Below are 1153433 nucleotides of genomic sequence, written 5' to 3' on the forward strand. Positions count from 1 at the left end.
ATTTTTTTTATACAGAGATCTAAAATGTTGGATTAAACCTGAAATCTAGCAACGGGCAAAGCTTCTAGTGCTCCTCTCAATGCCACATTCGAATATCACAGGCTTCCTTGCGCAGTCCAAAGGTCAAAGAGAAGTATTTATTGTACATTCTCACCAGCTCAGAGCACATGCACCTGTTAGAAGCCTGTGAGGAAAGTGGACACAGAGGGCTGCACAGATATTTTTTTTTAAAACAATGTTTCAATATCTTTAAAACGAGGGAAGGAAGGCTGGGCGGGCTGAGCAGAATCTGTCCACATCTGTTGCCATCTGACAACAGATGTAAATTTTAACTATCCCTCACCACACAAGTTAAAATATCTCTGGATGTGTTTAGCTTCTTAAAGTTGCCATGGTCAAGCAAGCTCAGACTAGAGAAGGTACAAGTGATACTTCAGTAAGGTGGTGGTGGTGGCGAATGTGCGACCACCACCTTACCACCAGAGGGCACTCAGGGAGGGAAGCGGGACTACTTTTAGAGATGGGAGACCACAAACCAAATAGAACCAGAAAGGCAGCACACAACAAAGTGAGGTGAGACGTCACCCACCCCCCACTGCCCGGCAAACACCCTAAGACCGGGACAATTCCCTATGTGACACTGTCAAGGGAGACCACCAACTCTTGTACCCCTCGATCACCACATTGGCAAGATCAGCAGGACCAATTTTTACTTGTATATTTTATTAGTTTGGTTAACTCTCCGTCTCTCCGACTCGATAGCAGACTCGATAGAAAACTCAAACACCCATAACATGCCACCAACTTTAACTTGTATCTCCCTCAACTGCAAGGGTCTTACCCCTTACACTAACTTATGTGCTGGGCTAACTGCTCAAACGCAGACTTGATCTTCCTCCAGGAAACCCATTACGCCCAGAGCCACCCGATCCCTCTCCTGAGCTGACACTATCAGGGATGCCATCTTGCCAATACAACTTAGGGGGAAAACGGACTGGCCATCATAAGAATATTCTGCCCTCTACAAATATTCACCACGCTTCTAGACCCTCAGGGATGATTCCTAACAATTGCGGGCACCATAGGATCGACAAAATACGCCATCAGCCTCATATGCACCCATATGCAGCCGTATATGCATCCAACACCCCAGAGCCTTCTGGGAAAATCTCGGGGCACATCTAAGCCTCTTTCCAACCCACCACAAAATCATAGGAGGTGACATCAACGCAACAATATAACACTCAGTGGACAGGTGCAGACATAACACTACCTTCCCCCCCCCACAGACAAACTACTATCTGATTTCACTACTCAACACAATTTACTGGACATCTGGAGACTACACCCAACAGAACTAGACTACACATTTTATTCGCACCCCCACAAGACCTACTCCCGCAGACACTTCTTTCTGATAACCCCTGTCTCTCCTGCCTCTCACAACAAAATCAGGCATCGGTAACATGTCCTGGTCTGTCCATGCCGAAATAGCTATGACAATCACACTACCTCAAATATCGAGGCCCTGGACCTGGTGCCTAAATCCAACCGCCCTCCATGACCCACAAATAGTCGCAAACATTAAAACAGAGATTAAAAAAACCTTTATTACAAACCAACACTCAGTAAGCTCCCAAACCACGGTATTGATGGCCCAGAAGGCAGTGCTCAGAGGGTCACTGATAAGCATTGGCTTGGCGCCAAAAAATAAAATACTGTCTCTACTCTCTCCATCTGAACCCTAGAAGCAAAACACAAAAAAGCCCACACCCCTGACCTCACCACCCATTTACAGGCACGCAGACTAACACTTAAGCCCTTCATGGCCATAGACGCAACCAAGACCCTTCAATGGACAAACAAAAATTCTACAAACAAATCCAATAAAGTGGATACAATGTAAGCACGCAGGTTAGGAAAACACACTAAAGCGAAACACATCAACAGAATACGCACTCGGGACGGCCATACCAACATAACAGACATACCAACCAAAATAGCCAAAAAATGTAATCAGTACTTCTCAGACCTTTATGACCACTTTCCCCACCACAGACTAAACACGGACTCACTACAGGACCGCATACACACATTCCTAGATAAACTACAGCTCCCTGCCCATACAGAAGAGGCCAGAGCCACACTCTTCAAGATCGTCTCTGAGGAGGAGCTAGCCGGAACAATAGGATCCATGAAACAAAACAAGAGCCCTGGACCAGACGGAGTCACAGGAATCTACTATAACACATTCGAAGGCATGGTTATTCCCCACATGTGCCACCTTTACACATCCATCTTACAAGGTGAGCCACTCCCAAAAGACATGCTACAGGCCAACATTTGTCTCTTACCAAAACCAGACAAACCCCACACAGAACCAGGACACTACAGACCTTTTTCCCTCCTAAACGTGGACATCAAAATCATCACAAAACTCATGATGAACAGACTTCAACCATACCTCCTTAAACTAATCCATCTCGACCAAGTAGGCTTCATACCTACAAGACAGGTGAGCAACAACAACAGATGGACCCTAGACTTAATCTAGGTAGCCAAACACCAAACCATCCCGATGCTACTTCTATCCCTTGATACCGAAAAGGCATTTGACAGTGTTATGGCCCTTTTTCTTCACAACCCTAGAAAAATTTAGAGTGCCCACACCATTCTTAGACGCAATAAAAGCAATATACTTGCACCCGACAGCTAACCTCCTGATCCCCAACACAACCCCCCGACATTCTCAATACACAACGGCACAAGACAGGGATGTCCCCTACCCCCCTTACTATTTGCCTTAACCCTTGGACTCTTATTCCATCTCATCGCCAACCTGCTAACAGTAACTGGAATAATAATACGCAGAACTACAAGGTAGCAGCTCACGTGGACGACTTATTCCTCACGATCACGACCCCCTCGTGGCCTTAATCCCACTACTGGAAGCTACTCACGGGTCTCAGGATTTAAACTAAATCTTGCAAAATCAGAAGCCCCCTCCCTGAACCTTACAGAACAAGACATAGCAACACTACAACTCCTAGGTCCATCCCCTATCTAGGGATACTACTCCCAGCAGACCTTCCACACACATATACCCTCAATTACACCCCCTTACTCCAAAAAGCCATATAGGACCTAAAACACTGGCAGGGCCTCTCACTATCCTGGCTGGGCAGACTAGCATCAGTTAAAATGAACCTGCTCCCATAATTCTTATGCCTATACCAAACCTTACCAATCCATATCCTTTTATTGGACTTTAAAAACTTACAATCTCAGGGGTCTGGGGCTACCACATCTTTATTTTTATTACTTAGCAGCCCAACTTGCGCAAGTGGCAATGTGGCACGCCCCACTAGAGGTAAGGAGGTGTGTAGACCTTGAATCTCTATTAACGGGAGCAGACTTACCCCAATACCACATGTGGGTGCCAAAAGGGAAGAGACCGATCCTACGCACAAACTGCCCAACGATACTAAACTCCCTCAGAATCTGGGATGCCACGGCACACAAATACAAATTTGCATCCAACCCGTCTCCTTTAACCCCACTATTGAGAAACATTTACATTTACCTGTCCTAGCACTCTGATTGGTTGGTTTGAAATCCACCAATCAGAGTGCTCTGTGTCATTTTACACAGGGTGGGAAAGTTCTTTGGAATTTTCCCATGCTGTGTAATTTGACTCATAACTCTCTGATTATTGGATTAAGTAACCAATTAGAGAGTTATGACTCAAATTACACGGCGTGGGAAAATTCCAAAGAACTTTCCCACGCTGTGTAAAATGACACATAGCACTCTGATTGGTGGATTTCAAACCAACCAATCAGAGTGCTGTGACAGGTAAATGTAGAGACTTACCTGTCAGTCTCTTCATTTACCTGTCAGAGCACTCTGATTGGATGGCTTAAACCCACCAATCAGAGTGCTCTGAGCCTAATTGCAGGGCGGGGCAAGGCTTTATAAGCCTTCCCCTGCCCTGCAGAGCTCAGTCTGCGCAAAGCCCTCCATGCGTGAAGAAGGATTATTTTTTTTTGCGCTCGTTTAAAAATAAGATTTTAGAAGAAAGAAAACATTGAATGGTACGTTTTTTTTTTTGTTTTTTTTACATGTACTTAGTTAAAGGTCCCCCCCTCATTATTTTTAGGGTAGGTAGGGGGATAATTTTTTATTGGGGGGGGGGAAGGTGACTAGGGGTTTGGGGACCCCTAGTCACCTGGGGGACGACGACATTGTTTTTAGGGCCCCTACCCGCCACTCAGGGTTGGGGGCCAGGGGGGAGGACACTACGTCCCCCCCTTATTCCAATTTAGCGCCCCCACCCGCCGCTCAGGGGTGGGGGCCAAGGGGGAGGACATTAGGTCCCCCCTTATTCCAATTTAGGGCCCCCACCCGCTGCTCAGGGGTGGGGGCCAGGGGGGAGGACATTAGGTCCCCCCCTTATTAGTATTTAAGGCCCCCATCCACCGCTCAGGGGTGGGGGCCAGGGGGCAGGACATTAGGTCTCCCCCCTTATTTTACTGTAGGGCCCCCACCCACCGCTCAGGGGTGGGGGCCAGGGAGGAGGACATTAGGTCCCCCCCTTATTCTGATTTAGGGCCCCCACCCACCGCTCAGGGGTGGGGGCCCAGGGGGGAGGACAATTGGTCCCCCCCATTATTTTACATTAGGGCCCCCACCCACCGCTCAGGGGTGGAGGCCAGGGGGAGGACATTAGGTCCCCCCCCTTATTCTGATTTAGAGCCCCCACCCGCCGCTTAGGGGTGGGGGCCCGGGGGAGGACAATAGGTCCCCCCCCCCATTATTTTACATTAGGGCCCCCACCGGCCGTTTAGGCGGGGGGACCTTATTTTTTTATTTTATTTTTTTACAGTGAGCAGCCACAGGCTACTCACTGTTTAATAGACATGCCCCTACTCGCGGTATAGCGAGTAGGGGCATAATTTACTAATACTAAGTAATCTTTACTTAGTATTAGTAAATTTGGCTGAAAGACCAATTCAGGTCTTTCAGCCTTTTAGTAGATAGCTCCATAATACAGTGGGAATTAGGGAGTTATCTACTTATTCATTCCAGTCATTACATGGCCAAGTAACTTACATTTTATATGAATGTATGTTACTGGATTGTTGTAAGTGTTGCAAATGCTTACAGCTGAATCCTGGCTATGTTTGTATACTTTTTATTTAAAATTGTATACAATACAACATTCTTCTTCTTTCACTGGGTAAGTATATTAGTACTTAGGCAATACTGTGCTTCGGAACTTTGACACTTTAGCAACTTCGGAACTTCGGCACTTCGACACTTCAGAAATTCAGTAATTTCGGAACTTAGGGTCCTCGGCAATTCAGACATTCGGAAGTACCCGAATGTCCGAATTGTCTGGAATTCGGCCGAATTCATATTCGGACCGAAACGAATTGCACATGTCTAACCCTTTTTAAAACCTGCCACAGCACACCACCCCTTAGAACACCCCTTACCCCTTACAACACTCATGACTTCTTCCGATATATACTGATCAAAAGCTTACTAACAATCCACGAAAAAACGGCAACTGCAACCACTAGACGAAAGACCTTTGAAAGAACATGTATTGAAGCCAGGGCCGGTGCACGGATTTTTGCCGCCCTAGGCAAAATAAAGATTTGCTGCCCCCCCCAGTGACATCACAATGCTCCACCCATATGATCTGCCATATGAATGAACGCCAGTGCTGCACATAGTGTGTGTTTACATTAAAAAGCCTGCAGGCTATAGTCACCAGAACCACTTCATTAAGCTGCAGTGGTTCTGGGGACTATAGTGTCCCTTTAATGTGAGGTAAATTAGAGATTTGTGTCACTAATAATATACTAGATTGCCTACTTACAACCAGATGAGGATGGTGATGGGCTCTGGCTGCAGTTTGGCTCCACTGGTCTGGTGTAGAACAGGATCTCTGGAGGTAGTTTGTAACTGTGGTCACAAAATTCAATGTTCTGGGAGAACGGGAAGCAGCTTTTTTGGGGTCCCTTACAAAGCTCAAGGTCTGGGCCCCAGGGCCTGACAGTGAGTATGCCCATAAGGCCCACCCATAAGTCCACCTACATGTTCCACCCATGAGTTTGCTCACAGAGAGTGGAGTGTGTAGGGGATGTGTTATTGTAGAGGATCTAATGTGTGTGCTTACGGAATGTTGTGTATAGGGATACCAGTGTGTGTAGGTGATGCAGTGTGTTTGTGTGTAGTGGAAGCAGTGTGTTTTTGTGTAAGGGATAGGAAGCAGTGTGTGTTTGTATATAAAGGATGTATTGTGCGTTTCTGGTTGTGTGTAAGGGATGCATTGTGTGAATCTGTGTTTGTATGCACAAGGGATGCAAGGTGTGTTTCTGTGTATGTAAGGGATGCAGTGTGTGTGTCAGAGATGCATTGTGTTTCTGTGTGTGTGTAAGAGAAGCAGTGTGTGTTTGCATGTGTGTATAAGGGATGCATTGTGTGTTTCTGTTTATGTGTGCAAAGGATGCATTGTCTTTATGTGTAAGGGTTGTATTGTGTGTGTGTAATGGATGTATTGTGTGTTTCTCTGTGTGTAAGTGAAGCATTGTGTGTTTCTGAGTATGTATAGGGATGCATTGTGTGTGTGTAGTGTGAAAGAGCTCCCTGTCCCGCCCCCTGTCCTATAGAGCTCTCCCTTCCCCCCTTAGAGATCTCCCCTGCCCCTTAGTGGTCTCTCCTCTCCTCCCCTGTCCCTTAGTGGTCTCCTTATCTGCCTGACTTTCCATTAGTGATCTCTCGTCTCCCCCTTAGTGGTCTCTGCCCTCCTCTGCCCCCCTTTCCATTAGTGGTCTCTCCTCTCCCCCCTTTCTTTTAGTGGTCTCTCCCCCCCACCCTTAGTGGTCCCTTCTCACCCCCCCCTTTCCATTAGTGGTCTCTCCTCTCCCCCCACCTTCCCCTAGTGGTCTATCCTCCACCCCCACCCTCCCTTAGTGGTCTCTCCTCACCCCACTCCCATAGTGGTCTCTCCACCACCCCCTCCCTCCTTTAGTGGTCTCTCCCTCCCCCAAATTCTCCTCAACCCCCCGTGTTCTCCTCTTCTTCTTCCCCCTCCCTGTGTTCTACTCTTCTTCTCCCCCCTCCCTGTGTTCTCCTCTTCTTCTCCCCTCTCCCTGTGTTCTCCTCTTCTTCTACCCCCGAGTTCTCCTCTTCTTCTCCCCTCTCCCTGTTCCTTTACCGTGGACCGGAGAGGAGCTCGGCCACGCTACAAAGGGAAGGGGAGGTGAGGAGAGAGGCAGTGCTGCAGCCGCCTGAGGCTCTCTATAGAGCGCTCTGGCGGCTGCAGCATTTAAAGGGCCGGTGATTGGGGTGCAGGACGCCCCCTCTTATATGGCGCCATAGGCGGCTGCCTAGTTCGCCTTATAGGAAGAGCCGGCCCTGATTGAAGCACCAGCACACAAGGGCCAAATCTTGGCTATCTACAACCACCTAGCTACAAACCTACCCCAAGGAAACTTTGCATATGTGTCGGCTTGGGCGAGGGACCTGAGACCCCCAGACGAACCCTTTGACTGGCAGGAGATATGGGAAGCCACCGCCTCCATCTCCATATGCGTCAACCACAAGGAGCAGGCCTATAAAACTCTGCTCCGTTGGTACTTAACACCTGTCCGACTTTTTCACATGGTTTAAGTGGACTCGACCTGTGTTGGAAGGGGTGCGGCCAGACAGGAACGTATATACACCATTGGTGACAATGCACAGAGGTACAGCTACTATGGAGGGAGGTAACAGAGCTGACCTCTGGTCTCCTCCAAGTCAAGGTCTCCCTAGACCCGTGGATCGGGCTGCTGTCCAAGCCCTGGGAACCCATCTCCAGAGCCCAAAACAAAATGACCAATAGAATTGCACCAGCGATTAGACGATCCATAGCTGAAAACTGGGGAGCTACCGACATACCAACACCCAGCACAGTCATATGTAAAACAAAAGAAGCCTTAGAAATGGACAGGCTGACAGCCAAAATTCACGAAAGGTCCAAACACTTCTATAAGATCTGGGACCCGGGGGCGGAGCCTGACCTCGTAACTGCACAGACGTGCATGCCGCGAGCTCCTGCCGAGCGGGCGGAATTCGAGGCGAAATCAACGGCTACGGAACCCACAGCACAACCAGGGTGCTCTACCCACACGGAGGGAACACCGCTGAACAAAATGATGCCTCACAGATGCCCGTCGGAACCGGGTAGCCGGCATGCCGCGTGCGGCCTAATGGCGATGGAGCTGGGGGGAGGCGGCCGCTTTCCCCAGGGCCAGACCCAACAATCGACGCTGAGGGTCTCCTGTCCCCCCCCCCCTTTGGACCGGTGGGGGTTATCCCGGTCTGCCCTGGAAGCCCAGCTCCCACCCGACAGCCACCGCATACCATGCACAGCGGACACGTGGCGGAGCCCAGACCACATAAGATGGCGGAGGTCCCTATACAGACATCTCAAAACCCCAGCCAAACGCATGAGACAAACCTCAACTACTTTGACTCCAGGCTGGAGGCAATCTTTCAAGCCTTCTGGGACAAGCTGCAGGCAAGTACCACAAGCACCCACCACATAGGAGGTATGAAGAGAGGCCCACTGGGGTTGGCGGGAAAACTTCCCACGGGTGGGACACTCACCCAGACGACACAATATGCCACCCACCGTACCCCCAGGCAGGGAACTCACCCGCCACATAGACCGCAAAAGCAGAAGATTCCTCACCGCAAGCAGCGCCAAACACCCAAATCCCCACACCAGCAAGACCCCCCTCCTCTTCAGGGCACTACTAAGCTCCACGCTAATGAATCCCACAATATACGCCTTCCCGGGTCAAGAGCAACTGGGCACAATACCCAAAGGTGCCGGCCACACAGGCGGAGAGCGGCAAAACGACGACCCAGCTGGACGACCAAGACTCACCGCACCATCCCGAAAGGGACGACCCTGGACCAGAACGGATCCCAGGCTCGTGGCAGGAGGGCACCAGCTCCCATAAAGATCCGGGGCAAGAGAGGAGACCCGACACCTAGACGCCACGCACCCCCACAGCTGGGTTGGGATTCCGGCATACGACCCAAGCCTGGCGGCCACCATGTCCATGGCAGGGTAGCGGCAACTCCGGTACACACTAAGGTCGGCAACTATCCCTGGCCCACCGGTCAAGCTTCCAGAGCCGGCATCGGCTGAGCAGAGTGGACTGAACCAGTAATGCTTGATACCTCACGTTCTCTGTGTGGTTTTTTTTTTTTGTTTTTTTTTTCCTCTTTCTTTTTCTCTTCTTGCTCTATCTACTTTTCTCAATACTTTTACATCAATATGCATAGCTGGATGTTTGAATATTATAATTGTTTTCCGTGTTGCTTAACGCGCTCCTAATTTTAAGCAATAAGCCTCTACTTCACACATGATATACCAATGCAGTTGTCTTGCAATTTATACTTTGCTTGGAAATGTAATGTGCTTGTAAATTGAGACAAACCTACTTAGTAATTTTTATATTCCCCAATTGACATACACGGCCAACATGCTCTACGACACCTAGAGGCCCGTAATAATTGATAAATATTTTGGCGTTAAGCATAAGCCTATGTTTTATGCGGATATCTCACATTACAGGGAAACTGGTACCCACAACACCTAAAGCCTGTACATCGCATAATGCAATCTAAGACTCAGCCTGTAATGTGCGACCATCATCCATATACTTTACAGCTCAAGCGGTGCTGACGTTGCTTACACAATGTTTCATAACGCTTTACAGCATAGCCAGTTGTTTTTGGTTTGACTAATCTGACTAGCCTGTTCACTGTATGCAAACTCGAGACTTATATACATACCTACCTAGCGTGATCCTCTTGTACTTAAAAATATAAAATTGTGCACTGTTCCTACATACCCCATTGTTGCCTATGTTCTGACCTACGCAAGTGGAATGCCTTTGGGGTACCACATGCCTGTATGTTATCCTAATATGCACTGCAAAAATAAAAAATTTAAAAAAAAAAGATCTGGGACCCACGGCTCCAAAACCCACGACTCGTTAGTTATTTGGGACTTTAGGAATCACATTGTGAAGGCGTGACAGAACCATGTACCAACAATAGTGAATTTTAAAATAACTAGCACTCTGCGTAATAAAGCGAGAATAAAACTTTTCTAATCCTCCAGTTCATATTGAACTCCCAAATCTCTTTTCCATTATTACATAAAACATTTTGATGTGGGCGTAGGAGAAATATGGGAATAGCAAAATTAGATTATGCTTTTAAAATTTGAAATAAGGAGATACATTGTTTCTAAATTTGACATTTTCAATGACATTTTCTCCCTAACACAATTTCAATATTTCAAAATCTTCCGTAATATAGAATCGTCCAACATCTCACTTCTAATACCTCTATATCTCGCAACTATACTTATGTTGTTGCTTGGTAGTTAAGGGGATCTTCGGAGCTTGATTCATTTTGATAGAATTCTCTGAACTTGATCAATTTTAATGAGCTAATTGGGAGCTAATAGTAAAGTTGTGTCTGTTGTGCTTGGTTAGTGAGCTGAGTGCTCATGGCATCTATGATGAAAATAAATACACTATCTGTCAACCTCAAGATCTTTTCACGCAGGAACCCAAGTGTTGGATGTCTGCTTTGACCTGGGATATTTTGACATGGAAATATGTCTCCTGTTTCATCAGTGTGCCATTACCGGTAATTCCCATCCAGAAATATAAGGTACAGATAATGTTCTGAAGGTTTGTTTCAGAAGCTAAAAATGTCAGACTTTATATTATAGTGTGCTATTGAAGGCAAAGGATCGACCAGAAAATGTATAGTTTCTGGAGATTTCTTAGTGGCATGTGTAACCAGGCTGTGATAAGACCCCCCATTATGGGAAGATAAGTTACGTATTTAGGCAACTGGGGTAACTCAGATGTTATCATTTTAGAAGGCAAAGTCACACCATTTTTTAAGCCAATACCATTTTATAGAAAGAAATAATGTCAATAAACATTTAATAAGTAATATGAGACGTTTATTCTGTGTCAACACAAGGGAATCTTAAATCAGAGATTAGGTGGTTGGTAAATATTTGCCACCAAATCTACTTCAAGGCACCTCTAAAAGGTTAGCAGCGTCGCACAGAAGGGTAGTGTATTAGGTTAAGAATTAAAGGAGGTTGTTTGATGAATTGAGAGCAGTGGAAAGTATTCATAAAATGTAAAGGGGGAGTGTTGAGAGAGAAAAAAAAGGGAGGGTGAAAAATTTAATTGATGAGCAGTTGAGGGGAGGTGGGCTGCACAATAGTTTGCAATATAGGTTTTATAAAGCCGTTGGGGGTATATGGGTTTATCAAGATTTAATAACATATTATTTACAAACCCATAGCAGAAACCAGTATTCAGGAAAGTCAATGCCACTTAATCTCTGTTTGTTTTCCATGACTGGGATCTGTCCAAAGATAACTATTTCCTACTGCATACATCAGTGGTACATCAGTGGTAAACACCGCATTGCCAGACCATTTATCACATTTAGATATTTGTGACAGATTTTATCGAACAGCAGCAGCGGCAGCAGCAAATAACTTCAATGGCTTCTGATCATCCCATCCAGAGCCTCTTTCAGCAATGCTTTGTAATCCTATCTAAATATAGACTGCTTGGTAAACTCATGCCTCCCCGATAGCTAAATTAAAATACAGCTGAACATGGACATTCTCCACATCCCTCCTAATCCTTTTCTACACTTGATATATTTGTAAGAGTTTTAAGCATGTTAGCTGTAGGGAGAAAAACAAGCATTTCAGTGTTTCATTCATAACTCCCAATTTACTATGTAAATCTGTCACTGTGGGTTACAATCCTTACAATAGTTTCGGAGTTCTCTAATGTGAGTAGTGACTATTTCCAGGTTTTTTTCAGCTAAAAACAAGCAAGAAAACAGTCAGACTGCTACCTAAATACAATAGCACATATCATGAAACACAAAATATGTTTTTCAAACTATTTAGTTTTAAATATTTAATTCAGGCAAGCGAGATAAGACATAAATAGGTGTTTTCTCCCTCCGTCCCTTAATTTACAACATATTTTATGTAATATGCATTTCCTGACGGAATCCAGAATAATTTGGACATAGTTTTTGTGTTGTCTAATTGAGGTGGACAAAATACCAAATAAATGAAATAATGCAGCTTTTGGAATGACAATGATGCTAGAGGGTTTTAAATATAATCAGTGCTGCTCTTCCAGAATTACTGGAATCAGAAGCAACAAACGTAGATTCTACTAATCCTTATTGCATTTTGGATACCTTGGTGAATCTCTCTGTTTCAGCTAATATTTTTTTGGATAGTTATACACCTGTAGAAAATGAGTGAAATTCAGCGCTTTTATAATAATGTGACAGCTTAACACCCAAATCTGGTGTCTCTCTTGTCCGGTAGGATAAAAGTCAAGTAAATACAGGAGGGTTGATGTAGCGCCTAGGTTGCCCTTAGGAGAGATATATATATATATATATATATATATACCAGAGATAGATCGGAGCACTCGAAAGGGCTTTTCCAAAATAAATTTAATAGTACAAAAAAGTTACATCGGAGTGTAAATCCTCTATTTCGACGTTTCGACCCCTCAGGGTCTTTTTCAAGAACAATTTACACGTAAGAAATATACAGTTTATATATAAGTGAAAGAAATAAGCTCACCAATCTCGTGGTTTCCCTAACGTGCGTCAGTGCGTACGGCGTGGTTGCTAGGTGATACCCAGAAACAATGTAGCTCGCAACCAGCCTGAAAGAATATCGTATCGCATAGTGATTTCAAAGTTAGTGCTACTTTTTTAGAGAGATCTCGCTGAATAAATAAGCATAGAGTAAGGAGACCTCAGGTTAATGCAAGTGTCTATGAATAAAACCTGTGAGCCAGAAGTGACAGTGTTGTGTACTAAAAGTGCTCAATAGTGCATAAATCCAGTGCAACAAAAAGTGATATAAAACTAAAATGCCATAGGTCTTATCAGTTACATTAAAAACAAACGAAAACGAAAGATATTATATTTGAGGGCATAAATGAATGTACTTGTATCCATGGACGTAGTATACATGCATAACAAAAAAATATAATAATTTGAGTAGCTATTTTACATTATTTAAAGTTACTATGTATCAAATACATAATCTGGGGATCAAGAGCCTGTTGTTAAGCTAATCTTGGGATGTCTATAAGATAAAAAGTTAAGAGAACATGGAGAATGTGATGTATTCATTCAGTCCTTTTGGGGTAACCGTATCAAGGCGGTGTATCCAGTATGTTTCCCGTTGGAGTAATGCTTTAGATCTGTCCCCTCCTCTGGGACTTCGAGGGACATGATCTATAGCTATGAAACGTAGAGTGGGAAGTTGATGATTGGCTTGGAGAAAGTGTTTTGCAACCGGTTTATCCGATTTTAAGTCTCTGAAGGCTGTGTTGATGGTGGATCTATGGCCTCTTATTCGATCCCGCAGGGTTCGATCCGTTTTCCCCACGTATGAAAGACCGCAAGGACAGGTGATCCGATATATCACGTGATCAGTGGTGCACGTGATGTATTGTGTAATAGGGATCCGGATGCCACTGTGTGGATGGGCAAATGAGGTGCTGGTGTTCATGTGACTGCACGTCACACAGCCACTGCATCTATAGCAACCTTTCTTCGTAGGTCCTGTACTTTTTTGATAACATGACGTGGGATCACTTTTAACTAAAAGGTCCCTAAGGTTCCTGCTTCTTTTCAGACTGATGGTTGGTTGTTGTTGAAAAACAGTAGGTAAGTTTTTATCTGAGCGTAAGATGCCCCAGTACTTGTTCAAAGTTTTTTGAATTTGTGAGGTACCTGTATGGAAGGTTAGGGGTAAGTACATCTTAGTTGCTTGTGGAGTCTTCTCAGTGATTTTAGTAGGGTCACCTATCAAGTGTCTCATGGCTTTATCCTTCGCCTTCTGTAATACTTCAGGGTTGTATCCTCTGTGTAAAAATCTTTCGGTCATCTCTTGTAATTGCTGTTCACGTTTTTCTGGATCACTATTGTATCTCAGTACCTGCATATACTGAGATACAGGGAGAGATTCCTTGAGTTTCTGTGGATGGTAGCTGTTGAACTGAAGTAGCGTATTCCTAGCCGTATCTTTCCGATATAGAGTATACCCCAATCCACCGTTGTCTTTGAAGATGGACACATCCAAGAACTGTATTTCTTGGGTATTAGACACCAGTGTTAATTTAACTGGATTTTCAGCTGCATTCAGGTCATAGACCATTTGTTCCAACTGGCTGTTGGTGCCAGTCCAAATTAAAAAAATATCATCCACAAAGCGGTGGTATGTGAGTATATATTCCCGGTGTTTATCCAAGATGTATTGATTTTCAAAGATGGACATATAGGCATTGGCATATGAGGGTGCCATGGCCGCCCCCATTGAAGTGCCCGTCCGTTGTAAATAGAAGTACTCTTCAAACTTGAAGTAGTTGCATGTCAAAGCTATGTGTAACAGCTCCATAAGGAATTCAATTGGTGGTCCGCAGTATTTTGAAGAGCTGCTTAGAATCTGTCGTACTGCTTGTATACCATCCATATGCGGAATAATGGTGTAGAGGTTCTTGACATCCAGTGTGACCAGTATATATCCTTCTTCTATTGAGTTTAAACGTTTAATGTTCTCCAAAAAGTCATATATATATATATATATATATAATGACAAGAAGAGAAGTTACAGGAACTAATAGTCTAGACGTACTGGTGAGGAATATAAGTTGTAAAATGTGCATTTGTACCTTTTATGAGTTCACATCCAGTTCCAATCTGAGCATCCAGGGGCAATAATCCCTACCTAAGGGATGTGGCACTTGTTCTGCGGATTGTACTTGTTGAGGTAAATAGTCTCATAGTTATATGAAAAGGAGAATAGAATAAAATAATATAGTGCAGCATTTTGAGCTTAAAATTCCAAGGTTAAGTAGGTATATAGATATACACTTACATATTCAGGAGCCTTGATAGTGGATCCTATGGTATAGCGTGGAGTGGTATGATCCACACTCTGGGAAATGTATGTGGTGCAGATCCTCTCCATGTAAATAAAAAGGAGAATAAAACAAAATAGTGCACAAGATACAATAGGGAGTGTAAAAGACAAACTAAAGGTAGCAGTGGCGTACATACCGGGGTCCCAGGGGTCGCGGCTGCGACCGGGGCCCGGCCCACCAGGGGGCCCGGCTGCCCTGCAACCCGGTATGTATGCCACTGTGGCCAGCCTCTTCTCCTGGGGGGCCCAGGAGCCGGCCACCTCAGGGCCCCCCGAGGCTGGCCCTGGTATCACCTGGTGGGCAGGCAGGCTGGTGGGCGCGTGAGGGAGTACTCTCCCCTGTTTGCTTCCTCTTCAGCTCCCTCGCGCACCGCACTGATACCGGAACCGGAAGATGATGTCATCTTCCGGCTCTGGCATCAGTACGCGGCGCACAAGGGAGCTGAAGAGGAAGCACACAGGGGAGAGTGCTCCCTCGCGCGCCCGCCAGCCTTCCTGCCCACCGGGTGACACCACTGGACCCCAGGGAAACCCCTCAGCTCTCCCACAGGTAAGAAGGCTGGGGGGATTACATTTTTTTTTTTTTAAACGTGAGTGTGTGTGTTAGTGTGTGTGTGTGTTAGTGTTTTTGCACCGGGGCCCCATGGGTTGTGTGTACGTCACTGAAAGGTAGTATCTATCCCCACCAAGGATATGAAGGCCAGGAAGCAAGCAGCAGGTAATAAGGTCCAAGATAAAAAGTACTTTATTGATATAAAAAAAAACCCCAATAAAAATATAATAGAAAACTGATAAAAATGTATCACCAACAAAATGTATTTTTCAAAAGTAATATACCTGTATTTTCACATACATGGCCTGCTACATGTGGGGCAGTAGTAATTTATATAGTTTTAAGGGAGCAGCTAAAATATTTGACAGGTCCAGATCCAGGAAATGCACTGCCAGCTTGGTCAGTCCCAATATTAAGCTGTTATAATGTAGAGAGTTATGTACAGAAGAACACAAAAGAATTATTGAATGTGAACATGATCTATGTGTCTCCACAGGTAATTTATTAAGTTTGCTTAGTCGCAGTAATGAGGTGAGCTATCACTAACTGAGTAAAGTTAACAATTTGAAGATAATCAAAGGAAGAAATGTAGATCGTTGGTATTTTTCTTAATTTTGATATTTTTCCCCTTTTGTTGTGGCATAATTGGATATTACATAGATCAACAGCATAAAGAGTTGTGTTTTAACCCCTTAAGGACCAAACTTCTGGAATAAAAGGGAATCATGACGTGTCACACACGTCATGTGTCCTTAAGGGGTTAAAAGTTAAAATCAATGGACTTAAGTCTAAAATTCTGTCTATAAGGATTTTTAAGATATTGAAGAGTTATATAGGTAGTACTTACTTTTTTAATTTTTAAATAAATTAGACAGAATGGGCTTGGGCATTTCTGTCCATAATCTCTTTTCTAATGTTTTTTTTATTTTATTTTTTATAGATTTTTAGATTAAAATGTCATTACTGTTAATAGTTGGAAGTAAAGTATATGGTTTTATAGTGCTTGTTAGAATTTTATATAAAATTTAATTATACATATATATTATATTGATTATATATAATAATCTACATATGTTTTCAATATACTGTTGTTGAATAAAAAGTTTATAAATGCGTAATTATATGTATGCATTAAAACACGTATTCTTTAGTTACAACACGAGAAGCAAGTCAACTGAAGCCTTCACTTGGCTTCTCTCAAGAATGCTGTGACCTGACAAGAGATGAGATGTTTCAGTTTGTGCCCAGAGCTGCAGCTGTCAGGATTCATTAAGCCTTTCCCTTGTAGGGAATCCATTACTATGTGACATTACCCACTGTGTAACATATACGTCCAGTCGGTCTCTGGAGAGAACATCCATTTGTTTTTGAGAATTGTGATCTCTGTGTGGAATGTTGGATTATTCTTTCAACAGGCTGATGTTCTTCTGAGGGCTCAAGGTAATGTCATTGTCTTCAACTGTGTCTATATTTTGCTAGTGACAACTCCTAGTCATATGGACGTGTTTTATTTGGGTACATTAAGGAGTGAATTGAACAGATCAAATCATTGTTCGGTTAGATCACTGTGAACATTTTAATATTGCACTCAGAATAGCTAAATGATCATGCATTGACATTGTACAGATACAGACGGATGACAGCAGATTGTGTTCCATATGCTTCAAGGGCTCATTCATATTGAAATTTAATCAGTGAAGTATGTACGGTTACTATAAGGTGAGGAAATGTCAATAACTGTAATACAAATCAGTCTGTTGGATCTTGGTTTCACTAAGACTCCTTAAAGACCAGTGGTTTTACAAATATGTCATCATAAATAGTCCAAGGGGACTAGTGATATGTTAAAATGAGCAGATGTACTCAGTATATAAGGGAAACCTGCTGTTTCAGTGCATCATCGTACCACAACATATAGAAATCTTCTGCCAAGGATGTGTGTTCTGCTTCTAAAGTTGATGAGACACAATAGAGCATCTATGGTTTAAATACTTACTCCAGGTTCTTAGCCTCCTCTGATATAAAAGCGAGTCACTGGATTATTCTAAGCTCAAGACACTAGTTACTTGTTTCTGGTTTCTGCTCAGCTGTTCCAAAAGGATTTTCCTCAATGTTTTGTATTTCCATTTTTTTTTTTACATCATTTACTGTAATAAGGCAAAATGAAGTTATTCACAGCATTTGACATATCAGTGATGACATTCCAGACATGGCTATTTTCTTTTTTTATAATGCATTCGAATTATGCAAGAAAAAATAATTAAAAATAATTAATAATTTAAAAATAAATAAAAAATAAATTAAAATGAGTAGGTTTTACCTTCAGAAATGATTTACCGTAATTGGAGAAAACTGAAGCAAGGTAAGTTATCTTATCTAAAGTCTTAATATGCATGCAGGTTGCCCTTGTGCTTGGAGTGTCTATTTCAGTCTTGGGCCACAAGTGCAAGACTTAAAGCAGCTGTGTTCACAGTCTGGGATCTTTGCATAATTTGACTAACGATGTGATGCAGTTTGCTGCCCTAACGCCACTCTTTACACTCCTCATACTCTATACCTTCCTTGAGTTATTCCCTTTGCATGTGTTTTTTCCTAGAGAAGTATATTGAGAAAACTTGCACTAAGTAAGAGGCTGATGACAAGTTTTGAGGGCTAGTGGCAGTCTCCCATAGAGAATAAAGGTATCTGTTGAAACTGCTTAGTGACTGGTTTTCAGAATTGGCAGCAGGTATATCTCTGTTGATACTTGTGAAATTTGGCAGTTAGCAAACACACACTACTCACTAAAAGTAGCGACTGGCATTAAAACACAGCAATAGGATTGTAAAGAAACCCTATTCACAAACTCCTGCTGGGGTTCCCTATCCTGCCTTATAGTAATGCCAGCCAAGATTAACTGTTTATTATATGTGTTATAATACAGCATAATGCCTCTAACAATAACCATAGTTTTATACTCTCAATTCTTTTTTAAACTTTCAGTTGTCTTTCATTACTTAGCTACAAAAGTACCCAGACACATGTAAAATGTGTATGCATGCAGAGGGCAATTCCTTATAGGCTGCTATGCGTGATATTAAAGGGACAAAATATTCCATGTGCCAGTCATGTTAACCCTCAAAGCTGTCAGAAAGACAGTCACAAGAGGTTCTATAATGCAATTAAAACTGTCTTATAGCTGAAAAGACTCTCATTGAGAGCATATGATTGGCACATCTCATTGTGTTGCCGCACATACACACTAGCCTCCCAAATCTTCCTTATGGGAAATAATTGGATTGACTGAGATCATCAGTCTTTATAATATAAGACAGGAAGATGGAACGGTCACATGGAGACCTGCATGCCATGGGATGTAAGGTAAGTAAACCTTATCTTTTGAACTCCAGCAAGGCGGAGGTAGACACCTACATAGGTAGGGGAACACTATAGTGTTAGGAAAACAGGTTTGTATTCCTTATGATATAGTGTTCCTTTAAACTAAATAAATAATTTGGAAATTCTGTAGTTGAAATAACTGTATAAAAGGTGGATCACAACGTCAATTATCTATATATTTTTAGAATATTGTGTATTTACTAAACTGATTGATTTTCATTTTTTTATTTTTCTTACAGGAATTAATCATTCTAAATGAATCAAATGTAATGATTAAATATCTGCTCAAGAATATATAACATGGAAGATAAACAAGGTAAATTTTAAAATAATAAATTTTAGTAGAAAATTGTCACAATTTTAACAATTGAAGTTACTTTATGATTCCATCATACACGTTTGCTTGATTGTTATCCCCATTATGTTCACAGAGAAACCTACCAATGATGACTTTATGGTACCAGCCATCCTGGAAAGGCAATATATACCTCCTTATCTAACAAACGTGGCTTGGGAAGGCTTCACCTTTGCTGGTCATGAGATAAAAATTGTGGAAGCGACAGATATGTATGGAGCTACAGTTTGGCCCTCAGTATGTTTGGATCTTTACTTTATATTGAGATTTAGAGTTATATAAGAAAAGTGATTCTTGGGCAAAGCAGAAAATTCTCGATAGAATTCAATGGACAGTTTCTGCTTATTGCTCTGCTTTAGAACTCTGTCCTGATTGCTGTTTATATATAATTTCACCAAGTAATTTAATAAACAGGAAATGAGAATATTAACATATTACAATGAGAATCTCCACTGGACTCTATTGCATGATGTATTTGCATGCTCTGATGTGCGAACATTTATTTATTTATCAAATATTTTACCAGGAAGGATACATTGACATTTCTCTTGTTTTCAAATATGTCCATATACTCAGTGTTGCATTGAAGGAACACACCAAGTACCATAACCTCTACAGTTCCCTGTAGTGATTTTAGTGCCAGGAGTACCCTAGTGCCTCCTTATTCTAAGGAGTAGAACAGTTGGACTACTAACCTGGGGTACACCTAGTGACGCTCCCTGTTTCCACTACCATTGCTGTGAGCCAGAAGTTAATAAGTATAAACCTAAGTTAGGTCTCCTGAGCCAGGCCCTTAGCCCAGGAATGGTAACATTTAGGAACATTTTCGTTCTCCGGCGAAGGTAGTGGAGGTGAGGAAAAGTGTGCGGAGAACCCTTGTTAAGAAGTTAAACCTTTTGAAAATAGTTTGTGGTTGTGGGTACGGTGCTTGGAGTGCTTCTTAAACGAAAAAATAAAATGTATTGATGTATTTTACAAGATCACCAGAAAGGTCCTTGTATTTTATCTTTAAAAATGCTTAAATGTGTTAAGTATATCCCATGGTAGGCACATTTACTACACAGTAAAATAAATATAGAAAGTGTGTTATCTCAAATAACAATAGCTGAAATAATAGCTAAAACTATGTATTCCTTTGTGTTGCTCATTCTCTGGTTGTTTCCGGTTTATAAATATCTCATACACTGGTTCAAGATTCTAATGCATATTCATGGTTCTTGACCCAGAAAACAGGCCATGTTTTGGATCTTTTACGTTAAATGGCAGCATGTCTCATGATCGTTCTGTCCAGTTGATTTTGTAGGTGTAAAATCTGTAGGTAAAGCTCATTGTTACAAGCCTGCACCCTCTCACCTACAGCATACTAGATCTTAATTTTACTTTCTACCCCTTTCCTCTAGTAGTTCTTCTTTATCAAAATACCCTGGGATAGTCTTGCTGTCATATCCAGAAATCCATCCAGTGGCTGATCTGTGAGACAACTCTTGATTGGCAGTATACTTCTACATAGAGGCCAACATTTGACTCAAAACTGATATTACAATTTTTTGCCTAAAACAGATCTGAAATCTTTCTTTAACACTCCCCTTAAATCTGTCACCAATTGGAAGCTGTACTATATTATCCAAGGGGAAAAGGGTTCAATTGAAGAAGACCATTAGGAAAGCCATTGGTGAATCCTTAATGATTAATATATAAATGAATTTCTCAAATCATGTATTACAGTCAATCTTTTAGCTAGCTTCCTCGATGTTGCCTTGTGGTTTCACCATGCCATCACCAGTTGTCCTATCTAAGATTTTTTGTTGCTTGATTTCATATATTTCTGTGGAATTATGAAAATACAATCTATCTTATAAAAATTATTACCTGTATACTAATAACTCTCGCATGTTAAAGCTTTATCTTAAAGTTATGTAAAAACAGAACATACATGACATTTAAACTTCTCTAGCTATGGCCCTGTTGCTCATGTATTTTCTGGATCTATTTAGCATACTTAATCATTGAAATTTTGCTCTAATTTTACAGGCCCTTGTATTGTGTTATTTCTTAGAAAAATATGGAGAACAGATTTCTATAGAAGACAAGCATGTTATTGAAATAGGAGCTGGAACTGGACTTGCTTCAATAGTAGCTAGTCTAATGGGTAAGTGGCTATTGGTTAACACTTTTAAATTTACTTCTTTCTATAAAAACTTGTGCATTCGGTTTCGGACAAATTGCAGTTAATCCGAATTCCATATCTCCAAGGAGCCATATGCACATATAAACAGGAAAATGACTAGCACAATGTACAAGCATATACGTTTGCTTTGGGATTTGGAGTTTCACTCATGTGCTGAAAAACAGATGATTGATGGTTAGGGTACAGACACTAAATGTTGATTTTATTCACAGATTGAGTGAGAATTGGCCAACAGAGGGGAAAAAAGGAGTAATAGTACCAAATAATCTCTATATATTTTATATATATATACAGTTGCAAAAAAAGTATGTGAACCCTTTGGAATGATATGGATTTCTGCATAAATTGGTTATAAAATGTGATCTGATCACCATCTAAGTCACAACAATAGACAATCACAGTCTGCTTAAACTAATAACACACAAAGAATGAAATGTTGCATTGTTTTTATTGAACACACCATGTAAACATTCACAGTTGGAAAAAGTATGTAAACCCCTAGACTAATGACATCTCCAAGAGCTAATTGGAGTGAGATGTCAGCCAACTGGAGTCCAATCAATGAGATGAGATTGGAGGTGTTGGTTACAGCTGCCCTGTCCTATAAAAAACACACACCAGTTCTGGGTTTGCTTTTCACAAGAAGCATTGCCTGATGTGAATGATGCCTCGCACAAAAGAGCTCTCAGAAGACCTACGATTAAGAATTGTTGACTTGCATAAAGCTGGAAAGGGTTATAAAAGTATCTCCAAAAGCCTTGCTGTTCATCAGTCTACGGTAAGACAAATTGTCTATAAATGGAGAAAGTTCAGCACTGCTGCTACTCTCCCTAGGAGTGGCCGTCCTGTAAAGATGACTGCAAGAGCACAGACTGCTCAGTGAGGTGAAGAAGAATCCTAGAGTGTCAGCTAAAGACTTACAAAAGTCACTGGCAAATGCTAACATCCCTGTTAGCGAATCTACAATACGTAAAACACTAAACAAGAATGGATTTCATGGGAGGATACCACAGAGGAAGCTACTGCTGTCCAAACAAAACATTGCTGCACGTTTACAGTTTGCACAAGAGCACCTGGATGTTCCACAGCAGTATTGGCAAAATATTCTGTGGACAGATGAAACCAAAGTTGAGTTGTTTGGAAGAAACACACAACACTATGTGTGGCGAAAAAGAGGCACAGCACACCAACTTCAAAACCTCATCCCAACTGTGAAGTATGGTGGTGGGGGCATCATGGTTTGGGGCTGCTTTGCTGCGTCAGGGCCTGGACGGATTGCTATCATCGAAGGAAAAATGAATTCCCAATTTTATCAAGACATTTTGCAGGAGAACTTAAGGCCATCTGTCTACCAGCTGAAGCTCAACAGAAGATGGGTGTTGCAACAGGACAATGACCCAAAGCATAGAAGTAAATCAACAACAGAATGGCTTAAACAGAAGAAAATACACCTTCTGAAGTCCTGACCTCAACGCGATTGAGATGCTGTGGCATGACCTCAAGAAAGCGATTCACACCAGACATCCCAAGAATATTGCTGAACTGAAACAGTTCTGTAAAGAGGAATGGTCAAGAATTACTCCTGACCGTTGTGCACGTCTGATCTGCAACTACAGGAAACATTTGGTTGAAGTTATTGCTGCCAAAGGAGGTTCAACCAGTTATTAAATCCAAGGGTTCACATACTTTTTCCACCTGTGAATGTTTACATGGTGTGTTGAATAAAAACAATGCAACATTTCATTCTTTGTGTGTTATTGGTTTAAGCAGACTGTGATTGTCTATTGTTGTGACTTAGATGATGATCAGATTACATTTTATGACCAATTTGTGCAGAAATCCATATCATTCCAAAGGGTTCACATACTTTTTCTTGCAACTGTATATATATATATATATATATATATATATTTTTTTTTTTTTTTTTTTACTGCTCCTTCTCTTTTCTTTCCTCTCTTGTTTTTTTCAATTAATCTGTGATTCAAATGGTGAGAAAATACACCTACCAGTGTAATATATATACACAATATTATGTTATATACACTGGCCCATTTCAAAATGCCACAGGGGAAATTGGAGTGGCAGGGACTTTAAGTATTCCACTCCAAGCCCCTGCACCTCATATGTCTATTTTGATGCAAGAATCATTGCCACAAAATAGCCAGAACCATCTGGAAACAGGACCAAAATACTTACTCAGTGGCGTACACACAATCCATTGGGCCCCGGTGCGAAACTGATCCATGCCCCCCCCCTCCCCAATCCGTGCCCCCCCCCCCCTCCCCGATCCGTTGTCCCCCCTAGACACATACATACAGACACACATACATACATAAAGACACATACAGAGACACATACACACAGACAGACATACACACCCCCGACAGACATACACACATACACATACACACAAAGAGACACACACATACACAAAATGTTTAAGTCACTCTCCTGTTTCCTACCTTTTGCAGGAAAAGCTGATGTTCCCACTCTGACTCCCTCCTCTCCTTCCTCCCGCGTGGCTCTCTGATAGCTGTTTATGCAAAAAAGCATCCAAGCATAATATACACACACATATTGCCATTTTGCATGCATTATAGGGACACTCTAAGCAGTAGAACCACTACAGCTTAATGTAGTGGTTCTAAAGTGTAAAGAAACCGTATATGCAGCCTCAGCAGAGTAAACATTGCCTTTTCTGAGAAATGGGGATTATGCTATATCAATGTGTGATTGTGACACTGATTTGTAGAACCCTACATATTTAATTTAATGGGCTATTTTTCTATATGCACTTTTATAGGAGCAAAAGTTACAGCAACGGATCTGATGGAACTCCTTGGAAACCTACAATATAATGTGTATCGAAACACCAAACTGAAATGCAAACATGTTCCTCAAGTGAATGTCCTAAACTGGGGATCTGAGCTGGAGGAGAAATTTCCAAAATCCTCATTATGTTTTGATTACATCCTTGCAGCCGATGTGGTTTATAATCACCCCTATCTGGAGGAGCTGTTAGCAACATTTGATCACTTATGCCAGAATCATACCACTATCTTCTGGGCAATGAAATTTAGAAAAGAAAATACAAATATAGAGAATATTTTTTTTGCCAAATTCCAGAAATTGTTTGACATGGAGGTTGTTTATGATTTGCCTACTCTAAATATTAAACTATACAAAGCAATAAGAAGATGTAAAATCAATGGTTATTTTACAGAATGAGATGGCTATTATCTTTAAGAGGGCATATAGAGTGCACACGATATTACAAGTACCTTCCCTATGTTGAATGGCGCGCACTTTTTCCTGTTAGAACAAGTTAGAGGCAGCTGGATGCGATTGGTTAAATATTTTGCATAGCTAGGTCATAGTCATCCCACGTATTTTGAAGTTGACTGACATCTGGCTACTGGGCAGTCCACTGCTGGTGGCACCTTTTTTGTGTTAATTAACTTCTAAAACATCTGTGAACAGATGGATCTACCGCAGCCTTTAAGGGATAAACAAGTGATGTAAAGATACTGGGTCTTTAAGATGTTCCAGTTTTATCAAGAGCCTAGTATCCCCAACCAACACCATGAAATATTGGCATGTAGTATTATGGTGATACTCTTGTGGTCTTCTCTTGAAAGCATAAAAACAGCAGGCAATATTTCTACCATCTTTCAGTGTCCAGCCTATCCATTTGCTAACCATTGCAACAGTTTCTTATTGGTTTTTTTTCTGAAATATGTAGAACTCTGGTCGTAGATTGCTAAGGAATGCAACATACTAGCATGTTCTATGGTGCTTTTTTCCTGAAAGGCATGTCACTGTACCAGGGAGGATTCCATAAGTACTGTAGTTATGACCATGTTTTCTTGGTTTTCTTTTGCATTTTTCTGAAAGGAATGGAAATGTATATATTTTCTCCAAGGTCCTATGTGTGTCACTGCGCATAGACATAACAGTATTTTTTTTAGGAATCTTTGTGCACGATGCTAATCATCAGGGTAGTCAGCTGGTTAACTGTAGCCTGTCTGTTTCAGTTTAGTCTCTGCCATCAATGAGTTGTTTTCAACCTTTTGCTGGAGGGTCTTATAGCTGTGGACCATCCTTAAAGAAATTCCATCATTAGCACCTTGTGAACCAAAATATAACACTTCCATTCATTAGTTAAGTTTGCTGTCAGGCATACCTGTTTACCTGTTCTGATTTTATAAGGATTGAACAGCTAACTTTGGATCATACCATTCAAATGGATTCAATCAAAAAGAGTAAATCGTTTATGAAAGGTATGTTTAAAACACAACTGGAGGATGGGATTAGTCACTATAAAGCTGTTCAATTTTAGTAATATGTCAAGGAGTTACCTCTGTAATGCTATGACTCTAATAAATATGACTCTCTCTCTCTATATATATATATATATATATGTAGATATAAGTCTGATGATTAATTATGTGTTTTTGGTTAATTTCCTTCCTTGTTCGTCCCATACATTAGGGAGCAAAATAGTTCTGCATTGCTTTACATCATTGTCTTGTCATTAAAGGGACATGGTAGGCACTGTAACTTCTTCATCTCATTCAAGTAGTTATAGTGTCTGGAATGACCTGGTGCTGTCTTTTCATGTAGCATAAAACAGGTGTCCTGCTTGGACCAAAGGCATTAGTCTGTTCATTTTGAAAATATGTTGGGTTCTTTGTCATGCCACCTAGAAAATGTATATATTTTTCACTACACTTGTATAAATCTATTTTCTTAAGTGCATGTAAAGCCTCCATTGTAAACATTGCCGTTAATATAGCACCCAGACATGGGAAATGGCATCCTGACCACTTTATTGATATGACTTGGTCAGGTGTCAATAGTGTCCCCTTAACAAATATGTATTTGTGAGGAGTGAAAAATCAACACTGGCTGTCAACATACAGAGACAAGTGGAAATTAACCCCTTAAGGACTGAGCCAAAAGGTTGTGATCAAAACAAAACGTAAACAAAACCTGGAATTTGACTATATATCTATACAAGAGAGAGAAAAATTTGACAATATGTCTGTTCAACCGTAATTCACCTCTTTCATATTAAGTGTACCCACACTTATAATATATAATTTTATTCAGGGGAAACAGGGCTTTCATTTTGTATCAAATATTTAGCAATGAAACATATTTTAATATGAATAAAATATTAAAAAAAAATGGGAGAAAATAAGAAAGGTAATTCTTTTGGTTCTGCATGACATTTTAACTGTGAATGTCATAATACTGTTTGCTTTTACTGCAATAAAATACACATATTGTATTCAGCGATGTAAAACAGTACCCCCTATGTACAGGTTTTATGGTGTTTTAGGAAGTTACAGGGTCAAATATAGCATGTTACATCTTTCAGTTTTTTCACATTGAAATTCACCAGATTAGTTACGTTGCCTTTGAGAACGTATGGTAGCCCAGGAATGAGAATTACCGCTATGATGGCAAACCATTTGCAATAGTAGACAACCCATGTTATTGCAAATGGGGTATGTCCAGTCTTTTTTTTTTCAAAAAAAAAGACTGGACATACCCATAATAATAATAATAATAATAATACCCCACTCACAATACCGTGGGTTGTCTACTATTGTAAATGGTAAGCCATCATGGGGGTAATTTTTATTCCTGGGCTCCTATACGGTCTCAAAGGCAACGTAACCAATCATAAACCAACCCATAAACCTTGAAAGCAACTGGTAAAAACATTTTTTTGAAATATAGAAAACATGTAATAGGTGCTCACTACAATATTAAATACAAGATGTTTGTAGGCAGCGGTAACTAATACAAGGATTCCTAGCCCTGTGGAAAGAGAGTGTCAAAGAAAAAAAGAGAAGGAAACCGTGCCCCAAGTAAAAATTGAAAAATTGTATACGTACACAAACACTTTTTACATTGTTCACAGAGATAAAAACAAAGAGGGAATACAATAGTGCGATATGATATGATAAATAGGTGAGATATTAAAATGGTTAAGACAATGTGCACTCACATTTGATAGAGCTGACTAGGAGCTCTACCGTAGTTCGCATGGACGGGACAATCCCCGTCTAAGGATATATATGGAAGCGAGTGTCTCCAATATTCCAATTTCAATGTGATGCGCAATAGTATAAAAAACATTAAAGAAGGCTCCAATAGTGAAGTATGTACTGGTAAAATAAGAATTGATATAAGAATATATCATATGAAATACCCCCTAGTGTCTACTTTAGCAAATGGTATGGGGTAATCTGAACAGTCAAATATTTTAGCCACAATCTTTGGCATACCTTGATGAAAAAAATGTTAGCACAATAAGGCATAATATGCACCATATGAGATACCCTGTCTACTTTCACAAAGGAGTAGCACACTTGAAGTCTACGGTATACACATTATAAAATGGTTGGTTTTTTTTTTATAATCAATTTAATGTTATTATAAATGGTATTAAAGAAACACTATGGCCTTCACTAACAACACCATTGGGATAAAGTTGTTATGGTGCCAGGAAGCCCTGGTGGTGGCTTACCTTTAATGGTTAAACTGTTCATGAATGGTTTAACTACAAGTCTTCTCTCCATTGCACATTTGCCCTGCCCCTGTCCTGCTAAATCGAGATTCTTCAAACAGAAAGCCTCGGAATGCTGTTGGCAGAGGCACGTCTGATTGGCTGAGAGCATCAGCTGACACTCTAAGCTAATCAGTAGCTCAACTTCATTCAGATTAAGTTGTTATGGTGCTGAAGGTTCCTTTTAAAGTGCTCTGATGACAAATGCTTTTATTACATTTGAAAGTCAGTATTTTCAAAGAGAATCAAGATTGTGTACTCCAATGTTTTTGCATCTTAACTAAACATCTTAAATTCAGATACCAGTGTGCTATGTGTTTTACAATGTATTCCATCTCATTAGATGACCCAGTTCTAGTAGATACCGCATGGCTGATGACTTTTCATGTGTTTCCACTGTATGGAATAACTACACTATTTTATCTCAATTTCACTTCTTGTATTTACAAGTAACATATTTATTCACCAAACCAGAAATGGTCAGGAAATTTATCAATGAATTAATATATTTAGGACAAAGCAGCCAAATCTGAAAAATCTTTTCATTAATTCAGTGTTTAGTGAATAAGACAGAGTATGTAACCCAAGACTCCTGAAGGCCCGTGAACTATTTTCCCAAGTGTTCTTGGACTGACCATCGACAGTTGCATCACCAAATGACTTCTTAGTATCATGTTTTCAGTTTTGATCCGTCATGGGAGCTGTACAGAAGGGGGGCAGTAACAGAACAGATTCTTACCAAAGAATAATATTACACGTTCATATGTTTTCTCTAATAAATTATCTTCTCCTGTACAACTCAGCTCTACAAACCAGAAAACAGACTTCCCCTCAATATTAAATTTATATAACCTTCTTTATTGAACTTCATGTTTTGAGGCAATTATTAGGGAGTCCTGCAGAAAAATGCTACGCGTAATATTGCTTATGCAATTACCATTACACACATAATTATACAATGGAATGGAATATTGTAATATTTGGAGCTTCACATTATTCTTCTGAGATCTACAATGTGGAAACAGAAGACCAAAACGAATTGAGTTAAATTTAGAATGCATGCAAACGCGTACTCTCTGTGAATCCTGCCTCACTCTTAACTAAAATTACTATCTAACCCATGTGTGTAAAATAAGAAGTTATGTTTAGGAAGCTGTGGTGCAGCTTTGAAACATAACTCTTATTTTACACACAGAGAAGTATGTCTGTAAACTACACACAAGAAAAACTGTTTATAAATCACTCATGCTGTAATGCAGTGTAAATACCAGTTGGACATACCTTCCCATACTTAGTTTGCAGTTGTGTTCCATAAGAAAGCAGTTTTTACAGTTTATGCTTGCCAGCTTCATTTACATCACATCAGCAAAGTCTTGCTTGGCATGTAAATTAGACGGGTTTATTTACCGACCTTAAAGGTCGTTGACCCCACACATTCGTATTGAATTCTAAATTGCTATAATACCTGCACGGTTATGATATGAAAGGAAGTTGGCTTAGAACCTTAATTTCTAACAGCTCTATCCCTGCTTGCTGGTTTTTAGCATTTATGATAAACATTATTTTGTTACAGCATTCTATTACTATTACGAGTCAGGATGAAATAAGCCTAATAGAACTCTTAGTTACCAAGCTATGGTGTGATCTCTATTGTGTGAGTTAACGACCCTCTACTGGAGGCAGGGCCGGCCTTAGGGGTGTGCGAGCTGTGCGGCCGCACAGGGCGCCATGGAGCAGGGGGCGCCCTGTGGCCGACAGTGCAGCGGAGCTAAAACAGGTACCCGGCTGGAGGATTAATTATTCTCCACCCGGGACTATAAAAAAAAAAAAATTGCGTCAGAGGGGGCGGGGCTTACCGAGCGGCGGGGGCGGGGCTTATCGCGAGGCGGAGGCGGGGCTAATACCTCCCGAAGCCCCTGCTGCACAAGAAGAGGGAAGGAGGCTCTTCTTCCTCAACAGCCAACTGCATCCACTGGAAAGAGGTAAGTGTGTGTGTGCCTGTTTGCCTGTTTGTGTGACTGTCTGTGTGTGTGACTGTTTGCCTGTGTGTGTGTGACTCTTTGCCTGTTTGTGACTGTCTGTCTGTGTGACTGCCTGCTTGTGTGTGTGACTGCCTGTGTGTGTGTGTGACTGTGTGTGTGTGACTGTCTGCCTACCCGTGTGTGTCTGTCTGTGTGTAACTGTCTGTCTGTGTGTGTGACTGCCTGTGTGTGTGTATAACTGTTTGTCTGTGTGTGTGTGTGTGACTGTCTGTCTGTGTGTGACTAATTGTGTGTGTCACTGTAGCTGTGCCATTGTGTGTACCTGTTCCTGTATGTGTGACTGCCTTTAACAGAGTGTGTGTGTGTGTGTGTACATGCCTGTAACAGAGTTTACATTTCCCCCAGCCCTTATTGTCAAGCCCGCACTTTGACTGACAGACGCTCACTCACTGACAGACGCACACTCACTGACAGACACACACTCACTGACAGACACACACTCTCATATACACTGACAAACAATGACATACACACACACACACCATTACTTGGACACACACTGACAGATGCACACTCTCACTGACAGACGCACGCACTCACTTAAAGATGCACGCCCCCACTGACCAACACATACACACTCACTGACCGACACACACATTCACTCACAGACACACACACACACATAAACACTTACAGACACACACATTTACACACTTACAGACATACAGAAACACACACACATTCACTCACAGACACACACACACACATTCACTTAGACATACACACTCACAGACATTTCCACTAACACTCACAAACTAATATTTTTTTTAATTTTATTTTAAATCCACCCAGCCTCCCTGGGAGAGCTGGAGTGGATTTCTTACCTGCAGTCCAGTGTGGCTGCTGGGCGGACAGGCAGGGGGCGCACAGGCTGAGTAGGCGGCGCTTAGTGATGCCGGGAGCCGGACTGACGTCATATTCCGGCTCCCGGCCTTATTAAGCGGCGCAGGAGGGAGCTGAGCAGGAAGAGCTCAGGTGAGAATGCTCCTTTGCTGCCCACTGCCAGCCTCAGGGGGGCTCAAAAGTGGCCAGCCGGCCAGCTCTTGAACCCTCCAGGACGCGAGTCAAGCAAGGGATCTGCCTGGTCATTTGGGGGAGGCTTTTTTTGTCGCCCCCTGCAAAGTGCCGCCCAAGGCAGATGCCTTGTTTGCCTCGCGATACACACGTCCCAGGTGCCTGTGTGCATTACTATATTCAGGCAACTTGGTGGGGTGTGGGGGGTGGGGCGCCATGAAGACTTTTCGCACAGGGCGCCTAATTGCCTAAGGCCGGCCCTGACTGGAGGTCTGTGTATAAAAGTAATTCGCAAATTACTTTTCAGGATTATGAGAACGGTTCTAGCAGAGATCCTCTTGTCGAGTATTTGAGCTCCGGCAGTTACATAATTGGTCCACAAGGGGTTAATGTTACATAATTGGTCCACAGGGGGTTAATGTTACATAATTGGTCCACAGGGGGTTAATGTTACATAATTGGTCCACAGGGGGTTAATGTTAACCCCTTGTGTTCTGAGCCAAGACAAAACCTAGAATTTGTGCTGTGTGTTTTCTTCCATTTTAATTTAAATGTTTTTGAGGTCCCCCTGTACATGTTATATATTGTATAATATATCATTATACAATCATTCTATAATATATAAGGACTGAGAGAACTTTCTTTTAATATCCTATATCTTTCTTTGATATCCCATATCCTAAATACCTAACACAACATTAAAGGACCACTCTAGTGCCAGGAAAGCATACTCGTTTTCCTGGCACTAGAGTGCCCTGAGGGTGCCCCCACCCTCAGGGACCCCCTCCCGCCCGGCTCTCGAAAGGGGAAAAGGGTTAAAACTTACCTTTTTCCAGCGCTGGGCGGGGAGCTCTCCTCCTCCTCTCCGCCTCCGTTCCTCCCCGTCGGCTGAATGCGCACGCGCGGCAAGAGCTGCGCGCGCATTCAGCCGGTCACATAGGAAAGCATTCATAATGCTTTCCTATGGACGCTTGCGTGCTCTCACTGTGATTTTCACAGTGAGAATCACGCAAGCGCCTCTAGCGGCTGTCAGTGAGACAGCCACTAGAGGAAATAGGGGAAGGCTTAACTAATTGATAAACATAGCAGTTTCTCTGAAACTGCTATGTTTATAAAAAAATTAGTTAACCCTAGCTGGACCTGGCACCCATACCACTTCATTAAGCTGAAGTGGTCTGGGTGCCTAGAGTGGTCCTTTAAGCATAAATAACATGTTAAAAGTGGTAACCAATGCATTTTTTTTCACAATTTCGCAAATAATAATTTTTACATATCCAGTGAAACTGAATAAAAAGAGCTCAAAATAAATTAACTTATCAGTTCTGGTTGTTAAGTGCCTCATATGTCTCCAAGTTATTTTTGGTAGGTAAACCTAACTCTATATTAAAGGGACACTATTGTCACCAGAAAAGCTACAGCTTGATGTAATTGTTCTGGTGAGTATGGTATGTCCCTGTGTCTTTTTTTTTAATGTAAATGCCTTTTCGAGAAAAGGCAGTGTTTACATTACAGCCTAGGGTGACCTACAGTGGCAGTCACTCAGACGGCCACTAAAGGTGCTTCCTGGGTTAGTGCTGCACAATGTGCAGCACTGACTTTCAGCATCTCCACGCTCTGCATGATTCAATGAGGAGATGGTGATTGACCAGGGCAGCGTTTGTCTCCGCCCCAACCTATCGCCCAACCCATCTCTTATGGGAAAGCATTGTCATTGGCTGAGATAATCAATTCTGATGATGTCAGCCAAGGAGGTGTATCAGGAGCAGGGCCAGATGCGAGGAGCCCCACACTGTGCTGGAAAAGGTGAATACATTACCTTTAGTATACGCATAAGATCAGGGATTTAGCAACTCTATCCCTGATCCTATGCTTATACTAACTCTCACCATATACCTATCCTAACCTTATCCTATCCTAACCTATCCTAACCTTAACCCTACACTATCTATAACCCTAAAACAGCATTAACTTAAACCCAGTATTAACCCTTACCTTAGTTTACCCTAACATTAACCCTGCACAAACCGTAATCCTACAATTTACCCTAACTCTACTCTAACACTAACCATAACCATATAATAGAATCATAACCCTACCCCCTACCTCTAACCCTAACCGTAAGATTTCTCCAACCCTTTTTTGTTTTGAATAAAATAATGCCCTATTGTCAGTTTTCTTTAAGTCACCCCAAAGAAAGGCTCAATAAGCATTTTAAAAGGGAAGTTTTACAAAGCTCCCAGCGCTGCTCATCACGCCCCCGTTTGAAATCATGGGAGCTGCGCAGATGTCCAATTAAAGGCTTCTCATACAGAAAGGAGGGTGAGTGGGAGAAAGAGGGGGTATTACTGAATGGAATAGGGAGGAATGGAGGGCTACATTCAGTATGTAAGGGAGGTAAGGGAGACAATAGTTGAGAAGCAGTTACGTCTGTCGGCAGCACGTGCTAAGGACAGATATAAAATATGCACAGAATTGACATTAGGCAGCCCGGAACAGAGTTCCATCTTGCCCCCAGCGCAATTGCCAATAGCACTGGATGTAGTGTTCAAGCTGAAACACTGCACATCCAGGCTCCTATACCACCATGACCACATCCAAAAGAAAACCCTCAAGGCAAGTTCTCTGCTAATATCAGTAGATTGTTTTTTCTAGTTAAAACAGTAGAGAGTGGTATATTAACACCATCTACTGTCTGTTTTCAGCATTACATGGAAATCCCTATAAAGCTTCAAATCAGGCATTCTAATCACACAGTGGTCGGTGCTTATTTATTTATTTATAAAATATTTTACCAGGATGGATACATTGAGATTTCTCTCGTTTTCATGTCCTGGTTAAATATCGTCATAAAATTGTAAATAAACAGGGGTCTGGAGAAAATACAGGCTCAATTCAATGAATTTGATCCACAAGGCTTTAATAGATACCATTATAAAGCAAATCACTTTAAAGCAAATTAATATTAATAGGACAATGAAGGAATAGTAACAGTACATGTAGTTCAAAATAGTGCTCTTCTTGAAAATGCATAACACTACTCATCAGGTTTTTAGAAGTTGCATGTTTTTATCATGAAAGTAGCTACTGTATGTGGTGAACAGAACTAGAATATAGTGAGATGGGGTGACCCAGGAATTTAACAGAGTGTATATTTTTACATTCCATGATTCTTTTATTAGAAATAGAAACATAGAATGTGACGGCAGATAAGAACCATTCGGCCCATCTAGTCTGCCCAATTTTCTAAATACTTTCATTAGTCCCTGGCCTTATCTAATAGTTCGGACAGCCTTATGCCTATCCCACGCATGCTTAAACTCCTTTACTGTGCTAACATCTACCACTTCAGCTGGAAGGCTATTCATGCATCCACTACCCTCTCAGTAAAGTAATACTTTCTGATATTATTTTTAAACCATTGTCCCTCTAATTCAAGACTATTTCCTCTTGTTGTAGTAGTTTTTTTTCTTTAAAATAGAGTCTCCTCCTTTACTATCTTGATTCCCTTTATTATTTAAATGTTTCTATCATATCCCCCCTGTCTCGTCTTTCCTCCAAGCTACACATGTTAAGTTTCTTTATCCTTTCCTGGTAAGTTTTATCCTGTAATCCTGGAACCAGTTTAGTAGCCCTTCTCTGAACTCTATTCAAAGTAATCTGTACATACACTCAGATACACACCGGTACAGATGCAAGGGTGTATTTGTGTGCAGTATTGGCGTTGGAATGCTGTGATGTATGATTTGTCACATACACACAGATGCACACTTACACAAACACTGAGATACACACAGGAAAACAGACACACATGTACACATGCAGTGGTGTATTTGTGTGAAGTAGTGTTGTTGGAATGAAGTAGTGTATTTGTGTGCAGTGTTGGCATTGGAATGCTGGGATGTATGCAATGCCACATGCACAGATACACACTGACACATATATACACATACTCAGAAACACACACACAGGTACACATACACACTGACACACAAGTACACATCAATAGACACAACTATACATTCACACAGATACACGTAAACACTGATACACAGATTCACATACACACAAACACAGATACACATACACAGACACATCAACACGGACAAACAGGGACACACACACACATCCAGCCAGATACACACACACAGCCAGATACTCACACTAACACACGTCAGATACACACGCACACAGTCAGATACACACACTGACACACAAACACACACACACACAGCTAGATACACACACTGACACACACAGACTCAGATTTACTTACACATATATATTCCAATGTACAGCGCTACGGAATTTGCTGGCATTATATAAATAATAAAATAATAATAAAATAGTAATAATAGTATACAAGTATCAATTTACTGTACATATTTTAGCCACCCTCCTGTCTCCTTACCTTTTGGGTACAAAAGGGTGGCTTCCCTGGGGTCCAGTGGGAGCAGGATGGCCAAGACTGATTTTAGTCTGAGGAACCAGGATTCCTCAGTCCCTCTCCTTCTCCCTCCTCCTCTTCCTCCCCAGTGGCACCCTGTTACTTGGGAGGAAGTGATCTGACATGACTTCCTCCCAGCAGGCCATGGGGAGAACAAACAGAATGACAGGGGCCCGGTCTGCAGCAAGATTAAAGGAAGATTAAAAGGCAGCGTGCTACTGATTTCTCAACATGTCACAGTCCACTGGGAAATATCTCGGTATTTCGGCAATGGTTGCGGGCAGGGGCCCCACGGGGCAGCTGCCTTGGGCCTTCCAGGACTAACTGGGCCCAGGGCAGCTGCCCCATTTGCCCCACATTAAAGACGGCCCTGATTGATACTCTTTTTTGAAACGATAGGCTTTATAAAGCAGAATAATCATTAAGATAATGATGGAAATTTCTAGTTTGCCTTTCTCCATCCTACTGTGGTTTTCACAACAGTACCCCAATGTGAAGTTGGACCATGGAGGAAGTATCACAATGCTATCTTGATGCAATTTGAATGTTGTAGAACTTAATGCAGTATTTTGTAGGTCCCATCGTGGATTGCATTGCCGATCTTATGGGTCCTTGCAAAAGCCACATCTAGTGATGTTACTTAATACCATAATTCACAGATCCACCATGTGCAACTAAAAGATTGTAGTAAAATCCAGAAAATAAACCAATGATATACTCTTTTAATATATGCAAACATTATGCAAAACAAACAAACAGATACAATTGCAGGTGAAAGTGATGGAGAGCTAGGAACATACAGAATATGTTTTAGAAAAAGGAAGAGTATACCATGAGATAGAAATTCAAGATGAAAAACAAAAATGTAAAGTATAAGTTGGGTTTAGAGACATTGAATGATTTTGGACCAGATGGTCTTGTGTCACTTTATGTCAGATGGTTGTGATTAATCAGTGTTTATGGACAGTGAAAGGAATGCTTTCTAGATCAGATGGCTGTCTGGCACCTCAGGTAAGACATTTGTAATTTATCAGCATTCTCAGAGGATGACAGTAAGATGAGATTTATACTCACACATGAGAGGAATCATACCCTTTCTGAAGTCGTACTCCAGAGAGGTCAGTATCTAAGAAGGAAGCTTAACAGGAGTGAAGTGAAGGCATTTTGTTATTCCAGTCTATCGGTTGTGTGCCAGGCTTGAAAGAACCTCTGTAGTAACTTCAAATAAATTGGCTGATATTTCTATTTTATGCTGTTCTTCACATGATATTGGGCATCAGCTTTCTGAAAGAGAGCTTAGTTTCACTGCTGTCCTTGAAATCAGCATGCAAGGATTCAGATTGTAAGATCATGGGATACAATTTGCATTACCTCATTGTATACGGTTATTCATTTTTATTTTTTGATATTTCATCTCTCTCTGCTGTTTTTTGTACATGTAAATAGAACGTCAGGGAATTATGTGAGCGGAACACACTTCTAGGTTTCAAGTACATAACACTAAAATGGAAATTGGCCTAGATGGTTCAATTAACTATATACACATAACAAATATGGAGCACCTTGGGCTCAAAATAACAAGCTTAAGCATAAAAAGAGGTTCATACACTCTAGTTACAGACATTAAAGGAGCATGGTCTATCCAAACTTTTTTTAGCCAATTAGTCAATATCAAGATATTACATACAATGAATGCTTAATGTATGAAGATTTGTTTGACTGGGTACGGAAGATGACATCTTTTATATGAGCTCCATTTGCCCTCTCGCAAAGTCAGGCTCTTTTGATTGCTTGGTCAGGCTCCACCCATGCTCCTCCCCCGCCAACATCAGCCAGCAGGGCAGACCCAGTGCGCATGCGCAGGAATAACAACACTTGTATTAGGATTTCCCCATTGGAAAGCATTATTTAATGCTTTCCTATGGGGAAAAATCTGACACCGGAGGTCCTCATACCGAGCGTGAGGACATCTAGCATTAGATAACAGACCAAAGGTGGCTGAAACTGCAATAATTACCACTGTAGGGTTAAGGTATATGGAACATTGCACCCAGAACACTTCAATGTGCTGAAGTGGTATGGGTGCCTATAGTGTTTCCCTTTAATTTAGGTTATAAATTTCTTCATGGATATCATCCTTGAGCAGTTCAAGTCAACGCCGCTTGTTCAGGTACACCCGCTTCATCAGTTATCGCCACAGAAAGGTCGTTGCAGCTTACATTGAAATGGCAGCAGTAAGTGTTTTGCATCAAAAGAATGAAGCTTCCATTTTGAAAATAAATTTCCATTATTAATGAACAGATTGCAATGACAACATTCTCTGTCCATGAGTGTCGATACCATTTAAGGCACACCCAATATATAGTTAAAACTATGCTCTTCTTAGAATCGAATTTCTAATTGGTAGGTGTCTGTTTTGTTTTTTGGTTACAATCATGGACATGGACAATGGTAACTTTTTGACCTAAACTTTAACCCTCAATTTAATTAGCAGTTAGTGAATGTGTAACCTTATGGGTGTTCTCTTAGGCAATGTACAATAAAGCCTGGATGAGTCTCTAATAATGGTTACTTTACACTGCTAATCTGTAACTGCCTTTCCCTACTGGACTTAATGTATACATTCCATCCAAGTCAGAGGTGTAACTAGAAACCACGGGGGCCCGGTGTCAAAATTGCCCTGGGGCCCTCCCATACGTCTACCCCCACCCTCCCCCCATATGTTTATCCTCCCCCTCCCATACGTTCCCCCCCCACACATGCAGACAAATAGATACACATGCAGACACACACATACAAACACACACACATACATACATACAAACACACACACACACAGACACATATATACAAACACAGACAGACATACACACATACAAAAACACATACATACAAACACACACATAAACACAATGTTTTAGTCACCCTCCTGTTAGATGTAGGAGGGTGACTTCCCTGGAGTCCAGTGGTGGCTCAGGCTGATGGGAGTCAGAGTTTCCACTCTGACTCCTTCCTCCCGCGCGGCTCCTAGTGTAAGCTGGGAGATGTGACCAGGGTAGTCACTTCCTCCCAGCTATAATGTCATCACAGGGGGCCCGGTCACGCTGTTAACCCCTTAACACCGCAGCCAAATGTACAAGTTGTGAACGAAACAAAACGTAAACAAAACCTGGCATTTGCGCTATATGTCTGTCCAACCGTAATTCACCTCTTTCATATTAAATGCACCCCCCTTATTATATATCATTTTATTCAGGGGAAACAGGGCTTTCATTTAATATCAAATATTTAGCTATGAAACATAATTTAATATGAAAAAAATGGGACAAAATAAGATTTTTTTTTATTTTTTTCGTTCTACATGACATTTTAACTGTCAATGTTATAATACTGTTTGCTTTTACTGCAATAAAATACACATATTTGTATTCAGCAAAGTATCACGTGTAAAACAGTACCCCCTATGTACAGGTTTTATGGTGTTTTGGGAAGTTACAGGGTCAAATATAGCGTGTTACATTTGAAATTGAAATTCGCCAGATTGGTTACGTTGCCTTTGAGACTGTATAGTAGCCCAGGAAATAAATTTACACCCATAATGGCATACCATTTGCAATAGTAGACGACCCAAGGTATTGCAAATAAGCGATGTCCAGTCTTTTTTAGTAGCCATTTGGTCACAAACACTGGCCAAAGTTAGCGTTCGTATTTGTTTGTGTGTGAAAAATGCAAAAAACGCCAATTTTGGCCAGTGTTTGTGACTAAGTGACTACTAAAAAAGACTGGACATACCCCATTTGCAATACCTTTGGTTGTCTACTATTGCAAATGGTATGCCATCATAGGGGTAATTTTTATTCTTGGGCTACCATAGGGTCATAAAGGCAACGTAAGCAATCTGGCGAATTTTAATGTGAAAAAAATTAAACACAAGCCTTATATTTGACGCTGTAATTTTTGAAAACACCATAAAACCTGTACATGAGGGGTACTGTTGCACTCAGGAGACTTCGCTGAACACAAATATCTGTGTTTCAAAACAGTAAACAGTATTGCAGCAATAATATCGTCCCTGTAAGTGCTGTTTGTGCGTGAAAAATGCAAAAAACTTCACTTTTACTGGCGATATCATGGTTGTAATACATTTTACTGTTTTGAAACACTAATATTTGTGTTCAGCGAAGTCTCCCGAGTAAAACAGTACCCCCCATGTACAGGTTTTATGGTGTCTTGGAAAGTTATAGGGTTAAATATAGTGCTAGCAAATTAAATTCCCTATACTTTCGGCATGGGTGGTCAGGCAGGTCCCGCTAATTGTAATTAATTAGGATACCTAATTATGTAAAATTATTACATAAATATATGTGTAGAATTAATATATGTATATATATACGTATATATATATATATATTTTTTTTAATATTTTTATTTATATATAGGTATATATATAGTGATATATACGTATATATTTATGTATATAGATATATATATTATTTTGTTCTACGTGTATTTTGATATAAATATATATATATTAATATCACAATACAGTTAGAACGAAATAAAACACATCTATATATTTTTTAATATTTTATTTTTAATTATTTATTTTATTTTATTTTTTTACGTATTTACATATTTATTTTTTTATATTATTTATAAATATATATATAACAATAATTATATATATATTTAATCAGTATCAGTCTACGTGTAATTTGATATTAATATATATATATAATTATATATATATTAATATTAAAATACACCTAGACGGTGTATGTGTGTGTATGTATATGTGTATATATATACTTAGATCATATATATATAATATATATATATATGATCTAAGTATAAATTTTTTTTTTTACACTTTTAACATTATTTTTATTTTATTTTCAGCCAGCAGGGGGACCAACTGTCATTACAGTTGGTCCCCCTGCTGGCAATGCCTGAGCCAGCTATCCCGGCCATGTGATTGTGAGGTCCTCGCAAGGACCTCACTCTCACATGACCGGGAGGCACCGGAGGAGGAAGATGTGCCGCGGGGGGGCTCCCTGGGAGTCCCCCCAACCGCGATCGCCGGCGTGGGACCGCCGGGGACCGGGTAAGTTACTAAAAACCGGAGGGCGTACTATTACGTCCGGCGGCGTTTAGAGCCGCTTTTAAAAGGACGTAATAGTACGCCCTCCGGACTTAAGGGGTTAAAGCACCACAGTGCTGACCGGGCCTCCTGGAAATTCTTTGCCATCGGGTGGCGCTAACAGCATGGTCCATCCGATGGGCCCCTTCAAAGTGGCCCCAGCAGTTCTACCGCTCGGGCCGGGGCAGTGTTACTTAGCCGGCGGGCACCGCGGGCACAGGGTGGCCGGGCCCCCTGGAGTGACGGGCCTAGTCGCAGCTGCGACCCCTGTGACCGCGGTGGTTCCGCTACTAATCCAAGTAGTTCACTATCTAAATACCAGGATTTTAGATCCCCCTCTTTAGGGATCTCATGTAATATTTTGTTTATATATCATTATTAGGGTACAAGCCCAGGGTAGAACTGGCATTATCCACACTGACCAGCTCTCATTTGAGTTATTTGCCTCATTGAAGGGTTATTTTCTTATCTAAGTATATATAAAATCACTATTATTTCGCATCACATGTTGTAAAATAATATGATCAATGAATGTCCATATTATTTTTTAACTTACAGTAAAACCTAAAATATATAAACCAGAAGAACATGGACTTCTCAACACCAAAAGTAAATAAGAGGGATTTAAAACTGTAAGACAGAATGCTCTCATTCCTATCATTACCCTTACTTACGAGGAGACCCTTGTTGTGAGTGAGATTGTATTACATTGATTCCATATTAAAATGTTATTTTATTCAATAATTTGACAACTCTTGCAATTCATGTTGTGTCCTAAACCCAGCAGGAATACATGCATCGTAAAGGTTTGGATTTTTTTTTTTTTTTGTAATTCTTTATTTTTTCGAATGGTACAGTCAATGAATACAAGAGTTTGTAATATAGACATTTTGCAGGCTCATGCAAGAGCCGTGTCTAAAGTGTTATAACAGTAGAGTATACACAATAGCTGAGTTTTAACAATGTCTAGTTCCAGGCACAGGTCGTGTTACCATTCTATTGAGTTTTTATATAACTATATAACTTTGTGGATTAATCCAACAGGGTAGATTAAAACTTTGGGTGTTGTAAAAGAAGGATATCAAGGTCTGGGGTTTGCGTAACCTGTCCCCTTCCGTGTTCGTGGAGCTGAGGTGCTTAGTAGGGGAGGTCCGTTTGTCATGGCTTACAGTGGGTGGGTCATAGTCCCATCAGTCCTTGGTGCTATCGGGTATAGTCTTAGGATGGGGAGCGGGTCAGGGTAAGTAGGGATGTCTCTACGGTTCATCAGTCCAAGTAGTTTACTTTGGGAGGGGGGGGTTCCTGGGATCAGGATGGTTAGACAGGGGGAACAGGGGGGTGGGGGTGTCCGGCCTTTGACCCCTCGGCCCGCGCGCCCACGTCAGCAGCGCCCTTCAAAAGGTTTGGATTTTACTCATTGCTCCATGGAGTCTTAAACTGTAATGATGCATTATTGTTTATAATTGAGTACCTAAATTGGGGGAGAGTTGCCTACAATGAAAGGGACACCTGTCACATGTTTGCACAAACATAATAAAGGTAACAAGACAGTGTTTTGGCACACAGTGGAAATATTTTGACCCTCATGGTGTCATGTAGATCTATATTGCTGCAGGAGAGTGTATTTTTGAAGTCTGAGATTTGTAAATTATCTGGTAAACAAACTCAGGCTGGAACTGGTGCAAAGCCACTGCCGCAGAGACGGCATGGAAGATGGATTACTTTAGGATCTGGTAGACTTAGAGTTGTGGATAAAAGGCATACTGCACAGTCTGTTGCTCTACATAATTCATTTTCAGCACTTTCAGAGTGTAATGGTGTTATGGAGACAGGCTCAGGCACTAAGTGAAATGATGTCGTTGAGACAGGTTCAGACACTGAGTGTAGTTGTGTTGTGGAAACAGGCTCAGGCACTGAGGGTAGTGGTGTTGTGGAGACATTCTCAGGCACCGAGTGTAGTGCAATGGAGACAGGCTTGGAGACAATGGTGAGGCCTAGTAGAAAGCAGTTATTGTTGGGGGATTCTATCATAAGAGGTGTGGAGCTGGACAATAGTGGCCTTGTGAGATGTCTTCCTGGCGCTAATGCTCACAGAGACAGGAGATGTATTTGTAATATTGTTAAGTGAGCAAAGCAGGAAGGGGAATTAGATGTACTTGTCCATCTAGGGACAAATGGCTTGCAATGAGGTTTCAGACGTAAAGGAAGTTTTTAGTGTTTTTGCCAATGATATACGGCAGGTTGCTTCCACACGGTCATTCTCTGAAGTTTTGCCTGTGCATAACACTCAGAACGACAATCGGATGCATATTAGGCTTGGTGTGGCTTGGTGAATGGTGTCGGGAGCAAGGGTTTGGCTTCATTTCTCATGGTAGCTCTGTTTGGAATGGAAATAAGCTGTACAAAAAAGGTGGTTTGCATCTTTCTTAAAAGAAAACAAATATTTTCAATGAGCAGTTCAGAGGTTTTGCTAGGATGTATTTAAACTAGGAAGGGGGGGCAAAAGGGTGATAAAACATCAATCCAATTGCCCCCCAAAACAATGACAGAATGTGCCTTTAGCAAGTGTGTTAAAAATGATAAGCTTGGAGTCATGTCTACAAATGCTTGCAGTTTAGGGAATAAGATCCATGAACTTGTGGCAATAATAATGGCAACTGATAGTGTAGATTTAGTCGCTATTACTGAGACATGGTATAATGAGAAAAATGACTGGGACATAGCAATACTAGGGTTCTCTTTAAATAGAAAAGACAGGGAAGACAAGAAAGGGGAAGGGGTGGCCCTGTATGTGAAGGATAGCATAAAATGTAGCCTAATAAAAGTTAGTGAGGCGAACATAGAGTCTGTTTGGGTTACGTTCAAATTTGGTAATCACACATTAACTCATGTAGGTGTGATTTATATGCCCCCAGGACAAATAGAAGAGTTAGATAATCTACTAGTTGAGGAAATAGCTAAAATGACAATGAAGGGGGAAGTTATCATCACGGGTAACTTTAATCTTCCTGATGTGAACTGAAAAACCAAAATAGCTGCTTGTGCCAAGAGCACACATATTCTAAACTCCCTACTGGGATTGTCTCTAAAACAAGTTGTTGAGGAGCCAACTCGTAAAGAGGCCATACTAGATTTAGTGTTAATAAATAGAGATTTGGTATCAGGTATTATAGGTGAAAGTTTAGGATCCAGTGATCATCAGTCAGTGTGGTTTAATATAAGAACAGTGATTGAGTCACACCACACAAAAACAAAAGTTTTAGACTTTAGAAAAAAATACTTCTCTAAAATTAGAATATGTGTAAAGGAGTCATTATCAGACTAGAGCAATTTAAATGGAGTCCAAGAGAAATTGAATTATTTAAAGGTTGCACTACTGAAGGCAACAGAAAATTGCACTAGGCTTGTCAGTAATAGCAAAAAATTTAAGAAACCTATGTGGTACTCCACAGATGTAGCCAAAATAGTAAAAAACAAAAAGTTAGCATTTAGTAATTATAAAAAAACAGAGTGAGGAAGATAGACAGATCTATAAGATTAGGCAGAAAGAGGCTAAGCAAGTTATAAGAGCCTGCAAAGCACACAAAGAAGAGAAAATAGCACAGTCAGTAAAAAAAGGAGGATAAAACATTTTTTAGATACATAAATGAGAAAAGGAAAGTAAAGCAAGGATTAGTTTGATTAAAACCAAAAGAATGAAGGTATGTAGAAGAGGATAAAGGTCTAGCTGATTGCCTCAATGAATATTTTTGCTCTGTATTTACAGATGCAAATGAAGGAAAGGGGCCTGAGTTAGGAAAAAGGACAAATTAGTCATTTATTACATGTGAGTTTACAGAGGAAGAGGTTCTATTTCAACTGTCAAAAGTAAAGACAAATAAGTCAATGGGACCTCATGGAATACACCCAAGTTTATTAAAATAGCTTAGTGGTTTACTAGCAAAACCATTAACAGATTTATTTAACCAGTCATTGTTAACAGGAGTAGTCCCAGAAGACTGGAAGTTAGCAAATGTTGTGCCCATTCACAAGAAAGGTAGTAGGGAGGCGTCGAGCAACTATAGGCCAGTAAGCCTTACTTCAGTAGTGGGGAAAGTAATGGAAACCATGTTAAAGGATAGGATTGTTGAACACCTAAAATTATATGGATTTCAAGATCCGAGACAACATGGGTTTACTTCAGGGAGATCATGCCAAACTGATCTTATTGATTTTTTTGATTGGGTAACTAAATAATAGATCAGGGTGGTGAAGTAGACATTGCTTACCTAGATTTCTGTAGGACTTTTGACACTGTTGCACATAGAAGGCTTATCAATAAACTGCAATCTTTAAGTTTGGATTCCAATATTGTTGAATGGGTAAGGCAGTGGCTGAATGACAGACAACAAAGGTTTGTAGTCAGTGGAGTATATTCGAAGCATGGGCTTGTCACCAGTAGGGTACCTCGGGGATCTGTACTGGATAAGTGCAAGATCTCGGATGTAAAAACCCAAGGGCAGAGCACAGAATATTTGATAGAGTCCTAACCTCAACATCTGAGAAAATACATTTAGGGGTAATTATTTCTGATGACTTAAAGGTAGGCAGACAATGTAATAGAGCAGCAGGAAATGCTAGCAGAATGCTTGGTTGTATAGGGAGAGGTATTAGCAGTAGAAAGAGGGAAGTGCTCATGCCATTGTACAGAACACTGGTGAGATCTCACTTGGAGTATTGCACGCAGTACTGGAGACCGTATCTCCAGAAGGATATTGATATTTTAGAGAGAGTTCAGAGAAGGGCTACTAAACTGGTTCCTGGATTGCAGGATAAAACTTACAAGGAAAGGTTAAAGGAACTTAACATGTTTAGCTGGGAGGAAAGACGAGACAGGGGGGATATGATAGAAACATTTAAATACATAAAGGGAATCAACAGAGTAAAGGAGGAGACTGTATTTAAAATAAGAAAAACTACCACAACAAGAGGACATAGTCTTAAATTAGAGGGGCAAAGGTTTAAAAATAATATCAGGAAGTATTACTTTACTGAGAGGGTAGTGGATGCATGAAATAGCCTTCCAGCTGAAGTGGTAGAGGTTAAAACAGTAAAGGAGTTTAATCCCAACTATAAGATAAGGCCAGGGACTAATTAAAGTATTTAGAAAATTAGGCAGGCTAGATGGGCCGTTTCTATGTGTGGGAGCATAGTCAAGTCTAAGTGAATGTATGCAGCACTATGGAAGTAATGTTTGCAGCTGTTTGACACCATGTAAGGAGGTTCTCAAGCACTCATAAGTGTGTCTGGGCTCATGGGACGATGCCAGCACGAGTACTGTAGGGTACGTATGTTTTACTCTAACAGCCAGGGAGTTGTGCTCATCATTGCAGCAAACGATTCAAAGGCATTTATTTAGGTGTGGGAAGGAGCAATTGTTACTTTCACACAAAATATTCTCAATTGTTTTAATGCAACTACTTGATACACTATATAGTTTAAAGGATTACTTCATGCACCATAACAACTTCAAGTGAAAGAAAGTTGAAAGTTGCTTATTCCTTGGTTTTAAGCGCCAATCCACCATCTTTCTGTTGTGTTTGCACCATAACAACTTCAGTGATTTGCAGTGGTCATGATGCTGGGAGTCTGGAGTCTGAGTGCAGCTTTTCAATTTTTAGTGTTGTTCGCACAGATATATAGGAGTTTGGTGTTGGAGTTGTAGCTCAGCCTCGGTCAGTATCATTAGCCATATTTTCCCAATAGGAATAGTAAACAGTATAAAAATAGTATAAAATCTTTTAAGCAACTAAATATAGCTTGTAAAGGAGCCTTAATTCGTAAATGGTGTTAGGGTATTCTAAATAATCATGTTATTGCTCAATTATGTTGTCATATTAATAGATATAGATAGGTTGTTTTTTTTGTTTTTTTTAGTATAGATGTGTTTTGGGGGGGAAAGATATTTGCCAAACTTTTAAATTTTGTTGCACAAATATCTTTGATAATATAATATACAAATTTTTTTAAATCAATAAAAAAATTTTTATTGTACACACTTTTGGCTTGGGTATATAATAAAAGCAAGAAAACATACCATTTGGGGATGTAGATGGAAATAGGATTGGGAGAAACAGCTACTAATTTTATAACATGACAGGAGGCTTCGTATTTGCTTAAGTCTCTCTTTACTAGAACTCCACAGCAGCACAGAAAAAACAACCAATCAGAAAAAAGTTAGGTACTATAAAACTCCTCTCCCCATGCTTCATTTTCTCTTTCTTTGCTGCTCTGCAGACAGTACAGGTCAGAGTACCACTGCCTCCTGCTTATAGTGGGTGGCTTTGGGATTTTATTGCTTATATTCAGTATTTTAGATTCTATTTTGTAGGTTGCTGGTATTTTGTCATAGATATATTTCTCTTCAGTAATCCGTTTATTTATTTATTTTCATGTGAGATTTTATTCTTAGGTATTTACATTTTCTGCCCTTGCTGGATTTGTTCCAATCATGCTGTTTTATATCTTATGTGTTTTCTTTGTCCCTGCAACTTCGCTGTAGTTCCCTATATATTTGTGGGGGGTCTTTGGGGTCCTTACTGTTCTTTTCTTGGACTTGTGCCCCCCCCCCCCCCCCCCCCTGTCCGTTTTCCCTTGGATAATGTATCCTCATTTTTAATGCTATGTGCTTCCGCCTTTTCCTGGCGGTGTGTGTGCCGCTCGGGGGCTTCAGGAGGCTTACTTCATCTGCCTCCTTCGACCCCCGAGCTCCGGGACCGCGGATTTCATCTCCGGCGGTCCCATGTACTTTGCCGGCCGCGGGGGTACTCGTGTGCGCTTCCCGAAGTACCCAGCGGCCGGATCTTCTTTCCCTCGTGGCCGCTCTCCGCGGCCGCCTCCGCCCGCGGACCTCGTGTGTCCGACCGGGCGGGGGAGAGTCCGACCGGGAGAGAGTGCACCTGCTCTCGGCCCCTCCCCCGTCGGTACACTTCATTACTTGGCACGTTGGAGGTCTGCCTCCACCCGTTTCAGTTACCATGCTGCATGTCAGTTTGTTTTTTTCATTAGGTGACTGCATACAGCTTGTGTTTGCACCTTCTGTTTAAGGGACAATGTAGTGACAGTTTTCCCATGAGATTTTATGTCCAGGTTGATGTATGTATATGTGGGTGTATGTTTTTGTATATATGTAGATTTGTGTGTGTGCATGTGTGTATAGATGTATAGATTTAGATTTATTTTACTGGGTTGGAGTACATGCCTATAGGCAGTATCCATGTACTGCTCTGTCTGTGGCACAGGCTTTTTCTGTTTTTTGTCGCTGTGGGCGTACTCCATACGCTTACTTCCTATGGGAGCCTGTACCCTACATGCACCATAGCTACTGTGTCAGGGCCGACGCCTGGCCCATTATCGCATGGTGGACCAGGACCTATTGAGTCGCTCAATTTGCTGTGTGTCTGGCTGACAGGGTATATCACAGATTACTGCGAGTTCTGCTATCAGGATATATACGATTACTGCGACTTACAGGTTTATTGGAAACTCAGTTCAGGTCTCTGTACATGGCGTACACGGCGCCAGCTATTCTAGGATTCGTGTGCTTCTCAGTATATATTTTTCTGGCCCAGTTATGAGGAATCAGATGAGTCTACTCTGGTATGGATTCCCTGTCCACGGCACATATAAGCATGCCTGGACCGGGCTCTGACTACCTGGTATGGGAGACCGGTCTACGCTGTTACTATACATGGTTACAAAGGTGATATGATGGTAACCTATGATGATGCTAAGAAATGTCAAACGGACCTGTGTGGGCATGTGCATACCGATTCCCAGTTTAAGGAGAGTATCGCTCAGCGTATCTTACATTCATTGACATGAGGGTCACTGGGACAACTTCCGCTTAAACCCACTACAGCTGGCATTCCACTGTTTGCCTGCTGGGCATTTAGGGGCTGCCAGTCCCGGTTCGGGTTACTCACACGGCACCACGATGTCTAAGGGTTGGTGTATAAGGGTCCTATGTCACAGGATGCAATGAGGATGTACTATTTTTAGGGACCTCTACCCGAACTCAGAGGCCCCCGTTACTCGTTCAATACACTTTGTAAAGCGCTACGGAATTGGAAGGCGCTATATAAATACATGATAATAATAATATACTGGTAATACACCACCCATTGATTGGCCTGCTATGTCTGTGCCCATAAGATTGGCCTGCTATTTCTGTGCCCATAAGATTGGCCTGCTATGTCTGTGCCCATAAGATTGGCCTGCTATGTCTGTGCCCATAAGATTGGCCTGCTATGTCTGTGCCCATAAGAACGGCCTGCTATGTCTGTGCCCATAAGAACGGCCTGCTATGTCTGTGCCCATAAGAACGGTCTGCTATGTCTGTGCCCATAAGAACGGCCTGCTATGTCTGTGCCCATAAGAACGGCCTGCTATGTCTGTGCCCATAAGAACGGCCTGCTATGTCTGTGCCCATAAGAAAGGCCTACCATGTCTGTGCCCATTAAAAAGGCCTGCTATGTCTGTGCCCATTAAACGGCTTGCCATGCCTGTGCCCATTAAAACGGCCTGCTAGGTCTGTGCCCATTAAGACGGCCTGCTAGGTCTGTGCCCATTTAAACGGCCTGCTCGGTCCGTGCCCATTTAAACGGCCTGCTATGTCTGTGCCCCATTGAATGGCCTGCTAGGTCGGTACCTACTTGAATGCCCTGCTATGTCCGTGCCTATTTGTTTGGCTAGCCATTCTGTGTCCGTTCCTTTGGCCTACTCACGGGCCTGCACTATTGGTACCGAACCCCCTTTTGGCCGCAGGCCTGGGGGAATATCACTGAGGAAACCCCAGTGGCCGACAGTGACATGGAGATAGGCAGGTGTCCAGACCAACACCATTGCCATAATGTTCAAGTGGACACCAGTTTACCGCCATCTGAATATGGTGGGAAGGGTGAAGGCCCTAAACCTCATGCCTGTAGGGCAAGTTTCTTATAAGACCCCGGACACACCCACGGTTTACTCCAAACCGGCGACGGCACGTCTCCAAGGACCGATACCCAGACCCTTCAGGAGATAGCGTGTTTTTCCTTGTCTTTGCCAGCTACTCCGTATCTGCCTCCCGGAATCCTTATAGGTGTCGGTAGTTTTTTTCCCACGTTGGTTTCGCTCCTGGCCCTGTCCAGTGGGATTTACTTTTGTCACCTTCCGGCCTGCTATTTGCCTTCTATCTGAGATAGAATTGGTGTTTCTTTCTCTTATCTTCGTTAATTGTTGCCTTTGTTTTTTCATGACTTCCTTTTCCTTTTTGCTCGGGTCGTCGCGAGGCCTGATTTGACCTCCTCCGACCTCCCGGGCACTCGTGGATTGCGGAGAACGTCTCCAGCTTTCCTCAGACTACCAATGGTCTACCTGGACCCCGCGCGCGCGCACGGGATCCGGATAGTCGGTTGATAGTTTTCCATCGTTGTTTCCGAAGATTGCCCTCAGCCTTATGCTGACATTTATAAGAGGTGTGCCCTGCAGTTTAGTCACCTTGAGTCTCTAGGGACTCTAGTTTGCATCACAGGAGGGTGCGGCCCTCCATCACCTCGATCCGAGTATATTTATTTTCAGGAACAGAGGACGTATCCCTCTCATATACAGAACCAGATACTGATTTGTTTTAGAGGGCGCAACCCCTCCCTCGACCTCAACCAGATACTGGACTGGATACAGAGGACAGGTGGGAGGACACATTCTCATAGAGAGAACCGGTCACAGAGGTAGACTCTGCTGTTGGTTATTAGGGTGCGGCCCACTCGGGCTAGCACCCGGTCGTGTTGCGGTATGCGATCTCATTAGTAGAGAGTGCGGCTCTCTCATACACTCGACGCCCCATTTGTTCATCACACAGGCTTGTACCTGTGCAAGTCTTTGAGGACTGCATAGACGGGCGTCCCTCCTGCATTCAATTAGAGCTAACATCCATGCTACGGACTTCGTTCTAGAGGACTGCCTGGTCATGCAATATATACATTTTTAGACGGGATCCCTCTATTCTATCTCCGGTAATGGACCTATTGGATCCTGACCACTGTAACACGCGAGAAATACTCACAGAGGTATAACGGGGGGGAGACTCCCACTTATTTACGCACGCTCCTGGAGATGGTGCGGCTAAAGGATGGTCCTCCGGTATTACGAGTGTGCAGTTTTTTTGGTATATTCTGCACGATATAATACAGAGAATTTCTTTCTGTTTTGGATATCCAGTCCATTACGAACAAACTGCAAAGACAGTTCTCCCATGTCAGGAGATACGGAGGCCTTCATGGAGCAAAGGGGCACTGCCTTGCTCGGGTGACAAGATTAAGGAGGACTGTTACCTGATCTGAAGGTAAAACTGTACATATTGACAACATGGTGAGACCTTGGGTTAAGATGGCAGGACTGCCCTGTCTCCTCGGAGCGCGTACCTGGTGGACATGGTTCGGAGATGGAGGACCCTCCGTCTCTGCTCTATTTATCCCTAACGGGAGCCGTTTGGTTGGATTCGCGCTAACCTACTTTTCACCTACTGTCGAGGAGACATACGAGACTTTAGGGAGGTGCCTGATGTGCCCCGACTCCTACACAGACATCTTTCACTCTTGGACGAGGGCATTTTCTGGAGGGAAATCTGCGTTCCGGTTTGCTTTTCCCATATCACTATTCCCAGAGTAGTCGACCACCGTTTCCTCCACACAAGTTCAGTTCGGAACCTTGAATGGACGTTCTTTGGAGTCTTTTCTCTGCTGTGTCCGAGGATTGCACAGTCCATTTGGAATATTGGGATCACTTAGAATACGGCTGGTTTGGCCACACTCTTGCCTGCATTATGAATTTATTCTCGGATGAGACATCTCACCGGGTAAGACAGGAAGGAATGGAAGATCCTCCTCGGTTTTCTGTTGCGATTTTGGTGGTGGACTTAGGCGCATTCCTTGAGATTGGAGATCTACCTGCAAGGCCGCATCACCGAATGACCCTGGCACGATCGGAGAAGTCGCCTTACGGATCATGAGTTAAGACATGGTGGCTGTTTCTTCTCGCGACCCTAAGTCCGAGATTGACCTTTGATATGACATCTCTACGGGAATATGACTAATAGGTCAGCTGGCCGGCTCATCAACCGACCGCTAGGAAACGGGTCGCAACACCACGTACAATGGATTTACCAGCGGATGGTACTTTTTTTCCGTATTTGAGATGCTTCGTCGGCTGGCATCTTCTTTGATCCGTCTGCTGTCGTTTATCGTACTCGGAATATCCAATTAGGATTACTCTGATATTTCCTGGAATTGATACCAGCGACACAAACAGCGTTGGATTGGTGAACTGAGCTTTGAAACAGCAAATACGAAGCCTCCTGTCATGTTATAAAATTGTAGATTATGCTAGCTTTAGTGTACCTATAATCTTAATTTTATTAATGACAGGAGGCGAATATTTCCCACCCATTCTTGCCCCTCCCTTGTTTTATGTTATAGTTTGGATTATCAGGTACGTATGCAACTCTGTTTGTTGTCTCTGCTACCTCTCACTTGTTTCTTATGTCTGTTTTTTCATAAGTAGGTTGGGATATCTACATATTAAGGTTAATTTGGTTGCTACATTGGGTACCTGCATGTTTATTTAGAGTACATTTCATTGGATAATCAACCTGTTCGATTCTGTTTTTTCTCTCGTTTCAGTTTACAGTCCCTCAACACTATCTAGTTTGACGGTTACTCTCGGATGGTGGACGTCGTTATTTCATCGTATCTAGGACTTCGTTTCTTCCCCATGATGTTCTCTGCCTTTTATTCTGTTTTGTCGCAGCTTGAAAGAGGAAATGAAGCATGGGGAGAGGAGTTTTATAGTACCTAACTTTTTTCTGATTGGTTGTTTTTTCTGTGCTGCTGTGGAGTTCTAGTAAAGAGAGACTTAAGCAAATACTCGCCTCCTGTCATTAATAAAATTAAGATTATAGGTACACTAAAGCTAGCATAATCTACAATTACATTAACAGGTTGACAGCTACTAATCCATTTTAAACCACTACATTTTATTAATATTAATTTACTACTTGCATATTTCCAGCATTTATTTTATTGAACTGATCACACCAAGTTGCAAAGTGTATACAATGCTATTTACAGCTCCATCACCTGAAGCACTTTTTAATCAGGTTAAACTGATGTGACCTTTTCAAGCCAACAATATGTTCTTACGTGAAAATAAATGTCTGTGAGGTGTCTGAGTATGAAGTATGCCAGCAGCTGCCTCCGATACAAGAAGCTTTGTGATTGCAAGTTTCTCATACCATTCAGTATCATAATAGAGTTATGCACAAAGCTAAAATGTCAAGGCTCAGACAAGCCATTGTTTATAGCGCTGTTTCATATAACCCTATGATTATCCTATGGATAATGTATGGTAAGTGATCCATAGAATAGAAACAAGATTCCAGTGATCTTGTTGCCAACTTCTAAATGTGCTTTTATGGGAGAAGCATGCCTAATTCCTTGATCATACACTCATCTCCGAAGTAGCATTGGTACAGTATGTAGCATTTTGCAGTTATATTGTAGCTATACTAACTGTTTAACATCTAAAAAGTTATAGACTAGATAGAACATAATCACCACGTTATATGACCACAGTTTTTATTATCATTTTGATTATGATTTATCTCCTAAACTGCAGAGAATTGAGCAGTGAGATGGCAGGGGCATTACCTACACACCAAAGCTACTTCATTAAGCCAAAATTATTTTGGTGCTTGATAGGCACCATATTCCCCTCAACCCAATCACACAATTTCATCATTACTCCCAGCATAATAATACCCCATAATACCTTCATTAACTCTGCTCCAATCATATTTGCCATCATCCCAGTCCCACCAATCACATCACCACAGACCTATACTTTGCCCAAAGCCCACAATTACATTGCCCATGCCCATAGAGTGAAACCATGACACCCAGTCACAGTCCTTTGATCCCCCAGTTACACCAATTCCATCCAGCCAGATGGCTCCTCACAGACCTATCGATCCCAAATCAGCAACCCTAATATGCAGTGTATATTGGGTAGTGTAAAAGAAAATATACGAGAAACTTGTGGAAAGACAATGCATACATATAGTATCTCCGTCAATCGCTGCTTCCTAGTACTTGCAAGTACCATAAGCACTGCACTTGAGCACCATAACCACCATAAACCCCCACAAACCACCGCAACTTGGTTAGGGATCTCCCTGTCCTCCACCCAACCAAGACTCAAGACCAGGATCCAGTTTCCAGTGGGTGAACCTCTCTCACTCAAGAGTATAACAAGAACCGCTCTTATAAGAGCTAGTGATTATACCCAGGGGAGTATTGTGATATAGCAATCCCCAGAGTTAATATAGTTCTCCAATCCCCCAAACATGAGCCAAGACTTCATGAAGGGGTAAAACAAATTTTAAGTTTAATGGTAGCCACAACTGGCCTTTTATGCATGTCCCCATGCAAGGGGCACTCCCACATAGACCTTGTGGGGAACTACAATACAAAGTCACAGACTAATGACAATATAGTTTAAATGCACGACACTCCCATATACAAACATAAAATCCCTCCCCTCTGCCTGAGAGATAATTGAGTTAGATACTGTATTGACTCAATTATCTCCAGGCAGAAAAACACATATTAAAAAAAATAATAATAAAATAAAAAAATATCCTTTGGTCACTAAATTAAAATCTTACCTCCAAGACACCAAACAAACATTGATACTACTTGAAGATTTAGAAGTCCCCCCCATACTGCCTATTGGGCAGTTTGGATGTTGTAGCTCTCTACAATAATATCCCACACAATATAGGCCTACAAGCTACGTCCTACTTCCTAAACAAAACATTAGATTTCACAGCAGCACAAAGTGATGTTATTATCAAATTACTGAAATATGTACTGACTCATAATTTCTTTGTTTTTGATGGACAATACTATCTGCAGCTTAAGGGGACAACCATGGGTACGGCGTGCGCCCTAAGCTACATGTGTCATACTGGTCCTTGGTGACAGCTGGCAATATAGTCTCTGGTGGGAAGAGACTATATTGCCAGCTGTCACCAAGGACCAGTATGACACATGTATCTATAGCTGGCATAGATACATTGATGACATACTAGTCTTTTGGTTAGGATCTGTTAAAAAAAATTCAGGCTCTGGTAAGGGATTTAAACATTAACAGTATCGGCCTTCAACTTACACACATTATAGATTCAGACCTTAACATTAAAATTTTGGAGGATGGGAAGGTGGAAACTGAACTCTTCAGAAAAGACACAGCAACCAATAGCCTGCTTAATTGGACAAGTTACCATCCTGTGAAGCTGAAGTCAGGTATACCTTTTGGCCAGTATCTGCGCGCAAAGCGCAATTGTTCCACTGAAACAACCTTCCAATTGGAAGTACAAAGATAATGGTACACAATTGGCCATTACTCCAACATGATACAGACCTCGGTGACAGTATTGGCAATTTTCCTCAAATTACTGCACGCAGGGCAAAAAATCGGAGAGACATTTTGGTTCACAGCCATACTGAACCCATTAAACCATCACAATCCACCTGGTTAACTCAGACAACTGGAATTTACAGTTGTTGATATTGCAAGGCATATCAATTTATTAAACCCATGAAAACGGTGACAAGCTCCATAACTAAAAAAGAATATAAAATCTAAAGGAGTTTATCAATTGCAGTTCGACCAGGGTGATTTATTTAATCACATGTAGTTGTGGCATCCAATATGTAGGTAAAACTTACCAGCAACTTAAACGCAGGATACTACAACATACTTGCTCTATCACTAATTTAAACATATCTACACCAGTATCAAACCATGTTCGTAACTACCATCAGGCTGATCCAACACATCTAATATTTCAGGCATTGGAGAAACTAACTCCAAACACAAGAAAAGGGAATAGATGGATCTATTTTTTTTTAAAAACATTGGCACCAGATGGTTTAAATGAAGAGTTCAATTTCACCCCCTTCATACACCAAGAAATAACTCTGACATTCTAAAATTCTAAAATTCTAAAATTCTAAAATTCAGCTCACCTTTTTTATAACTTGCCATGTAATGAAGCTAACATTCTTATTATGTGATCATATAAAGGAGAGGATGTGTTATATATTAACTATTCTTCCGGACATAATATTTTGCTACATTATGTGAAAAGCTTCACTATACACTCATTCATAACAATTCAGCCTTGGGACTTAACACTCTTTTGTATATTTAATTTACCACCACACCTTTCTATAGGTCAGTACTTTATGGATTAATTACAATGGCATTTAGATTCTAGTTAGTAGCTGCATACGTATAAACCAAATGTCTTTTCACCTGGCCGCCCTCATTCTATATATACATATACTGCAAAGTGATCAAGTACTCTATATCCTTGTGGGAGGTCTGTCCCTATCATTAAATTTGGGTATCTTTTATCCCATTTTATTAGTCCTTTTTTTTTCTCCCTCTATTATACTTATTTTGATCATAAATATTGCAACTATACATTGTGCAGAGCGATCTTACTCTGCAGACAAAATTAATCTTTCAATAATATCTCTCTTCTCCTTCATATTGTAATTTTGCCTAATAAGTATGAAGAATTCCCTCTCCTTGAAGAACTTTGATCTCGTCATGATATACGTAACGGGCACTCACCAATTAGGAATTGCCTTCTTTCAGCCAATAGGAATACTTTCTCTTAGATTTAAACCAGACGCAGTGTACCGACCGGTTCCCCTCTGAAGAGCCAGGTCGGGCGAAACGCGTGCGTCAGGGTGTCAAAGTGTACTTCTCCTATGATTTAGAGTGAAGTACATTTATCTGCGACCATGCTATTAATCTTTACTAATATCTAATCTACTTTAGACATTAGAGATCTTGTGTGCTAATCCGAAGTTAAGCACACTTATTTGCGAGTAAGCTACAGATTTATTTATATATATATTTTTTATTTTTATTGATTTTTTTCTTTTTTCTTTGTACCATTCTGTATCTACTGCCAGCAGGACTAGCAATAGGTGCCCTCGAAGGCACAGTTACAGCATAGCTTTAGTTTCAGTTACGTGTTAGTACTGCTCAGCATAGCTCGAGTTTCAGTTACGTAAAGCATTTATAGCCCTTTTTAGAGTCTCACCGTCACACGAATGGTTCATTTCTGCACATTTACTTCCAGTTTTGAGCGGGACGATAGATAGGTGCCCTTGAAGGCACAGGGGCAGCTTAGCTCTAGCATCAGCTTAGCGTCCGAGCACAGTGCAGTTCTATACCTAGTGATAGACCTTTTCTTTCATGGTCTATCTTTGCATACCTGTATCAAGCATAGAGTGGAACGAGAGATATGTGCCCTCGAAGGCACAGGGGCAGTGCAGTTCGAGTATTAGCTCCGCTTGTGAGTTTATTTCAGTGAACAATTGCCATATTTTTGATACATCTTTTGCATACTTATTGTGAGCATTAGACCTTTCGTATGCTCCGGCTACACTGTTGCTAATATTTGACTGTTACTATCCCTCTTTCTACTGGGAGCTGTGCTTTCCTGTCCCTGTATATTATACGGTATATAAATCTCGGTTTATTTATTCTCTAGACTATATAGTACTTTGATATATCTTATAGTACTGGTTTCAAACCCCCAGCGCTCGATGCTATTGTATATATTAGCCGACATTCAGTTTCTCAGATCTATCTCATACCTACCAAGTCGCCTGGGGATTGATTGTCAGTCTCGTTATTATTCTGGTGATTCCTTCTAAATACTGCTAGGATACCCTATATATATATATACTGGCTGATACTTTTTTCTTTTCGTATTTTGTATATGCACACTGATTTTGAGTTTTAGTTGTAGCACCTACTTTAGGTTTTCATTTTGTACACTAGCATGTTTGTTTTTTTTAGTACTATTTAGGTAAAATAAAATGTATTTATTTTTCCTTTCATTAGCTATCAGTATAGTGCTTTGTCTTACAGCAACATTCTGTATATATTCCAATACTTTTCTCTGAGCCAATATTGTTTTGAGTAATTACGCATTTGATACAGTTCCACACAAAAGATTAGTGTTCAAACTCAAGGAAATCGGTCTCGATGAAAATGCTTGTTCTTGGGTAGAACATTGGCTTAAAAACAGAATACAAAGAGTTGTCGTTAATGGTAAATTTTCAAGCTGGACAGAGGTGGCAAGTGGTGTCCCTCAGGGGTCTGTTCTGGGACCCCTTCTATTTAACATTTTTATAAATGATCTTGAAGACAGCATTGAAAGTCATGTTTCAGTGTTTGCAGATGACACAAAACTTTGTAAAATAATACAATGTGAGCAAGATATTACTTTGCTGCAGAAGGATTTAGATAGACTGGAGGACTGGGCACTCAAATGGCAGATGAAATTTAATGTTGAAAAATGCAAAGTTATGCACTTCGGCGTAAAGAATACACAAGCAAGGTATACCCTTAATGGAAGCGAATTAGGGATAACAACACACGAAAAGGACTTGGGAATGGTTATAGACAACAAACTATGCAACAATGTGCAATGTCAATCAGCAGTGGCCAAGGCCAGTAAGGTATTGTCATGCATGAAAAAGGGCATTCATTCTCGGGACGAGAATATCATTTTGCCTCTCTATAAATCACTGGTAAGACCACATATTGAATATGCTGTGCAATTTTGGGCACCTGTTCTAAAGAAGGATATCATGGCACTAGAAAAAGTGCAGAGGCGGGCTACAAAATTAATAAAAGGAATGGAACATATCAGCTATGAAGAAAGGTTAACAAATTTAAACCTATTTAGTTTAGAAAAACGTCGCCTGAGAGGGGATATGATAACATTATACAAATATATTCGGGGCCAATACAAACCATTGTGTGGAAATCTATTCACAAACCGGACTTTACATAGGACACGAGGCCATGCGTTTAGACTGGAAGAAAGAAGATTTTGTCTAAGGCAAAGGAAAGGTTTTTTTACTGTAAGAACAATCAGGATGTGGAATTCTCTGCCTGAAGAAGTGGTTTTATCAGAGTCCATACAGATGTTCAAACAGCTACTAGATGCATACTTGCAAAGACAGAATATTCAAGAATATAATCTTTCAATGTAGGGTAATAACTGCTTGATTCAAGGATAAATCTGACTGCCATTCTGGGGTCAATAAGGAATTTTTTGTCCTAGCTTGTTGCAAAATTGTGCTTCAAACTGGGGTTTTTTTTTTTTTTTTTTTCTCTTTTGGATCAACAGCAAAAAACAGGTGTGAGGAAGGCTGAACTTGATGGACGCAAGTCTCTTTTCAGCTATCTAACTATGTAATGTAACTATATGCAGGTACACTTCCTGTTCTCCTGTACCCCCAAAACACATAATATCCCCACAAATGTTCCAGAGAATGTTCCAGAGAATCAGGCTGTGCGGTCGGTCTATTTCGAGAATACATAAAACAGTTCAAATAACAAACATGAGAGTTTGTATGGCACTTAGTCTATGTTTCTGGTTCGGGAGCTTATTCCCGCCGAATGCCGTTCGACTCCTGTTCGAATAGCCAAACATCGGTGGAAGGTATGTGTTTTAGCGGTGTTTGCGCCGTCAAGTGTCCGATTTGAGTTCCATACTTTTGATGACCAAACACCGCTCATTGTGCTCGCGGCTTAAGATGGCCACCGCCGCATGTCCGAATGCTTCAAACCGCTTTGGGAGTTCGAAGTGTTACCATACAAGTCCAAAAGGCACAGACAGTGTCTTTAACCATGGTTTATTCCAGGGGCCATAGTCACAGGGCAGGAGGCTGGCAACCAGGCTCCTCCAAGAACCAGTGACAAGGTTCAGTTCGTCACAGATTACTCACAGGTATTTGTACATGCATGAAATACACATTATACCAATTTCTACATACAACAGACACATTAAATAATAGTTGTGCACGGGGGCCAAACATTTTCTTTTTCGTTTCGTCTAAAATTCTAAAAATATCAATTCGGATTAACCAAATTTCATGTGAAAATTTAAATTTTTGACAAAGAACAACTTTAATTCAGCTGAAATCCAGTAATTTAAATATTACAATTTTGTTTTCAAACATGTATATCAAAGATCAAAACATGTACACATTTCTAGGGGTTTGACATAGAATAGTAAGCCACTACACAACTTTCCCACATTTTTTTTTTATTCTTTATTTAAAAGTTTTTCATACAGAGACAAACAGTATAGACAAAGTACCCTGGGTTGCATTTCAAGCCACAACATGATGATAGTGACCCAAGTGCATAGTACCAGATTAATTGATAATGTAGACTGTGTTACCTACACTTTAGTCAGACACTCACGTAAAAAAACAGGTGTCCACCTCTCATCTCACCATTCGCCATCGATTTACAAGAAGGCTGGAACATGCTTCTGCCTCCCGCCTCCCAGGGGAGTAGTCACCCACTGAGGGAAGTCTCCCATTCAGTAGTCCAACCAGTGGGTTCGAGAGAAAGAGAAGAAAAAGATGAGACAGAAAAAAAGAGAGAAGAAAGAGAAGGTGTCTGCTTGGAACGACAGGACGGGGACAGCCCATGTTTGTTCATTTCCATGGTTGGTTCCCACATCCTTTAGCCCCCTTGGGTACCTCTCCCTAAGAGCCATTAGTGTATGCCTCCCATGGTTCCCACACCTTCGTAAAGGCTTTCAAAGTCCCTCTGACCTGGGCTGTGAGGTTCTCCATCAGATAATTGTCCTTAAGTTTTGTCACTACTAAATCTAAGGGTGGAACTTCTGGGTGCAACCATGTCTGCGCTGAGGCTCTATGGGCCGCTAGAGTGATCGAATGGAGTAAACAGGTAGACCCAGGAATCTAGGGTGACTGGTTTATGAAAGATATCTGCAGCTAATTCCCCCACCCTCCCCATAGTGTTTTTATCTGTGGGCACTCCCACCACATGTGTTCGTATGTGCCTTGTGACCAGGGGTCAAGTCCTGGGGGGAAAAGTGTGGGAACTCACCCGATATCTCCACCCCCCCCCAAGATACACTTGTATGCATAGACGCACGCACACACATACTGATGACATTCATGCGCACACACTCTGACAGGCGCGCACACACTCTGACAGGCTCACACACAAATACACACACACACACTCACAGACACACACTCACTCACTCACTCACTCACAGAAAAACAAACACTCACAGACAAAGATACATACACTCACAGACAAAGACACATACACACACTCACAGACACACACACACTTCCAGACACTCACAGACAAACACACACACACACACTTCCAGACACACACTCACAGACAAACACACTAACAGCCAGACACACATAAGCTCACACTCAGACACACACACTCCCAGAGAAAGCTACATACACTCACAGACAAAGACACATACAGACACACACTCACACTTCCAGACACTCACAGACAAACACACACACACTTCCAGACACACACTCACAGACAAACACACTAACAGCCAGACAAACATAAGCTCACACTCAGACACACACACACACACCCAGACACACACACACACTCCCAGACACACACTCACAGACAAAGATAAATACACTCACAGACAAAGACACATACACACACTTCCAGACACACACACTCACAGACAAACACACTAACAGACACACACACATAAACTCACACTCCCAGACACACACACAAACACTCCCAGACACGCGCACACACACATACACTCCCAGACTCACACTCACAAACATACATTTTTACAAAATGCTTAACAAATGTCCACCCAGCCTCCCTACCTGTAGAGCTGGCGTGGACTTGTCCCTGGGGTCCAGTGGGACTAAAGCCCAGCGGGCGGCTGTGGTGCCTGATACACGCGGCGAGGGAGTTGCTGGTCTGTCTCCTCTGCTCCCTCGCGGGCTGTCTATTAATGCCGGGAGCATAGACAGCGCGCGAGGGAGCAGAGGAGACAGACCAGCAGCTCCCTCACCGCGTGTATCAGGCACCACAGCCACCCACCGTCCTTTAGCCCCACTGGACCCCATAACAGGGGGATCACGGGGGCTCCTGCAGGAGCAACGGGAACGGCGTTTCCGCTGTAAAAAGAGTGCGGGAACGCAGTTCCCACACGCTCCTGCAGGACTCGAGCCCTGCTTGTGACCCACATAGCCTCCAACATTGATCTGTAGGGACTTTTCTCATGTGATACAGCTTAACAGAGGTGGTGTAACATCTGTACATCGTTTTGTATGCCTGCTCTTGCATAGTCACACATGTTGAGGTTTTACCATTTGCTTCCCAGATGTCCTGCCAGTCAAATCCCTCAAGCACCTTCCCCAATTCTGCCTCCCATTGGTCTGTATAGTGTAGTCTGCCCCAATCTGTCGTGGTAGAGCATAGGTGTGAATAGAGCGTGGTGATAAGGCCCTTATGATACAATTCAGTGTCACATGCTTTCTTAAAATGTAATTGGCTTGTAAGTATCGGAAATAGTCTGAATTAGTTAGAGTCGACCTAGTTTTGAGGTTATGGAGTCGTTGTCGTATAATTGGTATATCCTCTGTATACCTGTATATTCTAGCCCTCTAAAGTCTCTTGCCCTCATCCCTGGTAGAAAAGCTCTATTGCATAATTGAGGTGTCATCGAGGTTAGAGGTACTGACAGTTCATATTCCTGAGCGCTGCTGTCCCAGATCCGGATGGAGTTGACTACTGCTGGGCAGTCTGTGAGAAAAGCCCTTTTTAAAATTTTGATCTTTCAGCTGTTTGCTATAGGGATACCAAAATGGAAGCCATCTGATTAACACTGCCCTAATTTAGTTTAACCCCTTCAGGACGGAGTCAATAGTACACGTTCTGATCAAAACAAAATATAAACAAAAACTGGTATTTGCGCTATATGTCTGTTCAACCGTAATTCACCTCTTTCATATTAAGTGCACCCACACTTATTATATATCATTTTGTTCAGGAGAAACTGGGCTTATATTTCTCATGAACTATTCATATTTGAAATATAATTTATTATGAATAAAATTTAAAAAACTGTGAGAAATTAAGATTTTTTTAAAACAATTGTAGACATTTTAGCTGTAAATGTCATAATACCGTTAGCTTTAACTGCAAAAAAAACACATATTTGGATTCAGCAAAGTCTCATGAGTACAACAGTACCCCCATTAACAGTTTTTATGGTGTTTTGGGAAGTTAAAGGATCAAATATAGCACATTCCATTTTTCTTTTATAGTAGCCACTTAGTCACAAACACTGGCCAAAATTAGGGTTCATATTTGTTTTTGTGTGAAAAAAGCAAAAAAACTAATATTTGGCCAGTGTTTGTGACTAAGTGGCTACTAAAAATGACTGGACATACCCCATTTGCAATACCTTGGGTTGTCTACTTTTTCAAATGGTATGCCATCATGGGGGTAATTCTCATTCCTGGGCTACCATACGGTCTCAAATGCAATGTAACCAATCTGGCAAATTTCAATGTGAAAAAAATGAAATGCAAGCCTTATATGTGACTCTCTAACTTTTCAAAACACCATAAAACCTGTACATAGGGGGTACTGTTATACTTGGGAGACTTCACTGAACACAAACATAAGTGTTTCAAAGCAGTAAAACATATTACAACAATAATATCATCAGTAAAACTGCCGTTCATGTGTCGAAAATGCAAAAAACGTCACTTTTACTAAATATATCATCGTTGTAATACAATTTATCATTTTGAAACACTAATATTTGTGTTCAGCGAAGTCTCCCGAGTAAAACAGTACCCCCCATGTACAGGTTTTATGGTGTCTTGGAAAGTTACAGGGTTAAATATAGCGTGTGCGAATTTAATTCTCTGCACTTGCTGCCTGGGTTGTCAGGCACGTCAATCAAATTTTAATTAATTAAATCACATAATTATGTTAAAATATTACTTAAGCATACACGTAGAATTTTTATATGTATGCATATATATATTTACATTCTACATGTATACTTATGTAGTTATTTATGTAAACATATATATTTATCTATATATAAATATTTGCAGTTATTTGTATATTATATAAAGAATTTCATTCTAAGTGTATTTTGTTACCAATATATATGTATTAATAATAAAATACAGTTAGAATGAGATTACATATGTATATAGAATTTATTTAAATTTAAAAAAAAATATTTTATTATTTTACTACTGTAATTATACATATATATATATATATATATATATATATATATCTTATATATATGTAACGTCATTCTAAGTGTAGAATTCAGACATTATGTTAGGGAGGGAAACCTCAGGGCTCAATACCAAGAAAAGCAGATCATCAGCATATGCCACCACTTCATTATGGTCTACCCCATCTTTACTCTCTTTCTATCCAGATTTTCTCACCTGTAGGAATGGTTCAAGGGAAAGGATGAAGAGCCGCAGCAATAATTGGCACCCCTGTCTGGTACCATTCTGGATAAGAAATGACTTTGTACATGCCCCATTGATATTTGCATGTGCGGTAGGGTAGGAGTATAGGGAATGTAAATATAAGAGAAATGACTACAGAGTAGAAACTGACCCTGAAGTCAAAAGGAGGACTAGATGAGTGACAAATATGGGTGTTAAACCCAGAGCGATAAACAATAGAGAAAAAAATCCCAAATGTTAGGATTCTTGGAAGGGAGAGCAAGAGTCCAGCTTCCAACAAACCCTAACAGAGGGTGCGCCCATACATAGGGATAAATAACTCAAGTCCCATGGTTTGTAGAAATGTTAATAAAATAATAAATCTTTATTAGAAAAATGTTAAAAACATCAATAAACTATAACCCAAATAAGTGCAAAAGAAGTGCTACACACATAGGGTCTAAATCTAGAATGAGGTCTGTTTTCTGTGTAAATCTCAAGTATAGTAAATACTTGGGACAGATGGACCATGTATCTGCCTGGGAGCATAAATAATGGCATAAAGGGAATCAAAGTCAAAGCTACTTGTTTAGGAAATAGACCTGCATATATTATAATTGTAAAGGAAATATATATTTATATATAAATCGAGCAAAGTCTCCTCTTTGTGGTCTAGGACTGGAAGCAATCACATGCTACCCAAATTTAAAGTAAGGCAAAAAATTGTGTAAATTGCCTTACTATTTAAGTGTTCTTGCATATCAAGACCACTTACTGTTATCTCACATATATATTATTATAGCCAAATTTACCACCCTAACTTCTCCCACAGGTTTTACACTACATAGACAGTAATATACCGAAACGTGCGGATTGTTCCCGATTGGTGTGCTATTACTTTGTGGAACGTTTCGCCGAATGGTTCTCGGAATATCGTCATTCTTGTGGCGAAATTTGTCCCATAGGAATGAATGGCAAAGCTAGAGTGGGAGCTGGCAAAAGCTGAAAAATCAGGACATGATTTCTAAACTGCCACCACTCCCTCATTTTCAAGCCCACCTATACAAATCTTATATCAAAACGTTCAGCTAGCCCTGCTGCCACTAGAAATGTCCACGGCTAAGCCATAGTCCTGATAGTTTTCACAATATGACAATTTGTTTGCAACTCATGCCTTCCATTGACATTCATTGAAACTTCACTCAAGCCAGCTCAAACTTGAAGGGCAATTTCTAAACTGCGACTGTGCCTTCATTTGTAATACTTCAGAGACATGCATCAAATGCATCAAAATGTAGGTCTGTGTCTTGTGATTCTCACAATATAAAGCTCTTCGCTGTAGGATGTATAGTTTTTAAAATACGACCGTTTGAAGATGGCAACCGCCAAAATACTCTGACCTGTGCCAGGCTACAGCAGCAAGTGATGTCATAGACAGGGCCTTTTGCACCTGCTAATGTTTTTATAACTGTATGTTTTAATGTAACTGTGAAGCACTTTGGGCAACAACGTTGCAATTAAATGTGCTATATAAATAAATAATAACAGTTACTCCGCCCACTCCAGTTGTAGACTACTGGTGGAGGCAAGAACACTTCACACAATTTCCCCAGAAATTGTAGCTTTTCTAGTTAAGATTGATATATAAGTGACTGTCAATGGGGTAAATAGAAATATAAGAAATATAATTATCTTAAGTAAATAGATAAAAAAAAAAAAACACTAAGTCCAAGCTACCAGGTATCTCCACATACTGAGTAGTAATCAGCAGTTCCGGTATATAGATAAAGAGGAAAGTAGAAAAGTAACTCTCTACCCCCCTAGATAAATAACAGTATCCGAGTGCCAAATAAGTAGAGATAAAGATACTTAGTTGCAGAGAGAAAAAACGAAACAGTCACTAATCACTGAGATTGATTCCAAGTAGTGATGTCCCGAACGGTTCGCTGGCAAATAGTTCCTGGCAAACATAGCTTGTTCGCGTTCGCCACGGATGACGAACATATGCGATGTTCGGTCCGCCCCGTATTCGTCATCATTGAGTAAACTTTGACCCTGTACCTCACAGTCAGCAGACACATTCCAGCCAATCAGCAGCAGACCCTCCCTCCCAGACCCTCCCACCTCCTAGACAGCATACAATTTAGATTAATTCTGAAGCTGCATTCATTTTTTTATTTTTTTTTGTGTTTGTGTTTATTATACATTATCCTCCATAGCCAGTAACCTGTGTTTATTAGACATTATCCCCCATAGCCAGTAACCTGTGTTTATTATACATTATCCCCCATAGCCAGTAACCTGTGTTTATTATACATTATCCCCCCATAGCCAGTAACCTGTGTTTATTATACATTATCCCTCCATAGCTAGTAACCTGTGTTTATTATACATTATCCCCCCATAGCCAGTAACCTGTGCTTATTATACATTATCCCCCCACAACCAGTAACCTGTGTTTATTATACATTATCCTCCCCATAGCCAGTAACCTGTGTTTATTATACATTATCCCTGCCATAGCCAGTAACCTGTGTTTATTATACATTATCCTCCCCATAGCCAGTAACCTGTGTTTATTATACATTATCCCCCCATAGCCAGTAACCTGTGCTTATTATACATTATCCCCCCACAACCAGTAACCTGTGTTTATTATACATTATCCCCCCATAGCCAGTAACCTGTGCTTATTATACATTATCCCCCCACAACCAGTAACCTGTGCTTATTATACATTATCCCCCCACAACCAGTAACCTGTGTTTATTATACATTATCCTCCCCATAGCCAGTAACCTGTGTTTATTATACATTATCCCTGCCATAGCCAGTAACCTGTGTTTATTATACATTATCCCCCCCTCCCCCATAGCCAGTAACCTGTGTTTATTATAAATTATCCCCCAGAGTCATTTATCCTTTGGACCTAGGCAGCATGATGTCTTAGGCCGGCCCAGAGAGTGACTGAGTGAGTGAATAATATAATATATATGTTCAGAAACATATTAGTAATATATGTAAATCGGGTTCATGCAAAGAGGGTGAAAAGGTATTAAAGAAAAACACACTTATTGCATTAAATTTACAAAGCCAAACTTTAAAAAGCTTTCATCATTTCTTTCTCGGCATGAGGAATATATCGGTTGTAGACTGAGGATTTCCATCTGCCCAATCTTTTAATAATATGCACTGGAGTGTCAGTGTTGAAGGAGACCGAAGCTGCCCCTTTTCTAAATGAAAGACCCGAGACATGGATACAACCCAATCTTAGGCATGACTGAGTGCGGGTAAGTAAAGAGTCAAGTATTTTAACTGGGCACTAGTTCTAGGTGGGATAAAGTGGTATAGCGGATGGATGAGTAGTTTGGTTCATTTTAGAGGTTTGTAGAGAAAGTATATAGTGATCATGATTTTTAGCGATATCCAATATTTTTAAGGTGGTCTCAAACAAACATAAAATGCTATATAAAATTTGTGGGAATATCGAATAGTCGTATACAGTAAATCAGAGAGGGTTCAGAATATCGAACCATCGATCGGTAACCTGGATGAAGTAGGGGGTCTATCTGTTTTATTAAATACGCGGTAATATGCTTTTAATGGGATAGGACGTTAGGAAAGGTGTGTGATTGGGATAAGTGGTTTTGGCTGTATTTACCTTATCCTGGGACCGGCCTGGCTCCTAAGCTTGAGCCGCGCGTGGCTGGATCACTCCTGACTCCACACGAGCTGCATGCGGCTTGATCTCCTCTTCTGACTTAGCCGCGTGCACTGACCGCAGTGATCGTTCACGTGGCCCGCCTGGCACTAGGAGCATGACTCGAGTCACAAGCTCGCTCTTAAAGGCGCAGTGGGAGCCAAAAGTTGATTCAGGCTCCCCTTGGCCCACGTCATTCCAGCACCCCCACACACAAACGTTTTGGGGGAATAGGCATGACGTGGGTCAATCAAATGTTAAAGGATATTTAAACTTCCCTAGCCCTATCCACTTTGTCCTATCGTGGTTTCTGTGTCAGTACCCTTTAGTGCGTTCCTTGATCTATTTTGCTTATTTTGGTATTGACCATGGCTTTGTTCTTGACTCTGAATTTATCTTTAACTTTTTCCTGTCTTGTTTGTCTGTGTGACTGATTACCATCTACCTGACCACTATTAAGCATGTCGGGTCGGTCAGGTAGGAGCAACATTGCTGGGTCATCCCCTTCTGGGGTGAAATTAGCTTGTTGATAGCTGCTTAAAGTGAGATATTGAGGGAGCTCACATGAAGTGCGTCTTTCCTCCATGACAGCTAGGCCCCGCCCCCCGAAAGCTGCATTCTTAGTGAGAGGAGGGACAGTGTAGCTGCTGCTGATTTAATAGGGAAATCGATAGCTAGGCTAGTGTATTCAGTGTCCACTACAGTCCTGAAGGACTCATCTGATCTCTGCTGTAAGGACAGCACCCCAAAAAGCCCTTTTTAGGGCTAGAACATCAGTCTGCTTTTTTTTTTCCCTCTGTAATCTAATTGCAGTTCCCTGCCTGCCAGCGTGTGTGTCAGGCTCACAGCGTATACTGTGCCCACTTGCCCAGTGCCACCACCCATATCTGGTGTCACAATAGCTTGCATTTAAAAAAAAACAAAACTTTTTTTGACTGTAATATAATAGCAGTCAGTTTCCTTCACACGTGTGCGTTTCAGGGCCTGTCAGGGCACAGTGTCACACCAGTGCAACTCATATCTGGTGTAACAGTAGGGTACATTTAAAAAAAACTAGAAATTTGACTGTAAAATAACAACAGTCAGTTTCCTTCGCGCGTGTGCGTTTCAGGGCCTGCCAGGGCACAGTGTCACACCAGTGCAACTCATATCTGGTGTAACAGTAGTGTACATTAAAAAAAAAAATACAGGGGGCTTGTTGTCACCTTTCGGTGACCCCTGGTGTTGTACGTGGCTGGGTGGAGGAAGAAACCTTCATTGACATCAGTGAGGACAAGGAACGGGACATGGCTAGCTTGGTATCCAACCTTGTGCAAATGGACTGTTTGCGGTCAGGGCCGGTGCAAAGAATTTTGGGTACATAGGTGAAGATGCATTTTTCCGCCCCCCCCAAAAAAACATCTTCACCTGTGTGCCTCTTAACCTCCCTTTTGTGTTTCTTATCCCGTCTTTAAATATCTGTGTCTCCTATATCTCCTCTTTGTATGACTCTTACATCCTCTCACATTTTGTGTCTTACTCCTCCCAGACCCTATGTGTGACTCCTTTTCTCCCAGCCCCTTTGTGTCTTTTACTCTTCCCAGCTCCTTTGTGTGTGTGTCTCTTTCCTTCTCAAGCCCCGCTGTGTGTTTTTCACATCCAGCCCCTCTCCCCGTCCCTTAATGGTCCCCTCCCTTCTCTGACCCTTACTGTTCCTATCCCCTCTCTCCTCCTTTCCCTGTCCCTTAGTGTTCCTCTCCCCTCCCCCCTCTGTTCCCTGTCGCTTAGTGTTCCTCTCCCCCTCCCTCCTTTTCCTGTGCCTCAGGGTATCTCTCCCCTCCTCTCCCTGTCCCTTGGTGCGCCACCCACCCCGATAGTGGTCCCCTCCCATTCCGGGTGTGCCTCCTACCTTTCTTGTAGCGTGGCTGAGCGGAGCGAATCCCGGTACAGTGAGCTTTTCCTGTCAGTCCTGCCAGGAACAGGAAACAGAAGTTCCTGTACCACTCCGCTTGGCCACGCTACAGTCAGGGGTGTATAAACACTGACAGTCACACACACTCAATCACAAACACAGACGTATCTGACAGCCAGACTCACTTATCTGACACACTCATTCATTGACAGACACTCACACGCACACTGACAGACACACAAATACTGACAGACTCATTGACAAACACACACACACTCACATGCACACAGACACACACAAACTCACACACACACAGACGCACACACAAACTCACAGACGCACACACAAACTCACAGACACGCACACTCACAGACGCGCACACTCACAGACGCGCACACTCACAGATGCGCACACACACACACTCACAGACGCGCGCACACACACACTCACAGACGCGCGCACACACACTCACAGACGCGCGCACGCACCCTCACAGACGCGCGCACCCTCACAGACGCGCGCGCAGCCTCACAGACGCGCGCGCACACCCTCACAGACGCGCGCGCGCACCCTCACAGACGCGCGCGCGCACCCTCACAGACGCGCGCACGCACCCTCACAGACGCGCGCACGCACCCTCACAAAGGCGCGCACCCTCACAGAGGCGCGCACCCTCACAGACACGCGCACCCTCACAGACGCGCGCACCCTCACAGACGCGCGCACCCTCACAGACGCATGCACCCTCCCTCACAGACGCACGCACCCTAATAAATAATGTAAATTTAATTTAAAATTCCCACCCAGCCTCCCTACCTGGAGAGCTGGCGTGGGTCTCTCATTGGTGGTCCAGTGGGGCTGCTGGGAGGCGTCCAGCTGAACTGGATTGCGAGGGAGCTCTGATCTCTCTGATCTGCTCCCTCGCAGGCTGTTTTCTGATGCCGCGGGAGCCGGAATATGATGTCATATTCCGGCTCCCGCGGTATCAGCAAAAGACGCGCGAGGGAGCAGATCACAGAGATCAGAGCTCCCTCGCAATCCAGTTCAGCCGGACGCCGCGCCGGGGATCCAGGAGGTGACCTGGCAGGAGGGAGCACTTCCCTCCTGCCAGTCACTGGAATTTTGCGCCCCCAGAGCCGGTGTGCCCAAGGCGGCCGCCTGTGCCGCCTTATGGACGCGCCGGCCCTGTTTGCGGTTGTTAAACGGGGAGTTTGGTCTGTCGCTGTGAAGCGGGCGTAACCCTTACACTACCTGATCGATACAACATCATACCTGATGTTTTAAAGCACGTTATTCCAAACAATTTAGGAATGTTAGGTGATTTATGCCCTTTATGGATTAAAACCAGACTCTACATCAACTATGTAATTTTCCATGGGAATTTTGCCATGGATCCCCCTCTGGCATGCCACAGTCCAGGTGTTAGTCCCCTTGAAACAACTTTTCCATCACTATTGTGACCAGAAAGAGTCCCTGTGGGTTTTAAAATTCGTCTGCCTATTGAAGTCTATGGCGGTTCGCCGGGTTCGCCCGTTCGCAAACATTTGCTGAAGTTTGTGTTCGCGAATGGAAAACTTTATGTTCGCGACATCACTAATTCCAAGTGAAATGCAAAAAAGAGGGATGTCTCCTGCCTAATTCTAATCAGTATAGTACCCAGGCAAAACGGTCCCTAAATCTCGTGCTAACTAATAGTCATCTCCGAGAAATTGTATCACAAGACTCCCATAAAAGAAAGACCCATAGTGGTTTAAAAAAGCCTAAGCCTAGCGTCTTACTTGACGCGTTTCGGTGCTATGTGGCGCCTTTATCAAGAGCAGTGAACTTACTCCGAGCCCGGCGTGACTTTTAAAGGGTAACGGCCCGCCCATCACAACACGTCATGCGGCCAATCGTATACCGCCACGTCACAAAAGGGGAGGTGCCAAACATTACTCGATAGAAGAAAATAACCGGTCGGGAGAAACGTGTATAGTTTCATAAGGTGCCAGAGAATGGGATCGCTATGTCAGCATGTCCCATATTGCTCCTTTGGTCTCTAACTAAAGCCAAAGCAGTATATGGCTAAAGGAGTAGTTCATTCGTAAAATATCACTGTTATTAGAACATATACTGATTTGGCTTTAGTTAGAGACCGAAGGAGCAATATGGGACATGCTGACATAGCATCAGTATATGGCTAAAGGAGTAGTTCATTCGTAAAATATATCACTGTTATTATAACAGTTATATATTTTACGAATGAACTACTCCTTTAGTCCTTTAGTCTTACGAATGAACTACTACAAGTCTTGTGATACAATTTCTCGGAGATGACTATTAGTTAGCACGAGATTTAGGGACCGTTTTGCCTGGGTACTATACTGATTAGAATTAGGCAGGAGACATCCCTCTTTTTTGTATTTCGCTTGGAATCAATCTCAACAGCGATTAGTGACTGTTTCGTTTTTCTCTCTGCAACTAAGTATCTTTATCTCTACGTATTTAGCACTCGGATACTGTTATTTATCTAGGGGGGTAGAGAGTTACTTTTCTACTTTCCTCTTTATCTATATAACGGAACTGATGATTACTACTCAGTATAAGTGGAGATACCTGGTAGCTTAGACTTACAGTGTTTTTTTTTTTTTTTAGCTATTTACTTAAGATAATTATATTTCTATTTACCCCATTGACAGTCACTTATAGAGCAATCTTAAATAGTAAGGCAATTTACACCATTTTTTGCCTTACTTTAAATTTGGGTAGCATGTGATTGCTTCCAGTCCTAGACCACAAAGAGGAGACTTTGCTCGATTTATATATAAATATATATTTCCTTTACAATTATAATATATGCAGGTCTATTTCCTAAACAAGTACCTTTGACTTTGATTCCCTTTATGCCATTATTTATGCTCCCAGGCAGATACATGGTCCATCTGTCCCAAGTATTTACTATACTTGAGATTTACACAGAAAACAGACCTCATTCTAGATTTAGACCCTATGTGTGTAGCACTTTTTTTGCACTTATTTGGGTTATAGTTTATTGATGTTTTTAACATTTTTCTAATAAAGATTTATTATTTTATTAACATTTCTACAAACCATGGGACTTGAGGTATAGGGAATGTATCCTTTGTAGCATATGTTGCCCCAGGCGGAGTGCTTTGTCTGGTGGATTAGTGGCAGGGTTCTGATGGTATTGCCCTTGTTTTTCTGTGTGGGATGAACCCCACCTGGTCTGAGAAGACCAGCTGATATAGGAGTAGTCCAAATCTAGTTGCCAGAACCTTTGCAAACAGCCTGTGATCACAATATAGCAAAGAAATGGACGATAGCGCGCACACTGCTTAACATCCTTGCCCTCCTATACTAAGAAAATAATATTTGCAGCCTGAGCTTTTATGGGTAGCAGATTTGCAACGGAATTGAAAGCTGCTACAAATTTTGGATAAAGGGTAGGCACAAATTGCTTATAATCCTTAAGGGGCGGGCCATCAGAGTCCGCGTTTTCCCCCAGTTTGGAGTTTAATATATTTTTAAACCTCCCCCTCCTAATGTATAGAAGAGGTTCTATTCCTATAGAAGAGGTCCTATTCCTCCACACACAACAGTCCCTACTAATCCATCAACACACACTCTCTGTGCCCCTAGACACTCACAGTGCAGACCCTATCCCCCTAAATACATGCGCGACCCTACAAGAAGCTAATCCCCCCACACACAACCCCATGAGCAGCATTCCCCAGCGTCTCCCACACACATGCAACACCAGAAGTCGCCAACCCCACCATGCAAATGTACAAGCAGTGTCCCAACAAATATACAACACCAAAAACAGCCTCCCCACACATACAGCACCACAGGCAGCCTACACACACTATCTTCCAGCCCTGCACCACTTACCATTCAACTACCCACCAAGTTACATTTATCCATCCAATCACATACTCCAAATAAAGATACCGTATATATATATATATATATGACATATAAGTAATATATTACTAATAGATATATAATAGATTATGTAAATAATATTTACAATTATACATATATCATTTAAAAAAAATATATTTATATATATAATAGATTATATAAATAATACATATATAAATTATATAAAGAGAAATAAATAAAGAACAAATGCAGGCTACTCCTCTGCATCCAAAAAGCTCATTATGGGGATTATATGTCCTGGGTCAGGATGTTATTACTCATATAAATGATGCTCAATTTATTGGCCAGGGCACTGAATGAGTATACGCTAAGCTGAACTTGCAAAAAAAAGAACTCACAGATACTCTAAGTGGGGCTCTAACCAACCATTGCATTTCAATCATTCTTGACATACACGGTTTGAAATTGTCTAAATGTCTGATGTACCGCATACATTTCTGGACAGTGTTGAAAAAGTATGCCTTACCAATGCTGTATAACTATCAGAAGTTGGATAAAGGTTTTTGAAGTCGTCAACACTGCTGAAAAATACATTAGGAGAGACTTTTGTATACAATTCTAAACACTTGTCCTTATGAGATACAGAACCAGCTTATCATTTGAATTCCATAATTCAAATATCCATATACAAATTACACTGCTTTTGCTAGTCTTTTATGCTAATTGATGTTCAAAAAAATTTGCAAGAATTCAAAGATTCATATACCCTGTGCTTGTATCACTTTGCTCTAAAATAGTTTGCTCACTATTTAAACGCCAATGTTATTGGCAGGAAATATGTTCTGGTTATTAGTTATCACCTAGCCCAGGGATAGGCAACCTTCGGCTCTCCAGATGTTGTGGACTACATCCCCCATAATGCTCTTACACACATAATGCTGGCAAAGCATCATGGGAGGTGTAGTCCAAAACATCTGCAGAGCCGAAGGTTGCCTATCCCTGACCTAGCCAAATGCTAATGTGTTGGTATTTAGGCTGTAATTGCTCTGCTAATCCCTGAAGACTAATTGAAACTAGATATGTTTACTATGAACTTTCTCAATTTCCATTTCTATTTATTTGAGGATGTATTGAATGCTCCTAAGTGACATTTTAATACAGTATTATTAAAGATGGTAATGAGTGACTTTTGTCTGTTCACTAGATGTTCTAGTGTAGAATTTACATTCTGTTCCTGACTGTGGAAAAGGACCCAACATATTTTTTGCTGTTTGGCTTATGACAATAATACTTGGGATTCTGAATTAAATTACGTCAGTTATGATAAAATAGGTTATAAAAGTATAATGTGTACTAGTTGCAACTCCAATTACTTATGGGGATACCTTTTTTTTTTTTTTCTTTTTTTTTTTTCTTTCAGACAGTACCTGCCGATGATTTTCTGCTGCCGTTCATATAGTTCGGACTATGGTACTAAGTCATCATTAATATTTCACATTATCAAAAACAAAAAACATAAAGACAATACAATACAAACATATAGATGGTGACAAAGGTCCTCAGTAATGTTCCCATAGTAATAATTAGAGTAACTAGCTGATTATCTTAACATTTATTCTTATTTTCTTTTCTTTTCTTTTTCCTTTCTTTTCATTTTTTTCCCCCTTTTTCCCTTCCCTTTTCTTTTTCTCCTATTTTCTTTATCAAATTAGAATGCGCACAGCTTATTTAGCCATATATCTATATCCATCTTTTTTTTTTTTTTTAGATTTATATTTAAGCCGCTTTCCATTTTTAGCTGAAAGATTAACTGATTTTTTATAGTTTCCCAATTTGGTATACTATTAGTTCTCCATCTTCTAGCTATAGAGATCTTTGCCGCTATTAGCGCATGAGTAAGAAAATATTGAAAATCCATATTATATTGGCTAAGATTTAAGTGTAGTATAAATAATTCTGGAGACAAGGGTATTTTAGTATCGATTATTTCTTGGATTTTGCCTATAAACATTTTCCAAAATTCTATTATCAAGGGACAGCTCCACCAGATATGTAACATGTCTCCCGTCGCACTATCACACCGCCAGCAAATAGCTGATATGTTATGATCCATTTTATTCATGCGACTTGGGACCAGGTACAGTCTATTTATAATCTTAAAATGTAACTCAACTAAATTTAAGCATTTAATATGTTTAACCACAGACACCCAAGCTTTTTTCCAGTCGCTTTTTTCCAATTTTTTCTTTATTTTCAAATCTTTCTCCCATTTCTCAATGGCCGGAAAAATAAGATCTTCTTCCTCGAGTCTTAGTATCGAATTACACTTTTTAATAGATTTTTCGTGTCATTCGCTTTCAGCAGATGACATAACTTACATTTAACTTCTGAATGTTCTTTATCTAGTACTTTGCTTAAGTAACTGTTAATCCTTATGAAGTTATATTTTTCTTTTTCTGGAAGAGCGAATTCTGTACTTAATTGTTCAAATGATTTAAGATTTGATCCAATCATTAGGTCTTCTATACTTTGAATACCTGTTTTGGCCCAATTTTTTAAATTTAGATCTTCTATATTGTTTTCCAAAATTAGAATTGGTAAAGTGTTAATAATACGATTGTTAAGACCCATATTTTTTCTTATTTTGTTCCATGCTTCTCCAATATTTTGTAACACTATACTTTCAGAACATGGTTGGCAGTTATCTTTCTTTTTATGCGTCAACCAAAAAAGGGTAGACAGATCTTTATTATATGACATTTTTTTTTTCTATTGCATACCATCTCTCATGTTTAGACTCTGTATGTTGTGAAATAATGCAATGAGAGAGAGTACTCGCTTGATAGTATTGTTGTATCAGCGCAAGTCCTACTCCTCCATTTGCTTGTTTAATCGCCAAGAATTTTCTTGCCAGCCTAGGTTTCTTTGATTGCCATATAAATTTAGAGAAGGATTGTTGAATAAGTGATAGCCAGCTGTCGGGTACCTTCAAAGGAAGCATTCTGAATAGGTATAACCACTTTGGTAGAACATAGGATTTAACTATATTTATACGGCCCCACCAGGAGAATTCCAGATTTCTCCAATCTTTTAATAGCTTGTTCATTTTTAGAAGTAATGGGAGGAAATTAATCTCAACAATTTTGCTTGGATCTGTACAGATGTTAATTCCCAAATAATTAAATGATTTTTCGATCCAAGTAAAGTCAAACCTCTTTTTTATCTCTTTTTTTTCTTCCATATTTACATTACTCGCCAAAATAGTTGATTTGTCTGTATTTAATCTGTAGCCAGAAACCTGTGAAAACTTTTCTATAGTTGTCATGAGCTGTGTTATTGATTGTAACGGATTTTCTAAAGTTATGATCACATCATCTGCGTAAAGGTTTATTTTTATGTTTTCTTTCTTATGGTCAAAACCCGAGATGATTTCTTCTTGTCTAATGGCAGATGCCAAAGGTTCTAATGAGATTATATAGAGTAAGGGGGATAGCGGACACCCCTGTCGTGTTCCATTAGATAATGGGAACCACTCTGAGCTAAATCCATTCCCCTTTATTCTTGCTGTTGGGCCAGTGTATAGGGCAAAAATGTTCTCAAGAAGTCTTCCCTCCAATCCAAATTGCTGTAGTGTTTGTCTCATGAACTCCCAGTTGACCCTGTCGAATGCTTTCTCAGCATCTAAGGACAGGGTCAACATGGGAGTTCCAGTGGTCCAAGCGGAATCCAATATATCAATCAATCTTCTGATGTTATGGGTTGAAGACCTCTCCGGGACAAACCCGACTTGGTCTCTGTTTATTATTTCTGATATAATTTTTTTTAAACGTTCTGCTATCATAGCAGAGTATATTTTAATGTCGGTATTCAACAATGAGATTGGACGATAGTTATTTATCTTCTCTGCATCCTTTTCTTGTTTAAGGATAGGCACTATATTTGCTTGTAACAGTTCTGCCGGTATGCTATTAGGTGTAACAAAGGAATTGAAAACTTCAATTAGGTCCGTTTTAATATTATTTCCTAACAATTTGTAAAAAAGGTTATCAAATCCATCTGGACCAGAGGATTTATTCTTTTTTAATTTGTTGATACAGAAAATCAGTTCTTCTTCTTGAAAAGTTTTATTAAGCTCCTGCAGTTGTATTTGTGAAATTTTTGGGCTCTTTATGTTCTCGAGAAATGCACTAATATTCACCGTTTCGGTAGGATCTTTAATATTGTATAGATCTTGATAGTAATTTTTGAAGGCTTCTGCTATTTTTTCAGGTCTCAAGATAGTCTCTCCATTATCAATAATTTTGGTGATGATTCTTTTCGATTTTTCTTTTTTTATTCTGTTCGTCATTAGTTTTTCTGCTCTATTTCCGGTGTAGTACCATTTCTGTTTTAAGTAATGCAACGCATTATTAGCCTTTGTCATAAGGTGTTCATTAATTAATTTTTCAGTGTCTATAATTTCATTAGTAATACTCCGAGATGGTTTATTTTTATTTTGTTCAAGTAAATTGTCTAGTTTTATGTACAATTCAGCTAAATTTGCCTTTTTTTTATTTAATTTATTCTCTTTTGCTGCTAAGCTTATAAAAAGGCCCCTTATTACTGATTTATAAGCACACCAAGTCATTGCTGGAGAGACATCTTTGTTTCTGTTTTCTTTGAAAAAATAATCTGTTGTATCTTTGATTTGTTTAAGATTGTCTTCATTTTTAAGTAACCAGTCTTTCATTTTCCAGTCAGCTCTTGTTCTTTGATGTTGTTCTTTTATATCTAGGATGACCGGATTATGATCTGACCATGTAGTGGCTATTATAAAAACCTTTTTAATTTGGCTCGCTAAGTTTCTGTCCCCCAAAAAGAGATCAATTCTAGAATATGAGCAGAAAGCTTTTGAGAAACAGGAAAAATCCTTTTCCTTCGTATGAAATATCCTCCAATAATCTAAAAGTTGGGCTTGTTTGATTAATTCTGAAAATTTTTTAGCAGTCATCTTCAAGTTTCCATAGTTACTGGTTTTTGTTTTAGAACTTCGGTCTAACTCAATATCGGGTACGCAGTTAAAATCTCCCATAACCATAACTCGGCCCATTTTCACGCGTTCAGTTTTATTAAGCACTTTTTTAATAAATGCAATTTGTGATTGATTTGGTGCGTATATGTTCACTAACGTATATTTTTGATTATTAATTTCTGCTACTAATATAATGTACCTGCCTTCCAAATCAATTTCTTGGTATATAATTTTTAATGATATATTCCTAGAAAATAAGAAGGCTACTCCTCTTTTCTTTTTTTGACTCATAGAGGCACTAATTATAGTAGGAAAAAATTTAGATTTAAGATTGTTTTTATCTTGCGTTCTCCAGTGGGTTTCCTGTAGGGCTGCGATCTGGATTTGTTCTTTTTTGAGAAACTCAAGGATTGTATATCTTTTAAATTGTGAGTTTATCCCCTGTGCATTAATCGTCGCTAGCCTCATTTTATTTTATGTATCCTATTTCTTTTCCTTCGAGGACTGGTAAGTTCACCATCTGTACTAACAAACATATAAAACACAACATAAAACGTACAATGTCTGCCTTTTACTAGGCAAAAAACTATGTATCTATTCCCTCCCTTGTGTTCCTCCCTACCTAGGCCGCCCATAGCCTTCGGGGGGAAGCCCTGCCACAAACACAGGGAGAGAAAACAACAATCCAAAAACGACACCGACTCTCTAATCAGTGACGTCGAAAATGTCCCCATACTCTATGCTCGCAGAAAAGAAAAAGTGTTGAGATCTGCGAGCTAGAGTTTCTCCTTGGCCGGACGGGTGTAGTGGATAAAAATAATACCAGAAGGGAAAAAAAAAAAAAATAATTATTATTCCCATTTCATACTTTTTTTTTTCTTATTTTTTTGTTTCTTGTTTTGCCAAAATAGCTCTTTCGTTAAATTTTAGTGTAAGTTTAAAATTTTAATATATCTTTGTTTCTCAAATATTACATTTATTTGCATTTATTTTATATCAAAATATTTCTATAAAGTTACTTCTGATATTTATTCCCATTTCATTAGTTTCTTTTTTTTTTTTTTTTTCTTTCTTTCTCCCTTTATTTGATCTAAATAGCCTTTTAATTAAACCCAAAAAATTGTTTTTAGTGTATTTAGTGTATTTTATATTTTAATATACCTTTAAGTCCAAGGTATTACCTTTATTTTGTGTCATAATCTTTCTATCAAATTACCTCTAATATATCGTGTATTTACTTATTATTATTGTGGTTAGTATAAACACTCCTGTTCTTTTATCTATTTTAGTTTTTTCCCCTTTTTTTTTCTCCCCCTTTTTTCTCCCTCCTTTCCCTTCTCTTTTCTTCCCTTTATCACTTCTTTCCCCCATTTTTCTTAGTTTTCAGGAGAGATTTAGCTTAATAGTGTGGGACCACTCTTTACATTTCTATGGCCTCTAGTGTAGCTTTAATCCTAATTTATTTGTTTTATGTTGTGTTATATATGTGCGAGAAAAAAAAAAAAAAAAAAAATATCTTGTGCAATGACTTATTTTAAATTCCCTTCTAGTAGCCATTGTTCTAATTTCTGCGGTTTATCAAAGGTCAGTCTTTGGTTATTATGTGTTAGGTTTATGCGTGTCGGAAATCCCCAGGCATATTTAATTGCATTTTTTCTAAGGACCTCTGTCTGATTGGTAAAAAATTTCCTTTGAAGTCTGGTCTGGTATGAGAGATCTTGAAAAATCTTAATTTGATGGAAGATTGACCCCTTCAGGTCTTTTGTTGTCATTGCCTTCATAATTTGCGTCTTGAAACGGAATGATTGTAGGCAAATAATTGTGTCTCTCGGGGCTTGTTCTGGTACGTTACCAGGTTTATAAATTCTATGGCATCTTTCAATGCCGCTTGTACCGTTATCTGAATTAACCCCCAGAAACAAAAAAAACTCTACACAATAGTCTTCTAGATTTGCATTTACAACAGTCTCCGGGATCCTCCTAATTCGGAGGTTTTGTCTTCTAGATCTATCTTCTAAATCCGTAATCTTCTTTTTCAGGGTCTCTAGAGTTTCATCCAATTTATTTATATTATCCGTATTGTTTTTTTGTTGTATATTTATTTGGTCCGTCTTCTCTTCTAACAATACCACTCTTCTTCCTATATTTAGAATCTCATTTTTTATTTCTCTAGACTGCAGGTTTATTTCTTCTTTTATTTTCTCAAATTGGATCTCCAGGCATTTGGATAGATAACCGGCAGTGATAGATACATTTTCTTCCCATGAGCTATCTGACAAAGTTTTGTCTATCTCAGTCTCTTTGGGGTCCAATATAGGTATTGATTCTTCTTGTATAGATTTAGTACTACTCCCCTTGTTTAATTGGGGAGAGAAAAAACCTGAAGTCCTCCTTTCTATAGCTGGTTCTTGTTTTTTAGCAGTTCTTTTTAAATTCTGTTTACCTTCTGAGTTCTTTTTTGAGGCCATTTACTCCTCCTCTCTTTCCCTTCTCTTTCACTTTCTCTTTCTATTAGCGTTCTATTTCTTTCTCTGGTTTTTTTTTTTTTTTATATATATTTTTTTTTTATATTTTTTTTTTTTTTTGTTTTATGTTCCTATATTTTTTTCTCAGTAAGGTTTCCTTTAAATCTTAATAGTTCTTAGTAAATGATTAAAGGAAGATAAGGATATCAATTACTGCGATAGTAGTGCAATAATAGTAAATAGTAATACGTAGTAGGGTATAAAACCTGAATATGGACCTTAATGTACACTTAGTGACTGAGTGACTGGGTGATATATAAGCTCTGTTAGCTAATACGTGGATATAGCATACATGTAGCATATATATATAGCAAACCAGCCGGTATACTTATCCACTTCTCCGTTTAAGTGTCCTGGGGGGTCACTCCCATCACTCCCATCACTCTTTTCCAGCAGTCACTGGGCGGACGGAATTAGTTTTCCACTTAGAAAAATAAGCGTTTGGGACCTGTCTTCTCTCTCGACCGCTCAGCAACCGCTCAGCAACACCGCATCGCCCAGTACCGCCAACCGCAGCGGAAAGCAAATCAGGCGTCTTCCCTCACAACGCCCCGCTCTGCTCAGTGTCTCCCATCTTCCGGCCAAGGAAAAAAACCCGCGAGACGCGGCGTGCCTCCGTGCGCCGTCCCACGTCCTACGTCATCCCCCCTCCCCTCTATGGGGATACCTTTGATGTTTATTTAGATAAGGAGTAACAGGTCATGTGAAATGTCACAGTGTTGTATTATAAAGTAATTAGTGTGTGGTAGGCACTCCAGAGCAAATTTGGTGCAAGAGCTACAAGGTGAGGTCTCTGTTGATAATAAGCAAATAAAAAATAAATGTGCTCAGTACTCAGCAATAAATGTAGGTGTTTTATTCAGCTATCACTTTGATTGCTGAGTGCTGAGGACATTTATTTTTTGTTTGCTACTTACTGTTTTATTATATTCAGTCCTTGTTTAAGAGTAAATAATGTATATAATTTTTCTTATGATGGTCAGTAGATAATAATGGGTATTGGGAATATCTATATCTGATTTCTGAGCATCATACTATCTTAATAATATAAAAAAAGGCATGCTAAAGAAAGGCCCAAACAAATAGAAAAACGGTTATATTTAGTGAATAGACATATTTTACGTTCCTAAGAAACAACACATCCCACACTCAGGTTCCGCAATGTAATCCGACCATCCACCTAGGATGTGCTCTGTGAAGACGACAGACACCGCAATCTGCTCGAATCTGGCAAATGGTATAAAACACAGGCGACACTCCAAGGCTTTGGATGGTGAATTTCTTTTAGAGGGTAAGTCTCCTCACAAAAAGGTGCAATGCAATGTTTTAACTCTATGGAGCCTTAATCATGCTGATAATGATGCATGATTAAGGCTCCATAGAGCCGAAACGTTGCATTGCACATTTTTGTGTGGAGACTTACCCTCTAATAAATTCACCATCCAGAGCCTCGGAGTGTCTCCTGTGTTTCATACTATTTGCCATATTTTTTGTTCATGTCAATTTCTATCTGCTTTCTCTGTGGCTGTGAACAGAGCACCTAATATTGTATATGAATATACTGTATGTGAATATATATTTGTTTTTGTATAAAGTCTGAACAGTGCCCCGGCCATGCAAGGTAGGCCTGAAGGGGGCATAGTTTTCATAAACTATAACAATATCATTAAAGGACCACTATAGGCATCCAGACCACTTCAGCTCAATGAAGTGGTCTGGGTGCCAGGATCATCTAGGGTTAACCCTGCAGCTGTAAACATAGCAGTTTCAGAAAAACTGCTATGTTTACATATGGGTTAATTCAGCCTCTAGTGGTTGTCTCATTGACAGCCGCTGGACATGGGCGTAGGAACCCAAAAAAATCTGGGGGGATAGCATTTTTACTCGCCGGGTATATTCTTATTCCGTAAACTAGGAGTTGTTTATCCCATTGTACAGCGCTACGGAATTTGCAGTCGCTATATAAATGATTAAATAATAACATTAAAGGGTCACTACAAGGAAGGGGTTTTACTTACCTGGATACAGCGCTGGGATCCTCCTGATTAGAACCACCCCTACCCTTCCCATGAATATTAGAACCACCCCTACCCCTTCCATGCACAAAAGAACCCCACCTACCCCTTCCGCGCATATTAACCCCCTACCCCTTCCATGCATATTAGTACCCCCTAACCACTTCCATGCATATTAGTACCCCCTTACCCCTTCCATGCATATTAGAACCCACCCTACCTCTTCCATTCATATTAGTACTCCCCTAACCCCTTCCAATAATTTTTCTACCTCCCCCCTCCTCCCATCCATATTAGTAGCCCCCCTAAATCCTTCCAATTATTTTTCTACCTACCCCTCTCCCCCTATCCTTATTAGTAGCCCCCCTAACCCTTTCCAATTATTTTTCTGCCATGTTAACTAACGCCAGTGCTGGAGTGCCGCCGTGTTTACATTAAAAGGCCTGCAGGGACAGGCTATAGACACCAGAACCACTACATTAAGCTGCAGTGCTTCTGGGGACTATAGTGTTTCTTTAATGTGAGGTAAATTAGAGATTAGTGCCACGAATAATATGCTAGATTGCCTACTTACAACCAGATGAGGATGATGATGGGCTCTAGCTGCAGTCTGGCTCCACTGGTCTGGTGTAGAACAGGCTCTCTGGAGGCTGTTTGTAACTGTGGTCCCAAAAATCAATGTTCTGTGAGAACGGGAAGCAGCTCCATTTTTTGGGGGCCCTTTACACAGCTCAAGGTCTGGGTCCCAGGGTCCACCTTCACGTTCCACCAATGAGTTTGTTCACAGGGGGTGGAGTGTGTAGGGGATGTCCTGATATGTGTGTAAGGAATGCATTGTGTGAATCTGTGTTTGTATGTGTAAGGGCTGCAAGATGTGATTCTGTGTATGTACGGGATGCAGTGTGTGCGTCTGTAAGGGGTGCATTGAGTGTGTGTACGGGGTGCATTGAGTGTGTGTAAGGAAGGCATTGTGTGTTTCTGTGTGTGTAAGGATTGCATGATTGTGTGATTGTGTGTGTGTGCACGGGGTGCATGATTGTGTGTGTGTGCACAGGGTGCATTGAGTGTGTGTAAGGATGAATTGTGTGTTTCTGTGTGTGTGAGGGTGGCATGATTGTGTGTGTGTGTGTGTGATGGATGTCAATCTCTCTCCCTCGTCACTCTCTTTCTCCCCCTCCCTCCCTTGTCACTCACTCTCCCCCTCCCTTGTCACTCTTTCCCCCCCTCCCCCCCTCCCTGTTTCTTTCCCCCTCCCTCCCTGTTTCTTTCCCCCCTCCCTCCCTGTTTCTTTCCACCCTCCCTCCCTGTTTCTTTCTCCCTCCCCTCCCTGTTTCTTCCCCCCTCCCTGTTTCTTTATCCCCCCCTCCCTCCCTGTTTCTTTATCCCCCCTCCCCGTTTCTTTATCCCCCTCCCTCCCCGTTTCTTTATCCCCCCTCCCTCCCTGTTTCTTTATCCCCCCTCCCTCCCTGTTTCTTTATCCCATCCCCCTCCCTGTTTATTTATCCCCCCTCCCTCCCTGTTTCTTTATCCCCCCCTCCCTCCCCGTTTCTTTATCCCCCCTCCCTGTTTCTTTATCCCCCCTCCCTCCCTGTTTCTTTACCCCCTCCCTGTTTCTTTATCCCCCCTCCCTGTTTCTTTATCCCCCTCCCTGTTTCTTTATCCCCCCCTCCCTGTTTCTTTATCCCCCCCTCCCTGTTTCTTTATCCCCCCTCCCTCCCTGTTTCTTTATCCCCTCCCCCTCCCTCCCTGTTTCTTTATCCCCTCCCCCTCCCTCCCTGTTTCTTTATCCCCTCCCCTCCCTCCCTGTTTCTTTATACCCCACTCCATCCCTGTTTCTTTATCCCCCCTCCCTCCCGGTTTCTTTATCCCCCCTCCCTGTTTCTTTATCCCCCCTCCCTCCCTGTTTCTTTACCCCCCTCCCTGTTTCTTTATCCCCCCTCCCTCCCTGTTTCTTTATCCCCCCTCCCTGTTTCTTTATCCCCCCTCCCTCCCTGTTTCTTTACCCCCCTCCCTGTTTCTTTATCCCCCTCCCTCCCTGTTTCTTTATCCCCCCTCCCTCCCTGTTTCTTAATCCCCTCCCCCTCCCTCCCTGTTTCTTTATCCCCTCCCCCTCCCTCCCTGTTTCTTTATACCCCCTCCCTCCCTGTTTCTTTATCCCCCCTCCCTCCCTGTTTCTTTATCCCCCCTCCCTCCCTGTTTCTTTATACCCCCTCCCTCCCTGTTTCTTTATCCCCCCTCCCTCCCTGTTTCTTTATCACCCCCCCCTGTTTCTTTCTGACCCCCTTCCTCCCTGTTTCTTTCTCCCCCCCCTCCCTCTTTCTTTCTCCCCCCCACCCCCTCCCTCCCTCCCTGTTTCTTTCTTCCCCCCTCCCCTACCTGTGTTGTAGCGTGGCCGAGCTCTGTACTGTCCGCGGGTACAGGGAGCTTTTGTTTCCTGTATCCGGCGGACTAACAGGAAGTGCACACTCAGTGTTCACTTCCTTTTAGTCCGGCCGGGTACAGGAGACAGATGCTCCCTGTACCGGCGGACTATACAGGGCTCGGCCACGCTACATTGAGGGAGTGACAGGAGGGAGCGCTGAGCGCTTCCCTCCTGTCAGCCCCTCTCCTCTGGCTGCGCCCGGGCGGTGCGCCCTCATGGACGCACCAGCCCGGGCAGAGCTGCAGCCGCCTGAGGCTCTCTGCAGAGCGCTCGGGCGGCTGCAGCAAAAGGGGGGCCGGCGGAGCTGGGGGGGATTTCCCCATTACCTGTCCCCCCCGCATGATTTGCTGGGGGGGATGCGTCCCCCCCATCCCCCCCGGTTCCTACGCCCATGCCGCTGGAGGCGCTTCCGTGCTTCTCACTGTGATTTTCACAGTGAGAAGACACTTGCGTCCATAGGAAAGCAATGAGAATGCTTTCCTATGGACTGACTGCGCGCGCGGCTCTTGCCGCGCATGCGCATTCAGCCGGTGATATCAGAAGGAGGAGAGTCCCCAGCACCGAGGGAGCCCGGCGCTGGAGAAAGGTAAGTCTCTAACCCCTTCCTCCCACTAGAGCCCGACGGGAGGGGGACCCAGAGGGTGGGGGGGACCCAAAAACCCTATGGAGCCAGGAAAACGAGTTTGTTTTCCTGGCACTATAGTGGTCCTTTAAGCTTCTAAAAGATAATGTTGACATTATGTGTCAGCATTGACAAGTCTTCTATGCCATAGCTAGCGAAACAGGTCTTTTTAGCTTCATATAGTTGCCAAGGAGAAGTCAAGTCACCTCAGAGCAGAGTAGGTACCAGTGACATTGTACTGCGCCCCCCCCATCCTCCACCTGTCTCTATATCCTGCTATTTTTCTCCCTCCCTCCATTTTTCACCTGTTCTTTATCCATCTCCCTTCTCGCTCATTCTCCACACTCCCTCACCCCTTTTCCACCCATTCTTTTCATTACCACCCTCTACTCACTCATTTCCCCCCTCCACGTATCTCCCCCACCTCCTATATCTGTGGTCCTCCCCTTCTTTGCTCATTTCTCCCTATAAACCCCTCTTTCTCCACTAATTGTTTCCCATCCCCTCTTCATACCTCTCCCCCACTAACTTTACCATAAATGCTGTGTTACCCTGCTCTTATGCTCATCACTAAGCCCTCTCTTTCACATCCTCTGACATGAACACCTGTGAATTCTGCTTGGTCTCCCATACCAAAACTAGCAAGGGTCAGGCTTGCTTAGTTTCTTATAGCTGCCAAAGGCAAACCAGCTGCACAAGTGATTCTCAAGGTTAAAAGTATTCTTCTTGTTCTTGAAACAAGTCGTGTTTTCATGAATTATAACAATATTATTGAGCTTCTAAAATCAAATGTTGACATTATGTGTCAGCATTGATAAGTCTCCCATACCACAACTAGCCAGCCTGCTACATAAATGATGCTCAATGTTAAAAGTATACTTCTTGTACTTGAATCAAGTGGTGTTTTTTTATAAATGATAACTGTAGCGGAGCTCTGTTACTTCTGCCGAGTACCTCCGCTAAGACTCTTTCCCCGATCCCGCAGTAGTAGGGAATTATAGCCCTCACCCAAACATCAGGAAAGACTTGATGAATGGTGAAAATAGTGAACACTTTATTGAGTGACACACAGGTTTATATACACAGTCCCTCAACATTGGGTCTCCAGCAAAAGCATAGGTCAGCCCACCGAGGTGTTTGAGTCTGGGAGAGGATTACAACACACACCGCTTAATTCAGTTATCTCCACTACACACAGGTGTCTGGCACAAATATTCCCCCAAAACATATTTAAACATAAAGAATGCCCACACATATGGTGTTCTCACACAATCTTCCCATGCACAAAATCTGTGAAAATGCACTCTGAAGCAAGGCCTGTAGCCGAAAAGTCACTTGTTGAAAGTTTTGACCAGCCGCGGCTAAGATGCAAGCCGAAAACACTTCGACATGGCCGGGATGGAAATAGCGCTAGATCCCCTTTAGCCTTAGTGGACATGTTGTGCCGGGTGGGTCGTGGTCAGAGTGGTCTCACTGGGGGTGCCTGCCAAAGGTTCAGAGAAGCCATTTTAGGTAAATATATGTCTTTTTTTTATTTATACATTTTCATTTGTGCAAAAAGCAAGTTATACTAAATTTATTTTTCTTATATAATTGTATAAATGAATTTTGTTTTTCCAATTTTAACAGTTTGGTGGTAAATCCCATAACAAATAGTGTTAAATTCATTGCTAACAATATAATATAAGACATATAAGATATTGTCCTATCAAGTTCACATTCATACTCTAGTGTCCAGGGTAGTAGGAAGTTAAAATTGATTTGACATTCGTTATTTATATTTATATTTGAAAGTTCGAGGTAGATCGTAGTCTGAAGTTGTAAATGTTAAAATTAAGTTGACAGAAAACTTGTCCAAGGTTCCCAATATTTTTCATATTTTTCCACTGTATCATTTTTTATGAAAAAAACTGTTCCATTTTATATTGGTATGGAATTTGATCTCTTATTTCTGACCAATTTAAATTTGTTGTTTTCTCTTTGCGTGCTGATACTATTTTAGTTGCAAATAGAATATGTGTTACTAAAATATTCTTGTGCCTTGTAACATTGTGTGAAATCTATATTCCCTGTAAACATATGTGGGGTAAACTTGTTGTTATTAAGTATTTTTTGTACAATTGTTTTAATTTTACACGTAATATTTGCTAATTCAATGGATTCCCACCATATGTTAGCTAAAGTTCCTTACTCTAGGTGGCATCTCCAACATCTATCCATGAATGTCATTAAGACATGTTGGAGTAAGATACCACCAATATATTAATTTATAGTGATGTCGCGAACACAAAATTTTCGGTTCGCGAACAGCAAACGGGAACTTCCGCAAACGTTCGCGAACCGGCGAACCGGGCGAACCGCCATTGACTTCAATGGGCAGGCGAATTTTAAAACCCACAGGGACTGTTTCTGGCCACAAAAGTGATGGAAAAGTTGTTTCAAGGGGACTAACACCTTGACTGTGGCATGCCGGAGGGGGATCCATGGCAAAACTCCCATGGAAAATTACAAAGTTGATGCAGAGTCTGGTTTTAATCCATAAAGGGCAGAAATCACCTAACATTCCTAAATCGCAATGGATATGGATTGACACCTGACATATGGATTGACACCTTGACATATGGATTGACACCTGTCCTCAGAGACCCTGATACACACTGACACAGAGCAGAATAGGGACTGTTCCCCTTACATAGGGTCACTTGGCAGGTATGGATTGACACCTGTCCTCAAAGCCCCTGATACACACTGACACAGAGCAGAATAGAGACTGTTCCCTGTCCTCAGAGACCATGATACACACTGACACAGAGCAGAATAGAGACTGTTACCCCTACATAGGGACACTTGGCAGGTATGGATTGACACCTGTCCTCAAAGCCCCTGATACACACTGACACAGAGCAGAATAGAGACTGTTACCCCTACATAGGGTCACTTGGCAGATATGGCGTGGTCGTGGGAGGAGGAGGATGACTTTCACCTCTTCCCCTGTTAGATTCCCGTTTTGCTGTGACATCACTCTTATACGCTGTGTAAAGCATACTTATTAATTTATTTTGCAAATGCTGCATCCTTTCCGACTTGTAATTCTGTAACATTTCCGCCACTGTCTGCTTATACCGGGGTCTAGTAGCGTGGACACCCAGCACAGGTCGTTCTCCTTCAGCCTTTTTATACGAGGGTCCCTCAACAGGCACAACAGCATGAAAGACCCCATTTGCACAAGGTTGGATGCCGAGCTACTCATTTCCCGTTCCTCCTCCTCACACAGAGCAGAATAGGGACTGTTCCCCCTACATAGGGTCACTTGGCAGATATGGATTGACACCTATCCTAAGGATCCCTGAAACACACTGACACAGAGCAGAATAGAGACTGTTCCCCGTCCTCAGAGACCATGATACACACTGACACAGTGTGTTTTATATTTATACATATATTATATTTATACCTATTTGTCCTATCTTTTGATTATACTACCTACCCCACTCACAAGAACTGGGTACTGTGTTTATATATTTTTTTATGCATGTATGTATTCTTCATATTATCTATCCATGGGTTTTTATATGCAAAGATTTTTTATAGTTGATCATAGTCCATTACTTCCCATATATATTATTATTCACACGTCTTAATACTAATTATTTGGAATATTGTATCACCCTCTTTGTACTTTTTGGTCGTTTTCTTATCTGAATATATTTATACCCATGTGTGTTTTTTACATATTAATTTTTATTGTCATTACTGCCAATCCATAGCTTTTTATCAATTTCCTTTGTACTTCGTTTAGATACTAATCGCATTATCTTAGCGATTTTATTTGCGTTCCATAGATGGAACGCATAGTTAGATATGCTTCAATGGCGTCGCATCACTTCCGGCGCGCCAAGCACATAATTATTTTCCTACTACTATACAGTATTATATACACCTCGTTTTTCAATTTATGCATGTACATTCAATGCTATTCCACCACCCTACTCTACCGGAACGCAGTGTTACTATTTTGGTAACGCTTGCGTTCCATTGGTGGAAGGCATAGAAAACCTTGGTGTTTTCATGCCGCGTCACTTCCAGTGTGACGCGTGCGGTTCACCAATGGTCACAGGAAGCAGGAAACTTCAATCAAGACACACCAGGACGGAATTAAAATCCAGGAATCCCCTATATAAACGGACTCTTCCAGGACACAGCCACACTTCTGAAGAAGCCTCCTTGATAGGCGAAACACGTTAAGTGGACTCTGAAAGACTTTTTATATAGTACTTTTATTTATTTATTTTATGCTATTTTTGTGTAATAAATTTTCTCTTTATTTTACACATTTTGAATTTTTATTTTTTCCATCCTGGTTATCATCTTGCTCCTTGGTGGGGACTATACCACCTACGCTGCAAAAACTAGAGCAAGTTCTGCTCTGGTAAATGTGAGTACTGATTTTATAACAATTTATTCACCTATTGTTTTATCAAAATATATTGCACTATCTGGATTCTCATGTCTCTCTACATATTCCACCTGAGACGATTGGGACCACCACTACTTCATTTATATCCTTAGACGGGGATTTTTCCGTCCAGGCGTACTAACAGCAGAGCTCTAAGTTAGCTCACACAGAGCAGAATAGGGACTGTTCCCCGTCCTCAGATACCATGATACACACTGACACAGAGCAGAATAGGGACTGTTCCCCCTACATAGGGTCACTTGGCAGATATGGATTGACACCTGTCCTCAAAGCCCCTGATACACACGGACACAGAGCAGAATAGAGACTGTTACCCCTACATAGGGTCACTTTGCAGATATGGATTCACACCTGTCCTCAGAGACCATGATACACACTGACACACAGCAGAATAGGGATGTGGAATAGCACCTGGGGAGGTGCCGTTGATGTGGAGCAAGACGCAGCAGTGGAAGAGGACTCAGCCGAGGAGGTTATGGAAGAGGATGGAGTAGGAGGAGTAGAGGAGGTTGCAGCAGGCCTGCCTGCAAGTCGTGGCGGTGTCACCAACTCCTCTGCAGAGCCACGCATTCCATGCTTGGCAGCCGTAGCAGGTTTACCCAATGCGCAGTGTAGGTGATATACCTGCCCTGACCATGCTTTGCAGACCAGGTATCAGTGGTCAGATGGACCCTTGCCCCAACACTGTGTGCCAGACATGCCATTACTTCCTTTTGCACAATCGAGTACAGGTTGGGGATTGCCTTTTTTTAAAAGAAATTTCGGCCGGGTACCTTTCACTGCGGTGTCCCAATAGTTAAAAATTTTTTGAACGCCTCAGACTCCACCAGCTTGTATGGTAAAAGCTGGCGGGCTACGGGGGCGTGTCCTAACTACTGAAGCGAGAAGTCGCCATGCGTACGCCAGGCATACCGTACGCAACATGCAGGAGGCAGAGGGAATCCTGGGGAAAATCTCCCCCCGGACTCGCTACTCACATTGAAGCCTCCAACAAACTCCATGCTCCCTCCATATTGGGGCAACGCCGAGGCTCCAACATTTGTCCCTGGAAACCTAGCCGGGACATCATGCATAACTTGAATGGAAAACGGGACTAACAGGTCAACCCTGCTTACGGAGACTCTCAGGTCATTGATCATGTCAAGAGGAGGGGAACAACTTCAAAAATAGATTCCTGTCAAATTCTTAAAAAAAACGTGCAAACATGAATCCTGAAAGTGCAGAAAGTACAGTGCTTAATCGTATTGGTGTACTAATTTCCAGTATATCTAAAAATGTTTTACATATTTTCTGATTTTAATTGCCATGTGTACCTTTCGTATGCCCATGTGAAACGTTTTACCATTTAGGGCCCGAGTGGGGTCATTTAAACAGATCATACCTCGAGTGCAGAGTGCGTTTAATCCGACTTGTTAATGTTAGTTATTCACTAAGCTTAGTGAAAACATAGTTGGCTTAAAGATGTTTTCGATTCAAGTTCTTGTGCCCCACAGTTCAAATTAACATTCAAATGACAATTTGTGACAGATCACACAAGTGAATAGCCCTGCCAATGTCGTCTCAGAATTTTTTTGTTATCTAAGAAGAAATAAAAATGCATATCAACGAAAAATGCTGGCGGGCTAATAGTGAGTGAGTGTGAGTGTCTGTGTGTCTGTACTCAGCCTCCCTACCACCCTCCCCACCACCCTCAGCCTCACCACCCTCCCCACCACCCCCACCAGCCTCAGCACCCCACACCACCCTCAGCCTCCCCACCCTCCCCAATAACCTCAGCCTCCCCACCCTCCCCAATAAACTCAGCCCCACCACCCTCAGCCTCAGCACCCCCACCACCCTCCCCAATAACGTCAGCCCCACCACCCTCAGCCTCAGCACCCCCACCACCCTCCCCAATAACCTCAGCCCCACCACCCTCCCCACCACCCTCAGCCTCCCCACCCTCCCCAATAACCTCAGCCTCCCCACCCTCCCCAATACCCTCAGCCCCACCACCCTCAGCCTCCCCACCATCCCCAATACCCTCAGCCCCACCACCCTCAGCCTCAGCACCCCACACCACCCTCAGCCTCAGCACCCCACACCACCCTCAGCCTCAGCCTCAGCACCTCCCCAATAACCTCAGCCTCCCCACCCTCCCCAATACCCTCAGCCCCACCACCCTCCCCACCACCCTCAGCCTCAGTACCCCCCACCCTCAGCCTCAGCACCCCCCACCCTCAGCCTCCCCACCCTCCCCAATAACCTCAGCCTCCCCACCCTCCCCAATAACCTCAGCCTCCCCACCCTCCCCAATACCCTCAGCCCCACCACCCTCCCCACCACCCTCAGCCTCAGCACCCCCAACCACCCTCAGCCTCCCCACCCTCCCCAATACCCTCAGCCCCACCACCCTCCCCACCACCCTCAGCCTCCCCAGCCTCCCCAATAACCACAGCCTCCCCACCCTCCCCAATACCCTCAGCCCCACCACCCTCCCCACCACCCTCAGCCTCAGCACCCCACACCACCCTCAGCCTCAGCACCCTCCCAATAACCTCAGCCTCCCCACCCTCTCCAATACCCTCAGCCCCACCACCCTCAGCCTCAGCACCCCCACCCTCAGCACCCCCACCCTCAGCCTCCCCACCCTCAGCCTCCCCACCCTCCCCAATAACCTCAGCCTCCCCACCCTCCCCAATAACCTCAGCCTCCCCACCCTCCCCAATACCCTCAGCCCCACCACCCTCCCCACCACCCTCAGCTTCAGCACCCCACACCACCCTCAGCCTCAGCACCCCACACCACCCTCAGCCTCAGCACCCCCACCACCCTCCCAATAACCTCAGCCCCACCACCCTCAGCCCCACCACCCTCCCCACCACCCTCAGCCTCCCCACCCTCCCCAATAACCTCAGCCTCCCCACCCTCCCCAATACCCTCAGCCCCACCACCCTCCCCACCACCCTCAGCCTCAGCACCCCACACCACCCTCAGCCTCAGCACCCCACACCACCCTCAGCCTCAGCACCCCCCAATAACCTCAGCCTCCCCACCCTCCCCAATACCCTCAGCCCCACCACCCTCCCCACCACCCTCAGCATCAGCACCCCCCACCCTCAGCCTCCCCACCCTCCCCAATAACCTCAGCCTCCCCACCCTCCCCAATAACCTCAGCCTCCCCACCCTCCCCAATACCCTCAGCCCCACCACCCTCCCCACCACCCTCAGCCTCAGCACCCCCCACCACCCTCAGCCTCCCCACCCTCCCCAATACCCTCAGCCCCACCACCCTCAGCCTCCCCACCCTCCCCAATAACCTCAGCCTCCCCACCCTCCCCAATACCCTCAGCCCCACCACCCTCCCCACCACCCTAAGCCTCAGCACCCCACACCACCCTCAGCCTCAGCACCCCACACCACCCTCAGCCTCAGCACCCCACACCACCCTCAGCCTCAGCACCCCCCCAATAACCTCAGCCTCCCCACCCTCCCCAATACCCTCAGCCCCACCACCCTCCCCACCACCCTCACCCTCAGCACCCCCCACCCTCAGCCTCCCCACCCTCCCCAATAACCTCAGCCTCCCCACCCTCCCCAATAACCTCAGCCTCCCCACCCTCCCCAATACCCTCAGCCCCAACACCCTCCCCACCACCCTCAGCCTCACCACCCTCCCCACCACCCTCAGCCTCAGCACCCCCCACCACCCTCAGCCTCCCCACCCTCCCCAATACCCTCAGCCCCACCACCCTCCCCACCACCCTCAGCCTCCCCACCCTCCCCAATACCCTCAGCCCAACCACCCTCCCCACCACCCTCAGCCTCAGCACCCCACACCACCCTCAGCCTCAGCACCCCACACCACCCTCAGCCTCAGCACCCCACACCACCCTCAGCCTCAGCACCCCCCCCCAATACCCTCAGCCCCACCACCCTCCCCACCACCCTCAGCCTCAGCACCCCCCACCCTCAGCCTCAGCACCCCCCACCCTCAGCCTCCCCACCCTCCCCAATACCCTCATCCCCACCACCCTCCCCACCACCCTCAGCCTCAGCACCCCCCACCCTCAGCCTCAGCACCCCCCACCCTCAGCCTCCCCACCCTCCCCAATAACCTCAGCCTCCCCACCCTCCCCAATAACCTCAGCCTCCCCACCCTCCCCAATACCCTCAGCCCCACCACCCTCCCCACCACCCTCAGCCTCAGCTCCCCCCACCACCCTCAGCCTCCCCACCCTCCCCAATACCCTCAGCCCCACCACCCTCCCCACCACCCTCAGCCTCAGCACCCCCCACCCTCAGCCTCCCCACCCTCCCCAATAACCTCAGCCTCCCCACCCTCCCCAATAACCTCAGCCTCCCCACCCTCCCCAATACCCTCAGCCCCACCACCCTCCCCACCACCCTCAGCACCCCCCACCACCCTCAGCCTCCCCACCCTCCCCAATTCCCTCAGCCCCACCACCCTCCCCACCACCCTCAGCCTCCCCACCCTCCCCAATAACCTCAGCCTCCCCACCCTCCCCAATACCCTCAGCCCCACCACCCTCCCCACCACCCTCAGCCTCAGCACCCCACACCACCCTCAGCCTCAGCACCCCACACAACCCTCAGCCTCAGCACCCCCCCCCCAATAACCTCAGCCTCCCCACCCTCCCCAATACCCTCAGCCCCACCACCCTCAGCCTCCCCACCCTCCCCAATAACCTCAGCCTCCCCACCCTCCCCAATAACCTCAGCCTCCCCACTCCCCCCAGTACCCTCAGCCCCACCACCCTCCCCACCACCCTCAGCCTCAGCACCCCCCACCACCCTCAGCCTCCCCACCCTCCCCAATACCCTCAGCCCCACCACCCTCCCACCACCCTCAGCCTCAGCACCCCCACCATCCTCAGCCTCCCCACCCTCCCCAATAACCTCAGCCTCCCCACCCTTCCCAATACCCTCAGCCCTACCACCCTCCCCACCACCCTCAGCCTCAGCACCCCACACCACCCTCAGCCTCAGCACCCCACCACCCTCAGCCTGCCCACCCTCCCCAATACCCTCAGCCCCACCACCCTCCCCACCACCCTCAGCCTCACACACACTACATTCACTAAACACACTCTGCACTACACACACACACTACATTCACTAAACACACTCTGCACTACACACACACTACATTCACTAAACACACTCTGCACTACACACACACTACATTCACTAAACACACTCTGCCCTAAACACACTCTGCACTACACACACACACACTACATTCACTAAACACACTCTGCCCTACACACACACTACATTCACTAAACACACTCTGCACTACACACACACACTACATTCACTAAACACACTCTGCACTACACACACACACTCTGCACTACACACACACACACTACATTCACTAAACGCACTCTGCACTACACATACTCACACTACATTCACTAAACACACTCTGCACTCACTGCACAACACTACATTCACTAAACACACTCTGCACTACACACACACTACATTCACTAAACACACTTTGCTCTACACACACACACACTACATTCACTATACACACTTTGCACTATACATACACAAACACACACACTACATTCACTAAACACACTCTACACTACACATACTCACACTACATTCACTATACACTCTCTGCACTCACTACAAACACTACATTCACTAAACACACTCTGCACTACACACACACTACATTCACTAAACACACTTTGCACTACACACACACACTACATTCACTATACACACGTTGCACTCACTACACACTACATTTACTAAACACAGTCTGCACTACGCACACACACACACTACATTCACTAAACACACTTTGCACCACACACACACACACTACATTCACTACAAACACACTACATGCTCTATACACATTACATTTACTATGCACACTACATCCACTACAAAAACACACACTCTGCATTCACTATACACACCTACATTCACTACACACACACTCTGCATCTAATGCATGCATACAAACATTACATACATTACACAAAACGTACAATCTGCATCCACTATACACACTGCATCCATGACACACATACCGCATCCACTACACACATTCTACATCCACTATACACACTGCATCCATGACACACATTCTACATCCACTATACACACACACACCCTTCATCCTTGTGGGCAGCTCGGGGCTGGCCCTGGAGGCCCAGATCTTGAGCTGTGTCAGGGGTCCTAAAATTTCTGATGGCAGCCCTGCTCAGCAGTCTGTGTGTGTGTATGGACTCAGCAGTCTCTGTGTGTGTGTGTGTATGGACTCAGCAGTCTGTGTGTGTGTGTGTGTGTGTATGGACTCAGCAGTCTGTGTGTGTGTGTGTGTATGGACTCAGCAGTCTGTGTGTGTGTGTGTGTGTGTGTATGGACTCAGCAGTCTGTGTTTGTGTGTGTGTGTGTGTATATATGGACTCAGCAGTCTGTGTGTGTATGGACTCAGCCCACTGTGTGTGTGTATGGACTCGGCAGTCTGTGTGTGTATGGACTCAGCAGTCTGTGTGTGTGTATGGACTGTGTGTGGACTCAGCAGTCTGTGTGTTTGTGTGTGTGTGTGTGTGTGTGTGTGTGGGTGTATGGACTCAGCAGTCTGTGTGTTTGTGTGTGTGTGTGTGTGTATAGACTCAGCAGTCTGTGTGTTTGTGTGTGTGTGTGTGTGTATGGACTCAGCAGTCTGTGTGTTTGTGTGTGTGTGTTTGTGTGTGTGTATGGACTCAGCAGTCTATGTGTGTGTGTGACCTCAGCAGTCTGTGTGTGTGTGTGTGTGTGTGTATGACCTCAGCAGTCTGTGTGTGTGTGTGGGGGGGGTGGACTCAGCAGTCTGTGTGTGTGTGTGTGTGTGTGTGTGTGTGGACTCAGCAGTCTATGTGTGTGTATGACCTCAGCAGTCTGTCTGTGTGTGTGTGTGTGTGTGGACTCAGCAGTCTGTGTGTGTGTATGGACTCAGCAGTCTGTGTATGTGTGTGTATGGACTTAGCAGTCTGTGTATCTGTGTGTGTGTATGGACTCAGCAGTGTGTGTGTATGGACTCAGCAATCTGTATGTGTGTATGGACTCAGCAGTCTGTGTGTGTGTGTGTGTGTGTGTATGGACTCGGCAGTCTGTGTGTGTCTGTATCTAGGACTCAGCAGTCTGTGTGTGTATGGACTCAGCACTCTGTGTGTGTGTGTGTGTGTGTGTGTGTATATGGACTCAGCAGTCTGTGTGTGTATGGACTCAGCACTCTGTGTGTGTGTGTGTGTATGGACTCAGCAGTCTGTGTGTATATGGACTCAGCAGTCTGTGTGTGTATGGACTCAGCAGTCTGTATGTCTGTGTGTGTGTGTGTGTGTGTGCATGGACTCAGCTGTGTGTGTGTTGGATTCAGCAGTCTGTGTGTAAGTGTAAAAATCAGCCTGTGTGCATTCAGCAACGTCTGTGTGCATTCAGCAACGTCTGTGTGTGTGTATTCAGAAGTTTCTCGGTGTTCGTATTTGTGTACTGTGTGTATGTACTCAGCAGTCTATCAATAATTAAAAATTTTATTCCTGTGAGTTGTTGTGTAGGAAGAGCCCCAGTGCGCTGCTTTGCCCGGGGGCCCTTAACACTGTTAAGATGGTACTGCTTGTGTGTGTCAGTGAGCTTCTATTTATTGAACATGTGTGTGTCCCTGAACTTCTTTGTAGTGAGCCTTGTGTTTATACAAGTGAGTTTGTCTGTAGTAAGCCTGTGTGCGAGTCAGAGAGTTTTTTATCTGTCAGTGAGCCTATTTGTGCACATCAGTGAGCTTGTGTGCTCACTGTACTATATATATACCTGTAGGAATGGCATACATTTTTTTTCCAGGGCTGCTTTCCAGTTTGGCTTTGCCAGCGTTTGCGCGTTACCGCTGAATCATCTGTGTGAGCTGCCGCACACTTTAGCCCTGTTACATGCATCTGGGAGCTGCTGTTGACAGGTACTTGTAGTCTAGAGATTGGGACATGGGGTATATGCTCAGCTATCTGTATAATACTATAGTGCTGTTCTCTGTATAATACAGGTCTGTGTCTGTATAATATCCTGGGACAATCAGTGTTCCCTGTATAGTGCTGCTCTCTGTCTTGGGATATTATACACAAACAGATCTGTATTTACAGAGAGCAGCACTATACAGGGAGCACTGACTGTCCCAGGATATTATACACACAGCCATGTATTATACAGAGAGCAACACTATACAGGGAGCACTGACTGTCCCAGGATATTATACACACAGCCATGTATTATACAGAGAGCAGCACTGTACAGGGAGCGCTGAATGTCCCAATTTCTCAAATGTTGGCAACAATGGCACTGTATCAAGGGAAATGTTTGTTTTTTTAATAATCCCTGGTGGAAAATAATGAATCCTCCACCAGGGATTATTAAAAAAAAAAAAAAAAAAACATTGTGTCGGGGGCGGGGCTTAACATGCGGCAGGGGCGGGGTCAAACTGCGGCGAGGGCGAGGTTAAATGTGCCCCCCTACTTTTGTCCCTGGCCCACCATGTGCCCCCCCCTAAAAATGAATCCTAGAGACGCCACTTGGCGGGATAGTGGGGCAGCGGCCGTCCGAAGGTACAAAATCATGTTTGTATGGCTTAATTGTTAGGCTTTTTGCAGGAGCTGGTCTGTCTTGCGACCATCCAGCTTGGCGGTTCGGCCCCGCCCCCGAAACTTCTTTCTTTAAGTCTTGCATGTTGGATTCAAACAAAAGTTCTGAGATATTTTGTTGGGGTAAAGCTGATTCCTTAAGTGAGAGGTCTTCTTCTGTCGTACTGGAAGTATGTTGGTCTATTTCCATTTGAAAGGTTGTAGGCTCGCTGATTTGGGATCTTCTCTTAGGTTCTGGAATTGTTGATTTTGGAGAGTAAAAGGTGTTAATTTGCTCACTTGTAGTAGTCGTGGTGGAGTTTTTATCTTTATCCTTCTTTGGGGCCATATTTTTTTTTTCGTCTTTTAGTATAAGGATACTTGCTCTTGTTTATTTAAGGAGTTAAGTTGATTTGCTAAATTATTTGTGATTATTAGTGGTTATAATAATATATTTTATGTTTGTCTTAACTTATTCGCTAAGTTAATTACTTAGCTTAATATATCTAAGTTTTTATTTATCTTTTGGAAGGTTCTCCTTTTGTTCTAGAAGAGTAGATTTTTTCAGAGAATTCATGTACTTTCTTTTTAGTAGAGGAAAATTGTAAAGAGAATTTTTCTTTTCTCTTTTTCTCTTCCTTTTCTGCAGCTCTCGGTATCGGTAGATAGTTGGATATATATAGATTGCTCTCAGTATAAACTTATAGTTGGATATATGGAGGCAGCTCATTGTATGCTGGTAGTTGGATATTTACAGGCTGCTCTCTGTATAAGGAGATAGCTTAAATCTATGGAGCTCTATGTATATGCAGATACTTGGATATATGTATGTTGCTTTCTAATTATAGAGGTAGTTGGATATATGCCAGCTGCTCTCTATATGAGCAACTGGACAAATAGAACCAATAGGTAAATATATGCAAATTGCTCTGTATAAGCAGGTGGTTGGATATTTGCAGACTGCTCTCTGTTTTAAAAGTTATATAAATATAAACAGATTGTTCTCTGTATAAGACGGTAGTTGAATATGAACAAACTGCTCTCTGTTTAAGCAGTGAGATATATATGTTCAGCTTGTTCTCTGTATCAGCAGGTAATTAGACATATACAGGCTGCACTCTGTATAAGCCGATCGTTACGTTTATGCTGACTTCTTTTCAAATAATTTTTATTAAAGTTTTATAAATGTTTCAATGAACAGACAGACATTTTATTCGGGGTAGGGAGGGTAAGGGGAACTTGGAAGAGTGAAAAGGTATCCATCCATATCAGTAGCAAACAAAATGTATATAAACAATGATTGTACAATAATAAAGTTTAACGTTGAACAATGAATTACTTTTTATAAACCATATACTTTTTTAATTTCTTCTTCCCATTTATCCCAATCACAATTTAGTTTTGTAAATGTGTGCATCTTTTTCCTATATGACAGTTCGTGTGCTTTATTATCCAAGATTAAATTAAAAACTTCTTTAAGTGATGGTACATTTTTGGATTCCAATACCGTGGTAAGCATGAGGTGGCAGCAATCAGGATGTGGCCTATTATTATTTTATCTGTTCTATTGATGGATTTTTTGAAAAATACAAGTTCTGAGGTTAATTTACTAATAGACCGAACTACTCTAACAATCAAGTCGTGAATCATTTTCCAGTATCTAGTTATTTTGGGACAATACCACCATATGAGCCATATTTTTCATACCCCCACAATCCCTCCAATACCGGTCAGAATACATATTGTTCATATTATGCCGTCTAGACAGAGCCAGATACCATCAATATAAACTTTTGTAATGATTTTCGAAATGGTCAGTACAGAAAGAAATTCCTTTTAGAGCTTTAAAGAAACTGAACCATTCTTCAAACTCATACTGTGTTACTAACTCCATCTCCCATGACACTATATGTTTCAGTTTAACTTTAGGTTTTGCTTTGTAAAGCGAGTAACACATAGATATTGTACCCTGTTTGAGTCAAATAAAAAAAAAAAAATTCCAGTGCTGATATCTCTAATGACTTATAGTTTTTGTCAGTGTCTGATATGTTAAATACTTCTTTTATTTTTTCAATAATCAACATTGTGAGGATATTTATGGGGTGATAAATATTAAAAATAATATTTTCATAAAAAGTATTAAAATTGATTCAATAATTTTTATTATATAAAAAATGTATATCTTGGCACTGTTTCCCCGAATAATGCATTAAGCTGAGAATTAATCACAATTTTTAATTCACTTAAATCCTAGAGAAAGTTTCACTAGAGGGTTTTTACTTCACACAGCAATCACAATTTAATTATAAAAATACAATTTATTGTGACAATAATAATAAAAGTAATAATAATATGTAACATGCATGACAATCAGTGAATAATTAGTATAACATAATTTTACAATATGGCAATAGTATCACAACAAGATACAGACAGCTAAAAGCGACCAGTTGTCAACAATTTAACAAGATTTATGATAGGACACTGTTTAGAAACCAACTTCACACAGAAGACAGAGCTTCACAAAATACAACAGTGCAGCGAAAAGCAAAAAAAACAAAAAACCTTGGGCTGACAGTTAATCACACTAATTAACTCTTCCACTGCTGGCTACAATCCTCATAGACAAGATATCCTATTATATTGCAATTTTACAATTAAAGTAATGTTCATACCAGATCATTTGACCATTCCTAGGACCATCAAATAAGAATAATTCTACCAGATTTTACGTTTGCAGACTTTTAACTTTCCTAAATAAAATTCACTATCTTATATCAGAACAAGTCAATATTTCTGGATAAAATTTTGGCATGCTAACATTATGGTAAATTTACTGTTAATATATCGTTATCCTGCAGGAATGGAATTTTTATAACCATATATTCCTCAGCTAATTATGATTTCTAATAATTGAAATCTGACCAAGATGTATCCAGATATATATTCCTGCTATTAGTAAAAAGTAATTAATTTTATTTAATTAAATAAAACCAGCATAATTACCAGTGAGGTTGTAGATTTTCTCTCAGATGTGTAGATATGTCCCAGGAATTTTGAATGCAAGTATGATGAGGATTGTATGGAGATAGATAAAAGTTCTCAGCTCTGGAGTTGTGTTAATTGGGAAAGGTGATAGTAAGAATTAAATGTGTCCAAGAGAGAGTTGAGAGTTTCTGGAGTACAGTCCAAGTCAGAATATGTTTCAAAGAGAGTTTGAATATTTCAAAGAGCCTAATTTCCCAAAGAGCTTGAATCTCCCTCTCTTCCCTTTGTCCTTACTTTTTAAAGGGAAAAACTTTCTGCACGTCACTAATTAATAGGACAAATAGGGAACTGTAGGTGTGTCTTCCCTACAGACTATCATCTAGTTTTTAGTCAGTAGGTGGCAATTACATCACCAAAAATTTCTTGTCAGGGGGGTCCATTTGCCTTTTTGCATAATGGGTTAACTGTAATTGGTGATGCTTTTTACATCATTTTCTTTTATGTCTGCTATCAATCGCAGGACAGGTCACTTCAAAGCTTTGGTTCACTCTTATGCCAGACAGAGTGTCTGCAATTTCAATCCTAATTTTAGTATTGACACCCCCTAACTTAATTTCACCCTTTCCTTACGTTTTTTTTTTTAGAAAGTAAAATTAATTACTTAGTGTTATCGGTCATTGGTGTCTGGTTTTCTTGTGTGAAACTGTTTAAGATGATTTATACTCCACTAACATTAGTAAATAATATGATATTTCTTCCTTGATATTTATCCATGAATAGTCTATATTATTAACTTGATACTAATTAGATATGATTAATATAATAATAGTAAATTATAAGTGGATAGTGTGTATATGTATATATAATTAACATTTGTCTCTGGGTTGTTTGTAGTATTCCATCCCCCTTTTGACTGTTAGACATCATGCCTTATCACTTGTCTTGTTTACTTAAGTGCATTCCTTAGCTCAGACTTGAATTAATTGAGTTACAGAGAGAAATCTTCTGTCTGTCTTAGCATTGTAATACAAAATGGAGTCACCTCTGTTCTGAGAGTGACTGGCAGTATACACTTTTAATTTCTATCCTAACACAAAATGTCTGCCGATGTAAATCTACTGACAACATACATTCAGATTCAGTCATTCATTAGTCCATACTTGAGTTTCAGTTTTTCAAATGAAAGGATGGCATTGCCATTAGGGATGTGCATGGGCAAAAAATTTGTTTTGGTTCGGTATTCCCAAATTCGGCAATTTGGCAATTCGGTTTTGGTCGGCACTTCCGAAATTCGGGACTTCGGTTCGGCACTTCGGGTTAGGGTTAGGAGAAGGGTTAAGAGTGGGGTTTGGTTAGGAGTAGGGTTAGGATTAGGAGTGGGGTTAGGGTTAGGAGTAGGGTTGGGTTATGGTTGAGTTAATAGTAGGGTTAGGGTTAGGAGTAGGGTTAGGAGCAGGGACGTATTAGCCGCAAGGCAAACAAGGCATTTGCCTTGGGCGCCATTTTCCAGGGGGCGGCAAGAAAGCCGACCCCAAATGCCCACTGCAAATGTCTTGTTAGCCTGGCGGCTAACTAAAAATCCGGTCAGCCGGGCTGCTGGGCGGGCGGCGCTGGCGAGGGAGCACTTTCCCCTGTTGTCATATTCCGGCTCCCGGCATCACTCTGCAGCGCGCGATGGAGCTGAGCAGAGAGCTCACTAATCAGTGCTCCCTCGCCAGCGCCGCCCACCTGCCCAGCAGCTCCACTGGACCCTGGGGAAAGGGAGAACCCCCCCCGCATTCCCAAAGGTAGGGAGGCTGGGTGGGTTGCCTAGGGCAGCACAAAACCAGGATACACCACTGGTTAGGAGTAGGGTTAGGGTTAGGGATAGGAGTAGGGTTAGGGTAGGGATAGGAGTATGGTTAGGGTAGGGTTAGGGATGGGTTAGGAGTAGGGTTAAGGTTAGGAGTAGAGTTAGGGTTAGTGTTGGGTTAGGATTGGGTTAGGGTTAAGAGTAGGGTTAGGGTAGGGTGACGGTTAGGGTTAGCAGTAGTGTTAGGGTTAGTGTTAGGTTAGGATAAGGGTTAGCATTGGGCTAGGATTAGGAGTAAGGTTAGGGTTAGGGCTGGGTTAGGAGTAGGGTTAGGATTATGGTTAGGGCTGGGTTAAGAGTAGGGTTAGGGTAGGGTTAGGGTAGGATTACGAGTGGGTTAGGAGTGGGGTTAGGGTTGGGTTAGGAGTAGGGTTAGGGTATGGTCAGGAATGGGTTAGGAGTAGGGTTAGGGTTAGGAGTAGGGTTAGGGTATGGTTAGGAATGGGTTAGGAGTAGGGTTAGGGTTAGGAGTAGGGTTAGGGTATGGTTAGGAATGGGTTAGGAGTAGGGTTAGTGTTGGGTTAGGATTAGGAGTAAGTTTAGGGTTAGGAGTAGGGTTAGGAGTAGAGAAAGGGTTAGGGTTATAGTTAGCGTTTGGTTAGGAGTAGGGTTAGTGTTAGGAGTAGCATTAGGGTTGGGTTAAGAGTAGGGTTAGGGTTGTATTAGCAGTAGGGTTAGGGTTGGGTTAGGGTTAAGAGTAGGGTTCAGAGTATGGTTAGGGTTAGGTTAGGAGTAAGGTTAGGCTTAGGTTAAGGTTAGGAGTAGGATTAGGGTTAGTAGGGTTAGGAGTTGGGTTAGGGTAGGGTTAGGAGTAGGGTTAGGGTTGGGTTAGGAGTAGGGTTAGGGTTGGGTTAGGGTTACAAGTAGGGTTAGGAGTAGGGTTAGGGTTACAATTAGGGTTAGGAGTAGGGTTAGGGTTAGGATTGGGGTTATGGTAGGGTTAGGGATAGGAGTAGGGTTTTTTTTCTTGTCCCTTTCCCCCCTCTCTCTCTCCTCCCCTCTCTCTCTCCTACCTCCTCCTTCCTCTCTCTCTCACGTGGTTGCTGATGACATACCTATAACCCCCATCTCCCTCACCCTCCCAGATAGACAAACGCAGAGTCAGACAAAGACAGACAGGTACTACACAGGGCTCTCGAACGTCCATGGCCAAACCCTGGCCAAGCATATCTGACCTTCTCACCGGTAACCCCGTGGCGACCTAACCCTCTCGCCCCGCATATAAATTACAAAAAGTATAAACCTAGAGTCAGAGTACAAACAAACTGATGCAGCATAGATGGAACTTAAATACAGAAAATCGCAATGTACACCTACACACAACCTCATTATGCGTGGCATGTAAGGCGCATCAAAAATACTAACCTTTCCAGCTACCAGTAGCATTCTCTTGTCCAATCCATAAAGCAAGCTTAAGCAGGCTCAGGTTCATTAGCGAAACCCATTCAAGCACTGTATGATTTGGAATGATTGAAATTACGTCTCTACTGCTTTTGTGCACTGTGCTCTTTACCGACTCTTCAACTGGCCACCATTGGGCCAGAGTACTATCCTGATTTTGTATACATTTCTGTTAACCTACTGCAAATCGTTTATTTTCACTTTATTACCTGTAACCACTGTACTAAAATCTTCAATTAAAACGAGATTGTCAAAATGGAACATGGACCATTTTAGCAGGATGCTAATTCAAACTACACCACATGCACCTACCATTTCTTATAGAAAAAACTATGGATATTTCAAAAGGCATATTTAAAACCTAGCATTTTTGTTGTTGTTGCTAGTTTGTACTGTGTAGTGGTAATAAGCATTTTTTTCTGCCTTTATGACATATACTGAGATTTTACTGTATAGTTTACACTCCTTGTGTGTACTACAGCATTATAACACTATATATTTTGCTCAGCTATGTTGTCTAAGTACAGCAATACCTCCGTGTATATCTTTACCAGGTGTATGTGGATACAAATTCATGACACAGTCATTTCAGGGTTTTTTCAAACTTTGAATTTAGATAGCGTGGGTTTTTTTTTTTTGCTAGTTTGTACCAAGTGTAGTGGTAATAAACATTATTGGTGTGGTACCAGCCCCCCTTTTTGGTGATGAGATTTTTGGTTTTGTTCCAGATACTGCTCTTCTTAGCCTCTTAAGGACACATGACAGACATATTCTGTCATGATTCCCTTTTATTTCTGAAGTTGTGTCCTTAAGGGGTTAAAGGATTGTCTGGGTGACAACCTCCCCAAAGAGATCATCCCACAAGAATAGCTGCATAAGAGTTATAGGGAGATGAGTCCGCCAGTCAGGGATGTCCAGTGTGAAATCATTAGGGGGTACTCAGTCATCAGCACCATGATCAGTTCCAGGGGACGCAGCACTTTCTACTGAGTGCCATGCAGTATATGTTAAAGACCCACCAACAGTCCAGGTTTTGTTAGTATCTCCATTGGAATAAAACAGGGAAATACATAAATCCTGGACTGTTGGTGGGCCATGAGGACTGGTTTGTTAACCACTGTGTTAAAGAGTCTCTCTGAGGCAGTGTCTGTTGCCTCTCAGTGTTTAAAATGTTATGGGTAGTGATGTCGCGAACATAAAATTTTCCGTTCGCAAACAGCGAACGCGAACTTCCGCAAATGTTCGCGAACGGGCGAACCCGGCGAACCGCCATAGACTTCAATAGGCAGGCGAATTTTAAAACCTCTTTCTGGCTACAATAGTGATGGAAAAGTTGTTTCAAGGGGACTAACACCTGGACTGTGGCATGCCGGAGGGGAAAATGACATAGTTGATGCAGAGTCTGGTTTAAATCCATAAAGGGCATAAATCACCTAACATTCCTAAATTGTTTGGAATAATGTGCTTTAAAACATCAGGTATGATGTTGTATCGATCAGGTAGTGTAAGGGCTACGCCCGCTTCACAGTGACAGACCAAACTCCCCGTTTAACGCACCGCAAACAACCGCAAACAGTCCATTTGCACAACCGCAAACTCCCCATTTGCACAAGGTTGGATACCAAGCTAGCCATGTCCCGTTCCTTGTCCTCACTGATGTCATTGAAGGTCTCTTCCTCCACCCAGCCACGTACAACACCAAGGGTCCCCGAAAGGTGACAACAAGCCCCCTGTATTTTTTTTAAATGTACACTACTGTTACACCAGATATGAGTTGCACTGGTGTGACCCTGAAACGCACACGTGTGAAGGAAACTGACTGCTATTATATTACAGTCAAAAAAGTTTTAATTTTTTTAAATGCAAGCTATTGTGACACCAGATATGAGTGGTGGCACTGGGACCACCTTAAAAATATTGGATATCGCTAAAAATCATGATCACTATATACTTTCTCTACAAACCTCTAAAACGAACCAAACTACTTATGCATCCGCTATACCACTTTATCCCACCTAGAACTAGTGCCCAGTTAAAATACTTGACTTTTACTTACCAACACTCAGTCATGCCACACACATTTCACCACTACTCTCACTGAATCCCTCTGACTACGGCTAAAGTCATCTTCTACATCAGAACACTACTCCTAAGATTGGGTTGTATCCATGTCTCGGGTCTTTCATTTAGAATAGGGGCAGCTTCGGTCTCCTTCAAAACTGACACTCCAGTGCATATTATTAAAAGATTGGGCAGATGGAAATCCTCAGTCTACAACCGATATATTCCTCATCCTGAGAAAGAAATGAGGAAAGCTTTTAAAAGTTTGGCTTTGTAAATTTGATGCAATAAGTGTGATTTTCTTTAATACATTTTCACCCTCTTTGCAGGATAATGTATAATAAACACAGGTTACTGGCTATGGGGGGATAATGTATAATAAGCACAGGTTACTGGTTATGGGAGGATAATGTATAATAAACACAGGTTACTGGCTATGGGAGGGACAATGTATAATAAACACAGGTTACTGGCTATGGGGGGATAATGTATAATAAACACAGGTTACTGGCTATGGAGGGATAATGTATAATAAACACAGGTTACTGGCTATGGGGGGTAATGTATAATAAACACAGGTTACTGGCTATGGGGGGATAATGTATAATAAACACAGGTTACTGGCTATGGAGGGATAATGTATAATAAACACAGGTTACTGGCTATGGGAGGATAATGTATAATAAACACAGGCTACTGGCTATGGGGAGATAATGTATAATAAACACAGGTTACTGGCTATGGGGAGGATAATGTACAATAAACACAGGTTACTGGCTATGGGGGGATAATGTATAATAAACACAGGTCACTGGTTGTGGGGGGATAATGTATAATAAACACAGGTTACTGGTTGTGGGGGGATAATGTATAATAAACACAGGTTACTGGCTATGGGAGGATAATGTATAATAAACACAGGTTACTGGCTATGGGGGATAATGTATAATAAACACAGGTTACTGGCTATGAAGGATAATGTATAATAAACACAGGTTACTGACGATGGGAGGATATTGTATAATAAACACAGGTTACTGGCTATGGGAGGATAATGTATAATAAACACGGGTTACTGGCTATGGGGGATAATGTATAATAAACACAGGTTACTGGCTATGGGGAGGATAATGTATAATAAACACAGGTTGCTGGATATGGGGAGGATAATGTATAATAAACACAGGTTGCTGGATATGGGGAGGATAATGTATAATAAACACAGGTTACTGGCTATGGGAGGATAATGTATAATAAACACAGGTTACTGGCTATGGGGGGGATAATGTATAATAAACACAGGTTACTGGCTATGGGAGGGATAATGTATAATAAACACAGGTTACTGACGATGGGAGGATATTGTATAATAAACACAGGTTACTGGCTATGGGAGGATAATGTATAATAAACACGGGTTACTGGCTATGGGGGATAATGTATAATAAACACAGGTTACTGGCTATGGGGAGGATAATGTATAATAAACACAGGTTGCTGGATATGGGGAGGATAATGTATAATAAACACAGGTTGCTGGATATGGGGAGGATAATGTATAATAAACACAGGTTACTGGCTATGGAGGGTTAATGTATAATAAACACAGGTTACTGGCTATGGGGGGTAATGTATAATAAACACAGGTTACTGGCTATGGGGGGATAATGTATAATAAACACAGGTTACTGGCTATGGAGGGATAATGTATAATAAACACAGGTTACTGGCTATGGGAGGATAATGTATAATAAACACAGGCTACTGGCTATGGGGAGATAATGTATAATAAACACAGGTTACTGGCTATGGGGAGGATAATGTACAATAAACACAGGTTACTGGCTATGGGGGGATAATGTATAATAAACACAGGTTACTGGTTGTGGGGGGATAATGTATAATAAACACAGGTTACTGGCTATGGGAGGATAATGTATAATAAACACAGGTTACTGGCTATGGGGGATAATGTATAATAAACACAGGTTACTGGCTATGGAGGATAATGTATAATAAACACAGGTTACTGGCTATGAAGGATAATGTATAATAAACACAGGTTACTGACGATGGGAGGATAATGTATAATAAACACAGGTTACTGGCTATGGGAGGATAATGTATAATAAACACAGGTTACTGGCTATGGGGGATAATGTATAATAAACACAGGTTACTGGCTATGGGGAGGATAATGTATAATAAACACAGGTTGCTGGATATGGGGAGGATAATGTATAATAAACACAGGTTGCTGGATATGGGGAGGATAATGTATAATAAACAAAGGTTACTGGCTATGGGGGGATAATGTATAATAAACACAGGTTACTGGCTATGGAGGATAATGTATAATAAACACAGGTTACTTGGCTATGGGGAGGATAATGTATAATAAACACAGGTTACTGGCTATGGAGGATAATGTATAATAAACACAGGTTGCTGGATATGGGGAGGATAATGTATAATAAACACAGGTTACTGGCTATGGGGGGATAATGTATAATAAACACAGGTTACTGGCTATGGAGGATAATGTATAATAAACACAAAAAAAAAAAATGAATGCAGCTTTAGAATTAATCTAAATTGTATGCTGTCTAGGAGGTGGAAGGGTCTGGGAGGGAGGGTCTGCTGCTGATTGGCTGGAATGTGTCTGCTGACTGTGAGTTACAGGGTTAAAGTTTACTCAATGATGATGAACAGGGGGCGGACCGAACATCGCATATGTTCGTTCGTTTGTTTGTAACATGTTAATTTTCAGTTACTCTGCATGTCCTCACTGTTACATTTTATACTATGCCTTTCTGTCACGATGCCTACTTGCTTCAAACTTGAGGCTAATTATACACAAGTCAATATACTGTTCCCTCACAATGTTCCATGTTTTCAGTATGATAAAACGTCACACAGCCTACTACACACATGAACCCAGGACAAAGTCAAGTACATGCTATGGCCTCCCAATATACTATATCTAAAACAAAACAAGTGTAGCGGAGCTCTGCTACTCAGGTTTAGTACCTCTGCTAAGAATCTCTCCCTGATCCGGCAAAGTAGTTGGAGAGATTATAACCGTCACCCAAACATCAGCCAAGACTTGATGAAAGATGACAATACTGAAAACTTTATTGAACAAAACACAGGCTTATGCACACAGACCCCCAGCATGGGGTCTCCAACAAAAACATAGGTAAGCCCGCCCGGGCACCTCTGTGTCTGGTAGAGAATCGCAAAACACACACACACAACTGCCTTAATTTAATTAACTCCTAGGACCATCAGTGCTAATGCAATTATCACCCAAACACATTAAAAACCTCACAAACATGAAAAGCAGAGATAACCCCACATCTGTGGTATCCCTGGATAACTCGTCCCCAAGTGCGCATTCTGGAAAAATAACTCTTCAATCCGAGGTCTGTAGTGGAAACACCACTGGATTAACGTTTTCATCGTCATTATGAACAAAGGGGTAAGCGCCTACATACTGCTAATCAGTCTTAAAACAAGCACAACGCAACTTTCTTAAAGGACCACTATAGTCACCCAGACCACTTCAGCTCAATGAAGTGGTCTGTGTTCCAGGACCCCAGCTTTTAACCCTTCAGATGTAAACATATCAGTTTCAGAGAAACTGCTATGTTTACATTGCAGGGTTAATCCAGCCTCTAGTCGCTGTCTCCCTGACAGCCGCTAGAGGCGCTTCCCCGATGCTTAATGCAAAAATCGCGTTGAACGCACAGAACCATGGGCGTTTTTAATTAACACACAAATCTAACCGAGGGAGCCCGGCGCTGGATAAAGTTAAGTGGCTGAAGGGGTTTTAACCCCTTTAGCCCAGCGGGAGGGGGGCCCTGAGAGTGGGGGGCCTAGGGATTATATAGTGCCAGGAAAACAAGTTTGTTTTCCTGACACTATAGTGATCCTTTAATCATTTGATTGCCACAAAATATTTTTAAGGTGACACAAGGCATCAATGGATTGCTGGTTGTATTCGTTGTCACTTTTATATTTATAGTTCAAGCACTCTTGATGTATTTCCCAAATGAAAGACAAAACAAATGCTATCCATTTAGTAATGACAGATGACAGTTTTAACTTCACCTCTGTTTTATGATAGCAGTTTTCTTTGGCAAGGGTGCAAAATGTTTAGTTGAAGTTGAGTTATTGTGACATTTGGTTTCTGTAATGTCTCTACAAATAGAACTATGTCATATGCAATCTGCAGTAAGTCAGTAATGAGCCCTTATTTCAGGTGCGTATCATGTTAACTATAAAGCAACCTTTGAAATTGTTATTAAACAGCCACTGGATGTTTTTTAAAAGGCAACAAATGAAAATCAGTAAAATAGTGTCAAATTTAAGGAATATTCTGCTAGTTTATAATCTCATTAATAGTGTTGCAATACTTTCAATGATCTGTCAGAATATTAAACCACCTGTAATAGTACCCCTTGTGCTGCCAAAACAGCTCTGATCCACCAAGATATGGACTCCACAACACCTCTGAATGTGTCCTGTGGTATCTGGCACCAAGATATTAGTAGCAGATCCTTTAAATCCTGCAAGTTGCAATCCTCCATCCATGGATCGTGTTTGTTGTTCCAGTACATCCCACAGATGCTCATTCGGAATGAGATGTGGGGAATTTGGAGGCCAAGGCAACACTTGTCATTTTCCTTAAACCATTCTTGAACATTTTTTGTACTGTGACAGGATGCATTTACCTGCTGAAAGAGGCCACTGCTATCAGGGAGCACCATTGCAATGAAGGCTTGTTTGTAGTCTGTAACAGGTGTTATGTGTCAAAGTAACATGAATGCCAGGAACTAAGGTTTCCCTGCAGAATATTGTCTATAGCAGGGCTTCCCAACGCAGTCCAGGATTTAGAGATTACCCTGTTGTGTCTAAAGTGTTTTTTTCTCACACACACACACACACACACACACACGTACAGACAGTAACATACAAACAGCCACAAATAGTCTTACACACACACACTTACATGCAGACAGTCACACACAGGCAGACAGCCACACACAGGCAGTCATACACTGACAGGCACACAAAAAGGCAGTCACATAGACACACACAGGCAGAAAGTCACACACACACACAGGCAGATAGTCATACACACAGCCACACACACACACAGGCAGACAGTCAAACACACAGACAGCCACACACACACAGGCATACAGTCACACACACACACACACACACACACACATGCAGACAGTCACACACACGCACACACACAGGTAGACAGTCATGCGCACACACAGGCAGTCACACACGCGCGCACACACACACACACAGGCAGTCACACACACAAACAGGCAGACAGTCATAAACACAGACACACACACAGGCAGTCACGCGCGCACACACACAGACAGACAATCACACATAGTTACCTCTGTTCATTATGGAGGAGTGGAGGCAGTGCAGCTCCTGGAGACTGGTTGTTGGGGAAGCAGGGACTCTGCAGCAGTTATCCGGCACTTTTAACTCCGCCCCCATTAGTTTAGCGCCGCTTCTGCCACACGGGAAGCTCCGCCCCGCCACAATATATATTTTTTTATTTTATAATCCCGGACGGCCATGTGTGAGCTGTGTCGGCCACATAGCGCCCCCTGCCCCCATGGCGCCCTGTGCGGCCGCACAGCTCGCACACCCCTAAGGCCGGCCCTGGCCAGTATTAAAATGTTCAGAAATCTGTGTATTAAGACCAGACAGGCTAGCCTTTGCTCCCTACATGCATCAATGAACCTTGGGAACTCATGATCCTGATGCCATTTCACCGGTTGTCCTTCCTTGCACCACATTTAGTAGGTACTAACCACTGCATACTGGGAACACGCCACAAGATTTGCCATTTTGGAGAGGGCCAAATAGTGATGGCTAACCTAGTTTTGATTTTTTTATTGGCTATTTACCTTTTAGCAACAGATCCATTTTGTCATGTTTTCATATGTTTTTTAAAATTTCTTGATCAAATAGTTTTTTTACTTATTAAATATACGTTTGTACTATAAGTGTCATTTTTATTTTATTTTTTAGGAGCGCACATATATTTTTTCATATTTTGAGCATACACTCTAATCAGGTCACTTGTAGTTATATGTTGCAGCCCATTTGATTGCTTGTCTTAAATTACACCTTTCCATTAGTTTTTTAACCTAGTCATCTAGCCATCACAATTTGGCCCTTGTCAAAGGCAAGCAGATCTTTCCACTTTCCCATTTTTTCTGTAACAAATTGAAATTGAAGAACTGACTGTTCACTTGCTGCCTAATATATCCCAACGAATGACAGGTGACATTGTAATGATATAATCAATGTTTTTCACTTGACCTGTCAGTGGTTTCAATGTTGTGGCTGATCAGTTTATACAAGTAAATATATATAGGTATACAAAAACAAAATAAAGCAGATAAAATACCTGCCTTAAATGCACAATGTGTTAACATTGGGTATGTTTCCTATATCCAGATGGGACATCTCGTATGTTAGCTCCACCCAGATATGTAGACATTAAATTATGATAGCTATTATTATTATTTGTATAGTTAGCAACGTTTCAAGTGAAAGATCACAGAAATAGATATACAATGGTGTATGTCCTTGCCAATAGTGCAAAAAAACTGCATGTTCTTCAAAAAAGCAATATGGTCTTTTGTTGGCATAAGGCTCTTTCTTTAGTTTATTCGGAACTGTGCATGCTGCATTTAAAAACACTTTGTACAGTATGTTTGCAACTTTTACGTATTTGGGGATCTCTAAAATATCTTTAGAATATATACTCTATGTAAGTGTAGCTGCAAGGATTACGGGTAAATAAAACTAGATTGTGTCATGGGATAAAGATTTAACACCAGCCATTTTTGCATTTGCCTCTCTCAGACCACGTTTCATTCTACATCTTACATTTTCATACTTTCTTTATTCTCAGTGTGAAATGAGAAGGATGTTTTAATATTTTAACACATTAACTTATGCCTGTACATTATTTTTTTAGCACAGAGAGATTCGCTCTTAATGACTTCATAATCGCACCACTTTTACACAAGAATTGTCCTGGAGGTTTTTAATATAACCAGAGTTCTGGCACCCATGGGTTCGCCACGACTCATTAATAGGGCTGTTCTTTACCACCTTAATGCCCTGCTCTATACAACCCAAATGAGCTCACTTTTGGAACAAGACCACCTATATATGGTCCATTTCTTATGAACAGCAAGCGGTCAATGTGCAAAAACATATAGCTTCTGAAATATACAGCATGCAAAGAGAGAGATATGTGTATATGATGTATTTATATTTCTAAAAACTAGATACATTAGGTTGGGTATAGAAAGAAAAACACAGGGTCTCCATGATATATACAGTATGCAATCTGTGAAGGAAAGTAATGAAAGAGTATGGGGGTATAGTAATCAAAATGTTCTGAAACGTGGAGGTTAAAATCCATTATTTAAGTGAAGTGATCTAAAAGTGAGATTTTCCTCATAGTAAATTCCACCAAAGTTTTCAGCAATTTCCATTTCAGTAGACCAACCCATTTATAGTGGCGGAAAATTCTGCCACTTTTCCGTCAGAGAAAGTGGTGGAAATATTGATAAATACACAGTTTTGTTGAATAAAAAATGATGCTTACTAAAAAAAAATTACAATTATGACGCAACATAAGTAACGTCCAACCGATTGAGTAAATTATGCCCGAAATTTCCTGAAAAAAAGACAGAAAAGTGTCGACAATAAATCTTTCCCATTGTTTATTTGAAAAGAGAAAACATAAATTCTAGTAGATACATACAACACTATTATAAGTGAGATGGATAGTTTTGTAAGAACTTGATATACTGGTTGTTAAAATTGGTGCTGGTATGGAAGGAAAATTTCAAGTATATCTTTGTATACTTGGAAGAGACAAAATTGGAAGAGATAAGTATTGTGAATGTGTTGTTTATATCTAGTGATCCCAGGTGATTGCATAGGAGAATTATAGACATTCCTATGGAACAGCAAAGTGATTAACACTATGGCGACACTGTGTTATAAGTAAGTGTCTGGTAAATAAAAATGTGTTCACAGAGGATGATTTGAAGACAGTCTAAGAACTGTAAGTTGAACAGATGAGGTATACGATGCAGTCTGAATGGGTGTTCAATTTAAGAAGAAGGTCAATAAATGATAACTAGGATATGGACAATACTCTAACTAAAGAAATGTACAATTAGTTCCTCAGGCATAGATGCTAATACAATTAAAAGTCACCAACAGGGGTATAATAAGGAGTAACATGTCTGAAAAACTAAAAGCACACATGGAGTGCTCAAAGGAAAAATTATAATCGGAGATTTAGCTCAATTTACTATGAACATGGCCAACTTCAGAACTTGTAAGAAATGGATCAAAAATAATGTATTGTGTTTCAAATTGAAAAGTACATTTCTCTTTGCTGCCCCGGAGTTATCATAGAATCATTTAAATGTAAAGTAGGCAAGCTGCAAGCTGTAGGGGTGTATTTTGGGGGTTTAGAGTCGTTTAGAGCAGTTACTGCCCGCAGAGGGGAGTGAATAACTACATGAATAGGAATTTAATGCATTAAGGTGAAATGGTTTATTAATATCTCCAGAACACTTAGTAATTACTCATAATATTAAAATTAAAGTTATGGCTTAGGATAGGTCTAGAAAGTACAAGAAGATTAGCATATTATACTTTGTAGTAAAGACAAAAACACAACAGAACAATTTTCCCCTGATGAACAATCTTCCTAGAAAATTATGTTTAGTGAGCTTTGAATTTGCTAGTTTCTGTCACCTGTTGAAGCCTTGTCACCCTTGACAGAGAAGCACTGGAGACCTATGGAGAATTAATGGTAACACTGTACTACACCAATCAGATGCTTCTCACAGAGGAGCATTGAATCTAATGCTTCTCTGTCAGCGTTCAGCACCATCATGCTATACCTGATGATAGCAAATGGTAGTCCCACCATCCCAATTTAGTTCCCTGTTGTCCCTCATCTGGGGACACCAGTAATTGTCCGGAGGCACCACACAATGAGCACATATTTAGACATTCTCATACTAGGACCATGCAGAGAGTGCTTCAATAGCCTGGTGTATTTGATGTCAGGCTGGTTTGCCCATTCAATTTTTTTTTTTTAATTTAAATACATAAATAAAATTACCATAGGCATGTTTGAAAAAAAAATAAATTAAAATCTATATCCCGGGCTATGCTGATGACAAGTTCTTGACAGTCAATAAGAGGAATATCTAAAAGGTCTAGGAAGAAAAGGCAAATATCAGTGTGCAATTAATTATCTGATTCTTAATATAAAGATCATACAGATTATGTGAGCAGGACCAATAAATATTATATGTGAGCAACGAGTAAGGCGAGTATAGTGAACAGCTTGGTTACAGTAGCAGAGAAAAAAGTAAGAAAATAAAAGATTTTCCCTAGAATTTGTATGATGCATATACCATGGAGAATAAATAGCACAAACTGTGGAAATATTAAAATTGTATTTATTATTATTATTATTATTATTATTAATTGTGGATTCTTGTTTTTTTTTTTATTTATTCTTATTTTGACAAAGATAAAGATGGGTGGATTAATCAAGGAATTGGGAAGCAGCACAAACCTGCCTATTGAATTAAATAATCAGCTAGTCTTGTCTACTGAACCATCAACAATGAATGAAGTATGTGTTCCAATTCAAGGTAATTCTTAAAGGGACACTATAGTCACCTGAACAACTTTAGCTTAATGAAGCAGTTTTGGTGTATAGAATATGCCCCTGCAGCCTCACTGCTCAATCCTCTGCCATTTAGGAGTTAAATCACTTTGTTTATGAACCCTAGTCACACCTCCCTGCATGTGACTTGCACAGCCTTCCATAAACACTTCCTGTAAAGAGAGCACTATTTAGGCTTTCTTTATTGCAAATTCTGTTTAATTAAGATTTTCTTATCCCCTGCTATGTTAATGGCTTGCTAGACCCTGCAAGAGCCTCCTGTATGTGATTAAAGTTCAATTTAGAGATTGAGATACAATTATTTAAGGTAAATTACATCTGTTTGAAAGTGAAACCAGTTTTTTTTTCATGCAGGCTCTGTCAATCATAGCCAGGGGAGGTGTGGCTAGGGCTGCATAAACAAACAAAGTGATTTAACCCCTTAACGCCGTTACAACGTACCATGCCGTCACGCATTAAATGGGCTTTAAAGCCGTTGCGACGGCATGGTACGCCGTAACGGCTTAAGCCCCCAAGAAGAGAGGTGTACTTACCTCCGCCGCGATCCTCTTCTGGGGGCCTGCCTGAGAGCCCAGGCAGACCCCTTCCGGCAAATGAGGCCCCCGGGGGCCATGTGATCGCTCTCAAAGAGCGATCACATGGCCCCCTATAGCTGGCTATGGATCTGCCAGCAGGGGGACTGTTTGAAATGTCAGACAGTCCCCCTGCTGGTAGGAGGTGTAAAAAAAATAAAATAAACATGTTATAAAATAAATTCAATATATTTTTATATATATATAATATGTATATATATTATATATATATATACATATTATATATATGTAATGTCATACAAAGTGTATTTTAATATTAATATAAGTACATATATTAATATTAAAATACACTTAGAATGACGTTACATATATATAATATGTATATATATTATATATATAATAGATGTACATATATATATTATATATAAATACGTATAATTAAAATAATAAATAAAATAAATAAATAAAATATTGAAACAAAATGTAATATAAATTATATATGCATATGTAATTTCATTCTAACTGTATTTTGTTATTAATATATATATATCGGTAACAAAATACACTTAGAATGACATTCTATATATATCTATATATATATAAAATACAAATAACCGCAAATATATATATATATATATATATGTATATATATATATATATATATATATATAGATAAATACATATAATTACATAAAAGATTACATTAGTATACACGTAGAATTTAAATACCTATAAATGCATATATATTAAAATTCTACGTGTATATTTAAATAATCTTTTAACGTAATTATGTGATTTGATTATTTAAAATTTGATTGACATGCCTGCCAACACAGGGAGAAAGTGCAGAGAATTTAGTACTGTTTTACTCGGGAGACTTTGCTGAACTCAAATATTAGTGTTTCAAACTGGTAAATTGTATTACAACGATGATATTTTAAGTAAAAGTGAAGTTTTTCGCATTTTTTACAAGCGAACGGCACTTTTATGGTCTATATTATTGTTGTAATATGTTTTACTGTTTTAAAACACTAATATTTGTGTTTAGTGAAGTCTCCCGAGAATAACAGTACCGCCCATGTACAGGTTTTATGGTGTTTTGGAAAGTTAGAGAGTCACATATAAGGCTTGCATTTCATTTTTTTCACATTGAAATTTGCCAGATTGGTTATGTTGCCTTTGAGAGCGTATGGTAGCCCAGGAATGAGAATTACCCCCATGATGGCATACCATTTGCAAAAGTAGACAACCCGAGGTATTGCAAGTGGGGTATGTCCAGTCTTTCTTAGTAGCCACTTAGTCACAAACACTGGCCAAATATTTGTTTTTTGCTTTTTTCACACAAAAACAAATATGAACGCTAACTTTGGCCAGTGTTTGTGACTAAGTGGCTACTAAAAAAGACTAAACATACCCCACTTTCAATACCGTGGCTTGTCTACTTTTTCAAATGCTATGCCATTATGGGGGTAATGCTCATTCCTGGGCTACAACACCGTCTCAAATGTAACATTACCAATCTGGCAAATTTCAATTTGAAAATGGATCGTTCTATATTTGACCCTGTAACTTTCCAAAACAACATAAAACCTGTTAATAGGGGGTACTGTTGTACTCGTGAGACATCGCTGATTACAAATATGTGCTTTTTTTTGCAGTAAAACCTAACAGTGTTATGACATTCACAGTTAAAATGTCAGACGGAAATGCACATTTAAAAAAAAATCTTATTTCTCACATTTTTTTTAATTTTATTCATAATAAATTATGTTCCATATATGAATAGTTAATGATAGATTAAAGCCCTGTTTCTCCTGAACAAAATGATATATAATAAGTGTGGGTGCATATAATTTGAAAGAGGGGAACTACGGGTGAACAGACATATAGCGCAAATACCAGTTTTTGTTTACGTTTTGTTTTGATCAGAACGTGCACTATTGACTCCGTCCTGAAGGGGTTAACTCCTAAATGACACTGAATTGAGCAGTGAAATTGCAAGGGAATGATCTACACACTAAACTGCTTTATTTAGCTAAAGTAATTTAGGTGACTATAGTGTTCCTTTAAAATGAAAACATAAATAGGAAAACACAATAATGGAATATAGTATTACACAATTTCGCCTAGAAATACAGTGTTAAAGCTGGGCACACACCTCACATGTCTCCAGGTTAAGCTGGTTTGAGCAAGGTTTTCATTCACCTATTGTTCCTGTAACATTTTGTACTTGTCTCATTTACTGTTAAATCTCCCCCCCCCCCCCCCCCCCTTTATAATATTGTAAATCTCTGCAGAATTTGTTGGCGCTAAGTTAATGCCAATATTAATAATAATAATAATACTAATAATAATGAATCTTTATAGTAAATACTTTCTTCTGCTTGTGATCTGCATTACATTTCTCAGATAACACATAAATGTTGCCTCATAGGGCATGAGGATGCAATAAAATTGATTTAAAGTCAACAGGTCTAAGCTAAGTGCAAACAAAACACGACATGCAACCCAAGCAAGAGTAGGCGGACAATGGGATCTGATGAGCTTGATCGCCCTCACCAGCTCTAGCTTATCTTAACTTGGAATGTCACAATATTTGTGCATTCTATGAATAGATTGTTCACCACAGGCAATCTGTGATGGTGATACAGCAAATAACAAATGACGTTTAATAGAAAACAAGCCAGTAAGTGTACATCTCTTGTTACCCCAGTCGGTGTGCGTTTCTCTACTCCTCCTTGTATAATTACACCCCCTCCTTCCACAACCCATTCCCTCTTAAATCATCTTTTAGGAGGTAGCCTGCAGCCCTCTGTAGATGTAGATCCATCTGGAATCTCTCCTGCATCAGCCTTCCAGAGTACCCAGCCCCTTCCAGCACACAGGGGCCAGCCTCCTACCACAGAGCATAAGAGGGGAGTTAGAGCATGGTCTGTGTCTGATCCTTGCTGGTTGCCTGATTCCCACCCTGTTCTCAGGGATCTGGCTATGGATGCTGAGTGTTTGGAGTGCATGCCCTGTGTGCAGCCTGAGCTCCCCGCTGCAGAGGAGGAAAGCAGCGGGGAGGGAGATGATGACATTATTGGCACTGAAGAGGGAAGACAGCAGCAGGATGTGCCAAGCTCCGAGCTTTCAGAAGCCCCACAGCTGGGGGGGCACCAGGAAGGTATGTACTCCATGCATCCTGCATCCTCCCCTACCCCCTCTCTCTGTAGGTGCTGCTGCTGAGAGCACTGATGGGCAACCCAGGCCCACAGGAGGCTCCTGGACCACCACTCACAGCACGGTCACCTAGTTGCATCGCTGAAGCTGCATACCTTGATAACAGGTCTGGACTTCTATATAAGATGTAACAGGCTGGCATGGCTCTAGCTGGTAGAACAACAGGTCCACCCTGTGTATGGTATGGCCAGCCAGTAGGGTGAAGGCAATATGCAGTCATAGACTTCAATTCTCACAATGCTCAGCCAGCCATATGATCTCGATTCCCCTATAGCTCTATTGGCAATGACATTATGATTATTATTATTATTATTATTATTATAACAACTGGTAATGTCTACCTATTAATGCTATTAATGTATGAATTCTGCTGTCTAGCGATTATCCACCTACCTGTCTGTCTATGCATCGTTTTATTTGCCCTTATCTCTCTACACATTTCTGCCCCATCGTCTCTTTGTCTATTTATGGCATTACTTATTTATCTATAAAGTCTGCCATTATCTATTTATTCTTCAATTTATTTTTCTATCAGTTGTTTTTATCTATCTAACCATCCATCTGTCATATTATTGCTTCTTGTATTGTCAAAATATTTTAGATTTTCAAAAGCCTGCATCCATAAAACCAGGTCATTTTTCATTTTACTACCAATGTCTCTCATTCTTTTATTGTACTTGGAGATTCAGAAGAGTAATTCACACATGCAAAATGTGGATCCATTTTATTATACCCCCTAAGGCTACCCTGGGGTTAAGCTAAACATTAGCTAGCCATTATATTCCACATACTTCTCCTGGCAGATTTGATCACTGTGCTGTCTATCACTCTCATGTTACCCCAAATTAAAGTCTAAATTCAGTCTAAGCAACAAGCTAGCATAGACACCAAGACGTGGTGAATAAGCTCAGGGGTTGGAGTTGGTAACTGCATTCCAAAACGGAGGCCAAAGTTACAATTACAGGAAAAAAAAATCTAAAGTTACAGTTTAGTAGATAAGTTACAATACATTTGTTCTTAAATAATTATTATAACATAGATTGTAAGCTCATTTGAGCATGTCCTTCCTGACACCACTTTCTCCAATTGTAAAGTGCTGTGCAATATATTGGCCCTATATAAATAATACTAATTAATATTTTCCCATTAGGATTAGTAAGCAGGAAAAATGTACTAGTCCAACCAAATGTATAAAAATAAATAAATAAAATTGAAATTATTAATGAAAAATCCATATGTGCATATATACACACACAATTGGGTTGGTAGCCAATATTGCTGGTAACATGTAGCTTATCTGTAAAATATTTATCAATGCAATTAGCATTTTCCATTACATGAGACAATTAATTTCACCTAAAAGCATACCTGCCTGGTGAAAGAACTATCAGAGTCCATGTAGGTGCATTACTGGCTAACTAGTATAAGGGATAAAAGAAATTAAATCCCATCAGTGTTGGGAACCTTCGATAGACAGGATTCAAAAGCTGATAAATAGAAAAACAACCACTTTTAAGGAAACCGTGAATAAGGAAAACTGTGTCACCCCTAAAAAAAGATCTTCTGTCCGAGTATGTTAAAGCAAGCATCACATTCGTCTTCACAGCACACATATCAAGGAATAGTAATGTCGCTAACATAAAATTTTCGGTTCGCGAACGGCGAACGCGAACTTTCGCAAATGTTCGCGAACCGGGCGAACCGCCATAGACTTCAATGGGCAAGCGAATTTTAAAACCCACAAGGACTCTTTCTGGCCACAATAGTAATGGAAAAGTTGTTTCAAGGGGACTAACACCTGGACTGTGGCATGCCGGAGGGGGATCCATGGCAAAACTCCCATGGCAAATTACACAGTTGATGCAGAGTCTGGTTTTAATCCATAAAGGGCATAAATCACCTAACATTCCTAAATCACAATGGATATGGATTGACACCTGACATATGACATATTGACACCTTGACATATGGATTGACACCTGTCCTCAGAGACCCTGATACACACTGACACAGAGCAGAATAGGGACTGTTCCCCCTACATAGGGTCACTTGGCAGATATGGATTGACACCTGTCCTCAGGGACCCTGACACACACTGACACAGAGCAGAATAGGGACTGTTCCTCCTACATAGGGTCACTTGGCAGATATGGATTGACACCTGTCCTCAGAGACCCTGATACACACTGACACAGAGCAGAATAGGGGTTATTCACTAAATGCCAAACATTGTTATACAGGGGAACATTCAGTAAATAAGGATAAGGGGGGGGGGACCTACTGTCCCCCCCCCTGGCCCCCACCCCTGCGCGGTGGGTGGGGGCCATAAATCACAATGGGGGGACCTACTGTCCTCCCGCCCCCACCCGTGACCGTTGGGTGGGGGCCATAAAAATAATGAGGGGGGGGGACCTACTGTATGATGTTGTATCGATCAGGTATTGTAAGGGTTATGCCCGCTTCACAGTGACAGACCAAACTCCCCGTTTAACGCACCGCAAACAACCGCAAACAGTCCACTTGCACAACCGCTAACTCCCCATTTGCACAAGGTTGGATACCAAGCTAGCCATGTCCCGTTCCTTGTCCTCACTGATGTCATTGAAGGTCTCTTCCTCCACCCAACCACGTACAACACCAAGGGTCCCCGAAAGGTGACAACAAGCCCCCTGGGACGCCTGCTGTGTTTGGTCTTTCACCTCCTCAAAGCCACCTTCCTCCTCTGACTCCTCTTCTTCAGACTCCTCCTCTCTCTGCGTTGCCTCTCTCTGCGTTATTATAAGGTGTGTTAAGTAGTACTATTCTTATCAGTTTAATCCCTGTTACGAGTAGAGGACTATTTCCTTGTTTCGCCAAACCCCTTCAAAGATGGAAAAAGCGGTATGAGTGGAAGAAATGAGGAAATGTGGTCAGGTGGTGGTGCCAGCCCCACCGAGGGCTTGTACCCAGGTATGCTTATAAACTGAAAAAAGAAAAAATCTCCCAAGAAGGAGATCTAAAACTGGCATAGGAAAAGGTTAGACAACTATAATAAAGTGATACCTACAAATCCTAGTGAGCATAGGTGTATAATAGAGGGAGAAAGGTAAAGCAGAGAAATGCTTCCTAATACCGTGGTTAGTACCCTTTGTTAAAGTAAATTGAGTAATGGACAAAAGTCTTTATTGTATCATTTATAAATAACAAAGGGATACTATACTCATTCCCCTATAGTGGCTAATTGTGTAATAATGGTAATAATATTAGCTATTATATAATATTGCTAGGGGCAAGGAAATTCCCTCTAAATAGATGGGTATAGGCAGAGAGTATGGAGACCGGAGTGATGCTGTCATAAAAAGTGTCAATAAGGTGATATAAAGTATAATGTATCACAGACACACAGCCATCCTTTCTCTTAGCTAGTTTCCAGAAATGCTGGATAGGTAGAAGGGCTATAAAGACTCAGAGAGGTCTAAGAAGAATCCTCTAAACTAGCCCTAATCTCCTTAAACACCATCAAGGGTGTTCTAAGCTAAAGCTCAATCTAAACACTGTGCAAGACAAAGAGTGGGTCTAAGTGCCCATAGTGCAGTAAAGTGTCCCTAGTGAAGTGAAAAAGAGAATAACGAGCTGGCGCCCAAGAGAATAACGAGCTGGCGCCCTATCAGGGGACGTGTATATGGCATCGATTTTAGGAACCGGGAGATGGAAAAAGATGCTTGGTCGGTCCTCCTACTTCAAATTTGGGGCACTGCACGTGCAATCTAATATGCCACCAGATAGGAGTGGTGTGTTAAGTAGTACTATTCCTATCAGTTTAATCCCTGTTATGTGCCTTTTTTTTGGTTTGGTTTTTGAAGCCACAGTGCAGCACGAGAGGGCCGAAAAATTAGGCATGTACACATGCCTGAAAAATTAGGTATTGTTGCAGCCGCTGCTGTAGCAGCGGCCAGAAAAATTGATGTTTGTTTCCCAGGCAGAAAGTGCCCTAAAACATTATGGCTTGAACCCTAGTTGCTGGCGGATAAGTCACGCAAGTTAACCGGCCTTCAAAGCTAAAATACAGCAGCGTGTGGACCATTTTTAGCCCAAGGCAGCTCATCTCATCAGGCCTTTTTTAGTCGAATGAATCGCCCACTGTCAGTCCCTTCGGGATCCATCCCTCATTCATCTTAATAAAGGTGAGGTAATCTAGACTTTTTTGACCAAGACGACTTGTCTTCTCAGTGACAATACCTCCGGCTGCACTGAAGGTCCTTTCTGACAGGACACTTGAAGCGGGGCAGGCCAGAAGTTCTATCGCAAATTGGGATAGCTCAGGCCACAGGTCAAGCCTGCACACCCACTAGTGAAGGGATTCATCGCTCCTCAGAGTGTCGATATCTGCAGTTAAGGCGAGGTAGTCTGCTACCTGTCGGTCGAGTCGTTCTCTGAGGGTGGATCCCGAAGGGCTGTGGCGATGCGTAGGACTTAAAAAGCTTGGCATGTCCTCCATCAACAACACGTCTGTAAAGCGTCCTGTCCTTGCCGGCGTGGTCGTGGGAGGAGGAGGACTACTTTCACCTCTTCCCCTGTTAGATTCCCGTTGTGCTGTGAAATCACCCTTATACGCTGTGTAAAGCATACTTTTTAATTTATTTTGCAAATGCTGCATCCTTTCTGACTTGTAATTTGGTAACATTTCAGCCACTTTCTGCTTATACCGGGGGTCTAGTAGCATGGACACCCAGTACAGGTCGTTCTCCTTCAGCCTTTTTATACGAGGGTCCCTCAACAGGCACGACAGCATGAAAGACCCCATTTGCACAAGGTTGGATGCCGAGCTGCTCATTTCCCGTTCCTCCTCCTCAGTGATCTCAATGAAGGTATGTTCTTCCTCCAAGCCACGTACAACACCACGGGTACCAGATAGGTGACAACGAGCACCCAGGGATGCCTGTTGTGGTTGGTCTTCCTCCTCCTCCTCAAAGCCACATGACTCCTCTTCCTCACAATCCTCTTCCAGCGTTGCCGCCGTCCGGCAAGCGATGCTGATAAGGCTGTTTCTGGTGGTGATGGTGACCACAACTCTTCCTCTTCCTCTTCACGCTTATCTACGGCCTGATCCAGCACTCTTTGCAGGGCACGCTCCAGGAAGAAAACAAATGGTATGATGTCGCTGATGGTGCCTTCGGTGCGACTGACTAGGTTTGTCACCTCCTCAAAAGGACGCATGAGCCTACAGGCATTGCGCATGAGCGTCCAGTAACGTGGCAAAAAAATTCCCAGCTCCCCAGAGGCTGTCCTAGCACTCCGGTCATACAAATATTCATTAACGGCTTTTTCTTGTTGGAGCAGGCGGTCGAACATTGAATTCCAACGTGTCGGGCTGTCGCAAATCAAGCGCCTCACTGGCATGTTGTTTCGCCGCTGGATATTTGCAAAGTGCGCGATGGCCGTGTAGGAACGCTTGAAATGGCCACACACCTTCCTGGCCTGCTTCAGGACATCCTGTAAGCCTGTGTACTTATGCACAAAGCGTTGTATGATCAGATTACACACATGTGCCATGCACGGCACATGTGTCAACTTGCCCAACTTCAATGCCGCCAACAAATTTGTTCCGTTGTCACAAACCACTTTGCCGATATCCAGTTGCTGCGGAGTCAGCCACTTTTCCACCTGTGCGTTCAGGGCGGACAGGAGTGCTTGTCCGGTGTGATTCTCTGCTTTCAAACAAGTCAAACCCAAGATGGCGTGACACTGCCATATCCGGGATGTGGAATAGTACCTGGGAGCTGGGGGGTGCCGTTGATGTGGAGCAAGACGCAGCAGCAGAAGAGGACTCAGCTGAGGAGGTTATGGAAGAGGATGGAGTAGGAGGAGTAGAGGAGGTGGCAGCAGGCCTGCCTGCAAGTCGTGGCGGTGTCACCAACTCCTCTGCAGAGCCACGCATCCATGCTTGGCAGCCGTCAGCAGGTTTACCCAATGCGTAGTGTAGGCGATATACCTGCCCTGACCATGCTTTGCAGACCAGCTATCAGTGGTCAGATGGACCCTTGCACCAACACTGTGTGCCAGACATGCCATTACTTCCTTTTGCACAATCGAGTACAGGTTGGGGATTGCCTTTTGTGAAAAGAAATACCTTCCACTGTGGTGTCCCAATAGTTAAAACATTTTTGAACACCTCAGACTCCACCAGCTTGTATGGTAAAAGGTGGCGGGCTAATAGTTCAGACAAGCCAGCTGTCAGACGCTGGGCAAGGTGGTGACTTTGTGACATTGGCTTCTTACGCTCAAACATGTCCTTGACAGACACCTGACTGTGGGCAGATGAGCTGGAACTGCTCAAGGCGAGAGACGGAGTGGCGGATGGTTGAGAGGGGGCAAGGAGGACAGCAGTGGTTGATGTGGCTGAAGATCCTGGACCAGGAGGAGGATGGCGGCTTTGAGTTTGTGTGCTGCTTGTACTCATATGTTGATCCCATAGGCGTTTGTGATGTGCGAAACGCTAGGAGCATCCTTTAACGGAGGTACCCAGTCGGGGTGCCAGGCGATCCGTTACAGATGCTGTACAGGAGGTGGGAGGGTCTGTAAGGGAGGATCTGCTGCTGATTGGCTGGAATGTGTCTGCTGACTGTGAGGCACAGGGTCAAAGCCAGCGAACCGTTCGGTATATCACTATCAAGGAATGGGACAATGGATGGGTGTTCTTCCATCAACATAAGTATTTGTTACAAACCAAAGTATTTAGTAAAATAAACCATTCTTTAAAAAAACACCAACATTGCAGGTTTTAAAAATAGCCTAAAGTAGACAGACGTACGTGATGCCTAAATCCTGAATAGTTTGTGATCTGTTTGTTTTCAGAGTCTTAATTATTAGTATTGCCATTTATACAGCACCAACAGATTCCGTAGCGCTTTACAATATTATAAGAGGGGGATTTAACTATAATTAGGATAATTACAACAAACTTACAGGAACGATAGGTTGAAGAGGACCCTGCTCAAACGAGCTTACAGTCTATAGGAGGTGGGGTGTAAAACACAATAGGACAGGAAAAAGCAATCAAATAAGACAGGAAATAATCAAATAAGGTGGGATGAAGCAGAGCTGGAGGAGAGAGTAGAGTGCTGCCTTTTAGGAGAGAGCAAGAGACAGGTATGTGAGGTAGAAGTTACTCTGGGAGGCCATAAGCTTTCCTAAACAGATGGGTTTTAAGGCACTTCTTAAATCATTAAAGACTAGGGGAGAGTCTGATGGCGGTAGGCAGGCTATTCCATAGGAAGGGAGCCGCCCGCAAAAATTCCTGCGAGCGTGAATTGGCCATACGAGTGTGAGCAGCGGACAGGAGAAGGTTACAGGCAGAGCAGAGAGACCAAGAAGGGGCATACCTATGGATCTGTGAGGAGACAAAAGAGGCGCTAGAATTTGTCAATGCTTGATAGGTATGGGTTAGCACTTTGAATTGAATTTTATAGGATACAGGTAGTGATGTACCGAACTGTTCGCCAGCTAATAGTTCCTGGCGAACATAGCGTGTTCGCGTTCGCCGCGGCGGGCGAACACATGCGCGGTTCGATCCGCCCCCTATTCGTCATCATTGAGTAAACTTTGACCCTGTGCCTCATGGTCAGCAGACACATTCCAGCAGATTAGCAGCAGACCCTCCCTTCCAGACCCTCCCACCTCCTGTACAGCATCCATTTTAGATTCATTCTGAAGCTGCATTCTTAGATAGAGGAGGGAAAGTGTAGCTGCTGCTCATTTGATAGGGAAATTGATAGCTAGGCTAGGGTATTCAGTGTCCACTACAGTCCTGAAGGACTCATCTGATCTCTGCTGTAAGGACAGCACCCCAAAAAGCCCTTTTTAGGGCTAGAACATTTTTGTTTTGTTTTTCTGTGTAATGTAATTGCAGTTGCCTGCCTGCCAGCTTCTGTGTCAGTCTCACAGTGGATACTGTGCCCACTTGCCCAGTGCCACCACTCATATCTGGTGTCACAATAGCTTAAGCTTGCATTTAAAAAACCCAAAAAATGTTTTCACTGTAATAGATTGAATAGCAGTTAGTTGTCTGCAAGCGTCTGGGTGTCAGACCTTCAACGTGTACTCTGCCAACCTCTGCAAGTGCACTTTGCCACTCATATCTGGTGTCACTATAGCGTGCCTTTAAAAAGAAAAAACGTTTTTCACTGTAAGCTAATAGCAGTCAGTGTCCTTAAAGCGGGTGTCAGGCCTTAAGCGTGTACTCTGCCAACCTCTGCAAGTGCACTTTGCCACTCATATCTGGTGTCACTATAGCGTGCCTTTAAAAAGAAAAAAAGTTTTTCACTGTAAGCTAATAGCAGTCAGTGTCCTTAAAGCGTGTGTCAGGCCTTCAGCGTGTACTCTGCCAACCTCTGCAAGTGCACTTTGCCACTCATATCTGGTGTCACTATAGTGTGCCTTTAAAAAGAAAAAAAGTTTTTCACTGTAAGCTAATAGCAGTCAGTGTCCTTAAAGCGGGTGTCAGGCCTTCAGCGTGTACTCTGCCAACCTCTGCAAGTGCACTTTGCCACTCATATCTGGTGTCACTATAGCGTGCCTTTAAAAAGAAAAAACGTTTTTCACTGTAAGCTAATAGCAGTCAGTGTCCTTAAAGCGGGTGTCAGGCCTTAAGCGTGTACTCTGCCAACCTCTGCAAGTGCACTTTGCCACTCATATCTGGTGTCACTATAGCGTGCCTTTTAAAAGAAAATACGTTTTTCACTGTAAGCTAATAGCAGTCAGTGTCCTTAAAGCGGGTGTCAGGCCTTCAGCGTGTACTCTGCCAACCTCTGCAAGTGCACTTTGCCACTCATATCTGGTGTTACTATAGCGTGCATTTAAAACCCAAAAACGTTTTCCACGGTTATAGATTGAATAGCAGTTAGTTGTCTTCAAGCGGGTGTCAGGCCTACAGCGTGTACTCTGCCAACCTCTGCCAGTGCACATTGCCACTCATATCTGGTCTCACAGTAGCTTGCACGCATATTACCACTAATCCAAAAAAAAATGACAGGCAGAGGCAGGCCACCCTGCAGGGGCCATCGTGGTCATGGTGCTGTGATTCCCTTTTGCCCTAGAATAATGAACTTGAAAAGTTCTGAGGACATAGTTGACTGGCTAACACAGGACACCCAATCTTCTACAGCTTCCGCTCGGAACCTTGACGCTCCATCCTCCTCCAGCCTAGCTTCGGGCACCTCTCAAGATACCACTCACCCGCCTGCCGCCGCCACCAACACTAGCACCACAGCCGCTTCACTTGGTATGTCAGAGGAGTTATTTACACATCCGTTTGAAGAAATGAGTGATGCGCAACCATTATTGCCAGAGGATGTAGATAACAGGGATATGTCTCAGGCAGGCACCATTACACACATGGACGTACGGTGTGATGATGATAATGTTGTACCCGCTGCTGCTTCCTTTGCTGAGTTGTCAGATACAAGTGAAGCGGTTGACTTGCTTGAAAGCAGAGAGTCACACCGGACAAGCACTCCTGTCCGCCCTGAACGCACAGGTGGAAAAGTGGCTGACTCCGCAGCAACTGGATATCGGCAAAGTGGTTTGTGACAACGGAACAAATTTGTTGGCGGCATTGAAGTTGGGCAAGTTGACACATGTGCTGTGCATGGCACATGTGTGTAATCTAATCGTACAACGCTTTGTGCATAAGTACACAGGCTTACAGGACGTCCTGAAGCAGGCCAGGACGGTGTGTGGCCATTTCAGGCGTTCCTACACAGCCATGGCGCACTTTGCAGATATCCAGCGGCGAAACAACATGCCAGTGAGGCGCTTGATTTGCGACAGCCCGACACGTTGGAATTCAACACTCCTAATGTTCGACCACCTGCTCCAACAAGAAAAAGCCGTTAATGAATATTTGTATGACCGGGGTGCTAGAACAGCCTCTGGGGAGCTGGGAATTTTTTTGGCATGTTACTGGACGCTCATGCGCAATGCCTGTAGGCTCATGAGTCCTTTTGAGGAGGTGACAAACCTAGTCAGTCGCACAGAAGGCACCATCAGCGACATCATACCATTTGTTTTCTTCCTGGAGCGTGCCCTGCGAAGAGTGCAGGATCAGGCCGTAGATGAGCATGAAGAGGAAGAGGAAGAGTTGTGGTCACCATCACCACCAGAAACAGCCTTATCAGCATCGCTTGCTGGACCTGCGGCAACGCTGAAAGAGGATTGTGAGGAAGAGGAGTCAGAGGAGGAATGTGGCTTTGAGGAGGAGGAGGAAGACCAACCACAACAGGCATCCCAGGGTGCTCGTTGTCACCTATCTGGTACCCGTGGTGTTGTACGTGGCTGGGGGGAAGAACATACCTTCAGAGAGATCAATGAGGACGAGGAACAGGACATAAGTAGCTCGGCATCCAACCTTCTGCAAATGGGGTCTTTCATGCTGTCGTGCCTGTTGAGGGACCCTTGTATAAAAAGGCTGAAGGAGAACGACCTGTACTGGGTGTCCACGCTACTAAACCCCCGGTATAAGCAGAAAGTGGCTGAAATGTTACCAAATTACAACAAGTCGGAAAGGATGCAGCATTTGTCAAATAAATAAAAAAGTATTCTTTACACAGCGTATAAGGGTAATGTCACAGCACAATGGGAATCTAACAGGACAAGAGGTGAAAGTCATCCTCCTCCTCCCACGACCACGCCGGCAAGGACAGGACGCTTTAAAAACGTGTTGTTGATGGAGGACATGCAGAGCTTTTTAAGTCCTACGCATCGCCACAGCCCTTCGGGATCCACCCTCAGAGAACGACTCGACTGACAGGTAGCAGACTACCTCGCCTTAACTGCAGATATTGACACTCTGAGGAGCGATGAACCCCTTGACAACTGGATGTGCAGGCTTGACCTGTGGCCTGAGCTATCCCAATTTGCGATAGAACTTCTGGCCTGCCCCGCTTCAAGTGTCCTGTCAGAAAGGACCTTCAGTGCAGCAGGAGGTATTGTCTCTGAGAAGAGAAGTTGCCTAGGTCAAAAAAGTCTAGGTTACCTCACCTTTATTAAGATGAATGAGGGATGGATCCCGAAGGGACTGACACTGGGCGATACATTCGACTAAAAAAGGCCTGATGAGATGAGCTGCCTTGGGCTAAAAATGGTCCACACGCTGCTGTATTTTAGCTCTGAATGCCGGTTGACTTGCGTGACTTATCCGCCACCAACTAGGGTTCAAGCCGCAATGTTTTAGGGCACTTTCTGCCTGGGAAACAAACATCAATTTTTCTGGCCGCTGCTACAGCAGCGGCTGCAACAATACCTAATTTTTCAGGCATGTGTACATGCCTAATTTTTCGGGCCTCTGGTGCTGCACTGTGGCTTCAAAAACCAAACAAAAAAAAAGGCACATAACAGGGATTAAACTGATAGGAATAGTACTACTTAACACACCACTCCTATCTGGTGGCATATTAGATTGCACGCGCAGTGCCCCAAATTTGAAGTAGGAGGACCGACCAAGCATCTTTTTCCATCTCCTGGTTCCTAAAATCGATGCCATATACACGTCCCCTGATAGGGCGCCAGCTCGTTATTCTCTTGGACGCCAGCTCGTTATTCTCTTTTTCACCTCACTAGGGACACTTTACTGCACTATAGGCACTTAGACCCACTCTTTGTCTTGCACAGTGTTATTCCTAGCCAGCATCTGTGATGGGAAATCAGGCAGTCATCTAAACGTTTAGATTGAGCTTTAGCTTAGAACACCCTTGAAGGTGTTTATGGAGATTAGGGCTAGTTTAGAGGATTCTTCTTAGACCTCTCTGAGTCTTTATAGCCCTTCTACCTATCCAGCATTTTTGGAAACTAGCTAAGAGAAAGGGTGGCTGTGTGTCTGTGATACATTTAACTTTATATCACCTTATTGACACTTTTTATGACAGCATCACTCCGGTCTCCATACTCTCTGCCTATACCCATCTATTTAGAGGGAATTTCCTTGCCCCTAGCAAAATTATATAATAGGTAATAGTATTACCATTATTACACAATTAGCCACTATAGGGGAATGAGTATAGTATCCCTTTGTTATTTATAAATGATACAATAAAGACTTTTGTCCATTATTTAATTTACTTTAACAAAGGGTACTAACCACGGTATTAGGAAGCATTACTCTGGTTTTCCTTTCTTCCTCTATTATACACCTATGCTCACTAGGATTTGTAGGTACCACTTTATTATAGTTGTCTAACCTTTTCCTATGCCAGTTTTAGATCTCCTTCTTGGGAGATTTTTTCTTTTTTCAGTTTATTAGCATACTTTCGGGGACCCTTGGTGTTGTACGTGGCTGGGTGGAGTTAGAGACCTTCAATGACATCAGTGAGGACAAGGAACGGACATGGCTAGCTTGGTATCCAACCTTGTGCAAATGGGGAGTTTGCGGTTGTGCAAGTGGACTGTTTGCGGTTGTTTGCGGTGCGTTAAACGGGGAGTTTGGTCTGTCACTGTGAAGCGGGCGTAACCCTTACACTACCTGATCGATACAACATCATACAGTAGTTCCCCCTCCTCATTATTTTTATGGCCCCCACCCACCGCTCACAGGTGGGGGTGGGCGGGAGGACAGTAGCCCCCCCCCTTATCCTTATTTACTGAATATTCCCCTGTATAACAATGTTTGGCATTTAGTGAATATTCCCTATTCTGCTCTGTGTCAGTGTGTATCAGGGTCTCTGAGGACAGGTGTCAATCCATATCTGCCAAGTGACCCTATGTAGGGGGAACAGTCCCTATTATGCTCTGTGTCAGTGTGTATCATTGTCTCTGAGGACAGGTGTCAATCCATATCTGCCAAGTGACCCTATGTAGGGGGAACAGTCCCTATTCTGCTTTGTGTCAGTGTGTATCAGGGATCCTTAGGATAGGTGTCAATCCATATCTACCAAGTGACCCTATGTAGGGGGAACAGTCCCTATTCTGCTCTGTGTCAGTGTGTATCAGGGTCTCTGAGGACAGGTGTCAATCCATATCTGCCAAGTGACCCTATGTAGGGGGAACAGTCCCTATTCTGCTCTGTCAGTGTGTATCATGGTCTCTGAGGACAGGTGTCAATCCATATCTGCCAAGTGACCCTATGTAGGGGGAACAGTCCCTATTATGCTCTGTGTCAGTGTATATCATGGTCTCTGAGGACAGGTGTCAATCCATATCTGCCAAGTGACCCTATGTAGGGGGAACAGTCCCTATTCTGCTCTGTCAGTGTGTATCATGGTCTCTGAGGACAGGTGTCAATCCATATCTGCCAAGTGACCCTATGTAGGGGGAACAGTCCCTATTCTGCTCTGTGTCAGTGTGTATCAGGGTCTCTGAGGACAGGTGTCAATCCATATCTGCCAAGTGACCCTATGTAGGGGGAACAGTCCCTATTCTGCTCTGTCAGTGTGTTTCAGGGACTCTGAGGACAGGTGTCAATCCATATGTCAAGGTGTCAATATGTCATGTCAGGTGTCAATCCATATCCATTGTGATTTAGGAATGTTTGCTGATTTCTGCCCTTTATGGATTAAAACCAGACTCTGCATCAACTGTGTAATTTTCCATGGGAGTTTTGCCATGGATCTCTCTCCGGCATGCCACAGTCCAGGTGTTCAGTCCCCTTGAAACAACTTTTCCATCACTATTGTGGCCAGAAAGAGTCCCTGTGGGTTTTAAAATTTGCCTAGCCATTGAAGTGAATGGCGGTTCGCCGGTTTGCGAACGTTTGCGGAAGTTCGCGTCCGCCGTTCGCGAACCGAAAATTTTGTGTTCGCGACATCACTAGATACAGGAAGCCAGTGTCAGGACTGACAGAGGGGTGAGGTGTGATTTGACCGACTAGAGAGGAAAATCAGTATGGCGGCAGCATTCATTACAGACTGTAGCGGGCAATATGGTTTTTGGGAAGACCAATTAGGAGAAGTTTACAATAATCCATGCAGGAAATTACTAGAGCACGGACAAGCTCCTTGGTAGTATCTTGTGCAAGAAAGGGGTGGATGCGGGCTATGTTTTTAAGATGGAATCTACAGGACTGGGTAACATACTGGATGTGATGCTCAAAGGTGAGGCCAGAATCAAGTATGACACCAAGACAGCGCGCTTGCAAGGATGGGCTGATGTGGATACCACTAACTTGAAGGGAGAGCGAAAGAGGAGGATTAGTATTAGGAGGAGGAAAGACAAGGAGCTCAGTTTTAGAGAAATTTAGTTTCAGAAACATACAGTTGTAATCAAAATTATTCCACCACCATGGAAAATCAGGTTTATTTGGAAAATCAGGTGTATTGTCAATGTTTACAGACTTTCAGCTGTTTGCAATGAAATAATCAAACAAAAGCAATTGAAATAGCTCAACACAACAAATGCTTCAAGAGGTTTCCCCAAATTTAACTGAAAATGCAACTTATACTCCAGCCTCAACCTTATTCATGGCAAGCATCTTTAGTACTTAGTAGAGCACCTGTTTGCTGTTATGACCTGCTGCAATTGAGATACATAGCCAGACGCCAGCTTCTGGCAGTGTTCCTGAGGAATCTTAGCCCATTGGTCATGAGTCATCGTCTCCAGTTCAGTAATATTCTTGGGTTCGCGTGCTGCAACTGCCTTCTTCAAATCCCAACAGAGATTTTCTATGGGCTTCTTGTGCTTTTCGGTCAGTAGTGGTGTACGTCTTGGAGTTCTGGCATTGGAACCTTCTGTGTTTAGAACGCACGTTACTGTGCTCATTGAAAACTCAGTGCCTGTTGCCACCAAGTCTTGCTGCAGGTCTTTTGCAGTTACTCAAGGGTTTTTCATAACCTGCCTTCTCAAAATAATTGTTTCGCAGCCATTAATAGCTTCCTTTTTCTGCCCCATCTAGGTAGTGTAACCACTGTTCCTTTAACTTTGAAGTTGCAAACCATGCTTCCAGTGGAGTCTCTGGTAACATTCAGTGCCCAAGCTATTTTTTTGTATCTTGTTCCCTGTTTATGATGATCTAATTTCTTAACTTTGTGGACCATTCTTTTGACTTATTCCTAACATGCAGTCAAAAGTGACACCTGTTTTGCATATTTGTGCGGATGTGAGGGTTTAAATCCATGGGTATGAATCATTTTGAGACTGGAGAAGTCATTATAAGTTGCATTTGGGGAAACCAGTTGAAGCATTCGTTGTTGAGCTATTTTGTTTGCTTTTGTTTGATTTGTTCATTGCAAACAGGTGAAATTCTGTAAATGTTGACAATAAACCTGAATTTCAAAGGTGGTTGAATAATTTTAAATACAACTGTATTTCGTATATCTATATTAAACCAGGATGTTTCTTCATGTAATTCGTGTATGCTAATGGCAAATTATAGTGAATTGAAAATTCGATTTAGAAAACACTGACCAAAATAATGCAGTTTGAAAAACTTTTCAAGTTTAGCAATATTCCCAACTTGGATATTTTCCAATCCTGTAATGATTGGCATGTATGGGCCCTGAATCTTAAAAGAGCAGTTAGGCCATCATAATCTCCACATGCCAATGTAGTGGTTATGGTGCCATTAGACTGATGGTGCCATTCCCTTGGCTCATGGCCTAACTGTTTGGGACCTAATGGGGGTCTCTAATTAGCAGTGTCAGTTTCACCCATATTGGCGAAGACAGGGCTTGACAAATTTGCTTGGCATGTAAGAGCCAGCAAAAAGAATTAAGAGCCTGTTTTTTGTTTTTTTTTATAAATTCTTTATTTTTCTTGTGCATTTTGATTGTTTAACAGAGAGACCTGTAGCGCCACGACAGCGTTTACAGGTGTGTCATTGGCATACATAGTCATGGCATAAAGTAACCACACAATTTTTTTTTTAAAGAGATAAAACAGGCTAGTAACACATTAAGGTTCATAAACATACTTAGCACAGGCTAGCTTTGCTTGTCTATTGTGTTGGGTCACGGTGGGGTCATCCAGCTTAGTACAATAAACATGCTGTGATTCCAACATGTATAGCAGTGATTAGAGACGTTTAAACATTGCCTAACTGGCTGAAAATATTATCGTGGTTTTCCGCGAGCATGGCATTAAACCAGCGGCATATAGTTGTTTACTGAGCAAGCAGTATATTCAATTATGAAATAACATGAAATAACAGGAGATTAGTTCCACAGGTTAGACTAGAGCTTTGCTACCCAGGCTCACAATACTAACACAACTAAAGTGGGCGGTTATTCTAGCATGATGTTACATTAGTTAGGTGTAAGCTGGGTGTGCAGTTAGTAAGATCCTGTGGAAAACAGACATGCGTACAGACGTTTTTATCCAGTAAGTAGCTCAGCTAGGGCAATTATTCAAATAAGATAAAGTAGAGTAAAATAAAATAAAATGCCACCAGGCAGATCGCGGCACATTGGGTCGTTATCTGCGATAATCAGGGTGGAAAAGACCGCTATGTGTTGCCGGTTTGGCTGTATCATTACTTACCGTGTGGCGGTGCATGCCGCCAGAGTGTCCCTTGGTGAGGCTGTCTGTGGTGAGTGCCTTTCATGTCTTCCGTCGTGTGGAGTTAGGGCAGCCATTGTTGCTTGTGTCGTGCATGTTGTTGATAGGCATCCTTTTCACAGGCATGGTCGTGTTACCCGGTCATGGGGTGAGTACGGGTGTTGTGCTGTACAGTCCACAATGTCCAGGTGTGAGTAGCGGTGTAAATGAGCTGTTACAAGGGGATATCCTTTCCGGGCCTTCCCCCTGTGATGGTCCACGGTCTCGGTGGTAGGAGGCCGAGGTAAGGCGTTCTAGCTTGGGGCATATGCTGAGTTTGCAGTGCGAATAGGCGGTAGAGTTGTAGGCTGCCGTCTTCTCCTCTCCACCACATTTGCATTCTGGGGGTGTTCATAGATTCAGCTGTGTGGTGTGTGGGGTCTGCATTGGCACGGCCTGCACAGCCCACCTCTAGCGGCCTGTGGGGAAGTCGCATCTCGTTCGGCCATTTTGTTGACGCCGCGTGGTAGTCATTGGCGGACGGCGCCGAGTGACCCAGGTGCGCCTTAAGGGAGTTTGCTGGCCTGGTGGGGACCGGGATAACCCCCACCGGTCCAGAGGGGGGTGAACGGGTCCGGGAGGGCCCCAGCTGCGTTGTGATTCATTTTAGCCGGGGTGGAAAGCGAGGCAGCGGCCGTCTGCTCCACTCCCCTCCCGGGTAGGCCTCAGTCCCCAAGCCCCAGAGCATCTCACCGGGACCCAGATCCACCCGATATCAGGTGTTCTAGCTGCACCGGGACACTCCAGGATCTTGTGCCACGAGTTTCCAGGGTGTTTCAGGCTGTTAAGTGGGTATTTGCCCAATATTAGCTGGATTCCTCAGGAGCCGTAGTGACTTGCAGCCTGCTAACATGGCCGCCCGGCCCCGCCCCCCAAGAGCCAGGTTTTTAAATGTCAAAAATACAATTCATAAAGGGACACTATAGTTACCAGAACCACTACAGCTTAAAGTGGTTGTTCTGGTGTCTATAGCCTGTCCCTGCACAGTTTATAATGTAAACCCTGCTTTTTCAGAGAAAAGGCAGTATTTACATTGTATCTTAGTAACATCTCTAGAGCACAGCACCTACTTTCAGCATCTACACGCTCTGTATGAAGGTGCGGAACGTTTTCCATAGAGATGCATTGATTCAATGTATCTCTCTAAAAAGATGATGATTGGTGCAGCGTGGCGTTTTGCCACACATGCGTAATAGCCTCCCAATGCTTTTCTATGGGAAAGCATTGAATTGAAAGACCATCAAGATTGATGATCACAGTCATGGAGGCAGGGCCAGCTGCAGAAACACCAGAACAGGATGGGAAAAAAAGATGAGTAACAACCCATTTCCTATGTGATTGGAGGGGAACCGGTCACCTAAACAGACACACTCACTGACACACACTTACTGTGAGACACTCACTTACTCACTGACACTGCAGCAATCACATACATTAATGTGACCATCCAGCCTCCCTACCTTTGGGAGAGCTGGAGTGGTTTGTCATTCCCTGGGCTCCAATGGGGTATCAGTCATCTCCCCACAGCGCTATTTAGTGATGCCAGGGCCGGAATTACTTCATATTCCGGTTCCCGGTATTACTGGAGGATGCAAGAGGGATCAAAGCTGGGAGGTTAGAGATCCCTTGCGCATCTGCATCAACCCTCTAGAAGCCTTCTGCCTATCCGCACACCCATGCTCTCCCTCATCAATTAATAGACAGCTAACTACCTCGGGGGCTGAACGGGCTGGCAAATCCTAGGCACCAGGACAAAAATCCTATTTGACATGGTGCCTGGGATTTGTAGCCTTGGCTAAGAGCATCAGGTGACACTCTTGACCCAAGGCTAATGACTGAAAATATAGATTACATTTATTTTGCTTATGCGTATGCTGTGTAAAACACCTTGCCAACTGGTAAGCATTGAACAAATCTATTTTACTTTGGAGTTTTGTGGCTCCCAGTGGCACAGGAAATCTTGTAGAATTCAGGATTGTATTACATTTTATTGAATCCTGCAAACCAGTGAGGAAACGGAAGTTTAAAAGACAGTGATCAAAACTACATCTCAAAATTAGCCATGTACTACTTTGAGATAGGAAAGACTGAGGTTTTGGGATAGATTTAGCAGTTCCCATAGGCGTCCGCATGTGGAGGCAAGAGGGGGCACTTGCCCATACCCCCAGACTTTTCAACATGTCCCCACAGCCAATTTTCCTTCGGACTGTGACAGCTCAGTCCGAGGGAATGAAGGTGGGATGGGCTAGAGGGAGGTGCTGGGGGTTCCCATAGTGAGATTGTCTGTCAGTGAGCCTATTTGTATCAGTGAGCGTATGTCAATAAGTTTGTGTATCAATTAAATTGTCTATCTACTTGTGTGCTTGTTTCAGTGAGATTTTCTGTGTCTGCATGTGAGTATGCTTACTGTATAATTAATTTTTTTACACTGACAGAACAAATATTTTGAATTAGAAAAATAAATATACCAATAATATATATATATATATATATACACACACCAAGAACCAGGGCAATCTGACGACAAGTGGGCTACTGGAACAAATCATTCCTGGACACGGAGCGAGAATCTAGACCTGCTTAAATGCTACTATAACAGCAGACCCAATGAGAGAGAGGCTACATGAAACGTATGTGGGAGCTATAGATGAATAAGAGCCCATATTTCTACCCTAACACTAAAACAGCTGGTTACACAACGTTTGAACATCTTCAAGAAAATCCTAGTGTCACAACTGTAATTAAACAAACTACAGAAGAAATCAACCATGCACCATGAGGAGGAAGAAATTCCCATACCTACATTCCTGCAGAAAATTGCCAACCTGAACCCATACCCCAAGATGGCATAACAACAGATATAAGGGAAATGATCCTAGAAAAAACGAGCAGTCATTGACCAGCAGACTACCGAAGACTACCGAATATCACTGGAAAGCTACCACTAGACAGCATGCTGTTAATGAAGCATTGTCCACAATCCCAACCTGCACCACCACAGAGCCCAACAGGCTCATATATTTCACAGCATTAGTGGTCCTCCAGTATGAGTGTCAGTGAGCACGTGTGTGTGTGTGTTAGTGAGTTTGTCTTTTGTGAGTTTGTGTGTATGTCAGTGAGTTTGTCTATAGTGAGCATGTGTGTGTCAGAGAGGTTGTCTGTAGGGAGCATGTGTGTCAGTGAGCATGTTCATGTGTGTCAATTAGCTTGTGTGTGTGTCAGCGAGCTTGTCTGTAGTGATCTTGTGTGTTGGTGAGTTTGTCTGTAATGAGCATGTGTGACAGTGAGATTTTCTGTAATGAGCATGACACTGACAGTGAGATTTTCTGCAGTGAGCATGTGTGACAGTGAGATTTTCTGCAGTGAGCATGTGTGTGTGTCAGCTAGTTTTTCTGCAGTAAGCATGTGTGTGTCAGTAAGCGTGTCTGTAGTAAGCATGTGTATATGTGTCAGTGAGCTTGTGTGTGTCGATGAGCTTTTCTGTAGTAAGCATGTGTGTGTCAGTGAGTTTGTCTGTAGTGAGCATGTGTGTCAATGAGCTTTTCTGTAGTGAGAATGTGTGTCAGCAAGCTTTTCTGTAGTGAGAATGTGTGTCAGTGAGTTTGTAGTGACCATGTGTGTATCAGTGAGCTTTTCTGTAATGTGTATGTGTGTGTCAGTGAGCTTGAGGGTGTGTGTGTCAGTGAGCTTGTCTGTAGGGAGCATGTGTGTGACAGTAAGCTTGTCTGTAATGAGTGTGTGTGTGTGTGTGTGTGTGTGTGTGTGTGACAGGAAGCTTGTCTTTAGTAAGTTTGTACTAAGTTTGTATGTGTGTACCAGTAAGTTTGCCGTGTGTGTCAGCGAGATTGTCTGTCAGTGAGCCTATTTGTGTGCATCAGTGAGCTTGTGTTTTTATGTCAATAAGTTTGTGTATCAATGAGATTGTCTGTCTACTTGTGTCAGTGAGATTTTATGTGTCTGCATGTGAGTATGCTTACTGTATAATTAAATTTTTTACCTGACAGAACCAATATTTTGAATTAGAGAAAGAAATAATAAAATATATACAGTATCTCACAAAAGTGAGTACACCCCTCACATTTTTATAAATATTCTATTATATCTTTTCATGTGACAGCACTGAAAAAATTATACTATGCTACAATTTAAAGTAGTAAGTGTACAGCCTGTATAACGTTGTAAATTTGATGTCCCCTCAAACTAACTCTACACACAGCCATTAGTGTCTAAACTGTTGGCAACAAAAGTGAGTAGACCCCTAAATGGAAATGTCCAAATTGGGCCCAAAGTGTCAATATTTTGTGTGGCCACCATTATTTTCCAGCACTGCATTAACCCACATGGGCATGAAGTTCACCAGAGCTTCACAGGTTGCCAGTGGAGTCCTCTTCCACTCCTCCATGACAACATCACGGGGCTGGTGGATGTTGGAGACCTTGCGCCCCCCCACCTTCCATTTGAGGATGCCCCACAGATGCTCAATAGGGTCTAGGTCTGGAGACATGCTTGGCCAGTCCATCACCTTAACCTTCAGTTTATTTAGCAAGTCAGTGGTCGTCTTGGAGGTGTGTTTGGAGTCTTTTTTATGTTGGAATACTGCCCTGCAGCCCAGTCTCTGAAGGGAGGGGATCATACTCTGCTTCAGTATGTCACAGTACATGTTGGCTATCATGCTTTCCTCAACGAACTGTAGTTCCCCAGTACCAGCAGCACTCATGCAGGCCCAGACCATGACACTCCCACCACAATGCACGACTGTAGGCAAGACACACTTGTCTTTGTACTCATCACCTGTTTGCCGCCACACACGCTTGACACCATCTGAACCAAATAAGTTTATCTTGGTCTCATTGGACCACACGACATGGTTCCAGTAATCCATGTCCTTAGTCTGCTTGTCTTCAGCATACTGTTTGCTGGCTTTCTTGTGCATCATCATTAGAAGAGGTTTCCTTCTGGGGCGACAATCATGCAGACCAATTTGATGCAGTGAGCGGCGTGTGGTCTGAGCACTGACAGGCTGATCCCCAACCCCTTCAACCTCTGCAGCAATGCTGGCAGCACTTATACGTCTATTTCCCAAAGACAACTTCTGGATATGACGCTGAACTTCTTTGGTCAACCATGGCGAGGCCTGTTATGAGTGGTACCTTTCCTGTGAAACTATTGTATGGTCTTGCCCACCGTGTTGCAGCTCAGTGTCAGGGTATTGGCAATCTTCTTATAGCCTCGGCCATCTTTATGTAGAGGAACAATTTTTTTTTTCAGATCCTCAAAGAGTTCTTTGCCATGAGGTGCCATGTTGAACTTCCAGTGACCAGTATGAGTGAGAGTGAGAGCGATAACACCAAATTTAACAGACCTGCTCCCCTTTCAAACCTGATACCTTGTAACACTAACAAGTCACATGACACCGGGGAGGGAAAATGGCTAATTTGACCCAATTTGGACATTTCTACTTAGGGGTGTACTCACTTTTGTTGCCAATGGTTTAGACATTAATGGCTGTGTGTTGAGTTATTTTGAGGGGACCACAAATTTACACTGTTATACAGGCTGTACACTTACTACTTTAAATTGTAGCAGAGTGTCATTTCCTCAGTGTTGTCACATGAAAAGATCTAACAAATATTTACAAAAATGTGAGGGGTGTATATATACACACACACACACACACAGACACAGACACACAGACACACATGAGTTATGGGACTGGCATACAATTTTTTCTAGGGCTGCTTTGTATCCCCAGTCCACTCCTGCAAAAAGGGTTTAAACATAGATGTCACTACAATTATGCCCCCCCCCCCCCTCCGGAAAAATTCCTGCGGACACCCATGGCAATTCCCTGATTATTATTAAAAGTCTCGGTTGGTTTCAAACATACAATGCATGAGAGACAATATAAGCATGTCTAAACTACAAGCATTCTGTGATGAAAATGAGAGACAAATTATGACTTATGTAGCTAAAAGAAGCATGCTAATAGGATGACCACATTTTTGCACATGTCATAGTTACCATTTAATTTTCTTCGGTTAAATTTAACAAATAAGTAGTAACTGTACATTAATATATACAGAAATTGGTTAATTTTTTTACTGAAAAGGGAGTTTTAACCCCTTAAGGACACATGACGTGTGTGACATGTCATAATTCCCTTTTATTCCAGAAGCTTGGTCCTTAAGGGGTTAATATATCATATAAAGAAAAATGTTAATTGTTCATGATTCACAAAATATAGCATACTTCATAAATAAATTATATTATTTAGAACGTTCCAACAGGTTTTGCATCTATGTACAATAGTTTGACTAAAAACCAAGAAGTTATATCAATACAAGGCGGGAGTATGTGAACAGAAGGTTGTCGGGTACCTGTGCAAACAAGCTCAAGATACAACTACATTGTGCTAACTTAGATATATATGTGTTTTCTCATAGACATCTTATGTGACTACAAATCATCTGTCAAACCCAACAAGGCATGGGCTCCCACTATCTACACCTGTTTTGCCAAGGAGCAATTCTGGTTTGCAGGGCACCAAATTACAATTCAGGAGTCCATTGAAGGCTACGGAGGAGTAATCTGGCCAGGAGTGAGTAATTATGCATTTGCTGTCCTACTAACAAAAGAGACAGACATAACTTTGTATTTCTCAAACTGAGTTTACTTCTGTGAATAGTTCAGTCAAACTGCAATACAATCAGCTAAACTAAGATTACATTATGTATTTATATGTGGCACTTTGAAAATAAGTATTGTATAAATAGACTTACAAGCATATGTGTATCTATAGACAAAATCTAAGAGCATCACTTGTCTGCTTCTGAAACTAAAGTGGCTTCTGTGCCTCTGTAACAGACATAAAAATTAATGTGCTCTATAACAAAGACTCGTGAAGAACTGAACTGTAATTACAACAAATAACCACCAGGTATGCTCAATGCAACGATCATATAACAGACAGCACAATGTACCTTTAATATTTTATAACACAACTGCTCAATAATATATGATTTCCTTGTGTGTATATAACCTGCAGTCTTGGCTTACATCATATAGGTAAGTACATAAGGTGATGGTGTGATGAGGTATAAGACAATCTTTAGGACAGACAGACTGAATAAGTGTGAATAGCATAGACTTGATTCAGTTGATTACTGTATCAAACTTTGAAGGAACACTACAGCATTAAGAATACAGAAATATATGCCCTGTCCTTAACTTAATAGGCACTTCACCCAGACCACTTCAATGAGATAAAATGTTCTGAGCGCCTATAGTGTCCCTTTAAAGATTTACAAGTAAAACACAAAAGATGAAGGGACTTATAAACATCAGGTGTGATGTGCGGCTAGGTCTTTTAAAGAAAAGTATTTTGACTCTCCGTGATAGTAGGCACAGGTAATATGTATCTTAATCCCTTAAGGACCAAACTTCTGGAATAAAAGGGAATAATGGCATGTCACACATGTCATGTGTCCTTAAGGGGTTAAACTTGTGTGTTTAATTTGAAACTGTAACTTTAAAAAGATGCTCACTGCAGTACTTACCACAAATTCAGGCATAAAATTACATTTAATGAAACAATGATTTTCTAAACTGATGTATATTGATTTGTTTGATAAAGTTTTAATCCTTCTGAGCATCCATGATGGGTCAGTCTCTACTGGTTTCTGACCACCTACTGCTCAACCTTACAACAGGCAAGTTATGCTGAGCAGCGATTGGTCAGATAACAATAGAGAATGACCCAACATGGCTGCTCAGCCAGATAATAATAAAAAAATGTATTTAAAAAAAGTGAACATTTGATGACAGTTGTCTTAGGAAATATTCCACAGTCAGCCTTCTTGCTAATGAATGAAGTTCCCTTATTGGCATCACCTCAAATTCTGCATGCTCTTCAATTGCTCAATTCTAGGGCACCAGACAATGTCAATTCATACTTAAACGGGACACCATAGGCACCCAGGCCTCTTCAGCTCAAAAAATGCCTTGACACACAGATACACACACACACACACAGAGGTGTGTGTATCTGTGCCAATGTGTGTATCTGTGTGCCACTATCTGCCAGTGTGTTTGTATCTGTGTGTCAGATTCATACACACTGGCACATAGAAACACAGATACACACACCTTGATACATAGACACATACAAACACAGATACACACACTTTGACACACAGAAACACACTGTGTGTCAAGGTGTGTGTATCTATGTGCCAGTGTGTATCTGATACACATACACACACACACACAATGGCACATAGAAGCACAGATATACACACCTTAACACACACCGGCACATACAAAAAAAACAACGCAATATGTCAAATAGTTCCACTGGAAAAATTCATGGGAACCCCTGCCTTAGAGTGTTAAATAGTGATTTGGAGTTTGTTTTGTGGAATTTTGCTAAACATTGTCCAAATAATTATATATTACATGCATCTAAGCCTTATACGAAAGAATAAATATGTTCATGGATATCAAAAAAAAAAAAAAAAAAATAGTGATTTGGGGTAACATAAAGATTTAGGCGCAATTACTCTGGTCCATATCATGCGAACTGGAAAAACTGAATGAAACCAGTATGTTTGGGGCTACAATTTAGCTGAATTACTTATATTATATGGGGAGGCTTGTGCCCAAATTCCTGCATTGGAGGAATCAAATGTCTGCTAATCAATGGATTGGCCCTTGCCATTTAGACCCTGAGTGCCCCTCACACTAAACTCCCTTTAAACATTAAAGGACCACTCTAGGCACCCAGACGACTTCAGCTTAATGAAGTGGTCTGGGTGCCAGGTACCTCTAGGATTAACCCTTTTTTTTATAAACATAGCAGTTTCAGAGAAACTGCTATGTTTATAATGAGGGTTAATCCAGCCTCCAAATCCTCTAGTGGCTGTCTCATTGACAGCCGCTAGAGGCGCTTGCGTGCTTCTCACTGTGAAAATCACAGTGAGAGCACGCAAGCGCCCATAGGAAAGCATTGTAAATGCTTTCCTATGCGACCGGCTGAATGCGAGCGCGGCTCCTGCCGCGCATGCGCACTCAGCCGATGACGTCGCGATCAAGATGGAGAGGAGGAGGAAAGCTCCCCGTCCGGCGCTGGAAAAAGAGGTAAGTTTAACCCCTTCCTCTCTCCAGAGCCCGGCGGGAGGGGGTCCCTGAGGGTGGGGGCACCCTCAGGGTACTCTAGTGCCAGGAAAACGAGTATGTTTTCCTGGCACTAGAGTGGTCCTTTAAATGATACAACTCCTTATCACTCAGTGTCTTAGAAAACAAACACAAGCTCCATAATAATGTGTGTAAAGCAGGGGTTCCCAAAAGATAGATCCCCAGATGTTTTAAAACTACTGCTTCCATAATGCTTTGTCATTCTAAAGGCATAAAAAGGCATGCAATGCATCAAGTTCTAAAACATCTGGGGATCTACCTTTTGGGCACCCATGGTGTAAAGTAAATAAGGGTTAAACTGCAAATATACATCCACTCCTTATTAAGGCACTCCAGATAAACTACCGTATATACTCGTGTGATGCAGAGCCTTGGTGGGGCATGGGCATTTTTATTATTATTTTTTAATTATTATAATATTTTTTTTGTTATATTAATTTTTTAAATTATTTTTTATTGTTTTTTAATATTATTTTTTTTTTTCGTCCCCCCTCCCTGCTTGATACATGGCAGGGAGGGGGCTCTCACTCCCTGATGGTCCAGTGGCATTGGCAGTTCAGTGGAGGGGGCTGACAGAGAGCTCTTACCTCTCCTGCAGCTCCTGTCAGCTTCCTCCTCCTCCATGCCGGTCCGGTCATTTCCCCTGTCAGCTCCCAGTGTAAGTCTCGCGAGAGCCGCGGGGTCATAGTGCGGCTCTCGCGAGACTTACACTGGGAGCTGACAGAGGAGCTGACCGGACCGGCGCGGAGGAGGAGGGAGCTGACAGGAGCTGCAGGAGAGGTAAGTGCTCTCTGCCAGCCCCTTGTCTGTATTATGGCAATGTAAGTTGCCATAATACAGACATTGACTCGAGTATAAGCCGAGTTGGCGTTTTGCAGCACAAAAAATGTGCTGAAAAACTCGGGTTATACTCGAGTATATACGGTATATTGTTGATGTACCGTACAACATAAATAAATCAGACAGGACCACCAATAGTATGATAGCAAATATAAACAAATTATTTTAAAAATGTTAAAACTGCTTTGTTTTTTTTCACTTTTATATTGTATCGGAATGGAAGAAGATTAGCAAAATGGGCCCAATCTAAAGACAAACATGGCATTATTTAATATCCTCAGTAATATAACTTTTAACAAAGTAGGTTAATTTACATCATGACCTGAAAGTAGATCCTCTAAATAGCTTCAATGTTCTTATAATCATCCTAACTTTTAATTGAGTCATTTCATGTAGGGCAATCACACTGAAGATCCCCACGTTATTTTCCCTAGAAATATTCTCTCAAAATAGTTTTATGGTCCCTGCAGTAATGTTTTATGACAAATAGGAATATCACATTTGGAAAACAAAATCCCCGTTAACTTACACTGTGTGTAATATATATATCTATCATCATTGCATCCAAAGGATTTACTTACTGACGATGCCTCTCTATCTCTATTTATCTTGATTAATGAGTGCCAATGGGTGTCTGCGAGTGGCTGAGACTGTCAGCTGGTTGTCTCCAGCCTAACACAGCGCCCTTTGCTTGTATGAATTAGTATAACTAGGAGAAAGTGTGTAATCTCTGCCCTAGCCATACCTCCAGAGGTAGGTGACCAGGGACCTTTTTTTAGTGTTAAACTGCTAAAAAGAAACATTGGTAGAGGGACAGTGCCAGAGATGAAATGGTTATAGGCAATGTCTTTCTAACCATCACTTTGATATATTAATCATCATTAATCGGGTACTTTATATCCAAGGATACCATATCCACCATGTTTTCCTGGACACATAATATTTAACCCCTTAAGGACACATGACATGTGGGACATGTCATGATTCCCTTTTATTCCAGAAGTTTGGTCCTTAAGGGGTTAAACAAATTGATGGCCAATATACAGAAAGTGGTGCCCTGCTGTAGAAGTCCAATGTTGCAGCTAGTAAATCGTGGGATAATTCAATCAGGAATCCTGTAGCGTATATATTATCCATCATACAGGGCAGCATTTCCATGCTGCCAATCAACACAATGAAATTACGTTAATGCACCTGCAATAAAACTGCTCAATTATCTGCCATTTAGGGGTTAAATCACTTTGTTAATTAATACCGTTTACTTTGTTTTATCCTAACCACACCACCTGTGAGTGACTATGAAACACAAAGCCTCCCTAAACTTCCTCAACAAAGAGATGACATTTTTAATCTTCCCATATTCCACAGTGTGTTTAATTTAGCATTTCTTACATCACACTCTGTTAATTGCAAGAAAGAGCCTAGCAGGCTCGATGATCTCAGCCAAGGGAATAAAGTAAAAAAAATTAAAAATTAAAAAAATAATAATTTAAAAACCAAAAAAAAACAACAACATTTTTAACCCTTTCAGCACTCGGGCACTATAGCAAAAAAATAAAATAAATAAATACAACTCCAGCATGTTGATAAAAGGTGAAGTATGGGTTAATTCAGACGTCATAAGAAGACAGGCCTGCCTTTCATCACTGGGTGTTAGAGTCTTAATTTTCAATACTGATTATTTTGCATCTCCTGGAGCAGGAATCCTGACATTGGCACATGTGCTAATATTTGGAGTTCAATAGGTGCACCATTTACATATCTATTCCTAGGGCACTATAGCATTCGGAATGCGTATTTGTATTTGTAACGCTATAGTGTTACTTTAAGGCCAGAATAGTCAAACTGGAAAAATTCTCTTAGTCAGCTATGCTTTCAGTTCAGCTACTCTGGCCTTACATTTTAAATTCAGTTTGAATTCCTGGCAATTCTCAATTTAGTGAATAACCCCAGGTATACATTGTGTGTATACATATATATTTATATATTTCCATCTCCCCTTTTTTTCCACAGTGCTGGAAACAGGGCATTATTCTGTTGTTCTGGGAGAGACCAACCCAAACAAGTTTTAATGCCTTGAGTCTCCCATAAGGTCCTCTCTTATTAAAGGAACACTATAGTGTTCAGAATACAAAACTGTACTCCAAACGCTATAGTGACCTCTGACTCCACACGCACGCACGCACCCCCTCCCTTCGGTGAATAAAGGGTTAAAAACACTTTCTTTCACTTACCTGATTTCATCGCTGAGGTCCATCGGCGCTGGCTTGATCTCCTCCTTACGAGACGTCACAGCAAATTGGAGAACATAATGAGCATGTGCGCCAAGTGCCGCACGCACACTAGGGCTTCTCCATAGGAAAGTATTGAATCAATGTTTTCCTATTTGGATTTTCAAGACGCTGGACAACCTCATGCAAAGTGTAAGGACATCCAACATCGCTTAATGGAGTTAAACTCTGTGAAGCACCGGGCAGCACCTCTAGTGGCAGTCTGGTTGACAGTCACTAGAAATGGAGTTAATTGTTACAGTTTCTCGGAAACTGCAATGTTTTACATTGCAGGATTAAGCAAACAGGGGCACTGCACCAAGATCACTTCAATGAGACTTAACCCCTTAAGGACACAACTTCCGTTATTAAAGGGAATCATGACGGAATATTTCCATCATATGTCCTTAAGGGGTTTTAAAGGTAGTCAGACAATGTAATAGAGCAGCAGGAAATGCTAGCAGAATGATTGGTTGTATAGGGAGAGGTATTAGCAGTAGAAAGAGGGAAGTGCTCATGCCATTGTACAGAACACTGGTGAGACCTCACTTGGAGTATTGTACGCAGTATTGGAGACCGTATCTTCAGAAGGATATTGATACTTTAGAGAGAGTTCAGAGAAGGGCTACTAAACTGGTTCATGTATTGCAGGATAAAACTTACCAGGAAAGGTTAAAGGATCTTAACATGTATAGCTGGGAGGAAAGACGAGACAGGGGGGATATGATAGAAACATTTAAATACATAAAGGGAATCAACACAGTAAAGGAGGAGACTATATTTAAAAGAAAAAAAAATACCACAACAAGAGGACATAGTCTTAAATTAGAGGGGCAAAGGTTTAAAAATAATATCTGGAAGTATTACTTTACTGAGAGGGTAGTGGATGCATGGAATAGCCTTCCAGCTGAAGTGGTAGAGGTTAACACAGTAAAGGAGTTTAAGCATGCGTGGGATAGGCATAAGGCTATCCTAACTATAAGAGAAGGCCAGGGACTAATGAAAGTATTTAGAAAACTGGGCAGACTAGATGGGCCGAATGGTTCTTATCTGCCGTCACATTCTATGTTTCTAAAATATTTTATCTCCTGTAATTCTTTTTACTTAAAACCTGTGACCAGTGCGACAAATCTGAATGTGTTCCAATTGCTGTAATCTCTCTCTCTCTGGTGTTGGAAATATGGAAAAGATTTGCTAGCTTTAGTGACCAATCTTGTTGAAAGCCTTCCTGCTAAGAACTACTGTGTTTTTTCCTTGTGCTGTGAAAACACAAACAGTATAACAGAACAGGGTGTGGCTCTGAAGCCAGGAACTGGCCCATACAGACGGTTTATTTGATTATAGTGCTGTAAATGCAACATTTTAGATGCATTTGGAGGGCCTAAATAAACTAATATATGTACTTAAACGTATATTAAGTAATTTCAAGGCAATTCAGAGCTGGATATCCTCAGTGTGGAGGTTTATAAATACCTCAGAATTTTGGCCCTAAATTGCTGTTAAACAAATTTAGAGTTTAGTGAGTACCGATGAATGTATGTTTCACTGAAAAATAATTTGACAATATTATTGTTATCAAAACTAATAAAATCATCACACTATATTGCAGACAACATCAGAGTTTGCAGGAATCTATGATCTGCAAACTTTCTTTGTCTTAGGGATGAGCATAACCAGCTAGCAAAGCTAGTGGGTAGGGTATGCGGCAGCCTCCCGGAGTCAAATGCCAGAGCTGAAAAGGCTTGCGCTGTGCATCTGCACAGCAACAGCCTTTCAGCCAATCAGGTAATCAGGAGAGCCGTGCTGAGCGCGGGATTCCTGATTACCTCAGATTTTTAAAATTGGGAAACTGCGGATGGTTAGCACATCCCACGAAGTATTAAGGATAAATATTTCCGACAGTGTACGGGAATATATTTAAACATCTAAACACAAATAAAACAGTTCAAGATGCCAATAGTACAGGGGAACAAGAAAATATTTAATAAATCATGAAGTTGGATCTCAGTTGGAGTTCCCCAAGGCTCCGTCCTTGGTCCCCTTCTATTTTCTCTTTATACTGCCTCTCTTGGCAAACTTATTACCTCTTTTGGATTTCACTACCACCTGTACGCTGATGACACCCAGCTATATCTCTCCTCCCGGACCTCTCCCCTGTCGTCCTGCAACGTGTCACTGCTTGCCTTTCTTCCATCTCTGACTGGATGTCCTCCCGCTTTCTGAAACTCAATCTCTCAAAAACTGAGCTCCTTGTCTTTCCTCCTCCTAATACTGATCCTCCTCTTTCGCTCTCCCTCCAAGTTTGTGGTACCAACATCAGTCCATCCTTGCAAGCGCGCTGTCTTGGCATCATACTTGACTCTGGTCTCACCTTTGAGCCTCACATCCAGCATGTTGCCAAATCCTGTAGATTCCATCTTAAAAACATAGCCCGCATCCGCCCCTTTCTTGCACCAGATACTACCAAGGAGCTTGTCCATGCTCTAGTAATTTCCCGCATGGATTATTGTAACCCTCTCCTGATTGGTCTTCCCAAAAGCCGTACTGCACCCTTACAGTCCATAATGAATGCTGCTGCTAGATTGATTTTCCTCTCTAGTCGTTTCTCTCACACCTCACCCCTCTGCCAGTCCTTACATTGGCTTCCTGTATGCTATAGGAGTCAATTCAAGGTACTAACTCACACCTATAAAGCACTGAACAACTCTAGCCCCTCTTATATCTCCTCACAGATCCATAGGTATGTCCCTTCTCGGTCTCTCCGTTCTGCCCGTGACCACCTCCTGTCCGTTGTCCGCACTCGTACGGCCAACTCGCGCTTGCAGGACTTCTCACGGGCGGCTCCCTTCCTATGGAATAGCCTGCCTACCGCCATCAGACTCTCCCCTAGTCTTGCATCTTTTAAGAAGTGCCTTAAAACCCATCTCTTTAGGAAAGCTTATGGCCTCCAAGACTAACCCTTACCTCACATACCTGTCTCTTGCCCTCTTCTAAAGGGCAGCCCACCTTATTTGATTGTAAATTCCTGTCCTAATGTGTTTTAAACCCCACCTCCTATAGAATGTAAGCTCGTTTGAGCAGGGTCCTCTTCAACCTATTGTTCCTGTAAGTTTATTTGTAATTGTCCTATTTATAGTTAAATCCCCCTCTCATAATATTGTAAAGCGCTACGGAATCTGTTGGCGCTATATAAATGGCAATAATAAATAATAAATAAATAAAGATAGACTTGAAACTTTGTATAAAACAGCTGAACTGAAAAACAAGGCAACAATGTATGCCAGGAAGCAGAGACACTTTGGGAGGGGTACTGGGTCTCTGGTGGGCCGGGACACAGGTCAGATGGTCAGCTCTGCACAGCTACGCCACCCCACGTTATTGTAATGATCCCTCGACATGCGATCTGTGGTGGGCCTCAATTCCGGGACACACCGGCCCTGCTTGGGCCAAGCCGGGGTCAGACGACCTGGACTGTTGGGGTTTTGTTGGAGGGTGGGGTGGGAGGGATGGGGGAAGGGGGGAGGGTTCCGGGAATAGGAACATGAGTGACGAGGCTGACACAGAGGGGGATTGAGACAGAGTGACGAGGCTGACACAGAGGGGGAAGCTAGTAGAGATTCAGGGCAGGTACCCAAGCCAACAGCCACGACAGGTCAAAAGTGCCCCGGGGGTGCGAGTATGGGAGACTGAGGGCAATGCTGGCCACACAACCCACCTGATAGCTGGGCCTGACTGCCGGACCCCATCCCTCACCCCTACGCAGTGGGTTACCACCCCTACTCACAAGGCATCCCACGCCAGAGATCCAGACCCGACCGTGGCCATACAACCCCACAACAGAAGATGCAGACCCGTACCCACTCCGTCTCGGCCAGCCACCCTATGGGAACAGGGGACCCCAGCCCAGGGCGACTAACCGTTGATGAGAAGACGGCCATAGTACCCACCCTGACTACCCCCTGATCCCCTCACCGACGAGGGCCCGCACATGAATACTGACAACCAGAACTAATACTCAGCTCTCGGACACTATATGCCTCCTTAGCCATAACCACTTCCCGGCCAGGGGGGTGGGACCAGAACCACACCACTCACATAGTGATTATAGATCCAACCTCACTGGACACTCACCATTGAATACCTGCGCAGGTGCAGTCTAGGTTAGGCACCCACAGACAGACATCCTCCCCGAACTGGTGGAGGCAGTGCGGAACCACCCAGTAAGGGCCCCGGCACGACATACCCACCACAGGTGTCAAGTCTACATAGACCCTATCATAGGTCTACACTCACAACCAATCCCAGACCTCCTCCTCCTGTGTCGTACTGACACCACTCTCTCCCTCTTCCCCACCCCTCCCAACCTACCGGGTGTCCGCCATGGGTTCGGGGTTCGCCCCGGCGCCGCTGCAGCTGTGGTCCAACAACGTCAGAGGTCTAAACGCCCCTGAAAGGAGGTCACACCTGCTACGCACCCTATGGACAGAAAGGATATCTGTCGCATTCCTCCAGGAAACCCACTTCCGGGGAGATCGGAGTCCAGCCCTGCGAGACACCAGGTACATACAAGGCTTTTTCGCGAACCACCAGACAGCCAAAAAAGCAGGAGTTGCAATACTGATAGCGATCAACATACCGTTCAACTGCACACAGACGCAAGCAGACCCTATGGGTCGCTTCATCTTTATCAAAGGAACTATCGCCGAAACCACGTACACCTTTGCGAGCGTCTATGCCCCCAATACCCGACAACATAGATTCCTCAGAACCACGATGTCCAAACTGGACCATTTCCGGGAGGGCCTACTTGTAGCAGCAGGCGACTTGAACGTCGCGCTCGAACCCAACCTCGACACCTCCAGAGGCGTTAGCTCCTACCCGCCGCACGGTCTGCGAGACATCAGAGACACGTTTCGCAGGACAGGCCTTGTAGACTGCTGGAGAGCCCTCCACCCGAGTGACAGGGACTACACCTACTACTCCCCGGTTCACCACCGGTACAGCAGACTAGACTATATCCTCATGGCTCAAGAGCTCCTCCACTTACTCATCTCGACCGAGATACGCTCGATGAGCTGGTCCGACCACCACCCGGTCCTGACGTGCATCCAGTCCCCCCTTTTCAGACCCAGGAATAGGCAATGGCGGATGAATGACTCGCTCCTGTCGGACGTTGCCGTCGTCTCTGAACTCCGCACAACGCTAACTACTTTCTTCGAGGAAAATGACTCCCCTGACATGCCGGCCCTCACCACGTGGGAGGCTCATAAATGCGTGATTCGAGGAACGATGATCAATATATGCACACGTAGGAAAAGAGAACAACGGAGACGCATTGCGGAGCTATGTACACAGATCTCTGGACTGGAAGAGGCGCATAAGGCCACGCAGTCCGACCGGGATTATAGGGCCCTCCTGGACGCCAGAAAGACACTTCGCGACATCCTACAACAGAAACTGCAATATACTATACGCCGGTCCCTCCGCTTCTTCTACGAATACTCGGATAAATGCGGCCGCCTCCTGGCGAGAATGCTCCAGAAGAAGAGACGCATGTACCATATCACCAAAATTAGAACTAAAGACCAGATGATGTCCCACATGCCGGACAAAATAGTGGAGTCCTTCCGGGTGTACTATGAGACCCTATACAACCTTCCCACCGCAACTACGCCAGACACGATTCAACGGCGGGAACAACGAATGTCGGAGTTCTTGAGGGAAAACGTCACTAAAACACTGAGTCGAGAGGAGGCGGACACATTGGAGGCACCCATCTTGCTAGAGGAACTACAGGCGGTGCTGAAAGGATCGAAGCTCAACAAAGCCCCAGGCCCGGACGGTCTACCGGTCAGGTACCTCAAAGAGTTTGGGGATGTCCTGTTGCCCAGATTCCTGACGGGCATCAACTCCCTGCTAGAGGGAGGAACGCTCCCGCGAGACTCCCTAACAGCGACAATCACCGTCATCCCAAAAGAGGACAAGGATCCAGCGAGCTGTTCAAGTTATAGACCAATCTCGCTCCTGAATGCGGATCTGAAGCTCCTCACGAAGATACTGGCCTCCCGCATCCGCGCTACACTCCCAGACCTGGTGGGTCCCGACCAAGTCGGCTTCATACCCGGCCGGGAGGCTAGGGATAACACCATAAGGGCACTAAACGTCATCCATGCGGCCCGTAGCTCCACGCAAAGGCTCGTGCTTCTCTCCACCGATGCGGAGAAGGCTTTTGATCGAGTGGACTGGAGATATCTGGAGGCCACACTCCGGGCTATGGGCTTTGGACCGCACCTAATGACCTGGATCCTTTCCCTCTACACGACCCCGACCGCAAGAATACGGGTTAACGGAGCTCTCTCTGAATCGGTGTCGATTCGAAACGGGACGAGGCAGGGATGCCCGCTCTCCCCCCTCTTGTTTGCCCTCTCCCTGGAACCGTTCCTGGGGGCGGTCAGACGCGACGGGGGAATAGGTGGGTATACCCTGAAGGGCACGACACACAAGGTGGCAGCATATGCTGATGATATGTTGTTCTTCCTCAGCGACCCCTTGGTCTCCATCCCAAACCTGTTGCGAGCCTTCTCGGAATACGGACTCATTTCTAACATGAAATTGAACGCGGATAAGTCGGAAGCAATGCCCATCTCACTGAAGGAATCGGAAGTCGCCCATCTACAAGCCCAATTCAGATTCACCTGGTGCGAGACAAAGCTTAAATACTTGGGGATTTGGCTCACCTCAGACCCCACGCAGCTTTACTCGCAAAATTTCACCCCTCACGCTGAAGCAGGACCTCACTCGTTGGGCCGGCCTTTGTGTGTCATGGTTCGGCAGAATGAATGCCATTAAAATGAACCTCCTCCCGCGTCTGCTTTACCTCTTCCAGACGATCCCGATACGAATCCCGACGACGTTCTTCAGTACCCTGGACACCGCTCTCTCCGGATTCGTATGGCAATCCAAGCCACCCAGAGTAAAGAGAATGCAACTGCAACAAGCAAAAACACAAGGTGGTGTGGGACTCCCATCGATCCTAACCTACTACAGGGCAACACACTTACACCGATTAGTGGACTGGCACACACAGAAGACGGACAAAATATGGATACACATGGAGCGGGAGCAGGCCGCAGGGACGCGGCTGGCCGCTGTCTGGTTGGACGAGCAGATGAGGAGCAAGCCGACGCGGACCCACCCCCTGATTGGGGCGACACTGCAGGTCTGGTACTCCATACGGACCAAACTCTCGTTGACCACGACACCGGGTCCGATGACCCCAATCACCCACAACCCCGCCGTAGCGGGGGGTCTTAACCCACAAGATCTCAGGACGCTTGGTGCAACGGAATTCACGTACATGCAGCAATGGTGTGCGGCGGACTCCCTTAAACAACTCCCAGACCTTATCCCAGACAGGACCCCGACAAGTCTAGAGAGATTCCGCTACTTTCAAATCAAGGCGTACTACACCTCACACGGCGGATGATGCCTATTCCACAGGAGCATGACGGAGTTCGAAGACCTCTGCAGAGCCCGCTCACGCCTGAGCAGGGGGATATCCACATTATACACGATGCTTCAAAAGGCGGCCCGTCCGGATCCGGCTAGGTACATGGCGCGATGGGAGGAAGCCACGGGAGTCACGCTCAACGAACAACAGTGGACGAAAATCCACATATTCACCCATCAAAGCTCGATGAGCTCAAAACACCAGGAGCTTAATTACAAATTGCTGACGGGCTGGTACAGAACCCCGGAGCGGCTACACCGGATGAACCCAGACGCTACCGACTTATGCTGGAGATGCGAGGAGGCTGTTGGGACAGACCTACACATTTGGTGGTCCTGTAGAAAAATAACCCAATACTGGACACAAGTCCACGCACAGATCAAGATAATTCTGGACACCGACCTCCAACTACAACCTCTCCAAATGCTCCTCCATCACACGGAGATGCCAGTATCGAAATACAAGAAATCGCTCACGAAACACCTGCTGAATGCAGCCAAGCTGCTCATCCCGGCCAGATGGCGTACCGCACAGGTTCCTAACCTACAACAGTGGATGGACAAAGTAGAAGAGATCCACGGGATGGAAACACTCACAGCTTCCCTACGGGGAACCACGGAGAGATGCCTACAGACGTGGATGCCGTGGACAGACTTCATCTCCCAAAGAGAGACCTAGAACCCCAGCCCCGCACCCCGGAAGGAGGGAACATTGTAGAACAGCTTAGTCTAGACCCAGGTGGAAATGGGGAAACACTGGACTAAGGTCGTTGGGGCCGGCGGCGGGAGGCGCACGGGGACGGGCCCTGTGGCATGGGCGGACGCCCGGGGGGGTAGTCTTTCCTTGTCCTCCACACGCCTAGCCCTCCCCTCCCCGTCCTACCCCAACACGTTAGGCGGACCGCCACATTGGTCCTAGCACCAACTCACACTTAGTACATATACGGCTCGGACATGATCCTTACATAAACCAGAACGACACACGACCCTAGCATCTGCACCTGCGCGGAGGCGGGAACCACAAGACCCTTGGGAGATCCGTTTTAGAGGCCAATCCGCAATCGGGAACCCATCAGCCACATAGGGGGGCCACAGACAGCACACACTCAGATTTTGAGGAGGGATATAGGAGGCACAGAGGGTCCCACAGCGAGCCCATCGTACGCTTCAAAGACAGTGGACTTCCAAAGAACGCTCTGAGGGAGAAGCAGATAGGGGGAACGGATGACGGATACTCCAAACAGTCCCCAGACAAGAGAAATCTAGTTAACGCACTAGACCACTGACATACCCCCCCCCCCCCCCCCATACACCCACGCACGTCCTGGCCCCATACCCTACCAATGGACCAGACTTCAACTGGTAGCCGCCACACTCGAGCTAGCAAGATCTACAATCTTTCATAGCAGACTGAGTTCAGTAAGACCGACGTAGACCTGTTTACTCCCCCTAATCTGCATTACGGCCAATACAGCGGTTTCTTACTGGTAACATGGGCCAAAACTTAGCTATCGGCCGAGGACACCATGTCTGGCCACTTTGATGTATAGGTTGATATAGTACAATAGAAGTGAAGTTTAAATTGAACTTGTTTATCCATGTGATACAGACTTACTACAATATCCTTGTTCAAATCTCAAATGTCATGTAACTTTTCGCAATGTTGTCAAATAAACACAAATTAAATACAAACAATGTATGCCAAAGGAAAGTAACAAATGAACAGTGGAAACATTCAACAAATTGCAACAAAATAAGTTCAATAAAAGAGAAGAGAAATGTTGAAACAAGTCTCAGCAAACATATTCTTTATGCAGGGAGTCCATGCGAATATTAAACCGACGAGACTACTTGCATCCACTTCTCCTATTTAGGTGGATCTTTGGTTTGTTGGTCCTGTCTTGGAGTACGGCTATAGTCTGTAAAAAAACAAAACAGAGAACGGTTATCAAAGGTTGAATAAGCACCAGATAACCTTATGTTTTAGAAAAGCAAACTACCACCAGCAGGCAAAACTCTTAACTTGAAAGAGGGTGGGACGGGCGCTATTGCTAGGTGGTTATGCTCATCCCTAAGACAAAGAAAGTTTGCAGATCATAGATTCCTGCAAACTCTGATTTGTCCTCCGGGAGGCATAACCACCTAGCAAAGCTAGTGGGTAGAATAGCACACACCTGGTGGTGGTCCTAAGAAACTGAAGGCGTTCAACTTCTGATGGCCTCCAGTAAAATCTAACAAAGGTTTTACTGGACAACCATCTTGCAGCTTTTAAGATAGTAGGGAGAGGAAGGCCCTTTCCTGCTGCTTTAGTAGCCGAGGCTCCCCTAATTGAATGGCTTTTGAACACTGAAACATCAATTCCAGCCGTAGACATGGCGGAAAGTATCCAGCCTCTAATAGTATTAACCTTGGCTGGACGAAAGGGATTCCTTGATGTAATGAATAATTGACTGATATCATTTCTAAATACAGCAGAAAGTTGAAGGTACGATTGTAACAAACTGACTAAACATAAGCCTGATTCGGAAGAATCTTGGACCAAGTCCAGTTCTACCGGACCAGGAGAAAAATGGGATGATTTTGTCTGCCTTTTAGTATAATATGGAAACCTCCCGGGGTCCTGGACAACCAAGGTTCTGAAATATGGATTTGAGTTAAAGGGAAACTCCACTGCCAGGAAAACGATCCGTTTTCCTGGCACTGGAGGGTCCCTCTCCCTCCCACCCCCCAATCCCCAGTTGCTGAAGGGGTGAAAACCCCTTCAGTCACTTACCAGGGGCAGCGACAGGTCCCACGTCGCTGCTTCCTCCTCCCCCGCCGCTCCTCCTTCTGGTTACGTCGGCCGGTGGGCGAGACTGATCTCGCCCGCCGGCCGAGGAGACCTAATGCGCATGCGCGGCAGTGCCGCGCATGCGCATTAGCGCACCCCATAGGAAAGCATTGAAAATGAATTTCAATGCTTCCCTATGGGGAATAGAGCGACGCTGGAGGTCCTCACACAGCGTGAGGACGTCCAGCGACGCTCTAGCACAGAAAACCTGTGCTATGAAGCAGGAAGTGTCCTCTAGTGGCTGTCTAATAGACAGCCACTAGGGGAGGACTTAACCCTGCAAGGTAAATATTGCAGTTTTAAAAAAACTGCAATAATTACACTTGCAGGGTTAAGGGTAGTGGGAGTTGGCACCCAGACCACTCCAATGAGCCGAAGTGGTCTGGGTGCCTGGAGTGTCCCTTTAACTCTGCTCCTCTAGCTGCCAGGGCCAAGGACAGCAGAGAAGGCAACTTAATAGCAGTCCATCTTAAATCAATTTTAGCATTATCCAAAGACTTAAGGAAATTTAATAAGACATCAACATCCCAAGTAGATGTGTAGCGTGGGGTATATGGGCGGCAGACGGCTAACCCTTTTAGTAATCTCAAATACAGGGCATCCTGAGTAAGGTTGGGGATCAGGAAGTTTAACCCCTTAAGGACACACGACATGTGTGACACGTCATGATTCCCTTTTATTCCAGAAGTTTGGTCCTTAAGGGGTTAAGGCAGATCCGTAGGTCTTGATTGAACCGACAGATAAACCAGAATGGAACTTAAGGGTAAGAAATTCTAACGCCAAAGGAATGGTATCAGATCCTTGTGTGTTAGACAGAAAAGAAACCTCCCATTCTTTGAATTCCTCGATCATCTTTCTATATCTTACCCTAGTTCTACGTCTTAAAGATGAGTTAATAATATCCAAGACCTGATCCGATAAAAGGGGATGTGTTAACAGCCTACCAGGGGTGCGATACACATTAGCTGCGGGAGCTTGAGCAGAAGATCGCTGGTTCCCTGAAAGCAGTCCACTGTCATGCCTAATGGGATCTTGGTTCCCTTGACTAACTGATGGATCAAGGGATACCAGGGTCTGGAGGTCCATACTGGATAAACGAGAACTAAGCTCTGCACCCTGTCCCTGCGGATCTTCTCCAGCATTTTCATCAGTAAAGATGGAGGAGGGAAAGCATAAGGGGCTGGAACATCCGTCCTTTGGAAAGACATTGCATCCATTTTCCAAGCTCCCTTTGTCCAGGTTCGAGAGACGAACCTGGGGGTTTGAGCAGATGTTTGGGATGCAAACAGATCTACCTGTCTCTGGCCAAAATTGCTTTATATCCGTTGGAAAAGAGCAATCTTTAATTGAATCGTTGCCAGGGACAGACTATGGCGAGAGAGAGAGTCTGCAAGCTTGTTCACTTCTCCCGGAACATATTCTGCGAAGACCTGAACATTGTTTGCTAAGGCCCAGGACCAAAGATCTAGAGCCTCTAAGCAAAGACCCCTTGATCTTGTACCCCCTCTGTGGTTTATATAAGCCACCGCTGTCCTGTTGTCCGAATGGACTTTTACCAACGTCGGTGACTGGTTTAGAGGAACTAGGCCCTTGAGAGCTAATTTTATAGCTCGTAACTCCAAAATGTTTATATGGAGGTGACTCTCTTGGTCTGACCAGATTCCCCTTATGGCGTTCTGGGATGTAAATGCACCCCAGCCGTGACTTGAGGCATCTGACGTCAGAGTGACTGTCACAGGCTGCTCTAACAGTGGACGAGGAAGTGGAATTTCGAACTCCAGAATGGACTTCAGTTCTTCTCTGACCTTCTTGGGGAGAACAAATTTTGATTCCCAATGGCCACCCTGTCTTAGTCGGTTCCCTAAAAACAGCTGACTTCTTCTGCAAAGTAAGGGGGAATTTTTGTATGCTGGTGTTAAAGCTATTAATTTCCCAATAATCTTTGCTAGGTCTCTCAAGGACCAACTCTGGTGCTTGAGAGATGAGTTGAGATGTACCAGTAGTTTGTCCCATTTGTCTTGAGGGATTCCAAGAGACATAGTCCTGGTGTTCAGTATGAAACCCAGAAAGAGGATGCTTTGAGTGGGAATTAGGACTGATTTCTGTAGGTTTACTACAAATCCTAGGTCTTGTAAAAGGGAAGCAAGGTAATCCCTTTGAGAAGCAAGGGCTTCCCCATCTGGATGCATGAGCAGGATGTCGTCTAGATAGTATAGACACATGAAACCTTTTAGTCTGACATGAGCTATCACTGATTTCATAATTCTGGAGAATGTGTATGGTGCGTTGGATAGGCCAAACACCAAAACGGTTCACTGCCACACTTTCCCTTTCCACTGAAACCTGAGAAAACGCCTGTGTTTCTTGGCTATGGGGACTGAATGGAAGGCATCTTTTAGGTCTAACTTTATGCAGAAAAAGGCTTTCTGAAAAGGATCTCCTTGCCTTGTAACTGCCTTTAACCTCCTGAATGAACGAGGGACCGAATAGGTGAGAATCCTCCAAATTTGGGAACTCATGCGATTTGGGGGCTAGGTCGGACAGACCAGCTGCATGGAGCCAGCGTTATCTGCGGATGTTTGATATATAATTAAAGGATTGGCCAATAATTAGCACTGCCCTGCCAGACGCTTTTAAAAGGGCCATCTTAGATGCTAACAGAGATGAAGTGGAAGGTTTCTGGACATTGCCTTCTTTTTCTGCCTTATCCAGCATCAGTAATAGTGGGCCCACAGCATCAGCAATTTTAAACTGTATATTGCGAAAAGTCTGGTCTGTGGGATCAGAGGATACGCTGCTCCCTGTGATGGATAACAGCGCAGGGTCTACTTCTGGGGCCATTAAAGCCTGAATGTCCGGGATACCGATGTGGTTCCTGAGGAGAAGGTCATCTTCCTTAACCAAGGGGGATCTGAAGGCTAGTTTAGCAAAATCTCTAACTTTAGAATCGTGCTCCATAGCCCATCTGGAGTGAAATAATTTTGATGGGAGAGTCTTTCCTAGGAGACTTACTCTGGCCATCTGAACGTTGCTTAGCTTCCCTCTCTCAGTGGAAGCCGCTGAACTAACCACTTCCTCGGATTCCCAGTCTATTTCTGGAGAGCCGTATCTGGAACTGGGACGGCTTTGGGAGGAAGAGTGAGGGAACGCTCTAGAAGAGGAAGGAGAGGGACTATCTAACCTCCAACGAGATTTGCTCTTTTCCTCTGGAAGGTGTTTCTGGTGCTCAAACGAGGGAAACACACTATTCCTTTTTTGGGGTCCTGTCCCCTTAAATTTTCGCTTACTCAAACGAGTATGAGGGGAAGGAGAAGCGGAGAAGTTTTCCTCAGACGAGGAACTGGCAGAAGAGACCAGCTGTCTTCCTTTATGCTTTTTATTTAAAACTGGGACCAAATCCTCCTCAGATGATGAAGAGGAAAGTTCCCTGGCAAGGAAAGCTCTCTTATGGAGCTTTCTAACATTGATGGGGCTGCCTTTAAGAGAGGCATCCACTAAATCTGTGGCAGACACAGAAATAGAGTCCTCCATCAATGATGCCATTTTAAAAATCTGAGGTAATCAGGAATCCCGCGCTCAGCACGGCTCTCCTGATTACCTGATTGGCTGAAAGGCTGTTGCTGTGCAGATGCACAGCGCGAGCCTTTTCAGCTCTGGCATTTGACTCCGGGAGGCTGCCGCATACCCACTAGCTTTGCTAGGTGGTTATGCCTCCCGGAGGACAAATATCTTTGGTCTGAACCCAAGAATGCCACTTACTATTTTTGTGGTACTTAGCAGTCTTTCTGTGGATTGTCTTAGCGTCTGCTAAAAACATTTTGGGAGCTGGATATTCTGTGGCACCCATCTTGTAAGAATGAGTATCAAATGTTGTCAAAGAAGAGAAAAAGATCATTTTCTTTTCCTGGCTAGATTCCTTTACAAATTCACCAGTTAGCAACGCTGCCATTGTTAGCCAGGAAAATATCAAACACATACTGTAATTTTCTTTCCTGGCTTTATTTATCGGCAGGGTTATCCATTAGTGTTGCTGCCAGGGTAAGACAGGAAAGGAGAAAATATATTCATATTTAATGTACTTTTCATTCCTGGCAGCGTCAGGGTCCTTTCCTGCTTGTTCTTCTTCAGCTTTGTAATTAGACCACAATATGTTCAAGGGGAGGGATTTATATAACTGTCCTACCAGCTGAGGTGAAGGGCAAAAACATTAGAAAAGTTGCCTATAGTCACCCAAACAACTTTAGCTTCATGAAGCAGATTTAGTATATAGATCATGCCCCTGCAGTCTGAGTGCTCAATTCTCTGCCATTTAGGAGTTAAATCACTTTTGTTTCTGTTTATGCAGCTCTAGCCACACCTCCCCTGGCTATGACTCATACAGTCTGCATGAAAAAAAAAAAAAAAAAAGATTCAATTTTCATTTAGACGGTTTTATCTCCTGCTCTGTAAATGTAACTTTAATTACATACTGTGGATTCCTGCAGGGTCTAGCAAGCTATTAACAGAGCAGGAGATAAGAAATTCTAAATGACAGAATTTGCATTCAAGGAAGTGTAAACATTAGACGACTCTTTACAGGAAGTGTTTAGGAAGGCTGTGTAAGTCACACACAGGAAGGTGTCACTAGGGCTGCACAAACAAAGTGATATAACTTCTAAATGGCAGCGAATTTAGCAGTGAGACTGCAGGGGCATGATCTGTACACCATTAAGCTGGTTTGGTGACTATAGTTTCCCTTTAAGCATGAAAAGTTTCTCCACTTTTCTGTAGGGCAAAATCCAGTTTATATAACTATAAGGACATTATGCTGATTGTTGGGAGTGTGTAAGGGCTTTTAAACAGTTTCCTAAAAGAAAAACAAATGGTATTTTTTTTGTTAGAGGAAATACTTAGGTGACCAAACAGATGTAACATTTCAGTAAATATATTTCTTTCTGATTTTATATTAACGTTTATTATTCATGAGGTAACTGAAGCAAAGCAGCAGCCTAATCATCCAGCACTTACTATCTGATCATTAGATTCTCTGAATATGTCTGTTATTGGCTGCCTTCAGTGAACTGTTATTGGTCAGGATATTTGTCATTAGCTATGCAGTTTTAATGTATGCCTTATACACAGCTTGCATAACTAACATCAGCCACAGAACAGACAGTGAAACTATTAACTGCCTCCTTATGCCAGACACCCATTAGTTCTTGACAGCCAGGGCTTTTTACAATTTCTATACTGTATTTATGACAAGTCATTAATAAGGAGGCAGCTATGCACCATCCATGATGAAGCAAGCAGAGAAACATTTCTAAACATTTATTTTTATTACCCTAATTTGAGCAGAATTACAAAATATAAGTACTAGTGAATTTGCATATTTATTGATTCAGAGTACTAATGCCTCTCCCTTTTACAGGCAACAGCTTTATGTCAATTTCTGGAAGGAAACCAAGATGAATTCAACTTGCGACACAAGAAGGTTCTTGAAATTGGCTCTGGGACAGGACTGGTATCCATTGTTGCATGCCTCCTAGGTCTGTAAATCAATTGGCTTTTTGCAAGCTTAAATTAACTTCAGATTACCCTCAATGTGCACTGCTTTATTAATGGAGTTTCTTGCTTGCGTTAAGTGCTATAAAGGTGTTTTGTAGCAGAATATGCACTGCTCATACCCAACTTTCACACAGTACAGTATGTTACTGATTTCCTCCTCTAGGGTCTCACGTCATAGCAACTGATTTGCCTGATATACTTGGGAATCTGAGGTTTAATTTATCGAGAAACACAAATGGAAAGAGACTGTATGATCCCGAAGTGAGAGAACTGGTGTGGGGACAAGATCTGGAAAGCAGATTCTCCCTATCAACTTGTGTTTATGATTACATATTGGCAGCTGATGTAGTGTATTACCACACATATCTGGAAGAATTACTGCACACTATGAAATATTTTTGTCAGCCAGGTTCTACCCTTTTATGGTCCAATAAATTCAGATTTAACACAGATTATGAATTCTTATCAACGTTCAATACGACATTCAACGTTGAATTACTGCAAGAGTTTTCCGACTTGGGGGTTAAAATATTCAAAGCAAAATGCAAGGAAAACTGAATTAGCATGTTTGGTTAGCATAGAAAGTGATGGCAAATAAGAACCAATTAGTCCCATTAGTTTGGAAATCTCAAACTGATTTTATGTATTTGGTCTGGGTTGCCATATACATATCACAAGCAATCTTGCATTAATTTGCTATCAAATTTTAGACTAAAAGAGCTAAAGTAGTCTCCAATTTGACTATTTTGACAGTCTGCTTGTAGAATAGACACAATTTAAGGTACCTACTATGCCTTTTCCAAAGTATTAAAGGGGCATGCATCACTTTGAGACAACTATCTCTTTAGCTTTGAATGAGACAGTTGGCACATTCTATAGGCTGAAAAAAAAACCAGATAAATATGTTTTGTTTTTCTATTGTACATGCTTCTTCTTTTTATGCTTTTCACACCCCCTCCAGGGGGAGACTGATCTAACCAATCAGTGGCCTATCCCTAGGAATACTGGCATGTGTGACAGATTTAAACATTTGCAGTTGGAATATCTCTTCACTTTGCAACATCCCTACAAGGGAAGAAGAGATGGAGTCTGATCAGTGTGATTCGTGCATTCAAGCACGCTCCATTGGCAGGTTTCTCTCTCTTGCTGCACAATGATGCTATGTATCTGTCATTAGTTGACTGGTCTGAAACTGAGCTGAGTGGATAAGAGGAGGGTGGGGGGGCTAAAGATTATAAATGTTTTTTTTAATATAGTTTTCTACTATTTTATAGTAAGTTCATAAATGTTAATTACATACTTTTTAAAGTTTTCTTGCTTTATTTTGGTTTGTGTATTTGTTTAAAAGTGTTTGCTTGCTAGTAATTGCAAATAATGCATGTCCCTTTAATTTTACACATAACATCAGTCTTCTATCTTCATATGAATGAAGTCTTCTTGTTTAAGTAATATCTTTAGTAAACGTTCTATTAAATGTGTGGATTGTTTTTGCCATGAAGAAACATTACAGGTGGTATGATCACTGGTACAAAATATAGAAAATATTGCTCTCAATACAAGTAAACGTGTAAAAGTATCAGAATGCTTTTTCTTCTTTTACCATCAATCCTTGCCATGCCTCTTTGACATTGCTTCAGTTTTGCCCGAGACAGTGGTGAACATACTATTGCATGCGGACTACTATGTAAACGTGGTGTGTTCCCATAGGAATGAATGAGCGACACTCTTGCATGTTAAATACAAACATGTTCATTTAACTGCACTGAAGCCATCAAAGAGGTTATGCATGTTTTATGAGGATTCATATTCACCCTTACAATGAGGCAGCCAACTCTGTTTATAATACTGTGTGAGCCTGTGCACTGCTTTTTCATTTCACTACAGACCATCCACTAGATCAGTGGTGGGGAACCTTTGACACTCCAGATCTTGTGGACTATATCTCACCATATGTTTTGCAAGCATTATGGGAGCTTTAGTCCACAACATCTGGGGTGTCGAAGGTAGCTTACCTCTGATCTAGTGGGTGGTCTAGATCAGTGTTTCCCAACCCAGTCCTCAAGGCACACCTACCAGTCCAGGATTTAGGGATTACCCAGTTTTGTCTAAGGTGTTTTTAGGAAAAAAAAAGAAAAAAGAAAAAACACCTTAGACAAAACTGGGTAATCCTTAAATCCTGGACTGGTAGGTGTGCCTTGAGGACTGGGTTGGGAAACACTGGTCTAGATGATATAGCCCCCGTCCAGCTTGTCATCATTCACACTGATATAACTCAGTGTTACAGCAGTGTGTGATTGCTCATACACACAAAGTATGGGGGGATAACATGATATTGAGTGTTACATCATTGCATACAAGTACAATAACACAAAACTGATAGCAGTCTGACTAGTAGCTCGTGCAGCTTTATGCTAGTAGTAAATCTACGCTATAATATTGGGAGCTGGGCTGGGCACAAATTTAATTATTGCCGCCAAAATATTGATAAGGTGGTAGATGCTTTATATCAGATAATGGAGACATAAGTGCAGGGCTGGTGCAAGAATTTTTACTACCCTAATTAAAAATCCACTATGGCGTTACATATATGAACGAAAATACATTCTCTCCGAGGCTTGTTCACAAAATACTGTATTACAATGGATTGAAAGTTTAGGCAAAACAGTAGAACTAGGACTGAAGTTGAGGTGGAGGTTTATTCTACTTCAGCTCGTCTAATTTTCCAGTTTGGTTTTCAATGTGTAATTTTGTCTGGTTATCTGTCCCATACCCTCCCCATTCCCCTCTCGTAGCAATCTGTGTACTTTGTTTCTTATTAGCTTTTTATCCTGATCTTCCACCGTTTCATTTTTCCATAGCTTGCAGCGTCCATGTTTTCTCTGCTCACTCTACGCCAGGCTTCCCCAAACCCTTTTTTCTTTTATTTAATCATTCTTCCCTGCCTGTTCAATAAACAATTGAAAAATGACTTGCAACACTTAAACGAGTTGGATAAATACTCTGCTATTTTAACTAAAGTTTTAAAAGATTTTTCTAGTCACTGTGTAATGAATAGACCCCTAACTGAATAGACCCCTAACTGTCCATTTGCTTAAAGGGACACTATAGTCACCTGACAACTTTAGCTTAATGGAGCAGTTTTGGTGTATATAACATGCCCCTGCAGCCTCACTGCTCAATCCTCTGCCATTTAGGAGTTAAATCCCTTTGTTTATGAACCCTAGTCACACCTCCCTGCATGTGACTTGCACAGCCTTCCATAAACACTTCCTGTAAAGAGAGCCCTATTTAGGCTTTCTTTATTGCAAGTTCTGTTTAATTTAGATTTTCTTATCCCCTGCTATGTTAATAGCTTGCTAGACCCTGCAAGAGCTCCTGTATGTGATTAAAGTTCAATTTAGAGATTGAGATACAATTATTTAAGGTAAATTACATCGGTTTGAAAGTGAAACTAGTTTTTTTTTTCATGCAGGCTGTGTCAATCAGAGCCAGGGGAGGTGTGGCTAGAGCTGCATAAACAGAAACAAAGTGATTTAACTCCTAAATGAAAGTGAATTGAGCAGTGAAATTACAGGGGAATGATCTATACCAGGGGTAGGCAACCTTTTAGCAGCACCGTGCCGATATAGGATTGTGATGTCCCGTAGCGTGCCGTCCTATTTTTTTTTTTTCAATTAAGGTGTGTATGCTGCCGTATTCTGCTTGTGTTATTTTTACTGTAATTGCTTTGTATCGTTGTATATGTGCGTATATGCAGGGCCGTCTTTAATATTGACTGGACCCTGGGCAAAGCATTTGCTTGGGGCCCCCTGGACCCTGTCCCCCCTTCCTCCTCCCCAGGCGTGCAATCACGTCCTCCACCCCAACGCTGACACACTCAGACATGCTGACACACACAAACACACACACACAGATATGCTGACACTCACACACAGACATGCTGACACTCACCCCGATATACTGACACACACCCCGATATACTGACACACACCCCGATATACTGACACACACACACCCCGATATACTGACACACACACACACACCGATATACTGACACACACACTGACAGACACAGACACACAGACATACAAATACTGACACACACAAGCATGCTAACACACACAAAATGTACACTTTAAAACCCACCCTCCAGTTTCCTACCTTTCCTGCTGGTGGCTGAATGTGTTGAGAGTTGGGGGTCTGGCTCTCTTGGCCAGCCCCCCTCCACTCTGCCTATTCTTCTTTCCCACGCGCTCCTCTTTTTGTGGGAGGAAGTGATGCACGGCTGTCCCTTCCTCCCAGCCTGCTGCCGAAAATCAAGGGGTCCACTCGCGCTGTTAAAGCGCCTCAGCGCGCGACCAGACCCCTGCTGACAGAAGCCCACCGAGTGGCCCTTTGTGCATGGGCCAGCCGGTGGGCCTCCTTAGTGTGCGGATTACCGGCCGGGGGGTGAGAAATAGTTGAGGCCAGCGGGGCTCACGGTGCAGCTGCCCCATTTGCCCGAGTTAAAGACAGCCCTGCGTATATGAGCTATTATATTGTATATGTTCATGAGTAGTTTATGGTATTGTGTATGATACATATGAATGTAAGCTGTGTATGAGGGCTGCTTGTGAAATTGTGTGTGTGGATGGATATGTCACATTGTGTGTTTGGTAGGGTGTGGGGGTTGTTTGGGGTATTGCATGTGAGAGGCTGCATGTGGGGTTGTGTGCATGTATGCGGATTGTTAGTGGTGTTGCGTTTGTTCGGATTGTGTGTATGTTTGTGTGTGGGCTGTCTGTATTATTTGTATGGTGGGAAGGGTTATTCTGCATTTCTGTGTATATCTAGCAGTGTGGGTGACTTCCCTGGGTTCCAGTGGGGACCAGGCCGGCCAGGTACATGTCAAAGACAGGAGCTGCAACTGCGTGCTGCTCTACTACTGTGTGGATTCCCATTCACAAGTGCTGGGAGGAAGTGATCTGAGATCACTTCCTCTATGTGCTGCTATGCATAAATTGAGGATTGTCCTTCACCACCTTTTCGGATTACCAGATATCTGAAGTTTTACTGGGACTCCTGATAGGTCAGAGCCTGTTTGGCTCTAGCAGCCTTGAGTGCCGTGCAAAGGCACCTCGAGTGCCGTGCATGGCACTAGTGCCGTAGGTTGCCTACCCCTGATCTATACACTAAAACTGCTTTATTTTGCTAACGTAATTTAGGTGACTAAAACGACATTAAAGGAACAAATACAGACAGGGAAGAAATTTAGGGAACAGAGATGGGAAAACATTTGGGGGAAGAGACAGAAGATATTTAGAAAAAAGGTGACATTTAGGAAACAGAAATTAAGGAAAATGATTTAGATGAAGGGGAGATGGTTTAAACATTTTTTTAAATATGTACAATAAAGAATTAAACAAGCCAAGAATTTCCAAGAACTATAAAGTGTTAACATAGCATTGAAAATAACAAAAGTGGTACATGGACCAACATTTCTAACTTGTTAAAAAGACAGTAGTATGCTAAAATTCCTTGGTCATGAATATATAAATATATATCTCCAGATCCAGCACACTTGCTCATTAACAGTAATTTTAAAGCTCACAATGTTTTTTTTTGTTTTAGTTTTTTTTTTTTTTTTTAAATACCTACGATAATGGGGGTTTAGTTACTGTATATGACCATACATTGCATAACTCTGCTACAATGCCAATGTACCCCATTTTTTTGTAGGTCATATCTTAGCAAACCCATGCCTGCTCTAATGAGATTAATCCATTTACTTGAGAATTCTTTCTTGCGGGGACTCTGCAGTGCAGAGCCCTGGAATAGGACACCTGTGACAGGGAGGGGTGCAAAACCAAGGAGTTGGCCTGGACTCCCAAATATATATATATATATATATATATATATATATATATATATATATATAACCAAGAAGGCTGCACTCACCTAAGCATACATGTTCAGGTGAGAGCAGCTCTCTTAGAAACTGCAGTCTGCGAGAGTCGTCATTTAATCCTTTCCCAATTAAAGGGGCAGTAAGCAAGGTCACTATATACACGTGCACCTTAAATATGCACACATCTGAATATATATCCCCTAAAAAATCTGCTAATCGTGACTCCTATGCAATCTTATTAAAGGGACACTAGTCACCAGAACAACTACAGCCTTCTATATTTGTCCTGGGGAGTACAATCATCTCCGTCAGGCTTTTTGCTGTAAACACGGTCTTTTCAGAGAAAATGCAATGTTTACATTACAGCCTAGGAAGACCTCCATTGGCCACTCCTCAGATGGCTAGAAGAAGTGTTCCCTTTTGCATGGAGACACTGAACTTCCCTCAGGAGGTTCATTGATTCACTTCATCGCTATGATGAGATACTTATTGTCCATGGCTATGGCTTGTGCTGGCTCTGCCTTCTTGACAGTCTTACCCAATCCAGTGCTTTCCTATGTGAAAGCATTGTGATTGGCTGAGAGCATAATTTCTGATTATGTCAGCGACGCAGACAGATCAGAGGCAGAGTCAGCAGAAGCACATCACAATAAAGGTAAGATTATAATATTTTTAGGGAGGGCAATGGGAGGCCAGATGGTTTTTTTAACACTATAGGGTCAGGAAGACATGTTTGTATTCCTGACCCTATAGTGTTCCTTTAAGCTAATGCTGCTCTGTAACCTTTCAAAAAATTAATTTTCAGACAGTGGCGTGCATATCCCTGTACTTGCATCAGACTTAAGTTTGCAAAATACTTGTGGGATTCCCTCCCCTTTCTTTAGATTATATAACAGGGGGACGTGAGGGATTCCAAACTGGTTGGATTGTTGGAAATAAAAATAATGGAAAGCTAACTAATGTATCTACAATAACTTGGTAGAATAAAAATACACATTGCCTACAATGGGCTAAATAGGAAAGTATCTACAATCAAAAGGAAACTATTGTAATCAAAAAATAAAAAGATACAAATGCTCCAAAATGCCCAGCTAGGGACATGTGAGCAGTTACCTCTAAACATGTGGATAATTTACCCATGGGTGAATAATTGACAGTGCATAACATACCTTATGGATACTAATATAAACGCATCCAAATAATGCTACTGCATCTACAGGAAGAAAAAAAAACAGCCACAGGTGATCCTAGGAGCTGCAGACCGTTAATCAATAATTCAGGTAGATACTTCCTTCTGCTTTAACCACAGTAGCGCTGAACACACACACAAAGGTGATTCCCAGGAGCCATACTCAACAGTTGGATAGATAGAAATCTTTATCTGCACAGTGGTAGTGACCACCTTTTGGACCCTATCCTGAGATTTCTCTCTATTTGCCTCCTAATTGATCCTTATCCTTAACCCACTGGTCCTCTACCCCCACCACTGTGCAGTTTGCCTGCTAGTGGATGATATCCAACACACTATTTTGTGAATAATTCCCCTGTGGCTGTTTTTTTCCTGTAGATGCAGTAGCATTATTTGGATGCATTGATATTAGTATCCACAAGGTATGCACTGTCAAGTATTCACCCTGGGGTAAATTATCCACATGTTTAGAGGTAACTACTCACACGTCCCTAACTGGGCATTTTGATCTTTTTATTTTTAGATGACAACATTTCCTTTTCATTGTAGATACTTTTGTTTCTATTTAGCCCATTGTAGGCACTGTATATTTTTATCCTACCAAGTTATTGTAGATACATTAGTTAGCTTTCCATTAATATTTTTATTTCCAGCAATCTTACCAGTTTGGAATCCCTCACATCCCCCTGTTGTGGGATTCCCTCCCCTTTCTTTATCGTACTATTTACAGTGTTTAAGCCCAGGATGGCTCTGGTACCATCCACACTGACCACTCTGTTCTAAGCCCAAGATTATGGTGGCCTCAGTGACAGTTTTCACCTTCCTGAATCTTTACTTGTTATATAAAACACATTTATTGGATCAAAAATGCAACAGGGCAACATTTCGACCTAAACAAGGGAATTTGTCAACATTTGCATAAGTCGAAAAATTGCTCTGTTGCATTTTTGAGCCAATAAATCTGCTTCATCTTTAAAGGGACACCATAGTCACCAGAACAACTACAGCTCAATGTAGTTGTTCTGGTGACTACAATAGCTCCCCTTCAGGCATTTTCATGTAAACACTGCCATTTCAGAGAAAAGGCAGTGTTTACATTGCCCCTAAGGACACCTCCAAGTGGCCACTGGAGGTGCTTCCTTGCTCAGGGGTGCACAGTAAGCAGCCCTGCCGTTCAGCGTCCCCACACTCTGCACTTTAGGGTTTAGACTGGTTTGTGTTCCTGACCCTATAGTGATCCTTTCAACCCTGTGAGTGCCTGAACTTTCTTTTCGGACATATATACCATCTACTAAATATGTGCTGGTTCTACTTCAGTAAGCACCATGTGGTATATAAAAATGTAGTGTGATCCTGCCTTTCTTTTGTGCAAAGTACTTGTTGGCATCCATGTAACCAAAGTTGAATAAATTGATTCAATTTTATTCACTAAACTTTTTTTAAATTGAGAACAAAATTTAGAAAACTTCCAATTCAGTTAGTTTAGCATACATTTCATTCAGATGTTGATTTCCAACAACTTAATGTTTAGTGCATACATCCTTTTGTATTATTTTTATGAACAATTTCTTATTTATAAGGTATGGTTGGAAAACGGAATACATTAAATCAGTCGAACGGCTATCCATTGTTTACAACCCATTTTAAATCATATTTTTCTTTTTTTTATGTAATTTCACTGTGACCCGCTTTGAATTTTATTGACATATAGATCATGGTCTAAATAGAAAAAGTCAAAAGTATGACATGAAGTGAATTAAAGGGACACCACTGTCCAAAATACTGCTTAGTAGATATACCCCCAATGAAAACAAGTATGCAATTCATTATGCATTTTTAAATTGGGGGTAGATCTAAAAACAGCTTGGAAAAGATGTAGATTATAAAGACAAGATGAAAATGTCTAAGAAAAAGTGTTTGCAAACAGTCTTCTTCTAACACAGTTCAGACTTTCTGTGGCGGTCCAATAAGAACTCTTTGCAAGGCAGGTGCTCTGAGCAATTGCCTACCTCTTGCGTTTAGTTCCACTAACCAAAACAGGAAGTAACAATACCAGTTGTCTGATTGATTGCCATGGGGAAGTAAAAATACCTGCTCTTATGATAATAATCAATTTACTTGGGAAAGGTTTGACCAATTCTACAGAAATACAAGATATGATGCATCATGTCAAGTTTGTCATTGGTCATGTATGCAATAATACAAACCACAAACCAATAAAAAAAAAAACACCATTCTGCTTTCCCTGGGGATTCCACTCATATGAAGCAAATAATATTCACATAAACACTGAGCACTTTGGAGTTGTCAATCATTTTTATGATGTCATACATTTTATAATTGTAAAAAAAAAGAAAAGATACCAGAGTGTAACATTATTTGTTCTGTGCATTGGTTACGTATTATTTTACATGGTTTTGTTGGTTGATAAACATATATGTATAACTTTACAATACCTGATTAAGAAACATTAAGTCACCTGGCACATCTATATCGTCACTTACATATATTTTGACATATTTTGCCAATGTCTGAATAAATTTGCTTACAGTCTCAGCTCATCGCAAGAGCCGGCGTAACCAGTATTAATTTAATTCATTTTTACAAAGCAAGTTAATTGTAAAGATCTCATAAAAGCACATCTAATGAAAAAAGATTAACAGACATTGTTCCGCCATCAATGAGTAAATTGATGATAAAACAAATTGGTGTATTTATATGTAAACATATAATGTGTATTTCATTGCTTTTTGTCTAATAAATAAAACAACTGCTATCCAGAAAATTAAGGCTTTTCATAACCACGGTAACATAAAAAATGTTAAAAGTGTGTTTACTGTAAAATTCATCTTTTACAAGTTTGTACTTAAAAATAGCCAACTAGACATGCTACAATCCCACCCCATCCCAGTTAACACGTAAGATGCATATTGATGCACCTGCCATTAAACACACACACCATTTTACAATAGCCATTCAATAAAGAAAACATGCTTAAGAAAATAATGTGAAAAATTGGCAAATAGCTTTTAAAATCTTCCCATACAGAAGTATTTTTTGTATAAAATGATTAGACATTTCAGAAAATGCAATAATCTGGTGGAAACATGACTGGAATCCAGTTCTCAGTAAATGCTGCGCAGTGGTTCCACCCAAGTAATTTCATGACCTGTGAGCAGAAAAAAAATAATTATAAAGTCATTTGTAATTATACCCAAAACAAGCAGGAAGTTCTTCATCTAATTAAGCTGAAGAAATCATTATCATCATCTTCATTATTTATACACACTGATCAGCCACAACATTAAAACTAGCTGCCTGATATCGTGGAGGCCGCCCTCATGCTGTCAAAACCGCTCTGATACATGGGACTCCACAAGACCTCTGAAGGTGTCCTGTGGTGGGGCTCCCATGGATCAAATTTGTTGTTCCAGCACATCTCACAGTTGCTCAATTAGATTGAGATCTGGGGAAATTAGAAGCCAAGTCAACACCTTGAACTCTGTCATGTTCCTGAAACCATTCCTAAACAATTTTTGCAGTGCAGGAGGGTACATAATCCTGCTGAAAGATGCCACTGCCATCAGGAAACAACATTGCCATGAAGGTGTGTTTGTGGCCTGCAATAATTTCTAGGTAGGTTGCATGTGTAACATCCACACAAATGCCAGAACCCAAGGTTTCGCAGCAGAAAATTGCACAGAGCATAACACCGTCTCTACCAGCCTGCCTTCTTCTCCCCAGATAAACAACACACCTGCACCTGGCCATCCACTCTGATCTAAAAAAACTGATCAGAACAAGCAGCCTTCTTCCATTGCTTCAACGTCCAGTTCTTATGCTGACGTCATTATTGAAGGCGTGTTCAGCAGTGGACAGTGGTCCTCATGGGCACTGACTGGTCTGCAGCTGCACAGCTGCATATACAACAAACTGCAAATACACTGTGTGTTTGGACACCTTTCGATCATTGCCAACATCACATTTTTTTGTTCCAGCATTTTGAGCTGTGTGATGGGACCAGGCAGGCTAGCCTTCTCTTCATGCGTGTATCAATGAGCTTTGGGCACCTATGACCCTGACTCTGGTTGTCGTTCTTGCACCACTTTATGTAGGTACCAACCACTGCATACTGGGAACAACCCACAAGACTTCTTGTTTTGGAGATGCACTAAACCAGTTGTCTAGCCATCATTATTTATCCCTCGTCATTTTTTCACCTGCCCATGTTTCCTGCTTTCATCACATGAAATTAAAGAATAGATTGTTCACTTGCAGCCTAAAAAATCCCACTTATTGTGAGTTGTCATCGATATCAGTTATTCAACCTGTCAGGGATGTGGCTGATCAATGTGGTTCCAACATATTCCACAGTGCTTAACAATTTAACAAAGTGGATATAAAAACAAACAGCAAATGAAATGACAATTAATGTAGGTAGAGAGGTAAAATGGACACTATTCAAATTCACTAACAATGTAGAAAGAAACATAACAGGTCCGGAGGGATGAGAGAGCAACATGTATGATCTATTTAAATAAACTTAAAATGAAATGAATCTTTAAATACAATTAGGAAACAAAATAATATGGTAAAGCTGTAGAGAGCAATGTACTCTGAAATCACTAATTATGTGAGAAGAGAAAGTAGGTTTTTGTTTTGCAAATCTACAAACTTTTTTTTTTTTTAGCAGAGAGAACATTTGTTTAATTCTAAAAGGATCAGTTTATATAGACTGAAATAGATGAAAATAAGAGAATGTTAAATCATGCAGCATCAATTTGGACAGTTATCCCAAGAGTACAATGGTAATCTATTATCAAGGTTATGTTAAGTCACACAAGTAGTTTTGAGTGTTTCTGCAGAATTTTGGAAAAAGGATACAGCTTAATCACAAATATTTTACACGCCCCATATTTCTGCAGTGGAATGCAAATGATTTTCTTTTTCTCTTTAAAATGTATTAAAAAATAAAATAAAATTTTGAATTATCATCAATAAACAAACTTTCTTCTGTCTGTTTTGTATGCGGTTATGCCTTTCAAATAAAGTGCACACATGACTTTCCATGATATTTGGCTTACAGTATTTGTTTTGTTTTTCAACATTGCAAATAGTGAAAATAAGTTGTATTTTGTACCAAATTGGATGGTAACATTAAAGGGAAACGGTAAGTCTATAGGTTGAAGTGGTTATGCTTGGTTCCCAGCAGCCTCCAGTCCGCCCCTCACTCAGTGCCAAAATGGCAAAGGCTCCACCTTGCATTATTCCAGGGTAGGGGCATTGATAGGCTCACACTACTCAACTGATACTCGAAGCCTGTCACTGCCCCTATACCTGGTATGAACTAGGGTCATTCATTTGGGCACAGATTGCAAGGTGTTGGCACCAAACACCTCTGCTAAACAGTGAGCAATCCTTTAAAAACTGACAGGGATCTCTCTGTCAATGGACTGCATGCCAAATAAATCAATTGGAGTGGATATTGTGCCGTAAGCGTCCTTTTAAGACTAATGGTTTGACTAGCCCTCCACATGATGCTCAAATGACCAGAAAAGTGGGCTTAAAAAAACAAGAGCCTGATGTGGTGTGCTTTGCTGGACTTTCCTACCCCATCTACTAAATAGTGATTATATTTATTCAGGGAGTGAATGGTCTTTTAAAGGTCAGTCTAATTGGCCAAAGACATCAACTGTGCAGTCCCAGTTAAGAAGCTGTTGGTTTTCAAGTAGCACTAAGTGATGGAGTTTCTTGGCACTAGTCTGAATTTCTACCAGCCAATAGCTTGGAGGTGATCGGACATTTTACACTCTGACATAAATCAATACAAGTAGTTTTACCTGAACACAATTTTTCCAGTTTTCCTTAGTTGGCTTCTCTTCCACGAGTTTTGTTGCAAATTTAATACCTCGTCCATAGAATTTATTTGCTAAAGCATGCTTGTATACAAATGGCAGAACCTAGGAAAGATAGACAAGCAGGCATTAATATTTTCCTTTAACTCAATCTGCAATTGTACTAGCATAGTCATCTCCTTTTTTTGATAGACACAGACAGTTACACCAACCTCAATGAGTTAAGTATGTATTATATGTATACAAGAATAAAGAGTGACATGTTTATATCTGTTCTGCTATTGAAGGAGTTTAAAAAAAAAAAAAAAAAAAAAAAAAAAAAAAAGATCATGGGGAGTACCTTTGAGTCATTTAGATCTGCCCACTTGGCTACATCCCAGTAGGTTTCATTAAGGGTTTCCAAAATAACCTCTTGATCATCTCCACTTTCCTCTGAGTCACATGATGCAGCACCCTCTTCAGATTGCAGGTGGAGAACTTTATCTGCTAAGGCACAGCCTTTGCGACAGATGGCATCTATCAATGTACTTTTCTGCTTGTCCATGTCGCTGCAGTAAAATCAGAAAGATGTAGGCTTAGTATGCTCCCTTTTATTTGTATTATTACATATGCTCAATTTGGACAGTATGTATGAAGATGTAGGAATCAGGTTTGCTTATATTCATGCAAATAGAAACTGCAAGTTTTATATTAAAGGCAATGTGGCATCGGGTTGCACAAAGTCAGCTTTTTTTTTTTTTTAAATATAGCAATTAAAGCAAAATCCTGCAAATCAACTCTGCTCACTTCAGTTTGGAGCAAACTAGCTTTTTTCCCCCTTTATACCCACACTCAGCCTCCATCTTTTCATGCAATGCAAACAAAACATTGCTCAGAGCAGAACCCCGTCTCTGCCGGCCTGCCTTCTTCCCATAGTGCATCCTGCTGCCATCTCTACCCCAGTTAAAGGATACACACAACTAGTCATCCACCTGATCTAAAAGAAAACATGATTCATCAGACTAGGCAACATTCTTCCATCCCTCCATGGTCAAGTTCTGACACTCAAATCCCCACTGAAAGCACTTTCAGCAATGGACAGGGATCGTCGTGGGCACTCTGACTGGTTTTACTTTTAAGTGTTCTAACAAATTGTTAAATATTCATTGTATTAAAGTGAACATAAATCAGACTAATTAATTTCTCTTTCACCTAGAAAAAAAAAGTCAGAATTGTTCAAAAAGTAGAAATATTTACTGGTCAGGTACTTTTTTATAGTGGCTGCATCTGGACTTGGATCTGTCTTAATGGCAAAAAACACTGCAAGGGCTGTCTGATCAATGCGTGAAATAACTTCATTGGCAGCTTCAATTATTTCATTGATTCTTTTAATTCGTTCCTAAAAAAAACATTAAAAAAATGCAATAGGTCAAAGAAGCAGACTTCCAAACTGAACATTGCCCCAGCATATAAAAGATTTCCTTTAGATATCCTTTAGACAGATTCAGAACATAGACTGTTAATGTAAATTTAATCCACATGCATAGCAAATGTATACAGACTAGTTAACTTTACCCTACCTTATGCTAAACCTATGTTTCAGCTTGCGGATGCAGATCCAAAACTGGATTGTATTAGTACTGCATTCTAGAGTTAATCCCTTATACATACAAATCATTCCACATTGAGAGGACTAGGTGGGGTCTGAGACAAAGGCAGTTCTGATGCTACCCAGCAGGCTTTCTCTGCAACCATAAAGGTTTCTTTTCACTGTGAAGATTTGACAAGAGTCGATATTTTTTCTGAAAACATAAATGTTTAGCTTCTAGCCTGGAAAGAATTGTTTTCTCACCTGCTTCACAGTCTAGGTTTTTAAATCTTAGAATCAGCTTGGCTTGCGCACACAAATAGAAAACACAGTGTGTGTCTTGCCTTAATTTGGTTAATAAGGTTGCATGGCATGCAGAGGAATAAAAGCATAGTTTAGAATGCAAGCAGTCTGTTTCATTAGTAAAAGCAATAGAAATTATAGCAATATTGAGTAGTGAGGGGCTGCAGCTCCATTACTCTAATTATGCTCACTTACCCGTAGGTTTGCAGTGCCTTTCTTCTATTGATTTGCAGTGAAAAAAATGTATATCACAATACATTACAAGTTCAAAAAGCCATATCGCACAAAAGGCAGCACTACTACTACTACGTTGTTTATAGGAAGTAGTGTTAACCATGTTTAATCCCTTTATCTTTTGCCAGCCTCCAAATGTACGTGGGCACATTAAGCATGCCGATCTAAAACTATCCTAAATAATTACAAGGCATAATGTATGGATCACAATGGCATCAATAATCCATTAAATGATCTAACCTTTTCAGAATCTAACTGCTGGAGTCTTGCAACGTACAGCGGAAGATGGTTTGGAAACGATTCTTTTAATTCACTGAAGAGATCACTGGTTTCAAGCCTGTAATATATAGTTACAAAAATATGACAATATGAATGGTTTCAGGAGTTACTCAAAGCTCACAGTAGTTAGGATGGATTTAATGATCATTGGTATTACGTAAAACACATACATATAGGCAATGACACAATGGGCACATTTCTTTGAAAAAGTAAAATACTTTCCTTTGACCAATACATGATTCAGAAGTTCGTAAAAAAAAAAAAAAATAAAAAAAAAAATACTACATACATACTATGCAAGGACAACAATAACTTAACTTAGGCAAGTACAAACTGAGTATTACCAATGCAAACGCAAACACTACTTAACTGCTTAGGAAACTTAACATATCAAATGACAAAACATTCATTCTAACCAGACACCAAACAAATTGAAGTGTTAGAAGACAGCTCCTCTTTCCCAGGCCCAACAGAAGCTAGGTCAAAACTTAAACGTACTAAATTAAACATTAGAAGATAACCTCAAAATATGGCTACCGTAGTTGAAGATTAAGATTTCTACCAGTGTGAGAAAAACAAAGTGAATATATAGTAATTCCATATTTGTGAAGGCTCCCTTTGGATAGGTTTGAGTGTTGCAATAGTCTCCATTTAGAAGTCAACTACTAGGAAGATTTTATTGTCCTTATGCCTTCCTCTGGTCTTTTATTCTCTCATGCCCTCCTCTCCAAATTATAGTGAGTGCTAGTCTGTTTCCCCAACCATGCTTCCCTTCTCCTTACTCCATGCTTTACTTTTTGATATGTAGAAATTGAGTGTTTACAACCCTGTTGCATTATTATATTTTTTCCTCAGTGAATAGTTTAATACCAAAAATGTAAATGGCTCAAATTATTACAGTGTCACTTGATTGTACACCTACTTAGTCATCCACTGAATCTTGAGGTCTCTCAGGGCTTCTGCAAACTCTTCCTTTACATCCTTCTCTTTCTCGGGTTCTTTTTCCTTATCCTTGCTCCCATTCTTCAGTTTGGACGGAGATGGAATTAAGTGGTAATGAACTGAAATCACATCCTATTAGAATAAAAGGAAAACCCATTACATACATATTTAGAAATTAGAACTTCATTGACTACATACATTATAGGTGATTAGAAATAAAAAAAATGATAAATAATGGTTTACAATTTGGCATTCATCTCGATCATGATTATAAAAGACATATGTGAGCAGATATGTTTACACAAGATGGTTAAAGAGCTGATACTCCAAAATAAGCATGATAAGCCAGCTTCAGTGTGATCTATATGTATTTCTGAAGTGAAAACTGTCTCTACAGTTCATAAATGAAAAAAAATACATGATAACGTCTTTTGCAGGTCTTAATAGTTGTGTTTAATGCCTGTATGGAATGGTCAGCCAGTGCATTAAATAGATTTTGAATACATGCAATATTAAAAACAAGTACGGTACATCTACCAGCAATTAACTGTCCTGTGCAGATGCAGAGTTAACATTTAAAACCTGGCTTACCAACATGCCATGTAATTGTATTGAACTAGAGATCTGGACACTACGTTTAAATATTTATTTCTTGTATAGATAATAAAACAAAACAAAATTCCCTAAAACACTGTAAATTACATTGCTACTTGCCCACAATGTCTATTCAAGAAACAAAGTAATACAGAACAGAAACCTGCTTTATAAATCCATTTACCATTTTATTTTTTTTAAAGTAGCTTTTTTTTTTGTTTGTTTTTTGGCTCAAAATTTCCACTCACCCACTAGCCATTGGAAAATTGAAATTCACTTTTGGGGTATGTACCATGGACCCACCAGACATGCAGTAGCAAGTAAGTTTTTGGCCTGTATAGTAGCATAGAACTTGAACATTTGAACCATATATATTATGTACACATATACTATATTGCACAATTTTTTTTTCTTTCTTAAATTGGAAGCATTTTATGTACAGAAATAAAAACAAAAATCCTATTACTCTTGGGTAGCAGCTATTGCTATATTCATCAAATCACATAATTCTGTGTGTTATATGCTTTTGTAGAACACAGGCTTTTTACAGTGCAGCTGCCCACCCCAACTGTGCCCTACATAGGGTTAATTAGTTTGTAGGGATTAATAGGAATGCACACTGCTGTCTCATTAGAATTTATGCCTTTAAGTTGGAAACAGCAAGGCTATTGTTAGAGTAAGACTCACCTACGAATGGAAATTGGCGGGTGATCTTACACTTTAAAGACTACAGCAGCGATACTAAAAAGCTGATATTTAAATGGATATATGGATTTGGGATAGCATGCAGTTAAAGTTTTTTTCTGGTTTTAAGAAATGAAAAATGTTTTGGTATAGTCTCACATTCGGAACAATAGAGTTTGACAACTGGAAGAAAACAGTAATGCAAAATCTATAGTGTACCTTATCATAAAACAGCATACAAATTCCCAAACACAGTTAACCCCTTAAGGACCAAACTTCTGGAATAAAAGGGAATCATGACGTGTCACACACGTCATGTGTCCTTAAGGGGTTAAAGACAAACTTAAATTAAAACGAAACAGATCCCAACATTCACCACACTAGAACCAATCCCACGCCTATTTATGTACCATTACACCCTCTCCATTAACGTTTACAAAATAAAATCAACAAAAAAAGTTATTCTAAGAAGAGTATTTGCAGACTCTGCAGTAGATGATACTATTTACAACCATGGGCCTGCAACATATTACAGAGAGGGTAGTGGACACATGGAATAGCCTTCCAGCTGAAGTGGTAGAGGTTAAAACAGTGAGTGAGTTTAAGCATGCGTAGGATAGGCATAACGCTATCCTAGCTATAAGATAAGGCATGGACTAATAAAAGTATTTAGAAAACTGGGCAGACTAGATGGCCAGAATGGTTCTTATCTGCTGTCACATTCTATGTTTCTGTATGAGGGCTATCAGTCTGGTACCAACACTATTGTAACAAGCTTTACAACGTACATCCAAATCCACATGTAGAATGCAGTATACTTCTGGTAGCAATAACAAAGCATGTCATGATTTCTGAATGTAATAAAGGAGGTCTTAATATTTTATTGGCTAACTGAAGAGAGGGAGTGTGAGTGTGCCTGTGCAAAAGGTTTTTGACTAAACATGTAACAACTCCCCCAGTGCAAATAGAAGGGACACTATCGCCACCAGAACAACTCCAGCGTATTGTATTTGTTCTGGTGAGTATAATCATTCCCTCTAGGGATACCTCCAGTGGCCACTCCTCAGATGCTGTTAGAGGTGCTTCCTGGGGTAGTGCTGCACAGTGTGCAGCAAGTCCATTCAGTGTCTCCACCCTTCGCATGGAAACACTGAACTTTCCTCATTGAGATGCATTGAGTCAATGCATCTCTATAAGAAGATGCTGATTGGCCAGGGCTGTGTTAGGCTTGTGCTGGCTTTCCTATGGGAAAGCATCGAGATTGGCCAAGATCAACGCTTCTGATTATGTAAGCCATCTCAGCTCTGATGATTATGACCCTCTAGTGTTCCTATGATTAAGTCCCACTTGAGCACAGAAAAAAAAAAAAAATCTCTCCCCAAATTCCATGTACACTCTCATATGGATATTAGTAGGAATATGTGTAATCATATTTATTAGGCTGCAATTCAAAGCAGATACATACTGAATAGTTTAAGATGTTCTCTGCCACTCATCACATAACAAATCTCTAAAGCAAGTTATGTAACACTCACTTATTTGAAATGTCCAGTTCTATTGTGGCCGGACAAGGCCGCCTGTTGATATAGTGCAACTATAACCAAATAACACAATCATCTGAGTGCCATCAGCCATGAGCATCATTAGCTCTATTCAAAATAGCATGAAAGGAGCTAAGCAAATACCAGAACTGCCACAACAACCACCAACTTGGGCAACTAAAGAATGGAAATTTGTAACCAATATCAATTAATAATTGGATACGCTATAGCTCGTATGGAAAATAATGGGATGGCTAGAATCGATGGATATGTGCCAGCTAATCTGGGTAGAGCTCACATCAAAAAGGTGGGAATCCTGCAAATTTGAAGTAAAGCTAGGATTTTCAAAGGTTTTTTTTTTTTCCCCCAAAGCTGTTTAGATATTTGAATGCATTAGCTATACAATGTGGAAAAATAGGGTTCATTACCAAACCGTGGTATACATTTAATTGAACACGCCAAACACATCAAGCACTTGCTTTACGTGTGAAGAAAGTGTGTGCTTCATTTTCTTCCATTTTAGAAAAGTTCTAATTTCAATAGAGCCATGATGCATCTCTTGGCTGTCAGACAGTTAGTAGCATTTTCTTCCTGCGCGGTGGAACTCAATTTAAGAGGCAGGGAGGGCTTGCAGTAGCTGCAGAAACTAGATCTGCAGCTAGTGTAAGCTAAGCTATCATTACTATCCAAAGTAGAGCAAGACAAATAATTAAATGCATGTTTCTTTGGGGGTATATCTACAAAATGGCTACACGGATTTATTCAAAGAACATCATGGACATCAACTGTAAACAAAATCAAAAAAGTAACCCTCCAAGTAATTGAATATACAACTCTGCAGCTCAGCCGCATACAGCATCTTCCAAATTGGCCTTTAATGTACAAAGACATTTCTATTATCCCGAATATTCAATGACCATTCAATCACTAGGAGCTTAAACCACATTTATTATTGTGCAAGCCCATTCAGAACATTCACATATATTTAATTACAATCAATGGTTTATAATTGAAAAGGAAAGAGCCACAAATTTGCTCGAATTAAAGGAACACTAGACAAACGTATTCATAACACTATAGCGCTGGAATATATGTTTAGGTGATCAGGCCCCCTCTTAAAAGGTGAGATTTCCTTAGCATTTCTTCATTGCCCCACTGAAGCTGGCCCCGCCTCTATGACCGAGTCATCAATCTTGATGATCTCAGCCAATCCAATTCTTTGCAATAGGAAAGCACTGGGATGCTATTGCACATGCTAAGCTGTGCCAATCAGCCTCTCCTGATAGAGATGCAATGAATCATTGCATCACCTAGTGGAGCATTCAGCATCTCCATGCTGTACCCACTGCAGCACTGAGAGAGAAAGCACCTCTAGCAGCTGAGTATCTGCCACTAGAGGTGTCCCTAGGTAGCAATGTAAACACTGCCTTTTCGTTGAAAAGGCAATGTTTACATTGAAAAGCCTGCAGGGACAGGCTACAGACACCAGAACCACTACATTGAGCTGTAGTGGTTTTGGTCACTGTAGTGTCCCTTTAATGTACACAACAGAAACATGATTTCTAAATAAAGCCCAAAACAGAGTATTCCAGAATGGGTTATGTAAACATAACACTGATATTCATTCAACAGCACAATTAAAGATTGTATGTAAAGTATATTACAATAACTGACATCAGTACCTTTTTAAATTTTCCTTGACGCTTTGCTGCAGACTGCCCCTGGGAGTTAGAACAACATACCGTAAGAACACATGTAGACTCTTTATGGAATGGTCACACCGCAGTGATACCGGCTATACACAGAGGTGCAACCAGCAGGATTCTATCACTGAACCATAATGTCAATATATACTACTCCGAGAAAAGAACAAATTGCTTATTGTAATTTTAGGACAACTATGATTTTATTAGTGGCAATGTAACACTGCCATATTTGTCTGGTTGCACCCCTGAGATTGTATGTCAACTAATGCAGGAACATTTTGCTTTATGGCAAACTTTTAAACATAAATGCACATCTGAATTCATATCATGTAAAACTGTAGTTCTCCCACTGTAGTTGTAGACCAGGCCAGCAATGACGGCTTTTAAGGACCACCATAAAACACTTTTCTGGCTTAGTCATTAGAATGGATACACCCAATGTGAAATGTTGAATTGGTTTTAAATGTGATGTGTAGTGGCATGTCTTGAGTCACGCTTGCCTAAATTGGTAAAATATTGTAGGGGACAATTTAATATTGAATACTGGTGGAGCAAAAAGCAGAACTAAATCATTAGTAACACTTATAATCCCAGGTACACCATTCATTAATAGTTTAAGTACAAGTAAAAATGTATCCATCTTCTGAATAGTACTCATCACTATTCCTGGGCATCCAAACCCCATCCTTAAGGCACAACCCACCTTCATACATATCTATCAATTAAGGCACTTCATTTTGAGAAGTAAATCAGTTTCAACAATAATAATTATAATTGCTGGAGGTGCCATGTAAAAATGTAATGCAAGCCATTTATTATTTTTTATTTCCAATAACCAATATGTTTTGCAATAAGTGCAAACCGTGTTTGACACCCAAAACATTTGATTATTATAGGTTTATTATTTCATTACACAAACACATATATTGCTGTACTCATACCACATACATAGACTAATATGCACTTCCAGACATCGGACAAGCACATCAAATGTGACAAAGTAAAATATACCCAAAGCTGGGTAGCCAGCTGAAGCACACAGTCATTCCAAGGTGTCTAAAAAAAAAAAAAACCTCTAGTACTAGAGATCTGCAGACAAAAATCCAGGCAGCCATGAATTCCACCAGTCAGCTCCAGTATATCACGGTGACATTTATAAATAGCATCTGGCATGAGTAAAATCTGTCAGATATAACAGATAGTATCTGTTTTGAAGAGAAAAAATATTCTCATGTATAACCAGTGGCCTAGGTCATAAATGTTGACCCAGAAACTCTACGGTATTTATGAACCTTGTGTTCCATTCATCATGCTACTTTCCCAATATAGGAGTACAATCACCAGGGCTTAAATAATCCCTGGTGATTGTGCTCTTGACTCATCCCCCTCCCCTTCCTCAATGCTTGAGGTGTGTAACTTAAGGCCTGGCTGGTAGCATAGGAGGTGAAATTTTGAGCCCTGTATTAAATCAAGCCCAAGTGGTTAGAGATCGGCACTTGAATCAATTGAGTACAGTAAGGTTTTTGTTGTTGTTGTTGTTGTTGTTTAACAGTCACAGTGCTGGGGGGTTGCAGGAGGAAATACAGTGTAAGGAATACAGGTTTGTATGTCTTTCTCTATATTATCCCTTTAAAAGATAAATACATGACATCTACTATACAGCACTCACAAAATAATAAACTCACTTTATCATGAAGTATTACGAATATATATATATCTATATCTATATATCTATCTCACTGTGACTGTTAAACAAAATAAAGTAAACCCTTACTGTACTCAATTGATTCAAGCGCAGATTTCCCTCAGCGCTGGGTCAGCAAACCGGCTCCTCCAATGTTACCAGAAAGAAAAAAAGGAATAGGAAGGCATTGCTTTCCTATGGAGTTTTCTCTGAAGCTGGATGTCCTCATGCAGAGTGTGAAGACGTCCACTGTCAGGCGACCAAAAGTGACGGACAGCCAATAGAGGCAGTCTTCATTCTGGAAGGTAATCATTGCCTAAAACTGCACTGATTTGATTTGCAGGACTAAGTGTGACAGGGCATTGCACCCAGACCACGTCAATGAGCTGAAGTGGTCTGGATGCCTACAGTGTCCCTTTAAGAGGGCTTAGTGTTTTGTTTTGATAAAAGGTGCAGGAGAGGAATCAGAGCTCGGGGAAAGCTGTTGACCGTTTAATATATATGCTTTCCTGAAGAAGTACGTTTTCAAAGCCTAGACGGGACATATTTATGTATTAGTGAGGATGGGTAGGTCAGAGCAGCATTGTGTAGAGATTTGTAAGCAAGTACCAGGATCTTAAAGGGGCACTATAGTCACCTAGACCACTTCAGCTCACTGAAGTGGTCTGGGTGTCAGGTCCCTCTAGGTTTAACCCTGCCTGATGTAAACATAGTTTCTGAGAAACTGCTATGTTTACATCTGGGGTTAAGCCAGCCTCTAGTGGCTGTCTTCCGGACAACCACTAGAGGCGCATCGGCAATGATTGAGGCATATTATGCCTCAATCACGCAGAGCATCCATAGGAAAGCATTGAAAAATGCTTTCCTGCGGACACTTTGAATACGCGCACGGCAGTGTCGCGCATGCGCATTCGGCGCCGGTGATGTCAGACAAGGATGCCGACGTCGGCGGGGGAGGAGAGGTAATGGAGCCCGGCGAGGGAAAAGGGTGAGTAGCTGAAGGGGTTTAACCCCTTCAGCGCCATGGGAGGGGGACCCTGAGGGTGGGGGCACCCTCAGGGTACTATAGTGTCAGGAAAACCAAGCGGTTTTCCTGACACTATAGTGTCCCTTTAAATTGAGCCCTATTGCTTACGGGAAGCCAATGTAGGAACTGACAGATTGGGAGGCGTGGGAGGTAGGAAGATGAGCCTTGTAGCCACATTCTTTAAAGACTCCCTTAAAGAGATTCTATAAAGAGATTAAGGAAGACTCCCTTAAAGAGATTCTACAAAGAGATTCAGGAATACAAAGCCTGGCATTATAGGTTCCTACAGTGTCCCCCTCCCTCTGCGCTGAAGGGGTTAAAACCCCTTAAGTCACATACCTGAATCCATCACTGATGTCCCACAGCGCTGGGTCAGGCTCCGCCGGCGCTCCTCCACAGCTGACAAGGTGGAGGAGAGACCTAACGTACATGCGCGGCAATGGGCGTGCATGCATTAGGATTTCCCCATAGGAAATGCTTTCCTACAGGGATTCCGGTGACACTGGAAGTCCTCATGTATAGCGTGAGGACGTCCAGTGTAATTTAGATGACCAGAAGTCATCTAAGCACCCAGAAGTCCTTCTAGGACTTCTGGGTGCTTAGATGACTGAAGTGGTCTGGGTGCCTATAGTGTCCTTTTAAGTCAGGTTGCCTTGTGGTTAAATGGACACCAGAACAACTACAGCTTATTGAATTTGTTCTGGTGAGTAGAATCATTACCGTCAGGCTTTTTGCTGTAAACACTGTCTTTTCAGAGAAAATGCAGTGTTTACATTACAGCCTAGTGATAACTTGCTGGCCACTCCACAGATGGCTGTTAGAGATCCTTCCTGGGTCATGGCTGCCTAAAATGAAATGCATCCAAACATTCAGGATCTCCTCCCTCTGCATGCAGACACTGAACTTTCCTTATAGAGATTCATTGATTCAATTCATCTCTATGAGGAGATGCTGATTGGCCAGGGCTGTGTTTGAATCATGCTGGCTCTGCTCCTGATCTGCCTCCTTGTCAGTCTCAGCCAATCCTATGGGGAAGCATTGTGATTGGATCAGGCTACCACTTCTGATGAGGTCAGTAGACTGCTTGTTTTTAGGAGTCTAACAGCATGCAGATTTACAGCTTCAGACTTGAATACAGTAAGATTTTGCTATATTTATGGAGGCATGGGGGGTTATATCTTGGTGTTAACACTATAGGGTCAGGATCACATGTTTGTGTTCCTGACCCTATAGTGATCCTTTAACAGAACTCTAAGGCATAATGTCACTTCACATAGCATATCTATAGGAAGTAATCTAATAATCCACACTTTAAATTTTAAGCTTAAATAGTAAAATAAACAATCCTTAGATACCGTAATAAAATGAATTACAGAACTGAGAATTGATCTATGATCTATACACCAAACTGCTTCATTAAAGGGACACTGTAGGCACCCAGACCACTTCTGCCCATTGGAGTGGTCTGGGTGCCATCTCCCACTACCCTTAACCCTGCAAGTGTAATTATTGCAGTTTTTTTTTAAACTGCAATAATTACCTTGCAGGGTTAAGTCCTTCCCTAGTGGCTGTCTATTAGACAGCCACTAGAGGGAACTTCCTGCTCTATAGCACAGGTTTTCTGTGCTAGAGCGTCGCTGGACGTCCTCACGCTGTGTGAGGACCTCCAGCGTTGCTCAGTTCCCCATAGGAAAGCATTGAAAATCGCTTTCAATGCTTTCCTATGGGGTGCGCTAATGCGCATGCGCGGCAAGCATTAGGTCTCCTCGGCCGGTGGGCGGGATCAGTCTCGCCCACCGGCCGACGTAGGCAGAAGGTGGAGCGGCAGGGGAGGAGCAGGCAGCGACGTGGGACATATCGCTGCCTCAGGTAAGTCACTGAAGGGGTTTTCACCCCTTCAGCAACTGGGGATTAGGGGGTGGGAGGGAGAGGAATCCTGCAGTGCCAGGAAAACGGATTGTTTTCTTGGCACTGGAGATTCCCTTTAAGGTAAAACGGTTTGGTGCCTATAGTGCCCATTAATACCTACAGATAGAACCAAAATACTTTAGACATAATTTCATATTTACATTTGCTGATAATTATATCGTATGGTGAAAGTAAATACACGTTTTACTTAAACGTACAATTTATGGTATGTGTCAAGACAAAATACCCCAACCCCTCTGAGCATGTCAGCATGGTTCAGGTTGGATAAACTGATGTCAGTAATGCAGTATTGTAAATGATGCATTATCAATGTGGTTGGGAAGAGGACAGTCTAAGAATGCCACTAAAAGCTACGTTTGTCAAAATTCTCAAAAGCAGCTTAACAAAAATATGTGGGGCGGCACCTATTACCTCTTTGCACTATAATCCTTAATTGAGCTTTAATGGTTATGGTGCTTAGAGTATACCTCTATATTTAACGAGTATAACCTTGTCCAATGTTTTCAACTGATTTAACATAACCAATAGCTTTGTCAATTTGATTAAAAAGGAAAACATAAAAAAACGATCACATTGTAGACTTTTATTTTGCAACAGTGTAATGGCTATTTAGTTTAAAGGACATTTGCCCTTAGTTTGTCATATAAAATATTTATCGAAATGTACAGAAATGCACCCATCAGTTTTAAAACAAATCTTTCAAGTGTTCAAAAAGTAACTTAACAAAAAGCAGCAGATCACTCCCTCAGTATTTCTTGTTTTCACCTAAAAATCCAAGCATCTTGTGAGCTAATCTTTGTAGGCCCACTATAGTTTAGTTTATCCGCCATTCACTGATTTGTGAACGTCCACTGGCTTCTCACACAGAGCTCTGACAGGTGTAGCTAACATCCAATCACTGTGCGAAACTAAGTGCACTATACCCAAATCATGTCTATCATAACACGTGTACTTTTAATAAAATAAAAAATTCAGGTATGTTTTTTTTTTTTATCATCATAATTATAGTTCCAAAACAGTATTTCCTGCATATTCAAATTCACATGCAGAGACACCCAAGTTCCAAATCACCGTTCCCCATTCTTCACATTTATTTATGGTGTAAAAAGATGATAAATCAGAGTTGGGCTTTTCAGCACTCCAGGAGGGTGAACCATTCCCTTGAAATTACAACAGAGCTTTGTCTACAGCAATTGCTAAAAGCCTACTGCATGTTTAAGAAAATAAACACTGCAGCTAGGATCCTGGCATTTAAAGAATCCATCTGCTATAACAGTATATTAACTTAACCAAAACCAGATTTTAAATATCAGCCTCCTAAGCATAACATACCGAGGATAATCCTCCAATAGTCATACAGGTCATGTTCTTGTGAATATATTCCACCAAACACTTCACTTTAATTGCTGACCCTGTTGCAGCAATTAGTGATTATTGAAACCCCTATTAACTAATTACCGAGGAGCCAGAAAGGAAACTTAAAGTTTCCCAATAGAATTATGTAAAAGTATATGCCAATACCCTTTATAGGCTTAACTCAAAGAAAAATCTATTTTGGACCGATCTACTAAGTGCTTACCCCTGCAAAGCGCTATATGATTTAAGACTTTAGTAATAATCCTTAACCCCTTAAGGACACATGACATGTATGACATGCAATGATTCCCTTTTATTCCAGAAGTTTGGTCCTTAAGGGGTAATTGAAGAGATGTTAAAAACTCTCCTACTTAGAAACATTTGTTATCTACCTTGCAGCACAGATAATTAACTTATTCAGGCTAGAGTAATTTAAGATAAAGCAAAAAGGCTTACCTTAAATGTCCTCAGAGTGTGTTGGAGGTTGGTGAGAACACACTTGCAACAGATTCTGAGTGCACCTGGCAACAGTTAGAGGCTGTTTACCCAGCAGCAACTAAGTCCTGGAAACCAATATCTTGACCCCGAAGAGAAAAACCAAAGATATTGGCGCCTGAATTTTAAATCACATTATGCATGTCCTGCATTTCGCGATTCCACGGTAGAAATAAACATAACCTGTACGAGTGTTCCACCGCCAGGACTTCCCAGCTAGTGCCCGCCAGCACACCATCGTCTGCCCGGCACCTGGCTCGGTATAGACGGAATTAATACAACCCGGGGAGATACAGCCGTCTGGAGTGTTAACCCTGGCTGATCTCTGAAAAATGTATTTAAAAGAAGTAGAGCCTCCAGAGCCTCAGTCCTCTCACCATACTTCTAGGAGAAAACCTGACCTGACACCCTCCTCTGCCAGAGGCAGGCAAAGAACTGGGGATGTCTTGGATAGGAAGCAATTTATAAGGCAAAAGGTTAATTGGGGGAGATTGCCTGCCTGTTTTTTCCCTCCAGGTGATGAAATCCCAGTCGTAAAGCACTGCCTCTAATATGAAGGGGAAAAAAAAAAACACCCAAAAAACCTCCCAAAATACTTAAGATCTCTACTACTGCTATATGCATATCTCTAAACAGAAGTAAAAAAAACAAAAAAAATTTTTATAAACACACATATACAGTTCATTAGATATTACTATCTATGTAGTCAATCTTTGTTCCCATGGTTTATTATGAGATCTCCAGAAAAAAAAAACTCAAAAAACACTAGGATTTGGAATTCCAATGCAAACAAAATATATCATAAGACATAGTAATGACTACTTTGCTTAATGGTGAAGACATTTCTTGGCAAAATCTGACAGTAGGCAGATGTTACACCCCTAAATCTTCCCACTTACTATTGGTCATTAACAGCTACTGGAAACAACCATTTCTTTGCCCATTAAATGCCTATGGCAATCAATGGATGTATTCCCTGGTCTTGAGGGTTCTCTGTACCGATTCTGGAAAGAATATCTACCCTCTTCCTGCCACCAGAGGCAAGTTTTTTTTTTTTATATCCAATGTGTGCTGCTGGCCATTTGCCTTAAGCTAGGATTTATTGATGCCTATATACATTTAGGTCTATAGAACCTTTGTGCAACACACACACGTATGTTTTATCTGTAAATATCACCCATGGGTCACAGTTACACCACCTACCACACTCAAATATCATATGTGATTCTTTGTGGTTACAAAGCGAACTCTCACCAGAATCACAGAAAGTAGTAAAGCGCAAAATATAGCACAAACAGATACAGTTGTACCCATAATTATTCAACCCCCATACAAAATTTACACTTTCAGCTGTTTGCAATGAAAAAAAATATCAAACAAAAGCAATTGAAATAGCTCAATAAAATGAATACTTCAAGGGCTTTTGTTTGATTTCTTCATTGCAAACAGCTGAAAGTCTGTACATTTTGACAATACATCTGATTTATGGGGGTTGAATAATTTTGATTACAACTGTATGTGTAAAAAAAATGCTTTATTTTGTACACGGGTTAGGATTTTCTTTTAAATGTATTATTTTTATTACAAAGAAGACAAGAACACCGCTGTATGGAATACGGGTAATACTGTAAAAATCAAATCAAACCGAACGTGGTGCCTGAAAGCAAAACAAAAAACACAACACACACACTGCATTTTTCACCTGACTTGTCAAATGAAAGTTACATTTCACACTTATTTTAGCAGCAAGAAAGATTATGTTTATTTTATACTTACAGCTTTTTTGCCCAGTTCCGTTTTAGACATTGTAAGCGTGCCACTAAGGTAGCAGCCTGGCCCAGCACCTTTTGGTATTCTGTGTTCCCAAAAGATAGAAAAAAATAATAATAGAATAACAGAAAAATTTAAGTATACAGCAGATAATCACTCTAGGTTTAGGTGTATGAGTAACATCTATAGACATCTTGTCTGTATTTACATAGTGCACCTTTGCAGATATATCTATCACTATTATTATTGAATTAATGTTTATAATGGCTGGTTTTAAGAGATGCAGCAGAGGCCGGGAAGGATTGTGATGTAAGCAGATGACAATAGAATGGGAAGACTATTAATGCACCAGACCGCCTGTAACGTAAGCATAACAAGATGAAAGTGACTATAAAGAGCGTCAGGGCAATGGGGTGAGACTACAAGGGTATAATGCAATACTTTGGTATGTTTCACATAGTGTTTCATACTTACTTCTCATCGGGTAGCATAGCAACAAAAAAAGGCTGTGTATGCTTTGGTGGAATAGTAATACTGTTTGCCTTTTTCTTTGCCAGTAAAGCCATGCTGTGACTTTCGTATATGTCTAGAGTCAAGGTATTCGACATTCTGTGAGAAACGATGAATGGCAGATCTTTCAGACGTTCCAATTCACTTATTTGCTCATGACGCACCTGCATTTTAATGGTGTAGTCTCCCTTTTCCAGTTTTACAGAATACTGAAAATATAATCATAATGTCAACATGGAAACAAACGCCACCCTCTCATAGTGACAAGTGCAGATTTTTATATAAGTTATGTAAAAAAGTCAGTCTAGGCACTGTATTTACCGCTTTATGGTCTTGCATAAGCCATGAAACAAAGCTAAGTAAATGCCATGTTTAGAGTTACTTGCTCTATCCATGCAGTATAGGTAATTAAATGTGTTTAAGGAGGGAGACAAAAGAAAAGAGTTAATAAATACAAATTAAGTAATCATACCTGGTGGGGATAAGCATCTCCTGAGCCCATCTGTCTTTTGTTCTGGTCAAACAGAATCCAAAGCTGGCTGTCATATTCAGATTCATACAGCAAATCACAAAGCAATGGGCAACTAGGAGTAACCTCTCCAGTTTTGGGCTAATAAGAAAATGTATAACATATAAAAATGTAGATCAGACAACCACGAACCATTTCCATATAATATCAAAATGTTTCAGACTTAAAATTTGTCATGTACCAATAAGTAGAGTATAAAGTCATACCAGCCTTGTGACTGCATGTGTGAAGACAAATTGCCAAACTAAAAATAAAGGTGACTGGAGGCAATATCTCTATGCACAATGTATTATTTCACTAATGAAAAACACATTACTAAGTGAAAATCAAGCACAACTAGTAGTACATTAACATGATATTTCCTTCAATACAAAAGCCATGCCATATTATTTGTTCGTGCCACCAGCTATTCAAACTTTTTTGCTTGTGTCTTACACAATATTAAGTGAGTGGGAGGTATGTCTAATGGGCATAGTAGCATCTATTACCCCAAAACGAAGGAAAGTAAAAGGAAAATTTCATGTGACTGGCACAGAAATTTAAGGTGCCCAGAGCTTACAATGGCCAAATAACTAAGTGCATAACTAGGGGTAGATACACAGACAGAACTTGGAAAATAAGATACTAAAATAATTTAAGACTCACCTGGTGAAAACTATACGTTAAAATAATTTCATACAACTGTCTGTTATTTGGCAAAACATCACGGGATCCTAATGGTCTTGTCTTGGCACTAATGGGTCTGTAAAGAAATTTGCAAAGTTTGAATTTACCAATAATGTAGTACAGCAGACTTCATAGATATCATAAATCAATGAATCATCAACCTCAAGTTTACACCACACTGAATGCTGATAGGTGAACTACTTTGCGCACAATGATAAGGAATAAATGTACACGCACTACTTTGCAAGACATGGCTTCTCGGTCAGGTTATTCACAAAAGTGGGAAGATAAGGAGACTTGCAAAAGCTGCAGACAAAATATCTGCAGCTTTTGCAAGCAGTCTTGATATACTGCCAATGGGGAAAAAATGCATAATTAAATACATGTTTTCAGTGAGGGTATATCTACTTAATAGTGTTGTTTTTTGTATTTGGAAAGTGGAGATTCCCTTTAAGGTCAAAATAGCTAAAGTTAACAAATGACGAGTAATCTAGGCTGTCAGTTCAGCTACTCTGGCCTTAAATTAGAAATTCATTTTTAATTCACTTAGAATGATCACTTTATGGAATAACCATGTGTGTTTTGGTTCTCAGACGCCACAGTTTCATGCTCAATTTGCATTCTAGCTTGTAATATTTGGTTCTAAAGTTTCACGGTTGTGTTAACTCCGGTGTTATTCCAAACAAATGAATACACAATATTTAAGACATATAGATACAGTTTAAATGTTTCAGAGTGGTGCAATATATGTGCACAGTGGCTGAATATACTGGAACAAGTTAAAGATAAGTTTCCTGAAACCATTATTTGCTGTGGTCATAGAATAATTTATTGTGGCATTTAATAGGACATTATTAGTAATATTACCAACAAAATAGCACCAGGATTGGCCAGTATAAAACTGAAGGTAGTTATTTACTATGCTCTATATGCACGTGTTTAAAGTATGTCCAAGCAATACAATTCCTTAAACTTCACTCTTCTTTGGTGGCTTTGTGGGGGGGGAAGTCATTATATAAAGATTATTACAATTTCAAGCTTGTAAATTATTGCAAGTATAAACATAATAAATGTGTTGTCTTTAGAAAAGTTTATACCTTAAAGTCTGCACCCAGTTTTTCAGGCTAATGCTGGGAGACAATTCCTCATACTTTAATGTGGATCCAACATCAAACCGTGCAATACCTTCGGATGCATGCTGTAAAAATAAAATAAATAATGAAAATAACTATAACACAAGAGCAAAAAGAGAAAGGAAAAAAAAAATGGTGTGCACCTGACTAAATTAAACGTATGCAATTAAAATATAGCCTAATAGGGAAAGCTGCTTCTTCTCATATCTCGATCGACATAATTTAGTAACTTTGTATCACTTATACCAGTAGCAGAGACCTCGATACACTGTTTCATTGTCCATACAAATTAGTATGTTTCTTGTTTTTATACTTTCTTGGGTCTGATCTTTACTTAGATTCAGGTTTTATAAATAACAATAAAGGTTATATTTTATTTGACTAAGTTTAATATAGTCATGTGTTTTTTTTTTTTGTTTTTGGTTCTTCCTTCTTGTTTTGCTTAAGTCTAAAATCATCATTTAGGGGTTATCCCCCATTTTAATAGTGTGCTCCGTTTGAAAATTAGGCTTGTCCTTAGTTTTATTTTATAATATGATTATACCCAGTGGACAACAAAATGTGCTTTTGGTTTAATTATTCAAACAAATGTTTTGAGCAAATTTTATTTAAACATAGATCTTGCTTTTGGAGACAACAGATAAAACAAAAATTAGACTTTAGTTGGCAAATATATAAAGTTTGCTCATGATGAAATACAAAACAAACAAGATTTTAACTTTTTGAAATTTTAAGCACCACCTAGGAAAGTTCCTTTTTCCATTATTCCACTTCCACTATAAAGACTTGTCAGTGCCATTTGTGTCATATCCCAGAATCACAAGTCTATTTACAGCCTGTTTTTTTTTTTTCTAAACTTGGCACCACTGGCGTACATACCGCTGTCGCAGGGGTTGAAACTGCGACCAGGCCCATCACTCCAGGTGGCCCGTCCACCCTGTGGACCCCTGCCACCATCTTTTGCATCCCCGGCCCATGTGGCAAACCGCCGGGGCTTCCGTCCAAGGGGCCTACCAGGTGGCCCATGCGGTTAGGGCCACCCGATTGAGATGGACGGTCAGGGCTGAGCGCTTTAACAGCGCGACCGGGCCCCCTGTGATGACATTACTGTTGGGAGGAAGTGACTACTCCGGTCACTCCTCCCAGCTATCAGACAGAGCCCGCGCGGGAGGAAGCAGAGTAGGGAGTCAGAGTGGGAACTCTGATTCCCATCAACCTGAGCCACCACTGGACCCCAAGGAAAGTCACCCTCCTGCACCTAAAATGTAGGAAACAGGAGGGTGACTTAAATATTGTGTGTTTATGTGTCTTTGTATGTGTGTGTATGTATATGTGTCTGTCTCTTTGTATGTATGTCATGTGTGCCTTGTGTCTGTCTCTTTGTATGTATGTCATGTGTGTCTTGTGTCTGTCTCTTTGTATGTATGTCATGTGTGTCTTGTGTCTGTCTCTTTGTATGTATGTCATGTGTGTCTTGTGTCTGTGTGTGTGTGTGTACCTCTCTCTCTCTCTCTCTCTGGGAGGGGGGCCCCACGGATAAGTTACGCACCGGGGCCCCATGGTTTGTGTTCGCCACTGCTTGGCACCAATATTAAGGAAATACAGAACAAATGTATGCTGTATCCATGAAATGCTATGGTGCTTATTTCCTGCACTGTCCGGTTATCTCAAGTTCAGTAAAACATTCCAGCCAATGGCAAAGAACAGTTAATAGGTGCCAGTTATTTAATGGGGTACCTGTGCTACCCACTTTTATTAACTAGCCAAAACATTTAATTGTATACTTCTCGACCCTCTGTACTTTTATTAGTAGCCAAACAGTAGAGTTAAATCATATGATCAAAAGCACTTGAATCATCCAAACAAATTACCCAATCCTTCTCAGTAGCCAGTTTCATAAGCTTAATTAATTTTAGTAATTGTCATACATGCATGGGTATTTATATAAAAAAAACTAAAACGGGGGCGGAGCCGGCGCCCAAACGAGCTAGACGCGTCTCGGAGCTGCTCCGCTATTCAGCCCGAGAAAAGGTCGGCAATCCCAGAGAATACCCTGCAACCAGACCACCACTGGAGGCTGTCTGATCCCCGACGGTATGGGGAAGAAAAGCAAGAAGCTGCGTCCGGACCCGGGCTCGGGTTCCCACGATATCGGCACTTACATGCGGACTGCAGTGAGGCCGACACATACCAAGATGGCGCCCGCAGAGACTTACTCACATCTGTCCTCGGACGAGGATAGCAATACAGCCGACGACCTCTCCCCTCCACCGAGGCGACGACCGGAACCACTGGCGACCACAGCGCTCGGTGACTCGGCCCCGGCCACAAGGGCAGATATTAAAGCTCTGGTAGCAGAGATTCAAGCCATGTTCAGGGCTGACTTGGCGCCGATCCGGGAGGAGGTTTCCACGCTCAATGCCCGCATGCACAAAATGGAGGAAGGTATGGCAGGCCGCGAGCTCGCTCAGACAGCCACAGATGCTGCCATAGAAGCACTGCAGAAACAGAGCGCTGCTCAGCAAGCCCAACTGGCTAACTTAGAGGACAAGGCCAGGGCACGGAACCTACGGATAAAAGGCATCCCAGATACTATAACAGATACAGAACTTCCCCACTACTGCAGGAGGCTCCTTGCCACCCTTCTGACGCCCAAGCACTCTAAACAGATAGTGGTGGACTCCTGCTACAGGCTTCCTAAACCGGCTACAGCGACCCGGGAGACGCCTAAAGAAGTTCTGCTTAAACTGGTACGTGACGCTGACCGTGGCATTATCATGGGGGCAGCAAGGGGTTCTCCCACGGTGCCCTTTGAGGGCGACCAACTGACATTCTATCGGGACATATCCAGATATACCCTGTCCTGGCGGCGCTCCCTCAAGCCCATAACCCAAGTACTTCAGGAGAAGTCCATCACCTACAAGTGGGGTCCCCGCAGATTACTAGCCAGTAAGGCAGGGAAAACACACGTTATCTCACATCCTGCCGAAGCCCCTACTTTCCTGCATGCCCTCGGCCTACCGACAGCGCAGCCACAGGTCTCAGCCCACCCGGCCTGGAATGTAGCGGACATTATTCCATTCGTGCCAAGAGGAGGAGCACCCACGACGGCAGCACAGCCACCCTGAACTTTGGGACTGAGTTTTGCCTCTCACAGAACCCTATCCCTGTGGCCTTTTTCCTTCTCTTATTTAATAGGGAAAGGAAGTGGTCTATGTTTGTGTTAATATTTGTACACGTTTCTATATTGTATAACTGTTATTTTATGTTGCCGGCTCCGAAAGCTGTAGACCTAGCTTAGCCCCAAAGCACCCCCCAAGCGCTATCACGCGACACGCCAGAGCAAAACTAGCAGCCCTCCGGGTGCCCAGCGCTACACTCCCACCTTCAGATCCAGCACAACAAAATGGGACCCCACACCCGGTCCTAAGGGCTCCCCTACCCAATAAAATTATAACAACGTGCCTTATTCTGGCCTTAGTATCTAGGCGTACTGTAAACTAGCCTCGAGGCACACAAGGCTCAAGTTTATCGCTCCACCCAGTCGCAAGCTCAAGGAACACCGCTAGGGACGCCTGGGCGAACTTGCATTAAACACTAAATAAAACTGAGTAGACTACGCTAAGTGGCGAAAAGATTTCTGTACTGTAAAACTGTCTTACCTGTTGTCCACTAATGTTGACATTTTGTTTGCCAATACTCGCAAAAAATAAAGATTTATAAAAAAAACTAAAACATTTTTCCTACTAAATTGTTTAGCAATTTACTATTTCAGAAATAACAATACACAACAATATATATACGAATTAACAAACAAAAAACATTTGTAAACTTACAATGTTTAGCTGTTGCAGGCCACAAGCAAGCCCATGGAAAGAAATAGTATAATCAATAGTGACATCATTAAGACTTGCCCACCAACGGGCAATGCAAAATTCAATAGTCTTTCCACCCTATAAAAAAAGGAAAAATATTAATTAAAAAAACATTTATACACTTTATAAAGAATATCGAAATTCCAAAGGAGAGGGTAACATATGTAAACAGTGCATTAAATCACTTTTCTGGAAACTGACAAATTAGGTATAGGTGCCAATTTGAATCCGTTCTTACAGATACAGGTTAAATGAGCAACAAACTCCGCAACGCTGTACAATGGGTGGACTAACAGACATGTATTTGTAACCAGACGAGTTGGACACATAGGAACAGAGGGCTTGAGGGCCCTGTTCAATGAGCTTACATGCTAGACTAGTTGGGTATAGTTATTTATTAAAAAAAAAAAAAAAAAAAAAAAAAAGGGTAGGGTAGAAAAGTAGGTTGTTAGGATAGTATTAAAGGGATACTGTAGTGCCAGGAATACAAACTGCCTCCGCCCCTTCCCCTTCCCAGGTAAATAAAGGGTTAAAAACCCTTTATTTACTTTCCTTATCCCAGTACCGATGTCCCTTGCGCTGGGTCAAAGCTCTGCCCCCTCTTCCGACCCGCGATGAGCGGGGTCTAATGCCCATTAGGAAAGCAATGAATCAATGCTTTCCTATGGGGGAAAAAAAAATCTGACACTGGAGGTCCTCATGCAGAGCGGGAGGACGTCCAGCATCAGATAATGGACAAAAAGTCTGTTACGATTCCGGAAACGCCCCGTGGCTGTCTGGTAGACAGACACAGAGGGCAGACTTAGTGCTGCAATGTAAACATTGCAGTTCTCTGGAACTCCAATGTTTAACATTACAGCACTAGGTGCAACAGGGACACAGCACCCATAGCACTTCAATGAGCTGAAGTGGTCTGGGTAAAATACAATAAAATATGGTGAGAGCGCACTATACAATAAAAAGTTACCACATATGGCAGATCACATACAGTTGATGTTTATAGTTTATAAAAACCAAAAAAGGAACATATACATAGGGTAATATAGTTAAAACTATATAATTTTAAGAATTAGTATTGGATCCACTCACATGGTTCTGAGCCACTCCACAAGTTGGCTCAGACTAAAAGCTCAATATAGAAGGATTGGTGGCCACCATGTAAGAACCTGGATGTTCAGGTACACAGCTTTACCTCTTTCCAGTGTTCCTCACCAATAAGGAACTCCAATAGACTGGATATGGGCGTGTAAAAGCACCACCGACTTTATTAAGAGCAAACAGGTCGACTATATTATTGAAGGAATTTTATGATTGACAAAATCAATTAAAAACCAAAACCTTATTTAAGCAAGTTGACGTTAACAGTTTTATTTATTTTTACAAGCTGCCATTTTAGACCATGGTTAACCAACATCCCCAAGGGCCAATTTCTAAGATTAAAACTGAACTGTACGGATTTAAAGTATAAAGATCAAGCATCAATTTAAAAAAAAAAAATCAGTTTATTGTCAAGGGTTATGATCCAAATAAGAAATAAAACTAAACGTCGACTTGCTTAAATAAGGTTTTGGCTTTCAATTGATATTGTTCAACATAAATTTATAGATCTAAAAAGTTGATTTATTCAGTACGTATATATGCAAGTTTAATATTACAACCATTGTGATTAAGATCTTCTATAAAATTTAAAAGGGATTCTTGATTGCCACGACATATAATAAAAAATATTGTCAATATAGCATTTGGGGAGGACCAGGTTCGCCCCAATGTCCCCTCGGGAAAAGACTTCCCAATAGGACATAAAAAGATTAGCGTAACTCGGGGTGAACCTGGTCCCCATAGCTGTCCCTTTGGTTTGCAAGTACGATTTATCATTGAACCAAAAAAAAAAATTCTTCTCTAAAATCATAAAATTCCTTCAATAATATAGTTGACCTGTTTGTTCTTAATAAAGCCGGTGGTGCTTTAACACCAATATCCAGTCTATTTGAGTTCCTTGTTGGTGCTACACTAGAAAGAGGGAAAGCTGTGTACCTAAACATCCAGATTCTTACAAGGTGGCCACCAATCATTCTATATTGAGCTTTTAGTCTGAGCCAGCTTGTGAAGTGGCTCAGAACCATGTAAGTGAATCCAATAATGATTCTTAAAATTATATAGTTTTAACTATATTACCCTATATATGTGTTCCTTTTTTGTTTTTAGAAACATCAACTGTATGTGCCATATGTGGTAACCTTTTATTGTATAGTGTGCTCTCACCATATTTTATTGTATTATGCACTATTTTCTGCGTGTTTGGAGTGATACACACTGTGATTGTAGCACCCTTTACTCCATTTTTTCAAGCTTTTATGATTCAGCACTTTTATATTGAAAGGGACTGGGTGCCTACAGTGTCCCTTTCAGAGGGCTTAGTGTTTTGTTTTGATGACAGTTGCAGGAGAGGAATCAGTTCGGGGAGGGAAAGCGGTTGACTGTTTAATGGATATGCTATCCTGAAGAAGTACGTTTTCAAAGCCTAGACGGAACATATTTGTGTATTAGTGAGGATGGGTAGGTCAGAGCAGCATTGTGTAGAGATTTGTAAGCAAGTACCAGGATCTTAAATTGAGCCCTATATATCTTATGGGAAGCCAATGTAATTACTGACAGAGGGGGAGGTGCAGGCGGACAGGAAGATGAGCCCACTTAGAAGCGATTCCTACTTTATCCTTTTTTAATTTCCTACTCTAACCTTGTAAAATTATAAATCTGACATATTATATAGATGTGGAATTAACACAGATTACTGCTTTGAGGTCAGATGCACAGCACTAAGTGTCCCTGCCCTGACAGGGAAAATTTTTAAGGAAAAACTAAGGTGCGGTGTAGCATTTCAGTTTTATGGTAGCATACAGGTTACTCAGTCACAGTCCTTAGATATACAGTATTTTGGTTCTGGAGAAGCATGCATGTAACTCGAACAGTCACACTAATTAAAGAGATTGACAATGCAAAATCCGACCCAATATTTTTAGTGCATTAGACAAAATATTGGATTTTTTTTTCAGACAACCAAAAAAAGCAATTCCCTGCAGTTCATCCTCCCACATGAAGGAGAGAAAATTCAATCAAGAGCATCCCTTTCAGGTTTATGGAGACAGATCATTGGGCCATAATTACCTGTCCACCAGGGAATTACTGAAAAAGTAGTATATTCACAAAAGAATCAGACAAGTTCATAGTTAGAGACCAGGCTGTGTTTTAGAGCCATTGACCAGATGCGTAATCTGGAGCTTGGTTCTCTCTCCATCAGAGGGGACAGACAGCCTTCTATATTGTGTTGGATGCACATCCTGCACACACACATAAGGACAAACTGTATACAAGTACCCCAGAACCAAGTACCCAGGAATGCCAGACCTAGTGGACTGTCTTTAGCAGCAATGTTTTTAACAAATGATTGCCATGATAACCCACTCTCAGAAATTTAAAAACTAAGAGTTTGCTCAGCGTGCTCTAAGCAAAAAGCACTTTGAAATAATGCAGCATGTTTTTGGGGCTTAGATTAGCCATTTAAGCCATAGTAGGTAGTAGAATAAACAATAAAATGGAGGAGGGACACGATAATGGGCAAGGAATGGCTTAAAATAAAATTGATATGGGTGAAGTGTGGGTTATAGCGTTAAAGCACAACTGTCACCACTTAAAACCCAGTAACAAACTAAGTAAGCTTTGAGTTGTGCTTATACTTTAAAATAATTGAAAAACATGCACAAAATTTCATTACATTGTTTGTACGTTACGTCACACAGTACTCCACAGTGGGTATTTTGGAAATATTTTATACATGCATATGCAGCACTATGAAAAGAACTCCCAAACACATGTACATGGCTTGTATGGCATTTCTGTGCAAATGCTCAAGCACCCTAAACATGGCAGAGCCCCAGAAGTGAGTATTCATTTTAGTTGCCTCAGCAGAACTGCTGTAGCCTCTACTGGGGTGAGGGAACCAGTTCCTGTCACTCACAGAGAAGTGAAAGTTTCACTTTAAGTGAAAACAAAAATAATTCTCCCCCCCCCCCCCCCCTCTTTTTTCGTTCTGAAAGTGGAAAAAAATAACCGCATTTTAATGCTTGGTGGAGGGAGTGGATTTGGAGACCGTGAAAGGTTATAACGTTCTCTCTCTGTCTGTGTATACATGTGAATTAAAAATGTTCGCAGATTGCGTAAAATACAAAAATAACTAATCTTAGAAAACACCTCACCAAAACAGGAAAAGCTTCATTTACGGAGCCCTTTTCGAGTAATGAAGAGAATTTATAGAACTCATGACTCCTGTATGCTTTCTGTTTCACTAGCTGAACAGCATGAAGAACAAACTTTGACGACACATCAGAGGACTTTGAAGTAACTGTAACCTCTGAGGAGAAAGAGAAAACATAATAAAATAAGTTAAAACAATGTTAATAGGTTAATAAATCACCACAGGCTCTATTCCCATATGCCTTGACTAACATATAGCTCAATATTAAGCTGTAGAAATTTAGCAAAGATGACAATAAGCCAATATAATCTGATGTGGAGCACACAGCTCAACAAATAAGAATCCCCTTAAATGTTTCTTTAAAAGGTAAACATTTAAGGAGGTGCTACTGTACTATATATTTATTTTCAATTTCTCGCTTAGACTTTGCTACTTGCATGCAGTTTTAGCACCAATTAAGATACTAATTCAAGAATATATAAACACTGAAAAAGTGAAGCTGAAAAATTTTGATTGGCTGTTTATATATTAAGAATGTGCATTCCAATATCATCTTGATAAAGACCAGGTCTGGATTCTGAAAATTCAAAGTGTACTGACATTGCATATACATTAACCAATATGCATGGAATAAAGAAAGTTCAAGTAATTCATTACAAAGACAAAAGCATCATTAAGAGGATATCTATTCAGTAGGCGTGTTTATTAAATGTACATGATGGCAGCATTCTGAGGGTATAACCCCTTAAGGTTCCCTTTTATTCCAGAAGTTTGGTCCTTAAGGGGTTAATAAGTCGGTTTTGAAATGCTGGGTAATCTACAGTCAGTGAGATATAGTTTTGAGCTATGCACACATATACAAGCATTACACATTTACATCAGTAAGCACCATCATGATAAATGATGCTTACCGTGTTAATTGCTGCTTTTATCTTACCAGCCCATGTGGCTCCCTGAGGAACTTCTATAAAGTGCCTTTGAATTTGTCCAGGCTTGAAATGGATATCTCTATATTCAATATCATATGATGTTGCATCACTTAGCCTAAAAGAGAGTATAACAGAGTCGAACAGAAAATAGGAATTAATCTCAATTATAGAACAAATAAACCAAGTGATTAATTTGTTTTTAATTAATGTTTAAGTGCCTCATCCTAAAATGTGTAGGAAAATAACAGCATTTAAGATGGACTACATGCAATATAATCAGAATTAAATATTCACCATATGGTGCAAGACATTACCAATATCCTTAACGAAATGTAACAGTGTGTTTGGCTATACAGAGCCAATTTGATCATCTCATTCTATTTTATTAATTTCTCCCCCTCACCCCCCTGTAATAATTCATAAGAGCTTAAAAAGTTACTCCAAGCACCATGAGCACTTTAGTGATTTGGCGAGGTCATGGCGTCTGGCAACTGAATAAGCAGTGTGAAAAAACATTATATATACGCAGATAGATCACCCTGCTATCAGAGGTGTAGCTTCATCAACTTTAGCATCACTTAGGAATCATTATAAAGACCAGAAAAATAGTTCTGTGTGGCTAAGATAACGTCAGTAAAAAAATTGTCATTTAATGCCAGTATGCACACTCAGGGCTACCAGTGGCTGTCCTCCTGGGCTTACTTCCACCTCAAGGGAGGGGGGGAGGGGTTAATGTCAGATAAGGAAGATTGGATTGCCGGGAGATCTTGACTTCTGGAATAGAAGTGGTTATTTTCATTTTGAAAGGTTGGGGGGGGGACACCAGAATATCAAGGGTTACACTGACCAAAAGAAAACATTTTTTTTCCTAAAACACTTATTTTTGGTCAAAGTAACCCCTTAATGGCTAAATTGCATTAAAATGTCTTGTGCTAACCAATATTCAGAAACACGATTAACATTTTCAGGGGGTAAATAAAAGCCATGAGATCTCAAAACAACTTGTAAATTAACAAATATGTATTCAGTGAGTCCAGTAAGTATTTTTGTACATCATCGGGTGCATCAGCAGTGGTTATTGGCATAATGATACTTTATAACCTAGTTACAATATGTTAAACTGTAAATCTTACTTTGCTGGAATAATAACGGTGACAGGAATTCTAAATAGTGGACCACAATTTGGTGCAGATATATCATAGCCACAAATCTAGGGAGGAAAGAAAAGAATGTGCATTCAATTTTGACTTATCTTTGAAAACAAAATCAAAACAAAAAAACAGTTTATCACTGTCACACAGACACACACACACGTAGTAGGGTACATAGAAAGTCTATTATTCAATGGTAAAATGGTATTAAAAAACTTTTTTCCTCTTTAAATGAAAGTCATAGTCAAGGATACATGAGATTTGATACAGGATGACAAGATGCAGGTATCCTCAGTCTGTGACAATCAAATGCGGTTTTTTTCTGGGGGAAACCAGTGTTTTTACAGTTAAAACACTGTAGTCACCAGTAGAGATCGACAGATTATTGGCCGTTAGCGATATTGCCGGAAAAAAACTGAATATCTGCCAATTGAGATACAGATATTGCCGATAATACATACCAGGACCGCCGGGCCCATTACAAGCCCAGCGTTCCTGGGGGGCCCAGCAAGCTCTTACTTACCTTCCCAGCAGCTCCCTTCAGCTCTCTGTGTAAATCTTGCGAGTCCCGCGGCTGTCAGAGCTTTGACATGGGTTACCATGGCAAAGCTCCGCGCGGCACGCTAGCCGCGAGACTTACACAGGGAGCTGCTGGGAAGGTAAGTAACAGCTTGCTGCAGGCCCCACTGCTCAGTACATACCACTGGACCACCAGGAAATGCCATATCTCCACTCCCTGTCAAAGTATGAAGCAGGGAGGGGGACTAAAAAAATAAATAAAACATTTCAATATTAAAATAAAATAAATGACCCCCCTCCCCCCCCCCATTTTACACAAATTACATCCCTACACACACACATACATATACATACATACACACACACACACACTACACAAACACTCCCTGCATTCACTATACACACACTACACAAACACTCTGCATTCATTATATACACACTGCATCCAGCACACACACACACACACAAAACACACACAGCTCCCCTGTCAAAACACACTGCATCCACTACATGTGGTATGTACTTTTTGTGCATTTACCTTTAGAAATAGTTTATTTTTTTCAAAATGTCGATCAGTCGATCCCTAGTCACCAGAACCACTACAGCTTAAAGTAGTGGTTCTGGTGTTTATAGCATGTCCCTGCAGGCTCACCAATGTAACATTCAGAGAAAAAGCAGTGTTTATATTGCTGCCTAGTAGTACTTCTAGCATAGTTGCCTACATTTTAAAAAAAAAATTTCCAGGGACACTTTGTAGCACAGCCATCAATTATTACTTTGAAAATATACCACACCCACTGCCACAAAGCTCCGCCCACTATATCCAACCCATATAATCTCCGCCTATTTATAATGCAGCTTACAGGCTCTACTCAATAAAGAGAGAATTATAGGGAAATTAGGTGGTAATTTTAAACTTAAGGCCAAAGTAAGAGAGTTGGAAACTTTCTCCCATTCAGCTGCACTAAAAGTACAGCATTTATATCAGGCAGGTACATTTTATCACTTTTAGGTGAGTTGGGTATCAGTGGTGACACTGTCAGTGCTTCAGTCAGAGAGTTGCGTCTACACCATAGAGCATACATTATTGCACAAACATTTAGACCTACATACATATACAGATATGTGTATATATATATATATATCTGTATATGTATGTATATAAAGGTTTGTGCAATAATGTATGCTCTATGGTGTAGACGCAACTCTCTGACTGAAGCACTGACAGTATAAGTATATATATATATATATATATACACACACACACACACACACAAATATTGAAAACCCCTGCACTATAACAAAAAAAACAAAAACAAAAACCTGGTGCTCTGGTAGCTGAACCATACAGAAAGAAAAAAATACCGGCACTAAGATTTTCATATAATTAAGTCTTCATTTATTGCGAAGAGAAGATCGACGTTTCAGCTCCTCTAGTGTCCTGTGTCCTGATGAAAGCTCCCTAGAAGAGCTGAAACGTCGATCTTCTCTTCGCAATAAATGAAGACTTAATTATATGAAAATCCTAGAGTGCCGATTTTATTTCCTCTTATACCTCTAAAGTGCTGAGCTGTGAAATAGTGGTCGTTGTAAATCAACATGACTTACTACATTTTAAGAATGACTGATTGATTGACGAATGAAAATACTTGACAATGTTGTACAGCTTTAACCCCTTAAGGACACAACCTCAGAAGCTGGACATACCCTTAAGGACACAAGAAATTTTTGCTTTTTTTGCAGTTTGTGTTCAACTGCAATTTGCATCTCTCTCATTTATTGTACCAACACATATTATATACCGTTTTTTAGACAACAAAATGGGCTTTAAATTTGATGTGACATATACATATATTAGGAAAAGTAATTCAAAATCAATTTATTATCGTGTCTTGCTTAATAAAGTACATAATATGTGTAGGATTTAAGTTTATTTTTAAAGTTACAGGTCACAAACTACAATGTCTAAAATAAAATTTCAATGTGAAACAATTTTAGAAGTTGGTATGTTTGTCGTGGAAGTTTAATACCCATCACAGAAAACAAAATCACCACACAAAAGTATATATTTATATAAAGTAGACATCACAGACCATTTACCTAAAGTTATTTTGACACTTTTTACGAAGCATATTCACCGCCAATCTCTGCTAAATATTGGAGTAAAGTTGTGTTTTTTCTCTATTTTGGCATATACACATATAACAAGGTTTTTGTAAGGTGTATTTTGTAAAGCTATCCCTGTGCAGAATCCCATATTGTGTTCAGCTACATCTGCTGAGTACAACAATACCCCCATTGTATGACCTTGCCACTATTCTGTGAAGCTACAATGCCATATAGGATACCATGCTATTTCAGTTTCTATAGTTGGAATTTTCATAGTTGGTCATTTGTGGCAGTCTAGCCATTTGACTGTTCAAATAACCCCACAACGGACTTCCATTTGAGAAAGCAGACACTCCAATGGAATTGGCATTATTAGGTATATATTATACCATAACGTGCCATCTTTTTCTCACCGATTTATTTCAAATTTTGTGGTGAGAATAGAACATTTAATTTTTTTTACATACATGTTGCATTTTTGCTGGGTATTTCGTACATTTGATAAGTGCCACTGTCACAAATTCCCCCTAAGTATGCTCAGTTACCTCTTCTGAGAAAAACAATAAGCTGAATGTATGACCTAGACATGATTTTGTGAAGTTACAGTGCTGTAAAAGAGACGTGACAAGTTCAGTTTTTTAAGTGTGAATTTACATGGAAGGTTTTAATGGGTCTGTATTCTATTTTGAAATATGTTAGCAGGCTGCTTTTTCCAACTACCCCAGAAAGGCATACTATTTCTTAAAGAAGACACCCTAGGGTATTTCAAAAGATATCTTTGAACCTTAGCGGGAAATCATTTTTCCGCTAGCTTATCCCAAGTGTAGTGGTAATAAGCATTTTTATGCCTTTTTGACACACAATGAGTTTGTACTATATATTTTGCAAACCTTATGTGTGCTACAGCAGTATAATACATCATATGTTGCTCAGCTATGTCATGTAAGTACAGCAATACCCCCGTATGTACCTTTATGAGGTATATGACAACATTGAAGGGGCACGTTTGAGACACAGCAATATGTTTGAATTTTTACGCTGGGTCCATGCCCCACTTTGGAATTTTCTAAATAGGTTGTGTTTTCCAATTACTTCACAAAGGCAATGGTGTTTCAAAAGGCATATTTTAAACTTTAGCGTGGTATAATTTTTTCATTAGCCTGTACCAAGTAATACACATTTTTCCCTATTTTAAACATTAATTTTTTTAAAGTTTTATTTTTTTTAGCTTTGTTTAAACTTTTCAAAAGTTTCTCTTCACTTAATTTTTTTTATTGTTAACCCCTAACTAGCCTAAGAGTAAATCCCCCAATTTCCCCAATAACTTCTACCCACCCTAGCTAAATAAATAAATGTTTTACAAATATTTAAAGGGGCACTATAGTCACCTATCAGTTTTCCTGAAACTATAGTGATCCTTTAAGTAATAAATTTAACCCCTGAGGATTTTATTACTACAGGCGAGAGACAGATCCAACCGCACCACTCTGTCTCCCTGCACTTCACAGCTCACACGGAGCTGCAGGGAGACAGATCGGGTTTCACTGCAGCATGTGTCATCGCTCTGACTCCTTGACTCTAATAGGGAGGCACACTACAGGAACATTAACCCCACGATTGCGGCAACCTGGGGTTCATTTTAGTATTGGATGGAAATTTTCCGTCCTTAAGGGGTTAATTTAGAAATGTATGAAAGTGCAAGGTAAGGTGTTAATATATAGTTGTATTTCTCATTATAGGGTGTAAAACATGCACCTGGTACTATGCAAAAAAGAAAAATTGCCCTGAATGATCTTTTGCAGGTTAGTATTAGAGATGCATTACGTCACCCTAGTTGCTCGGAGCATCCATTTTTGAATTTGAGATAAGAAAGCTTTTGTTATTAGTAGGAGTATCTAAATTATAAAGTAGACCGGTATTTTATTATTTCCCTACATTATCATCTTTTCACATTTCAATCATTAAGGAGCTCATGATTTTGCATGACCAATTATGAGTCTGCACAAGGGCAGAAGTATTTAAAACATCTAAAAAAAAACAAAAAAAAAAAAACATTTTAGGCATTAAGTATGCTTTTGTCTTACCTCAGTATAATGCACTCCTTCTCGTAGACCGCGTGGATCCACTCTGATATTTACGTGTCTACACTGGTTCATTAGCTCTAAGTGACTTGGATACTGTATCCAGGATGCATTCGATGTAAGAGCTAAATGAAGTTGTAAAGAGATCCGCTCAGAGTTTTCTGCAAAAAAAAAATAAAATATATATATATATATATATATATATATATATATATATATATATATATATATATATATAAAATGGTTACTCCTGAACATGCATTAAAACGACCATGCCAAAGAAAAGTGCCAATATCGCATCCTCAAACTCTAGAACCATATATATTCTTAGATCAATGAAAGAGTGGTAAGCATGTTTTTGTAATGCTTTGTGGGGCTATTGAATTTGGAAGTGCTACAGTTCCAAACTTAGATCTCATCTACCCATTATTCCAATTGGTTCCTGTAAATTTTGTATTTGAGCAGACTGTCACTTTAATCTGCAAAAAAACACCACCTGACTAAAAATGTGATTTAATTTATTAATCAATTCCTCAGATGGTGTTCAGTATCTTCAGTCCTTTGATCCATCTGCAATATTTCCTCCACTTACCTTGGTTAAGATACCACCAAGCATGACTGGTCGGTTTATTGTGAATTCTCATTCACACACGTGGTGGTATTAGTAATCCGGTTACAAAAAGTCGTTTTTATTTTAACCTGAAACTGCTGTACTAAAGAATTCAAACGTGGAGCCAAGTATTGAAGTAAAGTCTGGTTTAGGTGGATATATCAGATATTACAAGGACACATTCCCCTTGTAGCATCTTTTTCCAATATGAAACTCCGCTCACCTGTGTTCTCTGGAAAGAATGGTTCAATACCCACACCATGGTCTGATGGTGCAGAGACCTGAACTGGATCCCTGAGGTAGATTCCACGAGCAGATCCTACAGTAACTGTAAAACCTATTTTACAGATCAGTGAGGAATTCTGTATGAGGTAGTCATAGGCCTTATCAACCTAGCATAGAGGGAAAAAACATGTTACATATCACACAACTGAGATTTGCTTGTTTTTGTAGAGTGATCAAATAAAACATGCCAATGTGCAGATTATGAATGTCACAAACTGTGTCCCCAAAACGTTTACGCTCACTGTCCCAGCCCCCTTGCTTGCTGGCCCCATGTGGAACTATAATCCCTGTCCCTCTCCGGTGCTACCTAAGAGGAGATATCCATCAGAGAGACGCGAGCCCTGGTAGACACTCTGGAGCTATGAATCACCAGACAGTAACTGATAGTCAGGTTAGGTGTTTCTCAATCTAGTCTAAGGGACTGAAACTCATTATACCGTACAGCGACATAACTATAAAAACAAGGATTACATCATAACCATTACAGCTCTCTGTTGGCCTTTGACACTGCTGGACACCAACTTTTCTCCTGTGGCCATTGATGACATACAGTTTCTGCAGAGCTGCAGAAGTAGATCCAACTAGCCATTTGCTGGCAGAGTGCATCAGCTGAAGGCGCTCAGCCAATGAATGTAATGCTAATTGAAATTACCCAGTCTGTAACTCTTGTTCCGCGCTGGTGACTCAACAATGACGCTGATGGAGATGGATTAACACATCCGGCAGAAAAGTGGCTAAACTCTGTATGTGCAGTGTTTCAAAGTTGCACATGCAGACTGCAAGCACCATGACCACTTCAAATTACTGATGTGGTCATGATGCTTGGAGTAACCCCATGACCATTTATGGTCATTCCTGAGAATAAGAGGTTTAATAGACGTTTATTTAGATTTACATGAGCAATGTTTGTTTATAATGACAGTATACCGATCAAGTGCAGAACTAAAAGCTATTCCTAAGAGGAAAGTGATCAAATAAGTTAACTTATTGTAGTATAGAGAAACATATATGCAGACATTGAGGAGAGTTCAGCATTTTCAATATGATCCTGGAGGATATAGGAAGGAAATCAAATGGTGAAAGACTGATCAAATGAAAGTCTTGGACAGGCACAGAGTATGAATTGCAGTGGTGAAAGCTGTGGGAATAGGAGCCCAATTACATGGTGACTGCAGTGCAATACCTGAATAATCCCATGGCCTTGAGCAAACACTTCAATATTTTCAGCTTTCATAGCAGTATTTTCCAAAGCTTTCCTTACTGAATGCACAGTATATTGGACACCATTTGCTTTCAGACCTGCAAAACCAAAATGAAAAATATAACCAATGTTTAGCAGACAAATTATTTTCCCAAAGTCATAACATAGGAGATAAAGTCCCTTCCAAATGGAGGTAGTAACATTAACAATGCAATGCTTTACCACGCACCTCTCTAATCTTTCCTGTAGAATCTTAAGTTCTAAGTAAAGGCAAAGCAAAAGGAGAAAAAGCATGAAGGAAACTAAATTGCCAGTTACGAAATCAAATTTTAATTTCATTCCTTATATGGTTAGATGTCATATCCATTCAGAGCAGGACACAGGGTCACTTCAAAATGAAGGGATATGACTAAATTGATTGATTAGGACTAAAGAGGGAACCAACTGCACTGAACACCTTTCTGCCAAAAGCAGCATCAATGGACATTAACACCAAAACAAAACAAAGTTTGTAAAATGCATGCAAGGACAATCAAGTAAATGCCTTGCAGATTTGGTCCACAGAAGCCTCGAGAGAAATTAGCTATTAACCCATCTGGATTATGTAGTTGAGCCAATTGGTAACAGTGACAGATGACGCTTTTTGACCCAAATAGCATCCAGAAACAAACAAAATAAGAACAGTTAAGTAGCCTGGTTGCTTCAACATAATACAGACGTTCCAAAATACATCTGCCAGGGCCACAGGCTTGAGAACTACACTGGGAGCTGAACTTTAATATGAGAGACCATTAGGTCTATATCGAGTAGACCCTCACTACTAACCCAGCTGGGAGAAGATCTCTGAAAGGTGGCTCGATTCCCATGAACAACAGACTGGGAAAATTGGAAGAATACAAAAGGTACAGAAGAGGCAAAAAGACCAAGGAAGCATTAGGTGAGCAGTAAAGGGGGAAACCCTAGGCTATTAACACACAAAAGTACAAAAAAAATTTGCCAAAACCTATAATTGTCAATTAAAACTTAACATTTAATAAATCAGTTAAAAAAGTAAATAAGGCTTCAGCAAAATCCGCCAAAGTCCTACCACTCACAGGTCCCATCCTGTGAGAACGCAAGAGGAAAAAAAAAAATAAAACGGAGGGAGAATGGAAGAAATATAGTAGCACTAAGGAATAATTCTATATCCTTCTAGAACAAGTAAATCGAAACAATATCTGTAATTTACATTGGTAAATAAATTGTAAGAAAGCGACCTGAAAATTGTAACAGTATCCACTTAAGTTGCACTACCCTTGATACTAAGAATGCTTACCAAAGTGAAATGTAATAATCATAGAAAAATAAAACTTAGCAGGATAACGAATCAAAATAAAATAGCTATTTAAGTTTGCAATAAGATTGTGAACTATTCAGTGCCTTCATGGGCACCTATGTCAAGTAGTAAAATCTATTATGACACCTACAGGACTCTTTCGATGCGTCAGATTAGATTTTGCTTCTTAGCATTGGTGCCCACAAAGGCACAAAACAGTTAATCTAATTGTAAACCATTTTTTCTTTTGCTCTAACCTAATCTCCTTAGATAAAAGCACTGTCATATCTCTGTAGCTATGAACTTCTCCTTCCCACTGCTGTTTGTGCCTGCTGCATTGAAGTAAGAGCCTTTGTTCGGTTTACCATCACATTGATCATTACCTGATAAAACTAGTGCAATTCCTCCACAAGCATTGGGAGAAGACATGGACGTTCCATTCATCAGCTGAGTTCCCCGTAATGTCCAGTTTGGCACAGATGCAATAGCGCCTCCTGGGGCACTTATACTGACTCCAAGTGCTCCGTCAGTACTAGTAAAAGAAATTAAGGAAATTTATATATTTAAAAAATAAATTTTTAAAAAGCATTTTTGTCTTAAACTAAAGATAATTGTATTTACAATGACATAAATAAGCAAATTCTTCCCAAAACCACCACCCCCCCGCCAAAAAAAAAAAAAAAAAAAAAAATTATTAAAAGGTATAACGGTACAGGATTTTAAATCTAGGACAATGGTGATACAAATTCTTTAGGTTTTAGATACACAGATTGTAGGAGAACTTAAATACAAAATAAATATGAATAAAACTTAAGAGGAAAACCTTAAAAGGAAACTCCAGTGCCAGGAAAACAGACCGTTTTCCTGGCACTGAAGGTCCCCCTCTCTCCCTCCCACTCCCCAATCCCCGGTTGCTGAAGGGGTGAAAACCCTTCAGTAACTTACCAGAGGCAGCGACGATGTCCCACGTCGCGGCTTCTTCCTCCACGCCACTCCTCCTAGTGATTGCATCGGCCGATGGGAGAAACTGATCCCGCCCACCGGCCGGGGAGACCTAATGCGCTTGCGCAGCAATGCCGCGCATTAGAGCTCCCCATAACAAAGCATTGAAAATGCTTTTCAATTCTTTCCTATGGGGAAATGAGCAACGCTGGATGTCCTCACACAGCGTGAAGACGTCCAGCGACGCTCTAGCACAGGTTTCCTGTGCTAGAAACCAGGAAGTGCCCTCTTGTGGCTGTCTAGTAGACAGCCACTAGAGGTGGAGTTAACCCTGCAAGGTAATTATTGCAGTTTATAAAAAAAACTGCAATAATTACACTTGCAGGGTTAAGAGTAGTGGGAGTTGGCACCCAGACCACTCCATTGGGCAGAAGTGGTCTGGGTGCCTGGAGTGTCCCTTTAAGCAAGAGAAGCCAAACACATAGATGTCAAAATGGTTCATGGTTACAATTTGGCAACCATGAAGTTAAAAGACTAACAATAATAATGGGTTACATGTGATGTCCATTGGAAAATTAACATTCAAAGCTCAAACAGGAAGTACAGAAATCATACAAGGAGCAAAGAAAAGGAAAACATGTGCCTTACCTTGGACCTCTAGAAGACCAAGTGTACTGATTGGCAGGTAGTTTTTCTCGAAGGGAGTATTCTGCTACCATCATGTCCGGTGAAACATAGGCACCCACACCTAGAATAAACAAAATATAACAGATAACTTTAATGGGTTCACACAATAGGAAGCAGGATATATTTACTACATGCAGTATAATTGCAAATTGTAGGTTGCTTGAGCATTTTACGAATAAATAATACAGAAATAAATGAATAGTAAATAACTATTCTTCATCAAATTTCCCTTCAGGTCTTTGGAACACAAAAGAATAAGGGTTTTTAGAGATACTCCAAGCGCCATAACCACTTCAGCTAGTAACCAATAATGAAATGCTGCACATATGTAGTTTTTAAAAATGCTGCTGTTGGCATAACTCCTGTGCTGACAGCTTTCATTAGCAAGTCCAATAAGAGAGCTCAGGACATGTGAAGGTAAATATAGTAAAAATTACATGCATAGGTATTCATTGGCTGAGAAAGATTGGAGAATCTCCTTCCTTGTATATAGCTCTACCATTATACCCCCTTCTTTCTCTGACACTGCATTCCATCGCAGGAATTCCTGCAATAGAGTAGAGCTACCATCCCTTATTTAGCCACCACTAATCGTAGCTCAAACCAATCCCACTGCCACTTCTCCACAACAGATACTTCTCAGGTTTGCATAGATCACATACCCTACATTTCTTCCTCCACCATTTTCTAGTAGCTGATCACCACAGAGTGGAATTGTGCTTGTGTTTCTCATCAGGGGGGCTATTTTTTGTATTTGATGTCTGTACCCTCCTCTCATATTTCCTGTTGTTCTTGGTATGTATATTTTTCTTTATCAGTATATACAGATATCTAATATATTGTTGCTCTGAATTAGTGGTTATACCACTTTAATTGGATCATTTTTTGATCAATACTTTTTTTCTTCTTCTTCCTATTTTGACTTTATCTGCAATTATTGTTTGCATATTGGATAGAGATGTTTTAACATTTCCAATTCTTTAATATCTATGCTGATACCTGTTATACATGTGTTTTTTGTGTAATAAAGTTTTTTGTATTTTATGCTGTTGTGCTCCTCCTTCTAGTATTATATGATTATATGTATAGCCTCTTGGAAATGGGGCTTTTGAAGTGAGCACCTTGACTTTCATTAATTTTCCTTATCTAATGGTGATGACTATTTTAACGGGTGTGCCCACCTGCGCTTTGTTAATATCTCATCATGTACATTGCCTGAAATTCAAGTAATGTTTGCCCCACCTGTGTTATTTTATTCACACTATGCCACTTCCATAAAATGTCTAAAGAATAATATTAAAAAAAATTAAAAGTAAAAAAGAACAATATATACAAAAGCAAGTGAATGCAAAAGTGGGACTGTTGAAAACACACAGGATACCTATTACACTGGAAGTAGTTCCACCAGGACAACCAACTGTAGAAAGGCACGGACCATTATTCCCAGCACTGGAGACATAGATAATGTTGTGTTTCCACACCGCTTCATTAATTGCTTCACATATCCTCCTGCAAACATATCCCAGATCAGAACATTATAAACACATTTTGTAAGCCTAAACCTCACAAACAAATCAAGGTGTAATTTATAAAAAATAATCACATCAAAACAATATGCATGCGGTAAAATGTTTTTTTTTTTTTTTTTTAAAGACCACCCTGTAATAACCATTCAACGGACACTTAAAAAGCAGAATTGGCTCTGCCCAAACTGGCCAGCCTGTGTTATCAAGCATCAGTAATATCGGGGAATTGAAGATGAAAGGACACTTCAAGCAAACTAAATGTTTTTCTGTACGGTGCACATATAATAACCAAGCCCCCTAGAATGTAACAGAAATACTACAGAGTATAATAATATGTTCTTTCACAGCTCATTGGTAACAAAAAAAAGTATCTAGTCATCTTAGGCAGCAGTTCCACTCATATGGGTAGTGTAATTGCTGTGAAAACTGCATGCCCATTAACACATGCTTAAAATAATGGAAGTATGATGACTGGCTGAAACACTTACCGGCATAATAATAGCTTAATGCAGAAGCGGCAAGCCCTGTGAATTTTCAGCGAATTCAGAATTTTATTGTTTTAATTTGCTTTTTTCATTCATATCAGGGCTCAACACTAACACTTGTTGGAAAATAGAAAAACAGATAGGGGGCGCTCCCCATCTGTTTTTCTATTTTCTTACTGTGTTTGTGTTTTTTTTAAGTGGTTTTATAAACACTGGGAAGGTCGCACTTATAAAGGGAGCTATCTAAAATACCTCATCTCACTTGCACTTTGTGTGTTAAGGACTTGCTGTACTAACACTTGTTACTAGCCACTGGCTAATAGAAATGTACCCCTTGTACAATGCCATGGACTTTCTAGATTTGCAGTGGCAAGTACATTTTAAGTCCTGATTTCTGTAATGCAATAAATATGAAGATCAAACTTACCCCAGAATGTCCTAGTGACCTATTGAATCTGCTGTGCACTAAAATCATGACACATGCTTATCTGCAGATTACATACCCGGAATTTGGCCAATGTGTTGCTTCACCGTAGCTGTAGTTGATGAGGTCACACTTATACTTTATTGCTTCAATCATCTGTTAAAACAAAAGCAAACAAATGCTGCTGATCAGATAAAATCTTGTCATTTGAACATTCATTGCAGAATTTATGTTGCTACATATGGTAAGAAATGTATGTGTGTGCAGCAAACATTAATCTTCTGCTGTCTGCAGACCATGCAGATTGCATCTGATGTTAGAAAGGTTGACAAAGTCCATACGTTTGATATTTTTGAACAGTCATCTTTAATAGCACACGGATTACTCCACAGAAGGAACTATACAACTATAAAGCACAATACACAAACTATTGTAGCACACAATTACAAAGAATAATACAAGTCTTGTCCCCCTGTGTTTTGGGCTATGTAGTGTGCTCTGTTGAGCGACAGCATTTTGGGTCTCTTGTGAAGAGGCTACCCAGCAATATCTTTGACAGTATAACATATTTGCACAAAGTCCATTTTTGCCAGCATAAGAAAGCAAATTAAAAAGCTTAAATGGTTACTTTTCTGCCATAAATTAAAGCAAGCATAAAAAACAGCTTCCACTTCATCTATTACCTACATTGTACTAAGCAATGCACAGAGTAGACACACAACCTTAATGTCACCTCAAATGGTGGATTTTATGGATACAAACAGGATATTAGTTATGAGCAAAAAAAAAAAAACAAACAGGAAATTACATTTTAGGCTAATATTGCTAAATTAAATAAATAACTTCCCACACCGCTGTTTTTCAATTTGGTTTCCATTAAATCTAAAAATTACAAAAGCAGTTCTCCAGAATTTCCTGTTTGGTGGTTAGAACGACAAATACGATTTTCCCCATTAGCTTGTAATCTGTGAAACGATTCTAAAAAAAAAAAAAAAAAAAAAAAAAAAACCCCACACACTTCCAAAAAGATGTGTATATGTTTTGGATAAATATACTTTTAACATATCCAAATTATACACACACACAGTTTACACATACACGGAGACATTTCTTGCTAAAGCATTTTAATAACCTTAATAATGTTTTATTTTGTACACATGGCTGGTTATCTCACTTGTGTATATAAACATTTTCTACTAAACAATCCCAGCTTGCCAATTAGTGTTTTGTTCTACATCAATACTTCCTAAGCTCTGCTTTGAGATGTAGGCACAATAAAACTATGCAATAGGAATTCAGTCAGTGAAATTTGTTGCAGATAAATGGACTGGCTTTTTCTGATAAAGTACTCTAGATATGATGGCAGTAGAGAACCATGTGGATGGATAGCCAGTCATTTCCCTTGGTGTGGGCTACTGTTCTCCAAGCTATAGTTTGCTTCCCTTCATGTTTTGTTTTCTGTGCAACTCTTCTTACTCCTCCAAGTGTCTTTCCTCCAATAGTCACATGCCATATGTTCTTTATATGATACTTTATTTCCATATAGTTTCTGAACATTCTTTGTTTCTTTTCAGTACTCTTCCAGGTCTCTAAGTTCTTATAAAGGACTCCACACCAGTCTATTTGTATGGAACCAGTGCCTATATGTGGTTGGTTCACAGACTGGTAAAACAACTCTTTAATTTCAGACAGGCATTCTAGGCAGCAATGATACTCCCAGAGCAATATCAGATACATTTCAATTGACTTAACATAGCTACTATAAAAACAAAAAGACTCATACCGCTCTTATCAGTCCTGTGCCTGTTTCCATGGTGCTTAGCCTTGTATCACCAATCTTGATGGCAAGGATCTGGGCTCCAGGGGCTATACCATTTCTTTCAGGTTCATCTGGGAAGTATCCAGCAGCAATACTAGCAACATGGGTGCCATGTGCACCTACAATGTGGAAACAACAATTAAAAGCAAAGATTACACAAGTTCAGTCAGTCAGTCTACATCACTGCGCATAAAATCAGAAAATGCGGCTATACATATGATTAGACACATTGTCTTAAAGGGACTCTATAATCACCAGAAGAACTACAGCTTATTGTATTTGTTCTGGTGAGTATACTCATTCCCTTCAAGCAACACTGTGTTTTTAGAGAAAAGGCAGTGCTTACATTACAGCCTAGGGATACCTCTACTGGCCCCTCTTCAGATGGCGACTAGAGGTATTTCTGGGGACATTCAGTGTCTCCACTCTCTGCATGGAGACACTGAACATTCCTCATAGAAATTAATTGATTCAATTCATCTCTATGAGGAGATACTGATTGGCCAGAGCTGTGTTTGGCTTGTGCTGGCTCTGCCCCTGATCTGTCTCCTTGACAGTCTTAACCAATCCAGTCCTTTCCTATGTGAAAGCATTGTGTTTGGCTGAGAGAATCACTTCTGATGATGTCAGCAAAGCAGGCAGATCCGGGGCAGAGCCAGCAGCAGCAGACTGGAATAAAAGTAAGATTTTACTATATTTAGGGGGGCTAGATGGTGTTTTTACCACTTGAGAGTCAGAAATACATGTTTGCGTTCCTGATCCTATAGTGTTCCTTTAAATTATATGCAAGTTCTATGGATAGACAGAGCAAGAATTCCATGTAGGCCAAACTGTAAAATAGATGTTATATATACTGAAATATGACCCTTATAACCGACACACATATTATACTACTACAATTGAAAATACATTTTATTGAAACACTGAAGTTTTTTTATCTGAAACCAACATATCAACAGTGAAATATATAATCATGAAAAGGCTTGATTCTGAGAATGTGTGCATTGTGTTTTTAATCAGCTTTACAGTAACCATACACAGGTTAAACTGTAAAACTGACTAATGTAAGAATTTAAAGATCTCACCTCCACTGGTCACGATCGATAGCACATTCCCTTCTTCATAAATGTTGACAGAATAATTCAACATTTCTGATGTGCCAAATGATCCATACTCTTGAGCCTCTCTGTAATTCCCTAATACACTGCAAGTTTCTAAGTCTCCACATTCACTGGTGTCCATACAAGCTCTTGAAAAAAACAAAACACATTAGTATTACAGTGTAAGGAGAATAAAAATAAATAAAAACAATGTCAATCAACAGGTGTTGCAAATCTAACACTCTCTTGTAGTGTCATTCAGTCTGTGCCATGAAAAACATGGCAACTGCAGTTCAACAGTTAAGTTGCCTTTTAACCAATAAATCATAAGAACATATTTCTTAAGTGGATATTGTGAGTATGATAACAAGCCTCTGTCCCTAATTTTAGGTAATGTAAAATAAACGGTACAGCTCCCCTTGATAAAAAGCCACCAACTTAACTCAAGGACATTAAGTATGAAGCTGTCCTTGTCTGCCAATTTATACAATGCCAAGAAAACAGTTATTTATCTTAAACATTCCTATTATTTTTAGTACATTTTTTTTTTTTTTAATAATACGCAGCGCTTCTTTGCTCTTGTCCCCACCGTAGACAGCAGGTAAAGATTAAACAGCTGATTCTTCCATTATCATGTTCCCATATCCTTTTGCTTTAATGTAAAAAAATAAAAAGTATTGCCATATATTTTAGCATCTTTCTAGCAGCAAGCAAAAGGAAGTTGATCTAAAAGGAACAGTTCCACCGGATAAAAATTATCACCATGAAGTTGTTATGGTGGCAGGAGTGCATGGGTGCTGTCTTTTCTTCAAGGGTTAAACCATTTTTTATTTAACTGTAAAGTTGATGTGCAGGTACTCCGCAGCTATATCTCCTTCAGTCCTTCACACAGCCGCTGTACAATCCAAGAAGGCTTGCCATGGCAGCAATGTGCAATATGTTTTCAATATGCTATGGAACATTAATGTTTTACCTCCATGTTTCACCATCATGCCACACCAAGCAGTCATATACTGGACCAGAATCACTATATTTCTTCTCAAACGAATTTAGCAGTTCCACTCGGCTCTGAATATCTTCTTTTATCAATTTTACAAACTATTAGGAAGAGAATGGGGAAAAAAGGAGAACTACTCATGTCAGATCATAGGCAGTGTATACATATATATACACACACACACACACATATACACACACACATATTTTAAAAATATCACAAAAAGTTATACCCCGCCATGTAAGCTAGATTGAGGATTTAAATTGGTGTCACTCTCCTCCTGTCTTCTACAAGCTTCAGCAAGTACAGCACGATGAACGGGATCCCAGAGCTTTTCCTTACGTTCTTTCTGGGTAGGGAAAAAACGAAAATATTTTACCAAGAACATTGTTTAGTAGTATAATCACCATCAAAAGCAATACTCATAAGCAATTACCAAACATAACAAGAAAGCACAAAACGAATTATATATATATATATATAAGCTATTCATTAATTCATCGAATATTACCTGCAGACGCTCTTTGAGTGCTTTTGGATAAAAGTCAAATCCGTTTTTAATACCAATATGGTATTGACCTGAAGGGTTTTTCCACGTTTCAGGAATCTATAGGATTGAAAATGCACAATTAGTACGATATGTTTAGATATTGTAATGAGAAACAACGGGCTGAAAAGAATATCATTCCTCTTTTTAATTATTTTTATTTTATTTTATTATCATACGTTATCCGCTATTAAAGGAATACATTACAGCACATTTAGGATAACAAGAACACTATAGTCATTAGAACAACTACAGCTTATTGTGTTAGTTCTGCTGAGCATAATCATTACCTTCAGGCTTTTTGCAGTAAACGCTGTCATTTCAAAGAAAATGCAGTTTTTACATTACAGCATTGGAATACCTCTACCTCTCCAGGGGTAGTGCTGCACAGTGTCTCCACCCTCTGCATGAGTCAAAAATGTTGTTCCTTGTTGAGCTCATTTGCAGTAGTGAGAGCACTGTTAAAGTGAGATTTCTGTGCAAAAAGCAAGTCTTATAGCTTGACTGGTGTGTGTATATTTATGTTTAGCAATGTATTAAACAAAAATATATATATATATTCTAATTAGAGAGTTGTCTCTACTCGGATTTCATTGAGTTGGTGTGTTATTACATGTGTATTTTTATTTTATCATAAATATTGTACAGGGCTCTATCATGACTTCGAGAGACACACACACACACACACACACACACACACACACACACACACACACACTTTTAGCTTTTTATGTAGGCAGTTTTATGTTTGCATTGTGATCTTTTTCTCTTTTGTTTTTGGCCCAATTTCTTTGCCCATTTATATTGGATTAATTTTTTAGTCATATTTTCCACACTTCTCATATACTTACACAAAATGTTTGTTCCAGGTCATTATATAGATCTCTAGTCCTCTATTTGTTTATTTTGTCCATATTGTATAGAAGTTCCCTTCTTCCCCCTCCCTCCATTGGTCCCACCAGCCTTTATTCCTGTTCCCTAACTTAAAGACATGGTTCTATATGATCGTGGATACGCTGACACTCCAGCGTGAAATGCACAATGCTTGCCAAAGGAAAAGGATAGGACGATATCAAGTCGTGAAATAGCATTCCAGAGAGGAACACACAAGGCACAGGTGAAAGGCATTTGATTACCATCACTCCTATTTAAATTAAAGGATAAAGAAGTCCATATGGACAAAACGCATTGGATATATACATTGGGGACTTATTTTAATTTATTTTTAGGTTTACTCCTCCTGACTCTGGAGACTCAGCAGCATCTTGATCCACTAGGAGTGGAGGTATGGCTATTTTTTCGTCTATCTTGTGAGTGCAATTTGAATAAATATTTATTGCAATCTGCACTATTTTTACTTTCTGATTATCTACAGCTTAGAGAATATTCATCTCCAACGTCAGATTTAAGGATGATGGGCCTGAGGCAATTTACTCTTTTGGGAGTACTTTTGAATATAGTGTGTGTCCATTGGGATTTTACTTTATGTCCAGTCTGTTTTCCCATTAGATATTCAAGGCTGCCTATTCTGTTCTCATATTAAGGTTGTATTAGCTTTGGTTTGCTGTCACTTGGGAGGTGTCACTCCTACGTATATATCAAATCCAACTTATTTGTATGTTTACCATTTTTGTGGTGTATGGAGTGCACTCTATTTAGTAGATGTTTCCATATTTGCATTTAGTTGTTATAATATAACTTTGGCTCATTATACCAGGGAATAGTCCAGTTAGAGGCTTCTCATTGAGTAATCTGGGTGCTCGAGCCACGAGTGCACCCGATCTTGGCTTTTCAATTATTCCCAATGAGCTGTAGATGATGTTATTGAGGCAAGGGGAATGCAAGTGCTCTCTAGCCCAGTGTGCTTGTCAATTGTTAGGTCTCTGGCATTAACAGAAGCTGAAGAAGCTTCCCCAGCTGTCTGAGTGAAAGTAAGATGGTGTTTCTGCTCCCAGATATAAAAACGTGCCAATTTCTATTAAAATCGCCACTTTTATAAACTGTAAAGGAACAAAAATTTTAAAAACACAAATCACTTTTGCAAGCTAAAGTGCTTTATGTGTCTTAAGTGTTCCTTTAACCTTTTGACAAAGTTCTAGAAAAAAAAACAAAAAAAAAACAAACAGTATTTACCTTTAATGTTCTGCCAGAAAGGCCTAGTATAACTCCTTCTTTAGGTTCGACCACAGTGCATGTATTCACATCACCACTTCCAGTTGTGTCTATAATATCAATAATCTTTGGTTTTCCATCAGTTGTTACCTAAGGAGAAAAAAAAATAAATAAAAATGTAAACAAAAAAAAAATCCCACAATCTTTTCTAAAGTCAATTCAATTTACTTCACATTCTAAAATCTCCTTACTCACAGTAATTAAAAACTTGATTACCTTTTCCAGAAATACCTACATCTGTGAACCAATATGACCAGACCATCACAACCTTAAGAACAAAATAGACTATTTAAACAAACAATGTAATAAGAAAGACTTTTCATTTATTCAAAACACATGGTTTTTATTATAAAAACGGACATCGACATCAAGGATAATCAACCAATTTTAAAGTTACAAAGACACTGAATGCAGTGTAAGTGTTTTGTCTCATTGAAATGGTTATAGTGTCTGGAGTCCCAGACACTTTGCTTCCACTCAGCATTAAACCACGAATGAAAAGAGGGGGTAAAAAGTGAGGGGTAATATAATTAAAGGAGAGAGAAACAGTAAGTAGTAAAAGAATAAAATGAAACAGAATACATAGTAAGGAGTAAAACCGTGGATGTAAATTATACCCAGTAAGGAAAAAAAGAATGAAAAGAATGAATGGGAAGCATACATAGTAAGGAGTAAGAATGAAATAAGAGGACAAACACTAATATACTAAAAACATATCTGCGGCCCGAAGATGTTTAGACTATTTTAATTTCAGCCCCTACCTACTGCCACGTTGTGCAGGTCTGCCATAGGAGGTTGTCTAACCAAAATTATTCTAAGAACAAGTTGTACAATTTGCCAGAATGTCACAAAGAAACCATAGTGAGTAGCTGGTTTCCATGAGTCCACCATAATGAAAAATATTGAACAAAACAAGGGAGTCACAGATGGATGTGAACACCAAATACAACCTCACTACACTCAAAAAATAACTTTGGTTGACTTTGCCAAGCTGCTATACATTAAGACACAAACAATATGGGACTCCTAAAAATGAGGGACACTTGGATAGAAATGAAACACAGAAGAAGAATGTGAACAGAGGCATTTGGGAGATATTCAAAGAGTGATTGGTAGTGTATAACTTGGATATAGTGGTAAACTTCAGATGTATTTCTTATTTTACTGTTTGGCAAAAATTAAAGAAAGTATTGGAACAAAATAATCACTTCACAATACGTGTGATTGTGGGATTACTGTGGTTTGGGAAGCCATCATGTCATCACAGAGGTGGGTGTTACACCTCCAGTCCACCTGTACTCTGCCCACTGACTATTTTGATTTCCCCTGCTTAGGGGCACATCCTCCAGCAGTGCAAACCTCAACATTGACATACTTCATGGTCAGCATGCCAGCACCTGAGCCAGGGCTAGGGATTATGGTAACTGAACCGCGCGGTGGCTGCTATGCTTGGTAGAACAGAAAGAATGCTGTGAGAGGTCTCTTCTGCCTTCCCATATCAATCAATTCTTCAGCATAGAGTCTATGCTGAATAATTGATTGACACATGAGAAAAAAAAAAACAAGAAAAAAAAACTATTTTTAAATATGTTTTTCTCCCAATTTATATATTTGGAAGCAAATTTGTCTCCCTGGGATTCTATGAGAAGCATTAGATTGGCAGAGGGATACCCTAAAATTGGAGTGGAGACTCTCTTGCTGCAGGATACGATGTAAATTGCTTCTAGTTTCAAAGAAAGATGGTGCTGCATTAGAAATAAATGCTTTTACATGTAACACTGGATTGCCCCTTTCAACCTAAAACATTTGCACACATTTTCCACCACAACAACAGGAAATATATCAACTAAAGTACTGAAAATTTATTTGTTAACCAAATTCAGTTTATTCTTAGGACTCAAGCGAGGATTCGATCAAATTTCAGATCAAAGCAATGCAGTAAATTAAACAATGAAAATAAGAAATTATCATATTATAATCCTTTTAGTAATGTAAAATTGAAATGTTTATCGCCAAGAGGATTTTCACTTATCATATAGGAGTAAACTGCTAAACAGAGCACCAAGGGAAATTTTACTGGTGTGTATCTGCTTTAATCTAATTTTTCTTACTTTATTTCAGTATAATGCATTAAAAAAATAGGGGGAAAATGGTTTCTCTTTAAACACTAAATAGCAACCAGATTATGGACATAGGGAACATGTAAGACAGCTGGAACGCACAGGCCTCTCTGTTGGCATGCTAGCCATAGGTGCTCCACATCGCAGGTATCACTGGGTCCCTGCTTGTGGACCACAGATTTTAGACACCTCAGTTGATGAAGGATACTTGGAAAGGTGCGAGGAGCGGCAATACATCTTCATAAGTAACAGAAATTGAGAGAATACGAATCCTAAAAACATCTGGAGACATAAAAGAAAAGGTCCAACACGTGTTTCTGTGCCTCCTGCCAACTTCATCAGGTACCAAACAAAGAAATATATCATATATATGTCAAGAAAACTTTAAAAAGTGCCAGGATGCACACAAAAACGCTCTTCACACATTTTATTTTATGTCTTTGGTTTAGGGCATTTTAGAGATTAATACTTGATGCTTGTATAGCTACGTTGTGCAGCACTAACCCAAGAAGAACCTCTAGTGGCCATCTGAGTGACTGCCACTAGAGGTGTCTCTAGAGAGCAATATAAACACTGCCTTTACAGTTTTCAGGTTTAATTGCAGTGGTGACACTGAGTTAAAGGACCACTATAGGCACCCAGACCACTTCAGCTTAATGAAGTGGTCTGGGTTCCTGGTCCAGCTAGGATACCCTTTTTTTCTATAAACATAGCAGTTTCAGAAAAACTGCTATGTTTATAATCGGGTTAATCCAGCCTCTAGTGGCGCTTCCGTGCACCCTCAGGGGCACTATAGTGCCAGGAAAACGAGTATGTTTTCGAGGCACTATAGTGGTCCTTTAAGCAAGTTGTTTAAGTGTAACAGTTTGAGAACTCAGGATCAAGAAGGTTTGCCCTCACTGCCCTAAACTCAAACATTTAATATTCATATGGAAAATAAAGCAATTTTATATTGTTTTAATGAAGGATTATACCAATTACACAATGTTCTTGAAATCTGACTAATCATGCTAAACTTAAAAATGCTTTTTAAAAATAATCTATAATGTATTAAGGGCATACACTGGTAGGCAAGAACACTGTCACAATAATGGTTTACCCAGAAAACACATCTAAAAACAGGTGCTCTTTGTCTGCAAATGACATCCTGAAATAGAAAGTGAAACAGACAATCACTGCCAAAATTGGCTGATATAGCAAAGTCATCCTAGCGTGGCATAAAAGGCAGTCCTTGCAGTGATTGGCATTTTCTGCAATAACACAATGGGTAATTTTTATTCCTGCTCACATTGAGCACTTCTTGTCTAAGAATAACCATAGAAGGCAATTGCTTTTTGTTAATTACGGTAGTCCAATCTGAAACATTTACCCCAACAGTTGTGCTCTGTCACATGTTTCCCAATATGAAAATGACATGAAGACAAGAATAACATTTATTACAAAGTTAAATACAAGTTTGTCTAGATAGGGATTCAAATTTTAGGTCAAACAGCTATGCTGGAAGCACAGTTGATCCATGCAACTCAGTTTCAATATAAAAACGCTTTTAATTCCTGGTAATGCACACTTTAGTGAATTGCCGTGATAACTGCAAAATTCAATCTATTCAATCTGTGATTATGGCAGTGGTTCTCAACTTAGTCCTCAAGACACACCATACATCCAGGATTTAGTCATTTCCCAATTCAGTTCCTGTAATGTCGATGTGCCTTGCGGACTGGGTTAATTTTGCGACCCAGTTTACATTTACTACATATTCACTGCTTAGTAAGTGAGGCCTTCATACTATTACGTAGGTGTGGAGTTTCCGTGTTAGAAATGTTTACATCTAGTTTGTCCAGCTAAGTACCCATGCTTGCTGTGCAGCCTATTATATGCCATGCCCACACCGAGCAGCCTGCTATTAACCCTCCCCCACACCGGGCAGCATGCCGTTACCCCCCCACACCGGGCAGTATGGTATTACCCCCCACACACAGGGACAGGTTAGGATCAATGGAGTCCTTGCTGTGCAGATAGGTTTAGACAATAAGCACAGTGGCCCTCGGTTACCTGCATGCCAGGGGCCCCAGGATCTACCCCGGTGTCCAGCACTGCAATCAGAACCCCGCGGCCATCATACTCCGGGAACCGGCCGATGAAGGCGGCGGACCCGGTCTCTTTTTTGGGTAGAAGCCCATGGAAAGGGAAAGGCTCCTCAGCACCGGTAGCCATGATCATGACAAGGAAGGGACGAGGCCGCAACGGAAACCAGCTAGGACCCGCCTCCGCCCCCCGGCCCTCCAATCACTGCAGGGCGAGAAGGGACACCGGTATTAGCCACATCCGCAATCCTGGGAGCCAATGCTGAGCTCCACACTACAGAGCCTCAACGCGACCACAATCCCTCGGCTCGCAAAGTACAGTCATTTTGTTGGAGACATTTTCGTGGCTCTCGGCGTCTTGCGGTCTCCTAGAAAATGGTGGATCACAGGAGCAGTGCGGAGACTCGGTGTATAGAGCAGTGACAGCACCAAGGCTCGGAATTAGAACTCTGATATCAGTACAGCGAGCTCTGCACATTCATTAATAATAGGAGTATGAAAACCAATGGAGCACAACCCTTACACACACGGCATTACCGCTCTGTGTATGGCCAATGTCTGCAGATTACACCAATTATATTATGTACTCGGTTTCTGAATAATACGGTGATCCCATAATGTTTCAAGCAGTAGATTTATCCAGTGACTAGAAAATCAGTTTTTTTTTGAAGGACCACTATAAGCACCCAGACCACTTCAGCTCAATGAAGTGGTCTGGGTGCCAGGTCCCCCAGGTTCTCCAGATGTTGCTGAACTACAACTCCCATGATTCTATGAATGAAATAGGCTGAGAATCATGGGAGTTGTAGTTCAGCAACATCTGGAGGGCTGGAGTTTAGGGAAGCCTACTCTAGTGGCTGTCAGCCGCTAGAAGCGCTTCCGCGACACTCAATGCGAAAATCGCATTGAGCACACAGAACGTTCATAGGAAAGCATTGAGTTATGCTTTCCTATGGGGGGTTTGAATGCGCACGCGGCTCTGGCCACGCATGTGGATTTGGCTCCACTCGGGAGCTGATGTCGGAGGGGGAGAAGAGGTCACCGGCACTGGATTAAAGTAAGTAACTGAAGGGGTTTTAACCCCTTCAGCCCAGCGGGAGGGGGGAACCTAAGGACTATATAGTGCCAGAAAAACAAGTTTGTTTTCCTGGCACTATAGTGGTCCTTTAATTACACATATTATATAGCTACATAGCTGAAAAGAGACTTGTGTCCATCAAGTTCAACCTTTCTCACATCCGTTTTTGCTCTTGATCCAAAAGAAGGCAAAAAAAACCAAAACAGTTTGAAGTGCTTTCCAATTTTGCGACAAACCAGGGAAGAATTCCTTCTTGACCCCAGAAGGGCAATCAGATCTCTCCTTGAATCAATAAACTACTACCCACAAATTAAAAATTCTATTCCTGAATATTCTGTTTTTGCAAGTATTCATCCAATTGCTGTTTAAACATCTGTACAGACGCTGATAAAACTACCTCTTCAGGGAACTTGAGCAGTGGATCAAACGAATAGTGATGATATAATGGTTGTTCCCATTTGCATAAGATAAATTTAGCCATCTGACATCTAACTCCTTTTATTTTTTAGCAGCATATTAAGCCCAGGCCTCTTCTATCTCCCCTTGATCCATACCTTAGGGACACATTTAATGTTGTTTTTTAAATGCTGTACCTTATTTTTCTTTTCCCGCTTATGTACATTATGTAATGTATGTATGTTATAAAAATTATAAAAGATTAAATTTTTTTTTTTTAAAACTTACCTCTTCATGCAGAGAATTCCACATCCTTATTGTTCTTACTGTAAAAAAATATTTTCCTTTGCCTTATACTAAATACTTTCTTCCATTCTAAATGCATTACATTGTGTCCTATGTATAGTCCTGTTTATGTTTCTCTTTTTTGTTGTTGTATATTGTAACACTATTTAGAAATACACTGTAATATTTAATATTTTAAATAACAGATTCAATTTGTATCCTGTATACCTTTTTTATTGGACTAACAGAATTTTGTCTCTTGGGAGAACCTCTTTTCCTCAGGTTTAAAGCATTTCTGAGCAAAGACGATACGTACAATTCAAAATTGAGCTGTGATACAAGGGTTAAAGCGACATTAGTGCACATAAGACACATGTCTGATAGAATATAGACACCATTTTCACAGAGGGTCATAAATGTCTTGTGTGAGGATCACAGAGTGAGGGGGAGAGAGAAAAAAAAAAAGCAAACTGCAGAATATGGTGCTAGAAGAGGGAGAGTAGAAAAAAGAATTGCATACATTAAAAATGCATGAGTTCAAAACCAAGAGTCCAGAATATGCATGAACGCCTTTGTACAACTTACACATACATAGACACACAAACATGCACATATACATATATACATATAATGCAACAATTTTTAGAATACATGATGTATTTTTATAGTATTATACAAATGCAATTTTGATGTGCACCTGTAATATTTTTAGAATACATTATATATTTTTAAACCTTTTAGTATACATTTATAAAATTTTTAGTACCACCCCTGCTCTAGAGACTGTAGTGGATGAAAATCCCAGGGGGTTAACTGTTTCTGAAATGCTGGAGCCACCACATCTGGCACCACTGACAGTGTTGTTTAGATCATGAATGTTTGGTTCAAATAGGGGATGACGCGTGTCTGCATGCTTTATGTATAGAGCAATTGAAATACATAAAGATACCCACACACTGTCTGACACATGCACTCACATACACACAACATTCCAGACATGCATATAAATGCTCCATATCACACTTGTCAAGATATATATCAAAAATGCCTTATGCCACTCATTTGTTTTCCTAATTCTTAGTTGCTGGCTTCCTGGGGCGACAGTTGTCAAAGGACAGGTTTCTATCTCCATTGGTTGTGTGTGTGTTGTGGGGAGTGATCTGTAATCACATCCAGCACTGACATGGTGTTTAAAATGAGCAGTCAGTGCTCTCAGGTAATGGGCATGATCCAGATATGATATATCCCTCCAACTCCATTGGACCCCTTCTTTGAGCAAGCCTCATAAGAAAGTACTGTCTGTACCCCCTTTGATGGTGGCCCTGGAAATATACATTTTCATGTCTTATTTTGATATTTTGACTCCTATAGTTGGAAAAGCCATACTGGTCCCCATAATTACTTCCTGTTTATACAGTATTTTCTGTTTAATACTAAAAGGGCAATTTACTGAAGGCTGTAAGGCTCGGGGTATTTATTGATTACTGTAGCAACCTATGCTACACAAAAGAGCTGAATTGCACATCAGTGAAATGCTAAATCACTACATCTGATCATTGAATGCTGAGCAAGTCAGAGCAGCTGCTGAGGATGGAGAATAGAGGAAGATGATTCCATTATGGTGTGAAATCATATTATTATTTTTTGAGAAAGAAAGCATTTATTGGTAACTTAATCACGAATGAAATTTTATTCATTAAGCAAACAAAATTGTTTCTTAAATTCCAGCTACATTTGACATAATTAGCACACGTAAAAATGAAGCACCATTTGGATGTACACCTTCAGGAATGTGCAGTCCTCCAATTTAACAACCACCTGCCCTTGGCTAATTTTATAGAGATTGCACCTAAAACATTGCATATAGTATATATAACACCTTCTGTACAACTAAAATTAAATTGTTTCTTTTTGCTTTCAGTTCATTGAGAGGCAGGGTGCAAATCCTGGTGGACCCCACCAGGGACATAAATATGCAGAAGGGACACTGTTGAAGTAGACAGTTTAAAACCTGTTGCAAAATAGAACAAAAAAAGGTTGCTCCTAAAATATACAGTAAAACATATAAGAGTGTATATAATAAATAATATAAAATAATATAATTTAATATTAAATATAAAATGAAATATAAATGGATAATTGGCAATAGTCCAAAACACTTATCATAAGTCCATAATGGTAGATGCCATGTATAAGAACAGGGATCCTGAGGCGTAAAATAGGGTGTGTCTTCACAAAGGTGTCCTTGAAATCCAGTGAAGTAATATGTGGAGAAAAAAACAAGAGGAACTCCAATGGCACAGTATATAGATGAATAAAATGGTAAATAAAATAAAAGTAGTCTTACTCACACTTTTCAGAGCTAGAACCTAGCTCTGATATAACGCACGTGAAGTGGAATAATCCCCACTCAAGGATATGCGGAGTAATATTGATTGGCGAGTATCTGGCTCAGATTCAACGTCCAAGTTGGTATTATTCGACCCAGGGAGATAAAATAAAGTATATAGTGCTCTCTGTATAGTAATTAAAAGGTATAAAAAGAGAATAAATATACTACTCACAGTATATAGAGCAGGCTTGTACTGCTCAATGTAGGCGCTTGGGTGGTATCATTGATCATGATTTTTTCTCTTTCCAGTTTAAAACCTGTGCCAGGGTCAGATTCCATGCTCCATGACATCCACAATGATCAATAATGCACCCAACCAGGGAGCAGTGCCTGGAGGACAAACTGATCCAAAATCGTTGGACTACTTACATTAGCAGTGTGCCAGGGCAATCCTAGCACCACAAATACTACAGCATGCTTCTCTAATCTGACTGATGCATTCTTACATTTATTAAATGGCTTTTGGACAGGTTACATAAACCTAAAATAGACATGGACTTTTCATTAATTTAAATTATAAAGTAATGTTCTAGTGCACTCTAGAGGTGATTCTAAAACCACAAATGGATATGAATATAATTTATATATCCCATCTTTACATTTACATTTCCTCTCTCACACACTCTAGCTCTTTCCCTGTTTGACTCACTGACCAGACCTTTCCACCTGTTACTAATCTCTTGTCCTCCCAACAATCCCTATTTAGCACTTTATCCTATGTTCTGTCCTGCCTTTCCTCTGTCTCATTTAGGACTCAAGGGAAAATGCTTCTAAATTAAATTACAAGTAATTAGATTATGGCAGAATCTGGCTCACAAAATTGTATCCTGTTACTACCCTTTCTGAAATCTTCTTTGTTGCAGATATATAATGACAGGAACAAGACATCTGAGCTATATAAAGGCTATATAAAGACTAAGGAGGAGTACAAATATTGATAAATGATAAGCTGGTGCCAGTAGGATGAGATGCTTTTTCTTAGGAAACGTGGTGGTGGAGCGGGGAATAGCACAGATGATAAGGAGGCACTTGTAATAAGATGATGTATATCAAATTTAAATGCTGTATGATTTGTTGGACAAGCTATGTTGACCAATTGGACTATGAGTGAAGTATATGATGTTTACTGGTCTATTCAATTTGGTGCAGTGCCTTACATTGCCACTAACTTGCTGTGGTGCTGTTGCTGGCTGATCCACTCAGTTTGAAGAGATCTAGATCTCACTCTGCTCAGTTGGCCCAACTTTGCTAATTCTCTTCCTATATAACCAAACCTTTCCCCTTCTTGTTTGCCAGATCATTGATTCAGGATTGGTCTCCTGTTTCATGTTTGCACATTCTGAATGCCAGAGGCTTTACTACCAGGGAGGTGTTCTAAAATTAATTCATGTACACTCTTAATCTCAAGGTTCTGTCAATATTATTTTAAGTGTCAATGTGAGCATACCCCAACACTCAAACACTGGGCAAGACAAACAAAAACTACCAAAAAACGTATCACCAGTACTTGGAGTGGCCAGACGCAATATTATTAAAAGAGATTAGTCAGAATCAGGACGGAGAATTTAGAAAATTGGGCAGACCAAATGGGGCGAATGGTTCTTATCTGCCGTCACATTCTATGTTTTTATGGAGTCAAGTATTATAGAGAAGCACAAGTTCGAAGAGCAGATCAAAACAAGGGAGATTGGAGTTTACAGGGATAGGCAACCTTTGGCACTCCAGATGTTGTGGACTACATCCCCCATAATGTTCTTACACCCATAATGCTGGCAAAGCATCATGGGAGGTGTAGTCCAAAATGTCTAGAGTGCCGAAGGTTGCCTATGCCTGGTTTAGAACATAAGAAGCACAAAGCCAAGCCAAACCCAGAAACACCAATCACCAATGGAACACACTCTCTGGTAGCACAGACCATGGCAGGGCAAGGAGCAAACTGAGTCAAAACTGATATCAGAGTAATGCATTGCGTCTATTTGTTTGCCATTTTGGCATCCAAATGGAAGGGGAATTCATGACAGTTTGTCTATTACTTGCTGTTTAATGTTATCTTATAATATATGTAAAGGGATGTGGATACTATTTAAATAATGATAATTTATTTAAAGTAGTCAGCACAGCAGTACTATGTAAGAGATTGTTAATTCTCATGTTCCCCATGTAAATAATTATTTCTTATTTGTTAGAGCTGCACTTCTACTGTAAGACACAAGAGGGCATGTTATTCACAACACTTTCTTGATATACAGTATTTTTTTTTGTTCTATCATGTTAAAGGAACACTTTTGTATTAGAAATACAAAGCTGTAGTCATAACACTAAAATGTCCCTCTGCTCTCCTGACCCCCACCCCCCCTCCCCCTCCCGTCCATGAAAGGGGTAAAAACTATTTCACAATTCTGCATGCTGGATCAATTAGTAATCCTGACAGTAGGTTTTTTTTATCTTCTTTATTGTGTTTCACACTCCATATTATGGTGTACACTATTGTAGTTTTATTTGTTTCGTCCATATATATACCTACTGAGAACTACCATTTACACCTATATCTCTGAGCGGGGATCATACCACTTCACACGATATCCTTGTAGCCATACCTATGGCTCCAATCCGTGTGAGTGCACATTTTATATTTATACCTACCCCTGCTCTATACCTAAACATACTACACCATATACATTTTTTATTTTTTATTTCTATGAGGATACTTCCCACGACAATCCAAAGAATCTACCTTGCACTTGATCCTTAGACGGGGATTATTCCGCCCAGGCGCATGAGTTGGAGCTGCATTGAAGCTCCAAAAAAGTGTGAGTGCACATGTTTAATTTATTTATATAGTCTACAGTTTTAAATACTACACTATTATATTCCTTTGTTTTTTCTTTCTTTTCATACCCTAATGAGGATTATTTAGGCCCCTGTTTTTTGGACAGCAAGATGAGCCTCACCATCACATTCATTATAGACTTTAATGGGACCAGCTGGGAAGTGGATTCAAGGAAATTGAATGGGGCATAGCAAGAGACAGAGTGAGAGTGAGATGTGAAGGAATAGAATCATGGGAACAACTGGTGAGGCTAGAGGACTGAAGCAGAGCAGAAACCTCTGCTGACATTGTGGGTGTGAGTAAGCATAGAATAAAAGGAGGGAGCGGGGTTGGGGGAAGTATTGGAAGTGGTACGAGAGAGATTAGAGATCTCTTTAATGATTGCGAAAATCTTCTCAGTGAAGTGAGTTTCAACGTTTGTACGAGGGTAGCATAAATTTACAGTAGAGGAAGTCAGATGCAGCAGTGTTCTCCAGCATTGTTTAGCAGTTCCTGAGCATTTTTGGAGGAAACACATCAGCTTAGATTGCCAGGGCTGTAACTGGGGTCACTGATAATGTTTAAATGTAGGAGGTGCCATGATATCTAGTTCAGAGGAGAGGGTGGAGGGAAGTTGCAGAGCTAGGGCAGGTGAGGTTTGAGATGGGTAAAAGGAGGCAGTTGGGGAAAAATTGTTGTAAGTCAAGACAGTTGAGGTTTCTTCAAGATTGATGTACCATGGGTGGTGTGATTTGGGTATGGGGTACGCCAATGTCAAAGGTCAACAGATGGTGGTCAGATAGAGGAAATGGAACACTGAAGAATATTGGAGACCTTAGAGACGGTACAGAGATTGTTGAAGATGAGATGAAGAGTGTTTCCTGCTGTATGAGTTGTTGAGTTAGACCACTGTGTGAGGCTCAAGGAGGAGGTTACAGAGAGCGGTCGAGAGGTATCAGAGCTGTTAGAGTTGTTGATTAGGATATCAATGTCCCCAACAATAAGAGAAGGCGTGCTAGAGGAGTGGTAGTGGGGTAGCCAGAAGTGTTCAGTGAATAGCCTAGTTGGGGCGAGGGAGGGTGAGGGGGGCGATAAATGATGGCGAGGGGGGCGATAAATTATGTAAATTCCTAAAGGAGTGGGTTTAAATAGGCAGATAGTGTGAACGTCAAAGGAAGGAAAAGATAAGGCAGTGGTAGAGAAGATTAGTTAAGAGGTACATTGAAAGAAGAGAAAGATACCTACGCCATCCCCTTTACAGTTGTTAAGTCTGGGAGTGTGGGAGAATTGTAGGACACTGAAAGAAAAAGAAGAGTAGTGCTATAAGAAGGGTTCCTTCAGGTCTCAGTGAGTGCTAGTAGGGTGAGAGATGTTGAAATGAAGAGGTTGTGTATAGCTGTCATTTTCAGACTGCTGCAGACAGAGTGGGCATTTCACAGTGCACAGGGAACTTGTTAAATGTGTTAACATTATTGCTCTAATCCAAATTCTCAATCAAATGTTATGGTAAGCAATAGAGTAATAATGTCAGATTTAGATGCTGAATGTGTAAAATATCAATTAATGATTTATTTTGATATTATAACAGGGGATTTTTATATCACTACTGAAAAGTTAGATACTTGTAAGACGGTACTAAAATAAAAAACCTAGTGACCCATTTTTTTTTTTTTTTTTTTTACCCTGGTATGGACTTTTGTCAAGTCTGTTAAAGATCCATTCCAGTGTTGAATTATTTTCATATTGTTTTATGGATGAATGGAGTACCTTGCTCTGTTCTGAGTTTCAGAGTGTCTATATCTTCCACAATGCATCAAATAAAAAAAAATGTTAGTAACACACATTATGGCCTTGATTGAAAAAGCTTCATTGAGATTAAGTGGTCTGGGTGCAGTAGTCCTGTCCTCGTAACCTGGCAATATAAAGCATGTCTACTGGCAGGATAAAGGTCACCTCTAGTAGCTGTCTTCCTGATAGGTTGTCCTCCTGACAGCCACAAGAGGTGCTTCCTCTGAACTGACTAATAAAATCTTGGTCACGTGACACAAAGCACATAGGAAAGCACTTAATACAATGCTTTTCCATGTGGAAGTTTGGATGCGCACGTGGCTATATCCGTACATACACATCAGATCTCCTCTATGAGGAGCATTGGATTGTATCATCACTGCAGACGGTCCTGGATGATGTTGAGCTAGGCGCAGAGGTGGAAAGAAAGTAAAACATTTATTTTAATCATTTTTATTCCATACGGGAGGATTAGGAATCTGTGTATAACTATGGTCAGGGTCACTATAGTATTATGAATATGAATTTAGTGTTCCTTTAAATGAAGACCTTGTTAGCATGTTGCATAGTGACATGTACAGATAAGAAGGCCATCACTCAAGAGCCCAAACATAATACTTCCATTAAGTGTATAATTTCAATTTGGGTTTTTGCAATCACTGATTTTTTTTCCCATCATCAATTCATTTATCTTTCATATATTTTACTTCAGTTATATTGTCCTAGCTGTTTGTAGTACCTCCTTGTAGCATAAAATAGAACAAGCTAATGCTACAAGAATATTGTAAAATGCTTACAGCATTACAAATGAGCTAGTTCTTTATTGCTAAAAGAAAGAGTACTGTACCATTAGTGCAGCTAATATTTAGCTGCCGTATTAATGATCACTTCTGCTGTTTTTCATTATTCTGGCTAAAAGAAACTGCTGGTTATTTAACAGCATATCTCCTACTTACTTATTCCTGCTTGATGCACACTTGAGATGTGACAATCGGTTACTTATAGAATTGTATAAATAGAAACTCTGTATTGATACTGTTTATGGACAGCCACACTCCATGTGAATCTTTGAAATAATGTAACATGTGCAGATCTGATTATCCTCCAACTGCCTAATGAGCACTTTTTAGGCATACTGCAGACAAAGCATCCTAATGGATGTTTTTTTGCTGCAACAATAGAGAGCATATGAAGGGGGTGGAGGGAGGGGTAAAACAAAAAGGGGGTAGTGAAATTAAAATGTATATGAATGTTACCAAATGCACTATTTCCTACCTCCTGCTCTCTATTGCAGAAAATCCCATGTTTAGTTAAACACACGAGTTCCTTTTTACTTTCATCCAAGCCAACACATTTAAAGTTATTTTCTCTTTAATGTGCTTGTTCAATTAGATTTTTCCTTCATATTTTTGGTTATTCTAAGTGTCGTAGGCAAACCCTTAGCATACCTTGACCATCATTTATAGGGTTACTCCAAGTTACTAGAGACACTGTAGTAGTTATGATGCCAGGAGTTCTCTGGTGCATTCCCTAGTAGTTTGCCCTCTTTTCTGCGTCCCACTGGGTACCAGCTCTCCTCTGCAGCAGGATTAAGGACATCCGGCTTCTGCACAGCTGCAGAGGCCAAATGCTGATCCTGTCGCTCATTCATTGGTGGATCACTGTCAGCCAATTAATGTACATTTATGTATTGAAATATGCACAGAATTGACTCTTGTTCTGAAGTGGTTAATGAGGCCCCAATGATGCTGCTGAAGACTGAGTTACACCACCAGCAGCAAAGTGGTGCAGCGTATCATACAGACCCTGGGCACCATGACCACTGGAAATCACTGAAGTTCTCATAGAGATAGGAATAACCGTTTGTAGAGACACTATAGTCACCCAGACCACTTCATCTCAATGAGTAAGGAACACTATAGACACAGATTTGTATTCTCAATGCTACAGTGTTCTTTTAATCATATCTGCTGTTCCTAAAAAGATTTAGACCTGTCCGTGGTACTGAAAGGGAACACACAAATTTTATCCTGCTGTTAAAATACAATCCCACTAGTTTTCTACTTCAGAACTAAACCAGTCTTAAAATGTATTGCTTTGTGTTCAGCTGAAATGTCTATAATGAAAAAGGTTCCGAGAATGCAGTGTATCAGTTTGTGAGAATCTTCAGTGATGACCTATCACTCCTCAACTCTAGATGATGTCTGGCAAACCACATGGGTTCATTCACACAACACATTAGATGCCAAGTCGATGCCAAGTTTTCGTAATTGAGCCCTCTGTTTGCGCCCATAAACATACTGTAGAAAGCAGAACGGAAAGACAGGTGGTTCCTGTCTATCAAGTGACTGATTTCCTCTTCAGGGCTCAAGGAAAGGCCTGTGCAAAGAATCATAACCAAAACAAATGTTGTGTGTGTATTTGCACATCAGCTGGGAATTAATAAAAGAGGAAGCTTTCCTGAATTGCTTTCCAGGCTAAATCTTTATGTTTTTGGACAGCGTGCAAAGTGCCACATTTCTGTGGGAACCCTGGTATGGTCTCTCCTTAGCTCTTATGGGCTTGTAGATCAACTATGGTGTGCACAGTTTGGCTTGATTCCATTCAGCTTGTGTTTACAAATTTCTTCATTACCAGGTACTACCATAGAGTGTTCCAGCTGCAAGAGATTAAGTTGTACCATTTCTTCCAGTTAAGAATACTCCAGAAGGGAGTTCTGATACTTTGTTCTGAGGTGCTGCAGGTCCAGTTAGGATCAATGAGATATTCAATGACTGCTTTTAGTCTGGTTGCAAGAACCTTTGCCAGGATCTTATAGTCTACATTAAGGGGAGACATGAACCTACAGTTTTAAAGATTGCATCTCCTTCCTGCTTATAAATCTACACATTGTCAAAGAAATGTGGATTTTATCCAAACCAAAAAAAAATCCAAACCAAAAAAATAAGTGCGCTAAATATTTATAGAGTGCAAATTAAACTCACTCTATCAAAAAGTGCAAGCAGTTAATACCACTTTAGTGCAAAGCAGTGCAAGCAGTTAATACCACTTTAGTGCAAATATACAAATGCTGCATGCAAAAGACTTATAACACTCTTAATCAGTGCAATATAAGAGAATTCCTTAGTACCAAGTTAGTGAAATGACCTAGTACAGGGGTAGGCAACCTTCGGCTCTACAGATGTTTTGGACTACATCTCCCATAATGCTTTTACAGCCATATTGCTGGCAAAGCATCAAGGGAGATGTAGTCCACAACATCTGTAGAGCCGAAGGTTGCCTACCCCTGACCTAGTATATTCAAATCAAATTAGGTACACTTTCTAAAAGTATATGCTTGGTTCCTTGGTTTCAAGTGTTGTTACATAAAAAAAATACAAAACATAGATAGTGAAATATTGCTATTTACAGTAATACAACGTATGTGTAAAAGTTCCACTCACAAGCAGAGAGCAGATGAGCCTGCTCTACTATTGACAGCTCCAAGTGCAGAAAAATCCACTGCAGCCAGTAAAGTAAAAGATTTATTTTCAGATTAAAACACAGCATTCATTCCGGATCCCTGTGCAAGACTGTCCTGTTGTGGGTTCTTACATCCGCTGGCTAGATAGTCAGTCCGTGCGCCCTCACGATCGGCAAAGTCCGCAGGGTACTTCCGGGAGGCGTGGCGTACATGATGACGTCACGTAGCCAATCAGATAACGCATTTCGCAGAGAGGTCAGCTTCTTCAGATCTGCCTCTTTCCTAGCTTAGCAGTCTTTTTATATTGCCCATCTGGGCGTGATTCATTATACAATTATTACTTTATTGGCTATTAAAACATAAAAATAAAAACGGACAATATTTTCAGCATTGCTGCTGTTCATACAATTCAATCAATTAGCCTCTATAGGCTCCCTATATGTCCATAGATAATATATTATTATCCCAACATCTAAAAATGCAGCTAAATATTGTCATATTATAACACTTTATATTTAAAGTGACAATGCACTGCATGAAAAGGAGAACATTCTATATAGGAACAAAAAAACTGAAAACCTACATAATCCCCTCCTCTCAAAGTGACAGACACAATATATTAACCATAACAACTGTTTTACAGAGAACATCCCAGATGTATGTAGAAACATATTAAAAATACATTATAAGAAATATCTTGTACTGAAAAAGAAACAATACCTCATATTTGAAGATATTTAACCTGCTCAGGAAAAATAATAAAAATATAATTACCATAAAAAATAGTAGAAATACTTATAAAAAAATTTTTTTTATAAAAAATTAAAAAGGTCAAATTCTATGTTGAGTCCTTTTGGCTCTAGAGTATCCAATTCATAAACCCATTTCATCTCTTCTCTTCCTATATCATTAATATGTTTTTCTCCCCGCCATGATTTGTTAACTATTTTAATTCCTAAAAAAGTAAATCCTTCCGGATTCTGGTTATGGTATTTTTAAAAATGGGCTGATACGCAATGATTTTCATAGCCCTTTCGAATATTATCTACATGTTTATAAATTATTTTATGCAAAGGTCTAATAGTGCGCCCCACGTATTGTAGGCCGCAAGGACAAATTAAAAGATAAATTACCTTTTTACTAAGACATGTAATAAAATCTTTAATAATGTACTCTACATCCTTATACTTTGTCTTAAATTTGCTTATACCTTTTAGGGTCCTATTTTTGCTACATTTACAACCCATACATAAACCGCATGAATAAAAACAATTTTTTGCATTTTAAAAAGTTTTTTTAGGTTCTCTTTTAGGGTGATTAAAACTCAACATCTGTTTAAAATTTGGCGCTCCTCTAAAACTAATAAAAGGTTTATCTGGAAGAAGTTTGCATAATTCATTATCTTTTTTAAGTATATGCCAATGTTTTTTCACTATAGATTTCATCTTATTGCAGTCTCTATTAAAATGAATTTTATTTCTTTTATCCTCTACATTGTTTCCTTTTGTGCCTCTAATTAAATATTCTTGGTCTTGTTTTAGAGTTTCCTCATACGCTTCTTCTATGAGTTTGATAGGATACTTCTTTTCCAAAAACGTTCTTTTTAAAATATCAGCTTGGCTTTTAAATACTTCCACCTCTGAACAATTTATTCGAACTCTTCTAAATTGTCCCTTAGGAATGTTATTAAGCCAAACTGTGTAATGTCCACTATTATACATTACATAGCTATTGGCATCTACTTTCTTAAAAAAAATCTTGGTTTTTAAAAAATAATTTTCTACATAAATATTTAAATCTAAAAAATTAATATTTGAGGAACTAAACTCACTTGTTAAACATATTCCCCATTCATTAATATTTAAATATTCTAAAAAAATCCTTAGGCTAGCTTCTGAACCCTTCCATATAAAAAAACAAATCATCTATATACCTACAGTAGGAGACCAGGTTTGTCTCCCATTCTTGGCTGGCATAAATATACGTACTTTCCCAGCCTGCCATATATAAATTTGCATAGCTGGGAGCAAACCTGGTCCCCATCGCTGTACCCTGTTGTTGTAGATAACATTTAGTATTAAATAAAAAATAATTATTATTTAAAATCCATTTAATACTCTCTGTTAAAAATTCTACATGTTCATCTGATAATTTCTTAGTTTCTCTTAATGTGTCATATATTATTTTACATCCTAAAGAATGAGGGATGGAAGTATATAGTGAGGACACATCACTCGTTACTAGGATGTATGACTCCTCCCACTTGATATTTTTTATTTTTTTAATAACATCAGTAGTGTCTCTTACGTATGAGGGCATTAGTCTAACCAAATCATGTAGCCATATATCTACGTATTTTGAAAGATTGGCTGATACAGATCCTATCCCTGAGACAATAGGTCTGCCAGGGGGGTGTTTTGCATCTTTATGTACCTTAGGAAGGGTGTAGAAAGTAGGTATCCTAGGGTATTCTACCAGTAAGAATTTATATTCATTATCACTAAGAACCCCACTTTCTTTTCCCTTATCCAAAAGCAATATAAGAGACTTCTTTATATCTTCACTTGGATCACCTTTTAATTCTTTATACACCTTTGTGTCCTTTAATTGCTTCAAGCATTCCGCTACATAATCGTCTGTATTTTGTATGACTATACTTCCGCCCTTGTCTGCTGGCTTTTTTCACATCAATCGCTGTGAAACCAAAGCTGGGCACCCCGTATATAACAGCTAAACAGAGGTCCTATTTCTTATAATGTACATCAAACTCTTGTTACGGTAAATTATTTTTCCTTCCTGTATATTCTTACATATTATAAATCCATATAATATATAAAGGCAGAGCCCAATCTGTTATAAAAAAGTTATATATGCTCGTACGAATAGCTGCCTTGTCTGCCAATTGATTTATTTATTTTATTTTACTTGGTATATATCCCAGGAAACTTGGATTCATTACATCATGCATAATCTCTCCCGATGCATTATGGACATTATATATGCTAAGCAGTGAAACCTTTTTAAATTAATGACCCATGTCTAGGGTTGTCAAAAAAAAGCACTTGCAAAAGATAATTTGGCAGCAATAGTTGCTGATCTGAACACTTTTAGTAGTTTTAAAAATAAACAGGTAATTAGCTGGAGATGATTATAGACAACATGAACTACAGGGCAACTTTAAAATCGTATCTGCTACCATTCTGTTGTATAAGCATCTTCATTTAAATAGTATTCTGGTTGCCCTAATAATATGGGTTAACGTTATACATAGAAATGTTGTGTTAATGTAATGTGTAGCTGTTTGCAATTAATATACATGTTCCATTTACATGTACATATTATATGATGTATACTATACACAAACGTGTCCTACTCATTTTGTTATCATTATTATTATTATTATTATTGGAAAATATTCCAAAAAGCTTTATAATATTATAAAAGGAGGAAACTTAGCAATAAATTAGAAAAATATGTAATGTTACAGGAACAATAGGCTGATGAGGACCATGGTCAAACGAGCTTACATTTAAATGATAAATTCAAGATATATTGTAGTTTTGATAGTTCCTTAACCCCTTAATGACACAACTTCTGGAATAAAAGGGAATCATGACGGAATATATCCGTCATCTGTCCTTAAGGGGTTAAATTTACTTTCAGGAATGCTACACAGATTTTTGCTCAGTCCCAGAATTCAATGCAAGGTAAAATGCTTTATTACCAATATCGTTGACAGAGCATAATGGGAATTGTAGTTATGCAAAAACTGAGGAATTCCGAAGAGAGGACGGATTTGGTATTCTGGAATAGAAAAGTCCTGGAATTGAAGTATAGTATGTGAGATGCTATTCAGAAATTGGGTTTATGATGAAATTGTCTGCAGCATTGTTGGTAGTTGAATGGAAAGTATTGTCCTTGGCAAAAGGTATTTAGGTCAAATGTCTCGTGGTGGAAAGGAAGATCTGCATTTTGCATTGAAGAGTGTCTATTAATGTGGGTTTTTGAATCGGAAATTATTTTTATATTTGGAGGTCTCCACCTAGCACGCACCCATCCCACACACATGTTAGGGTCAGGGTGAATGGACTGCATCCCTGTATCCTAATAGCCAAGGGAGACCCTTTCAGTGCTAGCTTTTATTTCCTCATCTTATAGTATATTATATTAGATGCAAGACAAAAGGATGTACTAGGGAGAATGTGGCTGTGAAGAGATGTACTGGGGTAGAATGTGGCTGTGGGAAGAGATGTACTCGGTTAGAATGTGGCTGTGTGGAGGGATGTACTGGGGGAGAATGTGGCTGTGGGAAGAGATGTACTGGGGAAGAATGTGGCTGTCGGAAGAGATGTACTCGGTTAGAATGTGGTTGTGGGAAGAGATGTAATGGGGAGAATGTGGCTGTGGGAAGAGATGTACTGGGGGAGAATGTGGCTGTGGGAAGAGATATTCTGGGGGAGAATGTGGCTGTGGGAAGAGATGTTCTGGGGGAGAATGTCGCTGTGGGAAGAGATGTTCTGGGGGAGAATGTCGCTGTGGGAAGCGATGTACTGGCGGAGAATGTGGCCGTGGGAAGAGATGTTCTGGGGGAGAATGTCGCTGTGGGAAAATATGTACTGGGGGAGGATGTTGCTGTGGGAAGCAATGCACTCATGGAGAATGTTGTTGTGGGAACAGATGTACTGGGGGAGAATGTGGCTGTGGGAAGATATATGCTAGGGAGAATATGGCTGTGTGGAGGGATGTTCTAGAGGAAAAAGTAATGTAAAGAATGATAAATCTGATGTGTTGTCTAAAAAATGGTGTATGTTAAAAAAAATTACGGTTATGGCACAAAAGAAGCAACAGATGGAAAAAAAACTGATAGAATCAATTATGCCAAACTGAAAATTAGGTCAAAATGTCGGCGACACTTTGATTAATCTCTCTCAGTGTCATGGGAAATTTACAAATGTTTGCAACTACGCAGCTGACTAGCTCAATGTATAGAAGGCTGTTAATTATATATATATATCCAGAATTGAACAAATCCCTTTGCACATTAAAATGAAAAGTACCTGCTTAAAGGCTTCTTGCTGACCTGACACATTGATAACAAGAGACAGGAAAAAGACAAATTGTAAAAATAAAATGGAGGTGGTTAAAAGGATGCGTTAGCTTCCTGAAACCTTTGAACCCAACTTACTCTGATGGTTTTAGGACTCCAGATGTCACTGCTGATGAAACTTTTTTTTTCCATTAAATTCCAGCTCTGACAAAATAGATGCATTTATTGATTTATCCAATGAGTTCTTTAATGGTAATGAGATCCCTGATACTAGTCTACTTACCAGAGTTCATTCAGCATGTGAAAAGATCATTGCTGGTAAATGTCTCAACATCCATGTCCTATATGAAATTCAGAATTTCTTAACAGTGCAGGAACTATGGGTAAATCAATGTAAGAAGCTTTGCCATTATAAGCCAATAACAAGAAAAATGCACAGAAACCAATGAACTGAGACATATGGTACAATTCTATTTTTTATTGCTTTTTCCAGAAGGTATTTCTGCCAAACCTTTCTACCATGAAGTACAACATACTGAGTCACATGCTAATATTGAGCATGGACTGCATTCAATAACTTAGGTGTAGGATTAAGTTGTACAATTAAAGGGACTCTTTGAGAACTAGCTACCACCAGCTCTCCTTTCAGAAAAGTGAGTGAAAAAGATACTTACCTATGAGAGGTGCTTAACAGCTTCCTTATTGAAGCCACAGGCCATCAGAGGAAGTGGTGGGGCAGAGCAATCGGGTGCTATCTCTCAGACTTTGAAGTAAAATTGCTCACCAAACCTCTTAATATTAGATAGTGCCCAGGACCTCTTAGCATCATAACAACTTCATGTAGCTGGTATGGTGAGCAGAGTGTCCATTTAAAAGTCCTAGTTAAGTCCTACACCTTTAACCTTTAACTAGTTCAGGGGTGCCCAAAATGTTGTAGAACTTCAACTCCCATGATACTTTGCATGCATTTAGAATGCCTTTAAAATGAAAAAGCATGATGAAAACTGTAATAATGATAATGTTTAATGTGATGACCACTATTAGGTGTGGTAACCATTGGGAGGAATACTAAGGGGCTATAGCCTAGCCCCAGTTTGCATGATGCACACACAGAAGAACTTTACTTTCTGCATCTCCCTTGTAATTTAGTAACAAGAAAATAAATAACTCCACAAGAGGTGGACAGCTAGGGAGCAGATGACAATTGTGCGACACACCGATCTCTTGTTTACTGCCACAAAGTGCAGGTATCAACGTTAAAAAAATTAGATGTTTTAGTAGGGGGAGACAAAAATTACCCCTAATAATTTTTTGGGGGAAAGAAAAGCTCCAGGTTACTTATACTAGTGACCACATCAATAGCTAACCTTTCCCCTCTTGCTTAACTTTCTGAGGGAGTTATGATCCATGGTGGTCAAGCAGGGCTTCTTGATACATATGGTCTGATGGTGATTTCCTTTTTCGCTTGTCATTCTTTATGGTTTTTGTGTTGTTGTCTCTGTGATTTCAGTCATAAAACTGTATTATTTACTAAATTACACAGATAATGGTATACCTACTGCTCATCTGGTTAGGCTAAACCGCATGAATGAAAATATTCATCCACATCTTCTTCTGTTCCCACTGAAAAAGGGCAATTGTTTCTATTATCATTTGCAACAGCTCTCTATAACTGGGGTGTTTCTGAAAAAAACTATGTTAACAATGTAGTGAAAAGGTCTGTAAAGGGTAAAAATAAAGAACATGTTCTTACCTTTGAAGTTCCATCCTTTGCTGCAAGTGTCTGACATTTCTCCACTATATAATTTAAAAAGATGCTGGGTTTGTGATAGCATAGAGAAGGGGCTAAGCACGAATATACTCCACCTATGCTTTTAAAAATAGCACATCTTGTTGTCACATGTATTTGCTATTTAAACAGAACTGTAATAAAGAAACTAAAGGCTGAGCAAATGGTTTGTCAGCAAGATGATAGACTGTTACATTCTTTTAAGGCATATAATAATTCATTCTTCTTCACATGCCACGAATATGTAGTTTAATAGCAGAAGATTCATAATGACGTACTGTAAAAGCGTGTTAGACTTATAGTGAGAGGTAAAGGTAAAACAGGAAATAGGAAAATAGCAGACTGCATGTCAGGGTACATTAATTTGCAATAGAAATTGATTTTTTTTCCTACTGGTGGTAATATCATTCTTTTAAACTGTTCATGTGTGTCTAGATGAGATCACTTACCAAGGTATGTGAGATTATTACACTGATTTATTTGCAAACAGTATACATTCTTTCTTATACATTTGATGTGAAATGCCTTCACTTTTTGGTTTGCATGTACATATAAAAAAGCACATTTACCGTTATGTTGAATTTGTTAATTTTTACCGCAATGATTGCAATTTGAGAAGACAGACAAAATACTAGGGATGTCACAAACATTATATAGATGCAAAATATGATTTTCCAAGTCATGGAGCCAGATGCATAGATCAACAAACACATTAATCTAATGAAGGGGGTACATGAAAGTTCCCCACCTTGAAGTATGATTTATTCTGTCTGCAATGTTTGTGGAATCTCTTTACAATTGCTCGGCCAACTAGCTTGTTAACAGTACGCATGGATGTATTGTGCACCCACCCTGTCTCTCTCAGCAGCACGTCTGTACAATTCCAGTTTAGTTACATTCACCTGTCATACACCTGCCACATTCACCCAAACAGATACATATTGTCACCTGTCACATTGATCTCTCCAAACACCTGCTCACATACCCCTATAAGTCACATACAGCCACCCACTTTGCCACATTCACCTCAATCCACTTACATTCATCCACCCAGTCACATGTTAACCCATGTCCGTAATCACAAACTGTACTCATATCTTACCATTATCCATTCATATACCCTATCCAGTCACATTATTATTATTATTTTTATTATTATTATTATTGGTATTTATATAGCGCCAACAAATTCGGCAGCGCTTTACAATATTAGGAAAGTGGCAGGATTACAAGTTGATCCAGCACGCAGAACTGTGTCACACCTAGGACTAAGGATAACGTATAACCGGACCTTAGAATGGACGGACTTAACGTATCCAAGAATAGTCAAAATACTTGCCGAGGTCAGGAACAGAGAATCAGATACAACAATGAGGGAAAGCCAAAAGTCAAGGATACCAGAATTCAGGGAAGTCAAATCGAAGCCAAAGTCAAATACCAGAAAATCAAGATCAGAAATGCACTCTCGGATTACCATCAAGATGAAACCACAACAGGGCAATGAGCAAAGGGAAAATTGGGTTTAAATACCCCTCCTGTGGATCTGATTGGCCATGACCAGCCTTTGACCCCAAAAGCAATTACCAGGTTTCCATGTGCATGATTGCTGCTCGGCACAACTTTTCCTGTCACAACGGTATTGCTGCTCGGCACAACTTTTCCTGTCAGGACGGTAAAGGCCGTTAACCACATTTTTATGTGCAGATGAATACGTGACAGAAAGAGGGGCAAATTTACAATACATTTGACAATTACACAGTGACACAGGAAAAATAGGTAGATGAGGACCCTGTTCAAACAAGCTTACAGTCTAGATGAGGTGGGGTACAAATACACAACAGGGCAGCAAGGGTGACAGCCACCAAACAAAGTGGAAAAGTAGCAGAGCTGGAGGTGAGAGTGGAGTATGTTTTTTTAGGAGAACAAGAGACAGACTTGGGTAAATACAGTTAAGTTACCCTGGAAGTCCATAAGCATTTCTGAACAGATGTGTTTTGAGGGACTTCTTAAACAATTGAAGACTAGGGTAGAGTCTGATGGGGGGTAGACAGGTTGTTCCAAAAGAAGGGAGCCACCCGCGAGAAGTCCTGCAAGCAGTAAGGGTGCGTGCAGTGGACAGGAAAAGGTCCCCGGCAGAGCGGAGAGACAGAGAAGGGGCACATCTATGAATCAGGGAAGAAATGTAAAGGGACTAGAGTTGGTTTGAGCTTTAAAGGTAAGGGTTAGTATTTTGAGTTGACACCTATATGATACAGGAAGCCAGTGTGAGGATCAACATAGGGGGAGGTATGGGAAGAACAACGGGTGAGAAAGATCAGCTTGGCAGGAGAATTCATTACCGATTGTAGCGGGGCAATTCGGCTTTTGGAGAGACCAACTAGGAGAGAATTACAGTAATCCATGCGAGAGATTACCAGAGCATGAACAAGCTCCTTGGCAGCATCTTGCGTGAAAAAGGGGCGGATGCGGGTGATATTTTTAAGGTGGAATCGACAGGTTTTAGCAACATACTGGATATGTGGGGCAAAGGTGAGGCCAGGATCAAAGAAAACATCAAGACAACAAGCTTGCAAGCACCATCAACTTGCAGGGTGAGCGAAGGAGGAGCATCAGCATTATGAGGGGGAAAAATACGAATCTCAGTTTTAGAAAGATTGAGTTTCAGAAAGCGGGAGGACATCCAATCAGAAATAGAAGAAAAGCCACCTCCTGTTCTGTAGCTGGGGAGAAGGCCTGTAGGGTAGGGAAGGTACGGCCCATGTGTGGTTGCGAGAGGGAGGAGCAAAGGGGGCTGAATTCTTCCCTTGACTGTTCAATCTTGTCGGTAAAGTAGCTATCTGCTGAAAGGTCAGTTTGAAGGGTGGCTTGAGGTGGGCAAAGGAGAAAGTTGAAGGTATTAAAGAGACGCCTGGGATTGCATGAGCATGAACTAACAAGAGAAGTAAAAAGGAAAAGTAGGTTTGTTTAGCAAGGGTGAGGGCTGTGCTATATGAATACAAAATTAATTTATTATGGAGGAAGTCTGACAAGGTGCAGGCCTTCCTCCAGCAGCGTTCTGCTAAACGGGAGCATCTCTTCAGGTAGCCGGTTGATTTAGTGTGCCAAGGTTGGAGGCGCATCTTCCTTGAGGTGCATCTTTGGAGAGGGGCTGCAGCATCCAGGGCAGAGGTTAGGGTAGCATTATATGAGGAGATAGCCAGAGAGGGACAGGAGAAAGTGGGAAGGAATGAGAGTTTTGAGTGGAGATCAGCTGAGAGTTGCTTGAATTCCAAAGAATTCAGGCCCCTTCTGAGTTGAGGGCACTTAGGGTGAGGCTGTTGGGTGAGGGGTCTTTCAAGAACTAATTATAAGAGGTTGTGATCTGAGAGAGAAAATGGAGTGTTATGGAGCTTAGAGATAGTGCATGCATTAGAAAAGATAAGATCAAGGGTATTACCAGCTTCATGTGTGGGAGTATTTACCCACTGTGATAGGTAATGGAAAGCTGTTTGGAAGCTACTGAGGTCAGAGGTGGGTTAATGGGAATGTTGAAATCTCCAAGAATTATGAAGGGGAAGTAGGTAAGCCAAGCAGAAAAATGGTAGGAACCAGGGGGGCGATAAATGACAGCTATGTTAGCAGGGATGGATTTGAACATACGAATTGAGTGAATTTCAAAGCTGGAGAAAGATAGGGAAAGGGGGGTGCGCAGAGTTTTTAAGAGGAAGTGGGGTGAAAGCAAAAATCCTTCACTGCCACCTTTACTCTCAGCCGGTCTTGGGTTGTGGGTAAAGTGAAGACCACCAAAGGATAGTGAGGCAGGGGTAGCAGCAGTGGTGTATCCTGGTTTTGTGCTGCCCTAGGCAGGACAAAACTCAGACCCCCCCCCCCGCCACGGACCCCCCTCCCCGCCACCCCACCTCCTCCCCCGCCTTCCAAATACAAACATTCACTGACAGATACGCATACACTAGCTAACAGACACACACTCACTCACTAACAGACACACACTAACAGTGTGTGTGTGTCTGTTAGTGTGTCTGTGTGTGTGTCTGTGAGTGAGTGTGTGTGTCTGTTAGTGTGTGTGTGTTAGTGTGAGTGTGTGTCTGTATGTCTGTTAGTGTGAGTGTGTGTCTGTTAGTGTGTGTGTCTGTTAGTGGGTCTGTGTGTGTGTCTGTGAGTGAGTGTGTGTGTCTAACAGACACACACTCACAGACATACAGACACACACTCACATACACACACAGACACACACTCACACACTAACAGACACACACACACTCACACACACTAACACACACACACACACTAACATACACTCACACTAACAGACAAACCACTAACAGACACACACTCACTCACTAACAGACACACACTAACAGACAACACACACTCACAGACACACACACACTAACAGACATACAGACACACACTCACACTAACATACACACACTGACACACACTCACACTAACAGACACACACACACTCACACACACTAACAGACACACTAAACGACACACTAACAGACACACTAAACAACACACTAACACACACACACTAACATACACTCACACTAACAGACAAACCACTAACAGACACACACTCACTCACTAACAGACACACACTAATAGACAAACACACACTCACAGACACACACACACACACACACTAACAGACATACAGACACACACTCACACTAACATACACACACTGACACACACTCACACTAATAGACACACACACACTCACACACACTAACAGACACACTAAACGACACACTAACAGACACACACTCACACTAACATACACTCACACTAACAGACAAACCACTAACAGACACACACTCACTCACTAACAGACACACACTAACAGACAAACACACACTCACAGACACACACACACACACACACACACTAACAGACATACAGACACACACACACTCACACACTAAACGACACACTAACAGACACACACTCACACTAACATACACTCACACTAACAGACAAACCACTAACATACACACACACTAACAGACATACAGACACACACACTAACAGACACACACACTGACACACACTAACATACACACACTATTTCTTTTAAAAATTCAACCCCCGCATACACTAGCTAACAGACACACACTCACTCACTAACATACACACACTAACAGTGTGTGTGTGTGTCTGTTAGTGTGTCTGTGTGTGTGTCTGTGAGTGAGTGTGTGTGTCTGTTAGTGTGTGTGTGTTAGTGTGAGTGTGTGTCTGTATGTCCGTTAGTGTGAGTGTGTCTGTTAGTGTGTGTGTCTGTTAGTGGGTCTGTGTGTGTGTCTGTGAGTGAGTGTGTGTGTCTAACAGACACACACTCACAGACATACAGACACACACTCACATACACACACAGACACACACTCACACACTAACAGACACACACACACTCACACACACTAACACACACACACTAACATACACTCACACTAACAGACAAACCACTAACAGACACACACTCACTCACTAACAGACACACACTAACAGACAAACACACACTCACACACACACACACTAACAGACATACAGACACACACTCACACTAACATACACACACTGACACACACTCACACTAACAGACACACACACACTCACACACACTAACAGACACACTAAACGACACGCTAACAGACACACTAAACAACACACTAACACACACACACTAACATACACTCACACTAACAGACAAACCACTAACAGACACACACTCACTCACTAACAGACACACACTAATAGACAAACACACACTCACAGACACACACACACACACACACTAACAGACATACAGACACACACTCACACTAACATACACACACTGACACACACTCACACTAATAGACACACACACACTCACACACACTAACAGACACACTAAACGACACACTAACAGACACACACTCACACTAAAATACACTCACACTAACAGACAAACCACTAACAGACACACACTCACTCACTAACAGACACACACTAATAGACAAACACACACTCACAGACACACACACACACACACACACACACACACACACACACACACACACACACTAACAGACATACAGACACACACTCACACTAACATACACACACTGACACACACTCACACTAATAGACACACACACACTCACACACACTAACAGACACACTAAACGACACACTAACAGACACACACTCACACTAACATACACTCACACTAACAGACAAACCACTAACATACACTCACTAACAGACACACACTAACAGACAAACACACACTCACAGACACACACACACACACACACACTAACAGACATACAGACACACACACTAACAGACACACACACACTCACACACTAAACGACACACTAACAGACACACACTCACACTAACATACACTCACACTAACAGACAAACCACTAACATACACACACACTAACAGACATACAGACACACACACTAACAGACACACACACTGACACACACTAACATACACACACTATTTCTTTTAAAAATTCAACCCCCCCAGCCTCCTTACCTTTGGGAATGCTGGGGGGGGGGTCTCCTTTTCCCTGAGGGTTGCTGGTCAGTCGGGTGGGCGGAGCTGGCGAGGGAGCACTTCCTCTGAGCTCTCTGTTCAGCTCCCTCGCGCGCCGCCCGCAGAGTGATAACGGGAGCTGGAAGATGACGTCATCTTCCGGCTCCCGTTATCACTCTGTGGGCGGCGCGCGAGGGAGCTGAACAGAGAGCTCAGGGGAAGTGCTCCTTCGCCAGCGCCGCCCGATCAGCAGCCCGCCCGGATTGTCAGTTAGCCCCAAGGCTAACAAGGTATTTGCCTGGGCATTTGGGGGCGGCGTTTTTTGCCGCCCCCTGGAAAATGACGCCCAAGGCAAATGCCTTGTTTGCCTCGCGGCTAATACGTCCGTGGGTAGCAGTATCAAAGGGAGAGAGCCATGTTTCAGTTAGTAAGTTTAGGGAGTGTGAGATAAATAGGTCATGGATGGAAGTTGATTTAACGGTGCTGCACACAGAGCGTGCATACCAGAGGGCAGTTTTAAAGGAGGAATTATAGAGAGTTACATCCCTCCACACCCCAATCCCCTTCAGCAACCGGGGATTGGGGGGTGGAGGGAGAGGGGACCTGCAGTGCCAGGAAAACGGATTGTTTTCCTGGCACTGGAGTTTCCCTTTAAGTCATGTCTCCATTTTGGCATTTATCCTACATTTATCTACCATCTCACTATACCTAATACCTATGGGGCCTGTGAGGGCCTTTAGGTGTGCTGCCTTTATTTAGGTTTTTAAGCGCTGATCCATCTGTACACTTTTCACTTAATACATACTTTAGTGATTAACCCTTACAGTTTATCAAGCGTTATGTAAAAGTAAAATTGCCACCATGCTCTGTAATATATATCTTAATATATCTAAAAGCAGCATTTGCAAACATTTGTAAAAATAAGCCACGTGTATATAATTAATTTTCTTATGGGAGAACATGAAGGGATAATCAAATTTATCCACAAAGACATTTTTAAAAATCAATTTATGTAAATTTATGTAGAAAATAAACATTTCAATATATCATTCGCCGTACCAATTTGTTTAGAAAGTTTCAGCCCTTTTTTCATCATAACTCAGACACAAGATGGCGTATGGATAATTCCTCTCCAAAACATGCAAATATTTCCATCCCAGAGAACAATCACTAAGTGATTGATGTATTTGTTTAAGGCAGTAGTTGTTTGTTGTGTGTTTGCTTTTCTGAGCATGATGTAGTTATTCTGAAAAAAATGTGAAGGCTCCAAAGTAGGATATCAACATCAAAAACAATTTGAACAGAGAATAAACAATAATTACACATATGGATTTGCTATGAAAGCTGATTTTTATTTAATTCTCAACCCTTTCTTTTACTGTCTCCTGGTGAATATCTCCCTATAACATTTAATAACATATTACTGTAAATATGAATGTATCGTAAATATGAATATATTGACAATAGCACCCAAGTAGAGTCAGAGAATTTTTCCAAATCAATAATTGTTTTGCCTTAGTTTTCCCATTCAGAAATAATTCTTACAAATTTTGAGCTCTGTTGAGGAATAATAAGTGAACAGTCTGATGAAGCGAACTCAGAAGGTGCATCACTATTTTGAATGCCCTTACATTTTGATCTACAGTGTAAACCATTGGTTAATGTCTGGTCTCAATTTGTGAATTTTGTAATTTTTTTTTTTTTGGGGGGGGGGTATTGTTTTCTGGATTTGTTGTTTCACTTCACACATTTATGGCTTTAATTCTGTATACTCATGGCGATTTGTTTCCAATCCAAATACTCTACACTTTATATTGAGTGTAATATATATTTCTGTTCTATAGTATACATTCATATAAATTCATCATAGACAAGAAAGTCCTTGATACTAGCACTAGTGTTTTAGATGCAAAAAAACCCCAATGAGCACCACAATAAATAGTTTTTGTAATATGACACATTTTATAGCTTAAATGTTTGGGATGTTCATACTTTGATTTTATCCATAATCACAGATTATGCATAATTGCAATCTAACTTGCGTTTATTCTAAGCACATAAAAAAGATAAGTGAAGTTTGTGGGGACAATAGCAATATAGCTGCAAATTTAGGAAAGATTATGGGATGTACTAATAAGAATGACAAAGGAAAACAACCATAGAATGACAAAAGAGAATGACCGTAGATATTAATGGGGAAAAATATTATATGTTTCATCTGTTAAAAACCACATGACGCATCACATAATTAACTTGGTTATACGTCAGTATACAGGCAGACAGGGGTGTTGTTAGGTTATAAAAATAGGGGCTTAAGCCCCAAAATATTAATTTAATGAGCCCTTCCCAAAGAAGCTGTGTTTTGTGTGGTATATGTATGTGTGTGTTCAAAGATGAAATAGAGTAATTCTGGGGCAGTGTGTATGTACAATGTGTAGGGCCATATTTGTGGATGATATTTGTATACAGAAGTGATTACTGTGGAGAGTTCTTGCAAAAAATAAATAAATAATAGAAATCTGTAAATGTGAAACCTGTACTTTTTTTTTTAATCTTTTGGCATTCTTGGTTTCCCAATGCCCTTCACAGCTCTCTCTCTTTTTCTATCTACTTATGCTTTCAACCACTCCTTGATGTACTGCACCCCATCTCTACTCAACCACTTTTTTCACTCGACCAATTTCTCTTGAAAAATATGACAATGAGGACAATCTATTAACATCTTAACACTTCAGCAAGCTGAAGTTCTTTTGGGGCCGCAAGTGTTCCTCTACTCTGACTCTCACAACATGCCACTGTATTTTGGGCAAACTCAGGCCATAAATATATTTTACCATTTTATTTTCCATAATTTATACTTTTGTGTAAAACTGCAATACATATTTAAAGGGAGACTGTAGGCACCAAGACCACTTCAGCTCATTGAAGTGGTCTGGGTGCACTGTCCCTAATGCCCTTAGTGCTGCAAAGTTAAACATTCCAGTTCCAGACAACTGTAATGTTTACATTGCAGCCCTAAGTCTGTCCACAGTGGCTGTCTACTAAACAGCCACTAGAGGGCTTCCTGGTTTGAATCCGGTATCTGATGCTGGGCACCCTCACGCTCTGCATGCATGCGCGTTAGAGCGCTTGTCGTGAGACAGAGGAGGATGAGGCGCTTTGACCTAGCACAGAGGGACATCAGCGCTGGGAAAAGGTAAGTAAATAAAGTGTATTTAACCCTTGATATAACCAAGCAGAAGGGGCGCGAGGTCGTGGGGAGGCAGGGGTAGAGATAGTGCCAGGAATACAGCTTTTTTATTTCTGCCACTATAGTATCCCTTTTAATGTACCAGATGTCTTACTTGAGATCTGTTTTGGTTGTGTATCTGCTGACTTTGTTCCACAGTGATCTTCTCCTGATCCTCCGGATGGCAGTTTATACCTGTATATCATAATGTCATAGCAAGTAAGTTTAGCATGACAGGTGCACTGCAGGGGACAAGGACAAAATCCTGTTATCACGTTGCAACCAACACAAAAAACATTTTGTTACAAAATTTCCTATATATGTACTCCACTAGCAAACAAACACCGTTTAATAATAATTATCCATTGCACGATTTTACGGTCCAATGGACAAAAAGGTAGAAGGGATAAGGGAAAGTAAGGTGAAAATCTAAAATCTAAAACAGTGAAGGATATGTGTGTGATGCAGCCTGGAAGTGTATGAAATATAGCCAATCCTTGACATCCTTAGCCATAAACATACCTACTGTAACGGATCACCTGGCACCCCGACTGGGTACCTCCATTGAAGGATGCTCCTAGCGCTTCCTGAGGGCTCCAAGCACTCCACCAGAGACCATAAACACCGCAGACCCCACGAACCGGCGCAGCTTGGTTGGGGTCTCGCCGTCTCTTACCCACCCTGGACCTACGACAAGGCTCCAGGTTCCAGTGGGCGAACCTCTCTTTCCCCAGAGAGTGAAGCAGAAACAAGCTCTTTAAAGAGCTTAGTGAATATCCAAGGAAGTATGAAGAGCATAGCAATCCCTTGTAGCGGTTTCCTGCAATAAGAGACAGGACTCTAAATTGAGGGTGAAGTAGAACTGAAGGTTTAATGATATAGCTGCTGCTTTTATACAATTTTCCCCACAAGGTTACCACCCACGTGGACCTTGTGGAACACAGGACACAAAGTTACAAAAACCAATAGAAACAATAGTTAACACACGAAACACTCCCACATACAGTCAGCAAGCCCTCCCCTATGCCTGTGATATAATTAAGCTAGCTATTGGAATAACGTAATTATTCACAGGCAGAAAAAACATCCATTTATACAACCCCAAAAAGAACCCCAAAATACAACATATCCCCATAAATGTTATATCCCTCGATAGCCCTGATCTGGGTGAACAATATATCCAAAAAACACCCAGATCAGAGCAGGGGTTCAAAGTTCCATAGAAGTCACATTTGACCGACCGCACGCACATTTTCATGCCCAAAACAATTCCAGAGAATTTGGCTGTGCGGCCGGTCTATTCCCTATGTTAAATGCAGTTCAACGGCAACTGATCGTGCAAATGTCAATGTTAAAGTGGCGTTCGATTTGTCCAATGCCGTTCGACTCTAGTTGAAGAGTTGAAGTTCAGAGAAGTTAAAGTTCAACTGAATTAAAATGGCCACCGCCACGTGTTCGTATGTCGAATGGCGGCCACGTCGACTACTTCGGCTGCATCCGAAGTGCCATTTCAAAAGTACAAATCCTTTCCAGTAGAGTTTAAAGGGGTAGATACAGCCTTTTCAAATCCAATGTGCCCAAATAGTGTTTTTAGATGGCAATACATCCAAGGGCCATAGTCACAGGGCAGGAGGTGGGCAAGCATGCCCCTCCAAAAACTCATGGCAAACTCCCTTAAAAGGGGGAGTTCGACACATACCTATACCATAATACTGGACTAAATGACCTCCAAGAGTTGAGTGGACCAGATGCAGCTGTGAGGTAAATGGCATGAACTTTATTAAACAGAATGATTTAATTATTCGGATCCTAGCTAAATTCTGAATAATTGAAAAACTCCAATCTTAAAAGGGATTGTTTTATCTGTTACATCTGAGAGCTCTACTAGATGCTATTTATTTCTGTTTAGGGCTGCGAGGCTCAATAATGAGAAAGAAACTGCTGTGATAGAGTAGCTTTGTGGGGTAACTGGCCTGAGAACCAACACCTATACCTCTCTGACCTAAAAATGTACTTACATACCAGATTATCTTTCAAAATATGGGATAATGTAATGAAAAGGCCTAATATTGGACCCATATACTTGCCTATTGCACCAATCTCCTCTCTTAGGGTTATATTTTTGTAATTTTCCAGTTGGACCTGGGGCAGACAAAGGCATAACACATATATCACAAATAATACAGAATGGAGAAATTCTAACTCTAAATTCTAAATTCTGGTAACTACAGCAAGTGTACTCTCTAGAGTACAGATTTGTATTTTTATACCTCAAACTTAAGAGTCTAGTACACCAATACGTGTATTTGAAAACTGAGGTAGAAACAGGCATTCTAATAACAAACCTGAAGATTCTGCAGTTCTGTTGGTCAGGCCCAACTAAAATCTTGTCACTGGGTTACCACCTGATTCAGGACTACCCCTAGTCCACGCATATCCATATATGACAAAATAGGAAAAATAAACTAGAATTAAGATATGTGCATCAATGTATATGAGCCCTGAAAAAGTATTACGGCATGTTAAAATCATATTGACACATACCGCAAGCTTATGTACAGAGGGTACCTCACACCATAAAGATTATCAAACATGTTCTCAAACCCTTCGGCTACCTGCTAGAGATACACATATCTAGTGGCAATGCCCATAGTTGTATTCCTTTTGGTCCCAAGTTTTTACCTATGTGTACCTTCTATATCTACAAAACACTATGGCTTTGTTCCCGGAGGATGTTCCTGTGCACATCAGAGCTTTGGCTTCACATATCCTCCTCACAACTAGACATCTCATTGCTCTACACTGGAAATGTTCTATAGCCCCAATACTGTTGGAGCTGTTCACCTATGGAATAGTCTAGAACAAGCCAAAGTCAAAATACCAGTAGGGAAAAACAAGATGAACACGCTCTCTGATAACAACAGGTGGAAACTACAACAGGGCATTGAATAACTGAAATAAGTTTAAATTCCTTTATGTTGGCTGTGATAGGCAGGTTCAGGTCACCAATGTTGGAACGTCCGTGACATAAACGTGATGAAACACGAACATCTGCGTAATTTTTCCAATCAGTACCCACTGTCCCTTTAAAATCTCTAAGCACACAAGGACGGTGTCATACATGATGCTGGGGACAAGCGCAACAGAGGGAGGCCGAGAAGCATCTGGAATTCCAGACTGCCGCATGTGTACGTGTTAAAGGTAAACAAAACAAAACTGACAAAACCTGGCCACCATAGACTTTTTGGAGGTGGAGTGCAGAGGTGGCTCTCTAATTGGGTGATTTAGGCGAGCGCCCTAAGGCCTTGCGCTGTCTGGGACCTAGGGGCTGAATAAATCGCCTTAGGCAGACTGTATCAGGTCCTCAGTCAGTGACTGAGGACCCGACACCAGAAGGGGCCCGGTGGCTTGCTCTGTATGCCGCCGGGTATGAGGCCCCTCCGTGCCATCTGCCTGGGTGGAGAGCGCCCAACGCAGACACCCATCTGCAGCTCCGCAGTGTGCAGAGCTGCAGACCATGTGTCTTACAAATTCTGACGAATCAGAGCATTGGCGCAGGTTACCACGGCAACACTCTGACTGAATTTCGCAAGATACATGGTCTGCAGCTCTGCACCCATCGGAGCTGCAGACCTGCGCCCATGGCCTTTAGGGAGCCCACCGGACCACCAGAGAACATAAAAAGGTATTTAACAACCCACATCCCTCCCACCCAGCATCGCTCCCACAGCATTAACCCTCTCCCTCCCAGTATCCCCCCAACAGCATTAACCCCCTCCCTTCTTTATATTTTTCAATAAAATACAGTAATAATAAAAAAAATGTCTCTGTTTCTTTTAATACTCTCTTTAACCTACTTCTGATATTTCAGGGAGCCAGGTAATTGTACAGTTGTAAGAACTATTCCATACTTCTGGAAGCAGCAGCAATTAACCAAAGATCATCAAATCCAAGGACTCACATTTTAGGGTCTGGTTAGGACAGTACCCACATTGAATATTTTATTTCTATATAGCTATATGCACATATGCATAGTAAACTCTTTGCTATACAAATATAGTGTTTTCTTTTCATTTTGCAGTGACAGAATGATTTATTTACTGTCTTTACAAATGTTCCACTTGGGTAGACCAGTGATAAATATCCTCAATTCACAGCATAACCAAATATCAGTAGAAGTAGTTTCAAGCACTCACAATATGAGTTTGTTTTTCAGAAACAAGGCATTACATGGAGATTTTTAAAGTGCTATTATTATGCTTACAGGGATCTTTACAAAACTCATTAAATTAATTGAGGTTAAAATATGATCTGAAAAAAAAATATGTAACACAGCTTTTCAGCTTGGGTATTTTTGCCTCAGTTTGGGCCTTTAGAAATACATTTTGTAAAAGAAATTGTAGATTATGCTAGCTTTAGTGTAAATATAATCTTAATTTTATTAATGACAGGAGGCGAGTATTTGCTTAAGTCTCTCTTTACTAGAACTCCACAGCAGCACAGAAAAACAACCAATCAGAAAAAAGTTAGGTACTATAAAACTCCCCTCCCCATGCATCATTTCCTCTTTCAAGCTGCGACAAGACAGAATAAAAGGCAGAGAACATCATGGGGAAGAAACGAAGTCCTAGATACGATGAATATAACGATGTCCACCATCCGAGTCTAACCGTCAAACTAGATAGTGTAGATGGACTGTAAACTGAAACGAGAGAAAAACAGAATCGAACAGGTTGATTATCCAATGAAATGTACTCTGAATAAACATGTAGGTACCCAATGTAGCAACCAAAATTAACCTTAATATGTAAATATCCCAACCCTACTTATGAAAAAACACAGACATAAGGAACAAGCGACAGGTAGCAGAGACAACAAACAGAGTTGCATACGTACCTGATAATCTAAACTATAACATTAAACAAGGGAGGGACAAGAATGGGTGGGAAATACTCGCCTCCTGTCATTAATAAAATTAAGATTATAGGTACACTAAAGCTAGCATAATCTACAATTTTATAACATGACAGGAGGCTTCGTATTTGCTGTTTCAACGCTCAGTTCACCAATCCAACGCTGTTTGTGTCGCTGGTATCTATTCCAGGAAATATCAGAGTAATCCTAATTGGACATTCCAAATACGATAAATGACAGCAGACGGATCAAAGAAGATGCCAACCGACGAAGCTCTAAAATACGGAAAAAAGCACCACCCGCCGGAAAATCCATTGTACGTGGTGTTGCGACCTGTTTCCTAGCAGTCGGTCCATGAGCTGGCAAGCTGACCTATTAGCCACATTCCTGTAGTTGTATAATTTCGAAATCCGATCTCGGACTTAGGGTCGCGAGAAGAAACTGCCACCAAGTCTCAACTCATGATCCGTAAGGCGGCTCCTCCGATCGTGCCAGGGTCATTTGGCGATGCGGCCTTGCAGGTAGATCTCCAATCTCAAGGAATGCGCCTAAGTCCACCACCAAAATCGCAATAGAAAAACCGAGGAGGATCTTCCGTTCCTTCCTGTCCTACCCGGTGAGATGTCTCATCCGAGGATAAATTCATAATGCAGGCAAGAGTGTGGCCAAACCAGCCGTACTCTAAGTGATACCAATATTCCAAATGGACTGTGTAATCCTCGGACGCAGTAGAGAAAAGACTCCAAAGGACGTCCATTCAGGGTTCCGAACTGAACTTGTGTGGAGGAAACGGTGGTCGACTACTCTGGGAATAGTGAATCCCAGAAATCTTCAAAGGAATGGGAAAGGCAAACCGGAACGCAGATTTCCATCCAGAAATGCCCTCGTCCAAGAGTGAAAGATGTCTGTGTAGGAGTCGGGGCACGCCAGGTACCTCCATAAAGTCTCGTAGGTCTCCTCGACGGTAGTTGAAAAATAGGTTAGCGCGAATCCAACAAAACGGCTCCCGTGAGGGATAAATAGAGCATAAACGGAGGGTCCTCTATCTCCGAACCATGTTCACCAGGTACGGGCTCCGAGGAGACGGGGCAGTCCTGCCATCTATCCCAAGATCATAATGACCGGGGAAGTCAAGACAAACGGGGTTTCCGGTCTTACCATGTGATCCATACGTACGGGTTTACCTTCAGACCGGGTAATAGGCCTTCCATAATCTTGTTACCCAAGCAAGGCCGTGCCCGTTTTCTCCATGAAGGTCACCGTAACTCCTGACATCTTGACATGGGAGAAACTGTCTGCGCAGTTTGTTTGTAACGGTCTGGATATCCAAAAACAGAAAGCAATCTCTGTATTAAATGGTGCAGAATATGCCAAAAACCTGCACTCTCAGAATACCGGAGGACCATCCGTTAGCCGCACCATCTCCAGGAGTGTGTGTAAATAAGTGGGAGACTCCCCCGTTATACCTCTGAGTATTTCTTGCGTGTTGTACAGCGGTCCGGATCCAGTAGATCCATTACAGGAGATAGAATAGAGGGATCTAGTCTAAACATGCAATTCTTGCATGACCAGGCAGTCCTCTAGAACAAAGTCAGTAGCGTGGATGTCAGCTCTAATTGAATGCAGGAGGGACACCCCTCTATGTAGTCATCAATGTCTTGCACAGGTACAAGCCTGTGTGATGAACAGATGGCCGGTACTGTAGAGCGTTGAGTGTATGAGAGAGCCGCGCTCTCTACTACTGTGATCGCATACAGTGAGAGCGTCCGGCTGCTAGCCTGAGCGGGCCGCGCCCGTTAGTAACCAACAGCAGAGTCTACCTCCGTGACCGGTTCCCTCTATGAGAATGGGTCCTCCCAACCTGTCCTCTGTATCCAGCCCAGTATCTGGTTGAGGACGAGTGAGGGGCTGCGCCCTCTAATAACAAATCATTATCCGGCTCTGTATGAGAGGGTTCGCCCTCTGTTCCTGAAAATAAATATAATCGGATCGAGGTGATGGAGGGCCGCACCCTCCCGTGGTGCAAACTAGAGTCCCTAGAGATTCAGAGTGACCAAACTGTAGGGCGCACCAATTATTAATGTCAGCATAAGGCTGAGGGCAATCTTCGGAAACAACAATGGAAAACTATCAACCGACTAACTGGATCCCGTGCGCGCGTGCGCGCGGTGTCCAGGTACACAATTGGTAGTCTGAGGAAAGCTGGAGACGTTCTCCGCGATCCACGAGTGCCCGGGAGGTCGGAGGAGGTCAAGTCAGGCCTCACGACGACCCGAGCGAAAAGGAAAAGGAAGTCATGAAAAAAACAAAAAAGCAACAATTAATGTAGATAAGAGAAAATATACCAATTCTATCCAGATAGAAGGCAAACAGCAGGCCGGAAGGTAAGAAAAGTAAGTCGCACCGGACAGGGCCAGGAGCCAACGCAGGAAAAAACTACTGAACCTATAAGGTTCCGGGAGGCAGATACGGAGTAGCTGGCAAAGACAAGGAAAACACACCGCTTTCTCCTGTAGGAGTCTGAGTACCGGTCCTTGCCTGTGCGAAGTTCTCCTTGGAGATGTGCCGTCGCCGGTTTGGAGTAAACCGTGGATGTGTCCGGGGTCTTCATAAGAAACTTTGCCCTTCAGGCATGAGTTTTAGGGTCTTCACCCTTCCCACCATATTCAGATGGCCGTATACTGGTGTCCTCTTGAACACTATGGCAATGGTGTTTGTCTGAACACCTGCCTATCTCCATGTCACTGGTGGGCACTGGGATTTCCTCAGTGATATTACCCCAGGCCTGCGGCCAAAAGGGGTTCGGTACCAATAGTGTAGGCCCGCCAGTAGGGCACAGGCCCAGCAGGCCAAACGAATGGACACAGAAAGGTTAGCCAAGCAAATAGTCACAGACATAGCAGGCCATTCAAGTAGGCACCGACATAGCAGGCCATTCAATGGGGCACAGATATAACCAGCCAATCAATGGGGCACAGACATAGCCGGCCAATCAATGGGGCACAGACCTAGCAGGCAGTTTTAAAGGGCACAGACATAGTAGGCTGTCCTTATGGGCACAGACATAGCAGGCCGTTCTTATGGGCACAGACATAGCAGGCCGTTCTTATGGGCACAGACATAGCAGGCCATTCTTTTTTTTTTTTTAAATAATCTTTATTAAAGGTTTTACCCTTTTTTTTTTCTTTCCACAAAAGACATTACAAATACATACACAAAATAAAAAAGCATTGCTTCCATTTGAAAGATACATCCATAAAAATTTGCCTTAAGAACGTCAAATAATCAAAGACAAGCAATACTTTGACATACATATATATATAGACAAAACAGTGCAGCAATGGGGGGAGGGGAGAAAACATGCCAGAATAAATGTATATCTCGTGTCTTGTAATGTCCTATAATGTCCAAGGAATAGAAGGTCAAACCCAATTTGTCTATAAATTTAAATAGAAGTTAGTTTGGCCAACTCTATGAAAAAAATAAAAAAAAAAACGAAACAAACTCTATTTATTTATTTATTACTCCACTCCCAGCATTTCATCCATACTATTGTTTTTTTACTTAATTTTTGTTTGCTCAACAATAATCCCATTTTTATTTGAAACTTTAGCTGGGCTTTGACTTGGTCCCAGAGAACGTCCCTGTCATTTTTCCATCCTCTGGCAATCACAATTTTTGCTGCTGAGAAAAGGTGGATGAGAATAATTTTCGAGTCGTACGCCATTATCGGCCAATTTAAATGAAGCAGAACGATCTCTGGAGAAAGCCTCAGCCCAAGGTTCAGATCTGCCGACACAAACTTTTGAATATTAAACCACAAGTTATTCAATTTGCTACACTCCCACCAAATATGCTTAAAAGTGCCTATTTCTATACCACATCTCCAACATAGATGGTTTATTGTAGGGTACATTTTGTTTAGTTTATCTGGTACTAAGTACCATCTATTTAAAACCTTGAAATGGGTTTCTAGCAAATTTAACGAGTGTATATACTTTGAAACTTCTGTCAGAGAAGAACCCCATTGCCTTATATTTATCTCTATGTTTAATTCTTTTTTCCAAACCGCAATAGCTGCTGGAATTTTTTCTTTATTACACATTTTGCTTAATACCAAAGCTTTTGAAAGTGGCTTGTTTATCTTATCTGTATTGAAAAGTGTATTTAGTGCATTATACAAACTAGTTTTTGATGCTATTAAATGTGACTGTCAGGATCGGGACAGGGATCCAACACGCAGAGTACAAACAGTAGCCAGATACGTATACCGGACCTTAGAATGGCCGGACTAACGTAAGTAGTACAGTAGAGAATGGTCAAAGACAAGCCGAGGTCGAGGGTAACAGAAGACAGGTAAGCGGTAGACAAGCCGAATCAAGGGTAACAGAGATAAGCAGAGAAGAGCAAACAAGCCGGGTCAAAACCAAAAGGGATAACTAGAAAACACGAGCACTGAGAGACTAGAACAAGCTAGAACCACGACAGGGCAATGAGCTAATGAAAGAAGCACTGTTAAATGCCCTGTTCAGATAAGTAGACACACCTCCGACGAGTCCTGATTGGTCCTGAACCAATTGAGTGACAGGTCGTTCCGGGTTGACGTCCTGACGTCGACTTCCGGGCGTCATGCTATAAAAGGGAGTCACTCCCTCGCGGCCGGCTTTGCATGACCGGATGGACCGCGAGAAAGAGGGAAATCAAGCCGTCCGGATGGATGAACGACTAAGTCTCTACCTCTCTCGGAGGTAGAGACCTCAGGTACCCTGACAGTACCCCCCCTCTCATATACGCCCACCGGGCGGAAGGAACCAGGACGAGAAGGGAAGCGAGAGTGAAATGCGCTGCGGAGACGGGGAGCATGAACATCCTCCTGAGGTACCCAACTTCTCTCCTCAGGACCATATCCTTTCCAATCGACCAGATATTGTACTCTCCCCCGGGAGATTCGAGAATCGACGATGGAATTAACCTCATACTCCTCCTGACCCTCCACCTGAATAGAGCGAGGAGGAGCGATCATGGAGGAGAATCTGTTACAAACTAGTGGTTTCAGCAACGAAACATGGAACGAGTTAGGAATGCGTAAGGTAGTAGGCAAAGCTAGACGATACGCAACTGGCTTAATTTGAGCCAACACCCTGTAAGGTCCAATATACCGAGGAGCGAACTTCATGGAAGGCACTTTTAACCGAATGTTTCTAGTACTTAACCATACTCTATCGCCTGGAACAAACACCGGTGCTGCCCTTCTACGTTTGTCAGCGTGTTTTTTCACCAGCATAGAATTGTGCAGAAGAATTTGTCGAGTCTGGTCCCACAACTTCCTTAAATTGGCAACATGGACATCAACCGACGGTACCCCTTGGGAAGAAGACTCCGAAGGAAGAATGGAAGGATGAAAGCCATAATTCATGAAGAAGGGGCTAGAATGCGTAGAATCACAAACGAGATTGTTGTGTGCAAACTCCGCCCAAGGAATCAAACCGACCCAATCGTCCTGGTGTTCAGAAACGAAACAACGTAGATATTGTTCAACCTTTTGGTTGGTGCGTTCAGCAGCTCCATTGGACTGAGGATGGTAGGCAGAAGAAAAATTCAATTTGGTGCCTAGTTGAGAGCAGAAGGATTTCCAAAAACGGGAAACAAATTGGGAACCTCTGTCAGATACAATTTGGGAAGGTATCCCATGTAAACGGAAGATCTCCCTAGCGAATATCTCTGCTAATTCGGGCGAAGATGGGAGTTTAGGTAAGGGAATGAAGTGAGCCATCTTAGTAAATCTGTCCACCACAGTGAGGATAACAGTCTGCTTTTTAGAGATAGGCAAATCAACAATGAAGTCCATAGCCAAACAGGACCATGGCTTTTCAGGAACCTCTAAAGGGTGCAGAAATCCGCATGGGAGCGAATGAGGTTGCTTATTCTTGGTACAAACTTCACACGCCCCGATGAATTCTTTAATATCTTTACGTAAATCAGGCCACCAGAAATCTTTAGAGATCAAAGCATACGTCTTGCGAATGCCAGGATGCCCAACCACCTTGCTGTTATGGAAACAGCGTAACACTTCTAGTTGGAGAGTGGCGGGAACGAAGTGTCGATCCCCAGGAGTCTGTTTGGGCGCAAGATGCTGTAATTTCATGATCTCAGTAAGCAACGGAGAGTGAATCCTGAGATTCGTGTTAGCGATGATGTTACCCTTAGGAACTATCGAGGAAAGGACTGGCTCAGTTATAGTGAACGGTTCATTTTGACGAGACAAAGCATCGGCTTTAGAGTTCTTAGAACCAGGTCTATAAGTAAGTACATAATTAAAGTGAGTGAGGAACAAGGACCAACGAGCTTGCCTGGCGGACAGGCGCTTAGCCTCCCCAATATAAGACAAGTTCTTATGATCCGTTAAAATAGTAACAGGGTGTAATGTCCCTTCTAGTAAATGTCTCCACTCCTTTAAAGCCTTAATGACCGCTAACAGTTCCCTATCGCCGATGTCATATCTGCTTTCAGGCCCAGATAATTTCTTAGAGAAGAAACCACAAGGGTGTAACGGTTTGTCCACCCCTAACCTTTGAGACAGAACAGCACCAACTCCCGTCTCAGAGGCATCGACCTCGAGTAAGAACGGCAGAGTCGTATCAGGGTGGACTAGAATGGGAGCAGAAGCAAAAAGTTCTTTGAGAGTCTTGAAAGCAACAAGAGCCTCAGTAGACCAAGTCTTAGTATCAGCCCCTTGTTTGGTCATATTGGTAATAGGCGAGATGATAGAAGAGTATCCCTTAATGAAGCGCCTATAATAGTTGGAAAAACCAATAAACCTCTGAATAGCCTTGAGTCCTTTAGGCAACGGCCAATCTAAAATAGATTGGAGTTTGTCAGGGTCCATTTTAAAGCCTTCCCCAGAAATCACGTAACCAAGAAAGTCTATCTGCGACTGGTCAAAGCTGCATTTCTCCAATTTACAGTATAGACCATGTTGCAGAAGTTTGTGTAGTACCTTTCTGACTTGTCTATGGTGAGTCTCAATCTCCCTAGAGTGTATCAGTATGTCGTCCAGGTAGACAATAACACAATCATGTTGAAACTCCCTAAGTACCTCATTAATCAAATCCTGAAATACTGCAGGAGCATTGCAAAGTCCAAATGGCATAACTGTGTATTCATAATGGCCATACCGAGTATTGAACGCCGTCATCCACTCGTGTCCATGCTGGATTCTCACCAAATTATATGCCCCTCTGAGATCTAATTTGGTGAAGATTTTGGAGCCCTTAAGACGATAAAACAACTCGGTAATCAATGGGATAGGATAGGCATTTCTGATAGTTATTTTATTCAAACCTCGGTAATCAATACAAGGCCTCAGCGTGCCATCCTTCTTTTTAACGAAAAAAAACCCAGCCCCGGCAGGAGAAGAAGACCTCCTAATGAATCCTTTCTCTAAATTCTCACGAATATATTCCTCTAGAACAGAGTTCTCCTGAACAGATAAAGGATATACATTACCCCTAGGGGGCATAGTACCAGGTAGAAGCTTAATTTTACAATCAAATGACCTGTGTGGAGGTAATGAATCGGCATTCTTCTTGTCGAATACTGCCTTTAAGTCTTGGTACAGGGACGGTATCTGTTTCTCTGTGGACTGAGTAGAACTACCTAGTGTATTAATATTAGCCAATGGAGAAACCTTGCGTAAACACCTCTCCTGGCAGCTCTGACCCCACGAGAGTATCTCCCCTAACTCCCAATCGATAATAGGGTTATGTCTCTTCAACCATGGATACCCCAGAACTATGGGAACAGAAGGGGACGAAATGAGCATAAGAGATAAATTCTCCACGTGTAGGATACCAACATTTAAGTTAATGGGTATGGTCTCACGAAAGATAACGGGGTCCAGTAATGGTCTACCATCTATGGCCTCAACGGCCAAGGGTGTCTCCCTTAACTGGGATGGGATATTGTGTCTAGTGGCAAAGGCTTGGTCGATAAAATTCTCAGCAGCTCCGGAATCTATCAAGGCCATAGCCTTTACTACTTCCTTCTCCCAGGTTAAGGAAACTGGTAGCAGAAGCCTGTGATCTTTATAATTAGAAGTAGAGGACAAAATAGAAACACCCAAGGCCTGTCCTCTAGAGAAACTTAGGTGCGAGCGTTTCCCGGGCGGTTAGGACAGTTCGAGAGTAAATGACCTCTGGCTCCACAGTACATACATAACCCCTCCCTTCTCCTGTACTGTCTCTCCTCCTCAGAGAGGCGGGTATAGCCTATCTGCATAGGTTCAGGGAGCAATGAGACCGTGGAGTCAGGACTTAGAAATGCGGGAGCTAACCTAAAGGAAGGTCTCCGGTTCCTCTCTCGAGTGTTCTGTCTCTCTCTTAAACGTTCATTTATACGAGAAATGAACGAAATTAAATCCTCTAAATTCTCAGGAAGTTCTCTAGTAGCAACCTCGTCAAGGATTACATCTGATAGCCCATTCAAAAATACGTCCATATACGCCTGCTCATTCCACTTGACCTCTGACGCCAGAGACCTGAACTCTAGTGCATAATCCACAAGTGTTCGGTTCTCCTGTCTCAGGCGTAACAGTAATCTGGCTGCATTAACCTTTCTACCTGGAGGATCAAAAGTTCTTCTAAAAGCAGCTACAAATGCGTTATAGTTATATACTAACGGGTTATCGTTCTCCCATAGTGGATTGGCCCATCTCAGAGCCTTCTCAATGAGTAAGGTGATAATAAATCCCACCTTTGCCCTATCCGTAGGATAGGAGCGAGGTTGCAATTCAAAGTGGATACTAATTTGGTTTAAAAACCCACGACACTTCTCAGGAGCACCACCATAACGTACTGGTGGGGTAATGCGAGAAGAAGCACCTACAGTGGCTACCTCTAGGCCTGAACCTACAGGAGAGATAGGAGTAGTACGTAACTCCTCTGGTGGATTATTGGCACGAGATAATAACGCCTGTAGCGCTAGCGCCATCTGATCCATTCTGTGATCCATGGCTTCAAACCTAGGATCAGGAGAACCAAGCTGACTGTTTGTACTTGCAGGATCCATTGGCCCTGTCGTAATGTCAGGATCGGGACAGGGATCCAACACGCAGAGTACAAACAGTAGCCAGATACGTATACCGGACCTTAGAATGGCCGGACTAACGTAAGTAGTACAGTAGAGAATGGTCAAAGACAAGCCGAGGTCGAGGGTAACAGAAGACAGGTAAGCGGTAGACAAGCCGAATCAAGGGTAACAGAGATAAGCAGAGAAGAGCAAACAAGCCGGGTCAAAACCAAAAGGGATAACTAGAAAACACGAGCACTGAGAGACTAGAACAAGCTAGAACCACGACAGGGCAATGAGCTAATGAAAGAAGCACTGTTAAATGCCCTGTTCAGATAAGTAGACACACCTCCGACGAGTCCTGATTGGTCCTGAACCAATTGAGTGACAGGTCGTTCCGGGTTGACGTCCTGACGTCCAGCTTTGCATGACCGGATGGACCGCGAGAAAGAGGGAAATCAAGCCGTCCGGATGGATGAACGACTAAGTCTCTACCTCTCTCGGAGGTAGAGACCTCAGGTACCCTGACAGTGACATCAGATAGCTTTTAATTCTTAAAAAAGTAAACAGTTCTTTTGATGGTACGTTGTATTCCTGTACTAATTGTGTAAAAGTTTTAATTTTATAATTTATGAGTAATTGGGACACTTGCAAAATTCCTACTAGTTTCCAATTTTTAAGGTTTATATCTGCGACTTGTTGTTCAATAAAATCTAATTTTAAATAACTTGGGATTTTATTTTCTATTTTTAAAGTTCTTTTTATTTTAAACCAGCTGTTCATTAAATGTGTTAGAATTATGTTGGAATAATCCTTTTTGTAGGGAATTTTAATAGTGTTCCAAATTAGGCAATCCAGACTAGGAACTTCTCCTGCAGTTAGTTCTATTTTGTACCAACCTTCATTTTTATTCTCTTCTAATTGCATCCTATAGATGTGTAGGATTACCGCTGCTCTATAATTGTTTAATATTGAAGGATAAGCTAGGCCGCCTCTACTTAGTTTTTGTGTTAATATTGACTGACTCAGCCTCGGTTTTTTGCCTTTCCAAATATATTGGGTGAAACTTTTTTGTATCATTTGCAACCAATGATTAGAAATATATAATGGCAGCATTTGGAACATATAGTTCCATTTTGGAATGACATATGAGTTAACTACATTTATTCTTCCCCAAAAAGATATTTCTAAATTTCTTCGGTTTTTTAACCATTTATTAAGATTTAATAATAAATCTAAAAAATTTGTCTCCATAATTTTATTAACACATCTTGTCAGTTTGACACCCAAATAATTCATGCTGTTTTCAACCCATAAGAATTTATATTTATCCTTGATTTTATTTTTAGTTTGCATATCCAAATTAATATCCAGAATCATAGTTTTGTTTATATTTAATTTATAGTTGGATATTTTACTGTAACTATCGATCTCTGACATTAGGAAGTCCAGGGAGACATCCGGGTTGGTTATGGTAATTAAAATATCATCCGCATATAGACTTAATTTCTGTTCAACATCTAGTGTTCTATAGCCATTGATCTTTTTATTATTTCTAATTTTCTCAGCTAATGGTTTAATAGAAAGTAAGTACAATAATGGTGAAAGTGGACACCCCTGTCGTGTACCATTTTTCAGTTGGAACCATGGGGCAGTAATATTTGGTCCTTTCGTACGAGCTAATGGGTTTGCATAAAGAGCCATAATGGCTTTCTTAATCCAACCATCAAGACCATAATGCGACAATACCGCATCCAAATAGGTCCAGTTGACTCTGTCGAATGCTTTTTCAGCATCGATCGACAGAGCCAAAACTGGAACCTTGTTTCTTTTGGCATAATCCAAAATGTTGATAATTTTCCTGATATTAGTATACAAATTTCTCCCTGGGACATATCCTATTTGATCTTGATGTATGATCATTGGTAAAAGTTTTTTAACTCTGGCGGCCAACACTGAGGCATATAATTTAGTATCAACGTCTATCAGGGATATTGGACGATAGTTCTTGACATCAGTAGGATTTTTGTCTTGTTTTAAAATAGGTAAGATGTTAGCTTTTAGCATCTCTGTTGGGAAGAAACCTCTTTTAGCTGCACTATTAAAAGTATTGGTCATGTAAGGGCATATTAATTATTTGAATGTTTTATAAAATAAGTTGCTGAATCCATCTGGACCTGGAGTTTTAGACTCTTCTAAATTGTTTATAGCCTTCAATATTTCGTCCATTGTTATATCTTTGTTTATTGCTTCATTTTGTAGTTCTGTTAACTGAAATTTATTTATTTTTTCCAAATATACTTGAATATCTTCAACCATCGTAGTTTGAGGTATATTGTATAAGTTACTGTAAAAATCATTGAACTGTTGACCTATTTTCTTGGGAGTTACTACAGTTGTTCCATTGTTTGTTAGTTTTTCTACTTTATTTAGTCCCTTTTGTTTTCTAAGTTTTTGTGATAACAATTTATCAGCTCTATTGCCTTTAGAATAGTATTTTAGTTTTAGTCTATCTAGACTTTTAACCGTTCTTTCCATTAATTTTTGGTTGATTTTATCTTTTATTACTGATATATTCTCAGAGTTTTCAACTGTTGGATTTTGTTTATTATTTTGTATCAGCTTCCCTAACTGACAATGGAGATAAGATAAATTAATATTTTTGTCAGTTTGACTTTGGAGTTTAATGAAATGGCCTCTTATTACTGCCTTAAAGGCACACCACAAGGTAGGTGGATCAATGTCTTCTGTACTATTCTCTTTGAAATAGTTATTTATATTTATTTCCATAAATTTTCTATTCATTTGAGTGCCAAGCAAACTGTCATTTAAACGCCAATTATATGGCTCTTTTAAGTTTTTTTCAATATCTATTTCACATATTACTCCATTATGATCTGTCCAGGTAATTTCTTTTATGTTTACTTTTTGGATTTTTTCAATAAGTTTAGGATCTGTCCAGATCATGTCCAGCCTTGAATAAGAAAAATGAACTTTAGAAAAATGAGTATAATCTCTCAAATTAAAGTTATAAATTCTCCAGATATCGAACAGATTGAATTCATCTTTGATATTTTTTAGGGATTTAGCCTGTTTAACTACCATTTTATTTATTTTAACACCTCTCATAGTTTTTTTATCTAATTGTGGGTCAATGACCGCATTGAAATCTCCGGCTAATATTACATTTCCTACCTTTATTTCTTCTATTTTTTCTAGGATAGATCTTAAATAAGAAGCTGGTGAATGATTTGGGAGATAAACATTACAGAGTGTAAATATCTTAGAATTAATTTTGCATACTATTATCAAAAATCTGCCTTCTACGTCTTGTAATTGTTGGATTATTTCAACTTCTATTTTTTCACCAAATATTATGGCTACACCACATTTTTTTTGTGTTTATTAGAGGCTTGTATGATAAGCGGGAATTTTTTACCACCCCACGTTTGTTTGTCTGATTGCCTCCAGTGGGTTTCTTGTAGAAATCCCAAGTCTATATGTTCAGTAACTAAGTATTTATATAATAAAGACCTTTTTGTTGTTGTATTAATACCTTGGACATTGAGGGTTAGCATTTTTAACATTAGAATTTCTCAAACGTTTTCCCCTCCATTTCGACACAGTGATCTTCCCTATTTTCCCCCATTGCTGCACAAACATACATATAACAAAAAAACATATATTTAAAACTATAGGAGGATATCCTCCTTAAGCAAAAAGACTGTTAACTCACCAAATGGGGAGTCAGTCTATTACTGTGTCCAAATAATAGACACTAAGTAGGTTGTCCGGATTGAGGTGAAACTACATAACAAAGCCCCTTAAACTGCAAAAAAAAAATAAAATTCTAACAACCTTCTTTATCACACGTGTAAATCGCATTATTTCCATATATCTTTTTGTCTTATCTCCTTCTCTTCCATCCCTTCTCCCCTCTCTTTTCCCTCTTCCCTTCCCTTTGTGATTTTTCTCAACACCTATTCTGAAAAACATATATATATGTGTATTTTAACTTTATCTAATTAAACCATTTGATATTCTTGATAATGTTATTTGTGAAATTCATATATCATTCACTGTGGGTGTAAATTTCCTGTTGTTAACCTAAATAAGACATCTTAGTAGCTTATTTTCCATCTAATATACGTGCAAGTATTTAACTATTAAACAGTTATTTTACCAGTGTCATTTGTTTGAACTTTCCATATATCCTTATTGATAAGATATATTATTGTTTAGAATTTTTTTTTGTGAAATATCTTTAACCTTCCCTTAAAGTGAATGCCTATTTGACTTATGTGAGAGAAAAAAAAAAATAAAACATTTTTCTTTTTCCTTTTTTTTTTTTTTTATGTGTCCTTCAAATTTGTCCATATTGAACACCTCATTTTCTTTGTCTTATTATTTATAAAATACCTATATCAATATCTGTAAGTGAATTCTTCTATTATTGACCTTAGTGAACCACCTCGTTTTCTTTATGTTCTTCTATTATTGATCTAAGTGAACACCTTCATAAACATTTCTTAACTAATATGCGTGCCAGGATTTATAATAACTTATTTTACCACCTCATTTTCCACATTTGCATATGCTTTAGGTCATATTACTAAACAATTGTTTTACCGTTTTCACTTACATAAACCTTTCTTATGGCCATCAGTGATAATATATATACACATAGGATTATTCTTTGTAAATACCATATATCATAAAGAAAAAAAAAATGTATAAATGTCCTTCAAATTTGTCCGTGTTGAACACCTCATTTCCTTTATCTTATTATTTATAAAATACCTATATCAATATCTGTAAGTGAATTCTTCTATTATTGACCTTAGTGAACCACCTCGTTTTCTTTATGTTCTTCTATTATTGATCTAAGTGAACACCTTCATAAACATTTCTTAACTAATATGCATGCCAGGATTTATAATAACTTATTTTACCACCTCATTTTCCACATTTGCATATGCTTTAGGTCATATTACTAAACAATTGTTTTACCGTTTTCACTTACATAAACCTTTCTTATGGCCATCAGTGATAATATATATACACATTTAGGATTATTCTTTGTAAACACCATATATCATAAAAAAAAATTTTTTTATAAATGTCCTTCAAATTTGTCCGTGTTGAACACCTCATTTCCTTTATCTTATTATTTATAAAATACCTATATCAATATCTGTAAGTGAATTCTTCTATTATTGACCTTAGTGAACCACCTTGTTTTCTTTATGTTCTTCTATTATTGATCTAAGTGAACACCTTCATAAACATTTCTTAACTAATATGCGTGCCAGGATTTATAATAACTTATTTTACCACCTCATTTTCCACATTTGCATATGCTTTAGGTCATATTACTAAACAATTGTTTTACCGTTTTCACTTACATAAACCTTTCTTATGGCCATCAGTGATAATATATATACACATTTAGGATTATTCTTTGTAAATACCATATATCATAAAGAAAAAAAAATTAAAATTTTTTTTATAAATGTCCTTCAAATCTGTCCGTGTTGAACACCTCATTTCCTTTATCTTATTATTTATAAAATACCTATATCAATATGGGATTGTTCTTTGTAAATACCATATGACAAAAAAAAAAAAAAAAAAAAGATTAATAAGATATAATGAAAAATGAAAGTCTTGGTTTTGCACGGGCGGAGGCGTCCGCGGCGTCCGCGGCGAGGCGGCCACGTGGGGAAAAAGATCCGGCCGCCGGGTACTTGGGCGCACGCGAGTACCCCCGCGACCGAAAAGGCACATGGGACCGCCGGAGCTGCACTCCACGGTCCCGGAGCTCTGGGGTCGAAGGAGGCAGAAGTAGTCAGCCTCCTGAAGCCCCCGAACGGCAGGCACACCGCGGAATAAAGGCGGAAAAACAAATAGCATGAAAAATGGATGAACACAGAAATGGGAAACGGACAGGGGGTGGGCACAAGTCCAAAGAAAAAACAGTAAGGACCCCAAAGACCCCCCACAAATATAGGAAAAAATACATTGATAGATTGAAATTACAGGGAACAAGGGCATAAACAATACTGAATACAGAAGAAAAAATCTCACAAGGGAAAAATAAATAAATTACTGAATATATATATATATATAATGGCTAAATCCCACAAAGGAAATCTAGAATATAGAATAGAACATGCTGAATATAAGCAATAAAAAATCACACATACTCACTGACAGACACACATACATACTCACTGACAGACAGACACACACAAATACAGACACACACACACTCACTGACAGACAGACACACACACAAACTCACAGACAGACACAGACAGACACACACATACAGACACACTGACAGACACACACATACAGACACACACACACACATACTCACTGACAGACACACACATACTTGCTGACAGACACACACATACAGACACACTGACACACACACTGACAGACACACACACATGCTCACAGACAGACACACACATACTCACTGACAGACTGACAAACAGACACACACATACAGACACACACACACAAACATACTCACTGACAGACAGACACACACTCACTGACAGACACACACAGACAGACACACACACACACACACACTTGTTGACAGACACACATACTTACTGACAGACAGACACACACACACACACAAATACAGACACTGACTCACTGACACACACATACTCACTGACAGTCATGGGCCGCAAGTTTGACATGCTTGGTCTAGACTCACTCAGGACACACGCTGTAAATGAAGAGAACAAACAGAAGTATTTCTGTATGCTTTCTCTACATTGACTAACATGTGCAAAGGACATATTATATAACAATGATTGGCATGCAGTTACAGAATACAGAGGTGTGGAATTCTACATTACATTTTATTACATTATATTTCATTCAGTTTTTATGACGGAATCTTAATTCTAAGGACAGACAGTTATCCAGAGCCAGTTGTTGTCCTACAAGAAGTGACACAGTGAAAAGCAATCTCTTAAATGTGAAATTACATATTTTGTAACCACGCCAGCCCAGGACCTCCACATCCAGCATCTTCACCTCCAAGATCGTCTGAGACCAGCCACCCAGACAGCTGCTGCAACAATCGGTTTGCATAACCAAATAATTCCTGCACAAACTGTCAGAAAGCATCTCCAGGAAGCTCATCTGCATGCTCGTCGTCCTTGTAACTGACTTGAGTGGGCAAATGCTCACATTCAATGGCGTCTGGCACTTTGGAGAGGTGTTCTCTTCACTGATGAATCCTGTTTTTCACTGTACGGGGCAGCTGGCAGACAGCGTGTATGGCGTCGTGTGGGTGAGCGGTTTGCTGATGTCAACATGTCAACGTTGTGGATCGAGTGACCCATGGTGGCGATGGAGTTATGGTATGGGCAGGCGTATGTTATGGACAACGAACACAGGTGCATTTTATTGATGGCATTTTGAATGCACAGATATACCATGACAATATCCTGAGGCCCATTGTTGTGCCATTCATGCACGGCCCTCACCTCATGTTGCAGCATGATAATGCACGGCCCCATGTTGCAAGGTTCTGTACACAATTCCTGGAAGCTGAAAACATCCCAGTTCTTGCATTGCCAGCATACTCACTGGACATGTCACCCATTGAGCATGTTTGGGATGCTTTGGATCAGTGTATACGACAGCGTGTTCCAGGTCCTGCCAATATTCAGCAACTTCGCACAGCCATTGAAGAGGAGTGGACCAACATTCCACAATCAACAACCTGATCAACTTTATGCTAAGGAGATGTGTTGCACTGCGTAAGGCGAATCGTGGTCACACCAGATACTAACTACCGTATTTATTCGAGTATAACGCGCACACGTGTATAACGCGCACCCCTAATTTTCGATTAAAAATCGGTATAAAATTTTGTACTGATTTTTTATCGAAAATTAGGGGTGCTCGTTATACTCGAATAAATATTAGCCCAGCAGAAGGGAGGGAGTGGGTGCTCCGATAATACCTCCCAGGACCGCCGGGCAGCAAGCGTTTACTCACCTCCCTGCAGCTCCTCCAGCTCCCCAGTGTAAATCTCGCGAGACCCGCGGCCGTCAGAGCTGTCTGCGGGTCTCACGAGATTTACACTGGGGAGCTGGAGGAGCTGCAGGGAGGTGAGTAAACGCTTGCTGCCCGCCACCCCAGGACCGCCGGGCTTGTAATATTTATTCGAGTATAACGCGCACCCCTAATTTTAGATTAAAAATCGGTACAAAATTTATATACTCGAATAAATACGGTAGTTTTTGACCCCCCCAGAACCTCCCAATACAGTAATACTGAACATTTTAGAGTGGCCTTTTATTGTGACCAGCCTAAGGCACACCTGTGCAATAATAATGCTGTCTAATCAGCATCTTGATATGCCACATCTGTGAGGTGGATGGATTATCTCTGCAATAGAGAAGTGCTCACTAACATAGATTTAGACAGATCTGTGTACAATATTTGAGAGAAATAGGCCTTTTGTGCACTCTCACAGATCTTTGGGTTCAGCGCATGATAAATAGGGGCTAAACCAAAGTGTTGCGTTTATAATTTAGTTCAGTGTATATATTACAATTTACTGAATGTAAGTGGAGAAAAATATAATGTCAGTCTAACCTAGCTTGCACGTTAATATCTCCACTTATAATGCAAAATAACAAATTTTTAGGAAATACCTCAAGAGCAATAGAATGAAAATAATAGGATGTTCACAAGCACAAATGCTGGTCACAGATAACAGCTGGATACAGGCCCGGACTAGCCATCGGGCCCACCGGGCAAATGCCCGGTGGGCCGCAGCGGCCATGGGCCGAGGCCGGCAGGGGAGGTCCCAGGATCTCCCCTGCCGGTCTATGCAGGGCCGGCACTATCCGAGCGCCGGCCCCGCTGTATTCCATGAAGGGCCGGTGAGGAGATCAAAAATCTCCCTCACCAGCCCACTTTAATAGACCTGCGGATGGGGAGGGAGAGGACCCGGCGGAGCTCTAGCTTGCAGCTCCGCCTGGTTCTTCTCACGAGATCCGGATCGTTGCCATGGCAACGACCAGATATCGCGAGAGTGAACTCTAGCCCGCAGGCTAGAGTTCACTCACCCACTGGACCACCAGGGATGATGTGCGACTGCCGTTCCCCCCCGCCTCTCCTTGGTACCACCATGCGGGTCCCCCTCTCCCAGGGTAAAGGTAAGAAGGGAGTGGGGGGGGAGTGGGGGGGACATAATGTGATATGTCACATTAATATATATAATTATTTCTTTCTATCTGCAGAATAGAATGCTTAATTATATATTCTTTAGTAACTAAGATTTCTAAATATCGAAATCTGATCGTGATTTATCCAGTCATAAATCATGCTATTAGAAAATTGTAATTAATTTAGATTAATTAAATGAAACCAGTATAATTACCAGTTAAAGAGATGTTCTCATCAGATGTTCTCAGGTAGATAAGTGTCAAGGAATGTTTGTCATGGGTCTCTTTCTCGGTCTCCTGACTTAGCCTGCTTCCGACTGCTTCCTCTGACTCCTTCCCCCGACTGCTTAGCCCTTTGATTCTTTGCTTACTTTCTTGCTTCCTTTGCATCTCTCTCTTCCCTTTGTCTTAACTTTTAAAGGGAAAAATTCTCTGTTCGTCACTAGGTGATAGACCAATAGAAAACTGGAGGTGTGGTTACCTTCCAGATAGCAATTTAAGTATTTGGTCTATAGAGGGCAGTCTCGTCCCACTAAACATTCCTATCCAGGAAAGAGTTAACTTTTCCTGGTGGCTATTTTGACGTCATTTACCTTATCTTTATGGTTCTTTATAATTTAAGTTTTCTGTCAGATCAAAGAGTTTCTTTAGGCTTTCTTCAGACTATGTGTCTCCAATTACTGCTGTAATTTCTAATATGACAGTTCGTAAACTAAGTTTCACCTTTCTCTTACAATGGGAATCTTATACAATATTGAAAGTAAAATTTAATTATTTAATCTTCTCTGTCATAATTGTCTGGGTTTAGGATTGATTATATTCCATTAGCATTTAGACAGTCTGTCCATCCCCCGTTCTCATCTCTTATCAATAGGTTTGTACAGTGGCGTACGTACCGCGGTCGCAGGGGTCGCAGCTGCGACCGGGCCCGGCACTCCAGGGGGCCCGGCCGCCCTGCGGCCCCCCCGCGACCGGGTAGCAGCTGCTACGCTTTGCGGCCCCGGCCCGTGCGGCAAACCGCCGGGGCCGCATGTCAAGGGGTCCATCGGGTGGCCCATGCTGTCAGGGCCACCCGATGGACATGGATTGTAAGGGGGCCCAGTCTGCGCTGGGCGCTTTAAGAGCGCGACCGGGCCCCCTGTGATGACATCACACGCTGGGAGGAAGTGACCGCACGTCACTCCTCCCAGCATACTGACAGCCCGCGCGGGAGGAAACTGAAAGGAGGAGGGAGTCAGAGTGGGAACTCTGACTCCCATCAGGCTGAGCCATCACTGGACGCACACATGGTAGGAAACATTTTGTGTATATGTGTCTGTGTGTATTTATGTCTGTGTCTCTGTGTGTGTATCCATATGTGTGTCTGTGTCTCTGTGTGTATGTCTGTCTGTGTGTGTGTGTGTGTATCTGTATGCATGTCTGTGTATGTATGATTGTGTGTGTGTGTGTGTGTGTGTTTCTGTATGTCTGTGTATGCGTGTGTGTCTCTGTATGTATGTGTCTGCATGTGTGTATGTATGTATGTGTCTCTGAGTGTGTGTATCCATATGTGTGTCTGTGTCTCTGTGTGTATGTCTGTCTCTGTGTGTGTGTGTGTGTGTGTGTGTATCTGTATGTATGTCTGTGTATGTATGATTGTGTGTCTGTCTCTGTGTGTGTGTGTCTGTTTCTGTATGTCTGTGTATGTGTGTGTGTCTATGTATGTGTCTGCGTGTGTGTCTCTGTATGTATGTGTCTGCATGTGTGTATGTATGTATGTGTCTGTCGGGGGTATGTGTTTGTGTCTGTATGTATGTTTCGGGGGGGAGGGGCCCACAGTCAGGGGGGAGAGGTTCACGGTAGGGGGGGGCCCACGGATCAATTTCGCACCAGGGCCCCATAGAGTGTGTGTACGCCACTGGGTTTGTATATACTAAGCATTCCTTAGCTCTGGCAAAGTGGTTAGTTTTACATAAGGGATAGAAATCTTGTGTCTTTTGTTAGCTTGAAGATAACAAAATGGAGTCTGCTCTGTTCAGAGTGATTTAGGCAATATACACTTTAATTTCTATCATAGCACAAAATGTCTGCCGATATAAATACCCTGACACCCCAACACAAAATCCCTTTTAACATGCACACACAGCACACACAGCACTCTCACACACAGCACACACAGCACTCTCACACACAGCACACACAGCCCTTTCATACACAGCACTCTCACACACAGCACACAAAGCACTCTCAAACACAGCACACACAGCACTCTCACACACAGCATACACATCACACAGCACTTTCACACACAGCACTCTCACACACAGCACACACAGCACTCTCACACATCACACACAGCACTCTCACACACAGCACACGCATCACACACAGCACTTTCACACACAGCACTCACACACATCACACACAGCACTCTCACACTCAGCACTCTCACACACATCGCACTCAGCACCCACACACACACATCACACTCAGCACCCACACACTTAGCACACACAGCACTCTCACACACCACACACAGCACTCTCACACACAGCACTCTCACACACAGCACACACAGCACTCTCATACACATCACACACAGCACTCACACACATCACACACAGCACTCTCACACTCAGCACTCTCACACACATCACACTCAGCACCCACACACACAAATCACACACAGCACCCTCACACACAAATCACACACACTGCACCCTTAAACACAGCAGTCTCACACACAAATCACACACCCAGCACCCTTAAACAAATCACACACAGCACCCTCACACACATACACAGCATCCTCACACACAGCACCCTCACACACAGAACCCTCACACACATCACACACAGCACCACTCAAACACAGCATCCATCACACACACATACTGCACCCTTCACATACACACTACACCCCTCACAGACACCCACTGCACCCCTCACACATACACACAGAACCCCAACACACACACACACACAATACTTCCAAACATATTTATATTATACATATATATACACACACACACACTACAGCACCCCTCACACACATACTGCACCCCTAAACACATTACATTCCAGACACACACTAGATCCCTTACCCAACTCTGGATCATATCCACACACTAGATCCCTATATACACTCTGATTCCGTTATATACACACACTCACTAGATCTCCTACACATTCTGGGTCCTTCAAACACACACTAGACTCCTGTATAGACACACACACTACATTCCTAACATACACACTCTGGATCCCTTATGCATACACTAGATTAATTGTAAACAAACACATGCTACACCCCTAAACACACACTCTCTACAACCCCTACAAACACTACATCACCTATACACACACACACACACACTATAGCCTGTATGCACACACTTACTACATCCCCTATACACACATTCTCTACAGCCCCTAGCCACATATGCATTACATTACACCACAAACACAACACGACTAAAACCGACCTTATTACACAATACCACACCACAATCAGCTCACTCTACACACATACCACAAGCAGGGTCCAAACACACGCACAATACTCTTTCCTGGCCCTTTTGTCTCCTGGTATCCATTTATAGAGACACCAGAGACAAGTTGCAAGGAAGCACAGTGCAAGCATGTTATTAAATTTGCTTGCACTGTGCAGAACAAATACAGGGCATTTTTTCTCATGCTAGAGCTCTTTAGCAGAGCTCTGCCCTGGAAGAGCATTGACCCAACGCTCACTTTGAGAGGGGGCGTGTTTGTCATTGGTGATGGCTTAACACACCCTCTCTGCCCCGCCCCCTTAGTGGGCCGCTGTGCTAAAAAAATGCCCGGGCCGAATTTTTCTCCCAGTCCGGCACTGGCTGGATAAAATATTTGAGATTAAAAATTTAATTAGGTAAGTTAAAAAGCAAAACAAGTAATACAACAATAAGAAGAATAAGGATTGTGCCACATAATTTTAAAATACATGTATTTCTGGCAATAGCATGATTTTGTTTTATTATTTAAATCTACATAAATATAATGAATTTAGTTGAATTACCCATGATTAATATAACTCTTTATGTATCTCTGAACACAGAGTTTTCATTTGTCCAGATTTAGTTTCAATCAGTCTTTAAAATGTGCACATGACATGCATATTCACTTTGGCTTGTTTATAGCTTCTTGGTGTTGTCTAAGTGCTCTAATCAACATCAGCACTACATCTGTAGTGGCAATGCTCCTTAAGAGTTTTCAGGTGAGTGTCAACAAGAGCTCTCTCTACACCTTAAAGGGACACTGTAGGCACCCAGACCACTTCAGCTCATTGAAGTGGTCTGGGTGCAATGTCGAATGTCCAGAGGCGTAACTAGAAACCACAGGGCCCAGGTGCGAAAATTGCCCTGGGGCCCCCCCAATACATCTCACTCCCCCAGCCCCCAGCTCCTTTCTGTGTCACACTCATGCTCCTCAATGTGTCTCATTCACACAAACACACACTGACATACATGCAGATACACACCATATAACACATACAGATATATACACGGACACACATGCAGATACACAGACACAGATATTTACACACTTCCTAGAGGGCTTCCTGGTTTGAAACGGACCTTTGGTCTGTTATCTGATGCTGGACATCCTCACGCTGTGCATGAGGATCTCCAGCGTCAGATTTTTCCCCATAGGAAAGCATTAATAAATGGTTTCCTTGGGGAAATCCTAATGCGAGAGCGGCCATTGCTGCGCATGCACATTAGGTCTCCCCTGTTGGCTGACGACGGGGGAGGAGCATGGGCTGAGTTTGACCCAGTGCCGAGAGACATCGACGCTGGATTTAGGTAAGTGGCTGAAGGGGTTTTAACCCCTGCAGCACCGCGGGAGGGGAGGTGCGAGGGAGGGGTGCACTGCAGGAGCCTATAGTGCCAGGAAAACGGCTTTGTTTTCCTGGTACTGTATAATCGCTCTAAGTTCAGTCTTTTTGTTGCTGTATGGTTAATTGTAGGATGTAGGCTCTGAGGTGGTTAGTCCAAATAGTCATTGCCTCATAACAACTACATTGCGCTGCAATGGTTTTAGTGGTTGGAAATCCCTTTATTTGTGAGGTCCACCTGCTTGTGTGACATCTGAATGGACACTAAATAGAGTAACTGTTGTAATGGAACTCTCGTACTCTGACCAAGTACCTCTGCTTAGTCTGCTTCCTAGCCGCTGCCACAGAGACCCCGAAATTATACAGTTACAGAGGCCGAAGCTTGATAGGGTCTCTGCAGAGCTCTTCCACCTGACCAGGCTGCAGCTATCTCCTTCCAGGCAGGTATCATCTCCTATGCCTATTCCTCTGCAGCTCTTTTTCCAGGCAGGTATCCCCACCTCTTCCTGTAATGGAATTAGCTCCTGCCTTTATAAAGGCACTTGTGGTTTTAAGGCCTAGCTCTTTGACTTTATCCCATGCTACAGGGACCATGCAGCCAGCCAACAGGTCCAAAGACTGTTACCGGGATTCTCTGAAGAAATTAGACACAGGACACACAGTTCCAAAAGAAAATAGCATAGCATTCTTTAGTTTTGAAAAAGGAATGAGCTTTGGGGATTCGTATTTAAACATGTGGTGACAAACGCTTAAAATTCAAATATACAGAACACTGGAGAACGAGCAATTATAATTAATACATAAATTATATAATACAAATAACATTTCCAACACAATACAAAGCAACAATATAGGCATATAACTGTGTATTTGGTTGCCCTAATTTGCATACCAGGATTATGCAAATATACACACATCCAATCAGTCAGTAGAGGGTGCTGCTGAGTTATCAAGTAACAATGAATAGTCCATAGTCTGTGGCCAAGAGGCTTGTCTTCAAGCCTCTCCAAAAGGCTATGGTATGGGATCTACTGCCACAACCATAACAAAATGGTGATGCTGTAAAATATTTTCTCCCTGCACCCAAAACCTGGTGAAATGTTACCGATGTGATCAACTGGAAAGGTTACTTCCAAATTATCCATATGAATCCATCATGGATAGAAAAGACTTGGGTGGTAATAACTACAGAAGAAGTAATGTTGGTTATATAAGAAACACATCACTTTCTACAGGGACAAGGAAATAGCTGAGATCTGTAAACCAATCATATTGCTTTCATTGAGAGTGCTGTGCATGGGAAAAAACAAAACAAAACAAAAACAGGTGTAGTGGTCAACAAGGCAGATGGTGGCTGATGGTTTCTGGATAGTAGCTTAAAGGAACACTCCCCCTAAAAACAAAATAAAGTTGGTATGGTGCAAGAAGGCCCCTGGGTGCTTTTTTACCTTAAGGGATTAAACCATTGTAGAATGGTTTAACCCCAAAGGCTGCCTACAGTGCTGAATATGCAGTTCCCCCACGCTTTCTGAGTTTCAGACAGCATGGAGTGTAGCTGGGCAGAGGCACCACTGATTGGATAGATCGGTTTGCTGATGCTCTAAGCCAGCGTTTCCAAATTGCTGTTCCGTGGAACCCCGGGGTTCCGCGAGAACAAAAATGGGGTTCCGCTATAATTTCGCCAAACAAAATGGCTGCAGCGATTTGATCGCTTAACAGGGGTCTGGTAGGGTGCCGCGGCCCTTCATGAGCATGACCGGGCCCCTGTAGTACCGGCCGGGAAGAAGTGACAGCACTTCCTCCCAGCTTCACAGAGTTGCTGCCACACAGTAAGAAGGGAGGAGGAGGCTGGAGATGGCAGGTCAGAGAGGGAGCAGCATGAATGGCAGAGGAGAGGCTGGAGTGAGTATGAAGCAGCTCACTCCTATCAGCCTCAGCCAACATCCCCAGGACCACAAGGTAAATTAAAATGAGGGTGGCTCTGATGTATATCAGATTGTGTGTGTGTATGTGTCACTATGCGTGTCTTTGTGCATCTGTGTGTGTGTATGTGCAAGTGTGTATCAGTGTTTTTTTATATGTGCCAATGTGTATATGTGTGTGTGTGTGAGTCAGTGTATATGACAGTGTGTGTACCTGTGTGTCAAGGTGTGTGTATGTGTCTGTGTGTGTATATGTCAGTATGTGTGTATCAGTGTGTTTGTATGTGCCATTGTGTGCATCTGTGGGTCAAGATTTGTGTATGTGTCACTGTGTGCATCTGAGTGTGTGTATGTGAGAAAGTGTGTGTACATCTCTGTGTCATATGTCAGTATGTGTACATGTATGTACATGGCAGTATATGTGCATACATCCCAGCAATCAAACACCAACACAACATGAAAACACACCCATGCAAATACAAACATTACATACAAAAACACACCCTTCACTCAAACACTAATACTACACACACATGTACATCCGCATTTAAAAGCCAAGATTACATCCAAGCACACCCCAGCACACAAATGCAAACATTACATACAAACACACCCCTGCACGCAAATGCAAACATTACATACAAACACACCCCTGTATCAAAACGCTAACATTATATACAAACATCTACTGTACAGACAATAGCACATCTGCTCCTAAGTACTACTATCTGTTTACTATCTGCACTACGGCTGCAAAAAATTTGGGGGTTCCATGTTGTTAGCACATTATGTTAAAGGATTCCATGGGAACAATTTATTGGGAACCCCTGCTCTAAGCCAGTCAATAGCATCCCATTCATAAAATGTATGTATAAGACAGATACTTAAAATACAAAAAGATTAAAGAAAATTAGTGACAATAATTGGATAAAAAAAAAAAAAACGACAATCACACAAATGCACACCGATATCACACAATCATACAGATCATCCACAGATACTCACATAAAGACACATATAATCCCACGTTTACAGACACATTCAGTCATACTGAGGCACACACTCAAAAATAAATACACAGAAATACAGGTACACACACAGACACAATATACTTTGTACACCAGTGATAAAAGTACCCAACATAAGTTTAAAAAAAAAAAAAATGTTACTATTGGAGGAACATTTTTTTATGTAGTTCAGACTTAAATTTTCAATTTCCCAATTCTCAGATTTATCCCAAGTCACTGTTCATCACTTTAATCTATTAAATGTGCTTTAAAAATTGTTGTTGTTTTTTTGGATCAATTATTAACTGACTGACAATGATCTATACTATACTGAAGAGACCTAGAAATCTAATCAACATAATGGTTCAATTCATGTTGTGTTCCAGATAAGTTATCCATGTGCAAGAAAGAAGCCTTTTATTAAAATTAGCCATATCCTTGACATGCATGATACTACCATTCATTATAAAGGACAGAAATTCTTAGATCTGCATTAGAATATCTGAGTAAGCTAAAAACATGCATACAGTACACTGTTCACAGTCGAATCCTGTGTACAACATCTGCATGTCCATGGTTTCAGCTCAGACCCTCTCCAGATTAAGGGAGAGGAGGCAAAACTGTCCACCTACAATTTGGACAGATCTTAGATGGCAAAATAATAAGAAAAAATCCTTCTATGTTGTCACTAAACCAGAGGCCAGTCTTATAGCTGCTAAAACGTTCACCTGCCCCTCCAAAAAAACAAACCAATTAGGAAGGTGATTCATATATTTTCATATCCCGTTAAAGACATTCTAAATATGTAATATTACAAAGCTGTGTACGTATTGAGCCTATCTCTCCTTTCTTTCCCATACAGAATCCTATGACCAACAAAATTCAAAAGCAGCTGCTTACATGCTAGCTTCCTCTCTAAATGTGAGATATTCGTAATTTCAATGAAACACATTTTAAATCAATAATCAGAAATGTTCTCTTAACGTGCTTCCGTTTCTTTCCTGTTTTCATTTCTTTTTTATAATATTCCTTCAAACCTGCAAATTGTTTCCCCTCTGTCAGCGCCTTTCCACTATCTCCCTCGCATACATGCCTAAACACATGCATCATCTGAGAGGTGGCTTAGTAGTGGTACCTTGCCCTGTTGGCCTTTCATTCAATTTCATTCTTCACCTGACATCAACAATATTGGATTTAGAAGCACATTCTCTGGGTGGCTTGTCTGCTTGAACAGTAACACAAACCTACGTAACGGTTTCCCACTCTGAGACTCTTAATATGATTGTAAACCATCTAAATACTGATGCATAAATCCTTTACAAAGTACAAACTGAACCCCTGCAAATACTTAGTTTTTGTTCTGTATATGTAATGTTGGATTGGCTTCATTCTATGTGTTTCTGAATGTATTTAAAATTAAAGAAATCTAAATGTATTCATAATAAAGAGATACCTTTTAAATTACTTAAATGAATGGAGCATGTGGAAGTGTGTATGAGATATAATCTAGTGCAGAAGCTCTTATGTACCAGTACATTAGTATATACATTAAGATATATTCCTAGTGCATACATATGAGCGTCCACTAGACATGTGCAATTCGGTTCGGTCCGAATGGAAATTCGGATGAATTTAGGACATTCGGACATTTGGATGCTTCCCAATGTCTGAAGTGCCTAATGGCCTAATTTTGGAAGTGCCAAACCGAACCGAAGTGCCTAATTTCGGAAGTGCTTCGGACTTCTGAAAAGTGGCAAAACGGTTAGCGGTAGGATTGGGGTTGGGGTAGGGTTAGGGATAGTGGTTGGGTTATGGGTAGGGTTAGGTTAGGGTTAGGAGTAGAGTTAAGGTACCTCCATCCCTAACCTTACTCCTACTACTAAACCTAACCCTACTCAGCTCAGCGAAGTCGGAAGAGCAAGTAAAGTCAGGGAACCAACAAGGACAGGAAACAGGAAACAAACACTCAGGTTCTGTGTACACTGGGGCCATGGATATGATGTAAGTTCCTATCCTCGACTTTATCCACATATTCAACCAACTTGGTTACTAATTATGGGGCCTCCAGCATCATGGCCAAACTACACAGAGAATAAAATATTGCACTGGTCCAATTATAACACACAGAGTAGTCCATTACAACTAGGATGATCCATTTGTGGAGGGATCATTGATGTCCCTAGCCTGCATATTACTGCACAGCTGCAGTCCACCAGTTTAGTGGATGAAGCCAACAGTTTCGCAAATAAAACTCTTTTGAGAGATTTAACAAAATGTTCTGTTCTGAAAAGTGGTTAAAGTTTTAAAATTGGGCAATCACCATAGAAACCATCCAGCAGATTCCATTGGTTGCTCCCCTCTTTTACATTTGTGCACTACTATTTAAAACAGAAAACAATGATATGTTCCTCCTTTGTGGTTTTTAGATTATTATTTGTCCATCTTTGTTTAATAAATACTGAAGGGTCCATAGTGTCATGAAAACTCAATTACTCAACAACTCTATTTATTGTACAATGCTATTTTGATTCCTTCATCACATCTGGTTAACACCATGCTTTTAATCCCTCTAATAATTACCACGATTGTAATAGTTACATAGACTGTGCAGGGAGATCCGTCCAGAGAATATGCTCAAATGTGTTGTAGGATGTCAGGTCACTTTGTTATTCCTATAGTTGAAAAGAACAGACTGAGTATTCTTGATAAAAGTTCATAAATGTTTGCTTGATGGGGTTTCAAGCTCTCACAGGAGTGGGGAGAGAAAATTGAAGGGCATGTTACTGATAGGTTACCTTTGCTATACAAGTGACTATTAGAAATACAATAATACTGATTATTTTTCATTTACATGCAGCATTCCACATCAAAGGCAAAATAAAGCCATGAATAAGGTATAAAAAGTTTTTTTTTTTTACAGTATGTAATTTTTGTTGAAAAACTGTTTAGAATTACCCACAAGGAAAATAAAACTGAATCATGTTCTTATGTTCATCACCCATTATAAAGGAAGCAATTAAATTAGGTGTATCCAATGCTGTTTGACTTTTCCATTGACATTTAAATAAAATGTAGTTAAAGAGGTGAGATGAGGTCATCCCAAGATGAGTGCTTCAAATATTGGAAAACAAAATAAGACTTTATCTGACTTTAAAAAGTAGGATGCTCTTTAAAAGTCCTTGATCCTGACAAACACATTAAAAAGCTGCTCACCGATGCCCTGCTTGAAAACATGAGCAGCAATGTGCTGTCAATCAGTGCCTAGATGGTTGTACTTACACAAAGAAGTTAGTTAGCAGTAGGAATGCTACAACAAGGCAAATGGCCAAAAAGCAAAACATATAGAGGACATAAGAGTACATAGTACAGAATGAGTTAATAATGAAAAATGTATTACCCCCATAGCAAACATTTCAATATCATGAAGATGAAACATGTGATTACTGAACACTGCCATATTCTCTTTAAAGGTACGCTATAGGCAGCAGAACAACTACTGTAGTGGTTATGTTGCCTCTGATCTCTAGGTGCTGTACCCTATATTTTCTAAAATAGTAAGGAGAGGTTTGACAAAAATATGAGGTTCTCCCTGGCACCCAGAGACTGTCCCCTTTGCAGCCTCATTGATATTGCAGAATTTACATTTCCTCCTTATTAATGTCAATTTCATCCAACTTGGACAGTGCTGACTATCGGAGAGCTTGCTGGGGAGTGGGGATTGTTGAGCCAGGCACCGTCATGCAGGCTGGATGTAATTATAATGATAAGGCAGTGTCTAATAATACAGATAACGATAATAAGTGGTAATTCAGCATAATAATCATTATTATTTGTATGAGTGTGCTGAGAAAGGGGCCTAGTCCAAGTGCTCTATGGAAGTACTGGCAAGCGTGATCACCTTCATTTATCAGTGAATGGCCCATGGTATATTTCTGGATAGCTACCAGCAGTACCACGGGCTTCACCTTTAGAACTGTGACATGTACCAATAGCTGTGCTACTTGTTTAAAAATATACCGTATAGTGGAAAACATCGACCAGCTAGTGATCACTGTGATTCTCTTGTATTGTAGATCAACCTGCAAGACATTCCTAAAACAACTGAGATTTGTGTTGCATTACCTACCTCCCATTATAAAAATAACTGTTTGATCCCTGCTTCACTATAGCAACTGTTTTGTCCTGCCTCACACTGGAAGTGATTTCGAAACCAAACTAAAAAATGTAGGCCCAAGTAGATGATTTGGAAAAACTCCCCAGCTCAGCAATAGTTACAGCTCTGCTATTTAAGTCTGAATTTTGCAATTTAGTAAGCTTTTACTACAAATTACCGTTTAGTGAATTTATTCCTTTACATAGAGACTATAAATGTAAGAAATCTTTGCTTTCTCTTTTGCAGATGGCTACTGGTATGTTTTTATACTGTGCTTGCCCTTGGAATACTAATCACCAGCATTGTTATATGTTGCCATACTTTAGTTGTTACTCTATAATGTATGATCTTAAAAACAGGCTGATGTTAGTTTACGAATACTCTAAACTCTTTCTGTAATACAATACTATACAGTTCTCGGTGAAAATAACACATTAGAAACAAGTTTATTTAGATTGCATCTCCTTTTTCCAGTGAAGCTTAATGTTATGTAATATTATTGATTGTGTGGTTAAAACTGGGTCTCAGGTTTCCCTGGCATATTTGCTTCTACCAAACCATTAAACACAGATCGTTAGACTGTAGCAGGCAGGAAATTAATTTGTAATCCCACTTTCTTAAAAGAACACCATACCATTCCCAATGCTATCCTGCCCTACTCCCTAATTAGATTTACTCCCCCGTGTGCAAAAAAAAATTAGTTAAAAAAAAAAAGAAAAAAGCTTTCTACTTGCTTTTATTGCACAGTGAATAGAAACATAGAATGTAACGACAGATAAGAACCATTCGGCCCATCTAGCCTGCCCAATTTTCTAAATACTTTCATTAGTCCCTGGCCTTATCTTATAGTTAGGATAGCCTTATGCCTATCCCACGCATGTTTAAACTCCTTTACTGTGTTAACCGCTACCACTTCACTGGAAGGCTATTCCATGCATCCACTACCCTCTCAGTAAAGTAATACTTTCTGATATTATTTTTAAACCTCTGCCCCTCTAATTTAAGACTATGTCCTCTTGTTGTGGTAGTTTTTATTCTTTTTATTCTTTTACTGTGTTGATTCCCTTTATGTATTTAAATGTTTCTACCATATCCCCCTGTCTCGTCTTTCCTCCAAGCTAAGTTCCTTTGACCTTTCATTGTAAGTTTTATCCTGCAATTCATGAGCCAGTTTAGTAGCCCTTCTCTGAACTCTCTCTAAAGTATCAATATCCTCTGGAGATACAGTCTCCAGTACTGCGTACAATACTCCAAGTGAGATCTCACTAGTGTTCTGTACAATGGCATGAGCACTTCCCTCTTTCTACTGCTAATGCCTCTCCCTATACAACCAAGCATTCTGCTAGCATTTCCTGCTGCTCTATTACATTGTCGGCCTACCTGTAAGTCATCTGAAATAAATACCCCTAAATCCCTTTACTCAGATGTTGAGGTTAGGACTCTATCAAATATTCTGTACTCTGCCCGTGGGTTTTTATGTCCAAGATGCATTATCTTGCACTTATCCACATTAAATGTCAGCTGCCACAGCTCTGACCATTTGTCTAGTTTACCTAAATCACTTGCCATTTGGCTTATCCCTCCCGGAACATCAACCCTGTTACATAATTTACCATCAAGACCTTCTGCAATATCACTAATAAAAATATTAAAGAGAATGGGCCCAAGTACAGATCCCTGAGGTACCCCACTGGTGACAAGCCCATGCTTCGAATATACTCCATTGAATGTCCAATGCAATGTTCATTATGGAAGAGCATTGGGGGCAAGGTGCACTGGATAGCTACCAGTCAGTCAAAAGCATTGAGCTGCATTTGGTCACATGATTGAATTTCACTCAGGAAGCATCTCTAGTGGCTGTCTCTAGCCACTAAAGGTGTGTTTACTCTGCAATTTAAACATTGCAATTTCTACAAAACTGCTATTTTTTACATAGCGGGGTTAAATCTCCAGTTCCACTGCATTGAGATAAACTGCTCTGTGTGCATTTAGTGGTCTTTTAATATGGAAACTATTTTAAATTCACATTCAATTGCAGGACAATCACACATAATTTTGGTATGTTTTCATGAGAAGCTTGATGTTTACCAAGTGGCACGTTTCCTTTTGTGTTTTATATCATTGGGTGTAAGGTAAAGTGATATAGCCCAGTGTCGAAAAAAAAAATGAGACTGCCAACATCATGTGCTAAACAGCCATGTCCTGTCTGATAAATGCATCACACTTAGATTTTACATGATAATATGATCTTATGACTGAAGAAAAAAAAATATTATAAAACTTAATATGAGCTTTACAGTTTAGAGTTTAACGTTGCTTGACACTGGTTATCATCACCATAAACTTACATTTTAAAAATGAAGTGTGAGATTTTTGGATGAACTAACTGATTCCTAGTTGCCAAATTCTATTTCATGTTTTTCCCTATAAAGCAATAGACACTAAGTAGCAAGGGGGGTTATGGGTAATGTTTAAGCACTGTTAACCTAGCTTCACATAGCTTTTCAATCTTAAGCAGGATTTGAAGCAAGTTGGTATACATGTGATATAAAATATAAAGTCATAGCTTTGATTATTTTTTTAATAAAAAATTAGGGTTCCATCCTATTAGAATTAAATTAAAGGAACACTTTAGTGTTAGGAATACAAACATGTATTGCCTTGGCTGGTCCTGTCTCCACGGCTAGTATCATCAGTGTTGATAATCTCATCCAATCCAATGCTTTCCCATAGGAAGCATTGAGAGGCTATTGCGCATGCACAGCAGAACACTGCACCAGTCAGCATCTCCTCATACAGATGTATTGAATAAATGCACCTCTATGGGTAGCATTCAGTGTTTCCATGCAGAGCACGGTGACACTTGACACTGAATGTAGGTGCTAAACACAGCGCGGCACTGAAATAGGAAGCACTTCTAGTAGTTGTCTGAGTGATCGTCACTAGAGGTGTTACTAGGCAGCGTTTACATTGAAAGGCTTGCATGGACATGCTATAGACACCAGCTGCTCATTGTGCTTTATGCACTAATTTTCCATGCAGACAGATGCAATGGATGCACACACCATGAAAATCCATGACATCTTCTTGAAGGGTATATTGGCTAACACAAAAAATGTGTGACCTAAATTTTGAATTTCTCTTTTAATTCAATTTGATTTACTGCCTGTTTACACTTTGGAGGATAACCCTATGCGAGATGGCTAACCAGTTCTTATTTACATAAATATAGTGTCCTGTGACTCTTCTTTTGGATTGTAATGGTAAAAACTAAATTCAGAATTATTTCTATTTGATGACGGTGTGCATGTATTTATTGTATGTGCAGCCCTTTCATAAACTCCAATTCAGTAATAATATAATGCATAGTTTTCAACATATAGGGAAATGTAATTTCATTGTGTAACAATTACATACTTTTTTTTCTAGAAGAAAAAGTATTATACAGCGGTCAGAAGCCATGTTGTCTTTTCATCTCACCTACATTACTTAAAATGTAACATCTCTATTATAGATCACTTGCACGAGAAAACTTTAGCCCAGTTAATGCCAAAAGTGTGAAGTGTTTTCCAAAGTGTGAAGTGTTGTGAATTCAAAGTGAACTTCAGATTTTATCCAGAATAGGCGAACTGAAAACATTGTAACTTGTAGAATTGTTTTCAATTCCGCTATATTAGCCTTAAATTTGAAATCTGCTTTAAATCCACTCTGAATTCTAGACATTTCTCACTTTAGTATATGACCTTGTCACTAGTTAATTCTCTTCCTTTACAGATTGCACAGATAAACATGCAATGGAGATTTATCACATAGCCCAACAGATACAAATTTATCGGATAAGAGTTCTCTTCTAGTTTAAGATATTAATTAACTGTTTAAGGGTTTACATTATCTGCATTTTCACTTTTGTGCAGTGTGTGTAGAGTACATTAAAATGCAGATTTTGGATAAACGTTTATATAGTGTATCATTATAGAGTACCACATTTCTAATTACAGAAGTATTTACTAACGTGAGAATTGTTCAGAATTCAACGTGAATTTCAAACCTACGGCCAGAGTAGCTGAACTGCATACATTCTCTCAATCAGATATGCTACCAGTTCAACAACTTTAAAATGTACCAGTTATGCCAATTATAACTTTTGCTCTTGCTAAAGTGCCTAAACTTCAATCTCTAGATGATGCTAGCATATGTATAGATTGGGATAAAAAACTAAAAATAGATCTTTCTCTCACCTGTCAATCAATTCTATGTCAAGGAATAGAGAAAAAGGGAGAGCAGAAGACACATCCCATAGGTAGTCATTCTACTCTCCAAGCATAGCAACCATCGTGCATGCACTGTGGTTGCTATGGGAACGCCATAGTCGATGCAGTTAGCAATGGCTATGGAGTTTAAGAGCCGAGTGTCTGACATAACTTATTTCACATTTTGCCACTCAATGAAGGCAGTAAGTTGGCATCACAAAGAAGGTTTGACAAATCAATTGAGACACTGGGTGGAGCACATGCAGACCTCTAGTGAAGAGAATGGCAATGGTGGATAAGAGGGTTACATGAGTCATTACAGGTTCACTTTAAATTAGAAATTTCCTTTGAATTCCTGACAATTTTTATTTTAGTAAATAACTCTGTCTGTCTTCTACAAGGGACTGATGCAGGTGTTTTCAAAGTCATAGGTATCATGCCACACTATCTTGTTACCCAAGTGGCCAAAAAAAAAGAAGTAGTTCCCATTGAATCTTCTGTCACTCCAGTGTAGAGCTTGGGATTCCAGCGTAAACATGCATTTCATATCCAATTTCAAAGTATGATTCCATAAACAGCATAAAGAGCAGTGAAATATCAGGAAGATCATGTTTACAAAAAACATACTGCAAGGTGTTGATGTTATCTGTGCATTATTGCACAGTTTGAATGACATAATGCATAATGTGGGTCCATGTTAACCAAGTAGCACCAGGATGTATTTTCCCTAGCTTGCCCAAGATCAGTGGGTGTTAAGCCCCCAGGCCAGTTCTGCTATTCTCTCCCCAGTGAAACAAACGAGGAACTGTGGAGACAAAGTCAGCTTGATTCTATTTTCCCAGCTTTCTTTTCAACATATCATTTTCAGTGGAGGTAGGGATGGGGCAACCATAAGGTGGCACAGGGTGCGGCATAGGGGGCACCAGCCCCGGAGGCACAATGTCTGAGTGACGAGGAAAAGGAAAGCGCGCAATGCTCCCCCTCCTGCCAGTTACTTCATGTAGCGTGGCCACAAAGACCATGGCAGAGGATCTTATTTTATCCTCTACTCAGTCTAACATAAAGCTGCTCTCTGGGAGAAATGAACAGCTTTCTGTCAGAGCAGGCAGAGGATAAAGAAGATTCTATACCACGATCCTTGCAGACAAATTACAAAAAACAAGGGTTGGCAGTCAAGAGAGGGGGGAAGAGACCACAAAGGGACCAGTGGAAAAGACACACAAAAGTGGCTGGGGGTTGAGAAAGAGACACAGAAAGGGGCTTGGGGGGAGAGACAGACACACAAAGGAGCTGGAAGAGGGACAAAAGAGACTCACAGAGTTTAAGAGGAAAAAGATGGCAGGGCCAATCCTGGGTGCGTGCACAGGGTGCACTGCATTCAGGTGCCAGGTAACTGAGGCAGAAGGGGCACGCTGACAAAGGCGTCTTTCTAATAAGGCAACATTGGGAGGAGGCCCAAAAGCTTGGGGCCCCTCTACTCAGTCTACCTGTAGGAGAGAGAGCCCAGCTACAGACCAAGTGGTAGAGATCTTGCAAGCTTGGCCAATCAGAGCTGTATCGTGGGTTACCATGGCAGCACTGACACTTCAAATGCACCCAGCACCCAGCGGAGCTGCAGGACAAATAGCAAAACCACCGGAACACCAGGGAGGGAGACCACTGGACCACAAGGGAGGAGACCAGTGGACCACCAGGAAATCAATTACCAAATAAAAAAAGGTATTTAAGAGTGGGGCAGCTGGACGCTAAAACACAGCACCCCACAAACTGACACCGCCACACACATTGCCACCCCACGCACACTGTTGTGAGGGAGCTGGGGGAGTAAAACACACACTGGCTGGGTGGAGTAGGAGATACACATAGAAACTGGGACGGTGAGAAATGCAAAAGGTTTGGGGAAGAGAATGAGACAAGTAAAGGAGCTGGGGGGGGAGAGAGACACACAGAGGAGCTGGGGGGAAGAGACACACAAGTGGAGATGCATTTTTTTGGGGGGGGAGGGGAAAATCTGCAAAATGCATCCTTGATTGTGTAACTAAAAATCCATGCACTGACCCCGAGTGGAGGGACTAACTATATGGTCTAACCCTTTCCTTAATTCTAAATATAGTGTTATTCAAGATAAATAATGTGACGTAGTATTAATAGAAAATAATGCAAGGTTATAGAGGCATTCATAAACCTCCATTGCTTTGGACATTTAAAGTTCCTGCATTTGCTGCAAACCCCCATTCTTTTCAGCTTCTCCAGTGAGTACTCACAAAACTAGGAAGTAACTCAGCCACTTTGCTTTCTACAGCAATATTGAACGTATTCCAGTGTATTGCATTAAATTTAAACTAATCTACGTATTACACCTATGAATGCCTGGAGTACTCCCTCAAAGAACAGTTTTATATAAAATAGAAAAATGCATGTCCCAAGTCCCAAACTTTAATACTTTGTATTCAAAAGTAAATATAGAAAACCCTAAAGAGAGAATGACAAACAATCAAATAAAAAAGAAACTAATCAACCAACATCACTTCTTCAATCACTGTGTAATGAAAATGCAAAAAAAGCAATGACTACTTTCATAGCTGTACACTTAGGCATACAATCATATTTAAATGTTGTGATGAAGACATGCTTCATTGTCAATATTATGTGTCTGTAGAAATGGAAAAGAAGAATATACATCCAAACAGGGGGTTTTGTATTGCGATTCATGGTTATTGAATAAAATATAATTTGATGTAGAGCTTACTGAGAATTATGTCTGAAAACCTGCCTGAATCAGAGTAGACCATTTTCCTGAGTGTGTTATCTTTACAGTAATTAAATATTTAGCATTTCAATGGCTTTGTACAGGTTTTTTTTAACAAAAAAGAAAACATATCTCACATTTTATACCTTACTGGAACAATACAAGATTGGCAGTAGAACTTTTCCCGAACACTGACTAACCAGTCAGCATTTTTCTACCATAGTGACTAATATAGCTTCTATTAAAAGTTTCAAGGGACAACATACTATACAACTTGGGCTTAACAAAGTCTCAATGCACAATTTTCTGTCATTTAGGAGTTAAATCACTTTTGCTTCTGGCTGTAACTAACACAGCCTGCATGGAAAAATGGTTTCATTTTCAAACACATTTACTTTAAAAGTTTGTATCCCCTGCTTTGTAAATTGAACTTTAATCACATCCACTCCTGCAATGTCTAGCAAGTTATTAACAGTGCAGGAGATAAGAAATTCTCAATTAACCCCTTCAGGACGGAGTCAATAGTGCACGTTCTGATCAAAACAAAACATAAACAAAAACTGGAATTTGCGCTATATGTCTGTTCACCCGTAGTTCCCCTCTTTCATATTATATGCACCCACACTTATTATATATCATTTTGTTCAGGAGAAACAGGGCTTTCATTTTATATCAAATATTTATATATGAAACATAATTTATTATGAATAAAATTTAAAAAACTGTGAGAAATTAATTTTTTTTTTTTTAATTTGTAGTTCCGCCTCACATTTTAGCTGTACATGTCATAATACTGTTAGGTTTTACTGCAACAAAAAGCACATATTTGTAATCAGCGATGTCTCACGAGTACAACATTACCCCCTATTAACAGGTTTTATGTTGTTTTGGAAAGTTACAGGGTCAAATATAGAACGTTCCATTTTCAAATTGAAATTTGCCAGATTAGTAATGTTACCTTTGAGACAGTGTGGTAGCCCAGGAATGAGAATTACCCCCATAATGGCATACCATTTGAAAAAGTAGACAACCAAAGGTATTGAACGTGGGGTATGTTTAGTCTTTTTTTAGTAGCCACTTAGTCACAAACACTGGCCAAAGTTAGCGTTCATATTTGTTTTTGTGTGATAAAAGCAAAAAACTAATATTTGGCCAGTGTTTGTGACTAAGTGGCTACTAAAAATGACTGGGCATACCCCATTTGTAATATCTTGGGTTGTCTACTTTTGCAAATGGTATGCCATCATGGGGGTAATTCTTATTCCTGGGCTACCATACGATCTCAAAGGCAACATAACTAATCTGGCAAATTTCAATGTCAAAAAAATGAAATGCAAGCCTTATATGTGGCTCTCTAACTTTCCAAAACACCATAAAACCTGTACATGAGGGGTACTGTTATTCTCGGGAGACTTCACTAAACACTAAACACAAATATTAGTGTTTTAAAACAGTAAAACATATTACAACAATAATATAGTCCATAAAAGTGCCGTTTGTTTGAAAAAAAAATGCAAAAAAATTCACTTTTACTTAAAATATCATTGTTTTAATAAAATTTACCAGTTTTAACACTAATATTTGAGTTCAGCGAAGTCTCCCGAGTAAAACAGTACCCCTATGTACAGGTTTTATGGTGTCTTGGAGAGTTACAGGGTCAAATATAGTGCTTGCGAATTAAATTCGCTGCACTTTCTCCCTGTGTTGTCAGGCATGTCAATCAAATTTTAATTAATCAAATTACATAATTATGTTAAAAAATGACTTAAATATATACGTAGAATTTTAATATATATGCATTTATAGGTATTTAAATTCTACGTGCATACTAATGTAATCTTTTATGTAATTATATGTATTTATCTATATATATATATATATTTGCGGTTATTTGCATTTTATATATAGATAGATATACCGTATATACTCGAGTATAAGCCGACCCGAATATAAGCCGAGGCCCCTAATTTTTCCCCAAAAAACTAGGAAAACGTATTGACTCGAGTATAAGACTAGGGTGGGAAATGCAGCAGCTACTGGTAAATTTCTAAATAAAATTAGATCCTAAAAAAAATATATTAATTGAATATTTATTTACAGTGTGTGTATAATGAATGCAGTGTGTGCGTATGAGTGCAGCGTGTGTGTATGAGTGCAGTGTGTGTATGAGTGCAGCGTGTGTGTGTATGAGTGCAGTGTGTGTATGAGTGCAGCGTGTGTATGAGTGCAGTGTGTGTGTGTATGAATGCAGTGTGTGTGTGTATGAATGCAGTGTGTGTGTGTATGAGTGCAGTGTGTGTGTGTATGAGTGCAGTGTGTGTGTGTATGAGTGCAGTGTGTGTATGAATGCAGTGTGTGTATGAATGCAGTGTATGAATGCAGTGTGTGCAGGGCCGGTGCAAGGATATTTGCCCCCCCCCCATATGTCCTGACCTCCCCTCCTCCTCCCTCAGTGGTCCTTACCTCCCCACCCCCGTGTTCCTTCACCCCCCTCCCCCAGTGGTCCTGACTCACCCCTCCCCTAGTGGTCCTTACCCTCCCCTCCCCTAGTGGTCCTTACTTCCCCCTCCCCTCCCCTAGTGGTCCTTACTTCCCCCTCCCCTCCCCTAGTGGTCCTTATCCCCCCTCCCTCCCATAGTGGTCCTTATCCCCCCCTCCCTCCCATAGCGGTCCTTATACCCCCCTCCCTCCCATAGTGGTCCTTATACCCCCCCTCCCTCCCATAGCGGTCCTTATACCCCCCTCCCTCCCATAGTGGTCCTTATCCCCCCCCTCCCATAGCGGTCCTTATACCCCCCCTCCCTCCCATAGTGGTCCTTATACCCCCCCCCCTCCCACAGTGGTCCTTATACCCCCTTTTTTTATTATTATTTTTTTTATTATTATTATTATTTTTTTTATTATTATTTCTTATTTTATTTATTTTTCGTCCCCCCTCCCTGCTTGATACATGGCAGGCAGTGGCGTACACACAACCCATGGGGCCCCGGTGCGAAAACTGATCTGTGGGCCCCCCCCCCGCTTACTCATGGGGCCGCAACACATGGCGGGCGGGCACCTGGTCGCAGGGCTGCGACCCGTGCGACCGCGGTATGTACGCCAGTGCATGCATAAACACATACACTTAAAGGACCACTACAGACACCCAGATCAAATCAGCTCAATGAAGTGGTCTGGGTGCCAGGTCTCTCTAGTTTTAACCCTGCAGCTGAAAACAGCAGTTTCAGAGAAACTGCTATGTTTCACTGAGGGTTAATCCATCTCTAGTGGCTGTCTCATTGACAGCCGCTAGAGGATTTTCTGCGATTCTCACTGTGAAAATCACAGTGAGAAGACGCTGAACGTCCATAGGAAAGCATTGAGTAATGCTTTCCTATATGGGCGGTTTGAATGCGCGCGTGGCTCTTGCCACGCATGTGCATTCGGAGCTGAGAGGCGGATCGGGACGGAGAGATCCCCAGCGCCAAGGGAGCCCGGCGCTGGAGAAAGGTAAGTGCTTTAGACACACACACACACTCTCATGAACAGACGCACACATTTACTGACAGACACACACTCAGTGACAGACGCACACAAACATACTCAGTAACAGACACACACACTAACACACTCTAAAACTAACACACTCACTCACACTAACACACTCACTAACACACTCACTCACTCACTCACACTCACTCACTAACACACTCACTAACACACACAAAAACTAACACAAACTAACACTAACACACTCACTAACACACACTAACACACTCACTAACACTCTCACTAACACACTCACTAACACACTCACTCACACACTCACTAACACAATCACTCACACTAACACACTCACTAACACACTCACACTAACACACTCACACTAACACACTACCACTAACACACTACCACTAACACACTCACACTAACACACTCACTAACACACTAACACAAACTAACACTAACGCACTCACTAACACACTCAATAACACTAACACACTCACTAACACTAACACACTCACATTAACACACTCACTAACACACACACTCACACACTCACTAACACACTCACTAACACACTCACTAACACTAACACACTCACTAACACACTCACTAACACACTCTCTCACTAACACACACACACACTAACACAAACTAACACTAACACACTCACTAACACACACACTAACACACTCACATTAACACACTCACTAACACACACACTCACTCACTAACACTCACATTAACACACTCACTAACACTAACACACTCACTAACACACACACATTAACACACTCACTAACACACACACTCACTCACTAACACTCACATTAACACACTCACTAACACTAACACACTCACTAACACACTCACTCTCTCACTAACACACTCACTAACACTAACACACTCACATTAACACACTCACTAACACTCTCACTAACACACTCACTAACACTCACTAACACACTCACTAACACACTCACTAACACACACTCACTCACACTCACTCACTAACACACACAAAAACTAACACAAACTAACACTAACACACTCACTAACACACTCACTAACACTCTCACTAACACTCTCACTAACACACTCACTAACACACTCACTCACACACTCACTAACACAATCACTCACACTAACACACTCACTAACACACTCACACTAACACACTCACACTAACACACTCACACTAACACACTACCACTAACACACTCACACTAACACACTCACTAACACACTAACACAAACTAACACTAACGCACTCACTAACACACTCAATAACACTAACACACTCACTAACACTAACACACTCACATTAACACACTCACTAACACACACACTCACTCACTAACACTCACACACTCACTAACACACTCACTAACACTAACACACTCACTAACACACTCACTAACACTAACACTAACACACTCACATTAACACTAACACACACACACACTAACACAAACTAACACTAACACACTCACTAACACACACACTAACACACTCACATTAACACACTCACTAACACACACACTCACTCACTAACACTCACATTAACACACTCACTAACACTAACACACTCACTAACACACACACTAACACACTCACATTAACACACTCACTAACACACACACTCACTCACTAACACTCACATTAACACACTCACTAACACTAACACACTCACTAACACACTCACTCTCTCACTAACACACTCACTAACACTAACACACTCACTAACACTCTCACTAACACACTCACTCACTAACACACTCACTCACTAACACACTCACTAAACACACACACACGTTTTTTCTGTTTTTTTTTTTTTTAATTTAATCCCCCCAGCCTCCTTACCTGTGTGAGAGCTGGGGGGATTCCCTGGGGTCCAGTGGTGTTGCTGGTCACCCGGCTGGCGGGCGCGCGAGGGAGCACTGTCCCCTGGGTGCTCCCTCTTCAGCTCCCTCGCGCGCCGCATACTGATACCGGAGCCGGAAGATGACGTCATCTTCCGGCTCCAGTTTCAGTGCGGTGCGCGAGGGAGCTGAAGAGGGAGCACCCAGGGGACAGTGCTCCCTCGCGCGCCCGCCAGCCGGGTGACAGCAGGGCCAGCCTCGGGGGGCCCGGAGGTGGCCGGCTCCTGGGCCCCCCAGCAGAAGAGGCTGGCCCTGTGGGTACATACCGGGTCGCAGGGGCGGCCGGGCCCCCTGGTGGGCCGGGCCCGGTCGCAGCCGCGACCCCTGCGACCCTGGTATGTACGCCACTGATGGCAGGGAGGGGGGCTCTCCTTCCCTGGTGGTCCAGTGGCAGTTCAGTGGGGGGGAGAGGGGGGCTGGCAGAGCTGTACTTACCTGTTCTGCAGCTCCTGTCAGCTCTCTCCTCCTCCGCGCCGTCCGTGCAGCTCCCTCTGTCAGCTCCCAGTGTAAGTCTCGCGAGAGCCGCGGCTCTCGCGAGATTTACACTGGGAGCTGACCGAGGTGCTGAACGGACGGCGCGGAGGAGGAGAGAGCTGACAGGAGCTGCAGGAAAGGTAAGTACAGCTCTGCCAGCCCCCCTCTCCCCCAGTCTGTATTATGGCAATGTAAATTGCCATAATACAGACCTTGACTCGAGTATAAGCCGAGTTGGGGTTTTTCAGCCCAAAAAATGGGCTGAAAAACTCGGCTTATACTCGAGTATATACGGTATATAGAATGTCATTCTAAGTGTATTATGTTACCAATATATATATATTAATAGCAAAATACAGTTAGAATGAAATTACATATGCATATATAATTTATTTTAAATTTTGTTTCAATATTTTATTTATTTATTTTATTATTTTATTTATTTATTATTGTAATTAGACGTATTTATATATAATATATGTGTATATATCTATTATATATATGTAACGTCATTCTAAGTGTATTTTAATATTAATATATATACTAATATTAATATTAAAATACACTTTGTATGACGTTACATATATATAATATGTATATATATTATATATATAATATATATACATATTATATATATATATATATATATAAATACTTTTAATTTAATTTTACACATGTTTAATACATTTTTTTTTACTCTTCCTACCAGCAGGGGGACTGTCTAATATTTTAGACAGTCCCCCTGCTGGCAGATCCATAGCCAGCTATAGGGGGCCATGTGATCGCTCTTTGAGAGCGATCACATGGCCCCCGGGGGCCTCATTTGCCAGAGGGGGGCTGCCTGGGCTGTCAGGCAGCCCCCCAGAAGAGGATCGCGGCGGAGGTAAGTAGCTGCGATCTTCTGGGGGCTTAAGCCGTTACGGCGTTCTATGCTGCCGCAATGGCTTTAAAGCCCTTTAAAGCCGCGACGGCATAGAACGCCGTAACGGCGTTAAGGGGTTAAACAGAATTTGCAATAAAGAAAGTATAAACGTTAGATCTCACTTTACAGGAAGGGTTTAGGCATGCTATGTAAGTTATATGCAGGAAGGTGTGTCTAGGGCAGTATAAACAAAGTGATTTAACTACTAAATGGCAAATAATTAAGCAGTGATCTATAAACAACAACTAAAGTTGTTTTGCTGACTATAGTGTACATTTAAACAAATTTACCAACTGAAATTGAACAGAAATGTTCACTGTTAAATTAAGCTGCCAGGGCCGCCACCAGAAATTTTTTCGGCCCCTAACTCAGCTTAGGGTCTGGGCCCCCTGGGGCCCACCTCCAATCCCGCCCCCAGGGTCCACCTCCAAATCCCGCCCACAGGAATACAGACACAAACACACACACTGATACAAAAGGACACAGATACACACACACAGATACACATACTGAAACAGAAATGCACGCATATAGGCATACATACTGACACACATATACTGAGACATACACACATACACTGTGTGCAGAATTATTAGGCAAATTAGTATTTTGACCACATCATCCTCTTTATGCATGTTGTCTTACTCCAAGCTGTATAGGCTTGAAAGCCTACTACCAATTAAGCATATTAGGTGATGTGCATCTCTGTAATGAGAAGGGGTGTGGTCTAATGACATCAACACCCTATATCAGGTGTGCATAATTATTAGGCAACTTCATTTCCTTTGGCAAAATGGGTCAAAAGAAGGACTTGACAGGCTCAGAAAAGTCAAAAATAGTGAGATATATTGCAGAGGGATGCAGCACTCTTAAAATTGCAAAGCTTCTGAAGCGTGATCATCGAACAATCAAGCGTTTCATTCAAAATAGTCAACAGGGTCACAAGAAGCGTGTGGAGAAACCAAGGCGCAAAATAACTGCCCATGAACTGAGAAAAGTCAAGCGTGCAGCTGCCAAGATGCCACTTGCCACCAGTTTGGCCATATTTCAGAGCTGCAACATCACTGGAGTGCCCGAAAGCACAAGGTGTGCAATACTCAGAGACATGGCCAAGGTAAGAAAGGCTGAAAGACGACCACCACTGAACAAGACACACAAGCTGAAACGTCAAGACTGGGCCAAGAAATATCTCAAGACTGATTTTTCTAAGGTTTTATGGACTGATGAAATGAGAGTGAGTCTTGATGGGCCAGATGGATGGATTGGTAAAGGGCAGAGAGCTCCAGTCCGACTCAGACGCCAGCAAGGTGGAGGTGGAGTACTGGTTTGGGCTGGTATTATCAAAGATGAGCTTGTGGGGCCTTTTCGGGTTGAGGATGGAGTCAAGCTCAACTCCCAGTTTCTGGAAGACACCTTCTTCAAGCAGTGGTACAGGAAGAAGTCTGCATCCTTCAAGAAAAACATGATTTTCATGCAGGACAATGCTGCATCACACGCGTCCAAGTACTCCACAGCGTGGCTGGCAAGAAAGGGTATAAAAGAAGAAAATCTAATGACATGGCCTCCTTGTTCACCTGATCTGAACCCCATTGAGAACCTGTGGTCCATCATCAAATGTGAGATTTACAAGGAGGGAAAACAGTACACCTCTCTGAACAGTGTCTGGGAGGCTGTGGTTGCTGCTGCACGCAATGTTGATGGTGAACAGATCAAAACACTGACAGAATCCATGGATGGCAGGCTTTTGAGTGTCCTTGCAAAGAAAGGTGGCTATATTGGTCACTGATTTGTTTTTGTTATGTTTTTGAATGTCAGAAATGTATATTTGTGAATGTTGAGATGTTATATTGGTTTCACTGGTAAAAATAAATAATTGAAATGAGTATATATTTGTTTTTTGTTAAGTTGCCTAATAATTATGCACAGTAATAGTCACCTGCACACACAGATATCCCCCTAAAATAGCTATAACTAAAAACAAACTAAAAACTACTTCCAAAAATATTCAGCTTTGATATTAATGAGTTTTTTGGGTTCATTGAGAACATGGTTGTTGTTCAATAATAAAATTAATCCTCAAAAATACAACTTGCCTAATAATTCTGCACTCCCTGTATACAGATACACAGGCATACATAGTAACAGACAGACAGACACATACTAAAATACAGACAGACACACATGCATGAGGACATACAGACACATACATACATACACACTGACATACATACAGACACCGACATACATACACAGACATACATTCATAATGGCATACAGACATACATACATACATGCATATATACAGACATACTGACATACATACATACCGACATCATCCATACGTTCATAATGACATGCAGACATACATCCATACTGACATATAGACATACATAATGACATACAGACATACATTGATACTGGCATACATACATATAGACATACATGCATACATTCATAATGACATACAGACATACTGAGAGACATACATACATACATGCATACAGACACTGACATCCATACACACATACATACATACACAGACATACATTCATAATGGCATACAGATATACATACATACATTCATACTGACAGACATGCATATATACAGACATACTGACAGACATACATACATTCATACATACTGACATACATGCATACTGACATATATACACACATACACGCAGACATACATTCATAGTGACATACATTAATACTGGCATACAAACATATAGACAAACATGCATACATTCATAATGACATACATACAGACATACAGACATACATGAATGCATACATACATACAGACATACATGCATGCATGCATACATACAGACATACATGCATGCATGCATGCATACATACAGACATACATGCATACATAAAGACAGACATACACACACACACACACACACACACAGCTCATTTTTCAGCCACCCTCCTGTTGTGATGGGCAATTGTAGGTATAATACACATTGCTAAATTGTATTTCTTTAAACTGCAACTGTTTCTTTAACTAATAACATTTTACCTATTTACAGTACACAACATGTTTACTTCATCTTGTCTTAGACTAATGCAATAACAATTCAAGGCTTTGCCTATGTCAACCTAACGTCTAGTCCAAATAAAGATTAAAGATGTCTAGGTTATGACATTAGACTGTTAAGTATGTTTTTCTTTTATTTTTATATATGAACTGCTTTTAACCCTAAGATTAATTAACCCATACATTACCAGTAGTAATTAGAAATGCTATACTATATATACATGCATAATCAATGCTAGGTAGAGACTTACTGACCGATTCTGGAGGTGACATACTGAGAGATAACCTGTATAAGCTGGAGGGTATGCTATACTAATACTTTTGCAAGCATTTATTCATTTAATTTTATATACTCTGCTTTATGATATATTAATGGATTATTAAGTTTATATAACTGTATTCATTTATATTCAATAAACTATATTAAAAAGACAAAGTTATTGCTTCCAACTCCTATTTTTATTGTATTCTCAATTATTTATGTATTTTAAATAGAGAAACTCTATACCGACTATACAAAATTTTAGCTAAGATATCTGTATGGTTAGCCCTGATAAATTCTTAGTTTTAAGACGTTATAGCGGTAAATAGGAGTACTAGCGGTTACACTGTTTCTTACCTTTTCTTTGCATGAGGGTGGCTGGGGCTGATAGGAGTTGGGGCGGCTTTCCCTCTTCACTGGCGTGGCTCTCACTCTCCACTGGCGCGCTCGCTCCTCCCAGCAGCACTTGCTGCGGCTGCGTTTTTTTTTTTTTTAAAGGGGCCCGGTCGCGTTACAACATCTTGATGTAAAGCCATCGGGAAGGAGAGGTAAATAGATATCTTCTATTAACCCCTTTCAATACCAGAATCGAGTATACATGTTTTTATATTCATGTGTTTTGCAGTATGAAACTTAGTCCATAAAGCCTCATTCACCCTCACCTATACTCTAGGTATGATTACCATACTGTAGAGAAATGAATGTCAGCCAGGAAAGGTCGGTCTATTTTGGTGCAACAATTAAGTGCTTGGCTGTTCCTTGGAGGTCTTCCCAGACTATTCAGATATAAAAATCATTTTTAATTAATAGGAATTTTACAAAATAACACTGATATTATTAAGTTACAGCAGTATAAAAACATGAGATTAATAGAAACTTAAAGGAACACAATAGTGTTAGGAATACAAAGTTGTGTACCTAACACTATGGTGTTCCTCTGCCCCTGCACCCCCCCCAGCAACCAAAGGGTTAAAAACATTTTAAAAACTTAACCGATTCCAGTGCAGAGGTCCCTCGTTGCAGGTGTTATCTCTGCCTCTACCAATGTCATCGCGAGGGTGAACCTAATGAACATGCTTGGCAAGTGCCACACGTGCTTTGGGCCTTCCCCATAGGAAAGCATTGAATGAATACTTTCCTATGGGGTTTTGCTGGATGTGCTCATGCAAAGCGTGAGGATGTCCAGCGTAGTTTCACTTTCACGTTAAGCCACTAGTGGCAGTCGTAACCCTCCAATGAAAACATTTCAGTTTCTCTAAAACTCCAATGTTTTCAGTTGCCGTTTTAATGGACAGGTACAGTGCACCCAGACTACTTCAATGAAGTGAGATGAAGTGGTTTGGATGCCTACAGTGTCCCTTTAAAAAGTAAAAAAAAAAAAAAAAAAAAAAAAAAAAAAAAAAAAAGAAGGACTCAACTACTACTAACTAAAATTCCAGTTTCTTTTCCATGATATCGACATTGCTATTTTTTAAATAAAACCACCAAGGAGGAAAATCAGAATAATTATTGTATTGGTGTGTTTAAATGTATATACATATATTGCTTTTTACTGCAGCATCAAGACTTGTGATTCCTGTATAAATGTAAAGAAAAGCCTCTAATGGAAACAGATGATAAGGAAACCATGCTGGTGGATAATTCCATCCATGCTGTGACTACGAGGATAGTGCAATGTAAACGGTTTGATGCTCGGGTTAATAGATCCCAGGATAATGGCTGCTCCCCCACAATATGTAACAAATGGCACAGGCAGTTACACCCTGCATGTTTGCTTTGGTTTTGCTTTTTGTCTAACTGATTTATCTTTATACTTTAAATGTAAAACTAAAAGGAAATAGTTTTGGATTCTTAATGTAGGAAACCCTCTGGTTACAGTATCTCTAAAATGTTTCCAACAGCATTAAAGGAATTCTAACAAGGATTGACACATTGCAGGGGACAGCTATAAACAGAAACACTTCACACCATGGTTCTTAGAGCATTTATTGTAATGCTCGGTTTCAAATAATTGAGATTTGTCCGAATTTTGGTTTTTCGGATCAACATATGGATGAATCACAAAACAATGAACAAACACTTTTGTTTGTTTTATCATTTTGAGTTGCATGAGTAGTGCCAAAAAAAAAAGTATTGATGGGAAATAAAAAAAGATGATTGATAGCTAGGGGAGAGCAGCAAAATTTAGATTTTATTCCAATTTTCTTGCCCTTTTGGTTTGTTTGAATTGTTTTTCCTGAAATGATCACACGGATAATATTTGTCCAGACCAAAACTAAATGGACAAATCCCAAACTGGTTGAACCTAATTTTTTAGGCTGTACACAATTTGAATGCTCAGTTTACAGTTAATCTACAAATGCTTGGCAAGTTGGCATCAATGCAAGACATCTCTGGAATTCACCTCATTCAACCCAACACTATCTGCTCACTTCTAATAAAGTGAACTTAATTTTTCCCATAAACCTGTTTAGAATGGACTATGCTTGGCCACAATATGGGTGCATTCCCAGTTGTCTGAATACAGAATATTGGGAAGGAAAGTGGAGCAAGAAACAGATAATCAGTGCAAGCTGCCTATTAAAATAACCAGCAAATTATATAACTATCCACACTCACATAGAAAGTGCGTATTAAAACAAAGTTAATTTAATAAACACTTTCACCTGCAGAGCTGCTACTTGAGCTTCTCCCTGGCCACGTGAGCAGCACTCATTTCTTTCTATGTGAAATAAAAAGCGTCTTGGTTCAAAATCAAAGACGAATGGCGCACGCACAAACAACAACAGTTTAGTTGGCATGTAAAACCAATCTCACTATTCATCCGCTAGGATTATGTTGAAAATTTGTTAGAGGTTTCTTTTATATTTCTTTAAGGGAACAGCCCACACACCATAACCACTACAGCACACGCTACATATTATGATGCCAGGAGTGCCCTGGTACCCATCCAAAAAAAAGTAGTCAAACCATTTTAAAATAGTGTGACTTCTTACATGGGGTCTGCCAGGAGTCTCTCCCTGCCTCCACTACAGATTACAGAGTGCTCATACCACGCTGTCTGAGCTAAGAGAGTGATTATTTCATTCTCTCAGATAATGAGTTAGCTCTGCACTGCAGGGCTTAGCTCAGAAGAGCTAATGTCAGCTCCTATGCAGGTGCTTCTCTCTCTCTGTTTACTGTAGTGAAGCCAGGGAATTGGCTACCGGTAGACCTTTCTGAAATGGTTTGACTACTTACAATGGAGGGAATCCTAACCACTACATAGTGCTGAAGTTGTTATGGTGTTTGGAGTGGTTCTTTAATTACATACATGTGAAGTTCCACGTTGGTGAAGTTTTCCAGTGCTACACCTGCAGTGTTTTTCTTGGCTATCTTGGATATCTTGGGAGATACGTGCATAGTAAATATTAAAGGCACTCTGTAGGCACCCAGACCACTTAATCTCAATGAAACGGTGTTGGTGCCAGACCCCTGCCTTTTTAACCCTTGAACTGAAAACATTTACATTTTGCATCTGAAAAGATTGCTATCTCTAGCGTTTTTCAGGAAGACAGTCACTAGAAGCACTTCCTCAGCTATAGCTTGTTGAGGTAAACTTGGATATAGTTCAAATGACTCTCCTACAGCGCTTACGATTGGTGCACTGAAACGATTTCCTGTGCATTGTATTGGTTGATATTAATCTTGATGATCGTAGTCAGAGAGGCGGAGTGGCAACAAACTGTCACGGCCCCCGGCTTGCCGTGAGGTGCAGTCGCACCCGATCAGTGCGACCGCGCTGACGAACTAAGCTTACCTGCTCAGCAGCGAGTGGGGAGCCGCTCTGCCGGGTTCTCATGGCTGTCTGCCCAAAATAAAGATGGCACAAACCATGCGGTCGCGGCCATATATAGCTCCACCCCGCAGGGTCACACGAACCGACACACACGCACTTTCTGGGGTCAGAGGTCGTCTTTTGAACAAATCACAGTCAAACAAAGGGATATTTAAATCCCTGAAGTTTTCCTGTTCATTGCCCTGTTTGGTTTCCGTTCCTGGTTCCCAAGAGTGCATTTTTCTTGTCCTGTTTTTGATATTCCCGGTATTCCATGGCTATTCCTGATTATTCTGATTTCTAATTTCCTTGACTTGGCTTGTTAAACGGTATTGTATATTTCTGGCTTCCTTGACCTCGGCTATCCCTTGACCATTCTCTTTTTTTAACGTATTAGTCCGGCCATTCTAAGGACCGGTTTACTTTTTTCTTTTCTGTCTATGTAGATGTTACATAGTTCTGCGTGCTGGACCTCACTAGCAGTTGTGACATTACGACAGTGCCATGGATCCTGCAGAACTATGTAAGCATATGATAGCCTGTGAATACAGGGTGGAGGATATTGAGCACAGGTTCGACCAATTTGCCCAAGCATTCCAGCCCTTGCTCCAGAGAACGGCATATCTTGAAGTGCCTCCGGTACAACCGATAACTCCGCCACCTGTACCTGTCCCTGTAGTGTACAAGCCTTCGCCCATAACTCGTTCTCCTCCCCCTCGTTTTGTAGGTGATCCCAAAGAGTTTAGGGGTTTCCTTAATTAAATCGAATATCCCTTTGAAGCTTTTCCTGGTTCCTTCCCAACAGATAGGTCAAAGATTGGCTATCTTATGAACCAGCTAACTGGTAAGGCTTTAACTTGGGCCAACCCTTAATGGGAGAGTGGCAATTCCATTGCCCGTAATTACAGTAAGTTCTTAACTGAATTCAAAGCAACCTTTGAGCCTATGGGAAGAGAGAAGAATGCAGCCAAAGCCTTGATGAGAATTAAGCAAGGCAGTCTTTCCGTGGCTGACTACGCTATAGAATTTAGGCCGTTAGCCTCTGAAGTGGACTGGACTAACAGTGGCCTGGTTGCTGCCTTTTCAGAGGGCTTAGCTGAGAATATACAAGATTAAACCACTGCAAGGGACCTTCCTGTCAATCTTAATGAATTCACAGCTTATATGATTGATATTGATAATAGATTGAGAGATAGGGAGAGAAACAAGCAACGCACAAGACGTGCCAACCCAGTGGTAGTTAACCCTGTTCCGCTTCCGGAGGCTGAGCCCATGCAATTTGGTATAACTAAGTTTACAGAGGCAGAGGAACAGCACAGACAAAACAAAGGGTTGTGTCTTTATTGTGGGAAGAAGGGACATCTAAAGGTCTCATGTCCGGCCCATCTGACCAATCACAGTCAAAGGAGGGATATTTAAATCCCTGAAGTTTCCCAGTTCATTGCCCTGTCGTGGTTTCCGTTCCTGGTTCCCGTGTGTTTTTCTTGTCCTGTTTTTTTATATTCCCGGTATTTTGACCTTGGCTATTCCTGACTATTCTGATTTCTAATTTCCCTGACTTGGCTTGTTAAACGGTATTGTATATTTCTGGCTTCCTTGACCTCGGCTATCCCTTGACCATTCTCTATTTTTAACGTATTAGTCCGGTCATTCTAAGGACTGGTTTACGTACTATCATTTTCTGTAAACTTGTGATACAAAACATACAGGTACAAATTTGCTGCCACAGCATTGTTATATACTCTGAAGGATGTAAAAAAAAAAAAGCATGACGTGTTTCTTCTTGCTGCAGTTCTACTGTACAATGTGATTCTGTAAGACTGCCTGAATACTCCTAGATTTTCTTCTCAACATATGTGTAGCAGGAGAATTGAAAATTCAGCTTAGCTTGTATGCAAGCAGCACGGCATACGGTCATTAGACTGTAAAAGGAAAGCCAGAGATTCATTGACATTACAGGCGCAATTACTCCTCCATCAGCTGGTATAACAATGGAGGTGGAAAATGTGTAGGATTCATGTTAATATGATCATATGCTGTGGAAAGAAATTAGTGAAATAAGCTATTCATGGCTATCTGATAGCTTCTGATAGAAAGGGAAATCTGGAATGGACATGACTGATCACCAGTTAAAGGCATCTATTAAATGCATCTAAGTGTGTTCTTGAATCATTATTCCATAGTATGTCTATATAACGTTTAATGTTGAGGTTAAGTAGGGAAAAGCTATGCATCTGCTACTATATAAAAATGGGATGTACCATGTTTGTTATTGGTTACGGTTTTCATTCAAGCTTCCAATCAGTTCCCTTGACTTCTACTAAAACAGATCTACCGTAGTCCCAGATGGAAAAAAATAGAAAAATCGATACAGTGTCCAAAACACACTGCCTTGATTTATGAATTTACTGAACGCCAGAAGGATAAGAGATCTACATACTAGAGGGCAGAACTTTTAATGTGCTTATCATAAGCATGAACACGTGATATATGCCAAAGATAACACATTCCCTATCAATAAAACATGTTCTGTTTATATAATAATTGCTTGGGGAGCAGACTACTTTCATCCCATAACAAAACTACAAGTAGGAAATATGTTCTTCCAACCCCCCATCCCTCTTTCCTAAACCCATGATCCTGTTGCATAAACTTGTTAAATAAAAAATATTTTATAGGTTAAAAAGCACAATCATAATTAACTATTACATTGCAACAGTAAAAGCACATTATAGTCACCAGAACAACTACAGCTTAAAGGGACACTGTAGGCGCCCAGACCACTCCAGCTCATTGAATCAGTATGGGTGCAATGTCCCATGTCCCTTAGCCCTGCAATAGTAATAACTACAGTTTCTGAGAAACTGCAATAATTACCTTGCAGGGTTAAGTCCTCTGCAACAGAACCTTACCTTTTGCCTGGGAATACTTATTGCTAAACCGGCCCTTTAACAACTAACCAGGTACATGTACAATAACAGAGACTATAGCCACAATGGAATATGCTTACCTGGTTCATGTGGATTACTTTTATCACAGTTCAGGACTTTTACCAACATTCGTCTATTTATGCAACCCATACGGTAGAGACTCAGCATGTATAAAAACGAACACAAACTACCGAACACCGGACCACCCTGCTATTTAATTATGTGGTATTTTACCTCCCAGATCGGCACTTACCATCTGTATGAAACGCACAAACTCTTTGTTTCAGTTCCTAGGTGGCCGCCATTTTGGGACTTTTACACGTGTTCGCGGCCATTTTAGTTCACGAACAGCGGTGATTTGCCGTCGAGTGTCTGGAACCAAAATCGGACACTCGAGTAGGCGAACACCGCTGAGACCTCCATAACACCGTACATTCGTGCTGAAACCACCAATCGTTCTGCCGTTCGGTAGATAGACTATACCACATACAGGGATTTTAGCGACCATCAGGAAATTCATAGATTACAAGATTTTCGTGCCTTTTCACCACACGAACGAGGGCCGACTGCAAGGCCAAAACTTATGGAACTATTTTCGGCTAGTGTGCCTGTGCGGTCGGTCAAAACTTTAAAGTCCCATAACTCCCGAACCCCTTAACCGAATGGGATGATTTTTAAATATGTTGTTCCCCCAGATTGGGCCTATCTGGGGATACTGGATTTATGGATGTACCCCAAGTATTTGGGGTACACCCAAAACTCAGGTAAAAACGTGTGTGTGTTAATTATGTTAACTGTTTATCTGAGGGGAGGAAATGTGTGGGATGTACCATGTTTGTTATTGGTTACTGTCCTAATTATGTAGGTGTCTCCCTTTCATGGGCAGAATCGCATAAAAGGAGAATCCTTGCCATTAAAATTTAGTTCTTCTTGACCCTTCAAAACGTAGCCTCGTCTCGTTCTTGGAAGGGGATTTACTGCATAATTACCTTGCTTTTTAACAGCTAAACCTGACTCTCCTCTTGGATCTTGTGGATGGGAATAAGCAACTTCATTACTATACAGCAGCTTGCCGGGAAAAAGGACGTCTCCAACGGTGGATAACCTCTCACTACCTGGGTAGCCGTTACATTGGTGGCAGCGGCGGGATGGTCCTTTCATCCACAGAGCAAGTGCTGAATGGAGTCTCAGTATGCCAGACTGAAGAGACCCACACTGAAAGATCTATTGGAGAGTCGTGGAAAGAGTGCCAGTAACAGACCACGGAGAGAGCTGATAGCTAACCTGCTGGAGCTGGACAAAAATGGATAGGTCCATTGAAGTCACCAAAACACTTGTGCGTGTCAGCGATGAATACGCCGAAACTAGGAAAGTGAGCCAGGGTACCACACGACCAGCTAACAAGGTAGAACCTCGTACTCCAGCCATCACCCCTCGCCCGGAGGTCCGTGCTCCCGTACCCCCAGGGCCCTCTCGCCCTCAGTGGTCTAACAACTACCCCCAGGACTTGTCTAGAATGACTTGTCATCGGTGCAGCAACACTGGACATATTGCCCGTTACTGCCCTTTGGGATCAGCAGCTAACAATTGGAGGTGCACTTCCCCAAACTCAGAGAACAACACACCTCGTACTTCTGCCGCCCACTGCCTGGAGACCGAGATGGGCCCAGAGGAATGCCTGGGCATCTTATATGAGGCGGACCCGATACAAGCTGCATCCCCAGATAACCGCCAGCATCATTGTCAGGAGGTACGCGTAAATGGACAGATAGACAGGTTAGCCTTCACTCCCCACATGCATCAATGAGTCTTAAGTGCACATGACCCTGATGCCGATTCACCGGTTGTCCTTCTTTGCACCACTTTTAGTTGGTACTAACCACAGGATACTGTGAATTCCCTACAATACTTGCTGTTTCGGAGGTGCACTGACTCAGTCATCTAGCCATCATTATTTTGCCCTTGTGACAGTTGCTCAGATCTTTTCACCTGCCCATTTTTTCTGCTCCCAACACATGAAATTCACGAACTGACTGTTCACATGCTGCCTAATATATCTCACCCTTCACAGGTACCATTATAATGATATAATCAATGTTACTCACTTCAACTGTGAGTGGTTTTACTGTTGTAGCTGATGATTATATATATATGAGCAATGGATACACACACATTGATATTCACTGCCTTGATGACATGCAGTTTCAATGACCCACACACTTGCAACTACACACTTATACACAATCACTGATGCAACAAACTTACTAACACACCCACATATACTGACGTAAACACTGACACACGCTGTGACCATTCCAAACACAATGGCACACAGAGTGACCTCCTACAAACGCACTGACACACTCAGTAACCAATACAAACATATGGACACACACAGCACAGAGTAACCCATACAAACCCATACAAACAAACAGAGTAAGTCATGCAAACTGACACACACAAAGTGACCCATTCACAAACACTAACACACATACTACACTCTAAGCTTTTACTTACTGGAAGCTACCTGGATGCCTCACTGTGCCCACATGCATCTGTCTTCAGTCTGTCTTCTCTTTTATCTATTAGCCAAGAGCAGGGGTGGCCACTCCAGATTCTCATAATTATTATTATTATTATTATTAGCATTTGTATAAGGCCAACAAATTCCGTAGCGCTTATAATGCCGGCAACGCATCAGAGAAGATTTAGTCCACACAATTTAGAGTGTCGAATATTGCCTACCCCTGGTTTAGAGTGATATACTGTTAGCCACCAAATTTGGGGGTGGTGGGATTGGCCATAAATTTGAGGGGCAGACAATGAGATATCCACTTTCTATTTTAATTGGTTTCCTTACACATATAGCCTATGTGCGAGGGAGTTGAGGGGAGGACAAAGACATTCTATATTTTTAAATAGCCCCCATCCTCTGCCCATAGTTGTGGGCAGGGTGGACACAATGTCCCTCCCATTTATTCATTATTAGGCCATACCTGCCACTAAAAGATGAGAGCTGGGAAGGACATTTTCATTAGTCATTAGTAGCCACATATACACTATGTCCCCCGGCCCATTTATTAAATCAGTAGCCCCCATCTGGATTTTATGGGTGCGGCCTTGGGGAACACTTCGTCCCTGCATTTTTATTTTAATAGAACATCACCCCCTGGCCACAGTAGTGAGCTGGGGGATAGGCAGTGACTTGTCTACCATTTATTATTTAATTTCCAGGCCTATCCGATGCCACCATTATTTCATTTTCAGCCCCACACAATGCAATAGTAGCTAGTTGCTAGTTTTTATAAGAGTGAGCAGCTATAGCATGGTGAATGCTATATTGACCCCCATAGGTTCTGCACATTTAAAAAAATAATAATAATAATTTGGACTTTGGATAGAAAGCTGCAATATGCTTAAAGCTTGTTTTTTTAAATCTTATTATGGATTTTTGCTTGACCTTTGTGCCGCTGAAGAAAAGAAGATGGTGGGTGGGGGCATAAGTCTAACAGGGTTACATGTTTTTATATTTTCAGTTGCATATTAATATTGAATTAAAATCACAGGCCATGTGTATCCTTCTAATTAAGAGGTCCCATATTTGTATTCTACTGCCTCTCCTAGACACAGCAATACCCCATATGTGTATATTTGACAGATTTAATCCTATGTTTAACTTTTACCCTAACTAACCATCACTAACCCTAACTAACCATAATCTTAACAAACCTTGAAAACCCTAACTAACTTTAACCCTAACCTAACAATGCAGCCCAACATTCCACTGTTAGATTGTCCCACAGACTGAGTGATTCAAGTGAGAGTCAATCACAGAGATCTTATTGCCTTAGCTTGACAGTCAATCAATCCATACTACACTATTGAGGCAGCCAACAATAGCCCAGTGCTATCTAATATCTTAATACATTACATTGGGGACACAGACAGTCTGCAGCATGGGCTGGCATGCTTCAGCTTGTTGTGGTTTTACAATACCCAGAGCACTGTCTGCAGACATATTTCTGCAGATCAAAGCAGCTGGGCTTGAAATATAATAAGTTGGGTAACTTTCTCAATCCAACTATTTTGTCCTAAGATTCACCATGGATTGAATTCCATCAGGGGTCGAGCCTGCCATGGAGAAAAGACGCGTCTTGGACGAGCTCCTCCATAACCCTGCTATAAACAGTGTTATGCAGCCTGCTTAAGCTCGTTTTTGGGCAATCAAGCAGAGCCCTTTATTCCTGATGTACCGACTACACTGGAAAGCAGTCAGCAACCCATCGGGAGTTTACCAGCACGACCATGGCAGAGGCAGCCTGGTGCGCACCGGACGAGGGAAGCGGCCGATCTCCTGGACCGGAGGTGCCCTGGGGCTGTCAGTTTTATGCCAGTGCCCCGTTACCCCCCTTGGACCGGTGAGGTGATCCCGGTCCACTCCAAGGAGGTTATCTAGCTCAGGCAGAGACACGGGGTGAGGCCGTGAAAGGAAACAGACCACTCCATGAAGCCAACATGGCGGAGACCGCATGGTTTTCTCGCCCCTGTGATGACCGGTGGCGATATCCTCTGCAAGCTTGATAGTTTATTCACCAACTTCTGGTGGTAACTAGACGGCAGGATACCATGACCTGCCTCGTTAATGATGGGTTATTGCCCGCCTCTAAGAACCCATACTGAGCCCTCGGCTTTACCAGTGAAGGCTCCTGCATGGCGGCAATATAAGCAACACACTTCACCTAAGCTCAGGACGACACTGAGGCATGCATCGCAGTGAACCCATTTAGGATTACATAGAAAATCAGAGGTGCTGAAATGAATCCCCAGCATGCCGAGATATTTGATCCGCCAGCTTCCATCTTGGCACCAGGCCCTGCAGAGTGCCGTCCTACCATGGGGCTTCGCTTGGCCTTTGGAGGGCATTGGTTGACGAGGGCTTTGGGACTGAGATATGGGAATAAGCCCTTGGCAAATCACAGTTTCACCACAACTGTGATAGAGAAGCGTCATATTTTACTGCATACTACTTTCATGAATGCATCTATATCTGTAATACTGTCCTGTCTCTCCTTTGGTTTCTGTCTGGTCTTACCCAATCCTGCTACTTTACTTTATCTAACCAGAGTGGGGTCATCCTTGGAGAAATATTTTCTCTAAGCACATCACTGTTTCCTATCTTGTTTTTCTTCTCAAAAAAAAAGTGCAGCTTATCTTGACCTCTCATGCTCATATATTGTCATTATATGATATATCATGTTATATGCCAATACTAAAACATGTATTCCTCAATGCACTCCAAAAAATAAAGAATTATAAAAAATAAAAAAGAATTGAGTTTCATCAATGCACGGTTCAGGGAATAACACATTGTTAGTTCCAATGTTCAGCACCACGGACAGGTCATAATAGGCTTAGCAGTTAGTTTAGCTTTGCAATGCTTACAGAAAAACATTCACATAACTCAGGCAAATATATCATACTTTAAGGGTCACTGTAGGCATGTTAACTATTTCATCTCATTGAAGTGGGTGTAGTGTCTGGAGACCCTGGCAATGTCCTTTCACTCAACATTAAACAGTTTTTAATATTTGAATGCTAAACTGGAGACTCCAGCAGATCACCCCCTCTGTGCTGCATGGACAATTGAGGAAGAATTAGCCTGAACAGCAATGAGAGCTGTCATTGGCTGAGTGTGTCAGCTGACTGGTTTCAGCCTATCACTGCACCCATTGCTGGTATAAATCGGTATCGCTAGACGGAAGTGTATAATCAGCCATTACTTCAGTGGAGCCTGGGGTATAGGTGGTCAGAGACCCTTATTTAGTGTTAAAATAGTTATTTATTTATTTTTAAATATAGAATGGCGCTGAATAGAGGGGTAGCACCCAAGGATTCCAGGCATTATAACCAATTCAGTGAGATCAAATGGTTATACATCCTATAGTGTCCCCTTAACCCCTTAAGGACCAAACTTCTGGAATAAAAGGGAATCATGACATGCCACACATGTCATGTGTCCTTAAGGGGTTAAAAAGCCTAGATATTTGAAATATTATGCAAAATATTTGTAATTCTCTACTTGGATCAATCTGTGTATCTATTTATTAATTCCTACAAAGTATTATTCTGTTAAATGTCAATCTAGGATTTATCCAAATCCAACCACTGAAATATATTTTTCAATCTAGGGGGAAAAAAAAGAGTATGAAATTGTGCAAATTGTGTAAAGACATTTATTTTAAGAGTTTAGATTATACATATAAAAAGGGAACCATTTATTTAAAATCTAGTTTTGCATTCAGTGGAAAGAGATCTGACAAGATGTCTTGGCTTTGTCACATTATTTTGGAAATGAAAGCATGCTTTCAAATATTTAGTCGGTGGGGTTTAAGTTTAGTCTTTCAGTCTTCAAGTAATTTATCTAAAGTCCTGACATTTACCCATATTCATAACATTATTTCAAAATGATAGGGATGATCCTCATTGATTCTGTACCTATTAATAATACATGCCACAGACTTATGATGAAACTTAAATTGTATGTATTTTCTGAACATCTGGTTATGTGGATTTTATGAATGGTTTGAGAATCTCCGTACAAATGATGCATGGACAACTGCATCTCTCGTCTGTGGTATTTGTTTTTTTTTTTGTTGCCTACATACCTGAGCAAAATCATTTAGATTACATGCATATATAGTATTTACATGCCTTATATAGTATAATGTAACTTTTAGCTTGACCAAGGAAGGGAGGGCCATTATAGCCAGCTTTAAGTCATACCATTGATCTATCAGGGGAACCAATTTTGGTGCAAAGTATATATCAATTAACAAAAGCAATAGCTTTAATGATAGGAAGGTGGGAAGAACAAGTCCCCGTGCCATTTTTATTATAACCTCAAACATTGTATTTTTATTATTGCTGAAAATTTGCTATATAAAAACAACATGATACAAGGTATATAATATTACTTACTATTTTTGTGTAATAATGCCTTCTTTGTGATAACTATTAATAACACATGATCATCTTTATTAACTTGTGCTACATAAGTTGCATTTAGTCATGTTTGCTAGTACTTCTTGCGTCTTGAAAAAGGATTTAAAAAAAAAAACACTTTACTAAGAATTTTGTTTTCAAGTAAGAATGATGCAAAAATACCAGATAAAAGTACCATGTCAACCAACAATTTTAGAGAAAGAAGGAATAAACATAATAATAAATCTTGCCTGCCAAAAGAAAAACAATCACAAGGAAAGGGGGGAGGGATAGCAAAACCTAAGGCAAGACAATTCTGCAATAAAAGCTAGCAAGAAGGATTAATTAGATATGGACGTACACCTAGTACAAATTTTAGGTCTATGTTTTAATAAGATAATCCCAAAATGTCTACTTTTTTAATTATAGGTGTATTTGCCTCCATTGTTTATATATTTTTTTGCCACCTGTTTGTTAACCTTAGATAAGCTATTATCATTTTGTCGTTTTCTAGTATATTTGGATAGTTTTTCCATAATATGCAAAAACGTAGACATTGGAACCTGGTATCCTTTTGTTGAGGTTTTAATTTAAAAAACATTTTTTTTAGTGGACAGTGATATTGTGCAAGACAAAGGGGCTTGTTGCAGTCATGGCTGTTATGTTTAGCAATGTGCATTACCTTTGTGCAAATCACTGAAGTGGTCATGGTTCTCGGAGTAATTGCTTAATATATTGTACTGTGCCCATTGCTTTCATACTTTATGTATGCTCTCAACAAGAAGCATGTGCATTGGGTCTCATGATCATCTCATCAGATTTAGCATGGATGGGACACCAGAAGATTGATTTGACTGAGAAAAGTAATACAAATCCATTATGAAATAACATGTCATTTGCAAGAAAAGCCAGTTCCATTTAATTTCAAAACTATAGTCAGATACTGGCACTATCTTTACATTGACGTTTTTAAACTTTTTCAGTTTCAGCATCCTAAACCTGGTAGAAGTAGACTGTTGAAGTTAAATCAACAATGTACTTGAAGATGTAAGAGGGGCTATAAATTTTGCAGTTGACATTATCACGTGTCTGCCCATAGTTGTAACAGCAGCCATTAAATAGGGTGGAATAAGGAACTGATTGATATAAGGGAATAATGCCTGTATACCTTGGCAGTGAAGAGGTAACCCATTGATCCAGAATTTGTCTACCATAAATAACTCAACTTCTAAATGAGGGAGAAATTATATTGTCTTCATCATATTTGACACAAACAGACCCACAATGCCAGAACCTAGCAGGTCATACTTCTAATATGCAAGCTGCTATATCATTTCCACACATGTTCTGGTGTTGTTAATGTCAACTAGCAAGTTTACACTCCATTCTATTTAAACTCACACCACAAACTGGTTCTTGCCCTCTTGTGGTCTCTTGTTACCTGGGAGTGTGGTATAGATATTTTCAGTCTTCTGAGTCTTGGCTTTGCAGGTTCTTGACTTTAGCTCAGTTACCCTTGGCCAAGACTTGACTCATTCATTACGTTGAACTTCTCTACTCCTTCAACCTCAGCATGTCCTTGTATACTCTTTGTTTCAGCATTCTTGGTAAGTTAAGTCCATCTATTGAAATACACTATTAGTAATTAGACTGTTTAGTAATACACTACGGTCCTGTCTTTAATGGTCATCAAACAAAATGTAAATTACTTTATATGAGGCCTAGAAGATCACAGTTCTGCTGATGTGTGCTTGAGGAATTGTCTTTCACAGTCCTGCTATCACATACAGATGATATCATGTAAAGATTATGGGATGCCTGTGTGGACATATATTTAATACATTTTATCAAGTGTTGTATGCACACACATAACCTATACTATTTTCTTCAAAACATAAATTCTCTTCAGAAGAAGTACAGTAGTTCTTTGCTTTGATCTGCCAAGATCTAATATCTGCCAGCGAGGTCTCCTTTACATTTATAGATGCCAGATTAAACGAAATTTCCAAGGACACTTTGCCACTTGGCAGGAATATTGCTGTGCATCATTATGCATCCACAACATTAAATGAGGTAAGACAAAAAATACTTTTGCAGAACAGCTACAGAGCTGTGTTTGTGCAGTAGAGCACACATCAAATAAAAATAATAATAATCTAGGAGTTATATGACAACGTGAAAAATGATTAGTTATTTATACCTGATGATATATTAAATCTTTAATGACTAGTGCACAGTAAGTTTGTCTTGAGTTTTGACTGACATCGTAAAAAGTTATAGTCTCAGTCTAAAACATGTAGCCAGTAGTGGACAGGAAAAGAAACATAGGGAGATGTAGGATTGGTTGAGACAACTCATTCACTTCCTCGTTTTTCTACATAACTAGGGAATTGGCAGAAAACAGTGGACATTCAGAGTTTTAATTTTTTTTATGCAATTTCCTTAAAAGTAATATAAAAGGGGGTAGTATAACGCCAATGTGGATCTTCCCTTAAACCATTAAATTAAATTAATTAATTAGTAAGTTGTCCACAGCATGTAAATGATAGCCCAAATAAATAACTTTAATTTATCTTTTTTAATTGGATAGCTCCCCGTTGACGCATCTGGGAAAAGCTCATTGTCCAGTCATCGGTCTCTTGATCCTGCAGGGATTATGTAAGATAGGTTAAAGATACTTCTCTGGTTTCATTGTTTTGCATGTGTATAAGCAATACTTCCAGTTAATTCTGCATTCCAGATTGGTGTCATTTTTCCAAACTAAACTCTTTTCCATCATGAGGAAATATTAGATGGGCAGAAGTATTTACAAAAAAATATTACTACTAAGCTAATGGCATTAGCTATCTAGTTCAAAGTACATTCATAGATTTGGTATAGTAAATTAGCTTTCTTCCAGTCTGAGCTGCAGTATTTCTGGAAATTAAAAACACAGCAACTGGCATTTGTCAGTGGAACAAAGCAAACTAACACCACAACATGATGGTGAATGTAGTGATTAACACGTATATAATATACTATCTATTGAATCAAAAGGGACAGCCTCCCAAAGATCACGTCCCAGGAGATGATCTTTTATTAACCAATATACAAACAAGACAAACATATGGGATATGGCTGTTAGATCTAGAAAAAGAACATAAACAAAATATAGTGTAATACAATTTTAAATTAGAAATGTACGCTGTAAATAAATGCACTCACAAGATGGAGATAGTTCATGTGTGAACACCTATATAAAGCAGCCTGGTTCATTCACCTTTTTAATTTATAATAAAGCTGCTGATTTTTTTACTTTGATCAATTGGAGTCCTGGTTCTTAGTGGCATATACAGATTGAAAAGAGGGATTTACAGCCCCCCAGCAACATCGGGGGAGGCACCCTTGAGGGCATGACATATCTTCATATTGTGAGTGCATTCATTTACAGAGCACATTTCTAATTTAACCCCTTAAGGACACATGACGTGTGTGACATGTCATGATTCCCTTTTATTCCAGAAGTTTGGTCCTTAAGGGGTTAAAATTGTATTACACTATAGTGTGTTTATGTTCTTTTTCTAGATCTAACATATGTTTTTCTTGTTTGTATATTTGTCAGTGGAACATTGGGTGCAGCTTGGTATTATTCCTGGGGAATGAATAAAAAAAAAACATTTAAAGGGTTAGGGGCATTACAATTCTACAAAAGCTGACTCATTGCTTATCTGTAGGAGTTAGCAAATACCCGACAAATAGCTGAATGTCCCAGTGCTGTCAGGGCTGGATTAAGGACCTGGTAGATCTAGAACAGAAGATTTTGATGGGCCTAAATACAAAATACAAAATAAATTGTAGCCATATGTTTATTAGGCCAGGCAAAACAAGAGAAATCTCAATGTATCATTCCTGGTAAAATATTTTATGAATAAATAGAGACACACAATGTAATGCAGCAATTTATAAAATAGATATTGCAAGCATTATAAACCCATTACTTCATGCATATATAGAAACCATCTCTATGTGCATATATTAAACAGTCATTGCAGTAATACATTAAATGAAGTATCTTTCATGTTGAATAGGTGCCAGTATAAAAGGCCATGGTGCCCTAAGAGCTCCTCTAATTAGTGACTGGATTCAGACAACATCTTTTAATTTTAATAAAGTGCATGGTTCTCCTTTATGTTGTTATATAGTTTTTGGCCACATGGCGCCTCATTAAATGGAAAAGGGACCCCTGCTAAAAGAACAATGGACACACCTAGGACCTCAGAGAGGTAGAAACACATAGTAGATATGTGTCCAGGTGGAATAAAAATTGCTTTATGGGGCAGGGTAAAAAGGAAAAACTTATTCATGAAATTAAATATTAATGAATATTTAGTCAATCCAAATTTTCTCCACTCCCTGTCTAACATAGTCTGCTAACTCATTGGATCTTTATACACCAATCATTGTTTCCCATCCAATCTCCATTCTATCTGCATACTGTCCCTTCCGCACTTGTTTAATTTCCTCCTCTTTTTCTGTCTATTTGACTTTTATTCTGCTGTCACCAAACAACTCATCATCTCAGTTTGTGGTACTCATTTTCACTAACTTAATCATCTCCTCATCAGGGCCGGCGCGTCCATAAGGCGGCACAGGCGGCCGCCTTAGGGCGCAACACGAGGGGGGGCGCAAAAATCCGAATCCTGGGCCCTTTGCCTGTGACTCGCATATTAAAAATATTTCCTGCTCCTGATTTGCTGCCCGGTTCCCAGTGCTGCTCTGATATGTCAGAGGAGTCTGATGGGCGGGGCTTCCTCCTCCCTGCATTCCAACTCCCCGGCGGTCTCAGTTGAACTGAGCCCAGGCCCAGTGTGCAGCTTCCCTGCATTGAGTCACTGCTGCACCTGGACAGGACACACACAGAGCTGTTGATGGGCCCGGCAGCATCACCAGTGAGCAGGTAAGGAGAGCGGCATGTCAGATGTTTAAATTAACCCCCTCATTACCCCATCCCTCTAGCTGTGTGTCACTTTGTTCTTAGCCCTGTTTCAGTCTGTCCCAATAATCCCATCACGCCTAGCCCTGTGTCACTGTACCCCTAATCTACTCCCCCTAGCCCTGTCTCACTGTACCCCTAATCCCATTAGCACTGTGTCACAGCCCCACTAATCCCCTGCCCTGTGTCACTCTGCCCCCCCCAGTCCTGTGTCACTATGCCCCCCTGCCCCCTAGGCCTGTATCACTGCCCCCTAGGCCTGTGTCACTGCCCCCCTAGCCCTGATTTACTATGTCCCCCTGCCCCCTAGGCACTGCCCCACTAATCCCCATCCCCATAGGCCTGTGTCACTGTCCCCCTAGGCCTGTGTCACTGTCCCCTAGGCCTGTGTCACTGTCCCCCTAGGCCTGTATCACTGTTCCCCTATCCCTGTATCACTCTGTCCCCCTAGCCCTGTGTCACTATCTCCCCCTGCCCCCTAGGCACTGCCCCACTAACCCCCTGCCCCCTAGGCCTGTGTCACTGCCCCCCTAGGCCTGTGTCACTTCCCACTAATCCCCTGCCCCCTGTGTCACTGTCCCTCCCCCTAGGCCCGTGTCACTGTCCCTCCCCCTAGCCCTGTGTCACTATGTTCCCTTACCCCCTAGGCCTGTGTCACTATGTCCCCTTACCCCCTAGGCCTGTGTCACTGGCCCACTAATCCCCTGCCCCCTAGGCCTGTGTCACTGGCCCACTAATCCCCTGCCACCTAGGCCTGCCACTCTGTCCCCCTAGCCCTGTATCACTCTGTCCCCCTAGGCCTGTGTCACTATGTCCCCCTGCCCCCTAGGCCTGTGTCACAGCCTCACTAATCCCCTGCCCTGTGTCACTCTGCCCCCCCCCCAGTCATGTGTCACTATGCCCCCTAGGCCTGTGTCACTGTCCCCCTAGGCCTGTGTCACTGCCCTTTGTCACTGTCCCCCTAGGCCTGTGTCACTGCCCTGTACCACTATGTCCCCCTGCCCCCTAGGCCTGTGTAACTATGTCCCCCTCCCCCCTAGCCCTGTGTCACTATGTCCTCTTGCCACCTAGGTCTGTGTAACTGCCCCACTAAACCTCTGCACTCTAGCCCTTTGTCACTATATCCCCCAGCCCCCTAGACCTGTATCACTGACCCACTAATCCCCTAACCCTGGGTCACTCTGTCCCGTTGCCCCCTAGCCCTGTGTCACTATGTCCCCCTAATCCCTGCCTCCAATTACTATGTCACTCTGTCCCCTAATCCCTGCCCCCTATTACTATGTCACTCTGCCCCCATAATCCCATGCCCCCGTAGCCCTGTGTCACTCTGTAACCCTAGCCCTGTGTCATTGTAGCTCTAATTCCCTGCCCCCCTAGCCCTGTGTCACTGTCTCCCTGCCCCCTAGTGTTTGTAAGTGGCACCTCTGTATACATCAAGGGAGTGATGGGGCGGCAAAATGCATCTCCGCCTGTGTACCTAAAAATTCTTGCACCGACCCTGCTCCTCATTTGCCTAGGCATCCTGTCCCCTGGTGTTTCTCACTTTTCTCCCAATGTCCCCCTAGTCACAACTATGCTTACAGAGCTTTCTCATGCTTTTTCAATTATCTCTCTCCTAGTTTCTTCCTTTACTGTCTGTCCTTGTGTCTCCCTCTGATAACAATACCTCTGTCCTATTGAATCTTCACAAGCTCCCTGTCTCGTTTTATCATCTGGTCTCTTTATCAGTGATGGGTTTGGGGTGGATGGGAGTAATGAAAGAATAGAAAAGGGGGGGGGAGTGATGGGAGGAAAGGGAAAAGTGAGGAGGACAGAAAGGTTGGTATGAATTGGAGTGATGGGAGGAAATGAATGGAGGAATGGATTGGAGTGAAGGGAGAAAAGGATTGGAGTGATGGAAGCATAGAGCTGGATGGTAGTGATAGAAGCATTGAGATAGCTGGATGTGATGGGAGAACAGGAAGGGAATGAGGGGGATAGGGTTGGTGGATTGGAGAGATTCAAGGACATGAAGGGAGGAATGGATTGGAATGATGGGAGGGCTGGAGAGAGGGGAAGAAGTAATATGAGTAGTAATATGGCTGGGAATGATGGGAGAATAGAAAAGGAGTGAGTGATGGGAGGGATGGGGTGGTGATGGATTGTAGTGGTGATAGAATAAGATGAGATGAATCTATTGTAGTGAAGGGAGAAGAGGGAGGGATTGGAGTGATAGGAGTATAAGGAAAGATGGTATTGATGGAAGCATAGGATTGGCTTGGAATGATGGGAGGACATGGAAGGAAGGAATAGAATCATGGCAAGACAGGCGTGATGGGAGCATAGGGATAGAAAAGAATGATGTTAAGTTAGGAAGGCAGTTATAGGTGTGAAGGTGGGCAGGGCCGTCTATAGTATGATTAGGACCCTGGGCAATGCATTTTCTTGGGCCCCCTGGGCCCTGCCCCTCCTATCCCTCCCCCCAATTACGCCCAATGCGCAATCACACTGACAGACGTACTGGCACATACAGACACAGACAGACATTAAAACATTCACAGCTACACACTGACACACAAATATATACTGGCAGACATACTGACACACACACAGACATACATACACACACAGACACATACACTGGCAGACACAGACACATACACTGACAGACGTATTGACACACACACAGGCATACTGACACACACACAGGCATACTGACATACACATAGACAGACGTACTGGCACATACACACAGACAGACATTAAAACATTCACAGATACATACTGACACACACATACACTGGCAAACATACTGACACACACACAGACATACATACATACACACACAGGCACATACACTGACAGATATACTGACACACACAGACATACATACACACACACAGACACATATACTGACACACACACAGACACATATACTGACACACACACAGACACATACACTGACACACACAGACACATATACTGACACACACACAGACACATACACTGACACACACAGACAAATACACTGACACACACAGACACATATACTGACACACACACAGACACATACACTGACACACACAGACACATATACTGACACACACACAGACACATACACTGACAGAAGTATTGACACAAACACACACAGGCATACTGACATACACATAGACAGACATACTGACACACACAGACATACTTACACACAAGCATACATTAAGCCACCCTCCAGGTTCTTACCTTTTCCTGGAGGGTGGTTTCCCTGGGGTACAGTGGCAGGCTGAGGCAGATGGGAGTTCTCCTCTGGAACTCCCCTCCCTGCCATTCTCCTCCCGCGCGGCTGTGCTCTCCGTCGAGAGGAAGTGATGATGTCACTTCCTCCCAGCCGGTACAGGAAGGGGCCCGGTCGCGCTGTTTAAGCGTCACAGCGCCAGACCGGGCCCCTGCTCACACATGCTCCCCGGGTGGCCCTTAGTGCATGAGCCACCCGGGGAGCCTCCTCAGCGTGCGGGCCGGTGCGGCTCTGTGCAGCCGCACCGCCGGGTCCAAGGGGCTGCGCAAATCGCGGGGCCCACGGAGCAGCTGCTCTGGGCCCCCCAGGAGCAACTGGGCCCGGGGCAGCTGCCCCGTTTGCCCCGCGTTAAAGACGGCCCTGAAGGTGGGAATAGTGGGAGAATAGGAAGTGAGGGTAATCAAGTGTTAATGTTGGGAAGGGGGATAGTGAGGGGTAGATTTGAGTGATTGGAGAACAGGGAGGGAGGAATTGAAGTGATGGAAGGACAGCTCTGGAGAAGTTGAAGTGATGGAGGAAGAGATTGGAGGGACTGGAGCATACAGAAGGGTAGTAGTGATGGCAGTGTGCAGATGGCTGAGAGTGATTTGAGTTTGGGGGCAGAGAGGAGTGGGTTAGAGCAGGGCTTGATACATATGCTTTGAATCTAGGAGCCAACTAAAAACGTTAGGAGCCACGTTTTCTGTCATTCAGAAACTTCATCCATGTACTTGTCCTGTGGGTGAATGATGGGCTACCATCCCTCTTCCAGATAAAATGAAATAGTTCAACTGTCATCATGCTTAGACTACAGTTCTTTTGACGTCCTTTGGTGTCCTGATGAAAGCTCCGATCGGGAGCTGAAACGTTGACCTAGCTTGAATTGACCAACAATAAATTGGATGAACTAAACCCAAGAGTGCCGGTAATTTTTTTACATTTTTAAATATATATATATATTAAACCTGAGAGTACCAGCCATTTTTTCAATTCTTTCTATATATTTGGGGACTAGGTGGACTTAGATGCCAAGCTTGAAGACTGTACATTTTTTACAGGAGGAACGTCTAGTGCCTGTCGGATCCACAGCAAATAGAGGCAACTAGGCTGACAAATACAAATAGTACCATTTCCCAGAAATGGCAATGCTTACAAGTGTACATATTATGCATATACCTATCTTTAAACAATCAAATTACCCATGTTTTGTTTGTAAACACACTTAGTGCTTTATATCCAAATTGCAGAGCTAACCTGCTTTCTCCTATGAAATGATAAACTAAACTTGCTTAAAATAGAAGTATTACAATATTTTTTTCCTATGAGGTTCTTATCTTGCTAAGAAAATAACACTCTATCATATGATGCTGATAAGTCACACGGCATCAGAACAAGTTGATTCTTTTGTTTTACCTCTTCAGTGCTGGCTGTGGAGAGAACTAGATTTTCTAACTAACCACATTAATGTCTGGGAGGTTAAAATGTATGCCTCTCCCGGGAATTTTGCCTTCTGAGGTTACCATGGTAATATAGACATTAAAACCCTATAAAGCATTAGAAAACACACGTCTAGTGTTAAGGTTCCATGCATCCTTTAAAGGAGAACATGCAGTGTTATGATTCACTGATATATGCATATAAAAGGCAGACTAGCATAGGACTGCACCAAAGCCCCTGCATGCCTGTCAGTTGTAGCAACAGAATGAGTTTTTCGTTTTCTTCAAATGCATTTCATATATGATTATATACATTAATTTCTATTAAGACCATATATGCATACCTGATTATTTGCTTCTTTGTATTCCAACTGCCTCACTCCCACATGCAGTATAAACACTGTGTTGCTCATTAGCATGACAGTACACCTGTTCCCCAGTCTCTTTCAGGAGAATTGCTATTTATCATCTGCAACAAGAGAATAGCCTTATTAAACCCTCACATGCATGTTTGCATTGCTTTATCATGTTACAGGATTTTATCTCATCATGAATAAAAAAAATAAAAAAAAATAAAAATAATAATAATCCATGTCTCCTTGTCTAGGTTTTAATAAAGCTTTTTTTTTATTAAAAAAAATGAGAGGAAAAAAAAATCTTGGACTCCTCCTACTCTATCTGTGCCTGCAATTCAGCAGAGCCAGGCACAGGGAGTGAAAGACAGGGAAATTTATTTATAATGCACACCAGTGCTGGAAGCAGCAGGGAGAGTGAGAGCTAGGAATGAGATGAGGATCTTTCTTTTACACCCACAGTAACCATCTATTAAGGGGATCTGGATTTATTTATTTTTTACATCACTTGTCCTGTTTGATTTTGGAACTGCAAGTTAAATAAGATTCCACAGATCACTGGGGATTGATGGTAACAATATTGATACTTACAGAGGGGATCTCATATCATCATCATTCAGGCTTGATTGGCTAATGTTTGTTGTGTTTGGTGCTACAACTGCAGTCTCTCAGTAACATGAATCCTGCATTGGCTTTTGCTTTTGATGCTCTTCAGATCCACCCCTACTCATAGCAATTCAAGTCTTGGGCAATGTTTTTCCACTTTGGGGATTTACATGTATTCCTGTTCTCTGAATAGTTTTTTTTTTTTTTGGCCTCTTTTGGGATTTCTTTAGCTTACTTTTCATTTGGCTACATGCTGGAAAAGAAAATTGCACGCCTTGGTAATAGCCTACTGTTGATGTAGTTATAACCATTAATCTTAACATTATCTGAAAGCAAAAAAGAGGAACAACACCCCCCCCAGCTCTCTAATTGTGGAGCCTCTGAGAAATAAGCCTCCCAAGAACTAAGACTGGGGAGAAGATAGGAAAATAATCATTTTCTATGGTTAACTTGGTACTCTTGTACTGGAGAACTGATCTCAATCTATTATTATGCAACAACAAGGATATCTTCCTTCTCAGGGTGTCTAAGCTGCTGGATTGCTTTTCGCCCAAATCAATGTGGTTTCTTTGGAACATTTTCAGTAAAGGAACGCATATGCTGCAGTGTCTTTGTGGGAAGAGTCTTAAGAAAAGCAAGAATCCAAGTGGTAAGGAAAAAAAAATTACATTGCATGATTTTTCTTTAGTTATTTTCTTTTTGGTTAACCCTATGGGGGCCATAGGTTTGCCCAAAACATTGCATATGCCAGTTTAAAGGGTTGATGTCTCTCTGTTGACGATTGCTGATATGGCTTGCAGATCTTTAATCTGACCTGGCGAAAAATATATAGAAATATCATAATTGTTGCATATGTTAAGCAAGCGTTTTGTCAACTTAACTCGCTTCAAAAGATTATTTCTAGAGTGGAGTCAGGCTTTGGTGCTATTTCTATAAATGATCGCTAACTTTTTTTCTTTCTTCACTATTTTGGTTATTGAATGAACCAAGGATGTGTTAAATGAAAAGCTGTATATGCGGGCAGAGAGGTTAAAAAGAGAGTTTAAAGTTTGCACTTTCTGAACTGGTTGCCATGCCTGGACTTGGTTAAAATACATTGACGGTGGCACTAGTAGCCTGCAATACTTTCTGATTAGCTTGCAAATATTCCAAACACGAAGCACCTCTCAAAAGTCTTAAAAAAAACCAATCCAACAGAGCCGTGGCAGACTGTTACTCATTTCTACCTCTTTATTATGTCCCGAATCTATAGCACCGTTACCCAGAGGAAATGGGGATCCAAGTAATCAAAATGAACAGAACGGTTTAATTAGAATTATTTAGTGCTCTGTATAACCTCATGTGTGGGATTCTTATGATGCGGTATCAGCAATGCTTTTTATGTGATGCAGTGATCACAGTCTCTGTTGGGTTAATATTTGCAGTGCATTGTAGAAATTGTTTTATTTTTTTTCTCTTGGCAAAAGCTGAACATTTTACTTTTGTTCAGTTTTGTCATTTAAAGAAATGTTCAGCTAGACTAGAAAAAAATAAATAATAAAAAATATTTAAAAACAAAAAACCCTGTGCAGTATTCAGAGAAATTGCTGTATATTGAATTTTATTGCGCCTTCCCCGCCTCCTCCCCCCCCCCCCCCCCCCCCGGCCTGCGTTTATCTGTTGCAGCGTGTTCTAATAGTGGATTACGTGGTTGATTTCTAATGAAATGTGTTTGTGTTCCATTGTCCTGGTCCTGTATGACCCGTACTTCCCTGGGCTCCCAGTCACATCAAGAGCAATGAATCCCAGGTTTACTTCTGACGTTGGCACTGCAGTGTAGTAGATCATAGCTTTCTTTGCTATCTTGACATCCCAACATCAACAAAACAGCAAAGCCCTGTGGAGGGGCTGTGCTCTGCTATTCATACACTGTTTTGATTTTGCCATTTAGAACCATTTGTATATGGTGTTTGAATATAGGATTAGATTGAAGCCCGTATTTATTTGAAGGAATTTTAAAGTGAGGCAAGCCTTTGCAGTGATGGTTTCTTTGTGAGTATTTTTGTCATATTGTTCTGCAGCAGAGAGCACTCACTACTTAGAATACAAAAGAGGTGGAATTAACTCCGCTGTCTGGGTAGCACTGCTCATAGACTGCTTGCAAATCTGACGGAGAATTCCATATTTGTTAACCATTGCCTTGGTTGTCAGTGGCCACAGACTGTGGATTACTGCAGTGAACTCGAAGAGGTTGTTTCATCATGTCATTTCTTTGATTCCATTGAGAAACAAGGAACATAGAAACATTATTCTTCCCATGTTCACTGCATAGCCTGATCTTAGGTACACGTAAAAAGTGTCTTATTATCTTATATATGTGTATATATATTTGTATTAGAAATCATTTGCTGCTATTTCATTGAATGCCCAGTTCCTATGTATTATGTTGAATGGGTGGAAGATGGGATTTATTACAATACAGAGTATGTCTCTTATTAAACTCTTTGTGGTGATGTACTGCAGACATTGCAAATAATGTAAGCGTCAGATTAAATGTGTCTCGTTTTCTGCTTTGTAGTTTATTCTCTGTGAAGCGGCTATTTGAATGAAGAATGGAGAGCCAGGTCTAGAATGTTGCATGCTGGGATCTAGAAGCGAGTATCTCTGCAGTATGCAAGGGGAACATTTCTGTTGAACCTTATGCTTAAAAAAGAAACTTATGTAAAAACATCACCGTTTTTTCATACAGTATGCTTTTTCGCATCACAAAATCTTCCTTTCATAGTTTCTTAAAGATATTATTTACATACGCGCTAATTGTGCATTGGAGCACATAGTCTGGTTTTCGAACATACCGGATAAGCAATATAGTGAGCATATCAATTCTTTAGAAATAAAACACAATGTGTTGATAACAAGGGACATATGTACTAGTAGAACTTCCCATGAATTGGGCCTTCTATCTAAAACATCAGTACTTGACTTTTTGTGTATATGCATATGTCCATGTATGTATATTGGGTGGTTTTTGGTTTTTAGAAGAAACCGCAATTGTAACAGCAGATAGGAACCAAATGGTTTGTCCATTTGAACATAACTAAATCTTGAATTTATTTTACCTTTTTTAGTTCTTCATGATTTCCACATGCATATCTGAATTCTAGAATTACTATAGCCAGTGGAATCTATTTCCTTATAACTACAATTCCCTCTACAAAATATTTTCCACCCCTGAGCTACAAGCCATGTATGGGTAATGCATACGACATCCAAACTAGGAGGCAGTTTGAAGGCCCCAAATTCCCCTGATACAGATCCTGACAACAATTTAATCAATTACCTTTTGAGTTCAATGCAATCAATGCAACCCTTAATGCACAAATAAAGAATTCTAGTGAGAGATCTTTTTTTTTACAGGGAAAGCATTCAAAAAATTCCAATTGGTTGAAGAAGATATGTGCCTGGATGGAAACTCTCCTTCAATTATCTAATTTGTCTCCATCAACATTTCATCCTGCGGTTGGTTATCTATACCGCTATAAATAATTAGCCTGTCATAGTAATTGGTGCATTGATTTTATTTTACAAAAATTTGTTTTACTTTTTTTTCACATTTAAAAAAATAAAAAAAATTATTACTTTTATGAGGTTCGCTGAAAATACAGGGCTGTCCAAACTTAGCCCTCTAGCTTTTGTCATGGGGTTGTCACAATGTTTATCTAGCAACATCTGTTATTGATGAACTTTTTAAAAAAAAATTATTTTGTAATCCCACTAAATGCTTATGATTATGCTTATGATTTTAAATTCTGTTATTAAATATTCTACAATATTATTTTTTTATGTGTCATTGTAAATTCAAATTGAACTATAAATATTTGATATATCCATGGTGCTGATCTATGAGTTCAATGCTTTCCTATTTTGCTGAGACCTTCCAAGGGTTCATGGCACAAGGTAAAACATTTCCCACAACATATTTTGTATTCTTATAAAGTTAAAATCAATCGTTTTTCCAGTGAAAATATGTGTTCTTCTTGAGCCACAAAACATGCCTTGTTCCTACAATGTAAACTCTTAAACCAACTGTTATGTTCCCACACACAAGTACTAACGCACACACAGTCTATACCAGGAACGACACCAGGGACACATAGGCCCGACGAGGCCACGGACCTGCTAACTCATCAGAATAGGCTATTGACCAATGGTTATCAATTGTCATAAGAATTGGGTACAAGAGACCGATCGGTCTCACTCCTACACGCACCGACATACGAATATTACCCACATGCCAGATAAAGGTCAGGCAGGGCCACAGACCTAGGACTTACACCCCATGGGTACTAACCTTAGGTGTATAGGGACCTGCGTGTCGTCACATGCGAGTCCAACATGCAAATAATACCTGTGATATAAAGTGACCTGCGCGTCACCACAAAAAGTCTACATGAATCAGCTAAACATGTATACCTGTAAACTTGTCATGTGAGTTACTGAACAAAATTAATGGGACCTGCGTGTCCTGGCTGAATATCTCATAACACACGAGAAAATATATCAGAAAACATAAAACTCCAAATAAAAATCATATTTACAAAAAAACAAAACTTATGTTAAAGTGACACCACAGACCTTGTAAGAACATTTAAGAACTTTTGTATTTTACAAAATATGGACTAAAGTGGGAAATTCCTTGTATGTGAGACATTCTAAACTTATGATAACTTACTCGGTATTTAGGGACTGTGGTTTTCTTTGGTTATACGTTTCAGGATTATGCCCTATTTAGAAATGTATCCCTTCAGAGACCTTTCCTTTTTTCCTCTTTTTGTACGTTTAAACTGAGGATAAAACCACTCGTGTCTAAACAAAGCTTTGAACCTGTATTTCATAATCTTGAATAATGAAGCATCGGGCAGAAAAGTAATGGCTTCTTTAGTCTGCCGCAACCGGTTGAAAGTTGAAGAGTAGAATATGAAGTATTCTTGTACCAACAGTTTATTGTTTTGTAAAATTGTCAGTTTTGTTCCAACTACGTAACTGTATAATGTGTACCTGACAAGGTTAACTTATTTTATGCTCAATTTTAAAGAACCTAACAGTTCATCTATACTTCATGATACTACAAATGCTAGAATAACAAATGTATAGATTTTATTTAAAAAAAAAAAAAAAAAAAATATCATCTATCAATCATTTTGTAGACAAATACCACTATGCCCATGATTGACAGTGAAGAAGCAGGAGAACCCTCTTTGGGTCAGCTCTCCTGTTTTACTGCAAGTAAAATGCATGCATAGCAGTATGCTATAGTTGCTACAGTAATTTCCCGACATACTTAATCTTTGCCAATGAAATATAGGAACAGGGTGATAGCAATAACTAAGTTCACATACTAGTTAGTCTATTAAAGGATGTGTGCTCCAGTTTTGGACTAATCAAATAGGAGGAGGGAGTGTGATATTATAACCCAGAGACTGGTATCGTGGCAGCTGTGACAATACTGAAGAGGTTTCGGTGAGGGGTAGATATAGTGTAAAGCAATGGAATATATTCTATACATTTTTACAATTAAGTATATATTCCATACTTAAAGAAACAGTCCAGGCACCCAAGCAACTTTATCTAAATGAAGTTGTTATGGTGCCAGTAGTCCCCCAAGCGCATTCTTACCTTCAGGGGTTAAACCGTTTTTTTGAACGGTTTAATTGCAAATTTGCCTTCAGCTCCGATTTCAGCTTGCCCTCCCACTTCCCCCCCCCCCCCCCCCCCCCCCCTCACCCAGGCACTTTCACTAAACAGGCTTGGGAAGAAACGTTCTGACCGGACTGCATGCAACTTTGAGGTTAAACCGTGCTAAAATGGTTTAACCCTTGAAGATAAGACTTAGCTCCTCATTTAGATGAAGTTATGATTCCTAAACTGTCCCTTTAATTAAAGTTAACCTGTTAAAGTGAGCATGGCATGATAAGTTCACTGTAAAATCTTGGTTTTACATTAGACAATACATTGCTGTTTACTCTGGATGGCTGTATACTGATTACAAACTTTAATGGGCATTGGAAATTTCTTAAACAAACCATTTTCTAATTATTGATTATATGGATAGCTGAAAGCTGTGTCATTGTGTGAAGCAAGTAAATTAAACCTAAAATGATAACCGTTTCTTTATTATTTTTAATGCTGGTTTAAGTGTATGTTGAGTATTAGACTTATTATACTTATCTTTTGTTTAAAATGTAATATTGGTCATATCTAAGCCAGTGTAAGTACAGTATGTGTACTTAATCGTTATTGTTTTCAATTAAATGTTTGCTTTTTAAGAGTAATAACAGTGTAAGCAAAAGTCACAGGAAGGCTTAATCATAATAAAAGTATCAAAATAGAGAATATATTTTGGAATATTATAATATACATTGGAATTATTAAGAGAAAAATGTAATAAAAGAGGAAAAAGATTGAAGATTATATAGAAAAGGAAAAAAGTAACAGAGGGGAAAGGAAACTTTTTTTTTGTTATGCATTTTTAAAATAGAATAATATCCATTAATCCAAATAACTTGTGTGTCTTATTTTTTTGGTAAATGTTTAGGAAGTAAAAAAAAATAAAAAAATAATGTGATATTGTATGAGCCAATTTAGATAGTTTTGTTGTAAACCAGGGCTTGACAAATTTGCTTGGAGTCTAGGAGCCAGCAAATAAAGTTAGGAGCCAGGCTTTTCAATGTAAAATATGCAATTCTTAAAGGCACGCTATAGTCACCAGAACCACTACAGCTTAATATATAGTATAGTATAGTATACAGCTTGATGTAGTTGTTCTTGTGTCTATAACCTGTCCCTGCACACTTTTCAATGTAAGCCCTGCTTTTTCAGAGAAAAGGCACTATTTACATTGTTGCTTAGTAACACTTCTAGTGACAGTCACTCAGACAGCCTGTAGAGTGCATCCTGGGTCAGTGCTGTACAGTGCGCAGCACCTACGTTTAGCGTCTCCATGCTCTGCGTGGAGGCGCTGAATGTTCCCCATAAAAATGCATTGATTCAATTTATCTCTGAGGAGATGCTGACTGGCGTGGCGTTTTACCACACATGTGCAATAGCCTCCCAATGCTTTCCTTTTGGAAGGCATTGGATTGGCTGAGATCATCAAGATTGATGATCACAGTCATGGAGGCAAGGCCAGCTGCAGCGAGCCCAGCACAGCGTGGAGGAAAAATGTGAGTAAAAACCCCTGTCCTTTGTGATTGGTGGGGTACCGGTCACCTAAACACACACCCACACTCACTGACAGAAACACAGATACGCAGATGGACAGACACACACTCTCAGACACTCATTTACTGACACTCACTCACTGATACCCTCAATGTGACACACACACACACACACACGTGACCACCCAGCCTCCCCACCTTTTCGGAGAGCTTGAGTAATTCGGGTTTCCCTGTGGTCCAGTGGGGATTCAGTCATCTCCCTGCTCTGCTCCATAGAATGCTATTTAGTGATGCTGGGGCCAGTATTACATCATATACCGGCTCTTGGCATCACTAGAGGGCAGAGCAGGGAGGTTACAGCTCCCTCGCGCACCTGCCCGTTTCGCTCAATCTTCCACGAGCCTCACTCACGCCCACGCTCTCCCTCAGCTGGTCGACCGCCCACACGCACGGCAATGCTCTCCCTCAGCAGGCCAACAGGCTGCATGCCCATGCTCTTCCTGAGCTGACCGGCCTACAGCACGTAAGTCCATGCTCTTTATGAGCCGGCCAGCCGCTGGCACTTATAAGCAGCCGACCACCTCGGGGGCTAAATGAGCCAGCAAATCCCAGGTGCCAGGGCAAAAATCCTAGTAGCCATGGCGACCTTGCGCCTGGGATTTGTCGAACCCAGGTTTAAACCACTATAGTTATATACAAATGTATAACACCGAGAAACTAGACTAATCAGTTACCAGTACCCACATTTAAACATTGTAGAATTGGCACAATTATATTATTGTTAATTTGATAGGAAGGCATCATCAACCTTTTTTAATCTATGGATTCCTGGTGATATCTGATTGGGTGTATAAGGCTTTTAGTTTCTTTACTTTCTTTGAAACTGCTGCACCTTTCCTAACCACTGAACTTGAAATGAAAACTGAGCATAAGCTGCATCTGTTTTGAGCCCCATATATAGGCCTCAAAACAGATGTATTGGAAAATTCCCCTACATATAACTAAAATAATTTTCCTAGAAAAAAAAAAGTCAGATTAGTACCTGCCCATGATATAAGTCAGTGAGTTGACACTATCACTACTACGGTAGTGAGATCACTGTTTTGAAGACTGAACCTATATAAAAAAAAATGGTGCCTATTTGCCAATTTAAATTGAGGTCTTCTGGTATTTTGTATTATTTTTTCTGCATATATTTTTTCAATGTATGTTCATACTAGACCAATTTTGGCAAGATTTGTGTGTGTGTGTGTGTGTGTCTTTTTTGACAGGCAATATATACATCTTTTTGTTCATCTTTGTAATGAGGTCTTTGGAGGGTGACCTTAATACCAGCATCATAGGTTTGGTACACTGCTAGCACAAATCCTGATTTGAGTACTGTATAAAAAAAAAATGGGTCCGCACTAAACAATTGGGACAGCCTGAAGCATGGAGATTTTCTGCCCCTGTTTTAACATACTAATTGCATTCTGTTTTAAATATTGCCACTTTGTGAAATTGCCAAGAGAAAAAAAAAAAAAACATACTCTACAACTTCCATATTTTTCTCTAAACCAGGGCTTGAGCTGCTGTATATTACAATTGAACTTAATTACTTTTATTCTCTACTGTATACACTTGTTCTGATTGCCACCTTACCCATCAGTAATTAATAGAATGACCTAATCTAAGCTATAAAACGTCAGTGTTCGCATTATCTTCAATGGAAACTGTACACATAAATATATATTTGAGAATTTTAGAAATTTATAGAATTGCATGAATGTGGATGTATTTATGAATTCTTAATATAGTGGGTTTTAAGAGAAAACTATTGGTCCATGCGAGAATAAACCATATGGTATGTGATCTCATAAAATAGTTATTTTTCGTTTGTTTGTGATTGGGCTAGTTGGTAATGCTGCAATGTTGTTCGAGAAAGGGCAGTATGCATAAAACTACTCCTTCGTCTGCTCTTTATGGGCAGCTCACATGAAAAAGCTTGGTTTAATCTTATTAATGTTAAAGCTAATAAGTTTAAAGAACTGCATACTTTAATACATTGTATTAAAAAGACTGCCATGCAGTTGAAACAATCTATTATTAAGTGTGATATAATGCATGCCCTTTTCAAGATTTTAGGCTCTATGAAACACAAGGATTACAAAACAATAAAAAAAAAAAATGTGTTTGTACTACAACTCTGTCTGGTGGTCTGCGAATAAACAGATCCGCACCCACAGCAAAACCTATTTTATGTCAAAATAGCAAGACTAAAATATGGCCGAATCTGAGCATTTTCTTCAATTTCTCTTCTGATTTTGAATTCTCAACAATTTGCGCTTTATTGAGTTGAGTAACCCTGTATGGTTTATATTGTACAGACAATACTGGGAGACACTGTGTCTCTTTGCCCTGTACATGAATGAGAGACCGCAGAAAACATCCATTTCGCTACACGTTCAGATCTACTTCTTTTACGGTGGTGGTCCCTTTAAACCCTCAGGGACAAAAAGCTGACACCGCATATCACACTTTTCATCACTTTTCACACTATCATCACTTTTAGTCCAATTTTTGTGGTGGCCTATGAGAATGGCCAAAGAAAAAGATGGGACCTTTTCAGATTCCTGTGCATAGAACCCGTGCTCTTGTTTTATGGTAAGGGTAACTAAGGAAAATGTGCAGAGAAAAAGTTGAGAGTAATGAAGTATGGCGTTGGACTTGAGTAACGTAAGTTAAAGTCTTTTAGATCAGGTACAGATTGTGCACATTTTCAAAACATAATAGAAAATATAAGATATCAGATTAAAATGAAATAATTTTTCATATGTCCAAACTGTACTGGATTTCAAAGTAGTAGGATGTTGGCGTGGACTTCTAGGCATAGTTCATGTGATTTGACCAGATTCAATTTCAGTACATTTTATGCAGGTTTAATAATTATGGATCTTGGATTTTGGTGATCATAATGACGTATTTTCTGCCGTGTGTGAGCTGTTACTTATCAATTATAAGGAGCTGCACAATTGCTCCACTCAGTACATATGCTCTATAATAGTAGGAACTCTTAAGTACCATATTACCTTGTAACTGCCCATTAACAAAGTTTTGACAGAAATATTCTATTAAGGATTTTTTTTTATTTTTTATATTATTTTTTTTTTTTTTTTTTTTTTATGTATACCTGCTCATTATCAGTTTAATAATCTTCATAGAATATGTTTCTGCAACATCTTAACCTATGCGATTGAGATCCGCAAAACCTGTATTAGCTGTTTAATTTGATGGTTTGTGGTTGAGATAAAATCTATGTAACTGGACTGATATTACACTTCACATGAATCAATGCAGATCTTTGACTTCACCACATATGAAATATAAATCAAGCTACAATATAAAAATCAAAATCCCCCCCCTCCCAAATCCTAGCAAAAAGAGACTGAATATTACTGGTGCGCTCCAATGTGTATGCAGGTAGAAACCACTGGGATGATTGTGACCCAATTAACTCCCAGTTTGATACAACAGAGAAAACAATAGAAGCTGGCCTGGACAATTTCAGCCGTCATCTATTTTTTTTATTTTTTTTACCCAGTGAATAGCACATTATTATTTTTTAAATAGGTTACATGTGTTTTTTTTTTATTTTGTTAAAGATTGCTCTTTGTTTTTCACATTTAGCAGATATTTTTTGTAAGAATTCAAAAGTGCTAATTCTGCTCTCCTCCCCCTCACATGTCTAGTTCCATGCCTATTTATCTTTATATAAAGCACACAAACCATACAAGCCCGGGAGTAAATGAGATTTTATATAAACATAAAAATGGAATTTTGTAACGTGTGTGAGGGTGAATATTGCTAGTGTGGAGAGGAGGACGTTAAAACACAGTGAAGATGCTTTGTGAGAGTGATGATTTCAATTTGCTGTAGAATGCAGGATGGGCCCATTAAGACCTGGTGACCATCATGAGGAGGTCTATAATGATATTGACTTTACGCTCCTATTTGTTATTGAGGATGTAAAATGGGCACTAAATACAGTACATATATTTCTTATCAATATTATAGTGGGGAGCCATATACAACAATGGTATAGAGTTGCACATTTTTGCTGTTGGTGCGATTTAATGTGGCAGAATGTCCATTCACCTGAGATAACAACATATTTTACTATTTTTCTTTATTGAAGAAACCCCCCAAAAAACTAAACAAACAAAAAAAACAGTATCTGGCATATGCTGCCATTTGTTTCTATTTTTTTTGTTTTGTTTCTTTTTTCGGGGGAGGCAGGTGGCTCTTGTGTTGTGATTCATAACAGACTTGTTATTCCTTGTATCAAAATCAAAAATCTAAATTTACCGGTCAGCTAAATCATGTAAATAGGTTGAATTGACATAGTTTTTTTACTTGAATTGACTGACACAGTTTTTTTTAAAATGCTCAACATTTCTGAAAAGAGGATAGCACTCAATGATTAGTTTGGATAAACCCGATATTTATTTATTCCCAGTATACTATATACTTAATGTACTTAGAGATTACTTTCAGCTCTGATCTTATTAGTTAAGGACATGGCTCACTATAGAATGCATTTATTTCTCTATCCCTGACTTTAATATGAAAGAAAACTCCCTGAACATTTCTTATCCAAGATGCATTGATTTATCATATACCCTCTATCACTGGTGCTTCTAAAACGGCTGCAGATGTGACTTGTAAGATAAAGACCCGTTACAATCCTACTGGTACATTCTACAATAAGGAGTTTTGATATGTATTGTATTACTTGTACTGCATAACAAGCATCTAGAACAGGCAGGGTTCTGTAAAAGACAAACAAAAACCTTGTCTCTGGTTATTTTATATGGGGAGGGAGGTGTGTTTTTTTTTTTTTTTTTTTTTAACTACTAAGGGATGGGGCAATTGTACAAGTTCTGAACCAAAGCAAAACCTAGAATTATGCATTTATTCTACCATAAAACAAGGTTTAATTGCTCTCATACTTATTGCATATTGTTTTTTCCAAAACTGAAATTGCTTTCTTTTAATATCCTATTTGCATACCTAACCCAAGATTAAGTGTGAATTAAATGTACAAAATGGGGGAGGGGAAGGGGGGCAGAGCAAGTGCTTGAACTGAGCAGTTGCTCCGAGAAAAACAATTGAGAGAAAACTCACTTCACAGCTATTTTAGCAATATATGGGGCAACTGTGGGGTGTGGCTCAAAGACTAGCACCTTTCCTAAATCACTCAACATTCGGGATTTGCTCTGCCAGGCCCCTCAGCAGCATATGTATAAGATAGCACATGTGTGGGAGCAATCTCCAACTTCCTCAGAGGAAAGCACAGTGCAGGATCAAGTGAAGTTCTCCCATACAGCATTAGTTTAGCCAATGACATGGCTGTTACTCAAACTTGTTATCGGTTCCTAGGGTGAGCAGGGATTTAATCCTGCCCATGCCAAGCTTGCATACAACAAATCTGTAAACCGGGGGACACTAAAATGTTCCCAGTTGATAGAGAGGAGCCCCAAGTAAGGAGCAGTACTCTGCCTGTAGCTCCTCTCTGCTCCATGGCGCTCTGTAATGATGCCGGAGCGACATCATATTCCAGCTCCCGGCATCATTAGACAGCGCAATGGAGCAGAGTGCAGCTGCAGGCAGAGTACTGCTCCCTCGCTCACCGCCCACAGTGCTCCCACGAGTGGCCGTCTGCCTCCAATATTCCCAGTGACAGCTGCCGTGAAAGCTCCCTCGGTGGCCACACTAACTAGAGAGCTGGCAAATTCCAGGCGCCATGGTGAAATTTCTAGCCGCATGGCGGCCTGGTGCCTGGGATTTGTCAGGCACTCGCTCACACACACACACACAGACAGACACAGTGAATGGCTCACACACACAAAACCCTCTGACAGGCTCACTCACGTTCACACACACACACACTCACTCTGACAGGCTCGCTCACAAACGCACTCACTCTGACAGGCTCACACATTTTGGTTTTAATTGAAACACACTGAGTGTTTTGCTACATCTGGGGCTAGAAGGTTAGAATGTTTAACTATATGTCTATGGAGTATTATTAGCTCGATGGCTCCACACTAGGGAGTTCTACCCTGTCTCCATTATAGGCTTTACAGCTATTCGTATTCCTTCTATTGGGCACTCATATGCCATATAGGAACATTTAAACTCTGGTATTGCCCCTTCATTTGGCTTCCCCTTTATAGTCCATTGAGCTTCATGTTCTCCTCTTTATGGGGTAGTGTGTGTTTTTTATTATTTATTTATTATTTTTTGTTTATGTTTCTGATTATTAATAAACTTATGGTTTTTAACAGTAACAGTCAACTCTGATATATACTATCTGTGTATCCTGGACATTTCTGCCCTAGGATCACTCTTTCTTTTCCCTTTAATATACAACAAATTGTAGGTGAAAGAAAATTAATATATAAAAAGTTAGAAAAGAGTATATGTGAATTATCCCCAAAGTATTACATAATTTTGACCATCTGATGTAGCAGAAATGATTATTCAGGTCTGCATAAACACTGTATATGAATGCATAATTTATATGTATGCATACAAATCTATAAACTGTGTTAATGACCAGTATTTTTTTTTTAAACCAGTGCACGATGGAATTATTGCACACCTTCACCACACACGATATAAATATTGTAAAGTCTGCATAAAAACATACATTTTTTTTAAAAATGAAAATGTTCCATCTGCATGTCTTCGCCGCCACTACTCCAACATATTCAATTTTTATACAAAGATCTTGTGATTATGTATTACTTTTAAATTCCCATCTTTAGCTTCTATCCATGTTGGATATACTGTAGCATCTTTTGTCTTACTGGAGAGAGAACCCACAGAAAGTCTTTAAAAAGGTTTTAAAATGTGATCACCGAAGAGGCATCAGCAACACACCCTGTTCCCACTACCAATTCCTCGTCCAATATAAAACATTTTTTTTTAGCTTTGCTTGACTTTTGTCATTTTTATCCACCTTGGAGAAAAAAGTGGCAATCTTCAAACATGCAAAGACATGGTCAAATGGCTGAGATGCAGGGAAACATAACAGAATAAAAAAGGGATTACAGGGCAAGGAAATAAGAGTAGCTGATATCAAGCTGTTTAATATGTTTTCCAGTTCTTTAATTCAGACAAGCAAAGAAGGTGCTATCTAAACCCATTTGAGGGTGTTCTCTCTGTCTGCTGTCTGTTTGCTGGTGATAGGAGTGAAGCTCTGTGCATGCATGTGTCGAGATTTGCATTTCAGCTGGTTAAAGGTTGTATGTACCTCTTTGATGTTTGTTCTAGAGACATTCACCTTTGGCCTCATGGTTTAGAATGTCTCCAGAACCAACCAATGGCATTTACTTCCCATAACAAATGATTTCCCATTATGCATACTTGTGTATCTGTGTATAGACAATCTAATAAAATATGTGTGCAGGTATATCAATCTTCTAAAACCTCAACTGCATTCGTTTCAGTCTCTGGCATTTTTATCCTGTAACCGGATACCCATGTCTCTCGAAAGGATATAATGAATTGTCTGTTTTGTATGAGAGATTCCATGGTTGAGAGCATTATCTGACCACTTCCCTCAGGTGTACAATTATCCCCATAAATAAACCACCTGCTGCTCCATATTGCTAATTAAAAGCCTGAATGGAATGTTTGTTGTCAAATCATGTTTCATGTCTGCTTGTTATAAATAATGTTTGCCCATTGCTAAATGCATCCTGCGATGTTCTGTTGACGATAATATTACCTTATGTGTACTTTGCCTATTACATTATCCTTGGAACACATATTTTGGTTTTCAAAGTTCATTACACTCAAGATTCTGTAATAACTAATTTTAATATTATGTACACTTGCAACAGAACAGTTATCTAGATACATGTCACAAAATTGTGGTTAGACTACACTGGTTAGACTACAGCTTGTCTACTAGATTTTAAAAGGCTATTACACGAATGCATTGTTTTATCATTTAACGATTTATATGTTCATACAGGATGTTTAGTACAGTTTTGTATAAATCCTAAAATAGTGATATGTTATTATAATATATTAAAGCGTCACTGTCACTGTTTGGGGACTTTGCATAATTTGACATCTTGGCTGCGGGGACAGTGGTCGGGGGGGGGGGGGGCAGGCAAAGAGAAGTGTAACTTGCCTGAACCTGTTCCTCGCTTGTGCCACTATCTTCTTCTGACCGTCCCTCTTCTGTTCCTTGCGTTTCAATGTCATTAGCCGATGTCACTGTTGTACTCTCGTTTATGAAATACTCATTTTGCAAGTTAGGTGGGGTGACAGTGTCGCTTTAAGAAAATAGTTACACTTGTTGCACTTCACATATCAATAGTAACCATAATGACTACTTTTAAGGCAAGGAACCAAGATTGAGGCACTACGTTTCAGGATACAGGTAAATACAGTGGTGTGAATTACGACATTTAGAGGGTTCTCCAACCACCATGACCAGTTCAGTGATTTGAAGTTGGTCATGTCATGGTGGTAGGAGTATGTATGTGGGTGTGTTCCAACTTGAAACACTGCACATACTGAGATATTTGCCCCCCCCTCCCCCCAGCACATGTGGGAGCTAGTTGCATTCCCAACACATATGACATTGCCAGCACAGAACTCTGTTCCGTACATATAATATACACTGCATGCTGCAAACAGACGTAAAAATATTCCTCTTGCAGACAGAGCACCTGCAAGGGGAAAATAACTTCCCTCCCAATTTACGATCCCTCCCGCCTCTGTCCGTTGCAGATTGTTTTGCCGAACCTCTTCCCCCCCCCACCCCCCAAAATAAAACAACCATCCCACTCTCATCTCCCCTCGTCGCATATGAGCATGTGCTCTGAGCTGTTGAAATGATCTCGGTGAGAAGCCTGTGATTGGACCTCGTGCGGCTCCTGTGACGTCAGAGGGGGCACAGAAAATCAGCACAGACAACTTCATCCGACTGGATACATCGTATTAATATTTAAAATCCTGGGTATTCCACTTGTAAATGAGGTATAATTTGTCATCTACAATAGATAGTATGCAGAAAATCTGTCCCTTTTTATATTTAATTTTGGTGCAAGCTTTATATATTTAGTTACATCTCTCCATTTGTACCACAGAGGTCATGTGTACTGTTAGCCACGCTGTGTACTTTATCTTGACTGATCAGTTCTGCTCCAGCAAACCGTACAGGGGCATAACATGTGGTACAGTATCTGCTTGATGGAACTATTAGCATAACTGTAGCAGATGGTGATTTTAAGGAGGACTACACTAGCTCCTCTTATGAGCTGCCAGACTAGCTACATGATTGGGGTGAAGAAAAGAGTACAAAGTAACATCACTAGGATGCAAACCGAACACTCGAATATAATTTGGGAATAGGAAGTACCTGTTGTACAACATGGCAGTGTCAGGCACATAAAGGGGAACTGTCACTGTCAGAAAAATATTATGTATAATAAAAAACAAATCACCTAAAATTCATTTAAATGAAATGCTACATTTCATATAGGCAAACAGAAAGAAGTATCCAGGCACTCAGGGTGTTAAAACCATTGGCTGGTTTATTAGATCAAGATAGTGTCAGAACAGCAATGTTTTGACCTGCTACAAGGTCTTTGTCTTTGACCTCGTAGCAGGTTGACACGTTGCTGTTCTGACACTTTCTTGATCGAATAAACCTGCCTATGGTTTGAACACCCTGAGTGCCTGGAGACTCCTTTTTGTTTGCCTGACGGTTTTAAGGCTTTGCTGGTCCTGCTCCAGTGCACCAGGTGTCGACTGAAAGTGAGTGCGGTTCCTCCCCTCATCTTTACGCTACATTTTATATACACCAAAGTAACGTTTGCTTAATGAAGCTGGTTTGGTGTACAGGTCATGCCCCTGCAGTCTCACTGCTCAGTTCTCTGACCTTTAGGAGTTAAATCATGTGTTGTTTATGCATGTGACTCAAAGAGCCTTCATAATCACTTCCTGTAAAGTGAGAGCTAATATTTACACTTCCTTCATTGCACTGTCTGTTTAATCTACAATTTCTTATCTCCTGCACTGCTAATAACATACTAGACAATGCAGTGCTTTGTGATTAAAGTCTATTTACAGAACAGGATATGCAAACTTCTAAAGTAAGTTAACATCTGATTGAAAATTAAACCATTTTGTTTTAATGCAGGCTGTGTGAGTCAGAGCCAGGGGAGGTGTTGCTAGGGCTGTATAAACATAAACCTTGCCATCATGCCTTTTATGTATATCAAGTTAATAGGCTCTGATCCACTTCCAGTGATTTCCTTGCATGTTGAGCTAGCAAAATCGTTTCACAACTGGCCTTCCTATATAAATAAAATATATTGCTCAATCCTCCCATCTCCTCAAGTGATTAGTATGACCAGGGGTCAAGTCCTGGGTAAAAAAGTGCAGGAACTCACCCAAGATCCACTCCCCGCCCCCTCCCCCCCAACCCCCAAAAATGATACGCTTGTATGCAGGGGCTGAGTAAGGGCACGGGGCTGAGGAAGAGAAACAGGAGCTTAGGAGGGGGGGGCATGGGCTGAGGAAGGGGACAAGGGCTGAGGTAAGGGATAGGAACTGAGGTAAGGGATAGGAACTGAGGAAAGGGATAGGAACTGAGGAAAGGGATAGGAACTGAGGAAAGGGATAGGAACTGAGGAAAGGGATAGGAACTGAGCAAAGGGATAGGAACTGAGCAAAGGGACAGGAACTGAGGGGCTGAGGAAGGGGGACAGGGGCTGGGGAAAGGGGGACAGGGGCTGGGGAAAGGGGGACAGGGGCTGAGGAAGGGGGACAGGCGTTGAGGAAGAGGGACAGGCGTTGAGGAAGAGGGACAGGGGCTGAGGAAGAGGGGCAGGGACTGAGGAGGGGGACATGGGCTGATGCTCGTATGCAGGGGCTGAGTAAGAGCACTGGGCTGAGTAAGGTGGACAGGGGCTGAGTAAGGTGGACAGGGGCTGAGTAGGGGGACAGGGGCTGAGGAAGAGGGGCAGGGACTGAGGAGGGGGACAGGGGCTGATGCTCGTATGCAGGGGCTGAGTAAGAGCACTGGGCTGAGTAAGGTGGACAGGGGCTGAGTAAGGTGGACATGGGCTGAGTAAGGTGGACAGGGGCTGAGTAGGGGGACAGGGGCTGAGTAGGGGGACAGGGGCTGAGTAGGGGGACAGGGGCTGAGTAGGGGGACAGGGGCTGAGTAGGGGGACAGGGGCTGAGTAAGGTGGACAGGGGCTGAGTAGGGGGACAGGGGCTAAGTAGGGGGACAGGGGCTAAGTAAGGAGACAGTGCTGTGGAAAAGGGACAGGAGCTTAGGAGGGGGGGGGGGCATGGGTTGAGGAAGGGGCCATGGGCTGAGGAAGGTGGCAGGGCTGAGGAAGAGGGACAGGAGCTTAGGAGGAGGGGGGGGGACATGGTCTGAGGAAAGGGACAGGGGCTGATGAAGGGAGCAGGGGCTGAGGAGGGGGACAGGGCCTGAGTAAAAAGACAGGGCCTGAGGAGGGAGACAGGGCCTGAGGAGGGAGACAGGGCCTGAGGAGGGAGACAGGGCCTGAGGAGGGAGACAGGGCCTGAGTAAGGGAGACAGGGCCTGAGTAAGGGAGACAGGGACTGAGTAAGGGAGACAGGGACTGAGTAAGGGAGACAGGGACTGAGTAAGGGAGACAGGGACTGAGTAAGGGAGACAGGGACTGAGTAAGGGAGACAGGGACTGAGTAAGGGAGACAGGGACTGAGTAAGGGAGACGGGGACTGAGGAAAGGGACAGGGACTGAGGAGGGGGGCAAGGACTGAGGAGGGAGACAGGGTTTGAGGAGGGGGGCAGGGACTGAGGAGGGGGACAGGGACTGAGGAGGGGGACAGGGACTGAGGAGGGAGACAGGGACTGAGGAGGGAGACAGGGACTGAGTGAGGGAGACAGGGACTGAGTGAGGGAGACAGGGACTGAGTGAGGGAGACAGGGACTGAGTGAGGGAGACAGGGACTGAGTGAGGGAGACAGGGACTGAGTGAGGGAGACAGGGACTGAGTGAGGGAGACAGGGACTGAGTGAGGGAGACAGGGACTGAGTGAGGGAGACAGGGACTGAGTGAGGGAGACAGGGACTGAGTGAGGGAGACAGGGACTGAGTGAGGGAGACAGGGACTGAGTGAGGGAGACAGGGACTGAGTGAGGGAGACAGGGACTGAGTGAGGGAGACAGGGACTGAGTGAGGGAGACAGGGACTGAGTGAGGGAGACAGGGACTGAGTGAGGGAGACAGGGACTGAGTGAGGGAGACAGGGACTGAGTGAGGGAGACAGGGACTGAGTGAGGGAGACAGGGACTGAGTGAGGGAGACAGGGACTGAGTGAGGGAGACAGGGACTGAGTGAGGGAGACAGGGACTGAGGAAGGGGGACAGGGCCTGAGGAAGGGGGACAGGGCCTGAGGAAGGGGGACAGGGCCTGAGGAAGGGGGACAGGGCCTGAGGAAGAGGGACAGACCTGAGGAAGAGGGACAGACCTGAGGAAAGGGACAGGGACTGAGGAGGAGGGGGACAGGGACTGAGGAGGGGGACAGGGACTGAGGAGGGGGACAGGGACTGAGTAAGGGGATAGGGCTTGAGGAGGGGGGCAGGGCTTGAGGAGTGGGGCAGGGCTTGAGGAGGGGGACAGGAACTGGGGAAAGGGACTAAGGAGGGGGCAGGAACTGAGGAGGGGGGGCAGGGCCTTGAGGAGGGGGACAGGGACAGGCCTGAGGAAGGGGAACAGGGCCTTGAGGAGGGGGACAGGGACAGGCCTGAGGAAGGGGAACAGGGCCTTGACGAGGGGGACAGGGACAGGCCTGAGGAAGGGGAACAGGGCCTTGAGGAGGGGGACAGGGACAGGCCTGAGGAAGGGGAACAGGGCCTTGACGAGGGGGACAGGGACAGGCCTGAGGAAGGGGAACAGGGCCTTAAATAGGGGGACAGGGGCTGAGGAGGGGGACAGGGGCTGAGGAGGGGGACAGGGGCTGAGGAGGGGGACAGGGCCTTAAATAGGGGGACAGGGACTCAGGAAAGGGACAGGCCTGAGGAGGGGGATAGTGCTTGAGGAGGGGGACAGGGACTGGGGAAAGGGACTAAGGAGGGGGGCAGGAACTGAGGAGGGGGGGACAGGGCCTTAAAAAGGGGGACAGGGACAGGCCTGAGGAAGGGGGACAGGGACAGGCCTGAGGAGGGGGACAGGGCCTTAAATAGGGGGACAGGGACTCAGGAAAGGGACAGGCCTGAGGAGGGGGACAGGGACTGAGGAGGGGGATAGTGCTTGAGGAGGGGGACAGGGACTGGGGAAAGGGACTAAGGAGGGGGGCAGGGACTGAGGAGGGGGGGGCAGGGCCTTAAAAAGGGGGACAGGGACTGAGGAGGGGGACAGGGACAGGCCTGGGGAAGGGGGACAGGGCCTTAAATAGGGGGACAGGGACTCAGGAAAGGGACAGGCCTGAGGATGGGGGCAGGGACTGAGGAGGGGGACAGGTACTGAGTAAGGGGATAGGGCTTGAGGAGGGGGACAGGGACTGGGGAAAGGAACTGAGGAGGGGGGACAGGGCCTTAAATAGGGGGACAGGGACTGAGGAAAGGGACAGGCCTGAGGAGGGGGACAGGGACTGAGGAGGGGGATAGGGCTTGAGGAGGGGGACAAGGACTGGGGAAAGGGATTAAGGAGGGGGGCAGGAACTGAGGAGGGGGGACAGGGCCTTAAATAGGGAGACAGGGACTGAGGAAAGGGATAAAAAAAAAAAAAAACTAAAGTGCCTTCCTCCCTCCCTGAGGCTTACCTTGGGCCAGGAGGGGTGGGACAGGATCTGGAACCTGCAGCCTGCAGTCAGTGGAGTCGTCCGGCCTCTCCTGATGATGTCAGGAGGAGGGGGCGTGACTTCCTCTGCTCCCCAGCGGTCCTGTGAGAAGAGCAAAGAAAGTCACGCCCCCTCCTACTGACATCATCAGGAGAGGCCGGACGACTCCACTGACTGCAGGGGGAGAGGTGAGTTTAAAAATCCGAGTCCCCAGTCAGAGACAGGGGATTCGGATTTGTGCTCCCCCTGCTCTGGCAGCCGCTTGTGCCAGCCCTGGGTCCTGCAGGACTAGTAATGGGAACGGCGTTCCTGCTGTGGAAAAAGTGCAGGAACGCCGTTCCCACGCGTTCCTGCAGCACTCGAGCCCTGAGTATGACCAGTTGTACCAGTAACAAGCTCTAAGTTGTCAATAGATTTAAACATTCCAATGATGCTTATTTTCTTGTGATATTATGTTATTTCATAATTTGATTTGAAAATAAGCTGTCTTTCATATAATTTTCTAAGACTATTTCAAACTGGCTAAGTATGAATCCCTATATATTATGGATTATATGAGAAACCCCTAAACGATAAGGTTTTCTCACACAACTCTTATTCTGTGCTATGACCCATCACAAGCACAACTGCCGTTATCTTTACATTTTCCCTGGTGTGTGGGTACCATTCTTTTCAGCATTGTAGTTTTATTTTGTACATTGCATAAATGGAATAAAAGAAAAAGGTGTGTGTGTGTGTGTTTGCTAGCATGTGCGTAATGTACTTTAAAGAATTGTAACTAAGCTTTTTTTGTAAATTTTTTATGATATTGTGCTTCTAGAATGTTGTATTTTCAGGAACAAAACGTCTAAAAGGCTACTGATCATACAGGGAGTTTGTCTATTATTCAATTTAATAACCTAGCGCAATTTAAAAAAAAAATGGTTTTGTATTTGGCCTGGAAGTGCCTTCAAGTAATTCATTATTTATGACTCAAAATGAAAAGTAGCGCATATTGTCGGAATATAGGGCAGAGATTCATGGAGCAGTGCACAGTACCTAAAATCTTTTAATGCAGATGTTTGGAAATGTGTAGTATACTGGCAGTTTACAAGATCAGAGTGACCTAGATTTTAGTGGCTGGAATTTTATATTTCATTCCATTTAAAGATGAGTACTCTTCAACATATGCCTCTTCCACAAACAATGCTGCTTATGACAAACTTAATATTGGATTCCGTACTCCCCGAGATATAATTGCCTCTAGAAGTTAGATTATATGTAGTTGTCCATCTGATGGTCTTGAACTACCCACGAGGATAACAGGATTGCTTTATCTTTGTTGGGGATTAAATCTAATATTTATTTTTTAGTTCCTGTACACTGAAGCAGCAAAAATGTCAATATTCAGAAAACTATTACTTTGCAAAGAATAGAAGAAGAAAAAAACTAAACAACCCTCAAGGATCTTGAAGCTGGTAAGCATTGGCAGATCTAGGTGATGGGCATTGAGGCAAGTAACCCCCAAGCTGCATTGTGGGGAATGTCATTAGTGCCTGCATTGTTTTTGTATTTTTCACCCATATGACTGTGAAGAGGTTTACCATGGGTGCAATTTAAATTTATACCAGTCAGGTGAATTACAACATGATCACCACTGATGATATCATTATTTATGCTTGCTCAAAGAGACTTTTCCTGCCCTTAGCATGACGAGTCTTCAAAACTCTCATTGGTCAATAAAACCCTCCATTTATATGGTAATGCTAACAAACTTGAAGAATGTAATCATATCCAACGTCATTCTACCTCGGTCAGCTTTCATTCTGTCTCTGAAAAAATCTTAAATATGTAAGGAAAAATGTCCAGATCTTTGTGTATATGCATGGGTCTGTTGGAGAATGTGTGTTTGTTTATGTGTAGGAGGCTTAGTGAGCATGTAGCTGTATGTGTATGTAGGAGGAAGAGTGTGGGTGTGTATTTATATAAATTTATGCTAAATAAATTCTTGCCAAATTGATCAACTTTCTTTATCTAATTTTTTTCTCCGTACCTTGTTTTTGCCTTTCCTCCATATCAAACCAATGTTCGTAAGACTATCATTCTTTTAAGAATCAGATGCAATTTTCTTTTAGTCTTGTAAATTATTGTACTGGCATTTATAAAGGGCCAATATATTACTCAGCGCTTGGAAAAATTGTGAAAAGGACAGTACGATATAAACAGACCAATACAAAGGGTAAATAAGGACAGAAGAACCTGCCTGCAAATGAAGATCTAGCCCATGAAGATTTTATACAGATTACTTTGCTAGATAGCCTGTGAGCCTACAATTTAAAGGACCACTCTAGGCACCCAGACCACTTCAGCTTAATGAAGTGGTCTGGGTGCCAGGTCCCTCTAAGATTAACCCTTTTTTTATAAACACAGCAGTTTCAGAGAAACTGCTATGTTTATACTGAGGGTTAATCCAGCCTCCAAAACCTCTAGTGGCTGTCTCATTGACAGCCGCTAGAGGCGCTTGCGTGATTCTCACTGTGAAAATCACAGTGAGAGCACGCAAGCGTCCATAGGAAAGCATTGTAAATGCTTTCCTATGCGACCGGCTGAATGCGAGCGCGGCTCCTGCCGCGCATGCACATTCAGCTGATGACGTTGCAAGGAAGAAGGAGAGGAGGAGTAGAGCTCCCCGCCCGGCGCTGGAGAAAGAGGTAAGTTTAACCCCTTCCTCCCCCCAGAGCCCGGCGGGAGTGGGTCCCTGAGGGTGGGGGCACCCTCAGGGCACTCTAGTGCCAGGAAAACGAGTGTTTTCCTGGCACTAGAGTGGTCCTTTAAAGTTATGATCACCATGTAAAAGTATATATTTTATTACTTTGTATTCTAAATTTTCATTGTGCCTTTTTTTAGAAGTTAATTTTGATTTTAACCCCTTCCAGACCGTGGATATCCAGGTACATCTGACAAAAAATGCTCATTAATGACCTTGGACATACCTGGTTAGTCCGCGGCAAACTATCGATTTACCTGATCGCGAGCGATCGCGATGTGGGGACTGCAGTTCTGCTGGGGCTGATTCTGCCCCCCCCCCGGACAATGTGATCGCAAGGTCGTTGTGGTCACATGGCCAGAATAGCTGGCTTGTGCAGTGCCTGCAGGGGGCCTGCCTGAGCCACATTAGCCTGTGGCTGAGGCTGCCCATTACAGGGCATATGAACACACGTTGTGAAAGGCATAGTGAGGCCAGGAGTTGGAAATATGAGTATAAAACCGGGAGGTTGCACGATTTGTATCACGAGTTGTAGGGTGGCTGTGCGAGCTGTGTTGGGATTAATGCTGGTGAAGGTAGGATGTGAATCAGAGAATGGTTGGGGAGTTTGTGTATGTAACCAAGACATGTTGGTAATGAGATGGTAGAGAACCCGATAGTTATGAATAAATATCTAGTTTATGAAATGGTGAAAAGAACAGAAACTGTATATAAGCACTTATAAAACATCATATAATACATACGCACTGAGCCCTATAAAATGAAGTGTTGGAAGACTCTGTTTGCACCCATATTGCTCATTTCTGACCTACAGGACCTATCAAGGGGAGCCCCACTTACATGGAATGCCTTACTACACCCCATACAATGTCCTCTTATCTCCAGTACATTTTCAAAACACATTTTTGAAGGAAACCATGCCACCTGGTAACCTCATGGTAATGTCTCACTTTATAGCAGCGACTGTTTATTTCACTCTCAGCGTTTTCAATCTTCATCCATCTCACACATATTTTTGTTTTGTAGGTTTAAAGAAATGATATCTACTCCACCCCCTTCGTCCCCCCACCCCCTCTCCCAACTCATGGTTCTTCTTACTGTGTTCTTGATCTCTATAGCCTCCCAGATTGTAAGGATCTTTAAGCAGGGCTTCATCTGTTTGTTAATCTTTTTGCTATTTATGCATTGCCACTGTAAAAATGTAAACCCCTCTGGAAATGTTGATCAAAAGTGGCTTTATCCTTAGCGAGGTAATGCTCCAGTACAAGGCCTCTTAAACCCTTCATTTAGCCCCACCTTTTAATATTGACACTCCAAGTACCATAGCTACTACAGATTATTATATGTGCAAGGAACCTATGGTTAAAGGCTCTCAGAATTCCTCAGCCTTCAAACTCACCCCTTCTGTTTGTGTGAGTTCATAGTTGTATTTGTGTATTCAATCTGTGATTGCATCCGTGTGCAAATATGTGATACCTGACAATTGCGTCATGTACTTCGTGGCACCCGGCAGTTTTTTTGTTTTTGTTTTTTAAATCCTTTAGACCTGATGCGGGCAAGTGAGAGGCCTAGGCAAGGAGCATGTGGTCTTCACCTTGTGGGTGAAGACCACATTAATCGCTATTGCATGGTCTGGCACTTACTAATTACTCAAAGCGCAGCCGCCGGTATTCCTAGTATGCACTCCAACTCACTGAGTGCCAGACCACTATTGAGCAGTTGGTTTGGTCTGCATCCACTAGAGATGCAGACCACATGCTCCCACACTTGACCACCAGGGATCAGAGGACACCTCCCTAAAGAAAACAAAGCATGAATGGGGCAAAACAGAGAATACACACAATCGGCGCACACATCCTACACACACAGCAGATACCGCACACACATTATACAAAGCCAGCAAACATCGCCGATGCACACCACACTTACATTACACAGAAAAAGTAGACAAATACATTACATACAGCCTACACACATTATATACTATGGAAGGACAGAGCGAGAGACCTAAAACTCAAAATACTTACAAATTAAATCTTCATGGAAATATTTGGTGATTTTTGTCTCCATTTTCCCATTTCCCATTTTCAATGCATGAGCATTTGGAGTTTAGTAAATAAGCCTGCCAATGTGTAGGCAGGTGGCCCAGTATGAAAAAAAAATTGTGTGCCAGGACAAGTTAGATGGGCTACCTCATTAGCCTTTTGACAAGTAGATTTAAAAAAAAAAAAGAATCCACACAACCGATGAGTGCAAAGGTTTTCTTTAATGCATCTTGTATCAATGTGACTCCCACAATAAATAGTACTCGAGTGTGCTTCATAATAAGTACCTACTTCTCCTCTCTCCCAGCAGATACTACCTAATTCCTATCCTCTCTCTAATACAAACTAGCCTACCATGTTTCCCCGAAATTAAGACAACCCCCGAAAATAAGCCCTAGCTTATTTTGGGGGGATGCTAATAATATAAGCACTACCCTGAAAAAATAAGCCCTAGTCGCTAGTTCGCTACTATATGCTCCAGGAATTTTCCTCGAACATAGATTCATGGGATTCCATTCATGAGTAAGCTAATCTAAGTTCATAGACATTTCCCCGAACATAGATTTGCAGTTTCCATGCCCTAGTGAACTGGTCTATGTTTGGTAGAATTCCCCGAACGTAGACCTGCTTTCTAGCACACGGTTTTTCCCTGAAATAAGAGCCCTATCGCGTTTTTCGGGGAAAGACGGTATTATCCTGTATTAAGACTCCCATAGATGGCTGCTTCTCCTGCTCCAGCCCTGTACCAGCAACTATGAGGCTTCCCCTGTACCTCATTTGTACTGTTCCAGTCTTATAAAGAATGCATGTTGCATGTAGCACATATCAAGGCAGCTCTTCTTGACTTGTGGTGCACTTTGACTTCTGTTACTTTTCACAGAATGAGCAGCACAGAGCTTCCCAAATTAGAGCTACAGTCAGTATGCATAGTCCGTGAAGCAACTTATTTTCCCCTTCCTTCTGAAGCTTCCGCTGACTTCCTTCCCCGGCCACAGCTGCCAGCTGCATGCCTCAGTAGAGATTGCCACAATGAGCGGCAGCCTAATGGGGCTTTTGGAAAGTGCCATTAGCTATCCATTAGTGTGCTGGTCTCAGCATCAACATCAGAGGGGGCCTTGCCTTACTGATGCCTTTGCAATGTAAATCATGATAGTGACATGAATAGACTTATAAAAATGTAAACATGATGCCTTAGGAATATGATTGTGTACTTGATCTGCCAAACAATGTCTAATTATTCATTATTCAATGCTTTGTCTTTAACTTCAAAGGTTGTGTCAAACGTACTTACTATGTAGTGTAAGCTGCTATTTTTTCAATCTCCTCTTCTTCAGTATTTTCTCATTGAACATTGCAGTGACACACTTGATGATAGCGGATATGTTTCATGTGGTGCACATGCAGAAGATGTTGTCTATGTGTGACAAGAGATTTGTTCCTGAGCACACTTTGTAATTTCACATGGAACAGTAAAATCGGCACGCTTATCACTGCCACGGAAGCTCCAAAAAATATAGTAGGCTCAGTCATCATAGACCTGTCTGGAAACTACGGATTAAATCTTGTTTGTGACATTTGCTAAATACTTTGCGATGTATAGCAATTAAGGCCCATATTATAGTATTGTGTTTAAATGATTTGGAGAAATTTACGACAAGGTATCTGGTCCTTATGATAAGTGCTTTTTTAACTGGGGCCTTATCAGATATGTTGTCAGAGGGGGCTTGTGAAACGACACTTGCAGTATATCTTGTAATTCCAATGAAGCATCATTAACTTAAAGTTTGGGAAGTAATTTTAGATGCTATTTTATTGAGAAATGTATGCCATGTTTGGTCTCAAAGTAATTGTCTGGATTTACCGAGATTATCTGACCTAGATACAAATAGATCGGAATCATCTATACATGAATATATTGCATTGTACATTTTTGACAGATTTGGAATACGGTGATTTCCCTTCATAAAACTGTGAATACCGCCGCATTGGTATCTGAGACAAGCTGAAAAAGTGTATATAATCTCTGATGAAACCTAAAAAATTTTAAAACCTATTTTGAGAATTAGATCAAATTGTCAGTGGTGTGCCATTTCCTTACAAAAGGCTCAGAGAAAGAAATACTGATACTTCACTAGTACAGCAAGCAATGTTTTTTTTGTCAACTTTTCAACCTTTTTATTTTGTATGTTTAGTTGATGTAGTCTGTTTGCAATATATTGTGTAATTGTATGCACTGCACTCCATTTTTATATGATATTACATTATAATTATGTAATACTATATTGCACATAACTATTTATGTTTTTTCTTTATGGAGTGATAATTTTCGCTATATGAAACCAACATATATAAAAGCATGTTTATTATTGTTTTTATTAAAATGTCGTTTGCACTATTATATTTTTTTACACTGTTACATTCAGCCTGTCCAGGTCAACCCTCTATCATTAATTGTCAAGTTCACTTGATAGAAAAACTGACCTGGTCAAGGTCGTATTTTTATCTCTGGATTTCAAAGGATAAAACTGACTAAAGGAATTGTATTCATACTTCAATATATGACGACTCTACTATAAATGAAATTTACCTTTAATTTAAATAACTGTAAATATACGATGTTCAGCATTTTTATAACAGATAATACTCCTATTTAACTAAGACTTTAAAATTGGGAGAATGTAGATTTAGATCGTAAGTATACGCGACATTCTTTTAAGTTCTTGTTCACCTGCTAAGTAGATGTCTTCTATTTACTGTTCCCTTTACCTGTATCCTTCCAATTATTATAAATGTTTGTTTGGTCCTTTCACTTGTCAAATATCGATCAGGTGCCACCTGAGAGTACTCCTTCATATTTAGAAGGCTTAAAAAAGGCTCTAATTGGCAAATCAATGGGTATTTTTTTCAGTTGAGACACTGTAGACTGTATAATTGCATAATGTCTCAGAGTTCTGTAGGACTCTACTAATCGTGAAGACAGAGGAAGATGTACCCAGAATTAAATACCACTTACCACATTAAGATATACCAAAGAATGCTGCAATTATGTTGTGCGAATTGCTCCCAAAGTACTTGGTACACTGGAGAAATCTTTCTGCTTATGTCAGCGGTGACATTATCTGTAGAATTCTCTTTGGTGATGGCAGAGGGTTAGAGTAAAGATTAGGGGTGGTTGTGTAGGGTAATGGGTGTGTAATGGTTATTGGGTTTTAAAGGGGATGTAGTGTTGGCTTGTAGGGATGGCTTAGAGGAGAGCAGGTGATAATAAATTCTAAATTAAACTCCCTTTGCAATAAATTATTAAAAGTGTGTAAGAACACGGTATAAGTCACAGGCAAGGGAGGTGTAAGTAGGGCTGCATAAACAAAGTGATGCAGCCCTAGTCACACCTCCCCTGCCTTGTCTCACCTCCCCTTCTAAATAGAAGAGAATTGGGTAGTGCAGGGGCATGATCTATGCACCAAAACTACTTTGGGAATACTAAAGAGTTAGGAATACAAACCTGTATTCATAACGCTAAAGTCTCCCTGTCCATAACTTAATAGGTCTCCCCCAGCACATTCAACGATGAGAGTTGAAACCCCTTTTTCATTTACCTCTTTCCAGTGCAGAGGCTTCCTCTGCACTGGCTAGGTCTCCTCTCACGATGTCACAGCACAGCTGGGACCTAGTGTCCTGTGCACACATTAAAGCTTCCCCATAGAAGACCTTAGACATCCTCCTGCTAAGTGTGAGGACGTACAACATAATTTCACGGAATAAAACTCTGTTAGGGAACACGAAGCTCATCTAGTGGCTGGAAGACCGCTACTTGGGATGGAGATTGCATTGTTTACATTGCCATTACAACAGAAAAGAAACACAGGAAGGATATCACAATAACTGAATAGTAGCTCCTAAGGGCGACACGTGCAAGCATAGCACTGCTTAACAATACTTAAGATCCCAGGCCTTACCTGGGATGCCAAACAAGATTCTCAACCTGGAGCTAGTAATTTAGAAGAAAGCTTTATAGCACCGACTATGCTGAGCACCATATTTCAGCCCAATTTTATGACGGCCGATAATATGAATGTACAGCTGCTGTATAGATGCCCACTTTCTGCAGGGAACTGTTGCAAGTATTTGATGTTTAATTAAGTCTAGTAGAAATATCTCATCTAGATCATTTTGCTCATGCTTGCTCTAGATATTGCTAAAGTGGTATGTGAACCGAGCTTTTTGTTTATTTTTATTTTCCATTAAGTTTTCCTGCCCCGGGTATTTTTCATACCTACTGAAGCAAACATTTTATAATAGCCAGAGATCTTTGCTATAAGGATAGGTTGAAAAATGCTCTATTACGGAGTTACATGAAAGAAGCTCAGATAATATAGATTTCTATCTTTGTCTTGTCCAAAATTAAATAAACTGCTTCTGTGGATATAAATATACAAACGGTTTATGCTGTCACAATTAGAAGTTCTAATTTATTTAGAATTAAAAAGATGTACAGAATGGCATAGTTTTAACTACTGTTACAAAATAGAACTCTTAGAAGAATCCAACTCCAAACATTGGTTTAACAATTACTTGGTATTTTTTTTTTTTATTTTTTTTTTTTTAATTTGACAATTTTGTACTTGTTTTCAAATAAAATGGAGCCAAGCGCATAGTTGATGCATTGGATGCATACTGGTCGTAGCAAAAACATACTTGATCAAACATGGAGGGAGCAAAACTAAAGAAGGAGACAACATTAAACATTGCACACAGCACGCGTTCTAAAACAATTCACGTTTGACATATTTTATTTGGAACATTACATACTATATATGGTGAGTACCATCCAAAAACAAAAGGGAAACACTATTCTATTAGTTCCAGTCCGTCTCAAAGACCTTGACAAAAAAAATAATAATCTGGAGGGGGAATGTAGAGTAGTGTAGGGAATTCCTAGGGGTAATATGGCAGAGGTTATAAAAGTATTTTTGTGGCAAACGTGCCTATGCCACAAACATCTCCTGCCCCAGGGCCGTAATCAAAGACCCCATTCAGGAGTTAACCTACCCTGGCCTCTCAAATAGACTTCTCCTCAGTTCCCCTGGTTCGGTATCTTCCCTCTCCCGCATTCAGCCTGAATACTCGCTCCATGGCAATCATTCGCATAGACTTCAGCGGTACTTAGCAGTGACCTTGCGGTTCCTGGTCACCTTTGTCCGGTGTTTTTGACCCACTTGATGACTTGCCAGGAGAGTGCATTTTGGAGGGTGCCCGAGACTGTGAGGAACAATCGCTCCCTGAGTGCCAGGAGGAGCACCTCTTATTTTGTCCACAGTAGCTCCTGAAAGTTGACCGGCAAAAGCACCAAACTCTCTAGAACTATTTTGGGAGTGACCAAGTGTGCGGTTGGTCAGAACTTTACCCCGGAAGCGATTCCACTACACTGCATGGATTTGAGCACTATTTGGGCACCTTGGGTGTTCAGATCAGAGGTATTCTGGAATATAGAACATATGGGGTGTTTTATTGTATTGCGTGTGTTTTGGGGGTTTAGTGTGTTGTACCCAGTATCCTGTAGGTAATTAGTTTACCAGTTGGCAACTCAATTATCTCCTGGACACCGAGACACTGGGTGGGGTTATGTGGAATACAATGGAGACCCCATGCTGAGGGGCTGTGTATAAATTATGTGAGCCTTGCCTGAATAAACCAGTTCATTTTCACCCTTCACTCAGTCTCAACTAGTGTTTATGGTGGACCAGCTATGGTACCAGGTGGTCTGTCACAATTGTTTGTCTGTCTAATGTAGAAATATTACAACCTTAATGTCTTATGCTTCATGAACTTAATACACTAAGATTGATTAAATTAAAACTGGAGTTTTATGATGGAAACAAATAAGACAACAGTTGGCAAGGCTGTCAATTCTGTATCATTGCAGAATTGCAATACTTAAATAAGTAAATAACTGAAATAGAGTTAGATTGAGGATGCTCTTAAAAAGCGATCCCATCTTCATGTCACGTGACACAATCTTTGCCAATGACCATGGGGGGGGGGGGGCAGTGGGGGGAGGGACTTTTAGCAGTTCTCCATAATGTGGCTATGAAGTGCTGAGATGCAGATGTGGTAAGCTTTATTCGTACAGTCAGCAGTAGCATCCTCTGTGGAGCAGTAAACATAATGGGGTAAATGGCAATGTGAACCCCATAACCAAGGATGTCACATCAGCTAAACTCTACTTATCTCAATTTAGCAATTAACTTGACTGATTATTTTATTATTGAAATTAATACAAAAAACACACAAGTAATGTTATGGCGCTGGTTCAATTAATGATAAATACCCGTATATACTCGAGTATAAGCCGACCCGAATATAAGCCGAGGCCCCTAATTTTACCCCAAAAAACTGGGAAAACTTATTGACTCGAGTATAAGACTAGGGTGGGAAATGCAGCAGCTACTGGTAAATTTCTAAATAAAATTAGATCCTAAAAAAATTATATTAATTGAATATTTATTTACAGTGTGTGTATATAATGAATGCAGTGTGTGTATGAGTGCAGCGTGTGTGTATGAGTGCAGCGTGTGTGTATGAGTGCAGCGTGTGTGTGTGAGTGCAGCGTGTGTGTGTGAGTGCAGCGTGTGTGTGTGAGTGCAGCGTGTGTGTGTGAGTGCAGCGTGTGTGTGTGAGTGCAGCGTGTGTGTATGAATGCAGTGTGTGTGTGTGCAGTGTGTGTATGAATGCAGTGTGTGTGTGTGTGTGTGAGTGCAGCGTGTGTGTATGAGTGCAGCGTGTGTATATGAGTGCAGTGTGTGTGTGCAGTGTGTGTATGAGTATGTGTGCAGTGTGTGTATATGAGTGCAGTGTGTGTGTGTGTGTGTGTTGCAGAGCCTTGGTGGGGGGTGGGCAATTTTATTATTATTATTTTTAATTATTTTAATATTTTATTTGATTCTTTTTTATTATTTTATTTTATTTAATTATTATAATTTTTTTATTATTTTAATATTTTTTATTGTTATTTTTTATTATTTTATTCTATTTGTAATATTATTATTTTTTTACTTATTAATATTTTATTATTTTGATTTTTTTTGTTCGTCCCCCCTCCCTGCTTGATACATGGCAGGGAGGGGGGCTCTCCTTCCCTGGTGGTCCAGTGGCATTGGTAGTTCAGTGGGGGGGGCTGTGGGGGCTGCAGAGATCTTACTTACCTCTCCTGCAGCTCCTGTCAGCTCTCTTCTCCTCCGCGCCGTCCATTCAGCTCTTCTGTCAGCTCACATTGTAACTTGTAACATTGTAGACTTACAGTGGGAGCTGACCGAGGTGCTGAACGGACGGCGCGGAGGAGAAGAAAGCTGACAGGAGCTGCAGGAGAGGTAAGTAAGATATCTGCAGCCCCCACAGCCCCTGTCTGTATTATGGCAATGCAAATTGCCATAATACAGACATGGAGAGAAAAAAACAGGTCACAAGCGTATTCTGAGAACGGACAGCAGCTGAAATAGCCTGCCCTTAGGTGGGTCCCCGCTCAGAACTCAAGCTGGTTTTAGCTCATCTTGTGCCATTACAGAGAGAACATATCTGAAGCATATCAGACTGGTCCCACCCATACGGGCAGCCCAGATCCGAAATGCCAGCAAGTTCTCTCTGCGCGAGAGATACAGCAACCCCAGACGATCGTTTCAGCCTTGTTAGGCATCATCAGTGAGGTATAGCTGATATCTCTCTAGGCACCGTGAGCAAGGGATCCACGTCTGGATTACCCTTTAAACTTATGGAGAGAAAAAAACAGGTCGCAAGAGTATTCTGAGAACGGACAGCAGCTGAAATAGCCTGCCCTTCGGTGGGTCCCCGCTCAGAACTCAAGCTGGTTTTAGCTCATCTTGTGCCATTACAGAGAGAACATATCTGAAGCATATCAGACTGGTCCCACCCATACGGGCAGCCCAGATCCGAAATGCCAGCAAGTTCTCTCTGCACGAGAGATACAGCAACCCCAGACGATCGTTTCAGCCTTGTTAGGCATCATCAGTGAGGTATAGCTGATATCTCTCTAGGCACCGTGAGCAAGGGATCCACGTCTGGATTACCCTTTAAACTTATGGAGAGAAAAAAACAGGTCGCAAGAGTATTCTGAGAACGGACAGCAGCTGAAATAGCCTGCCCTTCGGTGGGTCCCCGCTCAGAACTCAAGCTGGTTTTAGCTCATCTTGTGCCATTACAGAGAGAACATATCTGAAGCATATCAGACTGGTCCCACCCATACGGGCAGCCCAGATCCGAAATGCCAGCAAGTTCTCTCTGCACGAGAGATACAGCAACCCCAGACGATCGTTTCAGCCTTGTTAGGCATCATCAGTGAGGCATAGCTGATATCTCTCTAGGCACCGTGATATCTCTCTAGGTGCCTAGGGAGATATCAGCTATGCCTCACTGATGATGCCTAACAAGGTTGAAACGATCGTCTGGGGTTGCTGTGTCTCTCGTGCAGAGGGAACTTGCTGGCATTTCGGATCTGGACTGCCCGTATGGGTGGGACCAGTCTGATATGTTTGAGAGAAGTTCTCTCTGTAATGGCACAAGATGAGCAAAAAACAGCTTGAGAACTGAGCGGTGACCGACCGAAGGGCAGGCTATTTCAGTTGCTGCCCGTTCTCAGTATTCTCTTGCGACCCATTTTTTTACTTCCACAAGTTTAAGGGACAATCCAGACGTGGACCCCTTGCTCACGGTGCCTAGGGAGATATCAGCTATGCCTCACTGATGATGCCTAACAAGGTTGAAACGATCGTCTGGGGTTGCTGTGTCTCTCGTGCAGAGGGAACTTGCTGGCATTTCGGATCTGGACTGCCCGTATGGGTGGGACCAGTCTGATATGTTTCAGAGAAGTTCTCTCTGTAATGGCACAAGATGAGCAAAAAACAGCTTGAGAACTGAGCGGTGACCGACCGAAGGGCAGGCTATTTCAGTTGCTGCCCGTTCTCAGTATTCTCTTGCGACCCATTTTTTTACTCTCCAATAATACAGACATGGACTCGAGTATAAGCCGAGTTGGGGTTTTTCAGCACAAAAAATGTGCTGAAAAACTCGGCTTATACTCGAGTATATACGGTATATAATAAGCAGCACTATATACAGTGAACAAGCTCTATCACATGTGACCATATAAAAAAATAAATACATTAAGTGCGCTGTGCCTTTTAAGACCACTAAATATTAAAATAAAGTGAAAATATGTGTAATGTTATGTAACACAAAAAGTGATCAAGTGCATACGTGCAAAATCACACTTAAAATTATGTGCAAATATTAAAAATTATTTTTAAAAAACACACAAAAATACTTAGCTTATTTCCCACTTTGGAATATACCTTTGGTCTTGTATATCAGTATTCCAATTTAAATCTCAAAAAAAGGGAAATACATAATCATAGGACAGTATGTTTGATAAATAAATGTATAAAATATGGAAAAGAAACACTCACAAAGGTAGAGCAATTTAGTCTGCTCTAAACTGAGATGGCATCTTGTGCAACATATGCAAACTGGAAGCTTTGCATATGTTTTACGAAGAATGTCATTTATCTTTTAATATGTCCATGTGGACTACAATATGTGGGATGTACTATACGCCCACTTCATAAGTGAATAGGAGAGCATGTTAATAACATTCTAAGAGGAGTTACCCAACATAGTGTTTCAGCACATTTTAAATCAAAAAATAATATGGACCCCAGAGGGTTGATATTTTTAGGAATACAAATAATAAATAAATCTCATAGGGGGGGAGACCATGTGTTAAAAATAGGTAAAGAGGAAATGAAATGGGTACATACGTAGATTAAAAACTTTGGAACCACGTGGTCTGAATATAGAGTTTGATCTCTTTAATTTTTTCTAAAATATATATATATATATATTTTTATATATATTTTTATCTAAATCTTAATATATTTTCCAATTTTATTGGATGATTTCTAGCATTATATATTTGTTTTAAGTATTATGTAGACTAACTTATTTTACTCCTTTTTGTCTCCTCTTGAAATATAGGTACATTAGTTTAATAAGGTTTTTTTTTTAACTCCTAAATGGCAGTGAATTGAGCAGTGAAACATGATAAGCATGATCTATACACAAAAACTGCTTCATTAAGCTAAAGTTGTTTAGGTGACTATAGTGTCCATTTAAGTAGTATGTATAATAAATAATAGGATATGGGCTCTCACACATCAATCAAAAATTACTTAATTTCTTGTACGGTTATGTTGAGCCTTTTATTAAGCACAAGGCTTAATACATTAACCTATCTGGGCTGGAATTGTAACTCATCCATGGAATTTTCTCAATATGGTAAACCCAATGTTCGAAAAACGTGTACTTAAAATACACCATTACATGCTCAGAAATAATACATTGGGTGAAGAATGTATTATTTTTAACAAACGTGTCAAGGTGAACGCTCCAAAGAACGTAGTTTTAACTGCATTAAAGTGACGGGAGATTCCCTTTGTGTAAGGAGTAGTGTATAGCCAGGGTGGGCACAGCTAAATCACACTCTCTCTCTCTGCCTGAAAACACAAATGTTTTGACCCAGAATCTCCTAGTCAGACCAAGAGATTTCCTATTCGTGCACATTCGTGTTTAGTTATTCTGAGAAAAGCTTTAAATAAAGCACATTATTTCTGTTGTATTCTAAAGCCTTGCTGTTCACCCCTTTCTGCCATTCTCTTTATGTGGATGCTCAGATTAATCTGACCCCAGTAGAACCACTCTGTTACTTAACAAAGGCCTTTCATGACCTAGCTTAAAAGGGCAAATGGATGAGACAGAAATAGAGAGGCAATTTATTACACACCGTCTAATTTCATTTTACAACCATATACGTTCTATCCCACGAAATGTCACGTCAGCAGTTTCTATACAGCATTTCATTGTTGGATGACAACAGGAGAACTTTCCTATTTACAGGTTAGTTTCCAATACATGGTAGGTAGAGTACGAGCAGCTGTGATACTGACATTATAATCGCGGACATTCTGAGGAAGCTTATTATAGTTCTGATGCCTTAATTGTAAGATGCAGAATCACTTCAGTTTGAAACAAACACCTTTTAAATTAAGCATTTCTTTTAACAGTGTGGGGTAGCAAGGGAGAGTGCTATTACTATGGATATCGTACAGCGAATAATAGGCTGTAGGAGTGTAGGAGACATGCAGGGCTAGGGTGAACTAAAAGAGATAAAATATACGTTTGACTTGGAGAGGAAAGATGGGGGTTTTAAAAAGAGAACATTTTGAAAGTAATTTGTTTTTGTATAGCAAGGCATGAGAGTGAGTTAATATTTTGAAGATCCTTGCAACTGCAGCCAAATGGAATCACATTTAAGTAGCTGAGGACAGATTAGGATATAAATGGAAATTGGGTTAATCAACAAGTAAATGTAGATGTAATTGTCCAGACAGGTTAGTGTTGTTGCATGCAGAAGATATTTTTAATGTGCAGAGCGAGAAAGAAATATGCAGATTTTATTTTCCTTGAGAGCTGTTCCATGTGCAAATATTTTGTACGGGTGACGAATGGAGAATAATTCTACTTGGGGAGACTTATGACTCCTCAGGTAAATATTAGATTGATAAATTAATCTGTATATGGATTAAAAGGCTTTTCCGTTGCCTGGACCCCCGGTTTTAAAATTTGTACATATATCATATGTTTTTAGATTATATGAGATCCTTTTACTCAAACCTAATGGCATAATTAGCCCGTGTTTCTAGATGAAGCAATATGTCCTAAAATGCTTGTAAAAATAATAGTTTTTGGGGTTTTTTTTCCAGACTTTTCTACAAGCTTGTAACTGTTCTGTGTAGCAAAATTGTGTATCTATAAAAGTGTGGCATAATATGGGATTGTATATTCTTACTCCAAGCACTTACTCCAAGCACCATGAGTACTTCAGTGATTTGAAGTAGCGACCCACAATGGGTGGCGCCTCCAGGAAAGGGAAGGCCTTTTTTAAAGAGCCCCAAAAAAGGGCAAACCCACCACATCAGCAGCGCTCCCTGTATGGTCATGGGATCCGCTGCACAGTGCAAGTGCATCTAATGATGCCGAATGCAGGACAGTAGGGAGGCATGAAATTCTGAATCATTGTCTCCAACAGCTCAAACATTAACTGCCTTTAATCTAAACCAAGGCATACATTTACATAGTATAACGTATACCTGTCCCCTCTGGCAATCTGTGTTAAAAGCTGGTATATTCATGAGTACTTTTAAGATGTTAAGGTAGCTTAAAGGGACACTCTGGTACATAATCTGATGGAGCACTGCTCAAAATATAATTGTTTTATTTTTTTTCCTTTATTTACACAATGCATCTTGTATGGTATTACAATTAGAAGTGATGCAACATAGGAAAATAGAGCTGTACCTTTCGTCAATTGTGTATTTAGAAACTAGGTTCAAGTGTGGTTGGTGGGTTTTAATTATAAATAAACTCACCAGTGCCTTTTATTAAAAATATAAACACACAGTTTAATAAAAAAATGAAATCCTTGTCTTAAGGCTTAATGTTAGCATGCTTTGCCTTTTTGCCTACTGTGAATTTCCACACTTTCAGGAGTTGTTCAATGTCATTCAGATGTGGACTTATAGACCACTTTGGAATGGTCCAATCTTTCTGACACGGGGCAGTACTGTTCTCTCTAGAATGCGTTGATAGTCTTCTGATTTCATTGGGCCGTGCTTAAGATTCTAGGCACCCAATGCCAGAGGCAGCAGTGCAAACCTAAAACATCACTGAACCTTCTTTAACCAGAGCTATGTTGTTCTTGTCTTTTGAAAGCTTTCCTTCTGAAAACACAGGGTTGTTGTGCTTTTCCCCAAATATAATATTTGCTCTACCATTGTTCATCTGTCTAAAGGTCATTCTCCCAGACGGACTGTGGATTTTCAATCTGCATTTTGGAAAACTCCAGTCTCAGCATAGGGCAAATGGTGTCTTGACTAAAATGGAATGATACCAATATTTTCGGCCATGTCTGTAGATTTGCATGCCACGAATGTATGTATATGAAGCAGGGCATGTTGCATTTTCTGATAAAAGAATGCAGGAGGGATGCAGCGTCCTGTGCCTGTACTGGAGAGGTAATTGTCCAGCGTCACATTTGATGTGACAAGGACTGCAGGTACTTGAGAGGAACAAAGCCACTGGTAAGCTTACACCAATAATTATTGCTGCTTAGAAGTTTATTGTAGATGCAAAGCTGTACTATTGAAATCAATGGGGGGTGAAATTTCAGTATTAACTTGTTTATTAGGATGAATTCCTTTTTTAAAATTACCCTGCAGGTAACACTTTAGTAAATATGATTCAGACTTCAGAGATATATCAGGCAAAGCTTACACGTATTGAGGGATTTCTGGCCACCAACTGTCATGGATAAAAAATTAACAGCTGATGCACTTACCTAGAATGTTGCATAACATTTTATAATATACAGCCACTACATATATCCTTTGGAAATCTTGTTTCTGCATTACCTCTAGGGTATATTGTCATTAATTTTGTAGGGTGAACAATGGTAACATTTTTATTTCATTTTTATGGATATTGACTCCTGAAAATGAAGACCAGTATACTTGTCTAGTACTGAAATGATAACCTACAGAAATTGTAATTTAACCTGTGTGTAATTTTTGTGTATTTTCTGAAATGATAACTAGAATATTGGTATACTCATGGACTATCCAAATTATTGTATGTTTGTTTGAATTGTCAAATAGATCAGAAATTGATGATTAAAAGTTTTATATATTCCATAAATTTAAAGGGATCCTTTAGTGCCAGGAAAACAAACCTGTTTTCCTGGCACTATAGGCTCTTGGAGTGCCCACCTTCCACAGGGGGCCCCCCCGGCCACTTACCTTAATCCAGCGCCAGGCTCCCTTGGCGCTGGTGACCTCTCCTCCCCCGCCGACGTCAGCTCCCGAGTGAAGAAGAATGCACATGCGAGGCCAGAGGCGCATTCAAACCCGCCCATAGTAAAGCATTACTCAATGCTTTCCTATAGTGATCTTTTTTTGACGCTGGAGGACCGTGAGGACGTCCAGCGTCAAATAAGTGCGATTTAATCAGTCTAAGCTCCACTAGAGGGAGGATTAATGCTGCAGTGTAAACATAGCAGTTTCTCAGAAACTGCTATGTTTTCAGCTGCAGGGTTAAAACTAGGGGGACCTGGCACCCAGACCACAAGTAACAACAAAATAGTCATCCATTTATAATGAATACTCTGTAAAATTCAGTATATAAAATAAAATATTAATAGAAATAAGAAAAAAATAGAAAATAGAAATAAGGAACTTAAAACAAATGATTTGTACTAATTTATGTATGTAATGTATGTATATAAAATATACAAAGCCATACATTGAGCTTTGTAGGGAAGGTATTTTGAAAGATACATTACGTAAAAAACATGATAATATATTTGCATATCTCAGAATTAGGTTTGTAAATATAAAAATAGGAGAATAGGGGGCGGTGCTGAACCGCAGAGCTGAGCGGCAGCCACCCTTAACAGCTCCTGCGAGCAGCATTTAAAAAAGCGTGATACCCCTACTGAAACGGCACCCAAATGCCAGATACGGGCCACCAAGCGATTGGGGACGTCGGGACACACAAAACGATACATTCCAAGCGACAACCGACTCGACCTACGCCGTACACACCGGTGAAGCCCACTGGTATGGCGCACGCGGGAGAGGCGGCCGATCTCCTGCTGCCAGGACCAGAGGGGAGACAGACTCAGAGCCCACGTTCCCCCCCCTTTGGACCGGCAGGGGATATCCCGGTCCAACCCCACAAGCTTAACCAGTCACACAAGACCCAAGCGACAGGACCACAGAGTCCGGAGGCCGCATACGAGAGCGGCAAAATGGCGGCCGGCCCACGTTCCACTGACATGTACTTGATGAGGAAGGAAACTGAGCTCCGGTACGACCACATATTCAAGGCACTATGGAAAAAGCTAGAGCTCTCCTGCGGTCCCCGCAAGCGGAAGCCTCACCTGGCGGTATGCTGCAGAGGCCAAAATAAAGGAGCAATGAGATGGATTGGACACCCCTCACTCTCAAAATGGCCACTCATAAGAAAGGGCCCGGCCGAACTGCACCCGACCGGAGCAAAGCTGCGACCAGACTCAGACCGCACGACGCCCACAAAGCTAAGGGAACCCCCAAGGTTCCACACCAAAGGCAACCTCGCCAAAAAGCTGCGGTCCAACACGGACTCAAGAGGAGCAAAGCTCTCCCAGACGGACCGAGGGAGGGCGGACGGTCAAGCCCTCACTAGCAGAAACCACTACACTGCCACATCGATCTGGCAACGGCAAACGACCGCACCGACTTGCGCAATCCACTGCCGGGACCTCAAGACACTCACCAGGCGAACATGTGACCCTCACCGTCACTCCACTCCTCTGCACACTCGGAACGCGGAACAAGAGCCTCCAGCGCAGGGTGCAGGCTTGCACTCTGCCCACACGAGGCATCGGCTGAACAGTATGAACTCTCCCTAGAGTAAATGTGAAGCCAGATACCCACACCTGATTGCACACTTGCCTGCTTTACTGTCCAGCTTCCCCCTGAGAGACTCACATAGGCTGGCAGGACTGCCGTTTTTCGCTGACCACCCAAACCCCTTGATAAGCATAGTACTGACTATTGCCACATAGCACATAGATGGCCCTCTGGGGCATTTCACACTATCTGCCCCAGCTAAAGGCCCAAACCGACCCACTTCTGTCGAGCAGATGACCCTACAAACGGACCCTCTTTACTTTGCTAACCTTGCATCATTCCTGTATTACTCATGCTATTACTACCTAAACTTGCACTCTGACCAAGCTTGTCTACAGCAGAAATGTATATTTACAGCTGAAGCTATACTGTCTAAATATAACTTAACCCTAACTTACATTATAATTTACATTTACTTTTACAATCGATTGCTAAAACTTAACCATTACATAAAATGTGCCTGTTAACCTTATGCCCCGCATGTTAAGCGTGGAAATTGCTTGAGGACTGCTTTCGGGGCACCTCTCGCCTGCTTGTAATATCTTCTGCATCACAAAAAAATAAAAAATAGGAGAATAATATTTATAGGTAACTTAATATTCTAATCACCAATATACCACCAATAACGTGCTCATTGTTTGGAATTATTTATTAAGGCAAAATGGGTAACATTCCTATGCCAAGTACAAAATATTAAGCAGTCACTATAGAAATCAGTAGAATGTATTTTAATATACAACTTTTGTCTTCGCACTGCTGTAGTTTTGTCTTGATAATAGTGGGTTTATGTTGCATTTTAGACGCTGTACTGGACATATTGTCAGTCTTCAAGTTTTAGTCCGAATGTGCAGCCTCTTTGTAGCAATATGGCAATGAATGTGTTCTGTTCTGGCGAATCAATCTATTACATAGAGGTGAGAAATAGGTCTCTAAATCTTCGCTGCCAACATGTATTGATGTTGGCATCCTCTTAATAATGATTTGCTTTTCTATAGAGATGTGCCAGTAACATTTTCTCATATGGGAAATGCACTGTATGAAAGTGGGTATTTTTGGTTCTGCTAGAGCAAGCATGCAGTCATCCCCTTGGATTAATTTCAATTAAATATAAAAGGAAAGGACTGGTTATTATTTTTTTGTTTTTATGTTGGGATTATTGGATGCATAATTAACACAGGCATCCAACATAAACAAAGCAAAAATTCCATAATTTAGCCTAATGTCCCTGCCAGTAAGTTGCTCCTATGATTTTAGGGAAATTTAGTTTTCATTTGTACTCTTAGAGAATTGTCTACAATTTGCTGCTTTTTGCATGAATAGAGGACAGGCCTACCCACTAACCTGAACACCTATACCACACAATGCTTCCATCAACTCTGTGACACCAGTTTTCAATATAGCAAAGCAACTCTAAACTTGCACAAATTAACTTTTGTCTTGTATTACTGATTAGAGATTGTAGTTGGGCTCAATAACACCTGTGCTTTACCTGTGCTATTAACACAACTTGTTTTACTGTTCCATCTGCTAGTGGTATCTTGAATGTGCAGGTGAACCTGGCTGAATCTTTAACGCATATATAGCTGTCTTCTTTCATTTTCTTATTACGGGCACAGCAGAGGCATTATTATACTCCCATTCTTATATTCTTCTTGTGAAACTATTCCATAATAATATGAGTCTTGCTATACAATGGCATTATGGGAATTAAAGTCCAGCAATATACGGTGGGGATACACTTCAACAATGAAGGAGTTTAAGTATGCGTGGGATAGTCATAAGGCTATCCTAGCTATAAGATACGGTCAGGGACTAATGGAAGTATTTAGAAAATTGGGCAGACTAGATGGGCCGAATGGTTCTTATCTGCTGTCACATTCTATTTTTCTGTGTTACATTCTTTGGCTAGGTAGTAGCTGTCTGGTCCAGCTTAGCTGGCATTAAAAAAGTAGCCTGTTCTTAAAATATAACATTGTGTAAGTTTTTTTTTTTTATCTGTATTAATATTATGTTTAGAAAAAAAATGTGAGACTATTCTGTTTAGAATCATTGTAGGAGCAAGCAGTTACGCTTTGTGAACTTACTGGTACTTGCTGTACATGAGCAGGTATTAGCTCGCTTGGAGATTTCTTAAATTAAATTATATGGAGTTTTCTGATGGAATACTATGAAATTAATGCACACGTCTTTTATCCCATTTAATGGGTTCTTGGGAGTTTTAGATTTTTGTAAAATTATTATAATTGAAATGCACTGTTATATTGGCTTTGTTTCAAATATAATTTCATATTTATAATGTCGTTTATCTCTTTCCTAATCTACAATCAGAATTATTTATTTTCTTCAATACCTTTTGACAAATGAGCATCACTTTCAGGGTTATTCAGTGTACTGTGAATTTCAGCAAATTAAAACCCAAGTGGTAAAACCGCCTAAAATAGTCAAATTGTACCTATAGCCAAGCTGATTTTTTTTTTTTTCTGGATTCACTATTTTAGTATGAATTTTGCTGTTCTGATTTCATTTCACTACAATGTACAATGTAGTGAATAAACTCAAAATAGTACATTGTATGTGACTATTCTATAACTTAATATAAAGCAATCATAGTATAGCTTTTTAAGAGATATTGTAGCCAAAAGAGCAAAAAAATGTTGTTTTTTTTTTATTTGAGAATTAATGTAACAACTCATAATGATCAATTTAAATAAATGTGCTGTGAAAGATTTTTAAACTCTTGATAATTTTATAACACCGCTTCTCTCTCCCGATTTCTGATATTGAAAGAAAACTTACAGATCCGCCAGTCCAAGAAAAGTCAGGTGAATTTTCGTATGTTTTATATTCATCTCATTGAATTGGTTATAGTTCATCTCCCTACATTCAGTGTAATACCATATTCTAGCATTTGAACACTAAGTAAGGCTTTCCAACGCCTCTGCCCTACTAGAGGTAGTCCTATGGCAGGAATTACACAATTCCTTCTAGCCGTACCTAGTCTTACGTGCAATGGACATTGTGACAGGTTAAAAGCAGTCAGCTGACACTCTCAGCCAATCGCAACCTCCCATTGCCTCTTAGACCAATGCTTCCTCATTAGCCCAACAGAACAGAGGGGATGGTCAATTGAGGACTCACATTTAAAATTAAATTCTGTTCAATGCTCCGTGGCAGTATGGTACTCAAGACACTAGAACCACTTCAATGAAATTAAACTGTTACAGTGCCCAAAATGTCCCTTTAATATAGTATTTGCAGACAGTTATTTTAAATTAAAAATACTATTTTACTTTAATATTATTATAATATTTAGTATATTGAATAATATTATACTATTTATTTTTCCATGAATCGAGAAATAGACGCATTTTCTTATCAATCTGGGATGCTATATCGGGGTATCAAGGAAATGTGGTCCACAACATCTGGAGTACCAAAGGTTGCCTATCTAATCTATGAGAGAGCCAATATATGTTACTTAGAATATGCTTCATCATCTGTGTCATGCCAGATTTGTATCAGCACGGGCAAGTAGAAGCAAAGCTTGCCATTAGGTATAACAAAGGTGGGGGTCATTGCTTTAACTCAAGGACACAGAAACAACTTTCCTTTAACCATGTTACGTGTTACACCTTTTAATACTTTTTAATTTATGAAGGGTATGTGTATGCAGCAAAGGGCTGTTTTTAACAAGCGTAATAAAATAAATCTTTTAAAGTGTGTAAATTTAACTGTCCATAAAAATCAAAATCTTAAAACATAAAGTGGAAAACAAAGTTATGAAAAGATATACAAGGTTATTCACTAAAGTGAGAATTGTTAGGAATTCAAAGTAAATTTCTGATTTAAGGAATTGTAAAACTAGCCATTTGGGCCAAAAATTTTAATTCACTTTGAATTTACTTTAAATTCCCAACAATTCTAATTTTAGAGAATCTGTTAAAGATTACTAGTAGAGACTGTTAAACAGAACCCAAAAAGGTGGTTTTACCACAAAGTGGTGGAGACTATCATACAGAACTCAAGGAAGGATGACTTCCTCTGGAATGGATGCTTGTAGACAGGAAGGGAAGAGGAGGCGTGGAAGAGGTCCACAAGTAATAAAGCAGATGGAATAAGTAACGCATTCTCAGAGCGGTTTACTTTGGGCAGTGTGCTGGTGAAATAAGATTAAATTCCTGGGCTTAGCAGAGGGATGAGGTATAAACATCTTAACACACACAATATGAAGTTATATTTTCTGAAATTTGATCTCTAGGTTGATCTATAAAATATTTTACGACTTAGAAGTGGCTGGAATTAAATAGTGACTTGGAAAAAGGTAATCTAAAAAAGTAACAGGGTGACTAATCCATGCATTTCACAGATCAAATATGTTAGACCCTATATGCTTATCTTCCAAAAATCCACTTTAAACAGAGTGATTCACAGTCTACCTGCGTAACAACATCACCAGGATGAAAATCAATATCTGATTTTAATATTACTCCATTGAGAATACCCTAAAAGCCTACATTGCTGTGGGCTACGTAGGACTAAAAATGCAAACCGTTCTCTATTTCGCTTTAAGAGGTACCCAACCCTGTACTAGTCGGTGGCCATTCTAGCTTGGGGGCTTCACTTAGGTTTTTGCTAATGTGTTGTGTCTCGACCCTAAAGCAGTGTTTTGACAAATTATATAAAATTCAATGCATTTTGAACATGTTGGCTGCAGAGACTTTGGCATTCCAGCTATGACTCAGGCACAGGCAAACTGCCAGAACAGCAGGGACACAGGATGTCTTTCCTTGTCCTAGTTCAATTGGATATTTATTGCTATATTCTAGTCAAATTTCAATAACAAGCTTTTGATACAATCATATCAATTGTATGTATTAACTGTGTTTGTTCTTAATTTCATGTGGCATCTTGAACTTTTCTATTTGGTTTGGGTGTGTGTAGTTTATGTAAAGTTTATAAAGAGTATAATGTTTCATTTTTAATATGGTTACAATTAAACACATTATTAGCATGAAATGCGTCAAGCAAAATAATATCGCCGATTGGACAATTATGCTGTAATTTCAAATATCAAATTTCCCTTTAATTATGGCAACTAATGCTTACAAGTCACTGTATTTTAAGAGTCAGACATGAAGAATAAATACACTCATTTCATTATTTTTAAAATTTATTTACAAAAAACCATCACAACTTCAAATAAACACTAGTGAACATTTAGAACAGGGGTTCGTAACCCAGTCCTCAAGTACCCCCTACGAGTCCACAATTTAGGGATTACTCTCTTGTGTCTAAAGTGTTTTTTTTTTTTTTCAATCTTCTAAAAACACATTGGGAAAAAAACGGGTAATCCCTAAATCCAGGACTGTTAGTGGGTACTTGAGGACTGGATTGGGAACCACTGATCTAGAACCTTTCTTTACGCAGTTATAATAAAAAATGAGCAATTGTGACTTTAGACTGGGACTGTACTACGACTGCCCTTAAATGTACCATAACCACTGCGGTCATTGTAGTTGTTATGGTGCAGAAAGCCTAGGAATCTGCTTGTTTGCCTAAATATTTCCCTACACTTCGAATAAACAGACACTGTAACACTTCATGCGTGTCTGAAATGATTCTGTGTAGTTTGAGACAAATAATTAATAGCAGATATATCTGACCTTTTGTCATGCATATGATTTTCCTTGTCCGTTTTAGTGCATATATGTCAGAAGTGCATATATTTTAATTCTTTCCCCACTTTTAATTCATCTCTTTCTCGTGATATGTTATATTTCCTACTTTTTTAGTATGTTTATATTTGCATCTAATGCCTTTTCATCTGTAGTCTATATAGCTTAATATGTGTAATGTTGTAATTTGCTTTTCTAGCTGTGGTTCCTCATCCTAAGGGGTCTCAATAATACAGATATTGATTGAACGGATACTATAGTCACCCAGACCACTTCATCTCATTGAAGTGCTATGGGTATCAATGTCCCTATCCCCTTAACCCTGCAGCTGAAAACATTGCCGTTTTAGAGAAACTGCAATGTTTTCCTTGCAGGATGAAGACTGCTTTTAGAGACCAGACAGACACTAGAGGCCTTCCTGCTGTTTCACGAAGATTAACTCATGCTGTGGAGGACATACAGTGTCCTGGAAATTCCCATAGCAAAAGATTTTAAAATGTTAAGACTAATGATAGAAATACAATGGATATTTTGCTGTTCTTCTTGGCAGAAAAATTATTCTTAAAAAAATATAGTTAAAAATGCACTTATTGCTTAGCAATGAGCATTCTGTGTATCCATGTGTAAGTCATCAATCAGCACCTCACTAGCAGTTTCTGCATGGCACAGATTTATTGATTTCATTTGCATGTCCCTTTAGTAAGGAATTTAGACTTTTTTTTTTTTTAACGCTGACCTACCCACCCATATAAACCCTGGCAAGTGCATTCTGTTTTATGTATTTATTTACATATTACCTCCCGCATATTAAGCAATCACCATGCCAGGAAAACCAAAGCAATCCACAGGAATATTTTATTGGTTTCTATGGCGATTGCTCCACTTTTAAAGCTTTGCCTTACTTTCCTACTAGTCATACACAAGAGAACGATCAAGAAGAGAAATGTCACATGCTCACCAGTCAGCCTCATGAGGCGAAAAAGTATGAACTGATACAAAAGATTTGAGTTTCTATCAAAACTGAACGTTTACAACGTTTAGCTTTAATTTTGGATATAAAGCCATGTAAGAAAAAAAAGGTTCTTCTTTTTTCCCTACCTCTTTGGGAAAACATTACATTCAATTAAAGCCAGTCTCTTTAATGTTTCTACGAACAAAGGAAGTGCATTGCAGGAGGGATTGCCCGTTTCTTTCACTAAACCAGGAATCTGGGAGAATTGACAAAAAAACAGAAAATTTACAGATCATTCTTGAAAAACATTTGTTCAGCTTCATTGTTGCACCCTGATATATGCATTGTATGACAATTTTCACTAATCCCCAGTAAACCCCTACGTTCCATTGTCAATTGCTACCTTACTACAGATTGTATGTAGTGACTATTTTTTGTTTGTTTGCTTTTGCCTTTGTTCATGAATTTCTCATTGATGGACACAGAAATAGATCAAACAAAGGTAAAAACTAGGTAAATATGTCTCTGCTACATCCATATTTGTAGCTGTGAACAAGTTCAATGTTCCAATAGAGGTGCAGAAAAAAAAAACATTTGTGTATTTATATATTATATATTTAACAAATATTTAAATTATAGATTTTTATTTTTTTTAAATCGCATCTCACTAACTAAACACCCTCATGCAATATGGTGAAATCTATAAGGCATACATTTTACTTGCAATTGTATATTGGAAGATGACCTTGTCGCCCACTTGTTTTGTGAATGACTTGTGAGCTTTAAGGATGTCTCAGTAACGTAAAGGGGTTGAAAACTATATTGTAGGTGGTCAGAGTCTTCATTAAAGCCGAGAACCTAAATCAAGTGATTTTATCTTAGAACATTTTCCAAATGACCCGCTGTTGTGATTGCACAAATGTGAAAACACAGGAAATGATTAAACCAGTCAGCAGCCATTCAGGAGTCATTTTTAGATGGCACTAACTTTGTGAGACTGTCACAAGTCATACATCAGGGCTCGGAAAATTCCCTAGACTAGTGAGCAAGAACTCCTTGTGTAGGAGCGTTTAAACGCAATTCTTCCCTGGGTCTAAAAAATTATTTCTACATGTATGTCTAACTTTTAGAATATAGAAACATTTATCAAAACCCCCTAATAAAGATTAAAATATCAAATTTCCGTCTTTAATGTTTGAATAGATGCTATTGGAAATTGTTATGTAATATCTGAATACCATAACAAATGATTCTCACTATTTTAGAATTAAAGTTAAAATAGAAAGATGGTTTAAGTGGCAGTTTTTTTCACTGCACTAGAAGCCTAATAATTAAGGTTTCCTGCTATGTTGTTGAGTGAAGTGAAATTCATTTTATTGCCCATTGCTATAGGCATGTTAAATATCCCTAGGAAACACACAAGACATTTTTGCTAAAATGATTTATTTAGAGATGTAAGGGAATATAACCATCAGTTGCAGTAATTGCAGAAAAATAAAGACTAGGGTGTGAACAAAGGTTGCGAATGAATAATGTATACTATACTCTGCATTTAAAAAGCACTAGATATGCTCTGGTCGGTGGCATAGTGCATTTCATTTCTGCCTTTTAGTTTTTGTGATTGACTAAATTTGGCAAATTAAGCCCTTCAGAAACAGGGGAAGAATATAACTATAATGGTTCCATTCATCAAATAGGTTATCAAAAAAGGTCATAGCCAACAGTCTGGTATTATCGTAATAAAGAAGGATCTCCCGTGTTCCTTTAACAATGCACAGGTAATTGGAAGCACATATGACAAGTTCTAGTTAGCAGACATTGTTTGCAACTGTCAAACCATTTAAAGGTGCAATGCACATTGGTGATGAACCCCCTTTTATAGTGCATTACAGTGCATTTCACTGTCAATATGAGTACAAAGTGTAGGAAAGAATGATTTGGGCTATATTGTTATTCTATTCCACTCTTTCTATGTATTCATGTATATGTATGCATTCATTTGTCTGTGCAAACTCTAAAATCATATTCATTTAGATGGCACCAAACCAAGTAAGCATTAAAATTTAGACTCCAACCTGTCAATTAAAACTACTAAGTTAGTTTGACTAAAAGTCCAATTGCATATCTCTCAAGTATGGATTCAATTTAGTACGGCATGTATAAACTGTTGCTGAAGGTAAAAAACAAAATAAACAGTGTATGTGTGCCTTAGAAAGTTTTTACTAGCTGAAGTGTCTATTCATTAAAGGATCACTATAGGGTCAGGAACACAAACATGTATTCCTGACCCTATAGTTCTAAACCTACCATTTAGGTGACTGTCCCCCCCCCCCGCCCCCTTAAAAGTTAATTAAATTCACCTAATTTCCAGCACCGCGCAAGTCCGCCAGTGCTGGCCGCGCCTCCTTGGTGATTCTTAGCCAATGGGAAGGCATTGAATTGGCTAAAATCGGCAAGGGGCGGGGTCAAACACCATTTTGGCCAATCAGCACCTCCTCGTAGAGATGCAGAGCGTGGAGACACTGAACGGCAGTGCTGCCTACTGTGCAGCACTGAGCCAGGAAGCGCCTCCAGTGGCCATGGGGCAATGTAAATGCATAAAATCCAGGGGTCAGGGATGCCATAAAACCCTAGGGGCAATGTAAATGCATAAAAATGCCTACAGGAGATTGTTACGAACGCTGGTAGTGCAGATACCCGTCTGTCTATTTGCTCCCGAACTGCTGGAGCCTTTCACCAGTTCTCCTTGCTTGGTAATTCCATTCGAACCCGTCACTTGCCACCAGTTGTTACAGACCGCCTGGCACCCCTAGTTGTTACGACGTAGCTTTTGAAACTATGCTATATAGTCTTTTTTTCCCCACATGCATTTATAAGCATAAATGGTCTATGTCATGCTATTTTTTTTTTTTTTTTAATCTTTTTACCAGAATACATGTCAGTATAATTTCTGAACAGTCAGTACTCATTGCATGAGAACAAATGTAGATTACAAATGTAGCGTGCTGTCTCTTATCAAGTGTTACCTTATCACTTAACTGCATCTGTCCTGCAAAGTTGCAAGATAATATTCAGGGAAGGACACAAAATACTCAGTATAGTTTAATGACTGTTTGTATAGATGTTTTCCATCTATGACAGCGGACTTATAACTTCAGACATAACCGTTAAACCTATGTGATGCAGAATGTGGGCATTGATAAACAATGAGCAATGAGTTGCCATGGGTTTCAAAATTTAAGCCACAATAGTAGATCAGTGAGAGATCTTTTCTAGTGTCGTGTCGCTGTTTTCATCTAAATCTTTCAATTAATTATCATCATTATTTACTGATATGTGAATAGACCTCAAAAATATTTTTATTAATACCAATGATTAAAGTCCAATTAAAAGAATTGCGACTTCTGTAACTAGGTTGTCTAGCATTGGCCTTCCCTCAACTCATCCTCCCCCTGAGTCTCTCTCTCTAGCTTATCTCCATACACACTTAACTGTGTTTTGAGGCATCCGGTGCTGTTCACTAAGTCATTTACTGCTCTTAATACATGTGCATGGCTACTGAGACATTTATAGGGGTAGTGATACCAATTGATGGGATTAATGGGGATGGGGCATTTACAGGCAACTTTCAACATATTCCTATTCTGTCCAGTATGCCAAGTGCTCCCACATTTCTTCTAAAAAAAAAAAAAAAAAACTTATTTGCCCACTGGATTATATATTATATATAGTGATCAACGAGTCCTCTAAAAATCTAATTTTCACTCACTAGGAAAGTGTGGAGGGAGCAAGAGACTAACTTGCAAGGTTGTTCTCTAAAGTCAGAATTATCAAGGTATTCAACGTGAGCTAAGCTTCCATTTCAGCTATATTGGCCTTAAATTTGAAAATCACTTTTAATTTCCAACAGGTCTCACTTTAGTGAATAGCCCTTTCTTTGTGGTGTGGAGTACAGGGAGGACCCCTGGGAGTGGGATAAACTGCTTGGAGGGGTAGATGAGATGACCCATTTATGGGAAAAGGGAAACATCAATTGGAATAGAAGAGAGCCGTGCAATAGGGAAACACGTTTGTCATAAGTCGTGCATGATAAGTGTCACAATACCTATCCCTCTCGGCGTTGTGCGGTCATGGAAGTGACATCACATCCGTATTCCACTGCACATGAGGCATTGCCCAATCACCCCTAGCTTCCTAGTACCTCATTCTGATCTAATATATTACATCCTTTTCATTTGTCTACTTTTATATTTTTGATCTATGTGGCACTTTTTGATGATCTGTACACACTTGTGACATAACAGCCTTCTGTAACCAATCACAACCCAGTATCGGGTATATACACACTTCCTGGTTGCCCTTGTTTCCTTGCCCTGTTGTGGTTTTTAATTACCCGAGAGTGCATTCCTATGTTATTGTTTGACATTTCCTGTATTCTATTATCCTGACCTCGCTTATATTCTTGCTTTTCCAATTCTCTGTTACCCTATGACCTTAGCTTGTCTTCATTTATTAGTAGTCTGCTTGCAGACATATTCTGTCACCAGCACCAGCCCAGCCACTCTAAGGACCAATACGCTCTTCTATCCTGTTTACACCTGGGTTTGAGTGTTACGGTTAGGTCTGTCTTGACTATAAGTTTGTGCAAATGTGCTTTCTATCATAATCCAAAATTTGAAGGATGGCAAATGAGGTAGTGGTTTATATTTTGCCTTAATTTTTCACATGATGCCTTCTTTAAATAGTGTCCATTCTTTGACTAAACCTGTAAATTCCCTGGAGAATCTACCTCTATCTATCCATCTATCTATCTATTATTATTTTTTGTTGTTGTAAATGTTAATATGTTTGAAATCATGATGTTGGTGACTAATAGAACACCTGTTTGGAATTCTGATATGAAAACACAGATGGATTGATGTAGCCCTGACTGCTTTAATTTTCTACTACGTCAGCTAGCTACCAGTGAATATTAAATATTCAACTGTGGTGTGTTATATAAATAAATCGCCTCTCTTGTTTTTGAGTAATAGGTTTCATTTTCAGTAAAGATGAGCTCACATTGAATTTATAGCATCACTGATATCATTTTATTTGATTCCATTTATAAATGTCATTCTTTCTCAAACATTGATATATTCTCACTTTTGTATTAATAAGTGTTGCTAGACAATAGTATATTGTCACGTATTCATCTGCACATAAAAATGTGATGGCATTTACTGTCCTGACAGGAAAGGTTGTGCCGAGCAGCAATCAATCCACAGGAGGGTTTGTGCTGAACAGCAATCATGCAAATAGGAACCTGGTAACTGCCTTTGGGGTCAAAGGCCGGTTACAACCAATCGGATCCACAGGCGGGGTATTTAGGCCCAGTTCTCCTCTTGTTTAGTGCCCTGTCGTGGTTTCCCTTGTGGTTGTCCGAGAGCGCGTTATTGATTCTGGTTATTTGACTTTGGCATTGGTTTTGACTTCCCTGTTTTCTGGCATCCCTAACCCCTGACTTTTCCTTATCGTTGTATCTCTTTCTGTGTCCCTTGACCTTGGCTATTCCTGACTATTCTTTGGTACGTTAAGTCCGGCCATTCTAAGGTCCGGTATACGTTACCTATCAGTCCTGTGTGTTACACAATTCTACGTGCTGGATCATACAGTAATCCTGACATATATTTAGCTTGTTTCTACTAACTCACCTCTGCACACCAGGCTATTTAGGTATTGTCTCAAATATCCAACCACTTTCTCATTAAATATATCCCTTCCTACATTATTCTCATTCATTATCTGATGTGATCAAAACCTGTGAAAAATTTTTCTAAAGGCCAAGTCTGAAAAAGTTACAATGGTTGCTAAATATAGAATAATCACAAACAGGGTTATTGTCATATTTAAGGGTACTTTAACTAAACTCCAAATTGTAGTGAATTGACATCTGAATTGCAAAATCAAGGCTAAAACCGCTTATACAGAAAAATACTTAATTATTTTTTTTTCTTTTACCCCCTCCCATTTTTTTATTTTTTTTTATTTATCTTTTCCTATGGATGTTTATTAAACTGCTTGATAAGTATTATGGTCCTGGTTTTATCAATATTTTTTTCACCATAATAGGTTTTCCCTATATGAAAGGTTTCTGTTATTTAAATCCCTTGGAGTGTAGTCTGGAACATTGTTTTGTGTATTGTGTTACTGGTTATGTTGAGAAACTTAACCAGCACAGAGGAAATCTGAATGTCTGGAACAGTCTGTAACATTATTTGTGCGGGTTCCAGTGACAAATTTTGACATTCAGAATTCAGTTCTCAATGAATTAATATAGAGGAAATAATCCAGTATTGATTGATTGGTTTGTTTTTTTGTTTGTTTCGATTTTTAGTTTAGTTTTAGGCTAAAGTATAGGGATAATAATTATCTTTATACAATTAATCTAAACTTGTTTTCACTAATACATGACCCATTTTAAAAGCTACCTTTCATGACAAATACAACTTAATCTTAAATGATCGAGAATCACAATCTGAGAATGGAGAGAGAGCAGATCATTTTTATTTACATATCTTAAAACCAACATTAAAGTTTTAACCTGTTACGAAAAGCAAGTCTGCGTCTCCATTGAGTGTAACACCCACGGAAAATATGATTGATGCTCTCAGCAGGAGACAAGGGAGATGGAAGTAAATTAATTGTACAAAGGGAAGAGACACTTAATGGTATAATATATTATACATAACAGTTAAACCAGATGGTTAGAAAACAGCAAACCTATATATCTTTTATGACAGGTTCACTTTCAGTACAAGTCAGTGAGAACATTTTATTAGATATCATGTGTATTATGTATGTATTATTTATAATGTGAACTTTACCTAGTTTCTCCATGGATACTAGGGTGTAAGTCTAATAAAGATATAAGCAGAATATCCATTAAGGAAGATACACGACTTGGCAGAATAGGGGTTAATAGTAGGTCAGGTTGAGGTAGTAGTAAAAGGACATCATCCTGATGTCTGATTTAACAGGAAAGAATGATTAGATACATAACTTTTGTATTTGCTCACACTCTCAGAGCGCAAGTTGAGCAAATGAACCGAACACTGAAGCTACATCTGGCTAAAATGTGCTAAGAAACCAACCTGAAGTGGGATGCCTTGCTCCTCATTGCCTTGTTCTGGATCAGGAGCGCCCCCACAAAACTCATCAGTCTCTTTCCCCTTCTAAATCATGTATGGTTGACCACCACCGATTGTCCTAGGCCTTAAAAGGGGAACTCCACCAAATAGGAGGAGAGATCACATGCCAAGTAGTACACCGTGAAAGTGGCTGAGATTACCCCGTGGATTCACCACTCCAGAATTAAGCCTGCCTCTGCTGCATGGGAAGTAACGTTTGTTGATCTTGACAAACTGTCAGGATCCTATCCTGACAACCAAGATATTGTTTTATGTTATTGCTGCAATACCTGTTTCTCGCCTCTAGTGGCCTCCCTAGCCACTACTCAATCCTCAGTTGCTCTCACCTGCCTCATATGATCTTCCAAGTCTGCAATAAAAGGCCACATCCAACTCTTCACATGGCCTTTACATTGAAGTCAGTGTTCTGACATAGAACTTCTGATCCTGGCTCCTGAAAACATCCTGTATTTATCTGCATTATTTCAACCTGAAGAGACTTACCTGCTTGATCTACTATATTGAAGATACTTAACTACTTCAACTGCTGCAACACTACATGATCCTGTAAGCAACCTGTATTACATTATATTGAAGTACTTACCTGTCTCAACTACTGCAACTCTGCATAATCCTGTAAGCAACCAGTACTATATTATACTGAAAGTACTTACCAGCTTTAACCATTTCAACCCTGTATCATCCTGAACCTAGCTGCAGTGTGACATTCCACAAACTACTAATCTACTTGGAAATAACGTCAAACCTACTTGTATATAAAAATACTTTATTCATTTACTTTAAAGATATCCTGTTTGTGGCATATTGCCTTTATTCTGTTTTAACTCTCAAAGTATACTTTTTGTGGCATATTGCCTTAATTCTTACTTTCAAGTAAATTGTTATGTCTTAAAAGACAAAGTTTCAACCAATAACCCCTGGCAATCGTCTCCTCTCTGACCTGCTCAGGAACATGACACAAATCTTTGAAACTCCATTTTAAGAGAATAAAGATACTTGTTGGAAAAAATATCAACAAGTAGGTGTTTTCATGGCCATAATAATGCCTGACCACCTGCCATCGATGGAAAGCCAAGGACCCCAAAGGAGGCCTCGTGAAGCCGAAGAGAATCAGAAGTACTCCGTACCCTGCAGCCCTCACATCCGGAAGCTGAGATACTGATGCATGGTCGAAGCTTCTTCAGGGTCATCTACTCATCCTGAGTTTGTGGTAATATTAATATTGAATAAATGACCTGAGTCCATCTGTACTGAGATGGCATGGGAAATAACTTATACATTAAACAATAAGTAGATGTGCTCAAAGAATAGGGATTGCACAAATGGTGGGTATAACTATTGCTCCTACTGAAGTAGTGTGGGTTGGGCCACCTATATATCAGATACCCTACCTACAAGTCTGCAGACAATACCGGCCACATCTAGTTGTGGTCCCAGCACTTGTAACCCCTTGAACCTGACACTGTTTAATGCCCTGGTATTTCTGTACAAATGGGGCACCTTCCATGGTTTGCAGATATATGCTTCTGGTACAGGCCCGGGACCCATACTATATTTGAATATTGAAATTGAAGTCCTTAATAGTGAGACCCACAAGGTTTTTCAATCTTTTTATTAAGAGATAGGATTTTTAGATTGACCTAACTGAAAACCTAGCACGTTCCCTAAATGTAACTAGTTGCTATGTATGTAGTGGCACCATAATGGGTGAGCAGTGGCCCTAGGAAGCACGTGAGACAGACTTGCTGGTACTACAGCCGGGAGAGGGAAGGGCATTGTACCCTGTCCCAAATCTGAATGGTTGTTAAAGAATTCCCTAATTGAGAATGAGTGCATAAGTAGATCTGGTCCAGAATTTGAGACATTTGTATGTACTCTCACATGTCTAGGGCAGCAAACGTATAATTCTTTTGATAGGACTACCTTTTGGTGATCCGTAACCAATGCATCTGAACCATCCCCTAGTTTCTTTGGTAATTACCCACAACTAAAAGATGTATGGCACAATTTGTCTGCAAGGTCCACTTGGATAGTGCCCAATAATATGTATTGGATTTGTGTCCTTAAGGCCTACTCTTAACTCCCCAGAGATTGGTCGGGAGCCTGTGTTCTACTAACTTTGAAACCTCCCTTCTTCTTGCTTCTCCTAAGGGAGGGCGAGACACTTGGATCCTTGGTGTATGTATAGCTATTTAGGCAGCAAAGAGCACTAACAATAGGTCAGTGGAAGGATAATGAGTGGCCCCCTGAACGAATAATTATTATGGTCCTGCTACATGGGCTGAGGATGTAACTTATGGTTATCATACCCCTATCTACATGTTGAATTGAATAATCAGGTTACAAGCTGTAGTTGAGATTGTGACCAATAAAACTGCAAAGGCCCTCAATCTTCTGGCCAAACAGAACACCAGAATGCGGTCTGCTATCTATCAGAACCGCCTTGCCTTAGACTATTTCTTAGCCCCTGAAGGGGGTGTTTGCAGAAAGTTTAACTTGTGTAATTGTTGCCTTGAGATTGATGATGAAGGGGAGGCCATAAGTGACATTGTTGATAAAATAAGGACAGTGACAGCGGTCCAGTACAGACATGGAACGGACTAAACCCTAGTGGTTGGTTTACAGGATGGTTTTATTCGTTTGGGGGTTTGTTCTTACTACTGATGGCACTTTGTATGCTACTCCCATGTTTGATTCTGTTGCTGCTCCGCTCCCTCCATAGTATAATTGACGCTACTATAGAAGGGAAGACAGTAGTTCATGTCCTTGCCTTTCGGAGGTATACACCCCTTAATTAAGAAGATGCTGTGTAACCTCACTTGCCTAGCATGCCTAGCACCCAAAGCTAGATTGGCATGGTATTTTTTATTCTTTGTATACGTATGGAATATGTCATTTGTGGTATATCTTCTTTGTTCTCTTGTAAACGTGTGCTCAGTCGGGTATTCCAAGACTATTGTCTGACTGAGACTTTGCAGCTGCAAAACAATAAATAGCCTTTGTTCTCCAACGTCCTGTGTCTGGAGTGTTTGGAGTGTCCCTGCATCTTCTCTGACCTTAGAATTCTTCCACACTTTACTTTTCTTAGCATGAAAACCAACGTGGAATACTTATTTTAAGTTTATGCACAGTTAACATGCTAGAAGAATTAAAGTGTCCGTTTAATTCTAATTGTATTCTTCCTGGTTAATTAGGTTGTTTATTTTCTGCAACGATACAGGTTTACACACCCTGTATATATTATCCTATTTTCCAATAAACTGTAATCTCAAGGCCACTGTGCCAAATTTAGTTTTTTCAATTTGTGCTAATTTCTAAATTTTAGTGTCATAATCTCACTATTAAAACGTGCTGTATATTTTTAAACATAAATTAATGTTTTAAACAAAATGCCCATATAATGATGATATAAAGCACAAAGTGATAGATATCCTGTTTGCTCGTAATTATGGATTATTTACTTTTTTTTTTAAATGAGAGGATATATGAAAAGTAAGTAATTATGACATGTGTTTGTTCCAATATCTTTCTAACTTGCAACTGCTTTTTCTACATGCAGCTTTCTGAGAAGTAAAATCCCTGTCCATTCTATTTCTTGTTCCTAGTGCCTGTGTTACAATGTGACTGATGACCGATCAAAAGCATCAAACTCATGTATTCATTATGACTGGCACAGAATGCAAAGGGGCGGGTAATGTCAGTGATCCTATAGTTAAATGTTATTTTTGGTTTAACAATCGCTTTAGGAGAGAGTCAGTGACATGCTGTAATGCTGCTTGCATCTCTCTGTTACAGAATAAACACTCCAGGCACGAACACAACGTTTATGCATTTTATCGCATTCAGACTAAATAATTAGCGTGATATTTTTGGATTCTTAATAAATACCAAGTTTGGTAGAATTCTGCATCTTAACCTTTACTTGTGTGTCCCACCTCCACATTTAAAAAGTATTCCTTCTTGTTGGTTACTGTACTGTGTCTGCCTTTTAATCGGAAACACTTTTCATTAACAATGTTTTCTTTTCTTGAAGGACAGCATAGGTTTCTGGGAACTGTAGTGGTTTTCCTGACAATAACCTCTTTCTTCTTCTCATATTAATGTGCAAGAGGGATCTCAGATTCCAGACCTTTGGGGAATGCAGATTGCTGTGCAACTCAGCACATGGGTACAAGCCTCTGAATATGCTGGATATGGGTAGAGTCCAATGGAATACTCTGAAATGGGTACATGCTTCTGAATCACTTGGGATACAGAACCTAGTCTCTGAAATCTCAGAATACTCAATTAGGTGTCTTGGGTCTCAAGAAAAAGAGTATGTACCAGCTGGGTTTCAGCTTAACAATGTCCAATTAAACTTCATTATCTGCTTTGGCAACCTCTCCTTCGGGACACGGTTTCTGAATTAGATGTACAAAGGAGAACATGGAGCCAACAGCTGATTCAGAACCACCAAGAACGGTTTTCCTAATGTAGCATGCAAAAAAACAAAACGGTTTCAACCCCTGTATATCACAATAAATCTACTTTGTACCCTATTAACACTGTAGGGCTTTTAAAATATACATCACTCCAAGAAGAAAGAGTCTTACAATGACCATATCAAAACAACCTAAACAGGAAACAATGAACCTTTGTGAAAGGCACACTTTATCAAGTAAAAAATCACCCGTATGCAGTATTCTTATATAAAGGGATGATTTTGCAGGCTTCAAAGTATGACACCCCCAAATGCTTAAATAACTCCCACCTACACTAGTAGTACTCCGATTTGACAGTCCGTTTCCTACATAAGTGTTAACATCTATTTAATGCAGTAAAACAAGACACTAGAGATATTTAGTGATGCATAAAAAAGCACACGTTTACAGATAAATAAAACCATTAAAGGGACACTATAGTCACCTGAACAACTTTACCTTAATGAAGCCGTTTTGGTGTATAGAACATGCCACTGCAGCCTCACTGCTCAATCCTCTGCCATTTAGGAGTTAAATCCCTTTGTTTATGAACCCTAGTCACACCTCCCTGCATGTGACTTGCACAGCCTTCCATAAACACTTCCTGTAAAGAGAGCCCTATTTAGGCTTTCTTTATTGCAAGTTCTGTTTAATTAAGATTTTCTTATCCCCTACTATGTTAATAGCTTGCTAGACCCTGCAAGAGCCTCCTGTATGTGATTAAAGTTCAATTTAGAGATTGAGATACAATTATTTAAGGTAAATTACATCTGTTTGAAAGTGAAACCAGTTTGTCAATCATAGCCAGGGGAGGTGTGGCTAGGGTTGCATAAACAGAAACCAAGTGATTTAACTCCTAAATGACAGTGAATTGAGCAGTGAAATTGCACTAAAACTGCTTTATTTAGCTAAAGTAATCTAGGTGACTATAGTGTCACTTTAAATTAAAGGAAAGTAGACCATATGCAGAGAGAGGTTTTTTCAGTTTGGGTTAGGACTAATATGCGTTCAGAACTCTCCACACATGTGTGTTGGGTTCCCCCACCATTGTGACGTCGGAGGAGAGCAAGCCAGGGCCAAATGGAAACAGGTGAGTGAATAAAAGGGGTTTTAATCTTGTATTCCTAACGCTATAAAGTCCCTTTAAGGCATAGAGGGAACTTATGTTTGCTTTAACAGCCTATTCCTTGTAGATTTGGCTTTAGGTAGCAACTGGTACTTGAGCTGGTAGCTTGTGAGGGTATATGACCTTCTTGGTTTTCTAAGAACTCTAGGTAATAATACAGTTTTGGTACAAACCAGCATTTAACAAACGCAAAATGCATTGGCAACTGTAGAAGGGGAGATGATTTGCCATGGAGGACCAGCTGTCTGCCAGGCCAAGTCTTATCAGTGTGAGTACAAAAACCTGGAACAACAGAAAGCATGTGGTCCTGAGAGGTACTGCATCAGGTTGAATAGACTTGAAGAACAGAGGAATTCTATGAACTTATGAGTAATGCATATACAAGAATGAGTCAATTCCAGGCTGTAGTGCCTCTTTTAATTGGCAAGCACCTTTTAAACCAAATCTATCCAAGACAAACCAGATCTTCACAATGCACAAGTTGATCAAACAAAACAGCATATATATATATGTGTGTGTGTGTGTAAGTGTATATGTATGTATGTATGTATGTATGTGTGTGTATATGTATTAAGGCCTTTGGGCCTGTAATTGTGGGAGGGGCGTATGACACACCTCTTCCCTACTTAAGGGACACCCCTTACCTGGCTCCATATCGTTCGAGGTCAGCGCTGCATCATTTCCACTTCCGGGTCATCCAGACGCCATTTTACCTGATTACTCCATGAGGTTTTTTAAGCAGAGCTGTGTCAGGAATCCAGCCACAGGCTTTTCCGGCCTACCACCTTCTTTCTTCAATCCATCGCCGTGGATGGTGTCCAAGTGACTCACAAACTGTAAGTCAACCTACCCGTTATGCCAGGCATCAGTCCCACGGCACCATGCACGGGTCAGGTCCTCACTTTACGGCTGCATTTTGTCTAAGTCTGTTCTAAAACCATTGCATGTTCATGCATATCATTCGTTTAAAACCCCTACAGGTCTTTGGGTGTACTACAGGCTTCTTAGACATTATCGCATTTCATGTACAAACCAACGAACCACTGCATTTTCGCCTACACACTGACCCCTACCGGTCATTCGGTGTACTACAGGCTTCTCAGACATTATTGCATTTCATGTACAAACCATCGAACCACTGCATTTTCGCCTACACACTGACCCCTACCGGTCATTCAGTGTACTACAGGCTTCTCAGACATTATTGCATTTCATGTAAAAACCAACCTTACTTAATTTAAACGATTGTAATTTCGGTTTGTGTTTATTGGTCGGCACTTATTCATAGTATATTCTATGCACGATTGCTATTCGCATTAAAATGCATACGGTTAAGCTATTCATGCTAACTTCTGTTTCCCTTCATACTAAGATTCGGTTATTCTGCTATGTATTCACATAGATCTCTTTCGTGAGTTACATTTCATCATTTCATGTATTTACATTTGGTTAAAAAGTTGCTTGGTTAAATAGACAGACCATTTTCATGCTATTTTTAAGGTATCACTTATTACATCAAGGGTATGAAACCAGCTAACATTTCTGTATAGACATTGGACTCCCACGCTTACTGGAGTTTTTTTTATAATTATCCATTTCATTACAATTAAATCAGCCTACGTTACAGGCCTCATTTCTTTGTTGTTAACCATGACACAAGGATTTAATTCCTTTTCATGCATACTCGGGTTGAATCACACGTACTGATCCAACCAATCATACGTTTCCTGCACAGTAATCGGTTAAACTTTCAAATACTTATTTTACACGATCTTAGGTTGTCTATTTTGTTTCAGTTTGCTTATTATATATATATATATATAGTTTTAATAATAATAGTTATTTTATTTTACAATGCGTATATTACAGTTATGGTTAGCCTACATTACGGCTCCTTTTTCTGTCATGCTCGTACGACATACCACGAGTTCAAGGACACGGTCCTATTTTAAAGATTATAATGGAGATAGGATGTTATTACAACCATGTACATTACGATTACATGGCACTAACTATTCAGGCCATTTCTTATCATACTCATATGATATACCACGAGTATATAAGAACACGGTCCTACCTTCCACAGAGGGTTTCGGGTTGAATCACACGCATTGGTTCAACCACTCATACGTCACGTTACAACATTTTCTGCATAGATTGTAATTTCACATAATTTCACATGGCATTTACAAACTCAGGCCTTTTCTTGACACACTCAGACGACGTAACACGAGTATTCAAGAACACGGCATATACGTCTCACAAGACTTTCGGTTTTTGAATCACACGTTCTGGTTCATACATTCATACGTCACTTTACAGCAACATTTATGATTCTGCATATTGTCACTTCACATTAAAAAGTCCCTTGCATTCCCAGATCAGTTTAGTGACATGCATATCATCTGATCACCTTCCATATATACACATTACACGGCCAATCCCCTGCTGCCAGGTATCGGACTCAGCGTAACGCTTGTCACCAAGCATGGGCAGTCATGTCACTATCATACTCATAGATTTTACACCTCCCACACATACGGCTAGAAGCCCTAATCCCAGCCTATACAGATTACACAGGTCTCACAGGATCCATTCTCACTCTATCCCTTTTTAGGTTTATCCAGGTTTTCATACCTGTCGAATCTCAAAACTTCATACATACTAACAGGTACGTAAGCCTGCTCACGTTGTAGTTCATATACGTTTCATTCTTCTAGGCCATAGAGTACTGACAAGTTAGGGGTATAGGCCCAAATAGGTACCTCCCTTCTTGGCATTTCTGCCTATCGTTTAGTGGTCCGCGAGGCCAACACCCCGCCTCAACGTTTCGGAGGCAAGCGCCATCGGGCCACACGTGAGTTAGCCGCCTCGCAATATTATAGAGAGGGCCTCACCTGTCACTCCCTCCCCCTGTTTTCTTTTACTATCACTGAGAGGCCTACGATTCCTGCCACTACGACGGGTGGCCTCAATAACCCCTCGCGCCAACTCATAGACAGAGCCTCTCATAGCCACTTGGCAACTAGCAGGGCCTCACCTGTCACAAAACAAGATTAATTTTTCGCCTTTCAGGCCTAGTTAGCCTGCCAGTATCACCCCTGGGGAATCGGTCACTACACCCCTTACCATGGCTGGGTCGGCCGCTGCGACCCCTCCAGCACTGGTTGAGTTGCAATCACTTTCTCCAGCCATCTGTTTCAGGGCACATGCTAAATCTGTGTCCAAATAAAATGTATCCCAAAACTATACTTAACATCAATAAACATTTCTGTACTTACGACATTACTGCCACATCATCCATCTAGACATTTGGTGGAATTCATTATCTCGGGTCTATCAGAAGGATTCACACAGGCCTCATACACATGCCTTCCGGAATCCTGGAATGTCCTAATTTACAATCCGCACAACAAACCTTACAGCGGTGGAGACACTCATAGCCAGGAAGTGGCAGAGGTCTTCCTATGGGGGCCCTTCCAGTCCCCTCCGTTCACCACATGGCGGACAAACCCCATCGGTATTGTCACAGGGAAATCTTCTCACAAACAGAGACTTATCATTGATCTATCAACACCTCACACCTCTGCCACTCCTAGTCTGAACTCCCTCATACCCTCTGAGGAATTTTCACTGCAATATTCCACCATAGATCACGCCATTACGGCTATCATGCAGGCAGGGGCCGGAGCATGGCTCAGTAAGACTGATATCACAATGCTTTCAAGTTACTGCCTATCCACCCTACACTGTGTCACCTGCATGGTATCAAGTGGGCAGGGAACTACTATTTTGCTCACGTTTTAACATTTAGGTTCCAAAGTAGTCTGGCCATTTTCGACGTATTCGCCGAAACCCTATGCTGGTTTTATTAAATATAGCCAGATGCCCTACAGTTATACATTATCTGGATGATTTCTTACTGGTCGAGGAGAATATTTCCCCTCCCAGTAGCCTAAAAGAAACCATCAGTCTATCCGAACAGGTGGGTGTCCCAGTCTCCTCCACCAAGACTGAAGGACCAGATACCTTCATCACATTCCTTGGTATCATACTAGACTCAGCCACCATGCAAGCTAGCCTGCCACGCCCAAGGTAGAAAACATTCTGATCAACATAATCTCTACATACAACTCGGTACTTGCAACCGCAAGAATTACAGTCTCTGCTTGGGTCACTGAATTTTGCCATTCGCATCATACCTCAAGGCCGGGCTTTCATCTCACAACTCCTTTACATGTTTCCCACTTTTAGACATGATGGACACAGGTCACCCCTGGATACCCAAGCCACGGCAGGCGTAATTATGTGGAGAAAATTTTTAACCACCTTGAATGGTAAAAGCATGTTCCTTCCAAAATTGTCTGACTCCTCACCTACCATTTGGTCAGACGCGGCGTCTACCACAGGTTTCGCAGCAATTTTCCTGGAACGAATGGCTTTGGGGCAGCTGGCCTTCAGAAGTTCAGGACCTGGAGGGTTTTTCCACTACCTCAGCTCTGTTTGAGATATATCCCATTGTGACGGTTGCCGTGGCATGGGTGCATTTATGGGCAGGTTCATCTGTACGTTGCTACTCAGACAACCAAGTAACTTGTCACATTATAAACAAGGCCGATCCAAATCACTGACTATTATGAGATTCTTGAGGAAACTCACTTGGCTGGCTGCATGTCATAATTTTCTCGTTTTGTATTCATGTTCCAGGTGTATGTAACACTGCTGCTGACAATCTGTCTCGCTTTCATTTCCAGGCTTTTCGTCAAATATTCCCGTCAGCCGCACTCACAGCCCACTATTCCACCATCTAGTAATGGACTAGATGCTATTATGCAACATAGCAAAACATTGTCCCAATTAGCACTGTCTACTAATACCCGGGAAACTTATGATAGAGCTTTCATTTGATTTAAAGATTCCTTTCTGAACACATCTTACAACCTTTCATCGGGACATCCTGGTTGAGCTTTGCTTCTTTTTGCCACCTCAAACTCAAACTATCATACAACACAATCAAACCATATCTGACAGGCATCCAACATCACATGCTAACTTTACAACCAGACAAATCAAGTGTCCTCCTACCAATTAAGAACATCCTTAGGGGTATTCAGAGATCCGAACCCCCATGTACGGCCCAGAGGCTACCCATAGATTTCCATATTTTTAAAGACTTATACAATTCACTAGATTTAAACCCTTTGCCAACAACACAACCTCATCGTTAAAACCGCCATATACGTAGCCTTGTTTATGGTTTCTTGAGACCAAGAGAATTTACCGCCATCAGCACAACACAGTCCACTCACATCCTACTTCATTCACACTTAACAAACACATGGACTATTATATCTTGACTCTGCCTCACTCCAAAACCAGTCAACATGCACTTTCAGTAGAGGTTAAGTACTATCCTACTCACAACAGGTGGAGCCCCGTCAAACTACTGGACTCATATACCCAGCATAACAACGAACCACCATCTCAACCACTTTCAGTCTACAAGGTTCGGTACTCACTACCACCACCTTTACTTACACAGCTGGGCCTCAAATCAGCTAACTATTCGGGCCACTCCTTCCGCATAGGAGCGGCCTCCACAGCATCCAGTGCAAACATTCCAGTTCATGTTATCAAGTCACTAGGGCGCTGGAAATCATCGGCTTATTCTAGATACATACCTAACCCGGTACAAGAAGTAAGAAATGCCTTTCAAGACATGTCTGGTTAAAGTATGTATATTGCTGGTATGTAATAAATTTGATTTTCTACTTTTGCCCTCTTTATTTACAGGCCTACCTCATCGTCGGTTCCGGCACACCACAACCGACTTGCTCTTTTAATACCATCCTACACTTATCAGTGTTTGTATCTTCTGTACTATCATGAGCCCTTAACACAAGTATTAAGGCCTTTTGGCCTGTAATTGTGGGAGGGGCGTATGACACACCTCTTCCCTACTTAAGGGACACCCCTTACCTGGCTCCATATCGTTCGAGGTCAGCGCTGCATCACCCTCCCACCCACTCCTCATTATTAACTCCTTTTCTCTTTACATTTCTTCTTGGTGGGCCCTCTTTATTTACAGGCCTACCTCATCGTCGGTTCCGGCACACCACAACCGACTTGCTCTTTTAATACCATCCTACACTTATCAGTGTTTGTATCTTCTGCACTATCATGAGCCCTTAACACAAATATATATATATATATATATATATATATATATATAGTCTTAAATCATTTAAGAAGTGCCTTAAAACTAATTTTTTTTAGGAAAGCCTATGGCCTCCCAGACTAACCTCTATCTCACATACCTGCCTCTTGCTCTCTCCTAAAGGGCAGCACTCTACTCTCTCCTCCAGCTCTGCTCCACTCTCACCTAATTTGACTTATTTTCCCTGTCCTAATGTGTTTTATACCCCACCTCCTATAGACTGTAAGCTCGTTTGAGCAGGGCCCTCTTCAACCCTTCATTTCTGTAAGTTTTCTTGTAATTGTCCTATTTATAGTCAAATCCCCCCTCTAATAATATTGTAAAGCGCTACGGAATCTGTTGGCGCTATATAAATCACAATAATAATAATAATATATATATATATATATGTGTGTGTGTGTGTGTGTATATATATATATATATATATATTTATATATATATATATGACACCAAGGTCCTTTCAGAATGCCCCTCCCACCCACTCCTCATTTCAACACCTACTCTTTTCTTTCTATTTACTTTACTGTCTTACTCCTTGGTGGGCCCTCTTTATTTACAGGCCTACCGTATCGTCGGTCTCGGCACACCACAACCGACTTGCTCCCTTTATACTATCCAACGCTTATGCTGGATGCTTACTCCATATACGGCTATTTGCCCCTTACACAAATATATGTATATATAAAAACTGGGAGGACCTAATGAAGGTTAGAATAAAATATAACTTTTAATTCATATCATTAAATAAAATCCTCTACGTTTCAGCCCCAATACATGGGCTTTCATCAAAATGGCAATAAAACACATAAATGCATAAATAACATACTTATATAGGTAAACATAAGAGTACTCACTGCCTTCATGTGTGGGGAGACAGCAGCTGGCGTTCCGGGTGCACGTGGAAAAGCCAATCAAAGTGCCTTAACCGAAGTTGCTAGGCACTGCGTTCCACTGTGTTGCTAGGTGATCAGTGGAACGCAAACCATGTATAAGTTACTGCACTTCAGTATCGGTGAATATTGAGCTGATCTGGCTATGTGTGCAGAGCAGCAGTCTGGACCACCCAGACTGCTAAGCTTCGGCTCTGCCTAAAAAGACTATCATTTTATTTTTTTTAATGAGACTAAAAAAATAAAATAAAGATATGTCAGCACTATTAAACACTATGGAGAGTGTGCTTTGATATGACTGTGTTTGCTACACAGCTTTTTCTCTAAAGTTCGGTATGGGAGAGTGTGGCTAATCCAATCACACTCAGCCAGCTCGGATATCCCTGCCGTAATACAGGAAGGGAGATTATAACACTTACTTAGGAGTGCAAGAACCACATTTCTTTTATATATATATATATATATATATATATACACACAAAAACATATGCAAAAAAAAAAAATATATATATATATATATATATATATATATTTTAGTGGTTGGAATTTTGCCTAAGTAAATGAAGTACACAAATTTAATTAGCCCGATTCATAAAAAGTACCCACAGTAGGATGCAATAATATCTGATACTGCACAAGCCATTACACACAAACACACAAATATATAAGGTCTATTCTATACTAGGAATAGTGTAGAATTGATAAGGAAATTGTGCATGTTACTAAATCTATTATTTTACAAATCTGCTATCTTATCTAATTTCCTAATTGGTTTTACAGCTTATGCCCCCCCCCCCCCCCCTCTCTATAACTCCTGTATGGTTTAATAAACAAACAAAAAGTGGTGGGAATCATAATTCTTATTATTTGGTTAGAATATAACCTTGATCTTTAAATATGTCCTTGGAATCTACAAACAGTCCCTCATTTCCTATGCTGGCTGTGTAGCACGAGTGGGCCAATAAATAGCTTAGTTATCACTGCTGACACACTTATACAACTGAGGTAGACACCATAGGTAACATGACAACAGGTTGCCATTACACACAGAATGTTCCTAAAGGAGGACAAGTTGCCATGACACACAGAATGTTCCTAAGTAAGGACAGATTGCCATGACACACAGAATGTTCCCGAGGGAGGACAGGTTGCCATGACACACAGAATGTTCCTGAGGGAGGACATGTTGCCATTACACACAGAATGTTCCTAAAGGAGGACAGGTTGCCATTACACACAGAATGTTCCTAAAGGAGGACAGGTTGCCATTACACACAGAATGTTCCTCAGGGAGGACATGTTGCCATTACACACAGAATGTTCCTGAGTGAGGACCGGTTGCCATTACACACAGAATGTTCCTGAGTGAGGACCGGTTGCCATTACACACAGAATGTTCCTAAAGGAGGACAGGTTGCCATTACACACAGAATGTTCCTAAAGGAGGACAGGTTGCCACTACACACATACTGTTCCTAAAGGAGGACAGGGTGCCATTACACACAGAATGTTCCTGAGTAAGGACAGGTTGCCATGACACACAGAATGTTCCTGAGTAAGGACAGGTTGCCATGACACACAGAATGTTCCTGAGTAAGGACAGGTTGCCATGACACACAGAATGTTCCTGAGTAAGGACAGGTTGCCATGACACACAGAATGTTCCTGAGTAAGGACAGGTTGCCATGACACACAGAATGTTCCTGAGTAAGGACAGGTTGCCATTACACACAGAATGTTCCTGAGTAAGGACAGGTTGCCATGACACACAGAATGTTCCTGAGTAAGGACAGGTTGCCATGACACACAGAATGTTCCTGAGTAAGGACAGGTTGCCATGACACACAGAATGTTCCTGAGTAAGGACAGGTTGCCATGACACACAGAATGTTCCTGAGGGAGGACAGGTTGCCATGACACACAGAATGTTCCTGAGGGAGGACAGGTTGCCATGACACACAGAATGTTCCTGAGGGAGGACATGTTGCCATTACACACAGAATGTTCCTGAGAGAGGACAGGTTGCCATTACACACAGAAGGTTAGGTGGTAATTTTTGCCATTACATTTCCTGCATCTCAAGTGGCTTGAGTATTACTTAAGATAAAAATTAAAAAAACATTAAATATGGTAATTACGGAGCAGGATATCTATCACTATCACTATCTATCACTATTGCAAATATATATATATATATATATATATATATATATATATATATATATATATATGTATATGTGTATATATATATATATATATATATATATATATATATAATTCAAATAGTATGGCTGCACTCACAGAGATTTTCTTGTTAAAATATAACTTTTAATGAAGTTCCATTATGGAACTTCATTAAAAGTTATATTTTAACAAGAAAATCTCCGTGAGTGCAGCCATACTATTTGAATTCTGGATATCTTTGGCCCTGGTAATGCACCCGGTTTTTGCAACAAAGGATAGCTTGTGTGCAAGGTACTATATATATATATATATATATATATATATATATATATATATATATATATATATATATATATATACCCTGCTGTGTAATAGCTGAGATTATTTCTAATTTACAGAGTGATAAAATATGTTAACATACTTGTTAAAATAATAATCAAAACACTATATTGCCCTTGTATTGGCCGTATTTATATTATGTTCATGCATAAATTATCTCGTTCAATGTATTTCCTTTATCCACAGACATCACAAACAGATATTTAGCAGTCGGTAGTATATAATTATCTGTGGGAGTGATTTCTGATCCCAAAGCATCTGCACATTTTTCAATTAGTGTTCCTATTCAAAATACATAGGTGTAATTTGTATTATTAAGAAAACCAGCACTTTCAATTAAACTGTTTAAGATGTGATGGGTCTATAAAATGTTACCATCTTTCCTTTTTCTCCCTGCTTAATATCGGAGATCCTGTTCTTTCTGTAACAGGGCTGGTGATTTTTATCAGTTTTAGATATTGGATTGACCCCTCTCCATTCTGTTCTTTACTTCCATCTGCGCACAGCATATATTATGGTGTGTCAATTTTTATTGTTTAGAATGGATTAGTTCAGCTTTCATGCTGTTCTCTTCTCTTGTCCTTGCGATTGCCATGTCTGGTATTAATCACTTCCCTTTCAATTTTTAAACCTAAAATTTGTATCTTGTAATATCTTTTTTATTGGACTAACAGGATTATTTAATGACAAGCTTTTGTGAGAACCTCATTCTCAAGTCTGAAGCATTTCTGTGCAAGACAACACATAGAATTCAAAGTTGAGTTGTGATACAGAGGTTAAAGCGACATGAGTGCACATAAGACACAGGTTTGGCAGAGAATAGACACCATTCTTGCAGAGGATCATAAATATCTTTCTGATGATCAGAGTGAGGGGGGAGAGGGGGAAAACAAACCAACAACAACAAAAAACAAACAAACAAGCAGACAGGGCAGAATATGGTACACTTTATATGCACACACAAATATATGCATATATGTATATGCAAACACGTAAACACATATACATACACAAATGAGGAAGGAGAGGGAGAAAAAAAAACCAATAACAAGCCGACAGTGCAGAAGATGGTACACTTTATACACACACACACACACACACATACATACACATATACAAAAATGCACAAGAACTCATATACAGAAATATACATGCACAGTCACATATATAAGCATACATGCATAAGAGTATGGGAAAGCATAGGTCTATACGTAGTACTTTGTATATTGATAGAATAAACATATTGAAATGCGTTTTGAAGTGTTGATACATATAACAGAACAGTAAGATAATGCTGGGGGAGTGTTCATGTAAAGTGTTGGTAGTGGGACAGGAAACCCAAATCAATATTTAGTCCTCTATTCTTGCTGTTAAACAATTTGATAATTCTATCTTTAAAAGTTTTTTCTTTCCTGGGTATTTTTAAAACCCCCTTTCAGTACTTTAATTTTTAGGTCCTTCATTGAGTGGCCAGGCTGGGTATTCCACAGGAGTGCAGTATGATTCTTGTTTGTGGTGCTTAATGGAGTGTCTGTGCATATTCATTCTGTCATTTAATTGCTGGTTGGTTTCTCCAATGTAGCATCCCAGGTGGCATTTAGTGCATTTAATCATGTATACCACACCGGCCCCCGAATTATAACACAAATGGCACTATATATGATCACACTTAATTATTTAAGTTTTAACAATGAGGTTTACCTACAAACCATGAGCACTGCTATGGGCACTAAGATGGCACCCCAATATGCAAATCTGTTTATGGCAGATCTTAAACAGCGATTCATAGAAATACAGCACACCAAACCATACAAATATTATCGCTATATGGATGATATCTTCATAATTTGAACTGAAAGTGAAGAAAAACTTATACAGTTCCATGACTCTTAACACATTCCATCCATCCATCCATCAATCAAACTAAAAATGGAATATTCCACTAATTCTGTGAATTTTCTGGACACCACTGTGACATGTAACAATGGCACAATCCACACTTCGGTTTACAGAAAACCCACAGACAAGTGCAGTTACCTTCACAGCTCCAACTTCCACCCCTCCCATTCTAAACAGGGCATCATCTACAGCCAAGCCACTAAGTACCATCGCATATGCTCTGATCCTAATGACCGTAATTCCCATCTAAATGTACTCTCCCAATCTATGAGACAGGCTGCAAACCAAAGACTATTACCAATTAAATCAACTCTGCTGTAAAAAACTCCAGGCATGCGCCTGCAGAAATACAGAGAGAAAAAAAATATCCACACAAGTACCACTTGTAGTCACCTACAACCCAGCTCTTAAAGGAAATACAGAAAATCATTAAAGACCTACAACCAAGCAATGTGGTATACATGATTCAATGCACCAAATGCCACCTAGGATGCTACATTGGGGAAACCACCCAGCAATTAAATGGCAGAATGAATATGCACAGACACTCTATTAAACACCACAGCCTGGCCACTCAATGAAGGACCTAAAGATCAGTACTGAAAGGGGGTTTTAAAATACCCAAGAAAGAAAAACTTTTGAAGCCAGAATGATCCAATTGTTTAACAGCAAGAATAGAGGAGTAAATATGGATTTGGGTTTCCTGTCCCACTACCAACACTTTACATGAACCCTCCCCCCCCACCCACCCATTATTTTACTGTTCTGCCATATGTATCAACACTTCAAAACGCATTCCTATATGTTTATTCTATCAATATACAAAGTACTATGTGTAGACCTATGCTTTCCCATACTCCTTTGCATGTATGCTTATATATGTGACTGTGCATTTATATTTCTGGATATGAGTTCATGTGTTTGCATATACATATAGTTGTGTGTGTGTGTATGTGTATCAAGTGTACCATCTTCTGCACTGTCTGCTTGTTGTTGTTTTTTTTTTTTTTTCTCCCTCTCCTCCCTCACTCTGATCTTCAGAAAGATATTTATGACCCTCTGCAAGAATGGTGTCTATTTTCTAACAAACCTGTGTCTTATCTACACTCATGTCGCTTTAACCCCTGTATCACAGCTCAACTTTGAATTCTATGTGTCGTCTTTGCACAGAAATGCTTCAGACTTGAGAAAGGGAGGTTCTCCCGAAAGCTTGTCATTAAAAAAATTCTGTTAGTCCAATAAAAAAAGATATTACAAGATACGAATATTATCTGTTATCTCTGTATTAATACGGCTACAATCTCTACTTGAATTTTTGAACAAAAAGCTAGAACTAGATAGCTAAGCCTTGAAAAAACTCTATTTTTAAGAATTCTGAATATTTTTTTTTTTTTTTTTTTTTAGACAATCTTTATTTTCGTTTTATAGTAGACATACATCAAAAGGGAGGTACAGGTGTACTTATATCAATAGACATTGAAAACAGGTTAATTGGCTAATAAAGTTAACATCGGTTTAGTATCAACAATATCTACTATTCATTTGTTATAAATGCACCATAACAACCATTGAGGGTAAAACTTGTAACAGTGATTGCTTCCTATCAAAATGGGTGACAGCGACTGTACAGGGAACCGGGAGCTCGGGGCGTCCCTACCAGAGGGGGCGCTTTAGGGGTAATCCCCCGCTAGCATGTAGGACGTATCGTGGGCGAAATGAGGAGGTCAGTACCCCGAGTGGGGTGCGCATTTATCCAGATGCATGTACCCGGTGAGATTAATATTTCAGTCATATGGTAAGTGAGTACCGTCTTGTTCGTCAGATTATTGCTATCCTCCTGTCTGAGGTTATTACGTGTGGGTATACTATGTCGGCAGTTCCGGTCCCTTAGGTCCGATTGTCGGGCATCTGGTCATGTCTAGGAGCAAATCGCACGTCTGGGTTTGTGCGGGCGGCATTCAGGCATTGGGCCTGTGCATTGTAAGCATTGTCGATGCCGGAGTCCGGGCATCTCAAGGCCGTACAAGTAAGTAGCAGTGGGTGTGGGGTACGGTGGGAGTTGGAACATATGAACACAGGGGACGTCCAGGGGGGGGTGGGCGTTTATGAGGTAGGGTGGGTCCCTATTCAGTCGAATGGTCAATTGTCCATTATTCAGTCAGGGGGGGCGAGACAGGGGAGGAGGGGGAGGGAGGAGAGGGGGGGGGGGAAGGGGGTGAAGGCCTCCGGCTTCCCGCTCCATCCATCATAAGGTACCACAACCACGGCGCCCAGGTTCGATCACATTTCTCAAGCCTCCCATAGAGCGCTGCCGTGAGTGATTCCATATGGTGTATCTCTCCCACCTTGTCCAGCCACTGCCAGAGGGTAGGCGCATCCTTCTGTTTCCACCTAGTTGGGATTAATGCCGCTGCCGCGGACAGCAGGTGTTTGAGTAGTGATTTTTTGTATGCAGAGATGGACATGTCTGTGTGGTGAAGGAGCATAGCGAGGGGTTGGAGAGGAATGGTAATATCCGTTATGAGACGGATGGTCTCCCTGATCTCTGACCAGAAGGGAGTGATGTCAGGGCAACTCCACCAGATATGAATAAAAGAGCCATCAGGGGCCCCACACCTCCAGCATTCGTTTGGTATACTCGGGTCTATACGGTGTATGATGTCCGGAGTTCTATACCAGTGTGTGAGGATTTTAAAGCTAGTCTCTTGAAGCTTAGAGCTGATGGAGCATTTGTGGGTCAGTATGAGGATCTTGTCCCATTCCTGCTCCGTGAGTGTAGACCCCGTGTCCGATTCCCATTTCGCGATGTACCTCGGAGGGGGCTGATGTTCGCCGTCAAGTAGGGTCGCATATAGCTGTGAGACCCCCCTTTCCGGATGGATTTGTGCCATACAAAGGGATTCGAACTGCGTGGGCGGTCTGGTCAGGCAATGTTTATTAGGGAAGGTCGCGTAGTAAGCTCGAATTTGGGCGTAGTGAAAGTGATCTATTCCAGTTGGTGTCTTGTCCCCCAGTATATCGGTGAGAGGTCTGAGGTGGGTACCCCGCAGCAACTGCCGAAAACTGAGCCAACCGGTGTCTGTGAAGGCGCGTAAGTCTGAGGGTGTGAGTCCCCCTCCCACCCGTGGGTTATGTGTAATGGGTGTAAGGGGACCGTCGGTGGTGGTGAGTTGATGTGTGAACCGTAGTTTACACCAGACTCGCAGTGTGGCGTCGGTCAGCGGATTGCCCGTTCGTAGCGCTGTTAGAGTGAGTGAACTGAGCCATAGGCGGGAGGGGAGTACTCCCCCCGCCTGTGTCCGCTCCATGGGGACCCACAGTTTGGCCGTGGGGCGTGCGTGCCAGTCAACAACCCTGAGTAGGTGTGCCGCATGATAGTATCCCCGGAGGGAAGGGAGTCCCGCGCCTCCTTTACTTTTAGGGCGCTCTAGGAGCTTCCTGCTAATTCTGCTCGCCTTACCGTTCCAAACAAACTGCCGTATCGCTGTGTCTAGTGTTTGGAAGAAGGACCTGGGTATCGTAATGGGGATGGCTTGAAACAAGTACAGGAGGCGCGGGAGTACATTCATCTTCACGGCATTAATTCGGCCAAACCACGAGACGTAGAGGCCCTTCCAACGGTGAAGATCCGCTTGAAGGACTGAAAGGATGGAGAGAAAGTTTAACTGGAACAGGAGTGTTAGGTCACTGGGCAACCAGACGCCGAGATACTTGAGTTTCGTATCACACCAGGAAAAGTGAAACTGCGACTTTAAGTGCGCGACTCTCTCGGCGGCGAGTGAGATCGGCAAGGCTTCCGATTTGCTGAGGTTTAGCTTGAGATTGGAGATCTCACAGAAGATTCGGAAGGCCCGGAGGAGATTAGGGAAGGAGACCGCGGGGTTATCTAGAAAGAACAGCATGTCGTCGGCATAGGCGGCTACTTTATGTTCAGAGTGGTGGTGTCTATACCCGGTGATTCCCCCGTCCCGTCTGACCGCCTCTAGGAAGGGTTCTAGAGAGAGGGCAAACAGGAGGGGGGACAGGGGGCAGCCCTGCCTGGTGCCGTTCCGAATGGCAAAGGGGGCTGAGAGACCGCCGTTAATCCGAATGCGGGCCGTCGGGTTCGTGTACAGGGCGAGGATCCACGAGCGTATGTGGGGGCCAAACCGCATGTGACTGAGGGTGGCTTCAAGGTACTGCCAGTCGACCCGGTCGAAGGCCTTCTCCGCGTCTGTGGAGACCAGGATTAGGCTGCTGTTTGTCGATCTAGCCGAGTGGATCATATGTAGGGCTCGGATGGTGTTGTCTCGAGCTTCCCGTCCTTGAACGAACCCCACCTGGTCTGGGTGGACCAGAGTGGGGAGGACGCGGGCGAGTCTCACTGCGATGGTTTTTGCGAAAAGCTTAAGATCGGCATTGAGGAGCGAGATCGGTCTATAGCTCCCACATTCAGTGGGGTCTTTCCCCTCTTTAGGTATGACCGTGACCGTGGCACGGAGGGTGTCCGTCGGGAACCGCCCGCGGTCTAGCAAGGAGTTGAGACCCTGTAACAGATGTGGTAACAGTATGTCTTTGAACTTTCGCAAGTATGAGACCGTCAAACCGTCGGGGCCCGGTGCTTTATTCGACTTAGAGCTTTTAAGTGCGGCTGCGAGTTCCTCCCCCGTCAGAGGCTGTTCTAGCTCCTCGGCTAGTTCCTCCGGGAGCGTTCGGCCTACGTGTTCTGTGAGGAAGGCATTTATTTTGTGCAGGTGTTGGGGTCTATCTGATCGTCGTGTCGTGGTATCTAGATTATATAGCTCCTCATAGAAGAGCCTAAACGTGTGCAAGATATCCGACGGAGTCCTTCTCAGTGTCCCGTCCTTCCCTTTAATCTGGTGGATATGGTGTTGTCTCCGTGTCTGCTGCAGTGAGCGGGCTAGTGTCCTACCGCATTTGTCAGAAAACTCATAAAAGTGTCTGTGGGATTTGCGTAAGGTCTGAAGTAAGTTCTGTGATAACAGGTCTCTAAGCTGCCTTCGTGTGTCTGTGAGGCGTCGGTATGTTTCGTCCGTCTGGTCACTTTTATGGGTTGTCTCTAAGGCGGCTATTTCGCGTAGCAGCTCCTGCGTTCTGGCCGAGCGCTCTTTTTTCCGCCGGGAGCACAATTTAATCATGTGTCCCCGGATCACGCATTTATGTGCCTCCCAGACCGTGAGGGGTGCAGTGTCGGGCCTGACATTGTCATGGAAGTATTGGGTCAGGGTCTGGGTTATTTGTGTGGCGATAGTGTTGTCCGTCAGGATAGTTTCATTTAGCCTCCAGTGGCGGTCACTGGGTTTGAAGAGTGGTGACGTTATGGTGGCTTGGACCGGAGCGTGATCGGAGTCGTGCTGTAACCCTATCGAGGAGGACATGAGGAAGGGGAGGTATTCCTGTGCTAGGAAGATGTAATCAATTCTGCTATACCTATTATGTGCTGCTGAGTAGCATGTGAAATCTTTGTCATCAGGATGCGCCACCCTCCAGCAGTCCACCAGGCCCGATCTGGACAGGGCTTGCTTAGCTTGCCGGATACAGTGCGGGGGAATGGCGCTAGAGCCCGCGGAAGAGTCCATCCGGGGGTCTAGGGGGATGTTGAGGTCACCGGTGAGGATCAGAGTTCCCTCCCGGAACCTCTCCAATTTCACGAGGGATTTAGCCAAGAATCGGTGTTGCCCTTTATTGGGGCAGTAAATTGTAGCGAACGTGTATGCGTGGCCAGCTATCGTGCCCTTAACAAATAAAAATCTGCCCATGGGATCAGCCTGTGTCGCTGAGCTGAGAAACGGGGTGTTGTGGGAGAAGAGGATGGCAACCCCCGCACGTTTAGCATCGGGGTGGTTAGCATAAAATCCCAATGGAAATCTCCTGTCTTTAATCCGCGGGGCATCATCTCCTTTCAGGTGTGTTTCTTGTAGAAAAGCTACTGAAACCTTTTGTGACCATAGAGTGTGCAGCAGATGGCGCCTTTTATTTGGGGAGTTGAGACCGCGGACATTATGTGTCCTCAGGAGCAAAGGCGAGGGTCTGAAGCCCGATGCCATGTCCGAGCAGCGGCACCGTACTCCTGGAGGGAGCGGGGCGCCGGGGGAAAGGAGGAGGGGGAAAAGGGATGTAAAGGGCAGAGAGGGGCAGTAGGGAGAGGGGTGGATAGGAGAGGTTAGGGTGCTAGCCCGTGAAGGGGCTCTGTGGTATAGGCAACCGTAGCCCTAGGTCTAGCTAGGGTGACCTAATTTACAAGAGGGCCGGTCGCAGGGGGTCACGGAAGTCTTGCGGGTGTGGTCTGTCAGGATATACCAGGGACCGCGGCCCCTCGGACCACGTTATCGCTCGGCAAGTCTACTGGGGGTCTCGTTAGGTAGCTGGAGTGGGCGGGCAGGGAATTAAGTCCGGGCAGGATTAACGCGTATCCCCAGGGGCGTCCTACCGTAAACCGCCAGGTTCGTCAGAGCATCCGGAGGACGGGCACCGGGAAGGGGGCACTATGTCTTATGCTATGTCTCTAGAGGGGTAGCAACGATAGGGGCCTTCCAGCCATGCCATGGTGGGTCGGGTGTAGTGGATGAGTCCGTGTTCTGGTTCACGGGCCGACCCTGGGCCAATCGGGGTGGCAGTATATGAGGGTACGTCAGTCAAGCCAGTCCAGGTATCGTCGCACACATAGGCAGAGTTAGTCGGGTGTTCACAAACAGTACATATCATGCAAAGTCATACATTGCTCTCAATATCCCCATTGAGTGAAACCATACCCAGGCCCTCCCGCCCCCAGAGCCTCTCGTCCCGTGGCAGCGCGGGCCGTCCCGTGGACAGCACGGGCGGTCCGCTCAGCCCCGGGAGCGAAAACACGACAGCAGCATGGCAAGCATAACATAAAAGCAATTAACAGAAAACAAACTTTATGGGTGCGTGGAGGCATGTGGACCGACATACAACAGAACTGGGGGACAAGCAGGCCCAACACAGCACCAAGGTTAGATCGGATCACCCCAAGGGGCCCTCCTCCCCCCTCCCAGCTAAGGGAATCATTTGAGCGGCACATCGTGTGGGTGGGGGGCAATTGGTGCCCGTGGGTTAGGGAGTTGCTGCGGTGTGGCCATCAAATCTGCTCAAAGTGCTAAGAGCCCCAAACAGAAAGATCAAACGAGAGCATGCGGGTGTGTAAGGAACAGGGCAGGTTACATTTCACAAAACATGTGACATTCCAGCCTAAGCAAAGAACCCCCGATATACCCAAATCCCCGCCACCCAACCCTGGTTCAGTGTGTGTCCACTCGGCCCCAGTTTATGGGTTGTCATGCGGGTCGACAGTTACTGGCGAGGTGGTCTGCGGGGCAGGGGGGGAGGTAGACCTCCAGTAAGTCGGTCCACGAGAAGGAACCGGGGCAATGGCATATCATGAGGGGAAAACAAAACCAGTATGCCTCATCTCAGGAACCCCGGTAAGGTGAGTTCCGTTGCACGGTTGACCCGGAGGGCATCGGTGAATCCCACGCCCGTACCCCACCCAAGAGACAGTCAGATCGTGAGAGGTGCAGGCCCACCCCAATAACCCGTGATGGTCAGAACTATAGGCCCTAGGTCCCCCTACACTTGGCAGGATGGGGAACATGGCAGTACCCCAGTGGATGAAAGTGTGAGTACTTATCTGATATCGCGGAGCCATGGGGTAGTCTCAGCAGGTTAAGTCAGTGCAGAAGGGCAGGGAGGCTCCGGGGCCTGTATGGATCAGATTATTCTTCGGGCTCATCAGGGCCTCCCCATCGCGTGGGCTGTGTGTCGCTCCGTGCCTGGTTGCGTAGCGGAGCCGGTACTTCAGGATGGTCCGGGCGGGCCGGGGGTTGGTCCAAAATCCAGTTGCGGATGGAAACCGGTGGCAAGTCCATCGTCCTCAGGAAACTGGGTACGTCGTTGGGCCACCTCAGTGTGCACCACGTGTTCCCTCGCTTGGCCTGGAGGCTGAAGGGAAAGCCCCACTTATAGGGAATACGTTTCTCTTGGAGTGCATGCGTGAGAGGCCTCAGAGCCCTTCGTGCATCCAGAGTGAGGGTGGATAAGTCCTGGTATAGCGAGATAGTGGCCTCTTGGAAGGTGATGGTCTGAGGGCGTGCTGCTCTCATGATGGCGTCCTTGAGTTGAAAGGACAGGAGGCAGCAGATCACGTCACGTGGCAAGCCGTCTCTCCTGGGGGGGCGCAGGGCCCTGTGAGCACGTTCTATTTGAAAGTCCTCTGGGGCGATGTCGCCCAGGATGTGGGTAAATAACTGTGTGAGGGTTGAGGTCAGGTTTTCTTGGTCAGTTTCAGGTAGGCCCCGAATTCTAATATTATTGCGCCTTCCCCTGTTGTCCAGGTCTTCCACCTGTCTTCGGAGGTCAAGCAGCACAGAGCCTTGCCTAGCTGTGGCATGGTCTGCCGATTGGGAGTGTTGTATGGCCCTGAGGTTCTCCCCTTCTAGTTCCGAGACTCTCTCTTCTAGCGCTGAAAGGTCTCTCCGTACCTCCTGTATCTCCTCTCGTATCGCCGACCGCAGCTCCGCTACTAGGGCGGTCTTGTCAGACTTTGAGAGCATGTTGGCTGAGATGGTTGCCAGTTCGGCAGTGATCCTCGCAAGAGGGTCTCCGCCGGCCGCCCCTGGCTCCGAGCCTGCGTTACTCTCCGCCCCTGGGGAAGCGGCCGCCATCTTGTCCGCGTGTCTCGCGGGTCTCGTGCTATCAGAAAAGGAGAGGAATTCATCGAGCGGACCTGCGGTTTTTCTTTGCGGGCTGGACCCAGATGGTCCCGGGGTGCCCTGGCGCTTCGTTCTGCCCATCGCTGTGGTGTAGTGTGGCATTGATATGGGGCTTTGTGGTCCGAGGCGGCGGAGCTCCTGTGGTGTGCGACTCACTCCATGCACGGCAAGCCACGCCCCCCCATTTTTGTTTTTTTATTTCTCCCCCCTCCCCTTTTCAGCTTGAACAGATCTTCAAAGTGAACAAAGACAACGTGATTCTTTTTTATAGAGACACTATTGCAAGCAAATGTATAGATAGCAAGATTATTTTATGAACAAAAAACACTTTACCCTTGAGCCCACCTACAATGAATGTACTGTACTGTTGGCGCAGAGATAATAAAAAAAAGTCTTTGATATCAAGTTTTAATTATTCATTTTTGTACAATAGGATTATTTAGATTGACAATTCTGTTTGGCTACTGGTTTTTGTTTGGTTAGATATTCTTCTAATTCAATTGTTATAAAACCTGTTACTGTGATATATATATATATATATATATATATATATATATTTTTGAGGTGCTCTTGCTATGTGGATGTATAAAACTGGTTCAGATATCCCCCTTTCGTCTCCCTCAAAAAAACAACAAAAACAAATCAGAACTAAACAAGTTACTCTTACTAGACTTATACCTGTTTTGCTGTATTGTCTTTCTAAACCTTCAAGTTTAACTCTGCACTGAAAAAATAAATTAATAAATAAACTTCCTATCCTAAAATATATATAATTCCTAAGGAAATCCAGGAGACGTTCAGCAAACTGACCAAGGGGTGATCAGTAGTGTTCCCCAATATGAAGACTTAAGCCCACAGGTTCTCATTGTCTCGTGAGAAGTCTCTTTTCTTTTCTTTTTGTTTTCCTACTCCGCAATTTAGCATTATCCACTTATGTTTGTTCCTGTTTCATTTTATAATGGAAACTTTTCTATGTTAGCTGGTACCTCTTAAAGGGACACTAGAGCCACCCAGACCACGTTGTCTCATTGAAGTGGTCTGAGTGCAGTGTCCCTGTCACACTTAGTCCTGCAATGTAAAACATTGCAGCCTTAGAGTAACTATCAGACGGCCACTAGAGGCGCTTCTGGTATTTCACCGGACTTAAGGTAGCCTAACTGATGCTGTACATCCTCACGCTCTGCATGAGGACATCTAGTGTCCATTAAATGTCCATTAAATCCCCATAGGAAACCACTGAGTCAATGCTTTCCTATCGAGAGGGCCCAATGCCACCCTCGCTCCGCTGGATAAAGTCAGAGGAGGCAGAGCGCCAACCCAGTGCCGAGGGAATCGGTGCTGGAATTGGTTAGTGTGTATGTGTGTAGATATATATATGTGTGTGTGTGTGTGTGTAGTATGTATGCAGTATAACTTTGTATTCCTAGCACCATAGTATCTCTTTAATTTCAGTCTTATTTTAGTAGACATTTTTGGGTTGTCTTTTTTTTCCATGGGCATCTCTTTACCTCCCACTAATTTTGGGAAATTCTCATACAACAATTTGGATACATGCACTTTCCGTTATACCAACTGTGATTTTATTTATTCATTTTGTTTTCCTGAACATTTTTAGGCAATATGTATATTACCATGGTAATGGATGAAATGGCTACGGAGATGAAATCTCACTGTCTCAGCTGGAGAAGTTATGGCATTGCAAGTAATTAAAAGAACACTCCTCCTCGCATAACAAGTTCGGCTGATTCAAGTTGTTATGGGGTCAGGAGTGTCATTGCACCATCTTACTTTAATGGTTTATAAACTTTATACCATTTGTCAATGGTTTAACCTCAAGTTTGAGGTTCTGATACTTGTCACTGTCAATCCCTGGCCTCCATCCTCTCTGCACTGCAAAATGAGGAAGGTTTATTCGTTGGCCGGTTATAAGGTCAAAGTGTCAGCAGAGGTTTGAAGATGCAGAGTGAAAGAAAGCCGGTGCTTAGCCAGGGTTAAACAGAAGCAAAATGGTTCAACACTTGAAGGAGGGATGGTAACTGCACACTCATGCACCCATAACTTTAGCTCATTTAACCAGGAGTGTTCCTTTAACTAAATGTTAATTGTGTGGAATTCCAAGTGATTTCTAAATTTTAAGCCACATTACACAAACTGCCAATATTCTCCTGTTAGAAATGTTTGCAATTTGACTATTTTGATTTAAAATACAAAATTCATTAACAATTACATTTAAATTATCCAGAATGCACTCTTTACCAAGTAGCACTGACTATCAAACATCAGTCATATAATTGTTCAAACTGCTAGATCGAAAAATAAATACTTAATTAAAATAAGACCAGTCTGTAACTCGGAAAAGACCTTGTAATTCTGAATCTGCATTATAATAATCCAATTTTAAACAAAGTGACAGTATCCTTAAGTGAAATTGACATGAGTGGTATTGTAACATCTTAGTACACAGAAAGAGGTTGAACTGCAAATATGTTATAGATTAACATGCGACTATTGATAAAGCTGTAACCTTAACCATCCCAGTCTTAGCTGGCTTTGGATGGGGACAAGAGAGTTATATCTACCAAGACCTTGTGCCCTTTAATAGCCTTTAAACGTGCTAATGGTATTCACTGTATCCTGACAGGGTATGGCTGGTGTGTGTTATATTCTTCAATTTTCCAGAGACTTTGTATCTATAATGTACACGCACATAGAGTATATATGGATTGTTGATGATAACCCAGATGGGTCTTAAACCTACCACCAAAGGGCATCACCTGCCATTTTCTGACATTTTTTTTATTTAAAGAGGCACTACATTATTAAAAAGAAGTAGAGTGTGAAGATGGAGAATATGGACTGATAGATTTTGATAGGTTTAAGTTAGGGAGTCTGAAGATGGAAAGTAAGTTTGCAAGGTGTCAGGTTTGATGGGGTCTTACCTGCTTCATCTGACGTCCTCTAAGAGCATCCTTTTATTTATTTGTGTCCGAATGATGAATTCTCTAAACCACATTGAGTGTGCTCCAATGACCTCATGGATTGGGCTGATATGGTTTTATACCACCCAAGAGTCATTTGGAACTCGAGACTGATATTTTACAATAGGAAACAAGACCTACCTATTTATACTCACCTGTCTCAGTCTTAGTTGCTCTGTTGTGATTTTTGGTAGCCCAAGAGTGCATTCTTGAATTGTTTGCTTATTTAGTATTGTATTACTGACTTGTTTAAATGTTTATCCTGACTTCTGTACTCCTTTGAATTGGCTTGTATCCATTTATCCTGTTATCTACTGTCCTTGACCTTGGCTATTACTTTGACTCTGTTCTCTGCTATCCTGGACATTCCTAAGGACCGGTACATAGATAATATCTCCCTTGTTGTGTTTTGGGTTTTGTGTATTTTGGTTTCTACCCCACTCTGGTCAAAAGGAATGCCAACATGGAAGATGTCTAGTGTAATATTCGTGAAGTATGAGTTATTAATGACACCCTGATGCCTCAGTTGGTGACTTAGAATTCTGTCAGACAGACAGCCACTAAAGGTTCTTTCTATCTTCAGCCTTTAATTTTTGAAGGATTAAACTTCTGTGTCATCACGGACATCATGACGAAACTGAGCAAAATAAATGCTTTTAAAAAAAGAAGCACTGGAATCAATGCTTGTCTAAAAGAAGAACGTAATTTAGTGCCTCTTTATGAATTTGCATATTGCCGTGCTTGATGGGATCAGATTGCATCTGATGGTACCAGAAGTTATTAAAATTTATGATCTTACCATTGTTGTATTGGGCTATTGGGATGCAGAGAGGTAACTAAATGTTTTGCATTACAGATAAGTATATTTGTATTTTGCAACTTTTTTTGTTAACAAATCTAAACTAAAAAAACAACACATATGAATTAATAAAACACAATTTATTTTAAAAACTGTGTTCTTCTAAGAGGCATGATTTTTAGAAGGTTGAGGATTAGCATCATTTAATTTACAGAACATGCCCACAACTTTGAAGATGTTTTTTTTTTTTTTTTTTTTTTTTTTTTATTATTGTGAAGCAAACAACAAATAGGACAAAATAACAGAAAAGGTCAATGTGCATAACTATTTACCCCCTAAAGTCAATACTTTGTAGAGCCACCTTTTGCGGCAATCACAGCTCCACGGCACTTTGGATAAGTCTCTATGAGCTTGCCACATCTTACCACTGGGATTTTTGCCCATTCCTCCTTGCAAAACTGCTCCAGCTCCTTCAAGTTGGATGTTTTGCGCTTGTGAACAGCAAATCTTTAAGTCTGACCACAGATTTTCTATTGGATTGAGGCCTGGGCTCTGACTAGGCCATTCCAACACTTTTACATGTTTCCCCTTAAACCACTCAAGTGTTGCTTTAGCAGTGTGTTTGGGGTCATTGTCTTGCTGGAAGGTGAACCTCCATCCTAGCCTCAAATCATGCACAGAGTGGTACAGGTTTTGCTCAAGAATATCCCTGTTTTTAGCACCATCCATCTTTCCCTCAATTATGACCAGTTTCCCAGTCCCGGCTGCTTAAAAACTGGTGTTCTTTGGGTGATGTGATTTGTTGGGTTTGCGGCAGACATAGCGTTTTCGTTGATAGACGAAAAGTTTAATTTCAGTCTCATCAGACCAGAGCACCTTCCTCCATATATTTTGGGAGTCTACCACATGCCTTTTTGCAAACTCAAAATGTGCCATTTTGTTTTTTGCTGAAAGTAATGGCTTTCTTCTGGCCACTCTGCCATAAAGCCCAACTCTATGTAGCATACAGCTTATTGTCGTCCTATGTACAGATACTCCAGTCTCTGCTGTGGAACTCCTCCAGGGTTACCTTAGGTCTCTGTGCTGCCTCTTTGATTAATGCCCTCCTTGCCCGTGAGTTTTGGTGGGCGGCCGTCTCTTGGCAGGTTTGCTGTTGTGCCATGTTCTTTCTTGGTTATGATAGATTTGATGGTGCTCCTGGGGATCATCAACGATTTGGATATATTTTTATTACCTAACCCTGACTTGTACTTCTCAACAACATTGTCCCTTACTTGTTTGGAGAGTTCCTTGGTCTTCATGGCAGTGCTTGGTTAGTGGTGCCTCTTGCTTAAGTGTTGCAGCCTCTGGGACCTTTCAAAAAAGGTGTGTGTATATGTAATGACAGATCATGTGACACTTAGATTGCACACAGGTGGACATCATTTCACTAATTATGTGACTTCTGAAGGTAATTGGTTGCACCAGAGTTTTTTTTCTGAGCTTCATAACAAAAGGGAAGAATACATACGTGTGTGTGTGTGTGTGTGTGTGTTATTTTTGTTCTGTAATTAAAACTCCTAATTTGTAAATTTCATTCTAAGTGTGTGTGTGTGTGTGTATATATGTATATATATATATATATATATATACACACACAGTTGCAAGAAAAAGTATGTGAACCCTTTGGAATGATATGGATTTCTGCACAAAATAGTCATAAAATGTGACCCGATCATCATCTAAGTCACAACAATAGACAATCACAGTCTGCTTAAACTAATAACACACAAATAATGAAATGTTGCCATGTTTATATTTAACACCCCATGTAAACATTCACAGTGCAGGTGGAAAAAGTATGTGAACCCTTGGATTTAATAACTGGTTGAACCTCCTTTGGCAGCAATAACTTCAACCAAACGTTTCCTGTAGTTGCAGATCAGACGTGCACAATGGTCAGGAGTAATTCTTGACCATTCCTCTTTACAGAACTGTTTCAGTTCAGCAATATTCTTGGGATGTCTGGTGTGAATTGCTTTCTTGAGGTCATGCCACAGCATCTCAATTGCGTTGAGGTCAGGACTTCAGAAGGCGCTTTTTCTTCTGTTTAAGCCATTCTGTTGTTAATTTACTTCTATGTCCTGTTACAACACCCATCTTCTGTTGAGCTTCAGCTGGTAGACAGATGGCCTTAAGTTCTCCTGCAAAATGTCTTGATAAACTTGGGAATTCATTTTTCCTTCGATGATACGAATCCGTCCAGGCCCTGATGCAGCAAAGCAGCCCCAAACCATGATGCCCCCACCACCATTCTTCACAGTTGGGATGAGGTTTTGATGTTGGTGTGCTGTGCCTCTTTTTCGCCACACATAGTGTTGTGTGTTTCTTCCAAACAACTCAACTTTGGTTTCATCTGTCCACAGAATATTTTGCCAGTACTGCTGTGGAACATCCAGGTGCACTTGTGCAAACTGTAAACGTGCAGCAATGTTTTGTTTGGACAGCAGTGCCTTCTTCTGTGGTATCCTCCCATGAAATCCATTCTTGTTTAGTGTTTTACGTATTGTAGATTCGCTAACAGGGATGTTGGCATTTGCCAGTGACTTTTGTAAGTCTTTAGTTGACACTCTAGGATTCTTCTTCACCTCACTGAGCAGTCTGTGCTCTTGCAGTCATCTTTACAGGACGGCCACTCCTAGGGACAGTAGCAGCTGTGCTGAACTTTCTCCATTTATAGACAATTTGTCTTACCGTGGACTGATGAACAGCAAGGCTTTTGAAGATACTTTTATAACCCTTTCCAGCTTTATGCAAGTCAACAATTCTTAATCGTAGGTCTTCTGAGAGCTCTTTTGTGCGAGGCATCATTCACATCAGGCAATGCTTCTTGTGAAAAGCAAACCCAGAACTGGTGTGTGTTTTTTTTATAGGAAAGGGCAGCTGTAACCAACACATCCAATCTCATCTCATTGATTGGACTCCAGTTGGCTGACATCTCACTCCAATTAGCTCTTGGAGATGTCATTAGTCTAGGAGTTCACATACTTTTTCCACCTGCACTGTGAATGTTTACATGGTGTGTTCAATAAAAACATGGCAACATTTCATTCTTTGTGTGTTATTAGTTTAAGCAGACTGTGATTGTCTATTGTTGTGACTTAGATGATGATCAGATCACATTTTATGACCAATTTGTGCAGAAATCCATATCATTCCAAAGGGTTCACATACTTTTTCTTGCAACTGTATATATATATATCTCAAAATACAGTTGGAATAAAATTTTATATATATATAAAAATAAATACAAAACATTTTTAAAAATTATATATATATATATATATATAATATAATCAAACCAGGAATAATTGGGTTGCACTCACGGTCTTGGATAAAAAGTTATAAATTTATTCCATAAATTGATGCAAAATCGACGTTTCGGTCCTCTCAGGGACCTTCCTCAGGATCAAATGACATTTATGTCATTTGATCCTGAGGAAGGTCCCTGAGAGGACCGAAACGTCGATTTTGCAACAATTTATGGAATAAATTTATAACTTTTTATCCAAGACCGTGAGTGCAACCCAATTATTCCTGGTTTGATTCTATCTACAACCCCATGGGAAGTGGCACCCGGCAAGTAACATTTATACTATTTATTTTTTGAGCAAGAGTGCATGGACTATTTCATTTTTTGTATATATATATATATATATAATTTTTAAAAATGTTTTGTATTTATTTTTAAATTTATTTTTATACCAGCACTATGGACACTGTAGCAAAAGTAACCATGCCACTGGTTTTTGGAGGGGCCTGTTTGCTAGCCATGGTGGAATATACTGTTTGTGCCCTTTCGGACTTACAACAGCAGCACTTTGAGCTTTCGAAGCGGCACTTCGGACTCCCGAGCGGTCAAAGTGGTTCGAATCGGCATTCGAACACGTGGCAGCGGCCATCAAAAGCCGCGAGCTCATGTAACTCATATCAGACATGCAACGGCATGAACACTGCTAAGTATTTACCTTCCATGGATGTTCGGCTATTCGAACAGTAGTCGAACGGCGTTCAGTAAGAATAAAATCCCGAACAAGACACATTCACTGACTTTACTCACGAATGACTACGTTCAGTATTTTGAACTTCCCGAAATAGACCGACTGCACAGCCTGATTCTCTGGAACTGTTTTGGGCATTGGGCCATGCTTGCAGTCGATCAAAATGTGACTTCCATAGAATTTCTGAACCCCTGAACTGATCTGGGTGATTTTTGGATATGTTGGTCACCGAGATCAGGGCTATCGGGGGATGTGACAGATGTTGAGATATTATGTGTTTTGGGTTACTTTTAGGAGTTTATAGAAATGTGTGGTTTTTTTTCTGCCCGGAGATAATTGGGTTAATACAGTATCTGACTCAATTATCTCCCAGGCAGAGGGGAGAAATTGTATGCTATGTGTGGGAGTGTCGTGCACTGGAATACTGTTCTTATTGGTCTGTGAATATTGTAACTCCGTTCCTCACAAGGTCCATGTGGGCGTACCCCTTGCATTGGGATTGTCCTATCAGGCCAAGTGTGGCACCATTAAAATCAGTTCCTGTTTACCCTCAACACAGAGCCTCGTCTCATGCTTGTAGGGGAAAGCTATACTATGTATAATCCCTGCTCTTGGGATTGTTATTTGGATTGTTATAATCACTAGCTCTTTTAAGAGCTGTTCCTGCTACACTTTCTGGAGTAGGAGAGGTTTCCCCACTGGAAGCTGGATCTTGGTCTTGGGTCCAGGGTGGGTGGAGGACGGTGAGTTCCCAGCCAAGCCTCAACGCTTGATGTGGGGACTACAGTGATGATGGTGTCTGGTGGAGTGCTGGAAGTCCTTGGTGAACACTGGGAGCTTTGATTGGCAGAAGCACCCGGTCGGGGTGCAAGGTGGTCCGTCACAGACATGTATTGTGGCCATGTGATCGCTCCTTTAGTATTCTAACAGGGTTATTCACTAATGTGAGAATTCAAAGTGACATTACTATGAATTCATTTAGAATTCTCACTCCGGTGTAGTCTTGAAATTTCTGGGCTAGATAGGATTAATTCAATCAAAATTACTTTTCTTCACAAAATTGTATTTTTTTAAAAAGCAATCCCCTTAATCATTAATTATTTTTTTTTCGGAAGGTTCATTCTGCCTTTCTGACATTTGTATGGAATAAGAAACCAAGCAGTCGAACTGGATATTTTACAAAAGCTCAGAAATTGTTGGGGTATGGGTTTGCCAAACTTCAGTCATTATTATTATGAGACTAATGCAGTTATGGCATTAAATTTAACGTGAAAGATGGTCACCCTCATCTTATTAAAGAAGTGATATGGTTGCCTCTTACTTGATTTCCGCAGATGGCGAACATGTTTCCAACTACCAAACCGAACCTTAAGGCTTGAGATGTGCTATTTAAAAAGGTTAAGCCTTCTGCTACCTGGTCCATTGCTACCCTCTTGTCGGTGTTGTAACTTATAATTACCGTATCTGGAAGTGAAATATAGGCTTCCTCATTCTGCCATATATATTAATAATTGTCCTTGTCTAATTCTATTTTTTATTTATCTTTTGACCAGCTTCAAACCAAATTTGGTCTGATTACGGTGATTAATGTTTCCAGGTTCTTTAAACTACTTTTATCTAGCACTAATACATGTTGGAGGGGTGCGGGCAAATAGGCACACTTCCACATATTTTTGTACTGTCTTAAGCTAAACCCTTACTGACGTAACAATCATACACTAATACATACCATTCTAGACCAGGTTCACACTATCACACAAGAATTGTATTTAAATCTCCAGAAATAATTTTCGGTCATCTATTAGTTTCAGCAACATTAGTTCTTTCTAGATCCTGGAAACCTGATACTATTCCATCTATGACTGAAGTATTACGAAACAATTTTGAAACTAAACTACGTGAGTTGGTCTTAAGAACACCTTCTCCTGCTGTCAATTCGCTGAGACATGAATAGACTCTCTGAGAGGAAGACGCCAAGAGCCGTTATGGCTTATAAATTGTTTCTTTAGACCTGCTCCAGACTAGACGGTAAAATATCATTATTTTTATGTAAACACACCAACTTCTTAAGACACACAAGATATTTTAATTTTACAACGGCTAGATTTAATTTTTACAGTACTAATTTGATGTACATTTGTGATGTACATTCATTGTATTTCCACTGTTTTTGTTATAGTTATCTTTTCTGTATTGTTATTTTTATTAAAAATGCATTCATATAAATATTTCAAAGAATTCTCACTTTGGTGAGTAGCCCTGTAAGATTTACCATCTGTTAAACACTCTTTACATGCTTAGCAGCTACTGTCCTTCACCTTCATCCTATGTTTAACTCCTCTTAAAAGCTAAACACCACTGCCTGATTCTGCAAGAGCTGTTTTAGAGAATTTTAGAAAACTGAAGGGCAGAAAGAAAGGGAGATTCAGCGCTGAAACACAGACTTTGTGGTTAAACCATTTGAGAACGGTTTAACCCCTTAAGGTGAGCCAGCTTCAGAATCCTCCTGTCACCATAACAACATCATTGCAATCAGGGCCGCCATCAGGGGGTGACAACCATGATGGTTGTCACGGGCCCGGCGGCCCTGGGGGGCCCAGACTGCTCTGGCAGTCCTGGGCCCCACTTTCCCTCTCTGCACACATAGATAGCGAATATCGCGATCTATGTGTGCAGCTGCGGGCCCCCGGCTCCCTGTTACCGCAGAGGGGGCCCAGGTAGCACACAGCCTCTTCTCTTCTCCTCTCTGCTAATAACTCTCGCGAGACGCGGTTGCCATGACAACGCTCCGCGGGTCTCGCAAGAGTTATTGGAGGAGAGAAGAGGCTGTGTGCTGCCTGGGCCCCCTCTGCGGTAACAGGGAGCTGGGGGGCCCCCCACCGGACCACCAGGGATGGAATCTCCCCCCTCCCTGGACAAAGGTAAGCAGGGAGGGGGGAGAAACAATTTAATTAAAAACATTTTTTTTAAATCATGTTAAAATGCCCCTTCCTCCCCCTCCCCCAGATTGCACATTTACACACACACTACATTCACTGACACAACACACACACACACTACATACACTGACACAACACACACATACACTGACACAACACACACACACACTACATACACTGACACAACACACACACACACACTGACACACACACACTACATACACTGACACAACACACACACTGCATACATTGACACGACACACACTGCATACACTAACACAACACACACTCTGCATACACTGACACAACACACACACTGCATACACTAACACAACACACACTGCATACACTAACACAGCACACACACTGCATACACTAACACAGCACACACACTGCACACTAACACAACACACACTCTGCATACACTGACACAACACACACTGCATACACTAACACAACACACTTACTGCATACACTAACACAACACACACACTGCATACACTAATACAACACTCACACTGCATTCACTAACACACACAGTGCATATACTAATACACTAATACACCAATACAATACACACACTGCATTCACTAATACAACATGCACTCTGCATACACTACACACTCACCACATCCACTATACTGACACACACTCTGCATCACTGTACACACACTACATCCACTACTCAAACACACTCTGCGTTCACTATACACACTGCATCCGCTACACAAACACACACTCTGCATTCACTGCACAAACAGTATCTAATACACACAAACACTACATCCATTACACACATTCTAATTCACTTCCACTATACACACCACATTCAGTCCCGCATCATTGTCAGCGGACTAGGTAGGGCGTGGGCGGGACCGGGAGGGAGGGGGGGGGGGGGGAAGCCCAGACCTTGTGCTTTGTCAGGGGCCCCAAAATTTCTGATGGCAGCCCTGATTGCAATTAAGCTATGATTACCAGGAGTGTTACTTTAACCAGCCCTTATACTACAGCGTTAAGCCCTCTCAAGCTGTTAATCTTTTTAACACTAAACAACCTATATAATTTCTGACAGTCCCTCTCTAATTTTACACCCCCCCCCCTTTATCCTAACCACTGCTAATGCAATCTTTAATCCTGCATGCACATATACAGCTGCAAACACTCCGTATACACACAGATTCATAAACAATATATTACATGCAGAGCAGGAACATGCACATACATATATATTTTTAAAGTCCTTTTAAAATCAAATTACAATCTCTAACTCTGTGCTTCTAACACCTTGAATTTTTGTTTTCGTGTTCGAAATTCAATATAATTATCCTGTACAAAAATCTACATTACAGCCATTGTGAACCTTTAATCTTTACTATTGTAGCTTTGTATAGTTGATTTTTATGTTGCGTCTACGCATTCTTTAAACAGCTCAGAACTTTTATCAAAATTGCAATTATAGGGGAACATGCAAAGGAAAAATTATGCCTCATTGTTGTAAGAGGTAGAAAATCATGGCTTTGTACGGTCTTTCTTTCCCTTGTTTCGCAGTACAGCTGAAATATATATTATTTGCTGTTGATTTTTACAATGCATACAGACAAGGGTTGGGGGTATTTTACACCCAGTTTCTTAATCTGACATGCTGGGGGGAAGGTTGGAGATTTGTAGCTGCAGACTAATCTCTAAATATAAACGGTGATCACGGAAATTGTCCTATTAAGAAACTACCGTACTTTAAATGGACATATACAGCCAAGTTGTTAATCACGCAGTCAGAGAGTGAATGCATCCGTTACAAATGAATATGTATGCACAAAATGTATTTCCTATGAGTAAATGGTAATAATATTAATATAAATTGTATTGCTAAAGAAGCACATTAGCTGCATGTTTGGACATTTTATGAAAAGCTTTTGATACGTGAACCTCAGGCAGATTGTTCACAATAGGGGTTGTTGTATGTGATACTTGGCAATGGGTTTTCAGAGAACAAAAAACAAAATCACGTAATGGAAATTTTCACTTTGATCTCATCCACTTTGAGTTTTGTACAAACGTTTGTTCATGATGCAGCTGGGAGATGGATTGTACAGCAAAGGGAACAGTCTGTATACTTAATAGTCCAACTTTCATAGCATGAATAGCCCAGTACAGGATCTTTCTTGTTTAGGTTCCTGCAAGTTACAGTTTTGTTATATCTCAAAGTGTACCTAGTAAATTCATGCTTGTATGAAATCTGAAGTACAAAAACGTGCTCTAAATATTGCTCTATCAGAATGCATGGATTTTAAAATAAATCTATATAAATGTATACTTTTTTAACCTTTAAATTAATTCCCAGCAAAGATGTCTATACTGATGGCAAATACTTGTATACCAAATACTGATTGACAGAGAAAATAGGAGAACTATCCTACAAGCAGTTCTTATGTATTCTTTCACCGCTACATCACATTCTCGTTAGTTGCGTTGATCTTTGATGCTCTAGTAAGCACATCTCAACCTATGTTGGTTCTGGATAGTCCATCTTTTCATCACATTTTGCAGATTTTCCCATGCATCCCACCTTTGAAAGTCATATATTTGGGGGTATGTGGTAGAACACATAAGCTCCTGATTCAAGGCATTACTAATATAAAAGAGAACTTCAGGACTGAGCTTATGAAAACAAACACTTTAACTGTGATTTATAACAAGCTGATGCTTTAAATATTGAAAAGAACACTCCACTGCCATAATTCTAAAAAAAAAAAAGGTAAGAATCGCTGTTTAGTAGATATACACGCAAGGAAAGCATGCATGCATGCATTTAATTGTGCATTTTTTTTTCATTGAGGGCATATCTTGTCTGTTGCCTTTGCAAGCCCTCACCTTCTAACACAGCCCAGACTTTGTGACTAGCCAATCACAGACTTCCCAATCCAGTACAGAAGTCTTTGCAAGGCAGGTGCTCTAGACAATTGCTGCCTTTTCAACTTCACTCCACTAAACTAAACCAGGAAGTAACAGGACCAGTTGTCTGATTGACAGCTAAGTGGTGTAGCATGTTTAATTTCTAAAAATTCTATTTTCTATTGAAATTTACACTTTTTGTTAAATGGAAAAAAAAAATACACATTCTTCACCCATAAAACTCTTTAGCAAGCTGAAGTGCTTTGGGAGTCTGAGTGTTCCTTTTATAAAATTCCTCTTTTTTTAAATATAACGGAGAGGGGAAAGTGACATGTCTTGATCAAGGATGTATTTTCTGCAGAGAATTCATGTAAGTCAGCGCAGAATGATAGTCATATGTTTTTGTAGCCTATCACTAATAATGCCTGTTACTACAGACGCTAATCACATATTAGTATGTGCATGTGCATTTTACCCTGTGGGGCCAGTAGCGACAGAAATGTAGCAACTCACTGGTAAAACGTGACGACTGTGTTGGAACAAGGCATTTTATTTCAATAGGATGTCGCAGGATTTAGCTGCTGTTTGTTTACCTTTTTATACCAGCTTAGAAGCTGGTAATGAGTAGTGACCGTTCTGGAAGCTGGACGGAAACCAGTTGCTGAATAAACAATAGCTGCTGCTTTGCAACTGTCTCCAGTAACTCCCCATCAGTAAAGGTGACATTTGGAAGTTGGGACTCTACCAGTAGTAACAATTCGCTAAAAAGAAGTTTTCTATAAAAAGTAGTTTGTCTAGTTATGTAAAATGAGGTTAATAATACCCTATTACCAGGGATAACAAAATATTAAGGATTAATGCACTTGCTATTATTGGCAAAAGGGCAAAACTAAATTATACAAGGATTCCCAACACCCTGTGAAAAATACAAAATAGTACATACAAGGTACATAATCCGCGTAAAAACCAGGAAAACCTATGTGTAATTACACAATCAAATGTTCGAACATATAGTAAATGGGAGTCTCCATTTATTCAGTTGTGCTTAAAAGTATAATCAAATTAAGATGATGTAAAGTAGTAATTAATGACAATTAAAAATGCAGTTTAAAATACCAAAAACACACTCATGCCTTTTAGAGCTACTGAAAGCTCTAATAATGATAGCACAGACCGTATAATCCACATCACAAGGTGCAGTACAGCCAGGGATAACTGGTACCTCCCAAGTAATGGCTCGGTAAAATATGTAGAAAAAAAGAGAATCCAGGGGCACAGTATATAGCTTAAAGGGACACTATAGTCACCCAGCCCACTTCAGCTCAATGAAGTGGTCTGGGTGCCAGGTCCCCCAGGTTTTAACCCTTCAGATGTAAACATAGCAGTTTCATAGAAACTGCTGGATTTACATAGCAGGGTTAATCCAACCTCTAGTGGCTGTCTTCCTGATCGCATCCAGCGTGCAGAACGTCCATAGAAAAACATTGAGAAATGCTCGGGAGCTGACGTCGGCGGGGAAGGAGAGGTCACCAGAGCCGAGGGAGCCCGGCGCTGGATAAAGGTAAGTAACTGAAGGGGTTTTAACCCCTTCAATGCCAAGGGAGTGGGGCCCTGAGGGTGGGGGGTCCTAAGGAGTATATAGTGTCAGGAAAACGAGTTTGTTTTCCTGACACTATAGAGATCTTTTAATAAAACATATGGCAAATTAAGAAAGTATCCTACTTACAAAATCCAGAGCACGGCTCTGTTCTGGATATGAAGAGCTATGGTTGTTTGATCCCCTCCACAAATTTTAAGAAAGCAAGGTGCCAGGTACAGATGGTACTCTCTGTGATGTCACTATTAGAGCTTTCGGTAGCACTAAGAGATGCAAGTGTGTTTTTTTGGATACTGAAATATTTTTTATTATTATTATGTGCTATCCTATTTTCTTTCTGTTTGTATAAATTTTTGAGCTAAGTACTATTGTTTATTTGTAGCCTCCTATCAACTACATGTATGTATATCTGCATGTGTAATTATACGATACCAAGGATAGGCTACCTTCAACACTCCAGATGTTGAGGACTACATCTCCCCTGATTCTTTGCCAGCTTTATGGCTGTAAGAGAATTATGGGAGATTTAGTCCACAACATCTGGAATGCTGAAGGTTGCCTACTCCTTCCTTATACCATACAAATATTGGTCCATTAACAAGAAGAAAAAGTGGTAACATTTTCATTTACTTATTTTTGATGTCTGCAATCTCCTCCTTTTTCATTTTTTCCTATGGATGCAATCTATAGTGTTCTACTTGAAGACGCAGATCGGCAGGCTCAGTGACTCAATGTGTCAGTATATGAAAAGCTGGAGTGTGTAGGGCTTCTGGCTTCATTGTGAATCCAGACACTGTCTCTAAACGCTATTCCTGCTCCGTTTGCTTTAGAAGACTCAGAGAATTAAACTGACTGATTCAGACCTCATCAACTGCCACTGATATTCCAATATTTTGCTTAACAGATTCCGAACATTAATTTGGATTTTTACATTTTAGCTAAGTTAAGTTGAAAAAACGTAAAATGAAGTTTTTTTTGGTTTTTTTTTTGCACACAAAGGTTACCGTATATACTCGAGTATAAGCCGACCCGAATATAAGCAGAGGCCCCTAATTTTACCAAAAAAAACTGGGAAAACTTATTGACTCGAGTATAAGGCTAGGGTGGGAAATGCAACAGCTACTGGTAAATTTCTAAATAAAATTAGATCCTAAAAAAAATTATATTAATTGAATATTTATTTACAGTGTGTGTATATAATGAATGCAGTGTGTGTGAGTGCAGTGTGTATGTATGAATGCAGTGTGTGTGTATGAGTGCAGTGTGTGTGAGTGCAGTGTGTATGTATGAATGCAGTGTGTATGTATGAATGCAGTGTGTGTGTATGGGTGCAGTGTGTGTATTGGTGCAGTGTGTGTATGAGTGCAGTGTGTGTGTATGAGTGCAGTGTGTGTGTGTATGAGTGCAGTGTGTGTGTGTATGAGTGCAGTGTGTGTGTGTGTATGAGTGCAGTGTGTGATGCAGAGCCTTGGTGGGGGGGTGGGCATTTTTAATATTTTTATTATTATTATTTTCATTTTTTTTGTTATATTATTATTTATTTATTTTTATTATTATTTTATTATTATTATTAATTTTTTTTTCGTCCCCCCTCCCTGCTTGATACATGGCAGGGAGGGGGGCTCTCCTTCCCTGGTGGTCCAGTGGCATTGGCAGTTCAGTGGGGGGGAGGACGGGGGCTGGCAGAGAGCACTTACCTCTCCTGCAGCTCCTGTCAGCTCCCTCCTCCTCCGCGCCGGTCCGTGCAGCTCTTCTATCAGCTCACACTGTAAGTCTCGCGAGAGCCGCACTATGACCCCGCGGCTCTCGCGAGACTTACACTGGGAGCTGACAGAGGTGCTGAACGGACCGGCGCGGAGGAGGAGGGAGCTGACAGGAGCTGCAGGAGAGGTAAGTAGCCGCACACAGCCCCCAGTCTGTATTATGGCAATGTAAATTGCCATAATACAGACAGTGACTCGAGTATAAGCCGAGTTGGGTTTTTTCAGCACAAAAAATGTGCTGAAAAACTCTGCTTATACTCGAGTATATACGGTAATTTCCTAGTTAAAATCAATGCATGAATAAACATGATTTTAGAACACAATGATTAATGGTTAACAAGGGAATAATTGTGCTTTGTAATCACTCACCGCTATTAAATTTACTAATGACTAATGCTGGAGAGAGTGCACTTAATACGAAGTTAGCGTGGCTCCTCGCTTGCGCTTTTCTTATAGCATATGGCGTTAGAATAAAAAAATATTTTTTTCTATTTTTTACATTGTAAAAATGCCACAATTTAAAGTAATACTTTTACCATTTTAAATAATTTATATATATTTTTTAGTCTGTTTTTCAGGACACTGTTTTATGCTCTTAAATTTCAGAAATCAATTCCAAGAAATTCTTATAGAATGTATTCTTGTCTCTAGCCCATTATTTGCTAAAGGAAGATAATATATGTAGGTAGGATGTTCAGAACCGATGATGGATTGTAGGCTGGTTTAAAGCTACCGTATATACTCGAGTATAAGCCGACCCGAATATAAGCCGAGGCCCCTAATTTTACCCCCCAAAAATGGGAAAACTTATTGACTCGAGTATAAGACTAGGGTGGGAAATGCAGCAGCTACTGGTAAATTTCAAAATAAAATTAGATCCTAAAAAAATTATATTAATTGAATATTTATTTACAGTGTGTGTGTGTATATGAGTGCAGTGTGTGTGTATGAGTGCAGTGTGTGTGTGTATGAGTGCAGTGTGTGTGTGTATGAGTGCAGTGTGTGTGTGTGTATGAGTGCAGTGTGTGTGTGTGTGTATGAGTGCAGTGTGTGTGTGTGTATGAGTGCAGTGTGTGTGTATGAGTGCAGTGTGTGTGTATGAATGCAGTGTGTGTGTGTGTGGGATGCAGAGTGTGATGCAGAGCCTTGGTGGGGGGTGGAAATTTTTTTTAATATTTTTTTTATTATTTAAAAAAAAAAATTGTTATACTATTATTTATTTATTTTTATTATTATTTTTATTATTATTTTATTATTATTCTTCCCCCCCCCTCCCTGCTTGATACATGGCAGGGAGGGGGGCTCTCCTTCCCTGGTGGTCCAGTGGCATTGGCAGTTCAGTGGGGGGAGGGAGGCTGGCAGAGAGCACTTACCTCTCCTGCAGCTCCTGTCAGCTCCCTCCTCCTCCGTGGCGGTCCGTGCAGCTCTTCTGTCAGCTCACACTGTAAGTCTCGCGAGAGCCGCACTATGACCCTGCGGCTCTCGCGAGACTTACACTGGGAGCTGACAGAGGTGCTGAACGGACCGGCGCGTAGGAGGAGGGAGCTGACAGGAGCTGCAGGAGAGGTAAGTAACCGCACACAGCCCCCAGTCTGTATTATGGCAATAATGGGGTTCTCAGTGTAATTCTGGGTATATATGTTGCTAATGCTATGTACATAGTTTATGTACACACAGCAACACCACTTATGTCCCCGACACAACCATCCAATAAAGTGAGTATTTGATGGAAAAAAAAAAACAGCCAAGCAGTTATGTTTGACGTTTATTTAAAGAAAACTTCAGATACCATAACAACTTGCTGCAGTGGTTCTGCTGCCGGAAGTGTTATATTTGAATAGGTTTGGGCACTGCTGCCGCCTTCAATACTATGGCAAAATGTTCTGTTGGGTCTCCTGAGGTTTCCTGCAATTCATGATTTAGCTCTTTGGCTTAGATCAATCCGCTTAGGAAATCAATGTTTGATGTTGTTCCTTTAATAATATTGATTGTAACTGATCTGCTCAGCAGATTTGACACCTAGATAGGTCCTGGAAGACATTGTTTTGTTGGGCCAGAAACTGAGACTGTGACAGCAACAAAACTGGCAGTTAGAGAACAGGTTCCACTGCCTATGTATATTTGCAGATGACACATCCACTTTAACCTTTGATTTATGATTTATGTAGAAGGCTATGGAATACCTTACATGTGTTAACACTCTACGTTATCCTGTATAAATGTACAGTGTCTCATTTTCTATAGACTGTACCCTTTTCCATTCCTGCATGAATTTATATCAAGGTGCCATGTTTGCTATTTATAGCAGAAGAAATAATGACTCACTGTATAATGAAGGCTCTTGTAGAACCTGGTAATACTCTCACTGCTAAAATAGATATATATTGTTTTAATTATAAAAATGAAAACCACATCATATGTCTGTGACACATGGTTTGTCCAATTATACCATTTCGAACACAGGTGAATTCACAATTCAAAGTGGATTTCTATGTTTTCTGTAAAAGGTTAATTGTCTTTCAGAAATAAAACCCAAAGGGCAGCATTTCACCGTTTTCCAAACAATACGATGGAAACCTATGTGAAAGTGCTTACAAGGCAGCAGTAGTTCCGAATTGCATAGCACTATAGTTTCCTGACTTCATGCATAAGTTATTTTCCCTAAAGATCTTACAGCATTAGGGCGTAAATAGATTTTTCACCAGTGAACAAATTCGTTCTGTGCGTAGACCTCATATAAAGGGAAGAGCACACAGGAAAGTGCTAAGTGCACTGTTTAAAACTGCATCAATATCTTTCCATTTGACAGATTTATATTTGCTTTTCATTAGAATGAAACATAAAGAATGCTGGGAAAATGTAACAGGATTGTATACAGATAGAGTTGGTTTATTCATATTGTTCCAATTCCTGTTTTGTTCTATGGAAAATATGTACTGATGTCTCATTCCAATGCAACACTTAAAATCCATTGACACAGCTGTATAGGCACCCACTAGCTTAAAAGAACACTTCAGCTCCCATAGCAGCTTTATGCCAATTAACTCGTTATGGGTTCTGAAGGCCATGGGTACCTTCTTACTTAATTTTTCAATGGTTTAACTCCAAGGTTGTCTTCATGGAGGACATCAACTCAACCCCACTTTTTTTCTCTTTCAGCCCTGATACTAACATGACTTACATAAATCTCTATAGTATTTCTGTCAGCGTGACAATCTCAGTTTATCACTGGTGCTCCAGGGAAATGTTTAGTATTTGTGCTGAAAACAGAGTAAAATGCAAATGGGTCGAGCTGATGGATGACTTAACGCCAACTTTTGGGATCTGCTCCTGGGACCTACAGACCCGTAACAACTTAATTGACATGAAGTTCTTAATGGGCTTGGAGTGGTCCTTTAAGGGGCTATTCCTGTAGTGCTTACCGCACAGATACTAGCATTGATGCTGCCACACTTTTGTCTTTGGGCTTCATTAGATGATCCTCATTATGGTATCTAGTTACATAACCCTGCAGTCTGTTTTTCCTGCAGCCTACTTCCCTGACTTATATAATGGTCATTATAAAGTGCACTTTGTAATGTCATGTGAACAGGGTGGAGCGGTTTCTAAAATGCAGTGGGACACTAAGGGAGAAAGAAGCACAATATTTTTTGACGGGTGCAAGAGTAATTGTGTTTATGATTCTAACAGACTATTTAGATCTTGTAAATTAAGTACGTGGTAAAGTACAACAATGACTTAACTTCAGCACTAACACTATTGTGAACTTTGATTCCCAAGATGTGTTTCTGAAACACTATTCCATTGATTAAACAAATATATATTTATCAGAAGCATAAAGAAACGGAGTGTAAAATCACTCAACCTATGATGTGTGAACCCAATGAATAACTTCTGAAGGGCACAGGGAGATAATGATATATGGGAAATGTTTTGGTGCTGCTTTTGTGCTAACATATGGTAGCCATTAGCAGTGCATGACTGTAATAACCTGCTTCTAATGGTATTTGGCTAGGAACGATATGAGAAACACTTACTTTTTTGTTCAGAGCCCTTTTTATCCCACACCTCCAATCCGTCTCTTATTGTCTCTTGTTTCTCTCTCTGCCAGTTTTTCTCATCCTTCTTTCTCCCAGTACTTTTTTCAGTATGTCACTACTTATCTCATGATGCTCTTGTCTCTGTTTCTCAGTCTCTCACAGCTTTTTTTTCCACTTTCTGCCACTCCATAGTCTCTTTACACCATTTCTCTCTCAATCTCTTTCTCCTCTGCATCAGTTTTTTTCACACACTTCCCAAATGTCTTGGGTTCTATGTGACCGTCCTGAATTATGGGTCCTTTTCTGGGCATGTACTTGTTGTCCTGAATCTGGGGACTCCAGCAAAATGCCCCCCATCTTCACAGCAGTATACACACATTACTGCACTGGGTCAACTTTGAGAGCTTTAGGGTGCATATGGTTTGCATATGTTCTTTATCATTTTTTTAATTTCCCCATTCCCTATTAGTATTTTATACCATCTATTCTCTAGCTACACACTATGTGATGAGAATTGTGTTGGAGGGTGGACAACAAGAGACCTTGTAGCAGTGCTGTGATTCTTTAAGATGCACCATCGTGAGGGATCATTGGTCGTGATCTGCATCCTCTATAAGTTGAGGCCACTCACTCTCTTCCAGTAGCAAGGCATGCAGGGTCAGTCAGGAGAGATCTTTTAATCTCCTCGCTGGACACAGAACTGTAGACCACCTGTTTGATCTAGTACTCCAATCCCTACATTTCTTACAATAGCTTCGGCCCTGCATATTACACTATGGTTAAACAATATTATATTGAAAACTTCAAATACAGTATTACATAACCTTTAATGAACAACTACTTAATTAGATAGTGTGGGATTTCCTCCATTTAAATTAATGGTAACATAAATAATATATGTATATTTACATATTTCTTTGGATTTATCTGGAGGAACAGAATGTGCAGAGTTAAGTAGTTTAGACATACAGTTGGCTATATTACGTTCTGTATTCTATTTTGATTGGGGAAAAAAATCCACCATTTTATTATTATACATTTGGATAGTATCCATCCCCACCCTTTTTTTAATTTATTTTGTTTTGGTCATTATTTTTTTCCCCTTCTTATTTCTACTAATTTCTATTGTTAAATGTTGATTTCTTTATATACCAAATGAATGTGAAATGTGTTTTTTTTTTAAATACTGTTCAATAAAATTAGTTTGAAAAGATACCCTTTTTACACTTTCCCGATGAGTTGTGCTCCTCCTCCACGAATTAGGCTTTCCCCATTGGATGTCTGGTAGGCAAGCACTAGAGGCAATCTTAACACTTGCAGTTTCTCAAACACTGGAATGTTTTTCATTGCAGGGCTTATATATATTCCAATATAGTGGATAACCCCATATATTTTATTTTTACAGTATACCCATAACTTCATACTTCATATCATATTTGTAAGATACTTTGCAACTAAAAATCCTATTTGCATCCTTAATTGCATTTTCTTGATTCACACCACGCAATTCATCCCACAGTGAGAGGTACCATATGCTACAATTACATCATGTTACCAAAATTAGCCAACCCTTATTAAGTGGCATTTCAATTGACAACCAAGTCTATTTTAATTGTTTACATATAAACAGGAACCAAACATCTCCAATTTATGAATTATTAATCCAATGATGGGTAGATTATGGATTAGCCTCAAGGGAATGATTTTTTTTTTTAACATCTACAGTGCCTTAAAAAGTCATCACTGCATTGAAAGTTTCATAGTTTAGATGAAAAGGTCTGGGTTCCTTTATCATGCACAGCATGAGTGCAGAGCTATTGAAGGGAATGTTTGGCTAACTTGCATCCTTTTGAACCCTGCCTATGGTTCAATAGTGATATACACTGCGTGCAGAATTATTAGGCAAATGAGTATTTTGACCACATCATCCTCTTTATGCATGTTGTCTTACTCCAAGCTGTATAGGCTCGAAAGCCTACTACCAATTAAGCATATTAGGTGATGTGCATCTCTGTAATGAGAAGGGGTGTGGTCTAATGACATCAACACCCTATATCAGGTGTGCATAATTATTAGGAAACCTCCTTTCCTTTGGCAAAATGGGTCAAAAGAAGGACTTGACAGGCTCAGAAAAGTTAAAAATAGTGAGATATCTTGCAGAGGGATGCAGCACTCTTAAAATTGCAAAGCTTCTGAAGCGTGATCATCGAACAATCAAGCGTTTCATTCAAAATAGTCAACAGGGTCGCAAGAAGCGTGTGGAGAAACCAAGGCGCAAAATAACTGCCCATGAACTGAGAAAAGTCAAGCGTGCAGCTGCCAAGATGCCACTTGCCACCAGTTTGGCCATATTTCAGAGCTGCAACATCACTGGAGTGCCCGAAAGCACAAGGTGTGCAATACTCAGAGACATGGCCAAGGTAAGAAAGGCTGAAAGACGACCACCACTGAACAAGACACACAAGCTGAAACGTCAAGACTGGGCCAAGAAATATCTAAAGACTGATTTTTCTAAGGTTTTATGGACTGATGAAATGAGAGTGAGTCTTGATGGGCCAGATGGATGGATTGGTAAAGGGCAGAGAGCTCCAGTCCGACTCAGACGCCAGCAAGGTGGAGGTGGAGTACTGGTTTGGGCTGGTATCATCAAAGATGAGCTTGTGGGGCCTTTTCGGGTTGAGGATGGAGTCAAGCTCAACTCCCAGTTTCTGGAAGACACCTTCTTCAAGCAGTGGTACAGGAAGAAGTCTGCATCCTTCAAGAAAAACATGATTTTCATGCAGGACAATGCTCCATCACACACATGCACAGTAATAGTCATCTGCACACACAGATATCCCCCTAAAATAGCTATAACTAAAAACAAACTAAAAACTACTTCCAAAAATATTCAGCTTTGATATTAATGAGTTTTTTGGGTTCATTGAGAACATGGTTGTTGTTCAATAATAAAATTAATCCTCAAAAATACAACTTGCCTAATAATTCTGCACTCCCTGTATTTTATATCACGTGTGTGCTTCTTCCTATTTACTGCCTGCCGTTTCCCCATTTCTGCACTACGATCATACATCCCAATGGATTAGTTAAGTTACTGTCAACTTTTCATTTTTTTTATCATCAACCCATTCTGCATCTGAAAAATTAGTGTGGTCGCCCATTCTTTCACTTACATTTGTTATGGTAGATCCTTATTTATGTCAGAGAGATCTCATTGCACTGTGGAAGTCAGTTATTTATTGTGGGCAAATGGCCAAAGCATAGATAAGTAAGCTCTATTGAACATAGCATGAGGATAGAATTTATAGTCCATTCCAGGTTTTTTGTTATAGTATATGGCATGTTTATTAATGTAATTGGATACCTCACGAAATCAGCACATCTTAAAGGAACCCCATAGGTTCAGGAATACACGTGTATTCATGACCCTATAGTGTTAAAACATTATTTAGGTGGCCACCCCCTCCCCCCTTGCCCTCTTATGGAGAGTGAAATCTTATCTTTATTCCGGCGCTGGCTCCGCCTCTGATGATTCTCCTTGCCTGAGATTATAGAAATTAATGATCTCAGCCTATCGGAAAACATTGGGAGGCTAATGCACATGGGCAGCAAAACGTTGCACTGAACAATAGACATCACCTCATAGAGATGCATAAAACCAATGCATCTCTTTGAGGAACGTTCAACGCCTTCATGCAGAGTGTGAATGTCAGCTGACTCAGGAAGCACCTCTAGTGGCTGTCTTAGTGACTGCCATTAGAGGTGTCAGTAGGCAGCAATGTTTATATGAAAATTCCTGCACGGGCAGGCTATAGACACCAGAACCACTACATTCAGCTGATATAAGATTTGACTCTCTATAATGGGGCAAGGGTTGAGGGTTAAGGGTTTCAGAAATCATTAAATTAAATGCTTTTCTATGAGAAGCAATGGATGCGCCATTGGTGATCGTCACACATGCTTGTCATATCCCCAGTGCTCCTCCATTGGATTGGACCAGAGATGAAGGAAGCAACGCCTTCTCAATGGCTTTGCTAGAGGCAGTGAGGCAAGTAGAATCGAGGCAGTGTTCGCGCTGGCAAATGGTTAGTTAAAAGCTTTCTTTACCATGAAAAGGGGACCCTGAATCTAACTAGGGACAGGAGCACTTGTATTACAAGTTTGTATTCCTAATGTTATAGTGCTCCTTTAAAATAATGATATGTTTAACCATGAAGTTATTGTGCTTGTTGCAAATCCATTATATGCTTCTCTCACCAAGAAGCAGCAAAACTATTTCTGCCAATCCTGGCACTCTTGTCATACCCACTGGGAAGGATGATCATACTGCATAACCTCTGCCCAACATTGGTTTATGGGATATGTAGTTCAGAACTGATAGACGATTAATTCTTCAAACGCCATTAATAATGCTGCTATCCAAGTACATTGTAGCCATAATTAATATTTATAGGAAGGGAGCATCTCACATACAACTAGAACTGGCTCAAGGTTTTGTTGTGTACAAGGCAAACTGTAGGTTTAGTCTCCTTCATGCTTCACAAATTTCAATAAAAGCACTTGAATCCTGGAAATCTATTTAACGGAACAGTAGGGTCAGGAATACGAACTTGCATCCCTGACACTATTGTCCTGATGGGACTGTTTAGGTGACTGCCCCCTCCCCCGGTCGCAGTAGGAAGGTGATTCTTCTCCAACAGCATTCCCGTCTCGTCACGGCTGGCTCCAACTCCTTGGCTGACATCATCAATCTTGGTGATGTCAGTCAATCCAATGCTTCCCTTAGGAAAACATTGGTAGGCAAAACAAGTACTGTGCCAATCGGCATCGCCTCATAGAGATGTATTAAATCAATGTAGCTCTATGGAAAGTGTCCAGCGTCTCCATGCAGAGATTGCAGCACACTGTGCATCACTGAGATAGGAAGCACCACTAGTGACCGTCTGAGTGACTGCCACTTGAAATTTTACTGTCCAGCAATGTAAACACTGCCTTTTCTATGAAAAGGAAGTGTTCACAGTGCTAACAATGCAGCGACATGCTACAGACACCAGAACCACTACATGAAGCTGTAGTGGTCCTGGTGGCTACAGTGTCCCTTTAATTCTGTATGGATGGGGCTGCCATAAATTAAATTAAAAAAATAATAATTAATTTTAATTCATGTGAAAAATAGATTTTAAAGAGAGATGATAGCAGATCTCAAGGGTGAATCACTAGTTTAGTCTGGGATCAATGTCTATATTGTGTACTGCATAGCAAATCTGTATATTACTAGCACTGTGTCTAGATACAGCATGGCTGGAGTAGTTGCTGCAGATTATAGCTCAGTTAAAGAAATTCATTACAATCTGGATTTATCAAAGGAGTTTATGCAAGCATTTATTGATTATATGTCAGTTTGTAAGATCCCAGGGCCTATATTCTGATGTAAAATTTATAAATAAATGCTTGTTAAGGATTCACTGACAAACCTATACACACATTCTCTTACTTTATTCCATTGCCAAGACCAATAACCACTAAAGAGACTTGTACTATTATATATATATTTTTTTTTTCCATTTCACCAAGTTGGTAATAATACAAATATGCATACACTGCAGGTTTTAATGAAGATTTGGATTGAATATAATGTGGAACAAGTAACTGTATTTACTTTACTGGAAATATAGCCAGATTAAAAGTCACACTGGCATTTTAAGAATCTCCATTCCCAAAACTAGAAGCTAATTTCTAACAGGTCAGGTACCATCAAGCAGGCTTTTTATATTTTTCTAGATTGTATGTTATAGTTACTGTTGTTGAAAAAAAATATTTGTCCTTTAGCAGAGCTTCTTTTGAAAACTTCATAAAGATTAAGGTTTATCATGCAATCTCGTATACATTATATTTTCTGATCTTTCTGCATGAGATAAATATAGTATATCAATATATAAAATATTTTATTCTGTTTTTTATTTATTTTTTCAGCATAACATTGTGTTTATAAGTTTCCACCACTTTAAATTCTATTGTTTTCGGGGTTGTATTTTTTTTTTTTTGGTGGCTGGTGATAAAGAGTTCACGGTACAACACAAATCTGAGCAAATGCTTTGGGGATTTGGATATCCTTGATTTACAGTATACAGCAGTACCTCACTTTGGGGACCTTCACTATTACAGAGCTTTCCAATTTTATTCAGATCATGAACCTTTGCTATCTCCACAATTTTAAGATTCGCAGTAGCTTCAGGGATTGCATTTTTTTTTAAATCGTTTTGTTTTTAAGTTTTGGGTCTAGAATTATTGCACAATTCACATACATACAATGTAAGGTAGCTTTAACATGTTTTAAAACTTCTTTATCCAGTAGAAAAAAAAAATAGAAATGTGATTATTACATTGATATTCGTTTATGGCAGTGGCCTGAATATTAACCCATCTCTTTACAAAGCTGCAGTATTTTCCTCACTGGTAGATTAAACATTTTTATTTATTTTGAAGGACTATTTTAGAACAAAGACCCTATTATGACCATGTATGGATTATAACCTTCCATCTCCTACCCTTGATTCCCCTTTACCACCATAACTCAAATGTTGCACCCCAACTGTGCTCACCAATGGACTTAACATTGTGTCATTTGAAGCTCTCAGGCAAATGAACCTGAACTGTATGGTGAGCAGAGGAAGAGACAGGAGGCAAAGCTGTCAGGTGCCTGAGGCACCAACTTCAGGTTGTCATTCAAAAGCAGTTTAACCCCTGGCAATTAGTAATTAATATATTTTGTTCCCTGGATCTAAACTTTTTATTTTTTTGTTCCAATGGATGGGTCTCTATATGCCTGGGTATTTTCAGGTATCTCTTCCTCTTTTGAAAAGTTCCTATTGCTGGGTTTTAAGGGGCTTTGGATATCATTTATATAAGCCGATTTCAGGACTTTAACAGGGTTAGTTACTAAATTGAGTATTCCAAGTGAATACAATATGTATTTCAAATTAAAGGCCAGAATATCTGAATATACATTCGGTTTGGCTACTCTGGGCTTAAGGTTGAAATTCACTTTGAATTCTAACATGCGTAAATAACACTGTTATTGTTTGGGAAAGTTGTTTGAAGTAACTCTGAGAGTAAAATTATCTTTTGATCACCAACACTTTCATTAAGCCATGACAGTTCTACAATTTGAAAGAAGTCACAACACAAGTCACAAGCTAATCACATAATCAACAATTCACCTTTCCGATGAGCAAAGCTTTTAGAGTTGCATGTATGACCAACCCCATCACACCCTCACAAATGTGCATGTAGGATTTTATGTGATAACGGTATAAGGATAAATCAAAAGAATAGCAATCTTAATTTTCTGGATGAATTAATACACATTGTTTTGTTTGAAATAAACCATCTTCTCCTTGATTTTATATTTATCACTATAAGACACAAGATATCCAATGAAATATTTGAACAGATTTGTTTCTAAACAGAATAGTAGAAAACATACTACAACATACTGCATGCTGCGTAAATACTGATAATATGGGAATGTTCCCTGCCATACAACATACTGGCATAGCACACTCTATAAACACATAAACAACAGGAATACTCAAATACATAGAAAAAAGGAATACTCTGCCATAAAACATAATGACAGTGTACTCTTTAGAGTGTGCTATGTCATTATGTTGTATGGCGGAGAGTATTCTTTTTCTTTATTATGTTGTATGGCAGAGAGTACTGTATTCATTTTCTCTATGCATTTATAGAGTGCACAAAGTCATTATGATGTATGGCAGAGAGTATTCCTTTTCTCTATCCATTTATAAACACATAAAGAAAATGAATACTCTCTGCCATACAACATAATGACTTAGTACACTCTATAAATGCATAGAGAACAGGAATACGCTCTGTTATGCAACATTGTGAAATAGATATATAACATATGTGGAATAATCTATTAAATAAGTTATTTTTTCATTTTAATATACAGTTTATACAGAATAAGTAACTTTTCTGCCGCATCTAGTAGGGTTTATTCTATAATTAGAAGTTATATAGAATTGGAAAGGGAATTCAAATTTTAGGCTAAAATAGCAAAGTTGGTTAAATAGTATAGTTGGAAATAAATATCCATTCAGCTACTTCAACCTTTTTTGATCTATACAAATCAGTTTACTAAATTAACCTTAATGGCATAGCACTGCGTATATGTTCTCAGCTACACTAAATGAAATAACACAGACACTATAAGATATTTTCAAACATATATTTAATAAATAATAAAAATGTATGTCTGCTAAATTTTGTGATAAAAACCTATTTAACTACTAAGAAGAAATTAATTTTGACTTCTTTACCATGGTGTGTCCTACGCTTATCAAACATTCTATTCTTTTATAAAGTAGATTGGCAAACCATCCAACATTGGGAGATTTGGGTCACTAGGGAACTAAAATAGGACGGTGGGACAGGAGCCTGATATCGGAACTGTCCCTCAGAAAGTGGTTCAGTTGGAAGCCCTAAGTGGTATCACTAAAGAAAAGAATCTATCAAAGAACAAGTGGGTCAAACAGACACAAACTACCTACTGCTTATAGATTGATAAATGTTATTTACGTACCACATTACTATAGCCCTTGTTTAACCCCTTAAGGACACATGACGTGTGTGACACGTCATGATTCCCTTTTATTCCAGAAGTTTGGTCCTTAAGGGGTTAATGGTATGCACAGGTCAAGTTCCCCAAAGGTTAGCCTACTATACCTGCATGAAGAGTGAGATTAGTTTATGGGGCTTTGGACCCAACCCTATATAATAATTAATCCATAAACAGACTTATCGTTCGATATTATAAACAAATATTACAATATGTTAATTGTGCATGAACACAATTTATATTTACAGCAGGAGTTATTATATCCTATGGGAACACGGAAGATAGTTACATATGATATGGTAGTGAGAAATAGTTTGAGAGCTCTTCAGATTTGAATGTAATGCATTAATTTGGCCTACAATGTTAATCCTCAAGCCTTAATAGAGGATTTATTTTTGCAATTGAAAAGTACATAACAATTTAGATAAAATATAAATGTATTAGAAAGTAGAAATACATAAAAGTGAGATCTAATATTCTGTGTTCTGTATGGTTACACAGTATATCACATGGTTTACAACCAAAATATTGTAGTAGGTCTTGTGTTTTTATGGTGTGTGGCACGTATGTTATACTGCAAATACAAAACACACAGCTACTTCCTGCACATCCTGATCTAAATAGTGAACATATTTTACTTTTCAAAGGCATATAAAACACAAATACACATTGTAACAATATCACAGTGTTATGCATATTTACTAAACACAGCGAATATTAAAATACTTTGTACATAATAACCTTGAAGGATCTCTATAGTGTCAGGAACACATACACGTATTTCTGACCCTATAGTGCTAAACCCACCATTTAGGTGGCTTCCCATAGGGAAAGCTTTGGAGCTTTGGATTGGTTAAAATCAGCACGGGGCGGGGCCAAATGCCGTTTTGGCCAATCAGGATGTCCTCATAGAGATGCATTGAATCAATGCATCTCTATGAGGAAAATTCAGCGTCCCCATGCAGAGTGTGGGGACGCTGAATGGCAGGGCTGCTTACTGTGCAGCCCTGAGCCAGGAAGCCCCTCTAGTGGCCATCTGAGAAGTGGCCACTTGGAGGTGTCCCTAGTGGCAATGTAAACACTGCCTTTTTTCTGAAAAGGAAGTGTTTACATGAAAATGCCTGAAGTGAGCTGTTATACACACCAGAACAATTACAATAAGCTGTAGTTGTTCTGGTGACTATAGTGTCCCTTTAAATATGCAAACACTGCCTGCGGGTAATACATTGCACTTGGCATTGTTATAGACACACTCTCGTAATTTTCTGTTTACAATATGCTGTAGCCTGGTGTACAAGCATAGAAGCAGGGCTATCCCAACATCATGCAATCACAGGATACTGAATGCAATGAAATACAGAGAACACTTAAATATTCTCTGCAGTGCAACATTGAACATGAATATTCTCTGCAGTATGACATCATTACATAGCATGCTCTGTAAATATAGTACAAAGAGGTATTCTCAGTAAGAAAACAATAACACACTGCACACAAAAAGACTACAAATAATACGCATGTACATATTTACATATACATATATACATATACAGTCATGGGGAAAAGAGTACACCGTCTTTGAATTGTATTGTTTTGCATATTAGGGCATAATAACAATCATCTGTTACTTATCAGGTCTTAATATTGTGTAAAAACAACCTGAGATGAACAACACCACATGACATAATTACACTGTGTCAGAATTTATTTAACAAAAATAAACCCAAAATGGAGATGCCATGTGGGAAAAACTGTAACTGAAAAAATGTGTGTACTGTAACTGAAAAAAGTACCTGGTACCAAGTACTAAGTTTTGATTGAATATCTTGGAGAACCACCTTTAGCAGCAATAACTTGAAGTAATCATTTCCTGCATGACTTGATCAGTCTCTCACATTGTTGTGAAGGAATTTTGGCCCGCTCTTGAGGTTTGATGTCATTTCTTTATGCACAGCTCTTTATGCCACAGGATTTCAGTTGAAGTATGGACCACTGGGCCTTTGCAACACTTTGATTCTTTTCTTTTTCAGCCATTCTGTTGTAGATTTGCTGGTGTGCTTGAGATCATTGTCCTCTTGCATGATCCCATTTCGAGCAAGCTTTAGATGTTTGATAGATGACCTCACATGTGACTCTAGAATACTTTGGTACCAAAGTATACTGTTGAGGTCATGTTACACTGCTGGGCAAAGCGTTCCATGCACCTCACTTTTGGACCGACCGTTCAAGGAGAGACTTTCAGTGATACACAGACAACGTGTCTCACATTGGGCTACTACCAGTGCATTAAGTGTCAGGCAAACATATTTATAGACAGAAGTTACAGCAAAAGTAACATGACAAGATCACATCAGCTAAACACGATATTGCTTATTCAGCAACCAACAACATGTATTTCTGTAACCAGAGGTTAAAATGTCATTTCTTTGATGGTTTGCAACAGGTTTTACTTTTAAGCTGACATTTAACAATTGCTATTTCCAATATAGTCTTGTCCATTTACAGTAGTCACGTACTTTAATTTTTCAGATGTTTTCTCCTGGTACCCCCATTCAAACAAACCATATTGTTTACACTTTTTCTAATTGTACGGTCATGAACTTTAACATTTAACATGCTGAGGCCTCTAGAGTCTGAGATGTAACTGTTGGTCTGTTTGCAATTCTCTGAGTATTGGAAGTTCTGACCTTGGGGTGAATTTGCTGGTACGTCCACTCCTGGGAAGATTGGCAACTGTCTTGAATGCTTTCCACTTTTGAATAAGAATTTTCACTGTAGAATGATGGACTTTAAATTGTTTGGAAATGGCCTCATAACACTTCCCAGTTTGATGGGCAACAACAAATTCTTCTCTAAGATCATTGCTTATTTCTTTCCTCCTTGGCATTGTTTTCACGCACACACATGAATGCTCCAGACAAGCAAATTGCTAAAACTCTGGCTTTTATAGGGGTGGTCACACTTGCTGATGATCATTTAATCACGGGCATTTGATTAGCAGCTCCTCTCTGCTACTTAGCCTCTTAATTTCAATGGAAGTAGTAAGGGTTAACACATGGCTACTCCATTTATTTTTGTTGAGTAACTCATGACACGGTGTAGTATGCCATATGAGGTTGCATTTACCTCATTTTAAGATCTGCTAAGGAACAGATTATGTTCTGATATGTAAAACCAAATAAATCAAAGAGGGTAAGAGGGTGTTCTTTATTTTCCCCATGAATGTGTGTGTGTGCGTGTATGTGTGTATTTTTCCCATTAATGTGCATGTATAGGTGTGTGTGTATGTATATGTATGTGTGTGTGTGTGTATATATACACACACACACACAGTTGCAATCAAAATTATTCAACACCCAATTCATTGAGAATCAGGTTTATTGCAGAAGAAGTCCTGGAAAAATCTACAGTGACCAACGCTCACGTGACTTGAGCCCCACAGAAAATTTCTCTTGTGGGATTTGAAGACGGTGGTTGCCGCACGCAAACCCAAAAATATTACTGAACTGGTGGCCATTGGGCTAAGATTCCTCAGAAATGTTGCCAGAAGCTGGTGTCTGGCTATGCAACTTGTTTGCAGCAGATCATAACAGCAAAAGGGTTCTCTACTAAGTACTAAAGTTGCTTGCCAGCCATGAAGGGTTTGAATCATTTTGTTGCATTGTCAGTTAAATTTGGGGTAATCACTTGAAGCATTTGTTGTGTTGAGCTATTTCAATTGCTTTTATTTGATCTGTTCATTGCAAGCAGCTGAAAGTCTGTAAATAAACCTGATTTTCAATCGGTGTAAATAATTTTAATTACAACTGTATTTATATATATTCTTTGGAATATGTAGTGCATTCAACATTATCCTGTATACATCATATACCAAGCCCGATCTGCATGTATAGACCTCTTGAAGAAAGATCATAAAATTCACTCGCTTGCTTTATAAGCCTATTGTTACTTGCTGTATCTGAATGGCAATTGTTGTGCTAAATCATTCATTTTGGAGAAACAGCACAATATTTTGTATATAATTAGGACTTTTGTATTGGACTATTTGTGTTAGACTTCTTTGTCTAGCTAAATCATGATTTGACATGGTTAACACTGTCTGCCCACAGTCTACTGTTAGCTCCCATATTCAATCTCACTATTGATTCTAGACCCCTACATTGCACATGTACTCACATTATGCCACTAAGTGCTCTTGGTGCACATCACCTGATTAGGCCCTACCTGTACCTATACCTGCATTGGAATAGAAATCGAAAGTTTACAATTCATAGCTTAATCTTTAAGCTGGAGATGCAGCAAATGTTTAGTTCAATTATTTATCAATGTGTTTAGTAAGAGTTAGAGGTCAGATGGCAATGGACTACATACCAGGCAGCATCCTCTGTGATCTGGAAGTCACTACGGCATCACACCATCTGGGTAATATAACTGAAACAAGTGTTAACTCACCACCTGCTCTAGTGCAATAGCCAACATTCCATCATGTCCTTTAATGCAATGACCTGCATTACATCACTGTGACAAAGTATAGTGGACAATAGAAGTTGTAGTGCTGATAATGATTATAGAATCGAGCAGTACTGAGAATGCCAAAAACACTATGTAGTACATTGTGATCGTATACCTTGTATATTCATGCAATGGAACAGCATGGTTAGGCAGTATAGAATTATGATATTTGCTATTATTAAGTTTTAATTACAGTAGTCACAGAATTAGTCTTTCTAGAACATTTAACTATATGAAACAAGTTTCTAAAATACAGAATAAATCTCTGCAGTACAACGCCAAGACATGCAGTATGTCTGTGTAGATACAGAGTACACTCTGCAGTAAAACATCATGACAAATCATGCTGTGTAGCTAATGCAATTTCCTGACACACTGTGTGTGTGTGTGTGTATATATGTGTATATATGTGTGTATATATATATATATATATATATATAGATAGAGAGAGAGAGAGAGAGAGAGAGTCTAAACTTTACTAACGCATTGTTTTATAAGAGCCTCAGCTGGAGAGTACATGAATGAAATCTCAGGTCTTTTTGTAGCCATGATAGGAAAGCAAGGTTATATATTTATGAATGAATACTGTTATATTATTTGATTTTCCAAGCTATGGGATACAATACAAAAATCCACTGTAATTTTTTATTTTGGGACTTTTGTGATTTTATGATTTGGCTATCTAGAAATTGCCTTCACTTACAAAGCATTGTGTAATGTCATAATAATATATGCATTACACAGGCCAATAAAAACATGGGATTTCAATGAATTTTGTATGTGGATACTTTTTCAAAACTGTTATACATTTTTGTATAACACTCCCACAAATGTCAGATTGTAAATTCCTGGACATTATTTTTTCCTCACATCCACGATGTGTATTATTAACTATTATTCATTTAAAAGAAAAAGTAAGCATACCATGAGATGCTGGAGATTGTCATTGATGCATGAAGCCTAAGCTTCCGCAGCTGCTGATTCTGATATTCTCAGGGTTGCATCCTAAACTGCCATGGTTATGATGTTTACAGTTTGCCATTGAAGTACTACGTTTATTTTACATTTTTTCTTTGCATTGATCTAAAGTGATTTTTGGGTTACCAAGGATTGATATTAACAGTTTATTTTATATATATATATATATATATATATATATATATATATATATATATAACCAGTGACCGTATACAGGGAGGAAAAAAAAAGTATTTGATCCCCTGCTGATTTTAAACGTTTGCCCACTGACAAAGAAATGATCAGTCTATAATTTTAATGGTGGGTGTATTTTTACAGTAAGAGACAGAATAACAAAAATAAAATCCAGAAAAACGCATGTCAAAGTTATAAATTGATTTGCATGTCAATGAGTGAAATAGGTATTTGACACCTTCGACTTAGTACTTGGTGGCAACTCCCTTGTTGGCAATAATAAAGGTCAGACGTTTCTTGTAGTTGGCCACCAGGTCTGCACACATCTCAGGAGGGATTTTGTCCCATTCCTTTTTGCAGATCCTCTCCAAGTCATTAAGGTTTCAAGGCTGATGTTTGGCAACTCGAACCTTCAGCTCCCTCCACAGATTTTTTTTATGGGATTAAGGTCTGGAGACTGGCAAGGCCACTCCAGGACCTTAGTGTGCTTCTTCGTGAGCCACTCCTTTATTGCCTTGGCTGTGTGTTTTGGGTCAATGTCATGCTGGAATACCCGCCCACGACCCATTTTCGATGTCCTGGCTGAGGGAAGGAGGTTCTCACCAAAGATTTCATGGTACATGGCCCAGTCCATCCCCTTAGCAGAAAAACACCCTAGATTATAATGTTCCCACCTCCATGTTTGACAGTAGGGATGGTGTTCTTGGCGTCAAATGCTGCATTCCTCCTCAAAACATAGCGAGTTGAGTTGATGCCAAAGAGCTCGATTTTGGTCTCATCTGTCCACAGCACTCTTACCCAGTTCTCCTCTGAATCATTCAGATGTTCATTGGCAAACTTCAGACGGGCCTGTGCATGTGCTTTCTTGAGCAGGGTAAACATAATTGTTTTCTTGGTGACTATGGTCCTAGCTGCCTTGACATCATTAACAAGATCCTCCCGTGTATTTGTGGGCTGATTTCTCACCGTTCTCATGATCACTGAAACTCCACGAGGTGAGATCTTGCATGGAGCACAGACCAAGGGAGACTGACAGTTATTTTGTGTTTCTTCCATTTGTGAATAATCGCACCAAATGTTGTCACCTTCTCACCATGCTGCTTGGTGATTGTCTTGTAGCCCATTCCATCCTTGTGTAGGTCTACAATCTTGTCCCTGGCATCCTTGGACAGCTCTTTGGTCTTGGCCATGGTGGAGAGTTTGGAATCTGATTGATTGATTGCTTCTGTTCACAGGTGTCTTTTATACAGCTCAACAAAGAACCACATTTTTTGCCTCATAATTCCACTTTATACATGGATTCCTTGGAGTATGTGTCTGCTGAGTTGTGTTTCAAAATTGTTGTATACAGCAGACACATACTCCAATGAATCCGTGTATAAAGTGGGATTATGAGGCAAAAAGAGCAAAATGCACCTGCTTATAATATCCCTCAGGTTTTCACTCCTGTGATAGCTGAACACGTCTGTTTTTCCTGTAATTTTATCATATCTGAGAATGCCCTGGAGGATGCCTTCCATGGATGTGTGTATTTTCCTATATTTCATAAGTACGAAGATAAATGTGGACTTTGAATGTGACGCATGGAATGATTCTCTTAGTACCTTCTTTGTCTGTCTGTCTATGCTTATGTATGTACGTATGTATGTATGTATAAGTAAAGAAAAATAAGAAATCTTAGCACAAAATAGCAATGTTTAATGGTAAGTTTGAGAAAGATTATCCTTTTAAAAAAATGTGTAGTAAAATAAGTGCACCGGTAACACATCTTCAAGTCAAGTGATACCAAATGGTCAAAATGATGTGTCAAAGTTCTTAAAGTAAAGTAGCCATCATGGAACCCACCGTAATGTCCCTGGTAACTGTGTCACTTCTAGAACTTTGTCCCAGTATTGATCTTAATTCACAATCTTGCAAGTTCCAATCTTGCAAGTTCCATTCGGTAGATGCTGGACTGCAGACAGCATTGCTTTCCCAAAATACATACTACAGGAAATGTGCCTCATCAATGTATTGGATCTTATCAATAGTCTCATTTAACACATTTTTAAATAGGTTTCTTCTAGGTGTATGCATGCACTTACTTTTCCTTGCAAATAATATTTTAAGATCAGTTAGATGAACAACACAATAAGATTTCTAAGATCCTTACTTAAATGTTCCCTTTCTCCACTGGGATGCTGAGACTGCCGTTATAACATAGATCAAAGAGTTGAAATGATAAAAGGTAAGTAGCTCACAAGATAAAAATACATAAGCAGAGTGAAGTGTGACAGATGGAGGTGCGGTAATCACATGGTTCGGTAAACAAGATTGTCTGAGCTCATATTTACAGCTATGAGCTTGCAGGCTTTCCAGATAAAGCAAAACACAGAAAAAGTAAAGGTGCTAATAGCGTCGGGAATGCTTTTAGTCATTCTTTGTAGCGTAAACATTGTGTATGACCCTTTAGCCAAGAAGTGTTTTAGCCTGAAGCTAGTGTAATCAAGGGAACTCCAGATTATCACTGGCTCTCTAACCACATATTTCTCATTGTATGCATGTATCATGTGCATTTATACATTATTTGGTTGGAAGAATTGGGAATTATATTCTTGAAAGATAGATTTGGAATTATTTGATCAGTAGTATACGGATTGGGAATTCTCAATCCCTTGTTTTTTTTTTTCTTTGTTTGGAATGATAGAATTTGGGATTTTAGGACTTGGCACCCTCAAACCATATTACAATTTTAAATTATGTTTTCCAATACCAAACCCTTGTTATTTAGAATAATTTGTTAAATTTGCTAATCCACTGGACAAACAGAAGGATTCAAACACGCATAGGATTTTACTTTGTCTTATAGGACTTGGTATGTTGTACTGGAATCTGCAACACTATATTATTGGAACAAAGATAGTGAGGTTTGCCAGTGATGTCCGACCACTCGGTGGACAACTTGTTATAAGAAGCCTAGGGCAGGGGTTCCCCTCAGTGTCTCACAATTTCTATAAATGGCTTGAGAAAAGTACGTATGTTTCTCAAGTCAGTTTGTGAATGAGGAGCCTCTGATTGGATGAGAAAAATCAGGTGACCACTCTAAGTCAATCTGCGGCACCTATCCCTGCATCCTAGGTTTCTGTTTTCAAGCAACAGTATATTGGAGAAGGCAGTGGAGAGTCTTTAAGGCTATACTCTTTGTGAGTGTCTTAACTCCTAAAGGTAAAACCAGAGTCTGGGTCCTCCGGGCACCCTAACAACTTCATTTTTAAGAAGTTGTAATGGTGCCTGGAGTTTTTTTTTATTATTTTTTTTATTGCAACTTGCAGACCAGAAAGGGCAAACTGAAAAAAATTGTTTGGCTTTGACCTATTGCATATTTTAATGGAAACGTTACTTTAGACTGACTAAAATGACACTATTATTATTATTATTATTATATTATTTATAGAGCGCCGTCAAATTCCGCAGAGCTTTACAATGGGTGGACGAACAGACATGTAGTTGTAACCAGACAAGTTGGACACACAGGAACAGAGGGGTTGAGGGCCCTGCTCAATGAGCTTACATGCTAGAGGGAGTGGGGTAAAATGACACAAACGGTAAGGATAATATTAGACTAGTGACAATTGCAGAAGAGGAATCAGTTGGGAGCTATTAAGAGTTTAATTGATACGCTTTTATGAAGAAGTGGGTTTTTAATGATTTTTAGAAGGAGTGGAGACTGGGTGAGCATCTAACGGAGGAGGGAAGCGAGTTCCACAGGAACGGTGCAGCCCTCGAGAAGTCTTGAAGGCGAGCATCAGGGTGGGAGTACGGACAGAAGATAGACGTAAGTCTTCAGCAGATTGTAAGGGCCTAGACGGGACATACTTGTGTACAAGGGAGGATAGATAGTCTATAAAATATAGACTAAAATAGACTGACTAAAATGTAGATATATTTTAAATCATGGCTTAGAACTAGGAATTATTCAATGAATCATTGCATCTTATTGTTTTGGGAATGATTCACATATCAATGTAGGTGACTCTTCTCTATGTCAGTGACTGTCAACATGTCACCAATGACATTATGGCAAGATGCCAGTGAGTCACTTTCATTGCGGAGTACATTTATGTTATATTAGTCAGAATAAATCTAAAGTTTGCTTATCATTTGGGATATTGGTATATTAGGTCATATTCCATAGCATTTCTTTCTGTATATTGGATGGAATATTAATATTAATGGAACACTCAATGCACACGGACAACTATCATTCATATTTGCAAAGAACTCTTAAGGTGGCATCTCCATTTAGGTTCTGATAGCTGTGGGGTTGGCTGAAGTTGTCTCTCATGACTGCAGACTTTCTCAGTCAATGAGCAACATCAGTGCTGTACTTTCGCAAATGCATGAGAGCACAACACTGAGGCCTACGGAGGATTCCCTGAGACACCTGGAGCCTCCATAGATCAGGTCTCGTGATGAGCAAAGTGATGCCTAAATCCCACTTATAAAGACTGCTGGGAGCTCAATAGAATGTGACGGCAGATAAGAACAATTCGGCCCATCTAGTCTGCCCAATTTTTTAAATACTTTCATTAGTCCCTTGCCTTATCTTATGGCTAGAATAGCCTTATGCATATCCCACGCATGCTTCAACTCCTTTACTGTGTTAACCTCTACCACTTCAGCTGGAAGGCTATTCCATGCATCCACTACCCTCTCAGTAAAGTAATACTTCCTGATATTATTTTTAAACCTTTGTCCCTCTAATTTAAGACTGTCCTCTTGTCGTTGTAGTTTTTCTTCTTTTAAATATAGTCTCTTCCTTTACTGTGTTGATTCTCTTTATCCCCAATCTTTTGTAAACGTTGTGTCAACCTTGGCTTACCCATAAAATAAAGTAATCCATACTTTGTCTTATGGTATCTTTTGGATTTCATTGGAATTTCAATTAAACTCTAACTCAGTCAGCATGAGTACTTCATGAAGATGTATCTTGGTTTATTTTGCAGAAATTCTCTACTAAAGTGTACTTTTTTTTTCTCTGAAAATGGGCTGCTGTAGGCAGCAGCAAACACAATTGTATTAGATGATCATTAGCTACAGGAACACTTGCATTGAGGCAAGAGGGAGCATTAAAGGAACACTGCAGCATATACATGAATACCTGGTATTAGAGATGTAGAGTGCTCACGTAACACACTACTACATTGGACTGTTAATAGGAATAATATTTTTAGTTACTGAAAGAGAAAATTTCTGAGTTCCAGAAGATAGTCTGAACGTTCTGCAGTGCAACCGTTTTTTTACAGGGTTATATGCTAAACCACAAACTGCCAGCAATTGAATTTAGGCCATATGATATGAGCTGGAAAATAGCCGAGTCGGAGAATTTTTCCCGATAGCTATTTTAGCCTAAAATTTACAATTCCTCGTTCCATTTCTGATAGTTTGCGGTTGAATGAATATAACCTGTTAACGTATAAATAGGATTTACCTTTTGAATGGAAAAGTACTTAAAAGAAAACGTCTTCTTTCCATTAGACATGGTGTTTGTACATAAAGGGTTACTTCATTCCTTTGTCTCTTATTTATTCATATGTCTTTCTTTCAACTATGTTACACGTGACTAAGGTGCTAGGGAATTATGAAAAGCCATTTAAATTATTTACAAATGTGTCTCTGCCTGATATGTCAAATTCTGTTTAACGACTGTAGAAACATAGTATATGTTGTTTTGAATATCCATCATATGTAAAATATTAATTATGTCTGTATTAAAAAGCTAGCACAGACCTTAATTATTTTCCTTTTAGAATGCAAATATTTTTGGTGAAAAATGTGATATCATAATTTAAGTATCTATTACTTGAGGATATACAAGTTCTGGAAATCATTAAGCTACACAGAGGACACAATTAATTTAGTTTAATTCCTCCTTCCTTTCTCTCCATCCGTCCTTCATACCTTCCTTTTTTTTCCTTCCTTCCTTTCTTCCTCTCCATCCTTCCTTCCTTTCTGTCTATTGTTCCTTTCTTTCTCTCTCTTTCCTTCCTTTCTCTCCATCCTTCCTTCTTCTCTCCACCCTTTCTCTCCTTCCTTTCTTTCTTTCTTCCCTAACTTGTTTTCTTTCTCTCCTTCCTTCCTTCCTTCCTTATCTTTTTCTCCTTCCTTCCTTCCTTTCTGTCTATTGCTCCTTTCTTTCTCTCTCACTTTCCTTCCTTTCTCTCCATCCTTCCTTCCTTTCTGTCTATTGTTCCTTTCTTTCTCTCTCACTTTCCTTCCTTTCTCTCCATCCTTCCTTTCTTTCTCTCCACCCTTTCTCTCCTTCCTTACTTTACCACCTTTCTACCTTCCTTTCTTTCTTCCCTAACTTCTTTTCTTTCTCTCCTTCCTTCCTTACTATTTTTTCTCTCCTTCCTTTCTTTCTTTCTTCCCTAACTTGTTTTCTTTCTCTCCTTCCTTCCTTCCTTCCTTATCTTTTTCTCCTTCCTTCCTTCCTTTCTGTCTATTGCTCCTTTCTTTCTCTCTCACTTTCCTTCCTTTCTCTCCATCCTTCCTTCCTTTCTGTCTATTGTTCCTTTCTTTCTCTCTCACTTTCCTTCCTTTCTCTCCATCCTTCCTTTCTTTCTCTCCACCCTTTCTCTCCTTCCTTACTTTACCACCTTTCTACCTTCCTTTCTTTCTTCCCTAACTTCTTTTCTTTCTCTCCTTCCTTCCTTACTATTTTTTCTCTCCTTCCTTACTTTCTCTGCATCCTTCCTTCCTTCCTTCCTTTTTTTCCTTCCTTCCTTCTTATCTTTCTCTCCTTCCTCTCCATTTTCTCTTTCTCTCCATCTTTTCTTTCTCTCCATCTTTTCTTTCTCTCCTTCTTTTCTTTCTCTCCTTCCTTCCTTTCTCTCCTTCATTACATACTCCTATGTATTTATTCCTTTTAGGAATTGGGTCCATGGTAGCCATATTGAGGAGTAGGTCGTGTATTTATTCGTTAGAGAGGAAGTTAACTCTCCTTCCTTTCTTTCTCCTCATTCTTCCTTCCCTCCCACTCTCTATCTCCCTCCATTACCTCCCTCTATCTCTCTCTCTCTCTCTCTCTCTCTCTCTCCATCCCCACCTCTCTTTCTCTCTCTTAAAACCATAAGTATTACAGCATTTAATGAGTATTTGATTTAATAATAAAACATAAAAGGTCCTAGGTGAGCAGCTGTTAAAGCTCTCTCATAAACAATCTCTTTCTGCTGACCGTGTAATAAGGCAAATTATCCTAACGTGACATCATAATGATAATGCTGCAGCAACGTTTGCAAATGCCTGCAGCTATAATGTATTGGCTGCATGGAGACCTGGACCTCCATGAATGGAATGAAGTGCAATACAATAGTATCATTAATAAAGGGTGCATAGAATTATTGAACTAAATTAAACTGAGAACAGCTTGACGTCAGCTGCACGCCTCTCACATTTCAGAAATTGCCATATCAGCAATCTTTTCCACTGAAGTGAATGTCAGTACAGATGTTAGATGCAGTACATACAATGCTGAAGTTGAATTTATAATATAAAGTGTGTCAGTATAATTTGCACATGCAGTCCTTAGTATCATTAGGGCTAGGCTTGGGTTCCGGTATTACAGCATGCCAGTCAGTGCCCAAAGACTCGGATAAAGCAATTAAGTCAAGATAGGATTTTTCCCAATTTAATTATTGTGGCAAAATAATCAATTCCCAGTTCTCCGCAATTCTTGGATTAGTGGATAACCTTTGCACGCCCTTGCTGCTAGTATTTGCTTCCAGAAATACCAATAGGTTGCGTTCCATTGGTGACCTCTCTGCAGAGCCATTCCAATTGTTGGCATACATAGAAACGTGTTGGTAAATGGAGTTACTAAGATATTTTGCTCCTGCAATTCAAATCTAATGGGTGCATGCTAGGTTTGTTTGCAAAGCTTTGCTTACCATGGTAGGCTTCCAAATTGCTGTGATATATAAAGGTTATGCTGGGAAACCAGAGTATTTACTTATCTATGGATTTGTATAGAGCGAATACAGGGCAAGCCTGGCCTTTAAGTGATCGGCACATGTTATGAAAAACCTGAAAGGAAAAAAGACATTGTCAGACTGCCAAAAGGAATAGAGTAAGTATGGCGCATTCGGCAGGAGGGGGGCTGAGAGATAGTTTAGTATATGAAATCCCATTGCAAAGTCCTCCTGGATCACATTTTGCCATCTCGGCTTGTATAGCATTCTCTTTGCTTTTTCTGAGTTTTATTCTGAAATATTTATCAGGGCTGCCGTGGCCTTCTCAGTAGGAATCGTGCTTCGCTATGCAACAGCTCCCCTGATGTTCTCCTCTTTAATATGTAATAGAGACCTTTTATTCAAATATACCAAACTTACTCACCTGTGACAACATAATACAATGTTAGAGTAATAATGTTAGGATGGTTATTATTTAAAAAAAATAAAATAAAAAGGAGAGATATACATTCAAAATGTTTGCCTTTAAAGGCAAACTAGATCTATGAACTAAATGAATGCTCCCCCAAAAAGGCACTACAGTAGACTATAGTGATTATAGTGCAAAGAAGCTACAGTTGAGAGTCCCTGATTGGGACTTTCAGCTGACAGCCATAGAATTTCTTGGTCTATATGGGAATGCACTACATGAACACAGCTCAAGAGATTCCACTGAAGAGACAATAGCTATTATATGCATGCTAATTGCTCATCTCTTCTCAGCCAAAAACCACTGGGACTTTCCAACAACAACTGAGCCCCAGGGGCCCAAACGGTATAGATTATTGAATCTGAGGGTTGGGAATAATCTAGCATTGGTTGACGACAGAAATGATATGACATAACTCTATTACCCTTGAGATCAAGGACACAAGCCATGGAAGGAAAATATGTGTAATTGCAAACAGTTTAACGTTTAAATTATAAAAGAAAATTAATTAGATGAATAAGAATAAGCATGACGTTTTGCCTTTTTTAAATGTATTTACTTATTAGAATGGCTTTCAGCTAAAATGTTATATAGGTTTCAGAAAAATAAAATAACATTTTAAGCAGCTTTTCAATTTCTAAAACTAGGGATGACAATACTCTCTAGTACTGATACACATTTAATGATTACAGATACATGAAAAGGTAGGGATGATAGAAAAAAAAAAAAAAAAAAAAAATATATATATATATATATATATATATATATATATATATATATATAAATATATAAAGAAAACAGAGATGCTTGCACTCCTGGATTAGAGAGTAATTGCCCGGTGCTGGTCAGGCACAAGATACAAAAAATGATTGAAAATGAACGTACTCCAAGGACTTGATGATAGTAAAAATAAAATATAACTTTTATTCTAGATCATTTAAAAATATCGACGTTTCAGCCCCAATAATATATATAGCACACTTTGTATAAAGATAAGTATGTTTCTGGCATTATATTTACCCAGTATTAAACAGGCAAGCTTTATTATGTCACACCTCTGAAAAGTGGTTTGACAAGCTTAAATCACTTCAAAATACTTAAACTAAGACAAGAGAGCTCTTCACCCTAGAATAGGCCATGAATTGGCTGTCAGGCGCCCACAGATTCACTTTGAACATTAAGAAAAACAAAAATGACATCAATTAAGGAAAAATGAAAAGATGTTTTGATGCACTCGTCACTCTTCAATAAAAAAAATACTCTAAGGATTGGACACATAACACATCATCCCTAATTAACTTACAGATACACAAAATATGGAGTAATACTGCTTCTAAAAACGGTCTATACAGTAACTTTTTTTATCTGAAAAGTTACCTGTGACTGTACGGGAAGATAAACATATACAACAAGGATCTTACCATAAAGGTAAATGACTGCAATACATAACTACTTTTGAGCACCTGAGGTCTGCTTCAACTAAAGTGGATATTAACATTCATAGATCCTGTCATGGCAGGTTCACGTAATAACATCTCCTTATGCATTAGGAGATGTTAGATGACTTCTCACCTCCTATGTAGAAATAGCTGGTCGGCCGTCTCAGCAGCTTTATAGGTGTTACACAAAATAAAAGGCACCCACAGTCCTTGTGATATAAGACCCCATAGGTTCTGTCTGTTTTTTCCCCTCGCATGATGTTGGATAGAGCAGATGCCAGGATGTTCGGGGCACTTTCCTCTATGTATGGTGGAAATGTCCTGCCATAACAATCTTCTGGATAAAGATATGTGACCCAATAGAGGTTTTCTGATCACCCCGTCATTTTCGACCATTGTTTGGCGTCATTCCTACTTCACCATACCTCAGTGGCGAGGTCTGCATTTAAAAAATCAATGACTATTTGATTCCTAAACACTGCCAAACACATAAATCTTATGTCCCATCATTGAGACTTTTTTTCTAAGATGGAAGATCTTGGGACAATGGAGGAACTTATTTTTTTTTTTTAAACCGCTGTTTATTTTGAGATATATATGACATTGGACACAATCGATAACTGCTACCGAAACAGCGGAATTTCAGAAGATTTTGGATAGCCCTTAGATTTAATCATGTATTATGGAATTTTTAGTCCTCCTAATGGCTTGACACTGTAAATGGGGACTCTCTCCCGAGGATGGCAACAAAAAGCTGCTGCTTTTCATTACTGTTCCAAATATTGTTCTAGAATTTAAACACAGTATCTGTTCACGACATTTTATAAGTAGCCAATCAAAGTCACACATTGTCTTTTTTTTTCACTACAATCCAGTATGAGAACTGAGTTAATTATTGAAAGGAACATTCCTTTTCACATGTGCTGCTATATATAGATCTAAACAGCTAGAAGGGAATTAATATCTCACAAATTCGTTTCTATTCCAAGGCAATCAACAAAACTTTGTTAGAAAATCTAAACATAGAGTTTGAAAGGTGAATGTGGTAGTGGAGAATAATTCGTTTTTAAAGGACAGTTGAGCTCAACTTTTTTCACTTCTCATTTTAAAAGTGTATTACATTAGATTTAGCTTAATTATATTTTTAATTGAATATTTCACACTTTTTATCTGGCTTAGCAGCTATGTTTGATCAGATACCACTATTATTTGACTAACTGGTACTCAACCAAACGTGCCTACTACTGCACTTTCACACAGAGAAATTGCAGATGCAAGCAAGTTAGATTGAGCAGCATTTGATCGGGTAACTTGTCTGATCCAACATTACTTCACAGCTAGATAAAGTAAAAGGTTCTCAAAATAATAAATATACACAATTTAAAAAGAATATTAAGTTTAATTAAAAACAATAAACGTTTAAAACGTGATAAATACACATTTAGTGGCATTTGTTCTTTAACCCCTTAAGGACCAAACTTCTGGAATAAAAGGGAATCATGACATGTCACACATGTCATGTGTCCTTAAGGGGTTAAGGAATATACTCCTTAAAGGGACATGCATAACTTGACAATTTTTTTTAAACCAGAAAGCAGACACCTTTAAACAAATAAACCAATCAAAATAAAGCAATACAAGTTTGACCCAAAGAAAATTAATAATAAAAAATATTTCTAACCTCAAACATACTATAAACCTGGTCAGCATGCATTGTTGTAATGCTTTTCATTAGGGCAGTTTCTTCAGCTTCTCTGCCTCATTACCTACCCATCTCAGTTCCAGACCAACCACAGTTGTCAGCTGACATTGATTCACAACTGCTGTCCATCCCTTCCCTCTCCTGTCCTTCACTGGCCATCTCCATATATAACTCTACTCTTACATCTGCCTTGAACGCTGCAGCGCCACTCCAAACAAGCACCTCAAGGAGGACCCGCCCCCAACCATGGCATACTAAATCAACGCGCTACCTGCAAAGATGCTCCCGTTGTGCTGAACGCTCCTGGAGGAAGTCTCGTACCCAATCAGACTTTCTCCATTATAGATTCATATTGTGTTCATACAGTGCAGCCCTTGCTCTTGCCAAACAGTCCTATATTTCCTCTCTCATTAGTTCATGTTCCCACAACCCCAGGCGTCTCTTTGACACCTTTAATTCTCTTCTTCGCCCTGCTGTGTCCACCCCCAAAACTAACCTTACTGCTGATAACTTTGCATGTTACTTCACTGACAAGATTGAACAGCTAAGGAAAGAATTCTCCCCTCCTTGCCTTTCTGTTTCTCAATCACACATAGATCATGCATCTCCTACCCTTCAGACATTCTCCCCAGCTACTGACCAAGAGGTGGCTGCTCTTCTTTGCTCCTCTCACCCCACCACTTGCCCGCTCGATCCTGTCCCATCTCACCTCATCAGATCTCTCTCCACTTGTCTCGTGCCTTCTCTAACACACATCTTGAACTGTTTGCTCTCTTCTGGCATCGTCCCTGCTGACCTTAAACATGCCACTGTAGTACCTATACTAAAAAAAACATCCCTCGACCCATCCACCCTCTCTAACTACCGTCCCATATCCCTGCTCCCTTTTTCCTCAAAGCTTCTGGAAAGACTTGTCTTTACCCGTGGGTCTCATTTCCTCAATTCCAACTCTCTCCTTGACCCCCTTCAATCTGGCTTCCGCCCTCTCCACTCTACTGAGACTGCCCTTATCAAAGTTACTAACGACCTAATCACAGCTAAATCCAAAGGCCACTACTCCATACTAATTCTTCTTGACCTCTCAGCGGCCTTTGACACCGTTGATCATGCTCTCCTTCTTCAAACTCTTCAATCGCTTGGTCTCTGTGACTCTGTCCTCTCGTGGTTTTGCTCTTATCTCTCCCAACGCTCATTCAGTGTCTCCTTTTCTAATACCTCCTCCCCTCGCCCTGTCTCGGTTGGAGTCCCCCAAGGCTCCGTCCTTGGTCCCCTTCTATTTTCTCTTTATACTGCCTCTCTTGGCAAACTTATTACCTCTTTTGGATTCCACTACCACCTGTACGCTGATGACACCCAGCTATATCTCTCCTCCCCGGACCTCTCCCCTGCTGTCCTGCAACGTGTCACTGCTTGCCTTTCTTCCATCTCCGACTGGATGTCCTCCCGCTTTCTGAAACTCAATCTCTCAAAAACTGAGCTCCTTGTCTTTCCTCCTCCTAATACTGATCCTCCTCTTTCGCTCTCCCTTCAAGTTTGTGGTACCAACATCAGTCCATCCTTGCAAGCGCGCTGTCTTGGCGTCATACTTGACTCTGGTCTCACCTTTGAGCCTCACATCCAGCATGTTGCCAAATCCTGTAGATTCCATCTTAAAAACATAGCCCGCATCCGCCCCTTTCTTGCACCAGATACTACCAAGGAGCTTGTCCATGCTCTAGTAATTTCCCGCATGGATTATTGTAACCCTCTCCTGATTGGTCTTCCCAATAGCCGTACTGCACCCCTACAGTCCGTAATGAACGCTGCTGCTAGATTGATTTTCCTCTCTAGTCGTTTCTCTCACACCTCACCCCTCTGCCAGTCCTTACATTGGCTTCCTGTATGCTATAGGAGTCAATTCAAGGTACTAACTCACACCTATAAAGCACTGAACAACTCTAGCCCCTCTTATATCTCCTCACAGATCCTTAGGTATGTCCCTTCTCGGTCTCTCCGCTCTGCCAGTGACCACCACCTGTCCGTTGTCCGCACTCGTACGGCCAACTCCCGCTTGCAGGACTTCTCGCGGGCGGCTCCCTTCCTATGGAATAGCCTGCCTACCGCCATCAGACTCTCCCCTAGTCTTGCATCTTTTAAGAAGTGCCTTAAAACCCATCTCTTTAGGAAATCTTATGTACTCCAAGACTAACCCCTACCTCACATACCTGTCTCTTGCCCTCTCCTAAAGGGCAGCCCACCTTATTTGATTGCAAATTCCTGTCCTAATGTGTTTTACACCCCACCTCCTATAGAATGTAAGCTCGATTGAGCAGTGTCCTCTTCAACCTATTGTTCCTGTAAGCAGGGCCGGCCTTAGGCATTTAGACGCCCTGTGCGAAAAATCTTCACAGCGCCCCCCCCCCCCTCATCCATGTATGCTGTAATGTTTGTGTTGTCTGTGTATGTGATAGTAGGTGTGATGACTGTGTGTGATATGTATGCTATGTGTGATATTTGTAATGGGTGTATTAACAGTGTGCGATATGCGTGTATTGGTTGTATGTGACACACACACAGAGTCAGACGACCATACACACACACAGGAAGACATCCACACACACACACAAGCAGACAGTCATACACACACACACAGACACACACAAAGGCAGACAGTCTCACACACACACACAGACACACACAGGCAGACAGTCAGTCATACACACAGACACAGACAGTAATACACACACACAGAGGCAGACAGTCATACACACAGACAAACACGCAGACAGTCATACACACAGACACACACAGGCAGACAGCCATACACACAGAGGCAGACAGCCATACACACAGAGGCAGACAGCCATACACACAGAGGCAGACAGCCACACACACAGAGGCAGTCATACACACAGAAGCAGTCATACACACAATCACACACACAGAGGCAGACAGTAATACACACAGAGGCAGACAGTAATACACACAGACACACAGTGGCAGACAGTCATACACACACACACAGACACACACATGCAGATAGTCATTCACACAGACACACAGAGGCAGACAGTCATACACACAGAGGCAGACAGTCATGCACACAGAGGCAGACAGTCATGCACACAGAGGCAGACAGTCATACACACAGACACACACACAGAGGCAGACAGTAATACACACAGACACACACACAGAGGCAGACAGTAATACACACAGACACACACACAGTGGCAGACAGTCATACACACACAGACACACACAGTCAGACAGTCAGTCATACACACAGACACAGACAGTCATACACACAGACACACATACAAAGGCAGACAGTAATACACACAGACACACAGTGGCAGACAGTCATACACACACACAGACACACACAGGCAGACAGTCAGTCATACACACAGACAGTAATACACACAGACACACACAGAGGCAGACAGTAATACACACAGACACACACAGTCATACACACAGACACACACACAGGCAGACAGTCATACACACACACACAGACACACACAGGCAGACAGTCATACACACAGACACACAGAGGCAGACAGTCATACACACACAGACAGTAATACACACAGGCAGAGAGTCACACTCACCTGACAATCCCACAGTTACCTGTGGAGTTCATTGTGGAGGCAGTGCAGCTCCTGGTGACTGTTTGGTGGGGAAGCAGGGACTACTTCCTGCTTCCCCTGCAGCAGTTTTCCGGTGCTTTTAGCTCCTCCCCCGCCGCACGGTAAGCTCCGCCCCCGCTGAAAATTTGAAAAAAAATATATATATATTTTTTTTTTTAAATCCCGGCCGGCTGTGCGGCCGCACGGCGCCCCCAGCTACATGGCGCCCTGTGCGGCCGCACAGCTCGCACACCCCTAAGGCCGGCCCTGCCTGTAAGTTTATTTGTAATTGTCCTATTTATAGTTAAATCCCCTCTCATAATATTGTAAAGTGCTACGGAATCTGTTGGTGCTATATAAATGGCAATAATAATAATAATAATAATAATATCAAAAACATGGCAGTAGCAGGAAAGAGAAGCCCGGCACTGGAGCCTACTGTGCTTGATCACACTCCATCTTTTCAGGTTGTTGCAAGGTGAATATATCTATCGACTTTGAAAATGTATATCTGCCAAGCATGCCCAATGCACTATTCCAACATTTTCCAACATTGGATAGATCAGTGTCATCCCTGGAGTGGTTGTGGAAAGCAGAAGTCGGTCAATATGGAGACAAAAAAAAAAAACACACATTTACTTGCTTTTGTCAGCTTGCAGAGTGAGGCAATTGTCTCAAAGTGATGCATGAACCTTGGAAAATGGTACCCGACCAGGTGAAATACACAAGACACTTGTGTGCTTCTGTAAAAAAAAAAATTACATTGCAATTTGCATTATCAAGTAAATACTGTAAACTTTATTCACTAAGTACAGAATTGTCGTGAATTAAAAGCTAAGTTGCAACATTTAGGCAAAATCCCTATTTTGAAAAATGATCCAATATAGCTTACAATCACAGCTAGACTATTTACCAAACAATTGCAATTTGGTTTTCAAATTGGTTTTCAATTCTTTACATTTTGTATTTAATGAATGAACCTTGTAGTATTTTTATACAAAACATAATGAAACAAGTGTTGTTTATACGTCAGTCAAACTGAAAAGCTAAACAATGGACAAAAAATGCACTCTACTTTAAACCTTACCTTATGAATATGGGATAATATCTTCTAGCAGTCTTTCTTCTATGATCACAATCTTCCATCACCAATTTTCTGGGAATACATTTCACATATTTATCTGGAGACCTGAAAACAATCAGTGCCACGAAGAAAGTGCAATGCAGTAGTGAACGTAGTTTGTTTTATTTTTGATATTGTCACTTTACGTTGTTTTAATTTTGTACAGTATTTTAACTGGGAAAAAACTGTATTTAGGATTGAAATTATTACGCGTGTATATCAATGTTTGAATACTGTTAGTTATATGGTTGCTGAAACAGATTATAAACAAATATGAATACCGCACTCAAAAAATTGCAATGAAACTTATTGCTAATTCTGCATTTTCATAATATTTATTATAATGATTTTAGATAAATTCATAAAGATAGTGGTATTTCATCATGGTGACACTCATTTCATCCTATGTACATAAGCTATTTACATATATATATATATACACACAGAATCCTCCCTCGTCCGAGGTAAAGTTCATAATCTATATACAGTTGGTAATGATCCAAAAATAGGAATAGGAAAAAAACGAAAAAAAGAAAAAATATTAAAAAAATAGAAAAGATGAAAAAATGGAAAAAATCCAATCAAGAAAACAAGGAGAAAAGAAAAAAGGAAAATAATAATAATATTCCAAATATAGTCCAGAATATAGTGCACTATATCATTCACTGTCTATGGGTGGATCTCACCAATGTAGGAATTTCTTTTAGGTGTATATAGTAGGAGGATGCTGAAGTCTGTAGATAATAGTGTGGCCATCGAAGGGACAGGAACGTCCCGAGCGCGCAGCCCACTTAAAGGATTGCCCAGCGACCTATTATACTGACCGAAGCACCTACTTAATGATTACCCAGCGTTCTGCTACACTGACCAGATCGATACAAATAGAAAATTGATGAGGTGATCGTTTCTTCACTCAACAGGAACTGTATCCATTCCCCACTACCACACTATTATCTACAGACTTCAGCATCCTCCTATTATATACACCTAAAAGAAATTTCTACATTGGTGAGATCCACCCATAGACAGTGAATTATATAGTGCACTATATTCTGGACTATATTTGGAATATTATTATTTTTCCTTTTTTGTCTTTTTTCTTTTCTCCTTGTTTTCTTGATTGGATTTTTTTATTTTTTCAGTTTTTTCCTATTCCTATTTTTGGATCATTACCAACTGTATATAGATTATGAACTTTACCTCGGACGAGGGAGGATTCTGTGTGTGTATATATATATATATATGTAAATAACTTATGTACATAGGATGAAAAGAGTGTCACCATGATGAAATACCACTATCTTTATGAATTTATCTAAAATCATTATAATAAATATTATGAAAATGCAGAATTAGCAATAAGTTTCATTGCAATTTTTTGAGTGCGGTATTCATATTTGTTTATGATTGAGATTAGGAGGTTGTTGTTGGGTTAAACCTAGAATACCTGCACCTTACATAATTGAGTGCCAGCACATATTGTGTTGTTTGCTGAAACAGATTATGCAAAAATACTACATTCTGTTTATTGAAAATACTACATGCTGTGTACCAACACTAAATTGTAGCAGCAAATATAATGTATTTAGATTTATTGCATAACATAGGACTATTTTTTGAGGTGTATGGAATAAACAAATCTGATTGCAGGGTTAGCATGCCTTTGATTAGCGCTCTCCTTTGATTTGCAAAGGCTGAAAACATTGCCATTCTTGTTTTCAGTTCCCGGGTTAAAAAGACAGGGAAACGTCACCCAGGCCACTTCATTAACATGAAGTAGTCTGGGTGCCAGCAGAGTCTCAGGTTAGGTGTGGATAATGGAGATATCAATTCCTTGGCCTGTTAACAAGCTGGGTGAGATTCAAGGAGAGATCCGATAAATTAATGTGAATGCATGTAGGTTCAGCAACACAGGGTTCCAGGAGCACTTAAGTATGTGAACACAGTAAGTGAAATACAGTACTGAGCACTTGTGCGATATAGAACATTTAAGTCAATGATCTCACCTGCTAAAATACAAAGGTAACCAAGGCAATGAGATAATCAGATTTCTAAAAGATTGTAATACATTTTACATATATAGTACCCAGTAATGCAAAGGTAAGTGTACTCCATTTGCGTGAGCAATGTGTCAGACCATTGTGCCTTTAAGCTGAAATGCATACTAGGTAATACTCTATCTCTTTTGTAGGAATGGATAAAGTATCCTATCAGGCATTTCATTGCAGGATAATGGTTAATAAAAATTTAGATTATAGAGAACAAATTTCACTTTGCCGTGAGTGGTATATGAGTTTATGAGTTTATAAGTACTTGGATTGAATTTGACTGTAGTTTGCACTTTAATTGAATATTTCTATATTGCACTTTGATGTGTATATGCACTTTGGTTGAATATAATATTTGTGGTATTTATACAGATACAGAAAGAGGGGTTTAAAAATAGCTCTTTCTGCACGGTGGACACTTTATGTAAGTGATGATTGTTGAACTAAGTGCTCCCCTTTTTTCATTATATTAGGATAATTCCTTTTGTGGAAGTTGTGAGGGAACACACTTGGAATACTGGAGCAGCTGAATTATAGAAACAATATATAGCTTGTAACAGGATTGGAAGCACTTGTGTACACATTGTAGAGAAATGAAAGGGATACTCCACTGCCCAAATAAAAAAAAAAAAAAAATACAATCACTGTTTAGCAGATACACTCTCAATCAAAACATGTATGCGTTTAATTATTCATCATATCTAAAAACCGCTACAAAAGCAGCAGGTCTCTTGTCTGCACCCTTTGCAAGCCTTCCACTTTTAACCCCGCCCAGACTTTCTGTGGCTGTCCAATCAAAAACTTCACAGTGCAACTCAATGATAAGTCTTTGCAAGGCAGGTGCTCTGAGTAGTTGCAAATCTCTTGAGTTTATATCCACATAGCTAAACTACCAGGAAGTGGAAGACCTGTCTAGTTGACAGCCATAGGGGTGTAGCAGCATTAATTAAAATAATTAACCATTTTTATTGAGATCATCACTATTTGTAAAATGAAAAAAAAGGGACACACTCTTCACACATAAAGCACTTCAGGAAGCTAAATTGCTTTAGGGGTCTCGAGTGTCCATTTAGGACACATATTCCAATATTCAGTCCAACAGCCAAGTTGGAACAAATAAAACATATTTTCACTATTAAATATTTTAATCTAAATTTAGTAAATATGGGTTTCTACTCACTTTTAATTTCTTGGTGAAAATACTTAGCTGTAATACCAGCTTCTTACTATAGAGGTAAGCTAGTCTCCTACTAGTATCCTTCACAATCGGTACCACATACAGTGGTGTATTTTAGATTTGTGCTGCCCTAGGCACGACTAAATTCTGGCACCCTCAAAATCTAAATTTGCCCCCCCAATTCGTGTCAAGGCCATTTTTTTTGACTGACAGACACATGCCCTCATTGATACATGCACTGATATACACTCACTGACAGATACACAATCATTCCCACACACATACAGTCATAAGCACACACATACAGTCATTGGCACTAACTGTTTAACCAACACACAGTTTCACTGACAGACACACACTGACACACCCACTCACTGACAGGCACCCACTCTCACATACACATAAAATGACATACACACACTGACACATACTCACAGGCACACCCATTCTCACTCACAGACACACACTGACAGCTACACTCACTCACTCACAGTAAGGTGGACAGCCCCAGAACATGAGGCAAACAAGGCATTTGTCTGGGAGCTTGGGGTGGCGTTTTTTGGTGCCCCCCCTGAAAGTGCTGCCCAAGGCAAATGCCTTGTTTGCCTTGTGGTAAATACATCCCTGACCACATACCATAAGGCATGACGGAAACATTTGGTCATTCCGAGTCACTTAGTCTGAAAAGAAAATGTAGTTCAGGTAGTCTGCTAGTTGTCCATGTGGTGCTTCAGCTTGTCTGACTATCATACATGCAAAATATTCGGGAAAACGATTGAAACAAACGAAAAGGGCAAAATAATGACTGGTTCACAGACCAAGTGAGAAAATGTAAGCAAAAAGAGGAGAAGTAAACAATGTATATTTAAATATTGAATATTTATTAAATGTAATATATAAATATAGATTTTATTACAGCTCCTCCTTTGTTTTCTTTGTTGGTCACTTCTCACTTGATCTGTGGGTAAATTCATCTTTTAGTAGTTGGCCCCTAGCAATCAAGCATCTTTTTACCCAACAATCATTTTTTTGTTTTTTTTGGTGCCATGGACGGAACCCAAATCATGAACCATCACGTCCATATGGAGCATCAGAGTTATGGATGGAATGTGGACACCTACCAACTCGCCTACATTTCCACAAATTGTAGTTTGGCAGAGAATGAATGCACACGTCTATAAACCATAGAACACACATTTAATACTGTACTCTCAAATATTCTGAATTATCCTCTTGGTTGTTGCATGAATAGTTTATAGCTTGCCACCTACTGATACATGTTACAGGCACTTCCTGCTTATTAATTGCTCATTAAATAATGTTATTTTATAACCTTTTGGAATGTTATTTGTTCCCTGCGATGACGTTTCTCAGTTGTTATGATGAATCCTAGAATATCAGCTTGTAATGGCCAGCATGGTCTTATTTTTCGTAATAACATCATGATGTGAAGTCTTGGTCACTTTGAGCAACATGTACATTTACTTTTCTGAATATACTGATAACTGCAGATCAGGGAAACCTTGACCAGTGCAGACAGCCCTGTCCCATGGGTATAAGCATTGCAATTATTTAGGCTGCTGCATTGGTATCTCTAGGAACCAAGATATTTTAAAAAAGTGCTTTGAGAAAGGAATATTAACATTGTGACATGAATTGGGTGCTTGTATATAAAGCCATTACCCACCACCTGCTTCCTGTTAACATGCAGCAAGAGGGGGGGGGGGTGTGGCGTGGCTAGCCGAGCTGCATGGCAGACGTGTTCTCAGTGAGCTCCTGCTTCATCGACTGAAAAAAGACTATAATTGCCGGAAAAAGAAGAGCAATCGCCTGAAAATCAAGCTACATCAAGCAGTAAACCCCTCAACAACAGAATGGGTCGGAAGAATAAAAAATCGCCCGCCTGGAGAGCCCTTATCAGCCTGATATCAGGCGATCATTTGAAAGGCCGCAACCGCATCCACAGCCTAAAATGGCGCTGGGCAGGCTTTGGAGTTCCAGCGACTCAGACTCATCCGCAGACGGGGAAAACCTTCAGGTCGCAACCCCGGACGCAGAACCGATTGAATCGGAATCATCAGACCCTGACGACTCGCCTTCTACGAAAGGAGACCTTAAAAAACTTCTCCTGGACTTAAGGGCGCTGTGGAAGGCAGATCTGACGGGGGTCCAAACAGAGGTAACAGGCGTAAAAGAGCGGTTAGACAAAGTTGAAACACGAGGGGGAGAACGGTACAAATTGACTCGCTAACACGTCAAGTCCACAGACTTACCCACTCCGTAACGGCTCTGCAAACACGCCACCGCAAACGGAATGTCCGCATCCGCGGAGCCCCAGAAGAAGTAGGCACGGAGGCCCTGCTGACTTATGTCAATAATCTGGCCGAGCTAATGGCGGCAAAAAAAGAAGGCGACGCATGGCCGATAAAGGCAGTGTTCAGGATTTGCAAAGCCCCGACCGCTCCCGCAGATGCATCAAGGGACATAATAGCTGTTACCCGGGATACTGCAGTTAAGGCCGCCCTAATGACCTATTCCAGGAAGACTCCCTCCATCGCAGTAGACAACCACCAGGTGCAAGTCTATGCTGACATCCCGTTTCTCACCTTAGTGGAAAGAAGGAAGTTTGTGCCGATCACTTGACAACTGAGAGACAAGGTCTTGTGTTTGTTAATTCTAGTGATATTTGGTTATTTGTCACATTCACATTATTACTTAACAAATTAAATGATACTGTGCAATATTATTACATTTAAGTTTATTATGACTGCCCATAATATTTTAATATATAAAAACTTTAAATTTCAATATAAAAGTTCACATTTCTATAACAAAATATTCCCATACATGTTTTTCTATCCTATAAAGTTATCATTCGACAAGGATTTCTATTGCTATTAGTAACATACACTGCGTTCGTACACCTGAGGGGAAGCAGTGTGCTAAGCCATCTGGGGTTACTTCTCCCAGTTCAAGTCAAAGCATGGGCTTTTATTACAAAGACCAGTCTCATACTGTGATTTAGATTTCCCTTCCAGAATCTGTTCCACTAGTACTAGGACAATTGGCATAAGACAGTGTCAAGTTGCTTTGCTTCCTTTTGTAAGACCATCTGTACAATGGACACTGTTGGACGAGAAGGGATAATTGTATGTGACTCTGGAATGTACGCAGCCCTACATTATATTCTACCTAGAAGCAGCAAATCTTGGCCTTTAACAAAGTCACTGAAGACGAGGATTTTAGTATTCACAATGCCGAACGCAAATTAATACCTTGGCTTGTAACGCATCATTTAAAACCAATGCATGTTTTTCCTATATTATCTTATAGTTAGGATAGGCTTATGCCTATCCCATGCATGCTTAAACTCCTTTACTGTGTTAACCTCTACCACTTCAGCTGGAAGGCTATTCCATGCATCCACTACCCTCTCAGTAAAGTAATACTTCCTGATATTATGTTTAAACCTTTGTCCTTCTAATTTTAGACTATGTCCTCTGGTTGTGGTAGTTTTTCTTCTTTTAAACTTATTTTCTTCTTGACAAACTTATTTTATATACATTGCACTTTTAAATGACATTTTTATTTTTTTGAATATGATACAGAATGTAAATAGTTCAATGGGAATACTATGTTTGCTTATACCTATATTTAACAAATATGTATTTGTGAAGTGTGAAAAATCAAATCAAACGTGGAAATCCACATCTCTTTATACTCCAGCTGGGTGCCATGACCAGTGCATAAGCGCCATATGGGCAGGCGGAATCAGGACATACCTAACCCAATAAAACACAGACACTAGGGTATATGGGTCAAAATTGTTCACAGCTTTTATTAAATAGTAACAATAAATTAACATAGAAAGAACAGGTCATTGCCCCATACCTCGCCATCACATCCGTATCATTCAGTTAGGTATGCAAGGCAATGACCTCTATATAAATAACATATAACCATATTCCAACATGAACATAACTTAAAGTGCCAACATTGTTATTAACCATGGTAAGGGTATACCAGGATACCCCTACCCCACCAGGTTCTGAGCCACCAACAGGACTCGAAACCTACCAAACATACCATAAACCATATTCAAGCATTTCCATAACCATCCTAATGGGGGGGCCTATTTCCTGTCCTTCAGCTCCCTATCCCGCCGCTGTGACAAAACGGGACAACCCAACCTTATATATGACCCAGGGAGGGAGGGTGGGACAAACTCAGCCAGGTATGCAAGTAAAAAGTTACTCTTCTAAGATGGCGGCCTATTTATATAGTCAAACTCCCAACACTCAAACCACCAATCCCTACATGCTTCATCCTATGCCCGCATCCTAGCCCTATCAAGGCCCCTTTTCACTAAGCTGCGCTTTTGTTACATGGGGCTACATTATCATGACTTCTGCCTGTCATTGTTATAGGATCTGTCCTTTGCACCTGGGAGTCAGCATCCAGAAAATATACAGACAAGAGGCAAAGCGAACCATGAAACAATGTTTCTATTTCTCCTCTTAATTTGCATTGTGTGCCCTGGCTGTGCCTTGGCAGAACTGGGTTGTGATGTAATTTCTTACTATAAATATAAAAGATAACAGAGCATTATATGAAAAGGGTTAACACAAGTTATAGGTGATTTTAAACGTTTTATTCAATTGGGTAATTTCCAGTTTGTGCTGTGCTGGTTTCAATGCACCTATACATATTCTATATTGATTTTTTTTAATGGAAGGAAATAGCTTTTTTTATTTTTTTTATTCCTATATTTATAAATATAACACAATATTAAGTATTAATTGAATAAAACATATCAAGTGCAACTCACGAAAATAACTTAAAATAGATTAATGTAGAAGTCCTAATTATTAAATGTCATATGCCTAGGATCTAAATACATTTTTGACAGTTTACACACCTCTAAACTTATGCTTAGATGAGCTCTTATTATATGCTTACTCTACCCCTGCCTTTAACCTTAACCCTAAACTATTTTTTGTGTGAAAACATTATGTTTTTATAAAGAGGAGCACATAATATTAGGAATTTAGCAATACATGAATTATTTTCAAATTAATGGTTCATCAAACTATGTCCTTTTTTTATCCCATTTTGAGAAAGCCACACCTGCGAAACGCATATTTGGATGTTTTATATTTCCTTTAACTACTGAACAAAGAAATTTTGGACAAATAGACCTGGTTTGTGCCAATTTCCTTTACATTTTATTTACCATTTTAAAATATATTTGATAATATATTTCCTTTGCTACTTGGCTTTTTACTAGAAAATCCGAGGTAGGGATTATACCACCAGAGCTGATACCATCGAGCAGTAAGCCTGCCCTACACTGTTACTCCAAGTAAATCCGAGGTGGGGATCATACCACCAACCCTATATCAATAGAGCAGTGTTTCTGCTCTACATACCACCAACGCTATATCAATAGAGCAGTGTTTCTGCTCTGCACTTGTGAGTATTACTCTTATCACTCTTTTATACTCTATTTTATCACAATTGAGAGCACTTTTGTTGCCTTTTATCATCCCTTTGGAGCTTTGGCTTACCAGACGGTGCTGACGGATACATCTTCCCACATCCCATAAGCGGGGATTATACCACTGTATGCTCTTCACACCAGAGCTGGGCATAGCTCTTTTAAATGTGAGTTCTCTACCTCTTGTTACTTACTGCCCTTTTGGACTTTAGACGTACAGCACTATTGGTTGCTTTCTGCCTCTTCTCTGTTTCATATATACAAACTAACACCCTGAGATGTATCCACTCCCATTGAAGAGAATACGTCTGATTATCTGCTGCTACTCTAGCGAGACCTCCTACCCTCTCTAAGACTATTTTATTAGTGTTGGCGCAGCCCTTCTCCATCTTTTTTGTGTTGTATATGTCATTTATGATGTCTGTGCAAATGCCCAATGTTGGACCTTGGTAAAGTTTGTTACTGGACATCCTCCTAGTAGCTGGAATAATGGCAGTTTATGTCTGTCTGTCTGTCTGTCTGTCATCTTTAACAAAGTTGCTTATATTCATTCCAGATCTAATATTCATTCCAGATCTAAAGCATCACTCTAATATATTTCAACACCTGACACAAGCTTTATATGTAAATGCACTTCCATAGCATCACATGTACCATCATAACTATTTCATATACAGCTCATCGCTCATGTAGTACAGATGTTCCTCAGCTTTTCCTTTTGTGGTCATATCTTGGAAATTGCCTTAATCTGCCTTTAGATATCAGTGTTCAATCTACTTAAAATAGAAAATACAATTTTCAGAGTTTTTTTCTTTTCTTTTTCCCCCAGTAGATGCTTCATTGCAGATTTTAGAAGCACGTTTCCTTGTTTCAGTGTAGATTCCCCGAAGAGAGGAGACTTTCAGTGCTGTATTTATGTTCGGCTGGCTTCCATCAGGAATACTTGCTTGAGCTCGCATGTTCAGTGCATTTGGTGCAGTGCAGCAAGCTTCTACCACATCAGCACTGACCTGACGCCTGTTTGGAGTCTTAGCTCTGCTCCTAGAAATGGAAAATATCCATGGCTATAAAATATTGTATTAGCTCGGAGTTTCACATTCATTCATCACTGCGGCTGACAGCTTCTCCTTACAAGATCCCTATTACAGAACCCCAGAACTCTGCCAGCGTGCTTTTCTTAACATTGTAAGCAGGTTTTTTTTTCCCTGCATATTTGTAATATAAATTACATGTTCTGCCATTTATTTCACAGGCAGATCATGGTTTAAAAATGTCTGTATTATGTGTATGGTGGCTACAACTGTGGATTATCCCCCGTAATTGACTGTCACTGTATAGTGCAAGGTCTCTGAACTCGGTCAATGCCCAGGCTGCCCAAGATTAGTGGGAGTTAAACTTGACTCTGTAGCCCACTCTGTCTGTCTGTCTACACAAAAACTGCATATCATATAATTGACAACATAAATTATACAGATGTAATGTGCCTTTTTGTAGCTATAGATAGATCTTACAAAACTACATACATACGTACATTGACATATATAAAGGCGTACAAAGAACTGAAGTCTAAGTGTAGTACCAAGAGTTATGAACAAGAGAGAAGGGAGGGGGGAGGGGGGGCAGGGGGGAGGGGGGGAACATAATCATAATAATAAAATGAACTGGATACAATGAAATCAAATGAAAAAAAAAAGAACCACAATAAACCACTTTGAAACTGCACATGCACAAATTTCAAGAATGTAAAGGGGAAATGAAAGTTGCTTGAGTAATAAGATACTAGCATATAAACATAGATATAAATAAAACACAAACAACACTATCCCCCCCTTAAAAATTGTAATGACAATTGTGTCCAGGCATCCCCTTGTGTTGGACCACTATAACAGGTCCTTAAATGCCTCAGTGAAACTGCCAATCTAGAAATGAAAAATACAAAAGAGCCATAGTGCTCTCTTCTACTTTATTAAGAATATAAAAAAACAGGGTATAAAGACACTCAGACTCTCCAAGAATGTAAGTCACATTATGTATGCAAACTTTCTCACGCGGTGGCCACCCCTCTGCTCGTTCACTAGTTAGATTGGTTGAGAACAACCACTCGCTGACACTCTGCGTGCAGTTCACCGTCATGCCATTCTGTGTTCAACTGCGCTCACTCCCCAGTGTTTGATTCGCATTGGGATGATACAGCCTTATACGTTTCGTGATGCTTGGATTACTTCCTCAGAGGCTAACATCTAATCGGGTTTTCGAAGCCCATAGTCCCATGTTGATTTGGGCTGTTAAACTTAAGGGTTAATAGCCCAAATCAATTGGAGATTAAGGGGCTTTAAGACTTGATGTTAGCCTCTGAGGAAGAGATCCAAGCATCACGAAAATAGGAAGCTTTTTTATTTATTTAAATAGCCACTTATGACATTGACAATTTCACTCCGAAAATATGAAATACATTTGTCTGTGAGGAGAGATTGACCGTTTTAGGTCACATACCTTATAACATTTCAAAGAGGGACAATTTTAGGGATGTGGGGGGAGGGGGGGGTAGGGGTAGAACTATTCAGAGAATTTTTGGTGACATACCTATAACCATTTATGCAAGTTAAATGTAATGTAGATCAAGAACAATATATCGTATGTACACTTTTTTTTATATATAAAATGCATTTATTGTAGTTTAAGGGCATTACTGGTAGAATTATTGCTTTGAAGCTCTGGTATAAATTCAGACTTGCATATAATGCTGGACATTGAATATTGAGCAATCATGAGCTCCTACAAAGAGGACCATTAACATAGAAAAGAGGCATAACGGGATTGGGCCCAAAATAGGGTCTGTCTCTAATAAATAAGGACACTTGGGAGGCATGATCACGGATAGACACTGAGCAGCATCTCTCATAAGTTGAAAAGGGTGCCTTAAGGCTTAAAACCCAACCCTGTGTACGATACAACATGTTTGAGTCACCAGTCATAATTAATTCAAGTCTTCAATTTTTTACATTTTACAAAATGAAAACCCAATTGCTGATTAGGTACCACTGCAATTTCTCTGAAGTAGATCCACTAATTAAATACAAGAGAATTAATGCCCTTTCAACTTCCATAGAAATAGACTTCATCTCCTACAATCAGATTCAAACAAAATATGTCTGGAGGTGCTTTTGCTGTAAAGTTGCAGTACGGCTGTAAAATAGTGCAAAACGTATTACCGTATATACTCGAGTATAAGCCGACCCGAATATAAGCCGAGGCCCCTAATTTTACCCCAAAAAACTGGGAAAACTTATTGACTCGAGTATAAGACTAGGGTGGGAAATGCAGCAGCTACTGGTACATTTCTAAATAAAATTAGATCCTAAAAAAATTATATTAATTGAATATTTATTTACAGTGTGTGTATATAATGAATGCAGTGTGTGCGTATGAGTGCAGTGCGTGTATGAGTGCAGTGTGTGTGTATGAGTGCAGTGTGTGTGTGTATGAATGCAGTGTGTGTGAGTGCAGTGTGTGTATATATGAATGAAGTGTGAGTGTGTGTGATGCAGTGTGTGTGTGTGTGTTTGTGTATGTGTTGGTGGGCGTGGGCATTTTGAATTATTATTAATTATTTTATTAATATTTATTTTATTTTTTAATATTATTATATTTTTTTATTATTATTTATTATTTAACTGAATTATTTATAATTTTTATTTTTTTTATTATATTTTTTTTCGTCCCCCCCTCCCTGCTTGATACATAGCAGGGAGGGGGGCTCCTTCCCTGGTGGTCCAGTGTCATTGGTAGTTCAGTGGGGGGAGAGGGGGGCTGGCAGAGCTGTACTTACCTGTCCTGCAGCTCCTGTCAGCTCTCTCCTCCTCCGCGCGGTCTGTGCAGCTCCCTCTGTCAGCTCCCAGTGTAAGTCTCGCGAGAGCCGCGGCTCTCGCGAGACTTACACTGGGAGCTGACCGAGGTGCTGAACGGACGGCGCGGAGGAGGAGAGAGCTGACAGGAGCTGCAGGACAGGTAAGTACAGCTCTGCCAGCCCCCCTCTCCCCCGGTCTGTATAATGGCAATGCAAATTGCCATAATACAGACTCTGACTCGAGTATAAGCCGAGTTGGGTTTTTTCAGCACAAAAAATGTGCTGAAAAACTCGGCTTATACTCGAGTATATACGGTAAGTAAATTTCATTCAGTTATTGAAATTTTTAGTAGATAGAGCACTATCTGAGATTTTCTACATGTACAGCTAGCTTATAATTATTGATAGCATGACTTAAAATTACAAATTATATGTTAAAAAAAATGTATTCTAAAACTTACATATTGATCAAATTTGTGTTATAAGAAAATAATGCCAACCCCAGGTTCTGGAGATACTGGGACCAAATGGACATTGCTGAAAAGGGGTACAGTCGGCTACTGCCGCCCTTTAAGAGCACCACTGGGCCTCTGAATTATCGGCAGCATGGGAGGAAGTGAGAGATGGTCCCTTACTCCCAGGTAAATAGAGAGTGCTGCGCATAACAGAGGAGGAGGCACAGGCATTATGGGAGGAGATCAACGAGAGAGCCCATACCAGTCGTCCTCAAGCAGCAGCAGAACCCCAAGCAAGCCACTTTCTTGCACATAAAAGGTATGTTAATATGAGGGTGGCAAAAACACAAATATTCAGGATCTGTATGTGTATTTGTATGTGTCATTTTGTGTATCTTTGTTTGTGTCAGTGTATGTATATGTGTGTATCTGTATGTCAGTGTGTGTGTGTGTGTGTGTGCATATATATATATATATATATATATATATATATATATATATATATATATATGTAAGTGGTTTTTGTATGTGTCCATTTGTATACGAGTGAGTGTGTCAGTGTATGTGTGTGTGTATATATATATGTGTGTGTCTGTGTGAGCATACATGTATGTCGCTGTGAATGTGTATATGTGCATACATTCTCTTTATAATGGCACAGATGACCAAAATGTTTTTGAGACCTAAGCGGGGACTAACCAAAGAGCAAGCTACAGAGTTTCTCTAAGCTTTTGCCCATTCTCAGAGTTCTCATATTCTCTTTTTTTGTTGTAGTGCATTTCCTTGGGCTTTCCCTAAGCTAAAAGGGTAATCGAGATGGACCCTGTACTCTGTACCTAGAGGGGCATCTGCTGCACTTTGCTGATGAGGCCCACAGAGGGCAGAGGTGATTGTCAGGGTTTGCTATATCTCTCATGCAGAGAGAACATGCCTGAATTTCAGTTCAGGATTACCCTTGTGAGTGGGATCAGTCTTATATGCAAATGGTTTAGTTTTCTTTTGTAGAGGCATACATGAGCAAGAAAAATAATGAAGAAATTGGAGACCTGAGCAGGGACTTACCAAAGGACAAGCAATTGAGATTATCTAAGCTTTTGCCCATTCTCAACACTACATGCAAACACACCCTTGCAGTCAAACACAAACTTTATATACATGCACATCCCTGCAGTCAAATCCCAAAATTATGTTAACACACCCATTCATTCAAACATCAACCCTACGCACAAACGTATTTAAAAGTCAACAACACATACAAACACACCTCTACATTCAAAAGCAAACCTTACATACAAATACACCCCTAAATGCACACAAACACACTCCATTCAAAAACATGATTACATTCAAACGCACAAACACTGCTCATAAATACAACCCTGCAAGGAACACGTTTTTTTTTTTTTTCCTAGCTCTATAGATTCTCCCTTTAAGCACAATGGCATGATGGGAATAACCGGAGTAGTCAGACAGCTCTGACCATCCCATAATGTGGAAATAATTGTGTGCTTGCTTTTCATTCTAATACTAAGACTTCTAAGACTGAAACCCCATTATGAATGCATTATAAAGAAAATGTAATATAAAAGTGAATAAAAATTCAGTTAAACAAAAATTAAAGAACGTTACCCTGCAATCTGTTTTTAATTCTTCATTTTTAAAATATTTTACTTACCGGAACACTATGGCAGAATTTGTCCATCAGACCCAATTCTCTCATTGCATTTAATGTGGAACACTAATCACATCAACTGGTCAGAGGTTACATAGTTACTATAATTAACTTGCATTGGTAGCTTCATTCATGATTTTTAATGAATAAAACTTAGCTCATTGTCATTACTGCAAATGACTGCTGCACAGCTTTTTCATGAATAGCTATGAGGAAGCTGCATGTATTAGCATTTCATTTCTTTTTTTGCAAATAAAAAAACTCCAAGTTTAGATCAGATGCATTCTTGCACTTTATATTACCTTGAGATTCTATTTAACAAATGAAGTGTACGAAAGCTCCCTTTTTCCCCAGAGGAACCTGATTGAAGGCCTGGTACTGCTGTTTGAGTATGTTCTGCTAAATGTAATTTGTTAGTGAGGGTTTATTTTAGTGTATCATGCACTTTATCTGCCTACTGCAGCTCAATTCGTACTATGGTATTGCTTTCCTTTCAAGCTGATCATTTTATGATGGACTAAGAGAGTCCTGAGGCTAAACTGCCATGCACTACAGGCATAGTCCTCTCTGAAAGGTTTAAGGCAGCAGGGTGGCATCCTACACTTAAAGTAAATATTATACACGTATTAAGGGGGTTCTAGCAGCTAAATACCTTTCTGTAATTCTGACATACATGAATTAAATGGAGCACTGCTGTCTCAGGCAGGGGAGTTAATCGCAGGTTCTTTAGAGCAGCCATTTGCATCCTTCTTTCCCTTATTCAGTCCGTAAGATTTCAAGAACACGAGTATGGGGTTTAAAAAGCTACATTTTATTAAATACACGGATAACTTAACAAAACATGTTCTGTTGAACATAATCAATGAGAGCAGGAGAACGTATAGATTCTCAGTGCTTTGGAACAATCCGTAAATAAATATTAATCCTGTTAACAGCACAGCATGCTAAAGCCACCGTCTATATGTTGACATATTTGCCATACAAATTTAAATCACAGGACTGTATCTAGAACCTTTTAAGAAAAAAACAGAAAACATGTAAATAATAGGATTGCATTGAATAGGAGGATGTGTTCATAATATATGGTTATAATTCACCTTAAAGTCACCAGAACTACTACAGCTTAATTTAGTGGCTCTGGTGTCTATAGCATGTGACTGCAGCTTTAGCACTGTAACAATGAATAGTAACAAACCTAGTGATAGTCACTTAGACGGCTACTAACAGTGCTTCCTGTGAAAGTGCTGCACAGTGTGGAGCACTGGCTTTCAGCGTCTCCACACTCTGCATAGAGGCACTGAATGTTCCCCATAGAGATTCAGTGATTCAGTGCATCTCTATGAGAAGATACTGATTCATGCAGAGTGGAATATTGATGCACATGCAGGATAGCCTTCCAATGCTTTCCTATGGAAAAGCATTGAATTGGCTGAGATCATCAAGATTGATGATCTCAACAATGGAGGAGGAACCAGGCGGGGCCAGCCATGGCAAGACTGACCTTTCCCATGTTTCCCATATTTGTAAATATTCAAAAACATGCATAATTAAAACGGATTGCAGGTTAACTTTAACAAAAACTTAACAAAAAAGAGCATAACTTATGAAAATGCAATATATTGAGTAAAAATAAAATAATATTTGTATGATAATTTATGTTATAAAGTATAGAGCTGTCTCTGTGGTAAGCCACTCATTGATTCTCTATGTTTAAACAATATGGATGTTTCCAATTACTAGTAATAACATAATTAGTAGCTATATACAAATATAAATATTAATAGAATATAAATATGAACACAGATCTACTTGAACTTATATTTATATGAGACACTTATATATACGATCAGCCACAACATTAAAACCACTGAAAGTGAATAACATTGACTATATCATTACAGTAATAATAAAATATCATAATAAATATCATAATAATACAGTGGCACTTGTTCAGGGGTGGGATATATTAGACATGAAGTGGACAGTATTTTTTTTTATTTCATGTGTTGGGGCAGGCAAAAAGATCTGAGCGACTTTGACAAGGGCCAAATTGTGATGGCTAGTTATCCAGGTCAGAGCCTCTGCAAAATGAAGTCTTGTGGGGTGTTCCCAGTATGCAGTGGTAGTACCTACCAAAAGTGGTGCAAGGAAGGACAACAGGTGAACCAGCATCAGGGTCATTGGTACCAAGGCTCATTGATGCACGTGGGATCAGTCTGGTCAAATCACACAGAAGGACTACTGTAGTTTAAATTGCTCAAAAAATTATGACCATGATAGAAAGGTGTCAGAACCAGTCCCTCTGAGAACGAGCTCTAAAACACATGTGTTTGTTTGTCCAGTGTAATACACACCTAAACCATAAGGATTGGTGGGCGTAAGTACTTTGGAATTTTGTTATATTTATATATAGAAGTGTTTGTGATGTATGCAAGTCCTGATGAAGGTTTATATTTTTAAACGGAAATGTCTACTGTGAATTAAAAATTAAGTTTTTAAAATTGTAAAGTCCTAGAAGTGCTGACCATCTTTGGAAGGTATGTGTGTGTGTATATATATATATATATATATATATATATATATATATATATATATATACTATTTACTATTTTTCTCAAGTAGAACCATGGGCACAAAAATTCAAATAAATTATATATTTTTGTGCCCATGGTTCTACTTGTGAAAAATAGTAAATTCTGAAAGCTTTACTCAGAAAAGTTCACTTTGCCACACACATAACAGAATTTACTGTTGTACTTCAACTCAAGTAGAACCATGGGAACAAAAATTCAAAGAAATCCTATATCCACATCTCCACATCTTTCCCAGAATTGTTTGAGTCCATCCATTTCTGCAGGCATTCTTACCAAATGAGAACTGTTTGAAACTAAAGAATGCAACCATGGACTCTACATTTTTGCTCTTTTGGGTCTCATCAGCAAGGTACTGGTTCTAGTCTAGGAGTTGAAGTATTTCTGTTAGCATTTAGCCAAGTACTAAATAAGTTGTGGGGAAATCACACATCTAAAATATGACGAAATACGATGTCTGCCTTTGTTCATTTCCACGTCAAACTGGAAAATCTTTGACAATTTCAGAAACATTGTTTCTCACAATTGCTGTAGCCAAGGCTGACTTTTTCCAAAGTCGTACTGCAGATATATTGATGATGCACAACAGTAAATTGTGAACCACAACTTATTTAGTGCAGTTAAGTGTTTTGTAAAATCACAGACGACCACTGCGAGACTGGGTAAGAATTATCTTATCAGCTTAAGAAGGGATGTAAGAGCTTCACAGGAATAGAAACAAGTTTAATTTGACTGGAGATTTCCAAAAGGGTCATGTAGCTGTGTTAACCTGAATTACCAGGAGGCAGAACCCCCAAATTGTATTAGAATCTAGACTGATTAGAGATTACTCTTTAAAAGTCATCTGCGTGATAATGAAGAGATGAGCGCCTACACTCTAGTAGTAATACCTGATTAAAATAGCTACAGGACACATATGGAGCCTCCATTTATCAATATGTCATCTACACCATGGGAATACAATAGAGTAAATAGTGTGACATCTGTGTGCAGTATAATGAAAAGACCCAGCAACCAATAAGTCTTCACATAATCCTACTTATGAATCTTCTTTCAATATATAATAGGCATTAAAGGTTGTAGTGAGAGTAGACTGGGAAATGGCAAAGTGCGAGTTAGAAAATTCCCATAAGAACATAACGCCTCCCTTCAGCCTCCCTGAAGCTTTGTCCGCTTCACATTAATTTTTTTTTTTTTTTATCGAATCCCTTAGGTTTTATTTTCTTAACTATCAGTTTAACAAGGAAAGTATCACATCTTTGATGCTGCTACTACATGTACACCTTCGCTACAATGCACAGGTTATGCAGGTGTTTGTAAAAAATTATTCTTATTCCCAACAGGAATTTGATTTGGCATCAAACTAGCAATGAATTATGTAATGTTCTGTGGAGTTTCTGCTGAATATTGCATTAAAGCATAAGTGCATTCATTAATCATGCTTACTTTATACCATCCTTGGGGATTGTTTTTGACATAGATTAAAACATAAAGTAAATGTTCGATTTTTACTTTAAACACTGTAATGTTTTAAATGTGCTCTTAATTATTCCAAAACCAACTATGCTGTAAAGTTATAGATCTGACCTCACTGTTTAAAAGTTCAAAGGATTGTTTTTTTATTTTTTTATTATTAAGACACCATCGTTTTTTAAGTATTTTTAATGAAGTTTACTTGGAAAATGTGTGATTTTTTGCACAAATCAACATACAGGATTCAGGATGCAGGTTTGACTACAAAAGTACTACATGGTTCTGTATATTGAACTTTTTTTTTGTCTGATGTCTGTCAATCATGTAATGTGGGCGGCCTGTAAACGTACACAATTGATCACCAGACATACGATATATCTGCTTATGATACGGTAGAACAGCCTTCACGGAATCTGCAGATAGAATTTAAATGTTTGCTAGCCACACTGCAACCAGCACTGCTCAATTAATTCACTTATGTTGTTTATATATTTCTAAAGTTTCAAAAAAGCATAGCATAGGTTTTGCAATGCTGACTAATGAGATCTCACTATGCCATGTGTAAATCTGTGATATGAGATCATGTTAGATATGTTATTGAATAAATATCTAACCCTCCCCCTCATATATATATATATATATATATATATATATATATATATATATATATATATATATATATATATATATATATATATATGACAATGCCACTATCCATTCATTCTTTAGTGTTAACTAGACTGCCGATGTGTGTCACACAATTAAACCCTGCCAACCCCAAAATCCCCAGGCTTAGACGGACTGTCCAATATCTATTACAAAAAAGTTTGGACGCATATTCGCACCATACCTGGCCAACATGTTCATAGAGTCTATCATGAAAGGAAGATGGCCGCAGTAAATACTGCAAGCCCATGCTGTAAAACTAGCCAAGCTGGGGAAACCCACAAAGCATTGCCAAAATATCTTCCCAATTTCCCTGCTAAACACAGATGCAAACTTGCTTGCCAAAATATTTACCACAAGACACATATTACCAATGATCATCCACAATGACCAAGTACTATTTGTAGGAAGTAGAGGGGAAGCTGAAACTCAAGGAAAGTATTAAACTTGATGTACACACATATTCAGTATGAAATAATAAAGCATTATACTATCCCTGGATTCCAAAAAGACCTAAAATGGATGTTGAGGATGTTCTATATAATTACCTTCCCAAAGAGGTTTCTAATGGTGTTGCGAGCTTTATACAGTAGGCCATCTGCCAGAGTGCTCACTAGTGGGTTCATGTCAGAACCTTTTACAATAACGAATGGCACTATGGCCTCATGTCTTCTCTCTCTCTTAGCATTAGAACCCGTATCAGAATCAATACATCAAAATGTGGACACCTATGGTATCACACTGGGAGTTAAGGTATATAGGATGAATATGTTTGCAGATGACGTGTTACTAACCCTTACAACCATTTCAGTCACTGTCAAACTTACAGGCTGAGATATTTAAATATAATCAATACACCTACCATAAATTGAACGTCCCAAAAACTCAAACTACGGGGCTTCACATGACCCAAGAAACCATTGAACAGCTAAAAGCAGCTTTCCAATTTGACTGGAGGACTTTTTTTTTTACTTTTTTGGGTGTTAAGTTGACAAAACACTTGACAAACTTGTTTAACCCCTTAAGGACCAAACTTCTGGAATAAAAGGGAATCATGACATGTCACACATGTCATGTGTCCTTAAGGGGTTAAACAAAAGTACTTAAAGTTGAGCACAGAAATTTCCCAGACACTTGAGTCATGGAAAAATAGATACATTTATTGGATGAGTCATATAGGAACAATCAAAATGATAATACTCTCTAACTTACTTACAGTACTTATTTAGGAACTTAATTCCGGTCCCCACAACATATTTGAAGATGATACAGAAACAATTTCTAGAATTTATATGGAATAAACATAAGGCAAGGGTTGCTTAAAACACTTTACGAAAGCTTGTGAACCAAGGGGCAATGAGGTTGCCCCTTGGTTCACATTCTATCAAGCAAGGCTCTTAGATGGAGTGGTCGTATCACACCAGGGTTATAGGTCTCCTCAATGGGTAACCATAATATTTGCATAAGCTTGCAATCAATAAATGTAAGGTAAATGTCAAAAAAGTGTCAAGGATTTAAATAAAATTTGAAGTGAATAAAAAAATTTTGGCCAAAAGAGTTGAATTAGAATTTTTTGTATTTCAATTTTTTATATTTTCCTTGGCCTAAAATATTTAATGTTCGCTGGATTCCTGACAATTAACACTTTAATAAATAACACTGTTTTCAATAAAAATAAAACTATAACCGAGTGCTTAAACACTTTTTTCATTATTGAAATGACAGAAACGAGTTTAGATTTTTTTTGGCGCTTGACCACAAAACAGATTTGTGCTCACACAAATATTTGTAAAATTTTAGGTCGACCGCAGCAGAGACGGAAATAATGTTTTTTTAAAACATATTTCTTTAACTATTTTTTGAAAATATTTAGTAAAAACTGTTAGCCAACATTTTGTGACTTACAACATACTGTTTAGTGAATAGGCCACACAATCTTGACAAAATGGCAATTAGGTTCTCAAATGAAATTCTTTTCTGCTGTACGCTAAGTGATCTCTATACCTGTAATTAGCTTTTAGATATGTGAGGAGTTTCGGTGCTGAGTTTGGAAGATCAAAGTAAAAAGCATGGTATTAAAGCTTTGTCATTAATGTAATGATCAAAAAGTATTTTTATAGAAGTCTATAATTTCCAGATCTCTTATACATTATTCAAAGTCGTCGTCACATAACAGCCCAGTATCCCATAATATTAAAGGGACACTCCAGGCTTGTCAATTATTTTTTAATGAGTTCTATAGTTAATGTGTTAAAAAAAAATTGGAATCAGAAAATCTCTCATGGTGGTTCTGTAAAATTGGAGCTCATTACTGTATTACTCTACTTTTTTTTTTTTTAAATAAAACATTTAAAAATAAATGTTCTTTGATATGATATCTGTCTTCTCTGTTTCTTTATAAAAGCAGGAACTGTCTATTACCAAACAGTGGTATCCTACTGCTTTCTATGGGAGAATTGCTGAACGAGCTTTTATGCGTATTACAACACAAATGTGCATGTTTCAGAGTTTCAGATTTTTTAAATTAAAATAAATGACTTATCAATCAATTATTTTAAAACCATTAATAAGCCCTGATTGAGCATGTGAAAGGAAGGTGGCGGATGCCTCTGTTTGCTCATGTGAGTAGTTTATATTTTCTAGAGAATTAAAACTGTCTGGAAGCCTTAACTGTTTTTTGTTTTTTGTTTTTTTTGTTTTATATTACATCAAATGTAGGCGTTTGCCTTGTGGATGTATAATGCATATGTTAACATAGTCCCCACAAATAATTATTTTAATTCTATTCACTGAAACAAAATATTTTTTTCACATGGAAAGATATCCAGCTTGGCTAATTCTAAACTTGCATGATTGGTCTCTAAAATCAGCACCATGGACAGTGTATGTATAGTACTACGGAAGGCCAAATAATACCTACGTATGTTTGATATTGAAAAGTATACTGGGATAACGTCAGCCTAACTAAATGTTTATGGTGCAAAAACTCTATCCTTCAGTCTTTCTGACAAATGCTTACAACTACACCAATTCTCTTTTGTAAGATAAGTTTATTTAATTTGTATTGTATCTGAACTGAAAGTGGACCGGCACCTAATCCTAATGCCAGGAGCATTTTTGCATGCATGCCTGTAAATGCCTGCAAAGAGCAGTTGTGCTGAGAGATGTAATAAAATGGGGGGTGGTACTTTGCTTGGCAGGTGGTTAGAAACAAACCGCAAGTATTAGTTGGGCAGAAGCATTTTTTTAAAATTTTTATTTACAATTTTCTCTGCTTTTGATACTCTCTGCAATGTAAATGTGATTTGTTCTCAATTTTGTATTTATAACCTCATTCTACGTCTATTTTGCTTTAAATATATGTTTATTAATATCAAAATACAGTTAGAACAAATTGAAACCAGTAGATAATTTTTTTTAAATTTAATTTTATTATTTTTTTAAATAACTTTTTTCAAGTTATTTATTGATTGTTGTTATTTATTGCGGTTTGTTTCTAACCACATATATCAGGCTGAGGGCATCTGCCTGAGCTCCCATGCAGACCCCAGCATCGCGATCGCCAGCGATTAGTTAAGTGGACATTTACTATCGAACGTACCAGGTACGTCTGAGTTAGTTAATTACTATTTTTTGTTTTGGGGCGGACCTGATACATCCGAGGTAAGGAAGGGGTTAAACAGATTGAATTGTGCACTAAAACATGTCTATAGGTAGTGTGATTTTCAACCACAATTGGTTACTAAAGCTATAGTAGTCAATATAGTACAACTCTCATAACCCTTGCATTGTCAAAAAGGACAGCCAATGTATTAAAATCATGTGTATGGGATGTTCAGTTTATTAACCGCTTGTGTGACCACCTGTGAACTTCAGAAAAATGCAATTCTATATGTAATTATTGGTGATTTGTTTTATAATCGATAAAGGCAGTGAATAAATGTGGAACCTAGAACTGATTTTAATTAACTATAGAATAAGAACAAAACTAACAAAAAAAAAAGCCATACTAAAAAAAAAAACAAAAACATTACTTATTTGAAGCTGAAAGCATTTACAAAAACTGGCATAGCTTCATAGAATCCTGATATTACACATGCTTATTTGCTTCATGCTTTTAAACCCCTACCAGTGAATCAAACTAACGTACATTGTAGAATGTGCTGTTTGTGTATATGTTATTGATTTGATTCATGATGTAGCATGCGTTATTTATTACATCCCTGCCAATATGGAGTTAAAGGAGCACTATAGTCACCTAAATTACTTTAGCTAAATAAAGCAGTTTTAGTGTATAGAGTATTCCCCTGCAATTTCACTGCTCAATTCACTGTCATTTAGGAGTTAAATCGCTTTGTTTCGGTTTATGCAGCCCTAGCCACACCTCCCCTGGCTATGATTGACAGAGCCTGCATGAAAAAAAAACTGGTTTCACTTTCAAACAGATGTAATTTACCTTAAATAATTGTATCTCAATCTCTAAATTGAACTTTAATCACATACAGGAGGGTCTTGCAGGGGCTAGCAAGCTATTAACATAGCAGGGATAAGACAATCTTATTTAAACACCAAAACTGCTTCATTAAGCTAAGGTTGTTCAGGTGACTATAGTGTCCCTTTAAAGATGTATGGTTATTATGGTTATGGAGATCTGTGTACATGTGTTCAGTTATTACTTATTTTGATTCCTGTGCCACCGATAAGTCTAATATTTTATCAGTGAAAATTCAGTCACTTGAACTTTGTCAATTTCCATAAAAGTGACTGAGATAAAGTTAGTCCCCCTTGGGAATTCATTAAGATAAGCATTCTGTTGGACTTACATCAATCATCACACACTGTTTCTTATCTTTTGTGAAATTGTTTCCTCCTACCTTATGTCTTCTAGACTATATAACATACTTTCATATTCTGTATGTCTTTATATCTGTCTGAGTAATAATGCTTTCATCTCAATTTCTGTAAGGGACCACTATCTAACAAGATGCATGTGTCGTATGCTTGGTATTTAATTAAAAGTATGTCATGTGCCTTCAGTAAATATACATTTCAAACTTCTACACTCATACATTGGATATCGTTTTTATTTTATTTATTTTTTGCATAAAAACGTATCAAATAATGGTTATTTTTGTGTTGTGCAATTTCATATTGTGAATGAGTAGTCAATCTCACAGAGATTGTTAAAATGATTATTAAAGGGGAAATTTATGTTTCCGGAATACATCAGACTAATAATACAAGGTTACTGCAAAACAATTATAGTTGACCTCTCATCTAATATGCAATATCTAAAGGAACCCAACATCGCCAAATTAGTGCTTTTTCAGTAAGGTAAATAAAGTGCACACATTCTAGTACTGGGTTCAGACCATGATGTAAAGCAGAGACATTGCAGAAAATCACCTGTAACTTGAGTGAACCTTTTTTTCATGTAATGCTTTATTTTCTTTATTTGTGTTTATCAGTTTGTATCACTGTTCTGTTTAGTTCAGGCACAGCCAAGGCACATGTTGCATTGGGCAAACAGACAGAGAAACATCACTTATATTTCTCCTTCTCTGTCTATGTTCTCTGTGGGGGCGGAGACAATGATTGACAGGAAGGCTCAAATAAATTTAAAATGGAAATCTCATGAAAAAACAGTTAGCCCAAATTTCAGGTGATTTCTCCTTTAATGTTTCTTCCCTTTTCTTATAACTTACTACAAGTAACTAATCCTAGCCATCGATCAAGTTTTATTTATAATTTAGCATTCTGCTATTGCATGCAGCACGTGCAAAAATATATATATATATATATATATATATATATATATAATCACATACCTATCTCGGCTACACTACTCCTCTTACAAATATAGGTCAGTAGTAAGTAGATATTATTTTTTTTTTTTTTTATTAATCACGTTTTATTGAAATATACAGGTATATATATCATTAGGCAAATTTGGGCGCGCAGGCCCGCAGAAAAGGCGTAAGATATAAAGAACAGGATTAATATAGGAAGAACATAACACTACACGATACATATCGTAGAGTATAAACATTGGCTGTTGCAGGCTCAGGTAGCAGTAGAGCGCCAGTGTCAGGTGATGCCTCGTACCCTCTCGGGAGGCGCAACATCATAGCACTTGTTAGGTACAGTAATCACCAGGTTCAATCAACTGCGGGCTAGGGCTGTGCGGGTAGTTCTATAGGCAACTGAGCCTTGGGTTCATGTGTGTTTTAGTGAGATGTATGAGAGTGTGGTGTGGTGTAGTGTGTCAGTGTGTGGTAGAACCCGAATGGGTTCGGTGTTGTTAATGTTGTTGAAAGGGAGTGGTGCTGTACGGTCGAGGAATATACAGGGGGCAGAGCGGGATTAACGGGGTTGCATAGTAGTGTAAAGGGACCCCATCAATAGTTGAGTCGGTTCCGATCCCATAAGGTCCGGTGTGAGTTCTATTTAGGTAGCCAGATAGTGCAAGGATGTATAAGTCCCGTATGCGGTCATCAGTGGGTCTCGTGTCGCCCCGAGGGTCAAAATGTGAGGTGTGTCTGATTCGGTCTCATCCAGTCGCTACTGTCCTACCTATCTTGGGTAGACTATCCGTAGTTGCTGTGTCAGTGCGTTGGGTGTCTAGTATTTGATAGATTCATGGTCATGAGGTCGTCACCTAGTACGAGTGTGGGCAGTTCATGGGTGTGGGTCTGTCGGCCAGTCCCATGCGCGTGGATGGGGTTCTTAAGAGCGTTCCTGTTGTTGTGAGTTAGTCGTGGTTGTGTGTATGGCTTGTCAGAGAGATGCGGGCGGTCCGTGGAGTGTGGTGGCAGCCGTTGCCAGCTGGCTAGGGCTGCTGTAGGTCATATGAGTGTAAGGCTGGTGGTACTCGAGGGCTGCGCCGCCCCCCGGGCCCGGCCCCCCCCCCGGCGGACCCCCTCTACGGTCGCGTCCGAAAGACGAGCCATGGTGCCCAGACAGCCGCGCATTTTGCCTCCCTGCCCGTCAGTTCCGCCTGAAGCGATTCCGCTGCTCTGATGTCGTCGACTCTGTGGATCCACTCATCCCTGGTGGGGGTATCTGTTGTCCTCCAGTGTATCGGGATAAGCGACTTGGCCGCATTCAGAAGATGGCGTAGGGCTGACCTCTTGTAGGCAGCTATTGAGTGAGCGGATATGTGCAATAGGGCCAGTTCCGCCGACCATTCGGTGTCCTCTCCGAGGATCAGGTGAATATCTGATTCAATTTGTTCCCAGAACGGTGCGATGAGTCTACAGTCCCACCAGATGTGCAGTAGGGTCCCGTTTTCTTCCAGGCACCTCCAGCACGTCGGTGGTGTGGCAGGGAAGATCCTATGTAGTAGTACTGGTGTTCTATACCACATTGATATCAGCTTGTAGTTTACTTCCTGATAGCGAGAGCTAGAGGAGCTCTTATGTTGCCATATTAGCGCTGTCTCCCATTGTGTCTGGGTGAAAGTCTTGTTCATGGCCCATTCCCATCGTCGTTGGAAGGTATTGGTGTCTGTTGTAGGCTCGGTCAGCAGGTATTGATAGAGATTCGAGATGGTCCTTTCAAGCGGCGCACCTCGGGTGCAGAGATTCTCATATCGTGTCAGTTCCCTCTGTAGTTTGTCTTTGTGAGGTAAAGATGCTAAGAAGTGTTTCAGTTGGATATATCGGAGAGTGGACATCGGGGATCGTTGGCGGCCTTCTAGCAGTGTGTTCAGTGTCTTTAGGGCGCCGTCCTGGGTGACCTTCCGTATCGGGATGTAGTCCTCGTTCCCCAGAAATTTCCAGGCTTCTGTGGGTAGTCCCCCCCCTATGTTGGGGTTATGGGCAATCGGCATCAGGGGGCTCGGGGTCGGGGATATCCCGGGTGTCTCCCTGAGGCTCTCCCATGTGAGTAGTGTGTGTGCCACTGGGCCCTCGGCCTGTCTCCTGCTGCCCCTCGTCGCCCGTCTCTGCCATACCGACGCCTTCAGCTTTGCTGTGTTGCCCTCCCTGTCCAGGTCCACCCATTGTTTGTCTGTGGTTGTCTCGTGCCACTCGAGGATACGCTGTAGCGTTGCCGCCTGGTGATATTTTTTAAAGTCCGGCAACGCCAAGCCCCCCCTGTGTCTGGGTAGGCACAGTAGGTCATGGCGCAGCCTGGATCTTTCCCCTCTCCATACGTAGTGGATGACCACCGATTTGAGTCTCGAGAAGAATGTCGATGGCAAGGCTATGGGTGTGGTTTGGAACAAGTAGAGGACCCTCGGGAGCACGTTCATTTTGAGGACCGCTACGCGGCCGTGCCATGTTATGTGCGAGTGCGCCCACCTCTTCAGGTCCAGTTCAATCTTCTCTAGGAGCGGTGTGAAGTTAAGTTTATAGATGTCTTGTGGGTCCGAGGGGATCCAGACTCCTAGGTATTTCATCGCCTTTGTACACCAGCGGAAGGGGAATAGAGGGCCCAGGGCCTCGTAATCCGCCGGCTGGGTTGTAATGTTGAGTGCCTCGCATTTTGCTAGGTTCAGCTTGAATCCCGAGAACTGGCCGAATTTGTCTATTTCGGAGAGTATGCAGGGCAGTGTGATCCGTGGCTGGGAGACAAAGAATAGGAGGTCATCCGCATATGCGGCCACTTTATGTTCCGTGCCTTGCCATGAATATCCATGTATATCCGGGTGGTTTCGGATCGCTTGTAGGAGTGGCTCCAGGGACAGGGCGAACAGGAGAGGCGACAAGGGGCAACCCTGTCTGGTACCGTTCGCGATGCTAAAGTTAGTAGTTAGCGCTCCATTGACCCGTACTGACGCCCTTGGGGAGCTGTATAGGGCCGCGATCCAAGCCATAGTCCGCTGTCCAACGCGCATATGCCGGAGAGTTCGGAACATATATGACCAATCCACTCGGTCAAATGCCTTTTCCGCATCTGTGGATAATAATAGGAGAGGTTTCCGGTATTTCCGTGCGTGGTGTTGTATGGAAAACAGGCGTAACGTACTGTCCCGTGCCTCACGGCCTGGGATAAATCCCGTCTGGTCTACATGGACAAGGTTCGGTAGGACCCTTTGGAGTCTAGTAGCTAGGACCTTCGTAAGGAGCTTTGTATCTACGTTCAGCAAGGAAATTGGGCGATAGCTGCTGCATTGTTCCGGGTCCTTCCCAGGCTTAAGTATCACCGTAATAGTAGCCATTAGGGATTCCATGCCAAACTGTGCCCCCTCCGCCACTTTATTAATAGCTTTAGTTAGCCACAGTAGTAATAGTGGGGCGAAGTGTTTGTAATATCCCGTAGAGAGTCCGTCCGGAACCGGGGCCTTTCCCGTCTTCGTACCTTTAAGCGCCGCGGCTAGGTCGTCGGTTGTAATTAGCTCATCCAGTATGAGTGCCGCTTCTGGGTTGATTTTCGTTTGGATGTTGTCCTGTAGGTACTTCCGCTCTCGTTGTTCCAAGTCTCGTCGGTGTGGTGGGTCCTGGGGTCGGTGTAGGTTATATAGCGAGGCATAGTATTCCCGAAACTCCCGCGCTATGTCCTCGGGGAATTGTGATGTGGTTCCCGAGGCCAGGCGAATCTTGCGTACCTGCGTGCGTGTTGATTCTCCTCGTAGTAGCCGTGCTAAGAATTTTCCCCCTTTGTTCGCGTGTGTATAGAAGAAGTTTTTCGATCTTTGAATCGAACGTAAGTGTCGTTGTGTGAGGAGGGTTGTCAGGTTGCGTCGGGCTTCTGTCAGTTCGGCATATGTTTCGACTAGTTGGGAGCGTTTGTGTTGGAGCTCGAGTCGTGAGATGGTGCCGTATAGGGCGGACATCGCCTGTGCGGTTTCCTTTCGTTTGCGGGTTGCGATACCGATAAGGGTGCCACGTATGACACTCTTATGTGCTTCCCATACGGACACCGGGGATGTTCCGTCGGTCCCGTTTTCCTCAAAGTAGTGTTCTAAGGTCCTAGAGATCTCAGTTCGCACCGCTAGGTCCTGGAGTAGGGACTCATTCAGGCGCCAGGACCGGATCGCCGGCTTGAATAACGGGGATTCCAATTCTATCTGGACCGAGCCGTGGTCAGACCATGTTGCCGGTTCAATGGATGCCTTTCTCAATCGCGATAGGCCTTCCTGTTTAATGAGAATATAGTCAATCCGGGAGTAGCGGTTATGTATTATCGAGTAGTGCGTGTAGTCTCTGCTAGTGGGGTGTAACGTTCTCCAACAGTCAACCAAGGACAGTTCTCCCATAGACTTCCGTATGGATCTAATGTGGGTCTGAGGTAGGCTGCTGTGCCCCGTAGAGGAGTCTGTAAGTGGGTCCAGGGGGGCATTAAAATCACCTCCTACGATCAGGGCACCCTCCGAGAAGTCGTGTAGTTTACGCAGTGTTGTCCGTAGAAATCGTGCTTGCTTCGAATTGGGAGCATAGATAGATGCGAATGTGAATATTCTGTCGGCTATCATTCCTTTGAGGAAAAGGAAACGGCCCTGGTCGTCTGTCAACCTGTCTAGTTCTTGAAATCCTAAGTCGGCAGCTATGAGTATCGCTACTCCTGCCCGTCGAGCCAGCGGGTGATTGTTACAGTAGCTGATCGGATAGTAGGCGTTGCGGAGCTTGGGCGCCGCGTCGTCTCGAAAGTGGGTTTCTTGGAGCATGGCGATCGAGATGTGCTTCCGCCTCAACGTCCTCAGTAGGTGGGAGCGTCGTTCCGGCATGTTCAGGCCTCTGCAGTTGAGCGTCATGACTGTCATTGGGGAGCTTTGGTATGCCATGGTCTCGTCCGTTGCTAGGTGTATCCGACCTCAGGGGGTCCGCCCAAGCGGTACAAGACTCCCGGCCGACGGCGCAGCCCCGCGAGGGTGTGTGTGTAGCGCTGTCCTATGGGTGCCCGTGTGTCCGGTCGGAGTTTATGTAGGAGGTCGTGTGAGTGTTAGGTGGTCTCGTTTATCGTCTGTCGCGTCCCCGACTCTTTCCCTGTGGTGCCAACGTCCAGTCCTTTCGTGCGTGGGATTGAGTGTAGGTGTAAGGTAGGTAGTGTGGGTTGGGAGATTAAAATAGGGGTGGGCAAAGGGAGCCCCCCTGTGGGGAAGTATCCCCGGTGGATAGATGTTAATACTATCCTAGAGTCTCCTTCGAGAAGGAGTAACACTTACGCCTCGGCGCGAGTGACCAGGCGTCACCCCGATAACCAGATCGGTAGGTGAGTGTGCCTGTGGCTCCGTCGAGATATATGCGCAAGTGATTATGTAGAGCAATGACTGGGGTCGAAACCGAAAATAGTGAAGCGTATTTAAATGTGTAATCAGATATGGGTCAATAGTACCCGCCCCAGCCGGTTCCTAGCCCGTATGTTGTTGATCATGGGAGATGTGGACGTACCCGAAGGTGTCCAGTCCAGCAACATATACAAATGAAAATGAGTCGATTAACATTAATAACAGTTTACATATATAAGGCCCTCAGTATCCTCCATTGGTCGTGTCAGCCACCGTTCATTTCTGTCTAGTTTCCCTATCTGGTTGAAAGTGATTCGTTCTGTCCCCCCTATCCTCTCCGCCCCGCCCTATACGTCCCGTCAGCCCAAAACATTAGGTGTAGTGGAGCTTAAGTAGGTTATAGAAGCCTGCTCCCCCCCCGTCCCACACCCCATGCAGAGTGCCCTCGAGGGTGGGAGGTTCCACCGGGTGCACGAATATAGTATGTGGGGGGCGGGCCTCATCCTCACGTTGGTCCCAGAGGTATACGTGGTCATAATGCTCGTAACACAGTGAGTGGGGATTATTGTAAAAAGGTAGTGGTAGCGGTGTGCTCTAACACCCGCATCGTGGTTGTTGCGGTAGTTCTCTTCTCTAGGCCCGTCTCCCCTCCCCTCCCCCCCCCCCTCCCGCCAGCTGCCTCCCCCCCTTAGCTTGTTTCCCTTTTCCTTGTTACTTCTCCTATTCCTCTCTCCCTCCTTCCCACCCCCCGCCCGCCCCCCCAACCCACCCCCCCCACCCCCACACTCACCCACCCCCCCGCCCACCCCTGCCACACTCACCCCCCCCCCCCGCCCACCCCCCCCACTCACCCCCTCCCCCCCGCCCACCCCCCCCACTCTCCCCCTCCCCCCCGCAGAGTCCCATTCCCTGTTGTGCGTCTCCCAGACTCCCTTTCTTCGTTACATTACTTTCCCATCTATAGTAATGGCATACACAGCTGGTCCTCTGGACCTCCCCCACCCCCCCCCGGCCCCCACCCCCCGTTTGCAATTCAAAGCTTAATTGAGCATGGTGCTAACAGTTCAGTTAATGCGTGGTATACGAAAGTTAGCAAACATCAGCTTGTGTGAACATACTAAGTGTAGATAACCATATTTGTAAAGGAAAGCAATGATACTTATCAAGTCCATGAAGCAAAGTCTGAGATGTGGTATACTGTTACAGTCCAGGAGTGTGAGTCAGAGAGTCCCATCTCACAGTACTGGGCCGCGTGGCAAGGTGAGGGTCCAGCTCGATGCCTCCAGGCAGGAGGGGGAGTTGATCAGCCCAGCTTGCCCCACCATTTCCCCCACCCCAAAAATGCCGGTTAGGGGCCCCTTAGTGAGCAACTGTGGAGGAGGCCCTGCGTATAGGAGAGAGGGGGCGAGATGGGAAGGGGGGGGAGAAAACGGGAACCGCAGGTGGCAATAAACATGGCAGTCAGGTGGAACGTCATTAGGGGGGGGGGCACAAGCCTAGTCCACTGCGTTCGGTAGGTATGCCATGTGCGAACGGGCCAGCGGTCAGGACCCGGTCGGTTCGGCAAAGGGGGGACAGTACCTTAATATTGGGAACGTCTCTGCTTTAATGAATCGGTGGATCCACGTGGTCGGACCTCAGTTCTGGGCCGCATGTGCTCCGCGACGGTGATGAGCAGGTCCCGGTGGTGAGTGGTTTCTCTGTCGGCGGGGCATACGTTGTGGTCTTATTCCGGGCCCCAGAATCCAGTTCGGTATAGGTGTAGGAGGGAGCTCCAGTTCTTCCAGAAAGCCGGGGGCCTCATCCGGCCCGCGGAGCGTTACCCAGCTATTCCGGTGTCTTGCCGATAAGGAGAATGGGAAGCCCCATCTGTATGGTATATTGCGGTCTCTTAGCAGGGAGGTGATAGGCCGCAAAGCCCTTCTAGCGTCTAGGGTGGTCGGAGACAGGTCATTAAACAGCGAGATTTGCGCACCATGATAGTCCCATGTGGGCCGGGCTCTAGCTGCCTTCATGATGGCGTCTTTCGTGGCGAATGAGTGGATGCAGCAAATTATGTCTCTGGGGCCTTCCTCCATAGATCGAGGGCGCAGGGCCCTATGTGCCCTTTCATATCTGAGCGGTGGTAGGGTGTCGCCAGGCAGGATCAGGTGGAATAACGCTGTTAGGGTGCCTTCTATGTCTTCTTCGCCTTCTGCCTCGGGCATACCGCGGACCCTAATATTGCATCTGCGGCCGCGGTTGTCGAGGTCTTCGACTGATCTCCTCATTTGGAGCAGGAGATCGCCCTGTCTCGCTATGGCAGTGTCGGTTGCCGTAATTCTGTGTGTTTGGGCCTCGTGGGAGTGTTCCAGGGCTTGTAGTCGGGTGCCCTGTGCCGTCACCTCCGTCCGGAGACCGGCTAGTTCCGCCCGCATTGCGTCCTGGATCGTGGTGGTCAGGACCAGGAGGTCTGCTTTCGTGGCCATCGTGGCCATTGCTGCTGATATTGTGCAGAGTTCATCTCCGATGCCTTCCAATGTAGGTGCAGGGGTGCCGTCTCGCCCTGAGGATTGTGCCGCCATGTTGGGGCCTTCGGCCTCGTCGTGCATATCGGCCGGCGCTTGCAGAAAGTCGTCCATCGGACCGTGAGATTGGCTGGACTGTGAGTGTCTGGGGGTCCCAGAAGGGTCACCCCTACGGTTTTGTCCCATGAGTGCTGAGATTTGGCTTTAGTTTAGGGCTTTTGGAGAGCCGGTGGAGCGGAGCTCAGTGCTTATGCTGCCATCCCGGTCGACGTCCAAGCCACGCCCCAGTAAGTAGATATTAAGGACGCATTACCGGATCTTAGTTTTGCTGAGTTTAACATAAAAATGAGAGAAAATATAAGCGGAAAACAAGCCAAGATCAGGATAACAGAAATATGTAAATACAATATAACTAGCCAAGTCAGGATTACAGAAGTCAGAAGAGTCTGCTAGCAAGGCAAAGTCAAAGAACCAGAAAACCCAGGAACAATATAATGCACTATGCGAAGAACCAAGAGGAAACAACAACAGGGCAAAGACTATGTAGTTGAAACCTTATTTATACACTGAGGTGCACAATGATTTGTCCACTTCACCCCTAAAAAGTGCGGGAATGGAGTCGAAGTAATAATGTGGCACCACCAGAAGAAAAAAGGACGCTAGGCGTGATAGGAGTATAAACGCTGCAAGCGTGCCATGTCCCTCTCTCTGACATTACACTTAAGGGCATTCGCCATCTGATTGGCGCACTCTGGAGCAGAACTAAGAGATGGTACTTCCTGAACAACGCATGCAACGCGCTCAGTAAACCTGGAGCAGCATGCCAATCGCGTACGTACCCCGACATTTCCTGGCTTAAAGCTACATGCGGATTAGTTTAGCTAAGTAATGCATACCTTAGAGAAAATATCTCAGGATGGTTATTTAATAAATGTTTGGTGACTCTCTGTTCAACTTTGTGAATTCTTTCCATATCAAGGTTTCCTATTATGTGGCTTTTGCTTTCCTGCTGGTGATGACCCTAAAATTTATTTTAAAGAACACATATCTAACAGTTTCTCCAATGTGCTCTATAAAATAATGATTATTTACTAATACAAATAGTTTGTTTAATTGGCTTATAGGAAGAATCAGACTAGCATAAAATCTGTTTTATGCCTTTTTTTAATATCTGGCACAATTATTACTTGTTGAATTAAACACTGCCAGTTCCATGCTGTGTTCTGGTATTGTTGAAAAAAAAGTCTATAGCACATCCCAACATGCTCGTAAACTCTTCAATCTATTCTTGAAAAATACAAATGGTTTTACACAATAATGCTACTTTTTGTTTGTATATGCTAAAAGCAAACAAAGCAAAGGTACAGTACTCATTAAAATATTGTTTCCGTTCAAGTGCTGAACACGCTTGATATTGAATTGGCTTGGACCACTCATAAAAAACTAATTAGCACGATGCAGATGGTATTATTTAGAGGTCATTCTTCAATTTAAGTTATGTTTTGCTATGTTTTGTATGGCTTTGTGATTATATTATGTTGTTTTTGTATTGTTGCATTTTGGCATAGCCAGCAATATACATAGAAGAAAGGACAATTGTTTAGCAGCGGAAGCTGGGTATTATATGCTGTGTTCTTCTGGCATGCTTCGTGACATCAGGTATTGGTTTAGCAGTGAGAAGTGACAGCATACTGGGCCTATATGGAAAGACAAATGTTTATGGCCATAAAGGCATGATTGTTGGAGAATACTGCAAGAGCCAGTGCTAGAGTTAAATTAATCATTGCTAAATAATTGTCTTATATAATTTAATTGTTGCTGAAACTCTGTGTTTATGAGAATGACAACGCATTGCTAAAAGTATTTTGGGACTTATGCACTGAGGGGTTTATATACTGAACAGTAAACTGAAAATCAAATTGCAAAATTTACGTGGAAATTCTTTAACTCACGTATAGGAATACTTTGGACATTTTAGTCAAAATTTCACAATTTAATTTCAAGTCACTACAATTTGTATAGTGATTAATCCTCTGTGTCAGGAATTGTGGCTAGTAAAAAATCACACATCAATGCTTTACAATTGTATGTTTAGTACCAAGTAAAAATAAGTTCATTACATTTCAACCACACTTCAACATATTAGTGCAAAAGGTTTTGGAATGAATCAAATAATCACCTTAACCCCTTAAGGACACATGACATGTGTGACATGTCATGATTCCCTTTTATTCCAGAAGTTTGGTCCTTAAGGGTTTAAAGGGACACTCTACTGCCCAAAATTAAAAGTAAATAAAAGTCAATGTTTAGTAGATATATCCTAAATGGTCGAAGCCAGCACAGTGTGACTGGATCATTAGACGCACTCTTGCACTTAGAACAATGCAGAGAGAACGTAAACAGCACTCTCGGTGTGGGATGATGGCCAGGATTCTATAACAGCCTGTCATGCATTCATAGTGAGTTGACACCCTATTTCCAGGTAGGCATACCCATTTTGGGTGTTGCCGTTAACGCAAGTTGCATCTTTAGCATGCTTCCAGATCCGTCCCACTTCCTGCCATGGTTGAAAAGACCAAGAGGTTATTCTTCACCGAATTGTTTAGTATGCATAGCAGAATGGGATAAAGTCACAGCTTGTAGTTGCTGGACATGTAGGGATACTTTACACTATGTAGTATAGTCAGCTCTGTAAGTTAGATGTGAGCCTGTCTTTTAGACATAAAATTGTCCACTGAGTAGAAAAAAAAGTACTGAACATTTTCTGGAAATTTCAACTTATCCTGGATTATGATGTAGTTATTTCTATAGCTCTGAATGTAATATGTTGATATAAAAATGCAAATTTCTAGTCTACCAGAACATTTTATAACAGATGTAGAACTCAATCAAAGCTAAAAAAAGAATCTTGGCCAGATCTTCAAGAAAAAAACAAAACAAAGAAAGAAAATCTGCCATCTAAATTTAACAAACTAAGACATCATACAAAACAATAATCAGCTGTACCATTGACATTCTGTACACCATAACCACTACAGCTTTTTGTATGAGTAATGGTTTTAATAAAGAATACTGGTCTTTTAAATGCTTCCTTTTTTCCAGACTTTTTTGATACTCAATTGAAATCAACCTTACCAATGACATCATATTGGGAAATCTAGCTTCCAGATGAGACTATCTGATCACATATGCTTTGAAAAAAGAAAAAGAATAGAAAGAAGAGAGAAGGAAAATATAATTAATGCCTGTGCATACCTCCTAGATGGGGGATAACCCCTGTGGTAGAATAGAAAACAAAAAATAAAGGAGCAGAGGATGCAATATCTGGTATAGCGAAATAGGAATACTATAGAAAAATATTGCTAAAATAAAACGTAACTTTTAATAGAAGTGTACAACGCTAAAAAGTCTCATAGGACAGAAGAGACCGGCTACAACACCAAACTAATAGTACTATACACATGTGTACAAAACATAAAATTAAAATAGCAGAGGCTGGTCCAGAATTACTGTTGAATAGTAAGTACCCATAAAAAAGGGGGGTGTTTTCTTATGCAGATCCCTCAATGGTATGTCAATTGACAGTTTGGTAACCGGATGTCAACTGATACAAGATTGTTAATAGGTACTCACTGAGTGGTAAACAAATGTAACTCTGACTTCACTGAGCTTTGGCATCTTTGTGTTACAATAACTTCAAACATGTTGCCAAAAGTATAACAAAAAGTATTACTAAAGTAGCTGGCAGCTCCTATGGGTTAGAAAAGTATAAATACCTGTTTAGTAGAGTATCTAACGCTGGAGTTAAAAACTAAAAATACCTCCTGCAGTTATCAGGTATAGGACAGGGTAGAATGGAGGGAGAGAGGGAAAGGGGTCAAAAAGATAACTGTCCATATTGTGCCTTCAAGGGCACCCCTTACCACTAAAAATGACCCTAGCTTTAAGTATAATAAATGCCACCCGCTCTATGAATGAAAGAGTTGAAAATGAAAATAATAAAGGAAAATTATATAGTTGAAGATGCCAAAAATCGGAACTAATTACAATAGTTGTGCCTAGAAGTCAGAGATTGCTGCAATCTAATGTTGTGGACACAGCAATGGCTCAAAGCCCCTGATGCACTTTTCGCTGGGTCAGATACTTAAATCAGAGCAATATTTTTCTATAGTATTCCTATTTCGCTATACAAAATATTGCATCCTCCGCTCCTTCTTTCTTTTTTGTTTTCGATCTGATCACATTTGTGGCATTTTGATGTATAAACAGCTTTCACAGTTCAAGTTGGCCTCCTTTCTTTGCTGGAGCTGTGCTGTCAATATGAATGTACCTAGCTTAGTTCCCTGCACAGCTCTCTGAGCAAGATTGGGGACGGTGCTTTGTGTGTGCTCACAGAACAATTTGTTCACGTATATGCTTCCAGGCCTCAATGGGAAAGTAGTCTTATGCATACCATTCGGAGAAAGAAGTGGTAGCTGAGCCAGGGTCTGCAGAGAATGTTTGTAATCTCAAACTGTTAACAATTAAAAAAAATTATACAGGGACTAGATCCTCGCAAATCTTCTGCAGCATCTTACACTGTACACTGGCACACTGTAAGATGCTGCAGAAGATTTGGTGCTTTGAATGTCCCTTAAAATAACATCAACAATGCAAAGTTTCATGCAAAGAGGGACTGCCGTAAGGTTTTTATAGGTTTCCATTTTTTAGTTTAGAAATTGACATATGACATTAAAGTAATTCTTCCATCTCCGCCCCTTAAGAAAAAGAGTATTTCATAAAGATAAAATCTGAAAAGATATACTGAGACAAAGTAGACATTACTTTTGCTCGCCTGATACTTCTTGACACTGGACAGAGCTTCGACCGTTAAGTGTCAATCCCCCAGCTGTCACCAGTGACGGCTGCAGGGAAATTGGCTCTGTCTATGGAGGATGCCGTTCTTGTGGGATTTGCCATAGACCTCAATGCTTTGCTCTCGCGCATGAGCGGGGGTACAGAAGTGACGTCAGCTCCTGGCAGCTAAAGCACCAGCAGCTGAAGAGGATTGTGGTGCCTGCAAGGGACAGGCTCAGGTAAGTAGAACTCACCTTTGCGTGGCTCTCGGCACCCATCTGAGATGTCACAAATTATGCAAAGTAACCAGATGGTGATAGTGCCACTTTAATGAGACAGGTGTGTAAATCTTCTCAAGGTCAGAAATTAGGTGTTATGGTGAAACAGATTTTATCTGCATTCGATAAGTCCAGCCTTATTTAATATCATGGGTTCTGCATGGACTAATGCTTTTTTGACCATACCTCTGAAATGATGGTCACTTACATCTACACTTTACACTTTATATAGGGCAATGTTTCCAGTGTAACCCATGACATTGAAAAGGATTTTACATTTCACTTAACTTGCAGTAAACGCTAGCTGTATTTCATGTGGTCATTTTATTGTCTCCTCTGTAAAGATACTTGTAGAAAGAAATTTAATTATTATGACAAAGAACTTTTCCAACCTTTCCATGATTAAGTGCTTGGTAAAAAAATAAAAATTTTTTTTTTTTTTTATAAATTATTATATAAGATCCTATATTGGTACCATTTATGCAGGATGAGGTATTCAGTTCAATCCAGATTTCAGTGTTGTGGCAGATTTCAATCTTCATTCTCAGCATTCTGAGGAATATCCTGCCTCATGATGACACTGGCAGACATTAGTTTGCCGAAATGCATTGTGTGAAATGTGTCCTCTTTTTTTTATTTTACAAAAAATTTAGATTTCCATAGAAATTGATTTTAAATGAACCTGGTTACACAGTTAGAAAGCAGGTCCAGTTACTTCCTGGTTTGGGTAGCTCAGTGGAGTAAAACTCAAGAGGCAGCAATTGCTCAAAGCACCTGCCTTGCAAATACTTCTCATTGAGCTGCATTGAGAAGTCTGTGATTGGACAGTCAGAGAAAGTCTGGGCGGGGTTAGAAGGGGAGGGCTTGCAAGGGCAGCAGATAAGAGAACTGCAACTTTTTAAAGTCCGTTTTAGATATACCCTCAATAAAAAAAAAGATACTTAAATGCATACATGTTTTAATTGGGAGTATATCTAATCCATTCATTAAAAAAAAAAGTGTTATTTTTTGTATTTGAGTGTTCATTTAATAGTTTAATTTATGGATGGCAAAAATGTTTACTTAGTAAAGCTATTCTGATGTAAAACTGGGACAACATGCATGGTAATTCTAATTATCAAAGAATTAGAAGTACATAACATTCAGTGGGTTTTTTATACCTTTATTTAAACTGTTTTACAATGTAGTTTTGTTATACGTATAAAATAAGAGCATAGGGAAAGTGTATAGAACGTAAAGTATCACTTCCCAAGAGATCATAATATTGTTTACTTACACCCACTATTTAATCCAATATGTGTTTGTGAAGAGTGCAAATTAAAATTAAATGTAGAAATCAACACCTAATCATCCATCTTAGCTCCCTGTCAGTCATTGTTATACTCTTGATCCTTTAAACCTGACACTGAGCATAGAGAAAGTACCGTATTTTTCCATGTGTAAGAAGCCCCCCATGTATAAAAATCGACCCCTATTTTTTATGCCAAAAATTAAGAAATACATATTTTGAACATCTGTAGCACTGAAGTCCAGTTTGGCTAACCAGGATCCCCCATCGGTACCGGGCCCCCTCACACTCCGGTAGGCCGCTCCCCGCGGTCTGGCCACGTCCGGATACTGGTTACCTGGACCGCCGTCCTACTGTTACAGAGCCGTGAGATCTTTGCATGGTCCAGAGTGATGTGAGGAAGCATGCGGTGGCGCAAGATTTCCAAACCGCTCCCAATCAAATTCATGAAGAAGCGCCTTCTCTGCTTCATGTATGTCAGCAGGTCGCAGAGGTGTACAACACAGCCTATGCCTGCAGGAACCTGACCGTAGCAAATCTAACAGTCAGCTGAGTGTTCTGTCCGTGAGTAGCCAAGTTTTGTGCCCAAATTGCGCTGTGTAAGTACTGTATATATTTGGCTGAAAAAAAAAAAGATTTTCGAAGGAGCTCCAGCCACATGCGACTAGCTTGGTTGGCTGTCAGGTCCCACGTACAAGTAGTTTTTGTTGTTGTTGTTTTTTTTTAACCCCTGGAGTGACATTCTATGTATAAGACGACCCCTAATTTTAAACTAAACATTTTTTGAAAAAAACCTATTCTTATACACGGAAAAATACGGTAAATAACTTTATTTACAGTGCGTGCCCTGGCAATGCTTTGACTAAACTGATTTGTGATGTTATTTACTGAATTTGTAATATAAATTTAAAGAGGAACTATCACTTTTCTGGAGATTTTACTAACTGCCAGTTGTAAACTGCAGGATTTTTGGGGGAGGAGGGATGAGGGTGAGGGGTTCACAGTTCACAAATATTTGTTAAATATAGGGATAAATTAAAATAATATTAACAATTTTGGAAAGCGGTCGTTCCCTTTTGAAGGAATATAAGCAATCGCAAGGGAAAAAAAATACAATTGACAGATACTTTTCAATGTTTTTTTCAATTATGTAAATGCTGGAGCAGTGCCCGTTTCTCTTGAATGAAAAGTGTAATTTAGTGACACCATTGCACGATTTTTTTTTCATTTTTTTTTTTTTTTTTTTTATTAGAATTGGTATGGAAGAGCTTATTGAATCCATGTATAATATTTATTATTTTTTTAATCCAAGTAAAATCTAAACCACTGATTAATACTTTTTAGTGTACTGTGATTATTAGAAAATATTACCTCCGAACTAAGTATTCTGTCCAGTGCCCGATAGTCCTACTTCATCTCTTATTATAAAGCACCCTTCAATATGACTGTTAATTTCTTTCTAATACACTGCTTCTATCTGGAAATTTGAACTCTTTGTGTGTCAAAGAAGTACACATCAAATTATAATATTGTAAACACATCGGACACCAATGGGTTAGCTACCATGTAGTATTAAGACACTTAAATAATATGCTTTGTTGAAGTCAGCGGCAGTAAGACATTTTTGAGATTAATAGGGTATATATCAAAATATGTTAATAGCAAAATTGCATACTACTTTGATAAGTAATAAATAGCTATCATTCTTCAGTGTACTTGCAAAGTGGGGGTGCAAGTCCTCATTATAAATCAAAATGTCACATTATGTTAGCACCAGGTAGAGAGAGCTTAGCAACGGAAATTAATATGCCAGTTCGAGAACCAAAATCCTTGAAAGCAGGTTTATTCTAAACATAATGATAAAGCAAATACAAACATCTCCCCCTCCAAGTACAACAAGGGATCAGAACAACAAAAATAAAACACTGGGGAATTTATTCAGTAAACACTTGGACGTAAAACAGAATTTGCCAAATGTAGGTCAAAATAGATTAATTTAAAAGATTCTCTAGTTAATCTAAATTCTCAGCTTGGTTATTTAGGGAAACATGTAACAGAAAAAGGCTTCTGTTAATGATTAGTGAATTAATACTTAGAAATGAAACACTTAGGAAAGAAAGTCCCTGGGGGCAAATTCTGGAGAAATAGTGACTATGGGGATTTTTAAGAATGTGTCTCACTGTGAGAGAGTGCTGTAATTAGTACTGAGCAGAGCCCGGTGTGCAACGTTTCCAACTATGGTTGCCACTCTTCATTGACGCATGCATGCAAGTGCCTATATATAGCATTATTTAATTAACGTTAAGATTAAACCACAAATTTATTTTTTAATCATCTGAAACAGAGGATTTGAAGATTGATTTGTAAAGTAAGTATAATGAAAAAAGAAATTAAAAGGTGTGAAGGTAAAGTGGGTTCTGTAAAGTGAGTTCATGTAGCCTACTTAACCTACTTAAATGCTAAATATTATTATTAAACTTAAAGGATAACATCAATAAACTGTATATTAAAGTAAAACCGATTTATTTTAGTGTGCTTCAAACATTACATGCAGCTTTTCATTCACTGTCTGTCTTTGCTAATGATAAATAGTTTATTGGAAAATTAGTGTCAAGTAGCAAACACCATTAACATGTGCTCTAATCAGAGAGGGCTGACATATTTGGCCTAGGGGCAAGTAAGAGCAAAAGCTATTTTTTGGGGGGGAGGAGGGGCACGTAAAGCACATAGGTCTCTGTGTGAATGGGATGGCCCTACTTACAAAGTATGGATTAAGCAAACGGAGGCTGCTGGAGTTGTATCACATTATACAATGTACTTCTGCAACTTCCATCAGTGTGACTTAACATGAGAAACATTAACAGATGCATGGTCAGCTCCAAATACTGCAGTATCCAAGGAAATAACTCAGTGGGTCATCCATTCCAACAGATCATTGAGTTTGTGAGCTATCTGTCCAATCGCAATAAGACCAGCATCATGTTCCTGACAAGTTCCTCATACCCCTTTGCCCAATAAACACACAAGAAACATATGATTTGGGTAAGGGCAACAGCCACAGCTTTATTAATAACTTCAAAAGGCCAGCAACTTAACTCTGTCAGCTGTTGGGATGTTTCACCAACAGACAGCTCTATCCATATAAACCAGGAGTCCGGAGCAGCCTGCCCCCTGCCATCAGCTCTCAGCAGGCTGTGACTCCCCAAGCAGACTCGGCACATTCTTCTACTTTTACCTGCGATGGCTAGAAGTACCGCGAGCTGTAACCCACACCACCGAAATATACAGACACATGCAGATCGTGGGGTGGGAAAAGTTAGGGTCACTACACTTCCTCCAGGAGACTGGCGAGCACCCTCCCTCTTCACCCCTTTATATCATGTCCCTAGGTTGCCACAATGTATTTCTTACCCCTGTCAGCAGTCATGTCCTCCCATCCTTATCATTCCAGGGAGGTTCTTGACTGCTTCCTCACTCCTGCAGTCCCTGCCAACACACATCCCAACATACCTCCAGTTGCTTTTAATGAACAGGAGAGTGATGCTGGGACACCATAAACCCCCAAAACTGTGAGTTCTTGTAAACTGACCAGGGAACCAAAATTATAGGCCAACGTTGGCGAATTAAAAACATTTCATAACAAAGCAATTGTTCCAATTAGATTTTTCATGACATATTGAACACAAATTTCTAGCAACATTTTGAATTCATCTATATGACTTAAAATTCCCTTGTAATTATTTGCAGATTTCGTGACCAATTCTGTAAGCACAAATGCAAACATCAAGTAATCACATATGAAAGCATGGTACGTTATGAGCCTAGCTAAACATTAATCAAGCTAAATCATTATAACATTTTGAAGTGCTTGTAATAAAATACTTACAGATCAGTGTGACCAAACCATGTTTCATGTTAGGAAACCCACATTGAGGAAAAAAAGACCCCATGTCAATAATCGTAGTCTTTCATAAATGTTGCCTAAAATAAAAATAAAAAATAAAGTTACACTTAAAGGCACAGTCCAAGAACCATAATAACATGTGCTTCTTCCATAAGCTTTGAAGCAGTGTAATCCCTTATCATGTGTGTCTCCCTTAATACCGTTTATGTGAACTTTACAACATTACAAATTGCCTAGGTACTTTGTACTAGATACATTGCCATCAAGTATAGCTGTACATTGATTTTTCAATCTTGCACAAAACACATAAAAATTAAAAATAAACGCCATCTAAAATATTCTGCAGTGTTTAACAGAAGGAATTTTTTTAGCTATTGAAGTTAAATATAACCGTTCTTTTTGCTGTGTGAAATAATGGATTGATTTTATGGCCGCACCAAATATGCAGTAACAATGCCAGCTCACCCTACCTGCCATAAATCAGCCAGCTGTCAAAACATAATGCATTCTGCCTGTTATAGCACAACATGTGTTAGCTGTAGCTGCTGTCCTGTAGGTATGAATAAATATTATAGTCTGCAAAACGATTAAAAATATAAAAGGTTGTTTTATTTTTTATTTTAAAATATACTATTGCAAACCATAGGAGCAAAGAAACAAAGGTTATTATAGAACATTTTCGTTGTTATTGGATTCACTGGAGTTCAGAATTGATGTATCTACTGGAGGAAAAAGCTCAAAACAAGGTCTCGCTTCAAAGCTGTAAAGTCGAGGTCCGTTGACAGTATTGGGATCTTATGGGTAATAGCATGTACAAATATTTAATTCAATGAGGGAACTGAAAAATTCAAACTTATTGGGATGGGCACAAAGCTAGAGTTTTGAAAAAAGACTGGCAATGTTTTCTTATGGATCTCATAAAAAGGGACCTATTCACCAAATTGGCAATTGCCCAGCAATGACAAGGGAACTGAAATCCTAGTCACATATGGTTAAGCTGTAGAATTTTTACAATGACCTATTTGGTCTAAAACTCAATGTAATGCAAAATTCTGCCAAATCCACAGTTTTGTAAATAACCATGTCAGTGATGATATGGGGAGTTCCACCAGAAGAAAAACAAAACATTCTGCACGAAGTCCGTTAAATAGCTCAGCTGGTTATTAGGCGTCTAATTGCTGTAATGTGAATGGAAGGAATATATCATTCTGTAGCAAATTATACAATAATTAAAGATAATCAGCTGGCACTTGAAATGTAGAATTTACATTTATGAGCTCAGTTACATTGATATACATTTTCCAAGGGACTGGTGGCAATGTTAGACTTCTCTCAGCTGTGTTGTATTGTAATATTGTAAAGCGCTGCGGAATTAGTTGGCGCTATATAAATACCAATAATAATAGTACGTGCTGACGTTAGGGGGAACAGACAGTACTGCTGTGCTACTCTGCGCCACTTGGGGCACTATAACACTATGCCGTCTGGTTGAGGAGATATAGATTTAGTGATCTATTTGCCTGCATTTGTTTATATACATATGTATGTGTCTGTTAATGGGAATATAGGATACATAATGGCGAATCATGTATTATGGAAATATAAGGTCATAAAACGGGTTTGAAGACCTCACAATAGACCACCTCACAGATAGATGTGTGTCTTGCTAACTGGCAAAGCTTTGTTGAGCTTATCTGTCTGTTTAATGCATCACCTTCATATCTCAAGTTGGACTTTGAGAAGTCCTTCTTGGGCACAAAAACGTTGGCTATCATCCCATAGTTTCAAGCTGTATTGGCAATGTGGAGAGTTGTCTCATGTTTGGCCTCGCCACAATCCTTTTACCTAGCTATATACTCTCAGAAAGACTTCCACTTCCATACCAAAAACAGCAGAAATAAAGGAAATGTAAATATTTTAATGAGTATTTTGGCACAATGCATTTAGAGGAGGGAAGAGTGCAGTAAATGTTTTAGACGTGTTGCCAAAAAAAAGTTTCATTTTACCTCGTAAAATAAAACATTAAAAATAAAAAAAAACATACTACTACTGTCATTTTGCTAATTTATAAATGAAAAAAGTTTGGGGTTTGCTGACATGCTCAGAGCGCCCTGTGTTAAAACTTGTGACTGAGTGCAACCCTCCCCTTTTTTTTTTTTTTTTGCTAATTCATGACCTCTCATCCTGCAATTCAAATTGATTTGATATTTGGTGTTTTGCTGACCCCATTTTTTACCAATATCTAGTCGCCTATGCACTCTTTATGGAACAGTATGTCCGTTCTCCGTTTCCTGCAGTTTCCCCTTCACGCTCTATTCATGTCTGATTGTTAACTCATCAATGAGATATGTTACAGTTGTCTACACCTGCTCCATCAGCTCCTACCATTTTCTCCGTAGATTTATTTTTCATTACCTAGATCCACCTGTCCCTGCAGAAACATAAACATTTTACTGGGATCTAGAAAATGCTGACTGGCAAAAAGATACTGTGTTACTACTGCACATTCTGAAAATAAATAATGTAAAACCTTTAACAATTTTGGACAGAATTTCTATAACAAAACACTTAAAATGTCATAAATGGAATTATTTTGCAAATCAGTCATTTTAAATCTGTCCCACTACTGTGTCAATCCATTGCCTTCTGTTGCATACTGTTGGTGGCTTGTTCTTGGTGTCTCATTGTTGATTCTGGTGGTAGTTGAATGTTCTTCAACACTTTTGGTATCAGCAGAAACTTCATAACCCTTCTATGTTGTTTTCCAAGAGGTAAGCAGACTCTCCTGATTGGCAAAGACCAGTTGTGTGTAGGGATTTATATGAGGGGAATAAGTCTAATGCTCTAGAACTTCAGTTGTAGACTAATTACTGCAAGCAAGCACCGATGGATTGCCAGTAAACTGAGTTTTTTTTTTTTTTTTTATAGTTTGTATACCATTTGGTTTTCGCACTGAAAGTTGTCAAAAGCAATTGTAAATCAAGTCTTCAATTTAATGTATTTGCATAAGTATTATTAAATGGTTTAATATTTTTGGATACACTTTTAAAATTATTTTTTCGGGATAGAATGGTGGTGGGGGGAAGGGGGCAGAGGGGGAAACATGGACATATTTAAAGGATTATAAAACTCCTGCCAAATTCCTTCTCCCATTAAAAGCAACTCTGAATGCCAATTGCATCAATTGGACTGGTTTATTGACTAATTAGATAAACATATCAAGGGTTATATAATACATCACAATAAATATATCAGCTGCTTGCTAGGTGACACTAAAAGTAATAGTGTGAATACTGTATGTTTTGGGTGGCATCAGCCTAGAAACCAAAGAAAGCCTGGGTGGAGGGTTAGGGGGTGGCAGTCCATTGTAATCCAGCCCCTCTTTCTGGCAGTTTTCTAAAGCAAAATATGTTATCACTATCGAGTCTATTATTTGAATGAAATAACCAATTCTTTAAATATTTTTTATCTTTCTTAAACAGGGAAACATCCCCTCCCTGGTTCCTATATCCATGCTTTGGGGAATTGTGTATATATACACATACAATGGAGCGTTCCTTTAAGATGCTTTACAGAGGCTACAGTTAAGGTCTTTATTGTAAAAAGTAGATATGTAGAATTTAAAAAACAAAAACAAATTGTACAGGCTCACAATTGAGTTTCATAAATTCATGAAGATATAGTGACCTGCTCTGATGCACCTGTTGGTTTTAATCCCTCCAGATGTATGTGATTGTCCATGTTGGGAGAGGACTTCCCATGTTTCATTACACCAGCCACGCCTGGGTTGAGTATGGGGTTTTAATTTCTATTAAACAAATCCAGATTTGAAATACCCTTGTTAATACAAGGACCTCTATAGCATATTTATTAGAAACTCACCTACTTTACCTTTTAGTACATAACAGATGTTTCCCGCTTGCCTTTTTTGTTAATAATTCTGGCCGTAGAATAGGAGGGATTGCGATTTTATTTTTAAAATCGTTCCCTTTAATTTATTAGATCCTTTAATGGCAAAGAAAGTAATACACTGTTTGTTCAGGATAATTTGTATCCTCATAACCCCATACAGCTCAATGTTCCTTCCATAACAAAACATTATGAAAGTTCAATGTTTCTGCACCAGGCGTTTTGCTGTTTGATGTCTGATTGAAACCTCAATGTTTCCCTGGACTGTTCCACCCTTCCCCCTTTCATTACTTCTAGTACATTACATAGATGAGCAGATATCAGACTGCAAAATACATGATAATAAAAATGTTTATACTTGATTTGGGTGTTGAAGGGGTTAATATATTCACATAAATATAACTTGAGCAATTTTGGTATATTTGTGAACATTGTCCAACACAAAAAAAAAAAAAATGTGATTATTTTTTTAAATCATGGACCAGATGGCACATTCCCAAAAGTCAACTCTAATGTAGATAGTGATTTGAGTTTCTGCATTTTTGTTCTACCTAAAACTCTTCTTCTAAAAAGAGAAAATTAGCCAGTGCAACACTTGGATGGGAAGTCCATGTTGAAGGTCATGGCTTCCTGGGCTACAACATCCGTGACAATGTGTTCCCTACTTAGACAAATAATTAGATATTGTACTGGCTCATCTGCAAGCCACTGGACCAAAATGTAAATATTATATTTTTCCTATAAGGAGGCAATTTCAGTTTTGCCAAACATATCAAGAATAGAGGCTCGGCATTCTTAATATGTCACATCTGTTTTTGCATGCCATTTTTACCAGGTATACTATGTGTAAATTGTAGTTTGGAATTATCGAAGGGTATATGTGGATATACAGTTATGTATGTTGCTATATTAGTGTTAACTGTTTTGTTGTTTGATTTTTGTATGTTTTTAATTGCATAAAACTTATATTGATTTATAGAGTGTAGTTTAACTGTATTCTCTGCAAGAAATTTGAAACAAAGTGTATTTATATTGCTATCTTTGATGTTAAAAACCTTACAACTTATATCACTATAACAGATGGTTAATCGAGGAATATACTTTTTTTTTTTTTTATAATTATTTTGCGTCCTGATATCTTTCTTTGCTCAACTTACTGCGATAATCAAGACTAAACAAGAACAATCTGTTTAGAAACTTTCAATACACATTTTGCTGATATTAATGATGACGCATATAGTTTTCTGGTTTTAGTACATGTAATAAAACAATATATTCAGAGGAAAAAAGACAGATTATTTAACAAAAGAAAATTGAAAGTGACTTTAATATTTATCTGAATTTCCCTAAATTGTACTTGTCTGCTAAATCGGATTAGGAGCAAAACAAATATTGGTGCAAATTAAGATGGATGATTAAGAAATGGTAAGCCGAGATTTTCCATGTCAGCGATTTGCTTCTAAACTGTGTATTATGTGAAAACAGACAACCTTGCTTGACAAGACAATATGGAAGTAATACATATTCTCAACTTGCATGTCTTGACAATGACAGCATGAATATCATATAAGCGGTATGGAGAAACAATGAAAACAAAGTCATAACAGTGTCAGCAATAATCCCCTTTGGACTCATTAGCATTAATAGATAAGTATGTGGTAGACTGGGAGCCTTGCTGGCTTATCGCCATAAGTGAGTGTTTAGCAGTATAGTTTTCGTTTTCCAGTAGCTTTTGTAAAACATTAACCAGACATTGGATGCCTCGTATTTATCTGTAATGTAAATATACTTCTTCAATCAATAACCTTCTGCAAGCAAAGGGAATATACATATCACATAGTATGAGCATATCATTAACCCTATGAGGCTTTCGGCAAAGCAACAAGTGAGATGGGACCTAGCTCCAATGGTCAAACTCTTGAATGCTATATATAATTTGTTTGTATATTTTGATTCTGCCCATTCTTAGATCTGTTATATAGCTACTAAATAAATCACCAGGATATGGTGGGTTAGAGAGATTACTCCTCAATCCTTAATGCCTATTGCAAAAGGTAACTGTAAGTGAGCATTACCTGGGTTCACCACAAATAGTGATTACACCAGCGACTGTGTTCATTGTGAGTGTTGGATTGATGTAGAATTATTGATGGGTCAAGTTACACAGGTGTCAGCTCTGGACCAAAAAACTGTACAATTTTTTTTCTATTACAGTAAGTTTTTATGTTTGTTTGATTGTTTAATTTTTGTGTCATTAAAGCACATCAGAAACTGTGATAGATTGGCCTATAAAAACAAGTTGGTGTCATTGAACACAGTCGCAACTTGACTTCCGGCTTAAAATTAAGCATGTATTAAAGCAACACTGTCACCGTTGGGGAAACTCTGCCAAATTTGCAAAGTCCCCCAACAGTGACATCGCTGTTGATGGTCCGGTGGCCATGGGAGCAGATAAGGGTGAGATTAAAAAACCCACAAGGACGAACCCAGAGACATCCCTGAAGAAGTCCAGCACCTCACCGGACGAAACGCGTTGGATTTATTCCTTGTGTACTTTTTATACTTATATTTGTTTATTTTGATTTTCTGCTATATCCTGATCGTTGCTCCTGGGCTCCTACTGTGGATATTTTGACAACATCATCCAGGAGTCCCATGATTATTTGGAGACACGCTGTTTTTATATCTTCTATGTGTAAGTGCGACCAATAAATATGTCTTATATAATTTTATAACAATCTTCACCATATTTGATTTCCTTTATTTTACATACTTGGTTGGAAGATACCTCAACTTATATCCATCACAGTACCCCAGAGTGGGTGAAAGGCCTGATTTTTTCATCCGTTTGTGAGTGCATTCATACCTTCACTTATTCACATTAATGCTATACTATTTTACGCTATGTTAGCTATTTGATTTTTTTACACAGAGCATACCCTTGGATATTCTACTTGAATACAGGTTATTCTATTCCATATATATTTAAACGTATTCTGGGTGGTTTCCACTTTTCCTGTATATCTACATACTTGAACCTGTCCCCCGCGGGCGCCGCAATCTCTTCAGGAGGAGCCATTATCACTGCTATACTCTTGTGCATGTGAGCGAATAAAGCATTGATGCTTATGGGGAATCCCGTGAGACTGCGGGGTCCTTCATAGACCTAGCCAATACCCTGCAGCTGTCTCGGATGACGGCTGCAGGTCTTGACACATAGGTTCGACCTTGTGTCAGGAAATGTCAGGCAGAAGAGAAATACAGAGACAAAGTAGTTCCTATTTTGTCTCTGTATTTCTCTTGACTGGGATGAAAGTCAGTGAAATTCAAACACAGTCATAATGAGTGTTTCAGAAAGATACTATCTTTATGAAATACGTATTTTTAATATAGGGTGAAAGTGCCGCTTAAGCAATTCATTTTTCAAAACTTACAATAACCCCTAGAAATGTCTTAAACAATCATCACTATGAACAAACACCTATAATGAATTATAAGTCCATCTACTGATATACTGGCATATCTAAATATTTATTCACTGTTACACATGGGGAGTTAAGGCTAGCCTGTCTGGTCTGGTCACACAGAAGAGCTATTGTAGCTTAAGATGCAAACAAATTTATTCACTGTTTATTTTGACATGTTACCGTCTCTTGTATATGCAATAAGTGTGTCTGTGTGTGTTTTTGTCTGTCTGTCTATCTATATCTAGACTATGTGTGAGAAATGCCTTCATTAATTCTGGCTCCTGTTAGCTATTGTTCATTTACAATACTATACTGCTGAATATGTGGGTACTTAATAATATTAATGGACAAATAATATTAATAATGCAAGCATTGAGTAGGCATTCACTTTATTAGACAAACCTCCTCATTAAACCACATAGCCAAACAAGAAATCATCAGGCTAAAACAATATATATTTACCATAAATTAACGTGTTACAAAGGGCCAATGGGAAGATGGGAAGTTGTTTACTTGTCATAAGTGTTGTCATAATTGTTGTTGATGCCCTAATTTCATAAGCAGATGACTAGAAATGTTAATGCATGAAATCTCAAGATCAGAAGCATCCCAACGATAGACCCCAACTGTTAAAACTAATACAATGGATTTATAGTATTATGTGTTTAATAAATCATGACACGTGTATTATGTCATGTGTTGTTGTTCATCTGAGATTGTATTTACCTAATTGTAAGACTTGCTAAACAAAAGGTGATTATTATGTCCTGATACGAAAAAACGTAGAATTCAAAGGGGTGCACTTTCTTTTTCCCATGACTATATAACGTATGTGATACCTTCTTTGTCATTAAATACAGTTAAAAATACATTGTTTCTGGGCAGGGCCTGATCGCAGAGCCAAAAGTCTCTGAAGCTCCCGCTCACTGAGGCAGAAAAAGCTATTTTAAGTGACGATACAGGCACCAAACTGGCAAACAAAGGCCACCACACGAAAGGGGCAACCGACTTATGTATCGGTGTGCACACGACATCCTGGCAAGGCCTACCAAGCGCATTGCAGGCACGGGAGAGACGGACGCTATCCTGCAGTCTAGACCAACTGGAAACTTGACTCAGAGCCCTTGCTCCCTCCCGCTGATCCGGCGTGGGTTATCCCGGGCTACCCTCACATGATCCCCTCCCCCCCCCGACAAGCGGCACTCAAGCGACAAGAACACTAAGCCAAGAATACCTCAGAGGGGCTGACAAAATGGCGGAAGGCATACACTCATCAGCCCTAAGTAACACTTGGAGGGACACAGAGCTCAGACTAAGCGGCATATTCAGCGCCTTCTGGGAGATGCTGAAGCCCCTCACACGACCTCCGGAACCAGAGACCTAGCCAAAGGCAGACGACTAAACATCTTCCCCAGGCCGGGCAAGCACTGGAGAAAGGCCGCCCCGACAGCAGAAGCCAGGAGCCACACAAAGAGTGGATGTGGCCCGCAAAAAACTTTTAACAGCAAAGAGACACTCAAGACAAAGCGCCAATAGTCAATCTGACCACAAGCAGTGACCCAGCACAGGCCATGGAGGGGCACAGCTCACCGAGGCCACCCAAGAAAGCGGCGGGCCATGAAGCCCAAAATGGCGACAGCGGCAGCTCGACCACTCTAGAAAAAAAAAATCTGCATGACACTCATAGATTTATGGGTTAATATGTTGAGGCTTGAACTAAGTGTGACTATATAGAGTGAAAAACAACAACTTGGTTTTAAGTCATGATTTTAGTATTGAAAACGAGTAGCCTAGCTTAAAGTTATGCTGCTGGCAGTCAGACTGGGATTTGGTAAGTATTTTGGGAAAAAAATAAAACATCTGAGCTGCTAGCATCACACTTCTAAAATCCTGTTAGCATCTCAATAGGATAAAATAATTCACATTTTATTCACTAAACAGTGTGATGCCTAGGGCAGCACAAAACCAAAATACACCACTGGGTCCATCGTCCCTTTGATGCGGTGCAGTTGTCCTGTTCCCGTAGCAGAAGAACACCCCCAAAGCATAATGTTTCCACCTCCATGTTTGACGGTGAGTATGGTGTTCTTGGGGGGTCATAAGCAGCATTCCTCCTCCTCCAAACACACCAAGTTGAGTTGATGCCAAAGTGCTCGATTTTGGTCTTATCTGACCACAACACTTTCTGAATCTGAATCATTCAGCTGTTCATTAGCAAATGTCTGACGGGCCTGTACATTTGCTTTCTTGAGCAGGGGGACCTTGCGGGCGCTGCAGGATTTCAGTCCTTCGCGGTGTAGTGTTACCAATTATTTTCTTGGTGACTATTATCCCAGCTGCCTTGAAATCATTAACCAGATCCTCCTGTGTAGTTATGGGCTGATTCCTCATTGTTCTCATGATCATTGAAACTCCACGAGGTGAGATCTTGCATGGAGCACCAGACCGAGGGAGACTGACAGTTATTTTGTGTTCTTCCATTTGCGAATAATCGCATCAACTGTTGTCACCTTCTCACCAAGCTGCTTGGCGATGGTCTTGTAGCCCATTCCATCCTTGTGTAGGTCTTCAATCTTGTCCCTGGCATCCTGTGACAGCTCTTTGGTCTTGGCCATGGTGGAGAGCTTGGAATCTGATTGATTTAATTGCTTCTATGAACAGGTTTATTTCATACAGGTAACGAGCTGAGACTAGGAGCACTCCCTTTAAGAGAGTGCTCCTAATCTTAGCTCGTTACCTGTATAAAAGACATCTGGAAGCCAGAAATCTTGCTGATTGATAGGGGATCAAATACTTATTTCACTCATTGACATGCAGATCAATTTATAACTTTTTTGACATGTGTTCTTCTGGATTTTGTTTTTGTTATTGTGTCTCTCACTGGTAAAATACACCTACCATTAAAATTATAAAGTGATCATTTCTTTGTCACTGGGAAACGTTCAAAATCAGCAGGGGATCAAATACTTTTTCCGATCACTGTATAGTACTTTAGCCTGTCAACTGTTCTTTGGAGTATATAGATTATCAAACAGGAGTTTAGTGTAAATTACTCGGTATTAATAAAAGTACATACAGTTGTCATGTATACATAACTATACATAGCCAGTTAAAAAATATATATATATAAATTAGGGAAACATTTTATTTTCTATTTAATGTTGTTATTCACAGTCAAATGTTCTCACTGTATGTTGGAATTATGCCTACATTGGTGTATTCTGGTAGCATTTAATTAAAACAAAAACAAACCTCAGCTAAAGCCTGTACATATACCACATAATATATACCCAAATATATATATTAAATACATATTTTTATTTAGGAGAAATCTCTGAATATGTAAAATATTGCTGTTTTGCTCCAAACCACTCAGCAGAGAGAGAGAGAAAAACAAAATTTTAATTTACTGCAATTTGCTGTCTAAGGAGTAAACATGTTATATATGAAGATCTATTTTTGACACAATGGTCAACTTGACCTAGTCGTTGATGATTGTTCTCAGTCTACCAAACGAGCTTATACAATTCATGAGAATAGACCTATCAGTTGACCTAAGTGACATTGTTTAACACATAACCAAAAAAATATGGAGTAATTTATGATGTTTGATTGAAAAAGTATACATAGGGGGTACAGGACAGCATCTGTACTTAAAATTAGATTTTTAGTCTTTTGTATATTTAGATATGTTTAGTTAGGTTAAAAAAAACAGGATGTAAAATGTGTAGTATGACTTCTTAGATTTTATGATCTGAAACTACCATTCTTCTACTTATATTATAATTTAAATTATTTTGAATTAATGTGATTTACATTTTAATCTGAGACCATTGACATAAACTAGGGGTTCCCCTCTTAGGACGCACATAATGCAGAAGCCAGCTTCTCATTAGTGGTTCAACTTTGGATGGCAATGATAGACTTGGAGCACTGGGTGTATTCTCTTTTACGTTACCCGATCTGTAGGGGCGAGAAGAGCCTCAGTTTTTGTCAAACACTCAAACATTTTGTTGCAAATTATGGAGCCTGCATTTCAAAGGCTCTTTGCATCATAGTCACAACAATGAGCTGGTTATGGTGCGTAGAGTGATTATTTTACCAAAAGGGGAGGGTGGTGCATTAGTATTTAACCCCTTAAGGACACATGACATGTGTGACATGTCATGATTCCCGTTTATTCCAGAAGTTTGGTCCTTAAGGGGTTAAAACATGGACAATACCAAAGCACACATTACATTAGTAAGATGTCCTGTTATGCAAATCTTGGTTTCAAATAACAAAAAAGTTGCTTACACTCTACCAATGGTTTGTTATAACCCACGGGAGCCCAAAAGTTAAATTCCCAAATGTTTTTAAACTACAGCTTTTATGATGTTTTGTCATTCTAAATCATTATAAAAGGCATAAAGCATCATGGGAGTAATGTAACATCTGGGATCTAATTATAACCAATCTAGTGGCAAATGTATGTAACTGTTTGCATTGGTAGTGTGTTAGGGTGGTGAAGCAAGGTTTCTGTTCATCACGGTCATCCAAGGTTCTGGTTTCAACATCTCTATTAGTGAATGCTAGTAAGAAGATTAGTTTGGGCCCACCTGGTGGTTTCTTTAGTAGGTAGTCTTTATTTGGAGTGCAGAATAAAAAACAACGTTTCGGCTCTCCTGAGCCTTTGTCAAGTCAGTAGAGCTGGCACGTTTTAGTTTTTCTAGTCTGCGCTCCAAATAATGACTGCCTACTAAAGAAACCACCAGGTGTGCCCAGACTAATGTTCTTACTACCATGTCTGCATGGGACATCCACCATATTTGGAGCACCCTGTTGGAAGTATTCCCAAGACAACTGAGGTGTGCAACATTCTCTTAAACTTTACAACTCTCTATTAGTGAATGGCTGACTTGAAGGTATTTCCATAACTTTGCCCTATCTCACAACTTTGCACAAACCAGAACCGCTTTCCTTACAATATATTTGTCTATGCACATGCATGATAATATACACATGGAGAACATGCTACTTGTTCAAGATATGCATCTAATCCTTCTCATGCACTGATTTATCAGTCTAGCAACACAGCAGTTGCAGTACTTGCAGTTCAGGGATTGCTGACTGCTCAGTTTGTGAATCATTTAATTGAAAGTATTTTCCTGATGTCTCTCAGTCTTTTAATAAGCATGAAGAACAGAAAATGACTTTGTACTTTATATTTGTTTGACACATCAATGCAATATTTTGAGAGTTGAAGAGTGCTCACAAAATTAATTATTCATTTTACTTTTTCTAGAAGATCAGTATCCTGTGAAACTGTCAGTATTTTCACCGTGTAATTTATTATGCAACTATTCATATCTTTAAAGGGACACTTTAAGCACCAAATTCACTTCCAAGTAATGAAGTGATTTTGGAGCAAAGATGCTGCCCCTGCAGCCTTGCAAATGAAAACAGTCCTAAGAAACGGCATTGTCTTGTCACTGCAATAATGGTAAACCTGACGTGTTTTTTTTCCCCATTTAAAAAGGGACACAGTTCTTGAATTTCATGCGTTGGAAGCAGGAAAAATGGGCAAGCGAAAAGATCTGTGTGACTTTGATATAGTGATGGCTAGACGACTGGGTCAGAGCATCTCCAAAACTGCAAGTCTTGTGCGGTGTTCCCAATATGCAGTGGTTAGTACCTATCAAAAGTGTTGCATGAAAAGGACAACCAGTGAAGCGGAGTCAGGGTCATGGCCTCCCAAAGCTCATTGATACACATGGGGAGTTAAGGCTAGCCTGTCTGGTCTGGTCACACAGAAGAGCTATTGTAGCTTAAGATGCAAACAAATTTCATTTTTTCCCGTGATGTAAAGGTGTTAGAACACACAGTGAATCACAGTTTGCTGTACGTGGCCACATACCGATCAGAGTGGCCACGACGACCCCTGTCCAGCACTGAAAGAGCCTTCATTGGGGACGTGAGTGTCATACCTGGACCATGGAGCAATAGTAGAAGGTTGTCTGAGTTAATGAATTATGTTTTCTTTTAGATCAGGTGGATGGCTGGGTACATGTGTAACATTGGGGCAGAGATGGCAGCAAGATGCACTAGGGGAAGAACGTACATAATCAATGATCTGCTTGGAAACCGTGGGTCCCGGCATTCATGTGGGTGTTACTTTTACACATACCACCTGTCTAGAGATTGTTGCAGACCATGTACACCACTTCATGGCAATGGTGTTCCCTGATAGCAGTGGCCTCTTTCAGCAGGATAATGCACCCTGTAACACTGCAAATATTGTTCAGGAATGGTTTGAGGAACCTGACAAAGAGATCAAGGTATTGCCTTGGCCTTCAAATTCCCCTGATCTCAATCTGATTGATAGTCTGTGGGGTGTGCTGGAACAGCAAATTCCAAATTATGGAGGCTTCACCTTGTTTTGTGGAGTCCATGCCTCAATGCATCAGAGCTGTTTTGGTAGCAAGAAAGTGACCTCCACAATAAAATGTTAATATATATATATATTATTATTATTATTATTATTATTAGAGTGTTTCTTTAAATGTTTGCCTTTAGTAAACCTAGTGTTCAGTTTTTTTGTTTTTTTGTTTTTGGTTTTTGTTGTTGTTGAAGGAGAGCAAACCAATTGCTACTCTCATGATTGTCATGCAATGGATGAGGTTGCTGTATATTACAGTTTATGTGGACTGTGTATTCCAGATTAAATTTTACTAGTATTTCTAGCATTCTGTCTATAGTAGATATCAGTTCTCAGTTCTGACTATAATGGGAGTTGCAAGTGCATTAGTAAAATAAACACAGTTTAAACAATTTTTATTATTGTGATATTCAATTGTCAAAGACATTTAGAGACGCTTGAAATACACATGGCAAAGAAGGATATTCAATATTGTGCGTGCTATTTTACATGGATACCAAAATGTGATCTTCACATATTCCCTATCAATGTACATACTACTATGTTATTTTGACGATTTTATAAAGGGTGACAGATTAAACTGATTATTATATTTAATTTTGGTTTAGTTTTCTGGAAACTTAGTTTTCTGGAAAGCTTGTTACTAAAAGTTGATACTACCTCATTTACCTTGTGAGGAAGTTCAAAATACCTAGAAGGTGCTGTTATGGTCATTATTTCACGGGCATGAAGTCAAACTGTCAGGCTTGTTTACTAAAGTAAGAATTCAAAGTGAGTTTCAAATTTAAAGCCACAGTAGCTGAATTGAAACTTAGCTTAGTTAAAAAAAAAAATCCATTTTGAACCAAAATTTGAAATTCACTTTGAATTCTCACTTTAGAAAATGCTAGCAGAATGCTTGGTTGTATAAGGAGATGTATTAGCAGTAGAAATAGGGAAGTGCTCATGCCATTGTACAGAACACTGGTGAGACCTCACTTGGAGTATTGTACGCAGTACTGGAGACCGTATCTTCAGAAGGATATTGATACCTTAGAGAGAGTTCAGAGAAGGGCTACTAAACTGGTTCATGAATTGCAGGATAAAACTTACCAGGAAAGGTTAAAGGATCTTAACATGTATAGCCTGGAGGAAAGACGAGACAGGGGGGATATGATAGAAACATTTAAATACATAAAGGGAATCAACACAGTAAAGGAGGAGACTATATTTAAAAGAAGAAAAACTACCACAACAAGAGGACATAGTCTTAAATTAGAGGGACAAAGGTTTAAAAACAATATCCGGAAGTATTACTTTACTGAGAGGGTAGTGGATGCATGGAATAGCCTTCCAGCTGAAGTGGTAGAGGTTAACACCGTGAAGGAGTTTAAGCATGCGTGGGATAGGCATTAGGCTATCCTAACTATAAGATAAGGCCAGGGACTAATGAAAGTATTTAGAAAATTGGGCAGACTAGATGGGCCGAATGGTTCTTATCTGCCGTCACATTCTATGTTTCTATGTTTAGTAAATACACTCTATTTTTACTTTCACTTTAAACACACTGTCACTTTTAATGTGGATGTAATAATTCTGTGCTTTATCCTGTTCAGTTTGATATAAACTTACCTAGATTGACTCTGGGAATGTAATATTGACAAGGGGATTGATATTTCTTCTAATGATTATTATCTAGTTGTGATTGCTCGTATTCTTATGTTTGCTTATATTCGGGAGAGTGATTTGGGTACAGATTTAGAAGTTTCAAAACTTCCTGTATCTCCTTGAGAATAGAGATCCGTTGTTACTGGAATTGATGCAATATGAGACTTCTGCATGCTTAACAAATGGTTTGATAATCTTGAGCGTCTAGGGGTTGAAAATTGGCTTGCTTTTCTTATTCAGAGTCTATATGGGGGAATGCTCCCGATGAATTAAAAAAAAATCCGGCAACCGTTTGTACACCTGGACCCTCTCCATGTTGCTAGGCTTCATAAAGGATTAATATATTAGCCGAAACGTTGCTGTAGAAAAGAAACTATTTGCTGTGTCTATGATCTCTCTACTATGTGGCATAGTCAGATTTAGTATCATGCTTAGTATCATGCTATGGTATACACACACACCTTATGTCCTGAGAGCATAATACCAAATATATATATACACACACACACACACATACTTTTAAGCTCTCCCTGTTGTTTGTGAGTCTGAGATATAATTGGAGTACTTCTTTTTAATTTTGAGAGTATTTTAATGGTAATATTTTTGTTACCAGGAGCCATAGCTGCCTCATTTAGCATAGCCTGGCATATGACACCTTCAATATATAACTATAAATATGTGTGTGCAACGATATATATTATAAATGTATGTAGGTTAATATGTATATGAGAATTTAATGTGAAGAAAAAATAACAGAATTCTCAAATTAAATTATTTAAATTCTCTCAAATGAAACTAACCTCCTTGATCTCCTAATTTGATTAAAAAAAAAAAAGAAATATGCGAGGATTGAGAGGGTTAAAAATCCATCACATTAGATTAGCAATAGAAACACATGTCTGGAGAGAACATGATACAAACCCGGTGCTTTAAAGCAGGAAAGTATTTGAGGAGCTGTCAAGCCTTGGATTCCCACGTTTGACTATAATTTCTATAATGTTTAAATGCTGTAGCTAAAACCCTCTTGACTGACTGGCCTTAAAGTAAATGATTTGATTTTTTTTGCAGAAAATGTATTTTTTTGGTGTATTTATATGGTTCATTTAATGCAGCCGTAGTAATTTATATCGTATTAGTCACCTAAAATCATGCAAGAGTGGGTGTTAAGGCTGGATATTATTAGTATGCATTATGTAATGGATTCATGTCGTTTAGTGATTTTTTTTGCACATGTAATCTCAGGATTCTATATATTTCTTCTGTCTGTGTTTTAGACTTCTACTGTAAAAATAATGTATTATATTTGCAACATTTATACTATCTTGGTAGGAACGCCGGCACAGCCAGGCCCTGGCACACCCCATCTATTGGCAAAGTGTATCCACATTTCTCTGGAGAAAAGCATTCCATTTATAAATCTGCTGATTTGAGGACTTCCTTCTTCATGTTTTAATTAGGGGATGATTTTTGGCAAAAACACTTAAGTCACTAAGATTTAAATCTTATTTAAATGGTCTATAATAAGCTGTGATAAGCTGCAAGTTCTGGAACCTTCAGCAAAACTCTGTCTATAAACATAGCCATAATATATTTTGTGAGAACCGTGGAACAGGAGCTTTGACATTGTGTCTAACTCAACCAAGTCATGATAATTTTATGGTGCATATAATACATAAACAAAGACACACAACAAGTCGTATGTTGGAGAAAGGCTGTGAACTTTATTGGACATGGGTAAGGGTTGACATTTAATAACAAAACCATATATAGGATATATATATATATATATATATATAATCATATCATAACTCCTTTGCATAACCTTCTTAAGATATACCAAATTTCTTTGTTCTGCCCTGAAAGTCTGAACTTAATAACCACTTATAACAACCCCTCTGTCTAACTGACATGAAGGGTGATTTGTACCCCTCTTCCCCACCCCCCTTAAAAGATCACGACAAACGACAACCAAATCAATAAAAGGAGGGAAGGTGGGGGCTTCCTCAGCTTGTTTGCCTGCTGACTGAAACTTGGACTCCTGCACTTTTTTTGTTTAAATTAACTGACACACTAGCTCTCATGCTGCGCTAAAACCAATCAGCCCTTCACTAACAGCACATGCTACATTAAATGAAATAAATTAACCCTAGCCCACCTGACTATAACCTAAGCCCCAACATTTTCCATGAGAGCCTAGATGCTTATAGATATCTGCTCTTACCAGGTTGTCCCAAGTATAATTGTATCAATGGAGGGCTATCAAGGTGGTGTGGAATGCCAGCCCACATGTTTATCGTGTACCCTCCAGGCATTCCTAATATCACTATCTGTAATGCCCTCTTTGCAGGACATACTTCCTGGGCGCACATTAGGATACATACCATTTCTCTGTAGCACCCTCAACTGAGATCATGTTCCACACTCACCCAGACAGGACCATTATGGCCTCTCTTATTTTGCAGCCTGGGCATACTATAAGCATATGATGGGCTGGCATCCCCCAGCACCTTGACGTAATTGTGCATTTGCTATGGCAACCACAGTTCATGCTAAGGAGATATTTGGGGGGTTAGGGAGTATACGTGGGCATGCGTGCTCAGTCGACCACGTGCATCGATTTTGGCAAATTATTCACAGTGGTGAGTGCACTTCAATTAACTATTGCCATACATATATCTGAAACGTTGAATATGAAATAAAAGTTAAGTTTTATTCTTTCCAAGAAAAGGTGGAGTGAAAAAATGAATGCTGGCTATGGTAAAAAGGTGTGAGAACACATAGTGCATCGCAATTTGCAGCGCATGGGTCTGCCTAGTTAGACCAGTCGGAGTGCCCATGATGACCCTTGCCCACCACCAAAGCTGGTTTACCCTTCATAGTAATGGTGTTCCCTGATGCTAGTGGCCTCATTCAGCAGGACACTTCAACATTTTTTAGGAATGATTTGAGGAACATGAAAAAGAGTCTAATGTGATTGCAAACCGATTGAGCATATGTGGAATGCGCTGGATCAACAAATTTGATCCATGGAGGCCCCACCTCTTAATTTGCAGGACTTAAAGGATCTGCTGCTAATGTCTTGGTGGAATAGAAACAACAAAACATGGGAAATGGCTGTATAATCTAAAAGAGAACACAAAAACAAAACATAGTGTATTACTGTTATAAATTATATATGTGCGCTGGTAATCTTTTGAATCTAGGGATTAGCCCTATTTAGGAGAATGTATGGGGGTTAGGCTGTTTTATTGCTGTATGTCATTGTTGCATGCTGCTGTTACACATATTCATTTTATGGTTCCTGCGGAAGTCCAATTGTACTTGGATGAAACGTGTAGAACCAATTCTGTTTTTACTTTATTGGTGTATTTTCACCTTTTATAAATAAAGCCGTATATTTTTTTTACCACCATCCTCTGGATTTCGGTTCTTAAAGGAGCACACACGGACCAAGGCATGGGTTTACAGCCCCCCCAACACCATCGGAGGAAGCACCCTTTGAATGAGTTTATATTCTCAATCTAGTGAGTGCAAAAGACTACCAGCACACATATATAATTTATAACAGTAATACACTATGTTTTGTTTTTGTATTCTCTTTTGGATTATATAGCCATTTCCCATGTTTTGTTGTTTCGATTCCTATTTGATGTAAGATCATCATCTAGGAGGTGATCAGTGGGAGGCTGTCCTGTTTACTATTAGATAAGTATACCATATACTTAACACTCTATTCACACACTTATCTCTGTGGTGATAGCACATTTTTATTGCTAATGTCTTGGTGCCAGATACTACAGCACAGGATCAGAGGTCTTGTAGAGTCTATGCCTCAACACATCAGGGCTATTTTGACTGCAAGAGGGGAACCAACATGATATGAGGCAGGAAATGTAGACCAGGGAACAGGGGAAGGGTCGAAACGCTGCGTGGCTGAGCAAGGGACCATCCCTGGAAGGCTTCCTAGACGGTTTCCCTGACCGATGTAAATGGACGCAAAGTCTTGAGGTGGGTAGCTGCTCTGCTGCTGAGAATGACTGCTGTGAATTTCCTGCCAGAGGAGGTACCTGAGCAAACTATGTGCAAATATGTGAGGAGGGCGGCTGGTTCGTGACAGCAGAAGCTGCATCCTGCTGTGTGCTCCTGGGAGAGGAGGTTCCTGACTAAGTTGTGATCTGAGCTGAGCTGTGAGCTGAATATATGGGAGATGTCTGGATCTTTAAGAGTTCCATGAATATCAGGTTTGGGGAAACAGACTGTCTGTTTGCGGTCTCCCCTTGAGATAATATATATACATACATTTATATATAAATGCATGCATATATTAGAAATAAACAGTTGGATTGGCAGGAAAAGAATCATAAGAACATGTTTACATATTTGACCTTCACAATGTTTTCTCAAGATGAGCAGGAGAACATGTCTTCATCCTTGTGATGTTCTTACTTGGCTCTTATTCAAAACAAAGCCATTTCCGTTATTACATTTAGAATGAAACGGTCTTGTTTTAAAACATAAGGGAAAATCTAGTGGCAATACACAAGAGATGTGAATAGTCTCAACAGAGCCAGTTACGTGTACAGGTAAACACTGTCATTATATGTTATTAAAGAGTGTGTATCTATGCACAAGTGTGTATCTATTTTACATTTATTAATTTGGCTAATGAGAAAGCAATCGTTGTAGGATAAATATTATAAAAAGGAGTGGGTTCACAGCTGGTATACATGGCTGACACATCACAGAAAACAAGTGCAGTTGGCTAATGGGAAATATTGTGTTGTGACTTAATATATACAAAGCTAGGCAATCTCTGACACTCCACTTATCATGCCATACAAGTCCCTTGTTCTTCAGCCAGTATTTGAGGGACATGTAGTCTGTAACACTATTAGTGACGGAACCTAAATTAATTAGCTTATTACTAATGATATTGTATAGATTTCTGACAAATTAAATGTTTTTTGTCTTAATAAACTAAAGCATATAATTACTACAGTGATCTTGGTATACATGCAGAGTTATGCGCTACAGTGAGAATTACCAGGAATTCACAGTGAATTTCACATTTAATTTTTTTATTTTGTTGTGCATGGATAAAACAAAACCGTATTCTGCACTGTTGTGTGGCATAAATCTTAATAAACATGTCATGAGAGAATAATACTGTGATAAATTTGAGTTTTCCAGGTTGATTGAAATAAGTGCTGTGTGTATATATCGATCGATCAAACGATCAATAGATATAAATATAGATAGATATGTATATCTTCTTGGGTTAAAGCTCGCCAGGTTAATATACGTCTGTATTAACCAAAGGTACCAATATGCAATCTGATTTACGGTTTCTTCAGGTTTATATTTATACAGTTACTGATACATAATAAAACAACAAAGGATGTTACAGGATTATGGATGTTCTACAGCAGATGTTAATTGCTGGACTCCTGAAGGGAGAGTTAGACTCTACATAGTTAGAAAAAAGCCGGACAAGAAGAACCTTGTGGTCCTTTCTTCACTATTCTATGTAGATATGACCATAATGACATCAGAATATAACCCTAGCCATATTTCTAATCTCTTGTTTTACTTCTATACCCTCAATTACCACATTCCAGAGTTATCATGGTACAGCATAGTACCATATGTTCTTTTTAACCCATTAGACATCCATGCTTACTCTGAATATGAATAGGAACATACTGCACATTTTTCAAGTAAAGAGGTCAAAACAAGAAAATCACAGTGCAAGAGATGTATAGCATGGATTAGTATGGAATGAGGCTTTATGCACTGCGACAGGCTAGGTAATGGTAGAGTAATTATGTATAGTAAATAACAAAAAGAAGAGAACATGAGGCAAAAAAGACATAAGGCACAGAGTATTAGTAGAGCTCTCTGCATTGGAGATGGGTGAGTGTCCTGCTGTGTGACCAGATGTCGTCATGGGAGGTCACACTATGTCACAAGTGAACCAGCACTGGGTGATCAGGCCCTCAATAGGATCAGTATGCATCTTCTCCACCAACAAACTGTGTAGTCTATGCAGCTTGTCACACTACACAAGATGAGTGAGGACATTAAAGGAGCACCATAGGGTCAGGAACACAAACAGGTATTCCTGACCCTATAGGGTTAAAACCACCATCTAGCCCCCCTACCCCCCTCATCCCTCCCTAAATATAGTAAAATCTTACTTGTATTCAAGCTTGAAGCTGCAGGCTTTGTCCCTGTTTCCTTTTGACCATGACATCAGCAGAAGTGGTAGCCTGATCCAATCACAATGATTCCCCATTGGATTGGCTGAGACTGACAAAGAGGCAGATCAGGGGCAGAGCCAGCACAATTCAAACACAGCCCTGGCCAATCAGCATCTCCTCATAGAGATGAATTGAATCAATGCATCTCTATGAGGAAAATTCAGTGTCTGCATGCAGAAGGAGGAGATACTGAATGTTTGGATGCATTTTAGGCAGCCATGACCCAGGAAGGATCTCTAACAGCCATCTAAGGAGTGGTCAGTGAAGTTAGCACTAGGCTGTAATGTAAACACTGCATTTTCTCTGAAAAGACAGTGTTTACAGCAAAAAGCCTAAATGTAATGATTCTACTCACCAGAACAAATTCAATAAGCTGTAGTTGTTTTGGTGACTATAGTGTCCCTTTAAGCTAATCGTCCCCACTACTATTGCTCCGGGCCTTAAGGGGGCTTGTGCTCCATGTCCATCGATCAGCCATCTTCTGGTGGCAAAATTTTGAGCCCACAGGGTTCCCCATGCTCAGTTGGTCCCAATGGTATATGGATGGCTGTCTGGATTTTCCTCTAGACTTGGCCCCAGACCCAGAAGAGAAATGGGAAACGTAGTCTGCTGTGTGGGTAGTTGGAATAAGAGTAGGGGTAAGTACCTTTTGTCAGGCACGAATTGTCAGAGCTCCAGGCATAGCACATTAAATCTGGTGTCAAACGATCTTCTCTGCTCCACATGGCTTAGCTGAGGTTCTGATGAGGCGGCCATATTGGATGTGTAAATCAGACGTTGGAATCAGGAACTGTGAACCCCAGTGAGGACAGGGATATTCCGCACTGGTGCAAATGGGGCTGCAAAAACAATCCTGCGAGATGCACCCCCTGGGCTGGAAGATCAGCCGCCTCTCCCCACCACAGGGCGTTAGGCTCGGGTAGCCGGTGATATGGGGAACAGTTAAAATGCCGAAATAAATACTTAGTTACATAGTTACATAGCTGAAATTAGACTTGCGTCCATCAAGTTCAGCCTTTGTCTCATCTGTTTTTGCTGTTGATCCAAAAGAAGGCAAAAAAACCACCAGTCTGAAGCGCTTCCAATTTTGCAACAAACTAGGATAAAACATTCCTTCTTGGCCCCTAAATGGCAGTCAGGTATCTCCTTGGATCAAGCAGCTATTACCCCACTAATTAGAATTTACATCCCGGTATGTCCTGTTTTTAGAAGTATATATTCAATTGCTGTTTCAACATCTGTATGGACTCTGATAAAACCACCTCTTCAGGCAGATAATTCAACATCCTTCTAGTTCTTACTGTAAAAAAACTTTTCTTTGCCTTAGATTAAATCTCCTTTCTTCCAGCCTAAATGCATGACATCGTGTCCTATGTATAGCCCTGTTTCTGAATTAATTTTCAGATAATGGTTTGTACTGGCCCCGAATATATTTGTATAATGTTATCATATCCCCTCTGAGGCGCCGTTTTTCCAAACTAAAGAGATTTCAATTTTTTAACCTTTCTTTGTAACTAAATCCTCAATTTCTTTTATCAATTTTGTAGCTCGTCTCTGCACTTTTTCTAGTGCCATGATATCATTTTATAGAACAGGTGCCCAAAATTGCACAGCATATCCAAGGTGTGGTCTTACCAACGATTTATAAAGAGGTAAAACTATATTTTCATCCCGAGAATTTATGCCCCTATTTATACATGACAAAACCTTACTGGCCTTAGCAACTGCAGATTGACATTACATATTGCTGACCAATTTGTTGTCTATAACAATTCCCAAATCCTTCTTGTGTGTTGTTATCCCTAATTCACTGCCATTTAGGGTGTAATTTGCTTGGGCATTCTTGATACCGAAGTGCATAACTTTGCATTTTTCTACATTAAATTTCATCTGCCATTTTAGTGCCCAGTCCCTTAATCAATGTAAATCTCTCTGCAGCAAAACCATATCCTGCTCACATTTTATTACTTTACAAAGTTTTATGTCATCTGCAAACACTAAAACATGGCTTTCAATGCCTATTTCAAGATCATTTATAAATGTTAAATAGAAGTGGTCCCAAAACAGAACCTGAGGGACATCACTTACCACTTTTGACCAGCCTGAAAATTTACCATTAATTACAACTCGTTGTACTCTATCCTTAAGCCAATGTTCTACCCAAGAACATGAATATTCATCTAGACCAATTTCTTTTGGTTTAAATACTTACCTAATGTGAGGAACCGTATCAAATGCCTTGGCAAAATCAAAGTAGGTCACATCCACTGCAACACCCTGATCTATACTTCTACTTACTTCTTCGTAGAATGCAATCAGGTTAGTTTGACATGACCTATGTTTCAGAAATCCATGCTGATTATTGCTAATAACAAAGTTCTTCCCAAATAATTCCTGAATATTATCCCTTAATAGCCCTTCAAATTTTTCCCCAGTCACAGAAATTAAGCTCACAGGTGTATAATTTCCAGCAAGGATTTTGAACCCTTTTTTTAAATATGGGAACAACATCTGCCTTCCTCCAATCCTCGGGTACAATACCTCGCGGTTTCTGTGCTGGGAATTGTGGGAACCGCGAGGGAGCATGGTACAGAGACATGCTCCTCCTTCAGCCCCCAGCGCTAGTGACAGCCTGACAGGAGTGCCGCCGGACCGGCGAGGCTGCCACCCGGTCCGGCGGCTCCAGCGTGGAATGCGGACGCCGGCCGGCCCCCTCAGAGTGTGTGCCACCGGACCGGCCACCCGGTGGCACATACATGTTCAGTGCAGCCCCCAGGTGCCGCGGCCCACCGGGAAATTTCCCGGTATCCCGGTGGGCCAGTCCGGCCCTGTACCCTACTTGAATGTTGGTCAAAAGATCAACATTGTTTGTTTGTTATAACGAGATCCAGACAATCATCCTTTCTAGTTGGTCCTTGTACTAGTTGTGACATGAAGGTGTCATTTAACACATTTAGAAACTGGATTCCCCTTGCTGAAGTACTAGTCCCTCTATCCCAATTTATGTCCGGGTAATTAAAATCTCCAATAATTAACGTGTTACCCAGATTTGCAGCTTTCTCAATTTGCTGTAACAGCTGTTCTTCCTCAATAATATTTACATTAGGTGGTTTATAACATATCCCAACCAATAATTGATTTCCCTTTGTTTGCCCCAAGCAGATATCTACCCATAAAGCTTCCACATTTTCCTCGTCACACTCCACATGCCTAAGATTCATGGTTGACATACAAACATACCCCACCACCCTTTTTGTTTATCCTATCCTTCCTAAATAACGTGTACCCATTTAAGTTAACTGCCCACTCATGTGTCTCATCCCACCATGTTTGTGTTATGCCTATTATGTCATATTGTTTAGGGTATGCTACTGCCTCTAGTTCCCCCATTTTGTTATTTAGGCTCCTTAAATGTGAGGACCCACAAAACTTTTAGCAGAGTTGTAAAAATCAGTCCAGGCATTGCACAAGTGTCCTCCACATGTCAGGATTCAGGATCACAGACTATGCCAAGGCCCTCCTTCTGCATGCATCTTGCTTGCTTGGCAGTCAGGCCCAGTCCTCGTGAAATTCCAGTTTGTGGCTACAATTAAGCCAAATTTAAGTTAAAAAAAAAAAAAGTCAGTAAAAAAAAAAGGTCGATTATTCGGGCCTGAAATTAAAAACTTAGTAATTTTCACTTTAGTGAATAACCTTGATAGTTAGACATACTAGTTTTGAAGAAGTTATGCCTCTTTTTCTAAATAAAATCCTATATATGACATTCCAATTATCCAGAGCAATCTAAAGATATACATAAGATATTTTTTTTAGAAAACTGCAAAACCGCAAAAAACTGAATATTTACTTCCAGCTGACTTGCCATTTTCCATTAGTAGTAAGTCCTGAAGGCTGATGGGAAATGTACATTTTTGCATAATGTCATCTTATCATCCATGAATGACGTGGTCTGTGAAGGACCCTGTATTCTCCCCCTGTTTGTGTTGCTGTCAGTAGTAGAATGAAAGAATGTAGGGGTCTGACAAGGGGGAGCTTCAGCTGAGTTTGTCTGCCTAACCTTCCATCACCAAGGGTACATGTTTACAGAAACCCCACAATGCACAGGTCTCTTTTAACTTAAAGGGACACTCCAGGCACCCAGACCACTTCTGCCCATTGGAGTGGTCTCGGTGCCAACTGCCACTACTCTTAACCCTGCAAGTGTAATAATTTCAGTTTGTTTTATAAACTGCAATAATTACCTTGCAGGGTTAACTCCACCTCTAGTGGCTGTCTACTTCCTGGATTATAGCACAGAAATCCTGTGCTAGAGCGTCGCTGGACGTCCTCACGCTGTGTGAGGATCTCCAGTGTCGCTCATTTCCCCATAGGAAAGCATTGAAAAGCATTTTCAATGCTTTACTATTGGGAGCGGTAATGCGCATGCGCGACATTGCCGCGCATGCGCATTAGATCTCCCCGGCCGGTGGGCGGGATCAGTCTCACCCACCGGCCGACGCAATCACAGGGAGGAGTGGCGCGGAGGAAGAAGCAGCGACGTGGGACATAGTCGCTGCCTCTGGTAAGTAACTGAAGGGGTTTTCACCTCTTCAGCAACCGGAGATTGAGGGGTGGGAGGGAGAAGGGACCTGCAGTGCCAGGAAAATGGATTGTTTTCCTAGCACTGGAGTTTCCCTTTAAACACACAAACTGTAATTTTTTTTTTTATGGAGTTTATTGTTTAGCTACTAATATGAAGAGCATATATGAGTTCCCTATATCCTTTAACCCCTTAAGGACACATGACATGTCTGACACGTCATGATTCCCTTTTATTCCAGAAGTTTGGTCCTTAAGGGGTTAAAGGACCACTCTAGGTGATGTGGGATTATTTAAAAATCCTTATTGTGCTTGTATTCAATTATTGCACTAACTCCATTTTAACCTCATATTGTGAATCCTCCATTTTGTCCTCCTAACCTGACTTCTTCATTCCTCCATTTTGTCCTCATAACCTAACTTGTTCATTTTAAAACTACCTTACTTGACAGAATTTCCCAGCACATCTAATACAATAAGACAAAGACTGTATGTTCTAACAAAGACATGATTAACACAGGAGTTGCTGACTTTTCCTTAACTTGCAACATAGTATAATTTGAAGGCCATGAGAACACAGTAGTAATGAAATGTTCTATTCATAAGAGACCTTGCACCTGGCCACGAGGCCTGAGATCACCGACCGTGTAAAATGACGCTCAAGACCCCCTTGTCCCCACCCGTGTCCAGAACAATCCCACTTCTTGGTGGGTGGGCACGGGACTAACCACTTAGTTTTTGAGCCAATTAATAATATTGATAGGTGGACACTAATCCCGACACTTAACAATTAATCCAATTAATGATGTTTATTTGCTGATATTCTAATAATCAATGATGACGTAAAATGCCTCTTAAAAGGGCCTGCGCGCCCGCTTTTTAATCACTTGCCAATAAATTTTCTCGAAGTTATTTTAACCTGAACCTTGTGTGTCAGACTTAATTACTTCAGCGTATATACGCAATTCAATTTTATTAATTTGGACAGGAACAGATAGACATTTAAACATTTTGGTTTACTGCTAAAAAGTACCATAACAACTTTGGCGCCCCACGTTGGGTGTGTGTATGAGTGCAGTGTGTGTGTATGAGTGCAGTATGTGTGTGAGTGAGTGCAGTGTGTGTGAGTGCAGTGTGTGCGAGTGTATGAATGCAGTGTGTATATAATGAATGCAGTGTGTGTATGAGTGCATTGTGTGTGTATGAGTGCAGTGTGTATGCAGTGTGTGTATAATGAATGCAGTGCAGTGTGTGTATATGAGTGCAGTGTGTATGTATGAGTGCAGTGTGTATGTATGAGTGCAGTGTGTGTATGAATGCAGTGTGTGTATGTGTGAGTGCAGTGTGTATGTGTGAGTGCAGTGTGTATGTGTGAGTGCAGAGTGTATGTGTGAGTGCAGTGTGTGTGTGTGTGCAGTGTGTGTGTGTGAGTGCAGAGCATTGGTGGGGGTGGGCATTTTATTAATTAATTATTATTTTAATATTTTTTTTAATGTTATTATTTTTTTTTAGGTAACAATTTTTTTTCTTTTATTATTATTTGTATTATTTTTTTTATGTTATTATTTTAATATTTTTTTTTCTTATTATTATTTGTTTTCTTATTAATATTTTTATTTTTTCGTCCCCCCTCCCTGCTTGTTAGCTGGCCTGGGAGGGGGGCTCTCACTCCCTGGTGGTCCAGTGGATGGGCTGTAGGAGGGGGCTGTCAGGAAGCTGTAACTTACCTTCACCGCAGCTCCTGTCAGCTCCCTTCTCTCTTCTCCGGTGCGTGCAGCTCCCAGGTCAGCTCCCTCTGCAACTCTCGCGGCCGCGCGGAGCGTTGCCACGGTAACCCGTGGCAACGCTCTGACCCCGCGGCTCTCGCGAGAGTTGCAGAGGGAGCTGACCTGGGAGCTGCACGCACCGGAGAAGAGAGAAGGGAGCTGACAGGAGCTGCGGTGAAGGTAAGTTACAGCTTCCTGACAGCCCCCGGTCCATGTCTGTATTATGGCAATGAAAATTGCCATAATACAGACAACTGACTCGAGTATAAGACAAAAAATGTGCTGAAAAACTCGTCTTATACTCGAGTATATACGGTATGTATTTTTGTGCTTAGCAAGTATGTTTCATAACAACGATGAATACTTTTCAGCCTGTGTTTCCATATTTTGTTTGGATGTGAAAAATGGTGGCTGCCTGGGGTATAACTAAAATTAAGGTAAAAGAACAGTACAGATGAGGCATTAATGTATACAAACAAAAGCAATAAATGAAAAATATATATACCGTATTTATTTAAATCTAATGCGCACCTTTTTTGGTAAATAAAGTTTCCAAAATTTGAATATGCATTAGAATCGATGGTGCATTACATTCGGGGCAAAATTCTAAATTTTCTGGTAAATTAAAACTAGTGAATTCAAGCAAGCATGCGAATTCACACAGGAACATTTAATTCAGACTAATTAACACAGGCAAATTTTGTTCCTGAAAAAATTTAAATACCATCAATGTTACTATTGTATATGGCAACAAACATTTTCATTGTGGCACACTGTTGTATAGTAGTATCTTCTTGTATAAATGCGCATTACATTCGCCAGCAAAGACATTTTTCAGCTTCCAGGTTTAAAAAATTGAGGTGTGCATTACATTCGTGACACATTAGATTCAAGTAAATGCAATATATTTATTTTGAAATTCTTAAATTGCTGCACATCCCCAATGTGTGCAGCTAATGGGGTGTGAGTGTCTTTCCTTAGAAATATTTCTTTACTTTCATATAACAATGTATGCAATCAAAATGTAATTAAAGGGACACTATAGTCACCCAGACCACTTCAGCTCAATGAAGTGGTCTGGGTGCCAGGTCCCTCTAGGGTTAACCCTGCAGCTGTAAATATAGCAGTTTCAGAGAAACAGTTTCAGAGAAACTGCTATGTTATAATGTGGTTAATCCAGCCTCTAGTGGCTGTCTTCTGGACAGCCACTAGAGGCGCATCTGCAACGCTGGAGGCATATTATGCCTCCATCACGCAGAGCGTCCATAGGAAAGCATTGAAAAATGCTTTCCTATGGACACTTTGAATGCGCGCGCGGCACTGCCGCGCATGCGCATTCCATTCCGCTAACGTCAGACGGGGGAGCTGACGTTGGCGGGGGAGGAGAGGTAAGGGAGCCCGGTGGTGTAAGGTGAGTAACTGAAGGGGTTTTAACCCCTTCAGCACCACGGGAGGGGGACCCTGGGGGTGGGGGCACGCTCAGGGTATAGTGTCAGGAAAACCGATTTTTTTTTTCCCTGACACTATAATGATCCTTTAAGAACAAGAAATGTATCTTATTTACACAGACCTGTTTTTTTTTTTTTTTTTTAATTCTTTATTTTATTGTGCAAGGATTAACATACATGCATGCAGTGCCACGACAGCATTAGCAAGCTTAATAGAACAGTGTTATACATGTGTGACATTTGAGATCACTGCACATTTTATAAATTTTATGGGTCAAGAGTAATACAGATATATTCAATGGTAGCTACCTAAACAGGCTAGTACTAATCCGCATATATGATTATTACAGTATGGGTTTAAGCAGCTGGAAATAGTAGGTATTCATCTCAAGCTAGGTATATGTTGCATAAGCTTAATCCAAACCACCAATTCTGCTATGCTAACCACATTTTACAAGGGTTAAATAGGCATATATAGTGCTGTGCATGAAATCAAAACATAAAAATGATTATTGCAAGTTGGGCTAGGATAGTCACTGGGTCAGTCCTGTGGATGAGATCAGATAAAGTCCCGAGTGGAACATATTCGAGTTGGGCTGTGCAATAGGGGACCAGTGTGGATTTGTGTGGTCCATACCCTGTGCTGGCAGGTTGTTTGCGCCTCAGAAGGGGATCCGGGATGGAGGTGCAGCCATTGCAGTCGTTTCCAGGGCATTTAAGGTGGGCCCAGTGGAATGCTGATGCCCTCCTCAGGTATAAGGGTTTTCTTTTTCGGTCCAATATCTGTGCTGTAGGCATCCCTTTGGTCTGTTCAATGTGGTCAGCCGGCACTTCTCTGGGGCAGGTGTCTGTAGAAGTCGGATGGCGTTGGATGGCTGCCTCTGCAGCAGGCTCCATTTTACTGGCAGGTCGCACATGTGGCAGGCGTGCGGCAGCCATCTTGAGGGATGCCGCCGGAGAGTGTGCTGTTGCAGAATGCTAGCTTGCGGCCCTGCTTGGAGTGATGGTGGTTGCTTGGGCAGACCGGGATAACCCCCCCGGTCCAGAGGGGGGGGGGGGACGCCAGACACCGTCAGGAGACCCGGGAGAGCGGCCGTCTCGTCCCGGCTCAAGCTTCCACACGCCTTGGGCCTTCGTCGGGCCACTGTAGGTGCCGGGCTGACTCCTAAAAGGTATCCCCTCGTAGCTCTCGATCAGGGGATCATTGTCATCTGCTTAGCGGGTGGGTGGGGGGTGTGAGCCCCCAGTTAGCCCCGATTTTCCGGCCACAAAGCGGGAGCTCAGACGGAACATGTCTGATCCCGTCGGCGGTCCGGCCCCGCCCCCACACAGACCTGTTTTTAAACACTTATATTGCATTTTAAAGATGCATTCCTTTGAGTTTTACTATTGTGGTCCCCTGGTATTAAATAGATACACCAACAATGTTTAGAAACTAAAAAGAAAAAAGAGGGACATTAGGAAAAGAGGGATAGAGGGATTTGGTTCTAAAATGTGGTCCTCCTAAATAGAGACAATTTAAAGGATTGCAATGCTGATGTTTCTGTTATTACTCCCTTTTGCACTGCAGTATCTATCAAAAGGGCAATCAAAATGCAACCAATTAAAAACGTCAGAATTAAATACATGTATACAACTAGATTTTTAAGGACACATGAAACTTGGTTACAAACACTTCTAACCTAATTTATATTCTGAGTCGCCAAGGTCTGAGAGGTAAGACTTTTTAATTCAAGGATATTGACAAATGTAGGGTCCTCACCTCAATACAAACAAGTCTTATAGCTACATATGAATTTTAGAATACATGGTGGCGTCTTTCCGGGCCGGATAGATAATAAAAGATTCTGATGCAATAACATTATCTCCTGCACACACTTATTAATTCTCCACTGACATTTTAAATCAACCTTTATAACTACTTTCATTGAAAATCTCATTTCACTGTAATGAAAGGATCATTTTAAAACCACATATCCTTATACAAATATCAAACAAGACCTGCACCACTTGTTCTGTTTCAATTAGATTTTGTATACACACAGACATCTGGTTTGATTTGACCAAACACTCTTATCAATGTTTTGTTCTGTACAAATTCTGCAATTAAGTAAGCCGGATTGGGTATAATTATATATATATATATATATATATATATATATATGTGTGCAAAACCAACTACCCCCCAAAATATATATATAATTTTTTGGGGGTAGTTGGTTTTGCACACACACATATATATATATATATATATATATATATATATATATATATATATGTGTGTGCAAAACCAACTACCCCCAAAAAATTATATATATATTTTGGCTAAACTAGACTAGAAAATGAGAAATTGATAGCCAAAGAATGCAAAACCAACTACCCCCCAAAATATATATATAATTTTTTGGGGGTAGTTGGTTTTGCACACACACATATATATATATATATATACATATATATATATATATATATATGTGTGTGCAAAACCAACTACCCCCAAAAAATTATATATATATTTTGGGGGGTAGTTGGTTTTGCATTCTTTGGCTATCAATTTCTCATTTTCTAGTTTAGCCACTTTAATTGCCTTTTTGCAAGTATTATATATGGGTCATTATAATTATAAATATATCTTGCAAAAATACATCTTGAAAAAGACCCTGCAGGGTCGAAACGTCAATTTTTTTGCTGTATGTAAATTCACTTTATTGAAAGACCTGAGTGTGCATCCTGGATTTCTCCTGTATATATTTTGGACACACTTGGATTGCACCCAGGCGGATGTATACAGATTCCTGGTAAGGAGAGTGTCAAGCTATCAACAATATATATATATATATATATTTTATTTTTTATTTTATTTTTTTTGACAATTTTAGTGAATAATGCTGTATGTTTAACTTAGTATTTTATGACCCAACAGCTAGAATTTTCAATATCTAGCTCCCCAGTAAAATTTCAGTCTCTCTTACTGTAGAAACCAGCAATCAGCCAGTCAGTAAAGGGGGACTCACAGGGTTAGTCTAATAATCGACAAGCTTCAATTCATAAAGTCAATAGTTATGGAAATTTTTATGGCAAATGCATTCTTTGGGCATGGGATTGCTTTGTTTTTGTTTCCGTAGATAACAGTATATCTTTTAAGGAATGCTTGATAATTATTTAATTTTTTTTGGTGATTAATACAAAATATACATAAAGATACAATCTTTGCATACATACTTTCCAAGTAGAGGGTTGTTTATTGTTTTTATTTGTAATGTACCATAACTCCCAACTGCAGCGCCCATAGAATCAGGACAAAGTATGAGTGGGTGGGTCACTGATGCAATACTGCCCCTGGCTCCGCCCCTGCCTTTACTGACATGTCAGCTTTGCTTGAATACACACCAAGCTGCCTATCGTGGTCTATCAGCCACTGAGGGCACACCTGCTCCCTGCAGGGTCTTAGTGCCATGAACATTCTCTATGAGGAACACGGAGACACTCAATGCTAGTGCTGCACACTGTGCAGTACTGACACATTAAGCACCTCTAGTAGCCGCATGACTGACTGCCACTAGAGGTGTTACTAGGCAGCAATTTAAATGTTTCCCTAAATAGTGTTTACAATTCTAAACGCACCAGAAAAACTGCATTATGCTAGAGGGGTCGTGGTGACTATAGTGTCCCTTTAAAGTAAAGGGCATCCTGCTGCATTCCTACTATAGAAATATTAATGTTTACATATATGTTTGCTGTGCTCCGTTAGATGAAGTGTTGGGGACTAATATACACTTTTGTTCTATCACAATGCAATTAGCTGCACAAATAAACATGAATGTATAGGTGCATACTTACCAACACGAATATATGTTTGTAAAATTGCTAGTGAATCCATAGCGATTAATTACTTTTGTATTCTGAGCTGTATATTTTACTTTGCATGGAATTAAAAAATATCTTTGGATTAAACATAGTTTACAGAATTAACTAGCTTGAATGAAAAGTCTCTACACAATAAAGTTCATCTTGTTTGAGGTAGGTATGTTTGTAAATCTGTTAACTAGAGGATACTGTAATATTCTTGTTAAAGGAACACGATGAGCTTCATATTAGGATATATTTTCTGCCTGTTCAAGTCTGTCTAGTTTTTGAAATATAAAAAGTGTTTTGCAATATTATGCTATAAGCCTGTAAATTGCATTCCCATTAAGCCCAAGCAGGCTTATGGGCTGGCTGAGCATTATGTGAATTGTAAATCACTTCCATTTTTATAAACTCTGACTATCTATCCATATCCCTTAGTTATCTCTCCCTAATACCACTGCCAGCAATTTTCCTAGCCAACTCTCACTAGTCCCACCTCCAGATATTCCCCCTTAGCCCACTCCAGTTATTTCTTACTAGCCCCGCCTCCAGATATTCCCCCCTATCCCACTCCAATTATCTCTCACTAGCCCTGCCTCCAGCTAATTGCCCCTAACCACTAGTCCCGCCTCCAGATATCCCCGTAGCTCTTTCTAGTTATCTTGCACTAGCCCCGCCTCCAACTATTTGCCCCTAGCCTACTCAATTTATCTCTCCCTAGCCCACCGCTAGACAGCAGAAAATTATAAACATAACTTTAGTCATAAATGCATAGGATCTCAGAATAAATTCACTTGGAATAAATAACTGAAAGACAGTTTGAAAATACTTTGACTATCGATCTTTTAATCTTCTTTCACTGTGTAACCTGTATTTTTATTCACAGCTTTCTGTTTGCATTATGTGCTTCTGTGCAGTTTAACAATATAAATTAAATGCAGCTAGTCATATAATTCATATGCTTGACAATATATAATATTCTCCAGTTTAGAGAAATGTGTGTACAAAATGTATGTTCTACAATTATATCTCTTCTCGTAGAAGATTTTCACTGTCAGGCATATCTCAAGTGCTGTTTTCATTCCCAGAACCTACATACTAAACTGCCTTCGGAGTTATAATGACGCAGGACACATGACAAAGTACAAAACCCCTTTCTTCAAAGCCCTCAGGAGTGGCAGGTTCTATACATTGTTGCAAATGTTCCATTTCCCCTCAACCTCCTCTTTGTCCTGGTCAGCATCTTACAAATATATGGAGTTCGAGGAAATGCAGCAGTTTTCCTATTGGCTGCAAAGAAAGAACAAAGCAAAGTCACTTAATGGAAAGTCTCTAAAAAAATAAGTCACTGTAGGCTGCAGAGTCATGTGATAATGCCATGCCGTGCATAGCCAGGACCAGGAAGCAAAAGGAAAGTCTTTAACAGAGTCCAAGCAGGACCAGCACACAGTCTATAGCCGGATAATTCGAGACACGATCAAGCAGACAAAGGTTAGCGCTGGAATATAAGACCGGATCAGGCAAAGGTTAACAATGTATTCAGGACAGAATCAGGCAGGCAGCGCTTCACCAGAAAGGCAAGGGTTAATTCAGGAATCCAGACAAAGGAGGTTTGTAACCACTAGAAGTTTGCAAGACAGTCGAGCAAAGAATCCATGGTGGTCTGATTTTAAATAGGGGAGAGGAAACGGGAGCCCTCCCATGAGGAGGGGTCTAGGGGTCTATTTACGTAGATGGCCCTTTTAGTAAGAAGGCGTTCACACCCATTTTGTTTGTTGGTGGGACGCTATGTTGGTTTGTTCATTCATCCTGCTGGGGGACAGTGCGAGGAGCAGCACCGAATGCCTGCCGGAGTGGAGTTCATCAATATAGTAAATATAACCATAAGCGATGCCAGGGCGTACAACAATTACAGTACCCTTTTCTATAACTCAAAATCCATTCTAAGCACGATAATTTTACCAACTTTTTGCTCACATTCCAAAACTCATAGTCATAGTCCTAAGTACATCTAAATTAGCACAGATACTTAACCAGAAAAAAAATGAAATATGTCATTAACCTCTTAAAGTGAACCTGTTGTAAAAAAAAAAAAAAAAATGACTGAAATTGCTCAAATCTACATTGAAAACGCCATATATCACAAAAATACATAAATACTCCTTCTCTGTTGCAGCGCTGCCAGCTTCATGCTTCATAGGTGTTACTCTTTATGTAACATCCACCTCCTGGTCGTCCTTCGCCACTTTTCTAATTTGATTTGCCCTGCTTGCGTATCCCCAAGCAAGACAAATCTTGTCAGTGACGATGACACGCTGGCTTTGTTGCCGGCGTGCTGGTGTCAGAAAGTTGTGATGTCTAGATTTCTAGAAGCTCTGGCTAGGGAGTTTGCATAGTAACCACAGCGCATGTGCTGTGGTTACTGTGGGAGGAGTCATTTCTGCTCTGCCTTGTCAGTCAATACACAATGTATAGATGAAAACCTATGCGCAATTTAAGAAGCATTATTTGTTTGGTGCTTGACAGGTGCCCTTTAAGGTAGGAGGTAATTGTCCAAGTTCTGAAACAAAACAAAACCTTCAATGTGCACTATGTGTTTGTTCCACTGCAATTTAAGGGTTCTTATTTAGGTAACCCCATACATGTTACATATTGATGCATATAGGGCAGAAACTGCTTTAATTTAATAACTGAATAAGCATCAGTTCTTATTTATTTTTTGAATGGATATTTCTGAACTAACCTAATCATCTCAGTCAAAATTAAAAGGTAGGACAATCATACACTACCCTTTGATTCATGCCAGTAGCCTGAAACTATATTTGTAACAACACAGTGAATTCTTCAAAAAGTCATTTGGGCCATTAAATCTGGTATTTGCAAACGGCCAAAGCCCTAATTTGCATGCTCTAAATACTGTCATGATTCCATCCCCCAACCTGTGAGTTATGATGTCCTATTTCAAACATAACACTGCTGAATTTGGTATTTCCCCATTTAACAGATTAGGACTGGTTTGCGACTGATCTTGGAGCTGCATCTCCTATCATTAATACCCTATTACAGTCTATTGAAAAGATAATTCCATACTCACGGTTTGTCTGTAATGTATAGAATTGGTTTCAGCTTATTTTTTCTAGATTTCAACTGCAAAAGGGCAGAAACTTCATGCTCAGTAAAATGTTCATAGAAGCATGTCAATTTATGGTTTTCAGTTTAATAACATTGTAATTGGGCCAAACGTAAAGTGGTTATCTACAAAATGCAGCAAAAAAAAAAAAAAATCAGCAAATAAGAAATTAAAGGAGCACTCTGGTTACCTTAAAAACTACATTAAAATAAAGTTGTTATGATGCCAGGAGTTCCCTTGATACTTTCTTACCTGAAGGGGTTAAACCGTTCTCAAACGATTTGACCCCAAATGTTGCCTCCAAAGCTGAATCTCCAGTTCCCCAGCGGCATCCAGCTTCAGAATTGAGTTTCAGGAATTGTGGAGTGACACAGGCCAGGGGCACTGCTAATTGGCTCTAAGCAGGGCCGGACTGGCCCACCGGGATACCGGGAAATTTCACGGTGGGCCGTCATCACCTGGGGCCGAGGTGACCTGCGGCCGCAGGGAGAAGTTGAATGGCGGCCGCAGGGGAAGCTCTTCTTGCGGCTGCTGGGGGAGCAGGCTGTTCTGTCTCTGCTCCCCCTCCCTCGCGCGTAGCTTAATGAGACCGGGGCCGGAATATGACGTCATATTCCGGCCCCGGTCTCTTTCTAGCGTGCGAGGGAGGGGGAGCAGAGACAGAACGATGTCTGTCTGTGTCATGGTGTGTGTGTGTGTGTGTGTGTCTGTGTCACGGTGTGTCTGTATCATGGTGTGTGTGTCTGTGTCATGGTCTGTGTCATGGTCTGTGTCATGGTCTGTGTCATGGTCTGTGTCATGGTGTATCTGTCATGGTGTGTGTATGTCTGTCATGGTGTGTGTGTGTTTTTAAATTACTCAATCATCTGGGGTGGCAAGACATAGCCTTACATATTACATGCGACATATTACATATGACTTATGGGACTGGCATAGATTTTTTTTTTCCAGGGCTGCTTTGTATCCCCAGTCCGGCCCTGGCTCTAAGCCATGGACTGGGCAGAGGATTTTGTAGAGGGGGACTAGGCAGTGGTTTTTGTAGAGGGGGGACTTGGCAGGGATTTTTTAGAGGGGACCTGGGCAGAGGATTTGGTAAAGGGGGTACTGGGCAGGAGATTTTTGTGGAGGGGGCAGGGGATTTGTAGAAGGGGGACTGGGCAGGAGTTTTGTAGAAGGTGGGGGGGGGGGGGTTGTAGAAGTGGGACTGGGCAGGAGATTTTGTAGAGGGGGGACTAGGCAGTGATTTTGTAGAAGTGGGATTGGGCAGGGGTTTTGTAGAAGGGGGAATGGGTTATTGTAGAGGGGACAGGTGTTTTGTAGAAGGGGAGGTTTAGAAAGTTTTTTATTGCCTACTACTGTTGCTGTGGGCATTAAAAAATTAAATAAATTAGAAAACATGAAAAAACATTTTACAAAAAGTAGTGGATGTTTTTTACATTTGAATTGAGGAAGGGGGTGCCAAAAGCTCTAGGTACGCCTCTGAGCCCATTACATTCTGTGCTCCTACTGCACAGCTTCCTCACCGCCCGGCAGTGAGCTGTTCGCAGGGATATGACGTCATCCCGGCATCACTGCTGGGCACGCGAGAGACCTATGCATGAAGAGCACAGAGGTCCCAGGCTCCAGTCCAGCAGCAAGGACTGGCCACCAGGAGGAGGATCCACTCCAGCGCTCCCAGAGCAAGTAAGGGAGGGTGGGTAGACCTCTTTAGTATTAAATGTGTGTGCATGTGATTTTTGTGTATGTTTTGTCAGTGATTGGCTGTGTGTGCAGGGAGGAGTGGGGCAGGGATCTTTGGACATTTCTGTTATTGTGTGTGTATATCTGTGATTGTGTTTGTATGTATGTGATTGTGTGCATAGGTGTGTGATTTTATGTGTGTGGATCTGTGATTGTGTATGTATGTGATTGATTGTGTGTAGGTCTGTTTGTGGGGGTATGTACATGACTGTGTGTATAGGCATGCAATTGTATATGTGTGCGGGTCTGTGATTTTGTGTGTGTGTGTATTTGTGATTGTGCGTATAGGTCTGTGATTGTATGTGTGTGTCAGTGATTATGTGTGTATAGATTTGTGACTGTGTGTATAGGTCTCTGATTGCGTGTGAGGGTATCTGTGGTTATGTGTGCATATATATACACGTGTATGTGTTTAGTAGAAAGCTCCCTAATTTGATATCCTTAAATATGCCAATCCCACACAAGGATAACAGATAAGGGAGTTATCTACTAAACAACTGAAATATCACAATTAAGAAAAGTGCTTTTAAAGATATATTACTTATATACATTATCTATAATCTATATTATATATTTGATGTGTGGCCCTAGACAATTCCTCTGTGCTCAATGCAGCCCAGGGAAGTCAAAAGGTTGGACACCTATGCTCTAAGCCAATCAGTAGCTCCCCATTTATAAAAAAAAAAAAAGGATACATCCTGCAGGCTTTACAAACCCTTCACTCTTTACCCAGTACAGACTTTATTTTATAAACAATCATAAGTATTAGAGTGGTTAGGGTGGGTGTAAATGGTTGTGTTAGGGGTAGGGTTAGAAGTATGGTTAGGTTTAGAAATAGCACCATGTTTCACGATGTTCAGTATAGTGATATAGATAGTATCACTTTCCAAAATCACATTCCTAGAAAGCAATCAAAGAGCCATGTCTAATATTTTACCCTCAAATACCTGGCAAAGGTATATATGTAAGGTATCATTGTTGTCAGAACTTCCGGGTATACGGAAACAGTCTCCGCCCCCTTCTCTGACGTGGCTTTCTCTTGCCTTATAGAGAAGCCGCACCAGAATTGAATTGCTTACTTAATGTTTTAGGTTACTTTCGTATTCCTTGTGCCAGCTCAGCTCCTCTTGTTGTTACACCATATACCGAACTCCTGGACTGTCTAAAACGGATTCCCTGCCATCTCCATCCCTGATCTCAGACTGAATATCGCTCAACCTGCTATCGCTAAACCTTAAAGACCCGGACTGATTTACGTTTATGCCTCCTTCTTGATTACAGTGACCAGTCTTGTGGAAGACTACTCCCATCAAACTTTAAGTATACACTTATTCTGGGAATTGAATTGTTATTATTGGACTTTATCCTGCTTGCTAACTTTTGCCTACTTTCACTGCTGAGGAATCATTAAAGCTACAGTACTTGTATAAACCTACAGGACTTTTTCCTAACCATTAGTTATATCCTATTAAAATAAAAGACGATAATCTAATCCGCAATTGTGTTTAACTTGTAGCATAACAATTTTAGTCATGAACAGTAGAAAAATATAAATATGGGTCTTTATAGTAGTGTAATATGCGTGGTCTGTAAAATGCCCCATGAAAACAAAACACATGTATGAAAAAAACCAACCCAGCAGATGGCTCTTGAAATGGTTAAATGAAAAGTATCCATTGCTCTTTGTAAAATACCCTTGGGTACCTACTTTCCCTGAATATATACTTTTATGCTGCAGTTTTGGATTCTGTAACTACATAGTATCAAGTAAGCTGGAAAAAAACATGCTTGCCAAGTTCAGCCTCTCTCATCTGTTTTGCTGTTGATCCAAAAGAAGGCAAAACACCCAGTTTGAAGTACTTCTAATTCTGCAACAAACTAGGGAAAAAAATCCTTCTTGACCCCAGAATGGCAATCTCTCATTCGATCAAGAAGATATAACCCCAAAATCTTAAAATGATATCCCTGAATATTAGGTTTTTGCAAGTATTCATTGAAGTTGCTATTTAAACATCTGTATAAACTCTGATAAAACCGCCTCTTTATTGTTCTTACTGTAAAAACAAACAAACTATTCTTTGCCTTAGACTAAATCTCCTTTCATTCAATATAAATGTGTGACCTTGTGTCCTATTTATAGTCCTGTTTATGAATAGATTTCCAGACAATAGTTTGAATTGGCTCTGAATATTTTTGTATAATTTTATCATATCCCCTCTGAGGTGCTGTTTTTCCAAATGAAATATTCGTTAACCTTTCTTCATAACTAAAATGTTCCATTCCTTTTATTCATTTTGTAGCTCGTCTCTGCACTTCTTCCAGTTCCATAATTTCCTTTTTTAGAACAGGTGCCCATAATTGCACAGCATATGGTCTTACCAGTGATTTATAAAGAGGCACAATTACATTTTTATCCTGGGAAGCAATGCGACTGTCTATACAGGAGAATACCTTACTGGCCTTAGCAACTGCAGATTGACATTGCACATCGTTGCCTAGTTTGTTGTCTAAAACAATTACCATGTCTTTCTTGTGTGTGGTTATCCCTAATTCACTACTATTTAGGGTATATGTTATTTGTGCATTCTTTACCCTGAAGTGCATAACTTTGCATTTCTCAACATTAAATTTCATCTGCCATTTGAGTGCCCTGTCCCCTCCCTCCCAATCCATCTGCAGCAAAGCAATATCCTGTTCACATTGTATAACTTTACAGAGTTTTGTGTCATCTGCAAACACTGAAACATTACTTTAAATACCTATTGCAAGATCATTTCTAAATATGTTAAATAGAAGCGGTCCCAGAATAGAACCCTGATTGACACCACTTACCACTTTTGTCCAGCTTGCAAATTTACCTTTAATGGCAACTCTCTGTGCTGTATCTTTAAGCCAATGTTCTACCCAAGAACACCATATTGTAAGGAACCATAGCAAATGCCTTGGCAAAATCCAAGTAGATCACATGCACTGCATCACCCTGATCTAAACTTCTATTTATTTCTTTGTAGATTGTAATTAGGCTAGCATTACATAACCTATGTTTTGTAAAACCATGCTGATTATTGCTAAAACAATAATAATTGTAAAAGATTGTAATTCACAACTTATAATATTTGTTCTCTAACTTCCAAAGCCTTATGTGGTTCTCTCACTCCTTTTTTTTATTTTATTTTTAAAGCTATGCTGATGTCTCAATTCCCTCCTTGCATGCACCATTTTTTTATATTTTATTTTTTAAATAAGCTTTTATTCCCCAAGTTAATGCATAAAGAAAAGTAGGGACTACTACTCCTTATTCAGAACCAACAGGTTGACAAACAGTATAGCTTTAATCAAGCTCCCCAGCCTTTGTCAACTTTGTCATTGGCCCAGGATCCGTATACTCACTTCCGTCTAGCATGGCGTCACTTCCTGTAGAGACGAGTCACTGTTCCTCACAGTTTACTTGCGCAGTCCATCTATGGGCAAAGTATTCTATTTTGCGTTGCTGTCATCTTGGATACTTGAATATGGTAGTGCCTAGATAGAAGACATGGAGAGATAAGCTATTTGTCACAAACAGTAAGTGAAAGCCAGTCCAAAAAAATGGTCTGGGGGCTTCAAGGTGAAATATTTAATGGATCCTTCTGGTCTAAGCCAAGGGGCCCAAAATATGACAGAGCCGCTTGTTTTAAATTCTTAATCATTTTGGATTTGAACAATCAGGACTAATACAAGCTTTTTTCAGTCATTTTTCTTTTGTTGCACTTGTGTAAAAATTATTAAACACACTACACAGAAACTCTAAATATTGTATTTATATTTAATATTGTGTTATGTATACATATCAATACTTGTAGAGGAAAAAAGAGGGGGGGGGGGACAAAGTAGAGAAAAGTGAGCCAAATAGTTAGCTAGTACCTGCTAATGGGGGGTAACCCCTGAAATTTGAATGTAACCGGTAACCCCTGTAATTCGTGGGGGGGTAACCCCTGTAATTTGTATGTATTTTCTCTTGGTTGTATACAATGGTGTACACACGATCCATGGGGCCCCGGTGCGAAAATTGATCCGTGGAGGCTGCGACCCCTGCGACTGCGGTATGTACGCCACTGCATGCAGATACATACACTTAAAGGACCACTATAGGCACTCAGATCACTTCAGCTCAGTAAAGTGGTCTGGGTACCAGGTCCCTCTAGTTTTAACCCTGCAGCTGAAAACATAGCAGTTTCAGAGAAACTGCCATGTTTCCCTGAGGGTTAATCCAGCCTCTAGTAGCTGTTTCACTGACAGCCGCTAGAGGCGCTTCCGCGATTCTCACTGTGAAAATCACAGTGAGAAGACGCTGGATGTCCATAGGAATGCATTGAGTAATGCTTTCCTATGGGCGGTTTGAATGCGCATGCGACTCTTGCCGCGCATGCGCGTTCGGAGCTGAGAGGCGGATCAGGGCGGAGAGATCCCTAGCACCAAGGGAGCCCGGCGCTGGAGAAAGGTAAGTGCTGAAAGGGTTTTAACCACACACACACACACTCTCACGAACAGACGCATACATACACTCAGTGACAGACATACATACACACTCACTGACAGACATACACACTCACTTACAAAACATACAATCTCACTGACAAACACACACTCACTAACAGACACCAAACAGACTCACTAACAGACACACACAAACTAACACGCTCAGTAACAGACACTGACTGACACACACACTGACCCTCACTAGCAGACACACACTCAATAACAGACACACACAAACTTACACATACAGTAACACACACACACGCACACACAAAAACTAACACTCACTGACACACTAGCAGACACACACTCAATAACACACACACAAACACACAACTAACACACTCAGTAACAGACACACACACGCACTAACACATACACACATTTTTTTTTCTTTTATTTAATCCCCCAGCCTCCCTACCTTTGGGAGTGCTGAGGGGATTCCCCAGGGTCCAGTGGGGCTGCCCAGCGACCGGTCACTGTAGGCGGCGAGGGAGCACTGAGTGCTCTCTGCCCAGCTCCCTTGCGCGCTGCTTGCTGATGGAGCTGGGCAGAGAGCGCTCAGGAGAGAATGCTCCCTCGCGCGCGCGCGCCTGGTAACGCCACTGCCAGCCTCGGGGGGCCCTAAGGTGGCCAGCTCCTGGGCACCCCTGGAGAAGAGGCTGGCAAACTGGAGTACATACCCGGTCGCAGGGTGACCCGGTCGTAGCTACGACCCCTGCGACAGCGGTTTGTACGCCAGTGGTTGTATACATATCAAGTATCAAAAAGTCATATTTCTCCTCTGAAAATGCTTCTTAAGGGGTTAATAATTCTAGCAACCTTTTTTTTTTCCCTTCATACAAAGCTTAAGTAAATCAATATTTTTGACTGTTAGGGCATTGAGTCCTATACAAATCTAAATATATATAAATATACATTTCGATGCTGTAGAAATAGTTGAACACACAGAAAATAACAAGAATACAACAGGTTCACTAGGGGAATATTCCATTTCTTTAATTTCTTTAAAGTGTTTCTCTTGTTGTAAAAAAATCTCATTTAAGATAAATTATCATACTCATATTATTTTTTGTCTTTATACCAAACCCGTCCACTTTTTTTCATGCTAAAACATTTTTATCTGATCTTCTGTGGTGTGGCAGAAGTGTGGCAACTGATATAATATGGTTACTAAGAAGTAGGAAATCAAGGTTTAAGGAGGTCGATAGAAACATGAGGCTGTAGAGTTTATGGTTTTATGGTTCCTGTTCTTTAGTTTTGATTATTCTATGTTTGAATACATTGTTTGAGAGGTAATATATTGGAACAGTGTTTTATTATTGTGTACGCATGTTTAATTTTTTTTTCTATCCGGTGCGTTTACAAATCAAGGCCATTTCTGATAACTACACAAAAAACGTAAGTGATCTATTCACTTATTAGCAGAATACCTTCCTAGATAAATACACTAACAGAGGTGACATTTCACAGCATCACGAAGCTGTCATTGAATTTACTGAGACTTTGCTGGCAAGTTTAAAATAAACATTTATTTAATTTTTTTTTATTTTATTTTTTTATCTGAAAGCTGTTCATTTCTTTGCAACTCCGGTTGAAGTGAAATTTGGTCAAAAACCACAATATCAAGTTTATGTTGTTTAAAATTCAAATAGCTCACTTGCTGACTCTCTAAAATGTACAGCAGGGATGGCGGACACTGGTACCCCACCTGATTGTGTGTGCATTTCCAGTGGTATTTAATTATTTGGATTTATCAAATTGATTATTTGTATTTCTTACATTTTATGCTACTACTGAATCTGCATTAAAATTATTAATTATAAAAATACATGACAGTCACCACTGCTTTTCTTTAGGAAATGTCCCTTATGTTTACATTTTGTTTTTTGATAGATAAATAAATAAATACATAAAACAACTAATAATACAGCATACACAACTGGAGTCCTTTTCAAATTACATAATTGATTGGTATTACCATTTTTTTTTTGTTTACTTCATTTTGTTTGGAGCATGTGTAAAATAGTTCAACTTGAAGCATTGACATATTTGATACACTTATTTAGAATATTGGAGTGTGGCTCCCAAAGGATGTCTGCACCCTCCACACAGAACTAAACAAAATACTTTATTAATCCAATATTGAGTTTACAATCTCTGATTATCACTACTAATAATCTCTTGGCCAATCCAATGCTTTCCATAGAGAGGTATTAGGAGACAGGGCGAATGAACGACAATTGCCTCCCTGTCCCTGCAATGCTTCTCATAGAGGCACACGGCAAGTAAGGAAGAGCATCCTCAAGGCCAGTGGTGCCCAAAAGGTAGATCCCCAGAAGTTTTAAAACCACAGCTTCCATGATGCTTTGTCATTCTCAACCAATGCAAAGCATCATGGGAGATGCAGTTTTACAACAATTGGGTACCTTTTGGTGAGCCCTGCTCTAGTCTGTCAAACAGCTGGTAGGGTACGACATCGAAGCATTACAAAAGTAATGATTTCTGTTTGTACAATCTTTTAACCCATAAAGAACTTCACCATGCTGAGATGGTTTGAGATGTTTCTTTAATTTCCCTTTGTATATTAAAATAGAAATGTTTTCTGATACTTAAATGCAATGGATACAACTGTCAGTTTTCAATAAAGGATTATTTATTTTCCAGAAGACTAAAATAGGGATATTAATAGAGCATATCACTTGCAGTTTAGCCAAATAGAGTCTGTGATTGTTGGAAAACTTTATAATTATTCACGTCGAGTATAACCCGAGTTTTTCAGCCCATTTTTTGTGCTGCAAAACCCCAACTCGGCTTATACTCGAGTCAATGTCTGTATTATGGCAATTTACATTGCCATAATACAGACTGGGGGCTGACAGGAAGCACTTACCTCTCCTGCAGCTCCTGTCAGCTCCCTTCTCCTCCGCGCCGGTCCATTCAGCACCTCTGTCAGCTCCCAGTGTAAGTCTTGCGAGAGCCACAGGGTCATAGTGCGGCTCTCGCGAGACTTACACTGGGAGCTGACAGGGGAGCTGACCGGACCGGCGCGGAGGAGAAGGGAGCTGACAGGAGCTGCAGGAGAGGTAAGTGCTTCCTGCCAGCCCCCTCCACTGAACTGCCAATGCCACTGGACCACCAGGGAGTGAGAGCCCCCCTCCCTGCCATGTATCAAGCAGTGAGGGGGGACGAAAATAAATATATAAATAATAATAAAATAATAATTAATAAAATAAATAATAATATAACAAAAAAAAATGATTAAAATAATAATTAAAAAATAACAATAATCAAAATGCCCACCCCCCACCAACACATACACAAACACACACTGCATCACACACACTCACACTTAATTCATACACACACTGCACTCATATACACACTGCACTCATATACACACTGCATTCATACACACACTGCACTCATACACACTGCATTCATACGCACACACTGCATTCATTATATACACACACTGTAAATAAATATTCAATTAATATAATATAATATTTACCAGTAGCTGCTACATTTCCCACCCTAGTCTTATACTCGAATCAATAAGTTTTCCCAGTTTTTTGGGGTAAAATTAGGGGCCTCGGCTTATATTCGGGTCGGCTTATACTCGAGTATATACGGTAGTCTTTATCTGTACTGGTATATAATATAAAATAAGTAAATATTGATTCAGTATCTAGACACTCTTTTAGAGCACATTTATCAGTTGTTCCATTATTCCTGATTATTATATTCCTTTTCAATCTCAGAGATAAAAAGGATTAAAAGGATAATATAGTCACTAGAACAACTATACCTTAAAGGGAAACTCCAGTGCCAGGAAAACAATCTGTTTTCCTGGCACTGCAGGTCTCCTCTCCCTCCCACCTCCCATCCCAGGTAGCTGAAGGAGTGAAAACCCCTTCAGGTCACTTACCTTAGACCCCGCCGATGTCCCTCGGCAGTGGTTTCGGGTCGGCGTCGCTCCTCCCAGTAATTATGTCTGCCGGTGGGCGAGACTGATCCCGCCCGCCGGCTGAGGAAACCTAATGCGCATGCGCGGCAATGCCACGCACGCGCATTAGGTCTCCCCATAGGAAAGCATTGAAAATTATTTTCAATGCTTTCCTATGGGGAATTGAGCGACAGCGTGAGGACGTCCAGCGACGCTCTAGCAAAGAAAATCTTTGGTATGAATCAGGAAGTGCCCTCTAGTGGCTGTCTAGTAGACAGCCACTAGAGGTGGAGTTAACCCTGCAAGGTAATTATTGCAGTTTATAAAAACGAAAATAATTACACTTGCAGGGTTAGGAGTAGTGGGAGTTGGCACCCAGACCACTCCAATGGGCAGAAGTGGTCTGGGTGCCTGGAGTGTCCCTTTAATGTAATGGTTCTGTTTTGTTTTTTTCACCTTCTTGCAGGCATTTTAATGTAAACACTGCCTTTTCAGATAAAAGTAACACCTCTAGGTGTGGCCACTAGAAGGGCTTCCTGGGACAGTGTTGCAATGCATCTATATGAGGAGATGCTTATTAGCATAGTGTGGCATTATGCCACATGCTCAATGGCCTCCCAATGGTTTCCTTTTTTAAGTGGTGTGGGACCTAACGTGGTATTTAACACTACATGTTTGTATTCCTGAGCCTATAGCGTTCCTTAAGCTGATGGTCAAGAGTGGCTATTCAATATTTGAAGTAGAAAAAAGACACACATGTAGCTTTTATTATATTATACACATACAACTGTAAATATATGTGGTGGCCAAAATGTTTACAAAGCATTATATAAATTGCAGGCAGTGGTGGCTGGTGAAGTTTTAAGATATTAGGCGCCAGGTTCCTCCACCAGAATTTTTCTCCTCCCTGTACAGTACCTAGATACGCATACAATACATAGAACTGAGCATAATACAGAGATGTTGATACAATAAATCAAGCTGGACACTACATAAAGATAGACATAAAATGTATAGAGCGGAGTACAATACAGAGATAGCCATAGCACAAACAGAGCTAAGAAAAAAAAATAGAGCTACAATACTCTCTAGTTGGTCCTCTCACACCTCACCCCTTTGCCACTCCTTACATTGGCTTCCTGTATCCTATAGGTGTCAATTCAAAGTGCTAACCCATACCTATAAAGCACTGAACAATTCTAGCCCCTCTTATATCTCTTCACAGATCCATAGGTATGCCCCTCCTCGTACCCTCCGCTCTGCCAGTGACCACCTCCTGACCGCTGCTCGCACCCGTACAGCCAACTCACGCTTGCAGAAATTTTCGCGGGCGGCTCCTTTCGTATGGAATAGCCTGCCTACCGCCATCAGACTCTCCCCTAGTCTTCAATCCTTTAAGAAGTGCCTTAAAACCCATCTCTTTAGGAAAGCTTATGGCCTCCCGGAGTAACCTCTACCTCACATACCTGTCTCTTGCTCTCTCCTATTGGGCAGTGCTTTACTCTCTCCTCCAGCTCTGCTTCACTCCCACCCTATTTGATTGCTATTTCCTGTCCTAACGTGTCTTATACCCCACCTCCTATAGACTGTAAGCTCGTTTTGAGCAGGGTCCTCTTCAACCTATCGTTTCTGTAAGTTTTCTTGTAAATGTCCCATTTATAGTTACATCCCCCCTCTCATAATATTGTAAAGCACTACGGAATCTGTTGGCGCTATATAAATGGCAATAAAAATAATAATATTAATAAATAAGTAATCAAATAAATCCTTGTTGACATTACACAGTATTACAAAGGATGCATTATTTTACAATAAGATGCTATTACAATAGCTATTGCAATTTTAATAAAATTTACTTATTTGATAATATAAATCACAATTCTACATTTTTATCATCTCTTTAATTACACATCAATAAAATAAATCTTACTTTAATAATGACCTTTCATGTACATTAATCATATTCTACAATTTCCTTTGACGCTATCTCCATACTTTCTATAAAAGTATTCATTTATTATCCAAGGGACCGTCTGCACAAAGGGATTATTTTGATAGACAGGAGCCGCGGCTTATCAAAAAGATCAGAATTTTCAGAAAAGCGTATTATTACAGTATAATTTATTATTTAACTAACAAATATTGCAAAGAATATAAAATAGCTTGCTCTTTTGTATCACAGATTAAAGAGAGGGCAAGTACTCTGTCTCACTGGTACAAATATGTATTTTAAATGTTAAACTTATTTTAAACTCTTCTGATTTTACAATAGTCAGTGATATGTAGAGGATTGACAGTCTATTTGCATGACTTCAGAGTGCAGGGCAAGCTGTAAAAATTGCTACATTGGAGAATAATTATTTTTATCAAGGCAATTTTTGCCAAAATTTTGACCAATAACTGTTGAGTGGACAATCCACTTTTTAGCTCAAAATACACTCTACACTTGGAATGAAAACAAAATACTGGAGACAAATATTTAGGGTGCCTGTGAAAACCAAAAATGTGCAGTTTTATATCGCTTTATTTTTATAAAACTATGCATCGTCATTCAGCTAAGAATACCTTTTCAGAAAATGTGTGCTATGTGCATTTTTTTAAAAAGTAGAGAGAAAAAAAATAAATCTGCAGCAACCTTGTTTTCCCCTAAATAAGTAAACTGGTTAATTTCAAACTGCCATTATATTATAAATGAATATGATTATTAATTGTTTAATATAACCTGGATTGGGGCGTACATATTGCCTCAAAACCTACAGGATTATTCACTAAAGTAATGTCAGGAATTCAAAATTAAGTCAAGGTGAATTTCATACTTAAAAGGAACACTATAGTCACCGACACCACTTCAGCTCATTGAAGTGGTCTGGGTGCTCTGTCCCTTTTGCACCTAGTGCTGCAATGTTAAACATTTCAGATATAGTGAAACTGCAATGTTTACTTTGCAGCTCTAAGTCTACATACAGTGGCTGTCTACCAAACATCCACTGAGGGCGCTTCTTGGATCGAAACGGACCTTTGGTCCGTTATCTGACGCTGGACGTCCTCACGCTCTGCATGAGGACATCCATCATAAGATTTTTTCCATAGGAAAGCATTTATTCAATGCTTTCCAATGTGGATGTCTAATCCGTGCGCGCCACTTGCCACACATACGCATTAGCACCTGCTCGTCGCTGGTTTTCAAACGGGGCGGAGCATCAACCAGTGCCAAGAGATATTGATAAGGCAAGTAAAGGGTTTTTGACCCTTTATTTAATACGTGGGGAGGCAGGGCGCAAGGAAGAGCCAGTGGGAGCAATAGTGCCAGGAATACAACTTTGTATTCCTGGCATTATAGTATCCCTTTAAGGCCAAAACAGACAAATTGGAAACAAGCTCCACGTCAACTGTGCTTATAATTGTTATTTTGGCCTTAAAGGTTGACTGTAATTTGAAATCACTTTGAATTCCCAATAGTTCTCACTTTAGTGAATAACTCTGTAGTGTAGCTTTTATGATTATCTGTTTCACTGTTTAAAGATGAGAAAAATGTGTTAAAGGAGCTGGTTATCCCATTCTACTAATAGATCCTATGGTGATAATATACCTTATTGTTCTATAGGAAACTGCATTGTTTACTGTCTGCTTCCTAAGGAGTTGGGATTATTAAGAAAGGATGTCCCATGAGGTTTTCTTTGGTTGCTTCGCTGATGGACCAATGTTCTACTGATTGTATGATAACATGTTAGAAAACTCCTTCTTCATCATACAAATGTAGGGTATATTGGCCAATGTCGGACTGATTATGCCATGCCCTGCAAGTGTGCAGCTATAGTGACTGCACGTCAGCCTTGTGGGATAAGTCTATTTTTGTGCTCAGTTCCACCCTACATCTATATGGCTGTAATCCTTCCAGTCCCAGTTCAACACCTCTCAGTGTGGAAAGTTATGTCCATATTGTAAATCCTAATGGGAATTAGGATATATATGTGTGTTAATGTGACTAGTTTGGATTGAGTGGTGAATGTAACTTTTGGTTGTGTGATGATAATGCTGGGAGAGGGTATGTGTGTACAAGTGCGTGGAGGGCAGTAGGGTGTATATGGATGGATTGGGTCAGTAGGGAGCATTTGGGGAGACATGGGCTATAATGTGTGTTTGGGAAGAACATTGGCTTTGCAGAGTGTAGGTCAGGAAAACAGGGCTGTAGTGTATGTGTATGGGGGAATAAGGATTTGTAGTGTGCAGAGGATAGGAACTGTTGTGTGCATTTGGGAGTTATAGGGGCCTGTTGCCTGTGTTTAGGGGAAGTAAGGTACTGTAGTGGAGAAAATAGGGGCGTGATGGGGGCTAAAGTGTGGTCATATGGGCTGTAGTGGGGGGATGGTTAGAGACTATAGTATGGGGGATAGAGGCTGTAGTGGCAGATAGAAGCTGTAGTGGGGGGGGATCGAAGATCTATTGGTGACTTAATGGCTACATTGGGGGTAATAGAGGCTATGTTCGGGGGGGGGGAAATCAGGTGGAAAGTTGTTTACACCAATTTGTATCCTATTTTGTGCATGCTGCATACGAGCCTAAACAATCCAACTGTTAATGCAGACAGTCCCATTTTGTATTGTTTTTCTTCTTTCCTCATTCAGATATAGATCCCTTTTTTTTTTTATTTTTTTTTTAGCAGAATACAAGGCATTTTTAATTTACAATAAAAGAGACAGTAGAGAACCCAAACGTGTAATTTAACTGCTATAAAGAGTACGGGCAGCCCTCCTTCCACAGAAGGTGCTGAGTTATAAATCAAACTGCTTGCTGATGAATGGATGGGACAGTGTTTTTGTGTTCGTGTTTGTTTTTGTTTACTTTTTGGAGAGTCCAATAAGCCACTTTTCAGCTTCAAGTGTCAAAAAGGATTAGATTTCACTTGTGAGGAATGTAGGTCAGAATTGTACTTAGAAGCAGGCGGCTTCGGTTTTGGCAGCTTGCTTCCTCTCTCACACTGTCGCATTCTGCTTTGCTGCACTTCCAGGCTGCTCCGGCTTTAGCTCATGGATTGGTCATACAGAATTAGCCATGTGCACGCTGTGAATGACGGCATGGTGCTCTGTGTAACACAGCAATGTGTAAAAGGTTACCATGGCAGCAATCATAAATGTCTGAACTATAATTAGTTGGTAAACACTGAGGGGAATCGGAGGATCAGTTGAAAGAAATAGATACTGTACATGGCAATAAAATAAGCCCACGGGGCAAACATTGAAATCTTTCATGTCGATTCAGAAAACACGTTGTGCATTTTTCCACCTGTTTCTCAAAGAATTAGAGGAAGATCGGAAAAAGTGATATCTCGGTGCCTCTGGCATGCAAAGGTGCGCATGTGTTACCATGTGAGAAAAGACACACAATTGAAATACTTTCTTCTTTCCTTTAACTCCGTAAAGACCAATGGTGTGCCAGGCATGCCTTTACTCAAAGTAATTTAATAGGTTAAAATCATAAGAGAAGCTATAGGAAAAGATACAAATGGAGAAAACCTGTATTTATAAAGACCAGATTTCACAATGTTGGTGATGTTTTTGGGAAGTTTAATTTCCTAAAATGTAGTAAGCTTCCTTACAATTAACCATTACCAGGGTACTTGACTATTGTATTTTTCTACAACATCTACCTTTTGGGCACCCTTGATCTAGTGTTTTATACCCACCTGATGAATGTGAGAAAATACCATTTATTTTTCTTTAGCAATATTTCAGGGATATAGTATATTTGTACAATCTAACATATCTGTAAAGTTTAATCGTTTTTAGGTAACCCTAAGTATAAATGTATGCCCAAAATTATAGATTTGTATCACATAAATGTACTAACTATGTGGATTTTTAAATAAATGTTAAACTACTTTAACACGAAAATAACTATGTGATGTAGGAGTTAGTGAAAAACACAATTATTTAAATAAAGATTCCGTCAATCTTCGGAAGATTAGGCGGTCTCATAGCAAGTTACTTTATTACATGCACTCATGTCTATTCACTGTATATGATCTTGTAGAGGTAAAGCATAGCACTATTACATCACATAGCATAGGGGTGAGTATAATAGTTTGTAAAAAAACAAAACAAAAAACATGATAGCTTTTATGAATATGATCAAAGGAAATCTTGACAAGGAGCATAAGTTATTGTGGTGCTCGGGGCAGTGGTGTATCCTGGCTTTGTGCTGCCCTAGGCATGACAAAATTCAACCCCCCAGCCTCCTTACCTTTGGGAATGCTGGGGGGTGGGGGGGTTCTCCCTTTCCTTGGGGTCCAGTGGCTGCTGGGCAGGCGGCGCTGGAGAGGGAGCACGGATTAGTGAGCTCTCTGCTTAGCTCCCTCGTGCGCCGCAGAGTGATGCCGGGAGCCGAAATATGACATCACTCTGCGGCGCGCGAGGGAGCTGAGCAGAGAGCTCAGGGGAAAGTGCTCCCTTGCCAGCGCCGCCCGCCCGGATTTTTAGTTAGCTGCAACCCTAACAAGACATTTGCCCTGGGCATTTGGGGGTGGCTTTTTTTGCCACCCCCTGGAAAATGCCGCCTAAGGCAAATAAATGCCTTGTTTGCCTTGCGGCTAATACGTCCCTGGCTCGGGGGATCTTTAATGTCACACTGAATATGAGAAGCCAAAGCTTTTTACTAAATGACATTGTTCCATTATCTGATGCTTGATAATCTAGTACTTTTTACAGACTGTGTTCCTTTACCAGCCTAACAACATAAGCAATCTACTCAAAAATAGCAGCAGCATACACTCACATTACAGCTAACAAGAAACAGCAAGATTAAACAGAGTGATACGTCTATATGTTAATGAGAAATATTCAATGTCACAAAACACATCACGCTATTTGTAAATACAAGATGGAAACAATCATTTCTGTAATACCTGATTCAGCAGTTTCACGGCAGCACGCCATAATTCTTACATATAGTAGCACAGGGGAGTACAGCTTGGGAAACTAAAATATATCATTCAAACATTGGCAAGTTTACCAAACCTTTGCCATTGCCCGTTCTTTTCAGAGTTCATCCCCAGGTCCTTTGGCTCTAGATTCTGAGGGGTTTTCTTTAATTATTTATGAGACTTGTATGGCAGCTGTGAGCATGGATGGAATGCAAGGTGCAAGTAGGTTTGATTATTAAAAAGAAACAAACAAACAAAACAAAACCTGAATTAAGCTACTCAACAATTTCATATAAGCTGCCTGGCAGCGGTTATTAACTTGGCATTAACTTTCACAAACTACTCCCAGTTGAGTGTGCTGCAATCTTTATAACGTTTACTAGAATATTGATGGCTGAACTATGCCAAAATAAATCAGATGTTTTCTTTTTACGATTGCATGCACCTATTTTTTGTTTGTTTTGCAAATGGAAAAAACAATTGCTACCGCCTTCTCTGCCCCAATTGATGCACAGTCATTGTGCTTAAAACCAATGAGGATGAGCGGTAAGGGTTAGTGGAAAATTATTTGGGTTTCCTGGATAAGGTCCAGTAAAAAAAAATCCTTTCTGCTGGGTGCTTTCATCTTTTAATGTAATATTAAATGCTTGTATGATCACTGCCCTTGAAAATGATTTTTCACTTTCTATAGTTATTCGCTGAATTTAAAGTGATGTGGTTGTGAATAATTTATTTATCTTAATTACATATATTATGAGCCTTGATCCAGGCATCTCAATGAGAGCTTTGATATAGATATTTCTGGGATAGGTACACTTGGTCAGAGAGGAAGCCATAGATGAGGGAGTTGAAACTATTGTTCTTTTGTCTTTGAACTACATTTAAGGGACGCTATAGTCAACAGAACTACAGCTTAACCCCTTCAGGAAGGAGTCAATAGTACACGTTCTGATCAAAACAAAACGTAAACAAAACCTGGATTTTGCGCTATATGTCTGTTCAACCGTAATTCACCTCTTTCATATTAAGTACATATTAAGATCCACAGCTAGCTGTAGGGGGGCAGATTTGCCAGAGAAGGGCTGCCTGGGATGTCAGGCAGTCCTCCCGAAGGGGATCACCGGAAAGGTGAATATCTGGAGGCTCCTGGGGGCTTAAGCCGTTACGGTGTTCTATGCTGCTGCAACGGCTTTAAAGCCCATTATAATGGGGATAGCATAGAACGCCGTAACGACGCTAAGGGGTTAAGTACTGAGCCAAATGTAAACGTTTTGATCAAAATAAAACATAAACAAAACTTGGAATTTAACTATATGTATGTTCAACCGTAATTCACCTCTTGCACCCACACTTATTATATATCATTTTATTCAGGGGAAACAGGGCTTTAATGCCTCATGAACTATTCATATATGAAACATAACTTATTATGAATAAAAAAAAATAAAAAATTTTAGTTCCGCCTGACATTTTAGCTGCCAATGTCATGATACTGTTTGCTTTCACTTGTATGTACGTAGTGGGGAATCGCGATGCAGCCTAGAACAAAATCGAACCCCATTAAACCCCCCAGTAACGACAGACCACTTAGTATGGATGAAACAGGCCACAGCATTTATTATCACAAACTAAATTACTGCATAACACATCCATAACTTTATTTATTAAATCTCTTCTTTTCTGTAACCAAAACATTAGACATAAATAAGCATAAATTAACATATATACATATATAACTCCACCCATAGTGTTATACAGTGACCCAACCGTCCTTGCCAATAAAAACCTGGAGTGGTTCCTAATCACCACTCCCTCTCACCTCCCCCCTCATCATAAAAATCATATATTTCCAATGCCTGCCATCAGCCGACCTTATCCACGCTCGATGGGCACGAGACCTCAGGCAACCTAAAGTTTAACCTTTGGAGCAGGGGAGGTTTGAGACCTTAAAAAACTTGTTCATCTCATTCCATGTACTTAAACGTAACCTCAAACTCAATTGGCAAGGACATACCCCGGCTAGCTGTGACTAAATATACTAATAGGGCGGGCGGGAGGGAAGCTGTTTGCTGGCCCGTATCCCAAGTGACACTGAGGTAAGACCTCCCCCACACTGTCTTACACAGAACATAATCACACCCACAGACTCTTTCCCAACCAATCCCATGCATCTATCCCCACACTCCTACATGTGCCCTTGTCCGCTTAGCTGCGCTATCTCCCCAGGGCCTGCAATACAAGGCACAGATTTGTATTCAGCAAAGTCTCACGAGTACAACAGTACCCCCCCCCCCCATTAACAGGTTTTACGGTGTTTTGGAAAGTTACAGGGTCAAATATAGTACATTCTATTTTGCATTTTTTTCACATTAAAATTTGCCAGATTAGTAATGTTACCTTTGAGACTTACCCCCATGATGGCATACCATTTGCAAAAGTGCACAACCCAAGGTATTGCAAGTGGGGTATGTCCAGTCTTTTTTAGTAGCCACTTAGTCACAAACACCGGCCAAAGTTAGCGTCCATATTTGTTTTTGTGTGTAAAAAGCAAAAAACAAATATTTGGACAGTGTTTGTGACTAAGTGGCTACTAAAAATGACTGGACATACCCCAGATGCAATAACAGCCCAGACAGTCCCAGTGCTGGCAGATCCACAGCTAGCTGTAGGGGGGCAGATTTGCCAAGGAAGGGCTGCCTGGGATGTCAGGAAGTCCTCCCGAAGGGGATCACCGGGAAAGTGAATATCTGGAGGCTCCTGGGGGCTTAAGCCGTTACGGTGTTCTATGCTGCTGCAACGGCTTTAAAGCCCATTATAATGGGGATAGCATAGAACGCCGTAACGACGTTAAGGGGTTAAGTACTGAGCCAAATGTAAACGTTTTGATCAAAATAAAACATAAACAAAACTTGGAATTTAACTATATGTATGTTCAACCGTAATTCACCTCTTGCACCCACACTTATTATATAAAATTTTATTCAGGAGAAATAGGGCTTTCATTTAACATTAAATATTTAGCTATGAAACATAATTTAATATGAATAAAATATAAAAAAAGTGAGAAATTAAGAAATGTTAATTTTTTAGCTCTGCATGACATTTTAACTGTGAATGTCATAAGACTGTTTGCTTTTACTGCAATAAAATACACATATTTGTATTCAGCAATGTCTCACGTGTAAAACGGTACCCCCTATGTACAGGTTTTATGGTGTTTTGGGAAGTTACAGGGTCAAATATAGCATGTAATATTTTTTAGTTTTTTTCACATTGAAATTTGCCAAATTGGTTACGTTGCCTTTGAGACCGTATGGTAGCCCAGAAATGAGAATTACTCCCATGATGGCATACCATTTGCAATAGTAGACAACCCAAGGTATTGCAAATGGGGTTTGTCTAGTCTTTTTAGTAGCCACTTAGTCACAAACACTGGCCAAAGTTAGCGTTAATATTTGTTTGTGTGTGAAAAATGCAAAAAAATAATTTGAACGCCAATTTTGGCCAGTGTTTGTGACTAAGTGGCTACTAAAAAAGACTGGATATACCCTATTTGCAATACCTTGCGTTGTCTACTTTTGCAGGGGGCAATTCTCATTCCTGGGCTACCAAACGGTCTCAAAGGCAACGTAACCAATCTGGCGCATTTCAATGTAAAAACAGTAAAACACAAGCCTTATATTTGACTCTGTAACTTTTGAAAACACCATAAAACCTGTACATGAGGGGTACTGTTATACTCAGGAGACTTCGCTGAACACAAATATTAGTGTTTCAAAACCATAAAACATCTCACAAAAATTTAAAAGTCGTCACTTTCACTGATGATATCATCGTTGTAATATATTTTACTGTTTTGAAACACTAATATTAGTGTTCAGCGAAGTCTCCTGAGTACCCCCATGTACAGCTTTTATGGTGTCGTGGAAAATTCTAGGGTTAAATATAGTGCTAGCAAATCAAAAATTCTCTGGACTATATGCCTGGGTTGTCAGGCACGTCAATCAAATTTTAATTAATTCAATCACATAATTATGTAAAGTAATTTTATTAATTACAATTTGCAGGACCTGCCTGATAACCCAGGCAGGTCCTGCAAATTATAATTAATAAAATGTCCTAATTATGTAAAAATATTACAGAAATATATACGTAGAATAAAAAATATGTATACCTCTGTGTGTGTGTGTGTATATATATATATATATATATATATATTTTACAAAAAATATTAAATTTATATATATATTTGTGTATATAGATATATATATTTCGTTCTAAGTGTATTTTTCTATCAATATATATATATTAATATCAAAATACAGTTAGAACGAAATGACACATATATACATATATATATATATATGAAATTATTTAATTATTTTTTTCATTTTTAACATATTTATAGATTTATTTTACAATATATATATATATTTTTTTTTTATATAATTCTACGTGTATTTTAAAATTAATATATCTAATTATATATATATATATATATGTGTATATATATATATATATATATATATATATAAAATCATATATATATTAATATTAAAATACACTTAGACAGTGTATGTGTGTGTATGTATGTATGCATGTGTGTGTGTGTATATGTATTTTTTATTTTGAACTGTTTTAACTTTTATTTAACTTTATTTCAGGTAGCAGGGGGACTACCTGTCATTCCAGGCACTCCCCCTGCTGGCACTGCTATGGATGGCTATTCCATCCATGTTATCCATGTGCAAGCACCTCGCGATCACATGGCCCAGGAGGGCCGGATCAGATGCAGGGGGACTGCCTGGGATGCCAGGCAAGTCCCCCCATCATGATCGCCGTCCTTAAGGGGTTACTGTAGTTGTTATTTTGTTTATAGCCTGTCCCTGCAGACTTTTCAATGTCAATGCTGCCTTTTTAGAGAAAAGGGAGTGTTTACATGACAGTCTAGTAACACCTCTAGTGGCAGTCACTCAGACAGCCACTAGAGGTTCCTCCTGTGTCAGTGATGACACGTGTGCAGCACTGGTGTTCAGCGTCTCCATGCTCTGCATGGAGGAGCTGAACATTCCCCATAGAGATGCATTGATTCAGTGCATCTCTATGAGGAGATGCTGATTGGCGCAGTGCAGCATTTTGCGCAGCCTGTGCAATGGCCTCCCAAAATTGTTGATCTCAGCCAAGGAGGCGGAGGAAGACGAGAACAACCGCGGTAAGATCGGCACAGCATGGGAGAAAAGGTGAGTAAGATCACTGATCTTAAGGGGGCCGGAGATCTAAACACATATATATATTCCTGACACTCTAGTGTTCCTTTAAGCATACCTATTTTCACCTCCTTTTAAGTAGTTTATAATATATTTCAATGGCAAATGTGCTGCCTTTCAAATGATTAACATGCAGGAATCACACATTCCTTGAGCTACCAATACAGTTATTTCCAGCCGGTCTTGCCTACACTGCCTGGTCATGGGAGCTCTACCCAGTAATTGTAATGCTACCAGTTGTTTACATGTGGATTACATGGATATCATTTGGTTTTCTTTTAATACTTTTGATTGACAACATTCAGAATTGATACTAAATGCACAATAATGTGTGTAAATAAATTTCTACTTCTTTGCGTCATATTGTTTATGAATTATTAATAAAGTTGTGTCATTCTCAAGGGATCTATTATCTAAACAATTTAAGGAAAAATATGTAGAAGATTTTTGTTATAATATTTAACCATCTGTCCAAACTAATTTCAGGCAGCTCTTCTGCTTGCTAGACTGCATGTCTGGACAGATGGAGGAGTTATTATTCCCCGTAACTAAAAAAGAACAAAATGCCCTCTAATGATTCTTGTCGATATACGTTGATGCTGTTAGAAATATCTATCCTATCTAATCTATCTATCTGTCTGCCTGTCTATCTATCGTCAGTCTGTCCATTTGTCAGTCTGTCTGATCTATCTATTCATCTGTCTAACCTACTATAGGTTAAAATAGGTTAAAATTTGTATGGTTGGATTATTACATACATTTCGTTTCCAGGCCTCAATAGTGCGTATTCACTACTACTACTTTAGAAACGCAGATAATCCCTATCCTTTTTCAAATACAATAATTTTGTCGGTATTGTTGGAAATGCTCTACTGAGAGTAACTGGACGTCTGCTTTGCTTTTTAATTTGCAAACATTGCTCCTATGATCATCCCAGCTCCAATGTGAACTCTGTTTTCCTTTTTGCTTGATATTCACACCATGCCTGTCACATACTGTCTGTGTGCTCCAACACCAAATGCTAATCTGCATTACTGTGGTTGAGCCTCCTGTTTACTGTGCAACCTGTTCTATGTGTACGGCAATGTATGCATTGGGTGCAGTATATACACGATTTCTTGGAGAAATGTGTACATAAATGTTTATTTTGTGCTCAGTGATAATATTAATTGCCTATATATATGAGTATACCCAATATGCATAGCACTCTACAGACAGATCTCGTTCATTTCCACCAGCTGTTTATATATCAGTGTATTTAGAGTATATACTGAAATTTGGGGTTTGTAAGGGATCAAAAGAACTTCTAAGAACATGTATTACACTGACATCTGCTTACTTATACAATTTCTACAAATTAGAAACATCTCTCTAGAAAGTCCTTTGATATCTCACACCCTCACACAAACACTTATTGGCATACATAAAGTAACCAAAATAGGTTCATGACATGTGTTCCAGTGTATTGATAGCAAATACGTCTACCTAAATATATAATTTCCTATCTTTGCAATACACAATATATAGGTTATGTATGTAACCGTGCTAAATAAAACATCTGGATCTATCGATGTATGCAACTTTGCTGGCTTATTGTACATAAGTGTTAATTCCATTCTATAACCATGCAAAATAATACATTATGCATAATTCATCTGGATTAATTATGTAATCGTCCAGTGACTTTATCTGAATTTATTGCAGGTTATAACCATGTAATATAATATAATTAGATTTATTGTACAGGTGGATTTACTATACTTTCTATATTGCACTTACGGAATTATTACATCTGATTGTATCAGAGCTAAATGACATACCTGAATTCATAGTATTCTAACTGTTGCTGTTCTATATCAAGTATTTTGTTGTATAATACGCCTGGATGCATTGCTCCTTCTTTAACATGGTATCTCCCCCTTTCATCATTTCAAACCATTTTTTGTTCCTTTTCCCCCAGAATTCTTTTAATCGCTCTCCTCTTTTTCCATTACAGTATCCACTTCTCTTTATTACCCATATCTGTTTCATTCACCCTTTTTTTCCATTGCTCCTTTTTCCACTTTTTTATGCTGTTCTGTATCATGTCCTTTGCTCTCATAATATTTTGATCCTATCTCTTTCATCATCTAAAGGTATGAGATATATTTCAGGGCTGTCTTTTATATCTTCTCTTATGAGCATATGGAGGAGAAATGCCATGTAATTCTGCATCATGTCACCGTGAACACTGAGAAACTACAAGTGAGGGCTGTGACTAGCACCAAGCAAGGCCGAGCATTGCTTGGGGCATATGTTGCATTGGGCCATGCATAGGATATCTCAATAATCCTCCACAAGGTTTGATGAACCCATGAGTAGTAACTTATGTTGTGTCTAGTTCAATCTGCAAGTTGGGGGACATTGAGCAACCACATACTTTGCAACATTGCAAGGTATGAAACTGGACTAATGGAAACTGCCAATTTCTGTCCGTGACAAGACCCCAAATGGTTGATACTATCTGAAAAGCAGTGGTGGCTGGTGAAGCTTTAATATGGTGAGGAACCAGACCGCTCCCCCAGAATTACACTCATCCCTATACAGTACAGAGATACTCACACAATACAGAGAGCTGAGAATAATACTGTCATTATCATACAATAAAACAAGCTGGGTGCAACCTAAAGATATCTATAAAATGCATAGAGCTGAATACAATACAGAGATACCCATACCACAAACACAAATGAGAAAAACCTAAGATATAATACACAGAGCTGGACACAACTAAAACATACATACACAATACACAGAGCTGGGTAAACTACAGAGATATTCATATAACAGGTAGAGCTGAGTAAAATACAGAGAAATAACACCCAGAGGTGGGCACAATACATAGATACCTATACGGGTAGACTACAGAGATACTCATATAACAGGTAGAGCTTAATAAAATACAGAGTCATAACACCTAGAGCTGGGTACCATAAGGATATACCCATAACTATCCCTCATAGCCAGAATAACTGTGAGTGACTACACAGAGCTGCAATACAGAGATCCCCACACAATATATGTCTCGGTAACATGCTCTAGCTCTCAGTCTATCTTCTTAGACCTCTCTTAGCTCCCCCTTACATTATATCATCTTCAGTAGTGCTCCTGGCATGATAACTTTAGCTTCCTATTAAATATTGCTATGGTTATGAAACTTGTGAGCTACCTCGTTTGCTCTCAAGACAATGTGTAAATGGTTAAAGCATCAAGATACTGATAGACTCTAACCATTTTTAGCTACTCTTGACTCACTGTTAGCTGTCTGCACATGATGTGTACATGGCTAAAGCCGCAGGATACTGATATACACTTTATTACTTTTGCAGCTGGCAATATAAAAATATACAGTGGTAATATGGAGCCAAGAAGTAGCTGGCCTGGTTAACAGAAGCAACAATCCTTACAGATTCAAACAGATCATAATCAGATCAGTCCTCAGAGCCATGACGTTTGAAGCTTCACAACCTCAGATCCAAGTTGTAGAGTGACTCTTCACGTTAAAGAAAATGGTTAGCATGTGCAGTGTTATTAAAAAAACATTAATGACAAGCAGCACATTGCTGTGTGTCAGAAATGTCCCACTCTTCTTGTCGCCCATGGGTTTCCCTGACTTTATATTTATTAATTATAAATTTTAGTATTTCCCTATGCTTAATCAGCACGCATGCAGTCACTAGGGATATTGATAGAGAGAAACAAATATTATACACTTTTATTTCCTGTGGGCACTGTAACCCCACCCACTGGTGCTATGAGCCAATAATAGCCCCTAGAAAGAGAGCACGCCACACCTTATAGGCAGTTGGGTCTGCTGACTGAATGGCAACTCAATGGAAATGCCTGAAATGCCTTCTTAACGGGCACTAGGCATGTGCAAAACCTGCTTAAGATTAGATTTCAAACCAGCCCTATTTTTGGATATGCCTAGATGCCTGAAGAAAGCTTCTCCTAACCACTACCAATGAGGTAGGAGAGGACCTGCAGAATTGAAACATATTTCTAACTTTTTCACAAAATGTTTGGCATACTAGATTTCCCTCCAGAAAAATAATTTCAGTGTTTCTAAACTATTGCAAATACATTTTCTTCTCCACATAAAAAAAGGTAAGGTCCTGCCTAAAGTGCCCCTATGGAGGAGCTGCCTTTGCTGAAAATGAGACAAAACCCCCCCAGAAGGTGGGCATGTCAGAATCTCGTCCACTGAATGAGTGTCTTGCCTGACATCAAGCATTCCAGACTGACAATCTCCTGGCCTGCACCCAATGTCGAACACCATACAATAGCCCTAGTGCGCACTGGACAATGGGAGCACATCTAATGATCCGCATGCACTGTGCTGCCATTTTTAATGTTTATTTTGTTTGTTTGTTTGTTTGTTTGTGTGTGTTTTTTTAAATCTTTTTTTATATCTAATTATAAATAAGTTATCCGAAAGCCATTTCTTTATCTATCATTTTATATATCAATCATTTTTTTTTATGTACTAGTATACTTTGTTTTACACTTTCTGTAGACATTAAAGCAGTATGCATACTACATTTTGTACAATAATATGAATTCAGTATATGAAAACAATTTTTGTATCTAAACACTAGCATAGCTAATTTATAGCATTGATTTGTGCTTCTGTTGGACCTATCTATTATTCACCTAATAGAACCTGACCTCATTGAGTCATTTTTTAAATAACATTTTACAGTATAATATAAAGCATGACATTTCCAGACTTGATGTAATGTCTCTTTTTGGCGCTGTCTGCTAAGATGACAATGTGCTATGATATTAAAAGAGAAATAGTATTTACGATCAATGTGATAAATTATCTGCAGCCACTGCTGGCAATATGAGGTAAATGTTCATAGTCTAATCTATTAAAGAGAAAGAATGACTGGAATAATATGAGTTAAGGCTAATAGGTTAGTAATAGCCAGCTGCATTTTACCTAACAAACACTCTTCTAACACTCCACTGTAGAAAGAAAATAAAAATAAAAAAAAACATTTAGAAGATATATCCCCAATGAAAATATGCTTGCATTTAGTTATGCATTTTTTTATTGGTGGTATATCTAATGACGAAATTTAAAATGCTGCAGATATCTTGTCTGCAGCCTCTGCAAGTGCTTCCCTTCTAACCCCGCCCAGACGTTCTGTGGCTGTCCAATCACAGACTTCTAATGCAGCTCAATGAGAAATCTTGGCAAGGAAGGTGCTCTGGGCAATTGCTGCCTCTTGAGTTTAGCTCCACTGAGCAACACTACCAGGACGTGACTCACAACCAGTGGGTTGTAACAAGATTGTAAATGTACCAATTTTGACGGAAGTCTACACTTTCTGTAAAAAACAAAACAAAAAACAGACAGACAGCTAAAGTGCTTTGGGTGTGTGGAATGCTTCTTTAAGTTCTATTAACAATATACAGTTGTATTTCCTAGCCCTTTGATATATTTAGCATAGATCAGGTTCTCTGGGAAATCTGATCAAAACCTGAAGATGGTAACAGTATTTGCAAAGTTTACAGGGTTATTCATTTTGGATACATTCACAACAAATGTGTAGCTGCAATGACATGGTAGTTATATTTTACGGCTGACAGGAAGTTTAGACTGTATAGATGAAGGTCTGCTATTAATAACTTGAGTCTTAATAACTGGGGTGTTCCACCCCCTCCAGCATGAACAGGAGATTGAGCTAATCTCCTTGAGCTCCAGAAGTTTTTGGACTTTAGTGTGTAATAAAGTTTTGGCACTGTGTAGTTTTTTAAGCAGTGTGGAGCTGCATTGATTTCTTTATTATTATTATTATTATTATTGCCATTTATATAGCGCCAACAGATTCCGTAGCGCTTTACAATATTATGAGAGGGGATTTAACTATTAATAGGACAATTACAAATAAACTTACATGAACAATAGGTTGAAGAGGACCCTGCTCAAGCTTACAATCTATAGGAGGTGGGGTGTACAACACATTAGGACAGGAATTTGCAATCAAATAAGGTGGGTTGCCCTTTAGGAGAGGGCAAGAGACAGGTATGTGAGGTAGGGGTTAGTCTTGGAGGCCATAAGCTTTCCTAAAGAGATGGGTTTTAAGGCACTTCTTAAAAGATGCAAGACTAGGGGAGAGTCTGATGGTGGTAGGCAGGCTATTCCATAGGAAGGGAGCCGCCCGCGAGAAGTCCTGCAAGCGCGAGTTGGACGTACGGGTGCGGACAATGGACAGGAGGTGGTCATGGGCAGAGCAGAGAGACCAAGAAGGGACATACCTATGGATCTGTGAGGAGATATAAGAGGGGCTAGAGTTGTTCAGTGCTTTATAGGTGTGAGTTAGTACCTTGAATTGACTCCTATAGCATACAGGAAGCCAATGTAAGGACTTTACACACTTCAGCAATGAATCAGCATCTTCATGAGTCCCTGAATGGATTCGGGTCTAACAACATTTTACAGCTAAATTGAGACCCAGGGCTTTTGAAGAACCCACTTGTGTTTGGCGGTTTTAAGGGCATTTGTACACTGAGGAAGGGACAGGGGTCCTGAAACGTCTGTCTGTCATATGCTCTTCACAAAAATATAATCCCATGAGTGGGCCTTATCTACTATCTCCTGTTTTTGTTGTGCTTAAGTCAGCTACCCCCTCCCCCCCCCCCCCCCATCTAATTCTCCTGGTTACAGCTTCAGTCTCGTTCTAGGCATGTATTCTCTTTATAAATGTTCTGTCAGTTCCACATGGTATCTGTTTGCAATCTCGCCAGAAAAACAGCTACCTGTCATTAGTGAACTGTTTATAAAGATATAAAAAGAAAATTAGACCCTATAGTGAGGTATTATGAATCAGAATCTAAGCTTCCTCTGTCAGGGATCAGAAGCTCAGAAATTGTGTTTACATAAAATAATCCCTGAGCTTTCTTTATTAGAGATCTTATTTCAGGTATTGAGGTCTAAGTAGACCTTCAGAACTGCATGCACTCATTTCAGTTTTTGCCTTACACCAAATATTCAAACTTTCGTCTATCAGAAGTTAAACACTCACGTTGGCCTTTAGCCAAACACCCAGATCATCCACCACATCGTGGTCTTGTGTTCAGTTTCAGTTACTATATTTACACTAGAATAAATACAGAAATGTTGCTATCTGTGATCGTGTGCTCATGTTCAGTTATTTGCTGTACGCCAGTCATCCAGATCTTCCTCTACCAGTGGTCATGTGCTAATTGCAGTTATTAACCTTACACCAGACACTAATAGTAGTCATGTGCTCTATTCATTTGGTGGCCTTGTGTCAACCTCCAAGAACTTCAGCTCAATTATTTACCTTTTATACAGGGCAGGATTTAACACACTCATTTTAGATTGTGGCTTTTAGTTAAAGGACCACTCTAGGCACCCAGACCACTTCAGCTTAATGAAGTGGTCTGGGTGCCAGGTCCAGCTAGGGTTAACTAATTGTTTTATAAACATAGCAGTTTCAGAGAAACTGCTATGTTTATCAATTAGTTAAGCCTTCCCCTATTTCCTCTAGTGGCTGTCTCACTGACAGCCGCTAGAGGCGCTTGCGTGATTCTCACTGTGAAAATCACAGTGAGAGCACGCAAGCGTCCATAGGAAAGCATTATGAATGCTTTCCTATGTGACCGGCTGAATGCGCGCGCAGCTCTTGCCGCGCGTGCGCATTCAGCCGACGGGGAGAGGAGAGGAGGAGGAGAGCTCCCCGCCCAGCGCTTGAAAAAGGTAAGTTTTACCCCTTTTCCCCTTTCCAGAGCCGGGCGGGAGGGGGTCCCTGAGGGTGGGGGCACCCTCAGGGCACTCTAGTGCCAGGAAAACGAGTATGCTTTCCTGGCACTAGAGTGGTCCTTTAAGGCTTCCTTTAGTTATGAAGCAAACACTCATTCCAGAATAATTTGAATCCCCTAGTTTGAGTTTCCTCAAGTGGAATTCAGACAGGTTACATTTTTTATGAATTTCACAATTAAGTTATCTTTGACATACGGTATATTGTTGTTATGCCGTATACAGGATATATATTACATTAAATATAAAGATAATGGTTTATCTAGTATGTTAAGTCTCCTGTTATGTTATACAGCAGAACATTAATTAAATATTAATTCACATGATTTGGCTATATTTTACATATTTATATAGAAGCTTATGATTTATTTGGATTCTTATATTATATATTTGAGGTTTACTCACTAACTGTGAGTGTTGCATGAAGACATTTTATATATTATTACTGTTTTTTTTTTTGTATTTAGCTAACTCTCATACATTCAATAACCCTAACCCTAGGGTTACAGTTGGCTAAACCGTAAAGCTGGGCTTAGCTCACCTTAACAAGTACACCAATACTTACTCTAATAGGTATCTAACCTTATCATTAACAGGATGGGAATAGAAGGGGTCTAAATGGATACCAATGCTCTAATAACAATACGGACACAGGCATCACATTCAGCACCAATTCCAAGTTTTAACCATTGTATTCCAATGCTGCTGTAACTGGTGTTTGTGGCATGATCGGCTAAGATCACATTCTTAGTGAATTTATGCTGTACAGCCTCTCTGCAGCCAATCTAAGCAATCGTGCAGTAGGAGGAAATTAGGGGTGCCTTGTTATGTAGAGAAGCCTATTCTCTAAACTAATGGCAATGTTTAACCTTGTATGTGCAGGTAATCAAAAGGCATACGTTGACCCTTGCGTGGTTCCATAGTAAGAGACCACTTATTTACTATGTAAAGGTCACATACTCCGTACTCTAGGGATTAAAGAAACCGATTTTGATATTTGTTTACATTTTGCCAGTATACATTTTCACTTAATAATGATCAGAACTGCTATTTCTAATTTGCTGTTCGATTGCAGTTTTATTTTTTTTGTTCAATACAAAAATTTATTTTTCAATACTTTTAACAGTGAGTACACATGCATTATAACATTAGAGCTGTAGTTAAGCATATTGTTCAGTAATATCTAATCTAAGCCACGCATAATATAACCCCTCCATGCACACACTCTAGAAAAGGTTTTACTATATGTACCACAGAGATTTTCAAAGCTATAATTTTACCGAAGCCGTACTTCTGACAACAAAATCCACACGAGTTAATCCCATGCAGTGTGGCATATAAAATCCTAACGCTTAATTATACAGTATGTAACACTTTGGTATGGTATTTTATATTTTGACAATGACTCTTGCACTGTAAAATGTCTGGATCTGACCTCTCAATCTGACTTTGAGAGCACAATGATCTTTAATTGCTGCTAGCCACAGATCAAAGAAGGCTTATGGTATAGATTAATTACAGTTTTAAAGTACGCCCATTTATTTATTTAAGTCAATTTTTAAGTACAGGCAACGGTACAGATAACAGAATAATAAAAGATATTGTCTGCACTGCTATGTAACTATATGCCTGTACAGATGTAAAATGATTATATTTGAAAAGTAGTATGTTACCTCTCACTGGAATATGTATGGTAGTTATGAATCATGTTTTAATATATAGAATAATTATATCATCTCACTGATAATAAAATTATAAATGAAAGGGAAAGTTGGAAGACAAACACTTCTTTACCTCATGGTAAAAGACCAGGACAATTTAAAAAAAAAAAAAAAAAAAAAATTGTAAAGGGGCTCTAAAGCACAGATTTCTGGATGTTATATTTCATGTATTAGTTTTTTTTTTTTTTTTTTTTTTTAATCTATGAAAGCCTTTAGCTGAGCTTCAACTCCCAGAAACATTTGCAATCCTTCCCTATCACATAAATGTATGTCATATCGGTTAGGCTGCTGCAGGTAAGAAAGGAGGGACAGAATGGGAGTTGTACGCTCTTATAGTAGTAGACAAGCCCAGACTGGCCATCGGGCATACCGGGGGAAATGCCGGTGGGCTATGATGGCCATGGGTCGAGGCCGACAGGGGAGATCACAGGATAACTATCTGAGCGCCGGCCCTGCTGTGTGTCTTCATGGGCCAGTGGGGAGATCAAATCAAGAGGTAGCAAATGCTCAGGGCACCTGTCTTACAAAGACCTCTCATTGAGTTGCATTGGGAAGTCTGGCCGGGGGGGGGGGGGGGGAATAGGGGGAGGGCTTACAAAGTCTGCAGACAAGAGATCTGCAATCTTTACAACCTGTTTTTAGATCAAATTTTAAAAAATCCATAATTAAATGCATGCTTTCATTGGAGGTATATCTACTAAACAGTATTGTTTTATTTGTGTAGTGGAGTGTCCCTTTAAAGTTGTGCTGGTCCCTAATGTGTCCCTTATGTTAGTTGCTTATTTCATTACACACTCATGTCCCCTAATTTTGTGCAGGTAAATTTTATTTTGAAATAGTATAGATAGTATTATGTTTAGATATTTTCCCGGGATTGTAGAATTAAACGATTCCTGTCATGAAGAAAGAAGAGCTGGGATGAGGTATGTGATTGGAAATTACCATAAATTATGCTCACCACCATTGTCTTTCAGAGTGATCCATAAATCCATAGTCCCAAGAAGCTCTGCAGACACGTTCCCTGTGCATCATTTCCTCATGAATCTTAGCAGATGTGTATTCTGGGATTCCTGGAAAATAGTTTCAAAGGGCAGTCTGCACTGGAGTAACCTTTCATTTGATGTAAATTTAAATCTATTCCAAACTGATTCAAAAGCTAGTCTCCAAAATGTGTAATTACCTCCAGAGTAACCAATTTAAAGGATTGTATGTGTTTTTCTGTCTTCTAAGGCCAGGATAAAGCTGTGAAGTATTTTTTCATCTTCTGGAAAAAATACAAGTAAATATGATTTCGACTCATCCAATTAATTGTTTTAGAAATACAGTACTAAATAATCAATGGACCCTTTTTTTTCCTCTCCAGTACTTTCACCAACAACTGACTTTCATTAAAATGTTCAATTGTACTTCTATTTCAGGGCCTCATTTTCTCTGTATTGATTAAAATAAACCCAGCAATGTGGAAACATGATGATAATAATATACCGTATAACTGTATTTAACTAGTAATAGTACATTTAGCCTCTTTATTTCACTCTAGATGATATTGCTACACTTATTTTCAAACCTATATCATGCTTTTGTATGTGTTTTATTTTTTACATTTTACATATTTACTTGACTGTTGATTCATCTCTCTATTTTTACTAACTTGTTATATAGAGTTACTTATAATTCCAGTATGTTTGCAAAATGAATGTTGGGCACTATATACACATAATTTCATATTTTTTATGCAAATGATATTGGCTAATTTGACCTCTCATTTTCTGTGACTTAAACATACAGGACGAGCCATCACACATATGCCGAAACAGCTTAATTCCTTTAGGGAGTCTTACATTAGATTGAATGTTCCATGTTATGTCTAGAACGTTTAGCAGCTGTTCATTCTCAGAGCTCGATCAGATGGTGGGCACAAACCGAAAACAAAAAATCCTATACGTTTTAATAGTCCTTTTCACCTCAGCAACAATATCAGGAAACCAAGAAAGCAAATAAATAATAAAAAAGGCATAATTTCAGCAAGACATTGTTAAAATTAGGCAGTACTTCTTTGATTCTTTCTTTCCCCTTGTCATGGCAAGATAGAAAAACCCAACACACACACAGACACTAATCTGCTGAAGGAATTGAATAACGTATTACCGAGCCTTAGACTGGCCGGACTTAACGTAACGAGAAGTCAAAGAGAAAGCCAAGGTCAAACATAGGGGAGAACAGCATAAACGGGAAGACAAGCCAAGGTCAGGAACACAGAAAGCAGAGAGACGATTAAACAAGCCAAAGTCAGTAATAGTAAATCCAAACAAATCTAAAATTCACTCTGGGGTAATCAAGAACCACAAGAGGGCAACTTGCTACTGAAAAACCCTTGCTTATATAGCCAGGGATCCAATATTATTGCTTAGCATCACATAAAGACGTTTGGGTGAATGCTGAACTCTGGAGCCTCTGTTTGTGCAAACCGATAGGTTCGGCAATTAGAGTCGCACCGTTATGACGGCGTGACTTCATACCAATAGATGCACACACAGAGCGCATAGTGTTTGACCCTCCGCTGGATGGGTAAGCATGACACCCCTGCTCTCATTCCAGAATTCCCACACGTGTTCACTCATTCCTATTCAATCCTTTCCCAGCTCATCTTTCCGCATTTCGATCACCCTCACCTCAATAATTCAGCCTATTGCACCCATTGGCACTCTATTTCCTCTTTTGTACTGTTTGCTCTTTTTACGATCCTATCATCTCCACCCTCCGACCACCAATTTTCCCAAACTCCCATTCCTCCCAACTCTGTAATGTGTTACCACATGCATTATTTCCATTAATTCTTTCCACATTCCCCAACTACCCTATTTACCTACACAGGGAACAAAGAATGTTTCCCTAAGGTATACTAGTGAGGCCACATGGATACTTCTGTAGTATATCTTTATGGCTATCATGCAGTGTTATGAAGCATTGCTCTTAGATGACAGATGAGATGGTATTTTGGTTCAGAAGTCCACTATCTATTACTGGAGATGGCAAAATAACACTCACTCATTCTGTAAAATATACATAAATGTGTCACTAATTTAATCGAGCAATTTTTTTTTTTACCATTGTTTGTTTAGACAAGGAATTCAGTTATTATTTATTTATTTTTTTGGGATAAGTACTTGAAAAGTAAAAAAAAAAATGGATGCACCTTTGTAATCTATTATGCAAATGTCATTAACAATCTTTATATTTTCAAGTTGTGATCTAGTGGTGGTATGTAGTCTTCAACTAATTGGCTAAATTTCAAAAGTCACAATTAGATGGCTAGTTGCATTTATATGAACACATAGAAAGCATAAGTCAAATTTGGGAAAATGAAATCAGACTTGTTTTTCAACCACATTTTCTTGTCCATTTTCATGTTGCAGGGCAGTCAGGTTGGCAGCAGCCAATTAAAGGACATCTCTTTTGTGGTTAGATGCCAAACACTAGTTAGTGCAATTCAATTGCGCAAACAGTGCAATAGACACGAATGTTAGAAGTTAGCAGAAGGTGGTTTTATACTGTCCTCATTTACTACAACATTTTGTAAATGTCCAGAATACTGCACCACAGTTGATATAATACAGGTATAATGAATATAAGGTTATGAATAATTTGTGCCGCGTGAAAATTATCCTTGAAGACGAGAAGCAGAGCAAGAAAACCAAATGAAACACATTCTTTCTTTATTACTGACTGCGATGTTTTTAGGAGTTATCTGCAAAGCTTAACAGTTTCCTTTTTATTGCTGTTGTTTAGATCAGGAGGAATATTGTACTATACGTAAGCTCTCCCGAGTCCTGTAGAAAGTGCTGGGTTTCACTTTTTGAAATCGCAAATTAAATCGTTGTGTGTGTGCAAATGGCACTTTCAAAGGCTCCTGCTTCAAAGGTAAAAATTAGAAAAAAGAGGAAAATAGCTACTGCATCCTGAGCTGTCATAATATGGGTGTTCTACAGACTCTGTGTTGTGTTTTGGAGAACCTGAAAAGGGAATAAATAACTGTCAGTTCAAATGATATCTCTTTGAACATATAGAAATTAATACGGATAGACAAGAGCACTTTTAACTTGATTTCTGTCTAAACATGCAGGATGTAGAATGACTCTTGACATCTACTTTTAAAATTGTAGCTATCTTCGTTTGAAAATATAAGGATCTTCCTGTCTTTTTCTTCTTTGAAAGAACGTATTAGCAAATGCAATCATATAGCCTGGAAGAAGCGATACACTTTGTTTTAACTATATTTATTTAATATATGGCAGGCGATATATTTTATTTTGGGGTGAGATTGGGAAGATGCTTAGGAATAAGATGCTTGCGATGGGTGAAAAAAAGAGACTGAAGATTGCGAGTAGAGTTGATGCAGAATAGTGACGGTTCCTGCAGGGTTGATGTATTTTATGTAAATTTTATTGGGTAAACATTATATTTATATGCACATGGTAGGCATAAAATTAGGACCATGTGAGAGGGCTAGTACGTGGCATTTACAGTAATACCATAAGTAGGTAGTGCCTATAACTGGGACAGAAAAAGCATTGGTGTCAGCCTGTCATGAAAAAACCCCAGGATGATCGTCCTTACTTCTGACGGGCCCCAATCAGGGCTGCATCTACACAGAGCATTGCATTTCTGAGCATGATTTGCTTGCTCATGACAGGAACTCAGAGTGGTGGAACTAGAGCTCTAACTCAGGGTAGTCACATTGAATCTGGGATAGTGTCTATGGCTCTTATTAAGAGAAATTCTGAACTTGTGGCTCTTCTCCAGTTATAGTCCATTTCAACCTATAGTGGACAGAGAATGCAAAAAGGGTGAAAAACACAGAGACACAAAAGAGATCAGAACAGATAACATGAAGAATGTTAACAGCCACACGAGTAGGACGCATTTAGTGAGTCCAAAGGGGGACCTGGAGGCATGAGAGCAGGGATATTGAAATCACCAAAGTAGAATTGAGTGTCAATATAGGAAGTGCATGAACCAGGATCATACACGTTTTAGGAAATACAGGAACAGCACAGAATGATATTATTATTATTATTATGCTGACAAAATATATAAGCAAAGGCTAATGCATGGTTTAATATGTGTTTTGCCACCACCATACTTACCAATACAATGTCCCAGAACTGACCGACTGTTAGAACTGGTTACTTATTTTTCAGTATTCTCTTGTGAATTGGATTGTGACAGTTTTCCTCATCTATGCAGTAGTCCAAATGCTGCATATTTTTATTTTGTTATTTTATACATTATTTTGATGATTGGGCATGTTGTAGATTTTTGTTTTATTTCTTCGAACAGAACACAATGCTCTACTTGGTTGCATTTATAATGGGGTTTAATCAATAGAATTGCCATCTGTGCAGTGGTTAATTCACAGCAAAGAGTACGTGGAAGTAAAATAAATTAGCAGTTTTCCAATACTACATATCTGGCAAATGTCAGATTATTTATGCACGCACGGATTCTTGTTTTATTCCATAAAACTCTCATGGAGAAACGAAATGAGTGGTTTCAAAGGTGAGATATGTTCTAACCTATTTGCCACCAGAGTCAATAAAGCTGTACTTGTACGGGGAGAATATTTTTCAGTGTTTTAGGGTTATATTCAGGCTTTTTATTGTATAACTAGATTTAAGGGAATTCATCAATGGAAATGCTCAAGTTATAATTAAACTCTTGCAAATAGTACAGTGATTTAAGGATTCCCTGACTGAGAATTTAAAGGCTATATTGCTTGATAAAATATATATGTGATGCTGTCTTCCATGCAAACCATTGGTATTTTTGCAATCCATACACAGATGTTACCCCACTGGTTGAATATTATAAGATAGAAAATGATAGTCTTGCACACCTAGCACTCCTTTTTATGTTCTCTGTCCTCACTGGTTGACCTCCAGTAGACGCGTGCATTTGGTTTAAAAAAAATTGTGATTCGTCCAACATTTTGGGTAATCAGTGGTCTGTCTGAAATCTGTAATTCCGAAACGCTATATATGGAGGAATCATGAAAAAAATTAAATGGACAATGGGCAAACCATTTTGAGATTTAAAGTTCTGTCACTGGCGCCAAAAAAAGTAATTTAAAAAAAGGAAAAACGATGACTAGGGGACAGCCATTAAATGTTGATTTTATACACAGGTCAAGTGAGAATTGACACACAAAGCGAAAAAAAATAGGAGGAGTAGAAAAAACAAAAACAAAAAAAAAACTATAAAAAATAAATAAATCTATATTTATATATGTTTACTTCTCACTGGACTAAACTAAATTTCACAAAAATGTGCTTTATAGTCAGAAATAAATTAGTCCGAAATGTTAATTCCTTTTGTTAATATATATATATATATTCACTCACATATCTAACTGGTGATGGCTCTTACCGTCAGTCATAATAAAATCAGAGAAAGTGACAACATGAGATTTCAGAATCTGTGCAATAAATGGCAGTTTACTGAACAAAACTATGTAGTTAGCTGCTTCATATTATATATTAATATTATTTAAACACACTATAATTAGCATTCTTTAAAGCAATTTTATCATGTTTCCTATTAATTGGTCTTCGAATTGCCTTTGAGAAAAGCATAATTAAAGTACTCCCTCTGACATTTATAGAACTGTAGTTTCCCAGACAATGGTGCTCTCACAATTTCTCTGTATATTTTCTACAGTAATTCGTACAACACAGCACATTTGATACAAGAACATATTGCCACATTTCTTTGTCCTCATTTAGAGTATTTCCAAAACTTGTCGTCGTACATCATCTCTATATGTCAAGTATGATTATTGTATTATTGATTAAAAGCCTGCTTGGGCATAGTAGTTATGAGAAATCATATTTACACAATTCTCCAAGAATTCTCAATTTGCAAATGAGCCTTGGACTGTATAGTTTTGACTTTTTCACTTTCGTATAGTCCATGGTTGGTTTCTGGTAATTGGACCTTTTGAATTTACAATTTGCATAAACTAGTGACGAGTTTTATTGAGTTTGGTTTCGTCATAACGTTATTAGCATTTGCAGCATTTCAAATTTAATGGAGAATATTATAACGAGGGACGGACGGGATTATAAGATTTAATATCTTGCATTGGTCTTAAATACTCTTGCATTGGTCTTAAATACACTGAGCACCATAACATCACCATTGTTGTGGTGCCAGGAGGTCCCTGGCACCAGCTTACCTTTGGGGTTTAAACTGATAATAAATGCTTTAACCTCAAATTCATCAGTCTGTCGCCGGTCAGTTCTGCCCTCCAACTAATGTGGCAGTCCGAGTGTCAGGATTACTAATTGATCCAGCACATAGAATTGTGTCACACCTGAGACTAAAAGGTAACGTATTACCAGGCCTTAGAATGGCCGGACTTTACTCACCAAAGAATAGTCAGGATACTTGCCGAGGTCGGGGGATACAGAATGGGACACAACGATAAGGGAAAGCCAGAAGTCAGGGATACCAGAATACAGGGAAGTTAAACGAAGCCAATAACCAGAAATAAATGCTCAGGAACACACTCTCTGACAACCACTAAGGGAAACCATGACAGGGCAATGAGGAAAAGAAGAATCATATTTAAATAAGCCCTTAACAACTTTGATTGTCCGAAATCGGCCTTTAACCCCAGAATGTGCACGCGCGTCTCCTGCGAGACGTCACACTCACAACGACGTCGTCATCAGTGTGGGCGGACGTGGGGCTATAATTGGGTGTGGATCCGCAGCGGCCGGCATCCATCAACATGTTGCAAGAGTCAGCTATGCAGGACGCACGGCCACTGAGCGCAAATACCACAAGGTGAGGAGGACAATGTTTCACCGAGGCTTAAAACCGGAAGCTTTGGACAGGCTGAGAGTGTCAGCTGACAGTCTCAGGCTATCAGTAGCTCCTAATTCTCTCGAAGCCATTGAGTGCAGTTGAAGCTTGGGGGCAGAACTGACCAGCACCAGACTGCAGACTTTGGGGTTAAATCATTCAATAACATTTTAACCTTGAAGGTAAACCATTGAAACTTCATTCCGATTGTTAAGTGCCCGGTGTGTCCCTTTAACACATATATTTTGTTTAATATTGTTATGTTGAAAATATGCACACAAGCAAAGTTGTCAGAATGTGGATTGTGAGCAAATGCTATCACAGATATTTGATGGGATGTTTTGTGTCCCCCCTCAAAGTCAAGAATGTTAACAGTTACCACATAAATTATGCTTAAAGGTACAAATAGTTTATCTATTGTTGCTTTGCCACGCGCGGCTTCAAACTTGTACCCTGGTATATGTTTCCTGTTAACAGCCTAAACTAAGCAAGCATAACCCAATCTAATATAAGAGATAACTGCTAAGAATTAAACAGAATTAATCACTCTAAATGTTTATATGATCTGTAACTATGTCAGACTAGCTAATATGTTGACTAAGCCTAATCACCGTTTAAACTCACTCTTTGAATCTATTACCCACGCTGAGTTTTAAAATTGAACCACTGTATACTTAAAAATGTGCACGTCTTCTTCATGCCATACTTATGTTGTATTTTGTATATGTATCCGCGCTTGAGACTGCTGTTGTGGCACTCCAGGCCCTGTTGTAATTATCTGCACGACAAAAATAAAGAATTAAAAAAAAATAAAAAAATTATGCTTAAAGGGATTTGTCACAATAAGAAATATTATCTTCTGGGGGAATAGGCTATGCATTAGCGTACAGCTATAACACCTGAAATATGACAGGAGGGAAAGCCCCAAAACTAAACTCCTTCTTGCCTATGCCTTTTTCTGAACTTTAAAGACATATGAATTACCAACAAATTAATGTACTAATTTAACTAGCAGGGCAGCTAAATATGCAGCACAAACCAAGGTGGTTGCCTCCAGCACATAAGCATTAGTAATGTAGACAAATCTAGAGCTAAGCTAAGTAGATTTAGCAGCTGCAGATATGAATGAATGTATATCATGGAAGATACTTAGCATTCTGCTTAAGCCACTGTCTGTTAGTGACAGAGTGGGCATCGGGCAAATGCCCAGTCGGCTGTTATAGGGTAGGGAAGGGATCTTGTGGTCTGCACCTCCAGTGGGTGCATCATTTGTGAATTGTACCCTGGTGTGAATTGGAGTGTTGTGGTGGGTTACCATGGCATGGATTTTTTTTTTTGCACCAGCACTGGCTTTAGGAAGAACCAAATAATCAACCCACTAGACCACCAGGGATCAGCTTTCCTCCCTGACCAAGGAAAGTAAGAGGGAGGGGTGAAAGCAAGGGGGGAGGGGATAAAACAATGTATTTTTTCATATATTTTTTTAATTATGCCACACAAACACTTACAGCCTCTATTTAACTCTTCATTACAGCCCCTATCATTCACTATATGACATCACCTATCCCCATCTACATTACAGCTGCTGTCCCCCTAACACTACATCTCCTATTCTAGAGCCAATATTCATCCCACAGTACAGTACCATCCTGCAGACCATACCCCCTACCTGCAGGGTCCCCACCACTACACTACACCCTGTGCCCCACACTGCTGCTCCTAACCCCTCTACAGTACTGCCAATAATCCCCTTACTACATAAGCTACCTCTTCTATACTGCCGCCCCGTCCTCCCACACTAGAGCCCCATTCGCCCTATACTACAGCTCATAGCCCTACTACCCTAACCCCACTACCAACACTACACCACCTCCTACACTTTGCCGTTATCCTCAAAAACACTCACTAAAGCCAGTACACCAGGCACTGCAGCCCTCCCCCTTCAAACTCACACTACAGATCATATTTCCCGCTATACATCCCCACACTGCCACCCTATCAGTGCCACATGGACACACCACACATTTACCTCACACACACTGAAGCTACTATCCACTCAGAAATACTACAACTCCACATGAACATCCATCTTCACTTACAAACTACAAGCAGACCTCTGATGTATTACAGTGTCAGGGATTTATATGCAGCACTGAATGTATATGGCCATTAGTAACAATACATTCATATGTATTTAATATGCTGTTAAATTCCTTGAAGCAATTTTATTGTATTTTAACTTTGTGTTCTGATGTACAATGAATATTTGTTATTTTGTCACATGAACATTAACACATTTAATTAATTTTGATATAAATGTATTTTCAGATTACATTTCTGTTGTAATATGATACAACCAATGCTGACTTCTATTAGAAAACAAAGCACTTGCACGCATTTAATCTCCAGAAACACAATCAATACTCATGCATTGTCAGTAGATTACTTTTTCTGCTTATTGGCAATGTAGTTTATCGTTGTACGTTTTTTTTTTTTTTTTTGCCGCCATCCAATTATTTGTGATAGGTTTATGGCTATTGTCTTTTTGTCTCTTAAGCCTGGCTGGATAGTCTCATGCAGCTTTAAATAAACTATGAGCCCTGAAACATGTATTTTCAAATTTTCAGTTATGTAATGCGAGAACAAAAGAATATATTTAATATTTTAAAGCTTTATTTGTACACACAAGAACAAATACCTAATAATAACTATAACTAAGTACATTTCTCACGCTCCTTCCAGAATGTGTAGAATGTAACATAATAGTGTAATGATCTATTTATTTATTTTTGGAGGGAAGTAAGGGGTACCTGGGCATTCTGTGTCTGCAGGTTCCTGATATGTAAATTTAACCCTGGTGATATCTCATTCAGTCTTTACAGTGTTTAAAAATAAAAATCACACAGGAAAGCGCAACTATAGTAAATTAAAATTCCTTAAAATAAAAATAACATAATTCAACAGCTATACACAAAATAAAGTTCCTTAAAATCTTTACCTACCGGTAAATAATGTTTGCAAAAATGAGTGTCAGCGCTATATTTTATAACCTTACATTAGGCGATCGGTATGAGTATGGAAACCAACAACTTATAACTGTGGATTGATAATATATATCAGACCATATGTACCACAATAAGTTTGATTACACACACACAAAAAAATATATAAAACTTGCTCAAGGCTCTAAAAAGTCCTGGGTGAAAGTCTTTAAGAGCTTAATCTTGTCTTGCACAGAGATGTAACATCTATCGATACACTGTAGCTCAATGAAGAGTGTACCGTAAAAGGATACAAATAATATTTCCCATGGCATAATACTGCTATTTATTCATATAGAAAGAGGGGAGAGGGGATCTTTTTGGACCCTTGAGCAAGTTTTATATAATTTTTTTTCTTGTGTGTAATCAAACTTATTGTGGTACATATAGTCTGATATATATATTATCAATCCACAGTTATAAGTTGTTGGTTTCCATACACACACTGATCGCCTAATGTTATCAAATATAGCGCTGACACTCATTTTTGCAAACTCTACAGTGTTTAGTTGGAAGAGCAAGAAATAATCTTTTATGGTCTTGTGTCACTGGTAAAATCTTTTTTTAAGAATCAAATCATGTTAGAAATGTAATTAAGTAATAATTATTAAATTAATCTAATTTTCAGAACCTTGCATAATTTAACATTATCTGCTAGAAGCTCCCTATTGAGAAAAGAGAGTGAAAAACAAAGTACTGTGTCTTGTTCACTCTCATTTCTCAATGGGGAGCTATTAAGCCAATCTCAGACGGTACTGAGACTTTCTGATTAAAGCCTTGGACACTGAGCCGAAGTCCAGGGGCAGAGCTATCTGGCCCCGGCTTGAAGAATTAAAGCTAAAACCATTTGTTCATTATTTAACTCCTTTAGATAAGCTGGTGCTGAGTACCTCCTTGCAGCATAACAACTTAATTGTAATTAGTTCTTGTGGTGACAGGAGTGGTCATACTAAAAGCCTTTTAATTAGTACGTCTAAAATAATTTTACAATGCATGACAAGAACCATACCAAGTAAATGATGCCTTTTGCCCAGAGAGGGCTGGGTGGCTGACCCTGTTCACCCCCTATTGTCCAAAGAGGTCATCCTGGACTCTGTAAATAAGTGCTGTTCTGTTGGACCCACCTGCTTACCTGTTTACCATTGCACCTGTTCTAGAACTCCTGGTCTTCATGCAACTAGAAGTGAGGACCATCCTTGATAAAGCTGGATTCAAGACTGATTGGGCCTTGTTTGGCAGAGCTAAAAATATTTTTCAAAGCTCGTATACTTTATCATGAGTGCAATTATGTAGTAAGTATATGTTCTTTTTTAGTTGTAGTACTGGTGGGGTCTGTGGTGACATTCTGTCATCAAACTAACATGGTGACCAGGGGTCATGTGATCAAGTTCATGTAGATCTTTCTTACAGGGGGATAAGCTTATGGTAAGTAGGTAATTCAATACCTTTACAAGTCAGGAGAGAGAGAGCCACTCCCCCCTATCCTCATTCCTCTCTGTTCCTTCTTGGATCTGCTGCAGAGCAGATGTGCAGACACCATGTGCTAGCATGGGGAACCATGTTACACTCTGTTGCTTCCTTTTCTTCCTTGGTGGATGTGATGTTGGACTTGCAGCAGTGAGCCATTACTAGATGTGAAGGCCTAACCGTGGGTGAGATCAAACGTGTGGGGAAGGGGATTACTATATAAATAGATAGATTTAAAAGGGTTGTTGCTCCGTGGGTCTGGGCTGTGTGTTTGTGATACATTTATAGTATTGTGTTGTTGTCTTCTAAATAAATACCTTTTAATGTAGACGAACCTTGTGTAATATATATATATATATATATTAATTTGGTGATACACCACAGGGTCCAGTATCATATTGTTAGAATAGTTTAAGTATAGAGTTCCTCTGGCCTTCCCACCTTGTTTTTACCTACCATGGGTGAAATTTCTCCCTGGCACACATCTCAGGGATTACACGTTGGGTTTTGGATTAGTACTTTTTAATTTTTCCACTTCTCCTCTTCTTTCTTATTCTGTCTCTCCTCAGCTCCCATTTTTCTCCTCTATCTACCTGACTTCTCTGCTTTAGTCCAACTTTTACATTAACTTTTATACCATATATATATCTTTCTCATCTCTTAATCTACCGCCACTATACATGATCGTGAGTCACGCATTCAACTCCATAACATGCTTTATGATTACAGCGATCTGTTTATTTCTTTTATTTTTTAGATATTCATATAAGTATAACATTGCCCTTGGTATCCTATATGCTTTAGACATCAGCTGTAATTTTTTTTGTTTAATTTTCTGGTCAGCATAACATCACAGGGTGTCCCCTTTTTGGTTGTGTTATATTACAGGTAGTTAAGTGTGTTGTACAGTAGACATGTGCATTTGATTTCGACCGAAAATTTGTGTTTTTTCGTATTTGTTTACTAAAGCGTAAACAAAAGCCCTACATACAAAATATAAACGAAACGAAAGGACATATGCCGAATGCATTACCTTTTTGTTTTGTTTGTGTAATAGACTGTGCTGCAGGAGAATTAACCCCCACCGCATGGAGAAATAACACTGCACATGCGTGGAAAGAAAAACAACAAGGAGGGAGCCGTCAGCGCAGACATTAGGTCCCCCCCTTTAATTAGGGTCCCAACCTGCGGGTCATGGGTGGGGACCTGGAGGGGGGGCACTATTTCCCCCCCATTTTAGTTTGGGCTCCCTCCTTGCTTTTATTTCTTTGTGCATGTGCAGTGCTATTTTGTCCTAATGGACGAAAACAATTTTTTTACAGAATTTTGATAGAAAACTAATAGTTTATTAACAAAAATCGGGATTGACGAATTACATTTTTATTTAGTACGAAATCATCATTCGTACGAAATGAAAATTTTACTGGTGCACATGTCTGCACGGTTCCTTAATTTAAGTTTCCGTCAAGCATACAGCCACCTCTACCGTTGCTGTATTTGACTGTATACTATGCAATCACTGTCACAACTTGCTTTAGGATTAGAGAGATATCTCTAAAATCAGTAGTCACCTAGTGTAATTTTTTGCTTGATAGTCCAGGTGTTGTAACCAGATTAATTTATAAAGGTTTAAACTTCTGTTGAAAATACACTTTTTGCAAAATAAAGACACATTCTTCATACATAAAGCGTTTCAGGAAACTTATGGGTCTGAAGTGTTCCTTTAAAATGGCAATGGCATTCCCCTCCCCTGAAAAATGAGTATTCCACAAAGATAGAATCTTTGGTAAATACTAATTTTCACTGAATTTCGAACCCAGTCAAAAGATATACAGAGGCAAAGTAGGAACTTGTAGGAACTATATTGTATTGTATTTCTCATCCACCTGACTTTCTCAGACTCTTGGCAGTCTGAGTGTCAATCCCGACAGCCATCACCAGTGACAGCTGCAAAGAATTGGCTCTGTCTATGGAGGATTCAGTGGTCCTGCTGGATCCTCCACACACCTCAATGCTTTGCTTTCACATATGTGTGGGAGTACAACAGTGACCATGGCTCCTGGTGCTGAATCCCCAAACCGAGGAAGATGGCAGAACCCGTGAGGGCCAATTTCGGGTAAGTAAATCTCACCTTTACCCAGGGGCGTGGGGTTGGCGAAAGGGGTGCCTGCCAAGAGCGCTGGCCGAGGGGGGGGGCGCAAAAATCAAGTGTCAGCATGACTGGTGATTTTTGCGCCCCCTGCTCGGCCTGTGCCCCCGACACCCCAGAGAAGCGTGCAGCTCCATAAGGGAACAAAAGGCACAGTACTCACTAGGAAGGGGAAACTCCTCCACCTCCTTCCATTCTGCGTAGGAGCGCTGGGTGTCACGTCACTACCCGGCGGGAAACTTTTAATTCCTCTTTATTCACTTTTTATCGGACATGGAGGATGAGGAAACACAATATAATGCTAGATTTATTTCTATAGCTTCCCTTTACATGGTGGAAAACTTTGATCTAAAAAAAAATTAAGTTTTTGTTTTTCCATGATATGGGGGATGCCGATATTGTTCCTCGCCAAGGGCGCTGGAGACCCTAGGTACGCCTCTGCCTTTACCACCCCCTCCCTTCCCGAAATTTGGCAAAGTCCCCAGAAGGTGACAGTGACCCTTCGAAACATTAATCATTTTAATCACCTTTATTTTTTATTGTATTGTATTTTGCAATATACACACAGAGGACTGGTTTCAAAGTCTGGTTTAAAAAAAAAAAAAAAAGACTATAAAATTATTTGTTATTCCATTGTCTGACACTGTTACTCTCCTAGTAGGCATATAAATGCTCAATAAACACATATGGATACTGCTAGGATTTCTGCCATAAAACCTGTTTGCAGCACTTACAATGTGCTTTTTTGAGCTTAAAAGAAAACTCACTACCATAGACACCATAGCAACTTTATTAAAATTAAGGTGAAATTCAGGTCCCTAGCGCTGGTTTTCCTTAAGAGGTTAATTCATTCTGGAATGGTTTAACCCTAAAGTCTGTATAAAAGTGCCAAATCTCCCTGCTTCTATGTCCTTCCACTCTCAAAATCGGTAATCTGAAAAGCTAGTGCAGAATCCGACAGCGACGGTGCTGATCGGCTGAGAATGGTTAGTTGACTCTCAGCCAATTGGTGACTCCACATTCATAAAACTGTCTTGAAAAAGTCAACCAGCGGCATCGACGCCCGATTCGATTCTGCAAGAGCCTTTTTGTTTCCTGATTTTGAGAAAAGTGAATGACAGAGAGGAACTTTGAGATTAAACCGTCTGAAAAGAGACATGTGTCCATTAAGTTCAGCTTTCCTCACATTTGATTTTTGCTGTTGATCCAGAAGAAAGCAAAAACAAAGATTTTGCACCAAACTAGGGTAAAAAAATCCCTCTTGACCCCAGAATGGCAGTCAGATTAATCCTTGGATCAAGAAGCTATTACCCTACATTGAAAACATATATCATTAAATATCCTGTTTTTGCAAGTATGCATCTAGTTGCTGTTTAAACATCTGTACGGACTCTGATTAAAAAACACTTTTCCAGGCAAGGAATACCATATCCTTATTGTTCTTACGGTAAAAAAACTAGACCTTTCCTTTGGTTATTCTGATGAAGTTGTTATGGTGGCCAAACTAATCAATTGGATATTATATTTTGTAATAGATCTAAGAAAAAAGTCACATCATTAGCGAATGCCATGTTAAAAGAAATAGGTCAGATACCTATCAAGATCATAGACTTCTGGGAAAAAGAACTACACATATTAATATCAGAAAAACAATGGTGCTCTTCTATTTCCCAGCTAACAAAATGCATACACGGCTTAAATTTGGTGGAATGTCATTTTAAATTAATATATAAATGGTACTATACTCCCTCTAGACTATCTAAGATGTATCCACAGTTGCAGAATATATGTTGGAGGTGTGGTTCGTACGTTGGGACATATACACATACATGGTGGGAGTGTCCGATTGTAAAAATATTATGGTCATGGACCTTTGATATTTTGTAGAAGTTGTCTCACAAAAGATTGGAACAAAATCCAGCTGTAGCTATTTTACATTATAATTGGAATTTGGATACACAAAAAACTAAATGTATAGCATCACACTGTTTTGTGGCTGCCAAAATTATAATTGCCAGAAATTGGAAATCATCTATTCCCTTCCAAAAAAGCATATTATTAATCAAATCAAATTCCAACTCTCGATGGAAAATAATCTTACAAACAACATACCGAGCTCAACCCTTAAAAAAGGTATTTATAAATTATGGCTTAATAAAGTAATATCAATGTATGAATGATAATGGATAGTCCCCCACTATATGCCAACTGAAATAATATTGTAATGTACCAAAGGCAGTGAAAATATGGGAAATTTTACTACATCCTTATGCCCTAATGCTAAGATAAATAAGAACTGTGGGACTGATTCTTACTTATTTTTTCTCACCTGTCCCTTCCCTGCGCAGAAATATTGATATAATCCTGGACGATCATGAGTTGTGCACTATTAAGGTGTTATATTGGACAGGATTATAATGTCTCTTGCTTAAAGGTATGACCATTGACAGTTACCAATCTCAATGGAAAATAACTCAAGACCTAAAATGCCTATTGTTATTAACATGGCCTCTTCGTCTAAAAAAATCCCTGCCCATAATGAATCAACAATATGGACGTGCTTTTTTGGTTTCTTCCTTTTTTCCTGACTGATGATAATTAGTGGGGATGGATCTATCTCTCAGTCTGAATGTATGAATGACTGTTTGAATGTTGTATTTATTTCTTGGTTGGTTAGTCAATTTTCGTTTTATGGTGTTTTTTCCCGATACATTTGTTATATTGGGGCTACACATTTGTGATATTAATATGTTGTAAACTAAAACCAAACTTCACAAATGCTTTTGATATGTGTATTGATTACCATCCAGGATATTGGTTGATTGTATAAACCAAAAACATATTAAATAAAGATGATTAAAACAAACAAAAAAAGAATCCAGGTAGGATAAGTCACCCTGGTTCGTGGCAAAAATAAATAGATTAATGGCTGCCTTCTCTGCTGTCAAAAAGCAGCTTTTTTGATGCAATTTCATTTAAACCTGTTTGTCTTACAGGTTTTGTTTTTATTCTAAATATGATCTAGTTTTCAAACTGGACTCATGAAGGTTTTCAAATTTTTCACTTTCTGTTATTACAACTGTAATATAACCTTGGTGTGCATTATTTTCCGATGAATATATTTGAAGGGATACTATAGGCACCCAGACCACTTTAGCTCATTTAAGTGTTTGGGTGCAGTGTCTCGGGTCCATTAACCATGCAGTGGTAATTACTGCAATTTTTTGATAAACTGCAATAATTACCTGCCAGGGTTAACTCCACCGCTAATGTCTACCAGAAAGAAACATAGAAACATAGAATGTGACGGCAGATAAGAACCATTCGGCCCATCTAGTCTGCCCAATTTTCTAAATACTTTCATTAGTCCCTGGCCTTATCTTATAGTTAGGATAGCCTTATGCCTATCCCACGCATGCTTAAACTCCCTCACTGTGAAAGCCACTAGAGGGAACTCCGGGTGGTTAGGTGACTCCTAACTGATGCTGGACGTCCTCATGGTATGCATAAGGAAATTCTGCATAACCCAAAACTACATAGAAAAGCATTATGCAATAGGGAAGTCCGAATGCGATGCTCGCCGCACATGCTTATTAGGTCCCCCACGACGGCTGAAGTTGGCAAAGGAGGAGCGGAGGCAGTGCCTCAACCAGCTAGGGGGGTGGGGGGGGGGGGTCATGACTCAGGGGGGCAGTATAGGGAGCTATAGTAAAACGTTTTTTTCCCCTGGCACTATAGTTTCCCTTTAAAGGACCACTCTAGTGCCAGGAAAACATACTCGTTTTCCTGGCACTAGAGTACCCTGAGGGTGCCCCCACCCTCAGGGACCCCCTCCCGCCGGGCTCTGGAGAGAGGAAGGGGTTAAACTTACCTCTTTTTCCAGCGCCGGGCGGGGAGCTTTCCTCCTCCTCTCCATCTTGATCGCGACGTCATCGGCTGAATGCGCATGCGCGGCAGGAGCCGCGCTCGCATTCAGCCGGTCGCATAGGAAAGCATTCATAATGCTTTCCTATGGACGCTTGCGTGCTCTCACTGTGATTTTCACAGTGAGAATCACGCAAGCGCCTCTAGCGGCTGTCAGTGAGACAGCCACTAGAGGATTAGGAGGCTGGATTAACCCTCATTATAAACATAGCAGTTTCTCTGAAACTGCTATGTTTATAAAAAAAAGGGTTAATCCTAGAGGTACCTGGCACCCAGACCACTTCATTAAGCTGAAGTCGTCTGGGTGCCTAGAGTGGTCCTTTAAGTATATAAAGCTGCTTATTGCATCTGCTGGCTTATTCTTGAGGGAGGGGGGGGGGGGAGGAGAGGGGCAGCTTATAATATTCTTTATTTTCTACGAACATGCATAATTGGAAGGCTGAAACCTTCCCAGAGTAAATTTGATATCCTGTGCTGGCTTATGATTCCAGGATCATACCCAAGGGGTGAACACCCAAGCTCTTAGTTACCAGCATGAGTTTTGGCCAGAATATTTTAGGCTTCTGACCAAAGAGCACTGAAAATGACTGCCACTTAGAAAATGGCTAAGCCGGAAGATGCATTGAAAGGAATTATTTACTTAAATACACGTAGTACTAAATGATACGCAAAGGGATATAATGCATTGAATATTTCATTTTAAATAATATTTAATGGTTTTCCTTTAAGAGGGACAACTTGGGATTGCTTTCGACCATAAGGACATAGAATTTCTACAGGCGAAGTAGGAGACCCTTGATTTTATTTGCAGTTGACAGAGAGAACCCTAACTACTTTGTTCCTTGCACAGGCCACATATACCGCCTGGCTGTATTGATGCTTGTTTCTATCAGCTGTAATGCTAGCATGAACTAGTCTAGTGATACATTTCTGAGCAGGACTAAATCCATGTTAACCAAATCCTGTTACTGCTCCACCTGCTGTTCCAAGTGTTTTTCACACATATACTGTTTAAACATTTTCATTTTTTTTTTAGGCACAACAAAATCTATGTTTTCAAAGTGCTGCCACTGGATAGGCTTTTTTATTAGAATCATTTGTGTAGTCTTTGCATTTTTCGTGTCATCGGGGTCGTGGGAGCTGCATTTAATGTAATGTTTTCAACGATGTGTAAGACATTATCACACTGTGGTCTGTTTTTTTTTCCTGTTCTGCTACTTTTCCCCAGATTTTGCAATTGTCTTCAATTCACTGCATTGTGCAAAATATAATATATAATAAAAATATAAAATATAAAATATAATATAATTTTTAATTCACTTTGAATTCTCAGTTTAGTAAATAATCCTGCCAGTCTACAAGCAGAATATGAAAATATCTATCTGTGACAAATCTAATACTACTGTGATCTGATGTCAATATTAATGACAAAACCGAATTTCAGAAGTACCGAACCGAATTGCCGAAGTGCTTCGGATTTCTGCAAAGTGGCAAAACAAGAGAGGGAGGAAAAATTATGTGAATGATGACAGGAATCTAGACCAATAAGCTAATTCCTGGCATTGGGATCCCTATTAGATGTGTAAGTGGTTGTGGTGGCAGTCTGGAACCCTAACCCTACTCCTAACCCTACTCCTAACCCTACTCCTAACTCTACCCCTGCCCCTAAGCCTATCCTACACCTAATCCTACCCCTAACCCTACTCCTAACCCCTACCCTTACCTCACCCTAACTCTACCCCTAACCCTACCCTAACCCTAGCCTACTCCTAACTCTAGAGGTAGGGTTAGGGATAGGGGTTAGTGTTAGGGGTTAGGGAATCCTACATATGTGTAAGTGATTGTGGTGACAAGAGAGGGATACTTACAAATGTCAATATTGCCGAAGTCCCTAATATCAGAAGTGCCGAACCGAACCAATTTTTTTGCCCATGCACATCCCTCATTTTAACCCGTCTTCAGTTTGTTTTTATTCCAAGCCCTGGTTCTCTGGTCTATTGGCTGATATATGCCTCCAGTTGGTTCTGCACACATTTGCTTAGAGTGCAAGGCAATACATGGCTCTCTGACACCCTCAAACAAATACCTGTCACTCATATGCTACCTGCTTCAGCTAACCTGAAAGTCAGCTGTGTAATGTATTTTACAGCTCAGTACCCAGCAGAAGCCAAAAGTGCAAAGTAGAAAGGTGACACATGTTGTCATATTCAAAAATCCTAAATTCAAAACTTTTACCTTTTAGTCCATTAGTTTCCGCAGCAATTCCTGTTTTCCATCACTAGTGGCCTCACAAGCCACTAGTCTAACCAAAAATACTCTCACCTGAATAGCATGATCATCCAAACATGCTATAAGAGGCCACACTCTACTTTAAAGTGTTCCTACATTGATTGAAGTTTGTGCCCTGAAGTGGACAAGCCATCTTATCCTGGCTCCTGCTCTGAAATCCTGATCCTACCTGAACCATCCTAATTCATCCTTTTCAACCTGCCTCACTTACTGAACACTACTTAACCATCCTGGAAATCCTGATCGTCTATTCCTACCAGCTTTAGTCAATACTGGACTTTGTTTCATTACTGCTTCGTTCCTACAAATTACTGGTAACAATTTAACCAACCTGGATATCCTGATCTTCTATTCCTACCAGCTTTATTCAATTACTAGATTTTGATTTATCGCTTTATTTCTACACTACTGAACTAACCTGGATATTCCAACAATTCCTTAAATTTGCAAACATCCTGAAGGAGCCTGATGTACAACCTTCAAAACCAAAGAGACTGATGCTCTAAATGTTAAACTTATCAGTATTACTTTTTCCTTTATATTGTTGTTTAGTTAAATATAATTCTCATGTAACCTATAATTTCTATTATAGGGTTTCCTTCTCTTTTCTTTCATATTCGCCTATAATTTCGTTTTGTAGGTTCTACTTGTCTCACAGCCTGTATCCTGATAACCTGCTTATGGCATATTGCCTAAACTTCTGTTTCTGTTGTCTTTCCTTATATTACCTACAATTTCATTCATAGGTTCTAGTTCATACTCTCCTATAATTTCATTTATAGGTTCTACTTCTCTCTCCCAGCCTGTATCCTGATAACCTGCTTAGGGCATATGGCCTAAACCTAAATTTCTATTATCTCCTTTTTGTCTGTATTGTTTCCTTTTCCCGTAAGTTCTGCTATTCTTCTTATTTTCTTGCCAAATAATGTCTAAAGTTAACCCCAGCATAAGTTTCTTGTCTGATCTGATGCAAAACCTGACACATGCCTTTAATCTAGACAAGCCCACCTGACTGTAGTATACAATGTTCATACATTCCATATGCTCCAATCAAAGTGAAAGATGATTGAATTATTGACAGGTGAATTATAATTTATAATTAAAGGAACACTTTAGCTTAACCAAAACAACTGTAGCTTAATGAAGCAGTTTTACTATATAGAGCATGCCCCTGCAGTCTCACTGCTCAGTTCACTGCCATATAAGATACATCAGGTTGTTTATACATCCCTTGCCACACCTCCCTGCATGTGACTTACACAGCCTTCCTAAACACTTCCTGTAAAAAGTCATCTGTTTACACTTTCTTTATTGCAAATTCTGTTTAATTTAGAATTTTTTTTATCCCATATTCTGTTAATAGCTTGCTAGACTCTGCAGGAGCCTGCTGTCTGTGAAATTTACAGAGCAGGAGGTAAAAACTTTTAAAGTAAGTTAACATGTAATTGAAAATGTAACCATTTTGTTTTCATGCAGTCTGTATCAGTCATAGCTAGGAAAGATGCGACTAGGGCTGCATGGACAGAAACAAAAGTGATTTAACTCCTAAATGGCAGTGAATTGAACAGTGAAACTTAAGAGGCATGATTTCTATACACCAAAACTGCTTCATTAAGCTAAAGTTGTTTTGTGACTGTAGTGTCCCTTTGAGCCTTGTACGTGAACCCTCTTTCTGGGATTTGCATCCTACCCTTTGAGATATATTATATAGGTAAAAAGGAATTAAGAGGGCTGAAGTACATGCAAAATACTGCCCAAATAATAAACAAATTGAGTGGTGCTTGTTCATTTCCTAGGTAGTATTTTATACAGATCCTCTAAATCATTGATGGTGAACCTATGGCACGTGTGCCCTCTCTGTGGGCACGCAGTCATGGGTTGCCAGGGGGGGGCGCTGGCATCGGTTGGCAGCAATGCAGTGACGGCACCTGCCTGCCCAAAATGGCAGGCGCCTACTCTGTTTTCGTGTCGGGAGGACCTGGAAGCAGCTCTCCTGTCCTCCAGCGAGCAGGCTGTGTGGAGCATTGCCCCACATTCCCATGGCAATGCTCCACACAGCATTGCGAGGGACGACAGGAGAGCTGCATCCAGAACCTATCCTACATACTTACCACCACCGGACCACCAGGGCTTGCTGTATCCCCCTCTCCTTCAACAAAGGTAAGAAGAAGGAAGGGGGGTTAAAGATTCTTCAATCTTTTTGTTTTTTTATGTATCTTTACCACCCCACCGTGCCACACACACAGCACCCCTACCCCCACACATAGCTCTTCTCCCACCACACAGCACCCCCCCACACACAGCACCCCTCCCCACATCACCTCTCCCTCCCACACAGCACTTCTTCCCCAACACAGCACCCGTACCCCACACACACACACAGCACTTTTCTCACACAGCACCACACACACTCCACACCCTTACACACAAACACATACACTACACGCCTCAATGCAGTATGTGTGTGTGTGTATTCAGAAGTCTGTATATATTCAGCAGACTGTGTATGTATTCAGCAGTCTGTGTGTGTGGCGGAACCAGCCTCGCCACTGGGCATTGGAGAAGACTTATTGCCAGCCTTCTGCCCTGTGACTATGGCCCTGTAATGATATTGATGTTACAAAGTTTTGGAGTCCAGTAGCCAGATCAGCAATGTTTTCTGCCAGAGGTAGCCACTCGTTACCCAGGTGGTTGAGCCCCTGAGCCTTGAGTGGCCTTCTGGTCTTAAGCAGAGATGGGGGACTGGAACAGAGAGATGATAATCGTAGTGAGGCAAGCCGAGGTCAGTGGGAAGGAGAAGCAGCAAAGTCAAAATGGTCCAAAATCAGCAACAGGTAGGAGAAACAGGAACAAGCTTGATTAGAGAGTACAGGAACCACAATAATCTGGCAAAGGTACAGAGACAGGAAGTGGCTTTTATAGGCCAAGAACCAGACACATGACCAGACACAGCTGAAGAGACTTGTCACTGATACCAATGCTGTAGAGTCAAGGTTACCAGATCTCAGGTACATTTGCAAAAGGCAGGCTGGTGTACTGGTAAGAAAGAGGTTTAGCAGCAAGTAAACCAGGGTTCGAAACCCAGCAGAGTCAGTTCCTCACAGGCGGCCCCATGTTGAAATGCTTGATTTTCCCCTGCAAAGACCCGAAAGCCGGGTCATTCTGTACTTTCCCTATGTGAGCAGTGTTATCCCAGATAGCTATGCCATGGAGCCCATTCGTATAACGAAAGACTGTAAAATACTTTGGCTCCATGGCAATTGAACTGTATGTATGTGATCTGAGCGCCATTCAGTCATAATGTGCGCTCAGATCTAAGCTATCTGGGGATATGTTGAATGTACCTGTTTTATGCAATAGCTGCACAGTTATATATTTTTAGGTATTTTATAGTATTTTGCTACCATGTGGCTAATGGAGTTTTGCCTCTGTTCTTGGAGATAATTGGATTACTTCCCAATTATCTCCAGGATAGAAGACTCTGTGAAATTGGTTTTGGGCAGAAAACTTTTAAACCCCTGAACCGATTGCCCTGATTTTTGAGTGTGTATATTTCAAGCATGCTGGTTCTGAAAATGTATGTTTTATGTGAATGGCATGTATATTCTGGAAGTTATTAATATTTAGTAAAAACTGTATTTCTCTGCCTGTGATAATTATATTACCCATTGTGTCCAGTAATCATATCACAGGCAGAGGGTAGGATTTTGTGTGGGAGTGTCTGTGTGTATTGTACGGATTGATTGGTTGTATTTCAAAACCCTGTGGGCAGTACTATGTTTGTGGATTGTGAATAAAAGAGGCTGTATGTGCCAGTACAGTCAGTTCTGCTTGACCTCAAAGCAAAGTGTCGTCTCGTTATTGGGGGAATTGGATTGTATGCTGATTGCCAGGAGTGTAAGCTGATTGTATGCTTTTCCTGTTCAGCGATTTACAGCATTCATATGCTTGAGAGCATTCGTATGCTTCTCCAGTTTGGTGGTTGTGGTGTCTGCTGCAGTGCTTGGAGTCCTCAGGAAGCACTAGGAGCATCCTTCAACGGAGGTACCCAGTCGGGGGGCCCGTCGATCCGTTACAGTGTGTACTCAGCAGTCTGTCTGTGTGTACTCGGCATTATGTGTGTGTATTCAGCAGTGTGTGTATTCAACGGACTGTGTACGTATTCAGCAGTCTGTGCGTGTCTGTGCGTGTTTGTGTGTGTGTGTATTCAGCAGTCTGTGTGTATGTATGTATGTACTGCATTTGTCGGAGACAGGCCCGGACTGGCCATCGGGCACACCGGGCAAATGCCCGGTGGGCCGCGGTGGCAATGGGCCGAGGCCGGCAGGGTAGGTCCCAGGATCTCCCCTGCCGGTCTATGCAGGGCCGGCACTATCTGAGCGCCGACCCCACTGTATTCCATGGAGGGCCGGTGGGGAGATCAGAGATCTCCCTCACCGGCCCACTTTAATAGACCTGCGGCTGGGGAGGGAGGGAGAAGACCCGGCGGAGCTCTAACTTGCAGCTCCGCCAGGCTCCTCTCGCGAGTTCCGGAGCGTTGCCATGGCAACGACCGGATCTTGCGAGAGTGAACTCTAGCCCGCAGGCTAGAGTTCACTCACCACCGGACCACCAGGAATCGTGTGATAGTGCGAGTGCCTCTCCCCCCACCTCCCCGTACTACCGTGCCTGTCCCCCCCCCCCTCCCAGACTAAAGGTAAGACGGGAGGGGGGGATATAATGCCTACTTAGATTTTTTAATTTGTTTATTTACCCCAACACACAATCCCTAACATTTACACACTCTCACACACATCATCCACAGCACTCTCTCACACACATCATCCACAGCACTATCACATACACATCATCCACAGCACTATCACATACACCTCATCCACAGCACTATCACACATATCATCCACAGCACTATCACACTCAGCACTCTCTCACACACATCACACTCAGCACTATCACAAAACACATCATACACAGCACTCTCACACACATCACACTCAGCACTCAAACACACATCACACTCAGCACTCAAACACACATCACACTCAGCACTCTCACAAAACACATCATACACAGCACTCTCACACACATCATACACAGCACCCTCACCCACAGCACCCTCACACACATTACCCATCATACACACATACTGCACCCCTAATATACACACAGAACCTCCCCAACACACTGCACCACACACATACACAATACTTCCAAACATATGTATATATATATATATATATATATATATATATATGTATGTGTTTGTATATGTGTGTGTGTGTGTGTGTATATATATACACACACACACACACAATACTTCCAAACATATGTGTGTATATATATATATATATATATATATATATATATATGTGTGTATATATGTATATATATATATATATATATATATATATATATATACACACACACTACATTCCTGACATACACACACTAGATTCCTTGTAAGCAAACACATACTACACCCCTAAACACACACTCTCTACAAACACTACATCACCTATACACACATACACACTATAGCCTGTATGCACACACTTGCTACATCCCCTATACACACATTCTCTACAGCCCCTAGCCGCATATGCATTACATTACACCACAAACACAACACGACTAAAACTGACCTTATTACACAATACCACACCTCAATCAGTTCACTCTATACACACACACAATCCCACATGCAGGCTCCAAACACATGCACAATACTCTTTCCTGGCATTTTTATCTCCTGGTATCCATTTATACAGACACCAGAGACAAGTTGCAAGGAAACACAGTGCAAGCATGTTATTAAATTTGCTTGCACTGTGCAGAACAAATACAGGGCTTTTTTCTCATGCTAGAGCTCTTTAGCAGAGCTCTGCGCATGGTCTGCCCTGGCCTGCACTTTGAGACGGGGCGTGTTTGTCGTTAGTGATGACAAAACACACCCTCTCTGCCCCGCCCCCTTCTTAGTGGGCCGCTGTGATAGAAAAATGCCTGGGCCGAATTTTTATCCCAGTCCGGCCCTGGTTGGAGATACTAATAAATGTTAGTTTAATTTGATCTATTATTTATATCACTTTGAGGGGAAAAAAAGTTGGCCTGTATTGCGGTTTGGGCACTCGAGCTCAAAAAGGTTCGCCTTTACTGCTCTAAATATTGTATGCTTAATGCAGCAACCAAGATCACATGATGTAATATCCACAAGCAGAGAATGAATGGATCGCTGAAAGCCAGCTCACAATTCACTACACTCTGTCCCCATCTACTGCTTTCACAGAACATTTAGAATGCCTGGCTAGCATTTGTTCTTCATACACTTATTTTGTGCAAAGAATCAGATTGCTCTGAGAAAATGCTCATAGCGTTAAACAATGTGTTCAAATGGGGAAATATACAGCAAAAAATGTCATAACATTATGTATTTCAATACTTTTTTTTTTTTTTTAATCGTGCACAGCCATCCATCCACAGCCTAATTCATTGCTGTTAAATTAAAAACAAAATGCTTTAAATAACAAAACTGTCAGCATACATTATAGATTCCACATCAACATGGGTTTTTTTTGTGCTCCTAACGTTTAAATTTTTTTCCCGCTTTGGTGTCATTTTTTTTTTGTACCCTTCCCTCTCTTCTCTGTGTTGTTTAATTTTATTTATTTATTTATTTAATTTTGTCTTCTAGTGTGTTGTTGGTTTTTTTTTAAAGCCTATCGCTGACTGTCCAAATATGTGTGCCTGGTCTCCTTGTTGGAGTTTATTAAACATCAGCATAGGAGTCAAATACACTTCATTGCTCAACAACTTGGTGCACCATCCACTTTTTTTTTTTAGTCCTCGTGAATATATTCCCTCTGAGTGACAAGGTTGTAAGTGATCTGGCAATCCTAGTGTTTATAAGTCCCCATCAACAAATATGAAATTGCTGATTTTGTCTAGATAAACAATTTTACCTTAACATGTGCCAAAGGAATGCTGACAAATATCAAAATTAAGGTGTTTCAGCGCATCAGACAAAGTAAGTGACAGATCATATCTTTGTATTGCCACTGTTAGTACAGCCGATTGACTTAATATGTTCTTCCAGATCAGTAACTCAGAAGCTTGCTAAAAATCTGTTGTATTTTGTCAACTGGCAACTTCAGTTACTGAGATGTAACCAGAGGCAGTGTTCAGTCTGGGTTGTATAATTGAGCTGAAGAATATGGCATACAGAGAAAAAAAATATATATATCTAGTGCAGCAATATGCCATAACTCAGTATTTATATCTGTTGACATTCTCTACTGAGACCTTCCTTGAAAAAAGCACTGTGGCCCAATTTGCTAGTGCTTGCAATCTAATAAATTACGTTAACCCTTTTCGTGCCAGTATATAATTTAATTTAGTAGACTTATGAGTCTGGGTAATTTTCATATCCATATCACCACTGTACACTTTATATAAAATTACGAATAAAAAAACATTAAAAAGAAATGTAAGAACAATTTAATCAACACGTTAATGTCCCATTTGAGTTCAAGTGTGCCTAGAGTGATGAATTCAGGTGTCATGAACGCATACAAGTTGCAAAGAAAATACATATATTCTGTATATGCTAATATGGGAAAACAAGGAAACAAATTTGCATAATAAAAATTACTGCCCTTTAAACACTAACTGTTCCAAAATGTGTTCAAACTATTTGCATGTATGACAACTACATGTGCCATCCATATATGTGCACAAAATATATTTAATGCTTTATTTTTCACAATATGATAAATGTGCAAGCCAAGAACAGCCAAAATGGTCAACTATGCCCTAAATGTATACATTTATATATAGCGGACTCTAAAAAGATTCAGAATTCTTGCATGCAAGGCTAGGCTAAATAAAGTATTAAGAACAAAGGAATTATATATATTTTTTTAAAATAAAACACTCTCATATTTTAATAAGATAGTTATTGTAACCCTAACTCCTCTATTTACGTAAGTACATTAAGTACCTGTATGCATGTTTCAGGTAACAGAATTAAAGGGATACTATAGTCACCAAACCAAATTTAGGATAAGCAGTTTTAATGTATAGATCATGCCCCGCTGTCTCACTACTCGATTATTTGCCATTCAGAAATTCCTTTGTTTATGCAGCCTTAATCACTCCACCCTGCATGTTACTGATACAGCTTTCCTAAACACTTCATTTAAAGAGAGATCGAATGCTTAAACTTTATTGCACAGTCTATTTAATTTAGAATTTCTTATCTTGTCCACTGTTAAAATCTTGCTAGAAGCTTGTGTTTGATTAAAGGGACACTAAAGTCACTAGAACAACTTTGGCCTAATTAAGTAGTTTTTGTGTATAGATCATGCCTCTGCAGTTTCACTGTTCGTTTCTCTGCCATTCATGAGTTTTATTATTTTGTTTATGCAGCCCTAGCGACCCCTCCCTGCATGTGACTTACACTTCTTGTAAAATCTAATATTACAATAGTTCAACTTCCTTTATTGCACATTCTGTTTAATTTGAAATGTATTATTTTATGCACTGTTAATAATCTGCTATAAGTAGCAGCCGCCTCCTATGTGTGATTGAAGTTCAATTTACAGAACAGGAGATAAAAGCTTCTAAAATAAGTTAACATCTGATTTAAAATCAACCCATTTTTTTCCATGCAGGCGGTGTCAGTTACAGCCAGGGGAGGTGTCCTATGGCTGCACATACAGAAACAACATGATTTAACTCATAAATGTCAGATAATTGAGCAGTGGGACAGCAGATGCATGATCCACACACCAAAACAGTTTAATTAAGCCAAAGTTGTTTTGGTGACTATATTGTACCTTTAAAGTTCAAATGACATAGCAGGAGATAAAAACATCTAGAGTGACTTAATATCTGATTAAAAACAAACCACTTTTTTAATGGAGGCTATGTGAGTCACAACCAAGGAGGTTGGGTTAGGGCTGCATAAACAACAAAGGTGATTTAAGTCCTAATTGGCAGTGAATTTGAGAAATGAGAATACGGAGGCATAATCTATACTTCAGGCGGTTCGCCACATATGGATTCCAATTTTCGTTGTGATCATCCAGTGCTGTACTAGCTTTGTGAAAATGTAAAATTAGTTCTCTTTCCCCTTGATGTCACAAAACAATAATAAACACAAATGAACTGGTGGCAACTGCCGTCATAACCAGCCATTGCTGAATGAACATGATGTTGGCTGTAATACATGCAGATTGAGAGCCTAAGGTTTTCGAGACACATTGTAGCATGTAGAATTCAGGAGGTGTATACAATTAAAAGGACACTATAATCACCAGAACAACTACAGCTTAATGTAGTTGTTCTGGTGTCTACTGCCTGCCCCTGCAGGCTTTTTAATGTAAACACAGCCTTTTCAGAGAAAAGGCAGTGTTTACATTACTGCCTAGTAACAACTCTCGTGGCAGTCAATCAGACCGCCACTAGAGGTGCTTCATGGGTCAGTGCTGCACAATGTGCACCACTGACATTCAGCGTTTACAGTATATTTATATCTGCAGACATGTTGTGCTAAAATAGAAATTAAAAGTGTCTACTGCCAGTCACACTTAAAACCAAGCTGACTCCATTTTGGTATCTTTATGCTAAAAAAAGTCACTCTTGCTTTCTGTAACTTTCATGTCTGAGCTAAGGAATGCGTTATGTAAACAAGGCAAGTGATAAGGCAATGCAGTCTCACAGCAAGGATGGGGGTGGAATACAACCCAGAGAAACAAATGTACACATAATTACTATATATACATCTATACACTTATTTTACTATTATATTAATTACATATAATCAGCATTATGTTAATAATATAGACCATTCATGGAGAAATATTCATAAAGAAATATCATATTGTTTAATAAATGTTAGGGGAATAGAAAAATAATGTCTCACAGCTTCACAAGAAAGCCAGACACTAGTGAAAGATAACACATAGTAATTAATTTTACTTTCTAAATCTTACAAAGTTCCATTGTTAGCAAGGGGTGAAATTAAGGCTTAGACATGTCAAGAAGTAGATTTAAAGACATATGCCGAACGCTCAGTTTGGTTAAGAGAGAAAGAAATGCTTTGACGTGACACGTCTTGCGATTTACACAGGCCATTTAGATATTAGTTAACTTTTGGTGATGTAATTGCTCCATCTATTGTCCAAAAACTAGATGATACTAGATAAACTAGACACACCTACAGTTTCCTATTCGTCAGATAACTAATGACGTACAGAAAGTTTGGCCCTTTAAAAAGTAAGGACAAAGGAGAATCGAGGACAGAAGTTCAGGACAAAGATTCAGGACACACATACACACTCTCTCAAACTCTCTTTGACTCAACTTTCCAAACCAACACCACTTTCTCGATTACATGCACACCTCCATACAATCATAATCATACTTGCATTCAATTCCTGGGACTATCTATTCATCTGATAAGAACATCTACAACATAACTGGTAATTATGCTGGTTTTATTTAATTAATTTCAAAATGTTACTAGTAGCAGATATATTTGCCTGGATAAATCTCTGTTCGATTTCAATAATTAGAAATCTTAGTTAACTAAAATAATATATGCTTATAAAAACTCCATAACTGCAGGTGGAGTAAGATAACGATATATCAATGATAAATTTGTCACAAGTTAGCATACCAGATGTAGTAATTTGCTCTGAAATAAGATAGAAAATCTTATGTAGGGAAATTAAAATTCAGCTGTGTAAAATCTGGTAGCTTTTTCTTATTGGATGGTTCCAGGAATGATTAATGATCTGGTTTGAATATTGCATTAATTAAAAATTTCAATAGAATAGGATATTATATGCCTAGGAGGATTCTAGCCAGCATTGACAGAGTAATCAGTGTGGTGTAACTGTCAGCCGAAGTTTTTATGGCTTCTCGCTGCACTGTTGTATTCTGTGGAATTCTGTGTAAAGTTGGTTTCTAAGCTGTCATAAATCTTGCTAAGTTCTTGACTGTTGATGCTGTAGACGCTGAATTTGTTTAAACATTGCCATTCTGTTGTATACCAATGTTATACCTAAATATTCACTGATTATTATCACGCATGTTACATATTATTATTATTATTTTATTATTATTGTCACAATAAATTATATTTTTATAAAGAATTGTGATTTACTGTATGGAGTAAAAAACCTCATAATGATTGTTACCTAGGATCTAAGAGAATTAAATAGTGGGTAATTCTCAAGATAGCAATTTTGAAATAATACAAATTATTAAATCCATTTTTTGATAATTTTTATGAAAATATTATTTTTAATATTTATCACCCCATAAATATCCCCACAGCATCTTCACACTCTGCATCGAGACGCAGAATGTTCCCCATAGAGGTGCATTGATTCAATGCATCTCTATGAGGAGATGTTGATTGGCGTAGCGTGGAATTTTGCTGCACATGTGTGTGATCCTCCTAATGCTTTTCTATGGGAAGCATTGGCTTGGCTGAGAGCATCAAGTTTAATGATCGTAGCCATGGGGGTGGAGACGGCAACGAGGAAACCTGCACTGCGTTGGGAAAAAAAGTGCGTAAAATCACCTTTAACTCTTTTCATAGGGGCACCGAGGACCTAAACTGTTATTTTAGAACTATAGTGTCAGGAATACATGTTTGTATTCCTGACACTATAGTGTTCATTTAAGTAATTAGGCAATGACAAATCCTGCAGAATATGCATTAAACATCCTGCAGGGCAACTCTTTTTATACGTTTTCATAAATAATTATGTGTCCCTGAAAATATGGTGGATATTGTAATCCAAGACTAAAGCAACCTTGATCTTCCTTCATCACAACATGAGCTCAACACATGCTTATAGTTGTACTCCGCTGCCCCCTCTGTGCCATACACCATTGACAATTATTTTCAAATAAACATTTTTGGCACACGTATCCACTACTGGATAATTGTCATAAAATGTGTAAATTTTTGAAGCAGAGCACACAAAGTTTTAATAATGAAATAGATGTCTAATGATATAACATCATATTTATATCAATTGTTAATCCCTGAATAATTTAAGTGCTCATCTGAAGTCAAAAAGGATGTTTTTTTTTTCTCTTTTTGTGTTTCAAAATTGTATATTGCTTAATTGTTCTTAAAATGGAGCAGGGACATTCCATTGCAGAATTACCACCCTCCACTCCCTCTATTTATACTTTTCATTACACCTCATGGGTGGGCCCTCTTTTATTACAGGCCCTACCACGACGTCGGTTCCGGCACACCACAACCGACTATTTCCCCCCTTTTTATTCCCTTTACGGCCTTATTTGCCCCTCACACAAATATAAAAAAACATTGTTTCTTAGGTAGTATTTGAACACTTCTATCTAAGCTATTACGCTGTAATATCAGATTATGTTTAACATTAAACTCATTTTTACAAATTTTACAGTCTAATATGCTTGGACATTTTAAACCAAGTCAAATCTATTGAAAGGCAATGTGTAAATCGTACTGCTAGCTGATAAAGATAAAGAGATATGCGCACCTTTTGCCCTCTGCGTTGTTTATATGTTTTCATTCTTCCTGAACTAACTGCAGAACATTCTATTTGTTTTTCAGAAATTCAAGGAAGGAAAGCTCATTAAGTGATTTTTAATACATTTAAGTGTTTCCCTCTGATTAATTGGGTACTTCACTTGATCACTTGTGCCTTTCTGACCTCATTCAATTACATTTCCTTAGGAGAAACCTCTGAAACATCTTAATGACGTTTTCATCAGTTTTGATAGGTAATGATCAGCAGACGTACTCTGTGCTTTTTTTTTTTTTCTGATTACTATAATAATGTTTAGTTCAGACGACTTAAATAAATATGCTTTGCTTATTACTCAGTGGAAAAGAGATGGGAATTGAAAATAGAACTTAGAGGGACATCATATTCACCAAACCAGATTTAATTTTATGAAGCAGTTTGGGTGTATAGATCATGCCACTGCAGTCTCACTGCTCAATTATCTGCCATGTAGGAGTTAAATCACTCTTTTTATATAGCCCTAGTCACACTTCCCTGCATGTCTTCCAATCACTTCCAACACAGTCTTTTAAATCACTTCCTGTAAAGAGAGATCTAATGTTTAAACTTCCCTTACTGCATTTTCTGTTTAATTTAGAATATCTTATCTCCTGCTCTGTTTATCGCTTGCTAGACTGTGCAGGAGCCTCCTATGTGTAAAAGTTCAATTTACAGAGCAGGAAATATAAACTTCTAAAACAAGTTAATATCAGAAAACAAAAAAAAAAAAAAAATTTTCATGCACGTTGCGTGAGGCCCAGCCAGTTATAGTTTGGCAAGGGCTGCATAGATAAAAAGAACAATTAATGAATTCATAAATGGCAGAGAATTAAGCAGTAAACTGCAGGGTCATGATCTATTCACCAAAACTGCTTGTTTTGATGCCTATAGTGTATCTTTAACCCCTTAAGGACACATGAAATGTGTGACATGTCATGATTCCCTTTTATTCCAGAAGTTTGGTCCTTAACCTCTTAAGGACCAAACTTCTGGAATAAAAGGGAATCATGACATGTCACACATGTCATGTGTCCTTAAGGGGTTAAAGGGACACTATAGTCAACTAAACAACTTTAGCTTAATGAATCAGTTTTGGTGTATAGATCATGCCCCTGCAGTTTCACTGCTTAATTCACTGCCATTTATGAGTTAAATCCGTTTGTTTATGCAGCCCTAGGCACACCTCCATGCACATGACTTGCACAGCCTTCCTAAACACTTTATTTAAAGAGTAATCTAATGTTTATACATTCATTATTGTACATTCTGGTAATCCCCCCCCCCCCCCCTTCTAGTGCTGAAAGGTAGATCTTAATCTGTAGTACAATGTGCCAGCTGGGGATCCTTGCAGGGTTGTCTTTGTAAGCAGTGTTTGTGCATTGTAATGTAAGAATGTTTCTGTGTGGAGTATGGGTGTGTGTATGTATGTATGTATGGGGTGTATTCGTATGTACCGTTGTCATTGGAGTGCAGTATAGTATAATACAAATAGTATAAATAAGATTATATGTACAATAATAGTTATATGCTAAATCTAGATTATAGTCTGTATATTATTACTATTATTATTATTATAATTGGTATTTATATACCGCCAACTAATTCCGCAGCGCTTTACAATTTTATGAAAGGGGGTAAATTTACAATACACAAGACAATTACACAGTGACACAGGAACAATAGGTAGATGAGGACCCTGCTCACATGAGCTTACAGTCTAGAGGAGGTGGGGTACAAATACACAACAGGGCAGCAAGGGTGACAGCCACCAAACAAGGTGGAAAAGTAGCAAAGCTGGAGGTGAGAGTGGAGTATGGCTCTTTAGGAGAGCAAGAAACAGATGTGGGTAAGTATAGATAAGTTACTCTGGGAGTCCATAAGCATTTCTAAACAGATGTGTTTTAAAGGACTTCTAAAAACAATTGAAGACTAAGGGAGAGTCTGATGGGGGTAGGCAGGCTGTTTCAAAAGAAGGGAGCCGCCCACGAGAGGTCCTGCAAGCGTGAGTTAGCAGTAAGGGTGCGAGCAGTGGACAGGAAAAGGTCACTGGCAGAGCGGAAAGACAGAGAAGGGGCATATCTATGATTCAGGGAAGAAATGTAAGAGGGCCTAGAGTTGGCTAGAGCTTTATAGGTAAGTGTAAGTATTTTGAATTCACACCTATATGATACAGGAAGCCAGTGTAAGGATCGACAGAGGGGCGAGGTATGGGAGGAACGATGGGTGGGAAAGATCAGCCTGGCGGCAGCATTCATCACCAATTGCAGTGGGGTTCAGCTTTTGGGGAGACCAACAAGGAGAGAATTACAGTAATCCATGCGAGAGATTACCAGAGCATGAACAAGCTCCTTGGCAGCATCTTGCGTAAGAAAGGGGCAGATGCTGGCGATATTTTTAAGGTGGAATCGACAGGTTTTAGCAACATACTGGATATGTGGGTCAAAGGAGAGGCCAGGATCAAAGATAATACCAAGACAATGAGCTTGCAAGGATGGACTGATGCAAGCACCATCAACTTGCAGGGAGAGCAAAGGAGGAGGATAAGATTTATGAGAGGTAAAAATAAGAAGCTCAGTTTTAGAAAGATTGAGTTTCAGAAAGCGGGACGACATCCAGTCAGAAATGAAGAAAGGCAAGTAGTGACACGGTGCATGACCGCGGGTAAGAGATCAGAGGAGAAGAGATATATCTGGGTGTCATTAGCGTACAGGTGGTAGCGGAATCCAAAGGAGTTAATGAGTTTGCCAAGAGAGGCAGTATAAAGAGAGAACAGAAGGGGACCAAGAACAGATCTTTGGGGGACTCCAACCGAGACAGGGCAAGAGGAGGAGGTGTCATTGCAAAAGGAGGCACTGAACAAGCATTGGGAGAGATAGAAGGGGAACCATGAGAGGACAGTGTCGCAGAGGCCGAGGGATTGAAGAGTTTGGAGGAGGAGGACTTGATCAACCGTGTCAAAGGCAGCAGAGATGCCAATAAGAATTAGTATGGAGTAGTGGCTTTGGATTTAGCTATGATTAGGTCATTTTAACTTTAAAAAGAGCAGTCTGAGTAGAGTGGATGGGGCGAAAGCCAGATTGAAGACGATCAAAGAGGTAGTTGGAATTTAGGAAGTGAGTCATACGAGTAAAGCCAAGTCTTTCTAGAAGCTTTGAGGAAAAAGGAAGCAGGGATATGGGACGATAGTTGGAAGGGGAAGACTGGTCTAGGGATGGCTTTTTTAGGAGGAGTACGACAGTAGCATGCTTAAGGGGAGCAGGGACAACGCCACATGAAAGAGAGCAGTTTAGGATGTGTGTTAATGATGGTACAAGACAAGGGAAGAGAGATCTGATAAGGTGGGAAGGTAGTGGATTAAGCGGAAGGTGGTGGGACGAGAGGAGAGAAGTGATGCCACCTCCTTTTCCGTAGCTGGGGAGAAGGCTTGTAGGGTAGGGAAGGTACGGCCCATGTGTGGTTGCGAGAGGGAGGAGCAAAGGAGGGAGAATTCTTTCTTTAACTGTTCAATCTTGTCGGTCATGTACATGCAAGGCTATCTGCTTAAAGGTCAGTTTGAAGGGTGGCTTGAGGTGCGCGAAGGAGAGAGTTGAAGGTATTAAAGAGACGCCTGGGATTACATGAGTATGAACTAACAAGAGGAAAAGTAGGATTGTTAAGCAAGGGTGAGGGCTGTGCTATATGAACACAAAATTAATTTACAATGGAGGAAATCTGACAAGGTGCGGGCCTTCCTCCAGCAGCGTTCAGCTAAACAGGAGCATCTCTGCAGGTAGCGGGTCGATTTAGTGTGCCAAGGTTGGAGGTGCGTCTTCCTTGAGGTGCATATTTGGAGCATGGCTTCAGCGCCCAGGGCAGAGGTGAGGGTAGCATTATATGAGGAGATATTTAGAGAGGGACAGGAGAAAGTGGGGATAAATTAGAGTTTTGAAAGGAGATCAGCTGAGAGTTGCCAGAGGTCAAGAGAATTCAGGTCCCTTCTGAGTTGAGGGCGGTTAGGGTGAGGCTGTTGGGTGAGGGGTCTTTCAAGAACAAATGGCTGTTGGATGAACATATAAACAAACAGTCAGACATTGCACTTATCCTTCCAGCCCTGTCCTGAAATCACTGTGCTGTAATTTCCTGCTGCATCTCAAAGTAATTAGCAAGCAACATGTTTTCATGCAAGTCAATAAAATATGAAGGATTAGGCAATATGTCCATTGTCAACTTACTCTCATCTCATCCTTCTAGGAATTAAATGTGAGTGATGCAGTGCTTGCATGGGTTTAGACAAGGTGAAAAACCCCTTGGCTAAACTGGGTTATTCACTAAAGTGTGAATTGACAGGAACCTAAAGTAAAATTTAGGGACAGAATAGTGAAACTTAAAACTGACTACTGACCAGTTTCAGAAGTAATGTAGAGAGGTTAAAGGTGGCTTAAAGGTACCATTTGCCCATCCTTGCAGTGTGCAAATATTCGCATGTTTTTTTTTTTTATAGAGTATGTGTGTGTATGTAAGAATGTTTTTGTATGTACTGTTGCCATTGGAATGCAGTGGTGTGCTTTGCCTATGTGCAATGTTTGTGTTTGAATGCAGGGGTGTGTTGGTATATAGTGTTGGCTTTTAAATGCAGGTGTGCTTTTGTTTGTAGTGTTGGTGTTTAAATGAGGGGGTGTTTGTATATATTTTTTGTGTTTTAATACAGTGGTGTGTTTGTACAAAATATTTGAGCTTGATTACAAGGGTGTGTTTGCATGTTGTGTTGGTGTTTGCTTGAATGTATACATATACACAAACACAATGCCACATGCATACATATATACACACATTAACACACTGATATATATAAATATATATATATATACACATAGCTACACACACTGACATATACACACACCATGCCATTCAGATACCCACACTGACATACACACACACACACCTTGACACATGCACATACAAACATGCACACACCTTGACGCATACGCACTGACATATATACACACATATATTTGCAGTCACTCTCCTGTTAGCATTCCTTATGTGTGTCCTGGAGGGTGACTTGTTTGGGGTCCTGCTGCTGGCCCTGCTTTCCTCACCCCCTCATTCTGCAACTGCCGCCCACTCCCTTCCTCGTAGTGCTCTCTGTATGGGGAGAAAGTGACCTAATATAATTTACACCCACTGCTGCCCATATCACAGGGGCCCAGTCGTGCTCTGCAATGCCCATCAGGTTGCCCTAAGTGCATGGACCACCGAATGGGCTCCTCCAGTGTGCGGGCCCCAGTGCATTGCAATGGCTGCACCAGTGGTAGTTCTACCACTGTTATTGTCTATTTCAATGAGAAACAAAATATTGTATCGGTTAACATTTTACATCACCAATGTATAGAATAATACATTGTTTTCTTTCTTTGGCAGCACTATTTTTGCTATTTTTATTATTTTTAATTTAAATGTATTGTTGAGAAGCATATCATCATTTTATTTCACACTAACTGGACAATCTACAATAAATCATGTAACTTGTAAGTATTGCAAAAACACAACAACTATTCAACAAGCTATATTTTCATATTTTGGTTTCATACGTCTAAGATGAGGTATTGAAATCTCAGCAGGAAGCGAAACTGTTATGTTGTCACAGTAAGAGCGGCATATACAAGTAATGAAGACCATTTGGTGAGATCTTTGCAATTTTCTGGTTGAGGTGGCCATCAATAAATGAGTATCAGAGTCCAGGGACTTGTTTCAACAGGAAAACCTCTATACGTCATTACATCATTATCTTGTCTATCCCCATTGTACCTTTTGTTACATTATCTTTACATTTCATTGAAGTAAAATACTTTTTGAATACATTTACTTATTTTCTTCAGATGATTACAACTGATACTTATAAATGCTGCTCAAAACAGGAAGCAAACACAGATTTCCTTATATAATGTCCTTTCACTTTAATCATGACAAGCACACAGAATTCAGTAGACATCCGAAAGATTCAAATTCCCTTGAACCAGGTTGTAATGTTAATTTATAACCTGCCATTCGCTTATGCGGGTAACAACTCAAGCTAGAAGGCAGGCAGGGGAAAACCAACATTGATAACCGCATGTCACATAACAGAGTAGTCTGACAGAATGCCACATGACATCCCGTTTCCTTCTGAGAAATCTTTGAAGATTGCTCATGTTGATGTGTTCCATTTCTGTCGAGAACTATTTTTTGCTGGGAAAGTGTCTAAACATTAAGCAGATGATATGCCAAAACACTGAGTTGCAATCCAGTAAATGGATAATTTAGCAGCCTCCGGCTTTTGCCTTCCTGTGAACTATCCCGGTGGGCTGCATGCTCTCTAGGGTATTGTGTGATATGCAAAGACCTCTCTTGCCAAATGTTTAGGAAACCCACATTGCTGCTTATCAGAAACAATCCGCAACGTATTCATTAATGGCAGTTTGTACACAAGGGATCCATTCTATTTCTCGTTAACCGTGTTTTCACTGTATTGTGCAAGGCAATCTTTCATTATTCATGTCTCGGTGCACCTGTCTGAAGAAAAGAGTTTGATGTAAAAATGGCAGACTCAGATCTATGCATATGTATCTCACGGATTGAATGAGTTACTTTGAAAATGCAATCTACCTCGAGATTGAGGGCCTCGGGGAAACCTTCAGGACAGCCCATCAAATAGAAGAAGACTTAATTTAGGTGAGCTCTAACTCCTTACATGACCCTTTACAGCCTGTGCTGTCCCCATTTTTTTTTTTTTATATATTTTTTTTTTTTAGCTTGAAAGGTCTGTGAGTGCTACAGAGAGTGTGTGTATGTCTAGATATAGGCGAGTATCTGGACTTAATTTAAAACCAAACGGGAGCATTAATGTCATACTGCTTTCTGATATATGCCTCATACTGTAAAGGAGCTGTATTTCATTGCTGCTAGCTGGTGTCTGATCTATTTTAGTAATATTGTTTTATTCATGGCCATGTGTTTGTATTTTGAGCAATAAACAAGGCTTTTTGATACATTTTAAGATACAATTCTAGGCCACAATCTTTTATAACTGTATATAATTTTCTTTACTTCCAGTCTGCGTCTGTCTTACAAACATCCACAAAGTAATAATAATAGGAAAAATGTTGTACCTTAAAGGTTACACATGCATGTTTTATTGATTAGCAAATCAATAACCACTCTGGTGCAGGAAGATAAACCACTGGCCAGGGAATTTTAAATTTTAAATTTTTGGTCAAAATTGCCAGCATAGCCAATCTAAAAAACAAACAAAAAAAAAACACTCTATAATTTTTCAACTTTGCTCAAGTGGCCTTAAATTTAAATTTCCCTGGTTTATGTCTGATCTAATTTGTATTCTAGAACAGCACAATTAGCCCATGCATTGCAACATTTGATATTAATGTCCACATATACATTCGTCAGTCATGAACAATCTTGTGAGGGCAGTAACCATCAGGGCCGGCCTTAGGGGTGTGCGAGCTGTGCGGCCGCACAGGGCGCCATGGAGCAGGGGGCGCCGTGCGGCCGCACAGCCGGCCGGGATTTAAAAAAAAAAATATTTTTTTTAAATTTCCGGTGGGGGCGGAGCTTACCGTGCGGCGGGGGCGGAGCTAAAATCGCCGGAAAACTGATGCAGGGGAAGCAGGAAGGAGTCCCTGCTTCCCTACCAAACAGTCACCAGGAGCTGCACTGCCTCCACAGGTAACTGTGTGATTGTCTGGTGAGTGTGACTCTCTGTCTGTGTGTATTACTGTCTGTGTGTGTATGACTGTCTGCCTCTGTGTGTCTGTGTGTATGACTGTCTGCCTGTGTGTGTGTGTATTACTGTCTGTGTGTATGACTGTCTGCCTCTGTGTGTGTGTATGACTGTCTGCCTGTGTGTGTGTGTGTGTATGACTGTCTGCCTGTGTGTGTGTGTATTACTGTCTGTGTGTGTGTGTATTACTGTCTGCCTGTGTGTGTGTGTATTACTGTCTGTGTGTGTGTGTATTACTGTCTGCCTCTGTGTGTGTGTGTATGACTGTCTGCCTCTGTGTGTCTGTGTGTATGACTGTCTGCCTCTGTGTGTATGACTGTCTGCCTGTTTGTGTGTGTGTGTGTATATATGACTGTCTGCCTGTGTGTGTGTGTATATGACTGTCTGCCTGTGTGTGTGTGTGTATTACTGTCTGCCTGTGTGTGTGTGTGTGTGTGTATATGACTGTCTGCCTGTGTGTGTGTGTATTACTGTCTGCCTGTGTGTGTATTACTGTCTGCCTCTGTGTGTGTGTGTGTGTGTGTTTGTGTATATGACTGTCTGCCACTGTGTGTCTGTGTGTATGACTGTCTGCCTGTGTGTGTGTATTACTGTCTGTGTGTGTGTGTGTATGACTGTCTGCCTCTGTGTGTCTGTGTGTATGACTGTCTGCGTGTGTGTGTGTGTGTGTGTGTGTGTATTACTGTCTGTGTGTATGACTGTCTTCCTCTGTGTGTGTGTATGACTGTCTGTGTGTGTGTGTGTGTATTACTGTCTGTGTGTGTGTGTATTACTGTCTGTGTGTGTGTGTGTGTGTGTGTATGGCTGTCTGCCTCTGTGTGTCTGTGTGTATGACTGTCTGCCTGTGTGTATGACTGTCTGCCTGTGTGTATGACTGTCTGCCTGTGTGTGTGTGTGTATGACTGTCTGCCTCTGTGTGTATGACTGTGTGTGTGTATGTGTGTATTACTGTCTGCCTCTGTGTGTGTCTGTGTGTATTACTGTCTGTGTCTGTGTGTATGACTGACTGTCTGCCTGTGTGTGTCTGTGTGTGTGTGTGTGAGACTGTCTGCCTTTGTGTGTGTGTGTGTGTGTGTGTGCGTGCGCATGACTGTCTGCCTGTGTGTGTGTGTGTGTGTGGATGTCTTCCTGTGTGTGTGTATGGCTGTCTGACTCTGTGTGTGTGTGTGTGTGTCACATGCAACCAATACACGCATATCACCCACTGTTAATACACCCATTACAAATATCACACATAGCATACATATCACACACAGTCATTACACCTACTATCACATACACAGACAACACAAACATTACAGCATACATGGATGACGGGGGGAGGGGGGGGGGGCGCTGTGAAGATTTTTCGCACAGGGCGTCTAAATGCCTAAGGCCGGCCCTGGTAACCATCAATAAGCCCCATAATCAGAGCTGCAGGTAGGGTTGCCACCTATAACAATTTAGGCTAAACCAGCACTAATTTATTAATTTTGTATTGTGTCCTACCTCACCCTATAAGGCAGAATTATGAATAAGCAGATTAGCAGAAGTTCAATCCCCTTGACAATCTTTCAGCTTTTGTCAAGATCTTTTTATTTTATTATTCAATGGACTGCTTAAAGGCATAATACATATGTTCTAGAGGCAACTCCATTGGTTCCTATGAGGAATTGGTTTATTATAAGTGATTTATTAATATCTGTTAAGGTAGGACAACTTTAAAAATACATGTTGGCAAAATATTTTTTTTTTATCTTATAAAATGTGTATACATGGCTCCCAGCATTTAAAAAGGACAAAGAGAGATTTTGCATGTGAGAGTGGGGGGCTGGCCAGGGGCAAGACTGTTCTTGGAAATTTTAGAAGACTTACTTAAACTGTGTTTAGTGTTAGGAAGTAACACCCATCATAAACCTTCAACATGCTGTGTGTAGACTTTACTGTGTTTATCAGCCATATAACTACTCTTATCTTCCCCTCTGGCTCAGTGTATTTTCAAGGTAATAAGCAGAGCTTTATTTATCCACAGTCATTCAAACGCTTGATAAAGGGATGTTCCAGGTGGGAACTGACACGTTCTTTTACTCCTCCTTGCATATCCATGTTTTGTTGGGAGCTTTTGAAAATGGACAAATCTAGCAGGTTCTTTCTCTAGAGCTAATGTAAGAGATAATATGTAGAATCAGGTCCTTCGGGTGATATCCCAGAATTTTCTTTCTTCGTTATGTAGAGAATACTATTTATTTGACAAACGTTTATCATGATGTTATGTAACAGGATCCCTCTGCTCTTGGCTGTTAAAAATCTAAAATGAACACCTTGACCTCATCAGAAACCTATTGTTCTGGCATTTAAGATGCGCATATGTATATATATGGTTGGGTGTAAATTCCCTGGTTTATTTCTGATCTGATTTGTGTTCTAGAACAGCACAATTAGCCCATGCATTGATATTAATGTCCACATATACATTCGTCAGTCATGAACAATCAGGATCCTGATGAAAGTCTGTGATACAGACTGAAACATTGATTTTTATTTTGAGCTAATAAAAGCTAAGTTTTATTCATTCGACTTTGAAGTCCCTGGAGTGCTATCTTGTACTTTTGGCTATATAGATATATATATTAGAGGGCTCTACTGCAGTATAGTTGATGACATCCCAGCAGTGTCTAGTCTAGTCTGATCCTCTTCACATGCTCGCTTGACTACAGCTTGTTACCTCCTACAAGAAGAAATGGTGAAAAGCTAGCAAAAGCTAGAGCTATCTTTTTCGAGGTACCAAAATAATGTGTATATTAATATGCAGTGGAAAATAATGTATATTATTATCATCATCATCATCATTTATATAGTGCCAACATACCTTGCAGCACTTTATAATTTAAATGTATTAAGATAATAATGCACATATATAGTATTGCAGTATGCATCTACAAATTATAGTTTACTTGAGGATGTTAAAATATAAGATAGATTGAATACACATCCTCTTTTACAAATGATGGAAGTTTTATATACGAGTTAATCCAAGTCACAGCTATTGGCGTTTACCCATTTGAATGTCTTAGAGAGCAGTGCATAATGTCCTGTGTAAAACAGCATGCAGGTGAAGAAGCACAATCTAAAAAAGGATAACTGCTGACATAATTGGAATACAAATTACAACTTTAAAGTAAGAATATAGAAATAGTCACAAAGCAGACATGCTGTTGAATTGACCTCTCCTCAGTTGATATATATTTTTTTTAATTCTTTTCATGGGTCAGTAAATGTGTCACATGTATGGTGTGAAAAACCTTCTATCTGACATTTTAGAAATCACTTCTTTATTTTGTATATTAATTATCACTAGTATTATGATGGTGATGATTATTATTATGCGCTTCCCCTGCCCACACATGATCTTAAAAACATTGCCAATTAATAATGTCATCCTTATGGTCAACAGTATATGAAATGATGATATACTAATAGTGGATGACCATCATTGGATAGATGGGTACATGGATGAATTTGTGTTAGAGAATTTTGTATATGCAATATTTTCAAGATGCTTTAATAACATATAGGGAGGGATGAAAAATGCATATACTTGGCATTTGGTGCAATTCTGGTTTCTATTAATTCAGTCTGTAGTATATAGCACTGTGACTCTAATATTGTTCCTGTGGGAATTGATGGAAACTGGCTTAAATTCACATATTGGCATCTCAAATTGTGCCAGAAGTTTAAAAAAAGAGAACAAACCCCCCTAAAACACATCCACATATTGTAGTATATCTGCACTAAACTAAAATGCATTGTTATTCTGTAAGGTGTGTTTTATGTAGTTGGAGAAAAATATAAGCTACTAAACAATTATAAGATGAATTTAAAACATTAATGCTTATTTAATCTGATTTCTATGCAGAATGCGTTTTTATTATATATATTTTTAATTTCCATTTGAAGTAGAAAAAAATAATTCTAAAATGAATAAATCCTGTTAATTTACATTTATTTTTTTTAATTGCTGTGTCTGTCTCTTCTTTCTATGGACAGACACAGTAGACTTCAGTAGGACTAAAGGGGATCTATGATTTATATTATATATTTCTGTTAATGGATATAGATCACCTTTAACACATGAGGGAAATCACTTAGAGAACTTCATCCAGAGAGTGGAGTGATTGTACATTACCTTTTATTAGGTCATAGGAAACATGGTTTGAACCAATATGCGGCTGTCAAAAAAAAATCTGAAATGAAATAACTACTGCCATCTTTAAAAAACAAATTAAAACTTTGAACAGAGAAAATAAAACAAAAAATAAAATGAACTAAAAAAAATCTAAATTCTTGTTGAATGGGCCTATCCTGGGTTGATTGTTTGCTTTTTTTGATAGTTATTACTAGTACGACAGCAGACAGGTTATGTCTAGTGGGGAAAAGTGTCTACCAAGTATTTTAAAAACAATATGTTTTTGTTCTCCATTATTTTTACTATGGCAGACTGAAAAATAGTCTGAATTATATTTATTTGTTTATTTTTTCCTTTATAAATCACGGTTAATCACATCAACTATTAACTAGTGCATTAGCTTCTATTCATAAGGGAATATGCTTCTTTAAAGGGACCATATAGTCAGGAAAACAACTTGAGCTTAATGAAGATAAGAAATTATAAATTAAACAGAATTTGCAATAAACGAAGTGTAAACATTAGATGGCTCTTTACAGGAAGTATTTAGGAAGGCTGTGTAAGTCACATGCATAGAGGTGTGCTTAAAGCTGCATATTAAAGTATGAAAATTAGAAAAAAAGGGAACAGAGGATATGGGGTGCTGGAAGAAACCAGCTACCCACACTCTGAAGTGGTTACAAGGGGTATAGGGGGCTTAACCCTGGGAAAATTGAAAAAGAAATGAAAGAATGGTATAGACCATTGAGTGAGCAGTCTCCCACCTTCATATAGCTTTATGTTTGGTGGTCGTTCTGCCCATTCTTTCATTTCTTTTGCATTTTAAAGTAATTTATCTCCTAAATGGCAGAAAATTGAGCAGTGAGACTACAGGGGCATGATCTATACACCAGAACTGCTTCATTAAGCTTAAGTTGTTTTGGTGACTATAGTGACCCCTTAAGGAATAGTCCCAACTGCTAAAGCACCTTCATACCTACCAAGTGTACCTATTTTTCTATGGTAATGTCCCTCTTTTCTAAAAGCTCTATATTGTTGGTTTGTCTGAGGGTATAACAGAGTTCCACAGCAATAATACTCCCAGCAATGTGACTTTAAACTACAATAAATGTTTTTAGAAATCAGTCACATTGTTCTTGTTCTAAATTAATTCTAAATTGTTTAGATATATAAGTTGTTATTAGTAAATCACCCAAAATATCTCAGAATTGACCCGCACCTAGCCAAACCGCAAGGCACACTCCTAAAATGAAAATGTTCCATGTTGTCCATTTGAAATGTTGGGAGGTATAGACTTAATCCTGCGGAAGTGCTTTAGGAGTTAACAGATTTTCCCCTTTTTGTACTTTAAAATCCTGACAACTCTCACTTTATTATATAACCGTGGCCAGAGTTACAAATAAAGTATTTTGTTTAGTTTTTTTTCCCCTCAAATCTTTATTTTTGCAGTGCTTAGAGGAACCGACAGGCTTGTGGAGCCACAAGCTAATGAAAACCAATAGAAGAAACAGTGTCACGGCATGCAGAAACTGCACATTATTTTTGTTAAAGTAGGTTCAAGCTAGGTACATTTATCGAATACATAAGCTAGAACTATGCGTGTTAGACATGGTGATCAATGGCAGTATAGAAATAATATGATGAAAGTAGGCTTATAACTGTAGCCTAGTATGTTACGTTAGACTGCACTCTTGAATGTTGATATGGTATATAGCGAGTTTGTGTCTATTGAGTTAAAAAAATAGCGTGCTAAATATATGTCACGTACTAGGCTAAGTGTGATTAACAGAACTGGAAATACACCATGCTATATATGCAAGTGAGCGATACCACTAATACCCCCTCTATGTCTAGCCCTACCCCTAACCCTACCCTTACCCATAATCTTACCCCTAACACTAGGGTTGGGGTTAGGGGTTAGGTTAGGGTTACAGGTGGGGTTAGGGTTAGAGAAGTCCCGAATTGCCAAAGTCCCGAATTTTGGAAGTGCCGAACCAAACCAAATTTATTGCCCATGCACATCTCTAGGCATAACATAGGGCATTGCGGACTGTATTACCGCTAGGACAGTTAATGTGGAAAACCATCAAGTTACATGCAGGGGAGAGTCATGCAGGTCATCAAAGACTTTCAACAGTTGCTCCGAGATAGTAAGTACCCTCCAGGCTATGCCCCATCTTAGAGGCAGAAAATGGCAGAAAAGATTGGCAACGGATTTAAGGCAGCTGTTGCGGGTCAGTCCTCACTCCGTCTCTGCTGTTCAGACCTCCATGCTTGGTGTGAGGGGCCCGAGTCAGCCGATCCCTCTGCTGGGTTTCACAGGAGCGGGCAGGGTTTGTAGGCGACGGGAGGCTTCTCCCCAGCTCTAGGCCTTGTGTGAGGTTTGCAGCCTTGGACCACAGACTCGGGGGCTCGAAGAGGCCCCGTCTCTCCCTTTGTGGGCGCTGTGGAAGGTCCTGATGGTTGTCCGCCGCCAGCGGTGAGTGGCCTTCCGGTATTGTGGCCTCTGCCTCAGAGGAACTCTCCTTGTGACCTCCAACCTTGATGGGCGCGAGGCTCGGATATCTGGTGCTTGGCGTGAAGCTTTACCTGGGATGGGCCTGTTCTGCTCCATGGCCCCATTCTCCTCCGCTTCCCAGCAATGAGTATGAGGTAGTTTGGCAGCGTGCCGCTCCAGTTTCTCCCAAAAGTGGTGGATTATGTTGTCCAGTCACTCGTGTAGGCCTTAAGCCATGGAGTTCAGTCGCCATTTTTCCTTGCCCAGTGCAGTCGAGATGTGGGCCGTGAAGGGCTGCAGGGGCTAGTGACAGCTTGGGATCCAGTTCAGCGTGGACCAGGATAACCATGCCGGTCCATAGGGGAGGGCAATGGAGACTCTGGTGGGGGTCACCCGAGTTTTGTGGCAGTGGGAGAGCGGCCGTCTCCCCCGGCCGCCAGTGCATTTAGGCTGCAGGTTGTTGGCAAGCGGAGCTGATCGGGGTATCCACTTCTGTGGTATCATCTCGGAGGTCTCAGAGAGCAATCAGAGAGCACCATTGCCATGAAGGGTTGTATGTAGTCTACAACAATCTATAGGTAGGTAGTATGTGTCAAAGTAACATGAATGCCAGTAGCCAAGGTTTCCCAGCAGAACATTGTTTCTGCAGGCTTGCCTTCTTCCCATAATGCATCCTGCTGCCATCTCTTCCCCAGGTACACAACACACATGCAGCAGGCCATCCACCTGATCTAAAAGAATTGTAATTCATCAGATCATGCAACGTTCTTCTATTGCTCCATGGTCCAGTTCTGACGCTCACGATCAATGGAGGGACTTTTGGGCTAGTCCTCACTCCCTACATGCATCAGTGAGTTTTGCACAATCTTGACCTCGACGTCGGTTCACCAGTTGTCGTTCCTTGCACTACTTATGTACTAACCCACTGTATACCAGGAACACCCCGCAAGACATGCCATTTTAGAGATTCTCTGACCCCATCATCTAGCCATCACTATTTGGCCGTTGTCACTCAGATCTTTTTGTTTACCAAATTTACCTGCTTCCAACACACAGAATTAAAGAACTGACTGTTCACTGGCTGTCTAATATTTTACAACCATTTATAGGTGCCGTTGTAGTGATATAATCAAAGTTATTCACTTCACATGTTAGTCTGCCTAAATCCCTGTGTTTTTTTTGTTTGAAAAAGGTGACTTTAAAAAGCCTTGTGTTTTTTTGTTTTTTTTTTATCTACCCTGGATGTAAAATACAAAGTGATATGCTACTCATAAATACTATATGCCTAAAGCACTTCCATACCTTCATATATTGTACAAAAGAAATGTCTTGAGAGACAACAGAGATTTGTATCTGCACAATGATGAATTTCAAGAGATGGGGTATTGGTGATTTATGCCACTGAAGTAGTATATATCTCTAATTTATAACAGTATGAATGATGCATCATGCACCGGTCTACTCATGGGAATATATGTAAAATTACATAGTGTCTATGGTTACTAAAAATATGACATATGAAACAAAATGGACTCCTCTCGTTGTGTATATTTGCAAGGGGACCTCAACTAGAACAGTGTACATGTTAAACAACGGATTCAGTCTATCAGTTGTTAACTAAAGTGAGAATTTGAAGTGAATTTCACATTTAAAGTCAAAGTAGCCAAACCAGAAAAAATATTCAGCTATGTTTTCAATTTATCTACTTTGGCCTTAAATTTTAGATTCACTTTGAATCCTCACTTTGTAAATAACCATGTATGTCTCTATTATAGAGTGGTATGATATGCTACGTATGTATTAAAATACCCTACCTGAAAATTATGCATTTTAAAGGCAACAATAGAAGCAAGTGCGTTACAGGATTTTATTATGCTAATCTAGGGTATGCAATCTAGGGTATGCAATAAACACATTTTTCATAACTTTTATTTATATATTTAGATCACTCATTTCTATTTCAACCACATTTCTAGGGTTTTGTCCAATATGATATGTACAATGTGTGTGACATTGCATGTTCTATTTTCTGTGTTGAAATATGGCTTCATGGAAAAAGGGGGAACAAAATCATTGCTGGTCACTTTGACAAACATAAATACAAATCATTTAAATTTGGTTGTGAAACTTGGAACTCATTGCTTCAGATCTCTTGAAAATAGGTGTCAGTTGCCATTTGTACTGGAATAAATCGCTTTGGTATATATGGGGTGTATATAGCAGAGATACTTCATAAGTGTATAGATTATGGAGCGGGATGTGTCTAAATGTGACTGATTTGCTTTTGTAAGTTACTATGGTTAGTTCAATATTCCTCTCTCTCTTGGATCCAAACCCTTTGAAAAAAAGTTCCAAGTCTGCAATCTGCATGCTGTTACTTTTATTGATTTCTGATTTCTACCTATACATCTGCTAGAGGAAAACCACGCATGCAAGAACCATACATAGAAAAACTAATTTTGCTACGGAGGACCAAATATTACATTGAAGTACAAATGGAGAACTTGGTGTTACTAAATATATACACATTCCCTCTGCACTTAAGTACCACAGACCTAGGTATCCACATCCAAGATGGAGACCTATTGCTTGATACTGCTGTGTCAAAAAGGCAGCTAAGCACCATAGCCACTTATACTACTGCAAAGTGCATGGTTCTTAGACTTCTAAGAGTTATACAAGTTCACTTTTATTTCTGAAAGTTGTTTATAGTGGAAAGTGAAATAGTGAAAGTTGTTTATAAGTTCTCTTTTTTCCCTGGAGACAGCAAATCAACAGACTGTGAAACCCTGTCTGCAGCCCTGCCAATAGGAAAGCACTGGACGGTGAACCAGGCTTTGTATAAACTGATGGCAGCTACACGAGTGTATAATCCAGTTCCAGTCATTCTATCACCCTATGTGAGGGGTGGAACTGCAGATTGCAGAAACACAGGTTTATTGCATGAGATCAGTCCCTATAGACCCAAATGAACTGCTTTTGAAGTGAATGTGCCTACCTAGTGTTTTTCAGACTGGTCAACTAAAGAGTTCATTCTTTGGTTGCCATACATATTATTTTTTTCATTATTGATAATGCATTATCTATATAATATGACATATGGCCCATCACTTTAAGAAGATGTTTTCTGTAATGTTTAGAATGAACAATGATCCGAGTACCCTTAAATTAATGACATTCACTCTAGAGGAGCAATATATAGGGCTATGGGCTTTTTTCAGTGTTCGGTAAGGTTAGATTCTTATATAATAGATGGTTAGATGAATAAGACTCGGTCAAGTTGTTACAGCTCTCTTGCTCTGGCTCAGAATTATTGCTGAATGGTTTAGATAAAGTTATAGATGTTATTAAATACGTAAATGGCAATTTTATCTACCAGGACCATTTGCTAATCTCAAATAAGTAATTTATTATGTCTGATAAATCCGAGTCACCATAGTCTGTAAATATGTAGTGCTCCCGGATCATCAGACTAATGCAGTGTAAATATCAAGCATTCATTAAATAGCCAGTGTTACCATTTAAGCTTTTGGGCCTGTGGTTTAAATAATATGAGTGAGTTGTTTGCTGTTAAAGCTTGAACCAATTACTCTGAATAAACATTTCTTGTAAATGTATGTTATATATTAATCTCCAGCACAGCTCTATGGATATTTCATATGGTGTGGCATGGATATTTAATATGATCCATATGCTGGTGGGTCATCAATGACAACAGTTCTGAAGCATCATTAAAGGGACACTAAAGTCACCTGAACAACTTTAGCTTAATGAAGCAGTTTTGGTGTATAGAACATGCACCTCCAGCCTCACTGCTAAATTCTCTACCATTTAGGAGTTAAATCACTTTGTTTATGAACCCTAGTCACACCTCCCTGCATGTGACTTGCACAGCCTTCCATAAACACTTCCTGCAAAGAGAGCCCTATTTAGGCTTCTTTATTGCAAGTTCTGTTTCATTAAGATGTTCTTATCCCCTGCTATGTTAATAGCTTGCTAGACCCTGCAAGAGCCTCCTGTATGTGATTAAAGTTCAATTTAGAGATTGAGATACAATTATTTAAGGTAAATTACATCTGTTTGAAAGTGAAACCAGTTTTTGTTTTCATGCAGTCTCTGTCAATCATAGCCAGGGGAGGTGTGGCTAGGGCTGCATAAACAGAAACAAAGTGATTTAACTCCTAAATGACAGTGAATTGTGCAGTGAAACTGCAGGGGAATGATCTATACACTAAAACTGCTTTATTTAGCTAAAGTAATTTAGGTGACTAGAGTGTTCCTTTAACCCTTGTTGTGTTAACTTGGGGACATGTGCCCTATAAAAGCGCTGTAAAGTCTGGATTGACTCTCATGATTCGAGCTGAATCAGTTATATGCATTTTTAAAAAAGGTTCTTATTTCCAAAATAATCAAATTAATTTTCCTTTTCTTTAATCCAAGTGCAGTGGTGATAATCGAACAGTGCTCCCTCTTTTATGTGTACACTTATATATATGATTGCGTGTGTGTGTGTACATAGGTGTACCTATTTTTTAAAAATTATTTATGTAATTTAGAGAATAAAATTATATTTAAGATATAAAAATGTAATTTGCAGTTAGTGCTTCTTTTGAATTTAGAATGAAAAGGAAAATGATATATATTTTGGGTTCTTCTCAGGTCAGTGTTAGTCATTTGAAATGGAGAGCTAATCCAGCCATGGCCATTTGCTTTAGGCTAGCCACTCTCACAAAATAGTTTAGGCTTATTGCTTAAAGGTACACTCTAGGATGTATGCCTTGGACATATATAGTATCCGTTGTTTCCAGAATCTAAACATCTAGCCAGGTAGATGCTCGATGGGCTAGTCATTGTAGATTGTGGCTGAAATGTATGCACATAATGTAATATCTGCCACAGACCAGTCCACCCCTGATCATGTTATTTAATATTTAATCCCCCTTAGGCATTGATTTAATTAGATTTAAAAATGATTTATCTACAGAAATCACTGACATTTTCTATGGGGATTTTTGTAGTTTAATAATTAAGAAAGTGTTTATAATAGTATTGAATTATTTGGAAAGCTTATAAAATGAAGACTTTTTCTGTGAAGGTTATATCCTTTATTATCTATTGTACATTTATATATAGGTGACTGTGGTCTGGATAAACCAAGGGGTGTATATATACACATACACACCTATACATAAATATACATTTTTGAATCTTAGCCAGGTGAGGTGTGGCTAGGACTTCATAAACAAGTGATTTAGCTTTTGAATGGAAGATAATTGAGCAGTAAAACTGCTGGGGTATGATATGTACAAAAAACACTTTACTAAGCTAAAGTTGTTTTGGTGCTTAGAATGTCCCTTTAACCCCTTAAGGACGGCGTGCGTGCTATGCTGTCATTAGGGAACCAGCTCTAAACGCCGGGGGGCGGCATAGCATGTCCCCGCCGTCCTTTGTACTTACCCGGTCGCCGGCGCCTGCGATATGGGGACTTACCTGGGAGCCCAGGGAGTCCCCCTCCGTCCCCTTCGGCCCCCCTGGGCCATATGATCGCGAGGTCCTTGCAAAGACCTCACGATCACATGTATGGCATGTCCATGTCCAAGGCAGTGCCAGCAGGGGGAGTGCTTGTAATGACAGGTACTCCCCCTGCTGTCTTGGGAAAAAAAAGAAATAAAGTTTAAAACAGTGTAAAATTAAATGATATATACTTAGATCATATATATATATGATCTAAGTATATATATATATATATATATATATATATATATATATATATACACATACACATAAATACACATACACTGTCTACGTGTATTTTAATATTAATATATATATGATTGTATGTATATATATATATAATAATATCAAAATACCCGTAGAATTATATTGATTATATATATATATATATATATATATATATATAATAAATATGTAAATAAGTAAAAAAATTAAATAAAAAATAATAAAAAAAAATAAAAAAATATATGTGTAATTTCATTCTAACTGTATTTTAAAATTTATATATATATATATATATATATATATATATTGATATCAAAATACATGTAGAACGAAATTTTATATATATATCTATATACATAAGTATATACATATATATATCACTATATACCTATATATAAAAAAAATTATGTGTGTGTATATATGTGTATATATATATATATATATATATATATATATATATATAAAAGAAACCAAGATAAACGTGTATATATATATATATATGTATATGTGTATATATATATATATATATATATATATATATATATATATATATATATATATATATATATATATATATTTATATCGAAAACTCTGCACTTAATGTACCGGTCTTGTGCTTGCCTCGGTGCTGCCTCAGCCGTCAGTATGTACAACGAAAAACGAGTGCACTCCAAAGGGCTTAATAGAAAAGAATATTCAATTTATTCACAAACGTGCCAGTGATAGGTTCAACGTTTCAGTCCTCGCAGGACTTTTATCAAGACCCTTGATAAAAGTCCTGCGAGGACTGAAACGTTGAACCTATCACTGGCATGTTTGTGAATAAATTGAATATTCTTTTCTACTAAGCCCTTTGGAGTGCACTCGTTTTTCGTTGTGTGTGTATATATATATATATATATATATATATATATATAAATACGTATATATTTATGTAATCATTTTACATAATTAAGTCATTTTATTAATTACAATTTGCAGGACCTGCCTGACAACCCAGGCCAAAAGTTCAGTGAATTTAATTTGCTAGCACTATATTTAACCCTGTAACTTTCCAAGACACCATAAAACCTGTACATGGGGGGTACTGTTTTACTCAGAAGACTTCGCTGAACACAAATATTAGTGTTTCAAAACAGTAAAATGTATTACAACGATGATATCGTGAGTGAAAGTGAAGTTTTTTTGCTTTTTTCACACACAAATGGCACTTACACGGACAATATAATTGTTGTGATACGTTTTACTGTTTTATAACCCTAATATTTGTGTTCAGCGAAGTCTCCGGAGTATAACAGTACCCCTCATGTACAGGTTTTATGGTGTTTTCAAAAGTTAGAGTCAAATATAAGGCTTGCGTTTCAGTTTTTTCACATTGAAATTCGCCAGATTGGTTACGTTTCCTTTGAGACCATATGGTAGCCCCGGAATGAGAAATACCCCATGATGGCATACCATTTGCAAAAGTAGACAACCCAAGGTATTGCAAATGGGTATGTCCAGTCTTTTTTAGTAGCCACTTAGTCACAAACACAGTACACCCCAAATAACTTGGTTTTCAACATTTTATTTTTCATTTTTTTCAAGTAAAGGAAATAATTAATGATACTGGTATGGTAGCCAAATATTAAAATGTTTAGCTTTATTTTATTTATTTATTTTAATAATAGGTGGGATGACCAATATAGCAATGGTTACACTGACCATAAACAGTGTTTTATTAAAACACTTATTTTTGGTTGGAGTAACTCGTTCACAAGAATATTAAAGAAAACTTCAAATAATAGTTTTTTGCAAGTTCTATTTTCAGTTTAAAGAAATACAAAGGTGAATATACAGTAGTAAAATATGTCTGGTAGCAAAAGATAGCTACAGACCACCAAGTGGAAACCCCTTATACCACTCAAATAGAAATATTATAAAAACATACAATTGGTGGAACACACACCTGGTAATTCTAGAAAATAAAACAGAATAACATAGTATGATACTGTATGGTGAAATCTGTTATAAAGATAGAGCAATATTACTCACAAGCCCAGAGCCAAATTAGCATATGGCTCTCATGGGGAACGTAGTGGGACGCTTAATAGGATGTCCCCATCCTTCTTCTTGTTGCTCCTTAAGTTCTCTAAATGACTGCTTGATAGAGATGAGGTATGCAAGTGTATTTCGATAAAAAAGCCTTTATTAGTAAGATAAATAAAACAAATGTGCAAAATAGCAGAAAATGGAAATTCCAATAAGCATATAAACGTCCTGTGAGTAATATTGCTCTATCTTTATAACAGATTTCACCATACTGTATTATACTATGTTATTCTGTTTTATTTTCCATTTTCAGTTTACCACAATTCACTATGCTCGTGAATAAACTCCCATGAAAGCATGGGTGCATCTCAGCAAGAAATGCTCTCTGTTGTTTTCCATAATTAACAATGATGTCCATTACATAAATTGGCGTATTTTATTCTGAGATTGTGTTTAATTACTTTCAATTGACTTTATTAAATTCAATAAAAAGTTTTCCAATGGAAAAATAACTGGTCAAATTATAACAACTGCTTTAAGAGATTTCTCTATCTCATTCTCTGCAAGTGAGGAAAAAGGTTCAATTCAGATACTATTTTAATACGTGCAGAATAATCTTACTTGTTCTAAAGGCCCTCTAACTATACATCAAAGCTATAAAAACTAACTACTAATCAAAGGGAATGTTTTACATTTAGAATACTGGCTTTGCGTGTCTTTTTCTTTTTTCACTAATTATCAACTGTAAAAACATTCCATATATAAAGACTTGAAAAGAGTAAGAAAAATTAGATCTTAAAGGGGAAGTAAAACATGCTGCATTATTTTATTATCCATATAAAACAAAACGAGACGTTTAAGGAACACTAAATACTATACCATAAAATACTTACCTTCACAACGCGTTGTCTTCCGTGTCCAGCCACTGCTGCGAGCACATGCGAAATTTTCGGAATTAGGTCTACAAGATATTGCTCTCTCCTGGTGCTCCTCTTACCTCTCCCAGTGCTCTTTCAGTGTTTCTTTCTCTGGCTCTGCTTCTTCTCCCCAACTCCGCTCTGTTGGTCTCCCCCAATGTTAAGTCCTTGGTCCCCTACTGTTCTCCATCTATACTGCCTCCCTTGGTAAACTCATTAGCTCCTTTGGCTTCCAATATCATTTCTGTGCAGATGACAAGCAAATCTATCTGTCCTCTCCTGATTTCTCTCCGTCCCTCTTGACTAGTGTCTCTAACTGCCTCTCTGCTATTTCTAACTGGATTTCTAACTATTTCTAACTATTTCTACCCACTTCCTTAAACTCAACTTGACCAAAACTGAAATTCTGGTCTTCCTCCCTCAAGTGTTGCTACTTCTGTGTCTCCCTCCCTCCAAGTCAACAGTGCTACCATCAGCTCCACCACGCAGGCTCGCTACCTAGGTGTTCTCTTTGACTCCGACCTCTCCTTCACACCTCATGTTCAGTCTATCGACAAATCCTGCCACTTCCATCTCAAAAACTTTGCGTGCATCCGACCCTACTTAACGCCAGATGCGACTAAGGTGCTGGTCGATTCCACTGGCCTTTCTTGCCTTGACTACTGTAATATGCTTCTCAGTGGTCTCACGTGCTCCCAACTTGCGCCGTTACAATCCATAATGAATGCGGTGGCGAGGCTCATCTTCCTGTCCGCCCGCACCTCCCACGCCTCACCCTTCTGTCAGCCCCTACATTGGCTTCCTGTAAGATATAGGGCTCAATTTAAAATTCTGGTTCTTGCTTTCAGATCTCTACATAATGCTGCTCTCACCTATCTACCCTCCCTAATACACAAGTATGTCCGTCTAGGCCCTTACGCTCTGCTGGAGACTTACGTCTATCTTCTGTCCGTACCTCTGATGCTCGCCTTCAAGACTTCTCGAAGTCTGCACCATTCCTGTGATACTCACTTCCCTCCTCCGTTAGATGCTCACCCAGTCTCCACTCCTTCAAAAAATCATTAAAAACCCACTTCTTCATAAGCGTATCAATTAAACTGTTAATAGCTCCTGACTGATTCCTCTCTTGCAACTGTCATTAGTCTAATACTATCCTTACCCTTTTGTGTTATTTTACCCCACTCCCTCTAGAATGTAAGCTCATTGAGCAGGGCCCTCAATCCCTCTGTTCCTATGTGTCCAACTTGCCTGGTTACAACTACATGTCCGTTCGTCCATCCATTGTAAATATGTTGGCGCTATATAAATAATAACATAATAATAATAACAATAGTTATGAATGACCTTGGAGACATCTAGTATAAATCATGTGTTAAATAGCCTGCTCTGCTGTGCTTAATGCCACATTCACCCTCATGTTCACCATACTACCAGGTACTACTGACACAATACTGACTGTTATATGGTAACAACTAATTAAGTTCATTATATGTCATTGGGGTCAGTGACTTTCTTGCATTTAACAGGAAGAGGTAATGATTGAACACGTGTTTAGTGTTATTTTAATCTGTGATATGTCCCCCAATCCTTGAATTATTGTATTGTTTTGTATAATAAACAATGAGATACCTCAAGGATAAGGGGGGATATTACAGATTAAATTAACACCAACAATTTGTGTTCAGTCATTACCTATTAAATGCAAGGCAATCACTGACCCCAATGATATATGATAATAACTAAGTAATTAATTATATAACGGTCAGTATTGTTTCAGCACCTGGCAGTATGGTGATCTTCATAGCTGCTGGGGAGACGAGGGAAGCTTGCCTCCCACACTCAGAGTGACTGAGATATGAGCAGGGCCACCCCACTGCCCAAATACAAAATAAATAAAATCACTATTTTGTAGATTTACCCCAAATGAAAACCTGCACATTTAATTATGCATTAGTTTAATTTAGGGTATATCTAAAACAGCTTGCAAAAACTGCAGATCTCTTGCCTGAAGCTTTTGCATGCTCTCCCCTTGTAAACAGAGCCATGTTACTCGACAGTTAACTTTTAATCTTATTATCATACCCCATGTGTTTAATATCAGGCAAAGATAACAATGTCCAAATTACACATAGATGAAAACTTAGCAGAATGAGCAATAAAATATGCATTGATATTAATTTAAAATATGAATGCATGTTTCATTGCTCATGCAAAGACAAAAAAGTGTGGTTCAATTGTTCTTATTTTGCTCTCAAAGTGTGTGTATGTGTGTGTGTATCTCAAATTTTTATCTATCTATCTATCATCGTATCTATCTATCTGTCTGTCTGTCTATCTATCTTTTTATACTTATTTAAAACTTTAAATGTACAGAATATCAGTGCTAGTTATCGGCAATCGTCACGAAAGGCAACCTATAATCAGTATCACTTGTAAAAAAATTATATTGGTCGATCCTTACTCACAAATATAATGAGGAAAGACAGACAGAAATTGAATTGGAGTTTTGGTAATAGTGAATATCCAGATACAGCTAGAATATGATTATGGGAATGCTCTTCAGTGTATAATGAACTATGTTGATGGACTTCCAAATATTTAGTATTTTGTGTTAGGAGAGGCAGCTTGCTGTGCCCAAAAGACTTATGGAAATACATCTACCTGGTGACTGTTTAAAGTTAGTGAAATTAGAAGCATGGAAGGTACATCCACCTGCACTGTGAATGTTTACATGGTGTGTTCAATAAAAACATGGCAACATTTCATTCTTTGTGTGTTATTAGTTTAAGCAGACTGTGATTGTCTATTGTTGTGACTTAGATGATGATCAGACCACATTTTATGACCAATTTGTGCAGAAATCCATATCATTCCAAAGGGTTCACATACTTTTTCTTGCAACTGTATACAGGGCCGCCATCAGGGGGTGACAACCATAATGGTTGTCACGGGCCTGGCGGCCCTGGGTGGCCCGGCCGCCTGGGCCCCACGTGGTGGGGCCCATCGGGTGAGCCACACACTTAGGGCCACCCGATGGGCCCCCTCCTTTAGGGGCCCGGTCAGCGCTTTGGCCGTGGTATAGCACGACCGGGCCCCTTAAAAAAAAAAAAAAAGCAGCCGCAAGTGCTGCTGGGAGGAAGTGGTTACTTCCTCCCAGCTCACTCCGCGCGCGCAAGTGAAGAGGGAGCCGCGCCGACTCCCATCATCCCCAGCCACCCTCCTGCAAAGAAAAGGTAAGAGACAGGAGGGTGGCTGGAAAATGAGCACTGTGTGTGTGTCTGTATGCATGTCTGTCTGTCTGTCTGTGTGCCTGTATGTGTCTATGTATGTGTCTGTGTATGTATGTCTGTGTGTATGTATGTCTGTGTATGTCTATGTATGTCTGTCTGTATGTATTTATGTATGTCTGTCTGACTGCATGCATGTATGTCTGTGTGTATGTATGTCTGTGTGCGTGTATGTATGTCTGCATGCATGCATGTATGTCTGTATGTCAGTATCAATGTATGTCTGCATATCATTATGAACGTATGTCTGTGTGTATGTGTGTATGCATGTCTGTATGCATGCATGTATGTATGTATGTATGTATGTATGTATGTCTGGATGTATGTCTGTCTGGATGTATGTCTGTCTGGATGTATGTATATATGTATGTCATTATATATGTATGTCTGTATGTCAGTATGAATGTATGTCTGCATATCATTATGAATGTATGTCTGTGTGTATGGATGTCTGTATGCATGTATGTCTGTCAGTAGGTCTGTATATATGCATGTATGTCAGTCTGTATGTATGAATGTATGTCTGTATGCCATTATGAATGTATGTGTGTATGGATGTCAGTGTCTGTATGTCTGTATGTATGAATGTGTGTGTGTATGTATGTCAGTGTCTGTATGTATGTTTCTTTATGTCCTCATGCATGTGTGTCTGTATGTATGTTAGTATGTGTCTATCTTTTAATATGTATGCCTGTGTGTATGTCTCAGTATGTGTGTGTCAGTATGTATGCCTGTATGCGTGTATGTCTGTTTCAGTATGTGTGTCTGTTAGTATGTATCTGTGTCCTTTTGTATCAGTGTGTGTGTTTGTGTCTGTGTGTGTATTCCTGTGGGCGGTATTTGGAGGTGGACCCCTGGGGGCGCAGACCCTGAGCTGAGTTAGGGGCCCCAAAATTTCTGGTGGCGGCCCTGACTGTATACATGCATCTGCCAGTGATGGTAGAATGATGAAAACCAATGATTCTAACAATCCACGCTATAATTAGCAGAGTCAATAGGATTGTGGTGCACTTCTTTAGTTCTAGCAGCCTCAGAAATGCTTTACTTACGTGCTTGTGTTTCTCTGTTACATTTTAGTATTGAACAGGTTTGTGTCATTCTTTGCTTTGCTTTCTGGAATTTAGTCAAGACTTACCTATATAAATCATATACATCTGGTGTCCTGAACTTGATGTGTGCATTGAAATGTCCCTCTCTTTCCTAGATAGGTTCTGGATAGGCTGTGATTTGGACAGGTGGAACTCGCAATCCAATGCATTTCCTTAGGCTCTCTGTAAGTTAAAAGAGTAATCCATATGTGCACCCTGTGCTCGCTGTGCCTAGAGGAGTATCGGCTACATCTTGAGGCTCACTGAAGGCCGGAAAAATTGCCTGAGTTGCTGTATCTCAATGCAGAGGGAACTTGCCAGCCTTTCAGATCTTGACTGCCCTTGTGGAGGGATGTATCTGAATTGGCACAAGTGAGCAAAAATATGCACGGGGACTAACTGAATGGCAAGCTATTTCTTATAGTCTCTAGTTTTGTCTCTAGTTTTGTTGCAATTATTTGGTTTTAGCCTGAAACCATGCTTATTGCATGATTATGCTGAAATTGAAATGACACTACAAATACAAACTCCCTGGTTGCTGCAATAAAAGCACCTTTTTATTTAACTGCAGATATTCCTCCTCTATTATTTATAATCACACAAACAAATTCAACAGGGTCTCATATTTAAATGCATCAGACCCAGAGCCAGGTCCCCCATTAGGCAACGAAGACACACACAACAGTCAACCACACTCAGACTGCCCTACACACACAAAATTCAGTCACCACACATATAAGGATTGAACCAGCACACACAGACACATTCAGCCCTCCTATACAGCTCTCCAAGGCACATAACCTCTCACACACACAACACTCAGTCAACACACACCAATCATAGAAACAAAGCTCAGGGTTCTATGACAGGCCCCAATCTGCCAAGAGTCCTGGACAACCTTAATCTATCTCTGATCAGATCTGCCACATTTTGCCATTGCATTTCGCACTATTGTGAATTATTTAGGAGCTCCATAATAAGGCATAGGAATTACATGGTCCACTTTTCAGAAACGTTTTGCCCTAACCAAGACTTGGAAGATCTTGTCTAGGAGATATAAACAAGCAGGGATAATACAATTAGTGATCAACAATGGCCCATTATGGCATAATATGCTACATTGCAATAATTATTCAGAGACTTTTAACGCCATTTCAGTTTGGTTATTTTATGATGGAAGGTTTATTTGTGTTACTGTGCAGGTTACAAATATAAAGTGATTAAGGTTCTTTGTATGTGTATCTATATCCATTAGAGGGAGCCCTGACTAAACAATTTAAATATCACTGTCATCGCTTCTATGTTCTGGTAATATAGCAGCATTTACAAATAATTCTATAAGGTTTATTCATGAAGCACTCATTTACAGGGAAAGGCAAGGTCAGTTTAAAATAGGCCTAAATAATAGAACTAGAAAAATCCCCCAACTCCGTTATTGTCAAAGTAAAGGATAAACCCAGCACACTATCCAGATAGATGAGGAGAAGACTATCAGATTATTACTAGTTCTTATGGAGCCTGTGCTTCAGTTCAAGCCTAGATAAAGGCAAAAATAGTAGTAGAGAAGTCAAAGAGAGAGCGGAGTTCCAGGGAGAACAGAAATACACACATACGGAATGCCAGGCCATGTCATGGATTACAAAGAGCAGGAAGGTCAAAACAAGTTGAATCAGAAACCAGAGGACTTTACTAAGTACACACAAGTTATTAGTAGGCCACAACAGGGCAATGGTTCTGAGCTCAACTTTTTCTTATATAGGTATGGGGCCTTTAGGCAGGTCCTGCATGATTCCTGTATACCCAGAGTGTACACATGCATATACACAAGAATGAAGCAGAAATGGTTGCATCCAGGGTTCAAATCATGCAGGGGCTCCATTTAATAAAGGTGCAGGGCAGACATAGATTTCCTGGCTCCTCTCCCTGCAACAGGTGTGTACGCAGCCCCCTGTACCACCACGAATCAATTGCACTTCCTCGTAAGGTAAGAACAGGGATGGGGGATGAGATCCAACACACACACTGTATCCCCAACAGTACACCCCCCACACAGTGCAACCCTACACACACACACACACACACACACACACACTTTACCCCTTATACACACATTATAATCTCTATACATACACATACAACACAGTTCCTATGCATATACATACACACTGCAGCTCATAGTTACATACACTCCCACACACACTGCAGCCCCTAGATAACACACACTTTAGCTCATAGATACACATACACACACAATGCAACCCCAATACACATACAATCACACACTGCAGCACATGTATACAAACAAAAACCACACTACAGGCCCTATATACACACTGCAACCCCTGCCAAAACACACACACACACACAATCTCTACAGCACAATACATACAAATGCATATACACACTATTGCACCTAGCTACACCTAGCATACCAGAAACAGACCCCTTTACACACACATTACACTACAAAAAAACACTTCTACAAACATGACAGCCCTGTCCAACTAAGTTCTATGGTGTCGCACTTAAGCCGACACTGCGTGGCACTAGCAAGCGCATTGCCACGCAGAAGAAAAACACAACACAAGGCATTTTCCCAAACTGAAAGCACTTCTGCAGGACTCTACACATGTGATGCCATGGGGAGAGAGTGTTGGAAATCTTAGAAGAGTTCCCACTCACGGGGACTAAGGGGAAAAGTGTTCAGTGAATCTACTCGATATACGGTGAGACCTGCATATGACCACAGGTTACCTTACAGTTCTAGTTAGAGCTTAGGTATGTTAGCCAAAATGTTGCATGTGTATACACTATTTGAATATGCTTTTACTCAGTAGCTAGGTAAAACGTATTAAATATTTTAAAAGTATATTATGATATTTTTGTGTGACGGCAACACAAAGTTGATCAGAGAGGCATAACTACCAGAAAAGTTATCATGTTTGTGAATAATCTCTGCTCTAAATATCCTAATTAACCTTGATAATGTCAGCACAATAGTCAATGGCCGGATATCATGTAGAACATTCAGATTGAATACAAATAACCTGAATTATCTGTTAATATCCATAAACGAGATCTGGTCTTAAAGTCATGTAGATAATGGATGTTAATAAAAAGCCATCTTTATACATTTCATTGGATGGTAAATAACCTATAAATCATATCTCAATAAAACCACATGTTAGACATATAATCTAAATCCATCTAAAATCTCATTTTGTGTATTCATTTTATTGTCACTTGTAAGAAAATAGTCATTTTTCTTTCCTTCATGGAAGATGAGGCTCTTTCATACACTGCACCGAAGGACCTAATTTTTATGCATAATAATATTTCAAACTTGAAATATGAGGTCTTCAGATTTATCTTCTCCTTGACGTGTCACCAGACGCTGTAGTGCTTGTCTGGAGATGCTGGCCAGAAAAGCTGTCTGTGTTGTGTCTTACATCAACCGTGTTTTTAAACTTAGTTTTGTCTTTGATAGTGTATGTTTTATGTTGTGGTGACTATGTATGATCACTCCACAGAATATTCACAGTTATTACCTTAGTGTGCTACTAATAGATACATTATGGCTTACATTAAAAAAAAATACTACAGATATTTATACAGTAAATGCAGGGAGTAATTCATACTCATTTTCTGCTATTTGAAATACCTAGATTAATAGTTACTGACTAAGAATTTTAAACAAATCAGTGTGTTTGTGACCATGGCGGTTTTTAAACTTTTCATTTTTTCCATAGTTTGTTTTTCAGTATATTATACTCTGTTAGTGTCTTACGTGTTTCTTTACGATTCTGATATTCCTTTATCTTCTGACTGCACCTGACATCAAAGGTGTCTTACTTAATTTTACATTACTGTTTTGATACTAATAGGACTTGGCAGCTCAGCATAATGAGACTCAGTATGGGTAAGCGTGCACAGTGCCTTTTACTTCCTTTTCTCTCTCTTTTTCTATTTTGATCACACACCTGGGCTATTGAAGCACATTTTCCGTATCCATATTAGTTTTCTAGAATCTCTAAATTCTCTTTATTTTATTTCAATAGAATTGCTCCAATATTGAAGTCTGTCAGTAATGTGAACAGCCAGATCAAGTCTTGACTGTTCAAGAGAAAATATTTTCCTGTTATTGATGGCTTACAAATCCTGAGCCTGGTGGGATTTCTCTAGAAATAAACACTGAACAGTTCTTTCAATAATTCATGAACACTTCGGTCAGCCATATGGTTATCAAGATGCTCTGTAATGCATTGCCTGCATTTTCTTATTATGTTTACAAACTCATATGTATACAGTGTATAACTGATTAATTATAGGGATATAGTTTCTGCTTCATTTGTGTCTATTTTTGTTGAATTAAAATATGATAAATTAGTATATTTTAAAGGGAAAAAAAATCCCGCTAATTAACCCTTTATTTGTGAACAGTGCATACTACTTCATAAAGAGAGCACATAGTCTGACAAATAGTATTTTTCCTCACTAATCATACAGGGCGGGCATTCTTTCTACAGAACGTTCTACCTCTAGAGATACCAATGATAGGTTTGTATTAGTTTACATGTGATCAATTATATTGTTACTGTGTTAGTGCATAGGATAACACATCTATTTTGAGAGTAATTCACTGGGAGGGTTGTACTCGGACAGCGTTTTTGTAGTCAATTTAGTGATTTTTATTTTAAATTTGCTATATTTTGTATATGTTTTATACAAGGAGTTTACTGTCTGGGTAAGATGTAATAGGGGTCACTGGTAGGCTTCTTATAGATATTACTGATTCTTTGTCTTTGTTAATATCTGTGAAAGTGATATAAGCTAAAACTAATTGTACCCTTCTATAATGTCACTGAGAACGACTATAGTTCTGATGTATGTATTCAATATCAACAGAGTGCTTACCAGGATGATGGGATTATGGTATGTTCATTGCCTGAACTATGACATGGCAAACATACCTGAATATACCTGGTAAGATTATTTAGCTGAATCGGTTTTGTTATTATTATTGTTTTTTTTTTTTTTTTTTCCTTAAGAGAACTCCTTTTGTGTTCATAGCAGCAGTTAAGGTTAAAGAAAATGTTTCTGCTCTGACAATGACACCAATGAAAGTCACCTGTAACCCGTGTAAACCATTTTCATGAGGTGCTTCATTCTCTTTTACATTTATATGAATTATTTAGCAAATGACATCATGATTTAGCTCAGGCAAGGCACTGCCAGGGCAAACATTGCAAATGAAGAGCAGGAAAAGAAACACTGTTTTCCCCCTCTTCTCTGTATGCTTTTTCTATACTGACTACCAGAAGAAAATAAGCTAAAATGGAGGCACCAAGTAGCAGGATAAAGTGGTGTGAACTTCTACATTTAGTTTTATTTTCCACACCTCACATATACATATTTGTTACATGAAGGGATAAGTTAACATAATATAAACACCTGTGATGTTACAGTCCCTTTAAAAAGCATATGCTACTGTAGTTGTGTAAAGTAAGTGTAAATCCCTGGATGTGTATACAGGTAAACCCTGGCTATCATTACATCATTAAGCTTGGAGTTTACAAACACATGGCTCTCCTGGTCTCTCTCTGGTCACATACGATGCCCTTGATTTTAAATGTAATCACTGCAGAGGACTAGTTTATAGGCTAGGAATACAATATTATTATAGTGTCCCCCATCGCTCGCACACCCTCACACACAGAGTGGAGAACCCTGTTGTCACTTACCTGAATCCAGCACCAATGTCCCCCGGTGCTGGGTCAGGCTCCGCCTCTGCTGCTCCTCCCATGTCTGCCACCTAATGCGCATGCGCAGTGAGCCCTGCAATCACATTAGGACAACCACATAGGAAAACATAGAATCAATGCTTTCCTGAGGGGTTTTAGATGATGCTGGATGCATAGTGTGAGGACGTCCAGCGTCAGTGTGGCGACCAAAAGTCACCTAACAACCCGGAATCGGAATGATAGACAGCCACTAGAGGTGGGGTTAACCCAGCAAGATAATTATTGCTGCTTATCAATAACTGCAATAAATCAATTAGATGAAGTGGTCTGGGTGCCTATAGTGTCCCTTTAATTTCTCTATAATTTACACATGTGTTTCTCACAGCAGGATATATTGTGTGACGGTTTCTGTCTGAAGCAGTGATTATTCTATAAACCCTGAAATGTTGTGGCTCCTGACATGAGAGATAAAAAATAATATCTAAATCCTTCTTAATGACTTGCAAAACTTTATTAAAATAAGCATTACATATAAACAATAGGAGGTGATGCAGTTTTACGTGTGCAATTAATTTTATTGTTGTACATTACATCTTAATGAACAGTGCACGTATATTGATTTATCTCCTTGTAAACAATAATTTACTTGTAGGATGGGTCCTTCTTTAATACATTATCAGTATGACTGACAAACTCCAGGCCTTTACATTTTCAACCATTTAAAGTGCTCTTCCATCAAGAATTACCTATAAATGTATGTTTCTGTTATAACAAAATCCACAAAGAAAAGACTTTATATTAATATAATGTTGGGAGGCAAAGAATTAAATAGAAATAGTAATTACTTGTAATGCATTATTTAATGGCATCTGTAATTTGCATTCTTTTTTATTTTTTTGTTTGTATACATCTTTTACCCAATATGTGCTATAAATTAATGTGTAACCATTTTAACCTCTTTACAGCTTTTGCCCGTACAGAGATTAATTTGTGTATGATACATGAGTGTGAATTTAATGTATAGATGTATATAAGGACTGGGACTTCTGAAGATGTTGTACCAGAACATCTTATTATGGTAGTTTTTGGATGGAGTACTTTGAGTGATAAGTTTTGTGTTAGCTTGATGTTGTATTCGGTCTATTCCTCTCAGTTCAGATTGTGGACCATTAAGTCAATTGGACATATGTTAATAAGAGCCATCCATAGGGTGAGAATGGTTACTTGACTTAAATACACCTCTTAAACATATTTAGAACTAAGTGGTATATTCTGTATGCACTATTTCTACACAGATTATTTAACATTATGGATTTGTGTAAAATTCCATAATGCAATCTTTTGTGACCACGTTCGTGAAATATTCACCATGTTTTTGTTATTTTATGTGTTGTGTTATTTTATGTGTTAAACTTGACCGTACACACAACTCAAATGTAGGCAGTTTCAGAACTGTATAACAAAGAAATTTATAGATCTAAAAAGTTCTGCTTATGGAACATTTTAGCTCCTCAGTAGACATTCCACTGCATAATTATAGCAAGGTTGTCAAACATTTAAAACATGAGTTTAAGATTCCTGAGAAGTTGGCAGCAGGTTCTTAGATGACTTCAGATGTATAAATTAAAGATAAAAACAAAGCAAATGACAGAAGAAAGATTTTCTGCATTTGCATATATTTTTTTTTTAAAGAAACAGAATGAAAACAGAATGCAAACGGAATATGAAAAGTACATGGGCAGCTTTTGTAAAGCAATCAGTAGCTTGTATGAGGCTTCCTGTTATTTTGTAGCATTGCCTCTTTCTCACTTTTGATGAAGACATCTGCGTGATGTGTTTTTAAATAGACTCCTCCACTGCTGTAGTGATGTCCTCCAGTAATCGGCTCAGAAGTCACAGCCAATCCTGCTCCTTCCACTGCGTTCTTTGGGAGGGACATTGGTTTATTCTGCTCTGTTTGGGTTTTGGAAATCCACACAGCATCTTGCATAGCTGGAATGACAAGTTGTTTCTTAATTATAGTAAAACTGTCATAACGAGTAGCAGTTTTCAAGTCAACTGGATCTGACCAGAGTTTCTGACCTGCACAAGTACTTCTCATTCCTTTCTATTATGAATTTGAGACATCATATTGGTTTATACATCTACACACAGTCATTTATATATACCTTAATTCCTTTGCTTTCAAATAATATTGGCGTTGTTGTCTCAAGCAATAATTTAGTTAACGGTTTAACCATAAAATCAGTAATTAAACGTTGAAAGTTCAGTGCACAATAGTCAAGATAGTAAACCCTCCACTGCAAATAATGTTCAATCTTTGCTATTTTTCTTTTACATTTTGCTAATTAGTTGCTCATTCACAATTCACTGATTAATGGATACCATCCTTGTCACTCAAAATGATGATCTGACCATTTACGCCTTCGGCTCATAGTTCACTGGAGCCAAGCAAATATACGCAAACTGCATATATACGCAAAAAAATAAATAATCAAAAAAATCCCAAAACAACTTTTTGATAAAAGACACTTTTCATTTGTTCCATTCAGCCACACAGCCTGCTCAGCTTATGCAGAGGAATTAAATGAAGGTTAGGCAGGATTAGTAAGTGATTAAAATAAAATCATTAGTCTAGTTTAAAACACTGATCAATCACCAGAGAGCTTTGTTTTAATGGAAATAGGAAACAATCTTTCATGTTTTATACAATATCTAATCTTTGCTGATACTATACAAGACATGTTATTTATAGCGTTAACGATGCTAGTATCGAATGGTTTCATTAGAACATCCACTATTTCTAAAATAGCTTCTGCAATTAACATTCAAGACAGACATAGATCTGTCATGTGAACCACTATTGCCACATTGTACTCGACTTTTTATTAATTGCAACGGTGAGATATCTAGCAAGTGTTATTACCGCTAGTGATTTCTAAGAATTAGGAGAAGTGATGCTAGTTTAAAAGGTGGATCTGTGACGTATGTGACAGAGTGAGCACTATACAAAATGTAATGCATACAATTAAATAGGAGAGCTGTAAAATTAGTGACACATGAGTTTGAGGGTAAAATAAAAAACAGAGTAGGTTTGAAATAAAAGGTAGGTTATAGGAAATAAATGATAGCAAGAGAGCAAAGATGAATGGCACCAGGTACATGAATGGGACAATTGGCTAAAGTAAAGGATGGTTAAAGGAGTGGAAGTATGATAAAATGAAGGGAGAAGCTAGTTGAGTTCAATATGAAATAAAAAAAAGAATACATGAGATCAATGGAGAGAAGCATAAAACAATTGTGAGAAATATCAGATGAAATAGGGATGTGTGAAATTAAGGTGACGGCAGATATAATATAAATATCAATAAGATATTAATGGAAGAAGGGGTTATATGAGTTAATGGGACATGATTAGAATGTTGATAGATTATAGAGTATAGGGGTTAAATGTAAATATGGAGAGCAGGACATCTGGGAATTGTATAAGTGGTATGAGGCTTTATATACTGTAGTTCGATCATTGTAGAAATACATTTCTTTAAAATATTTGTTCTTACATCAGACAAACATTAGACGCATGTGGGCAGCATTCTCATGATGCCAGCTACACCGAAAATTGGCTTAATATTTTGTGGAAAAAATAGAAATGTGCAGTGCCAGTATATTTGTAGACTAGAATGTGTGGATATTGCTGACTTTGCATAATGGTAAATATGGTCCACGTATATCTCTAGCACTCTTGTTAACTGGCATTAAATGTTGCAGTGGCCATATATCCCTCACGGTTTGTGGGCTATATTTCCCATGATGCTAAAGCAGCCTTTGGAGGGCAAGAGGTGGGATGTATAAAGAGGTGCTGATAGGGAATGGGCTACCTTACCCATTGAGAATTCCAAAATATCCTGCACTCAAGCATCACTAATCAACAGTATTCAAGACAAGGAAACTGCTGAAGCCAGACATTTTATTTTCTAAAAGAGATTTACAAATGTATATATAGATTATCATCATACCGTTTTTATAAAATGCCAATAAAAAAAACAATAAAACCAGTACAATATACACAGACCAATACAAAAGGCAAATAGGGCCCTGCCCAGGAGTGAAGATCTAGAGATTCAAGCACTTTTATATGAAGTGCCTAGTTATAGATTACAATCTAAAGCAAGGGTAGGCAATCTTTGGCACTCCAGATGTTGTAGACTACAACTTTTTAAATGCTCTTACAGCCATAATACTGGCAAGGCATCATGGGAGATGTAGTCCAAAACATTTGAAGTGCTGACTGTTGCCTACCCTTGATATAAAGGTTATAATGCAGATTTAAGACAAAAGGTACCAGAAGGAGGGGTGGGTGGATAGTGCTGAGAGAAATTAAAGTGTCTTTTTTTTCCCGCTAGGTTTGTGGATTAGAGCTGTCCCGAACGGTTCGCTGGCGAATAGTTCCTGGCGAACATAGCTTGTTCGCGTTCGCCACGGATGGCGAACATATGCGATGTTCGGTCCGCCCCATATTCGTCATCATTGAGTAAACTTTGATCCTGTACCTCACAGTCAGCAGACACATTCCAGCCAATCAGCAGCAGACCCTCCCTCCCAGACCCTCCCACCTCCTGGACAGCATCCATTTTAGATTCATTGGGAAGCTGCATTTTTTTTTTTTTAGACAGAAGTGTGTTATATTTGAGCATGCTAGGCTGAACGTACGTATATCATGGCTAGTTGCACGGAGGGTATGAGTATATAGCAGTACATTGTTGTGAAAGATGGCTGTCATGTTTAGGGTGTAGCTTGCACGTTATCAACTGTGTATTTATATCAGCAGCTCCACCACTAGTTATAAATCAAGTGTGAGTCGCCCCATGAGATGAGACTAGTGAATAACATAATACATGAACGGTTAAGGTAAAGGCATGTAAGGAACTACGACAATAAACTCTTTAGGAGGTGAAATAATTACATGTTTAAACACTTGCTACTTTACGATTAGTTAATGTGCAGAGAGCAGTTCATGTGATCAAAGGCATGGTGTAGAGGATCGGCTATAGTGGGACATGCTTGGCAGGCTGCTGTTTACTGCTTGTGCTCATCCGATCCCTTCTGGGCGCCAGGTGCAGACCCTGGGAGTTCCTGATACCTGGAAAAACAAAGGCAAGTCTCTGGCTGAGTGCCGGGTTCGCGGCTTGAGGTGGCGGAAGCTTGTTTTGTCGGGTGGTCGGATCTGTCCCTGTGGTGCTTCACGTCCGGTGCGGGATTGTGGTGGCTTAAGGTGGAGGCGAGTGCTTGACGTGGGGCAGGCTCTGCATTTCTGTTTGTGCCTCCGTTCCCGTCTTCGACGCCTTTTGCGTTGGTGGATTTTAATGGGGACTGCTTTGCTTAGCTGTGGTGGAGCTTGTTGGGGCTTCCTGCTTGTTATTTGCTTCCAGAATTGATTAAAGAGTCTGTCCAGCTTAGACTCAATATCCTGCCATGCTTTGCTGGTACCAGGAGGACACGCGGCTGCCGCCATATTGGGAGAGTCGCAGATGCGTACGTCAGCCTGGGCGGCTGTGCTCTGTGTGTCCATTATCTCCAGACAGCCTCTCAGGGGTGGACCGGGATAACCCAAACCGGTCCGAGGGGGAGGGGGTAACGGAGCTCCTGCCGGGAAGTAGCTGCTCCTGGGCATCCCAGGATCGGGAGATCGTCCGCCTCTCCTGCCCGGTGAGCACCAGGCCACACTTGCCACGCGGAGGTAAGTAAGACTCTGTCGAGTTGCTGACCGCTATTAAGCATGGCGGGTCAATCAGGTAGGAGCAACATTGCTGGGTCATCCCCTTCTGGGGTGAAATTCGCTTGTTGATAGCTGCTTAAAGTGAGATATTGAGGGAGCTCACACGAAGTGCGTCTTTCCTCCATGACAGCTAGGCCCCGCCCCTCGGAAGCTGCATTCTTAGTGAGAGGAGGGACAGTGTAGCTGCTGCTGATTTATTGGAAAATCGATAGCTAGGCTAGTGTATTCAGTGTCCACTACAGTCCTGAAGGACTCATCTGATCTCTGCTGTAAGGACAGCACCCCAAAAAGCCCTTTTTAGGGCTAGAACATCAGTCTGCTTTTTTTTTTCTTTTTTTTTTTCTGTGTAATCCAATTGCAGTTGCCTGCCTGCCAGTGTGTGTGTCAGGCTCACAGCGTATACTGTGCCCACTTGCCCAGTGCCTCCACTCATATCTGGTGTCACAATAGCTTGCATTTAAAAAAAATATATATACTTTTTTGACTGTAATATAATAGCAGTCAGTTTCCTTCACACGTGTGCATTTCAGGGCCTGCCAGGGCACAGTGTCACACCAGTGCAACTCATATCTGGTGTAACAGTAGTGTACATTAAAAAAAACTAGAAATTTGACTGTGAAATAATAGCAGTCAGTTTCCTTCACACGTGTGCGTTTCAGGGCCTGCCAGGGCACAGTGTCACACCAGTGCAACTCATATCTGGCGTAGCAGTAGTGTACATTTAAAAAAAATATATAGGGGGCTTGTTGTCACCTTTCGGGGACCCTTGGTGTTGTACGTGGCTGGGTGGAGGAAGAGACCTTCAATGACATCAGTGTGGACAAGGAACGAGACATGGCTAGCTTGGTATCCAACCTTGTGCAAATGGGGAGTTTGCGGTTGTGCAAATGGATTATTTGCGGTTGTTTGCGGTGCGTTAAACGGGGAGTTTGGTCTGTCACTGTGAAGCGGGCGTAACCCTTACACTACCTGATCGATACAACATCATACCTGATGTTTTAAAGCACGTTATTCCAAACAATTTAGGAATGTTAGGTGATTTATGCCCTTTATGGATTAAAACCAGACTCTGCATCAACTATGTAATTTTCCATGGGAGTTTTGCCATGGATCCCCCTCCGGCATGCCACAGTCCAGGTGTTAGTCCCCTTGAAACAACTTTTCCATCACTATTGTGGCCAGAAAGAGTCTCTGTGGGTTTTGAAATTCGCCTGCCTATTGAAGTCTATGGCGGTTCGCCCGGTTCGCCCGTTCGCGAACATTTGCGGAAGTTCGCGTTTGCCGTTCGCGAACGGAAAATTTTATGTCCGCGACATCTCTATTGTGGATGTGAAATATATATAGATGTGTGTGTGTGTGTGTGTGTGTATATATATATATATATGTATGTGTGTGTCTATATATGTATGTGTATGTATATATAGAGATATATATATATATATATATATATGTAGTTATTATACATATGATATAATATCTTGCTAATGTAGCTAATAAAATGTAAAAGTAATTTATAGAGCCCTAAGAAACAATTATAGTGTCTTGTTACCTTGCCAGCCCTTTTCACACATGACTGGTATTTTGACTAGACACAAGAACAATAGACGGAAGTAGCAAGACATCCATCATGTTCTGTTCACTGCTTGATTTGCAAAATGACATCATTGTTGACTGTGTGTGCACTTTTGATTTAATGCTATTTAATACAAAATGACACCTGGGAATGTAAATAGATGTCTGTGTACACCCAACAGCTGAGCACCACACCTTCTGGCTGCTACTTTGGTATTATATCCATTTCAAAATAATCACTTTTCACTTGTTTGCAGATACACCTTAAACAATAGATACAAAGTATATTGTCTAGACAGATCCTGGATATTGTCTACATATATACTATATATTGTCTAGATCAGTGGTTCCCAAACCAGTCCTCATGACCCACCAACAATCCAGGATTTATGTATTTCCTGATATTCTTCCAATGGAGATACTGACAAACCCTGGACAGTTGGTGAGTCTTGATGACTGGGTTGGGAAACACTGGTCTGGAAAGATACTGGATATTGTATCCTAAAGAAAATGTACACATCCGTGTGCAAATAAAAACTAAGCAATGGAATTTTTTTTATGAGCATTTAGACTGTGAACATTTGAATTTGCTGATGAACTTTTTTCTTTGTTTTGCATTGGATTTAAAACAGTGAATTTGGTGATATAGAATTTGTGATGTATATATTTAATCATATCACTTGGAAATGGCGTACTTGGTAGGGGTGCTAGAAACTGGGATTCAGTATAAGCTTCACTGGTGACTGGTGGAATGTACAATGGAGTGGTAGAATACCTACAATATCCAACTGCTGGGTCTCATAGCTGGAAGACAGAGATGAACTCTATGAATGCTGAAATTGGTGATTAACATTAAGTGATAAGCTCCCATAAAGAAGTTACCTTGAGGAGGTCCTTCCCTGTCAGGCCAAAGTGTGATTTCTTATCTGTGTTATCACTGACTTAAACTCCTTTCAATATATAGCTTGCAAGTAAGTGATCTCTATGTTTCTTTTCTCACCGTTGATAGACAATATATTTGAGTTAACTTTAGAAGTGCTCTGTATGTTTTTAAATGTTACTAAATGTTTGTTTACAAGGGGTGTTTCTTGGAGGCAGAAGGACTTGGGATTTAGCCTATGGGTAAATGTTTTGCCCCCTCTGCCACATATTGAGTTAAGCACATCCAAAAGTCAGCCCTATACTAAACCCTAAGTAAAAAAAATAATCCCTAATGCATTCTACAACTCACACTGCAACACCAAACCATTATCTGAATTCACAGTATTACATGAACCTATATTGATAAACTTCTCTCCTGCTCTATTAATCCTAAACTGAGCTATATTATCCCCTCACCCCACTGTATTAAAACTCTGCACACACAGCAATACTCCCATACTGTGATGTTTAATTAGCTCTATATGTGATGCATTAAATTGGCACTGCTACAAATGATAGAATTAGAGGTGTGATACCTCTCTTAGTATTACAGAGGGTTTAGGACTTATAGTGAAATTAAGCCAAAATTAAACATGGGGCCTTTCGCGACCCACTTTGGGCTACTGATCCTGTCAGCCCCTATCCCCGGCAATGTGTCTTCTGTTTACTTTATAGAAGTAGTAGATTGTGCTAGTTTTAATCTATCCATCTATTATAATGCATTCTGAAGATATCCATGAAGGCTGACATTACTGATTTTTTTTTTTATTGTAACTTATAGATTTATTTTTTTTACCAGAGTATAGTTTCCTTTTTAGTTCCAACTTTAAGTTTGAGAGTATTGTGCCAAGATATCACTTTTAAGAGAATTACTTTGAAGCTTTAAACTAGGTGAGGTTAGGACTGCAGCTCTTGTGAACAGGATTCGTTCTATTTTTATAGGTAAGGTAAGTATATATAATTTTTGCAATCTTTAGAGATAGAAAAAAGTACAAAACTTCAAACCAAAGTTGTATTCTGATTGTTTAATTCCCATAGTACAGCATGAATCATGGTTCCCCAAAGAAGGGGTATGTCATCCTGACAGGAATACATTTAAGGACAATTGCCAGGACCCTAAATTGCCCCACGTAGGGCAAACCATGTACCAGAGTGAATCTCTTGACTCCCTCTCTGTAGGGTCCTAGTGATAGCGCAAGTGGATTTATCGATGCACTTGTGTTGTGCTTGCTGGATATACCCTGGGACCAACCTGCGACAGTGGGATATGGGCTCAAAATCAAAATGGTCCCGTCGGATCCAGAACTGCTGAGTGGTGTGATTTAGAGTATGGAAATGGTCAATATCTTGTACTGTACTTATTTCTAACCAGCGTCTACTGAATAAAAGCACCCAAATTCACTCATATGCAGTTATTAAATCATTATGATGGCGTGCAATCTAGACATCATTCACTTATAAAGGGGAACTATGGGTAGTCTTTATTTGTAGTTAAACAGTTTACACAACAACAGTCATATAAGCAGTTATGTAAGAAACAGCTGCCTGCAGTCAGTTATCCCAGATCACAGCCAGTGTCTGTTTAAAATCTTGGTTGTAAAATGTCTTAGAATTAAGATAAATTCAAAAAAAGACACCACATTGTATGTGGGAGATAGTGCTTTGTGAGTGATAACAATAGCTAAAGCTTCTAAAACACAGTCCGTTACCTTTAATTTTTAGTATGTTTTGTAGATAATGACATAAATACAATTAAATTATATATTGCGGTTTTCTGGGCTTTAATACAAACCCATTTTTTTTTTTTGCTTCCTTTGATCCTATAAAGACTGCCACGCCTCTTCTGGTACAGACATGTTTTATTCATACACACGTACAGTATAAACAAGTATTTGAGTTTTTCATTGTAAAGCTGACTTGCAATCATTACTTTGTACTCAGAAGGCCTGGTTATAGAGAGGTAAACACATAAGCAATCAAGCTAAAGTTGGCAGCTAATCTAATGAAAGTGCTTATTAAGGCACTAAGACTGATTCATTGATTGCATCACAGCTGCCCTTTGGCAATGCACAATAACCGTCAGGAAACGTATGCCTTGCAGTAACATTACAGTACGTAAACCATATTAAACCAAACTAAATAATTTATTTTGTGCTATCAGTGCAGCAGGTGTCTGTTGTTGCTATTTGTGTTTCTCCTTTATTATCCAACACAGACTGAGACTGAGATTTTGTACGACTCTCTTTTTTGTTTATCTTGGCCACCTCCGAATCAGTGTTTATGCATTCCTCTTTAACCTGCTCATACATTTCACATTACCATGACCGCATCTTATATATATTTTTTAATTATAAATCATGAATTGTTTGTGCCTAAGATTTGCCACATAAGACATGTTGGCCTCTGTCAAAACATCAGGCGCCCATGTGTTATGTAATCAGATAAATGGCAATTACATCACTGACTCTGTCTGCAAGTTGTCGCAAACTTTTTGAATTATAGTAAAAAGACAGACATACATTTGAGCACAATTGCTCAAATCTTGTCTTTAATTACATTCCATATTTTTTCATGATGTTAAATATTTGTCTCACTAGTATCTAAAGCGAATGATTAATGTAAACCAAGCAGACAGTTCATAAATATTTAGCCAGGAAAAGCGGATTTGGCACTATGTTTTCTTTTTAAGGACGGCAGTAACCGTCAGTGCTTATTGTAGACTGTTCAACATCCTGCAGGGGGTTAAAATGAAACCCTGTAAGCAGCGAACTAATTGTAAGGCTAAAAATAAGAGTATTATATTGTGTATAGCAACAGGCAAAGAAGCAGGTGGGATGAAACAGTCCTTACCATTCCTTCGAGTGACTAGTCTTGCAATGAAAAACCAAACAGGCAATATGAAATCTGCCTATATATTGATGGAAAATAGAATTAACTGTTAGCCAGCTTAGGTCAGGGCAACATATATACCGTGTTTCCCTGAAAATAAGCCCTAGCTTTTTTGGGGGGGATGCTCCTAAGATAAGCCCTACCCCGGAAATAAGCCTAGTCGTTTGCTAATCTATATTCGGGGAATTTTCCCCAAACATAGATTCGCGGAATTCCATTTGCGAGTAAGCTTATCTATGTTCGTGGAAGTTTCCCGGAACATAGATATGCAAGATTCCATTCGCAAGTAAACTAATCTAAGTTCGGGGATGTTTCCCTGAACATAAACCTGCTTTCTAGCACACGTTTCCCCCGAAATAAGAGCTCCTCCAAATATAGGCCCCAGTGCATTTTTCAGGGGACAAATTAATATAAGACTTGGTCTTATTTTCGGGGAAAGACGGTATACTGATAGCTTCAGAAAGGAAACAAATAAATACCAGGCTTGGTACACAAGATCTCAGAATAGACAAGGATATCTCTGAAGATAAGGAAAAGTCAAAGTAGAAGCGAAATGCCATCCCAAAACTATCAACTGTGGATATCTTCTTTAGTGAAGTTCTGACAGACCTGTATCACAGACATGTGCAAATTATCTATTGTTTCTCATATTTTTATACACATAATCATTCCGGTTCTGGCCAGGTGAATGACTTGGCCACTAAAGAGCAATCTGCTATAAGACTGAAAACCTCATTGGTTGCATTAGCAGGGTGTTTGGGGTCATTATCTTGCTGCAAACTGAAGTGTCTTTTGTGGCATATGATAAGGTCATTCAAGAGTTTCCTGTACATTTCAAAGTGATTTTTATTACATGATCTGTTTTTTCAAAACTCATCTGTCTCAGCGTGAAAACCGTTCAACATATTCCTTCCCAATCAGCAATGTGTCAATTTTGCGTTGTATTTGCAGAATATTTGCCTCTCTGTATTGAAATTGGAAATCAGGAAGCGAGGAAGGAAACCTGATGTGGTTATTGTATTCCTCGTTATATTCTTTCCAGGCAAAGGACATAGCTTGTTCTGCCAGGCATTGCTTTTACTGATGTGTGGATGGCAGTATTAACTGTGAGTCTCTACTTTTGACACACTTTGCTTAATTATACTGACCTTGATTAACATGTAGGAGCAATGTACAAATGGGACATTATAGCAAGTAAATAGGAGGTCAAGGTACATCAAATGCCATTAGTAGGCTGGTAATAGTGTAAATCAAGATTTGGAGCCCAAGTTGTCAATAATAAGGAAAGGAAGGCAGGACAAAAGGAAGCAAAGCGTTAAGATTGACTAAGCTCCAAGACACAAGCAGTATTAATTCTGTTCAATTTAGATGGTATAGATTGGCTGAGGGCTCCGGGCTAACCTGTCAAGGCTGGACAAAATTAACATTGAAAATATGGTAGTATTCATTTGGCATCAGTGCAGCAACTAGGGACAGTCTCAAGGTGCGAGGAAGAGCTGCAGTTTACGTTATATCTTATATTCCAAACATTGTACTGAGAGACAGTACTCAGGGCACTCTCATATAGCCGCCTGCAGTGTTCCAATGTTCTGTTTTATTGCTCACACAGTGTATAGTTAATAGCAGGTGTAGGTGCAACAAATATGTCTTTCACCAGAAGCAAAGGCAGGAGCAGCATTATAGCAAGCATCAATGCTTATAAAGGCTAGCGATGGATTGCTTGGGAATTGTCACACAATGCTTAAATACATTGGCATACCAAGCACATGTCAGTAATATCTTACGGAACGAATAGCAAATATTAAGATAACTTGACAATATGTGAATTCTTAGCAAGGTCAAGTCAGTCTCCATCTTTTGGGGGTCAATAAAGGGAGTACAATTAAGCTGGGTAGTTAAAAATCTTGTTCCTAGGATATACTTTGACCATCAAGCTAAATATCAATATCATCAAGCTAAAAAATTAGCCCTTGTTAAATGTTTTAATATTATTAATAATTAGAAGAAAACAAGCTGTTTGAAGCATTTACTTAGACATTTTGTTTAGATCACTGCCACCTAACGGTAAAAATCATTTTGTCACCTATACTTGAATTTAAACAAGCTCTTTAAGAGATGTTTTTATGGCTTTTACAGAGATTCATGCCACCTAGTGGTTAAAATGTACTTGTCACTTATACTTCACCTTTTACATTTAATATAATCTATCGGTCTGTGCAGCCACTGGTATCTTTATTCCAAAAAAATAAAGAATCTGATATCATGAATTTACTTACAAGCAAAATTAAAATAATTGGGTTTTGGGTTTCAATGCTTGCTTTAACACTAAAAATAATGTGTCAGAGCCAATAATAACTGACCACTCCCATAGAGAATCTGTATTGAACTGAAATGTCAGAGATAGGTTAGCCACTTACATTGGCTCCACTACTGCCTTATCTGCAGGTAGACCCACATGTGTTAATATTTAAGAAAAACTATTTCACAGGCACATCTATAAATCTAACTTCCCAATATAGTTAGAGAGCATCAAATTGTAGAGAATGGCTTCTCCCACACTGAGGAATATGCCAAATCATTTGTAGGAGTGTAGCTTCAGAATGAGACTAACTATAGAAAAAGTAACCTGACAACTAACCAGAGAAGACTTTACATTATCGAAAAGGTTCTGAGCTTGTAAAGCCTAGTTAAAGAAACACTCTAAAAATAAACATATTTAGTTTTTCATGTTAATTAGAGATGTCCCGAATAGTTCGCTGGCGAACATAGCTTGTTCGCGTTCGCCACGGATGGCGAACATATGCAATGTTCGGTCCGCCCCTATTCGTCATCATTGAGTAAACTTTGACCCTGTACCTCACAGTCAGCAGACACATTCCAGCCAATCAGCAGCAGACCCTCCCTCCCAGACCCTCCCACCTCCTGGACAGCATCCATTTTAGATACATTCGGAAGATGTTTTTTTTTTTTTTTTTTTAGACAGAAGTGTGTTATATTTGAGCATGCTAGGCTGAACGTGCGTATATCATGGCTAGTTGCACTGAGGGTATGAGTAAATAGCAGTACATTGTTGTGAAAGATGGCTGTCATGTTTAGGGTGTAGCTTGCACGTTATCAACTGTGTATTTATATCAGCAGCTCCACCACTAGTTATAAATCAAGTGTGAGTCGCCCCATGAGATGAGACTAGTGAATAACATAATACATGAACGGTTAAGGTAAAGGCATGTAAGGAACTACGACAATAAACTCTTTAGGAGGTGAAATAATTACATGTTTAAACGCTTGCTACTTTACGATTAGTTAATGTGCAGAGAGCAGTTCATGTGATCAAAGGCATGGTGTGGAGGATCGGCTATAGTGGGACATGCTTGGCAGGCTGCTGTTTACTGCTTGTGCTCATCCGATCCCTTCTGGGCGCCAGGTGCAGACCCTGGGAGTCCCTGATAACTGGAACAACAAAGGCAAGTCTCTGGCTGAGTGCCGGGTTCGCGGCTTGAGGTGGTGGAAGCTTGTTTTATCGGGTGGTCGGAACTGTCCCGGTGGTGCTTCACGTCCGGTGCGGGATTGTGGTGGCTTAAGGTGGAGGCGAGTGCTTGACGTGGGGCAGGCTCTGCATTTCTGTTTGTGCCTCCGGTCCCGTCTTCAACGCCTTTTGCGTTGGTGGATTTTAATGGGGACTGCTTCGCTTAGCTATGGTGGAGCTTGTTGGGGCTGTGGTGGAGCTTGTTGGGGCTTCCTGCTTGTTATTTGCTTCCAAAATTGATTAAAGAGTCTGTCCAGCTTAGACTCAATACCCTGCCATGCTTTACTGGTACCAGGAGGACACTCGGCTGCCGCCTTATTGGGAGAGTCGCAGATGAGTATGTCAGCCTGGGGGGCTGTGCTATGTGCGTCCATTAGCTCCAGACAGCCTCTCAGGGGTGGGCCGGGATAACCCCCACCGGTCCGAGGGGGGGGGGGGTAACGGAGCTCCTGCCGGGAAGTAGCTGCTCCTGGGCATCCCAGGATCGGGAGATCGGCCGCCTCTCCCGCCCGGTGAGCACCAAGCCACACTTGCCACGCGGAGGTAAGTAAGACTCTGTCGAGTTGCTGACCACTATTAAGCATGGCGGGTCAGTCAGGTAGAAGCAACATTGCTGGGTCATCCCCTTCTGGGGTGAAATTCGCTTGTTGATAGCTGCTTAAAGTGAGATATTGAGGGAGCTCACACAAAGTGCGTCTTTCCTCCATGACAGCTAAGCCCCGCCCCCCGGAAGCTGCATTCTTAGTGAGAGGAGGGACAGTGTAGCTGCTGCTGATTTAATAGGGAAATCGATAGCTAGGCTAGTGTACTCAGTGTCCACTACAGTCCTGAAGGACTCATCTGATCTCTGCAGTATGGACAGCACTCCAAAAAGCCCTTTTTAGGGCTAGAACATCAGTTTGCTTTTTTTTTTTTTCTGTGTAATCTAATTGCAGTTGCCTGCCTGCCAGCGTGTGTGTCAGGCCTACAGCCTATACTGTGCCCACTTGCCCAGTGCCACCACTCATATCTGGTGTCACAATTGCTTGCTTTAAAAAAAACAAAAAAAAACTTTTTTGACTGTAATATAATAGCAGTCAGTTTCCTTCACACGTGTGCATTTCAGGGCCTGCCAGGGCACAGTGTCACACCAGTGCAACTCATATCTGGTGTAACAGTAGTGTACATAAAAAAAAAAAAAACTAGAAATTTGACTGTGAAATAATAGCAGTCAGTTTCCTTCACACGTGTGCATTTCAGGGCCTGCCAGGGCACAGTGTCACACCAGTGCAACTCATATCTGGTGTAACAGCAGTGTACATTTTAAAAAAAAAAAATACAGGGGACTTGTTGTCACCTTTCGGGGACCCTTGGTGTTGTACGTGGCTGGGTGGAGGAAGAGACCTTCAATGACATCAGTGAGGACAGGGAACGGGACATGGCTAGCTTGGTATCCAACCTTGTGCAAATGGGGAGTTTGCGGTTGTGCAAATGGACTGTTTGCGGTTGTTTGTGGTGCGTTAAACGGGGAGTTTGGTCTGTCACTGTGAAGCGGACGTAACCCTTACACTACCTGATCGATACAACCTCATACCTGATGTTTTAAAGCACGTTATTCCAAACAATTTAGGAATGTTCGGTGATTTATGCCCTTTATGGATTAAAACCAGACTCTGCATCAACTATGTAATTTTCCATGTGCGTTTTGCCATGGATACCCCTCTGGCATGCCACAGTCCAGGTGTTAGTCCCCTTGAAACAACTTTTCCATCACTATTGTGGCCAGAAAGAGTCACTGTGGGTTTTAAAATTTGCCTGCCTATTGAAGTCTATGGCGGTTCGCCCGTTCGCGAACATTTGCGGTAATTCGCGTTCGCCGTTTGCGAACGGAAAGTTTTATGTTCGCGACATCACTAATGTTAATGTGTCCAAATGAATTATCTCTTGTGCAATCCAATGTTTCTCATCAAGAAGCACTGGGGTCCTAGAGCTTAACTGAAGCAATTGCTTCACTCAGCCAATCAGATGTTTCCGATGAGAAGCATTCACAGTGTTCAGCCATATTGTGACAGCACCAGATGTGAAGACTTTCAATAACAAACAGAAATATTTACTATGGTGAGAACTCCAAATTAATTCAAAGGGAATTTCAAATTTAAGACCAGAGTAGCCGAATTGAAAGCATGGCTGATTTAGAAAATGTTTCCTGTTTTGCTATTTGAAACCTTAAATTTAATTTTCATTTTGAATTCTAACTTTAGTGAACAACCCTGTAAAAGTCTACAATAAGGTATGACCTCTAGTGACTATCTTTACAGTGTTTGGCCATAAACGTACAGACCGACAGAGTCTTGGCAAGAAATATCATTAGAATATCATTAACACAAAGTGGTGTTGGTGCTTATAGTGTCCTTAAAATGCAGTGGAGGAAATTACGATACATTTCACAGATTGGATAAAGGAGCGGAAAAAAAAGGTTATGCAGTAAAAAGTGTGTTTAAACTGTATGACAGTAGATGGCAAAAGCACATCCACCTTAAGTAAAAATCGACCTTCAAGTAGAAATTTGAACTATGGTAAAAGGTGTGGGAATCTCTGCTTGAATGAGCTAGCAGTCCAAATCTTAAAGCAAGTAATAATTAGATATGCAGCAGCCAACATTTTTGCCCTAGATATTGCTGTCGGTCAATAAAAAATCATTTAAATTGCAGTACATTGCTTTCCAGTTATAAATCTGATTTTATAATAATGTCGTGTCTCAAAGCTGATATGTGGAGGAACACTCCCCACTACTGGTGATTGTAAAAACTGCAATTTGTTTTTTTCCACTGGAAAATTGGATAATTTATTTTACAATAAATGCCATACATGTACACCAAATATATATATATATATATATATATATATATATATATATATATATATATTATTATTTTTTTTAAATAAAGACATTTAAATTTCTTGAAAATGTAAGAGACATTTTACAAGATTTGTGTTTGTTCAGTGTCCATACGATCAGTTATTCCTTAAAACTGAGCGGATCAGCCTAAGTAATACCCAATGTATCTATGCAAAAGGCTTCTACTGTTGTTATTAAGCCTTTAAGGGCTCATTTCCATTCTTGTGGGTAATTATCTGCCATAAGTTGTAAATATTTGTGACCACAAAATACTAACAAAATTCCAAGGTTAACCCATGCTTATAACATCAGCTCGATATCCTTGTCTACAGCAAGTGACACTTACTACAAGATAGATTTTGCCATTTTTTCAAACAAAAAAAGCACATGTAACTATAAATTACAGTTGCAACTCGACAGGAGAAAGTTCTAATTAACCCTTCCTAATCTGCAATTGGGAAAAGTGTAATGCTCTGCGCCCTTCAATGTGGCACTGAAAAGCATATTAATACACACACATGCAAAAAATTGAATTTAAAAAAGTAGAGATTCCCAGGACCCCAATAATACTAGGTAAGAGAGAAAGAGATTAGATATCCCCCCTTCCACTGGGGTAATAATTATTGTGGCAAGCAAGAGATAATCGGCCTCTTTGTGCATGTATTAACCCACAATGGTTTAATTTCATAATTTGTTAAACCCCTTTAATGCAAGAGGTCTGGGAGATTCTCAATCTCTGTATGTGGTAACAGAAGAGAGATGCCCATTCCCCTGGTGCCATAAGAATTAGTTATATTAATAGTGGAGCCCATGGCATGAATGAAGGAGCAAAGGTCACTTATCAGACCCCTGTCTGGTATTTTTGGGATCCCTGGGGACCCCACGTATTTATTTAATTGTACCTGTTAATGGATAGAATTGATTAACTTAGTGTCAAGGAGATTATCAGCTTCCTCTACATGATTATGGGAAAGTTATAAGTTGTTAACATAATTTCTTTTCCTTACAGATGAGGCTGACTTAAAATTTTCAAAAGATAGCTGCAGTCAGTTAAAGTTAGCAGCACGGCTGGAATCAAGTAATTGAATAGTAATTATAGTCTATGGGAGTCATGAAAAGTCCCTAGTTTTGAGTCACTAATGGTGAGATTTTGTACATTGAATATAACCACAGTTGCTAATGTTAGCAACAGTCCCTTTCGCTATGACCAGCTGTTTGATAAGATAAAACACGCTTAACTGCTTACGTATGACATCATCAGAAAAGCAAATACAAAAGATGTGCATGTAGAAACCACTACATACACCACCGGGGGGCGCCAGACACCAGTAAAATGTAACAATAAATGGGATTACTAATATAAATAATAATGTAGTTCTTGGATATTCAATCTAGTAATACATTGTTCACTTTTATTGGAGTACTGTCATTTAAGAGAAAAAGTAAAAAAACAGATCATGGTACAGTACACAGATTTATTACACACTTAAAAGAGTACAAAAACATACTCACAAAGATATCTGCACAAATATTAAGAAATCTGCATCAAAGGCTTTGCTACTAAGGGCTCAATCCCACCTCCCATGCGGGAGAATATACACTCCTGTAGATCCACCACTAGCTTAGTAAGTCCCAGTGGTCCAGAAATAATCTTCCTCAGCAATGAAGTAAATTGGTGATGGCCTCGAGATCAGCTCCACACGTTTCGTCCTATACATTATCAGACTTCCTCAGGAGCTCCAGCATAATTAATATGTTGTTGCTTTTGTTAAAACAGATGCTGGCAACATTAGTTAGACATTATAGTCTATGCGAACTTGATAACAAGATTCTTAAGATTTTATATAAAGGTGACACTATAGTCACCAAAACAACTTGAGCTTTATGAAGCAGTTTAGGTGCATAGATCATGCCCCTGAAGTTTTTCATTGGTCAATTCATTACTACTTAGGAGTTAAATTACTTTTGCTTCTGTTTATGCAGCCCTAGCCACACCTCCCCTGGCTGTGACTGACATCCTGCATGAAAAAAATTGATTCATTTTCAATTAGATGTAACTTACTTTAAAAGTTTTTATCTTCTGCCCTCTAAATTGAACTTTAACCCCTTAAGGACCAAACTTCTGGAATAAAAGGGAATCATGACATGTCACACATGTCATGTGTCCTTAAGGGGTTAATCACACACAGGAGGCTCCTGCAGGGTCTAGCAAGGTATTAACAGAGCAGGCGATGAGAAATTCTAAATTAAACAGAATTTGCAGGAAAGAAAGTTTAAACATTAGATAACTGTTTCCAGGAGCTGTTTAGGAAGGCTGTGCAAGTCACATGCAGTGGTGTGTGACTAGAACTGTATAAACTAAGTGATTTAACTCCTAATGACAGAGAATTGAACAGCTTCATTAAGATACAGTTGTTTTGATGACTATAGTGTCCCTTTAAGCTTTATGTAACCTATGCAAGCCTCACTTTCTACATCATACAAAATGTGCTCTGGCTTGAACTGAGCGGGTCATTCCAATTTTCAAGTCATCCATTTTTGTAAATGTATTTTTAGCTTTATAAAGGGGAACAAAGCACAGGTATAAACAAGGGAATTAAACAAGGCAGACAAGCAATTGCAAAAGTAGACTAACTTTCTAAACATTAGTAAAATAAAGAGGACCATCAACAAGTCTCCTTGAATCAAAGATCTTATGAATCTCTATGAAATACTTATACTAACTGTGTAAGAATTTAATTCAAATACCAGTGCACTCAGGAGACAGAAAGGAAAGTAAGGGCTGCTCTGTTTTATGAACAAAGCCACATTTGACAAAATTTGTCAGACGGTGTCAATGTTTGTAATTTAATCTGGGGGAAATCATATTTTTTACCAATCACTCACAAGAGAAGTTGCATGGAGGATTTTGCTATCTCACATAGACTTCTGTTTTATATGATCACTCATGATTGAAAGGAAATGGTGAGAAAAGCTTCTGGCAGGTGAGACCGTTTCAAATTATTATATCGCCTTTTAGCTACTCCACGTGAACATCAAGCAAGCATGTCATTCTAGGGTATCTTTGCAAACTAAGACCCCAAATGTTAGAGTGCACTTTTAAAGGTATATACACAAAACATAAAAGTCAAACAGAATGAAAGAAACAGAAGCTAATTGAGGGTAGATAGCCCTGTGATTATTTTGATAGTGGGTAGCAAGGAAAAAATAAAAAAGGGAGAAAGGGGGCTTTGAAGAAGGAAAAGTGAAGAGGATATGGAACAGCGAGGGAAGAGGCGTGTATCAGACACTAAAGTCTCTCCCTACTTCAGGAGAAAGCAACCCTTTAAGAATCCACTGCATGTGTCCAAATATTAATCCTGGAAGGTGTGTGTGTGTGTGTGTGTGTGTGTGCATATATATATATATATATATATATATTATACACACTGCTCAAAAAAAATAAAGGGAACACAAAAATAACACATCCTAAATCTGAATGAATTAAATTTTCTTCTGAAATACTTTGTTCTTTACATTTTTACAATTAAAAAATGGAAATCAAATTTTTCAACCCATGGAGGTCTGGATTTGGAGTCGCACTCAAAATTAAAGTGGAAAAACACACTACAGGCTGATCCAACTTTGATGTATTGTCCTTAAAACAAGTCAAAATGAGGCTCAGTAGTGTGTGTGGCCTCCACGTGCCTGTTTGACCTCCCTACAACGCATGTGCATGCTTTTGATGAGGTGGCGGATGGTCTCCTGAGGGATCTCCTCCCAGACCTGGACTAAAGCATCTGCCAACTCCTGGACAGTCTGTGGTGCAACGTGACATTGGTGGATGGAGCGAGACATGATGTCCCAGATGTGCTCAATTGGATTCAGGTCTGGGGAACAGGCGGGCCAGTCCATAGCATCAATGCCTTCGTCTTGCAGGAACTGCTGACACACTCCAGCCACATGAGGTCTAGAATTGTCTTGCATTAGGAGGAACCCAGGGCCAACCGCACCAGCATATGGTCTCACAAGGGGACTGAGGATCTCATCTCGGTACCTAATGGCAGTCAGGCTACCTCTGGTGAGCACATAGAGGGCTGTGCGGCCCCCCAAAGAAATGCCACCCCACACCATTACTGACCCACTGCCAAACCAGTCATGCTGGAGGATGTTGCAGGCAGCAGAACGTTCTCCACGGCGTCTCCAGACTCTGTCACGCCTGTCACATGTGCTCTGTGTGAACCTGCTTTCAACTGTGAAGAGCACAGGGCGCCAGTGGCGAATTTGCCAATCTTGGTGTTCTCTGGCAAATGCCAAACGTCCTGCACGGAGTTGGGCTGTAAGCACAACCCCCACCTGTGGACGTCGGGCCCTCATACCACCCTCATGGAGTCTATTTCTGACCGTTTGAGCAGACACATGCACATTTGTGGCCTGCTGGAGGTCATTTTGCAGGGCTTCTGATGTACTGGCCTGTTTCTGGTAGCGCCTCCATGCTCTGGACCCTACGCTGACAGACACCTTCTTGCCACAGCTCGCATTGATGTGCCATCCTGGATGAGCTGCACTACCTGAGCCACTTGTGTGGGTTGTAGACTCCGTCTCATGCTACCACTAGAGTGAAAGCACCGCCAGCATTCAAAAGTGAACAAAACATCAGCCAGGAAGCATAGGAACTGAGAATTGGTCTGTGGTCACCACCTGCAGAACCACTCGTTTATTGGGGGTGTCTTGCTAATTGTCAATAATTTCCACCTGTTGTCTAACCCATTTGCACAACAGCATGTGAAATTGATTGTCACTCAGTGTTGCTTCCTAAGTGGGCAGTTTGATTTCACAGAAGTGTGATTGACTTGGAGTTACATTGTGTTGTTTAAGTGTTCCCTTTATTTATTTTTTTGGAGCAGTGTGTATATATATATATATATATATATATATATAAGAGAGAGACCAGTTGATTAATTACCTAGTTTAGGAATAGTTCTGATATTTGATTGGTAGTTGGTTGATAATAAGATAAGGTCTCAATAGAGAAAATTTCTGACTCTTTAGCCATCGTATCACTGATCATGGACAGGACACTTGTAATATGTATAGGTCAGACTCTGGGCAGAGTCAATGAGGTAGGTGAGCATTCACTTCAACAGAGAATTGAAAATGTGTTGAAAAATGGTTTGAGATGAATGGACTTGGAATGAAGAGAAAGAACAAAGCAAAATCACTTAACGGAAAGTCTATGAAAAATTAGTCACAGTAGGCAGGATAATCCAGAGGGAACGCCAGAAAGCAACCAGAAATTCCTTAGCAGGATATTTCCAAGTAGGACCAGGAAGCAAACTGAAAGTCCTTAGCAGGCTAATCTAAGGCAGAATTAGGCAGGCACGAGTTAAAGCCAGGCAACAGGATTCAGGATCAGGAAACAGGTTCAGAGTTCTGAGAAGGATATTCTGTTAAAGTGAATGGCTCCCCCCGCAGAGAGTAGGTGCCCACGCATTTGTGAGTGGGATGCAATGCTGGATTGCTAGCTCATCTTGTTATTCCACATGCTGCTCCCATATGTACAGAGTTGGATTCTCCAGGGTTCTGACACCCTGAGGTGATCCTGGAGTAGTATGGGGACAGCAAACATGGACCATATATAATGTCCACTATACCTGGACGGGAGGCAGGCTGGAGGACAGACATGGCGTACCGCCCATCCCCTGCGTTTTGCAACTCACGTGGAGCGACTGCAGTTGCTCATGGGTGAGGAGCAAGCATGGTGTGCCTTACACTCCCGGCGCACCATAGAACACAAGCAGACTTTGTCAATGGTCGAGGAGCAGGCACGGCGGGCCTCGGCGCACAGTGAGTGAGTGTGGCGCGCTTGCAACTCCCTGCATGCCATAACAAAATGGTACAGTAATAAAATTGTGGGACAGAATGAGAAGTGTGGATGTGAGAAGTAGGTGATACTTGTGATGAATTATTTTCGAGAGTTGGATTAGTGGGCATACCCAACATATATGGAAGAGAGTACCAAATGAGTGCCTGTACTTTTAACACTCAGGTTCAGGAAATGTTGGGAGCATTTCTAGTTTATCTTATGTTAATGATTTGAAATAAGCATCATCTCTTGTTCTTGTTTGTCATTTGCTTTATAGCTGGTTGCATTTTCAGTGATGCTCTACAGCATATTATTGGTCATCCTCATCTGTCCCTTTACATTAACAGTGTGTTATGTGCTATGTGGGCTCATAGAACTGCTGCTTTCTTAGTTGATGTGGTTTGTTTATCTTTTGATTATACTTAACCACTGATAATTATGATTACATTAATTACACATTATCATCAAACATTGCAATGTAATGGGAGTTTGCTGTCCCTAGCCAACAAGAGGATGCCTAGTCATTTAGATAAATAGTCAATAACATTATTTATTTAGTGCGGTCTCTCACATATCTCAGTTTAATACTATAACAGCTGACTAATAATGCACTGTGCAACTATCTCTGCATCTTGTATCAATTGCTGAAATTATTAGTTAGGAGATACAGTTTACTAATCCAGTGCTTTCCATTTTTAAAGCGATAAAACAACTGTAGCTTAATGAAGTGGTTATAGTTTCAAGCTTATTCCCTTGTAGTCACACTAGTGACACTGCCCATTAGTATTCCTAACAATATAGTGCTCCCTGGTTCCTTTGTCCTTCCTCCATAGCTGGAAAAAGGTATAAAAACCCCTTTATTTACTTACTGAATTCCAGCGTTGATGGTGCTGGGTCAGCTCTCCTCCGTCGCCATCATCGCATAGGGGGGGGTCCTCTGAATGTACTGCAAGCGCATTAGACCTCCCCACAGAAAATCATTGAATCAATGCTTTCTTATGGGGATTTCACTGATGCTGGATGTCCTCGGGCCTGAACACAAGGATGTCCAGCATATTTTAGGAGACCGAGAGTTCAGTAAACTCCCGGGAACGTCTCTAGTGGCTTTTTGATTGACAGCCACTCGAGGCAGTCTTAGTCCTGCAAGGTAACCATTGCAGTTTCTTTAAAACTGCAGGACTAAGTGGGACAGGGACATTAAAGTCTCCCTTTAAGACAGCTATTATATTTATAGGGCCCCCTATCACAGAGAGTGTAATCATACAACTTTGGGTTGAAGATGTGGGGTTATTCATTAAACTGGGAAGTTATTAAACACAATAACTGTATATGTTCAGGGTATTACTTATTTAATAAAGCGATAATTTAAAGTAAGTTTCAAATCTGAGCTCAAAGTAGCGGGACTGGATAGATCCCCTAAGTCAGCAATGCTTGCAGTACAGCTACTCTAGCTTTAAATGTATTCACTGTGAAACAAAATCTCAAACTCAGCGATATTTACTAAAGTGAGAATTCAAAAATAATTCCATCTGCCATTTTTGGCTTGCGGCCTACAATTATCTTGTTAAATTGCACAATTAGCAGTTTAGTGAATAACTCAGAGATACAGTATAAAATACACTTGCAACTTGAGGTTCACTTCTTGAAGCACTTTAAGCACTGAAACACACCTAATGCAGGTTTGCCATACCACAATCTTCATGACTTTGATTTGTCTCAATGAATTACTTTACTTTCATTTTTTTTAAATGATAATTTTCCCTTTTTTATAGACTGTTTTATTATTTGTGCCCATCAAATGTATATCATTTACTCTCTGAGCGAATTTCCATCATTTCTATTTAATTTTGTTGTAATTACACATTTGTATACCATGTTTTTTCTTTTTCTGTCAGTGACAAGATGCAGTAAGATATGTACAGGTTGATATTGTTACAATTATGGATGATGGGGGATATTCAAGATAGATTGTGACCTTGGTTAATAAACAGTCCTGCCACAGCAAATCAGCATTAAAATATCGTCCTTTAATTGGAGCAGAAGATTATCCAATACCTTAGAGAATCTACAAACCCCATTGAAGACAGGCCATAAATGGAATTAAATCTGACCGTTGATATTAATTGAAAATGAGCGACAACTATACATTTTGACGCTTCTGGCACACAGAGATAAGCCCTTACACAATCTTTATTAAAAGCTATGTCTCCTAGGTATACATTATCCTCATAGTTTGAGCATAGAACTAAGCCCTGTCACTGCTATAGAGCTATGTCTGTAGTATAATATTTTGGACAGCATCCAGGAGTGCTCCAATTAGAAAACTGTCAGAACCCCTCTCTACCATTTACATTGGTGTGACACTTAGGAGGGGGGACAAAATGAACGTAAAGTGGGGCACATATGCCAGATCCCTAGTTCACCACATCTCTTTATCTACTCTTCTTCTCTTCTGATTGAGAAGGATTCTGTTATTATTATTATTATTACAATCATTATTAATTAATTTGTGTTAGTTGTATAAACCTTTTAAATGCCAAATAATTGCTATGCTGTCATTGATATAAAGTATATAAAAATTGGTTAGTTATGCCTTATCCCCATTCATTAATGTAATCACCTGCCTCAATTATATTGGCATAATATCAAACTAAGATGATGCAAAGCATCTTATGGTCTGACGAAATTGAAGAAATTACAATTATGCACTTTGATACTGCAGGCTATGCGAAGAATAGTTTTCAAAGTCTTAAAATGTTGGGCTAAATTACTAAATGTGGTGCAGTCACTATAAGCAGGCACATTCCACGGACTACGTTCTAACAACAACAGGGTCGTTGCTACATGTTTGCATCACTATGTAGAACAGTTTGATTAATCTCCCCCTTTGTGTCTAACTATAAATGGAATACTGGTGAGTGCAGCAATAGAAACATACAGGTCTTGTTTGAAGAATGCTCACATGGATTTTTCCAGCTTACCAGAGCTACACATGCAGAGAGGAATGTGGACATGTTCTGGCACACACAGACCTTCCAGAAATGAAATGAGCATGTGTGTGTTCTCATGTGAATGTGCCATATCCTTTGCTTTACTCTAGAGTAGTCTGACAGATATTATACTTTATATTTTTCTATGTATAACAGGCATCTACATTAATGTGAAATATAAACAGTAAGACCGGGATTTATTTTAAACTAACTCTATGCACACATGAACACAGAATAATTTGGGGGATAGCTTACCATACCAGACAGGGATTATGTTGTGTAATTTCCACTGCACCATGACCCCATATTAGACCCCAGTGACTTAAATCAAATCAATTATTATAGGATAAGGGAATGCTAAATTAATGTTTCCTATGTGCCCCTCCCCCTATAAAGTATTGTAGAAGATGAGTCAAAGCACATTAATACTGATCTCCTCCTATAACACAGGGCCCAAGTGCCCTTCTCAAATCTGGATCAGCCGGAATGTACAGAGAATTAATAAAACAAATAATTATCAGAATTTCTACCTACCACACGTCACCCCCATATCTGTCATTATTATTGGAGCAAGCAATGAAAAATTAAAAAGCAATAATAAGTAACAACATGTAAAATTTCTTTGAAAATTCCCAACAATTTCTCCTTTAACCCCTTAAGGACCAAACTTCTGGAATAAAAGGGAATCATGACATGTCACACATGTCATGTGTCCTTAAGGGGTTAAGGAATAACTCTATCTTTGCAATAAGTGTTTCTACTTTTTATATATTTCCACGAGTCCACACAGCGACAAGGTTACCCAAGTGTAAAACCAGCAAGCAAATAAATGACATGGTCAAGACCTACCACCGTGTCTGGTGTTGAGGAACTCCAATATATGATGGACCTTATATGGCCATGTTTAACCACCAATAATTATTTTTTTGTTGTGCTAATAACAAGTGCTATAGTTCTGAGTGATCATTAGGATTTCAGAATATTACGGTATTATAATTTAGGGAAATGGTCAATTAGTTTTTCATCTGTGCAGTTTTCCATAAGTTGCCAATGGTAGAGGCATAAACTCATAGCTAACTTACAGTGAAATAAACCCATTATATAAATGGCTATAACTTTTAGAAAGAAATGTAACCAGTAGTTGTCACCATGCTGCTTTTGTTCCACAATATGGCATTTTGCTGTAATGATGGCCCCTGGACACTCTCTGAGACTGTGAACTGAGCGAGCATGGTCGTCTGAAGACTAATGATCCAATACGTTTAATAGGAAACATAGTTTATTGTAGAAAAACAAAAGAAAATAAAAACACTCTAGACACTTATTCATTTCACAAGTTATTTTTGTTCTGTTTGCTTCAACATATTCCAATGAATCTGTCTGAGATACGCTTTTATTGTCACATTGCTGTGGAGTTTAGAATTAGAGCCGTTGTCTGTTGAGACAGCCACGAGGCATGTAAATATGTTACCGACAAAGCGAGGATCATTTTAGGACAAGATTTAAACCAAGACTTGTTTAGACATAAATGCTGCAAACACTTCCTTCCTTTATACACAAAAAAAGTTAATATTCAAAACTGTGTGAACAAGCTAATCAAGATCCGCTTTCCTCCTGAACTACTTCATAAAGGGTTCAGAAAAAAAGAAAAATACCAATTTTAGCTTTTTATTGACCCTATTAAGCTGTTAAAGGGGAGCTGTCAATATAATTGAAAGATTAAGAAAATTACATTATAATCCAGTTCAGAATTTCATCTTTTCTCTGTAAGAATTTGCCATGCCGACTGCCAAGTACAAAGGACAAAGCTTATAACAATGATTGACAGGAAGATCACATGGTGGAACCTAGTTTCAGAATAAAGAGGTGTGAATATGTACATTTCATTTTATATTTCACACCTCTCAAATATATATGCATTACATATAGGGATAAGTAAACACAATATTAAAAATCCTAGGAAATTACAATTTCCCTAACATTCATCTTACTACTTTGGGTGGATTGTATTCTCAGAGGCTTAGTTATCATTTGCAAGACCTGAGAAGCAAATATTTGGGAAACCCCATTTTTTTTCATTTATGTTTTTACATACACACTCTCTCTCCCCCTCCACCTTTTCTCCCTCCCCCCTTTACACATACATGCATATGCATGTTTCTACGAGTTTTGTTGGGGCTTGCAGTGATGCCTGCATCTTTTATATCAAGAGAGTACTCCGGCCCTTATCTGGACTAAGTTTCAAATTGAAATATCTTATAATTTGCCCAGCAGCGTTACCTGCGGCTTATCAACCTGTGTAAGGCAGAGAAGGTGACTGATTCCCTGCTCTTGAATTGCTTCAGCATTGTGTCAGACTCTCACCCCTCTCTGGACCAGCATGGTTTATCCCTGTCCCTAGTAGCGTGATGTGCCTTACCATGTAATAGAAAGAGTTGACATGTAGCCTGTATCTACATTGACTGAAATGCCAGCCCTATGGAGAACATCCACTCCATAATTGCCACAGAAGGCTGCATTTGAAGAGACTTTTGGTGAAATATGCACCCAATTTTGAGCTTAGATAGTTTTTTTTGTTTCCAATAGTATTTTTACATCAGAATTAATGTATTTTAGCCAGTTCACAGAGCTGTATCCTTCTAGAATGTCAAAGACAGATACAATACCCCAATACGCAAGTATAACCTCAGTAATAAATGTGTTACCGGGCCTTAGAATGGCCGGACTTCATGATAGACAGATGGAATAGCCACAGTCAAGGGACACCAGAAATCAGATAGACAATAAGACAGAGCAAGATCAGGTATACCAGAATACAGAATAGTCAAGAGGAATGCTGGGTCAGTAACAGTAATTTAAAATAGTATAAATGCGCTAAAGAAAACGCGTTAAACTGTTTTATAGGCTGGGCTGGCGTAATTGTATAACCAAAATGTCATGGGAACATGACTATGACTTTTTCCTTCATTGCTGATGTCATGTGTGCACAGCATCATAAAAAGGGGAGTGCACTCAGCAGCATTCGTTATTATTGCTGCATGAGACTGCACGCGCTGGGACAGTGGCGGTCCACTGAATCTGCACTCCCCATGGCCGTTGGACTAGTAAGGAGACTGCTGAACCCCTTACAGAGCTGGGTAATATATGGGCTCTTTATATGGTGAGTAAGTCTTTGCAACTGTATATCCTTTGAAATAAACTTCAACATATTGCACTAGATATTTTATTTATATTTATTTATTTTGCTGGGAATCTGCATTACCTAAGAAAAAGGAGTGGTGTTACCTTAAAGACTCAACGATCTAAGCTAATCTCATGTAGGCTCAAAACCATGTGAGTGGATGCCCTCCCACCCTATATATTGCACAATTCAGTTTGCTTTTTAACAATATTGCACTGTCATTGTGTTGTTTTTTTTTCTTTACATTTAATGAGAACATACCCCAATTGTTTATTGGGGTAAGTCCTCTAAGTTGTTATATAGCACTTCATTGTTTAATTTGTTTTTTAATTACTTCACTACATAGTTTATCAGTACACTCAGAAACCCATCTAAATACTCCTCCTTGGCCATACCAAATCCCCCATTGACCAGGTTACAATAACCATAATAATAATACCGGCCATAATATTAGGGTCCTATTCCACCAAAACGACTTTGTTTCCACATGGACGTGGGACTTCAGGGAACATTACTCTGCCAGCACAGCACAAGTGCATCATTAGACACACTCTCTCTGTGCATTGAGGACACCAGGGCTATACAGAGAATGTTTCAGCAGCACGGTTTGCATGGTCCACCCAGAGTGATGCCAGTCAGATGTCTGTCAGTTAGCTGGGTAGGCATTGACACTAGGCTGATACACCCCTAATGTGTGTGGCATGCCTCTCTATTTTGGGAATGGCTAATGACATAGATTGTGTCACTGACTTTCCCCTTAGTCTTCTTCTCCCTGTCTGGATTGCATACCTCTCAATGTTGGGAGGTATATAACACAGCCTCTGTACTATCAAGACACTCCACAGGTAACACAGCAACTGTAGTACTTTGAGTCACTCACAAAGGGCAAAAATTATATTTCGGTAAAAAAGAAAAATCCTGGGCCTGGTTTGCATAACCAGACAAAATATGAAGGTGATAAACTTCAGAACTAACATGGATTACTTTATATTGATATGAATAATAATATGCAATAAGTGCCAACAAATGGGTCTCCAAGGTCAAGAGAACTTAACTTTATCTGTTAATTGCTTATCATTTAAATATTTTCTGTTCAATCCAGAAAAATTGAATTTATATATAGGAATTGTATCTTATTTGTATTTTGTACCTCAGAGGCAGAGTATTTAATTGAGCCCATATACTACAAAACTTGTTGGTAACTAATAAACGTATTATTTTCTGAGATGTCCTGCAGCAGCAGATACACAAACTTCAAACATTCAATTCACTGCACTGAGAAGCACAAATAATAAACTCCTTGCAGTCTATCGCACACTAATTGGAGATAAGCCAAGTTTAACTATAGGCATCTCCTGAATGCTCTGTACCCCTCCTACAGTGCTGTGTTGACTGTGCCAATTTCTGATGGAATTCAAAATAACGGATTTAAGGATTACACACAGTGAGTGCCTTGTGCCTTCATTTCACAAACAAATTAAAGTTTGTATAAAAAAAGTTTGTATAGAAAGCAAACCTGGGTACAAAAACTGATTTAGAGAATAAGTAGTCTTGCATTTCCTGTTTATCTTTATTTTTTAATTCAGTCACTAAAATTGACCATGAGGGTCCTTTCATTAAAGGACAGGAGGGAGAATAAGAACACAATAATAAACACAATAAACAATAGATAATCTTACAGCTGCAACTCACTGAAAGTTTATTGTACTCAAAATATTATCAAGTACAAAGGGTGTTATCCAAACTCAAGCACAGATTTGTCTCTGGATCTTCTCCTCTTGGACGTTTCCAGGTCTTTGGTAGCAAACTCGCTTTTCAGCCAATTCACAGATGGAGGATTCAGACAGCCATTATATTTCTTCTTTGTTCTAGGCCACTATCACTTATTTTTTCAACACTTTCCACTGTAGCCCCATTCATTTATCTACCATTACATTTCCCTATCGTCCCCTGTTGCATTCGCCTTTATTTCTCCATTATCACAAAAGTTTTCTCCTAGTTGCCCCTGTTTCTTCTCCTATACTTTCCCTATCATTCCCTACTATCTTTAATTTCTACACCAGCCCAAGCACTTTCTCTTTCATTTTTTTTTTCCAAGCTTTTTTTTCTATCTTCTCTCAATGCCCAATGTTCATAACATCTACTTGATTCACCATATCTTTCCACAGACCATCTCCTGCTTTTCTTACTTCTCCTTTCTCTCAATTTCCCACCATCCCTCGCTTCATTCCCATCCTTTAATTCCCCAGAAGCCGTGCAGCTGCTTGTGTTTTCAGTCTTCTTCTTTTCTCTGCCCTAAAAAAATAAATAAATAAATAAATAAAAAGTATTCTTTATTTAACCCCTTAAGGACACATGACATGTGTGGCATGTCATGATTCACTTTTATTCCAGAAGTTTGGTCCTTAAGGGGTTAAGCTTAGGCAGCAAGTGTTACAGGTAAAATGAATAGTCAACAATAGTGCGAAGTATAACATCATGGTATAAGTATCATGGTTACAGCTTAGAAGAGTGATTTTTACAATAATACTCCTCAAAGGCTAGTGGGCTTGTAATCTAAAGATAGACCATAGGAATGTGTATGTTGACCATTGTCAAATAGTGGTGCCATAGTTATATTCTGTGTAATAACTAGGTGAAATACATGAATTGTTTTCCATGAAACCAAAGCATAACATCAGTCATCACTGGATATAAAAGAACAACCCACCCTGTAAGGACCTATACTTTTATTTAGAGGGATTTCATACCAGGAGAAAAACAAGATATAGCATAGTAAAGAGCTGAAATGAAGAAAAAGGAGGATAGAGATGATAGAGGTTCTGGTCGTTCCGAGGAAGGTAGGCCAACGTCAAGACCCCGCGGGGGGATTGGACCATTCAAGACACTCAATACATTAGGTATGCAGATCGGCTTTCAACACCTTTTTGCCTGTGAGTGGGCACTCAGCACAACACAGTAAACACTCAGTAAACACTCAGCACAACAGAATAAAGGGAAATGGAAGACAGTGTGTGTGGCACCACATAAATAGACAAGAATGGTATATTTCGGCAGGCTGCTGGTGGGTTGCGTGATGTATTCCATGGTTTGACATAACTAGAACCTGCTTTCCTCAGTGGAGCAATGGAAATTAAACACTCAACTTTAGATTACACGTAAAGCATTACCTTCAATGAAGGTGCAGCAAAGGGGTTAAATGCAGTAGGTGCAGCATTTCACAGGCATCTCCAGGGCTGTGTGATGTAAAAAAAACACCTTAGAGTATGAATGTCATGTTGGTGGCATACTTTTAATGTGTACTATTCTTTCTGTTGCGTGTTTTATTTAGCAAACAACTATTTATTTTCTCCTTCATACATTTAGACAGTCTGCTGTTTTGTTCAATTAAAAAGCTCTTGATGGTAATAAAAAAAACGATTTCTTTTTATTTATTTATTTTATTGTTCCGAAAATGTTTTATAGCAAACTTAATAAGAGTATGGTAATGTTATCAAAGAGTGTTGCGAACATTTGAAATTAGCAATGCAGAATTACTTAAGTTGTAAAAATCACCATGGCATGTGTTATCACACAGTTGTTTTTTTTCTTTCTCAGCCCCAGTATCCAACTCCCACCTCGTAGATTATATAAGCGAGATCAAAAAGTAAGCACGTGGGTGGGCTGCATAAATTAGCAGAGTACTTGTGCTAATCAAAAATGCTTATTCTTTGTATTTGCTTAAAGCTTATGACAAAAACAGGAAAAGAAAGCACAGTTGGGTAGTATGTAAAGATATATAATCTGGGAAATAAGAAATGTACAAATTATTCAAACAATATCTCTTATATGTGTAAAGATTAATATAATTAATCTCAAGCAATCACTGGAAAAACAGAAAAATCAGAAGTAAATGTAAGTGTCTCTGCAGTACGTCATATTTTTATATACACAGTTTACTGTACAGGTGCTTAAAACGCAGTAAATGTATTCTATATGTTACACATATACATATAAGTCCATATATACAAATCATACCAAAAGCCATCAGACACTTAATGAAATGGATCCCTCCTTGACCAGTTTACATATTAATTGGCATTATAAACCACAGAATTCTAGAATTTGTAAAATGTAAACTTTGTATCATGCTTTCCTACTTCTAACGTCTAGAATTAGAATATCAAGAATATCTTAGTCAAACACAGGTGTAGCCAAAATGTGAGATAACTAAAACATTATCTTTTTAGTCATCGGGAGTAAAATGGGGACTCGAACATTTTAAGATGTTTGTTATTTGGAAAATACTTCAGTGAATAAATGTATCTTCTACGGCGTGGCTTACAGACCAGGCAATAATAACCCAGGGCTTCGGTGGTGCTCAGGGCAGCTCTTGCAAAATCAAATGTTAGTAATTAGGGTGAGTGTGGAGAGGGGGTCAGAAGAAGACAGTCTGTTCCCAGTTCACTACTGTACTGTTATAGATACCCTCCTATTTTAGCTTTATAAAAAAAATAAACACAAATACATTGTTTAGTTTAACCCCTTAAGGACACATGACATGTGTGACATGTCATGATTTCCTTTTATTCCAGAAGCTTGGTCCTTAAGGGGTTAAAACTATATACATTTCTCATGTTGTAGTATTTAAATTGTAAAAGCTATAGAAAACGAATAAAGTTCACACCTGTTAGGGACTGCTTGATATATGGCCCCAAATGAAAATATAATGTTTAACTGGGGTAATTACCCCTATATTACCCCTACACATACCATTTACTCATAGCATTTAACAACATCTTCATAACCAATGGTAACATTCAACGTCTTCTTCAGGCATATAATGAAATGTTACATAGCTGAAAAGAGACTTGCGTCCATCAAGTTCAGCCTTCCTCACATTTGTTTTTTGCTGTTGATCCAAAAAAAGGCAAAAAAACAGTTTGAAGCACTTCCAATTTTGCAACACGCTAGGAAAAAAAATTCCCTCTTGACCCCAGAATGGCAGTCAGATTTATCCTTGGATCAAACAGCTATTACCCTACATTGAAATATTATATCCTTGAATATTCTGTTTTTGCAAGTATGCATCTAGTAGCCGTTTGAACATCTGTATGGACTCTGATAAAACCACTTCTTCAGGCAGAGAATTCCACATTCGTATTGTTCTTACAGTAAAAAAAAACTTTTCTTTGCCTTAGACGAAATCTTAAATTTCATCTTCCATTTGAATGCCCAGTCCCCCAGTCTATCTAAATCCCTCTGCAGCAAAGTAATGTAAAGTAAATGTATTGTCTGCATGTGCAACTAGTAAGACTACAAAATGGCACAGGACTGACTGGAGCAGGACAAGTTGTGTTAGCTTCACCTTTACCAGTCTAGAAGGTGTACAAGGTGTGGCACTAGTAGCTAGTGTACCTGTGTTCCTTAATCCTCTACCTACAATCCATGCTTAAGAAAACCTACAGAAATCATAACGACTGATGTGTGCATTGCTTTGCACGTATTATAGACTTGTTATTATTGACCCTGTTTTTTATGTTGAGGGTGGGCGTTAGACACAAATGAACAAAAGGAGAATGTATTCGCAATATTCCGTTTTGTTTGTTTGTTTGCTTTTAATTGTCTGTTTAATGTGTGTTGTTTGCATGCTTGTGAAATGTCAGTGATAGTACTGTAACTGTGTATTGCATATGTGCTGTGTTTTCACTAGTAGTGTGGGTACATATTTAGTGTGCAAGAGGCCTTCAGAGGGTTAAGCTTACCTAATGGGTGTGAGTGCTTCCTTTTTATATCTGAGTTTGTTTATAAAGGTACTTTACATGGGAATTAAAGTGCAGAACAGCTGTGGAAGAACTGGAGACACGCAACAAAAGACATGAGCTAAGTCTCAGTGATGTGCCTTGAATGGAATTTTTAATCTATGCTACAGGTTTCCAAGAAATCTTAGCGGCTCTGCATTTAGTCCTCACAATAGATGTGGTCACATTTATTTGTCTCCTAACATCCGTAGTAAATAACCTTGTTGACTGTATGTCCCTTGAGTAAAAATAAGATATTTTGAGCTGTGTCTTGTCAAAATGGAAATACTGATTCATACCTAGTAAATAATAGCCATACTATATGAAGTGAATGTGTCTGATTTAATATAATCTAACAAAACTCCAGCCTATTTTCCCAAATAACCTAATGCTCTATTCACTTTTGATACCTAAGCTATGAAATAAATATTAGTAAATATTAGTTATATGGCTTGGAAATAACCTTTTGTGTTTTTGTGTTTGCATAGAAATCCAGGCAGTGCACATATATATATATATATACACATATATTCCTTTATATATTCTTAAAAGAACACACTCAGAATGAAATACTCTGTAAATATGTCAATTAAGTGGCAACTTTGCCTGGAGTTCACCGGGGCCTAATTACCTTTTAAGAGTCAAACGCTTTTCAGACTATAAATAGATAAATAGATATTTAAATAGAGCCCCCCAGGATGCAGAGTAGCCTACTCTCTTCTGCTGCTTTCAAACATGGAAGCATTGTCTTGAGCAGCAATGATAGGCTGACCACGTCAGCGGACACTCTCAGCCTAGGAGAGAGCAATGCTTCAAAAATGTGCATAAACTACTGGTATAATAATATGAGCAAAAACAAAACTTAGAGTAACGTGTAGAAAGGTGGATGCTATGATTTGCACATTTCAATAAAACAGAACAAAATAAAAAAAATACAAAAATAAATTTTATCCAAATTTTATATATTAAACAGGATAATGGGTAATGCTTTTAGCTGAGCTACAGAATTCTTCCATTTCAGTTATTTTGGCAATTTTGGCAATTTGGCAATTTGCATTTGCCTTGCTCTCCACAATCCTATGTTTAGTGAACAACTCCTGTATGTTATAAAAAATTCTAAAAAGAGTGAAAAACAAGTTAAACTAATTGCTGCATTGCTAAATGGCAAAAGGAAGGATGCTAGTAAAACTTCATTACGAGTATCCCCAGGAGCCCCACATGACGGCATTTTTAGAGAGAAAGGAGAACCAAGTGAGAGCTGAACTGGTGAAAAAAACTGTGAATAAGACATATGTGAGTAACATGTCACAGGTCACATACAGCAATACATCTGTCTGACTGTCTTTCTGGGCATAAACAGAGCAAGCCCCTTTAACAATTTTTACAACTCGTCTTTTTATTACATAAAAATTCACAGAGGCTGGAGTTACAACAGTACTCCAAACAGTAGAAAGAGGGAAGTGCTCATGCCATTGTACAGAACACTGGTGAGACCTCACTTGGAGTATTGTACACAGTACTGGAGACCGTATCTTCAGAAGAATATTGATACCTTAGAGAGAGTTCAAAGAAGGGCTACTAAACTGGTTCATGGATTGCAGGATAAAACTTACAAGGAAAGGATCTTAACATGTATAGCTTGGAGGAAAGACGAGACAGGGGGGATATGATGGAAACTTTTAAATACATAAAGGGAATCAACACAGTAAAGGAGGAGACTATACTTAAAGTGGCACTGTCATGCCGAACTTACCTTTCCTCAATCTCTGCCTCTTCTCCCCCTCTCTCAGGATCTGTTATTCTTTTCTTCCTGTCTTCTTTAGTTTTCTTTAAAATCATAAGACAAAGTAGGGACTCTTTGTCTTATGGAGGATTTCTCTGCTTGACCAGCTCAGACCAGCGGAGGAGCAAAGTGTGCTTCATTTCCGCTGGTCAGAACAATTTTCCCATGATCCCTAGCTTTCCTCCCTGTTCCCACAATGCTTCCTGTCAGTATTGCCGAACGTCCTGTCACTTAGACAGAACGCCGGCAAAACTGCCGAATTGCATCCTAACAGAATGAGAAGAGTTTCTCCATTCGTGTTAGGATGCAATTCAGTACTTTGTTCGTATCGGAATTTCATTCTAATGAATGAAACTCCTATCCTATTCATTGCCGCGGCTGCATTTTGCAGCCGCTTAGTAGATAACTCCCTAATTCCCACGGTATCAGGGAGCTTTCTACTAAAAGGCTGAAAGACCTTAATTGGTCTTTCAGCCAAATTTACTAATACTAAGTAAAGATTACTTAGTATTAGTAAATAATATGCCCCTACTCGCTATACCGGGGTGGGGGCCAGGGGGAGGACAGTAGGTCCCCCTCCCTTATTGTTTTATTAGGGCCCCCACCCACCGCGCAGGGGGGAGGACAGTAAATCCCCCCCTATCTTTATTTAGAGCCCCCACCCACCGCTCAGGGGTGGGGGGAGGACAGTAGGTCCCCCCCCTATCTTTATTTAGGGCCCCCACCCACCGCTCAGGGGTGGGGGCCAGGGGGGAGGACAGTAGGTCCCCCCCCTTATTATTTTATTAGGGCCCCCACCCACCGCGCAGGGGTGGGAGCCAGGGGGGAGGACAGTAAGTCCCCCCCTTATTGTTTTATTAGGGCCCCCACCCACCGCGCAGGGGTGGGGGCCGGGGGGGAGGACAGTAGGTCCCCCCCCTTATTGTTTTATTAGGGCCCCCACCCACCGTGCAGGGGTGGGGACCAGGGGGGAGGACAATAGGTCCCCCCATCTTTATTTAGGGCCCCCACCCACTGCTCAGGGGTGGGGGCCGGGGGGGGATGACAGTAGGTCCCCCCCTATCTTTATTTAGGCCCCCCACCCACCACTCAGGGGTGGGGGCCAGGGAGAAGGAAAGTAGGTCCCCCCCCTTATTATTTTATTAGGGCCCCCACCCACCGCGCAGGGGTGGGGGCCGGGGTGGAGGACAGTAGGTCCCCCCCCTTATTGTTTTATTAGGGCCCCCACCCACCGCTCAGGGGTGGGGGCCAGGGGGGAAGGACAGTAGGTCCCCCCCCTTATTGTTTTATTAGGGCCCCCACCCACCACGCAGGGGTGGGGGCCAGGGGGGAGGACAGTAGGTCCCCCCCCCCTTATTACCATTTTTTTTTACATTGAGCAGCCACAGGCTGCTCACTGTTTAGTGGACATACCCCTACTCGCGGTATAGCGAGTAGGGGCATTGGGGAGATTTTAATCTCCCTTGTGCTATTATGGGGGTCATATTGACCCCCATAGAGTGAGGGGGGGACCTGGAGGGCTTATGAAGTGGTGGGGAGCACTGCTCCCTGCCGCTTCTATCTTTACATATTACAAGGAGGGAGCTGCACGCCGGTAGCTCCCTCCTTGTAATAAACTGAACGAACAAACGAACACTGATACTCGGTGTTAGTTTGTTCGTCTGATTTTTTCTATTCATTCATTCGTCTGTCTGATGAATGAATGAATAGATGAAATTCCCGTTCGCATGTCCAGGTGTTTCACTGGGCATGTGCGGGAATCTCACAGTCTATCTAGTGTGGGCAGAGGACGTGTCCCACAGGGACTTCACCTACCCACACAAAGATGGCGGCACCCTGAATAAAGATCGGGGCAGAAGATAAAGCATACAAAATAGGTAATGTGGGGGCTTAGGGGCATTTGGGGGTGAGTATGGGGTCAATTGGATGTAGTGGAGGCGGGAGGGGGGTAAAAAAAAAAACGGGATTCGGCATGACAGTGCCGCTTTAATTTAACTATGACAACAAGAGGACATAGACTTAAATTAGAGGGGAAAAAGTTTAAAAATAATATCAGGAAGTATTACTTTACTGAGAGGGTAGTGGATGCATGGAATAGCCATCCAGCTGAAGTGGTAGATGTTAACACAGTGAGGGAGTTTAAGCATGTGTGGGATTGGCATAAGGCTATCCTAACTATAAGATAAGGCCAGGGACTAATTAAAAGTATTTCGAAAATTGGGCAGATTAGATGGGTCAAATGTTTCTTATCTGCTGTCACGTTCTATGTTTACATGTTTACAAGCAGAAAATGAAATCGCAAAGTACAGGTGCTGCTATCCCATTTCACAGGGGATCCTATGGTGATAAAAGTAAACAAAACATTGAAAAAAGGAGGGAAGAGCAACCAAAGGTATGTGCAACAAGTGCTACAGCTTTTTATTGAAGAACAAGCATCTATACAGATGTTTTGGGTATAGCCTATTTTCAAGGACAAGATGCATTGAAAAAGGGCTATTCCCGAAACGTCTGTATAGATGCTTGTTCTTTAATTAAAAAGCTGTAGCACTTGTTGCACACACTTTTGGTTGGGTTTCCCGTATTTGTATTTGTTTCCATAAGAACTACGAAAAAACCTGAAATTACAAATAATACTTGTAACAATGCAGTTTTACCTTGACATAAAATATCTCAGACGCATCGTTAATCATTTTTAAAGTAAATTATATACATATATATAATTGCAAGGGAGGTATGATGAAAATTTGTTACAGGAATTCTTAACACCTTGGTTTGAGATGCAATATATACATTTGTTCATTCAGTTGTCCTGCTACTCACAGGGGTGAAAAGCTTTTATAAGATAATGGAATTGTAGTAATTCTAATGTTTACGAGTGAACTCTGGATTTCATTCATAGAGGTTTTTTCCATAGAAATAATAAAACTATAATTTTCATTTATATATTTCTTTATTTTTTTCTTATAATTATTTAAGGGTTTGCAAATAAATAAATGTATCCTATGGATCTACATATCTACACTTGAAGTTAGATGTAATTAAATGATTCTAAAACAACAGGTAGGTTATAATTAAAGGTTGTCTTTAAAGAGTTCAGCACATCCGATATGACAGAAATGTTCCATTTACGGTTTGTGGTAATATACGTTAAGACAGCAGATGGCTCTCTTGAGTTTTCTTTAAAATATACTGGAATTCACCAGAATTACAAACACTGATTTAAAAGCAGAAATGCTGAATTGTGTATAGAGTTTAATTACAGTAAAATGCCCATTTGATGATAAATGCTTTGAATTTCTGGTCGTATTTTAGACTTAATAACACCAGTAGTAAAAAAAAGAAAAATCCCTGTACTACCTATTAAGATATATTTATAATACATTTTATAATGTGTGTGTCTAGTATATAAACATACATTTACTTTATTGGTAATTTTCTGTATTAAATGTCTGTTATGGAAAATTAGAATGGTGCTGTCCAAGGTACTGAAATAGCATATTTAATTGTAAATGTACATCCAAATGTAAAGAACTACTAATGTACCTAAGCAGATGCTCTGTTGAGAGACTACGCACATTAAACAGCTCTTAGGGAGTAATTTATATTAACCACCCTATCATCTGTGTAAAATTAAAGACATCATATGTAATGGATTTTTCAGGTCAGCATAATAGAGAAATAAATTGTAGAGAAAAAGGCAGAATTTGTATAATTAATAAAATGTGGTCCTTTAAAATACAGTTGTGTGAGAATAGATTGATTGACATTATGTCTCACGTAAATAGCTGCATTAATAATGATACCCTGCTTTTAAGCAAACTCCAGTGAAAAGTGCTCTTCAAAAAATACCCTTATACATGCACACAGGCAAATTCTCCGTCATTTACACGTGCATGTATACAAAGAGGAACACATGTTCAGCCTCACACAGGAACACCTATAAATTCCTCTCATTGTGTCAATGTTTGTACATACTAACTGTAATATAAAATTCCATGCACTCACCCTTATACATGATATTAGTAATACTTTTATACATATCCATAGCATGATTGTTTGCACACAAACTGTCCTTATACATATAACCATGTAGCTGTGTATACGTTCAGTTCTTATTTTTATTGTCTGTGACAGCCAAACATTGATGGTATATCCATTTCTATATTAGATATAGGCGCTGTATCTAGTGTTTAATAGGAATACTAGTACCTAGTATTTACTAGTCAACAATTAGCACTTCATATGTTGGTGAACTATAGCTATTCAATGCTTTGGCAGAATATGGGAAGTTGTGCATCATGACAGCTGTCTGATGGGTATTGTAGCTTAATATATAGCATGTTGCATGTAATACTAGCTTGCATTCCTATATTGTGCTATTTTACTATTGAACCCATATAGTATAAAGCTAGATTTTGCCTGAATGCCAATATAATATTCCTCCAGTCTTGCAACATATTTTGTAAATAATAAAGGCTTTTTTCTTTTTGTTTGTGTTTCTTCATTTGCAAGTTACCTGCTAATTAATTTATTCCTTTTGTTTAAACAGATGTGTATATTGGCAGTGAGTCTCGGAAATTTAACAATGCCAGAAATGCAAAACAAAATGCCTACTTTCATGTGATTCATTCAGTGACCTTTTTTTTTAAAAATGTATTTATTTTTATGCCCTCATCCCAAAAATGTTAGCTGTAATCCCTTTTAATTAATTATAATTTTGGTATAAAGAACCCCTAAATCAGTCAGTCTGATTTCATTGTTTATATCAGTTATGTGCCATGGCATGTTACACTGCGATGGTGGAGACTGGGTTAGGAAGGGTTAATGCAAGATTAAAGAAAAATAAAAAATATTTTTTTTTTTACAAACAGTTGAAATATATCAAAATTAGAGCTATTAATAAAAACATAAAGTATTATTCTTTAAAAAGTGTATTGTCACGTATTAACACGGGAATTAACGCATTGTATTATATAACATCCGAACTGGGAACATGATCCAACTTGCGTATTTTCTAGATATGATATTTTGGCATAAAATTTGCAGTTCCCTTCCAGTTCCAGAAATTCCCCAGTTTAATGAGCAGAAGTGAAAAATGGATGGATCACATAATTCCCTACTCTTACCTATCATCTCATGGGTGCGCACACAAATACTTACACAGTGCTAGCTAAAACAGAAAGGGAACTTAAGAAGTCTTAAGTATAATCATCTGCAAATTACACTTTTTGCTTTTTAAAAAAATTCATTTACTTAACTTGATTGGATTTGGGGAGCACACTGTGTGTGTGTTCCTGAGTGCGGATATTAAGGTATATGTATAAAAACGTTGCAATATCTGTAATGTGCGTCAGGTTTGTGTATGTGTGCACCCCTTTTCTTTACCTACTCTTTATAATCTGCCTTTCCCCACTTTTTATTTTTCTGCTAGTTTCTTTGTTCCTTTCTTTTCCTGATGATTTTACCATTGCTTTCTCAAAATAAGATAAATGTGTAATATTACTAGGAAAAGGGTGCATTCATCATTTGAAGGCATTTTTATATGTTAAACAAAGCAGATTAATATGACAGCTGCTTACCTGTCACAGAAAAACTGATAGTGGTGGAAAAATGTGCCATAAAGAAAAGGCACATTTTTTTTTTTTTTTACCTCTTTTTATACATTGAGAGCAACAAATTTGTAAAACAAAACTTTTTTTTTTTTTTTTTTAAATGATGTGGAATGGGGAAAAAAATAATAATGGAGGGTAGCAGCAAGGAATATTTTAACGTAATCAAGGGAATAAATAGTCACAAATAGAAAAAGCGCCAGAAAGCCACCTAAAAAGCAAACATGACACATTTTATATATAATCCCCACGTTTACGCAGTAGATGGTTTTTTTTTTTCACACCTATAATTTTGCTTCAAGTCTTGATCGCACTGTTGTCATTTGTAACTGTCTCAGTATAAGAGCTTGCTTTTTATTCCTCACCGCTTTGACTTTCTTTCTTTTGTTCCATCTTTTCTGTGCTATCCACGCATTTATCACAGTGGAGTATTTAAATAGGGCATGAGAGGGAAGGGGGGCTGACCCGGCTTCTGAAATTGCATAGAGATTGATGATGAACTCTTATAGTGAGATTGTTTGTGTGGGTAATTTTTCACATTTACGACACTGTATGAAAATCCTTTATCCCCCTGCGTGAGACGGTGTAAGACAGAGGTGTCTGGGGATATCACTCCTGTGGATTTGATCTGCTAAATTCACCAGGTTTGCTCCTTCTGCTGTTGTCAGATAATTCACAGATTTGTCACCTTGAATTCAAAGTGACTCTCTCTCTCTCAGTCTCTCATCTGTTAACTCTTTCAGCGTCAAAGGGATGTGTATGACTGCTAATATCCATGAGTTGATTGCTTAGCATCAGCCTCCGCACAGTAATGTTCTATAGCTGTGCTGCTTCAAAGCCTATTTGTCCAGTCTCTCTCTCTCTCTCTCTCTCTCTCTCTCTCTCTCTCTCTCTCTCTCTCTCTCTCTCTCTGTCTCCCTCTCTTTCTCTTTTGCATGTTTTCCGCATCTGAACACAGTCACCATAGAAAAAGTCAATATCTCCTACGGAGCAGGAGGGGTGTTTATGTAACTTTGCAGTGACTAGGTAAGGATTTCAAATGGATTCATGCTATTCCGGACACTTATTTCTGAAATAAAAAGGGAGCAAGAATATAGGAGACAGTTTGACTTCTGCTGGAATTAGCTTTCGGCTTTCTGTGCGAGTATAAAAGCAATCCAGCTAGAAGATTGCAGTTAAGCGTGCTTAATTTCTGGGGAGAGAGGCATTACAATCAAGAACACCAACTGAGCAAGAAGCTTGGATCTGTTATAAACTAGCCATTTCTCAAGAAAATTGCACAAAGCTGTGCTTTATATATTTTTTTTCATTCCGGTTTTTTTTTTTTAAGAAAGGGGTGGAGAGAAAGGGGGAGGAAGAGAGAAATTATTTGATTACAGAACGTGCAAGAATGAAGGTTGCCTCTTGATGCCGATTTCTCATGCAGCGCTTCTTGGTGCCTGAAATCACAGAGGATGGGGAAGCATGGTCTCCTAAATATGCAGCAAAGCAGCAGTTCAAGGCTGTTGATTCGGAAGCTATAGCTTTTGTTTACTTGCTATCTGTAGCCATGCGAATGCCAAGGGGAAGCCAGCCTCCCCACTCTTTTCCTCCTCCTCCTGCTTCACCCTCTCTATAACCATCTTCATCCTGCCTTTTCAGCTTACTTGAAAAAGGGAAGCAAGCATTGTCTAGTGTGTGGGTGGTACTGAGGAACCAGCAAAGTCCCCTCTCTGAGCTTTGCCCTGCCACCAATCAACGATGCCAGTTTCTCAGTGGAAGAGGTGAGAGAAATCAGCTACAGAAGTTCCGTTTGGAACATACCAACACTTTTGCGTTGTTTCTGCATTCCACATATATGTATGTATAGATATATTAATATATCCACTTACATATAGTGTATAGGTACTCTGTTTATATGAATTCAATTAAAGGATCGATCTGTGGGCTGACACAGTCCCATCTCTTTTTCTTGCACTTCACCACTTGTGCTCTAAAGTGATCCAGCAAAGGGAGGAGAGGGATGTTCAGCTCTCTCCAGAGGGGGTGAGCCCCTTTGCTTGGTTCTCTGTATCTCCCACAGACTGTTTACCTGGTTTCTTTCTCAGAGCTGGTGGGGTGTCCCACCACGACTTTTGTGCTAGCCCCTCCCTCTTTGATGCTCTTAACCCGGTAAGGGTGCACGGGAGGTGGCATGGCAGCAGCTATTGCAAGTGGACTGATCCGCCAAAAGCGTCAGGCAAGGGAGCAACACTTGGACCGTCCGTCCGCCAGCAAGAGGCGCAGCAGCCCTAGCAAAAACCGAGGCCTTTGTAATGGCAATCTGGTGGATATCTTCTCCAAAGTACGAATCTTTGGCCTCAGGAAAAGAAGGCTCAGACGGCAAGGTCGGTTGGTCTGTGTCTGTGGGCTGTTGTTTTAATTTTCCTTATCATTAAATTCCCTCCCGGATCCAGTGTGTCTGTGCCAACCAGTAGCTTGTGTACCGTCATTCCTCTTTCTTACTCTGGGTCTCCCATTACCTTTTTTGTGTAGTATTGTTTTAGCCCCAATATGCTATCATCTGTATGTCTTACTAAAATATTCAGGGTGATCAGTATACTATTTCTGCTGTAGGAAATAATGCTAACAGAATATGTGAAAAATATTTTTATAACAATTTACGTAGGCAGTGTATTGCAAGTTCTCTGACAGCAACAGGGTTAATTCTATCTCCTTAAATGTTCCCTGTAGAGAACGGGAACTTTCACTGATAATGCAGGAAGGCAATTCAATCACCGGTTTTATTAATTAAAGTTAAGGGTTTTTGCTTATTTATTTATTTATTTTTAAACAGGGGGAGGGGGGGGGAGGAGGGGGAAGCATTGATGTGTGATTTATTGTATATTAATGTGTATTGTGCTTCCTGAAGGGAAGAATAATTCTTCTCTTGATGTACAATACGGAAATATCCAGATGATCAGACTAATTTATTTAATTTGTGGTAAAATTTAATTCTGGTTTCATTTTAATTAGCAATATAGTTATAAATTCGGAACTGTCAGATGCTCTTATTCTTGTATCCTAATCCAAATTTGTAAATCAGATTGGCAGTGAAAGGGAGACCATAATAAGGTTTTTCTGCCATGTTTCAAAATAATCTTGTTTATAAGAATACATATAAACCATGTAAGTAAAAATAAAATCACCAAAGATCTCATTTCTACCCTAATAGAGGTGTTACAATTGATACGATTAGATATAGTCTTAACAGTTAAACATCAATATTCTATAAAACCCATGTGTACTGTGTAATAGTAGAGATATACTGAAAAAAGTGATTGATGTTTTCAGGCAATCACAGAAGATATTAAGAGATCTTAGCTATGCTACTTTTTATCTTTTTCATACTCTAGAGGTTCTTCCAAACACTATTATATCTGGTATCTGCTTAGCTGTACAATCCAGTGTCGAAATAATGAACTGTCAAAATGGTTCTTGTGGTCTCGTTACAGGGTTCAGCGTTGATCACAATTCTCATGTGATGTATATCTCAATACGTTACAGTGAAAAAAACTTTGAATCAGTAGGTTATATAGAGAACATGAGTGTGGACTTGCAGTCACATTATTATAATTATATGATTATTTTCAAATGTTAGCTATTTAAAAAAAAAAAAAAAACTTCAAGTTAACTTCAATCAATTCATTGAATAAGAGTTTAAACTGTAGCACAATGTTCATCATTATTGATAAATTAGAAGACCATCCTACAATTTAGATTCACGCAGTTATGCTCAACAGATCATTTAACGAGTTGTCAGTTCGGAAATAATCCTCTAACATGAATAGTTTTAGAGTTACTAGACAAGAATGAAACTACTGGGGACCCCAAAGTTAATACTGTACTTCCAACGTATAGAACTGATTAATGTGCATTTTATCACACAACAGCACCAGATTTGAGAAAAGCCGAATTATCTTGCTTCATGTAATTGGTTAATTTTTTTTTAACCTTTTCTTAGCATTTTATACACCAGGAAACGTATAGATCAAAAACGCTATAAAGTATATTACGTACCACTGTTCCTCGTTAATATGCATGCTTAATAGAAGCTCATAGAGAACAAGTGCCTATGTATGTATAGCGAAGATTATTTTTTGTCTTTATTCCAGACAATTTACTGTTTTTTTTTTTTTTTGTTTTTTTTAATATGGCTATATTGAGATATTTTCACAGTTTAATGCAGAATAGCATCTGAATATTTAATACTCATATAATACAAGTTACTAGAAATTGTGTTAAAATCCCCCATCACCCACCTTCCCTGCCATACAAGGTGTGAAATATAGGATTCAAGGTGACATGTTATTAAATGATAATGATCAATTCTTTTCGATGCATTTCCTCATAGTCAAGCATTTCTCTGTTTATCGTCAATGCTTTCCAAGAGTAAAAGTCATTGTTTTGTTGAGATTAGTAGTTGTAGAAGCATGCGGAAAATAACAAGTAATAAATAAATAATTTATAGACAAAATATTAACAATGAAGTGTAGACACAGGACTAGTCTGACGTTCAGAAGTCTAAATATATACATTTCTTAGGTAATGGATCTGAATGATTAATTTTAATATGGCAATCCATCCCTAAAATAGAAAACAAACTATATGTTCTGCAAAGTGTGTGCATGAATACATTTTAACCACATTTGAATACACAAACAATAGCGAATAAATTATGAAAAGTTTAATCAGGCAGTCTCAATGTTTATTTTTGACGTTTTTTCCCCCCTGGTAATAATAAAATAAACATCAGTATTTTAACCCCTTCAGGACTGTCTTAATAACTCTAAAGGGGTTACCTGCATATTTTTCTATCACCTGTAGGAGCAATAGAGAGAGAAAATTAAAGATGCAATCATTGCTTTTTATAACATAAAAGTAAATATGTTATAGACTATAGATACACAACATACTGTCCTAAACAAAATAAAACCGAACAAAATCACACACACTGTAGATTTTCAGCTTGGGGAATTGGTCTTTTAATGTCCACAAAGTGTGATATAGCCTGGACAGTGCTGCAAATATGGACACACTAGAATTCAAGCTGCTACAATCTCATTGCCTCAAGTTGGATTGTACATGTTCTAAGCAAAATTACCAAGAATATTTTCTATATTAGGTAGATATATTGACTGATTTATACATAAATACATATATAAAATGTGCATGCATTGAATTGCCTTAAGCAATAGGCTATAAACCGGAAAATGGCTTAAAATGCCATTTACTGTACATAGTTTTTCCAGTGTCTGTAGCCATCCTCTCATCTCATCATCTAGAACCATTGCCTGTTGCTATGGCAAACTTTATTCTATGTTCCTCACATGAATACAACACTGAAAACAAAGGAAGGTTATTTTTGTTATTAGCAGCCAAGGGTATAATAACACGGTCTATAAACTTTGCAGTGACCCTCCACAAATCTACTAGACATGAACATGTTATTGCTCACCGATAATATTGACCTGTTGATGTTCCTCTATAGATCAATAATCCCAACAAATGAAAACATGGAATGGTCAAAACCGTATACACATATCTCCCCAAATATATTTCGTGGACATTAATAACATATTTGCATTATGTCTGTCATTTAGCAATCAAATACATTTTACCTTAGTGGCATAATTTCTAGCAAGAGGGCTATTAATGTGCTATTTTCTCAATATTTCAAACACATATCGTGTCACTCTAGAGCAGATTTTTTTTTTATACTTCCCACATTTGTGTCGTAAAGGCATCAACTGGAAGATAACAAGGCCACCAACAGTCATTTGCAGTAATCAATATTAAAGTGGTCCATGATTTGTGTTATGAATAAGCAGATGAGAACGTGAAATTAAGTTCCGCTTGCATTGTGCAGGAAGAACATAATGCTTCATTAACTAAACCGATACAGCTATTGTAAAAGATTTATTTATTCATTAAACAAACATGTAAATATAGAAAAATTGCATGGATTTAATATCTAGAAAACTGGAATAACATCCATAATTATGCTTTTTGTCATACAAGTGCTTATTATTCGTTCATAGGTGATGTGCTTTGGTTGGCAATTGCTTTAACACTAAAAATAATTAGTTCACTGTAAAGGTAAATGGTGTTTCATGGCACATAAGTTAATTTGCTTCTTATGCTGGCAAAGTTAGAACCACTCTAGAACCATCTATGTATTTGATATATTCCTGTACCTGAATGAAAACTAATAGAAATAAACCCACAGAAAGCACTGGGTCTCTTAATAATATATTCCCTACGGTTTCCCCACAATGTTGGAGATGTGCAGATGCTGTGGGTTCAATTAAGCATATCTAGTGAGATTTTCCACATATTGGCAAATTGTCAAAGAGACACTCACGGAGATCTATTGTGAACTACCAGCTTTCAACTTTAAAAATGTGCTCCTGCATGTCATCTCTTTCCTGATTTTGAAATTTAAAAAGTCTATATTGCGACATTTATAGAATGATGGCAAATCCCTTGTATCAGCCTTTTGGAAGGCTACGAACAACCCTACAAGAGATCAATGGTTTAGAAAGTTGGATGAAATTCAGGCAGCAAAGGCTCAGGTGGCCTCTCTGATGGGTGGTGGGATGCAACACACTGAACGTTGGTTACCATGGCTACATTACTTGGCTCTGAGAGATGGGTAAGTGAGTAGGGTGCACGATGCGGACCGGGTCAGGAAGGTTGTAATACGTATATATATATTTATATTATCTGATGATATACTGATGCCGATGATATACTTTTCTGCTCATTTACTACTTAAATGTCCCTACTTCACACCTGATACGCCAGACATCACTGAAGATTGACCCATTAGCAGTCACATAATCTGCTTCAGGAATTGGTGGGGTAAGGGAAGGGATCACAGGCCGAGAGAGGAACATGACTACGCCAATGCCTGCACTATGTGTACCAACACCTCTGCTAATGGGGTACCACCCCTTGAAGTACATAGCAAATGTATGGTTTTACAGACTTTACTGTCAAGATGTCTCTTCATAATTGTTGGCATATTGTACTTTCCAATTTGTGAAAACTCGAAGATAAAAAAAAAAAAGGAAAGAAAGCACTGGGTCAGACAGGATATGCCTGTGACTAAGTCACAGTTAGACCATGAAAAATGGAAAGATTAGTGGCCATAATTGTTAGGTTTGATTTACAGAAAAGTACACTTAAAGGTGCCATTGAAACTTATGTTTTAGCCTCATATTCATACTATATATTTCTTTACGTTATGGTTTTGCATTTTACTGCAGTGTCACCCCACCCCCTCGGCCACATAACCTCTTTTCTCAAAACCTCTTCCTGATCCTCAAATTCACTGCATGTACACAGCTCTGCCAAAGAGAGATCATTCTGAGACTTACTAACATGATTCCCCTCAAAGCCAATCACTGTCCTTTTACTATAAATATAGTAATTCAAAGCCGTACTATGGGGAAAGGAGACAATGATTGGGTGTGGGGTGGACTCACGTCAGCAGTTACGTTCAGGCTGATCTCTCATTGAAGGAGTTGTGTACAAACACTGCATATTTCCAGTCATAAACATGCTTTTTGAAAAAGAAGAAATTGTTAATGGGCTTTAAACAAAACTTCTCCTAATATATTATTTCTACACTAATGATAATACTTAAAATCCATTGTGACAGCTTTCCTTACTCCGATATGTGTATCAATGTTTGAATGCTTAACTTGCTAGTTTATTTTTTGCCGCCTTTTCCTAATTTACGATATTACACATCATTTTTAGATTTCTATACATCTCCCAATCCATTTAAATATTTATCCGGCAAAGTAGTGAAACATGTATCTCTTATTGTTATATCCTTTCTTTATATGCAATCTTTTATGTTATAGGAAAAGATAAAAAATTGTAACCACATTATTTAGGTAATTTAATAAATATTAATGATGATTTTTTCCAAAGTAAAATGATAATTAACTATACTCGAGTATAAGCCGAGTTTTTCAGCCCATTTTTTGGGCTGAAAAACCCCAACTCGGCTTATACTCGAGTCAAGGTCTGTATTATGGCAATTTGCATTGCTATAATACAGACCGGGGGAGAGGGGGGCTGGCAGAGCTGTACTTACCTGTTCTGCAGCTCCTGTCAGCTCTCTCCTCCTCCGCGCCGTCCGTTCAGCACCTCGGTCAGATCCCAGTGTAAGTCTCGCGAGAGCCGCGGCTCTCGCGAGACTTACAGTGTGAGCTGATAGAAGGAGCTGCACGGACGGCGCAGAGGAGGAGAGAGCTGACAGGAGCTGCAGAACAGGTAAGTACAGCTCTGCCAGCCCCCCTCTCCCCCCCACTGAACTGCCACTGGACCACCAGGGAAGGAGAGCCCCCCTCCCTGCCATGTATCAAGCAGGGAGGGGGGACGAAAAATAAATAAAATAAGAAATAATAATAATAAAAAAAAAAATAATAATAAAAAAATAAAATAAAAAAAAGGGGGTATAAGGACCACTGTGGGAGGGGGGGGGTATAAGGACCACTGTGGGAGGGGGGGGTATAAGGACCACTATGGGAGGGAGGGGGTGGGATAAGGACCACTATGGGAGGGAGGGGGGTATAAGGACCGCTATGGGAGGGAGGGGGGGGGGGATAAGGACCACTATTGGAGGGAGGGGGTGGGATAAGGACCACTATGGGAGGGAGGGGGGTATAAGGACCGCTATGGGAGGGAGGGGGGGATAAGGACCACTATGGGAGGGAGGGGGGGATAAGGACCACTATGGGAGGGAGGGGGGGGTAAGGACCACTATACCACTATGGAAGGGAGGGGGGATAAGGACCACTATCGGAGGGAGGGGGGTGGGATAAGGACCACTATGGGAGGGAGGGGGGAGAAAAGGAACACTATGGGAGGGAGGGGGGATAAGGACCACTATGGGAGGAAGTGAGGGTGGGGATAAGGACCACTATGGGAGGGAGGGGGATAAGGACCACTATGGGAGGGAGGGGGATAAGGACCACTATGGGAGGGAGGGGGGGATAAGGACCACTATGGGAGGGAGGGGGGGATAAGGACCACTAGGGGAGGGAGGGGGGGATAAGGACCACTAGGGGAGGGAGGGGGGGATAAGGACCACTAGGGGAGGGGAGGGGGAAGTAAGGACCACTAGGGGAGGGGAGGGGGAAGTAAGGACCACTAGGGGAGGGGTGAGTCAGGACCACTGGGGGAGGGGGGTGAAGGAACACGGGGGTGGGGAGGTAAGGACCACTGAGGGAGGAGGAGGGGAGGTCAGGACATATGGGGGGGGGCAAATATCCTTGCACCGGCCCTGCACACACTGCATTCATACACACACTGCATTCATACACACACTGCATTCATACACACACTGCACTCATACACACACACTGCACTCATACACACACTGCATTCATACACACACACACTGCACTCATACACACGCTGCACTCATACACACGCTGCACTCATACACACACGCTGCACTCATACACACACACGCTGCACTCATACGCACACACTGCATTCATTATACACACACTGTAAATAAATATTCAATTAATATATTTTTTTTAGGATCTAATTTTATTTAGAAATTTACCAGTAGCTGCTGCATTTCCCACCCTAGTCTTATACTCGAGTCAATAAGTTTTCCCAGTTTTTTGGGGAAAAATTAGGGGCCTCGGCTTATATTCGGGTCGGCTTATACTCGAGTATATACGGTAGTTTATTTCTGCAAATATATAACTTTTTTATGTCCCGCCAGTTTGAGATCCATTATTAACTTTAACCCCTTAAGGACCAAACTTCTGGAATAAAAGGGAATCATGACGTGTCACACACGTCATGTGTCCTTAAGGGGTTAAATTAAAAAGAGTTTATGTTTTTGTGAATCTCTAGTTAATGGATGACATTTTGGAATTGTTGCAGTCAAGTTGATCTCTAAATTCTGGGTTCTGTTGATTCACTTGAAAAAGTTGAATTAAAAATGTCACCATGCATTAAAGCAATGCTAAGTTGATGTTTTGTAGAAGAGAATGCAGCATTGATCTTTCACTATTTATGCTTGATAGATTTTCATTACAGTACTAAGTGCACTGATAATCACGGTAGTTAAAATCGACATCCTTGACTGCATGAGCCCCCTAAACAGTAACCCCTCAACTGTAACCAGAAGCCCCCTAATTATAAACACTCCATAACCTTAAAGGACAACTGTCATGAAAGTTTCACTTCTCATTTCTTAAAAGTTTCATGAAACTTAATGATATTTTTTTTAATGATGTATATACATTTTTTCTTAGAAAATGTAACTTTTTAAATCTGGCTGAGCAGCCATTTTGGATCAAACTCTACTGCTATCTGACCAACTGCTGCTCAACCTAACTTGCCTGCTGCTGTGGTTGCTCTGTGTGAAGCAGGCAATTTAGGTCGAGCAGCAGTTGGTCAGATATCAGTAGAGTTTGACCTATCATGGCTGCTCAGCCAGTTTAAAGAAAAAAAAAATAGGAAATTGGGCCCTAGGCAGCTGCCTACATTCACCTTATGGTTAATCCTGCTCTGGTGTGTCATTCTCCTCTGAGACATAAATTAACCTGTGCTATACTCTGAGCTCTCACAAAAGCTGCTCATTTGCCATCTGGGATTATGAATTGACATTTTCATGTGATAGATTCTTGCTGGGGATTCACCTGTTGCAATTTCTTGTTGCTATGGCTACAGGCATTTTTCAAGCCCTGCTCTATCCACCTTACCTCGGCAACTCCAAACCTTCCATATGCCCTCAAATTAAACAAAACAGAATAAATGTTCTACTTAGCTAAAGAAATGATAACTAGTCATGTATACTTTTATCATATATTATGTTTGTTATTGGATTTCAAGATCACATTTTGAAAAAGGCTCACATTAAACCCCTTATAAATGTTCACTTTTATAGAGCTATTAAACATGCAGTACTTTGGCCCACAACACATAATAACTCTTTATGGAAACTTAAGCATTTACTTCATTAACCCTAAGTTATTTTTGTTAATCTTTAACCTAAAACATTTATAGTGTAAAAGCTAAATTTTCAATTCTCAAAGGTCATCATTGTATGTTTTGCCATAAAATATAGAATCTGTAGGATAAATAATTAAACCAATGAGTCATCTTTTTTAAAATATAGTTTGTCATTTCTGAATAGGGGAATCGATGGTTTTAGATTCACATGTCTCTGTAATTTCATATACCGTATATACTCGAGTATAAGCCGACCCGAATATAACCCAAGGCCCCTAATTTTACCCCAAAAAACTGGGAAAATTTATTGACTCGAGTATAAGACTAAGGTGGGAAATGCAGCAGCTACTGGTAAATTCCTAAATAAAATTAGATCCTAAAAAAATTATATTAATTGAATATTTATTTACAGTGTGTGTGTATAATGAATGCAGTGTGTGTATGAGTGCAGTGTGTGTGTATGAGTGCAGTGTGTGTTTATGAGTGCAGTGTGTATGTGATGCAGGTGGAGGGGGGGCTGTGCAGGGGGAGGGGAGGCTGTCCAGGTGGAGGGGGGGCTGTCCGGGGGGGCTGTGCAGGGGGCAGGGGGGGCTGTGCAGGTGGAGGGGGGCTGTCTGGGGGGGGGGGTGTCCAGGGGGAGGGGGGCTGTGCAGGGGGAGGGGGGCTGTGCAGGGGGAGGGGGGCTGTCCACGTGTATGAATAACACCCCTGCAATTAGGTGATTACATGAAATTCAAAACATTATTCCAAAGAAACCCAACCCCTTTCTCTTGGTCGCCATATGACATCACAGCAGGAGTTAATTTCTAAAAAAAAAGTTAATTATTATGTAATTGTTATTACAGTAAGACAAACCATGTCTGTAATTTGTATTACCTAATCGTAGCATTCCTTGCCTATTGTATTTGTCGTCCAGCCATTCACCTTCATAAATGTTGCCACTTGCTAAATATAGCCTACCACAACCACTTCGTTTTCCGTCCTCCCAATCTCCTTCATAAACGGCTGCGTCCTTATAATATTGTGTCCCATAGCCAGGTGGTGGGGGGGGCTGTGCAGGGGGAGGGCCGGTACTTACTGCCAGTCTCGCGGTCTGCTCCCAGTGTAAATCTCGCGGCCCGCGTGTCTCGCGAGATTTACACTGGGAGCTTAACAGAGGAGCCGCGCGTACGTGCTGGGAGCTGACCGGAGCTGCTGTAAAGGTTAGTAACAGCTTCTCCGGCCCCCAACATAATACAGACCTAGACTCGAGTATAAGACGAGGGGGCTTTTTGAGCACAAAAATATGTGCCAAAAAACTCGTTTTATACTCTAGTATATACGGTAGTTTAAATGTATTAGTTTTTGCTAGAGTTTACAGAAATATGAAATAAAACAGGATATGAAGAAATAGGAATATGTGATGGAATATGTAATACTGCATAATTTAACTTGTTAATTTTAAACCATTGACATCGATCATTCGAACATATAGTGTGTTTTTAATAGATTTTTTGCACTTTTAAAACCATTAATGTAGAAGATACATCCTAGGTATTGAATGCCCTCTGGGGCTATGTGACGTACTTTTTACATCATGCACAAACATTTTGAAAATTACTATGATCAGTCTTCCATCCTTCAGAAGTCATTGAAACTTGTATCAAGTCTATGGAGTAATAATACTGTTATGTGATGAAATGTAAAGTGCAGCACAAGAAGGTAATGTTACATACGCAGAAGATTACCGGTATTTCAAGCCTGTATGAAAAATGCAAATAAAAATAAATAAATCTATTACTAGAAGATGTGTGTGAGATTAGCAGCAAATTGGCTGTATGAAAACATTAAAGTTCTGTCACCATCTGGTGACTTGTGGCATATTTTGTAAGACCCCAATGATGACTACTTTGCTTGCAGTGCAATGGATGCAGGGAAAGATGGGTTTTACTTACCTGAACCTGTCCCTTATGGCTGCTGCCATCTTCCCCCACTTGGTCCTCTCCAGCTCCTGGCATTTTATCTGCCAGGAGACCATGAGTGACAGTGCCACACTATGGTCTGTGGAGATCACGAGATACTCCGTAGACAATGCCCCAGCTAGGTTAAATGATAAAATGTGGTTTTATAACAATATCAAGTTTTGTCAAGCGTAGGGAATATACATAAGACAAAGTAAATCCCTACTTTGTCTCAGTATATATTTTGACCGCAGTGGAATTTGAGGGAAATTCCAACACTGGCAATATGAGTATTTCATAAAGATTTTATCTTTATGAATTACTAATTTTGGAGATGGGTGTCAGACATATAAAGAGAGAGAAACATTGTTATATGCATGTTGACAATTTAGCCTGCCAAAACAGGATTAAAGATATTAATTAGAACTGTTAGGTATTCATGGGATGTAAGAATATACAAAGTTGGATATTTACCTACAGTAGAAGTTAGGGTATGTAGTTGTGGATGCATTTGGTCGATGTAGCAGAACACAAAGACAAGAGTAGATAGTCTTAACCCACTCCCATCAAGTCCAGTCAACTATTTACTTACAGGCCCAGCCAGCCCCCACTAGGCCATACAGAAGCCAAAGGTATGGAAACAAGAGAAACATGCACATGATGACTTCCTTTTGTTTTTGTGTACCTGTGTGAGTTTTTATATGCCTGTGTGTGTATAAGTGCAAGATAGAAATTAAGATCAACGTATCAATCAACAAATTGATGCACCAAGTACCATCAAAGCTACTTACAATGGGTTTGTATAACAATACCACCCTTTTTTTCAGTGTGGATGTAATATTTTTGTAAATATATTTACGTAGTTATTAATAATAATTATTTTTTTGTAGATTTTTTTCTTTCGTTTGTTAAATTCTAAACTATAATTCTCTTTTTTTATTGTTATTTCTTGAAAAGGCGTTTATTTGCATCAACAATAAGCTATCATTTTTTTTTTAAATAGGAGACAAATAATGAAGCAAATGTCTTCTACTTTTTATAATTTGAGCTCTGAAATCAGTTCCATACTTGTCTAAGCGGATCTTTACTTTCCTAACTTTTGTGATAACCTAACAGCTTACTATTCTTTGTAAAAATCCATATCCATCTGCATTTAAAGCTTTTTTTTTGTGAAGTGTCTGACGTATAAACAGGTAATCACTTCTTGGTGTCTTTTTTTTAAATGACAGTTAAAGATGCACATAGCTACAGTGGCAACGTTTCTTTGGTTCTTACAAATTGTACTTCTAAACACTGTGGTCCAGAAAAGGTTAAATATATGTTAACATTTAACTCTCAAGATCATTTCAGTGTTCACGGACGCCAAAAACACATTGCCATCCTGAGACCTTATAATGCATATTAGGCTTCACACCTCTCTCAAACACTCTGTTTTAGAACGCTATCACTCAGGAATACAGGGCAAACAAATATAGTAAGCTGTGACCTTGAGATTCTGTAACTCCTTTTTCACAACCCTGTATCATTTAAACATAGTACTACACCAAAACAATTACGATATTTGATTTTATATATAACAAATCACGTAGAATTGGTATTTTGCCAAAGATATAATTAACTTTAGTAATGATATTCAACCTTTAGAGCTACATTAACTGGTATTCAGTCGGAAGGTAATACAGAGGATAGATACCTATTAAATGTCCTAGCCAGAACAATTTACAGCCACCACGCATTGGCAGACATGTTTTATTTTCTCCAAGAAGGACTCTGGCCTCCACTTTGGGATCATGTTCCTGCAAGTTAGTCTAATTTCTGACTTAGAGACTTGACGATTTTCTTTAAAGACTGTATAATTATCAAATAATTTAAACATTCCATTTGACCCTCTAGGCACTACCACCCAAAAAGCAGCTTTCTGGTATGTTTCAAAGTTATAAAATTGGAATCCTAAATTTATACAAAATTATAATTTTCAGATATTGCCACCCTGATAGTACCATACTTCCTGATTTGGTTAGCTCAGTGGAGCTAAGGTAAAAAGGCAGGCAATTGGCCAGAGAACCTGTCTTGTAAAGATTTGTCATTGAGCTGCACTGTGAAGTCTGTGATTGGATAGCCACTGAAAGTCTGGGTGGGGTTAGAAGGGGAGGGCTTGCAAAAGCTGCAGATTTTTCAGACTATTTTTAGATCTAACAGAATGATAAAATGCCTATTGAAATGGATGCATGTTTTCATTGGAGTTGTAGAATATGTTGGCACTTTATAAATGCCAGTAATAAATTAAAATAAATAATTAAATAAAAAGTTGTTGTTTTTTAAATATATTTTTGTATTTGATCAGTGGACTGTCCCTTTAATGGAAAAAAGCAATAACTTAAAAGACAATACAATTTAGAATGGTTTGACTTTTTACCTGAGGTCAGCTGGGCCCATGAAGAGCTGGACAGTGCAGTGTTTAGCTCATTGGTTGAGAGTGGCTAGTTGATGCTCTCAGCTGAAGAGTTAGCCATGCATAGCAGGAAAGGTAACAGCAGCTCCTGCTTAGGAGCTGACAGCTCTCCTTAAAAAGTACTTGAGGTGAGGACCTAAAATTAAAATTGACTACTAACAGTTTGGGGAGGGTTAGACCGTGAAATCCTGGCACCATAACCACTACTGTGAGCTGTAGTGTTTAACGTTATTGGTGTGTTCCTTTAAAGGAGCACTACAGGGCCAGGAAAACAAACTCATTTTCCTAGCACTATAGGGTTATTAGGTCACCCCCTCCCTCAGGGCCCTCCCTTCCACTATGCTGAAGGGGTTAAAACCCCTTCAGCCACTTACCTTAATCCAGCGCCGAGCTCCCTCGGCACTGGTGATCTCTTCTCCCCCTGCCGACGTCAGAGCCGCGCATGCACGTCCAGAGCCGCGCGCATGCAAACCTCCCATAGGAAAGCATTAATCAAGGCTTTCCTATGGACGTCAGCGTCATATCAGTGTGATTTTCACACTGAGAAGCGTGGAAGCGGCCTCTAGTGGCTGTCAGGTAGACAGCCACTAGAGGCTGCATTAACCCTCAGTGAAACATAGCAATTTCTCTGAAACTGCTATGTTTTCAGCTGCAGGGTTAAAACCAGGGGGACCTGGCACCTGGCATTGAGCTGAAGTCGTCTGGGTGCCGATAGTGGTCCTTTAACCCCTTAAGGACACATGACATGTCTGACACGTCATAATTCCATTTTATTCCAGAAGTTTGGTCCTTAAGGGGTTAAACAATTGTAAACAATTTTAACACATTTGCAATGAGGTTTTTTTCACAACTTGGAATTCAATTGCATTTGTTTATTTATAGTTCAAATTGCAAAAATGTTGACAGATTAGACAACAGGCTTCTAAAATGTATATTAGTTTTTACATGTCATTTTATTAGTTTATGGTATACTGATTAGATTTTTTCTGAAAGTTTTTAGAGTATGTTAAGGTAGCTCAAGTCATTGTCACAATAAACATTTATTAAGTAGTGCAATTCTGTATTACAAAATTGGGTAGAAAGCCATTAAATCAATTTCTTTGGAGTGTGTTCACATGTAAAAAAAAGTTAAATCTATTCCGCTATACCAAAGAATATAGTATATGGCAGTTTTAGATCCTTACAATTCCTTTTATAGATAAAACATTAAAATAACAATGTTTTTGATGATATAATTGCGTAAACCCTGATTGGATTCTTTTATACTTAATTAAAGCTACGGGGAAGTTAAGTCAGTATACTGTGACCCCATTTTTTCGGTTTAAACTTTTTATATATAAATCCTTTTTTAATATGCAGAATATAATTGGCTTCTGGCAGAAGAAAGCATTATATCATTACCTCTTATGGTTTAAGCTCTGACACTTATTTCATTATTTGAACATGCCATGTATGTTGCAGTGAATTGTTATTTATTTTACTTTTTTTAAATGGATGGCAAATTATAAAGATTAGTAATTATACGAAATTAGCTTTGAATGCAATAAACATTTTTAAAAAAGACTAGATTATTAATCAGGTTTAGATTTTCTAATGAAATGTCTATGATAGTATTAATACCATAACTACTAACCCCATGTATACACGCGGTTGGTTTTCTTTTTTAATTTCATTGGAAAAATAAATCTGAATAAGTTTAACCTCCACAACAGCACTGGTCTTTAACCTTTCCAGAAATTAATTTGGGTTAAAATGCCCACAACCATCCAGATTAGGGTCTTGCACAGGACTGGTCATAATGGGAGAAGTGTGATTTCTCATAATTCCTACGGAAAAGATGGACTTTTTCATGACTTGTGCTTCGTTGGTGGTGCTCAATTGTAAATTCCATAATATACCCAGTCAATGGAAAGTTTTGTTATGCTTTACTATCACCACACATTTCGTTAATACTTGGCAATATGCTGCAGATGAGACTCAATAGGTCAAAACTGTGCAGTCAATTGTTGGTTTTGGGCCATTGGTCGTTTAGTATCAGAATACATGCATTGATTTGATAATGTGTGTTTAAAACAGAGTGCCATTGTTAAGGGTACCCAGAGAAGTGGAGGATGAAGTCTAAAACATGATATGTTTGTGTGTTAACTTGCGTATCCATCAGGGCATTCTGGGTAAAATTGTGGAAACATGGGTTCCCAGAATTCCTGTGCCTAAGACGGTTTTTGTGATGTGGTTGACATGTGATATATATAGATGTTGCATAACAACATATTGAATTTATTAAATAAAATAGGTATATATTAAAAAGCTTTTTAAGCAACAAAAAAATTATGCTTAGCATTTTTATTTAGAACAACTAGCAGATGAGCAACTCCTTTATTAATATTTTATGGTGTAGCCTTTTTATATAAATAATGTATTGTTTGTATGCAACAGCAGCTCAGAATCATGAATATGACAAACTGTCATTATGTGGGCACATCTAGTCTTAATAATTTAGCCTTATTTGTTTGGGTTCACTTTCCCTATGCAGCATCATTTGTAGTTTGTTCTCATTTTTGTTTTACACCGTGATACATTAGAAATGATGTATTTCAATTTATAGGGACACTGAAGGGTAGCCATATACAATATTACATAAAGATAAAAATATTAAAAAAAAAAAAAAAAAAAAATGAAAACAATATGCATCTTTGAATGTCTTTGCAATTTGTCTCTTTATTATTGTGCTTGCAATGAGCAGTGGGTAACACACCTGAGTTAGAGTCTGTATTAAAATGCCATAATTTTCTTTGATTTTAAAGTGTACAGGGATTTGAGCTAATTTTGTATCCAATTTAGATTTGGAAACAACAATACATTGTACAGCGCTACGGAATTTGCTGGTGCTATATAAATAATAAAATAATAATAATAATATTGTGTGTTAGTGGTTTTGTATATGGTTGTAAAAACAATCATTAGACCATATGCACCTGATCTACTTTCAATAGATTTCTCTTCAATTAACCTATTTTTAAATAAATTACTTATACTCTTGTAATTGGTGCAGAATCCAGATAATAGAAGTTGAAAATGTATTACAAAAAATATTTAAATCCTTTTCTTGATTTATGAAATATTATTTGCAAATAGTATCTTGCTACATTGCATCCTTTTTAAATTCTAAAAATTCTAAAAATTCTAAATGTTTATTGTTTTTTTTTTTTAAATTAGATTTGCTAAACCAAAGATATATATTTTATTGCAACTAATATCTATAAAAATACAGAAAAATGCAGCTGCACCCCATGAGGGAATGTGACCGGCAACAAAAGGTTATAACAATTACATATAGGTAGATCTTTATTACAGTTTTTTTCAAAATACATAATATATTACAAACATTAACAAAATTAAAATACTGTTTTATAATCTAGGTAGAAATCAGATTTCTAAGGTTGCTCACATAAAATGGGATAATGCAAAAACAAAATATGAAAATAGTGATGTATATCCACCATCTGCAATACTGAAAAAAGATGGGGAAAAGCACTCACATTTATAGGAGCCACTCTGTTCTGCAATGTAAAAGATGTCTGAGGGCATGATCGCCATTAAAGGATGATGCTATCTGCTTTCTGACACTTTAGTAGCAGGACAAATATAAAATATAAGAATGAATTAGAATGTAGCATCAATAAAATTATATATGAATTAATGTATGTACACTTACATTTAGGTAAGCAACTCAATGCTGAAAATATGGTGTGACATATATTAAATATATAAACACAAAGCCATATAGTGCAATATAAATATACCAGTGTGGTACCACTACTAAGATTGCTGTGCTCTTAAAAAGTAACTTGGGTAGAACTATCCAGCACTGAGGATATGACGGCTGAATGATGTAAATGTATAAATATATAAAACAAATAATATTTATTCTAAAAAAATAGTGTTAAAACATATAAATACGAACACTTTTTGCTAATGGTGTTTTATCAAAGTGTGTAAGTAAGGAATCTCTGCTGGACTTCCGTTTACAATCATTTGTTTATGTTGTAATGTGAAATGATGATGTAGTGCATATGTGTGTGTGTCTATATATATATATATATATATATATATATATATATATATATAATTTTTTTTTTTTTTAATCCAATGCAATATATATATGAGCAGTGTCATGTATTGGATTTAATTTTCTGGTTGAAAAGAGTCCACCATTAATAATATTGTCTGTCAGTTATTTTATTGATGTAACGGAACAGATGAAAGTGGAATACAATATTATATTATAAGAGAAAGTTTTGGTCTTGGATTGGTGACAAATACATATAAATTGAAATGTGACAAAGGGGAGTACTTTGATAAATGAAACGGCAAGAATTAAAGATGTAATTTGTGTTTTTTTTAAATTTATTTTCTCTTGAACATTCAGGGTCTAGATACAAATTCTAAGATACCCCCTATTAAATCTCTTGCGAGCCTTTTTTTTTGGCATTTTTTTTTTAAGTGGAATACAGTATCATTAATCATAGATAGCACAGATGAGTTTCCTATTAAAAGGGTTAATTTATGGAAGTCACTCAGTGCAAAAAAAAATACAAGATAAATCAAACTCAAATAACCCATAATTTTCTATAGAATTAATTTTATATCCTTTCACAGACCAGTTGCTATTATTATTTTTTTTTGTTGCTCTTTTTCTCTCTTTATCTTTTTAATCCCCTATTCTGTATGTTCTAGTTTACATTCCATGCTTATTTCCCCACCAAATAAATCAAGTAAATTTAAAAAAATATATATATTGTAAATGTACCCAAGAGGATATACTAATTATAAAACCGCCTATTTAGGGGCGGTACTCTGAGAATTTAAGCCAACTCCCAGAGGAGGTTCTGCAATGCCTATTGGCGGGTAGGCATGAGAGGCGTTGTCCAACCTACAAATAAATTGCAGAAAGGAGACATGGGTCAGTGTAGCCGCTACTCAAGGTGCCATTGAGAGCACTGAAATGCACGTCATGCGCAATTAGCATGTTAGCACTTCAGCAATTTTATCACTTTTAGTTTGTCTTGTCAGTGTGTCTCTAAAGTTAAAAGCAGAGTGTTCCTAGATGTGCCAAACCTAGTGGTATTCAATAATGAAAAGGGAGAGAGAAGGGCGGCTGATCATTATAGTGCAAACTTTGTGAAGAAGTGTGAGCAAACCCAGTAGTGTATCAGAGATACATGCTATACATTCTAAAACGTCTTTCTCTTTCTGTACTCTATCTCTCCCAATGTTCACTGACCTATTCCGATTTTCTCTTACATATACTGCAAGTGGCCAGGTGTCTGCAATATACACAGGACAGAAACTAATCAGTTTAGTGAGATGATTGCACTCTGGATCGAACATTCACGTACTAGTGTTATAGCCATTAAATTGTATTGTGGTAAAGGCACAGATTGCTTGGTTGAACAATATCTTGTCTAAAGTTGTAAGATAGGTTTTAAAATGTATGTGTATAGTATGAACATCAGGACTCCTAGCAACTGAAATTTAATACGCTGTTTAAGTCATTTTATGAGATTTACTTTCCTGTAGAGACAATACTAAATAAAACCTGGGAAAAGGTATCTCTGATGTAACATCCAGGTGCTCTTGTGCAAACTGTAAACGTGCAGCAATGTTTTGTTTGGACAGCAGTGGCTTCCTCTGTGGTATCCCCCCATGAAATCCATTCTTGTTTAGTGTTTTACGTATTGTAGATTCGCTAACAGGGATGTTAGCATTTGCCAGTGACTTTTGTAAGTCTTTAGCTGACACTCTAGGATTCTTCTTCACTAAAAACATGGCAACATTTCATTCTTTGTGTGTTATTAGTTTAAGCAGACTGTGATTGTCTATTGTTGTGACTTAGATGATGATCAGATCACATTTTATGACCAATTTGTGCAGAAATCCGTATCATTCCAAAGGGTTCACATACTTTTTCTTGCAACTGTATATATATATATATATATACTTTTATTCATTTTGACGGTAGTGAAAACACCATAGTGACAGCACCCTAACATCAAGCTTGTGTATGTATGGACTTCATCAATGTGTCAGAAACAGATACTGATCTCACCATCTCATCTTATCTGTCTGAGTTCCCGTATGGAATCTCATAGAGCATTTCTCTCCCATGGTTCCCTCATCCAAAAATACTATTTCATTGGTATAAATGGCACATGGAAGTCAGGGCCGGATTAACATAGGGGCTGATGGAGCTGCAGCTCCAGGCCCAGGCCCATGGAATAGGCCCATTTAAAAAAAAAAAAAAAAAAAAATTTTTTTTTTTTTTTTTTTTACACACTACTCTTAGGTTTGCCACCTGACTGGTATTTTATTTGCACAGTCAGTATTTGAGGCTGCCTAGACATGCTGGTATTGCAGTAATACCGGCAATACAAATGCAGGTATTTTTCTCAGAATAAATGGAGATTACTCTGCAATACCAGCACCAGCCAGTAGGGGTCACTGTGTGTGGAGAGAGGCAGGTATAGGAAGTTACAGCATATCCCTGTCTCCCTCTACTACTCACTGACCCATGAGGGAGCAGCAACACAGGCAGCAGACAGCAGCTCTACAGCTCAGGTAAGTGAGGGATGGGGGGAAAGGCAGCAGGGACACTGAGACACAAGGAGACACTAGGGGACACTGAGACACTAGGGGACATATGGAGACACTAGGGGACACTGAGACACTAGGACACATGGGGACACAGACACTGGGAGACCTGGGGACACAGACACTTGGGGACATTGGAAAACATGGGGACACTGAGACACTGGGACACATGGGGATGCTGAGACAGAAGGGGACACATGGGGACACTGAGACACTAGGGGACACTGAGACACTAGGGGACACTGAGACACTAGGGGACACTGAGACACTAGGGGACACTGAGACACTAGGGGACACTGAGACACTAGGGGACACTGAGACACTAGGGGACACTGAGACACTAGGGGACATATGGAGACACTAGGGGACATATGGAGACACTAGGGGACATATGGAGACACTAGGGGACATATGGAGACACTAGGGGACACTGAGACACTAGGACACATGGGGACACAGACACTGGGAGACCTGGGGACACTGGAAAACATGGGGACACTGAGACACTGGGACACATGGGGATGCTGAGACACATGGGGATGCTGTGAGACATATGGACATTGGGAGACACTGAAACATTGGGACACGGAGACACGTCCCCATGTCTCCCAGTGTCCCCATGTCTATGTCCACAACTGTCCCCATGTCTCCCAGTGTCCTCAAGTGTTGGTCTCCCAGCTAGTGTCCCCTAGTCTCCCAGTGTCTCTGTATTCCCATATCTCTGTGTCCCTAGTGTCTTAGTGTTCCCAAATGTTTCAGTGTCCCCATGCCTCCCAGTGTCTGTGTTCCTAGTGTCTCAGTGTGCCTAGTGTCCCCATGTCTCCCAGTGTCCCTATATGTCCCAGTGTCCCCATGTCTATGTCCACAACTTTCCCCATGTCTCCCAGTTTCCTCAGGTGTTGGTCTCCCAGCCAGTGTCCCCTAGTCTCCCAGTGTCTCTGTGTTCCCATATCTCTGTGTCCCTAGGGTCTTAGTGTCCTCAAATGTTTCAGTGTCCCCTAGTGTCTCAGTGTCCCCATTTCTCCCAGTTTCCCTAAATGTCTCAGTGTCCCCATGTCTCTCAGTGTCCCCATGTCTCTCAGTGTCCCCATGTCTCACTGTGTCCCCAGTATCCTAGTGACATGGGGACACACTGAGACATTGGGACACTGGGAGAAATGGGGAAACTGAGACACTGGGAGACTAGGGGACTGGGCGACATGGGGACACTGTGATACATAGGGACACTGAGACACTGGGTGACTTGCGAGACAGGGAGACACTGGGAGCAATCCATCTATACCACAGAATCAAACTGTGAGTAGTTTGTTGTTGATTTTACAGAATTGTCTCTGATGTCACTCCTTGTGATTTACATCATGTGATGTTACGCATAACTAATCAATTATACCAATGATTAAGGCTGGTATTTTTTTTCCAAGAAAGGTGGCAACCTTAACTACTCTTCACATACTCTTGCTTTACCCCTTAAGGACCAAACCTCTGGAATAAAAGGGAATCATGACCTGTCACACATGCCCTGTGTCCTTAAGGGGTTAAAGGAGTACTATAGGGTCAGGAACACAATCATGTATTTCTGACCCTATTATGTTAAAACCACAACCCTGGCCCCTCCTTTCCTCCCTAAATATAGTAAAATCTTACTTGTATTCAAGTCTGCAGCTGCTGGCTCTGCCTCTGAACTGACTGTCTGCTGACATCATCAGCAGTGGTGGTCTGAGCAAATTACAATACTTCCCCATAGGATTGGCTGAGACTGTCAACTAGGCAGATCCAGGGCAGAGCCAGCACAAGTCCAACATAGCCCTGGCCAATCAGCATCTCCCCATAACGATAAATTGAATCAATGCATCTCTATGAGGAAAGTTCAGTGTCTGCATGCAGAGGGTGGAGTCACTGAATGGCAGTGCTGCACACTAGGCAGTACTGCCCCATGAAGAACCTCTAGCAGCCATCTAAGGAGCGGCCAAAGGAGTTATTTTCTCTGAAAAGACAGTGTTTACTGCAAAAAGCCTGAATGGAATGATTCTACTTACCAGAAAAAATACAATAAGCTGTAGTTGTTCTGGTGACTATAGTGTCCCTTTAAGTTTGGAAGCTTAAGAGGGATGTATGGGAACAAACTTGTGTGGACTGGCTGACAATATATTAGTTTAGGTAATGCAGACTTTGGTCTCTCTAACACTGTAGCATGTTCCCTTTCTTCTATACTCACTACATACACATTTTCTCTGTCTCAGACTATATACCAGGAACTTCTGCCTGCTAGTAAGAAGGTAAGGAGACAAGTGGACCAGCGAGTGCTAGGGTAAAGTCCTTGGAAAGCATGGAGTGAGTGCATCATTAGACGCATTTATGTCAAGCTCAGGGTGCTGCCTGCATAGTATGCCCTTAGTTGGACAGCCTGTATGATTGGCAGGCAGCCTGACATGCATTCATGCCAGGCTGACCTTCCAATTCTTTGGACAAGCCCCCTTTTTGGGCATGTTCACCCCCTTTTGGCAGGTCTGGTCACGTGATTCGCACCAGTGGCCCACCCTTTTACCCTGCCCATTGACTTCCTGCTTCACTGGACACTGCTGTTAGGGGTTATGGATTTACTTGAAAGATGAAAGCATAAATTAGAGAGAGATTAGCATAGAGTATGTGTTTTCTTATAGCTGCATCCTATGAGTTTCCCTCCAGCACCATCTACATCAGATACATGACGCTTGGGAGGTATGACTGTTTTAGTGTTTTAGTCGATAAGATTCCGTAATTAGGCCCATCATAATTGTCAGCACCAGGCCCACTGTGCTCTTAATCCGGCCCTGATGGAAGTATATGGGTGAGCACAGTACGACCCCTGACTGTCATGTCTGTATGCCTCGGTTGCATATAAGTGTAAGCCAAGGCTTCCAAAGCTCCTCCAGGTTCTTAATTTTTGCAGGTGGTTCGGAGGAAAATAATTTGGATCTATAGTATTGATATGTTTTTTTCGATAATCTCTGTGTTGGAAGGGCGGTAGGTTTTCTTCCAGTTGAGTGCTAGAAAGTTCCTGGCTGCCAGTATAATCAGGGTTGTGATTTTTTTGGAATCCATGTGCCACGTGTCTGGGAACACCAGTAGCAATCCTATTAAGGGCATAATGGAGTGGTCAGTGATGTTCATTTTATGTAGCATTGTTTGTACATTTATCCACAAAGGTTTTATGTCTCTGCATTCCCACAATATGTGCAACATATTACCTTTATGGGTTCTCCATCTGCAACATAGGGGATTGACATTTGGGTAACATTTTGTGAGCTTCAACATGGGAGAAGCACAATGTTATGCCCCGGAGGGCGTTAAGGGATTTCAACCATTGTTCAGCTGTGAGATGAGGTATGCCTTTTTTCCCATTAAACTACATATGTAAATGAGTGAGGTGGGACAATTTCTAATAAGGTTTTGTAGCAAAGAGATAACGTTTTGGTTTGTTTGGTGTGAGATTGCACCTCTCGTTGATCAGTGTAAACTGATCATTGTTAGTGATTGTTGCTCCCTGTGGTGCTATCACTTTTGTATGTATAATGGTTTTCAGTTGTTAGTATGGGGGAAAAAAATTGGTTTGGTAGATGGTATTTTTTTTTTAGGTCTGGGAAGGGTAGTATAGAGGATCATGAGCAGAGGTCTTGTCTTCGACTAACGCCCAAAGTCATCCAAGGTTTCAATGATAACCATGAGGAGACCGTTTTGAGTGCTGTAAGGGGGGTTTGCATACAAAATTTGGTTTTGTCTGATTTATTAGTTCTTGATTCATCCCATATGCGTAAAGTGAGTGCAGTGGTTGGGTAGAGTGGTGATATGTTTGGTCGGAATTCCCTTGGGGACCACAATATGTCCTTCAGTTTGTATGTGTGAGCTCTAACATATTCCATGCCACCCATTGGAGGGTGCCTTTGGGAGTATGGAGTTTAACCCCTTAAGGACCAAGCTTCTGGAATAAAAGGGAATCATGACATGTCACACATGTCGTGTGTCCTTAAGGGGTTAATGGCGGATTCAAGGATAGATGCTTTATACTAGGTTATTAATTTTGGGATTCCATGCCTCCTGCTGTCGGTGGCAGCTGGAGGAGTAGTAGTGGTAGGTGCGGTTTGATGTTGCTCCAGACAAATTTGTTTAGTGTTGTTTGTATTCTCTTGAGCAAAGTTGGGGGTACCTGCAATGGTAGCATCTGAAAGACATACAGAATCTTTGGAAGTATCATCCTTTTAGTTGTGTTGAGTCTGCCGGGCCATGAAAGTTGTACATTTTTCCAGTTGAGGAAGCTAAATGTACAAGTATGGCTGAGTGGTGTATAGTTTAGAGATATCATTTTGTGGGTGTGTGTGGATAGCTTCACTCCTAGGTATGTGATATATTGATGTCTCCAATCGAGCAAGTGTGTGTGGCGTAATTGTTGGATTGATATGTTAATCGGTAAGGCTTGCTTTTTGGTCTTATTGAGTTTGTAATAAGAGACCTGACCATAGTCATATAGTAAGGATGTTAGTTGTGGCAAAGAAGTAGTAGAGTTGCTCAGAGATAAAAGAATACCATCTGCAAACATAGTTATGTGAAAATTCACTGACTGATTCAATTTTTTTTAAATAAGCAGGTAGGTTAGTATTATTTCTATTACAAATGAGTTTTAATCAAGGTAAAAAGGTAACAATATTTCACTACTTGTCATACAGTTGTGATTTTTAATGATCCGGTTAATTTTTATATATTGAATACTGCATTGAATACTTAATGCAGTATTCAATATATAAAAATTAACCGAATCATTAAAAATCACAACTGTATGACAAGTAGTGAAATATTGTTACCTTGATTAAAATTAATTTGTAATAGAAATAATACTAACCTACCTGCTTATTTAAAAAAAATTGAATCAGCCAGTGAATTTTCACATAAAACCTTCTTAGCTGTAGTGTGTTTACTGAATAAGAGCAGGATGTATAACACACTGTAATGTCTTTTATCTTAGCCTATATAGCAACCTAGTGAGGCTTACTTAAATTCTCAATCAAATGAAAAATAGGTCAGTCAAAGAAGATGTGTAGACTCAGCACAATAAATGCTAATGTGAAGCTGAAATATATATGTGCCAGTGTGTTACTGTGTTGATGAGTAAGTCTAAAAAAATGTGATAACTCTAAATGCACTACTAGTGAATTTTATAAATAGGCTGTAGTGTGTTTTTTTTTTTATTCTCTTATTTAAAATTCAACATGCTTCCTTGGCTTATTTTCCATTTTACGAAATCTAAAGGTTTTTCCTTAGGGTCACGCTAATCCTCTTTTACAAATTACAATTTTTATATCGGTCAGAAGGCTTGTATCATGCAAGATCCTTTCTTTACTAATCCTCAGCAGTAAAGAAATAAAATGAGCAAAGCAAACTTTAAAGACCAGAATACATGTACAATAAAAGTCTAACAACCAATAAAAACAACCAATCAGAATGTAGCCAAATCTATAAAGCCCAGCCTAGCCACTGGAACCTCCTGTTTCTGTGCTGCTCCTCAAGCATTAAATTGCTTTGCATATCTGTATGACATCCATTTGTTTGATACATTTTGTTTGCTTTTATAATTTGAATAGATATTTTTTTTTTGTTTTTTCTTACCTGTGCATGTCTATTAGAGGATTTTGCTTTTGAGACAGAATTTTTTATGCCCCCCGAGACTTACTAAGTCTTTGGGTTTTACCTAATTTCCCTGTTGTACCTATGTTTTCTGCCTTCGCCATGCATGTTTTGCTTGATTTTGGGGCATTTTTTTTCATTTTATCACTGTGATTTTTGTCGTAGATCCTCTGTCCCAACTTTTTCTTAGTCCTTCTCAGCTCCTGTGACGTGCAGATGCCATTCTCCGCCTCCTTTCACTCCCATTTTCATGCAGCTTGCAGGATCTTCTCTCAACTATGCTATTTCTTCCTCCAGTCCAGACTGTTTAAGATTTTCTGTGACAATCTTGCCAATTTTCACCATATTTTGTCAAAGATCTTATCAGATGCCTAGGTATTAGACACAGCTCTAGGTTACCAAATTGAATTTAATTTCCAACCATACCAAATATCTCTACTCAGCTTTATCCATTTTTCAAAAGAACATCTATGTTTTATAGATATAGAAGTCGAGGAGTTGCTAAAAAAGGGATCTATCAAAAAAAGTACCTCCCCAGGTTATTTAAGCAATTTCCAGACGGGTCATTAACTTGAAATATTTAAATGCATTTATGAACTATAATCATTTTAAATTGGAGGGGATTTGTTTTCACAGAGATTTACTAATACAAAATGATTGGTTAGTAAATTACCTTACAGTACCTGTAAATTACCTTACAGTACCCATTCATTTGAATTCATTGAATTCATTTGAATTCCCAAAAATATATCCAATTCCTCTGGAATGGAATGAAATAGACTTTGTTCAGTACCTTGGTGTTTCATCAAGTTACTGAAACCAGTGATATCGTTATTGAGAAATCATGGGGCACACCTTACTTGGACGCCATTCTTATAATGTACCAAGTCAAAGACACAATTCATTTACCTATGAATTGGACAATATCTCTACACACCTGGATTTTGCTATAAATTTCAAAATGGGGATTCGAACACCGACACAGCAATTCAAAACCAATCATGCATTTCCAACATTTGTAATGATTCTACTTTTGCAGACCAGAATACAGAAATTGACACTAGTGTTGATCACTCCTGCACAACTTTTGAGCCTCTTGATAGATTTCCCCAGGTTAATTCCATCCTACCCTCTACTTCTTCTAGATCCATCTGGAGATAAACATGCTCTAATTTTAGCAAATCATCTCCCATTGATGGTTTGGTTACTTTCAGGCATTCAGGATAATTCCTCGAAATTTCAGGACACGTATCTGACACAACTAGAGAATTATTGGATGAAGCCTAGATTCCAGGTTCCAGATCTAATTATGGATCAGCCTGGTTGGTACTTGGAATAGAATATGGACCCTTACATTCCATAACTCTACTCCTACATTTTTTAACTAACGTGTTCCAGTTTGATAATGCCTTTCATACAATTAAAGGGACACTATAGGCACTTAGACGACTTCATCTCATTGAACTGGTCTGGGTGCACTGTCCTTGCCCCATTAACACTGCAATTGTAATTATTGCAGTTATTGAGAAAATGCAATAATTACCTTGCAGGGTTAACTCCACCTCCAGACAGTCACTAGAGGCACTTCCAGGTCCTTAGTGGACATTTGGTCCCCTAACTGATGCTGGTCATCCTCACACTTTGCATAAGGAAATGCATGAGGAACGCATTAGGTCCAACACACCGGCTGACATCAGCAGAGGAAGAGCGGAGTCGGGTACGTGACGAGTATTTTTAACCATTTATCAGCTGCTTATCTTTAAAGTTAGTCTATTAAACTATTAACTATTATACTTTGTTTAATCTCCATCAAACTATCAAATATATGAGCTCTAGCTTTCTCACCAGTACATGCTTTAGTTAATAACCCTGCTAGTGTCTTAAAAGACCACTATAGGCACCCAGACCACTTCAGCTTAATGAAGTGGTCTGGGTGCCTGGTCCCTCTAGGATTAACCCTTTTTTTCTATAAACATAGCATTTTCAGAGAAACTGCTATGTTTATATTTGGGTTAATCCAGCCTCTAGTGACTGTCTCATTGACAGCCGCTAGAGGCGCTTGCGTGCTTCTCACTGTGAAAATCACAGTGAGAAGACACCAGCATCCATAGGAAAGCATTGCCTATGAGACTGGCTGAATACGCGCGAGGAGAGGAGGAGGAGGAGGAGGAGGAGGAGGAGGAGGAGGAGGAGGAGGAGGAGGAGGAGGAGGAGGAGGAGGAGGAGGAGGAGGAGGAGGAGGAGGAGGAGGAGGAGGAGGAGGAGGAGGAGGAGGAGGAGGAGGAGGAGGAGGAGGAGGAGGAGGAGGAGGAGGAGGAGGAGGAGGAGGAGGAGGAGGAGGAGGAGGAGGAGGAGGAGGAGGAGGAGGAGGAGGAGGAGGAGGAGGAGGAGGAGGAGGAGGAGGAGGAGGAGGAGGAGGAGGAGGAGGAGGAGGAGGAGAGCTCCCGGCCCGGCGCTGCAGAAAGAGGTAAGTTTAACCCCTTCCTCTCCATCCAGCCCGGCGGGAGGGGCACCCTGAGGGTGGGGGCACCCTCAGGGCACTATAGTGCCAGGAAAACGAGTATGTTTTCCTGGCACTATAGTGGTCCTTTAATGGTATTAACCCCTTAAGGACCAAACCTCTGGAATAAAAGGGAATAATGACATGTCACACATGTCATGTGTCCTTAAGGGGTTAATGCACACCGAGATACCGAAAACTTACAAAATAAGTAACTGGATATTTGAGCAAATCTGCAAAAGGAACACTCCAAGCACCTTAACAACTACAGTGTGCTGTAGTGTGTAAGGTGTCAGGAGTGCCAGTGGCCTAAGTGCCAAGGTTGCAAGTGTGACTGGGCCCTGGAGTTCCATCTGTCAGAGGGGGCCAGGGACAAGAGCATCTCAGTTGCCTTGTGAGAGTCTGGCATTCCTCTCAGGACAACATCTACTACTGCTCCTAATGCAGCCCTCCCCTCAGAACTCTTCGCTTCAGTGCTGCTGCTCTGATAGAGAGCAGGGATATGGCTTTATGTTCTATCCCAACTCCCTCCTTGCAGGTGTGAATGTGGAGAGGAACAGAAATTGAAGGTGGAAAAATATGAGAGAGATTGACAGAAAGTGGCGAAGATGAAGAAATAAACATAAAGTGGTGATAGGAGAACATGGAGAGAGGGACATAAGGTTTTGGAGGTGATGCAGAGAAGGCCAGAAAATGTGTGTGTGGGGTATATGTAGAGAGTGCCAGAAGGTAGGGGGAGGGTATGGAAGAACAGACAGAAAATTGGGGTGATGCTAACACATTTAATGTGTTTGATGCAAAAAAAAACCCAAAAAACTACCCTTTCAGCAGCAGGAGGTTTCATTACTTCTTGCACTTTTCCATTGTAGAGGATGTGAAGCTGTACGAAGTGGACCCCAGACAAGAAGTCAAAGCATCCTACACACTGTAGTAGTTCTAGTGTTTGAGATGTTAATTTTATACATGTGTTAGACCAGGGGTTCACAACCTTGTCCTCAAGGACCCCCTACCAGTCCAGGGTTTAGGGATTACCTGGGCGTGTCTAAGGTGTTTAGAAAAAGAAAAAAAAAACACCTTAGAGTCTAAGGTGTTTCTTTTCCCTTTTTCTAAACACCTTAGACACACCCAGGTAATCTCCAAATCCTGGACTGGTAGGGAGTCCTGAGGACTGGGTTGAGAACCCCTGTGTTAGACAATTCCAATATATTACCATTCTTGACAAGCAACTTCTGAAAATCTTTGAGCTCATGACATACTTAGATGTATGACTTCCTCCTAGGTCAAGTGTGTGTGTTCTTACAATATAATTACTGATATCATATCACTAATGAAGTGTGGACCAACAAACAAACAAAACATTGGATCATATATTTTCTTGCAGATTACCCAAACAATCAATTAATGTTTTCTAATTATACTCTGGTAGCTGCATGCGATATGTAAATGCAGACATTTATTGTTAGTTTGACCAGTAACAAAAACCCTTAAAACATCAGCAATTTTGTTTTCCAATAGCAATAGCAATTTATGCCTTATCTTGTGACATGGAGTAATATTGCAGTTAGGCAGCTGTTGCTATCTATTTATAATTTAAGTCCCCAACAATAATTTGGTTGGCATATTTAAAAAAAAAAAAATGTACAAACATTAACTACTGTAATTCATGGAAGCCATGGTTTCTATTGTGTGTATGGTGGACGACTGCACGTAAAGTGTAATTTCCTTCAAATCAGCCTTTATACATTATAAGCCTCTACTTAAAGTATACTTGGTGTGACTGTAACAAGCTATATTGTCCATCATAAAGGCTTCTTGAAAATAGTAGGTTATAATCATGAGTAAATATTCTTAAACTACACTGTACGTTCTCTTATAGCCACCAGAACCACTACAGCTTAATGTAGTGGTTCTTGTGTTTATAGCCTATTCTTGCAGGCTTTTCAATGTAATCGCTGCCTTTTCAGAGAAAAAACTGTGTTTACATTGTTGCCTAGTAACAGCTCTAGCCATCCACAGTGAACACACTAGCAGGATCACAGTTTGTGGCAGACTGGAAACGAAACGGATGCCAATCTGCCTTATAAGCATTATAATAAGCACATGTGGGGAGTTGACCTGTTTGATCAACTGCTACAGCCATACCTAATCATGTGTAGGACTAGGGCATGGTATAAAAAGTGTGCATTTATTTAACGCAGATGGCAACCCACAATGCCTTTATCCTATTCAAAAAGGCAAATTTTGAACCGAAATGTAAATTTCTGACATGTCAGCTTCAGCTAATTTGTTTAGTAAAAAAAGGCAATTGGGGGCACACTTGGAACATGCATTTCTGTAGAGACTAAAATGTATGCAAAATACAGATTAAAGAGACACTAAAGTTACCAAAACAACTTTAACTTAATGAAGCAGTTTTGGTGTATAGATTATGCCCCTGCAGTCTCACTGCTCAATTCTCTGCCATTTAGGTTGTTTATGCAACCCTAGGCACACCTCGCTGCATGTGACATACACATCCTTCCTAAGAACTTCTTGTAAAGAGTCATCTAATGTTAATACTTCCTTTACTGCAAATCTGTTTAATTTAAAATTTCTTATCTCCTACTCTGTAAATAGCTTGCTAGACCCTGCGGGATCCTCCTGTATGGAACTAAGGATCAGTTTACAAAGCCAGAGATAAAAACATTTAACCCCTTAAGGACCAAACTTCTGGAATAAAAGGGAATCATGACATGTCACACATGTCATGTGTCCTTAAGGGGTTAAAGTAGGTTACATCTCATTTAAAATGAAACCATTTTGTTTTCATGCAGGCTGTGTCAGTCACAGCCAGGGAAGGTGTGTCTAGGGCTGTATAAACAGAAACAATGGTGATTTAACTCCTAAATGTCAGTGAATTGAGCAGTGAAACTTCAGAGGCATGATACACACACACACAAACTTCTTCATTAAGCTAAAATTGTTTTAGTGAATATAGTGTCCCTTTAAGGAACAGCGCACACACTCAAAAATAGAGTTTAACATTTTACAAGCCTACTTAAATCACCTATTTCTGCAAACAAATATGGGGATTCAGTTACACCACATCTACATCTCTGTACCCCAAGATTGGTGGGGCCTACACTAATTCCAACATTAAAAACAAATTAAATAATGCCAGTGCTAAATTAACTAAAGTGCATTTAATTAATCTGTTGAGAGCATTGTGAATATAAATAATGCAACATTTAATGTGATAAAAAAACACAATTAAAAACTAGTGTCAAAACGATATAATTAAAGTGATTTAATGTATATACTCACAATGCATATCGTATATCTACATCCTAATTCCACCAACCCCCAAAAATAAACCCCCCAGAAAAGGTGTCGGCCATAAGAACTAAAACCATTTTTTTCACAGCCTTGATTGCCCCTCTAAGCATAGGCGTGCGCACGGGGTGTGCCGGGTGTGCCTGGGCACACCCTAATCACACCTCCGTGCTGCACTACCTTTGGGCAGACTGACATGTCGGGTCCTCGGTCTATGACCGAGGACCCGACACAGGAGGGGGCCCGGGGGCTTGCCCACAATGCCGCCGGGTGAGAGGCCCCTCCAGTCCGTCTGCCCAGATGGAGATCCAGCCTCAGTCTGCAGCTCCGCCGGGAGTGAGCTGCAGACTGAGGTGTCTCGCGATCTCCAGCCTGTCAGAGCGTTGCCACGGCAACGCTCTGCCTGGAGATCGCGAGACTCACCATGTGGTCTGCAGCTCACTCCCGGCGGAGCTGCAGACTGAAGAGAGAGGGCGCCCACTGGACCACCAGGGCAGGTATTTAAACCCCCCCTCTGCCCCCTGTCACTCACTGCCCCCCCCCACCCTGCCTCTGCCCCCATACCCCTCCTAAACCCTGTCCCTAGCCCTCTAAATCCTGTCACTACCCCTCTACCCCCCTAACCCCTGTCACTACCCTCCTAACCCCTGTCACTACCCCCTAACCCCTGTCACTACCCCCCAACCCCTGTCACTACCCCCCTAACCCCTGTCACTACCCCCTAACCCCTGTCACTACCCCCTAACCCCTGTCACTACCCCCTAACCCCTGTCACTACCCCCTAACCCCTGTCACTACCCCCCTAACCCCTGTCACTACCCCTCTAACCCCTGTCACTACCCCTCTACCCCCCTAACCCCTCTCACTGCCCCTCTACCCCCCAACCCATGTCACTACCCCCCAACCCCTGTCACTACCCCTCTAACCCCTGTCACTACCCCTCTACCCCCCTAACCCCTGTCACTACCCCCCTAACCCCTGTCAATACCCCCCTAACCCCTGTCACTACCCCCTAACCCCTGTCACTACCCCTCTAACCCCTGTCACTACCCCTCTAACCCCTGTCACTACCCCCTAACCCCTGTCACTACCCCTTTAACCCCTGTCACAACCCTCCTAACCCCTGTCACGACCCCCCTAACCCCTGTCACTACCCCCCTAACCCCTGTCACTACCCCTCTAACCCCTGTCACTACCCCTCTAACCCCTGTCACTACCCCTCTAACCCCTGTCACTACCCCCCTAACCCCTGTCACGACCCCCCTAACCCCTGTCACGACCCCCCTAACCCCTGTCACGACCCCCTAACCCCTGTCACGACCCCCCTAACCCCTGTCACTACCCCTCTACCCCCTTAGCCCCTCTCACTGCCCCTCTACCCCCAACCCATGCCACTGCCTCTCCACTCCCCCCACCCCCTGTCACTGCCCCTCTACCCCCCTAACTCCTGTCACTACCCCAACCCCTGTCACTACCCCTCTAACCCCTGTCACTACCCCTCTACCCCCCTAACCCCTGTCACTACCCCTCTACCCCCTAACTCCTGTTACTACCCCTCTACCCCCTAACCCCTGTCACTAACCGTCTACCCCCGCTACCTCCTGTCCCTGCCCCTCCACCCCCCACCTCCTGTCCCTCTACCCCCCAACCCCTGTCGCTGCCCCTCCACCCTCCTAACCCCTGTCGCCCACACAGTGCACCCCTCACAATCATACACACTGTACCCCACACACACTGAATCCCTCACAATTACACAAACTGTACCCCTTACAATCACACACACTGTACCGCTCACAATCACACACACTGCACCTACATATATTTGTATTTGTATATATATATATATATATATATGTTTGTATGTATGTTTATATATGTTTATATATATATATGTTTGTATGTATGTATATGTATGTGTGTGTATGTGTATATAACAATACATATACACGCGGCGTGTGTGTTTGTGCTTTAGGGTGCACACCCTAATGCAACAGGCTGCGCATGCCTATGCCTCTAAGGCAAGCCTTTGCATTGTGAATTGTTTTAAAGTTTTTCACACCCAGGGCAAATACGTTTTGGCATCTGAATTTTAAATATATATATATATATATATCTCTATATAGATATATATATATATATATATATATATATATATATATATATATATATATATATATATTAGCTGTTGAGTATTCAGTTTAAAGGCTATGAAATTCTGACCGCTGACTCTGACTATTTTATGATTTTTATATTGCTGATTTAGTTAATTAGGGTGGGTAGTAGTTTGTGGGAAATCGGGGGGTTTAATGTTACATTAGTTAGGGGTTTAAACACACACACAAAATGTTTATAACATTATTTATTTAAAGTTCTAAAAATGGTTAGGAAATTCAGTGCTTACAGAAATAGGCTCACAAAATTCTGACAGCAGGCTCAGAGGTGACAGACAGTGCCTCAGAGTTTGCCACAGGTTAATGCATCCATTAACGTTTGCCTAATTCTACAGGGCCCACAGCATAAAAAACATGATTCTCCTAGTGTTGCCTGAGATGTAGATGACTAGTTATCCCTGAAAATTGTGCCCCTTCAACATTTACATATACCTTGCAAAGGTACACATGGGGATATTGCTGTGTTCGGAAGACATTGCTGAGCAACATATGAAGTGTTATACTGATGTAGCACACAGAAGGATTGCAAAATATACAGTACAATCTCAAAGTGTGTGTCAAAAAGGCAGAGAAAAAATATTATTACCACTACAGTAAGATGATCCCACATTAATGTTCAAAATATGCTTTTTAAAAAACCATGGGGTCACTTCTCTTATACATCACTTTTACTTCAAAAATGAGTATCTAGGTCATACATTGGACATATTGTTTTGCTCAGAAGATGTAGATGAGCATAATTTGTGTGATTTATGACAGTGGCACATATGAAACATACAAAATGCCCACCAAAAATGTAATGTGCATGTAAAACAATTAAAAATATACTTTTACCACAAACATTTTACATAAATTGGAGGAAAAAATGGCAACATGTTATGGCACAATATATGCAATATGAGATACCCTGGAGTGTCTACTTTCACAAATGGAAGGCCTTTGTGGGCTTATTTGAACTGTCAAACTGCTATAATGTCTCCAAATGAGACATAGGCCCATCAAATCTGTCTCTCAAAATTCTACTGTAAAAACTGTCATGGTCAAGTCTACTATATGGCATTTTAGCTTCACGAAATAGTGCCAAAGGGGGTATTGTTTTACTCAAGAGTTAGCTGAGCATAATTTGGGGAATTTGATTACAGTGACACATATTATGTTTACAAAATACCCACAAAAAATTTAATCTGTATATAAAATATGCAATATATATTTTTTACCACAAAATTGACATATACTGGTGAAAAAATGGCGTGATTTTAAGGCGCAATACATGTTATATGAGATTTCCTAATAGTGAAAAGTTAAGTAGCCTGGTCTCTTATGGCACTGTAGCTTCACAGGATAGTGGCAAAGGCATAAAATTGAGTTACTCAGCAGATGTAGCTTAACCTCCCTGGCGGTATTCCCGAGCGTGACTCGGGGTTAATTTTCGCTGCCAGAAGCGGTAACCCCGAGTCACGCTCGGGGTAGATAAGATTTACTTACCTCCGCCGCGATCCGCTTCGGGAGGACTGCCTCACAGCCCAGGCAGCCCTCCCACGGCAAATCAGGCCCCCGGGGGCCATGTGATCGCTCTCAAAGAGCTCTCTGCATTCACTACACATTAACACTCTGCATCCGCTACACACTAACACACTCTCTGTATTCACTACACATTAACACACTCTCTGCATTCACTACACTAACACACTTTCTGCATTCACTACACTAACACACTCTCTGCATTCACTACACATTAACACACTCTCTGCATTCACTACACATTAACACACTCTCTGCATTCACTACACATTAACACACACTCTGCATTCACTACAAATTTACACACACACTACATTCATTACAATGACACACTCTGCATTCACTACACCCTAACACACACTCTGCATTTATTACACACTAACACACACTCTGCATTCACTAAACTATGCACACACTCTGCATTCACTACACTAACATACACTCTGCATCAACTGTGCACACAGCATCCACTACACAAACATCCTGTATTCACAGTACACACACTACATCCACCACACTCTGCATTCACTATACACAGACACTGTGTCTAATACACACACTACATCCACTACATCCACTAAACACATTTCATCTAGTACATACAAACACTACATTCACTATACAAACACACACTACATCACTGTACACACACTACATCCACTACTCAAACACTCTCTGCATTCACTACACATTAACACTCTGCATTCACTACACTAACACACACTCTGCATCCGCTACACACTAACACACCCTCTGCATTCACTACACATTAACACAGTGCATTTACTACACTAACACACACTCTGCATCCGCTACACACTAACACATTCTCTGCATTCACTACACATTAACACACACTCTGCATTCCCTACACATTAACACACACTCTGCATTCCCTACACATTAACACACACTCTGCATTCCCTACACATTAACACACACTCTGCATTCCCTACACATTAACACACACTCTGCATTCACTACACATTAACACACACTGCATTCACTACACATTTACACACACTCTGCATTCACTGCACTAACACACACACTACATTCATTACACTGACACACTGCATTCACTACACACTAACACACACTCTGCATTCATTACACACTAACACACACTCTGCATTCACTAAACTATGCACACACTCTGGATTCACTATACTGACACACACTCTGCATTAACTGTACACACAGCATCCACTACACAAACATCCTGTATTCACAGTACACACACTACATCCACCACAAATTGAAACACTCTGCATTCACTATACACAGACACTGCGTCTAATACACACACTACATCCACTACAGACACTGCATCCACTAAACACATTTCATCTAGTACATACAAACACTACATCCACTACACAAACACACACTACATCACTGTACACACACTACATCCACTACTCAAACACACTCTGCGTTCACTATACACACTGCATCCGCTACACAAACACACACTCTGCATTCACTGCACAAACAGTATCTAATACACACAAACACTACATCCATTACACACATTCTAATTCACTTCCACTATACACACCACATTCAGTCCCGCATCATTGTCAGCAGACTAGGTAGGGCGTGGGCGGGCCCGGGAGGGAGGGGGCGGGGGAGGGGGGGCCCAGACCTTGTGCTTTGTCAGGGGCCCCAAAATTTCTGATGGCAGCCCTGCATATATATGCATATAAATTCTACATGTATATTTAAATAATCTTTTAACGTAATTATGTGATTTGATTAATTAAAATTTGATTGACATGCCTGACATGGGGCGGAACTGGGCGGGTAATTCAAATGCAAAAAAATGGTACCGCTTTTGGTACAAAATTCCTGACATCATCATACCGCCAGGGAGGTTAACACAATATTGGGTTTCGTATAAGAATAGCACACACCAGGTTTATGAACTACACATGAAAAAACCTTTTCAGTTTTTTTGACATACACACATAACAAAACCCAATTTTACTTCAAAATGTAGCTGTGACATCGCTATATAAAGATTAAATGTCTACATTATATAAATACCGTATTTATCGGCGTATAACACGCACTTTTTTCCCCTGAAAATAGGGGAAAAATCGTGGGTGCGTGTTATACGCCGATATCCCATAATTACTTACCTGTCCTGAAGCGTGGGCCGGCTTCACAGCTTGCACCGCGGTACAGGAACTTTAATTTCATGTTCCGGTTTCCGGCGGGACTGAAAGAAAGTGTGTACAATAGTGTGCACACTTCCTTTCAGTCCCGCCGGAAACCGGAACATGAAATTAAAGTTCCTGTACCGCGGTGCAAGCTGTGAAGCCGGCCCACGCTTCAGGACAGGTAAGTAATTATGGGAGGGGAAGTACACTATGGGAGGGGAAGGGAGGGGAGGGGAGGGGAGGGGAAGTACACTATGGGAGGGGAAGGGAGGGGAGGGGAGGGGGAAGTACACTATGGGAGGGGAGGGGGAAGTTGTCAGGATCGGGACAGGGATCCAACACGCAGAGTACAAACAGTAGCCAGATACGTATACCGGACCTTAGAATGGCCGGACTAACGTAAGTAGTACAGTATAGAATGGTCAAAGACAAGCCGAGGTCGAGGGTAACAGAAGACAGGTAAGCGAGAGACAAGCCGAATCAAGGGTAACAGAGATAAGCAGAGTAAGGTAAACAAGCCGGGTCAAAACCAAAAGGGATAATAGAATACACAAGCACTGAGTGACTAGAACAAGCTAGAACCACGACAGGGCAATGAGCTAATGAAAGAAGCTCTGTTAAATACCCTGTTCAGAGCAGTAACCACGCCTCCAAGGCGTCCTGATTGGTCCTGCAGCCATTGACTGACAGGTTGTTCCGGGGGAGTGTCCTGATGACTACTTCCTGCCTAGATGCTGTAAAAGGCAGTCACTCCCTCGCGGCCGGCCTAGCATGACCGGATAGACCGCGGGGAAGGGAGCCATCAGACCCTCTGGATGGAGGAACAGCTAAGTCTCTACCTCTTTCGGAGGTAGAGACCACAGGTACCCTGACAGTACCCCCCCTCTCAGATACGCCCACCGGGCGGAATGAACCGGGACGAGATGGGAAGCGAGAGTGATACGCCCTGCGGAGACGGGGAGCATGAACATCCTCCTGAGGTACCCAACTCCTATCCTCAGGACCATATCCCTTCCAATCAACCAGATATTGTACTCTCCCCCGGGAGATTCGAGAATCAATAATAGAGTTAACCTCATACTCCTCCTGACCCTCCACCTGAACGGGGCGAGGAGGGGCTATTGTGGAGGAAAATCTGTTACATATGAGTGGTTTCAGCAATGAAACGTGAAACGAGTTCGGGATGCGTAAGGTATTAGGAAGAGCTAAACGATACGCAACTGGATTGATACGGGTCAGCACCCTGTAGGGTCCAATATAACGAGGAGCGAACTTCATGGAGGGCACTTTTAAACGGATGTTCCTCGTGCTCAGCCATACCCTATCACCTGGAACAAAGACCGGAGCCGCCCTTCTACGTTTATCAGCGTGTTTCTTGACCAACATAGAGTTGTGCACAAGGATTTGTCGAGTTTGATCCCACAACTTCCTCAAATTGGCAACATGAACATCAACCGACGGCACCCCCTGGGAAGGGGAATCCGAAGGAAGAATAGACGGATGAAAACCATAATTCATGAAGAAGGGGCTTGAATGAGTAGAATCGCAAACGAGATTGTTGTGTGCAAACTCCGCCCAAGGAATCAAACCGACCCAATCATCCTGGTGTTCAGAAACAAAGCATCGTAAATATTGTTCGATTTTCTGGTTGGTACGTTCAGCAGCTCCGTTAGACTGAGGATGATAGGCAGAAGAAAAGTTTAATTTAATACCAAGTTGAGAGCAGAAGGACCTCCAAAAGCGGGAAACAAATTGGGAGCCTCTGTCCGATACAATTTGAGAGGGTATCCCATGTAGGCGAAAAATCTCCTTAGCGAATATCTCTGCCAATTCGGGAGAAGACGGGAGTTTAGGCAGGGGAATGAAGTGTGCCATCTTAGTAAACCTGTCAACCACGGTGAGGATAACAGTCTGTCTTTTAGAGATAGGTAGATCGACAATAAAGTTCATGGCCAAACAGGACCATGGTTTTTCTGGAACCTCCAAGGGGTGCAGGAATCCACATGGAAGCGTATGGGGTTGTTTGGTTTTAGTACAAACTTCACATGCAGCGATGAACTCCTCAATATCCCTCCGCAAAGCAGGCCACCAGAAGTCCTTAGAGATCAACGCGTAAGTTTTGCGAATACCAGGATGTCCCGCCATCTTGCTATTATGTAAACACTGTAAAAGTTCCAGTTGAAGAGCAGGAGGAACGAAATGACGGCCCGCAGGAGTCTGTTTAGGTGCTAGATGTTGCAACTTAATGATCTCGGCCAGTAATGGAGAATGAATCCTGAGATTCGTATTAGCAATGATATTGCATCTCGGAACTATAGAAGAAAGAACTGGTTCAGGTACAGTAGAAGGTTCATATTGGCGAGATAATGCATCGGCTTTAGAGTTTTTAGAACCAGGTCTGTAAGTCAGTACATAATTGAAGTGGGTCAGGAATAAGGACCAACGAGCTTGTCTAGAGGATAAGCGCTTAGCCTCCCCAATATAGGACAAGTTTTTGTGGTCCGTCAAAATCGTAATAGGGTGTAGGGTCCCCTCCAACAAATGTCTCCACTCCTTTAAGGCTTTAATGACTGCTAACAGTTCCCTCTCCCCGATGTCATATCTGCTCTCAGGCCCAGAAAATTTCTTAGAGAAAAAACCACAAGGGTGTAACGGTTTATCCACCCCTAACCTTTGAGACAGAACAGCCCCAACTGCTGTCTCAGAGGCATCGACCTCGAGCAAGAAAGGCAGAGTCGTATCAGGATGGACTAGAATGGGAGCCGAGGCAAAAAGTTCCTTGAGAGTCTTGAAAGCACCAAGAGCTTCCTTAGACCAGAACTTAGTATCAGCCCCTTGTTTGGTCATATTGGTAATAGGCGCAATGATAGAGGAGTATCCTTTAATGAAGCGCCTATAGTAGTTGGAAAAACCAATAAACCTTTGGATAGCCTTGAGTCCTTTGGGCAAGGGCCAGTCTAAAATAGATTGGAGTTTTACAGGATCCATTTTAAAACCCTCCCCAGAAATCACGTATCCAAGAAAGTCTACCTGAGACTGATCAAAACTGCACTTTTCCAATTTGCAATATAGACCATGTTGCAGCAGCTTGTGTAATACCTTTCTGACCTGTCTATGGTGAGTCTCAATCTCCTTAGAGTGTATTAGTATGTCGTCCAGGTAAACAATAACACAATCATGCTGAAACTCCCTAAGTACCTCATTAATCAAATCTTGAAATACTGCAGGAGCATTGCATAGTCCAAATGGCATAACAGTGTATTCGTAATGGCCATACCGGGTATTGAATGCTGTCATCCACTCGTGACCTTGCTGGATTCTCACCAAATTGTAAGCCCCTCTGAGATCTAACTTGGTGAAGATTTTGGAGCCCTTAAGACGATCAAATAACTCGGTAATCAGTGGGAAAGGATAGGCATTTCTGACAGTTATTTTATTCAAGCCTCGGTAATCGATACAAGGTCTCAGCGTGCCATCCTTCTTCTTAATGAAAAAGAACCCAGCCCCGGCCGGAGAAGAAGACCTCCTGATGAATCCCTTTTCTAAATTCTCCCGAATATACTCCTCTAGAACCGAGTTTTCCTGAACAGACAAAGGATATACATGACCCCTCGGAGGCATAGTGCCGGGTAGCAGCTTAATCTTACAGTCAAATGACCTGTGTGGAGGCAAAGAATCGGCATTCTTCTTGTCAAACACTGCCCTTAAGTCTAGGTAAAGGTCTGGTATTTGTCTTTCTGTGGACTGAGTAGGATTCTCCGGTATGTTAATATTAGCTAATGGAGAAACCTTGCACAAACACCGATCCTGGCAGTCCTGGCCCCACGAGAGTATCTCTCCTAACTCCCAATCGATAATAGGGTTATGTTTTTTCAACCATGGGTACCCCAGAACTATGGGAACGGAAGGAGACGAAATGAGCAGAAGAGATAAATTCTCCACGTGTAGGATACCAACATTTAAATCAATGGGTACGGTCTCACGAAAGATAACAGGGTCTAGTAGTGGTCTACCATCTATGGCCTCAACGGCCAAAGGTGTCTCCCTTAGCTGGGATGGAAAATTGTTCTTACTAGCAAAGGCTTGGTCGATAAAATTCTCAGCAGCACCGGAATCTATCAATGCCATAGCCCTTACTACTTCCTTCCCCCAAGTTAAGGAAACTGGTAGCAGAAGCCTGTGATCCTTATAATTAGGAGTAGAGGACAAAATAGAAACACCCAAGGCCTGTCCTCTAGAGGGACTTAGGTGCGAGCGTTTCCCGGGCGGTTAGAACAGTTCGAGAGTAAATGACCCTTGGCTCCACAATACATACACAAACCCTCTCTTCTCCTGTGCTGTCTTTCCTCCTCAGAGAGGCGGGTATACCCTATCTGCATAGGTTCAGTAAGCAAAGATATCGTGGAGTCAGGACTTGGAAAAGCAGGAGCTAACCTAAAAGAAGGTCTCTGGTTCCTCTCTCGAGTGTTCTGTCTCTCTCTTAGACGTTCATCTATACGAGAGATGAACGAAATTAAATCCTCTAAATTCACAGGGAGTTCTCTGGTAGCAACCTCATCAAGGATTACATCAGATAGGCCATTCAAAAATACATCCATATACGCCTGCTCATTCCACTTGATTTCTGCCGCCAGAGACCTGAACTCTAGTGCATAATCCACCAGTGTTCGGTTCTCCTGTCTCAGGCGCAACAGTAATCTGGCTGCATTAACCTTTCTACCTGGAGGGTCAAATGTTCTTCTAAAAGCAGCTACAAATGCGTTATAGTTATAAACTAATGGGTTATCGTTCTCCCATAGTGGGTTGGCCCATCTCAGAGCTTTCTCAATGAGTAGGGTGATAATAAATCCTACTTTTGCCCTATCTGTAGGATAAGAGCGAGGTTGCAATTCAAAGTGGATACTAATTTGGTTTAAAAAACCACGACACTTCTCAGGAGCCCCACCATAGCGTACTGGGGGGGTAATGCGAGAAGAAGCACCCACTGTGGTTACCTCTAGACCTGAACAGACAGGAGAAACAGGGGTATTACGTATCTCCTCTGGTGGGTTATTGGCACAAGCTAATAGAGCCTGTAGCGCAAGCGCCATCTGATCCATTCTGTGATCCATGGCTTCAAACCTAGGATCAGGAGCAGCCAGCTGACTGTTTGTACTTGCAGGATCCATTGGCCCTGTCGTAATGTCAGGATCGGGACAGGGATCCAACACGCAGAGTACAAACAGTAGCCAGATACGTATACCGGACCTTAGAATGGCCGGACTAACGTAAGTAGTACAGTATAGAATGGTCAAAGACAAGCCGAGGTCGAGGGTAACAGAAGACAGGTAAGCGAGAGACAAGCCGAATCAAGGGTAACAGAGATAAGCAGAGTAAGGTAAACAAGCCGGGTCAAAACCAAAAGGGATAATAGAATACACAAGCACTGAGTGACTAGAACAAGCTAGAACCACGACAGGGCAATGAGCTAATGAAAGAAGCTCTGTTAAATACCCTGTTCAGAGCAGTAACCACGCCTCCAAGGCGTCCTGATTGGTCCTGCAGCCATTGACTGACAGGTTGTTCCGGGGGAGTGTCCTGATGACTACTTCCTGCCTAGATGCTGTAAAAGGCAGTCACTCCCTCGCGGCCGGCCTAGCATGACCGGATAGACCGCGGGGAAGGGAGCCATCAGACCGTCTGGATGGAGGAACAGCTAAGTCTCTACCTCTTTCGGAGGTAGAGACCACAGGTACCCTGACAGAAGTACACTATGGGAGGGGAGGGGAGGGGGGGAGAATACTATGGGAGGGGAGGGGGGGATAATACTATGGGAGGGGAGGGGAGGGGGGGAGAATACTATGGGAGGGGAGGGGGGGAGAATACTATGGGAGGGGAGGGGGGGAGAATACTATGGGAGGGGAGGGGGGGAGAATACTATGGGAGGGGAGGGGGGGAGAATACTATGGGAGGGGAGGGGGAGAATACTATGGGAGGGGAGGGGGGGAGAATACTATGGGAGGGGAGGGGGGGAGAATACTATGGGAGGGGAGGGGGGGAGAATACTATAGGAGGGGGGGGACACTATGGGATGAGGGGGGAACACTATGGGATGAGTGGGGGGGGGATACTATGGGAGGGGGGAAATTTCCTGGAATTTATTTCTAAAAATGAGGTGCGTGTTATACGCCGGTGCGTGTTATACGCCGATAAATACGGTATATACTTTTGTGTGGCAATTGTATTTTCTGTCCCAGCTATTAAAATTACTAGACAAACATACCAACCTCTAAAATTGTTCCACATAAAATTTTTATTTTACTACTTGTATTTTATGACCTGTAACTATCAAAATAAAGCGTCCGATAATGGTCCAAAGGTTTCTAAGTGCAATAGGGACATAGCACCCAAACCACTTCAATGAACTGATGTTGTCTGGGTGCCTACAGTGTCCCTTTAGCTATAGAGGTTCGCTATGGACTCCTTGTATTTTATATTTTGTGTACTTTTGCAGCATATCCTTTAGACTGAGCTCTTCAAGAGAAAACTTCTCACAGCCTCTTACGCCCCACACCTCCATTTTTAAACTTGTTTTCTCACATTTATTTGTAAGCTCGGTTTTCCCATTGTACGATACAGTAGAATATGATTTTTTTTTTATATAAGTGGCAACAATATTCCAAAATAATTAATAATCCATCTCTACGTGGCTGCACTGAAGTTTAAAGGGATAGGCAGGACACACAGAGATTGTTAATTAAGACTCTTTAATTACACAATAATATAACTTGCTGCATTTAGAAATAATGCAGATTGTGACAAACAGTCCTAAAAATGTTTCCCATAGTTGATGTAGGTCTGTAAGAACAGATGTAACATGATGTAAGGAAACAAAAATTTAAAAAGTTAATTTATCTGGTTTACTAAATGTAAAATAGTTAAATGCTTTAGAAAGAGAACCCATGTGTTACAATTAACATTACTGGAAAAAGGCATTTAAAGTTCAGCACAGTTTGAAGTAAAATTCTTCCCTGCCTTATGGTTCATTAAACTCCTACAAAGGCTGCGGTTTGACATTAAATTTTAGACTTCTCTAATATGCTCTCACATTTAATTATATAATTATAGCTATGAATGAGAAATAAGAGAATATATTAAATTGACATTTTATACCATGATTAACTGATGATTTTCTATCCTTGCACATCTTATTAGAGAATAGTATTACTTTTTTAATCCGTTTACATAAAAAAAATGACCTATCGAGTTTTGGTTGCCAATAAAGTGCTAGCTATAAATAGTTAGAATCAGATAATCACAGGAGAAGAGAGACTAAGTGTACTTCTTATACAAGGTGAGCTAAAATCCAGGGTGGGATTTGACAGGTAAATAACTTATTTCTTAGTAGTCAATTCTTTTTTTTTTTTTTGGTTGCAGGTACATATTATAACTGAGTCTTGGGAGATTCATCAAGGCTAATTTCACAAAGAAACAACAAGTAAACAAGGAATTTTTATTTTGAAAACTGAGATGACTGTTTGGCTAGCAGATAATGTTGAAAAAATTCCCAGATTAATTGGCCTCCACGTTCACACGACCTTTTAGCTCCGAAAAACTGCCTGTAGGGATAGCTGAAGGAGCGGGTACACGTGAACAAACAGGGTGCACTTGAGCAGTTTAAGAAGAATACCTGTGCAGAAATTCAAGCGGTAGAGCCTCAAACATTAAGTAATGTTATGAACAATGCAATTTAAAGAGACCAAATCCGCGAGGCAGATATGAGAGAGAATTAAAAAGATCTTCCATACCTACCCAAACAGATCTCTATATATTAAGCATTCATTGTATGTACTATCATTAAAGTTGGTTCATTAATAAAAAAAAAGTTATTGACTCCTCAAAGCCTACTCTGAATTATGACCCACGCTGTATAAGTATAGATACTTGCTATAGCTCCACCTACTGTCCAGAGTGCCATGACAACTAATTGAATATAATTATTGCAACTCCATCAACCACTTATACAAACCTCAGAATTGTCAGGGTCACTTCCCTTAAATTGATGTGAAGGTTTACAGTACGACACATTACTGCCTCACAAAGATTTTTGTTTGTGGTGTTGCTTATGTTCATTAAACAATATCTATTGGTTGGCTAAAGCAGTCGTAATATCACTGTCTTAGAACTGGGAAATCCTAGTTTAAATCCCTGTCAGACTACTTTGCCAGTAAGTGTCCTTGGACAAGACACCTGACAATACAACTATCTACCTACCTCAAATCCTCATTGATTGTAAGCTTGTTTGGACTGGGCGACGTTCTTCACCTCGAGTATCCCCTTTCCATGTTTGTAAAGTGCTGTAAAAAATATGTTGGCACTATATAAATGCTAATAATAATAAAATAATAATAATGATTATAAGAAAACATATAATACTCATGAGGTACTTGCTATTTCGATTACAGAATGTTTAGGGCCACAATTCTTTTTCTACAAAAATTCAACGTTCTTAAGCAAAATGTGTATTTTCTTGCAACATGATACTTTCCTCCAAATTCTGCACATCTATACGTATCTTTGCCCTTTACCACTTATTCCCCTTATGTTTCGCACCATTTCAAAATAAAGTCTTTCTATTTCCTGTAATATCGTAACAGTAAACACCACAGAATATGAACTCGCAACCATGTTGACCCATACACTACTGAACTACAGCATCAATATTCCTACACATATACATTTAATTCAATGTTGTGGGACAGTTAGTACTAACCGTAGGGTTCCCTACCTTATGGTTAGCTGAAAGCATTAGCTAATGTTTAACACATTCAAATCTTTAACAGTTCAGGACTGTTACCATAGAAGGTATCTTGTCTAGTACTTGTTATCAATGTTTTAATCCAACTCTGTAGGGGAAAAAGAATTATAGGTTTGCACCTGGGTACATTCTCAAGATAAAGCAAGTATAGTATTTTGTTATGAAAATTATCCAGAAAATGAGCCTTATATAGCTTATCCAAATATATTTCTAAAAATGTATAATGTAAAACTGTGATGTCAGAGGGGATTCCCCATCCCCTTTGTGCTGTTCATTTTCTTCATCTGAATACATAAATGAGCCCCAGTAGACATTTATTATTCATTTTTGAGTTTGCAGTGCTAAGTGTGTTTGCTAACGTAAAATAAGCTCGTATAGCGCAGTACTCAAGTGTTACTGGTGACTTTGCTACCAATAATAATTATTTATTAAATGATTTATGGATATATTTAATGCTTGTTAGCCAATGACTAATGCTTATTTAATTATTTTTAACATTTCTGAATCTAAATAGTTCATCTTTTGTTAAATGTTAAATATATACCACAAGAGTAACAAAGTAACAATTTTCCCCATTGAGTTTCCCGTCAGGTTCCACTTTCCTTTATGTGTTAGTTCAATCACCCCTGTATCAAAGGTCTAGCTGTTAAACAATGAGTTAATAGAAAATCTGTTCAAAGGAAAAAATTCCCAGAGCATCCAGAAAGCTGAATGTGCACCCTTAGGGCAAGAGTTGTTTAAATGCCAATGCTCAGTGTGTACAGGTTTTTGCACTTGTATACATAATGGCTGCTTGCTCTTCAAACACTGCAGACCATAATCTACTGTACCAAACCTTTTCCACATATTTAAGTAATACTTTAGTGCTGTAATTGTCAAATGGCTGGATGATTTTAATCACTTAATTAGAAACTCTAGAGATCCATCATTTTATAAAATAATCATTTGATTATACGATGTAAAATAGGCCAAGTGATAATTGCATCCTGATTGGCTTACGTAACTTTATACACTCACTCCTAAGATTCCCATCAAACTATATCTTCAATTTTAAATAGTATTTGTCCTATTGTATTTTCATACATTTACTAAATATATGTAAGTGACCAGACCTTCTCTTAGTTCGGTGTTCTGAAAATACATGTATATTCACAACGAGGTCAACTGTGATATTGTCCTGGAAGATCCAGCATCGACCAGCTAGAGCCAGTGCTCTGAACAAGGAGGGTGACATTTTTTGTAAGGAGTATGCTGAAGTTCCAGTTTTCTCTAAACTGTTCACTATGTCACTGTTACCATGCATTCCTCACCATCATTTCATGATATTCTTAGTCCGCAAACCCGAAGAAAAAGAAAAAAAAGATGACTCTTGATAATGATTCACCAATAATTCATATTGGCGGATCATTATCTTCATTATCTTCTACCCCTTCTACCCATACCAAATGATTTGCCAAGTGTAAACAGACTATCATTGCTGGATTGCTCTAGTTAGGGATTGATAAACCATGTCTCATTATTCCCTAAACCAGCTAATCACAAAAAATACTGGTTACTAATAAATGTTACTCTTGTTTTTTGTTGGACCAAACATTTTACCAACTGTGGTACTGATACATAACACTAACTGTAACAAGAAGGCTTAGGAGGTGGTGGAGATATATATATATATATACAAAGATGATGGGAGTTGCACTCCAGCTTTCCTTCAGTGTTTTGCCCGGTGCTCTGCTGCACAAGTATATAGTATTCGAAAAAAGCCAGCACTCAAGGACTTCAATAGGTAAAAAGTAAAAAACCTTTTATTCCAATGTGTCAAAAGGGTCGATATATATATAAAAATACATACACACATACACAGCCATCACTTTACAAGATGTCTGTGTTTACTTAACAAACATGTATTTGTGACGTGAAATCCTGCAATAAATAGAAAAATAAGTGAGCTTGCAAGATATAAATGAACCCTATAGTATTAGGAATGCAAAACTGTATTCCTAACACTAAAGTATCCCTCTGGCTCCGCAACTCTCCATTGGTCTCCCTTGGTTCCTCCCCCCCATCCTTAAAAGGGTTAAATAACCCTTTAAATACTTACCTGATTTCAGCAACTCAGTGCTGAGTCAGCCCCTTTTGGAAGTCAGATGATGGGGATAACCTAATGCTTACGTGCAGCGTGTGGCTTGCACATATTATGCCTTACCCACATGAAAACATTGTAGTATGAGAATGTGCAGTGTTATTTCACAGAGTTTAACACAGTGTAAATGTAGGAAGCAGCTCGAGTGGCCGCCTGAGAGTCACTGAAGGCAGTCTTAACCCAACAACATAAACATTGCAGTTAATCTTAAACTACAATGCTTTACATTGCAGAGCGAAAGGGACAGGCTCACTGCACCAAGACCACTTCATTCAGATGAAGTGGTCTGGGTGCCTTTGGTGTCTCTTTACTTTTCAATGAATGCTGTGGTTTTCAGAAACACCCGGTCAGAGTAACATAATGGCTAATCAGACTCATGCTCGTGAAATAGGCATAAAGCTGCCACAATGCAAATATCAGATTATTTTGTTTATTTTATTTTCAATTAACATCCCTATATATTTCCATTTATGATGTATTGGAATTGACTTTTTTTAATCTATTAATTGCTGGTCACTGGTCACTATGTAGTTTTCAGATTGTACTGTGCCTGGTGGCTGGTATTCTGTAGTGTACAGTCTCATGGTCTAATATGTAACATTGCTGTCACACAGGAGTAGCGAATTCAAAGCCAATATGTATCAATGTTAGGTTTGCCATATGTCAAACGTGAAACCATAACAGCTACTAAGACAAATGAAATATAAATTCAAAATCTTTGACTAGACCCACTAGGTTTACAGCTCCAGGCCAAAGAAGCCCTAAACTGCAGAAACATTATTCCAAAAACAAGTAATTTATTTTATGAAGAGGCTTTTTAACAGCTGACTTGTGTATTGTTTTCAATTCAATATTGTGCAGATAAAAACCAGTCAATTTGCAATGAAGTTGTAATAAATTTAAAGGCCAATCTCAGACTCGTATAAAGGTACTGTTATCCTTGTTGTCTATTCTTCGAGCAGTGTGCCGTGCTCCCACTGCATTGCTAGATTAATTCAAAGTATCACTTGTGGGGTCTTTGTATATTTTTCAAAGCCCCCCCGGAGATGCTGTGTCCACTTGATATGCAGCAGCCCTGGGGAAAGCTAATGGACAATATACTTATTTGAAGTTCTCTATTGTGAGCGCTGACATCTTCTTGTTGGTTCTGTCTTGCGCTTCTAGTGCCACCAGAAGCTTGCATCAGTCTTTTATTCATACGTATTCACAAGTGTACAGTATACAAACCTCTGTGTAGCCTTTTTTTTGCAATCCATGATATTATGCCATTTCCCACAGTTGTTGATAGCAGTGACTGCTTGGAAATGGCAAAACCTGATGGCAAGAGCACGGCCTTTTGTAAACTTTTGTCAACCTTGAAAATAGACAAAAGACAATTTGAATTTCAGTCCATGCGCAGTAAGCAGTCAGATGGAGAATCTATCTCTCTGGACCAAAATTCCAAACATGTTGCCATACCAGTTTCATATTATAACAGCAATTTACAAAAAAACACTGCCACTCAAGCGAAGAGTGTGTCAATCGTTGGTTAGGGCAAATAGCCTGTTAAACCTGTATAGTGTGCCTGTCTGGTCAGTAATGATATCATCCTTCCTTCTGCAGGGAAATGATAACATCAGAATGGAATGAACCTGCAGCGATTGTACATGTAAGCTTTTGCAGAGGTTTCTAAAAGAATATCTTGGTTGTTAGCTTGTGTTTACAGCAGTCAGATACTTATTTTTTTATTTGTTTTTTATTTTAAGCAATATGACATTTCTGGCGCTAACTCATCAGATAAAAATAAAAAATATAGTTAAGTCCTATAAATACGACCAACAGCAACATACAGACACAAAATTATATGATAGTGCTGACACAATACCCAATAAACCCGTCCTACACTGAGTTACACAAAACGTGTATATATATATATATATATATATATATATATATTTGTGTGTGTATATGAAAATTAATTTTCTCACCTCTCCTGGGTAAGCAGGAGAGACACCCAGAGGAGGATGTTCCTGATAACAAACATGCAGAGTGCAGCTTTCTTAAATCTCAGAAAACAGACATAATTGAATGAGAAGTGGGGGAAAAGACAGTTTTTTTGTAAATCTCAGATTTTAGAGAAATCTAGACATTTGTTAGCCTCTTATCCAGGTCTCTGGGGTCTAATCTTATCCCCAAAATTCTGTTCTTTAAGAATTCATAGGATATGCAGTGTAGCCCCAAGGTGCAGTTCCATTAAACAGATTTGTTGCGTGGAATTGCTGAATCAGTTTATTATAGCTATGATAATGCAGCCCCTATCCATTTATTAAGAGCCCCTTTTAATAGAGTCTCTGTCAGAATCATAAAGGAAAGGTAGAAACTTGCACAAAAAGCACTCACATTGTGCTGATTCGAATGGCAAAGGTGGACGTAACATTCACTCCTTTTGCATCAGAAGCAGAGGAGCAGCCTTATAACTGCAGTGACTTATGACAAATTGTTCTAGTTATAAGTAACTGTGGGAAACCGTGATGGGAGTTTTCCTTGCTTCATAAACTATGCAATCAGCACAAGTTGTTATAGTGCTTTGAGTGTAATACCAGGCAACATCACTTTTAAACAGCCAATGAGGGTTTCAAATGGACTAGGGGAGAAATAAAGGAAGCTGGGGGAGTATTGAGGACCGGCATAGTTGAATAAAATTCTCCAAAGCAGCTGTTTTGTTAATGGGAAATTGTCACCCACAAAGCACCAAGAAAACATAGCCAGCTAGGTAGACATTAATATATAGGGTGAGGTAGAGGCAAAAAAATGCCAACAGAATTCAAAGTATAAAAAAAAAAAAAAAATTGACCGGTGCTGCAGAAACTCCACACTGAAGTCCCAACAGAGTATATACAACAGCAAAAAACAAACAAGAGTCCTACCCAGGTGCTAACACAATTTATTTGAGGACAAAGTTTAAGAAGCAAATGTTTCGGGCAGCAGCCCTTTCTCAATGCTAATGTCCTCCTAGGTAGATATTAATACTGTCAGTTATTCATTAAGGTGATGTAAGCGCGTTTGAGCAGGGCCCTCAACAGCGAGTGTTCCTGAGCATCCAAATCGTCCTGTTACAAATACGTGTCTGTTAGTGCTCCCATTCTACAGCACTGCAGATTTTTTTTGGCAACTTACCAATAACAATGATAATATATAATGCAAAAATTCTCCAATTCAGCTATGCTTTGTTTTCTACTACTCTGACCTTATATTTGAAATTCACTTTGAATTCACTTGAAAAATCTCACTTTAGTAAGTAACCGTGGCAACATTGTCAATATATATGCTTATACTAAAACATATACTAAACTCAAGATTCTTTCGCCTGCTCCAATGATCACTATCTATGCATCTACAAATGACACCTGAGAAACTTCAAAGCAATAAAAGGCAATATTGCAAGGAAAAAATATATCTATGAATCAAGTGTAATCTTTGCTAGCAATTTGCAATGTTTATAGAAAAGAAAATATGAAATGATGCTGTTATTTTCACATTGTAGTTCCACTTTAAATGTTGAAATTTAATTTTGAAATTAAAAAGTTAATTTGCTACAATTCAATGTCCAGTGAATATATCTTTGAAAGAGCATCCAAAATCATTGTAATTATCAACGGTATTTATTCTTATATGTATATTTTATTGCACTATTTTAATTTTGACGTGTGCATACCTGTCTATCTGCATATACATGCATTCAATGTATCTCTGTGACTTTATCTTTGTGCACGTCTTGTCTATCCTAAGTCTCCTTTAGTCTGCTTAGTAATTACTGTAGCCCCTATCCCCACCTCTTCTGCTAAGAAAGCAAAGTGAGCAAGGAGGTCATAAAACTGGTATAGCCAGGTTCCCTGGGAAGGCTTTTCTCAGTCGAGTTTCTCTTTTTTGACTGAAAAGAGTCACCATGGAAGTAAAGGGAATCTCCATGCATTTTAGAAGGCCAACAAGAGAAACACTACTACATCATGATGCCAAGGTTGTGAAACTAATGACAAAATATATCTGTTTTGCAGATCCCCAGCTCAAGGGCATAGTGACCAGGTTATATTGCAGGCAAGGTTATTACTTGCAAATGCATCCAGATGGAACTCTCGATGGAACTAAAGATGACAGCAGCAATTCCAGTGAGTATTGATAATGCCTATAGTGTGTTTATTTACAAGTTTGGAAATGTACATAGAGGCATCCACAAATGTTGTGTGACTTACTTTAGTCACAGAATTAGTTTTTAACTGATGGGAATTGTATATTGTTTTATAAAGTTATTTGAATAAAACCAACAACATAAAACAATGCATGAATTGCATGTTTTTTTTATATACATATATAAACACACACAGTATGCTAAATAGTGATATGAAAACTCCGGACCGGCATGGCTGTAGGTTTCTCCGTTTGCTCGGCCCCTGCCCACTTTACGCATAAGTGTTGATTACAAAGAATCGGGCAATTTATAATTATATCAGTGATTTTGTATGAACTGATAACTGGCAAAAAAAAAAGCACCAAGGTGATGTTGGTGCCAAAATCAAAAAGTAAACTGATAGTCGCTTACAAATGTTGGCGTAAACATTTTGTTGCGTTACAATTGTCTGCAAGCTTTTACATTGCTGAAGGGATGAGTGAGAATAAAAAGCATCACTGTAATATTAAAAAGTATACTCCATCATGTTTAGAGTTAAAAGAGCACAATTATCTTTTATATAATTCCCAGCGGTCCAGCAGCAGGAAGAGAGTCACTGGTTTATATGCTTGTCTTTTCCCAAAGTAACGGGCATTCCCTTTACACCTAGTGTCCTGCTTTTCAAAAGCACCTCATGGGACGTTCTGACAAATATCAGGCTTGCAGTCTTATATGAAAATATTACGCTGAAATTGCTTTACAGCTGTGTATAATCCTTTACTTGGTGCTCTAATGTCATTATTGGTTTGGGGCTTTAAAAACAACATGACAATACTTCACTTCCATGGAATCACATTTCTAGATGCCTTAGAAAAAGAAGCATTGTTCCCACTTAGATATCCTTTTCAACAGTCATTCAGAAATCAATCCCTCGGGCAACACATTTAAAGGAAAGGGAGAGAGCCACATATCTACACCAAGATCTTGGAATTTCTAGTTTATTATATTTAAACATATTTTTTACATTCTAAAAAGGAAAGGAAAAAAAAAGACAGGTTTAGCTACACACTTATCTGTTGTTTTAACTGGTGGAGATGAACCATTTACATACGAGATGAATGAAAAGATTTATAATGCTAATTAATGCAATGGAATTGGTTAATATTACAAGAATAAATAAAGAGCTCTACTTGAAATATTTATGAAGCTATATTTATTACCCCAATGACATTAAGCCTAATACTCACAGGTTTTCAATAAAGTTATTCAAATAATTTGTATAATTAAAAAAAGCTCAGCTTTTCCAAACAATACTGGTACAGTTTTTCCAGACTGTTTTTAATGTGAATAATAACTTGGCAAAAAAAATAAAATAAAAATTATTATAATATAATAAGCTTCATGCTTGAAATGTTCAGTTTTTCACTGATCCACGTGCATTCTGTTGCTTGAGATATTTCAGGCAGTCTGTATTACATAATATGCCACTGGCTATAAGCGTTTCCATATCAGAGCATAGAACTCATGCCAAACACAGAATGTACTCCCCTGAGTGTGACATATGGATATAAATATAGGTTAATTAAAGAATACAATGCAATCCTTCTGCCTGCTGCTTTGTTTTGTCCTTTTTATTATTGTGGGACTTCAGCTTCTGCTAGCTTGGTTTCATTCCAGATACAATTAAAACATACATTGAAATCTTAATAATCAGTAGGCATATTAGAGTGTGTTATTAAAACTGAAAAGTTGGGGCTTTTAAGATTTGTGCGTTGCCACCAATAAAACCCGCTGTGTATGTGTGTGTGCATGCATGCATTATTATATAACAGCCTATAAGCATTTATTTTAGGCTCCGTCTCACTTACACCTTCTTTGGGAAAGGTATCTAAAGCAGGGGTGCCAAAAGATAGATCCCCAGATATTTAAAAACTACAGCTTCCTTTATGCTTTGTCAGCATCATGGGAGTTGTAGTTCTACAACAGCTGGGGATATACCTTTTGGACAATCCTAATCTAAAGTTCTATTATTAAGACCTTGTTTTTACTGCTGGACAACTATCTGTGCCTGGGCACCTCTATACCAACAGTTGTTCTTTTATATTCTATATTATTTAAACGCCTTTTTTAATTTTTGTTCAATATTTCAATGTGTAATGCATGATTGGCTAAGCAGTGTGGGACCTAAAACACAATAACTGGGAGGATATGCCCTTTAAAGGCCGTGCAAAGCATACGAAGCACCTTCATTCATCCATTTCTCTGTCTCATTCATCCTTGCTGTCTGCCTCGGCAGTTCACATACCAGGCATTCTTCAGCATTTGTTCGTCTTTGTTATATGTGAATTTGAAACCTTCCTGTGGTCATTTTATGAGCCGCCCATTTCACTTATTCTTTCTTATTAAGTCTTTTCTTATGGTCTAGTTGTGTTTTGCCTAAACATGTTCCGTTTCTAAAACATTCCTTTAAAAAAAGGGAGGTAACAAAAAGCAATCATTGATTTCATTGAAATTGATATTATCATGTCCCTTTTTCTTTTTTTTTTTCCATGATACTTTCAAATAAGTAAAAAAGAAAAAAAAAAGCAATGTATATTGAAACATGGTTAGATGAGCACAGTCAGAAATTGAGGTGTATTAAATAAACTTTAAAAGTGAGGCTTAAATAAGTTTTAGCCTTCATTGTATTGAAGTTCCAGTCCTGATTTGTTGAACACATTGAGGGTTTGCAGATATATATATATATATATATATATATATATATATATATATATATATATATATATATATATATATATATATATATATATATATATATATATATGTATGTATATATATATATATATATATATATATATATATATATATATATATATGTATGTATGTATATATATATATTATAGCAATTTCAAGGCACAGTTCTATCAGTGGAAAAATCACAAAGTAAAGCAATATAATAGAGTAATAGTGGGTAGAGGGGTGGTGGGGGGGGGGTTCTTGGGGCTATATATATATATATATATATATATGTAATGGCATTATCTTCAACATGAGTCTACATGCACTGAATAACCAGGTTTTATTTCACAGAACTGGGTATAACACCCTCATTGTTAGAGTGGATAATTTTCAAAATATCCAATCTTCTTCTATATTGGTGTTTGCCTATTTTGCTCTACTGTCTTCTTTTTTAAGAGTATCCTTTTCTCTAAAAGCCTCCAATCAAAACTGTACAATAGTTTAATATTCCCCTATTCAGAATAGGGGAAAGATTTTGTACTCCTTCATTAAAATTATACTCTGGGCACCAACACCACTTATGTGCATTTGATAGATTTTGGTCTCATATTTAAGCTGTATTTTTCTTCATATTTGAATCTTTTCCTTTAAAAAAATAAAAAGTTTTGCAACTTTTTGCAGTGCAATCCTGCCTCTTAGCCATGCATCCCCATGTGATAGAGCAACTTCCTTATTATAGTTACATAGTTACATAGCTGAAAAGAGACTTGCGTCCATCAAGTTCAGCCTTCCTCACATATGCTTTTGCTGTTGATCCAAAAGAAGGCAAAAAACCCAGTCTGAAGCGCTTCCAATTTTGCAACAAACTAGGAAAAAATTCCTTCTTGACCCCAAAATAGCAGTCAGATGTCTCCTTGGATCAAGCAGCTATTACCCCACTAATTAGAAATTGTATCCCTGTATGTTATGTTTTTGCAAGTATTTATCCAATTGCAACTTAAACATCTGTATAGACTCTGACAAAACCACCTCTTCCGGCAATGAATTCCATATCCTTATTGCTCTTACTGTAAAAAAACCTTTTCTTTGCCTTAGATGAAATCTCCTTTCTTCAAGCCTAAATGTGTGACCTTGTGTCCTATGTATAGCCCTGTTTATGAATATATTTCCAGATAATGGTTTGTACTGGCCCCGAATATATTGTATAATGTTATCATATCCCCTCTAAGGCGCCGTTTTTCCAAACTGAAGAGATTTATTAGAAGTATGCAATCACCTCAGCCAATGAGAGCTCAATGTGAGCGACGCAGCTGATATCAGTTCACATTTCCCCACGACCATTCTATATAATCTTATTATTTGTCTTCAAGAAAAAGAGATTTGAAGAGGAAGAAAAATACATTAATGTGAGGCCAAGATCTATCAAATGCGCTTAATTCCACACTGTAGGCACTAAAACCATTTTATGTTTAAATTTGTTATAGTGCATGGAGTCCCAGGGCACTGTCCCTCCATTCAGTGTTAAACAATTTTTCACTGTATAGCCTGCCCACACTTGAGGTATGGCTAAGGCAGAGAATACCTAATTCCCTCTAGCTATACCAACTCATACCTACACTGGGTGCTGTGATAAGCTGAAATCGGTCAGCCTAATGCTACGAAAGGCATGGGCTGGTGGGGATTCTTCCTTAACATTATAACATTGCAATCTGTTTAACGCTGAACAGAAGGAAGGTGCCACGGGACTCCAGACACTATAACCACTTTGCATGAGTTATAAGCAGTCCCAGACACTCATGTCTGTCTTGGAAGGCCTAGTCCAGGGATAGGCAACCTTCGGCACCCCAGATGTTGTGGACTACATCCCCCATAATGCTCTTACACACATAATGCTGGTAAAGCATCATGGGAGGTGTAGTCCAAAACATCTGGAGTGTCGAAGGTTGCCTATGCCTGGCCCTAGTCAGTGAGGTGTGGCTACTATCCTGTTGAGCTATATACATTAATTTTATGACTTTAATTATTAAAAAGAAAAAAATCTGGCAACCCCTGCCCAAAATAAAAACCTTGGTGCATAACCTAATGAAATGTTTAGATGGAATTCTAATGGAAAATACATACTGAATTTGTCTCCACCTCCTTGCTTGATGCATTTCTTGCACATGTACCCCCTGGTATAGCTGAGGGTGCTCTCATTCACAAAATAGGCATTTATATTTTTTAAAGGAAACAATCCGTTTGGGAGCTAACGGCTTAATGAAATTCAATATTTCTACCCTTACCAATGAATGTTAATTTACCATTTTTATTCACAAAGCATATATGAATGATGTTGACCTTTGGTTGTTGACCAATGACACACTTGGCCATTGTGCAAAATACCTTATCACTTTACATAATTTCCTGTTAATTATGTTGCCCATCAAGCATTTTTATTTTCAGCCAAGTGCGTTCAGATATGATGAGTCTGATGAGGGAGAAACCTTTATAGAAAAATGTGTCTTCTATTAGGAATGGAATTTGTAATTCCGACTTATATTATTGTGTAATGGAAAATAAATTAGCCCAGTGAACAAATAGTTTATGATTGTAATTAATGCTTTGAAATATCTCTCATATAACAAACTAGTATTTCTATATTTGCAAGTCAACCCATGTACCGCACAGGCTGTCTAAATAATTTCATGTGTTGTGTTTTTTTTAATCCAAATTAGATTTTAGAACAATATACAGACTTCCAGGGTTCAAGATACGCCAAATTAAAAACAATCACATATAAACTTTGTTGTCATATATCTAAAAGCACTCTTTGAGCATTTTTAATAGCCTGGATCAAGCTATATATAGATTATGATTATTAAATAAAATCAGATAAATATTCCAGAAATTAAAAATATTTCCCTGCAGGGGCGGAGCTTGACTGCCGAGCCAGCCGGACGCACTGTGCTCGAGCTCCAGGGGAAAACAGCCTAAATTATAGAATAAAAACAATAATAAGCAACTAACCGAGGCTGGCAACAATCACAGCGACTGTGTGAGTCCTCATGCACATTAATCCACCGGAGTTTGACCGGCGTCTGGCGGTTCTGGATCACGGGAGGGTGGAGGCCTGCTACACGTGGGAGAGAGGGAGGCGGCCGATCCCTCTGCCCTCGGGCTCCTTTACCCTCGCGGGGCCCATTAGAGCATACCCGGATCCCCCCCCCGCCGGTGAGGGATATCCCGGCGCCTGTAAGCCGTGCTGCAGGGTCTGGAGGTGTAACTGCCCAGCCTCAAGAAATGTCTGACGTCTCCTGTAAAATGGCGGTACAGAGCACCCCCGACGAGGGAGGACAGCTGCCCGACCTCCAGCTCAAACTAGACGAGCTACTTGCAAACTTTTGGCGCAAGCTGGAGAGCAGAGCGCATCCACCTGCCACACACCTGCCGAACAGCCATCTACCCAAAAGGCTGCCCTATAAAGGTAGAAAGCCCCCGAAAGTCCTGACTGCCTCAAAATGGCGGCGGAAAAGACGGCGCACTTTGCCCAAGCACAAGGAGCCGAACAACTACATGAGACACCGCCAGGGATATACAACAGAAAAGCAGAGCATGGAAATACGAGCTCACCTGGCAGCTCCGGAGTCCAGAAGACTGCAACACCCCACTCCACTCCAGCATCGGACACCGGATGGATCAGAAGACCTGATTGACCTGGGCCAGGAGAAATGTAAGCCCCAAGGCACCATGTGGGACTATGCATTCCCTATACAGGGGATAGGCTGACCATGAAAGTACTGTCCCTAACACACATGGGACCCAAGTATATTCATTGCACTTGCACATGCTGAATAATATTCCTTGTTTTACTTATGCTAGTTATGTTTTTCGTATTAATGTTCTACTTACTGAGACAGCCGATACAAGTATTGTGTTTAGAGCAATGGGGGCTTCAGGGGCTCTAATCCTAATTCCCTAGAGTCTGATAGGCATTTTAGCCTGCATACTTGATAGTCCATCACTATACCTACCTTTAGGGGATACTACAGCCTGATAATTACCTGATCACACTGACACCAATACTCTCTGTGACATTCCGATGACAGGTCCACTTAATATCTCACAATCCTGATTACCTGCAGCTCGAATATATAGCTATTACTGATCACTCATCTACTAACTTAAGCATGTTTACTAATAGCTCTCTATCACAATTTCTGAAAGGGCAGAATATTTTGTCTAAGCAAACCTGCATATATCTTGTGAACAGGGCCGGCCTTAGGCATTTAGACGCCCTGTGTGAAAAATCTTCACAGCGCCCCCCCCCCCCCCCGTCATCCATGTATGCTGTTATGTTTGTGTTGTCTGTGTATGTAATAGTACGTGTGATGACTGTGTGTGATATGTATGCTATGTGTGATAATTGTAATGGGTATATTAACAGTGTGTGATATGCGTGTATTGGTTGTATGTGACACACACACACACAAGCAGACAGTCATACACACACACACACACAGGCAGACAGTCAGTCATACACACAGACACACACAGACAGTAATACACACAGACACGCACAGAGGCAGACAGTCATACACACACACACGCAGACAGTCATACACACAGACACACACAGGCAGAAAGTCATACACACACACACGCAGACAGTCATACACACAGACACACACAGGCAGACATTCATACACACAGACACACACAGGCAGACAGTCATACACACAGAGGCAGACAGTAATACACACAGACAAACACACAGATGCAGACAGTAACACACACAGACACACAGTGGCAGACAGTCATATACACACACACACACACACACACACACGCAGACAGTCATACACACAGACACACAGAGGCAGACAGTCATACACACAGAGGCAGACAGTCATACACACAGAGGCAGTCATACACAGTCACACACACAGAGGGCAGACAGTAATACACACAGACAAACACACAGAGGCAGACAGTAATACACACAGACACACAGTGGCAGACAGTCATATACACACACACACACACACACACAGACAGACACACAGAGGCAGTCATACACACAGACACACACAGAGGCAGACAGTAATACACACAGACACAGTGGCAGACAGTCATATACACACACAGGCAGACAGTCATACATACACACACACACACAGAGACACACACAGGCAGACAGTCATACACACAGACATACAGAGGCAGACAGTCATACACACACACACAGAGGCAGACAGTCATACACACAGACACACAGAGGCAGACAGTCATACACACAGACACACAGAGGCAGACAGTCATACACACAGACACACAGAGGCAGACAGTCATACACACAGGCAGAGAGTCACACTCACCTGACAATCATTGTGGAGGCAGTGCAGCTCCTGGTGACTGTTTGGTGGGGAAGCAGGGACTCCTTCCTGCTTCCCCTGCAGCCGTTTTCCGGCGCTTTTAGCTCCGCCCCCGCCGCACGGTAAGCTCCGCCCCCGCTGCAATTTTTTTTTTTTTTTAAAAAAAACAAAATTATTATTTTTTTTTTTTAAACGGCTGTGCGGCCGCACGGCGCCCCCTGCTCCATGGCGCCCTGTGCGGCCGCACAGCTCGCACACCCCTAAGGCCGGCCCTGCTTGTGAACAAACCAAAAATCCTGTTCTATGAAACGTTACACTACTAAACTACAGATATCTATAAAAATGTGCATGTACACTCAAATACCCCGAATGTAAAGCTTGTTATGTAGCCAGAGGATTGCCGTTGGGGTACCTCAAGCTTGTATGTAAACCTCCTTTGCACTGCAAAAATAAAGAATTTAAAAAAAAAAATATTTCCCTGCAAAAAAAAACATGAAAAATGAATTGGGTTTAAAAGTAGCAGAGACATACCTGAGGTAATTGGCACAGAGGGCCCAATGGTCTCATGGCATTTTAAGTCAGCGAAGTTCCAAGTCTCATTAAAATTGCGAGTCTGAGCTTCACTGACAGACTAGACATACAGATCCTGCAGAACGTCTGACATAGTCCTACTTAGCCACACTACAGTGCATGACAAAGCAAAGAAGAGGTACTTTGTGCACCCCTTTCTTTGCGGGGGTGGCAGTGTGCCCTACGAGACAGCAAAGTGATAGCACTGAATATGTGATCTAAGTGCCTATTTGAATTTATCATCTATTTATTTCAGGAGTATAAAAAAAACTTTACATAGTCCTGATAACTACCTTAATGTAGGCAGACCACCCTGTTTTATATGGCTGGTTTTCCAGATTTGTTTTCTCTTGAGTTGTGACATAATGAATGGTCCAGCTATGTTCTCTAGCAGCACGTATTGCACAAATGATGCATACCAGTTTGTTTATTGAAAAGTAAAGAAAATAATTACTGTTAATGTTAATGTTAGAAACAGCTTTTTTTTTTTTTTTTTAATTGTATTTTATTGAGATTTTCACAGTTATGAATTCTGTACATATTCACAGTACACTGATGTTCCAGTGGATTCTTAACAATGAGTCCATAACTTAACCCCTTGATAACAGTCGGGGATAATCGCTATATATGAACTTTTAGATAGTAACTTAACAAAGGTATATACAAAAACAGTTGAGCAGGCGAGATCAGAAATGCAGAAGTTGACAATTCCCTTTGCTCTCTTCCATAGGTGAAGTGGCATACCTCCCCTCATTAGCTCTGGGCGATATAGGAATCCCTCCCCACCACTATGCTGCTTGCTAATCAGGACAATTCCCTGTTTCGTACCACATTTTCCAACCTTCCCATGTTTCCCTGAATTTTGCAGTAGCTTTAGTAGTGTCTGTGGACATTTTCTCATATATGTAAAACTGCTGTATTTTGTCTTTCAATTGTGGTGTGGATGGACAACCATTTTTTTTCCAATTTAGCGCTATCAGGTTGCGTGCTGCCATTAATATTAGCAAGAGCAGTTGTTTTTGGTTCTCTCGTGTCTCTTTGGGGAACAGTAGGAGGAGACAGGTCTTAATGTTTAAGGGGAAGTCTTGGATTCCTAAGGCGTCTATTATACCTTTAACATCCCTCCACAGCGGCTGTATGCCACTGCAGTGCCACCAGACGTGTGGTAGCGTGCCTCTCTCGGTATTACACCTCCAGCAAAGAGAAAAAAATATGCTAATAGGGGTTGTCAGAAAGTAACATTAGGTACCTATAGTGTAAACAATCTATTATTAATTTAAATGAAATATCTTTGTTTAATATTTTCTAAGTTTATTTGGCCTTTCTCTAGAGATATATAGGTCAATCTACTAGTTGCTTAAAAATAGTGTATCTGAAAAAAACAAGTTACACCCAGCCAAAAGGAAAATAATAAAATCAGTGTTATTTACTATCACAGCTTTAAGGCTGACATATGACAGTAACTCAATACTGTCAGCATATGTTTGAAAAAAAACATGCCTGGAGAAGTAATAGCAGATGGACGAGGGATGTCCAGTTTCCTGGACCCAATAGCTTTAGGGACAAATAATGTCCCATCCACTTGATCCTACTTCCACTACTTCTCCTAAGTTATATCGGGGGATGTCCTGTCCTCTGGTCTTAAAAAAGTGTTTAAAACCCTCCTCCCACAAAGCAAAACCAATATGATTGTTCCATCAGCCCTACACATGTATTATTTTTATTTCAACTATTTTTTTTTACTTTTACTAACATAGAATACAACAGAGCATTCTATTGCACTCCACTGTGACAGTAAATGGATTAAATCTTAATCCCTTAAGGACACACGACATGTGTGACATGTCATGATTCCCTTTTATTCCAGAAGTTTGGTCCTTAAGGGGTTAAAGGGACACTCCAGGCACCCAGACCACTTCTGCCCATTGGAGTGGTCTGGGTGCCAACTCCCACTACTCCTTACCCTGCAAGTGTAATTATTGCAGTTTTTTTATAAACTGCCATAATTACCTTGCAGGGTTAACTCCACCTCGAGTGGCTGTCTACTAGACAGCCACTAGAGGTCACTTCCTCCTTCATAGCACAGGAAACCTGTGCTAGAGCGTCGCTGGACGTCCTCGCGCTGTGTGAGGACCTCCAGCGTCGCTCATTTCCCCATAGGAAAGCATTGAAAATATTTTTCAATGCTTTCCTATGGGGAGCGCTAATGCGCATGCACGGCATTGCCGCGCATGCGCATTAGGTCTCCTCGGCCGGTGGGCGGGATCAGTCTCGCCCACCGGCGACGCAATGCAGAGGAGGAGCGGCGCGGAGGAGGAGACAGCGACGAGGGATATCGCCGCTGCCTCAGGTATGTGACTGACTTCAGTAACTGGGGATTGGTGGGTGGGAGGGAGAGGGACCCTCCAGTGCCAGGAAAACAGATTGTTTTCCTGGCACTGGAGATTCCCTTTAAGATCACACGTATGCTCACTTAGGCTATGCCACAAAGAGAATAGGGAAACAGTAGTTTGTATGAAGTAATAGAAAGAGTGAAATACGTATACTGGCCTGGAGTGGCCAGGCTTAACATGGGCCAAGATAGACAAAAATACAGTGTCAGAATGTAAGCCAAAGTCAAGGATCCCAGAAATACTCCTAAACCGATTAAACAAGTCAGAGTCAAGGATACCAGAAAAGTAGAAAGGTCTATCCGAAGCCAGGTCAATAACAAGAACCCCACATATTCTAAAACACTCTCGGGTAATAGAAGCTATGACAGGGCAAAGATCCCAAGGAAGAGGGAAGTATATATAGGGATCACCCCCAAAGCTATTGGACAGCAACAAATAAAACAATGGAGTGTGACCTGAGAAGGATACCCTGATGTGTCACAATAATATGACCTGATAAAAACGATCTATAAATAGACTAAGTATTAAAAGGTCAGGAAACTTTAAGGACTCCTGTAGTTGGCGCAAGGTTCCCATGGTATCCCTGCCACGCATGGTATAAGTGCCACACTGCTACCATAGGTGCGACAACTAGGTAGCTTGAGTGGCAATGCAGTTCTGTTGGGAACATGTACCTTGCGTAGCATTTATGGCAAAACAAAATGGTATTTTAAAGCCCATACGATTGTAAATCCATTTAATAAATGTTATTGCATTTTATATGGTTCCCTATAGAATCACTGGAAGCTGGTCCTTTTCAGCGCTGGACCTGACTTTAACCAGCTTGTAGATATTAAACTGGTGTAACTTTACAGCTATGCTTTTATGCCAAAGAAAAGAACATTTTATAGCTAGAAAACTTCTAGAATATCATTGTGGTTTCTATAGTTTCCTATGGAATGGTTTTGCTCTGCCTTTTTATTTTTTTGGTATTGCCAGCTAGTAAATATCAAACTGAAATAACGTTGTCACAACTACAAATAAAAATATACAAACAAAATTTCAACACCAGTGATACAAGCCAGGAATTAAAAGTTACTTTCCATTAACCAGGGGTGAAATTTCACTCGCTAATGGCTTGTGGCTTGTGAGCCCTGTATACAAATGTGTATATGCACATGTGTAGATAGGTAGATATATGCATATGTGCGTAAAAAGCTAAATTTTTCAATTATAGAATGCATTGTTACATAAAAAAGTTGGACATATATAGTCATTAAAAAAAAGATAATGGAAGAACAGAACCATATACAGACGCACTGAAAGGAGAAGGAACTGATAGAAATGGGGATATTCCTTGGATTTTTATATAATTGTACCCTATTTAAATGAATATCAACCATCTGCCTGCTATCATTATCCAGAACTATTCATCCATATATAAATAAATTAGCTGTAAAATCTGTACACGGGCTCCCAACGGACACATCTTGCTGACTATATTCAACTCACTTCAGTTTATGTATTTCTGGGAAGCTGAGTGTTATATGCCTGAAAAACATGTCTAGGGAAATTTTAATCATGGATCCTGATCTTTTTTTTTGAGCAGGGCATCCATATTTAGTCATTTTACATTATTATTAAGTGTTCTTGCATAGCAAGACCACTTAATGTTATCTCACATATATATTATTATTATTATTAAGTGTTCTTGCATAGCAAGACCACTTAATGTTATCTCACATATATATTATTATTATTATTAAGTGTTCTTGCATAGCAAGACCACTTAATGTTATCTCACATATATATTATTATTATTCTTATTATAGCCAAATTTACCACCCTAACTCCTCCCACAGTTTTTACACTACATAGACAAAAATATACCAAAACGTGTGGATTGTTCCCGATTGGTGTGCTATTACTTTGTGGAACGTTTCGCTGAATGGTTCATGGAATATCGTCATTCTCGAGGCAAAATTGGTCCCATAGGAATGAATGGCAAAATGTTCAAAGCTAGAGTGGGAGCTGGCAAAAGCTGAAAAATCAGGACATGATTTCTAAACTGCCAACACTCCCTCATTTTCAAGCCCACCTACACAAATCTTATATCAAAATGTTCAGCTATCCCTGCTGCCACTAGAAATGTCCACAGCTAAGCCATAGTCCTGATTGTTTTTACAATATGACCATTTGTTTGCAACTCACGCTGTCCATTGACATTCATTGAAACTCCACTCTAGCCAGCTCAAATTTGAAGGACAATTTCTAAACTGCGACTGTGCCTTCATTGTTAATATTTCAGAGACATACTATGCATCAAAATGTAGGTATGGGTCTTGTGATTCTCACAATATAAAGCTCTTTGCTGTAGGATCTATAGTTTTTAAAATACGACCGTTTGAAGATGGCAACCGCCAAAATACTCTGACCTGTGCCAGGCTAGAGCAGCAAGTGATGTCATAGACAGGGCCTTTTGTACACGTGCTAATGTTTTTATAAATGTATGTTTTAATGTAACTGTGAAGCACTTTGGGCAACAACGTTGCAATTAAATGTGCTATATAAATAAATAATAACAGTTACCCCGCCCACTCCAGTTGTAAACTACTGGTGGAGGCAAGAACACTTCACACAATTTCCCCAGAAATTGTAGCTTTTCTAGTTATTAAGTGTTCTTGCATAGCAAGACCACTTAATGTTATCTCACATATATATTATTATTATTCTTATTATAGCCAAATTTACCACCCTAACTCCTCCCACAGTTTTTACACTACATAGACAAAAATATACCAAAACGTGTGGATTGTTCCCGATTGGTGTGCTATTACTTTGTGGAACGTTTCGCTGAATGGTTCATGGAATATCGTCATTCTCGAGGCAAAATTGGTCCCATAGGAATGAATGGCAAAATGTTCAAAGCTAGAGTGGGAGCTGGCAAAAGCTGAAAAATCAGGACATGATTTCTAAACTGCCAACACTCCCTCATTTTCAAGCCCACCTACACAAATCTTATATCAAAATGTTCAGCTATCCCTGCTGCCACTAGAAATGTCCACAGCTAAGCCATAGTCCTGATTGTTTTTACAATATGACCATTTGTTTGCAACTCACGCTGTCCATTGACATTCATTGAAACTCCACTCTAGCCAGCTCAAATTTGAAGGACAATTTCTAAACTGCGACTGTGCCTTCATTGTTAATATTTCAGAGACATACTATGCATCAAAATGTAGGTATGGGTCTTGTGATTCTCACAATATAAAGCTCTTTGCTGTAGGATCTATAGTTTTTAAAATACGACCGTTTGAAGATGGCAACCGCCAAAATACTCTGACCTGTGCCAGGCTAGAGCAGCAAGTGATGTCATAGACAGGGCCTTTTGTACACGTGCTAATGTTTTTATAAATGTATGTTTTAATGTAACTGTGAAGCACTTTGGGCAACAACGTTGCAATTAAATGTGCTATATAAATAAATAATAACAGTTACCCCGCCCACTCCAGTTGTAAACTACTGGTGGAGGCAAGAACACTTCACACAATTTCCCCAGAAATTGTAGCTTTTCTAGTTATTAAGTGTTCTTGCATAGCAAGACCACTTAATGTTATCTCACATATATATTATTATTATTCTTATTATAGCCAAATTTACCACCCTAACTCCTCCCACAGTTTTTACACTACATAGACAAAAATATACCAAAACGTGTGGATTGTTCCCGATTGGTGTGCTATTACTTTGTGGAACGTTTCGCTGAATGGTTCATGGAATATCGTCATTCTCGAGGCAAAATTGGTCCCATAGGAATGAATGGCAAAATGTTCAAAGCTAGAGTGGGAGCTGGCAAAAGCTGAAAAATCAGGACATGATTTCTAAACTGCCAACACTCCCTCATTTTCAAGCCCACCTACACAAATCTTATATCAAAATGTTCAGCTATCCCTGCTGCCACTAGAAATGTCCACAGCTAAGCCATAGTCCTGATTGTTTTTACAATATGACCATTTGTTTGCAACTCACGCTGTCCATTGACATTCATTGAAACTCCACTCTAGCCAGCTCAAATTTGAAGGACAATTTCTAAACTGCGACTGTGCCTTCATTGTTAATATTTCAGAGACATACTATGCATCAAAATGTAGGTATGGGTCTTGTGATTCTCACAATATAAAGCTCTTTGCTGTAGGATCTATAGTTTTTAAAATACGACCGTTTGAAGATGGCAACCGCCAAAATACTCTGACCTGTGCCAGGCTGGAGCAGCAAGTGATGTCATAGACAGGGCCTTTTGTACACGTGCTAATGTTTTTATAAATGTATGTTTTAATGTAACTGTGAAGCACTTTGGGCAACAACGTTGCAATTAAATGTGCTATATAAATAAATAATAACAGTTACCCCGCCCACTCCAGTTGTAAACTACTGGTGGAGGCAAGAACACTTCACACAATTTCCCCAGAAATTGTAGCTTTTCTAGTTATTCTTATTCTTATAGCCAAATTTGCCACCCTAACTCCTCCCACAGTTTTTACACTACATAGACCATAATATACCGAAACGTGCAGATTGTTCCCGATCGGATTGCTATTACTTTGTGGAACGTTTCGCCAAATGGTTCACGGAATATCGTCGTTCTCAATTTAATAAGCTTTCCAAATTATTCAATACTTTTAGATTAACTTTTCAAATGATTTATTTACAAATAAGTACATAGACTTTAATGCTGACTTCTGTAGATAAATCATTTGGAAACTTTTAACTTTTCTTCTAACAGTATTGATTCATTTGGAAAGTGTATTAAATCGAGGCCATCATTTGCTGTAACTTCATAGGTGAAAAATACTATTACTACAAAATATATAGTTAAAAGGTTTATTAAAATAATGTTTTGCTGGGGTGGAGCCTAGCGCCTTAACGGAATGGCCGCAACACTTCGAAGCTCCTGATACCGGGTGTATAATCTGACCTATATCTGACTCCCCGTTGCGCCATCCGGGTGTAAAACTACCTACCTCGGCACCTCCTGGGGTGAGCTGCATGCAGATGCATTTCCTGTTCACGCAAACGAGCAGGAAAACCCAACGGCGATCCGGGGCCTACCTCGAGTTTCGCACCGCACGGGCCGCACTGGAAATACCTGAACGGATGGGAGCACTCACATACTCACCTCCATTCCAGTCCATGCAAACCCAGCAAGACAAGGACACCATGGGCAGAAGATCCCAAAAACCACAACCAAGTGCGAGCAAAGACACCCAGGACATAGATGCCATGTTACAGCGCCCAGCCACCAAAAAGATGGTGGCTGAGCCAGACCACAATGAAAGCTCAAACGGCTCTGAGGGGCCCACAGGGGTGCATATGGAACCCTCATTCACCCGACTGTACCAAACCGAGTCAGCAGGGGGAAATCTACTGCATGAAATGAGACAGCTGCACACCACGGTCTTAGAAATGCTCAAGACAGAAACCATGGCAATAATGGCTTGCACACAGGCCTCTGAGGAGGACATCATAGACTTATGGCAGGAGGTACAAGGCCTGAAAGAATCTGTTCAACAACTGCAGTCTTCCCAAGCTACCCTAACAACCAGGGTTGACCTGGCAGAAGAACGCCACAGACGTGTGAACCTTAAGATTCGGGGTATACCCGACTCTGTCGATCTAACAAAACTACCTCACTACCTCAGATACCCAACCACCTCCCTCATGCCGCACGCTCAGGCAAAGAAACTTACCTTTGAGGGCTTCTTTCACATTCCAAAACCAAGGCAAGCACCACCAACAGCCTCACAGGATGTCATAATCAGATGTCACTCTTCCACTGACAAGACTCGATTCATGGCTGCGGTCCGAAGCAAGACTCCACTCACTTTCTCTACTTACCTTCTTTGAAATCCTAATGTGTACACATTACTGTGGCACCGTTCAATGGAACCTATAACTAGCCAGCTGCGCAACACAGGCATAGAGTGTAGATAGACTTTGCCACGAATCCTAATGGTAACCATAGGGGGCATCACAAAAAGACTGTCCACACTATAGGAAGCAAACTCCTTCTTTCGAGCCCTGGGGATCCCCACAAGAGCCTTGACTACCGCAACCCCCTCCACCTCACATACCTGAGACCCAGATAGAACCATGCCCTTCACTCCTAGAAGAGGCGAACGTCTAGCAGCTCCGACCTGAAATGGCTGCGAAAACACGCAATATAATCTACCAAACTGTCATGTTCTGTTTTTACGATTTCTTAATCTTTTTTACTTTTGTTTCTCTATGTCCTAAAGTTTTTAATTGTTCTGCACACACCTGGCACAGTATAGCTAACCAGTGCTAATTTCCCCTTTTACCACCTGACACTAGGTACCCAACCGGCACTACTATTTTTCCCTAGATGGGCTTCAGCACCCAACTGTGGGCTCTCTTTAGACACAAGACGTCCACTAACAATCACGACAAATCTCCCCCGTATCGTGGCTCCATTCAACTAGACAGACGCCACCTGACAGCACCTTCACACCTTTTTGACGAGGGCGACATACTAACTCAGATCATGCCAGGGCAGCCGTTGATTAGGGCAGTCTACACGCACCAATTGTCACCCAACATAGTAGGGAACCTAATAGGACAGTGGTTTAAACAGACTTCTTTATATTTGACTCCTGTTGTGCCTTGTCTCTTGCACACTGTCCACTCGACCCCAAATGGCCTAGGTCTCATAGACAAACCTACTACAACACACAGTTGCATCCACAAGATGCCGCACAAGACGCAATACATCTGCATTATGCAAAACTGGGCATACTACTATAATATTTAAAAATATGGCTGATTATCCGTACTTATCCTGGCGACCGGTTACCAACTTTCATACCTCGCCAAAGTGAAGAGACCGTCTTACTCACTTGACAATTGACCCGCGTGTGGCTTCCACACACTGTAATTTTGCTATCGTTATATTGTTCATGTTTCATTTACTTACCATAAAAATAAGTGCTATGTTGTTGACATCTCATGCAATGCACATACATTTGGCCGATGTTTATATCATCTGAGAAATGTCACCGTATTCCTATATGTACAATTCTGCACTTGAAAAATAATTAAAAAATATATATATTGTTTGCTTACTTTGTCTTTACTGCTGTTGTTATTGATAATAAATATGGAGTCCATGGGGTGGAAAGGGTTGTGCACTCCTTAAAAATGCTAGGATTTGTGTCAAGGCACTTAGAGGAGATGCTAATGCTCTTGGTGCTATATGCAACATATGGAGGGGTTAGGTAGTTGAACCTGGACAGTCTTTTTGTGATGACATCTGTGACCAAAAGCTCAGGCAATTCATAACCCTGGCTTAATCCAGCACTAAGTAAGCTTACCGGGGAACTTCAAATTGTCCTCATAGATAGATAAGTGGATGGATGGATGGACGGACATATTGATATATAGTTGATTGCAGATATTTAGTATGATAGTATCACTTATGAATCATGTAATATAAGCAAACCTTGTAAATACTGAGATCCAACTATTTTTGCTGTGATGTTTTAATCAAGGAAAATTTTGAGACATGCTGTAATATCTATTCACAGACTAAAGGAAAATTAATTTAACATGTTAATTTTATCTCTACAGCTTTATTCAACCTCATACCAGTTGGTCTCCGTGTTGTTGCAATCCAAGGTGTAAAGACAGGGTTATATATAGCAATGAATGGAGAAGGCTACCTGTACACGTCTGTGAGTAAAACATTTCATGTTCATTTGTAATTAGCACCATTTAAAAACTGAATCCACAGGTTAAATGTGTAAAAATAAATAAATGTAAAAAAAAAAAGAAGAAAAAATGTATACATACATATATACAATACATAACGGAGACTCTTTTGGATACTTTTTAATACATTTTACGTTTTGTATTAATTGTTAGATATGCCTACAGAGATGCATGTTGGGTTATTCACTAAAATTTGTAAAGTATTGTACAAAACAAATTTGTATATGTATATATATTTAAAAAAAAAATAATAATACAAAAATTATATATATATATATATATATATATATATATATATATATATATGATGTAATAGGTATTGCAAAATACAAATTTAAATATATATATATATATATATATATATATGGAATATTTCACAAAACTTGATTTTCATGTTTGCTTTTACTTTAACAAATCTAGTTAAATTCTTTTTGCATTGATTTTGCATGGCTATAGTGTCACGGTGCTTTAGTAAAATAATCCCCTGGTGTGACTACCTGTTTGAGCAAGTAAATTACTAGTGACATGCACCTTAGTTTTCCAGTAATGCTTTGTAAAGGAAAGAGTTATATAAATGTATTTTCTCCCTAGTCATTAACAACTATGTGCGATTCTAAGCCTTGTGATTTAATGTCTCTTGCTGGATTTTAAAAGTCACACAGTCTTGAAAGGTTCCCTTATGCCTTTTTACGGTTTGGTTTCTGCAGAAGATTTCATGTTAATGCCTTAGTCTCCAGGAAAGGAATATTTGTTCTAGAATATTCAAGGCATGTCAATCACAGAGTGTTGATTTATAATTTGCAAGACAAAATAATATCATTATATTGTTTGTTAAAAGCAAAACACTAAATAAAAACAACCTCAAAAAGAGCTATATTTAAAATGCACATCTTCCTTTAAGAAGTAATGTATCGTTTTATGTTTCTTTAAATGATTAGTTCTGCAGTCCTTGCAATTCAATTTGGTGAAGAGATAAATAGAGGATATTCCCAGCATGATTCCCAGCAAAGGCCAGCTTTTGTAATTATTTTGGTTGTTTACGTCCCTCGTCCCCCTGCCAAAGCAGTGAAAAGGTGATTTTACTCAACTTTTTCCATGCCTGACTCCGCCTCTGTGGCTGAGATGATCAATTTGGTGATCTCAGCCAATACAATGCTTTCCCGCAGGAAAGCACTGGGAGGCAATTGCGCATTTGTGGCAAAATGTGTCAGCCTCTGCTCTCCTCATAGAGATGCATTGAATCAATATATGGAATGTTCAGTGTCTCCATGCACATTGTGCAGCACAGGACTAGGAAGCACCTCTAGGTGTCATCTTAGTGACTGCCACTGGAGGTGTTTCTTGTCAGTAATGTATACACTGCCTTTTAAAAAAAATGTTTAAAGGCATCATTTACATTAAAAAGCCTGCAGAGACAGGCTACATACTTGAGAACCACAACATTAAGCTGCAGTTGTTCTGGTGACTATAGGGGCTATTTTAAGAAGTTTAATAAGGTTTATTGACTGTGTTTTAGTGTTGTGACCAACAATGTTCTATGCTGTAATAGAGATAAAACAAATACATATATTTTTTGTTTTTTTATATAATGTGATTTCATATCTAGAGACTTGTTTATCTTTTTAATTTTAAATATGCATATATCTTTTAGAAAAGAATATTCCTTTTAAAAAATGTTCTCTTACAACTTATACATAATAAAATCCAAGTTAGACATGTTTCACCTATGCAAGTATCCTTGAACAAGCAAGTTATTTCCTTGTTGTTATCACTTCATCAGTTGGAGAATATTCCAGATGCTTTATTTTTGCCCACATTTTGCTATTCAAAATGTAATTTGCTGCTATTCAGAATTTAGTAAATAAATTTGCCTTTTACAATTTTCACTCTTGAAAATTCAACAAATTATCATTTGAAAAACAAAAGGTCTGTATATAAGTCCTTTTCCATTCAAACAAGGTTGGGTCAGTGTGACACCAGTATAGATTAAGCACAGGCTGAGGGCTCCCAACTGGGACAGCTTTCAGTGGGACAGTATCAATGTTCAGGGTACTATCACGCCATCCCGTTTTAGTTCTCTAGTGTCTCAGGAACTATCTTTGGGCAGCACAGCTCGCGTTTATTACTAGACATGATTGTGCTGTGCAGCAGACACTTAGTCTATGCCGAAAACATTTCAGCAGATCTTTCTGCATGGTCCGACTCCTGCATGCCGGGGGTCGCAAGAAGGCACCAGGCTGCCTATCCCCTTCAGTGGATGGGTACGCTCACTTCCTGGGTGGTCCCTCTCATTATGGGTGTCCCCAATGACACAAGTTGCACAAGTTGCATTGCTGATGGCCCACCCAACTGTGACCAATTCTATACCTCCCATGGTATGTAATCACCATAAAATAATTTGGATTGTTCACCTTTCTGTGAATTTAGTTTAAAAACTGACAATGCTTTTCTATACTTACAAAACAATCTCTTTGTTTTCTATTTAATTTTTCAATAGTGCTTTTTTGTTTTGTTTCCTACATAAGTAAAAAAGTGAGTTATGTGATTTTGTTCCACGTATATATATATATATATTTTTTTTCTCTGTTATTGTATTTCGTGTTCAAACATCTGTGTTATATTAAGAGAGAACATCAGAAAGAATTTCCTCTAGCTATTATGTACCATTTATAAGAACAGAAGGTGGTGTAGGGTGAAAGCTTTTTCTGCCAATACAATTTCAAAATCTTATAAGGGTGTCTCCATTTTGTTGATAATTTAAATACAATCTTGTTTTGTTTTTTTTACAAACCAAATGGCAATCCACAGCAGAAATAGCTAAATCAGAAGTGATGCTTGGGATAATGAAAACAAGGGTGGTGCATGATGATAAGCAAAATACATGAGTTTATTTATGATTTACAAACAGTATATATTAACTGAAACTCACTAAAGCCTCCATGGGCTCTATTTTATTATTTATAACCCCAAAAAGGTTAGCTCCTTAATACATACCAAGGGCCAGCAGCTACCCAATCCTCAGGTCCTGAGATAGTAATAGTGTCCTCTGAATTGTCTAACTGTTCCAAACACCTCCTATAAATAACTATGAACAACCTCTGGCACTGTAAACGTAATCTGTAATAAAATATGTTGTTCTTATCTGTTGCGGTCTTGAATAAAGACCCTTACTTCCAGTAACTCTAAACAAAGCTCCCGTACAGTTTGCACTGTGCGAGTGAGAGTACAAGCCGCCAGGAGCTGAGCAGAGTATGTAGCTGCCAGGATGTGGGCCAAGGGGCACCTTTGGAACCCATAGAGTCAATGCATCGCCACTGTTATTCCCCCCCCCCATCAACAGTATCCAATCACTAAAGTTCCGGTAGTTGAAACGCAAAGTGCCATAACTCAAGTGAGGCGAGGAAAAACATAAGGAGGTTCTACTTGACTGTCTTGCAGTCTCTGCTTTAGGGGCAGGCAGTGTCAGGCATCCAAAAGTGATTAATACACTTTTAGAGTACCAGAACTAACGTGAGGTGGTGAATGTGAGCCTCACAGCAGCTGTCATTACTGTGAAAAGACATTGAGTCTCCAGCCAGCACCAAGACTTAGGACTTGGGGCTATTAATAAAAAAATACATTTTGGAGACACTGGAATTTTCAATGGTTCACTAAGGGGGACTTTGGCCCAGGACAGCCACCCATCCCGACAATCCTGACCACAATGCATCAGTCAGAAGAATCCCACAAAAGGGCAAACTGCAGACATCATTGACAGAGGAGGCAAAAATGTCAGCACCTAGATATTGGGATCCAGGGCAAGGAAGAATTGATAATAAATAAAGGCAAAGGAAGCATAACATTTAAGATACAAGCCATAAGGCAAGAAAAAAAACACACAACTGTTACCTCCCTAGATCTAAAGGGGAACTGTGACATCACTTGATGTTAGTATTAGGTTATTTATTTCCTATATTTAACAAGTTTGTGTTTGTGAAGGGTGAAAAATAAAATTAAACCTCTTTATCCTGCAATTGGATGCTGTAACGGACCGTTTCACTTACAAGAGGATAAAACCCAGTTTAGGCGAGAATCCCCTTTCCAGATGCACAGGCAGCTACTGCAAACACCATTCTCCCGACTGGAACCACACGAACACTGGAACAGCTGAACAAGAAAAGCAGACATCGGCTTACACTCTTGGCAGTCAGCATACAATCCCATTCCCCCAAAGACCGAGACGACACATCGCTTTGAGGGTTAAGCAAGAACTCTAGACTGGGACACCCAGTCTGGCTTTTATTACAAACAAGTACATACAGGACACTCCCAGGGGGAGGATGAAATTAACCAATCACATGGATGTACCTCCCACACATTTCCTCCCCTTAGATTAACACTTAACACAATTACACCGTACACCCTTTTCCCCAATTCCTGGATGTACCCCAAATACATAGGCTACACCTCCAAAACAGGTATCCCCTGATAGCCCTTATTCCGGGGGACAACATATGCAAGAATCAGCCCATTCGGATAAACGGTTCGGGAGTTATGGGACTTTAAAGTATTGACCGACCGCATGGGTAAAGTATCCGAAAACAGTTCCATGCATTTTGGCCCTGCGGTCGGTCACAAACAAGTGAATGAAACAGACGAATTGCCTGTGTTATAGAGCCTGGAGAGGGTTTGAATGAATTCCCTTGTTTGTGGGGTTCTTTCTACCGAACGGCGGGTCATTCGGTAGTTTCCATACGAATCTCTGGAAGTATGGAGGTCTCAGCGGTGTTTGCCTAGTCAAGTGTCCGATTTTAGTTCCAGACACTCGACGGCAAAACACCGCTGTTCGGTAGTTTAAGATGGCCGCCGCCACGTGTTTGTTTCCCGAATGGCGGCCACCCAGAGGACAAAGAATACATTACCTGGATTGCCAATTACCCGTTTGCAACATTGTTGCAAACTGTAATTGGAGGCACACTTATTCCTGGGTGGTCTGGTTGTTCGGTAGTTTCACTCAATATAATGAATGGAGTGATTCTACCGAACAATCAGGTGAATGCTGCAGGTTAAACTTAACACATGAATACATATACAATATACAGGCAGTACAATAGAACATGCTTCACAGTCTTAAAGGGACAGTAGTCCCAAAATGTCCATCGCTGATTTTAAAGGGCCAGTAGCAGCAATATAAATTATACATGCCCAAATATAGTTTTTAAAGTGCAACATGTCCAGGGGCCATAGTCAGCGGGCAGGAGGCTAGCAACCAGGCCTCTCCAGTTCACAGTGGCGAAGCTGGTTTCGCCACAGATGCCTCCATTTTAGCTCCCTGTCAATCAATGTTGTAATCTCTGTCCATTGCACCAGGCAGTCAGCAAACAAAGGAGAAGAAAAAAAAATGCAATGTGTGTTCTACCTGTGCCTGGACTAAGATGGGTTGGGATGCAATTTGCTAAATCGTATAAACTTAAAAGAAAATGGAGCATCACACACACGAAAACATTAACTCAACTTATAGGGGATTTTCAATTTTATATTAAATAGTAAATCTATTTCCAAAGAAAGATTACAGTTCCCCTTCAAGGACAGAAGCTATCATACAAGCATTACAGGAGTTTCCAGGGGTATGTCCCATTAAGTGTTTTATAAACATCATACCTCTATGCCCTTCATAATTATGATATTATTGCTACACCCATTTATCTGTTCATTTGCCCATAACAAGTGATCTGTTTTGTTCAAAAATCCAGCCTAGCTAACGAGTGTATGTGCTAAGTGGCTGTATTCGAGATACATTTCCTGAAACATGACTTGTTTTTAAAATAAATGTCCCGGTGTGTGACAGTCATACACACCTGTACAAATGCCCTTTCAATTATCCAGGCTGACTCGAAAAATAAAAAATCAAAGAAGCTGTATATTGAAGCACATTTCACAGTACATAGATTTATGATGTGTGCTTTTTGTAGAACTAACTGCTACAATTGAGGATATAACTCTTCTAGTGGCCTGAAGTGAAATGTAATATCTGTTCTCGATATATGACACACTCTTAGAAGTTAGGTTCAGGAAAACTGATGATCAATGTCAACAGATAAATGAAAATGTGCTATAAGGTATCTGGCAGAGACTTTTAAACAAGGTGATGGGAATGACTTATGGTTTATTGCTGTTTAAAGACAATCTTCCCACAGGAAGCAATATTTCCATAAATATAGCCACAGTTTTTTTGAGGTTGAGGTGGCACTTGAAGATCTGGGTTAAGAAACAAGGTTTCCTAGATGATAAAAGGAAATATCACTACAGAGAGTTAAATACAGAACGCCAGTTTAATTTGATCAAGATATCATAATTGAATACTGGAACTTTTCTTGTGTGTGTGTGTGTATATATATATATTAGAAAGGTAGCTGCACTCACGGTCTTCCATAAAATCAGTTCTTTATTGAGTCAAGATTAAAATAGACTGAAAAATTAAGGGAAAAAAGGGGTGAACCATTAAGTAGGTGAACCCTTATAAAGGTGAGTAACCCAATAAAACGTAACTTTTAATAAGTATAGTATAAAAAATTGTGTAGCTAAATTGTAATAAAATAGGATCAACGTTTCAGTCCTTTCCCATGACTTTCATCAGGATGCATCTACCTCACCAGACAAAACCCTAAGTGCAAACTTAGGAAGGAGGCCACTGAGACAATCTAGCACATATTAGCTGGGTGCAAGATATTAGCAGGAACAGCATACACTAACAGGTACAACCAAGTTGCTGGAATTATGAACGGAAATGTCTTCACAGAATATGGGCTTGGACCTGTCCAGATGTGAGATACCACAAAGGGTAGTTGAGAATGACAGGGCTAAGATCCTGGGGGGCTTTCAGATCCAAAGAGAAAGAAAGTAGTGGCCAACTAACCTAACATCATGGTGATGGATGTGGCAATACCCAGTGACTATAACATCAGGAAGAAAGAACATGAGATGATGGACAAATACAGAGGACTAAAAGATGAGTTAGAAAGGAGGTGGATATATGAACCACTGAGCTAAACAAGCAGGAAGTAACAGGGCTGACTGTCTGCCAACCAGGAGATTGTAATTCGGCTCATTGATAAAAGTGTCAATTTCAAACTGAAATTTGCACCGTCTATAAAATGGGGAAAAAAAGAGGACATTCAAAACATTTTACCAATTAGTGTTTTAGGCGTCTGGTGTGTTCTTTTAATGTGGTCATTCCTGTGATTGGCTCCCTGGGTGGCTGGTCAGCCTGGGAGCCAATTATGCTTTACTGCTGGACTGCCTCATTATAAGAGGCCAGCAATAGACAATTGACCGTTGATTCCAGCATGCACTGTATCAGCTGGGGATCAGCTGGCAATTACGCCATGTCACGCTGTCACAGCAGTCCTATGGCCCCTTGAAGGTGTAACTGGACAGCCTCAGGAGGGAAGCATTCAGCAATAGCAATATTGCCACGTTCACAGTTATTGCGGCTATATAAGAATAATTTATAGCCAGTCCATAAGTTGTACAAGCCTAACGGGAAGTATTTAATCTACAGCTTTGCACCACATTCAGACCCAGTCAGAAAGGGGTCAAAGTATTTTTATTTTGTATTGAGCAACAATTGTTGATCTCTTTTATATATTTCTAGATTTTACCAGGTTGAAAAGTACCAGTACTTTAGCCATTAAATTAAATGGTGGTTAGCAGAGTCTTCCCTTCCAGGAACACATGACAGTAACATGAGAACAATACACCTGTGCTGTATTATCATTGTATTTCATTGACATAGACCTGGTCTTACCTCTTATGGATCAAAGTAGCCCTTTACCTAGTTTATAAAATTATTGTGACGGAAGCTTGCTCTGCACATACTTGCTATAGCTGTGACTGTGCTAATAATATTGAGAACTATTGTGTGATCACTCCACAATTAAGGAGGGGGCAGGCTGTTATTTTACTGTGTAGAGTGCCAAAGCAGAGAATTACAGTAGTATGATTTCTGTATTTGCCTTATCCAAGTTTCAGAGGAGGAGCAGTGCCTAATTCAGAGCTGCTGCAATATATATATGTTACTATGGTAATGTTGATCCTATTATCTCCTGCAAGCAGATCCTACCTCTCCCCCCCCCCCCCCCCCCCTTCCTCACACTACCGTCTGCTCCCAAAGCAGGATAGAAGCTTTACATTAAAGTTAAAATCATCCAATATATATTTCTTTTATATTGAACTAATAAAGATAGCTGTGCTCATTCATTTTATCCAGTGTAATCTTGTTTGTAAATGCCTATTGATAACCAAGAGATAGTGAAAATTCATACCCAACACAGTCTTTCACAGAACTCACATTTATGCATGGATATATTTATTCTACTCTAAAATTGATCATGCCCATGATGCACATTGTCAGTCAGACCATGCAATATCTTTTTTTATTGCAGTGTTAAGTCACACAATTAGTCATACAATATAGCTTGCTTCTATCTGTCTGTCTATCCACACAACACACACATATTTCTACATAAATTTTCTTAGAATATATGTTTTATTATTCAACTAGTTATTGGATTATTCTGAATTCCATATTTTGTACTGTATTTTTGTATTTATGCCCTGGCTGCAGCAAAAAACAATTATTCACAAAATTCATAACTATCAACGTCTAATATAACCAGACTTGTGCATGGCAAAAAAAATGTGTTTGGCCAAAACACTTTGTCTGGTTTGGAGAGGCAGAATATCATGCATGTGGTGGTTCAGCTCATCAAAACTTAGTCTACTGAAAAATATTTGGCAAAACTAAATTTAAATATTATGTATATATTTTGCAGTGCACTGATTGGCACATTTTCCAAAAGAGTAATGGTGCCATATCGAGTACCGCCCACTGTAGAAGTAATAGCGCTTAGAGTGCTACGTTAAGAAATTAAATTCATGTATGAATATGAAAATGCTAACTTTTATGAATAAACACAATTAACACTAAATGAATTAAACTTTTCTGCCATTTAATGCAATCTACAGAGAATGTAAAACTAGATTTATGTGCAAAAAAATAAGTATGGAGCTGTTGAAAAGAGGATGTTAGGAATGACTAATAACAGGAAACATAGGTTCTGTATGTTGTAGAATTTTAACTTGCGGGGAAAACAAAAGATTTTTTTTTATTTATCGTAACTCTATTTATTGCCAAGTTAGGACTCCATTCTGGTATTTCTGGTATTAGTGAAAATGTCAATGTCTTATCTGGATATGAGTTTATGATATCTACACTCTCCAGTAACTCTCGGTGGGAAAAAGCTTCAGCACTAAGGGGTCTCTCTTGACATTTAAAATGCGTCACACTGCTGATTGCTACTTTTCTATAAGCCCACATAATTGACTTGTCTAGGAAGCAGAACTTGCAGCCACAGGGAGAAAAACGGCACTGTAGATAACAATGTTCAGAAGCAGAAGGAGGCGATGGTAATCATTATTATTCAGGCAGCTTTCTAATACACCTTGCAATCAAAGTCAAATGAAAAACAAAGCTGACTTCCCCTATCTTTCTAGCTGTGTGTCTACGAGCTTGCCAGACCATGTGATGCCTTTTTAATTTTCTCATAACATACAGTGACTTATGAATCAAAGGCTGAGTTAATCATGTTATCATTGTAGCAGTATGAAACGTCCAGTGGTACGGAATAGAGCTGAAGATGAGCGTTTTTTATTATAAGATGAATTAGGCCATTTGACTACCATGTTTTAGGTTTTCTTTTTTAGCATTCTTATTCAACAACTGTCAAGGCTACTGGATTAGATGTCATCTTCCCAATAACAGAGCCTGAACCCCTATTTTTGTACTATAAACGTTCTGATTTATGTGGATATCCTCAGTCAGTGGACAACTAGAAGGTTGTGGCAAATTCGCATCAGAGAGAGAATGACTTTTGGAACAGTTAGAACACTGTTCCAAAAGTTAGGACATGCGGCGAAAATTGCCCTGGGGCCCCCCCCACGTCTACCCCATCCCATATGTCCCCACCCCCCGCATGTCCCCGCTCCCACACACATCCTTGCCTCCCCACACATGCAGAGAAACAGATACACATGCATGCACACACATAGACACACACATACATGTAGATACATACAGACACACATACATACAAACACACAGACACACATACAGGCACACACATACAAACACAGACACTCATACACACACATACATACAAACACACATACACACACATACATACAAACATACACACAGAGACCCATACACACAGACACACACACAGAGACATATGCATACACACAAATGTAGACACACACATACATACACACAGACACATACATACATGCAGGCATACAAACACAGACACATACATACATACAAACACACTCCCACTCCGACTCCCTCCTATCTTCCTCCCGCGTGGGCTCTGTGATTGAAGGGAGATAGTGACTGGGGCAGTCACTTCCTCCCTGCACTCTGATGTCATCAAAGGGGGCCGGGTTGCGCTGTTAAAGCACTGCAGTGCTGACCGGGACCCCTGGTAATTCATTTCCATCCGGTGACCCTAACAGCATGGGCCACCTGATGGGCCTCCTAACGTGCGGCCCCAGCGGTTATACCGCATGGGCCAAGGCCGCAACACATGGCCGGTGGGCACTCGTCGCAGGGGTCCACAGGGCGGCCAGCCACCCTAGAGTGACGGGCCCGGTTGCAGCTGCTGCCCCTGCAACCGCAGTAGTTCCGCCACTGCACATGCACATGTCCTGCTCATGGAAACATCCAGCACACCTACCAAAGAACACAAGTCCCTCTCTTTCTCTGAAACCATGCTTAAAATAATAACAGTAAGGGCTATCAGTAAATTAATAAAATAAAAGAGTAAGGGTTAACATAACAATACAACCATAACAATAAGCAGCGTCTGCATTGTCATAAGAACTTTACATTCAGAAACTGGTAAGAGATTGTTTGGGAAGTAAAATACCTGAAAGTTACAAACTGGTAGTGATACGTAGTTCTAAACGTGCTGCAATTACCATGGAAACCGGTGGAATCAAAATAAACAAATCCAACAAACACATAGTGATTGCCCATAGTGATTATCCCCTTTTAGCATTTTGCTCCCCTTTTCTGTTAGCATCACTTTTGTAAAGATTATGAAGACATTAAGTACTACCATACAGATAGAAAATTTGATAGCCTTCAGAATGGTACTTATATACATATGTCCTAGATCTTTAGCTTGATTTTAAGTTCCAATGCAATATATTGGAAGTAAACAACAGGAAATGTACAAATTGTGACAAAATGTGGTTAGGAGCTTAAGATGGAGTTAAACCTAAGCATGGTGATTGTTGGGAAAAACTACACTACTTAATATATCTCCTTCCCCTATCTTACCCTAGGCATGCAGACAGAAATAACAAGACTACACCATTGACAGTTCCAGTTTAATATAAATTAATCAGAACTGTAGTAGTAATACATTTAGTTGTCCATTGTATAGGTAGATGGTTATTTTTTCAAAGGACAGTAAGGATAGGCAGTGTTCAATTCTCCAGTGGGTGCTATGATGATAGCAGTACAAAAGTTAAGTTCTATAGGTTTAAAAAACAACGTTTATACTATCAGAACATAATTAGTTTTGTTGAAGGGTTGTAGCTCATTAGTAGTTTAAGGGGTGTGACTAATGAATATAATTTATATAATACTAGAGAGGCCATATTTTATGAATCAATCATTTTCAAAGGACATTTCACAACCTTCCTACAATACAGACATAGTTCTAGTACCTAAGCCTATGCGATAACCCCCCCCCCCCCCCCCCCATATCTCCTCCTCCTGGATTTATCCCGGTTCACTGATCTATGATGTATATGTTGATTTAAGGAGCTATATTTAGCAGTGAGCATCCTGTCTACATGCAACAGAGCAATAACATTGTCGCCTGACATTATTCATTTGCACATTACTGGGAGATCTTCAACATCTGACGGCCACAACATAATTCACACGCACAGATCCTGCGCGGTGATTTCATACAGACAGATGAGTTATTTTGTTATGTCTTTCCTCTTCAGAGCATGCATAGATAGCAATAAGAAATGTCTTACTTATTTATTTATTTATTTATTTATTTTTTCCATTACTATACAAATAACTTGGGTGAGGACCAAATAAAGAGGTTGGTTCCCAAACTTTTTAAGTTCAAGGCGCCCTTAATATTTCAATATTTTTCCAAGGCACCCCAAGTTAGAATAATTTTCTAGGTTGTTTATATATGTACAGCGCAGCAGCATATACTGGGTCCCTGTTTGGAAGAAATGCTTGCCGTTCAAGCGCAGATCCAGAACCTAGTCTCGAGAGGGGCACTGGTTGATTAATTAAATAAACAATTGATAACCACTACAGCACTTTGTAGTTGTTATGATGCCAGTAGTGCCCTCCCAGAGTTTAAGAACAGTTTGACATTTTACCTGGGATCTGCCGGCAAAGGGGGTGTAGTATGGGATAGGGGCAGTAGTGTGTCTGAGGGGTGCAATATGTGTGTGTGTCTGAGGAGTGCAATATGTGTGTGTGTCTGTGTGAAGGGTGCAGTGTGAGATGTGCAGTGTGTGTGTGCGTGTGTGGGATGCAGTGAGTGCATGGGGGTGCATTGTGTTTGTGACGAATGTAGTGTGTATGAAAGATGCAGTGTGTGTGTATGCGGGGAAAAGTTGTATGAGGGGGCAGTGTGTGTGTGGGGGGGCAGTGTATGAGGGTTACTGTTTGTGTGTATGGAGGGGTAGTGTGTGTGTATGGGGGTAATTGTGTGTGTATAGGGGAGTTATTCTGGGTCTGAGGGGGTAGGAGGGCAGATAAATATATACTTTCTTAAAATTATTTTAATTAATAAAAGTTTAATTTAATTGAAACGTATTATTATTTTAATATCCCCCCTCCCTGCTTAGCTTTGCCTGGGAGGGGGGACAGTACTAATCCCCGTTAGTCCGGCAGAGAGGCCCTGGTGACCCAGTGATGAGAGTGAACTCTAGCAGCCTCAGGAGCTGCTAGAGTACACTCTCGTGAGATTTTGAGCATTGCCGTGGTAACCGTGGCATTGCTCCAAGCTCGCAAGAAGAGAAACCGGCAGAGCTCCATGTTAGAGCTCCTCCGGGTTCTGTCTCCCTCCCTCTGTCCCTACCTTACCTGCCAGCTACAGCATTACACTGCTAGCAGGCCAGAGAGGGAGATATCTGATATCCTTTTGTTGAGTTATGGCAAGTGACGTAGAATGGTGGAAGGGATAATTCATTATACTGTAACTTAGCATAACGTAGAATTTTATTTTGTTTGATAAACTTGACAAATTTGTCCAGAAATATTAATTTGAATAATGACATATTATTCTTTTAAAATACATTTCAGGATTGTCACAACTGGATAAAAAAATATCCCATTTTACGAACAGTGAAACATATGATCTTAAAGGCTACATCAGAGTTTCGGTTGGAGGGATATTGGTCACCCCTATCCCGCTAGTTATAACTAGTTGCTATGGTGACAGCAACCCTGTAGCACTACAGAAACCCACTGAATAATGAGTAGTATGTTTGTTAATTATATAGTGATATAAATTATATATTATCATATATTAATAGCAATCACTGCAATTTTATAAGACAATCATTTGCATTTCTGATGCATGGTAGGAGAAATATTTTAATCAAACAGGGTCTTCCTATTTTTTTTCTTATTTCAAGACGTGATGGACTTTAAATTACACCTGTACAGTCATCTATAAATCATGGATCAAAAAGTCAAATGGCAATCCGAATGGTGGGTAAATTACATCTAAAGTAGGTCACAATCTCATTTTTCGACTTCAAGGCAGCATATGATGAAGTGGATTCCCAAGGTCGTAGAGATTTTCATCTCTTACTGTACCTCTCCATGATTATAAATAGAGCATTTGAAAAGTAAACAAAGTAGACAATTTTCAAAGAATTCTGAAAGACTCCCGTTGTTTCACAGTAGAGACAAAGATTGAATCAGTATAGCATAGACATTTTGGTGAAAGATCATTTACATATTATTAACACTGACAGGTTTAGAAATCCATGAAGAAAAAAAAACTATTTATCAATGCTAGCCAGAAACCACTCTGCCACTCCGCTTATGATCCCATTAACAGGAAGCATATCAACAAACACCAACTGGATTGAAGAGATTCAAAAGCAAGATTGCGGCGTTCTTTAAAGACGCGTTTCTTTATATTGAAGTTAACAAGAAAGTCAGGAATGCGTTTGCATTATATTAACTGTTTTAATGATTTTTTTTTTCATCTATCAGAAAATGGTTTCTTTCTGGGTTGTTAGAGAATATAATATATGTGTAAACTAATTATTTCATTATAAAAGTCTAACTTTCTAGACAAAAATGAGTTGGAATACAGACATTTGCGCATATTTTATAAATGCATGAGTAGAGAAACATTTAAAAATCGAAGCTTTTAAATTAGCAGCAACTTGTGCATAATAGCAGAATATATTTGATGGAAACAACTAGGTTTTACTTTTACAAATATACATTTCTTAAAGGGACACAATAGACTAGAATTTGTAAATATACACAGAACACCCTTTCAAAATAACACGTTTATTTAAATTTTTAATCCAGCCAGTTTATCTAGACACAGAGTCTGTCCATTAGTTTAGTCTTTTAAAGTAGTCATGTATCAATAAATAGGATGTTCCGATACCCTATGTGTGTACATAACACAATATTTATTAGGAAGAAATGTTAAAAAATAAGGGGGCGCAAAAAAAAAAACTTTTACATACAATTAAAATTTGCAAAACATGGCATTCTGGTTACAACTTTTATAGTAGTCACATAATAGAAAACTGATACACAAACGTATAAATTTGTAAAAAGTACATCCTGGAGCTATGTAATTAAGAACATTTTGATACTTTTCATTTAACCATTTTATCACAAACTTAGGTCAAATTAGTTAATGTTTGTGTCTTTTTAACACATGGTTTATTTTGGGGAAATTCACAGACCATGCATGTCCCAATACTGCAAACACCCCATATTTGTATTCTGCTACTGTTCTTGAGTATAATATTACCCTCATGTATACATTTTCCACTAATCCTGCTCTAAATCAAACCCCCAATCAACTCATAATCCAACCCACAATTCAACCAATCATGATCTTCCTAACTCTAACCCAACCCATAATTCTATTCATAATCCAACCCTAATCCTACCTGCATCATCATCATTGTTTTGCATGGTATGCATACAATTTGTTTGAAGAAACAGAAGTTAGAAAGCATGCCCAATGGTGACAAAGTAATGACTTAATTTTATACAAAATACATAAACAAGGAACAATATACACACAAAAGGGTTTGCATTCTTCAAATCTACTTAAAATCATTGAATTTGACAACACTTCTACCCATACTGTGTTAATCCTCCTCAATGTCAAAATACTTCAATGTTACCTTTGTGTGCATGCACATTGTCCAACTGGCAGTGTGCCCTGTATTGTTTTGATTTCAGTTTGAGATTTACTGTAATGTACATGCATGATAAATAGTTCCTGTCTGCCACGCCACTATTCGTTGTTTAATACACTGCGAGACAATCTAAATACACAAAATAATAATAACAATACTTCATCACAGTAAGGCCAACAGTAACATTACTGAGATTAATTAATACTGCGAAATTTCAGGCATGTCACCTTTCTCTTCTTGGAAGAGATAAAAGAAAAGAAGAGGAGTAGTACCTGTTGCCCTTTGTTGTTTACAGTCATAATAAGACATGCTTCATGTAGCGTGATTGCACTGGAATTTTCTAGAATGCTAGCAATGTCAAACAAAGTTGTATGTAGGTTTTAGAGTAAAAGACAACATGTAGCAGTAAATAAAACACCTTAAACGTGACCTGTGCGAAGTGTGTTTGTAAATGTACTTATTGAAAATCAGTGTTACCGGTAATGATTCACAAACATTTCAGTGAATTAAACAAAAAAATCAAAACAGTGAACTTGGAGAATAATTCCAGCTCTAACCTAAAACATGAATTAATTGTCAGAGTGATGGAGCTCCTGTACTCCGACCAAGTACCTCTGCGCAGTCCGCTACCTAGTTGCCACAGGGGATTCTGGAGCACTTCAGCCACAATCGCTGAAGCTTGAGTGGCGTCTCTCTGGAGCTCTTCCACCCGACCAGGCTGCAGCTCTCTCCTTCCTGGCAGGTATCGTTCCCTCTTTATTTATGTATTTCAAAAACGGAAGCACCACCATCTTAGTGGTGGTGAGATGCTTTCGGGAATGACCAAATGTGGGTATTCAATTACCATTTCCTGCTGCTACACCTGTCTCCAATATGGTAAATTGGAGGCATATATAGGTGGGTCAGCAAATGGGAGAATATACTGCACTTGAAAAAGACCCTGGAGGGTCGAAACGTGTTGTGCTAGCTGCTGTGTCAGCAATTTCTGTTTTTATTATTTTATACCAAATACATTTTTATTTTAACACTTCACCTTACCTGGTTCCTGAGTTCCTGCTAAGAAAAACCTGTTACAAACATCTAAGAGGATGATCAGATCCAGTGTATCCCTTGGTGGATGAAATACCTTTACAGTCCAGAAACATTTTTTGGCTAATATCTGTGCCAACTATCTTTTTACACACTATTTTATTTAATTTTACCTGGCATTTAATTGATTTTACCACGTGCTTACAAGCTTATCCGAGGTGGGGATCATACCACCAACGCTGTTATCATAGTGCAGTTGGCCTGCACTACACTTGTAAGTACATTTTTATTTATTTAAACAACTTTTATACTGTGTTAAACGGAGAGCACTATTAGTTGTTTTTATATATCCCTTTTCCTGAGAGTTGGACATCATTCCCTCCGGAGGACAATCATCCATATATTCCATAAGCGGGGATTGTTCCACTGTACGCCTGTTATACTTGACCTGGCTATAGCTCATCTAAATGTGAGTGGAATATTTATATTTTTATCTCACATATATTGACCCTTACACTCTATACGATTGGTCTTTTATGTTGTGTCTTCCATATCACGAGACCAACAGGACTACTATAAACAGAGAAGAGACCCCATCATCTAAAGCACCTTAAAATACATTTATTGCCACAGTGCAACTTCTAAAATCTTTTTGGACTATTTTGTAACCTATATACGTTTTATTTATATGTCCTTTTACTATTTATCTTTTTACTATTTTTAGTCCTCATTAATACATTTTGGCGCAGCCTTGCATTACTGTTGTTGTTGTTTTTCATTCTTACCATAGAGGGTTAGAGGGTTACCCTCTGCTAGGCCGCTGCCTATCCACCTTTTTATTATTAGCGTCTAAGAAATCATGGATAGATAATAAACATGGGGAAAAGCATTCTAGCTCCCTTCAATTCCTTAGTGTTCATGTAGGCCAACATAGACACCTTTGCAGCCTCTATAAATCTGAAAGCAGAAAGGAAGGATTGAATAAGGAACATGATAAAAGCCATTTTATACCACCTCAGCTACATCAGTGTGGGACTTCATGAGTCTAATAGGATTGATCAAGTCCACCATAGGACTACTCACATGGGCACACTGACTCACAGAGTCTTTCTGTCTGAAGTCCACAGAAAAGACACAGATTGGAATACAAATATTTGGTTACCTCTGGAACTTAAACTTTGTTTGAAATTGTGTCTGAATGAAAAAGATTTGAACAAGGGATGTCCCCTGAAAGACCCACAATGGCTCTCTATCACCGCAGATGGCAGCTCAAAAGAACGGTGAGACCAATGCAGGGAATTTATGGTGCAAGGAGAATGGCCACATGAACTCAAAACACTCAATTTGAATTTCCTAGAACTAAGAGTACTATTCAAAGCTCTTCTGAGTTTTGCTCCTTTTCTAAGAGGACATTGGATTTTGGTGTTTGCACAACAACATCTGGATAGCTTGAAATCAGTATACCCTTCACAGGAAAGAGAAAATCCTTGCAGACTTTCTCAGCATATCACATTTGGATCCAGGGGAATGGAGCCTGAACATTGATATATTTCAGCAGATCACTAGAAGTGGGGTATGCCTCAAGTGGACTTGATGATGACATACAAGAATATTTAAGTTCCTGGTGGACATTTCATCAAGCAGAAGCCCAGGATGCTCTCACAAACAAGTTGAACTGTGAATTTGGATACGTATTTACACCTCTACCGCTAATTAAAAAAAAAAAAAAAAAACTCTTTAGAAGATCTGGATGGAGGATATCAGATTCATTTATATAATCCCTTACTGGCCAAGAACACTAATGAGATTCACACTGGACGAGTCATGGATACTTCCCTCTTCATGAAATTTGTTATTTCATGAGCCGGCTGTTCATCCTTCTCGTCAAGACCTGAACCTTGCGGCCTAGCTTTAAAAAAAAAAAAAAACCTCATTGATCTGTTTTGGTATTTCTTCAGCAATAACACATACCCTTTTGAAAGCCAGAAAATGATCCACTTTGTTTACCATAGAGTATGAAATATCTTTAAAGATTGGTCTGATTCTCATAATAGAGATTTCCTATATTTTCAATGCACAGACATCTTGGATTTCCGCCAGGATGGTTTTGATAAGGGTCTAAGCCAATTTTCCCTGAAAGTTCAAATCTCAGCTTTATCTGCCTTGACTAATTTAAGATGTGCCTAGGACACTATAGCAGGAAGATTTCACAGCACCGTCCTTCGTATAAGACCTCCATTTAAACATTTATCTCCGCCATGGGATTTAACGTTGATTTTCAAGGCTTTGATTGAGAATCCCTTTGAAGCTATGGATGTGATTCAGGACTTTCTACTCACATTAAAGACACTGTTCTTAGTCGCCATAGCTTAAGGTTGGTGTATTTTCTGAACTCCATGCCCTTTCGCAGAAGAACCTTATATGGTGATATATCAGGATTGGGTTACTCTCCATCCATCTCCAGAATTCCTTCTGCAAATGTTAAAAAATTCCATATTTTGCAGGATATAGCTCTTCCTTCTTTCCCATCCTGCTTTTCCTGAAGATGTATAGTAAAGTCAAAATTGCAAAGTCAAGAACACAAGTCAATGTCAGGGATTCCAGAGGTACACAAAACAGTAAGGCAAGTCAAGGTCAGAAAGTAAAGAAAATCAGAGAGGTCAAACTAGGCTGGGTCAATAATGCGAAAAAACATGTTAGGGCACAGACTGATCAGAAGAAGGGAAATATATAGGGTATATTAAAATACTTTTGGACAGCATAGTCACAATGGCACCAAATTACACGGGTGTTTCTTGGAAGAAAGAGAAGAGGGTGTCTCCTGATTATGGTATTAGTGACTTTTGCTATAAAAGGATACATATTTGCAGTGTCCTGTTTCTTTAAGTATGTATTTAAAGAAACCATGGCAGCCATTTGGCCTCTTTGGTATGCTCTGCACCTTGCGTTGCGTTTCCTCAAACTAGAGAATTATGTGGCATTCTGGGAAAGTGAAGACCAGCGTGCAGCGTTCTCCTGAATCTGAAAATGCAAGAGATCATTGTGGCAGTGAGGCTGCTGCACAGCATCTTCCTAAGTCTGTGAATGCTGCCCGGCACACAGATGTATGATCACATTTTGATCAAATCAGTTTTCTACATATTATAAGTGATACTTTTACAAGGATTTTTGTGTTTGCGACGTGTAGTTTTATAACTGGTTTCTAAAAGACAGTAGGACAAGTGGTTGTACTCTGACTTAACTTTTATGTAATATATGAAAAGTGAAGGTAATTGTGGTTAAAAGAGGTGAAATACCAAAGGATTAATTATGCCAGAAAAAAGTTTAGGGAATGGAATAAAGGTGACATCTCAAAAAGAAAGTAACATAGATCTAGAGTATATGAGCATAATTGTTTTAATGTAGAGTAAAAGGTCAGTGAAAATAGTAGACATGTGCAATTCGTCTTGTTCGGAATGTACAATCGGACGAATTTCGTGCAATTCGGACATTCGGATGCTTACAAATGTCCGAAGTTCGAATTGCCGAAGTGCCGAACCGAACAGAGTTGCAGAAGTTCCGAATTGCCAAATTCCAAAGTGCTCCGGATTTCTGAAAAGTGGCAAAACAAGTGGTAAGGGTTAGAGTTAGTGTTTAGGGTGTACCTCCACCAACCACGCTTCCTAGTGCTCACCGAGTACTATAAGCACCGCACCAGACACCATAACCACTGTAGCCCCCTTAGCCGCCACAGCTTGGTTGGGATCTCACCGACCCTTCCCACCCTGGGTCAACACCTACATCCAGCTACCAACGGGAAGACCTCTCCTCCAAGAGCGTATAGCAGGTATAGTAATCCCAAGAGCAGTATAGCAATCCCATCCACACATGAGCCAAGGATTAATGCTGGGAAGTAGTCTGTTTAATGGCAAAACAGTCACAGAATTTATACAAGTTACAAACTCCTCTTCTGTGCCTGAGAGATAATTGAGTCAGGAACTGTACTAACTCACATATCTCAATTATTAGAATACTGCGGTTAGAATCGTTAAGAGGTGATGATCCATGGTTCGTGCGCCTGTTTGGTTCCTGAACAGCATAGGAGAATGGCACGAACTAAGTCTCTTATGGCTTTTTGCAGGGCCCATAGTCTTTGGGCCGGTGTCTAGCCAGCAGGTTCCTCCAGGAGCCTGTGGTGAGGTTCTGATCACCACAAAGTGGTTAGGGTCCAAACTACCAAAGTGCCGAACTGAACCGAATTTTATTGCTCAGAATTGCCGAAGCAGATTAATTTTTTTACTTACCCGAATTTCCGAACCAAACTGAATGTTTTGCCCATGCACATCCCTAGAAAATAGTCATGCTCTGTAAAAACAACAAAGAATTGAGGCTTGTGTTTTTGGTTGTTTATGTCCAACTAAATATCTATGTTTTTGTATTATATAAATATTGATGGTTGGTTGGTGTTGAATGATAGTGAACTTTTTGTGTGATATTTATTGAAGGGACTTCCTTGCACCAAACTTAGCTACTGGTGGTTTTTAATGAGTGAAGCATCTAGCTCTACTTTTCTTGTAGCAAAAAGGGATATCCTACTGTTTTCAAAAATCTATTTCTTTCTTAAGGCTAAAAAAAAACTATAAAAGAAAACCATTTTGTACAAATTGTATCTGAAGAAAAACATATTATTGTTTACCTTTTGTTGAAGCTCCAGTATTTTGTCATTTACTTTTTTTTGGAAGCAATTCCTGCCCTTCCTTTCTCTGTTTGCTCTCAACTGCTGAATGTCCTTTGTGTTGGCATGAATAGGAAAACTAACAACAAGAAAGAAAATAGAAACTATAGAAAAACACTGTTATAATTTTATCATTTTGTGACTGTCACACATTGATGAACCACCAATGAAAAACAAACACAACAAAAAACAGCAACAAAATCCCAGAAAATACTAATTGTAATTCAAAACATTAAACCAATCAAGGGCATTTTACAGACCTACAATGCAAAGGACCAAATGCATTCATGTTTCACTCAAGCCATATTCAAATTGAAAAAAGGGTACAAAGTAAAAAATATATATGAAAAATCACTGTATCTTTTCAGTGTATATATTCATACACTCCTGGGTATAACCCAAATATCTAAACAATGCATCTGACTTTTTATTCCTTTATAAAAAAAAAGTATATTTATTACTTCATAGCAAATACATCTAATTATGTATATAAACTGAGCTTGACATTACAAAGAGAGGCATTCAGGCCAGATCTTCATTTCCCATAGAGAATACATATAACAACTACCTCCAAAACCCAAGTTAATATGAAGAATGAAAGGATGCGTTTGAACATATATACAATTCCTATTCGCTGGCGAACATAGCTTGTTCGTGGCGAACGCGGCTGGCGAACATATGCGATGGTCGTCCGCCCCCTTTAGTCATCATTGAGTAAACTTTGACCCTGTACCTCACAGTCAGCAGATACATTCCAGCCAATCAGCAGCAGACCCTCCCTCCCAGACCCTCCCACCTCCATGACGAATAGGGGGCGGACCGACCATTGCATATGTTCGCCCGCCGCGAACAAGCTATGTTCGTCAGCGAACTGTTCGGGACATCACTATTGATACCATCTGCCATATACTCGCCAAATGACCATGTCACTAATGCCATTGCCAAGTAAATGTAATGTTCTACACTTTAACAATTGGACTGTTTCTGATTATATATACAATTAGTTACATTACAGAGAAAAAGATCATATAAATGTCTATTGTTTAATGAGTGCAACAATATATCTAACAGTCATGGAAAATTTAACATTATTTCGTCCAATAGTAGAGAAATTAAACACAGGAGGATGTTTGACTCAATACATGAGTACATAAACATTTCTTTTTACAATTGCCAAACAAAGTAGGAAGTAGGAACACTAACTAGTAAACAGCTGAAATAAAATTGACTAAATCTCATTTTCATTGTCATTGCTGTTACCGGGCAAATATACCAGTAAAGATAAAAATAAAAATGTATTTGTACTAGTTGCACTTTTCACTTTGAACTTGAGAAAGACCTATTGTTAGGTCTAAACGTTGTTCAGATTGCAGTAGGGACCTCAATAAATCTAGAGTGCTTTTTCATTTACTGATACGAGCTGGACCTTTTTCATTTTGTATAGGTAAGGGACTGAAAATAGTTTACAGTGGTACCCTAAATAACTTTTTATAATGATGAACTGCTGATTAACAGATAAACATTATTATTTAATATAATAGTATTAAACCCAACTTTAGACCCACATTCATTAAATACATTTCCACAAAGCATTACTATAATACAAGGCATTACAAACAGTAATAGTGTATAGTGTGCTCAATGTGTAGAGACTCTTACTCTTATTCCCTTTCCCCATGGCTTCCAGAATGCAGCCTAGAAATTTGACCTACAAAGGTTGCTGTAGAGTGTGTGGGAAGGGGAGAGTATCACTTTTTCAGTTCCTTTGCAGAGATGCAGAGTGACATAATTGCCGACAAATGTGTTTCTCTGCAGTATCACAAACAGCATGAGAAAAAAAGGTGGTAAGATGCGGTTTTGGGCTAGAATTTGTTAGCATTGCATACATGATTGTACACATTATCAGGACCAAATGGGTTAAAAAATTGCTGCAGTAGATTGTTCTAGGCACAAAAAATGACCATTCCTAAACGGTTTTCTGATTGATCTAAAAGAAAATACAGAATTTGTGTTTGCACAAACAAGTTTCATTTGTAGTCTGTAATGGGTTGATAATGAGGAATTGTTGGCTGTGAGTCCAGGGAATGCAAGTATATTGATTTCAGCAGAAATAGGCACTCTTTAACCTGACATTGTATCCTCTTTTGTACTTTATTTTAATTACACATTACTATTTATGTAAAGATAGCAAGATCTGTTTGTTTCTGAGGTTTCTTGTTAATGTACAGCAACATTTGTGTATATAACAATGTGCATATACAATGTTTAACATTATAGCAAAAAAAAAGTAATATAATACAAAGCCACAGAAGGATTGCAGACATCATTCAAATCTCCTTGGAGTAAATACTCTGCACTGCTAAGCCCTATTTATCATGAGTATGTATGAAACATTTACCCTATGTCCCTTGCTATTAATTGTCAACATAAATGTACAAAAATATCAGAATGAATGATGTAAAGCAAAATGTTATAAAAAAAGTTATAATTTTTATTTTGTGGGGTAATGGCTTCTTGATCCAAGGAGATATCGGACTGCCATTCTGGGGTCAAGAAGGACTTTTTTCCTGGTTTGTTTCAAAACTGGAAGCGCTTTAGACTGGGTTTGTTGTCCTCTTTTGGCTCAACAGAAAAAACAGATGTGAGAAAGACTGAACTTGATGGATGCACATCTCTTTTCAGCCTATATAACTATGTAAGAAGTCAAAATGTTCTGAAACAGTTTTTCTTCTAACAGTGGGAAGACCAGGGCACTTCTAGCACCATGAATACAACATAGAGCTGTAGTGGTTATGGTCCTTAAAGTGTTCTTTTAAAGAAGCCAGTAAAGGAATTTACCTGTCTGATATACTTCACCAGTCTAGATATTTAATAATCACATAATACCTGCCTTAACCTTTACACCTCACACTCACTTTGCACACATATATTTTGATATTTTTTTAATTTAATTTATATTCATATTCATTTGAATCTGACCTTTCCATATGCCTCTTTGGTGGTGTTTGTTGTCTAAGCCTTGGGCCATTATTTTCTTACTTTTATTCATTTTGAGCTACCAGAGCATTGCATTCCTTTGAAAGAATCAACTGTATAGAAAATCCCTTTTGAATATTTAAATTAGTTTACTCTGCATTGATGCGTTAAAGTGAATCTAAACAGGTCATTCTCTCCATTAATAAATTCAGAGTTACTGAACTGTGAAATGGCATGGTATAGTAAAATATAGAATATATTTCACATTGATTTAGATGTGGAAATGCATAAGATAACAATGCATTGCCCCCTGTCTGTTGGTGCTTTTGGATTCAGAAATCTTTTATTTATTTTTTTATTTTACTGCAAAATCTTGCTTTGAACTTGTTGAATTTGCAGCATTCAGTGCTGATACCATATTTAGTACATTTCAGTGTACTCTGATACCATTATTGGTATATTGAATATACAGCCATAGTAACAGGTAGCATCCTATAACCCTCCATTGTGTTCTGTGAGATTTAATGTGGACCTGTCCTCCACAAACAAGTTTGTTTCACGCAAGTCACACATCTCAAATCACCTTTGATTTATTTTTTGTACAATACACATACCCTAATTTTGTCTATATTTTGTGTATTTTTATACTTTTTGTTATTATGCAAATGTAAGATTTATTGTATCTCATAGATCTTCTTCCAAATGATCCAACAAGTCCCAGCAAGACTTATGACACAACATTGATAATTAGCTAGTCCTCATGTCAATCATGTGACCAGACCAGTTGATTGACCAATTGAGCCTGACCAATCCCGAGTGAGAGAGACTGATTTAAAGACTATGACTTTCATCCGCATTATTTTCCTTCCGAAGAGGCGCTTGACTGGCAGAACCTGCGCATCAGGGGCTCTTATGCAACAAAGGTTTTGCTTTACTGTTGACTCACTATCATGTGGGATTCGACTTTTTTATTTAATTTAACATGGCATTTGGTTGTACAGCCATTCTGATTCTGTTATTCAGGATATTTGTTTTTTTGTTAAACATTTCTTTTCACACAATTTTCTCCTTTTATTTGAATCTATTCTTCTTGTAGTGATGTAGATTACAGGTTTATGTATTGAGAGTGCTATTTATTTGTAAAGTGTCCTGCGAGGCATAGTTTATAGGTTATCTACAGATGCACAGGTTAGCAGCCAGGTGCCCTTGAAGGTACGGGTACAGAAGGTACATAAGGTTTTTCTGACTCTTCTTGTTTAGTTATTAAGAGTATGGGGCTATATCAGTAATGTTATGACTGCATTCTTATTCCACCACCCAGGTGATCATAGGTATACTTACAATCTTATCTCACCTTTATACTTGAGCACCCATATGCTCTCGATAGAGAGTAGGTCCAACCATTTCCTTTGATTTTTTCTTGTCGGTTTTGGCTAAACTATTTGAGTGGCAATAGACTGTACCATTATCCACTCAAGTACCCCTCGGTGCCCATTTGCAGGTACTGTCCTTATTTTGTGTAGTAGTCTCTGCCTTAATACATTGTAGCACCTGAACACACATTAGTTATAACATGGTTCTTGCATTAAAGGATTTTTTTTAACCAATCAATACTATTATCATTTGAATAACTGACGATATAAGGGGACTCTTAGTCTTGTGGTTTGCGTTTTAGCCCTAGCATACTAGAACTCCCTAATTTCTAGACTTTTTCCTTTTTGATGTTATAAGTTGGATCCAAAAAGTTATAGGTTGGATCCACTCTATTTGAACATTGCAGAATATCTTTTTTTTATTTTTTATAATTCTTTATTTTATTGTGCACGAAGAATACAAAGAGGCAGGCAATGCCACAACAGCTATTGCCAGCTTTTAGGTCAACATTGAAAGACTTTCATTTGGCATATCAAAATATTGCACATTTTATGTTATATTGTAGATTCATCAAGAATTAGACCAACATGTCAGTTATAAGATAAGGCAGACTAAATACTGATTCGGATTAACATACTGACTTTTTGTAAGATTAGAGGGTCACTAGCTTAATTAAGGTTTATCTTACTTGCGTGAGTTAAAAAATCAAAAAAGAAAAAGCATAACTAAACATAAGGTAAACAATCTAGGTAATAGGCATGTGCATGGGGAAAATATTCAGCTCGGTTCGGCATTCCGAAATTCGGGACTTTGTCAATTCGGCACTTCAGCACTTCGACACTTCGGAACGTCGGCCACTTCGGCACTTCGGCACTTCGGCACTTCGGAACTTTGGCAACTTCGGTACTTCGGAACTTAGACACTTCAGAACTTCAGCACTTCGCCACTTCGGAACTTCGGTAACTTCGAAACTCCGGCATTTCGGGACTGCTCTTGCAGCCGCTTGGGAGATAACTCCCTAATTCCCACGGTATTAGTATTAGTAAATTTTGCCCCTACTCGCTATACCGCGAGTAGGGGCATGTCTAGTAAACAGTGAGCAGACTATGGCTGCTCACTGTTAAAAAATCAAATCAAATCTTTGGAATTTTCCCACGCTGTGTAATTTGACTCATAACTCTCTGATTGGTTACTTAATCCACCAATCAGAGAGTTTTGAGTCAAATTGCACAGAGTGGGAAAATTCCAAAGAACTTTCCCACGCTGTGTAAAATGACGCAGAGCACTCTGATTGGTGGATTTCAAACCAACCAATCAGAGTGCTGTGACAGGTAAATGTAGAGACTTACCTGTCAGTCTCTTCATTTACCTGTCAGAGCACTCTGATTGGATGGCTTAAACCCACCAATCAGAGTGCTCTGAGCCTAATTGCAGGGCGGAGCAAGGCTTTATAAGTGAAGTTGGATTAATTGTTTTAATTGCATTGGTTATTATGGATTTTCATTTGGCCTTTATTGTGGCTGAAAAAATAAGATTTTAGAAGAAAGAAAACATCAAATGGTAAGTGTATTTTTACTTTTACAGGCACTTAGTTAAAGGTCCCCCCCTCATTATTTTTTAGGGTGAGGGGGGCTGGTAGGGGTTCATTTTTTTGGGGAGGGGGTGACTAGGGGATTGGGGACACCTAGCCACCTGGGTGGGGGAAGGGGGGTTAAATTTGTATTTAGGGCCCCCACCCACCGCTCAGGGGTGGGGGCCAGGGGGGAGGACATTAGGTCCCCCCCAATTTGTATTTAAAGCCCCCACCCACTGCTCATGGGCGGGGGCCAGGGGGGAGGACAATAGGTCCCCCCCTTATTCTTGTTTAGGGCCCCCACCCACCGCTCAGGGGTGGGGGCCCGGGGGGAGGACATTAGGTCCCCCCACAATTTGTATTTAGGGCTCCCACCCACTGCTCAGGGGTGGGAACCATGGGGGAGGACATTAGGTCCCCCCCTTAGTCTTGTTTAGGGCCCCCACCCACCGCTCAGGGGTGGGGGCCCGGGGGGAGGACATTGGGTCCCCCCACAATTTGTATTTAGGGCCCCCACCCACTGCTCAGGGGTGGGGGCCAGGGGGGAGGACATTAGGTCCCCCCTCCCAATTTTTATTTAGGGCCCCCACCCACCGCTCAGGGATGGGGGGCCGGTGGGGAGGACAATAGGTCCGAATTGCCCGAAATTCGGCCGAATTTTCATTTGGATCCGAAACGAATTGCACATGTCTACTAGGTAACTACTTTTAGAAGGTAAATTACGATGATCTAACATTGCTCAATAGTGAGTGGATGTATATCCCTGGGTAGACAAATACACAATGTATAAGTTGGGAAACCCTATCTCTTCGTGTGCTGTGCCATCTATAATCAATGTGTTGCTTATTCTATGCCTTCCACTGCATGCCTTGTGGCCTTGTGAGAAAAATTACAAGAGTCCTGTTTCGTGTTACCCCACCAGTCCCAGATTAGGTGGCTGTTCCTCTCTCCGGTCTCATTACTCCATCATGTGGTTGCAGGCAAGATTTGTGCACCAGACTCTTTATAAGGATTCCACTGCTTGTGGTGGGTGGAGAACACCTGTGTGGTTGAGTGGTGTCGAAGGGTTCTTCTCCGAAGGAGCTGTGGTCCACATGGTCTGTGGGCCCCAGCCGGGCCAAGCCGTCTGCGTCGGAAAGCTTTATTAGGCCTCCACCTCCGCCTCCCCATCTGTCTTGCTGTGCTAGGCATCAGCGCGGACCATGACGGCCTGTCTCCGCTCCGTGAGGGGCCGGTTCGGAGCGAGGTCGCAACGGTAAGTCTTGTCTGGCGCTGTTTGGTGTGTTCCCAGTATTGCTTCCAGAAGCATTTGCAGGCCAGAGCAGTGCAGTCACTGGAGTCTGGGACATGCTTGGCCTCATTTTCGCGGCCATCTTGGCTTGCTCTGAGTGGCATTCATGCTCCGCATGTACCCTCGGGTCCAGGTGTGGTAAATGTGGATTCTCCCCAGGGAGGACCGGGATGACCCCTGCCGGTCTATATGGGGGGGGGATGCAAGCCCCACCGTCGATCCAAGAGTGTGGTGAGCAGGTACCTCTCCCCACCCCGACCTCCCGCAAGCCGCAGCTGCGCCCCGTCCCAGAGCTACTGACCGCTGGCCGCAAGGCTTCATAAGTAGTGTCGCCAGGCTGTGAGTAGGTGGCCCGCTGTAGCATTGTATGCTTTAAATGCCTTTTTGGGCTGGAAGAGCCGGTAGTGTTAGGGTCTCGGCCCGGAGCTCGGGCAGCATGCGACCAGTTGGCTCAGCAGTAAGGCTCCGCCCCACCCAGAATATCTTATTTTGTCATTATTATCTTTTAATAAAAGTTACGTTTTATTACACACTTTGGTAAAATGTCTTGACATATGCACCGTCGTTATTCGGCAGGTGCCATTTTAGTTTACCTTAAATAAAACACTGACACCAAATTTATCTGTTGGATTATAACGTCCACAGCTTTATTAATTATTAAATATATAAATAAATAAATTAACAATTTAGGGTCATTGTCCATCTAACATTATATTACTATCCCCCCGTACAATACCCCTGACAATGACCCTATCTTTTGAACAATAATTAACATTCACTTAACATATAACCAGAAACACACGGCCTACCAGAGAGGCCCCAAAACCATCTGTTAACTGTAGGGGTGTACCCAGACACCCCTACCCCCTAGGTTCGTAGCCACCGAAGAGCTTGAACCTACCAACATCTAATCCATCTGGCCTACTCCAGCCTAGGCCTTGGCCTGTCCATTCCCAATTCCAGCTAACTCCTGGCTTTAACACGCCCTGTTCCCGCCGCTGTGACCAAACGGGATCAAAACTCAACTATAGGGAGGGAGGGTGGGACAAGTGACAGGTCAGTGCAATTCAGATTAACTGGCTCCTCACTTAAGATGGCCGCCTATTTACACTACCTGACTCCTCCCCTACTTAGCCCCGCCCTGAACATCCCAAACCTTTCCACCTGCCTACTTCCTGGCCTTGTCAAGGCCCACTCCCCTGTTTCACTGTTCCATGGGCTTCATGACATATGCACCGTCGTTATTCGGCAGGTGCCATTTTAGTTTACCTTAAATAAAACACTGACACCAAATTTATCTGTTGGATTATAACGTCCACAGCTTTATTAATTATTAAATATATAAATAAATAAATTAACAATTTAGGGTCATTGTCCATCTAACATTATATTACTATCCCCCCGTACAATACCCCTGACAATGACCCTATCTTTTGAACAATAATTAACATTCACTTAACATATAACCAGAAACACACGGCCTACCAGAGAGGCCCCAAAACCATCTGTTAACTGTAGGGGTGTACCCAGACACCCCTACCCCCTAGGTTCGTAGCCACCGAAGAGCTTGAACCTACCAACATCTAATCCATCTGACCTACTCCAGCCTAGGCCTTGGCCTGTCCATTCCCAATTCCAGCTAACTCCTGGCTTTAACACGCCCTGTTCCGCCATAGCACATGACTTGATCCCTTAAGGACATGTGCGCCCCCCACCACCCTGAAACAGGGCCAAGCTAATCCCTTCCTGAAAGCCTAGATTGAGCAAGTCACAACCCACGTCTGACAAGTGTACCCCGTCTCTCCTAAAATAGCCCGGAAGCATGTCCTCCAGTTCCCTATGCCGAACTACAATACCCCCCAATCGCCGCACAAAACTCGCCATTGCCCTGTTAACCTTGCCCCTGCATCGAGCCACTGCAGCTGGATCCCTGGCGTGCCGCCACGTGAAACGGGGGACCATTTCCGACCACACCACCACCACGCCAGGGACCAGGTCCAACAGCCGATCAACGTCTCTCTTCATCCGTTTAACCAACTCCCTTTGCGGAATCAGACCCAAATCATTCCCACCCCCGTGTAATAAAACTATGTCTGGAGCAGACCCCCCGGCCAACCTGCTAAACAACAAACTACTAAGGCTTTGCCAGCTAAACCCCCTAAAGCCAAACCAAGAAATCGACACTTCTCCTTGAGTAAAACCCAGCTGTGCTCCACTTCTCCGAACAGCAGCCCTCTTCTGAGCCCAATAGACATACGAGTGGCCCCAGATCCACACTTTCCATCCTGCAAAGAAAAACACGTTAATACCAAACAGATGGGTTCCACTTCCATCACAGCATCCCATTGCCCTGCTCACACCAGCCTATCTGGTCTAACGTATGATCGAAAACGCAAGGATTCCCACCTCCCTATGCGTTTAATCCTCTCGTCCCCCAGTCCCAGCCGTGCGGCCTCAGTTGCCGCCCCAATTCTAAAGGAGTGAGTCCCAAATTGCCCTGGCTCTAGGCCCAGCTTACTTACCCCCATCCTAAACACCCTCGCGAACTGGAAGCGCGACAGGGCCGAGCCATCCTGGTGCGCCAAGAAGCAACCATCACCCCCCGGGCGCAATGCCCGGTACTCCGACCCCTTTACAACTGGGCACACCCCTGACCCAGGCAACCCGAACAGCACAACTGTGCAACCTTTACCAAAAATGTCCGTCTTCGAACGGCGTAACTGAATTCGCACCCTGTCCTCGCGAACCTCCACATCTGTGAGCTGAAGACCCCCAAGGCCCTTCTTGTTTGCGCTCACCAACTCCCCGATCCGAAAAGCCCCGAAAAAAGCCCACACAAATGCCACCGTGAACAATGACACCTCAAATGTGGAGCTGCAAATACCCGGAAGAACGCCCACCAGCTCCCGCAACAATTCAAAGGACACTGGTCTACGCGAGTCTACCGTTTTCTTCCCCCTCTTGAATCCCTTCACTGCCTGACGGACCAGGAAGTGTTTGGTATCATCAACCCAGCCATTGAACTTAAACAGGAAAGCCAAGGCAGAGAGATGCCTATCCACCATGGCAGGCGATGCCTGAGCCGCGAACAGTCGACAGAGCAACCACAAAAGTGCATCCAAGCGTTGCCCCTCCGTAGGGGCGCTACTCACCTGAGCCACCGTCTCGTCCCACAGTTTCCAAACCTTTACGTAGGACGCCCACGTGCTCGGCGCCAATGACCTCCTCACACAGTCTCCAAGCAGGCCGTCCCGAGTTGCCACATCACACCCGGGCACTCCTGACCCTGGGCCAGCGCGTCCGGCGCAGCCTCCCGGAAGCGTTCCCACTGAAAACGAGACAGTGAGTCAGCCACCACGTTCTGGAGCCCCGGGATGTGCCTAGCCCTGAACACTATGTTGAATGACATACAACTAAGTACTAATTGTCGAAGCAGGCGTACTACCGGGGGCGACGAGGCGGTCAAGCTATTGATCGCTTGCACTACCGCCATGTTATCGGAGTAGAATACCACCTTTTTGTCAGCCAACTCCGTACCCCAGAGTACCACCGCTACAACGATGGGAAACAACTCCAAGAACGCCAAGTTCTTAATCAGAGGACTCACCTTCCACGGTTCCGGCCACGCCTCCGCGCACCACTTACCTGCCAAGTAGGCCCCAAAACCAATACTGCCGGAAGCGTCCGTAAACAACTTCATTGCTGCCGACGACACCGTCGGTTCCCGAAAGAACACTGTCCCGTTAAAGTTGCCCAAAAACTGTTCCCAAACCCCCAAATCGTCCTTCATCTCGGCCGACACCCGAATGTAGTGCGACGGCCGCCGCACCCCACTCGTTGCCTGCGCCAACCTCCGGCAAAATATCCTCCCCATGGGGATCACCCTGCACGCAAAATTAAGGCTCCCCACGAGGGACTGGAGCCCCCGCAAGGTCACCTTCCTCGCCCCCTTGACCACGTCCACTAGCTGTCGCAGATGCCGCAGCTTATCCCTAGGCAGCCTGCATTCCCCGAGCTCCGAATCAATTTCGAGACCCAAGAAGCTAAGGCACGTGGTGGGGCCCACCGTCTTGTCCCCCGCCAACGGCACCCCAAAGGTATGCGCCACCCGCTGAAAAACCCTCAGTACCTGAGCACACCGCTCAGAGTCCCGTGGGCCGACACACAGAAAATCATCCAGGTAGTGCACTACAGCACCCCCGGCCGATTCCGTGCGCACCACCCATTCCAAGAAGGTACTAAACCTCTCGAAGTAAGCACAAGAGATGGAACAACCCATAGGCAGACACAAGTCCACGAAGATTGCACCCTCAAAGTGGCACCCCAACAGGTGGTGACAGTCCGGGTGTATGGGCAGCAGCCGAAAAGCCGCCTCCACGTCCACCTTGGCCATCAGCGCCCCACGCCCCGCTCTCCTAACCAGCTCGACGGCTTTGTCGAATGACGTGTAGGAGACCGAGCATAGGTCGGCGTCGATGTCATCATTCACCGAAGACCCTTTCGGGTGCGATAAATGATGAATCAGACGAAACTTTCCCTCTTCCTTCTTGGGAACCACCCCCAATGGTGACAACCTCAGATTCGCCAAGGGCGGAGCCGGAAATGGCCCTGCCATCCTCCCAGCTTGCACCTCCTTGGCCAACTTCTCCCGCACTACCCCCGGGTGTTCCCTGACCGACCTGAGGTTCTCACAAGGTGCCCCCGGCCCCGTGGCTTTGAAGGGAATTTTGAAACCCTCGGCAAATCCCGCCCGAAGGAATTCTGCCACAGCCTGATCAGCGTATTGCCTTAGCCAAGGCAACATCGCGCCTACCTTCACTGGTGACACCCCCCGCGGGAGCTGTGGGAGCGGCCGCTCCCGCTGCTCCTCCCCCTGCGGCCGACTTACCTTTCTTGAAGCACCTGTTGACCCCGTGGTTCCCGCCGCACCCCGAGCATTCGTGCCTGAATCTACAAGCGGATCCCCACTTACACTGTCCTTCGTTGAAGGCCCAGCAGGCACCTTTCTTTTGACCTGCCGCCACCGCCCCCCCGGGAGCGGTGCCGGCAGTCCCTGGAAAGGGCGCGCTCTTTTGCGCCATCATTAACCGCATCCAAAGCGGCAGGTCCATTTGGTCCCAGCGCATGGAAGGGTTGGCCGCCAGTCGCTGACGGAACTGCTCGTCATACCTCCACCATGCCAACCCTCCATAGGTGCGGTATGCGTCCCCGATTCCGTCCAAGTAACAAAACAACTGGGAGCAGCACTCCGGCCGCTTCTCCCCAATAACACTGGCCAAAATGCAAAAGGCTCGCAGCCAGTTGCCGAAGGTTTTCGGTATCTTGCGATACCTCCGCCGTTTCTCCTCCTCTTCCTTCTTGGCGTCTTTTTTGTCCTCCTCTTTTAAATCTAAGAATTCCTCCAGGGGAAGAAGGGAAAATATTTCCACGAATTCCCCTTTCGCAATCTTCTCCTTCACCTCCCCTTTCAAATGGCAACCTAACTGCCCCGCGAAGGACACATGTACATTCTGACGTGCTGCTTCCGTAATGTCCCCCCCCGTCACGTCGAGTACCCCGTCCCCCACCGATGATCCGTCAGGCTTATCAGTGGGACGCGTTTCCTCCCTAGTACCACCTGTCACTCCTGAGGATACCCCCACCAACCCCGACCCACTGCCTTCACCTGCTGACCAAACCCTATCGAACCTAAGTGGCTCCCTATCCTCTGACCACGAATCTATAAATGATTTCAAACAATGTATGAATGTCCCCGGGTGTGGTGTAGAGGTAGACTCACCGCTGATGCCCCTGGCCGCCGCAGGCCGCGGGGTTGCTGTCCCTCCATCCGCCATTTCTGACACTGGAGCTCCCAATAGACGCCGACTCCTGCCCGCCTGGTCCCGCCTCGGAACCGCTGGTGAGTTACTCCGCGACCTGTAAGGAGAAGACATCCTGGGTAGTCTGCCCGAGTAGCTCCCTACCCGCCCTTCCTCCCTACGCTCTTCTCCGACTGCCCTGGATCCTCTCCACTGCTCTTTCCGACCTCCCTTGCTGAGCTCTCCCCGTCGCTGCTCCCTGAAGCTCCTCTCTGAAGATCTCGATCCACTGTGCCTTCTGCTCCGCCTCCCTTCCTCTGACCTGGACCTCCTTCTCCTCTCCCTGACGCTGAACCTGGACTCACTGCGGCCTAGCCGTGAATGGTTCCTGTCCCTGCTGTCCCGTCCTCCCGACCAGCTCCTGTCACTGCCGCACCTGGCGCTGCTGCTGCGCCGCTGGCCGCCCTGGCCCTTTACTGCCGCATCCCTGTCACTAGGCCGTACCTGAGGGCAGCCGGATGGGCCCCCCCGCTCTATACTGCCATCTCTAGTTCCCCGGTATCGTGCTGAAACCACAGGCTCTCCCACAGCCGCTGCGCCTGCCCCCCCACCGGCCGCCCTGTCTGACTCTGCCCTAGCCCCTAAGGATAGGCCGCCTGTCGCTTTCCTAGCTCCAGAGACCCTCTGAGCCACCCGACCCGCTCCGCTGTCCTCTACTCCTAGTCTACTGATCTCAGTCCTGGCCCTCCCTCCGGCCGCCCCTTCGGATCCCTTGCTGGCCTGGTCTCCCCGCACTGCCTGGCGGACCGCTGGTGCTGTAGTAACCCGACTAGTATTCCCACCTTGCCCCTCAGTGATACCGCTGGAGGTTGACTCACCGGGACGCTCAGTCCGTTGCCCACTGGCCGCGTGGGTGAAGCCATCCGCAGCCGCATGGTCCACTGGAGGTGCCGCAGTCCCTCTTTCCGCTGTCCCGCCGGCCGCCATTACGCGGGGCGCCTTCTGACCTCGTGGCCTCCGTTTTGCGCCCGCAGTCGCCTGCCCGGCGGGTCCGCCCGAAGGCGCCTGCCGCATTCCCTCCGCCGCCGCCGTGCTCGGTCCGGCCTCCGAACCGCCGACCGCTGAAGGGCTCCTCCGCCGCCAGGCCGCCGGGGCCTCTCCCGGGCTCAACCTCTGTGGCGGCCTGGTCCTCCGCGCCGACCTCCTCTCCGGTCCCTCCGCGTGGGTGGCAGCAGCCCCGATCTGTTCATGCAGCCACGCCAGCCCTCGATCACGAACCGCCGCCCGAACTCCGTCCAGAATCTCCTCTAGGGACGCCATTACCTGCAGAGGGAGAAAAAGAAAAAAGAACTCCGCCGACCAGCCACAAGTGACAGGTCAGTGCAATTCAGATTAACTGGCTCCTCACTTAAGATGGCCGCCTATTTACACTACCTGACTCCTCCCCTACTTAGCCCCGCCCTGAACATCCCAAACCTTTCCACCTGCCTACTTCCTGGCCTTGTCAAGGCCCACTCCCCTGTTTCACTGTTCCATGGGCTTCATTATTGTTCTCAGTTCTCCTGCTCCTGGTTAGTATACCATTTTTTATGGGTGTATGTAGATAAATTGCAAAACTTGCTTCTATATATATATATATATATATATATATATATATATATATATATTACCTATAAATCTATATTGACTCAGAATGTATACATATCTATCTACATGTGTTTGCTGCTTTAGTTCCTAAGAATTAGAGCCCTAGAAATGTAGAGCATGTTTTGTAAGGGAGAAATATAGGTATTATTTTTCTAAGCACCATAACTGCTTCATCTCGCTGCAGTGATTATGTTGCAAAGACACTGCCCTTGTGGTCTTTCTTTCTAAAGCATTTTTCCTGTGTAAATGGCTGTCTGCTTCCTTCCTGGTTGATATAATCGGTTTTGTGTGCCCTTTTCATCCGGATATACTCAGGACACACAGAATGCTAACCCCACATGAAGTGGACAGGTTGCCCATGGCTGGGCAAATTCACACAATTTAATGCTCTAGCATCTTGAGGTAGAAAAGAAAAAAACATAAATTGCTCTAATTTAATGCTCTAGCATCTTGAGGTAGAAAAGAAAAAAACATAAATTGGTTCTTGTTTGTTTTTACCTCTTTACTTCGTAGGTGCAAAATTCAGAGGAAAAAAACACAAGTCACTCTGTCGTTAGTCCCATCTTATTGAGTGAAAGAAGTTACCTGTCCCAATTGGTCTTTAACTTCTACCCTGCTTAGTGAGTCTGCCTCAGGTTGATGGGAGTTAACATATATATCTGATGTAATTGGAATGTGAAAACATAAAGTTACAGGAAGAGCTCTACTGAAAAATGGGTAGCAAGTGTGTGGTTTGTAAAGTACAGGGTGCTCTTTAAGGAAACAAATATGTTCCCATTTCAGATATATACATGTAATAAAAATAATCCCAAGGCACACCAAGGTTTTAGCACATAAAACGAGTATTTATTCATGCATAGAAAATACATCAGAATATCTTTTAAACAGAAAGAAAGTGCATAGTATAGTGCTAAACCAGTATATAGTACCAAAACCACAATATAAGTAAAGTGCTAAATGCAAAAACTCACTAAAAAAGCATACTGACCAAGAGCAGGAGAAATGAAAACTCCTATGTTTCGGCTGTGAAGCCTTCATCTGGGGGACCTCAGTGAGCACTTTCTGTCAGTCCGCCGGCAGACGGGTACAGGAAACAGAAGTTCCTGTACCACGGTCCATGCCTCCCAGCCACGCTACATTGAGTGACCAGCAGGAGGGAGCGCTGTGTGCTTCCCTCCTGCCAGTAACTGAAATCTGGCGCCCCACAGGCCTAAGTCGCCTATAGGACGGGCGGGCCCTGGTTAACTGTATTAATAACTGGTATCCAAAGTCCTAAATGTGGAACCGTACACAAATAAATGACTCTAAACATATGATTCCACAGGTCAGCAGTCATCCAGGTCCTCTGAGCTGCATTTGAGAGCCTCTCCATGGAGGCGAGTAGTCTCCTCCATCTCAGCATTTATGTCTGTCTGTTCAGATCTTCTGGTGGGCTGTTCTTCAGGCATCCTTTGCCAGTGCAGGTGATCGGCTTGGGACCTTGGGAACAGCGCGGGGACTCCCGTCGCCTTGAGGGTCGTCACCATGAGGCCGGGATAACCCCTGCCGGCCCCAAAGGGGGGTGGTGGGGGGGAGAGGGAGGGGTGCCATGCTGTCGAAAAGCACTGCTTGTGCGGTGTCAGTCTCTCACTTGGGGTACCCATTATAGGGCACTATCACGCCACCAGCCTCACTCAAATGCCACTCAGACACACCAGAAGCAATAAAACAGAATACAATGTAGAATTCTAGAAACGGTAAATTAGAAAACAATAATTATAATAAGCAAGTGAGAGTACTTATCTGGTCTGAGGGAGCGGCAAAGAAAGAGGGGGATCTTGTGAAACACAAGCCTTTTATAGTCACTTGCCCTGTTATGTGATTGGTTGCTTGTGTTACTACACAGTTTTTTTCTCATTTTGATATATTTATATTCCTCTCTATCTTTGCTGAAAGAGTTATGCATAATAGGAGCCTCCGTGTCTTTAATAAAATCTCGATATAGCAGGGTTAAAACTTAGCAGTAATATTACCGCTGTTTTTGCTATCCCCCTGGCCCTTAAATACTAAATATTATATTACATTTTGTTAGGACAGAACATAAAGCTCATTTGCATTGTGTCTCTGCTGAGATATTGCAAAACTCTTTAATCACAGAATGAGACAATTAAGATAAAAAGAGTAGAAAAACACATTGTCACCGCATATTAAATTAGGAGCACAAAATCATTCTCTCAGTAAGAGGAACATATGGAAGTGTCTGATTTTGTTTAGCTTCAAACGCTTTTGTGGAAAGCATATGGGAACTATAAAGTCAATTCCAATTATAGAAATACAGGAATAACATATTAAAGGGTAGTGTCAAAGAGGCAGAGAGCTGTTTTAGTTTTAATAAGACAATTTTAAAAAAATTGGAGAAAATTAAAAAATTAGCAATTAGGAAACAATCATTCAGTAGTATAGTATATGTAATATTATACCAACAGTAAAGTAATATAGACACCAGTAAAATAATACAATAAAAAAAAAAATAATGTTATTACGGCAACGCTCCAACACAGAACAGTGCCAGCCAGAGCTTGCAAGAAAAGGGTTCTCTGCCTGCACTCGGTCAGAGGTGCAGGTCTGTAGTAACCATGTACCACCAAACCAACATGGCTCTCCCTGGCCAATGAAAAACACTCTTAATTTTATATTTAATTAAAAAATATCTTTATATGTGTATTAAATTGCTCCCCTTTCATCTCCCCCACACACACTTTACAGACCCAACATATTCACACATCACTCACACAACACTGCATCCCTTATAGACACACACACAACATTACTGACACAGTAAATCCTATATACACACACTATGTATCCCCTATGCATGTTTTGCTCTGTAAAGGAGCAGTAACTATAATAATGTTTAGATACACTTTTATAATCAAAAATGTGCAACTTGTGCAAACATTATTTAGCAATTTCATAGATCTGTTTTGCTGAAGCTTGAAATATCAGTACAAGACAGATCTTTCCCTTTTTGTTGAAAATACAATTTATCGCCTGCTGTTTTCTAAAGGTTTCCAACTCAATATATCTCACTGAAAGACATAGCTTACACCTAAGATTGTTAGTACCTTGGTTTTGGTTAATGTCAGACTGAGATCAGTGCATCGGAGAAGTGGTCTGACCTGAAAGGATTAAAAAAAAAAAAAAAAAAATCACTACATGAAGTGTTCGTTGAAACAAACAAAAATAAAATGATTCAAAATCACAGCTGAATTTGCTTGTGAATTTAAAGATAAATGAAAGAGTGTTATTTATTTACTAGTTTGCTGTTTTTTGTAGTAAATAATTTTGATTAATAAAATAATTTTTCAGAAATACAATAAATTAAGGATACAAACTGCAACAGATGTAAATGATCAATATATATGCGGTAGCCCTTTTAATTATCTAAAAATAAAAATATTAAAAAGAACACTCCAAGCACCATAACTATCCCTGTGCGCTATAGTTGTTATGGTGCCTGGAGTGCCCACCCACCATGTAAGTAATCAAACCATCTGGTAACAGCTTGATTTATTATTAAGGGTTAGCCAGGCACTGCTCCCTTGACCATCTTAGGCAATGAACTGGCCCTGTACTACAAGGCATAGCTCTAAATAGCTAACAGAAGCTTCTGATTGGCGCCCTTTGGACCCCAGGAAGGAAATCAAACCATTACCGAACATTACGTGTAGTGGTTAAAATGCTGCTTGTCTTCCTTTAATATTGCCTACCATGTATATAGGTAAAGGTTTACACAAATTAGATTGTCATTGATCTGGTTGTGCACACATTATAGCACATGCTTGGATCTCTGAAATTACGTTTCCATTGCTTACTAAACATCTAATGCTGTGTAATATATGGTATTATGTATAGTAGTAAAACACCTGTTGAATCTTCTAATTTGTGCATTCCAAGAGCGGAGCTTTGTGGAGTATTTTTGGTGAGAAAAGCGTAATATAAAAATACATTATTTGCTAACATTAATCCAGTTTCTAAATGTTTTTTTTTTTTTTGTATTGACAAGTACAAATGGTTTTGAAATGTAGCTAAAACCATTCAAGCAATCATTATACCAGTTTATGGCAACAAGCTGCTCGCATGTCTCCGCTAGGCTTACTTGATCTGCAGATGCATCTCCATGGCAATGGCAGACATCATTGGTTTGCTAGAATTGTGCACACTTGCAGGAATGGTCATGAAGAGAGGTATAATATTTGAATGAGGCAGCCTGAAAAAAATCCAGTTGTCTGACAAAATGTTTAGGTTCATTTTGGATTACTCATTTTTCTTCCCCGGTTATTTATTTTAATTTGTGTATCGTGAAGTGTGAATACCCATGTTCTGCTTCCTTTTGCTGTACATCAATTGTTAACATTTAGTACCATTAGGTGCACTATTTATTACTTTAAAAAAAATAATAATAATATCTTTAAGGGACATTATAGTCACCAGAACAACATCTTAATGTAGTTGTTCTGATGTCTTTAGCCTGTTCCTGTAGGCATTTCAATGTAAACGGGACACCTCCAGTGGCAGTCACTCAGAGAGCCACTAGAGGTGCTTCCTGGGTCAGTGCTGCACAATGTGGAGCACTCATGTTCAGCATCTCCACACTCCGCAAGGAGGCGCTGTACATTCCCCACAGAGATACGGAGGGGATGCTGATTGGCGCAGCGCGTTGATTTGCTGCACATGTGCGATAGTGTCCCAATCCTTTCCCATGGGAAAGCACTGTATTGGCTGAGTAAATCAAGTTTGATCATCAAGTTATTTTAGAACTATCGTGTCAGGAAGTGCCTATTTTTCCAATTTGACTATGTTAAGCAAAAATTGGAAATCCTTTTGACTGTTCGAAATTCCACTGTCTAGTGAAAAATATTGTTTTAGGTCCATGTGCATTAAATCATTGCTTTGCTAAATTAATTGGATAAAGTATATCCATTTGGATGTTTTCTTATTACAATAATTCTTCAGCAGAATGGATGGTGGCATGTAAGGCTGTCTGAGCATCATGTGACATGTAGTTCGCAAACATCTGGGAAACCCATAGTTACCTTATGTAACCACATTTTCTTAACGAAAGAAATTATATATATATTTTCTAAATGTAGCAACAGCCCAGACTACTGAAGAAACAATTTTCTTTTAAGTTTAAAAAACAAGTCTCCATAGGGCTTATTCATTTTTAACACATTTTAAAAATGCAACCCTAAAGTAAACTTCTTACTAAAGAAGATAGTTTTGAAATGTGCTACAGAAAAAAAAAATCTAAATCCCTTGTTTAATGAAAAAAATGCCTTTAGCATCATCAGAATGTGCTTTTCAGTTGTAATGTCTTGAATCATATTTTCAAGAGATCATGCTTTCTGAAAGGATCACTATAGGGTCAGGAAGACAAACATGTATTTTGTGACCCTATAGTGTTAACACCACCATCTAGCCCCCCTGGGCCCCTCATGCCTCCATAAATATAGTAACAATCTTACTGTATTCAAGCCTGAAGCTGTAACTCTGCATGCTGTTTGCCTAAAAAAAACTAGCAGTCTGCTGACATGTGGTAGCCTGATCCAATCATAGTGCTTCCCTATTGGATTGGCTGAGACTGAAAAATAGGCAGATCAGGGGCAGAGCCACCACAATTCAAACACAGCCCTGGCCAATCAGCATCTCCTCATAGAGATGAATTGAATCAATGAATCTCTATGAGGAAAGTTCAGTGTCTGCATGCAGAGGGAGGAGACACTGAATGTGTGGATGCATTTTAGGCCGCCATAACCCAGGAAGGATCTCTAACAGCCATCTGAGGAGTGGCCAGTGAAGTTATCACTAGGCTGTAATGTAAACATTGCATTTTCTCTGAAAAGACAGTGTTTACAGTAAAAAGCCTGAAGGTAATGATTCCACTCACCAGAACAAATTCAATAAGCTGTAGTTGTTCTGGTGACTATAGTGTCCCTTTAACCCCTTAAGGGCCAAACTTCTGGAATAAAAGGGAATCATGGCATGTCACACATGTCATGTGTCCTTAAGGGGTTAATTACATGTTTCATTTTAAAATCTTCTGAACACAGTGTATGTACCTGATGTTTGTTTCCAACAAGCTTTTATGAAAATAGCTACATTCACAGGATTATTCTCTAAAATGAAATTTGTTGGGAATTCAAAGTAAATTACATAGTTAAGGCCAAAATAGCAGTACTGGAAACATGTTCCAAGTTAGCTATTCTTCCAATTCAGCTACTTTGGCCTTAAATTTGAAATTCACTTTGAATTCTCTGTGGATTACAAATGATTCTCAATATAGTGAATAACCCTGAAAATTAAAAAAATAAAAAGCAAGAATGGAACCATGACTGCCTTCTAGTGGAGAATGTAATAACTGGCACATGAATGGGCAACATATACGCTGTAATAAAACAGAATGGCACTTTGCTTCCTGGGTAAATTGCTCACTAAAATACAAATGTGAGTTTTTACTACACCTACCTGCCAGTGAATAATGAACCATGCATACCAGCAAGATGTTACCAGATTTCAGTAATAGTAAGATCTATTATGTCTTGCTTGACATACTACCTGCCATACTTGCATTATCCTCCCACCCAGCTGTATTTTTCCAATTTACGTTTAGCCTCACTATGTCACAATATACCTATTCCCCATGATTAAAGCAATCTGATGCTGTATATTCTCCTAACATCTCCCCCACATATGCAAAATGTAATCTTTCCTGATTGCAATTATAATATACCTGAATTCATTTACAATGGCACATGGGATTCAAACAGTCTTTGTGTAATCTGCTCTTTGGGGAGTCTCTGGTGCTCTTAGTTTTCAATCTATGTATTTTATTTGTTATTTTGACTTCCATGAGCGTTTTAATTAAGCCTGGCCACTCTAGCGAGATATGATATGTACTGATACTTCTTGCTTTTTATATACAATTGGCTATTTGGCTATTCGATGTGTTGGGATCTGATCCAATCCTAACATTTCAACACTGGTACTATGGCTGATTTCTAGATTAAATTAAGTAATGCTAGGTGTGCTTGAGCAGTGTTGTTTTTTTGTTTTTTTTAATCCCTACCTGTAGTCCTAGAGATGTGGTTCTAGATAGATTATTCAAATTAACAGTTTCCAATATTCTCAATTGGTAAGTGTACATATATCTCTGCACATGCAATATTTCCTAACTGCAAACCCATGTTGCATGAAGAACTTTATGCAACATATTATTTTTCAAATTTAGCGCATGGTTGGATCAGAGGAACCTAATTCATTTAGTCAAGTATAAATCCATTAGGATTACAATCCGACAAAATTTGAAAAAAGGATGGCTTAGTTATTTGTAGATCAAACAATTGCGGTCAGTAGAACTATCTGTAAAGAATAGATTTAAAACAAAACAAAACTGGATCTCTTAAAAAAATCTCCATTAAATTGTAACACAAATTACAAGAATATATGATAATTTCAAAGGTAAAGAAAACATGTCTTAAGAAGTGATAATGGGCCAAGTAAGATTTTTTTTTTTGTTTATTGTAAAATTTAAAAATAATGCAATCTTAATTCATTAAAAGATACATGAAGAGCAAAGATATGCTATAGCGTGATTTTCAACACCTTTCGGAGAATGGGCAGGGATAGGAGGATAAGCATATATTTATAAAGTATATTAATCACACCTTTTTTTTTTTTTTAAATAAAATCAAGTAAAGGTGTATGTACCATTAAACTATTTTTAGAAGATGTGTGTGTTCAAAACTCTATTTACTGAGCATTCAAAAATAAGAATTCAACTCCGAGGCAGTAAGCTAATTAAAGAAAACGTATTTAGCAAAAATAATATTATCAAGGAAGGCTTTCTATAAATGCTGATTATTTGAGTCACTGGATTCTTTTATTTTCGTGTTTTTTGTTGTTGTTTTTTTTAAGTTTCTGTTGTAGGTCTAGTGCCTAGCACAGAATGAGTGAAAAAGCTCTATGAAAGGTTAAACTTGATGCAGTTTTTCCAGAGACTATTGTGCCTTGCCTTGTCTAACTTGAAGACTGAATAAAACACCATCACACCTATTCGCTGTGTGCTAAGGATTGTGCTTATCTATTGTGTCTTTGTTATGTTGACTAAATGCTGGAGGCAAACCAAGTTAAATGGAGATCAGAAGGGGTACAATAAATGTGTATGTAATACAAAAGTAATAATGTATATACAACATTCTAAATAATCGGTCCTGCTGCATAGAGTTGTAAATTAATGCATGGACATTCCTAGTATGGAAACATCTTCCAACCACTCTGTAGCATGTAAACCTTGCAATTCTTTGTTTGTCCTCCAACCCTTGTATCTTAGCTTATTTTCCCTATCCCCCAGAGTGATTATTACGCACACAGTGACTATGTTTTATAATCCATACTTGCTATATTCAAGCTTTGTCATTCTATACCATTCATTTCTTTTCAATAATCATTTTAAAAAGAAAAAAAAAATTTTTGTTAATTGGATTTTGCAATGAGACTATTTTCCATACACCTGGCAGCTTATCTGACAGTGATAACGGAGTTAACCTGTTCTGTACAGGGATTTAAAAAAATGCAAGCATTGGTAATTATTTAAACTCATGTTTTTTCCTACTGACATAATCTCAGTGAATGCTAGCATAAGTAACCAAATAAATCATCTGCATGTTTTTTTTCCTATTTTTCAATTTATTTGCTGTAGAATATTTTTTTTTTCTGAAACAAACTGTAGCTTTTGGCAAGTGTATTGTCGATTTCTCATAGTGACATTTGGGGGCCAATTTATCATTGTGTGCAGATTAACTCAGTTACCGAGAGAACAGTAACTGCTGCCTTTCTCTAAGCAAATATGGGCAATATATCAAGATGAATTCTAATGGGCTTTTGTTTAGTAATTAGATTTGAAACATCTCAAACAGAGCTTCTATTGGCTCACTTTTTTTTGGATCTTTTATTCAGGAATTAACATTTTAAGAAAAACATTAATTTAAATGAATACTCTTCTTCTGTCTTAGCCATGTGTGCAAATGCATCTGTTAGAGTGAAATGTGTAGGTATCATCCATATGGCTGTTAGATAGCTGCATTAATTGCTATATTAAAGTCTGATTAATATTCCGGTGCATTGGGAACAACTTTTTTTCCATTTTGTGTATTATATTTTGTATGTGAGAGAATGTGTAACGTGGCTAAATCGGAATTATAAAACTTAAAAAAAAAAAAAAAACATAGGAAGGAATATTCCTGACTCTCTCACCTTGCTAATGTACCTAAAATAAATACTGTACAAAATAGGAAGAAAAACATTGTCTTGAAGTTGAAGTGTATTCTACTGTATGTAAAAATTGTATGTATGAAAATTAGTGCTGCCATTCTAAGACACATTATTTATATTTATTGTAAAAGACTTGACTAGAGGTTCAAGAGAGAAGAGCATTATTCGCATTTTAAAAAAGTTTGTACAATCCTGTAAGCTTTATGAGCGCAATGTTGCAGATTTCTTCCATGATTTGGAACAAAGTCCTAGAAAAGCCTAAAATTATGAGGTTCTTTGGCTGCTTTACATGCAAAATAACATTGCATCCCCTATGCATTTTACTGTAGTTCAGTACAATGCAATGCTTTGCTTTTATACACTGCACTTAAACATGTGGTTTTACTTTAATGATCTTCGTAAATGTTTAATGATTTTTCTATCCAAGTAGTAAGTCATCATTTTTATTTGGGAATTATTTGGGCTGAATTAATTACAATTAATCTACAACTCAAACACGTGTAAGCCATTAAAACAATTATATTAATGATAGTTTTTAGTATTGTTTGTTTTTTTATTTTTTATATATTTCTTGAAGAACATACCTACATTCCAGAAGAACATGGATATTTAGCTTCCAATTTATGTAAAGTTACATTCTATTTCTGATTCGCTTTTCTTGTGAAGTATTTTAAAAGTAGCTTGATAACCCTAAATTGTTAGAAGCCATCTTAACTACTTATCACAAGTCTTCTATATCTCTATCGCTGCGTTATATATTTTTAGTTTGCTTTGGAAAGAATTGAAAGCCTTAGGGGCAAGAAGTCAAATATTTCTGCAGATATTTCCTCACATGCTACTAAACATAGCAATAACATGAAACCATTCCTTTACTTTTAAACCATATCTCTTTAAAAATACACTTATCAGCAAAAAGCACAAGCTATGGGTCATTTTGAAAATGATATCCAATGAGGCTAAAAGCAGTAGTTGACAGATTCACAAGAAAGCAAGCTATTACGCTTTGAAGCAAACGTCAAAAGAATCAAAAAGTAGCAATATTATGGAAGAAATATTTATAAGAAAAAAAAAAAAAAGAATAATTAGTTCCAGGAATACAAACAACGAAAATATGTTCTAAGAAATAATTTTTAAATAAATCTAAAAGATATACAGACCTGAACCATTGAGGATGACTCTAGCTAATATTATTTATTCTGCATAATAATATTGATCTGTTCATATTACAAGGATTTTGCATGTTAAGCCTTCATTGTTTTTATATTATTCATGGAAATCTACATTTAGCTTCTACCCTTGAGATTTTGATACCCAAGGGTATGTGTTTTTTTTTTTTTTGTTCCCTGTCTTTTGACAGTTCTAATTGACTCTAGATTACCTTTGCTCAATGACAGCAGGCAGCGAAACTGATGCTAGAATTATGTCTGTCTACCAAATGACAGGAAACCGAACAGTAAAACAAATTATAAGTTAGATTTAAATAGCTCTTGTATGTATCTGTACTTTATGGTGTCTGTGGAAATAATTGAGCTTGATGGAAGTATTCTGCTATTTTCTGTTTTGTAATGAAATCAGTTTTAGAAAATATATGACATTTTAACAAAGGTAGCAATATGACTGAGTCAGCAAGTTAACTGCACAAAATGAAAAACATAAATCGGTACTTCTGAAATTACCTCCAGCAAAAATAAGACCGCGTTTATATTACCGAGCCAGCATGGACAGGCTGTAGGCCGTAAACCACTACATTAAGCTGTAGTGGTTCTGTTGGCTATACTGTCCATGTAACACACACATCCCATACTACGCTTACATCTCTGCTGACCTATTCAATATACAATATTGAGATCTTTATTAACGGTGTGCCTTAAGCCACGATCAGATGAACTATATGTGTTTAAACAAATATCCAGAGCATGTGATATTCCTACTGTCATTTTCCAATAAATGATCATTATTGGTCACTGCAATGTTGCTCTGTTCCACTTTTAGTATGCAGTTAGTAGACATTATTTCTAGTCCAAGTAGTGGAGTGAAGCTCAATAAATTTGTCATAGAAGGTGGAGGGTAAACTGTTATGCTAGTACTGGTCAAGTATATAACTTTCCACATATGATATCTATTTTTTACTTAATTTATTATATTTATCTTGTAATGGTGTATAATGTTTCTCCATTGAAGGGACACTATAGTCACCAGAACAACTACAGCTTATTGCATTTGTTCTGGTGAGTAGAATCATTACCTTCAGGCTTTTTGCTGTAAACACTCTTTTCAGAGAAAATGCCGTGTTTACATTACAGCCTAGTGATAACTTCACTGGCCACTCCGAGCGGGCCAGGAGGGCTAGATGGTGGTTTTAACACTATGGGTCAAAAATATATGTTTGTGTTCCTGACCCTATAGTGCTCCTTTAAGGGCTGGATACTATTAGGAGAGTAACAGTTTACTCTGCTTACGAAATACCCACCCCATCTCTCTTTCCATTCCTTGCTTTTCCTTGCTATCAATAAATACCTTTACCTCTGTTATCTCCATTCCTGTCCAGATGCATTTAATCCACTTAACCATTCAACATAAAAAAGAGAAACTTAACCCACCCACACTCTCCACTTCCGGCCTACACTGGTTCTTTCTTTCTTTATAACATGCTTCTCCAGCTGCTTGAGATCTCATTCAATTACCTCCTCATTTCCCTTACATGCTCCCAGTAATTGTAATTCTCTCTGGCCATCAAATCCAAATTCCCCCTGCTTCCTTTTGTCTGAACATCCCCATTTTAACCACTTAGATTGTAAGCTCATCCTCATCTAACCAAAAGTTCTCTATATAGAAAAAAAAACTTCAATGGTCAAATCTCAGCTCAAGGGCAGGGCCCTCTTTATCTTTTGAATTGATCGGTGTATATTGTACTGTCTTTTTCCCACTTATACAGCACTGTAAAATTTGTCAGAACTTAATAAATGTCAATAATAATGATAATAATACTTTTCCCATAGTCTTCAATAGAGGAATTACTATTCAATAACCATAGTAAATCCTTATACTCTGGGAGGCCTGGGAACATATGGTTTGGGGAGCGGCAGGGAAAAATAAATATAAATATGGATGTTCTACCTACAAGGTACCTACAATGTTTGAGTTTGACAGTTAAGAGATGTCACATCTTTTTTTTCTGCCCCCTCTATTACTATGACCTGTTCAGGATAATGGAGCTTTCACAGAGATCTGTACATTCTTAAGAGACAGTTTCCCATGACTTGCCACTATTGACTACTGATGTGTTTTACGAATGTCATGAACACTGTTTTATCTCACCCTGCAGCTACCCTTGCACCCTACTCTGCTAAGGAATGCAGTCCAAATTGTGACATGAGCTGGTCTCCAAGGCCATGTGATGTATTTGATTCCTATCCCTCTTTGTTAGGTTTAAGTGAACTAAATATTGTTTTTTTTGTGCCCTGTAAGTTCTAACAGAAGTTGGCATAGAATAAGCCAGACACATCAACTCTTATGTTGAAGTCTAGAATCAGTGATCCTTCCCTCCTGGGGTAAACCTAGAGAATTACAGGTTTCCTTTCGAGAAAATCCCTGAGTAAATCCTTGTAAATCCTAGGGAAATTAAACCAGTTTTAACGGGCACATTGACCTGTATGAAAAAGCTGCACAATCAAAGAAAATTAGATCAGCAAGAGAGGAAGATGATAGAGCTCATAAGGTTAGTTACTGGGCAGGCTTGCAAGATGACAGCAACCTTTTTTTAATACTATTCTGCATTGTAGTAGATACAACATTTGATAACACATACATGTATTTTTTATTTGTACTGTCCCTTTAAATAACTTCTTGTCAATCAATGTATTTCACATTTATTATAACATATTTTCCGGTATAATCTACTTTTTACTTGCTTCAGTATATCTCAGTTCCTTTTCCAGACAAAAAAGAATTGCTAGGGAGGTTCTAAATAACTACATAAACTATAAATAGTTACCGTTAATGGGTGCTGGAATTGCATGTTAACGTGGGGCATTGGTAAAAAACAAAAAAACAAATATGTATATTTTAACTGGATCAATTGTCAGGAGATAAGGAGTTGAAGTTACAGAAAAAGAGAGTCCCAAAAGTGGGCATGGGGGCAAAACACAAAAAGGTGTGGCATGAGTCTTGTTTGCCTGTGTGCTTGTATGTTTGCCTGTCTGCTTGTGTGTGTCTGTTTTCATATGGTTTAATGGATGTTTCTGTGCATGAGTATATCTTCATAAGTCAGTGCATGATTTTGTAATTATGTCTATATGCATGTTTGTCTGTGTGGGTTTGCATGTACATGTGTCTTGCTGCATGAATGTGTCTACTCTCTGTAGACGTATTCATGCAGCAAGACACGTGTACATGCGTTTGTATGCCTATCTTCATATGTGTGTCTGCATATATTTTTCTAAATGGATATTCCGGTTTATGTTTCCAAGCATATTTTTATTTCTGTGTTTGCATAATAGTGTCTGTGTTTGTCTGTGTGTATATAAGCTATATGGTTTTTTTTTCTGTTTGCATGTGTTTATAAGTCTCTGTGTATTTCTATAAATGTTTCTGTGTTACAGTCGTTGTATGGGTGACTTTATACATGATTATGTCTATTTGTGTCTGTCAATGCCAGAGTATATATGTGCTTGTGTGTATTTGTGTCTTTATGAATACCTGACCCGCAATCCCAGGTATCTCTTTAATACTTTTAACTCTCTTCCCTCCAGCTACTGAACAGGAGGTGGCTGCGCTTGTCCTCTACTCTCATCCCACCACCTGTCCGCTTGATCCAGTACCTTCCCACCTCATCAAAGCTCTCACCCCTTGTCTTGTACTATCCTTAACACACATCCTAAACTGCTCTTTTTCATCTGGCGTTGTCCCTGCTCCCCTTAGGCATGCTACTGTAGTACCCATCCTAAAAATGCCATCCCTAGACCAGTCCTCCACTTCAACTATTGTCCCATATCCCTGCTTCCTTTTTCCTCAAAGCTTCTAGAAAGACTTGTCTTTACTCGTATGACTCGCTTCCTAAATTCCAACTCCCTCCTCGATCCTCTTCAATCTGGCTTTCACCCCCTCCACTCTACTGAGACTGCTCTTATTAAAAGCTACTCTATACTAATTATTCTTTACATCACTGCTGCCTTTGACACTATTGATCATGGCCTCCTTCTCCTAACTTTTCAATCTCTTGGTCTCTGTAACACAGCCCTCTCGTGGTTCTCCTCCTATCTCTCCCAATGCTCCTTTAGTGTCTCTTTTTTTCAACAGCACCTCCTCTCCTCGTCCTGTCTCAGTCGGAGTCCCTCAAGGTTCAGTTTTTAAACTGGTTCTCTCTCTATACTGCCTCTCTTGGCAAACTCATTACTTCATTTGAATTCCACTACCACCTGTACGCTGATGACACCCAGATATATCTCTCCTCCCCTGACCTCGCCCCTGCTCTCCTACAACGTGTCACCAATTGCCTCTCTTCTATCTCTGACTGGATGTCCTCTGAAACTCAATCTATCTAAAACTGAGTTTCTAATTTTTCCTCCTCATAACACTGATCCTCCTCCTTCACTTTCCCTGCAGGTTGACGGTACCTGCCTCATCCCATCCTTTCAAGCTCACTGTCTTGGTCTCACCTTTGCGCCTCATGTCCAGTCTGTTGCTAAAACCTGTCGATTGCAACTTAAAAATATTGCCCGCATAAGCCCCTTTCTTACGCAAGATGCTGCCAAGGAGCTTGTTCATGCCTTAGTAATCTCTTGAATCGATTAGTGTAATTCTCTCCTAATTGGTCTTCCCAGAAGCCCCTACAATCTGTGCTGAATGCTGCTCCCAGGCTGATCGCTCTTCTCACACTTCACCGCTCTGCCAATCATTACACTGGCTTCCAGTATCCTACAGGTGTCAATTTAAAATACTAACCCTTATCTATAAAGCTCTACCCAACTCTAGCCCCTCTTACATTTATTCACTGATTCATAGGTATGTCCCCGGTCTGATTGTCTGTCTATATAGGGGTTTCCTTGAAGATTTAAAGGGCAGAGTCTGTGAAGAAGCTACATAAATAATGATGATGGTATTAACTAGATAATATTCTTGCATATTCACATAATCAACAAAAATATGGTTCAGAAACTAAAAAAATATAATAAAAAATACTTAATATTTAATCTATTTAGTAGTTTAAAGGGACATGCATTGCTTTAAGGCAATTGTCTCATTTAAAAACATTAGCGCTGAAATAGACAGTAGTCTTATTCTTCAGGCAACAAAAATCAGGTAAATAGGATTTTGTTTCATATCTACCTGCTTCTTTGTCCTTATATTTTCCAGGTCCATTCCACGGAGGACACTGATCAAACCAATCAGTGTCCGATCTCTAAAATGCTAGAAAAGTTGCGCATGCGCAATTGAAAGAACAGAGTTGCATAAGCACACAATCTAGTGACATCAGTGAAAGCAAACTTTTCTAGTACATTTTGAAGCATTTATTACTTATTTTTCAAATGTTGCTTTCTTTATTTGGGTTTGTATATTTTGGTAAAAGTGTTTGCTTGCTGGTTTTTAACAAATATTGTCAAGTGGTGCATGTACCTTTAACTCTATATCTAACATAGCGGTGGTACTTGCCTGTGATGTAGAAGGAGAGAGAATATATACTACAATCTCTTTGCACCATAATCATTTGCAGAATTCAGTCATAACTAATTCCCTTTTCCCTAGGATATTCCTATTATTGCCTAACTGGAACCACATTAATGAGTGTTATTTTTAAATCAACCATGCTGGAAAAAAAAAACCTATAATAATATATAGAGCAATGTCAAAGCGTTAAATGTGCTTTAGGTTATTGATTTTGTTCGTTGTGGAGACTGTCTATGCCCACAGCCAGGCAGAAATGTCACTTATTTTAACACTTCGTGTGAAAGAATCACAAGATGTTAATCCACTTCTATGACTGCATGTCAAGGTCATGTTGAACTTGTTAGCAGGGTGTTACAGTAAAATCCTGACACAGCCAGTCTTTCTGGGATGTCACCAGGCAGAACATCTATGTGATTTTTGCAAAATTGCTGCCAAATTCCAGCAATACATCCCAAAACTAATGACCTCACCAATTGTCACCCTGTATGATCATCACCTTCAAGGGAAATATTCTGACTATATACATGATGACTGCTAAGGACATTTCTCTTGTTATAAAAATATTTTTGCAAATAACTCATTTTTATCCTTAATTTGTTGTCTGCCTACTGCTAACAAGCTGTCATATAACTTTTGTTAAAGATGCAGTTTCTATCACTAGGGAAACTTTCTTTTTTTCATTATATATACACCCAATAAAAACCGTTGGCTTTCCCATGTTCATAATGGGCTGTAATATAGAATTACGGTAGTTGCTCTGCAGGTTACAAATTATGTTTATGTACATTTATTATTATCACATATTGCCTTACATGGGCTCACGGGGCAATTTTATTCAATGTCATGGTATGTATAATTTGATTTATATAAATGATTATTTTTATATTTCTGTAGAATCACCAATATATTGGCAACAGACAAACCATAATACGTTGTTGTATGAGAAATGATCTGCCTGGTTTTTAATTTACTATATTGTATGTCTATCCCACAGGTATCGCTATAGACAGAGTATCATTTTGATTACAAGTAATTTATCAATTTTGCTTTACAGCTACGCTTACTTGGTTGAGGATACTGGATAGATATAACATAGAACTGCGGGAATGCATAGATTATTTGACCCCATTACAGTTCTGCAGCAATAAATGGAATTTAACAACTTGTTCATACTTTTGGCTTCAGGCTACAGTTTTATCCCAGTGTATTCATTCCAGTAATATGTGATTTGATGCATCGAGAAGGGCTCATGATTTAGGCCTGTAGTCTTCCAAATGCTGTTTATATTCAGCCAAATTATACATGTGGTCTGCTGAGTCTGTGTAAAACCAGCATGATGAGCTTGTTGTGTCTAAACAGATTATGATAACCGGAACCAAGTCCTAGAATCATTCTATTGGGGGTATGTGAAATATTGAAATTCATATTCTTTGCAAGTGTTACACAAAGTGATGCAAACAAAAACAACAATATATGTGAACACAACCCAGTGAAAAAAATGAATAGTTCAAAACAAACCAGGACTTCCCTTAATATTTTTTAGGTGAAGTTTTCCCGGTAGATCCCCGAAGACTTCCTCTTGTCTTCAATAGATATATACACATAGAGTAGGGGAACATCTGCCAAACACAGACACAATAGAGAACGGTTGAACGCTGTGTTTCTCTATTGTGTCTGTGTTTGGCAGATGTTCCCCTACTCTATGTGTATATTACACAAAGTGATGACAGTTTGGAAAATACCTGATTATTCAGATGAATAGTAGTGGACCATCATCCAGCTTATTTGTAGGGTACAAATATTTCAGGTCTTAGTCACTATAAAAATTTACAAGGACATTGATAATATGGAACTATTAATTTCCCTCATTATCAATACGGCTAAAATGGGTGTGTTCTGTGAGCACCTGTGTTACTAAAGAGTGTGATATTAAATTGGGGAGATGGCGCAAGGATATTTTGTAGGCAAGATACTACAGGGCCAGATTTACCCTCCTTGCTTCCCCAATACCAGTTTATTCAAAATGCATCTCTCCCCCCCTCCCCCCCCCCATATATATCGGGGCTACAGTATTTGTGTTTGAGAGTAATTAGAGCTGTAGTGTGTGGAGCGGAATTGGGGCTGCGGTGTGTGATTTGGAGTTGGATAGAAGTTATGGTGTGTGACTATTATTTGGATAGGGGCTGGAGTGTGTGTTTGGGGGATTGGGCCTACAGTATTTGTGTTTGAGAGGAATTGTAGCTGTAGTGTGTTCAGGAACAAAGGGCTATAGTGCATGTTTGAGTTTGTGTGAGTTGGGGGAGATGGGGGCTCTTGTATGTGTGTGTGCTGAGGGGGAGAAATGGGCTGTTGTGTATTGGGGGGAATAGGGTCTATTCTATGCATGGGGAGAGACAAAACATGGAATATTAAAATAGGTTAAATGGGCAGTATAAAAATCAATATATGTTATCCCTCTTAAAGGTAATAGTGGAGATTCACTAGCTATATTATCTTAATATGAGATGACACAAAATAAAAATAAAAATATTCCCAATTAAAGCAAAACATTAAGTTGGAGGAGGCTTTTTGTCTACTTTCATTGTTGCAGTTGTTTTAATACTTAACTAATCAGTTTCACTATTTAATCACTGGGTTACTTAAAGGACCACTATAGGCACCCAGACCACTTCAGCTTAATTAAGTGGTCTGGGTGCCAGGTCCATCTAGGGTTAACTCTGCCCGCTGTAAACATAGCAGTTTCAGAGAAACTGCTATGTTTACATATAGAAACATAGAATGTGACGGCAGATAAGACCCAATCGACCCATCTAGTCTGCTCAATTTTCTAAATACTTTCATTAGTCCCTGGCCTTATCTTATAGTTAGGATAGCCTTATGCCTATCCCACGCATGCTTAAACTCCTTTACTGTGTTAACCACTACCACTTCAGCTGGAAGGCAATTCCATGCAATATATGTGTTAATCCAGCCTCTAGTGGCTGTCTCATTGACAGCTGCTAGAGGCGCTTCCGCGCTTCTCACTGTGATTTTCACAGTGAGAAGACGTCAGCATCCATAGGAAAGCATTGAGAAATGCTTTCCTACGGACTGACTGAATGCGCGTGCGGCTCTTGCTGCCCATGCGCATTCAGCCGATGACGTCGGAAGGAGGAGAAGAGTCCCCAGCGCCAAGGGAGCCCGGCGCTGGAGAAAGGTAAGAGATTAACCCCTTCCTCCCCCTAGAGCCCGGCAGGAGTGGGACCCTGAGGGTGGGGGGAACCTATTAACACTATAGTGCCAGGAAAACGAGTTTGTTTTCCTGGCACTATAGTGGTCCTTTAATATTCTTTTTAAGAATTGACATATTGAGATATCCGCTACGGATTCTCCAGTTTTATCCCCTTTAAGGGATAACATATATCTAGTTTCATAAATATCTAGGGTTAGGCCCTTACTTATTTGGGAGAAATCTCGGTGAAAGCAACCTACTTTTTTCTTTTTAACTTTCCTTCCTTTAAATGGGCAGCATAAACCTGCAAATTGCGGTTCCCTCCTCCACCCCATACACTGTGCTGGGGGTATGTCCTGGAGCACAGCATAGAAGATGAAGCTATTGGTGAGTGATGCACGGAGGGATTTAGCTGGCCCCTTTCATATAAGTGTAACTGAGTTCACTTAGCCCCGTAAGGACCAAACTTCTGGAATAAAAGGAAATCATGACATGTCACACATGTCATGTGTCCTTAAGGGGTTAAACTAGTCCCTCTCATCATGACTCCTCACAGTAGCTGCATCCTCTCATCCTCATCCACCACAAACCACGACTTCTCGCTGGTGCTCTCACTTCTCCCAAACTTCTGGAACAGCACATCGCATGCACCCAACCACTCCTGCGGTGCACCACTTTGCATGCTGGGAGTTAAGGTGGTGCCTTTATAAATTGCCTTCCTGGGACGCAGAACACAAAAATAAATTATTCCCCCATAGCTTGAGAATGGGCTGGCTGATGAGGGAAATCCTCGATCTTCCCACTCTCCATGCCACCTTTCTTCTGCCTGCCGCCCCGAGGCTGTGGCTTTGTGGGAAATCCGGCCCTGCGCGATACCCACCACAGTGAACTTAATTTGCTCTACATAAATATGAATAAGAAGTATGTATGGTGAATCCCTCTCATAATTTCCAAACATCACCTTTGCATTGTCTTATTATTATGCTCATGCCTATATAAAAAATATTAAAAAAACAGATTGACAACAAAAGTTAAATATTTTACCAATGTGTAAAAAAAACAACATAAAAAAAACCATTTACTGAGTTAGAAAAAAATGGGCAACTGGTGATGACTTAAGTGTAAGAAATCTCCGTGAAGGGCAGTGTTCGTTTTTACATTGTGATTGTAAAATGCTATTTCCTTTATTGGTGTAAGCTGTTGTGCCAAGCATCACAAATGTTAGGTTCACTGATATATTACTGCTGTTGTTTTTCTGACACATTATCCCATGGGGTAAATGAGCAACCCACGCAGGCATATCCCTTGGTAAATTTGTATCAGTGCAATTAATTTTCATCTGAAATCCTTTCACATACTGTCAGCAATGAAATAGCTAAAGGAAAAAATACAGTAATGGAGAAAGTGCTACGGAGAACATAAATAGGAGAAGAATGAGTTAAATGTTTAAGGTAGAAGAACCATCTTCAGTTCCAATTCTTATAAACCCATAGCATCCCAAACAAGAGCTTGAATGTGCCCTGCAACAAGAGTAGGTTAAATAAATCAGAAAAGATCATAAGCCTCTCAACAGTGCATCTCTGTCAGACTGAGAAAATCCATGGTGCCCTTCCATGAAAGTCAATTTTTTTGAAAGCTTAGTGACAAAGTAAAGCTGTTTACAGAACATTTCCTCTGTGCAAGGAAGAGACACACACCTTACACATGAGAATATGGAGCAAGGTACTGATTATATGCATCAAATGTTTGAGGAAAGATAACAATAAAAAAGTACATACATATACATAAAAATCTATCTATATATATATATATATATATATATATATATCCCACGGGTTAAATAGAAATATTACTGTCATGCATCACTTTCATATTTCAAGTTGGACTTCTTGTGCACTGAGACTCGAGAAATCACGATTCCACGACTATCCCTGAGTTCCCAGCTAGACCTATTTTATTTAAGTAGAGTCTAAGCCTGATTGGTCTTATATACATTATTGCTATGCTCTCCCTGGAATTATTATTATATATTTTTTTTTTTTTTTTGCAGATACCTCTGTTCTACACCTTTTTCTAAAATAGATGATGGTCTTGTGTAAAGCACCAAGGAATCATGTGTTTGACTTTTTTTCAAAAACCTAGTGGGCTATTACTAAACTACTTATGTGGTAAATTAAAATCTGGATGGGAAAAAATGAAGGCTAAATTAGCAAAGTTACGACTATTACTGAATATGAGAATTTGTCCATATCAGCCATTTTGTCCTTAATATTAGTGCTGAGAATGTGATTCATTCTTTTTTTTTGGTGAAGAACCCCACTGGGTTGCTATAAAACGTAATATAAGTAGAATTGAGCTGTAGGAGAGAAAATTCCATGCACATTCGAAGAATGAAGAATACACGGAAATGCAACACTTCTATGGTTGTGGCGCATTGCATTCTGTTTCAGCCTTTGAGGAAGACAGGATAAAAAATATTTTCAGGATATTTTTAGATTTTATTTTTAAAAGGTTTATTTCCTTAGGAAGGCAAATTAAAAAGTAAATGGCTGAAAGTGCAAAACGGGTATGTAGATATATTATACATGATATATTATATAAGTCAAAGAAGTTCATGTTTCCAATTTATCCACACTAGCCTAGAATTCTGAATGTTTCCGTGCTGGTGACAGCAAACATTAAATCTTAAAGCCACTTTGTTGCTGTGTTTGAACTGTAATTTCAGAACCTTTTAAGTCATATCTCAACTGCAGCATGGAAAATTCACTGATAAACTTGAGATAAAATATAGATGTCAGATAAAAAAATATACCCTCACACAGATACAAATAAAAGTCAGGGCACATCAAATCAATCAGAGCTCTGAATCGTAACATAACATTTTGGTGTACATCACAATTATTTTGGTAATTTGTGATTTGACCTATGTCAAGTTTTGTCACATTAAGTACAAAGCATGCTATTCTGACTGTTCTTGAATAACCACAGCTCTAAACATTTTTTTTTATCTAAATGGCTCATGGATATATCTTTTCTTGTTCATCTCCTGGGGCAGGGATAGGCAACCTTCGGCACTCTAGATGTTTTGGACTATGTCTCCCATAATGCTCTTACACCCATAATGCTAGCAAAGCATCATGGGAGGTGTAGTCCAAAACATCTGGAGTGCCGATGGCTGCCTATGCCTGTCCTAGGTGCTCTATTGCAAGCCATTTTGAACATACAATGTGATAAACAGATGGGAAGTACTGTTTTAGATTAAAGCACACACACATAACGTTGTATCATATTTGAGAATATCAAAGTCCTACCATGGGCATAGTGCCATCAGGTTACCAATCTAAAGTAATAATGAGTTTGTGCTTTCTTTGGGACACCAGGGAACAAACCCAGGACTGTAGGATAGAACCTCAGATTTGGGACCGTTCCACTGGATCGGAGACATTTAGTAAATGTGCTATACATTGGACAAATGTACAATATGCATTTTGGGAAAGTGTTCTGTGTTTGATATTTAGCAGTTCATTCACTTAACCTGGATTTATAAAGATTTAAGAATGGAGTTGCTAAATTAAGGTCATAAAGTAAACTAGAAAAAATATCCAAACCTATAGCTATTTTTCCAGCTTAGATTTTTTTTTCATAATATTTTTAGTTCCCTTATCAATTTTCCAGAGTTCCTAATTCAAAATAAAATGTGCGTGAGGTATGAAAATGTGAGCTAAAATCAAAGGGTATGTGGGTGAAACAAAACTATGTAATAACGAGGGAACTAGATTGGACAGTGCCAGTCTGCAGAAGATTACTTTTTTCCCTCTAGGTTTAACAGCCAAATAATTTGTTCATTATGGTTCCAGGAAGGTATACAGTACAGCTTATAAGTATAAATAGCTGGATTAAAGTAGTATCCTTGGAATGTCACAGGTCAGAACCTCAATCCAAAAAAGTCAACATCAGAATCCAGTAGACAAAGTAAAACAGATATGTGTTGCAAAATAAGCAATGACCAAAGTACTAAGCATATCAAATGCCAGTTCAATTTAAGCAAATAGACTGAAAGTCCTGTAGCCTCCATGAATAAAGACAGGTGATGGACATTGCAACAGACTTAAAAAAAAGAAGTCATCGTTGGTTGTACTTCCTTGTGTTAGAATGGATTAATAAACATTTTCTAACCACTTCACACTCCAGGTTTGAATCCCAAGAATTAGTTTCTAATGATTCTTGAGATACATACGAAGAGATGTACACACTTCCTTTTAAATGTTCTTTTTTTTTTTTTTTTTTTTTTTTAAATTCTTTATTTTTGCGTGCATGAGAGATATAAATATGGTACAACATATGCATCACATGAGAGTATAGCAGGTTACAACTGTAGATGTTTGATGCATTCAGACGGTTTCAGCACAATTTTTTGTTACTAGTATGAAATCCTAGGTATAGTGTGTGGTTTTGTAGGAGTTTAGTTGGGTTAGTCTTTCGTGGGTTTGTTGCCTAGGTGTTGGATTGTAGTGGATGTCTGGGCCCATCTAAGCTGTTAACTAAATGAGTGAGGTTATAGCGCGTTTCGGGGGCCTGGGTTGGTTCAGTGAGTGTTGTGTTGTCGGTTGGTAAGTCGCATGAGTAGCCCTAGTTAGTGTTTATACGCCCTGTGGGGGTTTAATGGGTCAGTGTCGGTGGAGGCTACTCGTGAGGGGTGGTGGCCCTAACCATGGGGCTGTCGGGGGGGGGTAGGTGTCGTCCTGAGCTGCGGTTTCCAAATACTGGTGGTGCGGTTGTGCGTCTGCGTTGGTCGTTACTGCTAGTATGTGATAAACAGGTGTATTAAACTTTGAGGTTATAGTGCGTGGAGGGTGGGGGGAAAACAGAATACATTACATCTTAAACATGGCAAAGTAGTGTCGCCGTTGAGCGGACAGGAGCAAGAGACTTCTCCCCCCCTGTCCGTCAGGTGGCTTGTGCATTGGTTCTCAGTCTTCTTGGCACAAATGTTTCTGAGGTTGCCGGGTTCCAGTCGTGGGTTATACCCTGGGCAGGCGGGTTCTGTAGGCCCAGCCTTGTGAGGAGTTCAGAGGCCTCAGTCCCTGAGGTGAGTTTATGTGTTACCCCCTGGTGGGTGACAAGTAAGGAGCGTGGGTTTCCCCACCTGTATGGTATTCCCGCCGTGCGCAGTTGGCTGGTGTGTTCAGTAAGCGATTTCCTCCATTGGAGGGTGGCCTTGGATAAGTCCTGGTAAAAGGTCAGTTGGGCTTCTTCAAAATCAAGCGGGGTCTTACCCTTGAGCGCACTCATGATGTGCCCTTTATCTTGGGGTAGGACGCAGCGAATGATGACGTCTCCAGCTAGTGTTGCTGCTGCTCTGGGTGGGGTGGGTAGTCGGTAGATCCCTGCGAAGGTGAGCTTCTTTGTTACTGTCGAAGGAAGTAGTGATTGTGTGAGTCGCCTCACGTAGTGCGGTAGGTCTTCTTTGCTCACCGAGGCCGGGATTCCTCTTATTTTGATATGGTTACGCCGGCTTTTGTCCTCCTGTACTGCTAGTTGGGTTGCCATGTGCTGGTGGTCTTGTTGTAGTTGGTGGAGTGAGTTTTGCAGTGTGGTGATTTCTCCCTGGATTGTTTTGACTTGTCCCTCTGTGTTGGTCACTTTTTCTGTGATCTGCTGCATGCTCATTTTGAGCGCTGGTAAGTCTGCTGCCAGCAGGCGTTGGATATCTTGCAGCATAGTCTGCATCTGCTGCAGATCCTGTTTGGTGGCTGGGTCTGCAGTTCCTAGCAGGGGTGTGGGTTTAGTGGGTATAGCCTGTGTGGGTTGTGGGTTTTTCCCTGTTTCCCCTTGGGTGGTTTGGGCTGGAGGGGTATCTGCCTGTGGGGGGTCTGGGCCCTGTTCGGCCGCCATTTTGGCTGGGGTGTGTTTTAGCAGCATTACCCCTATGTCTGACTGTGCTGTACCTTGTTGTGGTTTTTGCGATCTGCGCCCCATCTCCTTGTGGATGTGATCAAGGTCCTGCAGAGGTTCGTCACTGTAGTCTCCCAGGCTGTCTCCGCCCCACAGGTACTCCAAGCCGCGGTAGTTTGGTGTGAGGTAGGCCCGGTTTTTGGGTTTGGGCTTTGCCTGCCTCGGTGTGTACCGAAATGGCATCGGATTGTGCAGGGTGGTCTCCCCTTTGTAGTGCCGGTAGTTTTTTGCCTGGATGGCAAGTAGTTTTGCAGATATCCAGCGGATTTCGTGCCGTTTGCACGGAGCAGCTTGTAATGGCGTCCGGCTCGTTTCGCCGCGAAGCTCCGCCCCCCCCTTTTAAATGTTCTTAACAGACCACCTATCGAAGAGTGAACAGGATTAATGTGTCAATGTGTGTAGTGATCATTCTTTACGAGTAATGCATTTCTAGTGAAGTAGATACGAGGGGTCTATATAAAACTGTCATGGTATATTTATTACCTAGATGTAAACATTCAGGCCAAAATAACGGTCTAGGTCAACTCTCAAACCTAGTAAATTGGAAATTATTTTCCAAATCCGTTTTTGTGTGGCCTGCTGCTATTTTACTCCCAATAATTTAAAGAACATTCATATATAGGTTATATTATGTACATTGTATTTAGACTGGTAAAAAAGAATAAGACCTTTAACATTGAGAATTTGGCTATTGCTTTTGAAGAGTAAGCTTCTTTTACGAATCTATCCTTTATAGATTTAAAAATATATAAATCAGTTCTGGGCCGTTATATGAATGCAGTGCAAGGACTACACCTGCTTTTATTGAGTTGTTACATCTGGTAAGGATTTCAAGCTGATGCAGAAGGGATAATAAGGCTTAGCTGAATTTGTGATTATGTAGCTCTAGGGACTGTCATGTTAAACTCTTCGCTATACTCCAAAAGGCAGTTTTGTTACTTACAGGAGCCTTAAAATCTATTGTTCTACAGTATACTACTATAGGTTAAAACAGAAAAAAAGGAATTCAACACACGCACAATACCAGTCTATCCTTGACAGCTAAACTACAATAGCAACAAATTATTATTATTGGCACCAATATTGAAATATCACGTAGTAAACAACAACTCTGGAGATTTGCTTTATGTAATGTGGAAATATGGTGGGTATTAGATAAGGAATTGGACAATGAATTTTAAATCTTGTAGTGATGAATTATAGGCCTATGACTAACCACAGCTGGTGAAAAATACATAATGTAGATCAGTTTGTGTATTAAATTAATTAGATTAGGGTCCTCTTCTTCCATCTGTAGCCTCAGCAGAGGACAATAGGCACTTTGGAAGTATTGCCCAGTGTTCCAATAAAATCAATGTCATTTGCCTTATAGGTGATTGTCATCAATGACTTCACAAACATAACATATAATCTATAAAGTCTGGACCAGTCCTCACGACCCAGCAGCAGTCCAGGTTTTGTCAGTATCTCTATTTGAATAAAAAAGGAAAATACATAAATCTTGGATTGTTGGTTGGCCGTGAGGACTGGTTTGGAAGCCACTGCTGTAAGAGTATAACAACATGTTATTTTCCACCTAATGGTAATATACATTTGAGCCAATTCTATTTCCCAAAGTAAATAATTTAGGGAAAAATAATGTTTTTCCTCTCTCTATAACTTTTCCTGCGAGAGACACTAGTTTTCACCTGATGGCATGTATGCTTCTAAACAATAGCATGATGCTCGGTGCATATGCTGACCCAGACAAGCTACCTACATGGTGGCTGATGTTTTCTACCTATCTAAGTGACATTATTTGCATATATTGTCTCCAGGGAAACCTCATGCTTTAACTTATAACAGACTGGGTAACTAGGGATAGCCAGGAATACAATTGTCAACAAGAACAGTTTAATGAGACTGAAAATTATACTAATTACACATGGTAAAGTGAAAGAGTGTCAGAAATTCAGCTTGGAGGCCTAATTAAAATCTCATCTCTTCCTGACTAAAGTACATTTATGGCTGTAAGACCAAGAATTCTCTGTTCAATAATTATTTAAGAAGTTAAAACAAATCAGCAATTTTTCTGAACTCTCTGGTAGATATCTAATTTCCTCTGTAGGTTTTGAATCATGATTCAACCACCGTTATTTTCACGCAATACCACAGTGTGTCTAGAAACCGGATTCCGCAGCACGAATAATTAGAATCTTAATATCAGATGTCTGTTGCCAGAGATTAGATAGGAAGCTACTAAACTTTCAGGAATTGCATGCACATAAATTAGATGGTTGAATTTGCATTTATCATCTTGTCAGTGGCAAGGAATCTGTTGCTACACTAGATCTGCATCAGGTCTCATGTGTATGCATTAGAGGAAAATTGATTTTTAAAGCTGGGTGTTGCACAGTTTGAAATGCCTGCATTTCTATCTGTTTCAATCAGTGTCACCCTTTAGTGATAAAATTAGTAATTATCACTGTTGTCAAATTATTTAGTATCTGTTGATAGTGAAGAACACAGAAGGTCAGATTATCTAAAAATGGGTTTATTGTCTAAAATGGGAATTTTTGAGAATTAACAATGAAATAAATAATAAAAAAAGACATTAACTTCCTCTGGCCTACGTCTCAAGTATATTGATATAGGCCGATCAGAGCACCCACAAGTTACAACAGTATACAGCCATATAGTTCAAGATCCTATAACAAGGCTTTCCACCAGTGGCTTGCGCAGCAGAGGGGCCCCAGGTGACCCTCTCGAGCAATGGTGCGGTTTCTGCCGGGGTCCTGCCAGTGTGCCCTGGCCAAGGTCACTGCTCCTCAAGACCCAAGAAATAAGCCTTAGCTAGTGGCCCTGCGGGGCCGGCAGTGGGCGCAGGTCGGGGTCACTGGGTGTCTCTACTCTGAGACCCGAAAGGGGGTGTATACCGACACGGACACACTGTAACTGTTTAAACAATGTTACCACCTTTTTTTGTTTTGATTTGCATTATACCAACGACACAGTTTTTAAGGTTATTTATTTTTCTACATTGAATTTCTTTTTATTATAATATGTAAAAACTTTACCTTATAGATTGCAACTAAGTCAAATCACCAGTGTATGCTATAATACATGCCATAACACTATACGTTTTTCTTTCTGTAACACCTAGTCAAGAATGTCTGAACCATGATCCGGCTTTTGCATAAGCCATACTACTACTGTTGATACATTGCAATTTATGTCATTGCAAAAATAAAGAACAACAAAAAAAAAAGACATTAAAAGACAATCTGGAAAAATAGTAATATTGGGAAATGTTCCAGTTTGTATATTTTGACCTTAAACTTGCATTTCCCTGTCAAATTCCGGCTTTGTGTACAAGCACACATTGATTTAAATCGTGATACCCTAAAACAAGATTTAATATTTTTCCAAAAGACTGAATGGCACTGTAAGCTCCTCATATTTTAAACTGAACCGCACCTCATAGACTTCATTAAATATCTATGCTAGTCGCTTGCTATGAAATGTAAATTCAATAATTACAATCTGTTTCTTTAGAAAAACAAGCTACCATCTGACAGCATGCAAATAAAATAATTGTTTATGCAAACCTGAATTAAAAAAAAAAAAAAAAAAAAAGCTGCTGGGCATTAAGACTCACAAGCAAGGCCTGCTGCATATACAATTTGAGTTGTAAACCTTTATATGTTCTAACACATTAACTACCATCTTAAAACAAACAAAAATGAGTATAGAGTTTATTTGAAACCTGAGATAAATGACAAAAACTTTAAATTTAATTAACACATTGACAGTAATCTATGCATATGATTATGCAATTGTAGCTTTTCACATGTTTAGACCCTAAAGGGATAGTATAGTGTCAGGAATATTCCTGGCACTATTGCTTTCTCTGCCTTTCCCCTCCCTTGCTTAGAAACCCTTTATTTACTTACCTGATACCAGCGCAGATGTCCCTCGCCGCTGGGTCGCAGCTCTTCCGACGTTACTGACGAGGGGCCGCTAATGCACATGCACGGCAAGTGCCACGCACGCATTATTCCCTATGCTTTCCCATCAGCTGACTCTGGATGTCCTCATGTAAAAAAATTAGAATGTCCAGCATCAGTTACCGGATCAAAAGTCCATTAACATCTAGGAAGCGCCTCTAGTGACTGCTGGTAGACAGCCACTGGAGGCAGAATTAGTGCTGCAATATAAACATTGCAGTTTCTCTGGAACTGCAAAGTTTTAAGTTTCAGCACTAAGAGCAATAAGGACACTGCACCCAGACCACTTCAATGAACTGAAGTGGACTGCGTGCCTATACAGGGAGTGCAGAATTATTAGGCAAATGAGTATTTTGACCACATCATCCTCTTTATGCATGTTGTCTTACTCCAAGCTGTATAGGCTCGAAAGCCTACTACCAATTAAGCATATTAGGTGATGTGCATCTCTGTAATGAGAAGGGGTGTGGTCTAATGACATCAACACCCTATATCAGGTGTGCATAATTATTAGGCAGCTTCCTTTCCTTTGGCAAAATGGGTCAAAAGAAGGACTTGACAGGCTCAGAAAAGTCAAAAATAGTGAGATATCTTGCAGAGGGATGCAGCACTCTTAAAATTGCAAAGCTTCTGAAGCGTGATCATCGAACAATCAAGCGTTTCATTCAAAATGGTCAACAGGGTCGCAAGAAGCGTGTGGAAAAACCAAGGCGCAAAATAACTGCCCATGAACTGAGAAAAGTCAAGCGTGCAGCTGCCAAGATGCCACTTGCCACCAGTTTGGCCATATTTCAGAGCTGCAACATCACTGGAGTGCCCAAAAGCACAAGGTGTGCAATACTCAGAGACATGGCCAAGGTAAGAAAGGCTGAAAGACGACCACCACTGAACAAGACACACAAGCTGAAACGTCAAGACTGGGACAAGAAATATCTCAAGACTGATTTTTCTAAGGTTTTATGGACTGATGAAATGAGAGTGAGTCTTGATGGGCCCGTGGCTGGTTTGGTAAAGGGCAGAGAGCTCCAGTCCGACTCAGACGCCAGCAAGGTGGAGGTGGAGTACTGGTTTGGGCTGGTATCATCAAAGATGAGCTTGTGGGACCTTTTCGGGTTGAGGATGGAGTCAAGCTCAACTCCCAGTCCTACTGCCAGTTTCTGGAAGAAACCTTCTTCAAGCAGTGGTACAGGAAGAAGTCTTTTTGTTAAGTTACCTAATAATTATGCACAGTAATAGTCACCTGCACACACAGATATCCCCCTAAAATAGCTAAAACTAAAAACAAACTAAAAACTACTTCCAAAAATATTCAGCTTTGATATTAATGAGTTTTTTGGGTTCATTGAGAACATGGTTGTTGTTCAATAATAAAATTAATCCTCAAAAATACAACTTGCCTAATAATTCTGCACTCCATGTAGTGTTCTTAAAGAACCACTATAGGGTCAGGAACACAAACATGTATACCTGACCCTGGAGTGTTAATAACACTATGTAGCCACCCTAAATATAGTAAGTTCTTACCTTTATTTCAGTCTGCTCTGCCCCTTGAATCAATGCATCTCTATGAGGAAATGCAATGTCTCCATGCAGAGGGTGGAGACACTGAATGTCAGTGTGGCACACTGTGCAGCATTGCCCCAGGAAGTACCTCTAGTGGACATCTGAGAAGTGGCCACTGAAAGTGTCCCTAGGCTGTAATGTAAACACTGCCTTTTTTCTGAAGAGACCGTGTTTACTGCAAAAAGCCTACAGGGACTGAGCGGTAGTTGTTCTGATGACTGTAGTATCCCTTTAACCCCTTAACCCCTTAAGGACCAAACTTCTGGAATAAAAGGGAATCATGACGTGTCACACACGTCATGTGTCCTTAAGGGGTTAAGGACAAATTATGGAAATATTATGTCATGACTCCCTTTTATTCCAGAAGTGGTGTCCTTAAGGGGTTAAATAGATGGCGTGTGGAAAGATCACATTTTATGCATTATTTCTAATGTTCACACATGGTCTTAAATAAACACTTAGAAGCCAAAATGCCATGTTTGCCACATACATTTGAAGAAAACTTAACTCAATGGCAATTCTAGGAATGCAATGTCTCAAAAAATATCAAAGAGATGTTAAATTAATACCTATATGTTCACATTAGTGGAGACCTGTCCACAGAGGCAATTTGGGCTAAGCTCCAGAGTTTTTGCTGCAATAACAAAATACCTATTGGCATGGCCTACAATACAAAAAATCGATTGGCGTGGCCTACAATACAATAAATCTATCGGCGTGGTAAATACAAAAAATCTATTGGCGTGGCCTACAATACAATAAATCTATCGGCGTGGTAAATACAAAAAAATCTATTGGCGTGGCCTACAATACAATAAATCTATCGGCGTGGTAAAGACTAATGATACATGTTAGTTAGAAACAAACATGCTGAATCGATTGTAATTATTTTGTAATTTTCCTACTCTCACCTTTTTTTTTCTGACAGGAGATATTGCTGACAGGCTGAGCAAGTAAACATGCCAACGTTTTAAAGCATATTTCAAAAATACCCTATTTTCTGCATATAGATACCTCAGATCTGCTCTAAAAACATTTCTGACAAATCCATAGTGGTTTTACATGAGACTGTTGGATTCTGGGTGCCTAAAAGACAAGTACAGTATTATTTTATTCCTAGGGTTGTGGCTGGTTAATTGCATCAGTGGAGTCAAACTTGTTTATTATGGATTTTACATAGTTGCATATTTGTCAAGGTTGAACAAAGTTCATCAAGTTCAACCTTAAAATCCATTCTGTTATGCTGTTGATCCAAAAACTATTGTAGTCATTTCCAAGTATGCCACAAAAAGGGGGAAAATCCTTCTTGACTCCATAATAGTACTCAGGCTTCACCTGGGATAAAAACCTGTTTAACATACATATCAATTATATCCTTATATAAGCTGTTTAGGCAAAAATACATCCAAGCCTGTTCTAAAAGCATCTATAGAATCTGATAAGGCATCCTCTTTAGGTAGAGAATACCATATATTTATTGTTCTTACTGTAAAGAACTATTTTATCTGCTGTAAGTGACAGCTCTTTTCTTGCAGTCCCAATGGGTGACCTCTTGTCTGTTGTGTATGCTAACGAACAGGTTGCATGCTATATATGCGTATGAACAGGTTAGCACATAGCGGTTTGTATTGACATCTGCATTTATTTGATTTGTATAGTGCTATCATATCCCTGCTGGGGTATCTTTTTTCTAAAGAAACAAATTCCATTTTTTTTTTTTTTATCCTTTCCTCGTAACTAATGTTTTTCATCCTCTTTACTAATTTGGTAGCTCACCTCTTCACTTATAGAGTTCTGCAACATCATTCTTTAGAACTGGTGTCCACAATTGTACTGCCCATTTAAGGTGGGGGTTTTACCATTAATTTAGAAACAAGAAAAAATATACACGAAAGCAGCCTACTAGCTTTTGCAACAGGAGACCGTCATTGCATACTGTTGCCTAGTTTGTGATCTATAAGTGTTCCCAAGTCATTTTCTGTTAAGATCATTTATAGATTTTATATATATATAGAATAGATTAAAACAAAGTGGTCTCAGGACAGACGCCTGAGGCAGTCAACTTACCACTTTTGTCCAGTATGAAAATTTTCCATTTACAACTACTCTCTGCACTCTATCATTAAGCCTGTGTTCTGTCCAAGAACACGATTTTTCATCTAATCCAACTATATTCAGTTTTACTAATAACCAAATGTGTGGAACTGTATCAAATACCTTGGCAAAATCCAAGTAGATCACATCTGCTAGATCACCCTGATCTATGTTTCTACTAACTTCTTCATAGAACGCAATTACGTTAATTTGGCATAACCTGTCTTCCATAAAACTACGGTGATTCCTGAGTGTTGTGGGTGATGTCCTGGAAGAAGGTGAGCTGGAATGTTTCAAATACATACAGGGTTTTGTCTCTGACAGCTGCAAGTATGCGCCGTTTGTCTGACAACGAGTGGCATCTCACGATAACGTCCCTTGGGGCCATTGGGGATGCATGTTTAGCCTTGTTAATTCAGAAATGTCTGTCAGATTCCAGTTTCTTGACATGTGTGTGTGGCAGGAGCCCAGCAGTAAGTCGTCTTGGATATTGTGGCAATTTGGTGGGACCGATGGAATCTGGGATCCCCCGAATCTTTATGTTTTTTTGCCTGCTGTGGTCCTCCATGCTATCCAGTTTGCGTTGGACCCCTGTGTTGTCAGAGTGCAGTTGGTGGAGGGTGTCCTCCATGCTATTTATATCTTTCCATAAGTCCATCAAGTTTTCTTCCATGGCTTGGACCTTTGTGGTCACAGCGTGTATCTCCATGTGAGCTAAGTTTATGTCTGAGTCAAACATTTGTTTCATCTCCGGTAGTAGTTGTCGGATGTTGCGCTTTGTGGCCTGAGCCAAGTCTTTATTCTCGGTTTGTGGTGGTTGTGCCTGTTTGGGTTGGTGGTAGTCCCCCAGGTCCTCCGGGCTCACCTCTGAGCTGTTGGAGCCGGTGTCTAGGTTGGGCTCGGCCGCCATTTTGTGGCCTATGGGGCGTTGGAATAGGTCTTTGGGTTTTCCCGCGGGCTGCTTTTGTATTTTTTTCCCCATAGGGGAGAGTGCGGCTGCTCGCTTGTGGGCAGTGTTAGGTTTGCGGGGTCTTGAAACAAGTTCCACGACAGCCTCAAGGCCTCTGCCGTTGGGGGGGGCTGGGTAAGCCTGACTTTTGCGGCTGGTTTTTCTGAAGGGCATCAGTGGGTGACCCTGAATGGTTTGTGTGTGCTGCTCGCATGAATTAGACCCAGTGGGGCCCTAGATGGCTGTGGATTTGCCGTTAATCTTGAGGAGCTCTGCGAGGTAGCGGCTCAGTGGTTAAACTCCACCCTCGTTAAACTTGAATTCTTTTTTAAATATATGAACCACATCTGTCATTCTCCAAATATCTGGTACAATTTCTGAAAGAAAAGAATCCTGAAAAATTAAATACAGTTGTATGGATATTTCTATACTAAGCTCCCTAAGCACGCATGGGTGAATATGATCTGGCCCTGGGACTTTGTTTACATTAACTCTATTTAATTTCTGTAGCATTTAAATGTTTACACATTCAAATACAAATATACATTTATATACATGTCTTTGTGCTACACACAAATGCCTACAAATTCACATAATTTTATACTTTTTATTTTACATTGCACTTGGCTTAGATAGATGTGGTTAAATGGTAGTTTCAAAAATATTTTGAGGTACGGTGTATTTACTCAAACCCCTTCAGAGATGATCGTTCTAAAGTACATATTTTAAATAAATCTTGATTGTGATATTAAAATTGAAAGGTCACTGCTCAATGACATACATATAAAGCTTTGGATACAGATTTCAACATATGAAATCCCGCCAACTCCAATACTAGCATTGGTGCAGCAGGTGCAAATCACTGTAGTCTGCTGGCAGCGTGGGATCAACTAGATGGTTTCAGAATATAAATTAATGATACATGTTAGCGATGTGACACAAAAGCATTCTTCCTCTTGGCTCACATTTTATAGTCCTATGTGTTCAATCAGGACATGTTTCTTTTCCGATATGTGGTGGAGAAAAAAGGAAAATTTGCACATTAACAATATTTGATTCAGCTTGGCAAGCTTGTTCATTAGAAATGCAAATCATTTTATGCATTCCTTGCAGAATGTCCATTTAAAGGGATATACGCAATATCAACACGAAAAAAGAGCTTTTCAAAGTATGTTTAATATTCTCTAGATCAGGGATAGGCAACATTCGGCACTCCAGATGTTGTGGACTACATCCCCCATAATGCTCTGCCTATGCCTGCTCTAGATCCTTATTTTAGAAAACTGTTATCCACATGTATTGGAGCAGAGATACTAAAATCTGGTTGAGATAAAGGAGTAAATACCACACTGGGAAGGAAATTGGGGGTACAATTGTATTTGTTAGTTTTTTAATTTATTTTTTTATTTTCCTTAAACTTGGTTAGTGACAAATGCAGGTTCATGACTCATGCAATTTCTTTTGTTGAAAAGTCATCATTTCCTCACTTATCGTTGAATTGAAGAAAATTTGATTTATTTTCAAATGTGTGAGACCCGCATTTGTTTTTTTGAAAACTGGTATTGTTTGTGCTTATTAGACTGTAGGAAGTTATTTTCCTTGTCTTGGAAAATCTACCTGGTAACGTTGTTTTTTGATGTGTTGTTGAATTTGCCCTAATTTGCCAAAGTGTTACCATTCTGTGAAACTTCACTTCTAAGTAACTCCTTGTGAAATGTGCATGTGATCGAGCAGCTTTGCTTGCACTCTATAACATTTTAGAGGTCATGTACCTTTGTGTAGGGTACATTGTACATAAAACTAATATAATTATTTCTTCCTGTGATGTATGACGTTGTTCCGTTTCCCCAAATTCCTATATTACAGCGTTCTTGCTTTAAAATGTGTACGTTTTATGTTGGAATCCAAAAATACTTAAATATAAAAACTTCTTAATATTTAATGCGCTTCTAATCACTGTTTCTATTGTATAACAGAACAGCACAATGCTGGTATCTTTCTAGATACAAAGAGTCTTTGAAACTGTGTGGATGAACAATACAGTGATTATGATTTAAAATCACTTACTGTTCCCCACACGTTTTCACAAGATGTATTCTAAAATCACAACTCGATGGAGTAAATTCTGGAGCTGTGATTGCGTGGATCACACAAAACATTTAAATTGCTGATTAACTATATTGTCTTTTGCAGTTTTAAGGGTAATTTAAACGTTTTAAATATAATGACAGAATATATGTAATTGTATCCACTTTATCATCCCTTGTAGAGTTTTTCTAACATATCTCAATATTTTGTTCTGTTTTGAAAAGTTACAGAACTCATTGCAAACTTTTTTTGTTATCTTTTATCATAATTTAGATATATGGTAATATTTGCAAAACCTACATATTGCCTCTTTTTCTGCATTTTTATGTTTGTAGGAAAATTGGGTAAATACACTGAACAAAATTATAAACACAACAGTTTTGTTTTTGGCCCCATTTTTCATTCCCCCCATGCTATTTATCTTTTGCCATAAGTCCATCAAGTTTTCTTCCATGGCTTGGACCCTTGTGGTCACAGCTTGTATCTCTGTGACCACAGCTTGTATCTCCGTGTTTTGTGTCAGAGTCAAACATTTGTTTCATCTCCTGTAGTAGTTGTCGGATGTCACTCTTTGTGGCCGGAGCCAAGTCTTTATTCCCGGTTTGTGGTGGTTGTGCCTATTAGGGTTGGTGGTAGTCCCCCACATTTTAGAGTGGCTTTTTATTGTGGCCAGCCTAAGGCACACCTGTGCAATAATCATGCTGTCTAATCAGCACCTTGATATGCCACACCTGTGAGGTGGATGGATTATCTCGGCAAAGGAGAAGTGCTCACTAACACAGATTTCGACAGATTTGTGAACAATATTCGAGAGAAATAGACCTTTTGTGTACATATAAAAAGACTTAGATCTTTGAGTTCAACTAATAAAAAATGAAGGCAAAAACAAAAGTGTTGCGTTTATAATTTTTTCTAGTGTAGTTCCTCAATCTTTATATTTTTATTGATATGAATAGTAATTATTGGTATCTCAAATCATTTCCTATTATACTTTTTATTTTTTATTTTTTATTCTTTATTTTTGCTTTTGCATGGATTAACAGTCTGGTTCATTACGCCACGATAGCTGCAGGGATCCATTTAAGAAGAAAATATAACATGGCATGAAAATTACAGTGCACATTTTCTTTTTGTTAGATGAGGATTAACAATGCGTTTAAATTAAAGATTGATTAACAGTTGGTGCCCTCTGCAATGGCATTTGAAGAGTTAATACTGCTGAGGTCTGATAGATAAGCCTAAACTAGTATGAAACTAGATAACATGTGAAGTCCCTTTTTGCATTAATCTGATAAGTGGGGCAAGACAGTGTTATTTATGAGAGGGGTGGCAGCAGGTCTTGGAGGATAAGGGCAGAAGGTTTATACAGTATAGATATTTCTTTTTGTGCTGGGATCTATCTTTCTGACCCCTAGGTACTATTAGCATTGCTTAGGTAGTTAAATGCAGAGAAAGCCTATTGCCAACCGGCCAGGTAGGGTGTGCTGCGTGTCAATAAAAAAGAAGTACAAATAAAATGCATATAATAGAATAAGGCAGTAACTGAAATGCTGAATGATTGAAAAGTTCACCCTATCCCCAGTCTCGTTTTCCATCCTCCTTGGCTGGTGAAAGTCCCAGTTATCCACAACTTGCCACTCCATCTGCTCCAGGCTTGAGTGGGAACACGGTTCATGCTTGTCAGGCTGCGTGTATCTCCAATACTGGTGTGCCGGTGCGGAGTAGTGTTTGCAGGGCCTTGAGGTTTCTCCCACCGTGGGTGCACGCTGTGCTTCGGGGAGCTCCCCCCTGCGGCTCTCTGCCCGTGGTTGCGGTGATGAGTGTTGGTCGCTATTTGTTTGTGTGATTTTGGGCGATTAAGTATGCCCCCTGGGCGCTGAGGTCGTCTCACGGCGGCCATTTTATGCTCTCCTCGTGGGTGCTTTGATGAGTGGGCACCATGTTTATGCTTGGCATGCTGCTGCATGCGCCGCTCCAGTTCGGTCCAGAATGCCTCAAATATCGCTTCTAGCCTAGCGGCTTGTGCTGCTTGTTCTGTGTGGCAGTCTCTTGGGCTCTTCGTGCTCTCCCTGAGTGGCGTTGCTGCTACTACGGCAGCAGTTTCAGGGGCACTTTGGGTCCGATTGGTTACAGGCTGATTTGTGGAGGTGATCGTCTCCAGCGAGGACTGGGATGATCCCCACCGGTCCAAAAGGGGGGGGCAGCAGGGCTGTGGTGGGCTTTCGTGTGTGAGTGGGTCCCGTACCGGGGGGTCGGCCGCCACCCCTAGTTTCCAGGCTCCACTCCAGAGTAGGCCGCATGGTCGGTCTCAGCAGGCTTTTGGTACATCGGGTAAGGTATCCCCTTGTTCCCCTTTCGATTCTGTGTCGTTTTCCACGCACCTTGAGTTGTTGGGGTTATTGTTGTGGTCTGAAATAACGTATTTGTGCCCGCTGGTGCTGGAGCTCTCAGAAAGCTCGACCGACCATCTTGGCTGTCAGGCCCCGCCCCTCCTATTATACTTTTTAAAAGGAATTCAGGTTTTTTTCATTGACCGGCATAGTTATAATATACTTAACAGCCTTTGCACGTCTTCCATTTTTGTCTGAAAACATATTAGCAAAACATTTATTTGAAATATTGGGTGCATAACTAGCACATAAACCTGATAAAATAAAAAATTATAAAACAACTCTTTTTTGTATAGATTGCTATTCAGACAAACTAAAATTATGCAAATGTATACCATTTATATTTCTCATCTAGTCATTTATCCTTTATAGAAATGCCCCCCCCCCCTCATTTCTATAAAGGATGAATGACTAGATGAGTCATCCCGGGTTCATCCCCGGGCTGAAAAATCTGTCGATAGTATACTTTCCTTATCTTGCAATATTTTACATAGATACTAGTACAGGGATAGGCAACCTTCGGCACTCCAGGTGTTTTGGACTACATCCCCAATAATGCTCTTACATCCATAATGCTGGCAAAGCATCATGGGAGGTGTAGTTCAAACCATCTGGAGTGCTGAAGGTTGCCTATGCCAACTAGTATAACAAAAAATTCTCAAATATAAATAACTGTGACAAAAAAAGATAACTAAAAACGGTGAATACAAAAAAAAGTCTGCATTTTAGCATCATGCCTTAATATAGTTAAATCATATATTTTTAAAATGCTGGATACAAAAATTAATAACAGGAATATGAGAGAACCCATTCACTCCGATACCCCTCCATTAGTGTAGGAATGATATGCTCTTTTAATCTCCCTTTCCTCTTTTTGAAAGAGTGGGGCATTGTCTTTTTCAGAACATTTGCAGACATTTAATAGTTGTAATGTGTTTCTGGCAGACAAACGTTTTCTTTTACATGTAACTGAATAATCTGGAGTATAAATGTACGTAAGTGAGGCTTCATGGAGTTTTATTTTACAAAGTAAATGAAAATAAAATAAAAACATGTTTGCATGATTTTGGTAGTGAATGAAGTTAACTTTAGTGAATAGTTGCAAACATTTGCTTTTACAAAAAGTGTTATTTGTAAATTCCTGCTGTTTATTCTACAAACTCATAGTTTAAAACTGAAGGAAGTATTAACCTAATAGAAGGCACAAGAACAAAAAGGACGAGTGAAATTAGAATAATGTTACTCATTTTGTGCACTTGTTATTTGTTGGTGTTATGTGGGTTCTGAAAAAGAAAAAAAAATGTTTCAGAAACGTTTAGCATCCCAGTTTATAATTATGAATATTATTTATAAAGTACTATGATTTTCCATAGCACTGGGAAAAGAGCACATTACTAGGATGGAAGATGAGCTTGATAAAGTACAAAACATAACTAGACAGACTGTTAAAAAAAAGAAATGAAATAAAAAAAGAAATGAGAAGCATAACATTTGACATGCATAACACATAGAAACGTAGAATGTGACAGCAGATAAGAACCATTCGGCCCATCTAGTCTGCCCAATTTTCTAAATACTTTTAATTAGTCCCTGGCCTTATCTTAAGTCTAAGATAGCCTTATGCATATCCCACGCATGCTTAAACTCCACTGTTTTAACCTCTACCACTTCGGCTGGAAGGCCATTCCATGCACTCACTACCCTCTCAGTAAAGTAATACTTCCTGATATTATTTTTAAATCTTTGTCCCTCTAATTTAAGATAATATCCTCTTGTTGTGGTATTTCTCCTTCTTTTAAATATAGTCTATCATATCCCCCCTGTCTCGTCTTTCCTCCAAGCTATACATGTTAAGATCCTTTAACCTTTCCTGGTAAGTTTTATCCTGCAATCCATGAACCAGTTTAGTAGCCCTTCTCTGAATTCTCTCTAGAGTATTTTTCTCAGAAAGTACAAACCATCATGGTCCATCTTTGGGTAGATAAGATTTTTGACTCCCATCTATACCTCATAATGCAGTATAAGAAGGTTCCGTTCTTGGGTCCTGGATGTGAAACATGTATTACATATATATTAGAGGAAAACAATGCCATCTTCTGGAGACTTAAAAAGATATTGTAGGAACTGTAACTGATTCATCTCATTGAAGTGATTATAGTGCATGAAGTCTCCTGGTGCTATCATTCCAATCAATGTCAAACAGAATGGAGCATTAGCCTGAGCAGCAATGGGTGACTGTCTTTGGCTGAGAATGTCAATTTGACTGATTTCAGCCTATCACATCGCTTATTCAGGGATAAATCAGTATGGCTGCCTTAGCCACTCCAGTGGGCGCAGGGCTGCGGGAAGCCAGGGACCCTTATTCAGTATTAAACTTAAGGAAAATATTTTAACACTGAATGGAGGGACAGCGTCAGGGGACTCCAAGCATTATAACCAATTTAATGAGGTGAAATGGTTATAGAGTCTACAGTGTCCATTTAACCTCTGGTTTCAGAGAGCTGTGAGATTAATTTATATTCCTATAACACACGGTTAGCTGTTATGTATTCCCCCTCTCTCATTTTGCATATTTCAATACATATTTATCTCGCCAGTAAAGAGTTATTGCCACACTTTGTGATTTCTCTTAGTTAAAACCTATTAGTTGAGTAACACTGAACAAATGTAGACAGTTTGTTAATGCACAGTGGTTGCATCTATGCAATTGTATTTACATAGATGGCTGCATCTCTACCACAGCAAACAAGAAACATACTTTATTCTATTTTTTCTTAAAACATGTGCCTGTGTTTTTCCTGCAGTGATCTAATTTATATTTAGACTGCAATCATTGGGGCAAACACGGTGATTCTTAATCAATTGGTTTCAGAGTTCAGTTGGCTGTCTTTTTGCTTTTGCAGTTTAGTAGGATTTCGACATATGGGACTTCATTTAACTCTTACAAAAGCCAATTGGCAGCTGTTAAAAACTCTCACAGAGAGTTCCTAAAGACGACGAAAAAAACATCCTACCCAATGCCTATCTTAATTTCTGTGCTTTAAGTGTGGGAACGTGGAGTGTAATTGTAATGCTGTAAAGGTATGCTAGCATACTCAACTGCTTCCTCCACAACCCATGTTTTTTTGTGGTTGTTCGATTTTTTTTTTTTTATAGTTGGCTAATGGGACATTATGCTGCATTGCCTATCTATGAAACAACTAGGGGAGCACAATCGCCTGTATAATTGCCTATAATACAGTGACTTTGCTTACATACTGGACCAGGGCATGCCCAACCGCTCAAACATCTATCCATATAGTCACTATCTAAATGCTGCATTTAAACATGTAAAACCTCCAGACAGCAAGATCAGATATATTCTTCCATTAGATGTCCGGAACATAACATAATGCCATGGTCCTGCCTTTCTATCCTATACACACATCACTCACGCATTGGGATAATCATTACAAGGCCTGGCAACTGAAGTATTAGGGTACTTCTCAGCTATGCTGCAACAGTAATCCCCGACATGTAAATGCTTTAGCATCCCCTTAAAACATCTGCTTGTTCTGGCCACACAGTTTTCACTATTCAATATCACGGGCTGTAGGAGAGTTCCTCAAATCTCCACCAATTTGGCCCATTACCTGTGGCCTGGCGGACTTGCCTAAAAAATTAGCCCCCCCCCCTTATTTAAAAGTGTAAGATATATATTATAGGTCAAATGGGGAGAATATTTTTTTGGGTCAACAGCAAAAAACAAATGTGAGGAAGGCTGAACTTGATGGACGCAAGTCTCTTTTCAGCCTATGGTAACTATGTAACAATGTGTTGTTGGAGCATAGTGATTGTCAGCATTACTATACAGATGTTGATGAAATACGTTTGCTTTGTTGATGGTACAGCCTTTAGTTGAAATGTTTCCGATATGTCGTGACTAATCTGATGTTTTCAATATGGCAACAGCAGAACAATACATCAAGTGATCAAGTAATCAGAATGCTTTTTGCAACACAGCTCAAAATGCTTTTATTTCTAGATTATTACACTGAATGGGTTGTAAACGTAAAAAAAAAAATAAAAAAAAAATTATGATGATATAGTCAACAAACTTTCCTGAAATAGTGAGAAACAATAAAATAAAAAAGAATTTGAAGAAAAAAGTAAATAATGTTTTTCTTGCTACAGGTTTAGTTAATGTCATTGCTGTCCGGTGGTAGTAGAATTTAGACTCGTGTATTTTCACTGATATTTATTTATTTCTGCTAATCCATCTTAATCCTCAGAATCAAATCAGAATCTATCTGTGCACATCATTGTATAAGACAACCCTGTACCCCTTTCCAGATACTCTGCTGCTTTAGGAAGATGGGAAAATGTCAACTAAGCTTCAAATGTATCCAGAATGCATTCAGAATCAAACTTGCTGACAACATTTATTTTATTGTTCTAAAAGATTGTGAATAGACCAGTTAAATGATGGCATTAGTCAATACTCACAGTCATGTGGATTTTTTCTCTCCTGCCCTTTTGATAAGTCTGGAATAATTTTGATGTGATCATAAGAGTTTGTCCCTATAGAAGAGGAAATCTATAAAGACAAAATACTATGGAAGAAAGGCCGATTAAATCAATAACTGCATTATTATAAAATAAGTTGAAACCAGTATATGCAAACTATGCAGCCTTGTAGCTTATATTTGAATTTGGTGTGCTTATACTGTATGTCAGCTTAATTTTTAATATGTGTCAATAAAATAACTGAAGTAAATACTATAATGATGTTAACGGCTCTGCTAAAAATTAAGAAGTTAAAGGGTTGCTCCAAGAACCATGACCACTTCAGTGATGCACATACAGATTTTAACACTTTTACTGCCGAAGGTGTAAATCCATCCCCGGCAGGGGCACTGGGGTGTTGTCAGCGAATTTGGAACTAGGCACAGAATTGCAATTGTTGGCTGAGAACTGCAAGCTGATGTTCTCAGCCAACGAATGGCTGAGCTCTTCAGAAGTCATATGCATGTCACAGTCAGCCTTAAAATAGACTAGAAGCGAGGTGAACCATGTAAGAGGGCAAAACGGTTTGCCCCATTACGAGGAACTGGGGACAAGTTATGATGCTTGGAGTAATCTTTCAATTTTACAAAGCATTCATTAAAATAATTATTCATTATAATTTGCAGATTATATAAAAATATAAATATTTTAAAAGCATAGAATACATCTACAAATATACTTTAGATTGGAAGATTTGTCTAAAAGTCACATAATGTAAATCTGTAAAAATGTAAGAAATTATTCTTATTGGTGTATATGTGAGAGCTTTCAAAATATTAATACAATTTGTCACCATAACACAGTATGACAAATAAGCAGACTTTCACTTGTTTCTATATCAGTTTATTTTTATTATCTTTATCGTTCTTCTCATGTGATATTTTCTGTGAATTTTTGAGGTTTTGTATCAAGATGGGGGAACTGAGGGGCGGAGCCTGACAGCCAACGGAGCAGGTCGCACATGGCTGGAGCTCCTCAAAATCAGTCTGAAAATCAATGATTAACCACTGAAACTGTCAGGATCCCGCGGGCGGCTGCGAGGGGAGGCTGCAATCCGCTCGCGGCACTCACCCTCCAGCCGTCCGCGGTCCCCTTCCTGCCCTGTGTTCGGCGGGCGGCATCCTCCCAGCCACGGGTGCCGCCCGTGTCTTCTTCCGGGTCCCCCGGCGGCAGCATGCATGACGCTGCACGCTGGGAGACTGGCCAATTTGTTACACGCCGGGGTCAGTCACCTGACCCGGCGTTAAAGGCACAGTGCCTCAATCACAGTGGGAGGTTTAGATATCTCCCACGTGTGATTGTTAATTCTGATTGGAAATTAGCCAATCAGAATTAACCTTCTGGTTTAAATACTTACCTTTCCTGTTCCTCCCTGCCCTGTTGTGGTCTTTGCTTTATAGTATTGATTCTGAACGTGTGATTTCTGGTTACGTACTCTCTGGCTTGTTATACTGACTTTGTGACTTTCTCCTACCCTTTGACCTCGGCTTGTTTCTCGTTATTCTGTTTTCTGGTTCCCCTTACTCGGCTTGTCTCCTGACTATTCTGTGTGTGCTTAGCCCGGCCACTCTAAGGACCAGTACTGCACACTTTCTGTGTGTGTGTCTGTGTGTGTGTTAGCGTGTTGGGTTCCCCGAATCGTGACAGGAACCTGTCTAAATTTTGCCTGTCACACAAACAGATTTAAGATTTAGTGGTCCAGACAGTGGTGGACCGTTCTGGACTGTTCTCAGGCCTGCGAGCGGGCGGTAAGTGGAGGATGAGGGTGATCCCCTGCTGGAGCTTGAACCAAGCCTCATCTGGGCTCTCTCCCCCCCTTTGGTTCGGTGGGGTTATCCCGGTCTCCACAGGTGCGCTCCGTGACCCACTTGCATGGACTTTACTAACCACACAGACTATGACATACAGCATGTTCATGAAACCCCTGAAATTTTAAACATTGTACAGAGAATCTATAGAGAATCTATTAAAATATATTTGCAATTGTGTAGCCAATATATTACATACATTATATAGTTACCATAGCCAATAGTTTTATAGCATGACATTTCTCAGTGCTTTTTTATGCTATTTTGATAAATTCTTTAAAATGGTTATCAGACTCAAATCAGTGCATGATGCATGATTTATGATTACCATCCATCTTTGAGTCACAGCATGTTTTTTTTTTTTTTTTTTTGATTAATCTGTTACCTTGGTGTATAACTACTATTTATGGACATATGCCATTGGAATAAGCCTTTAAAGTCAGCATTGCCTATCTATTACATTGAATAGGTGACATTTATTTTAATCTGACCAGGATTGCAAAGGTTTCCTCTGCAATATGCAGTGCTTATCCTACAATGTGCTGGACCGCTCTTATAGATAAACCTTGCCATAATAATCAGATGTCAACAGACTAAACATTTTAACCCTTATGTATATATGATGACAATAATGACAACGCCATTTTCTGTAGCATTCGATTTCAAATATGGTAGATACTGAATACGTTTTTATACCAATTATGTCAGGATATGTCAGGATTTATTAAAATGTTTAGTAAAAATATATGCTGGTTAGTATTATTAGAAATTATTATTTGAATATATAAACTGTTGGAAATATATATATGCAGCAGTTGATACATTGTTCTTCCAATATTAGGGACCTATCGACTGTACTCACCTCATTCTCCAGTTATAGTGAGGGCTGGGGGAGGAAGATGCAGGTGGGCTACTGTCACGGTAGTGTACCCCAACACGCAAGATTTAGTCCAACAATAGACAAGATAAAGCAGATACGTCTTACCGGACCTTAAAATGGCCGGACTCGACGTAAAACAGAGAAGTGACAGAGTCAGGTCAAGGGAACAGAGAGACAGCGAAAACCAGAACTAGCCAAGGTCGGGTACACAGGAATCAGTTAGCTGGCAAACAAGACAAAGCAGGGATAAAGAGAAAAACTGAGTCAAATACTAAGCTAAGGTCAAGCATGAAAAAAACACAACTGAATGATACAAGCGCTAAAGGGAACTGAATCAGAAACCACGATAGGGCATGGAGTTAAGGGAGAGGTAAGTATAAATACCCTAGTATTCAATTTGATTGGCCCCTGTCATAACGATATCCGCGCGCGGCTCGTGCAGGACCGCGCGCAGCGGGAACAGAGGACCTCGGCCGGCCCCCGGATAAGGTAAGTATCGCTACAGCTACAAGCCATGGTGACCAACCATGGATGAGTTAAGTGCCTCCAGGATCACATCCCTCTTCTATGCTTTGTTCATCTTTCTCAAAATGAATGTGCGAGAATATGGATACAGACCAGAAATGGATACAAAGAAGAATGAAGACACTGATGTCTCATTTCCCCCCTGTAATTCACCTTTCGGATCACAAAAGGAGTGACAATGTGTATCTTTTATGTTATTGTCTTATGACAACTGCGCCAAATCTTAATTAATGCTAGTCTTAACATATCTATTGTCAGGTATGAGCATCATTTCATGCTGATGGATGACCTTCAAACTACAATGTGTACAGATTATGATACACTGTGACTTGTAGGGTGTTTAAGAAGTTGGAGTTAAAGCTTTCTTATGTTACTTATTTCAATCCCACCCATTGAGCAACACTATTGATGTCAGAACAATTTGTAATTAGATACTAGTGTTGACCGTGTTAGATTGTAATATATATTTCTAATTTTATTGCTTTAAATATGATTTAACAAATGCCTAGTTGAACTGTAACTGTTGTGAAAAAGTAACAAAGTGCCACTGTATAGGCAAAAACATCCCCAAAATTCTGAGTGTGCAGCTACATGTTAGGAATTGTGCAGTGCCTCAGGCATCTTTTATACATTTATTTAATGCATTTAAAGCACACATTCTGCATGTACAAGATTTTGTATTCTGTCAGCTCTCATAAAGTCAGTCCACTAGCACTAAGTACTTGGGTATCTTACATATTTGCTGATGAAAGAAAAGGTAAATTCATATGTCAGGATTCTATGTAATACAGAGAAGCAATGTGGAAATGCTTCACTTTTTCCAAAATTATAAAAACAATCAACAATTTAGATTTCTGCAATCTATGTACCACATGGTTCTATATATATTATTTTAATGTGACAATGGTGTAAGTTAAAGGAACACTATAGTGTCAGGAATACAAAGTGGTGAGAAGCGAGGTGAACCATGTAAGAGGGCAAAACGGTTTGCCCCATTACCAGGAACTGGTAATAAACTAGATTTAAAATAGCCGTTTAGGTCCCCAGCACCCCATTCAAAAGGTGATTTACTCCTCATGGCTGACCCCGCCCCCAGTCTGTCCCTTTGGCTGAGATCATCAAACTTGATGATCTCAGGCAATCCCATGTTTTCCCATAGCAAAGCACTGGGAGGTTATTGTGCATGCATGGCGCCAATCAACATCTCCTCATAGAGATGCATTGAAAACAATACACCTCTATGGGGAACATTCAGTGCCTCCATGCAGAACGTGGAGATGCTGAATGCCAGTGCTGCACGCTGTGCAGGACTGACCCAGGAAGCACCTCACGTAGCGTCTGAGTGACTGCACCTAGAGGCTTAACTAGGCAGCAATGTAAACACTGCTTTTGATCTGAAAAGGTAGGGTTTTCATTAAATGCCTGCAGGGACAGGCTATAGACTCCAAACCAACTACATTAAGCAGTAGTTGTTCTGGTGACTGTAGTGTCCCTTTAACTTCTCCAAAGATTATTAGTGCCAAGACTGGTATATAGAAATTATGACTCTATTTCTCACCCTTACCCTAACAGTCATTTAGGAGAGATACCACCCAATATTTATTGTGACATCACACAACATTGTATACATTGATGTATAGATCATGCCCATGCAGAGGTGTGACTAGGGCTGCATAAAGAAAGTGATTTAACTCATAAACAGCAGAGAACTGTTTGTTTTAACCCTACTATATGTTATATTTAAAGTCTATTTACTACACGGTAAAATACAATAAATTAAAAACCACTGAGCAAAGTTAAAGTCAAAACAGCCAAGTTGAAAAGCAGCTTTATTAAAAAATATTATTTTATTTAAGTGATTTCTTTTTTAACCTAAATTCAGGAATTCAGTTATGAATTCACCACAATCCATTGTGTAAGAAACTGTTTTTAGACCTACTTGTCCCTTCTTTACACTCTGGTGTTATTCATGTATTATTAATGTATGGGGCAGCATACACTAGTTTTCTATATGTTTAACACATACCATGAACGCAGAGTAAAATCAGTGTACTCAAGATTCCTGTATAGTGTTAGGGAAATGTGTGAAAATAAGTTATCGGCTATAGATTAGAAAAGTCTGTAGCAAATCCAATTGTGCAGGTAGTTATTTCATTTGCATGGGTTTGGAACAAGAGTGACACCTAGTGGGTAGTTATCATAGCTGTGTAGGACCTAAATTCATATTTTAAATAGTAGCCTATCCATCTCTATTTTGGAATGGACATATGGATCTTACAATGGCCCTGGTGGAACTCTTGCAGTAGGAAATATAAAATGATTTTTTCTGCTGAGATAGAAGCCCTTTTCTCTCACTGGTTTCAAATTTTTTTATATGCCAGGCATATTAGGAATGGTATGTAAAGGAGTTTACCCCTGAAATAGTATACACATGGCGTTGTGTGTGTACAGCATTGCTGAAGAAAAAGCAGATTGCGCTGCACTCATTCAGAATTTCAGAGTAGATTTCAGAGCGCACATGTAAAAGGAGTGTACCCTATATATAAAGTACAACTGCTCTTAAGCCTTAAGGTTAAGTAGCTGATTCATTTACCAGTAAAATAGTCTTCATGGAGAGAGGTCTGTGACTAATGCAAACAGATGGAGGTTTGTAATTTGTTAAAAACATGAGTAAATGATAGATCACCTTCCTTCAGACAGTAGCCCTTGAGGAGAGAGAGGCGATGTATTATGGAAACATAACGTGGGTTCTGGAGATATCACATAGAAGATAAGGTGGTTTATAAATGTTTCCAGAATCCCTCAATGGCATCATTTCCCCATAATATAGACTTTAATAATGTGTATATGTTATACAGACATCACCATTACTTGTATTCCAATTGTGTTAAAAAAAAGATATACCATGCTAAATATAGCTACTCTGGCTGCTGTGGCATCACAATACTCCACTGTTATATTTGCCACTACTCCATCCATCTTTATTTTCACTGTGTTTGCTTTGCTACTTTGAGGGGAAGAGGGGTTTATACTCAGTTTCCTGCTTTGGCAGAACTAAAAGTAACTCCTAGATTCATTGGGTCCAAGTGGGCTTATGGAGCAGTTTCAGAGTAATGTATTAGATGGATGAAATTTTCCCATCACCCTGAGCCAGCCTGGAACATCTAGATTTAAGCCTCACCGTGAGTATTGTCACATATGCAATAAAGCTTGCTCTATTATAGACAGTACATGCTCTGTGTCTCAAGTGACCACATTTAGACTTTTATTAGCTCAGGCAATATGTTATGCTAGAAGCATATCTATTTTATCTGGGTACAGTCGTTCAATCTTTCAGTCCCTACAGCGTGGTCTTCTGGCAAGCGAAGGGCTAATTGTGTAAAATAAGGAAAAATGATAACTTTAGCTCAATATGAAGTAAAATAAGAGATATCTAAAGTTAGATGTAAGATATATGCACAGCAGCACCATTTTATTGGAATAAGAGTTTCCATCACCTCGGCAGAACAAATACATGCTGGTAAGGTGTATGTGTATTTAAGAGTTTAGTAGAGAAGAAAGCTTTGCTTTTGATTTTGGATTTTCAGATGTTTAACTGGAGAGGAGTTACTAGCATTCAGTGAAATGTCATATTGTGCGTACATACCTGCGGCTAGGGCTAGATTCATTTTGATTTCTTTCCGGTGGATAAATGTTTGTGGGGGCGATTACTTGATGTTTCTGTCCTAGTGTTTGTTTAAAAGAATGTACATGGCTATGTACATGCTACAATCCCTTAGCTGCAAAAAGTATTGAGATAGGATACCAAAGGGAAACAACTATAGACACAATTCTAAGTGAAAAGTGTCCGAGTGTTCCCAATGCTCCTAGGCACCAAAGAGAGACTCCAGGGGTCTCTCAGGGCATAACCCTAGATAAGCAAGAAAGACAAAACAAAACAGAGCATGCAGGTTCACCACAAGGGAACATACAATGCTTCCTGGGGATATAGATAGTAGTATTGCTAAATATAAATATTAAGTAATTAACCTGTAGTGGAGTAAATGTCCTCTGAGATTCTGCATTACAGTATTAAAAACCTTCCATATCTCAAAATAAGTATTGTACAAAGTCTCACGAGGCTAGTATCACAATAAAATGGAGCTGTATTAAACATGGCTCTACAAACAAACACACGTCAGTCCCTGTGAGAACAATTGATTGCTGCAAAGAAAGAGAGGCTATGTAGTCAATCAGTATACATAGCACCAAATGGACCTAAGAGTCAAGGTAATATCAGCCTGTATGAGGCATGAAGGGCTATTTAAATGAGTCAAATAAAGACTGTTGGGTGGCCAAATAGGTATATACAATATAGCCAATTAGAGAACGATGAAAAATGCTATTACCATTAAAAGACTGGCAAAAAGTTAAACTACCAAAGCCTCTCTCCCTGTTAAGCTTGCTACACAGACATAAGAGGAAAGCTCAGAAGTAAAAATCAAAGTAAGTGAGCCATCAAAGCAACATGATAACCATTAGTGAAAAAAAAAGTGCCCAGTTATAAAACAAAAAGCAAGAACGCACAATGCGCATTTCGGTGCAGAACTACATGCACCTTCGTCAGGGCCTTAGCTGCAGATTGAGATGTGTCTGATGAAATTATTATAACATACACATTACAAGAGCAGCAACAGAGTTTGCTTACTAGGGTTGATGTTTGATGTGACAGATTTCCTAGCCATATGTTACAAATTGTTAATTTTTGTTTATTTGTTACATTGTATAGTTCGGTATCCGAACACCTGAGACCTATCTATTTTGTATACCGAACCATCTACTGAACAGACATGCCCCTTTTCCGCTTTATTCGCATCTCAATAACCGCAGTTATGCCAACATTCTGAGCGGTTGGCGGGTTGGCCGCCGTTCTCATGGCCGAACACGTGGCGGCTGCCATCTGTGTTTGGTCGTCGAGTGCACGGAACAGCGCAAACACCGCTAGAACTTCCACCTCCAAATAGGTTTGATAAAATACATAAGAACTGAATGGCGTTTGGTGGGAGCAATCTCCCGAACAAGGAATAAAGACTGAGTATACTCATGAACCGGTACTTTTATTATATTTAGCACTCCCAAAAGAGACCGACTGCGCAGCCTGATTTCATGGAACTCTTTTGGGACAGGAGCCTCGTGTGCGGTTGGTCAAACTGAGACTTCCATGGAAATCCTGAACAGATCTGGGTTGTTTTTGGATATGTTGGTCCCCCAGATCGGGGCTATCAGAGGATATGACTATATTGTGGTTTCCATGTGTTTTGGAGGTATTTTTACTATGTGGTAAAAATGATGTTTTCTGTGCTTGGAGATAATTGAGTTTAGTACAGTGCTTGACTCAATTATCTCCCAGGTACAGAGGATGGATTGACCTACTTTGTATGGGAGTGTCCTGGACCTGAAAGCCAATGTGATTGTGTATTTGTTTTTACTGTGGTCTACTCTCAGGTCCAGAGGGGAGTGCCCCTTGCATGGGGATTGTCATAAAAGGCCAGTGTGGCTACCAATAAATCAGTTCCTGCTTACCCTCAACATAGAGTCTCATGTTTGTAGGTAACCGCTATACCTTCTATAATCACCAGCTCTTGTAAGAGCTACACAGCTACACCGACCTTGGGATTTGGAAAGCATTACTCTGGATAGGGGGAAAAAACATCTCAGGCGGCGAAACCCCTCATCCTCTCGGGGTGACCACCACATTTAATATGTAGAATAGGTTGCTAATGCAACCAGATACTAGTTGTAAATTATATTTCACATAATGCTTAGCCATTGTTTCGTTCCTTAAGCTTGCTAAGCACCATGGGAAATGTAGTTGACAAGCAGCTGGGATTTCAAGGTTACCTATTACTACAATATATAGCAACAACACACAGGGACCTCCAGGAAAGTGGATTAACATAATATGCTTAAAGGGCTATGACTGAAACAGAGAATGAATGGTAGAATTATTAAATTTCGCTCTCAATATATTTCAGTTAAGTAATAGCGAATGAGTTTAGAAGTGGAAGTGGAACAGGAATTCCATTTCTAAATCGAGTGATATTTTGGGATAGCCTGTCACCTGCTGTCATTTCTGCAATACTAATGTACCTTTGAAGGGATTCATCTTTGCAAAGTGCTGCATTAGAGAATCCCCTCTCTTTGTCATCTTCCAGATCACAGAGATATTTTTGTTCTCATCCATAAAGCACGAACAAGCCACATATGCTTTGTGACACAAGGTAGCTGGAAAAAAAAATCTCAGTACTTATGAAAAGGAGAAACCGCATATAGAACAAAAAGCACAAATTGCCATAGTTTGCTAAGAAGTGTTAGTCTTGACGAGACAAGTCCATTTCTTCTTAGCAGTGCTAATGTCGAAATATGTTAACGCAGAATGCGGTACTCATGGTCTGTTTTTATCTTAAAGCTTAGGTCTTATAGTTATTATTATCAGAACGACTGAATATTTTCAATGCATTTTATCCTTAATTATTGTATTTTCCTAATGTATTAACGTGGAAATGTCCCACATATCAGGGCCAAAGCACAGCTCAGTTTTTCCCATGCAGTGCTACGCCACAGGATACTGAGCTGAACTAATCCATAATTTCCTGTTCATGCTTAATCAGCAGTGCCGAGCACTCCGCAACAACCACGTTCTGCAGTGCCACACTAGGGGTTCAATTCACTAAACTGTGAGCTGTCGCTACGTGAGATGACTACCAATATATAAAATGATGACTAGAAGAATAAAAAAAATCAAAAATTTAAGTGGAGATATTTGGTAACCCATATGTTTATCTGTTAGACGCTTATGGGTTAGTGAATAGAGACTCTCATGATAAAGGCCATTTTATCATTATGCAGTCTATAGTGCGTAGTAAACAGAAGCATATACAGAGCCTGCCAATAAGAAAAATAGGCTTAGTAGAAAAACATTAAATATCAGATTAATCCTTATTTTATGTTAATTTAAAGCTTGGGTGCTGTCAAATGCTCGAATTGCATGGGAGATTATCATAATATGCAGTCTAACTGTACCCTGTGCTATGTTAACACTTACATTACCAAACTACTTTTTAAGAACATTGCTGCTTGCTAGTTTTTTTTGTTTTTGTTTTTTATGCTATTATACTATGCTATTATACTATTATTTTATTAATTCTACAATATTGTAATGCAAATCAAAGTCTTAGAGCATCAATACATTTTTAGGGCACATTAAAAGTATTTACATCCCACTGTTTGTTATGCCTTCATATTTAGTGGCATACCTCCCAACTGTCTCAGATTTAATAAAACATTCAAAATTTGGACTCCTATACCCCATCCTGGGTTTGTTCCCCGATGTCTTACATCTGGGGAACCAGGGAAATGTCTACAATCGGCATAGTGTGAGTGCATCATTAGCAAGTGCAATCCTGAATAAACAGAGCATTAGGTCCACGCACAGAACACGTCATGAGTGCTCCTCCCATGGGTAGCCCTTAGGTATGCCAGAGTGGCTGTCAGTCAACCTGAAGTGCAGACATACTAGGCTAATACACCCTCTATACTGGGTCACCCCTATTTAATAGGTGTGCATTATGTAACCAATGATTGCAGCAATATAAAGTTATTAGTTATTGTTTAGAAAATAAATGCTGATCTATGCACTCAAGGTAAATCCAAAGTGAGCTGGTTTATTGGAACAGATGAATGCAACGTTTCAGCCTACAACTGGTCCTTTGTTAAGCTGTGTTATGGGCCAAATCATTGCTTTCATCTGCTCCGTTAGACCTGCTCACTTTGGATTTATCTTAAGTGCCTGGATCAGCATCTATTTTCTGCAAATTACATTTTGAGGATTGGCCAACCTGAGGCCCAGTTGCACCCTGGGATCCAGAAGAGTGTGGTATCCTTTACGGTAATTACATTAGTCATTGGTCAGACATTATATAATATAAGGCTAAGCCATTAATTATTGTTTACTGGAGCAGTGTTGCCTTCCCTGGTATTGTAGCGACCCTTTTAAATGATGGTGTTGTTTATATTTACATTAAACTCTCTTTTAAGAATGAATCGCTGAAATTATTTTTAACTTGAAAATTGGGTTGCCAAGCTAATACACTAAATACATAATTTGGGTCCATCATAAATTTTTTTTTAGAACAACTGTTTGTTTATTCTGTAAGGCAGTAGGAGGGATAAAATTGACAAATAAGGAAATGGGTTCTGTATACTATCAATGAGGAATCAATGCATACAATCACGCCATCTGCTTTAACGATCATGAGGTAATACAAAGCAGTACTTGAGAGGAATTGTTTTCTTGATTGGAACTAGTAATGTTGGCCATTGAAGCAGAATATCACGAGTGGATGGTTAGATATACAGAAATAAGGTATACAAATTATACCAAACAAGTGGAGCGCTCTAAACAGTAGAGGGGTTTACTCACCCCTTTGGTACAGTGACAGTCTTGAAAAACTTGAATGTACATATAAAAGGAAACAAGAGAAACAAAAATATAGTGCAGATGTTCCAAAATGGATAATTGGTAGTAAGTAATGACTGAAACCACTCACATGGACAGGAGCCTATATGGTATTGGCTCCGTAAAAGGATCCTTTATGCTTTTAGGGCAGCAACACACCCCTTTATCCCAGGTAGTGTCCCTCCAGGAGTATACAACGAGAAGAAAAGCAGAAAAACAACTGTGTAGAATTGCACATACTATAATGGTATTTTGAAATATAAATAGTTGTGCTCACCTTCTGCAGAGCCCTGAAATCCCGGCTCTGAGGTTGATAAACAATGTGCTACTTTAGAGGGGGAATAGCACTCTCCCCAATGGAGTTCCTGATGGCTATAAAGGACTTTGGACTAAAGTATAAAATAGTAAATAACATTTATTGTTAATACATTAAAAACAAAATAAATGGGTACTTAGAAAGTAAAAAGATCCAATAAAAGTCCAATAAAAAGTCCAGAATAATCAGCTAAACGCGTTTCACTCTATGAGCTTCGTCAGTAGCTGCCATTTTACATTTTGGGCACTGTAAAGAAACACTTTCTATCTCTTTATTGAGGTAGTTTTCTCTATTGGATGGTTAGATAGGTTTTGGAATTATCTGTGGAAGAAACAAAGTCAGCTAGAACATCTAGATTGCTGTGTGATTTTAGTAACTGCCATTGGTAAAGCCAAATAGTGTCTTCTCTATCCACAACCTTTGAGTACCACTTCTACAACATGTTGGTTGTCTGGTTAATTTTAGATAGGTGGCATACCATGGTGGAACAGATTAACATGTGCCGAAAGGAGAACATTATATGTGCCTTTTCTAGAAATAGGACACATGATGGATCACATTCAACATTGGAAAGTTATTTTTCTGATGTTATATGAAAAATTAAAAGCGCATTAAAAAAAAAAAACGTTTTAATAGTTTCTTCCTACAGATTCTTAACTTGGGTAATTGGAGTCCAAACTGTTTACATAGAAAAGTTATATGTTCCAATGTTTCCCTTTGCGGTAATAATTTTAATTAACTTTGGCCCAATTGGGAGATAGACCTAAAGCCTTTTAGCTGGTTACCAGATGAATTCACATGTCAAATATTGATTTAAATAGCAATGCTGAATATATTCTTCAAACTAACCCTTTTCTAAGAGAGACAAGGAGATCACAACAGCTAACAGTGACCCTTTGTTACCCAAATAGAAATCATTACAATGGTTAATTCACAAAATCTGTTTTTTATTTAAGAAAAGATCAATTTCAATGCAATCCAATTTTTACTTTTCAATTACTTTAGCCATTGCTATTTCCTCTTGTGAACAGTATAAGCTTGTAATTAAATAAGTACTATTCTAAAGAATTACAATGTATGGACTACTCTAGCAAAATAATTCCTTAAAAAAAATCAATTTTTTTTTTAAATGAGAAGATCCATTTCAACTGCAGGGATTTAAGAGAACACATCAAATAACTCACTCTTTAGAATTGCACAACGACATTCAGAACTTCAAAAGGGTATTTTCAAATGTTCTTTGTAAAAGATGGAAGAACTTCATCATCTAATTTTCTAAAGGTCAGTCTGGTGTATTCACAAGGATGGATATACAGCTAAACACTGTGTTAATATATTTAACACATTGTGTTGTGTTCCTTTGTGTTACATAACCAGTTAGAATTGCCACAATACAAAACTAAACATTAAACACCCAAGTGTAAGCAGATGGGGAAACACTACATAAAGCTTACCAATTAAGTTTCGAAATAGCACTAGGGCAGTTGGATGAAAATGTAAGTTATGGTACAATGGTTTAGATGAGGATGAGCCTTATAGAATTGCTGTGAGATTATTGTTGCAAATGTAAATGCTGTCAATGACATTAGGCATAAGGTTTGAAGTTCTAGGTTTTGTGTAACATAAAGCTAGTTGGTTACAATAAAGTAGCCCTAATATAAAATAAAGATACCAATAGGTACACTAGTCTAAAATCGGACCCATAGAAAGTAAACATGAGATTACAATAACGTGTTTCAGATGATAACTGATAAAATTAGTAAGAGGACTTAGCTTGAAGTATTGAAATTATTGAGTCCGGTGCTGGGGACTCTCCTCCTCCTTCCCCCGTCATCGGCTGAATGTGCATGCAGGAGCCGTGCGCGCATTCAGCCAGTCCATAGGAAAGCATTCTCAATGCTTTCCTATGGACGCTGGCATCTTCTCACTGTGAAAATCACAGTGAGAAGTGCAGAAGCGCCTCTAGTGGCTGTCAATGAGACAGCCACTAGAGGCTGGATTAACCCAGTTGTAAACATAGCAGTTTCTATGTTTAATCCTATATGGGTTAATCCTATATGGACCTGGCACCCAGACCACTTATTTGAGCTGAAGTGGTCTGGGTGCCCAATAAGCTTCAGCTAATGATTTCATAGAACTATTTCATTTATTTAGTGTCTACATTGATAATCACGAAATCTCAAGAGTAATGAATTGTACAAATTGTTACTTTTAATGAACTAAGGATGCTTTAGCTCTTTGTTCTTGCATTCACTTAGTTGTCACAATCACAAGCGTCGAAATTCTGTGAACTGTTGATTTGAGGGCACTTGACCCCTTTGGCACTTTGTACTAAGTACAAAAAGTCTGAAGCTTTGTAACTGCACAAGTCATGACCAAGTAACAAACTCTAGTGCTTACTGATTGCAATGTAAGTGAAACAAATGATTCTTTCATTCAATACATACGTAGTCTAGATGTAAGCAAGAGAGCCTCGTTAATTCAATTACTGTTCCTAATCCTATCAGCAAGATATTTCCAACGATCTTTTTGTGTCCTGCTATAATGCTGCATTTTCCTCTTGTATTTCTATGACTGGAGAACCTTTATTTAGTTGATATTCCATATAGGCATGTATTACTGTAAATCTGTAATCCAGTGGCAAATTTATTTAATATTTCAAAAAGATAGTTTGTGAATGTTTGCACAGATCTCTTTGACAACCAAAACACATCACTATACCTCTTAAGATGTATGTGTGCTATGCAATTTCACCAGGATGAAAGGTTATCCACCCGAGAGTGTTTTTCTGAATAAGGTCACAACAGGATAAAATATTTTGGCTGTGTTTGATCATGCTCAAAAACATTCACCTCCAGACAGGCAAAGAATCTGAGCTCATGCTAGTAAGGCTGAAGTGAAGTATTTAATAAAGGACATGCTCCTTAATAAATGACATTACAGATCCTTTTTGATGTTGGCATAAACTCTTCTTAATGTAGGATCCAAGGGTATATAAAGATTTAATTTCACAGTTGTTACTCACCGCCAGAAGCATTGTAGCTAAACATGATATGAGCGAGTTTCCTCCCACACAATGCATTTTTCATTTTGCACTTGTTAATATCTTGTATTCGTTTTTTTTTTTAATATTTTAAAACAACAGAACTTTGTAGTATTGGAGTCTATTATTTTTACACCTGTTTTTCTTTGTTTTGTGTTGCTGTTTTGTTCTGTTTATTTATTTATTTGTTTGTGTCTGTGAACCCTGGTGAGTCTACTAGTTACATTACAGAGGTCTACATTTTCACATCTTCAGGGCAATCAGATCTTTATAGACATTAATTTAAGTAGATTAAAAATAAATAAATATGTATGTATATATATTGGCATGTATACATTCTTCACCCAAATGTACTAATACCCAGAGTAAAACAATGCACTTCTTGTTGTGTGTTGACAGGCTTTGACACTCACTAAAACACATTTGGATGTCTATAAAACCTCTCTCTCTCTCTCTCTCTCTCTCTCTCTCTCTCTCTCTCTCTCTCCAATAAACCATACACAAGATCCAGCGCACTCTCCTATCTACTAAACAGCAACTTCAATGTTGACAGATTTTATTAGTTTTTAAAAGTTTTTTTAAAAACACCTAATCTAGGCAAAAAATAAAAATGGGGATTTAGTTACATTATATGATCATACATTGCATAAGCCTGCCACAATGTCAATGTACCCCATCTTTGTGCTCCTTTGCATGCCATAACAGCAATTTGTGAATTAGAGTATATATTCACAAATTGCTGTTATGGCATGCAAATGAGCACAGACAGTAATCATGTATTTTCAGTTACTCTTAGCAAAGGACACTATTTTAAACTCAGCTTATTTTAAATCAAAGCATGGAGTGGGACTGAAAAGAATTAGTGACCTAAAGCTAGCCATGGACTACAAAGTTCTGACCTTTTAGAGCCTGTCAGTGTGATCTCATAGCGTAATCTCATATATAGTGTTTCAAGTAGAGATTGTAGCCGTATTAGTCCAGTGATGTAGCTGTAAAAAACAGATAAAACTCATATCTTGTAATACCTTTTCTATTGGACTAACAGAATTGTTTAATGACAAGACGACACATAGAATTAAAGGGACATGAGCCCCTGTATCACAACTCAACTTTTAATTCTATGTGTTGTCTTGCTCAGAAATGCTTTAGACTTGAGAAAGGGAGGTTCTCCTGAAAGCTTGTCATTAATAAAAAATTCTGTTAGTCCAATAAAAAAGGTATTACAAGATACGAATATATCAGTTTTTTTACACATATAGATGTTATTTAAATAAAAGCATAGAGATGTTTTATATTTATATATATATATATATATATATATATATATATATATATATATATATATATATATATATATATATAAATATAAATAAAACATCTCTATGCTTTTATTTAAATGTTTTAGAAACCGGGAACATTTCTGTTGATCATTGGACTAGAACTGATCTGGCACTCTCACAGTTAATATTGATGATTGATCTTAAGAACTCATCTAGAGCAAAAAGTAGCCCCAAGAAACCTATCCAATGTGCATGTGAATTCTATTACCTTTGGTCACTGTACCATAGCTTATGGATTGTAAATTGCCAGCGATTCAATTAATTGTTAATGCTGTTGGTTATACTTTTATTTCTATTCCTTAATTGTCAATAATTTTGTTTAACGCAAAAAGCTAACCATATTTTCCCATCTCTTATGTAATAGCAGTAGTTTTATAAAAATTACATGTGATGTATTACACTTTTTATGCCATGATTCCAAATATAACACTATTTAATCAATAAGTAAAACGGTCATATCCATGCCCCTTCAATAACCCCAAATTGATATCTGCAATTATTACATGTTCAAATACTTTATTAGTACAGATAATTGAAGCTTTCATATTGAGCATGTTATTACATTCTAAAAGAGTGTATAGGAAGTTCTACTGATGGTAATACCTTAATGGTAATAAGGTGACGTTGGTAGATTAGCTACACGTGGGTGTAGATAGGATATTGCAAGGATACTGATATGGCTGGGAAGACGAGAAAGAGTTATGATATGGTGTTGCGGAAGGAAAGACATTTTGCGTAGGTTGGGTGTGATTATGGCGCTTGTAGGAAGAAAGTAATCTATGGATGAGAGTAAGAGAATAATGAGACTTGTGTAATGGGGGTTGAGAGACAAATTGAGAGGACACAGGTATTCATATATAATTCATAGAATTAATGAATATAGCCATGTTATACATATGTTCTATCAATTAAAATATGACATCCTTCACAGATAGAAACTGTATATACTGAGCTAATTCTTGTGAATTATGTGGAATGCAATTTAGCCAGGCCAGACTTCCCATTTACAGAAATATCACACCAAAAGGCATATATATTTTATCTCCTGTCAACATCCCTTTTGATGTGTCCAGCTGTAATTTGCAATCTAGCAGTGTGCCTTTATCCTCTCCCACCTACAATGTGAAGCTGTGCCTCAGTGAAAAAGCAATGAGTGACATTTTGCAAATAGATCTGCAAAATCGTCCTGAACTGCCTCTCCTCATCTATTCTGTATTAAGCTGCATGTTTATACTATTCATACATATATAATATATATCCACAAGCATATGTGTATATTTATATCTGTCTGTCTGTCTGTCTGTCTGTCTGTCTGTCTATATATCTATATACATACACCTCATTAGAAAATGCCGGCTCTCCTGGCTTTGTAATGAATTGTTCTTTAATTGTCAAATATCAGTCAATCAACGTTTCAGTTCCTCCTTGGAACTTTCATCAGGACATAAAACATTTATGTCCAGATGAAAGTTCCAAGGGGGAACTGAAACGTTGACTGACTGACTGATATTTGACAATTAAAGAACAATTCATTACAAAGCCAGGAGTGCTAGTATTTTCTAATAAGGTATTTATAAGTGTTACTTGTGCATATTACTTTTAATTATTATCTTCTTTTTCTTTGCTTCCTTTTCTTAATCCATGCATTGATATTAGTTCAACATGTTTCACAGGGATTCTTTTTTTTTATATAGTCAGCCAGATTTGGGGAATATTTTTCCAGTTAATATCAAATATTCTATATATATATATTACACAAGACACAATTACAATTATAAATAAAACAATGTTTCATATATATATATTTGCAATTACGATAGCTATGGTTCCTTAACTGGATTGTATGTATTTGTATAGCTTGGCTTTACAGTCTGATCATTGTTTTCCAGTGTGTCCTGAATTAATAATATAAGGTTCATATTAAGATTAAATACTGCATTAAAATATGATTTGAGTACAGGTCTGACCATAACGGTAGTAAAGTTAAGATTCCTGGAAGTGATTTATTCATTTATGGATACATTTTAACATATAATTTAGTACACAAGTGTTCCCTGTGTACCTTTCAATTATTATTCAAGAATAGGTATTAACGCTGGTAAAGGAACTTGTAATATAAATAAAATGATTTAATTGAAATTGGCTTTACCATGCAGTTTCTCTCCTGGTGTTTTGATATCGTTACAGTACTAAGTAATGAATTGTGTGCGTACTGAAATGCTTCTTAGTTATAGAGATATCGTGTTACTTCAGGCAAATAATGCATTGCAGTTATGGAAGAAAAAGTCACACTGCCTGTCAATTAAACTATATATTACACAAATTAAAAAAACCTCTGCATGTTGTGCATAATGATTTTCAAGTTAGTTTTCTAAAATGTGTACATTTTTAACTTGCTTCCTGTTGGGTATCCTGCAGACAGGCGGCAGACTAAATATATATATATTTGAATTTGTTTTACATATTCCTTTGTGTTAGTAACAATATTTTATAACGTTACTTAAAAGGACACTCTTTCTGCAAGCCATGTTATGGTAATTAAAAGAACACTACAGTGTTAGGAATTAAATTGCCTTAGTCACCGTTTAGGTGACCGGCCCCCTGCACGTGTTAAAAATTTATTTTATTACCTTTTATCCAATGCTGGCTGGCCCTGCCTCCTTTACTCTTGATAATCTCAGCCAATCCAATGCTTTCCCATAGCAAAGCATTAGGAGGCTAGTGCACATGCAAGGCAAAACAACACCCTGCACTAAGACCATCTGATTCAGATTCCAAGTTGCACTCAGCTATTTCTGCGGAAGTGCCACCAGTGACTGCCAGTATGACAACTGCTAAAGGCATTTAAACCTTCCAATGTAACATTACCATTCCTGCAGAACGGCAATGTTTTATATTGCAGGGTTAACACAAGAGGGACTAGCACCTGAATCACTTCAGTGAGATGAAGTGGTTTTGGTACCTACAGTGCTCCTTCAAGGAATGCCATATGTACAAGTTCATTTATGCAAAAAGTACCAGTAAAGTGATAAATAATGTGGATTTCTACAATACATTTCATGATACCGGTGGTTTTCTACTTGCAGAGGCCCTGCAATGCAAAACATAGCATTTTTTGTAAAAAAAACTGCAATGTTCCATGTACGACACCCCTAATGGCTGCCTTTCTGACAGCCACTAAAGCTTTCACGTTAAGATCCAAGGCCAGTGCAGGCTCACTAGCCTACTAATGTTTTCCTATGGGGAAGCATTGGATTGGCTCAGAACATCAAGGAGGGGGGGGGGGGGGGGGTTGGTATCACAGAGAAAGCAGCGCTGAGATGGAGAAGTAAATCTCTAGTTTCTTGCACTTGCAGGGGAACATATTGCAAAGTGACCTCCACAATCTTAACCTATCGTACATGCATTCTTTTAAATCATCCATTTCCTAATTGTATTCTATTTTGTGGGAAATACTATAATTATTGCTTACTATGTGATGTCCATTGTGTAATGTAATGTAGCACCAAACAGTTATTAAATGAAGCCATTATTAATTTGGTGACATTATGGTTTAGTACAGGCCAACCAATGTGTAACAAGTGAATATGGTAAAAAAAAATAGTTATTCAATGAGTTCAGCTTTCATTTATGGTTCCATGTTTATTGGCTAGTTCTTTATGGATCATGTATGTGAAAAATAATCTGCTTTCCTTGGTTTCAATCAATTCACAAATTGGGTGGAGGGGTTGAAAAGTTGTTAAACTCAATTCTGATTGCAAGTAAGTCTACCCAATAATAGAAATAAGATGGAGATCGTATTAATGCAGGTAGGTGGTGATTTTGAATTTTAATGAGTTTAATGCCTTCAGTTGTAGAAGTCACAGAGCTTTCAAAAATTTTAATATCCAGTATGTATCTAAAAATGAAAATTAGACTGTTGAACTTTTTGTAAAGCTTTAAATTTTGTCATGATGTAGGGATCACACACAGAAATATATAGAACTTATATTTCAACAAAAATTACATTTTAAAAAAAGAATTAATATTTTTTTTTTATATTCCATATAAAGTGTGGTACACATATGCACAATTGCACTCATTTTCCAATTTAGTTCCAAAACGTAAAGAATTGGGTATTATTCTGTGGGTGTTCTTTACATTTAGATACAGAGAATTGATTGCAGTTTTCATATATCTGCAGTAAAATGAACGTTGCCATGACACCACTAATAAATGTCAGAGTAGAAATAAATATACCAGCAAAATTGTTACTTTATGATTGATATAGAAGTATTTTTTGGCCGGCATATATGTCATTTGTATTCAAGCATTTATTACAGTACACCTTAGCTAAAACATGTATATTAAATAGAGGGCTGGGACATGTACTGTACTCAATGATAAAGATTTATCACAGTTATAAAATGTGGTAAACATTTTTAAAGGGGAGGAGTCACCAATGAATTATGAGATGTAGTGGTCTGGGTGCCTATAGTGTCCCTTCAAAATAGATAAATGTGACATACATCTTTTTATATTCTCTTTTTTGTAAGAACCCCATTATACTTTTGCTCATTGTGTTGAATGATATCTACAGTGCTCATTTCTATTGCTAAAATTTAGATGGTTTTATCCCATTTAATACAGGGCCATTTGGAGTAATAGCAGATGTTTTTTCTGGTTACTAACAGATAGATATGAATAATTCTTTGGCAATATATTGAGCTTAAACATCATTTTATTTACCTAATTGAGGCTGTTTCTTATGGACATATAATGTTGATTGATATTGTTTATTGTCTTGTTGCTTTGACATTGGGGTCTGATTGAAAGTTGTGTGTTAGTAGGCTGATTTCTTGATATTATTTGAATTGACAATTAGTATTATTTTTCAATTATTTATAATTGTAATTCTAATTAAAATGTATCTGTCATCCATTCACCCATCAAATGAGTAGATTACAAGGTAACCTTCAAAGAGGTAAACCTCTAATAATTATATTGTGCTGAAAAATCTACAACTATGCACATTAAAGGAACACAATAGGGTCAGGAATACAACAGAGTATTCTTGGCCCTATTTAGGTTGGCGCTTTCCCCTTAAAGGACCACTGTAGGCACCCAGACCACTTCAGCTCAATGAAGTGGTCTGGGTGCCAGGTCCCTCTAGTTTTAACCCTTCAGCTGAAAACATAGCCATTTCAGAGAAACTGCTATGTTTACACTAAGGGTTAATCCAGCCTCTAGTGGCTGTCTCACTGAGGGGGGCCATGAGGTTGGGGGGAGGGGATGGGTCCTAAGGACGACATAGTGCCAGGAAAATGAGTTTGTTTTCCTGGCACTATAGTGTTCCTTTAAATAAGTAGAAAATTCACCTTTATTCCAGCGCTGCATGGGGCTGCCTTTGCTGGCCTCACCCCTGGTTCGCCTTCTTGGCTGACATCATCAGAATTGATATCTCAGCCAATCCAATGCTTTCCTCTGGGATGGGGTGGCGGAGTCAAATGCCGTTCTGGCCAATCAGTATCTCCTTATAGAGATGCATTAAAGCAATGAATTTCTATGGGGAAAGTTCAGTGCCTCTATGCAGAGCGTGACTACCAGCATCTGAGTCACTGCCGCTGGAAGTGTCTCTGAAAATTACTATCTGCAATAAAAAGCCTGGAGGGACTGACTATATTAAGCTGTAGTTGTTCTGGTGACTATAGAGCCCTTCAAATTATATACATACCTGAACAATGCTTCCTTCATCACCAAGATAGCCATCAGAAATGGACCTACAGCATGGGTGAGCCAAGGGTCACTGACACCTGGGTGCAGGACTTTACATTGCTGTATATGAATGTAGCTGTAATGCGCTTCCCTTTTCACATATCGTTCCCCTCCCTTTATACATCTGCTCCTTTTATATGCCCTTCTCCTGGACAATAAAGGGATAATGTTTTTTCCCCCAAAATATAAAAATTGCTAAATATATATATCATGTATAAAAAATAGCAATGGAAATGTGGTCACTAGTAATGGTGGTTAACATAACTCTGCAGGTGGAACACACTCCCCAATTCCAGTGTCTATGTATGAATATCTGCTGGTATATAACCGGGTGTGTGGCTGGGTGAATGTGACAAGATGATGTTATCTGACAAGTTAGAAGTATGTGACACACCATGCATGACAGGTGAATGTAACTAAATGGGGCTGTTAATGGCTGGGTGAGTTCACATTACAGCCATACACACTCTTAACAAGCTAGTTGGTGAGTTCCTGTTTAGAGATTCCACAGGAGTTGACATAGGAAGACATAGGAATTCTTCCTTCCCAGGTATGCCCGGGGGCTGGGGTATTTACCATAACTTATCCCTGGCTGCAGGTTAGGACGTATGAGCTGTATTAGAACTATATTGGGTTGGTACATGCATTATTTTATGCTTTAGCTCTTGTTTATGTTGTATGTACTGGTCAGATTGATCAACAGCTGTAAAAAAAAGACTGAAAATAAACATGCATTTGGCAGCAATTTCTCTATAATAATGTATAGATGTCATTTATTGCCTTTAAGGGACATATATATATATATATATATATATATATATATATATATATATATATATATATATGACTGATCTACCGTCATTTGTGGTATTCGTTGGCTCCCTCTAATTGTATGTTCCTTTCATAATCATGTCTTTGGAGGAATGTAGATGTGACAGTCTCGGTAATATTTAATGACATTCATGAATGTGTGTGTGTACTTTTCACTGTTGCCCTATTTGTTTAAAGAATTTGCAGATCACACAGCTTTACAGCCACAGCCAAATTGTCTTTGACTAGACCATATTCTGACAGTTTGTCTATGTAACGAGGGAATTATATACAGACACATCACATAAGGTTTGCACAGGAACATAAAGAATGAACCATTCAGGGTGATTACTTATGTAATGGATCAATTATGATATTGACTTTCAGTATAACGTGTTATACTATGAGCTGTAGTCACGGTTAAGCCTTGTGTTTATCATGTCATATTTTACCAGTTATCCATGGAATGTTCTCACTCCCATGCGATAATAAACCTAGTAAGAGAAGTACCAAGGTGTGATATTTTTGAAATAAATGTAAACTTCTCTAAAAAAAAAAAAAAAAAAGTAGTATATGATCTGTGGACAGTAATAAAACTCTCCAATATGCAATAAATCCGTGTGCAAGTACTGTATGCTAAAACAATTATTTTTTATCACATAAATGCAAAAAAAAATCAATTTGTCTATCACATTAAATATACACTGCTTTTATTATCTGATATATTTATATAATTACCCTTGCATGTTTAGATGGGGAAATGCTTTGTTCCTATAAGGTGAATGGGTTTGGTTATATAACCTGGTGGTTCTATCAATGCCATGGGAACAAGCAGCTGCCTCTGCTGAGATAAAAAATCATATAAGAAAAATGTGCCAACTAGTTACTTACCGCCATGATTACCTCATAAAAAATAATCTGTCTGTTTATGATGTTTCATGTAAGAAATCTGGTATAAAAGAGTTACTATTTCTCTTTAAGTACTGTCTTCATGGAAAGTCACTAAATAACAGCCTACATAGTATCAGTCTCTCTTTCTTCCTCTTTTTAAAAGTGACTATTTTTATAGCTCTAATTAGCAACGCACACGTTTCCTGTTTACCAATTCATGAGAAGACGTCCATCTGTGTATTTTTTCAACTTTCCTGTCAGAGCTTTTATCAACTAAGCATTATATCGCATCTATTGCCAAGTCATCCCGTTTTTAATCACACTGTACTGAAAGAAAAAAAAGGTCAGAGGCCTAAATTCAATAAAACACGAAACACAAAAAAAATATATATCTGTGTCAAAACAGGGGATGCATAAAAAAAAAAAAAAAAATCTTAGAAAAAATGGCATTTATTCAGTATTTGAGCATGTTTAATGCTGCTTCAACATTAACGATGGAGCGACGTATTACTTTTGTAATGCATGCAAAAATATGATTTGTAATGACAGGCTTTTGATATAGCACTGCCAATCTACGAATTTTCAACATAGAACCTTTTTCTGAGCATACATTTCACATCAAACCTAGATAAGAGGTTGCTTGGCTTCCAATTAAGCTGACACTTTGAGGGAGATGTAGAAAAGTGGTTCTGTGAGAAACACAGTGTTTTTGTGCACAGTGTCAGCTGTTTTGTATAACATGATTACTGCTAGGAACTGTAGCCATGCAACAGGTGCATGGAAATAGAGAAGTGATTGGTATGTGTTAATTAAGCTCTCACCAGGCATAAGGAAGTTTTCTTCCATGTTCTATTGAATAGGATCTCAGCATGTGGCTTGGGAAATGAATGTACCTCAGTCTCTGTTCTCCTCATACTGTTAATTCTGTTTGTGCCATCCTCCCCAGGGCAGACTAAGCTCGTGCCTGCCCTGGAACCGTATTTTTTATTTTTTTGTGTGTGTATTTTTAAATGCCACGCAATATACCATATCTGTGATAATGTATCCAGTCCACAACTGACTGCAGACTCCATTTTATGCATGGATTGCATTTACAAAGAGAACACAAATGTATTTTTTTTTTATTATTACTGTGGTGCAAACTGCTCACAGGTGATACATGGAATCCGTGTAATAGTCTTTCTGTATGTAAAGAAGAAAACTATGTAAGAAAACTCTCCTTCACCTAGTAGAAATATGATTAACTTGAGCTCATTGACGTAGTCTGGGTGCAATGTCACCATCCCACTTAGTCCAACTGCAATGTTTACAGTACTAAGACAGCCTCTAGGCACCACTATGGGCGCTTCCTGGAGTTTCACGGACTCTGCGTCCCCTAAATGACGCTGGACATCCTCGCATGAACCAGTAATAAAAACTGAACAAAATGGAACAGGAAAATAAATTGTTGGAAGAGGCACAATGAGGAATATTGCTGTACATTTTGGTGCAAATAAATTAATTGATTTAAAATGCTACTTATATTTATAGAACCAACATATTTTGCAGCACTGTACAATAAGTAAACAAAACAAACATTTAATTCTAACAAAACACATATGACATACGGGTGAAGAGTACTAGTAATAATGCCAGAAAAAACAACCTAGGAACTGAGATATTGTATATATATATAACCCCTATGTTTTAGGTGTCTGCTATAATTAGCTGTAAGGCTTAATGAGTCTTGATGTGGTACTCTGCAGAAGTGGTCAAAATAGTAAAAAACTGAAAGTTAGCTTTAAAAAAAGCAGAGTGAGGAAGACAGACAGATCTATAAAATTCATCAGAAAGAGGCTAAGCAAGTTATAAAAGCTTCCAAATCAGTAAAAAGGGGACAACGCATTTTTAAGATACATAAATGATAAAAGGAAAGTAAAACAAGGATTAGTTAGATTAAAAACAAAAGACGGAAGGTATGTAGAAGAGGATAAAGGTCTAGCTGACTGCCTTAATTAATATTTTTGTTCAGTAATTGCAGATGAAAAGTAAGGAAAGGGGCCTCAGTTAGTAAAAAGGACAAATGAGTCATAACACAGTAAAGGAGTTTAAGCATGCGTGGGATAGGCATAAGGCTATCCTAACTATAAGATAAGGCCAGAGACTAATGAAAGTATTTAGAAAATTGGGCAGACTAGATGGGCCGAATGGTTCTTATCTGCCGTCACATTCTATGTTTCTATGTTTCTATTTGTTACATGTGAGTTTACAGAGGAAGAGGTTCTATTTCAATTGTCAAAAGTAAAGACAAATAAGTAAATGGGGCCTGATGGAATACACCCAAAGTTATTAAAAGAGCTTAGTGGTGTACTATCAAAACCATTAACAGATTTATTTAACCAATCATTGTTAACAGGAGTAGTCCCAAAAGATTGGAAGTTAGTGAACGTTGTGCCCATTCACAAGAAAGGTAGTAGGGAGGAGTCGGACAACTATAGACTAGTAAGCCTTACTTCAGTAGTGGAGAAATTAATGGAAACCATGTTAAAGGATAGGATTGTTGAACATTTAAAATCACATGGATTTCAAGATCAGAGACAACATGGGTTTACTTCAGGGAGGTCATGCCAAACGAATCGTATTGATTTATTTGATTGGGTAGCTAAAATAATAGATCAGGGTGGTGCAGTAGACATTGTTTACCTAGATTTCAGCAAGGCTTTTGACTCTTTTGCTCATAGAAGGCTTATCAATAAACTGCAATCTCTAAGTTTGGAATCCAAGATTGTTGAATGGGTAAGGCAGTGGCCGAGTGAAAGGCAACAGAGGGTTTTAGTCAATTGAGTATATTCATATTCTATAGATAATGCATCTTGGACGTAAAAACCCAAGGGCAGAGCATAGAATATTTGATAGAGTCCTCATCTCAACATCTGAGGAAAGGGATTTTGGGATAATGATTTCAGGTGACTTTAAGGTAGGCAGACAATGTAATAGAGCAGCAGGAAAATATAGAAGAATGCTTGATTTTAAAGAGATAGGTAATAGCAGTAAAAAGTGCTCATGCCATTGTACAGAACACTGGTGAGACCTCACTTGGAGTATTGTATGCAGTACTGGAGATTGTATCTCCAGAAGGATATTGATACTTTGGAGATAGTTCAGAAAAGGGCTACTAAACGGGTTCATGGATTGCAGGATAAAACATACAAGGAAAGGTTAAAGGATCTTAATATGTATTGCTTGGAGGAAAAGCGAGACAGGGGAGGTATGATAGAAACATTTAAATAGATAAAGAGAATCAACACAGTAAAGGAAAAGACTATATTTAAAAGAAGAAACACTACCACAACAAGAGGACATAGTCTTAAATTAAAGGGGCAAAGGTTTCAAAATAAATATCAGGAAGTATTACTTTACTGAGAGGGTAGTGGATGCATGGAATAACCTTCCAGCTGAAGTTGTAGAGGTTAACACAGTAAATGAGTTTATGCATGCATGGGATGGGCATAAGCCTATCCTAACAATTTTTATGTTATTATTTAAATAGCGTTATCAAATTCCGCAGAGCTTTACAATGGGTGGACGAACAGACATGTAGTTGTAACCAGACAAGTTGGACACACAGGAACAGAGGGGTTGAGGGCCCTGCTCAATGAGCTTACATGCTAGAGGGAGTGTAAGATGCATACAGTAAGATAAGGCCAAGGACTAATGAAAGTATTTAGAAAGCTGGGCAGACTAGATGGACCGAAAGGTTCTTATCTGCCGTCACATTCTATGTTTCTGTGTAAGGTTCTTCCAAACCGTTGCACTTATGTACTTTTTGTACTTGTGTATAATGTTCATTATTACATTTATCTATTTACCAAATATCAATTTGTTTGTCTGTTTGTGTGTAAGTCAATCTATCTTTGATTAAAAAGTCTTAAAACAATAGCAAAATTAAGTATATTCTAGATATCACATGCCAAAAGCAAAACATAAACACCAATCCAATCATCTTACAAACAGAGGCATTATTTCCACATCACCCTGTTAAATTATGTCAGTACATTTTTAAGTGTCTCTTCCTTTTGCAAAGGAACACAAAACATATATTTAATACATGTGTATCATCAATAATTAGAGATGATTTTTCAAATGTTTTTGAAAGCAATGAATGCTATCCCCAGATATACCAAATGGCAAAGCAATGTCTATAAAATTGAACAGCTGCCGGTTGGAGATTGCTATAAGCAAGGATAGAACTATATTAGGAGACAAATATGAGTAGCCTTGACACTGTATTATACGGGATTCCCTGCAGCTGTCGAAAAGAAACCCACAATACCACGGGTCACTAACTAGATTGAAGATATTCCTCAGGGCATCAAAGAGAAATTGACTAAGAGGAAAAATTCAAGCTGATGCAGATGGTTTGAAGAGATGTGACATTTACAATTACAGTTGCTGAATGAATTTGGCAGATTTTTAGATGACCCAACAGGTGATGCTAAGAAGTAGGACAGTAACTAAGGTAGGCATATTAATACATGCTGTGTCTGGTGTTAAGCCATCGTATCAGATACTTCAAGTTCTCTACATATTCTTTGATGAACATATAAACATATAGAAAATAAAGATAAATGTAATACAAAGACTCTGTGCAGCAAACTAAGTTTCATTTTATGGAGCTACCAAATGGACATGAGCTGGATAAGATGGACGAGATTTAGGTATTTGAGAGAGAGAGAAAAATGTATCACTTATGAGATACATTGCATAATACGTGACTACACCCACCTATCCAATTTCACCATGACATATATATATATATTGGGTGTTTTATACTAAAGAAATGTAAGGAAATGTTTAGATTTCTACTTAACCTCATTATTCGATTTTTCTAACATTTTTTCCATTAGCCAATTTCTGTATTTGTGTGCGACCACACAAGTATTATTTTTTTTTTTTTTTACTACAATGTATTATGGACATTAAACAACTTGTGGTCACTTAACCAACTGAGACTAGTTGAACAGACCTTATATGTAGAATTCATGAATTCCTATAAAAAAATGGGTACATTATACTCAAAAAGTATTCTGTATATTTGTCACAGACATCTGAATAGCCCATCAAAATAATTATTTAACCTAACAATAACATTAACAATGGTTTGTGGACCCAGGACACACTTGAAAACAAGAGAAATCTCAATGTATCCTTCCTGGTAAAATATTTTATAAATAATTGAACATTGGAGTTAATGAAAAAAATCCAGAAACTGAAATTGCATATGTTATTATGTATATATTGCAATCCTAGAATATATTTTGTAATATTACTTGGCAAACACAAGTATATGGAACCTCAAAAATGTATATTTATGGTAACAGTACTAATAGTTGTAATAAAGTCTCAATTTTCTTTTTGGTAGTATTATTTAACTTAAGCTGTGGGCACCATATTTTTTTTTACAGTGGTTTATTTCTCTAGATATTTATATAATGTAGATAATTTGCAAAATACTATAAAATTGTCAAGTAAATTATCTGAGTAATTTATAATTTTATGAATTTATCATTTAAAATTTTTCAGCTAAGCCTACAGGAGTTACAAAATTAAAACACCATCTTGAAAAACCCGTGTTTATTTTGTTTTGAAGAAACAATACAATGAAAACATAATAACACAGGCAAATGGCCTGTTATATTATTCATTTTATTTAAAGACATGTTATGAATAGGAACTCTTTTATTTTTTATTTTTTTTAATTCTTTATTTTTGCATGTGCATATAAGTTACAGACAAGCGTGCAGGGCCACGACAGCAACTGCAGGCATATTCATGGCATTTCAATTGAGTGGCATTTTGATACAGCACATATTTTTTTTTTTACATGAAACAGCAACTTTTGTGACATTCTAGGCATGCATATGACATTCCTAGGTGCTTCTAGGTTTAGTAATATATGTAGTGGATTGTCATTGAATTGTTAAGCTCGGACAACAACATTACTCATATTATTAGGATTAGGTAGTCGCTATGAAACAATGTTAGGTTAGATAAACCATGCTAGTGAGGCTGTCGCTTACAGACATGTTATGCATTATAGTAGTAGTTGGAGAAAGTGTGATTGTCACCCTGGTGGGTCGGGGTTCCCCGAGCTGCCTCCGTGGGAGAGAGTTGGCGTCCCAGTGAGTCCAAGACTTTACAAAGAGGGGCAGTCCAATTTTACCCCGATATCTGCTCTGTGGTGTCTGTGTAGTGGTATGCAAGCGTCCTTCAGAGCAGGATTCGGGTTTGTCGGAGTGTTGTTCTGCTTGTTCACTGCGGTCCTCCGGGTTGTAGCTTGAGCAGGGTGGGCTTGCCGCTCTCGGTCATCTGCAGGTAGGTGTCCGCCATGCTCTCCGGGGTATCCTGTCAAAGGCCGAGTTTGAAGCGGGTACAGGGTTGGGTTGTTAGCAGAGGTGTCTTGCTGGGCAGATGTCACCCCGGACTGGAGTGGTCGATGCTTGGTGACCTATCACCGTGGTGCCGCTGCTGTTACCCGCACCCTCAAAGCTCCTATTGCTTGCGTTGGTGGCATGTGTGGTTGCGGGGATTAGTATGACCATTTCTGCTTCCCTGTGTAGCGGGATCTTCTCTTGGGAGCCGTTTTGTGGGTAGAGGACACTAGGAGGGGGGTTATACCTTCATGCAGTCGGCGCACGTGGCGCCCGCCATCTTGGAGGCAGCGATCAGGTTCCCCGGCCTCAGATGCAGGATCTCGCTTATGGTCACCGGGTGAGGACCGGGATCACCCCCCCGGTCCATAGGGGGGGGAACGGAGCCGGGTCTGAGCCGATCAGTGCTTTTGGCCGGGCTCTGTGGTGCAGGATAGCGAGACAGCGGCCGTCTGCCTCGCTCACCGCCGGAGAAGGCCCGGGTTACGGCACCGCGTTTCTCTCCCCTGGGGGACTGTAGCTCAGCGAGCCAGCCTCTCCCCAGGTCCATCTGTACCGCGGCACTGGGCGTCGGTGCTGTCGGTTCGCTTTAGGTGAAAAATATACAAGATTTTAGCGTGCTTTCCGTTGTGTTTTGCCGGAGCCGCTCTGACTTCCGACCGTCCAGGTCGGCGGCCCGGCCCCGCCCCAACTCTTTTATTTTAAACATAATTTTGTTTAAAAAAAAAAAAAAAATTAAATTTACTTTTTGTAAATTCATCCAAACAGCTCATGAAGCTGCCACACAATACAACAAAATTAGGTGAAAAATGGTGCAAAATAATCTAATATATCTGTAATCATTAACATGCAATTTCACTTAAGTACAAGTGCCCAAATAGCAATTATATCAAAAAAATAACCACCACTAAAGATTAAAAAACACTGTCACAATTAAAGTGATTGATGCATTTAAATACGGCCAATATTATAAAATAATTAAAGTCATTAAAATACTAAAAGCGCAAAAAAAGTGTCAGTATAATCTATATATACTTGCTACTGTATCAAACTTGTGACAAAAAAAAACTATAAATAATAAACAATAAAAAAAACATAGTGCATATATTCTTATGGGATAAAGAGTCTATAGCCACTTTAGCTGTCCTCGGAATTGTTTTCTTACATAGACTGCTGTGCTTCACTGATCTTCGATTCCGGATAGCGTTCCAATAGTAGGGATACTGCTAAGGTTAAAAACCCTCTTCTCATGAAGCTGCTGCAAAACACGTTTCTACTGTATGTGGCTTCTAGTTGTATACAGACCATATTTCCTATCTTGTGAAGTGAATGAATAATGTTTACGCAGCATAATAATATAGCATGGTAATGCTAGCAAGCACATAGATTAAATTACGTTCCAGTTGTATATGTAAATATTCAGCTAAAATTCATTGATCACCATTCACCACATATTGCTGGGAATTCTGGGAAAACAGAACACTGCAAGCTCCACTTACCAGCAAGCAATTCTATCGTATATAACATAATTACATCCTTGTCTTCTTTTAATACCTTGTACATGTTAAAGGTTTGCTCCATCCACTATGATTAACCTACACTAGTTTACTGCCTTAGACTAAACTCATTGTAGAAAGTGAATTAAACATTATGTAACTACTACATATTCTACATGAAAAAATAACCCTTCAAAGTTAAATGGCTGATTTGGGAATTAGGTAAATATACTCAACAGTTCTAAGACCAATTAAAATTTTTATTTGAAATATCAAATGGATATTGGACCCTACCCTAAAGTGTAGCATTTAAGATCCTTTATTCTCAATTTTCAGACGAACATTTACAAAAAAAAAATGTAAAACATAAATTCCATCCCTTACTGAAGTATTCCAAAAGCTGCAGATTGCTTATTAATATGGGAATGTGGAGACTAATTTTCTTGTGATGGTGTACAGAGGTGTTTACTGTAATTATGAATTCATTTTATGATTAATTCTTTCTCATTTGATTAGACAGAACAATTCAAGTGTCTAAAAATATCTGTTAATCAATCGGAGAGTTCAAAAACAAATATGGAAGCATAAATGAGGATGGTTGTTTAATTTTAACATTTTTACCCTCATCATTGCCTTGCATAAATTTGTATAGAATTGTCATTTCATCATAATGTATATTTATGTATAACGGAAAAGAGTGGGGGCTTTTGTTATTGTGTTTTTTGTTGACTGACTATCAGAAGTATGACATATTCAAACTAGATAATTTTTGTTGTCAGTCCGTAAAAAATAAAATAAATCTATACGTTTGTCTCTTTAACTATACATATGAAAAAGAACTCATTGGGGGTGTTCCAACCCAGAATTCTCAGCATATCATTGCCACCCAAACATGGACAACTAATGTGAACATTCACATTAGTCTACCAGCATCCTACATGTTGGGAAGTATGCACTCATGAAGCAGGACTGGCCCTTAAGGGTTTCAGGTGGATTCTGGGACCCAGTGAGCATTTTAGACAATTAAAGGTGCATTTGGTTTATCTGCAAAACTGCTAGAAATAACTACAGTCTATATTGTACTTGCACTTAATTTTTTTTGTATTGGCATAGTAATTGCTGATCACTCCAAACACACTTGCCTCTAGGAGCTATGGTACTTTCAGTCATCTCTTGTGTGCTAGAGGATTGTGTAGTTCACACCATTGATATCATGTGACTGATCTCTAAGCACATAGCTAAATTAAGTGGTATGTTAGCTGCCATGCATAGAAGGGATAGGCCAAAGAAAAGGGACAAAAGTGAAATAAAAGTTCAAATTAAAAACTACTTATTCATAGTAAACAGAAAGGTGTATTATAGATAAGAATGAAATACTAAACTTTAAAATAGGGTAGTATCAATGATTGAATGTGTCCTCCATGCCATTTGTTGATCTGATACCAATAATAACTACAAATAGCCTCTTTGCAGGTAGATGCACAGCTGGGTGTACTGGCCTTGGGAGTTGGTGAATGTGTGAGTGCTTGGATGTGCGTGTTTATACATGAGGCTGTGTGCATTGGTTATATTATTAGTATATACGTATATGAATAATTATGTATGTTTATATGTGGTTGGTGAATTAGTCATGTGTGAGAAGTTACATTTTGTGCAATGGCATTTGGCACTTGCAAATGGAGCATATTTTGATCTTGGGCCAAATATCTTTCCATCAAATTGTGTATAATGTCTGACATTGCCCATTGAGCCATATCCACAAGCAACCACAGACCACTATAATTAGTATTTTTGTAAAATTGAGGACAGCATTAATTCCACTATAATGAGTTATAGTAGTTATGGGTCTTGGAGGGACCCTTCAATAAAGAAAATGAAACCCTCAAAATCCCACTGTATTATCAATTTATTGATTTGAACATTGACTCAGATTGAAATTAAAGTTTTTCTTATTTCATCTTTTTATCATAAATAGAAACACATACTTTATTCTACATTGACAGTCATAAATCAATAATGTGTAATGGCCACATTTAGCTGTGCTATTTTTGAGGGCTATTGGAGCCCAATTCAGTCATCAGTTGATTGCATTCCCAGAGAGGAATGAGCTGATTTTCAATGTAATTTTATTTGAAAAGCACAGATGAACAACCCCTATGTGCTCTGGTCATACATCAGGTGACTTATTTTATTACCGTACCCTGTAGCATTCAGCTCCAGACACAGCTCTGAATACATTTCAGTTGCAAACATCATACAATAAAACACTCAGCAAGTAGACTCCTGACACTGCAATCACACATACAAAATGTAGATTTATATTTTTTCATATGGCTTTAATAGTTCAAATATGTTATCTTTGTCTGGATTCTATGCCATGCATAAAACTTAATTAGGTTTTACAAGCCTTATCTCACTCTAAGCATTGGAATGCTAAGGCCATGAGTTGCCTAGTAAAATGCCGCTAATGGTAAATCCTCATCGTAGCACCAAATAATTTGGCTTTCCTTTACCAATCTATATTTCCAGTGACTATTATGTTCCTGTCAAACATGTAACAAATGTATGATTGTCTACTTTGTAATCATTCTAGTCGCTATCACTTTAATAGCATAATCTCAAAAGTCAATATTGTGATGGATCGGTGAAATAGAAATAAAGCAGGGGTAAACTTCATTTTGAAAGGACAGCATCCTATAAATAGAATTGCAACAACCCAGGAGGGCAAGTCATCAGTGAATTATTACTTACCTGCTCTGTTCCTATTACCATGTACGGTTCAGCACCACAAGGCTTGATGGCTTTTGCCATCTCCAAGATATTAAAAGCTACTTATTTGTTATAGGTGCAGTGGACTGGAAAGTTGGATTGACGGAGAAATGTATTAAACTGTGACTAAATGTGATGTTGATATAGTGATACTGGTTCACTGCTGTTTCCCTGTGAAACGACGGAAAACACGTTTATGTGAAATGAATCTGCTCTGAGTAACTATGTATACGGTTTCCTTTGATGATAACATTTCAGTGAATATAGAATGATGACCAGTTATAAACCGAGACTCACACAGTACCTCTGACGTGTGTAGAAGACACAAAAACAGATCATTTTGTATTGTTTTTGTTGACTGTACTTTGAAGAGTAGATTAAGATTCTAAAAATCTTGGAAGCTACATGGACAGGTTATGAGTATAATCCTGGAATAAAATACAGAGGAGAAAATATCGTGGACATATAGCTTGTTGATTTTACAGTCTAGCTAGAATATATTTTTTTTATATTCCTATATTTATTTTTCTTTAGAAACTATTTCTTTAGCAACTATGTTGTTGGTCGTTGGTCCCCAAATAGCACTTATATCATACAAACACAGTTATCAGTTTAAGTACAGTGTAACCGGTTGTGACATCATGAATTTATATAAATGTCAAGTAATGATGTCACACCATATTATATCGTCTTAGTTATCACATCCTGTTACAGTGATTTTCAAACTTGTCACTGTCTGTATGTGTGCATCAGCGCCAGAATGACACCGGGTTGTCTGTGTAAGAATGGTAATGCGCAGTTGCCTCCAAATAAAATGAAACATTATGGCAGCATCCTGCCTTAAAATCGATGCCATAATGATGCACCGATTGAGACGTGCTGTATGTAGCCACAAGTACCCTAACACATGTCCCCCAGTCAGAAATAGCCCAGTTAGATATCAGCACATATCTGATCGTACAATAAATTAAGTTTCAACATTGCTTTGGCATGTTTGTTCTTTGAATATTAATTGTTGGGCTCTGAATCATTGCTAATGCTTTTAGACTCTATTTTTTGAATTATAGTTTGTTGTGTTTTTGATGGTATTTCATTTTCAGTGAGAAAAAACCTGTACAGTGAAGAGTAATTTCTGTATTGTAAAATGCTACATGATGGTGAAGTGGCAATACATTTATTTTTCTTCTCAAAGGAACACTCCCATCTCAATAACCGCTTCAGCTCTTTGAAGTTGTTATGGGAGTAGGAGTGCCATGTTACCTTCAGAAGTTAAATTATTTTGAATAGATTAATCCTGAAGTTCATCCTCTGGCACCACAGTATGAGGGAGGTTTAACCAGGCATCTAGTGATTGGCACTCTCAGCCTAAGACTGGTCGTCCATTAAGAGAAATAGTCCATAATATTAAAATGTCACTGTATGTAATCTCTATCTGTTGCATTGCAATGGTGATGCTTCAAAATATAACATATTAAATTGGACACAGGCATTCTAAAGAGTACAAATACATAAATGGATAGTCACTGTAAAAATGTTAATTGGAGCAAATGTAAAAATTAAACAGTGTCGGTTGTACACAGAATGCCATGATAAAGATGTTACAAAGTAATCGAGAAATTGATTGATTGAAGCGGTTTCAAGTTTACAACCCAAATAATAAGCAACAATTGTTCAAGATAATGGCGAGTTGCTGGGTAATTAACTGAAATGCATCATATAAGCGCATAACCCATTATTATGCAAGGGGATAGCAGATAGTGGAGCTTTTGATATGTTGCCATGGTTCATTCCTTCTTGGTTCAATAATGATATAACTAACTTGCATAGAACTGACAATAATTAATTCTGTAGTACCTTATGGCCAATAGTTTTTATTTAATCAAGAAGAATCAAGGTGCTCTCATTTGGTCCCTCGCTAATGTAGATATAATAATTACCTTATGTTTCTTTAAACTGTTCTGTCATGTTTGTTTTTTCTTTTTACTTCAGTTTTCATCTCTTTACTCAATTTCAGTGATTATACTCCCTTATTTTGCCTATATTTATATTTATTATCTTTAATTCCTGGGGCTGGATGTTAATACCTGGGCGCCTTCATTTTGTTCTTCTCTGTCTGTGAGGTCTGTAGTTTGCTGTTCTGTGGGATTCTTTTGACAGATGGATTGTGGGTAAATTAGCTCAGCAACTGTGAAGGAATTTTACTTAAAGGGACACTTCACTGCCACTATTTATTAGATATACCCAAAATGAAAACGTGCATGTATTTAAATATGCATTTTTTTCATTGTAAAACATGCACTTCTCTTGTCTGCTGCCTTTGCAAGCCCTCCCGTTCTAACTCCGCCCAGACTTTTTGTGGCTGTCCAAGCACAGACTTCCCAATGTAGCTCTATGGGAAGTTTTTGCAAGGCAGGTGTTCTTCACAATTGCTGCCTATTGAGTTTAGCCATGTGACGAGAGAAATCTCACCACATTGCATTGGAGAAGCCTGGTTGCCCGCCTGCTGCCTTTGGACTATGGACCAGACTTTAAAAGACTTATTTTCCCTGCAGACAGGCTTATTCGTGCCTTTCTGCTGGGGTGTTCGGTAGATTTTATCTACCGAACAAACTGCCGAAGAAGCGACCACCTGGGAGCTGGATTGTGCTGCCAATTTACTTCCCTGAAGCTGCGGTTAACCGCAGCTTAATTGACGAAGGCAGGGTGGTCTTTGTTCGTTTACTGAACACATGGTGGCAGCCATTTTAAAAGTCCCGAGCGGCCAGCGGTGTTCAGCGCTTACCCCATGGATCTAAAAACGGACACTTAGTTGCACGAACACCGCTGAGCCGTCCGCCTCCTGGTTCTTCTTCGTGCAGTTTAAACCGATCACATGTCTGTCTGTGTTACAGTCTTCCATCTGGTCCGCTAGGGGAGTGTCCACCAGGTGGGAGACCTGCATAAATACTGGGCAGGTAGCCCTGAATAAACCAGAGCACTGCCAGACCCTCAACATGCAGCTTTGTCTCGTCTTTGGGGGGATTTACTGTATGCTGTTAGAGACTGATTGCCAGGAGTGTAAGCCGCTTGGGAGCTTTTCCTGTTCGTCTGCTAGCAGCTATTCGTGAGGTTCCGGTTCAGGAGTTTGGAGTGCTACCTTATTCCCTTGTATGCAGTTCGGGAGTTTGGTGCATTCACTTGTATTCAATTCGTGAGTTTGGTGTTCTACAGTAGCTGCCTTTATATCTGAAAGGGGAATATCGCCTAAACGGATTTTAACCCCTTGTGTGCTGAAACGGTCTGTTACAAGCTACACTGAGCTAATGAAACCAGGAAGTAACAGGACCAGTTGTCTGCTTGAGACTTAAGTGGGTATAGCCATGTTAATTTATAAAAGTGTAAGTTTCTACTGAAATCTGCCCTTTTTGCAAAATGAAAAAAGAGGACATGCTCTTCCCACACAAAGCTTTTCAACATTCTAAAGTGCCTTAGGGGTCTGGAGTGATGAAGACAAAATATAGTCCCTGCTTTACCTTATGTATAACTAGAAAACTAAGGTAGATTAAAAAAAATTAAATAAAAGCAAGGAACAATAGTGGGACAATAAATTATTAATTTAAAAGCAAAACCCACAAAGTGACAGAGATGCTTTAAGGAGCACTCCGGGCAGGAGTTCACATAATTTTTATATGTACTATATATATATATATATATATATATAAAGATTTAAAATGTTAACTGAAAAGATAACATTAAAGGAACACTACAGGGCTAGGTATACAAATCTGTATTTTAATGCTATAATGCCCCTCTCCCTATATAAACACACCGCCAGTTTGCAGAGGTTTAACCAGGCATCTAGTGATTGGCACTCTCAGCCTAAGACTGGTCGTCCATTAAGAGAAATAGTCCATAATATTAAAATGTCACTGTATGTAATCTCTATCTGTTGCATTGCAATGGTGATGCTTCAAAATATAACATATTAAATTGGACACAGGCATTCTAAAGAGTACAAATACATAAATGGATAGTCACTGTAAAAATGTTAATTGGAGCAAATGTAAAAATTAAACAGTGTCGGTTGTACACAGAATGCCATGATAAAGATGTTACAAAGTAATCGAGAAATTGATTGATTGAAGCGGTTTCAAGTTTATAACCCAAATAATAAGCAACAATTGTTCAAGATAATGGAGAGTTGCTGGGTAATTAACTGAAATGCATCATATAAGCGCATAACCCATTATTATGCAAGGGGATAGCAGATAGTGGAGCTTTTGATATGTTGCCATGGTTCATTCCTTCTTGGTTCAATAATGATATAACTAACTTGCATAGAACTGACAATAATTAATTCTGTAGTACCTTATGGCCAATAGTTTTTATTTAATCAAGAAGAATCAAGGTGCTCTCATTTGGTCCCTCGCTATGTAGATATAATAATTACCTTATGTTTCTTTAAACTGTTCTGTCATGTTTGTTTTTTCTTTTTACTTCCGTTTTCATCTCTTTACTCAATTTCAGTGATTATACTCCCTTATTTTGCCTATATTTCTATTTATTATCTTTAATTCCTGGGGCTGAATGTTAATACCTGGGCGCCTTCATTTTGTTCTCCTCTGTCTGTGAGGTCTGTAGTTTGCTGTTCTGTGGGATTCTTTTGACAGATGGATTGTTTGTAAATTAGCTCAGCAACTGTGAAGGAATTTTACTTAAAGGGACACTTCACTGGCACTTAGTTGCACGAACACCGCTGAGCCGTCCGCCTCCTGGTTCTTCTTCGTGCAGTTTAAACCGATCACATGTCTGTCTGTGTTACAGTCTTCCATCTGGTCCGCTAGGGGAGTGTCCACCAGGTGGGAGACCTGCATAAATACTGGGCAGGTAGCCCTGAATAAACCAGACCACTGCCAGACCCTCAACATGCAGCTTTGTCTCGTATTTGGGGGGATTTACTGTATGCTGTTAGAGACTGATTGCCAGGAGTGTAAGCCGCTTGGGAGCTTTTCCTGTTCGTCTGCTAGCAGCTATTCGTGAGGTTCCGGTTCAGGAGTTTGGAGTGCTACCTTATTCCCTTGTATGCAGTTCGGGAGTTTGGTGCATTCACTTGTATTCAATTCGTGAGTTTGGTGTTCTACAGTAGCTGCCTTTATATCTGAAAGGGGAATATCGCCTAAACGGATTTTAACCCCTTGTGTGCTGAAACGGTCTGTTACAAGCTACACTGAGCTAATGAAACCAGGAAGTAACAGGACCAGTTGTCTGCTTGAGACTTAAGTGGGTATAGCCATGTTAATTTATAAAAGTGTAAGTTTCTACTGAAATCTGCCCTTTTTGCAAAATGAAAAAAGAGGACATGCTCTTCCCACACAAAACTTTTCAACATTCTAAAGTTCCTTAGGGGTCTGGAGTGATGAAGACAAAATATAGCCCCTGCTTTACCTTATGTATAACTAGAAAACTAAGGTAGATTAAAAAAAATTAAATAAAAGCAAGGAACAATAGTGGGACAATAAATTATTAATTTAAAAGCAAAACCCACAAAGTGACAGAGATGCTTTAAGGAGCACTCCGGGCAGGAGTTCACATAATTTTTATATGTACTATATATATATATATATAAAGATTTAAAATGTTAACTGAAAAGATAACATTAAAGGAACACTACAGGGCTAGGTATACAAATCTGTATTTTAATGCTATAATGCCCCTCTCCCTATATAAACACACCGCCAGTTTGCAGAGAATTGGCGATCTGATTCGCATGCGCGGTGTATGTGTTTGCATTCAAGCTTCCCCATAAGAAAGCATGAGGAAATCATTGCAGTGGGAGCACCTCTAGTGGCTGTAAGTATGACAGTCACCAGTATGTGGAAATTCAACTCTGCAATGTAAACATTACAGTTTTTAGAAACCTGCAGGGTTAGATGGACAGGACCACTGCACTCAGTCCACTCCACTTCATTGAAATTAACCACATTTCGTTTATTATCAATATAGCTAAACCAGGCCTGTACAGCAAGCATTATAATTAGTACTGCTATTACTATATTTACATAGCTCTAACATATTCTGCAGAGCTCTACAATGCAGATATTTTGTGTTGTAACAATTGTATATATTGGCAGTGTAACTACATAGGATACACGTACTATACTACTGTACCCAGAAGGAACGTTTTCTATGTACGCATGTATGTTGTTATTCACTAAATATGTTGTCTATATACTATATTAATAGACACTAGCCAATATGAATCACCGTAGCTTGGCATTTTAAACATTGGCAAAATGAGCACTACAATGCACTAGACTAGAGAAAACCTGCAGAGATTTGATGATACCAGACATGATATAGCCCCACAGCGTTTCCATTATTAGAATCTGAATATAAACTGTATTAAAAAGGACACGGCTGCAGAAACAAATGGTTAATTATGTTCTCATAGTAAAGTTACCAATATGCCAAGCAACTCTCTAAATGCCTTGTATTCAATTGATTTGTCTTAGATTTAAGAAAAGCATATTACAATGGTAAATAGAGTCTTCGTCTGAAATTACAGAAAAAATACAGAAATACATTTTTACTTCTCTTTTATAGTCTATTTGACATTATTGGTAAGTTGGCAACAATACTTTAAATGTAGAAAGTGATGTTAGTCTATAATAGAACGTTACTGTGATAATATGAATTCAGTTGTGAACTCTTTGACAACTGCTAATTGTGTTCTATTTCTTATGCAGGAACTTTTCACTTTGGAATGCAAATTTAAAGAGTCTGTTTTTGAGAATTATTATGTTATCTACTCGTCTATGATATACAGACAGCAGGAATCTGGGAGGGCCTGGTTCTTAGGTCTCAACAAAGAAGGTCAAGTTATGAAAGGAAACAGAGTCAAGAAAACGAAACCAGCAGCTCATTTTCTACCCAAGCCATTGGAAGGTAAGTCCCCCAGTCAGAATCCTGAGAAAGTGTATAGATCTTCCTTGGAATACCAGTTGGTTGCTTTGACATACGATTCCTATAAATAGCAGTCAATTTAGAAATATGGCCACATTGACTGTCAATTGGAACCTGCTAGACTGGAGCTTGAGGCTTTGGGACAGTGATACTTGCTACCGTTATTGCGGTATTTTGCTCATAATAGGGCTGGTCACTTAAAAATTGGAATCAGATTTCTTTTTCTAAGTAAAAAAGCCAGAAACACTAGAAATGAAAACACATGTGAACGTGATCTTCCTAAAGTATCTCACAAATACAACTAAATAAACATAAAGTAAAAATGGTGGAAGAAAAAGCAAACACTTGTGTGAGGCAGAAAAAATATCTAGAAAACGACCTGTATGAATGGAGAAATCAAACACTGGGGAAAGAATATCCAGAAAAAAGAAATCTGGAAACAAATCACATGAAATAGATTGCGTAACCCAGCAAATAGTGGAATACCTCCCAGTATACTATTAATGTTACACTCACAAACAGATGTAGAAACGGGTGCTCATCACCCCTCTGAGGTATATCGTAAAGAAAATCTTCTTATATGGTAGATCTATTTAATTGAGCAGGACAAACTGTTCAATGTATAGGGCGTAGGTGGTATGATCCCCACCTGGGATTATTTAGTGAGGTCCTCTCTGGAACTTCAATATTTACAGATTGCCTTGAAATTCCTCAAGTGATACAGTTTCAAACTATGATTTATTTTGCCTGTTATACCTCTATATGCAAATATTATCCATTTTGGGGGCTGTGGCTGTTCCTTTATAGTCAGACCCCTTTGGAAGAGAAATTGAAGATCCTTAATGTTATTGTATTTTTGCACATACGTATTTTTTGTAAAATCTTTCTTTGTCACATAGGTTAAATAATGGTGAAATACACAGTTTTTTTGAACAGAATGAGTCAACCTTATATACCGTATATACTCGAGTATAAGCCGAGTTTTTCAGCACATTTTTTGTGCTGAAAAAACCCAACTCGGCTTATACTCGAGTCAGAGTCTGTATTATGGCAATTTGCATTGCCATAATACAGACAGGGGGAGAGGGGGGCTGGCAGAGCTGTACTTACCTTTCCTGCAGCTCCTGTCAGCTCCCTCCTCCTCCTCGCCGTCCGTTCAGCACCTCGGTCAGCTCCCAGTGTAAGTCTCGCGAGAGCCGCGGCTCTCGCGAGACTTACACTGGGAGCTGACAGAGGGAGCTGCACAGACCGCGCGGAGGAGGAGAGAGCTGACAGGAGCTGCAGGAAAGGTAAGTAACAGCTCTGCCAGCCCCCCTCTGCCCCCCACTGAACTACCAATGACACTGGACCACCAGGGAAAGAGCCCCCCTCCCTGCTATGTATCAAGCAGGGAGGGGGGACGAAAAAAAAATATAATGAAAAAAATAAATAAAAATAATAAATAATAATACAAAAAAAATAATAATATAAAAAAATAAAAAAAATAATAATTAATAATATATTAAATGCCCACCCCCACCAACACATACACAAACACACACTGCATCACACACACTCACACTTCATTCATATACACACACTGCACTCACACACACTGCATTCATACACACTGCACTCACACACACACTGCACTCACACACACACTGCACTCACACACACACTGCACTCACACACACACTCTGCACTCACACACACACTCTGCACTCACACACACACTCTGCACTCACACACACACTCTGCACTCACACACACTGCACTCACACACACTGCACTCACACACACTGCACCACACACACTGCATCACACACACTGCATCACAGACACTGCACTCACAGACACTGCACTCACAGACACTGCACTCACAGACACTGCACTCACAGACACTGCACTCATAGACACTGCACTCATACACACACACACTGCATTCATTATATACACACACTGGAAATAAATATTCAATTAATATATACGCACACACACTGCACTCATACACATACACACACACACTGCACTCACACACTGCATTCATACACGCACTGCACTCATACATGCACTGCACTCATACGCACACACTGCATTCATTATATACACACACTGTAAATAAATATTCAATTAATATAATTTTTTTAGGATCTAATTTTATTTAGAAATTTACCAGTAGCTGCTGCATTTCCCACCCTAGTCTTATACTCGAGTCAATAAGTTTTCCCAGTTTTTTGGGGTAAAATTAGGGGCCTCGGCTTATATTCGGGTCGGCTTATACTCGAGTATATACGGCAGTTGGTTCTATAGTTAGTTATGACACTCTACTGTCTTTAAGAAGTAAATATTTTCAAAAGGGAGGAAAAATAATTTTGACCTTCACGCCTCTTCGGCTCCTACAATTAATGTTCGATGTTAATGTTAGCTTGGCAGTCAGTTGAGCTAGGCTCAAACAGAATTTTTATTAGAACCTTGATATGTCCCACAAGACATATGGAGGTTCCAATAAAGGTTCTGTTTGTGCCTATTTACAATATCCTACAACAAGAGAATATATTGCTTGAAGCAAATACATTTGAGCCAGCAGACGACCTCTTGTTCAACGATTCACCATTCAACAAGAACTACCTTTTGTGAATTTTATATTTATTATATATATAAAATTGTATAATCTATAAGCATTATAAGTATATAGCTGTTTTGGCGCAGCATGTCTCATTCCACGTTTACTCTCTATATCCTGTTAAATTGTTAGGGTATCAATCTAGCAGGTTTGTTGCCACCTTGAGATAGCGCTGTATCTAAATAAGTTTTTTTGCTATGTGAACTGTTGCTTTATATATTTTATTCAATATAATTTTAGAACAAAATATACATTCCTTAATTTACGCCACAGCACTGAGTGATGCACACTGTATAACAGCTACCCTCTGTTCTAATATCAATTAAAGAAGTGTGAGTACTTTACAAATAACCTTCACATGCCCTTTACTTCAAAACTTAAACACACCATGCATCTCAATACTAAATGTAACTCAATTTTAACCTAAACTCAGTAATTTTAAGCACCCCTTTTATAAAACCTACATACCTCTCAACTCCAGTGTTCTGCTGCAGTGCTCCCTGCAGGGTCCTATTGCCTTAATCATAGCACGAGCATATCTAATTATGCACTCTTAAAATGATTGTTGGGGACAGTTCCTTGGTGTCCCCAAAAGCAGGACACCAGTGAATTAAGACTAGATTACGGGACAGGTCCAAAAATCAGGACTCTCCGACTGAATTTGGTATGGTTGGGAGGCATGCAATTATACCCCTCTCAAGAATTAATGCTCTTAACACCCTATGTAAACTAGCTTTGACATTAACCCCCCTTTTACCCTCCCCACTTCAAACAATTAATTTTAACCCTATGTGCATTTACACAGCTGCATACACTCACTATACTCAAAAATTCAAGCCCATTACATTGCAAGAAGAAATATTCACTTACAAGTGCAAATTTCAATTTATATTTTATATATATATATATATATATATATATATATATATATATATATATATATTATGCCTTCAATGGGCAGTTCATAAATTAATTAAACTTGCTTATAATGCCTTTTTGGGGAAGCAGGGCTTGCCTTAGAATTCCCTGCCAACAGGGAATATAAATTCATATAAATTCAACCCTGCCTATAGTCCCTAGCACACACGCTACATACTCGATTAGGGTTAGCTACATTTGACCTGGGTCGCAACTACAAACAAATAGCCTAATTTGAGGCCGAAATAGCACATTATCACATCACACTCCACTTTCATTCTAAATTTTACATTAAATGTTTATACTAATACTGCAATATATAAAATCAATTAATAAAAGATTGTAATATATATGTAGTATTTAGCTTTGAGGCAGTTACCCACAAACCTCTGTGTACTAGTGGCCAAGGGGCAAATGCCCAACCCGCATGAGTGTCAGACAGCCATGCCTTTTCACTTGATTAAAATCCTGCAAGATTGGAAGAGATAAATGAGTTTGCTTTATAAAATGCTAGGCAGTTGATACGTTTGTGACATACAGTGACAGATTGGGTTTTAACAGTTGTGTAGGCATTATTTGTGGCATTGTATAGTGACAATAGCTTCAAGTCATCAGACCAGAATCTTAAAGAATAATCTATAGGACATATTTAACAGGAATGAGTTTGATGACATTTGTACGGCCTTGACCTTTCGCATTTGTCTGGCTATAGCCAATGAAGTGAAGGCCCAGGGCTATAATTCATTATTCACAAAAGATCTATGCAGACCTGATACTTTGTCACATGTTGTGTTGTTTCATTTGTAGGTCAATGTGCCTTTTCATAGAGCTACTAATTAATCAGCAAACTGAAATGTTCTAATAACAATTATGTCCAAAGACATAGATCATTCCAGTGGCATGTTCTCTTGAGAGAAAATGTAATTTCAAACTTTGAAACGCTTTAACGGGATTTAGATGGTGTCAGTGGAAATCACGGCAAATGCTTAAATAGTTGATTAGTTAATGGTTTTGTCATGTGATTCATGCTGTTTAGCTACATATGAAATCAAGGTCAATAATTTCACATGACTCAGATTTATTTAATTTACTCAATCTGGAAATGTTGAAAAGACTTTATATAAACTTAATCAGAAATACATTATAGAGTAATAAAAAAATAGAAAATTAACACATGTAATAAACCACTAGATTGCTTCCTGCAAGGATTCCAGACATTAGGCAGATGTCCCACATTCCCCTTACCTTCTCTGCACAGGGTAAAGACTATACACGACAGAGGTTGATTATTCAGGACTGCTGAGAGGTAAAAAAAAAAAATTACAAAAGAAATTCAACAACCAAATTTCAATATAATATAATCTGACCATGTTTGCTAAACCATATTTAACGTTCATAACATCATCCAAAAAACGTAAACAGTTCCATACTTACTTAACCCTGATTTAATAGGGTTTAAAAAAAAAACATGCTTCAATATTGTTAGGACATCTTACCAAATTATTTAAGTCACCAGTACCGTCTATGGAAATGTTTGTAGATAAAACATTTGGAATGTATACTCACTACTGTTGACTAAATGTAAACTGACGATCTCAAGAAACGCTGAATGTAACTTGCTTGTACAACTGAGCACAGAAAAATAAAGAATTAAAAAAAACAAAAAACATTTGCAATGTTTTCTAACTGTACTGAATCATTTTGAAAGCTTCTTAAATCAAGGCCCAATTTTTAGAAATTGCTAAACACAACCCAACTTTCGGACATCAATAAACTTAAGTAAGCTACTCTAAAATCAGTAGAGATTCTCATTTTGTTTTTGTCACTGCTAAAACTGAGACACTTTTTGGGGGCCTGAACGCTGAAGCAAACAGACGCATGTTACCGGAGCTCCGAGCCCCAAACAAAGAAAAACGCCTGAAATACCCCCCAAATTTCCCTCTACCTCACTGGGACACACCACGAGACTTAATGGGGAAGAAAGGGAAAAGAACGATACCACACAAGCCCACCCCGGGACTAACGATCGGGGAAATGTGGTTGCAAGCACGCGGAGCCACCGAGGCCAACATGGCGGCCCAACACGGAGGGTGCTCTGACTTTTCCGAGGATTTCTCCGATGAAGGGGACGAGGTATACCAGCCATCCCCAGATCCACCGCGACAGGCAAAACACCGCGGGAAGAAGGGGGAATCGGAACCGCTCACCGTGGCGATTATGAAGGAGATGATGGCGGACCTGAAAAACAGCTTCCACGTGGAGGTCTCAGCGCTGCGCGCGGACCTCCAAGGCCTGACAGGCCGCATCTCAGAGCTCGAAGGCTCCTCACTAACCCAAGCCCAAGAAATCTCCGCGCTACACCACACAGTGCAAGGCCTGGAACACCAGAACCGGCAGTATGAACAACGCCTCGCGACTCTGGAGGACGCCAGGCGCGCTTCTAACCTCAAAATCAGGGGAATTCCCGATGCCATCGCTGACGCCGACCTGCCAAAACTAATCGACCGTCTGTTACTCACAACCCTACCACAGGGACGGCAGACTACGATCACCCCAGTAGGGGTCTTCCGAATCCCTAAATCCCCAAACGCACCGAACAATGCTACCAGGGATGTCATACTGAACCTCCGTAACAGCGGGCACAAAGCAGCGATACTCTCAGCCCTCCGAGGCAAGACTCCCCTCAGATTTGAGAACATGGAGCTCTCACTGTACCCGGATCTTTCCAGCAGCACCCTGGCGTGGCGCCGAACACTTCGACCTCTCACCTTACTCCTCCGAGCCCATAAACTGGACTATAGGTGGCGACCGCCCAGGACTCTATCGGTCACAACAGGGACGACCACACACAGCATCCAGGATATACGGGACGCGCCGGCCTTCCTCCAAATGCTAAACCTACCCCAAGAGCTGCTGACACCGACGGAGCCAGCCAACGCGAGCAATACCAACGCCGGCTCCCCCAACCGCACCCATACCTGGGATCCGGACCGGAGTGCCCCGTTTGTCCCCCAGAGCTCCACTCCAGAGGCCTATGCCACAGTCACGACGTAAAGACTATGGGACACTCTGAGGCCGGGTCCAGCCGCACGCACCTCGTGCACGCTGCACCGGGACCACCGGGCGCTAGAGGATGCACCGTCTAAAAGTGTATATTACAAATTGTCCCACATTATGACAGCACACTGATGAACAGTTGTTGACTTTCCGGCTTTACTACCACGAACTTAGACACCGGCGCTTATAAAAGTAGCGGTAGCCTTTCACGTCTGTCAACGGCATTGTCACCCAAGCCGCTGCCCAAGACGGACGTTATATTGCTTGCCTAACAAATGAGCCTACAACAACTTAAGTTATGACTAACCCTTATGTTTCTTTATATGTATGTTTCTATATACTAGTATGGTTTGTTCTATATAAACCGCATCGCGGGAGACGAGATCATACTGGCCACTGATACAACCTGTGATCTCCTCTCTCGAGCTGTGACACTGACGAGGCACTATCTCTTAACCGGCTTGTAACCTGCATAGCTGTAATCCTATACATGTATCTGTACTTCACAAGTCCAACCGGCCCCTTCTAGTTATGCCCTCTACCTTAACCAGCCACTTCGCGGCGACCAGCCCTCGAATTTTATCAGACTAACACACCTGCATGCCGTGCATATATCCCACTTGCCAAGAGGGAAATAGGAAAACTGGGTAAACAACCCCTCATCGGGTCTTACACTGCCACTGGATAGGGTACCACAGGCTAAGCACCTCATATTTTCCCGGGACAAGGTAGAATACACCCACCCCAACAGAGGGTCCGGGGCCTCATTCCCCATGATCTCATACCACACAGATCACGAACGAGGACACATAGTGAAAGGTAAACGCCAGATTAACTATAGAGGGGAGATACGGAGGGCTAGCACGGAAGGGACACGCTGAGCTATGCGCCCCTTTAAACAGGGTCATGCTCCACCTATTGACACCCTGCAACAGAATATGTGCCTTACAGAAGTTTACACGCTGCCAGTAGGTCCAGACACCCTCACTCAAATTAAATCCCCTGTGGTTACCGCCAAGTCAAACCTAGACCCAGATAGCCTCCCGCATTAATGGATAGATTCACGGTGCCTTACAATGCTCACATATCGCTCCAAGGCATATCGTACTCCCCAGAATAACCCATAATTGTTAAAGGGACGGAAAAGGCATGTAGCTCTCCTACCTTACCTCGCACACACTCACCACTAAACGGCGTCTACCTGTGCAAAAACCTCTTCATGCGCCTCTAAACCTTTAGACACTACCCTGCCCGCTTCCCTACCACTAACCAACAGAACACAGTGACTTTTACTCTTGCTTATCATTATTTGGCTTACTTCCCTCGCCTTAACTGTTCTGATTCAGCAAAAAAAAAAATGTGCATGCATTACGGTTCACCCCAGTGTTGTAAATGTTATACGTGTGCCTGAGGACTGCCGTTGGGGTACCTCTCGCCTGTATGTTACTCCTGTTATGCACTACAAAAATAAAGAATTAAAAAAAAAAAAAACTGAGACACTTTTATCGTGTTCATTCTCCCAGGGATCATTATTCATTTTCGGTCTTATTGGTTTCTCTGTATCTGCTGCTGTTCCTATCATGACGTGCTCCCATTATTTTAAAGGAACACTATAGTCACCTAAATTACTCTAGCTAAATAAAGCAGTGTTAGTGTGTAGATCATTCCCCTGCAATTTCATTGCTCAATTCACTGTCATTTAGGAGTTAAATCACTTTGTTTCTGTTTATGCAGCCCTAGCCACACCTCCCCTGGCTACGATTGACAGAGCCTGCATGAAAAAAAACTGGTTTCACTTTCAAACAGATGTAATTTACCTTAAATAATTGTATCTCAATCTCTAAATTGAACTTTAATCAAATACAGGAGGCTCTTGCAGGGTCTAGCAAGCTATTAACATAGCAGGGGATACGAAAATCTTAATTAAACAGAACTTGCAATAAGGAAAGCCTAAATAGGGCTCTCTTTTCAGGAAGTGTTTATGGAAGGCTGTGCAAGTCACATGCAGGGAGGTGTGACTAGGGTTCATAAACAAAGGGATTTAACTCCTAAATGGCAGAGGATTGAGCAGTGAGGCTGCAGGGGCATGTTCTATACACCAAAACTGCTTCATTAAAGGGATACTATAGTCACCTGAACAACTACAGCTTAATGTAGTTGTTCAGGTATTATCTATAGCTCCCTGCAGGCAATCTAATGTAAACACTGTATTTTCAGAGAAAATACAGTGTTTACATTGATTGATAGGAATACCTCCAGTGGCCGTCACTCAGATGGCCACTAGAGGGACTTCCTATCACGCAGGGCCCTAAAAAAGCCCTGTACACGTCAGACGTATTAAAATACGTCTGACGTGTTCAGGAGAGAGAAGGCACTGTGTGCGCGCCTTCTCTCTCCAGCCTGTCAGCGGAGGAGGGGGGCGGGCAAAGACCGCGAGATGAGCTGTCACTCGGCTCAGCACTTCAGAGGGCGGCATGAATGACGCCCTCTGAAGTATGTACGCATGTGTGGCGAAGCCGCGCATGCGCACAAGGGAGCAATGACGCTTCCAAATGGAAGCGTCTGATTGCTCCCTGCTCGCGCCCGCCTATTTCGGCATTTTGACGAAATAGGGGGCGCGGCTTCACGAGGCTCCCGGCGCTGGAACGAGGTGAGTAAAATCTCCTCCCTGGAGAGTCCCTTTAAGCTAAAGTTGTTCAGGTGACTAGTGTCCCTTTAATTACACAAGATGTACCTAAAGTGCAAATACTAGGTTTATTAACTAAACAGTCAGCTGTGGTGAGTTGCTATTCAGTTTTCAGACATGTGCTCAACCATTAAAACAGAATGTAGCCCTTGTTTCCATTACACCACATTTTAGTAAATAAACCCCATTCAGTCACTTTGACATGTGTTGGCAAGATTATGACACATGCCTTTCACAGCGTAGATACTTACTGACAAACTGTTTTAGGGAGAGTCATAATCTAATCCTTATTTCCAAACTACTAGGTAGTCTTTCTCATGTACTCATATTTATTTTCAAGCCAGTCTACTCTAGGTTGCTCTTCCCAAACCATAAACCTATTTCACTAACTATAATGCTATGTTTAGGTGCATCTTGGCAATTGTAAAATTGGGCATTATTATTTATACATTTCTTCTGATAATGGTGAAACTACATTGGTTCTGCAGAACAAAAGGTGCAGCAGCCCTGGGCCCCACCTCCTACATGGCCCACTGCTCCATAGAAGGCAGACCCAAACTGGCCATAGTTGCATTATGCTTTAACTTGTCTAGCAAATGGCTTCAAGCCACAGTCTCACTCCCTCTGACCTTAAAAGTGAGACACACACACAGATGCTGGATTGGTGGCTCACTGTATGTGACACAACCATCGACCCTCCGATAGTAAACAAATGTCAGCCAATCGATATGTTAAGCTCAGCCCTGGGCACGTGGTAAGTACTCTACTTCGTGAAACAGCATTACATATCATCGGTAAGAGAATTCCCACTCTAAAGACTAAAGGCATATCAATGTACAGGTGTAATGACTGTGGCATAGCATATTAATATACTAAGAATATATAGCAAGCTCATACTGTAATGATGACATACACATTTAAATGTCAATCTATACAATTTTACACAAAACAATGTGGATTTTGGAAACAAGTATAAATATTATGCATATTCTCAATAAGTACATATATATAGGGTTTATTTTGGATTAATAAATGTCTAGCCTAGATGAACAAAGTTACTTTTATGTACATGGAAAACCAGAAAGTCCTCCTAGCTCAAAACATTTAACAGATAGGGTTCCCCGTATAAATGAATACAAATAAGATTTATATACACTTTGGACAATATTACTTATTTCAAACAAGCTCCTATTTACAAAGTAAGTAAATACAATGTATTCTTCAAAAAAAGAAACAAACTATTGTGATATTAAAACTCAATGTGTCATTTTTCTCTTAATGTTACAAAATCAGGAATGGTTATTAATATAGTATACTATTACATTAAATGAATGGACTTTGTTAATACAATATTTGGATACTCGCTACTATAAAGCCAACTTTTTTTTCCCTTTTAATCCTTATATTTAGTGTCTAAACTGTGTCATAAAGTCATAATATGAATTTATGCATCATAGTTACCCAAAATTAAATGTCATCTGTCAGCAGCAGCCAGAACCTGTTTTTATAATTATTGTGATACATTTTGATAGCACAGTACAATATGAAATTTTATTCAGTAGAAACCTCACAGCATTCATTTGTAATATGTATATTTTGCAGCCTAATCGTAAAATGTTTTTTTGACTATGAGATTATCTGGTAATATGATATTTCATAGCTGCAAGAGAACCCTGTTTAGCTGTCCTTATAATTCAAATCAGAATGCACTAATTGGCTTCCATATTTCACAGATAAGTATACAACTTATTTTTTGTTTGTTTTGCGTGAGTGACTGAAGTTCTGTCAAAAATATTTATCTATCAAAGTGTATTCAAAAAAAACAACGGGTTTCTTGGTGTGTTCGCATGGGACAAATTACAATGTAAGCAGCAGTAATCGAGGCCTCAAATAGTTTTCTGCCCCTACTTGTTGGACACACATACTTTCTAAAATTTAGTGCACGTGCACTTGTTTGACATGCCAATCAGTACTTATAGTGTGTTTCTTTATTCTTACAGTTGCCATGTACCGAGAACCATCTTTGCATGATGTTGGAGAAACAGTGCCGAAGACTCGGGTGACTCCAAGTAAAAGCACAAGTGCATCTGCAATAATGAACGGGGGCAAACCAGTTACTAAGAGTAAGACATCATAGCTACGCCCTCAAGGGTGTTGTGACTTATCGAGCCCTCTGCACACTTGAGCATTTTATCCCCCACCAGACTGTCCTAACTCCAGTGTCAACCAAGTGAACACACACTGGCTCTTTGCTGTTTCTGAATCAACATGTTAAAGATGGATAATTATCAGTGTGTAGCTCCTTCCTCCACTAGAAGACACCTGTGGAACCAGCTAAGCTCAGACCATGGAATGCCCTACCAGATATGGAATGCCTTTTTAATATCTTTTCCGTGACTGTGACACTTCATGTGAATGACATACTTCACAAGTTCACTTGATACCTTGCCTGCTGACGATTACCTTTACCCCTCTTTTAAAGTCCAATTACAGCGAAATCGATGTGTTTAAGTTCTATTTTGTAGCACACAAATATTAAGTAATTTCTAGTTAGACGCTGTAAAACTGTGCTATTATGGATTTCTCTAACCCTTTTTGTACAAGGCTGCTTGCACCACTGTCTGTGACCTTTTGCAGGGATTGCGTTCCTCTAGAACTTGAATGTTTTAGGTGGCTTAGTTCTGAAAGCAATCAGGGAATCAGGAAGCCTTCAAACAGCTAATCTATGACACGTCTTTATGAAATACTGGTCAAGTGTGGAAACATTTTAGCAACAGATTCTGTGCTCTGCAGGTTGGCATTATAGTAGAGGGAAACGTGTCAAACACTACCAGTGGGGAGTAGGCCAAAACAGTGTTTGACATCCCTATACTTTCCTTTTTGTGTGTGTTTTATACATATCACAAGCTTACTGGTAATGGTAACATTTGCCTTGCCCAGTAAGAAAGACCCGCCAGTTTTTAAGATGGTGGGTCCATAGAACTCTGTAGGCCTTGTAGGCCTGAATTAAGGCTCATTTTTCATCTACAATTCCTCATAATTTAAAAACCAGTATGATTAACAAGAATTCCGCTACCTACAGTAATTCTATTTTGAAATAAAAAGGTCCTTCCTGTTTTTATGAAAATCAGTTTAAGATCATGCCCATCTTTGGCAGTTCCCTAGATTTCATTAAGCTACGCATGGGCGCGTTGGATGTTGTGTCCCTCTTTTTTTTTTTTTGCAACAGCAATGCAAGTGGTTACAAACCATCATATCCTGAAATTTTCCTGTTTAATATACTGGATAAATGAATAAAATATTTTAGCTAAGCATGCAGAGTCCAGTACAATTAATTTCCACACCAATTCCTACATACTTCTACCACAGAGCTTTCAGGAAACCAGAATTTCTACGTTAAAGGTGCCTTGCTTAGGTTACGGTAAACAAACCCAGTTTATGTGGAAACATAAAACCCAAGCATATCAGAAGTATTTACAGTAGACAAAAGAAGTAATGAGGAGAGCTCCTCGTATTCCCGGGGTGCTCCACCTCACCACTGCTACCCCTTGATGGATATCCAATAGTAGAAGCTTTTTAAAAAAACTGACAACCTTTATTGAAACAAACAATAATAATTATATAGGTCTCCAACACACTCACAAAAAATAGTGAACAACACACACCCTCATATACCATAAGTGGTAAAAAATAATTAAATAAAATAAAATAACGACTAGAGACTAAACATCTAACTGGTAAAGTATTCAAGCATTTTCCTTGTGTGAGTAGATAAGTCACAATATATCAGAGCAGTGCAGCTCAATGCAAATATGCCACAGTATGTCAGTGCAGTGCAGCTCAATGCAAATATGCCACAGTATATCAGAGTACTATCACTCTTGTATAATTAAGTGAGACAATTGAGCACACTGACAAAAAATTGTCTATCAAGGAAAAAATAGCCTGTTAATGGTTAGATGTAATATATAGCAGGATATCTCCCCTTTGCATAGATCAAGTGGGGAAAAAAGGAGATAAAAAATAATAATAATAAACAAATGTATGACATAAGTACAAAAAGACCTCTTCCACCCAATCCCTAATTGAACAATGACTTCCAGTAGTAGGGAGAAAAACCTCCTAATATTAAGTCTGGTAGAAGTTAAATCGAAAGGATAGGGAGATGAGAGGTAGAGGAAATAAATCAGTTAGAGAAAGTGCTGTCTAGACTGAGTTCGTTGTACAGAAAACAGACTCAGTCACTACACTTAGCCTATGTCATAAATCCCTTAAGTACATTTGAAAGTTCAAGATCTCTTGTGGGGGTATCCCGCTAGCTATAGTCTCAGTCAGTAAAGGCCATGACCAAAAGCATTAAGTCATAGCCAAATAGTAGTGCAGGTCGTCCTGCTCAGGTCGCCCAACGCGCGTTTCGGCGGTATAACCGCCTTTCTCAAGGGCAGGTAGCTGGCAGTGTGACAGCCTCCCTTCACTCCTTAAATACCCCTTAGAGGCCCTCCTACCTGTCCACGGGAGGAGGGATTCAAGCGTGTGCCGCCAAACAGCTGATCCCGGCTGAACGAGGAGTGTAATCACTGTCCCTGAGTGTAGTGCGCATGACCGTTGCAAGTTGCTTGCGCATGCGCACGCACTTAGAATTTGTGCTTAGTAAAATTCGGGACGTGATTCCTCTTCGTAAGAGTACAGTAGTTGAGTATGTTGGCCCTGTGAGTATTCACAATGATAATAGGTTTTAATTAATAAATCCTATATGTTGTCTATTCTATACAATATTGGCGAGGCCTTTCTTTATTGTATGCTAAATCTAATAGCATGAACAGAACATCTGTGAAAAAATCCATAGGTCCAAACTATGTCCACTTCTGGAAACCCTAAGGAGAAATTTAATATTACTCTGTATTTGTCTATTTTTTTTCCTTTCACTTAAATGGATTATGTTTTCTTTATGAAATGCCCCATTTGCACTCTCTGCTAAAAAGAAACAAAATACTGTATTGCCTTTGTTATTTTTACTTATGTTATGGTGGGCGGGGTAATTAACATGGAAGTCTATATCTGTTTAAGAGAATAACATATTTGGCTAATGACAGATTTATTATAAATCATGTTTCTGATTCTGAACTTTTCACAATGATTTAATAAATAGAAGATAATCTGACTGTTGACAAATATATTTGCTGTGCTGCTAGTTACAAAAATCAGTAAGCAAAGTTATAATTTTCATGTTCCCCCCAAAAAAGCATAGAAAAGTTAATAATTGAGGACTACATGTTTATTTTCATAAGCTAGGTGAAAGCACATTAGCAAACATTATTTTATTATAAATCTATATACAACTAGAAATTTGCCAATTTATGCTGTGAGCTAAATTGCACAACATAATTTTAACTTTAATCTCTACGGGGCTGGTGTCCCAGCATTAAAAAAAATAAATAAAAAAAATTCTTCCCTGTGCATTGTCATCAAAGAACATTACTGGGCAGAACGCCCCTAAAACCAGTTGACTGGTTTAAATTAAGGCTGAATTTATTTTTGTAAATGACTACTATGTTCTGTGAGTGTAACACTTATGTTAGTTACTATTTGTTTACTCTCTTTATATAGATTGTCTGTAAGAGTGTCTAATTATGATTTATTTGAATGGATGTCTTAAAAACAGTTTCTTCTGTAATATGTTGACCCATATGACAGAATTTCTTTATTTTCTTATTTTTTACTTTTTTCTGTGCATTGGTTCTTAATTTTTATTTTTATTTTTTTGTCCGATGTCTCATCTGTTGCATGGGAAGAGGGTGACAATGATGATTTGCATGTAGTAAGCTATGTGTATCAAGAAATGTTGGTATGTATTACTAAATTTACATACATACAGTGTATGCAAAACCTTTGTCTGCATTGTACAGTTTGTGTTTATTATCATTTGTTGTACACACAATTGCAACATATTTAATAAATTTATTTACGGTATATGAACAGAGAATATAAACCATTAACCAATTTCATACAATATATTTAAAGAGCTTGCACTAGTCACTGTAAAAAGTGCTGCGCAAGCTATACTCTAATACTATTTATATTATTCCCCAAACATACCAAAGAAAGTTTTAGCCTATGTGTGTTCACCTCTTATGTTATGTGTCCAGGATAAGATATAATTTCAGTCTCTAAAAATATACTTATCACTAATGGGGAAAAAAAAAATTACAATTCCGAAAATGTGTTGTGAACTAAAGTGTTGCATTGTATCGTCCATTTTGTAACATACTTTATCTTCTATACTTCCAAATATGCATGTACGTCTACATGTTACATTCTCAAGAATGCACATAATTTTTTGTCATGTACGATGGTTTCTCTTATTGTATCTTGACCATTTTTAAAACCCATTCCGTAAAGTAGGGGCCTGCTATTCCTTGCACAGCAATTGATAACTGGCTTATCAGGTATAGAAAGGATTGTTTGTTTGTACAATCTTGGTTTGGCAATGTAAAAGGAATGTTATAAGTATACCTTAATATTTATTTTCTTATTAAACTTTTTTTTTCCTAACATTTGCTCAACTTTAACATGATTTGGTGGACACTGTGTATAGCTAGACGTTGCTTTTCATAGCTTTTTACAAAGAGAAATAAGGCATGACTAGTTATTCTTTGTTTCCTAGTGGGTTTGTTGTTTTTTTCTCACTTTATTTCAATCCATCTATATGTTTTATATATGTATTACATTTTCTGTTTGTTATGATGACAGACATACAAGAGAAATAGCAGCTTCCAAAGTACTGAAGATATGTAAAATTGAATTTTATATGCAGTAAACAGTTAGACCTGTGTTCTATGCAATAGTTCATAGGTTGCCCTTGTATTGTGTCAAGAATCCAACGCTGTTTTTTTTTTTTTTCTAAGAAACTTCTAAATAAAATCTGTCAGCAAATGATAACATTGATCTATCTAGATGTGTATGGCAGGAAGCTTTGCCGTCGGCAGGCTTGCATACCATAATTCCAAAGAGAGTTTGCACAACATTACATTTTTATTTATAAGGGCAATGACATTTATTTGCCCTGTGATATATTCTGAGTATAGCTCAAGGATAAAAAGAAAAATGTCAATGCAGAAAAGGAAAGGTGACCCGATGACATTTTAAGCATAAACTTCGTTTTTTTTTTGTACAATAAAATAAAATAAAATATAACACATGCAGATAAATATGTAGGTCATTCTGCAATGCACGGCTATAATATCCAAGGCTGAATCTATATATCAAGCACAAGTTCTCCTGAACACGTACAACACATTTATGTTTAAATTCAATGCACATTGGAAGAAAAAATTCATATGGTACAACTGAATCCAGAATGATATATTTTAGCACTGACCATGGGTAACGCATTTAAACAATCGTGTCAATAAAAAATGATATACTGAACATAATATAAATTGTTAATATAGCTTGAGTCCTACTAAATCTAAAGTTTACTTTTGCCACCACTTGCTCTAATGGGAAGCAATGCACACAACAGCCTACATTGTGATAAGAAGCATTCTACTATCAAGTCCTGCAAACCATTGTTCTAAAACACTGTTAATCTGCAAAAAATAGAAGAAACTAACATTTCTGTAAGTCTGCACCTGCATCTACTGAACTAATACAGCCACTACAAATTGCAGCCCTAAGAAAATAACATATGTGTGCATGATTATATCACACTCACACACAGAATCAGACTACTTGGTTCTAAATCATTATTAAATATTTGTTTGCACATTGTTTGTATAACAAATGTAGCACACAATTCAGGAGCACAAGGTGACATTTTTGTGTGTAATAATATTGAAATGAAATATCAGCCAATAATAACACAACATACTTCGATTTTGCTGGACAATTGGCTAACAGTTTCCAAAAACGCCTCAGGTGTTTTATAGGATTTGATAGAAACTGCTTTATGTGTACTCACAAACCATGTTATTATTTTAATATCTACAGGAGATATAAATTCGAAATAATGGTGTGCCAACCACAGGACAAAGGTTCCAAGTGAATATGACTCAAGGACTTTGCAAGTACTATTTCAAAATGTTTTAACCAGACACTTGGGGAAAACAATAACAAACAACACAAAACAAATTGAACCAAATTCTTTGATACTGAAAATGACAGTGTATATCAGGCAATTGAAAAAATATACAGACGTGTTACACACAGGTGCAATATATCTACACACCCGGATGCTCTGTGACTGGGACCGGCTACCCCACACAGTTATTATCAGAAACGGCTCACAGGTATCACGGTAGTGGCAAAATAACAAAAGTTTAATATATGGTGGTCATATAAAATATACAACATTTTGGCCTTAATCATGCACACCAGACACAGTATAGATGCAATTTTTAAACCAGTCGAAGAAATGTGTTAGATTAACGGCAAGTTAATCCCACCTACAAAATTCCAGTTGACCGCATATAGCACTCTAGAATTATGTGGTTGAGTAGCTATGGCACCGAAAGTCATGTGGAAACCATGGTTCCGAAACCAAGCAACAAACTTGGATACAAGTGAAGTGATGCCCCCACACTGGTGATATACGTCTTCCCTAGGCAGACATTTGTGAGTTTTTGTTAGGTTGCCCAAGTGATGCATACAACTTTGCAATTTAAAAATTTTGGATGTGGGATTTAACTTGTAGATAACTTATCACATTGTTTCCATTGGTCTATTTCAATTGGTACTTACAATGGTGTTATGTATGACTTATATGTAACTCGAGGCCACAACGTAGTGTTACATATAAATCACTGCATTTCCTACTGCAACAAAATGGCTTTTACCAGCCGGTCGCTACTTGCCTGTTACTACTGGCCACACAGAGTGATGTGTACATGCTCAGGTATATGTTAGTTTCTGCATAAGCAGCTGTTATTAGCAATAGGATACAATCATTTAGCAACACATTTCCAAAGCTAGTGTTCATTTCTATTACAAATATCATGGTGTAAATTTGTGTAAAAAGACACAAACTCCTTTAAACTGAATGGCTAAACGTACAAAAACAAAGCAAAAACAAATTTCTTGACAACGAAATTATGTGTGTCGTCGACTTACTCAAATTGCGTATATATTGTATAAAAGTATGAAAGTTATACATTTGAAGTCTAACTCAATTATTTTAATTGCCCGGGGAAAAAAAAACTACAATATTTAAGTAAAACATGTTATATAATGGATTATAGATATTGCTGAAACAAAAATGTTAGCACAACATGTGACGACTCCTTGCGACCGGATGGTTAGCGTAAGTATCTTTTTAAAGGTGATAGGTTGTTTTCATCTCATGAAATTGGTTATAGTGTCTGAAGTTCCCTGGTGCAGCATTTTCATGATTAAACACTTCCTTCCAACCATTCATACCAGCAATGGGTGCTGTGATAGGGTGAAAAGCAGTCAGCTGACACTCTCAACTATTCACAGCTGCCAATCAGTATTCATGCTAATTCTTCCTTACTGGTCAGACAGTGTTTAAAAACTGATAGTCTGTATGGTCTTCCCTGCTTCTGTGCAGAGTGTGAAGCAGTGGAGATCATGGAGATAATCAGTGTTTAAACACTACCTGTCCAAAAATGCATACATATGGCTGAAGGGTCCTGTTATATACTAATGTTATGAATTAGTTTTTCTATTTTAAAAATATACTTCATTTAAAAAAGAATCAATTTCCTTTCAAAACTTGATGAAAGAATTATTATGTTAATAAATAGTTTTTGAGGTGACAGTTGTCCTTTAACCCCTTAAGGACACATGACGTGCCTGACACGTCATGATTCCCTTTTATTCCAGAAGTTTGGTCCTTAAGGGGTTAAAAATGTTTCAATACTGAAAGAATGGTGCCAAGGGACATCAGACACGGTAACCATTTCAGCAGTTACAGTGCCTACAGTGTTTCTTTACATTGACATGTCTTCATTTCAATTGTATGACAAGACTAATACTTTTTGTGAAATCAATGATGACAGGGTAGAGAGAAACTCTACATCTACAATATTCCTTTTTTTTTTCTTCCTCAAAATCGTATTCACCAGTCTTTCATTTTTTTTTATTGAACGATGGTATTCATAGAAGGTTGATGAGGACATGTAATGTTCTAGTTATTGATGAACTGAGAAATGTATGTGTTTCCTGATTATAGAATGTAATGTCTGCCTAAATCCTTAATTCCAACGACTTTTCACATTTTCAACAGGTAATTCTAATCAGTTCCCTTCTTCCAGGGCAATGTCAAAGGGCAAGGAAGGCATAAATAACAAATTTCTTCATTCATAAAACAATTATTATTATTATTATTGCCATTTATATAGTACCAACAGATTCCATAGCGCTTTACAATATTATAATAGGGGGGATTTAGCTATAAATAGGACAATTGCAAGAAAACTTACAGGAACGATAGGTTGAAGAGGACCCTGCTCAAACGAGCTTACAGTCTATAGGAGGTGGGGTGTAAAACACAATAGGACAGGGAATAGCAATCAAATAAGGTGGGAGTGAATCAGAGCTGGAGGAGAGAGTAGAGTGCTGCCCTCAAGGACAGAGCAAGAGACAGGTATGTGAGGTAGAGGTTACTCTGGGAGGCCATAAGCTTTCCTAAAAAGATGGGTTTTAAGGCACTTCTTAAACGATTGAAGACTAGGGAAGAGTCTGATGGCGGTAGGCAGTCTGTTCCCTAGGAAGGGAGCCGGACTCAAGAAGTCCTGCAAGCGTGAGTTTGCCATACGGGTGCGAGTAGTGGACAGGAGAAGGTCACAGGCAGAGCGGAGAGACCGAGAAGGGGCACACCTACGTATCTGTGAATAGATATGAGGGGCTAGAATTGGTCAATGCTTTACAGGTATGGGTTAGCATTTTGAATTGATTCCTATAGGATACAGGAAGTCAACAGGAAGGACTGAGGTGTGAGGTGTGAGAGGACCGACTAGAGAGGTAAATCAGTCTGGCGGCAGCATTCATTACAGACTGTAGCGGGGCAATACAGTTTTTAGGAAGACCACTTAGGAGAGGGTTACAATAATCCATGCAAAAAATTGCTACAGCATGGACAAGCTCTTTGGTACCATCTTGCGTAAGAAAGGGGAGGATGCGGGCTATGTTTTTAAGATGGTATCTACAGGATTTGGTAGCATCCTGGATGTGAAGCTCAAAGGTGAGGCTAGAATCAAATATGACACCAAAACAACGCGCTTGCAAGGATGGACTGATGTGGATACCACTGACTTAAAGGGAGAGCGAAAGAAGAGGATCAGTATGAGGAGGAGGAAAGACAAGGAGTTAAGTTTTAAAAAGATTTACTTTTAGAAAGCGGGAGGACATCCAGTCAGAGATGGAGGAAAGGCAAGCAGTGACATGTTGCAGGACGGCAGGGGAAAGGTCTGGGGATGAGTGATATAGCTGGGTATCATCAGCGTACAGGTGGGTAGTGGAATCCAAATGAGGCAATCAGTTTGCCTAGAGAGGCAGTATAAAGAGAAAATAGAAGGGAACCAAGGAAAGAGCCTTGGGGGACTCCAACAGAGACAGGATGAATAGAGGAGGTATCATTAGAAAAGGAGACAATGAATGAGCATTGGAAGAGATAGGAGGAAAACCAAGAAAGGACAGTGTCACAGAGACCGAGTGATTGAAGTGTTTGAAGAAGGAGAGTATGATCAACTGTGTCAAAGGCAGCAGAGAGGTCAATATGTATTAGTATGGAGTAGTGACCTTTGGATTTAGCTGTGATTAGTTCATTAGTAACTTTTGATAAGAGCAGTCTCAGCCGAGTGGAGGGCTTGGAAGCCAGATTGAAGAGGATCAAGGATAGAGTTGGAATTGAGGAAGTGAGGCATACGGGTAATGTAACAAGTAACAAGTCTCTCCAGAAGCTTTGAGGAAAAAGGGAGCAGGGATATGGGACGATAGTTAAAGGGGGTGGATGGGTTGAGGGATGTTTTTTTCAGGATGGGTACTACAGTAGCATGTTTAAGGTTAGCAGGGACAATTCCAGAAGAGAGAGAGCAGTTGACGATGTGTGTTAAGGACAAGACAAGGAGAGAGAGATCTAATAAGGTGAGATGGGACAGGATCGAGCGCGCTAGTGGTGGGGCGAGAGGAAAGGAGAAGCGCAGCCACCTCTTTTCAGTAGCCAGGGAGAAAGTCTGACGGGTAGGAAAGGCATGATCTACGTGGGGTTGAGAACGAGAAGGGCAGGGTGGGGAGAATTCTTTCCTTAGCTGTTCAATTTTGTCAGTAAAGTAGCATGCAAAGCTTGGCTGTAAGGTTAGTTTGAGGGGTGGCCACAGCAGGGTGAAGAAGAGAGTTAAAGGTGTCAAAGAGACACCTGGGATTGCAGGAGCATGAACTAATGAGAGAGGAAAAGTATGACTGTTTGGCGAGGGCAAGGGCTGCGCTGTATGAACACTATGAATCTATAATGGAGAAAGTCTGACTGGGTGCGAGACTTCCTCCAGGAGCATTCAGCACAACGAGAGCATCTTTGCAGGTATCGTTGATTTAGTATGCCACGGTTGGGGGCGTCTCCTGCTTGAGGTGCATGTTTGGAGCGAGGTTGCAGCGTTCATTGCAGAGGTGAGGGTAGTGTTATATGTAGAGATGGCCAGTGAGGGACAAGAAAGGGAAGGGATGGATAGGAGTTGTGAATCAATATCAGCTGACAGCTGCTGGAGGTCAATTGAATTAAGGTTCCTCCTGAGTTGAGGGGGGTTAGGCTTAGGTTGTTGGGTGAGGGGGTTCTCGAGAGTAAATTATTGTTGTGGTGATCACAGAGAAGAAATGGAGTATTGAAGATTTTAGACACTGTACATGCATAAGAGAAAATTAGGTCGAGGGTATTCCCAGCTACATGGGTGGGAGAATTAGCCCACTGTGATCGCCCAAGTGAGGAAGTAAATGAAAGTAGTTAAGAGGCTGCTGAGGTCAGGGGTGGGTTAATGGGAATATTGAAGTCCCTGAGAATTAGGGATGGTATGTTAGAGGAGAGGAAGTAGGGTAGCCAGGCAGTGAAGTAGTCAAGGAAGAGTAGAGGGGAACCAGGGGGGCAATAAATAATGGCAATGCTAACAGAGAACAGTTTGAATAAGTGAATTGAGTGAATTTAGAAGGAGGAGAGAGAGAGGGAAGGGGGGGGGGGTAGAGTTTTGAAGGAGCAGTGGGATGAAAGGAGAAACTCTACACCGCCACCTATACTGTCAGACTGTCTTAGGTTGTGTGTAAACTGTAGAACACCATAGGATAATGAGGCAGGGGTAGCTGTGTCTGAAGGATAGAGCCAAGTTTCAGTTAAAGCAAGTAAGTTAAGGGAGCATGAGAGGAATACATCTTGGATGGAAGTAGATTTAGTTATGTTGCACACAGAGTTGCATTCCAGAGGGCAGAATGGAAATAGGGCTTAAATTGAGAGTTACATGGGATGGATATAAGATTGGAGAGGTTTCTAGGGTGGACACAAGGTAGGTGGGTAGAGGCAGGACCAGGGTTTGGAGAGACATCGCCAGGAGTAGAAGTGTACAAAGTAAGAGAAAGTGGAAGTAGGATTTAAATGTTTTGGTTGAATGTCTGTATTTTGAGAATTTACAAGGAGTTGGAGGGGAAAGGGTGGATAGGTATGAGTATAGTGCATGGGATGAACAAAGAGAGGAGGGTAGTAAACCAGGAGTAATGAAGATGGCGTCAGTAGGGACAGGTAAGCAGAAAAATAGAGCGATTTTAGTAATGAGAGAAGTGAGGTTGAAACAGAAAAATAATAGAGAGAACATTAAGTAGTGTTTTTTTTATAGGACCATAGGAGAGTGTGGAGGGGTTAAAGGTTAACTGGTCTGTGTCGTTGGTATTACATGTGAGGAGAAGATAATAGACATGATTGGTGTGTTTGGAAAACCAGGTGATTTGAGCTATCTATAAATGTAGTGAGTACCGTGGGGCAGGGAGGGTGGGAAAGAATTATTCAGAAATGCTACTTCAGCATAAGGCTTTAGTGTTGCAAGACATGTGTATTATGCATATTTCCAGCACCTAACATGAATAATGGCCATAAGAGGAAACCACAGACAAGACATGTTGCTACTCCACACTCTCAATACACACATATATACGCATGCACAGTTTGGGCAAAGAAACATCTCAAGTGGTGGTAAAAGTTTACATTAATTCTAATACGCACATTAACTTAGACAAAATGCAATGCCTAGAATAACTACATTATATAGTCAAAGATTATACATGTAATTATAGTTCTCACAAAAGTCAATCCTTAAAACCATTCTCTCAGTGAACTAATTGTTTGATATAATGGTCATCCTATACCGCATTTTATTAGGGGCAGACTGACACTGGTTACGGACCTGTGGAGAGGCCCTGCAAAATGCACAGTGTGCTGCTGAGTTTGGCCCCACACCCCAAGGCTGAACAGGGAGAGGAAAGGACCTCCCTGGTTGGCCTCTGTAGGGCTAAAATTATTCAAGTGATGACCCAAAAGGAGTGCTCCACAAACTGTGGGGTGATCAAAGATCTCCCTCATTGTTGAGGTCAGCCTTCTGCTAACCCCTTATGCGGGTGAAGACCAAGTTCTCCAATATTTCTACTCTACCAGACCATTGCCATGGGTTACCACATCAACACTCAAAAACATTCCCCCTGAAAGGGGAAATAAGCCATGGGGGGGGAAATAAACTTTAGACTTAGGGGAAATGAACTTTGAAAAATGTTTTTTTTCTTTTATCTGTCCCCACACACTGTAGCCCCCATACCCTTCACATACCTAATCTCTTATACCCCACATTCTAAAGCCCCTATTACTACAAACACTACAACCACTATTTCCCAACATATTACAGCATATATCCACCCATGAGTAATTTGTTACATGTGAGTTTACAGAGGAAGAGGTTCTATTTAAATTGTCAAAAGTAAAGACATATAGGTCAATAGGACACGATGGAATACACCCAAAGTTATTAAAAGAGCTTAGTGGTGTACTAGCAAAACTATTAACAGATTTATTTAACCAATCTTTGTTAACAGGAGTAGTCCTAGAAGATTGGAAGTTAGCGAATGTTGTGCCCATTCACAGAAAGGTAGTAGGGAGGAGTCGGGCAACTATAGGCCAGTAAGCCTTACTTCAGAAGTGGGGAAAGTAATGAAAACCATGTTAAAGGATAGGATTGTTGAACATATAAAAACACATGGATTTCAAGATCAGAGACAACATGGGTTTACTTCAGGGAGATCATGCCAAACTAATCTTATTGATTTTTTTGATTGGGTAACTAAAATAATAGATCAAGGTGGTGCAGTAGACATTGCTTACCTAGATTTCAGTAAGGCTTTTGACACTGTTGCACATAGAAGGCATATCAATAAACTGCAATCTTTAAAGGGAATCTCCAGTGCCAGGAAATCGATCCGTTTTCCTGGCACTGGAGGGTCCCTCTCCCTCCCACCCACCAATCCCTGGTTACCGAAGGGGTGAAAACCCCTTCAGTCACTTACCTGAGGCAGCGGCAATGTCCCTCGCCGCTGTCTCCTCCTCCGCACCGCTCCTCCTCTGCATTGCGTCGGCCGGTGGGCGAGACTGATCCCGCCCACTGGCCGAGGAGACCTAATGCGCATGCGCGGCAGTGCCGCGCATGCGCATTACGTCTCCCCATAGGAAAGCATTGAAAAATAATTTCAATGCTTTCCTATGGAGAAATGAGAGACACTGGAGGTCCTCACACAGCGTGAGGACGTCCAGCAACGCTCTAGCACATGTTTCCTGTGATATGAAGGAAGAAGTGACCTCTAGTGGCTGCAAGGTCATTATTGCAGTTTATAAAAAACTGCAATAATTACACTTGCAGGGTTAGGAGTAGTGGGAGTTGGCACCCAGACCACTCCAATGGGCAGAAGTGGTCTGGGTGCCTGGAGTGTCCCTTTAAGTTTGGAATCCAATATTGTTGAATGGGTAAGGCAGTGGCTGAGTGACAGGCAACAGAGGGTTGTAGTCAATGGGGTATATTCAAAGCATGGGCATATCACTAGTGGGGTACCTCAGGGATCTCTACTTGGACCCATTCTCTTTAATGTCTTTATTAGTGATATTGCAGAAGGTCTTGATGGTATTGTATGTCTTTTTGCTGATGATACTAAGATATGTAACAGGGTTGATGTTCCAGGAGGAATAAGCCAAATGGCAAATTATTTAGGTAATCTAGAAAAATGGTCAGAGTTGTGGCAACTGACATTTAATGTGGATAAGTGCAAGATATTGCATCTTGGACGTAAAAACCCAAGGGCAGAGTACAGAATATTTGATAGAGTCCTAACCTCAACATCTGAGGAAAGGGATTTAGGGGTGATTATTTCTGCTGACTTAAAGGTAGGCAGACAATGTAATAGAGCAGCAGGAAATGCTAGCAGAATGCTTGGGTGTATAGGGAGAGGTATTAGCAGTAGAAAGAGGGAAGTGCTCATGCCATTGTACAGAACACTGGTGAGACCTCTCTTGGAGTATTGTACGCAGGACTGGAGACCGTATCTCCAGAAGGATATTGATACTTTAGAGAGAGTTCAGAGAAGGGCTACTAAATTGGTTAATGGATTGCAGGATAAAACTTACAAAGAAAGGTTAAAGGAACTTAACATGTATAGCTTGGAGGAAAGACGAGACAGGGGGATATGATAGAAACATTTAAATACATAAAGGGAATCAACACAGTAAAGGAGGAGACTATATTTAAAAGAAGAAAAACTACCACAACAAGAGGACATAGTCTTAAATTAGAGGGGCAAAGGTTTAACCCCTTAAGGACCAAACTTCTGGAATAAAAGGGAATCATGACATGTCACACATGTCATGTGTCCTTAAGGGGTTAAAAATAATATTACTTTACTGAGAGGGTAGTGGATGCATGGAATAGCCTTCTAGCTGAAGTGGTAGAGGTTAACACAGTAAAGGAGTTTAAGCATGCCCGGAATAGGCATAAGGCTTTCCTAACTTTAAGATAAGGCCAGGGACTAATGAAAGTATTTAGAAAATTGGGCAGACTAGATGGGCCGGATGGTTCTTATCTGCCGTCACATTCTATGTTTCTATGTAGTGTATGCATGTGTATAGTGGATTCAGAGTGTGTGTGTGTGTGTGTGTGTAGTTGATTCAGTGTCTGAGTGTAGTGGATGCAGTGTCAGTGTTTGTGTACTGTGTGTAGTGGGGTTGGATAGGGGCTGTGAGCAGTTTTCAATTTTTTTAATTTATTTATAATGAGCCCATTTACCCCTTCTATGCCTCTTACCTGTGGCCAAAAAAGGGGGGCAATAGATTACCTGGTGGTCCATTTTGTCCTGTGAAGTAGTCTAATCTCCCCTCCTGCAGCTGCATGTCCTCTTCTCTTGTGAGCTGCGTAAGCGTTGCAGCAGGTGTCCATGGCAACGTTCCACGCAGCACTTAATGCTCATGAGAGGAAAGGACATGAAGCTGCAGGAGTGAAAGATTAGACTTCTGGGCCCCCTCTTCACTAAGGTATTGGGGGCCTCAACTGCATTTATATATATGCAAATAGGCGGTCCAGACCTAAGAGGCACAGAAAGTTGAAAGGGGGGTTTGCAAAAACACACAAGAAGGCACAAAGGAACGAGTGGGTGTGAATGCAATACACAAAAGTTTCACATTTATTGGGGTGCCAACATAGATTTACGCCCCGGGTGCCAAGTGACCTACCTATGCCTCTGCTTGCATCATTGTATTTCTACCCAATGATGGCCTCAATTTAATAGTTTTAATAGCTTTTCAAATGATTTTTTTTTTTAATTCTTTATTTTTGTTGCGCAGGTGTGTACAGTATCAATGACAAACGCCACAACAGCGTACATTTGCATATAAAATAGGTTTTACAGTGGCAATGATGAGAGCACATTTTTTCATTTATGAATACAGGCTTAGTTTAAGGATGGGCTTACAACGCTTAGAGGTGCATGCAAATAAGCTAAGTGCCTCAGGATTGAAACATGTAATGCTATAGTCAAGCCTATATTTCAACATACACAATTGTTCAGCTGTATCTCATATTTTGTATTGTAATATCAGGCTGCGGTAAACTAGGCTATCATGTTTAGACTTAAATTATTTGCTGAACTAACGAGCAAAGGGGACTAGCTATACATGAATATTGTAAGAGTACATGCTTAGAATTCAAGGGAAAAGTGTTGAAAAACAGAACAAAGGTATAGCTCAGTCGGGCATTATGCAGGATAAGTCCTCCAGAAGGCATCTAACTGGCTAAATGCATAGTATGGTGAGTGAAGAGCAACTGACACAGTAGCCCGTGTGTGTCCCCACCTCACCAGGATGGAGAGGCCAGAGGTCCCTTCTGTCCAAAATTAATCTGCGCTGGCCATGAGTGTAACATAATCCCACAACCAGGGTGGGTACTGTAGGCTTCAGTGTCTCAGGGTGGACCAGTAGGTTGAGCCACATGTCACGGTCAGGGTTCCTCCCCAGCACCCCAGAGAAGGCAAAAGACCCAGCAGTAGATTGTAGTCGCTTTTGTTGGAGCCAAGGGTAATTACCATTCCGGTCTTGGGGTCTGCTTCACTGGGTTGCAGGATAGGCAGGCCTTTGCGGGCGGTGTTTGTTCTGAAGGGGTTTTCTTCTCCCCAGCATGGAGCTGCTGTGTTGTTCCGCCTGTAGCCTGGTTACCGATGCTTTCGTAGCTTACGGCGGTATTGCTGGGCTCGCTTTACGGTTGTGCAGGTTGGAGTGCTGCACGGCTTTTCTCTTCTGGGGCTTCACGAGGCAGGGGCCGTTGGTATCGGGCTTCATGCTGCCGCCATCTTGGGAGGTAGGTCCTGGGAGTGCCGTGTCTCTCATACTTCTTTTCTCCCAGGCTCTTCACAGTGGGGACCGGGATAACTCCCCCCCCCCCGGCCCATGGCAGGCGTCTCAGGGAGTCGGCGTGTGGCAGCCGCGGAGGGAGACAGGGCAGCGGCCGTCCACCCCGCTCCCCCCTCGAGTAGGCCGCAGTCCCCGAAGCTTCGTTCGGCGTCTCAGGGTCCCAAAGCTCCCGATCTCGGGTTCTGCCACCGTGTCCACCACCGTGTGTTAGTTTCTCGGGCTCATCGCAGGTGTCAGAGCTACAAGATTTGCCTAAGAGGCCAGATTTCTCTAGAGCCTCTCCTGCATGCGACCGGTCAGCCCCGCCCCAGCTTTTCAAATTATTTAATATTTTGAAAAGTATGTGTAAAATTTACATATTTTTTGTTTGTTTTTTTAAATATATTTTTTTATATTCTAATATTTTGAAAAAAATCTATCCAAAAATATTAAATCATTTGCAAAGTTTATCTAACAATATTACATTGAGGCCTATGTTACTGAGTTTCATGTTCTTGTGTTATTTATCTTTGCCTGAGTTGCGTTAGTATTGATCCTGACATTTTCTATCTCTATTCTAAGTGTTACGCTCTGCCAATTTAAAGTCTGGTCAAGCCATTGTTTTCACTGTGCCTTTGATAAGTGCTGACTTATATCTTGCTGAGAATCCTCTCAGACACTCCAGCCCCTGCCCCACACATACATTACAGCTCCTCCCCTGCCACATTGCCTACATCCCCATCCTCTACACACTACAGCCTCTATACCTCACACACCATACCCATATCTCTCCCTACAGACAACCTACTGCCCCTATTCCCCAAACACACGGTATACTGCAAACAGCCCTTTGCAAACAGCCCTATTCACATACACTCAATCCCAAAATCAGAAACCACATGCATGTAACTCTACACACACACCACTACAAAACTGCAGTTAGCCTCCCAATACACACACTGCAGGCAGCCTCCCAATACACACACACAGCGCCCTCTCCCAACACTATCCTTCTTTTGTCCTCTGGTATTTTATATAAGGCGAGACCAGAGACAAGTCACCAGTAAATGCATATCGAGCCTGTCATTAAATTTACTTGAACTGTGCTAAACAAACACAGGGCATTTTCACTATGCAAGATCTCTTCAGCAGGGTACTGTGCTGTCCTGTAGTGACATAAAACTAGCATGTCAGATTTGGGAGGTCTGTGCATATGGGGAGCCTTCCTGTGGTTTAGTAGGCAGTAGGCATTTGCCGGCTGCATGTGAGGTTGTGTACGTAGGGGATAAAACCACTCAAATAATTGAACTGTATCTGGATAGTCTGGCAACATGATTCAACATACACACAGTGTGCTGGCTGAGTTTTGTGGGGAACATTTCCAGAAGTCACACAATCCTGGGGTTTAAGGAACTCATTTTAATCAGACACAAACAGAGGTGACATGAGGTGGACATTTTTAGAAGGCTTACTTTATTGGATGACACATTACCAGCAGACACACAAAGTAATGGTATTTAGCCCGAGCTCTGCTAGTTTGTAGCTTGGTCTTTTGTGTTGGTGACCTTGGTTTAAATCTTGTTATGGGCTTCTGGACACCACATATTTTCTCCTTTTTATTATGATTTTTGCTAAACCAGGTGAAAACGAACTTTTTTTGAGATATTACATAGACTGAATATATTATTTTACATGAGCAAACACATATGAAAATAAACTCAATAAGGGGGGCGTGTCTGACTTCCGGTGAGAGCGGTCGCATGGCTTAGGAGCTCCGCCAACACCCCGACCTAAAAGCGACTTTATTCACAGCATTCGGCAATAAAATTCAATAAAACTCACCTTACCTGCATCGGAGAGTGCACAGGTACACTATGCCTTCGTCTAAACAATTAAAGCTCTCTGAAACGGCCAGACTGAAGAGATCAGAACGCCGCAAAGAAACCCAAGATGGCGACGATGCGCCTAACTTGTCGGATGGCCAGTCTGACTATGAGTCACACACTACCAAGTACTCAGAGGCCCCTGTCACGGAGCGCAGCCTTCACAAGATGCTGCAGGAACTCCGAGCGACAATAACAGCCGATTTTCACCGTATAAATGGAGAACTGCACAGAGAAATCTCCAACATAGGTGAAAGAACAAATAACCTGGAAAACAAAACGGATGAATTATGTTGTAACGGAACCGCTGGCACCCCGACCGGGTACCCTCCGCTGACGGATGCTCCTAGTGCTTTCTGAGGTCTCCAAGCACTCCACCAGACACCATAACCACTGTAGACTCCCACGAACCGCCGCAGCTTGGTTGGGGTCTCGCCACGCTACCCACTCTGGACCCAAGACCAGGGTCTAGCTTCCAGTAGATGGACCTCTCCGAATTCCAGAGAGCAGGCACAGGAACAGCTCTTAGCAGAGCTCAGCGATAATACCCTGGGAAGTATAGTGATTATAGCAATCCCCAGAGTGTAGTTCTCCAATCCCCCAAACATGAGCCGAAACTTCATGAAGGTACAGATGATCTCTGCAGGGGTGTATCCTGGTTTTGTGCTGCCCTAGGCAGGACAAAACTCAGGCGCCCCCCTCACACTCACTAACAGACACACACTAACAGACACACTCACACACACTAACAGACACACAGTCAGACACACTCACACACACTCTCACACTCACTAACAGACTAACAGACACACTCACACACACTAACAGACACACTCACACACACTAACAGACACACTCACACACACTAACAGACACACTCACACACACTAACAGACACACACAGTCAGACACACTCACACACACTAACAGACACACACACACACTAACAGACACACTCACTAACAGACACACACTAACAGACACACTCACTCACATTAACTCATTTTTTTTTTAATTTACCCCCCCAGCCTCCTTACCTTTGGGAATGCTGGGGGGGTTCTCCCTCTCCCTGGGGTCTAGTGGGGCTGCCGGTCGGGCTGCTGGGCTGGTTGCTGGGCGGGCGGCTGGCGAGGGAGCACTTCCTCTGAGCTGTCTGCTCAGCTCCCTCGCGCGCCGCAGAGTGAGGCTGGGAGGCGGAGCCGGAATATGACGTCATATTCCGGCTCCCAGCCTCACTCTGCGGCGCGCGAGGGAGCTGAGCAGACAGCTCAGAGGAAGTGCTCCCTCGCCAGCCGCCCGCCCGCCCGCCCGCCCAGCAACCAGCCCAGCAGCCACCAGCCCAGGATGTCTGTTAGCCGCAAGGCTAACAAGGCATTTGCCCTGGGCGTTTGGGGGCGGCTTTTTTTGCCGCCCCCTGGAAAATGCCGCCCAAGGCAAATGCCTTGTTTGCCTCGCGGCAAATACGCCCCTGGATCTCTGGTGCTAGCACACCCAGTCTGCTTTTATTTCCATCTTACACATAAAAGACCGCCCACAGGGGCGGGATAAAACAGCCAATAGCATAACGGTTACAACCCACAAGTTCCCTCCCCTCAGATAACCAGTTAACATAATTATTACAGCCAGGGAAAATACAGTTTTTATACATGTGCTATAACTTTAAATCCATACATCCAATCTTCCTAAAAACTGCATATTTAGAATCAGCACACTTTAAACATACACCCTTCCAAAAATCAGCCAAATCCCTCCAGTGGATCAAAAGTTAGCTGGAAGTCCCTTTATGACCGACCGCAAGCACGTTTTCCTGCCCAAAACAGTTCCATAGATTTGGGCTGTGCGGCCGGTCAATTTCATGCCGAAAAACGACTAAGTCCCATTTCGAACGGGACTTAGTCTCTGGAGCTGCAAGTTCAGTATGGAAGAAGGGAAGGGTCAGCGGTGTTCGGCAAAATGTGTAGCCGATTTCAGTTCCACAGAATCTTTAGCATACACCGCTGACCGCGTTCGACTGAACAAAGATGGCCGCCGCCACGTGCAATTAACCTGCAGTAACCTCACAGCCTGGGAGGTAAATTGCCTGCACACTTTAACTTCTGGGTGGTCCGCCTGTGTGGTACTTGGTTCAGTAAGCCCTATTTACTGAACCAAGTGGGAGAGAGCCAGGGGCAAGTTATTTTACAGGTCTGGGGACATAGTCTTAAAGGGACATTGTTCAGCAAAGTCACAATATGTCCCCAGACGGTTCTTAAAGGGCCATACACACACAATAAACGTTCATACTTTTCAGGGGCCATAGTCTTAAAGGGTATTGTTACCCAAAGTCTCAATATGTCCCCAGACAGTTCAATAAAATACCATTCACTGTGCTTAAAGGGCCAGCAGTCGTACAATAAAATACAATATGCCCAAATATAGTTCTCTAAACGTACCAATTTTCAAGGGGCCATAGTCAGCAGGTAGGAGGCGGGCAAACAGGCTTCTCCAATGCCCAGTGGCGAGGTTGGTTTCGTCACATATGTGCGGCCCACAATGACATAGCGGACAAACTCCAGATACTTTCGGAAGAAAACGCATTGCTAAAAATCAAAATGGCGGACATAGAAGACAGGTCTAGAAGACAAAATGTCCGCTTTAGAGGCATACCGGATGATGTATCCCGTGATGCGCTGCCAGCTTACATTCTTTCCCTATGCAAGTCTCTAGTCCCGAGCCTGCCCGACTCAGCGTGGGCCTACGACCGCATGCATAGGCTACCACGCCCGGCTCGCTTGTCAAACGAAGTCCCAAAGGATGTTATTGTCAAGTTCCACTACTATGCGCATAAAGAAACGCTACTGCAGGCAGCGAGAAAAATCTCAACTTTGCCAGAACCTCACCAACACATCGCTTTATACGCAGATCTATCAGCGACCACGATGGCGAAAAGGAAGGAGTTCATTACGATCACTAAGACTTTACGAAACAACAACGTAATCTACAAATGGGGGTATCCCACAAAACTGGTTATATGGCGACAAGGTCGGAACTATGTGGCAAATGATCCAAAAGAAGGTATGAAGTTGATTACATCCTGGGGCCTATGGACCGGATCGCCCAAGGGACCAGAACCCGTAGAAACCGCATCACCTAAGAGGTTCCAAGCAGATTGGCAAATGGCTAAATCTCCAGCCAAGGACCCTTGAACTCTCTAATCATACTTACCTACATGCAGGTTATGTTGTTATGAGGTTTGCCTTAGCGATGTTATTTTGTCAGATTGCACATTATGTTTATGTCTTTGCCCTAATTGATCACCAACTTAGAGAGATAGGCCCCGCATTAATGTACGCCACATGGGCCCATGCCCAAGCCACGTGGTGCCCACGTGGTGCCCCCTCAGCGATATTTAGCATAAACTTACGCTCTTTCTTTATATAACGCTAAAATAGCCTGCATTTCCTTTACTTAGTGTGCAACCTCACCATATCCTGGTGCACCATATCGAACCATCCTCACCTGTGTAAATTCTGAAAACTGTATCTCAATGCTATTTTGATGCTTTAACGAACCTCTGACAATTCGCTCACCGAGCCCATACTACTTGTGTATACGCAATGTGGTACTCTAACATACCCCATGCACTCCCAGTTTACGTTCATACACGAACGATGTTTACGTCCCACTTGGGCGCTCTTTGAGAGCAGGTTTCTTGCAAGTTAAGGTTCTTCAGATTCCACATATGTGGTTATTGTTGGTGTATTGGTTATGGGCAATGATAAATGTTCTATTATTGTGTTCCCATTCATGTGCAATAACGTATGATACCTATAGGGGGTGTAGTGAGCACTGTGACGTCGAGTGAATAAAGATGGCTGCCACATAGTCAATGAGACATGTGCTTTAGGGAGGAAGTGACCTATAGGTGGCCTAGTGAGCACTGTGACGTCGAGTGAATAAAGATGGCTGCCGCATAGTCAATGAGACATGTGCTTTAGGAAGGTATTGAGAATTCTTAAGTCACTTCCTTTCACAAATGACCACATGTAGTATCCGCCTCCTAGAGATGACCATTAGGTATTGGTTATGTTACCTCTGTGGGCGGATACTAGATGGGAGGTTATTCAAGGGGTTACCAGAAACCTGAGAGCAGTTTCATGACTGGGTCGGAAGAAGCCAGGTGTCTTTAGAGGTGCCCATGTAAATCCATTTAACATGTGGCAAGGAACTCACCTCATTGTTCTCTGTGTTATGCTGATTCAATTATCCTGTGTAAGCTGCTGAATCTCCACGAATAGAGCTAAGTAGATTTCTTACCTGAATGTATTGTTTATAGCAGTGTGTGTTTTTTAAAAGTATTTGTTTTTTTGTGTGCTTGATAATTGTATTCCCAGTAAAGTTTTGTTTATACTTTCATCAAAACTTTGCCTCTTGTCTGTTCATTCAAGATATTCACTAATATTTATGTGATTGACCAGTATACCTTTTATTATTTTATTTGTGGTATTATTTCATATTTATGAAATTCAGAACTTCATAAATATAAAGAAATTACTTAATTTACCATTACAACTGGCGCTGTGAACAGGATACTGCACAATCACTAAATATAGAATATTTGAATGTGTGTATAGATTGAATAAGCCTATAGCACAGTCACGTTGCACAGTGAAAAGAGATATAGTTAACAAGCATTGTCTTTGATTGGTATATTTGCATTTTTGTGTTCCCCCTGAGAGTAAAGATGCTTACTCTGTTTAAAAAAAGTAATAGAGCAGGAGGGAAGGAGGCGTCTAAGTATGGGACAATTCCATTGTGGGCCAGTTTAGAAAACTGGAAACCCATTGCTGAGGAGCTGATCAAGTATGCAGCTCCTGTCTATCCTGATGCTGGTACTGAACTTGGTGTTCAAGCATTACGGTTAGACCTGGGAGTATACTCCAAAAAAGTGCGGAAAGCCGCTGCCACCACAGGGTGGATAGTTGTGCAGGCCCTTAGCCGCGAGGTGCAAAGAAATAAAGCGCTCGAGAAAGAGTTGCAGGATGTAAAAGATTTATTAGTTATGACTAAAGAATGTATGCGTAGTAATGCATGCCAGGTGGCTGCCCTAGAAGAAAAGTGTACTACTTTAGTGGTAAGCAAGATTAACCGCAGGAGGTCACAGAAAGGAAAAAAGCCAGTGCCTGTAAGTAAAGTGCGAGCAATGTTTGCAAACCCCATATGGGATCCTGAAGCACCGCTACAGTCATCTGATGATGAGTATGTATCCTTTTCTGATGATGATAATGATGTGGACAGGCGACAAGCCCGTCCTATCATTACACAGCAGCGGAAAAGGAGACTACAAGATAGAGCGCGTGGTTTGAGAAATGGTGTACATGAAGAGATGAATGAAGTGGTAAAAAGTTACACACAAACAGAGCTCATGGAGCTGGCAAAGGTGTATAAGCATGAAGTTGGTGAAAATGTGGGAGAATGGTTATTGCGCATGTGGGATGGAGGAGCTGACAGTGTGCAGTTGAATGCAAGGGAAGCATTATGTATGGGGCAGCTGACGCTGCATCCACAGCTCATGCAGGTATTACGGAGGGTGAGGGAGATTGGAGGTAATTTTTCATTATTTGATATGGTGCGGCATGCCATAATTGTGGCCTTCCCATCTAGCAATGACATTGAGCCCATTTTACCCTGGTCAAAACCGAGGGATGCTATTACCCGCATTAGAGTTATGGGTTGTGTGGTGGGATTAAACAAGGATAACTGGGAAGGTCCAGACATGGAGGAATTCACAGCCAGCATGCGGTCTCGGTTTTTAAAAAGTGCACCCCAGGAAATGAAGGCATCTTTATTGTCTTTGCTGGGCAGTTTGGGGAATAATGTAAAGGTACATCAGCTCACCACTTATTTAGCTGAAATTGGGGAATTAAAGTCAGAATCTAACCCTAGGAAAGGTGTTTTTGCCGCTAACAGGACAAGGGAGGAGATGGTGGAACCAATAGAGGGAAAAAATCAGGGAAAGTTTAGGAATAAAACAAGGCTGAGAGTTAATCGTTTTCAAATGTGGAATGATTTGATTGAGGCTGGTGTACCTAGAGAACAAATTAATGGAATTTCAACACCTGCCATGTTTGAAAAATGGTTAGAACTAAAAAAAGAGTCTAATAAAAAGGTACAGGTGCATTTGGCATGCAAGGATCAGGCAGACAATACCATGCCCTCTGCCCCATTTGTCCCAAAGTCTCCTCCCCCTAGTTATTTAAAAAACACTCCTCTCATGCCTACAGACACACCTCCTCTGTCCATACCTCTATTCCAACATTGTGCTCCTTATGCTGTGCCCCCACCCTCACTTCAAGCCCAAGATAACACCCCCCCACATTCATACCCACATATGTCCTCACTGTTTCCAACAGAATATCGTGCTAGGACTTACTCTCATACTACACCTAGTGAGAAACAAGCACTGCCAGAGAGTGATGGTAAAGTCAGATCCTTGTATCCTGTAAAAGATCTGATGACACATGATTTGATGGATTGGGACAGTGCTGTAGTACAATGACAGAATGGTGGGCCTCCGGCGGTACATGTTTCCCCTTTAACCGCCGGGGACCGACGCCCTTATGTACCTTTGACTGTGTGGTGGGGGACAAGACCAGGACCAACAAAGATTTTAGCTTTAGTTGACACAGGAGCAGAAGTCACAGTACTGCATGGTAATCCATCAAGGCTATCAGGACCCTGTGTGAGAATAGAAGGTTTAGGAGGTAGAATTACCAAAGCAGTACAAACTGTTGTGGCTATGTCAATTAACAAAGGACCAAGATTCAGTGCTAAAGTTTTGATTTCAGAATTGCCAGACAATATCTTGGGAATAGATGTGTTATTAGGGCAGAGTATTGAGACACAGTGGGGGGTGTTCACGTTTGGATTCCCTCATAAGCCATACTATCTCAGACCAGTAAAAGACATTGTGCGAGGGAATGCAAATTGGACACCTGTCATTGTTCCTCCTCCATGCAACCCGGTAAGACTGAAGCAATACCGTTTGCCCGGAGGATGTCAAGAAATTAGTGAGACTATCGACAAGCTTTTACAGTCAGGTGTAATTCGTCCAGCTGTCAGTCCGTTCAATGCTCCAGTATTCCCTGTAAAGAAGATGGATGGTTCATGGCGAATGACGGTGGATTACCGGGGACTCAACAAGGTAGCACCACCATTGAGTGCTGCTGTCCCTGATATTATAACCATTGTGGGAAACATTGCCAAACAGGCCGGGGAGTGGCATGCGGTAATAGATTTAGCTAATGCGTTCTTTTCAATTCCTATTGCACCTGAGTCGCAAGATCAATTTGCTTTTACTTGGGAAGGACGCCAATATACCTTCCAAGTTGTGCCCCAGGGATATATACACTCACCTACGATTTGCCATGGACTAGTTGCACGGGATTTAAGCCACCTCACTCTACATCTTCCAGTATTTCACTACATTGATGACATCATGATCTCTGGATCTAAAGAGGAAGTGAAAGAAGCATTACCTGTTCTAGTGAATTACATGACTGGACGGGGATGGGCAATAAATAAAGACAAAATTCAAGGTCCAACCCAAGAAGTTAAATTCCTAGGAATGATGTGGTCCGGGCCTGTTCGGAAGATACCTCAGCCTGTGCTGGATACAATCCAGAATTCTCCAGAACCTAAGACGTTAACAGAAGCCCAAAAGTTTTTAGGTGCAGTTGGTTACTGGAGAGCATTTATACCGCATCTAGGATTGCTGCTACGCCCCATATACAATGTTACCAGAAAGAAATCAGCATTTGTATGGGGAATTGATCAAGCTACAGCATTCCAAGCAGCAAAGGAAGCAGTATTACAGCATCAGGGCTTGGGCCCGATTCAAATTGGAGCTCCGTTCATATTGGATGTGATGGTGAACGACAACGTAGCATCATGGGGACTATGGCAACCGAGCGAAGACAAAGGCAAGCGGGCAGTACCAATTGGGTTTTGGTCCAAGCAATTGACTGGGGCTCAGCAAAGGTACACACCTTTGGAGAAGAATCTTCTGGCAGCATACCTCGCACTGCAGCATGTGGAGACAATGACTGAGAAAAGCATAGTATCAGTGAAAACAGATTTACCAATAGCAGGATGGGTACGAGATGAAGGATTATCTGCAAAGACAACAGTGGCACAAAGTCAGACATTATTAAAATGGAAGTGGTACCTGCAGGAAAGAGGAGGGATCCAAGCAGGTGAAGTGAAGGAACTGACCAAACTCCTTACTGGGTTAGTGACATATGATACACTTTCACATCCCAATGTACAAGAAGTCCCAATTTTACAGCCCTCACCCATCAAGACAGCTCCTTCATTTGGAGAACTGGGTGAAGAACAAAAGAAAAACGCATGGTTCACAGATGGGTCTGCAATCATGACCCACAAAGGACGACATTGGACTGCAGTAGCTTACAACCCTCAGCAACAAATTGTGATTCAAGAGAAGGGAATAGGAGGATCTAGTCAATATGCTGAATTGACTGCCATAGTCATACTGATGGAAGAAACCACAGATCCAGAGCTCTACATCTATACAGATAGCTGGGCTGTGTACAAGGCTTGTGTTACATGGATGCCTACATGGAGAAACAACAGGTGGCAAATACATGGCAAGACAGTATGGGGAGGAGAAGATTTATGGGAAAATATATGGAAAACAGCCCAATCAAGATTAATACACCTCGGACATGTTAATGCCCATGTGAAAGACAGTACTGGAGAAGAGAACGCGAATAAGATAGCCGATGAATTGACCCGAATACGAGAAGCAAAAATAACACCAGAACCTGTTGATCCAGTATTACTTAGAATGGCAGACTGGGCCCATGAGACCGCGGGTCATAGAGGAAAAGCAGCTACGCTAGAGTGGGCGCGAGCCCGAGGACTACCAATAACTCTCCAGATGATTGTCCAAGCTCAAGAAGTATGCGAGACCTGCAACGAGGTGAAGAAATGGCCCCTCACGAAGCAAGCCCGTGGACATTTAAATAAAGGAACAATAGCAGGACAGATCTGGCAGATGGACTACATTGGTCCCATGCCTAAAGGAAGAGGGGGGCTGATGTATTGTTGTACTGCTGTAGACACCTTTTCCGGAATTCTGAAAGTATTACCCTGCAAACATGCAAACCAGGCCTCAACACTTCAGATGCTACAGACTCTTGTGATTGCTTATGGACTGCCATCTGAGATTCAGACAGACAATGGAACCCACTTCACTGGACAGCTCGTACAGCAGTGGGCAAATGACTCAGGGATTAAGTGGATCTTCCACATCCCCTATCATCCTCAAGCTTCGGGGTTGATTGAAAGGTGCAATGGGCTTTTAAAAGAACAGATTCGGAAGCTATCCCCAAGTAGGACATTGAGGGGGTGGGACCGGGTGATCACGCAGGCAGTTATGATACTAAATAGTAGACCAATAGGACAGTTTTCACCATATGAAAGATTGACTGGACAGGTAGGGACACCAACTGTGTCAGTTCGATTAAGGTTCAAGGGATCTTTCCCCCAACAGATGGGGAAGAACAAATTTAAAGTGGTCAGCCAGAACCTAGTTGAGATTGTACAGGGTGATGAATGGATGACATACATACTTCCCATGGGTGGGATATTACCAGAAGGGACTGAAGTGACCTTCGCCCTAACAGAGGAGCTAAGAGATGATAAATGGTTGACCACAGGGATGGTAAATGTGTTATCAGATTTGTGGGAAATCCCATTGACCAGGGGGTGTCCAGGCCAGATTTTCTCACACACTGTATTAGGCGTGGTATCCATTTGGATCCCACGGAAAGTATTAGTGACATGGGAGGAAAGCAATACCTTACAGACAGGTTCCAAAGTATGGGTGCTACCACGAGCAGGTGAGCAGGTCAAACAGAAGGGAGAAATACTGTCCAATGGACCTGGTGACACTAAAGTTGTATTACTAAGTGGAGGTACTCACCCTATTTTCTTTCCTTCCAACAGATTGGTGCCTATATAGACAAGTCGGATCCCTGGTCCTCCAACTCATACCTGAATCTATTAGCAAGTTATTTGAGAGTGTCAAACAGCACGGATTGCTGGATTTGTGGGGCCATATCATTCAGCGAGGAGAGCAGTTACCCATATGTTGGTGTTCCATGGACATTGGAGGAGTTAAAACAATATAATAATACAGGATTCGGCTGGTACCGAGAAGAAGGAAAGCCACAATCATTGGACAGATTGCATATTATAAACCGCCCCCAGGAAGGTGCTATTTGTATCAGTTCACATAACAACGGAGGCAATGCCACTAAAATGGGATATTCTAACTGTACATCTGCCTGGGTAAAGGGCTATGGTAATGAACAACATTGGGCAATGACTGTCAAAGACGCCAGCCCAGTGGTGAGATTAATAAGTATGACCTCTCATGGTGCAATAAAAAGACTGAGCTTTCCCTTTATTTCTATACTCCTGGACACTTGTTTTAGTGGGGCCCCAGATAATAGTTACAGTGTCCTTCCCAGAGGTGTGTATTTTCTGTGTGGTAATTGGGCCTATAGATGGTTACCTAGTCAATGGGAAGGAGAATGTTACATTGGATCAATCATCCCCGCCATAAGGCATAGAAATAGCTTTCCAGAAGGCCTGATTAGAAATAAACGGTGGAGTTCATTTATCGGAGAACATGAAGCTAATTCTGGAATTGTATTTCCCGGCTGGGGAGTATATTGGTCATTAACTCGAATAGAAGCTTTAAAAAAAAGCTAGTGGATGAAGCTTTAGATGCAACCGTGGATGCTATTAACAAACTATCCCAAGAGCAGGTACAAATGAGAGCAGTGGTGTTGCAAAATAGACTGGCATTAGATTATGTCTTGGCCGCCAAAGGAGGCGTTTGTGCGTTGGTAGGGACAGAGTGCTGCTCATATATTGTCAATAACTCTGGCGCAATAACACATGATATTTCAAAGATAAATGATACCAGGAAGAAGCTCCAGAATCCACCGGATAGTGGACCTTTTGGGTGGTTGGGTAATTTAGGGTTTAAAGTAATGCAATGGGTAGTAGTGGGTGTTGTTTTATGTATAATATTGTATTTTTTTGTAAATTTGATTATATGTGTGGGAAAGCAAGCTATGAAGAAAGTAAGACCTATCCGGGAAATATATGAGTTATAGTTATTACTCATGTAATGGGATCAACAGGTGGATTGTATTGGTTATGGGCAATGATAAATGTTCTATTATTGTGTTCCCATTCATGTGCAATAACGTATGATACCTATAGGGGGTGTAGTGAGCACTGTGACGTCGAGTGAATAAAGATGGCTGCCACATAGTCAATGAGACATGTGCTTTAGGGAGGAAGTGACCTATAGGTGGCCTAGTGAGCACTGTGACGTCGAGTGAATAAAGATGGCTGCCGCATAGTCAATGAGACATGTGCTTTAGGAAGGTATTGAGAATTCTTAAGTCACTTCCTTTCACAAATGACCACATGTAGTATCCGCCTCCTAGAGATGACCATTAGGTATTGGTTATGTTACCTCTGTGGGCGGATACTAGATGGGAGGTTATTCAAGGGGTTACCAGAAACCTGAGAGCAGTTTCATGACTGGGTCGGAAGAAGCCAGGTGTCTTTAGAGGTGCCCATGTAAATCCATTTAACATGTGGCAAGGAACTCACCTCATTGTTCTCTGTGTTATGCTGATTCAATTATCCTGTGTAAGCTGCTGAATCTCCACGAATAGAGCTAAGTAGATTTCTTACCTGAATGTATTGTTTATAGCAGTGTGTGTTTTTTAAAAGTATTTGTTTTTTTGTGTGCTTGATAATTGTATTCCCAGTAAAGTTTTGTTTATACTTTCATCAAAACTTTGCCTCTTGTCTGTTCATTCAAGATATTCACTAATATTTATGTGATTGACCAGTATACCTTTTATTATTTTATTTGTGGTATTATTTCATATTTATGAAATTCAGAACTTCATAAATATAAAGAAATTACTTAATTTACCATTACAGTTGGTATTATGCAAAATTAAGGTTGCAAACCATAGGTCGGGAGGAGCCTCAAGCCCCTCGTCGTGTCACTCATGGGTATAATAGTTTCTACCCTGAGAATGGCTACGATTGTTAACCTTACTAAGGGTTATGTATGTAAATACTTTCGTTATTGGTGTATTTTCTCTTTTGTTTTTGCCCTCCCCCCTCCCCCTCTTGTTCTTCACCTAGATGGTTCCCAGAAAACCCCATTGCAGGAAAGGCGTGTTTACTGCCGTCCCCCCGTGACCACTCGTTCTGCCAACACGAATTCAATGACACCGAATGACCCAAATCTCTCATGGCTCCAGGTACTCAGAGCTCGCAATACATCTTTCATCAGGATAGATCACCCCCTAGCCTCATTAATACTCACCCATTATGGCTCCTAAGTCAATGACAATCCTCTCCATAAATGCCAAAGGCCTCAACAGCCCTTATAAGAGAAAGCAATTACTGCAGGAAATGCATAAATCAAAGGCGGCCATTGTATGTGTGCAAGAAACTCACTTTACAAGTAAAAACCCACCCCAACTTCGTTCCCCGAACTACCACACAGCTTATTTTGCATACTCGCAAACTAAATCTAAAGGAGTTGCAATAATATTCCACACGGACTGGGTGTTCACATTACGCAAACAATATACTGATAAGGAAGGCAGGCTACTTATACTAGTAGGCGAATTAAATGGAATACTGTTGACAGTAGCCTCCCTTTATGCCCCCAATGAGGCACACATTTCATTTCTAGGCAAGGCATTCAAAAAAATTGCATCCATCAAACACGGACACTTAATCATGTGAGGTGACTGTAATTGCACCCTAGACCCCTCTCTGGACATCAAACGCACAAACAACAAAACCCCCATCAAATCCTCCGCACATAATAGCAAATTACTCTCTCAACTCATTCATAAACACGACCTCTATGATACATGGAGGAATTTATTTCCAAAGGCCCAGGATTACACATACTTCTCGCCCGTCCACTTGACATATACGCGCATTGACATGTGTTTCATTGACAAATCTACACTTCCCCATCTTTTAGATCAAACCATTGGTCTTAGAACGTGGTCAGACCATGCTCCAATACTGATCACACTTGAGGTACCATACCCCCCAAGAGGGAGAGGAAAGTGGCGTTTAAATGAGGCCATTCTGGACGACCCCGCAAATAGCCAACAGATTTCCACAACCCTTGATAACTACTTTTCCCTCAACTCTACCGCAGACACATCAGTGGAAACCCAATGGCTTGCACACAAGGCGGTTGTCAGGGGGGAATTAATTAAATTAGGCTCCATTGCCAAAAAACAAATCATTTCCAGAGACGCCACACTCCGTCAAAACCTCCTCACACTGGAAACTTCCAATAAAAAATCTCCATCTAAATCTACCTCCAAACAAATCGCTAAACTGCAAGGAGAAATTCAAAATCTCCAGGCCCAGATGTACGCCAAACGCCTACTCAGAACCCGCCAATCATATTACATTCAGGGCAATAAAGCAGGGAAACTATTAGCTAATCAATTAAAAGTTAAATACTTGCAGACAAAAATCCTGTATATTCTCTCCAAAGACAACACCAGAATTTACAACCCTAACGATATTGTGGATGAATTGTCCCAACAAGCCGCCAACAAGACCACGCACATACCGAACTCTCTAGAGATATCACACTATCTATCCCAAATTACGTTGCCATAAACTACAGGACCTCAAAACGATCTCCTAGATGCACCATTCACAGAGGAGGAAGTAGCCCAGGCAATACGCTCCCTACCCAAATATAAAGCCCCAGGACCTGATGGTCTCTCCAATTATTATTATATTAAAATGTCATCATTCCTAACACCGCATATCACTAAACTATTTAATGAAATTAGATTGATAGGCAAATTTCCCAGCGAAATGCTGGAAGCTTACGTCATCACCCTGCCTAAACCTAATAAATCACCAACAATTTGCAGCAACCTACGCCCAATTTCCCTACTTAATGCAGATGTCGAATTATACGCTAAACTAATTGCTAACAGACTTAAACCCCTCTTACATACTCTAATTTCGGAGGAACAAGCAGGGTTTGTTCCTGGGAGACAAGTAGGCGACAATACCAGATATTGTATGGATCTGATTGATTGGGCCAATAAACAAAACGGAAAGGGCGTCTTAATGGCGCTAGACGCAGAAAAGGCATTTGACCGCCTAAACTGGGAATACATGACCGCAACACTGTCGGCATTCGGCTTCTCACAAGCCTTTCAGACCAGTGTTCTGGCCCTTTACTCCGCACCATCTGCCAAAGTTTTCAATTCTGGCTTCACATCCAGAAGTTTCCAAATATCAAACGGAACAAGACAGGGGTGTCCCCTGTCTCCGCTGATATTCATCCTGTGTCTAGAGCCCTTGATTAAAACAATAAAACTTGACACGAATTTACCTGGCCTTGTCACTCCCGAAAAAATTGGCTCTCTTTGCGGACGATATTGTGCTTTTCCTTGCTAACCCGACTGAATCCATTCCACAGCTTTTAAGTACTTTATCTACTTATGGCTCCATATCGTATTACAAAAACAACGTCGGTAAAACACAAATACTCCCTATAGGCATCAGCAAACAAGTAACACAGGATTTGAAAGATAAATACTCCTTTGACTGGAAAATGAAGGCTCTTTCTTATCTAGGGATAAAACTAACACACTCTAGGTCACAGACAATAAAAGAAAACCATATAGCGGTCCTCACTAAAATCACTAAACAAATGAACGCGTGGGAAAAACTTTACACATCATGGATAGGCAGAATTAACTCAGTAAAGATGATGATTCTTCCCCATATACTCTATCTGTTCAGAACACTGCCCATAGCTTTGCCTACTTCTCTTATCAAACGATTTCAAGCGGCAATTAACGCCCACATTTGGAAAAGGAAGCCACCAAGAGTGGCCTTTCGGTCACTCTGGCGTCCACTCCGGCAAGGTGGGCTCAGTGTACCAAACATAGCACATTACTACAGGGCAACATTATTGGCGCAAGGCCTCAACCTCCTATTGGGCACGACGAAACCGGTGTGGGTGAAATTTGAATCCGCCTGCGGTAACTTAGTCTCCCTCCCAAATACCTTGTGGGACTCAGATTCCCCGTCACATCCCTCCATGCTCCCAACAACTCGCTTTTTCCTAAATTCTTGGCAAAAGTGGAGCAAATCACTGTGGTCTACGGAGGAGTCACTGTATCTGGCACCTCTATCAGCCCTCTCCAGTATTTCACCTGATCTCCCAACACACAAGTGGATGACACTAGGCATAACCCATGTTCACAAATTATTCGATAGAAATGGGTTACACCCGTTTCCAATACTACAGGCGACATACAATTTACCACCAAGGGATATATTTTTGTATATCCGATTGAAAAACATACTTCATTCCAACTCAATCAAATATATTAACCCGATGGCATTTAGCCGATTAGGGAGGAAATGTTACAATGCAACAATTTCACGTCACTCTTGTAAATTTCTCTCCCTATGCTACTTAATGCAAAACGACATCAGCAAACTTGCAAAATTGCCTTATATGCTTAAATGGGAAGAAACGTTGGGCATAGCCCCCACTATAGATGAATGGGAATATACTATTTCATGCACTCAAAAATCATCTAATTGTGCCACGCTTTGGGAAGCATATGCCAAAATGCTGATGAGGTGGTATTTGGTCCCGAGCAAACTTCACAAAATCTATTCTGACTCCTCCCCATTGTGCTGGAGATGTAATAAGGCGGAAGGATCTCTGGAACATATATTTTGGTACTGTGATGACATACGTGATTTCTGGCGTGACATACAAAACTCCATTCACTCACTTTGCAAAATTAAGATCCCACTCACGCCCAAAAGTTACTTGATTCACTTCATTGATGACCTGCAGATTTTACCTGCAAGAGATGCGGTAATTAACATACTCTTAGCTGCCAAAATTAGCATAGCAACCCACTGGAAAAGTCCCACCTGTCCTACGGTAACAGAGGTCCTTCGCAGAACTGACACCACGTATTACCATGAAAAAGAATGGGCAAAGCAAGGCCGATTGGCCAAATTCCTAGCCAATTGGCAAAATTGGGAAACATTCAGGGAAACGGTCTTCTAAGAACTGTAATTGTATTAATATTATACTGTTTTGGGGTATACACTGGCCTCCACAACCCGCTCCCCTGTTTCCCCCCTTTTGTACCACACTCTTCTGTAATCTCGTCCTTCGCTCTATTCCCTTTGACTACTCATCTTTGTGCATTAAAAATGGTTCGCAACACTCAAGTGGGAATTAACGCTTGTTATGGCCTGTTTTGTGTTTAGTGTGCAAATTCGCAAGTTGTACTGCGCCTGGTTACACGGCATATTAATATCAAACGCCATGGTACCGTTTTTCGAGCATGTGAATTTGGCCGATATTGTAAACAGCATTTGGAAAACAGCCGCATACACTCATGCACCTTGTAACATAATAAGATGATGCCTCCTCGCAGATGTCCAAAGTAAAGTATCCATGTAGGACAAAGTAGAGGTAATGCGTAGATACTTAACCTCGCTGGTGCTTATTGATACATGTGTCGTTGACCACAACATTTACTTCAGGCATTGTAACGCTATGGTCGAGCCTACTAACCTTGCACATTTTCTTCTTTTGTTATTGTATTGTATTATTTTCCCCCTGTATGTAAAATTGTTATTATTTGTAAAATCTAATAAAACATATACATTGAAAAAAAAAATAAACTCAATAAGTAAAATTAAGTTAGTTTGTGAAAACGCTTTCATTAAATGTATTAAGATAATATAAATTTGATAATTACATTACGCTTGTGAAAAAATGGTGAGCAAAAAAAAACAAAAAACAACAGAATCCCATGTGTGCAGAATGAGCAGGGAGAAAAGGGCACCCTCCCTTGGCAAGAATTGAGCTTTAACATTATAAGCTCAGTGGACTACCTCTAGGTTACATTGTATATTATGGCTATTAATAACATTTAAATGCATTTGAACTATCATACATTGGATGATCAATTCAGACATACTGCTGGAAATATAATGGGCACTTTGAAAATTACCTCTAGGGGCATACTGAGCATATCTAAGGTGATCTCTAATTGGCAGATTTAAAAAAAAGACCTAAATTTTACATGCCCAGTTGCCACAAGAACTTATCCAAGCCTTAGCCACCATTCATTATCAGTGAGTCGGTTTCTCCTATAATGGTGTATGTTAACCATTTGTAATGGAAATTTGCATGTTAACCCTTTCTGAAAGAGAAACAATGTAAGTAATTCACTGTTTTACAACTGTTAATAGATTTTTATAATCTTAACAATTATCTGTCGGGGCGTTGCCCTATGTGCCCCTATGGACGAACCACTGCTGCTTTCTCCATGTCTATGTAAAACATTTCAGCATTACCCTAACTGAGTTAGTATCTCTTACAACAAGCTATTGGAAAATATAATAACTCTTTGTAAACCTGACTAACCACTTTTGTCTTATAAAAGCTTTGGGCCTATTTATTTAATAAGAGTCAGTATAACTGTCCAAACTATCATCTGCTCTAATCATCCCATTTTTCAGTCTTTTTAAGAATATTCCCTTAGTTGGTTGTCTGTTCTTAACTTTAACCCCTTAAAGACCACATGACAGTCTATGCCGTCATGGAGTGCAGGGCTTTAACAACCAAGGACGGCATACACTGCAATGCAGTAAAGGTATAAATATAAATGCCTGCTGGTACCAAGGAATCCCAGGTTAGTGGCCACAGACTGACAGATGAGCTATGTGCAACACTCTAATGTCAGTGAGATCATTTTAAACATTTAGTGTGTTCCCCACTAGCCCAGTACTGTCCCCCCTACTATGAGGAGATAACCAGTGTCTCCCTGCATGCTCTGTATCCCAGTGATCAGTGCTGGGGTTTGTCAGCTACCCAGCACCAATTCCAATGTACTGAAGCTGCAGCATAAGAGGGAGATCTCTATCTCATGCTGCAATCACACAGCCCTCTGTACTGTGTAAGCCAGGAAATCCATATGCTGATGTCAGTACTGACATCAGCAGAGGGAATACCTCAGAGGTGCGATTAGGGGCAGGATTAGGGGAAAGGGTATGCATGTTGGGTATCATTGTACTCGACATCAGTAGCAGAAAACTAATATGGGGTGTTTGCAGTAATGGAACATGCATATTCTGTGAATTTTCTGACCTAGATTTGTGATAAAAAAGAATAAAAGTATACAGAAAATTGGATACAGCTAGATATCTAAAACAGAAAATAAATAATAGTGCAACACTGTTGGAGGAGGTTTGCAGTGCCCCCACTTTATATGGAACTCACAGACTCCAGATGAAAAGAACGCAATGAGGTTGCCTTCCCCCCAGGGGAGGTCTGGTTTCTCAGTCAGAATGGTGCTTTTGGATCTAAATCAGGAATCAGGTAGGTAGGTAAAAAAATGATTTATGTCAAATAAATGTAATAAAATTTATATTTTAAAATTAGTGGTATATCACCGGTCCTAGGTTTGTGATGAAATGGTTAAATGAAAAGTATCAAAATTCTTAGTTACATAGTCTGTGGGGTGTACTTTCTACAAATATATACTTTTGTGTAGTGGTTACAGATTCTGTGACTACTACAAAAGTTGTAATCTCAGCATACCAACTTTTGCTAAGTTTTAGCTTTAAAACTGTAATTCACTCTTTGTAGTATTTGTTTTCTAACTTCTAAAAATTTATTTTAATCTTAGACATAGCATTTTTAAAGGAACTTTTTATCAACTATTTTCTGAGTTCTAAATTGGAAAAAACCCAAGACAAATGCATAAAATTATATCAAAGACGCTAAAAATGTAACTTAAATAATACATTTTTAAGCACCAGGAAAAAAAAAAAGCCCAAGAAAACACACGGTTGAGATAATATTGCATGAAAAGCCGTATTCTGAAAAGTGAAATTTCTCTGTAGCAATACCCTGTTTAAATTACCTCTTCTAATCTCTTGAGACAATGTATTTATTCCAAATGTGAACATTAACACTTTAATCAATAATAGTCTGGCAACACTAGTTAATTGTTTAGATTTTTGCAAGTGTTCTTCTGAATGAATAATTGCCCTGTTATAATCCCTGCATAACACAAATTACAAAGTTAAATTGCACAATAAATGACCCACTTAATGAGGCCATTAATAAAAAATCATGGCCTGTGAAAAAACCATTATCATCATGAATAGTGTTTGTGATTTATATAGATGGATTGATATATATGTGAATATGTCTTGCCTTTGGAACCAGAACAGATTATCACTAAATATTTTGTTCTCTATATTTAAAGAATAAATATTGAATGATGTTACTAGGCTTGATTCTTCTCACTAACAAGTAATTCAATGTATGTCGTACTCTGTAATATGCAGCATAATTTATTTTATTTTGGTTAAACATTATTTATTTTATCAGTACAGTTGCTAAATTCTGAATTCACAGGAGCAGAGGAATAATATTGTGTAGAGTGTAGAGAGCATATAAAGCTATCTTGACTTGAACTGCAAAAAAGCCACCAACTTTATCAGAGTCCCCAAAGTAGTCTTGCCTTTGCCGACAAACAGACTCTGTATTCTAATTTTAATGCTGACTACTGCAACAGGGTCCATGTTTATGTTAGAAGTTTAGATGTAAGGGGCAAACGCATGGACAGGCCTACGGGGATTGCAATTGTGTCCTCCTCTTGCCTCTTACGACTCATTTACTATGTGTCTATGCACAGCCATCTACCACCTTTCTACACTGGGGTAGGATATTTCCATAACTTCATTCAAAGGATAAAAGATGTCAGTTTTATCTGTTTTAGTTTTAGTCTTCTTCCCTGCCTTGCTTGTCAGTTCCTGTCTGTATCTCCATTGCCATGTCCGTGGATTATCTCAATCATTCATTACGCTCTGCCTGTTTCAAACTCTCTATCTGCTTCTGTATTCTGCTTAGCTATCTATCTTCTTCATTTAATTTCTGTTCCCCCTATTATTTGTCTTTCCTATTCTCAATATTTCTGTTTGTGGCTATTTTTATTGTGTGTCTATCTGCCATTATATTTTGTGTCTTGTTTTTTTGGTCTCATTCTCTATATTTGTATGTGTGAGCATACTTATCTGTTTCTCTCTATATATTTCTCTATATAGGGAACATATAAAACAACAGTGCCATGTGAATATTCTCTATATATGGAACAGACCGTATTGCTGCCTGCCAGCATCCCTGCCATTCCATGTCAATTATGTTAAAAAAAACCAACTGCGGATTTTATATGGTTACTCTCATGTTCTGTGTTCGGGAGTTGATGCTGTAACATGGAAAAAAAAAGGTATTTTTGAATAAAATAGTTCCAGTGTTGTCCAATTTCATATAGTACATCTGTTTTTTTTATGTGATAGCTATGCATGCCTTATTTGAATAACTTCAATGCCCACTCGCATTAACAAGTAGAATTTGCGAAAAAACATGCATATGCAAATCATTAGTTGCAAATACAAACCAAAAACAGTGGGAAAAGCACTTAGATCCAAAATATCCAAAACAGTGTATGTGATTATATATACTCCTATAATATCAATAGTGAACAGTGCCACTTAAATTTACTAACAACAGTACCTGATAATATATACTGCAATAATATAGATAGTGAACTGTGCTTTACAAAAAAACTATAATCTGTGCAAGTCTAGGTACCAGCAGTTACCAAAGTGCACACAACAAATATAATCAGTAGCAAAAAGTGGTGCATTCGGAATACTCAACACACAAAATTCTTCACAAATCCAAATCTAAAAAAAATAACACAAATACATAATAGAAAAAAAATCTTAAATGTGTGTTGGCACTCTGCTACTAAATGGTGCTGGTATTGGAGGTGTTCCCCATAACAGCCTCAAAATAATACAAAAAATATCAATAAATTCAATACCGCACTCAATATCAAAGCTTTGTAAAAAAGAGTTGAGAGTCAATTGATATATATGCAAAAAAAGGAAAAGTTAATTTATTATACAAATTCTATATATAAATTCATGGGTAAGCAATCTGATGATATCCTTATAAATTCATACATTTTACAAAATTCATCATGTATACATCCCAGAGTATGTACAATTATTTACAATCTATGTACATAATATGAATGGAGTTCGACAGTTCATTGGTATTGTCAGGTGGATCCACCACTGGATAATTCTTTATATTAGGAGTGATCCATATGCTTCTCAGAAATGCAAAAAATATAAACTGTAGAAAAAAGAGAAAAAATAAGAAATCTAAAAAAGAATCAAAAGAAACGGCACCAAAAGAAAAAAAGTCAAAATAGCAACAAAAATATGGCAAAAATTTAGATAATAAATAGTTCAATGTATATGTAATGAAAAAAAGGGAGAAAAAAAACTAAGAAAAAGTTGGTTGGATCTCACCAATTGAAGATTGCAATCCCAAGCTTCCAATAATCCATATAATAAATTAACTTTTCCTTTTTTTTGCATATATATCAATTGACTCTCAACTCTTTTTTACAAAGCTTTGATATTGAGTGCGGTATTGAATTTATTGATATTTTTTCAAATACATAATAGTGCAGACAATCTATAACACTTAAGATATGATAAATAGAAAAAGTAATGCAACGTCTGGGTGTCCAACTCACATATACCAGAGCCCTGTCACCATGGCTCTGGGTTTCAATGGCTCCACTGGAGAGGGAATATCCCACACTGGGAGGGTTAGGTGACACACAATATCTTGAATGGAGATGAACCAAAAACAAACAAAACAAAATGGTGCGGTATCAAATCTATTGATTATAAAATTAAACAAAACATAAAAGCAGCTTAGTTAAAGTCTTGGTGGGCTTGCCGACATGCATTATCAGCAATTAAAAACACTGATAAAAATCTCTTGTTCCGGATTCCGACCCCTGTTTGTCCTGGCTCTGCCTACCACTGATGTGCTGGCATGCAGTATGACATTTCTGTTATTTTTGTGTCCCATTTATTGTACATATAAATAGTAGAGAAGACAGGAGCACACATGTAAATTTGACTCTTCCAGGGGTAAATTGAATAGATAGATCCACCACACATTGTCCCCTTGTGTCTATCTATTCAATTTCCAGGTAATGAACAGTCACAGCTAGATGCCTTAGAGATTATTTGTGACAAGACCAATCTCGCCACTGTGCATTGGAGGAGCCTGGTTGCCTGCCTGCTGCCTTTTGACTATGGACCGGCATTTAAATACTTTATTTTCCTATGCAGAAAGGTCTATTCATGTATTTCTGCCCGGGCATTCGGTAGATTCTATTTACCGAACAAAAAGCCGTCTATTGGCCTCCCTGGAGCTGCGGTTAGCTGGCAGGCGCCATTAATTGGCCGCCCAGAAGCCGGCGAGCGCCGCCAATTGACCACCCAGTAGCTGCGGTTAACCGCAGCTTAATTGACAAATCTCGGGTGGCCGCATACTGAACACTGGATGGCAGCAGTCTGCAGTTCACACGCGGTCAGTTCATTCACAGATTTACTGAATGAACTCATTTAACCCAGATAGCTATGCCATGGAGCATATTCGTGTAGTAAAAGACTTTGGCTCCATGGCAATTGAACTGTATGTGTGGTCTGAGCACCATTCAGTAATAATGTGCGATCAGACCTAAGCTATCTGGGGATATGTTGCATGTCTGTATTTTATGTAATAAATGTAATCTTGTGTATTTTATTGTATTTTACTGTCTTTTTACTGCCATGTGCTTAATGGAGTTTTGACTCTGTCTTTGGAGATAATTGGATTACTTCCCAATTATCTCCAGGATAGAGAGGAGGGATTGTGATGTTATTGTAGGAGTGTTTATCTGTGTTGTATGTTTTGATTGGATGTTCCACAACACCCTGTGGGTGGGACTTTGTCTGTAAAATGTGTATATAAGGCCAATAAAGACACAGCTCAGTCAGACCACTGTTTGACCCTCAACACGGAGCCTTGTCTTGTTTTTGGGGGGGATTTACTGTATGCTGTTTCAGACCAATTGCCAGGAGTGTAAACTGTTCATATGGTTTTTCCTGTTCGCCTGTTTGCAGTATTCGTATGTTTCCAATTCGGGAGTTTGAAGCATTCGTGTGTTTCCAGTTCGGGAGATTGTTGTTCTGCAGTAGCTGCCTGTATATCTGGAAGGGAATATCTCCTAAACAGCTTTTAACCCCTTTTATGCCTGGGGGTGTCGTTACATTATTCTAGAAGTTAAGGTGCAGAAAAAAACTCCAAGTCTAGGTATTAGAAAAAATCAGTAATAGGAGTTCTATTCATATTTTATCCTTTTATATTGCCAAATAATAAAACTTGTTGTTGGTAGAGAAGTAAGAGGAAACAAACCTAAAATGTTATGTGCTGCTAAGAGCTACAAACCAAATTGGTTATTGAAATATGTACCATAAGTAAGGTTAATAGTAAAGCAATTAGAAGCAGGAAATATATATGACATCTTTTTCTTTTTATCTCATCTGTCACCTACAATTGCTTGGGTATTTTGGTGGAATGATGATGATGATAATAATAATAATAATAATAATTAATGATTATGGTACTGCATTGTTAGAAGAATTGTATTACTTCTACAATGCATAGGGTGGACAATCACACAGCTTTATTTGTGAGATACATTATTCCAGACTTGAAAAAATGAATTGGATGGTTGTATCCGATTACAGGGAACTAGAAAGACGGTAAATATTATAGCCAATGCAATGATCCATATTGCACCTTATATTGGTGGAGCTTAAAGGAGCACTAGAGGATCAGGAACAAAAACATGTATTCCTGACCCCATAGGGTTAAAACCACCATCTAGCCACCCTGGCCCCCTCATTCCTCCCTAAATATAGTAAATCTTACTTCTATTCAAGTCTGCAGCTGCATGCTTTTCGCTTGTTTCCTTTAGACCTGCCCACTGCCTGCTGACATCAGCAGAAGTGGTAGCCTGATCCAATCACAATGATTCCCCCATTGGATTGGCTGAGACTGACAAAGAGGCAGATCAGGGGCAGAGCCAGCACAATTCAAACACAGCCCTGACCAATCAGCATATCCTCATAGAGATGAATTGAATTAATGAATCTCTATGAGGAAAGTTCAGTGTCTGCATGCAGAGTGGTGGATACACTGAATGTTTGGATGCATTTTAGGCAGCCATGACTCTGAAAAGACGGTGTTTACAGCAAAAAGCCTAAAGGTAATGATTCTACTCACCAGAACAAATTCAATAAGCTGTAGTTGTTCTGGTGACTATAGTGTCCCTTTAACCCCTTAAGGACCAAACTTCTGGAATAAAAGGGAATCATGACATGTCAGACATGTCATGTGTCCTTAAGGGGTTAAAATTATAACAATCATTATAGGTGCCTTGCTCCTCTGCCTTGTTCTTATTTTACATTTACAATGAGGTTTGTCCACCAGCCACTTATTTCTTTTTAGTAAGTAGTGTCAGGATATTTATATCGGCAGACATTTTGTGCTATGATAGAAATTAAAAGTGTATATTGTCAGAGTCACTCAGAACAGAGCAGACTCCATTTTGGATTTCAGGCTAACAAAGAGACACATAATTGCCTTTTTGTAACTAAAAACTAGCCTGAACTAAGGAATGCATTATATAAACAAACCAAGTGATACAATGAGACAGGGGGATGGATGCTCTGCCTAGATGTTAATGGAATAGACATAATTTTAAACCCAGACATTAGTGACAGAGAAGATTAGTAATTAATTTTACTTTCTACATTTTATAAGGTCCCATTGTAAGTGAAAGGTGAGACTGAGTTTAAACTGTTAGTTTTAGAAATTACGACAGAAATTGCCGACACAAAGACTGAGGCAAATGCTTTGAACTGACAAGTAAACTTAAATTGTGGTGGTCATTTTAGATAAGCCAAATGACGTCAAAATAGCCAACAGGAAAAGTTAACTCTTTCCTGGATAGGAAAGTTTAGTGAGGTGATACTGCCCTCTATGGACCAAATACCTAAATTGCTATATGCAGGGTGACCCCACCTTCAGTTCCATTGGTCTTATCAACTGATGACGTACAGAGAATCTTTCCCTTTAAAAGTCAGGATCGCAGGCTAAGTGAGGAAGTAAGTGAGTCAGAGAAGAGTCAGTCGGAGTTGAAAGAGAAAGTTGGTCTTCCAGATTTGTACATGCAGAAAGATCTATGACAGACAAATACTCCTGAGGCTAACACTCAAACAACACTTGCATACTTCCATTCAATCAATCATACACGCATACAACCAATCCTGGGACTACCTACTCTTCTGATGAGAACATCTACTTAACTGGTAATATGCTGGTTTTATTTAATTAATCTAAATTAATTTAAAAAAAATCTAATTTTTATCCAGGTGTATTGATTTGCTCTAATTAAGATTAGGCAAATTAAAATTCGGCTTATAGAATCTGGTAGATTACTCTTATTGGATGGTTCCAGGAAATGATTAATGAGCTGGTTTAGATGTTATTTTAATTAAAATTACATGAGAATAGGTATTATATGCCTAGGAGGATCTAACCAGCGTTGAAAGGGTTACTCAGTTGATCTAACTGTTAGCCAAAGTTTTATGGCCTTTCACTGTGCTGTGTGAAAGGAAACTTTCTTTGTCTCTGAAGCACCCTCATTAATCTTACTAAGTGACAGTTGATGTGTTAACCATTGGAATGTGTATTGCCATTGTATTGCATACTATGTTATACTAAATATTCATTGATTATTTTCATGCATGTTACATATTATTATTATTTAATTTGTCACAATAACTTGTATCTATTTTTATAACAAATTGGGATTTTATTTATATGGAATACATTTCAGTTACATGATAACGATCTTTGGGATCTAGAGAATTTAAATAGTGGGCAATTCTCGACTGTTTACTATTATCATCCCATAAATATCCCCACAGTAGATAGATCTGATACACCACGCTCCCAATGTGGATTGTTGCAGTATATTTATTTGTGATCTACCCTGATTGTACACATGGATCCATTGTACTGGGCCCAAACTTTTTATGTCAGAACTTAGAAATAGAGATGTCGCGAACATAAAATTTTCCGTTCGCAAATGGCGAACGCGAATTTCCACAAATGTTCGCGAACCGGGCAAACCGCCATAGACTTCAATAGGCAGGTGAATTTTAAAACCCACAGGGACTCTTTCTGGCCACAATAGTGATGGAAAAGTTGCTTCAAGGGGACTAACACCTGGACTGTGGCATGCCGGAGGGGGATCCATGGCAAAACTCCCATGTAAAATTACATAGTTGATGCAGAGTCTGGTTTTAATCCATAAAGGGCATAAATCACCTAACATTCCTAAATTGTTTGGAATAACATGCTTTAAAACATCAGCTATGATGTTGTATCGATCAGGTAGTGTAAGGGTTACGCCCGCTTCACAGTGACAGACAAACTCCCCGTTTAACACACCGCAAACAACTGCAAACAGTCCATTTGCACAACCGCAAACTCCCCATTTGCACAAGGTTGGATACCAAGCTAGTCATGTCCCGTTCCTTGTCCTCACTGATGTCAATGAAGGTCTCTTCCTCCACCCAGCCACGTACAACACCAAGGGTCCCCGAAAGGTGACAACAAGCCCCCTGGGACGCCTGCTGTGTTTGGTCTTCCACCTCCTCAAAGCCACCTTCCTCCTCTGACTCCTCTTCTTCAGACTCCTCTCTCTGCGTGGCCTGCGTTATTATAAGGTGTGTTAAGTAGTACTATTCCTATCAGTTTAATCCCTGTTATGTCCCCTATCAGGGGACGTGTATATGGCATCGATTTTAGGAACCGGGAGATGGAAAAAGATGCTTGGTCGGTCCTCCTACTTCAAATTTGGGGCACTGCACGTGCAATCTAATGTGCCACCAGATAGGAGTGGTGTGTTAAGTAGTACTATTCTTATCAGTTTAATCCCTGTTACGTCCCCTATCAGGGGACGTGTATATGGCATCGATTTTAGGAACCGGGAGATGAAAAAAGATGCTTGGTTGGTTCTCCTACTTCAAATTTGGGGCACTGCACGTGTAATCTAAAGTGCCACCAGATAGGAGTGGTGTGTTAAGTAGTACTATTCTTATCAGTTTAATCCCTGGTACGTCCCCTATCAGGGGACGTGTATATGGCATCGATTTTATGAACCGGGAGATGGAAAAAGATGCTTGGTTGATCCTCCTACTTCAAATTTGGGGCACTGCGCGTGTAATCTAATGTGCCACCAGATAGGAGTGGCGTGTTAAGTAGTACTATTCTTATCAGTTTAATCCCTGTTACGTCTCCTATTAGGGGACGTGTATATGGCATCGATTTTAGGAACCGGGAGATGGAAAAAGATGCTTGGTCGGTCCTCCTACTTCAAATTTGGGGCACTGCGCGTGCAATCTAATGTGCCACCAGATAGGAGTGTTGTGTTAAGTAGTACTATTCGTATCAGTTTAATCCCTGTTACGTCCCCCTCATCAGGCCTTTTTTAGTCGAATGAACCCTAGTTGGTGGCGGATAAGTCACGCAAGTCAACCGGCCTTCAGAGCTAAAATACAGCAGCGTGTGGACCATTTTTAGCCCAAGGCAGCTCATCTCATCAAGCCTTTTTTAGTCGAATGAATCACGCACTGTCAGTCCCTTCGGGATCCATCCCTCATTCATCTTAATAAAGGTGAGGTAATCTAGACTTTTTTGACCTAGGCGACTTCTCTTCTCAGTGACAATACCTCCTGCTGCACTGAAGGTCCTTTCTGGCAGGACACTTAAAGCGGGGCAGGCCAGAAGTTCTATCGCAAATTGGGATAGCTCAGGCCACAGGTCAAGCCTGCACACCCAGTAGTCAAGGGGTTCATCGCTCCTCAGAGTGTCGATATCTGCAGTTAAGGCGAGGTAGTCTGCTACCTGTCGGTCGAGTCGTTCTCTGAGGGTGGACCCCGAAGGGCTGTGGCGATGCGTAGGACTTAAAAAGCTCTGCATGTCCTCCATCAACAACACGTCTGTAAAGCGTCCTGTCCTTGCCGGCGTGGTCGTGGGAGGAGGAGGATTACTTTCACCTCTTCCCCTGTTAGATTCCCGTTGTGCTGTGACATCACCCTGGAAAGCTGTGTAAAGCATACTTTTTAATTGATTTTGGAACTGCTGCATCCTTTCCGACTTGCCGTAATTCGGTAACATTTCAGGCACTTTCTGCTTATACCGGGGGTCTAGTAGCGTGGACACCCAGTACAGGTCGTTCTCCTTCAGCCTTTTTATACGAGGGTCCCTCAACAGGCACGACAGCATGAAAGACCCCATTTGCACAAGGTTGGATGCTGAGCTACCCATGTCCCGTTCCTCGTCCTCAGTGATCTCACTGAAGGTATGTTCTTCCCCCCAGCCACGTACAACACCACGGGTACGAGATAGGTGACAACGAGCACCCTGGGATGCCTGTTGTGGTTGGTCTTCCTCCTCCTCCTCAAAGCCACATTCCTCCTCTGACTCCTCTTCCTCACAATCCTCTTCCAGCGTTGCCGCAGGTCCAGCAAGCGATGCTGATAAGGCTGTTTCTGGTGGTGATGGTGACCACAACTCTTCCTCTTCACGCTCATCTACGGCCTGATCCAGCACTCTTCGCAGGGCACGCTCCAGGAAGAAAACAAATGGTATGATGTCGCTGATGGTGCCTTCGGTGCGACTGACTAGGTTTGTCACCTCCTCAAAAGGACGCATGAGCCTACAGGCATTGCGCATGAGCGTCCAGTAGCGTGGCAAAAAAATTCCCAGCTCCGCAGAAGCTGTCCTAGCACCCCGGTCATACAAATAGGCGTTAACGGCTTTTTCTTGTTGGAGCAGGTGGTCGAACATTAGGAGTGTTGAATTCCAACGTGTTGGGCTGTCGCAAATCAAGCGCCTCACTGGCATGTTGTTTCGCCGCTGGATATCTGCAAAGTGCGCCATGGCCGTGTAGGAACGCCTGAAATGGCCACACACCTTCCTGGCCTGCTTCAGGATGTCCTGTAAGCCTGGGTACTTATGTACAAAGCGTTGTACGATCAGATTACACAGATGTGCCAACTTGCCCAAATTCAATGCCGCCAACAAATTTCTTCCATTGTCACAAACCATTTTGCCGATCTCCAGTTGGTGCGGAGTCAGCCACTGATCCACTTGTGCGTTCAGGGCGGACAGGAGTGCTGGTCCGTCGTGACTCTCTGCTTTCAGGCAAGTCAACCCCAAGACGGCGTGACACTGCCATATCCGGGATGTGGAATAGTACCTGGGGAGCTGGGGGGTGCCGTTGATGTGGAGCAAGACGCAGCAGCAGAAGAGGACTCAGCCGAGGAGGTTATGGAAGAGGATGGAGTAGGAGGAGTAGAGGAGGTGGCAGCAGGCCTGCCTGCAAGTCGTGGCGGTGTCACCAACTCCTCTGCAGAGCCACGCATTCCATGCTTGGCAGCCGTCAGCAGGTTTACCCAATGCGCAGTGTAGGTGATATACCTGCCCTGACCATGCTTTGCAGACCAGGTATCAGTGGTCAGATGGACCCTTGCCCCAACACTGTGTGCCAGACATGCCATTACTTCCTTTTGCACAATCGAGTACAGGTTGGGGATTGCCTTTTGTGCAAAGAAATTTCGGCCGGGTACCTTCCAATGCGGTGTCCTGTGGGGATATTTATGGGATAATAATAGTAAACAGAGAGAATTTCCCACTATTTAAATTCTCAGATCCCAAAGATCGTTATCGTGTAAGTGAAATGTATATCATATAAAGAAAATTACAATTGGTTATAAAAATAGATACAATTTATTTTTATATTCAAATAATAATAATAAGTAACATGCGTGACAATAATCAATGGAAATTCAGTATAACATGAGTATGCAATACAATATGGTAATATAAAAACATTTCCCAATGGCTAAGACAGTCTTAATTGTCAAGAAGATTTATGAAAGTTTCACAGAGAGAAGAGAATTCCTTAGAGTGCAGCGTGAAGTCGTAAAAGCTTTAGCTGACAGAATAACCCTTTCAATGCTGGCTAGACCTCCTAGGTAATTAAGATCTACTCTTATGTAATTTTAAATAAAATAACATTTAAGCCAGTCATTAGTCATTAGTCATTTCCTGGAACCATCCAATGAGAAGAAATCTCTATATGCTAACATGTGATATTAATCACATAAATATATGATTAATCTTCTCCACCTGCAGAATGTAAAGTTAATATATATTTCTTAGTTAACTAAGATTTCTAAATATCGAAATCTGATCGTGATTTATCCAGTCTTATATCATGCTACTAGAAAATTTTAATTAATTTAAATTAATTAAATGAAACCAGTGTAATTACCAGTAAGTAGATATTTTCATCAGATTGGTAGGTAGTCTCAAGAACTTGTCTGTCATGGGTCTCTTTCTCTGTATGGAGTGTAAGAGTTTCTGAGTGTCATAGGCATCTCTGCATTGTCCCCGACTGCTCACTCCTCTGCTTCCTTTGCATGCCCTTGCATCTGCCTTGATCTTTGATTGCTCTGATTGCCGATTGCCTGATTGCCCTGATTCTCTGAATGCCTCTCTCTTCCCTTTGTCTTAACTTTTAAAGGAACAGATTCTCTGTTCGTCACTAGTTTATGGACCAATAGCAACACTAAGGGTGTGCTTCCTTCTAAATAATAAATTTTGTATTTGGACTGTAGATGGCAGTCTCATCCCACTAAACATAAATATCCAGGAAAGTGTTAACTTTTCCTGGTGGCTATTTTGACGTCATTTTGGCTTATCTATATGTTGCCTATAAGTCACGTTTTCTGTCAGATCTAACAGTTTCTTTGGGCTTTCTTCAGACTATGTTTCTCCAAATTCTGCTGTAATTTCTAATATGACAGTTTGTGAACTAAAAATGAACTTCTTCAATACAATGGGATCTTGTTAGTTATAGAAAGTATAACCCTATGTCTGGGTTTAGAATTTATTCTATTCCATTAGCAATTTAGACAGTCTCTTATCACTTGGTTTGTTTATACTATACATTCCTTTTAGCTCGGGCAAAGTTTTAGAGAAAGGATAGAAATCTTGTGTCTTTTGTTAGTTTGAAAATAACAAAATGGAGTCTGCTCTGTTCAGAGTGACTGACAATATACATTTTAATTTCTATCATAGCACAAAATGTCTGCCGATATAAATACCCTGACAGTCCCAATAGCTACAAATTTTTGCAACGCCACAGACTCCACCAGCTTGTATGGTAAAAGCTGGCGGGCTAAGAGTTCAGACAAGCCAGCTGTCAGATGCCGGGCAAGGGAGAGACTTTGTGACATTGGCTTCTTACTCTCAAACATGTCCTTGACAGACACCTGACTGTGGGCAGATGAGCAGGAACTGCTCAAAGGCGAGAGACGGAGTGGCGGATGTTTGAGAGGGGGCAAGGAGGACAGCAGTGGTTGACGTGGCTGAAGATGCTGGACCAGGAGGAGGATGGCGGCTTTGAGTTTGTGTGCTGCTTGTACTCATGTGTTGATCCCATAGGTGTTTGTGATGTGCGATCATGTGCCTTTGCAAAGCAGTTGTACCTAGGTGGGTGTTGGACTTCCCACGACTCAGTTTCTTTTGGCACAGGTTGCAAATGGCATCGCTGTTGTCAGAGGCAGACACACAAAAAAATGCCACACTGCTGAGCTCTGCAATGACGGCATTCTGGTGGTGGCAACAGCATGCGTTGATTGGCATGCTGTCTGGCTGACCCCGGATGCCGATGCATGCATGCTGTGCCACTAGCTCCTTGCGACGACCTCCCCCTGCTTCCAACTCGTCTCCTCCTCCTCTCTTTCTCCCCATCTTAAATTTCCCCCTGTTCTTCTTCTCTTCTAGTGGGCACCCACGTGACATCCACAGAGGCATCATCATCATCAACCGCTTCACTTGTATCTGACAACTCAGCAAAGGAAGGAGCAGCGGGTACAACATCATCATCATCACACTGTACGTCCATGTGTGTAATGCTGCCTGACTGAGACATATCCCTGTTATCTACATCCTCTGGCAATAATGGTTGCACATCACTCATTTCTTCCAACTGATGTGTAGATAACTCCTCTGACAGATCAAGTGAAGCGGCTGTGGTGCTAGTGTTGGTGGTGGCGGCAGGCGGGCGAGTGGTAACTTGAGAGGAGCCCGAAGCTAAGCTGGAGGAGGATGGTGCGTCAAGGTTCCGAGCGGAAGCTGTCGAAGATTGGGTGTCCTGTGTTAGCCAGTCAACTATGTCCTCAGAACTTTTCGAGTTATTTTCGGTACGTGGCCTCTGAACACTGGTCATTATTCTAGGGCCAAAGGGAATCACAGCACCACGACCACGATGGCCCCTGCGGGGTGGCCTGCCTCTGCCTGTCATTTTTTTTTTCAATTAGTGGTACTATGCGTGCAAGCTACTGTGACAACAGATATGAGTGGCACTGTGCACTGGCAGAAGTTGGCAGAGTAGACGCTGTAGGCCTGACACACACGGTTGCAGACAACTAACTGCTATTCAATCTATTACAGTCAAAATACTACTGTTACACCAGATATGAGTTGCACTGGTGTGACACTGTGCCCTGGCAGGCCCTGAAACGCACACGTGTGAAGGAAAGTGACTGCTATTATTTCACAGTCAAATTTCTAGTTTTTTTTTAATATACACTACTGTAACACCAGATATGGGTTGCACTGGTGTGACACTGTGCCCTGGCAGGCCCTGAAACGCACATGTGTGAAGGAAACTGAGTGCTATTATATTACAGTCAAAAAAGTTTTTTTTTTTTTTTTAAATGCAAGCTATTGTGACACCAGATATGAGTGGTGGCACTGGGCAAGTGGGCACAGTATACGCTGTGAGCCTGACACACACGCTATCAGGCAGGCAACTGCAATTAGATTACACAGGAAAAAAAAAAGCAGACTGATGTTCTAGCCCTAAAAAGGGCTTTTTGGGGTGCTGTCCTTACAGCAGAGATCAGATGAGTCCTCCAGGACTGTAGTGGACACTGAATACACTAGCCTAGCTATCAATTTCCCTATTAAATCAGCAGCAGCTACACTGTCCCTCCTCTCACTAAGAATGCAGCTTCCGAATGAATCTAAAATGGATGCTGTCCAGGAGGTGGGAGGGTCTGGGAGGGAGGGTCTGCTGCTGATTGGCTGGAATGTGTCTGCTGACTGTGAGGTACAGGGTCAAAGTTTACTCAATGATGACGAATAGGGGGCAGACCGAACATCGCATATGTTCGCCCGCCGTGGCGAACGCGAACAAGCTATGTTCGCCAGGAACTATTTGCCAGCGAACTATTCGGGACATCTCTACTTAGAAAGCCTTTATCAGGGTCACCAAACTTATTTAACCCCTTAAGGACACATGACATGTGTAACATGTCATGATTCCCTTTTATTCCAGAAGTTTGGTCCTTAAGGGGTTAATCTGTTATTGCTTTAATAGCATATCCTTTTAACTTTGGTAAACATATTTTTTTCTTATAACCCGCCAAGAGAAAAATGACCAATGCTGTAAACATGATGGTCTCATTACACTTCACTTGTTTGCTGATTACAGACAAAAACAGTAAACTATGTCAGGAGTTATCCCCTTGGCTAGGCCTATGTACTTTACAGCTTAGACAAACTTGCAGACATCTAAAACACAAATCAGTGAAGCTCATGAATTCAGAACATAGCAGATGAAGTCTCAGCTGCACTGCATTGTAATCCCCGGAGCTGTTTTGCATTGTAAACGAGGAGCCATTCCTAACTTCATTTACCATTTGCATGGAAATAATGACTATTCTAAAGATAAAGATTCCATGTCATGCAGATATCATTTAATTCCAATTTATGCCCCTCTTCCTCTACATTAAAGGGACACAACATGCCCCATACATAAAACAGATCAGGGCTTGTAAGTTGTCAAATATTAATATTTAGAGATGGGTATATGTTAAATGTTTTAATATTTTTTGTTACTTCTTGGGAAATTGTTTATGTATTGCGTATGTATTCATTTGTATTGTGCGTGTGTGTATTGTGTTCGTGCATGCATGAGTGTTTGCGCATGTGTATTTATAAAAAAGTTTTCTCCAAGTCATAAAATTATCTGGCCAGTCCATAAACAGTTGATGCGAATTTACTTTACCAAAGAGATTACCTATTATCTTTTAAAATTCATAAATAGTAATATTCTAGCCTGCTCGCTCTACAATTAAACCCTGTTTTATATGACCTACTTAGAACTCGTGCAACATGTCCTCCAGGAAATATATAAACGTTTTCTTTTTCAGATGTAAAAAATATTTCCTAATTGGACTCATATTATTTAAAATATTAGATTAAGTCAACCATCCAGAAACTTAGTCTATTGGATTATATATGATATTAAGTGATTGAAGCCATGTAGATAGTTCAACAGGAGTGGATGAGAAGAGAGAAAGACCATAGGATCCGTGTAACATCAAAGTCACGTACATCTAGCAATACTCAATCATTGTGAAGGTTATTAACAGTGTTTCAAGCTGTGCTAACTATCCAGCAATGAAAGAATTACAATATTCAGTTTGCCATTTCTAATACATTCTGTTAATATAATGGAAACTGACTCTTGTAAATATATATATATAAATATCAAAAACCAAAAGTTAGAGTAGTTAGTAATGAAAAGTCAATATTCATTAAATTATCGCATGCAAAGGAACCACTGGGTCTCCATTCTGTATAATAACACCAGACTGATTTGGTCTAAGACTTATCATGTTAGTGAGAGCAAGAGAAAGTGTATACCAGTAGGAAGGGAAGAGAAGATAAGTAAGGATCACGCTATATAAACAGAAAATCACCAGAATAGCATAAGAAGAAACATAGAAACATAGAATGTGACGGCAGATAAGAACCATTTGGCCCATCTAGTCTGCCCAATTTTCTAAATACTTTCATTAGTCCCTGGCCTTATTTATAGCTAGGACAGCCTTATGCCTATCCCACGCATGCTTAAACCCCTTTACTGTGTTAACCTCTACCACTTCAGCTGGCAGGCTATTCAATGCATCCACTACTCTCTCAGTAAAACCTTTGCCCCTCCAATTTAAGACTATGTCCTCTTGTTGTGGTAGTTTTTCTTCTTTTAAATATAGTCTCCTCCTTTACTGTGTTTATTCCCTTTGTGTATTTAAATGTTTCTATCATATTCCCCGTCTCGTCTTTCCTCCAAGCTATACATGTTAAGATCCTTCAACCTTTCCTTGTAAGTTTTATCCATTTTATCCTCTATCTAAAATCCCTTAAATCACAGGCTGAGGTCCCCAAAGAAACCCAGGACATAGGGACTTTATTGCAAAGGCCCCAGAGCCACAAAATGGCGGCTGGCCCAGACCTGACATCCAGTCCCCGCATCCCCGACCTGACTTCAGAGGGGCAGAGAAGCTCCCATCAACTTCAGCCACCTCTAGAACTACAGGATGAGGGAGAAGACCTAGTGCCTGCCACAAAACGGGATATCAGGCAGCTAATAAGAGAGATGAAGCAAATGTTCGATGCTGACATGAACTTAGCTTGGACGGAGATACAGGCCTGAGTCCAGGCCTCAGAGGAAGATATCACTGATATTTCACAAGAACTGAAAACAATGGGAGATACCATACCCCAGCTGCAATCCTCTGACTCTGCATTCCAACTGGACTGGGTACTCTGGAAGACCACAACTGGTGGATGAACATCAAAATCCGGGGAATACTGGACTCTGTAGGCCTGACAGAACTGTCTCACTACCTATGGAGGTTAACTGCTACACTGTTGCCTCACACCCATGCCAAGAAATTGGAAATCGATGGACACTTCAGAATCAATAAGGCTAATCAAGCACCGCCTAGAAATGGCGCTTTCTATATGCAGTCAGGAACAAGACCCCACTGGACTTTGAGTCATCCAGACTCACTTTCTTTCAAGACCTCACACGCACCACACTACAACGGCGAAAGTCATTAAGCCCTATAACCACCCAACTTCAAAACGCAAAGGTGGACTACCGATGGCTGCTGCCAAGGCCCTTAGCAGTGGTACAGAATGACACTGTCCTAAAACTCACCTCTCTCGCGGAAGTCCCCGCATTCCTGCAGGCCTTGGGACTCTCACAAGATATAGGGGCTCGAGAGACACCCTCTACGTCCAATCCTCACACATGGCATCCTGAGAGAACTGTCTCATTCAGCCCCAGAGGTGACGAGAATAAAACAGCAGTGACCTGAGCAGACACCACACAGAGCCATATGGCTCACATAGTATCGCTGATGTTATCAGCCTAACAGTTTCTATCTCACCGTATGATATATAACATTTATTTTGTTTATTTTCTTACTTAGTTGAATTTTACTTTTATATGTTAATGGAGAACCAAGTATTGTGCCTTCCTTAGTATAAGGGAGCAGTTCAGCACCTACAATGACTCACAATGTTTAACAACTATCCTCCTCTGGCGCCTGGGTGTGTTACCATTCCGCCTTGGAGGCCTCGGCAGGGACCGCTGTGCTGCAGGAGGTGAATGATGTGTATGAGTCTCCCCTCTTTGCCTCTTTGCTCTAGTTTTCGCCAGAAGGCCTCAAAGAGCAAGTAGATTCTTGCTAGGGTCAGTTCTGTCAGGCCTCGTGGTTGCGGCGAGGTGCCCGGTATCCGCCATCTTGGGTCGGCCGGGAGGGTATGCTTAGTGCCGCTGCCCGTGCTTGTGTCTGGTCACAGCTCCACCAGCGACCAGGATAACCCCCTACGGCAGGGGGGGAAACGGGGTCTTGTGCTTTGTCAGCTTATTCTGGTCAGAGAGGCAATAGGGAGAATGGCCGCTTCTCCCAGGCTCACACCTCCAGGTAGGCCTCAGTTGCGGTGCGGGCTCAAACTGCTTGTCGGACACCTGGAAACTCTTGGGCTGAAGCAGAGTTGCTTGTAGGTGAACAACATCTGTCAGTCTTTGACAGAGCTCACATTGCATGTGGCCATTCAGTTTAGCAGCCAGGCCCCGCACCCCTTTAAGGTTCTCTTTTAATGTCCTCCCTGTTTGATTTCTGCTTCAATCTCTATTTATTATTATTCATGTACGCTAATTTCTGTACACAGTTATCCTCTCATACTATCAAATTTGTCAAACTAATACTATTTCCCTTATTGTCTTCAACTCTAAAAACTTATTTCGATCAGCATGTTGTCAGCAACTTCCTTGTTCCATATTCAGGATTTAATATTTTCATGTCCTACGCTATGTCAATTTCTACTACTTGCTAACAGGGCCGCCATCAGGGCATGACAACCGCAACGGTTGTCATGGGCCCGGCGGTCCTGGGGGGCCCGGACTGCTCAGGTCGTCCGGGCCCCACATTCAGTGGGAACATACCAGGTCGCAGGGGGCCCTGCGACCCCGGTATGTTCCCACTGGGCCAGCCTCTTCTCCTGGGGGGCCCAGCAGCCGGTCACCTCAGGGCCCCCCAGGGGCTGGCCCTGCTGACACCCGGCGGGCGCGCGAGGGAGCACTCTCCTCTGAGTGCTTCCTCTTCAGCTCCCTCGCGCACCGTACTGATGCCGGAGCCGGAAGATGACGTCATCTTCCGGCTCCGGCATCAGTACGCAGCGCGCGAGGGAGCTGAAGAGGAAGCACTCAGAGGAGAGTGCTCCCTCGTGCGCCCGCCGGGTCACCGGGTGTCAGGAAATTTGAGTGGGTGGGGGTGGGGGGGATAGGGAAGGCAGGAAATTTGGGGAGGGGGGAGGAAATATGAATGAGTGGGGGGGGAGAGGGAGGGGGGAGGGAGGAAATATGAATGAGTGGGGGGAGAGGGAGGGAAGGGAGGAAATTTGAGGGAGTGGGGGGGAGAGGAAGGAAATTTGAATGAGTGGGGGGGAGAGGGAGGGGGGAGGGAGGAAATATGAATGAGTGGGGGGGAGAGGGAGGGAAGGGAGGAAATTTGAGGGAGTCGGGGGGGAGAGGGAGGAAATTTGAATGAGTGGGGGGAGAGGGAGGAAATTTGAGGAGTGGGGGGGAGAGGGAGGGAGGAAATTTGGGGGGGAGAGGAAGGGAGGAAATTTGATGGGGGGAGAGGAAGGAAATTTGGGGGGGAGAGGAAGGTAGGAAATTTGGGGGGGAGAGGAAGGAAATTTGGGGGGGAGAGGAAGGTAGGAAATTTGGGGGGGAGAGGTAGGAAATTTAGGGGGGGAGAGGAAGGAAATTTGAGGGAGGGGAGGGAGAGGTAGGAATTTGAGGGGGAGAGGAAGGGAGCAAATTTGAGGGAGGGGGGAGAGGAAGGGAGGAAATTTGAGGGAGGGGGAGAGGAAGGGAGGAAATTTGAGGGAGGGGGAGAGGAGGAGGAATTTTGAGGGAGGGGGAGAGGAAGGAAAGTTGAGGGAGGGGGAGAGGAAGGAAATTTGAGGGAGGGGGAGAGGAAGGAAATTTGAGGGGGGAGGGAGGAAGGAAATTTGAGGGGGGAGGGAGGAAGGAAATTTGAGGGGGGAGGGAAGGGTTGATGGAGGGGGAGGGGAGGATGGAATTGGCTGGGGGAGAAGGAAGGAAAATTGGAGGGGGGAGAAGTGGAGGGGGGAGAAGGAAGGAAATTGGAGGGGGGAGAAGGAAGGAAATTGGAAGGGGGAGAAGGAAGGAAATTGGAGGGGGGAGAAGGAAGGAAATTGGAGGGGGAGAAGGCAATGAGAGGGAGGGGAGAAGGAAATGAGAGGGAGGGGGAGAAGAAGGAAATGAGAGGGAGGGGGAGAAGAAGGAAATGAGAGGGAGGGGGAGAAGAAGGAAATTGACGGGGGTAGGGGGAGAGATTGACATCCATCACACACACACACAATGCACCCCTTGCACACAGAAAAACACACAATGCATTACACACAGACACACATACACAAGCAATGCATCCCTTACACACAGCAACACACAATGCACCCCTTCCACACACTCAGTGCATCCCTTACAGACACACACACTGCATCCCATACATACACAAACTCACCTTGCAGCCCTTACACATACAAACACAGATTCCCCCCACCCCCATCCCCCCCCCCCCCCCCCCCCCCACACACACACACACCCCTGTGCACAAACTCATTGGTGGAACATGAAGGTGGACCCTGGGACCCAGACCTTGAGCTGTGTAAAGGGCCCTCAAAAAATGGAGCTGCTTCTCGTTCTCCCAGAACATTGATTTTTGTGACGACAGTTACAAACCGCCTCCAGAGAGCCTGTTCTACACCAGACCAGTGGAGCCAGACGGCAGCTGAAGCCCATCATCATCCTCATCTGGTTGTAAGTAGGCAATCTAGCATATTATTCGTGGCACTAATCTTTAATTTACCTCACATTAAAGGGACACTATAGTCCCCAGAACCACTGCAGCTTAATGTAGTGGTTCTGGTGTCTATAGCCTGTCCCTGCAGGCCTTTTATTGTAAACACGGCGGCACTGCAGCACTGTGTTAGTTAACATGGCAGATCATATGGGTGGGGCACTGTGATGTCACATGGGGGGGCAGCAAACTTTACTTTTGCCTAGGGCGGCAAAAATCCTTGCACCGGCCCTGCAGACACTGCATCCCTGTGGGCGGACTCGGGGGGGGGGGGGGGGGGGGGGGACTCGGTTGCAGGCGCCGGGGGGCCCAGACCTTGAGCTGTGTCAGGGGCCCCAAAATTTCTGATGGCAGCCCTGCTTGCTAATGCTCCATTTTCACTAACCAATGGCAAGTGCTAAGTGGAGATTTCAAGCCCCGCCATATTCATTTCAGAAAAAGTTTTAAAGGAGGGTTAGCATAATCCTCCTACTATTTAATACCATATAATATTACTGTTCAGTTGTTTCTTCAGCAGGAACTACATATTATTATTATTATTTAGAAACAAATTCGGCAGCACTGTGCAATAGGTGGACTAACAGACACGTATTTGTAACAGGACACATTCTTTGCACAGGGACAGAGGAACATGAGGGCCCTCCACATATCAATGTAGTTTTTAAAATGTGATCATTTCAACTGTATTGTCCGTCTTAAATAATAGGAAAGGCAATGTATTATTTATAACTACCTTGAAACAGCAGATATAATACTGTACATGTAATGTCTGTATACATTCCAAAATGTAAATCTGTCCATACAGTAGTTATAACGGCTATTGAATATAACTGTTTGTCTTGTTATAGTCCACAGTTTCCATTTATGATCATAAGAAGTCACTCTGATTACTTGTAATGAAATCCAGTCATATAATTACATACATATACTTAACTTCGTTATAAATTCCACCAAAAAGATGAATGTCCTGTTTTACCACCATAGCAACTTCTAAATGAAAACCAAAAGTCTGAGAAAACGTGAGTGAGATAAGGTTCCACTATGTTCTTACTATTATTTGTTACTATATTTATCATTGTCATAACTGTGTTTTTAATCCACTCCCCCTCGCATTACAGCATATTTGAGTTAAATCCTTTACTTTGCAGGGGACCGACTTGAAATGGAAAAGCACATCTGCATGGTAACTGCTTACTTCTAATATTAGAAGAGATAAATGTTGCATAGTTAAACCAATATGAAAGCAAAAGCAAATAAAATCTATTTAAAAAAGCAACTGGACTCATAACTACATCTATCAGTGCCGAAAACCCTTAAAGGACCACTCTAGGCACCCAGACCACTTCAGCTTAATGAAGTGGTCTGGGTGCCAGGTCCTTCTAGGGTTAACCCATTTTTTCATAATCATAGCAGTTTCAGAGAAACTGCTATGTTTATGAATGGGTTAAGCCTTCCCCCTATGTCCTCTAGTGGCTGTCTCATTGACAGCCGCTAGAGGCGCTTGCGTGCTTCTCACTGTGATTTTCACAGTGAGAGCACGCCAGCGTCCATAGGAAAGCATTGTGAAGGCTTTCCTATGTGACCGGCTGAATGCGCGCGCAGCTCTTGCCGCGCGTGCGCATTCAGCCGACGGGGAGGAGAAGAGGAGGATCGGAGGAGGAGAGCAGGAGGAGATCTCTCCGCCCAGCGCTGGAAAAAGGTAAGTTTTTACCCCTTTCCCCTTTCCAGAGCCGGGCGGGAGGGGGTCCCTGAGGGTGGGGGCACCCTCAGGGCACTCTAGTGCCAGGAAAACGAGTATGCTTTCCTGGCACTAGAGTGGTCCTTTAAGATGCACAGCCACATTATTTAACACTAACGTGTCCCTTTCATTATAGCAGTTGAAAATGGCAACGTTCAACTCTTCAATACAGCACCAGCCCATACATCAAGAAGTGCTCTGACAGTGCGCAGTCTTTTGATGAATATTGTGTCATTGAGTCTCAAGATTTTCCATCAAAGCCTAGAAGGTGAGCTCTAATATGTTCTGAATTCTGGTGATGTCTATAATCAACCTATTTTGTATTTTACCAATCATTGAATGATGTGTTTCACATTGGAGATGGCTTACAGATTTTAATAGTTACACTAGATATGACTGTTGGCTCTTTTCTGAGGGATAGCATTAGGCCTTGGGAAGTTTGTTCAAAGAGGAGATATCATATAGAGTTGTAATCGAAATTATTCAACCCCCATTGAAAATCAGGTTTATTGTCAAAATTTACAGACTTTCAGCTGTTTGCAAAGAACAAATCAAACAAAAGCAATTAAAAAAAATAGCTCAATGCAATGAATGCGTCACGTGGTTTCCCCAAATTCAGCTGTAAATACAACTTATAATGACTTCTTAAGTCTCAAAATGATTCAACTCTCAAAATAGAATCCCTCACAAAAGCACAAATGTGCAAAACAGGTGTTGTATCAAGCACATCCGATGCAACTAATCAAAGGCTTCATTAGTTCTCCAGGTGTGCTTGAGCTGGAACACTTGAAATAACTGAACTGACTAGGGGTTTGTTAAGTGTCACATTTGACTGCATGTTAGAAATATGGCTAAGTCAAAAGAATTGTCCACAAAGTTAAGAGAAGAGATCATCAGCCTTCACAAACAAGGAACAGGATACAAAAAGATAGCGAAGGCATTGAATGTTCCTAGAGACACAACTGGAAGCATAGTTTGCAAGTTCAAATTTGAAGTAACAGTGGTTACACTACCTGGATGGGGCAGGAAAAGATTTTGGAGAAGGCAGGTTGTGAAAAACTCTCGAGTTCTGCAAAGACCTGCAGCATGACTCGGTGGCAACAGGCACTAAGATTTCAGTGAGCACAGTAAAGTGCGTACTAAACGCAGTAAGATTCCATGCCAGAACTCCAATATGTACACCACTACTGACCCAAAAGTACAAGAAAAGTCTTATCCAATACGCTTAAAATCCCATAAATTAACCACAGAAGTTAGAAGTTTCAGGATTTTGTTTTGTGGAGCGATGAAACACAACTGGAACTTTTTGGCCCAATGGATCAGCGGTATGTCTATAGGAAGAGGAATGAAGCATACACTGAAAAGAACACTCTGCCTACAGTTAAGCATGGTGGTGGCTCGTTGATGCTCTGAGCTGTTTGCATCCTTTGGCACCGAAAACCTGCAGTGTGTGGAAGGCAAGATCACTGAAATATCAGGAAATCCTAGGAGAAAACTCATGCAGTCTGTGAGGAAGTTGAAGCTTGGGCGTCATTGGACCTTTCAACAAGGCAGTGATTCCAAGCATACTTTAAATTGCACCACGGCTTAGTTGCAGAAAAAGTCCTGGAAATTTCTACCGTGGCCAGCACAGTGACTTGAACCCCATAGAAAATCTCTGGTGGGATTTGAAAAAGGCAGTTGAAGCACACAAACCCAAGTATATTACTGAACTGAACTCATGTGCAATGGGATAAGATTCCTCTGGAACGCTGCCAGAAGCTGGTGTTTTGGAATGTATCTCGTTTGCTCTACTAAGTACTAAAAATGCTTGCCATGAAGGTGTGCAATAATTTTGAGACTCTAACTTAGATCTTAAATAGATATTGTGGACTGATAGAAGGCTGATCTGATGCCTACATTAAATCATTTTACTAATAAAGCATTTCATTTCACCACAGTCTCCAACCTACATGTACCTATCACCACAGTCTCCAACCTACATGTACCTATAGAAGGGAGCTATTTTGCTCTACTCTTGTGTGTGGTTTTCCTGATATTTCTATCTTGTTATTATTTTTAGTAATACTACCCTATTTGTTTTTTTTTTTCTCTTTGATGAGATACTCTATCTGGGCAACATAAAACATATATGATTTAAGTGTTTTTTAAGCCTAGTATATGTGAACAATAGTTATGTAAATATAATTTTTTTTCCACATATTGTAACAGCATGTATTTTTGGCACAATGCACTTGATTTGAATTTTGTGAGTTAATGTGTGTTACACTTTGTGTACGCTTTTCACTTTAAATTTTAAGGCACATATTATAGTCTTAAAAACACAGCATCCTTTATTGTTGGTTTTTATATTTGTCTTTGTGCCACAGCTCCAAAAGTAAAACCAGAGAGTTATACAATAAAGGGATATTATTATAGTATTTATCTTCTATTGCTGTTACTGTAACGATCTACTTAATAATATTCTAAAGAAGTAGCCATAGTACACATTTATGTTGTTTCCATATTATGCAGACTTTTACATTTCATGGAGAAAAGAAATGCGTTTCATGTATACATACATTAGGTACTAGAAAAATAATTTTGGAATTATTGTTACAATGTTAAAAGAAACAGATATAGCAAATAACACTCCAGTGACTTTACAAATTGCATGCAAATTTATGTATGCTGATGACAAATATGCAAATTTGATATTTTTCAAAAGAAAATAATCTGGAAGGGATGTAAAAAAAAAAGTATAATTATTAGATCAGCTAATGCAAAACTACTCTGTTTCCTACTATAGACAGAAAAAAAAAAAAGAATCACCCTTGAATAAAGTATTTGACACAATGTAAATTATAGTTTCCTACTGGGCAAATAAACTGTGAAAACACTTACGCCTGGGGAAATAATAGTAATAGCACATGAATATATTTACCAGTTTCTATCTTCACAAGATGTCTTATGTTTTATGTAAAATATGTTTCTTCAGTTCTAGCAGCACTCAAATGTATTTAAAAAAAGACATTTACTTATTTGAGCATTTGAAGTGACATGTTTTATGTATACTTTAACACATTTGGTAGATATAGTTATGGAATTTGCAAAAGGTTTTTTTTTTGGGGGTTTTTTTTATAACTGGTGTAGACTGTACCATGGAGTGTTCATCTGTTTTAGTTTTTGAGCAAGACAAACAAAATCTATGTTTCTCTTGGTATTTTAGAATTACTTAGTATGTTAATTTCACAATGAATCATCAATTCATTGAATGGATAAATGAATGGCCCCTCTCATATTCAGTGCATAGCCCTATCTTTCTCCAGTGAGCAAAGGGGGGGGTTAAACAGAAGGGACTAACAGAGGGCCCCAATCTACTTAACATAATATAGGACCAGGGGATGCCCAATTTCCTGATTTTACTGTGGATGGGATCAAAGGTTTCCCAAGCTTCCTGGCCCTTCTTAGTTCCAAACCCAATATGCCTAGTCCTTTGGTCTCAAGATGAGCTTAGACAGCGTTCTCTTTGGTACCAACGTCCAGTTAGTTTTTTGTTTATATAGCCTTTCCTTTGATGTTGGTTCTACAAAATATTATTAACATCTTGCACAACTAATATCAGAAGAAAGCCCGTTACTGCCTGGCCACGTGTTAACAGAGTGTGTTTGAGAGTAAAATGTTGCAGTAGCAATGAGAAAATGAATATTTTTTCCCATTCTTAAAAAAAAATGTATTGTTCCAGAACTTTTTCCATCTTTACTCAAAGGCCATTGAATCTTCTCTTTGACAACCATTGATTTTGCATTACATAGGCATAGGCATTACAAAGGCAAATATAATATTCAGTTATTTTTGCACTATATAAGATTTTCTGTGTATAATTCTAGTGAGTTGTTCAGCTGCACGTTGTGTGCCATTAGGGGTTTTCACTAAATTGAGAATTGTTTGTAATTTCGAATTTAAGATCAAAATAGTTGAACTGGACTAATTCTATCAATGATAAACTGGTCATTGCTTGCCTTGTGCAATCGATTTGAAACAAATTGCAGTTTGACTTAATTCTGGCCCATTGGCTATCCAAATTATACAACTCTGAAAGGTGGACTTACCACTAAAACAAATGGACTAGTTGTTAAATTTTTTACATGATTTGTGGTTTTGTCCATGGTACCAAAAAATAGGCAAGGGAATTGAAAAGAAACAGATTTTTGGGGAGGACAAATAAGCAGTTTAGTTTTCCATGATGGTCTGCCATGACTTCTGCCCATTGATGAGTGCTGTATCTCCTGTCCAATAAAGAGGTGGAAAAAAGATGATTGTTGAAGAAAAAGAGGTGATTGATGGTTTGGAAACCGCCACTGAATGTTGATTTTATTCACAGATCAAGTGATAAATGACCAATAGAGGTAAAACAGGAGGAGCAGTAATTTTTTTTTATTTTTACATATTTCCAAGTAGGATTCCTCCAGACACTGACTTCAGTAATTGAGGGAGATGGACCAGTAGTGTTTGTGTGTGTTGCCATTGTTGTCCCTGTGTGGGAGCCTGTGACATTGATCCTAGTGTGAGACTGGTGAGGTGGTTAAGTTGCGGCTATGCCTAGCCCCTGCCACTTATACACCTTCCTGCTGTTCTTTTTTCGAAAAGAAAGACAATCATTATAAATCCAAGATCTGCTTTACTTAGTTTTTTTCTTAATACAGCTATAATAATATAACAATAAACATTGCAAAAATGCTTGATACTGCCTAGAGCAGGAGTAGGCAACCTCGGCACTCCAGATGTTGTGTTGTGCCAGCTTTCTAGTTGTAAGAGCATTATGTGAAAGTTTCAAATCAGTAAGAATGTGTGTCTGTCATTGAGAGTGTGTCTGTCAGTGCTTGTCTATCAGTGAGTGTGTATGTCAGTGAGTGTTTCTGCCAGTGAGTGTGTCTGTCAGTGCCTATCAAATCAGTGAGTGTGTGTGACTGTCAGTGAGAGTGTGTGTCTCTTTGTGAGAGTGTGTGATTGTCAGTGAGTGCATGGCTGATTACAAAAAGGGGTGTGGTTTATAGATGGAGAGTTGGAGTCATTGCCAAATAAACATTTGCAAAGGGGAACAGTTTGTAAAGGACCATACCCACCGGGGGGCGCCAAAAAATATTTCTGCACCCAGGCATCTGTGACCCTAAGATCGGCTCTGATGCTGGTATTGTTATAAAGTGTATTGTGCTTTTATTGATACTTCTGAGTACTTGAAGACAAATTACCTGTATAGATATCTATCCATTCGACAATACTGGACACAAAATTCACTTAAAGTTAAGTTTATTAAAATAGCATTTCATATAATCATTTATTTCTTTTTATAGAAAGTCAAGTTTAAGATCTTAAAGCTTAATATTAATGTAGTAATAGTAGTTATATACCACAAATTAACCTAATAATGTAACTGCCGCACGGACCAGTTATAAACCATTGCACAACAACACATGGGGATATAATGTTTGAGTTCCAGACCCATGCCTTGAATTACCCAATGCATAAACCTCAAATAATGAAATGGCTTCATATAATACATTGCATGATTTCTGTAACAATAAAGTGGTTCTTTCATCAGAAATAATATATGATCCATCATGTAGCATATAAAAACTGCCTATACTATGTGATAATCATTTTTAAGTCTGCTCAGCATTGTTTTAAAGGGACACTATAGTCACCTGAACAACTTTAGCTTAATGAAGCAGTTTTGGTGTATGGAACATGCCCCTGCAGCCTCACTGCTCAATCCCCTGCCATTTAGGAGTTAAATCCCTTTGTTTATGAACCCTAGTCACACCTCCCTGCATGTGACTTGCACAGCCTTCCATAAACACTTCCTGTAAAGAGAGCCCTATTTAGGCTTTCTTTATTGCAAGTTCTGTTTAATTAAGATTTTCTTATCCCCTGCTATGTTAATAGCTTGCTAGACCCTGCAAGAGCCTCCTGTATGTGATTAAAGTTCAATTTAGAGATTGAGATACAATTATTTAAGGTAAATTACATCTGTTTGAAAGTGAAACCATTTTTTTTTCATGCAGGCTCTGTCAATCATAGCCAGGGGAGGTGTGGCTAGGGCTGCACAAACAAACAAAGTGATTTAACTCCTAAATGACAGTGAATTGAGCAGTGAAATTGCAGGGGAATGATCTATACACTAAAACTGCTTTATTTAGCTAAAGTAATTTAGGTGACTATAGTGTTCCTTTCACAGAGAATCAGTTAAAAGAACCCTTTAGTGTTTGCTGCAAAAATGGGAGATACTCTGCAAATACATAATTTGATTGGCTACTGATCCTCTCTGCTCCCTTGTAACTATCACTGAAGGTTTACAAATTGTAATACATTTTCAAAATGGCCGCCTCCATACAACACTACAAGATCTTTACAAGTTAATTCCAGCTAAGTTTATTGTAACTAGATTACATTAAATAACATTACTCTATTTGCCTTATTAATTTAAACTAATCATGGAAATCTATTTTCAAGTAACAGTGCCACTTTAAAATGCCTTTGCATTACAGCCTATGAATTTTTCGGTTGTAACATTTTATGAAGTCCTGACCGCTGTGTAAACTGTACAAGAAAGCCCGGTAACTTTACTATATCACTTACAGACTGTAAAGAAATATAATGGCATGTGGCTTCTCAAAATTTGATTCACTCTGTAAAATAATAATTGGGGGAAATAAAACATACAGACTTGGAAAGGTCTGTTTAAGCAGACTTTGTGTTGGTGATTATACTCTGTCTTTGTTTATGTTCTCTAGCAGCCTATAGTAAAAAGAAGAAAGAATAGAACCCAGTCTTTAGCAATTTTTCTTTCTGTGTTGCTTTTAAGGATTTTCACTTCCCATCCATATTTCACAGGCATTGCCGTTCCATCCTTCCCAGCATTCACAGTTCCCGCAGCTACATATCCCATTGCCTGCAACAAATTGAATAGGGGGATTTAATTATCACAATCAAAATGTACTACTTCAAACATCTTATTAAAAAGTAGCAGGTCATAATCAAAACTCTATAACTGGCCCCTTAAATATTCTCTCTTTTTTTGTGTGGAGCACTTTGCATTTGATTTAGCAACCAGTGGAAATATAGACTTTAAGCCAACTAATAGCATCTTTTCAGCAGTGCTCTTAGCAGAGTTCTGCACACTGTAATCATGCTGTCTTTTATTTCTCACTAGTATTATACTGTGCTAGATGGATGGAGTGCTATACTTATCTGCACCCAGGGCACCTGAACATTGGCTTAACCCCTTGTGCTTGAACAGAGAAATCCTTGCCTATCATTGAACATACAGATATTTATTATATAACAGAACATAGTTTGCAGTGTGAAACCTGGCAATACAATATAGTAAAGTGCAGTATGCATTCACATGTTACAACTCTGGTTGTTTAAATACTTATTGATAGGAAATTAAACAAACATCATAACTATATTCACAATTTAAAAAAGAAAGAATGTACTATACATTATATTAAAGGGACACCATAGGCACCCAGACCATTTCATCCCATTGACGTGGTCCGGGTGGAATGTCCCTGTTTCCTTAACCCTGCAATGTAAGTGTCTCTAGTTTGACTCCGTGAAACGACGCTGGACATGCTCACGCTTTCCATGAGGACAGCCGGCATGGTGAAAATCTCTATATGAAAGCATTGAGTCAATGCTTTCCTATGGGGAAGGCCTAATGCACATTGTGTCGCTCGCCATGATGTAGGAGGATGAGCTCAACCCAGCAGCGATGGACATGGCTGATAGCTTTGTATTCCTAACACTGTAGCGTTCATTTACAATTATATCAAATCAAGTATATTATTAGTGTAAGTAGGGACATATTCTGTAAGGGAAGATTGGGGCTCAAGGTAGAATACCATATCAGACTGATCATACACAAAAGACAAGTCCATATCCAATATGGCGGCAATCCCTCTGTACGGGAGATACAAACACTGTGTCTTGTCGGTGAAGTAAATCTGATGCATCTTTTAGCACAGTAAGGGGTCCACGTCTGGATTGAAATTTTGTCTTAAAGTATTTGTAGGTAACATTAAAACAATGAGAAGAGTAAACAGCTCAAATAGCTTGCCCTTCAGTGAGTCCCGGCTCACTTGTGCTGCTACAGAGATAGACTTCCCATTTCTATACCAGACCTACTCAAAAGGACAGTGAGATGCAGGGCACTAGATATTTGCCAACTAAACTAAAACTGCATGCAAGAAAACATAATTTCTCAGGCAGAAGAATAGCTGGTCACAATTCAACACACCTGGCATAAAGATATACTTTTGTATAATAAATTAATGTTACATTATGTTTACCTGTACAAATGAGGCCGTCATGTTTGTCACACTCTCTGTCATCACATTCACAGAATTCACCAGAAACATACCAGTCCTGCGGTGAACAGACACACTTTCCACAGTGACAAGAACCTAGAAATACAAAGCAAGGCAGTTGGTCTAATTATAAGATATATGCTGTTGGTGAAATACATAAAATGAATCTTTATAAAATATGATTTCACAAAATGAGTGTACATCTTTTTTTCTGTTCCTACTGGTTTACTCACGTGACAGTATCAGGGCATCTTTTCATATATAGGATAATGTGCATCTATAAAGTATATGCATTGAACAAAATTATAAATGCAACACTTTGGTTTTTGGCCCCATTTTTCATGAGCTGAACTCCAAGATCTAAGTCTTTTTCTATGTACACAAAGGGCCTATTTCTCTCAAATATTGTTCACAAATCTGTCTAAATCTGTGTTAGTGAGCACTTCTCCTTTGCCGAGATAATCCATCCACCTCACAGGTGTGGCATATCGAGATGCTGATTAGACAGCATGATTATTGCAATGGTGTGCCTTAGGCTGGCCACAATAAAAGACCACTCTAAAATGTGCAGTTTTACTGTATTGGGGGGATCCGGGGGGGTCCAAAAACCAGTCAGTATCCGGTGTGACCACCATTTGCTTCACACAGTGCAACACATCTCCCTCGCATAAAGTTGATCAGGCACCAAGTGTAGTGGTGTTATGGAGACAGGCCCAGTCACTGAGTGTAGTGGTGTTGTGGAGACAGGGTCAGGCACCGAGTGTAGAGGTATTATGGAGACAGGCTTGGAGACTGTGAGGCCTAATAGAAAGCAGTTGTTATTGGGGAATTCTATCATAAGAGGTGTGGAGCTGGACAATAGTGGTCTTGTGAGATGTCTTCCCATAGCTACTGCTCACATAGACAGGAGACGTATTTGTAATATTGTTAAGTGAGCAAAGCAGGAAGCGGAATTGGATGTACTTGTCCATCTAGGGAAAAATTACTTGGCTTGCAATGAGGTTTCAGAGGTAAAGGAAGTGTTTTGTGTTTTTGCCAATGATATACGGCTGGTTGCTTCCACACCTTCATTCTCTGAAGTTCTGCCTGTGCATAACACTCAGAAGACAGGTGGATGCGTATTAGGGACTTTAACTTGTGGCTTGGTGAATGGTGTCGGGAGCAGAGATTTGGCTTAATTTCTCATGGTAGCTCCGTTTGGAATGGAAATAAACTGTACAAAAAAAATGGTTTGCATCTTTCTCAAAAGGGAACAAAAATTCTCAGTGAGCAATTCAGAGGTTTTGCTATAATGTATTTAAACAAGGAGAGGGGGGTCAAAAGGGTGATAAAATATCAATCCAATTGACCCCCCAAAACAAGGACAGAAGGTGCCTGTAGCAAGTGTGTTAAAAATGATAAGCTTAGAGTCATGTCTACAAATGCTCACAGTTTAGGGAATAAAATCCATGAACTTGTGGGAATAATGGCAACTGATAATGTAGATTTAGTCGCTGTTACTGAGACATGGTATAGTGAGAAAAATGACTGGGACATAGCAATACCAGGATACTCTTTATATAGAAAAGACAGGGAAGGCAAGAAAGGGGGAGAGGTGGTGTCACGTTTACATAGATTGAGATGGAGCTCAACTGCAGATTTCTTGGATTTAGATGTAGAATTAGATTTATAGAGAGTAATATAGGAACTGGCAATTCAATATAAGAAATACGGTTACTGTATCTTTAATTATTTCGGTTGAAGGAGAATATAGGTACTGTATCTTTAAATACTTCAATATTGGTAAGCGGCTTTCTTAGTGCAATCAAGTATATTTGCTTTTGCAAGAACTAAGTTAATTGAATGAAGCTATAATGAAGATTTAAACAACAGTGAATTGAATAAGGTTTTAAGCTAGCAGGATACGTTATCAGCTGGAGCCTGAAAGTTTAGTGGGCAGGTTACAGCAGAATTGATTGGAGGACTTGAGAGCAGACCTAAGGATGAGTGCTCAGGAGTCTTTGAGAGGAAAAGTTCGTATAACAGAGGGAACGAATAACTTAGCTTCCTGAGGTTGAAGTTTGGTTCCAGAGTTCCCTTCCAGGGAGGTTCTTTGGGGAGACAGGACGAGAGGAGTCAGATACAAGCCGTGGTCGAGGAGAGGAGAAGGCGGTTAGACGAGTTTCAGTCCGATTCGGTACACAGGTAAGTTGTAGAGAAAGAATTTCAGCCGGTTAAGTTCCGCGGTACGCCGTTCATTAATCCAGCGACTTGTGTCTGGTAGCGTGATGAGACCGTGTCAGAGAGGGGGTGTGGCTAAACTCCGTCAACCCGGAAGAGACAGGAATTACTGGTAACGGGCATGACAGGTGGCCCTGTATGTGAAAGATAGCATAAAATCTAGTCTGATAAAAGTTAGTGAGGCGAACATAGAGTCCGCTTGGGTTACGTTAGAATTTGGTAATCACACAGTAGCTTGTGTAGGTGTGATTTATAGGCCCCCAGAACAAATTGAAGAGTTAGATAATCTACTAGTTGAGGAAATAGCTAAAATGACAATAAAGGGATTATCATCATGGGTGACTTTAATATTCCTGATGTGAACTGAAAAACCAAAATAGCTGCTTTTGCCAGGAGTACACATATTCTAAACTCCCTACTGGTATTGTTTATAAAACAAGTCGTTAAGGAGTCAACTTATAAAGAGGCCATACTAGATTTAGTGTTAACAAATGGAGATTTGGTATCAGGTATTACTGTAGGTGAAAATTTAGGATCCAGTGATCATCAGTCCGTGTGGTTTAATATAAGAACAGTGACTGAGTCACATCACACAAAATCAAAAGTATTTTCTAAAATTAGAATATGTGTAAAGGAGTTATTATCAGACTGGTGCAATTTAAATGGAGTCCAAGAGAAATGGGATTATTTAAAAGTCGCACAGCTGAAGGCAACAGAAAATTGCATTAGGCTTGTCAGTAAAAGCAAAAAATTCAAGAAACCACTGTGGTACTCTGCAGACAGGGCCGGCGCTTCCTATAAGGCGACCTAGGCAGCCGCCTAGGGTGCCACTTAGGAGGGGGCACCCTGCGCCCTCATCGCCGGCCCCTCTCATGCTGAAGCCGCCTTAGCGCTCTATAGAGAGCCTCAGGTGGCTGCAGTACTGCCCGGCCCAGCGCGTCTATTAGGGCGCACCGGCCCGGGGGCACAAGAAAAGAGGGATCGGCAGGAGGGAAGCGTACAACGCTCCCTCCTGTCGGTCCCTCAGTGTAGCGTGGCCAAGCTCCTCTCTGGTCCGCAGTACAGGAACATCCGTGCATCACTCAGTGAGCTCTTCCTGTCAGTCCTGCCGGGTACAGGAAACAGAAGCTCCTATACCATGAACCAAAGGGGAGCTCGGCCACGCTACACAGGAGAACATGTGTGCGGGGAGGGGGGAGAGTCCACTAAGGGAGGGAGGGTGAAGAGAACGTGGGGGGGGAGAGAGACCACTAAGGGGCCTATAAAATGGAGCTGCTTCCCGCTCTCCCAGGACATTGAATTTTGTAACCACAGTTACAAACAGCCTCCAGAGATACTGTTCTACACCAGACCAGAGGAGCCAGACTGCAGCCAGAGCCCATCATCATCCTCATCTGGTTGTAAGTAGGCAATCTAGTATATTATTAGTGACACTAATCTCTAATTTAACTCACATTAAAGGGACACTATAGTCCCCAGAACCACTGCAGCTTAATGAAGTGGTTCTGGTGTCTATAGCCTGTTCCTGCAGGCTTTTTAATGTAAACACACACTGTGTGCAGCACTGGCGTTAGTTCATATGGCAGATCATATTTTATTTATTTTATTTATAAAATATTTTATTTTTATTTATAAAATATTTTACCAGGAAAGATACATTGAGATTTCTCTCGTTTTCAAGTATGTCCTGGGTCCACAAATCATTGCATTGTTACAGTTAGAGTACAATAAAATACAAATACAATATTAATATACAATATATACAAAATTTAACATAGAACAGGTAGGAAATATATAATCAACAATGACAGGTACATTCTGTTTGTAGAGAGGGATCTCTTAAAGGACTTTAAGCTTAGGGAAGATTTTAATTTGTGCGGGAGGTCGTTCCACAAATGCGGTGCTCTGTAGGAGAAGGAGGATCGGGCTGCTTTCTTTTTATATTGAGGTAGACTAAGTAAAGTGTTGGTACTGGATCGGAGGTTATAGGAAGTGGGAACAGCCGGGGAAAGCATTGCGTTCAGGTAGGGTGGGAGTTTCCCCGAAAAGCTCTTAACCCCTTAAGGACACATGACGTGTGTGACACGTCATGATTCCCTTTTATTCCAGATGTTTGGTTCTTAAGGGGTTAAACACAAGGCTGGAAAGATGAAGGGTGCGTCTGGATTCCAGCGACAGCCAGTTTAGTTCTTTTAGCATGTCACAATGGTGGGTCCTGTAATTACATTGTAGCACAAATCGGCAGAACGAGTTATACAATGTGTTGAGTTTATTAAGGTCAGATACACAATAAATAAATACAAGGAACACACTCTCGGATAACCACGACAGGGCACAGAGAAATGGACACAACAGGCTTAAGTAGTCTATAGTGCTCCCTGATTGGCTGCAGGGGAGCATGTGAACATGGGCGTGTAAGTAAAACAATAATTAAAAATAAACTGAACTGGCCCTTTAAGGGTTAAATGTAGAAACCCTTATATGCTTTACAGCTGCAGTGGCCGCGTCTCTAATGTTTGGAGAGCCGACCTCTGTAAGAAGAGGAGGAGCCATCACAAGGGATTAGTGATGGGCGGCATTTCCACAACCACGTGGGACTGCTGCTGGGACATACCCGCCGGGTATGAGTGGACCCGGTGGGCGAAGACCTGAAAGGTAAGAGACCGGCGACATTCCCCTTAGTGTGTCCAACTTGTCTGGTTACAACTACATGTCTGTTCGTCCACCCATTGTAAAGTGCTGCGGAACGTTGACATCAGCAAACCGCTCACCCACACAACGCCATACACACTGTCTGCCATCTGCCCTGTACAGTGAAAACAGGGATTCATCCGTGAAGAGAACACCTCTCCAAAGTGCAAGATGCCATCGAATGTTAGCATTTGCCCACTCAACAGATGATCTTGGAGGTGAAGATGCTGGATGTGGAGGTCCTGGACTGGTGTGGTAACACGTGGTCTGCGGTTGTGAGTCCGGTTGGATTTACTGCAAAATTCTCTGAAACACCTTTGGAGACATCTTATGGTAGAGAAATGAACATGCAATTCACTGGCAACAGCTCTGGTGGACATTTCTGCAGTCAGCATGCCAATTGCACGCTCCCTCAAAACTTGCGACATCTGTGGCATTGTGCCGTGTTATAAAACTGCACATTTTAGAGTAGCCTTTTATTGTGGCCAGCCTAAGGCATACCTGTGCAATAATCATGCTGTCTAATCAGCATCTTGATATTCCACACCTGTGAGGTGGATGGATTATCTCGGCAAAGGAGAGGTGCTCACTAACACAGATTTAGACAGATTTGTGAACAATATTTGAGAGAAAATTTAAGTTCAGCTCATGAAAAATGGGGCAAAAACAAAAGTGTTGCGTTTATAATTTTGTTCCAACGGCTCAACTAATAAGTTACATATACTGTACAAAATAATATTAATGGGTTATAGCAATAAAATTTAATACTTTATGTAGTAGGGCTATTTAGTCTTCTTAGATGACTTTTGGAAGACCCCCGTGTACTAATGTCCATACTGCACAATACTGCATTTTAAAGTTGAAAAGTCACAACTGAGATTTATGCATAACCCATTAATTACCTAAAAGTTTATTGTGACGAAACGCCTTTTGTCACTGGATTTTTAGGTGACAAGCTGCCCTTTCCCCCTGGCTGTTGGAGGAGCCTGATTGCCAGCCTCCTTCCGCATGACTATGGCCCCTGGGAGATTTGGCCCTTTAAAAACATTACTTGGGCTAATGGATTTATATTGTGCTGCTGCTGGCCATTTAAGAACTGCATTGTGGCTTATGGACTTGTATTGGACCATGCTGGCCCTTTAAGAACCATCTGGGGACATACAGTGACTTTTGTGTGACAATGCCCCTTTAAGACGGTGTCCCCAGTGTCCCCAGACTTAGTTAAAATATTTTGTTCCTGGCTATTTTCCACTTGGTTCAGTAAATGGGGCTTACTGAACCAAGTACCACACGTGGCGACGGCCATCTTTGTTCATTCGAACGATGTCAGTGGTATGTGTAGCCAAATCCACGGAACTAAAATCGGCTACACATTTCCGTGAACACCGCTGACCCTTACCTTCTCCTACACTGAACTTTCAGCTGCAGAGACTAAGTCCCGTTCGAAGATTCGAACGCACGTTCGAATGGGACTTAGTCGTTTTTCTGCATAACCGGCCGCACAGAAATCTATGGAACTGTTTTGGGCACAAAAAAATGTGCTTGCGGTCGGTCATAAAGGACTTCCACCTAACTTTTTATATACTGGAGGGATTTGTCTGATTTTTGGTTATGTTTATACTTAAAGTATGCTGATTCTGAATATGTATGTTTTATGTGAATATGATGCATATTTTTAAAGTTACAGTGTATGTATAAAAAGTTTATTTTTCCTGTCTGTGATAAATTACATTAACCCATTGTGTTCAGTAATTATATCACAGGCAGAGGGGAGGGATTGTATGTTGGTGCTGGTTGTGTTTTACGGTTTTCCTGTAAATTATTGGTTGTACTGTGTCCCACCCTGTGGGATGTCCCCTTGCATGGGGACTTGCATAAAAGCCAGTGTGTGGTCATTAAAAGTTCAGATCATCTTGGACCTTCATGAAGTTTCGGCTCATGTTTGGGGGATTGGAGAACTACACTCTGGGGATTGCTATAATCACTATACTCCCCAGGGTATAATCACTAAGCTCTGCTAAGAGCTTGTTTTTGTTCCTGCTCTCTGGAATTCGGAGAGGTCCACCTATTGGAATTTGGACCCTGGTCTTGGGTCCAGAGTGGGTGGAGACGGCGAGACCCCAACCAAGCTGCGGCAGTTCGTGGGGTCTGCAGTGGTTATGGTGTAGGGCAGAGTGCTTGGAGTCCTCGGAAAGCACTAGGAGCATCCGTCAGCGGAAGGTACCCGGTCGGGGGTGCCAGCGGTTCCGTTACATTTATATATTTGATATTTTTTTATATGCCTTACATTATATGCCTGACATTTCTGGTCCACTAAGAGGATAAATGTAAGTCAATAGAATCCCATGGTGCTGTATGTGTGGGTGCATATAGTATACTGAAGGAATGTCCAAAGCATTATAGTTCATCCTCTCCATAACTCTACAGGTGTACCATCGAGGCCTCTAACCAACACAGAAGTGCTTTGAAGAGTGTTTAATGCTCATATCTGCTACAATATTCACTCCAATAAGTGTTTCAATATCATTTACAAGTAAATCAAGGAAATGCTTTAAGAAACATTTTATGGAAGAAACTGTGCAAAACACATCAGTAAACTATAAACATATGAAAGTAGTCAGACTGCATGCATAGATATATTTATTCTCTAAGTTTGAGTTGATACCACAGCTAAAGTACACCTCATGGTTTAGTTGTTTTCAGGGTACCACCATATATGAACTTCGAATATTTGTCAATACTCATTTGTAAATGAACAAGGAAGAAATGCTTGGCATAAACTCTGTTTGTTCCAGCTTATCTACTAGTAATCGTTTTTAAAGTTTAGCCTAAAATATTAATTAAAATCAATTGAAAAGCTTACCCAACCATAATAAATTAAGGCATATATTAGCAAATTGGGGGGAATTCAGATTTAAGAATAAGAATTACAAAGAGAGGTTATCATGGCCACCAAAGTAGAAAGGTCCAACCTGCATTAAGATTGGATCAAAACAGACAGCACTACTGTTTTGTACCTACAATACAGTATATACAGTTGTCATGTACATATCTATATCAGACCGCAACCGGTTCAAGAAGTGTTAAAATTCAAGGATTATACCTATTATAAATATCAGATAGGAACATGGAAGTATTTACTTCTTTACTGAGATATTGGCTTCTTCTGCACTAAAACAAGTTTTTTATGTTAAATATGTAGAATCTGAGCCTTTCGGCACGCTAAAGAATACAAGTACAATCTTTTTTTCCCCCAATGTCATCGATCCATCGTTCCATAGCTTCCGTTGTGAAGCACTAAAATGTAGCATGAAAAACATTTGTAGGCAATTAATGGATGTGATCAACAGTGCTCCCACTTACCTTTTCCAGAACACAACACACCATCAGCTGATTCGCACTGGCTCTTGCTTTCTTCTTCTGTCATAATGCATTTTCTTTCATGTTGGCAAAGCTTCCCAAACCATCCGGCCTCACAAATGCATCGACCGCAAGAACAGTTGCCATGTTCTGAAAACAAATTAAATAGTATCTACAAATCAATCTGTTTTATTAACACAGAGTCCTTCCTGATAAAATACTAAGAACATGTCGTAATATCATTCTGAACGATGGTCACAATTACATTTTCACAAAGATTTCCTGGCATGGACAAACTCAATGAGCCATGGTCTTATTATGCAAGCAGTACAGGAAAGGACATGCCATTATTTAATAGAGCTGAAAATAAGAATAAGACTTTGTCAATCATGGTGTTGTATTTTTGGTTTGTTTTCATTACCTAAAACACTAACATTGATATCTAGTTATAGTAAAATAAGGTATAATAACTATTTCAGACAGCTTTAGAGACAGGTGACTAGATACACACATTTATGTTTTTATTGCCTACTGTAGCAGTTGATTTGTATATGCTGTTGTGTAATGATGTTACAGAGGTTCCAGAATCCTTGAAGTTGCTTTTCATGCTTTCCAACTGTGGAATTAAATATTTCCCCCCAACATTTTTTTTCTTTTTAAGATTGAATGATTAACGACAGGTGGGAGCACTTTATTATATAATTTGCCAGACATTATAGTGCTTTTTTTCTCATGAAACATGGTTTTGCCAACATCATCCCAGACAGATGAACATGGCAAGAGAAACTAATTGAAACATTTATTTGCATTTAAAACCCTCGCTCCAGTAAACTATTTTTTTTTTTTTTTTTTAATTCTTTATTTTGGTTGTGCAAGAGTTTGACAAGCATACTTATTATTATGCCATTACATAAAATACAAGCACTTCAGTAGGTATAGCATTGTGGCATATATGAAAAACTGCACATTTTTTGTTTTTTGTTCATGTGTGTGTTGCCACAGTTTAACGCATTTTAAAACATAATAAAACGGAGGCAATTCAAATTGTAAAGCATTGTGGCACATGAGGGAAACTGCACAGGTATTTTAGCTTAAACCTGTTTAAATTGTTCCAGTCAGTGGTTGCTTGGTCAAGAGAGGTGAAAAGACATATTTTATGCACAGTGACTGGGATGTAACAAGGTAGATTACATTAAAATATGAGTGTATTTCAAGATGTGGAACTGGAAGCGTTGGGTAACCTCTAGGTAGTACTCATGTGTGCTCTGGTAGGTTTGCAGCCATCCGTTGTCAGGAACAAGCAATAGGCAATGTGGAGCCAGGCAATTGTCTCCAAGAGAGGTTTGGCCGTTAAGCCTGTGAGTTGCCCAGATGGGTTTAGCCGATGCCCTTTGGGTGCTGGATACTCTCCAGGCACGAATGAGTGTTCAGTTTCTTATTGGCAGTGCCCCCCCAGCCCCCATTACCAACCCAGTTCAGTGTTCTGAGTTTGCCGGCTTCGTGACAGCGTGCTTCTTGAACTCGGGTAGGGTGTCTCTTCAGATGCAGTGTAATGAACTCCCGTGGGGGAGAGCGGTTTTGGGGGGGTCTACCCCGTGCGGCCCTCTGTTCTGATGTGAGGTGGCTTTCTGACATTCTGCGGCTCTGGGGCCGTCGTCTGTTCCTTCGCCTTCTCCCACCGTCCGCGCAGCACCGGCGGTCCGTCCAGGGTATGAAGTTCCCTGTGTGGTAGCGCTCGGGATGGTGTTCTGTGGGGTCTGCTCGATGGTGCCTCTACGGCGAGATAGCTTGTCCTAGAAAGCAGCAAACAGGCGATCGAGTCGTTCTGCAAGAGGGGGCAGTGGAGAGCTGGGTGCGGGGCTGCACGTGGCGTCCGCCATAGTTATGAGTGCTGATCTAGCAGTGCAGGTAAAGCTTTGTTCAGGCTATGTTTGCCGGGATGTCCCTCACCGGCAGGGGGGGGGGTTGATTTTGCTTGAGATGCCCCGGGCAGGCGCGCCACAGTCAGCGAAGGGATCGGCCGCCTCCCTTCCGCCTTCCGAGCAGGCCTCCGCAGGCCTCAGATCAATCTCGAGGTAGGAGCCGCCGATCACGGTCGTGAGACCTGCTGCTTGTAGCCGCAGCGGTAGCCCCTTGTGTTCAGGAGTATAATTTAGCAAGATGTAGGGCTTTAGCTGGAATTACGGCTACATTTGCTCACTTTTAGCTTGGAGCTCCCATTATGTGTGGCCGCTCGGCATGGCTGCCAGGCTCCGCCCCCCCGTAAACTATTTTTTTAGTTGGGGTGCAGTGGAACCCCCAAATAAAGAGAGAGGAACCGAGAATATGTCTACTATGAATATAAAAACAAGTGGAGGTTCCCATGCTATTGATGTGTTGAACACTATTTACTTTTGCTCACTTATCTTTTTCTTTCACTGTAATTATGTTTTTAATTACTATTGATATATGAGGATGCATTAGCAATCTGTATATGTATATATCAAATGAGATAGCTACGTTTGTAAATGCCCTGACTACAGAGCCTGTTCGAACTGCTCAGTCCTTCATCGCTCCAAGGTAAATAAATAAGTGCCATCAATTGGGTGATAATAACATCTAATAATCTGCTGCTGATTTGGTTAGATCCAAGAGCATGCGCTAATAAGTGCTTTAAGTCCCACTCGGAGAAAGGTGCTATATAAATACTAGTTATAATCTTATAGGTATTTATTTAAAAGATAGGAAGGCTATGGCCCTTTTAACTATATACTTAAGTTGGCTATTTAGGCATATGACATTTTTGGGCTTAGTTGGAGAGTTTTATTTACTGTTCAGATGGCCAGGGGTGTAGAGAACGCTAGTTATGCAGAAAAGGGGAGTGTTAACATATAGGACATGTCTCACTCCGTGTTATTGGAAGAGCAGTCAAGATAATTGTAAGGACCTGAGCCTGATAAAATTGCTCTATGTTTGCCCATTAGGGTAGCAGATTTAGGTAAGGTGGATTTTTTGACAGATGTGACAAGTCACACTGGACCTTAGAACAAGGCCCTGAATAGCGGTTTTCTTTTTCCCCATTTCAATCTGTGGGTGTTTCACTTAAGCAGCATATCAGATGTATGTTTTATCTTTATTCTCTGTGGAACCAAACATAGGTGACATGTGACAGACTCTGTTACATACCTCTATGAAGTAAAACACATCTATGAAGATTTTTTTGAATGAGCATTGACTTTAAAACATTAATTATTCATATTTCTCTGGAAGTTTTTGAAATTCAAGGCTTTCCACGCACTTCATATAAGAGATATAAATAATAAAGTGTGGATTTAATTGCATATAGTTTATATCTGACAGATGTCTACACAATATCATAGCTGAGATAACACTCTACCACACGTTCATCTCAATTAATTGTGCCTATATATCAAAAAGATTTTATGAAACAATGTTTCTGGTATTACAAATCACAAAAACAATGTCATTTTAAATCACTTTGCAAAAAGTTTAGGAACAGATGGTGCTGATTGCAGAAATAAAGATTTATTCCTGTGCGTACACAGGTGCAAAGTGTTCTTTTACAAATCCTCATGAAAGGCCATCACAGATGGACAGATACATAGATACATAGATAGATAGATACATAGATAGACAGATAGACAGACAGACAGATAGATAGACAGACTCTCTCTCTCTCTCTCCTCTACCAAATAAGCTTAATGTTAAAACAAAATATTTTCCAAAACCTGCATTGCAAAAATTGATCTCAAAGCTGGAGTTTTAATTTACAAAAATGTTTAAAGCACAACTAAAAAAAACTGTTCTTTAATGTACATAACAAAATCTTAATCAGAAGAGTTATATTCTACTAGATACTGCATTTATTTTCAAGAACATGCAATAGAACCCCTACCTCCGCAGACTATGCCTGCTAGATCTTCACACTGCCGATCATCGCATTCGCAGTTCTTTCCGTACACTCTGTTATCTCCTGGAGGGAAACACGTGCACACTCCACATTCACATTTTCCTGCAGCAAAAAAAGACAAACAGAGTTCAATGTCACTTTGTCTTCCGTCAGACGAGGAAATAAAAAAAAAAACACTTTCACATGTTATCTTCATCAAGGAGAGGAAAACAAAAGGAAAGAAAAGAGTGGGAAAAATGAAAGAAAATCAGTGCTAGTGGGAGGCCATAGTGCGTTAACCCCTTCAGTTCCACAAAGACAACAACTGGAGATATGATTACCAAAAATCTGTCATTATACTATAAAATAATTTTTTCAAGAATGCTAAGACAAATTATTTTAAATGCCCCAAAATAAAAAAGGGTTTTCCAGTTGATAATTGATATCATGAAAGAGGATAAGTAAAAGTAAAATTTCAAAGTATAACTAAAAGAAATATGAACTCAGAGAAAACCAGCTAAACTATCTTTTTTTGTTTGTAAGTGGCGCTGGATTTCCCATTAGTCAGAGTAGGTACCAGCCTACAGGTGCTTGCCTGGTGGAAGGTGCACTCTGCCTGTTAAAAGATCTCTCTTACCCAGTGTCAGTTGTTTGCTGACCAGAAACACGGCTCCAGCACTCTAGGATAACTGTATTCAGTCTGAGGAGCTTGATGTGTGCATGGACCAACCCCTTCAACTGAGCACAGAAATCTACTAGAGGGAGAGGTGAGAGGACTGCTCAATAGAAGGGACAAGCTTGAGGCCAGTTTGGCTAACTCAGACATGAGAGGTATACACTTTTGGGTGGGATCAGTCTAATATGCAAATGGCCTATGGTTCTCTTTGTAATGAACAGCAAGCAACAATGAATTCAAATTCACCTGTGTGCAGATAGAAAACAAACTTAGTGGGTAAATAGTGGAGAAACACAAAGAATTACCCTTAGTTAACTGTATTGTAGATAAAAGGATTCCTCTTATATCCTCAAGACAATAATAACAAAGTACCATAAAATGGCAATCTACAATACAAAAATAATAGAGACGGACATAGTGCAATAATGTTGCAGAATATGGGTTATAAATATAAATGATTGCACTCACAAAACCAGTTTGATTGAAGGCATATCATGAATAGTGATGTAATGACTTCAGGACTTGTGGAACATCGATAGCATGCATAGGAGGAAATAAATAAATAATAGTGCAGAGTATCCAAGTAAAAAATGACACACTTTAATATCAGATACACTTACAGGATAGAAGTGTCAAATAGGCACATCAAGCTCTGATGAAAAAGAATCCCAGTAAAAGGGTCCAGAGGAGCAGGAAAGCCAGATGGAAAATAAAATAAATAAAAATACTCTAAACATTAAAAAACAAGCCCTACGCGTTTCGTTCACTGGTGAACTTCTTCAGGGGAATCTAACAAGATACTGTCCATATGCATAAAATTAAATAACAAAACTTCTCCCTTTTAAATCCGTCCGGTTTTGGCGCGAAGAAGTCAGCTGGATGGCATACTTCCGGGTTCGGACTCCAAAGTACTTCCGGTTGTGTCATGCGTTTTGGGAAAATCTGTGAAAATAAAAGAATATAAGTCTACATATTCTTTTATTTTCACAGATTTTCCCAAAGTGCCAACATTTTACTTTCTCCCTAAAATTCACAAATGTAAGGATAAACCCCCAGGGAGGCCGATAATAAGCGGTATTGACTCTCTTACATCCAAACTCTCTGAGTTTATTGATTTTCATCTGCAAAAATATGCTCAGGGGGCCATGTCATATTTGAGAGACACTAAACATCTTATCCAGGAATTAGAATGTATCGAATGGGATGATGAATATACTTGGGCTACTTTGGATGTGACTTCACTCTACACCGTAATAGATCATGATCTTGGTGTAGAGGCAGTCAGAAGTAATCTAGAACGTGATGTTGACCTGGAACCCCCTTTCTGTTCTTTTTTGGAGAAGGCCATTCGTTTTATCCTTACCCATAACTTTTTTAGTTTTGATGGGGACTTTTTTCTCCAGATCAAGGGCACTGCAATGGGCACCAAGTTTGCACCAAGCTATGCCAACGTGTTTATGGACTGTTGGGAAAGATCGTCCATCTGGTCCAATAACCCGTTTGGTGCAAACTTGGTGCTCTGGAGAAGGTACATCGACGATGTCCTGATGATCTGGAGGGGTCCTATAGATCAACTGCATGACTTCTTCAAGTATGTCAACCATAATTAATTGTCTCTGGTTTTTACTCCCAAGATAGGTGTCCAGAATATTGATTTTCTTGATTTGTCTATATTTATCGAGGATCGGAAAATTAAGACCAAGACTTTTTTTTAAGGCTATTGATTCCAATAGCTCTATTGATACTAAAAGTGGACACCACCCAAATTGGCTTAGAGGTGTCCCCAAAAGCCAATTTGTTAGGTTGCGTAGGAATTGCAGCGACTTGGATTCCTTTTTTTTCACAAGCAGAAGTTCTTAAAAAGGTTTTTTGGGAGAAGGGCTATTCTTCTGGATTTATAGATTCAGAGATTGATAGAGTTGGGAAGATTAGTCGTAACAATTTACTTCTAAATAAGAATAAGGATACGACTAGAAATCCTATTTTTGATTTTTCTTTTAACACTCAATATAATGGAAGAGCTTTTGATGTACAGAGAATAATCAGAAAACATTGGGGATTGTTAGTTGAAGATTAATTTTTAAGTAAACAAATTCCTCAGGCTCCGAGAGTCATCTTTAGAAAAGGCACCAATTTGAAACAGATCCTTGCACCCAGTACCTTTCGATCTGAGAAAGTCCAAACCAAACATGTGGGAGGCTTCTATACATGCGGAAATTGTAAAAGCTGTTGTAATCAATTTAACACTGTGTATGATTTTGTTAGTACACAAACACAAGTAAAATTTAAAATTAAAAATAAGGTATGCTGCTCCTCTACCCATGTAGTATATCTTCTCACCTGTGGGTGTGGGTTGCAGTATGTGGGGAGAACTGGGAGAAAATTACAAATTAGACTTCAAGAACATAGAAATAATATCAAAAAGGGTATGTTAACACATTCAGTGCCAGTGCACTGTAACAACTGTCCCTTATTTAATTTTAATACGCTGAAATGTATAGGTATAGAACAAGTAAGACTGAATGAAAGAGGTGGAGACCTCATGATGGCTTTAAAGAAAAGAGAGGGTTACTGGATCCATACATTAAAAACAATGAAACCAAGGGGTCTGAATGTGGGGTTTGATTTGATTAGTTTTTTTGTGATTTTTGTGACTTTATTTATACATTTTATTTCAGTTTTCTTTTTTTACTTTTATCTTAATTTTTATTTTTATTTATTTTATTTTCATTTTCATTTTATTTTTATTAGTTATTTATTTATTTTTTATTTTTATTCTATTTTTCTTTTTATTTTTAATTTAATTTAATTTAATTTTTATTTATTTTTTATTATTTGCATTTTGTTATATTTCATTTTATTTACATTATCCACTTCAGTGTCTTTCTATTTGATAGAGGTCTTTTTAATGTTATTGTTTTTTATTTTTATGTGGGATATGTTGAGAATTAACCTTTGTATGATATTCTTTCTATTTATCATATATTATGGACTTACATGTTCAATTATGAACATTGGAACGCAAGTGGAATGCACTCCCCCTTTGACCGCCATCCATTTGAATGAAGATCAAAGTGAGGCTTGGCTAGCAATCCCGGAACGCATGACGAAACCGGAAGTACTTTGGAGTCCGAACCCGGAAGTATGCCATCCAGCTGACTTCTTCGTGCCAAAACCGGACGGATTTAAAAGGGAGAAGTTTTGTTATTTCATTTTATGCATATGGACAGTATCTTGTTAGATGCCCCTGAAGAAGTTCACCAGTGAACGAAATGCGTAGGGCTTGTTTTTTAGTGTTTAGAGTATTTTTATTTATTTATTTTATTTTCCATCTGGCTTTCCTGCTCCTCTGGACCCTTTTACTAGGATTCTTTTTCATCAGAGCTTGATGTGCCTATTTGACACTTCTATCCTGTAAGTGTATCTGATAATAAAGTGTGTCATTTTTTACTTGGATACTCTGCACTATTATTTATTTATTTCCTCCTATGCATGCTATCGATGTTCCACAAGTCCTGAAGTCATTACATCACTATTCATGATATGCCTTCAATCAAACTGGTTTTGTGAGTGCAATCATTTATATTTATAACCCATATTCTGCAACATTATTGCACTATGTCCGTCTCTATTATTTTTGTATTGTAGATTGCCATTTTATGGTACGTTGTTATTATTCTCTTTGTAATGGCACAATGGCACATGATGAGCTAAAACCAGCTTGGAATAGGAGCGGGCATCCACCGAAGGGCAGGCTAGTAGAGCTGTACTCCATTCTCCGTATTCTCTTGCACCTTGTTTTTCACACACACAGCTAACAAATAGTGCTACCCAAACTGTACATAGATACTGGCCCACACACTGTTACCCACACACATACACAAGAAGCTACGCATGCCCACTTTTACACATACACACACTGCTACACATACTGATCCCCACACTGTAACAAACATACTGCTCCTCACCTTGCTGCCAGCACATACTGCTTTACATACATGGTCCATACACATATTATTACACAAACTTCTGCACATACTGCTACTACCCACACTGCTACACACACTATCACACGTACTGCTACCCACACTGTACACACACTACTAAATATGCTAATACCCGCACTGTTACAAACACAGACTACTACACCTATACTCTACACAAAGACACACTGACAAATACATGCACAGAGATATATACACACAGACATTTAAACCCACTACTAAACATGCAGGCATAAACACACAATTACTCACTTCTATCATATTTAAGTGGTCAAGGTTTTTTTTGTATTCGTTTGGAAGGAGAGGCTAGCAGTGCTTGAGAGGTTTGTGCCTGCAGTTACTCATGACTTAAATCTGGCCCTGTGCTGCACACATACTGCTAGCCATACTATCCAGTGTACACACACACACTAGTACATACTCTGCTGCACATGCTGTTACTCCCCTCACTGTTACCCACACACACTTTACACAAACACTACTACACATGTCGTTACTCACAGTTACACTCACACACACATACTGTTACCCACACTGTACACACACAAGTACACAAACTGTTACAAATACACTGCTGTATACACACTCTACACAAACACACACTGACATACACATAAATTTATACACACAGACATTTACACACTACTGCACATGCACACACACACACACACACACACACACACACACACAAACACACTCACTCTATATGTGTGTGAATATATACATAATTTTGTATCATATTTAAATGGTAAAAAATATTTAAAAGGGCACTTGAGATTTCTGTAATGAAAATATGTCCCTGTTTGTAAGGGTGTCATTATTTAATGTTACCAATAGTATTGCATATATATATATATATATATATATATATATATATATATATATATATATAAAAAAGAAATCCAAAGAGGTAGCAGCACTCACGGTCCAGATAAAAAATCCACATTTTATTAAAGCATATTTAAAATGATCGATGCTTCAGTCCACTACACAGGACTTTCCTCAAGATCGACAGTTCTGTCGATCTTGAGGAAAGTCCAGTGTAGTGGACTGAAACGTCGATCATTTTAAATATGCTTTAATAAAATTTGGATTTTTTATCTGGACCGTGAGTGCTGCTACCTCTTTGGATTTCTTGGATATTTAAAGCCTTGGCTTAGCACACGGCACACAAGGGACATTTAAAGCGTGAGTGCAAGAGCATTTTTTTTTCTATATATATATATATATATATATACATGTATATCACATTCAGACCAGATTCTTTAGGTTCATGTCATTCATTTTGATCTTAATCACTGTATTTTTCTCTAACACTTATTTGTGCTCTTTTCCTGTGCCAGAAATGCTTCCAAGAAAACATGGTAGCATGGTAACTCTGTCAATTAAAGTAATCGCGCAAAAAAAAAAGCAGCCTGTCAATTTTCCGAATTTTTTATTTATTTATTAACCCTTAATGGTCACCCTATTTCTGCTTTTTTTTTTTTTTTTTTTTTTAAATTCACAATGCATAATACAGAAGTCAAGCTAGGGACTACTTTTTTCAGGTACAGAGTGATCATTCCTGCAATAAGTGAAGTTAAGCAAGGTTCCATTTCGGCTGCTAACTAATAACCAGCAGAAGGAAGGAAATATCATAAATACAAATAAAGTTAGGTAGCCAGGTGTGTGGAGCTATGAACATTAACATAAAAGAAATGTAAGGCAAGGAAATATAAAAAAGAGCGTTGCTTTAACCTTAAAGGGGTACAATAAGCAGGAACAGATACCCGCTTTGTAATACACTGAGCAAATAAATAATGCATAAGAATATTTGAAAAAAGAAAATAAATAATATAAAAATACTTACCTTTAAAGATCATAATGCTGTTACATTTAGAAAGCAAGTACCATAATACACATATGGTACTTTGCACACCCAAAAATTAAGCAATATTTCAAACAATCTTACAAAAGAAACACCTGTCTCATATACAAAATATTAACTTAGTCACACTATGAGGCCACATTGCTTTTGAGACCATCATTAATTACAAAGTGCCTCAATATTGGCACTGTAACATTTTACATTTTCAATTTAGTGCTGCTGACTAAATTACCGCTTACCTGTTCCAAGCAATTCTCCTGGATTATAAATATATTTCAGGACACTTAGAATGACACAATTGTGGAAGAGTGACAGCACTACCTTGAACCTTCACTATCCAGGAAGTGGACCCACAAATAAGGAGTCACTCTTTCTGGTCTCTTGGGTCCCGATGTTATTTTATAAACCCCTGTCTAGCCTTTATAAGCCACTCTGGACAGAAAAACTCTCCCACCAAAAATGTACTGCACTATAACATTTGCAATCACACAAACTTGTTATGGTCCTAAGAATCAAACTTAAAGTTATGTGACTTCATGGGTAGAATTCAAACACTAAGGATAAATTCATTTTAAACAACCAGGGCTATAAGAAAACTGAATAAATATGCTTAAGACTTAGTGCATCATGGGTAAAATTCATGCATAAGACTTAGTGCATCATGGGTAGAATTTAAACACTAAGGATAAATTTGTTTTAAACAACCAGGGCTATAAGAAAACTGAATAAATATGCATAAGACTTAGTGCATCAGTTACATACAGACCAATTCTGAAACATTCAATTTTCAGAGTGGGTATGCAGCTGAGATAGTGATATGGTCTTTAAAAAATACCAACTTACAGACAATGTACAATAAGCAACTGATAAAGAAGCATAGCAGAATCATTATTGGCTCATGTCTGTCCAATTGGAATAAGTCTGATAATCCAAAGGCTGGCCAGAGTACTGCTGACTTCCAAGATTTTTCAAATGCAGTTTTTTTCAAATAGTGAAACCTGAACAAAGCAAATCACATTACATTACCAGTGGACATCTGACAGCCAAGACTGCATGTATTAGTATGAATTATCGAATTATAAACCCCCCCATGTGCTAAACTGCGCAATCCATTCATTTGCCGTGACTTAAATTGTAACATAGCTCACTCTCCAGATATCTGACACTATTTCCACCTTTGCAATAAAAATTACTTTTAAAAATGCACCTGCATTTATATCTTTCTCTATATATTCACTGATTAAATTCTCCAGTGATTGCATGATGTCCTTGGTCTGTCTCCTTCATACACACAGTACTCTTTTGACTTTGGTATATGTTGAGGTTTCCTTGCTAGGTAAATATAAAAATGTTCTGTCAGGTTGTCTCTCCAGGGGACTAACCAAATTGCTAAGTTCGTTCTGCAATGTACTGTCATTGACCAGTTTAACATCCTAAAAAACAGACAATCATACATTAGATGATTTCATAATATGCATATCTACTCTGAACCATCTTAAAAGGGGGTGGGGATATTTTATATATGAGAGGGTCTTCTAGGCTCCTTAATAAAAAGGGCACATTTTGTGATCCTTCCTATCCTTCACCCAACATATAGAAGGTAAAGACTTATTAAACAGTGGATGTTAATGCAATGGAATGGATGGTCAAAGGACTGTAGTTCTAAAACCGATGTTTAGGTTCCCGGTCTCCCTTGCCACCTGTTAAAAAGATGATTTTGCTCACCTTGCGCTGCTCTAGTCATGACTGACTCCACCCTGCCTCCTTGGCTGAGATCATCAGATTTGATGATCTCAGCCAATCCAATGCTTGCCCATAGAAAGTATAGAAAATAACTTGTGTTATAAGTCTGCAGTTGAATGATGATAAAAATAACACTCACAAGTATAGACATCTGGCTCAAAATGTAGATGTGGTGGGATTCTTAAAAGGATGTGCCCTGGCCTTTTTCTCCTTGATGATGGATAACTCTCCTGAAAGATTACCTTTCCCATGATACTTGCACCAGTTAGGGTTTCAGTAGGTCAAAGGCCCATAGTGGAATAAAATCTATGAAGCTGGAAATCTTATTCAGTGAAAATAGCATTATTCCTTCTTATTAAAATAACAAAATAAAAAGTAAAGCTAAAGTAAAATCAATAAAAAATAAGTCCAGAGAGTCCTGGTTTAACATAGAAACATAGAATGTGACGGCAGATAAGAACCATTCGGCCCATCTAGTCTGACCAATTTTTAAAATACTTTCATTATTCCCTGACCTTATTTTATAGGTAGGATAGCCTTATGCATATCCCACACATGCTTAAACTCCTTTACTGTGTTTCTTATGGAAATGTCCAAAACGCATTTTGCCCTGAGGCTTCCTCAGTTGGTGTATATTCAATCTTATCCTCTCTGCTCTTTAAAAAGCCAGATGGTGGGTCACTTCCGGTTCAACTTTCCTTTATGTGCAACGCAACATGCCTTCCAACGTGCGTCACCAGGACATGTATGCCTCCTCTCTTTATGCTAAATTAGAACACTCCGTGCCTTCTGCTCTAATTATGCTGGAATGCATTGTGCGTTCCAATAGATGTCCCTGATCGTATGATCTACCCTCTTCCATGTGCGTCATACTAACATGGGTGGGGATCAAGCATCCATCTTCCACCCTCGCCCTCCTCCATTTGTAGAGGCATTGCTTTTAGCCTAGTAGTGTCCGTCCGCTGGAACGCAATTCTGCGTTCCAATTAAGAGTACAAATAAATCAAAGAGGCATCCTGTAGAACAAATAAGATACATGCATGATGCCCTATACAACTCTAATACATGCTATGAATCTTTACAGGGAACCTATATAAAAGACATACAAATATTAATACCTCTGAAAAAAGAACTTAAAGGAAAGATGTAAAATATCTACAATTGTATGAAAAACATTATGAGTGCAAGAAATAAATATGCCACATGTGTATAGTGCATATTAGTCAAAATAGCATTTGACGTATATAATTCACCCTCAATATTTGTATTCATCATAAAGAAAAATATTAAACATTATATATATCTGGAGGCTGTTTACTAATGAGGTATTTATAAAAATGTTTTAAAAAATTACATATGTATTATATAATAAATCCTCACTATTGTATTCATAATAGAAGAGTTGTTTAAAAGACATGAGTTAGAGGACATTTACAAATAAAATATTATAACAAGTGGCATATTTCAAACTTGTGGTTCAGACTATGTGGAGTGAGGGTATTGAAGTTAAAAATTAACCTTATTTCTTCAGTACTTATTTTCTTGTTATAGTCGCCCCCTCTACAGTCTTTCTTCACTAACTTTATAGCACTAAAAAAGCTAAACACATTCCACAACCATAAAAGCCTATACTTTGGTTAAAGTTTGTCCCAAATTTCTAGTTCCTCTGTTATTAATTTTGGGTAGTGCAGGCAGAATCTCTTTTAAAATTGGATCGTCATGTAAGATATGCCAATATTTTTGGAGTATCTTACATACTTTTTTAGTGTTCCCATTAAAATTACAGATAAAAGGAACTTCATTTGTCTTGCAGTGGTTTGTTACTTTTTGTTTATAGGTTAAAATGTTTTTTTGGGGGATGTTTTTAACCTTCTCAAGAACTATCTGATGTTTTTCCTCATTATACCCTTTTTCTAAAATAATCCTAGCTGCCTGTATTATGTAATATTGATCATCTGAACAGTTACGTCTGATTCTTAGAAACTGACCTCTGGGTGCATTGGTCAACCTGGATTTATATTGGTAACTATTCTTGTCAATGTACCCATTAGCGTCCAAAGCTTTAAAAACATTTTTTGTCTTTTTTCAGAATTTTGGATGTATATGTTCATGTCTAAAAAGTTGATCTCAGAAGTGCAAAAGGTAAAAGTCAAAATTATTCCCCAATTGTTGTTGTTTAAATATATTAAAAAATCATTGAGGTCAGGAAGTGGGCCTGCACAATACAATAAATATGTCTTCTATGAAAAGGCAATAGGTCATCAAATTCGCAGTCCAAGGATGTCCTTGATTAAAAAAATTCTCCTCTCAATACAGATTGTCATAACTTTGTCCCCAACGCCGTTCCATGGATTTGTAAATAAAAAGTGTTTTGAAACCAAAAATAATTGTTGGTGAGAATTAATAAAATCCCCTCTAAAATATGTTACATTTGTTCTACCCTAAATTCCGCTTTTGATAGAAAATGTCTGACTGCTTCAAACGCTATTTTATGGGGTATGATACTATATAAAGAAGTGACATCACTGGTAGCTAGAATATTTTCCTCTTTCCATGTTGTTTCCTCCAAGAGTTGCAAAACATGTATCGTATCTTTTAAATAAGCTGGATTTTTCAAAACTATTGGTTGGAGCAAAGTGTCTAAATATTCGGAGACTCTAGACAGAATAGAGTCTATTCCTGAGATGATAGGTCTTCTTGGTGGGTTCTGACTATCCTTATCGACATTGGGTAAATGGTAGAAGACTGGGACCCCTGGATATGCAGTGGATAAATATTTTGCTTTGTTTTCATTTAATATTCCTATCTCCAAACCTTTTTCAACTTCTGATAAGTTGTGCAGTCAGAAAGGATTCTTACTGCTTCTTGTATATATTTATCTTTTGGGAGGATTACTATCCTCCCTCTCGGTCTGCAGGTTTTATGGAACTTTTTTCTTCATTTTTTTCTCAGGTCTTTTATTTATCTTTTTTTCCCTAGTTGACATATTCTGTTACCTATTTCCCTCATGACCATATTTTCAAACGTTTTGATTTCATCCAAAATCATGTCTCTGTGGAAGAAATGCAATTTTTAAGATTGGTATGACTAGATTCTGTTGTTTCTTCCACTAGTATGTCTTCTTTCTGATTATAGAAATGTTCCTTAAGACATAATTGTCTCACGAATTTATTAATATCTATGAAAAAAAAACGCATTTATTAAAATCCGATGTGGAAGCAAACTTGAGTCCATTAGGCAAAATTTTAATTTCCCCTATGGGTAAAGGTTGATCTGTCAGGTTGATTTATTTATTTCCTCTCTTCTCCTTTTTTTCTTCTTTCCTCTTCTTCTATCTCTCCTTCCTCCATCGACCTTTGCTGTTTACACCAAGAAAGGAAACGGCAAATAAGCAGACATTATGATCCCTCCCACTGCGGGATCAAAAACACAAGTCCATATATGTGATAAAACAAAAAAGCAAGAGCATTCCTAAACTAATGAAACAAAGAAATAAAGTATATACACTAAGGGAAAACACGTTTACTGAGATAGTTCCAGGTGAACTTCACAACCACCTGTGGAAATATGTTACAAAAAGACAAAAGTGGAGACCACCCAGAATACGTATAATAAATGAAATACAAAGGGACAACCTGATATGGGTCAAATTCCCTAGAATGGGATCTGTGTGAAAATGAAAAACACTTTCATAGCGTAAAAAAGTAAATATAAATGGTGTTTAAAGTGAGATTAGAAATGCACTCACAAACAAACGGTTATTCAGGCCTTTCACCCTCTCAGGGGTAATGTGATGAGCACAGAGGTCCTCCAGCACGATATATGTGGATGTAAAGAATGCAATATAGTGAAGAATGTTTAGAAATATATAAATTCACATTTATTCATTGCACTTACAAATTTTCAGCATAAAAAAGGCATCTCTCCATAAACATATGGAACTCCTGGTGGTGATAGTCGAGTATCCACAGTCCAGAGTCAGGAAGAAGATACAGCATACAAATAAAATTAAATAAAAACAATTATAAGTATATAAGAAGTGTAGTAATATCCAACGCGTTTCGTCCTATTGGATGTCGGACTTCTTCAGGGATAATAGTAGATCCACTTCTGAGGGTTTATGTACCCTTCAACAATCATTTTCTTAATCCGGTACAGCTGTTAACGAGCATGCGATTCACTGTGAACCGCAGAAATCCAGCGCGGAATACAGGAGGCTTCTCCGACAGTTCCGGGTAGTAGTGCGCATGCGCGTAATGTCCGCGCATGCGTCTACTGAAAAGACCACTGCCTGTGGGGGACAAAAGGCATAGAAAGGCGAAAAACGCCTGAGAACCAAACCGAACACATATTGCTACAGATTCTAATGAAGTAGAGGAATTACCGAAAATATTACATCATACATACTAATTATACATATTAAATATATCTCTCCTAACAGTATATATGCACACACTTGTACACATAAGCACAGAATAAACTACATAATATGGATTGTACATATATATATATACAGCCATATGCAAATATAAATTAATACATGAGGATGGATTTAAATCCAATTAATATAAACCCACTTAAAGGGACATATAGCCCCATAATAAGTTAATTAGTATACAGGAATACTGGATGTGATTATTATTATAGAATTATTATGTGTAAAATAGAGAGTAAAGCTCAATTAAAGGGCCATGTATACCCATCATATATTGTTGATATACAAGGAAAAAGGTATAGATTAAATTGGTTAAAGAGCTTTTTTATACATGAATTAAGGAATATATTATTTATAGTGAGGAATAAATATACTTAAAGAATATAAAGGTATATTCTATATATTTACATATAGGTTAATATATACATATAGACATATAAACAAAGAAAAATAGAGAAAAATAATGACATCTGGTTACAGATATTTGGACAACAAAGAGAACCCTTAAGGAAATGATTAGATGAGACCCTGTAAATCTATTTCTTGGTTAAGTCCCATATTCAAGGTTTTTAGATTAAAAATCCACCAAGCTTCCTTCCTGATTAGTTCCTGTAATTTGTCTCCCCCTCTCCATCCTGATTGAACCAAGTCTATTCCATAAACTTGCAGAGTGTTCCAAGAGAATGAGGGGCAGGAATTGCAGTGTCTTGGTACACTGTGGTCAGTTTTATTTTTGCGTATGTTGTTATAGTGTTCCAATATTCTGATGTGTAACTTTCTGGATGTACGTCCGACATATTGAGCACCACAGCCGCATTGCAGTAAATAGATTACAAAAATAGAAGAACAATGAATATAATTTTTTATTTTATATGTTTTTTTCGTGTATGTACCAGTGAAATCTTGGATTTTCCTTTTAAGATGTGTACAGGTAGAACAATGGCCACAGCTGTAAAACCCTTGTACTTGGGTCTTAAAAAAGGGGTTACAGGGAGGAGTGGTAGGTAATAGACTGGGTGCCAATTTGTTCTTTAGATTGCTAGATTTTTTGTAGATTACTGTGGGTAAGTTTGGTAATACATCTTTTAGGATCTCATCTCTCTTTAAGATGTACCAATGCTTCTTAAGGATTTGTTCTACCTGTCTAGCTTGAGAATTGTATTGTGTAACGAACGCAAATTCAAATTTGCTTTTAGTATCATTTTTGTTACTCTTATTTTTTCCTATATCTGTACTGTCACTTATCTCCTTATTTCTGTTTTTCCATTTGAACCTATTTTTTATTTTTTGCTCAGCTGTTAGTAGTTCCAGACCCTCTTCATTTTTGTTAGTCAGTAGTAGTGATCTATCAGAATTTAATACTTCAGATTTAGAAGTCTCCATTTTTTTCACATTATACCCTTTATCAGTATATCTTTGTTGTACAATCTTGGACTGTTCTAGGAACATATGTTCCTAGAACAGTCCAAGATTGTACAACCATATGTTCCTAGAACAGTCCAAGATTGTACAACAAAGATATACTGATAAAGGGTATAATGTGAAAAAAATGGAGAGCAGGGATCCGAGCAAGGTCCAACCATGCGTGACGTTGGACTCTTCGTTGGCTTCGCTGTGGAAGTGCCTTGCTTGACTGCTGTGTTGGAAGTCGCTGACGGGGGTAGTCGCTGTGCGGTGTGCCATGGGTACATTTTCTGGATTTCCCGAGGTGAGCGCCTGTCAGGACTGCTGTTTGGGCACTGTGTGATACAGTTGGCTGCTGGATGAGACTGTTGTTATGGCCGCCCGTGATCAGAAGGTGTGTGCAGGTTGCAATTGTGGTCGGCCTTGCTGTGGGAGTTCCTCTATCTGCTGCGAGGTCGGCAGTCTCTGGTGGTGGAAGGCCAGGTGCAGTGTGGGCCGGTTCCGCTGCCCTTGTGGCTCGCGCTAGGCCTCCTCCGCTGCTCGCCTGTGGTGAGGTCCGTGTGGTGGGCTGGTTAGTAGTCGCTTGTGGGGTTGCGGTATTTAGTGTGAGGAGCTGGTGTTCTTCCAGCCCCCTGGGCCCTTGTCCAGAGACTCATTTCGTTGCTCTACTCCCTGCGAGGGCGCACTCCCTTTCCCCGGCCCCTGCGCACATGGTAATCACCATCTTGGATGCCGTGTTCAGGCCTATGGGCATGATGGTGGTGCCGTCGGGCCCTGGATGTGTAGCCTCTGGGTGAGGACCGGGATCTCCCCCTCCGGTCCATAGGGGGGGAACAGGGCCAGGACCGCCCGGGTCTCGATCTCCGGCTTGGTACCTTTAGGCAGGATAGTGGGGCAGCGGCCGCCTGCCCCTCTCACCGCCAGCGTAGGCCCCAACTTGGTAGTCGTGGGCTTCACCTCCTGGGGACTGTAGCTGCGGGAGCCAGCCTCTCCCAGGACCCGGTAACCTCGTTGATCTGAAGACCCTTGCTGCCGGTTAGTAGTTAGGTCGTTTGCCATATTTTTAAAGCTTATTTGTGGGTATAGTGCAGGAGCTGAACTTGTGTGCGACCTTCCAGCTCGGCGGTCCGGCCCCGCCCCCCCTGTCTTATTGGCCCGCGGGCCGCTGGTTTCTCTGCTCCGCGTTCCGCGAGACTCGGCTAACGGTTCCCGCCCTTTTCCATGGATTTAAAACACACCTTGAGAACTTTTGGGGGGAAAAGTTTAGAAGGAGTTTAGTTTAGGAATGTTACAAAAAGACAAAAGTGGAGACCACCCAGAATACGTATAATAAATGAAATACAAAGGGACAACCTGATATGGGTCAAATTCCCTAGAATGGGATCTGTGTGAAAATTAAAAACACTTTCATAGCGTAAAAAAGTAAATATAAATGGTGTTTAAAGTGAGATTAGAAATGCACTCACAAACAAACGGTTATTCAGGCCTTTCACCCTCTCAGGGGTAATGTGATGAGCACAGAGGTCCTCCAGCACGATATATGTGGATGTAAAGAATGCAATATAGTGAAGAATGTTTAGAAATATATAAATTCACATTTATTCATTGCACTTACAAATTTTCAGCATAAAAAAGGCATCTCTCCATAAACATATGGAACTCCTGGTGGTGATAGTCGAGTATCCACAGTCCAGAGTCAGGAAGAAGATACAGCATACAAATAAAATTAAATAAAAACAATTATAAGTATATAAGAAGTGTAGTAATATCCAACGCGTTTCGTCCTATTGGATGTCGGACTTCTTCAGGGATAATAGTAGATCCACTTCTGAGGGTTTATGTACCCTTCAACAATCATTTTCTTAATCCGGTACAGCTGTTAACGAGCATGCGATTCACTGTGAACCGCAGAAATCCAGCGCGGAATACAGGAGGCTTCTCCGACAGTTCCGGGTAGTAGTGCGCATGCGCGTAATGTCCGCGCATGCGTCTACTGAAAAGACCACTGCCTGTGGGGGACAAAAGGCATAGAAAGGCGAAAAACGCCTGAGAACCAAACCGAACACATATTGCTACAGATTCTAATGAAGTAGAGGAATTACCGAAAATATTACATCATACATACTAATTATACATATTAAATATATCTCTCCTAACAGTATATATGCACACACTTGTACACATAAGCACAGAATAAACTACATAATATGGATTGTACATATATATATATACAGCCATATGCAAATATAAATTAATACATGAGGATGGATTTAAATCCAATTAATATAAACCCACTTAAAGGGACATATAGCCCCATAATAAGTTAATTAGTATACAGGAATACTGGATGTGATTATTATTATAGAATTATTATGTGTAAAATAGAGAGTAAAGCTCAATTAAAGGGCCATGTATACCCATCATATATTGTTGATATACAAGGAAAAAGGTATAGATTAAATTGGTTAAAGAGCTTTTTTATACATGAATTAAGGAATATATTATTTATAGTGAGGAATAAATATACTTAAAGAATATAAAGGTATATTCTATATATTTACATATAGGTTAATATATACATATAGACATATAAACAAAGAAAAATAGAGAAAAATAATGACATCTGGTTACAGATATTTGGACAACAAAGAGAACCCTTAAGGAAATGATTAGATGAGACCCTGTAAATCTATTTCTTGGTTAAGTCCCATATTCAAGGTTTTTAGATTAAAAATCCACCAAGCTTCCTTCCTGATTAGTTCCTGTAATTTGTCTCCCCCTCTCCATCCTGATTGAACCAAGTCTATTCCATAAACTTGCAGAGTGTTCCAAGAGAATGAGGGGCAGGAATTGCAGTGTCTTGGTACACTGTGGTCAGTTTTATTTTTGCGTATGTTGTTATAGTGTTCCAATATTCTGATGTGTAACTTTCTGGATGTACGTCCGACATATTGAGCACCACAGCCGCATTGCAGTAAATAGATTACAAAAATAGAAGAACAATGAATATAATTTTTTATTTTATATGTTTTTTTCGTGTATGTACCAGTGAAATCTTGGATTTTCCTTTTAAGATGTGTACAGGTAGAACAATGGCCACAGCTGTAAAACCCTTGTACTTGGGTCTTAAAAAAGGGGTTACAGGGAGGAGTGGTAGGTAATAGACTGGGTGCCAATTTGTTCTTTAGATTGCTAGATTTTTTGTAGATTACTGTGGGTAAGTTTGGTAATACATCTTTTAGGATCTCATCTCTCTTTAAGATGTACCAATGCTTCTTAAGGATTTGTTCTACCTGTCTAGCTTGAGAATTGTATTGTGTAACGAACGCAAATTCAAATTTGCTTTTAGTATCATTTTTGTTACTCTTATTTTTTCCTATATCTGTACTGTCACTTATCTCCTTATTTCTGTTTTTCCATTTGAACCTATTTTTTATTTTTTGCTCAGCTGTTAGTAGTTCCAGACCCTCTTCATTTTTGTTAGTCAGTAGTAGTGATCTATCAGAATTTAATACTTCAGATTTAGAAGTCTCCATTTTTTTCACATTATACCCTTTATCAGTATATCTTTGTTGTACAATCTTGGACTGTTCTAGGAACATATGTTCCTAGAACAGTCCAAGATTGTACAACCATATGTTCCTAGAACAGTCCAAGATTGTACAACAAAGATATACTGATAAAGGGTATAATGTGAAAAAAATGGAGACTTCTAAATCTGAAGTATTAAATTCTGATAGATCACTACTACTGACTAACAAAAATGAAGAGGGTCTGGAACTACTAACAGCTGAGCAAAAAAAAAAAAATAGGTTCAAATGGAAAAACAGAAATAAGGAGATAAGTGACAGTACAGATATAGGAAAAAATAAGAGTAACAAAAATGATACTAAAAGCAAATTTGAATTTGCGTTCGTTACACAATACAATTCTCAAGCTAGACAGGTAGAACAAATCCTTAAGAAGCATTGGTACATCTTAAAGAGAGATGAGATCCTAAAAGATGTATTACCAAACTTACCCACAGTAATCTACAAAAAATCTAGCAATCTAAAGAACAAATTGGCACCCAGTCTATTACCTACCACTCCTCCCTGTAACCCCTTTTTTAAGACCCAAGTACAAGGGTTTTACAGCTGTGGCCATTGTTCTACCTGTACACATCTTAAAAGGAAAATCCAAGATTTCACTGGTACATACACGAAAAAAACATATAAAATAAAAAATTATATTCATTGTTCTTCTATTTTTGTAATCTATTTACTGCAATGCGGCTGTGGTGCTCAATATGTCGGACGTACATCCAGAAAGTTACACATCAGAATATTGGAACACTATAACAACATACGCAAAAATAAAACTGACCACAGTGTACCAAGACACTGCAATTCCTGCCCCTCATTCTCTTGGAACACTCTGCAAGTTTATGGAATAGACTTGGTTCAATCAGGATGGAGAGGGGGAGACAAATTACAGGAACTAATCAGGAAGGAAGCTTGGTGGATTTTTAATCTAAAAACCTTGAATATGGGACTTAACCAAGAAATAGATTTACAGGGTCTCATCTAATCATTTCCTTAAGGGTTCTCTTTGTTGTCCAAATATCTGTAACCAGATGTCATTATTTTTCTCTATTTTTCTTTGTTTATATGTCTATATGTATATATTAACCTATATGTAAATATATAGAATATACCTTTATATTCTTTAAGTATATTTATTCCTCACTATAAATAATATATTCCTTAATTCATGTATAAAAAAGCTCTTTAACCAATTTAATCTATACCTTTTTCCTTGTATATCAACAATATATGATGGGTATACATGGCCCTTTAATTGAGCTTTACTCTCTATTTTACACATAATAATTCTATAATAATAATCACATCCAGTATTCCTGTATACTAATTAACTTATTATGGGGCTATATGTCCCTTTAAGTGGGTTTATATTAATTGGATTTAAATCCATCCTCATGTATTAATTTATATTTGCATATGGCTGTATATATATATATGTACAATCCATATTATGTAGTTTATTCTGTGCTTATGTGTACAAGTGTGTGCATATATACTGTTAGGAGAGATATATTTAATATGTATAATTAGTATGTATGATGTAATATTTTCGGTAATTCCTCTACTTCATTAGAATCTGTAGCAATATGTGTTCGGTTTGGTTCTCAGGCGTTTTTCGCCTTTCTATGCCTTTTGTCCCCCACAGGCAGTGGTCTTTTCAGTAGACGCATGCGCGGACATTACGCGCATGCGCACTACAACCCGGAACTGTCGGAGAAGCCTCCTGTATTCCGCGCTGGATTTCTGCGGTTCACAGTGAATCGCATGCTCGTTAACAGCTGTACCGGATTAAGAAAATGATTGTTGAAGGGTACATAAACCCTCAGAAGTGGATCTACTATTATCCCTGAAGAAGTCCGACATCCAATAGGACGAAACGCGTTGGATATTACTACACTTCTTATATACTTATAATTGTTTTTATTTAATTTTATTTGTATGCTGTATCTTCTTCCTGACTCTGGACTGTGGATACTCGACTATCACCACCAGGAGTTCCATATGTTTATGGAGAGATGCCTTTTTTATGCTGAAAATTTGTAAGTGCAATGAATAAATGTGAATTTATATATTTCTAAACATTCTTCACTATATTGCATTCTTTACATCCACATATATCGTGCTGGAGGACCTCTGTGCTCATCACATTACCCCTGAGAGGGTGAAAGGCCTGAATAACCGTTTGTTTGTGAGTGCATTTCTAATCTCACTTTAAACACCATTTATATTTACTTTTTTACGCTATGAAAGTGTTTTTAATTTTCACACAGATCCCATTCTAGGGAATTTGACCCATATCAGGTTGTCCCTTTGTATTTCATTTATTATACGTATTCTGGGTGGTCTCCACTTTTGTCTTTTTGTAACATTCCTAAACTAAACTCCTTCTAAACTTTTCCCCCCAAAAGTTCTCAAGGTGTGTTTTAAATCCATGGAAAAGGGCGGGAACCGTTAGCCGAGTCTCGCGGAACGCGGAGCAGAGAAACCAGCGGCCCGCGGGCCAATAAGACAGGGGGGGCGGGGCCGGACCGCCGAGCTGGAAGGTCGCACACAAGTTCAGCTCCTGCACTATACCCACAAATAAGCTTTAAAAATATGGCAAACGACCTAACTACTAACCGGCAGCAAGGGTCTTCAGATCAACGAGGTTACCGGGTCCTGGGAGAGGCTGGCTCCCGCAGCTACAGTCCCCAGGAGGTGAAGCCCACGACTACCAAGTTGGGGCCTACGCTGGCGGTGAGAGGGGCAGGCGGCCGCTGCCCCACTATCCTGCCTAAAGGTACCAAGCCGGAGATCGAGACCCGGGCGGTCCTGGCCCTGTTCCCCCCCTATGGACCGGAGGGGGAGATCCCGGTCCTCACCCAGAGGCTACACATCCAGGGCCCGACGGCACCACCATCATGCCCATAGGCCTGAACACGGCATCCAAGATGGTGATTACCATGTGCGCAGGGGCCGGGGAAAGGGAGTGCGCCCTCGCAGGGAGTAGAGCAACGAAATGAGTCTCTGGACAAGGGCCCAGGGGGCTGGAAGAACACCAGCTCCTCACACTAAATACCGCAACCCCACAAGCGACTACTAACCAGCCCACCACACGGACCTCACCACAGGCGAGCAGCGGAGGAGGCCTAGCGCGAGCCACAAGGGCAGCGGAACCGGCCCACACTGCACCTGGCCTTCCACCACCAGAGACTGCCGACCTCGCAGCAGATAGAGGAACTCCCACAGCAAGGCCGACCACAATTGCAACCTGCACACACCTTCTGATCACGGGCGGCCATAACAACAGTCTCATCCAGCAGCCAACTGTATCACACAGTGCCCAAACAGCAGTCCTGACAGGCGCTCACCTCGGGAAATCCAGAAAATGTACCCATGGCACACCGCACAGCGACTACCCCCGTCAGCGACTTCCAACACAGCAGTCAAGCAAGGCACTTCCACAGCGAAGCCAACGAAGAGTCCAACGTCACGCATGGTTGGACCTTGCTCGGATCCCTGCTCTCCATTTTTTTCACATTATACCCTTTATCAGTATATCTTTGTTGTACAATCTTGGACTGTTCTAGGAACATATGGTTGTACAATCTTGGACTGTTCTAGGAACATATGTTCCTAGAACAGTCCAAGATTGTACAACAAAGATATACTGATAAAGGGTATAATGTGAAAAAAATGGAGACTTCTAAATCTGAAGTATTAAATTCTGATAGATCACTACTACTGACTAACAAAAATGAAGAGGGTCTGGAACTACTAACAGCTGAGCAAAAAATAAAAAATAGGTTCAAATGGAAAAACAGAAATAAGGAGATAAGTGACAGTACAGATATAGGAAAAAATAAGAGTAACAAAAATGATACTAAAAGCAAATTTGAATTTGCGTTCGTTACACAATACAATTCTCAAGCTAGACAGGTAGAACAAATCCTTAAGAAGCATTGGTACATCTTAAAGAGAGATGAGATCCTAAAAGATGTATTACCAAACTTACCCACAGTAATCTACAAAAAATCTAGCAATCTAAAGAACAAATTGGCACCCAGTCTATTACCTACCACTCCTCCCTGTAACCCCTTTTTTAAGACCCAAGTACAAGGGTTTTACAGCTGTGGCCATTGTTCTACCTGTACACATCTTAAAAGGAAAATCCAAGATTTCACTGGTACATACACGAAAAAAACATATAAAATAAAAAATTATATTCATTGTTCTTCTATTTTTGTAATCTATTTACTGCAATGCGGCTGTGGTGCTCAATATGTCGGACGTACATCCAGAAAGTTACACATCAGAATATTGGAACACTATAACAACATACGCAAAAATAAAACTGACCACAGTGTACCAAGACACTGCAATTCCTGCCCCTCATTCTCTTGGAACACTCTGCAAGTTTATGGAATAGACTTGGTTCAATCAGGATGGAGAGGGGGAGACAAATTACAGGAACTAATCAGGAAGGAAGCTTGGTGGATTTTTAATCTAAAAACCTTGAATATGGGACTTAACCAAGAAATAGATTTACAGGGTCTCATCTAATCATTTCCTTAAGGGTTCTCTTTGTTGTCCAAATATCTGTAACCAGATGTCATTATTTTTCTCTATTTTTCTTTGTTTATATGTCTATATGTATATATTAACCTATATGTAAATATATAGAATATACCTTTATATTCTTTAAGTATATTTATTCCTCACTATAAATAATATATTCCTTAATTCATGTATAAAAAAGCTCTTTAACCAATTTAATCTATACCTTTTTCCTTGTATATCAACAATATATGATGGGTATACATGGCCCTTTAATTGAGCTTTACTCTCTATTTTACACATAATAATTCTATAATAATAATCACATCCAGTATTCCTGTATACTAATTAACTTATTATGGGGCTATATGTCCCTTTAAGTGGGTTTATATTAATTGGATTTAAATCCATCCTCATGTATTAATTTATATTTGCATATGGCTGTATATATATATATGTACAATCCATATTATGTAGTTTATTCTGTGCTTATGTGTACAAGTGTGTGCATATATACTGTTAGGAGAGATATATTTAATATGTATAATTAGTATGTATGATGTAATATTTTCGGTAATTCCTCTACTTCATTAGAATCTGTAGCAATATGTGTTCGGTTTGGTTCTCAGGCGTTTTTCGCCTTTCTATGCCTTTTGTCCCCCACAGGCAGTGGTCTTTTCAGTAGACGCATGCGCGGACATTACGCGCATGCGCACTACTACCCGGAACTGTCGGAGAAGCCTCCTGTATTCCGCGCTGGATTTCTGCGGTTCACAGTGAATCGCATGCTCGTTAACAGCTGTACCGGATTAAGAAAATGATTGTTGAAGGGTACATAAACCCTCAGAAGTGGATCTACTATTATCCCTGAAGAAGTCCGACATCCAATAGGACGAAACGCGTTGGATATTACTACACTTCTTATATACTTATAATTGTTTTTATTTAATTTTATTTGTATGCTGTATCTTCTTCCTGACTCTGGACTGTGGATACTCGACTATCACCACCAGGAGTTCCATATGTTTATGGAGAGATGCCTTTTTTATGCTGAAAATTTGTAAGTGCAATGAATAAATGTGAATTTATATATTTCTAAACATTCTTCACTATATTGCATTCTTTACATCCACATATATCGTGCTGGAGGACCTCTGTGCTCATCACATTACCCCTGAGAGGGTGAAAGGCCTGAATAACCGTTTGTTTGTGAGTGCATTTCTAATCTCACTTTAAACACCATTTATATTTACTTTTTTACGCTATGAAAGTGTTTTTCATTTTCACACAGATCCCATTCTAGGGAATTTGACCCATATCAGGTTGTCCCTTTGTATTTCATTTATTATACGTATTCTGGGTGGTCTCCACTTTTGTCTTTTTGTAACATTCCTAAACTAAACTCCTTCTAAACTTTTCCCCCCAAAAGTTCTCAAGGTGTGTTTTAAATCCATGGAAAAGGGCGGGAACCGTTAGCCGAGTCTCGCGGAACGCGGAGCAGAGAAACCAGCGGCCCGCGGGCCAATAAGACAGGGGGGGCGGGGCCGGACCGCCGAGCTGGAAGGTCGCACACAAGTTCAGCTCCTGCACTATACCCACAAATAAGCTTTAAAAATATGGCAAACGACCTAACTACTAACCGGCAGCAAGGGTCTTCAGATCAACGAGGTTACCGGGTCCTGGGAGAGGCTGGCTCCCGCAGCTACAGTCCCCAGGAGGTGAAGCCCACGACTACCAAGTTGGGGCCTACGCTGGCGGTGAGAGGGGCAGGCGGCCGCTGCCCCACTATCCTGCCTAAAGGTACCAAGCCGGAGATCGAGACCCGGGCGGTCCTGGCCCTGTTCCCCCCCTATGGACCGGAGGGGGAGATCCCGGTCCTCACCCAGAGGCTACACATCCAGGGCCCGACGGCACCACCATCATGCCCATAGGCCTGAACACGGCATCCAAGATGGTGATTACCATGTGCGCAGGGGCCGGGGAAAGGGAGTGCGCCCTCGCAGGGAGTAGAGCAACGAAATGAGTCTCTGGACAAGGGCCCAGGGGGCTGGAAGAACACCAGCTCCTCACACTAAATACCGCAACCCCACAAGCGACTACTAACCAGCCCACCACAGGGACCTCACCACAGGCGAGCAGCGGAGGAGGCCTAGCGCGAGCCACAAGGGCAGCGGAACCGGCCCACACTGCACCTGGCCTTCCACCACCAGAGACTGCCGACCTCGCAGCAGATAGAGGAACTCCCACAGCAAGGCCGACCACAATTGCAACCTGCACACACCTTCTGATCACGGGCGGCCATAACAACAGTCTCATCCAGCAGCCAACTGTATCACACAGTGCCCAAACAGCAGTCCTGACAGGCGCTCACCTCGGGAAATCCAGAAAATGTACCCATGGCACACCGCACAGCGACTACCCCCGTCAGCGACTTCCAACACAGCAGTCAAGCAAGGCACTTCCACAGCGAAGCCAACGAAGAGTCCAACGTCACGCATGGTTGGACCTTGCTCGGATCCCTGCTCTGGCGGACACTCATGCACTGTCACACTGACACAGCAGAATGATCCACCCCTACCAGCGAGATGTCATGCCCGCCATGCAGTCAGCCCCTGGAGCCGGTATCAGTACATGGCTTTTAGACCAGCCAGGGTGATATTTTTTGCGAAGCTCACGATTTAGACCCAGCATGTTCATAAATTAAGCTTTTTGGTCCAACGTATCAGTATAATCCCTTATTACACTCACTAAGCTAACTAACCCCAACCCACTTTAACCTATGCAGCCTTTGGTTTAGCGTTATCTTCTCTATTTTGCCTGACCTACATAACTTTGTTTTATATTTACCAATGCTCAAGTGTGGTTACGCTAGTCTAAATACCTAACTAACAATTTATACCTATAGATATATGCCTGTACTAATCGTAGGAAACTAAACTAACTCAAGCTCTGACTAAGCATGTATGCAGTATAGGTGTCTATGTTTAGTCGAAACTGCAATGCCGAAACTGCTTATACTCCTAGACCATATTTACAATCTACTAAGGTATGCTTAAACCTGTTTTAAATGTAAAATTGTGCATGTTACTCTTGTGCCCCGCATGTTCCGCGTGGGATAAGCTGGAGGACTGCCTTTGGGGCACCTCTCGCCTGCTTATGTTACATCTATGCGCTACAAAAATAAAGAATTTAAAAAAAAAAATCCATGGAAAAGAAGAGGCCGTCAACTTGAATCCATTGACTTTTGCAGGTCCGGCATAGGTAACATTGCAACATTGCCCTTGTGGAGTTCTAAAACAGGATAACGCCAGCAAATAGGATCTGATGAGCATGTAAAATTTCAGCTAAATGTTTTCACAGCCAACACCTCTGCAAGGTGGCTGGACAGATTTCCTGAAAAGCTGTCCCTTGGTAGTGTAAATCCATGGAACAGTTTTTTTTAAGTACTGTTTCCTTTGTCTGATAGAAGTAGATTTTTTTTTATGATGTCCCTGAGCTGTTCTACCTCAGATCTGTGAGTTACAAAGCCCTGTTTGCTCGTTAAATGGGCCATGAATGATCAGCTAGTTCAAGAGTCAATGGGTGGAAGATTTCATAGACCAGCTTCCCTTGCCTGCCATCTCGGTTAAAAGGTGTAAGTTGACCGATTAGAGCAGAACTCCAAGGTCACTTCTAGCTCCTCCAGAAAGGCTACATGGCAGTAGAATAGTCCACTCCCTTATTATGGGCCACAATTATAAGTTCCAATTAAGATCTGCTGTACGGTGGCCTAGTACACATATCTCATTCTTAATTTCCTTAGATCCGTGAGTAGCTCTTCAGTTTCCTCATTTGATGGAGATTATCGTCAGTGGTACAGATAAAAAAAGGGGCCATCAGAACTGGACTCAAATGAATGTGAAGATAGTTCCTCTTGCATAGGTTCCATTTTGGTTCACACTTTACAGACTACTGTGCTAAGCAAACAGTGAGGCAACAGAGGAATATTTGCTCTTTTGCTTTTGTTTCTGCATTGTTTGGGTACCCATGGTATTTTAGATCCATCTCCCACCAATAAATAAATAATCAGTTTAGTAAGTATACTGCAGTGAAGAAGCAGATTGTGGGATGTAAATAGCACAGCCGCTCAGTATATTCAGCAATTTACCATTCAGCACAACCTTGTTTTATTTTAAGTACCTTTTTTTTTTTGCTAGTTCTAATCATCAGTAAATAAGGAGGGGACAGTAAATTTCAAATCTAGTTCCATTGTCTTCTTTTAATAACTTTATAGTGAGCCTGCATACAACAAATTATGTTAGGTTATTCATCTGAGTCTATGAGCTACATAAAAGTGTGTGCAAATAGGACACACCGGCACATGTTTTCATAGTTAATTATTTATGAATACAGCAAAACACTTGGTTTTTACATGATGCATGGCAATACATAGCAATGTTAAAATTCCCTATTGCATCAATGAGACAGACTAATTGGAGCATTTGTTTGAGGGTAACAGATTGTAAACAGCACAGGTCAACATATTATGTAAAGTCATGTAAAAGAAAAATGTGAATTACTTGTTGAATTGTCATGGGAATAATATAAAAAATTAATTGAACAGATTTTACTGACAGTACCTGTTACTGTGGTTTTCCTTTAGGAGATTATTCCAAGAGGTAAAACAGGCCACCACTGATGGAAAAATACAGACGGTAAATGAACCCTGAACATTAAAGGCGCAAGGTAAATATTAAAAATAAACCTACACATCATATAAAAAAATAAAAGAAAAAATAAATATCCCAGCAGTCGTTTGACAATCTTTACATCTCTCAAGTGTATGATTATTGGGCATGAGGTCCCTTTTGTGTCCTTTCCTATTCCATAGCACTTACTGGTGGATGAAATCAGGATTCTGGAGACCACTGCCATTGGTGTCCTCATTCCTGACATCCAAAGAATGAGGGTAGGGCATGCATTATCCTAAAGGATGGTGTTTGGGGCACTATTAAGATGTACCCTACCAGGACGAAAATTCAATATCCTGTGTTTTCTATTGCCTGCCTATTTGTTGATTCTATCAATATTCTACATACAAATAATGTGATCCACCACTAAGAGCTATGATTTTTTAAAATTACATTTCTATTTTATTTTGAATTTTTTGCATGTTTTCTAAAAAACCCTCTAGATGCTGTATACCACCAGAAATTAATGTACACATGTAAAACCAAGCATTTTGATGAGTGATATAAGTGGCATCTCGCTAGTTAGCAAGTCAGCTCTATTTGGTTCAGTACGTAGATAACTTATATTGAGTAATTTATAATTTTTATTTATTTCTGTTTGTTTTTGTTTGTTCATGCCTTTTATTGCTTACCTATACTAAGAGTATGATTTTATTCTTTACCAAAATGATGTTTATCTCTTTTTAGAAAACTGGCCTGAAAGATCCTTCTAGTCACCAAGACCTGATCAAGCAGCATGATGCTGAGAAGTCTTATCTTCCTGACAGTCTGAGACAGGCAAAATGTGATCACAATAAAAAGAGAGAGGAGAAAAATTATGTTTCGAGTCTCCCAGGAAAGGGTGAAAATATTGTCCACACCCACATGAGTGCTATGAATGTGTGCATGCATGTGTGACATTTTCCACCGTAGTTCCAGTACACGAAGAAAGCAAAACAGGCCATTCGCTCCAGTAGACTGACAACTAGCTTAGAACTACAAAGCTAAGCTTGACAAAATTACTAATATATAGCTACTGCAGCCAGATGATGAACTGTCATTCACTCTGAACAGAAAATTGAAATTTTGTATTGGTCAACATTCCAGCAACACTAGCCCCAGTTTTATGAAATTATTAGTTACACTTCAATCGCAGCTCAAATGATTTAGCGTTCACTTGATCGGCAGCTGATGCAAACTGAAAGAAACTATTTTTGTGATCTGACTCATCCATTAAATATTTTTTAGGGGATAATGTCATAATTCCCAAGTGGTCTTTTAGTTGTGATGTTATTATTGGCATATTTACATTGCAACATATCTCTAGAAATGACAATTATATTTTTCCATATGTATAGAATAATATATCACAATGTAAGTGTGTGGGGTAATTCTCAATTAAACCATATAGTAAAGCTGGTAAAAAATAAGAATTGAAAATTCATTTACAGTGTATGTTTTCATCCAGACAAGACTGTATTTAGATGTATATGATTGACATGTAACATCATTTTGACAAATATACAAAACTCAATGTTATGCTACACTGCCTAAAGTTATTAAAATGTAAATTATTGGCATTAGATATGAATCGGAATACATTAGTTTAAAAAAAAAAAAAAAATCCTATTTATATAGACACTGTAGCTTAATTGTAAAATCTAAAGATTTCTTTTTTCCCCTGTTCTGGTGTGTTAGTTTTAATATCTGCACTTTAGCAGTATATAATGATAACTTGCAGGTTAAAGGTTCAAATGGCCTGCAATATACAATTAAGTGGTAAACCATTATTATAAATGTATCTCTGACAGGGTTATTCATTAAAGTCTGGATGGCTCCGAACCCAATGGGGCAAAACCATTTACTGTTGTACGGAGCCATCTAGACTGCACATGATCTGAATGAGCCTGAATTTGGTCCAGATCTGAGCCGGACTAAAAGCTGCCAAATGGCTAAAATCTGGACCAGGATTTTAAATTACAAAATTGTTTCAGCCCGATAAATCCTAGTATTTGTTTATATATTTACCATTAAAAACTAAAACTGCTAAACTTCAAATGTTGTTTGTTACACAATTTGTGTCAAAAGTAGGAACATTAGTTGAGCATTTATTCAGGTGTATAATATTTTATTTTTATTAAACTACTGTTAAAAGATGTATTGATTTTAGAGGAGATGCCATCTCTTTTTGTTTGATTTCTATAAATAATAACAAAGAATTGTGTGTCATTTAAAATAGGCATAAGGAATTAATGTTTCCCTAAAGAAAATATAAGCATCAGTATGCTATTTCTAACATTTGAATAAAATGATAGCTAGTTTGACTCAATGCACATCTTGTTGCATGTATGCATGCCTGGATGTACCCATCCAGGTTCCATACCTCTGTGACGGTTGTGTGCGAGTGGCTTCTCTGGAAGAGTGGCTTCTCAGATTGGACATCTCGAAAAGCAAATTGCAACATTGAGGGAGATTGACAATCTTGAGAGGAGTCTGCTGCTCACTGAGCAGAGTTAATGGGGACATGTAGTGGAAAGGCAGGAGATAAGACATATGGGGAACAGGCACGTAGCTGGGTGACAGTGGGGCGAGAAGGCAGGGGGGAGGGAAGAGGAAAGGGCTAGCTAGTCCTGATTTTGTGCAACCTAGCAGATTTGCCCATTTGAGTGAAGATGTTGGGAACATCAGCTCAGGAGTAGCTGTATTAGAGGAAGCTGCTACTTCTAACAGCCGAGGGAACAGCCCCTCTAGTACGGGTGCGGATAAAAATGTAAGGAAGGCTAGACAGGTTGTGGTGGTAGGGGACTCTATCATTATGAGAGTAGATAGGGCAATCTGCCGCTCTGATCGGCTCATGTTGCTGACAGAGTGGATGGATTATTGGGAGGGGCTGGGGATGACCCAGCGGTCATGGTCCATGTTGGTACCAATGACAATGAAAGAGGAAGATGGAAGGTCCTAAAGAATGATTTCAGGGAATTAGGTAGCAAACTAAAGAAAATGACCTACAAGGTGGTATTCTCTGAGTTCTTAGAGCACTGGGACGATTTTGCGCTTGGGTACAACCTTTATAGCAGTGATGGGTTGCACCTAAACGGAAGAGGGTCTGCAGTTCTGGGGGATAGGATGGCTAGAAGGTTGGAGGAGATATTAAACTAGTAGTAGGGGCGGAGGGTCATAGCAATCTACAAAATGGAGATAGGACAGAAAGGAGATGGGCTTTAGCTCAGGATAAGGGGGTGGAGACGGGGGGGGGGGGGGCAAGCTAAGAACAGAGAAGGTATGTAATGTTGATAATTCACAAAAAGTGCAAGTGACTCATGATATTAAATGTATGCTTACTAATGCAAGGAGCCTAAATAACAAAATGATGGAACTAGAGGCAATAGCATATACTAAACAATAGGACATAATAGGCATAACAGAAACATGGTGGGATGAGACACGTGACTGGGTAGTTAACTTAAATGGGTACATGTTATTTAGGAAGGATAGGAAAAACAAGAAGAGTGGTGGGGTGTGTTTGTATGTCAACCATGAGTTAAAGTCAAATCTTAAGCAAGTTGAATGTGATGAGGAAAATGTGGAAGCTTTATGGGTAAATATCTGCTTGGGGCAAAAGAAGGGAATTACAACTATTGGGTGGGATATGTTATATACCACCTAACGTTAATATTGACTAGGAACAACAGCTGTTTGAGCAAACTGAGAAAGCTGCAAATCTGGGTAACACTTTAATATATTGGAGATTTTAATTACCCGGCATAAATTGACACTAGTAGCACAGCAAAGGGAATTAGGTTTTTGAACTTGTTAAATGACACCTTCATGTCACAACTTGTACAAGGACGCTTGTCTGGACCTGGTTCTAACAAACAACGAAATAAGTGAACCTCTGTTTTTAATCTTTCAAGATTCTGTTCTTTCAGAAAGTGTTCTGGAGGATTGGAGGAAGGCAGATGTGGTCCTATTGGTCCTATTTTCAAAAAGGGTTCAAATTCCTTGCCTGGAAATTATAGACCTGTTAGCTTAACTTCTGTGGCTGGAAAAGTATTTGAAAGATTATTAAGGGATAATATTCAATAATTAATTTAGAAGAACATGGTTATCAGCAAAAATCAGCATTATTTTATGAAGCACAGGTCATGTCAAACTAACTTGATTGCATTTTACGAAGAAATAAGTAGAAGTATAGATCAGGGTGTTGCAGTGGATGTGATCTATTTGGATTTTGCCAAGGCATTTGATACAGTCCCACACAATAGACTAGTGTTCAAACTCAAAGAAATCGGTCTAGATGAAAATGCTTGTTCTTGGATACAAAGAGTTGTCATTAATGGTAAATTTTCAAACTGGACAGAGGTGACAAGTAGTGTCCCTCAGGGTTCTGTTCTGGGACCCCTTCTATTTAACATGTTTATAAATGATCTTGAAAAAAGCATTGAAAGTTATTTTTCAGTGTTTGCAGATGACACAAAACTCTGTAAAGTAGTTCAATGTGAGCAAGATCTTACTTTGCTGCAGAGGGTTTTAGATAGACTGCACTTCGGCGTAAAGAATGCAAAAGCAACGTATACCCTTAATGGAAGCAAATTAGGGATAACAACAAACTATGCAACCATGTGCAATGTCAATCAGCAGTGGCTAAGGCCAGTAAGATATTGTCATGCATTAAAAAGGGCATTCATTCTCGGGATGAGAATATCATTTTGCCTCTTTATAAATCACTGGTAAGACCATCATATTGAATATGCAATTTTGGGCACCTGTTCTAAAGAAGGATATTATGACACTAGAAAAAGTGCAGAGGCAGGCTACAAAATTAATAAAAGGAATGCAACATATCAGCTAAAACAAATATATTCGCAGCCAATACAAACTATTGTGTGGAAATCTATTTACAAACCAGACTTTACATAGGTCATGTGTTTAGACTGGAAGAAAGAAGATTTCCTCTAAGGCAAAGAAATGTTTTTTTTTTTACTGTAAGAACAATACGGATGTGGGATTCTTTGCCTGCAAAAGTGGTTTTATCAGAGTCCATACAGATGTTCAAACAGCAATTAGATGCATACTTGCAAAAACAGAATATTCAAGGATTTTTTTTTTTCAATGTAGGGTAACAGCTGCTTTAACCAAGGATAAATCTGACTGCTATTCTATGGTCAAGATGGAGTTTTTCCTAGTTTGTTGCATAATTGGAAGTGCTTCAAACTGGGTTTTTTTTGCCTTCTTATGGATCAACAGCAAAAAATAAAACAAATGTGAGGAAGGCTGAACTTGTGAGCAAGTCTCTTTTCAGCTATGTTACTATGTAATTAACTTTCTGTTCATATACCCCATAGTGTCTCTCTCTTGCTCCACTCTATAATGCTTCTCACCTTACCCCCATACTGTCTCTCCCCTCTGCCCCATATTGTCCTCTCCTCTCCCCACTGGGTCTGTACCTCTTCTTTCATACTGTCTACTGTCTTTCTCTCTGCCCATATGTGTTTCTCCTTCATACCTGCCTGTTCCTGCAGTGTGGCCGAGCTGTCAATGCTTAGAGAGGTTTTTTGCTGTCCTCTTCTGCCACCACTGTAAACCTCACGCACATGGCTACCAGTGCATTTAGTGGAGGCGTCAGGGAGGTAATACAATGTCAAATCACAGTGGGCTAATTCTCCCACCCATGTAGCTGGCAATACTCAACTTCATTTTCTCTTATGTATGTACAGCATCTAATATCTGCAACACTCCATTTCCTCTCTATGATCACCACCTCTTATTGTTTGCTCTCGAAAACCCCCTCACCAAACAACCTCAGCCTAACCCCCCTCAACTCAGGAGGAACCTTAATTCTATTGGCCTCCAGCAGCTGTCAGCTGATATTGATTCACAACTGCTATCCATCACTTCCCTCTCCTGTCCCTCACTGGCCATCTCCACATATAATACTACCCTCACCTTTGCTTTGAACACTGCAGCCCCGCTCCAAACATGCACCTTGAGGAGGACACGCCACTAACCGTAGCATACTAAATCAACACGCTACCTGCGAAGATACTCCCACTGTGCTGAACGCTCCTGGAGGAAGTCTCACTATAGACTATAGACTATAGACTGTAAGCTCGTTTGAGCAGGGTCCCCTTGAACCTATCGTTCCTGTAAGTTTTCTTGTAATTGTCCTATTTACAGTTAAACCACCCTCTCATAATATTGTAAAGTGCTGCGGATTCTGTATGCGCTATATAAATGGCAATAATAATAGTAATAAATCTCAGCTTCATCATAGAGTTGCCAGTCGTGCAGGGTTTACTGCTAAGGCTAAACAGGATGGCAAAGAGCCTCGCTGACAGCTTGGCTAGGCTATAAAAACAAGGTTTCATACATACAATAGACTCAGCCATGAGTCAGCAAACACACAAAAATAAGTTTTTAGTATGCGTAAGCACTCACTGAAGTTCTATGTATGCTTTATACCTAACAAGAGACTGTAGGCATGGGACAAATATGTAAGAGATACCAGGTAGGTAAGGTTATTTGCCTGCTAAGCATCCCAGCAAAGAAAAATTGTATGAGATAACATTTTGGATGTTTTTTTTCTATAAACTGCTGCTGTGATAATTATCCTTCTGTGTAACCTCATTAAGTCTATGATTGAATTTAATGATCTGAGTACATGGTCTCCCAGTAAATGACAGTGTTATATCACACCATGTTTGACCTGATAATGGGTTTGGAACGAACACACCATTTTATTTGTTTTTACGTTAACACTTTGCTATTTCCAAGAAACAAAAACTAACACAAACTAAACCCAGGTTCATTCTAATAAAATATATTGTGACCATGATTCTGTAAAGTACTTAAACTGTCACTGTCACCCTCCCTTCCCCCTGAAAAATTAGTATTCCATAAAGAAAAAATCTTTACGAAATACTCATTTTGACTGTCAACATTAACATGAGTATTTCGTCAAGATATATACGGAGACAAATTAGGGACTACAGGCTGTAGGACACACTTTAAGTTACATATAGTTTGGTATTTCCCCACCACATTTGGTTAGAGGAGAAATATGTAAAGGTCTATTCACTTAAAATTTAGTAGGCCCTAGCTCCCATAAATGATAAATAAGGTAAACACAAGAGAATAAACTGGCATGGCCTGAGGAGTGGTCAGTCCAAGGATGCATAACCTCAGCTCTGATAGTCATCTTTCATTTTCTCAGCTACAGAGAACTGAATCCCTTAAGGACACATATTTTCCACCAAACAAGCATTTCTATTATGTATGTATATAATTTTATAATTGAGTGTGCTAGATAATAACTGCAGCCAAGATGAAAAAAAATGATAAGGTCAATGAAGACACATATAGTGACACATATTTTCTGTAAATTACCACTAGACATTGATAGAATATAGCAAGATCGACTGTATGCCATGAACACAAATCTACGCCTACACTAAAGCACACTTTAGCACAACAAGACTGGAGTGATTGTTCTCACTTGTGTGAAAGTAGGTATATTGTTTTTTATCTCTCTAAATCCTTCATATTTACCAGAAAAGGAAACATGATTTCTTATAAGAATAAATCCAAAGTAAGAAAACATTTTCATGTTTTGACAAACTGTAACTGCATATTTGTGGCAGTTTTATCCCAAGGGATTTAAACATGACATTGCTTTCCCTTGCTACAGATAAAGAGCAGATCCGACGTTCCAGTCAACCACATCTTTTCTTATCAAAGGGGAATTCTCTTAGTGCATGAGTGAATCAATAACTTTCCTCATTTTCAACATTATTCTCAGGTTTAGACCCTGTGCTGAGCTACCCAGAGAAAATGCACAACTCTGTAAGATAAAATGAAAACCTCTAACAATTTTCAAAGATGAAGATAAAACACTACTATAATTATTCTTTGATTGCCCCCAGTTATCAGCTAATATTAAGATAACAACTCTGGTTATAGATCAAATGGAACTCCCCCCCCCCCCCCCCCCGTCCCACGCTATAGACGGAATATCTTACCTACCTTACCTACTGTCTACAAATGGGGTTATTTGCTAAAGTTAGAATTGCAAAGAAGCAAACTAAATTTTACATTTTAAGCTGGGAAAATATTTTAACTGGAAATATCTGTTCCCCAATTTGGTTACTTTGGCTTTAAAAAAAAATAGATGCCATCTTCTAAAAAAAAAAAAAAAAAAAAAAAAAGAATTCTTATTTGAATCTTGTTTTATCACTCCATACCATTTAGGTATACAGTTTCCACTTTCATATAAAATATGACTTTTATATCACAACAGAAATATATGATTGCAAAAAAATAAACGATAAATTATTTAAAAAGCATACTGATACAATGATACAAATGGATAATTTACGTTTTCAGAAGTCTAGTTGACCAATCAGTACTTTTCTAATTGACAAAACAGTTGCTTCATTTATCCCACACATGCACCTTGGTTGGAATATTATTTGTAATACAGTAAGAAACCTTGTAATTTCTTATCCACTAATATGTTCATTCAGTAAGTCTTATCTGTGTAAAATAAATAAATTTGACGGCAACAGTGATGTCTTCCAAATGGACAGGCCTCAATTTGATAGTTTTTTTAAAGGCTTTTTAAATAATGTAATATTTTTGGATAACGTTTTCAAATGATTTATCTAAAGAAGTCACCATTAAACTCTATGGTAATTCTTTTTTTTTTTTTTTTAACTGATAACAATGTTTATTTATTTTGCTCTTGAATTCTTAACATGTTCCTGATTATTCTGTGTAGGGTGAAACTGGAACTGTTGAAAATACATGCACAAATTTGAGTACATCAATAACCAGGTTGTTGTTTTTTTTTTTTTTGCTCTATGGTAATTTTTGTATATAAATCATTACATTTTGCTGTGGGACAGATTTATGCGGAAACACAAAGAAGGTGGACACAAACATGCAAATGGTGTATGCAAAAAATGAAAAAGATTAAGAGATAAAAAATACTAAACAGATTAGAACCATATAACAAATAAAGATTGATGTGGACGTTCAAATGGTTGTGTTCCTTTAGTCTCAGTTAGGTCCTAACATGTATGTTGTCTATTTTCTCCATGTAAGCAGATGAATCGACCTAATTTGCTTCTAGTGATCTGCTTTGAAGATAACTTCAGAAATATGACTCATGCAAAGTATCTTGAAACACATAAGACATAAAAAATTAAAAAACCTGCACCTGCTATTAAACACTACATTGATCTACTCCTTTTTTCCACGTTTTAGTGTGCAATGACTCATGAAACGTAATTATTTAGGGATGTTTAATGTATAAATTAATTTAGTGGAAAATGTCAACTATTTCACTTGTGTTAATCATCAAACCATTTTAACCTTGTATACAAGCTTCTTCTGGTTGACATTTATTAAAACCACAGAATTCCCTTAGCCAACACATACATTTTTGACACAGTGTTACGAAAACCTAGTCAGACAATGAATATTTACATCTTGGCAATTATGCATGCAAATATCTGTAGGGATAACCCCTTACACTAATTGTCAATGTCAAACATGTTCTTGTATGCCTGAGTGTAAGTGGATGCTTACCTTGATGAGACAGAAAAAAAACAATTGTCTTGTGGTTTTTAGGACAATGGTAGCTACAGAAATCAGAGTGAGACACTATCATGCCGAACTTACTTTTCTTTAATCGATTCCTCTTCTCTCCCTCTCTCAGGATCTGTTCTTCATTTCTTCCTGCCTGCTCTAATTTTCTTTAAAATATAAGACAAAGTAGGGCCTATTTGTGTTATGGAGGTTTCCTACGCCAGACCATCTCGGACCAGCGGAGGAGCAAAGTGTGCTTCATTTCTGATGGTCAGAGCAATTTCCCCATAATTCTCACCTTTCCTCAGTGTTAAGCCTCCTTTCACTTTTCCCGAACCTCCTGTCATTCAGACAGAACGCAGGCAAAATACCGAATTGCATCCTAACAGAATGAGAACAGTTTCTCCATTCGTGTTAGGACACAATTTGGGACTTTGTTCGGATCGGAATTTCATTCAAATGAATGGAACTCCGATCCTAGTCGTGCCGCGGCTGCATCTTGCAGCCGCTTAGTAGATAACTCCCTAATTCCCACGGTATTAGGGAGCTATCTACCAAAAGGCTGAAAGACCTAAATTGGCCTTTCAGACAAATTTACTAATACTAAGTAAAGATGACTTAGTATTGGTAAATTCTGCCCCTACTCGCCATACAGCGAGTAGGGGCATGTCTATTAAACATTGAGCAGCCTGCGGCTGCTCATTGTTAAAAAACAAACAAACATAGTATCCCCCCTCCCGAGCCCCCACCCATGCTGCGCGAGTGGGGGTTATTAAACTGAAGGTGGGACCCGGCGGCTCTCCCTTGCCACCACCCCTGAGCGGAGGACAATGGGTCCCCCGCCCTCATTTTTATTTTTTGGGACCCCACCCGCCACTCAGGGGTGGGGGCCGAGGCCTGGGGGAGGATAATAGGCCCCCCCATTGTTATTTTTAGTCCCCACCTACCATCTTGCTGTCATCTCCACTCAGCAACTTATTTTTATTACTGATTGACTCCACTGTGAGGACTCCATACTTACCAATCTTCCTGTGCAGTCTCAATCAGTCCTGCTTAATTGTTTACATTGCGATATTAATTCGTAATACTTGTAGGCATTTTTTTACAGGGTATAGATTTATAATACCTTTTATATGTTTACTGTTTGTACACAAGCATATTCACCACATGTTAAGATTTGTTTTAATTATTTCAATAAAATGTATTTATTTTTTGATTTTATGGATCTAGTACCATCTCTGGTAGCAACTAGTCTAGTATCTCTGAGATTTCTGTCATAATTTCTGATTTCTATTTCAGACTGTGAAGGTACACTATTTTTCTTTTTTGGCCCCCACCCACCGCTCAGGGGTAGGGGCCTGAGGGGTGGCGCCAGGTCCACCCTTCAGTTTAATAGCCCCCACTCGCGCACCACAGTGGGAATCAGGGAATTATCTACTAAGCGGCTGCAAGATGTAGCCACGGCACAAATAGAATTGGAGTTTCATTCATTCAAATAAAATTCCGATCCGAACAAAGTCCCTATTTGCATCCTAACACAAATGGAGAAACTGTTCTCATTCTGTTAGGATGCAATTCGGTAGTTTCACCAGCGTTCTGTCTGAATGACAGAACGTTCAGGAAAAGTGAAAGGAAGCTTCACGGCAGGGCCGTCTTTAATATGGATTGGACCCTGGGCAAACATTTGCTTGGGCCCCCTAAAACCCTGTCATCCCCTCCCTGGCATGCAATCATGCCCCCGACCCCAACGCAGAGGCAGATGTAAAGTAGAGAGGGCTCTGGTGCATGAATTATTTTGGGCAAGAGGGAGCAAAAGGTAGATCCCCATCTGTCATGCAACTCCAACAATGCTTTGACAGCTGGGGCGCTACCATTTTCCCATGCATGCAGGGTTGTATTTAGCACTGAGCAGTGTTTGTGTGTTTGAGTGTAAGCATGTTTTTGTATGGAGTATGTTTGTGTGAAGGTAGGGGTGTGTTTGTATGTGGAGATGGCATTTAAATGCAAGTATGCATTTATGTGTAGTGTTGGTTTATGAATACACTGGTGTGTTTATATATAATTTTGTTGTTTAAAAAAAGAGGTGTGTTTATATGTAGTGTTGAAGTTTGAATGCAGGTGTGTATTTGCGTGTAGTGTTGAATGCTGAGATGTATGCACAAATACACATGCACGGTCACAAACACACACACTGTGATACACATACACACACAGAAACACTTGCAGATACACAGATATACACAATCATACAGATGCAGCTATACAGACACATTTACACACACTGACACACACACATACAGACACACAACCTGTCACACATGCAGACACACTGACAACATAAAGATACACAGACACACACAATGACAACATACAGACACACAGATACATAACCTGACAAATGCAGATACAAACACTGACACACATGCAGATACACACATTGGCTTCTTACAGATACATGCACAGGTATACACACTGGCACACACACAGATACATACATACTGACAACATACAGATACACACTGACACACACACACACACACACACAGACACTGTGACAGACATACTGACACTGTGATAGACATACATACTGACACATACACAGACATACTGACTGGCACACCGACATACATATAGACATACAAACTGACACACAGACATATACTGACTGACACATACATACTGACACACACACAGACATACATACATACTGACACACACAAGACATACTGACACACACAAAGACATACATACTGACACACACACACAGACATACAAACTGACACACAGACATATACTGACTGGCACATACATACTGACACACACAGACATACATACATACAGACATACATACTGACACACACACAAACATACTGACACACACACAAAGACAAACATACATACTGACACATACACAGACATACATACATACAGACATACATACTGACACACACACAGACATATTGACACACACAAAGACATACATACTGACACACACACAGACATATTGACACACACAAAGACAGACATACTGACACAGACACAGACATACATACTGACACACACACAGACATACATACTGACACAGACAGACATACTGACACAGACAGACATACTGACACAGACACAGACATACATACTGACACACACACAGACATACATACTGACACAGACAGACATACTGACACACACAGACAGACATACTGACACACAGACATACATACTGACACACACACACAGACATACTGACATACTGACACACACACAAACAGACATACTGACACACACAGACAAACATACTGACACACACAGACATACTGACACACACAGACAGACATACTGACACACAGATAGACATACTGACACACACACAGACATACTGACACACACAGACACAGACATACTGACACACACAGACACAGACATACTGACACACACAGACAGACATACTGACACACACACAGACAGACACACACACACACACACATACTGACACACACAGACAGACATACTGACACACACAGACAGACATACTGACACACACACACACACACACACACAGACAGACACTCTTCAGTTTCCTACCTTTGAAAGAGGCTTCCTTCCCTGGGGTCCAGTGTGCTGGCTGGGGTAGTTGGGAGTTGGGGGTCTGGCTCTCCTTGCTCACTGGATGCTGGCTCAGCAGCCTCCTGCGCGGCCCGATGTCTGTGAGGTGGGAGGAAGTGATTCGCGGACGTCACTTCCTCCCATGCAGCCTTCAAGCAAGGGCCCGGTCGCGCTGTTAAAGGGCCACAGCGCCGCCCGGACCCCTGCTGGAACATGCTCACTGGGTGGCCCTAAGGGTATGGGCCACTCGGTGGGCCCCCTTAGTGGGAGGGGCCCGGTGCAGCCGCAATACTAGCACCGCGGGCCCATTAGGTAGGGAAATATTTAAAAAAAAATATTGCAGGTGGCGGGGCCCACGGGGCAGCTGCTTTGGGCCCCCCATGAGTAACTGGGCCCAGGGCAGCTGCCCCGTTTGCCCCGCCTTAAATACGGCCCTGCTTCACGGGTACACCGAGGAAAGGTGAGAATTATGGGAAAATTGCTCTGACCACCGGAAATGAAGCACACTTTTCTCCACCGCTGGTCAGAGATGGTTAGGCGTAGGAAACCTCCATAAGACAAATAGTCTCTACAGTGTCTTATGTTTTAAAGAAAACTAGAGCAGACAGGAAGAAATGAACAGATCCTGAGAGAGGAAGAGAAGAGGAATCGATTATAGGAAAGTAACTTCGGCATGACAGTGCCGCTTTAAGCAGAAAATTTACTGAAAGAACATATTCTCCTTTGATGACACTATCCATAACTACAAACTATGCTCAAAGACCTATAGGCACAACACCAACTGTAGCAAATACAATTATTTGAGTTTTCTGAATGTATCTCAATTACAATTACACAATTTGGATTTACAATTTTGTTTGTTTGTTTTATGATTCGTCAATTAGCCATTTCTGATTTTGGAATTTAGGACAAATTGCCCAAAATTCTGATAAATTCATCTGAAATCGGAGGAACACATCCAATACTAAAGTCACTTGTTTACACCTCACATCATCAATCTGTTGGCATTTTCTGTCCTATATTTCTGTATCTCTCTGTCACTGCTTTTAAAATATTTATCCACCTATGTCTCTATTTGCCTCTCTCTTTCTGCCCATTTTCTATTTTTTTTTTCTTTTCTTCTAGTTAATTCTCCTGTTAATATTATTAACTAATATAAGAGCAATTCCTTAATGTAATAAAGCATTTAGTATTTATTTTCAATGGGATGAATCAGCAAGCCACATTTCAAGTCTCATGACAGATAATATTTTAGATGGTGTCAAAATATTCCTGCTTAATACTGAACAGGAGAGATAAATATGGCTCGCCGTGGCAGATTTCTATTTAAGTTAAGTTTAAAACAACTATCTTAAAGTTACAAAAACACATCATCAGAGTACTGATAATCCTCAAAAAACAAACTGCTCAAATCATTTTTCATGGAACATTTATATGCCACACTGATGGCTTCCGTTAATCCTTCTATCTGGTCTGGCAGGTCCCATTATTAATATTCTGCACCACATCCCTTTAGAAAGAACCTAGGATTAGTAACTTTCATATAATCCTAAATTCCTGGTAAACCTCAAGCTCCTGAAGGATCATAAAACCTGAAAATACAACTGGCTTTAAATATAAATGTAAAACCCTTTAAAGCAAACCTGAGATTACAGTTTGGAAAGCAGAACTGTGAAATAAATATGCCATTTGCCATTTGTATGTTGATCCAAACTGAAACAAAAAGTTAATAGAATAAGCACTTAGATGGAAGAAATATTACAACTGTATTACTAACCCACAGCAATATTCTTGTAATATCGTTGGACTAAGCAGAGAGTTTAATAGCATTGATTTCTATTACACTATTGACGCAAATTGTAACTCTGTGCTGTGGTTTCATTATTTATATTGAAACGGCTGATTTCCATTTTTTACAGATTGGAATTCTACAGTAATAAGTAGATACCCCATAGTGGTAGCATGATACTTGGTAAACACACTTACCAATATTACTAATCAATCCTCAGAGTTCCCAAATTAGTCACCTAGAAAGAACATTGTTCACTGATTTTGGATATGTAGTAAGCTGGAGGTGCCATTGCAGGTATTGCTGGCGCAATTACTGGCAGCATTTAGAGTATCTAAGTAATAAAACTGGTTATGTGCACTAATTGAAAGGTTGTGCTCAAACACCTAATAAGTGGTAACCCCTACACCACTTCAAAACATATAATATACATACATATAAAAAGGTGGAGCTCCTAGAAATATGATACAGTCAGTATTCTGTAAGACAAAATTATACAGGCAGTAGTGCAACACTGTAAGTAAGCATTGACAGTGTATAAACTGAAATATTATAACTCACAAGCCTGGAGTCATACCCTCATATGACTCAGGTGGTATACGCCTCTGGACCATTCAAGGATGTCCCAATCCTTTTTCTCTCCTTGAGGACTAGATGATTTCTTTAAGGGTGCTTGGTGCTTTATGTTTTGCCTTTTATATTTGCTGCTAATAGAAATGCAAAATCCCAAAGGAATTCCAAAAAAAGGTGCTTTATTATAAGTAAAAATTCAAATATAAAATAAAATAAGATCAAAGAATAAGTTCCAGATGTTAGTCTGGTTTGACTCAATAGTCTGCAACAGTGTCCAAAACGCGTTTCGCCTTACAAAAGGCTTCCTCAGTTGGCTGTTAGGTGAATCTTCCCTCGCTTTTCTGTTTAAATGTCCTCCACTGATCGGATCCTGTGCGCCTTTTTTTCCCACTTCCGGGTTCCGGGTTCCATCTTGTGGAACGCAACGTGCGTTCCACTGTGCGCATCTATTTCCGCCTTCTTCATTACGGTGGAACGCACGTGCGTTCCGGCGCTTAAATCAATGCGCATCCACTTCCGTATTCCTCATTGTGGTGGAACGCACGTGCGTTCCAATGCTTCACTCTATGTGCGTCTCCCTTTGTTGGCATCTTCTGGTGAAACGCACATGCGTTCCACCTATTGAAACAACAAACTTTATTAAGAACATAATTTAAAACATGACAGAAATCTCATTTTTCTCCTTTCAAGTGCATTATATCTATCAGCCAAAAGACATATTGGCTTAATTATTTCAATAGAGGATCCATATAAAGTATAACAAATAAATAGTATCCCATGAGCATATATACAGGTAAACATAAAAGGTAATATAGTAGTGGCAGTTTGTAGATGTCTTTAAAAAAAAAAAAAAAAAATATTTTAAAAATGGAGGAAAAAGTATAATGAATTTAGAATTTTTAAAAACCTTATTCAAGACTAAAAAACATTTCACACTATAAAAAGGACTATTAACTTGATGTAGAATTATTAAAAAATCTTATTGTATTTATATTGAATTGCTGCTCTAACTCTGTATTAACCTGATACTGTGACAAATCCTCCATTTTGTCCTCATAACCTGACTTCTTCATATGAAAACTACATTACATGACAGTATTTCTCAGCACATCTAATACAATAGACAAGGACTGTATTCTCCATAAGGATATGACTAACCCAGGAACTGTTGAATTTCCCCTAACTCGCAACATAATATAATTTAAAGGCCATGAGAACACAGTAGTAATGAAATGTTCTATTCATAAGAGACCTTGCACCTAACCACGAGATTTGACATCACCGACCGAGTAAAATGACGCTCAAGACCCCTTGTCCCCCACCCGTGTCCGAAAAAGTACCACCTCTTGGTGGGTGGACACGGAACTAACCACTTAGCTTTTGATCCAATTAATTATATTGATAGGTGGACACTAACCCAGACACTTAACAATTAATCCAATTAATGATGTTTATTCACTGATATCTTGATAATCAATGATGACGAAAATGTCTCTTAAAAGGGCCTGCGCGCCCGCTGATTCTGCACTTGCCAATAAATTTCCTCGAAGTTATTTTAACCTGAACTCCGTGTGTCAGACTGAATTACTTCAGCGTATATACGCAATCCAATTCTCTTTAATTTGGACAGGAACAGATAGACACTTAAACATTTTGGTTTACTGAAAAAGTACCATAACAACTTTGGCGCCCGAACAGGGACTCCGGGCTATGTCTGGCCGGTGAGCCGTCCTAAGGAAGACAAGGGTGGACGGAGGAATCCAGGGGGAAGGAAGGGAGATTGATCACCTCCAGATACACGGTAGAGACTACTGCAGAGCCACCGGTATGTTCCGGCCCCTTTGATTGACCCGTCCACGTGTCTGTGACTGCTTCCCGGGAGGACATCAAAGACAGGTAATATCTTGCCCGGAGTCTTATTACCCATTTGTTACCTGCATTTAGTCTATCTGTTGCCTGGGTGTGTCTAGTTTGGTTGCCCGGGCTGAATGTTTATTTGTTTCCCCTTTTTGGGATAAAGGGGAGGGTGGACCCGGGGGATTTGCCTGGAGTCCTGTTGCCTGTTTTACTCCTTTTAGGAGCCACGTGTTTGTGGCTGTAGGGAAAAAGGGGGGTTGACCTGTGGATGTGTTCCTGGGGGTCTTCTTTGCCTGTTTACTTCTTTTAGGAGCCTCGTGGCTGTGGCTGTAAGGAAAAAGAAGTTTGTGGAATTGTGGGATCTGTGTAGAATCATAGTTTCCTGTGATCCAATTTTGTGACTTTGATAGCCTAGCTAGCTTCACTGTGTGCTTTCGGACCATCCAGCTCTAGTTGAGTTGGGGACGTCCTGACCCGGACCCTTCGGCTCTAGTTGAGTTGAAGGTCCACTGATTATTTTAACTGTGGTAGGAGACTTAGCCTTGTGGCAGGGGACTCAGTTTCCTGGGGGGATTCAGGCAGGCATTGCTTGTTTTCCGCATCATGTGGTAGTGAGACTTATAGAGTGGGTTTTATAAGGGCACTACGGGAGTGAGGGTGGCGTGGCCACTTTAAGTGGACTGCTGTAACGAGGGAGGCTAGAAAGGATTTCGGACCGGTGTTAGCTGTTATCCTTGGCCGCTGGTAGTGAGACTTGAGGAAGTCATTCTCCGAGCGGGGACACTACGAGGTTGAGAAAGGTGACTTTGGAGTAAGCACATGTAGAAGGAAAGGGATTACTGTTGATTTCATTTGAACTGTGATGCATGCACTGTATTTCAACTGTACTGTTGTCTTGTTTGTTTAATGTGGAGTCATTTAAACTCCTGTATCTGTCTCTAAGGATTTTCCTTCCCTTCTCTTTACCTTTTCTACACTTCCTGTACTATTGTACTATCCACTCCCATTCCTCTTAATAGAGAAGTGATTGGTCACACACTTCTCACCTCGCTCCAATCCGTGTCTACCACCCCGGGTAGGCGGATTCAGTGACTAGTCTACGTTTTGGGAAGACGCACTTGAGAAAGACCCACGATTCCCAGGTGGCAGTCGAGCATTGTAGACGTTCCGGTTCAATTTTCCTTATCTTTCCCTATATCTGGGACGCTGGTGTAGGGGAGAAGGGATCATGGGGCAGGATTTAAGTAAGCCCAGTAAGGGCTGGTTAGCATGTGATTTAGTTGATGACAGAGAGGGTGAGGAGATGGTTAAAGGTGTTGAAAAGATTGCAAAAGTTTGTAAAATAGCTGTGCCGACATGTGGTAGATTACAACCAGAAAGTTGGCGTAGATTGTTGATGGAAAAGAAAGGCAAGCTTGCAAATTATAATTTATTAAAAACAGCTGAAGCATGGTACAGAGTAGCAAAGGCTATTCAGCAAGAAGGTTGGGTTGAAGAAGAAATAATTCACAAGGGTGTGAAATTGTTTGTGTACCATAATAATTGTGTTGCTGGGGCTCTTCCTCAGCCAGCGCCCCAAAATGGCGCCCGGGGGATGTCTATCCCAAAGATCCAGTCAGTAATGGGAGATTGCCAGCTGATTAATCCTCCCAATCCCCATCCCGTCACCTCTCCCGTTTGCCCGGTCCTAAATTCTGATGGATCCTACTTTTCCCCTTCTCCCTCCCTAACATTCCCATCATCCTCATCCATCCCCAAGCCACCTTCTGAGTCTAATGCTAACATCTCATCTGCCATTCCTTCCTCACACTTTGTCTCCGTAGATAATCCTACCCTCCCATCTGCATCTGCTCAGTTCACTAACCCCTCCTCTCCTGCCACTGTCAATCTTGCTGATCCCACTCCGGCTCCTCCTCCTTCAGGCACCTTTACTGACTCTTCCCCACCCTCTTCCTCACCCGCCCCGACCACAGCCCAGTTTCCCACCCCCTTTGCTAATCCCTCCCCAACCTCACTGCCCACTCCAGGTTCCGCCCCAACTCCCACCCAAATGGCCTGGCCATACCCCTTCCCATACCCCTATCCTCACTGGCCATACCCCTTTCCCCAAGCCACTCCCCAGGTTCCGGTCATGCCCAGTCCGGTTCAGTCTGCCCCGGATGTGCCCACATCCAACATGGCCGCCACGTCTTCCCTTAACCCCAATGCAACTTCCTTCCCCGCCTCCAATATGGCGGCCCCCAGCCATTCAGCACCCCTGATGCCGGTGCTTCCCGGTGATTACCGGTCCCAAGGTTATGACCCAATGGCAACTCCCGCCTCCGGAGCTCCCTCCTATCCCCCGGCCCTGTCTCCTCAGGTGATCCCCTCACGCAGAAGGTCCCAGATAATAGAGCTAGATGAGGAAGAGGATGACAGGCTGTCCCAGGGTTCACTGGAGGCTGCGAGAGCCCACCGTTCTATTGAAGATCCCTTCGGCCATCAGGGTCGGGGAGAACAGGCCCCTCCTAAATATGTCGCTTTTAACCCCACACAAGCTAGTGCTTTAATGAAATCTCTCCCTGACCCAGAGAAACAGCCTATGCCTTTTTACCGAGGGATAGTTCAGATACAAAAGACTTATTCCGCCGCCTGGCGTGACCTACTGAGCATTTGTGCTATTAAAGCAGGGGATGCATATTGGCCCAGCATGGCCCGCCACCTCAGTACAGATCTGCTTACAAGTGATGTTGATTATCCCTCCGGAGTAACCTTTTGCAATCAATTGAGAGATTGGGCTAAGGATAAACTTGCAGATCAAGCTGCTGGCCTTACTGATGTTGTGCAAGACAAAGGAGAATCAGTGGAAAGGTTTCATGCAAGATTATATCAAATGTTTACAGATTTGGGATTTGATCTCACTGACAAAATTCATTCACAAATGCTATCAGGTGCGTTTGTCCAAGGTGTTAAAGATTCCATACGCAAGGGAATCATTGCTGCACGCCCTGAATACAAGGTTGTTCCCCTAGATACGTTACTCCTGGTTGCTAGAAGTTTGGAATCCGCCCAAACCCCCAGAAGACCCAATTCAGCTCCTCTCATGGTGGCCCGTGCCACCCCCATCGCCCCTGGCACCAAGGGTGTCAAGTTAGAGGACGTAACATGTTTTAATTGTGGGGCTAAGGGACACTACAGAAGTGACTGTCCAGAACCCAAAAGGGAACCGGGGGAGCCCAAAAAGTTTCCTACAGGGGAGCCCAAAAAGTTTCCCAAGCCTGCCCCGGCCCCTAAGACCATGAAAACGGTTCCAATTGTTGAGGAACCAGATGATGATTAGGAAATTGGCAAACCTGTGTCATTAACCTCTGTCATGGCAGTGTTTACAGGGGATAAGGGAGGGGGGCCACTTGCCACAGTAACTTTACCCATTGAAGGCCAACCTACCACATTTCTTATTGACACAGGCGCAGCCCGAAGTGTTCTCAGAGAACAAGACCTGCCAGACCCATCTTTCTTGTCAAGTATTGATGTCTCCTGTGTTGGAGTGGATGGCCAACCGAGACACAGTCCTCTAACAACCCCTCTGCGGGTTGGCACAAGCTTACTTGCTCGTTTTGTAGTTTCCTCCACATGCCCAATTAACCTGTTAGGCGCTGATGTCCTTTCACGCCTGCAGGCGTCTATAACCTTCACTCCAGATGGACAGGTAGAAATGTCTACACCTCTATCTGTTTCTGACACTTCAGCCCTGTGCTCCATACCTTTGATGCTGCAATTAGATATATCCAATGAGCAAGCAGCAGAACCTAGGTCCAATTTCCCAGATGAGTTAAAAACTCAGGTGCCTGCTAAGTTATGGTCCTCAGGCCCAGAGGATATAGGTCATCTAAATGTCCCACCTGTGGTGGTTAAGCTTATCCCAGGAGCTAAGTTACCAAGGAAACCACAATATCCTCTAAAACCAGCACAGGCTGCAGCCATTTCTATTCACATCAAAGCGCTCCTGGAAAAGGGTGCTTTAGTGGAGTGTAAATCAGAATGTAATACTCCATTATTTCCTGTGAAGAAGAAGACTCTAAAAGGTGAGCCAGTAAAGTACAGGATGGTTCAGGATCTCCGTGCAGTCAATGAAGCCACTGTCCTGGACACCCCTCTTGTACCAAACCCCCATACCCTGCTCTCTGGCGTCCCACCTTCTGCAAAGTATTTCACAGTCATTGATCTAGCTAATGCCTTTTTCAGTGTTCCACTAGATCCATCCTGTCAATACCTGTTCGCTTTCACCCATGAAATGCAACAATATACATGGACTGTCATGCCCCAAGGGGCACAAAATTCTCCAAGTCAATTTGCCAAAGCCATGTGTACTATTCTTGACCCATGGCAAGCTGAACACCCAGAAGTTGTTTTACTCCAGTATGTGGATGATTTGTTGCTCTGTGGAGATGATATACCCACTACTGAAAAATGTTCAATCAGTCTGCTTTGCTATTTGGCAGAACAAGGATGTAAAGCTTCGCTTCTCAAGCTGCAATTCTGTCAACCCTCTGTGATTTTCCTTGGACATTGCTTATCTCAAGGTACCAGACATCTCACTCGGGACCGAGTCAGAACAATTCTGGACATTCAACCCCCAAGGACTTCAAAATCTCTTCATGCCTTCTTAGGCCTCATTTCCTACTGCAGAGCATGGATCCCAGAGGCCTCTCTGCTTATGCAACCTCTCTACGATGCACTCAAGTCAGATCCATTCGGCCTGACCAACGAAGCTCTGGACAATTTCAAATCTCTTAAGCGTGCCATTGCTTCTGCTCCTGCCTTGGGCCTACCTGATTACTCCAAACCTTTCAAATTATTTGTCTCTGAAAGACAAGGCCACGCGACAGGAGTTCTCACCCAAACTAATGACTTAAGAGGCCGCCAGAGGCCTATTGGATATTTCTCATGTCAACTGGACATTGTGGCCAGAGGGACTCCTTCCTGTCTCAGGGCTGTTTTTGCTGCAAGAGAGCTCATAGAAAGAACCTCAGACCTGGTCCTTGGCCACCCCCTGGTTGTTTTGGCCCCTCATGACATTTCTGCCATCATCAACCAAGTCCAGCTCAAGCACGTGTCTCCAGCCAGACACCTACGCCTCCAGTGCCATCTTCTTCTACCTGACAACATTTCCATCCAAAGATGTCAAGTCCTTAACCCATCCACTCTTCTTCCACTCCCTGAGGGGGGTATCTATTATGGATTTATCACAGATGAAACCTACATTTACCTGCTTTGTGGATGTATCAAGAAAGTCATGCATCCACATTTGACATTTTATGAAGATGAAAAGCCTCTCTGTGAAGGCCCAGATCACGCCTTCTGTACCATGTGGTACAAACCAGACATTACTCCCGAGCCTTGCTATGAAGATGAGCTCTACCATTGGACTGATGTTAAGCTCACTGCTCAAGATTTCTATTGTGACTCTGAAGGCAATAGCATGGTCTTGGTCCAACTACCTCAACAACTTAACTACCTTTACCGCCATTGGGATACTGCTATCCCACATATTCCTGTTACCAAATTGAAGACAAAGTCATGGAATGATCTTGGGCCCATGGCAAAGTTATGGGCCACCATGGATGAAGAACAGCTACAGGAAAATGGTATTGTCAAATACCCAACAACTGACCTTCTGGAAGCATGGCCACGCCACTTCCTAGAAAAAGAATTTAAAGACCTAGTTATAACAAATGACTATGACCCAGAAACTCCTCATGACTGTTTCGAACAGATGAAAATGGAAACAGTACACTTACCAACTGTGCATGAGAATCCATTACCGGATCCGGATTTTACTCTGTTTGTGGACGGTTCGAGGTATGCTGATGAAGAAGGAAAATACCATACAGGATATGCCGTAACCACAACAGGGGAAGTTCTCAAGTCATCACCTCTACCGCCAGCAATGTCTGCGCAAGAAGCTGAATTGCAAGCCCTGACTTCAGCATGCAAGATTTCCAAGGGAAAGCGTGCCAACATCTATACAGATTCAAGATATGCTCTGGGTGTGGCACATGACTTCGGCCTCATTTGGAAGACAAGAGGATTTCTTACCACTGCCGGTACACCAGTCAAACACAGCTCTGCAATCAAGGAACTAATGGATGCCCTCCTACTCCCTGAAGAAGTGGCCGTTTTGAAAGTAAAGGCACATGGGAAATTGGATTCAGATGAAGCAAAGGGCAACCATTTGGCTGATCAGGCTGCTAAGCAAGCAGCCAGAGATTTGCAGGAAGTGGATGAAGAAGTGTCCGGTCAAGAAGAAGAAGTTCCTATCTTTACCTTACAAACTCTTCCTACTGACCTAAGAATTCTACGAGAACAACAAGCTATGATTACCCCTGAAGAAATCCAGAAATGGAAGAAGAAAGGAGCTGTCCAAAAGGACGGAATTTACTACAACAATTCTAAATTTTGCCTTCCAAGAAACTTATACCCAGCAGTTGTCCAATGGGCCCATGGGCCTGCACATCTGTCAAAAGACCTAATGGCCGCCCTCATTCAAAAATATTATGAAGCACCTGGAATCACAACCCTGATCAACAGCTTCTGCAGGGCCTGTGTCATTTGTGCAAAATGTAATCCAGGAAGACCAATCAAGGTGCCTGCAAAGCACCTAGCAAAACCCATGTACCCATTCCAGAGAATTCAAATTGATCATATCCAAATGCCCAAGAGTGGGTCTCATGAATATGCACTAGTAATGGTGGATATGTTCTCAGGCTGGCCAGAAGCCTACCCTGTAGCCAATATCACTGCAAAAACAACCGCAAGACGCCTACTTACAGACATTGTATGTAGATTTGGACTTCCAGAAGTCATTGAAAGTGATCAAGGCCCAGCCTTTACAGCAACAGTGACTAAAGAAATTTGGACTGCTCTGGGAGTGACCCTAGCCTTCCACACCCCTTACCACCCACAAAGTAGTGGTAAAGTAGAGCGCATGAATGGCACTCTAAAAGCCAGAATGTTAAAAATGTCACAAGAAACAAAAATGCCCTGGCCAGAAAGTCTGTCAATAGCTTTGTTCAGCGTTAGGCACACACCTAGAGGGAAACACTCGTTATCCCCATATGAAATTCTATTTGGGACAGCACCCAGGCTAGGTTGTTATTATCCACAGCAGTTACAGCTTCAATCAGATGTTTTAGTAGACTATGTAACTGAACTTGCAAGTGCCTTGAACAAAATACATGCCCAAGTCTTCTCTTCAATTCCAGATCCTGATCTGAACACAGGTACCCATAACCTGCTTCCCGGAGATTGGGTTCTGGTTAAGAAGTTCGTGCGGAAAAGCTCCCTGGAACCAAGATTTGACGGGCCATTCCAAGTTCTCCTGATCACCGCAACTTCCGTCAAATTGGCCGGCAGGCCACATTGGATCCACGCTTCCCACTGCAAGAAGTCTCCTGCCCCAGAGGAAGCAGATACCGCACAACCATGTACCTCTGGTACATTGTCTCCTTAATTAGTTTAATTAAGGCCCAGCAAGTAGCCATCACTAAAGATGCTAGTGGGTACACCTTCTGGTATAATTCATCATGTACCCGTGTGGCTACCTATACCTTTGATTATTGTGACATCGTAGAATGCCCATTCACTACAACACAAATCCAGAACATCTATAGAGATATCCCTCATGTAAAAGATCCATATGTTTGTGTAGTTGACAAACAATGGGGGCATGATTGTGGCCATTGGGGGGCGGCGGGATGGAATGCCGGGCCTTCCTGGGGCTACAAGCCAAAAAGTGCCTTATCTAAAGTAGATGATCATGGTAGGTCCCTCCTTCAAAGAATGACTCTGAGAAAGCCTGGAGGAGGCACACCAATGAAATTAATTCTTAATGTTGAGCATCCAAGCCCAACAGATGCAGACCAGTATGTATTGGGAATGTACTGGAAAAAGGGTTCCTATACTAAATTAGGGCATTTCTACCTTAAAGATATGTGTAATTCCCCTGAGTGGCGAGGAGCTACTCATATGGTCACAAACCCATTAAAACCACACATCCAGTCCTTTAAGGACATGATGGCCATTGCTAACCCCACCTTTGAAGATACTATGGCCGCTGAAACAGGTTTTAATGATGTTAACCTATGGTTAGAATGGATGAAATATAATGCCAACAAACATAACCGAACCGCATGCTATGTGTGTGGTGGTGCCCGGCCTCATCTGGGCACTGTACCTTTAACCCTGCCAGTAAATGAAGAAAATTGCATTTTAAGTCTTTTTGCCTACCAATATAATTTCAACAGGTCTCAGTGTCAAGCATGGACAGCGGAGTATCCTCTTATAGCCAAAAATGTAAGACCTCCTCATGGTGTTACCGTATATAAAGGTAATTACACTTGCTATGTCAAACATGATGGGATTGGTAAATTTGTGGGTAACTTTCCCGCAGATTATTGTAATACATATAGAACTGTTCCTGTACGTTTGCTGCAGCAGCACACTAGGTCACTGGGAGATATTTACTGGTTGTGTGGGGATTTACAGTTAAGATCCAGAATGGACACAGAGTGGTGGGGGGAGTGTACATTGGCCAAGGCCATTATGCCTATACATATTATTTCTGACACACACACCAACACCCATGAGTCCAGCCACACTAAGGCCAAGCGTGAAGCCCCAGTAAAAGGAAGTTTTGACCCTCACATTTACATTGATGCCATTGGGGTGCCTAGGGGGGTACCCAATGAATTTAAAGCAAGAGATGAAGTTGCTGCAGGATTTGAATCAATTTTTACCATAGTTACTGCAAACAAGAACTTAAATTGGATAAACTACATTTATTACAATCAACAGCGTTTCGTTAATTACACCAGAGATGCCCTCCAGGGATTAGCCGAACAGTTGCAGGCAACATCCCAAATGGCCTTCCAAAATAGAATAGCCCTGGATATGATCCTAGCCGAAAAAGGAGGGGTATGTAAAATTTTGCCCGACACCATGACATGTTGTACCTACATCCCAGAAAACACAGGTCCTAATGGTAAAGTTACATTAGCCATAGCAAAATTAAATGACCTCTCAGAAGAATTAAAAAGGAATTCTGGGATAAAAGATCCCTGGGACAGATGGTTTGGTTGGATGACGGGTTGGAAAAAGGCTTTAATGCATATTGGTATGGCAATACTAATTTCTCTTTTTATCTTTGCTCTTCTCTTTTGTTGTGTCTTCCCCTGCCTGAGGAAAGCTCTCACGAAGACTATTGACCAAGCGGCACCCACTTTCACACTACTTGATGTTGATGACCAAGATTTCCAGGATCTTAACACACCCTGTTTGCCGCTGCAATCCATCCCTTTTGATGATAAAGTGCGAGAGTTCTAGGAAGGGACCACCTTAGGGACAGCATCTGTCGGTGAATGGTAAAGGCCCCATGTGGAGAAGTGGTGGGTTAGCTGCCATGGGATACCCTTGGGTGTGAAGCGTTCGAGAGCCATACTGACGGATGGTTAGCCTATTAGGGTCAGATCTAGGGACAGACTTGCACTTTGCATTAACACCTAGCTAGCGGCCACGGGGTTTCTGTGCCTTTGGGCTAACACGTCTTCTGGTATTAACAAATAAAGTTTTTATCTCTTAGAATCTAACATTTCATAGGGGGGACTGATGTAGAATTATTAAAAAATCTTATTGTATTTATATTGAATTGCTGCTCTAACTCTGTATTAACCTGATACTGTGACAAATCCTCCATTTTGTCCTCATAACCTGACTTCTTCATATGAAAACTACATTACATGACAGTATTTCTCAGCACATCTAATACAATAGACAAGGACTGTATTCTCCATAAGGATATGACTAACCCAGGAACTGTTGAATTTCCCCTAACTCGCAACATAATATAATTTAAAGGCCATGAGAACACAGTAGTAATGAAATGTTCTATTCATAAGAGACCTTGCACCTAACCACGAGATTTGACATCACCGACCGAGTAAAATGACGCTCAAGACCCCTTGTCCCCCACCCGTGTCCGAAAAAGTACCACCTCTTGGTGGGTGGACACGGAACTAACCACTTAGCTTTTGATCCAATTAATTATATTGATAGGTGGACACTAACCCAGACACTTAACAATTAATCCAATTAATGATGTTTATTCACTGATATCTTGATAATCAATGATGACGAAAATGTCTCTTAAAAGGGCCTGCGCGCCCGCTGATTCTGCACTTGCCAATAAATTTCCTCGAAGTTATTTTAACCTGAACTCCGTGTGTCAGACTGAATTACTTCAGCGTATATACGCAATCCAATTCTCTTTAATTTGGACAGGAACAGATAGACACTTAAACATTTTGGTTTACTGAAAAAGTACCATAACAACTTTGGCGCCCGAACAGGGACTCCGGGCTATGTCTGGCCGGTGAGCCGTCCTAAGGAAGACAAGGGTGGACGGAGGAATCCAGGGGGAAGGAAGGGAGATTGATCACCTCCAGATACACGGTAGAGACTACTGCAGAGCCACCGGTATGTTCCGGCCCCTTTGATTGACCCGTCCACGGTCTTTAAAAAAAAAAAAAAAAAATATTTTAAAAATGGAGGAAAAAGTATAATGAATTTAGAATTTTTAAAAACCTTATTCAAGACTAAAAAACATTTCACACTATAAAAAGGACTATTAACTCATAAAATGACATAATTCAAAGTCATTATTCAATCCATGTGGGACCATGGTATTAAAATTGTAAATGAATTTCATTTCTTCCCTTCCTATTTTTTTGGTGTAGTCTCCCCCTCTCCAATCTTTCTTCACCAATTTAATTGCGCTAAAAAACATTCCATCCGGGTTTGAGTTATGAACTCTCTTAAAATGACTTGAGACACTATGTGTCTCTACCCCATTTTTTATATTCCTTGTATGTTCCGCCACTCTGGTGTTCAAATTTCGAATTGTTCGGCCGACATACACGAGATTGCATGGGCATTTTAGTATGTAAATTACTCCCTTTGAGTAGCAGGTTAAATGATCCCTTATCTGAAATTTTTGATTGATAATAGGTTCCATGTCTGTGATGTGTCTTTTCTTGCTCTTGGTGTTTCTGCACGCTAGATATTGTCCACAGCCATAGAACCCTTTATTCATATTTAAAAAAGTATTATTTACAGGTGTTCTCTTTTTATTGCAACTTTGTACTAAAGTGCTTTTTAAGTTTTTGGCCCCTCTGTAAATTATTTTGGGTTTATCTGATAAAATGCTTTTCAAAATCGGATCGTCTTTTAAGATATGCCAGTGTTTGTTGATGATACTGTTTATTTTTCTATTATTTCCATTAAAGCTGCATATGAATGGGACGTTGTTACCGTCCCATTTTCTATTTTTTTTCTTTATCCTTATAAGTCAAGGTGTTTCTTCTAGGAATTTTTAGGACTTCTTCTAGCGCTGTCTGGAGTTTTCCTTCCTCATATCCTTTTTGTATGAATTGTGTTTTGATTATATTTGCTTGTGTTATATAATCGTGGTCATTAGTGCAATTGCGCCTAATTCTCAAGAATTGGCCCTTGGGAGCATTTGTTAACCAAGGGGTATAATGACATCTTTTTTTGTCAATATACCCATTAGCATCGACTTCTTTAAAATGGTTTTGTGTTATAATCCTATTGTCTTTGATGTTAATCTCTAAATCTAAAAAAGTAATTGTGTCCTGGCTAATCTGTGCTGTTAAAACGATATTCCACTGATTGTTGTTTAAATACAGGATAAAATCATTCAAATCTGTATTAGTACCTGTCCAAATAAAAAATATATCGTCTATGAAATGGCGGTAGCACACCAAGTCCGCCCCCCATGGGTGTCCCTGATATACAAACTGCTCCTCCCAAAAGGCCATGAACAAGTTTGCATAACTAGGGGTGAACTTGGTGCCCATCGCCGTTCCCCTAACCTGTAGGTAAAAAGTTTCATTAAACCAGAAAAAAATATTTGTTAAGATCAGGTAAATACCTTCTAAAATGTATGAAATTTGTTCCTCCTTAAAATTGTGTTTGTTTAAAAAGTACTGTACTGCTTCGAGGCCCTTTTCATGCGGTATAATGGTATAAAGTGAGGTCACGTCACACGTGACCAAAAAATTCCCTTCTTTCCAAGTCATCTCATCCATTAGTTGTAATATGTGAATGGTGTCCTTCAGATACGCTGGATTCTTTACCACAAGAGGCTGTAGCAAATGGTCAAGGTACTCTGACACCTTAGCCAAGATAGAATCTATCCCAGATATGATGGGCCTCCCCGGTGGATTTTCTTTGTTCTTGTGTATTTTTGGGAGATGGTAATATACAGCACAGATTAGCCAGGACACAATTATTTTTGCTATGTATAAAGCAGGGAGGGGGGAACGAAAAAAAAAATATTACAAATAAAATAATAAAAAATAAATAATAAAATAATAAAAAAAATTAAATAAAATAAAATAATAAAAATTAGTCATAAAAAATATTAAAATAATAATAATAAAAAAATTGCCCACTCCCCACCAAGGCTCTGCAACACACACACACACACACACACACACACACTGCACTCATACATACACATACTGCACTCATACATACACATACTGCACTCATACATACACACACTGCACTCATACATACACACACTGCACTCATACATACACACACTGCACTCATACACACACTGCACTCATACACACACTCTGCATTCATACACACACGCTGCACTCATACACACGCTGCACTCCTACACACACGCTGCACTCATACACACACTGTAAATAAATATTCAATTAATATAATTTTAGGATCTAATTTTATTTAGAAATTTACCAGTAGCTGCTGCATTTCCCATCCTAGTCTTATAATCGAGTCAATAAGTTTTCCCAGTTTTTTTGGGTAAAATTAGGGGCCTCGGCTTATATTCGGGTCGGCTTATACTCGAGTATATACGGTATGTTCTTAATAAAGTTTGTTGTTTCAATAGGTGGAACGCATGTGCGTTTCACCAGAAGATGCCAACAAAGGGAGACGCACATAGAGTGAAGCGTTGGAACGCACGTGCGTTCCACCACAATGAGGAATACGGAAGTGGATGCGCATTGAATTAAGCGCCGGAACGCACGTGCGTTCCACCGTAATGAAGAACGCGGAAATAGATGCGCACAGTGGAACGCACGTTGCGTTCCACAAGATGGAACCCGGAACCCGGAAGTTGAAAAAAAGGCGCACAGGATCCGATCAGTGGAGGACATTTAAACAGAAAAGCGAGGGAAGATTCACCTAACAGCCAACTGAGGAAGCCTTTTGTAAGGCGAAACGCGTTTTGGACACTGTTGCAGACTATTGAGTCAAACCAGACTAACATCTGGAACTTATTCTTTGATCTTATTTTATTTTATATTTGAATTTTTACTTATAATAAAGCACCTTTTTTTTGGAATTCCTTTGGGATTTTGCATTTCTATTAGCAGCAAATCTAAAAGGGAAAGCATAAAGCACCAAGCACCCTTAAAGAAATCATCTAGTCCTCAAGGAGAGAAAAAGGATTGGGACATCCTTGAATGGTCCAGAGGCGTATACCACCTGAGTCATATGAGGGTATGACTCCAGGCTTGTGAGTTATAATATTTCAGTTTATACACTGTCAATGCTTACTTACAGTGTTGCACTACTGCCTGTATAATTTTGTCTGACAGAATACTGACTGTATCATATTTCTAGGAGCTCCACCTTTTTATATGTATGTATATTTAGAGTATCTAATTCATACTGCACTGAACTAAAAGTCCTGAGATAAGATATTTTAATTTTGGCAGTTAAATTACAGTATACTGTATTGTACAGCATAACACAATGGCTGAGTCATTCCCTATATCAGCGCTTTCTAGACTTTTCATGTTGGTGACACACTTTTCAGACATGCATCACTTCCCGACATTGCTGCCGTCAAGGCGGTGTTCTATTTCTTAAACACGTCAGAATAAGTGGTTTCTATCTTCTGCATGCTGCACATATGCAGTAGACGTGTAGGATCCCTCAACAGTGTCTCTTATACTTTGGCCCCTATTCACAATAATGTAATATAACATACCCTGCCCAAGTTGTTTTTTCTCACCTTATTTACGGTTGCTGGCTGGCTGCTGTGGATATTTGGCTATGTGGCTGGCAGGCAAGCCTCTTTTTCCCCCAAGCCCCTGTTTCGCTCACAACTCCTTTGTGTGTTTCTTTTTCCCCTTTCCCTCTGAATGTCTTTTCTCCACAGCCCATCTGTGTGTCTTAGTTTGCAACCAAATTTGCAAAAATAAGCCACTGAGCTAGAATATCAACTAATTATGGAGAAGGGCTACTCTATTTGCAAATTATAAAGTAAGTACATTTTTGCAGTATGGAATCCTGGGCTAAAGAGACCCCTAGAATTGAGAGTATTTAGAATAAAAATAATATATAATAATATATAATAAGATCAGAGCTAGTCACTGGGGGGCTGAACTAAACACCATAAGTGTGAAGTCTTATTTGTACAAGTACACTTTTGATAATATTTTGGACTAATTTTGTAAAGATATTTTATGTTTGTAAAGAAGTGTCATAATTTGTACGTTGAATATGGAAAATAAAGCATCATTTTAAAAAAAGTAAGCCAGTGCTCAAAAAACACAAATGTTGGTTGAATGTGAACATGCACATGGTTAGCTGCTCCAGTGTTGAGCGTAGTAAACATACAGACCTGACCTATTCACACATTTATTTGTCAATGACTGGTCCCTTGTAACAGTTCAAGATAGAAAAAAAAAGAAAATCATAGCAAATTAGTTTTTATATAGTACAAGGTTCTGATGCCGAACAATCCCACGTAAATGTTAGATTTGCTGTCAAAGTAAACCAAGTGTGAAAGCCTTAGTGTTTGGCAACCATAAACTCAAGCAAGGAGGTGTGTATACAGGATCGGCACGACTGCTAGGTGGATAAGGCAGCTGCCTAGGTCGTACCGGCCTGGGGGCCATATTCTCCAGGTGACTGGCAGAAGGGGCACGCACTGCAAAGCACTCCCGTCCTGCTTGTCACAGTATATAGTGTGGCCAAGCAGTGGACTGTGGTAGAGGATCTTCTTTAACCTCTACACTGTCTGACAGGAAGCGCTCGCTGAGAGCACTGAACAGCTTCCTGATAGAATGGGGAGAGGCTACAGGAGGCACACAGAGGGCTGATGAAAGGAAAAGACACATAGAGGGGGGAGGGGAAGGCACACAGAGGGCTGAGGGGAAGAAAAGACAAACAGAACGCTTAGGGGAGACAAAGAGATGAACAGGGGGCTGGGGGACAAAGAGACACACACAGAGGGACTGGGGGGAAGAGACAAAGAGGGGCTGAGAGGAAGAAATAGAAACACTGGCAGGAGATATGCACAGGAGCGAAGAAAGGGGAAAAATAGACAGACAAAAGAAGTTGAGGGAGAAAGAGACACATAGAGTTGTCAATTTGTATTTTTCGCAAGGGGTGGGGTGGCAGAGGTACATGCAGCTGGTCTTGCCTAGGGTGCAAAATAGTCTTGCATAGGCCCTGTATATATCCACCTAAATTATTATTCTTTGGTAACAAGGAGTACTCTTTGGTAACAAGGAGTCCGCCCACCGGGCAGACAGGAACCAGACCTAGCATGAAAGGAGCGAATCAGTCAATCAGCATGAACTTCAGAGGCGGAAACGCAGGAGCATTCTTCAGCACCATAACCCTTCCAGTCAATCAAATACTGTAAGGAACCCCTGGACATTCGGGAGTCAACAATGGAATGAACCTCGTATTCTTCCTGCCCGTCCACAGTAACAGGAGAAGGGGGAACAACAGCCTTAGTGTAACGATTGCATATCTACAGCTTAAGCAGGGAAACATGAAAAACTTTGGGAATGCGCAAAGTGTGAAGCAGATCAAGGGCATAGGATACAGGATTCACTCTTCGTAAGACACAGAAGGGTCGAACAAATCATGATGCCAATTTCATCGTAGGGACCTTCAACTTCAGATTACGAGTAGAGAGCCATACCTTGTCACCCACTATGTTATTAGGTCCAACACACCTTAAATCAAATGGCCAACAGCAGAAAAGGAATTAGGAAGTACAGTGGGATGACATCCATAATTGATATAGAAAGGGCTAAAATTAGAGGATTCTTGTATGGGGTTGTTGATAGCGAATTCAGCCCACGGAAGGAGTTTAGACCAATTATCTTGGTTATGAGAAATGGAACATCTCTGGTAATTTTCCAGAGATTGGTTAGCCCATTCAGCAGCACCATTGGACTGTGGGTAATAAGCCAAAGAATAAGACATCTTAATGCCTAATGCACTGCAAAGGTTTCTCTAAAACTTTGATATGAATTGACTACCTCTATCCAAAACAATCTATTGAGGGAGCCCATGCAAGCCGAATACCTCTTTGGCAAAAATCAAAGCCAATTCAGAAGAGGAAGGCAATTTGGTGAAAGGGATTAGATGCACCATATTTGAAAATCGATCGATGACTGTCAAGATGGTAGCATGACCCTTAGATTTTGGTAAATCTACAATAAAATCCATAGCTAAATGTGACCAAGGTATATTCGGAATCTCTAACGATTGCAACAATCCACAAGGTACACTTCTATTGGTTTTGACTCTAGCACAGGTCAAGCATGCGGCTAAATACTCTCGTTCTTAGAGAAGAAACCACAGGGATGCAATGGCTTATTGGGCTTTACTCTTTTGGACAGAATAGCCCCTGTAACGGATCCCCTATACTCTGGCTGAGTATATTTGTTATGAATCTCCCGAGTCCCAAGCACAGTAGTGAGTATAGCCCAAGTTCCCCAAACATCAGCCTAGACTTGACGAAGGGTAAAACAAATCTCTTTAATCTAGGCTCAATGGCCCATTTATATACAATACAGAGACAGAGTAAACACGCCCATGACACTCCCATAAACACACCCACAAAATGTCCCCAAAATGCAATGACGCCGTGACTCAGCAATAATATGAAAAACACACAAAATCACATATTTCCCACCGAGGAACCCCTCATATTTTATACATTCCCGGATACAAAATGTCCCCAAAATGCAATGACGCCGTGACTCAGCAATAATATGAAAAACACACAAAATCACATATTTCCCACCTAGGAACCCCTCATAGTTTATACATTCCCGGATAGCCTGGATCTGCACCCAACATATCCGAAAATCGCTCAGATCCCATGAACACAGCCAAAATGCCACCAGGGTAAAGTTCTGCCACAAACATGGCCCTATGCCCAAAACAGTTCCAGGGCGTTTTGTGCTTTTGACGGTCAATTTCAGGAGTTCCATGCCAAAGAAATACCGAACACACACTCTAGATATTTAGAAGCATTTGTTCGTATGGTACAAATGTACAAAATTACCGAACTCCTGACACGTGTGCTAAGGAAGCAGGCGTTCGTCAGAGTCCAGCGGTTTTCAGGAATTTCTGTGTCCGATTTTAGTTCCATGCGATCGACCACTGCCTGCATTCCAGCGAACAAGATGGCCGCCAACACAGTTCCCACGTGTTCATGCATACGAACTGTGCTCACCCAGCCGCACAATTAGAACACACCATAATTGAAGGGTCAGGAGAGGTTACCAGGGGTTAACAAGCCCAGAGGTTGTCTGCAGTTTGTTCGGTTCCCGAACAGTACAAATAAATCCCACGAACCAAGTCTTTTTACCAGCCTTTTCTATAGCCCATAGACAGTGGGCAGGAGGCTAGCGTCCACACTCTTCCAGGAGTCCGTGGCGAACGTCTAGGCAAGGGGGCATTTGTCACAGTCCCAATCCCTGATGCATCGACCTCTTGGACAAATGGCTTGGATGTGTCAGGATGTCGAAGAGCAGGAGCAATGGTAAACAAGGATTTTAACTTGATGAATGCTAATAAGGCCTCGGTAAGCCAGGATTGAGTATTGGCCTCCTACTTAGTTAGATTAGTGATAAGAGCTTTTACAGACAAGAACCCCTGGATGAACCTACGATAGTAGTTAGCAAAACCCACAAATCGCTGGACGGCCTTCAGGCCTTTAGGTAACGGCTAATTTAATACGGCTTCTAATTTCTTAGGATCCATAAAAAAAACAGAAGAAGAAATGACGTTTCCTAAGAAATGAACTTCGGTCTGATCAAATAGATAAATTTACAATAAAAAAACATTCTTTTTTTTTTTTTTTTCAAATTTGTATTTTATTGGTTTTTGTTGGTTAAGGGTATTAGGGGTACAGAAAAAAGAGTGGGAGGGTTATTCAAATATAAGATACATTCAGCATGACAACAATGGTGATGTAGCATTATACAACCAATAAAGGTACAGACATATGTGTGGTTCAATTTCTTCTTTATACATTTGTTATTTTAAGGTATGTTGCTAGTATGTGAGAACCATATATAACATCCTTGCTTTTGACTTTGCGATACTAACATTTGGGTAAACTTGTAGGTGTCGTCTCGCCTGCCTCTTTAGAGGTCTGGCTGTCATGATCCTGTGGTTGAGGTCAAGAATTAAGTAAGGGGGTTGTGGTGGGAGAGTAGAAACTGGTGGGCTGGGAAGGTAGTCAGAGGGATATGGGGGATGTGTGAGTATCACCATCGGTTGGTGGCCGATGGCGTTTTCTTTTTGTTTAATTTCTTTTTTATTGTTTTCTTGTGAATTGTCAGTAAATAGGGTGCAGAAGGGATAGGGATACATAAAGTGGTTGAACATAGTGGGGTTCACATGAGTTATACAGAGTCCATAAAATTATTCGGTAGAAGCAATTGCACTTACAGATTCATTTCCCCTTAGGGGCTTCCTATGTTTTCGCTGATAGGTGTGAGTCGCCCGTTCGGGGTTACTAGTAGCGGTGTCTATACTTTGCAAATCTTAGTAAGCAACCCTTGGACCCTTTGGTCCCATCAGATACCCTGTAGGGCTGTGTATGCGGGATCTTTGAGTTAAGTATATCGTCGGTTGAGCCGTCAAAGAATGGGACAGATGAGGTAACTTGTGGGCTTAGGGGTTAGAGGCTCCCCGGTCTTCCATTTCTGTTGTACCGACCTAAGATACCCAGTGGGTTAATGGGTCTCCTGTTCCCGTCAGACTATTCACCTGTGTCTCTAGCTGTCGTCTTGCAGTTCGTTGTCTTGCGATCGGGGGTCCAAATGAGTCTCCCTAGGGCTTCCGGGAGTAGTCTGTGCTCGAACCTGCTTGAGGTCTCGTCTTATCTGTTAGTCATGCAAGCGGGGTGGGGTGGGGGGGGGAGGGACGGGCGTGCATCCGCCTGTCGGTCAGTCGGGTGTCTGTCCGTTTAGGTGGGGAAGGTAGGGGGGGGGGGAGGGGGGGAGGGGGGGGGGGAGGGGGGGGAGGGGGGGGGGGAGGGGGGGGAGGGGGGGGAGGGGGGGGGTGGCGGTTCCTCGGTGTGCCAGGTGTCGGGGTGCGCTGGGTTGAAGGTGTTCCCTAACTGGGACTTCGCTTGGGTCGCCCGCTCTTGTGTGTAGGTAATTGGGGACTCAGTGCTAACCATTTTCCCCTAGCAAGTCTGGGAGTTTGTCTCCAGTCATTGTCAGAATCCAGTGTGTCCATGTGTCTAGGTATCTCTGGGCTCTGTCCGTCGCCGTCAGGTGTAGGTCTTCCATCACCCTGAGGTCCTCCATTTTCGCAAACCATTCCCTGAGGGTAGGGGCCACTGTGTCCCTCCAGTGTAGGGGGATGAGAAGTTTAGCAACGTTTAAGATCCGTATAGTCAGTGAGCGTTTGTATCGGTTGTCGGGCACCTTGGTGTGGTGTAAGAGCATTGCTGCCGGTTCGTAGGGGGGGGGGGCTGTCTGAGAATTTCTGTATTAGTTTGTGTATTCCTCGCCAGAAAGGCTGTAGCCTCTCGCAGGACCACCAGATGTGTAGGTGTGTCCCAATTTCAGTCCCGCATCGCCAACATTTCGCGTCATGGTCTGGGTGCATGGTGTGTAGTACGTCTGGTGTGCGGTACCATTGTGTGAGCAGTTTGTACGCGGCCTCTTGGTGTCTGCTGAAGATCGCACAGTGGTGTGTTAATGTGCAAATTTTGTCCCATTCCCCCTCGCTCAGCTGCAGTTTCAGGGCCGTTTCCCATTTACCCTTGAATCTAGGGGCTTCTGTGGGGACCTGGGTTTGTAACATGCCGTAGAGCTTTGATATCCCGTGTGAGAGTGGCTCCGGGTCCAGGCACAGTCGCTCGAACTCTGTCAGGGTGCGGTGTAGTGCCCTGCCCTGTGGCAGGGTCCGGAGATAGCTCGTCGTTTGTGCATGTGTGAGTGTCTGTGAGAAGGTCGGGGGCCGGTTGCCTATGAGGTCTGAGAGGGTCTTCCGGCCTGTTGGTGTGATTAGGTGAAGAAGTCTAGGTAGTTGGGTAGGTATCATGCTCCTAAAGATTAGCGGGTCTAGACCCGGGGGGAAATCCTTATTGTGTGTCAGGGGCATTAAGGGTGACGGGTACGGGGTTAGGCTAGCTCTATCGGCTATGCTGTACCATACTTGTAAGGTGTGTCTCACATATATGGGTGCCTCCATCTTCCCCCTTCTGGGTAGCCAGGGGGCCAGCTCTATGGGGATCCCCAAGTCTGCCTCCTCCACCGCCTTCCATTGCTTGTGGACGGCGCTTTTGGACCATTCCACTATTCTGAGGAGATGACACGCCAGGTAGTAAAGGTGGAAGTCTGGCAATGCCATACCCCCCCTCTCCCTTGGCTGAGTGAGTTGAGCGAATTTTAGCCTGGGTTTATTCCCATTCCAAACGTATTCCCTTAAGGTCCTGTTTAGAGTCGTGAAGTATGTCTTGGGGATGTGTATAGGTATCGTCTGCATCAGGTACAGCAGGCGTGGGAGGAAATTCATTTTGACGACTTGGACCCGTCCAAACCAGGAAATGTGGGGGTAGGACCATTCCCCTGTGTCTCTCTTAAATAAGGCCAGCATCTGGGCGAAGTTTTCCTTAAAAAGGTCCAAGGTGTTGCGGGTGAGCCATATTCCCAGGTACCTGATTTTAGAGTCTGCCCATTGGAATGAGAAGGCCTGGCGGAGGGTTGTTTCCCGATGTTTGGGTATGGAGATGTTGAGAATGTAGGATTTGGCGAAGTTAATTCTCATGTTAGAGATCTCTCCGTACTCCTTAAAGGCTCTTACAATGTTAGGGAGTGATATTTCGGGTTTAGAAACGAAGAAGATAAGGTCGTCGGCGTACGCCGCGACCTTGTGTTGTGCCTCATTTTTAGTTACCCCTGTGATGTCCGGGTTGGTCCGGATTGCCTGTAGGAATGGTTCTAATGCTAGAACGAAGAGGATCGGCGACAGGGGGCATCCCTGTCGAGTGCCGTTCTGTATGGTAAACTCCTCTGTGAGAGCCCCGTTCACGAGTATCTGGGCTTTGGGCTGTTTGTAGAGCGCCTCTATCCAGCCTCTCATGTGTGTTCCCATGCCCAGGTGCGAAAGGGCCTGGAACAGGAACGGCCATCCGATCCTGTCGAAGGCCTTCTCCGCGTCTGTGGACAGCAGGAGAAGGCCCCCGACACCTCCCTTCTCCCCGTGGGCTAGTGATAGGGCTCTGGTCGTGTTGTCCCTGGCTTCCCGTCCCCTCACGAACCCCACCTGGTCCGGGTGTACCAGGGTAGGGACGTGCGGCTGAAGGCGGGTCGCCAGGATTTTTGCTAGGAGTTTCGTATCGCTATTGATAAGGGAGATGGGTCTGTAGTTGTGGCAACAGTCTCCATCTTTCCCTTCTTTTGGGATGAGTGTGATGTGTGCCCTGAGGGATTGTGGAGGCAGATGGTGCCCGTCCCTAATCGCGTTGAAGGCGGATAGCATCGGTGCGTATAGGGTCTTAGCAAAGCATTTGTAGTAGCGCAGTGGGAGGCCATCCGGCCCCGGGCATTTGCCCAGTTTGGATGTCTTGACAGCCCCTGCTATCTCCTCTGCCGAGATGGGCTCCTCCAGTGCTTCCGCTACCTCTGGTTCCAGGTGTGTGTGTGTGTTTCTTTGGAGGAAGTCAGTTATCCGGGTCATAAGGGTGGCTCGGGAGTGCGTGTTTTGTGGGGTCGGTAGGGAGTAGAGGTCTGCGTAGTAGGAGCGTATGATTTTGTGAATTTGGGCAGGGAGGCGAAGCACTCTCCCTTGGCCGTCTTTCATTCTGTCAATATACGTCAGCTGTCTACGTTTGGTCAGCATTCTCGCTAGCAGTGTTCCGCTTTTATTGCTGTTAGTCTCAAAGAACGTCTTTTGTCTGGCCGCCTCTCTATGGTGTCTAGCGTTTAATAGTGTGGATAGCTCCCTCCGTAGCTGAAGTAGCTTGGCTTGTAATGAGGGGAGATTGTCTCTTTTGTTCGAGTCATCTGTCGTCTGTATGTCGTGTATGAGTGTCGTGATTCGGGTTTCTCTTTGTCGTTTTATCCACGACCCCTTTTGTATAAGGTGTCCCCTTATCACGCATTTGTGTGCCTCCCATATGTATGTGGGTGAGGTCTGGTCTGGTGTGTTGGATATGAAGTAATCCGTCAGTATCTTTTCTGTTTCGGTCCGGACGTCAGGCATGGATAACAGGTAATCATTTAGCCTCCATTTGGTCGCCCTTGGCCTATATAGAGGTGAGGAAATGGTGAGTGTCACCGGTGCGTGGTCAGACCACGTTGCTGTTCCCAGCTCCGCTGTCTTCACCAGAGTTAGGTGGTGGTGTGTCGTGAAAAGGTAGTCCAGTCGTGAGTATGTGTTGTGTGGGTGGGACAGGAACGTATAGTCCCTTTCGTCTGGGTGGTGCGCTCTCCAGCAGTCTATCAACTGCGATCGTCGAAGTAGGGCCCTGATGTGTGTCAGGTGTTGGGTCGGGACCCTGGAGGACCCGGAGGACGAATCCCATTTGGGGTCTAGCGTCAGGTTGAGATCCCCTCCCATAATTAGTATGCCCTCTGTGAAGGTTAGCAGTTTGCGCAGGGTGCGCTTGAGAAAGCTGTAGTGTCTCTGGTTAGGGGCATAGATGTTTGCGAAGGTATACGTTGTGTCGGATATGGTGCCCTTAAGAAATAGGTATCGCCCTTCCGGGTCCGTTTCGGCTCCCGTTTCGTGGAATGGTACCCTCTTGTGGGGTAGTATGGCGACCCCTCTTGATTTGCTATTCTTAAAGTCGCTATAGTACCCTCTGGTGTATCTGTGGTCCGTTAGTTTGGGTCGGAGCCCTTCCTTGAAGTGTGTTTCCTGGATATAGACCACGTCTATTCCGGATTTATAGAAGTCCCTCAGTGCGCTTGAGCGTTTCTCAGGTTTGTTCAACCCTCTAGCATTAATAGTGGTAATTGTGAGGTCTGCTTGTCGTAGCGCCATGGTAGGCTACCCGGGAGACCTCAGGGTGAAGGTCTGAGGGGGGGTAGTCCGTTGGCGGGGGAGTGTCTGGGAAGGGGAAGGGTGGGAGAGGAACGGAAGGGGAAGGGGGGAGAAAGAGAGGGGGGTGGGGGGGGTGAAGCAGTGGTGAGTAGTCGGTCTGTGATGAACCAGCGTCCGTTAAGGCGCTGTCTAGGATGAGGGGTGCCCGGGGCGGGTTAGTCACCTTCCCTCCAGGGGTGTGTGGTGACCTCCTACCCGGGGTCTATTACCCGTTCCTCCGAGGGGTCGAGGGAGGTCGCGAGTGTCGTGGCAGCACTCGTGGGTGTGCGGGTTGTCGTGGTACCGGTCCCCTAAGTCTTGGGGATCGTTATCCATGTCGGCCCCTAACGGCTCGTAGTGTGTCTAGGTAGTCTGTGTGTACCTCGCATTCTAATGCGTGGCCCAGGGCCATGTAGCCTACATCCGTGTCGGATCTCTCATATGGCTAAAGGTAGCGTGAGTGGGGGAGGTCTGTGATGACCAAGTAACCTGCAAACATTGCAACAAAGTAAACGTTCTAAACATTTGGTTAGTATCAATAAACAAATTTAAAGAAAAAGTGAACCTTGGGCCTCGTCTCAGCCCTGTAGCCGGTGCCTCCGTGGGGCCCATCTCCCCCCCATCCCTATTAGCTGCTCTATCCGGCAGTGTTAGCCGGTGCCGGTCGGCCCCGTAGGTCCCCTCCCCCCTCCCGGGGGCCCGGGCCCCCCCGGCCCGGCCGAGGGCGTCCCCCCCGTGCGCTCGCATTCACTGGTCGTCACGCAGCGGGGCGAGGAGCCCCCAACCCAGAAACATTCTTAAGTAATGTGATGTGAGCGGAGATCAGGAGAGAAGATGAGTATATTTGTCATGATCTTGAGCAGGTCAGATAGGAGACTTATGCCAGGGTTGTTATTTGAGACTTTATTGGTGCTTTTAGACATATTATGGAACTTGAGGGAAAACAGACTGAGCTTGGAAAAACTGATTTCCTCATCAGAATCAATGTTACAGAATCAGTTAGAATGACCATATTCCGTTCCATTCATTGGCAATTATCATATTAACTAAAGTCAAATGAGGTCAGAATTAGGTCGGCCCATTGGTTCGGATGAGGAGATCACTGTTTTTCAGAACTCATCTGAACCAATCTGATGGCATCTCATCTTGGGTGCTGGGAATAAAGCAGGAACCTAGTGGTCAGATTCTACCTCAGTCCGAATATGTATGAATATAGCAGAGGGATCTAGTGTTTTTTGAAAGGCCAGATTTTCAGTAGTTTTTACATGCACTGCATTTTAAAAAAAAAAAATGCCATATCTTTTCATTACATGCCGCAAAGATTCTTATAATAAAAAATAAAAAAAAGAAACAATTCTGGTGACAGTTGTCCTTTAACCCCTTAAGGACCAAACTTCTGGAATAAAAGGGAATCATGACATGTCATACATGTCATGTGTCCTTAAGGGGTTAACTTACATCAGCCCAACCGAGGTCACTGGTCACTGGGTCACAATATACTGGAGCTCATCTAGTCAAGTTAAGAATGTTCAGGTCAGTAATCCACTGGATCATATAACCTACTTCTACCAGACATCTTTTGACTCTCTGTCCTTGAATTAGTATTTTTCTCTGGGTACTTTACTCTTTAATTAATGTATACTGTTACAGCGCGCATTCATTATTATTGTCCCTGATGGGTATGTGAAGGAGGAAAGATTATAAGCTGTCAAGTTTAGAATCCTACCCTTGACAGAATGATCTATCCCTAAAGCTTGATTTAAAACACAGCTGAATGGATGAAAATAGTATTTTTGCTTTCAGACTCATTAAAATACATGGTAATTTATTGAACCTTCAATCAGAAACTGAGAATGGGGGAATGACTCATATCCCTTAATTTCATATTTATTCTGGTCCTTCAGTTCTTGGCAGGTTATTGTCTGTGTGAAATGCAATTAATACATGGAAAGCACAATTAAAAAAAAAATTGGAAGGGTAAGCAGTTTCCTGCATAGCTACAGCAGTCCTGGAAATTCAAAGAATAAAGAGGCACAGCTAAAAGATTCCTAAATCATTTTGGCACAAACCAAAAAAAAGCCGTTAATTTTAATTTTCAGCTCTATTATATCTGTTTTATATGTTATTGCACACATTCAATGGAGCAGACTTGGTACATTGCCCAACCTCACAACTTTAAGAAGGCTCTATTCAGCTGAGGGTAACACACACAAAAGGAAGTCATGATGAACAGTGATACCGTGTATCAGATTAACCTCTAGTAAAGATATGCTTACAGGGCCGGACTGGGAAAACAATTCAGCCCGGGCATTTTTTAATCACAGTGGCCCACTAAAAAGGAGGGGGGGCAGAGAGGGTGTGTTTTGTCATCACCAATGTGATGCTATGTGTGTGTATAGGGGATCCGGAGTGTGTATGTAAGGAATGGAGTGTACGTAGGTGGTGCAGTGTGTGTGTGTGTGTATAGGGGTCTAGTGTGTTTTTGAAGGACCCATAATGTGTATAGATCTAGTGAGTGTGTGTGTATATAGCGGATTCAGAGTGCATAGGAATCTAGTGTGTGTAGATGATCTAGAGTTGGGTAAGGGATCTAATGTGTGTCTGGAATGTAATGTGTTTAGATGTGCATTATGTGTGTAAGGGGTACAGTGTATGTGTGTGAGGGGTGCTGTAGTGTATGTATATATGTATATAAACAAAGTGAAAATACCGGCACTCAAGGTTTTCCAGAAGATAACTTCTCCATTTATTGCGGAAGAAAAATTTGACGTTTCAGCTCCACTGGGGAGCTTTCATCAGGACACAAACATTCATAAAACTGAAAAGACTTATATAGGACATGTAATCATGTGGTACTTACAATCAGCTGGTTTTCATTGCCTTCAGCCACCGAGTTTACTATGCCCGCCCATTAATTTCAAAGGTACTTCCTGGTCAGTTAATCATCTGACCAAATAGGCTGATTTCATTGGCTTGACAACTACGTTACTGGGGCAACCAGGGACGCTTACGTCCCATTGGTTGGATCACCAAATTACGGTGTCTCATATGGACCAAAATAAGCCTGTTTGCAAAGTGCAAAACAATCAACAACAGGGCATCGCCGTAGCAACCGGCTTGTGAACAGGGGCTAAAGCGAAGAAAAAACAAGCTAAAAGGGAAAGGAGTTGATTTAACATTAAATAAAACAGAGAGGACTCTATGTAAGAATAAAGTCTGCAGTTACCAAGAGGTATACTCCAAATAAATAAGCATTAGGTAGAAAGATCACCCCAAAGATAGTGAATAGATATCTGAAGATATAAAGTGCAAGACAATATTTACATAGTGAATATGACATATAAAATGTGAAAAATAATAAAAAGATATGATAAATAGAGATAAAAAATTAATACTGTTCAGTGAAATATTATCATGATGGTGAAATCAGAGCCATCAACTACTGCTATACGGCAGGAATCGTGATAAAGAATATAGGCATATGAATACAAATATAGCTAGAGGCAATAATTACATAAATGTATATATATATATATATATATATATATATATATATATATATATATATATATAATGAATTTAACAAATCTCTTCTATTAGTGCAAAATGTGTGCCTCAAAATCAAAAATATAACGTGAGTAAGTGAAAAAAATATGTAATACTGTAGACAGATGTCATAAAATATTGATATACAGATCTGTCACTATATGTGAGTCCTATTAAGTACAGTATAGGCTATATAAGTAAGAAGTTACTCCTAGTTCCCCTGAAGTAAAGTAAGTACAAATATAATTAGTCCTTCAAGAAAATGATTTTAAAACTAAGAAAATTGGTCTAAAGAATACAAAAAAAATAAAAAACTATTTATAAGGAAGGGCCTCTAATATTAAAATTCTGCTAACCACATATTCAATTGGTGGTCCTTGGTAACATAGTGAATGGGAAAGTAAGTTGCGCATAGCTTAAATCCCTGCTTCATGAGGGATAATGGTATAGAGACTTCCAACATCCATGGTTAGAAGAATACCATTAAACTTGCTGACTCCTTTGAGTCATTGAAGGAGATCAGGGGTGTCTTTTATGCAAGTTTCCAAGGAAGTGACCGGATCTTTAAATAAATGATCTAAGTATCTTGCTATGGGTTCTAGTATCCCCTCTGTGGCAGATACAATGGGACGTCCGGGTGGATTTTCAAGATTTTTATGTATTTTTGGTAATGTGTACAAAATTGGTGTACGAGGATGTGCCTTTTGAAGAAATTGAAAAAGGGCTAGATTTATATGCCCTGCATGTAATCCAAACGTTAGTACGTCATCGATTTTCTTAGCAATCGTACTGGTTGGATCATTTTTCAAACGTTGATAAGTTTTAGTATCACTTAGTTGTTGTCTAATTTCTGCTGCATAAGCCTCATATTCCAAAATTACAATACCCCCTCCTTTATCCGCGGGACGTATCACGATTGTTGGATCTGCTGCCAACTTTTTATTAGGGTACATTCTTCCTTGGAAAGATTAGAGTGCTTAGAACGATGTTGTTTAAGAATGGTTTCTGACTCCCACTTAGTTGTCGACAGAAAGGTTTTAATAGATCCTTGAGTCGCTGGTGGATCAAAAATACTAGGTTGTTGAGTTCTTAAAGAATTCTTTCAATCTAATTGACCGGCCGAATTTATAAAGATCAACTTCCCACTGGAATTGATTAGGTGGAGCCGTAGGGATTAAGGATAGACCCTTACTCAGTAAGAGGGTCTCTGAGGTAGTCAAATTGCGTTTTGATAGATTGAATACTGGGGCTACCTGCGTACCGGCGGTTTTCCCCTGGGACCTATGTTTTCTTCCCTTCTGTCCACGTCTGGTATGGGTCCTTTTGCGTATTTTACCTTGCTCCTTGTGACCGTTGTAGATGATGACATCCTGTCTTGTTCCAGATCTTTGTCTAAAAAAGCTGGTTGATTTTTTCTAGATTGAGCTATTTCACTTTCTGAAGCTGACTCCCCTGACGTCACATCGATAGTTGTTATATTGGGTTTAACAATTCTCTTCCGGAATCTCCTCGGTCTCCCTTTTTGTTCTCCTGCTAGCCATCTGTATACTGTCCCCTCTTGGTAATCCTGTTTAACCATCTCCATCTTTTGGCGTTTAAATTTAATGTGTAGGTCCTTATATTTGAGGACCTCCACATTTAATTTCAGTGTGGTTTCCACACCTTCCTGGGTGCTTAATTGTAAAGCAAATTCAGATTCCAAATTGTATCGATCAGATCTTCTTTTACATCCTGGATAGTCACAAGCATGAGATCTAAAGAACATTTGTTAAGCACAGATGTCCAATCCTTACATACTTTTGCTTTCATTCTCCCAATTGAAATGAAATTAGCCTATTTGGTCAGATGATTAACTGACCAGGAAGTACCTTTGAAATTAATGGGCGGGCATAGTAAACTCGGTGGCTGAAGGCAATGAAAACCAGCTGATTTTAAGTACCACATGATTACATGTCCTATATAAGTCTTTTCGGTTTTATGAATGTTTGTGTCCTGATGAAAGCTCCCCAGTGGAGCTGAAACGTCGAATTCTTCTACCTCAATAAATGGAGAAGTTATCTTCTGGAAAACCTTGAGTGCCGGTATTTTAACTTTGTTTATGATTAAGCCACCAGAGCACCAGGTACTATTTTTCTTTTTTTAGTTGGAGTTCAGGGGTATTATATATATATATATATATTTATTTATTTATATATATATATATATATATATATACACACACACATATATATGTGTATTTGTTTGGAAGTATTGTGTGTGTGTGTGTGTGTGAGTGGTGCAGTGTGTTGGGAGGGTTCTGTGTGTTTGTGAAGGGTGCAGTGTGAGAGGGAGCTGTGTGTGTGTGTGTGTGTGTGTGTGTGTGTGTGTAAGGGTAAAGTGTGTGTGAGAGGGAGCTGTGTGTGTGTGTGTGTGTGTGAGGGTAATGTGTGTGAAAGTGATGTGTGAGAGTGTGATGTGTGTGAGAGTGCTGTGTGTGAGGGTGATGTGTGTGAGAATGATGTGTGTGAGAGTGAAGTGTGTGAGTGTGATGTGTGTGAGTGCTGTGTGTGAGTGTGATATGTGTGTCTATATGTTAGGAGGGATTGTGTGTTTGGAAAAAAAACCACAAAAAGAAAACAGGTATTATATCCCCCCCATCCCTTCTTACCTTAGCCTGGGAGGGGGAAAACCGTGCTGCCATCCCTGGTGGTGCTAGTGGTGTGTGAACTCTGCAATCCGAGTCTAGAGTTCACTCTCGCGAGATCGGGGGCATTGCCATGACAATGCTTCAGATCTCTCGAGAGGAACCAGGCAGAGCTGCAAGATAGAGCTCCGCCGGGTCGTCTCTCCCTCCCTCCCCAGCTGGCTGCTGCTTGTTAGTGATTGTGGGCCGGTGAGGGAGATCTTTGTTCTCCCCACCGGCCTGTCATGGAATGCAGCAGGGCCGGCGCTCAGATAGCATGGGCCCTGCATGGACTGTCAGGGGAGATCCTGTGATCTCCCCTGCCAGCCTCGGCTCATGGCCAACGCGGCCCACTGGGCATTTGCTCGGTTGCTTGATGGTTGTTCTGCATGCTGATGATCTTTAGCCCTTTAACTGGTCTTTCACTCCTGTGCTCAGTGTATATTAAAATTTTTGCATGCTCTATTTAAATCACAGTCAACACTACGTGAAAGCTAATTAAGCAGAAGACTAATACAGTGGTACCTCTGTTTACTAATTTAATGCGTTCTCCGGGACGTTTTATATTGCGAAATATTTGTAAACCAAAATGTGGTTTCCTATAGGAATGCATTGAAAACCAATGAATCCGTTCCAGAGGTCAGAAAAAAGTCAAAATGAACTGGCATGGAAACCAACCCACATTGCAGAACACACAGCAAAAAGCATGCAAACTACGAAGTTCAGCTCCCTACCTTTCCACCGCTTGAGAAATGCACCAAAAATGTCCAGTAAGTCTGAAAAAACTGTTCCAGAATGGCTCCAAAACTCGATGCAAAAGTCACTCCAACGCCTCCACACTCGACGCCATGTGCTACCCACAGACTCCAGCATGCACAGGGGCGGTGCTATAAATCCTGGGGAAACTTGCTTTGCATTGCGAAAAAAAATTGTAAACCAAGGCATTATTTTCAATGGATTTTCATTTGTAAACCGAAAATTATGTTAACTGAGGCGTTTGTAAACCGAGGTACCCCTGTATCTTTGTTACAAACGTGCGTTGTGCTTCTGATTCCCCCTCCAAGTTAATGACTATTTCCTTTTGTGATGGCATTGCCAATGCCAAGAGTAAACCTAGTGTTCCTCAATTTGAATAATACTAATGAGAGACAAAAACAACCATATACATACATATATATATTAGTAGATAGGAGAGTGCGCTGGATCTTGTGTATTGTTTATTGTATAATATGGCCCCCAGCAGCACCCCATTTAAGCATGTTTAGGTGAGTGCAACCATCCCCCCATGTTTCCTATATATATTTGGGAGTCTAGCCAACTCCTTGGTTTTGCACCCCTCCCTGTTACAGGTGCCTCATCTCAGGTCCCTATTTAGCTTTGTACTGCAGAGAGCCTCAGATGGAATTTTTTCCCAAGTAAGTGGTTAATCTCATAAGAGCAGACATTAGACTGTGAGAGTAGGACCTGCCAAAGATGGGGTACATTGACGTTGTGGCAGGCTTATGCAATGTATGATCATATAATGTAACTAAATCCCCATTATTTTTTTTGCCTAGATTAGGTGGTTTTAAAAAAACTTTTACAAACTAATAAAATCTGTCAACATTGAAGTTGCTGTTTAGTAGATAGGAGAGTGCGCTGGATCTTGTGTATTGTTTATTGTATAATATGGCCCCCAGCAGCACCCCATTTAAGCATGTTTAGGTGAGTGCAACCATCCCCCCATGTTTCCTATATATATATATATATATATATATATATATATATACCAGTGGCAGAACTAATGTTGATATGGCCCTGGTGCAAGTTGTTTATGGGGGGCTCCCTCTAACACAAGGGTGGCCAAAAGAAAGATCCCCATCTGCCTGACTCCCACAATGATATGTCAACTAGAGATTTACCATTTGCCCATCTTTGTAGGGTTGCATTTGTGATCACTTTTTGTGCATTTGAACGTAAGCATGGTTTTGTATGGAGTATGTGGGTGCATCTAGGGGTGTATTTGTTTGTACTGTTGTCATTAGAATGCAGTGTACTTGTGTGTAGTATTACATTTGAATTTAGGGGAGTGCTTGTATGTAGTGTTGGCTTATAGATGCAGGTGTGCTTTGAGTGTAGTGTTGGTGTTTGTATGTAATTCTAGTGTTTTAATACAGGGGTATGTCTATATGTAATGCTTGCATTTGATTGCAGGAGTGTGTTTGTATGTAGTGTTGACTTTTAAATGTGGGTTTACATTTTTGTACAGTATTGGTGTTTGAATTAAGAGATGTGTTGGTATATATTTTTGGAGTTTGAATGCAGGGGTGTGTTTGCATGTTTGTTGGTATTTGCTGAGATGTATGCACATACCCACATACATACACATTAACAGTCCCAGGTACACACATATAAACACACTGACACATGCACGCATTGAAATATACACTCACACATACATATACTGACACACTAAGTAATTTAACTGAGTGGTTAAGAAAGAGAAAGAAAGGGATTGGGGAGAGAAGGGAAGCAAGAGACGGAGTGGCCCCCAGAACAAAATCTGACAAAAAAAAATAGATATAGGCCTGCATTCTCTCATAGTCTGGAGACAAAGCATAACTAGGTAAGTCAAGTAGAATGTAAACTTATTTGTACTGAATTCAGTACAATTAAGCTGTCTGTGAAAACAAAATGTAACAAAATCAACTATTAAATAAATGTCAGTTACACCTCATTGGAGTGGCTCTAAGAAGGCCAGAATGATGGTCTGGAAATGAAGTATCTCTTTGGGCATACACAACCTACCAAGATTACTATTACTGGTTACTGTTACTAAATTGCCCCTTTTGCAGGCCTCCCAACAGTCTTAATTTCAGAGTGACATTCACAGTTTTCAGGTCCTGTAACTTAGTTCCCTAGTTTCCAGCTTTTGGGGACAAAAGTGAACTGTCCCCAACAAGCACTATATTTGATTGTACTATGTTCAGGGGACAAAGAGAGTGCACTCTTTGTGACCCCTTTAGGGTCTACCCTCAGTGGGTTGACTTGGCTAATTGTCAGTCAGCCTGACGTACATTCAGTGTATTCAGGCAGACCTGCCCCCTTTACTCCCCTACCATTGGCGTTTCAATTTTCTGGATGCTGGAGTTGAAAGGTATGCTTTTGTGAGTGGAATCAGTCTAAAATATAAATGGTAAAGGTTATCTTTGTAATGGCACACATAAGACACATGAGACTGAAAGAGGACTGACCATAAGTCACCCAATTTTTGACCTTTCTAAATGTACTTACAAACCTTTGTTTCGCATGCAAATGTGTGTGTGTTTCACCATCTATGATACTTCTGTCACCCCCACCCCCCATATTACCACCAACTCCTTTCTGTCTCACTCTTCAATCATCCCCCACTTGTGTCTGCCTCTCCCCTCTTTCCCCATTTTGTATTTCCCTTCCCCATTTCTGTTTCTGAACTTGTATGGAGTTTGATACAATCCAGAACAGCCACCCTGCAAGCAGCAATCAGTAACAATGCACCAAGTATGTGGAGACCCTCCATGACTTTGTCTCTGGTGCCCCTTAGTACCCTACCGACAAATAGTGTTATGTAATGTGAGCATTTTAGAAGGTGTCATAGCAAATATTATTAATCAAAGAAACAAACCAATAGTGGTTTTCTTCAATACATGAAAGTTGAGGCATACATTGTTTTGTGCTACTTGTTGTTCATAGTCTTAGATTATAATTGCATATCAAACACATTCCTAATATCCTTTATCTGGTAATCCCAAAGCAATTTTCTGAAGCAATGTATCATTTCCCTTTAGAACAGTTGTTTTGTTGTGTGAAATAGACAACTACCTTCACTGTACATATTATATATATGGATATATATATATCCAAAAGATAAAAGTTCACTAATGTGTATAAACACAGAAAAATATCCTTGTGTGTAGCAGGTTTGGTCAAGTAACTACTTTGCTGTCTGTAACATGTTAAACACAATACATCCATATCTGACATGCATAGTATAATATGTAACACAAATAAAAAAAAATTGAAAGAGAAATACCACTCGCAATATGTAGAGCCGTGCCATGCTCTATAGTATGCATCCAAAGGTGCATATTCAGGCCTCTGATTCAGGAGAATATTCAGCATTCAAAGATGTAGAAGAAAATATATTTTTATTTAATATAATATTAAAAAGGTATAAGGACATAAAGAAGATTGGAGAGTAAAGTGCTTTCTCGTATGAAGTACATCATTCAGGTTCCACCTTAAACAATAATAAAAATAGCAAATAGTTTTGGCTTATCTAAAGTTCTTCTTCTGCCAATAAATGTGTAGGTTCCACAGTAATTCCCAATATCTTCCTTGTTTGTTTTATATTTTGTATACAGTTATACATGTATATGTTTTTTTTTTAGGTATATACACATACATACACACAAAGCTATACATATAAAATATGCAATTTAAAGCAAAGGTTTTTCTTGCTTCATCATATGGTGACATGGTGACCTCTGTATTCTAAGCTTTCTGGTCTCTTACAAAGGGATGGGAAAATCTCATTACTTTTGCTGGATAAGAAACACTTATGTTTATCCTTTTTTTGTGCGCTTCAAGATCAAAGGCAAGCTTTAACCTGTGTATTCAGTGTCTTTTCAAACTGCATTTACGTCATTGATAATTTGTGCATTCTAATTTTCTCAAGTACTCAACATTAACCCCTACATGTCTGGGTTTTCAAGGGCTGTAAAATGTTCATGATGTATGCATTTTTGTCATGCTTCCTCTGGCATTTAGTTGTATCAATCCTCTTTGTCATTAGGTGAACATATATACACTATTTGTGCTCGGAATTGCTAATACATCATGGAATGTAGAAGGAGATGCAAAGTTGGTTGTGGTGTGCTGAAACCAACGTACGAGTAGGCCTGTAATAAAAAGAGGGCCCACAAAGGTGAAATGTATATATAGATGGGTGTAGGTGGGTGGGGAAAAACAGCTTGAACGTCAAAGGTGAGTAAGGGGGTAGGAGCTTAAATAGGGTCATAACTCCTCCCACCAATTAAGGCCAAATGGCCTTTTAACATGTAATATAATATTTAATGCACCACTGTAACTATGGAAAAGACCTGAAAATAACAATTTAATTGCCTTGTAGGTTTGGCAATAATTGGTCACATATTACAAGAAGAACATGTATCAAAGCAAACAATTGTAATTTTTTGGAATACTGGACTAGTACATTTTAACAGTGGAATTTAACACTGATTTGACTCACAACATAAAACGTAAGCACTGCAAAGTATTTCTCTAGTGGCATTTTGACATGCAGCCATATTATCATCAATCTTTGACAAATGTATAATATTTTTGGTTTTCTACAAACAAAATGTAAAACATATATTTTTACAGATTTTGTCCGGTAAAAAAACAAAACAGTTTTTAAAATGTTTCCAGATGCTGCAACTGCCAGACCAACTCTTCCAGGGGTAGTAACTAAAAGAAAGGCACTGTAAGTAACGCACAAGCAAACTGTAAAATTTAGGCTGCACTTTTCACAGTTTGTTTTAGCTAATGCATGTGTCATTAGGGGAGGTTTAGAAGTCCCATAAATCAATACATTTTACTAATGACAACTGAATGTATGGGGATTAAGATCTCATAGGTCCTAGGCAGATTACCAGTTCGGGCCCTTCCCCTCTCCATTCTTCACTTATAGCGAACACATTTTCCACTAGATAATAAAATGCATCCCTGAGGGTAAAGCAAACAGATCGGTACTACTCAACTTGAAATGATAAGGAGATTATAAGAATCGGGTGTTAAATGTGGTTTTCAGATGGCACTTGGTGGGGTGTTTATATTTCATACTCATACTCAGGATAGCTGCAAGTGAGTCTGAGGCTTGGAAATGTGACACAGAAAAGAGATCACTGCATTCACTCACAGAGCAGTCACATTATTATTATTGTCATTTATATAGCGCCAAAATATTCCGTAGCACTTTACAATATTATTAGAGGGGGGATTTAACTATAAATAGAACAATTACAAGAAAACTTAACAGGAACAATAGGTTGAAGAGGACCCTGCTCAAACGAGCTTACAGTCTATAGGAGGTGGGGTATAAGACACGCTAGGACAGGAAATATTGATCAAATAGGGTGGGAGTGAAGCAGAGCTGGAGGAGAGAGTAAAGCACTGCCCAATAGGAGAGAGCAAGAGACAGGTATGTGAGGTAGAGGTTACTCTGGGAGGCCATAAGCTTTCCTAAAGAGATGGGTTTCAAGGCACTTCTTAAAGGATTGACGACTACGGGAGAGTCTGATGGGGGTAGGCAGGCTATTCCATAGGAAGGGAGCCACCTGCAAGAAGTCCTGCAAGCGCGATTTGGTTGTACGTGTGCGAGCAGCGGTCAGGAGGTGGTCAAAGGCAGAGCGGAGGGAACGAGGAGGGGCATACCTATGGATCTGTGAAGAGATATAAGAGGGGCTAGAATTGTTCAGTGCTTTAAATGTATGGGTTAGCACTTTGAATTGACTCCTATAGGATACAGGAAGCCAATGTAAGGACTGGCAGAGGGGTGAGGTGTGAGAGGAACGACTAGAGAGGAAAATCAGTCTGGTGGAGGCATTCATTATAGACTGTAGTGGGGCAATACGGCTTTGGGGAGACCAATCAGGAGAGGGTTACAATAATCCATGCGGGAGCACTAGGGACCTAATATTCATGTGTGGTGAGCGCTGTAAGCGCTGTGAGCGCCTTCAAACTTCCTTTAGGGAATCATTAAGTCAATGTTTTCCTATAGGGTGTCTGCTTTATCATTCAGTCAATGCTTTCCTATGAGGCATCTGCTTTTTATTTGGTGCCATGGAAGTGCCGCTAGTGGCTGCCATACTGACAGCCACTAGATATGGACTTTAACCTGCATCATTGCAGTTTGTCAAAAATGGCAATGTTTTACATTGCAGAGTTAAGAGGGACACAGAATCCAGAGCACTTCATTGAAATGAAGTGGTCTAGGTGACTATCGTGTTCCTTTAAGACACATTTTACTGATGACATATAACACATAATTTGAACAGTTACAATGCTCCATTATTATAACTAGAATTTAGGTACAAAATATGTGAATGCTTTTTTTTTTAGACAAAAACAACTATTGAAACATTAGACTTATTCTAGGTAAATGTTTTAGGATAAGAACTTATATGGTTATTAAATCATTTTTAAAATATTTTTTTGTATTAATGCCTACTATTCTAGGATTCTTAGACATGTTATATTAATAGTTTGGAAACATCACGGAATAGGCAATCTACTCCATGTTCCACAAAGATTAATAGTGTTACATACAGTAACAGGAACACTTTTGTAACTTTTTGTAACTTTTAAAATGAGCATTGTTAAAATATTGACAGGAGCTTTTCCCTTATCATCCCAAACCACTTAAAAGTGTAATGTACTGCTACTAAAGCAACTATAGAGCTGGGAACCTAAACAAAATAATGGATGCAAATTGGCAGAGCAGTAACTTATTAATATTTTCTTCCCTGTACACAAAATGTAAATAATGGTCTGTCCTCAAAATCCCCATAACTGCAAGAGCTAGATACTTCTCCCTACTGTTTCACTGTCCATTAGATGGTATGTTAACATAGTAATATCTGCTATTAAGGGACAGTGCATGCATACTATGAAGTAACCGGGCACAGACTAATGTGTGTCATCAATGTAGAAAAGATGAATATGACTGTTTCCGTTGTACATTGTTAAAATGTAAAAAAAGATTTGCATTTCATCAGGTAAAACAAAAAGTCAGTCAACCTGTAATTTAAACACCTTTAAAATGCTGCTGTATAGTTAGGTTTAATGTTTTGACAACTGATTTGCTTTATTAATACTAAAATAGTTGAGTTAGTACCCTTTTTAAATGGCAAAGGTTCAACCCAGAATGACCTCTAACTTTTTTTTGGGGGGGGGGGATAGGGTATATAACTGCACGACTGTTGCGCCAAGCCGTTAACATACTTAGATATGTTAATGTGAACCCATCTCAGGAACACTGGGTGGCTTAGTTTCACCCCTGCAGCTCACAAGCTAATCTTCTCAGTATACGCAGCATTGTGGCTTTGCCTGGCCAGTACCTCGCAGCAGCTATACCCTCACAGACACAAGTTGATGCAAACATTTGGTATATAATCAGAGTGAAAAAACTGAAAGCTGCCTTACACTGATCACTATGTAAATATTTGAAGCCCTTAGCCAGACATATGCACCTCAGGCCCCTGGCTTCAACCTCTTGGATGGTGGTTTGCCCCTCACTGGCTCGACAGGGAATATCTTTCCCACCCTTACCTTTGTAATGACCTTACTCTTTTTTTTTTATCTCCTGGGCTGCTAGCCTGCTTGTGGAGTGGCAGAATACCTCTATACTGTCATATTGTCACTGTCAGGCTGTCACCCTTCTATGTGCTGGCTCCTTCTTGCCGTAATATTCCTCACCCCAGGAACGGCGTGTGGGTGTCTGGTGGGGCCTTTGGCCTGTTCGGTTCACTGGTGATGCCCCGTATCTCGACTTGATTGCACTGCAACTGCAGCCAGTGCCTAGCGCTTTGGATTCAGGGCTTGCTCAATGCCAGCGGAGAGTTGCCTCTCTGGGCTCCTTAGGCAGTGCATGTGCCACACACACCACATTATGGAGAAAAGGGGCGGAACAGTTAGAGGGAGTCACGCAAATGATGGGGGCGGCTCGTCAATTCAGTTGTACCCGATGAACCATTTCCATTTGACTCCCTGCAATGTAACCTCTTGCCTGTTTATTCTATTAAGAAATGATGCTGCCTGGACTGGCCTAACCTTCTGCCTGACTACATCTTTGGATTCTCCCTTTACGTACCTCACACTCCAAACCCCTGACAGTCACTGACTGCGATGGGTTATTTGATCTTCTACCGTGTTAGTGATGTTACTCTTTGGGTGACTACTAGCTTACCTGCCTCTCCTGTTTATATGTTGCTTTTGTTTTACTATTCAAAACCCCAAATAAAACATGTTAATTACAAAATAATAACTTTGCTAGAAGAAGTCTACGGTGAGGCACACCTGCATATTGTCCTCTGTTGGTTTAAATTTGGCAAAATAGTTAACTCATTGTTTCAGAAATGATCTCCTTAAATAAACCCAAAACACATCAATGTAAACTATACTGTTAAAGCGGGCATCACATATGATATGTAAATGCCTTGGGTCACTACTTCATGAATTAACGCAAAGCAAGGAAATGTGCCTATTTTAAATTAAGATTAGTGCCTGCAAAAACCATCAAGCCCCAAGGCACCATTAAATATAGATGCTGGGTGTGTCCCACCAATTTTACTGATATTTGCTCTAGAGATCGAAAGATATCTGCATGGTATATATATGTCATCTGCATTCATTGTTGTTATCATTCATAGGTATTACAAAAATGTCACCCAGATTTTCATAGCCATGAATTAATGGTTGTTTTTTATGACAAGCTGTCAACGTTACGGAACTGACCATTTGATTAATAATATGTATGTGGTATCGCTCATACAATCTGCTGCGTGAATCCTCAAATATGTATAAATTTGCCCCAGGAGTTTCTATGTTTATCCATCCATAAAATCATTATTAAAATTAGAATAAAATTCTTAGGCATCACACAGAAATGCACTGATAAGCATATGAAAGTAATACAAATACATCAATATAAAAATTGGACATGCATCACTTTGACACAACTGTCTTATTCAAAAGCTCTAGCTTTGAATAAGACAGTTGCACCCTTACCCTGACGGCTGATAAAAGCAGATAAATATTACTTTTTTTTTTTATATTTAACTACTTATGCTATCTTATGCTTTTCACACCCACTCCACAGTGTCTTAGGAATGCTGAAAAAGTGCATTGGGCATGCCTGACAGATTTACACACGTGCAGTTGGTAGATCTCTTCACTGTAACATATTCATCATCACCTTGCAGTATCTGCAGTAATTGCTTTGCTAACAAATGCGGAAGTGCCGTTTGGCGGCCATGCATCAATGTGTCTGACTCCTGCAGCAGGTTGGTGGACGCCGGCCGCTGCACATCCACCCCAATTTGTAACCCCATGTCCGCCCATGGTATTCACAACGTCAGCGTGCGTGTGACGTCATGTAAAGGATGCGCACGCACGTTCTGGGGTCAAAGGCCGGGTACAGCCAATCGGATCTGAGGGACGCTTATTTAAACTCCTGTTGCCTTTTTCTCATTGCCCTGTTGTTGTTTCCCTTAGTGGTTGTCCGAGTGTGTGTTCCTGAGCGTTTATTTCTGGTTATTGACTTTGGCTTCGTTTGACTTCCCTATATTCTTGTATCTCTGACTTTTAGCTTTCCCTCATCGTTGTGTCTCCTTCTGTGTCCCTGACCTTGGCAAGTATTCTGACTATTCTCTGGTACGTTAAATTCGGCCACTCTAAGGCCCGGTAAGACGTTACCTGTAGTCCTAGCTGTGACATCATTCTATGTGCTGGATCAACTAGTAATCCTGACATTCACCTTGCAACAGGGGAAGAAGAGCAGGCTCAGATGTCGGGTTTCTCTTTCCTGCCATTTGTGGACTGGTCTACACCTGAGATGGGTGAGTAAAAGGGAGAGGGGGGAAGTCTGCCCAACAATGCAATCTGACCAAGTTTAATGTAAGTTTATAAACGTTTTCAAACTTTTCATTGAGGCTGAGATGGGGGAAATATGTGAAAGGGAAAAAAATTATTAAAAGTCTATTCCCCCCTCCCTGAGGCTTACTTTTTGGCCAGGGAGGGGTAATCCTCTTCCCTTGTGGTCCGGTGGGAGACATGCAGTTATGTCTGCACGCCCCTACTTCCGGTGACCGGCCACCGCCAGGGAAAGTGTCATAGTATTACCGTGGTAATGTGCGGCAACGATTTGATAATAGGAGGGATAACTCCCTATTCCATCTCCTCCAGCGGCCATGGATAATCACCCTCCTCCTCCCTTCTCTAGCGCTGGCCCACTAGGGGCCAGGCAGGGAAATCCCTTGATCGCCTCTGTAGCCCCGTGAACCTGGCCTGGAACTCGGCAGTGCTACATAAAGTGACTAGCAGGAGAAAAGGGCATCCCTACGGCTCGTCACCTGAACATTTGTGCCCACAGGCCGGGGCGCTCTAAGGCAGCCGCCTGTGCCACCTTATGGTAGTGCCAGTCCTGAGCCCATCGCAATGACCTATAGTAAAGCAACAGTGGGAAAACTGTGCTCCTTTGGTCCTCCAGTCAGCCTGTTTGAGTCTGGCAGCCTGCGTGCCATGTTGAACACAGCAACACCAGATCAACAATGGGAATAAGTGTCCAGACTAAAGCAGGTTGAATAAAAGTTGAAGATTTATTTTTTTCTGATAATAAAATTGTCAGTACAGCATAGCGGTTATAGTCAGTGTACAAAAGAAAAGGATATGCTTACACTTTTCATGATTACAAGACACTTGTCAAACCAAATTCTGACTGTAATCTTAGTAAATATGAGAAATGCCAATGTGGTCAAAATTTCGGAATCTTCACTTGATGTTGTCCAGCAAGACAAATCTGAAGTTTAGTGACTAGCCCTGTTAGTTTTAATGTTTAATTGTGCCTCATTCTCTTTTGCATATGTTATATATTCTTCTTATAATTCTGACACTCTTTTCATGTAATATTCCTAATTACACTAAACAAAACTGTAAACACAACACTTGTGAGGTTGTGAGGCTGGTTGGATGTACTGCCAAATTCTCTGAAACACCTTTGGAGATGGCTTATGGTAGAGAAATTAATATTAAATTCAAGGGCAACAGCCGTGGTAGACATTCCTGCAGTTAGCATGCCAATTGCACGCTCCCTCAAAACGTGCGAGATCTGTGCCATAGTGATGTGTGATAAAACTGCACATTTAAAAGTTTGCAATGACATCCAAATTGGCATGGAACAAGGAAACTTAACTGGAGCTATTTTCCTTGATTTTGCCAAGGCCTTTGACACAGTAGATCATGGCATTCTTTTGCAAAAGCTTAAAAACTCAGGCGTTGGTGTTCGTCCGCTAACCTGGTTTCGATCGTATGTTTCAGACCGATTGCAATATGTGGCCATTTCTGTTCTTCCCTCCCTCTTCCAGTCACGTGTGGTGTTCCCCAAGGCTCCATATTCGGCCCCCTGTGGTTCACATTATTTATAAATGATCTGCCTAACGTCTGCAAATCCTCAACTGTACACATGTATGCAGACGACATTGTAATCTACGCTAGTAAACCCAAGCTACCGCAGCTTGAGGCTGTGCTCCAAAACCAATTCACAGAGGTAGAAAAGTGGATAGCAGATAGCAAACTCTTCCCAAACACTGACAAAACCGTTACAATGATCCTTGGAACTGTACCTAAATTATGTAAACTACAAAATCAACAATTGTGTATCAAAACATATTCAAATAGCACACTGACAGCAGTCTGCTCTTTTAAATATCTAGGTATGTTGCTAGACCCCAATCTATCATTTGGCCTTCACATTGAAAAAGTCTCTTCAAAACTTTACCCCAAACTAGGTGCCCTGTACAGAAACAAATCCTGCCTAAGCCCTACAGTAAGGAAACAGATAGTGCAACAAATGCTAATGCCGGTCAATGCCACCTTAATGAACTTAATACGTTATATAATTTGTTCTGCCGTTTTGTACTAGAATGTAATTACTTTACCCACCACTGTGACATGTTAAAAGAGCTAAACTGTCTGTCGCTGGAATCCCAACGCACTCTTCATCTTTCCAACCTTGTGCAAAAGAGCATTTCTGGGAAGCTCCCACCCTACCTGACTAGAATGCTCTCCCCGGCTGTTCCCACCTCTTATAACCTCCGATCCAGTGCTAGCACAATATTCCGATAGCTCAATACAAAAATAAAGTGGCTCGTTCCACTTTTCCTACAGAGCACCACAATTATGGAATAATCTCAGGGACACAGTCAAATCTTCATTCAATCTACAATCTTTTAACAGATCTATGGCAATATACCTCAGCACAGAATGTACCTGTCATGGTTGAATATATTCATTACCTGTTATGTATTCAATTTATATATGTGTGTATGTGTACATATATTTATAGTTTGTATATTGTATTTTTGTAATATTGTATCCTATTGTGACAATGCAATGTTTTGTGGACCCATTATTTGAAAACTAGAGAAATCTCAATGTATCCATCCTTATAAAATATTTTATAAATAAATACATTTTAGAGTGGCCTTTTATTAAGGCCAGCCTAAGGCACACCTTTGCAATAATCATGCTTCCAACTTTGTCACAAACTAGGAAAAAATTCCTTCTTGACCCAAAAATAGCAGTCAGATGTCTCCTTGGATCAAGCAGTTGTTTCCCCACTAATTAGAAATTATATCCCTGTATGTTATGTTTTTGTAAGTATTTATCCAATTGCAGTTTAAACATCTGTAATGACCCTGACAAAACCACCTCTTCAGGCAGAGAATTCCATATCCTTATTGCTCTTACAGTAAAAAAACAAAACCTTTTCTTTGCCTTAGATGAAATCTCCTTTCTTCCAGCCTAAATGTGTGACCTCATGTCCTATGTATAGCCCTGTTTATGAATAGATTTCCAGGTAAAGGTTTGTACTGGCCCCGAATATATTTGTATAATGTTATCATATCCCCTCTCAGGCGCCGTTTTTTCAAACTAAACATATTTAATTTTTTTTAACCTTTCTTCATAACTAAAATGCACCATTCCTTTTATCAATTTTGTAGCTCATCTCGTGTGTGGTTATCCCTAATTCACTACCATTTAATGTGTAAGTTGCTTGTGCATTCTTAACCCCGAAGTGCATAACTTTGCATTTCTCTACGTTAAATTTCATCTGCCATTTTAGTGCCCAGTCCCTCAATCTATCCAAATCCCTCTGCAGCAAAGCAATATCCTGCTCACATTTTATTACTTTACAAAGTTTTGTGACATCTGCAAACACTGATACGTGGTTGTCAATGCCTATTTCAAGATCATTTTTAAATATGTTAAATATAAGTGGTCCCAAAACAGAACCCTGAGGGACACAACTTACCACTTTTAACCAGCCTGAAAATTTACCATTAATTACAACTCGTTGTACTCTATCCTTAAGCCAATGTTCTACCTAAGAACAAGAATATTCATCTAGACCAGTGATGGCGAACCTATGGCACGCGTGCCACAGGTGGCACGCCGTGCCCTCTCTGTGGGCACGCGGCCACAGGTCCGCCATCACTGCAGAGTAGACACCTGCCTGCCCGAAACGGCAGGCGCCTACTCTGCTTCCGTGTCGGCAGGCAGGGGAGGGATCTGTGATGCTGATCCCCTGTCCTCCCGCTCGATGCTGTATGGAGCGTTGCCGAGCGTTACCATGGCAACGCTCCACACAGCATCGCGCGGGAGGACAGGGGATCAGCATCACAGATCCCTCCCCCTGCCTCCTGACACGGAAGCACTGCCGGCCACCACCGGACCACCAGGGATGACGGTACCACCACCGGACCACCAGGGATGAAGTACCCTTACCCCCCCAGCACCACCCCTATCTCCCCAGCACCACCCCTACCCCCACAGCACCACCCCACCCCCCAGCAGCACCCTACCCCCCCACAGCACCCCTACCCCCCCAGAAGTACCCTTACCCCCCCAGCACCACCCCTATCTCCCCAGCACCACCCCAACCCCCCCAGCACCACCCACCCCCCCAGCAGCACCCTACCCCCCCAGCAGCACCCTACCCCCCCAGCAGCACCCTACCCCCCACAGCACCACCCCACCCCCCACAGCATCACCCCACCCCCCCAGCAGCACCCTACCCCCCAGCAGCACCCTACCCCCCCAGAAGTACCCCTACCACCCCAGCAGTACTCCTACCACCCCCAGCAGTACCCCTACCCCCCAGCAGTACCCCTACCCCCCAGAAGTACCCCTACCACCCCAGCAGTACCCCTACCCCCGCAGTACCCCTACCACCCCCAGCAGTACCCCTACCACCCCCAGCAGTACTCCTACCACCCCCAGCAGTACTCCTACCACCCCCAGCAGTACCCCTACCCCCCAGCAGTACCCCTACCCCCCAGCAGTACCCCTACCCCCCAGAAGTACCCCTACCCCCAGAAGTACCCCTACCACCCCAACAGTACCCCTACCACCCCAGTACCCCTACCACCCCCGCAGTACCCCTACCACCCCCAGCAGTACCCCTACCACCCCCAGCAGTACCCCTACCACCCCCAGCAGTACCCCTACCCCCAGCAGTACCCCTACCACCCCCAGCTGTACCCTTACCCCCCCAGCACCACCCCTACCCCCAGCACCACCCCTACCCCCACAGCACCACCCCACCCCCCCAGCAGCACCCTACCCCCCCACAGCACCCCTACCCCCCCCAGAAGTACCCTTACCCCCCCAGCACCACCCCTATCTCCCCAGCACCACCCCAACCCCCCCAGCACCACCCACCCCCCCAGCAGCACCCTACCCCCCCAGCAGCACCCTACCCCCCACAGCACCACCCCACACCCCCAGCATCACCCCACCCCCCCAGCATCACCCCTACCCCCCAGCATTACCCCTACCCCCCAGAAGTACCCCTACCCCCCAGCAGTACCCCTACCACCCCCAGCAGTACCCCTACCACCCCCAGCAGTACCCCTACCCCCCCTCAGCAGTACCCCTACCCCCCTCAGCAGTACCCCTACCACCCCCAGCAGTACCCCTACCACCATCAGCAGTACCCCTACCACCCCCAGCAGTACCCCTACCCCCCACACACAGCACCCCTTCCCCCCACACACACAGTACCCCTACCCCCACACAGCACCCCTACCCCCCCACACACAGTATCCCTACCCCCGCCAGCAGTACCCATACCCCGCCAGCAGTATCCCTACCCCCACACAGTACCCCTACACCCCCAGCAGTACCCCTACCCCCCCACACACAGTATCCCTACCCCCCACAGCAGTACCCATACCCCGCCAGCAGTATTCCTACCCCCACACAGTACCCCTACCCCCCCAGCAGTACCCCTACCCCCCCAGCAGTACCCCTACCCCCGTAGTACCCCTACCACCCCCAGCAGTACCCCTACCACCCCCAGCAGTACCCCTACCACCCCCAGCAGTACCCCTACCCCCCTCAGCAGTACGCCTACCACCCCCAGCAGTACCCCTACCCCCCTCAGCAGTACGCCTACCACCCCCAGCAGTACCCCTACCACCATCAGCAGTACCCCTACCACCCCCAGCAGTACCCCTACCCCCCCACACACACAGCACCCCTTCCCCCCACACACAGTACCCCTACCCCCCACAGCACCCCTACCCCCCCACACACAGTATCCCTACCCCCCACAGCAGTACCCATACCCCGCCAGCAGTATCCCTACCCCCCACACAGTACCCCTACCCCCCAGCAGTACCTCTACCCTCCCACAGCACCCGTCTCACACACACACACAGCACCCCACACACACACACCCAGCACCCCCCAAACACACACACACACACACACAGCACCCCCTCACACACACACAGCACCCCCTCACACACACAGTACCCCCCCCCAAACACACACACACACACAGCACCCCCCCACACACACACAGCACCCCCACACACACACACACAGCACCCCCCACACACACACACAGCACCCCCCCCCCACAAACACACACAGCACCCCCCCACACACACACAGCACCCCCCCCCCCACACACACAGCACCCCCCCCCACACACACAGCACCCCCCCACACACACACAGCACCCCTCATACACACACACACACAGCACCCCTCATACACACACACACAGCACCCCTCATACACACACACACAGCACCCCTCATACACACATACAACACCCACACACACGCACCCCCCCCACACACGCACCCCCCCCCACACACGCACCCCCCCCACACACACACACGCACCCACCCCCCCACACACACACACACGCACCCCCCCCCACACACACACACACGCACCCCCCCCCACACACACACACGCAATTGCCGTGTTGGCACTTTAAGGAAAAAAAAGTTGGCATGTATTGCGGTTTGGGCACTCGGGCTCAAAAAGGTTCGCCATCACTGATCTAGACCAATCTTTTAGTTTGAAGACTAACCTATTGTGAGGAACCTTATCAAATGCCTTGGCAAAATCCAAGTAGATCACATCCACTGCAACACCCTGATCTATACTTCTACTTACTTCTTCGTAGAATGCAATTAGGTTAGTTTGACATGACCTATGTTTCATAAAACCATGCTGATTATTGCTAATAACAAAGTTATTGCCAATGAATTCCTGAATATTATCCCTTAATAGCCCTTCAAATATTTTCCCAGTTAAAGAAGTTAAGCTCACAGGTCTATAATTTCCAGGAAAGGATTTTGAACCCTTTTTAAATATAGGAACAACATCTGACTTCCTCCAATCCTCCGGTACAACACCTGAAACAAAAGAATCTTGAAAAATTAAATACAGAGGTTCACTTATTTCCCCACTTAGCTTCTTAAGTATTCGTGGGTGAATACTGCCAGGAGCTTTATTTACATAAATGTTCTTTAATAGCTGTAGCACCTTGTCTCAAGTTATCCAATCACAAGTTATTTGCAAGTTTTTTGCAGCAATCATTTGCATATCTTTTGCCATAGAATCCTCATTAATATATACTGAAGAAAAATAGTTAATTAAAATGTCTGCTTTTTCATGGTCTTCATTAGCTAATAAACCCAACTCTGTTTCCAGTGTACCTACACTTTCATTTTTTGTCTTTTTAGAATTGATGTACTTGAAAAAATTTGGGGTTGGTTTTGCATTATTTATCTATCAATTTCTCTTTTTCTAGTTTAGCCACTTTATTGCCTTTTTGCAAGCATTATTAGCTTCCTTATATCTTAAATAGGATGCCTCTGATTTGTCTGATTGAAATGCTTTAAATGCCCTTTTCTTATTATTAATCTCTTGTTTTACCTCTCTACTAAGCCACATTGGTTTTAATTTGTTTCTTTTATATTGATTACCCAATGGTACATACTGAGAAATGCACCTTTCTAATACTTGCTTGAATAGTTTCCATTTATCCTCAGTGTTTTTATCACTAAGGAGTTTATGCCAGTCAATATGTTGTAGAGCTGCCCTAATCTTATTTAAATTGGCTTTTTAGAAATTATATGTTTTAGTATACCCCACTTGCTTTTGCTTTTTTGAGTTTATTTCAAAATTTACCATATTGTGATCACTATTTCCAAATGCTCCCCTACTTGAATGTTGGTTAAAAGATCAACATTGTTTGTTATAACGAGATCCAGACAAGCATCCTTTCTAGTTGGTGCTTGTACCAGTTGTGACATAAAGGTGTCATTTAACACATTCAAAAACCTGATTCCCCTTGCTGAAGTACTAGTCCCTCTATCCCAATTTATGTCTGGGTAATTAAAATCTCCAATAAATAATGTGTTACCTCGATTTCCAGCTTTCTCAATTTGCTCTAACAGCTGTTCTTCCTCAATAATATTTACATTAGGTGGTTTATAACATATCCCAACCAATAATTGATTTCCCTTTGTTTGCCCCAAGAAGATATCTACCCATAAAGCCTCCACATTTTCCTCCTCACACTCCACATGCCTAAGATTTGACTTTAACTCATGGTTGACATATAAACATACCCCACAACCCTTCTTGTTTTTCCTATCCTTCCTAAATAACGTGTACCCATTTAAATTAACTGCCCAGTCATGTATCTCATCCAACCTTGTTTCTCTTATGCCTAATATATCACGTTGGTTAGTGTATGCTATTGCCTCTAGTTCCCTCATTTTGTTATATAGGCTCCTTGCATTAGTAAGCATACATTTAATATTATCATGAGTCTTTTGTACTTTTTGTGAATTATCAATATTACATACCTCCTCTGTTCTGAGCTTTCCCCTCCCCCATCTCCACCCCCATTGTTCTGAGCTAAAGCCCATCTCCTTTCCATCCTATCTCCATTTTCTAGATTGCTTTGACCCTCCCCCCCACCACTAGTTTAGGGCTTTCATGATGCAATCCATCATGACTATACAGGTTGTACCCAAGCGCAAAATTGGCCCAGTGCTCTAAAAACCCAAAACCCTCTTTCCTTCACCAAGACTTTAGCCACGCATTGACCTCTCTAAAAAAAAAAATGGTCAGCGTTGTGGCAACTGACATTTAATGTGGATAAGTGCAAGATAATGCATCTTGGACGTAAAAACCCAAGGGCAGAGTACAGAATATTTGATAGAGTCCTAACCTCAAAATCTGAGGAAAGGGATTTAGGGGTGATTATTTCTGATGACTTAAAGGTAGGCAGACAATGTAATAGAGCAGCAGGAAATGCTAGCAGAATGCTTGGCTGTATAGGGAGAGGTATTAGCAGTAGAAAGAGGGAAGTGCTCATGCCATTGTACAGAACACTGGTGAGACCTCACTTGGAGTATTGTACGCAGTACTGGAGACCGTATCTTCAGAAGGATATTGATACCTTAGAGTTCAGAGAAGGGCTACTAAACTGGTTCATGGATTGCAGGATAAAACTTACCAGGAAAGGTTAAAGGATCTTAACATGTATAGCTTGGAGGAAAGACGAGACAGGGGGGATATGATAGAAACATTTAAATACATAAAGGGATCAACACAGTAAAGGAGGAGACTATATTTAAAAGAAGAAAAACTACCACAACAAGAGGACATAGTCTTAAATTAGAGGGAAAAAGGTTTAAAAATAATATCAGGAAGTATTACTTTACTGAGAGGGTAGTGGATGCATGGAATAGCCTTCCAGCTGAAGTGGTAGAGGTTAACACAGTAAAAGAGTTGGAGCATGGGTGGGATAGGCATAAGGCTATCCTAACTATAAGATAAGGCCAGGGACTAATGAAAGTATTTAGAAAATTGGGCAGACTAGATGGCCCGAATGGTTCTTATCTGCCGTCACATTCTATGTTTCTATGTTTCCCGCTGCCTTTCTGCTGTAGTGCGCGCCCTAGTAATATTTCTGAAAAAAATTGGAGGTCCTTTTCTTTGGCTTACTTCCTAGTTTCCTGAACTCATTCTTTAGGACCTTCCATTTTCCTCGGACTTTGTCATTGGTACCAATATGGACCATGACAGTTGGGTCATCTCCAGCCTCTCCCAATAATCCCTCCACTCGCAACATGCCGGACCCGAGCACCTGGGAGACAGCAAATTGTCCAGCTGAGTCGATCAGAGTGGCAGATTACCTTATCTACTCTCTTAATAATAGAGTCCCCTACCACCACAACCTGTCTAGACTTCCTTACCCTCTCAACCCCACCTGTACTAGAGGGGCTGTTCCCACTAGAAGGAACAGCTTCCTGCAGTACAGCTACTCCTGAGCTGATGCTCCCAACATCTTCACTCAAATGGACAAATCTGTTAGGCTGCATGAGATCAGGACTAGCTAAACCTTTTCTCTTCCCTCCCCCCCTGCTTCCTCGCCCCACTGTCACCCAGCTACATGCCTGTCCCTTATCTGTCTTATCTCCTCCCTCTCCACTACCTGTCCACAGACTCCTCTCAAGATTGTCAATCTCCCTCAGTGTTACAATTTGCCTCTCCAGATCTCTAATTTGAGCTTCCAGAAATGCCACTCGCTCACACCCACCACAGAGGTATGGACCCTGGACAGAATCATCCAGGCATTCATACATGCGGCATGATGTGCACTGAGTTAAACTCGCAATCTTGCTAGCACTCATCCCCAGTTACAAAAAACACAAGTGAGCAAAGACAATATTTACCCTCTTGGTTTAAACTCACTTGTAGTTTCAACTCCTGTTCTTTTAACTCCTACTTAAAAGAGACTACGTTAAATAGCCTACTTTCAAGCAAACTCCAGTGAGCAAGCTCTGTGAGTCAGTAGTGGGTTTATATTGGCAATACAAATCCCACACAGGTGGAAATTAAGGGACACTCCCCCTAATTAGCTCAGCAGCAGCAGCACCCACAAAGAGGGGAATAGAAACAACAAGAGAGGAGGTGGATGGATTATCTCGGCAAAGTGCTCACTAACACAGATTTAGACAGGTTTGTCAACAATATTTGAGAGAAATAGGCCTTTTGTGTACATAGAAAAAGTCTTAGATCCTTTGAGTTCAGCTCATGAAAAAAGGGGGCAAAAACAAACGTGTTGTGTTTTATAATTTTGCTCACTGTATATATTTAAAGGGACACTATTGTCACCAGAACAACAACAGCTTATAGTGATTGTGGTGTCTACAGTCTGTCCCTGCAGACATTTTGATGCAAACACTAGCATTTCATAGAAAAGGCAGTGTTTACACTGATGCCTAGTAACAACTCTAGCATGGAGGTGCTGAACGTTCCTCATAGAGATGCTGATTGGGGCAGCATTTAGTTTTGCTCTGCATGTACGTAAGCCTCCCAACACTTTTTATGAGAAAGCATTGGATTAGTTTTCATGATGCAAGGGGTGCCAGCCACCGAAATGGTGTTTTTAACACTGTAGTGTCAGGAATACATGTTTGGGCTCCTGATACTATAGTGTTCCTTTAACCCCTCAAGGACACATGACATGTGTGACTTGTCATGATTCCCTTTTATTCCAGAAGTTTGGTCCTTAAGGGGTTAAAGGGAAACTGTCACGTTCCAGGTTTTTTTTTATATTATGTTTATATCTCCCCTACATTTACCAAATATATGTTTGTGAGGTCTGAAAAATATGTAAATTAAATGTAGAAATCCACACTGCTATATTTGCATCTGTCCAGGGACTCGGTACCTTTATCTTGGCTCCTTGTCACTGCTATAAATGTTGCCCCTTTCTGCCATTGAACAGGTTTAGTGAAAAAAGGATAAGCAGGAACGAGTGCCCTAGAATAGATGTTCCTGGACAAAACTGGATTGTGACATTAAATCTCTGATATGAATTTTGAAAGAAAGCAGAACACACCATGAAAGAAAAAGTTTGAAAGAAAGACAAGTTAGAGGTGAACTGACAAGTTAGAGGTGATTTTTCAATGTTTTATTCAATGGTGTAATTATTAGAGAAGAAATAGTTCCCCTTTAAGATGTTTTATTACTAACCCAAGTCTAAACTTGCATAAGTCTAAAACGTACTGCTCTCTTTTATATATACATACATACACACACACCTATGAAGTTGTATGGTTACATTTATAACATTTTATTACAATATATAATGTTGTAATATATATAATATATTACAATCCAATATATAATGTGACCTGTGCATGCATTATTAAATATTTACTTTTGCTACTTAAACTTTAAAGAAATGTGTTAAGGAAGATTTGCAGGACTAGCGGTTTAATATTTATGCTTAGAGATGCATGAACCAATCAAATGTCTGCTCCAGGAAGTTTTGTTATCTGTGTTCTGGAGATGCATGGTTAACGATAGAGGCACTGAAGTGAAGGTTGCACATTTTGTGCAATTCAACATTTTTAGAAGGAGGCAAAAATAAAGAAAGAATGTGAGATTGGAAAAAACAATCAGATAAACAAGTGAAAGATACCAACTGTATCTTCAGTTAAAAAAAAAAAAAAAAAAAGCAATTACAGTTTAATTATCAATAAAACGAATAGCTTGCCTAAATAAGTCCAATATCCTGTGGATATTTTTTATCTTGATCAATATAATGATCATAATAATAATTCTATATCATGGCATCATCTTGTATTAAACAAAAATGTGTCTTTAAAAATACAGTCCTTCCCAGACTGTGCATTTTAAATTCTCTACACTATCTTCATGAAAAGATCTGCTGTAGTACTTACCACCCTCATAGCGTAGACACTACCGGTTCAGTAAATTAAAGATCACATTGTTTGGTATGTTGCATGCCAACAGCAAGAATGAGTGTAAAACAGTCTTGCTTGCTTATATCTGAGAAAAGGACATGGCTAGAGTTTGCAAGGAACTGGATACAAATTATCATACAGAATTCTAAAATTCATCTACCATTCATCAGAAATTGTTGTTTGAAACTGCTTTTTTTTTTTTATAAATTTACATTTCAATGAATCCATGATGTTTTTAAGTCACAATATTTCAATGAAGGGGTGAATGTGTAGTTCCTTGATTAGAGAGGTTTGTGGGTCACAGTAAAGAACTCAACATTTATTGTCGTTCAGTAGCTAATTATTTTATTATTTTCAAACATAATAGTTATTAGCCATATTAGAAAAGCAATCCATAGTTATAGAGAATTAACATGTGGACATTGCAATATTTAAATCCAGTACATTCAAGTGTAAGCCAAAAATTGCAAAATGCTAATTGTAGACCTGCGTAATCAAGGACCTTCTCCCAACACGTATTTTCCAATTGCATACCATGATTTGGATGGTACCTAAATTTAATTTTTCATTATAAACTTACATGGATGCAAAACTTTGAACCACGACCGCATATGTTGCAGTGTTCTCTGATGATCGTTTTTGGTTACCGGTATGTCTCTTCTAGAGATTATCTATTATTATCTAACGTTGTATATACTGAAGGATGGACGGATGGATGGATGAATGGATGGACATATACTCATATAGCCAGCCAGACAAAATAAATGTAGATATAAAGAAGGATAGACATTCATTTGGATTTGATAAAGGTGAAAAGATACCAGTATAAACAGTAAAACAATATATTTATACTTCGTAACAGGGAATACACAGATTTTATTAAAAATGACGTGACTCACCGCGTCCCGAGCATGGCTGACTGGAGCTTCCCTGGCACTTTCGCTTGCTCTCCTCTAGTGAAAGTGAGCAGGACCGTGGGTGTTCGCACTTCCTTCCAGTCCATCCATCTTTACAGTCACATCGCCCACAGTTACACTGGCCATGACCTGGACAAGTAATAGAATTGTCACAATCACGGTATGCTCTTAACAATAACTAAAGCATTTAATATGCAGCAGCGGAGACCAAAGTGAACCATCACTATAATGTGCTTTGACATGGCAGGTTCTCGACGGATAGTATTTAAAATAATAATGTAAGGTGACAGTAAAAGCCTCTTCTCTACTTTTTCTACTCACTTTGCAAAGAATTACTTGGCTTTATCTGGCTTTTGACTTGATTTAATATTTGTCTTTTTGCAGCACACTTTTCTTTCAATATCAAGGCCATTTTAAACACCATTATAATATTCTCATTTCCAATTTATGCTGACTAGCTATAGCGTCAAAAACCACTACTACAAAAGTCATACATTTCAGAATATCAGAAATGTATTTTTTATTGTTAACTCTCTACCGCTCGACCCTCAAACTACATGGGTTTGATTTTGTTTTGTACTGTAAAACAATGAATATTACTTTGTTGTTCATGTTGAGAAATATAGTAACACATGTCTATCTTTTTTTTTTTTATTATATATTATATTCATATTTTATGGGACATAAGAACTGTATTAGAAATTGACTCATTACAATATTATGAATGTGACTGTTTTATGCCATAAAAGTAACTGATTAGTTCATTTGTCCATCTGGCACACCATGGTTAATGTAATAATAAGCAGCTACAATTAATTGTAATCTATTTGAAATCGTTTTATTACCCAGCGGTTTCATCCATCATTCAGGGAGATGAGACAATGTATCAATATCTGATTTCATGTCAGTTTATATTGATCTGTCAGGTTAAGCAGAGATTCTACAAACATTCTGTCCGCACTATGGTAAAAAGTCATAGGACATTTACCTTTAGTTTCCCTTTGTGGATCAGGCACAATGATAAATGTTTAAATGTTATAATGCAATATATATATGGGAAAGAGCAAGTGGCACCATATTGTCATGGCCCAGCCCCCTTTGCCCTCACTACCACTTCATCAGAGCGTCTGCACTCCTCAAGTTCTGCAATTACATCAGACTAAGCACTTTCACAGCATCAAACACTTATTAAGTTAGGCCACTATATATGGCTTCCAAACAGGATTTTGCTTTAAAGTATATGTAGGGCCAAATGTGTTTGGGACCATATCACTAGATATGTACACTCAAATTCAAATTCATATTACAATGGTTATTCACTAAACTCCACGTTTTAAAAATGAAATCATAATCCTAAAATTAAGGCTTCTATAGCCAAGCTGTGTCAGGAATTCGTGGCTTTTTCCAATTAAGTTATTTTGCCCTCAAATTAATAATCAGAGTTAATGTTGTAAAATTAGCAATTTAGTGAATTACTTTGTGTATTTAAAACTCTACATAGGACAAGTGGAAACGGTTTTAGAAGGACAGCGATGACATAGCCCTGATGTGTTGGGAAGTGTGGTTCTTGTTGCAACAGTGTAGTGACAGGTAAAATGAGTATTCTTCTGGAATTCATTACAAGATGCTCCAGAAGAAGGTCCAAAGTTCAATGTTCCTTAGGGAAATCTTGATCCCCTTGTAGGAAATAGTGGTACAAATAATTTATTGGCATGGGGAAATGTCTTTAGATGCGTACACCATGATCAGACCAAACTATTCAGTGTTGACAGGCTGCCTTTAAAGTCACTGTACTTGGATGTATTGGCTAATTGAAGAATGTGAGTAAGATGGCAGCCAGACTTGCATTTGTGTATAAGCTAAAAAAAAATTGATGTGTGTGTCGCATTAATGAATCACAATGTTTGTAGAGACAAGCTGAATACTGCTCTACAAATAGCCATGTGAAGGAATGACTCAATAAGTAATTCAGACAGAAGACATTACAAGCTGCAATAATATAAAAGGACTGGGCAAAGCTCATTAGACAAGCACTTAACATTGGAGATGGGCACAATGTCTCCCATTTTGGTATTATTTTATTTATTATTATTATTGCAATTTATATAGCGCCAACAGATTCCGTAGCGCTTTACAATATTATGAGAGGGGATTTACCTATAAATAGGACAATTACAAATAAACTTACAGGAAACAATAGGTTGAACAGGACCCTGCTCGATCGAGCTTACATTCTATAGGAGGTGGGGTGTAAAACACATTAGGACAGGAATTTGCAATCAAATAAGGTGGACTGCCCTTTAGGAGAGGGCAAGAGACAGGTATGTGAGGTATTGGTTAGTCTTGGAGGCCATAAGCTTTCCTAAAGAGATGGGTTTTAAGGCACTTCTTAAAAGATGCAAGACTAGGGGAGAGTCTGATGGCGGTAGGCAGGCTATTCCATAGGAAGGGAGCTGCCCGCGAGAAGTCCTGCAAGCGCGAGTTGGCCGTACGAGTGCGGACAACGGACAGGAGGTGGTCACGGGCAGAGCGGAGAGACCGAGAAGGGACATACCTATGGATCTGTGAGGAGATATAAGAGGGGCTAGAGTTGTTCAGTGCTTTATAGGTGTGAGTTAGTACCTTGAATTGACTCCTATAGCATACAGGAAGCCAATGTAAGGACTGGCAGAGGGGTGAGGTGTGAGAGAAACGACTAGATAGGAAAATCAGTCTAGCAGCAGCATTCATTACGGACTGTAGGGGTGCAGTACGGCTTTTGGGAAGACCAATCAGGAGAGGGTTACAGTAATCCATGCGGGAAATTACTAGAGCATGGACAAGCTCCTTGGTAGTATCTGGTGCAAGAAAGGGGCGGATGCGGGCTATGTTTTTAAGATGGAATCTACAGGATTTGGCAACATGCTGGATGTGAGGCTCAAAGGTGAGACCAGAGTCAAGTATGACGCCAAGACATCACGCTTGCAAGGATGGACTGATGTTGGTACCACAAACTTGAAGGGAGAGCGAAAGAGGAGGATCAGTATTAGGAGGAGGAAAGACAAGGAGCTCAGTTTTTGAGAGATTGAGTTTCAGAAAGCGGGAGGACATCCAGTCAGAGATGGAAGAAAGGCAAGCAGTGACACGTTGCAGGACAGCAGGGGAGAGGTCTGGGGAGGAGAGATATAGCTGGGTGTCATCAGCGTACAGGTGGTAGTGGAATCCAAAAGAGGTAATAAGTTTGCCAAGAGAGGCAGTATAAAGAGAAAATAGAAGGGGACCAAGGACGGAGCCTTGGGGGACTCCAACCGAGACAGGGCGAGGGGAGGAGGTATCATTAGAAAAGGAGACACTGAATGAGCGTTGGGAGAGATAAGAGGAAAGCCATGAGAGGACAGAGCCACAGAGACCAAGCGATTGAAGAGTTTGAAGAAGGAGAGCATGATCAACGGTGTCAAAGGCCGCTGAGAGGTCAAGAAGAATTAGTATGGAGTAGTGGCCTTTGGATTTAGCTGCGATTAGGTCGTTAGTGACTTTGATAAGGGCAGTCTCTGTAGAGTGGAGAGGGCGGAAGCCAGATTGAAGGGGGTCAAGGAGAGAGTTGGAATTGAGGAAATGAGACAAACGGGTAAAGACAAGTCTTTCCAGAAGCTTTGAGGAAAAAGGGAGCAGGGATATGGGACGGTAGTTAGAAAGGGTGGATGGGTCGAGGGATGTTTTTTTTAGTATAGGTACTACAGTGGCATGTTTAAGGTCAGCAGGGACGATGCCAGAAGAGAGCGAGCAGTTGAAGATGTGTGTTAGAGAAGGCACGAGACAAGTGGAGAGAGATCTGATAAGGTGAGATGGGACAGGATCGAGCAGGCAAGTGGTGGGGCGAGAGGAGCAAAGAAGAGCAGCCACCTCTTGGTCCGTAGCTGGGGAGAATGTCTGAAGGGTAGGAAAGGCATGATTTATGTGTGATTGAGAAACAGAAAGGCAAGGAGGGGAGAATTCTTTCCTTAGCTGTTCAATCTTGTCAGTGAAGTAACATGCAAAGTTATCAGAAGTAAGGTTAGTTTTGGGGGTGGCCACAGCAGGGCGAAGAAGAGAATTAAAGGTGTCAAAGAGACGCCTGGGGTTGCGGGAACATGAACTAATGAGAGAGGAAAAATAGGACTGTTTGGCGAGGGCAAGGGCTGCACTGTATGAACACAATATGAATCTATAATGGAGAAAGTCTGATTGGGTACGAGACTTCCTCCAGGAGCGTTCAGCACAACGGGAGCATCTTTGCAGGTAGCGCGTTGATTTAGTATGCCATGGTTGGGGGCGGGTCCTCCTCGAGGTACTGGTTTGGAGTGGCGCTGCAGTGTTCAAGGCAGATGTAAGAGTAGAGTTATATATGGAGATGGCCAGTGAAGGACAGGAGAGGGAAGGGATGGACAGCAGTTGTGAATCAATGTCAGCTGACAACTGTTGGAGATCAAGAGAATTAAGGTCCCTCCTGAGTTGAGGGGGGTTAGGCTGAGGTTGTTGGGTGAGGGAGTACGCAAGAGCAAATGATAAGAGGTGGTGATCAGAGAGTGGATATGGAGTGTTGCAGATATTAGTTACTGTACATGCATAAGTGAAGATTAGGTCAAGGGTATTGCCAGCTACATGGGTGGGAGAATCTGCCCACTGCGATAGCCCGAGGGAGGAAGTAATTGAAAGTAGTTTAGTGGCTGCAGAGGTCAAAGGTGGTTTTATAGGAATATTGAAGTCCCCGAGAATTAGGGATGGAATGTTAGAAGAGAGGAAATAGGGTAGCCAGGCAGCAAAGTGGTCAAGGAAGAGAAGAGGGGAACCAGGGGGACGGTAAATAACAGCAATGTTAGCAGAGAAGGGTTTGAAAAGGCGAATTGAGTGTATTTCAAATGATGGGAAAGAGAGGGAAGGGGGGGTGGGAAGAGGTTTAAAAGAGCAGTGAGGGGAGAGGAGAAACCCAACACCACCACCTTTACATTCAGAGTTTCTTGGGTTGTGGGTAAGTTGGAGACCACCGAAGGACAAAGATGCAGGGGTGGCAGTGTCAGAGGGGGAGAGCCAGGTTTCTGTTAAGGCTAGTAAATCTATTGAACGAGAGATAAAGAAGTCATGGACAGCAGTGGATTTAGTTATATTGCAAACAGAGCGTGCGTTCCAGAGGGCAGTATTGAAGGAGGATCTAGAGGAACATGAGATGGGTATGAGTTTAGTGTGGGTCCTTGGGTTAGTATGTGCTGTGTTTGTTGAGAGGGGACCGGGGTTTGGAGAGACATCACCAGCTGCTAGGAGCAGAAGGATAGAAAGGAAGTGAAGGTGGGAGTAGGATTTGAAAGTTTTGTAGGAGGGTATGTATGTAGAGGATTTGGGAGGAGTTGGTGGAGATAGGCTGGAAAGGTATGTGTAGAGTGCATGGGATGAATAGAGAGGGGGGGGGGGAGTAAGGTGGAAGTAATGATGATTGTGTTGCCAGGGACAGGTGAGTGAAATGATAGGGATATTTTAGTGATCAGAGAAGTTAGTGTTAAAGTGAAAAATAAAAGGGAGAACATTAGAGAAAATGTGTATTATATAGATATGTAGATCATATATACAAACACACACAAATATTAATGAGTGTTTAAGCCAATGTAGGGATGCAGTGTGTTAATTGAATTCAGGTGAGGAGAGGTTTGGTGACTTGATTGGTGTTTTAAGGAAACCAGCTGATGTGCACTATCTATAAGTAAGTTGTTGACCATGGGGTGGGATGGTGTGGGGAGGGTAGGGTGGGCAATCTTCCAGAGATGATACCTCTGCTCAGAAGATTCTGCAGGACTTGGTTGCTTGGGAGTGCTGGGTGTTAATGCTGTTTTAAGGGGCCCAGTCTGAAATATAAGGTCTGAGGTTAGAAAAACAAAACAAAAAAAACACACTATTATGGGTGGGGAGACATGGGGCTATTGAGGTAATTAATTAGAGATGAAAAACTAAAAGGAGAGAACATTTGGGATAAAAAGATAGGAAGGATCAGATAGGTGAAAGTCATAAACCATGAACATAAATTTACTAGATTATCAGTGAGAGTAGTGACACTAGCTAAACAAACAATTAACAACGAGTCTTAGGGAATGAACATAAAATGACATGATCATACCAGCTTTAAGAAAAACAAAATCAGAAGATCAGGATGTTATCAATTAAGTAGTGAGTGAGTGGTAAGGATCTGTAACCTTGTAATAATATAAGGGCCATTAGGATATCAGAGCCAAGCTGTGCACTAACCTTGTACATCAATCAGTGCAAGGAGACACATTTAAAACAGCAGAAATTACATGGTAGCACTTGTCTCTTTATCTTGTTAAAGTAACACTATAGGGTCAGGAACACAAAAAAGGAATTTCTGACCCTATAGTGTTAAAACCACCATCTAGCCCCCCAGTCCGCCTCATTCCCCTAAATATAGCAAAGTCTTACATTTATTCCAGTTTGCTTCTGCTGGCTCTGCCCCTGATCTACCTGCTTGGCTGTCATCATCAGAAATGGTGATATCAGCCAATCATAAGCCTTTTCCATAGGAAAGCGTTGTATTGGCTGAGCTTGTCAAGGAGGCAGATCAGTGGCAGAGCCAGCACAAGCCAAACACAGCCCTGGCTAATCAGCATCTCCTCATAGAGATGCATTGAATCAATGCATCTGTATGAGGAAAGTTCAGTGTCTCCATGCAGAGGGTGGAGGAATCTGTTGTTCCCAATATCCTCTTATCAGGCAGGAAATATGTGGCCTGTTGGGCTGTCACTGGCTGTCAAAACCAGGGGGTAGGGTTAACAGATCACCACTTCCTCTTGGCATTTTGTATCCACTCCTGCTGCATTGTTTAATCCCGATTTAGGCAGGACTGTCTCAATTTGGGAGCTGTGAGCCACTGGGAAAGCAGCCTTTCCGGTTTTTCCATGCACCTAACTCTAGTCAGTGTATATAATGCTCTCTTAGAAGCAGTAACATGGTTTTCATATTATAGCTCTCTTTATTTTCTGCTTAAGATACTAATGTCACCAAAACAACTTTTAAGCAGTTGCTTAAGACGTTTTTATCTCCTGCTCATACACATGAGGCTCCTGCAGGGTCTAACAAACTATAGAAGGCTATTAACAGAGTAGAAAATAAGAAATTCTATATTAAACAGATTGTGCAATAAAGAAACGTTTAAACCATAGATCTATCTTAACAGGAAGTGTTTAGGAAGGTTGTGTAAGTCACGTGCAGGGGGTGTAACTATGGATGCATAAACAAAGTGATTAAACTCCTAAATGGCAGAGAATTGAGCAGTGTGACAGCAGGGGCATGGCCTGTACACAAAAACTGCTTCAATAAGCTAAAGTGGTTTAGGTGACTGTAGTGTCCCTTAAAGTGGACAAAATGTAACAGGATAGAAGCAACATTTACAGGGAGGGGTGGGATATAATTCCAGGAGTGAAGCCCAACAGTCCACCAACTAATAACCTCACCAGCTGCCACTCCAAATAACTTGCATTAATTTCATGGAAAAACCCTCTTTCTATTTCTAGTCTTGACATCTACCCAACTGCAACCCCATTTATATACACTCAGCTTTATTTAATGTATAACCAAAAGCCTATTCATCTCCTGTCACTACTTATTTTATTACCGATCAGAACCCTGAACGTCATCCGCCCTCTCATTTCCAGCCCATTTCATTCCTTTATCTACAAAATCTCATTTGGATTTTCTCATTATGTCTGTTTTACCTAGTTCTACATCTCATTGGATTGCCTTCTCTGGATAGATTGCTCTTTGCCAGTTCCAATTAGACTTTAATAATGCTTATGATGCAGATACTTAGAATTACTTCCAGTGGCAGAATCTGTCAGAGGCTGGAGCTAAATTGCTGCATGGATATGGTTTCCTTGCACCAAGATACATCACAGAGGACCCCCTGCATCCTGGAGTCATGATGTGTCTCCACAAACATCAAAGTCAAATATACTATCCCCAGTCTCTAAAATCACTAAAATGAGTGGTGAGAATGTAAGAAATCACAATAGATATTGAAAATTTTACACATCTGTTTAATAAATAGTGATTTAAAAAAACGACAATCAACAACTGAAAAAAGGGACACTTTTTGAATTATTGAGAACAAGATCTAAAACAAATAAAGCAGATGATGCAGAACAAGTAAAGGGTCAGATTGCAATATATGCGGTTACACAGTGCGGACACGCAGGGTCGTCTTATATCATACAGAAACATAAACGCCTCTTAATGTACCCAGTGCATTGTACTCCACAATTACAGCCCCGGAATTCTAGTAGGATCTGATCAAGATTTGGTGATGTAAGGAAGCTCTAACATCAATGAGGGGCAAGGTATTGCAACAATCCCTCTAGTAATATGGAGTACGGTAAGTAAGTAGCAATCATAATCTGCCCGGGAAACATAACAATAAAACCAATGTGACCTTCAGCTAAGCACTGACCTAACACCTAATACTAAAATATCTTAGTCCAAATCAAAAGAAAGCAAAGCAAAACAAAATAGACATGAGAGCAGGACCCCTATTAGATGAACCAACTGCACTGTTGGTTTAATCAGTTTGCTAGTTTACGGAGGAATTTAAAGCTTTCAATCAGCTCTGCATCGGGTACTGGCGCCCAATGTCTCCCTCTAACCTCTGAATATAGAGAAGCTTGCGGGATCTCTGCCTGGGTGTACGTGAGACAGAGTAGCAGAAAGATAACAATGTTGTCTTAGTGAGAGCAAACATCCCTAACAAACAGAAGGGCTACAGGCATATGATAAATGTCCTAGACCAGTTGCCTAAATTGGACTAGGTGAGTAATGGGCTTAACCATTACTCCATTAAGATACATTGGAAGATTAACAAAGAAAACCTTTTTGAGAGTCAGTGAAAGTGAAAACCTTAGTTGAGTTTATGAATAGTTGTTATGGATGGAGGGACATTAAAGGCAATTAGATCACTTCATATTATTGAAGTAGTCTTGGTGCCATGTCTCTGTCCCCCTAAGCCCTGCAATGTAAACATTGCAGTTTTAGATATACTGCAAAGTTTACGTTGCAATGCTAAGACTGCCTCTAGTGGCTGTTTACCAGACAGTCACTAGAGGAGCTTGCTGGCCTTTTATGGAGTTTGACTCTGTAAAATGATTCTGGACATCCTCACGCTCTGCATGAGGACGTCTAGTGGTTTTAAAATACCCACAGGAAAGCATTGAGTCAATGCTTTCGTATGGGGAAGGCATATTGATAGTGCTCTTGTCCTCTGAGCTCAACCCAGTGCTGAGGACCATTAGCGCTGGAGTAAGGTGAGTGACAAAGGATTTTTTTAACGCATTTGCAGCTGGTGGGAGGGGGGGAGCATGGGGCAGAGGAACACTTTTGAGTTAGGAATAAATCTTGTATTCCTAATGCTAAAGTGTTACATTAACTACATTTAATAAAGTGACCTTTCCAATCACAAGCATGAGCAGCTTTCAGTCTCCTCAGATCCCCAGCTTGTATTCCCAAGGGCACAGTCTGGCTTTCTGAAACATTTATCATATAGTAGGAAAGTTTCCCAAATAGGTCCTAAAGGAAGTGGATGACTGGCAAAGAGGTGTAAACAGTGATTTTTCATGAAAAAAACAACAAACGTTTAAATCATCGTATTCAATTCAAATTAAAATTGTGTTATTTTTGTTGGCCTTCTGCAAGGTATACATTTATATATACATACCCACATACAACAGAAAAGAGAGCACTTCATTGGAATTGTAAGAAGCTAAATTGCTGTTTTATTCTTGCAAGTAGTGTACAAGTTCCACTTTGGGGTCAATGGCTCAGTCCAACATTAGGACTTTTCTCATATATATGTATGAATATTTTTAGTACAACACTGCTATTGTTAGCTGCCCCTTAAACACTGTTTAAAATAGATTTTGATATCCATTTAAGTGTAATAAATGATTTTTCCTTGATAATGTTCTTGTGTAATTGCTTTACATGCCTTTCCTGATATGATGTGACAAGTCAAGTCTTGGTCTTGCAGTTCAGTGACGTCAGCAGCCTAACACAAAGTAATTACTGCCCTGTTATCAAAGTCCTGACATTCATTTCCATTAGTGTGTAGCATGTTCCATAATTCAGCCTTGCGCCAGCCAATAAAAATTTACATAAAAGGGAAAAACATTCTTCCAGTGAAACACACTCAAAAAAATAGCTGTGCAACTTTTTTGAATTATTTTTTTTTAACCAGACCAAATATTGCACATTTTAATCATTAATCAACAAAAGTTGTTCAAAGTAAATTAATAATATTGAAAACGTGTTATTTTTATTTGGTTTGCTATAGCCCCAGTACATGTACATACAGTATATACAAAGAATTAGATTAGACTAACTGGAAAAAAAAAACAAATAAATGGCCATGCTAACAAATGTCTACATTCCAATCTTCTGATGACTTGTGTCCATGTAAAGTAAAAATTCACAGCAGTGTTTCTAAGTTGCCAAATGATCTGAGGCTATGGCCCATGGGGCAATTGATAGAGCTCTATGTTTACATATGTGAATGCATGCAAACATTGAGATGTAAGGTTGAGCCAAGAACATACTGTCAAAAGCACAGCCCCTGGAACAGAATAGCTAGAACATTAGATTAACACTATGGAATAAAGGTCTAGTAAAATAAAATGGCAAATTAAAATTCTGCTTTATGGGATAATTATGGCTGGCAATTTTACAATGTCGGACATTAGACAAGTCTTCATTATATGGCTTTGATTATGTTTTAGGGCAGCCTAATGTCATTTTATTGATGGGTGTCCATTTCAATCCATGCAGTCCCTCCAGTACTACAACTATGTTAATCAGACATCGAAATTTCCATTCTAGTAACCATGTTACCATTGGGTCATTAAATCCTAATTAACCTTAAAATAAAATAAATCAAGGCCTATAGAATGTACCTCGTTATGAAACTGGGAACAGATTGTCTTTATGTACCATACAACATCACCTTCTTTGTTTTAAATTGAATTGTTGCTCACTTTTATTTAACTATATGCTTCTATATGCACATAAGGAAAGGTACATTTAGCTTTTGCCTCTTTTCCTGGGATTACCCAAGGGTCTATGAAAATTAAAATGAATGGTTGTCATACTATCGGTATTGGAAGTTCAAAAGTTGGCAGGGTTATTTACTTATACAAAAAGAGAAGTCCTGCGCTAAAGCAGCAAGGACTACAACACACATCAGCCCCAATATATAGTAAAAACCAAAGAAAAGAAAATGTTACTTGCGCTTTTTCCTTAATCCCTATGTATATTTAGACAAATGGAGGTCATTTAGTTGCTCCAATGGCCATTGGAGGGATGCCCGCCTGCCAACGTCAAGGCAGACCCCCCCTAAGCAGGTCCTAACACTGACCCTTCAGCCTGCTTCCTTGAGCTTCTGGCAAAGATATCTCTAATGAGACAGAAAGGGGTATTTTTTATATACACCCCTTTACTTATTAACCCTTAATAGGGAACACATGGGATGGGTAGCAGCATTGTAACCAGGCTGTGTGATACAAAGTAAATACAAATACAAAAAAGGAAGTCCTGCGCTAAAGCAGCAAGGACTACAACACACATCAGCCAGAAGCTCAAGGAAGCAGGCTGAAGGGTCAGTGTTAGGACCCGCTTAGGGGGGGTCTGCCTTGACGTTGGCAGGCGGGCATCCCTCCAATGGCCATTGGAGCAACTAAATGACCTCCATTTGTCTAAATATACATAGGGATTAAGGAAAAAGCGCAAGTAACATTTTCTTTTCTTTGGTTTTTACTATATATTGGGGCTGATGTGTGTTGTAGTCCTTGCTGCTTTAGCGCAGGACTTCTCTTTTTGTATTTGTATTTACTTTGTATCACACAGCCTGGTTACAATGCTGCTACCCATCCCATGTGTTCCCTATTAAGGGTTAATAAGTAAAGGGGTGTATATAAAAAATACCCCTTTCTGTCTCATTAGAGATATCTTTGCCAGAAGCTCAAGGAAGCAGGCTGAAGGGTCAGTGTTAGGACCCGCTTAGGGGGGGGGGTCTGCCTTGACGTTGGCAGGCGGGCATCCCTCCAATGGCCATTGGAGCAACTAAATGACCTCCATTTGTCTAAATATACATAGGGATTAAGGAAAAAGCGCAAGTAACATTTTCTTTTCTTTGGTTTTTACTATATATTGGGGCTGATGTGTGTTGTAGTCCTTGCTGCTTTAGCGCAGGACTTCTCTTTTTGTATTTGTATTTACTTTGTATCACACAGCCTGGTTACAATGCTGCTACCCATCCCATGTGTTCCCTATTAAGGGTTAATAAGTAAAGGGGTGTATATAAAAAATACCCCTTTCTGTCTCATTAGAGATATCTTTGCCAGAAGCTCAAGGAAGCAGGCTGAAGGGTCAGTGTTAGGACCCGCTTAGGGGGGGGTCTGCCTTGACGTTGGCAGGCGGGCATCCCTCCAATGGCCATTGGAGCAACTAAATGACCTCCATTTGTCTAAATATACATAGGGATTAAGGAAAAAGCGCAAGTAACATTTTCTTTTCTTTGGTTTTTACTATATATTGGGGCTGATGTGTGTTGTAGTCCTTGCTGCTTTAGCGCAGGACTTCTCTTTTTGTATTTGTATTTACTTTGTATCACACAGCCTGGTTACAATGCTGCTACCCATCCCATGTGTTCCCTATTAAGGGTTAATAAGTAAAGGGGTGTATATAAAAAATACCCCTTTCTGTCTCATTAGAGATATCTTTGCCAGAAGCTCAAGGAAGCAGGCTGAAGGGTCAGTGTTAGGACCCGCTTAAGGGGGGTCTGCCTTGACGTTGGCAGGCGGGCATCCCTCCAATGGCCATTGGAGCAACTAAATGACCTCCATTTGTCTAAATATACATAGGGTTATTTACTTAACAGAGAATTCAAAGTAAATTTCAAATTATTGGCCAACATAGCAGAACTAGAAGCATAGCTGACTTAGAGAATTTATCCAGTTTGGCGATTTTTACCTTAAATTTGTAATTCACTTTGAATTCTCCATTTAGTGAATAACCCTGTGAGTCTACTTTGCAGTGAATTGAACTTGTGATCTGCCCTATACCACTTCTATTCTACCCACTGTTTAACATGCTAAATATTGCAAAACATTTTTCTGTTTTAACATAGATTTTCTGAACCTGGCTTTGTCATCCGTACACAACAAACAGTCCTTGCTTGCAGCAGTTTAATATGATTGGAGTTCATTTTTTCTAAGCCAAACAATGTTTAAAAAGCAGTTTCATGCAAACATACACAAATTAAGCTTAAATAAGGTGATACATATAGAGTTCAATTTGGTGGTAAATTCCACAATATTATATGCTTCTATATCTATCTCAATTATTTTAGAATTTGTTTAAATTTTAGATTTTTTTCTAGATTAAATAATGCAATTTTACTATAACAAACTTAAACAATGTACGGTGAGATATCGCTATTTTCAGGTTAAATATCACTGCTGTCATGTTAGTTGTTAAAACATTTTATATTTATTTTATAGGTGCAATTGCCCTTTGGATATGGATATGTTGGGATTTTAGTAGCAGTTGTATTTGTTATGGATTCCAGATATTTTGACACTAATTATTTTCCAGAAGGTTATACTAATTCCACAGTTTTTGCTTTCATGTTGTAAATTTATTGATGTTTTTCAAAAATAACTTTTCATATTTGTAGACAGGTCTTCAGGGTGAAATACACAGAAATTTAGTTCTTAACACTAATATGAACTATATGGACAAAAGTATTTGGACACATGGCCATTACACCAACAGGCAGGGGCGGACTGAGAACCCTCAGGGCCCCCGGGCAAAATAAATCGGGCGGACTGAGAACCCTTACAGGCCCCACCCATACTCCACAGCAAGCGTCACCCATGCCCCGCCTCCATGCACCGCCTCCAGCCACACCCTACACAATCTTTAGACACAAGGAACAAAAGTGCAATAATCCCTTCAAGGCCCCAGTAGAGACTACAATTGAGGGCTAATGGGCCATGGAGGGGGGTCTTTCTAGCAGAGGCTATCTCAGTGTCCTTTAGAGAGTGTGTTAGAAAGAATCCCCTCCAGGCCCTATTAGAGACTACAATGGAGTGGAATAGGCTTGGAAGGGGGTCTTTCTAACAGATGCCATCTCAGTGTCCCTGCTGGAAACAGTCGCCTCCAGGCCCCAGTAGAGACTACAATTGAGGGCTAATGGGCCATGGAGGGGGGGAGCATTCTAGCAGAGGCTATCTCAGTGTCCTTTAGAGAGTGTGTTAGAAAGCATTTCCTCCAGGTCCCATTAGAGACTACAATGGAGTCTAATGGGGCCTGGAGGGGGGTCTCTCCAACACTCTGGTACCTATTCACAATATAGCAACACAAAATAGCTCGCTGATACCTAGGCCAAGTTGGCTCCTCTTACCTTAATTATTGTTGCTGGCTGGCAGTCTGTGGGCTTACTGGCTGCGGTTGGCAGGCTGTGGGCTTGCTGGCTACTGCCGGCAGGCTGTGGGCTTGCTGGCTGCGGCTGGCAGGCTGTTGGCTTGCTGGCTGCGGCTTGCTGGCTGGCAGGCTATGGGCTTGCTGGCTGTAAGCCTAACTGGTGGCCTGTGGGCTGGCTGGCTGGCTACTGGCCAGCCTGTGGGCTGTCTGGCTGGCCGGCCTGTGGGCTGGCTGGCTTGCTTGCTACTGGGGCACTTTTAGATTATTTAAAGAAATAATCTATGCACAATAACCACTACTGCTCTGTGGAGTCGTTATGGTGCCAGGAGGGCCGGACCCCCTCCCAGAGTAAGTAGTCAAACCGTTTAAGAACAGTTTGACAACTTACCTGGGTTCTGCTGGGATATGAGGCTGTAGTAGGGTATAGGAGCAGTTGTGCAATGTGTAAGGGGTGCAGTGTGTGTGAAAGGTTCAGTGTGTGTGAGTGGGTGTAGTGTATGTGAATGTGTAGGGTGTGTGGGGCAATGTGTGTATGAGGGGGCTGTGTATGTGTGTGGCAATGTTAGTATGTGGGGCAATGTGTGTGTATGGGTGGGCAGTGTATGTGTGAGGCAATGTGTGTAAATGTGTATGGTGTGTGTGTATGGGGGGCAGTGTGTGAATGTGTATGGTGTGTGGGGGCAGTGTGTTTATGGGGCTAGAGTTCACTCTCACCACTGCGACCACCAGGTGGTCACAGTGTTGAGAGTGAACTCTAGCCCGTAGCTCCAGGGCTAGAGTTTACTCTCGCCAGAGCCGTAACGTTGCCGTGGTAACCGCAGCAACAATCTGTGCTCGCGCAAGAAGGACCCAGAGGAGCTGCAGGCTGAGCTCCCGGGTCCTCTCTTCCTCCCTCCCCTGCCGGCTGCCCGCACGGTGCCTGCGGACAGGGGAGGGGGCAATTGCCCTCCTCTTACTCCCCCCTCCCCTTCTTCTTACCCCCCCTCCCCCTCTTCTTACCCCCCTTCTTACTCTCCCCCTCTTCTTACCCCCCCTTCTTACTCTCCCCCTCTTCTTACTCCCCCCTCCCCCTCTTCTTACTCCCCCCTTCCTCTTTTTACTCCCCCCCTCTTCTTACCCCCTTCTTACCCCCCTCCCCCTCTTCTTACCCCCTTCTTACTCTCCCCCCTCTCTTCTTACCCCCCTCTCTCTATTCTTACTCCCCCTCCCTCTCTTTTTACCCCCCTCCCTCTTCTTACCCCCTCCCACTCTTCTTACCCCCCCTCTCTCTTCATACCCCCTCCCTCTCTCTTCATACCCCCTCCCTCTCTCTTCTTACCCCCTCTCTATTCTTACTCCCCCTCCCTCTCTTTTTACCCCCTCTTCTTACCCCCTCTCTCTTTTTACCCCACTCTCTTTTTACCCCCCTCCCACTCTCTTTTTACCCCCTCCCCTCCAACTCTCTTTTTACCCCCTCCCCTCCAACTCTCTTTTTACCCCCTCCCCTCCCATTCTCTTTTTACCCCCTCCCCTCCCAATCTCTTTTTACCTCCTCCCCTCCCAATCTCTTTTTTACCCCCTCCCAATCTCTTTTTACCCCTCTCCCAATCTCTTTTTACCCCATCCCCTGTAGCGTGGCCGAGCTGCTCTCCGGTCCGCGGTGCCCTGCCGGAGTCATAGGAAGGTGCACACTGAGTGTGCACCTTCCTGTCAGTCCTGCCGGGTACAGGAAACAGAAACTCCTGTTCCGCGCGGAACAGGAGTTTCTGTTTCCTGTACACGGCCGGACTGACAGGAAGGTGCACAGTGTGCACCTTCCTATCACTCCGGCCGGGCACCGCGGACCGGAGAGCAGCTCGGCCACGCTACAGGGGAGGGGAGGTGAGAAGCTGCAACCAGGGCCAGCCTTAGGGGTGTGCGAGCTGTGCGGCCGCACAGGGCGCCATGTAGCAGGGGGCGCCGTGCGGCCGCACAGCCGGACGGGATTTTTTTTTAAAAAATGTTTTTTTTTAAAAAATTTGCAGCGGGGGCGGAGCTTACCGTGCGGCGGGGGCGGAGCTAAAAGCGCCGGAAAACTGCTGCAGGGGAAGCAGGAAGGAGTCCCTGCTTCCCCACCAAACAGTCACCAGGAGCTGCACTGCCTCCACAATGAACTCCACAGGTAACTGTGGGATTGTCAGGTGAGTGTGACTCTCTGCCTGTGTGTATTACTGTCTGTGTGTGTGTGTGTATGACTGTCTGCCTCTGTGTGTCTGTGTGTATGACTGTCTGCCTGTGTGTGTGTGTATTACTGTCTGTGTCTGTGTGTATGACTGACTGTCTGCCTGTGTGTGTCTGTGTGTGTGAGACTGTCTGCCTGTGTGTGTGTGTGTATATGACTGTCTGCCACTGTGTGTCTGTGTGTATTACTGTCTGCCTCTGTGTGTGTGTCTGTGTGTATGACTGTCTGCCTCTGTGTGTATGACTGTCTGCCTCTGTGTGTCTGTGTGTATGACTATCTGCATGTGTGTGTCTGTGTGTGTGTGTGTGTATGACTGTCTGCCACTGTGTGTCTGTGTGTGTGTGTATTACTGTTTGCCTCTGTGTGTGTGTCTGTGTGTATTACTGTCTGCCTCTGTGTGTGTGATTGTGTGTATGACTGCTTCTGTGTGTATGACTGCCTCTGTGTGTATGGCTGTCTGCCTCTGTGTGTATGGCTGTCTGCCTCTGTGTGTATGGCTGTCTGCCTGTGTGTGTCTGTGTGTATGACTGTCTGCGTGTTTGTCTGTGTGTATGACTGTCTGCGTGTTTGTCTGTGTGTATGACTGTCTGCGTGTTTGCCTGTGTGTATGACTGTCTGCGTGTGTGTGTGTGTATGACTGTCTGCCTCTGTGTGTGTCTGTGTGTATGACTGTGTGTGTCTGTGTGTATTACTGTCTGCCTCTGTGTGTGTCTGTGTGTATTACTGTCTGTGTCTGTGTGTATGACTGACTGTCTGCCTTTGTGTGTCTGTGTGTGTGTGTATGACTGTCTGCCTGTGTGTGTGTGTGTGGATGTCTTCCTGTGTGTGTGTATGGCCATCTGACTCTGTGTGTGTGTGTGTGTGTGTGTGTCACATACAACCAATACACGCATATCACACACTGTTAATACACCCATTACAAATATCACACATAGCATACATATCACACACAGTCATCACACCTACTATCACATACACAGACAACACAAACATTACAGCATACATGGGGGGGGGGACGCTGTGAAGATTTTTCGCACAGGGCGTCTAAATGCCTAAGGCCAGCCCTGGCTGCAACCGCCTGAGGCTCTTAAGAGACCGCTCAGGCGGCTGCAGCATTTAAAGGGGCGGGCGGGCCCCCTGATGGCGGGCCCCCCTCCCGGCCGGGCCCTCGGACCATGTCTGAAGTGCCCGACCGGTCAGTCCGCCCCTGCCACCAGGGACTTTTAGAACATTTAATTCTGAATACATAGACATTATTATGTATTTGGTGCCCCTTTGCAGCTATAACAGGTTCCACTCTTCTGGGAAGGCTTTCAACAATATTTTGGAGCGTTTCTGTGGGAATATTTACTCATTTAGTTCATCCCAAAAGTGTTTGATGGGGTTGATGTCAGAGCTCTGTGTGGGCCAGTCAAGTTCTGGGGCACAGTCCTGCAGGAATAGAACTGTTCCCACAAAGGAAGCATAGCATTGTCCAAAATGTCTTAGTATGCTGAAGCAGTAAGATTTCCCTTAACTGAGTAAGTGGTGGTATACCTATGAGTACCTATGAGTAGCTGTGTTTTTCTTTGCTTGTTTTGTATGCATTAGGGCTGATGTGTGCTATGGTCGTTGCTGCCGCCCAAGAGCAGTGGGAGTTTAAACGCAGGACTTATTTTTCTGTAGGTGTATTACTACTGCCAAGGTCTTCCCTTTCCTTAATTTAAAAGCTCCAGAGTGGTTAAGCTCTCCTGTAGAATGTTCCGCTGTCTCACCCAAGTACTAGCCAAAACTTAGTGAAGGCTGAAAATTAGCTGAGCTTATTGAGGTAAAGCACAGGAATTTATACACAGACCCCCAGCATGGAGTCTCCATTCAGAATAACACAAGCCAGCCCAGGCGCCTCTGTGTCTGGGAGATAATTGAGTAAGCTTTCGGTTAAACTAATTAAACTAATTATCTCCCGGACACAGTGCAATACAAAAAAACCCACAATATGGCCAAGCACCCCCACATGTCATTTATCCCTGATCTCTCTGGAGCATCCATTCTGTCCAAAAGGTGCCCCGATCGGATGTGGCTAGTCTAAAATAGGAGGAAGTCCAAAGTTCAGTGGGACGCGATAAGCCTCCAATACGGCGCAGAGTTCCAGAGTGCTAGGTAGAGTTCACTGGTCACCTATAAACATGGCGCTTTCCGTAGGTACATGGAGCTCCCCTAAGTCCTTGGTGTCATTTGATGCCTCACCACCACCGTCGGTAAAGAAGCGCCCTGATTGATGGTCCTGGGACCAAGGGCACTCTGGTGGAAGTTTTATTGTATTCCAGTGACTCTGCAATCCCCTTCGAGGAGTATTCAAGGTTGCTCTCGGTCAGGCGCACTGCACCTAAGCAGCCCTCTGTCAGCCGAAAGGCGACTCTCAGACGGCAAGAGAGAGGTGATGGGTTGGAGGGCATGGGCTGGATTGTTAATCAAGGGTTGATGGGTGAGGGTTTTCACCAAATGTTTAAGGACAACTCACCAAAGGGTAGTCCTTGTTTAAAATAAAGTATTATATGCTAGATTCATCAGGAACTGTGTGTCCTGTCTGGTTTGTTTAGGATCTGTTTGTCTTCGAACTCTAGCCCCTTGTCTTGGTGAAGAAAGAGCTATGCCTGAGAGTTGAAGTAATTAAAAGCAAGACAGGGAGAGGGGTTGATACCAGCCTGGGAAATGGAGCACAGGCAGAGGGGTCAATATTTGCCTGGGAGACACAGCACGGGCAGAGGGGTCAATTCCTGCCTGGGAAGACAAGCCCTTTCAGAGGTCAGCCTAACTGGGGTTGCTGTAACCGCTTGTTTCACCTCTGTTCTTGGTAATGGTCTGCGCTGCTAAACCTACATCTCCAGTGGCACTTGGTCACACAGCCCTATATCATTATCCCTCTTCCAACAACTTTACAGTTGGCACAATGCAGTCAGGCAGGTTACATTTTCCTGGCATCTGTGAAACCCATACTCACCCTTCAGACAGTCTAGTGGCGGCGTGCTTTACACCACTCGATCCAACGCTTGGTATTGCACTTGGTGATGTGAGGCTATTCCATGAAGCTCCTGCTACACAATGTTTTTGCTGATATTAATACCAGTGGAAGTTTGGATCTCTTCAGCTATGAAGCCAGCACAGCATTGCAATTGGTGACCCCATTTTGTGATTTTACGTGGCTGAGTTGCTGCTGTTCCTCAACGCTTCCACTTTCCAATAATGCCATCTACAGTTGACCGTGGAATAGCAGGGATGGAGTTTTACGAACTGACATTACAAAGGTGGCATCCGATCACAGTAACATGGTTGAATTCACTGAGCTTTTCAAAATGAACCAATTTTTTCACAAATGTTTTGTAAATGCAGACTGCATAGCTAGGCACTTGATTTTATATACCTGTGTCAATGGTTCTGCTTGTGTCTGAATTCTTTTTTTATATATTTAGTCCCTCTATGTACAGAATGTTTGTTGCAAAAAAAAAAATTTAGTATAACCTTTTCATTTTGTCATTTTGATTTTGTCATTTACATGTTGCAAGTTTTTTTTAGGACCAAAACCATTTTAGCTGTCTGTAGTGGTTATGGTACAATAATCATTTTCCTGTAGTCATATTCTCAAAATCTCATTATCTTTGGAATTATTAAGATTGAATTAGAAAAATGTAGCTCCATCCCCTGGCACTCACAATTGGGTGGTTGATCCCATTTGTCCAACTTGTACTTGTGGCTTGTATACAATGAACAAGCTCTCTTCGCCTAATAGAGTAAGTACCAAGCCATGGAATCTCATCTATAGCCTGTCTCCCATGTATTGAATAAATCTTCAATTTACCTATACATCTACTCGAGTGCTAAACTTAATGCAAAGGACATGTAAAAGCAATGCAATATTTCTGTTATCTTAAAATATTTTCTTTAAGATAGATTCTTCTTACCTGAACAGAAATCATCCGAATATCTATCATACACTGATTTGCAGTTCCTTTCATCGCATTCACAGGTGTCACCATGAATATCTCCCCAGTCACCAGTTGGGTCTACATCATGACATGTGCATTCTCCGCACACACATGTTCCTTCAGAAGATAATTAAAAAAAACAACAAAAAAACAAATAGAATATTACTTAATTTACTGCAAAATAAAGCAAACACAATATATAATAGAGGTCAATACTTGACCTCTGAGTCATATTCACTGATATTTTATACTACTTAAATAGAAGCAGCTCTCGATATGAGACAGCGAATATGGTACACTTCACCTGCAAGAACAAAAATCCATTAACCAAGCAGGATTATATGTTTTGCTGTTGCTGAGGATTGTACCAACAGAAAAAAGACAAGAATTTGATAACTGAAAAAAATAAATTGGGATTTAGCAAAAAGTACATCATTACTGTGATATGTTTTTTTTTTTTAAGTGAATTAATTTTAAACATTGAAAATGTGATTGCTCATAAAAACAACTACTTTAATCAAAGTGAATACATATATTTTATATTATTGGATATGCATTTCATTAGCTTGTATCATAAAACTAATATTAGATTGTAGCAAAAGTGTATAGTTCATACAATACTGGCAGATTGACAATCTTGAAAGGGGTCTCCTGCTCACTGAGCAGAGTATAGTAGGGGACTCTAGTGGAGTGGTTAGAGAGTTGGAGAACAGGTACATAGCTGGCTAACATTCTCATGTAGTAGCAGGGGGGAGGAAAGAGGAAATGTTTAGCTAATCCTGACATTGTGCAATCTAACCTGCCCATTTGAGTAAAGATGTTGGGAGCCGAGAGAACAACCTCTCTAGTACAGATGGAGTTGAGAATGAAAGAAAGACTAGACAGGTTTTGGTGGTAGGGGACTCTATTATTAAGTGAGTAGATTGGGTAATCAACTGCTCTGATCATCTCAACCAAACAGTTTGCTGTCTCCTGGGTGCTTGGTTCCAGCATGTTGTTGGCATAGCGGATGGATTATTGGGAGGGGCTGGTGATGATTCAGCTCTAATTGTCCATATTGGTAACAGTTGACAAAGTCTGAGGAAAATGGAAGATCCTGAAAAATGAGTTCAGGGAATTAGGTAAGTAAAATGAAGAAAAGGACCTCTGGTGTAGTATTTTTGGAAATATTACCTGTGCTATGTGCTGCAGGCAGCAGGAGATTAGAGAGGTTAATGCATGGCTACAGTCATAGTGTATGAAGGAGAGTTTAGTTTTTTTAGAGCACTGCACTGCTTTTGTGCTTGGGTACAATCTTTTTATAGCAATGATGGATTGCACCCAAATGAAAGAAGGTCTGCTGTACTGGAGGGCAAGATGGCTAGATTGTTGGAGGAAATGTTAAACTTATGGGTGGGGGGGGGACACAGAAATCTACAAAATCGAGATAGGTCAGAAAGGAGATGGGCTTCAGCTCAGCACAAGGGTGGTGGAGATGGGGGGCGAAGCAAGGTCAAGACAGAGAAGGTTCAGTGAGGGGAAAAAGTATTTGATCCCCTGATGATTTTGAACGTTTGCCCACTGACAAAGAAACGATCAGTATATGATTTTAATGGTAGGTGTATTTTAACAGTGAGAGACAGAATAACCCCCCCCCAAAAAAAATCTAGAAAAATGTAATGTCAAAAAAGTTATAAATTGATTTGCATGACTTAGTACTTGGTGGCAAAACCCCTGTTGGCAATCACATAGGTCTTGCAGTTGGCCACCAGGCTTGCACACATCTCAGGAGGGATTTTGTCCCACTCCTCTTTGCATATCCTCTCCAAGTCATTACGGTTTCGAGGCTGACATTTGGCACCTTCAGCTCCCTCCACAGATTTTCTATGGAATTAAGGTCTGGAGACTGGCTACTCCAGGACCTTAATATGCTTCTTCTTTGTTGCTGTGGCTGTGTGTTTTGTGTCATTGTTATGCTGGAATACCCATCCACGACCCATTTTCAATGCCCTGGCTGAGGGAAGGAGGTTCTCACCCAAGATTTGACAGTACATGGCCCCTGTCCTTTGTCCCTGTGATGCGGTGCAGTTGTCCTGTCCCCTTAGCAGAAAAACACCCCCAAAGCATAATGTTTCCACCTCCATGTTTGACAGTAGGGATGGTGTTCTTGGGATCAGAGGCAGCATTCCTCCTCCTCCTCCTCCAAACATGGCGAGTTGAGTTGATGCCACGACACTGACCACAACACTTTCACCCAGTTCTCCTCTGAATCATTCTGATGTTCATTGGCAAACTTCAGACAGACCTGTACATGTGCTTTCTTGAGCAGGGGGACCTTGCAGGCAATGTAGGATTTCAGTCCTTCACGGCGTAGTGTGTTACCAATTGTTTTCTTGGTGACTATTGTCCCAGCTGCCTTGAGATCATTAACAAGATCCTCCCGTGTAGTTCTGGGCTGATTACTCACCGTTCTCATGATCATTGAAACTTCACAAGGTGAGATCTTGCATGGAGCAGCAGACCGAGGGAGACTGACAGTTATTTTGTGCTTCTTCCATTTGCGAATAATCGCACCAACTGTTGTCACCTTCTCACCAAGCTGCTTGGTGATGGGCTTGTAGCCCATCCCAGCCTTGTGTAGGTCTACAATCTTGTCCCTGAAATCCTTGGACAGCTTTTTGGTCTTGGCTATGGTGGAGAGTTTGGAATCTGATTGATTGATTGCTTCTGTGGACAGGTGTCTTATACAGGTAAGAGAGTGCTGCTAATCTCAGCTCGTTACCTGTATAAAAGACACCTGGGAGCCAGAAATTTTGCTGATTGATAGGGGATCAAATACTTATTTCACTCATTGACATGGAAATCAATTTATAACTTTTTTGACATGCGTTTTTCTGTATTTTTTTGGTTAGTCTGTCTCTTACTGTTGAAATACACCTACCATTAAAATTATAGACTGATCATTTCTTTGTCAGTGGACAAACGTTCCAAATCAACAGAGGATCAAATACGTTTTTCCCTCACTGTATATAATAGTAATAGAAATTCACATAACATACAAAAAGAGACTCATGATGATATTAAATGTATGCTTATTAATGCAATCAGCCTAAATAACAAAATGAGGGAACTAGAGGCAATAACATACACTAAGCAATATGACATAATAGGCATAACAGAAACATGGTGGGATGAAACACATGACTGGGCAGTTAAACTTAAATGGTTTCACTGTATTTAGAAAGGATAGAAAAAACAAGAAGGGTGGTGGGGTATGTTTGTATGTCAACCATGAGTCAAAGCCAAATCTTAAGCAAGTGGAATGTGTAGAGGAAAATGTGGAAGGTTTATGGGTAAATATCTGCTTGGGGCAAAAGAAGGGAAATCAGTTATTGGTTAGAATATTTTATAAACCACCTAATGTTAATATTGAGGAGGACGGACAGCTGTTGGAGCAAATTGAGAGAGCTGTACATCTGGGTAAATGTTAATTATTGTAGATTATTCGAGATTTTAATTATCAAGACATTGGAGATTTTAATTACCCGGACATAAATTAGGATTGGACTAGGACTGCAAAGGGAATCAGGTTTTCGAACATGTTAAATGACACAACTGGTACAAGCACCAACTAGAAAGGATGCTTGTTTGGATAGGTTTATAACAAACAATGTTGATGTTTTGACCAACATTCAAGTAGGGGAGCACTTGGGAAAGTGTGGTGTCTTTTGAAATAAACTCAAAAAAGCAAAAGCACATTGGAATACAAAACATATCATTTTAATAAGGCCAATTTCAAGAAGATATGGGCAGTTTTACAACATATTGATTGTATTAAACGTTTCAGTGAAAGAAAAACAACAAAGGATAAATGGAATATCTTGAAACAAACACTAAAAAGATACACTTCTCAGTATAAACCATTGGGTAATAAATTTAAAAGAAACAAATTGTTTTGGTGGGAAAGTAAACCATGAGATTAAAAATAAAAAAGGGCATTTAAATTGGAAACATCAGAGGGATCCTATATAAGATTTAAGGAAGCCAATAATTAATAAAAAAAAAAAAATGGACTTAGAGTGCCTAAACAAGAAATTGAGAAATTGATAGCCAAAGAGAGCAAACCCAGCTCCAAAACATTGTTTAAATACATAATAAAATAACAAATAAAAAAACCTTAACACAGGACATAGTAGCCAAATGCAGAGAAACAACAGCCAAAATGGAGTAAATACACAAAGGGACATATGTATACAAGAACTTACAGTGGATGGGCTTAACATGTGCCCTAGATAGGCACAAATACAGTGTCAGTAGAAAGCCAAGGTCAAGGATGGCGGGGTACTCAAAATACGATATAACAAGTCAGGGTCAAGGATATAGAAAATCAGTATAGTCAATACAAAGCTGGGCCAGGTGCATGGTGTTGACCCTGGTCAGAGCAGCCTAGGATTGGAGAATGGAGGCTGCCGCACAGCTCCCCCTGGAACCTGCATGTGCCGCACGGCAACCTGAGGCATGACAGTAAGAACACTGAAAACAGAGATGGGCGTGTTAGTAACTGAAGACCAGAAAAAGGCAGAAATGTTAAATGACTATTTTTCCTTAGTATATATTAAGGAGGATTCGATGGCAAGAGGTATGCAAATGATTGCAACAAAACAAAACTTGAAGACAAATTGTGATTGGATGACTCAGAGCAAAGTGATTATGTGGCTCCTGGTAACTAAATAAAAAACTACAGTAGGGAATGTTTAAAGGGACACACCAGATCCCAGATTGCTTAAGTGCTTTATGTGGGAAAAGTGTGCCCTCTTGTTTTCATTTTACAAAAAGTGCAAATTCTAAGAGAAATTGGTACTGTCAAGTCAGACAACAGGTCATGTTACTTCCTGGTTTGGTTAGCTCAGTGGAGCTAACCTGAAAATGCAGGAAACCGCACGGGAGCACCTGCAAAGACTTTTCATTCAGCTGCATCACAGCTGATTGGACATCCACAGAGAGTTTGGGTGGGATTAAGAGGTGGGTGGGATTAAGGTTTGGGTGAGATAAGCAGCTTTTGCAAGCTATTTTTAGATACAATCTCGATTACAAAATCCATAATAAAAAACATGGTGGTTTATCTACTAAACAGTGATATACTTTTTTATTTGGGCAGTAGAGTGTCTCAATCAAGGTAAGTATGTCTATTTACTCTTCTCTTCCCAAGCACCAACCTACAGTGGGAAAATTAACTGGGACTTGTCATTGCAAAAGTGCTTCACAAACTACTTTGGAGCTTTAAGAAGCCTGTTGGCTGAGAATGCAACAAGAGAAAAATAATATTATTAACCCATGTTAGAAAATGTGTTTAGAACTACATGTACATACATGCTGTATGCGCTTTTTGTGGGAAGAGAAAAAGAAAAGTCTCACTGTGCATCTGTATGCAAATAGATATTCCAGTCTGAATCACATTCCTCTGAACTCAAAATAATGTTTTGATGAAGTTCTTAGATGTTGCTTGAATTTCTTCATGTATTAAAGATTATTCTTCTAAGTAAAAAGCACTAAAAGTTTGTCACATGCTAGACTGAACATAGGACATGAAAGATTTCAAACTTTACAGCTTCCCATCTGGTGCCTGTTTAATGCAAAAAACACATATTTCCTTTTTGGAATTTTCATTGCATGAAGAATATCTTAACTTCCTAACTACTTTCTTTAAATAAAAAATTAAACGTGTTAAGTGCTTTAAAACAAGGGAAGCAAGAAATTTGGACAACGGCTATCTCATGTATATTTTCTCTTCTGTTGAACATGTAAGAAAAAGTGATACAACAGGAAAACAGTGTGATATTGCAAATGGAAATCAGCAATCAGAATGGTGATTAAATTATCATATACATATATGAGAGCTTATAAGGGGGTGTGTGTATTCGTCTCTGTATAATCGCCAAATAAGGAAAAGAGGGCGCCTGTATACAACATGAGTAAATAGAGACACTGCAAGAGTACTGATATCATCTGAGGAAGCTAATTATTGGGCAAAATGAGAGCAAATAGTTAAAAACCTTAAGTAGTGCAAGGGTTAATTATGTGGTGGCTCGCCATAAATCATTTTTTTTTAAATTTCAATAAATAGCCTATGGGGGCAATAATACCACAATACTACTATAACAGAGGTATTTCACCAGGGCCAGCATGTCCATAGACCCCGGTGAGACCATGGCTTTGGGCGGCATTTTACACACACATTTGACACACACACACACTCACTAACAGACACACACACTAACAGACACACTCACACTCTACTAAAATCCAGCCCCCCCCCCCTCTACAAAACCACAGCACCCCCCTCTACTAAACCCTATCCACCTGTCATATTCAAAAATCTTAAATTCAAAACTTTTACCTTTCAGTCCATTAGTTCCAGCAGCAATTCCTGTTTTCTAACACTAGTGGCCTCACAAGCCACTAGTCTAACAAAAAACACTCTCACCTGAATAGCATGATCATCCAAACATGCTATAAGAGACCACACCCGACTTCAAAGGGGGGTCTTTACATTGATTCCTGGCTCCTGCTCAGAAATCCTGATCCTACCTGAACCATCCTAATTCATCCTTTTCAACCTGCCTCACTTACTGAACACTACTTAACCATCCTGGAAATCCTGATCGTCTATTCCTACCAGCTTTAGTCAATACTGGACTTTGTTTCATTACTGCTTCGTTCCTACAAATTACTGGTAACAATTTAACCAATCTGGATATACTGATCTTCTATTCCTACCAGCTTTATTCAATTACTGGATTTTGATTTATCACTTTATTTCTACATTACTGAACTAACCTGGATATTCCAACAATTCCTTAAATTTGAAAACATCCTGAAGGAGCCTGTTTCTTCTATCTGAAACCTGATGTACAATCTTCAAAACCAAAGAGACTGATCCTCTAAACGTTAAACTTATCATTATTATAGTACTCTCTTATAATTTCGTTTACAGGTTCTCCTTTGTACTCACCTATAATTTCGTTTATAGGTTCTACTTCTCTCACAGCCTGTATCCTGATAACCTGCTCAGGGAATATTGCCTAAACTTCTGTTGTCTTTCCTTTAATATTGCCTATAATTTTGTTTATAGCTTCTACTTCTATTTGTCTTATGACCTGTATCTTGATAACCTGCTTAGTGCATATTACCTAAATTTCTATTATCTCCTTTCATCTGTATTGTTTCCTTTTCCCTTAAGTTCTGCTATTCTTTTTGTTTTATTGTCAAATCATGTCTAAAGAACATAAAGTTAACCCCGTCATAAGTTTCTTGTCTGACCAGATGCAAAACCTGAAACCACCTCTCTATTAAACCTCAGTCCCTCTTCTAAACTCCAGCCCCCCACTCTATTAAACCCCAGCTCATCCATACCCCTCTACTAAACCCCTGCCCATGTTTTAAAAAAAACAACAAAAAACAATATTGGCCTCCAGACTCAAACTCTACTCCACTCACATTGTTTATGTGAATCTGGAATCCTGCGTCTATACTCCCAATGGCACCGTCCACACCCTGTATCTGAGCTGAAACCCCTTGAAGGTGGAGCATGAAGACGTCCCGTCGGAACGTGACGTGATGTTGCACACCTCTACATGCACCTCCAGCCCGCCTCAGCCCACCTCCAGGTCCCCTTGGCAATTAATATATTTTCTGGGCCGCAAAGATATTCACTGTGGGCAGCATGTGAGCCACGAGTTTGACATCCATGATTTAAATGGATTAAAATAATTCCCTATTTATCTATATGCGCACTCACTGCTCTTTGTATGAACCAGACAGTTTACTTGTGTTTTTCAGTATGAACTAGGAGAAAGATGAAGTTTGATGAATTATCTTAGGAGCTCCATATAACCCCTAACAAAATATGTAATCTAAACAGTGATAAGTGATTCTGAAGCCCAGACAAAGTATGCACATACAGATATTATCTGAACTGCCAAGGAAGGGAAGCATGACTGCTGCCCAAGGAAGGGGTTGGATCAATGGGGAAACAATGTTGCAAAAATGGGTACAGATAAAAGGGAGTCTGGGGTATGGGCACTTACCACTTCAAATGAAGGAGTGTAATTGACAGTAGCTCTTTCCTGGAGAGTGGCTCGTGCTATCCAAAAAAATAAATTACATCAATAAGAAAAGCAAATTTTCATTACTTGCGTAAAACGTTAATTCGCTGTTTCCAAGGAGCCATGGCATTCCTGGCTATGGCTGCGGTGTCTTGGGAGGCTGTGGCGGAGACCCGCCATCTCCATGATGGCGGTAGGAGGCCAAGGCGATCTAGACCTCCTACACGCCTTTCCTCCAGTCCGGTGCGGCGGAGCGGTGGCAGACAGAGCAGTGGAGATGGAGTGCTCGCACTGTGGAGGAGTGCACTCAGCGGCATGCTGCTTCAAGAGAGCAAAATAGGTGCTTACAAAAGGGGGGGCTCCAGAGATAGTATCCAAAGGCGTGGTAAGGATGACGCCATGGCTTGCACGGTATTCAAGGCAACAGGAGGCGTGGATGTTAGAGGAGCTGTGTTTTGCTAATGATTCGCGTTCAGTTCAGGGAAGGGATGTCGTGGGAAAAACTGGAAATAGAGGTTAATTTGGGGAGGATCGCGGACAGTTTGACTTTTCTCCTTTTGATAAACTTCAAGTGTCGCCACTGGGTTTGGTCCCCAAGAAGGAGGAGGGGGCCTATCGCATGATTCACCACTTGTCTTATCCAGCAGGTTAGTCGGTTAATGGCGGCATAGACAAGGAGTTCAGCCGGATGCGGTACGGGTTGTTACCCATTATTTGGGTGACTTTTTGTTTCTGGGAGAGCAGTGGGCCATGGTCTGTGCGGACTTCAGGTACTTGCTGGGTCACCTGGCGTTTGCGTGTTGGGTCCTACCCATGGGTTCAGCTTTATATCAACAGTTATCCCTGGCGATGGTTGTGATTTTGGAACAATTTCACATTTATACGGGTAACCAGGAAGCTCAAGGTGGATCTGCAGGTGTGGAGCTCCTTCCTGGAGAAGTGCAATGGTCGGTTGTGCTGGCTGTGAGCAGCGGTAGAAAACTCGGAGTTGGAGCTCTACAGGGATGAGTCCAGATCCCTTGGCTTTGGGGCATACTTAAAGGGTCAGTCAACCACAAATCTGCACACCAGTCAAGCCATAAGACTTGCTTTTCCCTGGTGACTATTGTGTCCCTTTAAGCTGTAGTTGCTCTGGTGACTATAGTGTCCCTTTATACAAATGTTTTTTTTTTTTTTTTTTTTATTAGTAATACAACACATTATCACAGGGGACACTATTAGCAGAATGGGATAAAGATCTATTTAAGCTACCCGACCTCACACTTCAATGCATTTAAATATTCAATTTCTCACAAAAACTCTTTAACCCCTTCCCGACTGCGGACGTATCAGGTACGTCTGGCAGAAAACAGTCCATAATGACCTTGGACGTACCTGGTATGTCTGCACCTATTTTGAGCTCTGGAAGCTCTGATAGTATAGCAGTGATGCTCTGCATGTGATGAGTGCCTTGAGGGGTCCTGGCACTCTGTGCATATAAAATAATATATATAAAAAAATAAATATAAAATAAATAAAATGATGAATATTAACTCCCCCCCCCCCCTTTTTCTAAAGGCAGTGAATCATGGGGCTTCTGGGGGCGTCCCTAGCATGCCGCATCATAAGGGGCAGGCTGGGGTCATCCAATCACAGCTTGCCACATTAGCAATTTCATCCCAAGTGTGTTCCCCATTTCTCTGATTAGTGTGGATCTGCCTCCCTCTCTTCAATTGTGTTTTAGTGAGAGAGGGAGAGAGATCTGTGGTTTAGCTAGAGAGATTTAGGTATTTATAGGTAGGGATTTGAAAAATCTTGAGACCCAAAGGCTCTTTTTAGAGCCATTAACCCCTGTCTTGCCAGTGATCACTATAATCACTGGCTCTTGCACAGCAGCACTTTTATGCTGTTTGTGCCTTTTTTTTTTTTTTAGGGGTTCATTTTTTTGAGATCTTTTTTGAGATCACTATACAGATCACAGGCTCTTGCACAGCATCACTTATTTTGCTGTCTGTTCATTTTTTCAGGGGTTATTTTTTTTGTGTGACAGGTCACTAAGTAAAATGATTGTGATCATGGCACATGGGTCACGGAAGTCAACCCGCGCTGAGAAGTCATATGCCACCCTTGCGCTAGAGTCTGACGCGTCTATGTCAGACGCTGACCCTGATTTTGACCCTGCCAGGTGCTCAGATACATCATTACTAGATACAGTGTCTACTGCTAGTGATGTATCTGGTGATGTTGTATCTGTGCCTGCTAGTCCCCCTGCCAGAAGGAGACGTGCTGCTCCAGCTGGCAGAACTGCTGAGGAGTGGGTAGTGCCTCATCGCCAGAGGCCAGTAATCCCATCCTTTACTGCAAATCCTGGCATTAATTTGGATGTCACAGGATTTAGCCCTCTGCAGTTTATGGAGTTGTTTCTGGGCGATGATGTATTGGGGAACTAATTTATATGCCCATCAATTCCGAGCTACAAATCCGGACTCTTTTTTGGCAAAGCAGCAATGGGCCCCCATCGATGTGCCAGAATTTAAAAGATTCTGGGCATAGACTATGCTGATGGGCATCATAAAGAAGCCCTCCATCCGCTCCTACTGGAGCAGTAGCCCCATCTGCTCTACCCCCATTTACTCCCAATGTATGTCGAGGAAGAGGTATGAAATGATTCTGCATTTCATGCACTTCAGCGACAACAGCCTGTGTCCCCCTAGGGAGCATCCCCAGTTTGACAGGCTGTATAAAATTCGCCCCCTGATTACCCACTTTGCTGCCAGGTTTGCAGAGGCTTATACACCTGGAAGGAATATATGCGTGGATGAATCCCTGATGAAGTATAAGGGAAGGCTGGGATTCAAGCAGTATGTTCCTTCCAAGCGCTCTAGGTATGGTGTAAAGATGTATAAGCTCTGTGATACCGAGACTGGGTATACTCAGGCCTTCCGGGTGTACGAGGGAAAGGATAGCCACCTTGACCCTCCAGGTTGCCCAGAACATATGGGAACCAGTGGAAAGATTGTCTGGGACCTGATATTCCCCCTGATGAACAAAGGGTACCACTCGTATACTGACAATTTTTATACAAGTGTCCCTTTGTTCAAGCTACTGTACTGTTTTGATACAGTAGCTTGCGGCACAATTAAAAAGAACAGCACAGGTTTCCCAGGACAACTTGCACGCACCCGGCTACGAAGGGGGGAGACCTCAGCTCTGCGCCAAGAGGAGCTGTTGGCAGTTAAGTACAGAGACAAGAAGGATGTGTACCTTCCTACCACCATCCACACTGAGGGGACTGTGGAGGTCTCTGTACGTGGCAGAGCTGAGAGAACGAGGAAGCCAGTGTGCATCAAGGCCTATAACCGTCATATGGGTGGCAGATCAGCTGCTGCAGCCCCACCTAGTTATACGAAAGACATGGGCCTGGTACAAAAAGGTTGCAATCTACCTAATGCAGATTGCAACCCACAACGCTTTCTTGTTGTTCAAAAAAGCAAACCCCGGGACGCAACTGAGATTTTTACAGTTTCAGCTCCAGATCATTTTGGGGATTTTGTACCGTGATGCACCTGCTCCCCGGGCGGTGATGGGAGAGAGCAGAGTTGGGGCTAAACAGTGGAATCCCCTACTGCGGCAAAGCAGAATCCCCCAAAAAGATGCAGGGCCTGTTCTAAGAGGGGGTAGAGAAAAGACAGTGTATATTACTGTCCTGATTGCCCTGGGCAGCCTGGAATCTGCATTGGCGACTGCTTCAAACGATACCACACGCTGGCCCATTTTGAATTTATTTTTTAACATTTGCCGTTCGTTTTTTTTTTTGGTGTCTTTTTTTTTTTTTTTGGGGGGGGGGGGGATTTGTTACCTTTACCCCGTGCATGGGGGGCATGGGTGTCCTTAGGAGGCCTCGCAGAAAACAACTCGGGGTGTTTTCTTGCAATAACCAACAACGGGCTCTCCTAAATCACAGTAAAAAAGCGGTGTGCGTGTGTAAAATTGAGGATTGAACAGTTACCTCCACACACGTTCTTCAACTTGTTTTATCTTTTGTCTGGCTAAAAAAAAGTTGCATCAAAGCACTCCACATGCAATACCTCGGGGTGTCTACGTTTCAAGTATGTACCCTTTTGTGGCGATATATAAAACTGGGGTATGTGATAAGCCCCAAGCTAAAGATAGGCCTATCAGAAGACATACTCTCAATTTCAACTCAAATGGCAAGCCACACAATTGTAACCGTACCTTCCCAAAATCCTGGCAGACCTATGCATGGGGGGCATGGGTGTCCTTAGGAGGCCTCGCAGAAAACAACTCGGGTGTTTAATTGCAATAACCAACAACGGGCTCTCCTAAATCACAGTAAAAAAGTGGTGTGCGTGTGTAAAATTGAGGATTGAACAGTTACCTCCACACACGTTCTTCAACTTGTTTTATCTTTTGTCTGGGTAAAAAAAAGTTGCATCAAAGCACTCCACATGCAATACCTCAGGGTGTCTACGTTTCAAGTATGTACCCTTTTGTGGCGATATATAAAACTGGGGTATGTGATAAGCCCCAAGCTAAAGATTAGCCTATCAGAAGACATACTCTCAATTTCAACTCAAATGGCAAGCCCCACAATTGTAACCGTACCTTCCCAAAATACTGGCAGACCTATGCATGGGGGGCATGGGTGTCCTTAGGATGCCTCGCAGAAAACAACCCGCGGTGTTTTCTTGCAATAACCAACAACGGGCTCTCCTAAATCACAGTCAAAAAGCGGTGTGCGTGTGTAAAATTGAGGATTGAACAGTTACCTCCACACACGTTCTTCAACTACTGTGGGGTGTAAACTTTTCAAATATATGCACGCTCATGGCAAGAAAATACATTGGGATATCTGATAAGGCCCCCAAAAGGAAGATAGGCAAACAATATATGTAAAATTTGAAAAACGCATATCAGACATTTTGCTTTGCACCCCCCAGTGAACCCGACAAACGTATGCATGAGTGTTATCGCTGTACTCGGGAGAGGATGCCGAGTACATATTGGGGTGTCCTTTGGCAGTAACACCTAACAGGAGCTTAGAATCTATGCCCAAAGTAGAATGTGTGAGTGAAAAAGAACACCACAAAAACGTTTGACAGAGACTGGTGGTAGAATTAGTGCATGTAAAGTGTTGAAATGCCCTAGGGTGTACTTTTCAAAAACATACAGTTTTACGGAGGTGAATTACATTGGCCGGCTTCAGACATGTTCCAAATGGGACATGGGTGCATGATGGCCAGCTGTGTTTTTTTTTTGTTTGTTTTTTTTATCATATTTTACTTTTTTTTTTATTCTAGTAAATTATATAATATGATGAAAATAATGGTATCTTTAGAATGAACATTTAATATCGAGAAAAATTGTATATAATATGTATGGGTACAGTAAATGTGTAAGAGGCAAATTACATCTAAACACAACCACTGCAGAAATGTAAAAAGAGCTCTGGTCCTTAACGGTAATAAAATTGAAAAATGGCCTGGTCACTAAGGGGTTACAATCTAACACCCATCAATATATTTTAGAAACCTTCCACACTGAAAGTATGATTTAAGTTGAAAAACTGTTTTACAAGCACACTCAGTTCTATTCAGCACATTAAAGAGACACTGTAGGCACCCAGACCACTTCAGCTAATTGAAGTGGTCTGGGTGCAGTGTCCATTTTACACTTTGTGCAATGCAGCTCTAAGTCTACTCTAAGTCTGCCTACAGTGGCTGTCTACCAGACAGCCACTAGAGGACTTAATGAATTCAAACAGACCTTTCGTACGGTATCTGACACTGGAGGACCTCACGCTCTGCATGAGTTCTGCGTCAGATTTTTCCCCATAGGAAATCATGGATTAATGTTTTTCTATGGGGAAATCCTAATGCGAGCGCAGCCATTGCAGCGCATGAGCATTAGGTCTCTCCCACTGCCTGACCCAGGTAAGCTATTGAAATGGATTTAACCCCTCTAGTGCCATGAAGGAGGGGTGCGAGGGAGGGAGGCACCTAAGAAAAACCCATATTGCCAGGAGGCAAGGCTTTGTTTTCCTGGACCTATAGAATCACTTTAAAACGATATGTAGTTAGTAAATGAATGGTGCTAGGATTCAATTAATAATGGGATAATCTAGAAAAAAATTAAGATCAATACACAGAGATACATAATCATATATAAAAAAAAATTACACACAAACATGCAAAAGGTCTACATTATTTACAATCACAATCCTCAACTATTAGATGACAAGCAGATAAGCAACAAGCTAAAATGATGACATAATCTTAAAGGGACACTCCAGGCACCCAGACCACTTCTGCCCATTGGAGTGGTCTGGGTGCCAACTCCCACTACCCTTAACCCTGCAACTGTAAATACTGCAGTTTTCATAAACTGCAATAATTACCTTGCAGGGTTGACTCCTCCTCTAGTGGCTGTCTACTAGACAGCCACTAGAGGGCACTTCCTGATTTATGGCACAGGAAACCTATGCTAGAGCTTCGCTGGACGTCCTCACGCTGTGTGAGGACCTCCAGCGTCGCTAAAATCCCCATAGGAAAGCATTGAAAGCATTTTTAATGCTTTCCTATGGAGAGGTCTAATGCGTGGCATGGCCGCGGCTGCGCATTAGGTCTCCGCCGCCGGCGGGCGGGATCTGTCTCCCCCGCCGGCTGACGTGGTGACGGGGAGGAGCGTGGGCGGAGGAAGAAGCAGCGACGAGGGACATCGTCACTGCCTCTGGTAAGTCACTGAAGGGGTTTTAACCCCTTCAGCAACCGGGGATGGGAGGTGGGAGGGAGAGGGGACCTGCAGTGCCAGGAAAACTGATTGTTTTCCTGGCACTGGAGAGTCCCTTTAAGTACAAATCAGGAATATAATATGTTCAACAGTACTAGATATCTATTGGAAATTTGTAGCAGTTATTGAACACTATGTAATAATTGAGGTAGGGTTTTTGCATTGTAAATAAATATTGCATCGTTGCAGACAATGATCTAGAGTTCTAAAATAGTAATCAATTCCCTAAATCCAATTATCATCACCTTCCTCATTACTTAATATGTATACATTTATATGGCTTCTTGGTAACTTTACATTGCCAAATGAGTGAAAAATGCAGGCAGAGGGTATCTTTTGAAAAAAAAAAATTGTTGAAATAAGCCAACTTCTATTATTGGTTAAATGAAGAGGCAGCCAATTTGAAAGCATCCTGCTGGCAATGTCAATCTACTCCCTGCTGAGTAAATCTACATCGCTATAAGAATTCACAGTTGCAATCTCCAGGCTTCCCCTGGTGACAAAAGTTACGATGTTGACTTTCTTTGCACAGCTTATAATTATTTCCATCATCCTATAGTGCATTACTAGGATCCCAATTGAGTTACATAAAATGAGCAATAAGCTGTAACTTCACCCAAAAAGACTTTTTAATGTTTTGTTTTTTTAAAATACAAAACTAATACCGTTAAAAACAAAAGAGACTAAGGTGCATATCTAGATCACAGTTCTGATTTTTACATTTAATATTTGTAGATGAAGATTAAAAAATTAATTTATTTTGAGGCTCCAGAAAATGTGTCTGCTCAAAAAAGATTGATGTACTCAGCAGCTTGTCCTATACAATTGCCCTACTCAGTATTACACAGCATGAACTGTAAATCTAATTTAACAAGCAAAAAAATGTTTTTAAAAAAATCACACTTTAATTTAAACATCATTAAAATTAAGAAGAAACCATGATTAACTGTAGGATACCATGTTATGCCTACAAGTTATTAATTAATTATACAGACTTCAATATGGTTAGTCACAAAATTCCAAATGTGGCTGCTAACATTTATGATTTGGTATAACTTTTTAAATATATTTATATAATATTTACAGGGGTGGATGTTCAGAAATACCAATACTATTGGGCTGTCATTCTTGTGCATATTTTTTATTCAACTTGTTTCTGACTCTGATAATAACCTTGCAATTTTATTGTTTACCTCCTTCCCCACAATTTGTATATGCAAGTGGTATAACTCTGTCCCCTCTTAGTTCCCCGTATCAAATGATCACATGCTTCTTTGGCAGCCCCCAAGCAAGTACCAGCTCTCTGACACTGTGAGGTCTATTCAAGAAATGCAGAACAGCAACTGTACAGGAGCCAAAGGCTAGTTATCATAATTCAGGTGTTTTAGCCTATTTGACAGTGGTGTATTTTGGTTTTGTGCTGCCCTAGGCATGACTAAACTCTGGCACCCCCTAGTCTTAATTTGCCCCACCCCTTCCTGTCAAAGCTGCACCTCTTCCTGTTTAAAACCAACACATATTTTGACAGATTGACATACACCCTCAATGAAACATACACTCACTGACAGACACACAGTCATTAGCACACACACTGTTTAATCATACACATACACAGACATACACTGACACACCCAGTCACTGACAGGCACACACTCTGAGATACACATATCCTGACATAGACTCACTGACAGGCAGACGCTGACTTGCACACCTTCACAAATTAGACTTTTAACAGACACACACTGGCACACACTCACAGAAATCCCTCATCTTTACTGAGTTGACACACTCTGACAGACACACACACATACTCAATGAAAGACACATGTACACACTCACTGTGTCAGGATCCCGCGGGCGGCTGAGAGGGAAGGCTGCAGTCCGCTCGCGGCACTCACCCTCCAGCTGTCCGCGGTCCCCTTCTCGTCGTACGCTCGGCGAGCGGCATCCTCACAGCCTCGGATGCCGCCCGCGTCTTCCTCTTCGTCCCCCAGCGGCAGCATGCATGACGCTGCACGCTGGGAGACCGCCCATTTTTGTAAACGCCGGGGTCAGCCACCTGACCCGGCGTTAAAGGCACAGTGCCTCAATCCCAGTGGGAGGTATAGATATCTCCCACGTGTGATTGTTAATTCTGATTGGAAATTATCCAATCAGAATTAATCAATGGGTTTAAATACTAACCTTTCCTGTTTCTCTCTGCCCTGTTGTGGTCTTTGCTTTCTAGTATTGCTGTTCTACTTGTGTTTCTCTCTGGTTACGCACTCTCTGGCTTGTTTATCCGACCTTGCGACTTTCTCCTACCCTTTGACCTCGGCTTGTCTCTCGTTATTCTGTCATCTGGTTCCCCTTACTCGGCTTGTCTCCTGACTATTCTTTGTGTGCTTAGCCCGGCCACTCTAAGGTCCGGTACTGCACCTTTTCTGTGTGTGTGTTAGCGTGTTTGGTTCCCAGAAATGTGACACACTGACTTACACACACATTCACACACATTCAATAACAGACACACACTCACTGACAGACACACATTTATACTAACACACACACACACACACACATTTGCTCATACACTCATAAAATGTTTATATTTGAATTTAAGTCCACCCATTCTCCCTACCTTTTGGAGGTATGCAATCCTATAGCTCCCCCATACAAAAAAGTGACATATTTTTTATATTTTGTGGCTGTGAAATTGAGTGTCTATTCGGCTGCAATTCGGTAGGGGTATTTTAAAAAGACTGACCCGTGCTGCACAATGTGAAGATTTCACTCTGAGGAGAAGAGCTGTCACTGCTCTCCCCTTCTAGAGGTGCCTGGTTGGGTCTGACAGTGCTGACCCTCCTGCAGAGGGCTGATGGGTTGCCCCATCATCTAATTGCACCTCCGGGGGCCGGGCCAGAAATCCTGCTGAAATGATGCAATGGCATCATGTGGCCATTATTGTGAATCGCCACATGATGCAGTGCACTTTGTTGGAGCACAGGTACGAAGATCTGTAAAGGGACTATAAATGGTCATCTTATACAGTGAAAGTTTTTTGTCACATTCTAAGAAGAAATGTGGCTATGTAAATGCAAATGTATGGATTTACGGATGTGTGTAAATATGTTACTCTATCTGTGTATATGTAAATATGTCATTGTATGTATGTGCATCTGTGTTAATTTTGTCGACTAACGATTTTAGTCAACTAACATTTCTGAGATTTAGTCGGCTAAAAGTAGACTAAAACAATTCAGATGACTAAAATGGCTTTTTAGTCAAAAGACTATGGCTTAGACAAATTTGATATTTGCTGCCAAAATTAACACTGGTGCACACATGAAAATATGTCAGTGTATTTGTATGCACTTTAATATTATTATAAATATTTTATTATTTGTATAGCGCTAGAAAAATTCTGTAGTGCTGTACAATGGGTGGACTAACAGACACGTAATTGTAACCAGACAAAGGAACAGAGGGCTTGAGGGCCCTGCTCATGCTAGAGGGAGTGGGGTATAGTGACACAAAAGGTATAAGTAGGGGTAATAAAATAGGTTACTAGAAAAGAATTCACTAAGAACTTGGTAGGTTTTTTTTGAAAGTTGCAGGAGAGGGGTCATGGGAGAGGGGGGGGTGGGGAGGATGAAAATCTGCTAACAGTTTCAGTTATATGCTTTCCTGAAGAAGTGTGTTTTCATAGATTTTTTTTGTAGGAGTGGAGACTGGGTGAAAGTCTTACGGAGAGGGAAGGGAGTTCCACAGAAATACTTGTGTATGAGGGAGCATAGGTAGATTGGAGCAGCATTATGTAGGGAGTTGAAAGCAAGCACCAGAATCTTAAATTAAGCCCTATATTTAACTGGAAGCCAATGTAGGGACTGACAGAGGTGGGAGGTGCGGGCGAACAGGAAAATGTGCCTTGTCGCCGCGTTCATAATAGATTGCAGCGGTGCAATATAAGTGTTTACATCTGCGTCAATGTGAATGCCTAAACACATAAGCTTTATTTACAATATATTAAACCCCCACCCAATATACAGCCCTAAGTCATACACTACAAAATTAATGAAAAGATATCAGATTGGGGAATCAAGAGACAGCAGTGGAGAGAGGGCAGAGAGATAAGCAGGGCATATCAAGAGAAAAAGGGGGTGGAGCAAAGATCCACATAGGACAGAAAAAAAAAAGAATAGAAAAAAGTGTGAATAACAGGGAATAGTGGAAAGACAGAAATTAACTAGTGAGGCGAAAGAGGTGAGGAAAAAGGACACTGAAATGGTAGGGGGACAGTATAATGGGACAGCAAAAATAATCTTTGCATAGAGTAGAAACAATCCTTGCAATTATAAAAGAGTTAAGCACCTTTCCCTCCACATACTACTGCCCCTACCCCCTTACACAGGTACGCTACATCCCCAATTCCCCAACACACACTGCAGCCCCTATCTATTCATATCACAGTCCCAATACACACACACACACTATTATTATTATTATTATTATTATTGCCATTTATATAGCAATAAACAGATTCAGTAGCGCTTTACAAAATTATGAGAGGGTTGATTTAACTATAAATAGGACAATTACAAGAAAACTTACAGGAACGATAGGTTGAAGAGGACCCTGCTCAAATGAGCTTACAGTCTATAGGAGGTGGGGTATAAAACACATTAGGACAGGAAATAGAAATCAAATAAGGTGGGAGTGAAGCAGAGCTGGATGAGATATTAGAGTGCTGCCCTTTAGGAGAGAGCAAGAGACAGGTATGTGAGGTAGAGGTTACTCGGGGAGGGCATAAGCTTTCCTAAAGAGATGAGTTTAAAAGATGCAAGACTACGAGAGAGTCTGATGGCGGTAGGCAGGCTATTCCATAGAAACGGAGTCACCTGCGAGAAGTCCTACAAGCATGAGTTGACCATACAGGTGCGAGCAACGGACAGGAGAACGTCATGGGGCTAGAAATTTTCAGTGCTTTATAGGTATGGGTTAGCAATTTGAATTTACTTCTATAGGATACAGGAAGCCAATGTAAGGACTGACAGAGGGGTGAGGTGTGAGGACTGACAGTCTAGAGAGGAAAATCAGTCTGGTGGTAGCATTCATTAACAACTGTAGCTAGCAGGGCAATATGGCTTTTGGGAAGACCAATTAGGAGAGGGTTTCAATAATCCATGCTTGAAATTACTAGAGCATGGACAAGTTCCTTGGTAGCATCTTGTGTAAGAAAAGTTTTTAAGATGGATTTGGCAACATACTGAATGTGAGGTTCAAAGGTGAGGCCAGAATCAAGTATGACGCCAGGACAGCTTGCAAGGATGGACATATGTGGATACCACTAACTTGAAGGGACAGCGAAAGAGGAGGATCAGTATTAGGAGGAGGAAAGACAAGGAGCTCAGTCTTAGAGAGATTTAGTTTTAGTAAGCGGGAGGACTTTCAGTCAGAGAAGGAAGAAAGGCAAGCAGTGACACGTTGCAGAATGGCAGGGGAGAGGACCGGGGAGGAGAGATATATCTGGGTTTTATCAGCGTACAGGTGGTAGTGGAATCCAAATGAGATCATATGTTTGCCAAGAGAGGCAGTATCAAGAGAAAATAGAAGGAGACCAAGGACAGAGCCTTGGGGGACTCCAACCGAGACAGGACGAGAGAGAAGGTATCATTAGAAAAGGAGACACTGAATGAGCGTTGGGAGAGATTAGAGGAAAACCACGAGAGGACAGAGTCACAGAGGCCGAGTGATTGAAGAGTTTGAAGAAGGAGAGCATGATCAACGGTGTCAAAGACAGCAGAGAGTTCAAGAAGAATTAGTATGGAGTAGTGACCTTTGGATTTAGCTGCCCTGAAAGAGCATCAAACTGATGGCTACTTTGGGAGGCATGCATGCGTATGGTGAGGCTGCCTTTGGTTTTGTATGTATTTGGAGGCGGCTTCTGAGGTTGTCTGGCTTGGGGAATAGAGACATATATCTGTGTTTATTACATACACAAGATCCAGTGCACTCACTATACAGCAACTTTGAAGCTGAACTAATTTTTATTAAAAAAAAAATATTAATCATCTCAATAATGGGGGTTTAGTTACATCATATGATCATACATTGTATAAGCCTGTCACAATGCTAATGCACCCCATTTTTGGCAGGTCCAATCCTAGCATCCTAATGCCTGCTCTTATGAGATTAACCCATGTACTTGTGAAATCCTTCCTCTAGGGGCTCTTTGCAGTGCAAGATTAAATCGGGCACTAGGGTGATTTTTAGTGAATACAGTGTAGTGAGAAATTTTAACAAACATATTTACCAAAATGCAATCAGATTAAATTGCAATAGCAAATTCAGCATTTAGTGAATAGATCCCATTCATGTCTTGCAATGCTGTTTCTATCTTCTTCTGTACCTGTATAAATAATGTATTATGTATCTGGTTTTCATTTTGACCCCTTTAGCCCCTTAAGGATACATGACATGTCTGACATGTCATGATTCCCTTTTATTTCAGAAGTTTGGTCCTTAAGGGGTTAAGCAATGACTATATGATTTATCATAATAATAAAATTATATATCTATATATATATATATATATATATCTTTCCTTTCTAACGTATTAAAACATATTTACCGGGGGTCGGAGCCTGGCAGAGTACCGGAGCAGACACGCTTTCTCCGAGCTCCGCAATAATCTACGGTATTCGCAAGTATTGTGGGTGATAACTGGCAAATAGACGGTCCACAGACCTTACTTACCATACAGCAACCGACATGGGCCGCAAAAATAAAAAGCCAAAAGCTGATAAGGGCTTTCCAAGCCGAGATATCGGGGAACTGTTCCGCAATAAGCAGCAGGCCGCATGGGACAAGATGGCGCCCCTGGAAGAAGATTTCTCTTGTTCCTCGGAGGAATACTCAGCTGACCCGGAGGAAGGGGCTACCGCCAATCTAAATGCAGGCCCCAGGCACAAGAAGCTGGACGACAGGGAGCCTGTTACTGCAACTATGCTGAGGGTGATGCTTGCAGAGCTGCGCGCCAATATTGCAGGAGACATGGCCCACTTCCAAAAGGCGGTGGACACCGCGACGACTAAAATAGCCCAACTGGAGGCAGCGCACAGCACCCACGACTCCAAACTGTCTGCAGTGGAGAAGAGGGTGGAGGAGCTCGAAAAGCTACACGCCACTACAAAGGGCAGACTGGACACGCTTGAAGATGTGAGGAGAAGGTATAACCTCAAGCTCAGAGGTGTGCAGGAATCTGTGGGGGTCTCCGACTTACCTCACTTTCTTCGAAGGTTCATTGCGGCCTACATGCTGCCTAAACAAGCGAAGGCGGTAAAACTCGATTGTTTGTTCCGGATCCCGGTACCAAAAAGTGCTCCCCCTTCTACAACTCCGGACCTCATAGTTCGTTTCCAGTCACTGCAGGACAGGGCCCTGCTCCTCGCAGCAGTAAGGGGGAAGAATCCGATAATATTCGAAGAAGCCACGCTGCAGATCTTCCCGGACCTCACCAGGAACACACTAGCTTGGCGCCGCTCCCTGCGCCCTCACCTGCAGCTTATGTGGGCAAAGAACATTGCCTACCGCTGGGGAATGCCGAGGACTCTCCCATTTCAGGTACAGGGGGAATCATATCGGGTGAGCACCCTAAAAGAACTTGACGAACAACTGAACAGGCTTGGCTTGTTGGACTGGCTCGTATTGACCCGGCTGGAATCCGGCTGGAATCCGGGAGTTTGTACCCCGCACTGCTCGGGCCTCCCCAAAACCCGGACCTGCGACCTGACTGCATAATCTGAGGCCGTCCCAACAGCAGTCTGCTTGGGCTTTACAGCCCCTTCACATACCGGGACTTGCCTAATGATACCATCTTAATGGACTTTCCTGCCTATTATTATTACCATCGTATTGCCTTTTATCTTCTTTCCTCTTTGCTTACTTTACTGTTCACATGCTATGCTCTGTCCCGTGTACACACATACAACAATGACGACACATAGTCACATACCAGGGAGAGCTTCCTCCCCCGCCCCTCCCCCCTTCACCTTACAAAGCTGATTATCCAGCTCGGAACACAGACCAAACCGGCCCCCAACACGCAGATACTCTGTCTAAAGCATGACAGATAATCTAATGAACCACCCCCCCCTCACTTATCTTAACCCATAGGGACCCTAGAGCCCCCTATTCCTGCCCCAACAGGGGAGAGAGGGTGACCCCATAGGTGGTGGCACCTCTTAGATCTCATCGTGACTCGCCTTACCACCACTATAATGACTTTCTGACAATAACTTTCTGTTACCATAAAAATGTGCAATGCTTATAATGTCACATATGTGTATTATTATGCGATTGTGAAGCCTGCATACGCTGTTGTGGCAATGTAAACTTTTCTTGTTAGCGGGTTCCGGATCTGTGGTTATTACAATAACGTAACACTTGTCTCTTCTTTCCTCCTGCCCCTCTCCCTTTCCCAAAGCATGATGGTCCTCTATCATGATGCTGACATGTTGGTTTCACTGCTAACGCATCAGCTTAGAAGAGTGCGTGATCTGTCACTCTGCCCCTATACAACTCTGTCAAAGCACAAGACCTACTCGCTAGAGAAGTGTTCACAGCAACTACAGCACATGCACTATAGTTTTTATCAAGAAAAGAAGGAGAACCAGGAAGTAACAAGACATGCTGTCTGCGTGAAAAGCCAGATGGGTGTAACCAGTATAACTTATAGAATTGTAAATTTCTGTTGAACTCTGCACTATTTCCAAAATGAAAAAAGAAGACATGTTCTTCGCACATTAGGCTTTTCAGCAAGCTAAAGTGCTTTAGGGGTCTGGTGTTTCAATTTAATTGTAGAACTGTATCCGAACAATTCATTGACAGGTTGATAGCTTGAGAAACCATATCCGAAAGTGGAGATGGCCAGCGGGTGCAAGCGGGCCGGCGGAGGAACTCGCCAGTGCCTCTTTGGACCACCAGGGAGAGGAGAGGGACGCAGGATTCCCCTCTTCTTCATAACCCCAGGAGACCTGAAGGTGTTTCTACAGTCCCAGAGGAGGGAGGGACACAGGATTCCCCTCCACACACCCACCCCAGAAGATCTGGAGCTCCCATGGGGGTGAGCCGCCAGGCCCCTGGAGGGGCAGCTGGCAGGCTGGCCACAGGACCTATACTGACGGATGGGTCGGATGTGGAGCTGATGGAGAGACCCCTGCTCCAGAACCGTGAGTTGGAGTGCGCTCGCGCTTGGTTAGGGGCAGAGGGGGTCTCTGGGCTGGAACAAGGGAATACAGGGAAAGTTGTAAAATTGCTGCGCTTAGTATTAGATCGCTTAGGGCAGGTTGGCTTAGCTGCGCAGGACGCTACGCTTCCCATGGGGACCCTTCCGTTGGGTTCTATGGAGGTTACTGCAGGGGGGCCGGTGTGTGACATAGCCCCCCTGGGGATGCATGTGTCACTGGAGGTGAGGGAGAAGATCTTGAAGGGTGAGTATGTGGACCTCATATCGTTAGTCCCGTTTGATAGGGAATCCGCTGATAGACCGCGACGTGGTGAGGCGACGGAGATTGGAAAAGGTAAGGAGCTCCCCCGTACCTTCGGTAATTGGTTGCAAGGATTTGCAACTTATGCTAGTATTCTGTCGACGAGGTTTCCAGAGCGGGCCCCATAAAGTTTATGGGGGTCAATGCTGGTTTAAATACGACCAGCAATTTAGACAAAAAATGGCAGTTCGACCGCACATGCATTTTGGCATGCAAGATGGTAACCTTTGGTTGCTTCTCATGACCCCGTGCCTCATCGTCCTTTCCTTCGGCCGCTGGCGCTCCTGGTGGAGCGTCGGCCGGGATCAAGAAGGGCATCTGCTGGCTCTTCAATGAGAGTCAGTGCAGGTGGTACAACAGTTGTCAATTTAAACATGAGTGTTCCCACTGTGGTGGGGCTCACCCGGCGGTTCGGTGTTTTAGAAGAGGAAAACCCCTCCCCAGGACGGCATCAAAGGATGACGCTCCTCGGGGGAAGGACCCCGGTACGGGCGGTAAAACTGCTTCCGTGGCTCGCACGGTACCCCAGGCATAGGGATGCCCGGGTGCTTTGGGAAGGTTTCACCGACGGTTTTAGGATCCCATTTACTCCATCTGGGGAGGTGTCATTTGCGCACAATTTGTCCTCGATTCGGGGTAAGGAAGGGATTCTGGCGGCTAAGCTACAAAAAGAAGTGGACTTGGGACGGATGGCGGGACCGTTTTCCGTTCCTCCGTTTGATAATTTGCGGGTGTCCCCATTGGGCCTCGTTCCTAAGAAGGAACCGGGGGTGTTTCGGCTGATTCATCACCTGTCTTTTCCAGCAGGGGCTTGCGAAGGAGGATAGTCTGGTCCGATACGCTTCTTTTGATCGGGCTCTGGATCTCGTTCGGGAAGCAGGGCCTAGGGCCCTGATGGCTAAGTCTGATATTCAATCGGCCTTTCGGTTGCTCCCAGTTCACCCTTCCTGTTTTCATTTGTTGGGGTGTCAGTTTCAGGGGCAATTTTTCTACGATATGTGCCTCCCTATGGGTTGCTCGATTTCTTGTTATTATTTTTAAGTTTTTAGCTCATTGCTGGAATGGATCGTATCGGAGGTGTCAGGTTTTTCTTCCCTCTTGCACTATCTTGACGATTTTCTGTTCGTCGGTCCGGCTCACTCTTCGCGATGTGAGGATTTGTTGGGACAGTGTAAGGCAGTTATGCGAGATTTGGGGGTTCCAGTGGCAGAGGACAAGACAGAGGGCCCGAAGGCGGTGATTTCCTTCCTGGGTATAGAGATTGACTCCATCAGTTTGGTCTTTTGTTTGCCCAGTGATAAATTGGGGATCCTTACTATCATGGTTGATCGGGTGAAGGGTGCGCGGAAGGTGCAGCTTCGTCAGATGCAATCCCTGTTGGGCCACTTGAACTTCGCATGTCGGATCATGCCTCTGGGTCGGGTGTTTTGTAGACGGCTGTCTCTGGCTACCGTCGGCATTAGTCTTCCCCATCATTTTATTCGGGTTACCAAGCGGCTTAAGGACGATTTGAATGTCTGGAGTGAGTTCCTCGCAGGGTACAATGGTCGGACATTTTGGCGTCGAGAAGCGATATCTAATGTGGCCCTGGAGTTGTTTACGGATGCCTCCGGCTCCCTGGGCTTCGGGGCATTTTTTCGGGGACGTTGGTGTGCGGAGCCTTGGCCTGCTGCATGGCGCGAGGTGGACCTGATACGTAACTTGACTTTTCTCGAGCTTTTCCCTATTGTGGTAGCAGTGGAATTGTGGGGGGGAGGAGCTCGCGAACAGGCAGGTGGTTTTCCGCACGGACAACATGAGCGTGGTCCATGTGGCGAATCGTTTATCATCTCACTCGGTTCCAGTATTGGCTTTGTTACCCCGGTTGGTTCTGCGTTGTTTGGAATTTAACATTTGGTTCCGAGCAATCCATGTTCCCATAGTGTCTAATGTCATTGCCGACTCTCTTTCTCGCTTTCAGTCCGGGGTTTGGAGTGGCACCAAGTGTATCTGGAGTGTGTCGCGCTCCGGCGCTTCGTGTCCGGGTCAGTGGTTCTGGTACTTCATGCCGGGGGGAATGACTTGGATTTAATTTACGCGTGCAAGCACAACTTGGCCCGCTGTATGGCGCTTTTCAGCGAGGTCACACTGGTGTGGTCCGAAGTTATTCCTCGTCCGGCTTGGGGGGCGCTGCCACACGCCAGAGTGGTGGAGTGCGGCAGGCGACGGTTCAACATGACGATTTCACGTTTTGTGCGTAGGCTGGGTGGCTTTGTGGCTCGTCATGTGGAGCTGGAAGGGAACAACACAAACATAATGAGGGCTGATGGGGTCCACCTAAACGAAATTGGGCTGGATATATTTCATTTGGGATTACAATCAGCCATTGAACAGGCGCTGGCTTTGGTGGCGGTTTGTCCTTCGCCAGCAAGTGGAACTGAGAGCAGTGCCCGGACGGGCTTGGGGAGTCGCAGCCTGGTCTGGTTGAGGACGGACTTCAGGCTGAAGAGGCTCTGGAAGATTTGTTGTGTTAGCTGTCTGCTGGGAAAATCCAGCAGCTGACAGTTGGTTTAAATTATGCTGGCTTAATAATAAAAGCTGTGGCCGTTGCCGTTACCCACAATTTGGTTGTCTGTGATTTATTGGGGGGAAGGGTAACGGAAGGTAAAAAGGGAGAGGGTCAGCAGTCAAGATTGTTTTTTTTTTCTTTTTTAAACTTTCATTTACAGCAAATACAGGTGTACAATTATATGTACACTTTATCAGTTGCTATGCACCCTTCCTCTGTCACCCCTCAGCTATTTTAACTGACATACGTGTGTTCACTGAAGTGATTTTTTTTACAGCTACCATCAATTTAGCAAACTGTGTTTTCAGTACATCCACCCTTCACTATATCATTGTGTTATTTCCACAGGGCAGAAGCCTACACATTTTCGTTCCAAATTGAAATAATCATAGACTATATTGAGCTATGACATCAGCAGCAGAAGACCCTTGATAGATATTCCCATACTGCACAATGTGATGAATTGTTAGACTGCTCCAGCTCAACTAAACAAAAAGCTGTTCTCTTAGCCATAGCAACATGGTATATATTGGAACATCGCAAACGAAAGCAAATTAATTGCAACCAGAAATATCTAAAAATGTTGCCTTTCACTTTTAGTACAGGTATTCAATCTTAATAGGATATTTAATTCCATGGTTAATGAACTACAAATTGCTGTCCCACCCAAGTCTTATTTTGTCACAGTCCTCAGATGGCACAAAACTGCTTGATGACACTGACATCTGGATTCCTAATTATTTGAGGAGAAAACAGATGTGCAAGTGTTGCTGAACATGATGTTTGATTGATATCACCTGTCTATCTTTGCTTTTTATTATACTTCAGATGAAGCAATCCAGTCCTTCCCATATGACTTCCTAGTCTAGTCTTACTGTCTGTACATGCATGTTCTTTGAAGTATTAAACAGGATTAGTCATTAACCACTTCTATATCAGCACTATGTATACATGATATTTATAGGTTTTCCTAATGTTCAACTTGGGACTTGTATTCATGTCTTTTGTTAAAAACCAAAGAATACCAACAGGTTTCCTTGATACACTTCTGCTTTTAACCCCGGCACAGAACTCCCGCCCGCCTCCACTCATAGAGACACCCATTTGGTGTTTCCGTTACGCAACGTGGACGTGCATCAAGAAAAAGCCAATTTTCAAATTCACTGCCATTAGAACTCCACCAGGAAGTAATAAATGTTTCCATATTCCGAGCATGAACATTTTATTTCTAATCGTCTGAGGAAGTTACCTTAGTAATTTCATTCCCCTGACTTAACAACTTTAACATGCATTTACTGAAATCTTCAGACCGAATGTCTGTCTATATGCTCTAGTCTAGTACTTACATATACTTAAATATAGATGTATTTCTAAAGTAGAATATATTAAGAGTTTGAAGTCGTTAACGTGTGTTTCCTCTTTATGCCTAGATGAGGCAGGTGTAATTTTTTGTCAGATAACTACAGGCGGTACGTTTTACAATTTAGCATGGAGAGCAGGTGCTACTTAGCATTTAGCAACTCCTATTAATATCTATGGTATACGTTAAAACTTGGCAGCTACTAATTGCCAGACGTTAAACACTACGCTTGTAGCATTGAAATTGGCAGTAATTGACAACAGTAGCAACAGCCATTTTAGAGATTACCGATTTGTCGCTAAAGGATTGTGACAAGCATGGAAACAGGCCAGTTGTGCAATCTTCAATGACAAATTTGAAGATGCCCTTTATTTATTGCCTATGATTTTTGTAATGTAAAATATTCCCTAGCTAAACTTGTATAGTGGTTAGTACCTAGGCTTGTTCTGTGCACTGGTCCAATGGTACACTTGCTGGGCAGTGAGTTATCTGGCAAATAAAGGTACACGGTATATGGTGCAGTGAGAATGAACATGTACTATGTATTTTGTGACACAACACCCTTGCTATGCAAAGTGCGTCTCTGGCAACAAATCAGGAAAGAGCTAGACTGCAAAGTGTAGGACAGTGAGAATGTACACGTCACAAAGATTTAAAAGCCATCAGAAATATTGGGCTCCTTAAAAAATCATAAACACTCAATTCCAAACACAAGCACACTGCCATACACATACACACACTTTGAAATATGTCCATACACATATTGCAAGGGGGTAGCTCCTAGGGGTCCAGCAACATCGGCAACTTGAGTACTTTCATAGCTCCCCTTGCTCTCCTCTGCGGTTTCCTGTATCCTGGGATGAAGGGCACAATGTCACATTCTCCTAGCCCTGCCGCAGAGTAATGGGCTCCCAAGTAAGGATCCGCTCTACTGGATATCTTCAATGCAGATCAGTTTCCAAATATCTTTGCAACTAGACCCATGTGGGCCCCCCAGCTTGAGCTTATCCTTAACCATATTAAAACCTGTTTGAAATGATTCTCAACTTTTACCACAGTTTTGAGCTGTAGAACATACTGCTGCAAGTTGCTCAACATTTGTTTACTTTTTTTTTTACCACTAAATGTCAAGTAGAACTTTTTAATGCTGAGTTTTGCTTCAAACGCTAAATCAGGCTAAAATAATGCAAGGGACATGACGACAGACAATGAGACCATGAAGAGGACCAGTTAAAAAAAATCATAGTGTTTTTTACAACCTGTTTCCCTGTGATCCCAACTGTCTCATTCAAGTAAATTAATTAATTTGAAGAGAACATATCTTTGAGTGAGTGAGTTAGTGAGTGAGTGACATTGTCTAAACACCAGCCATTTAAGAAAAATAGCCACAAACCCAAATTCCAGCTGGTCTTCAACCAGTGCAGTGAAAACTTTTTAAGTCTATAATCTAATATTTAATATTCATGGGTATTCATGCCAACACACCTGGGATATTAAAGGAACGCGCTAGAGAATGGGGTTATCCTAGTAAAAGGCTATTTCGTTTTTGCATGATTGTATGCTACAAATTAGCACTTTCATCAAGCTGATCAGTCAGAACTTACATGCTTACTTATGTGCCAAACATATTAAAATGATTAGCCTTCAATTTAACATATAATTATTTTATATTTAGTTTCCAAGAGTTCTGATGTCTCCCCTAGCACAGTGTAGATATTAAATATAGCTCCACTAAATCTGTACAGAAGCCAAGCTTTCCTCATAATTAAGATAGGAGAGAGCTTTTAAATGCTCTTCGGCTAATTAGATGCTCATTTTGTAGCAGTCATTGTCAGTGAAGATGTATTTAAAAGAGGGTTTCATTGGGCTTTCGTTTTTTTTTTACACATTAATAGTGCTCTAGACAGCAGCCAAGAGGAAAAGCATGGAGTGCTTTAATGTTTAGTCTGTAGAACTTTTATCTGTGTGCAATTTGTGTAACTCTCTAGGTAACAGAGCAGAATAAACCACATACATAGTAACATGCATATATTTTCTAACTCTATTTATTTTGTAGACCACTGTACTGTGTACAGGACTGGATTTCTGATAAGGCCATCGATGCCATATCTTCTGGGCGGTAAGCGGTAGAGGGCGGCATGCTTGATCATGCTGCTAATTATTGGTGGTATATTAGGAGTAGTGATGCGCTAGGGCAAGGAGGGGAAGTACTTGTTCCCCTTCTTGGATGGCAACCGTGGTGACAAGTCCTCTCTTCCTACCAGGCATTACAGAAGTGTGCGTTGGATATCACGTCAGCATACCTATGATATAGATCCAAATATTGATCTTTGTTATATTCAGAGGAAGACCAAATTATTATTATTTCAAGTGCACTTGGAGAAGCGTGAATTAGACACCAGATGCGTGTTGGTTATCAAAATAAGCCTCTGACCTTTATTTTGTCAGCTGTGTTTTTATACATTAAAAAGTAAGTGCTTATGCGCAAATACTCATAGGACAGTAGTAGGAAGGGAGTGAAAGGGTGAAAGGAGTACAGATAAGACATAGGGATGAACGTCATGTACATATAACAGATAAGTTCTGAGAAAAAGAAAGAACAGACTGAGAAGAGACAGCTCAGGAGGGGGCTATCTGCTCCAAAAACTAGACATATATGGTCTTAAATGTTAGCCAATTTTAATATAGGTTATCTAATATGACACCTATAAGCTTGAACCTTGGAATCAAAGTAAATTCTATCACACCTACACCTGCCTGCTCTTTCTCTGCAACACTGGGCAGCAATCAGGTTTGTGCTTGGAGACAGGGATACAAATCATGAAAGGACGGAAGAAAAGAGGGGAACAGGTGACTTAAATGTGGTTATGAGAAAAAAGGAATAAAGTGAGGGAATGGGGGAATCAAAAGAGAGGAACAAGGGGGAAAGGGGAGAGGGGAAAGGCTGTACAACATATCTATAAGCAATGTATTAAAATTATTGTCCCTTAATGTTAAAAATGAATAGTAATATATATTAATTATCTTAATAATATATGTATTTGTTTTAGATAAATTTGGTTTTTAATATAACCCTCAACACACACTGCAGCCCTTTCTCCCCCGCAACACACACACAGCATTCCCTATCAACCCAAACAGTCCCTACTGTCCTCGATCACATACACTACAAACCTTACTTCACCCCTGCACACATACCATACAGCCCTAATTTCCCCCCCAAAACATGCCCTACAGACCCTGCCTCCAAAGCACACCCTACATTCTACTAAACCTACCCTACAGCCCACTTCCCACTAATATACCTTACAGCCCATGGCCTTCCCAAACACATTCTACAGCTCTTAACCCACCACATCGTACAGCTCTCAACATACCTACAGTCCACCTCAATGCTTATTCTGCATCCCCTATCCCTCTCAAACACACCCTAAAGCACCCAAACATGCATCACCACAAGCTTTCTTACACACACACATACCATCCTCTCTCAGCCCTGTCCCACTTATCATCCAGTCACCCGCTTAGTCATATTAACCTTCCAATCATACTACAAACTAGCCGCATTTACCCATCCAGTCACATACACCAAATATATATTAGAAGGGACATTCTAGACTTTCTTCAGCTTGCTGTAGTGATTTATGTGTGAAGAGTGTGTCCACTTTTTCTCATTTTACAAAAAGAGATTTCATGGACATTTGCACTTTTATAAATTACCCTTATTAAAGCCTCCTGGCTGTTAATTGGACAATTATTCATGTTTCTTCCTGGTTTGGTTAAATCAGTGAAACTAAACTCAAGAGGCAGCAGTATGTCAGAGCACCTGCCTTGCAAAGACTTCTCACTGAGCTGAACTGGTAAGTCTGTGATTGGGTAGCCACATAAGGCTTGAAGCCTTTGTAATCCCTCCCCTTCTAACAGGACGGGGTTAGAAGGGGAGGGCTTACAAATGCTGCAAGCAATAGATCTGCAGCTTTTGGAAGCTGTTTTTAGATATAACACCAATGAAAAAAAAAACGCACTTCTACTAAATCTAGTAAACAGGGATTTTGTTTTTTGCTTGTATTTGGACACTGGAGTGTCCCTTTTAAGGAAACTTGCTTTGGGGCAGCAAGAATGGTAAATCCAGCCCTGTCTGTGTATAGTGTGTGCACATTTTTAAATCAAAACTGGGAAAAACTATTTTAACCTTGTTGTGTGTCATATTGCAATGCATGAGTTAATCACGCCTTTCAGTGCATATCCTGGCTTACCCTGCTCTGTGGGAATGGACATTTTTATCCTTCTTGGGTGAGTTTTCCTTAGCTTGTTTTTTTTTGTTGTTGTTTTTTTACCAATAGTTTATGGATTCTCTCTGCCAAAAAGAAAAACAGGTATACACTTTCTTCCACAGATGGGTAGGAGCCAGTGGCGTACTAAGGGGGGGGCGGGGGGGGCGGCCCGCCCCGGGTGCCACTGACTAGGGGGGTGCCATGACGTCCGGTGTCATGTGTCACCCCCCGGCCCCCATCATTACGCTGCGCACAGCCGCAGCACCTTTGCGGCCCGGCAGGACTTACTACAAGGATGAGAAGGGGAGGAGTGTTGCGGGCCGCGGCGTCGCGCAACGTGATGACGTCGTGCGCAGCGCCGTCAGCCCGCCTTCACGGATCTTCAGCGGAAGGATCCGGGCGGTGAGGCACCCAGTCGTCAAGGCATCAATAAAATGTAAGTAGTAATTTTATGTGATGGGGCTAAATTAATTAAAGGGGGGGGGGTGGATAATGGATTAAAGAATTAAAGGGGAGGGAGGTTTAATTAAGGGGGGGGTGTATTAATTAAGGGGGGTGTATTAATTAAGGGGGCTGTATTAATTAAGGGGGCTGTATTAATTAAGGGGGAGTGAGTATTAATTAAGGGGGTATATTAATTAAGGGGGTGTATTAATTAAGGGGGGTGTATTAAGGTTTCAGTGAGTATTAATTAAGGGGGGTGTATTAATTAAGGGGGGTGTATTAATTAAGGTTTGAGTGAGTATTAATTAAGGGGGTGTATTAATTAAGGGGGGTGTATTAATTAAGGGGGGGTATTGATTAATTAAGGGGGAGGATTAATTAAGGTTTGAGTGAGTATTAATTAAGGGGGTGTATTAATTAAGGGGGGTGTATTAATTAAGGGGGGAGTGAGTATTAAGGGGGGTGTATTAATTAAGGGGGTGTATTAATTAAGGGGTGTATTAATTAAGGGGGGTGTATTGATTAATTAAGGGGGAGTATTAATTAAGGGGGGGAGTGAGTATTAATTAAGGGGGGTGTACTAAGGGGGTGTGGGTTAATTAAGGGGGTGTATTAATTAAGGGGGTGTGGATTAATTAAGGGGGTGTGGATTAATTAAGGGGAGAGTGAGTATTAATTAAGGGTGGTGTATTAAGGGGGAGTGAGGATTAATTAAGGGGTGATTTGATTAATTAAGGGGTGAGTGGATTAATTAAGGGGTGTAATAATTAAGGGGTGTGTGGATTAATTAAGGGGGGTGTATTAATTAAGGGGTGTGTTGATTAATTAAGGGGGTGTATTAATTAAGGGGGAGTGAGGATTAATTAAGGGGGGTGTATTAATTAAGGGGGTGTATTAATTAAGGGGGGTGTATTGATTAATTAAGGGGGGTGTATTAATTAAGGGGGGTGTATTAATTAAGGGGGTGTATTGATTAATTAAGGGGGGAGTATTAATTAAGGGGGGAGTGAGTATTAATTAAGGGGGGTGTGGATTAAGGGGGTGTATTAAGGGGGTGTGGGTTAATTAAGGGGGGTGTATTAATGAAGGGGGGTGTGGATTAATTAAGGAGGGTTTATTAATTAAGGGGAGAGTGAGTATTAATTAAGGGTGGTGTATTAAGGGGGAGTGAGGATTAATTAAGGGGTGAGTGGATTAATTAAGGGGGGTTTATTAATTAAGGGGAGAGTGAGTATTAATTAAGGGTGGTGTATTAAGGGGGAGTGAGGATTAATTAAGGGGTGAGTGAATTAATTAAGGGGTGAGTGGATTAATTAAGGGGGTGTAATAATTAAGGGGTGTGTGGATTAATTAAGGGGGGTGTATTAATTAAGGGGGTGTGGATTAATTAAGGGGGTGTGGATTAATTAAGTGGGGTGTATTAAGGGGGAGTGAGAATTAATTAAGGGGGTGTATTAATTAAGGGGTGTGTGGATTAATTAAGGGGGGTGTATTAATTAAGGGGTGTGTTGATTGATTAAGGGGGTGTATTAATTAAGGGGGAGTGAGGATTAATTAAGGGGGTGTATTAATTAAGGGGGGGTGAGGATTTATTAAGGGGGGTGTATTAATTAAGGGGGGTGTGGATTAATTAAAGGGGGCTGTGGATTAAAGAATTAAAGGGGGAGGTTTAAATAATGGGGGTGCAGGGTTTTTTTGATTAAGGGGGTTGCAGTATTCTATTTATTAAGGGAGGATGTGCACTGCAGATTTTTGTTTTTTTGTTAAGGGGGTGTGCAGGGTTTTTATAAGGGGAGTGTGCAGGTTTTTGTTATTAAGAGGGGTTGTGCACGTTTTTGTTTTTTATTAAGGGGGTGTGCAGGGTTTTTTATTAAGGGGGTGTGCAGGATTTTTATGTGTAGGGAGTGAATGAAATTTATGTGATCGGGGTGCAGGGTTTTTATATGAAGGGCGAGACCAGGGGCTTTGTAGAAAGGGGCAGGGCAGGAGTTTTCTAGAAGGTTCTCACCAGCCCTTTTCTACAAAAGCACTGGTATTGAAAATATTGAAAAAATATGTGGGTGTTTTTTTACATTTTTATTATGGGGGGGGGGGTGCCACACTCAGGGTCCGCCCCGGGTGCCAAATGCTCTAGGTACGCCCCTGGTAGGAGCTATTGTATAGCTGCTGTCAGTCTCTCAGTATAGGCATTGGAAAGACAGTCCTGCACTGATAGGACTGACTTGTTTTATTAATGGCAGCAACATCATGACTAATTTTCACATCAAAGTCAATAATTGTACTGTATGCAATCATACGAGAGAATGGGAACAGGTGGCTAACATGGAGCAGCAAAGACTGAGTGGGCAGGAAGTGGTAAAACATGGGAGAGAGGGCTACAACACAACAAGAAACTAATAGCAGACTTTCATAAATACAAACCATATATGATCAAATCCGCAATAAATACGACCATGATATTTGCATCCAAAAATCTTATATCTGAAAGTGACAGACAATGCATTAGCTGCTTGCATGTTTCATGAGCTTGTATCTGTGCTTCTCACATTATTCTGGACGTTGTTAATAGACTGGGCAAATAAATTAGAACCTGGCACAATTACTGTGTAAGACTAATTGAAAGACATACAGATGTGAGGTTCATTAATAATGACACACCTCTGTTGCTGCAGATTTTGCCATCTGGCGATGTGCATCTTTTCTTGATCTCCCATGGGGTGATATCACACTGGAATTCACATTTATCTCCATGCCAACCAGCCTCACAGTAGCAGTTTCCACAGTAACACTTCCCGTGGCCTGCACCCAAAACAAATTTTATACAGTGAGAAAAAAAAAAACTACATATATTTGTATACATACTTCATTTTTACAAAGTGAATGCATTTATAAGTACATTTTTAGAGTGATGTTTCTCAGGTACAAAAAATAATTTATAAAACTGGAGACGATTTCTCAGAGACACTTACAATTTCTACAGTGCTACTCCGTTATTTTTAGTTTGTTTATTTGTTTATATGGTGTTGAGTCAACCAGTTTTGGAGATATAATAGAGGTTTATATTTTTATTTTTATACATTTTTTGTTCCCTCTTGTGGCTATAATATATTTGCATATTGTCTTACCTGTTAGTGAATTAAGGGTTGTAATAAAATGAGGTGTTCTTAAAACATGTTTGAAACCACAATATCAGTTCTTGAACAAAGGCATCCTCTTTATTGTCTAATATCTTTCCTCTTGGGAAACAGTATTTCTGCTTAATGTGCCGTGACTTCCTAGCCAGCAGCGTAAATGCAGTTATAAAAAGTCTGTCATCCTTTTTTTTTTCCTTTTAAATAAGTTGCCTGCAGCTCACTGGCTGCCAGCAGTGGCTAAGCAAGATGCCACAGTATTTTTGAAATTCAGTTTTTGTTGAGAGACCAGCATTTGATATAAATTTTAACATTCCATCACACAATACGAGTTGGAGTACAGTATATGGGCTGGGTAAAGCACATGTGTGTTAAGACAGAGATTATGCTAGGACTTAAAAGAATAGGGAACTGGGAATAGGGAACAGTGTTGGAAATTTTAGAGATAAACCGTTTTCAATCCACCCTATGGTATTTATCACACTTAGTTGTGAGTTGTGACGACCACTCAACAAACTTGCAAACCTGTGAAAAAGTTATTAAAGTTGATAAAAATCTCCAACTCCCCTAAGTTATTCTGACATGTCAGCAAGCCCACTGCTATCTCTGTACAGCTAAATGTCTAGTAAATATACCCTCAAAAAGCATGCTGATTTCAAATTTAATTTTATCAATCGTATAAATATATTTCTATCTTTAAAATGTAGTGAATCAAGCTGTTAAAGGGACAGTATAGTCACCAAACCAACTTTATCTTGATGAAGCCGTTTTAGTATATAGGTCATGCCTCTGAAGTTTCACAGTTCAATTCACTGGCATTTAGGAGTTAAATCACTTTTGTTTCTGTTTATGCAGCCCTAGCCACATCTCATCTGGCTGTGACTCACACAGCCTGCATTAAAGCAAAATGGTTTACTTTTCAATCAGACGTTAACCTGCTTTAGAAGTTTTTATCACCTGCTCAGGCACCTGCAGGGTCTAGAAAGCTATTACTAAAAAGCATACTAAATCAACACGCTACCTGCAAAGATGCTCCCGGTGTGCTGAATTCTCCTGGAGGAAGTCTCGCACCCAGTCAGACTTTCTCCATTTTAGATTCATATTGTGTTCATAAACAGTCATACTTTCCCTCTCTCATTAGTTCATGGTCCCGCAATCCCAGGCATCTATTTGACACCTTTAAATCTCTTCTTCGCCCAGCTGTGGCCACCCCCCAATCTAACCTTACATCCGATAGCTTTGCATGTTATTTTACAGACAAGATTGAACAGCTAAGGAAAGAATTATCCACACCCTGCCTTTCTCAAGCGCACGTAGATCATGCCTTTCCTACCCTTCAGACTTTCTCCCTGGCTACTGAACAAGAGGTGTCTGTGCTTCTCCTTTCCTCTCGCCCCACCACTTGCCCGCTTGATCCTATCCCATATCACCTTATCAGATCTCTCTCCCCTTGTCTTGCGCCTTCCTTAACAAACATCTTCAACTGCTCTCTCTCTCTTCTGGCTTTGTCCCTGCTAAACTTAAACATGCCACTGTAGTACCTATCCTGAAAAAAACATTTCTTGACCCGTCCTCCCCCTCTAACTATCGTCCCAAATCCCTGCTCCCTTTCTCCTCAAAGCTTCTGGAAAGACTTGTCTTTACCAGTATGTCTCACTTCCTCAATTCCAACTCTCTCCTTGACCCTCTTCTATCTGGCTTCCGCCCTCTCCACTCTATTGAGACTGCTCTTATCAAAGTTACTATCAACCTAATCACAGCTAAATCCAAAGGCCACTACTTCATACTAATTCTTCTTGACCTCTCTGCTGCCTTTGACACCACTGATCATGCTCTGCTTCTTCAAATTCTTCAATCACTCGGTCTCTGTGACTCTGTCCTCTTGTGGTTTTCCTCCTATCTCTCCCAACGCTCATTCAGTGTCTCCTTTTGTCTTGGCATCATACTTGACTCTGGCCTCACCTTTGAGCTTCACATCCAGTATGTTGTCAAATCCTGTAGATTCCATCTTAAAAACATAGCCCGCATCCGCCCCTTTCTTACACAAGATGCTACCAAGGATTATTGTAACCCTCTCCTAATTGGTATTGCCCCGCTACAGTCTGTAATGAATGCTGCCGCCAAACAGATTTTCCTCTCTAGTCAGTCCTCTAACACCTCACCCCTCTGTCAGTCATTACATAGGCTTTCTGTATCCTATAGGAGTCAATTCAAAGTGCTAACCCATAAAGCGCTGAATAATTCTAGTCCCTCTTATACCTCTTCACAGATCCATAGGTATGTCCCTTCTCAGTCTCTCCGCTCTGCCCGTGACCTTCTCCTGTCTGCTGCTCGCACCGGTACGGCCAACTCACGCTTGCAGGACTTATCGCGGGCGGCTCCCTTCCTATGGAATAGCCTGATTGCCACTGTCAGACTCTCCCCTAGTCTACAATCGTTTAAGAAGAGCCTTAACACGCATCTCTTTAGGAAAGCGTATGGCCTCCCAGAGTAACCTCTACCTCACATACCTGTCTCTTGCTCTCTCCTAAAGGGCAGCACTCTACTCTCTCCTTCAGCTCTGCTTCACTCCCACTTTATTTTATTGCTATTTTCTGTCCTAAGGTGTTTTATACCCCACTTACTACAGTCTGTAAGCTCGTTTGAGCAGGGTCCTCTTCAACCTATCATTCCTGTAGGTTTTCTTGTAATTGTCCTATTTATAGTTAAATCATCCCTCTCGTGATATTGTAAAGCGCTACGGAATCTGTTGGCGCTATATAAACGGTAATTATAATAATAATAGCAGAGTAGGATATAAGGAATTCTAAATTAAACGGAACGTGCAAAAAAGGAAGTTAATCATTAGATCTCACTTTACATGAAGTGTTTAGGAAGGATGTGTGAGTTTAATACATGGAAGTGTGACCGGGCCTGTGCAAACAAAGTGATTTAAATCCTAAATGGCAGAGAATTGACCAGTGAGAGTTCAGGATAGTATAGTATAGTGCGTATACTGTAGTGTCCCTTTGATCCTTACATTGTTTCGGTGCTAATTTGGTCCCTTTTAATTGTGATAGCAAGACTGATTTTTTTTTTATCTAATATTACATTTATACAGATATACATTTTAAACCTTAAATGTTTTCTATGGTGAAGTATGGATTAATGCATCAGTATTCTAAATTACTGAATGACAGAAACATTACACACACAAACAAGACATCAAAAAGGCAAAACGTTAATTGAGACATTCATTAGAATTGTGTACTTACCTCCACAGATCTCATCCGTTTCGTCATCAATACATTCTCTATCGTCACATTCACAGAACTTTCCATAAATCAGTCCACTTTTTTCTAAAAGCAGACATTCACACCTCCCACATATGCATGACCCTATGAACAAAAACATATATGTAACCGCACAAATTGGGCAATGTAATTTCTGATGATATGATGATTGCATGTTATAAAAACAACTTCATAATGAAAAAAAATATTTATCACTCTAACCATGTTGGACATTGGTATCCACATGCTTTGAACAGGTGGGTTTAATACGCACTGCTGGCAAGTTAATTGTCCATATTGGCAATAAAATATTGAAGGTGAAACTACCCCTGAAGATGGAGGCTAAAACGTTAGGAGGTTAGGAAAGCCAGGACTTTAATTTATCTTATAACCATATGAAACAATTAACAAGAATCTATGTAAATAATAAATATATTAGTAAATTATGGCAATGTTAAAAACTATCATATTTTTTAACATTTTTAAGGACCAATGCCAAGTCAGATATGCCATGACATTAAATGACATGCACTATATGCACCAGAACCAATACACCTAGTAATTTTGGTGATTATGGTGCATGGGGTTTTGGGGTGCTGTACTCTTTTCTGTTACACTGTTTGACAAACACGGAGACTCTCCTAGTACCCAAGCTCAACCTCTGCCTGCCACTCCTTAAATATGGATGTTTTACAACAGTGAGTATCAATTAAAAATAAACAGATAAATAAAATAACCATATATTGCACTCCACCACAAGGGAAACAATGCAAAATGTGAGTAACTTTCAATACATCCTCTCTTTATTCATAGTCCATGCAAATTAATTAACATGTAACAGTGTCAGTATGTCCACAGTAAAAAAATATCAACTGTGGATAGATAAGTGGGAGGAATTAGACCCGCTACCTGCCCAATAAGACTGAATGTGTTTTGCGTCCTTCAAGGTCACTTTGTCAACAGTTGCATCTCTGATTCTCCCATGGTGGAGTGCAATATGTGGTTATTGTATTTGGGGTTTATCTATATGTGCACTGCAAGGGAGCATAAAGGCAACTCTATATACATTTATTGGCTTGTTTCTAGAGTATTTTGTTGCAGCATATAGTTTTGGGAAAGCAGATGACCTTTATACTCGAAAAATTTGAATATCGTACAAAAGTTCATTTATTTCAGTAATGCAACGTAAAAGGGGAAACTAATATATGAGATAGATGCATTACATGCAAAGCAAGATAGTTCAAGCCGTGATTTGTCATAAGTGCGATGATTATGGCTTACAGCTCATGAAAACCCCAAATCCACAATCTCAGTAAATTAGAATATTGTGAAAACGTGCAATATTCTAGGCTCACAGTGTCCCACTCTAATCAGCTAAGTAAGCCATAACACCTGCAATTTAAATGGTCTCTTAGTCTGGTTCAGTAGGAATCACAATCATGGGGAAGACTGCTGACCTGACAGTTGTGCAGAAAACCATCATTGACACCCTCCATAAGGAGGAAAAGCCTCAAAAGATAATTGCGAAGAAAGTTGGATGTTCCCAAAGTGCTGTATCAGAATTTGCACATCAAATTTAAACAAAGTAAATATAGACAAATTGTTTGTGTTTTTTTCTTTTTTTTTTATATACACAAGTGTTCCCTTATCTTGAGTAGCCAAACTGAGCATGCCAAATTGTAAATTGGAGTTTACAGATATAGTGGCATCAAGGACCAGACTGGGGAAAAAAAATCAGCATTTTTTTTATCACTGTGTCCCAGTGCAAAGGGGACAGAACCAGAGAGGGAGGGTGTTGTGTCATCACCAATGACAGACTCCCCCCCCCCCCTCCCCTCAAAGTGAGCATGTTAGTTCAATGGTCTTCCAGGGCAGCCCATGCACAAAGCTCTGCTGAAGAGCTCTGGCATGAGAAAAAGACTTTGTGTTTGAACTGCAGAGCACAAGGAAATTTTGCTTGCACTATTTACCTGTGACTTGTCTCTGATGACTCCATAAGTGTGTATATAGATGCTGTAGTGTGTAGTGGTGCAGTGTGTATGAGTTGGGCAGTGTGCGTGAGAGGTGCAAAGTGTGAGAGGTTGCAGTGTGTGTGTGTGCAGTGGTGTATCTGGTTTTGTGCTGCCCTAGGCATGACTATACTCAGGCATCCCTCCCCCCCCACCCCGCCTTTTAAATACACATACACACTCACTGACAGACACATATACACTCAGTGTCAGACAAACACATTCACTGAGAGATACACATACACTAGACACAGACACACACACACTCACTAACAGACAACATACACACTCACTAACACACATGCACACTAACAAACTCACTAACAGACACGCATACACTCTCACTAACAGACACACACACTAACAGACACACACATACTAACACATTCACTAACAGACACACACACTCACTGACACACACACATGCACATTTATTTATTTATTCAATCCCCCCTGCAGTCGGCAAGGGAGCACTGATCTTCCTGTTCAGCTCCCTCGCGTGCCGCGTAGTGATGCCGGGGCCGGAGTGATTCCGGCTCCGGCATCCGGCATCGTATTCCGGCTCCGGCATCACTGCAATGCGCGTATTCCGGCTCCGGCATCCGGCATCGTATTCCGGCTCCGGCATCGTATTCCGGCTCCGGCATCACTGCAATGCGCGCAAGGGAGCTGAACAGGAGGATCAGTGCTCCCTCGCCGCCCGCCCGGAGAGTGCCGCCGCTGCCAGCCTCGGGGGGCCCTGAGGTGGCCTGCCGGCCAGCTCCTTGGCCCCCCAGGACAAGAAGCTGGCAAGGCATTTGCCAGGTCAATTAGAGGGCAGCTTTTTTTTGTCTCCCCCCAGAAAGTGCCGCCCAAGGCAAATGCCTTGCCAGCCTCGCGGTAAATACACCCATGTGTGTGTATGAGGGATTATTTTTATTTTATTTATTTTTCAAAGTTTATATCCCCAGAGCCAGTGTGTTACGTATTCATCCGCACATAAAAATGTGGTTAATGGCATTTACTGTCCTGACAGGAAAAGTTGTGCCTAGCAACATTACTGTCCTGACAGGAAAAGTTGTGCCGAGCAACATTACTGTCCTGACAGGAAAAGTTGTGCCGAGCAGCAATCAAATCCACAGGAGGGTTTGTGCTGAGCAGCAATCATGCAAATGGAAACCTGGTAATTGCCTTTGGGGTCAAAGGCCGGTTACAGCCAATCAGATCCTCTTGCTCAGTGCCCTGTTGTGGTTTCATGCCTATGGTTATCCGAGAGTGTGTTCCTGATTTTGATTTTCTGGTATTTGGCTTTTTTTTTTTACTTCCCATCTGGTATCCTTGACTTTTGCCTTTTCCTCATCTTTGTGTCTGATTCTGTGTCCCTGGCCTCGGCAATTATTTTCACTATTCTTGGAGACGTTAAGTCCGGCCATACGTTATCCTAGGTGTGACACAGTACTGCGTGCTGGATCAACTTGTAATCCTGACTCAGTGCTAGTGAGTGAATCTACCCTGCAGCTCTTCCAGCTGCAGGCTAAATTCCCACCTCTCGAGGAATCTGGCATAGCATTGCAGTGGTAACTGGCCAGCTCAAGGGAGGAACATTCAACCTCCCAGGTCCTCCTCTCACCTCACTCTACTGCAATGAAGTGCCAGTGGGCTGGTAACGCCCAACAGTCTGTGAACGCACATAGCAAGGTTGGTGCTTGTATAGCGCTGACTCTGCATGGTTTGCCAGGAGAGATCATTTGATCTTAATATGATTAAATTAATATATTTAGATTATGTTTACAACACACAGCAAGACACAATCCAAGCACCATAACAACCATGGCCATTTGACAGATTTAATGAACATAGCTGGTGTGTAGTATATTTTGTATAAAGTATATTTGCACAAAAATCTTTACACCTGTAACCCATACTGACTAACAAGCATATAGTACAAATGCCCAGTGGTCCACAATGGCCATGATGACACAGCATGCTCGTCTCTGACCCTGATATCTGGGTTTAAAAAAATGCATGAGCCGATTTGTGTCCCACTACCAAGGCCCACCTTTTAAGATCCACCGGACTCTCTGCCCACTACAGATGCCCCTCTGGCATGATAATTGGAGGGGAACTATGAGCCCATGCAGCAACGCAGAACCACCAAGTGGGAGTACAAAATATGTAACATACCTGCCAAGCGCTTAACTCGGCTGAACACCAAGCAAAGAAAAGGAAGCTCTGACACTACCCAATGGGGCACCAGTGACACCTGGAAGAAGCTGTGAATCCTCATCGTCTTGCACCATGCCAAACTACTGTATTACCCAGCCACAGCCTGTAAGTTCCAAGCAACATCATCTAAACACTTTATACAAGCATAGAGACATACACAGCCCTACACGAGCCGGGCTCTACAAGAGATAGCAGCTCCCAGCTCAACACATGCCACCTAAGAACTGATACTCTGGGACACAAAATGCAGCCACTTGTCCCTAACCACTTCTCTCCACTAGGTCTTCCATGGACACATGTAACATCACGGTCTGCTCGGCCCCCAGTGGTTTTCACTCTCAGCCTGTTTTTCCTAGATGGCGTGATATATTATTTGCCTTCTTATTTTCTGTTTCTTCTTCTCATATGCATGGAGTCCACGGCATGTATCCCACTGTTATATGTCACTTATCTGACTATCTTTCTTATGCCACACTGTTTAACGTTTACCTACTCCCTATTCTCAACCAAACGTACAGTACTTATGTAACAATCGTCTTTAACTTAAAATGTGCAGAAATTTCAAATGCCATATAATTGTTAATATATGTTGTTCAATAGCTTCCACTAGATGTTGTGGCATTGCAAGCCTGTTTGTACCCTCTATGCACAATTAAAATAAAGAATAAAAGAAATTAAAATAAAAAAGAACATTCTTGATTTCGAAACTAAGCACTTGTACATATCAGTATTGATTTTTTTTTCAATAACACATAAAAAAGTTTTACTGCACTTATAGAGGAGAAAAAATATATCAAGCGCAGCTTGAATCCATGTCAGTTTCTAAAAGAGAGATAAGCATGGTTACTTTGCTTATTAACACACAGAATCTAAAATGTCTTTCATTTCTCTATGCACCAAAATACTCTATCTATGTAGTATTTTGGCATTTTCGAAAAGTACATTGTGATGTGCACCAAAACCTTTTACTGGTAATAACACATAAAAGGTTGCAGTAACCTCAAAGTGACATTTACAGAGACGTCAGAGTTTCATTTAGAAAATGAATGCAAACCTGTGTTAGAACAAATAATGCCTTGAGAATTCTTGCACATCTCGTTACTTTCCTTCCGGGTCAAGTCACAAGTGGTTGGATATTGACACGCTTCTCCTGACCAGCCAGCATCACACTGACACTTTCCACAGTCACACGATCCATGTCCTAGAGGTTGAAACAAGCATACATTAATATTTCTGTAATTGGTATATGATTTACTGTCTACCACAACAAGAGGACATAGTCTTAAATTAGAGGGGCAAAGGTTTAAAAATAATTTCAGGATACATGGAATAGCCTTCCAGCTGAAGTGGTAGAGGTTAACACAGTGAGGGAGTTTAAGCATGCATGGGATAGGCATAAGGCTATCCTAGACTTAATATAAAGCCAGGGACTAATGAAAGTATTTAGAAAATCGGGCAGACTAAATAGGCCGAATGGTTGTTATCTGCCATCACATTCTATGTTTTTATATAAACCACATAAAAGACTTTCTGTTTTTGAGATAAATCCAGACATTTTTGTCATTTCTTCAGAAGATGTACAATACAGCTTCTTGTAAAATAAAATGCTCTTAAGGACATAGCGACTTTTTTTCTTAAAAATTAAGTTGTGTACTTGACTACACTGCTACAAATTGTAAATGTCCTCTTTTTTTGTGGGCATCTTTGCACATTTTTATTGGTCGAGACTAGCCCCTTTAACCCATTATAGGAACTCTCATGACTTCAAAATGAAAGAACTTTGTGCAAGGGAAAGGGAGAAATGCTACAAAAGTGACAACTGGTGTTAACAGCTTTGTTTTATGAACAAACTATTTTTTTTCATTAATAAGTTGCAGAAACCTCAAAGTGACATTTACAGAGACGTCAGAATTTCATGCAGAAAATGAAAGCAAACCTGCATTAGAACAAATAATGCCTTGAGAGTTCTTGCATTTTTGTAGATATTTGTAACCTCACATATTCTCTAAATATTTGCTCATCTTATTTCACAATGTGAGGTTAGCATCATTAACCTGCATAAACACTCCTGTGTATTAAAATGGTCAATCAAAATAAGCAAACCATGACATAATCTTTTCCAAGAGGAAACACTACAAATCATGCAAGTCATATGGTCTATAACAGGGGTAGGCAACCTTTTAGCAGCACTGTGCCGATATAGGATTGTAATGTCCCGTAGCGTGCCGGTCCTATTTTTTTTTATTAAGGTGTGTATGCTGCCGTATTTTTTATTAGTAGTGTGTGGGGGCTGTTTGGGGTATTGCATGTGAGAGGCTGCATGTGGGGTTGTGTGCATGTATGTGGATTGTTAGCAGGTTGCGTTTGTGCGGATTGTGTGTATGTTTGTGTGTGGGCTGTTTGTATTATTTGTATGAGGGGAGGGTTATTCTGCATTTCTGAGTATATCTAGCAGTGTGGGTGGCTTCCCTGGGTCCCACTGTGGTCCAGGCTGGCCAGGTACAGGTAAAGGACAGGAGCTGCAACAGCAGCTACGGGCTGCTTTACTACATGTGGATTCCCATTCACAAGTGCTGGGAGGAAGTGATCTCCATGTGCTACAATGCTTAAATTGAGGATTGTCCTTCACAACCTCTTCGTATTAGCAAATATCTGAAGTTTTACTGGGACTCCTGATAGGCCAGAGCCTGTTTGGCTCTAGCAGCCTTGAGTGCCGTGCAAAGACACCTTGAGTGCCGTGCATGGCACTAGTGCCGTAGGTTGCCTACCCCTGGTCTATAATAATGAGGCAAAATCATCATGTATAGCATTGGCCAGTAATAATATTGATCCACCAGAAGTCAATAGATCCACCATATCAAAGCATTCGAGAGTCCTGTTTCTCCACGAACTACACTGATCTGTTCATATTCCTATTCTTTAAATCCATTTGAAATTGATGATGATAATAATAAAAATAATACTAAAATAATAATTAAATACATAAATGATGATTTCCATTTTGCCTAAAAAGGGAAGTGGATAATATCTCTAATACTCCAAATGCTTGAGAAATCAACTTACAGTCAAGAAAAATATTGTAATTACCTACATTGCAAAAAACAAAGTAGGACAAATTTGCATTCATATGATCATAATAATGAACAATTAACCATCTATTGTCAGGATATTTATATCGGCAGACATTTTGTGCTAAAATAGAGATTAAACGTGTATATTGCCTGAGTCACTCAGAACAGAGCGGACTCCATTTTGGATTTCAGGATAACAAAGACACATCATTTCCTTGCTTTCACTAGCCACTGAGCCTGAGCTAAGGAATGCATTATATAAACAAGCCAAGTGATAAGCAATGAAGCAAGGGGATGGAATGCTCTGTTTAAATGTTAATAGAATAGAAATAATTTTAAACACAGACACTAGTGACAGAGAAGACATGTACCGTAATTAATTGTACTTTCTAAATTGTACAAGGTCCCATTGTAAGTAAGGGTGAAATTGAGTTTACAATTGTCAGTTTTAGAAATTACGATCAAAGTCGTTGCCACAAAGACTGAGGCAAACACTTTGAACTGACAAGTAAATTTAAGTTATGGTAGTTATTTTAGATAAGCCAAATGACATCAAAATCATCATCAGGAAAAGTTAACTCTTTCCTGGATAGGAAGGTTTAGTGAGGCGAGACTGCCCTCTATGGACCAAATACCTAAATTGTAATCTGAAGGTTGACCACACCTTCAGTTTTCTATTGGCCTTATCAACTAATGACGTACAGAGAGTCTGGTCCTTTAAAAGTTAGGACAAAGGGAAGAGTTAAGTGAGTTGGAGTTTTGGGCTTTCAGATTCGGACATGCAGAGAGATCCATGACAGATATTTACTCTGGGACTAACACTAAAACTCTCTTGGACCCAACTCAAGAAACACTCCTTGACACTTACTTTTTACTATTACTTACATACCTCCATACAACCAATCATACACGCATTCAAGTTCCTGGGACTACCTACTCATCTGATGAGAATATCTACTTAACTGGTAATTATGCTGGTTTTATTTAATTAATCTAAATTAAAAAAAAATCTAATAGCATGATATATGACTGGATAAATCACGGTCAGATTTCAATATTTAGAAATCTTAGTTAACTAAAGAATATATAGTTATAAACATTCCATTCTGCAGGTGGAATCAAGAATAATTATATATTAGTTTGATATTATCACGTGTTAGCATACCGCTGTTTTTATCCAGGTGTATTGATTTGCTCTAAATAAGATAAGATATCTTTTTAGGCAAATTAAAATTCGGTTTATAGAATCTGGTAGATTATTCTTATTGGATGGTTCCATGAAATGATTAATGAGCTGGTTTGAATGTTATGTTTATTTGAAAATTACATGAGAATAGGATATTATATGCCTAGGAGGATCAAGCCAGCATTGAAAGGGTTTTAACTGTTAGCCAAGGATTTATCGCTTTTCAATGTGTGAAGTTTTACTTTCTGTCTGCGAAGTACCCTTATAAATCTAAAGTCTTTACAGTTGATGCTGTTAGCCATTGGAACATGTTTTAACATTGCCATTGTATTGCATACTTATGTTATACTAAATATTCACTAATTAATATCATGCATGCTGCCTAATATTATTATTTTATTTGTCACAAAAATTCTATCTATTGTTATAACAAATTGTGATTTTATTTGTATGGAATACATTTCACTTACATGATAACGATCTCTAAGATCTAAGAGAATCGAAATAGTGGGCAATTCTCGACTGTTTAATATTATCATCCCATAAATATCCCCACACTATGAATATATATGTAATATTTTGAGATATAGCCCTCTCTGGTCCTGGAACCACTGGTGGTCCACACAAACAGTTCTCTTCATTTTCATGCTTAGTAGACACAACCAGTATTGATATTTTTAAATCAAGCCTGCATGGTTTGTTTGCATCTTTTCAGCTGTAATGCATAAAGATGAGCACATTGGATGCAATTTTTCTACAATGTTTACATCCTTTTGATCTGAAGCTATGCTGTATTTTCCCCTCAAAGAATTTTCTTTAGGTGATTACAATTCGTGAACATTTTTACTGTAAGAATATTACATATTCTACTTTTAAGAAATTTTGAAAAAGAGAGAAATGCATCTAATAATTGACACAAATCATTCTATGCACACTGCATCTTTGTGACTGCTGATGAGGTGATATATCAGATAACGTCACCCCTACTGGGTTTTATATAGACATTACAAGTCTCCATAGAATTCTGTTATCACAGTTGCAGGAGGTATGTGTTGAATAAATTATTAGATATCTTTAGGAGTACTTAACTCCACATGTCAGCAAAAAAAAAAAAAAATGAAAATAATGGCAATGGCACTTAATCACACTTGGTAGTTTTCTTTCCATAAACCTGTAAGAGGAAGGACATAAATAGCCGATTCTATGCTTGCCACTAGGCTTACTCTCATTCGAAAGTTCTCACCACCACTGGTTAGCAATTTTGACATGCCTAAACCTCCCTAAGCAGGCACAGCCTCACTAACTAATGGGAGTTTAACTATTTCATTGCTGTGGCTGAGACTGACAATATGCACCTCTAAGCATCAGCACTAAATGGACATGCATATATTGCAGACATCAAAAGAATCCATTAATACAACACAAATGAACCCGCCTTTCTCATTTATTGCACCCATCCATATATACTGTAAGAAAACAAAAGGGAAAATTTGATGTGACATATCCATACATGAATTCTCATTTATCATAAAGAAATAAATATTAAAAAAAACTGATTTTTTTTCATAGATTTGGCAATAACAATGTGTATGTAATTAGTGCAGCTAAATAGTAATTCAAAATTAATTTATAATAATAATAAGAAATCTAGGATTTCAGTTCATTTTTGTTAGTTACAGGTCACAAAATACAAGGAATAAAATACAATTTCAATGTGAAACACTTTTAGAATGTGGTATGTTTGTCTTCTAAGGTAAGAGCTATCAAAGAAAACAAATGTATCTGCCATTCAGGTACCATCTAACAATCCTGATGGGGAAATTGGGACTGGGTGGAAAGTATGCTTGGGAAGTGTTACCAGTGACATAACTTGCGTCATTAGCAATGCCCATAATGGTACTCCGAGAATAGGGGCAAACCTGACACACCCTGAAAAGGAGCAGGCCCCGCCCACTCACAGATGACCTAGCTGGCCCCTAACCTTAAGGACATATAAGAGACCTGACTGTTTCAGTTTTTACAGGTAGAATTTTGAGACATGGATTTGATGGAACTATTCCTCATTTTGGAGCTTTTTTAGCTTTTTTTCTTAAATTGCCCCAGAAATGCATACCATTTGCAAACGTATATACCATAGAGTGTCATATGGTATATTTTCAGGTATATTGTACAGCCATTGTTTTTTTTTTCACCTATTGCTTCCAAATTTTATGGTAATATTCTATGTCATCATGCTTTTTTTTAAGTGTTAAGAAAGTATGTATAGAAGTTATACTTGTGTTTTTACAATATCATTTAACAGCCAGTAATTTATTTATTTTTAATTTGCTTTGTAGCTCAGAAATTACAGTTAGTTTGTCCAGGAGGTGGGGTTTCCTTTCTTGATTAACAATAATGATCTCCCCTGACCCACTACCAATTGGTTTACAGGAGTTGGGGATGGAGTCTTGATCCTTTCCCCCTTACTTATTTTGCATAGGTGCAGCTACTGAGGCCAGCTTGTTTTTTTTTTTTCTAAAGAGGCAGTTAATGGCTTTGGAAGACGGAAGTCTCAGCAATTTCGCCGGTATGTTTGTCCTCTTTTGTTATGATTGTATCATTGTCCTTTAGGTTCCATTCCATGTGTTGTGTAGATTTTTGGGCATTCTTTTATTTCTTGGGTGGCCTGGCCAGCTGAGGAGCATAACAACGAGCAAACCTTAGGCTTGCTCCTTGGTGAAGGTTTGCTGGATGGTCTGTGAGGGTTGCACTGGAGACAGGTATATCCAGAATGTGTGGGATTAAGTAGGTAATTTCAGTTTTCCTTAGTCTCATTATTCACACAGAAGGTAATGATTTGGATAGGATTAGTACGATTGACTATATGTGTGGCAGACCTTTCTGCCTTTGGATTATTATTTAAAACCTGATTCGTCTGTTTGTTTGGTTATTGCCGGTGGTTCGTATGTTTTCTGTTTGCATTCACCCACATACAAACAAACTACTGAATGGCAGGCCACCCAGCAGGGGAGTGTGCTGCTCGTTAACCTTTCTGCCCTCATTAACATTGTGGTTAACCGCAGACACTTCCAACTCCCGAACGGTCAGCTGGGTGGTCGTCGTTCGTATGAACGAACACGTGGCAGCGGCCATCTTGGACAGTCGAACGCCCAGCAGTGTTCATCGACAAACTAATGGAACTGACTTTGGAAACTGCTTCCCACGAACACCGCTGAAATCACTGATCATCCATCACTCTGTTCCACATTTATATGAATGCTGTGCCGTTCGGTAAATTGACAATGCACGAACGGAACTGTACCAGATAGTAAACCCATGGAGCTCATTTGTTTTGTCGAACGCTCAATGTATAAACTTTAACTCCATCGCGATTGAACTACATGTATGGGATCTGAGCGCTGTTTCCTTATATTGAGCACTCAGATCTAAGCTATCTGGTGATATGTGGGGGTTCCGTTCGGTATATTTGGAAATATGTATTTTTATGTGTTTTTACCATTACTGTAAAATTGGGATAGTCTCTATGCCTGGAGGTAATTGAGCTACTTCAAGCACTTAACCCAATTATCTCCAGGATAGAGAGAAGGAGTTGTACTGTTTGTGTGGGAGTGTTTGCATTCTGTACTTGTACATGATTGACTATCGTAAAAAAACAAACGTCTCAGTCTTCCACAAGGTCCCTATGGGAGTGTCCATTGCTGGAAGACCTGCATAAAAGGCTGACATGTAGCCCCCATTAAACAGATCCTGCTTGACCCTCAATACAGAGCCTCGTCTCGTACTTGAGGGGATAATTTGTATGATTCCTGTTCAGCGCTTAGGAGTATTCGGTAGCTGACTTCACATTCGGGAAAAAGAACAGCTTTGGTGGCGTTAACCCCTTCCCTACTCCGGGTGCCATTACAATATGCATTCCACAAATCATGACCTGGCCCACTGTTATGCACTTTTTAAAGGTTGTTTTTGATATGGTCAAAAGCAATTCCTCAGCCAGTGTGGAAAAACCTTTCACATGAAAAGGGTTAGTGCACAGTAGGCGTAGAATGAATCATACAATTTCTAAATTTATTACGTTTATAGGAGGTAGTGCTATTTGACAAAGGGACTTGTCAGGGGATAATGCATATCTGATGAGGGCTGATTTTCACGTCCTGCTCTGTTCTGTGGAGATGTCTGGTCTTGGCTTCTAGTATCCAGTACTCTTGTTACAATTCTTGTTTAGTTTTTCTTGTTTTTTTGGTTTTCTATTCTATGTCTGGTTTTCTTTATGCTGGGATTTCTGGGTTCATTCCTGTAATCCATCCCTGGGATTCCCAGTCTCCAGGTTTCATTTAAATGATTGTTTTATGTTGCCACACCCGTTTGTTTTCCATCATTCACTCTGTTTCAGTGTTCCTGCAGGCAGCTCCTCAAGGCTTCTGCCCTTTCTTGCAGGTAAGTGCTATATATGTCTTTTGGTTGTTTTAGCATACATTAGGCAGTGTAGGACCTGCCAGATATGGGGTACATTGGCGTTGTTGGCAGGCTTATGCAATGTATGATCATATAGTGTGACTAAACCCCCATAATTTCCATATGTAGTACTTAGTTATTTCTCCTCTTGTTTTGCCTATGTTATCTTGTCTTGTTTTAGTTTGTATACCCAGTCCATGTACAGTCCTGTCCAGTCATGCCCATGTTATGTTCATGTTTTCCTCATGTCTTGTGTATATGTTCTGGGTTTAGCTTACTATCCTTCTCTGGTTCTGGGTTCTATTAGTTGTGTCTTGTTTTTATGTTTGGTGCCTATCTCTAGTCTTGCCTTGTTTCTAGTACTGGATACAATCTTGCTGCAGAACTTTCCTATTCAGCTCCTGGGAGGTCTGCTAATTTCCATGCTCCTAGTTCCTGGTATCCGCTGAAGCTGATTCAGGGTCTTGGTATGTGGCTGCACAAACGCTGGTGCTCAACACCAGGGGGCGTGCGTTTACCCTGCACCAGACCCTGCTAATCCACCTCCACACTGTGACTCCTACTCTGAACATCAGGCATACTGGGTCCCGGTCCTGCACCACCGCCCGGACAGTGTCTGGGTCCCGGGCATCGGACCGCCACCCTGACACTGATGGAGTTAATTTAAATGTGGGCAGTCTTTGCAACAGACAAAGAAACAGTGCTGGCTAGGTGGAAGGACGCAATGCCAGTCCCAATATGGTGGCAGTGTTTTGGCCAGCGCTTAAAGGGATGCTATATACACCGAAACAACTTCAGATAAATGGAGTGGTTTTGGTGCGTACATCATGCCCCTGCTCAATTCTCTGCCATTTAGTCGTTAAATTACTTTTGTTTACACAGTCCTGGAATCACAACTTCCTGCATGTAACTTACACAGCCTTGCTAAACACTTTCTGTTAAGTGACATCTAATGTTTAAAATTATTTCATTTAAAATTGTTTAATTTAGAATGTATCTCTTACTTGGTTAATAGCCTGCTAGACCCTGCAGGAACCTATTGTGTGTGATTAAAGGTCAATTTACAGGACAGTAGATATAAAAAAATAAACCCTAAATAACAATGAGGGGGGGACACCTATTGTCCTCTCCTCCGGCCCCACCCCTGTGCGGCGGGTGGGGGCCCTACATAACAATGAGGGGGGGACCTACTGTCTTCCCCCCCGGCTCCCACCCCTGCACGGCGGGTGGGGGCCCTACATAACAATGAGGGTGGGGTACCTACTGCCCTACCCCCCGCCCCCCTCTGAACGGCGGGTGGGGACCCTGAATTTATAATAAGGGGGGGGGACTTATTGTCCTGCCCCCCCTGGCCCCACTGAGCGGTGTTTGGGGGCCCCATGTTAGAATAAAGGGGACGGGAGGGGTCCGCGCAGACTGAGCTCTGCAGGGCGGGGGAAGGCTTATAAAGCCTTGCCCCGCCCTGCAATTAGGCTCAGATCACTCTGCTGGGTTTAAGCCATCCAATCAGAGTGCTCTGACAGGTAAATGTAGAGACTGACAGGTAGCTTGAAATCCAGCCAATCAGAGTGCTGTGTCCTTTTGTACAGCATGGGAAAGTTCTTTAGAATGTTCCCACGCTGTGTAATTTGACTCTTAACTCTCTGATTGGTTACTTTCATTCCACCAATCAGAGTGCTGTTATGAGTCAAATTACACAGCGTGGGAAAATTCAAAAGAACTTTCCCACGCTGTGTAAAATGACACAGAGCACTCTGACAGTTAAATGTAGAAACTTACCTGTCAGTCTCTCCAGTTACCTGTCAGTTACTCTGATTGGATGGCTTAAACCCACTTGAGTGCTCTGAGCCTAATTGCAGGGCGGGGCAAGGCTTTATAAGCTTGCGCGAGCCCTCCAGGTGAACATGGATTTTTTTTTTTGCGCTCGTTTTTAAAAACAAATATAACATTTTAAGTGCGTTGGTTATTCTGTATTTTTATTTGGCCGTTCTGGGGCTGAAAAAAGAAGATTTTAGAAGAAAGAAGACATCAAATGGTAAGTTTTTTTTTTGTTTTTTTTTTACAGGTATCTAGCGTACGGTCCCCCCTCATTATTTTTAGGATGAGGGGGGAAATTAGGGGTTATTTTTTAGGGGGAGGGGGTGACGGGGGGTCGTTAAATGTTTATTTAGGGCCCCACCCGCCGCTCAGGGGTGGGGGCCGGTGGGGAGGACAGTAGGTCCCCCCCCTCATTGTTATTTAGGGCCCCCACCCGCCACTCAGGGGTGGGGGCCGGGGAGAAGGACAATATGTTTCCACCTTATTTTACTTTAGGGCCACCACCCGCCATTCAGTGGTGGGGGCCAATAGGTATTTTTTATTGTCTGTCTAAGCTTATAGGTGTCACTTTAAAATGAATCTATAGTAGCAGGTGTTAACAGGCTTAGACGAAAATCAAAGTGGATTCCGAGGTCATTTTCAATCTCCTTTCCATGACAAATTGTCAGTTTAACTTCAAATAAAAGGAATGTAAGATATTGTGAAGTGAAAAAATGTGCAATAGGCTCTCAATTGATAAACATACACCGTTATTCAGCAAACTCTGAATTTTGGTGAATCAAATCCAAAATTTCAAAATCTAGGCAAAAATAGCTACACTGAAAACGCTCTCTAACTTGGCTGGATTTACATCACGGCTATTTTACCCTGAATTTTGCAACTTGGAATTGACTTGCTTAAATTCAGAGTTAAGTGATCAAAACCTGCGTGAAACAGAATTTGATGGCAGCTAATTAACAATACAATTATGTATTTAATGCCAACAATAGGTAATACAAGACAAACATTTCATTCTAACAAAACATGTATGACATACAGGAACAGTAGGTGAAGAGCTTACAATCTACAAAAAAAAAGCTAGAGCTCCCATGTCTAAGCACATTTATTGCAGTTTAAAGACACATTACTGTGAATATTATTGCTGTGGAGCTCTGGTGTAAATTAAGACAGACCAAGAACATAGAGCTCCTAGACAAAAGATACATTGTGCTGGGAAAGTGGGACAGAGGGATTTGGGCCAAAAATAGGGATGGTCAATCCTAAATAGAGACACGTGGGAATAGGAACCTGCTATATCTTCATTAAACTCCTGTTTTCTTTTCCAAATTCTCACATCACAGAGCATATTTATGGCACCCTGAAATAGTTTTTGGCTGTTTAATTGCCATCTTAGCTTGCTTGCTTCACTGTGGTCAAAAATGTTTTAGGCTTGAAATAGGAATTGACTACCAAAATCTTGCCACTACAAATTTATGTTAATCTAATAAAAAGGCTATAGAAGATACTACAATACTCCACTAATGTGGCAATCCAAATTTCACAACTCCTTTTTAAGATAACAGATTCTGCTTTTGTTTTTATCCTATTGTATGGCTCAAATATCCTATTTTATGGTTCAAATATCATATGGGAAAATTAGGTAATTAAAAAATATATTTTTTTTAATGGAAAGATTTACTCCGTTATCATTAACGCATGAATAAATGAGAGTGCAAAATTAATGGTGTCTTTATTTTCTTATCTTTGTTTCACTAGTCTCATAAATAATGGCGGCACATTGTCCAGACAGATAAACTGTATTGTCAAAATAGAAGTGACTGCAAGTTAAAACTTACAGGCAGGGAGAAGCAGACATTTCATGGTATAATTGCTAACTAATGCAAAAGTACAACTTCAAAAATGAACACAGAACAACATCACTGTAATATAACCTCAACAAATAACTGTATCAAGCCAGCGTCACAAAGCTGGGATATATGGCATCTGGACAAGTCTTCATTTGTTAATCATGGTGTTGAATCCACAATGGTTTGGATGAGTATTGCATAGCTGTCATTACAGCTAGTGACTGCTCTTTGTATTTGTTTAACCCCTTAAGGACACAGCTTCAGAAATAAAAGGGGATCATGATGGAATATTAAGGGGATAACGGTTAGATACCACAGAGCCAGGGGCTACCTGTTGTGCAAAGCTTTGTGAGATTTCCATATTTCATGATGATTCGATAACTTTGAAAATAGTTTTATAAGCCCCACAATGAAGTAGTACTTGGTTGAAAGGCTCTATGGCGTTTAAAGTCACAATTAAACATCTCAGACCAGTCTTTTCTGGAGTGTAAAATGTTAAGTTTATTATCTTTCTCCTTCATTCTTCAAAGCAGAACTTTTCCTTATCAAGCCTGTATGACACCATTTCAGGTTGTATTGAAACTGATCCGAAGACAAATGGAGTTGTTGGGTGCACCTTAAATACACCTCCCTTGTTTAGTTAAACGTTTGTTTTGCTACTGTTAGTTCTCGCACTCTAAGCCTTGTTAATTTGTGATATTCTATATTTATGACTTTTACCTATTTCATCTCTGCAATTTCCTCATATCCTTAAATTTAAATTCCCTTTCATCTGCTTTTTCCTTGATTTTGTTTTTAACAACTCAATGCTTCCCCAACCCCAATCTGTTTTATATAACCCTAGATTATCTCTTATAGCCTTGGTCCTATACACCATTGAAACAGCTACACCCAGAACTCACAGCACCTAACCCTGCATGATTTGCCCTAAGCAGAGGTAGCATCTTTGGATAATCATTTCCCACCCTCCACGTGGTATTCATTACATTTATAGATAGCTCAAATTACCTGGATTTCCTCACAAACCAATCATGTCTACAAAGTCCTTCACACCTAAAATGGCTTAATCCACAGAATGATTACCTTTTTAACCCTTATCCCTCCTAACCTCACACACAATCTTTACAGCTCAATTCTCCATATCGTAAAAACACAGCACCTATTCTCCTAATAATGTTCTCCCTTCTATTTTTCACTTTCTCTCTCACTTCATCCAATCACTTTATGAAATCCATCCAATCAGAGTGCTCTGTGTCATTTTACACAGCGTGGGAAAATTCCAAAGAACTTTCCCACATTGTGTAAAATGACACAGAGCACTCTGGATGGATTTCAAGCCATCCAATCAGAGTGTTATGAGTCATTTTCTGATTCTGATTGGTTAGCTTGAAATCCAGCCAATCAGAGTGCTCTGTGTCATTTTGCACAGCGTGGGAAAGTTCTCAGTATCCAATATCTGCATTTCCTCTTTCTAATCACCACCTCTTATCTTTTGCTCTCTAGTACCCTGTCACTTAACAAGCTCAGCCTAACCCCCCTCAATTCAGGAGGAACCTTAATTCTATTAACCTCCAGCAGCTGTCAGCTGATATTGATTCACAACTGCTATCCATTCTTTCCCTCTCCTGTCCCTCACTGGCCATCTCTACATATAACACTACCCTCACCTCTGCCTTGAATGCTGCAGCACTGCTCTAAACATGCACCTTGAGGAGGGCACGCCCCCAGCCGTGGCATACTGTCAGGGTACCTGTGGTCTCTACCTCCGAAAGAGGTAGAGACTTAGCTGTTCCTCCATCCAGACGGTCTGATGGCTCCCTTCCCCGCGGTCTATCCGGTCATGCTAGGCCGGCCGCGAGGGAGTGACTGCCTTTTACAGCATCTAGGCAGGAAGTAGTCATCAGGACACTCCCCCGGAACGACCTGTCAGTCAATTGCTGCAGGACCAATCAGGACGCCTCGGAGGCGTGGTTACTGCTCTGAACAGGGTATTTAACAGAGCTTCTTTCATTAGCTCATTGCCCTGTCGTGGTTCTAGCTTGTTCTAGTCACTCAGTGCTTGTGTATTCTATTATCCCTTTTGGTTTTGACCCGGCTTGTTTACCTTACTCTGCTTATCTCTGTTACCCTTGATTCGGCTTGTCTCTCGCTTACCTGTCTTCTGTTACCCTCGACCTCGGCTTGTCTTTGACCATTCTATACTGTACTACTTACGTTAGTCCGGCCATTCTAAGGTCCGGTATACGTATCTGGCTACTGTTTGTACTCTGCGTGTTGGATCCCTGTCCCGATCCTGACATTACGACAGGGCCAATGGATCCTGCAAGTACAAACAGTCAGCTGGCTGCTCCTGATCCTAGGTTTGAAGCCATGGATCACAGAATGGATCAGATGGCACTTGCGCTACAGCTTGTGCCAATAACCCACCAGAGGAGATACGTAATACCCCTGTTTCTCCTGTCGGTTCAGGTCTAGAGGTAGCCACAGTGGGTGCTTCTTCTCACATTACCCCCCCAGTACGCTATGGTGGGGCTCCTGAGAAGTGTTGTGGTTTTTTAAACCAAATTAGTATCCACTTTGAATTGCAACCTCGCTCTTATCCTACAGATAGGGCAAAAGTAGGATTTATTATCACCCTACTCATTGAGAAAGCTCTGAGATGGGCCAACCCACTATGGGAGAACGATAATCCATTAGTTTATAACTATAACGCATTTGTAGCTGCTTTTAGAAGAACATTTGACCCTCCAGGTAGAAAGGTTAATGCAGCCAGATTACTGTTGCGCCTGAGACAGGAGAACCAAACACTGGTGGATTATGCACTAGAGTTCAGGTCTCTGGCGGCAGAAATCAAGTGGAATGAGCAGGCGTATATGGATGTATTTTTGAATGGCCTATCTGATGTAATCCTTGATGAGGTTGCTACCAGAGAACTCCCTGAGAATTTAGAGGATTTAATTTCGTTCATCTCTCGTATAGATGAACGTCTAAGAGAGAGACAGAACACTCGAGAGAGGAACCAGAGACCTTCTTTTAGGTTAGCTCCCGCTGTTCCAAGTCCTGACTCCACGATATCTTTGCTTACTGAACCTATGCAGATAGGGTATACCCGCCTCTCTGAGGAGGAAAGACAGCACAGGAGAAGAGAGGGTTTGTGTATGTATTGTGGAGCCAAGGGTCATTTACTCTCGAACTGTTCTAACCGCCCGGGAAACGCTCGCACCTAAGTCTCTCTAGAGGACAGGCCTTGGGTGTTTCTATTTTGTCCTCTACTCCTGATTATAAAGATCACAGGCTTCTGCTACCAGTTTCCTTAACTTGGGGGAAGGAAGTAGTAAGGGCTATGGCATTGATAGATTCCGGTGCTGCTGAGAATTTTATCGACCAAGCCTTTGCTAGTAAGAACAATTTCCCATCCCAGCTAAGGGAGACACCTTTGGCCGTTGAGGCCATAGATGGTAGACCACTACTAGACCCTGTTATCTTTCGTGAGACCATACCCATTAATTTAAATGTTGGTATCCTACACGTGGAGAATTTATCTCTTCTGCT

At 40.5% G+C, this 1153433-nt stretch overlaps 5 protein-coding genes across 8 annotated transcripts in view; 3 read left to right on the plus strand and 2 right to left on the minus strand.

The window, feature by feature from the left end:
• The first annotated feature begins 16925 nt into the window (after positions 1-16925).
• Positions 16926-25245, plus strand: LOC134594927 (protein-lysine methyltransferase METTL21E-like). The gene is made up of 5 exons (XM_063444674.1): positions 16926-17078; positions 19256-19332; positions 19448-19608; positions 21403-21520; positions 24363-25245. Exons 2-5 carry the CDS (start codon positions 19317-19319, stop codon positions 24785-24787), a joined length of 720 nt encoding a protein of 239 aa, XP_063300744.1. The 5' UTR covers positions 16926-17078; positions 19256-19316; the 3' UTR covers positions 24788-25245.
• Positions 25246-120666: 95421 nt separating this feature from the next.
• On the plus strand, positions 120667-167144 carry LOC134600824 (protein-lysine methyltransferase METTL21C-like). The gene is made up of 4 exons (XM_063445216.1): positions 120667-121171; positions 144168-144322; positions 165776-165893; positions 166076-167144. Exons 1-4 carry the CDS (start codon positions 120667-120669, stop codon positions 166468-166470), a joined length of 1173 nt encoding a protein of 390 aa, XP_063301286.1. The 3' UTR covers positions 166471-167144.
• An 8141-nt stretch (positions 167145-175285) lies between these two features.
• On the minus strand, positions 175286-231209 carry TPP2 (tripeptidyl peptidase 2). 3 transcript variants are annotated; one of them, XM_063460050.1, is made up of 30 exons: positions 230991-231207; positions 226780-226908; positions 224611-224706; positions 224332-224448; positions 224076-224200; positions 223088-223251; positions 221967-222121; positions 220263-220339; positions 219130-219257; positions 217710-217809; positions 216503-216651; positions 214787-214902; positions 213542-213710; positions 212712-212869; positions 207982-208058; positions 206857-206963; positions 205921-206075; positions 201629-201745; positions 197757-197857; positions 196639-196735; positions 195937-196074; positions 195429-195673; positions 194961-195039; positions 186670-186708; positions 182149-182300; positions 181188-181284; positions 180091-180221; positions 179184-179391; positions 178829-178948; positions 175286-176157 (listed from the first exon to the last, which is right to left on the minus strand). In XM_063460050.1, exons 1-30 carry the CDS (start codon positions 231156-231158, stop codon positions 176068-176070), a joined length of 3804 nt encoding a protein of 1267 aa, XP_063316120.1. In that variant the 5' UTR covers positions 231159-231207; the 3' UTR covers positions 175286-176067. The 3 variants fall into 3 exon arrangements, with proteins under 3 accessions (XP_063316120.1, XP_063316128.1, XP_063316136.1); XM_063460058.1 differs by lacking the exon at positions 186670-186708; XM_063460066.1 differs by lacking the exons at positions 175286-176157; positions 178829-178948 and having other exon boundaries at positions 179277-179391; positions 180080-180221; positions 230991-231209.
• A 104964-nt stretch (positions 231210-336173) lies between these two features.
• FGF14 (fibroblast growth factor 14) lies at positions 336174-896394 on the plus strand. Of its 2 annotated transcripts, none has more exons than XM_063460105.1 (5): positions 336174-337064; positions 744588-744698; positions 763374-763477; positions 883435-883633; positions 894918-896394. In XM_063460105.1, the coding sequence occupies exons 1-5, from the start codon at positions 336857-336859 to the stop codon at positions 895052-895054; spliced, it is 759 nt and encodes a 252-aa protein (XP_063316175.1). In that variant the 5' UTR covers positions 336174-336856; the 3' UTR covers positions 895055-896394. The 2 variants fall into 2 exon arrangements, with proteins under 2 accessions (XP_063316175.1, XP_063316181.1); XM_063460111.1 differs by lacking the exon at positions 336174-337064 and adding an exon at positions 691627-692602.
• A 64573-nt stretch (positions 896395-960967) lies between these two features.
• ITGBL1 (integrin subunit beta like 1) overlaps positions 960968-1153433 on the minus strand; it is a 293013-nt gene continuing 100547 nt past the window's right edge. Inside the window, exons 3-11 of the mRNA XM_063460094.1 lie at positions 1138562-1138708; positions 1133276-1133398; positions 1129549-1129689; positions 1093844-1093984; positions 1073207-1073353; positions 975437-975553; positions 971545-971691; positions 963253-963366; positions 960968-961850 (exon numbers count right to left, since the gene is read on the minus strand). Coding sequence (XP_063316164.1) covers positions 961759-961850; positions 963253-963366; positions 971545-971691; positions 975437-975553; positions 1073207-1073353; positions 1093844-1093984; positions 1129549-1129689; positions 1133276-1133398; positions 1138562-1138708 — 1169 coding nt within the window. The 3' untranslated portion in view covers positions 960968-961758. The remainder of the gene's footprint in view (positions 961851-963252; positions 963367-971544; positions 971692-975436; positions 975554-1073206; positions 1073354-1093843; positions 1093985-1129548; positions 1129690-1133275; positions 1133399-1138561; positions 1138709-1153433) is intronic.

Source organism: Pelobates fuscus, chromosome 1 (assembly GCF_036172605.1).
Source record: "Pelobates fuscus isolate aPelFus1 chromosome 1, aPelFus1.pri, whole genome shotgun sequence".
Lineage (NCBI taxonomy): Eukaryota > Metazoa > Chordata > Amphibia > Anura > Pelobatidae > Pelobates > Pelobates fuscus.

What these genes read in the sequence shown, in the direction of transcription:
- LOC134594927 (XM_063444674.1), top strand. An exon ending in GAGCTACAGTTTGGCCCTCA is followed by an intron (nt 19,609 to 21,402) that starts GTATGTTTGGAT and finishes CTAATTTTACAG; the next exon opens with GCCCTTGTATTGTGTTATTT. An exon ending in AATAGTAGCTAGTCTAATGG is followed by an intron (nt 21,521 to 24,362) that starts GTAAGTGGCTAT and finishes GCACTTTTATAG; the next exon opens with GAGCAAAAGTTACAGCAACG.
- LOC134600824 (XM_063445216.1), top strand. Translation starts at nt 120,667, where the DNA reads ATGACGTTTAATAGAAAACAAGCCAGTAAGTGTACATCTCTTGTTACC. An exon ending in GAGGAGTAATCTGGCCAGGA is followed by an intron (nt 144,323 to 165,775) that starts GTGAGTAATTAT and finishes TCCCTTTTACAG; the next exon opens with GCAACAGCTTTATGTCAATT. An exon ending in CATTGTTGCATGCCTCCTAG is followed by an intron (nt 165,894 to 166,075) that starts GTCTGTAAATCA and finishes TTCCTCCTCTAG; the next exon opens with GGTCTCACGTCATAGCAACT.
- TPP2 (XM_063460050.1), bottom strand. Translation starts at nt 231,158, where the DNA reads ATGATCATGGCTACCGGTGCTGAGGAGCCTTTCCCTTTCCATGGGCTT. An exon ending in CACTCAAAGAGCGTCTGCAG is followed by an intron (nt 224,449 to 224,610) that starts GTAATATTCGAT and finishes TTCCCTACCCAG; the next exon opens with AAAGAACGTAAGGAAAAGCT. An exon ending in GATGCAGCCACTATAAAAAA is followed by an intron (nt 179,392 to 180,090) that starts GTACCTGACCAG and finishes ATTTTACTGCAG; the next exon opens with CGACATGGACAAGCAGAAAA.
- FGF14 (XM_063460105.1), top strand. Translation starts at nt 336,857, where the DNA reads ATGGTTAACTTGGTACTCTTGTACTGGAGAACTGATCTCAATCTATTA. An exon ending in AGATGACAGCAGCAATTCCA is followed by an intron (nt 744,699 to 763,373) that starts GTGAGTATTGAT and finishes TTATCTCTACAG; the next exon opens with CTTTATTCAACCTCATACCA. An exon ending in TCTACCCAAGCCATTGGAAG is followed by an intron (nt 883,634 to 894,917) that starts GTAAGTCCCCCA and finishes TTATTCTTACAG; the next exon opens with TTGCCATGTACCGAGAACCA.